This window comes from Heterodontus francisci, chromosome 40 (genome assembly GCF_036365525.1).
Source record: "Heterodontus francisci isolate sHetFra1 chromosome 40, sHetFra1.hap1, whole genome shotgun sequence".
NCBI classification, from domain to species: Eukaryota; Metazoa; Chordata; class Chondrichthyes; order Heterodontiformes; family Heterodontidae; genus Heterodontus; species Heterodontus francisci.
In genome coordinates, this window is record NC_090410.1 from 14,664,420 (window position 1) to 15,797,577 (window position 1,133,158).

Genomic DNA, 1,133,158 nt, shown 5'->3' on the forward strand with positions numbered 1-1,133,158 from the left:
GAACACCAGCATAAACCAGTTGGGCAAAATGGCCTGTTTCTGTGCTTTAAATGCATCTAACAAAGGTGTTTGCCTTTTTTTTAACCTCACGCCCTCAAAAGGTAATTGTATATGCACTGGAAAAGCTAAAATTTGCAGGTTATGGGGAAAGAGTGGGAGAGTGAGGCTAATTGGACAGTTCATTCAAAGAGTATGAATTCGATGGGCCAAATAGCCCCCTTTTGGACTGTAGAATTCTGTGAACCTTGAGGAGCACAGGCAAGAAGCAGAGAACTGGTCAAGGTGCCCTGAAGATGGGGCTCTCACACTCGAAACACTAAGCTGCCTTTTTTTCTTTGAAGATGCTGTTTGAACACGATGTATAATTCCAGCATTTTCTGTTTTTATTTGTTGTGGGGGGACGGGGCGGGTGTGGGTTTTCTCCAGATCAGGGACAGAGGTCGATAAGACGGAATACCATCCTATTCCTTTTCAATTACTCCGATATGATCCTGGCCCCGTTCTGGGACCTCATTGTTGTGGATTAACAGCAAAAATAAATGCAGCTTGGGACCATTCCTGGAGTTTGGAGAAGGGAGATGTGAGGAATACTCGCAAGGGCGGGGTGGGGGGGTGGTGGTGGAATTTTGCTCTTTTTCGTTCCTTATTTTTTGGATTGTATTCCGGAGAAGTTTATTTTCAATAGTGCTCAAATGTAGCTGATTCCCATCAATAAAAGGGAGAGAGGATCTACTTAAAGGGGAATTGCAGATGGAACTACGGGATCTTTGTCTGCCAGTGCCAGAGGCAGGGTCATTCTCAAGACCAGGGCCGTTGTGACTGCAGATTGTTTATGCTGAATTCAAAAATCAATCGGATTCTGAGACGAAGAAGTGAAAAGCTGAAGAAACACTACAGGATATTAAAGTAGGCCTCTTCTGGGATCAGGGAGTCTGCACAGCACTGCCACAGGCAGTACTTAGTGAAAGTCTAAGCAAAATAAAAAAAAAAATCAGTTAAATGGTACTGTGTGTATTGTGAAGGGTAAGAGAGTGAGAAAATAATGAAACTTAAAGAACCCTAACAGAATACAGCAGCCACCAGGATGAAATAGAGAATATAGACAGGGGGGGGGTTACAGTGTATTATTGGCATCTTTTTAATCCCAAGCCAATTAGCAGTATTCCGAGATACTTTACGTGGAAAGAGCAGGGAGGGGGTGTGAGTAATTGGATTGCTCTTCCAAAAGTGCCTGCACAGGCACGATGGGCCAAATGGCCTCCTTCTGTGCTGCATCTGTCAATTGATTCAGTGGAACTCCAGACCTTTGGGGACACTGATTATTTCAAGCTCATGTTTGAATTTGGCTTCGGTGATCGCTACGAGTCTGAAGGGTTTGGGGTCAAGTCCCCCACTCCAGAATGTTTTAAACAGGCAGCGTCGAGGGACGGCTGCCTTGTTGCAGGTCCCATCCTTTAGATGAGGCTGAGATTAAACCAAGGACCCCATCCTCCACTCAGAAGGACACTAAAGATCCCATGGCACTATTTGAAGAAGGGGCCTGTCAGCATCCTATTAACTCTCTGCTGGCACTCCTACTACAGTACGGATGGAGTGCTGCACTGTCAGAGGGTGTCACCTGTCAGATGAGACATTAAACTGAGGTCCTGTCTGCCCTCTCAGGTCGACGTAAAAGATCCCAACAACACTATTCAAAGAAGAGCAGGGGAGGAGCTCTCCCCAATGTCCTGGCCAATATTTATCCCTTGATCAACATCACAACTATACAAGATCGGGTCATTATCACATTGCTGTTTGTGGAATCTTGCTGTGCTCAAATTGGCTGCCGCTTTTCCTACATTACAGCAGTGAACAACATTTCTTTGAAAGTACTTCATTGGCTGTAAATCTCTTTGGGATGTCCTAAGGTCGCGAAAGGAGCTGCAAAAATGAAATTTATTTCTTTTTTTAATCAACTTTGGCTGGTCTAGGGCTGAGTTTAGCATTGTGCATCGGACCCCAGACTTACCCAACGCTTTAACCCAAAGTTCTGTCTGCCTATACCAGTCAAAATTAAAGATCCCTTCACACAATCTGAAGATGAGGAGGGGGTTAACCCAGTGTCCTTGCCAATATTCCACCTGCAGCACGAAAATAAATGAATTAGCCATTCATCTCATTGCCAATTGCGGGATCTTGCTGTGTGCAAAATCATATGTTGTTTGCATATGAATGAATAATCCACTACAAAGTATTTCATTGTATTGCTAAAGGAACTAAATAAATGCAAGTCTTAATTTCATTTATAGACATGCAGTTGATAAAGGCAGCAATCAAAATGTTTAGACATCCACAATAGATTGAACAACAATTTATATCTATATCGTGCCTTTAACTGAATAAACCACCCAGGAGTGTTAGCAAGCAAAATTTGATACTGAGCTACATAAGGAGGCCAAAGATTGTTCAAAGAGGTAGGTTTTAAGGAGTGTCTTAAAAGAGGAAAGAGAGGTTGAGCAGCAGAGAGGTTTAGAAGGGGAATTCCAGAGCTTATGGTCTCAGCAGCTAATGATAAGGCCACCAGTGATAGAGTAATTAAAATCGGAGGTGCTGAAGAGGCCAGAATTAGAGTGCAGATATCCCAGAGTGTTGGGGACAGGAGGAGAGTACAGAGATAGGGAGGGGGCGAGGCGATGGAGGGATCTAATACTGTGATCATGCTGGTAGGGTATTCTATGGTGAGATCTCTAAACTGAGATTGTTAAATTTATTTTAGGTAAAGACAATAAGATATATGGAGCCAAATGGGGAATGGAGTTGAGATCCAGGCGAACCATGTTCTAATTGATTGGCGGAACAGGCTCAAGGGGCTGAATGGCCTGCTCTCGTTCCTTTGAACCTGGTTATATGCCAATTAAATAAAAAAGAATGTGGGACATAATGTGCCAGTGGGGTAGGGATAGAAGCAGGCAACAGTATAGGTATATAGGAGCCCATGAACAGAAGCAGGCCATTCATGAATATAGGCAGATGGTTGTGAATGGGCCGAGCCCATTCCCTATAATCTTCCCACTCCACATTGAAATTGGGTCTCTTCCATTTCTGTAATAAAAGCAAAATACTGTGGATGCTGGAAATCTGAAATAAAAACAGAAAGTGCTGGAAAAACTCAACAGGTCTGGCAGCATCTGTGGAGAGAGAAGCAGAGTTAGCGTTGCAAGTCAGTGACCTTTCATCAGAACTGGCAAAGGTTAGAAATGTCATAGGTTTTAAACAAGTAAAGTAGGGGTGGGGTGGAAAGAGAACAAAAGGGAAGATGTGTGATAGGCCGGAGAGATTAACTGACAAGGTCATGGGACAAAGGAAAAGAGAGTATGCTAATGGTGTGATGAAAGACAAAGAATTAGTGCAGAGGGAGTGTCAATGACAAAATAATGAGCAGCCCTAGCCAAAAGCACAAACATGAAAAAAAATCAGTAGGCAGGAATATGGTAAAAAAAATGGAACAAAATAAAATAAAATAAAAATTAAAAAGGGCCAGTCATGCTCTGAAATTATTGAATTCAATGATCAGTCTGTAGCGTGCCTAATCGGAAAATAAGGTGCAGTTTGTCGAGCTTACGTTGATGTTCACTGGAACACAGCAGCAAGCCCAGGACAGACAGCAAAGTGGGGGGGAGGTGTTGAAATGGCAAGTGACCAAAAGCTCGGGGTCCTGTGTTCGGACTGAGCGGAGGTGTTCCGCAAAGCGGTCAACCAATCTGCGTTTGGTCTCCTCAATGTAGAGGAGACCACATTGTGAGCAGCGAATATAGTATACTAAATTGAAAGAAGTACAAGTAAATCACCTGAAAGGAGTGTTTGGGACCTTGGATAGTGAGAAGATAAGAGGTAAAAGGATAGGTATTACACCTCCTGCAATTTCATAGGAAGGTGCCATGGGAAGGAGACGAGGTATAGGGGGTAATGGAGGAATAGACCAGGGTGCCGCGGAGGGAACAATCCATAGTATGCTGACAGGGGAGGGGAGGGGAAGATGTATTTGGAAGTGGCATCACGCTGGATGTGGCGGAAATGACGGAGGATGATCCTTTGGATGTGTAGGCTGGCGGTAATGGGAGGGAGGAGAAGGGGTGAGGGCAGAAGTGCGGAAAATGGGTTGGACACAGTTGAGGGTCCTTCAACCACAGTGTGAGGGGGGGTGGGTGGCGGCGGGAATCCTCGGTTGAGGAAAAAGGAAGACATATCAGAAGTGCTGTTGTGGAAGGTTGCATCATCAGAGCAGATGTGTTGGAGACGGAGAAACTGGGAGAATGGAATGGAGTCCTTACACGAAGCAGGGTGTGATGAAGTGTAGTCGAGGTAGCTGTGGGAGTTGGTGGGCTTATAATGAATATTAGTGGACAGTCTATCCACAGAGATGGAGACAGAGAAGTCAAGGAAGGGAAGGGGGTTATCGGATATGGACCATGTAAAGGTGAGAGAAGGGTGGAACTTGGAAGTAATGTTTTCAAGTTTGGGGCAAGAGTACGAGTCATAGAGTCGTAGAGTCATAGAGTTATACAGCACAGGAACAGGTCCTTCGGCCCATCATGTCTGTGCCGGCCATCAAGCACCTATCTATTCTAATCCCATTTTCCAGCACTTGGCCTGTAGCCTTGTATGCTATGGTGTTTTAAGTGCTCAAATACTTCTTAAATGTTGTGAGGGTTCCTGCCTCTACCACCCCTTCAGGTAGTGTGTTCCAGATACCAACCACCCTCTGGGTGAAAAAATGTTTCCTCAAATCCCCTCTAAACCTCCTGCCCCTTACCTTAAATCTATGCCCCCTGGTTATTGACCCCTCCGCTAAGGGAAAAAGTTTCTTTCTATCTTACCTATCAATGCCCCTCATAATTTTGTATACCTCAATCAGGTCCCCCCTCATCCTTCTCTGCTCTAAGGAAAACAGCCCTAGCCTATCCAGTCTCGCTTCATCGCTGAAATGCTCCAGCCCAGGCAACATCCTGGTGAATCTCCTCTGCACCCTCTCCAGTGCAATCACATCCTTCCTATAGTGCGGTGACCAGAACTGTACACAGTACTCCAGCTGTGGCTTAACTAGTGTTTTATACAGCTCCATCATAACCTCCCTGCTCTTATATTCTAAGCCATGGCTAATAAAGGTGCTATATAAACGCAATCTCTTTGTCCGGGATTTTATCTTGGCGATGGGGGTTCTCAACTACTGGCAGAAGCACCAGCGAGAGCCCCGCATTGTCTCCTCTGGGGACGGCCCGCCAAATCAAGTGCCAATTAGGCACTTAAGTGGACAGCGGCAGACCTTCCCTGGGATCAAGGACCCTGCCGACGGAGATCTTGTCGTCTGAGAGCTGCCGGCTCTCAGCTGGCCCTGCCACTTCCCAATGCCGGATCCCTCGATCAGGAACCGTGCTTTTTAATGAGGGGTCCTACACCCCGTCACCATCCCGACCGATTGTATCTTCTCCCCACCTCCAAACCCGATGCAGGGGAGAGCGTAAAATTCCCCCCTTTCTTTCTTTAAAGCTGTTAACTCCCACCTTTGACTACCCAATCCTGCTTATTGGTCACAGGATCTACTGCCCTCCCCAGATGGGCCCCAAAAGCTATTTGAGCAGATCCTGCTAGCCTGTTAGCTCCATGCCCGAGCTCAACTGTCCACTGTCAATCTGGATGAAATAGAGACACTCCTGCTCTGCAACATACAAGGAAAGTGACCCTGAGCTGGGAACATGCCGAAAGGGGCAGCCTCTGACTAACAAGAACAACAACTTGCATTTATCTAGTGTCTTTAACCTGGTAAAATGCCACAAGTGGTGTCACAGGAGTGCTATCAAACTAAACTTGACACCGAGTGACATAAAGAGATGTGAGAACAGATGACCAAAAGCTCGGCCAAAGAGGTAGGTTTTAGGACGCTTCTTAAAGGACAGAGAGAGAGAGGCAGAGAGGTTTAGAGAGAGGATCCCAGAGCTCAGGGTCTAGGCAGCTGAAAGCACGGCCGCTAATGGTGAAGCAATGAAAATCGGGGATGTACAGAGGTCAGAATTGGAGCAGCACCTGTCCTAATATCGTCTTAGTAACCATGTGGGTAGCCAGTATGAAAAGATCAGCATTCTGGTTTCAATTGGACTGATAGTACGAGACCTTCGAAAAGAAAAAAAAAAATAGGAAATGAGACTGCTGGTGCATAAAATGTGTCCTTTTTTTTTATCAGTTTGTCAGTTCTATACACATTTCAGTTGTAACCTCCCAATTGAGGAGGATGAGAGCAGTCAGATCCCTTCCATTCCACAAAATTTATGATGATGTGGAAAATTATCATCTCATCTCAAAGTGCCTTTAATGGCTTGTTAATCTCCTGATATACAACCATCAGCCTAATTTGAATCGGATTTCCAAGCCTAATGTTTTTTGTTCTGCACGATTTTCTTCCAACAACACAAAGAATATGTTGCAGAGAATGACAGGATAATTTGGACCCAAATCGCTGCTGGAGTCATTCATGGCTGCTTTAACCCTCATTAAATTGAAGAGTCATAATGAAGTTGAAGCTCAAGGGCCTCCTCTTGCCAGCTTGGCCTCATTTACATTCCTTTGCGTGTGTTTAAACAGAGGTTGCTGGGGGGTCTGCACTCCTTCCATTTTCTATCTCTCCTCCCCTCCCCTTTGTTTGGGGGTGTTTCTGTCCTTTGCAGTACCAACTAGTATATAGGATTTCAGTCGTCTTCATTATAATCCTTGTTATTTTGAGAATCAGAGTGGCACAGGGTGACATGGAGAGTTAATAGGGGTATATTTTCATTGCTCTGCCACTGGTAACCATCTCTTCAGTTGCCTTCGGCCTTAAGCTCTGGAATTCCCTCCCTAAACCTCTCTACGTCTCTCCCCTCCTTTAAGAGGCTCCTTCAAACTCTCTGGCCAAGCTTTCAATCACCTGTCTTAATATCTCCTTACGTGGCTCATCACTAATTATTGCTTGATGTGAAATGCCATGGGATGGTTTTCCATATTAAAGGCACTATATAAATGCAAATTTGTTGTTGCATATGGTACAATATGAGGATCATGTTACAGGAGTGATATGGGAAGTATGTGGGGTGGGGGGGGTGGTTATGTGGAATGGTAAGGAACAGTATGGGGTGGCAAGAGGCAGTTTGAAGTGGTAGGATAATAATATGGGATGAGATGGTGTGGTTTGGGAAAGTAGAGAATGGGATGGAGTGGTTTGGGACAGAATGGGTTGGGATGGAATTGTCTGGCACAGTATAGAATGGGATGGAGTGGTTTGGGACAGAATGGGTTGGGATGAAATTGTCTGGCACAGTATTGAATGGGATGGAGTGGTTTGGGACAGAATGGGTTGGGATGAAATTGTCTGGCACAGTATAGAATGGGATGGAGTGGTTTGGGACAGAATGGGTTGGGATGGAATTGTCTGGCACAGTATAGAATGGGATGGAGTGGTTTGGGACAGAATGGGTTGGGATCGAATTGTCTGGCACACAGTGGGATGGAATGGAATTGTCTGACACAGAATGGAGTGGGATGGAATGGTTTGGGACAGTCTTTCTATGCATCTCCCTTACTTTGTTACTTTCTCACTTTTTCTATCTCTGTCTCTCTATCTCTAGCTATCTGTCTCTCTCACACACTCTCTTTCTCTTATTTTCTCTTTCTGGGATAATTTGTGCGATAATGGAAAACATATGGTAGAAGTCGACTGCCCATTTTACATTGTTCCCCATTGAAATCAATGGTATTCAGGAGAGATGTAGAACGAGCTGCTAACCCGCTCGTGCTCGTTTTTGCACTATTGCAGAAAGTTATGTTCTACCCCACACTGAATCTCTCTCTCTCTCCCTTTCCCTCTCTTTCTTTCACTGACCCTCTCTATTGTAATACTATGGCTGGAATTTTATGCCCCTCCAAACAAGCGGGCTGGTGGCGATGGCAGTGGGAGGGGGGGCATAAAATTGAGTGTGAGGCGGAGGGGCCATTCCTGACTCCCACCCGCCCCCGTTGCAGTTTTACGTGGGGTCGCAGCGGCAATAAACAGCCCGCCTGCCCCAGGCCAATCAAGGCCCTAAGTGGCCAATTAACTGGCACTTAAGGGCCTCTGCATGCTGCCGTGGGTATTTTACCCTTGGCTGGTGGGCAGCTGAGGCCTCAAAAAGCCCATCTGGTGAAACCAGGTGGCCTTCTTGCAGGCTGAGGGGGGCCCTCCTGATTGGGCACCCTATGCCCCATGGAGGGTCATCCCCAAAGCCTCAACTGCCCCAACGCACAACACTCCCCCTGCCCCCCAACTGACTCCGCTTGCCTCGCCGGGGTCCGGCCGATTGACCCCGGCGAGGCCCTAAAAACTTACCTTCTTTCCAGGGCTGTCCTTCTTGTTTGTTCCGATGACTGGCTGCAGTCTGGGCAGTGGCCACCACTCCCAGTCACGCTGCTGGGACTGCTGGCCCGCTGATTGGCCGGCAGCTCCATTAGGTGGGACTTCCTGCCTCAAGGAGGTGGAAGTCCCGACCAAGGCCAATTAAAAGCCTGGGGAGCGAAAAATCCCGGTCTGGCTCCCCAGGCCCAGGGGAGGCGGGCTCACCCCCAGCCTTAAGGCTGGTGGGTGGGGCCGCCTGCCCAACAAAAAAATTCTGGCCTATTTCTGTCACTGCTGAACTTCCTTTTCATTTCTCCTTCTTATAGTTTATCTTCCCTCCAACTCTTCTTCATCTTGTTGAACCTTGCCCATCATAATGACAACTCCATGATAGAAAGATCATACTTCCGAGTTGGGCAATTATTTGAGCTGGAGGGCCACTTAACAAGTTTTGGGGAGCTGTTGAGGGCCACGCACATAAAATGAATTGTGTTAACAACTGCTACCAATAAAATTTGTTATGGCATTTATTGTGTGAATAATCCTTAGATTGGATTAGCAATCAGAGACCCCCCATATAAATTTTAATACTATATACTGCTCATAATATGAAAGTGCTGCATTTAAACTTGGAGAATTTTAACAATGCTTTTAAGAAAACACGTATTGACCTACAGATATCAGACGTACAGATTTTCCTTCAATGCTGTTTCCAAATTATGGATAGGGATGAAATAATTATTGCTTCATAAAGCAGTGAAGTCAGAACAGCACAAATGTTTGGCAGATCAATGAAAATATTTGATAGGCACAGTTACTGGTAAATTTTATACCCTACTGTTATGACCAGGTGAGAAAGGGGTCTAGGGTTCCCTTTCAGCCTTCACCTGGTCTTACTGTAACAGGGTTTAATTTTAAACATGCTGTGTTTTTAGCTCCCCCTTTGGTGAATCCTTGTTCACTGCTTTCCAATTATAAGGCAAAGAAACCAGCACAAACAGACTTTCTTAGGTTTAAAGAAGAAAAGTTGAAATTTATTAAGTTTAAACTTAAACTCTAATTCGGTTGACACCTATGGATACACGACGCGCCCACGTTAGCATGCAAACACGATACACCCATGCAAATAGAGACAGAAAAGAGCAGAAGAAAAATAAAGTGGAAAAGTTTGAGGCAATATCTGAAGAGTTTTTGTCACGGATCTTCGAGCTCACAGTAGAGTCCTTGATTGTAGGTAGATCTTGCTTTTCATTGGGGCCCAGTATTCTTGTTAAACTTTGTTTGCTGCAGGAGACTTTTCTCTCTTGGGGTTCATGTGTCTTCAGTGGATTCAGAGGCTTGTGAGAAAGAGATGGGAGCAGACAGGAGAGATCTTCTCAGTCCAGGAGCAGACAGTATTTCTTAGTTCAAACTTGCTGTGGTTAGTTGAAAAGACCCTGGAACAGCCAGTTAGTCATGTGACCAGCTGGTCCAACCAGTCCTGGCCCCTGTAGATTGCATCACCCCAGCAGGCCCTGGAATGTGCTTCCCCACCCCATCATTGTCCAGTGATCAACTGTGGGTTGATCCATTGTGGGTTGAATTTGTCAGGGAATGGTCCTTTGTCTACACGAGCACTGTCTGTTGGTATGCAAATGTTTTTTCCAGCCACTGTTTAACAAGTCGTTTCCTTGCTCCAACAACAGTTAAAAATCAATGTTCCTATGACAAAACCAATGTGCCTCATTCTTGGCAGGTGGGGGCCTTCATGACACCTACCCAAACACTGCCCAGTGACACTTTAACTATTTCAGTTAAATGTTTTCCCTTGTTTAACACCAAGTCAGTAGAAATCAGGACAGAATCAGAAAATTATTTGTATTGTAAATCTCCGTGCTGCTGTCAGTGCTCCACCATGTGTGTTTCTCTCCTCACATTGGCAGGCTCACTCCTTTCCCACCTTGCACAAGGCCCGTCTCAGCCCTCTGCCCCTTGGCTTACCTTTGACCACTTCCTGTTGTCATTCATTAAAGGCCACTCGACACAGGTAAAAGCAGGTAATCTGAGTCCCATCCCCTTTCAAAGTCTCCGATTCTTTCTCATCAGAATATTTCCTGGACCCCCGGACAGTCTGGCAAGTCTCTACGGGCAAAAAGCAGCTCGAGGGTCGGGTGAATGACTCCCACTGGCCGGATGTGGTCCACAGACCATAGTTTATTCAACCAATCATACACCCTGTACTCCAATTCTGTACTAACCCCCCTAGTCTAACAATATAACAAACGGAGTAAGTGGCTCAATGTGTTGGCAGTGGACTGAGGCAATTTAAACTTCCATCCTTTTGTAGCCATCAGAGAAAGAAAGGCTTCATGATTTCAGGACATCCTAAGGTGCTGTACAGCAATGAAGTAGGTTGTCAAGTGCAGTCACTGTTGTAATGTAGGAGTAGCCAATGAGCACAAAGCAAATTCCCACATACAGCAATGAGATAACAATCAGACCATCAGTTATTTAGGTGTTGGTTGAGGGGGGTAAGTGTTTTCCAGAACATGAGAGAACACTCCCCTTCTCTTCAAATAGTGCTGTAGGTTCTTTGAAGTCCACGTGGTAGGATTCTGGTTTAACATCTCGTCTGAAAGATGGCACACCCGACAGTACAGCTCTCCCTCAGTACTGCCCCAGGAGCGTCAGCCTGGTTTTTATGTTCACGTCTCTAGTGTGGGACTTGAACTCACAACTTCTGACTCAGAGGCAAGAATGCTACCCACTGAGCGACAGTTGACACCTGCCAGGGAGAAATTTTCAATTCCTATCGGTCTGGCTTAAAATGAAACCCTAGCCCCAAACACTGAAGGACTTTGGCCAGAATTTTATGGCATCCCAGCGAGCCAGATGGTGGAGTTGGGGGAGGGGGTGGTGGCAACAAATCGAGTGGGAGGCTCCGGGAGGCCTTCCCGACTCACTTCTGCCTCCGCCACACTTTACGTGTGCTGCGGGGGTGGGGGACTGGGTAAGAGAAGCGGGCCGCCTACCCCAGGCCAATCAAAGCCCTTAAGGGGATTTTACCTGTAAGAAGCGGGCGTCCGATAGACGTGAAAGGCCGCCCAGTGAAACCTGGTGGCTTCTCAGCACACCGGGGAAGGCCCGGACAAATGGGCACAGATTGAGAGCCGCCCCTGCTTGCCTAAGCACCCCCAGGACTCAAGATGCCATCCCCCCCAACCACCACCCACCCCCGTCCCCCCCACCCTTGCCTCACCGGGACGCGCCCGATCACACCGGCGAGGCAAACCAAGCTTACCTGTAGTCCTGGCTCTATGTCCTTGCCTGGGCTGCAGTTCCAGCAGTGGCCACCACTCCCAGTGGCGCTGCTGGGACTGAGAGCTGCCAGCCCGATGATTGGCCGGCAGCACAATGAGGCGGGACTTCCTCCCTCAAGCGGGTGGAAGTCCTGCCTTGGAACAATTAAAACCTGGGGACCCATGAAATGCGGGTCGAATCCCCGGGCCGGGCGGAAGCAGGTTCACCACTGACTTTTACTTCAATGGCCAGCTTCCGTCCGCCCGGCGTAAAATCCAGCCCTTTGTTCTAACAAGAACGAGAGCTCCCATATTCCTCTAATCCTGATGAAATCAAATCGCTGCCCTCTCGCAGGTAGTGCTTTCCAGGAATCCATAGACCTGCAGGTCTCTCTAGTCCTGGTTGTGGACATCACCATTTTCCAGATTGTGCTCCTTTTGAGTGCAGCTGCTCCAACTCTGATTGGACGTATTCCTGGAGGTTCCATCACATGACCCTCTGCCTCCAATCAGCCCGCCCTCACCATTGTTCCACCGACCCACACATCCAGGTGATTCATCACCTTCCTACGGCCAATTGAGAAGCGAATACATGATTCGCAACTTAAGTCAATCAGTCCTTTTCCAATCTTCAATGACTGACGTTTACAATGTCCTGAATTGTTGGCAGGGAATCAAACTTCAATTCCTGGAGACTCATGGCATTCCTGGAAGGTTGGTGACCCTTACTCCTGGATGAGAGAGTCCGATTGAGGGATCAGCTGGGAGCAGCTGTTACATCTGCAGCACCAGAGCCTCTGAGCAGACAAGGAACCCTCGCAAAAATTTTAAAATATCTACTTACATTGGCCGCCTGCCAAATTGCACAGACACGCGTGGGCCTCCCAATTTCTGCAGTTAAAGATTGCAGCATCAGAATGTAAATGCCCTCCTGAATGGGTTTTCTGGTAAGCTAAAATGGCGTTGGGTGGTGATGTGTTGGGATGGCAGTGCCAAATCATACCCCACCCATGACAACTGCAATTTTAACTGCCTGCCCACTCCGTTTCGCACTTCTAAAAGAATCTGGAACATTTTTGATTCATTCATGGAATGTGGGAATCACTGGCAAGGCCAGCATTTATTGCCCATCCCTAATTGTCTTTGGGAAGGTGGTGGTGAGCTGCCTTCTGTTAGGGTTCCAGGATGTTGACCCAGCGACAGTGAAGGAACGGCGATATAGTTCCAGGTCAGGATGGTGTGTGACTTGGAGCGGAACTTGCAGGTGGTGGTGTTCCCATGCATCTGCTACCCTTGTTCTTCTAGGTGGTAGAAGTCACAGCTTTGACAGATGCTGTTGAAGGAGCATTAGCAAGTTGGGATGCCGATCAAGTGGGCTTCTTTGTCCTGGATGGTGTCGAGCTCCTTGATTGTTGTTGGAGCTGCACCCATCCAGGCAAGTGGAGAGTATTCCGTCACACTCCTGACTTGTGCCTTATAGATGGTGGACGGGCTTTGGGGAGACAGGAGGTGAGTCACTTGCCACAGAATCCACAGCCTGCTCTTATAGTCACAATATTTATGTGGCTGTTCCAGTTAGGTGTCTGGTCAATGGTAACCCCCAGGATGGTGATGGTGGGGGATTCAGCGATGGTAATGCCATTGAATGTCAATGGCTAGTTTCTCTCTTGTTGGAGATGGTCATTACCTGGCACTTGTGTGGCACGAATGTTACTTGCCAATTATCAGCCCAAGCCTGAATGTTGTCCAGGTCTTGCTGCATGTGGACATGGACTGTTTCGTTATGCTGGAGGGAAAGTCATTGATGAAGTAGCTGAATCTGTTTGAGACTAGGACACTACTCTGAGGAAGTCCTGCAGCGATGTCCTGGGGCTAAGATAATTGGCCTCTAACAACCACAACCATCTTCCTTCGTGCTAGATATGACTCAAGCCAGTGGAGTTTTCCCCCTGATTCCCATTGACTCCAATTTTACTAGGGCTCCTTAATGTAACACTCTTGATGTCAAGGGCAGTTACTCTCACCTCACCTCTGGAATTCAATTCTTTTATCCATGTTTGGACCAAAGCTGTTATGAGGTCTGGAGGCATGTGGACCTGGCGGAACCCAAACTGAGCGTCAGTGCGCAGTGTATTAGTAGGTGCTGCTTGGTAGCCATGTTGACGACACCATCCATCATTTTGCTGATGATTACGAGTAGACTGATGGATGACGATTGCCTGGATTGGATTTGTCCTGCTTTTTGTGGAAATCTTGCCCTTGGTATGAAGTGACCAGAGGAAATCTGCACTCCAGTGTATTTTAATCTTTGCCTCCAAGCAGTACTCTCCGCTCATCAATGAGAAGTTCTACCCTCAAGCAACACCTCAAACAAATTGTCTGGTCATTATCACATTGCAGTTTGTGGGGGTTTGCTGTGTGCAAATTGGTTGCTGCACTTCCTGCATTCTGACAGTAATTCCACTTCAGAGAAGTACTGAATTTGTTGTGAAATTCTTTGGGATGGTCTGAGGTTGTGCAAGGCGCTATACAAATGCAAGTCTTACTTTTTAAGCGGGTGGTTGGTGATTGTGGAACTGTGTCTTGACAGGAGTCTGCACCTTCAGGAGTGTATTATTCAGTGTAAGATGGACAGAGCCCTTTAATGAGGATATAGAATAACTCAGTGGCTGCATTGATAACACTGACCATCAGTCTGAGAGTTCTGAGAGGCACCTTAGGACTATAAACATCCAGTCAGTGATTTAGTCACAGAGCTTGTCTAAAATACTAGAGTACAAAACTGTTCCCTTTGCTTCCCCTCCCCCCTCACAGTACTGCTACACATGGCTTTATAACCAGGTCAATCATTAGTGCTCGCCGAGGCCTCAACCTGCCTTTCTGACTCGAGGTCACTTTCCAGTTCAGGCGGTGCAGGGGCAGACTGACTGCGAGAGCTCGGCCTGGGCAAGGCGGTCAAGCATGAGGAGATGACCAGGGCAGCTTTCTCAAAATCTCTGCTCCCCTCTCCTCTCCGTTTACCAAACAGCTTAAGTCCAATTAGGGCAGCTAATCTCCCTCGCAATACACAGGATCTGAAAGCAGAGCACAAGAGACCCCGGGGGGGGGGGGGGGGAGAGGAGCGAGGATAGCACGAAGGGAAAATACAACAGATTTACAGGAGCAAAAATAAAAAGCCTTCTTCCATCTCCTCGCGAGCGAGCGGCCGGCCTCTTCTTTTTCATTGCTTCCCGTACAAAAGGATCTCTGCTTTTTATCTCTTTGGCTCTTTGTCTGTGTATCTTTTTCTGTCTCCTCCCACAACCCCCTCCCCACCCACCTCCGTCCCAAACCTTCGACAGGCTGGAGCTTTTTATTTTGACCGTTTTTATGGGCTAGGGAGCTCTGGGTTAAGCAAGAACAAAATACAGAATGAGATGGTGAAAACCGGAGAATTGGGTTTGAGATGAGCACTGACCTGATATCTAATGCCCATGCTGTTTGTACTGTGAGCGGTCAGAACAATGGCAGTGAGAGACAAGGACAATAGATACCGTGAGATAAAAGCAATAAGGGAAAGCACATTCACTCATTCTTTACCCCCCCCACCCCCCCAATCCCCTCTGGCTCTTCTTGATAAGTGCTACTGCTCCAAGGGATATTATTGTCTCGGTTTCTCAGGGCACTTTGTTGGGTCTGAGAGATGCAAGACATGAGCTGTTGATAAGATAAGGACAATCAGCCAAACATCTTGCCTCAGATATCGATCCTCCTGGACGGCACTGTGTCAGTGTTAGGAACCAACATTTTACTTCACAGATTGCAACAATTAGGATTAAAGTACAGAATAAATGAAGGACTTTGCTGAGATGTGGAGTGTCCCACCTCTTCGTGGCACAGGGTTGCCAATTCTTCAGGAATTTAAGACGAACCTTCCAGACACTGCTAGGAGCATCCCGGGAGAAAGAAAAAACATTGAGCCAATAAAATAATTTGAACACTTTAGTTATCAGTTATAAAAGAATATCTCAGATGGGAAAAGGACTGGGTAATGAATCATTGAATCCTAGAATCATACAGCACAGAAGGAGGCCATTCAGCCCATCGAGTTTGTTCGCTTTCTGATTGTCATGGGAAGATGGGGCTTCGTGAGGTTGGGAATGTTGGGCAAACCAATGGCAGGAATGTGGGAGCAGGCCAGTTGGCGGCAGGATACCCACAGGAATATGTCCAACCTGTGTTGGCAAGGCTCTTAGTAGCTGGGATTCATTTCCCATTGCAGTCGAGATGTATTGATCAAGTGTCTAAGAGTACGGGTGGCCCAGTGCGCTAATAGAATTGTGTTGAAACCGCAAAAGCTTTTCCAGAGGGAACCAGTCCGGTCATTCCAAAATGGCTGCCTTGCAGCGAGTCACTTATTTCAAGATATTCTTTGTTTCTATTTCGAATTTGATCACAGTTAATAGGAGATAAATTCTGATTGACTGGATGAAGAATTCTTGGGCGCTGAACCACAAGAACAATTGGAACCCCTCTGTGAAGCCCCTCTTCACAATGTACACTCCGCACCCCCCTCCCCCCCCCCCCCCCCGCCTCCACAACCTCCTTTCTCAAGGAGGCCTATCACCTCTTGTCCACCGATACCACAAGAACAGACAAAATATCAGGTCAGTTAGGCCTCAGGTTGTGCCTGTGCTCTGAACTGGTGGCTCAAAACTGACCTCTGAATGGTTGTATTCTCACCTCTGCGGCAGAAGATCGTGGGGTCAAGTCCCACCCAGGGACCTTGGTACAAAATTTTGGCTGCCGTCCCCAGTGCATTGCTGAGAGAGTGCTGCACTGTCGGAGGTGCCATCTTTTGCATGAGACGTTAAACCCGAGGCCCTGTCTGCCCTCTTGGGTGAAGGCAAAAGATCCCATGGCACTATTAAAAAGAAAGGGGAGTTCTCCCCGGTATCTTGGTCAATATTTATCCCTCAGCCAACATCACAAAGAACAGTTTATCTGGTCACTGTCATGTTGCTGTTTGTGGGACTTTTCTGTGTGTAAATTGATTGCTAGGTTTCCTACATTACAACAGTGGCTGCACTTCCAATGCTCATTGGCTGTAAAGTGCTTTGGGGCCTCCTGAGGTCATGAAAAGGTGAAAGGCGCTATAGTTTTGGCTTTCCTCAGTTGGAAAGCGTTTCAGTTCCTGATCACTCTGCAGTGATCCAGTGTGTGTAAGGGTCAAGTGAGGGGAAAATCCTTCACCCCCACACCCCCCCTCCCCAAAACTCATCCCCCACACTGCCCATGGTTTAATACCCTGCCGCCCCACACAAGTGGTCACTTGGGTGGCTAGGTCTGTATTTCAAGTGAGAGCCAGACCGTCGAGGTAAGGAAGATGCGGAGAGAGAGATTCGAAATTATACTTAACTGACGGTCAGGTCTGACAGCGTAACGCGATAACTATGGGAGGAAATTAATGTAACTATATCAGGGGGAGAAACAATCATGTTCTGGAGTTTGGACAACAAGTTAATGAACGTGAAAGACAGCAAAGATTGGATTACTTAATTTCAGTGGGGTGATACAATTACTTGCACCCAGTTATTAGCCATTCTATTTTCTGGAGTCGTAGCGAAGTTAACCCATTTTTCTCTCATAACCCAGTCACCCTTATGAAATTCCCTGCTGGTTTTCCAAGCTCACTGTCCAATTCTTCAGGAACCAGTGTAAATGTTTCCCACTCACACTGACTGCAGGTTGGCTGATGTCAGACCACAGCTGAGTGGCTCTTTGACCTCTGAACAGTGGGCTTTGGAATTATTTTGAAATTACCAGGGGGGGGCCATGGATTTCAGACTGATTTGGGAACTTTTGCAGCAAGTGTCGAGGCCGAGGATGGTGGGCCCGAGTGTAAATCAAACCCTGCTTCGTAGGTCAGGGCAGAGCCAGTATGTGGTGCCTAGCACCACAGGACAATTAGCAAGCGTTCCGTCTGTGCCTGGGTCCATGGCATTGGGTGTGGATCTAAAGGCTGTTTGATAAAATAATATAAAATTAGCCTTGTTACAGAGGGAGTGAAAGAGAGGGATCGGTTGTGGAGAGGGGCTGTGTATAGGAGGGGGAGGAAGAGGAGACATATATATGATGGGGAGGGGCCATGCATAACAACAACGTATATTTCTATAGATCCTTTAATGTAATAAAACATCCCAAGGTGCTTCACAGGAGCATTATAAAGCAAAGTATGACTGAGCCATACAAGGAGATATTAGGTCAGATGACCAAAAGCTTGGTCAAAGAGGTAAGTTTTAAGGAGTGTCCTAAAGGAGGAAAGCGAGGTAGAGAGGCAGAGAGGTTTAGTGAGGGAATTCCAGAGCTTAAGGCCTAGGCAGCTGAAGACTTGGCATAGTTTGGGGAAGGGCCATTTATAGGATGGTGATGAGTCATGGATAGGAGAGGGGTGAGGGCATGTATCAGATGGGGAATTGCCATGTATGAGATGGGGATGTGTCATGGATGGAGGGAGTGGGGCCATGTACAGGATGGGAGAGGGCCCATGTATATGATAGGAGAGGGGCCTTGTATATGATGGGAGAGGGGCCATGTATATGATGGGAGAGGGGCCATGTATATGATAGGAGAGGGGCCATGTATATGATGCGGAGGCAAGGCACCATGTATAGAGTTGGGAGAGGCCATATTTAAGATGGGAAGTGTCCATTGTTTGGATGAGGAGTCATGTATAGGATGGGGTGGGGGCAAGGGGAGGAGCCATGCATAAGATGGGAGGACACATTACGATTTTTGTCTTACATGGGGGGGCCAGTGAGACAATTTCAGAAAGATAAAGGCATTAAAAAGTTATCTTACCATTAATTAAAATAACACCTAACGTACATTTTTGTGAAGAAGTTTGAAATGAGAAGATTAATTTATTGACTTACTTTCTCATCACTATTTCGAACATTGATTTAATGAGATACCTGGCATTTTTATGCTTGCACAAGTAGTCAGTGTTTTCCTGCACACTTGATGTAGCAATGCGGAGTATTCAGGAAAGATGTCATTCTGTCAGGAGTGATCTTGATGACTCTCTCTCCCTCTTTCTCTCTTTATCCCCCTGTGTCCCTCTACCCTCTGTGTTGTTTCCCCCTCTCTGTGTCATCCTTGCTCTCTGTGTGCTCACCCCCCCCCCCCGTACCCCCTCTCTTTCCCCCCCTCTCTCTCTGTCCCCCTTTTTCTCCCTCTCTTTTCTCCCCTCTCACTCTGTTCCCCCTTTCCCGCTCTCTTTGTCCCCCTCTATCTTTCTCACTCTCTGTCCCCTCTCTCTCTCACTGTCTGTCCCCCTCTCTCACCGTTCCCCTTTTCTCTCTCTCTCTGTCCCCCTCTCTCTTTCTCTCTCTCTGTTCCCTTTCTCTCTCCCCCACTTCTCTCTCTCTCTCTCACTCTGTCACCCTTCCTCACTCTCTCTGCCCCCCTTTCTCTCTCTCTGCCCCCCTTTCTCTCTCTTTCTCTCTGCCCCCCTTTCTCTCTCCCTCTCTCTGTTCCCCTTTCTCTTTCTCTCTCTCCCCCTTTCTCTCTCTCTCTGTCTGTCTTTCTCTTTCTCTCTCTCTGCCCCCCTTTCTCTTTCTCTCTCTGACAGTTACAGAGAGTGGGAACACTCAGCAGATGGTGGGTAGTTCTTTTTAAAAGATTACAAGTCAGTTCAACAGCTGGCAGGTACTTGACATCGGGAACAGCGGCTTCTGAACTTCGGATTGATTCGATGTTTTCCGGTGGGCTTTTAAAAAATTTCGGAACTGGCCGCAAACCCCCTAATCTGTCCGAAGTTGAAAAGCCGCTGTTCCCGATACAGCAGCTGTCAGCTGTGAAATTGACTTGCGATCTTTTTTAAAAGCAGGTCTGACAAATGGAAATTTCTCTTCTCCAGTCACGGAGCCCTGGTGAGGATGAGGAACGGCCCCAGGTACAGTTTGCATCCACGGGCTGGATGGAAACCTTTGGCGGGCCGGATCCTGGCTCACAGGCTGTATGTTAGACAACCCTGTTGTAGAATGTGGTGGGGGGCCGGGAGGAGGAGGGAGTGACCATGTTGTAAGGGAGCACACTGGTCATCGTTCTGACCTCAACGAATGAGACTGGCAGTTCAGTGCGCCGACTACAGTGACCACTCTTACCCAAAAGGGTGTTGTTGAGCCATGTTTCAGACACGCCATTCAATCTTGAATAAGGACAGGATTAATCTCTTCTATGATGCACACTACAGTCAAATAAGCTTTTTAGATGTCTGTTTAATAATGTTGTTGAGTTTATATAGAAATATCGAGGTTCTCGCTCTCTCCTGGTTGGGAGCTTTGCTCACCACCAGGGCCCATTGGCGTGCATCTGATATTCGATCTCTGTCCTTCAGGCCCCCACCTGCCAAGAATGAGGCACATTAATTTCGCCACATGGACATTAAATTTCAAATTGTTGCTGGGAAGAAGAGAAGGCCTGTTAGAAGGGGTTGCTAAGCCCCAGGCTGGAAAGAAATTTTTGCACATTAACAGACAGTGCTTGGAACAAAGGACCACTGCCTGACCCACCCGATACATAAAGCCAGATGTGGTTACACCAGTCACATGACTATCCTGCTGGCCAATTTGGGGAGTTTTAATTTGTAGAGACAGTGTTTGAACTGGCAGAAAGCTCTTGGCTCCTGGACTGAAAAGACCTCCTCTCCTGTCCTGTCTTCTCCCATCTCTTTCTCACGAAGCTCCAAAAACCGACTGAAGACTGAGCCCCAAGAGAGAAAAGTCTCCGACAGTGAACAAGGTTTAAGAAGAATACTGGGCCCCAACGAAAAGCAAGATTCACCTACAAAAGGACTCTACAGTGAGCTTGAACAACCATAACAAAAACTCTTCAGATATTGCCTCAAACGGTTCCACTTTAATCTTTCTTCTGTTCTTTCCTGTCTTTATTTGCATGTGCATATTGCGTATGCACACTAGCGTGGGGCATCATGTGTATCCATAGGCATTTACCAACTTAGAGTTTTAAGTTTTAAGCTTAATAAAATTTCACCTTTCTTCTTTAAACCTAAGAAAGCCTGTTTGTGCTCATTTCTTTGTCTTATAAGTGGAAAGTGGTGAACAAGGATTCACCAAGGGGGAGCTAAAACATGGTGTGTTTAAAAATAAAACCCTGTTACAGTAAGACCAGGTGAAGGCGGAGAGGGAACCCTAGACCCTTTTCTCACCTGGTTGTAACAATCTCTAAAAGGTGAGAAGCATGAAGTCGGAAAATTGGACCTTGGCATGTTCTCCTCGGAAACCTTTTAGTCCCGAACGTTCTGCTCTCATAGGCACTTTGAACAGACATCTTGGGCGTTCAATAATACCCCAAGAAATTGTGGTGGATGGATCAAGACTCATGGAAAACCTCAGTTAAAGTCATGGCTCGGTTATCAGGCCACCTTATCAATCTGAACTTTGTTTTGAATGTTCCTGTGGATGTCCTCAATCTGCCCAGCAGTTTGCAGTAAACTCACCGAGATACTCTCTGAAGTGTGAGACACTGCAGTTCTCAGCCCCCAGGAAGGATCATATCGGCACTAATTCCCTGTTACCTTTCCAGCCAAAAGTTAATCTCAATTAATCTTTGTCAAGAAAGTTTTCTCAGGGGGATTAAAATGGGTTCAGATGGAGTGGGAAAGACTGTGAGCAATGTGTTAAGGCTGGTGTGTGGAGCGCAGAGTGAGGTTAACTCTAGGGAATGATGCTACAGCTTGATTCTGCATGGAATTCCTGTGGTGATCCAGCCATATGGCATTGAGCCTAAAAACCTAGGCCAATATTTCAGTGCAGTACTGAGGGAGTGCCGAACTGTTGGAGGTGCCGTCATCCGAAGAGATAAACTGAGGCCCCGTCTTCCCTCTTGGGTGAGCATGAAAGCTCCCATGGCACTATTCAAAAAAGAACAGGGGACTTCTTCCGAGTGTCCTGGCCAATATTCATCCCTCAACCAACATCATTAAAAAAAAAGGTTATTTGGTCATTATGCTGCTTGTGGGATCTTGTGTGTACATTTCCCTACGTTGTGAAAGTGACTGCACTTCAAAAGTACTTCATTGGCTGTAAAGTGCTTCATATGTCCTTAGGTCATGAAAGGTGCTATATAAATGCAAGTCTTTCTATCTTGTCTTTCTTTATTGTTAGTGTTATCTTTAGTGTTAAAAATCTTCAGTGTCCTTTCTCTCCGATAGAGGTCATCTTGCGAAGGAAGAAACATCTTCGAACAATCTCAGGCGGTTTGCAATCAATATGGCACATATGATGGTGCTGTCCAGCTTTGGGTGGAATGGAGTATGTGTCATGATATTGGGATTTATGTTATAATGCTAATTCTACCTTCCGTAAACTTGAGGTCGTCCAAAGCTCTGCTGCCCACGTAGTAACTTGCACCAAGTCCCTGTGCCCGCTGACCTGGATTCTCTCCCAGTCAAGCAACGTCTTGATTTTAAAATTCTCATCCTTGTTTTCAAATCCCTCCATGGCCTCACTCTTTCCTATCTGTATAATCTCCTCCAGCCCCACAACCCTCCCAGATATCTGCGTTCCTCTAATTCTGGCTTCTTGAGCATCCCTGATTTTAATCGCTCCATCACTGGCGGAGTAGTCTTCAGCTGCCTAGGTGCCAGGCTCTGGAATTCCCTCCCTACACCTCTCCACCTCTCTCTCACACCTTTAAGACATGCTGTAAATGCTGCCTCTTTGACCAAGATTTTGGTTATCTGAATTAATATTTCCTTATGTGGCTCAGTGTCATATTTTCTCACATCATTTGATTGTTACAGCACAGAAGGAGGCCATTTGGCCCATCGTGTCTGCACAGCTCTCTGAAAGAGCAATTCCCTCAGTCCCATTCCTCTGCCTTCTCCTTGTAACCCTGCACATTCTTCCTTTTCAGATAACAGTCTAATTCCCTTTTGAATGCTTCAATTGAACCTGCCTCCACCACACTCGCAGGCAGTGCATTCCAGACCTTAACCACTCGCTGCGTGAAAAGGTTTTTCCTCATGTCACTTTCGCTTCTCTTATCAAATACTTTAAATCTGTGCCCTCTCGTTGTCGATCCGTTCACGAGTGGGAACAGTTTCTCTCTATCTACTCTGTCCAGACACCTCATGATTTTGAATACCTCTATCAAATCTCCTCTCAGCCTTCTCTTCTCCAAGGAAAGCAGTCCTAACTCCTCCAATCTATCCACATAACCGAAGTTCCTAATTCCAGAATCATTCTCATGAGTCTTTTCTGCACCCTCTCTAATGCCTTCACATCCTTCCTAAAGTGTGGCACCCAGAACTGGACGCAATACTCCAGCTGAGACCAAACTAGTGTCTTCTGCAAGTTCAACATAACTTCCTTGCTCTTGTACTCTATACCCCTATTAATAAAGCCCGGGATACTGTATGCTTTATTAACCGATCGCTCAACCTGTCCTGCCACCTTCAATGACTTATGCACATATACATCCAGGTCCCTCTGCTCCTGCATCCCCTTTAGAGTTGTGCCTTTTACTTTACATTGTCTCTCCATGTTCTTCCTACCAAAATGAATCACCTCACATTTCTCAACATGGAACTTCATCTGCCACCTGTCTGCCCATTCCACCAACTTGTCTATCTCCTTTTGAAGGTCTACACTATCCTCCTCACAGTTCACAATGCTTCCAAGTTTCGTATCATCTGCAAACTTTGAAGTTGTGCCCTGTACACCAAAGTCTAGGTCATTAATATATATCAGGAAAAACAAGGGTCCCAACACTGATCCCTGGGGAACTCCACTACAAACCTTCCTCCAGCCCGAAAAACATCCATTAACCACAACTCTTTGTTTTCTGTCACTCAGCCAATTTCGTATCCATAATGCTACTGTTCCTTTTATTCCATGAGCTACAACTCTACTCACAAGTCTGTTGTGTGGCACTGCATCAAATGCCTTTTGGAAGTCCATGTACACCACATCAACTGCAATACCCTCATCAACCCTCTGTTACCTCATCAAAAAAACTCCAGCAAGTTAGTTAAACATGATTTTCTCTTAAGAAATCCATGCTAGATTCCTTTAATTAACCCGCATTTGTCCATGTGACAATTAATTTTGTCCCAAATTAATCTTTCTAGAAGGTTCCCCACCACTGAAGTTAAACTGACCAGCCTGTAGTTGCTGGGCTTGTCTTTTTTAAACAAGGGTATAACATTTGTAATTCTCCAATGCTCTGGCACCACCCCCGAGTCTAAGGAAGACTGGAAAATTATAGCCAGTGCCTCCACAATTTCCACTCTCACTTCCCTCAGTATCCTTGGATGCATCTCATCTGGTTCTGGTGTCTTATCCACTTTAAGGAGAGACAGCTATCTAATACATCCTCCTTATCAATTTTAAACCCTTCCAGTTTCTGAAATACTTTCTCTTTCACCATGACCTGGTAAGACAGATGCAAAATATTCATTTAATACCTCAGCTATGCTCTCTGCCTCCAGGCACAAATCCCCTTGTTGGTCCCTCATCGGCTCCTGTGAAGCGCCTCGGAGTGTTTTATTACGTTAATGGCACTATATAAATATAAGTAATTGTTGTCGCTCTCAGTGGTCTGATTCCTGTAATGTTTGATAAGGAACAATTTTGAGACATAGCACCTGCCAACTATCCCAGGGTCTGGGCTGTGCTGCTTATTTTCCATGTTTGCTGAGCTCAGAACTAAACTCTCTCATGGCATCACAGATCGGGCAGTGCCCCACACACATATTAGAGTCGAGGGCACATTCCCAATTCTGGTAAAGCAGCCACTGCTTTCTGAAACCCTCCCAAGTACCTACTCACTAAGCCTGACATAGCCTCAGCCCTTCACTCTCAGCCAGTCACCATGCCAAGTCTATCTGAAGCTTCCGGCGTCAATCTTTACCATTCCACGCCATTTGTAGCAGCTGTCCCACCACACATTGTCCAACTTGTCACCTGACCAAAGATATACCAGGACTGTTTTCGACAGCCGGCGATCATACGGAGTTTGAGTGCTGTCCCCCATTCCACTCGCAAACACACAAAGGCATTTCACAGGAACGAGAATCAAACGAAATCTGACACTAAACCACTGAAGGAGATATTGGAATCATTGAATCATGGAATAGTACAGAACAGAAGAAGACCATTCAGCCCATCTAATCTGCACTGGAACAGTGACAACTGCTAGATCAAAGAGGTCGGTTTTAATGAGCGTCTTAAAGAAGAAAAGAGCGAGAGAGCGGCGAGGTTTAAGGAGAATTTGTAACCATCTATCTCCCCTCAGCTCAGAATATGTGTCCCAACCTTCAACTCCTCTAACTGGGTTTGAGTCTGCATGGGTGCCACTGCTTGCATTATCCCTGCATAGAGTTTGAGTGTTTAAACTGAGGAGATATTATTCCCTCGCTGCTCCTACCATTGATTTCTCAACCTGTGTATGGCAATCCAAGGAATGGCCGATCACAGAATCGCCCTAGTGACACTGACACATGCTGAGGTAGGTGGGATTCGGGTTTATTCCAACCATATATAATTGTGAGTTCCTATGGGGGTTGTTTATAGTGTCCAAGTATAACTGGAGGCAAAAGAGTTATTCTTCCTCTGATGTGCATCGAATTGCAAACAAGACCAGATTCAGGGAGCTTGGAAAATTTGCAGGTCCACATAAAAAAATTGTAAACCTGCCAACATGCCCTTTTCCTAAGGCGGTCAGTTCTGGTGAACTGAAGGCAGGAGCAGGCCGCAAACCTTCATACGTAGCGTCTCTCTCTGCACAGCGCGAGTCTGAACACCGCACATGCTCCTGGCACACTGTGTAAAAGAAAGAGAGAAGAACAAGTCCAAAAACTAAAGCAATTGCAATCTATTTTTTTTCATTCTTACAAGGGATATGGATGTCACTGGCCAGGCCAGCATTTGTTGCCCATCCATAATTGCCCTTGACAACTGAATGGTTTGCTAGGCCATTTCAGAGGGCAGTTAAGAGTCAACTACATTGCAGTGGGTCCGGAGTCACATGTAGGCCAGACCAGGCAAGGACAGCAGATTTCCTTCCCTAAAGGGCATTAGTGAACCAGATGGGTTTTTAAAGCAATCAATTACTGAGACTAGCTTTCAATTCCAATTTTTTTTTTTCAAATTAATTGAATTTAAATTTCACCAGCTGCCATGGTAGAATTTGAATCCATGTCCCCAGGGTAAGAACCTGGGCTTCTGGATTACTAGTACAGTGACATCACCATTATGCCACTGCCTCCCCACACTTTCAGGGCTCTTTGTTTCAATTGAATTAAAAGTAATTGCTGTGGTCAGCTGTGTGTGTGGGTGTGGGGGTGGGGGGGGGTGGTGTGCGTGGGGGTGTGCATGTGTGGGTGTGTGCAAGGGGGTGTGTGTGTCAGTGTGGGTGTGTGCGTGTGTGTGTGTATGTGTTTGTTTCATGCGCATCAATTGAAGTGGAATTGGCTAATTTTAAACCCAGCTTAAACTTTCTGCTCAGACATACCTTGAGGGCTGATGAACTGTAAGGGACTCCTGCCGAGAACAAAAGGGGACAGGCAGGCACAAAGCTGGCAAACATTTAGAAAGAGAAGGGGAAAATGTGACCAACAGGGCAGGTTAAAGGAAGTCCAGGAGGAATCCCGTTTGAAAACCCCTACTGTCCAGTCAGCCAACCCCAAAAAATGTGAAAGGTTAGATCCCATATCCTCCTACATAAATGCAGACTCTAGAAGCACCCCACCAGAGTTGCTAACCACATTTACAGGAATCTACAGAGACAAAGAAAGACCTCTAGGGGACAGAGAAACTGTGAGGGTGATGCCTCAGCTAGTTGAAGTGCCACAGGGGCATGCAGTGGAGTCTGCACATATACCTGCAGGCAGGAGTGTCCCTGAGGACAAAAAAATTAGCAAAGAATCCTCCCTCACAGTCAGGGAAAAAAGAACCACCCATCCCTCCAAAGTCAAAAGCTTTTGCATGACTCAGCAAAGCACTGAAAGAGAGTTCAGGATAGACCCGCCCACTACTGACTCTCCCGAAAAAAAATTCCAACTCAGGCTAATTAAACCTAACCATCAAAGACACCTTAGGCAGTCACGGAAATGGGCAAACAGAAGAGAAACCTCCCCAAAGAACCACATGTTTATTGGGATGCCAAAAAAGGGGCAATTTTAATAAGTTTTAGGATTTGTGAATGAATGAGAGAAATGCATGTTTTTTTCTGTATCTTATATTTTTCTTTTGACTCCTTTAATGAAATGCACTTTTCTCAAATCGCATTTCATTCTGCTGGGTATGGAGGTGTCACGCTAGGCCCCCACCTGCCAAGAATGAGGCACATCAATTTTGTCATAAACAATAATTTTTAACTGTTGTTAAATGACTTATTAAACAGATCAGCCGTGACTGAAAAAAAAACATTTACATTCTAACAGACATTGAAGGTGAGGAAGCGCATTCCAAGGCTTGCTAAGGAGGATATAATCATGACTGGTTAGACCAGCTAGTCACATGACTATCTGGCTGTTCCAGGGTTTTCTTGTGAACTGGTCACGGAGAGTTGGAAGTTAGAAAGACTGTTTGCTCCTGGACTGAGAAGATCTCTCCTGTCTGCTCCCATCTCTTTCTCACAAGCCTCTGAATCCATTGAACATGAACCCCAAGAGAGAAATGTCTCCTACAGCGAACAAGGTTTAAGAAGAATACTGGGCCTCAATGAAAAGCAAGATCTACCTACAATCACGGACTCTACAGTGAGCTCGAAGAACCGTAACAACTCTTCAGATATTGCCTCAAACCTTTCCACTTTATTTTTCTTCTGCTCTTTTCTGTCTCTATTTGTATGTGATATTGCGTATGCTTGCTAGCGTGGGGTGCGGCATGTATCCATAGGCGTTAACCGAATTAGAGTTTAAGTTTAATAAATTTCAACTTTTCTTCTTTAAACCTAAGAAAGCCTGTTTGTGCTGGTTTCTTTGCCTTATAATTGGAAAGCGGTGAACAAGGATTCACCAAGGGGGAGCTAAAAACACGGTGTGTTTAAAATTAAACCCTGTTACAGTAAGACCAGGTGAAGGCTGAAAGGGAACCCTAGACCCCTTTCCCACCTGGTCGTAACACTGATGATAAACATGACGATGGGACAACCAGAAACAGACTCTGCAGCTGATGTGGCGGATCTTGATTGGCAGTCTAAACAGAGAAATGGCCTCTGTTTCCTGAGAATGCTTCGTGGGAAAATTAAGGATAAAATTGGAGAGAGAATTTCAAAAGGACTTTGATTCTCTTTAAGCTTTGGCCTTCCGACTCTCCCCTTTTCTTCTCTCTCCATCACTGGTATTTGGTAACTAGTTTCTCTGTTCTCTCTTCATCCTCCCTCAAACAACAACAGCTTACATGAATATAGTGCTTTTAATGTAGTAAAATGTCCCAAGGCCCTTCACTGGAGCGATTATCAGACAAAATTTGACACTGAGGCACATAAGGAGATATTAGGACAAGTGACCAAAAGCTTGATGAAAGAGATAGATTTTAACGAGCATCATAAAAAAGGAGGTAGAGATGCAGAAACATTTAGCAAGCGGTTTGTAGACCTCAGGGCCTAAGCAGCTGAAAGCAGGACTGCCAATGGCATGTCAATGAAAATCCAGAATGCGTAAGAGGCCAGATTTGGAGGAGCGAAGAGATCTTGGAAGATTGCAGGACTGGAGGAGGTTACAGAGATGAGGAGGGTGCAACCATGGAGTGATTTGAACAGAGGAATGAGAATTTAAAAGTCAAGGTTTTGCTGGCCCAGGAGCCAATGTAGATCAGCAAGCACAGGGTTGATGGAGGTGACCAGGAAGTTGAGAGTTTGGAGTGGGCATTGTAGTCAAACAAGAGGGTCGTCAGGCAAAGAGGCGAGACTAATGCAAGAGTAGAAAAAAAAATGGCAATGCACAAAAAGAAATCTCTTGAAACTCAGCTTTTGCTAAAAGTGTTAGAGTTTAATGCAGAGAAAGTCATCGGGGGATAGCAAACAAAACGTTAGCGTGAAGGTTATTTACTTGTTGTCTTTTTTGAGGGAGGAGGATGCAGAGTGTTGGGCTTTGTTAGGAGCAATGAGGCTATTCCCAGAACATTCATTCCTACTCTAGTATCTCTGGTTATAAAAGGATTGAAGGTCATAAGGATAAACACTTGGATAAATATCAAACACTCTGTGCAACACGATGGCGTCAGCTATGTGGGGACTATGGGACTGTCTGTAGGATACAGCCAGTCAGGCTGAAATTATGTAGAATCTGCAGTTCGACTGGTCTCGTGCAATCTTCATGCAAGTGGCGAGAAAGAAATTTCGCAGGTTTTTCGCTTCTTGGTATGCTTCACAGGAAAGTGATTTAGAGACTCTTCTTCCATTGAAGAGTTAGGGTACTGCAGGATGGTTTCAATGTGAAAGTAAGAGTAATAGAGAGATTACTTTCATGAGATATTTAGGGTACTAGAAGGACAGGTTTCAATGGGAGAGTTCGGGGACTAAAGGGATGGCTTTCAAAGGGATAGGATATTAGAGGATGGGCTGTGACTGGAGAGTTAGGGCATGGAAGACATGAGCTCCTCCGAATTCCTTAGTCTCCCATCGAAGCTCATCCATTTAGCACACTCATTCTTCTGGCCTGGTACTGTATAGTACCCGGACTGTTTACAGTGGGATGTGACCAGTGTGCTGTGTCATACAGCACAGCAGGAATAGATTTGTTTATTCACTACTCCCGTACTGTTCCATAGATTTCCATGAGCACTTACTCACAACCCTTAAAAGAACACTAAGGTAGCTCTTCCTTGCAATCGGTTTCCAATATCTGACTTTCTTTCATTTTTCCAATTTGCTCCTGAATGTGCAATTCATCACGTGGTAGATATGATACAATGGAGGCTATGGATAAATGGACACCAATTGCCCTTTTATACATCACCTAATGCGTAAGCAGCCATTCTTCATCTGTGAGATTGACCCATCAGCCCGATCCTATTCTCCGATGCCTTATCCAGCAGGAGTTCCTGGATGTGGAAACTCTGTCTGACTTTTTTTTCCTCTATCGAGGCCAGGGGCACTGAGGCCAGTTGTAACATCCCTGCAGTTACCTAGCCTCTCCTTAACTAAGCCAGTAACCACTCCCAATATTCCCAAATGATGCTAACATTTGCTCCAATTTCCAGCAAGGCAGAAGCAGATTGCCCTCCATAGAGCATTCCCTGGAAATTGGGGCCACTATGTGAATTCTGCACCTCCATAGTGCTATTTAATGTGTGATTATCAGTCCCAGTCTTGGAGTATGATGATGGCAGCTGACTGGGGACTGTGAAACATTGTAAAGAAGAATTATTTCATGCAGATTCCAATGTGGAAAACCATCTTGAATCAGAACATGGAACATCATCTCCCTGCTCTAGCACAAAGGACAGCTATTGCCATGGTTTCCACGAAATACCAGGAACTGCTCAGATTCGACTGCAATCCATGGATTGGGAATTCAAACTTAATTGTTGTTGTTTGAGCCACAAACTGCAGCTTCTTGCTCCCCCCTCATTTCACAGATAAATTCACAGGATATTAAAACTGGCGTGCATATACTTCCAGCAGGATATCTATCCTGGATGGGCAGATCACGGTAAATTGTCACATGTTATACAAGGAAATGTGCTACTTTCAGCCTAGGTGCACAAAGATTGTTGTTATAGTGGAATTGGAACTGATTGGGCAACTGGGATATTTTAAAGTAGTTTCAAAATAGCCCAATTGCAATCATTTCCTTCACGGGTTGGGGGGGGGGGCGGTGCAGTGAAAAGGGTCTCAGATGAGTTGTGATTCATTGACATATTCATATATGGACTTGATTTTCCCTCTGGAGATGGGAAACAGGATCTGTTTCCAGGTCCCGAACCTGTGCCCTCCCCTGACCCCCCACTCCAGGGGAGAAACAGACGCTCTTTGGGATTTTTACAGAGGTACCCCCTTAATTGGCATGGAGACAGGTTCCTTATCCAGTAAAGGGATCTCTTGAAATTGGAGGGCCATTCAGAGACATTCCAGCTTGAGAGAAGCAGCATGCTGCAGCAAAAGGTAAGTAACTGAGAGGTTGCTTCAACACGTAGACACCCTGTCACCAATTTTTTTAGAAGTTTAAATTAGAAACAGATACAGTAGCCAGGCCACCCCTATGGTGGTGGTGGTGGTGGGTGTCGAAGGGGGAGATCCCACTACATGGGGGCTTTTGGCTGCACCTGCACACAGGCAGGCAGGGAGGATGTCTACCCCTGCCTAGAGCATTGGCCCTGTCCTGCCACTGGGTACCCAACTCCAGCCAGTTAAGCTGTCCCCTGTTGAGTCAGGAAACAGGAGGCCAACTGGAAAATCCCCATTGGCCTCCTTTAAGTGTGCTTAATCACTCTTAATGAGCTTAATTGGCTACCCACCTCATGGGGGTGGGTAGCTCTCCAACCACAAACCCACCTTGGTAAATATGGCCAATGCCGGGAGCGGGATTGGGAAACCAGCACACTGACCAGCACTGATATTTTAGGCCCTGTCTGCCCTCGTTCCCACCCTCAGCAGCGCCCAAAAACTCAGCCCATAGATTATCACATGTCTGGACTGTTGTCAAAGATCACTACAGCAGATTTAGTAGCCATTATAAATACCCTTGAATCAGGAAATTATCAAATCTAGACATATCCCACCAGATTTGTGTACATTCTGCTAAAGCAGTTAGAGCTAAGTCTTTGAAAGAGGGTACGATTATCACCCACATCCATTTGATTTCAGCCTCCAATAGACCATGTGGGTAATTTTAACCTTACCTCACTCAGTTGGATACTGATTGAATAAGATTGGCCGGCAGTACGTTTTATGCCATGAGCATTTTTTTACACTGGCCATTTCAGACCTCAACCATTTTATACCATGCCTGTTTTACCCCTCACCCATTTAATATCTAGTCCATTTTACACTCACCCATTTTATGCTCACCTATTTTACACTCGGCCACTTTACACCTCACCCACACTAAACCAAGCTTGTGCACCTGGATCAGACTGAGTTTATTAAGAATCAGCATTCAACCCACAGGGCAAAGAGGCACAGTGTCATCAGATGAGATGCTGGGATTTTGCAATGTCCTAGAACTCTGGGGACTTCCTAAACATTCCCCCTCTCCACTTGCCTCTCCACATTTAGCAACCTTCTCAAAACCCATATTTTCAGCCAAGCTCTGAGTTGCCTCTCCTAACTCTCACACCATGACGATTTGTCTTTTTTCCATCTGTGTGATTTACCCCCTCTGCATAAATCACCTTGGAATGGTTTCTACATTAAAGGCACTATATCAATGTAGCTTGTTGTAATTTAAATAAGAAAGTAACACTAATCTCCAAGTCCCTTCTGAATAGAAAAATCACAGGCTCCGTGTTGTGGAATTTCCTGATCTCTCCGGATGCCCCAGGAGTGCTGAAGTAGAAAAATCTGGGTGAGAATTCTGTCCGTCAGTACATACCCCGACATCCGTGCCAAATCATTCGTTGTTTTCATATGCAATCATTTTTAAATGTTCACAATGGAGGCGGAACTGTCACCTATTTCATCAGCAAATTGGTATACAGCACTCGACACATGAACATAAATCATGTGGGACCCATTGGGAGGTGTTGTGGCTCCTTTTGTTGTCAGTCTGATGGGCCTACTTTCAAACGATACATCAAAGCACAGAAGGAAGGACCATAGGAACAGGAGGAGGCCATTCAGCCCCTTGAGCCTGCTCTGCCGTTCAATTAGATCATGGTTGATCTGCACCTCAACGCCATTAACCCACCTTCTATAATCCCTTAATGCCCATATCTAACTAAATTCTATCAATCACAGTTTCAAAAGTTTCAATTAACCCTCAACCTTCATGGTTTTTGGAGGAGAGTTCCAGATAGCTACTTAACTATTGTGTGAGGAAGTGCTTCTTTGCTTCATCCCCTGAAAGGTCTAGCACTAATTTTAAGTTTATGCCCCCTTGTTCTGGTTCCTCCCACCAGAAAATAATTTCTCTCCCCCTACCTTATCAAATCCTTTAATCCTCTCAAAGCTTTTCATTTAGATCACCCCTTAATCTTCTTTACTCAAGGGAATACAAGCCTAGTCTTATAAGATGGTCCATGATCATATCCCACGGACATGTTGTCTTTGTCCACTTTCTCCTTCCACCCTGTTTACAGGGTGTTTGGACTTTAGACTGCATTGTGTCACTGTTCTGTGTTTGGCCAATAGGGGCACATGAGATGCTTGTGTTCCATTTCCTTTAGAATCCCCAGCTTTCTTACTGCACTGAACAACCTGGTTCTGTACTGACAAACCATTCCCAGTCAACACAAGAAGGGTTACACCCAGGAGCAGAGGCTGTGATTTGAACTTGCAATGCTTAGTCTGGGAGACCAGTTCTCTGGTGACCACCCTGTCCTCAATATTCTGGTGCTTTGAGACTGAGCATGAACTTGTGGCACATGGTGCAGCCAGCAGGCTGAAGCTTCAGTCTAGGTGATACTTTACATTCCCCTGTGCCTCAATCAGGCAAGTGTGGGTATAACTCAGAACTTCCATTGTGACCACCAGGACCAATATATTATGATCAGTGTCACAGAGCTTCAAGTGCTTCAGCGTTGTATTAGGTATTAGCTTTGGCTCCAATGGTTGCATTCTTGCCTCTGAGTCAGGAAGGTGGTGAGTTCAAATCCAGCTCCAGAGATTTGAATGTGTGTTTCATGCTGATACTCCCAATGCAACACCAAGGGAGTGCTGCATTATTGAAGGATGTTGCCTTTCAGAGCGAATGTTAAACCAAGAATGTCAATGTTCTCTCAATGTATGTAAGAGATCCATGGCACTATTGAAAAAAGAGAAGTGGGGTATCTCTGGTGTTCTGGTCAATGTTTGTTCCTCAACCACCACCATTAAAACAGATTATCTGGTTGTTTATCTCATTGCTGCTTGTGGACCCTTACTGTGTGTGAATTGACTGCCATGTTTCCTTCCATTACAACAGTTAAATCACTTCATTGGCATGAAGCTCTTTGGGACAGCACAAGTGCAAGGCACTATATAAATGCAAGTTTTCCTTTTGTTATGCTTACGAGAAGAGCAACAATGAAAAAATATAGACTGAAGAGTTATGAATACTGACTGAACCTTTTTAAAAAGATGGACAATGCTGCAAAAGATGGCCGCATGTGTATTCGAACAAAGGATGCCTAACCAGGTTGAGAGGTGTCAATTGCACCCATCCTGAAACATTCCTGACTTGAATGGGTTCTACTGAAACAAAGAAGGTATGAAGTGGAAACATCGCAACTGGATTATTCTCATCCTGGGCCATTGTGTGATCACCATGGGGGAGATGCCAAAGCGTCTCCTACCAGAATCTGATATGACAAACATTTAACCTTTAAAAGGCAGCCCTCAATGCAGAGAGAGAGAGAGAGAGAACCCAGGAAGAAGCATCATAAAAGCTTGTCCAGCTGTAATCTGGGAGAAAATCCAACAAGTCAAGAAGGAAGGCGCCCTACTTTAAATTCTACATTTTCAACATGTGCAGCAGTCAATTGGAAGAGATCCTCCGTCTTCAAACTGAACTTTCAGCCAAGAGAGAAATCTACAAACGTCTCAGGCCTGCGACCATCGAGGATTTGACTTCCGAGAGAATTCAACAGGTTTGCCCATGAACCCCGAAACCCTACCTCACTTGAAAACCACTTACTCCTTTTCCTCTCTGTCTCGTGTGTGTGTATGTGTGGGTGTGTGTGTGTGTGTGTGTGTGAGAGAGAGAGTGTGTGTGCGCGCGAGAGAATGCATAAGTGGATGCTGTTGCGACAATTTCAGGATAAGGCCTATTGCTCAATAACTATCTAATCTTCTGTTTTAAACCTACAAGAAAACCTGTCGCCATCTGTTTATTTGACAAATAAAACACGAAGGGGTTAAACCCCAATAATAAAAAAAAAACTAGCTGCAGTCAGGTGGGAGTTGAACTGTAGGTACCACCCAAATCCCTCATCACTTGGTCATAATACTCTCTTGAGCTGCAATATTCTGCCACTCAGCGAGTAAACCCAGAGTGCATGAAGCCTGTCAGAGCTGAGGCCGGTGCATCGAACACACATGGAGACTGTGACTCTGAAAGGGCGACATGTGTGAGTCATACAAAGAAACCCAGAGGGAGGCAGAGAATGGCCTTCGAAATATCTTTGAAAGTATCAGTCTAAAGTCAAATAGAGCGGATAATCCGGAATTAAATCATAGGGTGAATAATCAGCATGAGCAAGCCACTGGACGGATCCTACTCGAGGAATGATATGCTCTTTTTGAAAAGAATCAGTGTAATTCTTTTCAGACAGCTGTATTAACCCCTAAAGGGGTAATAAATATAGTAATAACACCATTTTGAAGGGGCTTTATGGTTATTACTGCCACTGAAGTGTTCATTATAAGTCTGGGAACTGAATGTGTAATTATCTTTGCTTTATGAGACTGGGCAGAGGGCTTTTTTTTTAAACTGTTGACACTGTGACAGCACATTTTTGAACAGTCCCCATTTCTCATCTGTCAAACACCTACTTAGGATTTAGCTTTTCGGGCTGTTTGAACTGTCGCCTTGAGGATGGATCACCTGATGTCAATGGGATGTTTGACTGGCTGACAGGACATTTGCTAAGTGAATGATTGGCTCTGGGTTGTTTCATTAGTGCCCAGGACAAGTCATCATTTGGCCAAATGGATTGAGAATGCAATCAGCTGCAAATGAGCATGTACTTGATCATGGCCGTTGGCTAGAAATCCCAGTGGACCAGGCTTTTTCTCACTCACTCCCACAGCACAGATTCCCAATGGATAAACCATTTTCCATTCATTCCCACAGTATGGAATCGCAAAGAATTAAACGTTTTTTTCTCATTCATTCCCATTATACATTATAGACCCCTATCTGTTCACTCGCATTGTACTGATTCCCAATGGATCAAACCCTTTACCAGTCATTCCCATTGGATAGAATATTGCTTATAAATATAACAGGGCTAAATTTCCAGATGTGGGATTTTGAGAATGATGGGGCCAAGGGAAAGACTTCTGGCACACTGTAGATACATGCTCCTGACCATACCCTAAATTCCAGTGTTGTACAGTAGACAGGCAGCTGCACCATTTACAATGTAACTGGTCTTCCCACCCCAATGGGGTGTGCTGGAGGGAATTGACAGTGGGGATCAGCCACAGTTACCATCCAGCGGTGCTAAGGGCGCTAAAACCCTTGCCGCCCTCCCCTCCCCCCCCCCCCCCCCCAGCACTCCCCAAATGGATTGAAACTTTGGCGGAGCAGAAGAGCAAGCAAGGACCTGGTGTAGTCACATCCTGTTCCAAAATCCGACTCCCGTCTCTGCAGAATATGATGTTTTACACCCAAAAGCAGAGGAGGACTTGTGGCCAACAGTACATCGTGTTGTGTGGCACTACCACTGTGCTAAATGGGATAGATTTCAAACAGATCTAGCAACTCAAAATTGGGCATCCATGAGGCGCTGTGGGCCATCAGCAGCAGCAGAATTGTATTCAACCACAATCTATAACCTCATGGCCCAGCATCTCCCCCACTCTACCATTACCATCAAGCCAGGGAATCAACCCTGGTTCAATGAAGAGTGCAGGAGGGCATGCCAGGAGCAGCACCAGGCATACCTCAAAATGAGGTGTCAACCTGGTGAACCTACAACACAGGACTACTTGCATGGCAAACAGTGTAAGCAGCATGCGATAGACAGAGCTAAGCGACACCACAGCCAACAGATCAGATCTAAGCTCTGCAGTCCTGCCACATCCAGTCATGAATGGTGGTGGACAATTAAACAATTGACAGGGGGAGGAGGCGCCACAAATATCCCCACTCTGAACGATGGGGGAGCCCAGCACATGAGTGCAAAAGACAAGGCTGAAGCATTTACATCCATCTTCAGCCAGAAGTTCTGAGTGGATGATCCATCTCGGCCTCCGCCAGAGGTCCCCATCATCACAGATGTCAGTCTTCAACCAATCCGATTCACTCCCACGTGATATCAAGAAACGGCTGAAGGCACTGGATACTGCAAAGGCTATAGACCCTGACAACATTCTGGCAATAGGGCTGAAGACTTGTGCTCCAGAACTAGCCAAGCCCCTAGCCAAGCTGTTCCAGTACAGTTGCAATACTGGCATCTACCCAGCAATGTGGAAAATTGCCCAGGTATGTCCTGTGCACAAAAAGCAGGACAAATCCAACTGGCCAATTACAACTCTATCAATCTACTCTCAATCATCAGCGAAGTGCTGGCTCAGTGACAGGGCAACAAAGGGTAATGGTCAATGGATGTTTTTGCGAATGGAAAGCGGTTTCCAGTGACATTCCACAGGGCTCTGTGTTGGGTCCCTTGCTGTTTGTGGTATATACTAATGATTTGGACTTAAATGTGGGAGGCATGATTTGAAAATTTGCAGATGACACAAAAATTGGCCATGTAGTTGATAGTGAAGAGGATAGCTGTAGACTCCAGAGTGATGTCAATGATTTGGTTGAGTGGGTAGAAAAGTGGCAAATGGAGAAATGTGAGTTAATGCATTTGGGGAGGGCAAACAAAGCAAGGAAATACACTTATAAATGGGAGGATATTGAGATGGATAAAGGAAGTGAGAGACCTTTGAGTGCATGTCCACAGGTCCCTGAAGGTGGCAGGACAAGTAGATAGAGTGGTGAAGAAGGCATATGGATTGCTTTCCTTTATTGGCCGAGGTATAGAATACAAAAGCAGGGATGTAATGCTTGGAACTGTATACAACGCTGGTTAGGCCACAGCTGCAGTATTGCGTACATTTCTGGTCACCACATTACAGAAAGGACATAATTGCTCTGGAGAGAGTACAAAGGAGATTTGCAAGAATGTTGCCAGGGCTTGAAAATTGCAGCTATGAGATTGGATCGGCTAAGGTTGTTTTCCTTAGAACAGAGGAGGCTGAGGGGTGAATTAAGTGAGGTGTACAAAATTATGAGGAGCCTAGATAGAGTAGACAGGAGGGACTTGTTCCCCCTAGCAGAGAGGTCAATTACAGGGGGTGCCAATTTAAGGTGATTAGTAGAAGGATTAGAGGGGGCATGAGGAAAAACGTTTTCACCCAAAGGATGCTGGGTGTCTGCGATTCACTGCCAGGAATGGTGGTGGAGGCAGAAATGCTCAATTCATTTAAAAGGTACCTGGACATGCACCTGAAGTGCTGTAACCTGCAAGGCTATGAACCAGGTGCTGGAAGGTGGTATTAGATTGGGTGGCTGTTTTCTTTTGGCCGGAGTAGACAGGATGGGCTGAATGACCTCTTTCTGTGCGATAACATTTCTATGGTTTCTATGGTTAAGTGATGGAAGGGGTCGTCAACGGTGCTATCAAGCAGCACTTGCTCAGCAATAACCTGCACACTCACTCTCAGTTTGGGTTCTGCCAGGACCACTCAGCTCCTGACCTCATTACAGCCTTGGTCTAAACATGGACAAAAGAGCTGAACGCCAGACGTGGGGTGAGAGTGACGGCTCTTGACATCAAAGCAGCATTTGACCGAGTGTGGCATCAAGGAGCCCTAGCAAAACTGGAGTCAATGGGAATCAGGGGGAAAACTCTCTGCTGGTTAGAGTCATAGCTAGCACAAAGGAAGATGGTTGTGGTTTTTGGAGGTCAATCATCTCAGCCCCAGGACATCACTGCAAGAGTTCCTCCAAACATCTTCAGCTGCTTCATCAATGATCTTCCCTCCATCATAAGGTCAGAAGAGGGGATGTTCGCTGATGATTGCACAATGTTCAGCACCATTTGCGACTCCTCAGATACTGAAGCAGCCCGTGTCCCTATGCAGCAAAACCTGGACAACATCTAGGCTTGGGCTGATAAGTGGCAAGTAACATTCGCACCACACAAGTGACAGGCAATGACTATCTCAAACAAGAGAGAATCTAACCATCTCCCCCTTGATTTTCAATGGCATTACCATCACTGAATCCCCCACTATCAACATCCTGGGGGTTGCCACTGACCAGAAACTGAACTGGACCAGCTACATAAATACTGTGGCTATAAGAGCAGGTCAGAGGCTGGGAATTCTGCGGCGAGTAACTCACCTCCTGTCCCCCCAAAGCCTGTCCACCATCTACAAGGCACATGTCAGGAGTGTGACGGAATGCTCGCCACTTGCGTGGATGGTTGCAGTTCCAACAACACTCAAGAGGCTCGACACCATCCAGGACAAAGCTGCTCGCTTGATTGACACCCCAACCACCACCTTCAACATCACTCCCTCCACCACAGACACGTGGCAGCAGTGTGTACCATCTGCAAGAGGCACTGCAGCAACTCACCAAGGCTCCGTCGACAGCACCTTCCAAACCCGTGACCTGTACCACCTAGAAGGACAAGGGCAGCAGATGCATGGGAACACCAGCACCTGCAGGTTCCCCTCCAAGCCACACACCATCCTGGCTTGGAACTATATCACCGTTCCTTCACTGTCGCTGGGTCAAAATCCCGGAACTCCCTCCCCAACAGCACTGTGGGTGTACCAACCCCCAAGGACTACAGTGGTTCAAGAAGACAGCTCACCACCACCTTCTCAAGGGCAATTAGTGATGGTCAACAAATATTGGCCTAACCAGCGACGCCCACATCTGATGAGTGAATAAAAAAGACAATGTGAATCGTCACCGTACTGGGGAGTTTTCCCTTCAGGCTCGGTGCCGGGGCAATTTTTTTTTTGAAAAGCTGAGTTAAACGTTCAGCGTGTTCACCATCAGAGCAACTTTGTGTCACAACAGATGTCCTACATTGTGAAATGTGAGTTTTTAAAAGGGGTGGTGAATACAATCCATTCACATTTAAGTGAAAACTTTTGGCAGATGAGATATGACAGGTACTTCAATCAGCACTGGCAGACAGCTTTATTCTCAACACTGATAAACTGTAGGTCAGTAGACAGTGTTTTTAAGTACAAAATTCCTGAACCTTTCTCTGAAAGGCTTTTGGGGAAGATGTGTGTCAGGCCTGCATGTCGGTTTACTCCATGTGACCAAGACCATTTGCATATTGTGGGAGGGCACCCATGCCAAGATCAGAGGATCTAAGGTGCTCACCTTAGGATGGGTAAGGTGGGGATTGAAGGACTGGATTTAGCTGAGGAGTTCGGCCACTGCATAGTTCTGAGATGATGAGGAAATTCAAAAATGGTGTCACTTTGTTTGGAGGCCATTTTCCGGAAAGCAAGTTCTCTCTCCACAATGAATTGCTTTCAGAGAAACAGTCTTTTGAAGGACTTGTGAATTCCTGTCCAGCTGCTACTGCACCTCAGGCCGAGACCTACATCCTCTGGTGTAGGAGTACTGGTGTGTTGCATCACCAGTGGAGCATCTGCAGCCTTGGCTCCTCCACTTCTGCTTCCAGGAGGCAAGGGTATAGGGGAATCCCCAGTGGAAGACCCCAATCTTTCTGCACACGTCTGTAGGGGGTTGCGGGCGATGGTCACAGACAACAACAACTTGCATTTTTATAGTGCCTTTCACATAGTAAGTCATCCCAAGGGGCTCCACGTGAGTAATTATTAGACAAAACGTGACACTGAGCCACATGGGGACATACTAGGACAGGTGACCAAAAACTTGGTCAAAGAGGTAGGTTTTATCAAGCATCTTAAAGGAGTAGGCGTGGAGAGGCAAGGAGGTTTAGGGAGGGAATTCCAGAGCTTAGGGCCAAGGCAGCTAAAGGCACATCCGTCGATGGGGAGACGATGAAATTCGGGAATGTGCAAGAGACCAGAGAAGTGCAGGGATGCCGGAGGGTTATAAGGCTGGAGGAGGTCACAGAGCTAGGGAGGGATGCAACAATGTTGAAGGGTCATGGGGCTAGAGGAGATCATGGGGACAGACAATCACACCAAATGGTAGAAGGGCAGGTGCTGAAGTAGTTCGATAGTAAAGGAGCAAAACCAAAACCCAGAAAGAATTCCCAAAACCAGCAGTGAAATTGATTGTGGTTGCTTTCAAACTTCTATGTTTGGCTGTTTAAATGAATTTCTGACTTTTCCCCACTGCCTAGCAATCTTGAACACCCACTGCATACTCCTTATGGGTGTAATTACTGCTGAGCACACGGAAGGCGGTAACGATGGGACCTATAATGTCACCTCATCATTACTACCTCATTTAAATACGCCCAACCATTTAAATATGTTGCTGGCAGGAGTGATGTCACACCATAGGGCAGGCCCTTAAGTAAAGAAAAAAGAAAAGAAATTGCATTTATATAACGCCTTTCATGACCTTGGAAGATCCCAAAGTACCTCACAGCCAATGAACTTTTAAAGTTTAGCTTTGTAGGGAAAGCCAGCAGCCAATTTGTGCACAGCAAGGTCCCAAAAACAACCCATCTGGTTCACTAATGCCCTTCAGGGAAGGAAATCTGCCATCCTTACCCGGTCTGGCCTACATGTGACTCCAGAACCACAGCAATGTGGTTGACTCTTAACTGCTCTCTGAAATGGCCTAGCAAGCCACTCAGTTCAAGGGCTAGCCTCGCCAGCGATGCCCACATCCCACGAACGGATAAAAAAAAGAAACTTAGAGGCCAGATGAAACCTCGTTTTAAAATCCCATCGACAGGTTGGCACCCCTGGGCATTCAATAGAACCAAGAATCCATTTACCAGTGGTAAGGTAAAAATCACTATCCTAGTGGATAGTCCTCATCTCGCAAATCCAGTGAATATGAGTTTAAATCCCACCATAACAAATTGTGAAATTAAATATAATAAATCTGCTAATTGACCAGAAAATGACCATGAAAGCTGTTGAAATGTCCTAAGGTTTCCAGTGGATCATGAATGCCCATCAATGCAGGCACCCATTGCCATAGTATGTGCTTGACTCTGATTGCACTCAAAGTAATTAGGGGTGGGCAATAAATATTAAATTGCAAATGTCATGTATATTCCAAGAACAATTTTTTTTTAAAGTCCTTCAGAATCCTGGCACAGATGTGAAGAAAAGTCACTTTGAGTAGGTATTGGTGGAGACAATATGAGGGGGCAACATGGGGTCAAGAGATTGGCTGCCATTGTATAAAATATTTTCCTGTCTAATATTTTCTTTTCCTTCTGTTTATTTGTTTAAGCTCAAGAACTGAACAAATGTTTCAATGGGCGGCAATCCAGGAATTTACAAATTGGTCGTCTGGTACTCTTCATTGCAACATCATTCTGATTCAAGCATCACATTTCTTGGCAAAGTACTTTTGTGCTTTATCAGAAACCGACTGGATAATATAGATGCAATAATGCCATGTAGAAAGGAGATGCGAGCGTATAATTCGATTGAAGGGTTCTGTTGATGTCACAATCCATGAGAAGAAAGCAGGAATGGTTTGAGGACATCATTTGAAGATTGAGATTGAGTTGCCAGATGCTTGCTGTCTCTCTCATGTGATTTTGATGTCAATATTTTCGCCGTTGTTGCTGCCTTGTGTCAGGAATCTTTATAATAAGGGCTGGCACAGGCTCCTTTTGATTCTGAGCGTACTTTTTGTGTTAAGTGCCAATATGTGCAGCATACCCAAGTCTCAGACCTCAAAGCATCCAAATTTGACAGGGGCAATCTGTTGTGTCAACATGGCTAAGTGGGCAGCACTCTTGCCCCAACGTGGGTTGAAATCCTGTTCTAGCACAATGTTGTGACTGATGTGTCAGTGCAGTACTGATGGCATACTGCACTGTTTGTGATGTGCTTGTTCAGTTAAGATGTTAAAACTGAAGCACCCCCTCTCAGTCTGCTGTCTCAGTTGAAGGTAAAGGACCCCATGGTACTATTTCAAAGGGTAACAGGATAAATATTTAACCTTCAACCAACTTTACTTCAAAGCAGCTTGTCTATTTATTTAGTTATTATCTATTTTTATGTTTGATGTGATTTTGCTGTGCCTAAATTAGTTGCCACGTGTTATACATTACAACAGTGACTACACTTCAATGGTATTTCATTGGCTGCAAGGCATTTTGGGATGTCCTGAGGATGTGAAAGCTGCTATAGAAATGCAAGTCATCCTTTCTTTCCTTTCTATCACACTCCACTGCCAGCTCAGCTCTTGCTGGTATCTCGTATTTGGAAATGCGAGTGGAAGCACAGGTGCCGGAGGGACATTCAGCTGTGGGATAGGCCTCAGGCCTTGCAACCACTGTGGGCAACGAGGCTCGAAGATCGCAGCAGGCTATGCTATTTTTTTGCAGGGGCGGAGGGGGAATTTCTGACCCCACAAGAAGCCCATCACCCCCCCCCCCACCCCCATCCACGCCACCACCCATCCCCCCGCCATCTCAAGTACAAAATAAAGTTCTAGTCCATTTGGTTCCTGAAAATTGTTAACATGTCCCAGTGCTAGATTTACATATGTAAGCAGCCTCTTACCTGTATTGGGCAAGCTACTATGCATCCATTAACAACCCTGAAAATGTCATTGGATGGGGACATGGGCCTTCTTGAGGACATGGCAGTCCCTCCGTACCTCCGATTTTCAACTGTCTGTTTTGCCATGGGAGAAACAGGTGGAAGGTCATGGAATATTCATCCTCAACTCGCTGTGCAATGCTAAGTGAGACCGGATAGCATTAATTTAATTCAATATATAGTACAGGGTGAGGAACTTCGGTTCTGTGGTGGGGCTCGAGAAGCTGAGATTGTTCTTAGAGCAGAGATGGATAAGGATAGAGGGCGGGATATTTAGTTCCTGCCAGGGTTGGGAACGGAGGTGTATGGGCGCTAAAAATAGCACTGCTGGCTGGCACACTGGTTTCCTGTTGCTATTCCCACTGCTGGCGAGATTCATCAGGATGGAGGAAGACGGGACCCCACCCAATTCTGCAATGAGGCTAATTAAAGTAGTTAACGAGCTCATTGAGAGCTTGGTGAAGGTCAGTTTGGGATTTTGGTGGGCACACGGGTGGCACACTGGGTCACAGGCAGATCGGGTGTATAAAGGCAGCAACGAAGGGGGGAGCCCATCACAACCGCACCATAAAGGGAGCACAGCCCAGAGTGGCACTCAGCCACTGGCGTACAGGTATCATTGGGTGTGCGTAGGTTGCAGGGAGAGTGGTCTCTACATGCTTAGACAGTGCAGGGGTCATCACCCTCCTGGCATCATGGGGGCATAAGAGAAGGGGAAAGGCTTCCAGACATAATAGGGAGTCTAGCTGAGTGCAAGGAAGCAAGATCTGGCAATGGGAGCACAACTCTCAGATTTTGGGTCCAGAGGCAATGAGCAGCCATATCCTCAGCAGGAGAGGCAGAGCCCCGGGCATGAGGACGGCAGCGGAGAGGGACGAGGCCTTGTTGAGGGGTCACTGAGTACCCTGGGCACACAGTCCTCCCATGTTCAGGGGCAGCATGCGCCCTCAGGCTCGTCAGCTTGAGTGTCTGCTGGAGGTGGAGACGGAGGTGTAATGGTTATATAACTGGACTAATAATCCAGATGCCTAGGGTAATGCTCTGGGGACATGGGTTCCAATCCCACCATGGCAGAGGGTGAAATTTTAATTCAATTAGCAAATCTGGAATTAAAAAGCTAGTCTAATTGTGATCATGAAACCATTGTCGATTGTTGTAAAAACCCATCGGGTTCACTAATGTCCTTAAGGGAAGGGGAAGGAGACCTGCCGCTCTTAGCTGGTCTGACCGACATGTGATTCGTAAATGGCCTAGCAACCCACTCAGTTGTATCAAAACTACTACAAAGCCTAAGAAAAAGAATGAAACCAGATGGACCATCCAGCTTCGAGCTAGGCACTGGAAATGACAACAGTAAACCCAGCCCTGTCGACCCTGCAAAGTCCTCCTTACTAACATCTGGGGGCTTGTGCCAAAATTGGAAGAGTTGTCCCACAGACTAGTCAAGCAACAGCCTGACATATTCATACTCACAGAATCATACCTTATGGACAATGTCTCAGACACTGCCATCACCATCTATGGATATGTCCTGTCCCACCGGCAGGACAGACCCACCAGAGATGAAGTCTCATAGCATCAGGTCAAACATGGGCAAAGAAACCTCCTTCTGATTACAATCTACCGTCCCTCACCCCCCTCAGCTAATGAATCTGTATTGAACACCAATAGGAAAAAGCTCTCAGGGTAGTAAGGGCACAGAATGTACTCTGGGTGGGGGACTTCAATGTCCATCACCAAGAGTGGTTCGGTAGCATACTTGTAGCCGAGTCCTAAAGGACATAGCTACAAAACTGGGTCTGCGGCAGGTGGTGAGGGAAAAACCTACTTGACCTCATCCTCACCAATCTACCTGTTGCAGATGCATCTGTCCATGACAGTATTGGTAGGAGTGACCACCGCATAGTTCTCGTGGAGTGGAAGTCCCGTCTTCGATTTGAGGATACCCACCATCATGTTGTGTGGCACTACCACCATGCTAAACGGGATAGATTTCAAACAGATCTAGCAACTCAAAACTGGGCAACCATGAGACACTGTGGGCCATCAGCAGCAGCAGAATTGTATTCAACCACAATCTGTAACCTCATGGCCAGGCATATCCCCCACTCTATCATTACCATTCAGGCAGGAGGCCAACCCTAGTTCAATGAACAGTATAGGAGGGCATGCCAGGAGCAGCACCAGGCATACCTCAAAATGAGGTGTCATCCTGGGGAAGCTACAACACAGGACAACACTGCCTAACAGCAGAAGCAGCATGCGATAGACAGGGATAAGTGATTCCACAACCAACGGATTAGAGCTAAGCTCTGCCTCATCCAGTCATGAATGCTGGTGGACAATTAAACAACTGAGAGGAAGAGGAGGGTCCACAAATATCCCCATCCTCAACGACGGGGGAGCCCAGCATATCAGCGCAAAAGAAAAGGTTAAAGCATTTTTATCCATCTCGGCCTCCTCCTGAAGTCTCCAGCATCACAGATGCCAGCCTTCAGCATGTCTGATTCACTTCACGTGGTATCAAGAAACGACTGAAGACATTGGATATTGCAAAGGCTCCGGGCCCTGACAACATTCCAACAATAGTACTGAAGACTTGTGCTCCAGAACTAGCCGTGCCCCTAGCCAAGCTGTTCCAGTACAGCTACAACACTGGCATCTACCAGGCACTGTGGAAAATTGCCCAAGTATGCCCTGTACACAAAAAGCAGGACAAATCTGACTCGGTCAATTACCGTTCTATCAGTCTACTGTCGATCATCAGCAAAGTGATGGAAGGGGTCGTTGACAGTGCAATCAAGCAGCACTTGCTCAGCAATAACCTGCTCACTGATGCTCAGTTTGGGTTCTGTCAGGGCCAATCAGCTGCTGACCTCATTACAGCCTTGGTCCAAACATGAACAAAAGAGCTGAACTCAAGAGGTGAGGTGAGAGTGATTGCCCTTGACATCAAGGCAGCATTTGACCAAGTATGTCATTAAGGAGCCCTAGCAAAACTGGAGTCAGTGGGAATCAGGGGGAAAACCCACGGCTAGTTGGAGTGTCACCAAGGCTCCTTAGACAGCACCTTCAAAACCTGCGACCTGTACCACCTAGAAGGACAAGGGCAACAGGCGCATGGGAACACCACCACCTGCAAGCCCCCCGCACCCCCCACCCCTCAAAGTCACACACCACCCTGACTTGGAAATATATCGGCCATTCTTTCATCGTCGCTAGGAACTCCCTCCTTAACAGCACTGTTGCTGTACCTACACCACATAGACACAGTGGTTCAAGAAGGCAGCTCACCACCACCTTCTTGAGGGCATTTAGGGATGGGCAATAAATGCTGGCCTAGCCAGCGACACCCACATCCGATGAATGAATAAGAAAATGGAACAAGCTATTTGGTTCAACAGATCTAATCTTGTGTTAATGCTCCATATGAGCCTCCTCCCAGTTTGCTTCAACTAACCTTATTAACACACCCTTCTATTCCTTTCTCCCTCATATACTTATCTAACTTTCCATTTAAGTTCATCCATCGCAGTCACCTCAACAACTCTATGAGGTACTGAATTTTTCACTCTAATCACTCACTGAGAAAAGAAGTTTCTGCTGAACTTCTTATTGGATTTATTTTAAAGGGAATAAACAGATAGAGAGGAAAGCAGGGAAAGAGTATAATTGACATGTGTGACAGGGTGAATGGGCTCCCTCTACCCTGTAATTTCTACAACTTCATGAGGAGGTGAGCAGAAGAGATTTAGTAGAAGTTGCAATGAGTTTGTTAAGGAACAATGATAAGGATTATGACATGAGACCTCAGACTCTTCGATTTTCCAGGAGGCAGAACTGATATTTCTTTAGTTTTCTACCTTCAGTAGAGCCAAGTGGCTATAGTACTGACATGGTGCATTAACGGGCAATTAATACACAGCTTCAGATCCATTACTGCTATTATATAATGTCCTGGGCCATTAATTTATACAAGAGAGAATTAAGTGTGATATGTAGTCTGTTTCTACAGTACCCCTTCAGGCAATCTCATTTGAGAATATCGCTGGGATTATGTAATTAACTGCTATATATCCTTGAATTGTAACAGAGCAATAAAATCTACTTGATCAGGCAATAAGTGGCACAGTTAATAAATGGACCAAAGCTGTAGAATGGGATTTTTTTTTTCCAGTTCTGTTCCATCAACGTTTAAAAGAAATTGAAATTGGAGAGTGCTATAAAATGGCTTAACTCTCCGAAATACACACTGTGTTCGACCCTCATACAGGCCACTAATGAAGGGGCAGAGTCAGGTTCTAATGATTCATCTTCATAAGTTAGACACCCGAAATTGAGAATATCCGTAACTTTTCCCATTCATTTCATTAGATTTTAAATTGGAACCACTCAGTTGGAACTATTAAAGAAAATATTCTAATCAAATTAATTGCACTAATGTCTTTTCTTTAAATCATCTTTTCAAATGTTCTCAACCTGGCCCCTTTGGAAATGAGATCCAATTTCTCCTCTTCTGTTGCGCTAACATGTTTAAGCCTTAATTTGACCAAAACAAAAGTTAAATGAAAGCTCCCCTAGTCGAACAGCTTGTTCCAACCTATAGAATCGTTGAATCTTACAGTTCAGAAGGAGGCCATTCAGTAAATTGTGTCTCTGCTGGCTTTTTGGAGGAGTTATCCAATTAGATCCTGGTTCTTTTCCCCACAGGCTTGCTATTTTTACCCCATCAAGTCCATATCCATATCCCTTTTGAAATTTACTATTGAAACTGCTTCCAGCATCCATTCAGCCAGTGCATTCCAGCTCATAACAGCTCACTGTGTAAAACAAATTTTTCTCATCTCCCCTCTGGTTTTTTTGCCAATTATTTTCAATCTGTGTCCTCTGGTTACTGACCCTCCAGCCAGTGGAAACTGTTTCGCCTCACTTACTCTATCAAAGCCCCTCATGATTTTGAACACCTTGAGCCTGATTTTCCTTCCCGTGTTGGGAAACCAACATCGAGACCGTTGCAGGGTCCCGAAGTTACCCCGGGGATGGGGGGTTGGGTAGGTGGTGTAGGGATGCAGTCACAGCCCCCAACTTTCACAGAGGCGGAATGCTAATTGGTTGGAGGGAAGGTTTGCCGGCCAATTAGCAGTCGCAGGTGCTGGGAACGGAGGCGAGACGAAAGAAAGGTGGGCCTGATTTAAACACACCATGACAGCCATTACTATGGCTGCTGTTTGACTACAAGAATGGATATAGCAGTGATGGGAGAGGAAAGGCAGAGGGCTGGCACTCTATGCCACGCTGCCCCTCACTTCGCCAACGCCAACCTGGAGGTTCTCTTTGAGGCAGTGAGGGAGAAGAGGGAGTTTCCTCTTTTTGTGGTGTGGCAGGAGAAGGCCACCCTCCCAAACCAAGCAGGCACGGATTGAGGTTGCTGAGGATGTCAGCAGAAGATGTGTGGTCAGGAGGGACTGGGTCCAGTGGCAGAAAAGGTTCAATGACCTAATTCACTCAGGCAAGGTGAGCACAATGCCAGACCCTAATGACAGGCTTCTGGATATTTAACCTTTTTTATTCATTCATGAGATGTGGGCATCGCTGGCTAAGCCAGCATTTGTTACCCATCCCTAATTGCCCTTGAGAAGGTGGTGGTGAGCTCCCTTGAACCACTGTAGTCCATGTGGGGTAGGTATACCCACAGTGCTATTAGGAAGGGAGTTCCAGGATTTTGACCCAGCGACAGAGAAGGAACAGCGATATAATTCCAAGTCAGGATGGTGTGTGGCTTGGAGGGGAACTTGCAGGTGGTGGTGTTCCCATGCATCTGCTGCCCTTGTCCTTCTAGGTGGTAGAGGTTGTGGATTGGAAGGTGTTGTCGAAGGAGCCTTGGTGAATTGCTGCAGTGCATCTTGTAGATGGTACACACTGCTGCCACTGTGCGCCGGTGGTGGAGGGAGTGAATGTTGAAGGTGGTGGTTGGGGTGTCAATCAAGCGAGCTGCTTTGTCCTGGATGGTGTTGAGCTTCTTGAGTGTTTTTGGAGCTGCACCCATCCAGGAAAAGGGCAGTATTCCATCACACTCCTGACTTGTGCCTTGTAGATGGTGGAAAGACTCTGTGGAGCAGGAGGTGCATTATGAGCTGCAGAATACCCAGCCTCTGACCTGCTCTGGTAGCCGCAGTATTTATGTGGCTAGACCAGTTCAGTTTCTGGCCAATATTGGTCAGCCTGAATTTTGTGTTCAAGTTATTGATTGGATTCGTAATGGCAGACTTTGCTGTAATAATGCTCGTAATGATGTGTTTTTTGGTGGTCCATTTGTAACCTGAGAAGCCAAAACCTTTTGACCACATTGTACCTTAAAATGGCTTTGTTTTGAGAGTCATTTTAACTAATGGTGGTCAGCTAAGGTAATGGGTTTATGTCGTATTATGTCATGAACAACACTCAGCTATAGTTAGGTTTAAAGAGAGGAATCAGGACATCTAGACGTGAACTGTTGGCTGCTAAAGGTAGTGGGGATTGTGCACATGGTTCATTTGCTCACTGATTTGCAGGGACCTCGAAGTCATCAACATCTGAGTCCCATTGTGGCCCTGGAAGCTTCATCTGATAAGATGCATCAATGGGAAAACTATCTGGCGAACCAGTGATTCTTTACAGCCTGCAGTCTTTGGGAGTAGGAACACCATTTGCCCCCTCGATATTTCCCAGCCAAGCTGACTCGCTGGTCTGCCTGTCGTAGAGGCTGGCCTTCAGCTATGAGTTGCCACATGATAATAATGTTTATTGTTAGGGAAGAGTGGCCCAATACATTCAGATCTTTCCAACATGAACTAAACCAAAAAGGAGACCCTTAAATGGACTCACAGACCATTGGGCATGTGTTCATTTCCAGCACCAATTACAAGCACAGGGGTTCATTTCTGGAGGAACAGAACTGCAAAGCAGAGAGGTTATGTTAAACATGTGTGGGAACCTAGGTTAGAACACACTGTGCAAAGTTCAGATCTCCAAATTACAAACGGGGTATAAAGGCACCGGAGAAGATGCAAAAATGATTTACAAGGATGATACCAGGATTGAGAGGTTATACTTAACAGGAAAGGCTGACTAGGCTGGTGCTCGTTTCTCAAGCAAAGAGAAGGCCAAGATGTGACCTGATAGAGATTTTTGAGATTGTGAAGGGGTTTGACAGGGTAGATGGAAAAAGTGTTTCCACTTGTCGGGGAGACCAAAACTAGGGCAATAAATGTAAGATATTCACTAATAAATCGAATAGAGAATTCAGAAGAAACCTCTTTACCCAGAGAGTGCTTAGAATATGGAGCTCTCCACAAGGAGAAATTGAGGTGAATAGTATAGATGCATTTAAGAGGAAACTAGAAAAATATGAGGGACAAAGGAATAAAGGGTTATGCTGATAGGGTGAGATGAAGAGAGCTGGGAGAAGGATCATATGGTGAATAAGCACTGGCATGGAACAGTTGGGCTGCATGTCCTGTTTCGGTTTTGTAGCTTCTGTGCATTTCTCTGTAAAAATGTGATTTCCGATTGCTGTCTGGTGACAACATGTTATGAAGGGAGAAGCTAGCAGTGACAAGTCAGTGTCCCTTTGTCTAGCAAGGCATGAAACTGTTTGCTTGATTGCTTCAGAAGAATCGGCTTTGAATTAGGGAAGATTGATGCTAAATATCCCACTGCTGACTGGCTGTTTTCAGTTCTGGCAAAGACACTTGGGCTCCGTTGGGTACTTGTGACTCATACATTCTATGTGTAACATCTCATCTCGAAGGACGACAGACTGTGTAAGGGAAGGCAGGACTCAATGGATTTATCCCATTGTAATTGTTCAACTCCCAGAAACTGTAGAGAGGCAGCTTTCTTTAAAGGAAGCATTAACTCATTGTGGACTGATTCCAGTTCTGCAATACAAGAATTTTGTTGTTTACTATGCTTCTTATGTGATTTATTCATTCTGTGTACCATTTTATTTGTAAATAAATCTGAACAATAGTTTAGCCTGAATGGCGTGCTGTTTTCGGTCATCTGCGATGACTGAAAATGTGATGGGCATCCTATAAATTCCCTTGGACGAGGCTTAATTGCTCAAACAATGCTGACACAAATATAACAGAGAACAAAGATACGGATATTTGATCATTGGGGATTCAGTCTGCTCACGGCAACTCAGTGGAATTTGAGGAAAAGCGGAACTGTAGATATCTTGACACTGTCAAGACACGAGCAACATCAGCCTAATCTGAATATATAATTTCTGCCACTAAGATATGAGAATGGAACACTGAATCCTGGGAGTACCTGATGCTCACCACCCTTGACAAGCTGGCTTGGAAGAGCCTGTGGTGCATCCTGCACTAGCCTCATTGCAGCTGCAAACTTACAATGGATGGAGCATCTTAACAGCACCAGATGCATAATGCCTGTGTAATACAAGCACTGCAAAAGTCTCTTCTTCCCTCAGGTTGGTCTTTGCACTTAACCACAGGGCTTACTTCATTAGGAATTGCTATCGGTACTCACTGTTTACATCCCACCTGCTTTAATTCTTGTTTACTGTGAAACTGTTTTGCCACTTTAGCTGTTTTGCCACATAGGAAATTATAGTCAACGTCTTAAAGATGTATCCCTGGCTGCTAGCGTTGGCTGTGTCACCAGGGATAATTAATTTCCTGCTATATTTTTTCCACCCTAATTGGTCTGGGGTTTTATCTGTTTTTTTACCTCTCTCACACGGCTTCTGGTTGGGGTGGAGAGTACATAGATGGTGATGCGCGATGCTTTGCAGTTGTGTTGGACAGGTCTCGAGCAACCAGAGAAATGTTTTCCATACATCATTGTTCATTTGAAGCAACGTTGGCTGGATTGCAATTTCAGGTGACAGAAAACGTCATTGAACTTCATTCGTAAGGAGAAGAATTTCCTTAATTGGGTGACCTTCTACCATTTGTAAATTGTGTCCCCTTGTACCACACCCCTGTTTAATTGGAAGTATCAGCCTGGAAATTGCCATACGTTAGACCAGGGTACAGCGCCATCCTCCGGTATCCGATTCACGCCAATCTTTGCCAAAGAACAGATTGGAATACACCCTAGTGAGCATCGTCGTGAATCCAAAGCTGCGCGACCAATGGATAGTCCCAGGAATCGAATCATGGTTAAAAGTTTCAACGGCAAGTTTAGTGGAGAACGATAAGTAAACATGAGAGCTACCTCAGCTATCGAGCAAAGAAAAATTCTGCAGTAAAGGGCTGATGTCCTCAGGTCCTACGTCTGGAATTCCCTCCCTAAACCTTTACTTCTTGCCACCTCTCTCCCCTTAAGAGGCTCCTTAAAACCAGACTCTTTGACCAAGCTTTTAATCGCCTGTCCTAATATCTCCTTACATTGCTTGGTACCAAATGGTGTCTGATGACACTCCTGTTGAGAAACATTAGTCAGATTCCCAACCATGACTTAGTAAAAAAGGAACCTTATCAGTTCTAGGTTCCCGTCAGTCACAGGCTGACATGAATTATTTTGTGCAAAAAAAGCACTACAAATTGACCAGTAAATTCCACCCCCCACTACCCCTCCACACCTCTAGTTAAGATTTTGTCTTGCTGGTTGATTTCTACTGGAATTCCTAAAATTTATATCCTGTTAGAAATTACTGAGAGCTATGCAGGAATACAAATTGAATTATTTCAGCTGGTGAATCCACAGCAACAGAACGTGAGCTGTTTATATCTTTATTGCGAATATCTAAAGTGAATGTGAGGCAGGACTTTTAACGTCAAAACAACTGGTGTGTTTGGCTCAAATGGAAGGTTGAAAGTTTAAATCCTGACCCAATCCCACCTCCAAGGAGAGGGTTTGCACTTTAAATATTTCTCACAAATGTTACGACCGACCGCTCCAGTCAAAGCCCCCATTCAAAATATACAATTCTGATTGTGGTGGGAGAAATGCACTGTTAATTCAATCCCGTCCCTCCACAGATCGCCTAACATATCATTTAAAACTTTCCAAATTTAAGAACGACCCAGCTAAATTGTACCATCTATTAATCCCTGAATGAGGCTAACCAAACCAGGTGTTTTTAAATCAACAAATTAACTCTTTAATTAGAAGAACTAAATTCTTAAACATTATGAAGATATAAACAACATTTAAAAATAGAACAAATTAGAGTCCTTGCAAATTTACAGTCCAATGTTGCTTGAAGTCCTCATAGTCGTCAGATGCGGGAGAAAGGTTCTTCCACAGTAGAACAGTCCGTAGTCTAACTTCAGTCGGTGATGCTTTCCTTCTCCAGCAAATTTCAACAATTAACAACTTGCAAACACGTTCAATGGAATCAAGCTGACTTTAGAGTTTTTGAAGGATAAATGATTGTCACAGTCTAGCTTCCTTTTCTTCATTTTAAATTACCAGAGATTTCTGTTTTGGCTTGATGTTTTAGAATTTTGAGAGATGATAATTAAACAGACTAAAATCCTCTTCCTTCAGTTTAAATGGTTGAGAGCTCTTTTTCAGGTGTGCTCATCACAGCTGTGTTCTCTGTGTCTGTGTGTTAGAACAAACTGTCTTCAACTAAAAGCCAGTTCAAAACTGAATTGTAACAAATATATCACATGAGACTCACTCCCAGTGGCTATATCTATGGTAATGAGAATGCACCCTTTGAATCATAGTCTTCAAATGGCTGTTTCTAAGGCAACGAAAATGCACCTTCCGATAACTCCTGAGGCTTGCTGGTTCTTAAAGCAATACTGATCCTTTGCAAGCCTTAAAGGCAAACCACATATTCATGGAAAAAAAACTACAGGACCATGACACAAGCTGTATGCTTCATTGTTATTCCCTGTTTGAAATGTAACTGTGGACATCCGGGTTTCACAAGTCTCTGGAAACTCGACAGCTAAACCCAGATGAGGACTCTCAGATCCAGGAGGCCTCTTCACTGGATCCAGTGTGCATGTCAGGGTGACCCCCGTGATCGGGCAAACCACCCCCTCCCCACCTTTCCAATCCCCCCACCGCCCCCAACGTTTTTCCATGAGGCTTCTGATAACTACCCACCAAGGTCTCCGACCCACACCCTGAGGCCTCTAACCTCCCAACGAGATCTCTAAGCCCCCAAGATCACCCCAGCCCTCTGGATCATGATAACCCCCCACCCCTCTAGAATGCAACCCCCTCCTTCCCAGCCCCTCTGCAGGGGCTCAAACCTACCTTGTTCTAACTGTTCCAAATTGCTCCTCACCTGACTGGAAGCCAAGCCTGACAATCAGGCTAGCTTCCGGGGGCGGCAACCATTTGCTGTTAAAACTCCACAGTGTATGGGAATCCCTATTTTCTGGGTTCCCTGTGCCTTACTGACCCCGCATAAAAGCTTCATCAACAGAGTTTGTTCTTTCTTTACCTTTCTTTTTTCATTCACTCTCTTTCTTTCTCTCCCTTCCTATCTCGGGCTAAAATCGAGCTGCTGGCACTTAGTCCTGGCTTGTGAATCCTGGCCAGGAAAATATGTTTCTTACTACAGAAATAACAAATCAGATTAGTGGAAAAAGATCCCTGACACCAGTTTAAGCTCTTTAACACAAAGATGATCTCTGATCTAAGATGTTACACCTATAAGTAAAGATTGAACCAGTTGGGGCTCTTTTCTCTAGAAAAAACTAACCTAGTAGAGGTCTTTAAAATTATGAAAGGGCTCAATAGGAGATGATGTTTCTTCTTGTGCAGAGTCCAAAACTAGTGTTCATAAATGTAAGATGGTCATTAATAAATTCAGTAGGGAATGCAGGAGAAACTAGTGAGAATGTGGAACTCGCTACCACAGTGAGTAGTTGAGGCGAATAGCATAGATGCATTTAACGGAAACTGGATAAGCACACGTGGAAGAAACGAATAGAAGGTTGTGCTATAGAGTGAGATGAAGTCGGGTGGAAGGAGGTTCATGTAGAGCATAAACACTGGCACAGACCAGTTGGGCCGAATGGCCTATTTCTGTGCTCACAATTTTGTGTCGTTCCATGTAAATCTATAAAAGAGATGTCCCTTTAAGCCCAAAATGTTAATGTGTCGTTTACCCCATTAAGACTTGTATCCATGTACAGCCCAATGAATGAAGGATGGTGTAAACCAGGTCTGGACTAACCCCAAAGTGAACAGGGATAAGATTATTGCAAGGGGATTGAAATATAGGAATAAAGAAGTCTGGTTACAATTGTACAGGGTTTTAGTGAGACCACATCTAGAGTACTGTGTGCAGATTTGATCTCCACATTTAAGAAAAGATATACTTGCATTTGGAGGCGGTACAGCAAACAATTACTAAATTGGTCCCTGGGATGAGAGGCTGAGTAAATTTGGCCTATATTCTCTGGAGTTTAGAAGAATGAGAGGCGATCTCATTGAAACATACAAGATTCTGAAGGGGCTGGATAGGGTAGGTGCAGAGAGATTGTTTCCGCTGGCTGGGGAATCTAATACACGGGGACACAGTCTCAGGATAAGCGGTCTAAGATTTAGGACTGAGATGAAGTGTGGGCGGGAAAGTGGAGTTCAAGCCTAAGCTCAGCCATGATCAAATTGAATGACAGAGCAGGCTCGATGGGCCGAATGGTCTACTCCTGCTCAGATTTCTTGTGTTTCCGGGGAGTCTCATTCTTCACTGTTCCAGTTTTAAATCAGACACGGAATTCCAATTCAGGATGTGTTTACACTATGGGATAGAGTTTGCACTTGAACTTGCGCTGGTTTTCCCGAGTGAAGTTGTCGTTCCGGATTCTGCTCAAACTTATTTGCATATCGCTGTACGAGCACAGACCTGCATAATCGAGCAGCGTTTAGACCGCAATTGTTCATTTTGATTTCTTTGCATTAAAAAATAATCTTTCAGTGGTAACCTGATGAAGTTTTATTATTACAACTGAAAATCACAAAAAAAATCATTAAAACAGAATCTCTAATCCACCCCACCCCGCGCTCATCCCCATGAGTAACCCAATTTTAGATCAGTGAAAAAGACTTTTAAAAACTATATCGAAGCCCTTTACTAGTTAGATTGGCTTACGTGAGTCAGGCTGTTAGGAAGTGAAATACTTTGTAATAATTAAAAGCTTTCAAAAGGTGGCTATTCATGTCCTTGCACCTAAAAAAAAAGCTTGATTTTGAGAGTTTTTTCCCAGGCCTGCAAACAGTGGAAACTTCCATGGTGATAAATTCAATCTGGGGGCGTGGCTAGTTTTGTAGGCGGGGCTAGTTTCCAGCACCATGTTTTTCAAGCTAGTGCAAAAGACCGTGGAAACCCGATTTACGCTGGATGTAATTTGTGTTTAAAATTCCCTGACTTGTGTGCTGGTTTGACCGATTTTGGACAAATTGCACTGAAGTGGACGCTCTACCTTCCCAATTGCAATGTTGGAACAAAGCAACTGGTGGTTCAACCATGGCTCCGTTGAAAGCACTGCCGTCTCTGCGTGAGAAGGTTACGCATTCAAGTTCCCACATTAGAGACTTGACCACAAAAGCCAGGCTGACTCTCCGGTGCAGTACTGAGGGAACGCTGCACTGTCGGAGCTGCCATCTTTTGGATGAGATGTTAAGCCGATGCCAAACCTGCCACCTCAGCCAAATCAACCCATGGTACAATTCGAAGAAGAGAAGGGGAGTTCTGACTGGTGTCCTGGCCAATATTTATCCCACAACCAACATCTAAAAACATATTATCTGGTCACTATCACATTCCTGTGTGTGGGATCTTGCTGTGTGTAAATTGGCTGCCGAGTTTTCTACAGTACAACAGTGACCACACTTTAAAATAAGCACCTTGTTGGCTGTGACATGCTATGGGATGTCCTGAGGCCGTGCAAGGTGCTATATAAATGCAAGTTTTTTTTGTTTTCCAATATAAACACCTTGTTGCAGCTGTCGTCTCAGAGCTTCAAAATAACCAAACCAGGTTCCTAGTCTCAGGGTAATAGCCAGAACCTCTACTGTTTTTCAGAGGCCCATGTCCGCAGCTAAGTGTTTAAAGCCCAGTGTTCTGCAATGTACTGAAGGCTTAACATATTAAAAAAAAAACAATGCCAGATCAATGGTTGTAAATGTAAACAGTGATTTTAATCGGGAGAGTGGCTGATTTCTCTCCGCATCTCAGTAACCACTCAGAATGGGACTGGTGACAGGGGGAAAGAAAAATGTTTTCCCATTGACCTGGGTGCTAGTGAATCACCGAGGATAAAATTGAATTACTGTGCCTTACCACATGAGATTCATTCCTTGGAATTAAACTTCATCGTGAAGATGGATAGGCTTGAATTTGTGCTGAGTTGTGCAGTGATCCCAGTCTGACTGTGCTGGATTTATGAGCTTCAGCAATGGCGCTTAGATCCATCTGATAATATTCCAAAATGAATATGTTTAGGCCAAACAAATTGAGTGCTGCTTTATTTTTCTTTGGTGGGGAGGGGGCTGTATTTGCTCATCGAGATGAAGGATAGTCGGAGGTGAAGAGATAACTGTCTTCAGCTTCTTTTGGGAACCGCATTCCATTTTCCTGTCTTGTCCTGTAGACCTCCACAAACTCTGTGTTCCTCCAACTCCAGCCTCTTACATATCGCCCTTCACTCCAGCATTGGCAGATGTGTCTTCAGCCATCCCTGTCCAAGGCTCTGGAATTCTCTCCCTAAACCTCTCTGCCTCTCTACGTCTCTCTCTTCCTTTAAGACATTCCTTACAACCTACCCCTTAGTCCTGGTCTCCTTAAGTGGCTCGGTGTCAATTTTTTCTGGTAATCCACCTATGAATTGCCTTGGGACGCTTTCCTACGCCAAAGGCCTCCCACGTAAATGCAAGTTATTGTTGTTAAAGTAATGCGAGACAATAGCCCATAATGATGTTAACTTGTATTTGGAAACAGTACGGTCAAAGATTAAAGGAGGGGACTCAATGATATAACCATCACCATTGTTCTTCAGTTCATTGCTGCTCTTAAAAATATATTGGCCCAATAATTGTTGGAAATGTAATGATGAGTTCATGACGCCTTCCATTATGAAGGCATAAAATATCCAGCAATTTACGGTAGGAAGAGTTACGCTCTGATTTGCGGATCATTGCAAATTGTGACACTTCATCATTAGCGTCGCAAGAATGGGAGCTCGCCCTCTGCTTCCCTTGAGAGTGACGAAATTGCTGCATTATCAGCGTGAATAGGAATGAATCTCACTGCAGCCATTTCGAGCTGGTAGCCCATGTGGTATTATCAGACTGCTAACCCGACATCCAAAACTGGATGAGCAGAAATTTCCTCCAATTAACTGTTGACAAGACTGAAGCCATTTTTCTCCATCCCTGCTCCAAACTCCATTCCCTAGCTACTGACTCCATTCCTCTCCTTGGCAACAGTCTGAGATTAAGCCAGTCTGTTTGCGACCTTGGTGTCGCATTTGACCCCAAGATGAGCTTCCGACCTCAGATTTGTGCCACCACTAAGACCACCTATTTCCAACTCTGTAACATCGCCCGACTTCACCCCTGTCTCAGCTCATCTGCTGCTGAAACCCTCATTCAGGCCTTTGTTATCTCTGGACTTGACTATTCAAACATTCTCCTGGATGGTCTCCCACATTCTACTCTCCATAAACTTGAGATCATCCAAAACTCTGCTGCCTGTGCCTTAACTCGCACCAAGTCCTGTTCCCCTATCACCTCTGTGCTTGCTGACCTTCATTGGTTTCCAGTCAAGCAACATCTTGATTTTAAAATTCCCATCCTTGTTTTCAAATCCCTCCATGGCCTCTCCCCTCCCTATCTCTGTAATCTCCTCCAGCCCCACAACCCTCTGAGTCATCTGTACTCCTCTAATTCTGGCCTCTTATGCATTCCTAATTTTAAGCGCTCCACGATTGGTGGCCACACCTCCAGTTGCCTAGGCCCCAAATTCTACACCTCTCCGCCTCTCCACCTTGCTTTCCCCTTTAAGACTCTCCTTAAAACCTACCTCTTTGACCAAGCTTTTGGTCACCTGACCTAATATCTCCTTTTGTGGCTCGGCGTCTTACTTTGTTTTATAATGCTCCTGTGAAGCACCTTGGGACGTTTTATTACATTAAAGGCGCGATATAAATATAAGTAGTTGTTGTTGCATTGCTGACATGAAACCACGGAGGCCCAGAAAGAGACTGACTGAAACTACCGCATCGCACTGTTTCACGTAGTAAGTTGTCCAAAAGATTTTGAACAACTTTTAATGCACATTTTTTTCTAACTTTTCCTTTCTGTCTCTTCATCCAATCTTTCTTTCCCTCTCTTTATTTCTCTTTCCCTCTCTTTATTTCTTTTTCAGAATCGAATATCATTCAAACTCACCCTATCTCCGTTTTTGTCGTCTTTCTGTTTCTTTCCCATCAGTAACTTTAATTGGCTAAGGAGATCGACTGTTGGTGCCACCATTCACCAAGGGCTCAGGTGACCTGTTGCCCTCGCTGTGTCATTTGCAATGCAAAATCAATATAATATGAGGGACAAAATCCAATTCACTTTGCTGTCCATGAGATGCTCTATTCCAGCAAATTCTGGCCTATTAGTTTGAATCTTTTAACTAAGAAAAATACAGATGGAATTCATGCTGTAAGAGCTTATGTTTCCACCCATGTGGGCATGACAATTATCTGGCAGTTGGCATAACAACAGAGTCAGATAAAGTGCTTCCTCAAGCTGAGCATGCCCAGTAGACACCCAAATGAGACATTAAAAGCTCCTACAGACTGGCTGGTAAAAATAGACAGTTTGGAAAAATCTGATTCCATGGCACCTGAGGTTTGGCTCCAATTTAGAAACACCTACATTTTAAATTTAAAATCTTAGCAGATAAGTTTGACTTTTACTTCCACCCCCAGCCCCCGATATGATACAAGATCTTGGTGGTTAGTTCATTTCTCCTGGGACCAATCCAAAGTGTACTGCAGCTCTTGGGAATTCAATTCCGTTTCCTTAATTCTTCAGCTGTCGTCCGAGGTTTGTGATTTCCTGGGGATTCTCCCTCCAGCTTCGGCAAATCCTCCAGTTCACCTTCAACACCTCACGAATCTGGATTTCCCAGCTTGAGCACGGGCCTGTCTCAAAACAGAACCACCCCTGGTGCCTGATGGCCTCCTTGATCCTGAGTCCAGTTTCTTCCAAAGCCAACAGCTTTCCAAAAGCCAACTTGCTGTCTGAAGCCAACTCACTGACACAAACCATGTGATCATAACAGGGTTAAAACTTGACCGTACTTCATTGGCCATAAAGAACTTTGGAAAGTCTGGTGGTCGTGAAAGGTTGTGAATGCAAGTTCTTTCTTTTTGAGTACTGAGCAAAGGGATGAATAAGAGCTAGATGGATGATTGAAAGATGACAGACTTGAAACACTGTGTTTCCAAATTGTACTCTTAAGTTTGTAGTGTCTTACTTTGTTTAACTCTTGCACTGTAAAGCTTTTGTTTAAAACATGAAATCTTGTGTCGTAATTCTTTCAGTAATAACTGGGAATTCAACTTTCTCTTTTTAAGCATCAGCAAACACACAGATCAAAACACCTGACCCAAAAAGGCCTCTCCCTAGCAACATCTATCTTCATGGCAAGCAGTACATATGGGATGTCCCAGATGACAATTTAAGCTAATTACCTCCAACTCCAAATCTTTTTGTTCTGGGAAATCATATGAATAATTTAAACCCTGATGATGGCAGCTGTAGACACACTGTCTCCATCAATGAGTTAAGAGGTGTTCTCATTGTGTACGGTCTTTACACTTCCCAATATGACCTTACTAAATAAATATGGGCTACCCCTTGATTTGTAACCACCCTCGGTTTTGTTTGCCAGCTTCTCAAACCAGGTGTTTTCATTTGTATTGCATTAAAAAAAAAATCAATTCCCAAATTAAAAGTTCCCTCTGGAAAATTAACACAAACCATGAGCCTTGTGATCGTAACAGGGTTACAATTTGACCGTACTTCATCGGTCATAAAGAACTTTGGAAAGTCTGGTGGTCGTGAAAGGTGCTATATAAATGCAAGTTCTTTCTTTTGGAGTACTAAGCGAAGGGATGGGTAAGAGATTGATGATTGAAAGATGACAGACTTGAAACGTAAGTAGAGAGGGAAGAGACTGCTAAATCTCTTATCTTTAAAAATGCAGCCAATTAAGTATTATTGACTGCAAGTTAAATGAGTGTCATTTTATCAGGCCAAATACATTGCATGTACTGACTGTTTATGATATACACAGGCCTTATTTGTTAATAATTAATAGCAGTTTCCATGCAATCAACTTGCAATGATTATATTGCAACATTTGTCGTTCAATGGTGATGTCACTGTCTGCCATGGTAGACGAAAAAATGGAATTAAATCACCCCCAACTTGCAAGAGTATATAAAAATAATGGATAGAGGCCAGTCATGTCAAGGCAATGATCTAATCTCGCGTTGGACAGGGGTTGGAGGGGGTGTCGGGAAAGTTGGCGGGGTGGGGGAGGAGGTGTCTTCCTCCGTTATGAGCTGCACGTAGCTTTTCTCCTTTTGGGGCCACTGCACTGTAACCAATGATGCAGCTTCCTTGCCCCCTCACTGTTGCTCCCCAGTATCCATTATTCTCTGATGTGAAAATGCTTTCACAGTGTTTGCAAAGGCTGCTGAATTTCTGCTCCTCTGTCACGGGTCCCCGCGGACTGTAGACTGATGGAGTGGCGAGACTGAGCACTCTCAGTCTAATCGCAGAGTGAGCTGAGCCCATCCCCCAAAACCTAAATCTCCCTGGGACGGGCCAGGTGAATATCACTTTTACACGGTCCATTTACTCTGTTTATGGTAAAGGGATCCTTTTAGTTCGGAGCGTTATTTATTGCTTCCAGTCATGTTGCTTGCACCTTACTGTCTCTATTCTGTTGTGGAAAGAAATTTGCAGGACAGTAAGTGCACACTCTTATGTGTATAGACACAATGAAGCACATAGACACACAGACAAATATATACAAAACAATGAATATATACACATATTGACATGTACACTCACACACATGCACACATACACACACACACACACACACAAAATAACTGTTGTTATTATTATATGTGTCCTTTAGGGAAGGAAATCTGCCATCCCTCGCTCTGGCCTATATGTAACTCCAGACCCACAGCAATGTGGTCGACTCTTACCTGCCCTCTGAAATGGCCGAGCAAACCCCTCAGCTGTACTAAACTGCTACGAGAAACAATAAGAATTAAGCTGGGTGGAACATCCAGCAGCGACCTAGGCATCGGATACAACAAAGTCACACCCAGCCCAGTCAACCCAGCAATGTCCTCCTCACGAACATCTGGGGACTTGTGACAAAATTGGGAGAGCTGTCTCACAGACCAGTCAAGCAACAGCCTCTTGGCGTTCCCCCAGCGTCAACATCCTAACGGTTACCATTGACCAGAAACTGAACTGGATCAGCCACGTAAATACTGTGGTTACAAGAGCAGGTCAGAGGCTGAGAATTCTGCAGCGAGTAACTCACCTCCTGACTCCCCAAAGCCTGTCCACCATCTACAAGACACATGTCAGGAGAGTGATGGAATACTCTCCACTTTCCTGGATAGGTGCAACTCCAACAACACTCAAGAAGCTCGACCCCTATCCAGGACAAAGCAGCTCACTTGATTGGCACCCCATCCACCACCTTCAACATTCACTCCCTCCACCACTGGTTCACTGTGGCTGCAATGTGTAACATCTACAAGATGCATTACAGAAAGTCACCAAGGCTCCTTCTGCAGCACCTTGCAAACCCGCAACTTCTACCACCTAGAAGAACAACAGCAGCGGGCACTTGGAAACACCATTGCCTCCAGGTTCCCTTCCAAGTCACACACCATCATGACTTGCACATATATTGGCAGTTCCTTCAATATTGTCTGGTCGAAATCCTTGAATCCCCCCCCCCCCCATCTCTCCTTAACAGCACCTTTACAATGGCTCAAGATGGTAGCTCATCACCACTTTCTCAAGGGCAATTAGGGATGGGCAATGATTGCTGGCCTTACCAGCAATGGCCACATCAGGTGAATGAATAAAAAAACACATTAAAGCACATATACACATACCACATACACCATACACACCTACATATCAATGCACATTTACACTGTCATGCTAGACCCCCACCTGCCAAGAATGAGGCACATTAATTTTGTCATGAAAATTGATTTTAAACTGTTACTGGAGCGAGGAAAGGACTTGTTAAACAGATCAGCCGTGGCTGGAAAAGACATTTGCACATTAACAGATGGTGCTTGGAAGGACACAGGACCATTCCCCGACACATTCAACGCACAATGGACCTTGATTACCAGGCATTGTGTGTGAGAGGAGCATGACAGAGACTGCTAAGGTGATACAATCCAAGACGTGGTCAGACCAGTTAGTCACATGACTAACCTGCTTGGCAATTTGGGGTTTTCTGAATTGTACAAGCAGTTTGAACGGAGAGTGTCTGTTTGCTCCTGGATTGAGAAGATCTCTCCTGTCTGCTCCCATCTCTTTCTCACAAGCCTCTGAATCCATTGAAGACACGTGAACCCCAAGAGAGAAAAGTCTCCGACAGTGAACAAGGTTTAAGAAGAATACTGGGCCTCAACAAAAAACAAGATCTACCTACAATCAAGGACTCTACTGTGAGCTCGAAGAACCGTAACAAAAACTCTTCAGATATTGTCTCAAACTTTTCACTTTATTTTTTCTTCTGCTCTTTTCTGTCTCTATTTGCATGTGTGTATCACGTATGCATGCTAGCGTGGGCGCGTCGTGTATCCGCAGGCGTTAACAGAATTAGAGTTTAAGTTTAATAAATTTCAATCTTTTTTCTTTAAACCTAAGAAAGCCTGTTTGTGCTGGTTTCTTTGCCTTATAATTTGAAAGCGGTGAACAAGGATTCACCAAGGGGGAGCTAAAAACACAGTGTGTTTAAAAATAAACCCTGTTACAGTAAGACCAGGTGAATACTAAGAGGGACCCCTTGACATCTTCCTCACCTGATCATAACAATACTTATAGGCCCACACACACAAATATACTATAAAATCTATATGCTACATACACACAAGTAGGCATATCTACACATATATAGAGAAACATACAACCATATATACACATACACAGTAAACAGAAATACACATAGGGGAAGTGCAGGAGCACCTACTTTTTGGGCATGCCCCCATGGAAGATGATTACAAATGGTAAAGTGCAAGGAGCCCCCTATATTGGACCTTGAAACTCAAAGATGATGTCACCGGAGGAAGTTGCACTGTAAGATAAATGGCCGGGTTTGTATTGTGAGGCTCAGGGAGACAGAGAGCAAGGCTCGGGGGAGGGGACATAATTGGTGTTTAGGGAACCTGGGGGTCAGAGGTCAGGGCTCTCAGGACTGGGAGTAGCAGTGGTTGTTTTAAGTACTTACCGTCCCCTCACTTGCGTGAAGGTAAGGGTTTTTATTTTTACAGCTGTTGCTGTCTGCCTCGGAGCAAGCTAATGCTGAAGCAGGCACCTGAAGCAGGCAATAGACCCCTTATTTACCTATGGAAAGGGCCTAACACCTGCTCCAGGTGTGGGTGAAGGATCCTCATGTTTGTCCACACCCAATATGGCAGACAGCGCACTTCCAGTCAGATGTGTGCAGGTGCTTTCTGCCCACGACTTTAGGGCCTTTGTAAGCCTGGAATGCTTGGAAAACAGGCTTCACACGGCCCAATATAACCTTCAGTGACTTGCAACACTTTACCAGGATAACATTGCCCCTTTAAACAACAACAACCTGCATATATGTAGCGCCTTTAACACAGTAAAACATCCCAAGGCACTTCACAGGAGCGTTATCAAAGAAAATCTGACACCGAGATATTAGGGCAGATGACCAAAAGATTGTTCAAAGATGTAGGTGTTGAGGAGCGTCTTAAAGGAATACAGAGTAGTAGAGAGATGGAAAGGAATTGTGGATCTTAGGGCCTTGGCAGCTGAAGGCAGGGCCAGGGATTAAAATTGGGGATGCTCTTTTGGCCAAAACTGAAGGAATGCAGATACCTCGGAGGGTTGTAGGGCTGGAGGAGATTACACCAATAAGAATGGTATTGTCAGGTGCATTCCTTACAGTGAAAGCAGGAGGCCGCAGTGACATCATTTGACCGTTACCCTCGATTTTAAAATTTCCATCCTTATTTTCAAGAACCTCATGGCCTCGGCGCACCCCCCCACCCCCCCCCCCCCCACACCGCTATCTCCGCAGCCTCCTCCAGTCCTACAACTGTCCAAGTGCACTCCTCCAATTCTCGCCTCTATGCATCCCTGGTTTTAATCACACCATCATTGGCGGCCATGCCCTGAGCTGCTTGGGCCCGAAGCTCTGGAATTCCTTCCCTAAACCTCTCTGCCTCTCTACCTCTCTCTCCTCCTTGAAGATTCACCTTAAAGCCTAATTCTTTGACCACGCTTTTGGTTGCCTGGCTTAATATCTCCTAACGTAGCCTGTGTCAATTTCTTTTTTATGATTTTACTCCTGTAAAGTGCCTTGGGATGGCTGACAAAGTTAAAGGCACTATATAAATGCACGTTATTGCTTTCGTTTACACCGCGCCAAGTTTTCTTTATCTATTGAAATCAAACATGGTGTAAAACAGGATGCTGCTTTGCTACGAGGGTTTTGCACGTCAGGAGAAAACCAATTCTAATCCCCTCCATTCGGCCAGTGTTTCAAAACATGCTTTAACATGGCGACAGCAAGAACCACATCATTTGCTCCTCCCAGACTAGTTAACAATCCAATATAAGATACACTGACCAGTTATACTACCTCCAGCCAAAGACACAGTAGCTAAATATTGCCAGAATTACATGAGCTTAAAACAATGCATTGCAATTAATTGAATACATAATTCATTGTTACTATGACAGACAGTTTGCAGTGAAACCATTCAAGCTTCTAAATTTCACGCAATCTCCACAGTGCCTATTGAAGTCAATGGGCAGCACGCCATCTATTTAATGACTGAATGGATTGGCAGTAAGCCAGCATGTTTGACAACAACAACCTATATTTATGCGGCGCCTTTGACATAATAAAACATCCCAAGGCGCTTCACAGGAGCATAAGGACAAAAGGATGACACTGAGCCACATACGGAGATATTAGGTCAGATGACCAAAAGCTTGGTCAAAGAGGTAGCTTTTCAGGAGTGTCTTAAAGGAGGAAAGTGAGGTAGAGAGCTGAAGAGGTATAGAGAGGGAATTCCAGAGTTAGGGCTTAGGTAACTGCAGGCACAGCCACCAATGGAGCAATTAAAATTGGGAATGCTCAAGAGGCCAGAATTTGGTGAGCACAGATATCTTGAAGCATTGTAGGGCTGAAGATTACAGAGAAAAGGAGGGTCAAGGCCATGGACGTATTTGAAAACAAGGATGAGAATTTTTAAATCAAGATGTTGCTTGACTGGTAGCCAATGTCGGTCAACGAAGACACGGTTGATAGGTGAACGGGACGTGGTGCGAGTTAAGACATGGGAATTCTGAGTTTTGGATGACCTCAAGTTTACAGAGGATAGAATGTGGGAGACCAGCCAGGAATGCATTGGAAAAGTCAAGTCCAGAGATGACAAAAGTCATGAATGAGGGTTTCAGCAGCAGATGATCTGAGACAGAGGTGAAGTTGGGCAATGTTACGGAGGTGGAAATAGACAGTCTTAGTGTTGGCGTGAATATGTGGTCGGAATCTCATCACACAATGAAGGACAGGAAATAGCCTGTTATCTCTACAGTAGAAGCAGAGGCCATGGCTGCACTTGAAGGTTCAAGTTCCGTGACCCCTAAGGAGACAGTGGAAGAAAATCTTACCGATTCCATCAAATGCAAATTAGATAGATTTCTTCCAGCAAATAACATTTTGGGATCCAGTATATTTTATATTTATAATTTGAGACATAGCATGTGGTGAGTGTCACACGCTTGCGAGCTGGCTTTAGATTTATGGTTCCCAAAGCTCTCCACCACTGTGGGGGGGGGGGTTTCCTCACATCATGTCTGAGTCTGTTTAGACTAATTGATTAGAGATTGATTGCAATGATTACTCAACAGCTCCATTATTGTCCTATCATGAGAGTACCAGGTTGGTAGAATGTGAACTAGACGGATCTTGGGCTTTTCTTGCCCACAATTCCCACAAATTTGAATATCAGTCTCACCCAATCCTGGACTTGGTGCGTCGGTCCCACCACACCTTGCTAGATGATGTGCACAGGATGTTGTATGTCATCGGAGATTGGCTTGTGATTCGGACTAAAGTCAACAATGCTGGAAATGTGCAGTGAGTCAAGTCAGCATCTGAACAAGAGATGATAGATTGTCGTTTTAATTGGACCCCTTCATCAGAAATGGAGGTGAAGCCCACCTGAAACATCAACCCCCTCGCTTCTACTTTCAGACGCTAACTAAACTGTTGTGTCCTTCCGGCATTTTCTGGCATTATTTCCGATGCATGTTTGTTTCTTCGTATCTCTGCAGTGTTATAGTGATTTTTGAATTATTTCTGCCCTTCGAGGGAAACTTAACTAACAAGGACACCAATTTATCCGCACTATTGACAGTGGCCTCAACAGTAGCACACAGAGCACACTTTCAAGTATCTTGGTACAAGAAATCAGTTTGACTTTAACACACACTGCCAGTTGACCCTCGATTCCCAGCCAGTGTCAGTCTCCTTGGGCCAGCTGGTTACCTTCGCTCTTAGCTCATACACTGTGACACGGAAACACTCACTAAGAATGACACAACACAGCAGGAGGCCATTTGGCCCATTATTGCCTGTGCTGTCTCTTTTCCTACAGCTCTGCAAATTTCTCCTTTTCAAGTTTCGGTCCAATTTCTTTTTGAAAGTTAATATTAAATCTGCGTCCTTTTCAGCGGTGTGTTCTAGACCGTCGCAACTCCCTGTATAAAAATTATTATCCTCATCATTATAGTAATAAAGATATTCAAATGGCCAGAGTAGCTTTATTACTTTAATATTAGCCTTAAATCAATGTAAGGATAAAGCAACTTTAAAGAGAAATTAAACAATTTAATTCTCCTCAGTATGTCTTTTTAACCCGTTCTCTGCTTTTATCCCGTGTATCTTTATCTCTTTAATTTTACTTTTTATCAGTCTAATCTCATATGATCGATCCACTACCCTCAGCTGACTATCCCACTCGTTGATGTCAGTGGGTTAGATCTCTACCATATGGTTACGTAACCCACAATGTCAACCAGTGGAACAGTTCATGAAGAAAGCAGGAAAGCATCATTCTGTGTGTACAAGCTATTTAAGAAGGCATATCTGTATCTGGCAGAATTTTCAGGGGAGCACACTTCTTTCTGGCTATGAATGCAAAATGAGGTTGCCCTCCATGAGAGATTTACCTGAGCTACAAAGAAGCTTTATTTCATTTCTTCATGCGATGAGTCACTTGGAGGTGCAGTGAGTGTTATGATGTAGGCAAAATAAATAGCCAATTCCACAGCTGAAATGAGGTAAATCTGCTCTTCTATAAAGACCTCAGCGGGATCTTTATCATCCACCTGAGCCACCAGAACGGGTAGACACGGCTTGGGTTAAGACCGCAACTCAAAGAGAGCTCTTCAGTCATGCAGCACTCCCTCAGTCTTGCAACTGCAATCACCTGGAGGTGAACAAGAACTCCTCGTTCAGAGACAGGTGAGAATATGGAACTCGCTGCCACAGGGAGAGGTTGATGCGAATGGCATAGATGCACTTAATGGGGAAGCTTGATAAACAGATGACAGAGAAAAGAATAGAAGGATAAATTGAGATGAAGAGAGCTTGAAGGAGGTTAGTGTAGAGTATAAGCAATGGCATAGACCTGTGGGCTGAATGGCCTGTTTCTGTCCTGTGAATACGATGTAATTCTATGTATCGATGCTTATTTGAGCAACACAAGTTATTCCATCACTGCCTCATTTAAGTCTAAAGAAGCTTGGATGCAGTAACTAGATAGAGACTTTGGCTTGATTATCTCAGAGGTAAAGACAGCACCAAGGCTGAAAGGAGAAGTTGGTGAGATAAGGCAAATCAGAAATGGCGATTAGGTGACAATAAGCATGGATTTTAATGGCCGAGTAAAGGAAGAAGGAGAGATAAATGAGGTGAGGAGTTAGACTGTGTTGAGGGCCTGGGAATGAATGAGTTTGAGTTGGGAACAGTGAGATCAGTTTTGATTTCAGTACAGTAAGCATGGGGGAGACGAGGAAGAGTGTGTAGGATGGCATATATGGAAATGAGGAAAGTTCAGAGGAGCAATAGCAACAGTAAAAAAATGCATTTATATTGTGTCTTTCACAACATCAGGATGTTGCAAAATGTTTTTGAGTCACTGAAGTACTTTTGAAGCGCAGTCACTATTGTAATTCAGGAACAGCAAGATCCCACAAACAATAATGAGATAAAAGACCTGATAATCTCCTTTTCAGTAATGCTGGTTGAAGCTAAATATGAGGGACATTGCAGAGTATGTAATGATTTCCCAAGTGAGTGAGGAAAATTCCCTTCAACCAGTGTCTCTGTAGTTCCTCTCTTCTAGCATTGTGCTTTGCAGGTTGATATAAGCCTGCCTGACTGGGAGGTTTGTCTAACTGTCCAGTTTTCTAGAAGAGGAAAATATATTCCTCCATTCCAGATTATGTCCCCTCATTAATAGCTCAGATTTGATGCAGAAATCCTTTGATTTCCCACAGCCTTGTGCCTCCCTATCCCTATCAGCATCTCCAGCCCTACAGCCCTCTGAGATCTTGACTGCAATTCTGGCCTCTTGCACATCACTGCTTTCAATTGCTACACCATTGGCGACCACGCCTTCAGCTGCCTGGGCCCCAAACTTTGGAATTCCCTCCCTAAACCTCTCCGTCTTTCTACCTCTCTTACCTTCAAGATGCTCTTTAAAACCAACCTCCCTGACCAAGCTTTTAGCCATCTGTCCTAATATGTCCTGATGTGGCTCAATGTCAATTTTTGTCTGATTCCACTCCTCTGCAGTGTCTAGAGATCTTTTACTGCATTAAAGGCACTACATAAATGAAAATTGTTGCTGTTGTGTCATTTCTTTCCCCTCTCATTCTGAGACTGCTGCCTATGGCCAGGGTACTGTGTGAGGACTGACACTGAACAACGCTGGGAAGTTTGGAAAGTTAATCTGAATGGATTGAGATGCCAGCAAAAGTAGGTGAGAGACGAGTCTCAGATAAGCAAATTAAACAGTTGTGTGGTATCACGTGGCCAGTATAACTCCTTTTTGGCCATTCATTATTCTCTATGCAACTCCCTCCTCCCTCTTCAATATTCTCTGCTTGATTCCCACCCCGCTCTACATTATCCTCTGTATAACTCCCTCCTCCCTCTTCAATATTGTCTGTATAACTCCCTCTTCCCTCTTCAATATCCTCTGTATACCTCCCTCCTCCATTTACATTCTCCTCTGTATAACTCCCTCCCCCTCTACATTATCCTCTTATAACTCCGTCCTCTCATTACATTATCCTCTGTATAACTCCCCCCTCCCCCTTCAATATCCTCTGTATAACTCCCTCCGCCCTTTACATTATCCTCTGTATAACTCCCTCCTCCCTCTTCAATATCCTCTGTATAACTCCCTCCTCCCTCTCCATCATCCTCTGTATATCTTTCTCCTCCCTCTACATTATCCTCTGTATAACTCCCTCCTCCCTCTCCATCATCCTCTGTATAACTCCCTCCTCCCTCCATCATCCTCTGTATATCTCCCTCTTCCCTCTACATTATCCTCTGTATAACTCCCTCCTCCCTCTACATTATCCTCTGTATAACTCCCTCCTCCCTCTTCATTATCCTCTGTATAACTCCCTCCTCCCTCTCCATCATCCTCTGTATAATTCTCTCCTCCCTCTTCATTATCCTCTGTATAACTCCCTCCTCCTTCTCCATTATCCTCTGTATAACTCCCTCCTCCCTCTTCATTATCCTCTGTATATCTCCCTCCTCCCTCTTAATTATCCTCTGTATAACTCCCTCCTCCCTCTCCATCATCCTCTGTATAACTCCCTCCTCCCTTTACATTATCCTCTGTATAACTCCCCCCTCCCTCTTCATTATCCTCTGTATATCTCCCTCCTCCCTCTTCATTATCCTCTGTATATCTCCCTCCTCCCTCTTAATTATCCTCTGTATAACTCCCTCCTCCCTCTCCATCATCCTCTGTATCTCTCCCTCCTCCCTCTACATTATCCTCTGTATAATTCCCTCCTCCCTTTACATTATCCTCTGTATAACTCCCTCCTCCCTCTTCAATATCCTCTGTATAACTCCCCCCTCCCTCTTCATTAGCCTCTGTATATCTCCCTCATCCCTCTTCATTATCCTCTGTATATCTCCCTCCTCCCTCTTAATTATCCTCTGTATAACTCCCTCCTCCCTCTTCATTATCCTCTGTATAACTCCCCCCTCCCTCTCCATCATCCTCTGTATAACTCCCTCCTCCCTCTTCATTATCCTCTGTATATCTCCCTCCTCCCTCTTCATTATCCTCTGTATATCTCCCTCCTCCCTCTTAATTATCCTCTGTATAACTCCCTCCTCCCTCTTCATTATCCTCTGTATAACTCCCTCCTCCTTCTCCATTATCCTCTGTATAACTCCCTCCTCCCTCTTCATTATCCTTGGTATAATTCCCTCCTCCCTCTTCATTAGCCTCTGTATATCTCCCTCCTCCCTCTCCATCATCCTCAGTATAATTCCCTCCTCCCTCTTCATTAGCCTCTGTATATCTCCCTCCTCCCTCTTCATTAGCCTCTGTATATCTCCCTCCTCCCTCTTCATTATCCTCTGTATAACTCCCTCCTCCCTCTTCATTATCCTTGGTATAATTCCCTCCTCCCTCTTCATTAGCCTCTGTATATCTCCCTCCTCCCTCTTTGTTAGCCTCTGTATATCTCCCTCCTCCCTCTCCATCATCCTCAGTATAATTCCGTCCTCCCTCTTCATTAGCCTCTGTATATCTCCCTCCTCCCTCTTTGTTAGCCTCTGTATATCTCCCTCCTCCCTGTCCATCATCCTCTGTATAATTCCCTCCTCCCTCTTCATTAGCCTCTGTATATCTCCCTCCTCCCTCTTCATCATCCTCTGTATATCTCCCTCCTCCCTCTTTATTATCCTCTGTATAACTCCCTCCTCCCTCTCCTTTATCATCTGCATAGCTCCCTCCTCTGTGTAACTCTGATCCATTATTCTGTGATGCACTGACCCTCTTCCTGAACTGCTCTTGGGTTTTAAGTGATTTTTTGTTGTTGTTGATTGAAATCTGCACAGGAATGATTTTGTTATGAACCCCTAATAGAAGCAGAAATCACTCCCTGATGCAGGTTAATTGTTTGTGCCTTTGTGCAGAAGACAGTGTCTGAAGCTATATGCTGTAAACTAGCTAAGATGCCTCATTCCTTTGGAAAGGCAGCAAAGGCGGGACAGACAATCTGAGGAAACACTGCGACTGAAGTGCGATTAAAGATTACTTGGTTCACGGCTTCAGATGAAATCAGGGTAAAGCATGGGGAAGGAGTAGACTGGAGCTAATAGGTCCGATCGAAATCATGGTAAGAATAGGATAATGTTAATGAGGTTCCCAAGAGGACCTGTGCTTTCCAGCAGGCTCCTCTATATCCTGGAGCGTACGAAAATTGTTTCCATTTGTCGCACCTGTAACCATCTCAAAGAAGGTTGAAGAAAATTACAGAGTATTGGAAGGGCAATTATCCAGTCAAGGGGAGAAAAAGAGAGTTCACGCCTAGTTTGGTCACAATTACTAATTGAATGATCTTTTTTTTTAGAGCTGTTTGAGTTGCTGACAGTCTCTGTCTCTCCCACCTAATGGGTCTCCGATTTGCTTCCTGACTGAAACATGAAATGGAGGGGTTTGATGGAGAAAATAGGTAGTTTATCAGCTCCTGCAGACTGCAATTATCTTTGATGGAGCAGCTCCAGTGTCTAATTATCTGTTTCTTGCTACCCCCTGCCAGCGCAAGGCTTTCTCTGTAATAAAACCACAAGTGTGTCTGAAGAGTGGATCACTGTTTGTTGATATGTCGGTGTTCTGCGGCGTTTTAATGAGATCCAGGTTTGACCCTTCTCCTCTCAAGTTTAAAATTCTCATCCTCGTGTATGTATCTCTCCATGGCTGCTGTAACCCCCTCCATCCCTCCAACTTCTCCAAGAATACTGTGTTGCTCCAGCTCTGGCCTCCTGCTCCTCCCCCGCACCCTTCGGCCCAGCAATGGCAACCATGCCTTCAGCTGGCTGGGACCTAAGCTCTGGAACTTCCTCCCTAAAACTCTCTGCCTCTCCACCCCGCTCTTCTCCTTTAAGACCCTCTTTAATACTTACGTCTTTGACCAAGCTTTTGATCGCCCCTCCTCATATCTCCATCTTCCCTGTCTTCATTCTCACACCCTCATGTTCCCACCAGTCCTCAGATCAGTTAAATGATGCACACGGCTAAGGTGCCAAACCAAATGACCTATCTATCCACTGTTAGATCCCTTAAACCCCGTCATCTTTCCCTGTGTTCTTGTTAAGTGCCTTGAGATGCTTAAATGTGTCAAAGGCGCTTTATAAATGCAGGTTGTTGCACCCAAGCATCAGCAGGCTGAAAATGCTGCCCAATGACCTTTCCCGCTAGGTGGAGCCAACCGGGTCAGATTTGTTTTATCCATACATGGGTTGTGGGCGTCACTAGCACGGCCAGCATTTATTGTCCATCCCTAATTGCCCTCGAGCAGGTGGTGGTGAGCCGCTTTCTTAAATCGCTGCAGTCCATGTGGTTTAGGTACACCGGCAGTGCTGTTAGGGAGGGAGTTCCATGATTTTGACTCAGCGACAGTGAAGGAACGCTGATATAGTTTCGCATCAGGATGGTGTGTGACTTGGAGGGGAATTTGGAGGTGGTGGTGTTCCCATGCATCTGCTTCCCTTCTTCTTCTAGGTTGTAGATGTTGGAGTTGGTTCTCGAACACCTTAGCACAGATTTTGTGGTCAGCAGCAAACGTACTGCACCAGCATTCCTTACACTTACACTTTTTTCATTGACTTTCTATGACTTTTGCACTGGAACCTACTGTCATTAGAGTCATTTTGCTGTGGTGCCCTCTACAGGAGATCTGGGAGCTGTGTGAGCAGGGCAAGTAACTGTGTGTCTCCTTAACCAATAAGGTTGAAGAATCATTAATGAGCAGTGCAGAGTCTGAACCAGGAAGTATCAGCGAGAATATTGAATTCAATGTCAAATCAGGAACAGAAAGTGAAATAAAGAGACGGAAAGATTGGATTAAGGGAATTATAAAAGAGACAGAAAGGCAAAGTTCACAAAAATTACTTTAAAAAAATGTCTAGCAATAATTAAAAACTAAAGGAATGAGGCTCCACACTTGTAAAAGTTGATTTTCAGTGCGAGAGAGGTTTGGCAGTAATTAAGACCTACTACACCACTAAAAATTTACTTACACCGGAATAGCCAAGCTCTAACTTTTTCTGGCGAGTTTAGTGTGTATATATCAGGTACGTATGGCAACTTCATGTCGTTCCATTTGTTTCGATGCCGTGTCTCTCAGCTTCTGGAGGAGCAGGGCATCCTGGACTGCAAATTCCAGATTTCCATGTATAACTGCACAGGCGGGGTCACCAGAAGTTGACGTCCAATTTCATAGTTCATAATGGTGAACAAAATCTGGGCCCTTCATTTCTAATTGGAAATGAGACTCCTGCTAACCCGAATCGATTCAGTTTCCTTTACTTTGCACTAAACATTAGCCTTGGACATAAGCCATTGGGTGACTCATTACCTCAGATCTGATCCCAATCACAAAATCTCAGAGACGGTTCAACATACCATGATGCAGGGCCATTATTTGCATATGCCCATTGGGAGGCTTGAGACGCAGCGTTCCTTAAAGTTCCCTAACATGTGGCTGGTCACACAACACCCACACCAACACCAATATCCCACTAGATATTAACCCAGAATTCACAAGGTCTCCACTCACTGTAACTCTGGAGCAGGGATTGCATCCTATGCCTTTTGCAAGCCCGTGAGTTAAAACTTCTGGAGCAGCGAACTGACTTGGAGTTAAAATCCAGCTGTCTGACTTCAGGAGAAAGGGTTTGACGTGCCTTCATTCGGTACATAGATGGAGAAAGGCAGTTAAACCAAGCGTTATTTGACAAGTGATGATGAATATGATTTACCTCGTGTTTCATAAATGCAAAAATCAATAAATATTTCATGCCATGTGAAGAGGTGGGCCAAAACTTTAAATATTAGAATGGCGCAATGAGCTTATTTGTATTCACCACTTAAAACTTAACTCTGGCTGGATTTTCTGGGCCCTGGAAGACTTGTCAGCTAAACTGAAGTGAGAGACTGCTGGATCCACCACATTCACACCCCTCCACCCACCACACCCCCGTGAGCAGACACCCTCAGATTGGATCACCCTCCCCTGAGACCAGCCCATTGCCTACAACACCCCCCCCCCACTTCTTCCCAGGACATCCCCAACTACTCCCGTTCGGGGCCAAGACCTACCCAGACCTGCAGTGTCTTCTGAACTGCTCCCTGCCAGACTGGAAGACAAGCCTGTCAATCAGGCAGGCATCCAGTCCGGGAACCTGTCGATGATGTCACACGCACGTTGTATGGAATCAAAACTCCATGGCATGTGGTCAAAACCCGGGCTCTCGCCCTCTACTGGCAACCCCTCAATCCCCATTGCTCCCGGAGGGTGAAGAAAGTTAAAACTCACCCCAGTGAGAGAGGATGAGAGGAGTGTAGAGCTTGATTTTGTACAATAGTGCGGAACAGGTGATACCTCGCTCCAGATTGAGATCAAGTGATGGGAAACAGGCAGCCATCTTGATCTGATCCCCAATTTCACAATATCATATAAAGTCAGGATCTACCCCAGAGAGAGAGATAGATATATAGAAAGAGACAGGGACAAAGCGAGAGAGAGACAGAGGGAGACAGACATAGAGTAAAAGAGATGGACAGAGACGCAAGGACACATAGAAGCGAGATAGAGAAAAGAGACTGAGAGGAAAGACAGACACAGAGAACATCAGATAGAATGAAAGGAAGGGATAAAAAGATAAAAAGAGAGATCTAAAATCTCTTGGGTTTGATTTCCAATTTGGGGAATGGAAGGAGTTCCGGTCTTCTAAAGATGTGGAATTTTCTTAATCCCTCCAAAGCCTCTCTTTGTAGGCCCTTTAAGCAACAGGTTCTTCCGTGGAAAGGGCCAGCGATGCAGGGCCGCCCTTCTACCTCATGAGACAGACTCGGAGCAGTGAGGAACAAAAAGATTCATCACACCTCGCAAGAATGAGCACTCAAATGATCAGATTTGCATCAGCACCTGAGCACTGCTAACAAGCATCCATCAGCTGTCTGTCAACGCCCACCTTCTCAGTGGTAGGCCAGCCATCCGCACTTGCATTATGTGGGATCTGTGTTCTTGATGGACGGTGGGAGATATGGAAACCTGGGACTCTCTGTCAATCACATCTCCAATTCAAAGCACCAGAACGACTTGTAAGCAGTGGGAATTTTCACAGTAAATGAACTGACATATTTTACAGAGCTTGTTTCACTCTCACAGTCGATGACATTACAAGATATCTGCTTGTGCATTCAGTTGGTAATTTTGATTTCATTAGCCTACTTGTCTAGTGTGTTCAAATTCATCGTTTAAGCGTCTCCGAACCAAACTACCGAGAAAAAAAATGCTTTGCCAAATATGGATTGCATGCTCTCTCGCTGTGGGAATATACCCCATTTAGCTAAATCCAGAGAATGTAGGCACAGGTCAGCAAGAGTCAAGTGTGGCCAGGGGTGGTGCTAAAGGTCATCCAACTAAAACTGCACACAATAATGGAACATTCATCCTCTGCTTGCTCAGTTAGCAACCATCCTATCCACTGGAGCACACAGTCCTCTTCACACTTAACAATGCTCAGTATTTTTGTGTCACCTGTAAATTGTGATATTGCACTCCCCGAACTCAAGTCCAGATCATTCGTATACTTTGAGAAGAATATGGTCCCATCACTTAGCTTTGGGGACACCACTTTTTCCATCACTTTAGTCCATTGGCCACTATTCTCTGTCCTGTGGACACCTTGTTGTCCTTAATGCCACACTCGCTGTGATACCATGTACTGAAGTTTATCAAGAAAGCCTCCTGAGTGGCCCCCTTTAAAAAGCTATGTATGCAACGTTCACAGCATTCCATTATCAATACAATCTGTTAAAGTCTTATAAACTTATACAAACTCAAGTTGGCTCTGAATTAACCCATGCCTTTCTAAGTAAATATAAATTTTATCCTGTATTATAACCTCTAGAAGCGTACCCATTAACAACATTAAACTAACTGGTCCATAGTTACTTGCTTCATCCCTTTCTCCCATTTTGAAGAGTTACCCTGGCAACCCTCCAGTCCTCTGTTTACAAAGATGTTTGAAATATTGTGATCAGAGCCCCTGCTATTTCCTCTCTGTCTTCCCTCAGTATCCTAGGCTGCATGTTATCAGGGTCTTTTCCACTTTGAATTCCAGGAATTTTATTTAGAATGAGTTTGTTATCTATCGTTATCCTATCTAATTGCTCCACCTCTTCCTCTTGTACCCTTTCATTCTTATGGCTGCGCTCTTTGTGAAAATTGAGGCAAAGGCTTGATTTATTACCTCCACCACTCCTTCATCCTTCATGACAGTTCCATATTTAATTAGCCTTTTTTAATTGTTGTTTTTCTTTTTGTTTGTCTGTAAATTCCTTTACTAATTCCCTTTATGTTATCTGTCAGTCTTTCATTTAATGCGTCGAATATTGTTTTGCTTCGCTTTGTTTCTGCACTTGATTCTGAACCTCTATTATCAGTTTAAATGTATGAAGTCCCTGTCCCACCCTATCTCGATAATCTCCTCCTGCCCAGTGTTCCCTCCTGAGTCCTGTGTTCCTCTGACTCTGACCTTCCGTGTATCTCCGCCCTTTTCACCGACACTCATTTCACAGCCCTCGCCGTTTTGGCCTGGAACTCTCCCTCCAAACCCTTTTTTTTTTAATTCATTCATGGGATGTGGGCGTCGCAGGCCAGGCCAGCATTTATTGCCCATCACTAATTGCCCTTGAACTGAGTGGCTTGCTAGGCCATTTCGAGGGCGTGTAAGAGTCAACCACATTGTTGTGGATCTGGAGTCACATGTAGGCCAGACCAGGTAAGGACAGCAGATTTCCTTCCCTAAAGTGAACCAGATGGGTTTTTACAACAATCGACAATGGTTTCATGGCCATCATTAGACTAGCTTTAAATTCCAGATTTATTAGTTGAATTCAAATTCCACCTTCTGCTGTGGTGGGATTCGAACCCATATCCTCAGAGCAATACCTGGGTTTCTGGGTTACTAGTCCAGTGACAATACCAGTACGCCACTGCCTCCCCTTCCACCTGCCCAGCTCCCGCTTCACACTCCAAAACCTTGAAGGACTCATCTCTCTAACCAGGCTATTGTCCGCCCTTCCTAATCTCTTCCTTGCTGCCTTGGGGTCCATTCTTTCCTGTGAAGCAACTGGAGATGTGGCTCTGTAAAAAAGCAAAATGCATATCGGTCACAACCTCAGAACAACCAAAAGCGTTTTACAGCCATTTTGAAGACTTTCCAAATGTTCTGTCCCTTTTCATTTGTCTGCAAGTTCTTTTACAATTTCCCTTAGCTTCACCTGTCGTGATCCCAGAAGCAGCCATGTGCCTTTGACCATTGGCAATCTATTTTTGTGATACTGGTTGAACTCCCTTGATGTTCTTCGAAATAGTGCCTCCATCTTTACATCCACCTGAGAGGGCAGACAGTGCCCTGGCAGAGTTCCTAACTCCTGAACGAGATGTTGAATCAAGACCCTGTCCACTCTCTCAGGTAGATGCTCATTGAAGAACAGTGGGGGAGTTGTCCTGGGCAATATTTATCCTTCAATCAACATCACAAAAAAAAAACAGATTAGCTGGTCATTATTACATTGGTGCTTGTGGGAGCTTGCTGTGTGCAAATTGACATTATAATAGTGACTGCACTTCAAAGGACTTTTTTGGCCCTAAAGTGCTCTGGGACATCCTGTGATCACGAAAGGTGCTATATAAATGCAAGGCCCTCTTTCACTTCCGACTTCGCTCTTTAATACTGCACATAACTAACCCTGTCCCACCCCATCCCTGCCAGATAGTCAGAAACACTGTCGGATAGAACTGAATGTCAGTGCTGCTCCAGAAGGGAAATTTGGATGAAGTTCCTTTCTCCACCATCTTAGCACGGACTGTGGGAACTCCTCTGTTACAATGGTAGAGAGAGAAATTTGGTTGGAGTCTCTTGGCAAATCCTGGAGTGGCAAGGCCGTTGGTAAGCTCCATTCTGAATCCAGGCAGGGCTTGCTAAGAATCAAGAAGAAAAAAGAAAAGGTGAATTTTTGAACTCGTGGAGACAGCAGGCCGAGATTAATTGATCTCTGAATTCATTTCACCTCGGAGTGGGATAATGTTCTGATTTTCCGAACATCAATTCAGGCTGGTCTTATTTCATGTGAGTTCGCTGCCTCTACAGAGACTTAAACATTGCTCCTCAGTCTATCAGTCAGCAGCAGTGTGAGGAGAGGGCAAAGCTTTATTCATTGCCTTATTGATCTGTTCCAGGTACTTGCATGAAGTTTCAATTAATTTGCTTGCTCTGTGTATCATGCACAATAATTAATGATTAATCCTGATAATTCTCAGGTCAGGAAGTCAATTTATTCCTAGTCCTGTTTAATGCATTGTTTGTTAAATTGATGATATAGTGGGAGCAATAAACCTGAACTGTAGTAAGACATTATTTATGAAGACGCTTTGATGATTGATTAACTAATTCATTTTTTTTTTGAGTGACAGATCCTCATTGACACATCTTTCTTTATTTTCCCCTCTTTTTAATAAATGATAGCATCTCTCAGGATATTTTGCTCTAATCTAGTTTTGCTAATCTGTTTGGAAAATCAGTGGAAAGTTGTTTTTGGTCACTCAAACCCAAGCACAAATATTGCGAAGTATCTAACCAACAGCTTCAAAAACGGAGACCTTAGCAGATGCAAACATCAGTCAGTCTTACGGTCCCGTGAAGACCAGTTTCTCTCCCCTGATAGCTGAATGCGTGAACACTTGAAGAGGTGGGGGGAGGGGGGGGGGTGTATTAAACAGGCACACCCAAAACAGGATCATAGCAAACCCACAGCCTGTTTTACCCCACTCCTCATTTACTCTTCAATGACCTTAAAGTGGGCTTGATCCCATCTCCTCACTCAGTTTTTACTATCCCATTCTCTATCTGACCATTTACCTACCTGCCTTGAGAAGGTGGTGTTGGGCTGTCTTGAACTGTTGGTAGCAGTTAGATATAACTGAGTTGTTGGGTAAGCCACTTCAATGGGCAGCTAAGTCACATAATCACCAGACTGGGTAAGGACAGTATGTTACACAGAAACAGGAGGAGGCCATTCAGCCCCTCGAGCCTGACCTACCATTCAATGATATCATGGCTGATCAGTGTCTTAACTCCAACAAGCTCCTTGGTTCTGGTAACCCTTAATACCCTTACCTCACTAAAAACCCATCAACCTCAGTTTTGACATTTTCAATTGTTCGGCATCCTCAACAGCTTTTTGGGGGGAACATTGCAGATGTCCTAGGCCCAACCATCTTCAGCTGCTTCATCAATGACTTTCCCTCCATCATAAGGTCAGAAATGGGGATGTTTGCTGATGTTTGCACAATATTCAACACCATTCACGACTCCTCAGATACTGAAGCAGTCCGTGTAGAAATGCAACAAGACCTGGACATTATTCAGGCTTGGGCTGATAAGTGGCAAGTTACATTCGTGTCACACAAGTGCCAGGCAATGACTATCTCCACCAAGAGAGAATCTAACCATCTACTCTTGATGTCCAATGGTATTACCATTGCTGCATTCCCCACCATGAACATCCTGAGGGTCACCATTGACAAGAAACTGAACTGGACCAGTCACATAAATACTGTGGCCACAAGAGCAGGTCAGAGAATGGGAGTTCTGTGGTGAGTAACTCACCTCCTGACTCCCCAAAGCCTGTCCACCATCTACAAGGCACAAGTCAGGAGTGTGATGGAATATTCTCCACTTGCCTGGATGGGTGCAGCTCCAACAACACTCAAGAAGCTCAACACCATCCAGCACAAAGCAGCCCGCTTGATTGGCAACCCATTCACCACCTTCAACATTCACTCCCTCTACCATAGACGCACAGTGGCAGCAGTGTGTACCATCTACAAGATGCACTGTAGCAATTCACCAAGGCTCCTTCGCCAGCACCTTCCAAACCCGCAGCCTCTATCACCTAGAAGGACAAGGACAGCAGATGCATGGGAACACCACCACCTGCAAGTTCCCCTCCAAGCCACACACCATCCTGACTTGAAACTATTTCACCGTTCCTTCACTGTTGCTGGGTCAAAATCCTGGAACTCCCTTCCTAACAGCACTGTGGGTGTACCTGCACCCCAAGGACTGCAGCTCACCAACACCTCCTCAATCGCCTGGCGAGACGATGCCAAATCCCACAGACGAATACAAAAAAAGATTTCTACTAGCCTTTGGGTGAAAAATTCTTCCGAACATCACCCCTGAACAGCCTAGCTCTAATTTTAAGTTCTGTTTCTTTGTTCCAAACCTCTCCTAAAGTTATCCACCCTAAAGTACATGAGTGAATCAATTGGGTTTTATATCTCATTGTGTACCTCATTTTCTGCAAAAGATTGACACCTCACTCTTCTGCTTTTCATTCTTTCGCTCTTGTTTCTCTTCCCGACATGTTCCTTCTCTTTATGTCTCTTCCTTTAGCCTTGTATCTCTCGCTTTCTCACTCGTTTTCTTTCCCTCTGACTCTTCCTCCTTTTTCTTTTGTTTTTATTCCTTCTCTTTCCCGCTTTCCTTTTTCCTCTCAATTTCCCTCTCCTTTGCTGACTCATTTCCTCTTCCTTTTACTTTCTTTTCTCTTACTTTTACTCTGATTCTTTGTCTTGACCTCATTCTTTCTCATTTTCTCAAGCTTGCACATTCCTTTTTTCTCCTTTTCCAGCCTTTTTACCACTTTAGTTTTCCTTCACTCTTGTTTTCTGTTCCTCTGCCATTCATTATTTCTCCTTCCTTTTCCTTCTCTACTTCCTTCTGTTGTGGAATCATAAATTGATACCGCATAGAAGGAGGCCATTCATCCCATTGCGCCTTTGCTGACTCCCTGGCAGAGATTTCCAGTTAATCCCAGTTGCCTGCTCTTTCCCCATAGCCCTGTATTTTCTTTTCCCTTCAAGTAAACATTTTTTTATTCTTTCACAGGATGTGGGCATCGCTGGCAAGGCCTACATTTCTTGCCCATCCCTAACCTCAAGGGCAATTTAGGATGGGCAACAAATGATGGCCTTGCCAGCGATGCTCTCATCCTAGGAAAGAATTAAAAAAAATTATCCAATTCCTTTTAAATGTTACGATTGAATCTGCTTCCAACAATCTCTCAGGCAGTGCATTCCAGATTATAACAACTCGCTGTGTCATCAAACATAATGGAGAATCCATCCACATCCACCCTAATTCCTCATACATTGAGAAACGTGCTCTTGAAGCATTGAGGCCTGCTTGGTTAGGCTTTCAACTAATTCCTGGTTTCAATGCGTCTATCTCCCCATTCTTTCTCTCCCTCCCTCTTCATTCTCATTCTTGCCGTCTTCCTCTTTTGATCACATCTTTCTCTTACTTCATCGCTTTCTTTTTTCTTCCTCATTGTCCTTCTCACTCCCTCTCTCTCTGACTTTTTCTTTCCCTCCCTTTCTTTCTCCTTTTTCCCATTTTTTCTCTTTCCTTCCCTTTCTTTTATCTTCCATTTCCATGCCTCTTGCCTTCTACGTATCTCTATATTGAACGTGGCTTACATGTTATATATAATGACTTCTTGTGCTGAATGGTTAACCCCATCACAATGGTTTAATATTTTTTTATAAAGACCTGATGTTCACCATGGTTTTCAGACACACTATGATGGATCGACAAAGGCTTTTGATCAGCTCCATTCAGGAAGAGTGGAAAATGGAGAGTGTTTACTTAACCCGCTAATGCAATGCATTTAATGTGCAGCCGGCTTGCCTGACAACAGCTGATTAATGTACTCATCCCTTTATCTAAACCCTGAGCTGCACTGCACTCTGGAGATAAAAAGTATCCCATAAATCTTTGTAATAGGAGCAGTCAAAAAACTCACCAATCAGCGCAGACATCTACAAACGTCACCACCCCCCCACCCCCACCAATCTTTCCCACTTGAAGGGGAGCCAGTTGTTTTTCTTACTCTTGGGTTTTCTTCTTTTCTTTTTAATGTCACCCAGTACAGCTGAGGCCCAATCATAAAAGAAGCAAAGGCCAGCTGGCTGAGGCCCAGTCAAATAGGGAGCAAGGGAAAGCAGGCTGCGAGGTCTTTAGGGATCAAGAGGTGGAAGGCTGAAGCCCAATTTTATAGGCAGATGAGACTGCAGCCTGAGGCTGACAGGGAGCAAGAGCAGCCTAAATACATAGGGAGCAAGGGAAAGCCGGCTGAAGCCTAGTCAAATATAGAGCCAGGGACGGCAGGCTGAGGCCTAGTCAAATAGGGAGCAAGGGACAGCAGCCTGAGGCCTATTCATTAATGTACAGCAGCCTGAGACCTAGTCAAATAGAGAGGGATGCAGGCTGAGGCCTAGTCAAATAGAGAGGGATACAGGCTGAGGCCTAGTAAAATAGGGAGCAAAGGATTGCAGGCTGAGGCCTAGTCAAATAGGGAGGGACGGCAGGCTAAGGCCTAGTCAAATAGAGAGCAAGGGACAGCAGCCTGAGGCCTAGTCATTAAAGGGACAGCAGGCTAAGGGCTAGTCACATAGAGAGGGATGATAGGTTGAGACCTAGTCAAATAGGGAACAAAGGATGGAAAGTTGAAGCCGAGTCTATAGAGAGCAAAAGGTGATAGGCTGAAGCATAGGGAGCAAGTGACAGCAGCCTGAGGCCTAGCTATTAAGGGACGCCACGCTGAAGCCTAGTCATTTAGAGGACAAGAGGTGATAGGCTGAGCCTAAACATATATGGAGCAAGGCACGGCAGGCTGAGGTCTAGTCAAATAGGGAGTACTGGCGGCAGGCTGATGCCAAGTCATATAGGGAGCAAGGGCTGATAGGCTGAAGCATAGGGAGCAAGGGATGGCAGGCTGAGGCCTAGTCAAATAGGGACAGCAGTCCAGTCATTAAGGGGCAGCACACTGAGGCCCAGTCAAATCGGGTGCACCGGATGGCAGGCCGAAGCCTAGTGATATAGGGAGGAAGGGAAGGTAGGCTGAGATCTAAACAAAGCAAGGGCTAGTGGATGGAGGCCTGGTCATATAGGGAGAAGAGGCCGGCTGGCTGAGGTGTACTTTCATATAGGGAGCACAGAAACCTGCAACATGCAATGAGTTGCCTAGAAATGATAACATGAAAGAGGTTAAACCTGTCCATGTCGACTTATATTCTCCACTTTAGCAAGGGTCCTAATCCCATTTGTCTGCTGAGTTAGAAATGTAGGGACAGGAACAGGCCATTCAGCCCCTTGAGCCTGTTCTGGCGTTAAATTAGATCCTGGATGATCTGCACTTCAGTTCCACCTTACCCTTGATGTCGTCACCCAGCAAAACTGTATCTTATTTTATTAAAACTGTATCACTCAGTGTTGAAAGTTCCAAATGACCCCCAGTATCTGCAGCCTTTTCAGGGAGTGAGTTCAGATTATTCTGACCCTTGGTGTGAAACAAGTGCTTCCTGATTTCACTTCTCAATGACCTAATTTTAAAATTATTTCCCCTTATCCTGGATGCAACAAAAAAAGACTTGCATTTATATAGCACCTTCCATGACCACTGGACATCCCAAAGCGCTTTACAGCCAACGAAGTGCTTTTGAAGTGTAGTCACTGTTATAATGTAGGAAAGGCAGCAGCCAATTTGCACACAGCAAGATCCCACACACCTACAGCAATGTGGTAATGACCAGATAATCTGTTTTAATGATGTTGGTTGAGGGATAAATATTGGCCAGGATACCGAGGAGAGCTCCCCTGCTCTTCTTCAAAATAGTGCCGTGGGATCTTTTATGCACCCCCCCCCCAAAACAGCAGATAGGCCATCGATGTGGCATCTCATTCAAAAGATGGCACCTCTGACAGATGTTAACTGAGGCCCTGTCTGCCCTGTCAAGTGGACGTAAAAGATCCCATGGCACTATTTCAAAGAAGAACAGGGAAGATGTCCCCAGTTTCCTGGCCAATGTTTATCGCTCAATAAATGTGACAAAAGCAGATTATCGGAGCTTTATCATAATGCTGTCTGTGGGATCTTGCTGTGCACAAATTGGCTGCTGTGTTTCCCACATTACAACAGTGACTGCAGTTCTAAAGTACTTCATTGGTTGTAAAGTATGTTGGGAAATCCTGAGGTTGTGAAAGGTGCTATATAAATGCATGTTCCTTATTTTCTTTCTATATTGGGAAAGCAGAAGGAAGAAAGCAAAGTAATTTGGGAAAGTAAGCATTGCTCGGTAAAAATTTTGCCAGCATTATTCCCATTCGATCCCAGTTTTTTGAATTTGGCATAGGCTTACAGTAGTTGAAAATTTCAACACCATTTTATCATGGATGATAATGAATGGGGACAATCATTGTTTTGATACAGATTGTACAGATGTTGACTTATTTTTCAATCTTCCTTTCCTGTATTTTATATTTCGTTCTTAAAAGGAAAGATTTGCAGGGCAGTGGGGAAAAAGCAAGGGGAGTTGGGACTAATTGGATAGCTCTTTCAAAGAACTGGCACAGAAGGGATGGGCCAAATGGCCTCCTTCTGTGCTGTATGATTTTATGATTCTATGTGACATGGACTAGTGATGTAAGTGAATGCTGTGATATGCACCAAAAGACATTACAAGATCTGCTTTGCCCAGAAGTAGCTCTGGGTCATTCATTGTCTTGTACCTGGAGTTGTGTCATGTCAATAGATTCCCCAGCTGAGAACAAATGCTCCTTGCTGTGCTGGTGATGAAAACTCTCCTGCTGTTCTCCCAATTGTGCTGTGGGATCTTTTATGTCCAGCTGAGGAGGCAGATGGTTTACCATCTCATCTGACAGACGGCACTTCCGACAGGGCAGCACTCCCCCTGCACTGGCACTGGGAGTGGTCAGCCTAGGTTAGCTGCTCAACTGTCTAGGAGTGTGGCGGGGATCCACGACCTTCTGACTCAGGCTCGAGCCAAGCTGTGATTCTGAAAACGGCAGCAAATGTCGCCGTTATGGGCAGCCCCCTCAGTTTGCCCCCCACTGCGGAGCTGGAACTTTTTGCAGAAGCGCACAGGCCTTATAAGGCGACGTGTGATGTTCAGCTCAACCCAGCCCAGTCCAGTCAAGACGAGCTAATTTTGGATTTGCTTGTTTCCTTTGGCCTGGGTCCACACAGTGCTGGAAAACAGGGAGGGACTTGGCTGCCTCGAACTGTACACAAAACGTCAAGATAAACAGTTAAAGGATCTTTGCTGAAGTGGTGGGGGCTGAACCAACACGGTGATGTGCGTTTCTTGGGTGCTAAAAGACCCTGATGATTAATGCCTGCTGACATTTGCAATTTATCAAGACAGCAGCATTGGACTGCTCTTTGTGTCTGCCTACAAATTATCTGTGTGTTAATTATACGGCATGCACGGAAATGAAAGGGGATGAGACAAGGGCAGCTAGCTCTGAGCCTACTGAATATATATGTAATAATAATAATCAGAATAATTATGATAATAATCACGAAAGTGGCAATGATGAAGTCAGTGTTCGTTCGACTGCACCTGTAAATCTTCGTGACTTGCCCTGGGAGGCAGGGCTGTGTGACTGGGGGGAAGGGAAGTGAGGAGACGGGAGAGAAGTATTTACACTAGTGTGTGTCTATCTGTATATCTGTGTATGTGCGCGAGCGTGTTATGTCACTGTGTCCGTACATGGATGTATGTGTGTGACAGTGTGTGTGTCATGTGTGTCAGTATACGGAGGTGTGTTTGAGTGTGCGCGTGTGTGCGCGTGTATGAATGTGTGTATGTGTGTGCCAGTGTGTGGGTGTGCATTTGAGTGTCTGTACATGTCTCTATATGTCTGGGAGCATGTCTGTAGCTCAGCACTCTTGCCTCTGAGTCAGAAGATTGTGGATTCAAATCCCACTCTATAACTTGAGCACAGAAACCAAGGCTGACCTCCAAGGGAGTGCTGCAGTGTTGCAGGCGCTATTTTTTGGATGCGATGCTAACCCGAGGCCCAGTCTGTCTCAAAGGTGGATGTAAACATTCCCATTATTTCAATGAGGAGCAGGGGAGTTATCCCTAGTGTGCTGGTTAATATTAATCCTTCATTCGACATCACAAAAAGCAAACTATCTGGTCGCTGTTGTTTGTGGGAGCTTGCTGTGCGCAAATTGGTTGCTGTGTTTCCTACATTACAACAGTGACTACACTTCAAAAATATTTCATTAGTTGTAGGGCACGTTGAGACATGCAGTGGTCGTGTAAGGTGCTATCTAAATGCAAGTCTTTTTTTTGTCAAACAGGTATGAGTGAATCAGCCACCAGTTTTTAATTCACTCCCGATTTTTATCGCTATAGTTTTCAATCTGAAGAGATGTAAAACCAGCTCTAATCTCTTTTATTTACACTATCAGACAGAGGTCAAGATCACCATCATTGAGTTCAACTATCCATGGTGGGATTTGAACTGTGACCTCTGAGTTGCCATAGCCAGGAGGCTATCATGTCCTTGTGTGCTGGTAGGTAGATCTACCCTCTTGCAGGTGGATTCTCCTGTGCTGCGACCGACAGGGCCTATACACACACATGGAGCCTGGGATCAGCAAATATTTGCCTGCCCAACCTGAACAGCGCCAAGGGAGCAATTCCACTTCAGGCCCATCTCATCCCAGAGGAAAGCTACATCTGCTGCCTGTGCTCAGATTGTGGAAGATTTATGAGGCATTGCAAGTTGGCAGTGAGCTCAGGAACTCTTTTATAAATGGAAGGAGCATCAATGCACTGGAGAAACAGGTAATTAATGACTGTGTATCGTACAGGTGAGAAAAACATCAATAAAAGGCCCAGCTGTGGATGGGCCCAGTCACATATTCTCACACGCCCCAGTTTCTGAATTAGGTTCCAGCATCTCTGACATTGCCCATTAGTTGTCAGCACACAAGGGCAGGGAGATCTGAAGCTTGGTTTCCCCTTTCCTCTCATTGGAGAAGTTCTGATCCTCATCACCTTCGGATCTTGCTGTGAACGTTGGATGTGAATGTTAACTCCACTCTACTGTTCCAAGCTTGGCCTGGTAGAGCCCCCAGCCACCAGGGACCAGGTTCCAGCACTAACCTCCCATGTCCCAATGACCCCTGAAAGATGTCCAACCTGATGTGGGTTGGGCAATTTTTGAGGTGTCCCTGGCTGCTCTGAAACAAATAGATAGATAAATAGCAATGGATAGATAGATATATAGACAGATAGATAGAGATTCATAGAGAAATAAATAAAACAAAAGGATAGATGAAGCTAGATAGAAAAATAGATTTAAATAGATAGAAATTTAGATAGTAAATGAAAAGGAAAGAATACGAGTTTCCTCCTTGGCTCCTTAAAATAGAGAAAGCATATGTGAAGTATTAAAAAGTGAACAGGAGGTAGGAACCGGGGACCGTGATGAACAGACCAATGGCCCTGTGTTAATAAAGCTGTCAAAGTGGGTACAACACAGTTAGTGCCCTCAGGGTTATTGCAGTGGTGCAAGCTATAGATACTGGTTCTGTTCCTTTGACGGAGGGCCATGTTAGTGCTCTAACCACCCACTCTCTCCACAACCCAACACTGATGTTTTAGCCCCAACTAGATGTGCACAAGGACCTTTGGAGTGCAACAGCAGTGGTCTGGCTGAGTATTGGAGAGATTGTGTGTTTTAATGGCAGGAAGTATGTGAAAGAAAAGTCTTTCTTGCTAGAGTTTCCTTATGCTTAGGGCGCTACCAAATTCACAGGCGTGAAAGATACGTCACAGACCGTGAAATCTCGGGTCATCCGTGAAATCATCCATTTCGCTAACTTTGTTTTATTTTGTTTTAACTGCGTTTTATTTATTGACACAAGTTTCGCCTCGCTGATGGTAGATGAGGGAGGGCTTCCGATGCAGTTTTGAGAGAAGCAGTCTCAGGTATTGGCAGACAAGTGGGAATGCCAGAATGAGCAAATCTTAAATGGCCACAGCCATTACTGCAGCACATCGAGTGAAAGAACTTGGAAGCCCAATTCTGCATGCCGATGGTGGAATACTGTTTTGTACAAGCTGCAACGTTTCATTAGATCACACAGGGTGGGCAATGGTTCAGCGCCACTTACAGTCTGAAAGCCATCGCAACAGAAAGAGAGCATTCAACATCGCATTGCTGGAAAATGATCACACACAAAAAAAGCAACAATTTCATCTCCTTTTAAGTCGACCACGAGCTCAGAAAATCGTCAGTTGGTTACAATGGAACTTGTGGGTGCTTTTGCAAGCACTAACATACCATCGGAAAACCCTGATCACCCAAAATGTGCAAAATAGTGGTCGCCTCCCAAGTGCACATAAACTACAACAGGACTACCTAATGAAGGTTTTTGCTACACATTGTGAGGAGATGAAGTCTCAGGTTAACGCATCTGAGTCTTCTGCAATTATTTGTGATGAGTCCTCCGATGAGCAAGCATGTGCTGCATGTTTTATTTGATTTAATGTCTGGTAAGGCCAAAGATTTACAGTCAGGAAAGCTAACAATAGTGCTCGCAGACTGTGTCCACTTAGAAGCTGCTAATTACACCACAGTTCCCCAAGAAATAATCAAACTGTTTCAAAATACGGTGCAGATTTCAACAAAGTGTCTGCTTTCATGAGTGACAATGCAACTTACATGACAAAATCTTTCAAATCTATGCTCCAAGTTGTAATGCCTAATGCTATCCATACTACATGTAATGCACATATAATTTCTCATCAGTGAGCAGTGGAAAAGCAAGTTTGGTAAAGTCGACAAACTGGTCAGCTAATTAAAAAAATCTTCAAACACTGCCCTTGCTGGAAGCTTCGATACAGGCAACACTTTGCAAATTTGGCTAAAATGGCTGAATTTGGGAAATAAAACATTGCCCTTCCTCCTGAGCCAGTAAATACACATTGGAATTCTTGTTTTTGTGCAGTACAGTATCATGCAGCTCACCTGAAATACAACTCAGACTTCGTCTCAGAAGAGCTCACACATTGAAAGCACAATTTTTAACAGACATTGTATCCCTTCTAAACAATGCTCAACTTAATAAGGAGGTTCAGTTTGTTGTCAAGAATGCTACACGACTGATAGATTTAATGACCTGGTTTGAATCTCGACACGTCACAATCCATAAAGCTTAAAATAAAGTAATGGATGTACTATTCTGGACTGAAGTACAGTCAAATGAACAACAGTCTGATGATGCTGAATTAAATGCCTGTGCTCAACAGGTGTTTTCTTGCATGGTAAAGAAGCTCAAACACTATTACTGCCACGGGGAAGAGTCAAGCGGTGAAGAAAAAGAGATTTCAACCTTCTGCAGCATTCCTGAAAGCTGTGTGTATCTTTGACCCTGCACAAATGCACCTGTTGATGGTGGATTTAAACTCAATTGATGCAATTCCTGGCTTTGACAGGAACTTAGGCTGGTGATTCCTGCTTATAAAAGTATTGCAAAAGAAGCAGATTGTACTTTGCCTGTGCTGTGGTTTTGGAACTCTGTGGAATGCAGAATCTCCCACCTTGCAAGGTCAGCACGGCACTGTCTGACAATTGCAACAAACTCTGTGGACGTAGAGATGGTCAGGTGTTCACAGCACAGAGACAGGAAATGAAGAGACAGTTCAGGTTGCTCCATGCTCTTATTCAACCGCTGACTTCAGTGAGTAAAGAATGCGACCTGTTTATAATAAGCTTTTTACAATAGTTTTTAGTGTACAATGAATGCCATTTGAAACTAGAAAGTTCCTTTGTTTTTTTTCTGTTTTAAATGGATAATTTTCATGGTTTGTTGCGACACTGTGAAATTTACGATTTAAATACGTGAAATAGTGAAATTCACGATTCTTAAAATGCTGTGACCGTGAAATTTGTAAAATCTGACCATGAATTTGGTCGGGCCCGACTTATCCTTTTCCACAACAGACTGTGCTATTCTCAGATTGCAGTCTGGTCACTGATTATGAAATGGCCAGTAACGTTCAACAATCCTTCCTCTGCTGTTCAGGTATTTAAGTGGTTAGTGAACACTTTACAGTTATAGACCTGGTTTGTCCCTGTAGGCACAGTGGAAGTTCGGCCTAAAAATGTGCCCAATACATCGTTCCATTTGCCAATGTCAAGTTATCCCAGTTTATTTTTTACTTATTCACAGATTATGGGCGTCACTGGTATTTAATGCCCATCCCTAATTGCCCTTGGCAGTCAGCCACCTTACTAAATACTACTGAATGGCTTCCTAGGCCATTTCACTGGACAGTTAAGAGTCAACCACATTGCTGTGTGTCTGGAGTCATATATAGGCCAGACCGGGTAAGATAGCAGATTTCCTTCCTTAAAGGACATTCGTGAACCAATATCCTCTTAATCTGATTAGAATACAGGTGAACTAAAAATGGACGTAAATCCAAGTAAGCAATCGGAACCCAAAGGACTGGCAAATATACACCTTGTGGGGAATTTTATGCTGTCCACCATGGTGGATTTGGTGGCATGTGAGGTGATGTAATTAGGCAGGAGGTTTTATTGGATTTCCGACGGTGGGATATTTTAGAGGATTTAAGTTGGCGGCAGGGTTTCGGCATTCTGGGGTTCCCCCGGTGCATACAAACATACAAATTCGGAGCAGGATTAGGTCACTCAGCTCCTCGAACCTTCTCCGCTATTCAACAAGATCATGGCTGATCTGATTGTAATCTCAACTCCACATTCCCACCTACCCCCCATAACCTTTCATCCCCTTGTAGCTTATCAAAAATCTATCTACCTCTGCCTTAAAAATATTCAAAGACTCAAGTGTAGTGGCGGATTGCAGCTTTACATTCATTTAAATAACATGAATACGCATTACCATACGCTTAGTTACAATTTAATCCTCTCTTCCGGATTAAGTGAGCAGTATTACCAAGCCACACAGTTTACGAATGTTTCAACGTGGCGTGCAACAGTCGAATTTGTGCAGTTGAGTCTCAGTTCTGTGCTCTTCTCTCTTTAACTTATCCGCTAAACTAACACCAGCATTTGAATGGATGTATTTCTCCAGGCTTGGTACCAGCAAGGGTGAATTACCTCAGAGGATGGCGACAGGCATGGGGGGGGGGAGGTGTACATGGAGGAGCAGGGGAGGGTAGTCAGGGAGGGAAGGGTGGGGCTGATCAAGTACATGGAGGAGCAGGGGAGGGTGGAGAGGAGCGTCCAGATTGTTGAATGGTTGATGTTGATGGTGAAAATGCATGTTGTCGGCTGCGGGAGTGGTGGGTGGATTAGATCTGTGCTGTGTGAAGATGTTTGGCAGGGGCCTAAAGGGGGGGATGAGTGCTGTCAACGTCGGGGAGCTGTGAGGCAAATTCAGGGTACTGGCTGGCAGAGGAAAAGGTCGCAGTCAATGGGGCAAAGGGATTCTGTAGGGGGAAAGGTCAAGACTAATGGGTGGGTATTTGACAGCTTCATATAGAGGGGAACGGGACTCGGCAACAATGTTTAGTTTAGTTTAGAGATACTGCACTGAAACAGACCCTTCGGCCCACCGAGTCTGTGCCAACCATCAACCACCCATTTATACTAATCCTACACTAATCCCATGTTCCCTACCACATCCCCACCTGTCCCTATATTTCCCTACCACCTACCTATACTAGGACAATTTATAATGGTCAATTTACCTACCAACCTGCAAGTCTTTTGGCTTGTGGGAGGAAACCGGAGCACCCGGAGAAAACCCACGCAGACACAGGGAGAACTTGCAAACTCCACACAGGCAGTACCCAGAATTGAACCCGGGTCGCTGGAGCTGTGAGGCTGCGGTGCTAACCACTGCGCCACTGTGCCGCCCCTGCGTTCTGTGTGAGGAGGTTGAGAGTTGGCATGTTGATAGTAACGGGACCAGGAGCAGGTGGGAGGGATGGCATGAATACATTGATGATTACACTGTGCACGGTAATGGGGCGAGGCTCAATGGCAGCGGATGGAAGTGTAATGGTAACATTGGGTGGGTTAAGAGTGATGGGTTCAAGTTGGAAGGTGGTAAGAGGAGGTTGGAAGGTGGGAAGACTTGCTCTGAATTCCGTGTGCACCATTTTCTCCAACGATAATGCAAACCATGTGGACAGTCAAGGATTGCACGGAGTGTGGAAGGAGGCAAGCGACAGTGTCTTCTATCTGGCTGCAATTTGAAGGCAGATATAAGGGAGCTGTTCATTGCCTTGATGTTTCAGCTCACTAGCAACAGAGGGTTGAATCACCACACTCTGCTTATTAATTGTTCAGAAAAGCCGCAGCGACATGGCTCTCATACACCCAATTTGTCTAATACCACGGGAAGAAGAGCAAAGCGAGAGACTAAGGAGGGCTCTTTTCCCTCAACTCATGATATCTGAGTGCCTGCAACAGGCAGAACAGGAAGGTGAGGATGCTGCGAATAATCACATCCAGGAACAGCTCTATCGAAGATGGGCACTGGCACGTCATCACACCCTCAGGACAAGGAGAAATTACATACAAATGTCAGACAGGCAATGCCAGAGACACCCAAAGGTGTCACAGAAATTTGTAGGATCCTACAGCATGGCCTGCAGCCGCTGGGTTTCAGTGGGAATCCCATGCCCCAGTTGCTCTCAAGGTGACTGCTGCGCTCAATTTCTTTGCTCGCGGCTCCTTCCATGGATCCACGGGTGACATACGTGGCGTCTCCCACAGGTACGTCAAAGAGGGGATCAATGCCCTTTTACGATGTGCCAATGATTTCATTTACTTACCTAAAGATGAGGACAGCCAGGCAGGAACGTCTGCAGCCTTCGGCGCAATTGCGGGGTTCCCTAGAGTGCAAGGGGTGATCGACTGTACTCATGTGGCCATTAGAGCTCCCTGGGACCAGCCTGTTGTCTTTGTCAATCACAAAGACTTCCACTCTTTAAATGTGCAACTGCTTTGTGACCACACAGGAGAAGAATCATGCATGTTTGCACACTTTTCCCAGGGAGCTGTCATGACTCATACATTTTGAGGAACTCCCAGCTGCCAGCAGTTTTCGAGGAACCAGCCGAAGTGGACAGCTGGATCCTGGGTGACCAGGGTTTACCCACTTTGTACCTGGTTGATGACACCAGTACATCATCCCCAAAGCGCTGCTGAAGAGAGATACAAGGCTCCTCATGCATCCACCAGAGCCATCATCGAACACACCATTGGCATGCTGAAAATGTGGTTCCATTGTCTTGACCGGTCTGGAGGGGCTGTTCAGTACACACCACAGAGAGTGTCACGAATAATCGTTGTCTGCTGAGCCTCGCACAATCTTGCAAGTCAAAACGGCAACATTCTGGAGGAGGCGGAACACCCGTCCTCCTCAGATGAGGATGACTATGAAGAGGGTGAGGAGGAGGACAACAATGAGAACGATGCCATCTTCGATGTGAAGGCCATGGAGAGACACGCAAGCAACATCAGGAAGAACAACACTAAGCCAACAATAAGCCACGTCATCAAGGAACGTTGGGAGGAGAAACATAACAACTCCCCGCAGAAATTCCCTTTTGCATGAGGCCTTATTCATTGCTACAATTGTTGCTGAACTTCCATGTGATTGGCATGTAAAATGATCCGTGGGCTATAATGAATGCGAGGACACACCACTGCGAGCAGGGTTAAGTTACAACCATAGAAAACAGAAATAAGGCATGGACAGTATTGGAAAAAGTTAACAATCATCAATAGGAAAACAGCCATCATTGAAGAGTGAAGGCTAAAATTCCAATGAGATATGGACACTGGACATTTCCTGAGATGCTTTGTAAACATCATTGCGTTCCTGTCATAGGCCTCCAAAAAACATCTTCGTATCCATCTGTAACCAAGCAAAACATTACAGAGAGTCAATCAAATTTTGCATGAAATAAAAATGCATTAATAAATCTTTTCAGTTGTCACAATTTGTACAGCACCTGTGCCACCTTCGTGGTCGAAACTGTTTCAACTTCCCCCTTTCTCCCACTACATCTAGGTGCTACCCTGCCATTAGCGGCTAACGTGGAGGCAATCTGCTCAGTGCGCTGCCCCATTGCTGTGTATGACTGTGGCGAGATTCCTCTGGAGGAACGGGGCCTTGATGGCTCCATCCTACTGGGGGTCTGCAGCAATAGTACTTGTGTATCCCCCGTGTGCTTGCCTGCTGGAGGTAAGGGGGTCGATGTCAGGGGGAAGAGGACGAGACGCTGCTTTCCCAGGGGGTGTCCTGAGAGGAAGGCCCCGGGGGCAGCTGGCATGCGCTCCTCCTCCATCTGGGTGCATGATGGCACCTGCCTGTCTCCCAGAGAGGCAGGAGCACCTATAGGGAGGCCCAGGTTCCTCGTTCTGCTCTCGCTTAGACTCTGCTGCATGGAGCCGATGGCAAAAGCAATGGAGTGCAGGTCAGAGTGGATATGGCTCGAGTGGTCAACCAGACGCGCCATGGAGCTCACCAGACTCTATACTGAGGAAGCCATATGCTCATATGCCTGGGACATGGCAGACGTCATGGCTTGCATGGACTCCTCCATGGCACGTGCAAAGCCACGCATGACCTCAGGCATCTCCAACGTATTTTCCACATGGCTCTGCTGCAGATCCAGCAGACTTCTCACAGCAACAGACAGAGGATCATCAGGAGCATGGGGCTGAGCAGGGGCTTGGTCCCCAGCAGTCCTCCGATTGTCAGGGGACCCGGCTGGCACATGCTCCCTCAGCTGCTGGGATGTGTCTGTGTCGTGCACACCAGATTGGGACCCAGATTCTAATCTTTAACCCCCATGGACTGTGTGGATGTATCTGCGCTGACGGAGGTGGAAGAGGCAGGTGATGGTGCACCCTCTGGGGCATTGGCTTTTTCTTCCTCCCCAGAGGAGGAGTCTTGGGCTATGCGGCATTCTGCGACTCCAGTGCAGGCACCTACAGTGGAAACACAAACAGAGAGACATTAAGCATTTACTTCTCATGAGTTCACACAATTTCCTTCAGTTTCCACATATGGCTGCAAGAGCAAAAATGACACTTCATCCTTACACCTTGTGGCTCCTGCCTCGTCATCTCCGCTCGCCCTGCCTCCCTCCTCTCTCGCGATCTCAGAGGCCTCCTCCTCCGCTGTGGTCAGCAGCCTGATATCAGAGACCCCTCCTCCTGTCTTAGCATGCTCACGTTGGTTGTGGTTTCTCCTGCAGCAGATAGTGCAGATGAAATGACGTGGCAAATGATGCATCACAACCATTGCATACAGGCATCAACATCACTCATTCTGCAGTGGCTTTCACACGACACATCCAATCACATAAACAATGCCAATCTTCACCTTGGCACAATATCGTTCAATGAATGGCACCAAGACTGCTCGCACATTCCTTATGTACCATCTGCCTTAAGGACACAGAGCCAGGGAGGAAAACAATGGATTATCTTTGCCAGGACCACTTACCCTCGCCAAACGGAGCAAATCATCGATCCGCTTGTGGCACTGTACCCATGTTCTAAGAGCTACCCCGTGGTTCCAGACTTCTTCCACTGCCTCCATCCAGATTGCCTGGCTGGAGGGTCTTCCCACTCCATCTGCAGGGAAGAGGACCTCCTGCCTTTCCCTGATGGCCTGGAGGTGAACCTGCAGGGCGGCAACACTGAACCGTGGGGTGGGACACTGCCTGCTGACTGCCATTTGATTCACTTTGGCTGTAGATCAAGAAATGATGTGAAGTTGGTGGTGACTTTCACAAAATAAGGGAGGCAAAAACATTTTGATTTAAGTAAAAGCTTCAACTTAAGTTATTCTGAAGCTACTTACATGAAAGGAAGGGCTGCCGATCCTTGAGGTTGCAGCACAGAATGTTTTATATCTGTGCTGATCATGGTGCTTGGGGCAGAACCGGCAGGTTCCACCAATGAATGACCGCCCCCGCCACAAGATCCCACATGCTCCCCACGCCCGTCGCCACATGGCTAATTTAAATGCGAAATCGTGTGGGAAACGGGATTTGCGGCGGAAGTGGAAGTACGGACAACTTCCGTCGGGAACGCCGCATATTCCACCCCATATCTTCCCAATTGGTAGAACCCTTGTTCATGAACACCAGGCAGAGCATGTATAGAAAACTGCAAGTTAGAAAGCTTTTCAATTTTCTACACTTTTGCCATAACAAAAATTCGAAGAAAGAGAAAATACAGAGCAGGTCTAAGTAAGTTTTAAAAAAAGCCTCCCCCAAAAAATTGCAATAAAACATGAGAAAAATTGCATTCTTTCCTACCTGAAAATCAGGACACAATGTCCCTGAACGAGTGCAATTTGAGGATACTCAAGAGAGACCATGGGTGGGGAGGTGGGGGGGATGGGTGGCCAGTTTCATGGCTGGAGGTCCGTTCGGTGCAGCGGAGGGTTTGATGGACAGTTGTAAATGATTGCGGAGTCTCGGGTGTGTTGAAGGGAAGCACGTATCTCTCTTCCGCTCATGTCATTGGTGCGTGGCCAGATTAAGGGTGTAAATGCGGAGGAGACTCCAGACCATAATGAATCATAATAGGAGAAGATTTTCATCTTCACTCCCCCCCAGTGGAATTCGTCCCAGTTCTGTTACGGGTGAACCTTTAGTTGGCTAGACTGCCAACCAAAGGTTGCAGAAGAAAATCCACCCCAATGTGTGTCAACACTTAAAAAAGTATTTTACCCATGAGGTGCGGTGACTGTTGTCATGGAGGCAACCATGGTAACTCTCAGAGTAAGGGGTCGGCCATTTAGGGCCGAGATGAGGAGGAATTTCTTCACTCAGAGGGTGCTGAATCTTTGGAATTCTCTACCCCAGAGAGCTGTGGAAGCTCAGTCACTGAGTATATTCAAGACAGAGATCGGTAGATTTCTAGATATCTAGGGATATGGGGAAAATGGCGTTGAGGTGGAAGATCAGCCATGATCCAGTTGAATAGTGGTGGCTGAATGGCCTACTCCTGCTCCTATTTCCTATGTTTATTTACATTTTTCTGAACTCCTGTTAAAGTTGTGACATGATTAACATGACATGAAGGCGTTCCTGCTGTCAAAACAGACCGAGCTCCCCAGAGAAATCAGCACTCCAAATCCCCGACCCCCCCCCCCCCCCACAACCCCCCACCACTGTGCAGCAACCCCCTCCTCCCCCACCTAAACACCAAACCCTGGCCCCCTTCCCAGCGACAGCTGACTGCGGTATCAGAGAATGGGATTAATTAGTGTGCCGGGATGGGTCGCACTGCGTGACTGTGATCTCATTCGCACCCCAGCGGATGCCTGCTGAAAATATTTATAATCACAGCTCATAACTTCATTAGGAAGTGTTGCACTTTAATCACAGAGTTTGCAGTGACCGTTACATCAATGGGAGAGACTTTCTGAAGCATCTGGTAAGCAATTTATTACCAGCTCATCAGAACCAATTTCACTGTCTCTTCACCACTTGAATCCTCTGAATGTGATCAGTGAGCTGGGACTCCCTGGTGTGGTAACAAGCTACTTAGGTTTCCACTTCGGAATTCATTAAATGAAAAGTAACTGGGCTGTTTATGAAAGGAAAAGTATCGACTGAGTAAGGAACCAGGAAAGCTGAATTGAGCCTCTCCCTCTCCCCTCCAAGCCTCCCTTAACTCTCCACCTCACCTTACAAATGGACTGTCCGGTGACTAGCTCAGGAAGCTGCCAAGGTTGATTTCCCCAAGTTACCTCTTTCCAGCCAGAGCAGTTGGCTCTTGTCCACCTGGATTAAGGGAGGGGGTTATGCCAGGGTTCCCATTCCTGATATTCCTGCTACACATTCTCCCGCAGTTGATTACTTTCTGCACCTGTCCAGTTGCTCCTCCACAGTTCCTCGTAGCCCCTCATTTGAAAGATATTGGGCTGAATTTTCCCGACCCATTAGAGACAGGTTGGGAGGCGGGAGGACTGGCAATACGTTGGGATGGGAGCCTGTCACCTTCCCGCCATCGTGCCAGCAGTGGGGAAATGTGGCAGCATGGCCACCCAACTGGAGGCCAATTGAGCCACTTATGTGGCCAATTAAGGGCCACTTCCCGCTTCCGCGGGCCTTTTGCCCGCATCAGGAGGGCCTGCTGCCACGTGGGGAGACTGCCAGGTGAACCTTTGCGGCCTCCCAGAGGGGGTGGGCTCTCCTGTATGGGCATTACATGGCCCATGGAGGGTTACCCCAGCAGTAATGGCTGCCCCCGTGGCAACGGCACTGCTTGTGCAACATGACCACCCCCACCCCGATTGCCAGCATCTGCCTGCCTAGCCCTGGCATTCCCCCAACCCAACTCACCTTCTTACAGCCCGCCTCGGCCATTGAGGCGCACTCTCCCTGGAGCTACAGCCTCAGCACTGGCTACCGCTAGCAGTGGCGCTGCTGATGCTGCCAAGCTGCCAGTCCTCTGATTGTGCGGGCGCCTCTTGGTGGTTGTGGTGGTGGAGTGGGGGGGGGGGGGGGGTGGGGGAGTCAGCCGCCATTCTTAATTGGACGGCCACTCGGGCAGTGGCCTCTTAATTGGCTGCCGCTCGCAATATGCCGCCCCAGGGTCCCACCGCTGGCCAAAGCGGGGTCAGCTCCCACCTTTGGCCCCAGTGGCAGGACTTCACCTTCAACGAGAAGGTTCAGCCCATTGTCTTTCCGGGAATCAACGTTGAGTGTGAGTCAATACCTCTAAGAGGGGGAGGTAAGGGAGAAAATAGTTTAGTTGAAATTGCCGTGGTTGTACTAGCCCATTCGAAAGATGTCTCTCAGTCCCTCTCATCCAGTGAGTCTTGTCCAGCAGACTTCCATTCAGCTAAGCAAGACTGAGCACAGAAGTGAGGAAGAGGAGGGGATATGAGGGGATGAATTCTGTTGGAGGCAGCGAGCAGGAATGACAGAGGCTGAGATGTCCACCCACAATGGGTAAGTGCCAGGATAGCAAGCCTATACAGCTACACAGACGTGGGCGGCCTTTATACTGGGTGCATCTTAATGCAATGTATTGTTAGCTATAAAAATTCATAAACTCATATCTCAGTGCATGAATTGGAATGAACCAGTGATTACCCGGGTAGACTAAGCACCTTCCACTAGGTTCCACATCATCCACATTGAAAGACAAGAATATTAATGGGCACAATTCTGAAAACTATAATGGATGGTTTGCCAGCAACCCCTGTCGTTGTTTGCCTGTGCCCGTGTCCACTTAACCAATCCCACCCCTAGCAGCAGCACATGCACCCACGATCTGTATCTCAATTAGGGTCACCAATACTCCAGGATTGCCCGGAATGACTGAGTCATCTCCCGAGTGACCTGGGAGAAAATCTTGTCTTATGATCATTAATGCATGCACCCCATCCTGTGTGTACATATCCATACATGGCCTCACCCAACCTTATGCCCATAACCTCCTCCAGCCCTACAACTCTCTGAGACCTCTGTGTTCCTCCACTTGTGGCCTCTTGTCCATTTATTACTTCTTTCACTTCACAATTGGCGGCCATGCCTGCATCCGTCCAGGCCCTAAACTCTGGAATTCCCTCCCTAAACCTCTCCACCTCACTGCCCTCTTTTAAGACCCTCCCTAAAACTCACCTCTTTGACCAAACTTTTGGTCACCTGTCCTAATATCTCCTTATGTGGCTTATGTTTTGTCTGACTACTCTCTTGCGTATCTATATTAAAGGTGCTATATAAATGCAAGTTGTTGTTGAGCGTGCGTGAATCATGCAGCACAGAAGGAGCCCATTCAGGTCATCAAGCCCATTCTGGCTCTTTGAAAGAGCTGTCCAATTATCCCCACTCCCTCAACCTTTCCTCACAGTCCTGCAAATATTTAATTTTCAATCTGAGGGAATCATACAACACACAAACCACTTAACCAACAGAAACTGTATAGCATATGTCTCACTTGAGGCCGTTTCTGTTGCTTATTAAACCGTACTCACTGCCATAACAGGGAACTGGTACAGCCTCACCGGGTCAATGGTAAAGGAATGCTAAGGGTGTCAAAAATAGAATGGAACACCTGACTGTACCCAAGAAACCCCTACGTTCACCTTTGACCTTCCAAGGTCATTGCCACTTCCTGTTATGATGTCAGTGCTGGAATGGAAGGCGACTGATTCAAGATTGTCGGTAATTTAGCACAACAAAAGCTCATTTTACACTATTCTGTGGTAAAGATTTTGTTTCGCTTTTTCCTAGTTTTTAGAATTTAGGTCTTTTGATTCTTATCAATTGAATTGAGGTCATCATGACTGTGGATTAGCCAACCAAAATGCTGAAGAATTCACTTGGTCTTAAACATTAAGTACTCTTCATCCATAATTCATGCAATAAAGCTTGTAACACTGGATGGCACTGTGAATTTATTCAGGAGAAGCTGGGCAGGATGGTCTATAATAAGTTAGCTGATGCCACTCTGGGTGTTAATATGGGCCAACAATTGGCTCCAGTACTACTGATGTAAAGGAAGGAGGAAAATCAATTCTGATAGCCATCAAGTAACCCCAACTGGAAGGCATGGAACAAGGAAAGGTTAATCGCCCAGTTAAGCTCACTCTACAGAGGGTGTCATTGACTTTTTCCAAACCCCTTTCATCTCCTGAGGACAGGTTCTACCAAGTTTCTAGATGCCTAAAGAAACTGCAAGGTACCTAGCTAGGCCTTCTTATTATGACAGTTCCATGATCCCAGTTCAGGAACCATCATGTTCCAAAGGGGAATTTAATGGCCTCCATTTATCCTAGTAACTCGCAGTTCTATTCCAATCAGATATTCTTCCAGCTCTTTTGTAAACACTCAGCATTAACTACAAGAATTGAAAGTCCATTCCGTATGTCCACAACGCTTGAAAGGAAAATATTTCAATTGCTCTTGTTTGATTTGGTCTTCCTTCTTTCCTTCGTTCTATGACTCTATGGCTCATTTATTCATTCATTATCCATTTTATTTCTGAATATTTGGGCGAAGCTCCAAGTTCTAGGACCCTTAGTGCTGGATGACGCCAAAATCAAAAGAAATAAGGAAGACAAGGTAGATCAAGAAGCAATGATTAAGTGACACTAAGCTTGTATCTACTGATAGAACAGTTCCAGTAGCTCTGGTCTCTGTAATAGGATGGAGTACACATTTAATCTCTCCCTGCATCCCCCTCCCTTACCATGTTATCTTTAGAAAACGAACAAGAAGAAGAGCTTGCATTTATATAGCACCTTTCACGACCTCAGGACATCCCATTGGACTTAAAAACCAATTAACTACTTTTGAAGTGTAGTCATCAAAACACGGCAACCGATGTACACACAGCAAGATCCCACAAGCAACAAGGTGATAATGGCCAAATAATCTGTTTCAGTCATGATGATGGAGGGATAAATATTGATTAGGACACTGGGGAGAACTTTCCTGTTCTTCTTCAAAATGATGCCATGGAATCTTTTGCATCCACCTTGGAAGGCAGGTGGGGCTTCGGTTTAACAACTCACCTGAACGACAGCACCTCCGACAGAGTAGCACTCTCTTAGTACGGTACTGAGGTGTCAGCGGAGATATTATTCTCAAGTTTCTAGCAGTCACCATCTCAAGACTCAGAGGCAACAGTGCTAACTAAGATTCCTGTATAAGATTCATGAACCTGCTACCAATACTTACCCTTTGCGCCATTGCCTTGGCACAAAAGAAAAAGCAATCCCATTCTCCAATCCACTTGCTGTTTTCTGAAATTTGTTTTACCATTTTGCTCCGCGTGTTGACTTTCTCCTTGCGAAGGCTTAAACATCACGAGGGGGAAAGACCTTTGCAAATAAATCAGTGTCTCTTTTCTCTGACCTCAGTGATGTATTCCACAAACAGCCTTATTAATCAACTGCAGTTGGTGTCGCTTGGGATCTCAGCTCCCCTCCTGTTTGTAGAGAACCAGATGGTGAAGCGAGCTTTCGAATTGTGTGCTACTTTCTATTTTGAAACTGTACATTCACTGTGTTAAAGTCCATAGGGGCCCCAGACTGGCCTATCGCCTAGCAACTTGAGAGTGAGGCTCTATTCCTTCAAATGAAACAGGCCTAAAGTAAAAATGAATGGATCGCCATCAGATCAGATCGGAACTATGCCACACTAAAATGCTGCATATATAGATCCCAATATTCAATTCTCAGGGCTGGCTGAACTCTTGGGGTAATCTTTGGCCCCCTTGTCTCGAGAGACAATGGGTAAGCGCCTAGAGGTGGTCAGTGGTTTGTGGACCAGCGCCTGGAGTGGCTATAAAGGCCAATTCTAGAGTGACAGACTCTTCCACAGGTGCTGCAGATAAAATTGGTTGTCGGGGCTGTTACACAGTTGGCTCTCCCCTTGCGCTTCTGTCTTTTTTCCTGCCAACTGCTAAGTCTCTTCGACTTGCCATACTTTAGCCCCGCCTTTATGGCTGCCCGCCAGCTCTGACAATCACTGGCAACTGACTCCCACGACTTGTGATCAATGTCACAGGACTTCATGTCACGTTTGCAGACGTCTTTAAAGTGGAGACATGGACAGCCGGTGGGTCTGATACCAGTGGCCAGCTCGCTGTACAATGTGTCCTTGGGGATCCTGCCATCTTCCATGCGGCTCACATGGCCAAGCCATCACAAGCGCCGCTGGCTCAGTAGGGTGTATATGCTGGGGTTGTTGGCCGCCTCGAGGACTTCTGTGTCGGAGATACGGTCCTGCCACCTGATGCCAAGTATTCTCCGGAGGCAGCGAAGATGGAATGAATTGAGACGTCGCTCTTGGCAGACATATGTTGTCCAGGCCTCGCTGCCGTAGAGCAAGGTACTGAGGACACAGGCTTGATAAACTCGGGCTTTTGTGTTCCGTGTCAGTGCGCCATTTTCCCACACTTTCTTGGCCAGTCTGGACATAGAAATGGAAGCCTTTCCCATATGCTTGTTGATTTCTGCAACGAGAGTCAGGCTACTGATGAAAGTTGAGTCAAGGTAGGTGAACTCTTGAACCACTTCCAGAGCGTGGTCGCCGATATTGATGGATGGAGCATTTCTGACGTCCTGTCCCATGATGTCCGTTTTCTTGAGGCTGATGGTTAGGCCAAATTCGTCGCAGGCAGCCGCAAACCTGTTGATGAGACTCTGCAGACACTCTTCAGTGTGAGATGTTAATGCAGCATCGTCAGCAAAGAGGAGTTCCCTGATGAGGACTTTCCGTACTTTGGTCTTCACTCTTAGATGGGCAAGGTTGAACAACCTGCCACCTGATCTTGTGTGGAGGAAAATTCCTTCTTCTGAAGACTTGAATGCGTGTGAGAGCAGCAGAGAGAAGAAGATCCCAAACAGTGTGGGTACGAGAACACAGCCCTGTTTCACGCCACTCAGGATAGGAAAGGGGTCTGATGAGGTGCCGCTATGTTGAATTGTGCCTTTCATATTGTCATGGAATGAGGTGATGATACTTAGTAGCTTTGGTGGACATCCGATCTTTTCTCGTAGTCTGAAGAGACCACGTCTGCTGACGAGGTCAAAGGCTTTGGTGAGATCAATGAAAGCAACGTAGAGGGGCATCTGTTGTTCGCGGCATTTCTCCTGTAGCTGACGAAGGGAGAACAGCATGTCAATGGTGGTTGTCTTCACTCGAAAGCCACACTGTGCCTCAGGGTAGACAAGCTCAGCAAGCTTCTGGAGCCTGTTTAAAGTGACTCGAGCAAAGACTTTCCCACTATGTTGAGCAGGGAGATTCCACGGTAGTTGTTGCAGTCACCGCACCCTTTTTCTTATAGAGGGCGATGATATTGGCATCGTGCATGTCCTGTGGTACTGCTCCCTCATCCCAGCACAGGCAAAGCAGTTCATAGCGTGTTGAAAGTATAGCAGGCTTGGCACTCTTGATTATTTCAGGAGTAATGCCATCCTACCCAGGGGCTTTTCCGCTGGCTAGAGAATCAATGGCATCACTGAGTTCCGATTTTGTTGGCTGTACGTCCAGCTCATGCATGACTGGTACAGACTGGGCTGCATTGAGGGCGGTCTCAGTGACAACATTTTCCCTGGAGTACAGTTCTAGGTAGTGCTCCACCCAGCGGTCCATTTGCTTGCGTTGGTCAGTGATTGTGTCCCCTGATTTAGATTTGAGGGGGGCAATCTTCTTGATGGTTGGCCCAAAAGCTCTCTTAATACCATCATACATTCCTCTGATGTTTCCGGTGTTGGAGGTCAGCTGACTATGACTGCATAGGTGTTGCCAGTAGTCATTTGCGCAGCGCCTGGCTGTTCTTTGTGCAGCGCTTCTAGTTGCTTTAAGTGCTACGGATGTTAACTCGCTAGGGGCTTTCTTGTAGTTCAACAGTGCAATGCGCTTAGCGGCTATGACATGTTCCAGCTGTTCAAAGTGAGATTGAAACTAGTCTGCGTTCCGCTTCACACGTTTGCCATAGGTGGTCATTGCTGAGTCATAGATGGCGTCTCTGATGTGGGCCCACTTGGTCTCTGCATCCCCTGTAGGAGTGTTTTGAAGGGCTTTTTGAAGTGAATTTAGAGACTTATGTAACAGCTGTGGATAAGACATAGTTCAGGACAAAGCTATTATGGAAGGTACCACCACAGAAAGGAAGAAGGGGTGCAAATGATCTTGCTGCTGGGGCAGTTAATGAGGACTAGAGAGGTAGTGTCAGTGAGAAATGGTGTGAATGACTCTTGTAGTGTGGCAGATAAGTGTGACAAAATAGACAACCTCTCAAAGCTGGAGCGAGGTCCGTCCGTTCCACTTGCCTGCTGTCCCAGTGGTTGTTTACAACAACGTGCTTCTTTTCAGATTTCCCGAAATCTTTCCACCACTGATAATGCACAATTCAGGAGTGTGATGGAATACTCTCCACATGACTGAGTGAATGTAGCTCCAACAACACTCAAGAAGCTCGACTCCATTCGGGACAAAGCAGCCCGCTTGATTGGCACCCCATCTACCCACTTAAACATTCACTCCCTCCACCACCAGTACACTGTGTCCACAGTGTGTGCCGTCTACAAGATGCACTGCAGCAACTCACCAAGGCTCCTTTGACAGCACTTTCCAAACCCGTGACCTCTACCACCTAGAAGGATGAGGGCAGCAGATGCATGGGAACACCACCACCTGCAAGGTCCCCTCCAAGTCATGCACCAGCCTCACTTGGAAATAAATCGCTGTTCCTTCACTGTCGCTGGGTCAAAATCCTGGGACTCCCTCCCTAACAGCACTGTGGGTGTACCCGCACCAGATGTACTGCAGCAGTTCAGGGGGCTGTTCCCCACCACCTTCTCAAGGGCAATTAGAGATGGGCAATAAATGCTGACCTTGCCAGCAACGCCCACATCCTGTGAATGAATAAATTTAAAAATATCAAATTTTGCTTGAAAGCAAGCTAAGTCCCTTCAGTAAGATGTTCCAATCACCAATTGTCCTCTCAGTAATATTTCCTGCCACTTTGCAGTTTAAACACATGCCCATTGAGTTCCATTGCCAATGCCAAATATTCCTGACTCATCCCCTTTATACCTGAGCCTTATTTATTTGACTATGTCAAATCATACTCACCTTCTATCTTTCCCTGTCCATAGACAAAATTTGACAGTAAGCCACATAAAGAGATGTTAACACAGGTGACCAAAAGCTTGGCCAAAGAGGTAATTTTAAAGGAGCATCTTCAAGGAGGGGAGAAAGGAATAGAGACAGAGAGGTTTGGGGTGGAATTTCCTGAGCTTAGGGCCTAGGCAGCCAAAGGTGCAGCAATGAAATTGGCAATGCCAGGGGAGGGAAGAGCTGTTGAAGTAACTTTGTTGAGTTGCTGCAATGTCCTTGCCATGGCTCCTTCCAAACCCGCGACCTAGAAGGACGAGGACAGCCGACATCTGATGAAAGGTCACAGACCTGAAACGTCAGCTCTGTATCTCTCTCCACAGATGCTGCCAGACCTGCTGAGTATTTCCAGCACTTTTTGTTTTGGCCCACAACAGACAACTAGGCATTGGCAATAAAAGCCAGTGACATCGACATCCTGAAAGTTAATTAAAGAGAAGTACATCCTACAGCTAGTGCAAATTGCAGGCACAGTTCACGTGTTGAAGCTGATGGATATTTCCCTATTATGGCCCCTGCTCTTGTAAATACGAAACATTGAAGAACTCATTTAATTTTTCACCCCCTGTTCCTGCAGCAGCAGACCCTGCACTTGGTGCATTTATTTTGCCTTTTCACCCTGATGCACTCAAAGAATCTTTTGTTATTAATTTTTATTTCCTTCGCGAATCTCAATTGATGCACTTGCTTAGTTCTTTTAACAGTCCCTTTACAGTCTTGTGCTTTGCTTATACTGACCCTTGCTCTAGTGCATCACAGGCAGCTTAATGTATCAAATAAAAGCAGAATACTGCAGATGCTGGAAATCTGAAATAAAAACAAGAAACGCTGGAAATACTCAGCAGGTCTGGTAGCATCTGTGGAGAGAGAAGCAGAGTTAACGCTTCAGGTCAGTGACCCTTCATCATCATTAATGTATCGAATGCCTTTGCGTTATCCCGAAGAGTTTTCATTAATTTCCCCGCCATTCCAGCTCTGCTTCACCCACTATAAGGGGAGACGGTAGCGCAGTGGTAATGTCACTGGTCTAGTAATCTGGTGGCCCAGGCTAATGCCCTGGAGGTTCAAATCCAAACAAGGCAGCTGGAGGAATTTAAGTGCGATTAATAAAAATCTGGATTTGAAAGCTAGTCTCAGTAATGGTGCCATGAAACTATCATCGGTTGTCATAAAAACCCATCTGGTTCACTAATGCCCTTTCGGGAAGGAAATCTGCCATCCTTACCTGGTCTGGCCTACATGTGACTCCAGACTCACAGCAATATGGTTGACTCTTAGCTGCCTTCTGAAAGCCACTCAGTTGTCAAGGACAATTAGGGATGGGCAACAAATGCTGGCTTTGTCAGTGATGCCCAAATCCCATGAAAGAATTTTTAAAAATCTACTTACAGCTGCAGCTTCACTCTTGCCTCCATGTCTCCTGTCCACTGACTTGAATACAAAATTTAGGCTGATGCTCCCAGTGCAGTATTGAGGAATGAGATGTTAAACCAATGTCCCATCTGCTCTATCAGATGACCGGATGGACCCCATGCCACCATTTCAAGGGAGAAAAGAGGAAACTTGGCCATAATTTATCCCTCGACCAACGTCACTAAAACATATTATCTGGTCATTTATTTCATTGCTGTCTGTGGGATCTTGCTGTGTGCAAATTGGCTGCCACGTTTCCAACAGTGACTACACTTAATTAGCTGTAAAGTGCTTGGAACATACTGAGTCCTCCTTGAACTTTTAGTTATACATTCTCTAGTGCGCTCTCAATTATCTTTTTAAGCCTGTTCAATTTAGATGTTTCTCCGCCTCTCTCCTTTTTTTAGCTCTACCCAATTGTCTTATTTGCTTGGTGTACTTTGTCTTAAAATCTGCCTTCTCAAAGTTTAACTGCTGGTTGTCATGAACAGCAACAGCATAGAGTATGAGATGGCAACCCCTGGCTAAATATGTGGTACAGGAAGCTGTTCTCCAGCTGTATATAGCTCTGTAAACTTGAGTGAGACTAATACTCGGCTCCAGGTCTGGCGACGCCTCGATTTTTAAATTATCATCCTTGTGCTCAAGTTCCTCCATGGCTTTGCCCGATCTCAGTAACCTCATCCAGGCCTATAACCCTTCAAGATCTCTGTGCTCTATCAATGTTGTGCCTTTAGGCGCAAAGTTCGAGAATTACCTCCATAAATCTTTCCGTCTCTCTACCTCTGTCTTTAAGATGCTACTACCTCTTTGACCAAGTTTTTGGTTACCTGTCCTAAGATCTCCTTATGTGACTCAGTGTCAAATTTTGTCTGATACCAGTCTTGGATGTGGTACTGTTCTGAAGAGGCTATATAAATGGAAGTTGTTGTTGTTACAACATGACTCCTGCTCCCCAAAGCCTAGAACATTCTCTTCTCGGCAGTTTATACCTTTCCACTGTCATATTCCATTTTGCCTTCTCCTGCACCAGACCTGTATTCATCCACGAACCTTTCCACATTCCTATTTGTCCTTTGTGTGGGTATCTGGCAGGTAGCTCACCGATACGGGTGGACATGACATCTGGTGGCTCCTCCATGGATTAAGGGTTAAGTGTGAGAGGTCAATCACAGGGTTATTAGGAACAGAAGGTGGCCATTCAGCCCCTCGAGCCCAGTTCCACCATTCAATTAGATCATGACTGAGCTGCACCTCAACTCTATTTATCTGCCTTTGCTCCTAACGAAAACCTATCAATCTCAGTCTTAAAAGGTCTCAGTGATGCCTGGCACCCATGGCATTATGAGGAAGAGAGTTCCAGATTTTTACCAAGCTTTGTGTGAATAAGAGCTTCCTCATTATGACTCAATTGATTGGGATTCACCGCCCATCAGTGGAAATAGTTTCTCCGCCAAAACTTTATCTTTATCAAATGATTTTAAACTTCTCCATTAGATAACCCTCATACCACTTCCTCTCCCCTGTTCTCTCCTGTCCTACCCTGCCCACCCATCCCCTATCCTTCCCCCCCTTCCATTTCTCCTACCCTGCCGTCCAGCCCTATTTGGGAGTTGGCGAAATATGGAAGCCCCATGCCTCGTCATCTATATCCATGGCAAGGGGGACATCTGGGCTGGACCTAGTCCTAGCAAAGCAGGCATCCCCTACGCTGAACCTATCGTGACGCAGAAATCCAACCCCTCAGCTATCCTGGCTGAAGTTGAAGATATAACAACAACAACTTGTTTTTATATAGCATCTTTAATGTAATGTCCCAAGGTACTTCAGAGAAGCATTAGAAAACAAAATATGACATCGAACCATGTCAGGAGATCTTAGGGCAGATGGCCAAAAGCTTAGTCGAGGAGTTAGGTTTTAAGAAGCGTCAGAGAGACGGAGAGGTTTAGGGAGGGAATACCAGATTAATTAATGATGGATTAAGTAAAATTGGGGATGCTCAAGAGGCTGGAATTAGAGGAGCACAGATATCTCGGAGGGTTGTGGGGCTGGAGGAGATTACAGAGACAGGGAGGTGGCGAAGCAGGGATTTGAAAACAGGGAGAAGAATTTTGAAATCGAGGTGTTGCTTGACCGGGAGCCAATGTAGGTCAGCGAGCACAGGGGTGATGGGTGAACGGGACTTGGTGCGAGTTAGGACACAGGCAGCAGAGTTTTCGATGACCTTCACTCAGGGTAGAATGTGGGAGACCAGCCAGGAGTGTGTTGGAATAGTCAAGTCTAAAGGTAACAAAGACATGGATGAGGGCTTCGGCAGCAGATAGGACATAGAACAGTACAGCACAGTACAGGCCCTTCGGCCCACGATGTTGTGCCGAACCTTTAACCTACTCTAAGATCAAACTACCAACCTACCCTTCATTCTACTATCATCCATGTACCTATCCAAAAGTCGCTTAAATGCCCCTAATGTATCTGCTTCTACTACCACTGCTGGCAGCGCATTCCACGCACCCACCACTCTCTGTGTAAAGAACCTACCTCTGACATCTCCCCGAAACCTTCCTCCAATCACCTTAAAATTATGCCCCCTGGTGATAGCCCTTTCCACCCTGGGAAAAAGTCTCTGGCTATCCACTCTATCTATGCTTCTCATCATCTTGTAGCCCTCTATCAAGTCACCTCTCATCCTTCTTTGCTCCAATGAGAAAAGCCCTAGCTCCCTCAATCTTTCTTCATAAGACATGCCCTCCAGTCCAGGCAGTATCCTGGTAAATCTCCTCTGCACCCTCTCTAAAGCTTCCACATCCTTCCTATAATGAGGCGACCAGAACTGAACACAATATTCCAAGTGTGGTCTAACCAGGGCTTTATAGAGCTGCAGCATAACCTCGCGGCTCTTAAACTCAATCCCCCTGTTAATGAAAGCCAACACACCATACGCCTTCTTAACAACCCTATCAACTCGGGTGGCAACTTTGAGCGATCTATGGACATGGACCCCAAGATCCCTCTGCTCCTCCACACTACCAAGAATCCTGTCTTTTAGCCTGTATTCTGCATTCAAATTCGACCTTCCAAAATGAATCACTTCACACTTTTCCAGGTTGAACTCCATCTGCCACTTCTCAGCCCAGCTCTGCATCCTGTCAATGTCCCGTTGCAACCTACAACAGCCTTCCACACTATCCACAACTCCAGCAATCTTCGTGTCATCGGCAAATTTGCTAACCCAGCCTTCCACTTCCTCATCCAAGTCATTTATAAAAATCACAAAGAGCAGAGGTCCCAGAACAGATCCCTGCGGAACACCACTGGTCACCGAGCTCCATGCTGAATACTTTCCATCTACTACCACCCTCTGTCTTCTATGGGCCAGCCAATTTTGTATCCAGACAGCCAACTTCCCCTGTATCCCATGCCTCCTTACTTTCTGAATGAGCCTACCATGGGGAACCTTATCAAATGCCTTGCTAAAATCCATATACACCACATCCACTGCTCTTCCTTCATCAATGTGTTTTGTCACATCTTCAAAGAATTCAACAAGGCTTGTGAGGCATGACCTGCTCCTCACAAAGCCATGCTGACTGTCTCTAATCAAACTATGCTTTTCCAAATAATCATAAATCCTGTCTCTCAGAATCCTCTCCAATAATTTGCCCACTACCGGCGTAAGACTGACTGGTCTATAATTCTTAGGGTTATCCCTATTCCCTTTCTTGAACAAGGGAACAACATTTGCCACCCTCCAATCATCTGGTACTACTCCAGTGGACAGTGAGGACACAAAGATCATCGCCAAAGGCGCAGCAATCTCTTCCCTCGCTTCCCGTAATATCCTTGGGTATATCCCGTCTGGCCCCGGGGACTTATCTGTTCTCATATCATTCAAAATTTCCAGCACATCCTCCCTCTTAACCTCAACCTGTTCGAGCATATCAGCCTGTTCCACGCTGTCCTCACAAACGACCAGGTCCCTCTCACTAGTGAATACTGAAGCAAAGTATTCATTTAGGACCTCCCCTACCTCCTCCGACTCCAGGCACAAGTTCCCTCCACTATCCCTGATCGGCACTACCCTCACTCTGGCCATCCTCTTGTTCCTCACATAAGTGTAGAACGCCTTGGGACTTTCCTTAATCCTACCCGCCAAGACTTTTTCATATCCCCTTCTAGCTCTCCTAAGTCCATTCTTCAGTTCCTTCCTGGCTACCTTGTAACCCTCTAGAGCCCTGTCTGATCCTTGCTTCCTCAACCTTAAGTAAGCTTCCTTCTTCCTCTTGACTAGCTGTTCCACATCTCTTGTCATCCAAGGTTCCTTCACCCTACCATCCCTTCCTTGCCTCATCGGGACAAACCTATCCAGCAGTCGCAGCAAGTGCTCCCTAAACAACCTCCACATTTCTGTCGTGCATTTCCCTGAGAACATCTGTTCCCAATTTATGCTCCCCAGTTCCTGCCTAATGGCATTGTAATTCCCCCTCCCACAATTAAATATTTTCCCATCCCGTCTGCTCCTGTCCCTCTCCATGACTATAGTAAAGGTCAGGGAGTTGTGATCACTATCACCGAAATGTTCTCCCACCGAGAGATCTGCCACCTGGCCTGGTTCATTGCCAAGCACTAAGTCCAACATAGCCTCCCCTCTAATCAGCCTATCTACATATTGAGTCAGGAAACCTTCCTGGACACACCTGACAAAAACTGCTCCATCCAAACTGTTTGCACTAAGGAGGTTCCAATCAATATTAGATGAGCTGAGCCAGGCAAAGCTACAGAGATGGAAACAGGCGATCTTAGTAATGGTGCGGATATGTGGTCAACTCAGGGCCAAGAATGACACCAAGGCTGTAAACAGACTGGTTCAGCCTTGGTTTCTTTCCAGGAAGAGTCGGAGGCAAGGAAACAAAAACTGTGGCAGGGATTGAAGGCAGAGGTTTCGGCATTCCCAATATTTAGTTGGAGGAAATTACTGAGGGCCTGAGGGGGCAGGGAGGAAGTTTAGGGGAGTGGTGCAATAAAAAGGAAGCAAGATTGCGAGAGATTTCCTTCAACGTTTAAAAGAAAAAGCCCAGGGAGAAAAGTGACTGTAGCTTTAAGGCTGCTCATGCATATTCAGCTGGTGTCTGTGCATTGCACATCAAAGTGCCTCATCAGCAAATCAGACACTGTGACTGGCAGTGATTGATGATCGATGTCGCCCAGCCATATGCTGATCATCATCTTGCATAAGACACCATGTTTCAGCTGTGAGAGAGATTTTAACCCATTCTGCTCCGCAACGCTCCAAATCTATCCATCAAAGGGCATTGGGGGTGGGAAATGTTTGGGGGAGCTGGGCGGTGGAGGGGGTGTGGGGGGGGTGGCGTTCACACAGAGGACAATGGAACATTCTAGATTGCTGTGAGGAGGGGCTAATTCTCTCTGTTTCACAAGTTGAAGCAAAATTCCTTCTGCCCTTCTGTGCCATTAGCGGTCATAAAGACTTGCATTTCTTTAGCAACTTTCACAAGCTCCGGACGTCCCAAAACGCTTCGCGGCCAATGAGGTACTGTTTAGAGTGTGGTCACGGTTGTAATGTTGGGAGCGCAGCAGCCAATATATGCACAGCAAGATCCCGCAAACGGGAATGTGATAATGGCCAGATCATCCGTTTTTGTGATGTTGGTTGAGGGATAAATATTGGCCAGGACACTGGAGAGAACCCCCTTGCTCCTCTTCATAATAGTGTGGTGTGATCTTTTTTATCCCCCTGAGAGGGCAGACAGGGCCTCGTTTAATGCCTCATGAAAGACAACACATTCAACTGTGCAGGGCGCCCTGCAGTGGGTACTGCACTGAGACTGTCAGCCTCGATTCTGTGCCTACATCTCTGGAGTGGAGGTTAAATCCGCAACCTTCTAAATCAGCAGTAAGGGGAGTGAGGTCAACCTATTCTGATTGGTCTAGGGGATGTTGGGAAGGGGTTGAAGGTAAAGGTTTATAAGCTTTTGGGGGGGTATTTTGTGGGGGGTGCGGTGAGAGAGGGGCTGGAAACATTAATTTAATTTTTCTAACTAAATTTAACATTGCTATATCTTTAAATATTTAAACTAAGTGAAGGGCTCGGAGTCCTTTAAAAATGGCGTCGGCGTCTGCGCAGTGGCACCGGACGCCGTTGCCAGGGATGTACCGCCCACCTCCTCCACATCGTTGTGGGGGGCAGTCCGCCCCGGCCATTTAAATGAGCTGCCGCGTTTAATATCGTGGCGGCTCCGCGACGAGCGGTCCGCATGGGTGGACCGCCATCTTCGAAACACGCATATAAAAATCCAGCCCCTTGTTTACTCCCGATCAGCTGGAAAGGGTGTTCGAGCAAGTGTTATCCACCAAAATACCATGCAGCCTCTGTAACGAGTGATTGAAGTGGCAGTCAGCCCCTTAATGAGCATCCAGGTGGCCATTCCTACCGCTGGCATCATCTCCTTTCCCAAAATAGTGCCTTATCCGAAATGCAGGCGAAACTGATGTTTCAGCATAAGATCCCATGTCGGCACTTTAGCATCTAAAGTATCTGCGGAAAATTGCCTCCTTAATGTTAAGTGTAAAGATAGAAGAGGGTTAGAATAGATCAGTAGAAAACAAAACAAAATTAAGGGCAAGTTAAGAAAAATGAGAAGTGAAAATCTTGGTATGTAAACAAATGGAACAAAGATTTTTTAGTCATTTGGTAGTACAAAACTTGAGTATTGCTGAAAACAGACGCTTTGTCGATCGAAGCTTTTCGTCTTGTACTCATCAGGACAATCACAAGAATACCAATGTGAGGGACAGCAACAAATTTATACTGTATGAGAAGAGAGAGCTGATTAGTTGGAAAGTGGACTCTGATTGGTAGAGGCGTTGCCATGGAGAATGCATCAGTTTATGGTGACTGACAGTTAACTACCAAGTTATGTTTGATATTTAAACCAGGCAGCTTGAGTCTGATTAGTCAAGGCACTGCCCCTGAGGAATGAACCAGCGAATGGCTGTTACTTATTTTGTTTAGCTGAAACAGGCGCAATGTGTGTACATGTTCTTTCTGTCTGCAAAGAACAGGGCCCTGTGTATTAATATATGTAGCTTCCACTACGCGCAAATGCGCCACATTGTAAGCCTGACTGACAATATTGATTGTCAGCGTAACTGACATTCTTGCAAATTGTCCTGATGAGTGCAAGACGAAAAGCTTCGACAAAGATATTTTTATTCAAGTGTGTTAATATTACAGCAATGGAGACAGTGCTGACATCTTGCACTCATTAAAGTTATGGATGGGTTAGAACATAGAACAGTACAGCACAGTACAGGCCCTTCGGCCCACGATGTTGTGCCGAACCTTTAACCTACTCTAAGATCAAACTAACTACCTACCCTTCATTCTACTATCATCCATGTACCTATCCAAGAGTCGCTTAAATGTCCCTAATGTATCTGCTTCTACTACCACCGCTGGCAGCGCATTCCACGCACCCACCACTCTCTGTGTAAAGAACCTACCTCTGACATCTCCCCGAATCCTTCCTCCAATCACCTTAAAATTATGCCCCCTGGTGATAGCCCTTTCCACCCTGGGAAAAAGTCTCTGGCTATCCACTCTATCTATGCCTCTCATCATCTTGTACCCCTCTATCAAGTCACCTCTCATCCTTCTTCGCTCCAATGAGAAAAGCCCTAGGTCCCTCAATCTTTCTTCGTAAGACATGCCCTTCCAGGCAGCTTCCTGGTAAATCTCCTCTGCACCCTCTCTAAAGCTTCCACATCCTTCCTATAATGAGGTGACCAGAACTGAACACAATATTCCAAGTGTGGTCGAACCAGGGCCTTATAGAGCTGCAGCATAACCTCGCGGCTCTTAAACTCAATCCCCCTGTTAATGAAAGCCAACACACCATACGCCTTCTTAACAACCCTATCAACTTGGGTGGCAACTTTGAGCGATCTATGGACATGGACCCCAAGATCCCTCTGTTCCTCCACACTACCAAGAATCCTGTCTTTAAGCCTGTATTCCGCATTCAAATTCGACCTTCCAAAATGCCATGTTGTAGTTGTAGTTAGCTTCTAACACTCTCACATCATATAGAGCTCCTGCTGCCAAGTCTCCGGGATTGATTTGGAGTCTCCAGGAATTAAAGATTAATCGCCAGGACGCTGTTCAGAGCAAACCCAGGAGAAAAATCATAGAGGTGTTAAAAATCATTTTTGGTAAATTATCTTTGAACACTTCAGTTTACTACTTATAAAAATATTGACATGGGGGAAAAAACGGCTTTTATGACTGACAGCCAAGAATCATTCAATCGAGTAATGAAGAATCTGATTGGTTTGGGAAGGCAGGCTGGCACGGGATGGACGTGTTGGGCAACCAATCATAGGGGTCTGGGTGGTTAGAGGCTGGAAGTCATGTGATGGCACCTCCAGGAATGTGTCCAACATGGCAACCCTATGTAGAGTGCAGTTAAATCCTGTTTTCTTCAGTTTATCCCAGCAATGTATCTCAGCTTCCCCCTTCCCCCCACCCATTGACATTTGGCTCACTCTCTCACTGTAATAGGAATGTTTATTTCAGTGTCACTTGCGTGAGTCCAGGGAGATTGTCTTCAGTGGATGAAAAGCGGGATCCAGCACAAAGTTAGCCATTCATTCCCTTCCCGGTGGACATCACAGGCAAACCATGGAATAAAATTCTCCTGACACAATGATATCACCACAGGACTCGCTTTACAGACATAGTGTCAAAACTTTGGCCGAAAACCTTTTGACAAAAGAACCAGAGGGGGAGAAAAAGTTATGATCCAGAATTCAGTGGCTGAAAGGGAAGCAGACTCAACAGCAGCGTTCAAAAGGGAACTGGATGTAAACCTGAAAAGGAAACACCTCGTGAAAGAGTGAGGGAGGGCGACTAATTGGATAGCTCTTTCAAATAGCCAGCACAGGCACAATGGGCTGAATGGCCTTCCTCTTCCCCAAGTTCAAGATCATCAGAGTGAATTGTAAGAGGCAGCGGGTAGGTTTTCTTTTATGTGCTGGACTGGCTCCGTGCAATGCACGGAGATGTGTGGCCCCCTTTCCTTCCAGCATTCCCGGCTCAAGGTCCTTTGCAATCCTCCCTCACCAAAGGTCTTCTGCCTCCGTTCTACTCTCCAACCCCCAGCCGCTCTCTGCAGTAGCCACGTAACTTCCTCAGGAATACAACCAGTCGCGGTGGCAGACTGACCAACTGATTGGCTGCCACACTCAATGTCAAACTACATTGAGCAGGGCATGAAAAGACCTTGAACGACTACAGTGTCTGCCTAATAACATACCAGTCTGGGGCTGGATTTCAACAGAATAGAATCAGGAGCACATGAATTTAAACGGTGCCCTGTGAGCATACAGAAAGCCCAGAAGTGCTGCACTCAACACATTACTCCAGGAGTGCAGCGACTGTTGCTAAGTAGGCTCCCTTCACCGACGGTATCCCATGCTGAGAAGTGGGATGATTGGCCAGTTCATCTGGTTTTTGTCGTTGGTTTTGACGGAGGGGAGAATGTTGGCTATAACCCAGGGAACGATTTCTGCTCTGCCTTTTACAATTCCAGAGGCTGCCAAAATGTCTTTGGAGAGTTAATTGCTCCGTACTCACAAGGCTGTCGATCCAGGTGCCTACTTTTACTTTACAGCAAGGAATGTGTAGCATCTAGCGCTCCAGCTAGGTGCCAGCTGTGGCTGGGAATCACACTCGCCCTTGGATTCAAACCCCATTCCAGAGACTAAATCTAGGCTGACATTCCCCGTGCATGACTGAGGGAAAGCTGCACCTATGAAGGTGCCGTCTTTCTGATGAGATAGTAGACCTGCGGCCCCCTCAGATGGACGTAAAGGATTCCCTGGCCTATTTCAAAGAAGAGCGGGGGTGGTCTGTCTGCTCGCCTGGCCAATATTGATCCCTCAACCATCACGAGCAGATTTAGCTGGCCATTACCACATTGCTGTTGGAGGCTTGCTGTGTGCAAATTGTCTGCCACCTTTCCCACATTAAAAAAGTGCATTCACTTCGCAAAGTACTTAACTGGCTGTAAAACATTGGGGTCATCCTGAGGCCGTGGAAGATGCCATCAAAACGCAAATTCTTCCTTTCTTCATTCACACTTCAGCAACTCTCTCCGAAAGATCAGTTTACTTTGCTTTTCCCTCACCCGTCATTTGGAATGAGCTGCAGAATGTGTGATTAAATATACTTGTGGTTACACAAGTGCTGTTCGCTCATTTGTAAATGTGTAAGCCTGTTTAAAGAAAACACAATTGAAGCTCATTTTAGGCAAAGCAGTTGAAGTATTTACCGGATATAAATGCACGTGGAGACTGTACAAACAAAGCGCTCAGAGGAATAAAAGTCCAGCATTTACAGGAGATATTGGGCAGAATCTTTCCGACCCCTTTCCGTACAGGCGGGCTCTGGAGGCGGGGGTAGGGGCCGCTGGGAAAATCGGACTGAGGCCGCTCGCCAGGAGATTTTGCCCGAGGTGGCTTCCCTGTGGCAGAGCCCGCCCGCCCGCAGCGGGTCGCAAATCAAGGTATTTAAAAGGGCAATCAGCCCGTAATTGTGCATACCTATGCATTCTTAGGGAAGGGGCGTGGGCCCCACGCTGTGTAAGGAGCCCGGCATTGCATCAGAGGCGGCCTCAGGGCCGGAGGTCAGAGGTCAGAGGGACATCAGAGGCGGCCTCAGGGTCAGAGGTCAGAGGGACATCAGAGGCGGCTGTCCATGCTGCCGTCCCAGAGCCACGAGGCTGAAACGGAGGGAGCCGCCCACCAAAAAATATTCTCGTGGAGGCGCTACCCACCCCACTGCCGCACTGATGGCCCAACATCTCTGGGCCTTCACTTTCATTAATCCCTCTGAAGCCTTTCGACAGCACTTCCATTCCGAGGTGCCCTCGCGCTTTCCATCTGCCTCAGCAACGTTGACGTCTCCCGCGTGGTGGAGGTGAATCTTCAATTCCTGGAGACTCCAGGGCAATCCTGAAGGGTTGGCAACCCTGTCTGAGAGAGAGCCACCTCAAGGCCAAAGGCTCAAAAGTAAGTCAAGAAGAGTTGGTTAAGAGTAATGACCCCTTTAAGCTGCATGGGTGCACAGCTACACAGCAATTCGGAATACGCCACGCAGTGTAACAAACAGGCCATGCACAACCAGCGTTCCCTTTACAATGTGTGTAGCCATGCAGGAATCTTAAAGGGACATTGCAGTGCATCAGACAGGCCTAGGACACATAGCCAATGTTCCCTCTAATTTTCCTATGAGACCCATGTCCCACAAGCTGGTAGGTAGTCAGAAGGGGAGATTGAGACAGGCAAGGAGATCTCTGGAGAGAGAATGAGTTAGGGTGGGAGATGATGTGTTGGCCGTAACACTGGGTGCCAAAATGGCATCCGTGCCTCCTGTCCACTCACTTCTGGCGAGGCTCACGCCAGTGCCGTCTTGGTGAGGGGGCATAATAAGCGTGTGCAGAGTAGGCAGAATGTGATGCCAGTCAGTGTGTAATGCTGATTTAACGCAAGTATCAGCATTTTTTGACCTCGCTGCTGTAGCTAATACCCTCTCACAAGCAGCTTGAAAGACCCTCTATTTAAAGGGATCATCAGTAACACAGGTTAGCTGCTGATTACTTTCTCATGGCTCTGCTTGAGTTTGTGGAAGTGATGACTCTTTAGAGAAGTTGCTGAAGATTGTAGGGAGTGCTCCTGTACATGGGGAAGGTGTTAGTTGCTGTTGCAAGGGCTCTGGGTACACCACCTGCTCCCAGCGATCGGTAGCAGTCCCAGCATGAGTGGGAGATGGAGCAGAGGCAGCAAACAAGTGGACAAGCTGCTCACAGAGGATGGAGGAGGGGGAGAAGAGCCCCCAGCAAGAGGCCTTATCCAGGCAGCATCTCCCGGGAACACCTCTCCTACCTCCGCCTAAACCAGGAGCCATGTGTTCAGTGTTTGTGATTCACGAAGGAGGTGCTTACAGAACTGTGCCACCTCTTGGAAGTAGATCTGTAACATCAGAGCAGGGTGAGGGCGGCAGTGAAGGTGACCATGGCCCTGAATCTCTTTGCGTCGGGATCCTTCCAGGCTGGAACAGGCGACATAGCTAACATCTCCCAGTTGACCGTTCATTGCTGCATCAGAGAAGTGGCAGATGCTGTTTATGCCGGGAGAGGGGACTTCATTGCATTTTCCCTGAACAGAGAGAAGCAGACAGACATGGTACGTGACTTTGCCAGGATAGCAGGCTTCCCCGTGGTGCAGGGTGCCATCGACTGTGCACATGTGGCTTCGCAGGCCCCCTAGCTCATTGCTGGGATGCACCAGAACCGCAAAGGCATTCCATGCGTTGAATGAGCAGTTGGTGTGCAACCACGGATCCTGCCAATGAAGGCCCACTGTCCTGGCAGCGGACATGATGCTTTCATTCTCCTCCTCTCGCAACCCAACCACATAGGTATTCATAGAGAGATACAGCACTGAAACAGGCCCTTCGGCCCACCGAGTCTGTGCCGACCAACAACCACCCATTTATACTAATCCTACACTAATCCCATATTCCCTACTACATCCCCACCATTCTCCTACCACCTACCTGCACTAGGGGCAATTTACAATGGCCAATTTACCTCTCAACCTGTAAGTCTTTGGCTGTGGGAGGAAACCGGAGCACCCGGCGGAAACCCACGCGGTCACAGGGAGAACTTGCAAACTCCACGCAGGCAGTACCCAGAACCGAACCCGGGTCGCTGAAGCTGTGAGGCTGCAGTGCTAACCACTGCACCACTGTGCCGCCCCACACGTGGCCAGCATGCAAACAGTGAAAGCTGTGCTGCCATGAGAAACATCATCGAGCGGACGATTGAGTTACTGAAGCAATGGTTCCAGTGCCTTGACCGCTGTGGAGGAGCCCTCTCAGTACTCACCAGAGAGGGTGTCCCGATTCATGGTGGTCCCCTGCCTCCTCCACAACCTTGCCATCCTGAAGGAACAGCCCAGGTCACCAGTGACCCGGTGAGCACCTCAAGAGGAGGAGAAGGAGGGAGGAGGCAGCCCGCACATCCATGTTCCATGATTGTCTTATTCAACTACAGTTCCCATGAGCACAACCCCAGATCCCCATTGGACAATAGTCCCACCTTCCTCTCCCTCTGTTACTGGCCATCACTGTGCACTCTCAGCCACAATGCTGCAATCACAGCCAACATAAAACAAGCATCCCATAACAATTTTATCCAAAAACACTTCTAAGAATACATACAAAATTCAACCAATCACTCTTGTGCATTCCCTTCGTGCCTGTTTTGCAGATACCTTTCCTCTCCTAGTGTTCCTACACAGTGCTACCCCAGTTGGTGCAGCAGTCTGAGCCTGTATGGCAACGAGCAGAGATTTCACAAGCTCAGTCTGAGCTTCCATTGCAGTGCTCAGATGTTGTGTGGTTTCTGCTTGTGCTGCCTTAGCAACTGAGCCACTGGCCATCAGACGCTGCATCATGGCTGAATCCACAAGTGTTCTCATGGTGTTGGTCAGCAGACTGGAAAGGGATGGACTCCAAGCTCCACGCCAAATCCTGTGCCAAGTTACAGGCAGACTCCTCCGTGCAGCCTGACAGTGACAGCAAGCTTTCTGGAAGGCCTGCCAATGCACCGAGCATCTCTGTGTGCACAGCCATCAGCCTTTTTCTATATGCTGCCCCATCAAAGCCCTCATCTCCCCCCTCTTCAGCAGAACACGCGAGTGACCTCTCCCTCTGGGGCAATGGCACCTGCGCTATACTTCACCCCATGCCCTGGGCTGCAGCCCAGTCATGCCCAGTGATTCACCATGTGCAGTTCCCAACTCTATGCAACCCACTAAAGTTTGCACAGTGTCAGTATCTGAGCTGGTGGCTGCGAGAGTCAGGTTGAGGGGGAGTGGGATGTGAGAAGGTGGATTAGGTCAGAACATTCTATCATCCTCCATGGTTTCAGCCCCGCTGCTGGCCACAGAGTCAGTCGTGGCAACTCCAATGATTGCCAGCACATTCTTCTCCATCCAAGTGAGGACTGGCAGCCGTGCCAATCCCCCTGCCAGTTAGCTGCTGCTTCCTCCAAATTATGAATCACCTCGTCCTGCAAGAGTGGGAGGTCTGTTGGTGACTGTGGTGCGATGCGTTTGGATGATGTGCCTGCCCCAGTTGAATAGCTGGCAGTGTGTGCACGCTTTGAGCTGTGAGTGTGAGGCTTGCAGCTTGCTAAGTACGTGAGGGTGAGGCTATGAGTGAGAGGTATGAGTCGTGATTGATTGAGATGCTCGGTAGGTGATGAAGGGGGTGTGGTGAATGGAGCAGTGTGTGAGGATAATGGTGCAGTTGGTGAGATATGGCATTTGAAGATGTATTAACTGACCTTGACCACTCCTGTGAGATCATTGAACTTCTTGCGGCACTGTATCCAGGTCTTTGGGGTTAGGCTGCTAGCATTGACTGCAATGGCTACCTGCTCCCACTGTCTTCTTAGTATCTGCTTGGAGGACCTCCTGAACTCGTGATGGAAGAGGAACTCTCTCCTCCTGTTCACCTCCTCCTGCACCAAGGCCTCCAGTGTTGTATGCTCTCTGCCTGTTGCACCATTTTTCAAGCTACTCCCTGGTCTTTATCTCCTCTGCCACCATTTCTAACCCCTGCTGCAGCCAGAATGCCCCTTGTCTATAAAGGTTGCTGCACACCACAATCGTTATAATCAGCAGGCAACACAAAGTTTGCAAACTGCCCGCATCAACTTTGAACGCGTGCGTGTGAATCGCGCTTTGCAATCCCTGCACTCGATTTCGGGGGGGCTATCCAATTTAGCTCCCGTTGAGTCTTGATTTCAGTCAGGGGTGCAGTTGATGTGAAATCTTGTCGCTGGGCTCCTGTTGAGTGAAGTCTAACCTGCAGCGTCCACTTTACAAACATGTGCTCTGGGCACAAAGCCTCACCCATTGGAATGTGTATCAAGAAATAGTGGGCGCGCTCCCAGGATGTTCCCCCTGTTAAAATTAAAATGAAAGGATGGAAAATTGTAAAGTATCAAATATCATAAAATACCTACATGATGGCGTTTGTCAGTGTTTGGAAGTGGTGCAGAGTACATAACATTTTTATGACAACCCAGTAGTTTTCATGGTCATCAACACTGACAGTCGATTTTTACTTCCAGATTCACTTAATTAACTAAATTTAAATTCCACAGCTACTATGGTGGGACCGTACTATCCATCCAACCCTTTGCATTAGTAGGTTAGGAGCATAACCACTATGCTACTATACTCACATCTAGCTCAGCTGGTGTATCTGTACAATGTATATCCGTTGTTTCAAGGTTGCACAATGGTTTCTGTTTCTCCCATATTGAGTAATGAGAAGGATGAGCAAAGTTCACTCTTTATATATTTGGCTGGTTTAATGCAGAGATACATCTGTTGTCCCAGTGGGTGAAAGCAGGGAGATAACTTCTTGGAGAATTGGAAGCAGGTAACTGGAACTCTGGCCTTTCCTTGATCAGACAGTGGTTCCTGACAGAGCCACACGGTGTATCTATCATTGTTGCTGGAAGGGAGATGCGGGGGGCCAATGTTCATGGGACCATCCGTGTTGACAGACTGCCTTGCTACAGTTGACCTGATCTCTGATAACAGTGGACCTATTCTGTGCAATATCACTGGCGCTCTTGGCCGTTTGGTTGTGTGGTTATCAAGGTGGAGGAATTTTAATATTTGTTCTGATTTATCAGCTGAATTGGCAATGTTGCTTCTTTGCAGGAGGGGCTGGAGAGGAAAGGTCAGGGAGCAGGGGAAGGGATGAGGGGGCAGTGAATGGGAAGATGTTCCGAGAGGAGAGGCCAGGGAGAGAGTGCTGGTCAATGAAAAAGTGAGGAGGAGTCAAGCTGGGGGGTGGGGGGAATGGTAAGAGGTTTGTGAGCAGGAGGAGAGGTAAGGGAGTAGGAGGGGAGGGAGAGGAGTCAAGCAGAGGTTCAGGGAGGAGGTGAGGAGCAGAGGGGAGGAGGGGAGGGAGGGGGAAGGGAAGGGTTGAGGTCAGGGAGTGGTTTATGGAGTGGGAGGAGGGGTCAGGGAGGAAGAGACATCGTTTGGGAGGGGTCGGCAAGTAGGAGGGGGAGAAGAGGAGAAGGGGGTTTTGTGAGGTGGAGGGTTCAGGGAGGTGATGGGTCATGGAGGTGGAAGAGTCAGGGTAGGAGTCAGGAAATGGGAAGAGTCAGGGGGAAAGGTGAGGGGTCAGGGAAGGGGTGGGGTAGGGGAAGGGGGTGGATCAGGGAGGGGTTCAGGGAAGAGGGAGGGGGCAGAGAAGGGGGAAGGATCAGGGGAGGAGTCAGGGAAGGGGAGGAGACATGGGAAAGGGTCAGGGAAGGGGGAGGGTTCAGGAAAGGGGTGGGGTCAGGAAAGGGAGTGGTTGTGGAAGGGGGAGGGTCAGGGAAGAGAGGGGGCGGGGGGGGTGCAGAGAAGGGTCAAGGCAGTGCGACAATTGGATCTGTTTCTCAGTCGAGTTTGTTTTTCAATTTGGTCTTCTTCGAGATGAGGAAGGTGAGTGAACCTTTCAACTTTGGCAGCCAGCATCAACATGAAACATTCCCAATTCAGGTCTAAAATGGCGGTGCTGAGTAAAATTCCTTCTGTTCTGACTGAGCAGCTCCAGCATCAGCACAGCCCAGCCACCCTGCATCAGTGTGATCGTCCCACACCAGTCATTCCGTGGCATTCTGAGTGAGATCACCAATTTAGCACCAAAGTGAGGGGCAGTTCTGTGCTGTGGAAACATGAGCAGATAAAAGCATAAAGAAGCTTTCAACCTATCATTATGGGCTCAGATCTCAGAGGTGAAAGACTGGAGTCTAAACCACTGCATTTCCCAGTCCTCAAGGCTGTTTGACTTTATTCCCCTTTGGATCCCATCATTCCTGGTCCTATTATTAAGATCAATCACCAGTTTCACTAAGGCCTGATATGCTTATTAAATGGAAGGTGTGACTCCCTGTCCCATGTACATTGTACCTCCATGGTCATTTCTCCACAATTCATTGTTTAATCTCTAGTTTTCTCCTGTCCTTGAGTACCTGCACAAACGTTGCCATTGTGAGGCTGGTCAGTGAGTGTCATTGGCCTATCACAGATGAACTTGTTTCTATTCTCACCTGGATCACAATCGGCACCTTGGCTGGTTCATTGGTCGCTCCCTAGTCCATAATGAAGAGCTGAGTTGCAGTCTCCCTCCAGCTTCCTCACCTAAAAATCAACAGACCAGGGGCACTCATCTCCACCCGATTTCACATATTTCACCGAATGTTTACAGCAAAGAAAAAGGTTGTTTATCCCAACATGCCTGTGCTTATAGGAACATAGGAGCAGGAGTAGGCCATTCAGCCCGTCGAGCCTGCTCCACCATTCAATTAGATCGTGGCTGATCATCTACCTCAGTCATGATTTTATGTTTCACATTAACCGCCTTCTGCCCCTCTTTATCTAACCTTCTATTCCGTTCTGCCTCGTGTGTTTATCTAGCTTCCCCTTAAATGCTATTCTGCTCAACCACTCCCCGCATTAGCGAGTTCCACATTCTGACCACTTTCTAGGTAAGTAAGTTTTTCTTGAATTCCATTTTAGATTTATTAGTGACTATATTTATGGCCCCCTGGTTCTGGTCTTCCCTGCAAGTGGAAACATCTTCTCTACATCTACCCTATCAAACCCTTTCGTAATACCTACAGGACAAAATGCTGCACGGGACAAATTACTTATTTCCTACTAAACAGAGCGAGGCGTTAGTTTTGAACACAGTGGGTATCGGATTGTGGGAGGTGAGGAGAAATTTCTTTATGCAGCGATTTGTTATGATTTGGAACACGCTATCTGAAAGGTGGAAGCAGATTCAATATTAACTTGCAAAATGCAAAGGGATAAATACTTGAGAAGGTTAATGTCCAGGGCGATGGGAAATAGCCTAATTGGATAGCTATTTCAAAGAGCTGGCACAGACAGATGGGCTGAATGGCCTCCTTCTGTGATTCTGTAAGACCCATCGCTGGAGGAAGATTGAGGCCCCTCCACAGTTCCCCACACCCAATCCATTAAAAGACACACATGAACTGCGATGGTAAGTGTGAATATTTATATTGTAACTGTGCCACCTCTACATCGCCCCCTTCTGACTGTATTTTTAAATGCTAAAATAATTTGCTCTGGCGGTTGAGTGCAGTTTTTCTGCATTATTTTCATCAATAATTGCACAGGGCCCCTGGCATGTTCGGCTGGGGCCCATGGGCCTGTCTGTTAATCCAGCTCTGGTTAAATCCTTTCTCAGTTCTGTTCTAAGGAAGCAGCTACACCTGAAGATTAAACAGTTTACTTTTGCTCGTAGATGTTTATGGACCTGCTGTGTCTTGCATAGCTCCTTTAACAGTAAAATGTCCCACACACTTCACAAAAGTGCAATCAAACAAAATTTGACACCGAGCTACATAAGGCGATAATTGGGCAAGTGACCATAAACTTGGCCAAAGAGGTAGGTTTTGAAGAGAGGAAGGACGAGAGAGAGGCGGAGAGGTTTAGGGAGGGAATTCGAGAGCTTGGGGTCCAGGCAGTTGGAGGCTTGGCTGCCAATGGTGGAGTGATGAAAATCAGGGATGTATAAGGGGCCAGAATTGAAGGAACACAGAATTATCGGAGTGTCGTAGGCTGGTCGAGCATACAGATATTCCCAGAATATTCTGTTATTATTTTGACAACTGGATGTCTTCGTTTTAAACAAACAAATCCTACCAGTAAGTCCATCTACCCAGGTTAAGGCTACAAATCCCAGGGGACTAGAGTTAGAAATTAGGAAGTTATGAGGTGATACTTTTAACACAAAGGATAATTGAATTCTGGGAAAAGTATTGAACAGGAAATAACAACTTGCATTTATATAGTGGCTTGAACTATAGGGGGGAGGGTTTTACGGATGCAAGAGTGAGAGGACTCAAGTTCAGGATTGAGGGGGTGGGGAGTGATGTGGGTAAATGTTGGGCTGCAGGAGGTCACAGTGATAGGGAGGGGCCAAGACCATGGAGGAATTTAAAAGCAAGGCCACAAATGTGAACTGTAAACTGCTGGGGATGGTAGCCAATGGGAGAGGAAAGAAAAGAAAGGCTTGTGTTTATGTGTTGTCCTGCACAAGCTCAGGATGTCCCAAAGCACTTTGCAACCAATGAACTGACAGGCGCTGTTGGAATGTAAGAAACTCAGTTGCCAATTTACACACCAAAAGTTCCCACAAGCAGCAATGTGATGATGACCAGATAGTCTGGTTTAGTGATGTTGGTTGAGTGACAAATATTGGTCAAGACATTGGGGACAAGTGCCCTGCTCTTCATCGAAATGGTGCAATGGGATCTTTTGCGTCCACCTGAGAAGGCAGACGGAGCTTCCATTTAACCAAAAGGCAACACTTCCGACAGTGCAGCACTCCCTCAGTACTGCACTCGAGTGCCAGCCAAGATTATGTGCTCAGAGCCACAACCTTCTGCTTCAAAGGCGGGAGCACTTCTGACACATGTAGGTCATCGGGGATGGAGGTGGTGGAAGAATAGGACCTGGTGAGGGATAGTTTTCCATGAGTTAGCATTCATGGAGTTTGGAGGTTAAGAGACTGACAATGTTTACATTGGAATAATCAGTCTGGGAGTGATGAAGACATGAATGATGGTTTCAAAGACTCATGTGCCCAGATAGGGGTTGAGGCTGCAATGATTTGGAGCTGGGAGCCTTTGTGATGGAAAGGATATCAGGTCAGAAACTCAGTTTAAAGTTGATCAGGCGCCGAGTTTATGAACAGTCTTGCTCAACCTGAGATAGTAACTTGGGTGCAGTATTAACTTATTTCCAAAGAGTTTGTGACATGAGTCAAAGATAATGGCTGTGGGATTTCCAATTTTTGGCTGGTTCAAAACTAGGCTCAAGATGCAATTGAATGCGTTTCTGCGGATGGAAGCGAATTAGGGCCTGGGTTTACTATCTCATACAAAAGACGGCACCGTCGACAAGGCAGCACTTCCTCAGTGCTGGAGTGAGACAAGAATCCACAGCCTTCATGATTCAGAGGTGGGAGTTCTGCCAACTCTGAGTGACATCTGACACCACCTTATGGCCAATCGCAACCAATGGCCATTTGAGAAATTGAATTCAGTTTAGACAAAAATCTAACATCAGTCATGAAGTTATCAGACTGCCATTACAAACCCAACTGGTTCACTAATGTCCTTTAGGAAAGTAAACCCACCATCCTATGTGTGGCCTATGTGTTACTCCAGTCCCACACCAACGTGGTTGACTCATAACTTCCACCTGAAATAACATAACAAGCTACACCATTGGGTCTAGCCATTGTCAGCTATGGCTCAGTTGGTAGCACTTTTTCCTCAAAGTCAAAAGGCTCTGGGTTGCAAACATCAAGGCTGACACTGCTGTACAGTACTGTGGGAGTGCTGCACTGTCAGCGGGACCATCTTTTGGATGAGACATTAAACTGAGACCCACATCTTCCCTCTCAGGTGGATGTAAAAGGTCCCATGGTACTATTTTGAAGAAGAGCAGGGGGAGTTCTCCCCGGTGTCCTGGCCAATATTTATCCCTCAACCAACATCACAAAAGCAGATTATCTGGTCACCATCACAGTGCTGTTTGTGGGAGCTTGCTGTGCACAAATTGGCAGCTGTGTTTCCTACTTTACAACAGTGATGACATTTCAAAAGTATGTCATTAGCTGTAAAGTGCATTGAGATGTCCGGTAGCCGTGAAAAGTGCTATAGAAATGTAAGTCTTTTTTTCTTTCATGGCACTGATTCAAGAAGAAAGCCCAACACCACCTTCTCAGGGTCACTGCAGATGGACAATAAATGCCAAACTTGCCAGTGACACCCGCATCCCGAGAATGAATTTTAAAAAAGCATTGAGGAAATCTTTATGACTGCATTTACAATGCCACCAATTATAGACAATGGAACAAAACTGTTGTACGATCTTCAAGATGACTTATTCTGCTTGTCATCAAGGAGAAAAGCAGCTATTTTGTCTTCCAAATTAATCCTTTTCCGTGGGTGATTAACTGATTGTGATACAAGGAGGTGAATGAATCTTGAGATTTTACCAATCTTCAAAGACAAACTCTGCTCTTGGATTTATCTCAGCTTGCTTATTTCAAATACTCCTTGTATCTCACTGAGAGTCACCGATTGCCTACTTATAGAGAGAAAGAATATGTTGTATACATACAGGCCTGCCATTTTCCTTTTCATACTCATTGTTTAACTTTAAAAATGAGCTGCCCCCCAGGCTGCAGCATAAAATATCCATCAATGCACACAGTCAATATGGAGGAACAATGGGTATTCTCAATTATAGGCTGTATTCTTTCACAAAGTAGCTATGTCCAATTTCCATTCCATTGGGGTTAATATCATTGGGTGCTTTTCATTCGGATACAGCTTTATTTGGCCTCGTTCATTATTATAGATGTGAGATCTGAAGGGCATCTCACCATCTGAAATCAAGCCCCTATAGTCCTACTGTGTTGAGTACTTCAGTGTGTTTTTGAAGTTAACTGTTTTTCAGTTTCAATATTTATGTGGCTCCTTTCTAATTCCCCTCTTCCCCCATACAATGCTTTTAGTTTCCTGTGGAGACTACTGAATGTGTCCCATTAAAATCTCAACAGACCAATCGCAGGTCAACTCTCAGCAAGGGGTGGCCATTGTGGGCTTGGAATGCTGGGATGTCAGTACGTAGAACGAGCCAGGAAAATCCTGAGACAACGCAGAGGTTCGTTGAGAAACAGCAGCCTCAAAGCAAGACAAATTTTACCGATGTTCTTTAGGTGATTTTGTGTTGGCGTGGAGCAGGTTTGACTTTGCATAGAGCACTGTTTCACTTGGGTGAATAGTTACTTTGGCAAGAGGTGACCTCACTCCACTTCTGTGTGCTACTTTCTCTCAGCTGTGGCTCAGTTTGCAGCACACATGCTTCTTGATGTATGAAGGCTATGGGTTCAAATCCTGCTCTGGAGACTTGATAAAAATCCATGTTCGTGCTCTAGCTGAGGGAGTGCTGCACTGTTGGAGGTGCTGTCTTTCAGCTAAGATGTTAAACTGCATCTGTCCTTTCAAGTGGATGTAAAAGATTCCATGACGCTATTTTGAAGAAGAACAGAGGGCATTCTGCTGAGTGTCCTGGCCAATGTTAATCCCTTAATCAAACATCACTAAAACAGATTACCTGGTCATTATCGCATTACTGTGTGGGAGCTTGCTGTGTACAAATTTGCTCCCATTGTTCCTACGTTCTAACAATGACCGCACTTCAAAATTACTTAGGGATGTCATGAAATGCACTAAATAAATACAAGTCTTTCTTTGAAAACGCCTTCAGTATGAAGCTCTTGATTATCATTTGCTTATTCATTCATTATAAAGCCCTTCGTCTCTCTCTCTTACACCCACCTCCATTATAAGGCTCTCAAATATATTACTCTCTGTTGCACCTCAGCACCCATTACCAGACCTTCAGCTGGAAAGTTCTTTCTGTCACACAACGCTGGCGGTAAGGTTTCTATTTTGGCTGCAATCAGCAACCTGGCCGCAAATTGCATTTGTTTTGAGGAATGCTTTTTTTCTCCCCACTCGAGTTCAAACTCATTTGCATATCGGCAAACGCAAAATTTGCTGTGAACAAGTGCACTCATTTTGTGTGAATAAATTTTGCTTCAAAACCTATTCCATGCTATATTTAAAAGTGGTAACGTGGTAAAGTTTGATTAATCCAGCTGCAGATGGGTTTATCGCAGAAAATACGCATTTTTATTCACTGTTCCCATCTACCACCTGTGAGTAACCCGATTTTAAATTATTGATAATGACTTTTAAAAATTACACAGACCATTTGCTAGTTATATAGACAATTGCATTTAAAAGCCTTTTAATCGTGCTTATTAGTGTCTTTGAGCTCAAACGAACCAGCTTAATTTTTAATAGCCTCCTTGAAGGCCTAAAAAGGAGCGTCGTTAGCGGAAACTGGACACGGTGATTAATCCACCCTGTGGACAGTGCCTGTTTGAGGGCTGGAGCCAGCTTAAGAACATAAGCAACAGGAGCAGGAGTAGGCCATTCAGCCCTTCGAGCCTGCTCTGCCATTCAATAAGATCATGACTGATCTACTTCAACACCATTTTCCTGCACTATCCCCATATCCCTTGATGTTTTTAATATGTAGAAATCTATCGAACCCAGTCTTGAACATACTCAACGACTGATCCTCCACAACCCTCTGGGGTAGAGAATTCCACAGATTCACCACCCTCTGAGTGAAGAAATTCCTCCTCATCTCAGTGCTAAATAGCCTGTCCCTTATTCTGAGACTGTGTCCCCTGGTTCTAGACTCCCCAGCCAGGGGAAACATCCTTCCTGCATCAACCCCGTCGAGCCCTGTAAGAGTTTTGTATGTTTGAATGAGATCACCTCTCATTCTTCTAAACTACAGAGAATAAAGGCCCAATCTATTTAATCTTTTCTCATAGGACATCCCTCCATCCCAGGAATTAGTTTGGTGAACCTTCATTGCACTCCCTCTATGGTAAGTTTATCTTTCCTTAGGTAAGGAGACCAAAACTGCGCACAATACTCCAGGTGTGGTTTCACCAAGGCTCTATATAATTGCAGTAAGATACCTTTACTCGTATACTCAAATCCTCTTATAATGAAGACCAACATACCATTTGACTTTTTAATCGCTTGCTGTACCTGCATGTTAGCTTTCAGTGATTTATGAACAAGGACACCCAAGTCCCTGTGAAGTTCAACACTTTCCAGCCGCTCAACATTTGAGAAATACTCTGTATGTCTGTTTTTCCTACCAAAGTGGATAACCTCACATTTCTCCACAATGTATTTGTTCTGCCACATTTTTGCCCACTCGCTTAGCCCCTCCAAATCCCCTTGAAGGGTCTTTGCATCCTCCTCACAACCCACACTTCCACCTAGTTTTGTGTCATCTGCAAACTTGGAAATATTACATTTAATCCCCACATCCAAATCATTGATCGAGATTGTGAATAGCTGGGGCCCAAGCTTTGAGCACAATGTTTTTTTTAAATAGCACAGAACATGGTGGAAACTCGATTTGTGTAGAATGGAATTTGTGCTTAAAATTCCACGATCATTTGCGTTGGTTACATCGATCTCGGATGATTTGCGCCAAAAAAGACCCAGCGCCACTGAGCAGCAACTCGACCCTCACGATTGCAAGGTTTTCAGTAAGGACACTATCATAGAGCTATTGGGAAATGGCTTCTGAATGTTTTCATTCTGTGCTTTGTTTCAGAGTCATTCTCTCATTTAGAGCAAGCATGCCGCTTAGTAATGAGGAAGCAGTTTGCATCTCTGTGCAGAGTCCTGACACATTTGATTAGATTAGATTAGAGATACAGCACTGAAACAGGCCCTTCGGCCCACCGAGTCTGTGCCGACCATCAACCACCCATTTATACTAATCCTACACTAATCCCATATTCCTACCAAACATCCCCACCTGTCCCTATATTTCCCTACCACCTACCTATACTAGTGACAATTTATAATGGCCAATTTACCTATCAACCTGCAAGTCTTTTGGCTTGTGGGAGGAAACCGGAGCACCCGGAGAAAACCCACGCAGACACAGGGAGAACTTGCAAACTCCACACAGGCAGTACCCAGAATCGAACCCGGGTCCCTGGAGCTGTGAGGCTGCAGTGCTAACCACTGCGCCACTGTGGGTTTACATTAAAATAGTTGTCTGTGTCACTGGTAATCAAGAGTTTGAAATATAAGTTTAAAAACAAGGTGTTAATGAGGGTTATTCACAACGACTGTGCTACAGTCCGTTCAAACGTTGTGAAGGGAAGAGAACTGAGGTGAGACTTTTTGACCTTTCCGGAGCACGTGGGCTCTTCTTAGATTCAGATGCAAAAATACGTTTTGTGAAACGTTTAATTTTTGCTCCAGAAATTGTGTAACTGGAATATTCCAGGACCCAGCCAAATATGAACAGAATTCCAAGCCAACAGGAAGTTAGCTCGTCGGGCAATTCAACTGGGCTTCAATTCACGAATCGGAGCCAGATGGATAATTTCACCTTTTCTAATTTCAAATCGGCCTCATCCTCCAGAGGGGTCCGGGCTCCCCACTTTCTGCCCAAAGGGATTTTGAAAACAATTTGTAAGAGATGCTCTTCGAGAGACTGCGCTAAGAAATTTTGACCGGTTCCTGAAAAGAATAAATAAAAGAGTAGTGTTTTCCTTATCCACTGCTTGTAGCTAGATAAATGGCTTTGCTCCCCTCGTATACTGGGATTACATAAGTAAATAACATGTAACATGGGGGAGAAGGGAAACCCTGAGGGAGAAGGTACAGTCTGGGGGAATAAAGTAGCCATGGGGGAGAAGATCAGATCAGAAACACATGGCCCATAATAACTTGGCCTGGTGCAGTGTTGTGGGGAACATAGGAACAGGAGTAGGCCATTCAGTCCCTCAAACCAATTCCGCCATTCCATTAGGGCTGAGTTCTGTATCTTCACTCTATCTACCTGCCTTCGTTCCATAACTCTGAATACCCTTGCCTAACAAAACATGTATCAATCTCAGTTTTGAAAGTTTCAATTAATCCCCAGCCTCAGTAGCTTTTCTGGGGGGGGGGGGGGAGTTCCAAATTACCACTGCCCTTTATGTGAAGAATTGCTTCCTGACATCACCCCTAACCAGCCTAGCTCTAATCTTGAGGCTACGCCAGCCTGTACTGGACCTACTCATGAGGAAATAGTTTCTCTCTATCCTATCTACCTTGGTGAGGGATTGGGGGGGGGGGTGGTGGGGTGGGGGGCGGTTTGGTGGGGGCTATTGTTCAATTACAGATCAGGGGTTCAGAGGCCTAGGGCCGGATTTTCAAAGAGCCGCAAGGTCAGCACCCGGCACAGGCGCCATTTGAAAATTGCAGTCTTGGAAGTCATCTCAGGATCCCGACGCCTCTGGGAGAGTTTCGAATTTTCAAAGTGCTGGCAGGGTGGAGGGAACGGGGAACGGGCATGCTGCCAATTAACAGCTCAATAAGCTCCTTTCAGAAAAGCTATCAGATTCCAGCGATCCCGACCAGTCTGGTGCACGTTAGAGATTAAATTTGAGGGGCCAACTAGCGCCAGGTTGAGCGCTGTCCCTCCACTTGGTGTCCAGGACCACTTTCCGCCTTCGCTACCGACTGGCCCTTACATGAGCTGCCTGCTCTCCTCAGCAAGGCAGGAGCAGCCTCCAACATGGCTGCCGCCTGCCTTTGCCACTGGTGCCAGGCGAGCAACTCCCGCCTCCTGGAGGCGCTCGGTGCCTCTAATTGGGTGCTGAGCTTGCCTCCTGCCCAACTGGGGTATTAGCATTCAAAGATCGTATCGGAAGAGCGATGCAGCTGAAATGCAGGGTCGGGAGCTGCAATTCATCAGGTTGTTGGGTTCCTGACCCTGCTTTGAAAATCCAGCCCCTAGACTCCTGAACCCTAGGCCTGTACATTGAGAGTGACCACCCAACCAGATTAGTGGGATAGATTACGTCTTTACCAGCTGGGTGGTAATCTGTCAGATTTCTCTTCCTTTGTAGAATCGGTTTGATTTCCATTCCCCTGAAGTTGAAAACTGTTTTCTTTTTGCAGCGGCGACAGGGAGAGCGAGGTGGCAGCTGGGTAAGTGAGTTTACAACTTATATAAACTTACCTTTTTGTTTCGGCAGTTTCTTTTTGCAGCGGCGACAGGGAGAGCGAGGTGGCAGCTGGGTAAGTAAGTCCTATATATTTGGGCAGCGGCTGAACCCGAGACACTACACCTGTAGTGTCTCCCACCCGCCCTCCTCCTCTAACCAAAAAAAAAGGACTCGGTGGTGTGCAGATAAGGTAAGGCTTTTTCTATTAATTTATTTTTTTCGTGTGATTGGTGAAAACTTTTCATTCCTTTTTCATTTATCTAAGTTAAGACTAAGTTAAGTTTAAGATTAAAAATAGCAGGAGATCTCAGACCCGTGTTATGCTCCTCTTGCTCAATGTGGGAGCTCAGGGACACGGCTGATGTCCCTGACTCCTTCACGTGCTGGAAGTGTGTCCAGCTGCAGCTCTTGTTAGACCGCATGACGGCTCTGGAGCTGCAGATGGACTCATTTTGGAGCATCCGCGATGCTGAGGAGGTCGTGGATAGCACGTTTAGCGAATTGGTCACACCGCAGATTAGGATTGCTGAGGGAGAAAGGGAATGGGTGACCAAAAGGCAGAGAAAGAGCAGGAAGGCAGCGCAGGTGTCCCCTGCGGTCATCTCCCTCCAAAACAGGTATACCGTTTTGGATACTGTTGAGGGAGATGGCTCACCAGGGGAAGGCAGCAGTAGCCAGGTTCATGGCACCGTGGCTGGCTCTGCTGTTCAGAAGGGCGGGAAAAAGAGTGGAAGGGCTATAGTCATCGGGGATTCGATTGTAAGGGGAGTAGATAGGCGGTTCTGTGGTCGAAAACGAGACTCCTGAATGGTATGTTGCCTCCCAGGTGCACGGGTCAGGGATGTCTCAGATCGGCTGCAGAACATTCTGAAAGGGGAGGGTGAACAGCCAGTTGTCGTTGTGCACATAGGCACCAATGATATAGGTAAAAAACGGGATGAGGTCCTACAAGCAGAATTTAGGGAGTTAGGAGCCAAGTTAAAAAGTAGGACCTCAGAGGTAGTAATCTCAGGATTGCTACCAGTGCCACGTGATAGTCAGAGTAGAAATGAAAGAATAGTCAGGATGAATGCGTGGCTTGAGAGATGGTGCAGGAGGGAGGGGTTCAGATTTTTGGGACATTGGGACCGGTTCTGGGGGAGGTGGGACTATTACAAATTGGATGGTCTACACCTGGGCCGGACTGGAACCAATGTCCTTGGGGGTGCTTTTGCTAACGCTGTTGGGGAGGGTTTAAACAAATGTGGCAGGGGGATGGGAACCAAATGAGGAGGTCAGTGGACAGTAAGGAGGTAGTAACTGAAGCCTGTAAGGAACTAGATAATGAAGTCAGCGTGACGAAGGGAAAGAGTAGACAGGGAGCAGATGATGAACGCAAAGGGACTGTTGGTCTGAGTTGCATTTGTTTTAATGCAAGAAGTGTAGTAGGTAAGGCAGATGAACTTAGGGCTTGGATTAGTACCTGGGAGTATGATGTTATTGCTATTACTGAGACTTGGTTGAGGGTAGGGCATGATTGGCAACTAAATATCCCAGGATATCGATGCTTCAGGCGGGATAGAGAGGGAGGTAAAAGGGGTGGAGGAGCTGCATTACTGGTCAAAGAGGATATCACAGCTGTGCTGAAGGAGGGCACTATGGAGGACTCCAGCAGTGAGGCAATATGGGCAGAACTCAGAAATAGGGAGGGTGTGGTAACAATGTTGGGGCTGTACTACATGCCTCCCAACAGCGAGCGTGAGATAGAGGTACAAATATGTAAACAGATTATGGAAAGATGTAGGAGCAACAGGGTGGTGGTGATAGGAGATTCTAATTTTCCCAACATTGACTGGGATTCACAGTGTTAGAGGTCTAGATGGAGCAGAGTTTGTAAGGAGCATCCAGGAGGGTTTTCTAGAGCAGTATGTAAATAGTCCAACTCGGGAAGGGGCCATACTGGACCTGGTGTTGGGGAATGAGCCCGGCCAGGTGGTTGAAGTTTCAGTAGGGGACTACTTTGGGAATAGTGATCACAATTCCGTAAGTTTTAGAATACTCATGGACAAAGATGAGAGTGGTCCTAAAGGAAGAGTGCTAAATTGGGGGAAGGCCAACTATACCAAAATTCGGCAGGAGCTGGGGAATGTAGATTGGGAACAGCTGTTTGAAGGTAAATCCACATTTGATATGTGGGAGGCTTTTGAAGAGAGGTTGATTAGTGTGCAGGAGAGACATGTTCCTGTGAAAATGAGGGATAGAAATGGCAAGATTAGGGAACCATGGATGACAGGTGAAATTGTGAGACTAGCTAAGAGGAAAAAGGAAGCATACATAGGGTCCAGGAGGCTGAAGAAAGACGAAGCTTTGAAAGAATATCGGGAATGTAGGACCAATCTGAAACGAGGAATTAAGAGGGCTAAATGGGGTCATGAAATATCTTTAGCAAACAGGGTTAAGGAAAATCCCAAAGCCTTTTATTCATATATAAGGAGAAAGAGGGTAACTAGAGAAAGGATTGGCCCACTCAAGGACAAAGGAGGAAAGTTATGCGTGGAGTCAGAGAAAATGGGTGAGATTCTAAACGAGCACTTTGCATCGGTATTCACCGAGGAGAGGGACATGACGGATGTTGAGGTTAGGGACAGATGTTTGATTACTCTAGGTCAAGTCGGCATAAGGAGGGAGGAAGTGTTGGGTATTCTAAAAAGCATTAAGGTGGACAAGTCCCCAGGTCCGGATGGGATCTATCCCAGGTTACTGAGGGAAGCGAGAGAGGAAATTGCTGGGGCCTTAACAGATATCTTTGCAGCATCCTTAAACATGGGTGAGGTCCCGGAGGACTGGAGAATTACTAATGTTGTCCCCTTGTTTAAGAAGGGTAGCAGGGATAATCCAGGTAATTATAGACCGGTGAGCCTGACGTCAGTGGTAGGGAAGCTGCTGGCGAAGATACTGAGGGATAGGATCTATTCCCATTTGGAAGAAAATGGGCTTATCAGTGATAGGCAACATGGTTTTGTGCAGGGAAGGTCATGTCTTACCAACTTAATAGAATTCTTTGAGGAAGTGACAAAGTTGATTGATGAGGGAAGGGCTGTAGATGTCATATACATGGACTTCAGTAAGGCGTTTGATAAGGTTCCCCATGGTAGGCTGATGGAGAAAGTGAAGTCGCATGGGGTCCAGGGTGTACTAGCTAGATGGATAAAGAACTGGCTGGGCAACAGGAGACAGAGAGTAGCAGTGGAAGGGAGTTTCTCAAAATGGAGACGTGTGACAGTGGTGTTCCACAGGGATCCGTGCTGGGACCACTGTTGTTTGTGATCTACATAAATGATTTGGAGGAAAGTATAGGTGGTCTGATTAGCCACTACGACACTAAGATTGGTGGGGTAGCAGATAGTGAAGGGGACTGTCAGAGAATACAGCAGAATATAGATAGACTGGAGAGTTGGGCAGAGAAATGGCAGATGGAGTCAATCAGGGCAAATGCGAGGTGATGCATTTTGGAAGATCCAATTCAAGAGTGAACTATACAGTAAATGGAAAAGTCCTGGGGAAAATTGATGTACAGAGAGATTTGGGTGTTCAGGTCCATTGTTCCCTGAAGGTGGCAACGCAGGTCAATAGAGTGGTCAAGAAGGCATACGGCATGCTTTCCTTCATCGGACGGGGTATTGAGTACAAGGGTTGGCAGGTCATGTTACAGTTGTATAAGACTTTGGTTCGGCCACATTTGGAATACTGCGTGCAGTTCTGGTCGCCACATTACCAAAAGGATGTAGATGCTTTGGAGAGGGTGCAGAGGAGGTTCACCAGGATGTTGCCTGGTATGGAGGGCGTTAGCTATGAAGAGAGGTTGAGTAGATTAGGATTAATTTCATTAGAAAGACGGAGGTTGAGGGGGGATCTGATTGAGGTGTACAAAATCATGAGAGGTATAGACAGGGTGGATAGCAAGAAGCTTTTTCCCAGAGTGGGGGATTCAATTACTAGGGGTCATGAGTTCAAAGTGAGAGGGGAAAAGTTTAGGAGGGATATGCGTGGAAAGTTCTTTACGCAGAGGGTGGTGGGTGCCTGGAACGCGTTGCCAGCGGAGGTGGTAGACGCGGGCACGATAGAGTCTTTTAAGATGTATCTAGACAGATACATGAATGGGCAGGAAGCAAAGAGATACAGACCCTTAGAAAATAGGCGACATGTTTAGATAGAGGATCTGGATCGGCGCAGGCTTGGAGGGCCGAAGGGCCTGTTCCTGTGCTGTAATTTTCTTTGTTCTTTGTTCAATGGCTGAGCATGTTCTTTAATAGGTGGCTCTACCCGATTACTCCCCATTTGGGGAAGGTGAAAACTGACCCCAGTAATTCTGAGAGACAGTGACTGTTGGGACAATGGCAGATGTCTGTCACTAGAGCACTAAATAAACACTGTTGCTTTAACAACCGCAGATGGCATAAAATAAACAATCTCAAACCAATACTTGTCCCTCAACAAATTACCTGATTATCACATTGTTCTTTCATTTTTATTTCAGATTTCCAGCACCCGCAGTATTTTGCTTTTCTTTATATCACATTGTTCTTTGTGGGATCTTGCTGTGTGAAAATTTGCTGCCTCATTTCCTACATTACAACAATGACTGCACTTCAAAGGTGCCTCATTGGCCTGAGGTAGTGAAAGGCGCTCTAGAAATGCAAGCCTTTATTTCTTCCTCTCCTCCATAGTCATTATTCCCATCAACTTTCCAGTCAAAAATTAAATTGTTTCCGTGTTTTTAACTCAGAAAAATGTATATTCACTTTCAAAGCCCCCAATAATATTACACATTGATTTAGACCTATTGTTTATAAAAATTGCTTCTTTTTAGCACCTCTGTTTACAAATATTACAAAGTATTCACAGCACAGAAACAGGCCATTCAGCTCATCAGGTCTATGCCAGAGCTTATGCTCAACACCAGGTCTCTTCCACCCCTTTTCATCTAATCTTATCAATGTACATTCATGTGCTTGTCTAGCTTCCCCTCAAAGGCATCCATTCTATTCGCCTCAACCATTCCCTGTGGCGACGAGTTCCACATTCCAACAACTCTTTGGGTAAAGATGTCTTTTTCTGAATTCCCTATTGACTTTGTTAGTGACTTCTTTGGGAGTGGAAACCAGGTTAGTAAACCATAAATTGCAAAATGATAGCAGAGAAATACGGACTTGGGGGTTCATGTGCATCGATCTTTGAAGGTGGCAGGACATATTGAGAGACTAGTTAGCAAAGCATATGGGATCATGGGCTTCATAAATAGAGGTGTTGAGAACAAAAGCAGGGAAGTTATGCTGAACCTTCATAGAGCTCTGGTTAGGCCACAACTGGAGCATTGTGTCCCGATCTGGTCACTGCACTTTAGGAAGGATGTGAAGGTCCTTGAGATGGAGCAAAGGAGATTTACCAGAATGAGGGAATTTAGTTAACAAGGTTAGAGAAGCTGGAGTTATTCTCCTGGGAACAAAGGAGGTTGAGGGGTGATCTGACAGAGGTGTGCAAGATTATGACAGGTTTAGATCTGGTAGACAAAGAAAAGCTGTTCCCGTTAGCTGATGATACAAGGACCAGGGGCCACAGATGTAAGGTTTTGAGTAAGAGATGCAAGGGGGAATTTGCTGAAGAACTTTTTGTTTCTCGCAGTGAGTGGTAATGAGCTGGAGCTCGCTGCCTACGAGGGTGGTGGAAGCAAAGATGATCAATGATTTCAAAAGGAAATAAGCAGTTGAGGGAAATAAACTTGCAGGGGATAGAGTGGTGGAATGGGACTGGCTGGATTGCTCTACAGAGAGCCAACGTGGACTCGATGGGCCAAATAGCCTTCTTCTGTGCGGTAAATGACTGTCTGAATCTATGCCATTTTGACTAAATCTATTCATATTGTGGAATCCTTGCTGTGATGTGGCCTTAAGCACTATTTAACTTCCTGGTGACAGAGCTCCCATTTCAGTTGCCCTTTCCTTCCTGCCCCTCAAATACATACTTACTTAATGATGCTACACAACCTTGTGCCTGCAAAATTATCAGGTCAGTTAGTGTATAAACATCATGGATACTGTGCCTTTAAGAACAGCTACACACACGTGCGCTTCGCACTGTGTCTCTGTCTGTTGACTTTCTGCCCCTCGCTATCTCTTCTGATCTTCAAAGGGACCCAAATTTCTCCTCATTGCTAGAATTAATTCCTTTTATACAAAACACTGCGTTTTTCCTCAGTAGCCCGAGTCTGTCCCGCACTTTAACTCATTGTTGCTTGGGCAATATCCTGGAATTCCCTTCCCAACACCATTATGGTAGCACCATCTCCATGAGGGCAATGTCGGATGAAGAGTAATAACCAGACTACCTTACCGCAACAAGGTTTGGGTAAAAAAAATGTGGCCTTGATGAGATTATCAGCATCCTGAGAACGAGGCAAATATATATATATTTCTGAGGAGTCTTTTATAACACTTCCTTTAATCTTAAAACCTTGCTATCTGACACTCTGATTCTCTCATCTTCAGCCTACAACCTCTCCCCGTCACAATGCTTCTTCACTATCTGTTTATGATCTATGCTCTTCTTAATTTCTCTTCCTACTTCCTCGTAAGTTCCAAAATATACCACCCTACCAACTCTTCTTCCTTATTACACCCTCACTGTTTTCATAGAATCATAGAATGGTTACAGCACAGAAAGAGGCCGTTCAGCCCATTGTGTCTGTGTCAGCTCTCTGCAAGAGCAACTGAGCTGGTCCCGCCCCTCCCCCCCACTCTTTCCCTGAAAATTTTTTCTCTTCAGATAATTATCCAATTCCCTTTTGAAAGCCATGATTGAATGTGCCTCCACCACACTCTCAGGCAGTGCATTCCAGATCATGACCATTCGCTGTGTAAAAATGTTTTTCCTCATGTCGTCGTCGATCTTTTGCCAATCACCTTAAGTCGGTGTTCTCTGGTTCTCAACCTGTCTGCCAATGGGATGTTTCTCTCTATCTACTTTGTATAGAACCTTCATGATCTTGAACTCTGTCAAATCTCCTCTCAATCCTGTCTTCTCTAAGGTGAACAACTCCAGTTTCTCCAATTTATCCATGTAACTGAAGGCCCTCATCCCTGGAACCATTCTTGTAAATCATTTCTGCACCCTCTCTAAAGACTTCAAGTCCTTCTTAAAGTCCAAATCAAGACTGTTCTTTAATTATTTTTAATTTAGACATTTGGTAGTACGGAACTGAAAATAGAGACATTTTGTCGAAGCTTTTCGTCTTGCACTCATCAGGACAATCGCAAGAATATCAATGTAAGGGAAGCAACAAATTTATACTGTATGAGAAGAGAGTGCTGATTGGTTGGCAAGTGGACTCTGATTGGTAGAGGTGTTGCCATGGAGAATGCACCAGTTTATTTTGACTGCTTTGTTTGAAATTTAGAAAAAATTAAAACAAGAACTTAAAACAAATTAAAAAGAATTTAGAAAGACAGAAAGAACACATACACACATTGTGCCTGTTTCAGCTAAACAAAATAAGTGACAGTCATACACCGGTTCAATCCTCAGGGCAATGCCTTGACCAATCAGAGGCAAGCTGCCTGGTTTAAATTTCAAACAAAGCTTGGCAGTTAACTGTTAGTCACCATAAACTGGTGCATTCTCCATGGCAACGCCTCTACCAATCAGAGCCCACTTGCCAACTAATCAGCACTCTCTGCTCATACAGTATAAATGTGTTGCTTCCCTTATGTTGGTATTCTTGCGAATTGTCCTGATGAGTGCAAGATGAAAAGCTTTGACAAAATTTCTCCATTTTCAGCAATATTTTTAACTTGTTCTTGAGTTGGGGACAACAATTGCCTATCCTTAGTTGGCCTGAGAGCTTTAAGGTTCAATCACATGGTGTAGACTGGAGTCACGTGTAGGCCAGGCCTGTTCGAGGTGATGACTTTCCTTCCCTGAAGGACATTAATGAATTAATTAGAGCTTATATGGCAATCTGGCAAGTTTACATGGACATTGTTTCTATTTTATGATCTACCAGATTCATTGAATTGAGATTCTGTAACTTACCATGGTGACATTTGAACTTGTGATGTCTGGGGTGGTACTCCAGTATTTCAGTTACATTCCCCTTTTACTCTAGCTCATTATTTTCCAGAACCTCCCGTTCCTACAATCCACAGGCTATTAAAACGCACCTGACAACAACTTTTCGGCATGGCTTTGTCCGCTGTCCGATAATTTTCAGTCTTGGATGGGGCTTTTGGATTTTTGTTCAATATAATATTTCCAAATATTTTCCAACAAAGTTGCTTATCTACAAATGACAAGAGTCTGAAATTCTCCAGTGCTTAACCGTTTGTCTGAACAGTGTTCTCAATGTTTCACAACATGAAAATCAGGTCAGTTCGTACAGCAGGACCTGCATGAAAGATTTGCTAAGCAAGAATTCCTCTATGTATTAAACTGTGGCTCAAATATCACCAAAGGATAACACACAAAGTTGTGATGAATGATATTTAACAGGGCAGTTTACAGCCTGTCCTGACCCTTAAATATTGACTTTAATTGAAACTAATCTATTTTAGCGTCTACAATTAACCTAGAGTACAAAATGTGAGCAGGCAGTAATTCCACTCGAAGATAATTTACTGCCCCAAATCCCATTCTCCATCAGTGGTAAATCTCCTGAAACATAGCTGCATGTAGAAAAACCCGAGACCTCTGTTTATGACTCTCCAGCTAATAGGAATCCCATATAAAACATTGTCTCTAACATGCCCCTATAATATTCACTGATATAACACACATTGATTATGGCTCTCTTGCTAATGGAAAACCATAACACAAGCTGGCTTGAGGTCTCTCGCTGATAGGAAACTATATTAAATGCTCTTTCACACACACCTCAAAGTGACATTCTTTGATATGTACATAATTCTGTCAGTATTGCAGATAGGGTGTCGGCCTTGACTCAGTGGTAACACTCCTGCACCTGAGTGAGAAAGTTATGGGTCCATCTCCCACTCCAGAGACTTGAGCACATGATCTAGGCTGACACTCCAGTGCAGTACTGAGGAAGATCCTTCTTTCAGGTATGGCATTAAACCGAGGTCCCGCCTTCCGTCTCAGGTGGATGTAGAAGATCCCATGGCACTATTTGAAGAAGAGCAGTGGAGGCTCTCCGGTGTCCTGGCCAATATTTATCCCTCAGCCAACATCTCTAATTCTGGTCGTTCCCTCATTGCTGTTTGTGGGATCTTGCTGTGTACAAATTGGCTGCAGCATTTCACTGCATTACAGCAGTGACTACGCTTCAAAAGTACTCCATAGGCTGTAAAGTGCTTTGGGACTCCCTGAGGTCGTGAAAGACGCTAGATAAATGCAAACTCTTTCTTTCTTTCACATTGGTCGCGATAGAATGTTTTCAATCAGACAGACCGACTGAATGACACATTGATTAAAGTATATGAGGAAATACTTTGCCTGGGTAGGGGCAGTGTAAACAAATGTTCATCCTGTGATTGAAGGAAATGGAGGAAAAAAGCAGATTTAGTTCATTTGGAATCAGGGTTATCTCAATGATCACTCTGGGAAGCGTTCCTGTACCTCAAGCAGCAAACCATTTCTCACATGTAAACTGAGTGAGCGCTGCAGGCTATTCGACCACACAAGATATCACAGCCTAGCCCAATCCTACTCGCATCTGATGTCTGTACCAGCACATTTTCAGGTAGGGGCTCACTGAATGAGCTCAGGAACCATGCTCCGCCAGATTTTCCTCCTCTCTCGCTAAGATGGTAAAATTATTTCTGCTTCCCCCGTTCAACTCACCCTGCACCGTGCCCCTCCTACTCCCCTCCTCCCACTGTCCCACCACCCAGCCACAGGCTGAAATCAGACCAAAGATTGAACCTGATACTTTGTGGTCTAAATAATTTCGTCCTACTCCATGTATCTCCGCACACCTGCTACCTCTACTGCCTTGTTCTCATTAAAAGCCATATTTACTTTTATTTTCTTGCTCTCCTCTCCTAAAGGTGACAACTCGTGGACTGATGTTCACCAGGTATTAACTTACCCAGATGAACAACTATGGCCCATCTAGCCCTCTCATAAACAATTGTGATACATTGTCTATCGCAATATAGACACTCGCCGTCCCAACCAAAAGCCATCTGAGAGAGGTGAAAAAACAGATAAAAACCCAGGTGAGTTTGGGAAGGGGGGAGAGGGGAGAACAAATCTAGGAAATTCATTTCCGACCCAACTAGGCAGTAAAAGTTAATCCAGGTGATCACTCTGGCCCTGAATTCCCTACGTTTAGTAAGAGGTAATGTCCATCCCAACCAGAAAGATGCCCAGTTTTTTTTTTAGAGATACAGCACTGAAACAGGCCCTTCGGCCCACCGAGTCTGTGCCGACCATCAACCACCCATTTATACTAACCCTACATTAATTCCATATTCCTACCACATCCCCACCTGTCCCTATATTTCCCTACCACCTACCTATACTAGGGGCAATTTATAATGGCCAATTTACCTATCAACCTGCAAGTCTTTGGCATGTGGGAGGAAACCGGAGCACCCGGAGAAAACCCACGCAGACACAGGGAGAACTTGCCAACTCCGCACAGGCAGTACCCAGAATTGAACCCGGGTCGCTGGAGCTGTGAGGCTACGGTGCTAACCACTGCGCCACTTCTAGTTTATATTGGGGTACAGTCCATGTTTTGGGGATTTTCTTCTCCCTGCTGCTCTCACATGCGTTCAAGTCTTCTGAAGAAGGAATTTTCCTCCACACAAGATCGGGGGCAGGTTGTTCAGCCTTGCCCGTCTAAGAGCGAAGTCCAAGGTACGGAAAGCCCTCATCAGGGAACTCCTCTTTGCTGACGCTGCTGCATTAACATCTCACACTGGAGAGTGCCTGCAGAGTCTCATCGACAGGTTTGCGGCTGCCTGCAATGAATTTGGCCTAACCATCAGCCTCAGGAAAACGAACATCATGGGGCAGGACATCAGAAATGCTCCATCCATCAATATTGGCGACCATGCTCTGGAAGTGGTTCAAAAGTTCACCTACCTTGGCTCAACTATCACCAGTAACCTGTCTCTAGATGCAGAAATCAACAAGCGCATGGGAAAGGCTTCCACTGCTATGTCCAGACTGGCCAAGAGAGTGTGGGAAAATGGCGCACTGACACGGAACACAAAAGTCCGAGTGTATCAAGCCTGTGCCCTCAGTACCTTGCTCTATGGCAGCGAAGCCTGGACAACGTATGTCAGCCAAGAGCGACGTCTCAATTCATTCCATCTTCGCTGCCTCCGGAGAATACTTGGCATCGGGTGGCAGGACCGTATCTCCGACACAGAAGTCCTCGAGGCGGCCAACATCCCCAGCTTATACACACTACTGAGTCAGCGGCGCTTGAGATGGCTTGGCCATGTGAGCCGCATGGAAGATGGCAGGATCCCCAAGGACACATTGTACAGCGAGCTGGCCACTGGTATCAGACCCACCGGCCGTCCATGTCTCCGCTTTAAAGACGTCTGCAAACGCGACATGAAGTCCTGTGACATTGATCACAAGTCCTGGGAGTCAGTTGCCAGCGTTCGCCAGAGCTGGCAGGCAGCCATAAAAGCAGGGCTAAAGTGTGGCGAGTCGAAGTGACTTAGCAGTTGGCAGGAAAAAAGACAAAAGTGCCAGGGGAGAGCCAACTGTGTAACAGCCCCGACAAACAAATTTTTCTGCAGCCCCTGTGGAAGAGCCTGTCACTCTAGAATTGGCCTTTATAGCCACTCCAGGCGCTGCTCCACACACCACTGACCACCTCCAGGCACTTACCCATTGTCTCTCGAGATAAGGAGGCCAAAGAAGAAGAAGGAAAGAAGACAGTCCATGTACACTATGTGCAATCCTCTGATGCCTCACTGGTATAGCCATTCTCATGTGAGCCTTTACTGCAACTGTAGTTAAACTATTAAGCGAGAGTGGCATTGTAAGATGGGAGGGGCAAGAACTTCTGTTACAGGATAAGCAGCAGAAGATGTATTTGGCTAAGGTGTCAACCGTGACTCAGTGGGTAGTATATGTCAGAAGATTGTGGGTTTGCGTCCCACTCCAGAGACTGATCACAAAATCTAGACTGACGCTCCAGTGTAGCAGTAATGAAGTACTGAGCTGTCAGAGTTGCCGTCCTTTGGATGCGATGTTAAACAGAGTCTCTCTAAAAGAAGAGCAGGGGAGTTCTCCCTGGTGCCCTGGCGAAAATTAATCCCTCAACCCAACACCCAAAAATAAATTATATGGTCGCCATCATTTTGCAGTCTGTGGGCGCTTGCTGTGTGTAAATTAGTGCCCATATTTCCTACATTGCAATAGTGACTACACTTCAAAAATACTTATTTGGTTGTAAAGTGCATTCTTTCTCCTCTTTATGGCTAGATGTTCGGTCTCCACTCAGTACGTCCTGAGACAGCAGAAACTCTGCCGATATTCATCCCTCAACCAAAATTACTAGAACTGATTATCTCATTGCTGATTGTGGGGGTTTGCAGTGCATAAATTAGTCATAGAGAGATACAGCACTGAAACAGGCCCTTCAGCCCACCGAGTCTGTGCCGACCATCAACCACCCATTTATACTAATCTTACATTGATCCCATATTCCCTACCACATCCCCACCTTCCCTCAATTCTCCTACTACCTACCTACACTAGGGGCAATTTACAATGGCCAATTTACCTATCAACCTGCAAGTCTTTGGCTGTGGGAGGAAACCGGAGCACTAGGCAGAAACCCACGGAAATTGGCTCCGGCATTTCCTATTACAGCAGTGACTACATTTCAAAGGCGTTTCATTGGCTGTAAAATGCTCTGGGAAACCCTGGGGTTGCAAAAGGCGCTATATAAATGCAAGTTCTTTATTTTCTTCTGACCCTTGGAAAGGATTCCCCCTGTTGGCTGAGTGCTTACTACATGGAAGGAGTGGGGAAGTTTCAGGTAAAGCCCCTGTGTATCTTCTTCTTGTTTCTTTGGCCTCCTTATCTCGGGAGACAATGGGTAAGCGCCTGGAGGTGGTCAGTGGTTTGTGGAGCAGCGCCTGGAGTGGCTATAAAGGCCAATGAGTGACAGACTCTTCCACAGGGGCTACAGATAAAATTGGTTGTCGGGGCTGTTACACAGTTGGCTCTCCCCTTGCGCTTCTGTCTTTTTTCCTGCAAACTGCTAAGTCTCTTCGACTCGCCACACTTTAGCCCCGCCTTTATGGCTGTCCACCAGCTCTGGCGATCACTGGCAACTGACTCCCACGACTTGTGATCAATGTCACAGAACTTTATGTCGGGTTTGCAGACGTCTTTAAAGTGGAGACAAGGACGGCCGGTGGGTCTGATACCAGTGGCGAGCTCGCTGTACAATGTGTCCTTGGGGATCCTGCCATCTTCCATGCGGCTCACATGGCCAAGCCATCTCAAGTGCCGCTGGCTCAGTAGGGTCTATATGCTGGGGATGATGGCTGCCTCGGGGACTTCTGTGTCGGAGATACGGTCCTGCCACCTGATGCCAAGGATTCTCCGGAGGCAGCGAAGATGGAATGAATTGAGACGTCGCTCTTAGCTGACATACGTTGTCCAAGCCTCGCTGGCGTAGAGCAAGGTACTGAGGACACAGGCTTGATACACTCGGACTTTTGTGTTCCGTGTCAGTGCGCCATTTTCCCACACTCTCTTGGCCAGTCTGGACATAACAGTGGAAGCCTTTCCCATGCGCTTGTTGGTTTCTGCATCGAGAGACAGGTTACTGGTGATAGTTGAGCCTAGGTAGGTGAACTCTTGAACCACTTCCAGAGCGTGGTCGCCGATATTGATGGATGGAGCATTTCTGACGTCCTGCCCCATGATGTTCGTTTTCTTGAGGCTGATTGTTAGGCCAAATTCGTTGCAGGCAGCCGCAATCCTGTCGATGAGACTCTGCAGACACTCTTCAGTGTGAGATGTTAATGCAGCATCGCCAGCAAACAGGAGTTCCCTGATGAGGATTTTCTGTACTTTGGTCTTCGCTCTTAGACGGGCAAGGCTGAACAACATGCCACCTGATCTTGTGTGGAGGAAAATTCCTTCTTCTGAAGACTTGAACGCATGTGAGAGAAGCAAGGAGAAGAAGATCCCAAACAGTGTAGGTGCGAGAACACAGCCCTGTTTCACGCCACTCAGGATAGGAAAGGGGTCTGATGAGGTGCCGCTATGCTGAATTGTGCCTTTCATATTGTCATGGAATGAGGTGATGATACTTAGTAGCTTTGGTGGACATCCGATCTTTGCTAGTAGTCTGAAGAGACCACGTCAGCTGACAACGTCAAAGGCTTTGGTGAGATCAATGAAAGCAACATAGAGGGGCATCTGTTGTTCACGGCATTTCTCCTGTAACTGGCGAAGGAAGAACAGCATGTCAATGGTGGATCTATGTGCTCGAAAGCCACACTGTGCCTCAGGGTAGACATGCTCAGTCAGCTTCTGGAGCCTGTTTAAAGCGACTCGAGCGAAGACTTTCCCCACTATGCTGAGCAGGGAGATTCCACGGTAGTTGTTGCAGTCACCGCGGTCACCCTTGTTCTTATAGAGGGTGATGATATTGGCATCGCGCATGTCCTGTGGTACTGCTCCCTCGTCCCAGCACAGGCAAAGCAGCTCATGGAGTGCTGAGAGTTTAGCAGACTTGCCACTCTTGATTATTTCAGGGGTAATGCCGTCCTTCCCAGGGGCTTTTCCGCTGGCTGGAGAATCAATGGCATCACTGAGTTCCGATTTTGTTGGTTGTACGTCCAGCTCATCCATGACTGGTAGAGGCTGGGCTGCATTGAGGGCGGTCTCAGTGACAACATTCTCCCTGGAGTACAGTTCCAGGTAGTGCTCCACCCAGCGGTCCATTTGCTTGCGTTGGTCAGTGATTGTGTCCCCTGATTTAGATTTGAGGGCGGTGATCTTCTTGATGGTTGGCCCAAAAGCTCTCTTAATGCCATCATACATTCCTCTGATGTTTCTGGTGTTGGAGGTCAGCTGAATATGACTGCATAGGTGTTGCCAGTAGTCATTTGCTCAGCGCCTGGCTGTTCTTTGTGCAGCGCTTCTGGCTGCTTTAAGTGCTTTAAAGCCCCTGTGCATATTGCCCACAAATTCCACTAAATTGCCATCCTGATGTGGGAAACCCACAAGGTGGCTGCTTTGGGAATCAGAAAAATGCCACACTGGTCTAGTGGAGGTGGATACTCTCCTGTGACCACATGCACCTGACCTGGGAATACGTGATGCTGACACAGGTCCCCAGCTGTTGAATGCTCCATTACACACAGCTGGTTTTGCCACTAATTGTGATCCAAATCCCACATTAAATTTAAAACAACTGCTTCTATTCTCATCACAATGGACATGCAGCAACAGTGAATGAAACTCGCAGTGATCTGGCCTCTCCTAATCCAGAGAGGAAGCACAGTAATCTCTTTGCACGTGAAAGTCTGCCTCCCTCAAATGAATTTTTCATAGCATTTAGCGCACACACTAAGAACATGGGCGAGTCTCTCAGGTTGTCCGTTAACATATTTGTTTACATTCAATAATGGGTTAAAACCAAGTCTAATTGGGAGGCAAGTTCCAGTCACTAACCTCAACTCCCCTTTCGCTGTCCCATTTTATCCCTTTTTAAAAAAATAAATCCCTTCAAAAGAAACAACAACTTGCATTTATATAGCACCATTAACAGAGTAAAACATCCCAAGACACTTCACAGGAGCAACATTTGACACCTAGCCACATTAGGAGATATCAGGACAGACGACCAAAAGCTTGGTCAAAGAGGCAGGTTTTAAGAAGCATCTTAAAGGAGGAGAGAGAAATAGAGAGGTGGAGAGGTTTAGGAAGGAAATTCCAGAGCTTAGGGCCTTGGCAGCTGAAGACATGGCCAACAATGGTGGAATGATGAAAATCGGGAACGCTCAAGAAGTCAGAACTAGAGGAGTGCAGATATCTCAGAGGGCTGTGGGGCTGGAGGAGATTACAGAGATAGGGAGTGGCAAGGCCGTTGAGGGACTTGAAAACAAGGATGAGACGTTTTAAATTGAAGTGTTGTTTAACCGGAAGCCCATGTCGGTCAGTGAGCACAAGGGTGATAGGTGGACGACACTATTAGAACAGGGGCAGCAGAGTTTTGGATGACCTCAAGTTTAAAATGCAAAATAGAGACCCATACTTTATTATCTAGACATACAAATATACGCAACACACATCTCTATACATTATGCATTTATTATATGATAAACAATGTTACATATTCTATATGAGTCACTGGTATGATATATTCCACATTTAATAACATGCTAATATAATTCATATACACCTATAATGTAGATGATATGTACATACTGTTTTGTATATGTATGTTTAGGGAGAGACAGACAGAGCGATTCAACATTTTGGGATAATATGGGAATATTCACACATAACACATGCAGACGCATTATACACATATGCACAAAATATGCATCTTGCATTAGCAAGATAATATTTAACATGCGTTAAGGGTCATGTATGTATTCAATTATATTTAAAGATCCATATATTCTTCAATGTGTATATGCATATATATATGTGTGTGTGTGTTTAACTGCCCACATAGGTGTGCTCCATCATTCTGTCGCTCTGTATTGTTGCAAGTCTGGTTGTCTGAGGGTTTCTGTGCTGAGCCGGGCTGTGCCTGGTTAAGTGTTCAGGTCCCTATTCTTTGCTCATCAGCCCCACTAGACAGCGCTGTGTATTCACTGTGCGAGCCGGGGAGCCCAGCTCCTCACAGCGGCCGCCAGCTCAGGGTCACCCCGGGAGCAGCAAGAGGAGGGCTGGGGGTGGACACGAGCAGGTCCCGCCGCTTCGCAACCTCAAGGGGGTGGGGGGGTCAAATTGCAACCCAGGGCGACGATTAATGTCCATGCCCGGTCTGGCTGCACGGTTCAACCCCAGAGGGAGGTCATGGAAAGTTCAAACAGTCAACAGAACTACTGTAAAAAGAAAGACATTTTCAATTAGTTACATTCCATTATCAGCAACACTGAGTCAAACAGGAACTCTGCATAAACACAATAATCAACACAACAACCCTGTCAGATCAAACTTTACAATAGAACTCATTTAACCAGTGCAATTCCTGCTCGAGCCCTTAATTGTAAGTGTTGGTAATGCTACGTTACGAATAATGAGTTCTCAGCAGTCGAACAGCGTTTAAAGCACTTTACAACAATCTCACTATCAGAGTGAGGTGAGCTTCCAATTGACATCGTATATTTTATTCAGATACTTTAAGGTTATTTTGGGACTGACTACCTGGGTCGGTTTGGGGATTAATGGCTGTAACTTCATTGATAAACTAAGATTAGATGTGCATCTCCATTTTGAGTTTTAAAAAAACTCTGTTCACCACGTAAATCCAAACGGCTTTAGGCACTGGACTGAATTTAAAAGTGTTGACTCAGGAAAAGGTGCAGAGCTTGAGAACTTCCCCTGAGCATTCTCGGCAAGTAGAGACTGGCCATAAAATCAGACGGAGAAAGAGACAGAGAACGCGAGAGACAGAGAGAATGAGGGAGACAGTGAAAGAGAGAGAGTGAGAGGCAGAGAAGCGGGGGAGGGGGGGCAGAGAGAATGAGAGAGAGGCAGAGAAGAGGGACATAGAGACAGTGAAAGAGAGAGAGTGAGGCAGAGAGAGAGAGACAGTGAGGAAGAGTCAGGTAGATAACTGAGGAGAGGGAAAGAGCAAGGGAAAAAGAGAGGCGAGGAAAGATAAATAGGGGGGGGGGGGAGAGAGAGACAGTGATATGCAAAATAATGTCCGGAAAATAAAGATAAGAGAGGATAAAAGACAAAGGAGAAAAGCAAGCAGAGTCAAAAATAGAGGCAAGACAGAGGAAGGGATAGACTGAAGAGAGGAATGGACGGCAGATAAAGACACAAGCAGAGAAAGACCTGATATAAGAGCGCAATTGGTGATCTGGGCAGCCCTGCCAGAGATGATACAAGGTTTGCCAGCGACCGGCAGCTATTCCATGAACTGAGAACCACAGGGACATTTTGCTCCATGACATGTAAAACGAAGTTACAAAGTGTGGTTATTTAGAGAGCGCCGCAGCGAAAGAACTTTCGTTGCTGTTCTTTTTTTTGTATCGGTACCTCTGCCATTTCTCTGGTTCCCCTGTATCTCTCCTCGCTACCTCTAACTCCTAGTTTCTCCACTTTCTTTGACTCCCAGTGTCGTCCCCCTTCTCTTTCCCTGACTTCCAGTGCCCAAACCCCCTTCCCTTTGATTTCCAGTGTCTCTGTTTCCACCGGCCTGTCTCTCTGAGTCTTCCTTTCACTCCCAATGGATGTCAGTTTGTTTCGTTCTGACTGTATGCATCTGCCTTGTTAACCCTCTCATCACTGGGACGCTTTGTCTATTTGCATATTTTTCATCTGTATCACAAGTCTTTGAAAAATGTTTGGAACGATATTACAGAACAGTACGAATGATATGGAGTTCCAGTTTTAGTTTCCCAAATGAAAGAATGGATCTATCTATCTATCTATCTCTTTACACACTTCAAGTTCTGAAAGGAAAATGAATTCCAGCTAAAAGGTTGCTTAAACCCTCCAATTAATCGCAAAAAAAACGCTGTGCTGTGCAGGGAGAGAAATCTGTCTACATATTAGAATTTTCTTTGAGCAAGCCCGCGCCTGACACGGTGACGGATGGAAAAGCAGTTCCAACGCCAGCTTCAAAATTTCCTCAGTTCAGCTTGTAACAAAGTGAAATGCCACAGAAATAACAAATAGTGTCGGGGCGGCCTTCTTCGCTCGTTTTTTCTTTGTGTATTTGTGTAGAAAGCCTTAATGACGCCTCATTTGTCTTCAGTCTGGCTTGTTTTTGTAAACCAACCCTGACACTAAATGTATTTCTAAATAAACAGAGTGAATAGAGAAATAAATCCGCTGGAGTTTAAATGCCGCCACTCATACAGCCCGACTGCAGGAACATCAATACTCCCCCATCCCAATCGTTCATTTTATTTTTGATTTGAATTTTACCCTACCTCTGGTCTTAAATCCCCCGCGATTTTCTGGACCTTTTATTTGGGTCTCTTTGGATCTTATCTGTCCCGCTTAAGTTATTGGTACAAAACCAAACACGTCGTTTCTCTCTCTCTCTAGTTCTAAAACCATAGCGATGAAATATTTCCCAAAACACCAACTTGTAAAATTGAAATCAATTTGGAACATCAGGGAGGGAGGGGGAATTTCAAGATATTCAGGAGCATGGGAGTGAATTTCTGATTATTACAGGGATAGTTCCCCCCTCCCAACCCCATCTCATTCCCCACGACCCAAATCCCGTCCCTATTAGAGTTCAGCCCTTCTGATGAGCGCGCTTTAAAAGGACAAATTGCTCAGACTCCACAATACTGGAACCTTGCCCCCTCCAAAAATTAGAATGACATAATAGTATATCTTCATATTTGATTTAGAATATAGGTTCTTTTGTGTGTTTTCTGCTTGGTTACCGCTGACTGGGGGCAGCAATGTACGTGGCTCCTTGTTACGAGCAGGACTAAGCAGTTCACACAGGGTCCGGTACGAGTGCATTGACAGTGAGAAACCAGCACACAATACAGATCCGGAAGAGCACCGGCTCTGCACCAAACTGCGCAGGGAGAAAAAAAAACAGATTCACAAACGAGAAAATAATTGGCCTTGTAATTTTTATTTATTCGTACCTTCGAGAGAGAGTGAGAAAAAAAACTAGCCACAAAATGGAGCAGAGTTTACAAAGGTTAATTTTATTCAACGAATACAGGGAGACAGTACAACTCTCTGCTTTGCTTATTTTTTTTTCAACTTTCGTTCCGTCCACAATTAAAATGTTTTGTGGGTTATTCAATAATAGAAAAAGAAAGACCCATTGCTGCCCTTTTTACTGGCTCTCCTTTGTATCCTATCTATTCCAGGCTGCACCAGCCCTCATCTCCCGTCATTCTGTATTTACATCTTAGGCTTTTTTCCCTCCCTACCAGCGCTCGTTCATTCGCCCTGAATACTCTCTTTTTTCTGCAGCGGAATGACAAATCTGCTTTAATAGTTTCTGTCTGTCTCAGAATGAAGTGAGGTTGGTTTGAAGTCCCCTTCTATTACTCCTCTTCCAGCCGCTCCGTTCTTTTCAAATAAGAGTCGTGTTTTGTGTTACTTTGTGTCTTGACCGTTTAATCTAAATCATTTCAAGTGAAGCGATCCGTCGCAATATGTGGGTGCATGAGTGTGTCCCCTAATATTCTTTTGAGGACTGGAGGCAATACTAAAACTTGGGATCTCAATTCTCTGCGCCTAATTCATAAAACGGCGCGAGATTAATTCCAAGAGTTTTGGTTGAATTTAACTCTTTGACCCATGAAACGGATATTTTAGCTTCCATGCCCAACCGTCAAATCATTTCTCTAACCAGAACTAGAACGGTCCTGTAACTAGCTCGTGTTCTGTGTGATTGAGGAATTTTTTTCATTTTGTGTCTGATTTTTTTTTTGCTCTAAATTAATGCTAGAATATTCGAATTTTCCCCTGCAGGAGTTTTCTCCCGCGGTGTGTTCTGTAATATTTAATGTATTTGCAAAGAGGGCGGTTTAACGCTCAGAAGGGGTTAATGGACGAGATTACTGAGTGAAACTAAAGGAGGTTAACCATTTAAACCCAGTCACACACAGGGTTAAACTGTCCTTTTCCCCTCTGTGCTTTACATGGGCAGCGGCAGTTTTGCTGAAAATCTATTTGAAAGGATAAAATGTCAGGAATACAGTTCCTGTGCATTGAACACAAAATGACTTTGGTCTTGGAGGAGTGATTGACTGGCAGATCTCTCGGCCTGGGTTGCTTGCTAAGGGACCTAGGCAGTGTCTAGTGCTGTAGAGAGTGCCATGGCCTGGAGGGAGGGAGAGAGGGCGGCGGGTGAGGGGGAACTAACTCCGCTTGCCCTCTTTGTGTGTTTTTCTTGCGATGCCGCGTTGAGATCACAGCGACGATCCATCACCTTCCGAGGCGGCAACACTGAGAGCCTCAAACCGGGGGATGACCTCGAACTGACACCGGGCGGGGCTGGGGTGCAGAAGCAGAAACCCGCGCCTGTATTGCAGGCAGCTAAAACACAATTCCAGAACCAATGAAACAAATTAACTTGCAAAGATACATTTGCAGCCAGAAAAATGTATCGGGAGAGAGAGAAAAAACCAACAAATCAAAATCAAGCAAAAACTTCAAACTCTAAATTGTGGAGTTAATCATTTCATCCCAACCCTACAATAAATTAAACCCTGAAACATTGTTGCTAATTAATTTCCCGGGCAGTACAGAATTACTCCCCTAACCGAATTTGCAGACACAATTTAACTGCGGGTCCATCAAAAACGTCCCAACCTTAAGTAAAGCAACGTTAAGACTTTATGCAGTCAGTGATAAAACATCTCCCTCATCCTCAGATACAATTGAAACCCATATTAATCGCAATGTGCTTCCCATCTCCCTCTATAATTCCTTATTAACCTGCATCCTTGCAGTGAATCGTTGGAGAGAACGCGGCCTCATCGCTGCACCTGTATATATATGATACGCATATCACCTTTTTTTAAATAAACAAACACATACTCCGAGAGAGTTAGGCTGAAAGCTTGTTTCCAGGGGCAGCAGACACGACACAGATCAGGACACAAAGTAAATATGAAACAGATTAGAGCGGATCAGACTGCTACACGTCTAATCCCTGAGTTCACTGCCCCTGTCATTGGATAATAATGCCTCGTCTTTTGTTTAAAATTTGCGAGGTTGTTGCTGTGCTCCTCGCAGCGAACAGAGGTCCAATTGCACACGGGGGTTTCTCCCACCCCTTGTATGTCAAGCAATGCACCAACACGGGGCTCTGGAGAAATCCCCAGTAACTCCCCACAAGAAGCAAGGCAACATAAACCATCAAAAAAAAAAGTTCAATCATTAAAAAGTGGTGGTGGCTGGGATATTACAATCACTGAAAATGAAAAGGACATCAATAGAAATAGTGTCTGATTGTTTTTTTTTAACCGGTAAAGGGGCTGACACATCCCGGGACATCTGGAGATGAAGAGAACCGTTTCGGGTTGAGGACCGTGGAGCACATGAGACACGGTCACTGTCCCAGATCAGAAGCGGCAGCTCCCTGGTTCTCACGAACCTCATTTTTTTTTTAAGTACTTTTTTTTTGGCATAGAAAAGTTCCTTGCGTGCTTTTAAAGGGGTGCACCAGCCGCTCACTGTGCAAGAAACCCGTTCGAGTCATGCAACGGCTGAGGATTGTCATAAACTGGGCATCACCTGCAAAATAGCATAAACAGGGAGACTCTCACAATAGCTGGAAGGGACGTCAAGTTATATTTCTTCCAATAAAACATATAATTGACAAACGCTGGAATGGATGGGAACAGGGTACAGCGAGACTGTAAAATAATTATCATTTTCAGTCAGTGTGCCTTTTAAAAAAAAATGATAGATCCAGGAGGTGCTATTTTGGGATCAGTTTAGTGTAAGCGGGAGTTAGTGAGAGGGGCTTTAATAAGAGGCAAAGCAAAAAACTGAACGCATTCAGAGAGGGGAAGGGTTTGGAAAATCGACCAGCTATTCGGGTTTGACGAGTTGTTAATCTGGATCAAGAAATTTCTAAAAATATAAATAAACGTCCCAGCATCCAGGAAGCTGTAACCGTCTGTTCTCAAGCCTCCTTGAACCCATTGTAACAAGGGGAGAGAGAGAGAGAGAGAGCATTGCCAACACCCAGATCATTCCTTGCTGTTCTTTTAAATCGATGTGCTCTCAAAGGTTCTGGCAGGATGCAGTCGTGGCGTTTGGTATGTGGTTTCTTACACCCTCTCTTTTATTCTCCATAAATGTTTAATCTTATTTATTAACAATTGTAAAAAAAAATGATAGCGCGAGTTTTATTTAACGATAATGCAAGTGAAAACCTGAAATAACTTATTTAAACACAAAATGTTAGGGAGTAGTTTTTTTTTGGAATTTAAAAACACTAAATCTTGTTCTGAATTATTCACCGTGAATTTTAATTTTAAAAAAAACGTTCCTGCAAGAAATGTTTTTAAAACTGCATAGAAATATACTTGCAAATATTATAAATATTAATAATGTCTTGTGGATATAATTCCATCTCTCTTCGTATATTTTCTTAATTCCTGGTGATAAGATTATTTGCAAATGCTTTTCCGGTTTATAGGCGTTTTGCCATGTTAAAGCTACTTTAAGTTTCAAATGCTAAAAGCTGAAAAGATGAATGCAGAAAGAACCGGGTTCGTGTTAGTTTTTTGTTGCAATTCTGTCGGAGATAATCACCTAAAGGCTCCTCACAGACATACTGAAAACTCATGCACACTCACTATCAGACACACACACACTCACTCTGATTCAGTTTGAACCCTGGGAAAGTAGGAACAACCATGCAGCAATCAACTTATTCACTGAACAGGAATCAAACACGCAGCGGTAACCAAAAGGAATATTCCGTTCAGCGTTCTGGTCCTGCTTTGGAGAGAGAGAGAGCGATTGGTCTTCATGTGCGCTGCAGTCAGCGAGGATCCGACTCAACATTAAAACGAGTCAGAAGGGGCTCGTTTGGAGAGGCTGTGGTTTTGCATTGGGCTACTTGAAGGATGTGCTAACAATAATGCACCAATATAATAACAATATTGTGGAACTCACATTTAAGTAAAACACTTGGCTGCATGTTAAGGGCCTGGTCGGTGCATTTCTGCAATTTATTGCATGTTGCGCATTAAAGATTCTTCAGCAAAATGGTCTGGCGTGACTGCAAACACGTCGTGTTAATTTGAAAGGACTGGAGCTTTGGGGTCTAGGTTTGGGGGTGGCTGGGTGTGAGAGAAGGAAACATGCAGGAAGGTTAACGACGCTGCTATAAATCTGCTCCAGCTCTGGCTGTCAGACCTTCCAAACCAGCGGCCCCATTGCCAGGCACGAGATCAGGCTGCGAGTCGCATCAATGGGGAAACAAGGCTCTGGTTCTTGGGGAGGGGAGGTTGTTCAGGAGAAACGCGGAACAAGTGTCTGGTACATCCGTTTTTAACAGCTCAGTGTCCATGTGGGTCATAACCCGGGATATATGTGATTTTGTATTAATCCATCCGGATCATAAAATCACAGAACTGTTACAGCACAGAAGGAGGCCATTCGGCCCATCGTGTCAGCACTGGCTCTCCGAAAGAGCAATTCATTTAGTGCCATTCGCCCGTGTTCTCTCTATAACCTTGTGCATTGTTCCTTAATCAGGCAACTGTCTAATTCCCTTTTGAATGCCTCGATTGAATCTGTCTCCACCACACTCTCTGGCAGTGCATTCCAGATCCTAACCACTCGCCACGTGAAAAGGTTTTTCCTCGTGTCGCCGTTGCTTCTTTTGCCAATTATCTTAAATCTGTGCCCTCTCGTTCAAGATCCTCTGATGAGTGGGAACAGTTTCTCTCTATCTACTCTGTCCAGACTCCTCATGATTTTGAATACCTCTATCAAATCCCCTCTCAGCCTTCTCTTCTCCAAAGAAAACAGTCCCAACTTCTCCAATCTATCTTTGTAGATGAATTTCCTCATCCCTGGAACTATTCTCGCGAATCTTTCCTGCACCCTCTCAAATGCCTTCACATCTTTCCTTAAGTGCGGTGCCCAGAACTCGATGCTATATTCCAACTGAGGCCGAACTAGTCATAACCCGGGATATATGTGATTGTGTATTAGCCTATCTGGGCAATAACCCGGTAACCCGTGCAACCCAGTAACAGTTGGTCTCTGTTTTTTGACATCAGTGTGGCCCATGAGAGCTGATGCGAGCTATAGTTAAACCCAAGTAGGTGCCCTGGACTAGCCCCCACTCCGATCAAGCATTTAGCATTAAAATATGCCAAATAAAAAATCACATATCTCAGCCAGAACCCTAACATTTTCACCCAGGCAATTATTATAAATAATAGAGATAAGAATTTGAAAGGGTGCCAGATTTGAACTATTAATATGTCCAATCTCTAACATGTTTCAGACTCCATTTTAGCCAAGGAACTCGGTTCCAATCTCACTCTCCTTCAATTTAGCAAACAATTGCTCAGACCCGAGTTAAATGCCTAAAACAGGCCAGCTCCCTCTTCCCACTCCAGTGCTCTAACTGTTGGACAATCATGTTTAATTCCAGTGGAAATTACAGCCCACCTCCATGTTCATTCCGCCTTTTTACCGGTAAGGGTTATATTAAACACACCCTCGGCTATGTACTGCCACTTCCTCAGCAGCTACTGCAGGATCCTAGGCGTTACATTTACCTGAAACTGAACTGGACCAGCCATATAAATCCCATGGCTACAAGAGCAGGTCAGAGGCTAGGTATCCTGCGGTGAGTAACTCACCTCCTGACTCCCTAAAGCCTGTCCACCATCTACAAGGCACAAGTCAGGAATGTGATGGAATACTCTCCATTTGCCTGGATGGGTGCAGCTCCAACAACATTCAGGAAGCTCGACATCATCCAGGACAAAGCAGCCCACTTGATTGGCACCCCATCTACAAACATTCACTCCTCCGCCACAGACACACAGTGGCAGCAGTGTGTACCACCTACAGGATGCACTGCAGCAGCGCACCAAGGCTCCTTCGACAGCACCTTCCAAACCCGTGACCTCTACCACCTAGAAAGAAAAGGGCAGCAGATGCATGGGGCCCCTCCAAGCTACACACAATCCTGACTTGGAACTATATCGCCATTCCTTCACTGTCGCTGGGTCAAAATCCTGGAACTCACTCCCTAACAGCACTGTGGGTGTACCAACACCACCATGGACTGCAGAGGTTCTAGAAGGTGACTCACCACCACCTTCTCACGGGCAATTAGGGATGGGCAACAAATGCTGTCCTAGCCAGCGACGCCCACATCCCATGAACAAATAAAAAAAAATATTCATCATTCTGATCCAAACTTAGAATTCCAATTGAACTGGTCAACTCAATAGATTGAATTGCCAATCCAAAGCCTGTCATTTAAAATGGACAGTCTTTGAAAATGGTTACCTGCTTATTGTGGCTTGTTTTGTGGTCAATATTTAGTGTGTCAGCTGCTGTACTGCCTTTGAGTTAGAGGTTTATGGGTTCAAGTCCCACACTAGAATTTTAAGCATTAAAATCCAGGTGCTCTCTTTGGGATGAGGTGTCAAATCAAGGTCTGGCCTCTCAAAGGATCCAACAGTGCTATTCAGAGAAGGGCAGGGGATTTCATCCAGGTGTCCTGGCCAATATTTATGCCTCAAACACCATCAACAGAAACAGATTATCTGGTCACTATCATCTTGCTGTGGGTTGTTGCTGTGTGGAAATGTGTGTTCCCGACATTACAACAGTGACTATAGAACCATCGAAAAATTACAGCTCAGAAGGAGGCCATTCAGCCCATCCTGTCTGCGCCGGCTGAAAAAACTAGCCGCCCAATCCAATCGCATCTTTCAGCACCTGGTCCGTAGCCTTGCAGGTTACTGCACTTCAGGTGCATGTCCAGGTACCTTTTAAATGAGTCGAGGGTTTCTGCCTCCAACGCCGTTCCTGGCAGTGAATTCCAGACACCCACCACCCTCTGGGTGAAAAAGTTTTTCCTCATGTCCCCTCTAATCCTTCTACCAATCACCTTAAATCTGTGCCCCCAGATAATTGACCTCTCCACAAGGGGAAACAGATCCTTCCTGTCTATTCTATCTAGGCCCCTCATAATTTTGTACACCTCGATTAAGTCACCCCCTCAGCCTCCTCTGTTCTAAGGAAAACAACCTTAGCCGATCCAATCTTTCCTCATAGCTGCAACTTTCAAGCCCTGGCAACACTGACGACTACATTTCAAAAGCATTTCCTTGGTTGTAAAGCATTTTGGGACGTCCTGAGAATGTGAAAGGTGCTATGTAAATGCAAGTCTTTATTCTTTTGTGCTAGACCAGTCCCCGGGACAAAAGTACCACTTAAAGACAGGAGTGAGCCTCTGGGTCAATAGTCACTTTCCTGCCTCGGGGTTTGAAGGTGCAGGACTCAAATCCAACTCCAGCTCCTCCCTGGGAGGCTGAAGATCCAGTTATGAAACATAAAATATATACGACATAGAAGGAGGCCATTCGGCCCATTGTGTCTGTGCCAGCCAAAAAAAGAGCCATCCAGCCTAATCCCACTTTTCCACTCCCGGTCTGTAGCCTTGTAGGTTACAGCACTTCAAGTGCTTACCCAAGTATTGTTTAAAATGTGTTGAGGGTTTCTGCCTCTACCACTCCTTCAGGCAGTGAGTACCAGACTCCTACCACCCTCTGGGTGAAGAAAATTCTCCCCAACTCACCGACCAATTACTTTACTCTGCTAAAGGAAATATATCCATCTTATCCACTCTATCCAGGCCCCGCATAATTTTATGCACCTCAACTAAATCTCCCCTCAGCCTCCTCTGTTCCAAAGAGAACAATCCTGGTCTATCCAGTCCATCCTCATGGCTAAAATTCTCCATTCTGGCAACATCCTCATTAATTTCATGTGCAGTCTCTCTAGTGCAATCATGTGCTTTCTGTAATGTGGAGACCGGAACTGTACTCATGTTGTGGCATAACTAGTGTTTTATACAATCCTAGCATAACCTTCTCCTCTTATATTCTATGCCTTGGCTAATAAAGGAAAATATCCCTAAGCCTTCTTAACCACCTTATCTGTCTGTCTTGCTCCCTTCAGTGGTCTGTGGACCTGCACTCCAAGGTCCCTCTGTTCCTCTATGCTTCTCAGTATCCTACCATTTATTGTGTGTACCCTTGCCTAGTTTGGCCTCTCCAAATACATTACCTCACACTTCTCCAGATTGAATTCCATTTGCCACTTTCCTGCCCACCTGACAGTCTATTTTTATCTGCCTGCAGTCCGCAGCTTTCTTCCTCATTCTCAACTATTGACATCCGGTGGAATCCAGGTAGGCGGGGGTGGGTCTCTTCACCATATGGGGTTGTGGCATCTAATGAAACCCTCCTGCACTGTATAAGACTAGCCACCCTATCGGCTGGTATAAAGATGATTATGCTCATGGGAGGAGCACTTAAGTTGGGTCCTGTCACACACTGTGAATTCTTCCACTACTCCACACCACTCTCTAGGGGAAGCGACAACTAAGTGGGGCAGTGCGCCAAAAGGACTGAGTGATTTTCGGGTCATACAGACCAGGATGGTGCCAGATGGTTTCCCCGCTCTGTACTGAGTTAATTGATCTCAAGCAGTGCAGCAGGTGGAATTGGTCTCAATGATCTTGAGGGAAGGGAAAATAATCAGCAGTGGGACCCATCTTAACCATTGTCCAGTGTTAACGGCTGGAAACTGACTTGAGGGTTGAATTTCCGCAGGGGTTCTGCATAGAAAAGACCTTTATGTTGTTCCGCCAAACGTTCACTGAAGTTCTGAAGGGAGAGTGGGAGAACTCCCGTTGAGGTTGGCATAAATGCTGGGCAAGGGCTGGCATGTGATATTTCCGTCCTGGACCAACCTCACTCTCTCAGGTCCAATAAGAAGGATTGAGATTGGGAGCTTGCTAAAGATGGTACAGGATTTAATATCATTTCAAATCCCTTTTATACTGACAAGTCAGTATTGGCTGGTGTGTAGATGTCAGTGCCATGCAGTTGACCCATTGGGCACAGTCTGCCTGCTGTCAAGGTCTGCCACCCACTGCGGGTCCACAGACAGTGCAGGATTGTAAATGTACCAGGATGGGTTTGCTCTTCATCTATCAGCAGTTCTTGCTGTCCAGGCATTGGACCTTCCACCATTAAACAGTTGGCATGGCCCGGAAACCCAGCAAAAGTAATCGACACCTGATTACTGCTGACTTGAGCAATGTACCAAAGAGAGGGACTTGCATTTACATGGAACCTTTCAGATCTTTACGGCCTCCCAAAGCGCTTTATAGCCAATTATAGTAATGTAGAAAATCTGGCAGCCAGCACAGCAAGATCCCACAAATAGCAATGTGATAACGACAGAATTTTTTTTAGTGATGTTGGTTGAAGGATAAATATTGGCCGGGGACACTGGGGAGAACTCTTCTGTTCTTATTTAAAATATTGTCATTGGCTCTTTTACGTCCGCCTGAGAGGGCAGAGAGGGCCTTGGTTTAACGTCTCAACGAAGGATTATAGCAGATGCTGGTAAACTGGGATGCTCCCCCCAAAGGGAGATGTGACATGCTTATTGGGGGAGGACGGAACAAGGAGGGAGCCGGACATAGTAGCCAAGAAATTCCTTGGATTTGCTCCCACTTCACCAGTATGACTTTACTGGAAGTCTGGCGAAAAGTGACGTGCCGGAAAAACCATGGACTCTCCAAGCCAGTGAGTTCTAACAGTGCAAGTGGACTTCAAATTGAAACCCCAATGTGTAAAGGCGCAGAATTAAAACAGCTAAAGTTACAAAACTGCTGACACATTCTGGATTAGCAACGATATCTAACATTTATCATATAAAAATACAGGAGGGGTAATTTTAACTAACCTGCCTGGCAGGAAACTGACAGGGATAGGTCGACCTCCCATTTTACACCCTGCCCCATTTTACCCTCCACTTGGGAGCGTATGTTTGGCGGGTTGTAAAGTGGACAGGTGATCTGACCCCAGCCTTTCCGTGTTGGGGGCAGTTGAGTTAAAACAATCCCCAACTGTTACTTCGAGAAAAGGATAACCCATGGAACATGAGAGGGGAGGGGGAGGGGCGGAGGGATCGGCAATGACATTTGGAAACCACTGTAGGGCCAGTGGGCCACTTAGCTCGAACTCCAAACATCAGTCAGCGGCTTTAGAAGAGGAGTGTGGGGAACTAAAGCGAATTGATCTATGTTCCCATTCAATGGATACAAGCTCTAAATAATATCATAAACCCAACTGGGAGCTCAAGAGAAACTTCTCTCCCTGGCAAAGTGTTGAGAATGTGGAACTCACGATCACCCAGACTGGCTGAGGTGAGTAGCATCGATTCAGTTAAGGGGAAGCTAGATAAACAGATGAGGAAGGAAGGAGATGCTGATTAAATGAAGTAGGATGGGAGGAGGCTTAAGTGGAGCATAAAGTCTGGCATGGACCAGTTGGATTGAAAGGCCTGTTTCTGTGCTATAGATTCTATGTAATTCCTTGATTATCTCGGTATTCTGAAAGTAATGTCCTTAAAGTTAACACTGTGTTATCTCCCAGCTACCAACTATTGAGTGTAATTGACTCTTGTACAGTTGTATGACATTAAGTGTGGACACAATCACTCACCACCCACTTAGAGCATCTCAACCCTCCGTGTCTACCTTGACACCCATTGCTGGCAGGAAAGAATCCTCACGCAGGGAAGGAAAGCACTCATGGATTCAACACAATATGTTGGTTAAAAATATACTGGAGGGTAATGACTCCAAAGTGCTTCTCTCAGAATGCCGATTCTTTTTGCAACTTTTCACCCCTCCTCTCGTGATGGGCTCTGTATTGTGGGATCTAAAATAACTTAGTATCGCTCTGCATGGCAGGAAGTTGGGCTAATCTATGAGCTAGGGTTGGAAAAAAAAATTATGCAATTGGTTTGACTTTCCTAAAGCATGTTTATCGTTATTTATCCCTTGACCAACATCTGGTCATTGCTGTTTCTGGGTTCTTGCTGCAAATTGGTTGCTGCATTGTGGAACCTAGGAACAGGAGGAGGCCATTCAGCCCCTTGAGCCTGTTCTACCATTCAATGAGATTCATGGCTGATCTGCGACTTAACTCCCTACACCTGCCCATGGCCCATGTCCCTTAATATCTTTGGCTAACAAAAATGTATCAACTTCAGTTTTAAAATTAACAATTGATCTAGCATGAATTGCCATCTGCAGAAGGGAGTTTCAAACTGCTGCCACCCTTTGTGTGTAGAAATGTTTTCTAATTTCACTCCTGAAAGCTCTGGCTCTAATTTTTTGATCAGGCCTCCTAGTCCTAGACTCCCCAACTAGCAGAAATAGTTTCTCTCTATCTACCCTATCTGTTCCCCTTAACATCTCGAAAACTTCAATCAAATCACTCCTTAAATTCCATACCCTAGTTTGTGTAATCTCTCCTCATAATTTAACCCTTGGAGTCCAGGTATCATTCTGGTAAATCTACTCTGCACTCCCTCCAAGGCTAGTACATCCTTCCTGTGGTGCTCAGAACTGCTCGCAGTAACTCCAGGTGTGGTCTAACCAGGGTTTTGTATAGCTGAAGCATGACTTCTACCCCCTGTATTTTATTCCCCCACATATAAAGGCCAGCATCCCATCAGCCTTTTTGATTGCTTTCCATTCCTACATCACAACAATGACAACACTTCAAAAGTACTTCACTGATTCACAACCTGAGGTTGTGAAAGGTACTATATAAATGCAAATCGTTCCTTCCTCCTTTCCTTCGACCTTCCATCTGACACTGCAGCCAAGTGGCCATTTTTCATATCTGAGCCCTGACAATGAGTGTTGGCGAGTTATTCGATCATGGGGGGAAACCCAGCCAACGCCTGCTGTTGCCAGTCAGGTTCCCCGTGCGGAAACTGAGACAGTTGTAATATGTGAGAGATGCTTCAACGATCATCATCTAAACCAGCTGGGAAAGAATGAGTTAGACTGGGAGATGTGCCATCATTTCAACACAAGGAGGAGAAAGAGTGGATACTACTCAAGGTATGCCCACTTGTGCCCTCCTTTCTGATCTGTGGCTCTCAGTTGAGTTGTTGTACCTTGTCGCTTTCGAACCTTCATTCATGGCCTGCATCGCAGTAAAATATTGGCAACTTGCACTGATATAGCGCCTTTAATATAGTAAAACGTTCCAAGGTGCTGAACAATATGAAAAAAGGTTTTTGACAGCGAGGCACAGGAGATATCAGGAGAGGAGACATGTTTTAAGGAGCTTCTTAAAGGAGCAGGGAGAAATACAGAGGCGGGGAGGTTTAGAGAGGGAATTCCAGAACTTAGGACCCAGGTAGCTGAAAGCACGGCCGCCAGTGGTGGAGTGATTAAAACCAGGTATGTGCAAGAAGCCAGCAGGAGGACAGAGCTCTCAAAGAATTGCAGGGATGTTACAGAGATAGGGAGGGGCGAGACCATTGAGGGACTTGAAAATGAGAATGGGGTTTTTAAAATTGAGGCGCTGTTGGATTCCAAACCAGCGATGATTGGCAGGCACAGGGGATATCAGTTAGTGTCCGTGCTCTTGTGCTCCATAGCATTGGGAGGCCGGGTTATCCTAGAATCCACTGAGAAATGAAAAACCTCTTATATTTTAAACACAATACCCCTCCTCTTATGAGGAAGTACCTAGTCTCCACTCTAGAATGGGATGCGGATATATGACTGAAACCAAAAACTTACCATGTAAGGGATTCAGACCCCAGACCCATCCGTCTATTCTACAGATGTATTAGATTAGCTCATTTGGCAGCAGACTTGGCCCTGAGCCAGAAGAATGTGTGTTTGGGCTCCACGCCAGGATTTGAGTTTATAATCTGGGCTGACACTCTAGTGTGTACTTACTTGCTGACTCATCATCATGCTTTGTATTATGGCCTTCAGTAAAAAGTTATGAGCGTTGCTACAATAAGGTGAAATATCTGGTCAGTGGTCACTGATTGACATTAGAAGATCGTATTTCGATCAGCTGCAATACCCTTAGGGTGAGGTGTTAAACTGAGGTCCTTCTTGCCTGTTCTGGTGAAATGGGAAGCTGGTGAGGTTGGTTTTCTGGAAGGATGAAACTAAAAGGAGCAAAGGGTTTTCTTGATCCAAGCCAGTCTTGTGGATATTGGAGCATTTACACTCCGTGGGTACAGTACGGGCCAAGTGCTGGAAAATGGGATTCGAATAGATAGGTGCTTGATGGCCGGCACGGACACGATGGGCCGAAGGGCCTGTTTCTGTGTTGTCTAACTCTATGACTCTAACTGCAGTGGTAATCCAGTGGCCATTAATAATCCGGGGAACATGAATTCAAATCCCATCATTTGAATACAGTTTAAGAAACCTGGAATAAATGGCTGGGACCAGTAAAAGTGACCATGAAATTGTCGGATTATTCACTAACGTCCTTTAGGGAAGGAAATCTGCCATGCCGACCTGGTCTGGCCTGTATACCACAGCAACAAGGTTGACTCTTATCTTCTCTCTGCAGTAGCCAACCAAGACAGTTGCATCAAACTGTTAAGAAGACACACTAGCACCTCCTTCGGGCAACCATAGATGGGCAATCAATCCCAGCCTGGTCAGTGGCGTCCACATCCCAAGAATGAATTAAAACATTGGTGCACTATTGGGAATGGCCCACAAATAAGATGCTTGGAATAATGGACCTTAATAGAAACTTATTAATACATACAGCAATAAATGAAATGTTTAGTCATGACAATGACGTGCAATAAAAACCTGATTTCTCGATGGGTTTAGGAAATTTGGGGCAGCACCATAAATGTTAGAGTTATAACTCAGTTGATTTTCTCCTTGGTTTGCCCTTCATTTCTGCAGGTCACAACTTTGCATCTGGCCAGTAGTAAACACACAAGTTCTAGTCGCTACACTTTAAGAAGGAGGTGAGGGTCCTTGAGAGGGTGCAGAGGAGATTTACCAGAATGGGTCCAGGGATGAAGGGTTTTAGCTACATGATTAAGTTGGAGAAGCTGGGGTTGTTCTCCTTGGAACAAAGGAGCTTGAGGGATGATCTGATAGGGGTGTACAAGATTATGACAGGTTTAGATAAGTTAGACATAGAAAAGCTGTGCCCATTAGCTGATGATACAAGGACTAGGGGTCACAGATTTAAGGTTTCGGGCAGGAGACGCAGGGGGAATGTGAGAATGAATTTTTTTGTACAGCAAGTGATAATGATCTGGAACTCGCTGCCATGACAGTGGTGGAAGCAGAGATATTTAATGATTTCAGAAGGAAATTGCATGGGCACTTGAGAGAAATAAAGGGCTGGATTTTCTGCTGGAGGTGGGGCTTCCGACACCGGGTCGAAAGGGGGGAGGAACCCCACCTCTGTCTACACCTCCTTCCTCCCCCCCTCACCACCGGAGCGATCCTCCAGTCTTTTTAAATCAAATATTCATGAGGCAGGATCCCTATCTCTTTAAAGATGATGTTCCCGCCTCCATGAGCTGCCAGTCAATCAGAGGGCCAGCAGCTTAGCAGTATCGGCAGCACCACCGGGAACGGTGTCCACTGCCAGTACTGTAGAGGCCTCAGACCCAAGCCCAGTGCTGGAACACCAAACAAGAGGTCGGTGAGGTGGGGTCACCAGTGCCAGTCCGGAGGGCCCTGGTGAGGGGGGGGGGGCCTGGGGGTGGTCTTACACTCCAAGGGGAGGGAGTTCCCGGGGGATGAATTGGTTCTTTGTGGGTCCTCTGTGGGCCTCAAATTGCCCACGGAGGAGGGGCCCACACACCCCCCCAAGCCTACAGGGAGGTCACCTCATGTTACAAGGCGACCTCCCCCGTGGCAGAGGGCCCCGACCACCCCATCGCTGTTAAGATCCCAGCAATGGCGGTAAGAGGCCCTTAATTGGCCTCAATTGGCATCTGGATGGGAAGGCCTATCCCACCCTCCGGGAAGATCACGTAGCAATGGGGAGGCGAGGGTCCCTCCACCCCACTGCCTCCCACACCTCCGAACCGGCCTCATGGGGCCACATAAAATCCAGCCCAAACTTGCAGGGATATGGGGATAGAGCAGGGGAATGGGACTGACTAAATTGCTCTACAGAGAGCCAGCACGGATTCAATGGGCTAATTGGCGTCCTCCTATGCTGTAATGACTGTATGACTCGAATGGGAGCTCTGGATAAAGGATACTCTGATTGGTTCTTCTCTTCATGATTAGATGTTTGGCCTCCACTCAGTATGTTCAAACGGAGAGAACAGGAACTCCGCAGGTATCCTGGCCCATATTTATCCCTCAACCAAATTCACTAAAACTGATTATCTGCTCATTATCACATTTCTATTCAAGGGAACTTGCTGTGGGCAAATTGGCTGCCAGGCATCCTACATTGCAACCGTGCCAACGCTTTCAAAGCATTTCATTGGCTGTCAAGCATTTTTGGAGATCCTGTGGACCTGAAAGGCGCTATATAAATGCAAGTCCTTCAGTCTTTGAGTGAAAGAGTCAATGTTTCTCAGCGATACAGAACAGAATGTTTCCAAAGTTAATCAGTGGTCTCTGGTGAGTTAGCTGGGCTTAGCTGAGGCATTAACAGAGACACTACAGCTGACCGCAGTAACCTTGAGCTAGGGAATATGATCAAATCAGCCAAAGGACACAGTCATCACCACTGTCCAGTGCTCCCTGTTGGAAACTGGGCAGGATTTGATTAGGCTGTGATGTCTTTCATGGTCAAATAGTCTGCCACCATTCACCTGTCTTGGGTTACACATGAATAATAAGCACTTGGTTGAGGTAGTAGTGAGGTGCCAGCACTAGCGATGCCAACTTTGGCTGGACATCTGCCTCCAACCTCCCCTCCCCCCCCCCCACCAACACTTCTGCCATTGGTTGCATGACACGCCCATCCTAGGTCCGCCCCGCCTTCTCACACTGATTGGAACGCAAGCAGACTCTTCACTATCCGATTGGATGAATCTTGTCTGTCAGTCAAACTGCCTTTTTTTCCCTCATGCCCAATATTTTTATAACGAGTCAAAAAAAAAAGTTCTCAAAGAAAATATAAGAAAAATACAAAATTTTCAATGCCCTCTGATTTTTTTACTGGGTTGCTCACATCTTTAATTCCTGGAGACTCCAGGGCAATCCTGGAGCATTGGTAACACTAGCCTGTAATGGTGGGAGTGTTCCCCAACAAAAGTCAGTGCATTTAGCTGAGGAGAATTGAAAAGTGCACAATCATTGGCAAAGAGAAACACACCATGAGTTGTGTCGACAAATCAAAGTACTTAAAAGAGTTGGGAAAATGTTGAAATTTTGCACTGAATGGCCGGGACTGAGCGTTACCATGGAAATGGGACACTAGCTGGTGTAGAATGTAGAAACCGAGGCGTCTTTCACACTGCAGAAAAACATCCTGTGAATTTCTAGAAACAATCCTGATAGCTCAGAATTGCTGTGAAGATTTATAACCAACAGTATGCTGCTTTTTATTCAGGCTCAACAACAACAACTTGCATTTAAATATCCCAAGGTGCTTCACAGGAACATTATCAAACTAATTTTGATGCAGAGGCACTTAAGGAGATATTTGGAGAGAAGACCAAATGTTTTCTTAAAGAGGTATGTTTTAAGGAGCATCTTAAAGGAGGAAAGAGAGGTAGAGAGATTTAGGAATAGAATTCCAGAGTTTAGGGCTCAGACAGCTGAAGGCACGGCCACAAAAGGTGGTGCAATTAAAATTGGGGATGCTCAAGAGGCCAGAACTGGAGGAGTGCCGAGATCTCGGAGGGTTGTGGGGCTGGAGGAGAAATCAGAGGGTTGTAGGGCTGGAGGAGGTTACAGAGATAGGGTGGGACAAATCCAAGGAGGGATTTGAAATCGAGGATACGAATAATTAAAGGCAAAATATACACCATAAACGTTTTGCTCACGACTACGGAATTACTCACTCAGCCGGGACGATTAAACAGGAAAAGAAGCAAATAAGAACTTTATTTTGCAAGGTGCTAATTATTACGAGAGAAGATCCTTAGAGGAAATACCATATAAAATGGGTCAAGTCAGAACAGTGCAAATTAGTCATTTCTTTGCATCCTAGCTTAAATTTTGACATGAAGGGTAAATTTATTGCGGCAAGAACACCTTGTCTTTTAATCGGGATGGAAAGTTACTGAAAACTGCCAGTTGAATTGAAAATTCAGTTTGTGATACATCCATTCAGCAATTGGAATAGAACTATGGAGATTTATGGCACAGAAAGAGGCCTTTCGGCCCAGTGGCTGTGCTGGCCGAAAAGAGCTATCCGGCTTCTTGGTCTGTAACCTAGGTTACGGTGCTTCAAGTGCGTATCCCAGTATTTTCTAAACGGAAAACTGTATTAAAAGGTTACATGATTCTTTGAAGCAATATATGTCTTGTACAGAATGGGAATGTGTGAGGAGAAATATAAAAGTGTAGCTATCAGTCGTCCTGCGGCCTCCTTTTTAAATTTTGCCCTATTTTCACGTGGTTTTTTCCCACCCTGCAGAAGGGACCCACCATCTTCCATTAGTGAAACTGCATCGTCGCTGTGAAGGGGCAAAGGTCAGAGGTACTTCTCCCAATGCAATGCCCCCCTCCTCAGAAGGAAATGGCTTACCTTGGCTTAAAGTTCTGGTCACTACATTTCAGGAAAGATGTGATTGCACTGGAGAGGTTGCAGAGGAGATTTACGAGGATGTTGCGAGGACTGGAAAATTTTAGCTGTGAGGAAAGATTGGATAGGCTGGGGCTGTGTTCTTTGGAACAGAGGAGGCTGAGGGGTGTGAATGAATTGAGGTATATAAAATTATGAGCAGTCTACATACAGTAAATAAGGACGACCTATTTACCTTAGCAGAGGGGTCAAAAACCAGGTGCCATAGATTTAAAGTAATTGGTAGAAGGATTAGAAGGGAGATGAGGAAATATTTCGTAGGAATCTGGAACTCACTGCCTGAAAGGGTGGTAGAGGCAGAAACTCTCACCACATTTTAAAAGTACTTGGATGTCTACTTGAAGAGCCGTGACCTGCAGTGCTACAAACATAGTGCAGGAAGGTGGGATTAGGCTGGGTAGCTGCTCGTTGACCGTCACGGACACAATGGACTGAATAGCCTCCTTCTGTGCCGTAAATTTTCCATGATTCCTAAAACTGCAGGAGTTTACAGCCACTCGGCCCATCACACCTGTGTTGGATCTCTGAAAGGGCTTACTTCCCTTAGCCAATACCCTTCTAAGTATTTCCCTTTTACCTACCTCCCATTTGATTCCACTGAGCTTGTTTCCATTCAGCATCTGAGCCATGAGAGAAAGAAAGCACTTGCATTTTCGTGTTCCCAGGACGTCTCAAAGCTCCTCGCTGTCAATGCAGTACTGGCATAGCTAGCTCCCATAAACAGAAAGATGAGGTTAATCAGTTAATCTGTTTTATTTTGTGGTTAAAGGGACAAATGTTGGCCACAGCACTGGGAAAACTCCCCTCACTTCCGTTTACCAGCTTATCTGAAGGTCTCACATTGAATGAAGGTGCCAGGTTCAACCTCTACTCTGTGCCATTAATCGAAAAGAAAACAAGACTTGCATTCACATAGCACCCTTCATGACTTCAGGATGCTCCAAAGCGCTTTACAGCCAAGGAACTACCTTTGGAGTGTAGACACTGACATAATATAGGAAATATGGCAGCCAATTTGCTCACCGCGAGGTCCCAAAAATATCGGTGAGATAAATGACAAAATACAAAAATACTGCGGATGCTGGAAATCTGAAACCAAAACGGAAAATGCTGGAAGTATTGAAGATGACAAGATAATCTGTATTTAGTGAAATTGGTTGAGGGCTAAACATTGGTCAGAACTCTATGGGGATCTCTTCTGCTGTTTTTTGATTTAGTGTCGTGAGATCTTTTATGTCCACCTGAGAGGGCAGACTTATCTGAGCTGGGACAGCGGTGGGGGCACTGCAGTTTGTATTCAAGCCCCTGAGTTAGGGTAAGCTGAATTATGCAAGGTTCCTCCTTATTGTTAGCTGGCAGCTCCTGTTTTGCAGATATCACAGAGGACAGAATTAGGTGGCACTTTGCTCTGTCTACCATGTCTCAGTTGGTAGCACTCTTACTTCCATAATCATGGGGTTTCGAGTTCAAGTCCCACTCCAGGACTTAAACATTAAAAGTTGAGGCTGATACTCCAGTGCGATATTGAGGGAGTGCTACACTGCTAGAGGTGCAGTCTTTTGGATGAGATGTTAAACCGAGGCCCCGTTTGCCCTCTCAGGTGGATGTAAAAGATCCCATGGCACTATTTTGGCGAATATCAATCAACATCACCAAATAAAAAAACAAATTATCGACTCATCATTGCATTGCCGTTTGTGGGAGCTTGCTGTGCGCAAATCGGCTGCTGCGGTTCCTACTTTGCAACGGCGACGATGCATCAAAAGTACTTCATTGGCTGTAAAGCGCTTTGAGAGGTCCGGCGGTTGTGAAAAGCGTGATATAAATGCAAGTTTTTTTTTTCTCCATGGATGAAAAGTCAGCCTGAATAATGGACCCTTGGATGAGACCGAATCATGACCTTTTTGAACCACCGTAGCCCGGAGAGGAGGATGAGGGGAAAAAGTGAAGGCAGGCAAGATGCCCCACGAAGGAGGAAAACGCACTATCGCCAGGGATTTTGGACTCTTTTTTAAAAAGGAGTTGTGCCGTCAATATTTCTTTTTGAAATCCGAGCCAAAGGCTGACTAAAGATCCCGGATATTGTGCATTCAGCCTCTGCCACATTCCAAAGCTAAAATGAGCACCTCGAGTTCTATGGTATGAACTCCCCACGTCCGCCCTCTCTGTGCTCCAAGTGAGAATGACGGTATTCTGCAGCGAACCCACATGTGCTGGGAACTAAGCTGAGCCTGTTCCAAACTCATTCTGCTTCAGAACCTTCCAGCCAATAGAGAGAGCAGACCTCCGTCTCAGTCACCTGAGCTGCATCTGAAGCCAGCTCCCAGAGGTGAAAGGTCGCAGTCCTCCGCATGTCCTTGACACCCGGTCTCCTGTGTCCAGGTTATTAAAAATAATTGTTTAACTAGAAGATACCAGCTGATCCCAGTAACAGCAGCCGAGCAGAATCTTCTGGAAGAGCAGTGCTGCCCTGATTCAATCAGTGCAAGGCTGGAACATTACACTTCCACACATCAGCACCCCCCCCTCCCCCCAACCACTCCCGAGAGTTTACAGAGGACTATGGGGAGCAATTACAAAAATCAAAATACATTTAAAATTTGGTAGCTAAAATGAACATCTTGAGGTACAAATTAAGGCTCTGCCATAAAATTGTTGTAATATCAATGTAAAGAAATTAAGAAAAAAACCTTACCTCGTGGTCTGCTGTCACTTAAAGCATGAATGCAATTATTCGCACTTCAAAGAATTAATACAATAACGTGCATTTATATAGCGCCTTTAATGTAGTAAAACGTGCCCAAGGCGCTTCACAGGATCGTTATCAAGCAAAGTTTGACACCGAGCCACGTAAGGAGATGGCTTGATCAAAGAGGTACGTTTTAAGGAGCATCTTAAAGGAGGAAAGAGAATAAAGAGGCAGGGAGGTGGAGAGAGGAAATTCTGGAGCTTAGGGCCTAGGCAGTTGGAGGGGTATTACAATCTTTCAGCACTGACATGTGCAAATCATTGTGAGAGCAGGGTTAAAATGCACTGTGTGAACATGTAGCCAGGGAAGTTCGGATTCTCCCACACTCCTAGGGGTCTTGATCACTGATTGAATGGCTCCCTTGAGGGTGGGAAATACAAATTTGCTGATTCAACTGCAGACACAGTTAGGCAGGCTGCCAAGTTCCTTAGTCTCAATGGAGGTGAGTTTGCTGCCAGAACTTACTGACCTGGTTGACTGGGAAATAGCCTCCTCCTCTATATTATCAGTCTTAGCTCAGTGCGTAACACTGTTGTAGCAGAATCAGAAGGTTCTGGGTTCAGGTTCTATTCCAGATGTTGAGCTACAAAATGTAGGCTGGTATTCTAGTGCCAGAAGTACACGAATAGACCACCAAGTCCCTTGGACTTACTCCGCTGTTTGATTAGATCATGGCTGATCAGCACCTCACCTCCATTTACCTACCTCTGCTCCATATCTCTTGATACCTCACCCAATAAAAATCTATAATCTCGGTCTTGAAAGCTGCAATTAACACCCCAGCGTCCATAGGGCTTTGCAGGAGAGAATTCTGAATTTCTACTCCCCTTGGAATGAAAAGTAATTCCTGAATTCCCTCCTAGAAGATCGAGTTCTAATTTTAAGGTTATGCCTCCCTTTTTCTCCACTGCAGGAAATCGTTTCTCTCTATCTACCCTATCGAGTCCATGTGGTATTCACCTCCATAGCATCAGCCCTCAATTTTCTAAGCTCCAAGCTAGGTTAATGCAACTATCCTCACTATTTAATTCTCTCAGCCTTGGTGCCTTTCAAGTGAATCTACACTGTGCCCCTTCCAAGGTCAGTATATCCTTCCTTAGGTGCAGTGCCCAGAACTGAATGCGGTCCTTCAGAATAGGTGGGGGGGGGGGGGGGGAGTTGGTTAGCTCAGTTGGCTAGATGGCTAAACTGTGATACAGAACAACACAAACAGTGTGGCTTCAATCTCAATACTGGCTATGGTAGTTTATGGAGGCCTGCCTCCTCATCTTGCCCCATGCTTGAGGTGTGGGGCCACTCAAACTATACATCACCCACTGTCTTTCTTTAATAGAGAGCAATTCCTTTGGGACTACAATTAGAACTGTGGGGCGGCACAGTGGCACAGTGGTTAGCACCGCAGCCTCACAGCTCCAGCGACCCGGGTTCAATTCCGGGTACTGCCTGTGTGGAGTTTGCAAGTTCTCCCTGTGTCTGCGTGGGTTTCCTCCGGGTGCTCCGGTTTCCTCCTACATGCCAAAAGACTTGCAGGTTGATAGGTAAGTTGGCCATTATAAATTGCCCCTAGTATAGGTAGGTGGTGGGGAAATATAGGGACAGGTGGGGATGTGGTAGGAATATGGGATTAGTGTAGGATTAGTATAAATGGGTGGTTGATGGTCGGCACAGACTCGGTGGGCCGAAGGGCCTGTTACAGTGCTGTATCTCTAACTAACTAACTAACAACAACTCCAAATGGGGTCTGACCAAGGATCTGTGCAACTAAAGCATCACTTCCTTTGTATTCCCCCTAGAGATAAAAATTTTGTCCGAGTGGGAGAAGCCTGGATGAATGTCTGGGCTCATCTGTGAAGAAAGACCACTTGAATGTAGATGCAATGTAGCCACACACTAGCAGGAATCATCTCCTGGCCATTCCCAACATTCAACCCTCTGTAAATGTTGCAATCATTCGAAACTCTATTGCCTGTGTTCTTATTCGCTTCCAAGTCCTTAGGTTCCAAGGTTCATCCATTACCCTGTGCTTGCAGACCTACATTGACTCCCGATGTTTTCACATCCCTGCATGGCCTTTCCTCCTTTCCCCTCCCTATCTCTGTAACCTCCTCCAGCCCCATAAGCCTCTAAGATATCTGCTCTCTAATTCTGGCCTCCTTGAGCATCCCTGATTTTAAACGCCCCATCATTGGTGGCCTTGCCTTCAGCTGCCAAGGCCCTAAGCTCTGTAATTCCCTCCCTAAAACTCTCCACCTCCTTATCTCTCTTTCCTCCTTTAAGATGCTCCTTAAAAGCTACCTCTGTGACCAAGACTCCTTTGACAGCACCTTCCAAACCTGCAACCTCTACCACCTAGGACAAGGGCAGCAGACGCAAGAGAACACCACCAAGTTCCCCTCCAAGTCACACATCATCCTGACTTGGAACTATATCGCCGTTCCTTCACTGTCACTGGGTCAAAATCCTGGAACTCCTTTCCTAACAGCACTGTGGGTGTACCTACCCCACATGGTTCAGGAAGGCAGCTCACCACCACCTTCTCAAGGGTAATTAGGGATGGGCAATAAATGCTGGCCTAGTCAGTGACGCCCACATCCCACGAATGAATAAAAAAAAAAGCTTTTGCTTATCTATCCCGATGGCTCCTTATGTGGCTTGGTGTCAAATTTTGTTCCATAACATTGCTACAAAGTGCCTTGAGACGTTTTATTTCGTTAAAGGTGCTCCATAAATACAAGTTACTATTCTAATTTCAGAGAAGGTCAGGAAATTGGGAATTTTCTTTGAAGGGAAATGTGTCTTGCACTGCAAATCCTCACTGCCGTAGTAACGTAGTGAGCAACACTCAGGGAAAATTGATAACAGAAGACAGGAATTCCGATGGGAAAATGGGAATGGGAAAAGTTAGTAATCGACTTTCCTCTGAGCTGTCCCTCCCAACCTCTCACCAAGTTGGAAGACTTGAATTAATTAGCAATATAAAGAAGAACTGTCAAGGATTGTACTGAATGGTACAAAACACTCACAGCACCTGTTACTGTGTAGTATATCAAAGGTTCTTGATCTCCCTTATTATTTGAAACTGATACTTGGTAAAACTGGTCGCTCAGGATTGAGTTCCCATAATTATGCACCTCCCGTGTCACATCCCATTGTCCCATTCAACTGTGATGTTTCTCTCTCTCCTATTGTCCTCACTCACTCATTACCCCTTACCTGCCACCTCTGCTCACTCTAACTGTCAGAAGGACCCCTTTTCTCAACTAGGATGTAAACAAAACCATGAGGCAATAGGTGAACCACAGATATGAATGCAGCAGAGTTGCTTATTCCTCTCGCTGCGCTTGTGGCTAGTCTCTTGCCCGTCCATTGTCTTTTGATACCAGCAAAGAGTTCCAGAAGAATGATCCGTAAGTAATATTTGACTCCGGACTCTTGCGCATCTCCCATTTTCTTCCTCCGACCATTGATAGTCATGCTGGCTAAGCTCTGAAATTCCCTCCCTAAACCTCTCAGCCTCTCTAACTTTCTCTTCTCCTTTAAGACATTCCTTAAGACCTACCTCTGACCAAGCTTTTTGTCATCTTTCGTAAAATCTTCCCCATGGCCCGACGTCAAATTCTCCTTGATAACCACTCCTGTGAAGCACCTTATCTCATTACTCAGACCTCAGTCTACAGAGTCCTGTGGGAAGCATCTTGAAAATGTTATGACAGTGCTACAGATTGTCTCACCGACTTTCCTCCCTCCTCCTCTCTGCCCTCTTCAATGTAATTTTTCTTTTCTGATTTTTGATAGAATCTTCTTTTCGCTCTTACAGTTTTATTGCCATTTAGCAATTTTACCCTCAACCAGCATCACTAAAAGCAATCGATCTGGTCATTATGGCATTGCTGTTTCTGGGATCTTGCTGTGCACAAATTAGCTGCTGTGTTTCCGATATTACAAGAGTGATTACAGTTTTCATTGGCTGTGAAGCACTTTGGGACATAATGAGGTTGTGAAAAGCGCTAGAGAAAGCTAAGTTCTTTCTTTAATCTTGAGCAGTTCATGGCACCATCCAAAACTCATAGACCCTTTGTACCAAATGAAGATGTGTGGCTCAGGTTGGAGTATCTAACCTGTGGCCCTAGGCACATGAAACCTGGCACTTGAAGCCCCAACAACTCAATTCTTGAGTATTGCTGGAAATAGAGCCATGTTGTCGAAGCTTTTCGTCTTGCACTCATCAGGACAATTCGCAAGAATACCAATGTAAGGGAAACAACAAATTTATGCTGTGCTGATTGGTTAGCAAGTGGACTCTGATTGGTAGAGGCATTGCCAGTGAGAATGCACCAGTTTATGGTGACTGACAGTTAACTGCCAAGCTTTGTTTGAAATTTAAACCAGACAGCTTGACTCTGATTGGTCGAAGCTTTTCGTCTTGCACTCATCAGGACAATTCGCAAGAATACCAACGTAAGGGAAAGCAACACATTTATAGATAGCGTACCTGTTATTAACTTACCCGTAAGTCGAACTACGTTGTTGATATCCCGAAGTTGGTCTTAGTTGCATCTCGGTCTCAGGTGTACAGATAGTCGTTTGGTCGTACTGAAAACAGAATTACAACTCAATCCTGTTTGCCTCCATATCTCTCGTTTAGCCGGTTTGTCCTGTTCAAATTCCATTCCCTTGACTGCGATAAGAGCATTAAAATGATATTCAGAGCTTGGGGGAAATAGCAGAGGAAGAATTGGAATCATTTGGAGAGAAAAGTGACCTGAAAAAGGGTCTCCCCTTAACACTGCTGCATCATTGCTGGATATATCCAATCAGAGTAGGATCAGTTAATATCAGCAAACTTGAGATATATGGAAATTAATTGGAGCATCCTGTTAAATTTTGCATGGGGCTCCCAGGGTTCCATGATATAGACTTTAGTGACACTGTAAGAGAAAATCTTGGGAATCCTTGGCTTAGATGATCCTATCAATAGATATACATTGTGCATTTCGTATCTTTTTTTTGGAAATCGCTCATGATAAAATGATCTCCGTCTCTTGTTTTTCACTTGCTGTTAATGGTTACCAATCATGATGATGGCCCTTGACACCTATCATCACCAATAATTAGGAACAAGGGGAGGCCATTCAGCCCCTTGAGCATCTCCTGCCATTCTCTCAGATCATGGCTGATCTTTGTCTCAACTCCAGTTTTTTGTTATCCTTTCATGGGATGCGGGTGTCGCTGGCAAGGCCAGCATTTGTTGCCCATCTCTAATTGCCCTGAGTGACTTGCTAGGCCATTTCGAGTGGGCAGTTAAGAGTCAGCCACATTGCTGTGGGTTGGGAATCACATGTAGGCCAGACCAGGTAAGGACAGCAGATTTCCTACCAGATTAGTGAACCAGATGGGTTTTTACAACAATTGACAATGGATTCATGGTTACCTTTAAACTAGTTTTTAAGTCCAGATTTATTAGTTGAATTCAAATTTCACCATCTACCGTGGTGGGATTTGAATCCATGTCCCCAGACCATTAGCCTGAGCCTCTGGATTGATAGCCCAGTGACATTACCACTACGCCACCGCCTCCCTTGTTTGCATTGGTTCCATATGCCTTGCCTAACAAAAATCTAGTGATCTCAGTTTGGAAATTTGTAATTCCCTCCCCCTCCTTGCAGAGTCCCCAGGACCCCAAGCCTCCTCACAGAGCATGCAGCATTGCAGTCCTGCAATGGCCTCCAAACCCCACCCCTTCCTCATGCAGCGGTGCTCAAGGCTGCCTACCCGTCACAGCAGTGAGGCCTCTCTCCTCAGTGCTGCCGGTTTTCACCAGTCAGGAATCCAGAGGCAAGTGACTGCCGCCCAGGGAATTGCTCACCTATCACTAAATCGCTTATAATTATATTTTAATGCATGTAAAATCGCCATTTCAGCAATTTAAAATAGGTTCCCATCACGTTACAGCGGAAATGCTGCCATGTCCCTTCCCGCCAGTGACAAAATCCGGACCCGACGTCACAATGCCGGATTTCCAAGCGGATGGTTGCGTTGCGATTCTCTGTCCCCCCCACCATCATACCTGCCCTCGATGTCCGCGTTAAATTCAGCTCAATCTGTGGAGTAAAATAATGAGCCATATCTTGGTTTCTTTTATTGAAAGATTGAGCAGATTGAGGCTCGTCAGGACAAGTTCAGGATTTGCAGAATGACATCTAAATGTGTTTTGTAATTTCAGCCTATAATAGACACAAAATGTACAGAAGCTAAATTTCTGTAGTTATATGATTATTCCAAGCATTCCAAGGGAATTATAGAGCGATCGATCAAGCACCCCAGCTTGCATTTAGTGGGACATGGTGTCTTTTGCAGTAAGGGGATGTTTGAATATAGTTCCCTGAAGCTACACAGTAGCAACCAGAAACGTGGACCAAGTTTTCTCCAGCACTTTGATGTTACTGACTGCACACGTGTACAGATGTGCACATCCACCTACACGATTTTGGCAAGAATTTCACCCCGTGATTGTGCAAAAGAGTTGGAATGGAAAATGTAACCACATAACTGACTCCCAATTGTTCCCCCACTCCCTGACTTGACGCATTATCACATTGCTGTTTGTGGGAGCTTGCTGTGCGCAACTTGGCTGCTGCCTTTCCTGCATTACAACAGCGGCTGCATTTCAAAAGTACTCCATTGGCTGTAAAGCACTTTGAGACGTCCGGTGGTCGTGAAAAGTGCTATATAAATGCAAGTCTTTTTTTTTCTTTCTTATTGACTCCTTCATTCAGCATCTATCATTTTAGGGCTGACTGATTGGGAGAGATGACATACTTGGAATATTGCGTGCAGTTCTGGTTGCCACACTACCAGAAGGACGTGGAGGCTTTGGAGAGGGTAAAGAAGGATGTTGCCTGGTCTGGAGGGCATTAGCTATGAGGAGAGGTTGGATAAACTCAGATTGTTTTCACTGGAACGACAGAGGTGGAGGGGCGACATGATAGAGATTTACAAAATTATGAGCGGCATGGACAGAGTGGATAGTCAGAAGCTTTTTCCTAGGGTGTAAGAGTCAGTTACTAGGGGACATAGGTTTAAGGTGAGAGGGGCAAAGTTTAGAGGGGATGTGCGAGGAAAGTTCTTTACACAGAGGGTGGTGAGTGCCTGGAACTTGCTGCCGAGGGAGGTGGTGGAAGCAGGTAGCAGTTTGATACAACTGAGTGGCTTGCTAGGCTATTTCAGAGGATAGTTCTGTAGATCTGGAGTCATATGTAGGACAGGCTGGATAAAAACGGCAGATTTCCTCCCCAGGATATTAGTGGGCCATGTGGGTTTTTACAACAACCTGGTGGTTTCATGATCATTATAATGAGACTAGTATTTTATTCCAGATTTATTAAGTGAATTTGAATTCCTCCAGCTGCTGTGATGGGATTTGAACTCATGTCTCTGGAGAAATAGACAAGGCTTCTGTATTAGTAGCCTAGTAATATTAGCACCATGCTAGCACCCCCTTGAAATCCTCTTGAAAGACTTTGACAAGTAATGTCTGCGTGGTACTCAAGCATAATACATAGATGAAAGAAAGTCTTGCATTTATATAAACACCTTTCATGAGATCCCAAAGTGTTTTACAGCCAATGTTACTTCAAAGTAATTTGGAAGTGTAGTCACTGTTGTGATATAGGAAATAGGAGATCAATTTGCACACAGCAAGGGCCCACAAACATCAATGTGGTACTAACCAGATAATCTAGTGATGTTGATTGAGGGATAAATATTGGCCAGGCCAGCCGGGAGAACTCCCTTCTCTTCCTGAGATCTTTTAGTCTCCATGAGAGTGCTGCCGATGTGGTCTCCATTTAACCTGTCATCCAAAAGACAGCGCCTTCGCCAGTGCAGCTGTCCCTCAGTACTGGACCGAGATTGCCAGCCTAGATTTTGTGCTAAAGTCACTGGAGGAGAACTATAAACCTACAACGTTCTGACTATGACTGACATCCAGAAGTGTTATTGACGATGAGCATACATATACTGCGGTAGCGTATCACCATGGGTTGGATGCCAAGTGTCCGAAAGGAACATTGATCTTGGAATGCCTTGAATCCCAGCATGAGTAATGGAGTGTAAAGAAATCCCTAGGAGCAAAACAAGGAAGTGAAAAGAACAACAGCTGAAAGTGCACAATACATCGAAAAGAGAAAGGCAGATTAATGCTAGCAATGTGACTTGTCAACTCAAATGCCATAATCAGGATGAAGAAATCTCTTAGGTAGGACTTTGAAGGTCAAGTAAGACTTGGCGGGAAGGCAAGGGGAGAGCAAGAGGTCGGGGTCAAGAGCTAAGATCTACTAGCAACTTGCACAAAGTTATTGGAATATTGGTAAAGTTATACAGTGGAAGGGGTGTAATGTGTTACCTATAATAAATACAAACAGGGTTAGATATGCTGACATTCGAATAACAATGGGGGCAGTTTTAACCGACAAAATAATAGGATCGGGGCAATGCTGGTTTTACACTTTGCCCAGCTTTAATCTCCATTGAAGCCGGTGAGGTGCAATATAGGGTAGGATGTAAACCTGGGATTCTATCTGATTCGTTGGGATTCCCAATTGGTGAGTTAGGCTAAAATTACCTCTGGGTCAGTTAGACATAGCCTCAAAGCCAATGGGAAAATACTGGAACTGAATGTGTCAGCTTGGCTCAGTTAGTAAGACTGTTGCCTCTGCTGTGGGTTCAACTGCAGTACAGTCTTGATCATGAAATCTAGGCTCATACCTCATTGCACTACTGAGGGAATGCGGCACTGCCGGAGGTACTTTTGCTTAAGATGCTGCCAGATAGGTGAATATAAAAGATTCCCTATCACTATGGGAAGAACAATGGTGTTCAACTGGTAGACCAGCCAGCATTCTTCCCTCAAGTAACCATTTTGCTGTTCATGGGATCTTTTGATCATTTCCTAAGTGACTAAATTTCAAAAGTAATTCGTTGGCTGTAAAACACTTTGGGTTGCAAATGAAGACTTGCACGCAATAGAAACATTTATCTTGTTGGCCCTGGTAGTCTCAAGCTCAGCAATTCTGTTAGCTGAAGACTCACTGCTCTCGTTTTCACTCCTTGTACCTTATGAATAGATGTTCACAGGGGTGTGGTCCAATCAATGTGTGATGTTTACGCTGAGTTGTTGGATGTGGTATGAATATCTGATTTATCTCAGAGCAATGCAGATATCCTCTCTTGGCATTTCTTCATGGATGAAGATTTTGGGAAGGTTGTAGTCATCAGTTGCAGGCCTGCTGGTGGCTAGTCAGGCCTATCAGTGACCGGCAGATTCTCCCACAGTGGGTGCAAGTGAAGGTGTAGTTGCTGCTGGGGCCAATTGGATCTATCCTTCTCCTCCTTTTCTTTTTCATGCAGGTTCTTCATTCAGTCTCAAAAGTGCCTGTAGCCCTCCTGATGTAGCATCTCAAGGCATCACGATCTATGGCCTGTGCTTCCCACTGTCAATGGTCAATGTGGCACACAGAGAAGGACGTCTTCAGGGAGTCCTTGAAATATTTTCATGGGGTCCCTCTGTTCCGTTTACCCGTGGTCAGCTCTCCAATATAACACAATCTTGGGCAGGCAACTGTCGTCCATCCGGGCAATGTGACCCGCCCAACGCAGTTGGCTATGTAGGAGGATGGCCTCGATGCTGGTGATGTTGGCTGTTTCCAGGACTTCAATGTTTGTGATGCGGTCCTGCCAGCGGATCTTGAGGATGCTGTGGACGCAGCACTGATGGAAGCTCTCTAGAAGGCGTACATGATGGCGTTATAGGACCTATGGCTCAGTGCCATACAGAAGTGTGGTGAGGACTGCAGCTTTGTACACTTTGTGTTTGGTCTGTGCTCTGGGGCTGTGGTTGCTCCACACTCGTTTGTACGGTTTGCCAAATGTACTATTTGCTTTTGAAAGCCGATTGCCCACTTCCTTGTCTATGGTGGCATCAAATGAGATGACACTCCCCAAATAATTAAATTGATTGACAGCATTCAGCTCAGTTCCCTTGATCACAATGCTTGATGGTCTATATTCTTCTTGGGGTGCAGGCTGATGCAGGACTTCCGTTTTCTTTAAACTGATTTTTAGTCCAAAGAGTTTTGCCACCTCGGAAAAACGTGTTGTTATAGGTTGCAGGTCTGACTGACTGTGGGCCAGGAGAGCAGTCATCGGCGAAAAGTTCACAAATGAGTTTTTCTTGTGTCTTTGTGTGAGCCTGAAGACGCCTGAGGTTGAAAAGGTCTCCCTCAGTCCGGAAGCGTACATAAACTCCCTCCTTAAGGTCTTCCGTTGCCTGCTGCAGCATCATGCTGAAAAAGATGGTGAATAGGGTCGGGGACAGCACACATCCCTGCTTCACACCATTGGAGATATGGAAGGGACTTGAGAGGTTGTTGTTTTTGCTTGACTTGTCCGTACTGATTTTCATGAAACTGCTTCACCATGGCCAGGAACCTGGGATGGGCATCCAAGTTTTTCAAGGATTTTCCAAAGTCCATCTCTGCTCAGTGTCGAATGCCTTGGTGAGGTCTACGCAAGTGACCTACAGGTCTTTGTTTTGCTCATGACACTTCTCTGATAATTGTCCGAGTGCAGATACATTTCTGTGGTGCCTCTGTTTGCTCTGAAACCTCACTGGCTCTCTGGGACGTTTTCTTCCACAATGGTAGGCACAAGCCTATTCAGAAGTATTCTAGCCAGGATTTTCCCAGCAATAGAAAGGAGGGTGATCCCACGGTAGTTAGAGCAGTCTGATTTTTCTCCTTTGTTTTTGTACAAGGTGATGATAACGGCATCATGAAGGTCCTGTGGAATCGTGCCCTGTTCCCAGCAGGCTGTGAAAAACTCATGGAGCTTGATGTATAGGGCAGGGCCACCATGCTTCAAGGCTTTGGGTGGAATTCCATCGGCTCCAGGGGCTTTATTGCTCTTCATCTGGTTGGTGGTGTTCGCAGTTTCCTCCAGAGTTGGGCACTCATCCAGTTCTTCTTTGACAGGCTGTTGTTGGATGCGATTGATGGCAGTATCATGTGCTGTGCACTTGGCACTGAAGAGAGTTTCAAAGTCCTCCAACCAGTGATCCAGGAATGACTCCTTGTCGGTGTGTAGGGTCTTGCCATCGGCACTCCTCAGGGGGTTTTGGGTTTGTTGTGCTCGTCCTTAGACAGATTTTTGTGCTTCATCGAAACTTCTTACGTCACCAGTATAAGTTGAGTTTTTTCTGCAAGTGTGATCCACCAGTCATTTTGGATGTTCCTCAGTTTACATTGAATGGTGCTGCATGTTTGGCAGTAGGATGTCTTTTTCTCCTGGCTGGAATGGTATGTATATCTGATTTATCTCAGAGCAATGCAGATATCACACTTGTATTAAATCACCAACTGGTTTATTTACAGCACATTAAACTACATTAGTTATTACACAATTTCAGTACAAGTCTCCTTATAGCAATCAGTGTGTTTTCTGTAGAAGATCCAAGCTGTGTGTTTTAGCTTCACTTTTAACTCTTCAGCTCCACCCGTAGGCTTAAGCAATCAAACACAGTGAACACAGATAAGTGGACAGACTAATGCAATCAAACCCAGATCAGTCAATTACTACACAATGTAGGCACAAATGTTAGGTGGGCTTAAGTGCGATCTTTGCTAGTGTCTGACACATTAATGTAATGCTCCTGACAACACTGTAGTCCAGGAATTTCATGCTCATGAGCTTATTTTGTCATTTTACCTGCAATAAGAGTAGATTTTATTTATTATTTAGAGATACAGCACTGAAACAGGCCCTTCAGCCCACCAAGTCTGTGCTGACCATCAACCACCCATTTATACTAATGCTACACTAATTCCATATTCCTACCACATCCCCACCTTCCCTATATTCCCCTACCACCTACTTATACCAGGGGCAATTTATAATGGCCAATTTACCTATCAACCTGCAAGTCTTTGGCTGTGGGAAGAAACCGGAGCACCCAGCAAAAACCCACGCAGTCACAGGGAGAACTTGCAAACTCCACACCGGCAGTACCCAGAATTGAACCCGGGTCGCTGGAGCTGCGAGGCTGCTGTGCTAACCATTGCACCACTGTGCCACCCTATTTGTGGTTTAGCAGTTATCAACTTCAATAGCGCACACAGATTTGTTCCCGAGGGTCTTGAGTCAGCCTCTTGCCTCTGAGTCAGAGCATCATGGATTCCGGCCCCATTTCAGAGAATTCAGAGAATCCAAAGAAGGGTCACTGACCCGAAACGTTAACTCTGCTTCTCTTTCCACAGATCCTGCCAGACCTGCTGAGTGGTTCCAGCATTTCTTGTTTTAATTCAGTATATAGTCTAGGCTGACACTTCCATGAAATAGTGAGGGAGTGCTCAACTGTTGGAAGTGAAATGTTAAACTGAGGCCTTGTCTGCCCTGTTAGGTGGATGTTAAAGGTCCCATGGCCACACATAGAAGAAGAGTATGGGACGGCTGCTTGTGTCTTGGCCAACTTTTATCGCTCAATCAACACCCCAAAAAAAAAAAGACTCTTTGGCTATTTATCTTGTTGCTGTTTGTGAGAGTTCCCTGTGCGCAAATTGGCTCCTGCATTTCCCTAATTTACAATAGTGACTACACTTTAGAAGCTGTAATGTGCATTAATCTGAGATTGTGAAAGGAGTGATATAAATGCACATGCCTTCTTTCTTTGGCACTGCTGGCCATGTGTGTGCGTGTGTTTGTGTGTGTGTTTCTAACCATTGTCTGTAATGGTTGTTGGATTCCTGATGGATTAGGATAAAGACCAATGTAGACAAACGAGAAATATCATCTCAGATGCAGTGTGGAATAATTCATGAAGGTGTCAGGATTCATGGAGCATTGTGAATCAATGGGAGACTGGATAGAAACAACTTCATACAACTTAATAGGGTGACAAAATGTGGTGATTGTACTTTTTACTAAAGGTGTATGTCTTTAAGTGGCCTCTTGGTTTTCAACATCTACATCATCAGAACAGATTGCAAGAACTTGTAGTGCGGAGTGACCTGAGCTCCAAGCATCATCAGAGGGATCGTTTGCCGATGATGGATGGCCCAGTTGTACATTATAACTCAGGAGTAAAATCAACCTGATTAAGTTCTGGCAAATGGTGTGAGGCCACTACTTGGATATATTCCCAGGCTGGCTTAACTTTGCACTGGAGCATGATTATACCTGATATTATAGAATATACTTCAGGTGTGTTGCTTATATGATCTTCAGTACTTCTATATTGTCTCTCATTCCTATGAGGTTGTAGATACAGCATTGCATGGTGTGATGCTCTTCGCCCTACAATTAGCAGCTGTGCCTTTAGCCTTCTAGGCTCCAAGCTTTGAAATTCCCTCCCTAACCTCTTCACAACTCTACCTCTCTCTCCTCCTTCAAGACACTTCTTAAAATCTTTGAGCGAGCTTTTGGTCATCTGCCCTAATGTCTCCTTTTGTGGCTCGGTGTCAAATGTTCTGATAATGTGCGTGTGAAGCGCCCTGCGGTGTTATGTTAAAGACATGATATAAGTGCAAGTTGTTGTTGGTTAAAATCAGATGCCCCTGCAGGAATTCCTTTTGTTTCAAGCCTGGAGATTAACTCTGAGCAAAGACGATACAACCTACTTGTGTTCATGTTATTGACTATAAATAAAATCTAATGGGGTCAGGTTTGGCTGTCCAGTGCTTGCTAGAGAGAGTCAGCAAACTGGAGTTCTCTACAAAGCGAAGACTGAGGCGTGGCCTGGTAGAGGTCTTTAAAATTATGATGGGCTTTGATAAGGTAGACGTGGAAATGACGATTCCACTTATGGGCGGGGGGGGGGGGGGGGGGGGGAGGGGAGGTGGGGTCCAAAACTAGGGGCCATAAATATAAGCTGGTCACCAATATGTCCGTAGGGAATTCAGAAGAAACCTCTTTACCCAGAGAGTTATTAGAATGTGGATCTTGTTACCACGTGGAGTAGTGAGGTGATTAGAATAGATGCATTTAAAGAGAAGCTAGATAACTACAGGAAGGAAAAAGGAATAGAAGGATACAGTGATAGCGTTAGAGGAAGTAAAGTGGGAGGAGACTTGTGTGGAGCATGAAAACACCGGCATGGACCAATTGGCCTGTTTCTGCGCTGTGAATGCAATGGAATTCTGTGTTATACTGTTTATGAAGTGCTAAGTTGGATAGATTTGACAGAAGTTCCCAGATTCCCTCTCCCTAACTACGGCAGTAAATCCGGGTGAAAATCCCAGAAACAACCATGGAAGTTATTTTCCCCTGTGTTTTCCACCAATCTACTGCGGCAGGGGATCACGAAACACCCCAGAAGCTCTACCCCTTTCGGCTTTAACCACTACAAGTAAGAAGGAATTTGCATTGGTAGAACACCTTCCAGATCCTCAAGACATCCCTATGTGCTTCTCAGCTGATGAAGTCTTTTTTTTATGTGTAGTCACCATCATTACCAGACAATTATCAAGCTTCTAGCCATATCCACAACTGCTAGGGCAATGAAAACCATTCTTATTATAACTACCAACTGTTAGAAAGAATTGGATGTTCCTGCAAAAACAATTAAAAGAAAATGGATAGATCTGGAACACACTGCCTGAAAGGGTGGTGGAAGCAGTTTCAGTATTAACTTTTCAAAGAGAATTGGACATATACTTGACAAGAAAATTAATAGTAGGGCAATGGGGAAAGAGTAGGGGAGTGGGACTGATTGGATAGCTCTTTCAAAGAGCTAGCACAGGCACAATGGACCACATGGCCTCCTTCTGTGCTGTATAATTTTATGATCTGGGTGGCAGCTGTAGATTGTTCAGTTCATTCAGTTAGACTGACCACAACAGGAGACCACAACCCTGGTGCATTAAATAACTCAGATTTGCTATTTTCAAGTAAAGAATTAAGTTGCATGCAAGTCCAACATTGATGTATTGTCTTCATTGTTGTTTTTGTGTGAATTTTTTATTTGCAATAAATTAGACTGATAGTTTTAACCCGAATTCACGTCATGTTTAGCTTAGTTTAGTTTAGAGATACAGCACTGAAACAGGCCCTTCGGCCCACCGAGTCTGTGCCGACCATCAACCACCCATTTATACTAATGCTACACTAATCCCATATTCCTACCACATCCCCACCTGTCCCTATATTTCCCTACCACCTACCTACACTAGGGGCAATTGCTAATGGCCAATTTACCTATCAACCTGCAAGTCTTTGGCATGTGGGAGGAAACTGGAGCACCCGGAGGAAACCCACGCAAACACAGGGAGAACTTGCAAACTCCACACAGGCAGTACCCAGAATGAACCCGGGTCACTGGAGCTGTGAGGCTGCAGTGCTAACCACTGCGCCACTGTGCAGTGTAGTGCTTTTTCACTAATTGAAGGATTATGAGCGCATGGTAGGCTTTTCAGTGTGAATTATCTCCTTAAAAAGCATTTTCTACTTGATACATTGTCAGTTACAGATTGTTATGGGAACCCTTCTCATTTGCATACTGAAACTGAAATGAAACATTGACACATTGAACTAAAATGCTCATACTTTATTATTAGACCATTTCGCTTTCAAAATGAAAAGTAAGTCTTACATTTCCATAGCGCCTTTCACAACTATCACATCTCCCAAAATGCTTTATAGCCAATGAAGTACTTTCGAAGTGTAGTCACTGTTGGCATGTAAGAAACGTAGCAGCCAATTAGCGCACAGCAAACTCCCACAATGTGATAATGACCAGATAATCTGTTTGTGCGATGTTGGTTGAGGGATAACTGTTGGCCAGGACACCAAAGATACTCCCCTTGCTCTTCTTTGAAATAGTGCAGTGGGATCTTTTACACCAACCTGAGAGGGCAGATGGGGCTTTGGTTTAAGGTCTCAGCTGAAAGACGGCATCTCCGACAGTGCAGCACTCCCTCAGTACTGCACTGGAGTGTCAGCCTTGATTTTGCACAAACATTTGCACCTAATTTATATCTAAATGTAGCAAAGAATTAAACAAGTCAGCTGGGGGGGGGGGTGGTGGTGGAGGATGAGGCCATTCAGCCCATCATATTTTTGCTGGCACCTTACTTCATCACTAATACCCCAATCAGAGGTTCGAGCCCTGCCTATTCACTCTATCAAAACATTGTCGAATGTTTTAAAAACTTCAAGTAATTCTTCTCTTAGTCATCTCTGATTCAATAGACATAGTTCCAGTCTTTCAAGCCTCTCCTCGGAATTGTTGGTTTCCCAAAACTGGTATCATCCTGAAACACGAACAAAAACTGCTGGAAATACACAGCAGGTCAGGCAACATTTGTGGTGGGAGAAACAGAGTTAAAGTTTCAGGTCGGTGTGACCTTTCATCAGAAATGGCAAAAGTTAGAAATGTTTTAGGTTTTGAGCAAGTGAAAGGGGGGAAATGGGAAAGAAGAACAGAAGGGGAGATCTGTGATAGGGTGGAGGGTAGGAGAGATTAAATGTCAAAAGGTTCCATGGTGCAAAGCCAAAGCAGGTAGTGATGGTACAAGAAACAAAAGATGTGCCTCGATGAGGTATAAATGACGGGATAGCAGCCGCCCGAACATTAAGGGTGGAATTTTATGCTCTCCCCGTGGCCGATTTGGAGGCGGGGAGAGGATAAAATCGGGTGGGATAGTGGCAGGGGAGAGGAGACCCCGCCACCATCCCCTCCTCCGCCGAAATTTAGTTCGGGGCAGGAAGGCCTGTGAATGGGTGACACTGCAGCTGCCGACCTCTGATTGGCCGTCAGCCCTGCAAGGCCAGGACTTCTGACGACGGGGTCCTAAATCATATGGAAGGCTGGACGCTGTCCACTTAGTGCCTGATTGGCATTAAATTCCGCGGGCCTTCCGCACAAGAGCCGACACGAGGATCTTGGTGTCGGTTTTCCCCAACGTCAAAACCCTGGCCGCCAGCACAAAATTCCACCCGAAGTAAAGGGATTAAGAAAGAAACAAGGGTTGGCAGAGGTTGTGATCTAAAATTATTGAACTCAATGTGGAGTCCAGAAGGCTGTAAAGTGCCGAGTCGAAAGATGAGGTGCTGTTCCTCGATCTTGCTTTGAGCTTCTGAGGCAGGCGAAGGACAGAAAGATCAGAGTGGGAGCAAAGTGGAGAACTGAAACGACAAGTGACAGGAAGCTCGGAGTCGCACTTGTGGTGCTGGTACAGTCATCAGTGTGCCCAAAGTAGAGGTGGGGGAGGGGGCCTGAGTAGGACTGGAACGTGGAATGTTTGACATATCCCACAAAAAGACAGGCATAATTAGGACCCATGCGGGTACCCATAGCAACACCTTTTATTTGAAGGAAGTGAGTGGAGTTGAAGGAGAAGTTGTTCAATGTGAGAACAAGTTCAGCCAGGCAGAGGAGGGTGGTGGTGGATGGGGACTGGTTAGGCCTCTGTTCAAGGAAGAAGCAGAGAACCCTCAAACTGTCCTGGTGGGGGATGAAGGTGTAGAGCGATTGGCCATCCATGGGGAATAGGAGACGGCGAGGGCCAGGAAACCAGAAACTGTTGAAGTGACGGAGGGCATCAGAAGAGTCACGGATGTAGGTGGGAAGAGACTGGACAAGGAGAGTAAAAGTAGAGTCACGATAGGAAGAAATCAGTTCAGTGGGGTAGGAACTGGCTGAAACAATGGGTTTACCAGGGCAGTCTTGTTTACGGATTTTGGGAATGAGGTGGTACGGGGAACTATGAGGTTGGAGGCTGTGGAGGGAAGATCTCCAGAGGAGATGAAATCAGTGACAGTCTTGGATACAATGGCTTGATGTTCGGTAGTGGGGGCATGGTCCAGGGGGAGGTAGGAGAAAGTGTCAGAGAGTCAGGGAATCTTTGCTGAATGTTCTAGCTATAATATGGTGCCTAAATCAGCACATTGTCTTTTAAGGCGTTATCTGAATCCTTTTATTGGCCTTTCAATATTCGAGAACAGGTTCTTCTATGAATGGTCCCATTATCGCATTCCATCTTCTTCCAGTTTGTGATTCCAGTCTACTTAGTGATGTTTCCCAGAAATTGTAGAGGAGGTGATAATTTCGGGAAAATTTGGTCTAAATTTACCCTTTGTAGTGGGTCAGTCCTGGATGCTCTGGTCACCTGCATGCATGTGTCATGTCCTTCATAGTTGAACCTTTAGCCATGCCTAATTGCTTAGTAACAAGTGATGCCACCAACAAATGCCAACTTAATGGCTCAGTATGGACACTTGCATTTATTAAGATTTGAATCGACTCTTCGAGTAACTTCAAGTACTTTCCGAAGCCTGTCATCACTTCCCATTTGGATGAACTAAGCACCGCTATGTCATCCATCGCTCTATCAACACCTTCAATATGTTCATATATCATGCGGATGGTTCCATGGCATAATATTCCAGAACCCGAGCAATGCAAATGGGAGCCATTAAAAAGACTATTCCACCCATAAGGAACAGTGAAGGAGGAGAAACTGGAGCCTCCTTCATTAGCTTTCAGTTGCCAGAAACCTGCAGACATATTTAACTTGCCAGAGGAGTAGAGAGCTTGAAGTGTTCCCTTTTAATAGCCGTGCTAACATTTCTGGAATCCAAGCCAATCATAAGGAACCATCCTTCTGCGATAATTATTGCGAGTAAATTGTCTACTTTGATCCACTTTCTCTATGTCCATGTCCTTCAGCGCTCCATCTTCACTTTTTATTATTCTCACATTGTCGTTCATTCCCTATGTTATTGGGGACGCTTGTTTGTCAACCCCGTTTCAGTATTCCTCTGGTAAACAACTCAAATCTTGAAATAGATATGTGAATTCCAGTATAAGTGCTCTGTACCCTGTGTCTCCTTGAACCTTTACCTATTTACTAGATCAGGTTTCTCACAAGAACTCAGATCTAAAGTTGGCTGAATATCTTTTGGCATCACTGCAGACAGCGACTGCTATATGGTGTCCTTATATGTGATGCTGGTAACACACCTTCCTTTCAAGAGTAGGTCTGCTTTTGAATATGGAGTCGCCTTTAACTTAGCTTATTGCAATTTAGGGCCATGCTTTCATCTTACTCTGGTGCAATATTCACTTTGGCTGTGGTATCTATTTTGAATCATATGACCATTCCATTCACAATTAATGCGTAACGCTCAATCTTCCTCGTTTGCTTCAGGTGCAACAACTACAAGATAAAGATTCTTGAATGGGTTTACTTCCTTAACATGTATTTGGCTGAAACCGGTTGCTTCAAACGTCAACAACACATTTTATACTTCCCGTAAAGTTGGGAAAAAGCTCTCCCAAAAAGCTGCTGAGGCTAGGGGTTAATTGAAAATTTGAAAGATTTTTGTTCCGTCTTTAGGGTTACAGAACCAAGGGAGGTAAATTGGGTTAAGATACAGATCAGCCATGATCTAATTGAATGGCGAAACAGGCTCGAGGGGCTGAATGGCCTCCTCCTGTTCCTATGCTGCGCTTCACACTTTCCACACAATTTGCTCTTGTCTATGCTAACTTAGCTTTGATGAATTGCATTTCAGATTTTTAATTTCATTGGAGGTGAAACAGGTCTTTAATTCTCTTTTCCATTTATCGTCAGTAGAAAAGAAATTTGCATGGAATGTAAAATGGACTGTAGGTTTGTTATCACCTGTTTTGTGCAGAAAGTTTCACTCCTGCTGTTCACTCGATCACTGTCTCAATGCCTCACTGCACAGGCTTGCACTTTGGCTGCCCTACAAATTTGTACGACTGCATTTAATGTTAGACCTTGCACTTAGCGACACTTAGCTGAATATTCCATAGACTATTTTGTCCTTTATTAGTGGCAGTTAGTCCATTAAACGGACAATAACTTGCATTTATATAGTGCCTTTGATGTAGTAATAGGTCCTGAGACGCTTCATAGGAGCAGTGTCAAACAAACTTTGACAGATTTCACTGTGCATCCTTAATTCAATTACATACTGATTCATGCTCTCTCCCATCTTTTGCATATGTCAAAATCCTGTGCCTTTAGGTTTGCAGCAACTCTTAAACCTATTCCCCATTACATCTCCACCTTCACAGTTAAAATTATTTTTAAAACCTAGTGCCTCTTCCTGACTAATGAGGAATAAAATTGAATCATTTTTTCTTGATCCCCCCCCCCCTCTTCATCTGCAATTCAAACTCTTGCTTAAACCATTTTCAATTTTCTGCCACATTTCCGATCACTGACAGTCTGGAGGTTGCTACTCTTCCATTTTACTTTGTTTTTTTATAGTGCGAGTCACTTGTTTAGTTTACCATGGTTCTTTAATGTTGCTTTTGTCATTCCACAGGCATTATAATGTCAAGTAAACTTCCTACATTGTACTTGTTGCATGTTTCTTCTAATCCATGGTTGTTTGAAAGGAGGTAACAATTTATTAAGATTTAAAACATTATATACAGTAGCAGTTGAACCTCTTGTTAACAGAACTCCAACTTCAGTGAGCAGATTTGAGACCAGTCTACAACAACAACTTACATTTATATAGTGCCTTTAACATAGTAAAACATCCCAAGGCACTTTACAGGAGCACGATTAAACAAAATTTTACGCTGAGCCAGGTAAGAAGATTTTAGGACAGGCAACCAAAGGCTTTTAAATAGATTTTAAGGAGCATCTTTAAAGGGGGAGAGGTATAGGGAGGGAATTTCAGAGCTTAGGGGCTAGACAGCTGAAGGCACGGCCGCCAATGGTGGAGTGACAAAAATCGGGAATGTGCATGAGGTCAGAACACAATTCAAGGAAAGTCCCCATCTTACCGATGTGAAACAGTGACACTGAATGAAAAGAACATCCATAAATATTTATACCATATCAGTTATAATCTTCAATACCTGGATTCAAAATCCGCCCAGACTGACAGGGTGAAAGTTGTCTTTCTCTGCATGTTCCCGATGAGCTTGGACAGTCTCAGTGCTGCTCCACTTGGAAATGGATCCACATCACAAAACTGGTGCCAACAGATGCTAAACGGAGACTGTTGGCATGGGGAATGGAAACCAGAGTCACACTGGCGTGCTCATTGGTAATCTTTCAGCTGATGCATTTAACCGAGAGCCCGAATGCCTACTCAGACATACATTAAAGATCCCACTGCACTATTTTGAAGAGCAGTGGCGTTCTTCCCAGTGTCCTGGTTAATATTTATCCCTCAACCAACATCACTGGAACAGATTACATGGTCATTACCACATTACTGTTTGTGGAGCTTCTGTGTACAAGTTAACTGCCACGCTTCCTACATTATGACAAAGGCTACACGTTCAAAGTACTCTGGTGGCCGTGAAGCACTTTGGGACATCCTGAGGTCATGAAAGGTGGTATATAAATGCAAGTGTTTCTTTCTATAGATGGAACACATCAACATGACAAAACAAAAGGATTTCACTCAGCAACTAATCGTACAGTGCCTGAATTGGAAATGGAGTGTTTGCCAAATTGTTTTGGGAAGGAGCTCTTCAAACAGCATTTCCTTTCATAAACTCACTCACGTGATCAATACTAAAGGCACAAAGCCTACCTATAGGCAGACCCCATGTAGATTATAAGTACAGCTCAGTGCTCCCTCAGTGATTAAACACCCTTTTACCACCTAGCAGTTTCCAGTATTGGCATCCTTCACTCTGGTCACTGTGTGAACAAACACAATCCTGCGTTCATTGAGTATTTTGACATCAAGAAACATTTTTTTTGGTGTTTTCCTACCAAGTAGTCCTAAATCTGTGGCTGATATTACGCAGCCTTGTGTTTATTCTGTTGTCTGGTTAAACAGTCGTGATTCACACTTATCCCACATTCTGTGAATGAAGTGCAACACATACACAAAAAAAATACAGGAATCTTGGCAATTATCGACACATTAACAGAGGGAAAACACTGCGCAATAAAAAAACTCACACAAAATTAGCAGGGAAACTGAGATCATAGCAACTGGTAGATGAAAGGGTTAAGGGCCCCTGAATGCCAAGATAGCTGAAAGATATCTGTGAGGGCTTTAAATTTGTGTACTGATGCCAGGAGAGAGAAACGAGAAGCAAATCAACTTTGAATTTTAAGTTGGTTCAAGCAAAGCCAGATTTGTTATGGTTTTTATTACTGTATAATGGTGTTTTATCTGTTGAATGCATAACCACAGGCTTTAATGTAAAACAGTTTAGATCTTATTTAAATGTAGATATTTATTACTGCTCCCAGACTCCATGTATAAATCTGTCAGAAACACAGATGACAGTTTTTTCCCCCAAGTTGGGATAGAATGAGACTTTAAGGCAGTGACCTTGTCCATCTCTCATAGCTGGGCAAGGATGCTTTATGAGGCTTACATAGAGGGGTTTCATATGCCCTAAGAAGTATGGGTAATAGGTGCCACCATTGGGAGACCTCAGCCAAGGTAAAGCAGCTCAGTAATGCTCCAGGAGCAGCATGCACCTATGCTAAATAGTGTGATTAAGATCTGCTGGTGATGAGTTGGTTTGGTTAGGGGAGGCGGGGGATGGGGGAGAGTATGTGCCATGCACACAGCTATAAACTTGGCTCCTCTGCACTTACTTGCCCACTTCATTAAACACTGGGCGACATTAAAATGTCACAATCCTGTAGCTCACTCCCCCATCTCCGCACTCTGGAGACATTGCCTTGGAACCTGTTCAGTCGTGGCTTCTGTGGTCCTACTAGAGGTTGAGGAAGTTCCTCTTTGCTGGGCTTGTTGCCTGTAACATGCATTCAAAGTGTATTAATCTTTGCTGCCTGATCGTTTCTCCAGTATCCTCCTCGATTTCAGACCCGTGCTTTGTCTTTCCAGTGACTGTCCAGCTCCCTTCCTGTATTGCCAAGGTCACAGAGCAGGTTAGCCATTCCTGTTCCTTGGGGGTCACCCGTCATTGTTAGATTTCAGATTTCATGTTCCCATGATGCTGTCCGCCATGTACACCATCACTGTGACTGTGTACACCATCACTGTGAGCTGTGCTGATCATCACTATGACTGTGTACACCATCACTGAGACTGTACAGCAACACTGTGACTGTGTACGCCAACACTGTGACTCTGTACGCCATCACTGTGACTGTGTACACCAACATTGACTGTGTACACCATCACTGTGAGCTGAGTGTGCCATCGCTGTGACTGTGTATACCATCACTGTGAGCTGAGTGTGCCATCACTGTGACCGTGTACACCATCATTGTGACTGTATACACCAACACTGTGACTGTGTAAACCATCACTGTGACTGTGTACGCCATCACTGTGACTATGTAAATCATCGTTGTGACTGTGTACGCCATCGTACACCAACACTGTGACTGTGCATGCCATCACTGTGACTGTGCATGCCATCACTGTGACTGTGTACACCAACATTGACTGTGTACACCATCACTGTGAGCTGAGTGTGCCATCACTGTGACTGTGTATACCATCACTGTGAGCTGAGTGTGCCATATCTGTGACCGTGTACACCATCATTGTGACTGTATACACCAACACTGTGACTGTGTACGCCAACATTGTGACTGTGTACACCATCACTGTGACTGTGTAAACCATCACTGTGACTGTGTACGCCATCACTGTGACTATGTAAATCATCGTTGTGACTGTGTACGCCATCGTACACCAACACTGTGACTGTGCATGCCATCACTGTGACTGTGTACACCATCACTGTGACTGTGTACGCCAACACTGTGACTGAGTACGCCATCACTGTGAGCTGCATACACCATCACTGTGACTGTGTACGCCATCACTATGACTGTGTACACCATCACTGTAGGTTGTGTGCAGTGCCATTGTGTGCGCCATCACTGTGACTGTGTACACCATCACAGTGAGCTGTGCTCACCATCACTGTGACTGGGTACACCAAAACTGTGACTGTGTATGCCATCATTGTGACTGTGTACACCACCACTGTGAGCTGTGCTGATCATCACTATGACTGTGTACACCATCAATGAGACTGTACAGCAGCACTGTGACTGTGTACGCCAACACTGTGACTGTGTACGCCATCTTTGTGACTGTATACACCAACACTGACTGTGTACGCCATCACTGTGACTGTGTACGCTAACACTGTGAGCTGTGTACACCATCACTGACTGTCTACACCATCACTGTGATCTGAGTGTGCCATTACAGTGACTGTGTACACCATCACTGTGAGCTGTGTACACCATCACTGTGACTGTGTACACCTTTACTGTGACTGCGTACACCATCACTGTGACTGCGTACACCATCACTGTGAGCTGTGTACACCATCACTGTGAGCTGTGTACACCATCACTGTGACTGTGTACACCATCACTGTGAGCTGTGTACACCATCACTGTGACTGCGTACACCATCACTGTGAGCTGTGTACACCATCACTGTGAGCTGTGTACACCATCACTGTGAGCTGTGTGCGCCATTAGTGTGATTTTACAAGATTATATTTTGGTTTGTGTGGAGATATTTTGACCATTCCCCCCATGTTTCACTGACACAAATAACCATTGTATTCAACCCTGTTTTCCATATTTGAATGGTTGCCAGTGAGTCCATATGAAATCGGTTTAAGATTTGTATTTCGTTTATTTGTCTTTCTCACATTTTGAGCTGTTTCTACTTGGCTGATCAGCCAATATCTCAGCACCCAGTCCCGTTCCCTGTATCTGATCTCCAATTTTCCTGCATTCACCTGGACATAGTCCACACATAAGCAGCAAGAGCTAACATTTAAATAACAATGGGCAGGAGTTTAAAGGTAAAAAGACTGCAAACCTTGGAAATCAGAAATAGGAACAAAAAATGTTGGAAACCATCACAGCAGGGAGATCAGTACGGGAGGAAGATGGGCTACAGAGAATTGCTTAGCATGTTTCAGCACAGAAACAGATCGTTCAGCCAGCTGTTTATGCCAGTTTTTATACTCTACAAAAGTCTCCTCCCAACTTACTTCACCTCACCCTTTCAAGCACATCTGTCTATGCTTGATCCGCTCATGTACTTACCTAGCTTCCACTGAAATACATCTATTTTATTTGTCTTAACTACTCCATGTGGTCGCGGGTTCCACATTCTAACCATTCTCTGGGGAAGGATGTTTCTCCTGAAATCCTGAATGGATTTATTAGTGACTATCTTTTATTTTATGGCCCCTTCTTCTGGTCTTGCTCACAAGTGGAAACATCTTCTCTACATCTACCCAACCAAACTCTTTCCTAATCTTAAAGACCTTTAATAGCTAACTGCTCAGTGTTCTCTGTTCTAGAGTCCGAGTCTAAATTCTCAGTCACTGCAAAATATCCGTAGCTCTTGCCCTACATCCATGGAGTGCTATCTTGCCAGAATGTTCCATCCTACTTCAGTTACCTCGACTGAAAATTAAGAATTCCCTTCAGCATTGGAGACGGGAAGGGAGTTTCTCTGGAAATCTGGTGGGCTCACACACCAAGTGGGAAAATGGGATGGTGGGGACCACTATTGCCCCAAGTTTCCACCCACCATTGTTGCTTGCTCCATTGGGCGGGGAGGATAGGACGTGGACTTATTGCCCACCCCCTGTTTGCCCTTGAGATGGAAGTGGTGAGCCACCTTTTTGAACCATTGCAGTCCATGTGGTGTAGATACACCCACAGTGCTGGTAGGGAGGTAAATTCTTATAGACTTTCATAGTAGTTTGATTAGCTTGCAAGGCCATTTCAGAGACTGTGGATCTGGAGTTACATGTAGGCCAGACCAGGTAATGGCTGGAGCAGCATGACTGGAACTGTCCACCACCCCTTCCTCCCCATCTCACACCCCCACATCTGTGTAATCTTCAGGGAGAGGCAAAGAACCAGAGGAAGGCCCAGTGCCAATAATGGGAGAAAATACCTCGTAAAACTCCTCGCCTATCTCCTCAAGCAATCAATGCCTGTCCGGGAGATCACATAGACTATGTGCTGTCTGTAAACCACTTACCTTCTATGTTATATGATCTCTGGCCCAGTCAGTCCAGCTCTGTCTTGAAGGCAGAGAGTCAGCATCACCACACCAGCTGGCAATGTATTCCAGTGGTTCACTACTCTCTGGGTAAAGCAAACAGCTAGGCTTACCACAAAAGCAAAATACTACGGATGTTGGAAATCTGAAACAAAAACGCTGGTAAAGCGCTGGTAATACTCAGCAGGTCAGACGCGAATGACTCCTGCCATCTACACCTCAGTCAGCCACATCTTTGATTTCTTTACTTGGCTTTGTATAATGAAACCATTTTGTTATTTAATCTCGCCTGCCCTCCGCCTATTCACAGACCTTCCCTTTTGTTCTTCTTCCCCCTTCCCCCACTTCCACTTCCTCAAAACCTGTGACATTCTAACCTTGGTCAGTTCTGATGAAAAGTCATTGACTTGAAACGTTGGCCGGAATTTTACGTTCCTGGCGGGGAAGTGGGGTGGGGGGGGGGGAATTGAGTGGGAGGTGGGGGGGGGGGTGCCATTCCTGACCCCCTCCCGCTCCTGTTGCAATTTTACGCGGGGCAGCGGCAGCGAGAAACGGCCCACCCTCTCCAGGCCAATCAAGGCCCTTAAGTGGCCAATTAACTGGCACTTAAGGCCTCCGCCCACAGCGGTGGGTATTTTACCCTTGGCTGGCAGGTGGCTGAGGCCTCAAAAAAGCCTGCCTGGTGAAACCAGGTGGCCTTCTTGTGGGCTGGTGGGGTCCCTCCAGATCGGGCACCCTGTTCCCCATGGAGGGCCGCCCCTGAAGCCCCAACTGCCCTCAATACACAACACTCCCCCCTTGCCTCACTGGACCCGACCGATTGTCCCCAGCTTACCTTTGTCTGGGGCTGTCCTTCCTCTTTGTTCTGATGGCTGTGTGTAGTCCCAGCAGTGGCCACCACACCCGGTGGCGCTGCTGGGACTAAGAGTTGCCAGCCCGCTGACTGACTGACAGCTCCATTAGGTGGGACTTCCTGCCTCAAGGAGATGGAAGTCCCGCCCAAGATCAATTAAAGACCTGGGGAACGGAAAGTCCCGGCGTGGCTTCCCAGGCCTGGTGGAGGCAGGCTCGCCACCATTCAGCCGATGGACGGGGCCTCTTGCCCCATGAAAGGTTCCGGCCGTTGTCTCTGCTTTTCTCTCCACAGAAGCTGCCTGACATGATGAATGTTTCCAGCATTTTCTGTTTGAGCAAGGCCTAGTCATCATCTTATTGAATGGTGGAGCAGGCTCGAGGGGCCGAATGGCCTATTCCTGCTCTTATGTCTTATGTTCTTACCATTGTCTTTCAAGCCATTACATTTCAGCAGTAAAATGGGATGCAACTGGCTGTCAGAGTACCATGTAAAATGAGTTCATTACTCCCAGTCCACTTCGCAATGGGCGAATAGGCCCAAGGCAGCCAAGTCACAAAATGCGTGGTATGGGGAGGGTCCTGGTGCTCTGAAGCTGGTACTGAGACGTATGCCTGTACTCGGAGGTTCACTCTGTGCCTGACTGTATTCTGTCTGTCCTGAGAGTGCTTGTTGCTGACACAGGATGTCTAAAAAGGCAAAAATGCTCCATTAGAATAGAATCTTTCATCTTGATGAGTGCAGAATTCAACAGAAGTGCAAAGCTAAACTGTGGTGTGAGTGAATATGAGAGTTCCTCGGAAGCTGGTGGAAATAATATCATAAAAATATACTTGAGGATACAGCTGTTTGTCGAGTCAGTTCAGACCCATTATTACAACACCAATGGAGCATCTTAAATTGCTTTTGCAAGCTCTATTTATCATTTCTTGTCAATTATCAAATCCTAAAGATAGTTTCTTGTGAATCTTACACCAAATCCTGTCGCGGAGATATTTTTGGGGCGAAGATCACAAATTAATGAGTCATGAGGTCTTTTTCTGTCCGTTCTTTAACTAATGCACGTGTTAAACCGAAGTCAGCTACAATTATTCCTGTAATGATGCAGAGCGAGCATGTGTAGAAGATCCTGTGCTCCACGAAGGGTCAGCTTAGAGGCATTGTATTAATAATTGGCATCTGACAATTCTTCAATTAAGTAATCGGTTTGAGGCAGACAGCCCCGGCTAGTGCACTGAATAATGTTCACTGGAAGAGGCGGAGCTTCCTGTATCTCATATTTAGTGGTTATACCTTTCTGTTAAATTCCTGCATTGTAAGATTTAAAAAATACAAAATAAAAGCAGCATTGTACCTGATCAGGTTAAGGTGACTGAAGCCACCCACTAGCTTCCTGTCACTATGCACTGGAGGTGGTGTAACCATCCATCCAGGAGTGCCCTAGAATCTCCAGGAATTAAAGACCAATCTACTGTACATTGCACAAGCAACACCAGCAGGAAAATCATAGGGATGTGAAAAAGAATTAGGTATATAGGCCGTAAGTCCCAAAGACTGGCGGATCCTATCAAACAACATGTCCCTGTTCGCAACGGGCAAGGTACAGACCGTACCCAACCAGCTTGCAAAACTCAAAACACAGTGTCCAACAATAGATGTGATTCCACGATTGGGCAACATTTGCTAAATAATCCTCAGTGTGCTAAGAATTATGCTGACAACTAATTTAAGATTGTCAGTCGGGCTTGCAGTGTGGTGCATTTGCCGCTGGAAGCCACATCTATTAATCCACAAGGCCCTGTTATTTGCAGACGGTAAAAACATGTACACACATTGTGCCTGTTTCTGGTGACAGCCATTTGATGGTTCATTCCTCAGGGCAATGCCTTGACCAATCAGAGTCAAGCTGTCTGGTTTAAATTTCAACCAAAGCTTGCCAGTTAACTGTCAGTCACCATAAACTGGTGCATTCTCACTGGCAATGCCTTTACCAATCAGAGTCCACTTGCTAACCAATCAGCACAGTATAAATTTGTTGTTTCCCTTACATTGGTATTCTTGCTAATTGTCCTGATGAGTGCAAGACGAAAAGCTTGGACAAAATGTCTCTATTTTCAGTAATACTCAAAAAGAATTGTCTTGTTACAAAAAAAAATCACTTTGAGCTCTTTGTTTACTAGTTATAAAAATATTGGACATGGTGGGGTGGGGGGGGGAGAGGAGAAAAGCTGTTTGACTGACAGTCAAGAATCATCCAATCAGGTAAGGAAGAGCTTATTCGCTTTCTGATTGGCCGTGGGAAGGCATAGCACTGGGGGATAGACGTGTCAGGCAACGAGTGGCAGGAGTGTGGGGTGGGGTGATTGGAGGCAGGATGGTATGTGATGACACCTCCAGGGATACGTCCAACCAGAGTTGTTGGAAATACAGAGCAGAATATCAGCATTTGTAAAGAGGAAAAACAGGGTTTTAATATCATTGAATAAGGATTATTAATGTGGCACCCACTTGTCCCCAGTTAATGGTTGACTCTACTCTTAGATTCTTACTCATAAGCTCCCATATTTAGCTACTCAATGTTCTGTCTGCCTCGGTTCAGTGGGTATCACTCTCACTCCTGCATCAGAAGGTTGTGGCTTCAAAGATACACTCCAGAAACCTGAGCACCAGATCCAGGCTGACACTCCCAGTGCAGTACTGAGAGAGTGCTGCACTGTCGGAGGTGCTGTTTTTCAGATGAGATGTTCAACCAATGGCCCGTCTGCTCTCTCAGGTGGATGTAAAAGATCCCGTGGCACTATTTTGCCAGAAGCAGATTCAATAGTAACTTTCAAAAGGGAATTGGATATATAGTTGAAGAGGAGAAATTTTCAGGGCTGTGGGGAAGGAAGGGCCGGTGACAATGGTGGAACTAATTGGATAGTTCTTTCAAAGAGCTAGCACAGACATGATAGGCCTAATGGCCTCCTTCAGTGCTATCTGATCCTATAATTTTAAGCTAACTTTGCCCTAAGCATTGCTAAACTGACAACCTACTCAAATGAGTCAGAAGGATGATTAGTGTAGAAATTGGAAGTGTTTCTAAGGCACATCAAAAAGCTCAGCTCACAGGTTCCATTGTGTGCCAGCCAATGGAAAGTACTCATACCTCTGAGTCAGAAAGTTGTGGTTTCAGGTCCCACCCCAGACACTTACCCAAGAATCTAGGCTGACACTCCAGTGTTGTACTGAGGGAGTGCTGTGTTGTCAGAGACACTGTCTTTTGGATGAGGCGTTAAACTGAGGCTCTGTGTGCCCTTTGATGTAAAAGATTCCACGATACTATCTCAAAGAGCAGAAGAGTGTCCTTAGTGACCTAGACAATATTTACCCCTCAAAAAACATCACTTAAAAAAAAATCAGATTATCTGATTATTACCATATTGCTGTTTGTGGGAGCTTGCTGTGCGCAAAATTGGCTGCTGTGTTTCCAACATGACGACAGTGATTGCAGTTCAAAAGCACTTCATTGGCTGCAAAGTGCTTTGAGACGTCCTGAGGTTGTGAAAAAATGCTCTGTAAATAAAAGTCTTTTTTTCTTTCTAAGACATGTCGGTGTCAATCTTGAACATCAAAAAATCCAGATATCAAACTGGCTTCGCAGATCGTGAATCCAAATTATTGGTGGGATATTGGTGTATGATGGATTGATCTGAAATTTGTCTCCCCTGTATATCAGACTCCCTTAGGGTAATATCAGAACAGGGGGAAACCTTCCACTATATCCAACCAGTGTTACACCTGGCCTTATGGTGCTTGATGCTGTCATTGGATGCAAAGTTGAAAAAAAATCTGTCCCATTCTCCAGGGTCTGATATTACTTACCTCAATGTTTCAAACATATATTTGTTTTATTGTTGGAAGATGGATTTTTTTTTTGTTTGAAAGCTGCAATGTCATGCTTGCCAGGGCAGTGAAATGTTTAAATACATGAAATGAAATCTGTTCTTAATGAGTAGACATCCTACTAGTCCCTTCCACCTGGTTTGATTCTTTCCAGAGGTGTATGAGTAACAGATGTCAGTAATCTCATGGTTACTGCCAGTGATTATTCATGGTTTCCAAGTGACTACTCTTAGGTTCAACTGAAAGTCACATGGGAGTGACATCACCATAAAGGGCCATTTGTTGCTGGCCAATGACAAATAGTGATAAGAATGTGCAGCTAAAACTGAATGAAACTATGCCTTGATGTAATTCATAACCTCAAGGAACAGACTGGGTCATCTTTCAATCGTATGCGTGGGGTGAGGATAAATAAAGAATAAAAACTCAGAGAAGCAACAAAGATAAATAGAAAGATACGTTGATATATAAACGATAGACAGACAGTAGACAGAGGATGAACATTTGTAAGGTTAAAACTCAATTCTGAATGGTTACAGTGCAAAGATGGGAGCCTAGTCAGACTGCCTTCAGATCCCAATAGTACACCACAACACTGTTGATAATTGATTAACAAGCCTGGCTCATTAACACAGCTTCGAAGAGTCAGCCTGCCATTGAGAGCTAGGTAAACGTAGCCCTGCAAGGGGTAGGGTTTCCCAGGCTGAGTAAGCTGCACAAAGCTTATTAGTGCTCAGTCTGGGTAGGGTGTGCATTTTGAGCTGGCTCAGCTCACCTCATGCACTTGGAGATTCCTATGCCTTAGTCCTGCCAGCCTACACCCGAGCTTAGATCAGTGGGACATGTTCCTTAGGGGTGTGATTGTGCATTCCATATTGGGCAAACAAAAGCCCTCTCCATGTGGATGCCTCAGCAACTCAGCCTGGTGACCAGTCGACATGGTGATGGATTCCACATGAGTCAGACGCCAGCCGAGCCAAATAAATCACCGCTGAGTGTTGATTACTTAAACCAGCCAAACCCCCTCGGTTGGATTCCAACCTGTAACTCACTCCCAGCTTTCCCTTTCCTTCATGTAATAGCGTTACCAGTTGCCGGCAGATATTATGTATGGAGCAGGATTTGTACGAGTTGCCAAGTACAGGTTCAGTTGGGAATATTTTGTCTTCTTACTGCTTAAAGTAGCCGCTCCCCATATTTTTTTTATTGAATTCAAAGTACTTCCCAAAATAATCCAGACATGAAAAATAAAACACAATAAATCTGCCTGTGGGGCAATTGCAGGCTTCAATCATCTCATTCTGGGATTTGGAGTGGAGCGAAACATAAGAAAATACTATTTGTAACAGTTGGGTTCACCTAAACTTTGGACCAGATTTGGCCAACAAAATGTCTGTCCTGCATCAAGAGTTTTGTAAAGTGCAGGTAAAAGAGGTGGTTTTGTAACTCCCTTGCTCTGCACCCCATTGATTGTTCGTCCTGCGACTTGTGAGTCGCAATGTTTGGGACAATATCTTACACGAGCGCGGTTAGACTCCAAGGTTGAATTGTTGCTCCTGGGCGAGTCTTCATTTAGCAAATGCTTGTTGCAGGCACACTAATGAGCGGCAGTTTGTCTGAGTTATCGGCACTCTGGGTCAGAACGTTCCTTGTTCACGTCCTACCCCAAAGTCTTGAGCAGGTAATTGAGGCTACTATCCAATACAGTACAGAAGGCTGCTGTCCTTGGGGTAAAACACTAACTGGAGATTCTGCTGTTCATATAAAGAAAGAAATATAGAGCACCTTTGCAGCCAATGAAGTACTTTTTATGTTAAAAGGAGATTTATTAGAGGTGTTCAATATCATAAGGGTTTTGATAGTCAGTAAGCAAAAACTGTTTCCACTGGGAGGAGGACACATTTTTAACAATTGGCAAAAGAACTGGAGGGGAGACGAGGCATATATTTTTAAGCAGGGAGTTGTCACTATCTGGAATGCACTGGTGAAAGGGCACTGGAAGCAGATTCAATAGTAACTTTCAAAAGGGAGTTGGATAAGTACTTGAAAAGGAAAGATTGGCAGGGATATGGAGAAAGAACAGGAGAGAGGGGCTAATTGAATAGCTATTTCAAAGAGCCAGCACAGGTACAGTGGACCGAATGGCCTCCCTCTGTGCTGGAAAGTTCGATGATTACAGATGCTGTAAAAACATTGTTGGCAGTTAATTGTCCAAGTGCTCCGATCTTCATAGGGCAACAGGCCATTCTCCTCAAGATCTAAAATGAGAACAGATAGTGCCAGAAATACTCAGCAAGTCTGGCAGCATCTGTGTAGAGAGAAACAGAGTTAACATTTCAGGTCTGTGACCTTTCACTAGATGTGGCAAAAGTTAGAAATGTAACAGTCTTTGAGCAAGTGGGGGGGGGGGAAGAAGAACAAGGAGGAAGGACTGTGATAGTACAGAGGGGGGAGATGTTAAATGACAGCGATGTCATGGAACAGAATGCAAATGGAGTGCTAAATAATTGCAGCAAAAAGCATGAGATCAGAGAGAGCGCTGATGGCAGAATAAGGAACAGGTCTGTACGAAAGCAAAAACATGAAAAATAAGTTCAAGACTAGCACATGGTTAAAACAATAAATAAAGAAAATTAAAAAAGAATATATATAAATAAAAATAATAAAATAATAAATAAACAAAAAATAATGGGGCCCATGGTCTGAAATTATTGAACTCAGTATTGAGCCTAGAAGGCTGCAGTGTGCCTAATCGGAAAATGAGGTGCTGTTCCTCGAGCTTGCGTTGATGTTCACTGGAAAACTGCGGCAGGCCGAGGACAGCAATGTGGGCATGGGAACAAGGTGGAGAATTAAAATGGCAAGCAGCCGGAAGCTCAGGATCATGCTTGCGGACTGAGTGGAGATGTTCTGCAAAGCAATCACCCAATCTGCATTTGGTCTCCCCAATGTAGAGGAGACTGCACTGTGAGCAGCAAATACAATGTACTAAATAAGATCGACTTGGGAGCAGCACTGAGGCAGTTGCCGTCTTTTGGCTAAGATATTAAACCGATGCCCTCTATTCCTGCTCTAGTGAATGTAAAATATCCTGTGGCAGTATTTCAAGAAGAGTAGGGGAGTTCTCCCTGGTATCCTGGCCAACATATGTTACAATCAATATCACTCAAAGAGCTTATCTGTTCATTTATCTCACAGTTGTTTGTGGTACCTTGCTGTGCAGGAATGAGCTGCCACCTCTCCCTACATTACAAAGGGCTCTAAAGGATGTTCTGAGGATGTGAAGGAGACATTTACATGCAAGTTCTTTGTTACCAAACCACCAAGAAACAAGACCCCAATGTGAGTCCGCATGGTTAGAAGACAGAAGGAATTTGGAGAGAGAAAAATTCAATTCCTCTTTTTTGTACCCTGAATATTTCTGGAGTTCCACTGTTAGGTGGACAGCTGCTCCCCTACCCCCATCCCACTCTGCAACATCATTGGTTGAATCAAAACCAGACTGCTTGCATTACCTCTGCAATCCATGGAATTGACTTGGGGAAGGTTGCATATGGAAATGAGAACAGATCAACAGTTTTATAATCAGATCTGAATTTTAGTCCTGCTATTCTGATCTTTTGAACATCTAATAAGGGAACCATTACTTTTCAGAATTGGAAAAGTATGTTGTTGAGTAAAAATTGAGTTCGTGTTTTTCTGCATGAGGAACTCTATGTAATTGTGCTAAATTGAAGAAAGTTACCATTTGGAACTGTTAACTTGGACTGGGAGTCTGATTTTTAACCCTCAGAAAACCAAGAAATCCAGGAATCTCTGGAATATTTGCTTTGAAGATTCAGGATCACAATAGCTGGGGAGAAAATGACAAACTATTTCAGTTGCGGCTTTGTTCTGACTCTGTCATACTCTTCTTTCACTCGACCTCTCCCCAAAGTGCTGATCTTTTCCCAGGTCTGTGTCAGCAGGAACTAGCTGCTGATCCCAGAGAGCGTTTTAAAAACATTTTTTTATTTTTTTATTTATTCATTCTCGGGATGTGGGCTTCGATGGCAACCCTTGAGAAGATTGGGCTGAGCCGTCTTCTTGAACTGTTGCAGTCTGTGTGGTGAAAGTACTCCAACAGTGCTAGTGGGAAGAGAGTTCCAGGAGGTTGACCCAGCGGCAGTGAAGGAACAGCAATGTACAGCGGCAGTGAAGGAACAGCAATGTATGTCGAAGTCGTGCTGGTGTGTGGCTTGGAGGGTAACTTTGAAGTGATGACGTTCCCATCTGCCTTCTGTCCTTATGGTGAAAGTCATGCGTTTGGGGAGTGCAGTCAGGCTGGAGGGCTGCAGAGTCCATTGGAGCTAAGCCCAATCCTTGCCTTCACTCAACCATATATTCAGCAGTGTTGGCTGGTAACAATCAGGAAACCCTGCTTGCTTTTGATGTCCCACCCACTGAGTCCAATTGATGTGCCCCACACCAGCCCTTCATATTAAACCAGGGATTCGATCTGGAGCCTCCTTTGTTCTCCTGCCTCAGCATTTATCCGCTAAGTCAATTTGGGGATTATTTTCTGATTATAATGCAATATTTGTATATGTAATCAAATCGCATTTTAATAGTCTGCTATTCTGGAAAAGGTCACTAAAGAGAACAGTCTGTGCATAATTTATAATAATTGATTTTATTTCATTTTGAAATTAGTCCAATTTGTGCTCGCCACTAAATAGGGGCCTTAACGAGAGTGTTGTCCTCTATTAAGCTGCAGACTAGTTTACTTATTCACTCTTCCTCCTACAGCAATTCATTCGTTTACATAGTCTGCAGCACAGAATCGGGCCATTCAGCCCAGCTGTTCTATCCCTTTGTTTATGCTCCTCATGAAGCTCCTCCCACCCTATTTCATTTAACCCTGTATGTACTTCTAATCCTTCCTCCCTCATGTACATAACTAGCTACCCCTTAAAGGCATCTATGCTATTCAGTTGAACCACACCCTGTGGTAGCAAGTTCCACATTCTAACCACTCTCTGCGTAAAGAAGCTTTCCTGAATTCCTGAAAGGATTTATTAAGTGATTATCTTATATTATCCGAGATTTCTGCACTCCTCTAATTCTGGCCTTTTAAGTGTCCCTGATTTTAACAGCTCCACCATTGGCGACTTCAGTTTCCTAGCTCCTAATCTCTGGGATACCCTTGCTACACCTCTCTGCCTCTCTACCTCGCTTTCCTCTTTTAAGATACTCCTTAAAACCTACCTTTTTGATCAAGCTTTTGTTCATCTGTCCTAATTGCTCCTTATGTGTCTCAGTGTCATATTTTGTTTTATATTGCTCCTGTGAAACACCTTGGGATGTTTTATTACTTTAAAAGTTCTATATAAAGTTGTTGCTGTTGTTGTGATTTATAACCTCTCGTTTTGGACTCCCTGTCATGTGGAAACATCCTCTCGATGTCTGTCCCGTTGAACCTCTTCAGAATTTTTACAACCTCTATTAGGACACCTCTCAGCCTTGTCTTTTCTAGAGAAGAGGGCCGCAGCCAGTTTAGTCTTTCCTGATAGTTACAACCTCTGACTTCTGGTATCATTGTTGCAGATCTTTTTTGCATCTTCTCCAGTGCCTCTAAATCCTTTTTCTAATATGGAGGGTAGAAATGCACGTGGTAATGGTGGATATATTTTAAGTGTGGTGCACAGTACTTTAAGTGTGGTTACTTTTTAACCCCTCCTGTTGCAAAGATTAACGTAGATCCATCTGCCAGCGATTGGCTGAAGAAATTGCCCTTGGAGTAACAATAAAATGCCCATTTTGTTTTTTTAAATTGTAGCCAACTCACAAATGGACCTTAGGGAAAAGCAGGGGAAAAGAAGTAACTAAAATACTGGAATTTAAAGAAATGAGAAGAATAGGATAGATAGAATTGAATATCTTAAGTCACAGAAAGAAACAGGCCCTGAATTTGCTTGGTGTATCCTTAGCCATGAATGCAGTGGTGCCATTTACAGGCCTGCGAGTTGGCATAGGGGGCTTTTTATTGGACTCTCGCCCCTAAAACTGGTGCAGTCTCCTTTACTATGGCTCATTTGGGCCTCCCTGCCATCTATGTGCTGAGTCCTAGTGGAGCTAATTGGCATTTATTTAAATGAGTGTCCAGTGGCCTTGGCAGGCCTACAGCCTGGATGTTACACTGTGCAATGCAGGGGTAACAAACGGAGCCAGATAATGAGGCGTCACTGTTGCCAGCTGAGACTGTCCGAACATTGAAGCCTGGGGATTGAAGACAATTGAGCAGCGGAGCAGGTTTCTCCTTTAGTTTTCTTCAGCGAGACAACACAGAGCTTGCCTTTGACAGCTCAACGACCCATGAGACCACCAGGATAGGCTGACCCCAACAAGAATCTCTGAGGACTAGATATGGGATTTCCAATGGCGAGTTGCCTTGATAATGAATGATGAAAAGAAAGAGAGCTTGTTTTTAATTAATTCATAGGATGTGGGTGTTACTAACAAGACTAGCATTTTATTGCCCGTGCAAAGGTGATGGTAACATCTGAGTGGCTGACAAGGCCATTTAAGAGTCGACCACATTGCTATGGATCTGGAGTCACATATCAGCCAGACAGAAAAACACAGCAGGTTTCCTTCGGTTTTTATGACAACCTGGCAATACTGACACTGGGCTTTTTCCTGGATTAATTTAATGAATTCAACTTCACAAACTGTCATGGTGGGATTTGAACTCACATCTCTGAATTATTAGCTCAGTATATTACCTGTACCTTATAGGCAGTGGGTGAGGATGAGGTGCCATTTCAGGATCTGGAAGCTAGTACGCAGAGTGCTGTCTAATCTGTTCTTTGCTAGCACCAGGGCTGCAATCTGTGCATCATATAGTCTTCCACCATCAGCAACTGATCCTCCAGCCATTGTGCCCTCACCCTCTGGAACTCCCTCCCTTAAGGCCTTGTCACTGCAGCCCTCTCCCCTACTTTCAAAAGTACACCTGAATACCTTTCAGAGAGGCCCCGTCTCTTCTTTTCCCTCACCTGCCAAAATAACAAGAGTGACTACACTTGGAAAGCAAATCATTGGACACCCTAAGGAAGTGAAGGGGTTGTATAAATGCAAATCTTTCATTACTCTTTTTAAAGTGCTCTGAGATGTTCTTCGTGCTAGAGGAACGCTGTCGAAACATAATCTATTGTTGTGATTGCACTGCATGGTTACAACAGAGAATGTAACATTTAAACACACCTCGGCCTTTTCGTAGCCTGCTGAGGTGCAAATTGCCCTATAATTATCCTCAAGTGTATAGTCGATTTCTTACTTAATCCTTTAATCCATTTACACCTGTTTTTGTGATGCTTCCAGCAGCTCAGCATGAGGTCCAGTTACTAGTTGAGTCCTTCCGGAATCCGAGTTAGACCCCTTTGCCCTTCACCAGATTTATTAATGATTCGGGTGGAGGGGATTGGGGGAGACATGGCCTACGCTTGCTTATGACACAAAGATATGTGCGGGAGTTAGGACGTCTGACAAATTAAATAGAAACATGCAGGCTGCTTTAGGTACGCTGGGAGAATCAGCCTGTGTGTGGCATTTGGAGGTGTTCTACATTGCCGCAATGAAAGTTATTGTTTTGAGGTTGGGGCTGAAGAACATCATTGGACCTAAGTAGAGAGAACCTTATTGGGTGACTGCGTCTGATAGCCCAGGACCTTGGGACTGCCTAATACTGATACTGAATGTTACTGGTGAATTGTGAAGGGGGTGCAGAGAGGTGGGGTGGATGCCCTGTTCCAATACCCAGCAAACCCTCATCCCTCATTCCCGACTTGCCTCGGAAGTTGCAGGATCTCTACTCCTCCCACTTACAACAACAACTTGTGTTTATATATCGCCTTTAATGCAGCAAAAAGCCCAAAGGCACTACACAGGTGTGTTATCAGAAAAAAATTTTGGCCAGATATTGGGACCGGCGGCCAAAAGCTTGGTCAAAGAGGTCGGTTTTAAAGAGGGTCTTCATGGACGAAAGAGAGCTGGAGAGGCAGAGAGGTTGAGGGAGGGAATTCCAGAGCTTAGGGCCTTGGCAGCTGAACTTGTTAGGAAACTCCGTAAGGGAAAGTCGGCCAGGGGAAGGGAACTTTCTAAAGTGGGAGCTGTAATGAGCTCCAGTATATCTGTGAAGGTTGCTGCCAAATGACCTTCATTTGGATGAATGTTGGCCCCAGCAATGAGATCCAGGTCAGGGAAGTAACCCAGACCCCCATAGGAGAAGATCTTTGCTTGATGTATGCAAATTGGCTGCAATGTTTCCCACACTTCCGACAGTGACTACACTTCTAAAGTGCTTCATTGGCCGTAGAACACTTTGGGGGTGTCAGGTGATCACGAAAGGCGCTATAGAAATGCAAGACGTCTAAAAAATAATAAGTTTAATGATTTGGTCCTCGTGCACAAGGAGCCAAGGGGCATCATAATCAACTTTGCAGGAGGGTGGCCTGGACAACACTTACTCCTGGAATTTTGGCCCACATGGGCAGGAGGGCACCAACAGGCACTTCTGCTGTGCTTGCCTGCCCTGTGCCAATGAAATACCCTTCCACTGACCCACAAGCTCCAACAGGATCCATACTGGAGGCTACTGGTGGGCACCATCCTGACGTAACTTCCAGGATCGCACTCCAAGGAATTTTGGCCCCATTGTGTTAGGATGGTCATATTCCTTTTGAGCATGGCAAGAGATAGTTTCCAAGGACCTACCCTGAGGTGGGTGGTGGGTAGCTAAATTGGCAGCCCTATTCACCAACCTGTTGACAGGAAGGGAGTCAGAGGTCAAAGTGTCCACCTAGAGAATCAAAGAACACGTAAACACGTGGTCAAATCTGGGGAGAGAGCCTGACGTAGCAAGAGGAGGTCCTCTCACCTTAAGGTCAGAAGTAGCCAGAATCAATGGGATGGTGGTTTTTTAAGCTTTTAGGGGAGGTTCCATGAAATGCAAATAATTTAAGGAAAAGCCAACCATTTAGAACATTATCATTGCCCAAACCTTGACTTTCGCTTAAAAACGAGAAGCTTCAACCATCACAACATTTAAGAAGCAATTAGATGAGCACTTGAAACGCCATGGCATACAAGGCTACGGGCCAAGTGCTGGAAAATAGGATGAGAATAAGTAGGTGCTTGATGGCCAGCACAGACACGATGGGCCGAAGGGCCTGTTTCTTTGCTGTATGACTCTATGACTCTACTGAGGCAGAATGCTCTCTCTGAAGACCTGGTGCAGCCTCTGTGCCAATGTGCTCTGAAGCCCTAGATGATTCCTTACCTGCCTCAATGTTCTAAGTGGCTAGTGTGAGGTAAGGTAAAGATTTCCCAGGAGGGTCGATGATGTGACACACTCTTCAGGTATTGCCCAGCAATGCTTGTTGGCTTTGCACCAGGAGTGCTATTTACAGTTTACCATGACAACGTGTTCAGTTGCCACACACTGCCCTATATCCTTGAATCTCCACATTAGTAATTTTCCAGTTACCAACCTTGAGATAGCAGAAGTCTCGATGGACCTTCAAATGTAAGCTCTTTCTTCTCTCTTTCTTGGTGGCCCACCCAGCCTCATCTCTTTTAGTCTGTAGCCATCGAGCAGAGTGTTACCCCAGGATGGCCAAGGTCACAGTCAGTATCAGAGGGGCAGCATTGACCTCTATAACCACCAGGGATTGCTTCACTTGAGTGGAATTCAGCTGATGATAAATTCAAGGCACACACACACACAAAAAATGCTTCTCAAAAGTCCCTTGTACTAAAGTGAACAGTTGCTGTGTCTGAATAATATTAACAGTGAAAGGGACAGTGGCCAGTGTCCAACCTTACATTGCATATGACCCAAATTTTTAAATTAGTTTTGGAGTAGTAAGCAAAGAAGGAAAGGAAAAAAGAATGATTAGCACTTATATAACACCTTATCGCTTGCCTCACCAGACTTCCAAATCACTTCACATACTTTGAAGCGTAGAAACGTTTGGTATATAGGTATGTGTCAGCCACTCATGCACAGCAAGAGCCCCATTAGCATTAAGAAGAAGGACCAGTTAACTTGTTTTTGGTGTTGTTAGTTGAGGGAGGAGTGTTGAACAGGACACTGGAAAAGTTCCCCTGCTCTTCTTCCAACAGTGCCGTGCAATCTTTTACATCCACCGGACGGAGCAGATGGGCAGATCCAAAAGATCACACCTCTGACAGTGCAGCACTCCCTCAGTATTGCAGTAGAAGTGTCAGCCTATGTTATACGCTCGAGTCTCCAGAGTGGGATTTGAACCCACAGCCTTCCTTTGGAGTGGCGCAGTGGTTAGCACTGCAGCCTCACAGCTCCAGCGACCTGGGTTCGGTTCTGGGTACTGCCTGTGCGGAGTTTGCAAGTTCTCCCTGTGACTGCGTGGGTTTCCACCGGGTGCTCCGGTTTCCTCCCACAGCCAAAGACTTGCAGGTTAATAGGTAAATTGGCCATTGTAAATTGCCCCTTGTGTAGGTAGGTGGTAGGGAACATGGGATTAATGCAGGATTAGTATAAATGGGTGGCTGTTGCTCAGCACAGACTTGGTGGGCCAAATGGCCTGTTTCAGTGCTGTATCTCTCTATGACTCTTCCAACTCAGGCAAGAGTACTCCTCACTGAGTAACTGTCAGTCAGCATCCTGAGGCATTATACAAGGCGGAATCAAGTCCAACTCTAGCCTTCAGGTGAAGTGGTATTAGAGGGTGGAGGATAATTGGATGAAGGTACGTAGACATAAGATTTGGAATAAGGTTTACAGATAGATTACAATATAATAGATATGCATATTCTGTCCCCATTTCTATCCAGAAGTAGAGCCGGTTGGAACATAAGAGTTTTTCTGTAGTACAGACTGAAAATCTGAAATGCAAATTTCAGGTGTTATAGAACCACTACTGGCAGGAGAGTGTAATTACAGCATGACAAGTTTACATAGGCAGTTACCATTATAAGTGCAGACTTAGGAATTTGTAATGTTAAGAGTGCGTTGATACAAAACCAGAAAGTAAAGTTTTGTAGACAGAAAGTTTATGGAAGTGGAAGCTTTATACTCTATTATATGGATAGATGTGATGGTTTTAATTAAACATTTATAGTTTAATTGTTTGAGGTATTCACAGATATACAGTCTCACCTTGTGATGGGACAGAAATCTACATTCACAATTCCCCACCCAGTGAGTTTTGTCATGTCATTGTGTGCAGTTGTCATTAAAATGTTTGAATTAAAATGACTGTATTCTTTTTCTATTTTATTATGTTAATAATAAACCGGGTGCTCCGGTTTCTTCCCACATGCCAAAGACTTGCAGGTTGATAGGTAAATTGGCCAATATAAATTGCCCCTAGTATAGGTAGGTGGTAGGGAAATATAGGGGACAGGTGGGGATCTGGTAGGAATATGGAATTAGTGTAGGATTAGTATAAATGGGTGGTTGATGGTCAGCACAGACTCGGTGGGCCGAAGGGCCTGTTTCAGTGCTGTATCTCTAAACTAAACTAAACTTAACAACTATCTAATATAACCTGCTAAATCTAGTTTATATCTCTTGCACAGCTTTAAACACTCTTAATTAGCCTTACATAATTTGACACACTTTTTATTTCTTCATGTGCCTTTCCTTTACATACTTTGTATACTTTACATTCCTTTACAGACCGTTATATGCCATTATTCACCCTCTATTACATTTATTTGCCTTCCACCCATTGCCCCTGTGCTCGCTGACCTACACTGGCCCCAGTTAAGCAACCGCTCAATTTTAAAATTCTCATCTTTGTTTTCAAATTCCTCCATGGCCCTCACCCCCCCCTCACTATCTCCTCCAGTTGTGGCTCAGTGGGTAGTACTTTCACCTTCGCATTAAGAAAGCGGTTAGTTCAGATCCCATTCCAGGACTTGAGCATAAAAATCAAGTCTGATATTTCAATGCAGTATTGAGCAAGTGTTGGAGGTGCTGCCATTCAGAGGAGGTCTTAAACTGAGACCCTATCTACCCTCTCAGCTAACACCAAAGGTGCTATCTTGAAGAACAGAGGAGTTATCCCTGGTGTTCTGACCAATAATTATCCCTCAATCAACATCACAAAAACAGGTCATCTGATTGTTATCACATTGCTGTCTGTGGGATCTTGCTGTGTGTGAATTGGCTGCCACGTTTCCTAAATTACAACAGTGGCTACATTGCTAAAGTACTTCATTGGCTGTAAAGCACTTTGGGATGTCCTGTAGTTGTAAATGGCGCTATATAAATGCAAGTCTTGCTTTTTATTTTACCTTGACAGTTTTGAACTTTCTGTTGACTGAGTGGGACTCAGTATTATTAAAGATGGGAGCCACAGTATTAATATTTCCACCTTATTGAATGAAATCAACTTACCAAAGCTGGGTCTTCAAACCCAGGCCTTTGGTGATTGAGAATACTGTGTCATAAACATGACCAGGTCAACTTTTTGTGTCAAGTAGACATGCACTACCACTGGACAAATGATCTCATGCAGAGCATTGGGGAATGGTGCCCAGATGAGAACACTTGTCTGCAGTGCAGCTAAGTATAGGATGATGTCATTGTGCAAGTGATTATCCAACTCCCTGTGTAGTAGTTCCAGATGTGAATATATATAATCACATTATTCACTTCAGCCTATTTCAGGTGTCCCAGAGATTTTTCGAGATGGGCAAAGGCTTTTGAAAATGATCCTAGCTCATTCTACTTATCTTTACTGGAGGCAGCAGTCCTTACCGGTAGCATGGACACAGAGCAAGAACTTGCTGGGATGATGTCTACAATGAGATAGCCTGTCAACACTCACCAGCAAGACTCACACAGGAGATTTACAAGGATGATACCAGAAATGAGAGGTTATAGCAATCAGGAAAAATTGAACCAGGCTAGGGCTCTTTTCGCTAGAAGAGAAAATGCCTTGGGATGACCCTAATAGAGGTCTTTCAAATTATGAAGGGGTTCAATAGGGTAGATGTAGAGATGATGTTTCCTCTTGTGGGGTGAGTCCAAAACTAAGTGTCATAAGTATAAAAAAAGCCATTAATAAATCCAATAAAGCATCACGGAGAAACTTCTTTGCTCAGTTAGAAAGTGAAAGTGACAACATGAGGCAAATAGCATGAGTCCAATGAAAGGGAGGTACATGAGAGGGGAATGGGACAGAAGGGTATGCTGATAGGGTTAGATGACATAGGGCAGGAGGAGGCTTGTGGGGGAGCATAAACACCTGCATGGACCAGTTGGGGCGAATGGCCTGTTTCTGTGCTGCACATTCTATGTAATTCTATGAATAATGGTCTTTTGAACAATGCATAGGAGAATGCCCACCTGCCCATTGAATGGTATCACACCGAGGGAGCTATCGTCTCAGGACAGGAGAGGAGGGATAGGAACTGAAGGGTAAAATAGAAGAATGGAGCAGAGGAGTTGTATATATGCACACTTCCTGTTTGCCGCTGCTGTCTGGTATCTGCCCCGCTGTGCAATCAAAGGCACATTCTAGAGCATGGCACTCAAGAAAAATATCACAATTGACTGCCCATGCATATAACTGGGTCAGGAAGTATACCGTTGGGGAACATGGATATTGTGAGCCTAAAATGTGTGCATCCATGCACATGGTATTTCTGTGGCTATAGGACATGTCAACATGTAGGACCATCCCATGTTTGGTGAGAGCCCCTAAGAACAAAGAACAGTACAGCACAGGAACAGGCCATTCGGCCCTCCAAGCCTGCGCCGATCTTGATTCCTGCTGAAATTAGCACCTTCTGCACTTCCGGGGCCCATATCCCTCTATTCCCTTCCTATTCATATATTTGTCAAGATGTATTTAAACGTCGCTATCGTATGTGCTTCCACCACCTCCCCTGGCAGCAAGTTCCAGGCACTCACCACCCTCTGTGTAAAAAACTTGCCTCGTACATCCCCTCTAAAGTTTGCCCCTCGCACCTTAAACCTATGTCCCCTTGTAACTGGCTCTTCCACCCTGGGAAAAAGCTTCTGACTATCCACTCTGTCCACGCCACTCATAACTTTGTAAACCTCTATCATGTCGCCCCTCCACCTCCGTCGTTCCAGTGAAAACAATCCGAGTTTTTCAAACCTCTCCTCATAGCTAATGCCCTCCAGACCAGGCAACATCCTGGTAAACCTCCTCTGTACCCTCTCCAAAGCCTCCACGTCCTTCTGGTAGTGTGGCGATCAGAATTGCACGCAGTATTCTAAGTGTGGCCTAACTAAGGTTCTGTACAGCTGCAACATGACTTGCCAATTTTTATACTCTATGCCCCGACCGATGAAGGCAAGCATGCCGTATGCCTTCTTGACTACCTTATCCACCTGCGTTGCCACTTTCAGTGACCTGTGGACCTGTACGCCCAGATCTCTCTGCCTGTCAATACTCCTAAGGGTTCTGCCATTTACTGTATACCTCCCACCTGCATTAGACCTTCCAAAATGCATTACCTCACATTTGTCCGGATTAAACTCCATTTGCCATTTCTCCGCCCAAGTCTCCAACCGATCTATATCCTGCTGTATCCTCTGACAATCCTCATCATTATCCGCAACTCCACCAACCTTTGTGTCGTCCGCAAACTTACTAATCAGACCAGCTACATTTTCCTCCAAATCATTTATATATACTACAAACAGCAAAGGTCGCAGCACTGATCCCTACGGAACACCACTAGTCACATCCCTTCATTCAGAAAAACACCCATCCACTGTTACCCTCTGTCTTCTATGACCGAGCCAGTTCTGTATCCATCTTGCCAGCTCACCTCTGATCCCATGTGACTTCAGCTTTTGTACCAGTCTGCCATGCGGAACCTTGTCAAAGACTTTACTAAAGTCCATATAGACAACATCCACTGCCCTTCCTTAATCAATCATCTTCGTCACTTCCTCAAAAAACTCAATCAAATTAGTAAGACACGACCTCCCCTTCACAAAACCATGCTGTCTCTCGCTAATAAGTTTGTTTGTTTCCAAATGGGAGTAAATCCTGTCCCGAAGAATCCTCTCTAATAGTTTCCCTACCACTGACGTAAGGCTCACCGGCCTCTAATTTCCTGGATGTCCTAAGACGTGTGAGATTGAGATATCTTGTCCTCCTGCCTCAGCTTTGTGATTTTATGCGTTATAGCAGTGATTCCCAATACATTTTATGAACTCTCTGCCACAAGGGGCAGTTGAGGCGAATAGCATAGTTGCATTTGATGGGAAGCTAGATAAGATCATGAGGGAAAAAAAGAAAAGGTTATGCTGATAGGGCCAGATGAAGAGGGATGGGCAGAAGCTCATGTGTGGCATAAACCCCGGCATAGGCCAGTTGGGCTGAATGGTCTGTTTCCGGGCTGTAGACTCAATGTAACTCGATGTCTCTCACCATGGAGCAAGAGAACCAAACAATGGTGATGGGACTAACTCAGCATTCGCCATATGATGGTAAAAGTTCTTCAATAAAGCAACAGCCTGACATAGTCACACTCTTCGAATCATACCTTAAAGGATATTAGTTCCTCTCCATCTATGCATCAAATCCTTGTATCATTTTCAATACCTTGATTAGATCATCTCTCAAACTTCTAAACTCAAGGGAATACAAGCTAAGTTTAGGCAACCTTTCCTTATATTTACTCCTTTAAGCCCTGGTATAATTCTGATACATGGCTTACAACTGAACATCTCACATCTGTGTTCTCTTGTGACGCCAAGTCTGGGGTAAGTGTTTGTTTAACTGTGTCTGTTTAACTGTTGTGTGGCTACACCAATTCAATTCAATCTCAGAGTAGCTGAGTGTTTGCGTCTGTGTTTATACGTGCACCCTTACGAGCCAGCGCGCTTCGCTGTGCCTTAATGATTCTGAGGTATCACACCTCTCTATATTGGTTAGCCTTTAATTCAACATTGGATAAATATTAGCCAGGACACTGGGGAGAACCCCCCTGCTCTTCTCCGAAAGCACATGATGGAACTTTCTTTTATGTCCATCTAAACAAGCATTTAGGGGTTCGGTTTGACGTCTCATCCAAAAAGATGGCACCTTCCCCAAAGCAGCACTTCCTCAGTACTGCACTGCAGTATCAGCTTGGATTATGGGCCCAAGGCACTGAGATCAGACTGAGAATGCCTGAGTGTTCGAACTAAATTTGTAAAGGTTTGTTGTAACCCCAGTGAGCTATTTTCTTTACAGGGAGGCTTTGGAAACAATTTTTGGCAAGAGAGTTGCCATGGTTACAGCTAGCACTCCCTACTGGTGAGAATGAGCAGATGGCTGTTTGTTTCCAATATTCTCCCGCATCCTGCCCCAAAAGATGCTGCTGCCTGCTGGGGTACAGTTCCTCAGATGCTGTTAGTCCTCTGTTCATTAACTACATCAAGAATGGCTTCCAGGCTTAGTATAAGCTGGGCGCAGTATTGCTAGATGATCTGCATATGGCATGACCAGGCATACAGGCCCACTGTACAAACTGTCATTGGTCCTACTGCAGTGGGTTGTCAAGGCTGTGGAACTTCTGCTGAAAGGCCACCGGTTCCAAGTTTCACCTGGACAAAGATCACGAAACTCTTTCAGGGCTGATTTCAAGCACCGACACTTCTCAACCACTTCGAAAATTACCTTCCCGTGCCGCTGTTTTATCTACGCTGTTTTATCTGGCACTGGCCAGCAATACAGGACTAGTATTTCCGTCACTTTGTCTTATTAATCCATGGAATGTGACATCGCTGGGAACGCCAGCATTTCTTGCCAATCTTTAATTGTCCTTGAGAAGGTAGCGGTGAGCCACTTTCTTTAGCCACTGCATACTGTGTGGGTACACCCATAGGTAGGGAGTTCCAGGATTTTGGCCCAGCAACAGTGAAGAAGCAGAGATATATTTCCAAGTCAGGATGTGTGAATTGGAGGGGGAGCTTGCAGATGGTGTTGTTCCATGTGTCTGCTGCCCTTTCCCTTCTGGGTGGCAGAGGTTGTGGGGTTGGAGGTGCTGTCAAAGAAACTTTGGTGAGTTGATGCAATGTATATTGCAGATGGCACTGGTCATGGAGGGAGCATGTTGAAGGTGGTGGATGGGGTGTCAGTCAAGCGGGCAGCTTTGTCCTGGATGGTGTCAAGCTTCTTGAGTGTTGTTGGAGCTGCACCCATCCAGGCAAGTGCAGCGTATTCCATCACACTCCTGACTTGTGCCTTGTAGATGGTGGACAGGCTTTGGGAAGTCAGGAGGTGAGTTACTCGCCACAGAATTACCAGCCTCTGACTTGCTCTTGTAACCACAGTATTTATGTGGCTGGTCCAGTTCAGTTTCTGGTCAATGGTAACCCCCCAGGATGTTGATGCTGGGGGATTCAGTGATGGTAATGCTGATAGTTAGAAAGGTAGTTAGATTTTCTCTTGTTGGGGATCATTACCTGGTACTTAGGTGGCACAAATGTTACTTGTCATTTATTGACCCAAGCCTGGATATTATCCGGGTCTTGCTGCATGCTGGCACAGACTGTGTCAGTATCTGAGGAGTTGCAAATGGAGCAATCATCAGTGAATATCCCCACTTCTGACCTTATGAAGGAAGGAAGTTCTTTGATGTAGCAGCGCAAGATGGTTGAGCCCAGTAAACAACCCCGAGGAACTCTTGCAGTGATGTCCTGGGTTGAGAGGATTGACCTCCAACAACTACAACTATCTTCCTTTGTGCTAGGTATGACTCCAAACAGCAGAGAGTTTTTCCCCTGATTCCCTTAGATTTCACTTTTACTAGGGCTCCTTGATGCCACAAGCGGTCAAATGCTGCCTTGATGTCAAGGGCAGTCACCTAACCTCTCGAAATCAACTCTTTTGACCATGTTTGGACCAAGCCTGATTCCATTTAAACCACACAAAGGTGAACAAACAGTGCAGCATCTTCCTGAAAAGCTACAGGTTGGACCATGACCCAAAGCCTTTCTCTTGGTCTTACACTGGACTGGACTTTGGCTCTTGATAAACGCCTTGCCAAGACCCCGCTAAAAATAAGTACAAAGAAACAAGACGATCAGTATACCAGCTGTTCACCCATGGGCAGTCAACGTGAACACTAAGAAACTCTGGGCTTGTCTTGTGTAGCAGAGTGTTGCTTTGCAGTGTGGCTCAGCTCTTCTCATACAGGGGTAGTAGGCAGTCAGGTGAATGAAACCATGTGTATAATAACAGGTACCATGAAAGCAACTGACCATGCCCAGCCACTGATTCTGTCCACTTCTGGCATCAAGCAGAATCTGCTCCATGCAAGCCATCCCACTTCTAACCCTATTCAATCTACTGAGCCGCAGTCTTCACTCAAGGGATCAAACGTAGATGTGGAGAGGATGTTGCCACTTCTGGCGGAGGCCAAAACTAGGGATTATAAATATAAGACGGTCACTAATAAATCCAGTAAGAAATTCAGGAGAAACGTCTTTACTCAGAGACTGGTTAGAATGTGGAACACGCTACCACATAGGGTGGTGGAAGTGGATAGCACAGATGCATTTAAGGGGAAGCTAGATAAGAAAGGATTAGGAGGATATGTTGATGGAGTTATGAAGTAAGGTAGGACGAGGCTCATTTGGAGCATAAACACCAGCAAAGACCAGTTGGGCCAAATGGCCTGTTTCTGTGCTGTGTAACTCTTGTAGCTCAATGTAATTCCGCCAAGGAACCTAGATGTCTCCTAGATATGGTGCACTAGGTGGCAATGCAAGCTTCAGACAGAAACAGTACCTATATAGAGACAGGTCCAACCCTTTGGTTTTAACCTTCCACACCACCTGTACATAATGTTCAATCATTTGAGATGCAGAATGATCCGATATATTGCAATTGACTATAAGCCTCTGATTCAGAAGATCAGGGCTTTGAGTCCCACTCCAGAGACTTGAGCACAAAATCTAGGACGATTTTTGAGTGCAGCACTGAAGGAATGCTGCACTGTTGGCGGTGCCCTCTTTCACTTAAGGTCCCATCTGCGCTCTCAAGTGGATGTAAAAGATCCCACGGCACAATTTGAAGAGGAACAGGGGAGTTCTTCAGGTACCCTGGCCAACATATAGCGCCCTCAATCAACATCATTACAAACAGATTATCTGGTCATTATCTCAATGCTGTTTGTGGGAGCTTGCTTTGTGCAAATCAGTTGCTGCCTTCCCTCCGTAGCAACAGCGGGGCTGCGAAAGGAGCTGTATAAATGCAACTTTTTCTTTCTTGGTGAATCTGGCCCTTTACCTGAGGTCAGCTAGAAGATTAAACCACCTACTTGCAGGCTGCATCCATCAGTACAGGTTCCCTGCTGTCCCCTGAACAAAGTCCTTCACTTAGCTATGGACGGGTGAAAAGACTTTTAGACTCAAAATCTCTGTGCTCCTCCAATTCTGGCCTCATGCCCATCACCGAAATCCTTCACTGCTCCATTGGTGGCCATGCCTTCAGACACCTCAGCCCTAAGATCTGGAATTCCCTCCCTAAACCTCTGTGCCCCTCTACCTCCCCCTCCTCCCTATTTAAGACCTGATGACATGAAAGATCAACCCTGTTTCTCTCTCCACAGATGCTGCCAGAGCATTTCCAGCACTTTTTGCTTTTTTTAAATTAAATTTCAGATCTCCAGCATTTTGACTTCTCCTTAAAACCTGCCCGGTTGACTAAGCTTCCGGCTACCTGTCCTGTGTGGGCTGGGTGTCACATTGTCTTTCAGAATTCTCCAATAGAGAGCCTCGGGGTGGGGGGGGGGGGGGGGTGTACTTTCCCACACTAAAGGCGCTACATCAATGCACGTCGTTGTTGCCAGTCTCGATCATTCAAGAATAAACTTGGCGTCAGTTTCTTGCGACCTGGTCATTAAGGGACGCTTCAGGTTGTCGCCAACACATGGGAGGGGGCTCTGATCACTGTTAACACGTGCTTACAGTGATATTAAGCAGAGAAAGGCTCGTCTCCCCTTCCCCCAGTCCAGTTTGCATTTCAGAAACCTGCAGTCAGAAACTGGATGGGCGGTAGTTACCCCCTCCCCTCCCCTCCCTCTGCCCCTTCCTGAATGCACTGGAGCAGTAATAACATGAAACTAGATAAAGGCTTTGCCCATTAGTTACATCTCTGGTCTCAGTGCCTGGTCCTAACGCTGGGAAGTGGTACTGCCCCCTGCCGCAAAGGGTTAACGTGCGGTGGTGTTTGGGAAATGAATGCACATTATTCCGCCTGGTAGGAACAGCCATTCAAAGATTCCTGCTGCCTGGGTATCTGAGGCTGCGAGTGGAGACGAGCGACTTATATAGGCGTCTGTATTTCCGGGTATGCTCATTGCTTCAAGGCGAGCTGAGAGAGAGAGAGAGAGACCGAGAGAGACAGAAAGACAGCATCTGGGCAACATACCGGAGCGGGGCAAAGAAGCCCCACCGTCAGGCAACTACATCACCCACCCCCCCCCCCCCCCACCACCACTAAACCCCCCCCCCCCTCTCACCTCCTCTCCTCTCTCCTCCTCCTTTCTTGCAAAAAGGATCCCAGGCACTGGGGGGGGGGGGGGGAGGGCCGATTGGAGCTGCTTTCTCTATTGTGGAACTCCAGATTGTGACTTCAAGCTGATGGAGGGGAGACTCAGAGCATGCCTGGGACTTTCACGTTGATTCGCTTTGGATGGGGAGCTCCTTGATTTCCTAATTCTGGTAGAAAGAGAGAGAGAGAGAGAAGTGTCCATCTGCTTGCTGGTGAAAACCTGTTTAGTTGACCTGATCAAAAAGGTGTGGAAAAGGGTGGTGAGGGGGGGGGGCTCTCTCTCTCTAGCTTCCCTCACCCCCCCTCTCCCCTCTCTCCCACCCTCCCTCTCCCTCCCTCCTAGGTTAGATCATCATTCATCTGGAAAAGTGACAGCACCGCTTCTAATGGACAACCCAAGCGGACAGAAGCTAAGAGATTCAGCACCATTCACATCTCCACTGACGGCCTCGATTCGCTTTAGCTTATCTGCAATTTCTCTCTGGTCTTTTCTTACAATTTCAACAACAAAAAGCCACAACACACATATATCTCTATAATCAAGGAAAACCAAAACAAAAATAACCATCCAATTTCTGGGAAATAAGATTGTAATCTACATCGAAGATAATCATCTAGCAAAATACAGCGGCTGTGTGTTACAATAAAGGGTGAAATCCAAGAATAGCTTTAAACACGCTGGGTGATGGCACAAAGGGTAGGTATGGGAGCGACAGCCCGTTACCCCGGGCGATCCTGAATGCTCTAGCCGCCCGCAGTGTTCCGCTGGCCGGCTTAAGGAAGCACTAAGGCCCGCTGTGGTTCTGGTCTGGACGCTGTGTCTTGTTTATCTCTATCTTTGATATAGACACAGATTTGTTTTTTTTGTTGTTGTTAGTGTTAAGACGGTCGCTGTTTGTATTATTGCTGGTCTGTTTGCATTTTTCACTCTGTTTGCGGTGATTTTGAGGTTTGTGTTTGCGAGACTGCCCGGGATATTTTGAATCAGTTCTTTTTGTGTATGTGTGTGTGTGATGCACAATTTTTGAAAGTATATTTTCCCCCCACGATTGCAAAAGACTGCACGGTTCCTCAAAGCGAGACTTCGCAATCTGCTAATTTGAGAATGTGTGATTCCACTTAATTAAAATCCTTCCTCTTTTGTTGCTATTTTAGGACAAAAATTCACAGTCTAGTTTTTTTTGGGAAAATATATATCACTCCCAGTAATATAACTCGTTCATATCTACTGTAACTCTAATTTGGCAGTCTTGTGGTTCTATTTTACAACACCGAGTTAATGGTACTTTAACTTTAATAGCCTGTTTATGGTGATTTAAGCCCCATGTTTAGGGTAATTGTTTGTTTGTTTTGGCAATGTTGAATTGTGTTTTTGGTCATTTTGAACGTGTTCAGGGGAAATGAATTTACGGTCGGTTTTACAAAGTAGGTGTTTGAAAACAACCCTCTCTGTTGTCCATTTGGGAGAAGGTGGTTTAAAGCGGTTCGATATTTTGTTTGTGAGTAGCTGAAGCCACGATGACTTCCCGGTGAGTGTGGAGTTGTTGGGTGTATGTAGAAAGTTCTAGCGAATGCCCAAAACTTGGGGTGAAATGAGCTTGAATAAAGTGAGTGATCATTTTATATCTGTGGGTTTGTGGTGGCTTGTGTATTTTCCCCAGAGTGTGTGGTAGTGTGTTTGTTAGGATGGGAGACTTTTGAGGGTTTTGTAGCTGCATTTGTGTGCTTTGATAGGCTTTTCTGTGTATGTTTTTCTAGTACAAGGTCTGAGTGTAATTTATTATATTTATAATTATGCTAAGTACGAGAGTGTTGCACACTGTGTTTTGGAGAAATTAGAAGTTTATTTTAAAAAATCTGAAATCCGTTGCGTTGGAGTCTCTTTTTAATTTTTTATCCACCCACCCTTTTTCCTTGTAGTATGATGAATTGTCCCACTATGGGATGGACGGGGTGTCTATGGCCAGTTATGGGGACACACACACATCCCGGAATCTTCCACACCATCTGAGCCACGGCCCCGGGATCCACGCGCAACACTACCCGCCCGGAGGAACCCCTCACCGGGCAACACTACCGTCCAGCCTCGGGAACAGCATCAACGATACTCTCAAGAGGGAAAAGGACGCGATATATGGGTAAGCGACTCAAAAGTTTCCAGAGACATATGTGGCTGGGTGGAAGGAGGGGAAACGAGAGAGATAAAAATCGGAAAATGAAAAAGTGAAGTTGAGAATTGATTTTTTTTCTTTTGGAAAAAGGTGGGAGATGCATTGCAATAGACAACAGGAGAGTGAGAAATAAATAAAGGGGAAGTTTTAGAGAAAGAGATCCAGGGAGAAACACGGGGCTAGTTTGTTCAACTTTAATTGCACAGTTAGAACAAAGCTGTGGAGTTAGTAAAGGAGTTAATAGTAACACAACCTGGGCGAAAGTGGTAAAGGGAGGGAAAAATAGAAAATAGGGCATGAAGAAAATCCCTTGGTGGCGAGGAATCTAGAAAGCAACATTAAGCAGAAAGTTCTGGGTTATTGCAAAACAGAATCCCCATTTATATCCAACGAGGGACTTAACATGGAGAATATTCTGATTTTTGCATTGGGAAACTTTTATTTCAGGGGGAAATGGATTTTAAAAAAAAATCTAAGATTAAAAGTCTTTAGATTTTTGCAGCTTATCAGTTTCCCTTCGGTTTTATTCTGTTTTAAAATCCTGGATCCCAATCTTATTCTGGTAACTTTCTCCACGACCCCCGAAAAGTCTTCTAAATTGTATCTTGGAGGAGGGAACGGACTTGTGAGTTGCTGGGGTCTCAAATCCCCAATCCCCGTCCAGAACTGCGGCCAATGCTACAAAGTGAATTTTCAAATCTCCTTCAGCCCTGCGGGGCTGCCCCTGATTGCACATCTCTGCACATTCGCAACCACCTAACAGTCTGCATTCACTGTAAAGCAGTTAATATCGCCATCAGTATCACAAGACAGGGTTAAGCAACCCCCCCACCCCACCCCCCCCCCCCCCACACACACAATTTTCTCCCCCTGTTTTGGGGGAGCAGCTGAATTTATTTCTTGCCTCCGACTATTATTGCCCAAGGTCGTGTCTGCTTTGATAAATATATCTCTCCCATCTTTTTGCTTGAACGAGTCTGGGGGCGCTGGGGGTTGGGGTATTTTATCGGCCCCCAGTCAGCTCGGCGGAGGCTGTCTGAAAGTTGAAGGGAGTGTGGGAGTCAGGGGTAGAGTGTTTTAAAAAGCACTCGATTCTTTAAGCCAAACTTAAAACTAAAAATCCGCATCCCAATGCCTCATCTCGCTCGCTCTGCAGTCTCTAACATGTTTTAACTCTGAGAGTTAGCAGGTCAGAGATACACTGGTGCCGCCAATCCATCTATAAACCTGCATACTTGTTAAAATGAAACAATTCTACATTTTCACACCAGGCTATAGATTACACCTTGAGATCACTTTCGAGTTCAGCAGTTCTCTTTTTAAAAAAAACACTGCCAGCTCAGTCATTTTGCAGCAATTAGTTGCGGGCCAAATTAACAAATCGCTACCCAAGTCAGCTTCCGACCAGAATGTATTTACTAATGAATGAGCTATGTGTATAATGTTACGAGTTCAGGCTGAAAGGGACTGCTTATCTGTCCCAGAACTTAGAAGCAGGAATTGGTCCCTGATTGTTAAATCCCCCCCCAAAATCGGTGGGAGAATAATTCACGAGGTCAGAATCTCACCAGAGCGGTTAAAAGTTCTGCTCCATCCCCCCCCCCTCCACCCTGTGAAACACAACATAATCCACCCCCGGTTGAATAGCTGGGAAGATTTGGGAGAGAAGGGACGGGCTGGGGTCCCTTACTGAGCTGGGTAAGGAGCGAAGGGACCCCAGGAACAATCTGGACATTTCCAGAAACCAAAGTCACACTATTGAGGTTTCAACGGCGATGCATTTAAGCAAGTTCATCTGTATTTTTGCCTGTCGCTACCTCTATAATAATTCTGCATTTTTATGAGTAGTTTTTTTTCCGCTTTGTCTTTTGCATTTCGCAATGTGCATGCCCACTTCTAATTTCCATGCCGTTGAGTCCCTCTAAATTAAACATTATCCACATTTTCAATTTTAGCTTAAAAAAAATATTCTGTTCCCCCCCCCCCCCACCCCTTTTATCTCTCTCTAAATATCTTAATCTGTGTGTGTGTGTGTGAATTGGGCAAAGATTTGCACAACTGGCCTCCAAAACTGTGCAGTAAACTGAGATGCCTCCCTCCACTTTTAAACAGTCGGTGCTTTCAGGAGGTTTTTAACTCGGGATGCGGGAACCGTGAGCTTTCGTGAATTGTTTCAGCTGAAAATCATTTTTTTTTTTTGGTGGCAGACTTTTCTTTACATTTTCTGTTAAAATATTAAGTCATAATCGGCGCCTGGAGGGCGAGGGTTAAAGGGAACTATTTGTTAATCACACAAAAATGTACTTAGCGCCCAGTTCTGTGCCTTTAATGAGCTGGTCTTTGTGCGGCCAGTTAGTAGATTTTTTTTTCTCTAGAGCTGAGTTAGATTAAAAAAAAAATTTTTTTTTAAAATAAGCTTTTTCCTGTTGTGCACATTGAGCGTGTTAACAGTGGAAGCGGGTTTGTAAACATTTCGTGCACTCAAAGGGGGAAAATAATGCAAACTGGCCGAATCAATCCAGCCAGCTCCTAAATCAAACCTAACTTTGATATAAATGTGTTCAGAGGAGGTGCTTTAATTTGCTGAAAAATGGAAATGTATTTGAAAATAAGTGGGGCTCACTCCTACTGCTCTGAGCCCCACTAAAGTCTAACCTCCAAAATCAGGCATATTGTGTAAGATTAATATCTGGCGACATATTAAACGTTAAATGTTCACTAAGTGTGTATGTTATATATAAAATACTCTATGCATATATAACAGCGTGATATATATAAACACTATTATACATAACAGCGTGAATATGGTGAATGCTGCATTATATATAAATTCACTATGTACACTTTGGTAATTTTTTGCTATGTATTTACATTCCATTTCTGACTGTGAACAGTCGCAGCAGCTGTAAATGGCTTGCAGTGGTTTTGTATATATAATTGTGTGTGTGTTTAATGTTTCACGCCATCTCCTGCTTCGGATTAAGGATATTTGATAAATCCTATCGTTAAATCCACGTTTTTGAGGCTTGCTCAATATTTACGTTTGCCCTGTCATTTTTTTTTTTTGGCGTAGAATTATGAATGCGCAGAATTTATATTAATTCACAGAATTTATATTAATTCTGTGCATTTTTTTTGTTATCTATGTACAAACTGTTATCTAGGGATAAACTGTAGTATCTTTCATCTATTAATTATTTTCTCCTATTTCTATTGTCTTTATCCATCTTTAATTATAATTTTGATGTTTTATAGATATCTTAATTGCCTTATTTATTCCTAGGATGTTTTCAGCCCCCGACCCATTTACTCCTGATATTTTTTCCCACAAACTGTAAACATTTTGAGCGGCGAGTTCCTGACATTAGCGGAAGGTTCAGTACGGGATAAGTTTTGCAAATGTGTTAGGGGATTTCGAGCTGTCTTTATTTTTTTTGAAGGGGGTGGGGTGTGATTTTTGTTTCATAATGTCCATTTTTGATAATCCAAATCTTTCCCCTCTTTTCTTCCACACACAGACACCCCTTGTTTCCACTCCTAGCCCTGGTCTTTGAAAAGTGCGAGCTAGCGACATGCACTCCCCGGGACTGCGGAGTGGCCGGCGGGGACGTTTGTTCGTCCGATTCTTTCAATGAAGACATCGCAGTGTTTGCTAAACAGGTCTGGAGAGATAAAGTGAGAGAGAGAGAAAATCAGATTTAAGTATTTTGCATTGAGACTGTGAATGATGGAGAATGTGTGTTAACAAGAGAGTGGGTTAAACATTCAGCGAAGTTCCATTGTAAGTAAACTATGTTGGTACATTGGAAAATTAGAAAGTGCCTTGAATTATCTATGTGTGTGTGTGTGAATATAGAGAGATTCCCATTAAATACGAGATCAATGTATTAAATATATTCCGGGTCAGTGACTTCAGCCATGAAATCAACCACAGATCGGTTCAAGTCGGTTTACCAGACGCACAGGCAAAAGATATTTTAAAAATCGTTTCGACTATTAACATAATCGGGTCTGTAATTACACAGAGACCGCCAGGGATAATCAATAAGGGTGTGAAATCTCACTGATTAATTTCAGCTCCACTTGTCCATTTCTCAGGAATTAATTTAATAACAATCAATGGTAATAAAAGCATCAATTTCGAATAAAAATCAGATTGAAATGGATTTAATTGCATAATCACCCAGAATAGATCAGACTGGGTGGAAGAGAGCTGAAATCGGGACTCCCGGAGTGGCTAAGTAGATCTGGGCACGGCCCAGAACACAACAGGCAGCCTCACCCGGGAAGAGGGCCAGAGGGGGTAGAGAGAGGGACAAAACTGAGGGTTGTGGGCGGGGGGCACAATCAAGAGTGGGGCAAGGGGGTGAGGGTTGGCATGGGTGGGCGTAAGGGGGAGGCAAGGAGGGAAGACATCCCACATTAACTTCACCTTCAGCCAGGTCCCTGTTATTTATTCCCCAAAACACAACCAGGCTTTCATTAAATCGAATATTATAAATTGGTTACTCTGGGTATTAACAGTCTCTGAGCTGTAGGTCAGATGCTCCCATTCATATGGACAAAGGACAGGGAAATAGCAAACTTTTAGAGTAGACTGTATGTGAGTGTGTTTGGAAAAAATGTGGGCCAAGTGTGTTTAGACTGTGTGAGTGTAGACTCGCAGAGTGTCCACACTTTGAGCGCATGGATTATCTAATGGTGATTCTATGTCTATTTATACACATGTGACAAATGTATATAGACCTGTGTCAGTGCATATACTTTATTGAATCTCTGTGTGTGACTGGGTTTGTAATGCTTGTGTCTGTAGGTATTAATGTGTTTCTGGCTTTCGATTGATTCTATAGAAATGTGCGTGTGTGTTTTGTATTTTTGTAATTGTATCAGAAAAACTGTGTAGGTGTGAGACTGTCTCTGGGTGTGTGTGTATCTGTCTGTGGGTGCATAATTATGTGTCTGTTGCTGTGTGTATGTATCTGCTGATATATCTGTGTGTGTGTGTGTGTGTAACTCTCAGTGCCTGTCCCTTTGTGTTTGTGTGTGTATGTGTGTGTGTGAGACTCTTAGTCTCTCAGTGCCTGTGTGTGTATTTGTGTGTGTAAATTGTGTGTACCTCTCAGTGCCTGTGTATTTGTGTCTGTGTGTGTAACTCTGTGTCTGTCCATGTGTGTCTGTAAAACTCTCAGTTTTTGTCTCTATATATGTGTGAATATGTGTGTGTGTGTGTGTGTTTGTGTGTGTAAAACTCTCAGTTCTGTCCCTATGCATGTGAATGTGTATGTGTGTGTTACTCTCAGTCTCCCTGTGTGTGTGTGCATGTGTAACTCTCAGTGCCTGTCCCTATATGCGTTTGTGTGTGTAACTCTCTGTCTGTCCCTATGTGTGTGAATGTCTGTGTATAACTTTCAGTGCCTGTCCCTATGTGTGTGTGTAACTCTCAGTGCCTGTCCATGTGTGTGTGTGTCCGTGTGTGTAACTCTCAGTGCCTGTCCATGTGTGTGTGTGTAACTCTCAGTGCCTGTCCATGTGTGTGTGTGTCCGTGTGTGTAACTCTCAGTGCCTGTCCGTGTGTGTGTGTAACTCTCAGTGCCTGTCCATGTGTGTGTGTGTGTAACTCTCAGTGCCTGTCCCTATGTGTGTGCGTGTCCGTGTGTGTGTGTCCGTGTGTGTAACTCTCAGTGCCTGTCCCTATGTGTGTGTGCCCGTGTGTGTGTCCGTGTGTGTCCATGTGTGTGCGTATCCGTGTGTGTGTGTCCGTGTGTGTAACTCTCAGTGCCTGTCCCTATGTGTGTGTGCCCGTGTGTGTAACTCTCAGTGCCTGTCCATGTGTGTGTAACTCTCAGTGCCTGTCCATGTGTGTGTGTGTCCGTGTGTGTAACTCTCAGTGCCTGTCCCTGTGTGTGTGCCCGTGTGTGTAACTCTCAGTGCCTGTCCATGTGTGTGTAACTCTCAGTGCCTGTCCATGTGTGTGTGTGTCCGTGTGTGTAACTCTCAGTGCCTGTCCGTGTGTGTGTAACTCTCAGTGCCTGTCCCTATGTGTGTGTGTGTGTGTAACTCTCAGTGCCTGTCCCTATGTGTGTGTGTCCGTGTGTGTAACTCTCAGTGCCTGTCCGTGTGTGTGTGTAACTCTCAGTGCCTGTCCCTATGTGTGTGTGTGTAACTCTCAGTGCCTGTCCCTATGTGTGTATGCCTGTGTGTGTGTCCGTGTGTGTCCATGTGTGTGCGTGTCCGTGTGTGTGTGTCCGTGTGTGTAACTCTCAGTGCCTGTCCCTATGTGTGTGTGCCCGTGTGTGTGTGTGTCCGTGTGTGTAACTCTCAGTGCCTGGCCATGTGTGTGTGTATAACTCTCAGTGCCTGTCCCTATGTGTGTGTGTAACTCTCAATGCCTGTCCGTGTGTGTGTGTGTGTGTATAACTCTCAGTGCCTGTCCCTATGTGTGTGTGTAACTCTCAATGCCTGTCCGTGTGTGTGTGTGTGTGTATAACTCTCAGTGCCTGTCCCTATGTGTGTGTGTGTAACTCTCAGTGCCTGTTCATGTGTGTGCGTGTCCGTGTCCATGTGTGTGTGTTTGTGTAACTCTTTGTGTCTGATATGTACTTTATACACCCAAGCAGAGTAAGAATGGGAAATTTGGTTTTCCCTCTGGCTACAGATTACAGGTTTAAATATTAACTGCAGTTAACCATTTCCAGTCTGTAGAGTTACTAAAATATCCTCTCACTATTTTATTTTCTAGATCCGAACAGAAAAACCTCTATTTTCTTCTAACCCCGAGCTGGATAATTTGGTAATTAGAGCTTTAGATCTAAATTGTACTGATTTTGAACTGACTGTGGGAGAAGGAGCCGATAAAACACAGAGGGCGGCCTGCTTTTCCGTTTGCTCTCAATTTTCCTTCCGAGTAAAAGCATTTCTAAAAGTCTATGATATATAAAAACTGAAATGCATCATATTTAATTGTTTGTTTAACAAAATAATGTTTGGGGGAGGAATTAAGTTCCATGAATCAGTTACTGTTGCAAGATAGATTTTGTAACTAAACCCAAATGTATCTTTCCCAGACAGAGCCTTCTGGGTTGAATGCTGAGTCTGAAACTCTCTGGTTATGGTACAGCTCTCTGATGTTTCTCTGCGTTGTGGTCTGACCAGGAACAGTCGCTGGTTCCCTTTTACTGACCCCCCTTCTTTTCTCCTCACAGATGATTCAGGCCATCCAGGTGTTGAGGTTTCATTTACTGGAGTTGGAGAAGGTAAGGAGATGTTACTGGAAAAGCGATATAGTGTGTGTGTGAGTTTTTGTGTGAGGGTGCATGTGAGTGTGTGTGAGAAGGAGTGTGTGTGTGTGTGTGTGTGAGGGAGTGTGTGTGAGGGTGTGTATGTGTGTGAGGGTGTGTATGAATGCGACTGCATGTTTGTGTGTATATGTGTGTGTGATATTGTATATGTGTATGAGTAGATGTGACTCTGTGTGTGCGGGTGTGTATGAGGGTCTGTGTGTGGGTGTGTGTGAGGGTGCGTTTGTGTGTGTGTATTCATGAGTGTGAATGCGACTGGGTGTGCGCGCGAGTGTGAGGGTGTGCGCGTGAGTGAGGGTGTGTGCGCGTGAGTGAGGGTGTGTGCGCGGATGAGTGTGCATGCGTGTGTGATTGTGAGTGTGAATGTGTGTTCGAGTGTGTGTGAGCGCAAGTGTGTGCGAGCACGAGTGTGAGTGTGAGCGTGTGTGCGTGAGTGTGAGTCAGTGTATGCATGAGTAAGTGCGAGTGCGCGAGGGTGAGTGCGAGTGCGTGAGGGTGTGTGTGTGTGCGAGAGGGTGCGGCTGTCTGTTAGATTTTTCGTAAGTGGCTGGGTTGATTTCGGAGACAAAAGCCAAGTGTTTTCACTCAGTCATTTGCTTCTCTAAACCCACACTAATGTGATAATTAACTATTTAATTCCAGCACCCCTGAGAGGTGCTGATTGAATCTTGTAGCAAGTGAAGCAGAATACTAGCATCTTTCTTTATTCTTTTTCTCCTTCCTTGTTTACTTCTCCCCTCCTTCTTTCCTCTCCTTCCTCCTCTCTGTATTTCCTTCTCTCTATTTTCCTACATATGAATTCCCTCTTCCCATTCTCTGCTAATTTCTGTATTAATACTGGAATCTCATTCATTCCCAGATCTTTCAGTCTCCCTTCTTCCTTCTCTCTCTTTGCCTCTTTGTCTCCTCTCTTTTTCTGTCTTTCTGCTTTCTTGCTTTGAATTCTTTACACCGAGCCTTAGCAGTTATGCACAGGCGGGAGCAAGACGGGATGATGAAGGGTTTTGGCAAATGTGTTAAAGAAATGTTCTCCCCTGGTGTAAATGCCATGCTCAATAAATATTTACACTATTAGCCAGTGTTGGCTGCTCACCAACAAAGTGTGATTAGATATAGATCTGTCGGATCCAGATTGATCCGAGCACGGATCAGTATCCAAACTGTTTGAACTTTTTATCCTTAAGAACAATTACTAAAAGGGTTAAAATATATTTAGTAATATTTATATCATATATGTGATGCAATATTTTTTATGGTCTTCTCAGTAATATTTAGATCATATATTAGATCTAAATGTTACATGTAGGATGTTTAATGATATTTATACCACGTATGTGATGTAAATATTATATATAGTAATTCTTCTGTAATTTTTAATTTATCCTAAAATGCACAGGGGTTCTATGGATCTGAAGGACTGAGTAAGTGGTGCTATTTGCAATGGGTGCCTGGGTTTTATGTAGCTGCATCTCAGCCATTTCTCTCCATGGAATCATTTCTGCTCGAAGAAAAGGAAAAATTTTCAGCATCATTAATCTTAAATCAGATTATTAAGTCAGCTCTGGCCCTGATAGATTCCAACAGGAGAGGGGGGGGGGGGGGAAATCTTCTCCTGCTCCAAAAGCCGTTATTCTGAAGGCAATTGGTACCAAAATATAAAGATGCGAGAATGGTTTAATACGAGGCGATTTAGCACACACTGAGAGAGTTCCACACGAGTAACGTTTTAATTTATATCCAATTAAATAAGTTTCGGGAGAGATTCCCCCGAAGCAAAAAAAAGTTCCTTTCGAACTGAACAGTCCTGAAACTGTAATGAGAAGCATTTCTGTTAGTGATGGTGTTTAAATGGGGTCGGATTGGGGAAGAGAGTGGGATTAAAGGAGCCTCGTGCAAGAGGGATGCTTTTCTGGCAAGAGATAGAGGGCACTAAGGGAATTGCAAAGCTCCGTCAGATGGCTTTGAGAGTGGGTTTCAGTCCCTTTCACCATTCAAGAGGGTCTTTCTCTATGAGATGCTTTATAAATAAATCACTGACCTCCTCCCCTAGCCTCAGAGGGCTGGGGACATTCTGCAGACCCCTAGGCACAGCAGCAGCAAACCTAAACAGTAGATTTCACAGAGAGGTGTGAAGGTAAACCACATAGAAAAGGCAAAACACATTAAACCATGAGAGTGGGACCGGGAGGGCAAAAGAGAAGCAAGTTTAGGTTTGATATCGGGAAGTTCTTTACACGAGGAATGATCGATTATGGGAAGGGATTTTGAGCTGGGCGAGGACGGCTGAAAGCAGGAATGGATTAAGAAACAACTGGATGTGGAGGTGAAAAGGAAGACTTAAATTTCGTAAATCCCATTACATCCCAAAGTGCTTTAATGGCAATGAGTTTTTTTTTAAAGTGTAGTCGCTGCTGTAATGCAGGAAATGTCGCAGCTGATTTGTGCACAGCAAGCTCCCATAAACAATAATGAGTTTTAGTGATGCTATTTGAGGGGTAAATATTATCTAGGACACTGGGAGAACACACTGCTGTTCATTATAATAGTGCCCTGTGATCATTTTGCAACCACCTAAAAGGGCAGGCAAGATATCAGTTTAATATCACAGCTGAAAGGCAGCACCTCCAACACTGCAGCACTCTCTCAATACTGCACTGGGAGTGCTAACCTAGACTATTCACTCATGTCTCTGAATTAGGGCTTGAACCAACGACTTTCTGCCTCAGAGATAAGAGTGCTACTCACTGAGCCACAGCTGATACCTGATAAGAGGGGACTATAGGATCGTTCTGGGCCGATGAGCCAAATAGTCTTTCTGACCCAGGTTTCTGTTGTGATGTTAGTTGGATGATTCAGTGCAGGAGTTCAGTCAGTGCTTGGCTGTCATGATTTGTAGGTCACTTGCCGTTCCCTCCAGCCGTCTGGTGCTCTCTGTATAATCTACACCGCTTGTGCAGTGTGAGCTGACTACAATTGGGCATTTTCATCCATGCAGCTTTCCTGCTGCTTTTTTCCCCTCTTCTTGAATGTGGGGTCCAGTTTAACATTAAGATGGACCTTTAAGTATCCCAATCCAGTCGCCCTCCTTCATGTGCAATCTGGATGACCAGCTTCAGTGGATTATTTGACAGTGGAGGGGAGGACTCCTGTTACTTGAGTCTGACTCTGTCCTCACTTGGCCTCCACATACCTTCAAGTCCAGTAGGGGGCAGTGATCAGCAATGCTGGCTGTTGCATGATGCTTTTCCTTTGGGCTTTCCCCCCTCGTTCTAAGACACGTATGGCATCTCCTCACTGCTGCCCTTTGCCCGAGTGGTGAACCGAGCACAGAACCGGGATTGAGTCTGGGATCCTCCTTCACGGTATGGCTCAACCCCACATCTAGCCGCAAATTAACCTGCTGAGCCTGCAGAGGGAGCGAGGGAAAATCAGTAAATTAGCAATCAGTAACATTCAAGAAGTGTCCGGAAATGTTAGCGCCATTAACAGTTATGAAGGTTAATAAGGCATACGAGATCCTGGGCCTTACAAATAGAGACATAGGCTGGAATTTTATGCCCCCTGCAGGATCGTGGGGGGGGGGGGGGGGGTGGGTCCGTAAAATGGAGTAGGAGGTGGGGAGTGCCATTCCCGAGCTTTCACATCGCCTGCACCCCACTACTCGTAAAATTGCAGCAGGGGTATAGCCCGCTCGCTCCAGGCCAATTAATTGCCACTTAAGGGCCTCCTCCTCCCGCTGCTGGGATTTTACCAGTGGCGGGCGGGCGGCTCAGGACCTCAGGAGGCCGCCTAGTAAAACCTGGCAGCCTCCTTGTGGGCTCGGGGTGGGGTGGAGGAGGATGCCCTCCTGATCGGGCATCCTGTGCATCATGGAGGACCCCCCCCCCCCCCGCAAAGCCAACCAACCAACCACCCCCTGCCTCACGGGGCCCAGCTGATTGTCCCCGGTGAGGCCCTAACACTTACCTCAATTCCGGGGCCTCCTCTCTTGTTGCTCCTCCCACTGGGTGCAGTCCCAGTAATAGCCACCGATCCCGGCGGTGCTGCAGGGACTGAGAGCTGCCGGCTCGCTGATTGGCTGGCAGCTCTTGTAGGCGGGACCTCCTGCCTCAGAGGGGCGGAAGTCTTGGCTGAGACCAATCGCTGCTGACTTTTTTGGCTGGTAGGCGGGGCTTCCAGCCACCGAGTACAAAAACAAGGAAGTTAATGATGAAACTTTCTGAAACACTGGCCTCAACTGGAGTATTGTGTCCAGTTCCGGCCACCACACTTTCGGAATGGTGTGAAGGCTTTAAAGAAGGTGCAGAAAAGATTTGAGAATGGTTCCAGGGATGAGGACTTCAGTTACCTGAATAGATTGGAGAAGCTGTGGTTGTTCTCCTTTGAGAAGAGAAGGCTGAGAGGAGATTTGATAGAGGTGTTCAAAATCATGAGGGGTCTGGGCAGAATAGATGGGGAGAAACCATTCCTATTGGCAGGTTGAGAACCAGAGGGCACCAATTTCTGATGATTGGTCAAAGAGCCAAAGGTGACATAAGGAAAAACTTTTTAGGCAGTGAGTGGTTAGGATCTGGAATGCACTGCCTGAGAGTGTGGTGGAGGCAGATTCAGTCGTGGCTTTCAGAAGGGAAAAAAAGAATTGCAGGTTTAAAGGGAAAGGGCATAGGAACATAGGAGCAGGAGTAGGCCATTCAGCCTGTCGAGCATGCTCACCATTCAATACGATCATGGCTGATCATCCACTTCAATGCCTTTTTCCCACACTATGCCCATATCCCTTATGTCATTTATATTTAGAAATCTGTCAATCTCTGCTTTAAACATGCTAAATATCTGGGGTAGAGAATTCCAAAGATTCACAACCTTCTGAGTAAAGTGGCTTCCCCCTTATTTTGAAATTGTGCCCTTTGGTTTTAGACTCCCCAACCAGGGGAAATGTCTTGCCTGCATCTACCCTGTCTATCCCTTTAAGTAAGTTTTTTTTTGTAGGGAAGTGGGAGCAGCTAAATTGCTGTTACAGTGAGCCAGCATTGCTCGACAGGCTGAATGGCTGTGCTGTAACCATTCTATAACAGCTGGGAGGGACAATATGTGACCGTAAATCAGGACTTTACCATTTTGTATAATAACGTCAGTGGGTGTAACTGGAAGGCATTGGTCAAATGTTGCATTTAAGATGAGTTGTAAATTGCTCAGGATTTGGTCTCCTGTTTTATACCGCAGATTCTACACTGATGAGATCTGAGTGCGAAGGGCACCAAGTTATATGGTTTGCTAATGCCCAAATGTTGATGAAATCTTTAATGCCAGACAACATAGGAAGGGGAGGAGGCCATTCAGCCCCTCTAGTTGGTACTGCCATTCAATTTGATCATGCCTGATCTGTACCTTAACTCCATTTGTCCGCCAATGCTACATATCGTTTAATCAAAAATTAATTGGTCTGTCTTGAAATTTCAATTGCCCATCATCCCTAGCCTTTGGGGGAAGGGAATTCCAGATTTCCACTATTCTTTGCATGAACAAGTGCTTCACTCCCGGACGAATTGTGCCCCCCCCCCCCGGCCTCCGGACATCTTACCGAGTCCTTTTATCATTTTAACCACAGCCATTTCAATCGCTCCTCGACCTTCTAAAGTCAAAGTGATTGGTAGAAGGGATAGAGGGGAGTTGAGGAGAAATCCTTTTCAGCCAGAGGGTGGTGGGGGTCTGGAACTCACTGCCTGCCCGGGTGGTAGAGGCAGAAGACTTCATCTCATTTAAAAGGTGCCTGCACGTGCACCTGAAGTGCTGTAACTTGCAGGGCTACGGACCAAGAGCTGTAAAATGGGATTAAGCTGGATGACTCTGTTGGCTGCCGTGGACATGATGTGCTGATGGCCTTAAACGTCTGATTTCTATGAATACAAGTTATGATGACCTCAATTTAACCCTTTAAATCCTGGTGTCATTTTGGGGAGTTTGGAGCTCACAGATTTGAATCCCTGTTGTTATATATTGCAGAAAGGATCTCACCACGTTATAGCAGGGTATTGGATTTTCGGAGCATCCCTTAATAAGCATGTGGTATTCACATCATAATCGTTGGCTCCCTCAGCACAGGTGGCAGATTCCGGCCAGAGCAGGGCGGGCAATGCCCATCGGTCAGAACACTGCCAGCAGAAAGGAAAGGGGAGCGAGAATAGAATCAGACAGCCCTGTGCACTCCACATGGGCCTTTATCAAAAGAATCCTCAATGCCCTGAACTCATTTCAAGGCTGTAATCCCATCTCTGGGTTCAGATGACGGTTACGAACTGCTTTGACCTTTGCCCTCCCGGTTGGTGACATCATCCAAACGCCTGCTTGTGTGACTGGCTTGGAATGGTTCCCGGGCTCCAATAGTAAGACTGACTTGATAAGAGCTACAAGGCTGCCAGAGGCCTGTGGTATTTGGGAAAGTGATTTATAATGCAGCTTGTCACTTTTTTGTTTTCTTAAGTCTGGAAAGCATCACTCCATGGGACTGCTGGGGAAACAGCACTCCTTTTGAGCAGTTATCTCCTCCTCCTGCCATCTCGCCTCTGGAGCCTGCTTTTGGTTTCATGGCTGCTGCATTTCCTGCATTACAGGGCTCCCCAGCCCACTTCACCATGCGGGCTGTTTGGCCACGAGGGGCATCGCAGCTCAAACCGACCTCCCATCACATATGCATGTTTCAGAAGTGGGGTGTGGTCACGGGATAGCTATCCGGAGTTGAAAACCTCTTTGATTTATTGTTTTTCCTTTCTTCAGCCTCCTTACTCCCACCCTCCGATTGGGAATCTAAGCCATGACCCTCTGTTCTATATTGGCAACACAACATGGTGTATTTACCTGCTAGGTTGCTGGGCAGCTCAGCAACATGATACCGAAACAGTTATGCATGGGTTTTAAATAGACACTGTTTCAGGGGTTGCATTGCGAGCAGATAATGATCTTCACACATATTGTATCAACCTGCTGGTCCTGAGATAAGCTGTTTATAGAATTCATTGTGACTTCTTTTTTCTCTGTTATGACCTGCCTGTTTTGGGCAGCCAGTATTTGTATTGAACACTCCCAGGTCAGGTACAGCACATGTTAGATGCAGCGTAAAGCCCTCTCTACGCTGCCCCAAATAGTTCAGGAGCAATTTTAACCCATCCCCACCTCCCTCCCCCTCCCCCCCAAAAATAGGTGGGTTTGGTTTGGGTGAGAAAAAAATAAAGACTTGCATTCATATAGCGCCTTTCATGACCACTGGACATCTCAAAGTGCTTTACAGTCAATGAAATACTCTTTTTAAAAAAAAATGTAGTCACTGTTGTAATGCAGGAAATGCAGCAGCCATTTTGCACACAGCAAGATCCCACACACGCAGCAACGTGATAATGACCAGATAATCTGTTTTTGTAATGTTGATTGTGTGATAAATATTGGCCAGGTCGGCAGAGATAACCCCTCTGCTCTTCGGCAAGATAGTGCAATGGGGTCTTTTGCATCCACCCAAGCAGGCAGATGGGGCCTCGATTTAACACGCCATCCAAATGGCAGCACCTCTGACAGTGCGGCACGCCCTCGGTACTGCACCGGAGTGTTAGCCTTTACTTTTGTGCTCATTCCCTAGAGTGGGACTTGAACCTTGTGATTCAGAGGCAGCAAAGCTACCAACGTAGCCACAGAAGTTCAAGCTCGAAAACAATTTAAAGCTGACCCCCAACCCATCTTGAACCCGCTCACTTCTGCAGTTAATGGAGATAGGATGGGGTAGTGCTGGGGGCGGAGCCAGGTGACCAATCCACTCTCTGGTGGCAGGTCGGTTACTTTTAAGGAAGCTGCGCGTCTCCATTTTTACAGGCTTTAAATGTTTAACCCATTTCAGCGGAATTTCCCAGGCTTTGGGAAACCCGGCAGATGAGAAAGGAGGCAAGGAGGGCTGGAAGTGCATTTTTAGCACTGCTTGTGGGCCAGCAGAAGCAGGAGTGTTTCCTCGAGGTCCATAAGCTACCCAGTAAACCATCCCCCACTGCAATTTGCTCCTTCTCCCATGTGTGATCTAGCCCCTCCCCCCACATTCACCTCTTGCTCCCTGACTGCATTCTCCCCTCAGATCTTCATCTACCCCCACAATCACTCCAGCCTGTAGACACTCCCTCCCACCGACCACAATCTCTCAATACCTCCCTGCCTGCTCCTCCGCTGGGGCCTTCTGCTGCAGGCCTTCCCGCCCAACAGGCAGCCTGCCAATAAGGCTGCTTGTTGGGTGGGAAATCCGGGGAAAAAAATTGAAGCGCCGTTCTGCAGTTAAAATAAGACAGGATGTTCATTAATCCCGTACTTCCGGGTTTCCTGTCCATAATTTGCCCCCAGGCACCCCCCCCCCCCCAACGCCATTGCCCTCATTACCCCCTCCACCCACACCCCCACCGAACGCATGGCTCGGTAAATATCGGGGTCTCAGTCGCAATCTCAACAACAATGACTTGCATTTATATAGTGCCTTTAACGTAGTAAAGTGTCCCATTGCACTTCACCAGGCGTGTTATCAGGCAGCATTTGACACCAAGCTGCAGAACGGTGCCCCCTACTGCATCAGCATGGTATTGCCCTGTTTTTCTCAACTTTCTGAGCAAGGCGGGCAGTTTTGAGTTGAATCAGTGTCAACTTTGGCACCGTTTAGTGGTGCAGGCTCTTTATACAGCAAGATATTAATTCTAGAATAATTATAATGAATCTCTGCATCCCAGGAGAATAATTGTACCCGAGCAGCACCACTCTTAAATTTGCAAAAGTTTTTGGTGGAAGTGCCATATTTATGTGGAGATACACTTTTCAAATGCTCTACACCTGACGTCTTTGACTTCGTTCGGGATTATTATTTGTATATATAAGCCTAAAAATTAGAGCCAAGCATTTCAGGAGTGTAATTAGGAAATAATTTTACATGCAAAGAGTGGTAGTGGTTTGGAACTCTTCTGCAAAAGGCAATGTCGATTGTTAATTTTAAATCTGAGATTAATACCTTTTTGTTAGCCAAAGGTATTAAGGGATATGGGGCACAGGCGGGTGTATGGAGTTAGGTCACGGATCAGCCATGATCTCACTGAATGGCGAACAGGCTACTCCTGTTCCAATGTTCCCATGTTAGCTGCAGGTCACCTTCCGGCAGCTCAGCCGAGTGCCCATTCCTCATGTGTGATGCGAGTCGATAAGTGTCAGGAGGCTATTTGACTAGTTTAGGAATCACCGAGCTTGATCCTTTCCTCAGCCAAGTTTCACTAATCCAGTGGGAGGTGCTACCTAATGGTTGGGAGCAGAAACCCCTTTTCTAATTTCCCCTTCTTGAACCCCAGAGGCACTAAGGGTAACTCCTGCCAATAAAGCTAGTTTGGGATTGAAGAATCTGGACCCACCTGGATTGGGCTAAACCTACATACTCTGTGCACTTCCTGTTTGTGCCACTTGACTTTCTATTGTTAATTTTTTTTTTGTTTTTGTTCGGTCATGGGATACGGGCATCACTGGCAAGGCCAGCAATAATTGCCCATCCCTAATTGCCCTTGAACTGAGTGGCAGTTAACCACATTGCTGTGGAGTCATATGTAGGCCAGACCAGGTAAGGACAGCAGATTTCCTTCCCTAAAGGACATTAGTGAACCAGATGTGTTTTTACAACAATTGAAAATGGTTTCATGGTCACCATTAAATTTAAAATTCCAGATTTATTAATTAAATTCAAATTTCACCATCTGCTGTGGTGGGATTCGAACTCATTTCCCCAGAGCACTAGCCTGGGCCTCTGGATTTCCAGTCCAGTGATATTACCACTGCGCCACTGCGTAGTGTTAACTCTTTTTGATATACCTTCTGAGGCTCTCGTTTGTGATGGGAAAAGTTTATGTAAACGTACCACTCTGTGCTGTCTGGCCCTTGGCTTTCCAAAATGCTTCCTGAATTCTTTTTCCAGTCTTGGGTTTTCCCTCAGTAACTCAAATTGCTAATGCCCAAAATAAGGTTTTAACCAATTTTTGTGTCTGTTAATGCTTTCACTAAAGTTTTTATTTGAAGGCCGCAGCCTCTCCCAAAAGCCTGGGCTTTGGCTGATATTTCTGCCCAAAGCTGTGATGCTTTGAGCTGAATTTGGATTGCTCAGAATGAGTGCGTGCAGTGTCTCTAATTTCCCAGGATGCTTTAGTGCTACTCAGTCAGGTACACTGGGGGAATGTTTTGTTCTTTAGCTTCTAGCAATTTCTGTTCACAAAATGTTTCAAAATTATTGGAAGAAAAGCAAGAAAGCAGCTTTTAGAATTTTTATTGAAGTTTGATTAAAATTGAATGTGTTTGTACGTGTGTGGTAGGAAAAAGCTGACTGTTCTTATTACACACCTGTTGCAGCCTTTCCTTTGTGCTGTACAATCTTTAGAAAGTGAAAGAGACAGAGAGACAAGGTCCGGGGAATAAGAGAGAGTGACTGAAGTCAAACAGCAAGAAAGAAAGACTTGCATTCATATAGCACCTTTCATGACCTCAGGACATCCTAAAGCATTTTACAGCCAATAAAGTACTTTTGAGGTGTTGTCACTGCTGTAACAGAGCAGCCAAATTGCACACTGCAAGATTCCACAAATAGTATTGTGATAAGGACCATATAATCAGTTTTTTTTAGTGATGTTGGTTGAGGGATAAATATTGGCCAGGACATTGGGGTGGAGTCCCCTGATCTTCAATCGTAGGCTCTTTTACATCCACCTGAGATGGCAGACAGGGCCTCGGTTGAACATCTCACCCGAAAGATGGCACTTCCGGCAGTGCAGCACCCCCTCGGTACTGTAGTGGGAGTGTTGTCCTAGATTTTATGGAGTGCGGCTTGAGCCCAGAACCTTATGACTCAGAGGCCAGAGTTGTATCACTGAGCCATGGCTGGCACATAAGAGGGTCTGAGAAAACCGAGGGGAGAAACATCATGTTTTGCTTCATGTATTATTTAGATTTTCAGGGAAATATTAAATTTTGGTCCTAGAAACAAATTATCCCACTTATGTTTTGTTGGTTTTGAGAAAAGGTCACTGTTAATGACTTACACAGAAGTCAGAGATTCTAATTTATAACACCTATGAAATAGAGAGAAATGCTGACGGTCTCTTTCCTCATTCTAATTTGATTTCCATTTTGAAAGCAAACAATCTCTCTTTGAAAGAAACAAATAAAGGGCCACTGCTGTTTGTCATTTTTATAAATGACCTGGAAGAGGGTGTAGAAGGGTGGGTTAGTAAATTTGCGGATGACACTAAGGTTGGTGGAGTTGTGGATAGTGCCGAAGGATGTTGTAGGGTACAGAGGGACATAGATAGGCTGCAGAGCTGGGCTGAGAGATGGCAAATGGAGTTTAATGTGGAAAAGTGCGAGGTGATTCACTTTGGAAGGAGTAACAGGAATGCAGAGTACTGGGCTAATGGGAAGATTCTTGGTAGTGTAGATGAGCAGAGAGATCTTGGTGTCCAGGTGCATAAATCCCTGAAGGTTGCTACCCAGGTTAATAGGGCTGTTAAGAAGGCATATGGTGTGTTAGCTTTTATTAGTAGGGGGATCGAGTTTCGGAGCCACGAGGTCATGCTGTAGCTGTACAAAACTCTGGTGAGACCGCACCTGGAGTATTGCGTGCAGTTCTGGTCACCGCATTATAGGAAGGATGTGGAAGCTATGGAAAGGGTGCAGAGGAGATTTACTAGGATGTTGCCTGGTATGGAGGGAAGGTCTTACGGGGAAAGGCTGAGGGACTTGAGGTTGTTTTCGTTGGAGAGAAGGAGGAGGAGAGGTGACTTAATAGAGACATATAAGATAATCAGAGGGTTAGATAGGGTGGATAGTGAGAGTCTTTTTCCTCGGATGGTGATGGCAAACACGAGGGGACATAGCTTTAAGTTGAGGGGTGATAGATATAGGACAGATGTGAGAGGTAGTTTCTTTACTCAGAGAGTAGTAGGGGCGTGGAACACCCTGCCTGCAACAGTAGTAGACTCGCCAACTTTAAGGGCATTTAAGTGGTCATTGGATAGACATATGGATGAAAATGGAATAGTGTAGGTCAGATGGTTTCACAGGTCGGCGCAACATCGAGGGCCGAAGGGCCTGTACTGCGCTGTAATGTTCTAATTCTAATTCTAATGTAGGATGGGGGTGGTGGTGGTGGAGTAGAGCAGTTGGTTTAGGCTGAGTGGAAGTCTGGCCTCTTGCTTATGTGGCTTGGAGTGAGGGAGTAGGATGAGTAGATGAAGGGTTAAGCGTAAAGTGAGTTAAGGCAAAGGGCAGGATAGAGAGGTTGAGCAGGTACTTTAACATGAAGACAGCAAAGGTAGGCACGAGAGAACATATACTCCAACTTACTGTGTGTGAGATCGAGAAGATCGAGTATTGAAAATCGTAGATCTGCATCTACTTCCTGTGAATGTCTTTCAATTATAAATTCCTATGTCAACAATTGTCATGGACTCTGACTATGTAAACTTATCACACTGTATTTACACCCACTGACCAGTTGAAGGAGCTGCAGCACCACCATTGGTCAGAAGGTCTAATTGCAGCATGGCTAGTTTTATATAGGAAAATGCCGTTATAAATGTGGAAATAGGAATTTATAATGTAAATATAAAAATAAGGACAGAATGCAGGATGTTAAAATGGGGAGCACCTGCTCTAGCTAACCTGTGCTTTTTTGACCCTGCTCAAGCTGTAGAATACACAGGTTATAGAATATAGAGCGGTCATGTTCAAGGAGATGCAGTAAATGATAGGTAGAAGAATAATGGCTGTGGAGATAAAGTATACTATTTATTGTATAATTAAGGGGGTGATCCAATTGAGGAGTCCAAGGTGATTAATGCAGTTGATGGGGTAGATAGAGAGCAACTGTTTTCTTTGGTGAGGAAGTGCAGAACAAAGGGACATACAATACATGACTTTAAAAGCTAAGTCGGTCAGGTGTGATGCCAGAAAGCATTTCTTTACACAAAGGGTCATGGAAAATTGGAACTTTCTTCCCGAAGAAGCTGTGGAGCTGGGGAGGAGGGCGCGTCGATTGAAAATGTTAAAACTGAGATTGACATTTTTTTTTGTCAAACTGGCTGACACCATTAGTACAGGACACTGCCTCGGATAAAAGGATTAGGAGGGAGGACAAGATAAATACTGGTTTGGTGATACTAAGCTTTGATTTTAAAAGCCCGAAGGTGGAGGGACAGACTTGTGGAAGGCAGGGACGAGTTGGTGAGAAGATCCATAGTTTTGTAAAAGAAAGACTTGCATTTATATAGCACCTTGCATGACCACCGGACATCCCAGGAAATGTAATGCTGTCACTACATTAATGTAGGAAGTACAGCAGCCAGTGTGCGCATAGCAAGCTCCGACAAATGTGATAATGACCAGGTAATTTGTTTCTCAGTGATGTTGGTTGAGGGAGAAACATTAGGCAGGTCTCCAGGGAGAACTCCCCTGCTGTCCTTTGAAATAGTGCCAGGGTATCTTTTACATCCACTAGGGAGAGTAGACAGGCCCTCAGTTTAACTTCTTTCCTGAAAGCACTTCTGACAGTGTAGTATCTCCCTCAGCACAAGTACTAGTGTGCTCAAATTCTAGGGTGGGACTTAAATCAACAACCTATTGATTCAGAGGCGAGAGTCAGACTCACTGATCTATATCTGATTATCAAAAAGACACAATTTGTTTCATCATTACCAATCAGCCACTGAAAAATAACTAACTGTGAGGCAATAAGATAGACGTATGTTAATACAATAATTAATGAGGAACAAGTTGCCAGATACACGCACCCACGTGGATTGGGTAGTGTTACGGTGTTTAACCGTTAGCTGCTGGAGAGATGAGGCAAATTCCAATCTCCGTGGATTGATCAATTTTGATATTTTTCAGATCGCATACGATAATCGTAGAATCTTACAGCGCAGAAGGAGGCCATTTGGCCCGTCTTACCCATGCCAGCCCTTTGAAAGAGCAGTCCAATTAGTCCCACTCCCCTGCTCTTTCCCCAAAGTCCGACAGTTTTTTCCCCAAAGAATTTATCCAATTTCCTTCTGAAAGTTATTATTGAGTCTGCTTCCACCGCCCTTTCAGGCAGCGCGTTCCAGATCACAAGAGGTCGTCGTATAATTTTTTGCCCTCCTCATGTCGCCTCTGGTTCTTTTGCCAGTTACTTTAATTCCATGTCCTCTGGTTACTGACCAGGTCACAGCAAATCCAATTTAAACATTACGGACTATCAAGAATAGCTTTATAACACCCAGCTATTAAACTAATGTCCTCCCTCATTTATAATTAGCTTGTGATCTGATTGAGTGTGCTCGTACTTTAAATGTGAGAAGACAGTAAAGCTTTAAAGGATTATACTGACTAATGCTTTGTTAGGCATATATAGATCTAAATATAATATATAAATATAGTATATTAATATCTAAAGTTTTTGACCCTATTCCCAATATCACTTTTGATCTAATATAAAAGCAAAATACTGCGGATGCTGGAAATCTGAAACAAAAACAAGAAATGCTGGATTCACTCAGCAGGTCTGGCAGCATCTGTGGAAAGAGAAGCAGAGTTAACGTTTCGGGTCAGTGACCCTTCTTCGGAACTGACAAATATTAGAAAAGTCACAGATTATAAACAAGTGAGGTGGGGGTTGGGCAAGAGATAACAAAGGAGAAGGTGCAGATTGGACCAGGCCACATAGCTGACCAAAAGGTCACGGAGCAAAGGCAAACAATATGTTAATGGTGTTTTGAAAGACAAAGCATTAGTACAGATTAGGTGTGAATATACTGAATATAGAACATCAGCAAGTGCAAACCTGAAGAAAAACAACCTGAAAAAAACAGTGGGTAAGCAAACTGAACAAACTAAGATGAAATGAAATAAATGCAAAAAATGTAAAAAGGAATGCAAAAAAAAGGAAGAAAAAATAACTAAAAATGACTAAAAATGAAAGTAAAGTGGGGGGCTGTCATGCTCTGAAATTATTGAACTCAATGTTCAGTCCGGCAGGCTGTAGTGTGCCTAATCGGTAGATGAGATGCTGTTCCTCGAGCTTGCGTTGATGTTCACTGGAACACTGCAGCAATCCCAGGACAGAGATGTGAGCATGAGAGCAGGGGGGAGTGTTGAAATGGCAAGCAACCGGAAGCTCAGGGTCCTGCTTGCGGACTGAGCGGAGATGTTCCGCAAAGCGGTCACCCAGTCTGCGCTTGGTTTCCCCAATGTAGAGGAGACCACACTGTGAGCAGCGAATACAGTATACTACATTGAAAGAAGTACAAGTAAATCGCTGCTTCACCTGAAAGGAGTGTTTGGGGCCTGGGATAGTGAGGAGAGAGGAGGTAAATGGGCAGGTATTACACCTCCTGCGATTGCAAGGGAAGGTGCCCTGGGACGGGGACGAGGTGGTGGGGGTAATGGAGGAGTGGACCAGGGTGTCGCGGAGGGAACGATCCCTTCGGAATGCTGACAGGGGAAGGGAGGGGAAGATGCGACTGGTAGTGGCATCACGCTGGAGGTGGCGAAAATGGCGGAGGATGATCCTTTGGATATGGAGGCTGGTGGGATGAAAAGTGAGGACAAGGGGAACCCTGTCACGGTTCTGGGAGGGAGGGGAAGGGGTGAGGGTAGAGGTGCGGGGAATGGGTCGGACACGGTTGAGGGCCCTGTCAACCACAGTGGGGGGAAATCCTCGGTTGATCTACTTTGAGCTCCCTTACTCCAGTTCTTAACCCAGCAGGAACTTACATTTGTTGCTCATATTTCACAGGTAGGCAAAAGTCTCAGTTTAACATTTGGTCCAAAAAGACGGCTCCTCTGACAACGCAGCACTCCCTCAGTAATGCACTGAAGCGTTGGCCTAGATATTGGGATTTAGAAGGCAGAACCTTCTAGCTTAGAGGTGAGAGTGTGACAGCTGAGGCCAAGTGGCCAACTGTAAAACAGAAGGGTTGGAATATCTCCCCATCTCTCGTTAAAGGAGGAAATTCCCAGCCAGCCTCCGTTTTTAAAGGGAAAGTCTTTATGAGGGATCAGATCAGTCCAGTTTCAAATCCTAGAATATGTAGGATCTATATATGTGGATACTACATCAATAAAGGTGGCGCAATCATTTTTATGTGGATTGTTTATCAAGCCGAATGAGATACAAGGCCGAGAGTTCCTGGCTTTTAGTGGACAGCATTTTGCATCTGAGTCAGAAGTTTGTGGGTTCAAGTCCCACCCCAGAGACTTAAGTTCAATATATAGACCAATACTCCAGTGTAGTACTCGGAGTGCTGCACTGTTGGAGGTGCTTTTCTTTGGATGGGATGTTAAACCGAGGCCTCATCCGGTCTCTGAGCGTAAAATATCAATGGCAGCATTTCACAGAAGAGCAGGGATGTTTTCCCAGGTGTCCTGGTCGATATTTATCCCGAATTTCAAGATCACTAAACTGGTCACTATCACATTGCTGTTTTGTGGGAGCTTGCTGTCTAAAAACTAGGCTACCTCGTTTCCAACATTGCAACACTGACTACACTTCAAAAGCACTTCATTGGCTGTAAAGTGCTTTAAGATATCCTGAGGTTGTGAAAGGTGCTATAACAATGCAAGACTTTCTTTCCTTCTGTGACAGTCTTACGGGGTTGGACCTGGGAACGACCAAAACCTCCAACCACGGACAAGCTGCTGACTTTATCCCAAATCCATGGATCAGGGGCACTTACATACATTGGGCAAGCACCTGTACCATTTTGGATGCTCCTGGGATGTCTCATGAGAATGATGGTCTGCAACTTCCAATGTCTTTCTTTCCCAACTACAATTAATTGCTTTGTGATTGATTACTGCAGAGAAAATGACCCCATGCTGGGTCCCACCTCCACCAGGGTCATTTGTGCCTCTGCCTCATGCAGGCACTGGGGGCGAAGGAGGTGGGATTGGCGGGGTTTCCAGCGGATGAGAACGTCCTGCCAAAGTTGCAAAGTTGCAAAAATTACCTCCCGCCTCTGTTGAAATTTTACAAACCAAAAATGGCATCAGAAATCTGGCCTGAGTGGGGTTTCACTCCGACTTCCTGCCTTCCACACCCAGATTGCTGAAGTAATCCACCCCAAGAATGGAAGATATTTTTGGGCGGGTGTGCAAGGGGTGGGCTATAAAATCCACCAAAGTGCTAGAAATGCTGAATTTGGATCACTGGACTATCAATTTCTCATCCTTCCAGTTCTGGCCTTTGTAACTGTCTCATTGAGGCAGGGATCCTGCAAGCAAAATGTAGGATTTGCCTGTGCCCTAAAGGTGAATTAGCTAACCGGGTTTTGGGAGACCAAGCAGATACCGGTGAAACCGAATTTGACTGATAGGCTGTTGCTGGAAGAAGTGTTTTTCAATGGATTGGCTTTGATTGGCGGGTCTGTCAGTGGGTTGGCTTTGATTGACAGGTCTGTCGATGGTTTAGCTTTGATTGACAAGTGTCATGCAGACCCCCACCTGCCAAGAATGAGGCATATTAATTTTGTCATATGAACATTGATTTTAAACTGTTGCTGGAGTGTAGAATTGATTTGTTTGAAGATCATCAGACACTGGGCTGGAAGGACATTTGCATACTAAGACTTTTTTCCCCCCAGGTCCACGAGTTGTGCGATAATTTCTGCCACCGGTACATCAGCTGCTTAAAGGGAAAGATGCCAATTGACTTAGTGATTGAGGATCGCGATGGAGGCTCAAAGTCTGACCTGGAAGATTTCACAGGCTCCTGTACCAGCCTCTCTGACCAGGTAGGAAGCACTTATTCATTCCGGGGAAAACTGATGAGAAAGGTTTTCCAATGCAAAAAAGCATCCAAAGCCAATCCGTTTATGGTACTTTGACTGTAGTTAACTGCCATAGAGTTTGGCATTGTTTCCTCAAGTGATCTTTGCAGTTCCTTTTTTAAGAATGAAGTAAGTATTGACTGTATAAGCAAAGATGGCGGATTATGGCTGCAGTGTTGTTTTGCTTCATTTTTACGATGACCGAGAGATTGAACTGTGAGACTATGTGCCAAAGCATTCTTCTGAATATCGTCACTGTGCAATTGTAGTGGAGGCTTCAACTCAGTTACCTTAAATCATACAGAGAAATGTTGGACAAACACATTGAGTATTGGATGCGATTATTCTAAAGCATAATTCCAAGGCCAGTGTTGTTTCCTTGGCCTTGAGTGGGACTGTGGACCGGCGGCACCACCCACTAACTCAGGGAACTGAGCTCCAACCCAGTCCAAATTGACAGGGTGAGTCTTCTCTCTGAAGGCTCCTACACGCACTGAGTTCGGGAATGTCTCAATCCATATCCTCGTGGGCAAGGCCCCACCGTGTGTCATTCATCACAACTTGGCATAAGATGGTGTTAAATCATCAACCACATCCTGCCAAAGTATGGCTAGTGTGGGCAAAGGAAGCATCACACTCCCGTTTCACTGCGTGTTGTGAGAGCACCGTAAAGCTTTCGATTCTTCGAGTTGACATTTAAAGACCAGGCACCTCACTCCTTGGGAGCACCTATCAGAAGATCATAGGCTGCTGATTTTCCAGTACACGCTTGTGACTGTTGAGGTGCTTGTCACAGGCTTGGGTTCGGAAGCTCTGCCCCTCAGTTGGTATCGCTTGTGTTCTTTGTCTGACCTGCACGTGCTAGATTCTAACCTTGAGATACACAATTCAGCAAAGATGGAGAATGCATGGCAGCTTTAGCAGTGGAGCATTGGAATCACATTGAGCTTCTTAGTAACCTGGAATAGGGTGTTGGCTGCTGTTTAGAGGGACCTCATAACCGATTGTTGGTGTTGGACTCCCATTGTGGAGTGGAGATGCTACACTGTGAGTGGTAGAATCTTGGACTCGAGCTCTAAGGGTAGATAAGGGTTCACCTGTCCAACAGGATCTACCTCCTCATTTTCCAAGAGATTACTATGTTCTTGTCTTTGAAACTACCAGCTCTGTAACAGAAGGGAAGAAAAAGCTTGCATTTATATAGCGCCTTTCACGACCTCAGGGTGCCCCCAAAGTGCTTAACAGCCAAAAAAGCACTGTTGCAGTGTAGTAAACGAGGCAGCCAATTTGCGCACAGCAAGATCCCAGAAACAGCAATTAAATAAAGGACCAAGAAACCTAGCGAGGTTGCTTGAAGGATGAATATTGGCCAGGACACACTCTCTTTTTCGAATAGTACCATGGGACTTGTCAAGTTCACATCTGATCCATAAGATAGTTTCTGATTTGTGGCTTGGGATTTAATTGTCTCCCTTTCATCACGGCCATGTGCCATTTTCTTCCTCATTGTCGCCCTTTACTAGCAGTGTCTCGGACAGAGCTAATTGGGCCCCAGATGGGTGCAGAGAGAAAGCAGGAATGCTGCCAAATCCCGTGTCCCCAACCTCCCCAATGGGTTTGGAAACATACAGTTGAATTGTACAGTATCACTGTCAGTCCAAGGATGGTAAAACTATTACCTACAAACTTCATTTGTTACAGCTCAGATCAGACAAAAGGCCTACTGTTTCTTGAAACTCGGACATCATCCAACATATTCTATTCCCCCTCCCTCTAGAATTTGATAGCTAAGGTAATCACTCCTTGGCTGGTCTGTGTCTGCTTTGATATAACATAAAGATCAACGTTGTCGCTACCATCAAGGGAGGCCCCATCAGTTGGAGTTAGAGTTTGATTATTTGCTCGCAGTTGCTGAGTGAACTGCTCAGGACCTGTATAGAACAGGATTTCCTCTGTCTGATCCTCACTGTCTACGCTCCTGCATGAGGAATAGCCACGTGAGTGAGGACTCCTGGCGCCGGGGGATGAGCCCATGTAATTCAGTGCTATCAGGAAAGGAGGGAAGAAAATCACAAATAAGATTAGAGATTCACCCTTGGGAATGAAACTAATCAGTGTTGGAGGTACTTAAGTTAATTATTCTTCCTTCAAATGATATTCTGTGTAGAGAGTAGCAACACTAACGCTGATTTTTCTTTATATGAGGCTCCACTGCTGACATTGAGTCTCGCTAGTAGGAGGAGGCACTGGCCACAGTATTGGGCCTGTGCACATCTCCATCCAGTTTGAAGCCTGGCTGTTTGTCCGCAGGTCAATTTGGCGCCAAAATCCGCGCCTGCCTACAGGCTTCATTTCAATATGATACTGGCTTTAAAAAAAGGCATTAGGCTGAATTTTCTCACTTTGAGAGAGATTCCATCCACTGCAAGCATCGCGCCTGCTGGGTGTGTGGGGGGAGGTGGGGGTGGGGGGAGGGGAGGAGAAGCCCTGGGAACCGGCCTACTTGAAAAGGCTTGTTAAAGGGAGTTGCAGTGGCTGGGGGTAAGTTTAATGTTGTAGAATGGGTGAGATTGAATTTAACCTTCCGTCATGCACCATGTCATATTTTACTTTCAAAGTGACTCCTGACAACACAGAGCATGCGCAGAGCGATCGCGGACGTCATCAGTGTGCGTGAACATTTGCCAGCTTGCCAGTATGAATGCACGCGCATGATGTCACCATGCCATGACTTCCTCACCCCTCAGTAGCTGTCTCCATTCACCCGAACAGTACCCCCACTCCCACCGTCCCTGCTTTAATAGCCACTTCACCCCGCTCGCTCCCCGCCACACTGCTGCCTTCCCTCAGCTGCTCGCTCCCCCGCCCGCCTCCTGCACCTCAGCTACTCGCTCCTGCCCCACTGGCTGCTCTATCCCTCGGCTACACACTCTAGGCCTCCACACTTCCCCCCCCCCCATTCTCAGCCATTTGCTCCCGCCCTCAGCGCTTTCTCTCCCCCACCCCCCTCCTCACTTGCCATTTCCCCTCCTCAGCCACTTGCTCCAGACCTCGCTATTGCTCCCCCCCCCACTCCCCTGGGCCAATCGTTCCCCGGTCCCTCCCCCCAACACCCCTGCTCTCTGGCCGCTAGCTCCTATGTCGCCCCTTCATCCCTCGCGGTCCACCTTGCTTCTTTGGGTGGCGCGGTGGAGTACAATCAAACCTGGGAGTGAGTGGCCGAGAGGAGGGAAGGGGTGCGGCCTGGAGCTAGCGGCTGCGGAGTGGGGTGGGGAGTGGGGAGCGAGCGGCCGGAGAGCGGGGGGGGGGTAAGCGGCGAGGCTGGAGCGAGTGGCTAAGGTAAGGCAGCGGGGGAGCGAGCAGTGAGAAGACGGAGCAGGAGGGAGCGGCAAAGAGAAGCACAATGGCAGGAGGGAGGGGGTACTGTTGGGAGTAGGATGGAGGCGGTGATGGCAGCCATTGAGGGGATTTTGCGGCTTGAGTTTGTTTTTTGTGATAAATTGAGCAGCGCCATCTTTAATCCTGGCAGCTGCCTGAACATTGCAGACAGTGACGTTTCAGTGGAAGGGGCTGCATTTGCGCATGCGCTAGTACTGCGCCACCTAGTGGTTGGTGTTGTCAGCAAACGCAGCCTTTTACTTTCCATTAAAGAAAGGAAAAATCAGGCGGGATGTGTAACGGGTGTGTACTGCTCCCTAGATTTATTTAAATTGAGGCCTGTTCAGCTGATGATGAAAGAGCCCACAGTGCTTTTCAAAGAGCAGTAGAATTCTCCCAGTGTCCCGGCCAATGCCTGCTCAATCAGCACAACTAAAATCAAATTAACTGGTCATTTGTCTCATTGTGGTTTGCGAGATCTCTGCTCGTGTTAAACAGCTGCTGTGTTTTCCTACATAACACCAGTTGCTGCTCTGCAAAATAATTCATTGAATGTGAGGCACTTTGAGATATATCTGAGAGAGAAGCCTGAGAGAGAAGCGATATAAAAACATTCCTTCTTTTGCTTAATTATCAGTTGAGGAAACGGCGGTTTTCAAAATTCGTGGAAACTTTCTAAAGTAAACCTTTTACAAGAAATGGGCATTGCGTCTCCGACATTCCTCTAGCTCAAGTGAAAGTCTGTCACTTTGTTGGTGATTTTCGAGTAAGCTTTTTGCAATGAGCCCTTTCCAACAGAAGCACACGGCTCTGGTACCTACAAAGCCTCGGCACTAGGCTCCAGACAGGAGATTGGAAACTGAATCCCAGTCTCCATTGATATCCACGCTCTGGCTTCCCATGCTGAGGACTAGGTGGGAGACCCTCAGAACCTGTGCAGTTTCTGGGGAGATCTTCCCTCAGTTGTGCCAACAGGCCATGGGAGCCACACTCTGTCACCTCGGCACCTGGGAGCACAGCATGATGTACTGTACTGAGACACTGTACCCTCTGCCCTATTCTTTGCTCAGTTTAGTTTCTGTTCTGTCTGCCACCACAACCTCAGCCCAATTAATTGATTAAGTCCCTTTTCCCATTTTCTCCCCTCCTGACCCCTGCAATTTCACTAGCCACCCTCTGGCACCTCCTGTGGCCAGGCACCATATGTGAGATTGGCAAATGAGTGCCAGTAGGCTATTTGACCATGGGAGGCATTACAGCTCAGCCCCATTCCATCCCCTCCCATACCAAAGTACAAACAATAAATATTGTTTAGTGGCCTTTGAATAATGGCCTGGAACAGGTATCCTCATTATATTCCCCCCTCCCCTCCCAGCCCTACCAGTCCAAAGGCACTGAGGCTAATAGTAGTGAAATTACCAGAGTGATGAAACTTGGGGCCTTGGGCTCCACCAACACACAGTGAGTGGAGCATGCATCAGCTGAGCCACAAGGGGTGCTATGTGTCCTTATCTAACCCTAACTGTGGAACCTCACTTACTCTTGTTTGTCCCCTGGTGAAGGGGGTCAAGGTGATCCGGCCCCAGTGAAATAGGTTGCACTACTTGTATAGCTGGTAACCATGGCGATTTACCCATGACTGAAAACACCATACCGCCAAATCCCGCTCTAGTATGTCCCACTCACCATGCCAGTGTGCAGCTAACTCTTAATCCACCATGGCAGTCAACCATTGCAGAGTAACAATTATGGCGGCATGTAGTGACACCACTATTCCTGGCCAGAACAGAGAAGATTGGTAACTTTCCCCATCAATCGCGCCTGGAGGCCGCTTTGCTGCAAGTGACTGGGATTGATTTTATGCTCATAATTTGTATCATTTAACTATCCTGTATTCACTGCATCTTGCTGGACAAATAATCCTGCTTTTATCGGGAGACGATGCTGTAGTTTTGGTCATGAGTTCTTTTGCTGTAGTTTGTAGAGACTCTTTTCAGATAGACTCTGTAGACTGTTTGCTGTAGTGTGCTGTTTAAATAGACTCTACTTGCTGAGTAAAATGACTTTGTTTGCTGTGCAAGTGACTGTTTGCTGTGAGTCCCCCCTCCAACGCATTGGCTGACACAATGGCATCATTGGACACTCTGAACCATTACATGATGACCCACTTGTGGCTTCCATGTTAAGTGAAGCTTCAGTTGGCACGATCTGACCCACTGCCTCGGGTCTCATTGTTGTCAGGCTGGACCACTGATCACAATCAAAGAGCAGCCTGAGAATAGCAGAGGACATGCATCTCTGAGTCAGCACATTCTCAAATCACATGGGATCAGAAGAGCCCATTCTCTACAGGTGTATGAAATCATAAGGGGTCTAGATAGAGTGGAGATGAAGGGTCCATTTCCCTTAGCAGAGAGATCAATAACCAGGGAGCATAGATGTAAAATAATTGGCAGAAGAATTAGAGGAAAGTTGAGGAGAAATTATTTTCACCCAGAGGGTGGTGAGACTCTGGAACTCACTGCCTGAAAGGGTGAGGGAGGCAGAAAGCCTCATCACACGTGAAAAAAACACTTGGATGTGCACTGAGGTGTTGTAACCTATAGGGCTACGAAAAGAGCTGGAAAATAGGATTAGATTGCTTAGCTCTTTTGCAGCCACCACAAACACGATGGACAGAATGGGCTCCTTCTGTGCTGTAAATCTTTCAATGTTTCTAAACTACTCATGGACAATTCTCAACTCTGAGGAAAAGTTCTGCAAAGTTTCTTCTTACCAGGCCCCGTCTCCCCTTCTCAAGTCAGCAGATGAATTTCTTGACCAATTACAACCTGCTTTTTATATCCTTGACCGCTTACCCTTCTTGGTATGACACTTCGGGGTGCCATCGCGGCGCAAGATGAATCTCTGCTCCCTAGAGGCTTGTCGACCCTCATGTTCTAGATATTGTTGTATCCCTTTCCTCTCTACTTATTTTTCTAACGTTCAATCTTGTTCTGAAAAAGGAGACACGTATTCAGCTCATTTTTAGAGGGCATTGATTGAGACGGTGTCAAAAGCAGGGATTGTTTGAAAGCCTAACTGAGTAGGCCTCAGTGCTTCAAGAGCATGTCTATCAACGTACAAGGATTTAAAGTTTGACTGCGTAGACAACCCTAGATAACACATCAAGTTGTTATGATCTGGAATGCACTGCCTGAAGGGGCAGTGGAAGCAGATTCAGTAGTAACTTTCAAAAGAGAATTGGATAAATACTTGAAGGGAAAAAAAATTACAAAGTGATTCTTGACAATGCAGCCGCGGGGACGTCATCCGACTGCGCCAACCTGCGCACATTTGCAAACGGGCTCCTTCTCTCTGCGCGTGCGCTGTGTTCCGCATTGCCAGGACCAGCTGGCGCATGCGCAGATGACATCACCTAAATTGCCAGGCCTGGTACACGCATGCCCAGATGATGTCATCGCATAACACGGGAGAGAGAACAAGTGGAGAAGCAGGGAGAGAGCTGGATGTGGGAGACAGCGGGGGGGGGGGGGGGGGGGGGTTGGGGGGGAAGCGGGGAGAGTGTGGCCGAAGACCTCAGTGGCGTTGGGTGCGCTATCCTCCTGCCTCCCCCTGCCCTCCCCGCTCTCTCCGGCCATTCCACCCCTCCCCCACCCACACCTCCCGCCCTCCTGCCTTCCCTCTCCGGCCATTCCGCCTGCCCGCTCTCTCCAGTCGTTTCCCGCCCCCCCTCCCCGCCCGCCCTCTCTCTGGCCATTCCCCAGCCAGCCGATCTCTCCGGCCATTGTGTGCTGCCATGCGTTTATGTTGCCTTTGTGTGATTATTTGAGCAGCGCCATCTTTAGTCCTGGCAGCCGCCTGAACGTCGCTGACTGTGACGTTTAGGTTGAACAGGCTGCATTTGCGCATATGTCAGTGCAACACCACCTAGTGGCTGCATTGTCAGCCAACGCAGCCAAAAAATTACAGGGCCTATGGCGAAACAGCAGGGATGTGGAATTGATAGGATAGCTCCACCAAAGAGCGGGCACAGTAACGATGGTCCGAATGACTGCCTTCTGTATTGCATCAATCTATGATTCTAAGAGAGAATGCCTGTATTACTCTACGGGCAGCTCGGAGGATATATGTTATGAGTGTGTCACTCAAAGAATAATGGTGAGCCTTTCTGTTTGTAATCCCTCTCTCTCTTCTCAGAGAGATGACATATCCGACACACAATGGCTCTCTATACCTGCACAATAATCTGAGCTGGTACGGGATAAAAATGGCCCCTCCCACATGTCTGTTGGTGCAGCCCAATCCTGCATTCTTATTGGAAGAGCATGGAAGGTGCCAATGGAAAACACTGGGCAGGTGGATCCTGCTGGATCAATATATATATATATATATATATATAGATCTATATAGATCTATGTTTGTAGTGAAAATAGTGGCCCTCCAACACTAAGCACCCGCACCCCAATCCAAGATCCTAGAAATGTTGAAGGAATTCCGCAGGATTCGGCCCTCATTCCAGGATATTTGAACCACATTTTCTGGGCGATCACCTTTAGACTCAGTGCCTGAGTAAGTGTTCAGGGAGCTCTGCTTTGGCTATTTTCTCTACACTTGCCACTCAGTGACTCATCGTGCTGTATTATGGGATGGAATGCTCCCCCTCCCCCCCAATGCCCCACATCCTCAGGCTCCCTATCTGGTGAAATCCTCAAGCCCTTCCCAAGGGAAGGGCAGGAAGGAAACTCAGGAAGGGATGTGGTTTGAGGGAGGTTTCCCCCCACCCCGCCCAGCAACTGAGGCATGGCCAGACCAGGACACCAGCCAGTGCCTGACCTCCAGAGCTGTGGGAAAACCCAGGAAAATCATAGAATCATACAGCACAGAAGGAGACCATTCAGTCCATCTAGCCTGTGCCAGCTCTTTGTAAGAGCTGTCCAGTCCGTCCCACTCCCCCTGCCCTTGGCTCACATAACCAGACAAAAAAAGGCTCAGTGGCTCAAATCACTAAGCAATGTAAAGTACCTGCATTGCCTCATGAATATTCAGTAATTCATTTAAGGATATTTACATAAACTCTCAGTGTAATTTTCTCCTGCACCATTGCAACTGATGGGGGAGGAAGAGGGGAGGGCCCAGAATAAAGTTAAATTTAATAAATCAGCATTTTAGAAGCTTTGAACATTATTTAACAAAGTGTGCGTTACTCTGCAGTACGTCATTGCTTGTTGTCTGGGCTGGGGCTCATTTGAAGTGACTTAGATTGGGGTTTGCTCCATGCCCTGATCAAAGGCGCCTTATCATTTGAACAGTTAAAATTGACCGGGTCTGGAGGGACACAATGTTCAAACCTCTGGATAAGGGAGGAGTAAACGTACCCAATGTTGCCCTCATCCTGATGACCACCTTCGTATGCGGCTGCACCAAGCTATACGTAGAGTCCCAGTACGCAAACACCAAGTGTCACTACATGTTGAGGTTTTATTTGTCCCTGGTGTTGCTAAAGATGGGTCTGGTCACATTGCCACGGAACGCTCCATCCATTTGGACCGTGCCGTACCACCTATCCTTCGTGGAAAAGTTTGTGCGGAAAAACTCCTTTGACCACCAATCCATCAGGCACTGGTCTGCACGGAATGTCCTCAAGGCCCTACGGGAACAGGAGATGGTGGATCCTGTCAGACGGTTCCCCGAGCAGACTGCCAAAGTCATTTGGCGGAATGCCTCATCACCAGAACTTTCCAACAAGCACCAAGACGTAGCTTGGCTGGTGGTGAGAAGGGCCCTCCCCGTCAGATCCTTCTTGCCCTCCCAGAATCTCACCCCCTCCGCACGCTGCCCTTGAGGTGGCTGTGGTGGGGAAGAGACGGATGCCCACCTCCTTCTGGAATGTGCCTTTGCAAAGCAGGTGTGGAAACAGATGCAGTGGTTTTTGTCGAGGTTCATCCTGAGCAGCTCTGTAACACAGGAGTCTGTGCTCTACGGGCTGTTCCTAGGGACGCACACCGAGACAAACATCGACTGCTGCTGGAGGACCATCAACTTGGTGAAAGACGCTCTTTGATCTGCCCGAAACTTGCTGGTCTTCCGGAGAAAAACGTTGTCCATGGCCGAGTGTTGCAGACTGGCACATTCCAAAGTCCAGGACTACATGCTGAGGGACGCACTAAAGCTTGGGTAGCCGCGGCAAAAGCTCAATGGGGGAAGACCACTGTGTAAGGTCCTCCCACCATAGTTTCCTGAGGGGCTGGAACCCGTGTAAAACCCCTCAGGCTGTATACACCAAAAAAATGTTTTTGCTGGGTAATGCAAATGTTCGTTGTATATAAAATGGAATGGGAAGAGTTGTGAGGCAACTCACTTTTGGTATCAAAAGAAATTGATGTTTTTTGCATTTTCTGAAATGTCCACTATGAATTGTTTTGTAATATAGTCCTTTTTACAAATTTTATGAATAAAGCATATTTTTGGGCTTGATCTTCAGCCTGCACTGTGGCTCTTCTCCCGGAGGCAGAATGGGGGGATGTGGCAGGGCTACCTGCCCGCATGTGGCAGATGGCCGATTAAACTAATTAAAGGCCGATTAAGGCCTGTTAACAGAGGCTGACTGGGATTTTCCAGTTGGCCTCCAGGTTCCCGGCGGCGGTGGTCAGTTTTGCTGCCTGGAAGCGGCCTTCCCGCGGCAGAGCGGAGGCCCAGCTCTTCAGACAGGCTTTAGAGGCCTTCCCTGCCTGCCTGGGTGCCGCAGGCCGCCCTGTCGAGGGGATTTTATGCTCTCCCCAGCGACAGGTTTGGAGGCAGGGAGAGCATGTAATCGGGTGGGATGGTATGGTGCGGACGGACCCTGCCACCTTCTCACCTCTGCCGAAATTAAGTCTGGGGTGGGAACGCCTGTGAACGGCCTTCCTGCCTGGCTGCCAAGCGAGGCCCTTAAGTGGGCAATTAATGCTCAATTAAGGGCCTCATCCCGCTGCCACTGCAGTTGGCCCAGCGGTGGGTGGGCCTGTCACCGTGTGGGGAATATGGCAGGAAAAACCATGCGGGTTGCTTGCTGGCTCCGGAGGGGATGGGGGAAATGGGAGGGAGCTCGTGTTAAGAGGCACGGTGCCTGAATGAGGGGCCCAGCATTGGGAAGTTGGGTGCCTGCTAAGAACCACCCCACTGCCCTTGCGGCTAACCCCTCCCCCCCCCTTTACACCCCCCACCCCCATGACCTTCACCCCGCAAGACCCCTCCCACCCTGACCCACCTGCAGCCTAGGTCCAGTGCCGTTCCTGGGCCTCAGGTGACTCCTCCACCGGCAGCAGCCAACACCTCCGCGATGGCGCTGCTCAGTCAAAGATTGGCCAGCAACTCTCGGAGGGCTGGACTTCCATCGCCAGGGTCCTTAATCCCATGGAAGCCTGCCACTGTCCGGTTAAGTGCCTAACTGGCACTTGATTCAGTGGGCCTCCCACAGAAGGGGAAACGCTGGTGCTTTTGCTGGAAGCCACGACCCCCCGCCCCCAGATAAAATCCCGGCCACAGGAACAGGCCATTCAGCCCCTTGAGTTGGTTCCACCATTCAATTAGATCATGGCTGATCTGTACCTCAGCTCCATCTACCCACCTTCTATACCCTTAAACTGTGCTTCAACATTCATTGGCAGAAAATTGGAAAGCTTACCAGAATAAGTGGTGTGGGAAATGGAAATATATCACATTGATGTAAACATGGGGTAGTTGAGGCAATTAGTGTAGATACCTTTAAGGGAAAGCCAGATAAGTGTGTGAGGGAGCGAGAAATAGAAGGATGTGCAGATAGGATTAGATGAAATGGGGTGGGATGAGGCTCAACTGGAGCATAAATGCCAGCATAGATCAGTTGGGTTAAATCAATTGTTTCTGTGCAGTAGGAAGCAGTCATCTGAACGGAGGACATTTCATTCTGTATCCAGTTGGGCTGCCTCCCTCCCTTACCTGGCACAGTAGTGTGAGCCATGTGGTACAATCACAGGGTGCTGGTGTACTTGCCAACTCACTCTCACCCATATTGTGACAAGCAGTAAGAAACTCAGAGCCTTTAGCTAGTTAGGGTCTCCTGTGCCTGATGCCACATGAGGAATCCCATTTCTTCCACTGCTGTCTGTCCAGAGCAGGATTTTTGACTCCGATCAATTCAGTGCAGTACTGAGGCAGTGCTGCGCCGTCGGAGGTGCCTTAATTCAGATGAGACATTAAACCGAGGCCCCGTCTGTTCCCTTATGTGGATGCAAGCGATCGCACAACACTATTTGAAGAAGAATAGGGGAGTTCTCCCCAGTGTCCTGGCTAATAATTTATTGCTAAACCAGCATCACTAAAATACGATTATCTGATCGTTTATCTCATTGCTGTCTGTGGGATCTTGCTTTGCGCAAAATGGCTATCGTGTTTCCTACATTACAACTGTGACTACACTTCAAAAAAAAAATCTTCTCATACAGTATAAATTTGTTGCTTTCCCCTACATTGGTATTCTTGCGCACTGTCCCGATGAGTGCAAGATGAAAAGCTTTGACAAAATGTTTTCAGCAATACTCAATGAAAAAATACTTCCTACAACAGTGACTACACTTCAAAAGCACTTCATTGGCTGTAAAGTGCTTTAGAATGTCCTGAGATTGTGAAAGGTGCTATATAAATGCAAATTAAAAAAAGGTCAGGGAGAGTCAAGGGTCATCGTGCAGAACCCTGCCAAAATGGCATGCAGTATGAAGAAGATAAGGTAAATCAGGAAGTAGTCAGGTTGCAACAAGCTCGCAGGTTGTAGGAGGAAGGGAGATGAGGAGTTCCACTGCTTTGAGAATGACTGAGGGAGTGTAGGAAACAATGTGATGAGGCAGAACTTCAGTGTATTGAGGATGCAGGCATGAAGAAGAAAGAAAAACCTGCATTCATATAGCGCCTTTCACAATCTCATGATTCTCTCAAGTGCTTTACAGCCAATGAAGTGCTTTTGAAGTGTAGTCACTGTTGTAATATAGGAAATGTGGCTGCCAATTTGCGCACAGCAAGCTCCCACAAATAGCAATGTGATAATGACGGGATAATCTGTTTTAGGGATGCTGATTAATGGGGAGAACTCCCCTGCTGTTCTTCAAAGGGAGGAGTAAGAGCTGAGGGAGGCCAAGAGGTGAAAGTTCAAAGGAGAACTGACCATACTGGTACCAAGGCACAAAATGGAAAGAAAGACATTGTATTAAACAAACTTTCATGGTATTCAAGAGTCCAGGGTGGGCGGTGGAAGTTTGAAAGATTGGTCTCAGAGATGGGGGCAGGTTTGAAGTTCTGAAAAAAAACCCAACATATTAAGCCTTACACATTATCATCTTCCGTTTTGCATGCGCCCTAATTATTAAAACCTCACATCTGGGTGCCGTTCGGTGAAACCACTAACACAAGAAACAGCTGCAATTCAATCACACATATTTTATGACAGTCTTCTGAATGAGCCCCGCAGGAAACAGATGCAAGTCAATTAGGGCTTGAAGAAATAAAATGGTTTGCTTATGAAACGTTTGCCAAGAGAAGAAAGAAAGAAAGGAGGAGGAGGGAGTCAAACTCCAGAACTTCAAACGGAGGCTCAGAGGGGCCGGCCATCGCTGCTGGAGGAACTGTCTCCTAGTGAGGCCCAAAAAGCAGCAGGCGGCTTGAGTATCCTTGCCTGTCTGTCTGTGCATCAGAGAGTCTGCAATACAGATACACAGCAGCTGGGAGACCTTGGTACAGGGGTCACGCCTTGTGAAATGTTAGTTGCATATCGATTTACAAAAAAATAAAACAAACTCCGCTTTCAGGACGCTATGTGGATTATAAACGCTGGTATGGACCGCTTAGGTTGACGGGCCAGTTTCTGTGCTCCTGCGTTCGATGTAATGTTCTGAATGGAGCTGCACTGTCGGTCTTACTGAGGCCATGCTGAGGCATTTTATGAGGAGCCAGTGTGTGCGATGCCACGATTGGTGATGGCTGCTGCTTTCTGAACCCACTAACACTGGCATTTAGGACCGGGTCCTTGTGGCTCAGTGCCAGTTTAACAGGGTTTCTTTTTAACTGGGGCTGTCCTCTGCTCAGTGTGCCTTCCCAAACGTGGTGCTGGTGTGCGGCATTCATTTGCATGTCATTAACATCGCATTAGTGGGATCAGATTGAGGAGCACAAATAAAAGATTAACGAGCACTCAGCCGCTCCCCAAAACTGTGTCTATTCCTTTCACCCTAACATGGTTAGGATTATACCATTAGGTGCATATATACTGGATTATACAGTTAAGGGTGTTTATACCAGATTATATGGCTTGGGGTGTATATACAAGATTAAATGGTTAGGAGTGTATATACTGGATTATGCAGTTGGGGATGTATATGCTGGATTATACTGTTAGGGGGTGTGTATAGTGGGTTATACGGTGTGCGGTATGTATATATATATATACAAGATCATACAGTTAGGTGTGTATAGACCGGATTATACGGTTAGGGTGTGTATATGCTGGATTATATGGTTAATGGATATATACTCCATTTTACGGGTAGGGTGTGTATGCACAGGACTATACAGTTAGGGGTGTATATACTAGATTATACAGTTGGGGTATGTACACCAGTTTATACAGTTACAGGTGTATATGCCAGATTATATAGTTAGGGTGTGTATATACCAGAGTATACAATTAGAGGTGCATATACTGGATTATACTATTAGGGGTGTACATTATAGATTATGCATTAAAGGGTCGTATATACCAGATTATACAGTTAGGGGTGTATATACTGGATTATATGGTTTGTTGGTGTATACACCAGATTATATGATTAGGGTGTATATACTGGATTATATGGTTAGGGATGTATACACGCGATTATACGGTTAGGGGTGTATACACGCGATTATACGGTTAGGGGTGTATACACGTGATTATACGGTTAGGGGTGTATACACGTGATTATACGGTTAGGGGTCTATACACACAATTATACGGTTAGGGGTGTATATACCGGATTATACAGTAAATGGATGTATATACCGGATTATATGATTAGGGGATGTATATACTGGATTATATAGTTATGGTATATATAGCGGATTATATATAGTGGGTGTACCCATAAAATTATACAGTTAAGGATGTATATAGCATATTTTATGATTGGGGGTGTATATACTGTATTATACTGTGAGGGGTTTATGTTCTGGATTATACCTTTCGGGGGTGTATATACCAGATTATATGGTTGGTGGTATATTTATATTGGATTATACGGTTAGGGAGCCTCTGGCACCCATAAGGTTGAGCAGGTTGGGCCTATACTCATTGAAGTTTAGAATAATGAGAGGTGATCTTATTGATTCTGAGGGGGGCTTGACAGAGCAGATGCTAACAGGCTGTTTCCCCTCGTGGGGGAATCTAGAACTAGGGGACACAGTTTAAAGTAAGGGGTCTCCCATTTCAGAGATGAGGAGGAATTTCTTCTCTCCGAGGATTGTTAATCTTTGGAATTCTTTCCCCCAGAGAGCAGTGGAGGCCGAGTCATTGAATACATTCAAGGCTGATACTCCTGCTCCTATTTCTTATGATATTATTACATGAGTTAGAAGTGTATATGCTGTATTATACGGTTAGGGGGTTGTATATACTCGATTTTATGGTTATAGGGTTGTATTTACTGGATTATATGGTCAGTGGGTGTATATACCCGATTCCACGACTGGGGGCGTATACACTGGAATATATGGTTAGGGGTGTGTATACCGGATTATATGGTTAGGGGTATACATACCAGATCATAGATTAGGGGGTTTATATAGTGGATTATACAGTTAAGGGTGTACATACTGAATAATATGGTGTATATATTGAAGTATACGGTTAAGGGTGCATATACCGGATTATATTGTTCGCAGTGTATATACCAGATCATATGGTTAGGGGATCTAAAAATCATATTATTCTGTGATAATTCAGAGAGTACATATGGATTATATGGGAAAGGGGTGTATATACCAGATTATATGGTTAGGGAGTGTATATATGGTTAGGGGGTCTATAAATTGTATTATTCAGTGACTCGTGTATATACTGTATTATATGGTTAGGGGTGCACAAAGCCTATTATACTGTGAGGGGTTTATGTACTGGAATATATGGTTAGGGGGTATATTTACTGGATTATATGCCCCATAAAGACAGGGCTAAATTGTGGCGAGTCGAAGAGACTTAGTAGTTGGCAGGAAAAAAGACAGAGGCGCAAGGGGAGAGCCAACTGTGCAACAGCCCCAACAAACAAATTTCTCTGCAGCACCTGTGGAAGAGCCTGTCACTCCAGAATTGGCCTTTATAGCCACTCCAGGCGCTGCTTCACAAACCACTGACCACCTCCAGGCGCGTATCCATTGTCTCTCGAGATAAGGAGGCCCAAAAGTATATGGTTATAGGGTGTAAATAGCAGTTTTATATGGTTAGGTAAGTACGTACCAGATTATATGGTATGGGGTGTATATACCATATTTTATGGTTAGGGGACCTATTAATCGTATTATTCAGTGATGTGTGTATATACTGTATTATATGGTTAGGGAGTGCATATACTATATCATACTATGAGGGATTTATGTGCTGGATTATACGGTTGGAGGTGTATATACTAATTATATGGTTAGGGACGTATATATCAGTTTATATGGTTAGGGGGGGTGAAAGTTGCAGTTTATATGTTTCAGGGTATATATACTGGATTATACGGTTATGGGTGTACATACTGAATTATATGATTAGTGTATATATTGAAGTATACGATTAGGAATGCATATACCGGATTATACTGTTAAGAGTGCATGTACCTGATCTTATGGTTGGGTAAATACATACCGGATTTTATGGTTATGGGTTATATACACCAGATTATATGGTTGGGGTTATCTCTACCGGATTATATGTTTAGGGGATCTATATACTGGATCATACAGTTAGGGGTGTATACACAGGATTATATGGTTGGTGGTGTATATACTGAATTATATGGTTAAGGTGTGCACATGTAGCATTATACAGTTGGTGGTGTAGACCCCTGATTATGTGGTTTATTGTGTATATACCAGATTACACAGCTTGGAGTGTATATACCAGATTATAGGATTAATAGTGTATTTACCGGATTAGACAGTGAGGGGATGTATATACTAGATTATACAGTTAAGAATGTGGATACAGGATTATACAGTTGTGGGCTATATGCACTGGATTATATGGTTAGGAGTGTACATACCAGACTATACAGTCAGGGTGTGCAGCTACAGAATTATGTGGTTAGGGGCTGTATATTCCGGTTTAAACAGTTGGGATTGTGGATACCGTATAAACAAGCGTAAATCCACATCATTATCTTTTAAACATGTTTAAATTGCGAATTTGTTTTTACAGTAGGGTAAACTTTGCAGTCTGCAGTAAATTGCAGTTTTAAAATAAAGATCCCTCTTGGCAAACTGACAGATTCTGGAGAAGTAACTCAGTGAATGTACAGTTCATTTGCACTCTGCCAAGCTCAGCTCTCTCCCCTTGTCTCCAGGGAGTGCTGACTGTTGCTGCGACCTGGTTTTACTAGCATCCGCCAGCACATCCCTCACCCAAGCAGCTGCCCCCTTCTTGTGAGAGGGTGGTCAGTGAGTGGTGCTGGCTATTTGACTGTGGCGAGCATCATGGTAAAACTCTATCCTGACCTTACACATCCATATGAGTGAATTGCTCAGCAGGGATCACTGGACAGTCACCAGCAGCAGCAACACTGGTGAGTCTGATAGGGTTGATTTTAGACCACATCAGCATAACCTCAGCCTGGCATGTGAAAAACCACCAAAGAAAAGGATAATGGCAGCTAAAACAGGATAAAAGGCATGAGCCGTGCAGAAGTGGCAGGCACCAAAACACTCGAGAAATGAGAATTCCGACACAGGAGGGGACAACCACCTTCTTTCCTGCGCCCCACAACCTAATCCATAATCCTTAACCTTAACCCTAAACTATCGTCGTAACCTGTCCAAACTCATAAGCCAGCCCTTACGCTAACCCTAACACAAATAGCCTTTGTACCAGTGTAATGGGACAATGGTTTAATTAAAGGGTCTGCTTCCTTCGCCTTCCATCCTTAGGTGGAAGATAAAGTACTGAGTGAAGTCACGAGCCTGTGCCTTTAAGTTCAATTGAGATGGCCTTGCTACGATGTGGAGGAAGTAATGTTGATAAAAATTAAATATTTTGCCCAATTTGGCAGCAGTCTCTTTCATTTTGTGAAAATACATAAGGAACTTATGAAAAAGCAGCTGTATTTAAAATCATGCCCCTCGCCTAACTCAATGCAAAAGATTTGCTCAGGCAGCGAGATGACGACTGGCGGAGTGGGCAGCACTCCAGATAATCTGGACTGACTCTCCAGTGCAGTGCTGAGGGAGCGCTACACTGCTGGGGTGCTGTCTTTTGTTGAGACATTCAACCAAAGTCTCATCTCTTTCAAGTGGATATAAAAGGTCCCGTGCCAGTGTTACGAAGAAGAGTAGGGGAGTTATCTTGGTGTCTTTGCCAATATTTATCTTTCAATTAACAGAACTAAAAACGGGTTATCTGGTCATTATCGCATTGCTGTTTGTGGGAGCTTGCTGTGCACAATTATGCTGCTGTGTCTCCTACATTAGAACTGTGACTACCATTCCTAAGTATCTCATTGGCTGTTAAACAACTTGCGATGTCCTGATGTCAGAAAATGAGCAATAGAAACACAATAATGTAAAATGGCCAATACAGGTTGGCTGCCCGTAACACACATAGCTTCATTTTGAAGTCAGCGGAAATCAGGCAGGGTGTGCACTCGGCTGATCCAGTGTTGACGGTGTAATGCCATCGCAGAAAGTGAAAAGTAGCAGTACTTGCTTGAGGGAGTAACTGAGCCACATAATTCATGTGTGATTAGTTCAGTTCTGTTTCTGACTGGCAGGACCTTTTGAACTGAGCTAACAGCGATTCAAAACTGTAACTATTGGGAGTGTTTTTATTGAGCAGGAACAGGCCGAATCATCGAGTCATTAAAGCCTTCAAATGATTAGAACTCGCAAAGATGTGGATCAGACCATCGAGTTCCCGCAGTTAGTAAGACTAATGGCACTTATAAAGGTGAATATTAAATAATAATGTAGCACAGAGATTCCAAACGATTTTTATTCTTGTGAGGAATCAGTTTAGTATAATATCCACTATAATTATATTTTTATACCAGTGTTGCAATTTGTTTGTATCCTATCTAGATAAGTGCATGAGGGAGAAAGGAATAGAAGGATCTGCAGATAGGGTGGGAAAAGGCTTGCGTGGAGCATAAACACCATTTAGATCTGTTGGGCTGAATGGCCTGTTTCTGCACTTTATGTTCTATATAATTCAACTTTGTATTGCTGTAAACAGGGGCATTTTGTTGAAAGTTTTCATCTTGCACTCATCAGGACAATTCACAAGAATACCAATGTAAGGGATTTCAGTGAATTCCAATGCCAGTGTGATGCTTGGTATATAGGCTGGTGGATCATATCAAACAACATGTCCCTTCCACTGTTCACACTGGGCAAGGTACAGGCCGTACCCAAGCAGCCCGTGCTTGCAAAACTCAAAACACAGTGTCCAACATTAGATGTGATTCTGCGATTGAACAACATTTGCTAAATAATCCTCAGTGTGCTAAGTATTATGTTGTCAACCAATTTAAGATTTCTGGTCGGGCCCGCAGTGTGGCGCATTTGCGTGTACTGGAAGCTACATATATTAATACACAGGGCCCTGTGTAGACAGAAAAAACATGTATGCACATTGTGCCTGTTTCAGTTAAACAAAATAAGTGACAGCCATTCGATGGTTCATTCTTCTGGGCAATTTCATTGACCAATCAGAGTTAAGCTGCCTGGTTTAAATTTCAAACAAAGCTTGATCTACTGTCAACTGTCAGTCACCATAATCTGCTGCATTCGCCATGGCAACCCCTCTACGAATCAGAGTCCACTTGCCAACCGATCAGCACTCTCTTCTCATGCAGTATAAATTTGTTGTTTCCCTTACATTGGTATTCTTGCGAACTGTCCTGATGAGTGCAAGACGAAAAGCTTTGACAAAAGGTCTCTGTTTTCAGCAATGCTCACGTTCTGTACTACCAAACGACTAATTCAACTTTTGTTTGATACTTTAAAGAGGTCTGATGTTGCGATGCTTTGCTCCTTTTCAAAGATGTCTGAAAGGTCTTGTGTACACGCACAGGATGGATCTGGTAGCTAAATGGAAAGGCTTTCGGTTTGTTATCCTTGGCAAGCTCGCAAGACCTCTCTCGATATGTGGGCCAGCGTAGCTACCCGCAATGGAAAATATCAAGTGTGAGCATAGTCAAGGATGGAAAAGCAAAGGAATTAGGCGAAGAGGAGCTGAACAAATCCAGAAACAGAAGGGATATTAAAACCCATGAGCAGAGGCAGCTATATCAAAGCAATGGACACTGCACTGACTGGCTTGTGCTGTAGGAAACGCAAGAGGAATAGTTTGTACCAAATGGTGGACAGTATGTGCAACAGATGCCGAAAAGAGTGGTGGAACAAGAAACCTCCAGGGTTTTCAATGATCTAGACCGGTTCTCGACAACAATTGAGCTTCAGGATTGTTAACAATGGACCAAGGGCATGCTGTCAACTGTGGTACTCATGTGTTTTAGACAGAAGGTGGTGGGTTCAAATCCCATTCCGGGAACAAATGCATATAATCTAGACTGACATTCCAGTGCAGTACTGAGGAACTGCTGCACTGTTGGAAGTGCTGTTGTTTGGATGAAATGTGAAACTGTGGCCCTGTCTGCCCACTCAGGTAGATGAAAAAGATTACCTCCACTGTTGTGAGGAAAGCAGGGAGGTTCTGTCTGGTGTGTTGGCTAACACTTATTGCTGAACCTACACTGGCAAAATACATTGGTCATTATCATATTGCAATTTCTGGGTCTTTGCAGAATGCAGGTTGGCTGCTATGTTTTCAAAACTGTAACAGTGACTACGCTTCAAAAGTACTTAATTGGCTGTAAGGTGCTTTGGGATGTCCTGAGGTTATGAAAGTTGCGATACAAATAGAGACCTTGATTGTTTTTTTAGTTCCATTAGTTCCATAGATGGGCCAAAGATCTCCTGCCTGAAAATGTCATGATGTAAATAACCAACTCAAGTCTCCATAAGGTCAATCACTGTCTTCTCCTCTTACTGTGTGATGAATACTGTCTCTTCCCTCTTATTGTGCGATCAATAACTGTCTCCTCTCTCTTACTGTGTGGTCAATCACTGTCTCCATCCTCTTTGTGCGATCAGTCACTGAATCCTCCCTCTTACAGTGTGTAGTATATTGTAATAGTTGAGCATTTTGTTATACTGTCCTCTTTGCTGCCCCCTCTGTTGGGGAGGTGTAAATAAAGCTGGTTCAATAATAACTGCTTGCTGTGAGTCCTCATGTTAATCTGACTCAGTGAAATACACAACTGAAAGATGGCGATGAGGATGGCATTGATTTTTTTTCATTTCATTTGAGATATTACGGTCTGAAGAACACTGTGACTCACTTTTTGGAACTGCCAAAGTTGATTTTTGAGGAAGTTTGGCGCAATTTGAAAGATTACTCCTTGTGTGTGCCCATCATGATCAGGTACAACTCAATGAGTCAGCACAGTATGTAATTTAAACTGAAGATTTGTTTTGGGAGAATGAGGGAATTTAGCCCTAACAAAGAGGACTGGTGTAATTACAAACAAAGGTTACACATTTGGCTGAAAATAAATAAAATAGGAGATGAGGATAAAGTAAATGTTTTCTTCACCATGATGGCGTCAGAGATGGTCTTTAACCAATGTTGCCTACGAGACCCCAGCACTGTGGACTTTTCTGAAATTAATGAGATTCTAGACTAATATTATGGCACGACTAAGAATGAAATTGCACTGAAAGTTGCCAAGTGAGATTGTTGCAGATTATATTCTCCAATTAAACACTCTCGCCACTGTGGGTATGGTGCGAACATGGAATTTGTGGAGATTATAAACAAATTGTAAATAAGGTGATTGAAAATGATACTTACCCACTGCCTACTAGTGATGATTTGTTTTCTAATTAAGCAAATGGGAAGGTGTTCAGTAAGATAGATCTGCCAAATGCAAATTTGCAATTGGAATTAACTGACAAGGGCAAGGAATTTCTTACCATTCATAGACCCAAAGGGTTGTACCAGTATGGAAGGTTACCATTTGGGCTGTCGACTGCTCCAGTGTTCCAGAGTGTCATGGATCAGGTACTAAGTGGGATGAATGGAGTGTGCTGCTTCTTGGATGACAGTTTAATTAGCAGTAAGACAGAGAAAGAGCACATGGTAGGGTTGAATAAAATCCTAGGTTGACTTTGAGTATGGCATCAAAGCTAAAAAGCACAAGTTTTGCTTCATGGTGTCAAGTGTAACGTACCTGGGTCACAAATCAATGGTGAAGGGATCCACCCAACGCAGAAGGTTGAGGGGATTTTGAAAGCAAAGAGACCAGAGAACAAAGAAGAACTTAGAACTTTCATGGGAATTATTGTATATTATTCTAAGTTCATCCCCGACTGAGCTAATACATTCGCTCCATTGTATCAGCTGCTTAAAGATGGAATAGATTGGGAATGGTCTGTGGAGTGTCAGAAAGCATTTGAAGAAGTGAAGGAAGCACTGACTAGTGATGCTGTTTTGACCCACTATGATCCCAGGTAACAATTGCTTTTAACGTGCGATGCCTCACCACAGGGGTTAGGTGTGGTGTTTACCACACATAATGGAAGACGGTGTGGAGAAGCCTGTAGAATATGCTTCAACAACTTTAACAAAATCAGAGTAAAATTACTCACAAGTTGAGAAAGAGGCATTAGCAATCATTTATGGTGTTACAAAGTTCCATAAATACCTGTACGGTAGGAGGTCCACTTTGTTAACTGACCACCAAGCCCTTACGATCATATTCGGTTTAAAAAAGGGAGTACCATCTCTAGGGGCAGCACGGCTTCAGAGATGGGCGTTGATGTTGATGCCCATCAGTGCGATGTTAAATATCGTAAGTCAGCAGATCGTGCAAATACGGACATTCTTTTGAGATTCCCCGTGAAGATTGATTCATTTTTAGCCAATGAGTTACCTGTGAATTATTTCACATACAGAAATAATATGCCAGTGTCTGCTGGAGAAATTAGTGAGGAAACGCAGAAGGATGTGGTGCTCAGTAAAATGTTCAATTATATCGTGAATGGCTGGTCTAAAGAGTATAATGATGAGTAATTGCCAGAGTTTTTCACATTTAGAAGTGAACTGAGTGTAGATCAAGCCGTCTCCGATAGGATTTAAGAGTCATTATTCCACCAAGGTTTACAGGCATTGTTAAAGGAACTTCAAGAGTACACACTGATAGTCTGTATAAAAACAGTGGCAAGAAGCTATTTTTGGGATCCAAAGGTAGATAGAGATCTTGAAGAGTTATTGAAAAGTTGTGAAGTGTGTCTCAGAATGAGAAATGATCCAAACGATATTCCTTTCATTCCATGGTCAAACACAAGAAAACTGTGGAGATGAGTACATGTCAATTTCTTTGAAAGTGTATTTTGTTTTGGTGATAGCTAAAGCAAGTGGATAAATGTTGAGTCTATGCTCAAAACAAGTGCCAGAACTATTGATGTTTTGAGAAGTTGGTTTGCAATATATGGGTCACCAGAGGTGTTGGTGTCAGATAAAGGTAAACAGAAGAGTTTGAAATATTTCTGAATAAGAATGCAGTCAAACACACTCTAATATCACCATATCACCCAGCATTGAACGGTGCTGCAGAAAGAAGTGTACAAATTGTGAAGAGGTCTTTGCAGAAGTATTTTCCAGGTGATAAGCCAGGCAGTAATTTCCATGTTTCTTTTTGACACAGGCTGGATATTTTCTGTTCTCTTACAGATTAACCCCACAGTCGACAACAGGTTGCTCACCTTACATGTTAGTGTTTAAACACGCTCCGAGGACAAGGTTTAGTTTGCTTAAGCCTGGTGTCAATAGCAAAATAAGATAAAAGCAAGACAGAGTGAAGATGAGTTATGATTCATGATGCATGAAACTTCAAGAGTTAAGTGCTGGTCAGATGGTTATGGTGATAAACCACCGAAGTGAGAAGGAGATGTTGAGAGAGCAGAGTCAAGCAAATGGAATAGAAGATACCCAGACAGAAAGAGAAAGAATGCAGATAGAGTAATTGAAAGTATGTAGGAAGGAAGAAGAAATAAGTTCTTTCCATTACTTCTTGTCAAACGACGATGAATTTGTGTGAAATACATACTGGTGCTAAGGAAAAACAAATACTTTTATATGTAAGTGACACTGGTCATACATGTTTTAGCTGTGATTACAGTAACAACAAGCATGTAACCCAATCTGTTAATGATCAGGTATTGTTGTATTCTGAAACATTATAACTCATTTCAAAGTATGTATTTCTTATGTGGGGAGGGTGTGTAGTATATTGCAGCAGTTGATCATTTTGTTATACTGTCCTCCCTGCTGCCCTCTCTGATGGAGAGGTGTAAATAAAATTAGTTCAATATTGGCAGCATGCTGTGAGTCCACATGACAGTCTTCCTCAATGTCTCCTCCCTTTCATTCTGCAATCAATCACTGTCACCTCCCTCTTTCTGTGTGATCAATCACTGTCTCCTCCCTCTTACTGTGCGATCAATCACTGTCTCCTCCCTCTTACTGTGCGATCAATCACTGTCTCCTCCCTCTTACTGTGCGATCAATCACTGTCTCCTCCCTCTTACTGTGCGATCAATCACAGTCCCTTCCCTCTTACTGTGCGATCAATCACTGTCTCCTCCCTCTGACTGTGCGATCAATCACTGTCTCCTCCCTCTTACTGTGCGATCAATCACAGTCCCTTCCCTCTTACTGTGCGATCAATCACTGTCTCCTCCCTCTTACTGTGCGATCAATCACAGTCCCTTCCCTCTTACTCTGTGATCAGTCACTGTCTCCTCCCTCTTACAGTGCGATCAATCACTGTCTCCTCCCTCTTACTGTGCGATCAATCACTGTCTCCTCCCTCTTACTTTGCGATCAATCACAGTCCCTTCCCTCTTAATGTGCGATCAATCACTGTCGCCTCCCTCTTACAGTGCGATCAATCATTGTCTCCTCCCTCTTACTGTGCGATCAATCATTGTCTCCTCCCTCTTACTGTGCGATCAATCACTGTCCCCTCCCTCTTACTCTGTGATCAATCACTGTCTCCTCCCTCTAACCGTGCGATCAATCACTGTCCCCGCCCCCTTACTTTGCGATCAATCACTGTGTCCTCCCTTTCAGTTTGCAATCAATCACTGTCTCCTCCCTCTTACTGGGGGTTCAATCACTGTCGCCTCTGTCTTATTCTGCGATCAATCACTGTCTCCTCCCTCTTACTGTGCGATCAATCACAGTCCCTTCCCTCTTACTGTGCGATCAATCACTGTCTCCTCCCTCTTACAGTGCGATCAATCACTGTCTCCTCCCTCTCACTGTGCGATCAATCACTGTCCCCTCCCTCTTACTCTGTGATCAATCACTGTCTCCTCCCTCTTACCGTGCGATCAATCACTGTCCCCGCCCCCTTACTTTGCGATCAATCACTGTGTCCTCCCTTTCAGTTTGCAATCAATCACTGTCTCCTCCATCTTACTGGGGGTTCAATCACTGTCGCCTCTGTCTTATTCTGCGATCAATCACTGTCCCCTCCCTCTTACTCTGCGATCAATCACTGTCCCCTCCCTCTTACTCTGCGATCTATCACTGTCTCCTCCCTCTTACTGTGCGATCAATCACTGTGTCCTCCCTCTTACTGTGCGACCAATCACTGTCTCCTCCCTCTTACTGTGCAATCAATCACTGTCTCCTCCCTCTTACTCTGCGATCTATCACTGTCTCCTCCCTCTTACTGTGAGACCAATCACTGTCTCCTCCCTCTTACTCTGCGATCTATCACTGTCTCCTCCCTCTTACTGTGCGACCAATCACTGTCTCCTCCCTCTTCCTGCGCAATCAATCACTGTCTCCTCCCTCTTACTGTGCAATCAATCCCTATCTCCTCCCTCTTACTCTGCGATCACTCACTGTCCCCTCCCTCTTATGTGAAATCAATCACTGTCTCCTCCCTCTTACTGTGCGATCAATCACTGTCTCCTCCCTCTTACTCTGCGATCAGTCACTGTCCCCTCCCTCTTACTCTGCGATCAGTCACTGTCCCCTCCCTCTGACTGGGCGATCATTCACTGTCTCCTCCCGCTTACTGTGCGATTGTTCACTGTCTCCTCCCGCTTACTGTGCAATCAATCACTGTCTCCTCCCTCTTACCGTGCGATCAATCACTGTCTCCTATCTCTTACCGTGCGATCAATCACTGTCCCCTCCCTCTTACTCTGCGATCAATCACTGTCTCCTCCCACTTCCTGCAAGATCAATCACCGTCTTCTCCCTCTGACTGTGCAGTCAATCACTGTCTCCTCCCTTTTTCTGTTCGATCAATCACTGTCTCCCCCCTCTTACTGTGCGATCAATCACTGTCTCCTACCTCTTACCGTGCGATCAATCACTTTCTCCCCCCTCTTACTGTGCGATCAATCACTGTCTCCTACCTCTTACCGTGCGATCAATCACTGTCTCCTCCCTCTTACTGTGCGACCAATCACTGTCTCCTCCCTCTTCCTGCGCAATCAATCACTGTCTCCTCCCTCTTACTCTGCGATCTATCACTGTCTCCTCCCTCTTACTGTGCGACCAATCACTGTCTCCTCCCTCTTACTGTGCAATCAATCACTGTCTCCTCCCTCTTACTCTGCGATCAATCACTGTCTCCTCCCTCTTACTGTGCGACCAATCACTGTCTCCTCCCTCTTACTGTACGATGAGACAGTGTCTTCTCCCTCTTACTCTGCGATCAATCATTGTCTCCTCCCTCTTACTGTGAGACCAATCACTGTCTCCTCCCTCTTACTCTGTGATCTATCACTGTCTCCTCCCTCTTACTGTGAGACCAATCACTGTCTCCTCCCTCTTACTCTGTGATCTATCACTGTCTCCTCCCTCTTACTGTGCGACCAATCACTGTCTCCTCCCTCTTCCTGTGCAATCAATCACTGTCTCCTCCCTCTTACTCTGCGAACTATCACTGTCTCGTCCCTCTTACTGTGCGACCAATCACTGTCTCCTCCCTCTTACTGTGCAATCAATCACTGTCTCCTCCCTCTTACTGTGCAATCAATCCCTATCTCCTCCCTCTTACTCTGCGATCACTCACTGTCCCCTCCCTCTTATGTGAAATCAATCACTGTCTCCTCCCTCTTACTCTGCGATCAGTCACTGTCCCCTCCCTCTGACTGGGCGATCATTCACTGTCTCCTCCCGCTTACTGTGCAATCAATCACTGTCTCCTCCCTCTTACCGTGCGATCAATCACTGTCCCCTCCCTCTTACTCTGCGATCAATCACTGTCTCCTCCCACTTCCTGCAAGATCAATCACCGTCTTCTCCCTCTGACTGTGCAGTCAATCACTGTCTCCTCCCTTTTTCTGTTCGATCAATCACTGTCTCCTCCCTCTTCCCGTGCGATCAATCACTGTCTCCCCCCTCTTACCGTGCAATCACTTTCCCCCCCCTCTTACTGAGCGATCAATCACTGTCTCCCCCCTCTTACTGTGCGATCAATCACTGTCTCCTACCTCTTACCGTGCGATCAATCACTTTCTCCCGACTCTTACTGAGCGATCAATCACTGTCTCCTACCTCTTAGCGTGCGATCAATCACTGTCTCCTCCCTCTTACTGAGCGATCAATCACTGTCTCCTCTCTCTTACTCTGCGATCAATCACTGTCTCCTCCCTCTTACTCTGCGATCAATCACTGTCCCGTCCCTCTTCCTGAGCGATCAATCACTGTCCCCTCCCTCTTCCTGAGCGATCAATCACTGTCCCCTCCCTCTTACCGTACGATCAATCACTGTCCTCTCCCTCTTACTGGGCGATAAATCACTGTCTCCTCTCTCTTACTCTGCGATCAATCACTGTCCCCTCCCTCTTACTTTGTGATCAATCATTGTCTCCTCCCCCATGTACTGCAATCATTCACTCTCTCCTCCCGCTTACTGTGCGATTGTTCACTGTCTCCTCCCATTTACTGTGCAATCAATTATCTCCTCCCTCTTACTGCGCTCTCAGTCACTGTCTCCCCCCTCTTACTGTGCGATCAATCACTGTCTCCTCCCTCTAACCGTGCAATCAAGCACTGTCTCCTACCTCTTACCGAGCGATCAATCACTGTCTCCTCCCTCTTAATGAGCGATCAATCACTGTCTCCTCCCTCTTAGCGTCCGATGAATCACTGCCTCCCCCCTCTAACCGTGCGATCAATCACTGTCTCCTCCCTCTAACCGTGCAATCAATCACTGTCTCCTACCTCTTACCGAGCGATCAATCACTCTCTCCTCCCTCTTACTCTGCGATCAGTCACTGTCTCCTCTCTCTTACTCTGTGATCAATCATTGTGTCCTCCCTCTTACTCTGCGTTCAATCACTGTCTCCTCCCTCTTACTCTGCGATCAGTCACTGTCTCCTCTCTCTTACTCTGTGATCAATCACTGTCTCCTCCCTCTTACTGTGCGATCAATCACTGTCTCCTCCCTCTTACTGTGCGATCAATCACTGTCTCCTCCCTCTTATGATTCGATCAATCACTGTCTCCTCCCTCCTACTGTGCGATCAATCACTGTCTCCTCCCTCTTATCGTACGATCAATCACTGTTTCCTCCCTCTTACTGTGTGATCAATCACTGTCTCCTCCCACTTACCGGGCGATCAATCACTGTCTTCTCCCTCTGACTGTGCAGTCAATCACTGTCTCCTCCCTTTTTCTGTGCGATCAATCACTGTCTCCTCCCTCTTACTATGTGATCAATCACTGTCTCCTCCCTCTTACTGAGTGATAAATCACTGTCTCCTCCCTCTTAGTGTGAAATGAATCACTGTCTCCTCCCTCCTACTCTGCGATCAATCACTGTCTTCTCCCTCTTACTCTGCGATCAATCACTGTCCCCTCCCTCTTACTGTGTGATCAATCACTGTCTCCTCCCTCTTACTGAGTGATCAATCACTGTCTCCTCCCTCTTACTGTGTGATCAATCACTGTCTCCTCCCTCTTACTGAGTGATAAATCACTGTCTCCTCCCTCTTACTGAGTGATAAATCACTGTCTCCTCCCTCTTAGTGTGAAATGAATCACTGTCTCCTCCCTCCTACTCTGCGATCAATCACTGTCTTCTCCTTCTTACTCTGCGATCAATCACTGTCCCCTCCCTCTAACTCTGTGATCAGTCACTGTCCCCTCCCTCTTACTGTGCGATCAATCACTGTCTCCTCCCTCTTCCTGCGAAATCAATCACTGTCTTCTCCCTCAAACTGCATGATCAGTCACTGTCCCCTCCCTCTTAATGAGTGATCAATCACTGTCTCCTCCCTCTTAGTCTGCGATCAATCACTGTCCCCTCCCTCTGACTGTGCAATCCATCACTGTCTCCTCCATCTTACTGAGTGATCAATCACTGCCTCCTCCCTCTTAGTCTGCGATCAATCACTGTCCCCTCCCTCTGACTGTGCCATCACTCACTGTCCTCTCCCTCTTACTCTGCGATCAATCACTGTCTCCTCCCTCTTACTCTGCGATCAATTACTGTCTCCTCCCTCTTACTCTGCGATCAGTCACTGTACCCTTCCTGTTTCTCTGCGATCAGTCACTGTCCCCTACCTCTTACTCTGCGATCAATCATTGTCTCCTCCCTCTTCGTCTGCGATCAATCACTGTCCCCTCCCTCTTACTGTGCAATCAATCACTGTCTCCTCCCTCTTACTGAGTGATCAAAAACTGTCTCCTCCCTCTTAGTCTGCGATCAATCACTGTCTCCTCCCTCTTACTCTGCGATCAATCACTGTCTCCTCCGTCTTACTCTGCGATCAATCACTGTCTCCTCCCTCTCAGTCTGCGATCAATCACTGTCCCCTCCCTCTTATTGTGCAATCAATCACTGTCTCCTCCCTCTTACTGAGTGATCAATCACTGTCTCCTCCCTCTTAGTCTGCGATCAATCACTGTCCCCTCCCTCTTGCTGTGCAATCAATCACTGTCTCCTCCCTCTTAACGTGCGATCAATAACTGTCTCCTCCCTCTTACTCTGTGATCAATCACTGTCTCTTACCTCTTACTGTGCAATCAATCACTATCCCCTCCATCTTAGTCTGCGATCACTCACTGTCCCCTCCCTCTTACTGTGCAATCAATCACTGTCCCCTCCCTCTTACTCTGCGATCAGTCACTGTCTCCTCCCTCTTACTGTGTGATCTATCACTGTCCCCTCCCTCTTAGTCTGCGATCACTCACTGTCCCCTCCCTCTTACTGTGCAATCAATCACTGTCCCCTCCCTCTTACTCTGCGATCTATCACTGTCTCCTCCCTCTTCCTGCGCAACCAATCACTGTCTTCCCCCTCGAACTGCATGATCAATCACTGTCTCCTCCCTCTTACTCTGCGATCAATCACTGTCTGCTTCCTCTTACTCTGCGATCAATCCCTCTCTCCTCCCTCTTCCTGCGCAACCAATCACTGTCTTCTCCCTCGAACTGAGTGATCAGTCACTGTCTCCTCCCTCTTACTGAGTGATCAATCACTGTCTCCTCCCTCAGACTGTGCAATCAATCACTGTCCCCTCCTTCTTACTCTGCGATCAGACACTGTCTCCTCCCTTTTACTGTGCGATCAATCACTGTCTGCTCCCTCTAACTGAGTGATCAATCACTGTCTCCTCCCTCTTACTGAGTGATCAATCACTGTCTCCTCCCTCAGACTGTGCAATCAATCACTGTCCCCTCCTTCTTACTCTGCGATCAGACACTGTCTCCTCCCTTTTACTGTGCGATCAATCACTGTCTCCTCCCTCTTACTCTGCGATCAATCACTGTCTCCTCCCTCTTAGTCTGCGATCAATCACTGTCCCCTCCCTCTTATTGTGCAATGAATCACTGTCTCCGCCCTCTTACTGAGTGATCAATCACTGTCTCCTCCCTCTTAGTCTGCGATCACGCACGGTCTCCTCTCTCTTACTGTGTGATCAATCACTGTCTCTCCCCTCTTCCTGTGCGATCAATCTCTGTCTCCTCCCTCTTACCGTGCGATCAATCACTGTCTCCTCCCCCTTACTGTGCGATTAGTGTCTCCTCCCTCTTAGTCTGCGATCACTCACGGTCTCCTCTCTCTTACTGTGTGATCAATCACTGTCTCCTCCCTCTTACCATGCGATCAATCACTGTCTCCTCCCCCTTACTGTGCGATTAGTGTCTCCTCCCTCTTAGTCTGCGATCACTCACGGTCTCCTCTCTCTTACTGTGTGATCAATCACTGTCTCCTCCCTCTCACTGTGCGATCAATCTCTGTCTCCTCCCTCTTTCTGTGCGATCAATCACTGTCCCGCCCTCCTACTGTGCGATCAATCTCTGTCTCCTCCCTCTTATTGTGCGATCAATCACTGTCTCCTCCCTCTTAGTGTGCGATCAATCACTATTTTCTCCCTCTTCCTCTGCGATCTATCACTGTCTCCTCCCTCTTACTGTGCGATCAATCACTATTTTCTCCCTCTTACTCTGCGATCTATCAGTGTCTCCTCCCTCTTTCTGTGCAATCAATCACTGTCCCCGCCCTATTGCTCTGCGATTAATCACTGTCTCCTCCCTCTTAGTGTGCGATCAATCACTATTTTCTCCCTCTTACTCTGCGATTACTCACTGTCTCCTCCCTCTTCCTGAGAGTATAACTCACTGTCCCCTCCCTCTTACTCTGCGATTACTCACTGTCTCCTCCCTCTTTCTGTGCGATCAATCACTGTCTCCTCCCTCTTACTCTGCGATGAATCCCTGTCTCCTCCCTCTTAGTGTGCGATCAATCACTGTCTCCTCCCTCTTACTCTGCGATTAATCACTGTCCCCTCCCTCTTACTCTGCAATCAATCACTATTTTCTCCCTCTTACTCAGCGATTACTTACTGTCTCCTCCCTCTTCCTGAGCGATCAAACACTGTCCCCTCCCTCTTACTCTGCGATCACTCACTATCTTCTCCCTCTTGCTCTGTGATTACTCATTGTCTCCTCCCTCTAACTGCACGATCAATCACTGTCTCCTCCCAGTCACTGTGCAATCAACCGCTGTCTCTTCACTGTCACTCTGTAATCAATCACTGTCTCCTCCCACTCACTGCACGATCAATCACCGTCTCCTCCCTGTTACTCTGCGATCAATCACTGTCTCCTCCCTCTTACTGTGCGATCAATCACCGTCTCCTCCCTTTTACTCTGCGATCAGTCACTGTCCCCTCCCTCTTACTGTGTGATCAATCACTGTCTCCTCCCTCTTACTGTGCGATCAATCACTGTCTCCTCCCTCCAATTGTGCGATCAATCACTGTCCCCTCCCTCTTTCTCTGTGATCAATCACTGTCTCGTCCCTCTAACCATGCGATCAATCACTGTCTCCTCCCTCTTACAGTGCGATCAATCACTGTCTCCTCCCTCTTACAGTGCGATCAATCACTGTCTCCTCCCTCTTACTGTGCGATCAATGACTGTCCCCTCCCACTTACTGTGTGATCAATCACTGTGTCCTCCCTCTTACTCTGCGATCAATCACTGTCCCCTCCCCCTTACTAAGTGATCAATCATTGTCTCCTCCCCCATGTACTGCGATCATTAACTGTCTCCTCCCGCTTACTGTGCAATCAATCACTGTCCCATCCCTCTTACTCCGCGATCAATCACTGTCCCCTCCCTCTTACTATGTGATCAATCATTGTCTCCTCCCCCATGTACTGCGATCAATCACTGTCCCCTCCCTCTTACTCTGCGATCAATCACTGTCCCCTCCCTCTTACTATGTGATCAATCATTGTCTCCTCCCCCATGTACTGCGATCAATCACTGTCTCCACCCTCTTCCTGCGCAATCAATCACTGTCTTCTCTCTCTAACTGCATGATCAGTCACTGTCCCCTCCCTCTTACTCTGCGATCTGACACTGTCACCTCCCTTTTACTGTGCGATCAATCACTGTCTGCTCCCTCTCACTGTGCGATCAATCACTGTCTCCTCCCTCTTACTGTGCAGTCAATCACTGCCTCCTCCCTTTTTATGTGCGATCAATCACTGTCTCCTCCCTCTTACCGTGCGATCAATCAATGTCTCCTCCCTCTTAGTCTGCGATCAATCACTGTCTCCTCCCTCTTACGAAGTGATCAATCATTGTCTCCTCCCCCATGTACTGCGATCATTCACTGTCTCCTCCCGCTTACTGTGCAATCAATCACTGTCCCATCCCTCTCATTCCGCGATCAATCACTGTCCCCTCCCTCTTAATATGTGATCAATCATTGTCTCCTCCCCCATGTACTGCTATCAATCACTGTCTCCTCCCTCTTACTTTGCGATCAGTCACTGTCTCCTCCCTCTTACTGTGCGATCAATCACTGTCTCCTCCCTCTTACTGTGAAATGAATCACTGTCCCCTCCCTCTTACTGTTCGATCAGTCACTGTCTCCTCCCTCTTACTGTGCGATCAGTCACTGTCCCCTCCCTCTTACTCTGCGATCAATCACTGTCTCCTCCCTCTTTGTCTGCGATCAATCACTGTCCCCTCCCTCTTATTGTGCAATCAGTCACTGTCTCCTCCCTCTTACTGAGTGATCAATCACTGTCTCCTACCTCTTAGTCTGCGATCACGCACGGTCTCCTCTCTCTTACTGTGTGATCAATCACTGTCTCTCCCCTCTTACTGTGCGATCAATCTCTGTCTCCTCCCTCTTACCGTGCGATCAATCACTGTCTCCTCCCCCTTACTGTGCGATTAGTGTCTCCTCCCTCTTAGTCTGCGATCACTCACGGTCTCCTCTCTCTCACTGTGTGATCAATCACTGTCTCCTCCCTCTTACCATGCGATCAATCACTGTCTCCTCCCCCTTACTGTGCAATTAGTGTCTCCTCCCTCTTAGTCTGCGATCACTCACTGTCTCCTCCCTCTCACTGTGCGATCAATTTCTGTCTCCTCCCTATTTCTGTGCGATCAATCACTGTCCCGCCCTCTTACTGTGCGATCAATCTCTGTCTCCTCCCTCTTACTGTGCGATCAATCACTGTCTCCTCCCTCTTGCTCTGCGATCAATCACTGTCCCCTCCCTCTTATTGTGCGATCAATCACTGTCTCCTCCCTCTTACTTTGCGATCAATCACTGTCCCCTCCCTCTTACTGTGCGATCAATCACTGTCCCCTCCCTGCTACTGTGCGATCAATCACTGTCTCCTACCTCTTAGTCTGCGATCAATCACTGTCCCCTCCCTCTTACTGTGCAATCAATCACTGTCTCCTACCTCTTACTCTGCGATCAATCACTGTCTCCTCCCTCTTACTGTGTGATCAATCACTGTCTCCTCCCTCTCACTGTGCGATCAATCACTGTCTCCTTCCTCTTACTCTGCGATCAATCACTGTCTCCTACCTCTTACTCTGCGATCAATCACTGTCTCTTACCTCTTACTCTGCGATCAATCACTGTCTCCTCCTTCTTATTGTTCAATCAATCACTGTCCACTCCCTCTTACTTTGCCATCAATCACTGTCACCTCCGTCTTACTTTGCGATCAATCACTGTCTCCGCCCTCTTACTCTGCGATCAATCACTGTCTCCTCCTTCTTATTGTGCGATCAATCACTGTCTCGTCCCTCTAACCGTGCGATCAGTCACTGTCTCCTCCCACTTACTGTGCGATCAATCACTGTCTCCGACCTCTCACTGTGCGATCAATCACTGTCTCCTACCTCTTACTGTGTGATCAATCACTGTCTCCTCATTCTTACTGTGCGATCCATCACTGTCTCCTCCCTCTTACTGTGCGATCAATCACTGTCTCCTACCTCTTACTCTGCGATCAATCACTGTCTCCTACCTCTTACTGTGCGATTAGTGTCTCCTCCCTCTTAGTCTGCGATCACTCACTGTCTCCTCTCTCTTACTTTGTGATCAATCACTGTCTCCTCCCTCTCACTGTGCGATCAATTTCTGTCTCCTCCCTATTTCTGTGCGATCAATCACTGTCCCGCCCTCTTACTGTGCGATCAATCTCTGTCTCCTCCCTCTTACTGTGCGATCAATCACTGTCTCCTCCCTCTTGCTCTGCGATCAATCACTGTCCCCTCCCTCTTATTGTGCGATCAATCACTGTCTCCTCCCTCTTACTTTGCGATCAATCACTGTCCCCTCCCTCTTACTGTGCGATCAATCACTGTCCCCTCCCTCTTACTGTGCAATCAATCACTGTCTCCTACCTCTTACTCTGCGATCAATCACTGTCTCCTCCCTCTTACTGTGTGATCAATCACTGTCTCCTCCCTCTCACTGTGCGATCAATCACTGTCTCCTACCTCTTACTCTGCGATCAATCACTGTCTCTTACCTCTTACTCTGCGATCAATCACTGTCTCCTCCTTCTTATTGTTCAATCAATCACTGTCCCCTCCCTCTTACTTTGCCATCAATCACTGTCACCTCCGTCTTACTTTGCGATCAATCACTGTCTCCGCCCTCTTACTCTGCGATCAATCACTGTCTCCTCCTTCTTATTGTGCGATCAATCACTGTCTCGTCCCTCTAACCGTGCGATCAGTCACTGTCTCCTCCCACTTACTGTGCGATCAATCACTGTCTCCGACCTCTCACTGTGCGATCAATCACTGTCTCCTCATTCTTACTGTGCGATCCATCACTGTCTCCTCCCTCTTACTGTGCGATCAATCACTGTCTCCTACCTCTTACTCTGCGATCAATCACTGTCTCCTACCTCTTACTGTGAGATCAATCACTGTCTCCTTCCTCTTACTCTGCGATCAATCACTGTCTCCTACCTCTTACTCTGCGATCAATCACTGTCTCCTCCCTCTTGCTCTGCGATCAATCACTGTCCCCTCCCTCTTATTGTGCGATCAATCACTGTCTCCTCCCTCTTACTTTGCGATCAATCACTGTCCCCTCCCTCTTACTGTGCGATCAATCACTGTCCCCTCCCTGCTACTGTGCGATCAATCACTGTCTCCTACCTCTTACTCTGCGATCAATCACTGTCCCCTCCCTCTTACTGTGCAATCAATCACTGTCTCCTACCTCTTACTCTGCGATCAATCACTGTCTACTCCCTCTTACTGTGTGATCAATCACTGTCTCCTCCCTCTTACTCTGCGATCAATCACTGTCTCTTACCTCTTACTCTGCGATCAATCACTGTCTTCTACCTCTTACACTGCATCAATCACTGTCTCCTACCTCTTACTCTGCGATCAATCACTGTCTCCTCCCTGTTACTGTGTGATCAATCACTGTCTCCTACCTCTTACACTGCATCAATCACTGTCTCCTACCTCTTACTCTGCGATCAATCACTGTCTCCTACCTCTTACACTGCATCAATCACTGTCTCCTCCCTCTTACTGTGCGATCAATCACTGTCTCCTACCTCTTATTCTGCGATCAATCACTGTCTCCTACCTCTTACTCTGCGCTCAATCACTTTCTCCTACCTCTTACTCTGCGATCAATCACTGTCTCCTCCCTCTTACTGTGTGATCAATCACTGTCTCCTACCTCTTACACTGCATCAATCACTGTCTCCTTTCTCTTACTCTGCGATCAATCACTGTCTCCTACCTCTTACTCTGCGATCAATCACTGTCTCCTACCTCTTACTCTGCGATCAATCACTGTCTCCTCCCTCTTACTGTGCGATCAATCACTGTCTCCTACCTCTTACACTGCATCAATCACTGTCTCCTTCCTCTTACTCTGCGATCAATCACTGTCTCCTACCTCTTACTCTGCGATCAATCACTGTCTCCTACCTCTTACTCTGCGATCAATCACTGTCTCCTACCTCTTACTCTGCGATCAATCACTGTCTCCTACCACTTACTCTGCGATCAATCACTGTCTCCTACCTCTTACACTGCATCAATCACTGTCTCCTTCCTCTTACTCTGCGATCAATCACTCCTACCTCTTACTCTGCGATCAATCACTGTCTCGTACCTCTTATTCTGCGATCAATCACTGTCTCCTACCTCTTACTCTGCGATCAATCACTGTCTCCTACCTCTTACTCTGCGATCAATCACTGTCTCCTACCTCTTACACTGCATCAATCACTGTCTCCTTCCTCTTACTCTGCGATCAATCACTGTCTCCTACCTCTTACTCTGCGATCAATCACTGTCTCCTACCTCTTACTGTGCGATCAATCACTGTCTCCTTCCTCTTACTCTGCGATCAATCACTGTCTCCTACCTCTTACTCTGCGATCAATCACTGTCTCCTCCCTCTTGCTCTGCGATCAATCACTGTCCCCTCCCTCTTATTGTGCGATCAATCACTGTCTCCTTCCTCTTACTGTGCGATCAATCACTGTCCCCTCCCTGCTACTGTGCGATCAATCACTGTCTCCTACCTCTTACTCTGCGATCAATCACTGTCCCCTCCCTCTTACTGTGCAATCAATCACTGTCTCCTACCTCTTACTCTGCGATCAATCACTGTCTCCTCCCTCTTACTGTGTGATCAATCACTGTCTCCTCCCTCTCACTGTGCGATCAATCACTGTCTCCTTCCTCTTACTCTGCGATCAATCACTGTCTCCTACCTCTTACTCTGCGATCAATCACTGTCTCTTACCTCTTACTCTGCGATCAATCACTGTCTCCTCCTTCTTATTGTTCAATCAATCACTGTCACCTCCGTCTTACTTTGCGATCAATCACTGTCTCCGCCCTCTTACTCTGCGATCAATCACTGTCTCCTCCTTCTTTTTGTGCGATCAATCACTGTCTCGTCCCTCTAACCGTGCGATCAGTCACTGTCTCCTCCCACTTACTGTGCGATCAATCACTGTCTCCGACCTCTCACTGTGCGATGAATCACTGTCTCCTACCTCTTACTGTGTGATCAATCACTGTCTCCTCATTCTTACTGTGCGATCCATCACTGTCTCCTCCCTCTTACTGTGCGATCAATCACTGTCTCCTACCTCTTCCTCTGCGATCTATCACTGTCTCCTACCTCTTACTGTGCGATCAATCACTGTCTCCTTCCTCTTACTCTGCGATCAATCACTGTCTCCTACCTCTTACTCTGCGATCAATCACTGTCTCCTCCCTCTTACTTTGCGATCAATCACTGTCCCCTCCCTCTTACTGTGCGATCAATCATTGTCCCCTCCCTGCTACTGTGCGATCAATCACTGTCTCCTACCTCTTACTCTGCGATCAATCACTGTCCCCTCCCTCTTACTGTGCAATCAATCACTGTCTCCTACCTCTTACTCTGCGATCAATCACTGTCTCCTCCCTCTTACTGTGTGATCAATCACTGTCTCCTCCCTCTCACTGTGCGATCAATCACTGTCTCCTTCCTCTTACTCTGCGATCAATCACTGTCTCCTACCTCTTACTCTGCGATCAATCACTGTCTCTTACCTCTTACTCTGCGATCAATCACTGTCTCCTACCTCTTACACTGCATCAATCACTGTCTCCTACCTCTTACTCTGCGATCAATCACTGTCTCCTCCCTCTTACTGTGTGATCAATCACTGTCTCCTACCTCTTACACTGCATCAATCACTGTCTCCTACCTCTTACTCTGCGCTCAATCACTGTCTCCTACCTCTTACACTGCATCAATCACTGTCTCCTCCCTCTTACTGTGCGATCAATCACTGTCTCCTACCTCTTACACTGCATCAATCACTGTCTCCTACCTCTTACTCTGCGATCAATCACTTTCTCCTACCTCTTACTCTGCGATCAATCACTGTCTCCTCCCTCTTACTGTGTGATCAATCACTGTCTCCTACCTCTTACACTGCATCAATCACTGTCTCCTTTCTCTTACTCTGCGATCAATCACTGTCTCCTACCTCTTACTCTGCGATCAATCACTGTCTCCTACCTTTTACTCTGCGATCAATCACTGTCTCCTCCCACTTACTGTGCGATCAATGACTGTCCCCTACCTCTTACACTGCATCAATCACTGTCTCCTTCCTCTTACTCTGCGATCAATCACTGTCTCCTACCTCTTACTCTGCGATCAATCACTGTCTCCTACCTCTTACTCTGCGATCAATCACTGTCTCCTACCTCTTACACTCCATCAATCACTGTTTCCTTCCTCTTACTCTGCGATCAATCACTGTCTCCTACCTCTTACTCTGCGATCAATCACTGTCTCCTACCTCTTACTCTGCGATCAATCACTGTCTCCTACCTCTTACTCTGCGATCAATCACTGTCTCCTACCTCTTACTCTGCGATCAATCACTGTCTCCTACCTCTTACACTGCATCAATCACTGTCTCCTTCCTCTTACTCTGCGATCAATCACTGTCTCCTACCTCTTACTCTGCGATCAATCACTGTCTCCTACCTCTTACTCTGCGATCAATCACTGTCTCCTCCTTCTTATTGTTCAATCACTGTCCCCTCCCTCTTACTTTGCCATCAATCACTGTCACCTCCGTCTTACTTTGCGATCAATCACTGTCTCCGCCCTCTTACTCTGCGATCAATCACTGTCTCCTCCTTCTTATTGTGCGATCAATCACTGTCTCCTCCCTCTTACTGTGCGATCAATCACTGTCTCCTCCCTGTTACTGTGCGATCAATCACTGTCTCCTACCTCTTACTCTGCGATCAATCACTGTCTCCTACCTCTTACTGTGCGATCAATCACTGTCTCCTTCCTCTTACTCTGCGATCAATCACTGTCTCCTCCCTCTTACTCTGCGATCAATCACTGTCTCCTACCTCTTACTGTGCGATCAATCACTGTCTGCTACCTCTTACTGTGCGATCAATCACTGTCTCCTACCTCTTATTGTGCGATCAATCACTGTCTCCTCCCTCAAACGGTGCGATCAGTCACTGTCTCCTACCTCTTATTGTGCGATCAATCACCGACTCCTCCCTCATACGGTGCGATCAGTCACTGTCTCCTCCCACTTTCTGTGCGATCAATCACTGTCTCCGACCTCTCACTGTGCGATCAATCACTGTCTCCTCCCTCTTAGTCTGCGATCAATCACCGACTCCTCCCTCATACGGTGCGATCAGTCACTGTCTCCTCCCACTTACTGCGCGATCAATCACTGTCTCCGACCTCTCACTGTGCGATCAGTCACTGTCTCCTCCCACTTCCTGTGCAATCAATCACTGTCTCCTCCCTGTTACTGTGCGATCAATCACTGTCTCCGACCTCTCACTGTGCGATCAATCACTGTCTCCTCCCTCTTACTGTGCGATCAATCACTGTCTCCTCCCCCTTACTCTGCGATCAATCACTGTCTCCTCCCTCTTACTCTGCGATCAATCACTGTCTCCTCCCTCTTACTCTGCGATCAATCACGGTCTCCTCCCTCTTACTGTGCGATCAGTCACTGTCTCATCCCTCTTACTGTGCGATCAATCAATGTCTCCTCCCTCTTACTCTGCGATCAATCACTGTCTCCTCCCTCTTACTGTGCGATCAATCACTGTCTCCGACCTCTCACTGTGCGATCAATCACTGTCTCCTCCCTCTTACTGTGCGATCAATCACTGTTTCCTCCCCCTTACTCTGCGATCAATCACTGTCTCCTCCCTCTTACTCTGCGATCAATCACTCTCTCCACCCTCTTACTCTGCGATCAATCACGGTCTCCTCCCTCTTACTGTGCGATCAGTCACTGTCTCCTCCCTCTTACTGTGCGATCAATCACTGTCTCCTCCCTCTTACTGTGCGATCAATCACTGTCTCCTGCCTCTTACACTGCGATCAATCACTGTCTCCTCCCACTTACTGTGCGATCAATCATTGTCTCCTCCCTCTTACTCTGCGATCAATTACTGTCTCCTCCCTCTTACTGTGCGATCAATCACTGTCTCCTCCCTCTTACTGTGCGATCAATTACTGTCTCCTCCCTCTTACTCTGCGATCAATCACTGTCTCCTCCCTCTTACTCTGCGATCAATCACTGTCTCCTCCCTCTTACTTTGCGATCAATCACTGTCCCCTCCCTCTTACTGTGCGATCAATCACTGTCTCCTCCCTCTTACTCTGCGATCAATCACTGTCCCCTCCCTCTTACTGTGCGATCAATCACTGTCTCCTACCTCTTACTCTGCGATCAATCACTGTCCCCTCCCTCTTACTGTGCGATCAATCACTGTCTCCTACCTCTTACTCTGCGATCAATCACTGTCCCCTCCCTGTTACTGTGCGATCAATCACTGTCTCCTCCCTCTTACTGTGCGATCAATCACTGTCTCCTCCCTCTTACTCTGCGATCAATCACTGTCTCCTCCCTCTTACTCTGCGATCAATCAATGTCTCCTCCCTCTTACTGTGCGATCTATCACTGTGCCCTCCCTCTTACTTTGCGATCAGTCACTGTCTCCTCCCTCTTACTGTGCGATCAATCACTGTGCCCTCCCTCTTACTTTGCGATCAATCACTGTCTCCTACCTCTTACTCTGCGATCAATCAATGTCTCCTCCCTCTTACTGTAAGATCAATCACTGTCCCCTCCCTCTTACTGTGCGATCAATCACTGTCCCCTCCCTCTTACTTTGCGATCAATCACTCTCTCCTACCTCTTACTGTGCGATCAATCACTGTGCCCTCCCTCTTACTTTGCGATCAGTCACTGTCTCCTCCCTCTTACTGTGCGATCAATCACTGTCCCCTCCCTCTTTGCGATCAATCACTCTCTCCTCCCTCTGACTGTGCGATCAATCACTGTCCCCTCCCTCTTACTTTGCGATCAATCACTGTCTCCTCCCTCTTATTGTGCGATCAATCACTGTCTCCTCCCTCTTCCTTTGCGATCAATCACTGTCTCCTCCCTCTTACTTTGCGATCAATCACTGTCTCCTCCCTCTTACTGTGCGATCAATCACTGTCTCCTCCCTCTTACTGTGCGATCAATCACTGTCCCCTCCCTCTTACTTTGCGATCAATCACTCTCTCCTACCTCTTACTTTGCGATCAATCACTGTCTCCTCCCTCTTACTGTGCGATCAATCACTGTCTTCTACCTCTTACTTTGCGATCAATCACTCTCTCCTACCTCTTACTCTGCGATCAATCTCTGTGCCCTCCCTCTTACTGTGCGATCAGTCACTGTCTCCTCCCTCTTACTGTGCGATCAATCACTGTCTCCGACCTCTTACTGTGCGATCAATCACTGTCTCCTCCCTCTTCCTGTGCGATCAATCACTGTCTCCTCCCTCTAACACTGCGATCAATCACTGTCTCCTCCCTCTGACTGTGCGATCAATCACTGTCTCCGACCTCTTACTGTGCGATCAATCATTGTCTCCTCCCTCTTACTCTGCGATCAATCACTGTCTCCGACCTCTTACTCTGCGATCAATCACTGTCCCCTCCCTCTTACTGTGCCATCAATCACTGTCCCCTCCCTCTTACTGTGCGATTAATCACTGTCTCCTCCCCCTGACTCTGCGATCAGTCACTGTCTCCTCCCTCTTACTGTGCGATCAATCACTGTCTCCTCCCCCTGACTCTGCGATCAATCGCTGTCTCCTCCCTCTTACTGTGCGATCAATCACTGTCTCCGACCTCTTACTGTGCGATCAATCACTGTCTCATCCCTCTGACTCTGCGATCAGTCACTGTCTCCTCCCTCTTACTCTGCGATCAATCACTGTCTCCTCCCTCTTACTGTGCGATCAATCACTGTCTCCTCCCTCTGACTCTGCGATCAGTCACTGTCTCCTCCCTCTTACTGTGCGATCAATCACTGTCTCCGACCTCTTACTGTGCGATCAATCACTGTCTCATCCCTCTGACTCTGCGATCAGTCACTGTCTCCTCCCTCTTACTGTGCGATCAATCACTGTCTCCTCCCCCTGACTCTGCGATCAATCGCTGTCTCCTCCCTCTTACTCTGCGATCAATCACTGTCTCCTCCCTCTTACTCTGTGATCAATCACGGTCTCCTCCCTCTTGCTGTGCGATCAGTCACTGTCTCATCCCTCTTACTGTGCGATCAATCACTGTCTCCTGCCTCTTACTGTGCGATCAGTCACTGTCTCCTCCCTCTTATTATGCGATCAATCACTGTCTCCTACCTCTTACTCTGCGATCAATCACTGTCCCCTCCCTCTTACTGTGCGATCAATCACTGTCTCCTACCTCTTACTCTGCGATCAATCACTGTCCCCTCCCTGTTACTGTGCGATCAATCACTGTCTCCTCCCTCTTACTGTGCGATCAATCACTGTCTCCTCCCTCTTACTCTGTGATCAATCACTGTCTCCTCCCTCTTACTCTGCGATCAATCAATGTCTCCTCCCTCTTACTGTGCGATCTATCACTGTGCCCTCCCTCTTACTTTGCGATCAGTCACTGTCTCCTCCCTCTTACTGTGCGATCAATCACTGTGCCCTCCCTCTTACTTTGCGATCAATCACTGTCTCCTACCTCTTACTCTGCGATCAATCAATGTCTCCTCCCTCTTACTGTAAGATCAATCACTGTCCCCTCCCTCTTACTGTGCGATCAATCACTGTCCCCTCCCTCTTACTTTGCGATCAATCACTCTCTCCTACCTCTTACTGTGCGATCAATCACTGTGCCCTCCCTCTTACTTTGCGATCAGTCACTGTCTCCTCCCTCTTACTGTGCGATCAATCACTGTCCCCTCCCTCTTTGCGATCAATTACTCTCTCCTCCCTCTGACTGTGCGATCAATCACTGTCCCCTCCCTCTTACTTTGCGATCAATCACTGTCTCCTCCCTCTTATTGTGCGATCAATCACTGTCTCCTCCCTCTTCCTTTGCGATCAATCACTGTCTCCTCCCTCTTACTTTGCGATCAATCACTGTCTCCTCCCTCTTACTGTGCGATCAATCACTGTCTCCTCCCTCTTACTGTGCGATCAATCACTGTCCCCTCCCTCTTACTTTGCGATCAATCACTCTCTCCTACCTCTTACTTTGCGATCAATCACTGTCTCCTCCCTCTTACTGTGCGATCAATCACTGTCCTCTACCTCTTACTTTGCGATCAATCACTCTCTCCTACCTCTTACTCTGCGATCAATCTCTGTGCCCTCCCTCTTACTGTGCGATCAGTCACTGTCTCCTCCCTCTTACTGTGCGATCAATCACTGTCTCCGACCTCTTACTGTGCGATCAATCACTGTCTCCTCCCTCTTCCTGTGCGATCAATCACTGTCTCCTCCCTCTAACACTGCGATCAATCACTGTCTCCTCCCTCTGACTGTGCGATCAATCACTGTCTCCGACCTCTTACTGTGCGATCAATCATTGTCTCCTCCCTCTTACTCTGCGATCAATCACTGTCTCCGACCTCTTACTCTGCGATCAATCACTGTCCCCACCCTCTTACTGTGCCATCAATCACTGTCCCCTCCCTCTTACTGTGCGATTAATCACTGTCTCCTCCCCCTGACTCTGCGATCAGTCACTGTCTCCTCCCTCTTACTGTGCGATCAATCACTGTCTCCTCCCCCTGACTCTGCGATCAATCGCTGTCTCCTCCCTCTTACTGTGCGATCAATCACTGTCTCCGACCTCTTACTGTGCGATCAATCACTGTCTCATCCCTCTGACTCTGCGATCAGTCACTGTCTCCTCCCTCTTACTCTGCGATCAATCACTGTCTCCTCCCTCTTACTGTGCGATCAATCACTGTCTCCTCCCTCTGACTCTGCGATCAGTCACTGTCTCCTCCCTCTTACTGTGCGATCAATCACTGTCTCCGACCTCTTACTGTGCGATCAATCACTGTCTCATCCCTCTGACTCTGCGATCAGTCACTGTCTCCTCCCTCTTACTCTGCGATCAATCACTGTCTCCTCCCTCTTACTGTGCGATCAATCACTGTCTCCTCCCCCTGACTCTGCGATCAATCGCTGTCTCCTCCCTCTTACTCTGCGATCAATCACTGTCTCCTCCCTCTTACTCTGTGATCAATCACGGTCTCCTCCCTCTTGCTGTGTGATCAGTCACTGTCTCATCCCTCTTACTGTGCGATCAATCACTGTCTCCTGCCTCTTACTGTGAGATCAGTCACTGTCTCCTCCCTCTTATTATGCGATCAATCACTGTCTCCTCCCTCTAACACTGCGATCAATCACTGTCTCCTCCCACTTACTGTGCGATCAATCACTGTCTCCTCCCTCTAACACTGCGATCAATCACTGTCTCCTCCCTCTTACTGTGCGATCAATCACTGTCTCCTCCCTCTAACACTGCGATCAATCACTGTCTCCTCCCACTTACTGTGCGATCAATCATTGTCTCCTCCCTCTTACTCTGCGATCAATCACTGTCTCCTCCCTCTTACTGTGCGATCAATCACTGTCTCCTCCCTCTTACTGTGCGATCAATCACTGTCTCCTCCCTCTTACTCTGCGATCAATCACTGTCTCCTCCCTCTTACTGTGCGATCAATCACTGTCCCCTCCCTCTTACTTTGCGATCAATCACTGTCTCCGACCTCTTACTCTGCGATCAATCACAGTCCCCTCCCTCTTACTGTGCGATCAATCACTGTGCCCTCCCTCTTACTTTGCGATCAATCACTGTCTCCTACCTCTTACTCTGCGATCAATCAATGTCTCCTCCCTCTTACTGTGCGATCAATCACTGTCCCCTCCCTCTTACTGTGCGATCAATCACTGTCCCCTCCCTCTTACTTTGCGATCATTCACTCTCTCCTACCTCTTACTCTGTGATCAATCAATGTCTCCTCCCTCTTACTGTGCGATCTATCACTGTGCCCTCCCTCTTACTTTGCGATCAGTCACTGTCTCCTCCCTCTTACTGTGCGATCAATCACTGTGCCCTCCCTCTTACTTTGCGATCAATCACTGTCTCCTACCTCTTACTCTGCGATCAATCAATGTCTCCTCCCTCTTACTGTGCGATCAATCACTGTCCCCTCCCTCTTACTGTGCGATCAATCACTGTCCCCTCCCTCTTACTTTGCGATCAATCACTCTCTCCTACCTCTTACTGTGCGATCAATCACTGTGCCCTCCCTCTTACTTTGCGATCAGTCACAGTCTCCTCCCTCTTACTGTGCGATCAATCACTGTCCCCTCCCTCTTTGTGATCAATCACTCTCTCCTCCCTCTTACTGTGCGATCAATCACTGTCCCCTCCCTCTTACTTTGCGATCAATCTCTGTCTCCTCCCTCTTATTGTGCGATCAATCACTGTCTCCTCCCTCTTACTTTGCGATCAATCACTGTCTCCTCCCTCTTACTGTGCGATCAATCACTGTCTCCTCCCTCTTACTGTGCGATCAATCACTGTCCCCTCCCTCTTACTTTGCGATCAATCACTCTCTCCTACCTCTTACTTTGCGATTAATCACTGTCTCCTCCCTCTTACTGTGCGATCAATCACTGTCCTCTCCCTCTTACTTTGCGATCAATCACTCTCTCCTACCTCTTACTCTGCGATCAATCTCTGTGCCCTCCCTCTTACTGTGCGATCAGTCACTGTCTCCTCCCTCTTACTGTGCGATCAATCACTGTCTCCGACCTCTTACTGTGCGATCAATCACTGTCTCCTCCCTCTTCCTGTGCGATCAATCACTGTCTCCTCCCTCTAACACTGCGATCAATCACTGTCTCCTCCCTCTGACTGTGCGATCAATCACTGTCTCCGACCTCTTACTGTGCGATCAATCATTGTCTCCTCCCTCTTACTCTGCGATCAATCACTGTCTCCGACCTCTTACTCTGCGATCAATCACTGTCCCCTCCCTCTTACTGTGCCATCAATCACTGTCCCCTCCCTCTTACTGTGCGATTAATCACTGTCTCCTCCCCCTGACTCTGCGATCAGTCACTGTCTCCTCCCTCTTACTGTGCGATCAATCACTGTCTCCTCCCCCTGACTCTGCGATCAATCGCTGTCTCCTCCCTCTTACTGTGCGATCAATCACTGTCTCCGACCTCTTACTGTGCGATCAATCACTGTCTCATCCCTCTGACTCTGCGAACAGTCACTGTCTCCTCCCTCTTACTCTGCGATCAATCACTGTCTCCTCCCTCTTACTGTGCGATCAATCACTGTCTCCTCCCTCTGACTCTGCGATCAGTCACTGTCTCCTCCCTCTTACTGTGCGATCAATCACTGTCTCCGACCTCTTACTGTGCGATCAATCACTGTCTCATCCCTCTGACTCTGCGATCAGTCACTGTCTCCTCCCTCTTACTCTGCGATCAATCACTGTCTCCTCCCTCTTACTGTGCGATCAATCACTGTCTCCTCCCCCTGACTCTGCGATCAATCGCTGTCTCCTCCCTCTTACTCTGCGATCAATCACTGTCTCCTCCCTCTTACTCTGTGATCAATCACGGTCTCCTCCCTCTTGCTGTGCGATCAGTCACTGTCTCATCCCTCTTACTGTGCGATCAATCACTGTCTCCTGCCTCTTACTGTGCGATCAGTCACTGTCTCCTCCCTCTTATTATGCGATCAATCACTGTCTCCTCCCTCTAACACTGCGATCAATCACTGTCTCCTCCCACTTACTGTGCGATCAATCACTGTCTCCTCCCTCTAACACTGCGATCAATCACTGTCTCCTCCCTCTTACTGTGCGATCAATCACTGTCTCCTCCCTCTAACACTGCGATCAATCACTGTCTCCTCCCACTTACTGTGCGATCAATCATTGTCTCCTCCCTCTTACTCTGCGATCAATCACTGTCTCCTCCCTCTTACTGTGCGATCAATCACTGTCTCCTCCCTCTTACTGTGCGATCAATCACTGTCTCCTCCCTCTTACTCTGCGATCAATCACTGTCTCCTCCCTCTTACTGTGCGATCAATCACTGTCTCCTCCCTCTTACTGTGCGATCAATCACTGTCTCCTCCCACTTACTGTGCGATCAATCACTGTCTCCTCCCTCTCACTGTGCGATCAATCACTGTCTCCGACCTCTTACTTTGCGATCAATCACTGTCTCCTCCCTCTTACTGTGCGATCAATCACTGTCTCCGACCTCTTACTTTGCGATCAATCACTGTCTCCTCCCTCTTACTCTGCGATCAATCACTGTCTCCTCCCTCTTACTTTGCGATCAATCACTGTCCCCTCCCTCTTACTTTGCGATCAATCACTGTCTCCGACCTCTTACTGTGCGATCAATCACTGTCCCCTCCCTCTGACTTTGCAATCAATCACTGTCTCCTCCCTCTTACTTTGCGATCAATCACTGTCTCCGACCTCTGTGCGATCAATCAATGTCTCCTCCCTCTTACTCTGCAATCAATCACTGTCTCCTCCCTCTTACTTTGCGATCAATCACTGTCCCCTCCCTCTTACTTTGCGATCAATCACTGTCTCCGACCTCTTACTCTGCGATCATTCACTGTCTCCTACCTCTTACTCTGCGATCAATCACTGTCTCCTACCTCTTACTCTGCGATCGATCACTGTCTCCTCCCTCTTACTTTGCAATCAATCACTGTCCCCTCCCTCTTACTTTGCTATCAATCACTGTCTCCTACCTCTTACTCTCCGATCAATCACTGTCCCCTCCCTCTCACTTTGCGATCAATCACTGTCCCCTCCCTCTTACTGTGCGATCAATCACTGTCTCCTCCCTCTTACTCTGCGATCAATCACTGTCCCCTCCCTCTTACTTTGCGATCAATCACTGTCTCCGACCTCTTACTCTGCGATCAATCACAGTCCCCTCCCTCTTACTGTGCGATCAATCACTGTCCCCTTTCTCTTACTTTGCGATCAATCACTCTCTCCTACCTCTTACTGTGCGATCAATCACTGTGCCCTCCCTCTTACTTTGCGATCAATCACTGTGCCCTCCCTCTTACGGTGCGATCAATCACTGTCTCCTCCTTCTTATTGTGCGATCAATCACTGTCTCGTCCCTCTAAACGTGCGATTAATCACTGTCTCATCCCTCTGACTCTGCGATCAGTCACTGTCTCCTCCCTCTTACTGTGCGATCAATCACTGTCTCCTCCCTCTTACTGTGCGATCAATCACTGTCTCCTCCCCCTGACTCTGCGATCAATCACTGTCTCCGACCTCTTACTCTGCGATCAATCACTGTCTCCTCCCTCTTACTGTGCGATCAATCACTGTCTCCTCCCCCTGACTCTGCGATCAATCACTGTCTCCTCCCCCTGACTCTGCGATCAATCACTGTCTCATCCCTGTTACTGTGCGATCAATCACTGTCTCCTCCCTCTGACTCTGCGATCAGTCACTGTCTGATCCCTCTTACTGTGCGATCAATCACTGTCTCCTCCCTCTTACTGTGCGATCAATCACTGTCTCCTCCCTCTGATTATGCGATCAATCACTGTCTCCTCCCTCTTACTGTGCGATCAATCACTGTCTCCTCCCCCTGACTCTGCGATCAATCACTGTCTCCGACCTCTTACTCTGCGATCAATCACTGTCTCCGACCTCTTACTCTGCGATCAATCACTGTCTCCTCCCTCTTACTGTGCGATCAATCACTGTCTCCTCCCCCTGACTCTGCGATCAATCACTGTCTCCTCCCCCTGACTCTGCGATCAATCACTGTCTCATCCCTGTTACTGTGCGATCAATCACTGTCTCCTCCCTCTGACTCTGCGATCAGTCACTGTCTCATCCCTCTTACTGTGCGATCAATCACTGTCTCCTCCCTCTTACTGTGCGATCAATCACTGTCTCCTCCCTCTGATTATGCGATCAATCACTGTCTCCTCCCTCTTACTGTGCTATCAGTCACTGTCTCCTCCCTCTGATTATGCGATCAATCACTGTCTCCTCCCTCTTACTGTGCGATCAATCACTGTCTCCTCCCTCTTAATCTGCGACCAATCACTGTCTCCTCCCTCTTACTGTGCGATCAATCACTTTCTCCTCCCTCTTACTCCGCGATCAATCACTTTCCCCTCCCTCTTACTCTGCGATCAATCACTGTCTCCGACCTCTTACTCTGCGATCAATCACAGTCCCCTCCCTCTTACTGTGCGATCAATCACTGTGCCCTCCCTCTTACTTTGCGATCAGTCACTGTCTCCTCCCTCTTACTGTGCGATCAATCACTGTGCCCTCCCTCTTACTTTGCGATCAATCACTGTCTCCTACCTCTTACTCTGCGATCAATCAATGTCTCCTCCCTCTTACTGTGCGATCAATCACTGTCCCCTCCCTCTTACTGTGCGATCAATCACTGTCCCCTCCCTCTTACTTTGCGATCAATCACTCTCTCCTACCTCTTACTGTGCGATCAATCACTGTGCCCTCACTCTTACTTTGCGATCAGTCACTGTCTCCTCCCTCTTACTGTGCGATCAATCACTGTGCCCTCCCTCTTACTTTGCGATCAATCACTGTCTCCTACCTCTTACTCTGCGATCAATCAATGTCTCCTCCCTCTTACTGTGCGATCAATCACTGTCCCCTCCCTCTTACTGTGCGATCAATCACTGTCCCCTCCCTCTTACTTTGCGATCATTCACTCTCTCCTACCTCTTACTCTGTGATCAATCAATGTCTCCTCCCTCTTACTGTGCGATCTATCACTGTGCCCTCCCTCTTACTTTGCGATCAGTCACTGTCTCCTCCCTCTTACTGTGCGATCAATCACTGTGCCCTCCCTCTTACTTTGCGATCAATCACTGTCTCCTACCTCTTACTCTGCGATCAATCAATGTCTCCTCCCTCTTACTGTGCGATCAATCACTGTCCCCTCCCTCTTACTGTGCGATCAATCACTGTCCCCTCCCTCTTACTTTGCGATCAATCACTCTCTCCTACCTCTTACTGTGCGATCAATCACTGTGCCCTCCCTCTTACTTTGCGATCAGTCACTGTCTCCTCCCTCTTACTGTGCGATCAATCACTGTCCCCTCCCTCTTTGTGATCAATCACTCTCTCCTCCCTCTTACTGTGCGATCAATCACTGTCCCCTCCCTCTTACTTTGCGATCAATCACTGTCTCCTCCCTCTTATTGTGCGGTCAATCACTGTCTCCTCCCTCTTACTTTGCGATCAATCACTGTCTCCTCCCTCTTACTGTGCGATCAATCACTGTCTCCTCCCTCTTACTGTGCGATCAATCACTGTCCCCTCCCTCTTACTTTGCGATCAATCACTCTCTCCTACCTCTTACTTTGCGATTAATCACTGTCTCCTCCCTCTTACTGTGCGATCAATCACTGTCCTCTCCCTCTTACTTTGCGATCAATCACTCTCTCCTACCTCTTACTCTGCGATCAATCTCTGTGCCCTCCCTCTTACTGTGCGATCAGTCACTGTCTCCTCCCTCTTACTGTGCGATCAATCACTGTCTCCGACCTCTTACTGTGCGATCAATCACTGTCTCCTCCCTCTTCCTGTGCGATCAATCACTGTCTCCTCCCTCTAACACTGCGATCAATCACTGTCTCCTCCCTCTGACTGTGCGATCAATCACTGTCTCCGACCTCTTACTGTGCGATCAATCATTGTCTCCTCCCTCTTACTCTGCGATCAATCACTGTCTCCGACCTCTTACTCTGCGATCAATCACTGTCCCCTCCCTCTTACTGTGCCATCAATCACTGTCCCCTCCCTCTTACTGTGCGATTAATCACTGTCTCCTCCCCCTGACTCTGCGATCAGTCACTGTCTCCTCCCTCTTACTGTGCGATCAATCACTGTCTCATCCCTCTGACTCTGCGATCAGTCACTGTCTCCTCCCTCTTACTCTGCGATCAATCACTGTCTCCTCCCTCTTACTGTGCGATCAATCACTGTCTCCTCCCTCTGACTCTGCGATCAGTCACTGTCTCCTCCCTCTTACTGTGCGATCAATCACTGTCTCCGACCTCTTACTGTGCGATCAATCACTGTCTCATCCCTCTGACTCTGCGATCAGTCACTGTCTCCTCCCTCTTACTCTGCGATCAATCACTGTCTCCTCCCTCTTACTGTGCGATCAATCACTGTCTCCTCCCCCTGACTCTGCGATCAATCGCTGTCTCCTCCCTCTTACTCTGCGATCAATCACTGTCTCCTCCCTCTTACTCTGTGATCAATCACGGTCTCCTCCCTCTTGCTGTGCGATCAGTCACTGTCTCATCCCTCTTACTGTGCGATCAATCACTGTCTCCTGCCTCTTACTGTGCGATCAGTCACTGTCTCCTCCCTCTTATTATGCGATCAATCACTGTCTCCTCCCTCTAACACTGCGATCAATCACTGTCTCCTCCCACTTACTGTGCGATCAATCACTGTCTCCTCCCTCTAACACTGCGATCAATCACTGTCTCCTCCCTCTTACTGTGCGATCAATCACTGTCTCCTCCCTCTAACACTGCGATCAATCACTGTCTCCTCCCACTTACTGTGCGATCAATCATTGTCTCCTCCCTCTTACTCTGCGATCAATCACTGTCTCCTCCCTCTTACTGTGCGATCAATCACTGTCTCCTCCCTCTTACTGTGCGATCAATCACTGTCTCCTCCCTCTTACTCTGCGATCAATCACTGTCTCCTCCCTCTTACTGTGCGATCAATCACTGTCTCCTCCCTCTTACTGTGCGATCAATCACTGTCTCCTCCCACTTACTGTGCGATCAATCACTGTCTCCTCCCTCTCACTGTGCGATCAATCACTGTCTCCGACCTCTTACTTTGCGATCAATCACTGTCTCCTCCCTCTTACTGTGCGATCAATCACTGTCTCCGACCTCTTACTTTGCGATCAATCACTGTCTCCTCCCTCTTACTCTGCGATCAATCACTGTCTCCTCCCTCTTACTTTGCGATCAATCACTGTCCCCTCCCTCTTACTTTGCGATCAATCACTGTCTCCGACCTCTTACTGTGCGATCAATCACTGTCCCCTCCCTCTGACTTTGCAATCAATCACTGTCTCCTCCCTCTTACTTTGCGATCAATCACTGTCTCCGACCTCTGTGCGATCAATCACTGTCTCCTCCCTCTTACTCTGCAATCAATCACTGTCTCCTCCCTCTTACTTTGCGATCAATCACTGTCTCCGACCTCTTACTCTGCGATCATTCACTGTCTCCTACCTCTTACTCTGCGATCAATCACTGTCTCCTACCTCTTACTCTGCGATCGATCACTGTCTCCTCCCTCTTACTTTGCAATCAATCACTGTCCCCTCCCTCTTACTTTGCTATCAATCACTGTCTCCTACCTCTTACTCTCCGATCAATCACTGTCCCCTCCCTCTCACTTTGCGATCAATCACTGTCCCCTCCCTCTTACTGTGCGATCAATCACTGTCTCCTCCCTCTTACTCTGCGATCAATCACTGTCCCCTCCCTCTTACTTTGCGATCAATCACTGTCTCCGACCTCTTACTCTGCGATCAATCACAGTCCCCTCCCTCTTACTGTGCGATCAATCACTGTCCCCTTTCTCTTACTTTGCGATCAATCACTCTCTCCTACCTCTTACTGTGCGATCAATCACTGTGCCCTCCCTCTTACTTTGCGATCAATCACTGTGCCCTCCCTCTTACGGTGCGATCAATCACTGTCTCCTCCTTCTTATTGTGCGATCAATCACTGTCTCGTCCCTCTAAACGTGCGATTAATCACTGTCTCATCCCTCTGACTCTGCGATCAGTCACTGTCTCCTCCCTCTTACTGTGCGATCAATCACTGTCTCCTCCCTCTTACTGTGCGATCAATCACTGTCTCCTCCCCCTGACTCTGCGATCAATCACTGTCTCCGACCTCTTACTCTGCGATCAATCACTGTCTCCTCCCTCTTACTGTGCGATCAATCACTGTCTCCTCCCCCTGAATCTGCGATCAATCACTGTCTCCTCCCCCTGACTCTGCGATCAATCACTGTCTCATCCCTGTTACTGTGCGATCAATCACTGTCTCCTCCCTCTGACTCTGCGATCAGTCACTGTCTGATCCCTCTTACTGTGCGATCAATCACTGTCTCATCCCTCTTACTGTGCGATCAATCACTGTCTCCTCCCTCTGATTATGCGATCAATCACTGTCTCCTCCCTCTTACTGTGCGATCAATCACTGTCTCCTCCCCCTGACTCTGCGATCAATCACTGTCTCCGACCTCTTACTCTGCGATCAATCACTGTCTCCGACCTCTTACTCTGCGATCAATCACTGTCTCCTCCCTCTTACTGTGCGATCAATCACTGTCTCCTCCCCCTGACTCTGCGATCAATCACTGTCTCCTCCCCCTGACTCTGCGATCAATCACTGTCTCATCCCTGTTACTGTGCGATCAATCACTGTCTCCTCCCTCTGACTCTGCGATCAGTCACTGTCTCATCCCTCTTACTGTGCGATCAATCACTGTCCCCTCCCTCTTACTTTGCGATCAATCACTGTCTCCGACCTCTTACTCTGCGATCAATCACAGTCCCCTCCCTCTTACTGTGCGATCAATCACTGTGCCCTCCCTCTTACTTTGCGATCAATCACTGTCTCCTACCTCTTACTCTGCGATCAATCAATGTCTCCTCCCTCTTACTGTGCGATCAATCACTGTCCCCTCCCTCTTACTGTGCGATCAATCACTGTCCCCTCCCTCTTACTTTGCGATCATTCACTCTCTCCTACCTCTTACTCTGCGATCAATCAATGTCTCCTCCCTCTTACTGTGCGATCTATCACTGTGCCCTCCCTCTTACTTTGCGATCAGTCACTGTCTCCTCCCTCTTACTGTGCGATCAATCACTGTGCCCTCCCTCTTACTTTGCGATCAATCACTGTCTCCTACCTCTTACTCTGCGATCAATCAATGTCTCCTCCCTCTTACTGTGCGATCAATCACTGTCCCCTCCCTCTTACTGTGCGATCAATCACTGTCCCCTCCCTCTTACTTTGCGATCAATCACTCTCTCCTACCTCTTACTGTGCGATCAATCACTGTGCCCTCCCTCTTACTTTGCGATCAGTCACTGTCTCCTCCCTCTTACTGTGCGATCAATCACTGTCCCCTCCCTCTTTGTGATCAATCACTCTCTCCTCCCTCTTACTGTGCGATCAATCACTGTCCCCTCCCTCTTACTTTGCGATCAATCACTGTCTCCTCCCTCTTATTGTGCGATCAATCACTGTCTCCTCCCTCTTACTTTGCGATCAATCACTGTCTCCTCCCTCTTACTGTGCGATCAATCACTGTCTCCTCCCTCTTACTGTGCGATCAATCACTGTCCCCTCCCTCTTACTTTGCGATCAATCACTCTCTCCTACCTCTTACTTTGCGATTAATCACTGTCTCCTCCCTCTTACTGTGCGATCAATCACTGTCCTCTCCCTCTTACTTTGCGATCAATCACTCTCTCCTACCTCTTACTCTGCGATCAATCTCTGTGCCCTCCCTCTTACTGTGCGATCAGTCACTGTCTCCTCCCTCTTACTGTGCGATCAATCACTGTCTCCGACCTCTTACTGTGCGATCAATCACTGTCTCCTCCCTCTTCCTGTGCGATCAATCACTGTCTCCTCCCTCTAACACTGCGATCAATCACTGTCTCCTCCCTCTGACTGTGCGATCAATCACTGTCTCCGACCTCTTACTGTGCGATCAATCATTGTCTCCTCCCTCTTACTCTGCGATCAATCACTGTCTCCGACCTCTTACTCTGCGATCAATCACTGTCCCCTCCCTCTTACTGTGCCATCAATCACTGTCCCCTCCCTCTTACTGTGCGATTAATCACTGTCTCCTCCCCCTGACTCTGCGATCAGTCACTGTCTCCTCCCTCTTACTGTGCGATCAATCACTGTCTCCTCCCCCTGACTCTGCGATCAATCGCTGTCTCCTCCCTCTTACTGTGCGATCAATCACTGTCTCCGACCTCTTACTGTGCGATCAATCACTGTCTCATCCCTCTGACTCTGCGATCAGTCACTGTCTCCTCCCTCTTACTCTGCGATCAATCACTGTCTCCTCCCTCTTACTGTGCGATCAATCACTGTCTCCTCCCTCTGACTCTGCGATCAGTCACTGTCTCCTCCCTCTTACTGTGCGATCAATCACTGTCTCCGACCTCTTACTGTGCGATCAATCACTGTCTCATCCCTCTGACTCTGCGATCAGTCACTGTCTCCTCCCTCTTACTCTGCGATCAATCACTGTCTCCTCCCTCTTACTGTGCGATCAATCACTGTCTCCTCCCCCTGACTCTGCGATCAATCGCTGTCTCCTCCCTCTTACTCTGCGATCAATCACTGTCTCCTCCCTCTTACTCTGTGATCAATCACGGTCTCCTCCCTCTTGCTGTGCGATCAGTCACTGTCTCATCCCTCTTACTGTGCGATCAATCACTGTCTCCTGCCTCTTACTGTGCGATCAGTCACTGTCTCCTCCCTCTTATTATGCGATCAATCACTGTCTCCTCCCTCTAACACTGCGATCAATCACTGTCTCCTCCCACTTACTGTGCGATCAATCACTGTCTCCTCCCTCTAACACTGCGATCAATCACTGTCTCCTCCCTCTTACTGTGCGATCAATCACTGTCTCCTCCCTCTAACACTGCGATCAATCACTGTCTCCTCCCACTTACTGTGCGATCAATCATTGTCTCCTCCCTCTTACTCTGCGATCAATCACTGTCTCCTCCCTCTTACTGTGCGATCAATCACTGTCTCCTCCCTCTTACTGTGCGATCAATCACTGTCTCCTCCCTCTTACTCTGCGATCAATCACTGTCTCCTCCCTCTTACTGTGCGATCAATCACTGTCTCCTCCCTCTTACTGTGCGATCAATCACTGTCTCCTCCCACTTACTGTGCGATCAATCACTGTCTCCTCCCTCTCACTGTGCGATCAATCACTGTCTCCGACCTCTTACTTTGCGATCAATCACTGTCTCCTCCCTCTTACTGTGCGATCAATCACTGTCTCCGACCTCTTACTTTGCGATCAATCACTGTCTCCTCCCTCTTACTCTGCGATCAATCACTGTCTCCTCCCTCTTACTTTGCGATCAATCACTGTCCCCTCCCTCTTACTTTGCGATCAATCACTGTCTCCGACCTCTTACTGTGCGATCAATCACTGTCCCCTCCCTCTGACTTTGCAATCAATCACTGTCTCCTCCCTCTTACTTTGCGATCAATCACTGTCTCCGACCTCTGTGCGATCAATCACTGTCTCCTCCCTCTTACTCTGCAATCAATCACTGTCTCCTCCCTCTTACTTTGCGATCAATCACTGTCCCCTCCCTCTTACTTTGCGATCAATCACTGTCTCCGACCTCTTACTCTGCGATCATTCACTGTCTCCTACCTCTTACTCTGCGATCAATCACTGTCTCCTACCTCTTACTCTGCGATCGATCACTGTCTCCTCCCTCTTACTTTGCAATCAATCACTGTCCCCTCCCTCTTACTTTGCTATCAATCACTGTCTCCTACCTCTTACTCTCCGATCAATCACTGTCCCCTCCCTCTCACTTTGCGATCAATCACTGTCCCCTCCCTCTTACTGTGCGATCAATCACTGTCTCCTCCCTCTTACTCTGCGATCAATCACTGTCCCCTCCCTCTTACTTTGCGATCAATCACTGTCTCCGACCTCTTACTCTGCGATCAATCACAGTCCCCTCCCTCTTACTGTGCGATCAATCACTGTCCCCTTTCTCTTACTTTGCGATCAATCACTCTCTCCTACCTCTTACTGTGCGATCAATCACTGTGCCCTCCCTCTTACTTTGCGATCAATCACTGTGCCCTCCCTCTTACGGTGCGATCAATCACTGTCTCCTCCTTCTTATTGTGCGATCAATCACTGTCTCGTCCCTCTAAACGTGCGATTAATCACTGTCTCATCCCTCTGACTCTGCGATCAGTCACTGTCTCCTCCCTCTTACTGTGCGATCAATCACTGTCTCCTCCCTCTTACTGTGCGATCAATCACTGTCTCCTCCCCCTGACTCTGCGATCAATCACTGTCTCCGACCTCTTACTGTGCGATCAATCACTGTCTCCTCCCCCTGAATCTGCGATCAATCACTGTCTCCTCCCCCTGACTCTGCGATCAATCACTGTCTCATCCCTGTTACTGTGCGATCAATCACTGTCTCCTCCCTCTGACTCTGCGATCAGTCACTGTCTGATCCCTCTTACTGTGCGATCAATCACTGTCTCCTCCCTCTTACTGTGCGATCAATCACTGTCTCCTCCCTCTGATTATGCGATCAATCACTGTCTCCTCCCTCTTACTGTGCGATCAATCACTGTCTCCTCCCCCTGACTCTGCGATCAATCACTGTCTCCGACCTCTTACTCTGCGATCAATCACTGTCTCCGACCTCTTACTCTGCGATCAATCACTGTCTCCTCCCTCTTACTGTGCGATCAATCACTGTCTCCTCCCCCTGACTCTGCGATCAATCACTGTCTCATCCCTGTTACTGTGCAATCAATCACTGTCTCCTCCCTCTGACTCTGCGATCAGTCACTGTCTCATCCCTCTTACTGTGCGATCAATCACTGTCTCCTCCCTCTTACTGTGCGATCAATCACTGTCTCCTCCCTCTGATTATGCGATCAATCACTGTCTCCTCCCTCTTACTGTGCTATCAGTCACTGTCTCCTCCCTCTGATTATGCGATCAATCACTGTCTCCTCCCTCTTACTGTGCGATCAATCACTGTCTCCTCCCTCTTAATCTGCGACCAATCACTGTCTCCTCCCTCTTACTGTGCGATCAATCACTTTCTCCTCCCTCTTACTCCGCGATCAATCACTTTCCCCTCCCTCTTACTCTGCGATCAATCACTGTCTCCGACCTCTTACTCTGCGATCAATCACAGTCCCCTCCCTCTTACTGTGCGATCAATCACTGTGCCCTCCCTCTTACTTTGCGATCAGTCACTGTATCCTCCCTCTTACTGTGCGATCAATCACTGTGCCCTCCCTCTTACTTTGCGATCAATCACTGTCTCCTACCTCTTACTCTGCGATCAATCAATGTCTCCTCCCTCTTACTGTGCGATCAATCACTGTCCCCTCCCTCTTACTGTGCGATCAATCACTGTCCCCTCCCTCTTACTTTGCGATCAATCACTCTCTCCTACCTCTTACTGTGCGATCAATCACTGTGCCCTCACTCTTACTTTGCGATCAGTCACTGTCTCCTCCCTCTTACTGTGCGATCAATCACTGTCCCCTCCCTCTTACTTTGCGATCAATCACTCTCTCCTCCCTCTTACTGTGCGATCAATCACTGTCCCCTCCCTCTTACTTTGCGATCAATCACTGTCTCCTCCCTCTTATTGTGCGATCAATCACTGTCTCCTCCCTCTTACTTTGCGATCAATCACTGTCTCCTCCCTCTTACTGTGCGATCAATCACTGTCTCCTCCCTCTTACTGTGCGATCAATCACTGTCCCCTCCCTCTTACTGTGCGATCAATCACTGTCCCCTCCCTCTTACTTTGCGATCAATCACTCTCTCCTACCTCTTACTTTGCGATCAATCACTGTCTCCTCCCTCTTACTGTGCGATCAATCACTGTCCTCTCCCTCTTACTTTGCGATCAATCACTCTCTCCTACCTCTTACTCTGCGATCAATCACTGTGCCCTCCCTCTTACTGTGCGATCAATCACTGTCCCCTCCCTCTTACTTTGCGATCAATCACTGTCTCCTCCCTCTTACTGTGCGATCAATCACTGTCCCCTCCCTCTTACTTTGCGATCAATCACTGTCTCCTCCCTCTTATTGTGCGATCAATCACTGTCTCCTCCCTCTTACTTTGCGATCAATCACTGTCTCCTCCCTCTTACTGTGCGATCAATCACTGTCTCCTCCCTCTTACTGTGCGATCAATCACTGTCCCCTCCCTCTTACTGTGCGATCAATCACTGTCCCCTCCCTCTTACTTTGCGATCAATCACTCTCTCCTACCTCTTACTTTGCGATCAATCACTGTCTCCTCCCTCTTACTGTGCGATCAATCACTGTCCTCTCCCTCTTACTTTGCGATCAATCACTCTCTCCTACCTCTTACTCTGCGATCAATCACTGTGCCCTCCCTCTTACTGTGCGATCAGTCACTGTCTCCTCCCTCTTACTGTGCGATCAATCACTGTCTCCGACCTCTTACTGTGCGATCAATCACTGTCTCCTCTCTCTTCCTGTGCGATCAATCACTGTCTCCTCCCTCTAACACTGCGATCAATCACTGTCTCCTCCTCTGCGATCAATCACTGTCTCCGACCTCTTACTGTGCGATCAATCATTGTCTCCTCCCTCTTACTCTGCGATCAATCACTGTCTCCGACCTCTTACTCTGCGATCAATCACTGTCCCCTCCCTCTTACTGTGCCATCAATCACTGTCCCCTCCCTCTTACTGTGCGATTAATCACTGTCTCCTCCCCCTGACTCTGCGATCAGTCACTGTCTCCTCCCTCTTACTGTGCGATCAATCACTGTCTCCTCCCCCTGACTCTGCGATCAATCGCTGTCTCCTCCCTCTTCCTGTGCGATCAATCACTGTCTCCGACCTCTTACTGTGCGATCAATCACTGTCTCCGATCTCTTACTCTGCGATCAATCACTGTCCCCTCCCTCTTACTGTGCCATCAATCACTGTCCCCTCCCTCTTACTGTGCGATCAATCACTGTGCCCTCCCTCTTACTTTGCGATCAGTCACTGTATCCTCCCTCTTACTGTGCGATCAATCACTGTGCCCTCCCTCTTACTTTGCGATCAATCACTGTCTCCTACCTCTTACTCTGCGATCAATCAATGTCTCCTCCCTCTTACTGTGCGATCAATCACTGTCCCCTCCCTCTTACTGTGCGATCAATCACTGTCCCCTCCCTCTTACTTTGCGATCAATCACTCTCTCCTACCTCTTACTGTGCGATCAATCACTGTGCCCTCACTCTTACTTTGCGATCAGTCACTGTCTCCTCCCTCTTACTGTGCGATCAATCACTGTCCCCTCCCTCTTACTTTGCGATCAATCACTCTCTCCTCCCTCTTACTGTGCGATCAATCACTGTCCCCTCCCTCTTACTTTGCGATCAATCACTGTCTCCTCCCTCTTATTGTGCGATCAATCACTGTCTCCTCCCTCTTACTTTGCGATCAATCACTGTCTCCTCCCTCTTACTGTGCGATCAATCACTGTCTCCTCCCTCTTACTGTGCGATCAATCACTGTCCCCTCCCTCTTACTGTGCGATCAATCACTGTCCCCTCCCTCTTACTTTGCGATCAATCACTCTCTCCTACCTCTTACTTTGCGATCAATCACTGTCTCCTCCCTCTTACTGTGCGATCAATCACTGTCCTCTCCCTCTTACTTTGCGATCAATCACTCTCTCCTACCTCTTACTCTGCGATCAATCACTGTGCCCTCCCTCTTACTGTGCGATCAATCACTGTCCCCTCCCTCTTACTTTGCGATCAATCACTGTCTCCTCCCTCTTACTGTGCGATCAATCACTGTCCCCTCCCTCTTACTTTGCGATCAATCACTGTCTCCTCCCTCTTATTGTGCGATCAATCACTGTCTCCTCCCTCTTACTTTGCGATCAATCACTGTCTCCTCCCTCTTACTGTGCGATCAATCACTGTCTCCTCCCTCTTACTGTGCGATCAATCACTGTCCCCTCCCTCTTACTGTGCGATCAATCACTGTCCCCTCCCTCTTACTTTGCGATCAATCACTCTCTCCTACCTCTTACTTTGCGATCAATCACTGTCTCCTCCCTCTTACTGTGCGATCAATCACTGTCCTCTCCCTCTTACTTTGCGATCAATCACTCTCTCCTACCTCTTACTCTGCGATCAATCACTGTGCCCTCCCTCTTACTGTGCGATCAGTCACTGTCTCCTCCCTCTTACTGTGCGATCAATCACTGTCTCCGACCTCTTACTGTGCGATCAATCACTGTCTCCTCTCTCTTCCTGTGCGATCAATCACTGTCTCCTCCCTCTAACACTGCGATCAATCACTGTCTCCTCCTCTGCGATCAATCACTGTCTCCGACCTCTTACTGTGCGATCAATCATTGTCTCCTCCCTCTTACTCTGCGATCAATCACTGTCTCCGACCTCTTACTCTGCGATCAATCACTGTCCCCTCCCTCTTACTGTGCCATCAATCACTGTCCCCTCCCTCTTACTGTGCGATTAATCACTGTCTCCTCCCCCTGACTCTGCGATCAGTCACTGTCTCCTCCCTCTTACTGTGCGATCAATCACTGTCTCCTCCCCCTGACTCTGCGATCAATCGCTGTCTCCTCCCTCTTCCTGTGCGATCAATCACTGTCTCCGACCTCTTACTGTGCGATCAATCACTGTCTCCGATCTCTTACTCTGCGATCAATCACTGTCCCCTCCCTCTTACTGTGCCATCAATCACTGTCCCCTCCCTCTTACTGTGCGATCAATCACTGTCTCCGACCTCTTACTGTGCGATCAATCACTGTCTCATCCCTCTGACTCTGCGATCAGTCACTGTCTCCGCCCTCTTACTCTGCGATCAATCACTGTCTCCTCCATCTTACTGTGCGATCAATCACTGTCCCCTCCCTGTTACTGTGCGATCAATCACTGTCTCCTCCCTCTTACTGTGCGATCAATCACTTTGTCCTCCCTCTTACTCCGCGATCAATCACTTTCCCCTCCCTCTTACTCTGCGATCAATCACTGTCTCCTCCCTCTTAATCTGCGATCAATCACTGTCTCCTCCCTCTTACTGTGCGATCAATCACTTTCTCCTCCCTCTTACTCCGCGATCAATCACTTTCCCCTCCCTCTTACTCTGCGATCAATCACTGTCTCCTCCCTCTTACTGTGCGATCAATCACTGTCTCCTCCCTCTTACTCTGCGATCAATCACTGTCTCCTCCCTCTTACTCTGCGATCAATCACTGTCTCCTCCCACTTACTGTGCGATCAATCACTGTCTCCTCCCTCTCACTGTGCGATCAATCACTGTCTCCTCCCTCTTACTTTGCGATCAATCACTGTCCCCTCCCTCTTACTCTGCGATCAATCACTGTCTCCTACCTCTTACTCTGCGATCAATCACTGTCTCCTCCCTCTTACTGTTCGATCAATCACTTTCTCCTCCCTCTTACTCCGCGATCAATCACTTTCCCCTCCCTCTTACTCTGCGATCAATCACTGTCTCCTCCCTCTTACTGTGCGATCAATCACTGTCTCCTCCCTCTTACTTTGCGATCAATCACTGTCTCCTCCCTCTTACTTTGCTATCAATCACTGTCTCCTACCTCTTACTCTGCGATCAATTACTGTCCCCTCCCTCTTACTCTGCGATCAATCACTGTCTCCTCCTTCTTACTGTGCGATCAATCACTGTCCCCTCCCTCTTACTGTGCGATCAATCACTTTCCCCTCCCTCTTACTCTGCGATCAATCACTGTCTCCTCCCTCTTACTGTGCGATCAATCACTGTCTCCTCCCTGTTACTGTGCGATCAATCACTGTCTCCTACCTCTTACTCTGCGATCAATCACTGTCTCCTCCCTCTTACTGTGCCATCAATCACTGTCTCCTACCTCTTACTCTGCAATCAATCACTGTCCCCTCCCTCTTACTGTGCCATCAATCACTGTCCCCTCCCTCTTACTGTGCGATCAATCACTGTCCCCTCCCTGTTACTGTGCGATCAATCTCTGTCTCCTCCCTCTTACTGTGCGATCAATCACTTTCTCCTCCCTCTTACTGTGCGATCAATCACTTTCTCCTCCCTCTTAATCTGCGATCAATCACTGTCTCCTCCCTCTTACTGTGCGATCAATCACTTTCTCCTCCCTCTTACTCCGCGATCAATCACTTTTCCCTCCCTCTTACTCTGCGATCAATCACTGTCTCCTCCCTCTTAATCTGCGATCAATCACTGTCTCCTCCCTCTCACTGTGCGATCAATCACTTTCTCCTCCCTCTTACTCCGCGATCAATCACTTTCCCCTCCCTCTTACTCTGCGATCAATCACTGTCTCCTCCCTCTTACTGTGCGATCAATCACTGTCTCCTCCCTCTTACTCTGCGATCAATCACTGTCTCCTCCCTCTTCCTCTGCGATCAATCACTGTCTCCTCCCACTTACTGTGCGATCAATCACTGTCTCCTCCCTCTCACTGTGCGATCAATCACTGTCTCCTCCCTCTTACTCCGCGATCAATCACTTTCCCCTCCCTCTTACTCTGCGATCAATCACTGTCTCCTCCCTCTTAATCTGCGATCAATCACTGTCTCCTCCCTCTCACTGTGCGATCAATCACTTTCTCCTCCCTCTTACTCCGCGATCAATCACTTTCCCCTCCCTCTTACTCTGCGATCAATCACTGTCTCCTCCCTCTTACTGTGCGATCAATCACTGTCTCCTCCCTCTTACTCTGCGATCAATCACTGTCTCCTCCCTCTTCCTCTGCGATCAATCACTGTCTCCTCCCACTTACTGTGCGATCAATCACTGTCTCCTCCCTCTCACTGTGCGATCAATCACTGTCTCCTCCCTCTTACTTTGCGATCAATCACTGTCCCCTCCCTCTTACTCTGCGATCAATCACTGTCTCCTACCTCTTACTCTGCGATCAATCACTGTCCCCTCCCTCTTACTGTGCCATCAATCACTTTCTCCTACCTCACTCTGCGATCAATCACTGTCCCCTCCCTCTTAATCTGCGATCAATCACTGTCTCCTCCCTCTTACTGTGCGATCAATCACTTTCTCCTCCCTCTTACTCCGCGATCAATCACTTTCCCCTCCCTCTTACTCTGTGATCAATCACTGTCTCCTCCCTCTTACTGTGCGATCAATCACTGTCTCCTCCCTCTTACTTTGCGATCAATCACTGTCTCCTCCCTCTTACTTTGCTATCAATCACTGTCTCCTACCTCTTACTCTGCGATCAATTACTGTCCCCTCCCTCTTACTCCGCGATCAATCACTTTCCCCTCCCTCTTACTCTGCGATCAATCACTGTCTCCTCCCTCTTACTGTGCGATCAATCACTGTCTCCTCCCTCTTACTGTGCGATCAATCACTGTCCCCTCCCTCTTACTTTGCGATCAATCACTGTCTCCTACCTCTTACTCTGTGATCAATCACTATCCCCTCCCTCTTACTTTGCTATCAATCACTGTCTCCTCCCTCTCACTTTGCGATCAATCACTGTCCCCTCTCTCTTACTTTGCGATCAATCACTGTCTCCGACCTCTTACTTTGCGATCAATCACTGTCTCCTCCCTCTTACTGTGCGATCAATCACTGTCTCCTCCCTCTTACTCTGCGATCAATCACTGTCTCCTCCCTCTTACTTTGCGATCAATCACTGTCCCCTCTCTCTTACTTTGCGATCAATCACTGTCTCCGACCTCTTACTTTGCGATCAATCACTGTCTCCTCCCTCTTACTGTGCGATCAATCATTGTCCCCTCCCTCTTACTCTGCGATCATTCACTGTCTCCTACCTCTTTCTCTGCGATCAATCACTGTCTCCTACCTCTTACTGTGCGATCAATCACTGTCCCCTCCCTCTTACTTTGCGATCAATCACTGTCCCATCCCTCTTACTTTGCTATCAATCACTGTCTTCTACCTCTTACTCTCCGATCAATCACTGTCCCCTCCCTCTCACTTTGCGATCAATCACTGTCCCCACCCTCTTACTGTGCGATCAATCACTGTCTCTGACCTCTTACTCTGCGATCAATCACAGTCCCCTCCCTCTTACTGTGCGATCAATCACTGTCCCCTCCCTCTTACTTTGCGATCAATCACTCTCTCCTACCTCTTACTGTGCGATCAATCACTGTGCCCTCCCTCTTACTTTGCGATCAATGACTGTCTGCTACCTCTTACTCTGCGATCAATCACTGTCTCCTCCCTCTTCCCGTGCGCTCAATCACTGTCTCCTCCCTCTTACTCTGCGATCACTCACTGTCTCCTGTCTCTCACTGTGTGATCAATCACTGTCTCCTCCCTGTTACTCTGCGATCAATCACTGTCCCCTCCCTCTTACTGTGCGATCAATCACTGTCTCCTCCCTCTTACTTTGCGATCAATCACTGTCTCCTCCCTTTTACTGTGCGATCAATCACTGTCCCCTCCCTGTTACTGTGCGATCAATCACTGTCTCCTACCTCTTACTCTGCGATCAATCACTGTCCCCTCCCTCTTACTGTGCCAGCAATCACTGTCTCCTACCTCTTACTCTGCGATCAATCACTGTCTCCTACCTCTTACTCTGCGATCAATCACTGTCCCCTCCCTCTTACTGTGCCATCAATCACTGTCTCCTACCTCTTACTCTGCGATCAATCACTGTCTCCTACCTCTTACTCTGCGATCAATCACTGTCTCCTCCCTCTTACTGTGCCATCAATCACTGTCTCCTACCTCTTACTGTGCGATCAATCACTGTCCCCTCCCTGTTACTGTGCGATCAATCACTGTCTCCTACCTCTTACTCTGCGATCAATCACTGTCCCCTCCCTCTTACTGTGCCATCAATCACTGTCTCCTACCTCTTACTCTGCGATCAATCACTGTCTCCTACCTCTTACTCTGCGATCAATCACTGTCCCCTCCCTCTTACTGTGCCATCAATCACTGTCTCCTACCTCTTACTCTGCGATCAATCACTGTCCCCTCCCTCTTACTGTCCGATCAATCACTTTTTCCTCCCTCTTACTCCGCGATCAATCACTTTCCCCTCCCTCTTACTCTGCGATCAATCACTGTCTCCTCCCTCTTACTGTGCGATCAATCACTGTCTCCTCCCTCTTACTTTGCGATCAATCACTGTCTCCTACCTCTTACTCTGCGATCAATTACTGTCCCCTACCTCTTACTCTGCGATCAATCACTGTCTCCTCCCTCTTACTGTGCGATCAATCACTGTCCCCTCCCTCTTAATTTGCGATCAATCACTGTCTCCTACCTCTTACTCTGCGATCAATCACTGTCTCCTCCCTCTTACTGTGCGATCAATCACTGTCCCCTCCCTCTTAATTTGCGATCAATCACTATCCCCTCCCTCTTACTTTGCGATCAATCACTGTCTCCTCCCTCTTACTTTGCGATCAATCACTGTCCCCTCTCTCTTACTTTGCGATCAATCACTGTCTCCGACCTCTTACTTTGCGATCAATCACAGTCTCCTCCCTCTTACTGTGCGATCAATCACTGTCTACTCCCTCTTACTCTGCGATCAATCACTGTCTCCTCCCTCTTACTCTGCGATCAATCACTGTCCCCTCCCTCTTACTTTGCGATCAATCACTGTCTCCTCCCTCTTACTTTGCTATCAATCACTGTCTCCTACCTCTTACTCTGCGATCAATTACTGTCCCCTCCCTCTTACTCTGCGATCAATCACTGTCTCCTCCTTCTTACTGTGCGATCAATCACTGTCCCCTCCCTCTTACTGTGCGATCAATCACTTTCCCCTCCCTCTTACTCTGCGATCAATCACTGTCTCCTCCCTGTTACTCTGCGATCCATCACTGTCTCCTCCCTCTTACTGTGCCATCAATCACTGTCTCCGACCTCTTACTCTGCGATCAATCACTGTCCCCTCCCTCTTACTGTGCCATCAATCACTGTCCCCTCCCTCTTCCTGTGCGATCAATCACTGTCCTCTCCCTGTTACTGTGCGATCAATCACTGTCTCCTCCCTCTTACTGTGCGATCAATCACTTTCTCCTCCCTCTTACTGTGCGATCAATCACTTTCTCCTCCCTCTTAATCTGCGATCAATCACTGTCTCCTCCCTCTTACTGTGCGATCAATCACTTTCTCCTCCCTCTTACTCCGCAATCAATCACTTTCCCCTCCCTCTTACTCTGCGATCAATCACTGTCTCCTCCCTCTTAATCTGCGATCAATCACTGTCTCCTCCCTCTCACTGTGCGATCAATCACTTTCTCCTCCCTCTCACTCCACGATCAATCACTTTCCCCTCCCTCTTACTCTGCGATCAATCACTGTCTCCTCCCTCTTACTGTGCTATCAATCACTGTCTCCTCCCTCTTACTCTGCGATCAATCACTGTCTCCTCCCTCTTCCTCTGCGATCAATCACTGTCTCCTCCCACTTACTGTGCGATCAATCACTGTCTCCTCCCTCTCACTGTGCGATCAATCACTGTCTCCTCCCTCTTACTTTGCGATCAATCACTGTCCCCTCCCTCTTACTCTGCGATCAATCACTGTCTCCTACCTCTTACTCTGCGATCAATCACTGTCCCCTCCCTCTTACTGTGCCATCAATCACGTCTCCTACCTCACTCTGCGATCAATCACTGTCCCCTCCCTCTTAATCTGCGATCAATCACTGTCTCCTCCCTCTTACTGTGCGATCAATCACTTTCTCCTCCCTCTTACTCCGCGATCAATCACTTTCCCCTCCCTCTTACTCTGCGATCAATCACTGTCTCCTCCCTCTTACTGTGCGATCAATCACTGTCTCCTCCCTCTTACTTTGCGATCTATCACTGTCTCCTCCCTCTTACTTTGCTATCAATCACTGTCTCCTACCTCTTACTCTGCGATCAATCACTGTCTCCTCCTTCTTCCTGTGCGATCAATCACTGTCCCCTCCCTCTTACTTTGCGATCAATCACTGTCTCCTACCTCTTACTCTGCGATCAATCACTGTCTCCTCCCTCTTACTGTGCGATCAATCACTGTCCCCTCCCTCTTAATTTGCGATCAATCACTATCCCCTCCCTCTTACTTTGCTTTCAATCACTGTCTCCTCCCTCTCACTTTGCGATCAATCACTGTCCCCTCTCTCTTACTTTGCGATCAATCACTGTCTCCGACCTCTTACTTTGCGATCAATCACTGTCTCCTCCCTCTTACTGTGCGATCAATCACTGTCTCCTCCCTCTTCCTCTGCGATCAATCACTGTCTCCTCCCTCTTACTCTGCGATCAATCACTGTCTCCTCCCTCTTACTGTGCGATCAATCACTGTCTCCTCCCTCTTACTCTGCGATCAATCACTGTCTCCTCCCTCTTACTTTGCGATCAATCACTGTCCCCTCTCTCTTACTTTGCGATCAATCACTGTCTCCTCCCTCTTACTTTGCGATCAATCACTGTCCCCTCCCTCTTACTTTGCGATCAATCACTGTCTCCTCCCTCTTACTGTGCGATCAATCATTGTCCCCTCCCTCTTACTCTGTGATCATTCACTGTCTCCTACCTCTTACTCTGCGATCAATCACTGTCTCCTACCTCTTACTGTGCGATCAATCACTGTCCCCTCCCTCTTACTTTGCGATCAATCACTGTCCCATCCCTCTTACTTTGCTATCAATCACTGTCTTCTACCTCTTACTCTCCGATCAATCACTGTCCCCTCCCTCTCACTTTGCGATCAATCACTGTCCCCTCCCTCTTACTGTGCGATCAATCACTGTCTCCTCCCTCTTACTCTGCGATCAATCACTGTCCCCTCCCTCTTACTTTGCGATCAATCACTGTCTCCGACCTCTTACTCTGCGATCAATCACAGTACCCTCCCTCTTACTGTGCGATCAATCACTGTCCCCTCCCTCTTACTTTGCGATCAATCACTCTCTCCTACCTCTTACTGTGCGATCAATCACTGTCTCCTCCCTCTTACTTTGCGATCAATGACTGTCTGCTACCTCTTACTCAGCGATCAATCACTGTCTCCTCCCTCTTCCCGTGCGCTCAATCACTGTCTCCTCCCTCTTACTCTGCGATCAATCACTGTCCCCTCCCTCTTACTCTGCGATCAATCACTGTCTCCTACCTCTTACTCTGCGATCAATCACTGTCTCCTCCCTCTTACTGTGCCATCAATCACTGTCTCCTACCTCTTACTGTGCGATCAATCACTGTCCCCTCCCTCTTACTGTGCCATCAATCACTGTCTCCTACCTCTTACTATACGATCAATCACTGTCTCCTACCTCTTACTCTGCGATCAATCACTGTCCCCTCCCTCTTACTGTGCCATCAATCACTGTCTCCTACCTTTTACTCGCGAACAATCACTGTCCCCTCACTCTTACTGTCCGATCAATCACTGTCTCCTACCTTTTACTCTGCGATCAATCACTGTCCCCTCCCTCTTAATCTGCGATCAATCACTGTCTCCTCCCTCTTACTGTGCGATCAATCACTTTCTCCTCCCTCTTACTCCGCGATCAATCACTTTCCCCTCCCTCTTACTCTGCGATCAATCACTGTCTCCTCCCTCTTACTTTGCGATCAATCACTGTCTCCTCCCTCTTACTTTGCGATCAATCACTGTCTCCTCCCTCTTACTTTGCGATCAATCACTGTCTCCTACCTCTTATTTTGCGATCAATCACTGTCTCCTCCCTCTTACTTTGCGATCAGTCACTGTCTCCTACCTCTTACTCTGCGATCAATCACTGTCCCCTCCCTCTTAATCTGCGATCAATCACTGTCTCCTCCCTCTTACTGTGCGATCAATCACTTTCTCCTCCCTCTTACTCCGTGATCAATCACTTTCCCCTCCCTCTTACTCTGCGATCAATCACTGTCTCCTCCCTCTTACTGTGCGATCAATCACTGTCTCCTCCCTCTTACTTTGCGATCAATCACTGTCTCCTCCCTCTTACTTTGCTATCAATCACTGTCTCCTAAGTCTTACTCTGCGATCAATTACTGTCCCCTCCCTCTTACTCTGCGATCAATCACTGTCTCCTCCCTCTTACTGTGCGATCAATCACTGTCTCCTCCCTCTTACTCTGCGATCAATCACTGTCTCCTCCCTCTTACTTTGCGATCAATCACTGTCCCCTCCCTCTTACTTTGCGATCAATCACTGTCTCCGACCTCTTACTGTGCGATCAATCATTGTCCCCTCCCTCTTACTCTGCGATCATTCACTGTCTCCTACCTCTTACTCTGCGATCAATCACTGTCTCCTACCTCTTACTCTGCGATCAATCACTGTCTCCTCCCTCTTACTGTGCGATCAATCACTGTCCCCTCACTCTTACTTTGCGATCAATCACTGTCCCATCCCTCTTACTTTGCTATCAATCACTGTCTTCTACCTCTTACTCTCCGATCAATCACTGTCCCCTCCCTCTCACTTTGCGATCAATCACTGTCCCCTCCCTCTTACTGTGCGATCAATCACTGTCTCCGACCTCTTACTCTGCGATCAATCACAGTCCCCTCCCTCTGACTTTGCGATCAATCACTGTCTGCTACCTCTTACTCTGCGATCAATCACTGTCCCCTCCCTCTTACTGTACGATCAATCACTGTCTCCTCCCTCTTCCCGTGCGCTCAATCACTGTCTCCTCCCTCTTACTGTGCGATCAATCACTGTCTCCGACCTCTTACTCTGCGATCAATCACAGTCCCCTCCCTCTGACTTTGCGATCAATCACTGTCTGCTACCTCTTACTCTGCGATCACTCACTGTCTCCTGTCTCTCACTGTGTGATCAATCACTGTCTCCTCCCTGTTACTCTGCGATCAATCACTGGCCCCTCCCTCTTACTGTGCGATCAATCACTGTCTCCTCCCTCTTACTTTGCGATCAATCACTGTCCCCTCCCTCTTACTGTGCGATCAATCACTGTCCCCTCCCTGTTACTGTGCGATCAATCACTGTCTCCTACCTCTTACTCTGCGATCCATCACTGTCTCCTACCTCTTACTCTGCGATCAATCACTGTCCCCTCCCTCTTACTGTGCCATCAATCACTGTCTCCTACCTCATACTCTGCGATCAATCACTGTCTCCTACCTCTTACTCTGCGATCAATCACTGTCTCCTCCCTCTTACTGTGCCATCAATCACTGTCTCCTACCTCTTACTGTGCGATCAATCACTGTCCCCTCCCTGTTACTGTGCGATCAATCACTGTCTCCTACCTCTTACTCTGCGATCAATCACTGTCCCCTCCCTCTTACTGTGCCATCAATCACTGTCTCCTACCTCTTACTCTGCGATCAATCACTGTCTCCTACCTCTTACTCTGCGATCAATCACTGTCCCCTCCCTCTTACTGTGCCATCAATCACTGTCTCCTACCTCTTACTCTGCGATCAATCACTGTCCCCTCCCTCTTACTGTCCGATCAATCACTTTCTCCTCCCTCTTACTCCGCCATCAATCACTTTCCCCTCCCTCTTACTCTGCGATCAATCACTGTCTCCTCCCTCTTACTGTGCGATCAATCACTGTCTCCTCCCTCTTACTTTGCGATCAATCACTGTCTCCTACCTCTTACTCTGCGATCAATTACTCTCCCCTCCCTCTTACTCTGCGATCAATCACTGTCTCCTCCCTCTTACTGTGCGATCAATCACTGTCCCCTCCCTCTTACTTTGCGATCAATCACTGTCTCCTACCTCTTACTCTGCTATCAATCACTGTCTCCTCCCTCTTACTGTGCGATCAATCACTGTCCCCTCCCTCTTAATTTGCGATCAATCTCTATCCCCTCCCTCCTACTTTGCTATCAATCACTGTCTCCTCCCTCTTACTTTGCGATCAATCACTGTCCCCTCTCTCTTACTTTGCTATCAGTCACTGTCTCCGACCTCTTACTTTGCGATCAATCACAGTCTCCTCCCTCTTACTGTGCGATCAATCACTGTCTCCTCCCTCTTTCTCTGCGATCAATCACTGTATCCTCCCTCTTACTTTGCGATCAATCACTGTCCCCTCCCACTTACTTTGCGATCAATCACTGTCTCCGACCTCTTCCTGTGCGATCAATCACTGTCCCCTCCCTCTTACTCTGCGATCATTCACTGTCTCCTACCTCTTACTCTGCGATCAATCACTGTTTCCTACCTCTTACTCTGCGATCAATCACTGTCTCCTCCCTCTTACTGTGCGATCAATCACTGTCCCCTCCCTCTTACTTTGCGATCAATCACTGCCCCATCCCTCTTACTTTGCTATCAATCACTGTCTCCTACCTCTTACTCTCCGATCAATCACTGTCCCCTCCCTCTCACTTTGCGATCAATCACTGTCCCCTCCCTCTTACTGTGCGATCAATCACTGTCTCCTCCCTCTTACTCTGCGATCAATCACTGTCCCCTCCCTCTTACTTTGCGATCAATCACTGTCCGACCTCTTACTCTGCGATCAATCACAGTCCCCTCCCTCTTACTGTGCGATTAATCACTGTCCCCTCCCTCTTACTTTGCGATCAATCACTCTCTCCTACCTCTCACTGTGCGATCAATCACTGTGCCCTCCCTCTTACTTTGCGATCAATCACTGTCTCCTCCCTCTTCCCGTGCGCTCAATCACTGTCTCCTCCCTCTTACTCTGCGATCACTCACTGTCTCCTGTCTCTCACTGTGTGATCAATCACTGTCTCCTCCCTCTTACTTTGCGATCAATCACTGTCTCCTACCTCGTACTTTGCGATCAATCACTGTCCCCTCCCTCTTACTTTGCGATCAATCACTGTCTCCTCCCTCTTTCTTTGCGATCAATCACTGTCCCCTCCCTCTACCTGTGCGATCAATCACTGTCCCCTCCCTCTTCCTGTGCGATCAATCACTGTCTCCTACCTCTTACTGTGCGATCAATCACTTTCCCCTCCCTGTTGCTGTGCCATCAATCACTGTCTCCTCCCTCTTACTCTGCGATCAATCACTGTCTCCTCCCTCTTACTGTCCGATCAATCACTGTCTCCTACCTTTTACTCTGCGAACAATCACTGTCCCCTCCCTCTTACTGTCCGATCAATCACTGTCTCCTACCTTTTACTCTGTGATCAATCACTGTACCCTCCCTCTTAATCTGCGATCAATCACTGTCTCCTCCCTCTTACTGTGCGATCAACCACTTTCTCCTCCCTCTTACTCCGCGATCAATCACTTTCCCCTCCCTCTTACTCTGCGATCAATCACTGTCTCCTCCCTCTTACTTTGCGATCAATCACTGTCTCCTCCCTCTTACTTTGCGATCAATCACTGTCTCCTCCCTCTTACTTTGCGATCAATCACTGTCTCCCACCTCTTACTTTGCGATCAATCACTGTCTCCTCCCTCTTACTTTGCGATCAATCACTGTCTCCTACCTCTTACTCTGCGATCAATCACTGTCTCCTCCCTCTTACTCTGCGATCAATCACTGTCTCCTCCCTCTTACTTTGCGATCAATCACTGTCTCCTCCCTCTTACTTTGCGATCAATCACTGTCTCCTACCTCTTACTCTGCGATCAATTACTGTCCCCTCCCTCTTACTCTGCGATCAATCACTGTCTCCTCCCTCTTACTGTGCGATCAATCACTGTCCCCTCCCTCTTACTTTGCGATCAATCACTGTCTCCGACCTCTTACTCTGCGATCAATCACTGTCTCCTCCCTCTTACTGTGCGATCAATCACTGTCCCATCCCTCTTAATTTGCGATAAATCACTATCCCCTCCCTCTTACTTTGCTATCAATCACTGTCTCCGACCTCTTACTTTGCGATCAATCACTGTCTCCTCCCTCTTACTGTGCGATCAATCACTGTCTCCTCCCTCTTACTCTGCGATCAATCACTGTCTCCTCCCTCTTAATTTGCAATCAATCACTGTCCCCTCCCTCTTACTTTGCGATCAATCACTGTCTCCGACCTCGTCCTGTGCGATCAATCACTGCCCCCTCCCTCTTACTCTGCGATCATTCACTGTCTCCTACCTCTTACTCTGCGATCAATCACTGTCTCCTACCTCTTACTCTGCGATCAATCACTGTCTCCTCCCTCTTAGTGTGCGATCAATCACTGTCCCCTCCCTCTTACATTGCGATCAATCACTGTCCCATCCCTCTTACTTTGCGATCAATCACTGTCTCCTACCTCTTACTGTGCGATCAATCACTGTCTCCTCCCTCTTACTCTGCGATCAATCACTGTCCCCTCCCTCTTACTTTGCGATCAATCACTGTCTCCGACCTCTTACTTTGCGATCAATCACTCTCTCCTACCTCTTACTGTGCGATCAATCACTGTGCCCTCCCTCTTACTTTGCGATCAATCACTGTCTGCCACCTCTTACTCTGCGATCAATCACTGTCCCCTCCCTCTTACTATACGATCAATCACTGTCTCCTCCCTCTTCCCGTGCGCTCAATCACTGTCTCCTCCCTCTTACTCTGCGATCACTCACTGTCTCCTGTCTCTCACTGTGTGATCAATCACTGTCTCCTCCCTCTTACTTTGCGATCAATCACTGTCTCCTACCTCGTAATTTGCGATCAATCACTGTCCCCTCCCTCTTACTTTGCGATCAATCACTGTCTCCTCCCTCTTCCCGTGCGCTCAATCACTGTCTCCTCCCTCTAACTCTGCGATCACTCACTGTCTCCTGTCTCTCACTCTGTGATCAATCACTGTCTCCTCACTCTTACTGTGCGAACAATCACTGTCTCCTCCCTCTTACTGTGCGATCAATCACTGTCCCGTCCCTCTTACTCTGCGATCAATCACTGTCTCCTCCCTCTTACTGTGCGATCACTCACTGTCTCCTGTCTCTCACTCTGTGATCAATCACTGTCTCCTCACTCTTACTGTGCGAACAATCACTGTCTCCTCCCTCTTACTGTGCGATCAATCACTGTCCCGTCCCTCTTACTCTGCGATCAATCACTGTCTCCTCCCTCTTACTGTGCGATCAATCACTGTCTCCTACCTCACTCTGCGATCAATCACTGTCCCCTCCCTCTTAATCTGCGATCAATCACTGTCTCCTCCCTCTTACTGTGCGATTAATCACTTTCTCCTCCCTCTTACTCCGCGATCAATCACTTTCCCCTCCCTCTTACTCTGCGATCAATCACTGTCTCCTCCCTCTTACTGTGCGATCAATCACTGTCTCCTCCCTCTTACTCTGCGATCAATCACTGTCTCCTCCCTCTTACTCTGCGATCAATCACTGTCTCCTCCCTCTCACTGTGCGATCAATCACTGTCTCCTCCCTCTTACTTTGCGATCAATCACTGTCCCCTCCGTCTTACTGTGCGATCATTCACTGTCCCCTCCCTGTTACTGTGCGATCAATCACTGTCTCCTACCTCTTACTCTGCGATCAATCACTGTCCCCTCCCTCTTACTGTGCGATCAATCACTGTCCCCTCCCTGTTACTGTGCGATCAATCACTGTCTCCTACCTCTTACTCTGCGATCAATCACTGTCTCCTACCTTTTACTCTGCGATCAATCACTGTCCCCTCCCTCTTCCTGTCCGATCAATCACCGTCTCCTACCTCACTCTGCGATCAATCACTGTCTCCTCCCTCTTACTGTGCGATCAATCACTTTCTCCTCCCTCTTACTCCGCGATCAATCACTTTCCCCTCCCTCTTACTCCGCGATCAATCACTTTCCCCTCCCTCTTACTCTGCGATCAATCACTGTCTCCTCCCTCTTACTTTGCGATCAATCACTGTCTCCTCCCTCTTACTTTGCGATCAATCACTGTCTCCTACCTCTTACTCTGCGATCAATCACTGTCTCCTCCTGCTTACTGTGCGATCAATCACTGTCCCCTCCCTCTTAATTTGCGATCAATCACTATCCCCTCCCTCTTACTTTGCTATCAATCACTGTCTCCTCCCTCTTACTTTGCGATCAATCACTGTCCCTTCTCTCTTACTTTGCGATCAATCACTGTCTCCGACCTCTTACTTTGCGATCAATCACTGTCTCCTCCCTCTTACTGTGCGATCCATCACTGTCTCCTCCCTCTTACTCTGCGATCAATCACTGTCTCCTCCCTCTTACTTTGCGATCAATCACTGTCCCCTCCCTCTTACTTTGCGATCAATCACTGTCTCCGACCTCTTACTGTGCGATCAATCATTGTCCCCTCCCTCTTACTCTGCAATCATTCACTGTCTCCTACCTCTTACTCTGCGATCAATCACTGTCTCCTACCTCTTACTCTGCGATCAATCACTGTCTCCTCCCTCTTACTGTGCGATCAATCACTGTCCCCTCCCTCTTACTGTGCGATCAATCACTGTCCCATCCCTCTTACTTTGCTATCAATCACTGTCTTCTACCTCATACTCTCCGATCAATCACTGTCCCCTCCCTCTCACTTTGCGATCAATCACTGTCCCCTCCCTCTTACTGTGCGATCAATCACTGTCTCCTCCCTCTTACTCTGCGATCAATCACTGTCCCCTCCCTCTTACTTTGCGATCAATCACTGTCTCCGACCTCTTACTCTGCGATCAATCACAGTCCCCTCCCTCTTACTGTGCGATCAATCACTGTCCCCTCCCTCTTACTTTGCGATCAATCACTCTCTCCTACCTCTTACTGTGCGATCCATCACTGTGCCCTCCCTCTTACTTTGCGATCAATCACTGTCTGCTACCTCTTACTCTGCGATCAATAACTGTCCCCTCCCTCTTACTGTACGATCACTCACTGTCTCCTCCCTCTTCCCGTGCGTTCAATCACTGTCTCCTCCCTCTTACTCTGCGATCACTCACTGTCTCCTGTCTCTCACTGTGTGATCAATCACTGTCTCCTCCCTGTTACTCTGCGATCAATCACTGTCCCCTCCCTCTTACTGTGCGATCAATCACTGTCTCCTCCCTCTTACTTTGCGATCAATCACTGTCCCCTCCCTCTTACTGTGCGATCAATCACTGTCCCCTCCCTGTTACTGTGCGATCAATCACTGTCTCCTACCTCTTACTCTGCGATCAATCACTGTCCCCTCCCTCTTACTGTGCCATCAATCACTGTCTCCTACCTCTTACTCTGCGATCAATCACTGTCTCCTACCTTTTACTCTGCGATCAATCACTGTCCCCTCCCTCTTAATCTGCGATCAATCACTGTCTCCTCCCTCTTACTGTGCGATCAATCACTTTCTCCTCCCTCTTACTCCGCGATCAATCACTTTCCCCTCCCTCTTTCTCTGCGATCAATCACTGTCTCCGACCTCTTCCTGTGCGATCAATCACTGCCCCCTCCCTCTTACTCTGCGATCATTCACTGTCTCCTACCTCTTACTCTGCGATCAATCACTGTCTCCTACCTCTTACTGTCCGATCAATCACCGTCTCCTACCTCACTCTGCGATCAATCACTGTCCCCTCCCTCTTAATCTGCGATCAATCACTGTCTCCTCCCTCTTACTGTGCGATCAATCACTTTCTCCTCCCTCTTACTCCGCGATCAATCACTTTCCCCTCCCTCTTACTCCGCGATCAATCACTTTCCCCTCCCTCTTACTCTGCGATCAATCACTGTCTCCTCCCTCTTACTTTGCGATCAATCACTGTCTCCTCCCTCTTACTTTGCGATCAATCACTGTCTCCTACCTCTTACTCTGCGATCAATCACTGTCTCCTCCTTCTTACTGTGCGATCAATCACTGTCCCCTCCCTCTTAATTTGCGATCAATCACTATCCCCTCCCTCTTACTTTGCTATCAATCACTGTCTCCTCCCTCTTACTTTGCGATCAATCACTGTCCCTTCTCTCTTACTTTGCGATCAATCACTGTCTCCGACCTCTTACTTTGCGATCAATCACTGTCTCCTCCCTCTTACTGTGCGATCAATCACTGTCTCCTCCCTCTTACTCTGCGATCAATCACTGTCTCCTCCCTCTTACTTTGCGATCAATCACTGTCCCCTCCCTCTTACTTTGCGATCAATCACTGTCTCCGACCTCTTACTGTGCGATCAATCATTGTCCCCTCCCTCTTACTCTGCAATCATTCACTGTCTCCTACCTCTTACTCTGCGATCAATCACTGTCTCCTACCTCTTACTCTGCGATCAATCACTGTCTCCTCCCCTTTACTGTGCGATCAATCACTGTCCCCTCCCTCTTACTGTGCGATCAATCACTGTCCCATCCCTCTTACTTTGCTATCAATCACTGTCTTCTACCTCTTACTCTCCGATCAATCACTGTCCCCTCCCTCTCACTTTGCGATCAATCACTGTCCCCTCCCTCTTACTGTGCGATCAATCACTGTCTCCTCCCTCTTACTCTGCGATCAATCACAGTCCCCTCCCTCTTACTTTGCGATCAATCACTGTCTCCGACCTCTTACTCTGCGATCAATCACAGTCCCCTCCCTCTTACTGTGCGATCAATCACTGTCCCCTCCCTCTTATTTTGCGATCAATCACTCTCTCCTACCTCTTACTGTGCGATCCATCACTGTGCCCTCCCTCTTACTTTGCGATCAATCACTGTCTGCTACCTCTTACTCTGCGATCAATCACTGTCCCCTCCCTCTTACTGTACGATCACTCACTGTCTCCTCCCTCTTCCCGTGCGTTCAATCACTGTCTCCTCCCTCTTACTCTGCGATCACTCACTGTCTCCTGTCTCTCACTGTGTGATCAATCACTGTCTCCTCCCTGTTACTCTGCGATCAATCACTGTCCCCTCCCTCTTACTGTGCGATCAATCACTGTCTCCTCCCTCTTACTTTGCGATCAATCACTGTCCCATCCCTCTTACTGTGCGATCAATCACTGTCCCCTCCCTGTTACTGTGCGATCAATCACTGTCTCCTACCTCTTACTCTGCGATCAATCACTGTCCCCTCCCTCTTACTGTGCCATCAATCACTGTCTCCTACCTCTTACTCTGCGATCAATCACTGTCTCCTACCTTTTACTCTGCGATCAATCACTGTCCCCTCCCTCTTAATCTGCGATCAATCACTGTCTCCTCCCTCTTACTGTGCGATCAATCACTTTCTCCTCCCTCTTACTCCGCGATCAATCACTTTCCCCTCCCTCTTACACTGCGATCAATCACTGTCTCCGACCTCTTCCTGTGCGATCAATCACTGCCCCCTCCCTCTTACTCTGCGATCATTCACTGTCTCCTACCTCTTACTCTGCGATCAATCACTGTCTCCTACCTCTTACTCTGCGATCAATCACTGTCTCCTCCCTCTTAGTGTGCGATCAATCACTGTCCCCTCCCTCTTACATTGCGATCAATCACTGTCCCATCCCTCTTACTTTGCTATCAATCACTGTCTCCTACCTCTTACTCTCCGATCAATCACTGTCCCCTCCCTCTCACTTTGCGATCAATCACTGTCCCCTCCCTCTTACTGTGCGATCAATCACTGTCTCCTCCCTCTTACTCTGCGATCAATCACTGTCCCCTCCCTCTTACTTTGCGATCAATCACTGTCTCCGACCTCTTACTCTGCGATCAATCACAGTCCCCTCCCTCTTGCTGTGCGATCAATCACTGTCCCCTCCCTCTTACTTTGCAATCAATCACTCTCTCCTACCTCTTACTGTGCGATCAATCACTGTGCCCTCCCTCTTACTTTGCGATCAATCACTGTCTGCTACCTCTTACTCTGCGATCAATCACTGTCCCCTCCCTCTTACTATACGATCAATCACTGTCTCCTCCCTCTTCCCGTGCGCTCAATCACTGTCTCCTCCCTCTTACTCTGCGATCACTCACTGTCTCCTGTCTCTCACTGTGTGATCAATCACTGTCTCCTCCCTCTTACTTTGCGATCAATCACTGTCTCCTACCTCGTACTTTGCGATCAATCACTGTCCCCTCCCTCTTACTTTGCGATCAATCACTGTCTCCTCCCTCTTCCCGTGCGCTCAATCACTGTCTCCTCCCTCTAACTCTGCGATCACTCACTGTCTCCTGTCTCTCACTCTGTGATCAATCACTGTCTCCTCCCTCTTACTGTGCGATCAATCACTGTCCCGTCCCTCTTACTCTGCGATCAATCACTGTCTCCTCCCTCTTACTGTGCGATCAATCACTGTCCCCTCCCTCTTACTGTCCGATCAATCACTGTCTCCTACCTCACTCTGCGATCAATCACTGTCCCCTCCCTCTTAATCTGCGATCAATCACTGTCTCCTCCCTCTTACTGTGCGATCAATCACTTTCTCCTCCCTCTTACTCTGCGATCAATCACTTTCCCCTCCCTCTTACTCTGCGATCAATCACTGTCTCCTCCCTCTTACTGTGCGATCAATCACTGTCTCCTCCCTCTTACTCTGCGATCAATCACTGTCTCCTCCCTCTTACTCTGCGATCAATCACTGTCTCCTCCCACTTACTGTGCGATCAATCACTGTCTCCTCCCTCTCACTGTGCGATCAATCACTGTCTCCTCCCTCTTACTTTGCGATCAATCACTGTCCCCTCCGTCTTACTGTGCGATCATTCACTGTCCCCTCCCTGTTACTGTGCGATCAATCACTGTCTCCTACCTCTTACTCTGCGATCAATCACTGTCCCCTCCCTCTTACTGTGCGATCAATCACTGTCCCCTCCCTGTTACTGTGCGATCAATCACTGTCTCCTACCTCACTCTGCGATCAATCACTGTCCCCTCCCTCTTAATCTGCGATCAATCACTGTCTCCTCCCTCTTACTGTGCGATCAATCACTTTCTCCTCCCTCTTACTCCGCGATCAATCACTTTCCCCTCCCTCTTACTCCGCGATCAATCACTTTCCCCTGCCTCTTACTCTGCGATCAATCACTGTCTCCTCCCTCTTACTTTGCGATCAATCACTGTCCCCTCCCTCTTACTGTGCGATCAATCACTGTCCCCTCCCTGTTACTGTGCGATCAATCACTGTCTCCTACCTCTTACTCTGCGATCAATCACTGTCCCCTCCCTCTTACTGTGCCATCAATCACTGTCTCCTACCTCTTACTCTGCGATCAATCACTGTCTCCTACCTTTTACTCTGCGATCAATCACTGTCCCCTCCCTCTTAATCTGCGATCAATCACTGTCTCCTCCCTCTTACTGTGCGATCAATCACTTTCTCCTCCCTCTTACTCCGCGATCAATCACTTTCCCCTCCCTCTTACTCTGCGATCAATCACTGTCTCCGACCTCTTCCTGTGCGATCAATCACTGCCCCCTCCCTCTTACTCTGCGATCATTCACTGTCTCCTACCTCTTATTCTGCGATCAATCACTGTCTCCTACCTCTTACTGTCCGATCAATCACCGTCTCCTACCTCACTCTGCGATCAATCACTGTCCCCTCCCTCTTAATCTGCGATCAATCACTGTCTCCTCCCTCTTACTGTGCGATCAATCACTTTCCCCTCCCTCTTACTCCGCGATCAATCACTTTCCCCTCCCTCTTACTCTGCGATCAATCACTGTCTCCTCCCTCTTACTTTGCGATCAATCACTGTCTCCTCCCTCTTACTTTGCGATCAGTCACTGTCTCCTACCTCTTACTCTGCGATCAATCACTGTCTCCTCCTTCTTACTGTGCGATCAATCACTGTCCCCTCCCTCTTAATTTGCGATCAATCACTATCCCCTCCCTCTTACTTTGCTATCAATCACTGTCTCCTCCCTCTTACTTTGCGATCAATCACTGTCCCTTCTCTCTTACTTTGCGATCAATCACTGTCTCCGACCTCTTACTTTGCGATCAATCACTGTCTCCTCCCTCTTACTGTGCGATCAATCACTGTCTCCTCCCTCTTACTCTGCGATCAATCACTGTCTCCTCCCTCTTACTTTGCGATCAATCACTGTCCCCTCCCTCTTACTTTGCGATCAATCACTGTCTCCGACCTCTTACTGTGCGATCAATCATTGTCCCCTCCCTCTTACTCTGCAATCATTCACTGTCTCCTACCTCTTACTCTGCGATCAATCACTGTCTCCTACCTCTTACTCTGCGATCAATCACTGTCTCCTCCCTCTTACTGTGCGATCAATCACTGTCCCCTCCCTCTTACTGTGCGATCAATCACTGTCTCCTACCTCTTACTCTGCGATCAATCACTGTCTCCTCCCTCTTACTGTGCGATCAATCACTGTCCCATCCCTCTTACTTTGCTATCAATCACTGTCTTCTACCTCTTACTCTCCGATCAATCACTGTCCCCTCCCTCTCACTTTGCGATCAATCACTGTCCCCTCCCTCTTACTGTGCGATCAATCACTGTCCCCTCCCTCTTACTTTGCGATCAATCACTGTCTCCGACCTCTTACTCTGCGATCAATCACAGTCCCCTCCCTCTTACTGTGCGATCAATCACTGTCACCTCCCTCTTACTTTGCGATCAATCACTCTCTCCTATCTCTTACTGTGCGATCCATCACTGTGCCCTCCCTCTTACTTTGCGATCAATCACTGTCTGCTACCTCTTACTCTGCGATCAATCACTGTCCCCTCCCTCTTACTGTACGATCACTCACTGTCTCCTGTCTCTCACTGTGTGATCAATCACTGTCTCCTCCCTGTTACTCTGCGATCAATCACTGTCCCCTCCCTCTTACTGTGCGATCAATCACTGTCTCCTCCCTCACTTTGCGATCAATCACTGTCCCCTCCCTCTTACTGTGCGATCAATCACTGACCCCTCCCTGTTACTCTGCGATCAATCACTGTCTCCTACCTCTTACTGTCCGATCAATCACCGTCTCCTACCTCACTCTGCGATCAATCACTGTCCCCTCCCTCTTAATCTGCGATCAATCACTGTCTCCTCCCTCTTACTGTGCGATCAATCACTTTCCCCTCCCTCTTACTCCGCGATCAATCACTTTCCCCTCCCTCTTACTCTGCGATCAATCACTGTCTCCTCCCTCTTACTTTGCGATCAATCACTGTCTCCTCCCTCTTACTTTGCGATCAGTCACTGTCTCCTACCTCTTACTCTGCGATCAATCACTGTCTCCTCCTTCTTACTGTGCGATCAATCACTGTCCCCTCCCTCTTAATTTGCGATCAATCACTATCCCCTCCCTCTTACTTTGCTATCAATCACTGTCTCCTCCCTCTTACTTTGCGATCAATCACTGTCCCTTCTCTCTTACTTTGCGATCAATCACTGTCTCCGACCTCTTACTTTGCGATCAATCACTGTCTCCTCCCTCTTACTGTGCGATCAATCACTGTCTCCTCCCTCTTACTCTGCGATCAATCACTGTCTCCTCCCTCTTACTTTGCGATCAATCACTGTCTCCGACCTCTTACTGTGCGATCAATCATTGTCCCCTCCCTCTTACTCTGCGATCATTCACTGTCTCCTACCTCTTACTCTGCGATCAATCACTGTCTCCTACCTCTTACTCTGCGATCAATCACTGTCTCCTCCCTCTTACTGTGCGATCAATCACTGTCCCCTCCCTCTTACTGTGCGATCAATCACTGTCCCATCCCTCTTACTTTGCTATCAATCACTGTCTTCTACCTCTTACTCTCCGATCAATCACTGTCCCCTCCCTCTCACTTTGCGATCAATCACTGTCCCCTCCCTCTTACTGTGCGATCAATCACTGTCTCCTCCCTCTTACTCTGCGATCAATCACTGTCCCCTCCCTCTTACTTTGCGATCAATCACTGTCTCCGACCTCTTACTCTGCGATCAATCACAGTCCCCTCCCTCTTACTGTGCGATCAATCACTGTCCCCTCCCTCTTACTTTGCGATCAATCACTCTCTCCTACCTCTTACTGTGCGATCCATCACTGTGCCCTCCCTCTTACTTTGCGATCAATCACTGTCTGCTACCTCTTACTCTGCGATCAATCACTGTCCCCTCCCTCTTACTGTACGATCACTCACTGTCTCCTCCCTCTTCCCGTGCGTTCAATCACTGTCTCCTCCCTCTTACTCTGCGATCACTCACTGTCTCCTGTCTCTCACTGTGTGATCAATCACTGTCTCCTCCCTGTTACTCTGCGATCAATCACTGTCCCCTCCCTCTTACTGTGCGATCAATCACTGTCTCCTCCCTCTTACTTTGCGATCAATCACTGTCCCCTCCCTCTTACTGTGCGATCAATCACTGTCACCTCCCTGTTACTGTGCGATCAATCACTGTCTCCTACCTCTTACTCTGCGATCAATCACTGTCCCCTCCCTCTTACTGTGCCATCAATCACTGTCTCCTACCTCTTACTCTGCGATCAATCACTGTCTCCTACCTTTTACTCTGCGATCAATCACTGTCCCCTCCCTCTTAATCTGCGATCAATCACTGTCTCCTCCCTCTTACTGTGCGATCAATCACTTTCTCCACCCTCTTACTCCGCGATCAATCACTTTCCCCTCCCTCTTACTCTGCGATCAATCACTGTCTCCGACCTCTTCCTGTGCGATCAATCACTGCCCCCTCCCTCTTACTCTGCGATCATTCACTGTCTCCTACCTCTTACTCTGCGATCAATCACTGTCTCCTACCTCTTACTCTGCGATCAATCACTGTCTCCTCCCTCTTAGTGTGCGATCAATCACTGTCCCCTCCCTCTTACATTGCGATCAATCACTGTCCCATCCCTCTTACTTTGCTATCAATCACTGTCTCCTACCTCTTACTCTCCGATCAATCACTGTCCCCTCCCTCTCACTTTGCGATCAATCACTGTCCCCTCCCTCTTACTGTGCGATCAATCACTGTCTCCTCCCTCTTACTCTGCGATCAATCACTGTCCCCTCCCTCTTACTTTGCGATCAATCACTGTCTCCGACCTCTTACTCTGCGATCAATCACAGTCCCCTCCCTCTTACTGTGCGATCAATCACTGTCCCCTCCCTCTTACTTTGCGATCAATCACTCTCTCCTACCTCTTACTGTGCGATCAATCACTGTGCCCTCCCTCTTACTTTGCGATCAATCACTGTCTGCTACCTCTTACTCTGCGATCAATCACTGTCCCCTCCCTCTTACTGTACGATCACTCACTGTCTCCTCCCTCTTCGCGTGCATTCAATCACTGTCTCCTCCCTCTTACTCTGCGATCACTCACTGTCTCCTGTCTCTCACTGTGTGATCAATCACTGTCTCCTCCCTGTTACTCTGCGATCAATCACTGTCCCCTCCCTCTTACTGTGCGATCAATCACTGTCTCCTCCCTCTTACTTTGCGATCAATCACTGTCCCCTCCCTCTTACTGTGCGATCAATCACTGTCCCCTCCCTCTTACTGTGCCATCAATCACTGTCTCCTACCTCTTACTCTGCGATCAATCACTGTCTCCTACCTTTTACTCTGCGATCAATCACTGTCCCCTCCCTCTTAATCTGCGATCAATCACTGTCTCCTCCCTCTTACTGTGCGATCAATCACTTTCTCCTCCCTCTTACTCCGCGATCAATCACTTTCCCCTCCCTCTTACTCTGCGATCAATCACTGTCTCCTCCCTCTTACTGTGCGATCAATCACTGTCTCCTCCCTCTACTTTGCGATCAATCACTCTCCTCCCTCTTACTTTGCGATCAATCACTGTCTCCTACCTCTTACTCTGCGATCAATTACTGTCCCCTCCCTCTTACTCTGCGACCAATCACTGTCTCCTCCCTCTTACTGTGCGATCAATCACTGTCCCCTCCCTCTTAATTTGCGATCAATCACTGTCTCCTACCTCTTACTCTGCGATCAATCACTGTCTCCTCCCTCTTACTGTGCGATCAATCACTGTCCCCTCCCTCTTAATTTGCGTTCAATCACTATCCCCTCCCTCTTACTTTGCTATCAATCACTGTCTCCTCCCTCTTACTTTGCGATCAATCACTGTCCCCTCTCTCTTACTTTGCGATCAATCACTGTCTCCGACCTCTTACTTTGCGATCAATCACTGTCTCCTCCCTCTTACTGTGCGATCAATCACTGTCTCCTACCTCTTACTCTGCGATCAATCACTGTCTCCTCCCTCTTACTTTGCGATCAATCACTGTCTCCTCCCTCTTACTGTGCGATCAATCACTGTCTCCTACCTCTTACTCTGCGATCAATCACTGTCTCCTCCCTCTTACTTTGCGATCAATCACTGTCTCCGACCTCTTACTCTGCGATCAATCACTGTCTCCTCCCTCTTACTGTGCGATCACTCACTGTCTCCTGTCTCTCACTGTGTGATCAATCACTGTCTCCTCCCTCTTACTTTGCGATCAATCACTGTCTCCTCCCTCTTCCCGTGCGCTCAATCACTGTCTCCTCCCTCTTACTCTGCGATCACTCACTGTCTCCTGTCTCTCACTGTGTGATCAATCACTGTCTCCTCCCTGTTCCTCTGCGATCAATCACTGTCCCCTCCCTCTTACTGTGCGATCAATCACTGTCTCCTCCCTCTTACTTTGCGATCAATCACTGTCCCCTCCCTCTTACTGTGCGATCAATCACTGTCTCCTCCCTGTAACTGTGCGATCAATCACTCTCTCCTACCTCTTACTCTGCGATCAATCACTGTCCCCTCCCTCTTACTGTGCGATCAATCACTGTCTCCTACATCTTACTCTGCGATCAATCACTGTCCCCTCCCTCTTACTGTCCGATCAATCACTGTCTCCTACCTCACTCTGCGATCAATCACTGTCCCCTCCCTCTTAATCTGCGATCAATCACTGTCTCCTCCCTCTTACTGTGCGATCAATCACTGTCTCCTCCCTCTTACTTTGCGATCAATCACTGTCTCCTCCCTCTTACTTTGCGATCAATCACTGTCTCCTACCTCTTACTCTGCGATCAATTACTGTCCCCTCCCTCTTACTCTGCGATCAATCACTGTCTCCTCCCTCTTACTGTGCGATCAATCACTGTCCCCTCCCACTTACTTTGCGATCAATCACTGTCTCCTACCTCTTACTCTGCGATCAATCACTGTCTCCTCCCTCTTACTGTGCGATCAATCACTGTCCCCTCCCTCTTAATTTGCGATCAATCACTATCCCCTCCATCTTACTTTGCTATCAATCACTGTCTCCTCCCTCTTACTTTGCGATCAATCACTGTCCCCTCTCTCTTACTTTGCGATCAGTCACTGTCTCCGACCTTTTACTTTGCGATCAATCACTGTCTCCTCCCTCTTACTGTGCGATCAATCACTGTCTCCTCCCTCTTACTCTCCGATCAATCACTGTCTCCACCCTCTTAATTTGCGATCAATCACTGTCCCCTCCCTCTTACTTTGCGATCAATCACTGTCTCCGACCTCTTACTGTGCGATCAATCACTGTCCCCTCCCTCTTACTCTGCGATCATTCACTGTCTCCTACCTCTTACTCTGCGATCAATCACTGTCTCCTACCTCTTACTCTGCGATCAATCACTGTCTCCTCCCTCTTACTGTGCGATCAATCACTGTCCCCTCCCTCTTACTTTGCTATCAATCACTGTCTCCTACCTCTTACTCTCCGATCAATCACTGTCCCCTCCCTCTCACTTTGCGATCAATCACTGTCCCCTCCCTCTTACTGTGCGATCAATCACTGTCTCCTCCCTCTTACTTTGCGATCAATCACTGTCCCCTCCCTCTTACTTTGCGATCAATCACTGTCTCCGACCTCTTACTCTGCGATCAATCACAGTCCCCTCCCTCTTGCTGTGCGATCAATCACTGTCCCCTCCCTCTTACTTTGCGATCAATCACTGTGCCCTCCCTCTTACTTTGCGATCAATCACTGTCTGCTACCTCTTCCTCTGCGATCAATCACTGTCCCCTCCCTCTTACTTTGCGATCAATCACTGTGCCCTCCCTCTTACTTTGCGATCAATCACTGTCTCCTCCCTCTTCCCGTGCGCTCAATCACTGTCTCCTCCCTCTTACTCTGCGATCACTCACTGTCTCCTGTCTCTCACTGTGTGATCAATCACTGTCTCCTCCCTCTTACTTTGCGATCAATCACTGTCTCCTACCTCGTACTTTGCGATCAATCACTGTCCCCTCCCTCTTACTTTGCGATCAATCACTGTCTCCTCCCTCTTCCCGTGCGCTCAATCACTGTCTCCTCCCTCTAACTCTGCGATCACTCACTGTCTCCTGTCTCTCACTCTGTGATCAATCACTGTCTCCTCACTCTTTCTGTGCGATCAATCACTGTCCCCTCCCTCTTACTGTGCGATCAATCACTGTCCCCTCCCTGCTACTGTGCGATCAATCACTGTCTCCAACCTCTTACTCTGCAATCAATCACTGTCTCCTACCTCTTACTCTGCGATCAATCACTGTCCCCTCCCTCTTACTGTCCGATCAATCTCTGTCTCCTTCCTCACTCTGCGATCAATCACTGTCCCGTCCCTCTTACTCTGCGATCAATCACTGTCTCCTCCCTCTTACTGTACAATCAATCACTGACTCCTTCCTCTTCCCATGCGATCAGTTACTGTCTGCTCCCTCTTACTGTCCGATCAGACACTGTCTCCTCCCTCTTACCGTGTGATCAATCACTGTCTCCTCCCTCTTACCGTGCGATCAAACACTGTCCCCTCCCTCTTACTGTGCCATCAATCACTGTCTCCTACCTCTAACTCTGCGATCAATCACTGTCTCCTACCTTTTACTCTGCGATCAATCACTGTCCCCTCCCTCTGAATCTGCGATCAATCACTGTCTCCTCCCTCTTACTGTGCGATCAATCACTTTCTCCTCCCTCTTACTCCGCGATCAATCACTTTCCCCTCCCTCTTACTCTGCGATCAATCACTGTCTCCTCCCTCTTACTGTGCGATCAATCACTGTCTCCTCCCTCTACTTTGCGATCAATCACTCTCCTCCCTCTTACTTTGCGATCAATCACTGTCTCCTACCTCTTACTCTGCGATCAATTACTGTCCCCTCCCTCTTACTCTGCGACCAATCACTGTCTCCTCCCTCTTACTGTGCGATCAATCACTGTCCCCTCCCTCTTAATTTGCGATCAATCACTGTCTCCTACCTCTTACTCTGCGATCAATCACTGTCTCCTCCCTCTTACTGTGCGATCAATCACTGTCCCCTCCCTCTTAATTTGCGTTCAATCACTATCCCCTCCCTCTTACTTTGCTATCAATCACTGTCTCCTCCCTCTTACTTTGCGATCAATCACTGTCCCCTCTCTCTTACTTTGCGATCAATCACTGTCTCCGACCTCTTACTTTGCGATCAATCACTGTCTCCTCCCTCTTACTGTGCGATCAATCACTGTCTCCTACCTCTTACTCTGCGATCAATCACTGTCTCCTCCCTCTTACTTTGCGATCAATCACTGTCTCCTCCCTCTTACTGTGCGATCAATCACTGTCTCCTACCTCTTACTCTGCGATCAATCACTGTCTCCTCCCTCTTACTTTGCGATCAATCACTGTCTCCGACCTCTTACTCTGCGATCAATCGCTGTCTCCTCCCTCTTACTGTGCGATCACTCACTGTCTCCTGTCTCTCACTGTGTGATCAATCACTGTCTCCTCCCTCTTACTTTGCGATCAATCACTGTCTCCTCCCTCTTCCCGTGCGCTCAATCAGTGTCTCCTCCCTCTTACTCTGCGATCACTCACTGTCTCCTGTCTCTCACTGTGTGATCAATCACTGTCTCCTCTCTGTTCCTCTGCGATCAATCACTGTCCCCTCCCTCTTACTGTGCGATCAATCACTGTCTCCTACCTCTTACTCTGCGATCAATCACTGTCCCCTCCCTCTTACTGTCCGATCAATCTCTGTCTCCTTCCTCACTCTGCGATCAATCACTGTCCCGTCCCTCTTACTCTGCGATCAATCACTGTCTCCTCCCTCTTACTGTGCGATCAATCACTGTCCCGTCCCTCTTACTCTGCGATCAATCACTGTCTCCTCCCTCTTACTGTACGATCAATCACTGACTCCTTCCTCTTCCCATGCGATCAGTTACTGTCTGCTCCCTCTTACTGTCCGATCAGACACTGTCTCCTCCCTCTTACCGTGTGATCAATCACTGTCTCCTCCCTCTTACCGTGCGATCAAACACTGTCCCCTCCCTCTTACTGTGCCATCAATCACTGTCTCCTACCTCTTACTCTGCGATCAATCACTGTCTCCTACCTTTTACTCTGCGATCAATCACTGTCCCCTCCCTCTTAATCTGCGATCAATCACTGTCTCCTCCCTCTTACTGTGCGATCAATCACTGTCCCCTCCCTCTTACTGTGCGATCAATCACTGTCCCATCCCTCTTACTTTGCTATCAATCACTGTCTTCTACCTCTTACTCTCCGATCAATCACTGTCCCCTCCCTCTCACTTTGCGATCAATCACTGTCCCCTCCCTCTTACTGTGCGATCAATCACTGTCTCCTCCCTCTTACTCTGCGATCAATCACTGTCCCCTCCCTCTTACTTTGCGATCAATCACTGTCTCCGACCTCTTACTCTGCGATCAATCACAGTCCCCTCCCTCTTACTGTGCGATCAATCACTGTCTCCTCCCTCTTCCCGTGCGCTCAATCACTGTCTCCTCCCTCTTACTCTGCGATCACTCACTGTCTCCTGTCTCTCACTGTGTGATCAATCACTGTCTCCTCCCTCTTACTTTGCGATCAATCACTGTCTCCTACCTCGTACTTTGCGATCAATCACTGTCCCCTCCCTCTTACTTTGCGATCAATCACTGTCTCCTCCCTCTTCCCGTGCGCTCAATCACTGTCTCCTCCCTCTAACTCTGCGATCACTCACTGTCTCCTGTCTCTCACTCTGTGATCAATCACTGTCTCCTCACTCTTTCTGTGCGATCAGTCACTGTCCCCTCCCTCTTACTGTGCGATCAATCACTGTCCCCTCCCTGCTACTGTGCGATCAATCACTGTCTCCAACCTCTTACTCTGCAATCAATCACTGTCTCCTACCTCTTACTCTGCGATCAATCACTGTCCCCTCCCTCTTACTGTCCGATCAATCTCTGTCTCCTTCCTCACTCTGCGATCAATCACTGTCCCGTCCCTCTTACTCTGCGATCAATCACTGTCTCCTCCCTCTTACTGTACAATCAATCACTGACTCCTTCCTCTTCCCATGCGATCAGTTACTGTCTGCTCCCTCTTACTGTCCGATCAGACACTGTCTCCTCCCTCTTACCGTGTGATCAATCACTGTCTCCTCCCTCTTACCGTGCGATCAAACACTGTCCCCTCCCTCTTACTGTGCCATCAATCACTGTCTCCTACCTCTAACTCTGCGATCAATCACTGTCTCCTACCTTTTACTCTGCGATCAATCACTGTCCCCTCCCTCTGAATCTGCGATCAATCACTGTCTCCTCCCTCTTACTGTGCGATCAATCACTTTCTCCTCCCTCTTACTCCGCGATCAATCACTTTCCCCTCCCTCTTACTCTGCGATCAATCACTGTCTCCTCCCTCTTACTGTGCGATCAATCACTGTCTCCTCCCTCTACTTTGCGATCAATCACTCTCCTCCCTCTTACTTTGCGATCAATCACTGTCTCCTACCTCTTACTCTGCGATCAATTACTGTCCCCTCCCTCTTACTCTGCGACCAATCACTGTCTCCTCCCTCTTACTGTGCGATCAATCACTGTCCCCTCCCTCTTAATTTGCGATCAATCACTGTCTCCTACCTCTTACTCTGCGATCAATCACTGTCTCCTCCCTCTTACTGTGCGATCAATCACTGTCCCCTCCCTCTTAATTTGCGTTCAATCACTATCCCCTCCCTCTTACTTTGCTATCAATCACTGTCTCCTCCCTCTTACTTTGCGATCAATCACTGTCCCCTCTCTCTTACTTTGCGATCAATCACTGTCTCCGACCTCTTACTTTGCGATCAATCACTGTCTCCTCCCTCTTACTGTGCGATCAATCACTGTCTCCTACCTCTTACTCTGCGATCAATCACTGTCTCCTCCCTCTTACTTTGCGATCAATCACTGTCTCCTCCCTCTTACTGTGCGATCAATCACTGTCTCCTACCTCTTACTCTGCGATCAATCACTGTCTCCTCCCTCTTACTTTGCGATCAATCACTGTCTCCGACCTCTTACTCTGCGATCAATCGCTGTCTCCTCCCTCTTACTGTGCGATCACTCACTGTCTCCTGTCTCTCACTGTGTGATCAATCACTGTCTCCTCCCTCTTACTTTGCGATCAATCACTGTCTCCTCCCTCTTCCCGTGCGCTCAATCAGTGTCTCCTCCCTCTTACTCTGCGATCACTCACTGTCTCCTGTCTCTCACTGTGTGATCAATCACTGTCTCCTCTCTGTTCCTCTGCGATCAATCACTGTCCCCTCCCTCTTACTGTGCGATCAATCACTGTCTCCTACCTCTTACTCTGCGATCAATCACTGTCCCCTCCCTCTTACTGTCCGATCAATCTCTGTCTCCTTCCTCACTCTGCGATCAATCACTGTCCCGTCCCTCTTACTCTGCGATCAATCACTGTCTCCTCCCTCTTACTGTGCGATCAATCACTGTCCCGTCCCTCTTACTATACGATCAATCACTGTCTCCTCCCTCTTCCCGTGCGCTCAATCAGTGTCTCCTCCCTCTTACTCTGCGATCACTCACTGTCTCCTGTCTCTCACTGTGTGATCAATCACTGTCTCCTCTCTGTTCCTCTGCGATCAATCACTGTCCCCTCCCTCTTACTGTGCGATCAATCACTGTCTCCTACCTCTTACTCTGCGATCAATCACTGTCCCCTCCCTCTTACTGTCCGATCAATCTCTGTCTCCTTCCTCACTCTGCGATCAATCACTGTCCCGTCCCTCTTACTCTGCGATCAATCACTGTCTCCTCCCTCTTACTGTACGATCAATCACTGACTCCTTCCTCTTCCCATGCGATCAGTTACTGTCTGCTCCCTCTTACTGTCCGATCAGACACTGTCTCCTCCCTCTTACCGTGTGATCAATCACTGTCTCCTCCCTCTTACCGTGCGATCAAACACTGTCCCCTCCCTCTTACTGTGCCATCAATCACTGTCTCCTACCTCTTACTCTGCGATCAATCACTGTCTCCTACCTTTTACTCTGCGATCAATCACTGTCCCCTCCCTCTTAATCTGCGATCAATCACTGTCTCCTCCCTCTTACTGTGCGATCAATCACTTTCTCCTCCCTCTTACTCAGCGATCAATCACTTTCCCCTCCCTCTTACTCTGCGATCAATCACTGTCTCCTCCCTCTTACTGTGCGATCAATCACTGTCTCCTCCCTCTACTTTGCGATCAATCACTCTCCTCCCTCTTACTTTGCGATCAATCACTGTCTCCTACCTCTTACTCTGCGATCAATTACTGTCCCCTCCCTCTTACTCTGCGACCAATCACTGTCTCCTCCCTCTTACAGTGCGATCAATCACTGTCTCCTCCCTCTTACTTTGCGATCAATCACTGTCCCCTCTCTCTTACTTTGCGATCAATCACTGTCTCCGACCTCTTACTTTGCGATCAATCACTGTCTCCTCCCTCTTACTGTGCGATCAATCACTGTCTCCTCCCTCTTACTCTGCGATCAATCACTGTCTCCTCCCTCTTACTTTGCGATCAATCACTGTCCCCTCCCTCTTACTTTGCGATCAATCACTGTCTCCGACCTCTTACTGTGCGATCAATCATTGTCCCCTCCCTCTTACTCTGCAATCATTCACTGTCTCCTACCTCTTACTCTGCGATCAATCACTGTCTCCTACCTCTTACTCTGCGATCAATCACTGTCTCCTGCCTCTTACTGTGCGATCAATCACTGTCCCCTCCCTCTTACTTTGCGATCAATCACTGTCCCATCCCTCTTACTTTGCTATCAATCACTGTCTTCTACCTCTTACTCTCCGATCAATCACTGTCCCCTCCCTCTCACTTTGCGATCAATCACTGTCCCCTCCCTCTTACTGTGCGATCAATCACTGTCTCCTCCCTCTTACTCTGCGATCAATCACTGTCCCCTCCCTCTACTTTGCGATCAATCACTCTCCTCCCTCTTACTTTGCGATCAATCACTGTCTCCTACCTCTTACTCTGCGATCAATTACTGTCCCCTCCCTCTTACTCTGCGACCAATCACTGTCTCCTCCCTCTTACTGTGCGATCAATCACTGTCCCCTCCCTCTTAATTTGCGATCAATCACTGTCTCCTACCTCTTACTCTGCGATCAATCACTGTCTCCTCCCTCTTACTGTGCGATCAATCACTGTCCCCTCCCTCTTAATTTGCGTTCAATCACTATCCCCTCCCTCTTACTTTGCTATCAATCACTGTCTCCTCCCTCTTACTTTGCGATCAATCACTGTCCCCTCTCTCTTACTTTGCGATCAATCACTGTCTCCGACCTCTTACTTTGCGATCAATCACTGTCTCCTCCCTCTTACTGTGCGATCAATCACTGTCTCCTACCTCTTACTCTGCGATCAATCACTGTCTCCTCCCTCTTACTTTGCGATCAATCACTGTCTCCTCCCTCTTACTGTGCGATCAATCACTGTCTCCTACCTCTTACTCTGCGATCAATCACTGTCTCCTCCCTCTTACTTTGCGATCAATCACTGTCTCCGACCTCTTACTCTGCGATCAATCGCTGTCTCCTCCCTCTTACTGTGCGATCACTCACTGTCTCCTGTCTCTCACTGTGTGATCAATCACTGTCTCCTCCCTCTTACTTTGCGATCAATCACTGTCTCCTCCCTCTTCCCGTGCGCTCAATCAGTGTCTCCTCCCTCTTACTCTGCGATCACTCACTGTCTCCTGTCTCTCACTGTGTGATCAATCACTGTCTCCTCTCTGTTCCTCTGCGATCAATCACTGTCCCCTCCCTCTTACTGTGCGATCAATCACTGTCTCCTACCTCTTACTCTGCGATCAATCACTGTCCCCTCCCTCTTACTGTCCGATCAATCTCTGTCTCCTTCCTCACTCTGCGATCAATCACTGTCCCGTCCCTCTTACTCTGCGATCAATCACTGTCTCCTCCCTCTTACTGTGCGATCAATCACTGTCCCGTCCCTCTTACTATACGATCAATCACTGTCTCCTCCCTCTTCCCGTGCGCTCAATCAGTGTCTCCTCCCTCTTACTCTGCGATCACTCACTGTCTCCTGTCTCTCACTGTGTGATCAATCACTGTCTCCTCTCTGTTCCTCTGCGATCAATCACTGTCCCCTCCCTCTTACTGTGCGATCAATCACTGTCTCCTACCTCTTACTCTGCGATCAATCACTGTCCCCTCCCTCTTACTGTCCGATCAATCTCTGTCTCCTTCCTCACTCTGCGATCAATCACTGTCCCGTCCCTCTTACTCTGCGATCAATCACTGTCTCCTCCCTCTTACTGTACGATCAATCACTGACTCCTTCCTCTTCCCATGCGATCAGTTACTGTCTGCTCCCTCTTACTGTCTGATCAGACACTGTCTCCTCCCTCTTACCGTGTGATCAATCACTGTCTCCTCCCTCTTACCGTGCGATCAAACACTGTCCCCTCCCTCTTACTGTGCCATCAATCACTGTCTCCTACCTCTTACTCTGCGATCAATCACTGTCTCCTACCTTTTACTCTGCGATCAATCACTGTCCCCTCCCTCTTAATCTGCGATCAATCACTGTCTCCTCCCTCTTACTGTGCGATCAATCACTTTCTCCTCCCTCTTACTCAGCGATCAATCACTTTCCCCTCCCTCTTACTCTGCGATCAATCACTGTCTCCTCCCTCTTACTGTGCGATCAATCACTGTCTCCTCCCTCTACTTTGCGATCAATCACTCTCCTCCCTCTTACTTTGCGATCAATCACTGTCTCCTACCTCTTACTCTGCGATCAATTACTGTCCCCTCCCTCTTACTCTGCGACCAATCACTGTCTCCTCCCTCTTACAGTGCGATCAATCACTGTCTCCTCCCTCTTACTTTGCGATCAATCACTGTCCCCTCTCTCTTACTTTGCGATCAATCACTGTCTCCGACCTCTTACTTTGCGATCAATCACTGTCTCCTCCCTCTTACTGTGCGATCAATCACTGTCTCCTCCCTCTTACTCTGCGATCAATCACTGTCTCCTCCCTCTTACTTTGCGATCAATCACTGTCCCCTCCCTCTTACTTTGCGATCAATCACTGTCTCCGACCTCTTACTGTGCGATCAATCATTGTCCCCTCCCTCTTACTCTGCAATCATTCACTGTCTCCTACCTCTTACTCTGCGATCAATCACTGTCTCCTACCTCTTACTCTGCGATCAATCACTGTCTCCTGCCTCTTACTGTGCGATCAATCACTGTCCCCTCCCTCTTACTTTGCGATCAATCACTGTCCCATCCCTCTTACTTTGCTATCAATCACTGTCTTCTACCTCTTACTCTCCGATCAATCACTGTCCCCTCCCTCTCACTTTGCGATCAATCACTGTCCCCTCCCTCTTACTGTGCGATCAATCACTGTCTCCTCCCTCTTACTCTGCGATCAATCACTGTCCCCTCCCTCTTACTTTGCGATCAATCACTGTCTCCGACCTCTTACTCTGCGATCAATCACAGTCCCCTCCCTCTTACTGTGCGATCAATCACTGTCCCCTCCCTCTTACTTTGCGATCAATCACTCTCTCCTACCTCTTACTGTGCGATCAATCACTGTGCCCTCCCTCTTACTTTGCGATCAATCACTGTCTGCGACCTCTTACTCTGCGATCAATCACTGTCCCCTCCCTCTTACTGTACGATCACTCACTGTCTCCTCCCTCTTCGCGTGCATTCAATCACTGTCTCCTCCCTCTTACTCTGCGATCACTCACTGTCTCCTGTCTCTCACTGTGTGATCAATCACTGTCTCCTCCCTGTTACTCTGCGATCAATCACTGTCCCCTCCCTCTTACTGTGCGATCAATCACTGTCTCCTCCCTCTTACTTTGCGATCAATCACTGTCCCCTCCCTCTTACTGTGCGATCAATCACTGTCCCCTCCCTCTTACTGTGCCATCAATCACTGTCTCCTACCTCTTACTCTGCGATCAATCACTGTCTCCTACCTTTTACTCTGCGATCAATCACTGTCCCCTCCCTCTTAATCTGCGATCAATCACTGTCTCCTCCCTCTTACTGTGCGATCAATCACTTTCTCCTCCCTCTTACTCCGCGATCAATCACTTTCCCCTCCCTCTTACTCTGCGATCAATCACTGTCTCCTCCCTCTTACTGTGCGATCAATCACTGTCTCCTCCCTCTACTTTGCGATCAATCACTCTCCTCCCTCTTACTTTGCGATCAATCACTGTCTCCTACCTCTTACTCTGCGATCAATTACTGTCCCCTCCCTCTTACTCTGCGACCAATCACTGTCTCCTCCCTCTTACTGTGCGATCAATCACTGTCCCCTCCCTCTTAATTTGCAATCAATCACTGTCTCCTACCTCTTACTCTGCGATCAATCACTGTCTCCTCCCTCTTACTGTGCGATCAATCACTGTCCCCTCCCTCTTAATTTGCGTTCAATCACTATCCCCTCCCTCTTACTTTGCTATCAATCACTGTCTCTTCCCTCTTACTTTGCGATCAATCACTGTCCCCTCTCTCTTACTTTGCGATCAATCACTGTCTCCGACCTCTTACTTTGCGATCAATCACTGTCTCCTCCCTCTTACTGTGCGATCAATCACTGTCTCCTACCTCTTACTCTGCGATCAATCACTGTCTCCTCCCTCTTACTTTGCGATCAATCACTGTCTCCTCCCTCTTACTGTGCGATCAATCACTGTCTCCTACCTCTTACTCTGCGATCAATCACTGTCTCCTCCCTCTTACTTTGCGATCAATCACTGTCTCCGACCTCTTACTCTGCGATCAATCACTGTCTCCTCCCTCTTACTGTGCGATCACTCACTGTCTCCTGTCTCTCACTGTGTGATCAATCACTGTCTCCTCCCTCTTACTTTGCGATCAATCACTGTCTCCTCCCTCTTCCCGTGCGCTCAATCACTGTCTCCTCCCTCTTACTCTGCGATCACTCACTGTCTCCTGTCTCTCACTGTGTGATCAATCACTGTCTCCTCCCTGTTCCTCTGCGATCAATCACTGTCCCCTCCCTCTTACTGTGCGATCAATCACTGTCTCCTCCCTCTTACTTTGCGATCAATCACTGTCCCCTCCCTCTTACTGTGCGATCAATCACTGTCTCCTCCCTGTAACTGTGCGATCAATCACTCTCTCCTACCTCTTACTCTGCGATCAATCACTGTCCCCTCCCTCTTACTGTGCGATCAATCACTGTCTCCTACATCTTACTCTGCGATCAATCACTGTCCCCTCCCTCTTACTGTCCGATCAATCACTGTCTCCTACCTCACTCTGCGATCAATCACTGTCCCCTCCCTCTTAATCTGCGATCAATCACTGTCTCCTCCCTCTTACTGTGCGATCATTCACTGTCTCCTCCCTCTTACTTTGCGATCAATCACTGTCTCCTACCTCTTACTCTGCGATCAATTACTGTCCCCTCCCTCTTACTCTGCGATCAATCACTGTCTCCTCCCTCTTACTGTGCGATCAATCACTGTCCCCTCCCTCTTACTTTGCGATCAATCACTGTCTCCTACCTCTTACTCTGCGATCAATCACTGTCTCCTCCCTCTTACTGTGCGATCAATCACTGTCCCCTCCCTCTTAATTTGCGATCAATCACTATCCCCTCCATCTTACTTTGCTATCAATCACTGTCTCCTCCCTCTTACTTTGCGATCAATCACTGTCCCCTCTCTCTTACTTTGCGATCAGTCACTGTCTCCGACCTTTTACTTTGCGATCAATCACTGTCTCCTCCCTCTTACTGTGCGATCAATCACTGTCCCCTCCCTCTTACTTTGCGATCAATCACTGTCTCCGACCTCTTACTGTGCGATCAATCACTGTCCCCTCCCTCTTACTCTGCGATCATTCACTGTCTCCTACCTCTTACTCTGCGATCAATCACTGTCTCCTACCTCTTACTCTGCGATCAATCACTGTCGCCTCCCTCTTACTGTGCGATCAATCACTGTCCCCTCCCTCTTACTTTGCTATCAATCACTGTCTCCTACCTCTTACTCTCCGATCAATCACTGTCCCCTCCCTCTCACTTTGCGATCAATCACTGTCCCCTCCCTCTTACTGTGCGATCAATCACTGTCTCCTCCCTCTTACTTTGCGATCAATCACTGTCCCCTCCCTCTTACTTTGCGATCAATCACTGTCTCCGACCTCTTACTCTGCGATCAATCACAGTCCCCTCCCTCTTGCTGTGCGATCAATCACTGTCCCCTCCCTCTTACTTTGCGATCAATCACTCTCTCCTACCTCTTACTGTGCGATCAATCACTGTGCCCTCCATCTTACTTTGCGATCAATCACTGTCTGCTACCTCTTCCTCTGCGATCAATCACTGTCCCCTCCCTCTTACTGTACGATCTATCACTGTCTCCTCCCTCTTCCCGTGCGCTCAATCACTGTCTCCTCCCTCTTACTCTGCGATCACTCACTGTCTCCTGTCTCTCACTGTGTGATCAATCACTGTCTCCTCCCTCTTACTTTGCGATCAATCACTGTCTCCTACCTCGTACTTTGCGATCAATCACTGTCCCCTCCCTCTTACTTTGCGATCAATCACTGTCTCCTCCCTCTTCCCGTGCGCTCAATCACTGTCTCCTCCCTCTAACTCTGCGATCACTCACTGTCTCCTGTCTCTCACTCTGTGATCAATCACTGTCTCCTCACTCTTTCTGTGCGATCAATCACTGTCCCCTCCCTCTTACTGTGCGATCAATCACTGTCCCCTCCCTGCTACTGTGCGATCAATCACTGTCTCCAACCTCTTTCTCTGCGATCAATCACTGTCCCCTCCCTCTTACTCTGCAATCAATCACTGTCTCCTACCTCTTACTCTGCGATCAATCACTGTCCCCTCCCTCTTACTGTCCGATCAATCTCTGTCTCCTTCCTCACTCTGCGATCAATCACTGTCCCGTCCCTCTTACTCTGCGATCAATCACTGTCCCGTCCCTCTTACTCTGCGATCAATCACTGACTCCTTCCTCTTCCCATGCGATCAGTTACTGTCTGCTCCCTCTTACTGTCCGATCAGACACTGTCTCCTCCCTCTTACCGTGTGATCAATCACTGTCTCCTCCCTCTTACCGTGCGATCAAACACTGTCCCCTCCCTCTTACTGTGCCATCAATCACTGTCTCCTACCTCTAACTCTGCGATCAATCACTGTCTCCTACCTTTTACTCTGCGATCAATCACTGTCCCCTCCCTCTTAATCTGCGATCAATCACTGTCTCCTCCCTCTTACTGTGCGATCAATCACTTTCTCCTCCCTCTTACTCCGCGATCAATCACTTTCCCCTCCCTCTTACTCTGCGATCAATCACTGTCTCCTCCCTCTTACTGTGCGATCAATCACTGTCTCCTCCCTCTACTTTGCGATCAATCACTCTCCTCCCTCTTACTTTGCGATCAATCACTGTCTCCTACCTCTTACTCTGCGATCAATTACTGTCCCCTCCCTCTTACTCTGCGACCAATCACTGTCTCCTCCCTCTTACTGTGCGATCAATCACTGTCCCCTCCCTCTTAATTTGCGATCAATCACTGTCTCCTACCTCTTACTCTGCGATCAATCACTGTCTCCTCCCTCTTACTGTGCGATCAATCACTGTCCCCTCCCTCTTAATTTGCGTTCAATCACTATCCCCTCCCTCTTACTTTGCTATCAATCACTGTCTCCTCCCTCTTACTTTGCGATCAATCACTGTCCCCTCTCTCTTACTTTGCGATCAATCACTGTCTCCGACCTCTTACTTTGCGATCAATCACTGTCTCCTCCCTCTTACTGTGCGATCAATCACTGTCTCCTACCTCTTACTCTGCGATCAATCACTGTCTCCTCCCTCTTACTTTGCGATCAATCACTGTCTCCTCCCTCTTACTGTGCGATCAATCACTGTCCCCTCCATCTTACTTTGCTATCAATCACTGTCTCCTCCCTCTTACTTTGCGATCAATCACTGTCCCCTCTCTCTTACTTTGCGATCAGTCACTGTCTCCGACCTTTTACTTTGCGATCAATCACTGTCCCCTCCCTCTTACTTTGCGATCAATCACTGTCTCCGACCTCTTACTGTGCGATCAATCACTGTCCCCTACCTCTTACTCTGCGATCAATCACTGTCTCCTACCTCTTACTCTGCGATCAATCACTGTCTCCTCCCTCTTACTGTGCGATCAATCACTGTCCCCTCCCTCTTACTCTGCGATCAATCACTGTCTCCTCCCTCTTACTTTGCGATCAATCACTGTCCCCTCCCTCTTACTTTGCGATCAATCACAGTCCCCTCCCTCTTGCTGTGCGATCAATCACTGTCCCCTCCCTCTTACTTTGCGATCAATCACTCTCTCCTACCTCTTACTGTGCGATCAATCACTGTGCCCTCCCTCTTACTTTGCGATCAATCACTGTCTGCTACCTCTTCCTCTGCGATCAATCACTGTCCCCTCCCTCTTACTATACGATCAATCACTGTCTCCTCCCTCTTCCCGTGCGCTCAATCACTGTCTCCTCCCTCTTACTCTGCGATCACTCACTGTCTCCTGTCTCTCACTGTGTGATCAATCACTGTCTCCTCCCTCTTACTTTGCGATCAATCACTGTCTCCTACCTCGTACTTTGCGATCAATCACTGTCCCCTCGCTCTTACTTTGCGATCAATCACTGTCTCCTCCCTCTTCCCGTGCACTCAATCACTGTCTCCTCCCTCTAACTCTGCGATCACTCACTGTCTGCTGTCTCTCACTCTGTGATCAATCACTGTCTCCTCACTCTTTCTGTGCGATCAATCACTGTCCCCTCCCTCTTACTGTGCGATCAATCACTGTCCCCTCCCTGCTACTGTGCGATCAATCACTGTCTCCAACCTCTTTCTCTGCGATCAATCACTGTCCCCTCCCTCTTACTCTGCAATCAATCACTGTCTCCTACCTCTTACTCTGCGATCAATCACTGTCCCCTCCCTCTTACTGTCCGATCAATCTCTGTCTCCTTCCTCACTCTGCGATCAATCACTGTCCCGTCCCTCTTACTCTGCGATCAATCACTGTCTCCTCCCTCTTACTGTCCGATCAATCACTGACTCCTTCCTCTTCCCATGCGATCAGTTACTGTCTGCTCCCTCTTACTGTCCGATCAGACACTGTCTCCTCCCTCTTACCGTGTGATCAATCACTGTCTCCTCCCTCTTACCGTGCGATCAAACACTGTCCCCTCCCTCTTACTGTGCCATCAATCACTGTCTCCTACCTCTAACTCTGCGATCAATCACTGTCTCCTACCTTTTACTCTGCGATCAATCACTGTCCCCTCCCTCTTAATCTGCGATCAATCACTGTCTCCTCCCTCTTACTGTGCGATCAATCACTTTCTCCTCCCTCTTACTCCGCGATCAATCACTTTCCCCTCCCTCTTACTCTGCGATCAATCACTGTCTCCTCCCTCTTACTGTGCGATCAATCACTGTCTCCTCCCTCTACTTTGCGATCAATCACTCTCCTCCCTCTTACTTTGCGATCAATCACTGTCTCCTACCTCTTACTCTGCGATCAATTACTGTCCCCTCCCTCTTACTCTGCGACCAATCACTGTCTCCTCCCTCTTACTGTGCGATCAATCACTGTCCCCTCCCTCTTAATTTGCGATCAATCACTGTCTCCTACCTCTTACTCTGCGATCAATCACTGTCTCCTCCCTCTTACTGTGCGATCAATCACTGTCCCCTCCCTCTTAATTTGCGTTCAATCACTATCCCCTCCCTCTTACTTTGCTATCAATCACTGTCTCCTCCCTCTTACTTTGCGATCAATCACTGTCCCCTCTCTCTTACTTTGCGATCAATCACTGTCTCCGACCTCTTACTTTGTGATCAATCACTGTCTCCTCCCTCTTACTGTGCGATCAATCACTGTCTCCTACCTCTTACTCTGCGATCAATCACTGTCTCCTCCCTCTTACTTTGCGATCAATCACTGTCTCCTCCCTCTTACTGTGCGATCAATCACTGTCTCCTACCTCTTACTCTGCGATCAATCACTGTCTCCTCCCTCTTACTTTGCGATCAATCACTGTCTCCGACCTCTTACTCTGCGATCAATCGCTGTCTCCTCCCTCTTACTGTGCGATCACTCACTGTCTCCTGTCTCTCACTGTGTGATCAATCACTGTCCCCTCCCTCTTACTTTGCGATCAATCACTGTCTCCTCCCTCTTCCCGTGCGCTCAATCACTGTCTCCTCCCTCTTACTCTGCGATCACTCACTGTCTCCTGTCTCTCACTGTGTGATCAATCACTGTCTCCTCTCTGTTCCTCTGCGATCAATCACTGTCCCCTCCCTCTTACTGTGCGATCAATCACTGTCTCCTACCTCTTACTCTGCGATCAATCACTGTCCCCTCCCTCTTACTGTCCGATCAATCTCTGTCTCCTTCCTCACTCTGCGATCAATCACTGTCCCGTCCCTCTTACTCTGCGATCAATCACTGTCTCCTCCCTCTTACTGTGCGATCAATCACTGTCCCGTCCCTCTTACTCTGCGATCAATCACTGTCTCCTCCCTCTTACTCTGCGATCAATCACTGTCTCCTCCCTCTTACTGTACGATCAATCACTGACTCCTTCCTCTTCCCATGCGATCAGTTACTGTCTGCTCCCTCTTAATGTCCGATCAGACACTGTCTCCTCCCTCTTACCGTGTGATCAATCACTGTCTCCTCCCTCTTACCGTGCGATCAAACACTGTCCCCTCCCTCTTACTGTGCCATCAATCACTGTCTCCTACCTCTTACTCTGCGATCAATCACTGTCTCCTACCTTTTACTCTGCGATCAATCACTGTCCCCTCCCTCTTAATCTGCGATCAATCACTGTCTCCTCCCTCTTACTGTGCGATCAATCACTTTCTCCTCCCTCTTACTCCGCGATCAATCACTTTCCCCTCCCTCTTACTCTGCGATCAATCACTGTCTCCTCCCTCTTACTGTGCGATCAATCACTGTCTCCTCCCTCTACTTTGCGATCAATCACTCTCCTCCCTCTTACTTTGCTATCAATCACTGTCTCCTCCCTCTTACTTTGCGATCAATCACTGTCCCCTCTCTCTTACTTTGCGATCAATCACTGTCTCCGACCTCTTACTTTGCGATCAATCACTGTCTCCTCCCTCTTACTGTGCGATCAATCACTGTCTCCTACCTCTTACTCTGCGATCAATCACTGTCTCCTCCCTCTTACTTTGCGATCAATCACTGTCTCCTCCCTCTTACTGTGCGATCAATCACTGTCTCCTACCTCTTACTCTGCGATCAATCACTGTCTCCTCCCTCTTACTTTGCGATCAATCACTGTCTCCGACCTCTTACTCTGCGATCAATCGCTGTCTCCTCCCTCTTACTGTGCGATCACTCACTGTCTCCTGTCTCTCACTGTGTGATCAATCACTGTCTCCTCCCTCTTACTTTGCGATCAATCACTGTCTCCTCCCTCTTCCCGTGCGCTCAATCACTGTCTCCTCCCTCTTACTCTGCGATCACTCACTGTCTCCTGTCTCTCACTGTGTGATCAATCACTGTCTCCTCTCTGTTCCTCTGCGATCAATCACTGTCCCCTCCCTCTTACTGTGCGATCAATCACTGTCTCCTACCTCTTACTCTGCGATCAATCACTGTCCCCTCCCTCTTACTGTCCGATCAATCTCTGTCTCCTTCCTCACTCTGCGATCAATCACTGTCCCGTCCCTCTTACTCTGCGATCAATCACTGTCTCCTCCCTCTTACTGTGCGATCAATCACTGTCCCGTCCCTCTTACTCTGCGATCAATCACTGTCTCCTCCCTCTTACTGTACGATCAATCACTGACTCCTTCCTCTTCCCATGCGATCAGTTACTGTCTGCTCCCTCTTACTGTCCGATCAGACACTGTCTCCTCCCTCTTACCGTGTGATCAATCACTGTCTCCTCCCTCTTACCGTGCGATCAAACACTGTCCCCTCCCTCTTACTGTGCCATCAATCACTGTCTCCTACCTCTTACTCTGCGATCAATCACTGTCTCCTACCTTTTACTCTGCGATCAATCACTGTCCCCTCCCTCTTAATCTGCGATCAATCACTGTCTCCTCCCTCTTACTGTGCGATCAATCACTTTCTCCTCCCTCTTACTCAGCGATCAATCACTTTCCCCTCCCTCTTACTCTGCGATCAATCACTGTCTCCTCCCTCTTACTGTGCGATCAATCACTGTCTCCTCCCTCTACTTTGCGATCAATCACTCTCCTCCCTCTTACTTTGCGATCAATCACTGTCTCCTACCTCTTACTCTGCGATCAATTACTGTCCCCTCCCTCTTACTCTGCGACCAATCACTGTCTCCTCCCTCTTACAGTGCGATCAATCACTGTCTCCTCCCTCTTACTTTGCGATCAATCACTGTCCCCTCTCTCTTACTTTGCGATCAATCACTGTCTCCGACCTCTTACTTTGCGATCAATCACTGTCTCCTCCCTCTTACTGTGCGATCAATCACTGTCTCCTCCCTCTTACTCTGCGATCAATCACTGTCTCCTCCCTCTTACTTTGCGATCAATCACTGTCCCCTCCCTCTTACTTTGCGATCAATCACTGTCTCCGACCTCTTACTGTGCAATCAATCATTGTCCCCTCCCTCTTACTCTGCAATCATTCACTGTCTCCTTCCTCTTACTCTGCGATCAATCACTGTCTCCTACCTCTTACTGTGCGATCAATCACTGTCTCCTGCCTCTTACTGTGCGATCAATCACTGTCCCCTCCCTCTTACTTTGCGATCAATCACTGTCCCATCCCTCTTACTTTGCTATCAATCACTGTCTTCTACCTCTAACTCTCCGATCAATCACTGTCCCCTCCCTCTCACTTTGCGATCAATCACTGTCCCCTCCCTCTTACTGTGCGATCAATCACTGTCTCCTCCCTCTTACTCTGCGATCAATCACTGTCCCCTCCCTCTTACTTTGCGATCAATCACTGTCTCCGACCTCTTACTCTGCGATCAATCACAGTCCCCTCCCTCTTACTGTGCGATCAATCACTGTCCCCTCCCTCTTACTTTGCGATCAATCACTCTCTCCTACCTCTTACTGTGCGATCAATCACTGTGCCCTCCCTCTTACTTTGCGATCAATCACTGTCTGCTACCTCTTACTCTGCGATCAATCACTGTCCCCTCCCTCTTACTGTACGATCACTCACTGTCTCCTCCCTCTTCGCGTGCGTTCAATCACTGTCTCCTCCCTCTTACTCTGCGATCACTCACTGTCTCCTGTCTCTCACTGTGTGATCAATCACTGTCTCCTCCCTGTTACTCTGCGATCAATCACTGTCCCCTCCCTCTTACTGTGCGATCAATCACTGTCTCCTCCCTCTTACTTTGCGATCAATCACTGTCCCCTCCCTCTTACTGTGCGATCAATCACTGTCCCCTCCCTCTTACTGTGCCATCAATCACTGTCTCCTACCTCTTACTCTGCGATCAATCACTGTCTCCTACCTTTTACTCTGCGATCAATCACTGTCCCCTCCCTCTTAATCTGCGATCAATCACTGTCTCCTCCCTCTTACTGTGCGATCAATCACTTTCTCCTCCCTCTTACTCCGCGATCAATCACTTTCCCCTCCCTCTTACTCTGCGATCAATCACTGTCTCCTCCCTCTTACTGTGCGATCAATCACTGTCTCCTCCCTCTACTTTGCGATCAATCACTCTCCTCCCTCTTACTTTGCGATCAATCACTGTCTCCTACCTCTTACTCTGCGATCAATTACTGTCCCCTCCCTCTTACTCTGCGACCAATCACTGTCTCCTCCCTCTTACTGTGCGATCAATCACTGTCCCCTCCCTCTTAATTTGCGATCAATCACTGTCTCCTACCTCTTACTCTGCGATCAATCACTGTCTCCTCCCTCTTACTGTGCGATCAATCACTGTCCCCTCCCTCTTAATTTGCGTTCAATCACTATCCCCTCCCTCTTACTTTGCTATCAATCACTGTCTCCTCCCTCTTACTTTGCGATCAATCACTGTCCCCTCTCTCTTACTTTGCGATCAATCACTGTCTCCGACCTCTTACTTTGCGATCAATCACTGTCTCCTCCCTCTTACTGTGCGATCAATCACTGTCTCCTACCTCTTACTCTGCGATCAATCACTGTCTCCTCCCTCTTACTTTGCGATCAATCACTGTCTCCTCCCTCTTACTGTGCGATCAATCACTGTCTCCTACCTCTTACTCTGCGATCAATCACTGTCTCCTCCCTCTTACTTTGCGATCAATCACTGTCTCCGACCTCTTACTCTGCGATCAATCACTGTCTCCTCCCTCTTACTGTGCGATCACTCACTGTCTCCTGTCTCTCACTGTGTGATCAATCACTGTCTCCTCCCTCTTACTTTGCGATCAATCACTGTCTCCTCCCTCTTCCCGTGCGCTCAATCACTGTCTCCTCCCTCTTACTCTGCGATCACTCACTGTCTCCTGTCTCTCACTGTGTGATCAATCACTGTCTCCTCCCTGTTCCTCTGCGATCAATCACTGTCCCCTCCCTCTTACTGTGCGATCAATCACTGTCTCCTCCCTCTTACTTTGCGATCAATCACTGTCCCCTCCCTCTTACTGTGCGATCAATCACTGTCTCCTCCCTGTAACTGTGCGATCAATCACTCTCTCCTACCTCTTACTCTGCGATCAATCACTGTCCCCTCCCTCTTACTGTGCGATCAATCACTGTCTCCTACATCTTACTCTGCGATCAATCACTGTCCCCTCCCTCTTACTGTCCGATCAATCACTGTCTCCTACCTCACTCTGCGATCAATCACTGTCCCCTCCCTCTTAATCTGCGATCAATCACTGTCTCCTCCCTCTTACTGTGCGATCATTCACTGTCTCCTCCCTCTTACTTTGCGATCAATCACTGTCTCCTCCCTCTTACTTTGCGATCAATCACTGTCTCCTACCTCTTACTCTGCGATCAATTACTGTCCCCTCCCTCTTACTCTGCGATCAATCACTGTCTCCTCCCTCTTACTGTGCGATCAATCACTGTCCCCTCCCTCTTACTTTGCGATCAATCACTGTCTCCTACCTCTTACTCTGCGATCAATCACTGTCTCCTCCCTCTTACTGTGCGATCAATCACTGTCCCCTCCCTCTTAATTTGCGATCAATCACTATCCCCTCCATCTTACTTTGCTATCAATCACTGTCTCCTCCCTCTTACTTTGCGATCAATCACTGTCCCCTCTCTCTTACTTTGCGATCAGTCACTGTCTCCGACCTTTTACTTTGCGATCAATCACTGTCTCCTCCCTCTTACTGTGCGATCAATCACTGTCCCCTCCCTCTTACTTTGCGATCAATCACTGTCTCCGACCTCTTACTGTGCGATCAATCACTGTCCCCTCCCTCTTACTCTGCGATCATTCACTGTCTCCTACCTCTTACTCTGCGATCAATCACTGTCTCCTACCTCTTACTCTGCGATCAATCACTGTCTCCTCCCTCTTACTGTGCGATCAATCACTGTCCCCTCCCTCTTACTTTGCTATCAATCACTGTCTCCTACCTCTTACTCTCCGATCAATCACTGTCCCCTCCCTCTCACTTTGCGATCAATCACTGTCCCCTCCCTCTTACTGTGCGATCAATCACTGTCTCCTCCCTCTTACTTTGCGATCAATCACTGTCCCCTCCCTCTTACTTTGCGATCAATCACTGTCTCCGACCTCTTACTCTGCGATCAATCACAGTCCCCTCCCTCTTGCTGTGCGATCAATCACTGTCCCCTCCCTCTTACTTTGCGATCAATCACTCTCTCCTACCTCTTACTGTGCGATCAATCACTGTGCCCTCCCTCTTACTTTGCGATCAATCACTGTCTGCTACCTCTTCCTCTGCGATCAATCACTGTCCCCTCCCTCTTACTGTACGATCAATCACTGTCTCCTCCCTCTTCCCGTGCGCTCAATCACTGTCTCCTCCCTCTTACTCTGCGATCACTCACTGTCTCCTGTCTCTCACTGTGTGATCAATCACTGTCTCCTCCCTCTTACTTTGCGATCAATCACTGTCTCCTACCTCGTACTTTGCGATCAATCACTGTCCCCTCCCTCTTACTTTGCGATCAATCACTGTCTCCTCCCTCTTCCCGTGCGCTCAATCACTGTCTCCTCCCTCTAACTCTGCGATCACTCACTGTCTCCTGTCTCTCACTCTGTGATCAATCACTGTCTCCTCACTCTTTCTGTGCGATCAATCACTGTCCCCTCCCTCTTACTGTGCGATCAATCACTGTCCCCTCCCTGCTACTGTGCGATCAATCACTGTCTCCAACCTCTTTCTCTGCGATCAATCACTGTCCCCTCCCTCTTACTCTGCAATCAATCACTGTCTCCTACCTCTTACTCTGCGATCAATCACTGTCCCCTCCCTCTTACTGTCCGATCAATCTCTGTCTCCTTCCTCACTCTGCGATCAATCACTGTCCCGTCCCTCTTACTCTGCGATCAATCACTGACTCCTTCCTCTTCCCATGCGATCAGTTACTGTCTGCTCCCTCTTACTGTCCGATCAGACACTGTCTCCTCCCTCTTACCGTGTGATCAATCACTGTCTCCTCCCTCTTACCTTGCGATCAAACACTGTCCCCTCCCTCTTACTGTGCCATCAATCACTGTCTCCTACCTCTAACTCTGCGATCAATCACTGTCTCCTACCTTTTACTCTGCGATCAATCACTGTCCCCTCCCTCTTAATCTGCGATCAATCACTGTCTCCTCCCTCTTACTGTGCGATCAATCACTTTCTCCTCCCTCTTACTCCGCGATCAATCACTTTCCCCTCCCTCTTACTCTGCGATCAATCACTGTCTCCTCCCTCTTACTGTGCGATCAATCACTGTCTCCTCCCTCTACTTTGCGATCAATCACTCTCCTCCCTCTTACTTTGCGATCAATCACTGTCTCCTACCTCTTACTCTGCGATCAATTACTGTCCCCTCCCTCTTACTCTGCGACCAATCACTGTCTCCTCCCTCTTACTGTGCGATCAATCACTGTCCCCTCCCTCTTAATTTGCGATCAATCACTGTCTCCTACCTCTTACTCTGCGATCAATCACTGTCTCCTCCCTCTTACTGTGCGATCAATCACTGTCCCCTCCCTCTTAATTTGCGTTCAATCACTATCCCCTCCCTCTTACTTTGCTATCAATCACTGTCTCCTCCCTCTTACTTTGCGATCAATCACTGTCCCCTCTCTCTTACTTTGCGATCAATCACTGTCTCCGACCTCTTACTTTGCGATCAATCACTGTCTCCTCCCTCTTACTGTGCGATCAATCACTGTCTCCTACCTCTTACTCTGCGATCAATCACTGTCTCCTCCCTCTTACTTTGCGATCAATCACTGTCTCCTCCCTCTTACTGTGCGATCAATCACTGTCCCCTCCATCTTACTTTGCTATCAATCACTGTCTCCTCCCTCTTACTTTGCGATCAATCACTGTCCCCTCTCTCTTACTTTGCGATCAGTCACTGTCTCCGACCTTTTACTTTGCGATCAATCACTGTCTCCTCCCTCTTACTGTGCGATCAATCACTGTCTCCTCCCTCTTACTCTCCGATCAATCACTGTCTCCACCCTCTTAATTTGCGATCAATCACTGTCCCCTCCCTCTTACTTTGCGATCAATCACTGTCTCCGACCTCTTACTGTGCGATCAATCACTGTCCCCTCCCTCTTACTCTGCGATCATTCACTGTCTCCTACCTCTTACTCTGCGATCAATCACTGTCTCCTACCTCTTACTCTGCGATCAATCACTGTCTCCTCCCTCTTACTGTGCGATCAATCACTGTCCCCTCCCTCTTACTCTGCGATCAATCACTGTCTCCTCCCTCTTACTTTGCGATCAATCACTGTCCCCTCCCTCTTACTTTGCGATCAATCACTGTCCCCTCCCTCTTACTTTGCGATCAATCACTGTCCCCTCCCTCTTACTTTGCGATCAATCACTCTCTCCTACCTCTTACTGTGCGATCAATCACTGTGCCCTCCCTCTTACTTTGCGATCAATCACTGTCTGCTACCTCTTCCTCTGCGATCAATCACTGTCCCCTCCCTCTTACTATACGATCAATCACTGTCTCCTCCCTCTTCCCGTGCGCTCAATCACTGTCTCCTCCCTCTTACTCTGCGATCACTCACTGTCTCCTGTCTCTCACTGTGTGATCAATCACTGTCTCCTCCCTCTTACTTTGCGATCAATCACTGTCTCCTACCTCGTACTTTGCGATCAATCACTGTCCCCTCGCTCTTACTTTGCGATCAATCACTGTCTCCTCCCTCTTCCCGTGCGCTCAATCACTGTCTCCTCCCTCTAACTCTGCGATCACTCACTGTCTCCTGTCTCTCACTCTGTGATCAATCACTGTCTCCTCACTCTTTCTGTGCGATCAATCACTGTCCCCTCCCTCTTACTGTGCGATCAATCACTGTCCCCTCCCTGCTACTGTGCGATCAATCACTGTCTCCAACCTCTTTCTCTGCGATCAATCACTGTCCCCTCCCTCTTACTCTGCAATCAATCACTGTCTCCTACCTCTTACTCTGCGATCAATCACTGTCCCCTCCCTCTTACTGTCCGATCAATCTCTGTCTCCTTCCTCACTCTGCGATCAATCACTGTCCCGTCCCTCTTACTCTGCGATCAATCACTGTCTCCTCCCTCTTACTGTCCGATCAATCACTGACTCCTTCCTCTTCCCATGCGATCAGTTACTGTCTGCTCCCTCTTACTGTCCGATCAGACACTGTCTCCTCCCTCTTACCGTGTGATCAATCACTGTCTCCTCCCTCTTACCGTGCGATCAAACACTGTCCCCTCCCTCTTACTGTGCCATCAATCACTGTCTCCTACCTCTAACTCTGCGATCAATCACTGTCTCCTACCTTTTACTCTGCGATCAATCACTGTCCCCTCCCTCTTAATCTGCGATCAATCACTGTCTCCTCCCTCTTACTGTGCGATCAATCACTTTCTCCTCCCTCTTACTCCGCGATCAATCACTTTCCCCTCCCTCTTACTCTGCGATCAATCACTGTCTCCTCCCTCTTACTGTGCGATCAATCACTGTCTCCTCCCTCTACTTTGCGATCAATCACTCTCCTCCCTCTTACTTTGCGATCAATCACTGTCTCCTACCTCTTACTCTGCGATCAATTACTGTCCCCTCCCTCTTACTCTGCGACCAATCACTGTCTCCTCCCTCTTACTGTGCGATCAATCACAGTCCCCTCCCTCTTAATTTGCGATCAATCACTGTCTCCTACCTCTTACTCTGCGATCAATCACTGTCTCCTCCCTCTTACTGTGCGATCAATCACTGTCCCCTCCCTCTTAATTTGCGTTCAATCACTATCCCCTCCCTCTTACTTTGCTATCAATCACTGTCTCCTCCCTCTTACTTTGCGATCAATCACTGTCCCCTCTCTCTTACTTTGCGATCAATCACTGTCTCCGACCTCTTACTTTGTGATCAATCACTGTCTCCTCCCTCTTACTGTGCGATCAATCACTGTCTCCTACCTCTTACTCTGCGATCAATCACTGTCTCCTCCCTCTTACTTTGCGATCAATCACTGTCTCCTCCCTCTTACTGTGCGATCAATCACTGTCTCCTACCTCTTACTCTGCGATCAATCACTGTCTCCTCCCTCTTACTTTGCGATCAATCACTGTCTCCGACCTCTTACTCTGCGATCAATCGCTGTCTCCTCCCTCTTACTGTGCGATCACTCACTGTCTCCTGTCTCTCACTGTGTGATCAATCACTGTCCCCTCCCTCTTACTTTGCGATCAATCACTGTCTCCTCCCTCTTCCCGTGCGCTCAATCACTGTCTCCTCCCTCTTACTCTGCGATCACTCACTGTCTCCTGTCTCTCACTGTGTGATCAATCACTGTCTCCTCTCTGTTCCTCTGCGATCAATCACTGTCCCCTCCCTCTTACTGTGCGATCAATCACTGTCTCCTACCTCTTACTCTGCGATCAATCACTGTCCCCTCCCTCTTACTGTCCGATCAATCTCTGTCTCCTTCCTCACTCTGCGATCAATCACTGTCCCGTCCCTCTTACTCTGCGATCAATCACTGTCTCCTCCCTCTTACTGTGCGATCAATCACTGTCCCGTCCCTCTTACTCTGCGATCAATCACTGTCTCCTCCCTCTTACTGTACCATCAATCACTGACTCCTTCCTCTTCCCATGCGATCAGTTACTGTCTGCTCCCTCTTACTGTCCGATCAGACACTGTCTCCTCCCTCTTACCGTGTGATCAATCACTGTCTCCTCCCTCTTACCGTGCGATCAAACACTGTCCCCTCCCTCTTACTGTGCCATCAATCACTGTCTCCTACCTCTTACTCTGCGATCAATCACTGTCCCCTCCCTCTTAATCTGCGATCAATCACTGTCTCCTCCCTCTAACTGTGCGATCAATCACTTTCTCCTCCCTCTTACTCCGCGATCAATCACTTTCCCCTCCCTCTTACTCTGCGATCAATCACTGTCTCCTCCCTCTTACTGTGCGATCAATCACTGTCTCCTCCCTCTACTTTGCGATCAATCACTCTCCTCCCTCTTACTTTGCGATCAATCACTGTCTCCTACCTCTTACTCTGCGATCAATTACTGTCCCCTCCCTCTTACTCTGCGACCAATCACTGTCTCCTCCCTCTTACAGTGCGATCAATCACTGTCCCCTCCCTCTTAATTTGCGATCAATCACTGTCTCCTACCTCTTACTCTGCGATCAATCACTGTCTCCTCCCTCTTACTGTGCGATCAATCACTGTCCCCTCCCTCTTAATTTGCGTTCAATCACTATCCCCTCCCTCTTACTTTGCTATCAATCACTGTCTCCTCCCTCTTACTTTGCGATCAATCACTGTCCCCTCTCTCTTACTTTGCGATCAATCACTGTCTCCGACCTCTTACTTTGCGATCAATCACTGTCTCCTCCCTCTTACTGTGCGATCAATCACTGTCTCCTACCTCTTACTCTGCGATCAATCACTGTCTCCTCCCTCTTACTTTGCGATCAATCACTGTCTCCTCCCTCTTACTGTGCGATCAATCACTGTCTCCTACCTCTTACTCTGCGATCAATCACTGTCTCCTGTCTCTTACTTTGCGATCAATCACTGTCTCCGACCTCTTACTCTGCGATCAATCGCTGTCTCCTCCCTCTTACTGTGCGATCACTCACTGTCTCCTGTCTCTCACTGTGTGATCAATCACTGTCTCCTCCCTCTTACTTTGCGATCAATCCCTGTCTCCTCCCTCTTCCCGTGCGCTCAATCACTGTCTCCTCCCTCTTACTCTGCGATCACTCACTGTCTCCTGTCTCTCACTGTGTGATCAATCACTGTCTCCTCTCTGTTCCTCTGCGATCAATCACTGTCCCCTCCCTCTTACTGTGCGATCAATCACTGTCTCCTCCCTCTTACTTTGCGATCAATCACTGTCCCCTCCCTCTTACTGTGCGATCAATCACTGTCTCCTCCCTGTAACTGTGCGATCAATCACTCTCTCCTACCTCTTACTCTGCGATCAATCACTGTCCCCTCCCTCTTACTGTCCGATCAATCACTGTCTCCTACCTCACTCTGCGATCAATCACTGTCCCCTCCCTCTTAATCTGCGATCAATCACTGTCTCCTCCCTCTTACTGTGCGATCAATCACTGTCTCCTCCCTCTTACTTTGCGATCAATCACTGTCTCCTCCCTCTTACTTTGCGATCAATCACTGTCTCCTACCTCTTACTCTGCGATCAATTACTGTCCCCTCCCTCTTACTCTGCGATCAATCACTGTCTCCTCCCTCTTACTGTGCGATCAATCACTGTCCCCTCCCTCTTACTTTGCGATCAATCACTGTCTCCTACCTCTTACTCTGCGATCAATCACTGTCTCCTCCCTCTTACTGTGCGATCAATCACTGTCCCCTCCCTCTTAATTTGCGATCAATCACTATCCCCTCCCTCTTACTTTGCTTTCAATCACTGTCTCCTCCCTCTTACTTTGCTATCAATCACTGTCTCCTCTCTCTTACTTTGCGATCAGTCACTGTCTCCGACCTTTTACTTTGCGATCAATCACTGTCTCCTCCCTCTTACTGTGCGATCAATCACTGTCTCCTCCCTCTTACTCTGCGATCAATCACTGTCTCCACCCTCTTAATTTGCGATCAATCACTGTCCCCTCCCTCTTACTTTGCGATCAATCACTGTCTCCGACCTCTTACTGTGCGATCAATCACTGTCCCCTCCCTCTTACCCTGCGATCATTCACTGTCTCCTACCTCTTACTCTGCGATCAATCACTGTCTCCTACCTCTTACTCTGCGATCAATTACTGTCTCCTCCCTCTTACTGTGCGATCAATCACTGTCCCCTCCCTCTTACATTGCGATCAATCACTGTCCCATCCCTCTTACTTTGCTATCAATCACTGTCTCCTACCTCTTACTCTCCGATCAATCACTGTCCCCTCCCTCTCACTTTGCGATCAATCACTGTCCCCTCCCTCTTACTGTGCGATCAATCACTGTCTCCTCCCTCTTACTTTGCGATCAATCACTGTCCCCTCCCTCTTACTTTGCGATCAATCACTGTCTCCGACCTCTTACTCTGCGATCAATCACAGTCCCCTCCCTCTTGCTGTGCGATCAATCACTGTCCCCTCCCTCTTACTTTGCGATCAATCACTCTCTCCTACCTCTTACTGTGCGATCAATCACTGTGCCCTCCCTCTCACTTTGCGATCAATCACTGTCCCCTCCCTCTTACTGTGCGATCAATCACTGTCTCCTCCCTCTTACTTTGCGATCAATCACTGTCCCCTCCCTCTTACTTTGCGATCAATCACTGTCTCCGACCTCTTACTCTGCGATCAATCACAGTCCCCTCCCTCTTGCTGTGCGATCAATCACTGTCCCCTCCCTCTTACTTTGCGATCAATCACTCTCTCCTACCTCTTACTGTGCGATCAATCACTGTGCCCTCCCTCTTACTGTGCGATCAATCACTGTCTCCTCCCTCTTACTGTGCGATCACTCACTGTCTCCTCCCTCTTACTCTGCGATCACTCACTGTCTCCTGTCTCTCACTGTGTGATCAATCACTGTCTCCTCCCTCTTACTCTGCGATCACTCACTGTCTCCTGTCTCTCACTGTGTGATCAATCACTGTCTCCTCCCTCTTACTTTGCGATCAATCACTCTCCCCTCCCTCTTACTTTGCGATCAATCACTGTCTCCTCCCTCTAACTCTGCGATCACTCACTGTCTCCTGTCTCTCACTCTGTGATCAATCACTGTCTCCTCACTCTTTGTGTGCGATCAATCACTGTCCCCTCCCTCTTACTGTGCGATCAATCACTGTCCCCTCCCTGCTACTGTGCGATCAATCACTGTCTCCAACCTCTTACTCTGCGATCAATCACTGTCCCCTCCCTCTTACTCTGCAATCAATCACTGTCTCCTACCTCTTACTCTGCGATCAATCACTGTCCCCTCCCTCTTACTGTCCGATCAATCTCTGTCTCCTTCCTCACTCTGCGATCAATCACTGTCCCGTCCCTCTTACTCTGCGATCAATCACTGTCTCCTCCCTCTTACTGTGCGATCAATCACTGTCCCGTCCCTCTTTCTCTGCGATCAATCACTGTCTCCTCCCTCTTACTGTACGATCAATCACTGACTCCTTCCTCTTCCCATGCGATCAGTTACTGTCTGCTCCCTCTTACTGTCCGATCAGACACTGTCTCCTCCCTCTTACCGTGTGATCAATCACTGTCTCCTCCCTCTTACCGTGCGATCAAACACTGTCTCCTCCCTCTTACTGTGCGATCAGTCACTATCTTCTCCCTCTTGCTCTGCGATTACTCACTGTCTCCTCCCTCGTCCTGCGCGATCAATCACTGTCTCCTCCCTCTTACTCTGCGATCAATCACTGTCCCCTCCCTCTCACTGGGCGATCAATCACTGTCTCCTCTCTCTTACTATGCAATCAATCACTGTCTCCTCCCTCTTACTCTGCGATCAATCACTGTCCCCTCCCTCTCACTGGGCGATCAATTACTGTCTCCTCTCTCTTACTCTGCGATCAATTACTGTCCCCTCCCTCTCACTGGGCGATCAATCACTGTCTCCTCTCTCTTTCTGTGCAATCAATCACTGTCCCCTCCCTCTTTCTGTGCAATCAATCACTGTCCCCTCCCTCTTTCTGTGCAATCAATCACTGTCCCCTCCCTCTTTCTGTGCAATCAATCACTGTCCCCTCCCTCTTTCTGTGCAATCAATCACTGTCCCCTCCCTCTTTCTGTGCCATCAATGACTGTCACCTACCTCTTACTGTGCGATCAATCACTGTGTTCTGCCTCTTACTCTGTGATCACTCACGGTCTCCTCCCTCTTCCTGCGCGATCAATCTCTGTCTCCTCCCCCTTACTCTGTCATCTAGCACTGTCCCCTCCCTCTTACTTCGCAATCAATCACTGTCCCCTCCCTCTTTCTCTGCGATCAATCACTGTCCCCTCCCTCTTCCTCCGCAATCCGTCACTGTCCCCTCCCTCTTACTATGCAATCATTGTCTCCTCCCCCTTACTGTGCGATCAATCACTGTTTCCTACCTCTTACTGTGCGATCAATCACTGTCTCCGCCCTCTTTCTCTGTGATCAATCACTGTCTCCTACCTCTTACTGTGCGATCAATCACTGTCTCCTTCCTCTTACTCTGCAATCAATCACTGTCTGCTACCTCTTACTCTGCGATCAATCACTGTCTCCTACCTCTTACTCTGCGATCAGTCACTGTCTCCTACCACTTACTCTGCGATCAATCACTGTCTCCTCCCTCTTACTGTGTGATCAATCACTGTCTCCTCCCTCTTTCTGTGCCATCAATCACTGTCTCCTCCCTCTCACTGTGCGATCAATCACTGTCTCCTACCTCTTACTCTGCGATCAATCACTGTCTCCTCCCTCTTACTGTGTGATCAATCTTTGTCTCCTCCCTCTTACTGTGCGATCAATCATTGTCTCCTACCTCTTACTTTGCGATCAATCACTGTCTCCTGCCTCGTACTTTGCGATCAATCACTGTCCCCTCCCTCTTACTTTGCGATCAATCACTGTCTCCTCCCTCTTCCCCTGCGCTCAATCACTGTCTCCTCCCTCTAACTCTGCGATCACTCACTGTCTCCTGTCTCTCACTGTGCGATCAATCACTGTCTCCTCCCTCTTACTTTGCGATCAATCACTGTCTCCTCCCTCTTACTCTGTGATCAATCACTGTCTCCTCCCTCTTACTCTGCGATCAATCACTGTCTCCTCCCACTTGCTGTGCGATCAATCTCTGTCTCCTCCCTCTTACTGTGCGATCAATCACTGTCTCCTCCCTCTTATTGTGCGATAAATCACTGTCTCCTCCCTCTTACTCTGCGATCCATCACTGTCCCCTCCCTCTTATTGTGCGATCAATCACTGTCTCCTCCCTCTTACTCTGCGATCAATCACTGTCCCCTCCCTCTTACTGTGCGATCAATCACTGTCCCCTCCCTCTTACTTTGCGATCAATCACTGTCCCCTCCCTCTTACTATGCGATCAATCACTGTCCCCTCCCTGCTGCTGTGTGATCAATCACTGTCCCCTCCCTCTTTCTTTGCGATCAATCACTGTCCCTTCCCTCTTACTGTCCGATCAATTACTGTCTCCTTCCTCACTCTGCGATCAATCACTGTCCCGTCCCTCTTACTCTGCGATCAATCACTGTCTCCTCCCTCTTACTCTGCGATCAATCACTGTCCCTTCCCTCTTACTGTACGATCAATCACTGACTCCTTCCTCTTCCCATGCGATCAGTTACTGTCTGCTCCCTCTTACTGTCCGATCAGACACTGTCTCCTCCCTCTTACCGTGTGATCAATCACTGTCTCCTCCCTCTTACCGTGCGATCAAACACTGTCTCCTCCCTCTTACTGTGCGATCAATCACTATCTTCTCCCTCTTGCTCTGCGATTACTCACTGTCTCCTCCCTCGTCCTGCGCGATCAATCACTGTCTCCTCCCTCTTACTCTGCGATCAATCAGTGTCCCCTCCCACTTACTCTGCAATCAGTCACTGTCCCCTCCCTCTCACTGGGCGATCAATCACTGTCTCCTCTCTCTTACTGTGCAATCAATCACTGTCCCATCCCTCTTTCTGTGCGATCAATCACTGTCTGCTCCCTCTTTCTATACGATCAATCACTGTCTCCTTCCTCTTACTTTGCGATCAATCACTGTCTCCTACCTCTTTCTCTGCGATCAATTACTGTCCCCTCCCTCTTACTCTGCGATCAATCACTGTCTCCTCCCTCTCACTTTGCGATCAATCACTGTCTCCTCCCTCTTAATTTGCGATCAATCACTATCCCCTACCTCTTACTTTGCTATCAATCACTGTCTCCTCCCTCTTTCTTTGCGATCAATCACTGTCTCCGACCTTTTACTTTGCGATCAATCACTGTCTCCTCCCTCTTACTGTGCGATCAATCACTGTCTCCTCCCTCTTACTCTGCGATCAATCACTGTCTCCTCCCTCTTAATTTGCGATCAATCATTGTCCCCTCCCTCTTACTTTGCGATCAATCACTGTCTCCGACCTCTTACTGTGCGATCAATCACTGTCCCCTCCCTCTTACTCTGCGATCATTCACTGTCTCCTACCTCTTACTCTGCGATCAATCACTGTGTCCTACCTCTTACTCTGCGATCAATCACTGTCTCCTCCCTCTTACTGTGCGATCAATCACTGTCCCCTCCCTCTTACATTGCGATCAATCACTGTCCCATCCCTCTTACTTTGCTATCAATCACTGTCTCCTACCTCTTACTCTCCGATCAATCACTGTCCCCTCCCTCTCACTTTGCGATCAATCACTGTCCCCTCCCTCTTACTGTGCGATCAATCAGTCTCCTCCCTCTTACTTTGCGATCAATCACTGTCCACTCCCTCTTACTTTGCGATCAATCACTGTCTCCGACCTCTTACTCTGCGATCAATCACAGTCCCCTCCCTCTTGCTGTGCGATCAATCACTGTCCCCTCCCTCTTACTTTGCGATCAATCACTCTCTCCTACCTCTTACTGTGCGATCAATCACTCTGCCCTCCCTCTTACTTTGCGATCAATCACTGTCTGCTACCTCTTACTCTGCGATCAATCACTGTCCCCTCCCTCTTCCCGTGCGCTCAATCACTGTCTCCTCCCTCTAACTCTGCGATCACTCACTGTCTCCTGTCTCTCACTCTGTGATCAATCACTGTCCCGTCCCTCTTACTCTGCGATCAATCACTGTCTCCTCCCTCTTACTGTGCGATCAATCACTGTCCCGTCCCTCTTACTCTGCGATCAATCACTGTCTCCTCCCTCTTACTGTACGATCAATGACTGACTCCTTCCTCTTCCCATGCGATCAGTTACTGTCTGCTCCCTCTTACTGTCAGATCAGACACTGTCTCCTCCCTCTTACCGTGTGATCAATCACTGTCTCCTCCCTCTTACCGTGCGATCAAACACTGTCTCCTCCCTCGTCCTGCGCGATGAATCACTGTCCCCTCCCTCTTACTTTGCGATCAATCACTGTCCCCTCCCTCTTACTATGCGATCAATCACTGTCCCCTCCCTGCTGCTGTGCGATCAATCACTGTCCCCTCCCTCTTACTTTGCGATCAATCACTGTCCCTTCCCTCTTACTGTCCGATCAATTACTGTCTCCTTCCTCACTCTGCGATCAATCACTGTCCCTTCCCTCTTACTGTACGATCAATCACTGACTCCTTCCTCTTCCCATGCGATCAGTTACTGTCTGCTCCCTCTTACTGTCCGATCAGACACTGTCTCCTCCCTCTTACCGTGTGATCAATCACTGTCTCCTCCCTCTTACCGTGCGATCAAACACTGTCTCCTCCCTCTTACTGTGCGATCAATCACTATCTTCTCCCTCTTGCTCTGCGATTACTCACTGTCTCCTCCCTCGTCCTGCGCGATCAATCACTGTCTCCTCCCTCTTACTCTGCGATCAATCAGTGTCCCCTCCCACTTACTCTGCAATCAGTCACTGTCCCCTCCCTCTCACTGGGCGATCAATCACTGTCTCCTCTCTCTTACTGTGCAATCAATCACTGTCCCATCCCTCTTTCTGTGCGATCAATCACTGTCTGCTCCCTCTTTCTATACGATCAATCACTGTCTCCTTCCTCTTACTTTGCGATCAATCACTGTCTCCTACCTCTTTCTCTGCGATCAATTACTGTCCCCTCCCTCTTACTCTGCGATCAATCACTGTCTCCTCCCTCTTAGTGTGCGATCAATCACTGTCCCCTCCCTCTTACTTTGCGATCAATCACTGTCTCCTCCCTCTTAATTTGCGATCAATCACTATCCCCTACCTCTTACTTTGCTATCAATCACTGTCTCCTCCCTCTTTCTTTGCGATCAATCACTGTCTCCGACCTTTTACTTTGCGATCAATCACTGTCTCCTCCCTCTTACTGTGCGATCAATCACTGTCTCCTCCCTCTTACTCTGCGATGAATCACTGTCTCCTCCCTCTTAATTTGCGATCAGTCATTGTCCCCTCCCTCTTACTTTGCGATCAATCACTGTCTCCGACCTCTTACTGTGCGATCAATCACTGTCCCCTCCCTCTTACTCTGCGATCATTCACTGTCTCCTACCTCTTACTCTGCGATCAATCACTGTCTCCTACCTCTTACTCTGCGATCAATCACTGTCTCCTCCCTCTTACTGTGCGATCAATCACTGTCCCCTCCCTCTTACATTGCGATCAATCACTGTCCCATCCCTCTTACTTTGCTATCAATCACTGTCTCCTACCTCTTACTCTCCGATCAATCACTGTCCCCTCCCTCTCACTTTGCGATCAATCACTGTCCCCTCCCTCTTACTGTGCGATCAATCACTGTCTCCTCCCTCTTACTTTGCGATCAATCACTGTCCCCTCCCTCTTACTTTGCGATCAATCACTGTCTCTGACCTCTTACTCTGCGATCAATCACAGTCCCCTCCCTCTTGCTGTGCGATCAATCACTGTCCCCTCCCTCTTACTTTGCGATCAATCACTCTCTCCTACCTCTTACTGTGCGATCAATCACTCTGCCCTCCCTCTTACTTTGCTATCAATCACTGTCTCCTACCTCTTACTCTCCGATCAATCACTGTCCCCTCCCTCTCACTTTGCGATCAATCACTGTCCCCTCCCTCTTACTGTGCGATCAATCACTGTCTCCTCCCTCTTACTTTGCGATCAATCACTGTCTCCTCCCTCTTACTTTGCGATCAATCACTGTCCCCTCCCTCTTACTTTGCGATCAATCACTGTCTCTGACCTCTTACTCTGCGATCAATCACAGTCCCCTCCCTCTTGCTGTGCGATCAATCACTGTCCCCTCCCTCTTACTTTGCGATCAATCACTCTCTCCTACCTCTTACTGTGCGATCAATCACTCTGCCCTCCCTCTTACTCTGCGATCAATCACTGTCCCCTCCCTCTTACTGTACGATCAATCACTGTCTCCTCCCTCTTCCCGTGCGCTCAATCACTGTCTCCTCCCTCTAACTCTGCGATCACTCACTGTCTCCTGTCTCTCACTCTGTGATCAATCACTGTCCCGTCCCTCTTACTCTGCGATCAATCACTTTCTCCTCCCTCTGACTGTGCGATCAATCACTGTCCCGTCCCTCTTACTCTGCGATCAATCACTGTCTCCTCCCTCTTACTGTGTGATCAATCTTTGTCTCCTCCCTCTTACTGTGCGATCAATCATTGTCTCCTACCTCTTACTTTGCGATCAATCACTGTCTCCTGCCTCGTACTTTGCGATCAATCACTGTCCCCTCCCTCTTACTTTGCGATCAATCACTGTCTCCTCCCTCTTCCCCTGCGCTCAATCACTGTCTCCTCCCTCTAACTCTGCGATCACTCACTGTCTCCTGTCTCTCACTGTGCGATCAATCACTGTCTCCTCCCTCTTACTTTGCGATCAATCACTGTCTCCTCCCTCTTACTCTGTGATCAATCACTGTCTCCTCCCTCTTACTCTGCGATCAATCACTGTCTCCTCCCACTTGCTGTGCGATCAATCTCTGTCTCCTCCCTCTTACTGTGCGATCAATCACTGTCTCCTCCCTCTTATTGTGCGATAAATCACTGTCTCCTCCCTCTTACTCTGCGATCCATCACTGTCCCCTCCCTCTTATTGTGCGATCAATCACTGTCTCCTCCCTCTTACTCTGCGATCAATCACTGTCCCCTCCCTCTTACTGTGCGATCAATCACTGTCCCCTCCCTCTTACTTTGCGATCAATCACTGTCCCCTCCCTCTTACTATGCGATCAATCACTGTCCCCTCCCTGCTGCTGTGTGATCAATCACTGTCCCCTCCCTCTTTCTTTGCGATCAATCACTGTCCCTTCCCTCTTACTGTCCGATCAATTACTGTCTCCTTCCTCACTCTGCGATCAATCACTGTCCCGTCCCTCTTACTCTGCGATCAATCACTGTCTCCTCCCTCTTACTCTGCGATCAATCACTGTCCCTTCCCTCTTACTGTACGATCAATCACTGACTCCTTCCTCTTCCCATGCGATCAGTTACTGTCTGCTCCCTCTTACTGTCCGATCAGACACTGTCTCCTCCCTCTTACCGTGTGATCAATCACTGTCTCCTCCCTCTTACCGTGCGATCAAACACTGTCTCCTCCCTCTTACTGTGCGATCAATCACTATCTTCTCCCTCTTGCTCTGCGATTACTCACTGTCTCCTCCCTCGTCCTGCGCGATCAATCACTGTCTCCTCCCTCTTACTCTGCGATCAATCAGTGTCCCCTCCCACTTACTCTGCAATCAGTCACTGTCCCCTCCCTCTCACTGGGCGATCAATCACTGTCTCCTCTCTCTTACTGTGCAATCAATCACTGTCCCATCCCTCTTTCTGTGCGATCAATCACTGTCTGCTCCCTCTTTCTATACGATCAATCACTGTCTCCTTCCTCTTACTTTGCGATCAATCACTGTCTCCTACCTCTTTCTCTGCGATCAATTACTGTCCCCTCCCTCTTACTCTGCGATCAATCACTGTCTCCTCCCTCTCACTTTGCGATCAATCACTGTCTCCTCCCTCTTAATTTGCGATCAATCACTATCCCCTACCTCTTACTTTGCTATCAATCACTGTCTCCTCCCTCTTTCTTTGCGATCAATCACTGTCTCCGACCTTTTACTTTGCGATCAATCACTGTCTCCTCCCTCTTACTGTGCGATCAATCACTGTCTCCTCCCTCTTACTCTGCGATCAATCACTGTCTCCTCCCTCTTAATTTGCGATCAATCATTGTCCCCTCCCTCTTACTTTGCGATCAATCACTGTCTCCGACCTCTTACTGTGCGATCAATCACTGTCCCCTCCCTCTTACTCTGCGATCATTCACTGTCTCCTACCTCTTACTCTGCGATCAATCACTGTGTCCTACCTCTTACTCTGCGATCAATCACTGTCTCCTCCCTCTTACTGTGCGATCAATCACTGTCCCCTCCCTCTTACATTGCGATCAATCACTGTCCCATCCCTCTTACTTTGCTATCAATCACTGTCTCCTACCTCTTACTCTCCGATCAATCACTGTCCCCTCCCTCTCACTTTGCGATCAATCACTGTCCCCTCCCTCTTACTGTGCGATCAATCAGTCTCCTCCCTCTTACTTTGCGATCAATCACTGTCCACTCCCTCTTACTTTGCGATCAATCACTGTCTCCGACCTCTTACTCTGCGATCAATCACAGTCCCCTCCCTCTTGCTGTGCGATCAATCACTGTCCCCTCCCTCTTACTTTGCGATCAATCACTCTCTCCTACCTCTTACTGTGCGATCAATCACTCTGCCCTCCCTCTTACTTTGCGATCAATCACTGTCTGCTACCTCTTACTCTGCGATCAATCACTGTCCCCTCCCTCTTCCCGTGCGCTCAATCACTGTCTCCTCCCTCTAACTCTGCGATCACTCACTGTCTCCTGTCTCTCACTCTGTGATCAATCACTGTCCCGTCCCTCTTACTCTGCGATCAATCACTGTCTCCTCCCTCTTACTGTGCGATCAATCACTGTCCCGTCCCTCTTACTCTGCGATCAATCACTGTCTCCTCCCTCTTACTGTACGATCAATGACTGACTCCTTCCTCTTCCCATGCGATCAGTTACTGTCTGCTCCCTCTTACTGTCAGATCAGACACTGTCTCCTCCCTCTTACCGTGTGATCAATCACTGTCTCCTCCCTCTTACCGTGCGATCAAACACTGTCTCCTCCCTCGTCCTGCGCGATGAATCACTGTCCCCTCCCTCTTACTTTGCGATCAATCACTGTCCCCTCCCTCTTACTATGCGATCAATCACTGTCCCCTCCCTGCTGCTGTGCGATCAATCACTGTCCCCTCCCTCTTACTTTGCGATCAATCACTGTCCCTTCCCTCTTACTGTCCGATCAATTACTGTCTCCTTCCTCACTCTGCGATCAATCACTGTCCCTTCCCTCTTACTGTACGATCAATCACTGACTCCTTCCTCTTCCCATGCGATCAGTTACTGTCTGCTCCCTCTTACTGTCCGATCAGACACTGTCTCCTCCCTCTTACCGTGTGATCAATCACTGTCTCCTCCCTCTTACCGTGCGATCAAACACTGTCTCCTCCCTCTTACTGTGCGATCAATCACTATCTTCTCCCTCTTGCTCTGCGATTACTCACTGTCTCCTCCCTCGTCCTGCGCGATCAATCACTGTCTCCTCCCTCTTACTCTGCGATCAATCAGTGTCCCCTCCCACTTACTCTGCAATCAGTCACTGTCCCCTCCCTCTCACTGGGCGATCAATCACTGTCTCCTCTCTCTTACTGTGCAATCAATCACTGTCCCATCCCTCTTTCTGTGCGATCAATCACTGTCTGCTCCCTCTTTCTATACGATCAATCACTGTCTCCTTCCTCTTACTTTGCGATCAATCACTGTCTCCTACCTCTTTCTCTGCGATCAATTACTGTCCCCTCCCTCTTACTCTGCGATCAATCACTGTCTCCTCCCTCTTAGTGTGCGATCAATCACTGTCCCCTCCCTCTTACTTTGCGATCAATCACTGTCTCCTCCCTCTTAATTTGCGATCAATCACTATCCCCTACCTCTTACTTTGCTATCAATCACTGTCTCCTCCCTCTTTCTTTGCGATCAATCACTGTCTCCGACCTTTTACTTTGCGATCAATCACTGTCTCCTCCCTCTTACTGTGCGATCAATCACTGTCTCCTCCCTCTTACTCTGCGATCAATCACTGTCTCCTCCCTCTTAATTTGCGATCAGTCATTGTCCCCTCCCTCTTACTTTGCGATCAATCACTGTCTCCGACCTCTTACTGTGCGATCAATCACTGTCCCCTCCCTCTTACTCTGCGATCATTCACTGTCTCCTACCTCTTACTCTGCGATCAATCACTGTCTCCTACCTCTTACTCTGCGATCAATCACTGTCTCCTCCCTCTTACTGTGCGATCAATCACTGTCCCCTCCCTCTTACATTGCGATCAATCACTGTCCCATCCCTCTTACTTTGCTATCAATCACTGTCTCCTACCTCTTACTCTCCGATCAATCACTGTCCCCTCCCTCTCACTTTGCGATCAATCACTGTCCCCTCCCTCTTACTGTGCGATCAATCACTGTCTCCTCCCTCTTACTTTGCGATCAATCACTGTCCCCTCCCTCTTACTTTGCGATCAATCACTGTCTCTGACCTCTTACTCTGCGATCAATCACAGTCCCCTCCATCTTGCTGTGCGATCAATCACTGTCCCCTCCCTCTTACTTTGCGATCAATCACTCTCTCCTACCTCTTACTGTGCGATCAATCACTCTGCCCTCCCTCTTACTTTGCTATCAATCACTGTCTCCTACCTCTTACTCTCCGATCAATCACTGTCCCCTCCCTCTCACTTTGCGATCAATCACTGTCCCCTCCCTCTTACTGTGCGATCAATCACTGTCTCCTCCCTCTTACTTTGCGATCAATCACTGTCTCCTCCCTCTTACTTTGCGATCAATCACTGTCCCCTCCCTCTTACTTTGCGATCAATCACTGTCTCTGACCTCTTACTCTGCGATCAATCACAGTCCCCTCCCTCTTGCTGTGCGATCAATCACTGTCCCCTCCCTCTTACTTTGCGATCAATCACTCTCTCCTACCTCTTACTGTGCGATCAATCACTCTGCCCTCCCTCTTACTCTGCGATCAATCACTGTCCCCTCCCTCTTACTGTACGATCAATCACTGTCTCCTCCCTCTTCCCGTGCGCTCAATCACTGTCTCCTCCCTCTAACTCTGCGATCACTCACTGTCTCCTGTCTCTCACTCTGTGATCAATCACTGTCCCGTCCCTCTTACTCTGCGATCAATCACTTTCTCCTCCCTCTGACTGTGCGATCAATCACTGTCCCGTCCCTCTTACTCTGCGATCAATCACTGTCTCCTCCCTCTTACTGTACGATCAATCACTGACTCCTTCCTCTTCCCATGCGATCAGTTACTGTCTGCTCCCTCTTACTGTCAGATCAGACACTGTCTCCTCCCTCTTACCGTGTGATCAATCACTGTCTCCTCCCTCTTACCGTGCGATCAAACACTGTCTCCTCCCTCGTCCTGCGCGATCAATCACTGTCTCCTCCCTCTTACTCTGCGATCAATCACTGTCCCCTCCCTCTCACTGGGCGATCAATCACTGTCTCCTCTCTCTTACTATGCAATCAATCACTGTCTCCTCCCTCTTACTCTGCGATCAATCACTGTCCCCTCCCTCTCACTGGGCGATCAATCACTGTCTCCTCTCTCTTACTCTGCGATCAATCACTGTCCCCTCCCTCTCACTGGGCGATCAATCACTGTCTCCTCTCTCTTACTATGCAATCAATCACTGTCTCCTCCCTCTTTCTGTGCAATCAATCACTGTCCCCTCCCTCTTTCTGTGCGATCAATCACTTTCTACTCCCTCTTTCTGTGCAATCAATCACTGTCCCCTCCCTCTTTCTGTGCCATCAATGACTGTCACCAACCTCTTACTGTGCGATCAATCACTGTTTCCTACCTCTTACTGTGCGATCAATCACTGTCTCCTTCCTCTTACTCTGCAATCAATCACTGTCTCCTACCTCTTACTCTGCGATCAATCACTGTCTCCTACCTCTTACTCTGCGATCAATCACTGTCTCCTCCCTCTTACTGTGTGATCAATCACTGTCTCCTCCCTCTTACTATGCCATCAATCACAGTCTCCTCCCTCTCACTGTGCGATCAATCACTGTCTCCTACCTCTTACTCTGCGATCAATCACTGTCTCCTCCCTCTTACTGTGTGATCAATCTTTGTCTCCTCCCTCTTACTGTGCGATCAATCATTGTCTCCTGCCTCTTACTGTGCGATCAATCACTGTCTCCTACCTCTTACTTTGCGATCAATCACTGTCTCCTACCTCGTACTTTGCGATCAATCACTGTCCCCTCCCTCTTACTTTGCGATCAATCACTGTCTCCTCCCTCTTCCCGTGCGCTCAATCACTGTCTCCTCCCTCTAACTCTGCGATCACTCACTGTCTCCTGTCTCTCACTGTGCGATCAATCACTGTCTCCTCCCTCTTACTTTGCGATCAATCACTGTCTCCTCCCTCTTACTCTGTGATCAATCACTGTCTCCTCCCTCTTACTCTGCGATCAATCACTGTCTCCTCCCACTTGCTCTGCGATCAATCACTGTCTCCTCCCTCTTACTGTGCGATCAATCACTGTCTCCTCCCTCTTATTGTGCGATAAATCACTGTCTCCTCCCTCTTACTCTGCGATCAATCACTGTCCCCTCCCTCTTATTGTGCGATCAATCACTGTCTCCTCCCTCTTACTCTGCGATCAATCACTGTCCCCTCCCTCTTACTGTGCGATCAATCACTGTCCCCTCCCTCTTACTTTGCGATCAATCACTGTCCCCTCCCTCTTACTGTGCGATCAATCACTGTCCCCTCCCTGCTGCTGTGCGATCAATCACTGTCCCCTCCCTCTTACTTTGCGATCAATCACTGTCCCTTCCCTCTTACTGTCCGATCAATCACTGTCTCCTCCCTCTTACTTTGCGATCAATCACTGTCTCCTCCCTCGTAATGTGCGATCAATCACTGTCTCCTACCTCTTACTCTGCGATCAATCACTGTCTCCTACCTCTTACTGTGCGATCAATCACTGTCTCCTTCCTCTTAATCTGCGATCAATCACTGTCTCCTACCTCTTACTCTGCGATCAATCACTGTCTCCTACCTCTTACTGTGCGATCAATCACTGTCTCCTACCTCTTACTCTGCGTTCAATCACTGTCTGCTACCTCTTACTCTGCGATCAATCACTGTCTCCTACCTCTTACTCTGCGATCAATCACTGTCTCCTCCCTCTTACTGTGTGATCAATCACTGTCTCCTCCCTCTTACTGTGCGATCAATCACTGTCTGCGAACTCTTACTGTGCGATCAATCACTGTCTCCTCCCTCTTACTGTGCGATCAATCACTGTCTCCTCCCCCTCACTCTGCGATCAATCACAGTCTCCTCCCTCTTACTCTGCGATCAATCACTGTCTCCTCCCTCTTACTCTGCGATCAATCACGGTCTCCTCCCTCTTACTCTGCGATCAATCACTGTCTCCTCCCTCTTACTGTCCGATCAATCACTGTCTCCTTCCTCACTCTGCGAACAATCACTGTCTCCTCCCTCTCACTGTGCGATCAATCACTGTCTCCTACCTCTTACTTTGCGATCAATCACTGTCTCCTCCCTCTCACTGTGTGATCAATCACTGTCTCCTCCCTCTTACTGTGCGATCAATCACTGTCTCGTCCCTCTTACTGTGCGATCAATCACTGTCTCCTACCTCTTACTCTGCGATCAATCACTGTCTCCTCCCTCTTACTGTGCGATCAATCACTGTCTCCTACCTCTTACTCTGCGATCAATCACTGTCTCCTCCCTCTTACTGTGCGATCAATCACTGTCTCCTCCCTCTTACTCTGCGATCAATCACTGTCTCCTCCCTCTTACTCTGCGATCAATCACTGTCTCCTCCCACTTACTGTGCGATCAATCACTGTCTCCTCCCTCTCACTGTGCGATCAATCACTGTCTCCTCCCTCTTCTTGTGCGATAAATCACTGTCCCCTCCCTCTTACTCTGCAATCAATCACTGTCTCCTCCCTCTTCCCGTGCGCTCAATCACTGTCTCCTCCCTCTAACTCTGCGATCACTCACTGTCTCCTGTCTCTCACTGTGTGATCAATCACTGTCTCCTCCCTCTTACTTTGCGATCAATCACTGTCTCCTACCTCGTACTGTGCGATCAATCACTGTCCCCTCCCTCTTACTCTGCGATCAATCACTGATTCCTCCCTCTTACTGTGCGATCAATCACTGTCTCCTCCCTCTTACTCTGTGATCAATCACTCTCTCCTCCCTCTTACTCTGCGATCAATCACTGTCTCCTCCCACTTGCTGTGCGATCAATCACTGTCTCCTCCCTCTTACTGTGCGATCAATCACTGTCTCCTCCCTCTTATTGTGCGATAAATCACTGTCTCCTCCCTCTTACTCTGCGATCAATCACTGTCCCCTCCCTCTTATTGTGCGATCAATCACTGTCTCCTCCCTCTTACTCTGCGATCAATCACTGTCCCCTCCCTCTTACTGTGCGATCAATCACTGTCCCCTCCCTCTTACTTTGCGATCAATTACTGTCCCCTCCCTCTTACTGTGCGATCAATCACTGTCCCCTCCCTGCTACTGTGCGATTAATCACTGTCTCCTACCTCTTACTCTGTGATCAATCACTGTCCCCTGCCTCTTACTGTGCGATCAATCACTGTCTCCTACCTCTTACTCTGCGATCAATCACTGTCTCCTCCCTCTTACTGTGCGATCAATCACTGTCTCCTTCCTCACTCTGCGATCAATCACTGTCTCCTCCCTCTCACTGTGCGATCAATCACTGTCTCCTACCTCTTACTCTGCGATCAATCACTGTCTCCTCCCTCTCACTGTGTGATCAATCACTGTCTCCTCCCTCTTACTGTGCGATCAATCACTGTCTCGTCCCTCTTACTGTGCGATCAATCACTGTCTCCTACCTCTTACTCTGCGATCAATCACTGTCTCCTCCCTCTTTCTGTGCGATCAATCACTGTCTCCTACCTCTTACTCTGCGATCAATCACTGTCTCCTACCTCTTACTGTGCGATAAATCACTGTCCCCTCCCCCTTACTTTGCGATCAATCACTGTCTCCTCCCTCTTCTCGTGCGCTCAATCACTGCCTCCTCCCTCTAACTCTGCGATCACTCACTGTCTCCTGTCTCTCATTGTGTGATCAATCACTGTCTCCTCCCTCTTACTTTGCGATCAATCACTGTCTCCTACCTCGTAATGTGCGATCAATCACTGTCTCCTACCTCTTACTCTGCGATCAATCACTGTCTCCTCCCTCTTACTGTGTGATCAATCACTGTCTCCTCCCTCTTACTGTGCGATCAATCACTGTCTCCTACCTCTTACTCTGCGATCAATCACTGTCTCCTACCTCTTACTGTGCGATCAATCACTGTCTCCTTCCTCTTAATCTGCGATCAATCACTGTCTCCTACCTCTTACTCTGCGATCAATCACTGTCTCCTATCTCTTACTGTGCGATCAATCACTGTCTCCTACCTCTTACTCTGCGATCAATCACTGTCTCCTACCTCTTACTCTGCGATCAATCACTGTCTCCTCCCTCTTACTGTGTGATCAATCACTGTCTCCTCCCTCTTACTGTGCGATCAATCACTGTCTCCGAACTCTTACTGTGCGATCAATCACTGTCTCCTCCCTCTTACTGTGCGATCAATCACTGTCTCCTCCCCCTCACTCTGCGATCAATCACTGTCTCCTCCCTCTTACGCTGCGATCAATCACTGTCTCCTCCCTCTTACTCTGCGATCAATCACGGTCTCCTCCCTCTTACTCTGCGATCAATCACTGTCTCCTCCCTCTTACTGTCCGATCAATCACTGTCTCCTTCCTCACTCTGCGATCAATCACTGTCTCCTCCCTCTCACTGTGCGATCAATCACTGTCTCCTACCTCTTACTCTGCGATCAATCACTGTCTCCTCCCTCTCACTGTGTGATCAATCACTGTCTCCTCCCTCTTACTGTGCGATCAATCACTGTCTCGTCCCTCTTACTGTGCGATCAATCACTGTCTCCTACCTCTTACTCTGCGATCAATCATTGTCTCCTACCTCTTACTCTGTGATCAATCACTGTCTCCTCCCTCTTACTGTGCGATCAATCACTGTCTCCTACCTCTTACTCTGCGATCAATCACTGTCTCCTACCTCTTACTGTGCGATAAATCACTGTCCCCTCCCCCTTACTTTGCGATCAATCACTGTCTCCTCCCTCTTCCCGTGCGCTCAATCACTGCCTCCTCCCTCTAACTCTGCGATCACTCACTGTCTCCTGTCTCTCACTGTGCGATCAATCACTGTCTCCTCCCTCTTACTTTGCGATCAATCACTGTCTCCTACCTCGTAATGTGCGATCAATCACTGTCTCCTACCTCGTAATGTGCGATCAATCACTGTCTCCTACCTCTTACTCTGCGATCAATCACTGTCTCCTCCCTCTTACTGTGTGATCAATCACTGTCTCCTCCCTCTTACTGTGCGATCAATCACTGTCTCCTGCCTCTTACTCTGCGATCAATCACTGTCTCCTACCTCTTACTGTGCGATCAATCACTGTCTCCTTCCTCTTAATCTGCGATCAATCACTGTCTCCTAACTCTTACTCTGCGATCTATCACTGTCTCCTACCTCTTACTGTGCGATCAAACACTGTCTCCTACCTCTTACTCTGCGTTCAATCACTGTCTGCTACCTCTTACTCTGCGATCAATCACTGTCTCCTACCTCTTACTCTGCGATCAATCACTGTCTCCTCCCTCTTACTGTGCGATCAATCACTGTCTCCTCCCTCTTACTGTGCGATCAATCACTGTCTCCTCCCCCTCACTCTGCGATCAATCACTGTCTCCTCCCTCTTACTCTGCGATCAATCACTGTCTCCTCCCTCTTACTCTGCGATCAATCACGGTCTCCTCCCTCTTACTGTGCGATCAGTCACTGTCTCGTCCCTCTTACTGTGCGATCGATCACTGTCTCCTCCCTCTTCCTGTGCGATCAATCACTGTCTCCTCCCTCTTACTCTGCGATCAATCACTGTCTCCTCCCTCTTCCTGTGCGATCAATCACTGTCTCCTCCCTCTTATTGTGCGATAAATCACTGTCTCCTCCCTCTTACTCTGCGATCAATCACTGTCCCCTCCCTCTTATTGTGCGATCAATCACTGTCTCCTCCCTCTTACTCTGCGATCAATCACTGTCCCCTCCCTCTTACTGTGCGATCAATCACTGTCCCCTCCCTCTTACTTTGCGATCAATCACTGTCCCCTCCCTCTTACTGTGCGATCAATCACTGTCCCCTCCCTGCTGCTGTGCGATCAATCACTGTCCCCTCCCTCTTACTTTGCGATCAATCACTGTCCCTTCCCTCTTACTGTCCGATCAATCACTGTCTCCTCCCTCTTACTTTGCGATCAATCACTGTCTCCTCCCTCGTAATGTGCGATCAATCACTGTCTCCTACCTCTTACTCTGCGATCAATCACTGTCTCCTACCTCTTACTGTGCGATCAATCACTGTCTCCTTCCTCTTAATCTGCGATCAATCACTGTCTCCTACCTCTTACTCTGCGATCAATCACTGTCTCCTACCTCTTACTGTGCGATCAATCACTGTCTCCTACCTCTTACTCTGCGTTCAATCACTGTCTGCTACCTCTTACTCTGCGATCAATCACTGTCTCCTACCTCTTACTCTGCGATCAATCACTGTCTCCTCCCTCTTACTGTGTGATCAATCACTGTCTCCTCCCTCTTACTGTGCGATCAATCACTGTCTGCGAACTCTTACTGTGCGATCAATCACTGTCTCCTCCCTCTTACTGTGCGATCAATCACTGTCTCCTCCCCCTCACTCTGCGATCAATCACAGTCTCCTCCCTCTTACTCTGCGATCAATCACTGTCTCCTCCCTCTTACTCTGCGATCAATCACGGTCTCCTCCCTCTTACTCTGCGATCAATCACTGTCTCCTCCCTCTTACTGTCCGATCAATCACTGTCTCCTTCCTCACTCTGCGAACAATCACTGTCTCCTCCCTCTCACTGTGCGATCAATCACTGTCTCCTACCTCTTACTTTGCGATCAATCACTGTCTCCTCCCTCTCACTGTGTGATCAATCACTGTCTCCTCCCTCTTACTGTGCGATCAATCACTGTCTCGTCCCTCTTACTGTGCGATCAATCACTGTCTCCTACCTCTTACTCTGCGATCAATCACTGTCTCCTCCCTCTTACTGTGCGATCAATCACTGTCTCCTACCTCTTACTCTGCGATCAATCACTGTCTCCTCCCTCTTACTGTGCGATCAATCACTGTCTCCTCCCTCTTACTCTGCGATCAATCACTGTCTCCTCCCTCTTACTCTGCGATCAATCACTGTCTCCTCCCACTTACTGTGCGATCAATCACTGTCTCCTCCCTCTCACTGTGCGATCAATCACTGTCTCCTCCCTCTTCTTGTGCGATAAATCACTGTCCCCTCCCTCTTACTCTGCAATCAATCACTGTCTCCTCCCTCTTCCCGTGCGCTCAATCACTGTCTCCTCCCTCTAACTCTGCGATCACTCACTGTCTCCTGTCTCTCACTGTGTGATCAATCACTGTCTCCTCCCTCTTACTTTGCGATCAATCACTGTCTCCTACCTCGTACTGTGCGATCAATCACTGTCCCCTCCCTCTTACTCTGCGATCAATCACTGATTCCTCCCTCTTACTGTGCGATCAATCACTGTCTCCTCCCTCTTACTCTGTGATCAATCACTCTCTCCTCCCTCTTACTCTGCGATCAATCACTGTCTCCTCCCACTTGCTGTGCGATCAATCACTGTCTCCTCCCTCTTACTGTGCGATCAATCACTGTCTCCTCCCTCTTATTGTGCGATAAATCACTGTCTCCTCCCTCTTACTCTGCGATCAATCACTGTCCCCTCCCTCTTATTGTGCGATCAATCACTGTCTCCTCCCTCTTACTCTGCGATCAATCACTGTCCCCTCCCTCTTACTGTGCGATCAATCACTGTCCCCTCCCTCTTACTTTGCGATCAATTACTGTCCCCTCCCTCTTACTGTGCGATCAATCACTGTCCCCTCCCTGCTACTGTGCGATTAATCACTGTCTCCTACCTCTTACTCTGTGATCAATCACTGTCCCCTGCCTCTTACTGTGCGATCAATCACTGTCTCCTACCTCTTACTCTGCGATCAATCACTGTCTCCTCCCTCTTACTGTGCGATCAATCACTGTCTCCTTCCTCACTCTGCGATCAATCACTGTCTCCTCCCTCTCACTGTGCGATCAATCACTGTCTCCTACCTCTTACTCTGCGATCAATCACTGTCTCCTCCCTCTCACTGTGTGATCAATCACTGTCTCCTCCCTCTTACTGTGCGATCAATCACTGTCTCGTCCCTCTTACTGTGCGATCAATCACTGTCTCCTACCTCTTACTCTGCGATCAATCACTGTCTCCTCCCTCTTTCTGTGCGATCAATCACTGTCTCCTACCTCTTACTCTGCGATCAATCACTGTCTCCTACCTCTTACTGTGCGATAAATCACTGTCCCCTCCCCCTTACTTTGCGATCAATCACTGTCTCCTCCCTCTTCTCGTGCGCTCAATCACTGCCTCCTCCCTCTAACTCTGCGATCACTCACTGTCTCCTGTCTCTCATTGTGTGATCAATCACTGTCTCCTCCCTCTTACTTTGCGATCAATCACTGTCTCCTACCTCGTAATGTGCGATCAATCACTGTCTCCTACCTCTTACTCTGCGATCAATCACTGTCTCCTCCCTCTTACTGTGTGATCAATCACTGTCTCCTCCCTCTTACTGTGCGATCAATCACTGTCTCCTACCTCTTACTCTGCGATCAATCACTGTCTCCTACCTCTTACTGTGCGATCAATCACTGTCTCCTTCCTCTTAATCTGCGATCAATCACTGTCTCCTACCTCTTACTCTGCGATCAATCACTGTCTCCTATCTCTTACTGTGCGATCAATCACTGTCTCCTACCTCTTACTCTGCGATCAATCACTGTCTCCTACCTCTTACTCTGCGATCAATCACTGTCTCCTCCCTCTTACTGTGTGATCAATCACTGTCTCCTCCCTCTTACTGTGCGATCAATCACTGTCTCCGAACTCTTACTGTGCGATCAATCACTGTCTCCTCCCTCTTACTGTGCGATCAATCACTGTCTCCTCCCCCTCACTCTGCGATCAATCACTGTCTCCTCCCTCTTACGCTGCGATCAATCACTGTCTCCTCCCTCCTACTCTGCGATCAATCACGGTCTCCTCCCTCTTACTCTGCGATCAATCACTGTCTCCTCCCTCTTACTGTCCGATCAATCACTGTCTCCTTCCTCACTCTGCGATCAATCACTGTCTCCTCCCTCTCACTGTGCGATCAATCACTGTCTCCTACCTCTTACTCTGCGATCAATCACTGTCTCCTCCCTCTCACTGTGTGATCAATCACTGTCTCCTCCCTCTTACTGTGCGATCAATCACTGTCTCGTCCCTCTTACTGTGCGATCAATCACTGTCTCCTACCTCTTACTCTGCGATCAATCATTGTCTCCTACCTCTTACTCTGTGATCAATCACTGTCTCCTCCCTCTTACTGTGCGATCAATCACTGTCTCCTACCTCTTACTCTGCGATCAATCACTGTCTCCTACCTCTTACTGTGCGATAAATCACTGTCCCCTCCCCCTTACTTTGCGATCAATCACTGTCTCCTCCCTCTTCCCGTGCGCTCAATCACTGCCTCCTCCCTCTAACTCTGCGATCACTCACTGTCTCCTGTCTCTCACTGTGCGATCAATCACTGTCTCCTCCCTCTTACTTTGCGATCAATCACTGTCTCCTACCTCGTAATGTGCGATCAATCACTGTCTCCTACCTCGTAATGTGCGATCAATCACTGTCTCCTACCTCTTACTCTGCGATCAATCACTGTCTCCTCCCTCTTACTGTGTGATCAATCACTGTCTCCTCCCTCTTACTGTGCGATCAATCACTGTCTCCTGCCTCTTACTCTGCGATCAATCACTGTCTCCTACCTCTTACTGTGCGATCAATCACTGTCTCCTTCCTCTTAATCTGCGATCAATCACTGTCTCCTAACTCTTACTCTGCGATCTATCACTGTCTCCTACCTCTTACTGTGCGATCAAACACTGTCTCCTACCTCTTACTCTGCGTTCAATCACTGTCTGCTACCTCTTACTCTGCGATCAATCACTGTCTCCTACCTCTTACTCTGCGATCAATCACTGTCTCCTCCCTCTTACTGTGCGATCAATCACTGTCTCCTCCCTCTTACTGTGCGATCAATCACTGTCTCCTCCCCCTCACTCTGCGATCAATCACTGTCTCCTCCCTCTTACTCTGCGATCAATCACTGTCTCCTCCCTCTTACTCTGCGATCAATCACGGTCTCCTCCCTCTTACTGTGCGATCAGTCACTGTCTCGTCCCTCTTACTGTGCGATCGATCACTGTCTCCTCCCTCTTCCTGTGCGATCAATCACTGTCTCCTCCCTCTTACTCTGCGATCAATCACTGTCTCCTCCCTCTTCCTGTGCGATCAATCACTGTCTCCTCCCTCTTACTCTGCGATCAATCACTGTCTCCTCTCTCTTACTCTGCGATCAATCACTGTCTCCTCCCACTTACTGTGCGATCAATCACTGTCTCCTCCCTCTCACTGTGCGATCAATCACTGTCTCCTCCCTCTTCTTGTGCGATAGATCACTGTCCCCTCCCTCTTACTTTGCGATCAATCACTGTCTCCTCCCTCTTCCCGTGCTTTGAATCACTGTCTCCTCCCTCTAACTCTGCGATAACTCACTGTCTCCTGTCTCTCACTGTGTGATCAATCACTGTCTCCTCCCTCTTACTTTGCGATCAATCACTGTCTCCTACCTCGTACTGTGCGATCAATCACTGTCCCCTCCCTCTTACTCTGTGATCAATCACTCTCTCCTCCCTCTTTCTCTGCGATCAATCACTGTCTCCTCCCACTTGCTGTGCGATCAATCAATGTCTCCTCCCTCTTACTGTGCGATCAATCACTGTCTCCTCCCTCTTATTGTGCGATAAATCACTGTCTCCTCCCTCTTACTCTGCGATCAATCACTGTCCCCTCCCTCTTATTGTGCGATCAATCACTGTCTCCTCCCTCTTACTCTGCGATCAATCACTGTCCCCTCCCTCTTACTGTGCGATCAATCACTGTCCCCTCCCTCTTACTTTGCGATCAATTACTGTCCCCTCCCTCTTACTGTGCGATCAATCACTGTCCCCTCCCTGCTACTGTGCGATTAATCACTGTCTCCTACCTCTTACTCTGTGATCAATCAGTGTCCCCTCCCTCTTACTGTGCGATCAATCACTGTCTCCTACCTCTTACTCTGCGATCAATCACTGTCTCCTCCCTCTTACTGTCCGATCAATCACTGTCTCCTTCCTCACTCTGCGATCAATCACTGTCTCGTCCCTCTTACTGTGCGATCAATCACTGTCTCCTACCTCTTACTCTGCGATCAATCACTGTCTCCTACCTCTTACTCTGTGATCAATCACTGTCTCCTCCCTCTTACTGTGCGATCAATCACTGTCTCCTACCTCTTACTCTGCGATCAATCACTGTCTCCTACCTCTTACTGTGCGATAAATCACTATCCCCTCCCCCTTACTTTGCGATCAATCACTGTCTCCTCCCTCTTCCCGTGCGCTCAATCACTGCCTCCTCCCTCTAACTCTGCGATCACTCACTGTCTCCTGTCTCTCACTGTGTGATCAATCACTGTCTCCTCCCTCTTACTTTGCGATCAATCACTGTCTCCTACCTCGTAATGTGCGATCAATCACTGTCTCCTACCTCTTACTCTGCGATCAATCACTGTCTCCTCCCTCTTACTGTGTGATCAATCACTGTCTCCTCCCTCTTACTGTGCGATCAATCACTGTCTCCTACCTCTTACTCTGCGATCAATCACTGTCTCCTACCTCTTACTGTGCGATCAATCACTGTCTCCTTCCTCTTAATCTGCGATCAATCACTGTCTCCTACCTCTTACTCTGCGATCAATCACTGTCTCCTACCTCTTACTGTGCGATCAATCACTGTCTCCTACCTCTTACTCTGCGTTCAATCACTGTCTGCTACCTCTTACTCTGCGATCAATCACTGTCTCCTACCTCTTACTCTGCGATCAATCACTGTCTCCTCCCTCTTACTGTGTGATCAATCACTGTCTCCTCCCTCTTACTGTGCGATCAATCACTGTCTCCTCCCTCTTACTCTGCGATCAATCACTGTCTCCTCTCTCTTACTCTGCGATCAATCACTGTCTCCTCCCACTTGCTGTGCGATCAATCACTGTCTCCTCCCTCTCACTGTGCGATCAATCACTGTCTCCTCCCTCTTCTTGTGCGATAGATCACTGTCCCCTCCCTCTTACTTTGCGATCAATCACTGTCTCCTCCCTCTTCCCGTGCTTTGAATCACTGTCTCCTCCCTCTAACTCTGCGATAACTCACTGTCTCCTGTCTCTCACTGTGTGATCAATCACTGTCTCCTCCCTCTTACTTTGCGATCAATCACTGTCTCCTACCTCGTACTGTGCGATCAATCACTGTCCCCTCCCTCTTACTCTGTGATCAATCACTCTCTCCTCCCTCTTTCTCTGCGATCAATCACTGTCTCCTCCCACTTGCTGTGCGATCAATCAATGTCTCCTCCCTCTTACTGTGCGATCAATCACTGCCTCCTCCCTCTTATTGTGCGATAAATCACTGTCTCCTCCCTCTTACTCTGCGATCAATCACTGTCCCCTCCCTCTTATTGTGCGATCAATCACTGTCTCCTCCCTCTTACTCTGCGATCAATCACTGTCCCCTCCCTCTTACTGTGCGATCAATCACTGTCCCCTCCCTCTTACTTTGCGATCAATTACTGTCCCCTCCCTCTTACTGTGCGATCAATCACTGTCCCCTCCCTGCTACTGTGCGATTAATCACTGTCTCCTACCTCTTACTCTGTGATCAATCAGTGTCCCCTCCCTCTTACTGTGCGATCAATCACTGTCTCCTACCTCTTACTCTGCGATCAATCACTGTCTCCTCCCTCTTACTGTCCGATCAATCACTGTCTCCTTCCTCACTCTGCGATCAATCACTGTCTCGTCCCTCTTACTGTGCGATCAATCAGTGTCTCCTACCTCTTACTCTGCGATCAATCACTGTCTCCTACCTCTTACTCTGTGATCAATCACTGTCTCCTCCCTCTTACTGTGCGATCAATCACTGTCTCCTACATCTTACTCTGCGATCAATCACTGTCTCCTACCTCTTACTGTGCGATAAATCACTGCCCCTTCCCCCTTACTTTGCGATCAATCACTGTCTCCTCCCTCTTCCCGTGCGCTCAATCACTGCCTCCTCCCTCTAACTCTGCGATCACTCACTGTCTCCTGTCTCTCACTGTGTGATCAATCACTGTCTCCTCCCTCTTACTTTGCGATCAATCACTGTCTCCTACCTCGTAATGTGCGATCAATCACTGTCTCCTACCTCTTACTCTGCGATCAATCACTGTCTCCTCCCTCTTATGTGTGATCAATCACTGTCTCCTCCCTCTTACTGTGCGATCAATCACTGTCTCCTACCTCTTACTCTGCGATCAATCACTGTCTCCTACCTCTTACTGTGCGATCAATCACTGTCTCCTTCCTCTTAATCTGCGATCAATCACTGTCTCCTACCTCTTACTCTGCGATCAATCACTGTCTCCTACCTCTTACTGTGCGATCAATCACTGTCTCCTACCTCTTACTCTGCGTTCAATCACTGTCTGCTACCTCTTACTCTGCGATCAATCACTGTCTCCTACCTCTTACTCTGCGATCAATCACTGTCTCCTCCCTCTTACTGTGTGATCAATCACTGTCTCCTCCCTCTTACTGTGCGATCAATCACTGTCTCCGAACTCTTACTGTGCGATCAATCACTGTCTCCTCCCTCTTACTGTGCGATCAATCACTGTCTCCTCCCCCTCACTCTGCGATCAATCACTGTCTCCTCCCTCTTACTCTGCGATCAATCACTGTCTCCTCCCTCTTACTCTGCGATCAATCACGGTCTCCTCCCTCTTACTCTGCGATCAATCACTGTCTCCTCCCTCTTACTGTCCGATTAATCACTGTCTCCTTCCTCACTCTGCGATCAATCACTGTCTCCTCCCTCTCACTGTGCGATCAATCACTGTCTCCTACCTCTTACTCTGCGATCAATCACTGTCTCCTCCCTCTCACTGTGTGATCAATCACTGTCTCCTCCCTCTTACTGTGCGATCAATCACTGTCTCGTCCCTCTTACTGTGCGATCAATCACTGTCTCCTACCTCTTACTCTGCGATCAATCACTGTCTCCTACCTCTTACTCTGTGATCAATCACTGTCTCCTCCCTCTTACTGTGCGATAAATCACTGTCCCCTCCCCCTTACTTTGCGATCAATCACTGTCTCCTCCCTCTTCCCGTGCGCTCAATCACTGCCTCCTCCCTCTAACTCTGCGATCACTCACTGTCTCCTGTCTCTCACTGTGTGATCAATCACTGTCTCCTCCCTCTTACTTTGCGATCAATCACTGTCTCCTACCTCGTAATGTGCGATCAATCACTGTCTCCTACCTCTTACTCTGCGATCAAGCACTGTCTCCTTCCTCTTACTGTGTGATCAATCACTGTCTCCTCCCTCTTACTGTGCGATCAATCACTGTCTCCTACCTCTTACTCTGCGATCAATCACTGTCTCCTACCTCTTACTGTGCGATCAATCACTGTCTCCTTCCTCTTAATCTGCGATCAATCACTGTCTCCTCCCCCTCACTCTGCGATCAATCACTGTCTCCTCCCTCTTACTGTCCGATTAATCACTGTCTCCTTCCTCACTCTGCGATCAATCACTGTCTCCTCCCTCTCACTGTGCGATCAATCACTGTCTCCTACCTCTTACTCTGCGATCAATCACTGTCTCCTCCCTCTCACTGTGTGATCAATCACTGTCTCCTCCCTCTTACTCTGCGATCAATCACTGTCTCGTCCCTCTTACTGTGCGATCAATCACTGTCTCCTACCTCTTACTCTGCGATCAATCACTGTCTCCTACCTCTTACTCTGTGATCAATCACTGTCTCTTCCCTCTTACTGTGCGATCAATCACTGTCTCCTACCTCTTACTCTGCGATCAATCACTGTCTCCTACCTCTTACTGTGCGATAAATCACTGTCCCCTCCCCCTTACTTTGCGATCAATCACTGTCTCCTCCCTCTTCCCGTGCGCTCAATCACTGCCTCCTCCCTCTAACTCTGCGATCACTCACTGTCTCCTGTCTCTCACTGTGTGATCAATCACTGTCTCCTCCCTCTTACTTTGCGATCAATCACTGTCTCCTACCTCGTAATGTGCGATCAATCACTGTCTCCTACCTCTTACTCTGCGATCAAGCACTGTCTCCTCCCTCTTACTGTGTGATCAATCACTGTCTCCTCCCTCTTACTGTGCGATCAATCACTGTCTCCTACCTCTTACTCTGCGATCAATCACTGTCTCCTACCTCTTACTGTGCGATCAATCACTGTCTCCTTCCTCTTAATCTGCGATCAATCACTGTCTCCTACCTCTTACTCTGCGATCAATCACTGTCTCCTACCTCTTACGGTGCGATCAATCACTGTCTCCTACCTCTTACTTTGCGTTCAATCACTGTCTGCTACCTCTTACTCTGCGATCAATCACTGTCTCCTACCTCTTACTCTGCGATCAATCACTGTCTCCTCCCTCTTACTGTGTGATCAATCACTGTCTCCTCCCTCTTACTGTGCGATCAATCACTGTCTCCGAACTCTTACTGTGCGATCAATCACTGTCTCCTCCCTCTTACTGTGCGATCAATCACTGTCTCCTCCCCCTCACTCTGCGATCAATCACTGTCTCCTCCCTCTTACTCTGCGATCAATCACTGTCTCCTCCCTCTTACTCTGCGATCAATCACGGTCTCCTCCCTCTTACTGTGCGATCAGTCACTGTCTCGTCCCTCTTACTGTGCGATCGATCACTGTCTCCTCCCTCTTCCTGTGCGATCAGTCACTGTCTCCTCCCTCTTACTGTACGATCAATCACTGTCTCCTCCCTCTTCCTGTGCGATCAGTCACGGTCTCCTCCCTCTTACTGTGCGATCAGTCACTGTCTCGTCCCTCTTACTGTGCGATCGATCACTGTCTCCTCCCTCTTCCTGTGCGATCAGTCACGGTCTCCTCCCTCTTACTGTGCGATCAGTCACTGTCTCGTCCCTCTTACTGTGCGATCGATCACTGTCTCCTCCCTCTTCCTCTGCGATCAATCACTGTCTCCTCCCTCTTAATCTGCGATCAATCACTGCCTCCTCCCTCTTGCTGTGCGATCAATCACTGTCTCCTCCCTCTTACTCTGCGATCAATCACTGTCTCCTCCCTCTTACTCTGCTTTTCAATCACTGTCTCCTCCCACTTACTGTGCGATCAATCACTGTCTCCTCCCTCTCACTGTGCGATCAATCACTGTCTCCTCCCTCTTCTTGTGCGATAAATCACTGTCCCCTCCCTCTTACTTTGCGATCAATCACTGTCTCCTCCCTCTTCCCGTGCGCTCAATCACTGTCTCCTCCCTCTAACTCTGCGATCACTCACTGTCTCCTGTCTCTCACTGTGTGATCAATCACTGTCTCCTCCCTCTTACTTTGCGATCAATCACTGTCTCCTACCTCGTACTGTGCGATCAATCACTGTCCCCTCCCTTTTACTCTGCGATCAATCACTGATTCCTCCCTCTTACTGTGCGATCAATCACTGTCTCCTCCCTCTTACTCTGTGATCAATCACTCTCTCCTCCCTCTTACTCTGCGATCAATCACTGTCTCCTCCCACTTGCTGTGCGATCAATCACTGTCTCCTCCCTCTTACTGTGCGATCAATCACTGTCTCCTCCCTCTTATTGTGCGATAAATCACTGTCTCCTCCCTCTTACTCTGCGATCAATCACTGTCCCCTCCCTCTTATTGTGCGATCAATCACTGTCTCCTCCCTCTTACTCTGCGATCAATCACTGTCCCCTCCCTCTTACTGTGCGATCAATCACTGTCCCCTCCCTCTTACTTTGCGATCAGTTACTGTCCCCTCCCTCTTACTGTGCGATCAATCACTGTCCCCTCCCTGCTACTGTGCGATTAATCACTGTCTCCTACCTCTTACTCTGTGATCAATCACTGTCCCCTCCCTCTTACTGTGCGATCAATCACTGTCTCCTACCTCTTACTCTGCGATCAATCACTGTCTCCTCCCTCTTACTGTCCGATCAATCACTGTCTCCTTCCTCACTCTGTGATCAATCACTGTCCCTTCCCTCTTACTGTACGATCAATCACTGACTCCTTCCTCTTCCCATGCGATCAGTTACTGTCGGCTCCCTCTTACTGTCCGATCAGACACTGTCTCCTCCCTCTTACCGTGTGATCAAACACTGTCTCCTGCCTCTTACTGTGCGATCAATCACTATCTTCTCCCTCTTGCTCTGCGATTACTCACTGTCTCCTCCCTCGTCCTGCGCGATCAATGACTGTCTCCTCCCTCTTACTCTGCGATCAATCACTGTCCCCTCCCACTTACTCTGCGATCATTCACTGTCCCCTCCCTCTCACTGGGCGATCAATCACTGTCCCCTCTCTCTTACTATGCAATCAATCACTGTCCCCTCCCTCTTACTGTGCAATCAATCACTGTCCCTTCCCTCTTACTGTGCAATCAATCACTGTCTCCTCCCTCTTTCTGTGCGATCAATCACTGTCTCCTTCCTCTTTCTGTGCAATCAATCACTGTCCCCTCCCTCTTCCTGTGCAATCAATCACTGTCCCCTCCCTCTTTCTGTGCGATCAATCACTGTCTCCTTCCTCTTACACTGCGATCAATCACTGTCTCCTCCCTCTTACTGTGCGATCAATCACTGTCTCCTCCCTCTTACTATGCGATCAATCACTGTCTCCTCCCTCTTACTGTGCGATCAATCACTGTCTCCTCCCTCTTACTCTGCGATCAATCACTGTCTCCTCCCTCTTACTCTGCGATCAATCACTGTCTCCTCCCTCTTACTCTGCGATCAATCACTGTCTCCTCCCACTTACTGTGCGATCAATCACTGTCTCCTCCCTCTTACTCTGCGATCAATCACTGTCTCCTCCCACTTACTCTGCGATCACTCACTGTCTCCTGTCTCTCACTGTGTGATCAATCACTGTCTCCTCCCTCTTACTTTGCGATCAATCACTGTCTCCTACCTCGTAATGTGCGATCAATCACTGTCTCCTACCTCTTACTCTGCGATCAATCACTGTCTCCTCCCTCTTACTGTGTGATCAATCACTGTCTCCTCCCTCTTACTGTGCGATCAATCACTGTCTCCTACCTCTTACTCTGCGATCAATCACTGTCTCCTCACTCTTACTGTGCGATAAATCACTGTCCCCTCCCCCTTACTTTGCGATCAATCACTGTCTCCTCCCTCTTCCCGTGCGCTCAATCACTGCCTCCTCCCTCTAACTCTGCGATCACTCACTGTCTCCTGTCTCTCACTGTGTGATCAATCACTGTCTCCTCCCTCTTACTTTGCGATCAATCACTGTCTCCTACCTCGTAATGTGCGATCAATCACTGTCTCCTACCTCTTACTCTGCGATCAATCACTGTCTCCTCCCTCTTACTGTGTGATCAATCACTGTCTCCTCCCTCTTCCTGTGCGATCAATCACTGTCTCCTACCTCTTACTCTGCGATCAATCACTGTCTCCTACCTCTTACTGTGCGATCAATAACTGTCACCTTCCTCTTAATCTGCGATCAATCACTGTCTCCTACCTCTTACTCTGCGATCAATCACTGTCTCCCACCTCCTACTGTGCGATCAATCACTGTCTCCTACCTCTTACTCTGCGTTCAATCACTGTGTGCTACCTCTTACTCTGCGATCAATCACTGTCTCCTACCTCTTACTCTGCGATCAATCACTGTCTCCTCCCTCTTACTGTGTGATCAATCACTGTCTCCTCCCTCTTACTGTGCGATCAATCACTGTCTCCGAACTCTTACTGTGCGATCAATCACTGTCTCCTCCCTCTTACTGTGCGATCAATCACTGTCTCCTCCCCCTCACTCTGCGATCAATCACTGTCTCCTCCCTCTTACTCTGCGATCAATCACTGTCTCCTCCCTCTTACTCTGCGATCAATCACGGTCTCCTCCCTCTTACTGTGCGATCAGTCACTGTCTCGTCCCTCTTACTGTGCGATCGATCACTGTCTCCTCCCTCTTACTGTGCGATCAGTCACTGTCTCCTCCCTCTTATTATGCGATCAATCACTGTCTCCTCCCTCTTACTGTGCGATCAATCACTGTCTCCTCCCTCTTACTGTGCGATCAATCACTGTCTCCTCCCTCTTACTGTGCGATCAATCACTGTCTCCTCCCTCTTCCTCTGCGATGAATCACTGTCTCCTCCCTCTTACTCTGCGATCAATCACTGTCTCCTCCCTCTTACTGTGCGATCAATCACTGTCTCCTCCCTCTTACTCTGCGATCAATCACTGTCTCCTCCCTCTTACTCTGCGATCAATCACTGTCTCCTCCCACTTACTGTGCGATCAATCACTGTCTCCTCCCTCTCACTGTGCGATCAATCACTGTCTCCTCCCTCTTCTTGTGCGATAAATCACTGTCCCCTCCCTCTTACTTTGCGATCAATCACTGTCTCCTCCCTCTTCCCATGCGCTCAATCACTGTCTCCTCCCTCTAACTCTGCGATCACTCACTGTCTCCTGTCTCTCACTGTGTGATCAATCACTGTCCCCTCCCTCTTACTCTGCGATCAATCACTGATTCCTCCCTCTTACTGTGCGATCAATCACTGTCTCCTCCCTCTTACTCTGTGATCAATCACTCTCTCCTCCCTCTTACTCTGCGATCAATCACTGTCTCCTCCCACTTGCTGTGCGATCAATCACTGTCTCCTCCCTCTTACTGTGCGATCAATCACTGTCTCCTCCCTCTTATTGTGCGATAAATCACTGTCTCCTCCCTCTTACTCTGCGATCAATCACTGTGCCCTCCCTCTTATTGTGCGATCAATCACTGTCTCCTCCCTCTTACTCTGCGATCAATCACTGTCCCTTCCCTCTTACTGTGCGATCAATCACTGTCCCCTCCCTCTTACTTTGCGATCAATTACTGTCCCCTCCCTCTTACTGTGCGATCAATCACTGTCCCCTCCCTGCTACTGTGCGATTAATCACTGTCTCCTACCTCTTACTCTGTGATCAATCACTGTCCCCTCCCTCTTACTGTGCGATCAATCACTGTCTCCTACCTCTTACTCTGCGATCAATCACTGTCTCCTCCCTCTTACTGTCCGATCAATCACTGTCTCCTTCCTCACTCTGCGATCAATCACTGTCCCGTCCCTCTTACTCTGCGATCAATCACTGTCTCCTCCCTCTTACTGTGCGATCAATCACTGTCTCCTACCTCTTACTCTGCGATCAATCACTGTCTCCTCCCTCTTACTGTACGATCAATCACTGTCTCCTTCCTCTTCCCATGTGATCAGTTACTGTCGGCTCCCTCTTACTGTCCGATCAGACACTGTCTCCTCCCTCTTACCGTGTGATCAAACACTGTCTCCTCCCTCTTACTGTGCGATCAATCACTATCTTCTCCCTCTTGCTCTGCGATTACTCACTGTCTCCTCCCTCGTTCTGCGCGATCAATCACTGTCTCCTCCCTCTTACTCTGCGATCAAGCACTGTCCCCTCCCACTTACTCTGCGATCATTCACTGTCCCCTCCCTCTCACTGGGCGATCAATCACTGTCCCCTCTCTCTTACTATGCAATCAATCACTGTCTCCTCCCTCTTAAGGTGCGATCAATCACTGTCTCCTCCCTCTTTCTGTGCGATCAATCACTGTCTCCTTCCTCTTTCTGTGCAATCAATCACTGTCCCCTCCCTCTTTCTGTGCAATCAATCACTGTCCCCTCCCTCTTTCTGTGCAGTCAATCACTGTCCCCTCCCTCTTTCTGTGCAATCAATCACTGTCCCCTCCCTCTTTCTGTGCAATCAATCACTGTCCCCTCCCTCTTTCTGTGCAGTCAATCACTGTCCCCTCCCTCTTTCTGTGCAATCAATCACTGTCCCCTCCCTCTTTCTGTGCGATCAATCACTGTGTGCTCCCTCTTTCTGTGCAATCAATCACTGTCCCCTCCCTCTTTCTGTGCAGTCAATCACTGTCCCCTCCCTCTTTCTGTGCAATCAATCACTGTCCCCTCCCTCTTTCTGTGCAATCAATCACTGTCCCCTCCCTCTTTCTGTGCAGTCAATCACTGTCCCCTCCCTCTTTCTGTGCAATCAATCACTGTCCCCTCCCTCTTTCTGTGCGATCAATCACTGTCTCCTCCCTCTTTCTGTGCGATCAATCACTGTCCCCTCCCTCTTTCTGTGCAATCAATCACTGTCCCCTCCCTCTTTCTGTGCGATCAATCACTGTCTCCTTCCTCTTACTGTGCCATCAATGACTGTCACCTACCTCGTTTCGTGCGATCAATCACTGTCTTCTGCCTCTTACTCTGTGATCACTCACTATCTCCTCCCTCTTCCTGCGCGATCAATCTCTGTCTCCTCCCCCTTAGTCTGTCATCTAGCACTGTCCCCTCCCTCTTACTCTGCAATCAATCACTGTCCCCTCCCTCTCACTCTGCGATCAATTACTGTCCCCTCCCTCTTACTGTGCAATCAATCATTGTCTCCTCCCCCTTCCTGTGCGATCAATCACTGTCTCCAACCTCTTACTGTGCGAATAATCACTGTCCCCTCCCTCTTACTTTGCAATCAATCACTGTCACCTCCGTCTTACTTTGCGATCAATGACTGTCTCCGCCCTCTTACTCTGCGATCAATCACTGTCTCCTACCTCTTACTGTGCGATCAATCACTGTCTCCTTCCTCTTACTGTGCCATCAATGACTGTCACCTACATCTTACTGGGCGATCAATCACTGTCTTCTGCCTTTTCCTCTGTGATCACTCACTGTCTCCTCCCTCTTCCTGCGCGATCAATCTCTGTCTCCTCCCCCTTACTCTGTCATCTAGCACTGTCCCCTCCCTCTTACTCTGCAATCAATCACTGTCCCCTCCCTCTTACTCTGCGATCAATTACTGTCCCCTCCCTCTTCCTCCGCAATCCGTCACTGTCCCCTCCCTCTTACTGTGCAATGAATCATTGTCTCCTCCCCCTTACTGTGCGATCAATCACTGTCTCCTACCTCTTACTGTGCGATCAATCACTGTCCCCTCCCTCTTACTTTGCGATCAATCACTGTCACCTCCGTCTTACTTTGCGATCAATCACTGTCTCCTACCTCTTACTCTGCGATCAATCACTGTCTCCTACCTCTTACTCTGCGATCAATCACTGTCTCCTACCTCTTACTCTGCGATCAATCACTGTCTCCTCCCTCTTACTGTGTGATCAATCACTGTCTCCTCCCTCTTACTGTGCGATCAATCACTGTCTCCTCCCTCTCACTGTGCGATCAATCACTGTCTCCTACCTCTTACTCTGCGATCAATCACTGTCTCCTCCCTCTCACTGTGCGATCAATCACTGTCTCCTCCCTCTTACTGTGCGATCAATCACTGTCTCGTCCCTCTTGCTGTGCGATCAATCACTGTCTCCTACCTCTTACTCTGCGATCAGTCACTGTCTCCTCCCTCTTATTATGCGATCAGTCACTGTCTCCTCCCTCTTACTGTGCGATCAATCACTGTCTCCTCCCTCTTACTGTGCGATCAATCACTGTCTCCTCCCTCTCACTGTGTGATCAATCACTGTCTCCTCCCTCTTACTGTGCGATCAATCACTGTCTCCTCCCTCTCACTGTGTGATCAATCACTGTCTCCTCCCTCTTACTGTGCGATCAATCACTGTCTCCTCCCTCTCACTGTGTGATCAATCACTGTCTCCACCCTCTTACTGTGCGATCAATCACTGTCTCGTCCCTCTTACTGTGCGATTAATCACTGTCTCCTCCCTCTCACTGTGTGATCAATCACTGTCTCCTCCCTCTTACTGTGCGATCAATCACTGTCTCGTCCCTCTTACTGTGCGCTCAATCACTGTCTCCTCCCTCTCACTGTGTGATCAATCACTGTCTCCTCCCTCTTACTGTGCGATCAATCACTGTCTCGTCCCTCTTACTGTGCGATCAATCACTGTCTCGTCCCTCTTACTGTGCGATCAATCACTGTCTCCTCCCTCTCACTGTGTGATCAATCACTGTCTCCTCCCTCTTACTGTGCGATCAATCACTGTCTCCTCCCTCTTACTGTGCGATCAGTCACTGTCTCCTCCCTCTTACTGTGCGATCAATCACTGTCTCCTCCCTCTCACTGTGTGATCAATCACTGTCTCCTCCCTCTTACTGTGCGATCAATCACTGTCTCGTCCCTCTTACTGTGCGATCAATCACTGTCTCCTACCTCTTACTCTGCGATCAATCACTGTCTCGTCCCTCTTACTGTGCGATCAATCACTGTCTCCTCCCTCTCACTGTGTGATCAATCACTGTCTCCTCCCTCTTACTGTGCGATCAATCACTGTCTCCTCCCTCTTACTGTGCGATCAGTCACTGTCTCCTCCCTCTTACTGTGCGATCAATCACTGTCTCCTCCCTCTCACTGTGTGATCAATCACTGTCTCCTCCCTCTTACTGTGCGATCAATCACTGTCTCGTCCCTCTTACTGTGCGATAAATCACTGTCTCCTACCTCTTACTCTGCGATCAGTCACTGTCTCCTCCCTCTTACTGTGCGATCAATCATTGTCTCCTCCCTCTTACTGTGCGATCAATCATTGTCTCCTCCCTCTTACTGTGCGATCAATCACTGTCTCCTCCCTCTCACTGTGTGATCAATCACTGTCTCCTCCCTCTTACTGTGCGATCAATCACTGTCTCGTCCCTTTTACTGTGCGATCAATCACTGTCTCCTCCCTCTTACTGTGCGATCAGTCACTGTCTCCTCCCTCTTACTGTGCGATCAATCACTGTCTCCTCCCTCTTACTGTGCGATCAATCACTGTCTCGTCCCTCTTACTGTGCGATCAGTCACTGTCCCCTCCCTCTTATTATGCGATCAATCACTGTCTCCTCCCTCTTACTGTGCGATCAATCACTGTCTCCTCCCTCTTACTGTGCGATCAATCACTGTCTCCTCCCTCTTACACTGCGATCAATCACTGTCTCCTCCCTCTTACTGTGCGATCAATCATTGTCTCCTCCCTCTTACTCTGCGATCAATCACTGTCTCCTCCCTCTTACTGTGCGATCAATCACTGTCCCCTCCCTCTTTCTGTGCAATCAATCACTGTCCCCTCCCTCTTGCTGTGCGATCAATCACTGTCTCCTTCCTCTTACTGTGCCATCAATGACTGTCACCTACCTCGTTTCGTGCGATCAATCACTGTCTTCTGCCTCTTACTCTGTGATCACTCACTATCTCCTCCCTCTTACTGTGCGATCAATCACTGTCTCCTCCCTCTTACTGTGCGATCATTCACTGTCCCCTCCCTCTTACTTTGCGATCAATCACTGTCCCCTCCCTCTTACTTTGCGATCAATCACTGTCTCCTCCCTCTCACTGTGCGATCAATCACTGTCCCCTCCCTCTTACTTTGCGATCAATCACTGTCTCCTCCCTCTTACTGTGCGATCAATCACTGTCTCCTCCCTCTTACTCTGCGATCAATCACTGTCCCCTCCCTCTTACTTTGCGATCAATCACTGCCTCCTAACTCACTCGGCGATCAATCACTGTCCCCTCCATCTTACTCTGCGATCAATCACTGTCTCCTCCCTCTTACTGTGCGATCAATCACTGTCTCCTCCCTCTTACTCTGCGATCAATCACTGTCTCCTCCCTCTCACTGTGCGATCAATCACTGTCCCCTCCCTCTTACTCTGCGATCAATCACTGTCTCCTACCTCTTACGGTGCGATCAATCACTGTCTCCTCCCTCTTACTGTGCGATCAATCACTGTCTCCTCCCTCTTACTGTGCGATCAATCACTGTCTCCTCCCTCTTACTCTGCGATCAATCACTGTCTCCTCCCTCTCACTGTGCGATCAATCACTGTCCCCTCCCTCTTACTCTGCGATCAATCACTGTCTCCTACCTCTTACTGTGCGATCAATCACTGTCTCCTCCCTCTTACTGTGCGATCAATCACTGTCTCCTACCTCTTAGTCTGCGATCAGTCACTGTCTGCTCCCTCTAACTGTGCGATCAATCACTGTCTCCTACCTCTTACTCTGCGATCAATCACTGTCTCCTACCTCTTACTCTGTGATCAATCACTGTCTCCTCTCTGTTACTGTGTGATCAGTCACTGACTCCTACCTCTTACTCTGCGATCAATCACTGTCTTCTTCCTCTTACTTTGCGATCAATCACTGTCTCATACCTCTTCCTCTGCGATCAATCACTGTCTCCAACCTCTTACTCTGCGATCACTCACTGTCTCCTACCTCTTACTCTGCGATCATTCACTGTCTCCCACCTCTTACTCTGCGATCAATCACTGTCTGCTCTCTCTGACTGTGTGATCAATCACTGTCTCCTCCCTCTTACTGTGTGATCAATCACTGTCTCCTACCTCTTACTCTGCGATCAATCACTGTCTCCTACCTCTTACTCTGCAATCAGTCACTGTCTCCTCCCACTTACTATGCAATCAATCCCAGTCTCGTCCCTCTAACCGTGCGATTAATCACTGTCTCATCCCTCTTACTGTGCGATCAATCACTGTCTCCTACCTCTTACTCTGCGATCAGTCAGTGTCTCATCCCTCTTACTGTGCGATCAATCACTGTCTCCTCCCTCTTACTGTGCGATCAATCACTGTCTCCTCCCTCTTACTGTGCGATCAGTCACTGTCTCCTCCCACTTACTGTGCGATCAGTCACTGTCTCCTCCCACTTACTGTGCGATCAGTCACTGTCTCCTCCCACTTACTGTGCGATCAATCACTGTCTCGTCCCTCTTATTGTGCAATCAATCACTGTCTCCTCCCTCTTACTCTGCGATCAATCACTGTCTCCTCCCTCTTATTGTGCGATAAATCACTGTCTCCTCCCTCTTACTCTGCGATCAATCACTGTCTCCTCCCACTTACTGTGCGATCAATCACTGTCTCCTCCCTCTTACTGTGCGATTAATCACTGTCTCCTCCCTCTTGTTGTGCGATAAATCACAGTCCCCTCCCTCTTACTGTGCGATCAATCACTGTCCCCTCCCTCTTATTGTGTGATCAATCACTGTCCCCTCCCTCTTACTGTGCGATCAATCACTGTCCCCTCCCTCTTACTTTGCGATCAATCACTGTCCCCTCCCTCTTACTGTGCGATCAATCACTGTCCACTCCCTCTGACTGTGCGATCAATCACTGTCCCCTCCCTCTTACTGTGCGATCAATCACTGTCTCCTACCTCTTACTCTGCGATCAATCACTGTCTCCTTCCTCTTACTGTGCGATCAATCACTGTCTCCTCCCTCTTCCTGTGCGATCAATCACTGTCCCCTCCCTCTTACTGTGCGATCAATCACTGTCTCCTACCTCTTACTCTGCGATCAATCACTGTCCCCTCCCTCTTACTGTGCGATCAATCACTGTCTCCTACCTCTTACTCTGCGAACAATCACTGTCCCCTCCCTCTTACTGTGCGATCAATCTCTGCCTCCTAACTCACTCTACGATCAATCACTGTCCCCTCCCTCTTACTCTGCGATCAATCACTGTCTCCGACCTCTTATTGTGCGATCAATCACTGTCCCCTCCCTCTTACTGTGCGATCAATCACTGTCTCCTACCTCTTACTCTGCGAACAATCACTGTCCCCTCCCTCTTATTCTGCGATCAATCACTGCCTCCTAACTCACTCTGCGATCAATCACTGTCCCCTCCATCTTACTCTGCGATCAATCACTGTCTCCTCCCTCTCACTGTGCGATCAATCACTGTCCCCTCCCTCTTACTCTGCGATCAATCACTGTCTCCTAACTCTTACTGTGCGATCAATCACTGTCTCCTACCTCTTAGTCTGCGATCAGTCACTGTCTGCTCCCTCTAACTGTGCGATCAATCACTGTCTCCTCCCTCTTCCTGTGCGATCAATCACTGTCTCATCCCTCTTACGGTGCGATCAATCACTGTCTCCTCCCTCTTACTGTGCGATCAATCACTGTCTCCTCCCTCTTACTGTGCGATCAATCACTGTCTCCTACCTCTTAGTCTGCGATCAGTCACTGTCTCCTCCCTCTTACTGTGCGATCAATCACTGTCTCCTACCTCTTAGTCTGCGATCAGTCACTGTCTGCTCCCTCTAACTGTGCGATCAATCACTGTCTCCTACCTCTTACTCTGCGATCAATCACTGTCTCCTACCTCTTACTCTGTGATCAATCACTGTCTCCTCTCTGTTACTGTGTGATCAGTCACTGACTCCTACCTCTTACTCTGCGATCAATCACTGTCTTCTTCCTCTTACTTTGCGATCAATCACTGTCTCATACCTCTTCCTCTGCGATCAATCACTGTCTCCAACCTCTTACTCTGCGATCACTCACTGTCTCCTACCTCTTACTCTGCGATCATTCACTGTCTCCCACCTCTTACTCTGCGATCAATCACTGTCTGCTCTCTCTGACTGTGTGATCAATCACTGTCTCCTCCCTCTTACTGTGTGATCAATCACTGTCTCCTACCTCTTACTCTGCGATCAATCACTGTCTCCTACCTCTTACTCTGCAATCAGTCACTGTCTCCTCCCACTTACTATGCAATCAATCCCAGTCTCGTCCCTCTAACCGTGCGATTAATCACTGTCTCATCCCTCTTACTGTGCGATCAATCACTGTCTCCTACCTCTTACTCTGCGATCAGTCAGTGTCTCATCCCTCTTACTGTGCGATCAATCACTGTCTCCTCCCTCTTACTGTGCGATCAATCACTGTCTCCTCCCTCTTACTGTGCGATCAGTCACTGTCTCCTCCCACTTACTGTGCGATCAGTCACTGTCTCCTCCCACTTACTGTGCGATCAGTCACTGTCTCCTCCCACTTACTGTGCGATCAATCACTGTCTCGTCCCTCTTATTGTGCAATCAATCACTGTCTCCTCCCTCTTACTCTGCGATCAATCACTGTCTCCTCCCTCTTATTGTGCGATAAATCACTGTCTCCTCCCTCTTACTCTGCGATCAATCACTGTCTCCTCCCACTTACTGTGCGATCAATCACTGTCTCCTCCCTCTTACTGTGCGATTAATCACTGTCTCCTCCCTCTTGTTGTGCGATAAATCACAGTCCCCTCCCTCTTACTGTGCGATCAATCACTGTCCCCTCCCTCTTATTGTGTGATCAATCACTGTCCCCTCCCTCTTACTGTGCGATCAATCACTGTCCCCTCCCTCTTACTTTGCGATCAATCACTGTCCCCTCCCTCTTACTGTGCGATCAATCACTGTCCACTCCCTCTGACTGTGCGATCAATCACTGTCCCCTCCCTCTTACTGTGCGATCAATCACTGTCTCCTACCTCTTACTCTGCGATCAATCACTGTCTCCTTCCTCTTACTGTGCGATCAATCACTGTCTCCTCCCTCTTCCTGTGCGATCAATCACTGTCCCCTCCCTCTTACTGTGCGATCAATCACTGTCTCCTACCTCTTACTCTGCGATCAATCACTGTCCCCTCCCTCTTACTGTGCGATCAATCACTGTCTCCTACCTCTTACTCTGCGAACAATCACTGTCCCCTCCCTCTTACTGTGCGATCAATCTCTGCCTCCTAACTCACTCTACGATCAATCACTGTCCCCTCCCTCTTACTCTGCGATCAATCACTGTCTCCGACCTCTTATTGTGCGATCAATCACTGTCCCCTCCCTCTTACTGTGCGATCAATCACTGTCTCCTACCTCTTACTCTGCGAACAATCACTGTCCCCTCCCTCTTATTCTGCGATCAATCACTGCCTCCTAACTCACTCTGCGATCAATCACTGTCCCCTCCATCTTACTCTGCGATCAATCACTGTCTCCTCCCTCTCACTGTGCGATCAATCACTGTCCCCTCCCTCTTACTCTGCGATCAATCACTGTCTCCTAACTCTTACTGTGCGATCAATCACTGTCTCCTACCTCTTAGTCTGCGATCAGTCACTGTCTGCTCCCTCTAACTGTGCGATCAATCACTGTCTCCTCCCTCTTCCTGTGCGATCAATCACTGTCTCATCCCTCTTACGGTGCGATCAATCACTGTCTCCTCCCTCTTACTGTGCGATCAATCACTGTCTCCTCCCTCTTACTGTGCGATCAATCACTGTCTCCTACCTCTTAGTCTGCGATCAGTCACTGTCTCCTCCCTCTTACTGTGCGATCAATCACTGTCTCCTACCTCTTAGTCTGCGATCAGTCACTGTCTGCTCCCTCTAACTGTGCGATCAATCACTGTCTCCTCCCTCTTCCTGTGCGATCAATCACTGTCTCATCCCTCTTACGGTGCGATCAATCACTGTCTCCTCCCTCTTACTGTGCGATCAATCACTGTCTCCTCCCTCTTACTGTGCGATCAGTCACTGTATCCTCCCACTTACTGTGCGATCAATCACTGTCTCCTACCTCTTACTCTGCGAACAATCGCTGTCCCCTCCCTCTTACTCTGCGATCAATCACTGCCTGCTAACTCACTCTGCGATCAATCACTGTCCCCTCCCTCATACTCTGCGATCAATCACTGTCTTTTCCCTCTTACTGTGCGATCAATCACTGTCCCCTCCCTCTAACTTTGCGATCAATCACTGTCTCCTACCTCTTACTCTGCGATCAATCACTGTCACCTCCCTCTTACTGTGCGATCAATCACTGTCTCCTCCCTCTTACTGTGCGATCAATCACTGTCTCCTCCCTCTTACTGTGCTATCAATCACTGTCACCTCCCTCTTACTGTGCGATCACTCACTGTCTCCTCCCTCTTACTCTGCGATCAATCACTGTCTCCTCCCTCTTACTCTGCGATCAATCACTGTCTCCTCCCTCTTACTCTGCGATCAATCACTGTCTCCTCCCTCTGACTCTGCGATCAATCACTGTCCCCTCCCACTTATTGTGCGATCAATCACTGTCCCCTCCCTCTTACTTTGCGATCAATCACTGTCCCCTCCCTCTTACTGTGCGATCAATCACTGTCCCCTCCCTCTTACTGTGCGATCAATCACTGTCTCCTACCTCTTACTCTGCGATCAATCACCGTCCCCTCCCTCTTACTGTGTGATCAATCACTGTCTCCTACCTCTTACTCTGCGATCAATCACTGTCTCCTCCCTCTTACTGTGCGATCAATCACTGTCTCCTCCCTCTTACTGTGCGATCATTCACTGTCCCCTCCCTCTTACTGTGCGATCAATCACTGTCTCCTACCTCTTACTCTGCGATCAATCACTGTCCCCTCCCTCTTACTGTGCGATCGATCACTGTCTCCTACCTCTTACTCTGCGAACACTGTCCCCTCCCTCTTACTTTGCGATCAATCACTGTCCCCTCCCTCTTACTTTGCGATCAATCACTGTCTCCTCCCTCTCACTGTGCGAACAATCACTGTCCCCTCCCTCTTACTTTGCGATCAATCACTGTCTCCTCCCTCTTACTGTGCGATCAATCACTGTCTCCTCCCTCTTACTCTGCGATCAATCACTGTCCCCTCCCTCTAACTTTGCGATCAATCACTGCCTCCTAACTCACTCTGCGATCAATCACTGTCCCCTCCATCTTACTGTGCGATCAATCACTGTCTCCTCCCTCTCACTGTGTGATCAATCACTGTCCCCTCCCTCTTACTTTGCGATCAATCACTGTCTCCTCCCTCTTACTGTGCGATCAATCACTGTCTCCTCCCTCTTACTCTGCGATCAATCACTGTCCCCTCCCTCTTACTTTGCGATCAATCACTGCCTCCTAACTCACTCTGCGATCAATCACTGTCCCCTCCATCTTACTCTGCGATCAATCACTGTCTCCTCCCTCTCACTGTGCGATCAATCACTGTCCCCTCCCTTACACTTTGCGATCAATCACTGTCCCCTCCCTCTTACTCTGCGATCAATCACTGTCCCCTCCCTCTTACTGTGCGATCGATCACTGTCTCCTACCTCTTACTCTGCGAACAATCACTGTCCCCTCCCTCTTACTTTGCGATCAATCACTGCCTCCTAACTCACTCTGCGATCAATCACTGTCCCCTCCATCTTACTCTGCGATCAATCACTGTCTCCTCCCTCTCACTGTGCGATCAATCACTGTCCCCTCCCTCTTACTCTGCGATCAATCACTGTCTCCTCCCTCTTGTTGGGCGATAAATCACAGTCCCCTCCCTCTTACTGTGCGATCAATCACTGTCCCCTCCCTCTTATTGTGTGATCAATCACTGTCTCCTCCCTCTCACTCTGCGATCAATCACTGTCCCCTCCCTCTTACTGTGCGATCAATCACTGTCCCCTCCCTCTTACTGTGCGATCAATCACTGTCCACTCCCTCTGACTGTGCGATCAATCACTGTCTCCTACCTCTTACTCTGCGATCAATCAATGTCCCCTCCCTCTTACTGTGCGATCAATCACTGTCTCCTACCTCTTACTCTGCGATCAATCACTGTCTCCTTCCTCTTACTGTGCGATCAAACAATGTCTCCTCCCTCTTCCTGTGCGATCAATCACTGTCCCCTCCCTCTTACTGTGCGATCAATCACTGTCTCCTACCTCTTACTCTGCGATCAATCACTGTCCCCTCCCTCTTACTGTGCGATCAATCACTGTCTCCTACCTCTTACTCTGCGAACAATCACTGTCCCCTCCCTCTTACTGTGCGATCAATCTCTGCCTCCTAACTCACTCTACGATCAATCACTGTCCCCTCCCTCTTACTCTGCGATCAATCACTGTCTCCTACCTCTTACTCTGCGATCAATCACTGTCCCCTCCCTCTTACTGTGCGATCAATCACTGTCTCCTACCTCTTACTCTGCGATCAATCACTGTCTCCTTCCTCTTACTGTGCGATCAAACACTGTCTCCTCCCTCTTCCTGTGCGATCAATCACTGTCCCCTCCCTCTTACTGTGCGATCAATCACTGTCTCCTACCTCTTACTCTGCGATCAATCACTGTCCCCTCCCTCTTACTGTGCGATCAATCACTGTCTCCTACCTCTTACTCTGCGAACAATCACTGTCCCCTCCCTCTTACTGTGCGATCAATCTCTGCCTCCTAACTCACTCTACGATCAATCACTGTCCCCTCCCTCTTACTCTGCGATCAATCACTGTCTCCGACCTCTTATTGTGCGATCAATCACTGTCCCCTCCCTCTTACTGTGCGATCAATCACTGTCTCCTACCTCTTACTCTGCGAACAATCACTGTCCCCTCCCTCTTACTCTGCGATCAATCACTGCCTCCTAACTCACTCTGCGATCAATCACTGTCCCCTCCATCTTACTCTGCGATCAATCACTGTCTCCTCCCTCTCACTGTGCGATCAATCACTGTCCCCTCCCTCTTACTCTGCGATCAATCACTGTCTCCTACCTCTTACTGTGCGATCAATCACTGTCTCCTCCCTCTTCCTGTGCGATCAATCACTGTCTCCTACCTCTTAGTCTGCGATCAGTCACTGTCTGCTCCCTCGAACTGTGCGATCAATCACTGTCTCCTCCCTCTTCCTGTGCGATCAATCACTGTCTCATCCCTCTTACGGTGCGATCAATCACTGTCTCCTCCCTCTTACTGTGCGATCAATCACTGTCTCCTCCCTCTTACTGTGCGATCAATCACTGTCTCCTCCCTCTTACTGTGCGATCAGTCACTGTATCCTCCCACTTACTGTGCGATCAATCACTGTCTCCTACCTCTTACTCTGCGAACAATCGCTGTCCCCTCCCTCTTACTCTGCGATCAATCACTGCCTGCTAACTGACTCTGCGATCAATCACTGTCCCCTCCCTCATACTCTGCGATCAATCACTGTCTTTTCCCTCTTACTGTGCGATCAATCACTGTCCCCTCCCTCTAACTTTGCGATCAATCACTGTCTCCTACCTCTTACTCTGCGATCAATCACTGTCACCTCCCTCTTACTGTGCGATCAATCACTGTCTCCTCCCTCTTACTGTGCGATCAATCACTGTCTCCTCCCTCTTACTGTGCTATCAATCACTGTCTCCTCCCTCTTACTGTGCGATCACTCACTGTCTCCTCCCTCTTACTCTGCGATCAATCACTGTCTCCTCCCTCTTACTCTGCGATCAATCACTGTCTCCTCCCTCTTACTCTGCGATCAATCACTGTCTCCTCCCTCTTACTCTGCGATCAATCACTGTCCCCTCCCTCTTACTGTGCGATCAATCACTGTCCCCTCCCTCTTACTTTGCGATCAATCACTGTCCCCTCCCCTTTACTGTGCGATCAATCACTGTCCCCTCCCTCTTACTGTGCGATCAATCACTGTCTCCTACCTCTTACTCTGCGATCAATCACCGTCCCCTCCCTCTTACTGTGTGATCAATCACTGTCTCCTACCTCTTACTCTGCGATCAATCACTGTCTCCTCCCTCTTACTGTGCGATCAATCACTGTCTCCTCCCTCTTACTGTGCGATCATTCACTGTCCCCTCCCTCTTACTGTGCGATCAATCACTGTCTCCTACCTCTTACTCTGCGATCAATCACTGTCCCCTCCCTCTTACTGTGCGATCGATCACTGTCTCCTACCTCTTACTCTGCGAACAATCACTGTCCCCTCCCTCTTACTTTGCGATCAATCACTGTCCCCTCCCTCTTACTTTGCGATCAATCACTGTCTCCTCCCTCTTACTGTGCGATCAATCACTGTCTCCTCCCTCTTACTCTGCGATCAATCACTGTCCCCTCCCTCTTACTTTGCGATCAATCACTGCCTCCTAACTCACTCTGCGATCAATCACTGTCCCCTCCATCTTACTCTGCGATCAATCACTGTCTCCTCCCTCTCACTGTGCGATCAATCACTGTTCCCTCACTCTTACTTTGCGATCAATCACTGTCTCCTCCCTCTTACTGTGCGATCAATCACTGTCTTTTCCCTCTTACTGTGCGATCGATCACTGTCTCCTACCTCTTACTCTGCGAACAATCACTGTCCCCTCCCTCTTACTTTGCGATCAATCACTGCCTCCTCACTCACTCTGCGATCAATCACTGTCCCCTCCATCTTACTCTGCGATCAATCACTGTCTCCTCCCTCTCACTGTGCGATCAATCACTGTCCCCTCCCTCTTACTCTGCGATCAATCACTGTCTCCTCCCTCTCACTGTGCGATCAATCACTGTCCCCTCCCTCTTACTTTGCGATCAATCACTGTCCCCTCCCTCTTACTGTGCGATCAATCACTGTCCCCTCCCTCTTACTGTGCGATCAATCACTGTCTCCTACCTCTTACTCTGCGATCAATCACTGTCCCCTCCCTTACACTTTGCGATCAATCACTGTCCCCTCCCTCTTACTCTGCGATCAATCACTGTCCCCTCCCTCTTACTGTGCGATCGATCACTGTCTCCTACCTCTTACTCTGCGAACAATCACTGTCCCCTCCCTCTTACTTTGCGATCAATCACTGCCTCCTAACTCACTCTGCGATCAATCACTGTCCCCTCCATCTTACTCTGCGATCAATCACTGTCTCCTCCCTCTCACTGTGCGATCAATCACTGTCCCCTCCCTCTTACTCTGCGATCAATCACTGTCTCCTCCCTCTTGTTGGGCGATAAATCACAGTCCCCTCCCTCTTACTGTGCGATCAATCACTGTCCCCTCCCTCTTATTGTGTGATCAATCACTGTCTCCTCCCTCTCACTCTGCGATCAATCACTGTCCCCTCCCTCTTACTGTGCGATCAATCACTGTCCCCTCCCTCTTACTGTGCGATCAATCACTGTCCACTCCCTCTGACTGTGCGATCAATCACTGTCTCCTACCTCTTACTCTGCGATCAATCAATGTCCCCTCCCTCTTACTGTGCGATCAATCACTGTCTCCTACCTCTTACTCTGCGATCAATCACTGTCTCCTTCCTCTTACTGTGCGATCAAACACTGTCTCCTCCCTCTTCCTGTGCGATCAATCACTGTCCCCTCCCTCTTACTGTGCGATCAATCACTGTCTCCTACCTCTTACTCTGCGATCAATCACTGTCCCCTCCCTCTTACTGTGCGATCAATCACTGTCTCCTACCTCTTACTCTGCGAACAATCACTGTCCCCTCCCTCTTACTGTGCGATCAATCTCTGCCTCCTAACTCACTCTACGATCAATCACTGTCCCCTCCCTCTTACTCTGCGATCAATCACTGTCTCCTACCTCTTACTCTGCGATCAATCACTGTCCCCTCCCTCTTACTGTGCGATCAATCACTGTCTCCTACCTCTTACTCTGCGATCAATCACTGTCTCCTTCCTCTTACTGTGCGATCAAACACTGTCTCCTCCCTCTTCCTGTGCGATCAATCACTGTCCCCTCCCTCTTACTGTGCGATCAATCACTGTCTCCTACCTCTTACTCTGCGATCAATCACTGTCCCCTCCCTCTTACTGTGCGATCAATCACTGTCTCCTACCTCTTACTCTGCGAACAATCACTGTCCCCTCCCTCTTACTGTGCGATCAATCTCTGCCTCCTAACTCACTCTACGATCAATCACTGTCCCCTCCCTCTTACTCTGCGATCAATCACTGTCTCCGACCTCTTATTGTGCGATCAATCACTGTCCCCTCCCTCTTACTGTGCGATCAATCACTGTCTCCTACCTCTTACTCTGCGAACAATCACTGTCCCCTCCCTCTTACTCTGCGATCAATCACTGCCTCCTAACTCACTCTGCGATCAATCACTGTCCCCTCCATCTTACTCTGCGATCAATCACTGTCTCCTCCCTCTCACTGTGCGATCAATCACTGTCCCCTCCCTCTTACTCTGCGATCAATCACTGTCTCCTACCTCTTACTGTGCGATCAATCACTGTCTCCTCCCTCTTCCTGTGCGATCAATCACTGTCTCCTACCTCTTAGTCTGCGATCAGTCACTGTCTGCTCCCTCGAACTGTGCGATCAATCACTGTCTCCTCCCTCTTCCTGTGCGATCAATCACTGTCTCATCCCTCTTACGGTGCGATCAATCACTGTCTCCTCCCTCTGACTGTGCGATCAATCACTGTCTCCTCCCTCTTACTGTGCGATCAATCACTGTCTCCTCCCTCTTACTGTGCGATCAGTCACTGTATCCTCCCACTTACTGCGCGATCAATCACTGTCTCCTACCTCTTACTCTGCGAACAATCGCTGTCCCCTCCCTCTTACTCTGCGATCAATCACTGCCTGCTAACTCACTCTGCGATCAATCACTGTCCCCTCCCTCATTCTCTGCGATCAATCACTGTCTTTTCCCTCTTACTGTGCGATCAATCACTGTCCCCTCCCTCTAACTTTGCGATCAATCACTGTCTCCTACCTCTTACTCTGCGATCAATCACTGTCACCTCCCTCTTACTGTGCGATCAATCACTGTCTCCTCCCTCTTACTGTGCGATCAATCACTGTCTCCTCCCTCTTACTGTGCTATCAATCACTGTCTCCTCCCTCTTACTGTGCGATCACTCACTGTCTCCTCCCTCTTACTCTGCGATCAATCACTGTCTCCTCCCTCGTACTCTGCGATCAATCACTGTCTCCTCCCTCTTACTCTGCGATCAATCACTGTCTCCTCCCTCTTACTCTGCGATCAATCACTGTCCCCTCCCACTTATTGTGCGATCAATCACTGTCTCCTCCCTCTTACTCTGCGATCAATCACTGTCCCCTCCCTCTTACTGTGCGATCAATCACTGTCCCCTCCCTCTTACTTTGCGATCAATCACTGTCCCCTCCCCTTTACTGTGCGATCAATCACTGTCCCCTCCCTCTTACTGTGCGATCAATCACTGTCTCCTACCTCTTACTCTGCGATCAATCACCGTCCCCTCCCTCTTACTGTGTGATCAATCACTGTCTCCTACCTCTTACTCTGCGATCAATCACTGTCTCCTCCCTCTTACTGTGCGATCAATCACTGTCTCCTCCCTCTTACTGTGCGATCATTCACTGTCCCCTCCCTCTTACTGTGCGATCAATCACTGTCTCCTACCTCTTACTCTGCGATCAATCACTGTCCCCTCCCTCTTACTGTGCGATCGATCACTGTCTCCTACCTCTTACTCTGCGAACAATCACTGTCCCCTCCCTCTTACTTTGCGATCAATCACTGTCCCCTCCCTCTTACTTTGCGATCAATCACTGTCTCCTCCATTTTACTCTGCGATCAATCACTGTCTCCTCCCTCTCACTGTGCGATCAATCACTGTTCCCTCACTCTTACTTTGCGATCAATCACTGTCTCCTCCCTCTTACTGTGCGATCAATCACTGTCTCCTCCCTCTTACTCTGCGATCAATCACTGTCTTTTCCCTCTTACTGTGCGATCGATCACTGTCTCCTACCTCTTACTCTGCGAACAATCACTGTCCCCTCCCTCTTACTTTGCGATCAATCACTGCCTCCTCACTCACTCTGCGATCAATCACTGTCCCCTCCATCTTACTCTGCGATCAAGCACTGTCTCCTCCCTCTCACTGTGCGATCAATCACTGTCCCCTCCCTCTTACTCTGCGATCAATCACTGTCTCCTCCCTCTCACTGTGCGATCAATCACTGTCCCCTCCCTCTTACTTTGCGATCAATCACTGTCCCCTCCCTCTTACTGTGCGATCAATCACTGTCCCCTCCCTCTTACTGTGCGATCAATCACTGTCTCCTACCTCTTACTCTGCGATCAATCACTGTCCCCTCCCTCTTACTGAGTGATCAATCACTGTCTCCTACCTCTTACTCTGCGATCAATCACTGTCTCCTCCCTCTTACTGTGCGATCAATCACTGTCTCCTCCCTCTTACTGTGCGATCAATCACTGTCCCCTCCCTCTTACTGTGCGATCAATCACTGTCTCCTACCTCTTACTCTGCGATCAATCACTGTCCCCTCCCTCTTACTGTGCGATCGATCACTGTCTCCTACCTCTTACTCTGCGAACAATCACTGTCCCCTCCCTCTTACTTTGCGATCAATCACTGTCCCCTCCCTCTTACTTTGCGATCAATCACTGTCTCCTCCCTCTCACTGTGCGATCAATCACTGTCCCCTCCCTCTTACTTTGCGATCAATCACTGTCTCCTCCCTCTTACTGTGCGATCAATCACTGTCTCCTCCCTCTTACTCTGCGATCAATCACTGTCCCCTCCCTCTTACTTTGCGATCAATCACTGCCTCCTAACTCACTCTGCGATCAATCACTGTCCCCTCCCTCTTACTCTGCGATCAATCACTGTCTCCTCCCTCTCACTGTGCGATCAATCACTGTCCCCTCCCTCTTACTTTGCGATCAATCACTGTCTCCTCCCTCTTACTGTGCGATCAATCACTGTCTCCTCCCTCTTACTCTGCGATCAATCACTGTCCCCTCCCTCTTACTTTGCGATCAATCACTGCCTCCTAACTCACTCTGCGATCAATCACTGTCCCCTCCATCTTACTGTGCGATCAATCACTGTCTCCTCCCTCTTACTGTGCTATCAATCACTGTCTCCTCCCTCTTACTTTGCGATCAATCACTGCCTCCTAACTCACTCTGCGATCAATCACTGTCCCCTCCATCTTACTCTGCGATCAATCACTGTCTCCTCCCTCTCACTGTGCGATCAATCACTGTCCCCTCCCTCTTACTCTGCGATCAATCACTGTCTCCTCCCTCTCACTGTGCGATCAATCACTGTCTCCTACCTCTTGCTCTGCGATCAATCACTGTCCCCTCCCTCTTACTGTGCGATCAATCACTGTCTCCTACCTCTTACTGTGCCATCAATCACTGTCTCCTAACTCACTCTGCGATCAATCACTGTCTCCTCCCTCTCACTGTGCGATCAATCACTGTCTCCTACCTCTTGCTCTGCGATCAATCACTGTCTCCTCCCTCTTACTTTGCGATCAATCACTGCCTCCTAACTCACTCTGCGATCAATCACTGTCCCCTCCATCTTACTCTGCGATCAATCACTGTCTCCTCCCTCTCACTGTGCGATCAATCACTGTCCCCTCCCTCTTACTCTGCGATCAATCACTGTCTCCTCCCTCTCACTGTGCGATCAATCACTGTCTCCTACCTCTTACTCTGCGAACAATCACTGTCCCCTCCCTCTTACTGTGCGATCAATCCCTGCCTCCTAACTCACTCTACGATCAATCACTGTCCCCTCCCTCTTACTCTGCGATCAATCACTGTCTCCGACCTCTTATTGTGCGATCAATCACTGTCCCCTCCCTCTTACTGTGCGATCAATCACTGTCTCCTACCTCTTACTCTGCGAACAATCACTGTCCCCTCCCTCTTACTCTGCGATCAATCACTGCCTCCTAACTCACTCTGCGATCAATCACTGTCCCCTCCATCTTACTCTGCGATCAATCACTGTCTCCTCCCTCTCACTGTGCGATCAATCACTGTCCCCTCCCTCTTACTCTGCGATCAATCACTGTCTCCTACCTCTTACTGTGCGATCAATCACTGTCTCCTCCCTCTTCCTGTGCGATCAATCACTGTCTCCTACCTCTTAGTCTGCGATCAGTCACTGTCTGCTAAGTCGAACTGTGCGATCAATCACTGTCTCCTCCCTCTTCCTGTGCGATCAATCACTGTCTCCTCCCTCTTACGGTGCGATCAATCACTGTCTCCTCCCTCTTACTGTGCGATCAATCACTGTCTCTTCCCTCTTACTGTGCGATCAATCACTGTCTCCTCCCTCTTACTGTGCGATCAGTCACTGTATCCTCCCACTTACTGTGCGATCAATCACTGTCTCCTACCTCTTACTCTGCGAACAATCGCTGTCCCCTCCCTCTTACTCTGCGATCAATCACTGCCTGCTAACTCACTCTGCGATCAATCACTGTCCCCTCCCTCATACTCTGCGATCAATCACTGTCTTTTCCCTCTTACTGTGCGATCAATCACTGTCCCCTCCCTCTAACTTTGCGATCAATCACTGTCTCCTACCTCTTACTCTGCGATCAATCACTGTCACCTCCCTCTTACTGTGCGATCAATCACTGTCTCCTCCCTCTTACTGTGCGATCAATCACTGTCTCCTCCCTCTTACTGTGCTATCAATCACTGTCTCCTCCCTCTTACTGTGCGATCACTCACTGTCTCCTCCCTGTAACTGTGCGATCAATCACTGTCTCCTCCCTCTTACTCTGCGATCAATCACTGTCTCCTCCCTCTTACTCTGCGATCAATCACTGTCTCCTCCCTCTTACTCTGCGATCAATCACTGTCCCCTCCCACTTATTGTGCGATCAATCACTGTCTCCTCCCTCTTACTCTGCGATCAATCACTGTCCCCTCCCTCTTACTGTGCGATCAATCACTGTCCCCTCCCTCTTACTTTGCGATCAATCACTGTCCCCTCCCTCTTACTGTGCGATCAATCACTGTCCCCTCCCTCTTACTGTGCGATCAATCACTGTCTCCTACCTCTTACTCTGCGATCAATCACCGTCCCCTCCCTCTTACTGTGTGATCAATCACTGTCTCCTACCTCTTACTCTGCGATCAATCACTGTCTCCTCCCTCTTACTGTGCGATCAATCACTGTCTCCTCCCTCTTACTGTGCGATCATTCACTGTCCCCTCCCTCTTACTGTGCGATCAATCACTGTCTCCTACCTCTTACTCTGCGATCAATCACTGTCCCCTCCCTCTTACTGTGCGATCGATCACTGTCTCCTACCTCTTACTCTGCGAACAATCACTGTCCCCTCCCTCTTACTTTGCGATCAATCACTGTCCCCTCCCTCTTACTTTGCGATCAATCACTGTCTCCTCCCTCTCACTGTGCGATCAATCACTGTCCCCTCCCTCTTACTTTGCGATCAATCACTGTCTCCTCCATCTTACTGTGCGATCAATCACTGTCTCCTCCCTCTTACTCTGCGATCAATCACTGTCCCCTCCCTCTTACTTTGCGATCAATCACTGCCTCCTAACTCACTCTGCGATCAATCACTGTCCCCTCCATCTTACTCTGCGATCAATCACTGTCTCCTCCCTCTCACTGTGCGATCAATCACTGTCCCCTCACTCTTACTTTGCGATCAATCACTGTCTCCTCCCTCTCACTGTGCGATCAATCACTGTCCCCTCCCTCTTACTCTGCGATCAATCACTGTCTCCTCCCTCTCACTGTGCGATCAATCACTGTCTCCTACCTCTTACTCTGCGATCAATCACTGTCCCCTCCCTCTTACTGTGCGATCAATCACTGTCTCCTACCTCTTACTCTGCGAACAATCACTGTCCCCTCCCTCTTACTGTGCGATCAATCCCTGCCTCCTAACTCACTCTACGATCAATCACTGTCCCCTCCCTCTTACTCTGCGATCAATCACTGTCTCCGACCTCTTATTGTGCGATCAATCACTGTCCCCTCCCTCTTACTGTGCGATCAATCACTGTCTCCTACCTCTTACTCTGCGAACAATCACTGTCCCCTCCCTCTTACTCTGCGATCAATCACTGCCTCCTAACTCACTCTGCGATCAATCACTGTCCCCTCCATCTTACTCTGCCATCAATCACTGTCTCCTCCCTCTCACTGTGCGATCAATCACTGTCCCCTCCCTCTTACTCTGCGATCAATCACTGTCTCCTACCTCTTACTGTGCGATCAATCACTGTCTCCTCCCTCTTCCTGTGCGATCAATCACTGTCTCCTACCTCTTAGTCTGCGATCAGTCACTGTCTGCTCCCTCGAACTGTGCGATCAATCACTGTCTCCTCCCTCTTCCTGTGCGATCAATCACTGTCTCATCCCTCTTACGGTGCGATCAATCACTGTCTCCTCCCTCTTACTGTGCGATCAATCACTGTCTCCTCCCTCTTACTGTGCGATCAATCACTGTCTCCTCCCTCTTACTGTGCGATCAGTCACTGTATCCTCCCACTTACTGTGCGATCAATCACTGTCTCCTACCTCTTACTCTGCGAACAATCGCTGTCCCCTCCCTCTTACTCTGCGATCAATCACTGCCTGCTAACTCACTCTGCGATCAATCACTGTCCCCTCCCTCATACTCTGCGATCAATCACTGTCTTTTCCCTCTTACTGTGCGATCAATCACTGTCCCCTCCCTCTAACTTTGCGATTAATCACTGTCTCCTACCTCTTACTCTGCGATCAATCAATGTCACCTCCCTCTTACTGTGCGATCAATCACTGTCTCCTCCCTCTTACTGTGCAATCAATCACTGTCTCCTCCCTCTTACTGTGCTATCAATCACTGTCTCCTCCCTCTTACTGTGCGATCACTCACTGTCTCCTCCCTGTAACTGTGCGATCAATCACTGTCTCCTCCCTCTTACTCTGCGATCAATCACTGTCTCCTCCCTCTTACTCTGCGATCAATCACTGTCTCCTCCCTCTTACTCTGCGATCAATCACTGTCCCCTCCCACTTATTGTGCGATCAATCACTGTCTCCTCCCTCTTACTCTGCGATCAATCACTGTCCCCTCCCTCTTACTGTGCGATCAATCACTGTCCCCTCCCTCTTACTTTGCGATCAATCACTGTCCCCTCCCTCTTACTGTGCGATCAATCACTGTCCCCTCCCTCTTACTGTGCGATCAATCACTGTCTCCTACCTCTTACTCTGCGATCAATCACCGTCCCCTCCCTCTTACTGTGTGATCAATCACTGTCTCCTACCTCTTACTCTGCGATCAATCACTGTCTCCTCCCTCTTACTGTGCGATCAATCACTGTCTCCTCCCTCTTAATGTGCGATCATTCACTGTCCCCTCCCTCTTACTGTGCGATCAATCACTGTCTCCTACCTCTTACTCTGCGATCAATCACTGTCCCCTCCCTCTTACTGTGCGATCGATCACTGTCTCCTACCTCTTACTCTGCGAACAATCACTGTCCCCTCCCTCTTACTTTGCGATCAATCACTGTCCCCTCCCTCTTACTTTGCGATCAATCACTGTCTCCTCCCTCTCACTGTGCGATCAATCACTGTCCCCTCCCTCTTACTTTGCGATCAATCACTGCCTCCTAACTCACTCTGCGATCAATCACTGTCCCCTCCATCTTACTCTGCGATCAATCACTGTCTCCTCCCTCTCACTGTGCGATCAATCACTGTCCCCTCCCTCTTACTTTGCGATCAATCACTGTCCCCTCCCTCTTACTCTGCGATCAATCACTGTCCCCTCCCTCTTACTGTGCGATCGATCACTGTCTCCTACCTCTTACTCTGCGAACAATCACTGTCCCCTCCCTCTTACTTTGCGATCAATCACTGCCTCCTAACTCACTCTGCGATCAATCACTGTCCCCTCCATCTTACTCTGCGATCAATCACTGTCTCCTCCCTCTCACTGTGCGATCAATCACTGTCTCCTCCCTCTTACTGTGCGATCATTCACTGTCCCCTCCCTCTTACTGTGCGATCAATCACTGTCTCCTACCTCTTACTCTGCGATCAATCACTGTCCCCTCCCTCTTACTGTGCGATCGATCACTGTCTCCTACCTCTTACTCTGCGAACAATCACTGTCCCCTCCCTCTTACTTTGCGATCAATCACTGTCCCCTCCCTCTTACTTTGCGATCAATCACTGTCTCCTCCCTCTCACTGTGCGATCAATCACTGTCTCCTCCCTCTTACTCTGCGATCAATCACTGTCCCCTCCCTCTTACTTTGCGATCAATCACAGCCTCCTAACTCACTCTGCGATCAATCACTGTCCCCTCCATCTTACTCTGCGATCAATCACTGTCTCCTGCCTCTCACTGTGCGATCAATCACTGTCCCCTCACTCTTACTTTGCGATCAATCACTGTCTCCTCCCTCTTACTGTGCGATCAATCACTGTCTCCTCCCTCTTACTCTGCGATCAATCACTGTCCCCTCCCTCTTACTTTGTGATCAATCACTGCCTCCTAACTCACTCTGCGATCAATCACTGTCCCCTCCATCTTACTCTGCGATCAATCACTGTCTCCTCCCTCTCACTGTGCGATCAATCACTGTCCCCTCCCTCTTACTTTGCGATCAATCACTGTCCCCTCCCTCTTACTCTGCGATCAATCACTGTCCCCTCCCTCTTACTGTGCGATCGATCACTGTCTCCTACCTCTTACTCTGCGAACAATCACTGTCCCCTCCCTCTTACTTTGCGATCAATCACTGCCTCCTCACTCACTCTGCGATCAATCACTGTCCCCTCCATCTTACTCTGCGATCAATCACTGTCTCCTCCCTCTCACTGTGCGATCAATCACTGTCCCCTCCCTCTTACTCTGCGATCAATCACTGTCTGCTCCCTCTCACTGTGCGATCAATCACTGTCCCCTCCCTCTTACTTTGCGATCAATCACTCTCCCCTCCCTCTTACTGTGCGATCAATCACTGTCCCCTCCCTCTTACTGTGCGATCAATCACTGTCTCCTACCTCTTACTCTGCGATCAATCACTGTCCCCTCCCTCTTACTGTGTGATCAATCACTGTCTCCTACCTCTTACTCTGCGATCAATCACTGTCTCCTCCCTCTTACTGTGCGATCAATCACTGTCTCCTCCCTCTTACTGTGCGATCAATCACTGTCCCCTCCCTCTTACTGTGCGATCAATCACTGTCTCCTACCTCTTACTCTGCGATCAATCACTGTCCCCTCCCTCTTACTGTGCGATCGATCACTGTCTCCTACCTCTTACTCTGCGAACAATCACTGTCCCCTCCCTCTTGCTTTGCGATCAATGACTGTCCCCTCCCTCTTACTTTGCGATCAATCACTGTCTCCTCCCTCTCACTGTGCGATCAATCACTGTCCCCTCCCTCTTACTTTGCGATCAATCACTGTCTCCTCCCTCTTACTGTGCGATCAATCACTGTCTCCTCCCTCTTACTCTGCGATCAATCACTGTCCCCTCCCTCTTACTTTGCGATCAATCACTGCCTCCTAACTCACTCTGCGATCAATCACTGTCCCCTCCATCTTACTCTGCGATCAATCACTGTCTCCTCCCTCTCACTGTGCGATCAATCACTGTCCCCTCCCTCTTACTTTGCGATCAATCACTGTCTCCTCCCTCTTACTGTGCGATCAATCACTGTCTCCTCCCTCTTACTCTGCGATCAATCACTGTCCCCTCCCTCTTACTTTGCGATCAATCACTGCCTCCTAACTCACTCTGCGATCAATCACTGTCCCCTCCATCTTACTCTGCGATCAATCACTGTCTCCTCCCTCTCACTGTGCGATCAATCACTGTCCCCTCCCTCTTACTTTGCGATCAATCACTGTCCCCTCCCTCTTACTCTGCGATCAATCACTGTCCCCTCCCTCTTACTGTGCGATCGATCACTGTCTCCTACCTCTTACTCTGCGAACAATCACTGTCCCCTCCCTCTTACTTTGCGATCAATCACTGCCTCCTAACTCACTCTGCGATCAATCACTGTCCCCTCCATCTTACTCTGCGATCAATCACTGTCTCCTCCCTCTCACTGTGCGATCAATCACTGTCCCCTCCCTCTTACTCTGCGATCAATCACTGTCTCCTCCCTCTCACTGTGCGATCAATCACTGTCCCCTCCCTCTTACTCTGCGATCAATCACTGTCTCCTCCCTCTTACTGTGTGATCAATTACTATCCCCTCCCTCTTACTTTGCTATCAATCACTGTCTCCGACCACTTACTCTGCGATCAATCACTGTCTCCTCCCTCTTACTTTGCGATCAATCACTGTCCCCTCCCTCATACTTTGGGATCAATCACTGTCTCCGACCTCTTACTGTGCGATCAATCACTGTCTCCTCCCTCTTACTGTGCGATCAATCACTGTCCCCTCCCTCTTCCTCCGCAATCCGTCACTGTCTCCTTCCTCTTACTGTGCGATCAATTACTGTCTCCTACCTCTTACTGTGCGATCAATCACTGTCCCCTCCCTCTCACTTTGCGATCAATCACTGTCTCCTCCCTCTTACTCTGCGATCAATCACTGTCTCCTCCCTCTTACTGTGTGATCAATTACTATCCCCTCCCTCTCACTTTGCGATCAATCACTGTCTCCTACCTCTTACTGTGCGATCAATCACTGTCACCTCCCTCTTACTTTGCGATCAATCACTGTCTCCTACCTCTTACTCTGCGATCAATCACTGTCTCCTACCTCTTACTCTGCGATCAATCACTGTCTGCTCTCTCTTACTGTGTGATCAATCACTGTCTCCTCCCTCTTACTCTGCGATCAATCACTGTCTTCTTCCTCTTACTTTGCGATCAATCACTGTCTCATACCTCTTCCTCTGCGATCAATCACTGTCTCCTACCTCTTACACTGCGATCAATCACTGTCTGCTCTCTCTGACTGTGTGATCAATCACTGTCTCCTCCCTCTTACTCTGCGATCAATCACTGTCTCCTACCTCTTACTCTGTGATCAATCACTGTCTCCTCTCTGTTACTGTGTGATCAGTCACTGACTCCTGCCTCTTACTCTGCGATCAATCACTGTCTTCTTCCTCTTACTTTGCGATCAATCACTGTCTCATACCTCTTCCTCTGCGATCAATCACTGTCTCCAACCTCTTACTCTGCGATCACTCACTGTCTCCTACCTCTTACTCTGCGATCATTCACTGTCTCCCATCTCTTACTCTGCGATCAATCACTGTCTGCTCTCTCTGACTGTGTGATCAATCACTGTCTCCTCCCTCTTACTGTGTGATCAATCACTGTCTCCTACCTCTTGCTCTGCGATCAATCACTGTCTCCTACCTCTTACTCTGCGATCAGTCACTGTCTCCTCCCACTTACTATGCAATCAATCCCAGTCTCGTCCCTCTAACCGTGCGATTAATCACTGTCTCATCCCTCTTACTGTGCGATCAATCACTGTCTCCTACCTCTTACTCTGCGATCAGTCAGTGTCTCATCCCTCTTACTGTGCGATCAATCACTGTCTCCTCCCTCTTACTGTGCGATCAATCACTGTCTCCTCCCTCTTACTGTGCGATCAGTCACTGTCTCCTCCCACTTACTGTGCGATCAGTCACTGTCTCCTCCCACTTACTGTGCGATCAGTCACTGTCTCCTCCCACTTACTGTGCGATCAATCACTGTCTCGTCCCTCTTATTGTGCGATCAATCACTGTCTCCTCCCTCTTACTCTGCGATCAATCACTGTCTCCTCCCTCTTATTGTGCGATAAATCACTGTCTCCTCCCTCTTACTCTGCGATCAATCACTGTCTCCTCCCACTTACTGTGCGATCAATCACTGTCTCCTCCCTCTTACTGTGCGATTAATCACTGTCTCCTCCCTCTTGTTGTGCGATAAATCACAGTCCCCTCCCTCTTACTGTGCGATCAATCACTGTCCCCTCCCTCTTACTGTGTGATCAATCACTGTCTCCTCCCTCTCACTCTGCGATCAATCACTGTCCCCTCCCTCTTACTGTGCGATCAATCACTGTCCCCTCCCTCTTACTTTGCGATCAATCACTGTCCCCTCCCTCTTACTGTGCGATCAATCACTGTCTCCTACCTCTTACTCTGCGAACAATCACTGTCCCCTCCCTCTTACAGTGCGATCAATCTCTGCCTCCTAACTCACTCTACGATCAATCACTGTCCCCTCCCTCTTACTCTGCGATCAATCACTGTCTCCGACCTCTTATTGTGCGATCAATCACTGTCCCCTCCCTCTTACTGTGCGATCAATCACTGTCTCCTACCTCTTACTCTGCGAACAATCACTGTCCCCTCCCTCTTACTCTGCGATCAATCACTGCCTCCTAACTCACTCTGCGATCAATCACTGTCCCCTCCATCTTACTCTGCCATCAATCACTGTCTCCTCCCTCTCACTGTGCGATCAATCACTGTCCCCTCCCTCTTACTCTGCGATCAATCACTGTCTCCTACCTCTTACTGTGCGATCAATCACTGTCTCCTCCCTCTTACTGTGCGATCAATCACTGTCTCCTACCTCTTAGTCTGCGATCAGTCACTGTCTGCTCCCTCTAACTGTGCGATCAATCACTGTCTCCTCCCTCTTCCTGTGCGATCAATCACTGTCTCATCCCTCTTACGGTGCGATCAATCACTGTCTCCTCCCTCTTACTGTGCGATCAATCACTGTCTCCTCCCTCTTACTGTGCGATCAATCACTGTCTCCTCCCTCTTACTGTGCGATCAGTCACTGTATCCTCCCACTTACTGTGCGATCAATCACTGTCTCCTACCTCTTACTCTGCGAACAATCACTGTCCCCTCCCTCTTACTCTGCGATCAATCACTGCCTGCTAACTCACTCTGCGATCAATCACTGTCCCCTCCCTCATACTCTGCGATCAATCACTGTCTTTTCCCTCTTACTGTGCGATCAATCACTGTCCCCTCCCTCTTTCTTTGCGATCAATCACTGTCTCCTCCCTCTTACTGTGCTATCAATCACTGTCTCCTCCCTCTTACTCTGCGATCAATCACTGTCTCCTCCCTCTTACTCTGCGATCAATCACTGTCTCCTCCCTCTTACTCTGCGATCAATCACTGTCTCCTCCCTCTTACTCTGCGATCAATCACTGTCCCCTCCCACTTATTGTGCGATCAATCACTGTCTCCTCCCTCTTACTCTGCGATCAATCACTGTCCCCTCCCTCTTACTGTGCGATCAATCACTGTCCCCTCCCTCTTACTTTGTGATCAATCACTGTCCCCTCCCTCTTACTGTGTGATCAATCACTGTCTCCTACCTCTTACTCTGCGATCAATCACTGTCTCCTCCCTCTTACTGTGCGATCAATCACTGTCTCCTCCCTCTTACTGTGCGATCAATCACTGTCCCCTCCCTCTTACTGTGCGATCAATCACTGTCTCCTACCTCTTACTCTGCGATCAATCACTGTCCCCTCCCTCTTACTGTGCGATCGATCACTGTCTCCTACCTCTTACTCTGCGAACAATCACTGTCCCCTCCCTCTTACTTTGCGATCAATCACTGTCCCCTCCCTCTTACTTTGCGATCAATCACTGTCCCCTCCCTCTTACTTTGCGATCAATCACTGTCCCCTCCCTCTTACTTTGCGATCAATCACTGTCTCCTCCCTCTTACTGTGCGATCAATCACTGTCTCCTCCCTCTTACTCTGCGATCAATCACTGTCCCCTCCCTCTTACTTTGCGATCAATCACTGCCTCCTAACTCACTCTGCGATCAATCACTGTCCCCTCCATCTTACTCTGCGATCAATCACTGTCTCCTCCCTCTCACTGTGCGATCAATCACTGTCCCCTCCCTCTTACTTTGCGATCAATCACTGTCTCCTCCCTCTTACTGTGCGATCAATCACTGTCCCCTCCCTCTTACTTTGCGATCAATCACTGTCCCCTCCCTCTTACTTTGCGATCAATCACTGTCCCCTCCCTCTTACTCTGCGATCAATCACTGTCCCCTCCCTCTTACTGTGCGATCGATCACTGTCTCCTACCTCTTACTCTGCGAACAATCACTGTCCCCTCCCTCTTACTTTGCGATCAATCACTGCCTCCTAACTCACTCTGCGATCAATCACTGTCCCCTCCATCTTACTCTGCGATCAATCACTGTCTCCTCCCTCTCACTGTGCGATCAATCACTGTCCCCTCCCTCTTACTCTGCGATCAATCACTGTCTCCTCCCTCTCACTGTGCGATCAATCACTGTCCCCTCCCTCTTACTCTGCGATCAATCACTGTCTCCTCCCTCTTACTGTGTGATCAATTACTATCCCCTCCCTCTTACTTTGCTATCAATCACTGTCTCCGACCACTTAATCTGCGATCAGTCACTGTCTCCTCCCTCTTACTTTGCGATCAATCACTGTCCCCTCCCTCATACTTTGGGATCAATCACTGTCTCCGACCTCTTACTGTGCGATCAATCACTGTCTCCTCCCTCTTACTGTGCGATCAATCACTGTCCCCTCCCTCTTCCTCCGCAATCCGTCACTGTCTCCTTGCTCTTACTGTGCGATCAATTACTGTCTCCTACCTCTTACTGTGCGATCAATCACTGTCCCCTCCCTCTCACTTTGCGATCAATCACTGTCTCCTACCTCTTACTGTGCGATCAATCACTGTCACCTCCCTCTTACTTTGCGATCAATCACTGTCTCCTCCCTCTTACTGTGCAATCAATCACTGTCACCTCCCTCTTACTTTGCGATCAATCACTGTCTCCTACCTCTTACTCTGCGATCAATCATTGTCTCCTACCTCTTACTCTGCGATCAATCACTGTCTCCTACCTCTTACTCTGCGATCAATCACTGTCTCCTACCTCTTACTCTGCGATCAATCACTGTCTGCTCTCTCTTACTGTGTGATCAATCACTGTCTCCTCCCTCTTACTGTGCGATCAGTCACTGACTCCTACCTCTTACTCTGCGATCAATCACTGTCTTCTTCCTCTTACTTTGCGATCAATCACTGTCTCATACCTCTTCCTCTGCGATCAATCACTGTCTCCTACATCTTACTCTGCGATCAATCACTGTCTGCTCTCTCTGACTGTGTGATCAATCACTGTCTCCTCCCTCTTACTGTGTGATCAATCACTGTCTCCTACCTCTTACTCTGCGATCAATCACTGTCTCCTACCTCTTACTCTGCGATCAATCACTGTCTCCTCTCTGTTACTGTGTGATCAGTCACTGACTCCTACCTCTTACTCTGCGATCAATCACTGTCTTCTTCCTCTTACTTTGCGATCAATCACTGTCTCATACCTCTTCCTCTGCGATCAATCACTGTCTCCAACCTCTTACTCTGCGATCACTCACTGTCTGCTCTCTCTGACTGTGTGATCAATCACTGTCTCCTCCCTCTTACTGTGTGATCAATCACTGTCTCCTACCTCTTACTCTGCGATCAATCACTGTCTCCTACCTCTTACTCTGCGATCAGTCACTGTCTCCTCCCATTTACTATGCAATCAATCCCAGTCTCGTCCCTCTAACCGTGCGATTAATCACTGTCTCATCCCTCTTACTGTGCGATCAATCACTGTCTCCTACCTCTTACTCTGCGATCAGTCAGTGTCTCATCCCTCTTACTGTGCGATCAATCACTGTCTCCTCCCTCTTACTGTGCGATCAATCACTGTCTCCTCCCTCTGACTGTGCGATCAGTCACTGTCTCCTCCCACTTACTGTGCGATCAGTCACTGTCTCCTCCCACTTACTGTGCGATCAGTCACTGTCTCCTCCCACTAACTGTGCGATCAATCACTGTCTCGTCCCTCTTACTGTGCGATCAATCACTGTCTCCTCCCTCTTACTCTGCGATCAATCACTGTCTCCTCCCACTTACTGTGCGATCAATCACTGTCTCCTCCCTCTTACTGTGCGATTAATCACTGTCTCCTCCCTCTTGTTGTGCGATAAATCACAGTCCCCTCCCTGTTACTGTGCGATCAATCACTGTCCCCTCCCTCTTATTGTGTGATCAATCACTGTCTCCTCCCTCTCACTCTGCGATCAATCACTGTCCCCTCCCTCTTACTGTGCGATCAATCACTGTCTCCTCCCTCTTCCTGTGCGATCAATCACTGTCCCCTCCCTCTTACTCTGCGATCAATCACTGTCTCCTCCCTCTTACTGTGTGATCAATTACTATCCCCTCCCTCTTACTTTGCTATCAATCACTGTCTCCTACCACTTAATCTGCGATCAATCACTGTCTCCTCCCTCTTACTTTGCGATCAATCACTGTCCCCTCCCTCATACTTTGGGATCAATCACTGTCTCCGACCTCTTACTGTGCGATCAATCACTGTCTCCTCCCTCTTACTGTGCGATCAATCACTGTCCCCTCCCTCTTCCTCCGCAATCCGTCACTGTCTCCTTGCTCTTACTGTGCGATCAATTACCGTCTCCTACCTCTTACTGTGCGATCAATCACTGTCCCCTCCCTCTCACTTTGCGATCAATCACTGTCTCCTACCTCTTACTGTGCGATCAATCACTGTCACCTCCCTCTTACTTTGCGATCAATCACTGTCTCCTCCCTCTTACTGTGCAATCAATCACTGTCACCTCCCTCTTACTTTGCGATCAATCACTGTCTCCTACCTCTTACTCTGCGATCAATCATTGTCTCCTACCTCTTACTCTGCGATCAATCACTGTCTCCTACCTCTTACTCTGCGATCAATCACTGTCTCCTACCTCTTACTCTGCGATCAATCACTGTCTGCTCTCTCTTACTGTGTGATCAATCACTGTCTCCTCCCTCTTACTGTGCGATCAGTCACTGACTCCTACCTCTTACTCTGCGATCAATCACTGTCTTCTTCCTCTTACTTTGCGATCAATCACTGTCTCATACCTCTTCCTCTGCGATCAATCACTGTCTCCTACCTCTTACTCTGCGATCAATCACTGTCTGCTCTCTCTGACTGTGTGATCAATCACTGTCTCCTCCCTCTTACTGTGTGATCAGTCACTGTCCCCTACCTCTTACTCTGCGATCAATCACTGTCTCCTACCTCTTACTCTGTGATCAATCACTGTCTCCTCTCTGTTACTGTGTGATCAGTCACTGACTCCTACCTCTTACTCTGCGATCAATCACTGTCTTCTTCCTCTTACTTTGCGATCAATCACTGTCTCATACCTCTTCCTCTGCGATCAATCACTGTCTCCAACCTCTTACTCTGCGATCACTCACTGTCTGCTCTCTCTGACTGTGTGATCAATCACTGTCTCCTCCCTCTTACTGTGTGATCAATCACTGTCTCCTACCTCTTACTCTGCGATCAATCACTGTCTCCTACCTCTTACTCTGCGATCAGTCACTGTCTCCTCCCATTTACTATGCAATCACTCCCAGTCTCGTCCCTCTAACCGTGCGATTAATCACTGTCTCATCCCTCTTACTGTGCGATCAATCACTGTCTCCTACCTCTTACTCTGCGATCAGTCACTGTCTCCTCCCACTTACTGTGCGATCAATCACTGTCCCCTCCCTCTTACTGTGCGATCAATCACTGTCTCCTCCCTCTTCCTGTGCGATCAATCACTGTCCCCTCCCTCTTACTGTGCGATCAATCACTGTCTCCTACCTCTTACTCTGCGATCAATCACTGTCCCCTCCCTCTTACTGTGCGATCAATCACTGTCTCTACCTCTTACTCTGCGAACAATCACTGTCCCCTCCCTCTTACTGTGCGATCAATCTCTGCCTCCTAACTCAATCTACGATCAATCACTGTCCCCTCCCTCTTACTCTGCGATCAATCACTGTCTCCGACCTCTTACTGTGCGATCAATCACTGTCCCCTCCCTCTTACTGTGCGATCAATCACTGTCTCCTACCTCTTACTCTGCGATCAATCAATGTCTCCTCGCTCTTACTGTGTGATCAATCACTGTCTCCTCCCTCTTACTGTGCGATCAATCACTGTCTCCTCCCACTTACTCTGCGATCAATCACTGTCTCCTCCCTCTAACCGTGCGATCAATCACTGTCTCGTCCCTCTAACCGTGCGATCAATCACTGTCTCCTCCCTCTGACTGTGCGATCAGTCTCTGTCTCCTCCCACTTACTGTGCGATCAATCACTGTCCCGTCCCTCTAACCGTGCGATCAATCACTGTCTCCTCCCTCTAACTGTGCGATCAATCACTGTCTCGTCCCTCTAACCGTGCGATCAATCACTGTCTCCTACCTCTTACTCTGCGATCAGTCACTGTCACCTCCCTCTTCCTGTGCGATCAATCACTGTCTCCTACCTCTTACTCTGCGATCAATCACTGTCCCCTCCCTCTTCCTGTGCGATCATCACTGTCTCCTCCCTCTTCCTGTGCGATCAATCACTGTCCCCTCCCTCTTACTCTGCGATCAATCACTGTCTCCTCCCTCTTACTGTGTGATCAATTACTATCCCCTCCCTCTTACTTTGCTATCAATCACTGTCTCCTACCACTTAATCTGCGATCAATCACTGTCTCCTCCCTCTTACTTTGCGATCAATCACTGTCCCCTCCCTCATACTTTGGGATCAATCACTGTCTCCGACCTCTTACTGTGCGATCAATCACTGTCTCCTCCCTCTTACTGTGCGATCAATCACTGTCCCCTCCCTCTTCCTCCGCAATCCGTCACTGTCTCCTTGCTCTTACTGTGCGATCAATTACTGTCTCCTACCTCTTACTGTGCGATCAATCACTGTCCCCTCCCTCTCACTTTGCGATCGATCACTGTCTCCTACCTCTTACTGTGCGATCAATCACTGTCACCTCCCTCTTACTTTGCGATCAATCACTGTCTCCTCCCTCTTACTGTGCAATCAATCACTGTCACCTCCCTCTTACTTTGCGATCAATCACTGTCTCCTACCTCTTACTCTGCGATCAATCATTGTCTCCTACCTCTTACTCTGCGATCAATCACTGTCTCCTACCTCTTACTCTGCGATCAATCACTGTCTCCTACCTCTTACTCTGCGATCAATCACTGTCTGCTCTCTCTTACTGTGTGATCAGTCACTGACTCCTACCTCTTACTCTGCGATCAATCACTGTCTTCTTCCTCTTAATTTGCGATCAATCACTGTCTCATACCTCTTCCTCTGCGATCAATCACTGTCTCCTACCTCTTACTCTGCGATCAATCACTGTCTGCTCTCTCTGACTGTGTGATCAATCACTGTCTCCTCCCTCTTACTGTGTGATCAATCACTGTCTCCTACCTCTTACTCTGCGATCAATCACTGTCTCCTACCTCTTACTCTGTGATCAATCACTGTCTCCTCTCTGTTACTGTGTGATCAGTCACTGACTCCTCCCATTTACTATGCAATCACTCCCAGTCTCGTCCCTCTAACCGTGCGATTAATCAGTGTCTCATCCCTCTTACTGTGCGATCAATCACTGTCTCCTACCTCTTACTCTGCGATCAGTCAGTGTCTCATCCCTCTTACTGTGCGATCAATCACTGTCTCCTCCCTCTTACTGTGCGATCAATCACTGTCTCCTCCCTCTGACTGTGCGATCAGTCACTGTCTCCTCCCACTTACTGTGCGATCAGTCACTGTCTCCTCCCACTTACTGTGCGATCAGTCACTGTCTCCTCCCACTAACTGTGCGATCAATCACTGTCTCGTCCCTCTTACTGTGCGATCAATCACTGTCTCCTCCCTCTTACTCTGCGATCAATCACTGTCTCCTCCCACTTACTGTGCGATCAATCACTGTCTCCTCCCTCTTACTGTGCGATTAATCACTGTCTCCTCCCTCTTGTTGTGCGATAAATCACAGTCCCCTCCCTCTTACTGTGCGATCAATCACTGTCCCCTCCCTCTTATTGTGTGATCAATCACTGTCTCCTCCCTCTCACTCTGCGATCAATCACTGTCCCCTCCCTCTTACTGTGCGATCAATCACTGTCTCCTCCCTCTTCCTGTGCGATCAATCACTGTCCCCTCCCTCTTACTGTGCGATCAATCACTGTCTCCTACCTCTTACTCTGCGATCAATCACTGTCCCCTCCCTCTTACTGTGCGATCAATCACTGTCTCTACCTCTTACTCTGCGAACAATCACTGTCCCCTCCCTCTTACTGTGCGATCAATCTCTGCCTCCTAACTCACTCTACGATCAATCACTATCCCCTCCCTCTTACTCTGCGATCAATCACTGTCTCCGACCTCTTACTGTGCGATCAATCACTGTCCCCTCCCTCTTACTGTGCGATCAATCACTGTCTCCTACCTCTTACTCTGCGATCAATCAATGTCTCCTCGCTCTTACTGTGTGATCAATCACTGTCTCCTCCCTCTTACTGTGCGATCAATCACTGTCTCCTCCCACTTACTCTGCGATCAATCACTGTCTCCTCCCTCTAACCGTGCGATCAATCACTGTCTTGTCCCTCTAACCGTGCGATCAATCTCTGTCTCCTCCCTCTGACTGTGCGATCAGTCTCTGTCTCCTCCCACTTACTGTGCGATCAATCACTGTCCCGTCCCTCTAACCGTGCGATCAATCACTGTCTCCTCCCTCTAACTGTGCGATCAATCACTGTCTCGTCCATCTAACCGTGCGATCAATCACTGTCTCCTACCTCTTACTCTGCGATCAGTCACTGTCACCTCCCTCTTCCTGTGCGATCAATCACTGTCTCCTACCTCTTACTCTGCGATCAATCAATGTCTCCTCGCTCTTACTGTGTGATCAATTACTGTCTCCTCCCTCTTACTGTGCGATCAATCACTGTCTCCTCCCACTTACTCTGCGATCAATCACTGTCTCCTCCCTCTAACCGTGCGATCAATCACTGTCTCGTCCCTCTAACCGTGCGATCAATCACTGTCTCCTCCCTCTGACTGTGCGATCAGTCTCTGTCTCCTCCCACTTACTGTGCGATCAATCACTGTCCCGTCCCTCTAACCGTGCGATCAATCACTGTCTCCTCCCTCTTACTGTGCGATCAATCTCTGCCTCCTAACTCACTCTACGATCAATCACTATCCCCTCCCTCTTACTCTGCGATCAATCACTGTCTCCGACCTCTTACTGTGCGATCAATCACTGTCCCCTCCCTCTTACTGTGCGATCAATCACTGTCTCCTACCTCTTACTCTGCGATCAATCAATGTCTCCTCGCTCTTACTGTGTGATCAATCACTGTCTCCTCCCTCTTACTGTGCGATCAATCACTGTCTCCTCCCACTTACTCTGCGATCAATCACTGTCTCCTCCCTCTAACCGTGCGATCAATCACTGTCTTGTCCCTCTAACCGTGCGATCAATCTCTGTCTCCTCCCTCTGACTGTGCGATCAGTCTCTGTCTCCTCCCACTTACTGTGCGATCAATCACTGTCCCGTCCCTCTAACCGTGCGATCAATCACTGTCTCCTCCCTCTAACTGTGCGATCAATCACTGTCTCGTCCATCTAACCGTGCGATCAATCACTGTCTCCTACCTCTTACTCTGCGATCAGTCACTGTCACCTCCCTCTTCCTGTGCGATCAATCACTGTCTCCTACCTCTTACTCTGCGATCAATCAATGTCTCCTCGCTCTTACTGTGTGATCAATTACTGTCTCCTCCCTCTTACTGTGCGATCAATCACTGTCTCCTCCCACTTACTCTGCGATCAATCACTGTCTCCTCCCTCTAACCGTGCGATCAATCACTGTCTCGTCCCTCTAACCGTGCGATCAATCACTGTCTCCTCCCTCTGACTGTGCGATCAGTCTCTGTCTCCTCCCACTTACTGTGCGATCAATCACTGTCCCGTCCCTCTAACCGTGCGATCAATCACTGTCTCCTCCCTCTAACTGTGCGATCAATCACTGTCTCGTCCCTCTAACAGTGCGATCAATCACTGTCTCCTACCTCTTACTCTGCGATCAGTCACTGTCACCTCCCTCTTCCTGTGCGATCAATCACTGTCTCCTACCTCTTACTCTGCGATCAATCACTGTCCCCTCCCTCTTCCTGTGCGATCATCACTGTCTCCTCCCTCTTCCTGTGCGATCAATCACTGTCCCCTCCCTCTTACTCTGCGATCAATCACTGTCTCCTCCCTCTTACTGTGTGATCAATTACTATCCCCTCCCTCTTACTTTGCTATCAATCACTGTCTCCTACCACTTAATCTGCGATCAATCACTGTCTCCTCCCTCTTACTTTGCGATCAATCACTGTCCCCTCCCTCATACTTTGGGATCAATCACTGTCTCCGACCTCTTACTGTGCGATCAATCACTGTCTCCTCCCTCTTACTGTGCGATCAATCACTGTCCCCTCCCTCTTCCTCCGCAATCCGTCACTGTCTCCTTGCTCTTACTGTGCGATCAATTACTGTCTCCTACCTCTTACTGTGCGATCAATCACTGTCCCCTCCCTCTCACTTTGCGATCGATCACTGTCTCCTACCTCTTACTGTGCGATCAATCACTGTCACCTCCCTCTTACTTTGCGATCAATCACTGTCTCCTCCCTCTTACTGTGCAATCAATCACTGTCACCTCCCTCTTACTTTGCGATCAATCACTGTCTCCTACCTCTTACTCTGCGATCAATCATTGTCTCCTACCTCTTACTCTGCGATCAATCACTGTCTCCTACCTCTTACTCTGCGATCAATCACTGTCTCCTACCTCTTACTGTGCGATCAATCACTGTCTGCTCTCTCTTACTGTGTGATCAATCACTGTCTCCTCCCTCTTACTGTGCGATCAGTCACTGACTCCTACCTCTTACTCTGCGATCAATCACTGTCTTCTTCCTCTTAATTTGCGATCAATCACTGTCTCATACCTCTTCCTCTGCGATCAATCACTGTCTCCTACCTCTTACTCTGCGATCAATCACTGTCTGCTCTCTCTGACTGTGTGATCAATCACTGTCTCCTCCCTCTTACTGTGTGATCAATCACTGTCTCCTACCTCTTACTCTGCGATCAATCACTGTCTCCTACCTCTTACTCTGTGATCAATCACTGTCTCCTCTCTGTTACTGTGTGATCAGTCACTGACTCCTCCCATTTACTATGCAATCAATCCCAGTCTCGTCCCTCTAACCGTGCGATTAATCACTGTCTCATCCCTCTTACTGTGCGATCAATCACTGTCTCCTACCTCTTACTCTGCGATCAGTCAGTGTCTCATCCCTCTTACTGTGCGATCAATCACTGTCTCCTCCCTCTTACTGTGCGATCAATCACTGTCTCCTCCCTCTGACTGTGTGATCAGTCACTGTCTCCTCCCACTTACTGTGCGATCAGTCACTGTCTCCTCCCACTTACTGTGCGATCAGTCACTGTCTCCTCCCACTAACTGTGCGATCAATCACTGTCTCGTCCCTCTTACTGTGCGATCAATCACTGTCTCCTCCCTCTTACTCTGCGATCAATCACTGTCTCCTCCCACTTACTGTGCGATCAATCACTGTCTCCTCCCTCTTACTGTGCGATTAATCACTGTCTCCTCCCTCTTGTTGTGCGATAAATCACAGTCCCCTCCCTCTTACTGTGCGATCAATCACTGTCCCCTCCCTCTTATTGTGTGATCAATCACTGTCTCCTCCCTCTCACTCTGCGATCAATCACTGTCCCCTCCCTCTTCCTGTGCGATCAATCACTGTCTCCTCCCTCTTCCTGTGCGATCAATCACTGTCCCCTCCCTCTTACTGTGCGATCAATCACTGTCTCCTACCTCTTACTCTGCGATCAATCACTGTCCCCTCCCTCTTACTGTGCGATCAATCACTGTCTCTACCTCTTACTCTGCGAACAATCACTGTCCCCTCCCTCTTACTGTGCGATCAATCTCTGCCTCCTAACTCACTCTACGATCAATCACTCTCCCCTCCCTCTTACTCTGCGATCAATCACTGTCTCCGACCTCTTACTGTGCGATCAATCACTGTCCCCTCCCTCTTACTGTGCGATCAATCACTGTCTCCTACCTCTTACTCTGCGATCAATCAATGTCTCCTCGCTCTTACTGTGTGATCAATCACTGTCTCCTCCCTCTTACTGTGCGATCAATCACTGTCTCCTCCCACTTACTCTGCGATCAATCACTGTCTCCTCCCTCTAACCGTGCGATCAATCACTGTCTCGTCCCTCTAACCGTGCGATCAATCACTGTCTCCTCCCTCTGACTGTGCGATCAGTCTCTGTCTCCTCCCACTTACTGTGCGATCAATCACTGTCCCGTCCCTCTAACCGTGCGATCAATCACTGTCTCCTCCCTCTAACTGTGCGATCAATCACTGTCTCGTCCCTCTAACCGTGCGATCAATCACTGTCTCCTACCTCTTACTCTGCGATCAGTCACTGTCACCTCCCTCTTCCTGTGCGATCAATCACTGTCTCCTACCTCTTACTCTGCGATCAATCACTGTCCCCTCCCTCTTCCTGTGCGATCATCACTGTCTCCTCCCTCTTACTGTGCGATCAATCACTGTCTCCTACCTCTTACTCTGCGATCAGTCACTGTCACCTCCCTCTTCCTGTGCGATTAATCACTGTCTCCTCCCTCTTGTTGTGCGATAAATCACAGTCCCCTCCCTCTTACTGTGCGATCAATCACTCTCCCCTCCCTCTTACTCTGCGATCAATCACTGTCTCCGACCTCTTACTGTGCGATCAATCACTGTCCCCTCCCTCTTACTGTGCGATCAATCACTGTCTCCTACCTCTTACTCTGCGATCAATCAATGTCTCCTCGCTCTTACTGTGTGATCAATCACTGTCTCCTCCCTCTTACTGTGCGATCAATCACTGTCTCCTCCCACTTACTCTGCGATCAATCACTGTCTCCTCCCTCTAACCGTGCGATCAATCACTGTCTCGTCCCTCTAACCGTGCGATCAATCACTGTCTCCTCCCTCTGACTGTGCGATCAGTCTCTGTCTCCTCCCACTTACTGTGCGATCAATCACTGTCCCGTCCCTCTAACCGTGCGATCAATCACTGTCTCCTCCCTCTAACTGTGCGATCAATCACTGTCTCGTCCCTCTAACCGTGCGATCAATCACTGTCTCCTACCTCTTACTCTGCGATCAGTCACTGTCACCTCCCTCTTCCTGTGCGATCAATCACTGTCTCCTACCTCTTACTCTGCGATCAATCACTGTCCCCTCCCTCTTCCTGTGCGATCATCACTGTCTCCTCCCTCTTACTGTGCGATCAATCACTGTCTCCTACCTCTTACTCTGCGATCAGTCACTGTCACCTCCCTCTTCCTGTGCGATTAATCACTGTCTCCTCCCTCTTGTTGTGCGATAAATCACAGTCCCCTCCCTCTTACTGTGCGATCAATCACTGTCCCCTCCCTCTTATTGTGTGATCAATCACTGTCTCCTCCCTCTTACTCTGCGATCAGTCACTGTCACCTCCCTCTTCCTGTGCGATCAATCACTGTCTCCTACCTCTTACTCTGCGATCAATCACTGTCCCCTCCCTCTTACTGTGCGATCAATCACTGTCTCCTCCCTCTTACTCTGCGATCAATCACTGTCTCCTCCCACTTACTGTGCGATCAATCACTGTCTCCTCCCTCTTACTGTGCGATTAATCACTGTCTCCTCCCTCTTGTTGTGCGATAAATCACAGTCCCCTCCCTCTTACTGTGCGATCAATCACTGTCCCCTCCCTCTTATTGTGTGATCAATCACTGTCTCCTCCCTCTCACTCTGCGATCAATCACTGTCCCCTCCCTCTTACTGTGCGATCAATCACTGTCTCCTCCCTCTTCCTGTGCGATCAATCACTGTCCCCTCCCTCTTACTGTGCGATCAATCACTGTCTCCTACCTCTTACTCTGCGATCAATCACTGTCCCCTCCCTCTTACTGTGCGATCAATCACTGTCTCTACCTCTTACTCTGCGAACAATCACTGTCCCCTCCCTCTTACTGTGCGATCAATCTCTGCCTCCTAACTCACTCTACGATCAATCACTATCCCCTCCCTCTTACTGTGCGATCAATCACTGTCCCCTCCCTCTTACTCTGCGATCAATCAATGTCTCCTCGCTCTTACTGTGTGATCAATCACTGTCTCCTCCCTCTTACTGTGCGATCAATCACTGTCTCCTCCCACTTACTCTGCGATCAATCACTGTCTCCTCCCTCTAACCGTGCGATCAATCACTGTCTCGTCCCTCTAACCGTGCGATCAATCACTGTCTCCTCCCTCTGACTGTGCGATCAGTCTCTGTCTCCTCCCACTTACTGTGCGATCAATCACTGTCCCGTCCCTCTAACCGTGCGATCAATCACTGTCTCCTCCCTCTAACTGTGCGATCAATCACTGTCTCGTCCCTCTAACCGTGCGATCAATCACTGTCTCCTACCTCTTACTCTGCGATCAGTCACTGTCACCTCCCTCTTCCTGTGCGATCAATCACTGTCTCCTACCTCTTACTCTGCGATCAATCACTGTCCCCTCCCTCTTCCTGTGCGATCATCACTGTCTCCTCCCTCTTACTGTGCGATCAATCACTGTCTCCTACCTCTTACTCTGCGATCAGTCACTGTCACCTCCCTCTTCCTGTGCGATCAATCACTGTCTCCTACCTCTTACTCTGCGATCAATCACTGTCTCCTACCTCTTACTCTGCGATCAGTCACTGTCACCTCCCTCTTACTGTGCGATCAATCACTGTCTCCTACCTCTTACTCTGCGGTCAGTCACTGTCACCTCCCTCTTCCTCTGCGATCAATCACTGTCTCCTATCTCTTACTCTGCGATCAGTCACTGTCACCTCCCTCTTACTGTGCGATCAATCACTGTCTCCTGCCTCTTACTCTGTGATCAATCACTGTCTCCTCCCTCTTACTCTGCGATCACTCACTGTCTGCTACCTCTTACTCTGCGATCATTCACTGTCTCCCACCTCTTACTCTGCGATCAATCACTGTCTGCTCTCTCTGACTGTGTGATCAATCACTGTCTCCTCCCTCTTACTGTGTGATCAATCACTGTCTCCTACCTCTTACTCTGCGATCAATCACTGTCTCCTACCTCTTACTCTGTGATCAATCACTGTCTCCTCTCTGTTACTGTGTGATCAGTCACTGACTCCTACCTCTTACTCTGCGATCAATCACTGTCTTCTTCCTCTTACTTTGCGATCAATCACTGTCTCATACCTCTTCCTCTGCGATCAATTACTGTCTCCAACCTCTTACTCTGCGATCACTCACTGTCTCCTACCTCTTACTCTGCGATCATTCACTGTCTCCCACCTCTTACTCTGCGAGCAATCACTGTCTGCTCTCTCTGACTGTGTGATCAATCACTGTCTCCTCCCTCTTACTGTGTGATCAATCACTGTCTCCTACCTCTTACTCTGCGATCAATCACTGTCTCCTACCTCTTACTCTGCGATCAGTCACTGTCTCCTCCCACTTACTATGCAATCAATCCCTGTCTCGTCCCGCTAACCGTGCGATTAATCACTGTCTCATCCCTCTTACTGTGCGATCAATCACTGTCTCCTACCTCTTACTCTGCGATCAGTCAGTGTCTCATCCCTCTTACTGTGCGATCAATCACTGTCTCCTCCCTCTTACTGTGCGATCAATCACTGTCTCATTCCTCTTACGGTGCGATCAATCACTGTCTCCTCCCTCTTACTGTGCGATCAGTCACTGTCTCCTCCCACTTACTGTGCGATCAGTCACTGTCTCCTCCCACTTACTGTGCGATCAGTCACTGTCTCCTCCCACTTACTGTGCGATCAATCACTGTCTCGTCCCTCTTATTGTGCGATCAATCACTGTCTCCTCCCTCTTACTCTGCGATCAGTCACTGTCACCTCCCTCTTCCTGTGCGATCAATCACTGTCTCCTACCTCTTACTCTGCGATCAATCACTGTCTCCTCCCTCTTCCTGTGCGATCATCACTGTCTCCTCCTCTTACTGTGCGATCAATCACTGTCTCCTACCTCTTACTCTGCGATCAGTCACTGTCACATCCCTCTTCCTGTGCGATCAATCACTGTCCCCTACCTCTTACTCTGCGATCAATCACTGTCTCCTACCTCTTACTCTGCGATCAGTCACTGTCACCTCCCTCTTACTGTGCGATCAATCACTGTCTCCTACCTCTTACTCTGCGATCAGTCACTGTCACCTCCCTCTTCCTCTGCGATCAATCACTGTCTCCTATCTCTTACTCTGCGATCAGTCACTGTCACCTCCCTCTTACTGTGCGATCAATCACTGTCTCCTACCTCTTACTCTGTGATCAATCACTGTCTCCTCCCTCTTACTCTGCGATCAATCACTGTCTCCTCCCTCTTACTGTGCGATCAATCACTGTCTCCTCCCTCTTACTCTCTTTTCAATCACTGTCTCCTCCCTCTTACTGTGCGATCAGTCACTGTCTCCTCCCTCTTACTCTGCGATCAATCACTGTCTCCTCCCTCTTACTGTGTGATCAATTACTATCCCCTCCCTCTTACTTTGCTATCAATCACTGTCTCCTACCACTTACTCTGCGATCAATCACTGTCTCCTACCTCTTACTGTGCGATCAATCACTGTCTCCTCCCTCTCACTTTGCGATCAATCACTGTCTCCTACCTCTTACTGTGCGATCAATCACTGTCACCTCCCTCTTACTTTGCGATCAATCACTGTCTCCTCCCTCTTACTGTGCAATCAATCACTGTCACCTCCCTCTTACTTTGCGATCAATCACTGTCTCCTACCTCTTACTCTGCGATCAATCACTGTCTGCTCTCTCTTACTGTGTGATCAATCACTGTCTCCTCCCTCTTACTGTGCGATCAGTCACTGACTCCTACCTCTTACTCTGCGATCAATCACTGTCTCATACCTCTTCCTCTGTGATCAATCACTGTCTCCAACCTCTTACTCTGCGATCACTCACTGTCTCCTACCTCTTACTCTGCGATCATTCACTGTCTCCCACCTCTTACTCTGCGATCAATCACTGTCTGCTCTCTCTGACTGTGTGATCAATCACTGTCTCCTCCCTTTTACTGTGTGATCAATCACTGTCTCCTACCTCATACTCTGAGATCAATCACTGTCTCCTACCTCTTTCTCTGTGATCAATCACTGTCTCCTCTCTGTTACTGTGTGATCAGTCACTGACTCCTGCCTCTTACTCTGCGATCAATCACTGTCTTCTTCCTCTTACTTTGCGATCAATCACTGTCTCATACCTCTTCCTCTGCGATCAATTACTGTCTCCAACCTCTTACTCTGCGATCACTCACTGTCTCCTACCTCTTACTCTGCGATCATTCACTGTCTCCCACCTCTTACTCTGCGATCAATCACTGTCTGCTCTCTTTGACTGTGTGATCAATCACTGTCTCCTCCCTCTGACTGTGTGATCAATCACTGTCTCCTACCTGTTACTCTGCGATCAATCACTGTCTCCTACCTCTTACTCTGCGATCAGTCACTGTCTCCTTCCACTTACTATGCAATCAATCCCTGTCTCGTCCCTCTAACCGTGCGATTAATCACTGTCTCATCCCTCTTACTGTGCGATCAATCACTGTCTCCTACCTCTTCCTCTGCGATCAGTCAGTGTCTCATCCCTCTTACTGTGCGATCAATCACTGTCTCCTCCCACTTACTGTGCGATCAATCAGTGTCTCATTCCTCTTAGGGTGCGATCAATCACTGTCTCCTACCTCTTCCTCTGCGATCAGTCAGTGTCTCATCCCTCTTACTGTGCGATCAATCACTGTCTCCTCCCTCTTATTGTGCGATCAATCACTGTCTCCTCCCACTTACTGTGCGATCAATCAGTGTCTCATTCCTCTTACGGTGCGATCAATCACTGTCTCCTCCCTCTTATTGTGCGATCAATCACTGTCTCCTCCCACTTACTGTGCGATCAATCAGTGTCTCATTCCTCTTACTGTGCGATCAATCACTGTCTCCTCCCTCTTATTGTGCGATCAATCACTGTCTCCTACCTCTTCCTCTGCGATCAGTCAGTGTCTCATCCCTCTTACTGTGCGATCAATCACTGTCTCCTCCCTCTTACTGTGCGATCAATCACTGTCTCCTACCTCTTACTCTGCGATCAGTCACTGTCTCCTCCCACTTACTATGCAATCAATCCCTGTCTCGTCCCTCTAACCGTGCGATTAATCACTGTCTCATCCCTCTTCCTGTGCGATCAATCACTGTCTCCTACCTCTTCCTCTGCGATCAGTCACTGTCTCCTCCCACTTACTGTGCGATCAATCACTGTCTCCTCCCTCTTACTGTGCGATCAGTCACTGTCTCCTCCCACTTACTGTGCGATCAATCACTGTCTCGTCCCTCTTATTGTGCGATCAATCACTGTCTCCTCCCTCTTACTCTGCGATCAATCACTGTCTCCTCCCTCTTATTGTGCGATAAATCACTGTCTCCTCCCTCTTACTCTGCGATCAATCACTGTCTCCTCCCACTTACTGTGCGATCAATCACTGTCTCCTACCTCTTACTGTGCGATTAATCACTGTCTCCTCCCTCTTGTTGTGCGATAAATCACAGTCCCCTCCCTCTTACTGTGCGATCAATCACTGTCCCCTCCCTCTTATTGTGTGATCAATCACTGTCTCCTCCCTCTCACTCTGCGATCAATCACTGTCCCCTCCCTCTTACTGTGCGATCAATCACTGTCCCCTCCCTCTTACTTTGCGATCAATCACTGTCCCCTCCCTCTTACTGTGCGATCAATCACTGTCCACTCCCTCTGACTGTGCGATCAATCACTGTCTCCTACCTCTTACTCTGCGATCAATCACTGTCCCCTCCCTCTTACTGTGCGATCAATCACTGTCTCCTACCTCTTTCTCTGCGATCAATCACTGTCTCCTTCCTCTTACTGTGCGATCAATCACTGTCTCCTCCCTCTTACTGTGCGATCAATCACTGTCCCCTCCCTCTTGCTGTGCGATCAATCACTGTCTCCTACCTCTTACTCTGCGATCAATCACTGTCCCCTCCCTCTTACTGTGCGATCAATCACTGTCTCCTACCTCTTACTCTGCGAACAATCACTGTCCCCTCCCTCTTACTGTGCGATCAATCTCTGCCTCCTAACTCACTCTACGATCAATCACTGTCCCCTCCCTCTTACTCTGCGATCAATCACTGTCTCCGACCTCTTACTGTGCGATCAATCACTGTCCCCTCCCTCTTACTCTGCGATCAATCACTGTCTCCTACCTCTTACTCTGCGATCAATCAATGTCTCCTCGCTCTTACTGTGTGATGAATCACTGTCTCCTCCCTCTTACTGTGCGATCAATCACTGTCTCCTCCCACTTACTCTGCGATCAATCACTGTCTCCTCCCTCTAACCGTGCGATCAATCACTGTCTCGTCCCTCTAACCGTGCGATCAATCACTGTCTCCTCCCTCTTACTGTGCGATCAGTCTCTGTCTCCTCCCACTTACTGTGCGATCAATCACTGTCCCGTCCCTCTAACCGTGCGATCAATCACTGTGTCCTCCCTCTTACTGTGCGATCAATCACTGTCTCGTCCCTCTAACCGTGCGATCAATCACTGTCTCCTACCTCTTACTCTGCGATCAGTCACTGTCACCTCCCTCTTCCTGTGCGATCAATCACTGTCTCCAACCTCTTACTCTGCGATCAATCACTGTCTCCTCCCTCTTCCTGTGCGATCATCACTGTCTCCTCCCTCTTACTCTGCGATCAGTCACTGTCACCTCCCTCTTCCTGTGCGATCAATCACTGTCTCCTACCTCTTACTCTGCGATCAGTCACTGTCACCTCCCTCTTACTCTGCGATCAGTCACTGTCACCTCCCTCTTACTGTGCGATCAATCACTGTCTCCTACCTCTTACTCTGCGATCAGTCACTGTCACCTCCCTCTTACTCTGCGATCAATCACTGTCTCCTACCTCTTACTCTGCGATCATTCACTGTCACCTCCCTCTTAATGTGCGATCAATCACTGTCTCCTACCTCTTACTCTGTGATCAATCACTGTCTCCTCCCTCTTACTCTGCGATCAATCACTGTCTCCTCCCTCTTACTGTGCGATCAATCACTGTCTCCTCCCTCTTACTCTGGGATCAATCACTGTCTCCTCCCTCTTACTGTGCGATCAGTCACTGTCTCCTCCCTCTTACTCTGCGATCAATCACTGTCTCCTCCCTCTTACTGTGCGATCAATCACTGTCTCCTCCCTCTTACTCTGCGATCAATCACTGTCTCCTCCCTCTTACTGTGCGATCAATCACTGTCTCCTCCCTCTTACTCTGCGATCAATCACTGTCTCCTCCCACTTACTGTGCGATCAATCACTGTCTCCTCCCTCTTACTGTGCGATCAATCACTGTCTCCTCCCTCTTACTGTGCGATCAATCACTGTCTCCTCCCTCTTACTGTGCGATCAATCACTGTCTCCTCCCTCTTACTGTGCGATCAATCACTGTCTCCTCCCTCTTAGTGTGCGATCAATCACTGTCTCCTCCCTCTTACTCTGCGATCAATCACTGTCTCCTCCTACTTACTGTTCGATCAATCACTGTCTCCTCCCTCTTACTGTGCGATCAATCACTGTCTCCTCCCTCTTACTGTGCGATCAATCAATGTCTCCTCCCTCTTACTGTGCGATCAATCACTGTCTCCTCCCACTTACTGTGCGATCAATCAGTGTCTCATTCCTCTTACGGTGCGATCAATCACTGTCTCCTCCCTCTTATTGTGCGATCAATCACTGTCTCCTCCCACTTACTGTGCGATCAATCAGTGTCTCATTCCTCTTACTGTGCGATCAATCACTGTCTCCTCCCTCTTATTGTGCGATCAATCACTGTCTCCTACCTCTTCCTCTGCGATCAGTCAGTGTCTCATCCCTCTTACTGTGCGATCAATCACTGTCTCCTCCCTCTTACTGTGCGATCAATCACTGTCTCCTACCTCTTACTCTGCGATCAGTCACTGTCTCCTCCCACTTACTATGCAATCAATCCCTGTCTCGTCCCTCTAACCGTGCGATTAATCACTGTCTCATCCCTCTTCCTGTGCGATCAATCACTGTCTCCTACCTCTTCCTCTGCGATCAGTCACTGTCTCCTCCCACTTACTGTGCGATCAATCACTGTCTCCTCCCTCTTACTGTGCGATCAGTCACTGTCTCCTCCCACTTACTGTGCGATCAATCACTGTCTCGTCCCTCTTATTGTGCGATCAATCACTGTCTCCTCCCTCTTACTCTGCGATCAATCACTGTCTCCTCCCTCTTATTGTGCGATAAATCACTGTCTCCTCCCTCTTACTCTGCGATCAATCACTGTCTCCTCCCACTTACTGTGCGATCAATCACTGTCTCCTACCTCTTACTGTGCGATTAATCACTGTCTCCTCCCTCTTGTTGTGCGATAAATCACAGTCCCCTCCCTCTTACTGTGCGATCAATCACTGTCCCCTCCCTCTTATTGTGTGATCAATCACTGTCTCCTCCCTCTCACTCTGCGATCAATCACTGTCCCCTCCCTCTTACTGTGCGATCAATCACTGTCCCCTCCCTCTTACTTTGCGATCAATCACTGTCCCCTCCCTCTTACTGTGCGATCAATCACTGTCCACTCCCTCTGACTGTGCGATCAATCACTGTCTCCTACCTCTTACTCTGCGATCAATCACTGTCCCCTCCCTCTTACTGTGCGATCAATCACTGTCTCCTACCTCTTTCTCTGCGATCAATCACTGTCTCCTTCCTCTTACTGTGCGATCAATCACTGTCTCCTCCCTCTTACTGTGCGATCAATCACTGTCCCCTCCCTCTTGCTGTGCGATCAATCACTGTCTCCTACCTCTTACTCTGCGATCAATCACTGTCCCCTCCCTCTTACTGTGCGATCAATCACTGTCTCCTACCTCTTACTCTGCGAACAATCACTGTCCCCTCCCTCTTACTGTGCGATCAATCTCTGCCTCCTAACTCACTCTACGATCAATCACTGTCCCCTCCCTCTTACTCTGCGATCAATCACTGTCTCCGACCTCTTACTGTGCGATCAATCACTGTCCCCTCCCTCTTACTCTGCGATCAATCACTGTCTCCTACCTCTTACTCTGCGATCAATCAATGTCTCCTCGCTCTTACTGTGTGATGAATCACTGTCTCCTCCCTCTTACTGTGCGATCAATCACTGTCTCCTCCCACTTACTCTGCGATCAATCACTGTCTCCTCCCTCTAACCGTGCGATCAATCACTGTCTCGTCCCTCTAACCGTGCGATCAATCACTGTCTCCTCCCTCTTACTGTGCGATCAGTCTCTGTCTCCTCCCACTTACTGTGCGATCAATCACTGTCCCGTCCCTCTAACCGTGCGATCAATCACTGTGTCCTCCCTCTTACTGTGCGATCAATCACTGTCTCGTCCCTCTAACCGTGCGATCAATCACTGTCTCCTACCTCTTACTCTGCGATCAGTCACTGTCACCTCCCTCTTCCTGTGCGATCAATCACTGTCTCCAACCTCTTACTCTGCGATCAATCACTGTCTCCTCCCTCTTCCTGTGCGATCATCACTGTCTCCTCCCTCTTACTCTGCGATCAGTCACTGTCACCTCCCTCTTCCTGTGCGATCAATCACTGTCTCCTACCTCTTACTCTGCGATCAGTCACTGTCACCTCCCTCTTACTCTGCGATCAGTCACTGTCACCTCCCTCTTACTGTGCGATCAATCACTGTCTCCTACCTCTTACTCTGCGATCAGTCACTGTCACCTCCCTCTTACTCTGCGATCAATCACTGTCTCCTACCTCTTACTCTGCGATCATTCACTGTCACCTCCCTCTTAATGTGCGATCAATCACTGTCTCCTACCTCTTACTCTGTGATCAATCACTGTCTCCTCCCTCTTACTCTGCGATCAATCACTGTCTCCTCCCTCTTACTGTGCGATCAATCACTGTCTCCTCCCTCTTACTCTGGGATCAATCACTGTCTCCTCCCTCTTACTGTGCGATCAGTCACTGTCTCCTCCCTCTTACTCTGCGATCAATCACTGTCTCCTCCCTCTTACTGTGCGATCAATCACTGTCTCCTCCCTCTTACTCTGCGATCAATCACTGTCTCCTCCCTCTTACTGTGCGATCAATCACTGTCTCCTCCCTCTTACTCTGCGATCAATCACTGTCTCCTCCCACTTACTGTGCGATCAATCACTGTCTCCTCCCTCTTACTGTGCGATCAATCACTGTCTCCTCCCTCTTACTGTGCGATCAATCACTGTCTCCTCCCTCTTACTGTGCGATCAATCACTGTCTCCTCCCTCTTACTGTGCGATCAATCACTGTCTCCTCCCTCTTAGTGTGCGATCAATCACTGTCTCCTCCCTCTTACTCTGCGATCAATCACTGTCTCCTCCTACTTACTGTTCGATCAATCACTGTCTCCTCCCTCTTACTGTGCGATCAATCACTGTCTCCTCCCTCTTACTGTGCGATCAATCAATGTCTCCTCCCTCTTACTGTGCGATCAATCACTGTCTCCTCCCTCTTACTGTGCGATCAATCACTGTCTCCTTCCTCTTACTGTGCGATCAATCACTGTCTCCTTCCTCTTACTGTGCGATCAATCACTGTCTCCTCCCTCTTACTGTGCGATCAATCACTGTCTCCTCCCTCTTACTGTGCGATCAATCACTGTCTCCTCCCTCTTACTGTGCGATCAAGCACTGTCTCCTCCCTCTTACTGTGCGATCAATCACTGTCTCCTCCCTCTTACTCTGCGATCAATCACTGTCTCCTCCCTCTTACTGTGCGATCAATCACTGTCTCCTCCCTCTTACTGTGAGATCAATCAATGTCTCCTTCCTCTTACTGTGCGATCAATCACTGTTTCCTTCCTCTTACTGTGCGATCATTCACTGTCCCGTCCCTTTAACTGTGCGATCAATCACTGTCTCCTCCCTCTTACTCTGCGATCAATCACTGTCTCGTCCCTCTAACCGTGCGATCAATCACTGTCTCCTACCTCTTACTCTGCGATCAGTCACTGTCACCTCCCTCTTCCTGTGCGATCAATCACTGTCTCCTACCTCTTACTCTGCGATCAATCACTGTCTCCTCTCTCTTCCTGTGCGATCATCACTGTCTCCTCCCTCTTACTGTGCGATCAATCACTGTCTCCTACCTCTTACTCTGCGATCAGTCACTGTCACCTCCCTCTTCCTGTGCGATCAATCACTGCTCCTACCTCTTACTCTGCGATCAATCACTGTCTCCTACCTCTTACTCTGCGATCAGTCACTGCCACCTCCCTCTTACTGTGCGATCAATCACTGTCTCCTACCTCTTACTCTGCGATCAGTCACTGTCACCTCCCTCTTCCTCTGCGATCAATCACTGTCTCCTACCTCTTACTCTGCGATCAGTCACTGTCACCTCCCTCTTACTATGCGATCAATCACTGTCTCCTACCTCTTACTCTGTGATCAATCACTGTCTCCTCCCTCTTACTCTGCGATCAATCACTGTCTCCTCCCTCTTACTGTGCGATCAATCACTGTCTCCTCCCTCTGACTGTGCGATCAATCACTGTCTCCTCCCTCTTACTCTGCGATCAATCACTGTCTCCTCCCTCTTACTGTGCGATCAATCACTGTCTCCTCCCTCTTACTGTGCGATCAATCACTGTCCCCTCCCTCTTGCTGTGCGATCAATCACTGTCTCCTACCTCTTACTCTGCGATCAATCACTGTCCCCTCCCTCTTACTGTGCGATCAATCACTGTCTCCTACCTCTTACTCTGCGAACAATCACTGTCCCCTCCCTCTTACTGTGCGATCAATCTCTGCCTCCTAACTCACTCTACGATCAATCACTGTCCCCTCCCTCTTACTCTGCGATCAATCACTGTCTCCGACCTCTTACTGTGCGATCAATCACTGTCCCCTCCCTCTTACTCTGCGATCAATCACTGTCTCCTACCTCTTACTCTGCGATCAATCAATGTCTCCTCGCTCTTACTGTGTGATGAATCACTGTCTCCTCCCTCTCACTGTGCGATCAATCACTGTCTCCTCCCACTTACTCTGCGATCAATCACTGTCTCCTCCCTCTAACCGTGCGATCAATCACTGTCTCGTCCCTCTAACCGTGCGATCAATCACTGTCTCCTCCCTCTTACTGTGCGATCAGTCTCTGTCTCCTCCCACTTACTGTGCGATCAATCACTGTCCCGTCCCTCTAACCGTGCGATCAATCACTGTGTCCTCCCTCTTACTGTGCGATCAATCACTGTCTCGTCCCTCTTACTGTGCGATCAATCACTGTCTCCTCCCTCTTACTCTGCGATCAATCACTGTCTCCTCCTACTTACTGTTCGATCAATCACTGTCTCCTCCCTCTTACTGTGCGATCAATCACTGTCTCCTCCCTCTTACTGTGCGATCAATCAATGTCTCCTCCCTCTTACTGTGCGATCAATCACTGTCTCCTCCCTCTTACTGTGCGATCAATCACTGTCTCCTTCCTCTTACTGTGCGATCAATCACTGTCTCCTTCCTCTTACTGTGCGATCAATCACTGTCTCCTCCCTCTTACTGTGCGATCAATCACTGTCTCCTCCCTCTTACTGTGAGATCAATCAATGTCTCCTTCCTCTTACTGTGCGATCAATCACTGTTTCCTTCCTCTTACTGTGCGATCATTCACTGTCCCGTCTCTTTAACCGTGCGATCAATCACTGTCTCCTCCCTCTTACTCTGCGATCAATCACTGTCTCGTCCCTCTAACCGTGCGATCAATCACTGTCTCCTACCTCTTACTCTGCGATCAGTCACTGTCACCTCCCTCTTCCTGTGCGATCAATCACTGTCTCCTACCTCTTACTCTGCGATCAATCACTGTCTCCTCTCTCTTCCTGTGCGATCATCACTGTCTCCTCCCTCTTACTGTACGATCAATCACTGTCTCCTACCTCTTACTCTGCGATCAGTCACTGTCACCTCCCTCTTCCTGTGCGATCAATCACTGTCTCCTACCTCTTACTCTGCGATCAATCACTGTCTCCTACCTCTTACTCTGCGATCAGTCACTGCCACCTCCCTCTTACTGTGCGATCAATCACTGTCTCCTACCTCTTACTCTGCGATCAGTCACTGTCACCTCCCTCTTCCTCTGCGATCAATCACTGTCTCCTACCTCTTACTCTGCGATCAGTCACTGTCACCTCCCTCTTACTATGCGATCAATCACTGTCTCCTACCTCTTACTCTGTGATCAATCACTGTCTCCTCCCTCTTACTCTGCGATCAATCACTGTCTCCTCCCTCTTACTGTGCGATCAATCACTGTCTCCTCCCTCTGACTGTGCGATCAATCACTGTCTCCTCCCTCTTACTCTGCGATCAATCACTGTCTCCTCCCTCTTACTGTGCGATCAATCACTGTCTCCTCCCTCTTACTGTGCGATCAATCACTTTCTCCTCCCTCTGACTCTGCGATCAATCACTGTCTCCTCCCTCTTAGTGTGTGATCAATCACTGTCTCCTCCCTCTTACTCTGCGATCAATCACTGTCTCCTCCCTCTTACTCTGCAATCAATCACTGTCTCCTCCCACTTACTGTGCGATCAATCACTGTCTCCTCCCTCTTACTGTGCGATCAATCACTGTCTCCTCCCTCTTACTGTGCGATCAATCACTGTCTCCTCCCTCTTACTGTGCGATCAATCACTGTCTCATCCCTCTTACTGTGCGATCAATCACTGTCTCCTCCCTCTTACTGTGCGATCAATCACTGTCTCCTCCCTCTTACTCTGCGATCAATCACTGTCTCCTCCCACTAACTGTGCGATCAATCACTGTCTCCTCCCTCTTACTGTGCGATCAATCACTGTCTCCTCCCTCTTACTCTGCGATCAATCACTGTCTCCTCCCTCTTACTCTGCGATCAATCAATGTCTCCTCCCTCTTACTGTGCGATCAATCACTGTCTCCTCCCTCTTACTGTGCGATCAATCACTGTCTCCTTCCTCTTACTGTGCGATCAATCACTGTCTCCTTCCTCTTACTGTGCGATCAATCACTGTCTCCTCCCTCTTACTGTGCGATCAATCACTGTCTCCTCCCTCTTACTGTGCGATCAATCACTGTCTCCTCCCTCTTACTGTGCGATCAATCACTGTCTCCTACCTCTTACTCTGCGATCAATCACTGTCTCCTCTCTCTTCCTGTGCGATCATCACTGTCTCCTCCCTCTTACTGTGCGATCAATCACTGTCTCCTACCTCTTACTCTGCGATCAGTCACTGTCACCTCCCTCTTCCTGTGCGATCAATCACTGCTCCTACCTCTTACTCTGCGATCAATCACTGTCTCCTACCTCTTACTCTGCGATCAGTCACTGCCACCTCCCTCTTACTGTGCGATCAATCACTGTCTCCTACCTCTTACTCTGCGATCAGTCACTGTCACCTCCCTCTTCCTCTGCGATCAATCACTGTCTCCTACCTCTTACTCTGCGATCAGTCACTGTCACCTCCCTCTTACTATGCGATCAATCACTGTCTCCTACCTCTTACTCTGTGATCAATCACTGTCTCCTCCCTCTTACTCTGCGATCAATCACTGTCTCCTCCCTCTTACTCTGCGATCAATCACTGTCTCCTCCCTCTGACTGTGCGATCAATCACTGTCTCCTCCCTCTTACTCTGCGATCAATCACTGTCTCCTCCCTCTTACTGTGCGATCAATCACTGTCTCCTCCCTCTTACTGTGCGATCAATCACTGTCCCCTCCCTCTTGCTGTGCGATCAATCACTGTCTCCTACCTCTTACTCTGCGATCAATCACTGTCCCCTCCCTCTTACTGTGCGATCAATCACTGTCTCCTACCTCTTACTCTGCGAACAATCACTGTCCCCTCCCTCTTACTGTGCGATCAATCTCTGCCTCCTAACTCACTCTACGATCAATCACTGTCCCCTCCCTCTTACTCTGCGATCAATCACTGTCTCCGACCTCTTACTGTGCGATCAATCACTGTCCCCTCCCTCTTACTCTGCGATCAATCACTGTCTCCTACCTCTTACTCTGCGATCAATCAATGTCTCCTCGCTCTTACTGTGTGATGAATCACTGTCTCCTCCCTCTCACTGTGCGATCAATCACTGTCTCCTCCCACTTACTCTGCGATCAATCACTGTCTCCTCCCTCTAACCGTGCGATCAATCACTGTCTCGTCCCTCTAACCGTGCGATCAATCACTGTCTCCTCCCTCTTACTGTGCGATCAGTCTCTGTCTCCTCCCACTTACTGTGCGATCAATCACTGTCCCGTCCCTCTAACCGTGCGATCAATCACTGTGTCCTCCCTCTTACTGTGCGATCAATCACTGTCTCGTCCCTCTTACTGTGCGATCAATCACTGTCTCCTCCCTCTTACTCTGCGATCAATCACTGTCTCCTCCTACTTACTGTTCGATCAATCACTGTCTCCTCCCTCTTACTGTGCGATCAATCACTGTCTCCTCCCTCTTACTGTGCGATCAATCAATGTCTCCTCCCTCTTACTGTGCGATCAATCACTGTCTCCTCCCTCTTACTGTGCGATCAATCACTGTCTCCTTCCTCTTACTGTGCGATCAATCACTGTCTCCTTCCTCTTACTGTGCGATCAATCACTGTCTCCTCCCTCTTACTGTGCGATCAATCACTGTCTCCTCCCTCTTACTGTGAGATCAATCAATGTCTCCTTCCTCTTACTGTGCGATCAATCACTGTTTCCTTCCTCTTACTGTGCGATCATTCACTGTCCCGTCTCTTTAACCGTGCGATCAATCACTGTCTCCTCCCTCTTACTCTGCGATCAATCACTGTCTCGTCCCTCTAACCGTGCGATCAATCACTGTCTCCTACCTCTTACTCTGCGATCAGTCACTGTCACCTCCCTCTTCCTGTGCGATCAATCACTGTCTCCTACCTCTTACTCTGCGATCAATCACTGTCTCCTCTCTCTTCCTGTGCGATCATCACTGTCTCCTCCCTCTTACTGTACGATCAATCACTGTCTCCTACCTCTTACTCTGCGATCAGTCACTGTCACCTCCCTCTTCCTGTGCGATCAATCACTGTCTCCTACCTCTTACTCTGCGATCAATCACTGTCTCCTACCTCTTACTCTGCGATCAGTCACTGCCACCTCCCTCTTACTGTGCGATCAATCACTGTCTCCTACCTCTTACTCTGCGATCAGTCACTGTCACCTCCCTCTTCCTCTGCGATCAATCACTGTCTCCTACCTCTTACTCTGCGATCAGTCACTGTCACCTCCCTCTTACTATGCGATCAATCACTGTCTCCTACCTCTTACTCTGTGATCAATCACTGTCTCCTCCCTCTTACTCTGCGATCAATCACTGTCTCCTCCCTCTTACTCTGCGATCAATCACTGTCTCCTCCCTCTGACTGTGCGATCAATCACTGTCTCCTCCCTCTTACTCTGCGATCAATCACTGTCTCCTCCCTCTTACTGTGCGATCAATCACTGTCTCCTCCCTCTTACTGTGCGATCAATCACTGTCCCCTCCCTCTTGCTGTGCGATCAATCACTGTCTCCTACCTCTTACTCTGCGATCAATCACTGTCCCCTCCCTCTTACTGTGCGATCAATCACTGTCTCCTACCTCTTACTCTGCGAACAATCACTGTCCCCTCCCTCTTACTGTGCGATCAATCTCTGCCTCCTAACTCACTCTACGATCAATCACTGTCCCCTCCCTCTTACTCTGCGATCAATCACTGTCTCCGACCTCTTACTGTGCGATCAATCACTGTCCCCTCCCTCTTACTCTGCGATCAATCACTGTCTCCTACCTCTTACTCTGCGATCAATCAATGTCTCCTCGCTCTTACTGTGTGATGAATCACTGTCTCCTCCCTCTCACTGTGCGATCAATCACTGTCTCCTCCCACTTACTCTGCGATCAATCACTGTCTCCTCCCTCTAACCGTGCGATCAATCACTGTCTCGTCCCTCTAACCGTGCGATCAATCACTGTCTCCTCCCTCTTACTGTGCGATCAGTCTCTGTCTCCTCCCACTTACTGTGCGATCAATCACTGTCCCGTCCCTCTAACCGTGCGATCAATCACTGTGTCCTCCCTCTTACTGTGCGATCAATCACTGTCTCGTCCCTCTTACTGTGCGATCAATCACTGTCTCCTCCCTCTTACTCTGCGATCAATCACTGTCTCCTCCTACTTACTGTTCGATCAATCACTGTCTCCTCCCTCTTACTGTGCGATCAATCACTGTCTCCTCCCTCTTACTGTGCGATCAATCAATGTCTCCTCCCTCTTACTGTGCGATCAATCACTGTCTCCTCCCTCTTACTGTGCGATCAATCACTGTCTCCTTCCTCTTACTGTGCGATCAATCACTGTCTCCTTCCTCTTACTGTGCGATCAATCACTGTCTCCTCCCTCTTACTGTGCGATCAATCACTGTCTCCTCCCTCTTACTGTGAGATCAATCAATGTCTCCTTCCTCTTACTGTGCGATCAATCACTGTTTCCTTCCTCTTACTGTGCGATCATTCACTGTCCCGTCTCTTTAACCGTGCGATCAATCACTGTCTCCTCCCTCTTACTCTGCGATCAATCACTGTCTCGTCCCTCTAACCGTGCGATCAATCACTGTCTCCTACCTCTTACTCTGCGATCAGTCACTGTCACCTCCCTCTTCCTGTGCGATCAATCACTGTCTCCTACCTCTTACTCTGCGATCAATCACTGTCTCCTCTCTCTTCCTGTGCGATCATCACTGTCTCCTCCCTCTTACTGTACGATCAATCACTGTCTCCTACCTCTTACTCTGCGATCAGTCACTGTCACCTCCCTCTTCCTGTGCGATCAATCACTGTCTCCTACCTCTTACTCTGCGATCAATCACTGTCTCCTACCTCTTACTCTGCGATCAGTCACTGCCACCTCCCTCTTACTGTGCGATCAATCACTGTCTCCTACCTCTTACTCTGCGATCAGTCACTGTCACCTCCCTCTTCCTCTGCGATCAATCACTGTCTCCTACCTCTTACTCTGCGATCAGTCACTGTCACCTCCCTCTTACTATGCGATCAATCACTGTCTCCTACCTCTTACTCTGTGATCAATCACTGTCTCCTCCCTCTTACTCTGCGATCAATCACTGTCTCCTCCCTCTTACTGTGCGATCAATCACTGTCTCCTCCCTCTGACTGTGCGATCAATCACTGTCTCCTCCCTCTTACTCTGCGATCAATCACTGTCTCCTCCCTCTTACTGTGCGATCAATCACTGTCTCCTCCCTCTTACTGTGCGATCAATCACTTTCTCCTCCCTCTGACTCTGCGATCAATCACTGTCTCCTCCCTCTTAGTGTGTGATCAATCACTGTCTCCTCCCTCTTACTCTGCGATCAATCACTGTCTCCTCCCTCTTACTCTGCAATCAATCACTGTCTCCTCCCACTTACTGTGCGATCAATCACTGTCTCCTCCCTCTTACTGTGCGATCAATCACTGTCTCCTCCCTCTTACTGTGCGATCAATCACTGTCTCCTCCCTCTTACTGTGCGATCAATCACTGTCTCATCCCTCTTACTGTGCGATCAATCACTGTCTCCTCCCTCTTACTGTGCGATCAATCACTGTCTCCTCCCTCTTACTCTGCGATCAATCACTGTCTCCTCCCACTAACTGTGCGATCAATCACTGTCTCCTCCCTCTTACTGTGCGATCAATCACTGTCTCCTCCCTCTTACTCTGCGATCAATCACTGTCTCCTCCCTCTTACTCTGCGATCAGTCACTGTCACCTCCCTCTTCCTGTGCGATCAATCACTGTCTCCTACCTCTTACTCTGCGATCAATCACTGTCTCCTACCTCTTACTCTGCGATCAGTCACTGCCACCTCCCTCTTACTGTGCGATCAATCACTGTCTCCTACCTCTTACTCTGCGATCAGTCACTGTCACCTCCCTCTTCCTCTGCGATCAATCACTGTCTCCTACCTCTTACTCTGCGATCAGTCACTGTCACCTCCCTCTTACTATGCGATCAATCACTGTCTCCTACCTCTTACTCTGTGATCAATCACTGTCTCCTCCCTCTTACTCTGCGATCAATCACTGTCTCCTCCCTCTTACTGTGCGATCAATCACTGTCTCCTCCCTCTGACTGTGCGATCAATCACTGTCTCCTCCCTCTTACTCTGCGATCAATCACTGTCTCCTCCCTCTTACTGTGCGATCAATCACTGTCTCCTCCCTCTTACTGTGCGATCAATCACTTTCTCCTCCCTCTGACTCTGCGATCAATCACTGTCTCCTCCCTCTTAGTGTGTGATCAATCACTGTCTCCTCCCTCTTACTCTGCGATCAATCACTGTCTCCTCCCTCTTACTCTGCAATCAATCACTGTCTCCTCCCACTTACTGTGCGATCAATCACTGTCTCCTCCCTCTTACTGTGCGATCAATCACTGTCTCCTCCCTCTTACTGTGCGATCAATCACTGTCTCCTCCCTCTTACTGTGCGATCAATCACTGTCTCATCCCTCTTACTGTGCGATCAATCACTGTCTCCTCCCTCTTACTGTGCGATCAATCACTGTCTCCTCCCTCTTACTCTGCGATCAATCACTGTCTCCTCCCACTAACTGTGCGATCAATCACTGTCTCCTCCCTCTTACTGTGCGATCAATCACTGTCTCCTCCCTCTTACTCTGCGATCAATCACTGTCTCCTCCCTCTTACTCTGCGATCAATCAATGTCTCCTCCCTCTTACTGTGCGATCAATCACTGTCTCCTCCCTCTTACTGTGCGATCAATCACTGTCTCCTTCCTCTTACTGTGCGATCAATCACTGTCTCCTTCCTCTTACTGTGCGATCAATCACTGTCTCCTCCCTCTTACTGTGCGATCAATCACTGTCTCCTCCCTCTTACTGTGCGATCAATCACTGTCTCCTCCCTCTTACTGTGCGATCAATCACTGTCTCCTACCTCTTACTCTGCGATCAATCACTGTCTCCTCTCTCTTCCTGTGCGATCATCACTGTCTCCTCCCTCTTACTGTGCGATCAATCACTGTCTCCTACCTCTTACTCTGCGATCAGTCACTGTCACCTCCCTCTTCCTGTGCGATCAATCACTGCTCCTACCTCTTACTCTGCGATCAATCACTGTCTCCTACCTCTTACTCTGCGATCAGTCACTGCCACCTCCCTCTTACTGTGCGATCAATCACTGTCTCCTACCTCTTACTCTGCGATCAGTCACTGTCACCTCCCTCTTCCTCTGCGATCAATCACTGTCTCCTACCTCTTACTCTGCGATCAGTCACTGTCACCTCCCTCTTACTATGCGATCAATCACTGTCTCCTACCTCTTACTCTGTGATCAATCACTGTCTCCTCCCTCTTACTCTGCGATCAATCACTGTCTCCTCCCTCTTACTCTGCGATCAATCACTGTCTCCTCCCTCTGACTGTGCGATCAATCACTGTCTCCTCCCTCTTACTCTGCGATCAATCACTGTCTCCTCCCTCTTACTGTGCGATCAATCACTGTCTCCTCCCTCTTACTGTGCGATCAATCACTGTCCCCTCCCTCTTGCTGTGCGATCAATCACTGTCTCCTACCTCTTACTCTGCGATCAATCACTGTCCCCTCCCTCTTACTGTGCGATCAATCACTGTCTCCTACCTCTTACTCTGCGAACAATCACTGTCCCCTCCCTCTTACTGTGCGATCAATCTCTGCCTCCTAACTCACTCTACGATCAATCACTGTCCCCTCCCTCTTACTCTGCGATCAATCACTGTCTCCGACCTCTTACTGTGCGATCAATCACTGTCCCCTCCCTCTTACTCTGCGATCAATCACTGTCTCCTACCTCTTACTCTGCGATCAATCAATGTCTCCTCGCTCTTACTGTGTGATGAATCACTGTCTCCTCCCTCTCACTGTGCGATCAATCACTGTCTCCTCCCACTTACTCTGCGATCAATCACTGTCTCCTCCCTCTAACCGTGCGATCAATCACTGTCTCGTCCCTCTAACCGTGCGATCAATCACTGTCTCCTCCCTCTTACTGTGCGATCAGTCTCTGTCTCCTCCCACTTACTGTGCGATCAATCACTGTCCCGTCCCTCTAACCGTGCGATCAATCACTGTGTCCTCCCTCTTACTGTGCGATCAATCACTGTCTCGTCCCTCTTACTGTGCGATCAATCACTGTCTCCTCCCTCTTACTCTGCGATCAATCACTGTCTCCTCCTACTTACTGTTCGATCAATCACTGTCTCCTCCCTCTTACTGTGCGATCAATCACTGTCTCCTCCCTCTTACTGTGCGATCAATCAATGTCTCCTCCCTCTTACTGTGCGATCAATCACTGTCTCCTCCCTCTTACTGTGCGATCAATCACTGTCTCCTTCCTCTTACTGTGCGATCAATCACTGTCTCCTTCCTCTTACTGTGCGATCAATCACTGTCTCCTCCCTCTTACTGTGCGATCAATCACTGTCTCCTCCCTCTTACTGTGAGATCAATCAATGTCTCCTTCCTCTTACTGTGCGATCAATCACTGTTTCCTTCCTCTTACTGTGCGATCATTCACTGTCCCGTCTCTTTAACCGTGCGATCAATCACTGTCTCCTCCCTCTTACTCTGCGATCAATCACTGTCTCGTCCCTCTAACCGTGCGATCAATCACTGTCTCCTACCTCTTACTCTGCGATCAGTCACTGTCACCTCCCTCTTCCTGTGCGATCAATCACTGTCTCCTACCTCTTACTCTGCGATCAATCACTGTCTCCTCTCTCTTCCTGTGCGATCATCACTGTCTCCTCCCTCTTACTGTACGATCAATCACTGTCTCCTACCTCTTACTCTGCGATCAGTCACTGTCACCTCCCTCTTCCTGTGCGATCAATCACTGTCTCCTACCTCTTACTCTGCGATCAATCACTGTCTCCTACCTCTTACTCTGCGATCAGTCACTGCCACCTCCCTCTTACTGTGCGATCAATCACTGTCTCCTACCTCTTACTCTGCGATCAGTCACTGTCACCTCCCTCTTCCTCTGCGATCAATCACTGTCTCCTACCTCTTACTCTGCGATCAGTCACTGTCACCTCCCTCTTACTATGCGATCAATCACTGTCTCCTACCTCTTACTCTGTGATCAATCACTGTCTCCTCCCTCTTACTCTGCGATCAATCACTGTCTCCTCCCTCTTACTGTGCGATCAATCACTGTCTCCTCCCTCTGACTGTGCGATCAATCACTGTCTCCTCCCTCTTACTCTGCGATCAATCACTGTCTCCTCCCTCTTACTGTGCGATCAATCACTGTCTCCTCCCTCTTACTGTGCGATCAATCACTTTCTCCTCCCTCTGACTCTGCGATCAATCACTGTCTCCTCCCTCTTAGTGTGTGATCAATCACTGTCTCCTCCCTCTTACTCTGCGATCAATCACTGTCTCCTCCCTCTTACTCTGCAATCAATCACTGTCTCCTCCCACTTACTGTGCGATCAATCACTGTCTCCTCCCTCTTACTGTGCGATCAATCACTGTCTCCTCCCTCTTACTGTGCGATCAATCACTGTCTCCTCCCTCTTACTGTGCGATCAATCACTGTCTCATCCCTCTTACTGTGCGATCAATCACTGTCTCCTCCCTCTTACTGTGCGATCAATCACTGTCTCCTCCCTCTTACTCTGCGATCAATCACTGTCTCCTCCCACTAACTGTGCGATCAATCACTGTCTCCTCCCTCTTACTGTGCGATCAATCACTGTCTCCTCCCTCTTACTCTGCGATCAATCACTGTCTCCTCCCTCTTACTCTGCGATCAATCAATGTCTCCTCCCTCTTACTGTGCGATCAATCACTGTCTCCTCCCTCTTACTGTGCGATCAATCACTGTCTCCTTCCTCTTACTGTGCGATCAATCACTGTCTCCTTCCTCTTACTGTGCGATCAATCACTGTCTCCTCCCTCTTACTGTGCGATCAATCACTGTCTCCTCCCTCTTACTGTGCGATCAATCACTGTCTCCTCCCTCTTACTGTGCGATCAAGCACTGTCTCCTCCCTCTTACTGTGCGATCAATCACTGTCTTCTCCCTCTTACTCTGCGATCAATCACTGTCTCCTCCCTCTTACTGTGCGATCAATCACTGTCTCCTCCCTCTTACTGTGCGATCAATCACTGTCTCCTTCCTCTTACTGTGCGATCAATCACTGTCTCCTTCCTCTTACTGTGCGATCATTCACTGTCTCCTCCCTCTTACTGTGCAATCAATCACTGTCTCCTCCCTCTTACTCTGCGATCAATCACTGTCTCCTCCCTCTTACTCTGCGATCAATCACTGTCTCCTCCCTCTTACTGTGCGATCAATCACTGTCTCCTCCCTCTTACTGTGCGATCAATCACTGTCTCCGCCCTCTTACTCTGCGATCAATCACTGTCTCCTCCCTCTTACTGTGCGATCAATCACTGTCTCCTCCCTCTTACTGTGCGATCAATCACTGTCTCCTCCCTCTGACTCTGCGATCAATCACTGTCTCCTCCCTCTTACTGTGTGATCAATCACTGTCTCCTCCCTCTTACTCTGCGATCAATCACTGTCTCCTCCCTCTTACTGTGTGATCAATCACTGTCTCCTCCCTCTTATTGTGCGATGAATCACTGTCTCCTCCCACTTACTGTGCGATCAATCACTGTCTTCTCCCTCTTACTGTGTGATCAATCACTGTCTCCTCCCTCTTACTGTGTGATCAATCACTGTCTCCACCCTCTTATTGTGCGATCAATCACTGTCTCCTCCCACTTACTGTCCGATCAATCACTGTCTCCTCCCACTTACTGTGCGATCAATCACTGTCTCCTCCCTCTTACTCTGCGATCAATCACTGTCTCCTCCCACTTACTGTGCGATTAATCACTGTCTCCTCCCTCTTACTGTGCGATCAATCACTGTCTCCTCCGTCTTACTGTGCGATTAATCACTGTCTCCTCCCTCTTACTCTGCGATCAATCACTGTCCCCTCCCTCTTATTGTGCGATCAATCACTGTCCCCTCCCTCTTACTGTGCGATCAATCACTGTCTCCTCCCTCTTACTGTGCGATCATTCACTGTCTCCTCCCTCTTACTCTGCGATCAATCACTGTCTCCTCCCTCTTACTGTGCGATCATTCACTGTCCCCTCCCTCTTACTGTGCGATCAATCACTGTCTCCTCCCTCTTACTGTGCGATCAATCACTGTCCCCTCCCTCTTACTGTGCGATCAATCACTGTCTCCTCCCTCTTACTGTGCGATCAATCACTGTCTCCTCCCTCTTACTGTGCGATCATTCACTGTCCCCTCCCTCTTACTGTGCGATCAATCACTGTCTCCTCCCTCTTACTGTGCGATCAATCACTGTCCCCTCCCTCTTACTGTGCGATCATTCACTGTCTACTCCCTCTTACTCTGCGATTAATCACTGTCTCTTCCCTCTTACTCTGCGATCAATCACTGTCCCCTCCCTCTTATTGTGCGATCAATCACTGTCCCCTCCCTCTTACTGTGCGATCAATCACTGTCTCCTCGCTCTTACTCTGCGATCAATCACTGTCCCCTCCCTCTTACTTTGCGATCAATCACTGTCCCCTCCATCTTACTGTGCGATCAATCACTGTCCCCTCCCTCTTACTGTGCGATCAATCACTGTCTCCTACCTCTAACTCTGCGATCAATCACTGTCTCCTCCCTCTTACTGTGGGATCAATCACTGTCTCCTGCCTCTAACTCTGCGATCAATCACTGTCTCCTCCCTCTTACTGTGCGATCAATCACTGTCCCCTCCCTCTTACTGTGCGATCAATGACTGTCTCCTACCTCTTACTCTGCGATCAATCACTGTCTCCTACCACTAACTGTGCGATCAATCACTGTCTCCTCCCTCTTACTGTGCGATCAATCACTGTCTCCTCCCTCTTACTGTGCGATCAATCACTGTCTCCTCCCTCTTACTGTGCGATCAATCACTGTCTCCTCCCTCTTACTGTGCGATGAATCACTGTCTCCTTCCTCTTACTGTGCGATCAATCACTGTCTCCTTCCTCTTACTGTGCGATCAACCACTGTCTCCTCCCTCTTACTGTGCGATCAATCACTGTCTCCTCCCTCTTACTGTGCGATCATTCACTGTCTCCTCACTCTTACTGTGCGATCAAGCACTGTCTCCTCCCTCTTACTGTGCGATCAATCACTGTCTCCTCCCTCTTACTCTGCGATCAATCACTGTCTCCTCCCTCTTACTGTGCGATCAATCACTGTCTCCTCCCTCTTACTGTGCGATCAATCACTGTCTCCTTCCTCTTACTGTGCGATCAATCACTGTCTCCTTCCTCTTACTGTGCGATCATTCACTGTCTCCTCCCTCTTACTGTGCGATCAATCACTGTCTCCTCCCTCTTACTCTGCGATCAATCACTGTCTCCTCCCTCTTACTCTGCGATCAATCACTGTCTCCTCCCTCTTACTGTGCGATCAATCACTGTCTCCTCCCTCTTACTGTGCGATCAATCACTGTCTCCTCCCTCTTACTCTGCGATCAATCACTGTCTCCTCCCTCTTACTGTGCGATCAATCACTGTCTCCTCCCTCTTACTGTGCGATCAATCACTGTCTCCTCCCTCTGACTCTGCGATCAATCACTGTCTCCTCCCTCTTACTGTGTGATCAATCACTGTCTCCTCCCTCTTACTCTGCGATCAATCACTGTCTCCTCCCTCTTACTGTGTGATCAATCACTGTCTCCTCCCTCTTATTGTGCGATGAATCACTGTCTCCTCCCACTTACTGTGCGATCAATCACTGTCTCCTCCCTCTTACTGTGTGATCAATCACTGTCTCCTCCTTACTGTGCGATCAATCACTGTCTCCACCCTCTTATTGTGCGATCAATCACTGTCTCCTCCCACTTACTGTGCGATCAATCACTGTCTCCTCCCTCTTACTCTGCGATCAATCACTGTCTCCTCCCACTTACTGTGCGATTAATCACTGTCTCCTCCCTCTTACTGTGCGATCTATCACTGTCTCCTCCGTCTTACTGTGCGATTAATCACTGTCTCCTCCCTCTTACTCTGCGATCAATCACTGTCCCCTACCTCTTATTGTGCGATCAATCACTGTCCCCTGCCTCTTACTGTGCGATCAATCACTGTCTCCTCCCTCTTACTGTGCGATCATTCACTGTCTCCTCCCTCTTACTCTGCGATCAATCACTGTCTCCTCCCTCTTACTGTGCGATCATTCACTGTCCCCTCCCTCTTACTGTGCGATCAATCACTGTCTCCTCCCTCTTACTGTGCGATCAATCACTGTCCCCTCCCTCTTACTGTGCGATCAATCACTGTCTCCTCCCTCTTACTGTGCGATCAATCACTGTCTCCTCCCTCTTACTGTGCGATCATTCACTGTCCCCTCCCTCTTACTGTGCGATCAATCACTGTCTCCTCCCTCTTACTGTGCGATCAATCACTGTCCCCTCCCTCTTACTGTGCGATCATTCACTGTCTACTCCCTCTTACTCTGCGATTAATCACTGTCTCCTCCCTCTTACTCTGCGATCAATCACTGTCCCCTCCCTCTTATTGTGCGATCAATCACTGTCCCCTCCCTCTTACTGTGCGATAAATCACTGTCTCCTCGCTCTTACTCTGCGATCAATCACTGTCCCCTCCCTCTTATTGTGCGATCACTGTCCCCTCCCTCTTACTGTGCGATCAATCACTGTCCCCTCCCTCTTACTTTGCGATCAATCACTGTCCCCTCCATCTTACTGTGCGATCAATCACTGTCCCCTCCCTCTTACTGTGCGATCAATCACTGTCTCCTACCTCTAACTCTGCGATCAATCACTGTCTCCTCCCTCTTACTGTGGGATCAATCACTGTCTCCTGCCTCTAACTCTGCGATCAATCACTGTCTCCTCCCTCTTACTGTGCGATCAATCACTGTCCCCTCCCTCTTACTGTGCGATCAATCACTGTCTCCTACCTCTTACTCTGCGAACAATCACTGTCCCCTCCGTCTTACTGTGCGATCAATCACTGTCTCCTCCCTCTTACTGTGCGATCAATCACTGTCCCCTCCCTCTTACTTTGGGATCAATCACTGTATCCTACCTTCTACTCTGCGAGCAATCACTGTCTCCTACCTCTTACTGTGCGATCAATCACTGTCCCCTCCCTCCTACTTTGCGATCAATCACTGTATCCTACCTTGTACTCTGCGAGCAATCACTGTCTCCTCCCTCTTAATTTGCGATCAGTCACTGTCTCCTCCCTCTTACTTTGCGATCAATCACTGTATCCTACCTTGTACTCTGCGAGCAATCACTGTCTCCTCCCTCTTAATTTGCGATCAATCACTATCCCGTCCCTCTTACTTTGCTATCAATCAGTGTCCCCTCCCTCCTACTTTGCGATCAGTCAATGTCTCCTACCTCTTACTCTGCAATCAATCACTGTCTCCGACCTCTTACTGTGCGATCAATCACTGTCTCTTCCCTCTTACTGTGCGATCAATCACTGTCCCCTCCCTGTTACTCTGCGATCAATCACTGTCTCCTCCCTCTTACTTTGCGATCAATCACTGTCTCCTCCCTCTCACTTTGCGTTCAATCACTGTCTCCGACCTCTTACTGTGCGATCAATCACTGTCCCCTCCCTCTTACTCTGCGATCAATCACTGTCTCCTACCTCTTACTCTGCGATCAATCACTGTCTCCTACCTCTTACTCTGCGATCAAACACTGTCTCCCTCTTACTGTGCGTTCAATCACTGTCCCCTCCCTCTTCCTTTGCGATCCATCACTGTCCCCTCCCTCTTACTTTGCTATCAATCACTGTCTCCTACCTCTTACTCTGCGATCAATTACTGTCCGCTCCCTCTTCCTCCGCAATCCGTCACTGTGCCCTCCCTCTTCCTGTGCAATCAATCACTGTCCCCTCCCTCCTACTTTACGATCAATCACAGTCTCCTACCTCTTACTGTGCGATCAATCACTGTCCCCTCCCTCCTACTTTGCGATCAATCAATGTCTCCTCCCCCTTACTGTGCGATCAATCACTGTCTACTAACTCTTCCTGTGCAATCAATCACTGTCCCCTCTCTCCTACTTTGCGATCAATCACTGTCTCCTCCCCCTTACTGTGCGATCATTCACTGTCTCCTCCCCCTTACTGTGCGATCAATCACTGTCCCCTCCCTGCTACTTTGCGATCAATCACTGTCTCCTACCTCTTACTGTGCGATCAATCACTGTCACCTCCCTCTTACTTTGCGATCAATCACTGTCACCTCCCTCTTACTGTGCGATCAATCACTGTCTCCTCCCTCTTACTGTGCGATCAATCACTGTCTCCTCCCTCTGACTGTGCGATCAATCACTGTCTCCTCCCACTTACGGTGCGATCAATCACTGTCTCCTCCCACTTACTGTGCGATCAATCACTGTCACCTCCCTCTTACTTTGCGATCAGTCACTGTCTCCTCCCACTTACGGTGCGATCAATCACTGTCTCCTCCCTCTGACTGTGCGATCAATCACTGTCTCCTCCCACTTACGGTGCGATCAATCACTGTCTCCTCCCACTTCCCGTGTGATCAATCACTGTCTCCTCCCGCTTGCTATGCGATCAATCACTGTCTCCTACCTCTTACTGTGCGATCAATCACTGCCTCCTCCCTCTTACTGTGCGATCAATCACTGTCTCCTCCCTCTTACTGTGCGATCAATCACTGTCTCCTCCCTCTTTCTTTGCGATCAATCACTGTCCCCTCCCTCTTACTTTGCGATCAATCACTGTCTCCTCCCTCTTTCTTTGCGATCAATCACTGTCTCCTCCCTCTCACTCTGCGATCAATCACTGTCCCCTCCCTCTTACTGTGCGATCAATCACTGTCCCCTCCCTCTTACTTTGCGATCAATCACTGTCCCCTCCCTCTTCCTTTGCGATCCATCACTGTCCCCTCCCTCTTACTTTGCTATCAATCACTGTCTCCTACCTCTTACTATGCGATCAATTACTGTCCGCTCCCTCTTCCTCCGCAATCCGTCACTGTCCCCTCCCTCTTCCTGTGCAATCAATCACTGTCCCCTCCCTCCTACTTTGCGATCAATCACAGTCTCCTACCTCTTACTGTGCGATCAATCACTGTCCCCTCCCTCCTACTTTGCGATCAATCACTGTCTCCTCCCTCTTTCTTTGCGATCAATCACTGTCTCCTCCCTCTCACTCTGCAATCAATCACTGTCCCCTCCCTCTTACTGTGCGATCAATCACTGTCCCCTCCCTCTTACTTTGCGATCAATCACTGTCCCCTCCCTCTTACTGTGCGATCAATCACTGTCCCCTCCCTCTTCCTGTGCGATCAACCACTGTCTCCTACCTCTTACTCTGCGATCAATCACTGTCCCCTCCCTCTTACAGTGCGATCAATCACTGTCTCCTACCTCTTACTGTGCGATCAATCACTGTCCCCTCCCTCCTACTTTGCGATCAATCAATGTCTCCTACCTCTTACTCTGCGATCAATCACTGTCTCCTCTCTCTTACTGTGTGATCAATCACTGTCTCCTCCCTCTTACTGTGCGATCAATCACTGTCCCCTCCCTCCTACTTTGCGATCAATCAATGTCTCCTACCTCTTACTGTGCGATCAATCACTGTCTCCTCTCTCTTACTGTGTGATCAATCACTGTCTCCTCCCTCTTACTCTGCGATCAATCACTGTTTCCTCTCTCTTACTGTGTGATCAATCACTGTCTCCTCCCTCTTACTGTGCGATCAGTCACTGTCTCCTCCCTCTTACTCTGCGATCAATCACTGTTTCCTCTCTCTTACTGTGTGATCAATCACTGTCTCCTCCCTCTTACTGTCTGATCAATCACTGTCCCCTCCCTCTTAATTTGCGATCAATCACTATCCCGTCCCTCTTACTTTGCTATCAATCAGTGTCTCCTACCTCTTACTCTGCGATCAATCACTGTCTCCTCCCTCTTACTTTGCGATCAATCACTGTCCCCTCCCTCTTACCTTGCGATCAATCACTGTCTCCGACCTCTTACTGTGCGATCAATCACTGTCTCTTCCCTCTTACTGTGCAATCAATCACTGTCCCCTCCCTGTTACTCTGCGATCAATCACTGTCTCCTCCCTCTCACTTTGCGTTCAATCACTGTCTCCGACCTCTTACTGTGCGATCAATCACTGTCCCCTCCCTCTTACTCTGCGATCAATCACTGTCTCCTACCTCTTACTCTGCGATCAATCACTGTCTCCTACCTCTTACTGTGCGTTCAATCACTGTCCCCTCCCTCTTCCTTTGCGATCCATCACTGTCCCCTCCCTCTTACTTTGCTATCAATCACTGTCTCCTACCTCTTACTATGCGATCAATTACTGTCCGCTCCCTCTTCCTCCGCAATCCGTCACTGTCCCCTCCCTCTTCCTGTGCAATCAATCACTGTCCCCTCCCTCCTACTTTGCGATCAATCACAGTCTCCTACCTCTTACTGTGCGATCAATCACTGTCCCCTCCCTCCTACTTTGCGATCAATCACAGTCTCCTACCTCTTACTGTGCGATCAATCACTGTCCCCTCCCTCCTACTTTGCGATCAATCACTGTCTCCTACCTCTTACTCTGCGATCAATCACTGTCTCCTCCCGCTTGCTATGCGATCAATCACTGTCTCCTACCTCTTACTGTGCGATCAATCACTGCCTCCTCCCTCTTACTGTGCGATCAATCACTGTCTCCTCCCTCTTACTGTGCGATCAATCACTGTCTCCTCGCTCTGACTCTGCGATCAATCACTGTCTCCTCCCTCTTACTGTGTGATCAATCACTGTCTCCTCCCTCTTACTCTGCGATCAATCACTGTCTCCTCCCTCTTACTCTGCGATCAATCACTGTCTCCTCCCACTTACTGTGCGATCAATCACTGTCTCCTCCCTCTTACTGTGCGATCAATCACTGTCTCCTCCCTCTTACTGTGCGATCAATCACTGTCTCCTCCCTCTTACTGTGCGATCAATCACTGTCTCATCCCTCTTACTGTGCGATCAATCACTGTCTCCTCCCTCTTACTGTGCGATCAATCACTGTCTCCTCCCTCTTACTCTGCGATCAATCACTGTCTCCTCCCTCTTACTCTGCGATCAATCACTGTCTCCTCCCACTTACTGTGCGATCAATCACTGTCTCCTCCCTCTTACTGTGCGATCAATCACTGTCTCCTCCCTCTTACTGTGCGATCAATCAATGTCTCCTCCCTCTTACTGTGCGATCAATCACTGTCTCCTCCCTCTTACTGTGCGATCAATCACTGTCTCCTTCCTCTTACTGTGCGATCAATCACTGTCTCCTTCCTCTTACTGTGCGATCAATCACTGTCTCCTCCCTCTTACTGTGCGATCAATCACTGTCTCCTCCCTCTTACTGTGCGATCAATCACTGTCTCCTCCCTCTTACTGTGCGATCAAGCACTGTCTCCTCCCTCTTACTGTGCGATGAATCACTGTCTCCTCCCTCTTACTCTGCGATCAATCACTGTCTCCTCCCTCTTACTCTGCGATCAATCACTGTCTCCTCCCTCTTACTGTGCGATCAATCACTGTCTCCTTCCTCTTACTGTGCGATCAATCACTGTCTCCTTCCTCTTACTGTGCGATCATTCACTGTCTCCTCCCTCTTACTGTGCGATCAATCACTGTCTCCTCCCTCTTACTCTGCGATCAATCACTGTCTCCTCCCTCTTACTCTGCGATCAATCACTGTCTCCTCCCTCTTACTGTGCGATCAATCACTGTCTCCTCCCTCTTACTGTGCGATCAATCACTGTCTCCTCCCTCTTACTCTGCGATCAATCACTGTCTCCTCCCTCTTACTGTGCGATCAATCACTGTCTCCTCCCTCTTACTGTGCGATCAATCACTGTCTCCTCCCTCTTACTCTGCGATCAATCACTGTCTCCTCCCTCTTACTGTGTGATCAATCACTGTCTCCTCCCTCTTATTGTGCGATGAATCACTGTCTCCTCCCACTTACTGTGCGATCAATCACTGTCTCCTCCCTCTTGCTATGCGATCAATCACTGTCTCCTACCTCTTACTGTGCGATCAATCACTGCCTCCTCCCTCTTACTGTGCGATCAATCACTGTCTCCTCCCTCTTACTGTGCGATCAATCACTGTCCCCTCCCTCTTACTTTGCGATCAATCACTGTCTCCTCCCTCTTTCTTTGCGATCAATCACTGTCTCCTCCCTCTCACTCTGCGATCAATCACTGTCCCCTGCCTCTTACTGTGCGATCAATCACTGTCCCCTCTCTCTTACTTTGCGATCAATCACTGTCTCCACCCTCTTATTGTGCGATCAATCACTGTCTCCTCCCACTTACTGTGCGATCAATCACTGTCTCCTCCCACTTACTGTGCGATCAATCACTGTCTCCTCCCTCTTACTCTGCGATCAATCACTGTCTCCTCCCACTTACTGTGCGATTAATCACTGTCTCCTCCCTCTTACTGTGCGATCAATCACTGTCTCCTCCGTCTTACTGTGCGATTAATCACTGTCTCCTCCCTCTTACTCTGCGATCAATCACTGTCCCCTCCCTCTTACTGTGCGATCAATCACTGTCTCCTCCCTCTTACTGTGCGATCATTCACTGTCTCCTCCCTCTTACTCTGCGATCAATCACTGTCTCCTCCCTCTTACTGTGCGATCATTCACTGTCCCCTCCCTCTTACTGTGCGATCAATCACTGTCTCCTCCCTCTTACTGTGCGATCAATCACTGTCCCCTCCCTCTTACTGTGCGATCAATCACTGTCTCCTCCCTCTTACTGTGCGATCAATCACTGTCTCCTCCCTCTTACTGTGCGATCATTCACTGTCCCCTCCCTCTTACTGTGCGATCAATCACTGTCTCCTCCCTCTTACTGTGCGATCAATCACTGTCCCCTCCCTCTTACTGTGCGATCATTCACTGTCTACTCCCTCTTACTCTGCGATTAATCACTGTCTCCTCCCTCTTACTCTGCGATCAATCACTGTCCCCTCCCTCTTATTGTGCGATAAATCACTGTCTCCTCGCTCTTACTCTGCGATCAATCACTGTCCCCTCCCTCTTATTGTGCGATCAATCACTGTCCCCTCCCTCTTACTGTGCGATCAATCACTGTCCCCTCCCTCTTACTTTGCGATCAATCACTGTCCCCTCCATCTTACTGTGCGATCAATCACTGTCCCCTCCCTCTTACTGTGCGATCAATCACTGTCTCCTACCTCTAACTCTGCGATCAATCACTGTCTCCTCCCTCTTACTGTGGGATCAATCACTGTCTCCTGCCTCTAACTCTGCGATCAATCACTGTCTCCTCCCTCTTACTGTGCGATCAATCACTGTCCCCTCCCTCTTACTGTGCGATCAATGACTGTCTCCTACCTCTTACTCTGCGATCAATCACTGTCCCCTCCCTCTTACTGTGCGATCAATCACTGTCTCCTACCTCTTACTCTGCGAACAATCACTGTCCCCTCCGTCTTACTGTGCGATCAATCACTGTCTCCTCCCTCTTACTGTGCGATCAATCACTGTCCCCTCCCTCTTACTTTGCGATCAATCACTGTATCCTACCTTGTACTCTGCGAGCAATCACTGTCTCCTACCTCTTACTGTGCGATCAATCACTGTCCCCTCCCTCCTACTTTGCGATCAATCACTGTATCCTACCTTGTACTCTGCGAGCAATCACTGTCTCCTCCCTCTTAATTTGCGATCAGTCACTGTCTCCTCCCTCTTACTTTGCGATCAATCACTGTATCCTACCTTGTACTCTGCGAGCAATCACTGTCTCCTCCCTCTTAATTTGCGATCAATCACTATCCCGTCCCTCTTACTTTGCTATCAATCAGTGTCCCCTGCCTCCTACTTTGCGATCAATCAATGTCTCCTACCTCTTACTCTGCAATCAATCACTGTCTCCGACCTCTTACTGTGCGATCAATCACTGTCTCCTCCGTCTTACTGTGCGATTAATCACTGTCTCCTCCCTCTTACTCGGCGATCAATCACTGTCCCCTCCCTCTTATTGTGCGATCAATCACTGTCCCCTCCCTCTTACTGTGCGATCAATCACTGTCTCCTCCCTCTTACTGTGCGATCATTCACTGTCTCCTCCCTCTTACTCTGCGATCAATCACTGTCTCCTCCCTCTTACTGTGCGATCATTCACTGTCCCCTCCCTCTTACTGTGCGATCAATCACTGTCTCATCCCTCTTACTGTGCGATCAATCACTGTCTCCTCCCTCTTACTGTGCGATCAATCAATGTCTCCTCCCTCTTACTGTGCGATCAATCACTGTCTCCTCCCTCTTACTCTGCGATCAATCACTGTCTCCTCCCACTTACTGTGCGATCAATCACTGTCTCCTCCCTCTTACTGTGCGATCAATCACTGTCTCCTCCCTCTTACTGTGCGATCAATCAGTGTCTCCTCCCTCTTACTGTGCGATCAATCACTGTCTCCTCCCTCTTACTGTGCGATCAATCACTGTCTCCTTCCTCTTACTGTGCGATCAATCAATGTCTCCTACCTCTTACTCTGCAATCAATCACTGTCTCCGACCTCTTACTGTGCGATCAATCACTGTCTCCTCCGTCTTACTGTGCGATTAATCACTGTCTCCTCCCTCTTACTCTGCGATCAATCACTGTCCCCTCCCTCTTATTGTGCGATCAATCACTGTCCCCTCCCTCTTACTGTGCGATCAATCACTGTCTCCTCCCTCTTACTGTGCGATCATTCACTGTCTCCTCCCTCTTACTCTGCGATCAATCACTGTCTCCTCCCTCTTACTGTGCGATCATTCACTGTCCCCTCCCTCTTACTGTGCGATCAATCACTGTCTCATCCCTCTTACTGTGCGATCAATCACTGTCTCCTCCCTCTTACTGTGCGATCAATCACTGTCTCCTCCCTCTTACTGTGCGATCAATCACTGTCTCCTCCCTCTTACTCTGCGATCAATCACTGTCTCCTCCCACTTACTGTGCGATCAATCACTGTCTCCTCCCTCTTACTGTGCGATCAATCACTGTCTCCTCCCTCTTACTGTGCGATCAATCAGTGTCTCCTCCCTCTTACTGTGCGATCAATCACTGTCTCCTCCCTCTTACTGTGCGATCAATCACTGTCTCCTTCCTCTTACTGTGCGATCAATCACTGTCTCCTTCCTCTTACTGTGCGATCAATCACTGTCTCCTCCCTCTTACTGTGCGATCAATCACTGTCTCCTCCCTCTTACTGTGCGATCAATCACTGTCTCCTCCCTCTTACTGTGCGATCAAGCACTGTCTCCTCCCTCTTACTGTGCGATCAATCACTGTCTCCTCCCTCTTACTCTGCGATCAATCACTGTCTCCTCCCTCTTACTCTGCGATCAATCACTGTCTCCTCCCTCTTACTGTGCGATCAATCACTGTCTCCTTCCTCTTACTGTGCGATCAATCACTGTCTCCTTCCTCTTACTGTGCGATCATTCACTGTCTCCTCCCTCTTACTGTGCGATCAATCACTGTCTCCTCCCTCTTACTCTGCGATCAATCACTGTCTCCTCCCTCTTACTCTGCGATCAATCACTGTCTCCTCCCTCTTACTGTGCGATCAATCACTGTCTCCTCCCTCTTACTGTGCGATCAATCACTGTCTCCTCCCTCTTACTCTGCGATCAATCACTGTCTCCTCCCTCTTACTGTGCGATCAATCACTGTCTCCTCCCTCTTACTGTGCGATCAATCACTGTCTCCTCCCTCTGACTCTGCGATCAATCACTGTCTCCTCCCTCTTACTGTGTGATCAATCACTGTCTCCTCCCTCTTACTCTGCGATCAATCACTGTCTCCTCCCTCTTACTGTGTGATCAATCACTGTCTCCTCCCTCTTATTGTGCGATGAATCAGTGTCTCCTCCCACTTACTGTGCGATCAATCACTGTCTCCTCCCTCTTGCTATGCGATCAATCACTGTCTCCTACCTCTTACTGTGCGATCAATCACTGCCTCCTCCCTCTTACTGTGCGATCAATCACTGTCTCCTCCCTCTTACTGTGCGATCAATCACTGTCTCCTCCCTCTTTCTTTGCGATCAATCACTGTCCCCTCCCTCTTTCTTTGCGATCAATCACTGTCTCCTCCCTCTCACTCTGCGATCAATCACTGTCCCCTGCCTCTTACTGTGCGATCAATCACTGTCCCCTCTCTCTTACTTTGCGATCAATCACTGTCTCCACCCTCTTATTGTGCGATCAATCACTGTCTCCTCCCACTTACTGTGCGATCAATCACTGTCTCCTCCCACTTACTGTGCGATCAATCACTGTCTCCTCCCTCTTACTCTGCGATCAATCACTGTCTCCTCCCACTTACTGTGCGATTAATCACTGTCTCCTCCCTCTTACTGTGCGATCAATCACTGTCTCCTCCCTCTTACTCTGCGATTAATCACTGTCTCCTCCCTCTTACTCTGCGATCAATCACTGTCCCCTCCCTCTTATTGTGCGATCAATCACTGTCCCCTCCCTCTTACTGTGCGATCAATCACTGTCTCCTCCCTCTTACTGTGCGATCATTCACTGTCTCCTCCCTCTTACTCTGCGATCAATCACTGTCTCCTCCCTCTTACTGTGCGATTAATCACTGTCTCCTCCCTCTTACTCTGCGATCAATCACTGTCCCCTCCCTCTTATTGTGCGATCAATCACTGTCCCCTCCCTCTTACTGTGCGATAAATCACTGTCTCCTCGCTCTTACTCTGCGATCAATCACTGTCCCCTCCCTCTTATTGTGCGATCAATCACTGTCCCCTCCCTCTTACTGTGCGATCAATCACTGTCCCCTCCCTCTTACTGTGCGATCAATCACTGTCCCCTCCATCTTACTGTGCGATCAATCACTGTCCCCTCCCTCTTACTGTGCGATCAATCACTGTCTCCTACCTCTAACTCTGCGATCAATCACTGTCTCCTCCCTCTTACTGTGGGATCAATCACTGTCTCCTGCCTCTAACTCTGCGATCAATCACTGTCTCCTCCCTCTTACTGTGCGATCAATCACTGTCCCCTCCCTCTTACTGTGCGATCAATGACTGTCTCCTACCTCTTACTCTGCGATCAATCACTGTCCCCTCCCTCTTACTGTGCGATCAATCACTGTCTCCTACCTCTTACTCTGCGAACAATCACTGTCCCCTCCGTCTTACTGTGCGATCAATCACTGTCTCCTCCCTCTTACTGTGCGATCAATCACTGTCTCCTACCTCTTACTGTGCGATCAATCACTGTCCCCTCCCTCCTACTTTGCGATCAATCACTGTATCCTACCTTGTACTCTGCGAGCAATCACTGTCTCCTCCCTCTTAATTTGCGATCAATCACTATCCCGTCCCTCTTACTTTGCTATCAATCAGTGTCCCCTCCCTCCTACTTTGCGATCAATCAATGTCTCCTACCTCTTACTCTGCAATCAATCACTGTCTCCGACCTCTTACTGTGCGATCAATCACTGTCCCCTCCCTCTTATTGTGCGATCAATCACTGTCCCCTCCCTCTTACTGTGCGATCAATCACTGTCTCCTCCCTCTTACTGTGCGATCATTCACTGTCTCCTCCCTCTTACTCTGCGATCAATCACTGTCTCCTCCCTCTTACTGTGCGATCATTCACTGTCCCCTCCCTCTTACTGTGCGATCAATCACTGTCTCCTCCCTCTTACTGTGCGATCAATCACTGTCCCCTCCCTCTTACTGTGCGATCAATCACTGTCTCCTCCCTCTTACTGTGCGATCAATCACTGTCTCCTCCCTCTTACTGTGCGATCATTCACTGTCCCCTCCCTCTTACTGTGCGATCAATCACTGTCTCCTCCCTCTTACTGTGCGATCAATCACTGTCCCCTCCCTCTTACTGTGCGATCATTCACTGTCTACTCCCTCTTACTCTGCGATTAATCACTGTCTCCTCCCTCTTACTCTGCGATCAATCACTGTCCCCTCCCTCTTATTGTGCGATCAATCACTGTCCCCTCCCTCTTACTGTGCGATAAATCACTGTCTCCTCGCTCTTACTCTGCGATCAATCACTGTCCCCTCCCTCTTATTGTGCGATCAATCACTGTCCCCTCCCTCTTACTGTGCGATCAATCACTGTCCCCTCCCTCTTACTTTGCGATCAATCACTGTCCCCTCCATCTTACTGTGCGATCAATCACTGTCCGCTCCCTCTTACTGTGCGATCAATCACTGTCTCCTACCTCTAACTCTGCGATCAATCACTGTCTCCTCCCTCTTACTGTGGGATCAATCACTGTCTCCTGCCTCTAACTCTGCGATCAATCACTGTCTCCTCCCTCTTACTGTGCGATCAATCACTGTCCCCTCCCTCTTACTGTGCGATCAATGACTGTCTCCTACCTCTTACTCTGCGATCAATCACTGTCCCCTCCCTCTTACTGTGCGATCAATCACTGTCTCCTACCTCTTACTCTGCGAGCAATCACTGTCTCCTCCCTCTTAATTTGCGATCAGTCAATGTCTCCTCCCTCTTACTTTGCGATCAATCACTGTATCCGACCTTGTACTCTGCGAGCAATCACTGTCTCCTCCCTCTTAATTTGCGATCAATCACTATCCCGTCCCTCTTACTTTGCTATCAATCAGTGTCCCCTCCCTCCTACTTTGCGATCAATCAATGTCTCCTACCTCTTACTCTGCAATAAATCACTGTCTCCGACCTCTTACTGTGCGATCAATCACTGTCTCTTCCCTCTTACTGTGCAATCAATCACTGTGCCCTCCCTGTTACTCTGCGATCAATCACTGTCTCCTCCCTCTTACTTTGCGATCAATCACTGTCTCCTCCCTCTCACTTTGCGTTCAATCACTGTCTCCGACCTCTTACTGTGCGATCAATCACTGTCCCCTCCCTCTTACTCTGCGATCAATCACTGTCTCCTACCTCTTACTCTGCGATCAATCACTGTCTCCTACCTCTTACTCTGCGATCAAACACTGTCTCCTCCCTCTTACTGTGCGTTCAATCACTGTCCCCTCCCTCTTCCTTTGCGATCCATCACTGTCCCCTCCCTCTTACTTTGCTATCAATCACTGTCTCCTACCTCTTACTCTGCGATCAATTACTGTCCGCTCCCTCTTCCTCCGCAATCCGTCACTGTGCCCTCCCTCTTCCTGTGCAATCAATCACTGTCCCCTCCCTCTTATTGTGCGATCAATCACTGTCCCCTCCTCCTACTTTGCGATCAATCAATGTCTCCTCCCCCTTACTGTGCGATCAATCACTGTCTACTACCTCTTCCTGTGCAATCAATCACTGTCCCCTCTCTCCTACTTTGCGATCAATCACTGTCTCCTCCCCCTTACTGTGCGATCATTCACTGTCTCCTACCTCTTACTGTGCGATCAATCACTGTCCCCTCCCTCCTACTTTGCGATCAATCACTGTCTCCTACCTCTTACTGTGCAATCAATCACTGTCACCTCCCTCTTACTTCGCGATCAATCACTGTCACCTCCCTCTTACTGTGCGATCAATCACTGTCTCCTCCCTCTGACTGTGCGATCAATCACTGTCTCCTCCCACTTACGGTGCGATCAATCACTGTCTCCTCCCACTTACTGTACGATCAATCACTGTCTGCTTCCACTTCCCGTGTGATCAATCACTGTCTCCTCCCGCTTGCTATGCGATCAATCACTGTCTCCTACCTCTTACTGTGCGATCAATCACTGCCTCCTCCCTCTTACTGTGCGATCAATCACTGTCTCCTCCCTCTTTCTTTGCGATCAATCACTGCCTCCTCCCTCTTACTGTGCGATCAATCACTGTCTCCTACCTCTTACTCTGCGATCAATCACTGCCCCTCCCTCTTACTGTGCGATCAATCACTGTCCCCTCCCTCTTACTGTGCGATCAATCACTGTCTCCTACCTCTTACTCTGCGATCAATCACTGTCCCCTCCCTCTTCCTGTGCGATCAATCACTGTCTCCTACCTCTTACTCTGCGATCAATCACTGTCCCCTCCCTCTTACAGTGCGATCAATCACTGTCTCCTACCTCTTACTGTGTGATCAATCACTGTCCCCTCCCTCCTACTTTGCGATCAATCAATGTCTCCTACCTCTTACTCTGCGATCAATCACTGTCTCCTCTCTCTTACTGTGTGATCAATCACTGTCTCCTCCCTCTTACTGTGCGATCAATCACTGTCCCCTCCCTCCTACTTTGCGATCAATCAATGTCTCCTACCTCTTACTGTGCGATCAATCACTGTCTCCTCTCTCTTACTGTGTGATCAATCACTGTCTCCTCCCTCTTACTCTGCGATCAATCACTGTCTCCTCTCTCTTACTGTGTGATCAATCACTGTCTCCTCCCTCTTACTGTGCGATCAGTCACTGTCTCCTCCCTCTTACTTTGCGATCAATCACTGTATCCTACCTTGTACTCTGCGAGCAATCACTGTCTCCTCCCTCTTACTGTGTGATCAATCACTGTCCCCTCCCTCTTAATTTGCGATCAATCACTATCCCGTCCCTCTTACTTTGCTATCAATCAGTGTCTCCTACCTCTTACTCTGCGATCAATCACTGTCCCCTCCCTCTTACCTTGCGATCAATCACTGTCTCCGACCTCTTACTGTGCGATCAATCACTGTCTCTTCCCTCTTACTGTGCAATCAATCACTGTCCCCTCCCTGTTACTCTGCGATCAATCACTGTCTCCTCCCTCTCACTTTGCGTTCAATCACTGTCTCCGACCTCTTACTGTGCGATCAATCACTGTCCCCTCCCTCTTACTCTGCGATCAATCACTGTCTCCTACCTCTTACTCTGCGATCAATCACTGTCTCCTACCTCTTACTGTGCGTTCAATCACTGTCCCCTCCCTCTTCCTTTGCGATCCATCACTGTCCCCTCCCTCTTACTTTGCTATCAATCACTGTCTCCTACCTCTTACTATGCGATCAATTACTGTCCGCTCCCTCTTCCTCCGCAATCCGTCACTGTCCCCTCCCTCTTCCTGTGCAATCAATCACTGTCCCCTCCCTCCTACTTTGCGATCAATCAGAGTCTCCAACCTCTTACTGTGCGATCAATCACTGTCCCCTCCCTCCTACTTTGCGATCAATCACTGTCTCCTCCCCCTTACTGTGCGATCATTCACTGTCTCCTACCTCTTACTGTGCGATCAATCACTGTCCCCTCCCTCCTACTTTGCGATCAATCACTGTCTCCTACCTCTTACTGTGCGATCAATCACTGTCACCTCCCTCTTACTTTGCGATCAATCACTGTCACCTCCCTCTTACTGTGCGATCAATCACTGTCTCCTCCCTCTTACTGTGCGATCAATCACTGTCTCCTCCCTCTTACGGTGCGATCAATCACTGTCTCCTCCCACTTACTGTGCGATCAATCGCTGTCTCCTCCCTCTTACTGTGCGATCAATCACTGTCTCCTTCCTCTTACTGTGCGATCAATCACTGCCTCCTCCCTCTTACTGTGCGATCAATCACTGTCTCCTCCCTCTTACTGTGCGATCAATCACTGTCTCCTCCCTCTTTCTTTGCGATCAATCACTGTCCCCTCCCTCTTACTTTGCGATCAATCACTGTCTCCTCCCTCTTTCTTTGCGATCAATCACTGTCTCCTCCCTCTCACTCTGCGATCAATCACTGTCCCCTCCCTCTTACTGTGCGATCAATCACTGTCCCCTCTCTCTTACTTTGCGATCAATCACTGTCTCCACCCTCTTATTGTGCGATCAATCACTGTCTCCTCCCACTTACTGTGCGATCAATCACTGTCTCCTCCCACTTACTGTGCGATCAATCACTGTCTCCTCCCTCTTACTGTGCGATTAATCACTGTCTCCTCCGTCTAACTGTGCGATCAATCACTGTCCCCTCTCTCTTACTTTGCGATCAATCACTGTCTCCACCCTCTTATTGTACGATCAATCACTGTCTCCTCCCACTTACTGTGCGATCAATCACTGTCTCCTCCCACTTACTGTGCGATCAATCACTGTCTCCTCCCTCTTACTCTGCGATCAATCACTGTCTCCTCCCACTTACTGTGCGATTAATCACTGTCTCCTCCCTCTTACTGTGCGATCAATCACTGTCTCCTCCGTCTTACTGTGCGATTAATCACTGTCTCCTCCCTCTTACTCTGCGATCAATCACTGTCCCCTCCCTCTTATTGTGCGATCAATCACTGTCCCCTCCCTCTTACTGTGCGATCAATCACTGTCTCCTCCCTCTTACTGTGCGATCATTCACTGTCTCCTCCCTCTTACTCTGCGATCAATCACTGTCTCCTCCCTCTTACTGTGCGATCATTCACTGTCCCCTCCCTCTTACTGTGCGATCAATCACTGTCTCCTCCCTCTTACTGTGCGATCAATCACTGTCCCCTCCCTCTTACTGTGCGATCAATCACTGTCTCCTCCCTCTTACTGTGCGATCAATCACTGTCTCCTCCCTCTTACTGTGCGATCATTCACTGTCCCCTCCCTCTTACTGTGCGATCAATCACTGTCTCCTCCCTCTTACTGTGCGATCAATCACTGTCCCCTCCCTCTTACTGTGCGATCATTCACTGTCTACTCCCTCTTACTCTGCGATTAATCACTGTCTCCTCCCTCTTACTCTGCGATCAATCACTGTCCCCTCCCTCTTATTGTGCGATCAATCACTGTCCCCTCCCTCTTACTGTGCGATAAATCACTGTCTCATCGCTCTTACTCTGCGATCAATCACTGTCCCCTCCCTCTTATTGTGCGATCAATCACTGTCCCCTCCCTCTTACTGTGCGATCAATCACTGTCCCCTCCCTCTTACTTTGCGATCAATCACTGTCCCCTCCATCTTACTGTGCGATCAATCACTGTCCCCTCCCTCTTACTGTGCGATCAATCACTGTCTCCGACCTCTAACTCTGCGATCAATCACTGTCTCCTCCCTCTTACTGTGGGATCAATCACTGTCTCCTACCTCTAACTCTGCGATCAATCACTGTCTCCTCCCTCTTACTGTGCGATCAATCACTGTCCCCTCCCTCTTACTGTGCGATCAATGACTGTCTCCTACCTCTTACTCTGCGATCAATCACTGTCCCCTCCCTCTTACTGTGCGATCAATCACTGTCTCCTACCTCTTACTCTGCGAACAATCACTGTCCCCTCCGTCTTACTGTGCGATCAATCACTGTCTCCTCCCTCTTACTGTGCGATCAATCACTGTCCCCTCCCTCTTACTTTGCGATCAATCACTGTATCCTACCTTGTACTCTGCGAGCAATCACTGTCTCCTACCTCTTACTGTGCGATCAATCACTGTCCCCTCCCTCCTACTTTGCGATCAATCAATGTCTCCTACCTCTTACTCTGCGATCAATCACTGTCTCCTCTCTCTTACTGTGTGATCAATCACTGTCGCCTCCCTCTTCCTGTGCGATCAATCACTGTCTCCTCCCAGTTACTCTGCGATCAATCACTGTCTCCTCTCTCTTACTGTGTGATCAATCACTGTCTCCTCCCTCTTACTGTGCGATCAGTCACTGTATCCTACCTTGTACTCTGCGAGCAATCACTGTCTCCTCCCTCTTACTGTGTGATCAATCACTGTCCCCTCCCTCTTAATTTGCGATCAATCACTATCCCGTCCCTCTTACTTTCCTATCAATCAGTGTCTCCTACCTCTTACTCTGCGATCAATCACTGTCTCCTCCCTCTTACTTTGCGATCAATCACTGTCCCCTCCCTCTTACCTTGCGATCAATCACTGTCTCCGACCTCTTACTGTGCGATCAATCACTGTCTCTTCCCTCTTACTGTGCAATCAATCACTGTCCCCTCCCTGTTTCTCTGCGATCAATCACTGTCTCCTCCCTCTCACTTTGCGTTCAATCACTGTCTCCGACCTCTTACTGTGCGATCAATCACTGTCCCCTCCCTCTTACTCTGCGATCAATCACTGTCTCCTACCTCTTACTCTGCGATCAATCACTGTCTCCTACCTCTTACTGTGCGTTCAATCACTGTCCCCTCCCTCTTCCTTTGCGATCCATCACTGTCCCCTCCCTCTTACTTTGCTATCAATCACTGTCTCCTACCTCTTACTATGCGATCAATTACTGTCCGCTCCCTCTTCCTCCGTAATCCGTCACTGTCCCCTCCCTCTTCCTGTGCAATCAATCACTGTCCCCTCCCTCCTACTTTGCGATCAATCACTGTCTCCTCCCCCTTACTGTGCGATCATTCACTGTCTCCTACCTCTTACTGTGCGATCAATCACTGTCTCCTCCCTCTTACTGTGCGATCAATCACTGTCCCCTCCCTCCTACTTTGCGATCAATCACTGTCTCCTCCCTCTTACTGTGCGATCAATCACTGTCACCTCCCTCTTACTTTGCGATCAATCACTGTCACCTCCCTCTTACTGTGCGATCAATCACTGTCTCCTCCCTCTTACTGTGCGATCAATCACTGTCTCCTCCCTCTTACGGTGCGATCAATCACTGTCTCCTCCCACTTACTGTGCGATCAATCGCTGTCTCCTCCCTCTTACGGTGCGATCAATCACTGTCTCCTCCCTCTTACTGTGCGATCAATCACTGTCTGCTTCCACTTCCCGTGTGATCAATCACTGTCACCTCCCTCTTACTGTGCGATCAATCACTGTCTCCTCCCACTTACTGTGTGATCAATCACTGTCTCCTCCCTCTTACGGTGCGATCAATCACTGCCTCCTCCCTCTTACTGTGCGATCAATCACTGTCTCCTCCCTCTTACTGTGCGATAATCACTGTCTCCTCCCTCTTTCTTTGCGATCAATCACTGTCCCCTCCCTCTTACTTTGCGATCAATCACTGTCTCCTCCCTCTTTCTTTGCGATCAATCACTGTCTCCTCCCTCTCACTCTGCGATCAATCACTGTCCCCTCTCTCTTACTTTGCGATCAATCACTGTCCCCTCCCTCTTACTGTGCGGTCAATCACTGTCCTCTCCCTCTTACTGTGCGATCAATCACTGTCTCCTACCTCTTATTCTGCGATCAATCACTGTCCCCTCCCTCTTACTGTGCGATCAATCACTGTCTCCTACCTCTTACTCTGCGATCAATCACTGTCTCCTTCCTCTTACTGTGCGATCAATCACTGTCTCCTCCCTCTTACTGTGCGATCAATCACTGTCCCCTCCCTCTTACTGTGCGATCAATCACTGTCTCCTACCTCTTACTCTGCGATCAATCACTGTCCCCTCCCTCTGACTGTGCGATCAATCACTGTCTCCTACCTCTTACTCTGCGAACAATCACTGTCCCCTCCCTCTTACTGTGCGATCAATCACTGCCTCCTAACTCACTCTGCGATCAATCACTGTCCCCTCCCTCTTACTCTGCGATCAATCACTGTCGCCGACCTCTTACTGTGCGATCAATCACTGTCACCTCCCTCTTACTCTGCGATCAATCACTGTCTCCTACCTCTTACTCTGCGATCAATCACTGTCTCCTCTCTCTTACTGTGTGATCAATCACTGTCTGCTCCCTCTTACTGTGCGATCAATCACTGTCTCCTCCCACTTACTCTGCGATCAATCACTGTCTCCTCTCTCTTACTGTGTGATCAATCACTGTCTCCTCCCTCTTACTGTGCGATCAGTCACTGTCTCCTCCCACTTACTGTGCGATCAATCACTGTCCCGTCCCTCTAACCGTGCGATCAATCACTGTCTCCTCCCTCTAACCGTGCGATCAATCACTGTCTCGTCCCTCTAACCGTGCGATCAATCACTGTCTCCTCCCTCTTACTGTGCGATCAGTCTCTGTCTCCTCCCACTTACTGTGCGATCAATCACTGTCTCGTCCCTCTAACCGTGCGATTAATCACTGTCTCATCCCTCTTACTGAGCGATCAATCACTGTCTCCTCCCTCTTCCTGTGCGATCAATCACTGTCTCCTCCCTCTTACTGTGCGATCAGTCTCTGTCTCCTCCCACTTACTGTGCGATCAATCACTGTCTCGTCCCTCGAACCGTGCGATTAATCACTGTCTCATCCCTCTTACTGAGCGATCAATCACTGTCTCCTCCCTCTTGCTGTGCGATCAATCACTGGCTCCTCCCCCTTACTCTGCGATCATCACTGTCTCCTCCCTCTTACTCTGCGATCAATCACTGTCTCCTCCCTCTTACTCTGCGATCAATCACTGTCTCCTCCCTCTTACTGTGCGATCAATCACTGTCTCCTCCCTCTTACTGTGTGATCAATCACTGTCTCCTCCCCCTTACTCTGCGATCATCACTGTCTCCTCCCTCTTACTCTGCGATCAATCACTGTCTCCTCCCTCTTACTCTGCGATCAATCACTGTCTCCTCCCTCTTACTGTGCGATCAGTCACTGTCTCGTCCCTCTAACCGTGCGATTAATCATTGTCTCCTCCCTCTTACTGTGCGATCAGTCACTGTCTCCTCCCTCTTATTGTGCGATCAATCACTGTCTCCTACCTCTTACTGTGCGTTCAATCACTGTCCCCTCCCTCTTCCTTTGCGATCCATCACTGTCCCCTCCCTCTTACTTTGCTATCAATCACTGTCTCCTACCTCTTGCTATGCGATCAATTACTGTCCGCTCCCTCTTCCTCCGCAATCCGTCACTGTCCCCTCCCTCTTCCTGTGCAATCAATCACTGTCCCCTCCCTCCTACTTTGCGATCAATCACAGTCTCCTACCTCTTACTGTGCGATCAATCACTGTCCCCTCCCTCCTACTTTGCGATCAATCACTGTCTCCTCCCCCTTACTGTGCGATCATTCACTGTCTCCTACCTCTTACTGTGCGATCAATCACTGTCCCCTCCCTCCTACTTTGCGATCAATCACTGTCTCCTCCCACTTACTGTGCGATCAATCACTGTCTCCTCCCGCTTGCTATGCGATCAATCACTGTCTCCTCCCTCTTACTGTGCGATCAATCACTGCCTCCTCCCTCTTACTGTGCGATCAATCACTGTCCCCTCCCTCTTACTTTGCGATCAATCACTGTCTCCTCCCTCTTTCTTTGCGATCAATCACTGTCTCCTCCCTCTCACTCTGCGATCAATCACTGTCCCCTCCCTCTTACTGTGCGATCAATCACTGTCCCCTCTCTCTTACTTTGCGATCAATCACTGTCCCCTCCCTCTTACTGTGCGATCAATCACTGTCCTCTCCCTCTTACTCTGCGATCAATCACTGTCTCCTCCCTCTTACTGTGCGATCAATCACTGTCTCGTCCCTCTAACCGTGCGATTAATCACTGTCTCATCCCTCTTACTGAGCGATCAATCACTGTCTCCTACCTCTTACTCTGCGATCAGTCACTGTCACCTCCCTCTTCCTGTGCGATCAATCACTGTCTCCTCCCTCTTACTGTGCGATCAATCACTGTCTCCTCCCCCTTACTCTGCGATCATCACTGTCTTCTCCCTCTTATTCTGCGATCAATCACTGTCTCCTCCCTCTTACTCTGCGATCAATCACTGTCTCCTCCCTCTTACTGTGCGATCAGTCACTGTCTCGTCCCTCTTACTGTGCGTTCAATCACTGTCCCCTCCCTCTTCCTTTGCGATCCATCACTGTCCCCTCCCTCTTACTTTGCTATCAATCACTGTCTCCTACCTCTTCATCTGCGATCAATCACTGTCTCATCCCTCTTACTGTGCGTTCAATCACTGTCCCCTCCCTCTTCCTTTGCGATCCATCACTGTCCCCTCCCTCTTACTTTGCTATCAATCACTGTCTCCTACCTCTTGCTATGCGATCATTTACTGTCCGCTCCCTCTTCCTCCGCAATCCGTCACTGTCCCCTCCCTCTTCCTGTGCGATCAATCACTGTCTCCTCCCTCTTACTGTGCGATCAATCACTGTCTCCTCCCCCTTACTCTGCGATCATCACTGTCTTCTCCCTCTTATTCTGCGATCAATCACTGTCTCCTCCCTCTTACTCTGCGATCAATCACTGTCTCCTCCCTCTTACTGTGCGATCAGTCACTGTCTCGTCCCTCTTACTGTGCGTTCAATCACTGTCCCCTCCCTCTTCCTTTGCGATCCATCACTGTCCCCTCCCTCTTACTTTGCTATCAATCACTGTCTCCTACCTCTTCATCTGCGATCAATCACTGTCTCATCCCTCTTACTGTGCGTTCAATCACTGTCCCCTCCCTCTTCCTTTGCGATCCATCACTGTCCCCCCCTCTTACTTTGCTATCAATCACTGTCTCCTACCTCTTGCTATGCGATCATTTACTGTCCGCTCCCTCTTCCTCCGCAATCCGTCACTGTCCCCTCCCTCTTCCTGTGCAATCAATCACTGTCCCCTCCCTCCTACTTTGCGATCAATCACTGTCTCCTACCTCTTACTGTGCGATCAATCACTGTCACCTCCCTCTTACTTGGCGATCAATCACTGTCACCTCCCTCTTTCTTTGCGATCAATCACTGTCTCCTCCCTCTTACGGTGCGATCAATCACTGTCTCCTCCCACTTACTGTGCGATCAATCGCTGTCTCCTCCCGCTTGCTATGCGATCAATCACTGTCTCCTACTTCTTACTGTGCGATCAATCACTGCCTCCTCCCTCTTACTGTGCGATCAATCACTGTCTCCTCCCTCTTACTGTGCGATCAATCACTGTCTCCTCCCTCTTTCTTTGCGATCAATCACTGTCCCCTCCCTCTTACTTTGCGATCAATCACTGTCTCCTCCCTCTTTCTTTGCGATCAATCACTGTCTCCTCCCTCTCACTCTGCGATCAATCACTTTCCCCTCCCTCTTACTGTGCGATCAATCACTGTCCCCTCTCTCTTACTTTGCGATCAATCACTGTCCCCTCCCTCTTACTGTGCGATCAATCACTGTCCTCTCCCACTTACTGTGCGATCAATCACTGTCTCCTACCTCTTAATCTGCGATCAATCACTGTCCCCTCCCTCTTACTGTGCGATCAATCACTGTCTCCTTCCTCTTACTGTGCGATCAATCACTGTCTCCTCCCTCTTACTGTGCGATCAATCACTGTCCCCTCCCTCTTCCTGTGCGATCAATCACTGTCTCCTACCTCTTACTCTGCGATCAATCACTGTCCCCTCCCTCTTACTGTGCGATCAATCACTGTCTCCTACCTCTTACTGTGCGATCAATCACTGTCCCCTCCCTCTTCCTGTGCGATCAATCACTGTCTCCTACCTCTTACTCTGCGATCAATCACTGTCCCCTCCCTCTTACTGTGCGATCAATCACTGTCTCCTACCTCTTACTCTGCGAACAATCACTGTCCCCTCCCTCTTACTGTGCGTTCAATCACTGCCTCCTAACTCACTCTGCGATCAATCACTGTCCCCTCCCTCTTACTCTGCGATCAATCACTGTCGCCGACCTCTTACTGTGCGATCAATCACTGTCCCCTCCCTCTTACTCTGCGATCAATCACTGTCTCCTACCTCTTACTCTGCGATCAATCACTGTCTCCTCTCTCTTACTGTGTGATCAATCACTGTCTCCTCCCTCTTACTGTGCGATCAATCACTGTCTCCTCCCACTTACTCTGCGATCAATCACTGTCTCCTCTCTCTTACTGTGTGATCAATCACTGTCTCCTCCCTCTTACTGTGCGATCAGTCACTGTCTCCTCCCACTTACTGTGCGATCAATCACTGTCTCCTCCCTCTTACTGTGCGATCAATCACTGTCCCCTCCCTCTTACTGTGCGATCAATCACTGTCTCCTACCTCTTACTCTGCGATCAATCACTGTCCCCTCCCTCTGACTGTGCGATCAATCACTGTCTCCTACCTCTTACTCTGCGAACAATCACTGTCCCCTCCCTCTTACTGTGCGATCAATCACTGCCTCCTAACTCACTCTGCGATCAATCACTGTCCCCTCCCTCTTACTCTGCGATCAATCACTGTCGCCGACCTCTTACTGTGCGATCAATCACTGTCACCTCCCTCTTACTCTGCGATCAATCACTGTCTCCTACCTCTTACTCTGCGATCAATCACTGTCTCCTCCCTCTTACTGTGCGATCAATCACTGTCTCCTCCCACTTACTCTGCGATCAATCACTGTCTCCTCTCTCTTACTGTGTGATCAATCACTGTCTCCTCCCTCTTACTGTGCGATCAGTCACTGTCTCCTCCCACTTACTGTGCGATCAATCACTGTCCCGTCCCTCTAACCGTGCGATCAATCACTGTCTCCTCCCTCTAACCGTGCGATCAATCACTGTCTCGTCCCTCTAACCGTGCGATCAATCACTGTCTCCTCCCTCTTACTGTGCGATCAGTCTCTGTCTCCTCCCACTTACTGTGCGATCAATCACTGTCCCGTCCCTCTAACCGTGCGATCAATCACTGTCTCCTCCCTCTTACTGTGCGATCAATCACTGTCTCGTCCCTCTAACCGTGCGATCAATCACTGTCTCCTTCCTCTTACTGTGCGATCAATCACTGTCTCGTCCCTCTAACCGTGCGATTAATCACTGTCTCATCCCTCTTACTGAGCGATCAATCACTGTCTCCTCCCTCTTACTGTGCGATCAGTCACTGTCTCGTCCCTCTTACTGTGCGTTCAATCACTGTCCCCTCCCTCTTCCTTTGCGATCCATCACTGTCCCCTCCCTCTTACTTTGCTATCAATCACTGTCTCCTACCTCTTCATCTGCGATCAATCACTGTCTCATCCCTCTTACTGTGCGTTCAATCACTGTCCCCTCCCTCTTCCTTTGCGATCCATCACTGTCCCCCCCTCTTACTTTGCTATCAATCACTGTCTCCTACCTCTTGCTATGCGATCATTTACTGTCCGCTCCCTCTTCCTCCGCAATCCGTCACTGTCCCCTCCCTCTTCCTGTGCAATCAATCACTGTCCCCTCCCTCCTACTTTGCGATCAATCACTGTCTCCTACCTCTTACTGTGCGATCAATCACTGTCACCTCCCTCTTACTTGGCGATCAATCACTGTCACCTCCCTCTTTCTTTGCGATCAATCACTGTCTCCTCCCTCTTACGGTGCGATCAATCACTGTCTCCTCCCACTTACTGTGCGATCAATCGCTGTCTCCTCCCGCTTGCTATGCGATCAATCACTGTCTCCTACTTCTTACTGTGCGATCAATCACTGCCTCCTCCCTCTTACTGTGCGATCAATCACTGTCTCCTCCCTCTTACTGTGCGATCAATCACTGTCTCCTCCCTCTTTCTTTGCGATCAATCACTGTCCCCTCCCTCTTACTTTGCGATCAATCACTGTCTCCTCCCTCTTTCTTTGCGATCAATCACTGTCTCCTCCCTCTCACTCTGCGATCAATCACTGTCCCCTCCCTCTTACTGTGCGATCAATCACTGTCCCCTCTCTCTTACTTTGCGATCAATCACTGTCCCCTCCCTCTTACTGTGCGATCAATCACTGTCCTCTCCCACTTACTGTGCGATCAATCACTGTCTCCTACCTCTTAATCTGCGATCAATCACTGTCCCCTCCCTCTTACTGTGCGATCAATCACTGTCTCCTTCCTCTTACTGTGCGATCAATCACTGTCTCCTCCCTCTTACTGTGCGATCAATCACTGTCCCCTCCCTCTTCCTGTGCGATCAATCACTGTCTCCTACCTCTTACTCTGCGATCAATCACTGTCCCCTCCCTCTTACTGTGCGATCAATCACTGTCTCCTACCTCTTACTGTGCGATCAATCACTGTCCCCTCCCTCTTCCTGTGCGATCAATCACTGTCTCCTACCTCTTACTCTGCGATCAATCACTGTCCCCTCCCTCTTACTGTGCGATCAATCACTGTCTCCTACCTCTTACTCTGCGAACAATCACTGTCCCCTCCCTCTTACTGTGCGTTCAATCACTGCCTCCTAACTCACTCTGCGATCAATCACTGTCCCCTCCCTCTTACTCTGCGATCAATCACTGTCGCCGACCTCTTACTGTGCGATCAATCACTGTCCCCTCCCTCTTACTCTGCGATCAATCACTGTCTCCTACCTCTTACTCTGCGATCAATCACTGTCTCCTCTCTCTTACTGTGTGATCAATCACTGTCTCCTCCCTCTTACTGTGCGATCAATCACTGTCTCCTCCCACTTACTCTGCGATCAATCACTGTCTCCTCTCTCTTACTGTGTGATCAATCACTGTCTCCTCCCTCTTACTGTGCGATCAGTCACTGTCTCCTCCCACTTACTGTGCGATCAATCACTGTCTCCTCCCTCTTACTGTGCGATCAATCACTGTCCCCTCCCTCTTACTGTGCGATCAATCACTGTCTCCTACCTATTACTCTGCGATCAATCACTGTCCCCTCCCTCTGACTGTGCGATCAATCACTGTCTCCTACCTCTTACTCTGCGAACAATCACTGTCCCCTCCCTCTTACTGTGCGATCAATCACTGCCTCCTAACTCACTCTGCGATCAATCACTGTCCCCTCCCTCTTACTCTGCGATCAATCACTGTCGCCGACCTCTTACTGTGCGATCAATCACTGTCACCTCCCTCTTACTCTGCGATCAATCACTGTCTCCTACCTCTTACTCTGCGATCAATCACTGTCTCCTCCCTCTTACTGTGCGATCAATCACTGTCTCCTCCCACTTACTCTGCGATCAATCACTGTCTCCTCTCTCTTACTGTGTGATCAATCACTGTCTCCTCCCTCTTACTGTGCGATCAGTCACTGTCTCCTCCCACTTACTGTGCGATCAATCACTGTCCCGTCCCTCTAACCGTGCGATCAATCACTGTCTCCTCCCTCTAACCGTGCGATCAATCACTGTCTCGTCCCTCTAACCGTGCGATCAATCACTGTCTCCTCCCTCTTACTGTGCGATCAGTCTCTGTCTCCTCCCACTTACTGTGCGATCAATCACTGTCCCGTCCCTCTAACCGTGCGATCAATCACTGTCTCCTCCCTCTTACTGTGCGATCAATCACTGTCTCGTCCCTCTAACCGTGCGATCAATCACTGTCTCCTTCCTCTTACTGTGCGATCAATCACTGTCTCGTCCCTCTAACCGTGCGATTAATCACTGTCTCATCCCTCTTACTGAGCGATCAATCACTGTCTCCTCCCTCTTCCTGTGCGATCAATCACTGTCTCCTCCCTCTTATCGTGCGATCAATCACTGTCCCGTCCCTCTAACCGTGCGATCAATCACTGTCTCCTTCCTCTTACTGTGCGATCAATCACTGTCTCGTCCCTCTAACCGTGCGATTAATCACTGTCTCATCCCTCTTACTGAGCGATCAATCACTGTCTCCTCCCTCTTCCTGTGCGATCAATCACTGTCTCCTCCCTCTTACTGTGCGATCAATCACTGTCTCCTCCCCCTTACTCTGCGATCATCACTGTCTCCTCCCTCTTACTCTGCGATCAATCACTGTCTCCTCCCTCTTACTCTGCGATCAATCACTGTCTCCTCCCTCTTACTGTGCGATCAATCACTGTCTCCTCCCTCTTACTGTGTGATCAATCACTGTCTCCTCCCCCTTACTCTGCGATCATCACTGTCTCCTCCCTCTTACTCTGCGATCAATCACTGTCTCCTCCCTCTTACTGTGCGATCAGTCACTGTCTCGTCCCTCTAACCGTGCGATTAATCATTGTCTCCTCCCTCTCACTGTGCGATCAATCACTGTCTCCTACCTCTTCATCTGCGATCAATCACTGTCTCCTCCCTCTTACTGTGCGATCAGTCACTGTCTCCTCCCTCTTATTGTGCGATCAATCACTGTCTCCTACCTCTTACTGTGCGTTCAATCACTGTCCCCTCCCTCTTCCTTTGCGATCCATCACTGTCCCCTCCCTCTTACTTTGCTATCAATCACTGTCTCCTACCTCTTGCTATGCGATCAATTACTGTCCGCTCCCTCTTCCTCCGCAATCCGTCACTGTCCCCTCCCTCTTCCTGTGCAATCAATCACTGTCCCCTCCCTCCTACTTTGCGATCAATCACAGTCTCCTACCTCTTACTGTGCGATCAATCACTGTCCCCTCCCTCCTACTTTGCGATCAATCACTGTCTCCTCCCCCTTACTGTGCGATCATTCACTGTCTCCTACCTCTTACTGTGCGATCAATCACTGCCTCCTCCCTCTTACTGTGCGATCAATCACTGTCTCCTCCCTCTTACTGTGCGATCAATCACTGTCTCCTCCCTCTTTCTTTGCGATCACTCACTGTCCCCTCCCTCTTACTTTGCGATCAATCACTGTCTCCTCCCTCTTTCTTTGCGATCAATCACTGTCTCCTCCCTCTCACTCTGCGATCAATCACTGTCCCCTCCCTCTTACTGTGCGATCAATCACTGTCCCCTCTCTCTTACTTTGCGATCAATCACTGTCCCCTCCCTCTTACTGTGCGATCAATCACTGTCCTCTCCCTCTTACTCTGCGATCAATCACTGTCTCCTCCCTCTTACTGTGCGATCAATCACTGTCTCGTCCCTCTAACCGTGCGATTAATCACTGTCTCATCCCTCTTACTGAGCGATCAATCACTGTCTCCTACCTCTTACTCTGCGATCAGTCACTGTCACCTCCCTCTTCCTGTGCGATCAATCACTGTCTCCTCCCTCTTACTGTGCGATCAATCACTGTCTCCTCCCCCTTCCTCTGCGATCATCACTGTCTTCTCCCTCTTACTCTGCGATCAATCACTGTCTCCTCCCTCTTACTCTGCGATCAATCACTGTCTCCTCCCTCTTACTGTGCGATCAGTCACTGTCTCGTCCCTCTTACTGTGCGTTCAATCACTGTCCCCTCCCTCTTCCTTTGCCATCCATCACTGTCCCCTCCCTCTTACTTTGCTATCAATCACTGTCTCCTACCTCTTCATCTGCGATCAATCACTGTCTCATCCCTCTTACTGTGCGTTCAATCACTGTCCCCTCCCTCTTCCTTTGCGATCCATCACTGTCCCCTCCCTCTTACTTTGCTATCAATCACTGTCTCCTACCTCTTGCTATGCGATCATTTACTGTCCGCTCCCTCTTCCTCCGCAATCCGTCACTGTCCCCTCCCTCTTCCTGTGCAATCAATCACTGTCCCCTCCCTCCAACTTTGCGATCAATCACAGTCTCCTACCTCTTACTGTGCGATCAATCACTGTCCCCTCCCTCCTACTTTGCGATCAATCACTGTCTCCTCCCCCTTACTGTGCGATCATTCACTGTCTCCTACCTCTTACTGTGCGATCAATCACTGTCCCCTCCCTCCTACTTTGCGATCAATCACTGTCTCCTACCTCTTACTGTGCGATCAATCACTGTCACCTCCCTCTTACTTTGCGATCAATCACTGTCACCTCCCTCTTACTTTGCGATCAATCACTGTCTCCTCCCTCTTACTGTGCGCTCAATCACTGTCTCCTCCCTCTTACGGTGCGATCAATCACTGTCTCCTCCCACTTACTGTGCGATCAATCGCTGTCTCCTCCCTCTTACTGTGCGATCAATCACTGTCTGCTTCCACTTCCCGTGTGATCAATCACTGTCTCCTCCCGCTTGCTATGCGATCAATCACTGTCTCCTACCTCTTACTGTGCGATCAATCACTGCCTCCTCCCTCTTACTGTGCGATCAATCACTGTCTCCTCCCTCTTACTGTGCGATCAATCACTGTCTCCTCCCTCTTTCTTTGCGATCAATCACTGTCCCCTCCCTCTTACTTTGCGATCAATCACTGTCTCCTCCCTCTTTCTTTGCGATCAATCACTGTCTCCTCCCTCTTACTCTGCGATCAATCACTGTCCCCTCTCTCTTACTTTGCGATCAATCACTGTCCCCTCCCTCTTACTGTGCGATCAATCACTGTCCCCTCCCTCTTACTGTGCGATCAATCACTGTCCCCTCTCTCTTACTTTGCGATCAATCACTGTCCCCTCCCTCTTACTGTGCGATCAATCACTGTCCTCTCCCACTTACTGTGCGATCAATCACTGTCTCCTACCTCTTAATCTGCGATCAATCACTGTCCCCTCCCTCTTACTGTGCGATCAATCACTGTCTCCTACCTCTTACTCTGCGATCAATCACTGTCTCCTTCCTCTTACTGTGCGATCAATCACTGTCTCCTCCCTCTTACTGTGCGATCAATCACTGTCCCCTCCCTCTTCCTGTGCGATCAATCACTGTCTCCTACCTCTTACTCTGCGATCAATCACTGTCCCCTCCCTCTTACTGTGCGATCAATCACTGTCTCCTACCTCTTACTCTGCGAACAATCACTGTCCCCTCCCTCTTACTGTGCGTTCAATCACTGCCTCCTAACTCACTCTGCGATCAATCACTGTCCCCTCCCTCTTACTCTGCGATCAATCACTGTCGCCGACCTCTTACTGTGCGATCAATCACTGTCCCCTCCCTCTTACTCTGCGATCAATCACTGTCTCCTACCTCTTACTCTGCGATCAATCACTGTCTCCTCTCTCTTACTGTGTGATCAATCACTGTCTCCTCCCTCTTACTGTGCGATCAATCACTGTCTCCTCCCACTTACTCTGCGATCAATCACTGTCTCCTCTCTCTTACTGTGTGATCAATCACTGTCTCCTCCCTCTTACTGTGCGATCAGTCACTGTCTCCTCCCACTTACTGTGCAATCAATCACTGTCCCGTCCCTCTAACTGTGCGATCAATCACTGTCTCCTCCCTCTAACCGTGCGATCAATCACTGTCCCGTCCCTCTAACCGTGCGATCAATCACTGTCTCCTCCCTGTTACTGTGAGATCAATCACTGTCTCGTCCCTCTAACCGTGCGATTAATCACTGTCTCATCCCTCTGACTGTGCGATCAATCACTGTCACCTCCCTCTTCCTGTGCGATCAATCACTGTCTCCTCCCGCTTTCTGTGCGATCAATCACTGTCTCCTCCCCCTTACTCTGCGATCATCACTGTCTCCTCCCTCTTACTCTGCGATCAATCACTGTCTCCTCCCTCTGACTCTGCGATCAATCACTGTCTCCTCCCTCTTACTGTGCGATCAGTCACTGTCTCGTCCCTCTTACTGTGCGATCAGTCACTGTCTCGTCCCTCTAACCGTGCGATTAATCATTGTCTCCTCCCTCTCACTGTGCGATCAATCACTGTCTCCTACCTCTTCATCTGCGATCAATCACTGTCTCCTCCCTCTTACTGTGCGATCAGTCACTGTCTCCTCCCTCTTATTGTGCGATCAATCACTGTCTCCTCCATCTTTCTGTGCCATCAATCACTGTCCCCTCCCTCTTACTGTGCGATCAATCACTGTCTCCTACCTCTTACTCTGCGATCAGTCACTGTCACCTCCCTCTTACTGTGCGATCAATCACTGTCTCCTCCCTCTTACTGTGCGATCAATCACTGTCTCCTCCTCCTTACTCTGCGATCATCACTGTCTTCTCCCTCTTACTCTGCGATCAATCACTGTCTCCTCCCTCTTACTCTGCGATCAATCACTGTCTCCTCCCTCTTCCTTTGCGATCCATCACTGTCCCCTCCCTCTTACTTTGCTATCAATCACTGTCTCCTACCTCTTCATCTGCGATCAATCACTGTCTCATCCCTCTTACTGTGCGTTCAATCACTGTCCCCTCCCTCTTCCTTTGCGATCCATCACTGTCCCCTCCCTCTTACTTTGCTATCAATCACTGTCTCCTACCTCTTGCTATGCGATCAATTACTGTCCGCTCCCTCTTCCTCCGCAATCCGTCACTGTCCCCTCCCTCTTCCTGTGCAATCAATCACTGTCCCCTCCCTCCTACTTTGCGATCAATCACAGTCTCCTACCTCTTACTGTGCGATCAATCACTGTCCCCTCCCTCCTACTTTGCGATCAATCACTGTCTCCTCCCCCTTACTGTGCGATCATTCACTTTCTCCTACCTCTTACTGTGCGATCAATCACTGTCCCCTCCCTCCTACTTTGCGATCAATCACTGTCTCCTACCTCTTACTGTGCGATCAATCACTGTCACCTCCCTCTTACTTTGCGATCAATCACTGTCACCTCCCTCTTACTTTGCGATCAATCACTGTCTCCTCCCTCTTACTGTGCGATCAATCACTGTCTCCTCCCTCTTACGGTGCGATCAATCACTGTCTCCTCCCACTTACTGTGCGATCAATCGCTGTCTCCTCCCTCTTACTGTGCGATCAATCACTGTCTCCTACCTCTTACTGTGCGATCAATCACTGCCTCCTCCCTCTTACTGTGCGATCAATCACTGTCTCCTCCCTCTTACTGTGTGATCAATCACTGTCTCCTCCCTCTTTCTTTGCGATCAATCACTGTCCCCTCCCTCTTACTTTGCGATCAATCACTGTCTCCTCCCTCTTTCTTTGCGATCAATCACTGTCTCCTCCCTCTCACTCTGCGATCAATCACTGTCCCCTCCCTCTTACTGTGCGATCAATCACTGTCTCCTACCTCTTACTCTGCGATCAATCACTGTCTCCTTCCTCTTACTGTGCGATCAATCACTGTCTCCTCCCTCTTACTCTGCGATCAATCACTGTCCCCTCCCTCTTACTGTGCGATCAATCACTGTCTCCTACCTCTTACTCTGCGAACAATCACTGTCCCCTCCCTCTTACTGTGCGATCAATCACTGCCTCCTAACTTACTCTGCGATCAATCACTGTCCCCTCCCTCTTACTCTGCGATCAATCACTGTCGCCGACCTCTTACTGTGCGATCAATCACTGTCCCCTCCCTCTTACTCTGCGATCAATCACTGTCTCCTACCTCTTACTCTGCGATCAATCACTGTCTCCTCTCTCTTACTGTGTGATCAATCACTGTCTCCTCCCACTTACTCTGCGATCAATCACTGTCTCCTCTCTCTTACTGTGTGATCAATCACTGTCCCCTCCCTCTTACTGTGCGATCAGTCACTGTCTCCTCCCACTTACTGTGCGATCAATCACTGTCCCGTCCCTCTAACCGTGCGATCAATCACTGTCTCCTCCCTCTAACCGTGCGATCAATCACTGTCTCCTCCCTCTAACCGTGCGATCAATCACTGTCTCCTCCCTCTTACTGTGCGATCAGTCTCTGTCTCCTCCCACTTACTGTGCGATCAATCACTGTCCCGTCCCTCTAACCGTGCGATCAATCACTGTCTCCTCCCTCTTACTGTGCGATCAATCACTGTCTCGTCCCTCTAACCGTGCGATTAATCACTGTCTCATCCCTCTTACTGTGCGATCAATTACTGTCACCTCCCTCTTCCTGTGCGATCAATCACTGTATCCTCCCTCTTTCTGTGCGATCAATCACTGTCTCCTCCCCCTTACTCTGCGATCATCACTGTCTCCTCCCTCTTACTCTGCGATCAATCACTGTCTCCTCCCTCTTACTCTGCGATCAATCACTGTCTCCTCCCTCTTACTGTGCGATCAGTCACTGTCTCGTCCCTCTTACTGTGCGATCAGTCACTGTCTCGTCCCTCTAACCGTGCGATTAATCATTGTCTCCTCCCTCTTACTTTGCGAACAATCACTGTCTCCTACCTCTTACTTTGCGATCAATCACTGTCCCCTCCCTCTTACCTTGCGATCAATCACTGTCTCCGACCTCTTACTGTGCGATTAATCACTGTCTCTTCCCTCTTACTGTGCAATCAATCACTGTCCCCTCCCTGTTACTCTGCGATCAATCACTGTCTCCTCCCTCTTACTCTGCGATCACTCACTGTCTCCTCCCTCTCACTTTGCGTTCAATCACTGTCTCCGACCTCTTACTGTGCGATCAATCACTGTCCCCTCCCTCTTACTCTGCGATCAATCACTGTCTCCTACCTCTTACTCTGCGATCAATCACTGTCTCCTACCTCTTACTCTGCGATCAAACACTGTCTCCACCCTCTTACTGTGCGTTCAATCACTGTCCCCTCCCTCTTCCTTTGCGATCCATCACTGTCCCCGCCCTCTTACTTTGCTATCAATCACTGTCTCCTCCCCCTTACTGTGCGATCATTCACTGTCTCCTACCTCTTACTGTGCGATCAATCACTGTCCCCTCCCTCCTACTTTGCGATCAATCACTGTCTCCTAGCTCTTACTGTGCGATCAATCACTGTCCCCTCCCTCTTACTTTGCGATCAATCACTGTCACCTCCCTCTTACTGTGCGATCAATCTGTCTCCTCCCTCTTACTGTACGATCAATCACTGTCTCCTCCCTCTGACTGTGCGATCAATCACTGTCTCCTCCCTCTTACTCTGCGATCACTCACTGTCTCCTCCCTCTCACTTTGCGTTCAATCACTGTCTCCGACCTCTTACTGTGCGATCAATCACTGTCCCCTCCCTCTTACTCTGCGATCAATCACTGTCTCCTACCTCTTACTCTGCGATCAATCACTGTCTCCTACCTCTTACTCTGCGATCAAACACTGTCTCCACCCTCTTACTGTGCGTTCAATCACTGTCCCCTCCCTCTTCCTTTGCGATCCATCACTGTCCCCGCCCTCTTACTTTGCTATCAATCACTGTCTCCTCCCCCTTACTGTGCGATCATTCACTGTCTCCTACCTCTTACTGTGCGATCAATCACTGTCCCCTCCCTCCTACTTTGCGATCAATCACTGTCTCCTAGCTCTTACTGTGCGATCAATCACTGTCCCCTCCCTCTTACTTTGCGATCAATCACTGTCACCTCCCTCTTATTGTGCGATCAATCACTGTCTCCTCCCTCTTACTGTGCGATCAATCACTGTCTCCTCCCTCTTCCCGTGTGCTCAATCACTGTCTCCTCCCGCTTGCTATGCGATCAATCACTGTCTCCTACCTCTTACTGTGCGATCAATCACTGTCTCCTCCCTCTTACTGTGCGATCAATCACTGTCTCCTCCCTCTTACTGTGCGATCAATCACTGTCCCCTCCCTCCTACTTTGCGATCAATCACTGTCTCCTAGCTCTTACTGTGCGATCAATCACTGTCCCCTCCCTCTTACTTTGCGATCAATCACTGTCACCTCCCTCTTATTGTGCGATCAATCACTGTCTCCTCCCTCTTCCCGTGCAATCAATCACTGTCTCCTCCCTCTTCCCGTGTGCTCAATCACTGTCTCCTCCCGCTTGCTATGCGATCAATCACTGTCTCCTACCTCTTACTGTGCGATCAATCACTGCCTCCTCCCTCTTATTGTGCGATCAATCACTGCCTCCTCCCTCTTACTGTGCGATCAATCACTGTCTCCTCCCTCTTACTGTACGATCAATCACTGTCACCTCCCTCTCACTGTATGATCAATCACTGTCTCCTTCCTCTTCCCGTGCAATCAATCACTGTCTGCTCCCTCTTACTGTGCGATCAATCACTGTCTCCTCCCTCTTCCCGTGTGCTCAATCACTGTCTCCTCCCGCTTGCTATGCGATCAATCACTGTCTCCTACCTCTTACTGTGCGATCAATCACTGTCTCCTCCCTCTTACTGTGCGATCAATCACTGTCTGCTCCCTCTTCCCGTGTGCTCAATCACTGTCTCCTCCCGCTTGTTATGCGATCAATCACTGTCTGCTACCTCTTACTGTGCGATCAATCACTGCCTCCTCCCTCTTACTGTGCGATCAATCACTGTCTCCTCCCTCTTACTGTGCGATCAATCACTGTCTCCTCCCTCTTTCTTTGCGATCAATCACTATCTCCTACCTCTTATTGTGCGATCAATCACTGCCTCCTCCCTCTTACTGTGCGATCAATCACTGTCTCCTCCCTCTTACTGTGCGATCAATCACTGTCTCCTCCCGCTTGCTATGCGATCAATCACTGTCTCCTACCTCTTACTGTGCGATCAATCACTGCCTCCTCCTTCTTACTGTGCGATCAATCACTGTCTCCTCCCTCTTTCTTTGCGATCAGTCACTGTCTCCGACCTCTTAATCTGCGATCAATCACTGTCTCCTCCCTCTTCCTGCGTGATCAATCACTGTCTCCTCCCTCTTACTGTGCGATCAATCACTGTCCCCTCCCTCTTACGTTGCGATCAATCACTGTCACCTCCCTCTTACTTTGCGATCAATCACTGTCTCCTCCCTCTTACTGTGCGATCAATCACTGTCTCCTACCTCTTACTGTGCGATCAATCACTGTCCCCTCCCTCTTACTGTGCGATCAATCACTGTCACCTCCCTCTTACTTTGCGATCAATCACTGTCTCCTCCCTCTTACTGTGCGATCAATCACTGTCTCCTACCTATTACTCTGCGATCAATCACTGTCTCCTACCTCTTACTGTGCGATCAATCACTGTCTCCTACCTCTTACTCTGCGATCAATCACTGTCTCCTTCCTCTTACTGTGAGATCAATCACTGTCTCCTACCTCTTACTCTGTGATCAATCACTGTCCCCCAGCTCTTACTGTGTGATCAATCACTGTCTCCTACCTCTTACTGTGCGATCAATCACTGTCTCCTCCCACTTACTCTGCGATCAATCACTGTCTCCTCTCTCTTACTGTGTGATCAATCACTGTCTCCTCCCTCTTATTGTGCGATCCGTCACTGTCTCCTCCCACTTACTGTGCGATCAATCACTGTCTCGTCCCTCTAACCGTGCGATCAATCACTGTCTCGTCCCTCTAACCGTGCGATCAATCACTGTCTCCTCCCTCTTACTGTGCGATCAGTTACTGTCCTGCCCCTCTAACCGTGCGATCAATCACTGTCTCCTCCCTCTTACTGTGTGATCAATCACTGTCTCGTCCCTCTAACCGTGCGATTAATCACTGTCTCATCCCTCTTCCTGTGCGATCAATCACTGTCTCCTACCTCTTACTCTGCGATCAGTCACTGTCTCCTCCCTCTTACTGTGCGATCAATCACTGTCTCCTCCCTCTTACTGTGTTACCAATCACTGTCTCCTCCCCCTTAGTCTGCGATCATTACTGTCTCCTCCCTCTTACTCTGCGATCAATCACTGTCTCCTCCCTCTTACTCTGCGATCAATCACTGTCTCCTCCCTCTTACTGTGCTATCATTCACTGTCTCGTCCCTCTAACCGTGCGATTAATCATTGTCTCCTCCCTCTTACTGTGCGATCAATCACTGTCTCCTACCTCTTCATCTGCGATCAATCACTGTCTCCTCCCTCTTACTGTGCGATCAGTCACTGTCTCCTCCCTCTTATTGTGCGATCAATTACTGTCTCCTCCCTCTTACTGTGTGATCAATCACTGTCTCCTACCTCTTCATCTGCGATCAACACTGTCTCCTCCCTCTTACTGTGCGATCAATCACTGTCTCCTCCCTCTTATTGTACGATCAATCACTGTCTCCTCCCTCTGACTCTGCGATCAATCACTGTCTCCTCCCTCTTACTGTGCGATCAATCACTGTCTCCTCCCTCTTACTCTGCGATCAATCACTGTCTCCTCCCTCTTATTGTGCGATAAATCACTGTCTCCTCCCTCTTACTCTGCGATCAATCACTGTCTCCTCCCACTTACTGTGCGATCAATCACTGTCTCCTGCCTCTTACTGTGCAATCAATCACTGTCTCCTCCCTCTTATTGTGCGATAAATCACTGTCTCCTCCCTATTACTCTGCGATCAATCACTGTCCCCTCCCTCTTATTGTGCGATCAATCACTGTCTCCTCCCTCTCACTCTGCGATCAATCACTGTCTCCTCCCTCTTACTGTGCGATCAATCACTGTCTCCTCCCTCTTATTGTGCGATCAATCACTGTCTCCTCCCTCTCACACTGCGATCAATCACTGTCTCCTCCCTCTTACTGTGCGTTCAATCACTGTCTGCTTCCACTTCCCGTGAGATCAATCACTGTCTCCTCCCTCTTCCCGTGTGCTCAATCACTGTCTCCTCCCGCTTGCTATGCGATCAATCACTGTCTCCTACCTCTTACTGTGCGATCAATCACTGCCTCCTCCCTCTTACTGTGCGATCAATCACTGTCTCCTCCCTCTTTCTTTGCGATCAGTCACTGCCTCCTCCCACTTACTGTGCGATCAATCACTGTCTCCTCCCTCTTACTTTGTGATCAATCACTGTCTCCTTCCTCTTCCCGTGCGATCAATCACTGTCTGCTCCCTCTGACTGTACGATCAATCACTGCCTCCTCCCTCTTACTGTGCGATCAATCACTGTCTCCTCCCTCTTTCTTTGCGATCAGTCACTGTCTCCTTCCTCTTCCCGTGCGATCAATCACTGTCTCCTCCCTCTTACTGTACGATCAATCACTGTCTCCTACCTCTTACTGTGCGATCAATCACTGTCTCCTCCCTCTTACTGTGCGATCAATCACTGTCTCCTACCTCTTACTGTGCGATCAATCACTGTCTCCTCCCTCTTACTGTGCGATCAATCACTGTCTCCTCCCTCTTTCTTTGCGATCAGTCACTGTCTCCTTCCTCTTCCCGTGCGATCAATCACTGTCTCCTACCTCTTACTGTGCGATCAATCACTGTCTCCTACCTCTTACTGTGCGATCAATCACTGTCTCCTCCCTCTTACTTTGTGATCAATCACTGTCTCCTCCCTCTTACTGTACGATCAATCACTGTCTCCTACCTCTTACTGTGCGATCAATCACTGTCTCCTCCCTCTTACTGTGTGCTCAATCACTGTCTCCTCCCTCTGACTGTGCGATCAATCACTGTCACCTCCCTCTTTCTCAGCGATGACTCACTGTCTCCTCCCATTTACTCGGCAATCGGTCACTGTCTCCTCCCTCTTACTCAGCGATCAGTCACTGTCTCCTCCCTCTTACTCAGCGATGACTCACTGTCTCCTCCCACTTACTGTGTGTTCAATCACTGTCTCCTCTCTTTTACTGTGCGATCAATCACTGTCTCCTCCCTCTTACTCTGCAATCAATCACTGTTTCCTCCCTCTTTCTCTGCGATCAATCACTGTTTCCTACCTCTTATTCTGCGATCAATCACTGTCCCCTCCCTCTTACTGTGTGATCAATCACTGTCCCCTCCCTCTTACTTTGCGATCAATCACTGTCCCCTCCCTCTTACTTTGCTATCAATCACTGTCTCCTACCTCTTCCTCTGCGATCAATCACTGTCCCCTCCCTCTTCCTTTGCTATCAATCACTGTCTCCTACCTCTTACTTTGCGATCAATCACTGTCCCCTCCCTCTTACTTTGCTATGAATCACTGTCTCCTACCTCTTACTTTGCGATCAATCACTGTCCCCTCCCTCTTACTGTGCGATCAATCACAGTCTCCTCCCTCTTACTCTGCGATCAATCACTGTCTCCTCCCACTTACTGTGCGATCAATCACTGTCTCCTCCATCTTACTCTGCGATCAATCACTGTCCCCTCCCTCTTACTGTGCGATCAATCACTGTCTCCTCCCTCTTACTCTGCGATCAATCACTGTCTCCTACCTCTTACTCTGCGATCAATCACTGTCTCCTCCCTCTTCCTGTGCAACCACCCACTGTCTCCTCCCTCTTACTGTGCGATCAATCACTGTCTCCTTCCTCTTACTCTGCGATCAATCACTGTCTCCTCCCTCTTCCTGCGCGATCAATCACTGTCTCCTCCCTCTTACTGTGCGATCAATCACTGTCTCCTACCTCTTACTCTGCGATCAATCACTGTCTCCTCCCTCTTCCTGCGCGATCAATCACTGTCTCCTCCCTCTTCCTGCGCGATCAATCACTGTCTCCTTCCTCTTCCCGTGCGATCAATCACTGTCTGCTCCCTCTTACTGTACGATCAATCACTGTCTCCTACCTCTTACTCTGCGATCAATCACTGTCTCCTCCCTCTTCCCGTGTGCTCAATCACTGTCTCCTCCAGCTTACTATGCGATCAATCACTGTCTCCTACCTCTTACTGTGCGATCAATCACTGCCTCCTCCCTCTTCCTGTGCGATCAATCACTGTCTCCGAGCTCTTACTCTGCGATCAATCACTGTCTCCGAGCTCTTACTCTGCGATCAATCACTGTCTCCTCCCTCTTACTGTGCGATCAATCACTGTCTCCTCCCTCTTTCTTTTCGATCAATCACTGTCTCCGAGCTCTTACTCTGCGATCAATCACTGTCTCCTCCCTCTTACTGTGCGATTAATCACTGTCTCCTCCCTCTTACTGTGCGATCAATCACTGTCTCCTCCTTCTTACTTTGCGATCAATCACTGTCTCCTACCTCTTACTCTGCGATCAATCACTGTCTCCGCCCTCTTCCTGCGCGATCAATCACTCTCCCCTCCCACTTACTGTGCAACAACCCACTGTCTCCTCCCTCTTCCTGTGTGATCAATCACTGTCTCCTTCCTCTGCCCGTGCGATCAATCACTGTCTCCTCCCTCTTACTGTGCGATCAATCACTGTCTCCTACATCTTACTCTGCCATCAATCACTGTTTCCTACCTCTTACTCTGCGATCAATCACTGTCCCCTCCCTCTTACTGTGCGATCAATCACTGTCCGCTCCCTCTTACTTTGCAATCAATCACTGTCCCCTCCCTCTTACTTTGCTATCAATCACTGTCTCCTACCTCTTCCTCTGCGATCAATCACTGTCCCCTCCCTCTTACTTTGCTATCAATCACTGTCTCCTACCTCTTACTTTGCGATCAATCACTGTCCCCTCCCTCTTACTTTGCTATCAATCACTGTCTCCTACCTCTTACTTTGCGATCAATCACTGTCTCCTCCCTCTTACTCTGCGATCAATCACTGTCTCCTACCTCTTACTCTGCGATCAATCACTGTCTCCTCCCTCTTCCTGCGCGATCAATCACTGTCTCCTCCCACTTACTGTGCGATCAATCACTGTCTCCTCCATCTTACTCTGCGATCAATCACTGTCCCCTCCCTCTGACTGTGCGATCAATCACTGTCTCCTCCCTATTACTCTGCGATCATTCACTGTCTCCTACCTCTTACTCTGCAATCAATCACTGTCTCCTCCCTCTTCCTGTGCAACCACCACTGTCTCCTCCCTCTTACTGTGCGATCAATCACTGTCTCCTCCCTCTTACTCTGCGATCATTCACTGTCTCCTACCTCCTACTCTGCAATCAATCACTGTCTCCTCCCTCTTCCTGTGCAACCACCCACTGTCTCCTCCCTCTTACTGTACGATCAATCACTGTCTCCTACCCCTTACTCTGCGATCAATCACTGTCTCCTCCCTCTTACTGTGCGATCAATCACTGTCTCCTACCTCTTACTGTGCGATCAATCACTGCCTCCTCCCTCTTCCTGTGCGATCAATCACTGTCTCCTCCCTCTTACTGTGCGATCAATCACTGTCTCCTCCCACTTACTGTATGATCAATCACTGTCTCCTTCCTCTTCCCGTGCGATCAATCACTGTCTCCTCCCTCTTACTGTGCGATCAATCACTGTCTCCTACCTCTTACTGTGCGATCAATCACTGCCTCCTCCCTCTTCCTGTGCGATCAATCACTGTCTCCTCCCTCTTACTCTGCGATCAATCACTGTCTCCTCCCTCTTCCCGTGTGCTCAATCACTGTCTCCTCCAGCTTACTATGCGATCAATCACTGTCTCCTACCTCTTACTGTGCGATCAATCACTGCCTCCTCCCTCTTCCTGTGCGATCAATCACTGTCTCCGAGCTCTTACTCTGCGATCAATCACTGTCTCCGAGCTCTTACTCTGCGATCAATCACTGTCTCCTCCCTCTTACTGTGCGATCAATCACTGTCTCCTCCCTCTTTCTTTGCGATCAATCACTGTCTCCGAGCTCTTACTCTGCGATCAATCACTGTCTCCTCCCTCTTACTGTGCGATCAATCACTGTCTCCTCCCTCTTACTGTGCGATCAATCACTGTCTCCTCCTTCTTACTTTGCGATCAATCACTGTCTCCTACCTCTTACTCTGCGATCAATCACTGTCTCCTCCCTCTTCCTGCGCGATCAATCACTCTCCCCTCCCACTTACTGTGCAACAACCCACTGTCTCCTCCCTCTTACTGTGTGATCAATCACTGTCTCCTTCCTCTTCCCGTGCGATCAATCACTGTCTCCTCCCTCTTACTGTGCGATCAATCACTGTCTCCTACCTCTTACTCTGCGATCAATCACTGTTTCCTACCTCTTACTCTGCGATCAATCACTGTCCCCTCCCTCTTACTGTGCTATCAATCACTGTCCCCTCCCTCTTACTTTGCGATCAATCACTGTCCCCTCCCTCTTACTTTGCTATCAATCACTGTCTCCTACCTCTTCCTCTGCGATCAATCACTGTCCCCTCCCTCTTACTTTGCTATCAATCACTGTCTCCTACCTCTTACGTTTCGATCAATCACTGTCCCCTCCCTCTTACTTTGCTATCAATCACTGTCTCCTACCTCTTACTTTGCGATCAATCACTGTCTCCTCCCTCTTACTCTGCCATCAATCGCTGTCTCCTCCCTCTTCCTGCGCGATCAATCACTGTCTCCTCCCACTTACTGTGCGATCAATCACTGTCTCCTCCATCTTACTCTGCGATCAATCACTGTCCCCTCCCTCTTACTGTGCGATCAATCACTGTCTCCTCTCTCTTACTCTGCGATCATTCACTGTCTCCTACCTCTTACTCTGCAATCAATCACTGTCTCCTCCCTCTTCCTGTGCAACCACCACTGTCTCCTCCCTCTTGCTGTGCGATCAATCACTGTCTCCTCCCTCTTACTCTGCGATCATTCACTGTCTCCTACCTCTTACTCTGCAATCAATCACTGTCTCCTCCCTCTTCCTGTGCAACCACCCACTGTCCCCTCCCTCTTACTGTACGATCAATCACTGTCTGCTCCCTCTTACTGTACGATCAATCACTGTCTCCTACCTCTTACTGTGCGATCAATCACTGCCTCCTCCCTCTTCCTGTGCGATCAATCACTGTCTCCTCCCTCTTCCTGCGCGATCAATCACTCTCCCCTCCCACTTACTGTGCAACAACCCACTGTCTCCTCCCTCTGACTGTGCGATCAATCACTGTCTCCTCCCTCATACTCAGCGATGACTCACTGTCTCCTCCCATTTACTCTGCAATCGGTCACTGTCTCCTCCCACTTACTGTGCGATCAATCACTGTCTCCTCCCTCTTACTCTCCGATCAATCACTGTCTCCTCCTTCTTACTGTCCGATCAATCACTGTCTCCTCCTTCTGACTGTGCGATCAATCACTGTCTCCTCCCTCTTACTCTGCGATCAATCACTGTTTCCTCCCTCTTACTCTGCGATCAATCACTGTGTCCTCCCTTTTACTCAGCGATCAATCACTGTCTCCTCCCTCTGACTCTGCGATCAGTCACTGTCTCTTCGCTCTTACTCTGCGATTATTCGCTATCTCTTCACTGTCACTCTGTGATCAATTACTGTCCCTCCCTCTTACTGTGTTGTCAATCACTGTCTCCTACCTCTTACTCTGCGATCAATCACTGTCTCCTCCCTCTTCCTGCGCGATCAATCACAGTCTCCTCCCACTTACTGTGCGATCAATCACTGTCTCCTGCCTCTTACTCTGCGATCAATCACTGTCTCCTGCCTCTTACTCTGCGTTCAATCACTGTCTCCTCCCTCTTACTCTGCGATCAATCACTGTCTCCTCCCTCTTCCTGCGCGATCAATCACTGTCTCCTCCCACTTACTGTGCGATCAATCACTGTCTCCTGCCTCTTACTCTGCGATCAATCACTGTCTCCTGCCTCTTACTCTGCGTTCAATCACTGTCTCCTCCCTCTTACTCTGCGATCAATCACTGTCTCCTCCCTCTTCCTGCGCGATCAATCACTGTCTCCTCCCTCTTACTGTACGATCAATCACTGTCCCCTTCCTCTTCCCGTGCGATCAATCACTGTCGGCTCCCTCTTACTGTGCGATCAGTCACTGTCTCCTCCCGCTTACGATGCAATCAATCTGTCTCCTACCTCTTACTGTGTGATCAATCACTGCCTCCTCCCTCTTACTGTGCGATCAATCACTGTCTCCTCCCTCTTTCTTTGCGATCAATCACTGTCTCCGACCTCTTACTGTGTGAACAATCACTGTCTCCTCCCTCTCACTGTGTGATCAATCACTGTCTCCTGCCTCTTACTGTGTCATCAATCACTGTCTCCTCCCTCTTACTGTGCGATCAATCACTGTCTCCTCCCTCTTACTATGGGATCAATCACTGTCTCCTTCCTCTTACTGTGCGATCAATCACTGTCTCCTCCCTCTTACTGTGCGATCAATCACTGTCTCCTCCCTCTTACTGTGCGATCAATCACTGTCTCCTCCCTCTTACTGTGCGATCAATCACTGTCTCCTCCCTCTTACTCTGCGATCAATCACTGTCTCCTCCCTCTTACTGTGCGATCAATCACTGTCTCCTCCCTCTTACTGTGTGATCAATCACTGTCTCCTCCCTCTTACTCTGCGATCAATCACTGTCTCCTCCCTCTTACGGTGTGATCAATCACTGTCTCCTCCCTCTCACGATGTGATCAATCACTGTCTCCTGCCTCTTACTGTGTCATCAATCACTGTCTCCTCCCTCTTACTGTGCGATCAATCACTGTCTCCTCCCTCTGACTGTGCGATCAATCACTGTCTCCTCCCTCTTAATGTGTGATCAATCACTGTCTCCTGCCTCTTACTGTGCGATCAATCACTGTCCCCTCCCTCTTAATGTGCGATCAATCACTGTCTCCTCCCTCTTCCAGTGCGATCATTCACTGTCTCCTGACCCTTACAGTGCGATCAATCACTGTTTCCTCCCTCTTACTGTGCGATCAATCACTGTCTCCTGACCCTTACAGTGCGATCAATCACTGTTTCCTCCCTCTTACTGTGCGATCAATCACTGTCTCCTCCCTCTTACTTTGCGATCAATCACTGTCTCCTGCCTCTTACTGTGTGATCAATCACTGTCTCCTCCCTCTTACTTTGCGATCAATCACTGTCTCTTCCCTCTTAATTTGCGATCAATCACTGTCTCCTCCCTCTTAATTTGCGATCAATCACTGTCTCCTGCCTCTTACTGTGTGATCAATCACTGTCTCCTCCCTCTTACTTTGCGATCAATCACTGTCTCCTGCCTCTTACTGTGCGATCAATCACTGTCTCCTCCCTCTTCCTGTGCGATCAATCACTGTCTCCTCCCTCTTACTTTGAGATCAATCACTGTCTCCTCCCTCTTAATTTGCGATCAATCACTGTCTCCTCCCTCTTACTTTGCGATCAATCACTGTCTCCTCCCTCTTACTTTGCGATCAATCACTGTCTCCTACCTCTTACTGTGTGATCAATCACTGTCTCCTCCCTCTTACTTTACGATCAATCACTGTCTCCTCCCTCTTAATTTGCGATCAATCACTGTCTCCTCCCTCTTACTGTGCGATCAATCACTGTCTCCTCCCTCTTACTGTGCGATCAATCACTGTCTCCTCCCTCTTAATTTGCGATCAATCACTGTCTCCTCCCTCTTACTGTGCGATCAATCACTGTCTCCTCCCTCTTACTGTGCGATCAATCACTGTCCCCTCCCTCTTAATGTGTGATCAATCACTGTCTCCTGCCTCTTACTGTGCGATCAATCACTGTCCCCTCCCTCTTAATGTGTGATCAATCACTGTCTCCTGCCTCTTACTGTGCGATCAATCACTTTCCCCTCCCTCTTAATGTGTGATCAATCACTGTCTCCTCCCTCTTGCAGTGCGATCAATCACTGTTTCCTCCCTCTTACTGTGCGATCAATCACTGTCTCCTCCGTCTTACTGTGCGATCAATCACTGTCTCCTGCCTCTTACTGTGCGATCAATCACTGTCCCCTCCCTCTTAATGTGCGATCAATCACTGTCTCCTCCCTCTTCCAGTGCGATCATTCACTGTCTCCTGACCCTTACAGTGCGATCAATCACTGTTTCCTCCCTCTTACTGTGCGATCAATCACTGTCTCCTGACCCTTACAGTGCGATCAATCACTGTTTCCTCCCTCTTCCAGTGCGATCATTCACTGTCTCCTGACCCTTACAGTGCGATCAATCACTGTTTCCTCCCTCTTACTGTGCGATCAATCACTGTCTCCTCCCTCTTACTTTGCGATCAATCACTGTCTCCTGCCTCTTACCGTGTGATCAATCACTGTCTCCTCCCTCTTACTTTGCGATCAATCACTGTCTCCTCCCTCTTAATTTGCGATCAATCACTGTCTCCTCCCTCTTACTGTGCGATCAATCACTGTCTCCTCCCTCTTACTTTGCGATCAATCACTGTCCCCTCCCTCTTACTGTGCGATCAATCACTGTCTCCTCCCTCTTACTTTGCGATCAATCACTGTCTCCTGCCTCTTACTGTGTGATCAATCACTGTCTCCTCCCTCTTACTTTGCGATCAATCACTGTCTCCTCCCTCTTAATTTGCGATCAATCACTGTCTCCTCCCTCTTACTGTGCGATCAATCAGTGTCTCCTCCCTCTTACTTTGCGATCAATCACTGTCCCCTCCCTCTTAATTTGCGATCAATCACTGTCTCCTCCCTCTTACTTTGCGATCAATCACTGTCTCCTGCCTCTTACTGTGCGATCAATCACTGTCTCCTCCCTCTTACTTTACGATCAATCACTGTCTCCTCCCTCTTACTGTGCGATCAATCACTGTCTCCTCCCTCTTACTGTGCGATCAATCACTGTCTCCTCCCTCTTACTGTGCGATCAATCACTGTCTCCTCCCTCTTACTGTGCGATCAATCACTGTCTCCTCCCTCTTACTTTGCGATCAATCACTGTCTCCTGCCTCTTACTGTGCGATCAATCACTGTCTCCTCCCTCTTACTTTGCAATCAATCACTGTCTCCTCCCTCTTAATTTGCGATCAATCACTGTCTCCTCCCTCTTAATTTGCGATCAATCACTGTCTCCTCCCTCTTACTTTGCGATCAATCACTGTCTCCTCCCTCTTAATTTGCGATCAATCACTGTCTCCTCCCTCTTACTCTGCGATCAATCACTGTCTCCTCCCTCTTACTGTGCGATCAATCACTGTCTCCTGCCTCTTACTGTGCGATCAATCACTGTCTCCTCCCTCTTACTGTGCGATCAATCACTGTCTCCTCCCGCTTACTATGCGATCAATCACTGTCTCCTACCTCTTACTGTGCGATCAATGACTGCCTCCTCCCTCTTACTGTGCGATCAATCACTGTCTCCTCCCTCTTTCTTTGCGATCAATCACTGTCTCCGACCTCTTACTCTGCGATCAATCACTGTCTCCTACCTCTTACTCTGCGATCAATCACTGTCTCCTCCCTCTTACTGTGTGATCAATCACTGTCTCCTCCCTCTTCCCATGTGCTCAATCACTGTCTCCTCCCTCTGACTGTGCGATCAATCACTGTCTCCTACCTCTTACTGTGCAATCAATCACTGTCTCCTCCCTCTTACTCTGCGATCAATCACTGTCTCCTCCCTCTTACTCTGCGATCAATCACTGTCTCCTCCCTCTTCCTGCGCGATCAATCACTGTCTCCTCCCACTTACTGTGCGATCAATCACTGTCTCCTCCCTCTACCTGTGCAACCACCCACTGTCTCCTCCCTCTTACTGTACGATCAATCACTGTCCCCTTCCTCTTCCCGTGCGATCAATCACTGTCGGCTCCCTCTTACTGTGCGATCAGTCACTGTCTCCTCCCTCTTCCCGTGCGATCAATCACTGTCTCCTCCCGCTTACTATGCGATCAATCACTGTCTCCTACCTCTTACTGTGCGATCAATCACTGCCTCCTCCCTCTTACTGTGTGATCAATCACTGTCTCCTGCCTCTTACTGTGTCATCAATCACTGTCTCCTCCCTCTTACTGTGCGAACAATCACTGTCTCCTCCCTCTTACTATGGGATCAATCACTGTCTCCTTCCTCTTACTGTGCGATCAATCACTGTCTCCTCCCTCTTACTGTGCGATCAATCACTGTCTCCTCCCTCTTACTGTGCGATCAATCACTGTCTCCTCCCTCTTACTGTGCGATCAATCACTGTCTCCTCCCTCTTACTCTGCGATCAATCACTGTCTCCTCCCTCTTACTGTGCGATCAATCACTGTCTCCTCCCTCTTACTGTGCGATCAATCACTGTCTCCTCCCTCTTACTCTGCGATCAATCACTGTCTCCTCCCTCTTACGGTGTGATCAATCACTGTCTCCTCCCTCTCACGATGTGATCAATCACTGTCTCCTGCCTCTTACTGTGTCATCAATCACTGTCTCCTCCCTCTTACTGTGCGATCAATCACTGTCTGCTCCCTCTGACTGTGCGATCAATCACTGTCTCCTCCCTCTTACTCTGCGATCAGTCACTGTCTCCTCCCTCTTAATGTGTGATCAATCACTGTCTCCTGCCTCTTACTGTGCGATCAATCACTGTCCCCTCCCTCTTAATGTGTGATCAATCACTGTCTCCTGCCTCTTACTGTGCGATCAATCACTGTCCCCTCCCTCTTAATGTGCGATCAATCACTGTCTCCTCCCTCTTCCAGTGCGATCATTCACTGTCTCCTGACCCTTACAGTGCGATCAATCACTGTTTCCTCCCTCTTACTGTGCGATCAATCACTGTCTCCTGACCCTTACAGTGCGATCAATCACTGTTTCCTCCCTCTTACTGTGCGATCAATCACTGTCTCCTCCCTCTTACTTTGCGATCAATCACTGTCTCCTGCCTCTTACTGTGTGATCAATCACTGTCTCCTCCCTCTTACTTTGCGATCAATCACTGTCTCCTCCCTCTTAATTTGCGATCAATCACTGTCTCCTCCCTCTTAATTTGCGATCAATCACTGTCTCCTGCCTCTTACTGTGTGATCAATCACTGTCTCCTCCCTCTTACTTTGCGATCAATCACTGTCTCCTGCCTCTTACTGTGCGATCAATCACTGTCTCCTCCCTCTTCCTGTGCGATCAATCACTGTCTCCTCCCTCTTACTTTGAGATCAATCACTGTCTCCTCCCTCTTAATTTGCGATCAATCACTGTCTCCTCCCTCTTACTTTGCGATCAATCACTGTCTCCTCCCTCTTACTTTGCGATCAATCACTGTCTCCTACCTCTTACTGTGTGATCAACCACTGTCTCCTCGCTCTTACTTTACGATCAATCACTGTCTCCTCCCTCTTAATTTGCGATCAATCACTGTCTCCTCCCTCTTACTGTGCGATCAATCACTGTCTTCTCCCTCTTACTGTGCGATCAATCACTGTCTCCTCCCTCTTAATTTGCGATCAATCACTGTCTCCTCCCTCTTACTGTGCGATCAATCACTGTCTCCTCCCTCTTACTGTGCGATCAATCACTGTCCCCTCCCTCTTAATGTGTGATCAATCACTGTCTCCTCCCTCTTACTGTGCGATCAATCAGTGTCCCCTCCCTCTTAATGTGTGATCAATCACTGTCCCCTCCCTCTTAATGTGTGATCAATCACTGTCTCCTGCCTCTTACTGTGCGATCAATCACTTTCCCCTCCCTCTTAATGTGTGATCAATCACTGTCTCCTCCCTCTTGCAGTGCGATCAATCACTGTTTCCTCCCTCTTACTGTGCGATCAATCACAGTCTCCTCCGTCTTACTGTGCGATCAATCACTGTCTCCTGCCTCTTACTGTGCGATCAATCACTGTCCCCTCCCTCTTAATGTGCGATCAATCACTGTCTCCTCCCTCTTCCAGTGCGATCATTCACTGTCTCCTGACCCTTACAGTGCGATCAATCACTGTTTCCTCCCTCTTACTGTGCGATCAATCACTGTCTCCTCCCTCTTACTTTGCGATCAATCACTGTCTCCTGCCTCTTACCGTGTGATCAATCACTGTCTCCTCCCTCTTACTTTGCGATCAATCACTGTCTCCTCCCTCTTAATTTGCGATCAATCACTGTCTCCTCCCTCTTACTGTGCGATCAATCACTGTTTCCTCCCTCTTACTGTGCGATCAATCACTGTCTCCTGACCCTTACAGTGCGATCAATCACTGTTTCCTCCCTCTTACTGTGCGATCAATCACTGTCTCCTCCCTCTTACTTTGCGATCAATCACTGTCTCCTGCCTCTTACCGTGTGATCAATCACTGTCTCCTCCCTCTTACTTTGCGATCAATCACTGTCTCCTCCCTCTTAATTTGCGATCAATCACTGTCTCCTCCCTCTTACTGTGCGATCAATCACTGTCTCCTCCCTCTTACTTTGCGATCAATCACTGTCCCCTCCCTCTTACTGTGCGATCAATCACTGTCTCCTCCCTCTTACTTTGCGATCAATCACTGTCTCCTGCCTCTTACTGTGTGATCAATCACTGTCTCCTCCCTCTTACTTTGCGATCAATCACTGTCTCCTCCCTCTTAATTTGCGATCAATCACTGTCTCCTCCCTCTTACTGTGCGATCAATCAGTGTCTCCTCCCTCTTACTTTGCGATCAATCACTGTCTCCTCCCTCTTAATTTGCGATCAATCACTGTCTCCTCCCTCTTACTTTGCGATCAATCACTGTCTCCTGCCTCTTACTGTGTGATCAATCACTGTCTCCTCCCTCTTACTTTACGATCAATCACTGTCTCCTCCCTCTTACTGTGCGATCAATCACTGTCTCCTCCCTCTTACTGTGCGATCAATCACTGTCTCCTCCCTCTTACTGTGCGATCAATCACTGTCTCCTCCCTCTTACTGTGCGATCAATCACTGTCTCCTCCCTCTTACTTTGCGATCAATCACTGTCTCCTGCCTCTTACTGTGCGATCAATCACTGTCTCCTCCCTCTGACTTTGCGATCAATCACTGTCTCCTCCCTCTTAATTTGCGATCAATCACTGTCTCCTCCCTCTTACTTTGCGATCAATCACTGTCTCCTGCCTCTTACTGTGCGATCAATCACTATCTCCTCCCTCTTACTTTGCGATCAATCACTGTCTCCTCCCTCTTAATTTGCGATCAATCACTGACTCCTCCCTCTGACTGTGCGATCAATCACTGTCTCCTCCCTCTTACTCTGCGATCAATCACTGTCTCCTCCCTCTTACTGTGCGATCAATCACTGTCTCCTCCCTCTTACTCTGCGATCAATCACTGTCTCCTCCCTCTTACTGTGCGATCAATCACTGTCTCCTCCCTCTTACTGTGCGATCAATCACTGTCTCCTCCCTCTTACTGTGTGATCAATCACTGTCTCCTCCCTCTTAATTTGCGATCAATCACTGTCTCCTCCCTCTTAATTTGCGATCAATCACTGTCTCCTCCCTCTTACTTTGCGATCAATCACTGTCTCCTCCCTCTTAATTTGCGATCAATCACTGTCTCCTCCCTCTTACTCTGCGATCAATCACTGTCTCCTCCCTCTTACTGTGCGATCAATCACTGTCTCCTGCCTCTTACTGTGCGATCAATCACTGTCTCCTCCCTCTTACTGTGCGATCAATCACTGTCTCCTCCCGCTTACTATGCGATCAATCACTGTCTCCTACCTCTTACTGTGCGATCAATGACTGCCTCCTCCCTCTTACTGTGCGATCAATCACTGTCTCCTCCCTCTTTCTTTGCGATCAATCACTGTCTCCGACCTCTTACTCTGCGATCAATCACTGTCTCCTACCTCTTACTCTGCGATCAATCACTGTCTCCTCCCTCTTACTGTGTGATCAATCACTGTCTCCTCCCTCTTCCCATGTGCTCAATCACTGTCTCCTCCCTCTGACTGTGCGATCAATCACTGTCTCCTACCTCTTACTGTGCAATCAATCACTGTCTCCTCCCTCTTACTCTGCGATCAATCACTGTCTCCTCCCTCTTACTCTGCGATCAATCACTGTCTCCTCCCTCTTACTCTGCGATCAATCACTGTCTCCTCCCTCTTACTCTGCGATCAATCACTGTCTCCTCCCTCTTACTCTGCGATCAATCACTGTCTCCTCCCTCTTCCTGCGCGATCAATCACTGTCTCCTCCCACTTACTGTGCGATCAATCACTGTCTCCTCCCTCTACCTGTGCAACCACCCACTGTCTCCTCCCTCTTACTGTACGATCAATCACTGTCTCCTCCCTCTTACTTTGAGATCAATCACTGTCTCCTCCCTCTTAATTTGCGATCAATCACTGTCTCCTCCCTCTTACTTTGCGATCAATCACTGTCTCCTCCCTCTTACTTTGCGATCAATCACTGTCTCCTACCTCTTACTGTGTGATCAATCACTGTCTCCTCCCTCTTACTTTACGATCAATCACTGTCTCCTCCCTCTTAATTTGCGATCAATCACTGTCTCCTCCCTCTTACTGTGCGATCAATCACTGTCTTCTCCCTCTTACTGTGCGATCAATCACTGTCTCCTCCCTCTTAATTTGCGATCAATCACTGTCTCCTCCCTCTTACTGTGCGATCAATCACTGTCTCCTCCCTCTTACTGTGCGATCAATCACTGTCCCCTCCCTCTTAATGTGTGATCAATCACTGTCTCCTCCCTCTTACTGTGCGATCAATCACTGTCCCCTCCCTCTTAATGTGTGATCAATCACTGTCCCCTCCCTCTTAATGTGTGATCAATCACTGTCTCCTGCCTCTTACTGTGCGATCAATCACTTTCCCCTCCCTCTTAATGTGTGATCAATCACTGTCTCCTCCCTCTTGCAGTGCGATCAATCACTGTTTCCTCCCTCTTACTGTGCGATCAATCACAGTCTCCTCCGTCTTACTGTGCGATCAATCACTGTCTCCTGCCTCTTACTGTGCGATCAATCACTGTCCCCTCCCTCTTAATGTGCGATCAATCACTGTCTCCTCCCTCTTCCAGTGCGATCATTCACTGTCTCCTGACCCTTACAGTGCGATCAATCACTGTTTCCTCCCTCTTACTGTGCGATCAATCACTGTCTCCTCCCTCTTACTTTGCGATCAATCACTGTCTCCTGCCTCTTACCGTGTGATCAATCACTGTCTCCTCCCTCTTACTTTGCGATCAATCACTGTCTCCTCCCTCTTAATTTGCGATCAATCACTGTCTCCTCCCTCTTACTGTGCGATCAATCACTGTTTCCTCCCTCTTACTGTGCGATCAATCACTGTCTTCTGACCCTTACAGTGCGATCAATCACTGTTTCCTCCCTCTTACTGTGCGATCAATCACTGTCTCCTCCCTCTTACTTTGCGATCAATCACTGTCTCCTGCCTCTTACCGTGTGATCAATCACTGTCTCCTCCCTCTTACTTTGCGATCAATCACTGTCTCCTCCCTCTTAATTTGCGATCAATCACTGTCTCCTCCCTCTTATTGTGCGATCAATCACTGTCTCCTCCCTCTTACTTTGCGATCAATCACTGTCCCCTCCCTCTTACTGTGCGATCAATCACTGTCTCCTCCCTCTTACTTTGCGATCAATCACTGTCTCCTGCCTCTTACTGTGTGATCAATCACTGTCTCCTCCCTCTTACTTTGCGATCAATCACTGTCTCCTCCCTCTTAATTTGCGATCAATCACTGTCTCCTCCCTCTTACTGTGCGATCAATCACTGTCTCCTGACCCTTACAGTGCGATCAATCACTGTTTCCTCCCTCTTACTGTGCGATCAATCACTGTCTCCTCCCTCTTACTTTGCGATCAATCACTGTCTCCTGCCTCTTACCGTGTGATCAATCACTGTCTCCTCCCTCTTACTTTGCGATCAATCACTGTCTCCTCCCTCTTAATTTGCGATCAATCACTGTCTCCTCCCTCTTATTGTGCGATCAATCACTGTCTCCTCCCTCTTACTTTGCGATCAATCACTGTCCCCTCCCTCTTACTGTGCGATCAATCACTGTCTCCTCCCTCTTACTTTGCGATCAATCACTGTCTCCTGCCTCTTACTGTGTGATCAATCACTGTCTCCTCCCTCTTACTTTGCGATCAATCACTGTCTCCTCCCTCTTAATTTGCGATCAATCACTGTCTCCTCCCTCTTACTGTGCGATCAATCAGTGTCTCCTCCCTCTTACTTTGCGATCAATCACTGTCTCCTCCCTCTTAATTTGCGATCAATCACTGTCTCCTCCCTCTTACTTTGCGATCAATCACTGTCTCCTGCCTCTTACTGTGTGATCAATCACTGTCTCCTCCCTCTTACTTTACGATCAATCACTGTCTCCTCCCTCTTACTGTGCGATCAATCACTGTCTCCTCCCTCTTACTGTGCGATCAATCACTGTCTCCTCCCTCTTACTGTGCGATCAATCACTGTCTCCCCCTCTTACTGTGCGATCAATCACTGTCTCCTCCCTCTTACTTTGCGATCAATCACTGTCTCCTGCCTCTTACTGTGCGATCAATCACTGTCTCCTCCCTCTTACTTTGCGATCAATCACTGTCTCCTCCCTCTTAATTTGCGATCAATCACTGTCTCCTCCCTCTTACTTTGCGATCAATCACTGTCTCCTGCCTCTTACTATGTGATCAATCACTGTCTCCTGCCTCTGACTATGTGATCAATCACTGTCTCCTCCCTCTTACTGTGCGATCAATCACTGTCTCCTGCCTCTCACTGTGCGATCAATCACTGTCTCCTGCCTCTTACTGTGCGATCAATCACTGTCTCCTCCCTCTTACTGTGCGATCAATCACTGTCTGCTGCCTCTTACTATGCGATCAATCACTGTCTCCTCCCTCTTACTGTGCGATCAATCACTGTCTCCTGCCTCTTACTTTGCGATCAATCACTGTCTCCTCCCTCTTCCAGTGCGATCAATCACTGTCTCCTCCCTCTTACTGTGCGATCAATCACTGTCTCCTGCCTCTTACTGTGCCTTCAATCACTGTCTCCTCCCTCTTACTATGTGATCAATCACTGTCTCCTGCCTTTTACTATGTGATCAATCACTGTCTCCTGCCTCTTACTCTGTGATCAATCACTGTCTCCTGCCTCTTACTATGTGATCCATCACTGTCTCCTGCCTCTTACTCTGTGATCAATCACTGTCTCCTGCCTCTTACTATGTGATCAATCACTGTCTCCTGCCTCTTACTATGTGATCAATCACTGTCTCCTGCCTCTTACTATGTGATCAATCACTGTCTCCTGCCATTTACTATGTGATCAATCACTGTCTCCTGCCTCTTACTATGTGATCAATCACTGTCTCCTGCCTCTTACTGTGCGATCAATCACTGTCTCCTGCCTCTCACTGTGCGATCAATCACTGTCTCCTGCCTCTTACTGTGCGATCAATCACTGTCTCCTCCCTCTTACTGTGCGATCAATCACTGTCTGCTGCCTCTTACTATGCGATCAATCACTGTCTCCTCCCCCTTTCTGTGCGATCAATCACTGTCTGCTGCCTCTTACTATGCGATCAATCACTGTCTCCTCCCTCTAACTGTGTGATCAATCACTGTCTCCTTCCTCTTACTATGTGATCAATCACTGTCTCCTGCCTCTTACTATGTGATCAATCGCTGTCTCCTGCCTCTTACTGTGCGATCAATGACTGTCTCCTCCCTCCTCCTGGGCGATCAATCACTGTCTCCTCCCTCTTACTGTGTGATCAATCACTGTCTGCTCCCTCTTACTATGTGATCAATCACTGTCTCCTGCCTCTTACTGTGCGATCAATCACTGTCTCCTCCCTCCTCCTGGGCGATCAATCACTGTCTCCTCCCTCTTACTGTGTGATCAATCACTGTCTGCTCCCTCTTCCTCTGCGATCAATCACTGTTTCCTGCCTCTTACTGTGCGATCAATCACTGTCTCCTCTCTCTTACCATGTGATGAATCACTGTCTCCTCCCTCTTCCTCTGCGATCAATCACTGTCTCCTCCCTCTTCCTCTGCGATCAATCACTGTTTCCTGCCTCTTACTCTGTGATCAATCACTGTCTCCTCCCTCTTACTGTGCGATCAATCACTGTCTCCTCCCTCTTACTGTGTGATCAATCACTGTCTCCTGCCACTTACTATGTAATCAATCACTGTCTCCTCCCTCTTACTGTGCGATCAATCACTGTCTCCTCCCTCTTACTGTGTGATCAATCACTGTCTCCTGCCTCTTACTGTGCTATCAATCACTGTCTCCTCTCTCTTACTGGGCAATCAATCACTGTCTCCTCCCTCTTACTGTGCGATCAATCACTGTCTCCTCTCTCTTACTGGGCAATCAATCACTGTCTCCTCCCTCTTACTGTGTGATCATCACTGTCCCCTCCCTCTTACTATGCGATCAATCACTGTCTCCTGCCTCTTACTATGTGATCAATCACTGTCTAATGCCTCTTACTGTGCGATCAATCACTGTCTCCTCCCTCTTACTGGGCGATCAATCACTGTCTCCTCCCTCTTACTGTGTGATCAATCACTGTCTCCTGCCTCTTACTATGTGATCAATCACTGTCTCCTGCCTCTTACTCTGTGATCAATCACTGTCTCCTCCCTCTTCCTCTGCGATCAATCACTGTCTCCTCCCTCTTACTGTGCGATCAATCACTGTCTCCTCCCTCTTACTGTGTGATCAATCACTGTCTCCTGCCTCTTACTATGTGATCAATCACTGTCTCCTCCCTCTTACTGTGCGATCAATCACTGTCTCCTCCCTCTTACTATGTGATCAATCACTGTCTCCTCCCTCTTACTCTGCGATCAATCACTGTCTCCTCCCTCTTACTGTGCGATCAATCACTGTCTCCTCCCTCTTACTGTGTGATCAATCACTGTCTCCTCCCTCTTACTCTGCGATCAATCACTGTCTCCTCCCTCTTACTGTGCGATCAGTCACTGTCTCCTCCCTCTGACTGTGCGATCAATCACTGTCTCCTGCCTCTCACTGTGCGATCAATCACTGTCTCCTGCCTCTTACTGTGCAATCAATCACTGTCTCCTCCCTCTTACTGTGCGATCAATCACTGTCTCCTCCCTCTTAATTTGCGATCAATCACTGTCTCCTCCCTCTTACTTTGCGATCAATCACTGTCTCCTGCCTCTTACTATGTGATCAATCACTGTCTCCTGCCTCTGACTATGTGATCAATCACTGTCTCCTCCCTCTTACTGTGCGATCAATCACTGTCTCCTGCCTCTCACTGTGCGATCAATCACTGTCTCCTGCCTCTTACTGTGCGATCAATCACTGTCTCCTCCCTCTTACTGTGCGATCAATCACTGTCTGCTGCCTCTTACTATGCGATCAATCACTGTCTCCTCCCTCTTACTGTGCGATCAATCACTGTCTCCTGCCTCTTACTTTGCGATCAATCACTGTCTCCTCCCTCTTCCAGTGCGATCAATCACTGTCTCCTCCCTCTTACTGTGCGATCAATCACTGTCTCCTGCCTCTTACTGTGCCTTCAATCACTGTCTCCTCCCTCTTACTATGTGATCAATCACTGTCTCCTGCCTTTTACTATGTGATCAATCACTGTCTCCTGCCTCTTACTCTGTGATCAATCACTGTCTCCTGCCTCTTACTATGTGATCAATCACTGTCTCCTGCCTCTTACTCTGTGATCAATCACTGTCTCCTGCCTCTTACTATGTGATCAATCACTGTCTCCTGCCTCTTACTATGTGATCAATCACTGTCTCCTGCCTCTTACTATGTGATCAATCACTGTCTCCTGCCTCTTACTATGTGATCAATCACTGTCTCCTGCCTCTTACTATGTGATCAATCACTGTCTCCTGCCTCTTACTGTGCGATCAATCACTGTCTCCTGCCTCTCACTGTGCGATCAATCACTGTCTCCTGCCTCTTACTGTGCGATCAATCACTGTCTCCTCCCTCTTACTGTGCGATCAATCACTGTCTGCTGCCTCTTACTATGCGATCAATCACTGTCTCCTCCCCCTTTCTGTGCGATCAATCACTGTCTGCTGCCTCTTACTATGCGATCAATCACTGTCTCCTCCCTCTAACTGTGTGATCAATCACTGTCTCCTTCCTCTTACTATGTGATCAATCACTGTCTCCTGCCTCTTACTATGTGATCAATCGCTGTCTCCTGCCTCTTACTGTGCGATCAATGACTGTCTCCTCCCTCCTCCTGGGCGATCAATCACTGTCTCCTCCCTCTTACTGTGTGATCAATCACTGTCTGCTCCCTCTTACTATGTGATCAATCACTGTCTCCTGCCTCTTACTGTGCGATCAATCACTGTCTCCTCCCTCCTCCTGGGCGATCAATCACTGTCTCCTCCCTCTTACTGTGTGATCAATCACTGTCTGCTCCCTCTTCCTCTGCGATCAATCACTGTTTCCTGCCTCTTACTGTGCGATCAATCACTGTCTCCTCTCTCTTACCATGTGATGAATCACTGTCTCCTCCCTCTTCCTCTGCGATCAATCACTGTCTCCTCCCTCTTCCTCTGCGATCAATCACTGTTTCCTGCCTCTTACTCTGTGATCAATCACTGTCTCCTCCCTCTTACTGTGCGATCAATCACTGTCTCCTCCCTCTTACTGTGTGATCAATCACTGTCTCCTGCCACTTACTATGTAATCAATCACTGTCTCCTCCCTCTTACTGTGCGATCAATCACTGTCTCCTCCCTCTTACTGTGTGATCAATCACTGTCTCCTGCCTCTTACTGTGCTATCAATCACTGTCTCCTCTCTCTTACTGGGCAATCAATCACTGTCTCCTCCCTCTTACTGTGCGATCAATCACTGTCTCCTCTCTCTTACTGGGCAATCAATCACTGTCTCCTCCCTCTTACTGTGTGATCATCACTGTCCCCTCCCTCTTACTATGCGATCAATCACTGTCTCCTGCCTCTTACTATGTGATCAATCACTGTCTAATGCCTCTTACTGTGCGATCAATCACTGTCTCCTCCCTCTTACTGGGCGATCAATCACTGTCTCCTCCCTCTTACTGTGTGATCAATCACTGTCTCCTGCCTCTTACTATGTGATCAATCACTGTCTCCTGCCTCTTACTCTGTGATCAATCACTGTCTCCTCCCTCTTCCTCTGCGATCAATCACTGTCTCCTCCCTCTTACTGTGCGATCAATCACTGTCTCCTCCCTCTTACTGTGTGATCAATCACTGTCTCCTGCCTCTTACTATGTGATCAATCACTGTCTCCTCCCTCTTACTGTGCGATCAATCACTGTCTCCTCCCTCTTACTATGTGATCAATCACTGTCTCCTCCCTCTTACTCTGCGATCAATCACTGTCTCCTCCCTCTTACTGTGCGATCAATCACTGTCTCCTCCCTCTTACTGTGTGATCAATCACTGTCTCCTCCCTCTTACTCTGCGATCAATCACTGTCTCCTCCCTCTTACTGTGCGATCAGTCACTGTCTCCTCCCTCTGACTGTGCGATCAATCACTGTCTCCTGCCTCTCACTGTGCGATCAATCACTGTCTCCTGCCTCTTACTGTGCAATCAATCACTGTCTCCTCCCTCTTACTGTGCGATCAATCACTGTCTCCTCCCTCTTAATTTGCGATCAATCACTGTCTCCTCCCTCTTACTTTGCGATCAATCACTGTCTCCTGCCTCTTACTATGTGATCAATCACTGTCTCCTGCCTCTGACTATGTGATCAATCACTGTCTCCTCCCTCTTACTGTGCGATCAATCACTGTCTCCTGCCTCTCACTGTGCGATCAATCACTGTCTCCTGCCTCTTACTGTGCGATCAATCACTGTCTCCTCCCTCTTACTGTGCGATCAATCACTGTCTGCTGCCTCTTACTATGCGATCAATCACTGTCTCCTCCCTCTTACTGTGCGATCAATCACTGTCTCCTGCCTCTTACTTTGCGATCAATCACTGTCTCCTCCCTCTTCCAGTGCGATCAATCACTGTCTCCTCCCTCTTACTGTGCGATCAATCACTGTCTCCTGCCTCTTACTGTGCCTTCAATCACTGTCTCCTCCCTCTTACTATGTGATCAATCACTGTCTCCTGCCTTTTACTATGTGATCAATCACTGTCTCCTGCCTCTTACTCTGTGATCAATCACTGTCTCCTGCCTCTTACTATGTGATCAATCACTGTCTCCTGCCTCTTACTCTGTGATCAATCACTGTCTCCTGCCTCTTACTATGTGATCAATCACTGTCTCCTGCCTCTTACTATGTGATCAATCACTGTCTCCTGCCTCTTACTATGTGATCAATCACTGTCTCCTGCCTCTTACTATGTGATCAATCACTGTCTCCTGCCTCTTACTATGTGATCAATCACTGTCTCCTGCCTCTTACTGTGCGATCAATCACTGTCTCCTGCCTCTCACTGTGCGATCAATCACTGTCTCCTGCCTCTTACTGTGCGATCAATCACTGTCTCCTCCCTCTTACTGTGCGATCAATCACTGTCTGCTGCCTCTTACTATGCGATCAATCACTGTCTCCTCCCCCTTTCTGTGCGATCAATCACTGTCTGCTGCCTCTTACTATGCGATCAATCACTGTCTCCTCCCTCTAACTGTGTGATCAATCACTGTCTCCTTCCTCTTACTATGTGATCAATCACTGTCTCCTGCCTCTTACTATGTGATCAATCGCTGTCTCCTGCCTCTTACTGTGCGATCAATGACTGTCTCCTCCCTCCTCCTGGGCGATCAATCACTGTCTCCTCCCTCTTACTGTGTGATCAATCACTGTCTGCTCCCTCTTACTATGTGATCAATCACTGTCTCCTGCCTCTTACTGTGCGATCAATCACTGTCTCCTCCCTCCTCCTGGGCGATCAATCACTGTCTCCTCCCTCTTACTGTGTGATCAATCACTGTCTGCTCCCTCTTCCTCTGCGATCAATCACTGTTTCCTGCCTCTTACTGTGCGATCAATCACTGTCTCCTCTCTCTTACCATGTGATGAATCACTGTCTCCTCCCTCTTCCTCTGCGATCAATCACTGTCTCCTCCCTCTTCCTCTGCGATCAATCACTGTTTCCTGCCTCTTACTCTGTGATCAATCACTGTCTCCTCCCTCTTACTGTGCGATCAATCACTGTCTCCTCCCTCTTACTGTGTGATCAATCACTGTCTCCTGCCTCTTACTATGTGATCAATCACTGTCTCCTCCCTCTTACTGTGCGATCAATCACTGTCTCCTCCCTCTTACTGTGTGATCAATCACTGTCTCCTGCCTCTTACTGTGCTATCAATCACTGTCTCCTCTCTCTTACTGGGCAATCAATCACTGTCTCCTCCCTCTTACTGTGCGATCAATCACTGTCTCCTCTCTCTTACTGGGCAATCAATCACTGTCTCCTCCCTCTTACTGTGTGATCATCACTGTCCCCTCCCTCTTACTATGCGATCAATCACTGTCTCCTGCCTCTTACTATGTGATCAATCACTGTCTAATGCCTCTTACTGTGCGATCAATCACTGTCTCCTCCCTCTTACTGGGCGATCAATCACTGTCTCCTCCCTCTTACTGTGTGATCAATCACTGTCTCCTGCCTCTTACTATGTGATCAATCACTGTCTCCTGCCTCTTACTCTGTGATCAATCACTGTCTCCTCCCTCTTCCTCTGCGATCAATCACTGTCTCCTCCCTCTTACTGTGCGATCAATCACTGTCTCCTCCCTCTTACTGTGTGATCAATCACTGTCTCCTGCCTCTTACTATGTGATCAATCACTGTCTCCTCCCTCTTACTGTGCGATCAATCACTGTCTCCTCCCTCTTACTATGTGATCAATCACTGTCTCCTCCCTCTTACTCTGCGATCAATCACTGTCTCCTCCCTCTTACTGTGCGATCAATCACTGTCTCCTCCCTCTTACTGTGTGATCAATCACTGTCTCCTCCCTCTTACTCTGCGATCAATCACTGTCTCCTCCCTCTTACTGTGCGATCAGTCACTGTCTCCTCCCTCTGACTGTGCGATCAATCACTGTCTCCTGCCTCTCACTGTGCGATCAATCACTGTCTCCTGCCTCTTACTGTGCAATCAATCACTGTCTCCTCCCTCTTACTGTGCGATCAATCACCGTCTTGTCCTCTTATTCTGGAAACAATCTCTGTCTTCTCCGACTTACTGTGCAATCAATCACTGTCTCCTCCCTCTTACTATGCGATCAATCACTGTCTCCTCCCCCTTTCTGTGCGATCAATCACTGTCTGCTGCCTCTTACTATGCGATCAATCACTGTCGCCTCCCTCTTTTTCTGCGATCAATCTCTGTCTACTCCCTCTTACTGTGCGATCAATCACTGTGTCCTCCCTCTTACTGTGCGATCAATTACTGTCTCCTCCCTCTTACTGTGCGATCAATGACTATCTCCTCCCTCTTCCTGTGCGATCAATCACTGTCTCCTCCCTCTTACTGTGCGATCAATCACTGTCTCCTGCCTCTCACTGTGCGATCAATCACTGTCTCCTCCCTCTTACTGTGCGATCAATCACTGTCTCCTGCCTCTCACTGTGCGATCAATCACTGTCTCCTGCCTCTTACTGTGCGATCAATCACTGTCTCCTCCCTCTTACTGTGCGATCAATCACCGTCTTGTCCCTCTTATTCTGGAAACAATCTCTGTCTTCTCCGACTTACTGTGCAATCAATCACTGTCTCATCCCTCTTACTATGCGATCAATCACTGTCTCCTCCCCCTTTCTGTGCGATCAATCACTGTCTGCTGCCTCTTACTATGCGATCAATCACTGTCGCCTCCCTCTTTTTCTGCGATCAATCTCTGTCTACTCCCTCTTACTGTGCGATCAATCACTGTGTCCACCCTCTTACTGTGCGATCAATTACTGTCTCCTCCCTCTTACTGTGCGATCAATGACTATCACCTCCCTCTTCCTGTGCGATCAATCACTGTCTCCTCCCTCTTACTGTCCAATCAATCACTGTCTCCTCCCTCTTTCTGTGCAACCAATCAGTGCCTCCTCGCTCTTCCTGTGCGATCAATCACTGTCTCCTCCCTCTTTCTGTGCAATCAATCAGTGTCTCCTCGCTCTTACTGTGCGATCAATCCCTGTCCCCTCTCTCTCACTGTGCGATCAATCACTCTCTCCTCCCTCTTATTCTGCGATCAATCACTGTCTCATCCCTCTTACTCTCTGATCAATTACTGTCTCCTCCCTCTTACTGTGCAATCAATCAGTGTCTCCTCGCTCTTCGTGTGCGATCACTCACTATCACCTGCCACTTACTGTGCGATCAATCACTCTCTCCTCCCTCTTACTGTGCGATCAATCACTGTCTGCTGCCTCTTACTGTGCGATCAATCACTGTCTCCTCCCTCTCACTGTGCGATCAATCACTCTCTCCTCCCTCTTATTCTGCGATCAATCACCGTCTCGTCCCTCTTACTCTCTGATCAATTACTGTCTCCTCCCTCTTACTGTGCAATCACTGTCTCCTCCCTCTTACTCTTTGATCAATCACTGTCTCCTCCCACTTTCTGTGCGATCAATCACTGTCTGCTGCCTCTTACTGTGCGATCAGTCACTGTCTCCTGCCTCTTACTGTCCGATCAATCACTGTCTCCTGCCTCTTACTGTCCGATCAATCACTGTCTCCTCCTTCTTACTGTGCGATCAATCACTGTCTCCTCCCTCTTACTGTTCGATCAATCACTGTCTCCTCCCTCTTACTATGTGATTAATCACTGTCTGCTCCCTCTTACTGTGCGATCAATCACTGTCTCCTCCCTCTTACTGTGTGATCAATTACTGTCTCCTGCCTCTTACTATGTGATCAATCACTGTCTCCTCCCTCTTCCTGTGCGATCAATCACTGTCTCCTCCCTCTTACTATGTGATCAATCACTGTCTCGTCCCTCTTACTCTGCGATCAATCACTGTTTCCTCCCTCTTACTGTGCGATCAATCACTGTCTCCTCCCTCTTACTGTGTGATCAATCACTGTCTCCTCCCTCTTACTCTGCGATCAATCACTGTCTCCTCCCTCTTACTGTGCGATCAATCACTGTCTCCTCCCTCTTACTGTGCGATCAGTCCCTGTCTCCAGCCTCTTACTGTGCGATCAATCACTGTCTCCTGCCTCTTACTGTGCGATCAATCACTGTCTCCTCCCTCTTACTGTGCGATCAATCACTGTCTCCTCCCTCTTACTGTGCGATCAATCACTGTCTCCTCCCTCTTACTGTGCGATGAATCACTGTCTCCTGCCCCTTACAGTGCGATCAATCACTGTCTCCTCCCTCTTACTGTGCGATCAATCACTGTCTCCTCCCTGTTCCTGTGCGATCAATCACTGTCTCCTCCCTCTTACTGTCCGATCAATCACTGTCTCCTCCCTCTTATTCTGCGATCAATCACCGTCTTGTCCCTCTTATTCTGGAAACAATCTCTGTCTTCTTCGACTTACTGTGCAATCAATCACTGTCTCCTCTCTCTCACTGTGCGATCAATCACTCTCTCCTCCCTCTTATTCTACAATCAATCACTGTCTCATCCCTCTTACTCTCTTTTCAATTACTGTCTCCTCCCTCTTACTGTGCAATCAATCAGTGTCTCCTCGCTCTAACTCTGTGATCAATCCCTGTCCCCTCCCTCTCACTGTGCGATCAATCACTCTCTCCTCCCTCTTATTCTGCGATCAATCACTGTCTCCTCCCTCTGACTGTCTGATCAATCACTGTCTCCTCCCTCTTACTGTGCGATCAATCACTGTCTCCTCCCTCTTACTGTGTGATCAATCACTGTCTCCTCCCTCTTACTCTGCGATCAATCACTGTCTCCTGCCTCTTACTGTGCGATCAATCACTGTCTCCTGCCTCTTACTGTGCGATCAATCACTGTCTCCTGCCTCTTACTGTGCGATCAATCACTGTCTCCTCCCTCTTCCTGTGCGATCAATCACTGTCTACTCCCTCTTACTGTGCGATCAATCACTGTCGCCTCCCTTTTACTGTGCGATCAATCACTGTCTCCTCCCTCTTACTGTGCGATCAATCACTGTCTCCAGCCTCTTACTGTGCGATCAATCACTGTCTCCTGCCTCTTACTGTGCGATCAATCACTGTCTCCTCCCTCTTACTGTGCGATCAATCACTGTCTCCTCCCTCTTCCTGTGCGATCAATCACTGTCTCCTCCCTCTTCCTGTGCGATCAATCACTGTCTCCTCCCTGTTACTGTGCGATAAATCACTGTCCCCTCCCCCTTACTGTGCGATCAATCACTGTCTCCTCCCTCTCACTGTGTGATCAATCACTGTCTCCTGCCTCTGACTGTTTCATCAATCACTGTCTCCTCCCTCTTACTGTGCGATCAATCACTGTCTCCTCCCTCTTACTATGTGATCAATCACTGTCTCCTCCCTCTTACTGTGCGATCAATCACTGTCTCCTCCCCCTTACTGTGCGATGAATCACTGTCTCCTGCCCCTTACAGTGCGATCAATCACTGTCTCCTCCCTCTTACTGTGCGATCAATCACTGTCTCCTCCCTGTTCCTGTGCGATCAATCACTGTCTCCTCCCTCTTACTGTCCGATCAATCACTGTCTCCTCCCTCTTATTCTGCGATCAATCACCGTCTTGTCCCTCTTATTCTGGAAACAATCTCTGTCTTCTTCTACTTACTGTGCAATCAATCACTGACTCCTCTCTCTCACTGTGCGATCAATCACTCTCTCCTCCCTCTTATTCTACAATCAATCACTGTCTCATCCCTCCTACTCTCTTTTCAATTACTGTCTCCTCCCTCTTACTGTGCAATCAATCAGTGTCTCCTCGCTCTAACTCTGTGATCAATCCCTGTCCCCTCCCTCTCACTGTGCGATCAATCACTCTCTCCTCCCTCTTATTCTGCGATCAATCACTGTCTCCTCCCTCTGACTGTCTGATCAATCACTGTCTCCTCCCTCTTACTGTGCGATCAATCACTGTCTCCTCCCTCTTACTGTGTGATCAATCACTGTCTCCTCCCTCTTACTCTGCGATCAATCACTGTCTCCTCCCTCTTACTGTGCGATCAATCACTGTCTCCTGCCTCTTACTGTGCGATCAATCACTGTCTCCTGCCTCTTACTCTGCGATCAATCACTGTCTCCTCCCTCTTCCTGTGCGATCAATCACTGTCTACTCCCTCTTACTGTGCGATCAATCACTGTCGCCTCCCTTCTACTGTGCGATCAATCACTGTCTCCTCCCTCTTACTGTGTGATCAATCACTGTCTCCTCCCTCTCACTGTGTGATCAATCACTGTCTCCTGCCTCTTACTGTGTCATCAATCACTGTCTTCTCCCTCTTACTGTGCGATCAATCACTGTCTCCTCCCTCTTACTGTGCGATGAATCACTGTCTCCTGCCCCTTACAGTGCGATCAATCACTGTCTCCTCCCTCTTACTGTGCGATCAATCACTGTCTCCTCCCTCTTACTGTCCGATCAATCACTGTCTCCTCCCTCTTATTCTGCGATCAATCACAGTCTTGTCCCTCTTATTCTGGAAACAATCTCTGTCTTCTCCGACTTACTGTGCAATCAATCACTGTCTCCTCCCTCTTACGATGCGATCAATCACTGTCTCCTCCCCCTTTCTGTGCGATCAATCACTGTCTGCTGCCTCTTGCTGTGCGATCAATCACTGTCGCCTCCCTCTTTTTCTGCGATCAATCTCTGTCTGCTCCCTCTTACTGTGCGATAAATCACGGTGTCCTCCCTCTTACTGTGCGATCAATTACTGTCTCCTCCCTCTTACTGTACAATCAATCACTGTCTCCACCCTCTTTCTGTGCAATCAATGTGTCTCCTCGCTCTGACTGCGCGATCAATCACTTTCTCCTCCCTCTTTCTGTGCAATCAATCAGTGTCTCCTCGCTCTTACTGTGCGAACAATCCCTGTCCCCTCTCTCTCACTGTGCGATCAATCACTCTCTCCTCCCTCTTATTCTGCGATCAATCACTGTCTCATCCCTCTTACTCTCTGATCAATTACTGTCTCCTCCCTCTTACTGTGTGATCAATCACTGTCTCCTCCCTCTTCCTGTGTGATCAATCACTGTCTCATCCCTCTTACTCTCTGATCAATTACTGTCTCCTCCCTCTTACTGTGCAATCAATCAGTGTCTCTTCGCTCTTAGTGTGCGATCAATGACTGTCTCCTCCCTCTTCCTGTGTGATCAATCCCTGTCCCCTCCCTCCCACTGTGCGATCAATCACTCTCTCCTCCCTCTTATTCTGCGATCAATCACCGTCTTGTCCCTCTTATAGTGGAAACAATCTCTGTCTTCTCCCTCTCACTATGTAATCAGTCACTGTCTCCTGCCTCTTACTGTGTCATCAATCACTGTCTCCTCCCTCTTACTGTGCGATCAATCACTGTCTCCTCCCTCTGACTATGTGATTAATCACTTTCTCCTCCCTCTTCCTGTGCGATCAATCACTGTCTCCTCCCTCTCACTGTGTGATCAATCACTGTCTCCTCCCTCTCACTATGTGATCAGTCACTGTCTCCTGCCTCTTACTGTGTCATCAATCACTGTCTCCTCCCTCTTACTGTGCGATCAATCACTGTCTCCTCCCTCTTACTGTGCGATCAATCACTCTCCTGCCTCTTACTGTGCGATCAATCACTGTCTCCTCCCTCTTACAGTGCGATCAATCACTGTCTCCTCCCTCTTACTGTGTGATCAATCACTGTCTCCTCCCTCTTACTGTGCAATCAATCACTGTCTCCTCCCTCTTACTGTGTGAACAATCACTGTCTCCTCCCTCTTACTGTGCGATCGATCACTGTCTCCTCCCTCTTACTGTCTGATCAATCACTGTCTCCTCCCTCTTACTCTGCGATCAATCAGTGTCTCCTCCCTCTTACTGTACGATCAATCACTGTCTCCTCCCTCTTACTGTGCGATAAATCACGGTGTCCTCCCTCTTACTGTGCGATCAATTACTGTCTCCTCCCTCTTACTGTACAATCAATCACAGTCTCCTCCCTCTTTCTGTGCAATCAATGTGTCTCCTCGCTCTCACTGCGCGATCAATCACTTTCTCCTCCCTCTTTCTGTGCAATCAATCAGTGTCTCCTCGCTCTTACTGTGCGAACAATCCCTGTCCCCTCTCTCTCACTGTGCGATCAATCACTCTCTCCTCCCTCTTATTCTGCGATCAATCACTGTCTCATCCCTCTTACTCTCTGATCAATTACTGTCTCCTCCCTCTTACTGTGTGATCAATCACTGTCTCCTCCCTCTTCCTGTGTGATCAATCACTGTCTCATCCCTCTTACTCTCTGATCAATTACTGTCTCCTCCCTCTTACTGTGCAATCAATCAGAGTCTCTTCGCTCTTAGTGTGCGATCAATGACTGTCTCCTCCCTCTTCCTGTGTGATCAATCCCTGTCCCCTCCCTCCCACTGTGCGATCAATCACTCTCTCCTCCCTCTTATTCTGCGATCAATCACCGTCTTGTCCCTCTTATAGTGGAAACAATCTCTGTCTTCTCCCTCTCACTATGTAATCAGTCACTGTCTCCTGCCTCTTACTGTGTCATCAATCACTGTCTCCTCCCTCTTACTGTGCGATCAATCACTGTCTCCTCCCTCTGACTATGTGATTAATCAGTTTCTCCTCCCTCTTCCTGTGCGATCAATCACTGTCTCCTCCCTCTCACTGTGTGATCAATCACTGTCTCCTCCCTCTCACTATGTGATCAGTCACTGTCTCATGCCTCTTACTGTGTCATCAATCACTGTCTCCTCCCTCTTACTGTGTGATCAATCACTGTCTCCTCCCTCTTACTGTGCGATCAATCACTGTCTCCTGCCTCTTACTGTGCGATCAATCACTGTCTCCTCCCTCTTACAGTGCGATCAATCACTGTCTCCTCCCTCTTACTGTGTGATCAATCACTGTCTCCTCCCTCTTACTGTGCAATCAATCACTGTCTCCTCCCTCTTACTGTGCGATCAATCACTGTCTCCTCCCTCTCAATGTGTGATCAATAACTGTCTCCTCCCTCTCACTATGTGATCAATCACTGTCTCCTGCCTCTTACTGTGTCATCAATCACTGTCTCCTCCCTCTTACTGTGCGATCAATCACTGTCTCCTCCCTCTTACTATGTGATCAATCACTGTCTCCTCCCTCTTACTGTGCGATCAATCACTGTCTCCTCCCTCTTACTGTGCGATGAATCACTGTCTCCTGCCCCTTACAGTGCGATCAATCACTGTCTCCTCCCTCTTACTGTGCGATCAATCACTGTCTCCTCCCTGTTCCTGTGCGATCAATCACTGTCTCCTCCCTCTTACTGTGCGATGAATCACTGTCTCCTCCCTCTGACTGTGCGATCAATCACTGTCCCCTCCCTCTTACTGTGCGATCAATCACTGTCTCCTCCCTCTTACTGTGCGATCAATCACTGTCTCCTGCCTCTTACTGTGCGATCAATCACTGTCTCCTCCCTCTTACTGTGCGGTCAATCACTGTCTCCTCCCTCTGACTGTGTGATCAATCACTGTCTCCTCCCTCTTACTGTGCAATCAATCACTGTCTCCTCCCTCTTACTGTGCGATCAATCACTGTCTCCTCCCTCTTACTGTGCGATCAATCACTGTCTCCTCCCTCTTCCTGTGCAATCAGTCACTGTCTCCTGCCTCCTACTGTACGATCAATCACTGTCTCCTCCCTCTTACTGTGCGATCAATCCCTGTCTCCTCCCTCTTACTGTGCGATCAATCACTGTCTCCTGCCTCCTACTGTGCGATCAATCACTGTCTCCTCCCTCTTACTGTGCGATCAATCCCTGTCTCCTCCCTCTTACTGTGCGATCAATCACTGTCTCCTCCCTCTTACTGTGCAATCAATCACTGTCTCCTGCCTCTTACTGTGCGATCAATCACTGTCTCCTCCCTCTTACTGTGCGATCAATCCCTGTCTCCTCCCTCTTACTGTGCGATCAATCACTGTCTCCTCCCTCTTACTGTGCGATCAATCACTGTCTCCTTCCTCTGACGATGCGATCAATCACTGTCTCCTCCCACTTACTGTGCAATCAATCACTGTCTCCACCCTCTTACTGTGCGATCAATCACTGTCTCCTTCCTCTGACGATGCGATCAATCACTGTCTCCTCCCTCTTACTGTGCGATCAATCACTGTCTCCTCCCTCTTACTGTGCGATCAATCACTGTCTCCTTCCTCTGACGATGCGATCAATCACTGTCTCCTCCCTCACTGTGTGATCAATCACTGTCTCCTCCCTCTTACTGTGCGATCAATCACTGTCTCCTCCCTCTTACTGTGCGATCAATCACTGTCTCCTTCCTCTGACGATGCGATCAATCACTGTCTCCTGCCTCTTACTATGTGATCAGTCACTGTCTCCTGCCTCTGACTGTGCGATCAATCACTGTCTCCTCCCTCTTACTATGTGATCAATCACTGTCTCCTGCCTCTTACTATGTGATCAATCACTGTCTCCTGCCTCTTACTGTGCGATCAATCACTGTCTCCTGCCTCTTACTGTGCGATCAATCACTGTCTCCTCCCACTTACTGTGCGATCAATCACTGTCTCCTCCCTCTTACTGTGCAATCAATCACTGTCTCCTCCCTCTTACTGTGCGATCAATCACTGTCTCCTCCCTCTCACTCTGTGATAAATCACTGTCTCCTCCCTCTCACTCTGTGATCAATCACTGTCTCCTGCCTCTTACTGTGTCATCAATCACTGTCTCCTCCCTCTTACTATGTGATCAATCACTGTCTCCTCCCTCTTACTGTGCGATCAATCACTGTCTCCTCCCTCTTACTGTGCGATGAATCACTGTCTCCTGCCCCTTACAGTGCGATCAATCACTGTCTCCTCCCTCTTACTGTGCGATCAATCACTGTCTCCTCCCTGTTCCTGTGCGATCAATCACTGTCTCCTCCCTCTTACTGTGCGATGAATCACTGTCTCCTCCCTCTGACTGTGCGATCAATCACTGTCCCCTCCCTCTTACTGTGCGATCAATCACTGTCTCCTCCCTCTTACTGTGCGATCAATCACTGTCTCCTGCCTCTTACTGTGCGATCAATCACTGTCTCCTCCCTCTTACTGTGCGGTCAATCACTGTCTCCTCCCTCTGACTGTGTGATCAATCACTGTCTCCTCCCTCTTACTGTGCAATCAATCACTGTCTCCTCCCTCTTACTGTGCGATCAATCACTGTCTCCTCCCTCTTACTGTGCGATCAATCACTGTCTCCTCCCTCTTCCTGTGCAATCAGTCACTGTCTCCTGCCTCCTACTGTACGATCAATCACTGTCTCCTCCCTCTTACTGTGCGATCAATCCCTGTCTCCTCCCTCTTACTGTGCGATCAATCACTGTCTCCTGCCTCCTACTGTGCGATCAATCACTGTCTCCTCCCTCTTACTGTGCGATCAATCCCTGTCTCCTCCCTCTTACTGTGCGATCAATCACTGTCTCCTCCCTCTTACTGTGCAATCAATCACTGTCTCCTGCCTCTTACTGTGCGATCAATCACTGTCTCCTCCCTCTTACTGTGCGATCAATCCCTGTCTCCTCCCTCTTACTGTGCGATCAATCACTGTCTCCTCCCTCTTACTGTGCGATCAATCACTGTCTCCTTCCTCTGACGATGCGATCAATCACTGTCTCCTCCCACTTACTGTGCAATCAATCACTGTCTCCACCCTCTTACTGTGCGATCAATCACTGTCTCCTTCCTCTGACGATGCGATCAATCACTGTCTCCTCCCTCTTACTGTGCGATCAATCACTGTCTCCTCCCTCTTACTGTGCGATCAATCACTGTCTCCTTCCTCTGACGATGCGATCAATCACTGTCTCCTCCCTCACTGTGTGATCAATCACTGTCTCCTCCCTCTTACTGTGCGATCAATCACTGTCTCCTCCCTCTTACTGTGCGATCAATCACTGTCTCCTTCCTCTGACGATGCGATCAATCACTGTCTCCTGCCTCTTACTATGTGATCAGTCACTGTCTCCTGCCTCTTACTGTGCGATCAATCACTGTCTCCTCCCTCTTACTATGTGATCAATCACTGTCTCCTGCCTCTTACTATGTGATCAATCACTGTCTCCTGCCTCTTACTGTGCGATCAATCACTGTCTCCTGCCTCTTACTGTGCGATCAATCACTGTCTCCTCCCACTTACTGTGCGATCAATCACTGTCTCCTCCCTCTTACTGTGCAATCAATCACTGTCTCCTCCCTCTTACTGTGCGATCAATCACTGTCTCCTCCCTCTCACTCTGTGATAAATCACTGTCTCCTCCCTCTCACTCTGTGATCAATCACTGTCTCCTGCCTCTTACTGTGTCATCAATCACTGTCTCCTCCCTCTTACTATGTGATCAATCACTGTCTCCTCCCTCTTACTGTGCGATCAATCACTGTCTCCTCCCTCTTACTGTGCGATGAATCACTGTCTCCTGCCCCTTACAGTGCGATCAATCACTGTCTCCTCCCTCTTACTGTGCGATCAATCACTGTCTCCTCCCTGTTCCTGTGCGATCAATCACTGTCTCCTCCCTCTTACTGTCCGATCAATCACTGTCTCCTCCCTCTTATTCTGCGATCAATCACCGTCTTGTCCCTCTTATTCTGGAAACAATCTCTGTCTTCTTCGACTTACTGTGCAAACAATCACTGTCTCCTCCCTCTTACGATGCGATCAATCACTGTCTCCTCCCTCTTACTGTGCGATCAATTACTGTCTCCTCCCTCTTACTGTGCGATCAATCACTGTCTCCTCCCTCTTACTGTGCGATCAATCACTGTGTCCTCCCTCTTACTGTGCGATCAATTACTGTCTCCTCCCTCTTACTGTGCGATCAATCACTGTCTCCTCCCTCTTACTGTGCGATCAATCACTGTGTCCTCCCTCTTACTGTGCGATCAATTACTGTCTCCATCCCTCTTACTGTGCGATCAATGACTATCTCCTCCCTCTTACTGTGCGATCAATCACTGTCTCCTCCCTCTTACTGTACAATCAATCACTGTCTCCTCCCTCTTTCTGTGCGATCAATCACTGTCTCCTCCCTCTTACTGTACAATCAATCACTGTCTCCTCCCTCTTTCTGTGCAATCAATCAGTGTCTCCTCGCTCTGACTGTGCGATCAATCCCTGTCCCCTCTCTCTCACTGTGCGATCAATCACTCTCTCCTCCCTCTTATTCTGCGATCAATCACTGTCTCATCCCTCTTACTCTCTTTTCAATTACTGTCTCCTCCCTCTTACTGTGCAATCAATCAGTGTCTCCTCGCTCTTACTGTGTGATCAATCCCTGTCCCCTCCCTCTCACTGTGCGATCAATCACTCTCTCCTCCCTCTTATTCTGCGATCAATCACCGTCTTGTCCCTCTTATACTGGAAACAATCTCTGTCTTCTCCGACTTACTGTGCAATAAATCACTGTCTCCTCCCTCTTACTATGCGATCAATCAGTGTCTCATCCCTCTTACTCTTTGATCAATCACTGTCTCCTCCCCCTTTCTGTGCGATCAATCACTGTCTGCTGCCTCTTACTGTGCGATCAATCACTGACTCCTCCCTCTTTTTCTGCGGTCAATCTCTGTCTTCTCCGACTGACAGTGCAATCAATCACTGTCTCCTCCCTCTTACTGTGCGATCAATCACTGTCTCCTCCCTCTTACTGTGCAATCAATCACTGTCTCCTCCCTCTTACGTTTTGATCAATCACTGTTTTCTCCCTCTAATTCTGTGATCACTGAGTATCTCCACCCGATTACTGTGCGATCAGTCACCGTCTCGTCCCTCTTACTGTGCGATCAATCACTGTCTCCTCCCTCTTACTGTGCGATCAATCACTGTCTCCTCCCTCTTACTCTGCGATCAATCACTGTCTCCTCCCTCTTACTATGTGATCAATCACTGTCTCCTCCCTCTTACTGTGCGATCGATCACTGTCTCCTCCCTCTTACTGTGCGATCAATCACTGTCTCCTCCCTCTGACTGTCTGATCAATCACTGTCTCCTCCCTCTTACTCTGCGATCAATCAGTGTCTCCTCCCTCTTACTGTCCGATCAATCACTGTCTCCTCCCTCTTTTTCTGCGGTCAATCTCTGTCTTCTCCGACTGACAGTGCAATCAATCACTGTCTCCTCCCTCTTACTGTGCGATCAATCGCTGTCTCCTCCCTCTTACTGTGCGATCAATCACTGTCTCCTCCCTCTTACTCTGCGATCAATCACTGTCTCCTCCCTCTTTCTATGTGATCAATCACTGTCTCCTCCCTCTTACTGTGCGATCAATCACTGTCTCCTCCCTCTGACTGTGCGATCAATCACTGTCTCCTCCCTCTGACTGTCTGATCAATCACTGTCTCCTCCCTCTGACTGTCTGATCAATCACTGTCTCCTCCCTCTTACTCTGCGATCAATCAGTGTCTCCTCCCTCTTACTGTCCGATCAATCACTGTCTCCTCCCTCTTTTTCTGCGGTCAATCTCTGTCTTCTCCGACTGACAGTGCAATCAATCACTGTCTCCTCCCTCTTACTGTGCGATCAATCGCTGTCTCCTCCCTCTTACTGTGCGATCAATCACTGTCTCCTCCCTCTTACTCTGCGATCAATCACTGTCTCCTCCCTCTTACTATGTGATCAATCACTGTCTCCTCCCTCTTACTGTGCGATCAATCACTGTCTCCTCCCTCTGACTGTGAGATCAATCACTGTCTCCTCCCTCTGACTGTCTGATCAATCACTGTCTCCTCCCTCTTACTCTGCGATCAATCAGTGTCTCCTCCCTCTTACTGGCCGATCAATCACTGTCTCCTCCCTCTTACGATGTGATCAATCACTGTCTCCTCCCTCTTACTGTGCGATCAATCACTGTCTCCTCCCTCTGACTGTCTGATCAATCACTGTCTCCTCCCTCTTACTCTGCGATCAATCAGTGTCTCCTCCCTGTTACTGTACGATCAATCACTGTCTCCTCCCTCTTACTGTGCGATCAATCACTGTCTCCTCCCTCTGACTGTCTGATCAATCACTGTCTCCTCCCTCTTACTCTGCGATCAATCAGTGTCTCCTCCCTGTTACTGGCCGATCAATCACTGTCTCCTGCCTCCGACTGTGCGATCAATCACTGTCTCCTCCCTCTTACTGTGCGATCAATCCCTGTCTCCTCCCTCTTACTGTGCGATCAATCACTGTCTCCTCCCTCTTACTGTGCAATCAATCACTGTCTCCTGCCTCCTACTGTGCGATCAATCACTGTCTCCTCCCTCTTACTGTGCGATCAATCCCTGTCTCCTCCCTCTTACTGTGCGATCAATCACTGTCTCCTCCCTCTTACTGTGCGATCAATCACTGTCTCCTTCCTCTGACGATGCGATCAATCACTGTCTCCTCCCTCTTACTGTGCGATCAATCACTGTCTCCTCCCTCTTACTGTGCGATCAATCACTGTCTCCTTCCTCTGACGATGCGATCAATCACTGTCTCCTCCCTCTTACTGTGCGATCAATCACTGTCTGCTGCCTCTTACTGTGCGATCAATCACTGTCGCCTCCCTCTTACTGTGCGATCAATTACTGTCTCCTCCCTCTTACTGTGCGATCAATGCCTATCTCCTCCCTCTTCCTGTGCGATCAATCACTGTCTCCTCCCTCTTACTGTACAATCAATCACTGTCTCCTCCCTCTTTCTGTGCAATCAATCAGTGTCTCCTCGCTCTGACTGTGCGATCAATCCCTGTCCCCTCTCTCTCACTGTGCGATCAATCACTCTCTCCTCCCTCTTATTCTGCGATCAATCACTGTCTCATCCCTCTTACTCTCTTTTCAATTACTGTCTCCTCCCTCTTACTGTGCAATCAATCAGTGTCTCCTCGCTCTTACTGTGTGATCAATCCCTGTCCCCTCCCTCTCACTGTGCGATCAATCACTCTCTCCTCCCTCTTATTCTGCGATCAATCACCGTCTTGTCCCTCTTATACTGGAAACAATCTCTGTCTTCTCCGACTTACTGTGCAATAAATCACTGTCTCCTCCCTCTTACTATGCGATCAATCAGTGTCTCATCCCTCTTACTCTTTGATCAATCACTGTCTCCTCCCCCTTTCTGTGCGATCAATCACTGTCTGCTGCCTCTTACTGTGCGATCAATCACTGACTCCTCCCTCTTTTTCTGCGGTCAATCTCTGTCTTCTCCGACTGACAGTGCAATCAATCACTGTCTCCTCCCTCTTACTGTGCGATCAATCACTGTCTCCTCCCTCTTACTGTGCAATCAATCACTGTCTCCTCCCTCTTACGTTTTGATCAATCACTGTTTTCTCCCTCTAATTCTGTGATCACTGAGTATCTCCACCCGATTACTGTGCGATCAGTCACCGTCTCGTCCCTCTTACTGTGCGATCAATCACTGTCTCCTCCCTCTTACTGTGCGATCAATCACTGTCTCCTCCCTCTTACTCTGCGATCAATCACTGTCTCCTCCCTCTTACTATGTGATCAATCACTGTCTCCTCCCTCTTACTGTGCGATCGATCACTGTCTCCTCCCTCTTACTGTGCGATCAATCACTGTCTCCTCCCTCTGACTGTCTGATCAATCACTGTCTCCTCCCTCTTACTGTGCGATCAATCCCTGTCTCCTCCCTCTTACTGAGCGATCAATCACTGTCTCCTCCCTCTTACTGTGCAATCAATCACTGTCTCCTGCCTCTTACTGTGCGATCAATCACTGTCTCCTCCCTCTTACTGTGCGATCAATCCCTGTCTCCTCCCTCTTACTGTGCGATCAATCACTGTCTCCTCCCTCTTACTGTGCGATCAATCACTGTCTCCTTCCTCTGACGATGCGATCAATCACTGTCTCCTCCCACTTACTGTGCAATCAATCACTGTCTCCACCCTCTTACTGTGCGATCAATCACTGTCTCCTTCCTCTGACGATGCGATCAATCACTGTCTCCTCCCTCTTACTGTGCGATCAATCACTGTCTCCTCCCTCTTACTGTGCGATCAATCACTGTCTCCTTCCTCTGACGATGCGATCAATCACTGTCTCCTCCCTCACTGTGTGATCAATCACTGTCTCCTCCCTCTTACTGTGCGATCAATCACTGTCTCCTCCCTCTTACTGTGCGATCAATCACTGTCTCCTTCCTCTGACGATGCGATCAATCACTGTCTCCTGCCTCTTACTATGTGATCAGTCACTGTCTCCTGCCTCTTACTGTGCGATCAATCACTGTCTCCTCCCTCTTACTATGTGATCAATCACTGTCTCCTGCCTCTTACTATGTGATCAATCACTGTCTCCTGCCTCTTACTGTGCGATCAATCACTGTCTCCTGCCTCTTACTGTGCGATCAATCACTGTCTCCTCCCACTTACTGTGCGATCAATCACTGTCTCCTCCCTCTTACTGTGCAATCAATCACTGTCTCCTCCCTCTTACTGTGCGATCAATCACTGTCTCCTCCCTCTCACTCTGTGATAAATCACTGTCTCCTCCCTCTCACTCTGTGATCAATCACTGTCTCCTGCCTCTTACTGTGTCATCAATCACTGTCTCCTCCCTCTTACTATGTGATCAATCACTGTCTCCTCCCTCTTACTGTGCGATCAATCACTGTCTCCTCCCTCTTACTGTGCGATGAATCACTGTCTCCTGCCCCTTACAGTGCGATCAATCACTGTCTCCTCCCTCTTACTGTGCGATCAATCACTGTCTCCTCCCTGTTCCTGTGCGATCAATCACTGTCTCCTCCCTCTTACTGTCCGATCAATCACTGTCTCCTCCCTCTTATTCTGCGATCAATCACCGTCTTGTCCCTCTGATTCTGGAAACAATCTCTGTCTTCTTCGACTTACTGTGCAAACAATCACTGTCTCCTCCCTCTTACGATGCGATCAATCACTGTCTCCTCCCTCTTACTGTGCGATCAATTACTGTCTCCTCCCTCTTACTGTGCGATCAATCACTGTCTCCTCCCTCTTACTGTGCGATCAATCACTGTGTCCTCCCTCTTACTGTGCGATCAATTACTGTCTCCTCCCTCTTACTGTGCGATCAATCACTGTCTCCTCCCTCTTACTGTGCGATCAATCACTGTGTCCTCCCTCTTACTGTGCGATCAATTACTGTCTCCATCCCTCTTACTGTGCGATCAATGACTATCTCCTCCCTCTTACTGTGCGATCAATCACTGTCTCCTCCCTCTTACTGTACAATCAATCACTGTCTCCTCCCTCTTTCTGTGCGATCAATCACTGTCTCCTCCCTCTTACTGTACAATCAATCACTGTCTCCTCCCTCTTTCTGTGCAATCAATCAGTGTCTCCTCGCTCTGACTGTGCGATCAATCCCTGTCCCCTCTCTCTCACTGTGCGATCAATCACTCTCTCCTCCCTCTTATTCTGCGATCAATCACTGTCTCATCCCTCTTACTCTCTTTTCAATTACTGTCTCCTCCCTCTTACTGTGCAATCAATCAGTGTCTCCTCGCTCTTACTGTGTGATCAATCCCTGTCCCCTCCCTCTCACTGTGCGATCAATCACTCTCTCCTCCCTCTTATTCTGCGATCAATCACCGTCTTGTCCCTCTTATACTGGAAACAATCTCTGTCTTCTCCGACTTACTGTGCAATAAATCACTGTCTCCTCCCTCTTACTATGCGATCAATCAGTGTCTCATCCCTCTTACTCTTTGATCAATCACTGTCTCCTCCCCCTTTCTGTGCGATCAATCACTGTCTGCTGCCTCTTACTGTGCGATCAATCACTGACTCCTCCCTCTTTTTCTGCGGTCAATCTCTGTCTTCTCCGACTGACAGTGCAATCAATCACTGTCTCCTCCCTCTTACTGTGCGATCAATCACTGTCTCCTCCCTCTTACTGTGCAATCAATCACTGTCTCCTCCCTCTTACGTTTTGATCAATCACTGTTTTCTCCCTCTAATTCTGTGATCACTGAGTATCTCCACCCGATTACTGTGCGATCAGTCACCGTCTCGTCCCTCTTACTGTGCGATCAATCACTGTCTCCTCCCTCTTACTGTGCGATCAATCACTGTCTCCTCCCTCTTACTCTGCGATCAATCACTGTCTCCTCCCTCTTACTATGTGATCAATCACTGTCTCCTCCCTCTTACTGTGCGATCGATCACTGTCTCCTCCCTCTTACTGTGCGATCAATCACTGTCTCCTCCCTCTGACTGTCTGATCAATCACTGTCTCCTCCCTCTTACTCTGCGATCAATCAGTGTCTCCTCCCTCTTACTGTCCGATCAATCACTGTCTCCTCCCTCTTTTTCTGCGGTCAATCTCTGTCTTCTCCGACTGACAGTGCAATCAATCACTGTCTCCTCCCTCTTACTGTGCGATCAATCGCTGTCTCCTCCCTCTTACTGTGCGATCAATCACTGTCTCCTCCCTCTTACTCTGCGATCAATCACTGTCTCCTCCCTCTTTCTATGTGATCAATCACTGTCTCCTCCCTCTTACTGTGCGATCAATCACTGTCTCCTCCCTCTGACTGTGCGATCAATCACTGTCTCCTCCCTCTGACTGTCTGATCAATCACTGTCTCCTCCCTCTGACTGTCTGATCAATCACTGTCTCCTCCCTCTTACTCTGCGATCAATCAGTGTCTCCTCCCTCTTACTGTCCGATCAATCACTGTCTCCTCCCTCTTTTTCTGCGGTCAATCTCTGTCTTCTCCGACTGACAGTGCAATCAATCACTGTCTCCTCCCTCTTACTGTGCGATCAATCGCTGTCTCCTCCCTCTTACTGTGCGATCAATCACTGTCTCCTCCCTCTTACTCTGCGATCAATCACTGTCTCCTCCCTCTTACTATGTGATCAATCACTGTCTCCTCCCTCTTACTGTGCGATCAATCACTGTCTCCTCCCTCTGACTGTGAGATCAATCACTGTCTCCTCCCTCTGACTGTCTGATCAATCACTGTCTCCTCCCTCTTACTCTGCGATCAATCAGTGTCTCCTCCCTCTTACTGGCCGATCAATCACTGTCTCCTCCCTCTTACGATGTGATCAATCACTGTCTCCTCCCTCTTACTGTGCGATCAATCACTGTCTCCTCCCTCTGACTGTCTGATCAATCACTGTCTCCTCCCTCTTACTCTGCGATCAATCAGTGTCTCCTCCCTGTTACTGTACGATCAATCACTGTCTCCTCCCTCTTACTGTGCGATCAATCACTGTCTCCTCCCTCTGACTGTCTGATCAATCACTGTCTCCTCCCTCTTACTCTGCGATCAATCAGTGTCTCCTCCCTGTTACTGGCCGATCAATCACTGTCTCCTGCCTCCGACTGTGCGATCAATCACTGTCTCCTCCCTCTTACTGTGCGATCAATCCCTGTCTCCTCCCTCTTACTGTGCGATCAATCACTGTCTCCTCCCTCTTACTGTGCAATCAATCACTGTCTCCTGCCTCCTACTGTGCGATCAATCACTGTCTCCTCCCTCTTACTGTGCGATCAATCCCTGTCTCCTCCCTCTTACTGTGCGATCAATCACTGTCTCCTCCCTCTTACTGTGCGATCAATCACTGTCTCCTTCCTCTGACGATGCGATCAATCACTGTCTCCTCCCTCTTACTGTGCGATCAATCACTGTCTCCTCCCTCTTACTGTGCGATCAATCACTGTCTCCTTCCTCTGACGATGCGATCAATCACTGTCTCCTCCCTCTTACTGTGCGATCAATCACTGTCTGCTGCCTCTTACTGTGCGATCAATCACTGTCGCCTCCCTCTTACTGTGCGATCAATTACTGTCTCCTCCCTCTTACTGTGCGATCAATGCCTATCTCCTCCCTCTTCCTGTGCGATCAATCACTGTCTCCTCCCTCTTACTGTACAATCAATCACTGTCTCCTCCCTCTTTCTGTGCAATCAATCAGTGTCTCCTCGCTCTGACTGTGCGATCAATCCCTGTCCCCTCTCTCTCACTGTGCGATCAATCACTCTCTCCTCCCTCTTATTCTGCGATCAATCACTGTCTCATCCCTCTTACTCTCTTTTCAATTACTGTCTCCTCCCTCTTACTGTGCAATCAATCAGTGTCTCCTCGCTCTTACTGTGTGATCAATCCCTGTCCCCTCCCTCTCACTGTGCGATCAATCACTCTCTCCTCCCTCTTATTCTGCGATCAATCACCGTCTTGTCCCTCTTATACTGGAAACAATCTCTGTCTTCTCCGACTTACTGTGCAATAAATCACTGTCTCCTCCCTCTTACTATGCGATCAATCAGTGTCTCATCCCTCTTACTCTTTGATCAATCACTGTCTCCTCCCCCTTTCTGTGCGATCAATCACTGTCTGCTGCCTCTTACTGTGCGATCAATCACTGACTCCTCCCTCTTTTTCTGCGGTCAATCTCTGTCTTCTCCGACTGACAGTGCAATCAATCACTGTCTCCTCCCTCTTACTGTGCGATCAATCACTGTCTCCTCCCTCTTACTGTACGATCAATCACTGTCTCCTCCCTCTTTTTCTGCGGTCAATCTCTGTCTTCTCCGACTGACAGTGCAATCAATCACTGTCTCCTCCCTCTTACTGTGCGATCAATCACTGTCTCCTCCCTCTTACTGTGCGATCAATCACTGACTCCTCCCTCTTTTTCTGCGGTCAATCTCTGTCTTCTCCGACTGACAGTGCAATCAATCACTGTCTCCTCCCTCTTACTGTGCGATCAATCACTGTCTCCTCCCTCTTTCTGTGCAATCAATCACTGTCTCCTCCCTCTTACGTTTTGATCAATCACTGTTTTCTCCCTCTAATTCTGTGATCACTGAGTATCTCCACCCGATTACTGTGCGATCAATCACCGTCTCGTCCCTCTTACTGTGCGATCAATCACTGTCTCCTCCCTCTTACTGTGCGATCAATCACTGTCTCCTCCCTCTTACTCTGCGATCAATCACTGTCTCCTCCCTCTTACTGTGTGATCAATCACTGTCTCCTCCCTCTTACTGTGCGATCGATCACTGTCTCCTCCCTCTTACTGTCTGATCAATCACTGTCTCCTCCCTCTTACTCTGCGATCAATCAGTGTCTCCTCCCTCTTACTGTACGATCAATCACTGTCTCCTCCCTCTTACTGTCTGATCAATCACTGTCTCCTCCCTCTTACTCTGCGATCAATCAGTGTCTCCTCCCTCTTACTGTACGATCAATCACTGTCTCCTCCCTCTTACTGTGCGATCAATCACTGTCTCCTCCCTCTGACTGTCTGATCAATCACTGTCTCCTCCCTCTTACTCTGCGATCAATCAGTGTCTCCTCCCTCTTACTGTCCGATCAATCACTGTCTGCTGCCTCTTACTGTGCGATCAATCACTGACTCCTCCCTCTTTTTCTGCGGTCAATCTCTGTCTTCTCCGACTGAGTGCAATCAATCACTGTCTCCTCCCTCTTACTGTGCGATCAATCGCTGTCTCCTCCCTCTGACTGTCTGATCAATCACTGTCTCCTCCCTCTTACTGTGTGATCAATCACTGTCTCCTCCCTCTTACTGTGCGATCAATCGCTGTCTCCTCCCTCTTACTGTGCGATCAATCACTGTCTCCTCCCTCTTACTGTGCGATCAATCACTGTCTCCTCCCTCTTACTATGTGATCAATCACTGTCTCCTCCCTCTTACTGTGCGATCAATCACTGTCTCCTCCCTCTTACTCTGCGATCAATCACTGTCTCCTCCCTCTTACTATGTGATCAATCACTGTCTCCTCCCTCTTACTATGTGATCAATCAGTGTCTCCTCCCTCTTACTGTGCGATCAATCACTGACTCCTGCCTCCGACTGTGCGATCAATCACTGTCTCCTCACTCTTACTGTGCGATCAATCCCTGTCTCCTCCCTCTTACTGTGCGATCAATCACTGTCTCCTCCCTCTTACTGTGCAATCAATCACTGTCTCCTGCCTCCTACTGTGCGATCAATCACTGTCTCCTCCCTCTTACTGTGCGATCAATCACTGTCTCCTCCCTCTTACTGTGCGATCAATCACTGTCTCCTCCCTCTTACTGTGCGATCAATCACTGTCTCCTTCCTCTGACGATGCGATCAATCACTGTCTCCTCCCTCTTACTGTGCGATCAATCACTGTCTCCTCCCTCTTACTGTGCGATCAATCACTGTCTCCTCCCTCTTACTGTGCGATCAATCACTGTCTCCTCCCTCTTACTGTGCGATCAATCACTGTCTCCTTCCTCTGACGATGCGATCAATCACTGTCTCCTCCCTCTTACTGTGCGATCAATCACTGTCTGCTGCCTCTTACTGTGCGATCAATCACTGTCGCCTCCCTCTTTTTCTGCGATCAATCTCTGTCTACTCCCTCTTACTGTGCGATCAATCACTGTGTCCTCCCTCTTACTGTGCGATCAATTACTGTCGCCTCCCTCTTACTGTGCGATCAATGACTATCTCCTCCCTCTTCCTGTGCGATCAATCACTGTCTCCTCCCTCTTACTGTACAATCAATCACTGTCTCCTCCCTCTTTCTGTGCAATCAATCAGTGTCTCCTCGCTCTGACTGTGCGATCAATCACTCTCTCCTCCCTCTTATTCTGCGATCAATGACTGTCTCATCCCTCTTACTCTCTTTTCAATTACTGTCTCCTCCCTCTTACTGTGCAATAAATCAGTGTCTCCTCGCTCTTACTGTGTGATCAATCCCTGTCCCCTCCCTCTCACTGTGCGATCAATCACTCTCTCCTCCCTCTTATTCTGCGATCAATCACCGTCTTGTCCCTCTTATACTGGAAACAATCTCTGTCTTCTCCGACTTACTGTGCAATAAATCACTGTCTCATCCCTCTTACTGTGCGATCAATCACTGTCTGCTGCCTCTTACTGTGCGATCAATCACTGACTCCTCCCTCTTTTTCTGCGGTCAATCTCTGTCTTCTCCGACTGACAGTGCAATCAATCACTGTCTCCTCCCTCTTACTGTGCGATCAATCACTGTCTCCTCCCTCTTACTGTACGATCAATCACTGTCTGCTCCCTCTTTCTGTGCGATCAATCACTGTCTCCTCCCTCTGACTGTCTGATCAATCACTGTCTCCTCCCTCTTACTCTGCGATCAATCAGTGTCTCCTCCCTCTTACTGTACGATCAATTACTGTCTCCTCCCTCTTACTGTGCGATCAATCACTGTCTCCTCCCTCTGACTGTCTGATCAATCTCTGTCTCCTCCCTCTTACTGGCCGATCAATCACTGTCTCCTCCCTCTGACTCTGCGATCAATCAGTGTCTCCTCCCTCTTACTGTCCGATCAATCACTGTCTCCTCCCTCTTACTGTCCGATCAATCACTGTCTCCTGCCTCCGACTGTGCGATCAATCACTGTCTCCTCCCTCTTACTGTCCGATCAATCACTGTCTGCTGCCTCTTACTGTGCGATCAATCACTGACTCCTCCCTTTTTTCTGCGGTCAATCTCTGTCTTCTCCGACTGACAGTGCAATCAATCACTGTCTCCTCCCTCTTACTGTGCGATCAATCGCTGTCTCCTCCCTCTTACTGTGCGATCAATCACTGTCTCCTCCCTCTTACTCTGCGATCAATCACTGTCTCCTCCCTCTTACTATGTGATCAATCACTGTCTCCTCCCTCTGACTGTCTGATCAATCACTGTCTCCTCCCTCTTACTCTGCGATCAATCAGTGTCTCCTCCCTCTTACTGTACGATCAATCACTGTCTCCTCCCTCTTACTGTGCGATCAATCACTGTCTCCTCCCTCTGACTGTCTGATCAATCTCTGTCTCCTCCCTCTTACTCTGCGATCAATCAGTGTCTCCTCCCTCTTACTGGCCGATCAATCACTGTCTCCTCCCTCTGACTCTGCGATCAATCAGTGTCTCCTCCCTCTTACTGTCCGATCAATCACTGTCTCCTCCCTCTTACTGTCCGATCAATCACTGTCTCCTGCCTCCGACTGTGCGATCAATCACTGTCTCCTCCCTCTTACTGTGCGATCAATCCCTGTCTCCTCCCTCTTACTGTGCGATCAATCACTGTCTCCTCCCTCCTACTGTGCGATCAATCACTGTCTCCTGCCTCCTACTGTGCGATCAATCACTGTCTCCTCCCTCTTACTGTGCGATCAATCCCTGTCTCCTCCCTCTTACTGTGCGATCAATCACTGTCTCCTCCCTCTTACTGTGCGATCAATCACTGTCTCCTTCCTCTGACGATGCGATCAATCACTGTCTCCTCCCTCTTACTGTGCGATCAATCACTGTCTCCTCCCTCTTACTGTGCGATCAATCACTGTCTCCTTCCTCTGACGATGCGATCAATCACTGTCTCCTCCCTCTTACTGTGTGATCAATCACTGTCTCCTCCCTCTTACTGTGCGATCAATCACTGTCTCCTCCCTCTTACTGTGCGATCAATCACTGTCTCCTTCCTCTGACGATGCGATCAATCACTGTCTCCTCCCTCTTACTGTGTGATCAATCACTGTCCCCTGCCTCTTACTATGTGATCAATCACTGTCTCCTGCCTCTTACTGTGCGATCAATCACTGTCTCCTCCCTCTTACTATGTGATCAATCACTGTCTCCTGCCTCTTACTATGTGATCAATCACTGTCTCCTGCCTCTTACTATGTGATCAATCACTGTCTCCTGCCTCTTACTGTGCGATCAATCACTGTCTCCTGCCTTTTACTGTGCGTTCAATCACTGTCTCCTCCCACTTACTGTGCGATCAATCACTGTCTCCTCCCTCTTACTGTGCAATCAATCACTGTCTCCTCCCTCTTACTGTGCGATCAATCACTGTCTCCTCCCTCTCACTCTGTGATCAATCACTGTCTCTCCCTCTCACTCTGTGATCAATCACTGTCTCCTGCCTCTTACTGTGTCATCAATCACTGTCTCCTCCCTCTTACTGTGCGATCAATCACTGTCTCCTCCCTCTTACTGTGTCATCAATCACTGTCTCCTCCCTCTTACTCTGCGATCAATCACTGTCTCCTCTCTCTTACTATGTGATCAATCACTGTCTCCTCCCTCTCACTGTGTGATCAATCACTGTCTCCTGCCTCTGACTGTGTCATCAATCACTGTCTCCTCCCTCTTACTGTGCGATCAATCACTGTCTCCTCCCTCTTACTATGTGATCAATCACTGTCTCCTCCCTCTTACTGTGCGATCAATCACTGTCTCCTCCCTCTTACTGTGCGATGAATCACTGTCTCCTGCCCCTTCCAGTGCGATCAATCACTGTCTCCTCCCTCTTACTGTGCGATCAATCACTGTCTCCTCCCTGTTCCTGTGCGATCAATCACTGTCTCCTCCCTCTTACTGTCCGATCAATCACTGTCTCCTCCCTCTTATTCTGCGATCAATCACCGTCTTGTCCCTCTTATTCTGGAAACAATCTCTGTCTTCTTCGACTTACTGTGCAATCAATCACTGTCTCCTCCCTCTTACGATGCGATCAATCACTGTCTCCTCCCTCTTTTTCTGCGATCAATCTCTGTTTACTCCCTCTTACTGTGCGATCAATCACTGTGTCCTCCCCCTTACTGTGCGATCAATTACTGTCTCCTCCCTCTTACTGTGCGATCAATGACTATCTCCTCCCTCTTCCTGTGCGATCAATCACTGTCTCCTCCCTCTTTTTCTGCGATCAATCTCTGTTTACTCCCTCTTACTGTGCGATCAATCACTGTGTCCTCCCCCTTACTGTGCGATCAATTACTGTCTCCTCCCTCTTACTGTGCGATCAATGACTATCTCCTCCCTCTTCCTGTGCGATCAATCACTGTCTCCTCCCTCTTACTGTACAATCAATCACTGTCTCCTCCCTCTTACTGTACAATCAATCACTGTCTCCTCCCTCTTTCTGTGCAATCAATCAGTGTCTCCTCGCTCTGACTGTGCGATCAATCCCTGTCCCCTCTCTCTCACTGTGCGATCAATCACTCTCTCCTCCCTCTTATTCTGCGATCAATCACTGTCTCATCCCTCTTACTCTCTTTTCAATTACTGTCTCCTCCCTCTTACTGTGCAATCAATCAGTGTCTCCTCGCTCTTACTGTGTGATCAATCCCTGTCCCCTCCCTCTCACTGTGCGATCAATCACTCTCTCCTCCCTCTTATTCGGCGATCAATCACCGTCTTGTCCCTCTTATACTGGAAACAATCTCTGTCTTCTCCGACTTACTGTGCAATAAATCACTGTCTCCTCCCTCTTACTATGCGATCAATCAGTGTCTCATCCCTCTTCCTCTTTGATCAATCACTGTCTCCTCCCCCTTTCTGTGCGATCAATCACTGTCTGCTGCCTCTTACTGTGCGATCAATCACTGACTCCTCCCTCTTTTTCTGCGGTCAATCTCTGTCTTCTCCGACTGACAGTGCAATCAATCACTGTCTACTCCCTCTTACTGTGCGATCAATCACTGTCTCCTCCCTCATACTGTACGATCAATCACTGTCTGCTCCCTCTTTCTGTGCAATCAATCACTGTCTCCTCCCTCTTACGTTTTGATCAATCACTGTTTTCTCCCTCTAATTCTGTGATCACTGAGTATCTCCACCCAATTACTGTGCGATCAATCACTGTCCCGTCCCTCTTACTGTGCGATCAATCACTGTCTCCTCCCTCTTACTGTGCGATCAATCACTGTCTCCTCCCTCTTACTCTGCGATCAATCACTGTCTCCTCCCTCTTACTATGTGATCAATCACTGTCTCCTCCCTCTTACTGTGCGATCGATCACTGTCTCCTCCCTCTTACTGTCTGATCAATCACTGTCTCCTCCCTCTTACTCTGCGATCAGTGTCTCCTCCCTCTTACTGTCCGATCAATCACTGTCTGCTGCCTCTTACTGTGCGATCAATCACTGACTCCTCCCTCTTTTTCTGCGGTCAATCTCTGTCTTCTCCGACTGACAGTGCAATCAATCACTGTCTCCTCCCTCTTACTGTGCGATCAATCGCTGTCTCCTGCCTCTTACTGTGCGATCAATCACTGTCTCCTCCCTCTCACTCTGCGATCAATCACTGTCTCCTCCCTCTTACTATGTGATCAATCACTGTCTCCTCCCTCTTACTGTGCGATCAATCACTGTCTCCTCCCTCTTACTGTGCGATCAATCACTGTCTCCTCCCTCTGACTGTCTGATCAATCACTGTCTCCTCCCTCTTACTCTGCGATCAATCACTGTCTCTTCCCTCTTACTATGTGATCAATCACTGTCTCCTCCCTCTTACTGTGCGATCAATCACTGTCTCCTCCCTCTGACTGTCTGATCAATCACTGTCTCCTCCCTCTTACTCTGCGATCAATCAGTGTCTCCTCCCTCTTACTGTACGATCAATCACTGTCTCCTCCCTCTGACTGTCTGATCAATCTCTGTCTCCTCCCTCTTACTCTGCGATCAATCAGTGTCTCCTCCCTCTTACGATGCGATCAAGCACTGTCTCCTCCCCCTTTCTGTGCGATCAATCACTGTCTGCTGCCTCTTACTGTGCGATCAATCACTGTCGCCTCCCTCTTTTTCTGCGATCAATCTCTGTTTACTCCCTCTTACTGTGCGATCAATCACTGTGTCCTCCCCCTTACTGTGCGATCAATTACTGTCTCCTCCCTCTTACTGTGCGATCAATGACTATCTCCTCCCTCTTCCTGTGCGATCAATCACTGTCTCCTCCCTCTTACTGTACAATCAATCACTGTCTCCTCCCTCTTACTGTACAATCAATCACTGTCTCCTCCCTCTTACTGTACAATCAATCACTGTCTCCTCCCTCTTTCTGTGCAATCAATCAGTGTCTCCTCGCTCTGACTGTGCGATCAATCCCTGTCCCCTCTCTCTCACTGTGCGATCAATCACTCACTCCTCCCTCTTATTCTGCGATCAATCACTGTCTCATCCCTCTTACTCTCTTTTCAATTACTGTCTCCTCCCTCTTACTGTGCAATCAATCAGTGTCTCCTCGCTCTTACTGTGTGATCAATCCCTGTCCCCTCCCTCTCACTGTGCGATCAATCACTCTCTCCTCCCTCTTATTCTGCGATCAATCACCGTCTTGTCCCTCTTATACTGGAAACAATCTCTGTCTTCTCCGACTTACTGTGCAATAAATCACTGTCTCCTCCCTCTTACTATGCGATCAATCAGTGTCTCATCCCTCTTCCTCTTTGATCAATCACTGTCTCCTCCCCCTTTCTGTGCGATCAATCACTGTCTGCTGCCTCTTACTGTGCGATCAATCACTGTCTCCTCCCTCTTACTCTGCGATCAATCACTGTCTCCTCCCTCTTACTATGTGATCAATCACTGTCTCCTCCCTCTTACTGTGCGATCAATCACTGTCTCCTCCCTCTTACTGTACGATCAATCACTGTCTCCTCCCTCTGACTGTCTGATCAATCACTGTCTCCTCCCTCTTACTCTGCGATCAATCAGTGTCTCCTCCCTCTTACTGGCCGATCAATCACTGTCTCCTCCCTCTTACTGTGCGATCAATCACTGTCTCCTCCCTCTGACTGTCTGATCAATCTCTGTCTCCTCCCTCTTACTCTGCGATCAATCAGTGTCTCCTCCCTCTTACTGGCCGATCAATCACTGTCTCCTCCCTCTTACTGTGCGATCAATCACTGTCTCCTCCCTCTTACTGTGCGATCAATCACTGTCTGCTGCCTCTTACTGTGCGATCAATCACTGTCTCCTCCCTCTTACTGTGCGATCAATCCCTGTCTCCTCCCTCTTACTGTGCGATCAATCACTGTCTCCTCCCTCTTACTGTGCGATCAATCACTGTCTCCTTCCTCTGACGATGCGATCAATCACTGTCTCCTCCCTCTTACTGTGCGATCAATCACTGTCTCCTCCCTCTTACTGTGCGATCAATCACTGTCTCCTCCCTCTTACTGTGCGATCAATCACTGTCTCCTTCCTCTGACGATGCGATCAATCACTGTCTCCTCCCTCTTACTGTGCGATCAATCACTGTCTCCTCCCTCTTACTGTGCGATCAATCACTGTCTCCTTCCTCTGACGATGCGATCAATCACTGTCTCCTCCCTCTTACTGTGTGATCAATCACTGTCTCCTCCCTCTTACTGTGCGATCAATCACTGTCTCCTCCCTCTTACTGTGCGATCAATCACTGTCTCCTTCCTCTGACGATGCAATCAATCACTGTCTCCTCCCTCTTACTGTGTGATCAATCACTGTCCCCTGCCTCTTACTATGTGATCAATCACTGTCTCCTGCCTCTTACTGTGCGATCAATCACTGTCTCCTGCCTCTTACTATGTGATCAATCACTGTCTCCTGCCTCTTACTATGTGAGCAATCACTGTCTCCTGCCTCTTACTATGTGATCAATCACTGTCTCCTGCCTCTTACTGTGCGATCAATCACTGTCTCCTGCCTCTTACTGTGCGATCAATCACTGTCTCCTCCCACTTACTGTGCGATCAATCACTGTCTCCTCCCTCTTACTGTGCAATCAATCACTGTCTCCTCCCTCTTACTGTGCGATCAATCACTGTCTCCTCCCTCTCACTCTGTGATCAATCACTGTCTCCTCCCTCTCACTCTGTGATCAATCACTGTCTCCTGCCTCTTACTGTGCCATCAATCACTGTCTCCTCCCTCTTACTGTGCGATCAATCACTGTCTCCTCCCTCTTACTGTGTCATCAATCACTGTCTCCTCCCTCTTACTGTGCGATCAATCACTGTCTCCTCTCTCTTACTATGTGATCAATCACTGTCTCCTCCCTCTCACTGTGTGATCAATCACTGTCTCCTCCCTCTCACTGTGTGATCAATCACTGTCTCCTGCCTCTGACTGTGTCATCAATCACTGTCTCCTCCCTCTTACTGTGCGATCAATCACTGTCTCCTCCCTCTTACTATGTGATCAATCACTGTCTCCTCCCTCTTACTGTGCGATCAATCACTGTCTCCTCCCTCTTACTGTGCGATGAATCACTGTCTCCTGCCCCTTCCAGTGCGATCAATCACTGTCTCCTCCCTCTTACTGTGCGATCAATCACTGTCTCCTCCCTGTTCCTGTGCGATCAATCACTGTCTCCTCCCTCTTACTGTCCGATCAATCACTGTCTCCTCCCTCTTATTCTGCGATCAATCACCGTCTTGTCCCTCTTATTCTGGAAACAATCTCTGTCTTCTTCGACTTACTGTGCAATCAATCACTGTCTCCTCCCTCTTACGATGCGATCAATCACTGTCTCCTCCCCCTTTCTGTGCGATCAATCACTGTCTGCTGCCTCTTACTGTGCGATCAATCACTGTCGCCTCCCTCTTTTTCTGCGATCAATCTCTGTTTACTCCCTCTTACTGTGCGATCAATCACTGTGTCCTCCCCCTTACTGTGCGATCAATTACTGTCTCCTCCCTCTTACTGTGCGATCAATGACTATCTCCTCCCTCTTCCTGTGCGATCAATCACTGTCTCCTCCCTCTTACTGTACAATCAATCACTGTCTCCTCCCTCTTACTGTACAATCAATCACTGTCTCCTCCCTCTTTCTGTGCAATCAATCAGTGTCTCCTCGCTCTGACTGTGCGATCAATCCCTGTCCCCTCTCTCTCACTGTGCGATCAATCACTCTCTCCTCCCTCTTATTCTGTGATCAATCACTGTCTCATCCCTCTTACTCTCTTTTCAATTACTGTCTCCTCCCTCTTACTGTGCAATCAATCAGTGTCTCCTCGCTCTTACTGTGTGATCAATCCCTGTCCCCTCCCTCTCACTGTGCGATCAATCACTCTCTCCTCCCTCTTATTCTGCGATCAATCACCGTCTTGTCCCTCTAATACTGGAAACAATCTCTGTCTTCTCCGACTTACTGTGCAATAAATCACTGTCTCCTCCCTCTTACTATGCGATCAATCAGTGTCTCATCCCTCTTACTGTGTGATCAATCACTGTCCCCTGCCTCTGACTATGTGATCAATCACTGTCTCCTGCCTCTTACTGTGCGATCAATCACTGTCTCCTCCCTCTTACTATGTGATCAATCACTGTCTCCTGCCTCTTACTATGTGATCAATCACTGTCTCCTGCCTCTTACTATGTGATCAATCACTGTCTCCTGCCTCTTACTGTGCGATCAATCACTGTCTCCTGCCTCTTACTGTGCGATCAATCACTGTCTCCTCCCACTTACTGTGCGATCAATCACTGTCTCCTCCCTCTTACTGTGCAATCAATCACTGTCTCCTCCCTCTTACTGTGCGATCAATCACTGTCTCCTCCCTCTCACTCTGTGATCAATCACTGTCTCCTCCCTCTCACTCTGTGATCAATCACTGTCTCCTGCCTCTTACTGTGTCATCAATCACTGTCTCCTCCCTCTTACTGTGCGATCAATCACTGTCTCCTCCCTCTTACTGTGTCATCAATCACTGTCTCCTCCCTCTTACTGTGCGATCAATCACTGTCTCCTCTCTCTTCCTATGTGATCAATCACTGTCTCCTCCCTCTCACTGTGTGATCAATCACTGTCTCCTGCCTCTGACTGTGTCATCAATCACTGTCTCCTCCCTCTTTCTGTGCGATCAATCACTGTCACCTCCCTCTTACTATGTGATCAATCACTGTCTCCTCCCTCTTACTGTGCGATCAATCACTGTCTCCTGCCTCTTACTGTGCGTTCAATCACTGTCTCCTCCCACTTACTGTGCGATCAATCACTGTCTCCTCCCTCTTACTGTGCAATCAATCACTGTCCCCTGCCTCTGACTATGTGATCAATCACTGTCTCCTGCCTCTTACTGTGCGATCAATCACTGTCTCCTCCCTCTTACTATGTGATCAATCACTGTCTCCTGCCTCTTACTATGTGATCAATCACTGTCTCCTGCCTCTTACTATGTGATCAATCACTGTCTCCTGCCTCTTACTGTGCGATCAATCACTGTCTCCTGCCTCTTACTGTGCGTTCAATCACTGTCTCCTCCCACTTACTGTGCGATCAATCACTGTCTCCTCCCTCTTACTGTGCAATCAATCACTGTCTCCTCCCTCTTACTGTGCGATCAATCACTGTCTCCTCCCTCTCACTCTGTGATCAATCACTGTCTCCTCCCTCTCACTCTGTGATCAATCACTGTCTCCTGCCTCTTACTGTGTCATCAATCACTGTCTCCTCCCTCTTACTGTGCGATCAATCACTGTCTCCTCCCTCTTACTGTGTCATCAATCACTGTCTCCTCCCTCTTACTGTGTCATCAATCACTGTCTCCTCCCTCTCACTCTGTGATCAATCACTGTCTCCTCCCTCTCACTCTGTGATCAATCACTGTCTCCTGCCTCTTACTGTGTCATCAATCACTGTCTCCTCCCTCTTACTGTGCGATCAATCACTGTCTCCTCCCTCTTACTGTGCGATCAATCACTGTCTCCTCCCTCTTACTGTGTCATCAATCACTGTCTCCTCCCTCTTACTCTGCGATCAATCACTGTCTCCTCCCTCTCACTGTGTGATCAATCACTGTCTCCTGCCTCTGACTGTGTCATCAATCACTGTCTCCTCCCTCTTACTGTGTGATCAATCACTGTCTCCTCCCTCTTACTGTCCGATCAATCACTGTCTCCTCCCTCTTATTCTGCGATCAATCACCGTCTTGTCCCTCTTATTCTGGAAACAATCTCTGTCTTCTTCGACTTACTGTGCAATCAATCACTGTCTCCTCCCTCTTACGATGCGATCAATCACTGTCTCCTCCCCCTTTCTGTGCGATCAATCACTGTCTGCTGCCTCTTACTGTGCGATCAATCACTGTCGCCTCCCTCTTTTTCTGCGATCAATCTCTGTTTACTCCCTCTTACTGTGCGATCAATCACTGTGTCCTCCCCCTTACTGTGCGATCAATTACTGTCTCCTCCCTCTTACTGTGCGATCAATCACTGTCTCCTCCCTCTGACTGTCTGATCAATCACTGTCTCCTCCCTCTTACTCTGCGATCAATCAGTGTCTCCTCCCTCTTACTGTACGATCAATCACTGTCTCCTCCCTCTGACTGTCTGATCAATCTCTGTCTCCTCCCTCTTACTCTGCGATCAATCAGTGTCTCCTCCCTCTTACGATGCGATCAAGCACTGTCTCCTCCCCCTTTCTGTGCGATCAATCACTGTCTGCTGCCTCTTACTGTGCGATCAATCACTGTCGCCTCCCTCTTTTTCTGCGATCAATCTCTGTTTACTCCCTCTTACTGTGCGATCAATCACTGTGTCCTCCCCCTTACTGTGCGATCAATTACTGTCTCCTCCCTCTTACTGTGCGATCAATGACTATCTCCTCCCTCTTCCTGTGCGATCAATCACTGTCTCCTCCCTCTTACTGTACAATCAATCACTGTCTCCTCCCTCTTACTGTACAATCAATCACTGTCTCCTCCCTCTTACTGTACAATCAATCACTGTCTCCTCCCTCTTTCTGTGCAATCAATCAGTGTCTCCTCGCTCTGACTGTGCGATCAATCCCTGTCCCCTCTCTCTCACTGTGCGATCAATCACTCACTCCTCCCTCTTATTCTGCGATCAATCACTGTCTCATCCCTCTTACTCTCTTTTCAATTACTGTCTCCTCCCTCTTACTGTGCAATCAATCAGTGTCTCCTCGCTCTTACTGTGTGATCAATCCCTGTCCCCTCCCTCTCACTGTGCGATCAATCACTCTCTCCTCCCTCTTATTCTGCGATCAATCACCGTCTTGTCCCTCTTATACTGGAAACAATCTCTGTCTTCTCCGACTTACTGTGCAATAAATCACTGTCTCCTCCCTCTTACTATGCGATCAATCAGTGTCTCATCCCTCTTCCTCTTTGATCAATCACTGTCTCCTCCCCCTTTCTGTGCGATCAATCACTGTCTGCTGCCTCTTACTGTGCGATCAATCACTGTCTCCTCCCTCTTACTCTGCGATCAATCACTGTCTCCTCCCTCTTACTATGTGATCAATCACTGTCTCCTCCCTCTTACTGTGCGATCAATCACTGTCTCCTCCCTCTTACTGTACGATCAATCACTGTCTCCTCCCTCTGACTGTCTGATCAATCACTGTCTCCTCCCTCTTACTCTGCGATCAATCAGTGTCTCCTCCCTCTTACTGTACGATCAATCACTGTCTCCTCCCTCTTACTGTGCGATCAATCACTGTCTCCTCCCTCTGACTGTCTGATCAATCTCTGTCTCCTCCCTCTTACTCTGCGATCAATCAGTGTCTCCTCCCTCTTACTGGCCGATCAATCACTGTCTCCTCCCTCTTACTGTGCGATCAATCACTGTCTCCTCCCTCTTACTGTGCGATCAATCACTGTCTGCTGCCTCTTACTGTGCGATCAATCACTGTCTCCTCCCTCTTACTGTGCGATCAATCCCTGTCTCCTCCCTCTTACTGTGCGATCAATCACTGTCTCCTCCCTCTTACTGTGCGATCAATCACTGTCTCCTTCCTATGACGATGCGATCAATCACTGTCTCCTCCCTCTTACTGTGCGATCAATCACTGTCTCCTCCCTCTTACTGTGCGATCAATCACTGTCTCCTCCCTCTTACTGTGCGATCAATCACTGTCTCCTTCCTCTGACGATGCGATCAATCACTGTCTCCTCCCTCTTACTGTGCGATCAATCACTGTCTCCTCCCTCTTACTGTGCGATCAATCACTGTCTCCTCCCTCTTACTGTGCGATCAATCACTGTCTCCTTCCTCTGACGATGCGATCAATCACTGTCTCCTCCCTCTTACTGTGTGATCAATCACTGTCTCCTCCCTCTTACTGTGCGATCAATCACTGTCTCCTCCCTCTTACTGTGCGATCAATCACTGTCTCCTTCCTCTGACGATGCAATCAATCACTGTCTCCTCCCTCTTACTGTGTGATCAATCACTGTCCCCTGCCTCTTACTATGTGATCAATCACTGTCTCCTGCCTCTTACTGTGCGATCAATCACTGTCTCCTGCCTCTTACTATGTGATCAATCACTGTCTCCTGCCTCTTACTATGTGAGCAATCACTGTCTCCTGCCTCTTACTATGTGATCAATCACTGTCTCCTGCCTCTTACTGTGCGATCAATCACTGTCTCCTGCCTCTTACTGTGCGATCAATCACTGTCTCCTCCCACTTACTGTGCGATCAATCACTGTCTCCTCCCTCTTACTGTGCAATCAATCACTGTCTCCTCCCTCTTACTGTGCGATCAATCACTGTCTCCTCCCTCTCACTCTGTGATCAATCACTGTCTCCTCCCTCTCACTCTGTGATCAATCACTGTCTCCTGCCTCTTACTGTGCCATCAATCACTGTCTCCTCCCTCTTACTGTGCGATCAATCACTGTCTCCTCCCTCTTACTGTGTCATCAATCACTGTCTCCTCCCTCTTACTGTGCGATCAATCACTGTCTCCTCTCTCTTACTATGTGATCAATCACTGTCTCCTCCCTCTCACTGTGTGATCAATCACTGTCTCCTCCCTCTCACTGTGTGATCAATCACTGTCTCCTGCCTCTGACTGTGTCATCAATCACTGTCTCCTCCCTCTTACTGTGCGATCAATCACTGTCTCCTCCCTCTTACTATGTGATCAATCACTGTCTCCTCCCTCTTACTGTGCGATCAATCACTGTCTCCTCCCTCTTACTGTGCGATGAATCACTGTCTCCTGCCCCTTCCAGTGCGATCAATCACTGTCTCCTCCCTCTTACTGTGCGATCAATCACTGTCTCCTCCCTGTTCCTGTGCGATCAATCACTGTCTCCTCCCTCTTACTGTCCGATCAATCACTGTCTCCTCCCTCTTATTCTGCGATCAATCACCGTCTTGTCCCTCTTATTCTGGAAACAATCTCTGTCTTCTTCGACTTACTGTGCAATCAATCACTGTCTCCTCCCTCTTACGATGCGATCAATCACTGTCTCCTCCCCCTTTCTGTGCGATCAATCACTGTCTGCTGCCTCTTACTGTGCGATCAATCACTGTCGCCTCCCTCTTTTTCTGCGATCAATCTCTGTTTACTCCCTCTTACTGTGCGATCAATCACTGTGTCCTCCCCCTTACTGTGCGATCAATTACTGTCTCCTCCCTCTTACTGTGCGATCAATGACTATCTCCTCCCTCTTCCTGTGCGATCAATCACTGTCTCCTCCCTCTTACTGTACAATCAATCACTGTCTCCTCCCTCTTACTGTACAATCAATCACTGTCTCCTCCCTCTTTCTGTGCAATCAATCAGTGTCTCCTCGCTCTGACTGTGCGATCAATCCCTGTCCCCTCTCTCTCACTGTGCGATCAATCACTCTCTCCTCCCTCTTATTCTGCGATCAATCACTGTCTCATCCCTCTTACTCTCTTTTCAATTACTGTCTCCTCCCTCTTACTGTGCAATCAATCAGTGTCTCCTCGCTCTTACTGTGTGATCAATCTCTGTCCCCTCCCTCTCACTGTGCGATCAATCACTCTCTCCTCCCTCTTATTCTGCGATCAATCACCGTCTTGTCCCTCTTATACTGGAAACAATCTCTGTCTTCTCCGACTTACTGTGCAATAAATCACTGTCTCCTCCCTCTTACTATGCGATCAATCAGTGTCTCATCCCTCTTACTGTGTGATCAATCACTGTCCCCTGCCTCTGACTATGTGATCAATCACTGTCTCCTGCCTCTTACTGTGCGATCAATCACTGTCTCCTCCCTCTTACTATGTGATCAATCACTGTCTCCTGCCTCTTACTATGTGATCAATCACTGTCTCCTGCCTCTTACTATGTGATCAATCACTGTCTCCTGCCTCTTACTGTGCGATCAATCACTGTCTCCTGCCTCTTACTGTGCGATCAATCACTGTCTCCTCCCACTTACTGTGCGATCAATCACTGTCTCCTCCCTCTTACTGTGCAATCAATCACTGTCTCCTCCCTCTTACTGTGCGATCAATCACTGTCTCCTCCCTCTCACTCTGTGATCAATCACTGTCTCCTGCCTCTTACTGTGTCATCAATCACTGTCTCCTCCCTCTTACTGTGCGATCAATCACTGTCTCCTCCCTCTTACTGTGTCATCAATCACTGTCTCCTCCCTCTTTCTGTGCGATCAATCACTGTCTCCTCCCTCTTACTATGTGATCAATCACTGTCTCCTCCCTCTTACTGTGCGATCAATCACTGTCTCCTCCCTCTTACTGTGCGATGAATCACTGTCTCCTGCCCCTTACAGTGCGATCAATCACTGTCTCCTCCCTCTTACTGTGCGATCAATCACTGTCTCCTCCCTGTTCCTGTGCGATCAATCACTGTCTCCTCCCTCTTACTGTCCGATCAATCACTGTCTCCTCCCTCTTATTCTGCGAACAATCACCGTCTTGTCCCTCTTATTCTGGAAACAATCTCTGTCTTCTTCGACTTACTGTGCAATCAATCACTTTCTCCTCCCTCTTACGAGGCGATCAATCACTGTCTCCTCCCCCTTTCTGTGCGATCAATCACTGTCTGCTGCCTCTTACTGTGCGATCAATCACTGTCGCCTCCCTCTTTTTCTGCGATCAATCTCTGTTTACTCCCTCTTACTGTGCGATCAATCACTGTGCCCTCCCCCTTACTGTGCGATCAATTACTGTCTCCTCCCTCTTACTGTGCGATCAATGACTATCTCCTCCCTCTTCCTGTGCGATCAATCACTGTCTCCTCCCTCTTACTGTACAATCAATCACTGTCTCCTCCCTCTTACTGTACAATCAATCACTGTCTCCTCCCTCTTTCTGTGCAATCAATCAGTGTCTCCTCGCTCTGACTGTGCGATCAATCCCTGTCCCCTCTCTCTCACTGTGCGATCAATCACTCTCTCCTCCCTCTTATTCTGCGATCAATCACTGTCTCATCCCTCTTACTCTCTTGTCAATTACTGTCTCCTCCCTCTTACTGTGCAATCAATCAGTGTCTCCTCGCTCTCACTGTGTGATCAATCCCTGTCCCCTCCCTCTCACTGTGCGATCAATCACTCTCTCCTCCCTCTTATTCTGCGATCAATCACCGTCTTGTCCCTCTTATACTGGAAACAATCTCTGTCTTCTCCGACTTACTGTGCAATAAATCACTGTCTCCTCCCTCTTACTATGCGATCAATCAGTGTCTCATCCCTCTTCCTCTTTGATCAATCACTGTCTCCTCCCCCTTTCTGTGCGATCAATCACTGTCTGCTCCCTCTTACTGTGCGATCAATCACTGACTCCTCCCTCTTTTTCTGCGGTCAATCTCTGTCTTCTCCGACTGACAGTGCAATCAATCACTGTCTCCTCCCTCTTACTGTGCGATCAATCACTGTCTCCTCCCTCTTACTATGTGATCAATCACTGTCTGCTCCCTCTTACTATGTGATCAATCACTGTCTCCTCCCCCTTTCTGTAAGATCAATCACTGTCTGCTGCCTCTTACTGTGCGATCAATCACTGTCGCCTCCCTCTTTTTCTGCGATCAATCTCTGTTTACTCCCTCTTACTGTGCGATCAATCACTGTGTCCTCCCCCTTACTGTGCGATCAATTACTGTCTCCTCCCTCTTACTGTGCGATCAATGACTATCTCCTCCCTCTTACTGTACAATCAATCACTGTCTCCTCCCTCTTTCTGTGCAATCAATCACTGTCTCCTCCCTCTTCCTGTGCGATCAATCACTGTCTCCTCCCTCTTACTGTACAATCAATCACTGTCTCCTCCCTCTTTCTGTGCAATCAATCAGTGTCTCCTCGCTCTGACTGTGCGATCAATCCCTGTCCCCTCTCTCTCACTGTGCGATCAATCACTCTCTCCTCCCTCTTATTCTGCGATCAATCACTGTCTCATCCCTCTTACTGTGCGATCAATCGCTGTCTCCTCCCTCTTACTGTGCGATCAATCACTGTCTCCTCCCTCTTACTCTGCGATCAATCACTGTCTCCTCCCTCTTACTATGTGATCAATCACTGTCTCCTCCCTCTTACTGTGCGATCAATCACTGTCTCCTCCCTCTTACTGTGCGATCAATCACTGTCTCCTCCCTCTGACTGTCTGATCAATCACTGTCTCCTCCCTCTTACTCTGCGATCAATCACTGTCTCCTCCCTCTGACTGTCTGATCAATCACTGTCTCCTCCCTCTTACTCTGCGATCAATCAGTGTCTCCTCCCTCTTACTGGCCGATCAATCACTGTCTCCTCCCTCTTACTGTGCGATCAAACAGTGTCTCCTCCCTCTTACTGTCCGATCAATCACTGTCTCCTCCCTCTTACTCTGCGATCAATCACTGTCTCCTCCCTCTTACTGTCCGATCAATCACTGTCTCCTCCCTCTTACTGTCCGATCAATCACCGTCTCCTCCCTCTTACTGTGCGATCAATCTGTCTCCTCCCTCTTACTGTCCGATCAATCACCGTCTCCTCCCTCTTACTGTGCGATCAATCTGTCTCCTCCCTCTTACTGTCCGATCAATCACCGTCTCCTCCCTCTTACTGTGCGATCAATCTGTCTCCTCCCTCTTTCTGTGCAATCAATCACTGTCTCCTCCCTCTGACTGTCTGATCAATCACTGTCTCCTCCCTCTTACTGTGCGATCAATCTGTCTCCTCCCTCTTTCTGTGCGATCAATCTGTCTCCTCCCTCTTTCTGTGCAATCAATCACTGTCTCCTCCCTCTGACTGTCTGATCAATCACTGTCTCCTCCCTCTTACTGTGCGATCATTCACTATCCCCTCCCTCTTACTCTGCGATCAATCACTGTCTCCTCCCTCTTACTGTGCGATCAATCACTGTCTCCTCCCTCTTACTGTGCGATCAATCACTGTCTCCTGCCTCTTACTGTGCGATCAATCACTGTCTCCTGCCTCTTACTGTGCGATCAATCACTGTCTCCTCCCTCTTCCTGTGCGATCAATCACTGTCTACTCCCTCTTACTGTGCGATCAATCACTGTCGCCTCCCTCTTACTGTGCGATCAATCACTGTCTCCTCCCTCTTACTGTGTGATCAATCACTGTCTCCTCCCTCTCACTGTGTGATCAATCACTGTCTCCTGCCTCTTACTGTGTCATCAATCACTGTCTCCTCCCTCTTACTATGTGATCAATCACTGTCTCCTCCCTCTTACTGTGCGATCAATCACTGTCTCCTCCCTCTTACTGTGCGATGAATCACTGTCTCCTCCCTCTCACTGTGTGATCAATCACTGTCTCCTGCCTCTTACTGTGTCATCAATCACTGTCTCCTCCCTCTTACTGTCCGATCAATCACTGTCTCCTCCCTCTCACTGTGTGATCAATCACTGTGTCCTGCCTCTTACTGTGTCATCAATCACTGTCTCCTCCCTCTTACTGTGCGATCAATCACCGTCTCCTCCCTCTTACTGTGCGATCAATCACTGTCTCCTCCCTCTTACTGTCCGATCAATCACTGTCTCCTCCCTCTCACTGTGTGATCAATCACTGTCTCCTGCCTCTTCCTGTGTCATCAATCACTGTCTCCTGCCTCTTACTGTGCAATGAATCACTGTCTCCTCCCTCTTACAATGTGATCAATCACTGTCTCCTCCCTCTTACTGTGCGTCAATCACTATCTCCTGCCTCTTACGATGTGATTAATCACTGTCTCCTCCCTCTTACTGTGCGATCAATCACTGTATCCTGCCTCTTACTGTGCAATGAATCTGTCTCCTCCCTCTTACTGTGCGATCAATCACTGTCTCCTCCCTCTTACGATGTGATTAATCACTGTCTCCTCCCTCTTACTGTGTGATCAATCACTGTCTCCTGCGTCTTACTGTGCGATCAATCACTGTCTCCTCCCTCTTACTATGTGATCAATCACTGTCTCCTGCCTCTTACTATGTGATCAATCACTGTCTCCTGCCTCTTACTATGTGATCAATCACTGTCTCCTGCCTCTTACTGTGCGATCAATCACTGTCTCCTGCCTCTTACTGTGCGATCAATCACTGTCTCCTCCCACTTACTGTGCGATCAATCACTGTCTCCTCCCTCTTACTGTGCAATCAATCACTGTCTCCTCCCTCTTACTGTGCGATCAATCACTGTCTCCTCCCTCTCACTCTGTGATCAATCACTGTCTCCTCCCTCTCACTCTGTGATCAATCACTGTCTCCTGCCTCTTACTGTGTCATCAATCACTGTCTCCTCCCTCTTACTGTGCGATCAATCACTGTCTCCTCCCTCTTACTGTGTCATCAATCACTGTCTCCTCCCTCTTACTGTGCGATCAATCACTGTCTCCTCTCTCTTCCTATGTGATCAATCACTGTCTCCTCCCTCTCACTGTGTGATCAATCACTGTCTCCTGCCTCTGACTGTGTCATCAATCACTGTCTCCTCCCTCTTTCTGTGCGATCAATCACTGTCTCCTCCCTCTTACTATGTGATCAATCACTGTCTCCTCCCTCTTACTGTGCGATCAATCACTGTCTCCTCCCTCTTACTGTGCGATGAATCACTGTCTCCTGCCCCTTACAGTGCGATCAATCACTGTCTCCTCCCTCTTACTGTGCGATCAATCACTGTCTCCTCCCTGTTCCTGTGCGATCAATCACTGTCTCCTCCCTCTTACTGTCCGATCAATCACTGTCTCCTCCCTCTTATTCTGCGAACAATCACCGTCTTGTCCCTCTTATTCTGGAAACAATCTCTGTCTTCTTCGACTTACTGTGCAATCAATCACTGTCTCCTCCCTCTTACGATGCGATCAATCACTGTCTCCTCCCCCTTTCTGTGCGATCAATCACTGTCTGCTGCCTCTTACTGTGCGATCAATCACTGTCGCCTCCCTCTTTTTCTGCGATCAATCTCTGTTTACTCCCTCTTACTGTGCGATCAATCACTGTGTCCTCCCCCTTACTGTGCGATCAATTACTGTCTCCTCCCTCTTACTGTGCGATCAATGACTATCTCCTCCCTCTTCCTGTGCGATCAATCACTGTCTCCTCCCTCTTACTGTACAATCAATCACTGTCTCCTCCCTCTTACTGTACAATCAATCACTGTCTCCTCCCTCTTACTGTACAATCAATCACTGTCTCCTCCCTCTTTCTGTGCAATCAATCAGTGTCTCCTCGCTCTGACTGTGCGATCAATCCCTGTCCCCTCTCTCTCACTGTGCGATCAATCACTCTCTCCTCCCTCTTATTCTGCGATCAATCACTGTCTCATCCCTCTTACTCTCTTGTCAATTACTGTCTCCTCCCTCTTACTGTGCAATCAATCAGTGTCTCCTCGCTCTCACTGTGTGATCAATCCCTGTCCCCTCCCTCTCACTGTGCGATCAATCACTCTCTCCTCCCTCTTATTCTGCGATCAATCACCGTCTTGTCCCTCTTATACTGGAAACAATCTCTGTCTTCTCCGACTTACTGTGCAATAAATCACTGTCTCCTCCCTCTTACTATGCGATCAATCAGTGTCTCATCCCTCTTCCTCTTTGATCAATCACTGTCTCCTCCCCCTTTCTGTGCGATCAATCACTGTCTGCTGCCTCTTACTGTGCGATCAATCACTGTCGCCTCCCTCTTTTTCTGCGATCAATCTCTGTCTTCTCCGACTGACAGTGCAATCAATCACTGTCTCCTCCCTCTTACTGTGCGATCAATCACTGTCTGCTCCCTCTTACTATGTGATCAATCACTGTCTCCTCCCCCTTTCTGTGCGATCAATCACTGTCTGCTGCCTCTTACTGTGCGATCAATCACTGTCGCCTCCCTCTTTTTCTGCGATCAATCTCTGTTTACTCCCTCTTACTGTGCGATCAATCACTGTGTCCTCCCCCTTACTGTGCGATCAATTACTGTCTCCTCCCTCTTACTGTGCGATCAATGACTATCTCCTCCCTCTTCCTGTGCGATCAATCACTGTCTCCTCCCTCTTACTGTACAATCAATCACTGTCTCCTCCCTCTTTCTGTGCAATCAATCAGTGTCTCCTCGCTCTGACTGTGCGATCAATCCCTGTCCCCTCTCTCTCACTGTGCGATCAATCACTCTCTCCTCCCTCTTATTCTGCGATCAATCACTGTCTCATCCCTCTTACTGTGCGATCAATCGCTGTCTCCTCCCTCTTACTGTGCGATCAATCACTGTCTCCTCCCTCTTACTCTGCGATCAATCACTGTCTCCTCCCTCTTACTATGTGATCAATCACTGTCTCCTCCCCCTTACTGTGCGATCAATTACTGTCTCCTCCCTCTTCCTGTGCGATCAATCACTGTCTCCTCCCTCTTACTGTACAATCAATCACTGTCTCCTCCCTCTTTCTGTGCAATCAATCAGTGTCTCCTCGCTCAGACTGTGCGATCAATCCCTGTCCCCTCTCTCTCACTGTGCGATCAATCACTCTCTCCTCCCTCTTATTCTGCGATCAATCACTGTCTCATCCCTCTTACTGTGCGATCAATCGCTGTCTCCTCCCTCTTACTGTGCGATCAATCACTGTCTCCTCCCTCTTACTCTGCGATCAATCACTGTCTCCTCCCTCTTACTATGTGATCAATCACTGTCTCCTCCCTCTTACTGTGCGATCAATCACTGTCTCCTCCCTCTTACTGTGCGATCAATCACTGTCTCCTCCCTCTGACTGTCTGATCAATCACTGTCTCCTCCCTCTTACTCTGCGATCAATCACTGTCTCCTCCCTCTTACTATGTGATCAATCACTGTCTCCTCCCTCTTACTGTGCGATCAATCACTGTCTCCTCCCTCTGACTGTCTGATCAATCACTGTCTCCTCCCTCTTACTCTGCGATCAATCACTGTCTCCTCCCTCTTACTATGTGATCAGTCACTGTCTCCTCCCTCTTACTGTACGATCAATCACTGTCTCCTCCCTCTTACTGTGCGATCAATCACTGTCTCCTCCCTCTGACTGTCTGATCAATCACTGTCTCCTCCCTCTTACTCTGCGATCAATCAGTGTCTCCTCCCTCTTACTGGCCGATCAATCACTGTCTCCTCCCTCTTACTGTCCGATCAAACAGTGTCTCCTCCCTCTTACTGTCCGATCAATCACTGTCTCCTCCCTCTTACTGTCCGATCAATCACTGTCTCCTCCCTCTTACTCTGCGATCAATCACTGTCTCCTCCCTCTTACTGTCCGATCAATCACTGTCTCCTCCCTCTTACTGTCCGATCAATCACCGTCTACTCCCTCTTACTGTGCGATCAATCTGTCTCCTCCCTCTTACTGTCCGATCAATCACCGTCTCCTCCCTCTTACTGTGCGATCAATCTGTCTCCTCCCTCTTTCTGTGCAATCAATCACTGTCTCCTCCCTCTTACTGTCCGATCAATCACTGTCTCCTCCCTCTTACTGTCCGATCAATCACCGTCTCCTCCCTCTTACTGTGCGATCAATCTGTCTCCTCCCTCTTACTGTGCGATCAATCACTGTCTCCTCCCTCTTACTGTCCGATCAATCACTGTCTCCTCCCTCTCACTGTGTGATCAATCACTGTCTCCTGCCTCTTACTGTGCAATGAATCACTGTCTCCTCCCTCTTACAATGTGATCAATCACTGTCTCCTCCCTCTTACTGTGCGATCAATCACTATCTCCTGCCTCTTACGATGTGATTAATCACTGTCTCCTCCCTCTTACTGTGCGATCAATCACTGTCTCCTGCCTCTTACTGTGCAATGAATCACTGTCTCCTCCCTCTTACTGTGCGATCAATCACTGTCTCCTCCCTCTTACGATGTGATTAATCACTGTCTCCTCCCTCTTACTGTGTGATCAATCACTGTCTCCTGCGTCTTACTGTGCGATCAATCACTGTCTCCTCCCTCTTACTATGTGATCAATCACTGTCTCCTGCCTCTTACTATGTGATCAATCACTGTCTCCTGCCTCTTACTATGTGATCAATCACTGTCTCCTGCCTCTTACTGTGCGATCAATCACTGTCTCCTGCCTCTTACTGTGCGATCAATCACTGTCTCCTCCCACTTACTGTGCGATCAATCACTGTCTCCTCCCTCTTACTGTGCAATCAATCACTGTCTCCTCCCTCTTACTGTACAATCAATCACTGTCTCCTCCCTCTTTCTGTGCAATCAATCAGTGTCTCCTCGCTCTGACTGTGCGATCAATCCCTGTCCCCTCTCTCTCACTGTGCGATCAATCACTCTCTCCTCCCTCTTATTCTGCGATCAATCACTGTCTCATCCCTCTTACTCTCTTGTCAATTACTGTCTCCTCCCTCTTACTGTGCAATCAATCAGTGTCTCCTCGCTCTCACTGTGTGATCAATCCCTGTCCCCTCCCTCTCACTGTGCGATCAATCACTCTCTCCTCCCTCTTATTCTGCGATCAATCACCGTCTTGTCCCTCTTATACTGGAAACAATCTCTGTCTTCTCCGACTTACTGTGCAATAAATCACTGTCTCCTCCCTCTTACTATGCGATCAATCAGTGTCTCATCCCTCTTCCTCTTTGATCAATCACTGTCTCCTCCCCCTTTCTGTGCGATCAATCACTGTCTGCTGCCTCTTACTGTGCGATCAATCACTGACTCCTCCCTCTTTTTCTGCGGTCAATCTCTGTCTTCTCCGACTGACAGTGCAATCAATCACTGTCTCCTCCCTCTTACTGTGCGATCAATCACTGTCTGCTCCCTCTTACTATGTGATCAATCACTGTCTCCTCCCCCTTTCTGTGCGATCAATCACTGTCTGCTGCCTCTTACTGTGCGATCAATCACTGTCGCCTCCCTCTTTTTCTGCGATCAATCTCTGTTTACTCCCTCTTACTGTGCGATCAATCACTGTGTCCTCCCCCTTACTGTGCGATCAATTACTGTCTCCTCCCTCTTACTGTGCGATCAATGACTATCTCCTCCCTCTTCCTGTGCGATCAATCACTGTCTCCTCCCTCTTACTGTACAATCAATCACTGTCTCCTCCCTCTTTCTGTGCAATCAATCAGTGTCTCCTCCCTCTTACTGTGCGATCAATCACTGTCTCCTCCCTCTTACTCTGCGATCAATCACTGTCTCCTCCCTCTTACTATGTGATCAATCACTGTCTCCTCCCCCTTACTGTGCGATCAATTACTGTCTCCTCCCTCTTCCTGTGCGATCAATCACTGTCTCCTCCCTCTTACTGTACAATCAATCACTGTCTCCTCCCTCTTTCTGTGCAATCAATCAGTGTCTCCTCGCTCAGACTGTGCGATCAATCCCTGTCCCCTCTCTCTCACTGTGCGATCAATCACTCTCTCCTCCCTCTTATTCTGCGATCAATCACTGTCTCATCCCTCTTACTGTGCGATCAATCGCTGTCTCCTCCCTCTTACTGTGCGATCAATCACTGTCTCCTCCCTCTTACTCTGCGATCAATCACTGTCTCCTCCCTCTTACTATGTGATCAATCACTGTCTCCTCCCTCTTACTGTGCGATCAATCACTGTCTCCTCCCTCTTACTGTGCGATCAATCACTGTCTCCTCCCTCTGACTGTCTGATCAATCACTGTCTCCTCCCTCTTACTCTGCGATCAATCACTGTCTCCTCCCTCTTACTATGTGATCAATCACTGTCTCCTCCCTCTTACTGTGCGATCAGTCACTGTCTCCTCCCTCTGACTGTCTGATCAATCACTGTCTCCTCCCTCTTACTCTGCGATCAATCAGTGTCTCCTCCCTCTTACTGGCCGATCAATCACTGTCTCCTCCCTCTTACTGTGCGATCAAACAGTGTCTCCTCCCTCTTACTGTCCGATCAATCACTGTCTCCTCCCTCTTACTGTCCGATCAATCACTGTCTCCTCCCTCTTACTCTGCGATCAATCACTGTCTCCTCCCTCTTACTGTCCGATCAATCACCGTCTACTCCCTCTTACCGTGCGATCAATCTGTCTCCTCCCTCTTTCTGTGCAATCAATCACTGTCTCCTCCCTCTGACTGTCTGATCAATCACTGTCTCCTCCCTCTTACTGTGCGATCAATCTGTCTCCTCCCTCTTTCTGTGCGATCAATCTGTCTCCTCCCTCTTTCTGTGCCATCAATCACTGTCTCCTCCCTCTGACTGTCTGATCAATCACTGTCTCCTCCCTCTTACTATGCGATCATTCACTATCCCCTCCCTCTTACTCTGCGATCAATCACTGTCTCCTCCCTCTTACTGTGCGATCAAACAGTGTCTCCTCCCTCTTACTGTCCGATCAATCACTGTCTCCTCCCTCTTACTGTCCGATCAATCACTGTCTCCTCCCTCTTACTCTGCGATCAATCACTGTCTCCTCCCTCTTACTGTCCGATCAATCACTGTCTCCTCCCTCTTACTGTCCGATCAATCACTGTCTCCTCCCTCTTACTCTGCGATCAATCACTGTCTCCTCCCTCTTACTGTCCGATCAATCACTGTCTCCTCCCTCTTACTGTCCGATCAATCACCGTCTACTCCCTCTTACTGTGCGATCAATCTGTCTCCTCCCTCTTACTGTCCGATCAATCACCGTCTCCTCCCTCTTACCGTGCGATCAATCTGTCTCCTCCCTCTTTCTGTGCAATCAATCACTGTCTCCTCCCTCTGACTGTCTGATCAATCACTGTCTCCTCCCTCTTACTGTGCGATCAATCTGTCTCCTCCCTCTTTCTGTGCGATCAATCTGTCTCCTCCCTCTTTCTGTGCAATCAATCACTGTCTCCTCCCTCTGACTGTCTGATCAATCACTGTCTCCTCCCTCTTACTGTGCGATCATTCACTATCCCCTCCCTCTTACTCTGCGATCAATCACTGTCTCCTCCCTCTTACTGTGCGATCAATCACTGTCTCCTCCCTCTTACTGTGCGATCAATCACTGTCTCCTGCCTCTTACTGTGCGATCAATCACTGTCTCCTGCCTCTTACTGTGCGATCAATCACTGTCTCCTGCCTCTTACTGTGCGATCAATCACTGTCTACTCCCTCTTACTGTGCGATCAATCACTGTCGCCTCCCTCTTACTGTGCGATCAATCACTGTCTCCTCCCTCTTACTGTGTGATCAATCACTGTCTCCTCCCTCTCACTGTGTGATCAATCACTGTCTCCTGCCTCTTACTGTGTCATCAATCACTGTCTCCTCCCTCTTACTCTGTGATCAATCACTGTCTCCTCCCTCTTACTGTGCGATCAATCACTGTCTCCTCCCTCTTACTGTGCGATGAATCACTGTCTCCTCCCTCTCACTGTGTGATCAATCACTGTCTCCTGCCTCTTACTGTGTCATCAATCACTGTCTCCTCCCTCTTACTGTCCGATCAATCACTGTCTCCTCCCTCTCACTGTGTGATCAATCACTGTCTCCTGCCTCTTACTGTGTCATCAATCACTGTCTCCTCCCTCTTACTGTGCGATCAATCACTCTCTCCTCCATCTTACTGTGCGATCAATCACTGTCTCCTCCCTCTTACTGTCCGATCAATCACTGTCTCCTCCCTCTCACTGTGTGATCAATCACTGTCTCCTGCCTCTTACTGTGTCATCAATCACTGTCTCCTGCCTCTTACTGTGCAATGAATCACTGTCTCCTCCCTCTTACAATGTGATCAATCACTGTCTCCTCCCTCTTACTGTGCGATCAATCACTATCTCCTGCCTCTTACGATGTGATTAATCACTGTCTCCTCCCTCTTACTGTGCGATCAATCACTGTCTCCTGCCTCTTACTGTGCAATGAATCACTGTCTCCTCCCTCTTACTGTGCGATCAATCACTGTCTCCTCCCTCTTACGATGTGATTAATCACTGTCTCCTCCCTCTTACTGTGTGATCAATCACTGTCTCCTGCCTCTTATTCTGCAATCAATCACTGTCTCCTGCCTCTTACTGTGTGATCAATCACTGTCTCCTGCCTCTTACTGTGCGATCAATCACTGTCTCCTCCCTCTTACGATGTGATTAATCACTGTCTCCTGCCACTTACTCTGCGATCAATCACTGTCTCCTGCCTCTTACTGTGTGATCTATCACTGTCTCCTGCCTCTTACTGTGCGATTAATCACTGTCTCCTCCCTCTTACTGTGCGATCAATCACTGTCTCCTCCCTCTTACGATGTGATTAATCACTGTCTCCTCCCTCTTACTGTGCGATCAATCACTGTCTCCTCCCTCTTACTGTGCGATCAATCACTGTCTCCTCCCTCTTACTGTCCGATCAATCACTGTCTCCTCCCTCTCACTGTGTGATCAATCACTGTCTCCTGCCTCTTACTGTGTCATCAATCACTGTCTCCTGCCTCTTACTGTGCAATGAATCACTGTCTCCTCCCTCTTACTGTGCGATCAATCACTGTCTCCTCCCTCTTACGATGTGATTAATCACTGTCTCCTCCCTCTTACTGTGCGATCAATCACTGTCTCCTGCCTCTTACTGTGCAATGAATCACTGTCTCCTCCCTCTTACTGTGCGATCAATCACTGTCTCCTCCCTCTTACGATGTGATTAATCACTGTCTCCTCCCTCTTACTGTGTGATCAATCACTGTCTCCTGCCTCTTATTCTGCAATCAATCACTGTCTCCTGCCTCTTACTGTGTGATCAATCACTGTCTCCTGCCTCTTACTGTGCGATCAATCACTGTCTCCTCCCTCTTACGATGTGATTAATCACGGTCTCCTGCCTCTTACTCTGCGATCTATCACTGTCTCCTGCCTCTTACTGTGTGATCAATCACTGTCTCCTGCCTCTTACTGTGCGATCAATCACTGTCTCCTCCCTCTTACTGTGCGATCAATCACTGTCTCCTCCCTCTTACGATGTGATTAATCACTGTCTCCTCCCTCTTACTGTGTGATCAATCACTGTCTCCTGCCTCTTACTCTGCGATCAATCACTTTCTCCTGCCTCTTACTGTGTGATCAATCACTGTCTCCTGCCTCTTACTCTGCGATCAATCACTTTCTCCTGCCTCTTACTCTGCAATCAATCACTGTCACCTGTCTCTTACTCTGCGATCAATCACTGTCTCCTCCCTCTTACTGTGTGATCAATCACTGTGTCCTCCCTCTTACTGTGCGATCATTCACTGTCTCCTGCCTCTTACTATGTGATCAATCACTGTCTCCTGCCTCTTACTGTGCGATCATTCACTGTCTCCTGCCTCTTACTATGTGATCAATCACTGTCACCTGCCTCTTACTCTGCGATCAATCACTGTCTCCTGCCTCTTACTGTGCGATCAATCACTGTCTCCTGCCTCTTACTGTGCGATCAATCACTGTCTCCTGCCTCTTACTGTGCGATCAATCACTGTCTCCTGCCTCTTACTGTGCGATCAATCTGTCTCCTGCCTCTTACTGTGCAATGAATCACTGTCTCCTCCCTCTTACAATGTGATCAATCACTGTCTCCTGCCTCTTACTGTGCGATCAATCACTGTCTCCTCCCTCTTACGATGTGATTAATCACTGTCTCCTGCCACTTACTCTGCGATCAATCACTGTCTCCTGCCTCTTACTGTGTGATCTATCACTGTCTCCTGCCTCTTACTGTGCGATTAATCACTGTCTCCTCCCTCTTACTGTGCGATCAATCACTGTCTCCTCCCTCTTACGATGTGATTAATCACTGTCTCCTCCCTCTTACTGTGCGATCAATCACTGTCTCCTCCCTCTTACTGTGCGATCAATCACTGTCTCCTCCCTCTTACTGTCCGATCAATCACTGTCTCCTCCCTCTCACTGTGTGATCAATCACTGTCTCCTGCCTCTTACTGTGTCATCAATCACTGTCTCCTGCCTCTTACTGTGCAATGAATCACTGTCTCCTCCCTCTTACGATGTGATTAATCACTGTCTCCTCCCTCTTACTGTGCGATCAATCACTGTCTCCTGCCTCTTACTGTGCAATGAATCACTGTCTCCTCCCTCTTACTGTGCGATCAATCACTGTCTCCTCCCTCTTACGATGTGATTAATCACTGTCTCCTCCCTCTTACTGTGTGATCAATCACTGTCTCCTGCCTCTTATTCTGCAATCAATCACTGTCTCCTGCCTCTTACTGTGTGATCAATCACTGTCTCCTGCCTCTTACTGTGCGATCAATCACTGTCTCCTCCCTCTTACGATGTGATTAATCACGGTCTCCTGCCTCTTACTCTGCGATCTATCACTGTCTCCTGCCTCTTACTGTGTGATCAATCACTGTCTCCTGCCTCTTACTGTGCGATCAATCACTGTCTCCTCCCTCTTACTGTGCGATCAATCACTGTCTCCTCCCTCTTACGATGTGATTAATCACTGTCTCCTCCCTCTTACTGTGTGATCAATCACTGTCTCCTGCCTCTTACTCTGCGATCAATCACTTTCTCCTGCCTCTTACTGTGTGATCAATCACTGTCACCTGTCTCTTACTCTGCGATCAATCACTGTCTCCTCCCTCTTACTGTGTGATCAATCACTGTGTCCTCCCTCTTACTGTGCGATCATTCACTGTCTCCTGCCTCTTACTATGTGATCAATCACTGTCTCCTGCCTCTTACTGTGCGATCATTCACTGTCTCCTGCCTCTTACTATGTGATCAATCACTGTCACCTGTCTCTTACTCTGCGATCAATCACTGTCTCCTGCCTCTTACTGTGCGATCAATCACTGTCTCCTGCCTCTTACTGTGCGATCAATCACTGTCTCCTGCCTCTTACTGTGCGATCAATCACTGTCTCCTGCCTCTTACTGTGCGATCAATCTGTCTCCTGCCTCTTACTCTGCGATCAATCACTGTCTCCTCCCTCTTACTGTCCGATCAATCAGTGTCTCCTCCCTCTTACTGTGCGATCAATCACTGTCTCCTGCCTCTTACTGTGCAATCAATCACTGTCTCCTCCCTCTTACTGTGCGATCAATCACTGTCTCCTCCCTCTTACTGTCCGACAATCACTGTCTCCTCCTTCTTACTGTGCGATCAATCACTGTCTCCTCCCTCTTACTGTGCGATCAATCACTGTCTCCTCCCTCTTCCTGTGCGATCAATCACTGTCTCCTCCCTCTTCCTGTGTGATCAATCACTGTCTCCTCCTTCTTACTGTGCGATCAATCACTGTCTCCTCCTTCTTACTGTGCGATCAATCAATGTCTCCTCCCTCTTACTATGTGATCAATCACTGTCTCCTGCCTCTTACTGTGTGATCAATCACTGTCACCAGCCTCTTACTGTGCGATCAATCACTGTCTCCTGCCTCTTACTGTCCGATTAATCACAGTCTCCTCCCTCTTACTGAGCGATCAATCACTGTCTCCTCCCTCTTACTGTCCAATCAATCAGTGTCTCCTCCCTCTTACTGTGCGATCAATCACTGTCTCCTCCCTCTTACTATGTGATCAATCACTGTCTCCTCCCTCTTACTGTGCGATCAATCACTGTCTCCTCCCTCTCACGATATGATCAATCACTGTCTCCTTCCTCTTACTGTGCGATCAATCACTGTCTCCTCCCTCTTACTATGTAATCAATCACTGTCTCCTGCCTCTTACTATGTGATCAATCACTGTCTCCTGCCTCTTACTATGTGATCAATCACTGTCTCCTGCCTCTTACTATGTGATCAATCACTGTCTCCTGCCTCTTACGAAGTGATCAATCACTGTCTCCTGCCTGTTACTCTGTGATCAATCACTGTCTCCTGCCTCTTACTGTGCGATCAATCACTGTCTCCTCCCTCTTACTGTGCGATCAATCACTGTCTCCTCCCTCTCACGATATGATCAATCACTGTCTCCTTCCTCTTACTGTGCGATCAATCACTGTCTCCTCCCTCTTACTATGTAATCAATCACTGTCTCCTGCCTCTTACTATGTGATCAATCACTGTCTCCTGCCTCTTACTATGTGATCAATCACTGTCTCCTGCCTCTTACTATGTGATCAATCACTGTCTCCTGCCTCTTACGATGTGATCAATCACTGTCTCCTGCCTGTTACTCTGTGATCAATCACTGTCTCCTGCCTCTTCCTGGGCGATCAATCACTGTCTCCTCCCTCTTACTGTGTGATCAATCACTGTCTCCTGCCTCTTACTATGTGATCAATCACTGTCTCCTGCCTCTTACTATGTGATCAATCACTGTCTCCTGCCTCTTACGATGTGATCAATCACTGTCTCCTGCCTGTTACTCTGTGATCAATCACTGTCTCCTGCCTCTTACTGTGCGATCAATCACTGTCTCCTCCCTCTTACTATGTGATTAATCACTGTCTCCTCCCTCTTACTGTGCGATCAATCACTGTCTCCTTCCTCTTACTGTGTGATCAATCACTTTCTCCTGCCTATTACTATGTGATCAATCACTGTCTCCTCCCTCTTACTGTGCGATCAATCACTGTCTCCTCCCTCTTCCTCTGTGATCAATCACTGTTTCCTGCCTCTTACTGTGCGATCAATCACTGTCTCCTCCCTCTTACTATGTGATTAATCACTGTCTCCTCCCTCTTACTGTGCGATCAATCACTGTCTCCTTCCTCTTACTGTGCGATCAATCACTGTCTCCTTCCTCTTACTGTGTGATCAATCACTTTCTCCTGCCTATTACTATGTGATCAATCACTGTCTCCTCCCTCTTACTGTGCGATCAATCACTGTCTCCTCCCTCTTACTGTGCGTTCAATCACTGTCTCCTCCCTCTTACGATGTGATCAATCACTGTCTCCTCCCTCTTACTCTGCGATCAATCACTGTCTCCTCCCTCTTACTGTGCGATCAATCACTATCTCCTCCCTCTTACTCTGTGATCAATCACTGTCTCCTGCCTCTTACTGTGCGTTCAATCACTATCTCCTCCCTTTTACTGTGTGATCAATCACTGTCTTCTGCCTCTTACTCTGTGATCAATCACTGTCTCCTGCCTCTTACTGTGCGTTCAATCACTATCTCCTCCCTTTTACTGTGCGATCAATCACTGTCTCCTCCCTCTTAAAATGTGATTAATCAATGTCTCCTGCCTCTTACTATGCGATCAGTCACTGTCTCCTCCCTCTTACTGTCCAATCAATCAGTGTCTCCTCCCTCTTACTGTGCGATCAATCACTGTCTCCTTCCTCTTACTGTGCGATCAATCACTGTCTCCTCCCTCTTACTATGTAATCAATCACTGTCTCCTGCCTCTTACTATGTGATCAATCACTGTCTCCTGCCTCTTACTATGTGATCAATCACTGTCTCCTGCCTCTTACTATGTGATCAATCACTGTCTCCTGCCTCTTACGATGTGATCAATCACTGTCTCCTGCCTGTTACTCTGTGATCAATCACTGTCTCCTGCCTCTTCCTGGGCGATCAATCACTGTCTCCTCCCTCTTACTGTGTGATCAATCACTGTCTCCTGCCTCTTACTATGTGATCAATCACTGTCTCCTGCCTCTTACTATGTGATCAATCACTGTCTCCTGCCTCTTACGATGTGATCAATCACTGTCTCCTGCCTGTTACTCTGTGATCAATCACTGTCTCCTGCCTCTTACTGTGCGATCAATCACTGTCTCCTCCCTCTTACTATGTGATTAATCACTGTCTCCTCCCTCTTACTGTGCGATCAATCACTGTCTCCTTCCTCTTACTGTGTGATCAATCACTTTCTCCTGCCTATTACTATGTGATCAATCACTGTCTCCTCCCTCTTACTGTGCGATCAATCACTGTCTCCTCCCTCTTCCTCTGTGATCAATCACTGTTTCCTGCCTCTTACTGTGCGATCAATCACTGTCTCCTCCCTCTTACTATGTGATTAATCACTGTCTCCTCCCTCTTACTGTGCGATCAATCACTGTCTCCTTCCTCTTACTGTGCGATCAATCACTGTCTCCTTCCTCTTACTGTGTGATCAATCACTTTCTCCTGCCTATTACTATGTGATCAATCACTGTCTCCTCCCTCTTACTGTGCGATCAATCACTGTCTCCTCCCTCTTCCTCTGTGATCAATCACTGTTTCCTGCCTCTTACTGTGCGATCAATCACTGTCTCCTCCCTCTTACTATGTGATTAATTACTGTCTCCTCCCTCTTACTGTGCGTTCAATCACTGTCTCCTCCCTCTTACGATGTGATCAATCACTGTCTCCTCCCTCTTACTCTGCGATCAATCACTGTCTCCTCCCTCTTACTGTGCGATCAATCACTATCTCCTCCCTCTTACTCTGTGATCAATCACTGTCTCCTGCCTCTTACTGTGCGTTCAATCACTATCTCCTCCCTTTTACTGTGTGATCAATCACTGTCTTCTGCCTCTTACTCTGTGATCAATCACTGTCTCCTGCCTCTTACTGTGCGTTCAATCACTATCTCCTCCCTTTTACTGTGCGATCAATCACTGTCTCCTCCCTCTTAAAATGTGATTAATCAATGTCTCCTGCCTCTTACTATGCGATCAGTCACTGTCTCCTCCCTCTTACTGTGCGATCAATCACTTTCTCCTGCCTCTTACTGTGCAATCAATCACTGTCTCCTCCCTCTTACTGTGCGATCAATCACTGTCTCCTGCCTCTTACTGTGCAATCAATCACTGTCTCCTGCCTCTTACTGTGCGATCAATCACTGTCTCCTGCTTCTTACTGTGCGATCAATCACTGTCTCCTGCCTCTTACTGTGTGAACAATCACTGTCTCCTCCCTCTTACTATGTGATCAATCACTGTCACCTCCCTCTTACCATGTGATCAATCACTGTCTCCTCCCTCTTACTGTCTGATCAATCACTGTCTCCTGCCTCTTACTGTGTGAACAATCACTGTCTCCTCCCTCTTACTATGTGATCAATCACTGTCTCCTCCCTCTTACTATGTGATCAATCACTGTCTCCTCCCTCTTACTGTCTGATCAATCACTGTCTCCTCCCTCTTACTATGTGATCAATCACTGTCTCCTCCCTCTTACTATGTGATCAATCACTGTCTCCTCCCTCTTACTATGTGATCAATCACAGTCTCCTCCCTCTTACTATGTGATCAATCACTGTCTCCTCAGTCTTACTATGTGATCAATCACTGTCTCCTCCATGTTACTATGTGATCAATCACTGTCTCCTGCCTCTTACTGTGTGATCAATCACTGTCTCCTCCCTCTTACTATGTGATCAATCACTGTCTCCTCCCTGTTACTATGTGATCAATCACTGTCTCCTGCCTCTTACTGTGTGATCAATCACTGTCTCCTCCCTCTTATTATGTGATCAATCACTGTCTCCTCCCTCTTACTATGTGATCAATCACTGTCTCCTCCCTCTTACTATGTGATCAATCACTGTCCCCTCCCTCTTACTATGTGATCAATCACTGTCTCCTCCCTCTTACCATGTGATCAATCACTGTCTCCTCCCTCTTACCATGTGATCAATCACTGTCTCCTGCCTCTTACTGTGTGATCAATCACTATCTCCTCCCTCTTACTATGTGATCAATCACTGTCTCCTCCCTGTTACTATGTGATCAATCACTGTCTCCTGCCTCTGACTGTGTGATCAATCACTGTCTCCTCCCTCTTACTATGTGATCAATCACTGTCTCCGCCCTGTTACTATGTGATCAATCACTGTCTCCTGCCTCTTACTATGTGATCAGTCACTGTCTCCTGCCTCTTACTGTGCGATCAATCACTGTCTCCTCCCTCTTACTGTCCGATCAATCACTGTCTCCTCCCTCTCACTGTGTGATCAATCACTGTCTCCTCCCTCTTACTGTGCAATGAATCACTGTCTCCTCCCTCTTGCAATGTGATCAATCACTGTCTCCTCCCTCTTACTGTGCGATCAATCACTATCTCCTGCCTCTTACGATGTGATTAATCACTGTCTCCTCCCTCTAACTGTGCGATCAATCACTGTCTCCTGCCTCTTACTGTGCAATGAATCACTCTCTCCTCCCTCTTACTGTGCGATCAATCACTGTCTCCTCCCTCTTACGATGTGATTAATCACTGTCTCCTCCCTCTTACTGTGTGATCAATCACTGTCTCCTGCCTCTTATTCTGCAATCAATCACTGTCTCCTGCCTCTTACTGTGTGATCAATCACTGTCTCCTGCCTCTTACTGTGCGATCAATCACTGTCTCCTCCCTCTTACGATGTGATTAATCACTGTCTCCTCCCTCTTACTCTGCGATCAATCACTGTCTCCTGCCTCTTACTGTGTGATCAATCACTGTCTCCTGCCTCTTACTGTGCGATCAATCACTGTCTCCTCCCTCTTACTGTGCGATCAATCACTGTCTCCTCCCTCTTACGATGTGATTAATCACTGTCTCCTCCCTCTTACTGTGTGATCAATCACTGTCTCCTGCCTCTTACTCTGCGATCAATCACTGTCTCCTGCCTCTTACTGTGTGATCAATCACTGTCACCTGCCTCTTACTCTGCGATCAATCACTGTCTCCTCCCTCTTACTGTGTGATCAATCACTGTGTCCTCCCTCTTACTGTGCGATCATTCACTGTCTCCTGCCTCTTACTATGTGATCAATCACTGTCTCCTGCCTCTTACTGTGCGATCATTCACTGTCTCCTGCCTCTTAATATGTGATCAATCACTGTCACCTGCCTCTTACTCTGCGATCAATCACTGTCTCCTGCCTCTGACTGTGCGATCAATCACTGTCTCCTGCCTCTTACTGTGCGATCAATCACTGTCTCCTGCCTCTTACTGTGCGATCAATCACTGTCTCCTGCCTCTTACTGTGCGATCAATCACTGTCTCCTGCCTTACTGTGCGATCAATCACTGTCTCCTGCCTCTTACTCTGCGATCAATCACTGTCTCCTGCCTCTTACTGTGCGATCAATCAGTGTCTCCTCCCTCTTACTGTCCAATCAATCAGTGTCTCCTCCCTCTTACTGTGCGATCAATCACTGTCTGCTGCCTCTAACTGTGCAATCAATCACTGTCTCCTCCCTCTTACTGTGCGATCAATCACTGTCTCCTCCCTCTTACTGTCCGATCAATCACTGTCTCCTCCTTCTTACTGTGCGATCAATCACTGTCTCCTCCCTCTTACTGTGCGATCAATCACTGTCTCCTCCCTCTTCCTGTGCGATCAATCACTGTCTCCTCCCTCTTCCTGTGTGATCAATCACTGTCTCCTCCTTCTTACTCTGCGATCAATCACTGTCTCCTCCTTCTTACTGTGCGATCAATCACTGTCTCCTCCCTCTTACTATGTGATCAATCACTGTCTCCTGCCTCTTACTATGTGATCAATCACTGTCACCTGCCTCTTACTGTGCGATCAATCACTGTCTCCTGCCTCTTACTGTCCGATTAATCACAGTCTCCTCCCTCTTACTGAGCGATCAATCACTGTCTCCTCCCTCTTACTGTCCAATCAATCAGTGTCTCCTCCCTCTTACTGTGCGATCAATCACTGTCTCCTCCCTCTTACTATGTGATCAACCACTGTCTCCTCCCTCTTACTGTGCGATCAATCACTGTCTCCTCCCTCTTACTGTGCGATCAATCACTGTCTCCTCCCTCTCACGATATGATCAATCACTGTCTCCTTCCTCTTACTGTGCGATCAATCACTGTCTCCTCCCTCTTACTATGTAATCAATCACTGTCTCCTGCCTCTTACTATGTGATCAATCACTGTCTCCTGCCTCTTCCTGGGCGATCAATCACTGTCTCCTCCCTCTTACTGTGTGATCAATCACTGTCTCCTGCCTCTTACGATGTGATCAATCACTGTCTCCTGCCTCTTACTATGTGATCAATCACTGTCTCCTGCCTCTTACTGTGCGATCAATCACTGTCTCCTCCCTCTTACTATGTGATTAATCACTGTCTCCTCCCTCTTACTGTGCGATCAATCACTGTCTCCTTCCTCTTACTGTGTGATCAATCACTTTCTCCTGCCTATTACTATGTGATCAATCACTGTCTCCTCCCTCTTACTGTGCGATCAATCACTGTCTCCTCCCTCTTCCTCTGTGATCAATCACTGTTTCCTGCCTCTTACTGTGCGATCAATCACTGTCTCCTCCCTCTTACTATGTGATTAATCACTGTCTCCTCCCTCTTACTGTGCGATCAATCACTGTCTCCTTCCTCTTACTGTGCGATCAATCACTGTCTCCTTCCTTTTACTGTGTGATCAATCACTTTCTCCTGCCTATTACTATGTGATCAATCACTGTCTCCTCCCTCTTACTGTGCGATCAATCACTGTCTCCTCCCTCTTCCTCTGTGATCAATCACTGTTTCCTGCCTCTTACTGTGCGATCAATCACTGTCTCCTCCCTCTTACTATGTGATTAATCACTGTCTCCTCCCTCTTACTGTGCGATCAATCACTTTCTCCTGCCTATTACTATGTGATCAATCACTGTCTCCTCCCTCTTACTGTGCGATCAATCACTGTCTCCTCCCTCTTACGATGTGATCAATCACTGTCTCCTCCCTCTTACTCTGCGATCAATCACTGTCTCCTCCCTCTTACTGTGCGATCAATCACTATCTCCTCCCTCTTACTCTGTGATCAATCACTGTCTCCTGCCTCTTACTGTGCGTTCAATCACTATCTCCTCCCTTTTACTGTGTGATCAATCACTGTCTTCTGCCTCTTACTCTGTGATCAATCACTGTCTCCTGCCTCTTACTGTGCGTTCAATCACTATCTCCTCCCTTTTACTGTGCGATCAATCACTGTCTCCTCCCTCTTAAAATGTGATTAATCAATGTCTCCTCCCTCTTACTGTGCGATCAATCACTGTCTCCTCCCTCTTCCTGTGTGATCAATCACTATCTCCTGCCTCTTACTATGCGATCAGTCACTGTCTCCTCCCTCTTACTGTGCGATCAATCACTTTCTCCTGCCTCTTACTGTGCAATCAATCACTGTCTCCTCCCTCTTACTGTGCGATCAATCACTGTCTCCTGCCTCTTACTGTGCAATCAATCACTGTCTCCTGCCTCTTACTGTGCGATCAATCACTGTCTCCTGCTTCTTACTGTGCGATCAATCACTGTCTCCTGCCTCTTACTGTGTGAACAATCACTGTCTCCTCCCTCTTACTATGTGATCAATCACTGTCTCCTCCCTCTTACCATGTGATCAATCACTGTCTCCTCCCTCTTACAGTCTGATCAATCACTGTCTCCTGCCTCTTACTGTGTGAACAATCACTGTCTCCTCCCTCTTACTATGTGATCAATCACTGTCTCCTCCCTCTTACTCTGTGATCAATCACTGTCTCCTCCCTCTTACTGTCTGATCAATCACTGTCTCCTCCCTCTTACTATGTGATCAATCACTGTCTCCTCCCTCTTACTATGTGATCAATCACTGTCTCCTCCCTCTTACTATGTGATCAATCACTGTCTCCTCCCTCTTACTATGTGATCAATCACTGTCTCCTCAGTCTTACTATGTGATCAATCACTGTCTCCTCCCTGTTACTATGTGATCAATCACTGTCTCCTGCCTCTTACTGTGTGATCAATCACTGTCTCATCCCTCTTACTATGTGATCAATCACTGTCTCCTCCCTGTTACTATGTGATCAATCACTGTCTCCTGCCTCTTACTGTGTGATCAATCACTGTCTCCTCCCTCTTATTATGTGATCAATCACTGTCTCCTCCCTCTTACTATGTGATCAATCACTGTCTCCTCCCTCTTACCATGTGATCAATCACTGTCTCCTGCCTCTTACTGTGTGATCAATCACTATCTCCTCCCTCTTACTATGTGATCAATCACTGTCTCCTCCCTGTTACTATGTGATCAATCACTGTCTCCTGCCTCTTACTGTGTGATCAATCACTGTCTCCTCCCTCTTACTATGTGATCAATCACTGTCTCCTTCCTGTTACTATGTGATCAATCACTGTCTCCTGCCTCTTACTATGTGATCAATCACTGTCTCCTGCCTCTTACTGTGCGATCAATCACTGTCTCCTCCCTCTTACTGTCCGATCAATCACTGTCTCCTCCCTCTCACTGTGTGATCAATCACTGTCTCCTGCCTCTTAATGTGTCATCAATCACTGTCTCCTGCCTCTTACTGTGCAATGAATCACTGTCTCCTCCCTCTTGCAATGTGATCAATCACTGTCTCCTCCCTCTTACTGTGCGATCAATCACTATCTCCTGCCTCTTACGATGTGATTAATCACTGTCTCCTCCCTCTTACTGTGCGATCAATCACTGTCTCCTGCCTCTTACTGTGCAATGAATCACTGTCTCCTCCCTCTTACTGTGCGATCAATCACTGTCTCCTCTCTCTTTTTCTGCGATCAATCACTGTCTCCTCCCTCTTACTGTGCAATCAATCACTGTCTCCTCCCTCTTACTGTGCAATCAATTACTGTCTCCTCCCTATTACTATGCAATCAGTCACTGTCTCCTCCCTCTTACTCTATGATCAATCACTGTCTCCTGCCACTTACTGTGTGATCAATGACTGTCTCATCCCTCTTACTGTCTGATCAATCACTGTTTCCTCCAACTTACTGTGTGATCAATGACTGTGTCATCCCTCTTACTCTCTGCTCAATTACTGTCTCCTCCCTCTTGCTGTGCAATCAATCACTGTCTCCTCCCAATTTTCTGCGATCAATCACTGTCTCTCCCTCTTTTTCTGCGATCAATCTCTGTCTACTCCCTCTTACTGTGTTATCAATCACTGTCTCCCCCTCTTATCTGCAATCAATCACTGTCTCCTCCCTCTTCCTGTGATCAATCACAGTCTCCTACCTGTTACTGTACGATCAATCTCTGTCTGCTCCCTCTTTCTGTGCAATCAAGCACTGTCTCCTCCCTCTTCCTTTTCGATCAATCACTGTCTTCTCCCTCTAATTCTGTGATCACTCAGTATCTCCTCCCTCTTACTGTGCGATCAATCACTGTCTCCTCCCTCTTACTTTTCGATCAATCACTGTCTCCTCCCTCTTACTTTTCGATCAATCACTGTCTTCTCCCTTTTACTGTACGATCAATCTCTGTCTGCTCCCTCTTTCTGTGCAATCAAGCACTATCTCCTCCCTCTTACTGTGCGATCAATCACTGTCTCCTCCCTCTTACTTTTCGATCAATCACTGTCTCCTCCCTCTTTCTGTGCAATCAATCACTGTCTCCTGCCTCTTACTGTGCGATCAATCACTGTCTCCTCCCTCTTACTGTGCGATCAATCACTGTCTCCTGCCTCTTACTGTGCGATCAATCACTGTCTCCTCCCTCTTCCTGTGCGATCAATCACTGTCTCCTCCCTCTTACATTTCGATCAATCACTGTCTTCTCCCTCTTACTGTACGATCAATCTCTGTCTGCCCACTCTTTCTGTGCAATCAAGCACTATCTCCTCCCTCTTACTGTGCGATCAATCACTGTCTCCTCCCTCTTACTGTGCGATCAATCACTGTCTCCTCCCTCTTACTGTGCGATCAATCACTGTCTCCTCCCTCTTACTGTGCGATCAGTCACTGTCTCCTGCCTCTTACTGTGCGATGAATCACTGTCTCCTGCCTCTTCCTGTGCGATCAATCACTGTCTCCTCCCTCTTTCTGTGCGATCAATCACTGTCTCCTGCCTCTTACTGTGCGATCAATCACTGTCTCCTCCCTCTTCCTGTGCGATCAATCACTGTCTCCTGCCTCTTACTGTGCGTTCAATCACTGTCCCCTCCCTCTTTCTGTGCGATCAGTCACTGTCTCCTCCCTCTTACTGTGCGATCAATCACTGTCTCCTCCCTCTTACTGTGCGATCAGTCACTGTCTCCTCCCTCTTACTATGTGATCAATCACTGTCTCCTGCCTCTTACTGTGCGATCAATCACTGTCTCCTCCCTCTTACTGTGTGATCAATCACTGTCTACTCCCTCTTACTGTGTGATCAATCACTGTCTCCTCCCTCTTACTGTGCGATCAATCACTGTCTCATCCCTCTTACTGTCTGATCAATCACTGTCTCCTCCCACTTACTGTGTGATCAATCACTGTCTCCTCCCTCTTACTGTGCGATCATTCACTGTCTCCTGCCTCTTACTGTGCAATCAATCACTGTCTCCTCCCTCTTACTGTGCGTTCAATCACTGTCTGCTCCCTCTTACTGTCTGATCAATGACTGTCTCATCCCTCTTACTCTCTGATCAATCACTGTCTCCTGCCACTTATTCTCTGATCAATTACTGTCTCCTCCCTCTCACTGTGCAATCAATCACTGTCTCCTCCCTCTTACTGTGCGATCAATCACTGTCTGCTCCCTCTTACTGTGCGATCAATCACTGTCTACTCCCTCTTACTGTGCGATCAATCACTGTCTCTTGCCTCTTACTGTGCGATCAAACACTGTCTCCTCCCTCTTACTGTGCGATCAATCACTGTCTACTCCCTCTTACTGTGCGATTAATCACTGTCTCTTGCCTCTTACTGTGCGATCAATCACTGTCTCCTCCCTCTTACTGTGTGATCAATCACTGTCTCCTTCCTCTTACTGTGCGATCAATCACTGTCTCATCCCTCTTACTCTCTGATCAATCACTGTCTCCTCCCACTTACTGTGTGATCAATCACTGTCTCCTCCCTCTTACTGTGCGATCAGTCACTGTCTCCTGCCTCTTACTGTGCAATCAATCACTGTCTCCTCCATCTTACTGTGTGATCAATCACTGTCTCCTCCCTCTGACGGTGCGTTCAATCACTGTCTCCTCCCTCTTTTTCTGCGATCAATCTCTGTCTTCTCCGACTTACTTTGCGATCAATCACTGTCTGCTCCCTCTTACTTTGCGATCAATCACTTTCTCCTCCCTTTTACTGTCTGATCAATCACTGTCTGCTCCCTCTTACGCTTCGATCAATCACTGTTTTCTCCCTCTAATTCTGTGATCACTCAGTATCTCCACCCGATTACTGTCCGATCAATCGCTGTCTCCTCCCTCTTACTGTCCGATCAATCACTGTCTCCTCCCTCTTACTGTCCGATCAATCAGTGTCTCCTCCCTCTTGCGGTCCGATCAATCACTGTCTCCTCCCTCTTACTGTCCGATCAATCTGTCTTCTCCCTCTTACTGTGCGATCAATCACTGTTTCCTCCCTCTTCCTGTGCGATCAATCACTGTCTCCTCCCTCTTACTGTGCGTTCAATCACTGTCTCCTCCCTCTTACTGTCTGATCAATCACTGTCTCCTCCCATTTACTGTGTGATCAATGACTGTCTCATCAATCACTGTCTCCTCCCACTTACTGTGTGATCAATGACTGTCTCATCCCTCTGACTCTCTGATCAATTACTGTCTCCTCCCTCTTCCTGTGCAATTGATCACTGTCTCCTCCCTCTTACTGTGCGATCAATCACTGTCTCCTCCCTCTTACTGTGCGTTCAATCACTGTCTGCTCCCTCTTACTGTCTGATCAATCACTGTCTCCTCCCACTGACTGTGTGATCAATGACTGTCTCATCCCTCTTACTCTCTGATCAATTACTGTCTCCTACCTCTTACTGTGCAATCAATCACTGTCTCCTCACTCTTCCGTAACGATCAATCACTGTCTTCTCCCTCTAATTCTGTGGTCACTCAGTATCTCCACCCTATTACTGTGCTATCAATCACTGTCTCCTCCCCTTTACTGTGCAATCAATCACGGTCTCCTTTCTCTTACTCGATGATCAATCACTGTCTCCTCCCTCTTACTGTGCAATCAATCTGTGTCTCCTCCCTCTTACTCTATGATCAATCACTGTCTCCTCCCACTTACTGTGTGATCAATGACTGTCTCATCCCTCTTACTGTCTGATCAATCACTGTCTCCTCCCACTTACTGTGTGATCAATGACAGTCTCATCCCTCTTACTCTCTGTTCAATTACTGTCTCCCCCTTCTTACTGTGCAATCAATCACTGTCTCCTCCCACTTACTGTGTGATCAATCACTGTCTCCCCCTCTTACTGTGTGATCAATCACTCTCTCCTCCCTCTTATTCTGCGATCAATCACCGTCTTGTCCCTCTTATTCTGGAAACAATCTCTGTCTTCTCCGACTTACTGTGCAATCAATCACTGTCTCCTCCCTCTTACTATGCGATCAATCACTGTCTCCTCCCTCTTCCTGTGCGATCAATCACTGTCGCCTCCCTCATTTTTGCGATCAATCACAGTCTCCTCCCACTTACTGTGTGATCAATGACTGTCTCATCCCTCTTACTCTCTGATCAATTACTGTCTACCCCCTCTTACTGTGCAATCAATCACTGTCTCCTCCCTCTTACTGTGTGATCAATCACTCTCTCCTCCCTCTTATTCTGCGATCAATCACCATCTTGTCCCTCTTATTCTGGAAGCAATCTCTGTCTTCTCCGACTTACTGTGCAATCAATCACTGTCTCCTCCCTCTTACTATGCGATCAATCACTGTCTCCTCCCTCTTACTATGCGATCAATCACTGTCTCCTCCCTCTTACTGTCTGATCAATCACTGTCTCCTCCCATTTACTGTGTGATCAATGACTGTCTCATCAATCACTGTCTCCTCCCACTTACTGTGTGATCAATGACTGTCTCATCCCTCTGACTCTCTGATCAATTACTGTCTCCTCCCTCTTCCTGTGCAATTGATCACTGTCTCCTCCCTCTTACTGTGCGATCAATCACTGTCTCCTCCCTCTTACTGTGCGTTCAATCACTGTCTGCTCCCTCTTACTGTCTGATCAATCACTGTCTCCTCCCACTGACTGTGTGATCAATGACTGTCTCATCCCTCTTACTCTCTGATCAATTACTGTCTCCTACCTCTTACTGTGCAATCAATCACTGTCTCCTCACTCTTCCGTAACGATCAATCACTGTCTTCTCCCTCTAATTCTGTGGTCACTCAGTATCTCCACCCTATTACTGTGCTATCAATCACTGTCTCCTCCCCTTTACTGTGCAATCAATCACGGTCTCCTTTCTCTTACTCGATGATCAATCACTGTCTCCTCCCTCTTACTGTGCAATCAATCTGTGTCTCCTCCCTCTTACTCTATGATCAATCACTGTCTCCTCCCACTTACTGTGTGATCAATGACTGTCTCATCCCTCTTACTGTCTGATCAATCACTGTCTCCTCCCACTTACTGTGTGATCAATGACAGTCTCATCCCTCTTACTCTCTGTTCAATTACTGTCTCCCCCTTCTTACTGTGCAATCAATCACTGTCTCCTCCCACTTACTGTGTGATCAATCACTGTCTCCCCCTCTTACTGTGTGATCAATCACTCTCTCCTCCCTCTTATTCTGCGATCAATCACCGTCTTGTCCCTCTTATTCTGGAAACAATCTCTGTCTTCTCCGACTTACTGTGCAATCAATCACTGTCTCCTCCCTCTTACTATGCGATCAATCACTGTCTCCTCCCTCTTCCTGTGCGATCAATCACTGTCGCCTCCCTCATTTTTGCGATCAATCACAGTCTCCTCCCACTTACTGTGTGATCAATGACTGTCTCATCCCTCTTACTCTCTGATCAATTACTGTCTACCCCCTCTTACTGTGCAATCAATCACTGTCTCCTCCCTCTTACTGTGCAATCAATCACTGTCTCCTCACTCTTACGTTATGATCAATCACTGTCTTCTCCCTCTAATTCTGTGGTCACTCAGTATCTCCACCCTATTACTGTCCGATCAATCACTGTCTCCTCCCTCTTACTGTGCAATCAATCACGGTCTCCTTTCTCTTACTCGATGATCAATCACTGTCTCCTCCCACTTACTGTGTGATCAATGACTGTCTCATCCCTCTTACTCTCTGATCAATTACTGTCTCCTCCCTCTTAGTGTGCAATCAATCTGTGTCTCCTCCCTCTTTCTCTATGATCAATCACTGTCTCCTCCCACTTACTGTGTGATCAATGACTGTCTCATCCCTCTTTCTGTCTGATCAATCACTGTTTCCTCCCACTCACTGTGTGATCAATGACTGTCTCATCCCTCTTACTCTCTGATCAATCACTGTCTCCTCCCACTTACTGTGTGATCAATGACTGTCTCATCCCTCTTACTCTCCGATCAGTTACTGTCTCCTCCCGCTTACTGTGTGATCAATCACTGTCTCCCCCCCTTACTGTGTGATCAATCACTCTCTCCTCCCTCTTATTCTGCGATCAATCACCATCTTGTCCCTCTTATTCTGGAAGCAATCTCTGTCTTCTCCGACTTACTGTGCAATCAATCACTGTCTCCTCCCTCTTACTATGCGATCAATCACTGTCTCCTCCCTCTTACTATGCGATCAATCACTGTCTCCTCCCTCTTACTCTAAGATCAATCATTGTCTCCTCCCCCTTTATGTGCAATGTATCACTGTCTGCTGCCTCTTACTGTGCGATCAATCACTGTCGCCTCCCATTTACTGTGCAATCAATCATGGTCTCCTTTCTTTACTCTCTGATCAATTACTGTCTCCTCCCTATTGCTGTGCAATCAGTCACTGTCTCCTCACTCTTACTCTATGATCAATCACTGTCTCCTCCCACTTACTGTGTGATCAATGACTGTCTCATCCCTCTTTCTGTCTGATCAATCACTGTTTCCTCCCACTCACTGTGTGATCAATGACTGTCTCATCCCTCTTACTCTCTGCTCAATTACTGTCTCCTCCCTCTTACTGTGCAATCAATCACTGTCTCCTCCCAATTTTCTGCGATCAATCACTGTCTCTCCCTCTTTTTCTGCGATCAATCTCTGTCTACTCCCTCTTACTGTGTTATCAATCACTGTCTCCCCCTCTTATCTGCGATCAATCTCTGTCTACTCCCTCTTACTGTGATCAATCAAAGTCTCCTCCCTCTTACTTTTCGATCAATCACTGTCTTCTCCCTCTAATTCTGTGATCACTCAGTATCTCCTCCCTCTTACTGTGCGATCAATCACTGTCTCCTCCCTCTTACTTTTCGATCAACCACTGTCTCCTCCCTCTTACTTTTCGATCAATCACTGTCTTCTCCCTTTTACTGTACGATCAATCTCTGTCTGCTCCCTCTTTCTGTGCAATCAAGCACTATCTCCTCCCTCTTACTGTGCGATCAATCACTGTCTCCTCCCTCTTACTTTTCGATCAATCACTGTCTCCTCCCTCTTACGTTTCGATCAATCACTGTCTTCTCCCTCTTACTGTACGATCAATCTCTGTCTGCTCCCTCTTTCTGTGCAATCAAGCACGATCTCCTCCCTCTTACTGTGCGATCAATCACTGTCTCCTCCCTCTTACTGTGCAATCAATCACTGTCTCCTGCCTCTTACTGTGCGATCAATCACTGTCTCCTCCCTCTTACTGTGCGATCAATCACTGTCTCCTGCCTCTTACTGTGCGATCAATCACTGTCTCCTCCCTCTTCCTGTGCGATCAATCACTGTCTCTTCCCTCTTACTTTTGGATCAATCACAGTCTTCTCCCTCTTACTGTACGATCAATCTCTGTCTGCTCCCTCTTTCTGTGCAATCAAGCACTATCTCCTCCCTCTTACTGTGCTATCAATCACTGTCTCCTCCCTCTTACTGTGCGATCAATGACTGTCTCCTCCCTCTTACTGTGCGATCAGTCACTGTCTCCTGCCTCTTACTGTGCGATCAATCACTGTCTCCTCCCTCTTCCTGTGCGATCAATCACTGTCTCCTCCCTCTTACTGTGCGATCAATCACTGTCTCCTCCCTCTTCCTGTGCGATCAATCACTGTCTCCTGCCACTTACTGTGCGTTCAATCACTGTCTCCTCCCTCTTACTGTGTGATCAATCACTGTCTCCTCCCTCTTACTGTGCAATCAATCACTGTCTCCTGCCTCTTACTGTGTAATCAATCACTGTCCCCTCCCTCTTTCTGTGCGATCAGTCACTGTCTCCTCCCTCTTACTGTGTGATCAATCACTGTCTCCTCCCTCTTACTGTGCGATCAGTCACTGTCTCCTGCCTCTTACTGTGCGATCAATCACTGTCTCCTCCCTCTTCCTGTGCGATCAATCACTGTCTCCTCCCTCTTTCTGTGCGATCAATCACTGTCTCCTGCCTCTTACTGTGCGATCAATCACTGTCTCCTCCCTCTTCCTGTGCGATCAATCACTGTCTCCTGCCTCTTACTGTGCGTTCAATCACTGTCTCCTCCCTCTTACTGTGTGATCAATCACTGTCTCCTCCCTCTTACTGTGCGATCAATCAGTGTCTCCTGCCTCTTACTGTGCGATCAATCACTGTCTCCTCCCTCTTACTGTGCGATCAGTCACTGTCTCCTGCCTGTTACTGTGCAATCAATCACTGTCTCCTGCCTCTTACTGTGCGATCAATCACTGTCTCCTCCCTCTTACTGTGCAATCAATCACTGTCCCCTCCCTCTTTCTGTGCGATCAGTCACTGTCTCCTGCCTCTTACTGTGCCATCAATCACTGTCTCCTCCCTCTTACTGTGCGATCATTCACTGTCTCCTGCCTCTTACTGTGCAATCAATCACTGTCTCCTGCCTCTTCCTGTGCGATCAATCACTGTCTCCTCCCTCTTACTGTGCGATCAATCACTGTCCCCTCCCTCTTACTGTGCGATCAGTCACTGTCTCCTCCCTCTTACTGTGCGATCAATCACTGTCTCCTGCCTCTTACTGTGCGATCAATCACTGTCTCCTCCCTCTTACTGTGCGATCAGTCACTGTCTCCTCCCTCTTACTGTGCGATCAATCACTGTCTCCTCCCTCTTACTGTGCGATCAATCACTGTCTCCTCCCTCTTACTGTGCGATCAATCACTGTCTCCTGCCTCTTACTGTGCGATCAATCACTGTCTCCTCCCTCTTACTGTGCGATCAGTCACTGTCTCCTCCCTCTTACTATGTGATCAATCACTGTCCCCTCCCTCTTACTGTGCGATCAGTCACTGTCTCCTCCCTCTTACTGTGCGATCAATCACTGTCTCCTCCCTCTTACTGTGCGATCAATCACTGTCTCCTCCCTCTTACTGTGCGATCAATCACTGTCTCCTGCCTCTTACTGTGCGATCAATCACTGTCTCCTCCCTCTTACTGTGCGATCAGTCACTGTCTCCTCCCTCTCACTATGTGATCAATCACTGTCTCCTGCCTCTTACTGTGCGATCAATCACTGTCTCCTCCCTCTTACTGTGCGATCAATCACTGTCTCCTCCCTCTTACTGTGCGATCAATCACTGTCTCCTCCCTCTTACTGTGCGATCAATCACTGTCTCCTCCCTCTTACTGTGCGATCAATCACTGTCTCCTCCCTCTTACTGTGCGATCATTCACTGTCTCCTGCCTCTTACTGTGCGATCAATCACTGTCTCCTCCCTCTTATTGTGCGATCATTCACTGTCTCCTGCCTCTTACTGTGCAATCAATCACTGTCTCCTGCCTCTTCCTGTGCGATCAATCACTGTCTCCTCCCTCTTACTGTGCGATCAATCACTGTCCCCTCCCTCTTACTGTGCGATCAGTCACTGTCTCCTCCCTCTTACTGTGCGATCAATCAATGTCTCCTGCCTCTTACTGTGCGATCAATCACTGTCTCCTCCCTCTTACTGTGCGATCAATCACTGTCTCCTGCCTCTCACTGTGCGATCAATCACTGTCTCCTCCCTCTTCCTGTGCGATCAATCACTGTCTCCTCCCTCTTCCTGTGCGATCAATCACTGTCTCCTCCCTCTTACTGTGTGATCAATCACTGTCTCCTGCCTCTTACTATGTGATCAATCACTGTCTCCTCCCTCTTACTGTGCAATCAATCACTGTCTCCTGCCTCTTCCTGTGCGATCAATCACTGTCTCCTCCCTCTTCCTGTGCGATCAGTCACTGTCTCCTCCCTCTTACTATGTGATCAATCACTGTCTCCTGCCTCTTACTGTGCGATCAATTACTGTCTCCTCCCTCTTACTGTTCGATCAGTCACTGTCTCCTCCCTCTCACTGTGTGATCAATCACTGTCTCCTCCCTCTTTCTGTGCGATCAATCACTGTCTCCTGCCTCTTACTGTGCGATCAATCACTGTCTCCTCCCTCTTACTGTGCGATCAATCACTGTCTCCTCCCTCTTACTGTGCGATCAATGACTGTCTCCTCCCTCTTACTGTGCGATCAGTCACTGTCTCCTGCCTCTTACTGTGCGATCAATCACTGTCTCCTCCCTCTTCCTGTGCGATCAATCACTGTCTCCTCCCTCTTTCTGTGCGATCAATCACTGTCCCCTGCCTCTTACTGTGCGATCAATCACTGTCTCCTCCCTCTTCCTGTGCGATCAATCACTGTCTCCTGCCTCTTACTGTGCGTTCAATCACTGTTTCCTCCCTCTTACTGTGTGATCAATCACTGTCTCCTCCCTCTTACTGTGCAATCAATCACTGTCCCCTCCCTCTTTCTGTGCGATCAGTCACTGTCTCCTCCCTCTTTCTGTGCGATCAATCACTGTCTCCTGCCTCTTACTGTGCGATCAATCACTGTCTCCTCCCTCTTACTGTGCGATCAATCACTGTCTCCTCCCTCTTACTATGTGATCAATCACTGTCTCCTCCCTCTTCCTGTGCGATCAATCACTGTCTCCTCCCTCTCACTGTGTGATCAATCACTGTCTCCACCCTCTTACTGTGCGATCAATGACTGTCTCCTCCCTCTTACTGTGCGATCAGTCACTGTCTCCTGCCTCTTACTGTGCGATCAATCACTGTCTCCTCCCTCTTCCTGTGCGATCAATCACTGTCTCCTCCCTCTTTCTGTGCGATCAATCACTGTCTCCTGCCTCTTACTGTGCGATCAATCACTGTCTCCTCCCTTTTCCTGTGCGATCAATCACTGTCTCATGCCTCTTACTGTGCGTTCAATCACTGTCTCCTCCCTCTTACTGTGCGATCAATCACTGTCTCCTACCTCTTCCTGTGCGATCAATCACTGTCTCCTGCCTCTTACTGTGCATTCAATCACTGTCTCCTCCCTCTTACTGTGCGATCAATCACTGTCTCCTCCCTCTTCCTGTGCGATCAATCACTGTCTCCTCCCTCTTTCTGTGCGATCAATCACTGTCTCCTCCCTCTTACTCTGCGATCAATCACTGTCTCCTGCCTCTTACTGTGCGTTCAATCACTGTCTCCTCCATCTTACTGTGCGATCAATCACTGTCTCCTCCCTCTTTCTGTGCGATCAATCACTGTCTCCTCCCTCTTACTGTGCGATCAATCAGTGTCTCCTGCCTCTTACTGTGCGATCAATCACTGTCTCCTCCCTCTTACTGTGCGATCAGTCACTGTCTCCTGCCTGTTACTGTGCAATCAATCACTGTCTCCTCCCTCTTACTGTGCGATCAATCACTGTCTCCTCCCTCTTACTGTGCGATCAGTCACTGTCTCCTCCCTCTTACTATGTGATCAATCACTGTCTCCTGCCTCTTACTGTGCGATCAATCACTGTCTCCTCCCTCTTACTGTGCGATCAATCACTGTCTCCTCCCTCTTACTGTGCGATCAATCACTGTCTCCTCCCTCTTACTGTGCGATCAATCACTGTCTCCTCCCTCTTACTGTGCGATCAATCACTGTCTCCTCCCTCTTACTGAGCGATCATTCACTGTCTCCTGCCTCTTACTGTGCGATCAATCACTGTCTCCTCCCTCTTACTGTGCGAACATTCACTGTCTCCTGCCTCTTACTGTGCAATCAATCACTGTCTCCTGCCTCTTCCTGTGCGATCAATCACTGTCTCCTCCCTCTTACTGTGCGATCAACCACTGTCCCCTCCCTCTTACTGTGCGATCAGTCACTGTCTCCTCCCTCTTACTGTGCGATCAATCACTGTCTCCTGCCTCTTACTGTGCGATCAATCACTGTCTCCTCCCTCTTACTGTGCGATCAGTCACTGTCTCCTCCCTCTTACTGTGCGATCAATCACTGTCTCCTCCCTCTTACTGTGCGATCAATCACTGTCTCCTGCCTCTTGCTGTGCTATCAATCACTTTCTCCTCCCTCTTCCTGTGTGATCAGTCACTGTCTCCTCCCTCTTACTGTGCGATCAATCACTGTCTCCTCCCTCTTACTGTGCGATCAATCACTGTCTTCTCCCTCTTACTGTACGATCAATGTCTGTCTGCTCCCTCTTTCTGTGCAATCAAGCACGATCTCCTCCCTCTTACTGTGCAATCAATCACTGTCTCCTGCCTCTTACTGTGCGATCAATCACTGTCTCCTCCCTCTTCCTGTGCGATGAATCACTGTCTCTTCCCTCTTACTTTTCGATCAATCACTGTCTTCTCCCTCTTACTGTACGATCAATCTCTGTCTGCTCCCTCTTTCTGTGCAATCAAGCACTATCTCCTCCCTCTTACTGTGCTATCAATCACTGTCTCCTCCCTCTTACTGTGCGATCAATCACTGTCTCCTCCCTCTTACTGTGCGATCAATGACTGTCTCCTCCCTCTTACTGTGCGATCAGTCACTGTCTCCTGCCTCTTAATGTGCGATCAATCACTGTCTCCTCCCTCTTCCTGTGCGATCAATCACTGTCTCCTCCCTCTTTCTGTGCGATCAATCACTGTCTGCTGCCTCTTACTGTGCGATCAATCACTGTCTCCTCCCTCTTCCTGTGCGATCAATCACTGTCTCCTGCCTCTTACTGTGCGTTCAATCACTGTCTCCTCCCTCTTACTGTGTGATCAATCACTGTCTCCTCCCTCTTACTGTGCAATCAATCACTGTCTCCTTCCTCTTACTGTGCAATCAATCACTGTCTCCTGCCTCTTATTGTGCAATCAATCACTGTCCCCTCCCTCTTTCTGTGCGATCAGTCACTGTCTCCTCCCTCTTACTGTGCGATCAATCACTGTCTCCTGCCTCTTACTGTGCGATCAATCACTGTCTCCTCCCTCTTACTGTGCGATCAATCAGTGTCTCCTGCCTCTTACTGTGCGATCAATCACTGTCTCCTCCCTCTTACTGTGCGATCAGTCACTGTCTCCTGCCTGTTACTGTGCAATCAATCACTGTCTCCTCCCTCTTACTGTGCGATCAATCACTGTCTCCTCCCTCTTACTGTGCGATCAGTCACTGTCTCCTCCCTCTTACTATGTGATCAATCACTGTCTCCTGCCTCTTACTGTGCGATCAATCACTGTCTCCTCCCTCTTACTGTGCGATCAATCACTGTCTCCTCCCTCTTACTGTGCGATCAATCACTGTCTCCTCCCTCTTACTGTGCGATCAATCACTGTCTCCTCCCTCTTACTGTGCGATCAATCACTGTCTCCTCCCTCTTACTGAGCGATCATTCACTGTCTCCTGCCTCTTACTGTGCGATCAATCACTGTCTCCTCCCTCTTACTGTGCGATCATTCACTGTCTCCTGCCTCTTACTGTGCAATCAATCACTGTCTCCTGCCTCTTCCTGTGCGATCAATCACTGTCTCCTCCCTCTTACTGTGCGATCAACCACTGTCCCCTCCCTCTTACTGTGCGATCAGTCACTGTCTCCTCCCTCTTACTGTGCGATCAATCACTGTCTCCTGCCTCTTACTGTGCGATCAATCACTGTCTCCTCCCTCTTACTGTGCGATCAGTCACTGTCTCCTCCCTCTTACTGTGCGATCAATCACTGTCTCCTCCCTCTTACTGTGCGATCAATCACTGTCTCCTGCCTCTTGCTGTGCTATCAATCACTTTCTCCTCCCTCTTCCTGTGTGATCAGTCACTGTCTCCTCCCTCTTACTGTGCGATCAATCACTGTCTCCTCCCTCTTACTGTGCGATCAATCACTGTCTTCTCCCTCTTACTGTACGATCAATGTCTGTCTGCTCCCTCTTTCTGTGCAATCAAGCACGATCTCCTCCCTCTTACTGTGCAATCAATCACTGTCTCCTGCCTCTTACTGTGCGATCAATCACTGTCTCCTCCCTCTTCCTGTGCGATGAATCACTGTCTCTTCCCTCTTACTTTTCGATCAATCACTGTCTTCTCCCTCTTACTGTACGATCAATCTCTGTCTGCTCCCTCTTTCTGTGCAATCAAGCACTATCTCCTCCCTCTTACTGTGCTATCAATCACTGTCTCCTCCCTCTTACTGTGCGATCAATCACTGTCTCCTCCCTCTTACTGTGCGATCAATGACTGTCTCCTCCCTCTTACTGTGCGATCAGTCACTGTCTCCTGCCTCTTACTGTGCGATCAATCACTGTCTCCTCCCTCTTCCTGTGCGATCAATCACTGTCTCCTCCCTCTTTCTGTGCGATCAATCACTGTCTGCTGCCTCTTACTGTGCGATCAATCACTGTCTCCTCCCTCTTCCTGTGCGATCAATCACTGTCTCCTGCCTCTTACTGTGCGTTCAATCACTGTCTCCTCCCTCTTACTGTGTGATCAATCACTGTCTCCTCCCTCTTACTGTGCAATCAATCACTGTCTCCTGCCTCTTACTGTGCAATCAATCACTGTCTCCTGCCTCTTATTGTGCAATCAATCACTGTCCCCTCCCTCTTTCTGTGCGATCAGTCACTGTCTCCTCCCTCTTACTGTGCGATCAATCACTGTCTCCTGCCTCTTACTGTGCGATCAATCACTGTCTCCTCCCTCTTACTGTGCGATCAGTCACTGTCTCCTCCCTCTTACTATGTGATCAATCACTGTCTCCTCCCTCTTACTGTGCGATCAATCACTGTCTCCTCCCTCTTACTGTGTGATCAATCACTGTCTCCTCCCTCCTACTGTGCGATCAATGACTATCTCCTCCCTCTTACTGTGCGATCAGTCACTGTCTCCTGCCTCTTACTGTGCGATCAATCACTGTCTCCTCCCTCTTCCTGTGCGATCAATCACTGTCTCCTCCCTCTTTCTGTGCGATCAATCACTGTCTCCTGCCTCTTACTGTGCGATCAATCACTGTCTCCTCCCTCTTCCTGTGCGATCAATCACTGTCTCCTGCCTCTTACTGTGCGTTCAATCACTGTCTCCTCCCTCTTACTGTGTGATCAATCACTGTCTCCTCCCTCTTACTGTGCGATCAATCAGTGTCTCCTGCCTCTTACTGTGCGATCAATCACTGTCTCCTCCCTCTTACTGTGCGATCATTCACTGTCTCCTGCCTCTTACAGTGCGATCAATCACTGTCTCCTCCCTCTTACTGTGCGATCATTCACTGTCTCCTGCCTCTTACTGTGCAATCAATCACTGTCTCCTGCCTCTTCCTGTGCGATCAATCACTGTCTCCTCCCTCTTACTGTGCGCTCAATCACTGTCCCCTCCCTCTTACTGTGCGATCAGTCACTGTCTCCTCCCTCTTACTGTGCGATCAATCACTGTCTCCTGCCTCTTACTGTGCGATCAATCACTGTCTCCTCCCTCTTACTGTGCGATCAGTCACTGTCTCCTCCCTCTTACTGTGCGATCAATCACTGTCTCCTCCCTCTTACTGTGCGATCAATCACTGTCTCCTCCCTCTTACTGTGCGATCAATCACTGTCTCCTGCCTCTTACTGTGCGATCAATCACTGTCTCCTCCCTCTTACTGTGCGATCAGTCACTGTCTCCTCCCTCTTACTATGTGATCAATCACTGTCCCCTCCCTCTTACTGTGCGATCAGTCACTGTCTCCTCCCTCTTACTGTGCGATCAATCACTGTCTCCTCCCTCTTACTGTGCGATCAATCACTGTCTCCTCCCTCTTACTGTGCGATCAATCACTGTCTCCTGCCTCTTACTGTGCGATCAATCACTGTCTCCTCCCTCTTACTGTGCGATCAGTCACTGTCTCCTCCCTCTCACTATGTGATCAATCACTGTCTCCTGCCTCTTACTGTGCGATCAATCACTGTCTCCTCCCTCTTACTGTGCGATCAATCACTGTTTCCTCCCTCTTACTGTGCGATCAATCACTGTCTCCTCCCTCTTACTGTGCGATCAATCACTGTCTCCTCCCTCTTACTGTGCGATCAATCACTGTCTCCTCCCTCTTACTGTGCGATCATTCACTGTCTCCTGCCTCTTACTGTGCGATCAATCACTGTCTCCTCCCTCTTATTGTGCGATCATTCACTGTCTCCTGCCTCTTACTGTGCAATCAATCACTGTCTCCTGCCTCTTCCTGTGCGATCAATCACTGTCTCCTCCCTCTTACTGTGCGATCAATCTCTGTCCCCTCCCTCTTACTGTGCGATCAGTCACTGTCTCCTCCCTCTTACTGTGCGATCAATCACTGTCTCCTGCCTCTTACTGTGCGATCAATCACTGTCTCCTCCCTCTTACTGTGCGATCAATCAATGTCTCCTGCCTCTCACTGTGCGATCAATCACTGTCTCCTCCCTCTTCCTGTGCGATCAATCACTGTCTCCTCCCTCTTCCTGTGCGATCAATCACTGTCTCCTCCCTCTTACTGTGTGATCAATCACTGTCTCCTGCCTCTTACTATGTGATCAATCACTGTCTCCTCCCTCTTACTGTGCAATCAATCACTGTCTCCTGCCTCTTCCTGTGCGATCAATCACTGTCTCCTCCCTCTTCCTGTGCGATCAGTCACTGTCTCCTCCCTCTTACTATGTGATCAATCACTGTCTCCTGCCTCTTACTGTGCGATCAATTACTGTCTCCTCCCTCTTACTGTTCGATCAGTCACTGTCTCCTCCCTCTTACTATGTGATCAATCACTGTCTCCTGCCTCTTACTGTGCGATCAATCACTGTCTCCTCCCTCTTCCTGTGCGATCTGTCACTTTCTCCTCCCTCTTCCTGTGCGATCAGTCACTGTCTCCGCCCTCTTACTATGTGATCAATCACTGTCTCCTGCCTCTTCCTGTGCGATCAGTCACTGTCTCCTCCCTCTTACTATGTGATCAATCACTGTCTCCTGCCTCTTACTGTGCGATCAATCACTGTCTCCTCCCTCTTCCTGTGCGATCAGTCACTGTCTCCTCCCTCTTACTATGTGATCAATCACTATCTCCTGCCTCTTACTGTGCGATCAATCACTGTCTCCTCCCTCTTCCTGTGCGATCAGTCACTGTCTCCTCCCTCTTACTATGTGATCAATCACTGTCTCCTGCCTCTTGCTGTGCGATCAATCACTGTCTCCTCCCTCTTACTGTGCGATCAGTCACTGTCTCCTCCCTCTTACTATGTGATCAATCACTGTCTCCTGCCTCTTACTGTGCGATCAATCACTGTCTCCTCCCTCTTACTGTGCGATCAATCACTGTCTCCTCCCTCTTACTGTTCGATCAATCACTGTCACCTCCCTCTTCCTGTGCGATCAATCACTGTCTCCTCCCTCTTACTGTGCGATCAATCACTGTCTTCTCCCTCTTACTGTACGATCAATCTCTGTCTGCTCCCTCTTTCTGTGCAATCAAGCACGATCACCTCCCTCTTACTGTGCGATCATTCACTGTCTCCTCCCTCTTACTGTGCGATCAATCACTGTCTTCTCCCTCTTACTGTACGATCAATCTCTGTCTGCTCCCTCTTTCTGTGCAATCAAGCACGATCTCCTCCCTCTTACTGTGCAATCAATCACTGTCTCCTGCCTCTTACTGTGCGATCAATCACTGTCTCCTCCCTCTTCCTGTGCGATCATTCACTGTCTCCTCCCTCTTACTGTTCGATCAGTCACTGTCTCCTCCCTCTTACTATGTGATCAATCACTGTCTCCTGCCTCTTACTGTGCGATCAATCACTGTCTCCTCCCTCTTCCTGTGCGATCTGTCACTGTCTCCTCCCTCTTCCTGTGCGATCAGTCACTGTCTCCGCCCTCTTACTATGTGATCAATCACTGTCTCCTGCCTCTTCCTGTGCGATCAGTCACTGTCTCCTCCCTCTTACTATGTGATCAATCACTGTCTCCTGCCTCTTACTGTGCGATCAATCACTGTCTCCTCCCTCTTCCTGTGCGATCAGTCACTGTCTCCTCCCTCTTACTATGTGATCAATCACTATCTCCTGCCTCTTACTGTGCGATCAATCACTGTCTCCTCCCTCTTCCTGTGCGATCAGTCACTGTCTCCTCCCTCATACTATGTGATCAATCACTGTCTCCTGCCTCTTGCTGTGCGATCAATCACTGTCTCCTCCCTCTTACTGTGCGATCAGTCACTGTCTCCTCCCTCTTACTATGTGATCAGTCACTGTCTCCTGCCTCTTACTGTGCGATCAATCACTGTCTCCTCCCTCTTACTGTGCGATCAATCACTGTCTCCTCCCTCTTACTGTTCGATCAATCACTGTCACCTCCCTCTTCCTGTGCGATCAATCACTGTCTCCTCCCTCTTACTGTGCGATCAATCACTGTCTTCTCCCTCTTACTGTACGATCAATCTCTGTCTGCTCCCTCTTTCTGTGCAATCAAGCACGATCACCTCCCTCTTACTGTGCGATCATTCACTGTCTCCTCCCTCTTACTTTGCGATCAATCACTGTCTTCTCCCTCTTACTGTACGATCAATCTCTGTCTGCTCCCTCTTTCTGTGCAATCAAGCACGATCTCCTCCCTCTTACTGTGCAATCAATCACTGTCTCCTGCCTCTTACTGTGCGATCAATCACTGTCTCCTCCCTCTTCCTGTGCGATCATTCACTGTCTCTTCCCTCTTACTTTTCGATCAATCACTGTCTTCTCCCTCTTACTGTACCATCAATCTCTGTCTGCTCCCTCTTTCTGTGCAATCAAGCACTATCTCCTCCCTCTTACTGTGCGATCAATCACTGTCTCCTCCCTCTTACTGTGCGATCAATGACTGTCTCCTCCCTCTTACTGTGCGATCAGTCACTGTCTCCTGCCTCTTACTGTGCGATCAATCACTGTCTCCTCCCTCTTCCTGTGCGATCAATCACTGTCTCCTCCCTCTTTCTGTGCGATCAATCACTGTCTCCTGCCTCTTACTGTGCGATCAATCACTGTCTCCTCCCTCTTACTGTGCGATCAATCACTGTCTCCTCCCTCTTACTGTGCGATCAATGACTGTCTCCTCCCTCTTACTGTGCGATCAGTCACTGTCTCCTGCCTCTTACTGTGCGATCAATCACTGTCTCCTCCCTCTTCCTGTGCGATCAATCACTGTCTCCTCCCTCTTTCTGTGCGATCAATCACTGTCTCCTGCCTCTTACTGTGCGATCAATCACTGTCTCCTCCCTCTTCCTGTGCGATCAATCACTGTCTCCTGCCTCTTACTGTGCGTTCAATCACTGTCTCCTCCCTGTTACTGTGTGATCAATCACTGTCTCCTCCCTCTTACTGTGCAATCAATCACTGTCCCCTCCCTCTTTCTGTGCGATCAGTCACTGTCTCCTCCCTCTTACTGTGCGATCAATCACTGTCTCCTGCCTCTTACTGTGCGATCAATCACTGTCTCCTCCCTCTTACTGTGCGATCAGTCACTGTCTCCTCCCTCTTACTATGTGATCAATCACTGTCTCCTCCCTCTTACTGTGCGATCAATCACTGTCTCCTCCCTCTCACTGTGTGATCAATCACTGTCTCCACCCTCTTACTGTGCGATCAATGACTGTCTCCTCCCTCTTACTGTGCGATCAGTCACTGTCTCCTGCCTCTTACTGTGCGATCAATCACTGTCTCCTCCCTCTTCCTGTGCGATCAATCACTGTCTCCTCCCTCTTTCTGTGCGATCAATCACTGTCTCCTGCCTCTTACTGTGCGATCAATCACTGTCTCCTCCCTTTTCCTGTGCGATCAATCACTGTCTCATGCCTCTTACTGTGCGTTCAATCACTGTCTCCTCCCTCTTACTGTGCGATCAATCACTGTCTCCTACCTCTTCCTGTGCGATCAATCACTGTCTCCTGCCTCTTACTGTGCATTCAATCACTGTCTCCTCCCTCTTGCTGTGCGATCAATCACTGTCTCCTCCCTCTTCCTGTGCGATCAATCACTGTCTCCTCCCTCTTTCTGTGCGATCAATCACTGTCTCCTCCCTCTTACTCTGCGATCAATCACTGTCTCCTGCCTCTTACTGTGCGTTCAATCACTGTCTCCTCCATCTTACTGTGCGATCAATCACTGTCTCCTCCCTCTTTCTGTGCGATCAATCACTGTCTCCTCCCTCTTACTGTGCGATCAATCAGTGTCTCCTGCCTCTTACTGTGCGATCAATCACTGTCTCCTCCCTCTTACTGTGCGATCAGTCACTGTCTCCTGCCTGTTACTGTGCAATCAATCACTGTCTCCTCCCTCTTACTGTGCGATCAATCACTGTCTCCTCCCTCTTACTGTGCGATCAGTCACTGTCTCCTCCCTCTTACTATGTGATCAATCACTGTCTCCTGCCTCTTACTGTGCGATCAATCACTGTCTCCTCCCTCTTACTGTGCGATCAATCACTGTCTCCTCCCTCTTACTGTGCGATCAATCACTGTCTCCTCCCTCTTACTGTGCGATCAATCACTGTCTCCTCCCTCTTACTGTGCGATCAATCACTGTCTCCTCCCTCTTACTGAGCGATCATTCACTGTCTCCTGCCTCTTACTGTGCGATCAATCACTGTCTCCTCCCTCTTACTGTGCGATCATTCACTGTCTCCTGCCTCTTACTGTGCAATCAATCACTGTCTCCTGCCTCTTCCTGTGCGATCAATCACTGTCTCCTCCCTCTTACTGTGCGATCAACCACTGTCCCCTCCCTCTTACTGTGCGATCAGTCACTGTCTCCTCCCTCTTACTGTGCGATCAATCACTGTCTCCTGCCTCTTACTGTGCGATCAATCACTGTCTCCTCCCTCTTACTGTGCGATCAGTCACTGTCTCCTCCCTCTTCCTGTGCGATCAATCACTGTCTCCTCCCTCTTACTGTGCGATCAATCACTGTCTCCTGCCTCTTGCTGTGCAATCAATCACTTTCTCCTCCCTCTTCCTGTGTGATCAGTCACTGTCTCCTCCCTCTTACTGTGCGATCAATCACTGTCTCCTCCCTCTTACTGTGCGATCAATCACTGTCTTCTCCCTCTTACTGTACGATCAATGTCTGTCTGCTCCCTCTTTCTGTGCAATCAAGCACGATCTCCTCCCTCTTACTGTGCAATCAATCACTGTCTCCTGCCTCTTACTGTGCGATCAATCACTGTCTCCTCCCTCTTCCTGTGCGATCAATCACTGTCTCTTCCCTCTTACTTTTCGATCAATCACTGTCTTCTCCCTCTTACTGTACGATCAATCTCTGTCTGCTCCCTCTTTCTGTGCAATCAAGCACTATCTCCTCCCTCTTACTGTGCTATCAATCACTGTCTCCTCCCTCTTACTGTGCGATCAATCACTGTCTCCTCCCTCTTACTGTGCGATCAATGACTGTCTCCTCCCTCTTACTGTGCGATCAGTCACTGTCTCCTGCCTCTTACTGTGCGATCAATCACTGTCTCCTCCCTCTTCCTGTGCGATCAATCACTGTCTCCTCCCTCTTTCTGTGCGATCAATCACTGTCTGCTGCCTCTTACTGTGCGATCAATCACTGTCTCCTCCCTCTTCCTGTGCGATCAATCACTGTCTCCTGCCTCTTACTGTGCGTTCAATCACTGTCTCCTCCCTCTTACTGTGTGATCAATCACTGTCTCCTCCCTCTTACTGTGCAATCAATCACTGTCCCCTCCCTCTTTCTGTGCGATCAGTCACTGTCTCCTCCCTCTTACTGTGCGATCAATCAGTGTCTCCTGCCTCTTACTGTGCGATCAATCACTGTCTCCTCCCTCTTACTGTGCGATCAGTCACTGTCTCCTCCCTCTTACTATGTGATCAATCACTGTCTCCTCCCTCTTACTGTGCGATCAATCACTGTCTCCTCCCTCTCACTGTGTGATCAATCACTGTCTCCTCCCTCTTACTGTGCGATCAATGACTGTCTCCTCCCTCTTACTGTGCGATCAGTCACTGTCTCCTGCCTCTTACTGTGCGATCAATCACTGTCTCCTCCCTCTTCCTGTGCGATCAATTACTGTCTCCTCCCTTTTTCTGTGCGATCAATCACTGTCTCCTGCCTCTTACTGTGCGATCAATCACTGTCTCCTCCCTCTTCCTGTGCGATCAATCACTGTCTCCTGCCTCTTACTGTGCGTTCAATCACTGTCTCCTCCCTCTTACTGTGCGATCAATCACTGTCTCCTCCCTCTTCCTGTGCGATCAATCACTGTCTCCTGCCTCTTACTGTGCGTTCAATCACTGTCTCCTCCCTCTTACTGTGCGATCAATCACTGTCTCCTCCCTCTTCCTGTGCGATCAATCACTGTCTCCTCCCTCTTTCTGTGCGATCAATCACTGTCTCCTCCCTCTTACTCTGCGATCAATCACTGTCTCCTGCCTCTTACTGTGCGTTCAATCACTGTCTCCTCCCTCTTACTGTGCGATCAATCACTGTCTCCTCCTTCTTTCTGTGCGATCAATCACTGTCTCCTCCCTCTTACTGTCCGATCAATCAGTGTCTCCTGCCTCTTACTGTGCGATCAATCACTGTCTCCTCCCTCTTACTGTGCGATCAGTCACTGTCTCCTGCCTTTTACTGTGCAATCAATCACTGTCTCCTCCCTCTTACTGTGCGATCACACTGTCTCCTCCCTCTTACTGTGCGATCTGTCACTGTCTCCTCCCTCTTACTATGTGATCAATCACTGTCTCCTGCCTCTTACTGTGCGATCAATCACTGTCTCCTCCCTCTTACTGTGCGATCAATCACTGTCTCCTCCCTCTTGCTGTGCGATCAATCACTGTCTCCTCCCTCTTACTGTGCGATCAATCACTGTCTCCTCCCTCTTACTGTGCGATCAATCACTGTCTCCTCCCTCTTACTGAGCGATCATTCACTGTCTCCTGCCTCTTACTGTGCGATCAATCACTGTCTCCTCCCTCTTACTGTGCGATCATTCACTGTCTCCTCCCTCTTACTGTGCAATCAATCACTGTCTCCTGCCTCTTCCTGTGCGATCAATCACTGTCTCCTCCCTCTTACTGTGCGATCAACCACTGTCCCCTCCCTCTTACTGTGCGATCAGTCACTGTCTCCTCCCTCTTACTGTGCGATCAATCACTGTCTCCTGCCTCTTACTGTGCGATCAATCACTGTCTCCTCCCTCTTACTGTGCGATCAGTCACTGTGTCCTCCCTCTTACTGTGCGATCAATCAGTCTCCTCCCTCTTACTGTGCGATCAATCACTGTCTCCTGCCTCTTGCTGTGCAATCAATCACTTTCTCCTCCCTCTTCCTGTGTGATCAGTCACTGTCTCCTCCCTCTTACTGTGCGATCAATCACTGTCTCCTCCCTCTTACTCTGCGATCAATCACTGTCTCCTCCCTCTTACTGTGCGATCAGTCACTGTCTCCTCCCTCTTACTGTGCGATCAATCACTGTCTCCTCCCTCTTACTGTGCGATCAGTCACTGTCTCCTCCCTCTTGCTGTGCGATCAATCACTTTCTCCTCCCTCTTCCTGTGCGATCAGTCACTGTCTCCTCCCTCTTACTGTGCGATCAATCACTTTCTCCTCCCTCTTCCTCTGCGATCAATCACTGTCTCCTCCCTCTTACTGTGCGATCAATCACTGTCCCCTCCCTCTTACTGTGCGATCAGTCACTGTCTCCTCCCTCTTACTGTGCGATCAATCACTGTCTCCTCCCTCTTCCTGTGCGATCAATCACTGTCTCCTCCCTGTTACTGTGCGATCAGTCACTGTCTCCTCCCTCTTACTGTGCGATCAGTCACTGTCTCCTCCCTCTTACTATGTGATCAATCACTGTCTCCTGCCTCTTACTGTGCGATCAATCACTGTCTCCTGCCTCTTACTGTGCGATCAATCACTGTCTCCTCCCTCTTACTGTGCGATCAGTCACTGTTTCCTCCCTCTTACTGTGCGATCAATCACTGTCTCCTCCCTCTTACTGTGCGATCAGTCACTGTCTCCTCCCTCTTCCTGTGCGATCAATCACTGTCTCCTCCCTCTTCCTGTGCGATCAATCACTGTCTCCTCCCTCTTACTGTGCGATCAATCACTGTCTCCTGCCTCTTACTGTGCGATCAATCACTGTCTCCTCCCTCTTACTGTGCGATCAGTCACTGTTTCCTCCCTCTTACTGTGCGATCAATCACTGTCTCCTCCCTCTTACTGTGCGATCAGTCAATGTCTCCTCCCTCTTCCTGTGCGATCAATCACTGTCTCCTCCCTCTTCCTGTGTGATCAATCACTGTCTCCTGCCTCTTGCTGTGCGATCAATCACTGTCTCCTCCCTCTTACTGTGCGATCAGTCACTGTCTCCTCCCTCTTACTGTGCGATCAATCACTGTCTCCTCCCTCTTATTGTGTGATCAATCACTGTCTCCTCCCTCTTCCTGTGCGATCAGTCACTGTCTCCTCCCTCTGTGCGATCAATCACTGTCTCCTCCCTCTTACTGTGCGATCAATCACTGTCTCCTCCCTCTTACTGAGCGATCATTCACTGTCTCCTGCCTCTTACTGTGCGATCAATCACTGTCTCCTCCCTCTTACTGTCCGATCAATCAGTGTCTCCTGCCTCTTACTGTGCGATCAATCACTGTCTCCTCCCTCTTACTGTGCGATCAGTCACTGTCTCCTGCCTTTTACTGTGCAATCAATCACTGTCTCCTCCCTCTTACTGTGCGATCACACTGTCTCCTCCCTCTTACTGTGCGATCTGTCACTGTCTCCTCCCTCTTACTATGTGATCAATCACTGTCTCCTGCCTCTTACTGTGCGATCAATCACTGTCTCCTCCCTCTTACTGTGCGATCAATCACTGTCTCCTCCCTCTTGCTGTGCGATCAATCACTGTCTCCTCCCTCTTACTGTGCGATCAATCACTGTCTCCTCCCTCTTACTGTGCGATCAATCACTGTCTCCTCCCTCTTACTGAGCGATCATTCACTGTCTCCTGCCTCTTACTGTGCGATCAATCACTGTCTCCTCCCTCTTACTGTGCGATCATTCACTGTCTCCTCCCTCTTACTGTGCAATCAATCACTGTCTCCTGCCTCTTCCTGTGCGATCAATCACTGTCTCCTCCCTCTTACTGTGCGATCAACCACTGTCCCCTCCCTCTTACTGTGCGATCAGTCACTGTCTCCTCCCTCTTACTGTGCGATCAATCACTGTCTCCTGCCTCTTACTGTGCGATCAATCACTGTCTCCTCCCTCTTACTGTGCGATCAGTCACTGTGTCCTCCCTCTTACTGTGCGATCAATCAGTCTCCTCCCTCTTACTGTGCGATCAATCACTGTCTCCTGCCTCTTGCTGTGCAATCAATCACTTTCTCCTCCCTCTTCCTGTGTGATCAGTCACTGTCTCCTCCCTCTTACTGTGCGATCAATCACTGTCTCCTCCCTCTTACTCTGCGATCAATCACTGTCTCCTCCCTCTTACTGTGCGATCAGTCACTGTCTCCTCCCTCTTACTGTGCGATCAATCACTGTCTCCTCCCTCTTACTGTGCGATCAGTCACTGTCTCCTCCCTCTTGCTGTGCGATCAATCACTTTCTCCTCCCTCTTCCTGTGCGATCAGTCACTGTCTCCTCCCTCTTACTGTGCGATCAATCACTTTCTCCTCCCTCTTCCTCTGCGATCAATCACTGTCTCCTCCCTCTTACTGTGCGATCAATCACTGTCCCCTCCCTCTTACTGTGCGATCAGTCACTGTCTCCTCCCTCTTACTGTGCGATCAATCACTGTCTCCTCCCTCTTCCTGTGCGATCAATCACTGTCTCCTCCCTGTTACTGTGCGATCAGTCACTGTCTCCTCCCTCTTACTGTGCGATCAGTCACTGTCTCCTCCCTCTTACTATGTGATCAATCACTGTCTCCTGCCTCTTACTGTGCGATCAATCACTGTCTCCTGCCTCTTACTGTGCGATCAATCACTGTCTCCTCCCTCTTACTGTGCGATCAGTCACTGTTTCCTCCCTCTTACTGTGCGATCAATCACTGTCTCCTCCCTCTTACTGTGCGATCAGTCACTGTCTCCTCCCTCTTCCTGTGCGATCAATCACTGTCTCCTCCCTCTTCCTGTGCGATCAATCACTGTCTCCTCCCTCTTACTGTGCGATCAATCACTGTCTCCTGCCTCTTACTGTGCGATCAATCACTGTCTCCTCCCTCTTACTGTGCGATCAGTCACTGTTTCCTCCCTCTTACTGTGCGATCAATCACTGTCTCCTCCCTCTTACTGTGCGATCAGTCAATGTCTCCTCCCTCTTCCTGTGCGATCAATCACTGTCTCCTCCCTCTTCCTGTGTGATCAATCACTGTCTCCTGCCTCTTGCTGTGCAATCAATCACTGTCTCCTCCCTCTTACTGTGCGATCAGTCACTGTCTCCTCCCTCTTACTGTGCGATCAATCACTGTCTCCTCCCTCTTATTGTGTGATCAATCACTGTCTCCTCCCTCTTCCTGTGCGATCAGTCACTGTCTCCTCCCTCTGTGCGATCAATCACTGTCTCCTCCCTCTTACTGTGCGATCAATCACTGTCTCCTCCCTCTTACTGAGCGATCATTCACTGTCTCCTGCCTCTTACTGTGCGATCAATCACTGTCTCCTCCCTCTTACTGTGCGATCATTCACTGTCTCCTGCCTCTTACTGTGCAATCAATCACTGTCTCCTGCCTCTTCCTGTGCGATCAATCACTGTCTCCTCCCTCTTACTGTGCGATCAACCACTGTCCCCTCCCTCTTACTGTGCGATCAGTCACTGTCTCCTCCCTCTTACTGTGCGATCAATCACTGTCTCCTGCCTCTTACTGTGCGATCAATCACTGTCTCCTCCCTCTTACTGTGCGATCAGTCACTGTCTCCTCCCTCTTACTGTGCGATCAATCAGTCTCCTCCCTCTTACTGTGCGATCAATCACTGTCTCCTGCCTCTTGCTGTGCAATCAATCACTTTCTCCTCCCTCTTCCTGTGTGATCAGTCACTGTCTCCTCCCTCTTACTGTGCGATCAATCACTGTCTCCTCCCTCTTACTCTGCGATCAATCACTGTCTCCTCCCTCTTACTGTGCGATCAGTCACTGTCTCCTCCCTCTTACTTTGCGATCAATCACTGTCTCCTCCCTCTTACTGTGCGATCAGTCACTGTCTCCTCCCTCTTGCTGTGCGATCAATCACTTTCTCCTCCCTCTTCCTGTGCGATCAGTCACTGTCTCCTCCCTCTTACTGTGCGATCAATCACTTTCTCCTCCCTCTTCCTGTGCGATCAATCACTGTCTCCTCCCTCTTACTGTGCGATCAATCACTGTCCCCTCCCTCTTACTGTGCGATCAGTCACTGTCTCCTCCCTCTTACTGTGCGATCAATCACTGTCTCCTCCCTCTTCCTGTGCGATCAATCACTGTCTCCTCCCTGTTACTGTGCGATCAGTCACTGTCTCCTCCCTCTTACTGTGCGATCAGTCACTGTCTCCTCCCTCTTACTATGTGATCAATCACTGTCTCCTGCCTCTTACTGTGCGATCAATCACTGTCTCCTCCCTCTTACTGTGCGATCAGTCACTGTTTCCTCCCTCTTACTGTGCGATCAATCACTGTCTCCTCCCTCTTACTGTGCGATCAGTCACTGTCTCCTCCCTCTTCCTGTGCGATCAATCACTGTCTCCTCCCTCTTCCTGTGCGATCAATCACTGTCTCCTCCCTCTTACTGTGCGATCAATCACTGTCTCCTGCCTCTTACTGTGCGATCAATCACTGTCTCCTCCCTCTTACTGTGCGATCAGTCACTGTTTCCTCCCTCTTACTGTGCGATCAATCACTGTCTCCTCCCTCTTACTGTGCGATCAGTCAATGTCTCCTCCCTCTTCCTGTGCGATCAATCACTGTCTCCTCCCTCTTCCTGTGTGATCAATCACTGTCTCCTGCCTCTTGCTGTGCGATCAATCACTGTCTCCTCCCTCTTACTGTGCGATCAGTCACTGTCTCCTCCCTCTTACTGTGCGATCAATCACTGTCTCCTCCCTCTTATTGTGTGATCAATCACTGTCTCCTCCCTCTTCCTGTGCGATCAGTCACTGTCTCCTCCCTCTTACTGTGCGATCAATCACTGTCTCCTCCCTCTTATTGTGTGATCAATCACTGTCTCCTCCCTCTTATTGTGTGATCAATCACTGTCTCCTCCCTCTTACTGTGCAATCAATCACTGTCCCCTCCCTCTTTCTGTGCGATCAGTCACTGTCTCCTCCCTCTTACTATGTGATCAATCACTGTCTCCTCCCTCTTACTGTGCGATCAATCACTGTCTCCTCCCTCTCACTGTGTGATCAATCACTGTCTCCTCCCTCTTACTGTGCGATCAATGACTGTCTCCTCCCTCTTACTGTGCGATCAGTCACTGTCTCCTGCCTCTTACTGTGCGATCAATCACTGTCTCCTCCCTCTTCCTGTGCGATCAATCACTGTCTCCTCCCTCTTTCTGTGCGATCAATCACTGTCTCCTGCCTCTTACTGTGCGATCAATCACTGTCTCCTCCCTCTTCCTGTGCGATCAATCACTGTCTCCTGCCTCTTACTGTGCGTTCAATCACTGTCTCCTCCCTCTTACTGTGCGATCAATCACTGTCTCCTGCCTCTTACTGTGCGTTCAATCACTGTCTCCTCCCTCTTACTGTGCGATCAATCACTGTCTCCTCCCTCTTCCTGTGCGATCAGTCACTGTCTCCTCCCTCTTTCTGTGCGATCAATCACTGTCTCCTCCCTCTTACTCTGCGATCAATCACTGACTCCTGCCTCTTACTGTGCGTTCAATCACTGTCTCCTCCCTCTTACTGTGCGATCAATCACTGTCTCCTCCCTCTTTCTGTGCGATCAATCACTGTCTCCTCCCTCTTACTGTGCGATCAATCAGTGTCTCCTGCCTCTTACTGTGCGATCAATCACTGTCTCCTCCCTCTTACTGTGCGATCAGTCACTGTCTCCTGCCTGTTACTGTGCAATCAATCACTGTCTCCTGCCTCTTACTGTGCGATCAATCACTGTCTCCTCCTTCTTACTGTGCAATCAATCACTGTCCCCTCCCTCTTTCTGTGCGATCAGTCACTGTCTCCTCCCTCTTACTGTGCGATCAATCACTGTCTCCTCCCTCTTACTGTGCGATCAGTCACTGTCTCCTCCCTCTTACTATGTGATCAATCACTGTCTCCTGCCTCTTACTGTGCGATCAATCACTGTCTCCTCCCTCTTACTGTGCGATCAATCACTGTCTCCTCCCTCTTACTGTGCGATCATTCACTGTCTCCTCCCTCTTACTGTGCGATCAATCACTGTCTCCTCCCTCTTACTGTGCGATCAATCACTGTCTCCTCCCTCTTACTGAGCGATCATTCACTGTCTCCTGCCTCTTACTGTGCGATCAATCACTGTCTCCTCCCTCTTACTGTGCGATCATTCACTGTCTCCTGCCTCTTACTGTGCGATCAATCACTGTCTCCTCCCTCTTACTGTGCGATCAATCACTGTCTCCTCCCTCTTACTGTGCGATCAATCACTGTCTCCTGCCTCTTACTGTGCGATCAATCACTGTCTCCTCCCTCTTACTGTGCGATCAGTCACTGTCTCCTCCCTCTTACTATGTGATCAATCACTGTCCCCTCCCTCTTACTGTGCGATCAGTCACTGTCTCCTCCCTCTTACTGTGCGATCAATCACTGTCTCCTCCCTCTTACTGTGCGATCAATCACTGTCTCCTCCCTCTTACTGTGCGATCAATCACTGTCTCCTGCCTCTTACTGTGCGATCAATCACTGTCTCCTCCCTCTTACTGTGCGATCAGTCACTGTCTCCTCCCTCTCACTATGTGATCAATCACTGTCTCCTGCCTCTTACTGTGCGATCAATCACTGTCTCCTCCCTCTTACTGTGCGATCAATCACTGTCTCCTCCCTCTTACTGTGCGATCAATCACTGTCTCCTCCCTCTTCCTGTGCGATCAATCACTGTCTCCTCTCTCTTACTGTGCGATCAGTCACTGTCTCCTCCCTCTTGCTGTGCGATCAGTCACTGTCTCCTCCCTCTTACTTTGCGATCAATCACTGTCGCCTGCCTCTTCCTGTGCGATCAGTCACTGTCTCCTCCCTCTTGCTGTGCGATCAGTCACTGTCTCCTCCCTCTTACTATGTGATCAATCACTGTCTCCTCCCTCTTACTGTGCGATCAGTCACTGTCTCCTCCCTCTTGCTGTGCGATCAGTCACTGTCTCCTCCCTCTTACTTTGCGATCAATCACTGTCGCCTGCCTCTTCCTGTGCGATCAGTCACTGTCTCCTCCCTCTTGCTGTGCGATCAGTCACTGTCTCCTCCCTCTTACTATGTGATCAATCACTGTCTCCTCCCTCTTACTGAGCGATCATTCACTGTCTCCTGCCTCTTACTGTGCGATCAATCACTGTCTCCTCCCTCTTACTGTGCGATCATTCACTGTCTCCTGCCTCTTACTGTGCAATCAATCACTGTCTCCTGCCTCTTCCTGTGCGATCAATCACTGTCTCCTCCCTCTTACTGTGCGATCAACCACTGTCCCCTCCCTCTTACTGTGCGATCAGTCACTGTCTCCTCCCTCTTACTGTGCGATCAATCACTGTCTCCTGCCTCTTACTGTGCGATCAATCACTGTCTCCTCCCTCTTACTGTGCGATCAGTCACTGTCTCCTCCCTCTTACTATGCGATCAATCAGTCTCCTCCCTCTTACTGTGCGATCAATCACTGTCTCCTGCCTCTTGCTGTGCAATCAATCACTTTCTCCTCCCTCTTCCTGTGTGATCAGTCACTGTCTCCTCCCTCTTACTGTGCGATCAATCACTGTCTCCTCCCTCTTACTCTGCGATCAATCACTGTCTCCTCCCTCTTACTGTGCGATCAGTCACTGTCTCCTCCCTCTTACTGTGCGATCAATCACTGTCTCCTCCCTCTTACTGTGCGATCAGTCACTGTCTCCTCCCTCTTGCTGTGCGATCAATCACTTTCTCCTCCCTCTTCCTGTGCGATCAGTCACTGTCTCCTCCCTCTTACTGTGCGATCAATCACTTTCTCCTCCCTCTTCCTGTGCGATCAATCACTGTCTCCTCCCTCTTACTGTGCGATCAATCACTGTCCCCTCCCTCTTACTGTGCGATCAGTCACTGTCTCCTCCCTCTTACTGTGCGATCAATCACTGTCTCCTCCCTCTTCCTGTGCGATCAATCACTGTCTCCTCCCTGTTACTGTGCGATCAGTCACTGTCTCCTCCCTCTTACTGTGCGATCAGTCACTGTCTCCTCCCTCTTACTATGTGATCAATCACTGTCTCCTGCCTCTTACTGTGCGATCAATCACTGTCTCCTCCCTCTTACTGTGCGATCAGTCACTGTTTCCTCCCTCTTACTGTGCGATCAATCACTGTCTCCTCCCTCTTCCTGTGCGATCAATCACTGTCTCCTCCCTCTTACTGTGCGATCAATCACTGTCTCCTGCCTCTTACTGTGCGATCAATCACTGTCTCCTCCCTCTTACTGTGCGATCAGACACTGTTTCCTCCCTCTTACTGTGCGATCAATCACTGTCTCCTCCCTCTTACTGTGCGATCAGTCAATGTCTCCTCCCTCTTCCTGTGCGATCAATCACTGTCTCCTCCCTCTTCCTGTGTGATCAATCACTGTCTCCTGCCTCTTGCTGTGCGATCAATCACTGTCTCCTCCCTCTTACTGTGCGATCAGTCACTGTCTCCTCCCTCTTACTGTGCGATCAATCACTGTCTCCTCCCTCTTATTGTGTGATCAATCACTGTCTCCTCCCTCTTCCTGTGCGATCAGTCACTGTCTCCTCCCTCTTACTGTGCGATCAATCACTGTCTCCTCCCTCTTATTGTGTGATCAATCACTGTCTCCTCCCTCTTATTGTGTGATCAATCACTGTCTCCTCCCTCTTACTGTGCAATCAATCACTGTCCCCTCCCTCTTTCTGTGCGATCAGTCACTGTCTCCTCCCTCTTACTATGTGATCAATCACTGTCTCCTCCCTCTTACTGTGCGATCAATCACTGTCTCCTCCCTCTCACTGTGTGATCAATCACTGTCTCCTCCCTCTTACTGTGCGATCAATGACTGTCTCCTCCCTCTTACTGTGCGATCAGTCACTGTCTCCTGCCTCTTACTGTGCGATCAATCACTGTCTCCTCCCTCTTCCTGTGCGATCAATCACTGTCTCCTCCCTCTTTCTGTGCGATCAATCACTGTCTCCTGCCTCTTACTGTGCGATCAATCACTGTCTCCTCCCTCTTCCTGTGCGATCAATCACTGTCTCCTGCCTCTTACTGTGCGTTCAATCACTGTCTCCTCCCTCTTACTGTGCGATCAATCACTGTCTCCTGCCTCTTACTGTGCGTTCAATCACTGTCTCCTCCCTCTTACTGTGCGATCAATCACTGTCTCCTCCCTCTTCCTGTGCGATCAGTCACTGTCTCCTCCCTCTTTCTGTGCGATCAATCACTGTCTCCTCCCTCTTACTCTGCGATCAATCACTGACTCCTGCCTCTTACTGTGCGTTCAATCACTGTCTCCTCCCTCTTACTGTGCGATCAATCACTGTCTCCTCCCTCTTTCTGTGCGATCAATCACTGTCTCCTCCCTCTTACTGTGCGATCAATCAGTGTCTCCTGCCTCTTACTGTGCGATCAATCACTGTCTCCTCCCTCTTACTGTGCGATCAGTCACTGTCTCCTGCCTGTTACTGTGCAATCAATCACTGTCTCCTGCCTCTTACTGTGCGATCAATCACTGTCTCCTCCTTCTTACTGTGCAATCAATCACTGTCCCCTCCCTCTTTCTGTGCGATCAGTCACTGTCTCCTCCCTCTTACTGTGCGATCAATCACTGTCTCCTCCCTCTTACTGTGCGATCAGTCACTGTCTCCTCCCTCTTACTATGTGATCAATCACTGTCTCCTGCCTCTTACTGTGCGATCAATCACTGTCTCCTCCCTCTTACTGTGCGATCAATCACTGTCTCCTCCCTCTTACTGTGCGATCATTCACTGTCTCCTCCCTCTTACTGTGCGATCAATCACTGTCTCCTCCCTCTTACTGTGCGATCAATCACTGTCTCCTCCCTCTTACTGAGCGATCATTCACTGTCTCCTGCCTCTTACTGTGCGATCAATCACTGTCTCCTCCCTCTTACTGTGCGATCATTCACTGTCTCCTGCCTCTTACTGTGTGATCAATCACTGTCTCCTCCCTCTTACTGTGCGATCAATCACTGTCTCCTCCCTCTTACTGTGCGATCAATCACTGTCTCCTGCCTCTTACTGTGCGATCAATCACTGTCTCCTCCCTCTTACTGTGCGATCAGTCACTGTCTCCTCCCTCTTACTATGTGATCAATCACTGTCCCCTCCCTCTTACTGTGCGATCAGTCACTGTCTCCTCCCTCTTACTGTGCGATCAATCACTGTCTCCTCCCTCTTACTGTGCGATCAATCACTGTCTCCTCCCTCTTACTGTGCGATCAATCACTGTCTCCTGCCTCTTACTGTGCGATCAATCACTGTCTCCTCCCTCTTACTGTGCGATCAGTCACTGTCTCCTCCCTCTCACTATGTGATCAATCACTGTCTCCTGCCTCTTACTGTGCGATCAATCACTGTCTCCTCCCTCTTACTGTGCGATCAATCACTGTCTCCTCCCTCTTACTGTGCGATCAATCACTGTCTCCTCCCTCTTACTGTGCGATCAATCACTGTCGCCTGCCTCTTCCTGTGCGATCAGTCACTGTCTCCTGCCTGTTACTGTGCAATCAATCACTGTCTCCTGCCTCTTACTGTGCGATCAATCACTGTCTCCTCCTTCTTACTGTGCAATCAATCACTGTCCCCTCCCTCTTTCTGTGCGATCAGTCACTGTCTCCTCCCTCTTACTGTGCGATCAATCACTGTCTCCTCCCTCTTACTGTGCGATCAGTCACTGTCTCCTCCCTCTTACTATGTGATCAATCACTGTCTCCTGCCTCTTACTGTGCGATCAATCACTGTCTCCTCCCTCTTACTGTGCGATCAATCACTGTCTCCTCCCTCTTACTGTGCGATCATTCACTGTCTCCTCCCTCTTACTGTGCGATCAATCACTGTCTCCTCCCTCTTACTGTGCGATCAATCACTGTCTCCTCCCTCTTACTGAGCGATCATTCACTGTCTCCTGCCTCTTACTGTGCGATCAATCACTGTCTCCTCCCTCTTACTGTGCGATCATTCACTGTCTCCTGCCTCTTACTGTGTGATCAATCACTGTCTCCTCCCTCTTACTGTGCGATCAATCACTGTCTCCTCCCTCTTACTGTGCGATCAATCACTGTCTCCTGCCTCTTACTGTGCGATCAATCACTGTCTCCTCCCTCTTACTGTGCGATCAGTCACTGTCTCCTCCCTCTTACTATGTGATCAATCACTGTCCCCTCCCTCTTACTGTGCGATCAGTCACTGTCTCCTCCCTCTTACTGTGCGATCAATCACTGTCTCCTCCCTCTTACTGTGCGATCAATCACTGTCTCCTCCCTCTTACTGTGCGATCAATCACTGTCTCCTGCCTCTTACTGTGCGATCAATCACTGTCTCCTCCCTCTTACTGTGCGATCAGTCACTGTCTCCTCCCTCTCACTATGTGATCAATCACTGTCTCCTGCCTCTTACTGTGCGATCAATCACTGTCTCCTCCCTCTTACTGTGCGATCAATCACTGTCTCCTCCCTCTTACTGTGCGATCAATCACTGTCTCCTCCCTCTTACTGTGCGATCAATCACTGTCGCCTGCCTCTTCCTGTGCGATCAGTCACTGTCTCCTCCCTCTTGCTGTGCGATCAGTCACTGTCTCCTCCCTCTTACTTTGCGATCAATCACTGTCGCCTGCCTCTTCCTGTGCGATCAGTCACTGTCTCCTCCCTCTTGCTGTGCGATCAGTCACTGTCTCCTCCCTCTTCCTGTGCGATCAGTCACTGTCTCCTCCCTCTTACTGTGCGATCAATCACTTTCTCCTCCCTCTTCCTGTGCGATCAATCACTGTCTCCTCCCTCTTCCTGTGCGATCAATCACTGTCCCCTCCCTCTTACTGTGCGATCAGTCACTGTCTCCTCCCTCTTACTGTGCGATCAATCACTGTCTCCTCCCTCTTCCTGTGCGATCAATCACTGTCTCCTCCCTCTTACTGTGCGATCAGTCACTGTCTCCTCCCTCTTACTGTGCGATCAGTCACTGTCTCCTCCCTCTTACTATGTGATCAATCACTGTCTCCTGCCTCTTACTGTGCGATCAATCACTGTCTCCTCCCTCTTACTGTGCGATCAGTCACTGTTTCCTCCCTCTTACTGTGCGATCAATCACTGTCTCCTCCCTCTTACTGTGCGATCAGTCACTGTCTCCTCCCTCTTCCTGTGCGATCAATCACTGTCTCCTCCCTCTTACTGTGCGATCAATCACTGTCTCCTGCCTCTTACTGTGCGATCAATCACTGTCTCCTCCCTCTTACTGTGCGATCAGTCACTGTTTCCTCCCTCTTACTGTGCGATCAATCACTGTCTCTTCCCTCTTACTGTGCGATCAGTCAATGTCTCCTCCCTCTTCCTGTGCGATCATTCACTGTCTCCTCCCTCTTCCTGTGTGATCAATCACTGTCTCCTGCCTCTTGCTGTGCGATCAATCACTGTCTCCTCCCTCTTACTGTGCGATCAGTCACTGTCTCCTCCCTCTTACTGTGCGATCAATCACTGTCTCCTCCCTCTTATTGTGTGATCAATCACTGTCTCCTCCCTCTTCCTGTGCGATCAGTCACTGTCTCCTCCCTCTTACTGTGCGATCAATCACTGTCTCCTCCCTCTTATTGTGTGATCAATCACTGTCTCCTCCCTCTTATTGTGTGATCAATCACTGTCTCCTCCCTCTTACTGTGCGATCAATCACTGTCTCCTCCCTCTTACTATGTGATCAATCACTGTCTCCTCCCTCTCACTGTGTGATCAATCACTGTCTCCTCCCTCTTACTGTGTGATCAATGACTGTCTCCTCCCTCTTACTGTGCGATCAGTCACTGTCTCCTGCCTCTTACTGTGCGATCAATCACTGTCTCCTCCCTCTTCCTGTGCGATCAATCACTGTCTCCTCCCTCTTTCTGTGCGATCAATCACTGTCTCCTGCCTCTTACTGTGCGATCAATCACTGTCTCCTCCCTCTTCCTGTGCGATCAATCACTCTCTCCTCCCTCTTACTGTGCGTTCAATCACTATCTCTTCCCCTTAAGCTTTGAGCAATCACTGTCTCCTCCCGTTTACTGTGCAACCAATCACTGGCGACCAATCACTGTTTCCTCCCCCTTGTTATGCCATCAATCATTGTCTTCTGCCGCTTACTGTGCAACCAATCATTGTCTCCTCCTGTTTGCTGTTCGACCAATCACTGTCTCGTCCCTCTTTCTGTGCGACTAATCACTGTTTCTTTCCTCTTACACTATAATCAATCACTATCACCTCCTGTTACTCTACGATCAGTCACTTTTTTTTCATTTGTTCGGGGGATGAGAGCATCGCTGGCTATGCCAGCACTTATTGTCCATCCCTAATTGCCGTTGAGACGGTTGTGGTGAGCTGCCTTCTTGAACCGCTGCAGTCCTTGGGCTTTAGGAACACCAACAGTGCTGTTAGGAAGGGAGTTCCAGGATTTTGACCCAGTGACAATGAAGGAACGGCGATATAGTTCCAAGTCAGGATGGTGTGTGGCTTGGAGGGGAACTTGTAGGTGGCGGTGTTCCATAGAACCATAGCACCATAGAACCACAGAACAATTACGGCACTGAAGGAGGCCAGTCAGCCCCTCATGTCTGTGCTGTCTGAAAAAACTAGAACCCCAATCTAATCCCACCTTCCAGCACCTGGTCCATAGCCTTGCTGGATACAGCACTTCAGGTGCATGTCCAGGTACATTTTAAAAGAATTGAGGGTTTCTGCCTCCACCACCATTCCTGGCAGTGAATTCCAGACACCTAGCAACCTCTGGGTGCAAAAGTTTTTCCTCCTGTCCCCTCTAATCCTTCTACCAATCACCTTAAATCTGTGCCCCCTGATAACTGTCCTCCCCGCCAGGGGGAACAGGTCCTTCCTGTCTACTCTATCCAGACCCCTCATAATTTTGTACACCTCAATTAAGTCTCCCCTCAGCCTCCTCAGTTCCAGGGAAAACAATCCTAGTCTATTCAATCTTTCCTCATACGCTGCAACTTTCAAGCCCTGGCAACATTTTCTGATAAATCTCTTCTGCACTGTCTCCAGAGCAATTATGTCGTTACGACCAGGTGAGAAAAATGTCTAGGGGTCTTTTACTGTCTTCACCTGGTCTTATTGTAACTGGGTTTTATTTTTAAACACAGTGTTTTGAGCTCCCCTTGGTGAATCCTTGTTCACCACTTTCCAATTATAAGGCAAAGAAATGAGCACACGAGGTTTTCTTAGGTTTAAAGAAAAAAAGTGAAATTTATTAAAACTTAAACTTAATTTGGTTAACACCTACAGATATACGACACGCACACTCTAGCATGCGCACGCGACACACACATGCAAATAGGGACAGAAAAGAGCGGAAGGCAAATAAAGTAGAGAGGTTTGAAGCAGTCTCTGAAGGGGGTTTCTTATTATGGTTTCTGTGTTTCCAGCTTGCCGTAGAGTCTTTGATTGTAGACAGCTCTTACTTTTCATTGGGGCCCAGTATTCTTCTTAAACCTTGTTTACGTAGGAGACTTTTCCCTCTTTGAGTTCACGTGTCTTCAATGGTTTCCGAAGCTGGTGAGAACGAGATGGGAGCAGACAGGAGAGGGGTGTTCTCAGTCCAGGAGCAAACTGCTTTCTGAGTTTCTCTCAGCAAGTTCAAATTCAAACAGCCAGTTAGTCATGTAACTAAACTGGCCTGACCAAGTCTTCTGTGTATTGGAGAAGCAGGGACTGGGTCCTTTGTTCCAGCACTGTCTGCCAGCATGCAAATGTCTTTCCAGTCAGGGGCTTGGCAATTCCTTGTGATAGGCCCTCTTTTCTTTCCAGCCACAATTTTGAGTTTTAGTGTTCATGTGGCGAAATAATGTGTGCCTCAGTCTTGGCAGGTGGGGGCCTGCATGACGATGTCCGTTCTGTAATGTGGTGACCAGAACTGTACGCAATACAGTTCCAGCATCACCATCCCTGCTTTTGTATTCTATACCTCGGCCAATAAAGGAAAGCCTTCTTCACCAGTCCTGCCACCTTCAGGGTCCTGTGGACATGCACTCCAAGGTCTCTCACCTGTTCTACCCATCTCAATATCCTCCCGTTTATTGTGTATTCCCTCACTTAATTTACCCTCCCCAAATGCATTACCTCACACTTCTCTGGATTGAATTCCATTTGCCACTTTCCTGCCCACTCAACCAAACCATTGATATCATTCTGGAGTCTCCGACTGTCCTCTTCACTATTAACTACACGGCCAATTTTTGTGTCATCAGCAAATTTCCCAATCATGCCTCCCACATTTAAGTCCAAATCATTAATATATACCACAAACAGCAAGGGACCCAACACTGAGCCCTGTGGAACGCCTCTGGAAACAGCTTTCCATTCACAAAAGCATCCATCGACTTTGTTTCCTGTCTCTGAGCCAATTCTGGATCCAACCTGCCACATTCCCCTGTATCCCACGGGCTTTCATTTTGCTGACCAGTCTGCCATGCGGGACCTTGTCAAATTCCTTCCTAAAATCCAATCTAAAATCAAAAAACTCAATCAAGTTAGTAAGACACGACCTTCCCCTAACAAATCCATACTAACTATCCCTGATTAATCCGTGCCTTTCTAAGTGGCAGTTTACCCTGTCCCTCAGAATTGATTCTAACAACTTACCCACCACCAAGGTCAGAGTGACCATCCTATAATTATTTGGCTTATCCCTCACACCCTTTTTAAACAATGATACAACATTCGCAGACCTCCAACCATCTGGTACCTTGCTTGTATCTAGTGAGGATTTGAAGATGATCCTCAGTGCATCTGCTATTTCTTCCCTGACTTCCTTTAACAACCAGGGATGTAATCCATCTGGTCCTGGCGATTTATCCACTTTCAGGGCTGTCAGACCCTTTAGTACTTCCTCTCTCATTATGCTTATCATATCTAATATTTCACACTCCTCCTCTTTAACTACAATGTCTGCATCAATCCTCTCCTTTGTGAAGATAGAGACAAAAAACTCATTAAGAACCCTGCCCACATCTTCTGCATCCACGCATAAGTTCCCTTGTACATCTCTGATCGGCCCCACCCTTTCCTTAGTTATCCTCTTGCTCTTAATGTACTGATAAAACATCTTTGAGTTTTCCTTGATTTTACCTGCCAATAATTTTTCATGTCCCCTCTTTGCTTTTCTAATTTCCTTTTTCACTTCTCCCCTGTCGGCTTTCTAAAGCATGAAGATATTTGTGATCGTCATAAGCTTTCTTCTTCTGCTTCAACTTACCCTGTAAGCTTCCAGATAACCAGGGGGCTCTAGTTTTGGCAGTACCATCCTTTATCTTTCTGGGGACATGCCTACACTGTGCCTGTAGTATCTCACTTTTGAATGCCTCCCACTGGTTTGCCACTGATTTCCCTTCAAGTAACTGTATCCAGTCCACTTTCTCAGTTTTTTAAAATTTGCCTTCCCCAAATTTAGAACCTTTGCTCCTGTTTTATCTTTGTCCTTTTCCATGATTATGCTAAAACTTACTGTATTATGGTCATTATCTCCAAAATGGTCACCCACTGTTACTTCATCCACTTGCCCAGCTTCATTACCGAAGACTAAGTCCAGAATTGTGCCCTCTCTCGTTGGGCTAAAAAAGTTCTCTTGAACTTAATTTTGTCCTCTCTGTGCCCTTCACACTGTTTGCATCCCAGTTGATGTTGGGGTAGTTGAAATCCCTAACTATTATTGCCCTATAGTTTTTGCACTCTGAAATTTGCCTACATATGTGTATTTCTATCTCCCTTTCACTATTTGAGAGTCTATAGCACACTCCTAGTAGTGTGGCTGCCCCCTTTTTATTTATTTACCTTCCTCCTCAAAGCTGTTATTGATTCCTTAACTATTAATGCTACTCCCCCTCCTTTTTTTTATCTCCCTCTCTATCCTGCCTGAAAACTCTGTATCCAGGGATGTTGTGCTGCCGTTCCCAGGCATCTGTTGCTCTTGTCCTTCTAGGTAGTAGAGGTCGCGGGTTTAGAAAGTGCTGTCGAAGGAGCCTTGGTGAGTTGCTGCAGTGCATCTTGTAGATGGTACACACTGCTGCCACTGTGCATCGGTGGTGGAGGGAGTGAATGTTGAAGGTGGTAGATGAGGTGCCAATCAAGTAGGCTGCTTTTTCCTGGATGGTGTTGAGCTTCTTGAGTGTTGTTGGAGCTGCACCCATATAGGCAAGTGGAGAGTATTCCATCACACTACTGACTTGTGACTTGTAGATGGTGGACAGGCATTGCGGAGTCAAGAGGTGAGTTACTTGCCACAGAATTTCCAACCTCTGATCTGCTCTTGTAGCCACAGCATTTATGTGGCTGGCCCAGTTCAGTTTCTGGTCAATGGTGACCCCCAGGATGTTGATAGTGAGGGATTCAGCGATGGTAGTGCCATTGAACATCAAGGGGAGATGGTTAAGTTCTGTCTTGTCTGAGATGGTCATTACCTAGCACTTGTGTGGAGAGAATGTTACTTGCCACTTAGCAGCCCAAGCCTGGATGTTGTCCAGGTCTTGTGACATATGCTATCTGACAAGTCGCAAATGGTGCTGAACATTATGCAATCATCAGCGAACATCCCCACTTCTGACCTTATGATGGAGGGAAGGTCATTGATGAAGCAGCTGAAGATGGTTGGGCCTAGGACACTACTCTGAGGAACTCCTGCAGAGATGTCTTGGGACTGAGATGATTGACCTCCAACAACCACAACCATCTTCCTTTGCGCTAGGTATGACTCCAACCAGCGGAGAGTTTTCCTCGATTCCCATTGACTCCAGTTTTGCTCGGGCTCCTTGATGCCATACTCGGTCAGATGCTGCCTTGATGTCAAGGGCAGTCACTCTCACCTCATGTCTGGAGTTCATCTCTTTTGTCCATGTTTGGACCAAGGCTGTAATGAGTTCAGGAGGTGATTGGCCCTGGCGGAACCCAAACTGAGCGTCAGTGAGCAGGTTATTGCTGTGCAAGTGCCGCTTGGTAGCACTGTCGATGAAACTTTCCATCACTTTACTGATAGAGCGGTAATTGTCCAGGTTCGATTTGTCCTGCTTTGTGCGCACAGGACATACCTGGGCAATTTTCCACATTGCTGGGTAGATGCCAGTGTTGTAACTGTACTGTCTCCTCCCCTATGATCAATCACTGTCTACTTGCAGTTGTTTTGAAGCATTTTGATTGATTTTGTTTTCCGTTTAACAGTCTCAGGGCTTTCCCTGCTTCTTGCGGGCAGCTTTTTTTACCTCCTGTTTTCACTTTGAGAGAGCAGGGAGGTTTTATAAGAAGATGGAATCTGTTTTGAGATGAGAGATGAAGAATGTCATCTTTGTTCTCCTGTGTGAAGAATACTGAGGGACGAGCTGGTGGAATTTCTCCGGATGTCGAAGATTCTTGGCTGAGTCAAATCAATCGGTGTTGTGACGGGTTCATATCCTAGGGACTCCAGTTCAAACGTAGTAAGCTGACAATTTGATGGAAAACTGGGAAAAATTTCATCTTCCAAAGACTTGTGAAATTAGTTAGCCAGGAGGCAAACTGTAAAAACAGATTTGAGATCCTTGGACATTTTTGTGGAAAGAATTGAGGTAAAAGTGCACCATCTACGTGAAGTTTGAATCCCCTTCATCTATACACAGGGTCTCCACACATCATTCCACATATTTGAAGTGATAAGAACCCAAGCCCGTTCTGTGTACACAGAGGTTTCTCTCTCCATTCTCCTCTCTCTCGTTCTTCATTTTCTCCTCGTCTGCACACCCTGTGCTTGCCTTCAGTACTCCTGCCCTCTTACAGCTGGACAGTGTCAGAGCTTTTGATCTGAAATACCTCCCGAGCGTGAAACTCTGAAGTATTTTGTGCTGGCTGTAATTGCCTGCAGATGGGTGGAGAGCTCAGAGCAGCAACCTGTGCCACCCACTGCTAAACTCTCCAATCTGTGCCTAACCACTCGCAACGGGTGCCACTTCTAAAGGATTAGGCAGCGCACTGCAATCCTTGTTTCATCTGCCTGTGCTGAACAGCTCTGTAATAAGCCAGCCAGTGACCCTTACTCAGCATGTCAACATCTCGCCAGACTACTCAACCCTCACTTGTACATGTGCCGATTTCCTGCACTGTTCAAAATCCAGATAGCACAACATGCACTTTTTCTGAAAAGGATAATTGTTAAGTCACAAATTCTTCCCTCGCCTCTCTTCCTCTGTCTCTTTTCCTCCTTCTTCCTTCCTTCCTTCCTTCTTGCTTTCTATCAGTGGTTCACTCCCCTGTTACAGAACCTGGGGGTCTCACATCTTTTTCAGTGGCAAGGTATCATATTTCTTTTGGGTGCATTCCTACAAGGAACTTTGGGGCATTTTATTAGATTAAAGACACCATATAAATCCAAGGGCTGGATTTTGAACCCCCGACAGGATCAGCAACGGAGATGGGCCGGTGCAGAATTTCGCACTGCTAGCCTGCGTGCCGGTTCCCCGGCTCCATTTTCCCGGAGGCATGATGGGGGTCATGGGGGTGCAGCAGGACTATCCGCCTGCAAGCAGCGGATCGTCAATTGAGCTTGTTAGTTGGCCGGTTGAGGCAATTGTCGGAGGACAACTGGGATTCTGATGAAAGGTCACTGACCTGAAATGTTAGCTTTGCTTCTCTCTCCACAGATGCTGCCAGACTTGCTGAGTATTTTCCAGCACTTTTTGTTTCTATTTCAGACTTTTGCGTTTATTATAGGAGTGTGAAGTATTGGATGTGATAAATAAAGGGAGAGAGGAAGTATTAATGGGATTAGCATTCTTGAAAGTTGAAAAATCACCAGGGCCGGATGAAATGCATCCTAGTCTGTTAAAAGAAGCAAGAGAGGAAATAGCAGAAGATCTGACCATTACTTTTCAGTCCTCACTGGATACAGGTACGGTGCCGGAGGATTGGAGAATTGCTAACGTTGCACCTCTGTTTAAAAAGGGAGCGAAGCATAGACTGAATAATTACAGGCCAGTCAGTCTAACCTCAGTATTGGGTAAATTATTGGAATCTACTCTGAGAGACAGAATAAACTGTCACTTAGAAGGGCACAGGTTAATTAAGAATAGTCAGCCTGGATTTTTTAAGGGAAGATCTTGTTTGACCAACTTGATCGAGTTTTTTGGAGAAGTAGCAAGGAAGATAGATGAGGGTAGTGCAGTTGATGTGGTCTACATGGATTTTAGTAAGGCTCTGGACAAGGTTCCACATGGCAGACTGGTTAAAAAAATAAAATCCCATTGGATCCAGGGAAATGCAGTAAGGTGGATACAAAATTGGCTCAGTGGCAGGAAACAAAGGGTGATTGTTGACAGGTGTTTTAGTGACTGGAGGGCTGTTTCCAGTGGCATTCCGCAGGGCTCATAGTGGGTCCACTGCTGTTTGTGATATATATTAACGATTTGGACATAAATGTAGGGGGGCATGATCAAGAAGTTTGCAGACAACACAAAGATAGATAGCGAGGAGGATAGCTGTAGGCTGCAGGAGGATATTGATGGTCTGGTCAGATGGGCAGAAAAGTGGCAAATGGAATTCAACCTGGAGAAGTGTGAGGTGATGCATTTGGGGAGGTCAAACAAGGCAAAGGAATACACGATAAATGGGAAAATACTGAGAAGTGTAGAGGAAGTGAGGGACCTTAGAGTGAATGTCTACAGATGCCTGAAGGTAGCAGGACAGGTCGATATGGTGGTTAAAAGGCATATGGAATCCTTTCCTTTATTGGCCGAGGTATAGAATGTAAGAGCAGGGAGGTTATGCTGGAACTGTATAAATCATTGGTTAGGCCACAACTTGAGTACTGTGTGCAGTTCTGGTCACCTCATTACAGAAAGGATGTAATTGCACTAGGGAGGGTACAAAGGAGATTTACGAGTATGTTGCCAGGACTGGACAAATGCAGCTATGAGGAAAGATTGGATAGGCTGGGGTTGTTCTCCTTGAAACAGAGAAGGAAAGTTTTGAGGGGCCTGGATAGAGTGGAGGTAAAGGCTCTGTTTACCTTAGCAGAGACGGCAGTGACGAGGGGGTATTAGGTTTAAAGTGATTGGTAGAAAAATTAGAGGGGAGATGAGGAAAAACCTTTTCACCCAGAGGGTGATGGGGGTCTGGAACTCACTGCCTGAAAGGGTAGTTGAGGCAGAGACCTTCAACTCATTGAAAAGGTGTCTGGACGTGCACCTCAAGTGCCGTAAGCTGCAGGGCTATGGACCAAATGCTGGAAGGTGGGATTAGAATAGGTGGATCGTTTTTTGGCCGTCACAGACATGATGGGCCAAGTGGCCTCTTTCTGTGCCTTAAACTTTCTATGATTCTATGAATTGGTGAGTGGTTCAGGTTATAATCCAGTGATTATTACCCTTGAGGTTCTGCTTAGTAATTTAGACTCTAACTCTTCAAACTCTCTCAGCAGAACCTCATTCCTAGTTCTACCTATGTCTTGGGTTCCTACATGGACCACAACAACTGGATCTTTCCCCTCCCACTCCAAGGAGATGTCTTTAACCTGGACAGGCAACAGAACCTTTGAAAATTCTGGTTGTGGTTGCAGAGAACAATATCCATTCTCCTGATTATACTATCCCCTACCACTACCACATTTTCTTTTACTCCCCCCGCTTGGATGGCCCCCGTACCACGGTGCTATGGTCAGTTTGCCCATTCTCACTGAAGTCCTAGTTCTCATCCAGACAGGTAACAAATGTCTTACACCTGTTGGAGAAGGTCGAGGCTCCTCCACCCCTACACCCTGGATTGCTGTGGTCACTTCATAGGATTCACTGAGCCACCTATGGTGATATTAAGATAGGTGACCAAAAGCTTAGTCAAAAACGTAAGTTTTAAAGAGTGTCTTAAAAGGGGAAGTAGAGGTGGAAGAGGTAAGAGAGAAAGGAAGGGAGGGTGAGAACATCAAGGGATTTGAAAACAAGAATGAGGATTTTAAAATTAGTGAATGACTGCAGGATATTCAAGCACTTAATGCATCTAGCTCCTCACTTTCTGTCCCAACCACGGCCTATTGAGCTGGGGTTGCAGGGCAGTGATCAGGTGTGGGGAATGGGGCTTTTTTTTTAAACCCTCGCTAATTCAAGTGGATTAAGGTCCATTCTAGCACCACTATGTCGACCCCAATTACCCCAGGTCCTCACATCATCCTTGTCCTGTCCCGAGCTACAATTCCACACCGAAGCGTTGGGGATGCTGCAGATGTAGAATTCCACGTGAAATTATGGAGCAAGTTCCAGAAGAAACATCATTTCTTGAGATTGGGGATAAATCTGACAAGAATGTGGCAGGGCAAAGAATAAGATAGGCAGCGAGGAATGGACTTTAGAGGGGTGGAAAATAAAGTTGGTTCTTTTGACTGTTAAATGAAGCAGTGCTTTTAGGCCACAATCTAAATTTAGTGCCTGGCTTGGGGCCTGTCCAGCTAATGTTAGAGACAAGGCTCCATCGAGTCAAGCAGTGTGGAACACAGAATTTTCTCTTCGGTGACCTGAGCTCCGCTGGTGTGAAACTTCAAGCAGGGAACAGGGCCTTGCGAGATTTTAACCTCTCCCAGCCCTAGAACCCTCCTTTGCGCTCCTCCAATTCTGGCCTCTCGCACATCCTCGATTTTAATTGCTCCACGATTGACAGTTGTTCCTTCAGCTACTTAGGCTCAAAGTTCCCTCCCTAAACCTCTTGCCGTCTCTCCCTCTCTTTTCCTGTAAGACTCTCCATAAAACCTGACTCGGATCAAGCTTTTGGTCACCTGATTGAACATCTCTTTATGTGGCTAAGTGTCAAATTATGTCTGATAGCATTCCTGTGAAGCACCTTGAGATGTTTTGCGTGTTATGACTGAGGCGGGAGGAATGCACTGTCGTTTCTGGTTCCTCTTCTCCACAAGTCACAACATATATTTAAATGTTTACCCAGTTACCGCTATGGTCAATCATATACTCTACTCTTTATCCCTGAATAAAATACACCAACCAGGTTTCTTTAATGAACAACAAAATTATCAGTTTATTATAAAACAAGTCTTAACCAGTAACAAAGCAAAGCATTAACACACAGATTGAAATATGAAAGTTCCCTTCTTACCTTAGCCCCTCACACCCACATACACATACATATACACATACACCGGTTAACTGAAAAATAAAGAGATTTTCTCTTTAGAGCTCTGTTACAAAAAAAAAAACACAAAAAGAATACTTTGGCCAAATACTTGCTAATTCTTGAAGAAAAAAGAGAAATTATGGAAAGATGTCAGATATCCTTTTTTTTGTCTGGTGTTCGGGGATACGATGACGGGTGACTGGGATCCTTTCTGGAGCAAATCGTTCAGGCGGCATCGAGGATTTATCCGGCAGGTATTTCCAGTGCCTCAGGAGAAATGCGGCAACAGGGGTTTCAAGCAGGCCTTTCAGGAAAAATGCAGCATCAATTTCTCTAATTCTTACACTCGCTTATAAGAGCTTCTCAAAGAGATGGAAAAAACTGGCAGGCTTTTCAAAGAGCTGGAATATCCCAAGAGTCAAACTTCCTGACCCCTATAAATCTTGACCTGCCACTTCTCTGTAAACATCTTCCCCAGGTCAAAAGGTCCCCGATGGGTACTTATCTGAAAACAGCTGACTTGCAGTAAAAGTTGTTTACAAACCAAGTCTAAAAGACCTTGCAATGACCTCTTGTTTTAAAAAACCCCACAAAGTCCAGCATCTATGGAATCCTTTTTTTCAGTTTTAAAACACAAGTCTTCAAAATTTAACGAAAAAAGGAAGCACTCGTAACAATTATGTTAAAGTTGCTATATAAATACGTGTTGTTGACTTATATGGAATTGACAGATTTTGGAGCGCTCAATATTTTTGATTCCTTTTTCTTTTCTGCTGTCTCTATGCTCTGGAGCAAAAATCCTGTTTTTCTCTTTTAAAAAAATTCCAGTTTTAAAAATTGATTTAAGAGCTTAATTCAGCACTAAGGAAATCAATCACAAAATAGCTTCAAGTCTCTTCACAATAGGATGCGGCTATGGAAAAATGCAGGATTCTGCCTTTATAAGGTAATATTCGTAGCAAAAGAAGAACTTGCTACTTTGTAATTTGAAGTCGAATTTAACCCTTGAGGGCTGTGTTGTCCCAAGACTATGCAGCGAAGGATCGCGGACAACGCGGGCTTCAACTGCATTACTGGTTTCTCCTCAGGACAGGTTTGGCTTTTTGCTTTCATCAGGGGCTAGCTTCTAATGAGAGACAGTCAGAGATAGTTGGAGGAAATGGAACAGTGCCAGACTAACTCTGGCATTGAAGAAGAAAGAAAGAATGATTTGCATTTATATAGCGCCTTTCATGAAGTTAGCACTTCCCAAAGTACTTTACAGCCAATGATTTACTTTTTTAAGTCTAGTCACTGTTGTATTGTAGGAAATGCAGCAGCCAATTTGTTCACAGCAAGCTCCCACAAACAACAATGTAAAAATGGTTAAATCATCTGTTTTTAGCGATGTTGTTTGAAGGATGAATGTTGGCCAGAGTACTGGTCTCCCTGCCATTCTTCCAATAATGCCACGGGATCTTTTCCGTCCAGCAGAAAGAACAGATGAGTCCTCAACTTAACTTCTCATCCAAAAGATGTCAGTGCAGAGCTCCCTCTGTACTGAACTGTCAGTCAGTCAGATACTGTTAGAGGCTGTGAGACTATCGGAGACAAGCAGAGTGTATCAGAGACAGACAAAGCACCAGACTATTGAAACCATTGAATGTAACTGTTGGAAAGAGGGTCCTGATAGTGACAATGCCTCTTTAACAGAGGATCCAATGGTTAAACCCTTCCTTTCAAAGTGTGTTGTGAACACACACTTCACATTTACAAGAGTTCCTGAAGGTGAGACTGTCTGTTTCAGAGCATGTGGACAGTGCCCCTCCCCCCTTCTCTTTCTGTGAGGTCCTTGTTGTTCTATATAGCCATACAAAGGATAGAGTACCGACGGGAGATTGGAAGAATGCTGGAGGAGTGGTGGAAAGGCTAAAGTTGGGCATTCACACCGTTTCTCTGGAGTTTCTGCCAAACTTCCACCAAAACTATGGTGGGAGCCTGTGTCATCCCTGTGGAAATTCTCCCTCCTATGTTGCTGCATTGTGTTAAACATGAACATCCGTGTAAATAGTACACAGGAATGGTTGAGCCGGCGACAGTTTGGACCTGAACTTTGCCGATGGGGATTGTTTCCGTCAGAAGTTTGGCCGAAGGGAACAAGGGATAATTGGAGTGAGATCCACAACAAACTGTTGAAACAACCCAGTGGCTTTTGAATGGCACTGACAGAGGCCCAGGCTTCTGGGCTGCAATAGAAGATGTTGCTTGCAGACAAACTTGAAGGCAGTGGAAAACCCCAGTAGATTGTGTGTTTTCCCGAGACCAGCTCCCAGACTGATCCACACGGGTATCCACCATTGTAATCGAGGGAGCGCCTCCTTGTCAGGTTTGGTACCAGGATGTCCAACATGGCAGCTTCTGTCACGTTTATCATTAAAACCATATCTTAAGACCAACAAGACATGAATTTACTCAACGGATTAACACATCTTTTAATACAGGTACGGTAGTGTAGTGGTTAGGCTACTACTCCAAAGGCCTGCATAATAATCCAGTGATGATGAGTTCCAATCTCACTGTGACAGTTTATGAATCTGAATTCAGTAGTTAACAAACTGCAGATAAAAATCTGGCACCAGTAGAAGTTATAGTGAAGCTGTTTGATTGTTATTAAAAAGTCCAACCGGTTTTCTAACACACCCTTCAAGGGACGAGGCCTGCCTTCTTCACCTGGCCTGGGCCTATGTGTGACTCCCACCCCACTACAACGTGGTTGACACTTAACTGTCCTCTGAAGTGGCCTAGCAGATTGTGTATCAAACTGCTGGGAAGAAATTCCAGAAGATAGGTCACCGTAGCCTACTCATGGAAATCAGGGATGGGCAACAAATGCCAATGGTATGCACATCCTGAGAGTGGGTAAAAAAATATTTTTTAAAACTATGTCCCAAAACTCCTCTTGTACAGAGTGAATAAGAGCGACTCTTTTTGTCGAGAAACATAACAACGCCCAACTTGCACACAGCAAGATCCCACACACGGCAACACTTGATCTGATTTTGGTAGAGTTGGATGAAGGATTTTCCTGGGATGCCAAGAGAACTCCTTTTCTCCCCTTCAAGGAGATCTTTTACATCCAACTCAAACCTGCGGCCTCTGCAACCTAGACGGACAAGGGCAGCAGATGCGTGGGAACACCACCACTTCCCGGTTTCCCCTCCAAACCACACACCATCCAGACTTGGAAATATGTCAGTTGCATCTTCCACCCGGCTGGGTCAAGATCCTGGAACTCGCTACCTAACAGCACTGTGGGAGCAACTTCACCACATGGGCTGCAGTTGCTTAAGAGCAAGGCCTACCACCACCTTCTCAAGGGCAATTCGGGATGGGCAATAAATGCTAGCCTTGCCAATACCACCCACAAATCACATCCAGATATAGATAGAAAAAGGAACCACAGAACATTGTTCACTTCTTCATCAGCTGACATCTCAAGTCCCAAAATAAAACCACAGCTGCTGTTGTAACCGACAGGGGTGGAGAGGGTTTAATTATCCCACTGCGTCAGGAGTAACTTCCTGATTTAAACTGCTTGCAATCACTTGAACCACCAGGGCCCTGGAGCCTTGGAGAGCTAATTATGTTCATTATTTTATTTTGTTAAACATATGGGGTTAGAAATTCGTCTTGGTGCAAAATGCCTTGCATTGCACGTGTTAATACTCCCCAGCAGATATTCTGTTCTATTCATGTTAATGGAACTGAATATTAAGTAGGCTGTTGAATGAGGGTGGGGGAGTGGTGGGGGGGAATGGGGCAATGCCCTATACCCCCAAATGAATTACTACCCCATGCATTTTTGTGGAGTTTTTTTTAACCCCTGCCTAGACTTCCCTTCTCTTCCCACAAATGGTCCACACTGACTTTTGCCAGTGAGTATGTGGCTGCCACCAGTCCTGTGGTCCCTCACTTCAAATCCCCATTCTCCATGTCTGAGTCTAGACAGCGGGCTGAATTATATAGGGGCCGTGGCGTGGGGGGGTGGGGGGGCATGAAGATCGCTCCGGATGAGGCCCACCACTGACCTCGATGCCGGCAGGGCCCGCCGCGATCTTGGCGATGGTGGCAGCAAGGCCTCGTGTCGGCCCCCCCCGCCCTTGCCACTCAGCAGTGGGACCCGGATTACAATACGCAGATGGGCACTTATCATTCGTTAATATGCAGGCCACTGCGATTCAGGCAGCAGGTTGAGATCTTCAAACTGGCGGCCGGCATCAAAGCACCTTCGGCTCCCCATCCGGGGAAACGAGGCACGACTCCTGTGGGGAGGGGGGGATGGTGGGAAAGGGTTGAGAGTTAGCATTTATCAACTTTGCTGGGGGAAGGTCACATAGTCAAGATAAGTATTTTGGTTGGTGAGTGGGCAAGGAATTAAATGTAAGGCTATTGGGGGGAGTGGGAGAGCGGATGGAAAGATTAAAAAAATTATTTTTGATACTCTTAAATGCAATTTGTCTTTAAGATTACAAACTGTTATTTAGGGCTGTAAGCCCTTTAAAAATGGCACCAGCTCCTGCGTGGTGGCGCTGGACACCATTGACGGGGACGGCTCGCCCACCCACTCCATGTCATCGGGGGGCGGGGGGCGGCCGCCCCGGGCATGCTAATGAGCCGCCGTGTTTAAGTTAGCGGCAGCTCCGTGGAGTGAATGCCGCATGTGCGGACCGCCATCTTTTACGGCCACTGCCGTACTCGGCGGCGGCCACATAAAACCCAGCCCCGTGATTCTGTTCTGTCTACAAGGCAGTGCAGCTGGGCTGATGAACTGTGTATCGTACTGTACTCGCCTACTGCACACGGCCAGGTTCCAATAATACTTACCGCGTACTGACTAAGAGCAGGCTAGGCTCTGATGGGAGTTAAGGCACGAGAGGGATGGGTATAGATGAGTGGTGCAGTGGTTAGCACCGTAGCCTCACAGCTCCAGCAACCCGGGTTCAATTCCGAGTACTGCCTATGTGGAGTTTGCAAGTTCTCCCTGTGTCTGCGTGGGTTTCCTCCGGGCGCTCCGGTTTCCTCCCACATGCCAAAGACTTGCAGGTTGATAGGTAAATTGGCCATTAGAGATTGCCCCTCGTATAGGTAGGTGGTAGGGAAAATATAGGGACAGATGGGGATGTGGTAGGAACATGGAATTAGTGTAGGATTAGTATAAATGGATGGTTGATGGTTGGCACAGACTCGGTGGGCCGAAGGGCCTGTTTCAGTGCTGTATCTCTAAACTAAAAGAATTAGGATTCACGAGGGATGGACATCGATGGGAGTTAAGATCGGAGGCGGACTTCGATGGTTGTTAGGTACAAGAGGGCCTTGTAGAAAAGATAGGCAAAATTAAAAAGGAAGTAGAGTAGCCCTGATAATAAATGATGAGGTCAAGGCAGGAGGGAGAAAGGATCTTCATCTGGAAAATCAGGATGTACAATCAGTATGGTAGAGCTAAGAAATGACAAAGGGTAGAAAACTGTTGGGAGTAGTTTATAAGTCCCCTAACAGTAATCATAGTGTTGAACAGAATATAAATCAGTAAATTAAGGGTGCATGTAACCAGGGTAATGCAATAATCTTGGGAGAATTTAAACTTCATATAGACTGGGTAAACAGAAATCACAAAAGTAGTTTGGAGGACAACTTCATGGAATGCATTCAAGACAGTTTCCTGGAAAAATATGTTGAGAAACCAACTCGGAAACAGGATATTTTAGATCTAGTATTGTTTAATGAGACATGGTTAATTACTAATCTTATAGTAAAGAATCCTCAGGGGAGGAGTGATCATAATATGATAGAAGTTCATATTGCATTTGAGAGTGATGTAGGTTAAATCCAAAATGAGGGTCTGGAATTCAAATAAAGCCAATTAAGGAGCTATGAGGGCAAGCTGGCTGAAGAAGATAGGGAAATTAAAGATATAATAGCTCATCATCAATGGCAAACATTTAAAGAAATAATTCATAGTTCTCAACCGATATAAATTCCCTTGTAGAATAAAAACTCCACCTGATAAGTGGTACAGCCATGGCTAACTAGAAAAGTTAAGGATAGTGTGAGGAAAACCACACATGCCAAGAATGAGGCATATTAATTTTGTCATATGGAACATTAATTTCAAACTCTTACTGGACTGAAAACATGGCTGCACCTACATTCTAAAAGGACAGTGGCTGTAAACATTTGCATTCTAAAAGATAGTTGCCTGGAAAAGACAATGGAACTGCTCCCTGATTCAATTAACCAATGCCAAAAGACATTGAAGGTGTGAAAGTCAGCATTGCAGGCCCCTACTGAGGATGTCTACTAACATTGCAAGAATCCACAAACTACACCAGGCAGGTTGTTCCAGAAAAGGAGCTAGTTACATGACTGGCCTACTGGCCCAGGGTTTTTTTTTAATTGTGCCACACAGAAAATAACAGACTGCAACTGAACTTGAAGAGAGAGCATCTCCCTCTCTCTCTCTCACGAAAAGAAGAGACTGCAACTGGATTTCAAGAAGACAGGATCTCCCTGTCTCTCTCCCTCTCACACAAAGACAGGGATCCACGGAAGAAACTAAGCCTCAAGACAGAAAACCATCGAAACAAGTTTGAAAGTTTGGGTCCCATCGAGACGGCAAGATTTAACTGCAATAAAAGACTTTACATCAAACTCAAAAGACAGTAAATGAACTCCAGCTTTCATTTCAAACCTTTACTCTTGATTCTTTCTCCTTTTCTGTCTCTATCTGCGTGTGTGTTTGTCGCGTATTCATGCTAGCGTGGTCGAATTGCATATTTTTCTTAGTTTTAACCAAATTGGAGTTTTAAGGTTAATAAACTTACACCTTCCTTGTTTAAATCTAAGAAAACCTGTCTGGTTAATTTCTTTGCCATTACAATTGGAAAGCAGTGAACAAGGATTCACTGAGGGGAAGCTAATAACACAGTGTTTTAAAATTTAACCCTGTTACAGCCAAACCAGGAAAAGGCTGAGAGGGAGCCCCTAGACCCCTTTCCCACCTGGTCGTAACAATCGTATTAGGCTAAAAGAAGCGACTTATAATTGTTATGACCAGATGAGAAAGGTGTCTAGGGTTCCCTCTCAACCTTCACCTGGTCTTAGTGTAACAGGATTTTATTTTTAAACACACTGGGTTTTTAGCTCCCCCTTGGTGAATCCTTGTTCACCGTTTTCCAATTATAAGGTAAAGAAATGAGCACAAACAGGCTTTCTTGGGTTTAAAGAAGAAAGGTGAAATTTTATTAAACTTAAACTCTAATTTGGTTGACGCCTACAGATACACGATGCGCCCACACTGGCGTGCCTAAGTGATGCGCACATGCAAATAGAGACAGACAAGAGCAGAAGAAAATATAAAGTGGAAAGGTTTGAGGCAATATCTGAAGAGTTTGTTACGGTTCTTTGAACTCACTATTGAGTCCTTTTGTAGGTTGAGCTTGCTTGTCATTGGGGCCCAGTATTCTTCTTAAACCTTGTTCACTGTAGGAGACTTTTCTCTCTTGAGGTTTATCTGTCTTCAGTGGGTTTCAGTTCCGTGAGAAAGAGATGGGAGCAGACAGGAGAGGCTCTTTTCAATCCAGGAACCAAGAGCTTTCTGCCAATTGAAACACTCTCTCTACGATGTAAGACTCCCCATGTTGGCCAGCACTGTGGTCACGTGACCGACTGGTTTGACCAGGCCTGTTCAGTGTATTGGGAGCAGGGGATAGCTCCTTTGTTCCAACACTGTCTGCTAATATGCAAAAATGTCTTTCCGGCCAGGTGCATGGTAATTCCTTGTAACAGGCCTTCTCTTTTTCCCAGCAACAATTTAAGGTTTAATGTCCGTTAATTAAGGAGAAATTAAGATGCCTCATTCTTGGCAGGTGGGGGCCTGCATGACACAATGTTGCCTAAAAGAGTAGTCAACCTGAAGATTGGGAGGGTTTTATAAATCTGCAAAGGAGGACCAAGAAATTGACACAGTGAGAAAATATAACATGAGTAAACTAACAAGAAACATCAAACAGATTATAAGAGTTTCGACAAGTATTTAAAAAGGAAGAGACTATGAAAGTAAATGTGGGTCCTTTAGAGGCTGAGACAGGAGAAATTATAATGGGGAACAAGGAAATGGCAGAGACCTTAAAACAATATTTTGTGTTATTTCTTCATAGTAGAAGACACAAATAACATAACAGAAATTGTTGGGAACCAAGGATCTAATGAGAGGAAGGAATTTAAATTAATTAATATTAATGTAGAAAAAGTACTGGAGAAATTTATGGGACTAAAAGCCAACAAATTCCCTGGACCTGATGGCCTACACTTTGCAATTTTAAAATAGATGACTGCAGAGATAGTGGCTAATCGGTCTTCGTACATAATCTGATATACATAAGCCCAAAACTAGAGTACGACACTTAAATAAAACCAATTACATAGATATGAGGCACAAGTTCACTAAGAGAGATTGGGAAGGTAGATTAAAATGTGTGTTGGTGGATGAGCACAGACAAACTTTTAAAGAAGTATTTCAGAATTCTCAACAAATCTACATTCCAGTGAGAAATAAAAACTCCACCGGAGTTCAGGGCGGCACAGTGGCGCAGTGGTTAGCACCGCAGCCTCACAGCTCCAGCGACCCGGGTTCAATTCTGGGTACCGCCTGTGCGGAGTTTGCAAGTTCTCCCTGTGTCTGCGTGGGTTTCCTCTGGGTGCTCCGGTTTCCTCCCACATGCCAAAGACTTGCTGGTTGTTAGGTTAATTGGCCATTATAAATTGCCCCTAGTATAGGTAGGTGGTAGGGAAATGTGGGGACAGGTGGGGATGTGGTAGGAATATGGAATTAGTGTAGGATTAGTATAAAATGGGTGGTTGATGGTTGGCACAGACTCGGTGGGCTGAAGGGCCTATTTCAGTGCTGTATCTCTAAACTAAACTAAAAGAGATCCATCGATAGCTAACTAAAGAGGTTACGGATAGTATTAGCTTATAATGTTGGCAAGAAGAGTTGTCAGCCTGAGGATTTGGAGAGTTTTAGATGTCAGCAAAGGATGATCAAAGAATTGATTGAGAGAGAAAATAGAATATGAGAGTAAACTAGCAAGAAATATAAAAATATATTGTAAGAGTTTCTCCAGGTACATAAAAAGAGAGTAGCAAAAGTAAACATGGATCCCTTACAGGCTGAGAGAGGAGAAATAATAATTAAGAACAATGAAGTGGCAGAGACATTCAACACATATTTTGCATCTTGTCTTGTAAAAGACACAAACAACGTACCACGTTACCACATGACATGGATCAAAAGTCCTGGAACTCCCTCCCTAATAGCACTGTGCATGTACCTACACCACATGAACTGCAGCTGTTAAGGCGGCTCACCACCACCGTCTCAAGGGAAATTAAGGATGCTGCCCTTGCCAGCGACACTCACATCCCAACAACGAATTTTTAAAAAGACAAAATAGCGGGAAACCAAGGGTCTAATGAGAGTGAAGAACTTAAAGTAATTAATATCAGCAGCGAAAAAGTACTGGAGAAATTAATGGGACTAAAAGCCAACAAAGCCCCTGTACCTGACAGCCTACATCCTAGAGTTCTCAAAGACCTGGCGGCAGTGATAGTGGATGCACTGGTTGTGATCTTCCAAAATTCCCTAGATGCTGGAATAGTCCCAGTGGATTGGAAGGTAGCAAATGTAACACTGTTATTCAAGAAAGGAGGGAGAGAGAAAACGGGGAACTGTAGGCCTGTTAACCTGGCATCAGTCGTCAGGAAAATACTAGAATCCATTGTTAAAGAAGTGGTAATAGGGCATTTAGAAAATCATAATATGATTATTCCGAGTAAACATGGTTTTACAAAAGGGAAATTGTGTTTGATTTTTTTGAGGGTGTAACCAGATAAAAGGGAACCAGTGGATGTAGTATATTTGGAATTTCAAAATGCATTTGTTTAGGTGCCGCGCGAAAGGTTGTTGCACAAGACAAGGGTTTATGGGTTGGGGGTAATATATTAGCATGGATAGAGGATTGGTTAAAGGACAGAAAAACAGAGAGGAGGAATAAACAAATCATTTTCAGGCTGTTACTAGTGGAGTGCTGCAAGGATCAGTGCTGAGGCCTCAGCTATTTACAATCTATATTAATGACTGACGAAGGGACCGAGCGTAATGTATCCAAGTTCGATGGCGATACAAAGTTAAGTGGGAAAGAAAGTTGTGAGGAGGACACAAAGCATCTACAAAGGAATATAGAATGGTTAAGTGAGTGGGCAGTAAAGTGACAGGTGGGCTATAATGTGGGGAAATGTGAGCTTATTCACTTTGGTAGGAAGAATAGTAAAAACAGAATGTTTTTTAAATGGTAAGAAACTATTAAATATTGATGGTCAGAGGAATTTGGGGCTCCTTGTACAAGAATCACAGAAAGTTACCTTGCAGGTACAGCAAGCAATTAGGAAGATAAATGGCATGTTGGCCTTTATTGCAAGGGGATTGGAGTATAAGAGTAAGGAAGTCTTGCCGCAATTGTACAGGACTTTGGTGAGACCACACCTGGAGCACTGTGTACAGTTCTGGTCTCCGTACCTACGGAAGGATATACTTGCCTTATTTGGGATGCAACAAAGGTTCACTGGATTGATTCTGGGGATGAGAGGGTTGTCCTATGAGGAATGATTGAGTAAAATGGGCCTTTACTCTGGAGTTTAGAAGAATGAGAGGTGATCGCATAACCATATAAGATTCTGAGAGAGCTTGACAGGGTAGATGCTGCGAGGTTGTTTCCCTAGCTGGAGAGTCTAGAACAAGGGGACACAGCGCAGGATAAGGGGTAGGCCATTTAAGACTGAGATGAGGAGGGGTTTCTTCACTCAGAAGGTTGTGAATTTTTGGAATTCTCTACCCTAAGGAGCTGTGAATGCTCAGTTGATGAGTATATCCATAGATATAAATCAATAGATTTTTGGGCACTAAGGGAATTAAGGAATCTAGGAATAGGATGGTAAAGTAGAGTTGATATAGAAATTCAGCCATGAATTCAATCTTATTGAATGGTGGAACAGGCTCGTATTTCTTATGCTCTTACGGTACAAGGGATGGACAGCAATGAGATTTCGGGTATGAGAAGTTGGACATCGGTGGCAGTTACACTCTGCTCCCCACCCCCCAGAAACATCGAACATGTGTTCAGTGATTTCTATACAAAGGTGAACCAATAAAGGTCTACATAGTGGTGCTATCTGGCCTCGCAGCTGTCATTCCCTCACTGCATCATTCTGCATTCTCCTCACTCAATCACTCACCATCTAAAGGGAAATTTTGCAATGCTCTACTCCTGGTGCTGAGCCTCAATCGACAGGAGAGCAGGTCAGCCCTTCAGTGTTAGACACCATCTCCGACAGGATGATATCTGTTACCTGTGCGTGAGGGTACACTGTGGGCATACTCAACGTTTTACCTATGGCCTTTGTTCCTTGTGCATACGAGCCCATGGGATCTGTGCGCTGGCAGCAGGCTGCCAATGCCAGGCGGATAACACCTGGGAGTTAGTGCCAGGCCACGGGTACTTGGCCAGGTACTTACCAAGGTGTTTGTGCCAGGCTGTCACTGTCAGGTGGTTGTTACCAGACTTTTAGCACAGGGTATTTGCACAAGGCTGTTGGTGGCGGCCTTTTGTTAATGCCAGACTATAAATATGCAGCAGTTAGTGCCAGGCTAGTAGCAAGACAATGAGTGCCAACTGTGGCTCAGTGAGTAGCATGCCTGCTTTCAAGTTGTGAGTTCAAGTCTCACTATAAAAGACTGGAGAATCTAATTTAGAGCGAGGGAGTGCTGCTCTGTTGGAAGTACCGACTTTTGGATGAGGCACTAAATCATCTGCCCTCTCAGGTAGACCTAAAAGGTGCCACAACACTCTATCGAGGAAAGGCAGGCAAGTTCTGCCGAGTTTCCTGACCAATATTTATCCCTCAACTGACAGCACTAAATAACAGATTATCTGACAGTTTGTCTCATTCCTGTTTGTAGGATCTTGCTGTGTGCAAATTGGTTGCCAATTTTCCTGTGTTGAAACAGTGACTACAGTGACTACACTTCAAAAGTGCTCCATTGGCTGTGAAGTGCTTTGCAATGTCCTAGTGACATGTAGGCTAAATGGTTCATTCTTTATGTCTTTCCCTCCCTTTCTCTCATAGTATGCTTTCTTTCTCTCTTTCTCTCCTTTGCTTTCTCGCTCCTTCTTCCTTTGTGATTTGATCAGATAAATAAGCACCATGTTGTTAGTGTGCACTCGGTTGCGTCAGGCTTTTAGTGCCATGCTGCTAGTACCCAGCTCTTAGTTCGCAGCTGCGGATACCAGACTGGGAATACCAGGCTGCAGGTATCAAACTGTTGGCAGGCTGCAAATAGTTTGAGGGGAGCAAAAAGCAAATTGAGAAAAGGACAGGAAGAAGAAAGGAAGAGACAAAAAAAGGGCTGAGGGAGAAGGGCAGAGCCAAGAGGAGGAGCACGAGGATAAAAGGAGAGACCAAAGGTGTCACATTATAAAGGGAAATGAGAACAGACTAAGTCGTGTAGTTAACCGAGGGAAAGGAAGAAGTGATGAAAGGAAAGAGAGGGAGAGACGCAAGTCAAAAATGATGAGCCTCAATTTACCGTACATCAATTTTAATCATTACAATTACAGTAAGCAGTCCCGGCTTGCTCTCTACATCTCTGGCAAGTATAATCCAGGCAATTGTGCATCAGCCCCTTTGCCTGGTGGATGCATTTTTAATATTTGCCTTCGGGCTACATTCAATGTAGGCTGGAAGGAAGTTGCAGCAGAGATCTGGAGGCAGTCCAGACAGTCCTCACAGCCTGCCACTTTGCTTGGGATTTGTATCCCTGCATAAATTGGTTTTCCTTCTCAGAGCGTCTCCCCAGCTATGAATTATTGAGCCTGTTCATGTAAATTAGATTGTAAACAGGGGGCTGGGGTGGGGGGAATAAAAAATAGAAAGTGAGATGTTTTTGATGCCGGTGAGATTAATCTGTTAATCATAAATAAACTCTGCTCCCTCCTCATCGACTCCATCTCTCTCCCTGGCGACTGTCTGGGGCTCCACCACACTCTTTGCAACCTTGGTGTCATTGCTTGACCCCGAGATGAGATTCTGAACACATATTCATGCGATCACGAAGACTGCCTATTTCCATTTCAATAACATCGTCTGACTCCGCTCCTGCCTCAGCTCATCTGCTGCTGAAACCCTCATCCAATGTCTTTGTTACCTCTAGACTTGACGATTCCAGTCCACTCCTGGCTGTTGTCCCGTGTTCTACCCTCCACAAACTTGAGGTCATCCAAATCTCTGCTGCCTGTGTCCTAACTCGCACCAAGTCCGTTCACCCATCACCCCTGTGCTGGCTTCCGGTTAAACAGCGCCTCAGTTTTAGAATTGTCATCCTCGTTTTCAAATCCCTCTCTGGCTTCATCCCTCCCTATCTCTGTAATCTCCTCCACCCCTACAACTCCCCCGGGATATCTGCGCTCTGCCAATTCTGGCCTCTTGAGAATCCCTGATTTTAATTGTTCCACCATTGGCGGCCGTACCTTCAGCTGCCTGGGCCCGAAGCTCTGGAATTCCCTCCCTAAACCTCTCCGCCTCTCTATCTCACTCTTTCCTCTCATAAGATGCTCCTTAAAACCTGTCTCTTTGACCAAGCTTGTGGTATTCTGGCCTAATAGCTCCAAATGTGGTTGTTGTTGTATCATGTGACCTTGCCAGGTCAGAGGGCCCTCTCAGCTTTGCACAACAACTGGCAACCGCAGATTATCCTAATGGGCGAGAGATTGAAGCGAAGCTTCTTCCTCCCTCCGTCTCAACTGCCCTTCCCTCACCACCCTCATCCAAAAAGGCCACTTTGACTGCCACCTGGAGTTGCCAACTTTGCATGCATTCCTGGAGGTTTTATCACATGACCTCCCACCGCCAACTGTCCCACCAGGTCAAACAGCCTTTTGTATCCCCCCCACTCCCCCCATCGCCAATATTTTTATAACTCATAAACAAACATGTGCAATAAAAATGATTGAAAAACACTCTATTTTGGTCCAGCCCTGCACGATTCTCCTCCGCCCCCCCATCCCACCATGATCCAAGCAACAGTGTCCAGGAGCTGTAATTCCTGGAGACGCCAGGGCAATCCTGGAGGGTTGGCAACCAGACTGCCATCCTTTCCCCACCAAATTCCAACCAGGCCTTGGATCAGCGTGTAGGGAAGGGGAAGGTTTCTGGATTGTGATGTCTGGCAGTCTAGTTTCATTAGTTTTTAGTGTTTTGAAGTATCTACGTGACAAAGTGCATCCACAGCCTGCATCATCCAGAAAGGCTCTGGGCCAGATTTTATTCTCATCTGAATGGCGGGGTGGGGGGGGCCCCAGAGAATCGGGGCAGAATCGCCCGCCACGGAACCCGATGCCGGGAATCCCATGTCCGATTCTCCCAGGGCGGGATAGGCTGACGATGACCTTCCCACCCAGAGGCCATGTAAGGGCCTCTTCCTGCCTGCGCTGGGATCTTGCCAGCAGCGGGGAGCTGGAGGGGGGTGTCCGCTACGTGGGGAGGATGCCTTGGAAAACGAGGCGCCTATGGGCTTCGGGGTGGGGTGCGGGGTCCTTCCTTCGTGGGCAATTTGTGGCCCATGGAGGACCCCCACCAGGAACAAATATACCCCCCGGGCCGTATCTCCCCCTGGACTGAACACCCACACCCTCAATCCCCCTCACCGGGGCCTTCAGGACTGGCCCCAGCGACCCATTCTCCGAGGTTCCAGCGCTGGGCCTAAGTCCGAAGCCTCTGCAGTACCATTCCTAGTGGCGCTGCCTATACTGCTGAACTGCCGGCCTATGATTGGTCAGCAACTCTTGGGGGCAGGATCCCTCTCCCTAGTAAGTCTTTAAAGAGTTAGAGATCCCATCTCCTTAAATTTTGACCACAAGAGACCAGAGGATCCTTCCAGGAGTCTGAAAAAATGCAGAGGCGTGGTTCCCCCCCGCCTTTTTGGACTGGCACAAAATCTAGTCCACTGTGTGTAGTTCCTGGCAGTAGTCCAATGCTACTTTGTTGTGCTGGAGTGAAGTGGAAGGACACAGAGAGCTCAATGGTGCTTCCAGGCAGTTTAGACGCAGCTCATGTGCCAACTATACCCAGTTTGACCTGTGTTGTGGGCTGTACAACCTGTGCGCGTGACTCCTGTCCACATCTCTTGTTGGATGGGTGGCGCTTCAAGGCTGTGCCCAGAATGGCCTGGATTGGTACAGCCGCTGTCAAAATGGAACAAGATTACCCCACAATTGACACTGAGCTGCTGCAAGATGTGAGCATATTGGTTACATGACTTAGGAACACACAAGCTCATTTATGCATTCATAGAGTCATAGAGCACTGAAACAGGCCCTTCGGCCCACCGAGTCTGTGCTGACCAACAACCACCCTACATTAGTCCCATATTCCCTACCACCTATCTACACTAGGGGCAATTTACAACGGCCAATTTACCTATCAACCTGCAAGTCTTTGGCTGTGGGAGGAAACCGGAGCACCCGGCGGAAACCCACGTGGCCACAGGGAGAACTTGCAAACTCCACACAGGCAGTACCCAGAACCGAACCCAGGTCGCTGGAGCGGTGAGGCTGTGGTGCTAAACCACTGTGTCACCTTTATGCAAGCAAAAATGCCAGTGAAGAGAAAGCACGTCAATAATTTAGTCTTCTCATTTAAAGTTTCCTCATAAAAATGTACATTCGTTGTTGTTTTGATTAATAGTAAGATAAATTTTTAATGCCTTTATCTTTCTGAAATTCTGACACCAGCCCCCTGTGGAGGACAAAAATTGTAATGTGGTCCCCACGCGATAAGGTTGCCACTGGTATAGACTCAGAACAGATGTAGTAGCTCAAAACTGAATATCCAGGAGGCACTGTGCCCATCAGCAGCAGCAGAATTGTACACCACAATATATCACCTTATGGCCTGGCAGAGGCCCAGGCTAGTGCTCTGGGGACATGGGTTTGAATCCCACCACAGCAGATTTGAATTCAATTAATAAATCTGGAATTTAAAAAAAAAAGCTAGTCTAATGGTGACCATGAAACCATTGTCAATTGTTGTAAAGACCCATCTGGTTCACTAATGTCCTTTAGGAAAGGAAATCTGCTGCCCTTACCTGGTCTGGCCTACATGTGACTCCAGATCCACAACAATGTGGTTGACTCTTAAATGCCCTCTGAAATGGCTGAGCAAGCCGCCCAGTTCAAGGGCAATAAATGCTGGCCTTGCCAATGACGCCCACATCCCATGAACGAATAATAAAAAAAACCCTCATTCTACTATTATCAAGCAAGGGGACCAATCCTGATTCAGTAAGCTAAAGACTAAAATCAAACTCTGATGATGGAGGTGAGTGTGTAAGACAGGAGGATGATGGAGGTGAGTGTTTTTGTGGGCATGTCATGCGATCACCCAAATGGGTTGATGTGGCATTTAACTGCTGTGCCATTGCTGAGCGTGCCCTCAGCAATCCCTCCTCAACGTTCATCTCACATATACCCATCTTGCATCCCAATATAAGGAGGCAGCCAGACAATGATCACACAGGGATTCCACATTGCATCATGAATACAAATACACCCTCCCTTGACAAAATAACCATTAGATGAATGAGGAATGCCCCTTACCCGGGCAGAGCGAAGCGGGTCATTGAGGCGCTTGCGGCACTGTATCCATGTGCGCCTAACGACGCCACGGCTGCTGACCTCCTCCGCGACCTCTAGCCAGGCCCTCTTTCTCACTTTGGACGGTCGCCTTCTACCGTCTGGGCTGAAGAGGATCTCACGCCTCTCCTCAACCGCCTGAAGGAGGACCTGTAGTGATGCAGCCGAAAAACAGGGGGGGCTGAGCGAGTGCTTCTCCCCTCCATGACTTCCTCCACCTGTGTTTAAATCTCTAACTCCTTCTGCACTAACAGAACTGTAGCCTCTCAGTGAACCACAACTACTACAGCAGAATTACAAACAATGAATGACTACCTGGTCAATTTCATTGAGGTAAACATTTTTCAAAGGTTTACGTCAGACATTCCCGGATTTGGCCCCGCCCCCAATGATGTATATCCTCCCGCCCGCACCAGCTGATTCAGGTCTCAGTTACGCTGCGGAGCTGCTAATTGGCTGCCCCGCGCGTGATGCCGGTGGTTAGGAGACGCAGCGCGGGATCGGAGGCCGCATCCGTTTGAGTTCCACCCGTGCCGGAGCCAGTGATTACAGTAAAATTCCAGCCATAGTTTAAAAATTAGAGCCGTGCCTTTCCTGAGTGAAGATAGGAAGGATGGTAGAAGTTTGGAACTCTGTTTTGCAAACAGCAGTTGATGCTAGATCAGTTGTTAATTTTAAATATGAGATTGATAGACCAACGCACAGTGGCAGCAGTGTGTACCATCTACAGATGCACTGCAGCAACTCACCAAGGCTTCTTCGACAGCACCTTCCAAACCCACAACCTCTACCACCTAGAAGGACAGGGGCGGCAGATGCATGGGAACACCAGAACCTGCAGGTTCCCCTCGAAACCACACACCATCCTGACTTGGAACTATATCGCCGTTCCTTCACTGTCACTGGGTCAAAATCCTGGAACTCCCTTCCTAACAGCACTGTGGGTGTACCTACCCTACCTAGGAACATAGGAGCAGGAGTAAGCCATTCAGCCCATCGAGCCTACCCCGCCATTCAATACGACCATGGCTGATCATCCACTTCAATGCCTTTTTCCCCATATCCCCTTACGTCATTTGTATTTGGAAATCTGTCAATCTCTGCTTTAAACATACTCAATGACTGAGCTTCCACAGCCCTCTGGGGTAGAGAATTCCAAAGATTCACAACACTCTGAGTTAAGAAATTTCTTCTCATCTCGGTCCTAAGTGGCTTTCCCCTTATTTTGAAATTGTGTCCCCTGGTTCTAGACTCCCTAACCAGGGGAAACATCTTAGCTGCATCTACCCTGTCTATCCCTTTAAGTATTTTGTAAGTTTCAATGAGATTACCTCTCATTCTTCGAAACTCTAGAGAATACAGGCCCAGTTTCCCCAATCTCTCTTCATAGGACAGTCCCACCATCCTGGGAACAAGTCTGGTGAACCTTCGTTGCACTCCCTCTCTGGCAATAATATCATTCTTAAGGTAAGGGGAACAAAACTGCACACACTACTCCAGGTGCGGTCTAACCAAGGTTCTATACAACTGAAGCAAGACTTCACTACTCCTGTACTCAAATCCTCAGCCATGCCTTCAGCTGCCTAGGCCTAGCTTCCTGGACTGAAGCGGTTCAAGAAGGTGACTCACCACCACCTTTTCAAGGGCCATTAGAGATAGGCAATGAATGCTGACCTAGCCAGCAACGTCCACATCTCACGAACGCATAAAAAAAAGAGATTTTTGTTAACCAAAGGTATTAAGGGATATGGGGCAAATGTGGAAAAATGGAGTTGAGTCACAGATCAGTCACAATCTCACTGAATGGTGAAGCAGGGTTGAAGAGCTAAATGACCTTCTCCTGTTTCTGTATTCCTGTGCTCACAAACATAGCGATAACGACCAAGTAATTTTCTTTCAATGATGTTGCTTGAGGGAAGAAAAGAGAAAAGAGACCCAGCCTGTTCATCCTTTCCTTGTAGGTATAACCTCGCAATTTTGGTATCATCCTTGTAAATAATTTTTGCCCCCACTGCAGTGCCTCTGTATTCTTTTTTGTAATATGGAGACCAGAACAGTTCACGATGCGCCAAGTGTGATCTATCAAGGTTCGTTACAGGTTTAACAGAATTTCTCTACTTTTCAATTCTGTCCCTCGGGTTAGTGTAGGAGATGGAGTGATGAGCTTTGATCCCAACACTGTGAGGATCAGGGAGCATGAAGAGTGCGTAGGCCAGAGGGTTTAGAGCTGAGAGGAGGAATGAGAGGGAGAAAGATCAGAGAAGAACTGACCACGTTAGAGTCAACAAAATAGTCAAGAAGTTGTGACAGGGACAGGTTGAAGTCTTGTCACCCAAGGACACCCCCCCCCTCCCCTCCAAGGGTCAGGGTGCAAAGGTGAAGGGAGGGAAACGACCTCACGTGGCACAAAGCAAGCCCGGTGAGGATTAGCAGGTGCGGAGAGCAAAAAAATAATGTTGATTAGAAAAAAACTTGGAAGTTTTCCAACGAGGTTAGGAACCATAATTGCCCCTCATTGAGTGGTATAATGAGCCACTTAACTGTAATCTGTGTAATTGTAGAGAGATTAACAAAGAGCTCTGTGTTTACACCTTAGATTAGATTTAGATTAGATTAGATTAGAGATACAGCACTGAAACAGGCCCTTCGGCCCACCGAGTCTGTGCCGAACATCAACCACCCATTTATACTAATCCTGCACTAATCCCATATTCCTACCAAACATCCCCACTTGTCCCTATATTTCCCTACCACCTACCTATACTAGTGACAATTTATAATGGCCAATTTACCTATCAACCTGCAAGTCTTTTGGCTTGTGTGAGGAAACCGGAGCACCCGAAGAAAACCCACGCAGACACAGGGAGAACTTGCAAACTCCACACAGGCAGTACCCGGAATCGAACCCGGGTCCCTGGAGCTGTGAGGCTGCGGTGCTAACCACTGCGCCACTGTGCCGCCCACCTTGTGGGGATTTATGAAGTTTTGTGGTTTTGAGAAGGAAATTTACTGGGTGCTTTGAACCCCTTCCCAGCGGTGATGGAGGGGGAAGAAGGAACAGGACGATGAAGCAGGGGTGGGGGGAACATAGCAGAGGGATGGAGCAAAGGGAGCAGTTCCAATGGAGTGGTTCCGTTTCCCCGCCATTCTCCGTTTTAACTACATTGTTTAGACGGTTACCTGCAGGGCTCCACTGGGAGTAAGGTTTCCATCTCTGGTCGGATGCTTCCTTGACGGATTCATCACATGATCTCACGCCCCACCCTCCCGCCAATCTCACAGCATCCCGTCTTCCTGTGCCATTCAGAAAGCAAGTTTAGTTACCCAATTGGATGATTCTTGACTGTCAGTCAGTCATTTTTCCCTGTTGTCTGATATTTTTATAACAAATGAACAAAAGTGTTGAAAGAAAATTAAATCTACAAGATCACAGAATTGTTACAGCACAGAAGGAGGCCATTCGGCCCATCATGTCTGTACTGGCTCTCCGAGTGAGCGTTTCTCCTAATGCCATTCCTCCACCTGCTCCCCATAATCCTGCACATTCTTCCTTATTAGGTAACTGTCTAATTCCCTTTTGAATGCCTCGATTGAACCTGCCTCCATCACACTCTCAGGCAGTGCATTCCAGATCCTAACCACTCGCTGCATGAAAAAGTTTTTCCTCATGTCGCCATTGTTTCTTTTGCCCATCACCTTGAATCTGTGCCCTCTCGTTCTTGATCCTTTCATGAGTAGGAACAGTTTCTCTCTATCTACTCTGTCCAGACCCCTCATGATTTTGAATACCTCTATCAAATCACCCCTCAGACTTCTCTTCAAGGAAAACAGTCCCAACTTCTCCAATCTATCTTCATAAATAAAGCTCCCCATCCCTGGAACCATTCTTGTGAATCTTTTCTGTACTCTCTCTCTCATGCCTTCACATCCTTCCTAAAGTGCTGCACCCGGAATTGGACGCAATACTCCAGCTGAGGCTGAACTCGTGTCTTATGCAAGTTCAACATAACTTCCTTGCTCGTACTCTATACCCCTATTAATAAAGCCCAGGATACTGTATGCTTTATTAACCGATCGCTCAACCTGTCCTGCCACCTTCAATGACTTATGCACATATACACCCAGGTCCCTCTGTTCCTGCACACCGTTTAGAGTTGTACCCTTTACTTTATATTGTCTCACCGTGTTCTTCCTTCCACATTTCTCCGCATTGAACTTCATCTGCCACCTGTCTGCCCATTCCACCAGCTTGCCTATGTCCTTTTGAAGTTCTACACTATCCTCCTCACAGTTCACAATGCTTCCAAGTTTGGTACCCTCCGCAAATTTTGAAATTGTGCCCTGTACACCAAGTTCTAAGTCATTAATATATATCAGGAAGAGCAAGGGTCCCAACACTGATCCCTGGGAAACTCCACTACAAACCTTCCTCCAGCCCAAAAAACATCCATTAACCACTACGCTCTGTTTCCTGTCGCTCGGCCTATTCCATATCATGTTGCTACTGTCCCTTTTATTCCATGAGCTATAACTTTGCTCATAAATCTATTGTGTGGCACTGCATCTAACGCCTTTTGGAAGTCCATGTACACCACATCAACAGCATTGTCCTCATCAACCCTCTCTGTTACCCCTTCAAAAAACTCCAGCAAGTTAATTAAACATGTTTTTCCCTCAACAAATCCATGCTGGCTTTCCTTATTTAACCCTCATTTGTCCATGTGACTATTAATTTTGTCCCAAATTATTCTTTCTATAAGTTTCCCCACCACCAGAGTTAAACTGACTGGCCTGTCGCTGCTGGGCTTATCTTTATACCCTTTTTTGAACCAAGGTGTAACATTTGCAATTCTCCAGTTCTTTGACACCACCCTGTGTCTAAGAAAGACTGGAACATTATGAACAGTGCCTCTGCAATTTCCACTCTCACTTCCCTCATTATCCTTGGATGCATCTCATCTGGTCCTGGTGTCTTATCAACTTTAAGTATAGACAGCCTATCTAATACCTCCTCCTTATCAAATTTAAATCCTTTTTGTGTATTAATTACCTCCTCTTTCACCATGGCCTGGGTAACATCTTCTTCCTTGGTAACGAAAATAAACTAAAACACAGTTTTTATTAATGCCCTTTGATTTTTCTCCTGGGCACTGCTGTGAGCAACACCCAGGAGATTAATTATGAATTCCTGGAGGCTCCAGGGCAATTCTGGAGTATTGGCAACCCCAACATCAGGAGCCTGGGTGAACCTGTCAAGTAAGTTTTAGCAAAAAATATCCTCCCTGGTGTGGCCTTTGGATCCCACCAGGAGGGTCCACAGGAATCCCCTCTCTCCCCAGCTGCGGGACCCTTGCAACACAAAACATCCTCCCAACTCTCAGATCAAGACTCAGCATTCTTTTGAAGCTGACGGACCTCCTGATTTCCTCAGGGTCTGGAATATAGTTGCTTAGAGCCTGGGGTACAGTTTCTCAGGGAGTAGAGTACAGTTCCGCAGGAGTTGGGGTACAGTTCCTCAGGGAGTGGGGTATTGTTCCTCAGGGAGTGGGGTATTGTTCCTCAGGAGTTGGGGTACAGTTCCTTAGGAGTTGGGGTACCGTTCCTCAGCGACTGGGATACAGTTCCTCAGGGACTGGGATACAGTTTCTCAGGAAGTGGGATACAGTTCCTCAGGGAGTGGGGTACAGTTCCTCAGGGACTGGGATACAGTTTCTCAGGAAGTGGGGTACAGTTCCTCAGGGAGTGGGTACAGTTCCTCAGGGACTGGGATAGTTTCTCAGGAAGTGGGGTACAGTTCCTCAGGGACTGGGATACAGTTCCTCATGGAGTGGGTACAGTTCCTCAGGGACTGGGATAGTTTCTCAGGAAGTGGGGTACAGTTCCTCAGGGACTGGGATACAGTTCCTCATGGAGTGGGTACAGTTCCTCAGGGACTGGGATACAGTTCCTCATGGAGTGGGTACAGTTCCTCAGGGACTGGGATAGTTTCTCAGGAAGTGGGGTACAGTTCCTCAGGGACTGGGATACAGTTCCTCAGGGAGTGGGTACAGTTCCTCAGGGACTGGGATACAGTTCCTCAGGGACTGGGATAGTTTCTCAGGAAGTGGGGTACAGTTCCTCAGGGACTGGGATACAGTTCCTCAGGGAGTGGGTACAGTTCCTCAGGGACTGGGATACAGTTCCTCAGGGACTGGGATAGTTTCTCAGGAAGTGGGGTACAGTTCCTCAGGGACTGGGATACAGTTCCTCAGGGACTGGGATACAGTTCCTCAGGGACTGGGATACAGTTCCTCAGGGAGTGGGTACAGTTCCTCAGGGACTGGGATACAGTTCCTCATGGAGTGGGTACAGTTCCTCAGGGACTGGGATACAGTTCCTCAGGGACTGGGATACAGTTCCTCATGGAGTGGGTACAGTTCCTCAGGGACTGGGATACAGTTCCTCAGGGACTGGGATACAGTTCCTCATGGAGTGGGTACAGTTCCTCAGGGACTGGGATACAGTTCCTCAGGGAGTGGGTACAGTTCCTCAGGGACTGGGATACAGTTCCTCAGGGACTGGGATACAGTTCCTCAGGGAGTGGGTACAGTTCCTCAGGGACTGGGATACAGTTCCTCAGGGACTGGGATACAGTTCCTCAGGGAGTGGGTACAGTTCCTCAGGGACTGGGATACAGTTCCTCAGGGAGTGGGTACAGTTCCTCAGGGACTGGGATACAGTTTCTCAGGAAGTGGGTACAGTTCCTCAGGGACTGGGATACAGTTCCTCATGGAGTGGGTACAGTTCCTCAGGGACTGGGGTACAGTTTCTCAGGAAGTGGGTACAGTTCCTCAGGGACTGGGGTACAGTTTCTCAGGAAGTGGGGTACAGTTCCTCAGGGACTGGGATACAGTTCCTCAGGGAGTGGGTACAGTTCCTCAGGGACTGGGATACAGTTTCTCAGGAAGTGGGGTACAGTTCCTCAGGGACTGGGGTACAGTTTCTCAGGAAGTGGGGTACAGTTCCTCAGGGACTGGGATACAGTTTCTCAGGAAGTGGGGTACAGTTCCTCAGGGACTGGGGTACAGTTTCTCAGGAAGTGGGTACAGTTCCTCAGGGACTGGGGTACAGTTTCTCAGGAAGTGGGGTACAGTTCCTCAGGGACTGGGATACAGTTTCTCAGGAAGTGGGGTACAGTTCCTCAGGGACTGGGGTACAGTTTCTCAGGAAGTGGGGTACAGTTCCTCAGGGACTGGGATACAGTTTCTCAGGAAGTGGGGTACAGTTCCTCAGGGACTGGGGTACAGTTTCTCAGGAAGTGGGTACAGTTCCTCAGGGACTGGGGTACAGTTTCTCAGGAAGTGGGTACAGTTCCTCAGGGACTGGGGTACAGTTCCTCAGGGACTGGGATACAGTTCCTCAGGGAGTGGGTACAGTTCCTCAGGGACTGGGATACAGTTTCTCAGGAAGTGGGGTACAGTTCCTCAGGGACTGGGGTACAGTTTCTCAGGAAGTGGGGTACAGTTCCTCAGGGACTGGGATACAGTTTCTCAGGAAGTGGGGTACAGTTCCTCAGGGACTGGGGTACAGTTTCTCAGGAAGTGGGTACAGTTCCTCAGGGAGTGGGTACAGTTCCTCATGGAGTGGGTACAGTTCCTCAGGGACTGGGATACAGTTCCTCAGGGAGTGGGTACAGTTCCTCAGGGACTGGGATACAGTTTCTCAGGAAGTGGGGTACAGTTCCTCAGGGACTGGGGTACAGTTTCTCAGGAAGTGGGGTACAGTTCCTCAGGGACTGGGGTACAGTTTCTCAGGAAGTGGGGTACAGTTCCTCATGGAGTGGGTACAGTTCCTCAGGGACTGGGATACAGTTCCTCATGGAGTGGGTACAGTTCCTCAGGGACTGGGATACAGTTTCTCAGGAAGTGGGGTACAGTTCCTCAGGGACTGGGGTACAATTTCTCTGGGACTGCATTTCAATCCCTTGGGTTGGCCTGCCATTGGGCTCCTCCAATGGCCTTTCATCATATCGACTCTTTGCCAGTGAATGGCAACAATATATTTGACCCTGGTAAGGAAATTGTACCAACCTCGGTGCCACTCTCTGATACCCAAACTTAAGCGGCTTTCCCAACAGGACGATGATCAGAAGCTGATCTAACCCCCTCTCCCATCCCCGTCCCACAGTTTGAGCTCAGGCCCACTGCAGCCATTGGAACACCTCATATTGTTACCCTGTCCAAGTTGAGCAAACAGAACAGGGTTGGGTGTCCTCGTCTCAGCACCTGACCAGGCATTAAAGTCCCAGAGCCCGTGTCCTTCAAGTAGACTGAGCGCCCGGACCAATGAACAAGTAAAATAAATTAACAAGTAGAGAGACTTTTGTTCCGCTCATGAGTCAGAAACAGGGAAGCAGTACGCTGTCTGACAGCAGCTCGGGGTTAAAGAGACTGCGTAGTTCACAGGGACGTCACTGCATCACCAGAAAAAGTTCTATTTCAGTTAAGAGGTCATTTGAAATTCACTCATCAGAAATGTGATCATATGTCTAATTATGGATTTTTTAAAATGAAAAGTCTGCTATTTCCTTTGCTCATAACTATCGGAGTCTAACACAAAACAAGAAGCATTACAAATCAGGTGGGGAGTTTTCCACCTGACCCAGGGCTGTACCTTGTCTGTTGTCTGTTCTCTAGCCCTGTGTAGATGCGTCTGGAATGCGTGTTGGGCCCACGGGAAGGTCTGATAGTCTCTTTGCCGTTTTATGGAGGGGCAGTTCCCTCACTCAGAAAGAAAGACTTGCATTTATATAGCGCCTTTCACCAACCTCAGGATTTCCCAAAGTGCTTTACAACCAATGAAGAAATGTCGTCACTGTTGTAGGAAACGGGGCAGCCAATTTGCACACAGCAAGATCCCACAAACAGCAATGAGATAACGACCAGATAATCTGTTTTTATGATGCTGATTGAGAGATAAATATTGGCCCGGACACTGGGGAGAACTCCCCTACTCTTCTCTGAAATGGTGCCAAGGGATCTTTCTTGTCCACCTGAGGGCAGACAGCGGGGGTGGTGGAGGTTGGGGGAGGTGAGTTTTATGCTCTCCCCCGCAGTGGGCCTGGAGGTGGGGAGAGCATAAAATCAGGTGGGATGGTGGTGCGGGGGGTGGGGGCGGGGGCGGGGACGCGGTTCCCACCACCATACTGGCTCCGCCAAAATTTAGTCCAGGGCGGGAAGGCCTCTGAACAACCTCCCACCTGGCTACCAATTGAGGCTCTTAACTGGGCAATTAAGCCCCAATTAAGGGCCTCTTCCCACCGCAGCCGCAATTAACCGTACAGTGGATGGCCCCGTTGCCACACGGGAAGCACTGCATGAAACACTGTGCGGGCTGTGTCCCAGCTCCGGGCTTGGCGGTGTCCCTCGTAAAAGGCACTTAATACCTGAATGAGGGACCCAGCATTGGGAAGCGGGTTGGGGGGGTGACCCACTGAGGGCCACCCACATTGCCATTGCTGCGGACCCCCGCGACCCCCACCCCCTGAGACCCCTCCCTCCCTGACCTATCTGAGGCCTGGTTCCAGCGACGCTCCTCGGCCTCCGTTAAGTGCAGCTGCACGCAGCAGCCACCGCCTCCGCAGTAGCGCTGCAGCTGCTGGCCTCTGATTGGCCTCTGCAACGGCGGGACCTCCGGTGCCAGGGTCCTTGATTCTGTGAAAGGCCCGCACTGTCCACTTAAATCCCTGATTGGCAATAAATTCAGCCAGCATTCTGGAGAAGAAGCCATGCAGGAATCTCGGTGTCGGCTTTCTCCAGACATCGAGACCGGCCACCAGGATAAAATTAGCCCCAGCATCTCCGACCATGCAGCACTCCCTCAGCACTGCACTGGAATGTCAGCCTGGATTCTGGTGCTTAAGTCTCTGGGATGGGACTTAGAACCCACAACGTCCTGACTCAAGAGGCGAGAGTGGCACCAACTGAGACACGCCTAGGACAGAAAAGGAACGGGACAAGGCTATGAGATGGAATGGGAGTTATTGTTGGGTTCAGTTAGCAGTCAACGGGAGAACAAGTGTCTCATAGAAAGAGGAATTCCTGTATTTAAAATGGTACCCATTGAGCCACGATGACCTTAGGGTGATTTCAGCTGCTCACCTGCAAGACCTGTGCAGTTGGAAATAGGATGTTAAGGCCCGAAGTGACTCCAAAATGAATGGGAGTGAGGTTCCTTGCTCCAGAAACTGTCTCTCAACTTGGTTCCATGGTCAGATTATATCTTAACTCCAGATTCAGCCTGCTATTATAAATATTAACGCGCCTTTACAGGTTCACCTTCAATGGTGGGAAATATAATCATCCCTGACCTATTGGAGAGTCCTCTTCCACTGACACCCATTTCCACTTCATACCCATAATTAAAAAGAAAATTGCCTTTTACTAGAGCGGCTTCTCCCATTCATTATGTTTTATTGGGCCTGTTGAAACAATGGCTGATTGGGCGACCAGGCACACCCTGGTAAGCTGACATTTTATCCAAAGCTTTACAGAATCATTTTCCAAGTATATCAACGCTTGGAAAACTCAGACATGATTGGATCAAACTTTCCAAGAATCCTTAAGAGCTACTTCGTCGGATTCTGAATTTGGATATCACTGGTTGTGAGTGAGGGACTCACATCCAATCAAAGTCTTGCTTGGGGGTCACCCGCGAGCATGTTGCATCCTGCTGGAGTGATGGGACCCAAATCTACAATTCTCCTGATACAATAAGATCCAGATTTAAATCGTAGCACTACAGGATGCTGTTTGTTTTTAATTTCATTTATGGGATCTCCCCATCTCCAATTCCCCTTGAGAAGGTGATGCGCATTCTTGAATATAACTGAGTCGCTTGCTAGAGGGATGGAAGGGGTGGTCGACATTGCTATCAAGCGGCACTTGCTCAGCAATAACCTGCTCACTGACGCTCAGTTTGGGTTCTGCCAGGGTCACTCAGCTCCTGACCTCATTACAGCCTTGGAACAAACATGGATAAAAGAGCTGAACTCAAGAGGTGAGGTGACAGTGACTGCCCTTGACATCAAAGCAGCATTTAACCAAGTATGGCATCAACAGCCCGAGCTAACAATGGAAATCAGGGGGAAAACTCTCTGCTGGTTGGAGACATACCCAGCTCAAAGGGAGATGATTGTGGTTGTTGGAGGTAAATCATCTCAGTCCCAGGACATCACTGCAGGAGTTCCTCAGGGTAGGGTCCTAGGCCAAACCATCTTCAGCTGCTTCATCAATGACCTTCCCTCCATCATCAGGTCAGAAGTGGGAATGTTCGGTGATGATTGCACAATGTTCAGCACCATTCGTCACTCCTCAGATACTGAAGTAGTCCATGTAGAAATGCAACAAGACCTGGACAATATCCAGGCTTGGGCTGATAAGTGGCAAGTAACATTTGCGCCACACAAGTGCCAGGCAATGACCATCTCAAACAAAAGAGAATCCAACCATCTGCCCTTGACATTTAATGGCATTACCATCGCTGAATCCCCCACTGTCAACATAAATGGTGTGACTACGAGATCAGGTCAGAGGCTGGGAATTCTGCGGCGAGTAGCTCACCTCCTGACTCCACAAAGCCTGTCCACCATCTACAAGGCACAAGTCAGGAGTGTGATGGAATACTTTCCATTGCCTGGATGGGTGCAGCTCCAACAACACTCAAGAAGCTCAACACCATCCAGGACAAGCAGCCCACTTGATTGGCACCCCAGCCACCACCTTCAACATTCACTTGCTCCACCACCAACGCACATTGGCAGCAGTGTGTACCATCTACAGGATACACTGCAGCAATTCACCAAGGCTCCTTCGACAGCACCTTCCAAACCTGCAACCTCTCCACCTAGAAGGACAAGGGCAGCAGATGCATGGAAATACCACCACCTGCAGGTTCCCCTCCAAGCCACACACCATCCTGACTTGGAACTATATCGCCGTTCATTCACTGTTGCTGGGTCAAAATCCTGGAACTCCCTTCCTAACAGCACTGCGGGTGTACCAACAACCCAAGGACTGCAGTGGTTCAAGAAAGCAGCTCACCACCACCTTCTCAAGGGCAATTAGGGATGGGCAATAAATGCTGGCCAAGCCAACAACACCCACATCCCCCGAACGAATAAAAAAAAAATTTCAGAGGAGCAGCCAAGAGTCAACCACGTTGCTGGGGTCTGGAGTCACATGTAGGCCAGACCAGGTAAGGACGGCAGATTACCTTCTCTAAAATACATCAGTGAGCCAGATGGGCTTTTATGACAGTCTGGTAGTTTTACAGTCATCATTACTGAAACTAGCTTTTTAATTCCAGATTTATTTAATTGATGTATAATTCCCTCGGCTGCCATGGGTGGGATTTGAACCCGTTTCTGTGGACTGCCTTATAGAATGGGCCGCTAATTTTTCCCTTTTATCTCTTAAAATAATTAGCTGGATAGGCACAAACACTGGAGGGGGAGAGGAGTCTTTTCTCTAGAACAGCAAGTTGTTATGATCTGGAATGCACTGCCTTAAATAGCAGTCAAAGCGAATTTAATAGGCACTTTCAATAGGGAAAATGGATATATACTTAAAAAGGAAACATTTTCAGGGCTGCGGGGAAGATCAGGAGGAGTGGGACTAATTGGCAGTTCTTTCAGAGAGTCAGCACAATGGACTAAATTGTCAAAAATTCCCAAACCACCACCAGGGAAGCACATTGGGTTATTGTCAAACCAAAAGTAAGTGTGTTTCTTTCACATCCTTCGCGCAATGACCAAGTCACCCTGACTGGTCCAAATGTGACCAAGTTCTTTTGCCAAGGTGTGATCTGAGTGATTTTAATGCTCGACGGGCAGTGAAACTTGAGCGAGTCCTATTGTACGCGCTAAGCCCTAAGTATGCTGCTCCCACAGAGCTTGATTTGAACTGCAGGAAGAAATAAAATCTTGCATCTGTATCGTGCCCTCGGGAGATCTCCAACTGCTCGCACAGTGAAGTCCTCTGGGAGAGCAGTGACGATTGTTATGTCGGCTAACGTGGCAGCCATTTTGCTGCAGCAGCGTCCTGCATGCAGCATTGAAATCGGAGTGCAATTGGTGTAGCTTTTGGGGACTTGGCGGAGGAGAGAAAGAAAATGAACAGACTGACTTGTATTTCAATAGCGTCTTCCCACATTTCTTGGAAACATCCCAAGTGCTTCACAGAGAATGAATTAATTTGAAGCCATTATATCCGCACACAGCAACAGCCATTTTTACACTCAGCAGGGTCTCACCCAACAGCAATAGGATAAATGAGCAGGTGGGGTGAAGTGTGAAGTTGGAGGGTTTTGTTGAAAATTCTGAGTGACTTGGGACAAAGCATGTTGCTTATACTGATTGAATATCCAGTTTATTGAGAGAAAGAGTGGCAGTGAAAGTCAGTGGACAAATAGGATACTGATCTGCGAAGGAAAAGCCCAAGTGTAGTCCTTAAAGAGAATATCATGAAATGTTTGCAAAATCTTTATCTTTCAGCATTTGAAAAGCATCGCTGCATTCGGATTATAGTGTGTGTATCTTGTTTTTTGTTTCAATAAATATGCTTTAACCCAGTTCAATATATTGGACAGAATTATAAATAACAGAACAAAATCCCGAGACGTAAAATCAAAAGCTACATCAGAAATTTCGCCAGATGGTAAAAGGTACCCGCTCAACATTTTGAGCGATGTTTTTTTCTCGATTTGCGTCTTGTAGGGCACAAAAGAAAGAAACAGTCATGCTTACTTAGTGTTTTATCCTGTCTCTCTCCCTCATGAAATGAACAGCTTTGTTATATATGCAAACTTTGCCACCATTTCATGCACAGTATGATCCAATAAACAACAATCCCAGAGCTTGTTTTCTAAGGTCGGGCACTAACGTTTCCCAGTTCATTTGATAAGTCATTCAGTGATGTTTCTGCCACTTAGGTCCAGAGGCACAGAGAGAGGCTCAGTCACATGTCAGGTAGAGCAAGGATTGTAATCTTGAAACAAGCCGATGTTTGCAAAATCGCTATGTTTATGAATCCTATAGAACTGGTTTTATAAAGCCACCACTTTCTGTACTTCATGTCCAACTTTCAGTCTTAGGGTTCAAATTTATTTGTTTTTTTGTGGAACAGGGAGATTGATTCCCAACTGTATGCCAAGGTGTAAAAGGTGTTGTGGAACAGGTGGCCATCTTAAAGTCGCACAATTTTCTTTTGATTTCCTTGGAAACAAAAAGTCAGATGCGTCCCATAACAAGCAGCCAATCCGTTACACCAGTTCTATACAGGGTGGTAATTGAAAATCATCTTTGGTTTTCATCTCAGCTCAAAATCCCCTCACAAAACATTACCTGTCCTGACATATAGTGGCAGTCGTGGCACAGTGGGTAGCACGCTTGCCTCTGAGTCAGACGTTTGTGGGTTTTAGTCCCACTCCAAACGCAGGCTCTCTAGTGCAGTACTCAGGGAGTGCTGCACTGTTGGAGGTGCTGCCTTTTGGGTGAGGCGTTAAACTGAGGTCCTGTCTGCCCCCTCAGGTGGATGTAAAACATCCCATGACACTACTGGAAGAACAGCAGGGGAGTTCTCCCTGGTGTCCTAGCCAATATTTATCCCTCAGTCAATGTCGTGTTGTAGTGTTTTGAAATTGAAATTGCATTATGTACTATAGAGGCTGCTGTAGAACACATAGGCTAGCAAAGGGAAAGTGAAACCGAAAACAGAATAAAGAAGAAACCTTTATGTTCAACAGCTTGCTGCAGCTTCTGTCTCAATGTCTGCCTCACATATCATATGCTAAACTTGGCTAAACCTCACTCAAGTCCCGAGGTCATCACCTTAAAAATAGATTATCTGGCCATTATTACAGTGCTATTTATAGAACCTTGCTGTGTGCAAAATGGCTTCCATGTTTCATACATTACATCAGTACCTACACCTCATTGGCTGTGGGATGTCATGAGGTTGTGAAAGGCATGTGTCTATCGGCCTCTTATTCTGATGCAAAGGTGCAGCTGAGTCCCAGCTGGGCTGCCCCTTTACGGACACAGTCTAACAGCCATCACTGTGGACATCCTGAGGTCACTTGGAGTTTAATTGCAAGGGAAGTTTGCAGATTGTGAGGGAAGTTTGCGGATTGCGAGGGAAGTTTGTGGACTGCTAGCTGCTTGTAAATCACCAACTCCAGGTCAGACAAAAATCCAGCATGAAATAACTGACTGGCTTTCATATTTTTGAAATATTGAAATATGAAACCTAAGAGACTCAAATGTATGTGCATATGAAATGTGCTTGTATCATGTGGATTATTGCAATGGAAGAAACATTGAAAATATATTTAAACAGTTGATTAAAATGAATAATTAGTTGTTAGTTAATAAAGTGGCAATGGTAGAAATATTTGCACTCTTGAATACACAGGGGACTGTTTGTTTGGAAATTTTACATACATAATCCCAACAGCAGGGATAATTATCATATTAATCAGCCTTAATAAATGTGTTGTGATCCCAGCTCCCTAGTTCTGCTTTGTAATAACAGTTGACAGATAGTCATTGTTAACTGCTTTGGTGAAGTTGTTGGAAAGAAGACAGAAAGAACTTGTGTTTATATAGTGACTCTTACAAACTCAGGGTTCCCCAAAGTGCTTTACAACCAATCAAGTATTTTTGAATGTTGTAATGTAGCAACCATTATATGTGCAGCAAACACCTATAAACAGCAATGTGATAAAAGACCACATCATCTGTTTAAATTGATTTTTAGCTGGTTTCAGCAATAACTATTGGTTACTTTTCCTCCCAACGCCTCTCGGTGCTTATAGCCCCTTGAGACCATACCCACATTGCCATTTTCATGCGTGAGCCCAGGATTGGCTGGCTATTCGACTATGCGGTGCATCATAGTCAGGCCAGCTCTTGTCCTCTTCAAAAGCCAATGCACGTGCAACTTCCATCAAGGGGTTCCGGGAAGGGGGGGGTGGTGGCGGGGTCATCGAGTGAAGTAACGCAAGCTGGATTTCCTCTCCCTAGCTCAGGAGCGCTATCACGGTGCCCTTACTGTCATGCCAGTTGAGACTGGCTAAATCAACACAGGCCAGGGATGGAAACTGGAGCCTTCCGGGTCGGTAGGAGTTGCCATCCTGCCAGTGTCAGCCCTGGCTTAGCGGGTAGTACTCCAGCCACTGTATCAGGAAAGCTGTGGGTTCAAGACCCACTCGAGGGACTTGAGTGCAGAATCCTTGTGTTGTGCTGTCTTCAGGATGAACTATTTAACGAAAGCCCCGTCTCTCCTCTCAGGCTGATATAAAACATCCTGTGGCTGTTTGGAAGGAGAGGAGGAAAATTGTGGCAAGTATTTATCGCTCAGCTGGCATCAGTAAAATAGTTACAAAAACAAGAAATGCTGGAATCACTCAGCAGGTCTGGCAGCATCTGTGGAAAGAGAAGCAGGGTTAACGTTTCGGGTCAGTGACACTTCCGAAGAAGGGTCACTGACCCGAAACGTTAACTCTGCTTCTCTTTCCACAGATGCTGCCAGACCTGCTGAGTGATTCCAGCATTTCTTGTTTTTGTTTCAGATTTCCAGCATCCGCAGTATTTTGCTTTTATTTCAGTAAAATAGTTGATTTTCTTGTGGGAGCTTGCTGTGCTTCTTACATGCACTTCAAAATTACTTCATTGGCTATAAAGTGCTTTGGGACATCCTGAGGTTGTGAAAGGTGCTATAGAAATTCACAGCTTTCTTTCAACAATCAAATCTATCTCCATGACCCAAGAGGAGCTCGGCATTCCGAAACCTCTCCATCTCCCTGCAATTTCTGTTTGCTTTGGTAACTTGTTCCAGAGTCGACAGCTGAACTATGCTTTTTGGCGTCTACCCCAACTCTTTGTTCTAATACTTTATACTTAATTCCCCCCTCCCCAACCACCTCCCCACCCACCCGCCTCCTGTGGGCTTGCTTCAAGACAGCAAGGCCTGTGTGGGGACCCGAACTGAACACTGTATTCTCAATGTGGCCATGACAGAGTCTTGTACCAGCTAAGTTGTAAAGAAAGAACTTGCATTTATATAGCGACTTTCATGTCCTTGGGGCATCCCAAAGTGCTTTACAGCCAATGAAGGTACTTTAAGAAAGTGTACTCGCTCTTGTAACGTAGGAAATGCGGCAACCAGTTTGTGCACAGCAAGATCCCACAAAGAGCAATGGCTTAGTAATCTGCACTCTCCTGACAATGTAGCCTGATGCCCAAGTTGCTTTCCCTGAAAGTCAAGCGCATCATTTGACTTCTGTAGATTGAACAGGTTGTGCGGAGGTAACTATGACACAGATTAACACCTGGAGAAATTCAAGCCTCTGGGAGCATGAGAGAACTCAGCAGAGCTGAGGAATCATTCCTTCCCCCTTTTTCAGGGTGTGTTGCGATGTGTGTGAGGGAATCTGTCCCAGCCGACCTCAAGGAGAACGACTTGGTTATGGTTTAAGGAGTAAGTGGCCTCTCTCCGAGCTGACATTGGAATCTTCCTCTCCCAGAGCCTGGCCCAGTCTCTCAGACAGACAGCCTCCACTCCTCCCCTCCAGGTAAAGGATGCCAAGTCACACTGCTCTGAGTTAGGATTCATGGCCTTTGGCTATAATCAGATATTTTACACTCAATGCTCCAGGCGCTTTTAGAAATGAAGTCCACTCAGAAACAGCTCTGTCTGGACTAGGCACACATGAAAGACCGCACCATCTTTTATTCACATTGTCTTTGCTTCTTCTCAATCTCTTTGATCCATTAAAGTGAGAACAAAAAATTGTCGAGTTCAGAAGTGGTGGGTGGAAAAGATGAAATGTCTCCCAATCCATTTCGTAAAAATAAAGCATCTGTGCCCAGGCAACTCTCACCTGGATTTCTATTACTATCTCACTTGTAATGTTGTACATGTTAGGCAGAAGAAGTTTCAATGTGCCTAGGTTACTGGTGTTCCGAATGCACCCGCTTGAAACATCTCAGCAGCATTGTTGAAGTGATCTCCTTCTATCGAGCGTCCTCATATTCAGAGGTCACAGAGACACTGTATCTCCAGCCTCAGAGTGTCCTTAATATTAAGGGAAGCTCCTTACAGGTCGGCACTGTGTACACTTGTACCCCTCACCTGTACACATCAGCACTGTATACAACTCTACTCCTCACTTGTACACATCAGCACTGTGTACACCTGTACCCCTCATTTGTAAAGGTCAGCATAGTGTATTCCTGTATCCCTCACTGTACAGATCAGCACTGTGTATACCTGTATCCTTTACCTGTAACCTTCACCTGTACAGGTCAGCACCGTGTACACCTGTATCCCTCACTGTACAGGTCAGCACTGTGTACACCTGTATCCCTTGCTGTACAGGTTAGCAAGGTATAAATCTGTACCTGTCACCTGTACAGTGTTATGACCGAAGCAAGAGGCGTGCACTCTTTATACTAGTCCCACTTCTCCACAGGTCACAACATATATTTAAATTTTCCCACTTTTTGATACAATCAATCATACACTCTATTTTTGCCAGAATAAAACACACTAGCCAGATTTCTTTATAAACAACAAAATTATCAGTTTATTATAAAACAATTCTTAACTAGTAATGAAGTAAAGCATAAACACACCGATTGAAATACGAAAGTTGCCTTTTTACCATAGCCCCTCACACTCACACAGACACACATTGGTTAACAGAAAAAATAAAGGGATTTTTATTTTTAGAGCTCTATTACAGACAAAAAAACCCACTTGGGCTGAATACTTGATTATTCTTGAAGAAACAGCAGATGAGATATGTTGTGTTCCAAAACTGGCGTACAGTCTGGCCTCCGTGTACATGTAGATGGGTCATGGGATCTTTTAGAACAGTTCTTTTCAGGTGGCGTTGAGGATTAATTTAGCAGGCTTGTCTGCAAACAGGAAATGAGATGAGTTGATGCAGTGTTCTTCTTAGGCTCTTTTAGAGAGGTGCTGGAAAACTGAGCTGGGTTATGATCTTCTCTCCTTCCTTGGGAGTTCTCTCTCTCCTTGGAAGTTCTCTCATTTTTTATACAGTTCAACCCCAACTCAAAACAATTCAAAAACGAAACCGAGAACAGGAGGTCAACCTTTTGACCGCCATCAATCTTGACCTGTCGGTTCTTTGTAAACAACTTCCCTAGGTGTCCAAAGTTCTCTGTTGTTTATCAAGCTGGAAGTCAGGTGGTTTCCCAGAAAAGCTTGTTGTTGCTGGAAGTCAGGTGGTTTCCTGGTGGCAGTCTGGGCCCCCACCTGCCAAGAATGAGGCATATTAATTTCACCATTTGGGCATTAAATTTCAAATTGTTGCTGGGAAGAAGAGAAGGTCGGTTACAAGGGCTGCCAGGCACTTGGATGGAGGACATTTGCATACCAATAGGGACAAGAGAGGTTACTTCCCTTATCCACTTATCTTAAAATGGACTTTGATCACCAGGTATTGTGTGTAAGAGGAGACATTCCAGGGTCTGCTAGGACAAGAGAATCCATAAACATAGAAGTAGTTACACCAGTTGGTCACGTGACTAACCTGCTGGCCAACTTGGGGAGTTTTTTGAATTGTACAGAAAGTTTGAACTCAGAGAGACTGTTTGCTCCTGGACTGAGAAGACCTCTTCTGTCTGCTCCCATCTCTTTCGCACAAGCCTCTGGACCCATTGAAGACAAGTGACCCTCAAGAGAGAAAAGTCTCATACATCGAATAAGGTTTAAGAAGAATACTGGGCCCCAACGAAAAGCAAGATCTACTTACAATCAAGGACTCTACAGTGAGCTCAAAGAATAGTAGCCAAAACCATCTTTAGATATTAACTCAAACTTTTCCACTTTATTTCTTCTGCTGTTTTCTGTCTCTATCTGCATGTGTGTATAGCGTATGCTTGCTAGCGTGGGCACGTCGCGGACCTGTAGGCGTTAACCGAATTAGAGTTTAAGTTTAACAAAGTTCAACCTTTCTTCTTTAAACCTAAGAAAACCTCTTTGTGCTGGTTTCTTTGCCATATAATTGGAAAGCAGTGAACAAGGATTCACCAAAGGCGGAGCTAAAAACACAGCGTGTTTAAAATTAAACCCTGTTACGGTAAGACCAGGTGAAGGCTGAAAGGGAACCCTAGACCCCTTCTCACCTGGTCATAACACCCGGAAAGGCTTGTTTTCCTCACAAGACCTCTCAGTGTCCTTTTTAAAAAACATTTTGAAAACCCCAAAGTTTAACATTTCTTCAATCTTTCAAAAATGAATCCTCAAAAAATATATTTAACAAAACAGAGAGGCACTTTCATAACAACAGGTAAAATGAGAGCTTAACCACAGACACCCAGACCATCACAGCAGCCAATCATACCGATTTGGATTTGCCACCACAAGTCCTTTAACTACAGAGGTGGTAGTGTAGTGATGTGGTGGTGAGGTGATGACAGGTTGTTGGGCTGTTGCGACGGTGATGGGATTAGTGAGGTATGGGGGTAGCGATGAGGTGCTGAGAAGGTGGTGTGTGGCATTTTGCATCTCCACATTTTTACCGCTCCTTGTTTATATTGTAGCATTTCACCTGAACCATGGTTTTATTTTGGTAAATTAATTTGGTAAAAACATTTTTGGAGTTGCTTCGTTGTTTGTGCCGGAACTGTTAAAAAGCAACAGAAGTGTTTTGCCTTGAAGTTCTAAATCTTGACTTTTATTGCAAGCTTTTGAGGTGTGTTCAGGGCTATCATTGAAATGAGTAATATTGCTCCTTTGAGCTTCACAGGTTTTCAAACAAAATAAGTAAATAAACCAACCTGTCATTGGCAGCGATCGGGCCTGCCGGGGGGGTCCTTCAGTAGCCGTTAGTGCCTAACTGACATCGCAAGGGGCCTAATGCCAGATTTAGGTGCCCACCCGGGGTGCCTAACGAAGGGGCCCCACAAATTTAGCAGTGAGACCCACGACAGTGCAAGCCCTCCCACTGCTAAATTGGTGTGCTTTGCTCCTTTTTTAAGCCCGCAAAAACTAGGTGCATTGCAATTTCTCCCTGGGTATTCTTTAGAATGAAATTGGCTAACTGCCCATAGCTCCAAATGGTGGGGGGAGGGGGAGTTTTCTCACCGCATCTCTCATTTGGTGGCCTATATCTGCGGCAGAATGTTAGTGCAAAAGGAGCACGGCCGCGGGGCGGGAGGAGGTTCACACCCATTTGTTTTGCTGGCGCACAAAACAAAATGGCGCTTGGCTGTCCTCCTCTCCCCTCTGTCTCCTCGCCGAGAGTGGAGATCTGCAGCCTCAAGAGGAAGGTTTGACGCTTTCCTCATGATTTCAACACACACACAAGTTCTGAGCTTCTCACCCAGGAGTAAAAATATTTTCTCACACTTACACCTCGACTATCCTGTGATGGTCTAATTGCATCTTGCACGTAGTCAGTGGTATCACGGTTATGCGTGGGACACGGGATGTCAACACGAGACAGGATCACTGTCTGTAGGTGCCACAGTGTTTATTTAAAGCTTTAATGTTTTTCCAAGCACCACAATTCCAATCTTTCTTGAAAGCCACTCTCAAATGCTGCAACATTACACCCGTTCAAGCCCCGCTCCAGAAACACATAATCCAGGCGCTGACACCTCAGTGCAGTTCCGAGGGAGTGCTGCACTGTCGGAGGTGCCGTCACTGAAAAATACAGATTATCTGTGTGTTTCTCCCACTGCTGATCATGAGGTCTTGCTGTACATACATTGGCTGTTGTTTTTCCTATGCTGCATCAGTGACTCCCCTTCAAAAAGTACTTCACCGGCTGTGAAGCACTTTGGGACATCCTGAGGTCATGAAGGCGCTATCTGAATGCAAGCCTTTTCCTTTCCATGAATCCAATATTTAGGCAGCTGGAGGTCTCCAGCCTCTCGGAGTGGCGCCCCAGCAATGGGCCATCAAAATTCTTAGGATTTGTGAAAGAGAAGCCAACATTCCATAGCACCAGCTGTCAGGCCTGCAATGTACACAGGAACGTAGAAATTATTGGATAAAAAAAGACCAAAGGCCATCTGGATTGTCTTCTATTCTCCCAGTACTGACATGAGACAAATATAATGGCGTTCTCGTTTGGTAGTACAGAGCTTGAGTATTACTGAAACTAGAGACATGTTGTCAAAGCTTTTCATCTTGCACTCATCAGGACAATCCACAAGAATACCAAAGTAAGGGAAAACAACAACTTTATACATTGGTATTCTTGCAGATTGTCCGGATGAGTGCAAGACGAAAAGCTTCGACAACATGTCTCTATTTTCAGCGATAATGGAGTTGTTGATTAATCATAAAAACAAATCTCTTATCAATTATTCGAAACAGACCCAGACATGGAGTGAGGAAAACTCCAAGTGTTGGCCATCTTTGGGAGCCAGGGGTCCAAAGGCACCCCTTCCTCTCAAGCTCTCATGCAGCAAAATACTCATGAATCTATCCCCACTTCAAGCACAGGCAATGCCCTCTGCTTTCACTGTTTTGGACAAGGTGAAACCGCTCATCATAGTTTATCCAGTAGCTTGAGAATCCTAAAAGTAGGACTCCAGTTTAGGACTAAAATGTCACCTCATTAGCATGTCAGACAGCAACACTGCGAATAACAGGAAATAACGGATACTGATTGACTGCAACAGGAGCTACTTGAGCCTGTTCCAGCATTAAGTTAATAAAAGCAAAATACTTCAGATGCTGGAAATCTGAAAAAACAAGAAATGCTGGAAATACTCAGCAGGTCTGGCAGCATCTGTGGAGCGAGAAGCAGAGTTAACGTTTCAGGTCAGTGACTTTTCATCAGAACTGGCAAATGTGAGAAATGAAATAGGTTTTAAGCAAATAAAGCAGGGGTGGGGCAAGAGATAACAAAAGTGAAGGTGTTGCTAGGACAGGGTCACAGAGAATAACTGACCAGAAGGTCATGGAGCAAAGGCAAATGATATGTTAATTCTGTGCTGAAAGACAAAGCGTAAGTGCATAGAGGGTGTAACCTCTATGTAACCTCTTTGACAGAAAAATGAACAGCCCTGGTCCAAAGCACAAAAGTTAAGTTAAATCACTGCTGATCTGTATCTTAACTCTATTTACCTGCCTTGGTTCCATATCTTTTAATACTCTTACTTAACAAAAATATATTTGTCTGAGTTTTGAAATTTCAATTGACCCCCCCCCCCCACCTCAAAATCTTTTTGTGGGGAGAGAGTTACGGATTTACATGACCCTTTTTGTGAAGAAATACTTTCTGACATAACTCCCGAACAGCCTAGCTCTAACTTTAAGATTATGCCCTCTTTTTCTAGACTTCCCCCAATTGGACGAAATAGTTTCTCTCAATCTACCCTATCAACTTCCTTCATGATCTTAAACAGCTCAATTTGTTCACCCCTTAATCTCCTATACTTCAGGGAAGACAAGCCTAGTCTATGCCGCGTTCCTCATAATTTAGCCCTTTCAGCGGAGACGATGCTGTCGTGGTAATGTCTCTGGAGAGGTAATCTAGAGGCCCAGGCTAATACCCTGAGGACACAAGTTCAAATCCCACCATGGCAGCTGATGGAATTTAAATTCAATTAATTAATAAATTCAGTTAATTTATAAAAAATCTGGAATTGAAAGCTAGTCTCAGTAATGGTGTCCTGAAGCTATTATCAATTGTTGTTAAAAACCCATCTGGTTCCCTCATGTTCCTTAGGGAAGGAAATCTGCTGTCCTTAACCTGGTCTGGCCTACATGTGACTCTGGACCCACAGGAATGTGGTTGATGCTTAACTGCCCTCTGAAATGGCCCAGCAAGCCACTCAGTTCAAGGGCAATTAGGGACGGGCAACAAATGTCGGCCTGGCCAGCGATGCCCACATCCCATGAAAGAATAAAAAAAAGCCCCGTTCTCATTCTGGTCAATCTGCACTGCGCCCTCTCGAATGCCAATGTAGCCTTCCTGAGGTAGAATGGGAAGCTAACATTTCACTGTTAGCCACCTGGTTACGTCCCACCGTGCATTGAGGCTTTCAACAATTGACAGATGCCAGGGACCTGCCAGCATCTCCTTACACCTCTCATCTGATTCTCCAGCAGATCCTGCAGTTTTATTTGTGTCTGTAGCCTCGTCTCCCTGGAGCTCAACTCAGTGAGAAGCTGTTCCAATGGTTTTGCTAAGGTCTTCCGTCATAATATTAAATCCTAAAGATAGACGCTAAACTAATAAGTTAAAAAAAAATCTCTACTCTTGAGTATTCATGAGGAGGTTTAAAAATCACTCACTGTTTGGAAGGAGCCAGGTATATCAACCATAAAGTGCCTTTAAGCGCCTCTGCCAAGTTCGACGTCTTGTTTTAGGAAACTGTGGCTTTGGACTGGAATGAATGTTTTATTCATAAAGACGTATTCACAGGCAGTGGGAAAATCTAAACACAAGCCTCCATATTTAATTTGCAGGAGGCGATTTTCGGCCTTCAAGGATCACCGGGGGAGACAGAGTGCGTCTGTTCCCGTTGGCGTGTGACTTGGTCTTCTTGTAAACTGTGAAATTGTTACGAGACTTGGAGCAGACTAATTAAACATTACGTTCTCCCCATCACCTCATTTCCGGGTATTAGGAAAATACATGCGTCTGAGAAATTTCGACAGAGCCGTCAGGTTTTCATTAATTGTGAGGACTGGCTTTATTATGATGTCTGCAAAAATATATATTTTTATGTATTTATAAAAGTATTCGATAACCCAAGAGAGGCCCACCACTAGACTGTCTCCTGCCCTAGCCTCTCCAGGACAGGTACAGCAGGGATTAGAAATAGATTAAAGCTCCTCTACACAGCCCCAATAAACTCTCCCGGGCCAGCTACAGCACACGTTAGATGCAGAGTAAAACTGTTCTACAATTTGTCTCAGAAAGACAGCACAAAATGCAACATGTCCCACACCAAGTTAAACTGAGGGGCCGTCTGCCCTCTCAGGTGGATGTAAAAGCTCCTGTGGCACTCTTTACTGGGGAGCTGGTGGAGTAGGGATAATGCCACTGGACTAGTACTCCAGAGGTCCATGCTAATGCCCTGGGGACATGGGTTCAAATCCCACCTTGGCAGCTGGTGGAATTTAAATTCAACTGATTAATAAAAATTTGCAGTTGAAAGCTAGTCTCATAAAAACGCATCTGATTCACTAATGTCCTTTAGGGAAGGAAATCTGCTGTCTTTACCTGGTCTGGCCTACACGAATCCAGGCCCACAGAAATGCGGTTGACTCTTAGCTGCCCTCTGAAATGACGTCTCAGTTCAAGGGCAATTAGGGATGGGCAGCAAATGCTGGCCTTGCCAGTGATGCCCACATCCCATGAAAGTATAAAGAAATGCCAAGTGTCGCCTGGTCTCTCTGAGTGAGGTTGCCATTAGTCTTTAACCGGGGATAGTCGTGTATTTTCAGCACCTTCGAACAAATATGCCGGGAAAGGGGAGGTGGGAGACGAGAGGGTTGGAGGAAGGAGAGATACTGCCCGTCCATCTCTCCTGCTGACCTGAAACATGGATGAGCCTGGGAACAGGTCTGCAGCTCTCGCCTCTGGGAGTCTGTGAATGCAGGATGTCAAAAGAAAAGGAAGGACAGAAGGCGCAATGGTTAGCACCGCAGCCTCACAGCTCCAGCGACCCGGGTTCAATTCTGGGTACTGCCTGTGTGGAGTTTGCAAGTTCTCCCTGTGACCGCGTGGGTTTCCTCCGGGTGCTCCAGTTTCCTCCCACATGCCAAAGACTTGCAGGTTGATAGGTTAATTGGCCATTATAAATTGCCCCTAGTATAGGTAGGTGATAGGGAAATATAGGGACAGGTGGGGATGTGGTAGGAATATGGGATTAGTGTAGGATTAGTATAAATGGGTGGTTGATGGTCGGCACAGACTCAGTGGGCCGAAGGGCCTGTTTCAGTGCTGTATCTCTAAAAAAAAAGAAAAATTTACAAATCTGCCGTGAAACCTTAGTCTCTCTGATCTGTCAATTGGACAGTGCGAAGGATCTTCATTACCCGATCAGGGTGATTCTTGACTGTCAGTCAAACAACCATTTTTCCCAAACTCAGTTATTTTCTATAATAACCAAAATGTTCAAAGGAAATATTTTTGTAAATATAACCTTTTCAATTATTTTTTTTCTCCTGGGTGTTGCTCGGGTTAGTGTCCAGGATATTAATCTTCAGTTGCTGGAGAGTCTCGAGCAATTCTGGAGGGTTGGCAACCCTGTGGTAAAGCTGGCATTGTGACTTGGCAATTAAGGAACTGCCCAGTGTATATTTATGTGAATGAAAGTACTAATCGGGCTCCTTCTATAACTGCCAGCCGATCCTCATCGCCAGTTTTGCACATGAATAGCAAGTTGAAGAGCTGCCTCGTAATTTCTTGCACTCTGGGCTTCGGATCTTCACCTATGTTTCTCAAAAAGAAACCTCGTAGTTTTAACCAGCACAGACTAGACTGGTACAAGTTCCCTCACACAGGCAGCGATAGAGTTACATCTGCAGGTGCTTTTCCTCTTAAATAGCCCGTGGCTTTCTACTTTGTACTGACTGAAAATTGTGTTGCTGTGTTTTGCTGCTGTGTTTGAAGTCAAAGATATAGTTACAACGAATGTATTCATTTTTCAAATAGCCCATGGGGCACTACACGGCCCACACATTGGCTGATTGGCTGCTGTATCCGGTGCTGCATTTAACAGGCATAAAACTCCAGGAGTGAACTCACTCCTTTCACTATGTTGGTCACTCATCGCCCCTGTTAGTGACTAGATTTGACATCTTCCTTATTGCAAGCACTCTTGAGAGATGGGGAAGAGATTGACCGGGGCTTGCAGATCAGCTGGGCTTTTCCTTTCACGTGACGCTCAGTGATACGACAGGAGGGCAATCTTTGGAAAGAGGTGAAATGAATCGATTTTAAAGGAGCCACACATGGGGCTAGGATGGTCCCAGGTTGCATTCCTGATCTGTGCTGGGATAGTCTTACTAAATCAGGCGGTGAGTGTGTGAGTGATGGGGTGCGGGGTGGAGGCTGGTAGGATGTGTGTCAGGATCAGGTGATGCCTCCACAGTTGAATATCCGCTGAGCGCTTTATACATGTGTCTCTGTCTTTAGAAGTCAGGTGCTAGAGGACATTTGGTGCTTGTGACTTACCCAGGTGGACCTTCCAGAGAGAAGAAGAGGGAATAAAATCAGCTAAAAAAAAAAGGACTACTTTAAAAACTCTCAAAATTCTCAACCGTCATTACAGAAGTTAGCAAAGTGCCAACAGAATACAAACTCAAAGCATGAATCACCCCTTGTGTGATGGCCAGATTATAAATGTGTAAATCATAAAATGAACAATTATCATCCTGACTTTCAGCGTCTTATCAGGAGTCCCAGAAACATCTCACAACCGTTCATGCACAGTGGATTGATGCTAATTAGCAACTACAGAAGCCCTTTTACGCACAGCAAGATCCCTCAACCTGTAATGTAATGTCGTTGGTTCATGGAATGTTATTAAGCTTGAGCTCATCCAAACCTCCGGTTCCCTTATCCTAACTTGCACCAAGTCCCTTTGACCCCTGGGCTTGCTAACTTGCATTGGCTCCTCATCTGGCAATGCCTTCATTTTGGAATTCTCCTTGTTTTCAAATGACCTCGTCCCTCCCTATCTCTGTAACCTCCTCCGAAATATGTGCACCTCCCAAATTCTGGCCTCTTGTGCACCCCCCATTTTAATCGCTCCACCATTGGCGGCCGTGCCTTCAGCTGCCTGGGCCCCAAGCTCTGCATTCTCTCCCTTTTCCTTTCTGCTTCTCTCTCCTTTGAGATGCTCCTTAAAACCTAAAACATTGAGGGGTAGGTGCAGGTTGGTGGGGGGCACGGGAAGCCCTAAAAAGTAGAATTAGCTGCTGCGAAACAGCCATAAACTTCTAGCCCAGTGATTGACTTCAAACAGACCCCTTCAGTCTCCCGACTGATGGCTAAGGTTAAATTGACCCCCACGTATGCGGTTATTCCCAGTCGATCGTAGCCCGCGCAAGTGGTGTATTTCAGCATGAAAAGAAAGAACTTGTATTTATATAGCGCCTTCCACGTCCTCAGGACCTCCCAAAGCAGTTCACAGCCATTGAAGCACTGTCACTGTTGTAATGTAGGAAATACAGCGGCCAATTTGTGCACAGAAAGCTCCCACAAACAGCAGTGTGTAGCCATAGCAGAGTTGGATCCGGCCTGTGCTGCTGGATATTGCCCTCCATTGCCAATGGCAGCTGATCATTTTGCAGGTCAGCCCAGTTTCCAGCACATGCTCAGTACTGCATTGAGACTGTCCAAACATATTTGGCGCCAGGTCCGTATATATTGCAGCTTTCCATTCGAATAGTCTGGGCTGGACAGAGATCGCACAGGTGAAAGATGTGTGTTTAGCCCACTGCACTACCCCACCTCTGAGACAGCACGTGCACACTATTGTACTTCTAAATACTGGAGAGGCTTACGCTAATCTCTTTTTAATTGCGGCTGGGCTGTCTGTTTGGAAGTTGTCTGCGAATAATTCTCCTCTTCACTCGTTTTATTTAACCATTATGGAAAACACCAAGCATGGAGTTCCAACATAAATGTTCTTTGAAACTTCATAACTATTGCGGTGGCTTTGGCATTTTCTGTTCACACCAAGAAGTTAAACAGGTTGTACGTGTAGTGGGGAGGATTCAGTGTTGAGCAAACAGAAATGCAAGGGGTAGCTGGGGAGAGAGCTACAAGCAAGGATTAGAAACATTCAGGGTGTATATTCTCCAGTGCGGGTGCTTACCTAGGTACAGCAGAGACTGTAGTTTGATCTGTGGCTTTGCAGGTAGCAGTTTCATCACTAAGTCTAAATGTCATGGATTCAAGTCTAGAGACTTGAATAAAAAAGCAATCAAAGTTGACACTCCAATAGAGTATTGAGTGAGTGCTGCACTATCAGTGTTTTTTAAAAATTATTTCATGAGATGTGAGAGTCGCTGGCTAGGCCAGCATTTGTTGCCCATCCCTTATTGCCCTTGAGAAGTTGGTGGTGAGCTGCTTTCCTGAACTGCTGCAGTCCATATGGGGTAGGTACACCCACAGTGCTGTTAGTGAGAGAGTTCCAGGATTTTGACCCAGCGACAGTGAAGGAACGGTGATATAGTTCCAAGTCAGGATGCCGTGTGGCTTGGAGGGGAATGTGCAGGTGGTGGCATTCCTTGCGTCTGCTGCCCTTGTCCTTCTAGGTGGTAGAGGTCGCGGGTTTGGAAGGTGCTGTCGAAGGAGCTTTGGTGAGTTGCTGTAGTGCCTGTTGTATATGGTACACACTGCTGCCACTGTACGTCGGTCGTGAGGGGGGGGGGAGGGGGAGGAGTGGAGGGAATGAACAAAAGGGTGGGAAAGGAGCAGGAGATGAAGATGCCTAATTGTGAAGAAACTTGCCTATTAAGTCTTCGGAAAAGAAGCACGTTCCTCAAAAGTGGGAGGCTCTGAGGTCCCAAACCCCTCAAAGGAGACCAGAGGGGCCCTTTCAGCATTCAGTTGAAATGCAGCTGCAGGTTGACTGAAGAAAAACCCAATAGCAGTCCAATAGCAGCTGTGCTGTAAATGGGTGTACAGAAGAATAATTCAAATGTTCAGTAATTCTGTTATCTGGCTGGGAGTTGCAAAGAGCTGTATAATTAGAAATAATGAAAAACACACGTTCGCTCGAACTGAGAATCAGTCTCGTTTCACCATCCCCGGCGCTCCACATTTTTACATTTGCTTCATTTTACTTTATTACTTTCACATTTGATATACTAACATTATTGGAACCAGGTGCAGAAGTAGAGTTTAGCTTGGAGAGACAGAGTGTTGTGTAGAACACTCTGAGCTAGCCCTGGGTCATGGGGCCTGTAGACATGCAGGGGTAGTGTGCAAGTTATATCAGCGATCCTTCCAAGCAGGAAGGCTTCATACTGGAGTTGGCTACTCAATACTGTTTTTACCCATTACATGCGAATATATGTGCATTTATATTGTGCCTTTCCTGACCTCAGGAAATGCTAGAGCTTTATAATGAAAGGAGTGCTCTTGAAGTGTAATCACTATTGTAATATAGGAAATACGGCAGCCAAATTGCGCACAGCAAGCTCCCACAGACAGAAATGAGATAATAGTGAGGGATAAATACTGTCTGGGCACTGGGGAGAAAAGCCCTGCTCTTCAAATATGCATCTTTCATGTCCAACCGAGGCAGCAAACAGGACCTCGGTTTAACCACGATGTCTTACTGCAGTTATACAGGGCCTTAGTGAGGCCACATCTCGAGTATTGTGTGCAGTTTTGGTCTCCTTATCTGAGGAAGGATGTTCTTGCCATTGAGGGAGTGCAAAGAAGATTTACTAGGCTGATTCCTGGGATGGCAAGATTGACGTATGAGGAGAGATTGGGTCGACTAGGCCTATATTCACTGGTGTTTAGAAGAATGAGAGAGGATCTCATAGAAACCTATAAAATTCTAACAGAACTAGACAGGCTAGATGCAGGGAGGATGTTCCCGGTGGCTGGGGAGTCCAGAACCAGGGGTCACAATCTTAGGATACAGGGTATGCCATTTAGAACCGAGATGAGGAGAAATTTCTTCACTCAGGGGGGGTGAACCTGTGGAATTCTCTACCACAGAAGGCAGTGGAGGCCAAGTCATTAAATATATTCAAGAAGGAAATAGATATATTTCTTAATGCCAAAGGGATCAAGAGGTATGGGGAGAAAGCGGGAACAGGGTACTGAATTAGACGATCAGCCGTGATCTTTTTTGAATGGCGGAGCAGGTCCGAAGGGCCAATTGGCCTACTCCTGCTCCTATTTTCTATGTTTCTATTTTAACGTCTCAGCTGAAAAAAATGGCAGCTCTGACAGTGCAGCTCTCCCTCAGTACTGCACTGGGAGGACCAGTTTGGATTGTATGCTGAAATCTGTAGAGTGGGGCTTGAACCCACATTCTTCAAAGTCGACCTTTGAGTCCACATTGGCACATGAGAGCTGAGGTAAATTCAGATCGCTTTCCACTCGTGGGGTTTAGCCTAGTTGGAAGTCGACAGTTCCGTGTTATTCCACCGCCTCTGCGTCACTCTGTGGTCAGGATCTGAGAAGGCCCTCAAAAATTACGTCATGTGTTCCTCTGTAATTCCTCGCCCATTCCATGTTGGTGGAACCATTGTAGGCCCCTCCACTAAGAATCAAGGGGAGAAAAATTACAGCCACATCGAATCTACGCTGGTCTGGGGGGATTCACCCCTCAATTTCTGGGCACGAGTTCAGGAACAAATTGCAGACGGTATTCCGTAGATCTGGTAGGAAGCTTTAGGAGGCTCACTTCGCGTAGACAATGGCCACACCACAGATGGTTTCAGGGGAAGTGGGGCGAGCCTATCAACTTGTACCATACAATAGCTCGTACAACAACAAGTTGCATTTATATAGCACCTCTAACGTAGTCAAATGTCCCAAGGCTCTTCACAGGAATGTTATCAAACAAATCGGACACTGAGTCACATCAATAGATATTAAGACAGGTGATCAAAAGCTTGGTCAAAACGTTAGGTTTTAAGGAGGTTAGGTTTGTGATGGAAACTGGAATTTCCTTCTAAAAATAATAAAACATGAGCTGTGAAAAGCTGGTTATGTTCTGCAGCCTCAATGCAGAGCAATTAGGAGTGTAAACCACAGCATGGGGTCAACGTAGGGGGTCGATCGTTCCACTGAAGTTGCTGTCTAATCTGGATGCAAATGATTCAATTTTTTTTTTCGCAATGCGGAGATGCTCAGAACTCAAAACATACATTCAGGTCAAAAAAAATGCGTTTGTAGGCCAAAGAAAATGTTACTGCGTGCAGAATTTTTAGTTATAGCTCCATCAAAGCGAGGGATGTTATTAAACCAGAAAATATTGGAAATACTCAGCAGGTCTGGCAGCATCTGCGGAGAGAGAAACGGAGTTAACGTTTCAGGTCAATGACCTTTCATTAGAATTGGTTCTGCACAAGAGTAAAGGATTTGAAAACATTTATAATTTTAAATTCAAGATTACAGAATTGTGAGCCATGGCAGTAGCTTTGTCTCAATGGTAGCACTCTCACCTCTGCGTCATCAAGTTATCGGTTCGAGACAAACTCCAGAGACTTAAGCACATAATCCAGGCTGGCATTTCAGTGCAGTACTGAGGGAATGCTGCACTGTCACAGGAGCTACTTCTCCGATGAGCTGTTAAACTGAGCCTCTTTTGCTTTCTCAGGTAGATATAAAAGATGCCATGACACAGTTTGAAATAGAGCACAGGAATTCTCCTAGTGTCCTGTCCTGATGTTTATTTCTCAACCAATAATACTGAAAGAGATTTATCAGGTCATTCATCGCAATGATGTTTGTGGGAGCTTGCTGTGCGCAAATTGACTTGTGTTTTTCTTCATTACAACAGTGGCTGCACATGTGAAGGTACTTAACTGGCTGTAAAGCACTTTGGGATGTTGTGGACTGCACTATATAAGTGCAAGTCTTTCTGATCTCCAGCTCACACCATGCTGAGAGTTCTCGGAGTTAAGCTGCTAATTTATCAGTAGATTATTGACTGTTTAAGCGGTGGGCTTGTTCACGTTAGGAACTGGCTGAGATTGTCCAAATTCGTTTCACGTGTAACAAGCTGAGGGGATGGGAATGTTCACCGCGTCAGTCTAGACAGCAGAAATGAATGGCAAGGGTTTCACACAAGGGGAGTGAATGGGGAGGGGATTGGTCCATCTAACATGCCATATAGTTGGAGGCAACGGGAATGGAATTGTTCCGTTGGGAATTCTGTCAAATAAAAGAGAATGTAAATGGGGTTTGGTTCATTTGCGATTCTATGCATTAAGTTAAAGGGGAGGACCATTGGAGTTTGATAGAGTAGGAAAGAGTGGGGAAAGGTTTGATCCTTTGGAATTCTATCCAATGAGATTGAATGGGCTTATTAAAATGGTTCCCTCACCTTAGTAACGTATGCTGAGAGATAAACAGCAACATGGTCATCATCAGACATCCAAAATGACAAATTCAGCTCATTTCTAATACTTCTGTTTTTGAACAGATTTAGGGAGGAGAGCCAAGGAAATGCTGTTAGTGATGTTAGCAGATACTCTCTTAATACCTTGGTATAATGTTCCTCTGTCTTCTATTTTAGTGCTAGTATTATCCCATCTTTCAGATGAGATCTTAAACCGAGGCCCCCTCAGGGGGTTATAAATGATCCCACGGTGCTATGCAAAGAAGAGCAGGGCAGTTCTCCCCAGTGACCTGGGCCAATATTTAACCCTCAACCAACATCCCTAAAGCGATCTAATCTGATCATTTATCCCATTGCTGTTTGTGGGATCTTGCTGTGTGCAAGTTGGCTGCTGCATTTCCCACATCGCAACTGTGACTACACTTCAAAAAGTATTTCATTAGCTGTAAAGCGCTTTGGGACATCCCAAGGACATGAAAGGTGCTACATAAACACACATCTTTCTTTCTATTTAGAATGTGTTAATGCCTGCATAAAAATAGTAGCCAATAAATGTCACAACTGAGTTATGTGTTTGTTTGGTAATATCAATGATATCTTTTTTTAGTTTCTTGCACTTTTTACTCTGAATAGCTTTGCCTCCCATATTTCAGATTACTCTGCCTCCCTTGTTCTGAAAGCTAACTAAAATGCTATCGTTGTGCACAGGGAGAAAGCCAAGAGCTTTTTTTTTTAGATTGTGTTGGCAATCATTTCCACCACCTCTCATTCTTTTGGAAGGCAGCAAAGTAACAGTACACAACACCAGACCTTATTTAAGACTTTTAACTGCACAGCAAACTTATTAATTAGTAATTGAATATGTGAATAAGAGCAAGCATAAAATAAGTTGTTTTATGATAGTTGTTAAATTTTGCCAGCTCCTCATATAGTTAAAAAAAAGAATAGTTTGCAACTCTTGCACTAAAACAATGCTACTAATCAGACAAATAACTCCAAAAAACTAATTTGTAATGTTTGTATTTGAATTGAGTGGCTTCACTCCTTCACAAAACTGCCTGGTTGACCACCTAACTAATAGTTGTAGCAATGTATCAAATTATGCTGGAACACGATTTACTAAATTGACACCTTTTTTTAATATCTAACAAACCATAACAGAATTTAAAAAAGGGCAATTTGGTCTAATTTTCAGACAAAAATGCTACGTTTTTGTCACAATAGGCCACAGTTACTTCCAGCCTTTCAAATCGCTGGAACCTGCCATAATTGTGAACAGGACTGAAAGAACCTCAGTAATTGGCAACATGTTTCATAGTTCTGATTCGGCCAAGTGAAGTTTTTTTTGGCTTGCAAGATGCTTTGCAAGATGATGTCATCCTTTTCAAGCTGTAATCTTATTCAAACTGCTGTTGAATTGTGAAGGCAATTATTCACAATACTCTGCATTTTTGCAGAAGAGGCCAGGTTTTGGGATATTGAAGAGGACCCCCACTGCCTTCCTGTGAGCACTGAATACCGTGTTCAACTGATGGCTCTAACATGACCTGATCCCACATTCTAAAGACAGTGTATCTCCACTGTAGGAAAAACTGTGATTCAATTTCAAATCTTTGCATTTACCACCTCTCTTTCTGGCTTTTGTTAGCTAGCCCCCTCCTCTGCTGCTTCTGAGCTGGAGTCACTGATGTTGTTTTGCTGGGGCATGGTTCAGTGAACATTAGCCATCTCTAAATGAGTATCCCATATGTGGATCCTAGACAGCAAATTCTGGTGGACTGTTGAACTGTGGACGGCGTCACAGCTGAGCACAACCTTGCCTGAACCCAATGTCCAACACACGTGCCTTCTAGCACAGAGGTGGGTCACTGTGTAACTGATCAAGCGACTGAGCCCTGGCTGATGTTTCCCCACCCGAGTTCACTCGATCCAATGGTGACGTGTGTGCTGTTAGCCTGGCTGAGATCAGCCAGTGCAGCCCAGGAGAGGTATCAAACTTGGGGCCATCCCTGTTTGTTTCTCTCAGTAACACATTCGGCAGTGCTTTTACCAATGGAGGCTGGGGGAAACACTCAACTTTTTGCTTCAAAAGTGAGGACCCAATTTCATCATTTGGGTGAGTGAGGTGAGAGGTGCTAATTAATTATTGAAAGAGGTGTGGTATATTCGGATTCTGTACAATGGGAGGGAGTTGGAAGAGGTGTGGTATATTTGGATTCTGTCCAATGGGAGTGAATAGGAAGGGGTGTGGTATATTCGGGTTCCATATAACAGAAAGGAAGAGGGGAGTTGGGCAGTCAGTTTAGTGGAATTCCATACAATGTGAGTGTATATGGAAGTGCTTGCTCTGTTGTAACTTACCGCACTGAGATAGGTGCCAGCAATATGGTGTGTGTAAAATTTATTGTTATCCGTTCCATATAGAATAACAAATGGATAAGCAAACTGGACAGAATGTGGGTTTGAGATGTGGATCTGTGGGTAGTGTGCTTTCTTCTAAGGCAGAGGTGTGGGCTCAAGCCCCACACCAGACTTAAGCATGCTTTCTAGGATGACACTCCCAGTGCGATACAGAAGAAGTGCTGCACTGTTGGAGTTGCCAACTTCAAGCAGGCCCTGTCTACAGCAGTATTCAAAGAAGAGCAGGTGAGCTCTCCCTACTGCCCTGGCCAGTACTTACACCTCAACCAACGTTGCTGAGAAACAGATGATCTAGTCCTTAACGTATTACTGATTGTGGGATCTTGCTTTGTGCAAATTGGCTGCCATATTTCATAGGAACATAGGAGCAGGCCATTCAGCCCATCGAGCCTGCCCCGCCATTCAATATGATCATGGCGGATCATCCATTTCAATGCCTTTTTCCCACACTATCCTCATATCCCCTTATGTCATTTGTATTTAGAAATCTGTCAATCTCTGCTTTAAACATACTCAATGACTGAGCTTCCACAGCCCTCTGGGGTAGAGAATTCCAAAGAATCACAACACTCTGAGTAAAGAAATTTCTCCTCATCTCGGTCCTAAGTGACTTCCCCCCTATTTAGAAATTGTGTCCCCTGGTTCTAGACTGCCCAACCAGGAGAAACATCTTACCTGCATCTACCCTGTCTATCCCTTTAAGTATTTTGTAGGTTTCAATGAGATCACCTCTCATTCTTCGAAACTCTAGAGAATGCAGGCCCAGTTTCCCCAATCTCTCTTCATAGGACAGTCCCACCATCCCGGGAACAAGTCTGGTGAACCTTTGTTGCACTCCCTCTATGGCAATAATATCCTTCCTAAAGTAAGGGGACCAAAACTGCACATTACTACATTACTCATTTACTACATTACAACAGAGACTACCCTACAAAAGTACATCATTGGTTGTGAAGTATTTTTGAACATCCTGAGGCTTCTAAAGCACTATAGAAATGCAAGTTCTTTTTTTAAATTGATGTTGTTTAATAAGAATGATTGTACTGTTGAATATTGACAATCCCAAAGCAAGTCCACCAAAGATTGTTAAATTCCATATAGAGTAGCACCTTCTTGTACTGCAGCCAAGTCAATCATTCATCCGGCTATTCAATTAAACCCAAAAGCAGCAACATTTTACACAGGAGTGATTAGCTTCCATAATGTGTTGTGGACTCAAAGTGAAGTTTGGCAGTGTTTTGCCTGTATTTAGTGAGCTCATCAAGCATTAAAAGTCAAATCATTGGGGAATGTTTTATTCATGGATCAAAAGTTCTTTCAGTTGGCATGAAAATAAATGCAGCTTAATTCATTGGAATTTCTGAATAATGGGAGTGAATGAGAAGGTCCTTTGGAATTCTCTATGATGGGTGGGAATGGGAAGGGTTTGGATCCATTGGAATTCTGTACAATAGCAGTGAAAAGGAATTGGTCTGGACTACTGGAATTCCATGGTGGGATCAGGATTATGATGGGATTGACTGTTGTTCATTTAATTTATTGGAAGAGAGGTTCTAAATAGTGATGGACCTTTCCTGGATGAACAACAAAATAGCACATAAAGCAGGAGGATGAATTTCGCAATTTAAAACGGTTCTTTCATTCCGTTGACCTGGCGTTAAGAGTAATAAATCTCCTCTCTGGTGTCAAGTTGCCCGAGTTGCCTGAAAGGTAAGGCTGTTTGCTCCACTTTGAGCTGGTGTCGTGTTGCTGCCGCATTATTTACTGCCGTGCGATGGTCGAGATTGTCATCGCACAGCCTGGCTCTTTGAAGAACGAGAAGCATTATTTCTGTGCCGTGTCAGCAGACAAAAGCAGCCTGTCATTTCCAAGGAGAGAGGTTGCCCTTACCTTCAGTGCTTTGAACTTACCGAGTTAACCTCATGTGTACTGAACACCATTGCGTTAGTATTGGCTGGTTGAAGCCACTGCGAGCTGTACACATTGGGCCCTCAGTGCAACACACTCTGATGTAGTTCAGCATCTGATCTAACATTCAGTGCTTGTGGCTCTGTCTCATAACAGACAGACTATATAAATTTCTCTCATTCTAACACAGTTCTCACTGTAACACCCTCTGATATACCACACTATGCCTCTGGCCGTTCTCTCTAATAGAGAAACCATATAAATGCTCTCTTGATAGTACAGACTTCACCATGACACTGCTTGATGAACCGTGACATTTGATATTATGTACATTCCTTGTGGCTTTTTGCACCAGCAGTGAAACCAATACCCACGCTGGAGCATTCTCCAATCCACTCCTGCCCTTTATACCTGTCCGCATAAAGTTTCTGTTTGTCCACAATTTGGCGCCACTATATTAATCAGTGAATTAATTAATCATTCGCCGGGATCCACATTTAATTCCGAGCTCGGTCGCAGTGCAGGATTCCCTTCCTTTTGGAGTTGGTTCAAGATGTAAGAGAGAAAGAACTTGAATTTTTATGGCAGGAGAGTCAGTAACCAGAGGACAGAGATTTAAGATAGCTGGTAAAAAAATTCAGGAGGGAAATGAGATTTTTTTAATATATGCAGCAAGTTGTTGTGATCTGGAATGCACTGCCTGAAAGGGCGGTGAAAGCAGATTCAGTAGTAACTTTCAAAAGGGGAATTGGAGATATACTTCAATAGGAGAAATGTGCAGGACAATAGGGAAACAGCAGTGGAGTGGGGAGAAATTGGATAACAATTTCAAAGGGCTGGCACTGACACGTTGGACCGAATGGCCTCCTTCTGCACCTTATGATTCTATGTTAAAGTGCCATTCATGACCTCAGAACTTCCAAAATGTTTTACAGCCAATAAAGTATTTTGAAGTGTAGTAACTGTTATGATGTTGGAAACGCACCAGCCAAGTTGTGCACAGCAAGATCCCACGGACAGTGATAAGATGTGACCATTTTTTTTTTGGTCAGGTTGGACATCAGTTCTGTGATGGATGGGCCTTTCTAACTGTGGAAGGCTATTTCCTAAATGTTGTAGCAAATTGTATTTTCCCCCCTTTCATGCTCTCTCTTCCTTTTCGACATCTTTTGACTTGTTTTGTGCAGTGTGTACGAGCTACAATAGAGCATCCAACCAAGCCTTCTTTGGCAGCACCTCCTGACCTCCACCAAGGGCAGTAATTGCATGGGAACACAACCACCTCCCATGTCCCTCCACACACCATCCTGACTTGGACATTTATTGCCATTTATACATTATCGCTGGGTCCAAATCCTGGCTAAGCTCCCTCAACAGTAATGTGAGCATGACCAGATATCAGAGGTGGTTGGCTGAGGGATAGATATTGGTCAGGGCACTGAGGAGAATTCCCCTTCTCTCTTCGAAATAGTGCCATGGGATCTGTTACGTCCACCTGAAAGGGCAGACGGGGCCTCAGTTCAACACCTCGTCAGAAAGACAGCACCGCTGACAATGCAGCACTCCCTCAGTACTGCACTGGAGTGTTAGCCCAGATTTTGTACTCCGTTCTCTTGAGTGGGACTTGAACCCACCACAACCTTTTAACTCAAGAGGTGAGAGTGCTACCCACACAGCCATGGCTGACAGCCTCTCTAGATGGGCCTTCCTGAGCATACAAAGCCACCAGGCCTTCTACACAGGCTCCACCAATCTGCAAACCATTGTCTTAGTGCACTGAGACTTTCACCGCTCCAAACAGCTGGAAATCGATATCTCCTTAGGGAATTCCCTCCCTGGTCGAAGCAGACTCGAGGGACCATATAGCCTGTTCCTGCTCCTATTTCTTTTGAACCCTAAGCGATCGCTGACCTGCACTAGCACAACAGAACTTACATCAAGTCTGCAACCCTGTTTCATTCGGATCTTGATGGGGCCTTGTGTTGCGCCATGACAAGCCTAAGTTAACTGTGCTCAGAGGTATTGCATCTGGGTTAACGAGAGGGTCACACATAGAACGGGAGTTTCCACCCACTTACAGAGGCTAAAATGCCAAGGCACTGACCCAATGTGAAATGGATCACTCTGTTATTGCCGTAAGAGGAATCCAAGAACTGTATAAAATTCCTAATCACACTCAATAAGTGCTCATTACAGCCCTCAGGCTGCCTGTATGATATGAATTTGTGTATGAAACATAATAGGATTAGCTGCAATGAAAAAAAAATCCAACAATTAATAAGCCCTTTTCAGCAATTTAGAGGCTTTGGGCAACTCAAAATCCGTCAATTATATTTTCCTATAATTAACATAATATCCAACTGTATCCATTCTATTGCTGAGACATATTGTTTATTTTCCTTTATGATTTGGGATTTTCTTGAATGTAATTCATTCATTATATCTCATTGTATTTCCTTAATTATTTTCTGTTACTCTGTGGGCTTCTTCTGCTCTTAATCTGGAAAATGGCTGCTATCTTTAGGGAGACCACTCTGTAACATGGCTGTGGTCAGTTACCACATCTACGCTGACAACACCCAGCTGTACTTGTTTGTTATTCGTTCGTGGGATGTGGGCGTCGCTGGCTAGTCCAGCATTTGTTGCCCATCCCTAATTGCCCTTGAGAAGGTGGTGGTGAGCCGCCTTCTTGAACCGCTGCAGTCTGTGTGGGGTAGGTACACTCGCAGTGCTGTTAGGAAGGGAGTTCCAGGATTTTGACCCAGGGACAGTGAAGGAACGGCGATATAGTTCCAAGTCGCGGGTTTGGAAGGTGCTGTCTAAGGACCACTACCTCTCTTAACCCCTTCACTGTCTCTAAATTTATCAGACTGATTGACTGCCATCCAGAACTGGGTGAGCAGAAATTTCCAGCAATTAAATATTGGGAAGACTGAAGCCATTATATTCGGTCCCCGACCGCTAAGTCCATTCCCTTGCCACTGATTCTAACCCTGTTCTTGGCAACTGTCTTGACTCTGAACCAGACTGTTAGCAACCTCAGTGTCATATTTGATCACGAGCTGAGCTTTCAACCACATATCCACAGATGACTAGGACCGCCTCATTCCACCTCCTTAACATTGCCTGACTTTGCCCCTGCCTCAGCTCTTCTGCTGCTGAAACCCTCATCCATGTCTTTGTTATCTCCAGACTTGCTATTCTAATGCACTCCTGGCTGGTCTCCCATATTCTACTCTCTGTTAACTCGAGGTCATCCAAAACTCTACTGCCCGTGTCCTAACTCACCCCAGATCCCATTCCCGATCACCCCTGTGCTCTCTGACCTACTTGGCTCCCTGGAAAGCAAAGCCTTGATTTTAAAATTCTCATCCTTGTTTTCAAATCCCTCCATGGCCTCGCCCCTCCCTATCTCTATAATCTCCTCAGCCCCACAACCCTGCAAGATCTTTGTGCTCCTGTAATTCTGGCCTCTTGAGTGTCCCTGATTTTAATCGCTCCATCACTGGTGGCTGAGCCTTCAGTTGCCTAGGCCCCAAACTCTGGAATGCCTTCCCTAAACCTCTCAGCCTCGCTTTCCTCCTTTAAGACTGTCTTAAAACATTCCCATTCGACCAAGCTTTTGATCATCTGCCTTAACATCTCCTCATGTGACTCGTGTCATATTTTGTTTTATAATGCCCCTGTAAAGCGCCTTAGAATGTTTTATTATGTTAAAGGTGCTATATAAATATAAGTTATTGTTGTTATCACTGTGGAGACCACTCTATAAAATAGCTGACGCGAGGTTTGTGATCCAAGGCTCATTTAATGAGAGTTAGAATGTTAATCAAGCCTCTTCTGGACAGTTGAGGCAGGGTGTGTGTATGCATATGAGGGACATGTGTGTCTATGTGTAGGTGTGCATATGTCCATCTATCTATGTGTAATGCATATGTGCGTGCTAATGCATATTTGCCTGCCTTAATTATGTGTGTTTCCAGTGTGTTTGTGCGTGCATACCTGTGTATAAATGGCCGTGTGTGTTTGTGTGTTTTTATGTGTGTATTTGTGCGTGTGTATGTGTGATTGTATTTATGTGTGTAGCTGCGTTTGTGCTTATCTGTGTGTGTGTTTCTGTGTGTGCAAGTGTCCATATCTCTGTGTGTGCATATGTTTGTGTCTGTTTGTGTCAGTCAGCCTGTGTGTGTGTCTACTTGTGTGTGTGTGAGTCTGTCTGTGGTGATAGTGCATGGTAAAAAACCTTTGTAGCCAACTCACATTACACCATTCTGATGGCCCACTTGCATTTCCGAGTTTCTAACATTTCACTTACAAGTAGCACTTTGAAATTTTCTTTCCAGTTATTCAAAGATATCCCTTTTTCATTCGATGGTTAAATCTTGTGAATGAGTCGCACCTCCATGCAGAACAAAGAACAAAGAACAAAGAAAATTACAGCACAGGAACAGGCCCTTCGGCCCTCCAAGCCTGCGCCGATCCAGATCCTCTATCTAAACCTGTCGCCTATTTTCTAAGGGTCTGTATCTCTTTGCTTCCTGCCCATTCATGTATCTGTCTAAATACATCTTAAAAGACGCTATCGTGCCCGCGTCTACCACCTCCGCTGGCAATGCGTTCCAGGCACCCACCACCCTCTGCGTAAAGAACTTTCCACGCATATCCCCCCTAAACTTTTCCCCTCTCACTTTGAACTCGTGACCCCTAGTAATTGAATCCCCCACTCTGGGAAAAAGCTTCTTGCTATCCACCCTGTCTATACCTCTCATGATTTTGTACACCTCAATCAGGTCCCCCCTCAACCTCCGTCTTTCTAATGAAAATAATCCTAATCTACTCAACCTCTCTTCATAGCTAGCGCCCTCCATACCAGGCAACATCCTGGTGAACCTCATCTGCACCCTCTCCAAAGCATCCACATCCTTTTGGTAATGTGGCGACCAGAACTGCACGCAGTATTCCAAATGTGGCCGAACCAAAGTCTTACACAACTGTAACATGACCTGCCAACTCTTGTACTCAATACCCCATCCGATGAAGGAAAGCATGCCGTGTGCCTTCTTGACCACTCTATTGACCTGCGTTGCCACCTTCAGGGAACAATGGACCTGAACACCCAAATCTCTCTGTACATCAATTTTCCCCAGGATTCCTCAGAAATCCCCCCTGAAAGTAGAAGAATCATTTATACATTCACATAACATCTGGAGTAATGGCAGAGTGGGGACGAGGGGAAAAGGAGGAGGAGATACAAGTGTTGAGTGAAGACAGGGCAAAAGAATTTGTTTTCAGCAAGTTATAGAACGATCGTAACAAAAAATGCTTCTTGGAGACAGTGTAGAACTCCTTACAGCCAAACTCTGCAACTCTCAAACAGCAGATAAAAATCACCACAAACTTTCATACGACAAAAAAACCTTGCATTTGTGTAGCACCTTTAATGTACTAAAAAGTCCCAAGGCACTTCCCAGGAACAATTACCAAAGAAAATTTGATAGTGAGCCACAGAAGGCGATATTAGGACTAGGCCATTCAGCCCATCGAGCCTGCTGAGCCATTCATTTCGATCATGGCTGATCATCCACTTCAATGACTTTTTCCCACACTATCCTCATATCCCTTTATGTCATTGGTATTTAGAAATCTGTCAATCTCTGCTTTAAACATACTCAATGACTGAGCTTCCACAGCCCTCTGGGGTAGAGAATTGCAAAGATTCACAACCCTCTGAGTAAAGAAACTTCTCCTCATCTCGGTCCTAAGTGGCTTCCCCATTATTTTGAAATTGTGTTCCCTGGTTCTAGACTCCCAACCAGGGGAAACATCTTACCTGCATCTACCCTGTCTATCCCTTTAAGTATTTTGTAAGTTTCAAAGAGATCACCTCTCATTCTTTGAAACTCTAGAAAATACCAGCCCAGTTTCCCCAATCTCTCTTCATAGGACAGTCCCGCCATCCCGGGAACAAGTCTGGTGAACCTTCGTTGCACTCCCTCTCTGGCAATAATATCCTTTCTAAGGTAAGGGGACAAAAACTGCAGAAAAATGCATAAGAGGCCAGAATTGAAGGAGTGCAAAAAATAATACAATCAGAAAAAAAACATATTTTATTGAAAGAACAAGGTTATAGTTACTTTCTAATGAGAATACATTTGCACACGGAAGCAGGCAACAGGAAATGCAGATTGCCTTTTTATTATAATCTCACAGTCGCCAGAGTCTGTAGAGATAAAAAGCAGAATACCTGGGATTTCTGCAAACTGCCTGGTGGAAAAGAAGCTAGATTAAGTAATATGTAACTCTGAAAGTAAAGTAGTTCCATACTATGCCAGGGAATGGATAATGAGCAGGTTTGGTCTGATGGAGTGAAGATTGTAACAAGGAGCTGCTAATGGGGAGGTTAGTCGTGAGGGTAAGACAGGTTCTATGTTGGACCATCTTACTGGTCCTGCTTATCCCTTGATCAAGGTAGAAGATACTGCATTTAGCCAAATGGAGCCTTGTTTCCTAATGCAGCGTCAGAGGATAGTTCAAGATGTACACTCTTCACTGAAAATATTTTGCGATGGAAATAACGGTGAGGCTATTAATGCTCACTGATATTAACTGGTAAATCGGGCAGCAACTTCCAGAGGCCACACATGCACAGTTAACCGCAGAAATCCAAAGGTTGCTGTCCGAGATGCCCTGATCCTGCAGAAGCCGCGCGATGGCCCTATCTCATTGAGAGATTCAGCATCGAAATACATGGAATGGTGTGAAGTTGATGTACGTATCTGATATATACATACTAAACTCACTGGAAAAATTTAGGACTTGTCCATTCCAGTATAAGTACCCTTTAAATGGCATGTTAAGTCTTAATTACTACCAAACAACCTCTCTGGCATTGAACATTTAGCTTTATAAGTCTGCAGTCACATTCCTTCAGCTTTTAATTATTGTTGGAGATATAAGAAAAAAGTTATTTTTTGTTCAGATCTTTCTTTCTCTTTCATCTCTCTCTTAATGCAATCCAATCTTTCCCTCTCTTTATTTCACTTTCTGTACCTGACTTGACATTGAATTCAATATTCCAACTGATACTTCCTCGCTTACACTCTGTGCTGTTCATTAACCATTCTTCAATCTGATTGGTTAAGGAGACACACTGCTCACTCAGGTTGCAGATCCCCTGTAGCTGTGCCAAAATGCCTGTCTAATTGCAGAAAGTTCCGGTGTAAAAGCCAGTGCATTGAAAGCCAATGGGAAAGTGTAAGTGTAATGAATGGCCAGTGTCATTCATTCACTGCAAAGTCCAGGCCATTAAATATTGTACATTAGCGTTTGTAGATTAGGCTTTGATGGAAGAGTTCAGATATTAGAGAAATGGGCTTCAAAGCCTGAGTTAGATAGCTAGAGAGATGGGCTTTGATGGGTGAAGTTAGAATGTTAGGATGATGAATGTCAGTGGGCTGAATGGCCTCCTTCTATGCCACAAATGGCTCTATGGAACAAATGGCCTTTTCTCCTCCTCAATTTTTCTCCTGGTTTTCTGAGCTGATGTGGTTGCTCTATAATGACAGAGCCAATGCAAGTGATACCACTAGACATTATTTTACTGATTGCTTAAGTTTCAAAAGAAGGAGGAAATCAGGGGTCACCTTCTAACCTCCTCATTTCTCGGGAGATACAACAGACGTTGATCCATGGATTTATGTCCAATTTACTGGATGAGCTTTGATGTTCAAGGAGGTACTTCGTGCATGTCCCTGGTCGCCATGGTGTCTGTACCATCCTGTTAAAGTGTCCGTCTCACATCAACGCTAAATTTTAAATGTGTGGGACTTACTCTCAATCAGCCTGCAAGTATCCGCTAAACAGCATAAACCCATCAGACTGTTCTACCACAGGAAATGCGGCAGCCAATTTGTACACAGAAAGCTCCCATAAACAGCAATCTGATAATGACCAGACAGTCTGTTATAGCGATGATTGATTGAGGTTTAAATGTCAACCAGGACGTTGGGGAGAACTCTCCTGTCCTCCCTCGAATAGAACGATGGAATCTTTAACATCCACTGAGAGGGTAGATTGGCCCTCCTCCTTTCCTGACTGGCTCTGCCCCTTTGCTAAATAACCCCATCCCTTTACTTAATGCCCCACTGCCATTACTGACTGCCCCGCCCCCTTTACTGACTGCCCCACCCCTTTACTGACTGCCCCACCCCCTTTACTGACAGCCCCACCCCATTACTGACTGCCCCAACCCCTTTACTGACTGCCCCACACCCTTTACTGACAGCTGCACCTCAATTACTGACTGCCCACCTCCTTTACTGACTACCCCACTCCTTTACTGACTGCCCCACCCTCTTTACTGACTGCCCTACCCCTTAACTGACTGCTCCACCCCCTTTACTGACTGCTCCACCTCAATTACTGACTGCCCCACCCCCTTTACTGACGGCCCCACCCCATTACTGACTGCCCCAACCCCTTTACTGACTGCCTCACACCCTTTACTGACAGCTGCACCTCAATTACTGACTGCCCACCCCCTTTACTGACTGCCCACCCCCTTTACTGACAGCTGCACCTCAATTACTGACTGCCCACCCCCTTTACTGACTGCCCACCCCCTTTACTGACGGCCCCACCCCATTACTGACTGCCCCAACCCCTTTACTGACTGCCTCACACCCTTTACTGACAGCTGCACCTCAATTACTGACTGCCCACCCCCTTTACTGACTGCCCACCCCCTTTACTGACTGTCCCCCCACTTTACTGACTGCCCCACCCCATTACTGACTGCCCCACCCCCTTTACTGACTGCCCCACCCCCTTTACTGACTGCTCCACCTCAATTACTGATTGCCCCACCCCGTTTCTGACTGCTCCACCCCCCTTTACTGACTGCCCCACCCCCATTACTGACTGCCCCACCCCCTTTACTGACTTCCCCACCCCCCTTTACTGACTGCCCCACCCCCTTTACTGTGCCCCACCCCATTACTGACTGCCCCACCCCATTACTGACTGCCCCACCCCATTACTGACTGCCCCATCCCCTTTACTGACTGCTCCACCCCCTTTACTGACTGCTCCACCTCAATTACTGATTGCCCCACCCCCTTTCTGACTGCCCCACCCCATTGCTGACTGCCCCACCCCCTTTACAGATTGCTCCACCCCCTTTACTGACTGCCCCGCCTCCTATACTGACTGCCCCGCCTCCTTGACTCACTGCCCCAGTCCTTTACTGTCTGCCCACCCCCTTTACTGTCTGCCCACCCCCTTTACTGTCCGCCCACCCCCTTTACTGTCTGCCCACCGCCTTTACTGTCTGCCCCATGCCTTTACTGACTGCCCCACCCCCTTTACTGACTGCCCCACCCCTTTACTAAGGGGCCCTGTCTCCTTTTAAGACTGCTCCACTTGGTTTGCTGATTGTGTGTTGAGTGAACGGTTTCCTTTTTTTTTACAGAACCACTGGAATCGAGACCACGATGACACGGGGTCCACGCACTCAGGCACGCCCGGGCCCTCCAGTGGGGGCCTTGCATCACACAGTGGAGACAACTGCAGTGAACAAGGTAGCTCCATCTCTGCGCAGCGCCCGCTTGCTTTGTTAGATCTGCAGTGGTATTATCACAGGAAGATAACTGGTCAGTCTTCCCAGACTGCTGACCTGGCAGCTATTCAACCATTAGATAACGTACAACGCTTTTCATTGCACCCTAAATCCATTTAAAATGAAGTGCTCTGCATGGCTCTGAGCCTCAGTTAGCTCATCTCAGTCAGAGCTGGGGATGGAAGGTGCTACAGTCTGCCTCAGAACCCCTCTCCGGGGCAAGGTTCCCGATCACTAACCACCGACTGCCCCTGGACTTTACAATTAGGCTGGGCTGCGATGCCTCACACAGCTGAATAGTCATGCCAGAAGAATGGCCGCTTGGGCAAGGCCCTGGAAGGCGGGCCAACACCCAGACCACCCCCACCACTCCAACAAGAGTCAACACCTTCAGGAGAGGAGGTTCCAGGCATGGTAATACTTGCATTTATGTGTATCGGTAGTTGCAGCAGGGCTGACCTTTCTGACAGAGCCTCCTGGTTCTTTTCATATTTTGGGGAATTACATAGAATGTACAGCGCAGAAACAGGCCATTTGGCCCAACTGGTCCGTGCTGGTGCTCACCTAGCTTTCCTTAAACAAATCTATCCTATTCGCCTCAACTACGCTCTGTGGTAGCAAGTTCCAAATTCTAACTGTTCTCTGTGGAAGAATAGTTCTCCTGAATTCCCTATTGTATTTATTAGTGTCTATTTTATATTTATGAACTATTTTTAACAAGTGGAAACATCTCTACACCTGAAACAGGACTGTATTAAGACCGGTGACTGTTTAAGGCGGAGTGACTTGAATGTTGCAAGATTTCGAAACGTAGATCCTCGTCAGGCACCAGATCCTTTTCTGTAGAGAATTACAATTTCCCCCAAGTAAGGAACAAGCAGGACACAGACTCAGGAGCCATTGTAAAGCAGCAATCTCCTTTCCTAACAGCACTGTTGGTGTACCTATCTCCCATGGACCGCAGTGGTTCAAGAAGGCAGCTCACCACCACCTTCTCAAGGGCAATTAGGGATGGGCAATAAATGCTGGCCTGGCCAGCGATGCCCACATCCTCTGAACGAATAAGAAAATAAAGTCAGCTCCTTGATAGGGCACCTTAACTTGTAAGGTCAGAGGTTAAGGTTACAGCATCAAGTATTCCCAGCTCAGATATGGTAGATTGTTATGAAAAAGGACTGGAAAGTATTAAGTGGTCCAACAAGTTAACGCCTCCTGACAACTTTCCTCAACCTTAAACTCGCTTCATATTGCAGCATCTGATCTGTGGCCTCTCCAATTGAGGTGCCAATTTACTGCCAGTGTGGTGCAGTGGGCTAGTGCCCACTCGGAAGTGGGCAGAGATGACTAAACCCATTTTACCCAGGACGCATTGCAGCTGCCAGAGAGAGCAAAGGTTTATCAGTGTAGCCGGGTAATCCCCCAACACACTGGTGTATTGCACAATCCAACCCCCCCCCCCATCCCCCACCCAAGAGCGAATATTGCACAATAACATCATAATGTCAGTTCGTGGTGCTGAATGTTTTGCTAACTATGCACATCCTGTTGAATTATACATTCAGTCTAAGGCTGCATTCATACTAGTTAGACAGTGGGTGCAACTGAATCAGTTTCAGCCTGGCAGTGCCTGCTTTATACTGGCTGGTTCCAGGAGCAAACTCCATGTATTGGGGAAAAAACAGTTGCATTTTTATAACACCTTTCATGACTTCAAAATGTCCCAAAGCACTTGACAGCCAATCAAACACTTTGGAAATTAGTGTAATGTGGGAAACACAGGAAGCAATTTGCACACAGCAAGATCCCACAAACAGTGTTGAGAGAGTGACCAGATGGAACCTATTTTTTATGATGTTGATTATGGGATAACTTTTGGCCAGGACACCAGGGGAGAACTCCCTCTGCTGTTCTTCCAATAGTGCCATGGGATCTTTCACATCCACCTGAGAGGTCAGACGGGGCCTCAGATTAATATTTCACCCAAAAGACAGCGCCTCCGACAGTGCCGCACTCCATTAGTACTGCACTGGAGTGTCAGCCTGGATTCTGTGCTCAAATCTTTGGCATAGGACTTGAACCTACGACCTTTCAACTCAACCAACTGAACCACATTTGCCACCTAATGTCGAGAGTACTGTGTATTCGTGCAGAGCTGTGCTCCCCTATGGCCAGCTTCAAGCATTGAAAGAAAATTGACGTCAGGATGTGGAAAAGCTGGCATTCCATGCCCATCCCTAAATGCCCTGGGAAGGTGGCAGTGGGCTCCTTCTATAGAGTTTGTGTTGAGTTGCTGTCTCTGGCCAGACATATCCTGGAGGTTTCATCGCACCTCTATCCACCCCGCCCAGTCAAACAGCCTTTCCACCAACCCCCATCTTCAGCATTTTTATAACTAATTAAAAGAAAGTGTTGAAAAAAAAACACATAATTCGTTGCCTGCATGGCGGAGACTTAGAGAAGCTGGGATTGTTCGAGTGGAGATGCTTAGGGGAGATTTAATAGAGGTGTCCAAAATTATGAAGGGCTTTGATAGTGAGAAACTCTTTCCACTGGCTGGAGCGTCAGAGGACATGGATTTAAGATAATTGGCAGAAAGTCCAGACAGCAAATGAGGGGAATTTATATTAGTGCAGTGAGTTGTTATGATCTGCAGTGCACTGCCTGAAAGGGTGATGGAAGTAAATTCAGTGATAACGTTCATAAGATGAATTGGATAGATACTTGAAGGCTATGGGGAAAGAGCACCAGGAGTGGGGCTAATTGGTTAACTCAGGGTTGTCCAACCTTTTCGCATGGGTGGCCACGTTCCAATTTTCGTCTTACATAGCGGGCAGTGAGACAATTTCTGAAAGATAAAGGCGTTAAAAATGTATCTTACTATCAATCAAACAAATGTGTATTTTTTGTGAGGAAGCTTCAAATGAGATTAATTTATTGACTTACTTTCTCATCACTATGTTGGACACCGATTTAGTGAAATAACTGGCATTTTGTTGCTTGAACAAGTAGTCAGTGTTTGCCCGCACACTTCTTGTGGCGATGCAGAGTATTCCGGATAGATGTCCATCTGTCACGAGTGATCTTGATCACTCTCTCTCCCTCTGTCTCACTCTGTCGCTCTCTCTCTGTCTCTCTCTCCCTATGTCCTGCCTCTCTGTGTTCCCCTACCCCATGTTGTTCCCCCCTTTGTGTTGTCCTTGCTCTCTGCCTTCCCCTCTCTCTGTCACCCCCCTCTGTCCCCACTCTCTCTCTGCTTCCCTCTTTCTCTGTCCCCCCCCTCTCTGTCGTCTCTCTCTCTGACCCTCTCTTTCTGTCCCCCCTCTTGCTCTGTCCCCTTTCTCTCTGTGTCTGTCCCTCCCCTCTCTCTGTCCCCCGCTCTCTGTCTCTCTCTCTCTGTCCCCTGTCTCTGTACCCAACCTCTCTGCTTCTCTCTCTTTCTATCCCATATCTGCCCCCCCCTCTCTGTTCCCCTCTCTCTCTTTCTCTGTCCCTCTCTATCTGTCTCTCTCTGCCACCCCCCCCCCCCCCCCCCTCCAACTCTGACAGTTGCAGAGAGCGAGAACACTCAGCAGAGCAGCTTTGTGGTTGGTCAGTTTTTAAAAATATTTCAAGTCAGTTTCACAGCTGGCAGGTGCTGGGAGCGGGAACAGCGGTTTCCCAACTTCAGACACATTCGGGGTTTTCCGGCAGGTTCTGACTTTTTTTAAAGGCCTGCCGGAAAACCCCGAATCTGTCCGAACTTGGAAAACTGCTGTTCCCGCTCCCAGCACCTGCCAGCTGTGAAACTGCCTTGAGATTTTTTTTAAAAAGCTGGTCTGGAAGAAGCCAATGGGACATTTTTCATCCCTGAAATTACCAGTCACGGACCCCTGGCAAAAATGAGGAATGGCGCAGCACAGCTTGCATCCACGGGCTGGATGGAAAGCTTTGGTGGGCTGGATTCTGGCCCGCGGGCCGTATGTTGGACAACCCTTGGATAACCCTTTCAAAGAGCCAGCACAGGCATGATGGACTGAATGGCCTCCTTCTGTGCTGTATGATTCTATGATGGCCCTTATCCCATAAGTTGCAGCAATGTCCAGGAGATTCATTCCTGGAGATTCCAGTACAATCCTGGAGGATTGTCCACCCTATGACTTATTTGCCCACTTCAGAGGGCATTGGGTGTCAACATCATCATGTGGGACTGGAGGCAGGTGTAGGCCTGGAGGCAGGTGTAGGCCTGGACTGGGTAAAGGCAGCAGGTTCCCCTCCCTGAAGGAAGTTAGGGAACCAGGTGGGTTTGTACAACCGGCCGACAGTTTTCTAGCTCAGCTGGCTGCAGTGCTGCCCCATAAATGACCAGGTTTACTCTGAATTGGAGAGATTTGACTTCCAGCCCTTTTACTGCTGGGTCAATCTCACACCCATCGCACGACTAGACCCCTGACTGAGCTTGGAATGAGCTCCACACTCACAAAACATTCCCAAAAGAACCCAGCTTCACTTGATAACATTCCCAAAAGATCTGAGGAATCTCTCCTCACCCACCCCCATCCACCCTCTCCTTCTCCCCAACTGCCCTCCCCTCTCCTGTCTCCACTCCCCACTCCCATCTCCCCCTTCTCTTCCCATCTTCTTCTCTCCCCTCCCCTCCTCTACCTTCTCCTCCCTCCCCTTCTCCCCTATCCCTCTCTCCTCTCCCTCCCCCTCTGCCCCCTCACTCCTCTCCTTCCCCCTCTGCCCCCTCACTCCTCTCTCCCACTTCTGTCTCAATCCACTCTCCCCCCTCCACCTTCTCCCCACTCACTCTCCTCTCTACCCTCCCCTTCTCACACTCACCCCTCTCCTTCACTCTCTCTCCCTCCCCCCTTCTCCCACTCTCTCCCCTCCCCACTCTCTCCCTCTCTCACTGTCACACCTCTCCCACCTCTCCCTTTGAATCCCCTTTGCGCCCTCTCTCCCCTCTCTTTCTCCCTGCCCCTTCCTCTCCCCCCTCTCACCCTCATCCCTCACCCTTTCCCTTCCTTCTCTCCCCTCCGCTGCCCCCTCTTCCTGTCACCCCTCCCCTCCCCTCACCCTGTTCCCCTGATCACTGCTTTTCTCTCCCCTCCTCTTCCTTTGAGTTAATTGAAACGTTACTCTCTGGCAGGCTGAGCATGGGAGCTCAGGCCTTTCCAGTTCGGAGTTATACTGCCGCTTTTCCACTGTGGAGAAGCAAAAACCGGCAGTGCGGCTCCACCCAGAAACCCCTCGAAAAATAAAAATCCAGAGTGGCAGGGAAAGAGTTGGATTTGTAACTTTTATTCATTTGTGTTTTTAAAGAGGTTCTGCTGTCTCCTTACCCCCCAACCATTTACATTATAACTTCCACTCTATAGATCATGAAAGATTTAGCACACAGAAATATCCTGTGTCAAGAGGTCGGCATTGGAGGGGAGGATAGAGCAGGCAGTCAGTTGAAGCTGGCTCCGCTCGTGATTTGAACCCACCAGGGATCGCAAGTGCTTTGAACTTCATCAGGATTCACAGCTTAATCAATGAAGTATTGGAGGAATAATTAAAGGCACAAGATGGAAAAATCAGCCTCATTTTTAATTTAAAATCCACGGGAGCAGTGATCTCTCTTTTACTGGGCAGGCAGAGTGGGAATCGCGGCTCGAGTTAATGAGAGAAAAGGAGTTAGGAGAAGCCTGAACATTTGTGTGTGCAGCATCAGGCAAACTGTTGGGAATTGGCAACTACAATAATAGTGTCATGAATCATCCCGCACCTTTGCGAGGGGTTTAAAGTGAAATGTGTTTTGCACACAGGTCTGTTTTGTGTATATATAAAATATACACACACCTATGTGACACCAACAATATTTGCATTAGACAAGCCTTTGTGGGTGCATTTAGCAGCAGTTTGTTTCCTGCAGTCTCAATCACAGGCAGCAGGCCCCCTGTTACTGTCATTAGTTGAGAGAATCGTCCTGGCCCCTTGTTATACCTCCCCCTGGCCCGACCCTCTTCATATCCCCGCCAGCAACCAAAGATTTTCCCAGACTTCAAAATGCCTCTTCCCTTTCATGTCCAATTCACAGACGTGATGTTCTGCAGATTCCCGGCGAGGAGCTTTGCGGAACGTGGAACGTCACTCGACTCAGGAAAAATCCGAGAACAGTTCCAACTTGTTTCGTCTTTTTTTGGGGGGTGTTTTCAGAAGTTACAGTGGAATTATTGAAGAGGCATAACATACATACAGGGCAATTCTTAAAGGGATACAGAATGCGTACAGTACAATTCTTAAAGGGACCTAACATACATTCTGTGCAATTCTTAAAGGAATACAGCATACATGCAGTGCAATTCTGAAAGGGATACGACGTACATACAGGGGAATCCCTATTGATTATGTACCACGGGTTTGGTAGGCCAATTGTATGAGACATTGAACCCAATTGCACAACTGCAGCACACATTCCTAAAGTACAGGAGATGTCACAGAACACAGTACAGGGAGGAGGGAGAAAGTGGATATCAATAAGGGAGGAAAAGGGAAAACAGATTGTGTGTGGGGGGAGGGGGATGTGCGTGGTGTTTGGGGCAACACCATGTTACAAGAAGAGACTTTAAAGGCAGCAAAGGGAGGTGGCAGCAGTTCAGGATTTAAGGATGGCTTCCTAGAGGGGAGGGTTGTGATGGCAGAAAGAGAGAGAGAGTGGCCAGTACTGGCGAAGAAGGAAAGAAAGAGTGAGCCATCATCAGAGGAGTGGGTCACAGCTGGAGGAGTGAGGACACAACTGGAGTTTGGTATGTGAGTGAATTTTAAGGGTTAATCTCTCCAGACTAGTTTTTGTTTTGTTTACATCTACTGTTTCAGTTAAGAGGTAAGTTAGGTTTCTTGCAGTTTTAAACAGGGGTATACTAACAATTTGAGAATAACTGTAGCTAGTTAATTAGATAGCTAACTTAAACTGGTTTCTGAGCTGCAGCAGAGCTCTAGCAGAGCTGACACAGCATTGTTTTCAGAGTCTAAATTGAGGGGACTCTCAGTGCTGCTTGTCTGCATTGAGTGCTGCTGAAATGCACAGTGTGTTAGGGGAATTTAGTAATTGAGGATGTTCCGTAAGGAGGGGAACATATTAAGAAAATAAATTTGAGTACATAAAGTGTAAAGTGGGAGTTTGGTGCATAAGGGAGGGGCTCCTTTCTTTTTCTCTTTCTTCTACCTTTTTTCAGCCTCCCAATAGCTGTCTCTCTCATCGGTACAGGGGAAGAAGTTGATTGGTGAGTAACTGGTAGTTATTTTACTTCTCATTGTAATAAAAAGTTTTTAAAGTTATGATATGGCAGGTCAGCTTGGCCAAGCGGAATGTATGTCCTGCGGTATGTGGGAAATCATGGATGTACCATGTGTCCTAGATGAACACGTTTGTAGGAAGTGTCACCGGCTGCAGAATCTTGAGCTCCGGGTTTCGGAGCTCGAGCGGCGGTTGGAGTCACTGTTGTGCATTCACGAGGCAGAGGACTATGTGGATAGCACGTTTAGGGAGGTGGTCACACCGCAGGTTAGGAGCATGCGGGCAGAGAGGGAATGGGTGACCGCCAGGCAGTCTTAGATAACCAGGCAGGCAGTGGGGGAGTCCCCTTAGCCTATCATGCTTGCTAATCGGTTTTCCATTTTGGATACTGGTGAGGGTGATGGTTCCTCGGGGGAGTGCAGCCAGAACAAAGTCCGTGGCACCATAGATGGCTCAGCTGCACAGGAGGGGAGGAAAGAGAGTGGAAGAGCAACAGTGATAGGGGATTCGAAAGTCAGGGGATCAGACAGGCGTTTCTGCAGCAGTAAACATGACTCCAGGATGGTGTGTTGCCTCCCTGGTGCCAGGGTCAAGGATGTCACGGAGCGGCTGCAGGACATCCTTCTGGGGGAGGGAAAACAGCCAGAGGTCGTGGTCCACATTGGAACCAATGACATAGATAGGAAGAGGGATGAGGTCCTGAAAGCAAATTTTAGGGAGTTAGGAAGGAAATTAAAAAGCAGGACCTCCAAAGCAGTAATCTCAGTATTACTCCCAGTGCCACGTGCTAGTGAGCATAGGAATAGGAGAATTGATCGATTGAACACGTGGATGGAGAATTGGCGTAGGAGGGAGGGCATCAGATTTCTGAGGCATTGGGACCAGTTCTGGGGCAGGGGGACCTGTCCAAGATGGATGGGCTACACCTTAACAGGACCGGGACTAATATCCTCGCAGGAAGATTTGCTAGTGCTGTTGGGGAGGGTTTAAACTAGCTTGTCAGGGGCATGGGAACCTGAGGGGTAGCTCAAATTGGAAGGAAGTAAAGCTGGTAGCAGGAGTTAGAAAAGTCGCAAGTGGCATTAGAAGGCAGCAGAATCAAAGGTGAGCATCAACTAGGCTTAGCATGCAGAATGTCAAGAAGACAAGGTTGAGGGCACTCTACCTGAATGCATGCAGCATTCATAACAAGGTTGTGAATTAAAGGCCCTAATAGAGGTAAATGGATGAGATCTAATTGCCATAACAGAAACTTGGCTACAGGGTGACCAAGACTGGGAACTGAATATTCAAGGATATTCAACATTTAGGGAGGTCAGGCAAAAAGGAAAAGGAGGTGGTGTTGCGCTGATAATAAGGGATGGGATCAGTGCATTAGTAAGGGAGGATCTCAGATCGGAAAAACAAAATGTGGAATCTGTTTGGATGGAGCTAAGAAATAGCAAGGAGCAGCAAACATTGGTAGGAGTTGTTTATAGGCCACCAAACAGTAGTGGTAGTGTGGGGCATGGTATTAGTCAGGAGATTAGAGAAGCATGTGGCGTGGGTAATACAGTAATCATGGGTGACTTCAATCTGCATATAGACTGGGTAAACCAAATGAGGACTAATGCTGTGGAGGACGAGTTTTTGGAGTGTGTTAGGGATGCTTTTCTAGAGCAATATGTTGAGGAACCGACTAGAGAACAGGCTATTTTAGATCTAGTATTCTGTAATGAGAAAGGACTAATTAATGGTATTGTTGTAAAAGAACATTTAGGGATGAGTGACCATAATATGATAGAATTTTACATTGGGCTGAATGTTACGCTGCCCCAGCGGGTCGGATGGTGGCGTGGGGACAGTGTAAAATTGAGCGGGAGGCATTCCCACCCTGCTCCCGCCTCCGGCCAACTTTACAGCGGTTGGGCGTGGGGGGGTGGGGGGGGAACTGTATTTTACCCGTGGCAAGCGGGCATGCTAGGGGGGACGTGAGAGGCTGCCCAGCGATAGCTGCTGGCCTTTTCACTTACCGGGATGGGTGCCATGGCAGTCGGGCACAGAGTGCCTAATTGAGGGCCACCCCCCCTCTCCTAACTTACCCCCATCTCCTAATCCACCCCTGGGACTCGAGACATCCCCCCTCCCCCCAAACAACTACCCTTGCCTCGTCGGCATGACTGATCAACCCCCCCTCCGGCGAGGCAAGCCCAACTTACCTGAAATCCTGGCTCCATGGCGTTGCCTGGGCTGCAGTCCCACCAGTGGTCACGACTCCCAGTTGAGCTGCTGGGACTAAAAGCTGCCCAGTGGTGCTTTTGGGACTAAGAGCTGCCGGCCCGCTGATTGGCTGGCAGTTCACTGAGGCGGGACCTCCTCCCTCAAGCGGGTGGAAGTCCCCCCTCAGGCCAATTAAAGCCCGGGGACCCATGCATTGCAGGTCGGATCCCTGGGCTAGGCAGAAGCGGGTTCGCCACCGACTTTTACGTTGGTGACGAAGTCCCATCCGCCTATGGAAAAATCCAGCCCATTATGTTTGAAAGTGAGGTAGTTCAATCTGAAGCCAGGGTGTTAAATTTGAACATAGGAAATTATGAAGGTATGAGGGGCAAATTGACTGAGGTGGATTAGGAAAATACATTAAAAGGTGTGACAGTACATAGGCAATGGATAGTCTTTAAAGAAATATTACATAGTTTACAGCAACTATACATTCCTTCACGGCAGAAAAACCCCAAATATAAAGGCAGTCAACCGTGGATAACAAAGGAAGTGAACGATTGTATAAGATTAAGAGAAAAAGCCTATAAAGTTGCCAGAAATAGTAGTAAACCTGAAGATTGGGAGGATTTTAGAATGCAGCAAAGGAGGACGAAGAAACTGATCAAGAAAGGGAGAATAGAATATGAATGTAAGCTAGCAAAAAATATAAAAACGAACTGTAAAAGCTTTGACAAGTACGTTAAAAAGGAAACATTTGGCTAAGAGTAATGTGGGTCCATTACAGGCAGAATCAGGAGAATTTATAATGGGGAATAGAGAAATGGCAGAGAAGCTAAATGATTACTTTTGTGTCTGCCTTCACTGAGGAAGATACAAGAAATCTCCCAGAATTAGAGATCCAAGAGATTAGGGGAAATGAGGAATTGAAGGAAATTAGTATTAGTAAGAAGGTTGTAATGGAGAAATTAATCGGGCTGAAGGTTTATACATCCCCAGGACCTGACATTCTACATCCCAGAATGTTGAAAGAGGTAGCTATGGAGATAGTGGATGCATTGGTGATCATCTTCCAAAATTCTATAGATTCTGGAGCGGTTCCTGCAGAATGAAAGGTTGCAAATGTTACCCCACTATTTAACAAGGGAGGAAGAGAGAAAACAGGGAATTACAGACCTGTTAGCCTTACATCAGTCATTAGGAAAATGCTAGAATCTATCTAAAGAATGTGATAAATGGACACTTGGATAATAATGATCTGATTGGGCATAGTCAACATGGATTTATGAATGGGAAATCATGTTTGACAAACCTGTTGGAATTTTTTGAGGATGTTACTAACAGAATTGATAAAGGGAAGTCAATGGACATGGTATACTTGGATTTTCAGAAGGCTTTTGATAAAGTCCCCCACAAGAGATTGGTTAGCAAAATTAAAGCACATGGGATAGGAGGTAATATACTGGCATAGATTAAGGATTGGTTAACAGGCAGAAAGCAGAGAGTAGGAATAAACGGGTCATTCTCACGTTGGCAGGCTGTGACTAGTGGGGTACCACAAGGATCAGTGCTTGGGCTCCAGCTGTTGACAATATATATCAATGATTTGGATGTGGGAACGAAATGTAATATTTCCAAGTTCGCGATGACACAAAACTAGGTGGGAATGTGTGTTGTGAGGAAGATGCAAAGCGGCTTCAAGGGGATTTGGACAGACTTAGTGAGTGGGCAAGAACATGGCAGATGGAATATAATGTAGAAGAATGTGAGATTATCCACCTCGGTAGGAGGAATAGATGTGCAGAGTATTTCTTAAATGGTAAGAGATTAGAAAGTGTAGATGGACAAAAGGACCTGAGTGTCCTTGTCAATAAGTCACTGAAAGCTAACATGCAGGTGCAGCAAGCAATTAGGAAGGCTAATGGTATGTTAGACTTTATCACAAGAGGATTTGAGTACAGGAGTAGTGAAGTCTTGCTTCAATTGTATAGAACCTTGGTTAGACTGCACCTGGAGTACTGTGTGCAGTTCTGGTCCCCTTACCTTAGGAAATATATTGTTGCCATAGAGGGAGTGCAACAAAGGTTCACCAGACTTGTTCCTGGGATGGCGGGACTGTCCTATGAAGAGAGATTGGGGAAACAGAGCCTGTATTCTCCAGAGTTTCGAAGAATGAGAGGTGATCTCATTGAAACCTACAAAATACTTAAAGGGATAGACAGGGTAGATGCAGCTAAGATGTTTCCTCTGTTTGGGAAGTGCAGAACCAGGGGACACAATTTCAAAATAAGTGGGAAGCCACTTAGAGCAGAGATTGGAGAAATTTCCTTACTCGAAGGGTTGTGAATCTTTGCAATTCTCTACCCCAGAGGGCTGTGGAAGCTCAGTTATTGAGTATGTTTAAAGCAGAGATTGACAGATTTCCAAATACAAATGATATAAGGGGATATGGGGATAATGTGGGAAAAAGCCATTGAAGGGGATGATCAGCCATGATCGTATTGAATGGCAGGGCAGGCTCGATGGGCTGAATGGCCTACTGCTGCTCCTATATTCCTGTGGAGGAGTGAAGGCACAACTGAAGGGCTGGAGAGGGGAGGGCACAGCTCAAGGAGCGAGGGCATAGCTGGAGGAGATTGCTGAGGTGGATGGGGCATTGCAAACAAAGATATGAACCTTTTCAGTCAGCCAGCTGTGGTCTGGTGGCTTTGGTGGGGCCAGACATCTCCTGTCAGTCTCACAAGAAAGATTAATTTCCGTTTCTGTCATCACTTTCATTCCTTTGTCCAATATATTAATACGTACAATACAATATATAATACATCATTGAGGATGCTCAATTGGCCACCAGGGAGTTTGTTCCATTATAATAGCTGGGTGAGTGGATTACGCTGGGTGGTGACTAGCAGAAAGGTCCCAGGTTCAATTCCCAGTCTCTGCGATGAGCTTGGAGTGAGATCAGGAGAAATTAGCCAGAGTTCACACCCTGATTGCTATCTAGTGACCTCTGCTGGCAAGTGGGGTGTGTGCAGAAGACAGGAAAGGATGATATTGCGATGCCCCACATGGTCGAATAGCTGATGAAATGTGAGTCAGCGTGCAGCTGCTGCCCATAACATCATGCCAGCATGTAAATTATGTTTCCATCATCCATGTGTTTGACTCTCTCCATGGCCTCGCTCCTCCCTATCACTGTAACCTCCTCCAGTCCTGTAATCCTCCGAGATCCCTCAATCCATTCCTCCAATTCTGGCCTCTTCTGCCTCTTTGATTTTGTTCAGCTGCCTGGGCCCTAAGCTGTGCGATTCCCTCCCTACACCTTTCCGCCTCTCTACTTCCTCTCCTTTAAGATGTTTCTTAAAACCCCCTAAGCTTTTGGTCACCTGTCCAAATTTCTCCTTATATAGCCCAGTGCCAACTTATAATTGATTGTGCCCATGTGAAGCACCTTGGGACGTTTTACTGCACTAAAGGCACCATATAAATGCATATTAGTGTTGCTGTGAGAGGGGGATTAAAGCAGAAAAATAAACATGCAGAAATGTGTTTAAGACAGAGCTGAGCTTTGTGAACCACAGCCCAGTCAAACAGCGAAGTACCGAGGGTGGAGGATGGGAATCAACTGTCGCAGTTCCTAGATGAGGCACTGCAGTGGTAATGACAGATGGATTAGACGCTCATTAGGCTGTATTTGGACAGCGGGCCCACTGAATCCAGCTGTAATCACTCCTGCCGGAGAGGCTCCCTCTGCCTCCAGGACATTCTTAAGGAGTGCTCCAAACCGTCTGACGGGAAATTGATGAACAGAGGCTGGATGTTTGAAGGCGAATGAGAGCCAGCTTGCTTTCTGAGTGTCTGTTGTGGAGGTGCATGCCGTGTGTGAGCTGCAGTGATTAATCGAAAGGGGCGATGAATAATGAACGAAAGAGCGTCTGCATTCGAGATTAAGGAAGGTGCTTTAAAGCATCACAGTGACTCGGTCCAGCTGTCTGCGTGGGTGGAGATTTCCTCTAATTGCGCGGGACAGCAGACAAAATGCACATCACCACCAGGCATGAAATGTGGCAAAGGTCCAGTTTAGGAGACGGTGAGAAAATCAGCCTCGAATTCACTCCCCAGAAACAGCTCAAGAGGCTGGAGCTGAACGCACACAGCGGGCGATGTCCGTGAGACTGGAGTTCCAGCCCACAGTCTAGAAACAGACCAAGGTCTTGGGGTTGTCAACCCTCCAGGCTTGCCCTGGAGTCTCCAGGAATTAAAGATTAATCCCTGATGTGTATAAAAAAAAAATTCTTTGAACACTTTTGTTTATTAGTTATAAAAACAGCAGACATGGGGGGGGATGTTGGTGACGGTGAAGAATCATCCAATCAGATAATGAAGCGTCTGTTCGCTTTCTGATTGGTGTACGACGGTGGTGTTCCATGAGGATGGACATGTCCGCCGGCCAATGGCAGGAGGGTTGGGGGGGCGGAGCAGTTGGAGGTGAGAGGTCATGTGAGGAAACCTCCAAGGAAACGTCAAGAAGAGTTGGCGACCCGACAAGGTCCTGAAGTGACAGCCACACATGTAGGTCACACCCAGGCTGCACAGTGATGGCTTGCCAAGCACAGTATGAGCTGGGTCAGAGCCTCGTCTGGCAGAGTTTGTAGTGAGGGACATAAAATGCATCAGAGCTTGCGAATCGCTGCAGACAATCACCATCGTAGGAGGGAGTATGGGGAGGAATGAGGGGATCCTACTTAATGACATGATAAGTACTGGAGTAGTGAAGTCTTGCTTCAATTGTATAGAACCTTGGTTAGACTGCATCTGGAATACTGTGTGCAGGTTTGGTCCCCTTACCTGAGGAAGGATATTATTGCCATAGAGGGAGTGCAACAAAGGTTCACTAGACTTGTTCCCAGGATGGTGGGACTGTCCTATGAAGAGAGATTGGGGAAACTGGGCTTGTATTCTCTAGAGTTTCGAAGAATGAGAGGTGATCCCATTGAAACCTACAAAATACTTAAAGGGATAGACAGGATAGATGCAGGTAAGATGTTTCACCTGGTTGGGGAGTCGAGAACCAGGGGACACAATTTCAAAATAAGGGGGAAGTCACTTAGAACAGAGATGAGGAGAAATTTCTTTACTCAGAGTGTTGTGAATCTTTGGAATTCTCTACCCCAGAGGGCTGTGGAAGCTCAGTCATTGAGTATGTTTAAAGCAGAGATTGACAGATTTCTAAATACCAATGACATAAGGGGATAATGTGGGGAAAAAGGAATTGAAGTGGATGATAATCCATGATCGTATTGAATGGTGGAGCAGGCTCGATGGGCTGAATGGCCTACTCCTGCTCCTATAATCCTATAACAGGATGGCCCAGGAACACCCACACTGTGATCCCACAAACAGAAATCGAGAAGCAGAATGGGACCAGGTGTAAATGGAATCAGTGTCAATCGGGGTGGGGGAGGGTTGTAAATGTGTCCAGGTGTAAATCAGACTGGGTGTAAACTGGAGAGTGTAAATGGAACAGGGTGTAAATCAAGAATGGGTGAGGGGGGGGTGGGGGGCGAGTGGGCTGTAAATGGAACCAGGTATAAATGGAACTGGGTGTAAATCGAATGTCACATTCAAACTTGTCATGTGCGCTATGTTAAACTCAGCCAGCACGCCTGCTTTTATCAAGTGGGTAATCGTCGCTGGGGAGCTAAAAATACAGGCCCGACTTTTCCCTGGACCTATGTGGCATCAGTGCCAATGGTATAAGTGCCCTAAAAGCAGTAGTTCCTGCCCTCCTCTTCCCCAATTACCGTCCTGTTCACAACGACATCAGTGTAAAACTGCATGCCAGAAATCCGTATTGTTCTGATTCCTTTGTTCAAGATTCTGTGAATTTATTTGCCACTCTCTCTTTGTGACAAGTCTCACACTGCGACACTTGGCACAGTTTCCACACCAGCACCCTGTCACCAAACATGGTCAATAAGTCACAAACAGCAGTAGCCCTATGTGGAATTTGCAGCCAGCATCGTGCACAATGAGATCAGGGGGCGAAGATTTCCTGACAGTCAGAGACGGAGAGGGCAGGGAGCCATTGTCTCCTCCTCCCGATTCCTTGCACTCCGAGCTGCCGCAACTTTAATCAGTTGGCAAAAGGCTCTTTCATTATCACTGCCTTGCTAATTGGTCCCAGCACTGATTTGAGGCGGGTGTGTTAGGCATGTCGGTGTCCTCGTGTGTTCAGATCTGTGCCAGCAGCGCAGGGAGACACCCCCCCCCACTCACCCCAACCACCACCAGCACCTTCCCCTCCACTCCCCCCCCGCCCCCCCCCCCCCCCCCCCCCACAGTACCACACCCCTGAGGAGATAGATGGGCCCTAAACACAATCCAAGCAGCAGCATCCAAACAAATCTCAGGCTCGGGCCTCTCGCCAATCATGCCGCTCAGAGACTGGAAAAGTATTAACTGGGTCTTATGAGACACAATTACTGCAGAATTGAAGCTCTTGTCTCTTATTGAGTGCAGACATGCTAAAAGAAATCTGAATTGTCGCTTCATTTAAGGGGAAGCTGGATCAGCATATGAGGGAGCAAGGATTAGGAGGATCTGCTGATAGGGTGAGATGAGGAGGAGTGGGGAAGAGGCTGATGTGGAGCATGGACCAGTTGGGCTGAGTGGCCTGTTTCTGAGCTGTACTTTCCATGGAGGGCAGCAAGAGGCTATCTGGGGACAGTTCAATGCACCGCTGAGAGTCTTGGCCTTTGAGAACAATTCAACAACAACTTGCATTTATATAGTGCCTTTCAGAGGGTAAAACGTCCCAAGGCACTTTATTGGAGTGAATGTGTAAGAAACTTTCACACCCATGCACATAAAGAGACACTAGGATCGATGACCAAAAGCTCGGTCAAAGAGGTAGTCTTCGAGGAGGATAGCGAGGCGGAGAGGTAAAGGGAGGGAATTCCAGAGCTGAGGGCTGAGGCAGCTGAACACGAAGGAAAGCGGGGATGAAATTTGGGGCTGAAGGAGTATATGGACAAATCAAAGAAGTGTACAGATGAAGTCCAGCAGAGATTTTTTTTTCTGAAGCATGATGCAGACAGCTTTCCACAGAGATGTGAAATGCACAGTGTGAGTGAGACCAAATGTGACATATGTAAACTGGGTCCACAGAAAATCGCTGCTAGCCCTGGCACAGCTGAAAGTTAGGCAGGCAGTACGAGCATGAAAAACTGCACAAAACGTGAAGGGAGACTGCAGGTGCTCGTGGAGTGGGGAACTAGCTCACGAGTGCAAGCACGAATGTAGAGGAGCCCCCTCAAAATGCTTTCGAGAAATGCAGCGATTGCTAAACAGGCATTTAATATCCTGTTGTCAAAATGACGAGACAACTATTTCCAAAACAGGGTGGCTGTCCTTCCTGATTGTAGCCAAAGCCAATCTCAATTTCCCTGACCCCCGCACACGTTCACTTTGCAGCACAGAGTTCACGGTGTAGTGATCAAGAGCGGAGGTTTAGGTCGATTTTAATCCCTCACTTGTCCAGGGTCATAGAGAGATGCAGCACTGAAACAGACCCTTCAGTCCACCGAGTCTGTGCTGACCATTGACCACCCATTTGTACTAATCCTGCATTAATCCCATATTCCTTACCACATCCCCACAATTCTCCTACCTACACTAGGGGCAATTTACAATGGCCAATTTACCAATTGACCTGTAAGTCTTTGGCTGTGGGAGGAAACCGGAGCACCCGGCGGAAACCCACACGGTCACAAGGAGAACTTGCAAACTCTGCACAGGCAGTACCCAGAATCGAACCCGGGTCGCCGGATCTGTGAGGCTGCGGTACTAACCACTGCGCCACTGTGCCGCCCCTGTTCTGACTTTCTTGGGCAGGATTTTGCTGTGGGCTTCGGGACCCTGAATTCGGGACTAAGTGGGGGTCCCGAGAGCTTACTAGCCAGGAGCCAGAGCGGGGGAGACTGTTTCCCAAATTGGCCACTTCCGTGCGCACCGTCCTCCCAATGCTGCCAGCCCTGTTACAGGAGTGGTGGGCGCTGCTGAGGCAGGTGGGAGACCTCAAAAGTGCCACAAATTGGAGGAACCCTTGGAGGCATAAATTTACACGATAAATTCAGAGGGGCCAACAGGCAGGCCCCATATGGCAGGGGTGAGGAAGGAGGGGGAGGAGGCCACTCCACTGGTGGCAAAACGCAGGCGAGCTGGAAAAGTTGTCCCTAATTGAGGCTTTAAATTGGCTGCCCGCTCCTGTTCAGCGGGCAGCAGGCCAACATCCCAGCCCTGCCTTGGAAAAACTTCCACAGAGGCGGAAATGCATCCAGGACCCGCCCTGACGCAGCTCCCCACTATTTTCCCAAGCCCACCACCCCAGGACCAGGAAAATCCAGCCCTTTCTCTCCTCCCAAGGCTGTGATTAACCAATTCCAGGCAGACCAGGGATTTAACCCGGATTTCCTTAGTCTACAGGACTCAGGATCAATTACATGGCACAGTTAACAATTGGGATGAGCCCAGGTTAGCAATTAATTTGTTGTAAACTGTTTAACAGCAACCTATTCCGTCTTTCCAAATGCCAAATTATAGGTTTTTAAATCATAAATCATTCAAATTCTATTCTCCAGCCACATGTTAAGTCCCTTTACTCGGGTACATTTCTAGGGCAGTTTTATGCCCAGAGATTTTAATTTTAGGATTATCTTGCTCTTTTGCCAAATGTAAGAAAAACATCTTATAACTATGGGTTTTATGTTGATTTCAGGCCCTTGATATAAGGTTAGAACATTCACCTTGATATATCAACCATAGCTGAGGGGAGAAGGTGGAGTAGTGGTGATGTCACTGAGCTAGTAATCAAGAGGCCCAGGATAATACTCTAGGACACCGGTTCAAATCCCAACATGGCAGCTGGCGGCATTTAAATTCAATTCATTAATTTTAAAAAAATCTGGCATTGAAAGATAGTTTCATGAAACTATCATTGATTGCTGTAAAAACTCATCAGATTCACTCATGTCCTTTAGGGAAGGAAATCTGCCGTCCTTACCTGGTCTGGCCTACATGTGACTCCAGACCCACAGCAATGTGGTTGACTCTTAACTGCCCTCTGAAATGGCCTAACAAGCCACTCAGTTGTTAAGGGCAATTAGGGATGGGCAACAAAGGCTGGCCTTGCCAGTGACACCCACATCTTGAAAGAATGACAAAAAAAATGTTGTGTTGCTTGCTTGTGAGGTAGAAGGTTTGAAGTTCCACTCCAGTGCCCTACTGAGCGAATGCTGCACTGTCAGAGATGCCATTTTTCAGGATGAGACATTAAACCGAGGCCCCGTCTGCCCTCTCGGGTGGACATACTCAAAGAGTAAGGGAGCTGTTCTGCGCAACGGTTATTCTTCAACCGCAACCACCAAAGTGATGGTTCGCCTTGTTGTTTGCGGGGTCTTGCTGTGCACAAATTGGCTGGTGGAGAATAGAACACCCAGTCTCAATATCGAGTACTCCCAGGTGGAGGAAAGATTATCATGGGGAGAGCACCATTGATTGCAACAGTCACGTATTAGACTGAGGATGTGAGAGAGGTTTTCGAAGAGCGTTCAAGTCTTGAGCGGACTTAGACTTTACCGAGGGTTAGGAGTTGTCGAGGGGTTAGGGGTTTGGCAAATTAGAATGAAGCAAGCTTTTTGGAGGCAGACTTGGGAACGGGGGAGGAATGGGATTGCCACTCGAGGTCGAAAGGAGACTCGGAGGTCTAGAAGCCTTTGTTTGAAACTTACGAGAGAGATGGAGAAACATTGGTTTGCAAAGAATTGAAAGAAAGCTTTTCATTGCCTGATTGAAGTGCGTGGAGAAGATCAAGATGTATTGATCAAGCCATTGGGCTGTGAGGAGAATGAAGGTTGTGAGTACTGAGGGTATGAGATCTGAAGAAAGCGGATGAATGCTGTGTGGAACCACAACAAGAACAGATAGGGTTTGGATGATGGATGGAGGAGATCATGAGACGGAGAAGAAAAGATAGGGAAAGAACAGAGCTCCAGAGTGTTCCCAAGTGGATGGAGGAAGTGTAACTACAGAACCAGCAGTGATTTTTTTCCACTTATGGATGCCTCTTAGAAGTGAAGCACTTAATGATTTTCAAGCTTGTTTCTTTCCGCACAGCAAGCTCCCACAAGCGGCAATAGTCAGATAATCTGTTTTTTTTTGTGACACTGGGGATCAACTTCACTGCTCTTCTTTGAAATAGTGCCATGGGATCTTTTCGAAACATAGAAAATTGACGGCACAGAAGGAGGCCATTCGGCCCATCTTGTCTGTGCCAGCCCAAAAAAAGGAGCCATCCAGCCTCATCCCACTTTCCAGCTCTTGGTCCATAGCCTGGCAGGCACCTCAAGGGCACACCCAATATTTTTTTGTCAATGCGATAAGGGTTTCCGCCTATGCCATCCTTTCAGACAGTCAGTTCCATACCCACACCTCCCTCTGGGTGAAAACATTTCTCAACTCCCCTCTAATCCTTCTACCAATTACTTCACCTCTACGCCCTCTGGTTATTGACCTCTCTGCTAAGGGAAATAGGTCATTCCTATCTACTCTATCCAGGCCCCTCAATTTTTTGCACCTCAATTAAATCCCAGTCAAAGTGCTCAGCTGCAGAATAAAACACATCACCTGTGTGTCATTGCAAAGTCATTCAAAGAGTGACAATATGTGGACTGGACCTCTGGGCAGACTAATGGGGGGAAAAAGACCATTTAAGAGACAGTTGGATGTGTTGGAGCAAGACTGACACAGTCAGGACAATTAGAGAGGAAGAATGACTGAGTGACGATGCAGTGGAAGGTCCAACAAGCACTAGTCGTGGCACCTATTGATCTTCCCTACCTTTGGCAATTTGCCCCACTCTGGGCACTTGAGCACATTAACCAGGCTGATACTTCCATCTTTCAGATGAGATGTGACGCCGAGGCCCCATCTGCCCTCTCAGGCGGACGTGAAATATCGCATGGCACCATTCAGAGAAGAGCAGGGAATTCAATATTTATCCATCCACCAACATCAGCAGAACAGATTGTCTGGTCATTATCACATCGCTGTTGGTGGGTCCCTGCTGCATGCAAATTGGCTGCTGCGTTTTCTACACTGCACTTCAAAAGTACTTCATTGGCTGTAAAGTGCTTTTGGACGTTCTGAAGGCACTATTTAAATGCAAGTCTTAGATTTATTGGCACCCCATCCACAAATATTCACTCCCTCCACCACCGACGCACAGTGGCAGCAGTGTGTGCCATCTACAAGATGCACTGCAGCAACTCACCAAGGCTCCTTCGACAGCACCTTCCAAACCCGCGACCTCTACCACCTAGAAGGACAAGGGGCGTCAGATGCAAGTTCTCCTCCAAGCCCCACACCTTCCTGACTTGGAACTGTGTCACCGTTCGTTCACTGTCGCCGGGTCAAAATCATGGAACTCCCTTCCTAACAGCACTGTGGGTGTACCTACACCACATGGACTGCAGCGGTTCAAGAAGGCAGCTCACCATCACCTTCTCAAGGGCAAATAGGGACGGGCAATAAATGCTGGCCTGGCCAACGATGCCCACATCCCATGAACAAATATGAAAAAAAAAAGCTATAAATCTCTCATTGTTCTCCCGTTTGGTAGACTGGGTGCATTATGCAGCATCTTGCAGCTTTGGCACCAGTTTTCTGTGTTGTGTGCGTGCACATGCTTACCAAAGACCCAATATTGCCAGTTCCGTTAACCTTTTCTGTTTGGGAGAACGCTCCCTTAAAGGGTATGGGCAGTGGAGGGAGGAAGAGGAGGTACCGAGGGGTGCAGCAGGAGCTGCATTGACTGAATTGAGGCTCACATGGGAATGTAAAGTGGACGCACTGGAGGGTGCAGTGTTCTTAAAGCTACAGGCACCATGGCTGGAGGACAGCTCCACTTAACTGGAACAATTTGCAAGCCTGAAAACTGTCTCCACACATTCATTACTTCATGACCTTATTCCATGGAGCTGATATGGCTGTTCAGAGCAAGATTGTCTCGTCGAGCAGCACTCAGATTGCACGCTGAAATCGCAGGTCCCTATTTGTTTCCACTAGTCCTTCCCCCTTGCCTCTGTCAGGTAGAGGGTGGAGGAGCAGTGGGGGCACATGGGTTAGAGGAGTGTTGAAGGGGAAGAATAGAGCACACAGCTCTCCTGGCAGCGGGGGACTGCAATGGAGAGTCAAAGGAAGTGGCCGGCCCAGCAGGCGAATTAGGTTGAAATTGCTATTTGACTGTGAGAGGCATCACAGCTATCCATTTCCCAATGGCAATCAGGGATACCAATTGTGTTTGATTTTCTTCTCCCTCCCTTCCCCCAGTTGTTTTGAGACTGAATTACAGTGCTCCTATCCCCTCTAAGTAAAACTTGCATTTACATAGCAACTTTCACCTCCCAAAGGCCTTTACAGCAAATGAAGTACTTTTGAAGTGCTATTGAAATGTAGGAAATGTGGCAGCCAATTTGCACACAGCAAGCTCCCACAGATAGTATTGACCAAATAATCTATTTTTTAAACAGTATTAGTCAGGACAAAACTCTTCACGCTGCTATGATTGAGCGCGATGGGATCTTCTACATCCACCTGACACAGTTTTGGGTTTAACATCTCACCCAGGTGACAGCACTGTATATTTTGTGTCCTAGAGTGGGACTTGAACCACAACCATCTGAATTAAAGGCAAAAGTGATACCCACTGAGCCACTCAAAGAAGCATTCAAAGAAATTTTTTTTTTTTAAATTTCTTTTGTTAGAATGGTTACAGCACAGAAGGAGGCCATTCAGCCCATCGTGTCTGTGCCAGCGTTCTGCGAAAGCAACTCAGCTAGTCCCACTGCCCTGCCTTTTCTCCGTAGCCCTGAAAATTTTCTCTCCAGATATTTAACCAGTTCTCTTTAGAAGGCCAGGATTGAATCTGCCTCCATCACAATCTCAGGCAGTGCATTAGATCCGAACCACTCACTGCATTAAAAAAAAGGTTTTCCTCATCACCTCCGGTTCTTTTGCCAATCACTCTAGTTCTCAGCCCTTCCACCAATGTGAACAGTTTCTCTCTATCCACTCTGTCCAGACCCCACTTGATTTTGAACACCTATCAAATCACTGCTTAACCTTCTCTTCTAAAGAGAACATCCCCAGCTTCTCCAATCTATACACCTAACTGAAGTCCACCATCCCTGGAACCATTCTCAACCCTCTCCAATGCCTTCACATTCTTCCTAAAGTGCGGTGCCCAGAATTGGACACAATACTCCGGTTGAGGCCGAACCAGTGTTTAATTAAGGTTCATCATAACTCCCTTGCTTTTGAACTCGATGCCTCTATTTATAAAACCCAGGATCCGATGTGCCTTATTAATCGCTTTCTCGACCTGCCCTGCCACCTTCGATTTGTACACATCCCAGGTCCCTCTGCTCCTGCGTCTCCTTTAGAATTGTACCCTTTATTTCATATTGCCTCTCCTCATTCTTCCTACCAAAATGTATCACTTCACATTTCCTTAATGCCACACATGATTTTTCTCGTGTTTTTCACAGCAGTGTTGCGGAGATTAATTGTTGAGTCCTGGAGACTCCAGGGCAATCCTAGAGGGTTGGCAAGCCAAGCACCAGGGCAGGCCCAGGTCTGGTTCTGTTGGGTCCTCACGCACAGCAAGAGCCTGGTCTGGCTGATTGGCAGCACTCTCTGATATGCTAATAAGAGGCACCCTGAGACGGTACAGAGCGACTTCAATCATCTGCTTTTGATCACAGCGATGACACAAGCTACCAGCCGAGAAAATCCCCAGAAACAAGCAGTCACGAACATGGCAGGCTATGATGCTGGCTTTAACCTTTAACCTCTGCAGGGAAAGCACAAACATACTCTTTGAAATCCAGCTCCCAAACCTGCACTGTCAGATTATGTTCCTCTGGCCATATCATAATTAGTCATTTTATTTCATGCGGCCTAACGGAGAACCATCTAAAACAGACAAGGTGTCCCTGAGCGAGACAGTGATGCCTCTATTTCCTCTCTCTCTCAAAGGCCCTTTGAGAGATTCTTGAGCTAGTACCTTGGCTGCATTGTGTTAGACTGTCAAAATCAAATGCCAAACCTGCCTCATCAACTTAGAACAGAAATGAAGGCTCGGGTGATGATGTCTGAATCACTCCAGTGTATCCACACACACACCCGCCACCTACACACACACACACACACACACACACACACACACACCACCTGTACACACATAATGTGCACCTCTCTCCCTTTCATACTGTCCCCTCTCACTCACAGATATCCTGCCTCATATCTCTGTGTAATGTCTCTCTTTCGCAACCCATCCTCTCCTGTCTTTCACACACTTTTACTTTCACACACTCATCTCTTTCCGTCTTTCACACACTCTCGCACACTCATCTCTTCCTGTCTTCCATGCATTCCTCCTTTCCTACACACCTCTCTTTCTCTCTCGCCCATTCTGCGCTGTTTCCCCGTTATCTCTGCAATCTGTACAGTGTAATGGAGTTTTTTTTTTATTCGGGGGATGTGGGCATCGCTGGCCAGGCCAGCATTTATTGCCCATCCCCAATTGCCTTTGAGAAGGTGGTGGTGAGCTGCCTTCTTGAACCGCTGCAGTCCATATGGTTTTGGCACACCAACAGTGCTGTTATGAAGGGAGTTCCAGGTTTTTGACCCAGCGACAGTGAAGGAACGGTGATATAGTTCCAAGTCAGGATGGTGTGTGGCTTGGAGGGGAAATTTCAGGTGGTGGCGTTCCTATGCATCTGCTGCCCTTGTCCTTCTAGGTGGTAGAGGCCGTGGGTTTGGAAGGTGCTGCCGAACGAGCCTTGATGAGTTGCTGCAGTGCATCTTGTAGATGGTACACACTGCTGCCACTGTGCATCGGTGGTGGAGGGAGTGAATGTTGAAGGTGGTGGATGGGGTACCAATCAAGCAGGCTGCTTTCATCGGGAGGGTGTCGAGCTTCTTGAGTGTTGTTGGAGCTGCACCCATCCAGGCAAATGGAGAGTATTCCATCACACTCCTGACTTGTGCCTTGTAAATGGTGGACAGGCATTGGGGAGACAGGAGGTGAGTTACTCACCGCAGAATTCCCAGCCTCTGACCTGCTCTTGTAGCTACAGCATTTATGTGGCTGGTCCAGTTCAGTTTCTGGTTGATTCTGCATAGATTACATTGAAATACATCGAACTAACATTGCAAAACAGCCCATTTGGCCCAACCTACCTATGTCTGTGTTTATCCTCCATGCCAGCAAATAGGTCTAACCACATTAACTTGCCCTGTTCCCATTTCCCTCCCACCTCTTTTCCTTTATCCACCTGGCCATCTAATCGTCATGTTGACATCCAGACACTGGTGCCTCTTAGCCCCGTCAGCATGGAGCCATTATACTTTATATTAAAGGGGTATTTTTGTGATCCTACACACTCGGGAGGGGAGCTGTGTTTTGCAGGGAGTGCGCATTTAAGGAATTACTCCTTCACTTTGTGTAAGAGTTGGCTGGTGCCAACCTAGTGCACTCTCTGTGAGAGCGGGCACAGGAAGAGCAGGTATAGGACGAGAGTTTCAGGGAGGATGGGCACAGGAAGAGTGGATTCAGCGAAGATGGCTCTGGGGAAAGCCATATGAAGAGTGATGCTTATTAAGTCAGCCTGATAAAAAACTTGTGACATTTCAATGCTGACATGTTGCCTCCTTAACAGTCTTGTAGATCGCAAGAAACAAGTTCAATTTCTTCTCTCAATTGCAAACTTGTCTACTCCAGTGCAGTACTGAGGGAGTGCTGCACTGCCAGAGGTGCGATCTTTTGGATGGCACCTTAAGCCAATGTCCAGTCTGCCCTCTCCAGTGAACATAAAAGATCCTATGGACTATTTTGAAAAAGCGCAGGGGAGTTCTATCTGGTGGCTGGAAAGCGCTTTGGGATGTACTAAAGTTGTGATAGGTGCTATATAAATGCAAGTCTTTCTTTGTTATCATTTCATATAACAATTAGATCTTGAAGCTGCTTAAGGTTTTGTTTGCAGCCAGTAATGTAGACAGAGACAAGTCACCCGCCATGTTCCAGACAGTGCTGGCCGTTCGCTATACTATCAGGCTTTACGGCCAAGAGGATACTTTCAAACAGTAGCTGAGAAAGTTCCACTTAAAATAACCGGGCCTACCCATAAAATTTCACCAGAATGATACCAAGGCTTAAAGTGTTAAATTGTGAGGGCAGGTGGAATAAACTTGGCTTGTACTTCCTTGAGTGTAGGAGATTGAGGGATGTTATACGAATATATACGAATATACGAATTAGGAGCAGGAGTAGGCCACTTGGCCGCTCAAGCTTGCTCCGCCATTCAATAAGATCATGGCTGATCTGATTGTAACCTCAACTCCACATTCCCACCTACCCCACCCCCGATAACCTTCCACCCCTTGCTTATCAAGAATCTATCTACCTGTGCTTTAAAAGTATTCAAAGACTCTGCTTCCACCGCCTTTTGAGGAAGAGAATTCCAAAGACTCACGACCTTCTGAGAGAAAAAATTTCTCCTCATCTCTGTCTTAAATGGGCCACCGCTTATTTTTAATCAGTGACCCCCTAGTTCTAGATTCTCCCATAAGGGGAAACATCCTTTCCCCATTCACCCTGTCAACACCCCTCAGGATCTTATATGTTTCAATCAAGTCGCCTCTTACTCTTCTAAATTCCAGCGGATACAAGCCTAGTCTGTCCAACCTTTCCTCATAAGACAACCCACCCATTCCAGGTATTAGTCTAGTGATCTATTGATCTCAACAAGCTGTTTAAAATATGATTGTAGATATGGAAAAACTATTTCCTCTGGTAAGGAAATCAAGAACAAGGGGACATAATCTTAAAGCCACAACAAAATTAGGAATGTTTTTTTCACACCAAGGGTTTTAGAAATCTCGAACTCTCTCTTCCCCACAAGGCTCTGAATGCTGGGAGCCAGTTGCACCTTTCAAGTCTGAGCTCGATAGATATCCGTTAGGTAAAGATATCAAAGGATGTGAACTGTAGGCAGTCAAACAGAGTTGTGATACTGATCAGGCATGATGTAACTTAGATGGCAGAACAAGCCTGAGGGGCTGAATGGCCATCTCCTGTTCGTAATGCTCCTAAAGTTCCTTTAGAAAGTTGTAACACAGAGATTGTGTCCATCACAGCGTGTCACATCATGTAAGCCTGCAAGTACTGTGGATGGTGACAAACCCATGTCTCAGCAGTGTCCAGCGTTGTGTTCAATCCCTCCATGGCCTTCCCTCCTCCCCCCCCCCCATCTCTCCCTAACCTCCTCCAGCTCTACAACCAACATTCCACCCCCCTACCCGCCGAGACTTCTGCACTCCTCTAATTCTGGCCACTTGCACGTCACTGATTGTCATCACTCCGCCATTGCCAGCCTTAACTCCAGCTGGCTAGGCCCTAAGCTCTGGAATTCCCTCTCTGCCTCTCTCTCCTATCCCTTTGAGCTTTTCACTTGTCCTAATGCATCCTAATGCGTCTTGGTTTCAAACGCTGCCTGATAATGCTCCTGTGAAGCACCTTGGCAAATTTTACTATATTATAAGGCGCTATACAAATGCAAGTTGGTGTTGCAGGGTAAAACTCTTCAGGAATGAGTTAGCAGGTTGTTACGAGTGGAGTGCCGCAAGGATCAGTGCTGGGGCCTCCACTATTTACAATCTATATTAATGACTTAAACAAAGAGACCGAGAATAATGTATCTAAGATTGCTGGTGATACAAAGCTCGGTGGGACTGTAAGCTGTGAGCAGGACACAAAGGGGCCATAAAGAGATTTAGACAGGTCATGTGAGTGGACAACAAGCTGCCATAATGCGGGGAAGTGTGAGGTTATTCATTTTGGTAGTAAGAACAGAAAAGCAGAATATTTTTTAAACGGCGTGAAACTTCGAAATGTTGATGTTCAGAGGGACTTGGGTGTACTTGTACAAGGAACACAAAGTTAGCATTCAGGTACAACAAGCAATTAGGAAAAGAAAAGGGCATGTGGCCTTTATTGCAAGGGGATTGGAGTAGGAGGTTAAAGAACTCTTGCTACAACTGTATAACTGTGCACAGTTTTGGTCTCCATATCTAAGGAAGGATATACTTGCCTTGGAGGCAGTACACTTGATTGGTTCCTAGGATGAGAGGGTTGTCCTATGATGAGAGACTGAATAAATTGGGCCTATACTCTCCAGAGTTCAGAAGAATGAGAGGTGATCTCATTGAAACATATAAGATTCTGAAGGGGCTGGACAGGTCGACATTGTTTCCCTATGCTGAGGAATCTAGAAAACGGGGGCACAGTCTCAGGATAAGGGGCCAATCATCTAGGGCTGAGATGAGGGGAAACTTCTTCACGGAAAGGGTTGTGAATCTTTGGAATTCTCTATCCCAGAGGGTTGTGAAGGCACCATTGTTGAATATATTTAAAGCTGAGAAAGACAGATTTTTGATCTCTCAGAGAATCAGGGGACATGGGGACGTGTAGGAAAGTGGAATTGAGGCAGAAGATCAGCCATGATTGTGTTGAAGGGTGCAGCAGGCTCAAGGGGCCAAATGGTCCACTCCTGCCCCTATTTCTTATATTTATCCTTATGTTCTTAAGAGTTAGGCTGTTAATTCCCACAGCAACTGGACTTTAGTCATTATGGAGCAGTAGAGCCACTTGACTTACAACAAGCACACATACACACACACACCATGAAGAAAGTAGGCTCCTTCACCTTATATTTGTTTAATGCTGGCAGCAATAAATGCCATTAACCACTTCTTGTGTCATTGAACACTTTATGCAGTGGGGAATAGGGGTGGGTCAGTGCAGTTATTAGAGGGACATGGAGAGAGAGGTTGGGAGCTGGCACATGCACATGCTCTAAAGAACCTGTCTGCTGCTGAGGCCCTGACCAAACAACCCCCCCTCCCCCACCACCACTGGGATACGGCTGGCTGCTTCTGCATCGCACTGAGGTTTGCTGGCTCCTGGTTCCTGGGTTTCAAACAGGAACTCCGCTGGAAAAGACCCTGCCACATTGGCAAAGTCCAGGGGCTAGTAGACCCATTGTTGGAGGCCAGTTGCTCGAGCACATTAGTGGGTGTTACAGCAATTACCCCCAGCTCGGTAGAGCAAGACTCCACAAACCACAAATCCGATAGTGGAGCCTGTTCTCTGCCATGTGATGCAGTGATCTGATAGTAATTAGAGTGTCAATATTGGGCAGGAAGGTAGGAAATGGTGTGAGCTGTGGCTCATTGGGTAGCATTCCCACCTCTGAATCCAAAGGTTGTGGGTTTAAGTCCCACCCAAGAGCCTAGGGCACTCAATCCAGGCTGACATTCCCAGTGAGGGAATATGACAGTGCTGGAGAGGTTCAACAGAGGTGGATGTAAAAGATCCCATGGCACTATTTTGAAGAAAGGTGGGGGGGGGGGGGCTCTCTTCCATGTCTTGAACCAACATTACTTTAAAAACAAAAGACTATGATCTGGTTATTATCACATTGCTGTGTGTGGGATCTTGCTGTGTGCAAATTGGCTGCCATGTTTCCTAGATTACAACATTGATGACACTTCCAAAGTACTTGATTGGCTGTGAAGTGCATCCTGAGCTTGCAAAAGGTCTTCCTTTCTATTGAAATGGAACAGAACTGGTGCTCATAGGCTTGTTTTTTCTTTTACTGGAGATGGGGTGGGGGTGTTTGGTGTTGGGAGGGCTGGCAGGGTGGGGTGCGGTTGCTGCGATTGGTCCCTGACTTCTGCATGGTAACAGCTCACTGTGATATGAATGAAATCAGAGGTTCACTGTGCAGGGATCGCAGGTGCAGCCCAACATCCCGTGGCTCCATTGTGTCGCACACTCCTGAATTCCTGCTGAATTCCTGGGAATCTGGAGCCCCGCCCCCTTAGCAGCATGGACCTCAACTAAGACACAACAGGTAACACACACAGTGCAAAGCTCCTTCCTGCAGGTGCCAGAGTCCCACCATGAGCTCAGCCACAGAGTTGGTGGGTACCGCTGAGATAAATTTTAAACCACATCTTCCATCATTACAACAGAGTGCGAATGTGTCAGAAGTAAACAGAAGAACTTTCAATTATGAAGCATCTTTCACCTCAGTGCATCCCAAAACATCCTACAGCCAATGAAGTGTCAGCACTGTTATAATCCAGAAAACGCAGTAGCCGATTTACACACAGGAAGATCCCACGCACAGCCATGAAATAAAGTGCTTTTTTTGTTGATGAACACATATTGGCTAAGACACTCAGGAGAGCTCCCCTGTTCTTCAAATAGTGCCATAGGATCTTTTACATCTACCTTGAGTCAGCAGGCCAGCCTCCTGTTTAACTCCATCTCCGAAAAGCAGCACCTCCAACAGTGCAGCATTCCCTTAGTATTGCACAGGGTGTGCCAGCCTAGAGTTGATGTTTAAGTCTGAGAGTAGGAATTGAACACCCGCTGTTTGTACTTAGAGACAAGAGCACTACCCACTGAGCCAGGGCTTTGGTTGTAATTGGATTGTAATGGGGGTCACTTTGAGTTGAACTGACGCGGAACTTCAGACCAAAGCCCGTCTGCTTGTACTTTCCTTTAATTGTTCCAGTGTGACTTAAAGGATACCGTCACCATCAGCCCAGAAAATGACCTGCTAAAACATTACCAAATGTCCTCAAACAGCAATCAGTCAAATTCTAATCCAATAACACTTACTTAATCTTAAATTGAGGCTAAAGACAATATTTTCCGATTCGATGGTTGGTTGTGGTGTATATTGTTTGCAGAACCAGGGGTATAAATTTACTGTCGGAAGGTGTTGAAGGAGCCCCTCGAAGCAGAAACAGCCTCTGTGTAAACTCTGCTGAGGGCCTAGTACCAAGAGACACTATAAAACAGCAGGAGATGAGGAAGCCACATTAATCACAGCCAGGCAGTGAAAAGCAAGCTCCGCATTTTACAGATTGGAAACAAACCGCATCCACTTAAAATTATTCGAAGCAATAGGACAGTCTCGGGAAGGCTAAATCTCAACACCCTAACTCTCTTTGCAGTAAGGTTTACCCTGCGCTGCTCCTTGGCATGAGCTTAGGGTTGCCAACCCTTCAGGATTGTCCGAGGGTCTCCAGAAATTAATGATTACTCTCCCGGGCGCGGCTACAAGTCACCTTGGTGCAAAAATCATAGGGGGCATTAAAAGAAACTGTTTTTCATTTTTTTTTATTCGTTATAAAAAGATCGGAGACGGGAAAGGGGGCTGCTTGATCGGGCCGCGCGGTTGGAGGCAGGAGCTCGTGTGATATAACCTCCAGGAATGCGTCAAGTCAGAGTTGGCAACCCCCATCGCAAAATCACGCACACACTCTCCTTCTGCTATTTCCCAGCCCGGAATAAAGTCGGGCCTGCGAATCTGCTCTCGGACCTTACCTCCGACATGTTTCTTTTATTCTTTCATGGGATGTGGGCGTCGCTGGCAAGGCCAGCATTTGTTGCCCTTGACAACTGAGTGGCTTGCTGGGGCCATTTCAGAGGGCAATTAAGAGTCAACCACATTGCTGTGGGTCTGGAGTCACATGTAGGCCAGACCGAGTAAGGACGGCAGATTTCCTTCCCTAGAGGACATGAGTGAACCAGATGGGTTTTCACATCATATTTTCCTTTAATTGTTCCATCGTGATATAAAGAAAAGTTTCACAGCTAGCTTTCAATTCCAATTTTTCTTTTATTAATTAATTGAATTTATTTATTGAGCTTTAATTCCACCAGCTGCCAATGGTAGGATGTGAACCTGTGACCCAGGGCATTAGCCAGGGCCTCTGCATTACCAGCTCAGTGATATTACCACTACGCCACCACCTCCCCATATTAGGGATGGAGGCCATGTTGTTGGTCTGTAGCTTGGCTCTGTGGGTGGCACTTGTGCTTCTAAATCATAAGGTTGTGGGTTCAAGTCTCACTCAAGTATAAACTCTTGCCTGATGTTCCCAGTGCAGCACTGAGGGAGGTGCTGTCTTTCAGATGAGCTGCTAAACTGAGGCACTTTCTGCCTTCTCAGGTGGCTGTAGAGGATCCCCTGGTCTTATTCAAAGAAGAGCAGGGCAGATCTTACCTCATTTATCCCTCAACCAACATCATCAGAAAAACAGATGATCTGGTTGTTGCCATGTTGCTGTTTATGGGATCTTACTATTCACAAATGGTCTGCCATGTTTCCTACTTTGCAACAGTGATGGCACGTTGGCTGTAAAGTTCTTTGGAACGCCCTGAGGTTGCGAAAGGTGCTTTGGGAATGTGTGGACGGCTCAGAAACTCGCCTTGCTCATGCACTGGGGCAGTGCTTCCTTTTGCCTCTTATCAGAACTTTGTCCCTAGAGTGAACGAACTCCTTCTCCCAGTCCAGTGCTCCACACCTCCGAGAGCGCGGAGGCCTTTCCCATATCGCAACGGCGCTCCAGAAATCCAGGTCGTGACCTAAACTGAGGTGCAAAAAGAAAATGAACGCGACCAAATTCTGGCCTCTTCACATCAAACACTGAATTCACTGATCCCACATTCCCAGTTAAGGTTCCGACACTTCCCTGGAATCTCCAGGAACTAAAGATTACTGCCAGAAATACCTGGGGGAGAAATCAGAAGGTGGGGAGGGCAGGGGAGGCGAGGCTAAAACAAACATTTCTTTTTTCATTTGATATTTGCCACAAAAAAGGCTGTTTAACTGGGTAAGGGAGTTGGAGACGGAATGCTGTTTGATTCCAGGAATACGTCCAACCGGAGTTGACAACACTGTTCCCAGTGAGAATCACATTTGAAGGGAGCACCAGTGATAGAATGTGGGCTCTAATGTTGGGTTGGACTCCCAACTGCCCCTTCCAGTCAAACAGCCTTTCTTTCCCATCTTTCGTAGTTTATAATAACTAATAATTAAAAGCATCCAAAGAAAATAAATCAAAGACACCATTTTTTTTTAATGTGTCGATGATTTCGCTTACACAGCCTCCCATGGTAACAGGAACAGGCCATTCGGCCCAACAGGGCCATGCTGGTGGTTATGCTCCCCCCCCCCCCACCTTTCTTCATCTAACCCCATCAACATATCCTTCAATTCCTTGCTCCCTAGTATGTTTATCTAGCTTCCCCTTAAGTATATCTACGCTAGTGGCTTCAACTATTCCTCGTGGTACCTTCCTCTGAAGAACAGAAGAAATAGCAGGTGGGGTAGGCCATTTTGGCTCTTCGAGCCTGCCCCGCCATTCAACAAGATCATGGCTGATCTACCTCAACTCCACCTTCTGGCATCAGACCCATATCCCTGAATTCCCTTAGTACCCAAAAATCTATCGACCTCTGTCTACAATTATATTCACCAACTGAGCATCCACAGCCCTCTGGGGTAGAGAATTCCAAAGATTCACAACCCTTTCAGCGAGGAAATTCCTCCTCATCTCAGTCCAAAATGGCCGACACCTTATTCTGAGACTGTGACCCCGTGTCCTAGATTCCCCAGAAAGAGGATACATTTTTTCAGCGTCTACCCTGTCAAGCTGCTTAAAATTTTTGCATGTTTCAATTGGATCACCTCTCATTCTTCTAAACTTCAGAGAATATAGGCCTAGTCTAGTCTATCTCTCCTCATGGGACAGTCTGCACATCCCAGGAACCAGTCTAGTGAACCTCTGTTGCACTCCCTCTAGGGCAAGTATATCTTTCCTTCGGTAAGGAGACCAAAACAGTACTCCAGTTGTGGCCTCACCAATGCCCTGTATAATTGTAGGAAGACTTCTTTACTCTTATACTCTAATGCCTTTGTAACACTGCTAACATTCCATTCGCCTTCCTAAATGCTGGCTGTAGCTGCATGTTAACTTTTAGTGATTCATGCACAAATGGTATTTCTTGCAGCAGAGATTAATCTTTTAATTCTTGGAGACTCCAGGACAGTGCTGGAGGGTTTTACAACTCGCCTTCGGGCCTACTCCTCCTTGGAATGAGGCTCCCAGCTGGTTGAGTGGGTTTGCTTCATTTGCCCTTGTATTCCGGCCACTGGAGAGCTGTTAGGCAGGAAGCTGGCACATTGACACTCGTCGTGTGCCCGAGATTCCAGGTCTGGGTGACCCAGCGGGATGAGACATATGTGTGGGACCGTCAGTGAGGACACTGATCCTATTGAGGGGCTCAGGTGATATCGCATCCACCTTGTGAATGTCTATGCTCGTTCCCTGACAAAACCCTGCACTTCCCATACTCCTGTCAATTGTAAGCTGCTCCAGATCCCAGCACCTTCTGTGTCCTTGCTCCAGCCTATGTCAGGGAGATTGTCCTCCTGTTCTCCCCACACATATTGCCTGCTCACCCAAGAACGTGACCTCCCTACTGCAAGCCGGCAACCATCGGTAGTCACTTCCGCACCCATGCCCTCTGGACTTGCTTCCACGTTAGGGGTGATGGATGGGTCCAGGAGAGAGAAAAGGGAGACTTAGCTTGGTGCTGGTGAGGAAAGGTGGGTTGGTGACTGTGTTTGGGAGGGAGCAGTAGACCAAAGTTTGGGCTGGGAGGGAATGATGGCTCTCAAGTATTGGAGGCAAGGAGCCGGGGACCTAGGGCAGAGAGAGCAGGGGTGTGTAGCTTGGTGGGGAAAGGTCATGAAAGATTTGTATTCATTTAGCACCTTGCTACATCTTTGAGAATCATACAGCACAGAATGAGGCCATTCGGTCCATTGTGACTTTGCAGGCTCTTTGAAAGAGCTATTCTGTTAGTCCCACTCTCCTACGCTTTCCCCATTGTCCCTAAATTTTTACCTTTTCAAGTATTTATCCAATTCCCTTTTGAAAGTTACAATTGAATCTGCTTCCATCCCCCTTTCAGGCAGCGTATCCTAGATCACAGCAACTCGCTGCACAAAAAAAAATCCTTTTCATTTTCCTCCTGGTTCTTTTGCAAATTACCTTAAATCTGGTTACTGACCCTCCTATTCACGTCATCATCATTTTGAGCACCTGTTATAAATCTTCCCTTAACCTTCTCTGCTCTGAGGACAACAATCCCAACTTCTCCAGTCTCTCCATATAATGTGAAGTGGAATGAAAAGAGTGTCAAGTTACAACAAAGAGGAAGTCTAGGCCTCGAGTGGGCTTGTCTGACTTTGGGCCTTGGGTGGGCTTGTCTGATGCTAGAGCCAAGCAGTTTCAATGGAGATGGACCCAGAACCAGGAGGCAGCCTGGATAGTGCTGAGACTGAGTGGACAATGGCCATGCTTCAACGAAAGCTGGTCATTGGTGGAATTGAGAGGTACCAGCTTTGTATTGGTCCATCTGGCTGTCAATCAGCCCACAGAAACCTAGCTATTGGATCAGGTCATTTTTCGAGAGCAGCTTGGACAATTAAGACCCCAAGATGGCGGACAGGAAACACACACACTTCTAGGTAGATGTGCACTGGCCGCCATATTGGGTAATGGCAAACAAGAGGTGTCCTTTACCCACGCGTGAAGCAAATTCCATTTGCAAATAAGGAGCCTAACACCCTTGAGGTCCCCATTGCACTCGGAAACCAGCCCAAGTGAAAGCTCCGATGAGGGAAGATTACAAACTGTTTGTAAATGTTTGTACATTGCTGGCTGCTGGGCAGAAAAACCATGAAATGGCTGCCGCCCTTTTTGTGCACATCAATGTCAGGCAGCTGTTGAGCCACCCAGAGTCAAGAAAGAAATACTTGCATTTCTATAGTGCCTTTCACACCCTCAAGATGGCTGAAAGGACCTTGCAGCCAATAGAGTGCTTTTAACGCGTAGTCACTATTATGAGGTAGGAAACACTGCAGCCAATTTCTGCACAGTAATCCCACAAGCAGAAATGTGATAACAACCAGATAAGCTGTTATTTAGAGATGTTTTAAGTCCACGTTGACACTTCCAAATGCCGGGGAGTTAATGGAGGAGGGCACTGATCTGAGATCGCTAGGAGACGAAGAGTGCAGAGTACAACACACAGCCGGAAAGGGGGCTTTTCATTGTCGCTGTTCACCAAGAGCAGAAACTCTGTTGTCAGTGAAACTCTGTCCATGCTTTACACTGAGAATCACTATAATCTATTTTAAAGCAGGAGCAACCAGGGGAACAAAATGTGACGCGTCCGTGTGCGTGCAAGTATGTGATAATATGTATGTAAGTGTGTGTGTTCACTTGTGTGTGCTGCGCGTGTATTTGTGTGCTCTTGTGTGTGGTCTGTGTGCGTGCACATGTATGTGTGTGTGCGCGGACATGTTGAACCAAAGCTTTAGATTATTTTTCCACCTCCATATGGTTTTTCCTCTGTTTTCCTTATTTGTCCTCACTTCTCCACTATGTTTTGTTGAAGAGGATGCTAGTGTTGCTGTGGTAGATGAGATGTTTGGATTACAGGAGGTGGGAGATGGGCACCGGGGGATTGTACATTATGACAAGTGGGGACATGGAGCTGGTCCTCTCAGATGCATTATTTAGATGCCCTCCAGGCAGGCTTTTAAGCCTTTTTTTTGCCTGAGGATAAAATAGTGCAGCAGCTGTTGAAAGCCTCTGATTTTATTATTATTAAGACAGCATAAATGCATAAATTCACAAACCGTGAATGAATGAGAAAAGGGAAATAAAGAGGCAGACTGATTGGACTGCCAAGAGAATATCATGAATTAGGAAGAGGCGGAGTGGTGTGTGTGTGTGGTGTGTGTGTGTGTGTGTGTGTGTGTGTGTGTGTGTGTGTGTGTGTGTGTGTGTGTGTGTGTGTGTGTGTGTGTGTGTGTGTGTGTGTGTGTGTGTGTGAGACAAAGTGAAAGAGTGCAGTCCCACCAACATTACAGCATTGGTGTTGTCGAAAATGGGAGTGAATTTCTTCTGTTCCGATAACTTTGCTGCAAACCCCATCATGTCGTTTACACCAAAGTGGCTGAGCCTGTGAGGAAATTCCTCTCCACAAATGTCGCTTGTTAAAAGTGCACCACTCGTTCAGTTTGCGCCCCGCACTGTTAACGGGCACACTCAATCTTTACTCCCACCCAAACAGAAGACTTTTTAGGAATAGCCCAAAGGCCCCAAGTGACCAACTCAAAATCACAGATCAGCCCCAACTTCTCACCGCATGCCTAAATCACGTATAATCGTAGAATGGCTGCAGCACAGAAAGAGGCCATTTGGCCCATCATGTCTATGCTGCTCCCTGCAACAGCAAAACAGCTAATTCCACTCCCCCACCTTTTCCCCATAGCCCTGAATTTTTTTTTCTATTCAGTTAATTATCCAATTCCCTCTTGAAAGCGACGATTGAATCTGCCTCCACCACTCTCTCAGGCAGTCCATTCCAGATCCTAAACACTCACTACCTAAAACTGTTTGTCCTCATGTCACCTTTGGTTCTTTTGCCAATTACCTTAAATCTGTGTCGTCTGGATCTCGACCCTTCTGCCAATGGGAGCAGTTTCTCTCTATCTGCACTGTGTGGTCCCCTCATGACTCTGAACACCTCTATCTCAACCTTCTCTTCTTTAAGGAGAACAACCTCATCCTCTCCAATCTATCCACATAACTTCCTTGATTAAAAGTAACTTAATTACAAATAGATTTGCCCCCTTTCCCCCGACCTTTTTTACAATTCTTAGTTTCTTCCTTGCACATGCTTGTTGCCGTGGTGCCTATGCATGGCCGTGAAGCGTTCCAGTGTGGTTTAACAGGCTTGCAGGTGATCATTGTCACTGTGAATGGAGAACATGTGAGGACAAGTACACATGAGCTCACCAGTTAGTCTATGAGGATTTTCTCTCCTCTTCCTAATGTGGTGGAGATTGTTGGAGATGTTCTAGATGGAAAGGATAGGGCCATTGCAGTGCCAGCCACATGAGAACAACTGCACAAGACCAGGCCCCAGACCATCCTGATCTTGAATCTTCACTCCACGCGTCCTTGCTAGGGGAGGTTCACTCTGCTCAGCTTGATCTGTCCCTAGCCAAAGCGGCCACCGACACAAGGAGCATTGGTCTTCGCTCCCTGCAGTGCTTTCGCCTCTGGGGTTGCCATGAAAACCACAACAAGGCCAGGGTTGCCAACCCTCCTGGATTGTCCTTGACAGTCCAGGAATTATTTAAAATCACAGGATATATGGCACAGAAACTGGTGCAACAAGTCCACACCGGAGTTTCTGTTCCACTTGACACTCTTCCCATCCTTCCTCATCTAACTCTATTAACATAACCCTCAATTCCCTTCTCCCCCATATGCCTAGCTAGCTGCGCCTTAAATGCATCTACGCTATTCTCCGCAACGACTCCCTGTGATGGCGAGTTCCACAGTCTCACCACTCTCTGGGTAAAGGAGTTCCACAATGTCATCACACACTAATTGCTGTTTGTCAACCATACCTCAGTGGGTTGCACCCTCATCTCTGACTCTGAAGGCTGCGGGTTCAAGTCCCACTCCAGAATGCGAGTGCAAAAATATCATGCTGTCCTGCCCTTTGGACAAGATGTGAAACTGAGGCCCTGTCTGCTCTCTCAGGTGGACATAAAAGATCCCATGACGTTATTTTGAAGAAGAGCAGGGGAGTTCTCCCCGGTGTCCTGGCCAATATTTATCCCTCAACCAACATCATTAAAACAGATGATCTGGTCATTATCACATTACGCTAGTGTCCTTCTTGAAGCCAGCTTCAGAAACATCCAGGCAAAACTCCTGCAAAACCAACGTCGATGGACTGGACATTGTATCCGGATGGCCGAAAACAGTCACCCCCACCAGGTCCTGTTTTCTCAACTCTCAAATGGCCAGTGTTCCAGGGGAGGACAAAGAAAATGTTTCAAAGACACTCTGAAGCACTCCTTGAAGTGCAGCAGCAATGACATTGATGACTGGGAGGAGCTTGCTACCAATTGTTCAAAATGGCGACAACTTGTCTATCAAGCTGCATCAAGCTTTGAGTCCAATGATGAGGCAGAGAAGGAAAGAAAAGGAAATAAATCCTGCACTCCAGATCCCGCTACCTCATGGGACGTCCTGCCCAATGTGCCCAAAATCCGCAGGTTGAGAATCGGCCTGTGCAGTCACCTGAAGAGCCATGGCAGAAACTCGTGACCTTGAGGAGACATCATCCTCAAATCAAGGGGCAGCCGCCAGTGATGACTGCTTGTGGGAGCTTACTGTGCACAAATTGGCTGCTGTATTTCCTACGTTGCAACAGCGACTACACTTCAGATGTACGTCATTGGCTGTAAAGGGCTTTGGGACTTACTGTGGCTGTGAAAGGCGCTATATAAGTGCAAGCCTTTCTTTCTTTTCACTCTCTGGGTAAAGAAGTTTCACATTCTCACCACTTTCTGGGTTAAAAGATTAATCACCTGTGAGCAATACCTGAGAGAAGAAGTCCACGGGAGGGCACAAAATAAATGGTGCAATTTCTCATTTCCTTTGAACACCTTTGTTCATCGTTTTTACAAATATCGGGGACGGGGGAGTGGTGGTGGTGGGAGGAAGAAAAGAGGCCGTTTGACTGGGTGGGGCGGTTCAAGGCCGCAGGTCATGTGATGAATCCTCCAGGGATAGATCCAATCAGAGCTGGCAATCCTGCCCAGGGTTGGCAGTACTTGGGGCCTCACGACACAACACAGTCATCTCATTAAATGTGCCACCAAGTTTGGGCAACCATCTTAAATGAGGCACCTCAGAGGAAGGCAATTGTATTCCAAACCTCCACACAAGAGTCCAACTCAATCTGGAAATCCAGCAACCCCACTCTTTCTGGAACATTCTTCCTTTCCATATAAACGCAATATACCGAAAAAGAATTCAGAGGATGTGCTATTCATTTTGAACTATTCTGAATGTAATCTTTTTTTTGTTTGTTGCTTGAGTTTATGTGTTGTCACGGTGATTAAAAAGGAACACACGTGGATCGATAGGTCAGGTTTCCACTCTGGATTTAAACCATTTCAAGTAACAAAATGAGCTTAAGGGTTTTCTGGAAGCTGTTCTGAGGAACCTGATCAATCCAAGGTATGATTGGATGCTTGGCTCAGGAGGGAAGTGAACTCATGAACATGTCAACAACATGATAAGAGCATGAGACGGGAACAACCTACGTGTTCCACAGATTTGGTTACAGACACCAAGATATGGCCGAAGGCGACATTAACTGTCAAATGCCTAAGATGTTCATTTGACGTTTCTCTGTCCGTTATTTCAGCACAGGGGTTACCCTGTTCATTTTAATTAGCGGATGTGAGAATGTCATTCCACAACAACAACTTGTATTTATATAGCGCCTTTAATGACCCCAGGGCGTCTCAACTTGCTGTACGGCCAATGGAGTGTTGTCACTGCTCTAAAAGTAGGAATCACGGCAGCCCATCTGCGAACAGTAAGGAGATAAGTTATCAGATGATCTCTTTGTGTTGATGTTGGTTGAGGGATAAATGTTGGCCAGGACACCAGGGAAATAGTGACGTGGAATCTTTTGTATCCACCTGAGAAGGCAGACGGGGCCTCAGTTTAACATTTCATCCTAAAGACAGCATCTCATTCCCTCAGAACTGCACTGGAGTGTCAACTGAGGGCTTGAGTCTCAGGAGTGGGGTCCAAACACACAACTTTCTGTTTTCGAGCCACACATCCTACTACTACTGAATGACTGCCGACATGACTGAGGGCAACAAATGGGAGGTGGTGGATTTGTAAGGATGGGATTAAGGTACACTGGTAGAGAATTTCCATCCACTGCAGGGATCAGTCAAATCATAAACCATTTCTTTCCAATTTGGACAGACAATTCAACCCGGGGTAAATCAGATTCTGAGACACAATGTGGAAAAAAATGTTCCCTTTCCCAGTAGTGATGTCCCTTAGATTGATCCCATTAAAAAAGAAAATGAAAGCCAACCCACCTCTAGGGGTATTGCTAATCGCACGATTCTTCTCTCCTCAGGAGATGCGTTGGACAACAGCGTGGCGTCGCCTGGGACTGGCGACGATGATGATCTGGACAAGGACAAGAGGCGTCAGAAAAAAAGAGGCATCTTTCCCAAAGTCGCCACCAATATCATGAGGGCTTGGCTCTTCCAGCACCTTACGGTAAGAGTGCAAGACAAACTCCATCTTCTGCTCCCAGGGCCCCACATTTACCCATACCCATCATCCTGTCCACAAACCCATAGAATATCCAAACCCTCCACATGTTACAAAGAATGACATGGAATTTACGGCCATTCGGCCCAACTGCTCCATGCTAGCATTTATGCCCCACACAAGCCTCCTCCCTAACTTCATCTCATCGTATCGGCATTTCCAATGCGAAAAGGCGGCAATACAACAACAACTTGCATTTATAGAGCACCTTCAGTGTAGTAAAATGTCCCAAGGTGCTTCACAGAAGCATTATCAGACAAAATATGAAACCAAGCCACAGATGGCAGTATTGGGGCATGTGACCAAAAGCTTGGCCAAAGATTTAGTTCGAAGGAGAGTCTTAAAGAAGAGAGAGAGGTGGAGAGACAGAGAGATTTAGAGGGGCAATTCCAGAGTTTAGGCTGCTGAAATCAATGGTGGAGTGATTAAAATTGGAGAGACCCGAGGCCACAGTTGGAACAGCAGGATTGTAGGGCAAGGTTACAGAGATATGGAGATGCAAGACTAACATGAGGCTGAGATTTTTAAAGTTAAGGATACATCGTTTGATGCTCGGAAATCTGCCCCGTTTTATAATGTGAGACATATTTCAGAGCAACGTGCAAACAATTGGCCCTGCCCATCTTTGAAAGTGTCGGTTTTCACCTCTTTTTGTTTCTACGCATTCCCCCAAATGCTACAGGAGATCCATTCAGGCCAACATCAAGAAAATGAATCCCTAGTCACCCTTCCCTATCTATGGAATCTCCTCCAGCCCTGTGAGATCTCTGCTCTTTCAATTCTGGCCTCTTGTGCATCCCTGATTTTCATGGCTCCACCAGAAACACCAACCGGTTTAGTTTGCAGTGATCCCACTAAAGCCAGGGCTATTCTTGACCCTATATGGGGAAAGTGACATTTTATAGGGTCCAATGACCCCTTCCTCAATGTTTGATGGAATCACAATCCCTCCTCAGTGCTTTTTAGGATCTCATAGCCCCCTCCCCAGCGTTTAACAGAGTCATGACCTCTCCCCAGTGTTAGAAAGGGTCATGACCTTTCCCAGTGTTTGACAGGGTCATGACTCCTCCTCACTGTTTGACAGGGTCATGACCTCTGCCCATTGTTTGATAGGGTCATGACCTTTCCCAGTGTTTGACAGGGTCATGACCCCTCCCCACTGACAGGGTCATGACCTCTCCCCATTGTTTGTTACTCAGTGTTTGATCGGGTCATGGCCCTTCCTCAGTGTTTGACAGGGTCATAACCTTTTCCAGTGTTTGATAAGGTCATGACCCTTCCCCATGTTTGATAAGGTTATGGACCCACCCTAGTGTTTGATCGGGTCATGACCCCTCTCCCAGTGGCAGAGCTAGGTTTGGCTGACTGAGGGTGGAGTGTAGGGTTGGTTTTGGCCTTGAGACAGTCACATTCCTGTGGATAGGGTTTTCAATTGTCAGTCTAGATGGGAAGGAGATAGCAGTTGTTTATATCTCCTGACCTCCCTAAGTATTTCCTCCGTCCTGCAATCTCCAGGCTCTAGGTATGAGGGTATAATAGGACTTGAAGCCAAGGTAAGTGGATGGAGATGAGATACAGATCAGCTTGATCTCATTGAATGGTGGAACAGGCTCAAGGGCTGAATGGCCTCCTCCTCTTGCTGTGTTCCTTATGAAAGCCAAGCTTCATCTTCCCAATTTATCTCATCTTCCCTTCAATCTTGAGGTCCTGTGGGCCTTGATCTTGGAGCTAGACCTCCATAAAAGGAAGGCCTATAACCTTCAGGTTAGTAGTTAGATGTTTAATTACAGTAATTAATTAGGATAAATCCTTTTGCTGGTTAGTTAAACAAATTACTTCTAATAGCAACTGAGCAAACAGTAACGAATTGAAATGCCTGTAAACGCATTAGATTGCAGGGAGAGCTAATCAGACAGCATTAATCTCCTGAACCTATTCCCAAGTGCTCATCCTGTAACTTAAGGATGTAAAGGCCTTTGAGAATCTTCATACACTGAGAAGGAATTCCCAGCTGGTTTCTGCCCATTGCCCCCTGGTCAGGACCCATTGATTTGGAATATGCCGAGTTATCATCATCAATGCCACAGCACAAAGAGGGCAAACATGCGGGTAGGAGGGTTAGGCCAAGGTCTGAGTTTTTCCAATATTTTGTGCCCAATTTATGCTCCAGAATTCCCCCAACACGTATATACACATAGTCATGTACAAAGACACACAAATACACAAAAGGGCACACACGTACAGAAACACAGACTCGTACAATCACATGCATGTACAAAGGCACATGTGCACAAAGAGACACATATTCGTGTATGCACACATGTTTGAATTCACAGACATGTACACATATATACATGCAAACATATTCACACACACACACACACACACACACACACACACACACACACACACACACACACACACACACACACACACACACACACACACACACACACACACACACACACATATTACTGCGGTTATCTATTTTACTGTTTTGCATTTGATGGCCCAAGTGTAAAGAAAGCTTCTAGAAACTGTCCAAATGAAAACTGGACAGCAAATGTTTGGTGTTAAAGCTTCTGGGGGTTACTTTGGTGAATGGGTGAAAACAGGCGCTAAATAGGTGCTGTGTTAAGAAGACGCTTCTGTTTGAAAATCTGTTTTCAGCGCACAATTTCAAGGCTGTTTGCTGATTAACATAATTTGAACTCGCCTGGAGGTGTTAAACAGACACCTGCAGGTTTAGCATTCAAGGGCTGAATTTCCAGGAGCAGTATAGTTGGGCTCCACACAGCATCCTGGGGGTTACCATTGACCAGAAACTGAACTGGAGTAGCCATATAAATACCGTGGCTACAAGAGCAGGTCAGAGGCTAGGAATCCTGCGGTGAGTAACTCACCTTCTGACTCCCCAAAGCCTGTCCACCATCTACAAGGCACAAGTCAGGAGTGTGATGGAACACTCTGCACTTGCCTGGATTGGTGCAGCTCCAACAACACTCAAGAAGATCGACACCATCCAGAACAAAGAAGCCCACTTGATTGGCACCCCATCCACAAACATTCACTCCCTCCACCACCGACGCACAGTGGCAGCAGTGTGTACCATCTGCAACAGGCACTGCAGCAATGCACCAAGGCTCCTTAGACAGCACCTTCCAAACCCGCGACCTCTACCAACTAGAAGAACAAGGGCAGCAGATACATGGGAAAACCACCACCTGCAAGTTCCCCTCCAAGCCACACACCATCCTGACTTGGAACTATATTGCCATTCCTTCACTGTCGCTGGGTCAAAATCCTGGAACTCCCTTCCTAATAGCACTGTGGGTGTACCTATACCCCAAAGACTGCAGCAGTTCTCGAAGGCAGCTCACCACCACCTTCTCAAGGGCAATTAGGCATGGGCAATAAATGCTGGCCTTGCCAACGACGCCCACATCCCATGAACAAATTTAAAAAAGCCTCTTTCACTGACTGGTTTCAGTCTGGCTCAGGGACCATGGGCGAAGGTGCACAGGTTCTTGGACATGTACTGGAGGTCCTGGAGGAGGAGGTCCAGAGGAGGAGGGAAGTCCTGTACCCACAACGGGGGAAGGTGTCTACCTTGCATTCATGTCCCTTTCCCCTGCAGCAGTTGGTGCTGCTGTGCCTGGCCTCATGTCCACCTCCCATTCCTCCTGTAGACCAAGGGGGACCCCTAGCAAGATACCCATGACCAAGCACTTCCTGTCTCTTGGTGATTATTATAATGTGGCTAATAAGATAGAGTAGCACAGCACTCACTCTTTTTAGGTAAAGTCCTCAAAGTATTTCTGGAATAAGTGTTGCGAGAGTGCTGGCAAAGTCTTTACAGTGTCCCAGGAACTCTCCCGGCATGTTTCAGAAATCATCTTCAAACCTCCAGTAGTAAGTAAAGTATCTTTTAATTAGTGGTCGAATTCCCCTGCAATATCTTGTTTACTCCTGATCAGCTGGTCACTGTTAGGAAAGGGTCAATCACTATCATTCCCCTTTATCGAATAACGACTGTGGCTAAACGCTGGCCATCCTGACCTTTCAACTTAAGATCCCACGTTGACCACCTCACAGGCTCTTTAGCACCATGATCTGCCGGGGAAATTCCCCCCGCACCCCCGTGCTCCAACCCCGCCGTGTTTTATGATGCAGGGATGTTATCTATTAGAAGTGTTGTGAGAAGTTTCACAGGACACAGGTACGACATTCACAAACCATGAACAAGATTGGAAATGAGAGAAAATTGCTTGACGTCCCGCAGGAAGTATGGACTGAGGAAGAACGTCACAGCGAAGGGAGCTGAGTCAGGAGGAGATGCAGCTTTAGGAAAGGAGCTCGATCAATAGAGGTTGGGAAGCGAGATCGATGGTAAAGAGAGACTTAAGCTTTGCTTGATTATTTTGAGCGTTGAAACTACAGAGCTAGGAAAAATTCAGGCACCTTCAATAAAGGCAGCAGCGCCAAACCAGCCCTGAATACAGACCTCTGATAGTCACCAAGTCTCACTAGCCCATCAGTCTCAGCCTCCTGACTTACATAGACTCTTAGTCTCCTCGTGCATCCCATTTAAAATTCTGACTCTTCCTCAATTAATACTGTCTTTCTCCTGCAGTTAATTCTGTCTCTCTCTCTCTCAGTTAGTAATGACTCTCTCCCTCGGTTAACACTGACTCTTCCAGTTAATACTGTCTCTCTCCCTCGGTTAATACTATGTCTCTCCCTCGGTTAATACTATGTCTCTTCCTCGGTTAATACTGTCTATCTCCCTCGGTTAATACTGTCTCTCCCTCGGTTAATATTGTCTCTCCCTCGGTTAATACTGTCTCTCTCCCTCGGTTAATACTATCACTCTCTCTCAGTTAATACTATGTCTCTCTCTCGGTTAATACTGTCTCTCTCCCTTGGTTAATACTATGTCTCTCCCTCGGTTAATACTGTCTCTCTCTCTCAGTTAATACTGTCTCTCTCCCTCGGTTAATACTATGTCTCTCCTTCGGTTAATACTGTCTCTCTCTCTCAGTTAATACTGTCTCAGTTAATACAAGTCAGAGGGAATACAGCGGAAGTAAGTTTCAAGGGAGTAAGACCAGGATGGAAGGCCTCCACTTTAATGCCAGGAGTATTGCAGGTAAAACGGACGAGTTAAGGGCAATGATTGACACATGGAATTGTGATATAGTAGCCATCATGGAGACATGGTTGAGGGAGGGGCAGGATTGGCAGCTCAATATCCCAGGATATAGAATCTTCAGGCGAGACAGAGGAGGGGGTAAAAGAGGAGGGGGCATTGCAGTATTAGTTAAGGAGTCAGTTACTGCAGTAAGGAGAAATGATATCTTGGAGGGGGCATCAAATGAAGCTTTATGGGTAGAGTTTAGGAATAGAAAAGGGATGGCCACATTGCTAGGTGTTTATTATAGACCCCCAGATAGTCAGCGGGAAATTGAGGAGCAAATATGTGCGCAATTTGCAGAGGTGTGTAAAAACAATAGGGTAATTATATTAGGTGCTTTCAACTTTCCCAACATTAATTGGGATAGTCATCGTATTAAGGGCTTAGATGGAGTGGAGTTCTTAAAATGTATACAGGAGAACTTTTTAGCTCAATATGTAGAGGATCCAACAAGGGAGGGTGCAGTGCTGGACCTAATTCTGGGGTATGAAGCCGGACAGGTGGTTGATGTGTTGGTGGGGGACCATTTTGGTGATAGCGACCACAACATGGTACAATTTAAGCTTGTTATGGAGAAAGAAATAGACAAGTTGCAAAAAAAGGTTTTGGATTGGGGGAGAGCGAATTTTAGTAAAATAAGGCAGGATCTGGCCAAGGTAGACTGGAAAGAGTTACTTGTCGGGAAATCTACAGAAGAGCAGTGGGGGGCATTCAAAAAGGAAATGGGGAGGGTACAGGCCCAACATGTTCCATCTAGGGTAACAGGTAGGAGCAACAAGCCCAGAGAACCATGGATGACCAGAAACATTCATGATACGATGAGAAGGAAAAGAGAGGCTTTTAGCAAATACAAGGAGAGCAAAATAATGGAGTATAGAAAGTGTAGGATGGAGCTTAAGAAAGCAATTAGGAGAGCAAAGAGGGGATATGCTGGTAAAAGTAGGGAAAATCCCAAGATATTCTATAAGTATATCAATGGGAAGAGGATAACCAGGGAAAGAGTAGGACCAGTTAGGGACCAAGGGGGAAATTTGTGGGTGGAGCCAGAGGACATTGGTAGGGTGTTGAACGAATACTTCACATCTGTCTTCACCTAAGAGAAAGAGGATGTAGATATGGAACTTAGAGAGAAAGACTGTGAGGTTCTTGAGCAAATTGTCATAGGGAGTGACAAGGTATTGGAGGTTTTGGAAGGCTTAAAAGTGGATAAATCTCCAGGTCCAGACGATTTGTATCACAGGATGCTGTGGGAGGTGAGGGTGGAGATTGCAGGGGCTCTGACCCTAATTTTTAATTCCTCTCTGGCCACGGGGGAGGTGCCAGAGGACTGGAGAACAGCTAATGTGGTCCCACTATTTAAGAAAGGTTGTAGAGATAAGCCAGGGAACTACAGACCATTGAGTCTCACGTCAGTGGTAGGGAAACTATTGGAGAAACTTCTGAAGGAGAGAATCTATCACCACTTGGAGAGGCAAAATTTGATTAGGAATAGTCAGCATGGCTTTGTCAGAGGGAGGTCATGCCTAACAAATTTGATTGAATTTTTTGAGCATGTAACCAGGTGTGTAGATGAGGGTAGTGCAGTTGATGTAGTTTACATGGATTTCACTAAAGCCTTTGACAAGGTCCCACATGGGAGACTTATCAAGAAGGTAAATGCACATGGGATACAAGGTAACTTGATAAGGTGGATTCAAAATTGGCTTAGCTGTAGGAGACAGAGAGCGATGACAGACGGCTGTTTTAGTGACTGGAAGCCAGAGTCCAGTGGCGTACCACAGGGATCTGTGCTGGGTCCCCTATTGTTTGTCATTTATATAAACGACATAGATGACTATGTGGGGGGTAGGATCAGTAAGTTCGCGGATGACACAAAAATTGGCCGAGTGGTTAACAGTGAGGTGGAGTGTCTTGGGTTACAGGAAGATATAGACGGGATGGTCAAATGGGCAGAAAAGTGGTAGATGGAATTTAACGCTGAAAAGTGTGAGGTGATACACTTTGGAAGGAGTAATGTGACACAGAGGTATTCAATGAATGGCCTGACACTGGGAAGTTCTGAGGAACAAAGGGACCTTGGCGTCTTTGTCCATAGATCTCTGAAGGCAGAAGGGCAGGTTAATAGGGTGGTGAAAAAGGCATATAGGACACTTGCCTTTATCAATCGAGGCATAGATTACAAAAGCAGGGAGGTCATGTTGGAGTTGTACAGAACTTTGGTAAGGCCACAGCAAGAGTACTGTGTGCAATTCTATTCGCCACATTATAGGAAGGATGTGATTGCACTGGAGGGGGTGCAGAGGCGATTCACCAGGATGTTGCCTGTGACGGAACATTTAAGAGGTTGGATAGGCTTGGGTTGTTTTCACTGGAGCAGAGAAGACTGAGGGGTGACTGATCGAGGTGTACAAGATTATGAGGGGCATGGACAGGGTGGATAGGGTGAAGCTGTTCCCCTTAGTTGAAGGGTCAGTTACGAGGGGTCACAAGTTTAAGGTGAGGGGCGGGAGGTTTAAGGGGGATTTGAGGAAGAACTTTTTTACCCAGAGGGTGTAAAGGTCTGGAATGCCCTGCCTGGGAGGGTGGTAGAGGCAGGTTGCCTCACATCCTTTAAAAGTTCCTGGATGAGCACTTGGCACGTCATAACATTCAAGGCTATGGGCTAAGTGCTGGCAAATAGGATTAGGTGGACAGGTCAGGTGCAGACTCGATGAGCCGAAGAGCCTCTTCGGCACTCTGTTATTCTGTGATTCTGTGTCTCTCTCTCTCGGTTAATACTGTCTCTCTCCCTCGGTTAATACGATGTCTCTTCCTCAGTTAATACTGTCTCTATCCCTCGGTTAATACTATGTCTCTCTTGGTTAATACGGTCTCTCTCTCTCAGTTAATATTATCTCTCTCTCTCAGTTAATACTGTCTCTCTCTCTCAGTTAATACTGTCTCTCCCTCCGTTAATACTGTCTCTCTCTCTCAGTTAATACTGTCTCTCTCCCTCGGTTAATACGATGTCTCTCCCTCAGTTAATACTGTCTCTATCCCTCGGTTAATACTATGTCTCTCTTGGTTAATACGGTCTCTCTCTCTCAGTTAATATTATCTCTCTCCCTCGGTTAATACTGTCTCTCTCTCCGTTAATACTGTCTCTCTCAGTTAATACTGTCTCTCTCTCGGTTAATACTGTCTCTCTCCCTCGGTTAATACTGTGTCTCTCGGATAATACTGTCTCTCTCCCTTGGTTAATACTGTCTCTCTCTCTCAGTTAATACTGTCTCTCTCTCTCAGTTAATACTGTCTCTCTTTCAGTTAATACTGTCTCTCTTTCAGTTATTACTGTCTCTCTCTCAGTTATTACTGTCTCTCTCTCTCTCTCAGTTAATACTGTCTCTCTCTCTCAGTTAACACTGTCTCTCTCTCAGTTAATACTGTCTCTCTTTCAGTTATTACTGTCTCTCTCTCTCTCAGTTATTACTGTCTCTCTCTCTCAGTTAATACTGTCTCTCTCCCTCGGTTAATACTGTCTCTCTCTCTCGGTTAATACTGTCTCTATCTCTCGGTTAATACTGTCTCGGTTAATACTGTCTCTCTCCCTCGGTTGATACTGTCTCTCTCAGTTAATACTGTCTCTCTCTCTCAGTTAATACTGTCTGTCTCTCTCAGTTAATACTGTCTCTCTCCCTCGGTTAATACAGTCTCTGTCTCTCGGTTAATACTGTCTCGGTTAATACTGTCTGTCTCCCTCAGTTGATACTGTCTCTCTCAGTTAATACTGTCTCTGTCTCTCGGTTAATACTGTCTCTCTCTCTCAGTTAATACTGTCTCTCTCTCTCAGTTAATACTGTCTCTGTCTCTCGGTTAATACTGTCTCTCTCTCTCAGTTAATACTGTCTCTCTCTCTCAGTTAATACTGTCTCTGTCTCTCGGTTAATACTGTCTCTCTCTCTCAGTTAATACTGTCTCTCTCTCTCTCAGTTAATACTGTCTCTCTCTCTCAGTTAATACTGTCTCTCTCTCTTTCAGTTAATACTGTCACTCTCCCTCAGTTAATACTGTCTCTCTCCCTCGATTAATACTTTCTCTCCCTCGATTAATACTGTCTCTCTCTCTTGGTTAATACTGTCTCTCCTCCTCGGTTAATACTGTCTCTCTCTCTCAGTTAACACTGTCTCTCTCTCTCGGTTAATACTGTCTACCTCCCTCAGTTATTACTGTCTTGCTCTTCCTCAGTTAATACTGACCGTTGCCCTCAGTTAATACTGACTCTCTCACTCAGTTAATACTGTCTCTTTCTCTCTCGCTCTCTCCCCCTCAGTTAATACTGTCCATCTCTCTCTGTCTCTCCCCCTCAGTTAATATTGTCTGTTGGTCTGTCTCCCTCTCCCTCAATTAATACTCTCACACTCCCCCTCCCCTCAGTTAATTCCCAACCCTAACCCAATTGATACTTGCTCACTCCTGTCCTCCCCTCCACCCACAGCATTTTATCACTTACATCCTTCTCCCCTCCCTCCATCTCCGAAGCTCCCACTGCCGTCTCTGCCCTGAGGCGTTACAGCTGCTTTACCTGAGCAGGAATTCCCACACAAACATAGGGCTGTATTTTCCCAGGTGGGTCACAATCCTAACGTCAGCCTGAATTCCGGGTTGGGAATCCGGAAGTGGCTGTGCCGGGATGTCGGGTGTGATCTTCCTGGGGGCCAATTAAGAAGCTGCCTCTGGGAGCCTCGGCCAATTGGGGATGGCAGTCAGGTTCCAGCTTCGGGAAGTCTGTTCTGGGCTCCAATTCTGGAATTGTGGCGCATGTGGCTAGGCCCACCAGCCTCCATTGCAATCTGGACGCTGCTGAGAGTTGAGCAGTAGGAGCAGCAGCGCTGCTATGGAGGTGCCCTCAGTCAGATGGTAGCGGCTGCCATTGTTACATGAGCTGCATGAGCAGACAAACCAAATTCTTAGCCCTAATTGGCTACCTGCCGCTGTGAGGTTGTAGCCGTCTCTGCTGGGAGCCTGCCTCCAGGAAAAGTATATGGAGGCGGTACGTCTCAGAGCTGGCCTGACGCCAGTCAATTGCATCTTCCTCACCTACCATCCCCCTCCCGTCTCCAACAGCACCTCCGCGGGGATAGGAAAATTCAGCCCATAGAGTCCCAAGGCTACAGCAAGAGCAGAACAGCTGAGGGCAGTGCAGATCCACGTCTGGGAGATCAGGGAGACCCCCAGTGGCTGTAAAACACTGACCCTCCAACCAAAATATTGACAGTCTGTCCAGGCAATTTAGTGAAGCAGCTTACTGTCCCTCGTGTAGGGACTACAGTTCGTGGTGTGTTAGGGTGAAGGTGAAATCCTCAGACATTGACTCTGTACAGAGCAACTCTTTTTGGTGTTGGTTGAGGGATATAACTCTTTGAATAGTACCATGAGTTCTTCTTACTAACCGGAACAGCCAGACAGGGGCTGGATTAAAGTTGGCACCTCGGACAGTGCAGCATTCCTTCAGTATTCCACTGGAGACTCAGCTTAGATTGTGTGGCCAAGACTCTGGATCAGGGCTTGAACCCAAAATCACTTGACTCAGAACTGTGCATTGCCAAAACTGCAAGCTACAAACCATATTCTTAGCTTTAAGCAAAGTACTGAAATATTCTGAGGTTGAGGTAAAACTCTGTAAGAGCTGTTTAAAAGGACGGCGTGGGGTGGGGGGAGGGGGGATGCGGTATTAAATGATGTACATCATACTTGTTTTGAAAACATGTGATTTTGCTTTACATTCTGACCTGAAAGACCTCTGTCCTCTCCAAAGATCATAATTAATCATTCATCTCCGAGGACACTTTTGTCCTTTTTCCAGGTTCGTGTTAGGTCACAGCTGTTACAATCCCAGCAAGTCTGTTTGTTATGTGGTTATTTGCAATTGGAGGCAGGGGGAAGAGGCAGCATGATCCCGTATCCCATGGCAACCCCCTGGGGCCTAGCCCGCTGTCAGGCCTAGGAGTGTGGATGGAGGTCTGTGTTTTCTACAGGCCCCATCCGTCACCCTGCTGTCAAATGCCTATGACACAGGCCTCAGTGTGTGAGACACTGGGGCCCAGGACTCATCTATCACAGGCCTGTCAGATAAGAAACAGAGAGGCCACCAAAGCCATGGCCTGTAAAAGGCTAGCCCACCGCTTTTCTTAAAGCATTAAATGGATCATAATGTTATCTGCCATCTGTTGTCACTGCCCTTCAAGAAGCCTGAGAAAAGAAAGACACATTTAGTCTGTAATTAGATGGCTAAAGTTGTGATCTTTTGTGATTACTTCAGCTACATGGCAAAAAGCTTTTTAAGGACACTGCCTTCTTGGCCAGACTTAGCAAGTCTCGCACATTCTGACCCTACCTCACACCTTCACGTAGATTTGAATCACATGATAATTAACTGGGCCTGAAACGTTAAAGCCAATATTGAAAGGAAGAGCATGCATTTATATAGCGCCTTTCATAATCTCAGGACATGTTGGAAACGCAGCAGCCAATCTGTGCACAGCAAGCTCCCGCCAGCAGCAACGTGACATATAACCAGATCTTTTTTTTTTGGTGGTGTGGGTTGGGGGTTAAAACTCTTTGACTAGTGCCATGAGTTCTTCGTATTGACTGGAGCAGGCAGACAGGGGCCACAACCAATTTGTGCACAGTAAGATCCCACAGTGAGCAATGAAGTAAATGGGCAGGTAATTTGTTTCTGGTGTTGGTTGAGAGATAAATATTGGCCAAGACACCAGGGAGGCACCATTGTTCTTTTTCAAATTGTGCCCTGGGATCATTTTCATCCACCTGGGGGATGACCAGGTGAAAGACGTTATCTCCAACAGTGCAGCACTGGGCGTGCCAGCCCAGATTTTGTACTCAAAACTCTGGGATTTGAACCCGCAACCTTCCAACTGAGAGTCAAGAGTCCAAAGCATCCTGGCCAATCAGCTGGCAGCTCCAGATGTGGTGATGAATGCCAGTTCTTTAGCAGGCCCCCATCTTTCCACAGCACCACTTTGCTCGGCCTACCAATTGGCGTCAGAATGGGCATTGGTTTCCCTTCAGTGGACTGCGCAGCCTCTCCCACTATGACTTGGACTCTAAGCACACTGCCCAGTGTAAGACTGAGTCCCGCAGGCTGAGGATGATCCCCGGTCCAAGTACTGGTCTGAGCCGCGTGAGCCTATATCAGTGGGGGCTCAGGTAGATTCGCCCCCAACACATCCCCTTCGCCCCCTTGTGGGTTAGGGAAATGAATTGCTCAGCGGGGTTTCCTCGTTCCAATCACAGTGCAGCTACCCCATGCCGGACGTAGCAGGTGCGTGACCGACAGGCAAGGAATGGATCGGGCCAGGCTATGAAGCCTCCACTGTTGAATGGGCATTGACACTAACATCTGGGCTCACACATGAAGCACATCCCCCCTGCCACCCCTGGTCCGGACAGAGGAGAGTAACTGGGGCCCCCTGTGAGACGAAGCGTCTTTGGGATTGAGGGTAAGGGGAGGGGGGGACTTACTCCCATTTCCACGTGACTGAAAGTTCAAACCCTGAGCCATGGAGTAAATATTTTAAAATGGCATTGAGCATTTCCCAGCAGATGAATCCTTGGTGACTCTCAGGTGAACCTTCAAATGATATGTCTTATCGTTGCCACTCTTTGTTTTTTTTTGTCTCTCTCAGCGTAGAGAGTCAGCCCTTTTTATTATTCTTTCTTGGGATGTGGGCGTCGCTGGCAAGGCCAGCATTTGTTGCCCATTCCTAATTGCCCTTGAACTGAGTGGCTTGCTGGGCCATTTCAGAGGGAAGTTAAGATTCAGCCACATTGCTGTGGGTCTGGAGCCACATGTAGGCCAGACCAGGTAAGGATGGCAGATTTCCCTCCCGAAAGGACATTAGTGAACCAGATGGGTTTTTACGACAATCGATGATAGATTCAAGGCACCATTACTAAGACTAGCTTTCAATTCCAGATGTTAATTAATTAATTGAATTTAAATTTCACCAGCTGCCGTGGTGGGATTTGAACCCAAGTCCCCAGGGCAATGGCCTGGGATTCTGGATTACTAGTTCAGTGATATTACCAACATCTCCCCTGTTTCTGGGCAAGTGCCACAAAAGGGGCAGTGACTGTCTTGTGTGTGGTGTATTCAGTGCAAATAATGAAGTCCCTAATGATCCAAGGTCCCTAATGACCCCATGGTCAAAAGGTCATAGGTTCAAGTCCCACTCCAGAGGCTTGGGCATTAGATCTAGGCTGACACTCCAGTGCAGTACTGAGGGCGTGTGTTGGAGGCGCCACCTTTCAAATGAGGCATTAATAACAAGGCCCCTGTCCGTGCTCTCAACTGGATGCACAGCTGGAAGAAGAGCAGGGTTCTTCCCAGCCAATACTTATCCCTTAGCCAACATCACTAAAACAAAAATCATCTGGTCACTATCGAATTGCTGTTTGTGCGATCTTGTGTGCAGAAATTGACCGTTGCGGTTCCAACATTACAGCAACAACTAGACTTCAAAATAAAGTATTGTAAGGTGCTTTAGGACGTCACAGGGTTGTGAAAGGTGCTTTGGAAAATGCGCGTCTCTCGATAAAACCTTCGAGATTCTCCGATGAGGTGCTGCTGTCGTTGACGCTGTTTCGTGAGGCTCTCTGAGGATCTTACCGTGGCGTTTAGCACCTCTCTTGTCTCGACCGGACGTATTATTTTGTTGGCTGCGTTTATTCTCAACTTCGCACAAGTTTGTGAAGTGCCTCGGCCCTTTAAAGATGCAGGCGTTGGGTCTCTGGAGAGCCCGAGCCCAGCTTTGCATTTGCCTGTGAAGAAATTTGCCCTCAGGCTGGTTACAGTGATTATTTCCATTGCTGAGCTCTGCCCCGTGCTTTGAATTAAATGATCAAGACATTCAGCCCACTGACAGCATTGGAGAAGGGAAAAGGGAGAGAGAGAGAACGAGAGAGAGAGAATGAGAGAAAGAAAGAGAGCAACAGAAAGAATTGAGAACAATCTATCATTTATGTAACACCTTTCACGACCTCAGGATGATCCAAAGCTCTTTACAGCCAATGAAGCACTTTTGAAGTTTAGTCACTGTTGCAATGTAGGGAACACAGCACCCTAGTTGTACACAGCAAGATCCCACAAACAGTAATGAGGTAATGATCAGATCATTTTTTTTTTAAGTGATGTTGGTTAAGGGATAAACTGGCCAGGCCACAGTGGGAGAACTCCCCTGCCTGTCGTCAAAATAATGTCAGCCCTGTTCCCCTGCCATTCCCACTCACCTTCACATCTGGTTCCTCAGGGTCGCACCTCATCGCTGCCCAGCTGCCAGTCCTGATGTCGTTTTCTTTCTACTGCCAGAAGTGTCGGCTGATGGGAGGGTCCTTCAGGTTTGCGATGCTCTGTCGTGGCTCAGTGTCAGCCCCAACGGAGCTGAGGAATTGAGATTGTGACTCACTCCTTCCACCTTGTGTCTCTTTTCAGCACCCGTACCCATCGGAGGAGCAGAAGAAACAGCTAGCACAAGACACAGGCCTCACCATCTTACAAGTGAACAATTGGTGAGTAACATCTGTGCCCTGGGGAAAGACGTTGTCGACAGACTGTGGGGAGCAGAGTTACAGACAGGCTGTGGAGTCGTTTACAGGTAAAGTATGGGAAGGGTGAAACTGGCAGACGGTAGAGAGGATCGATTGTGAGGAGAGGCATTTTAGGCCGATTGTGGCAATCACTGGCAATTCAGTATTTGTTGCCCAAAGTATTAGCTGCATATTGTGTGAGCAGAGCCACATTATAGGTCAGACTGGAGTGGGGGTTGGTGGGGAGCAGACTCTCTTCGCTGAAGGATAGCAGAGAACCAGCTGGGTTTTTGCAACTAACCAGGAGTTTAGCACATTTATCGAATTCAGTTTCCCAATTTGCCAGTGGGGGGAATTGAACTCACAACCTCCTAGTTGCTAAACAAGTATCGAACCCATTGGGCAATAATACTATATGTAGAATAAGTGTTGCAGGCGGACTGTATAGAGGGGTGTCACAGGAGAACTGTTACAGGCGAACTATGGGAAGTGGTGTTACAGGTGGGAAAGGAATGACAGGTAAGGAGAGATGCACCATTAGCCTTTTATATATCCAGTTGAAAGGTCATATGATGAGAATCAATTCAATTTAAAGTCCATTATATGTTTCAAATGAATAAATCAACATCTACCCCAATGCCTCATCCATAACCCTGCCACCCACATAAGAACATAAGAAATAGGAGTAGGAGTAGGCCATTCAGCCCTTCGAGCCTGCTCCGTCATCCAATGAGATCATGACTGATCAACTTCAACACCATTTTCCTACACTATCCCCATATCCCTTGATGTTTTTAATATGTAGAAATCTATCGATCTCAGTCTTGAACATACTCAACAGCTGATCCTCCACAGCCCTCTGGGGTAGAGAATTCCAAAGATTCACCACCCTCTGAGTGAAGAAATTCCTCCTCATCTCAGTGCTAAATGGCCTACTCTTTATTTTGAGACTGTGTCCCCTGGTTCTAGACCCCACCCCAGCCAGGGGAAACATCCTTCCTGCATCTACGCTGTCGAGCCCTGTAAGAATTTGTATGTTTGAGTGAGATCACCTCTCATTCTTCAAAACTCCAGAGAATAAAGGTCCAGTCTATTTCATGTTTCCTCATAGGACAATCCCTCCATCCCAGATATTAGTTTGGTGAACCTTCATTGCACTCCCTCTATGGCAAGTATATCATTGTTTAGGTAAGAAGACCAAAACTGCACACAATGCATCTCACCAAGGTTCTATATAATTGCATTAAGACACCTTCACTCCTATACTCAAATCCTCTTGCGATAAAGGTTGAAATAAAGAAAAAACATTTAGGTAAAATTAACAGTGATAAAAGGGGTTGCAAAAAACACACAAAAAACATTTTAAAATAATTTGCTATGTACTTTAGGACCATGTTCAGGTCCTTAAAAGAAGACAAATGACATTAGATCCCCAGAGGTATATAAGGCACTAAATGGAATAGGAATGGTTAATCCTTTAATCCTTTGCCTCTACCAACTAGAAGGACATGGGCACATGGAAACACCCCCACCTGCATGTTCCCCTCCAAGTCGCACGTCATCGTGACAGAACAATATCGCCATTTCTTTGCTGTCACTGGGTCAGAAACCTGGAACTCCCTCCCTAACAGCACTGGGGGTGTATCTACACCACACAGACCGCAGCAATACAAGAAGGTGGTTCACCACCACCTTCTTGAGGGCAACTAGGGATGGCCAATGAATTCCGGCCTTGCCAATGAAGCCCGCATCCCGAGAATGAATATGAAAAAATCCCTGCCCGTTATTTAAAGTTAACTTATGACTGCAGGACAAGGGGACTTTGGTACAGGATGGTAAAAGACAAGTTCAGGACAGGCATCAGGAATGATTTCAGACAACACCTGGAATGGGCTCCGTGTAGAGAAGTTGAGGAAAAAAGCTCGGAAGTCATTCCAGAAGCTGTGACGGGCTGTAGAGCTTTCAACAGAAGAATGGGCTGAATGGCCTCCCCCAACTGTGCTTGGCTTTGCCGTTAGCTCATGCAACGCATGTTGTAGTTTGAGACTGGGACCGACTAGGACCAGCACCACGCTGGGTGCTGACCTCCTTGCCAACTGGGGCAAAAGATCTCGGCTGGCACTCCCAGTGCAGTACCGAAGGAGTGCTGCAGTGTCAGAGGTGCCGTCTTTCAGGTAGGACGTTAAACTGAGGCCACATTTGCCCTGTCAGGTGGATGTGAACGATCGCATGGCACTATTGGAGAAAGGGAAGGGGAGTTCTCCCCGGTGTCCTGGTCAGTATTTATCCCTCGACCAACATCACGAAAAAACAAATGGTCTGGTCATTATCTCATTGCTGTTTGTGGGAGCTTGCCGTGTACAAATTGGCTGCTGCGTTTCCTACATTACAATCGCAACTCTACTTCAAAAATGCTACATTGGTTAAAAAGCAGTTTGAGGTCAAGGAAGGTGCTATGTAAATGCAAGTCTTTCTTTTTTTTCTCTCCATGAGCCAGTGTAATGTCTTGTTAACCCTGTGCCACTGCACAGAATACTTTGTGAAACTCATTAAATATGCAAGCTAGGTATTGCCCCACGGAAAGTGAGGCCAAGACAGGCCTTATCAAATGGATAAGGAGAGAAATTTGATTCGAAATGTTAACGCAAAGCAATCAGTACAAGGGCCACAAGGAGAGAGAGGAAGGCTGAGTTCAAGAGGCAGGGGATTGTCAGAAAATTCTGAATAAAGCTTAGATTTGTCGCAAGGACTAAAGTAGAATGTTGTAGGAGCACAATAATAAAACAGCTTTGGATGGTAGCTAAGGGAGAGAGTTAAAACTAAAGGATAAAGGATTTAGATGTACAGCACTGAAACAGGCACTTCGGCCCACCGAGTCTGTGCCGACCACTAACCACCCATTTATACTAATCCCATATTCCTACCACATCCCCACCTGTCCCTATACTCCCCTACCACCTACCTATACTAGTGGCAATTTATAATGGCCAATTCACCTATCAACCTGCAAGTCTTTTGGCTGTGGGAGGAAACCGGAGCACCCGGAGGAAACCCACGCAGACACAGGGAGAACTTGCAAACTCCACACAGGCAGTACCCAGAATTGAACCCAGGTCGCTGGAGCTGTGAGACTGCGGTGCTAACCACTGCGCCACTGTGCCTGAAATAACTGAAGAGGCAAGGGAGGTAGCAGAATGATTTAATTTTTTTTTAAATCAACGTGGTGGGCATACTTGCCAAGTTGGAGGGAGCAAAATACCAACAGCATCTCCCTCCGCGTGCCCGTCCCCCCACATGCCTGGTGTCACACATCCCAGGATGTTGAAGGAGAAAACCTATCTGGTAGTAATGAAGGAGTCATCCAGACATTGAAGCATTCAAACAAGACCCGTGTTTAAAAGGGGGACAAATCTGACCTGGGCAACTATTGGCCCATTAGCTTATCATCTGTAATCTTTAGAAGCCATTCAGAGGAAGTTCTTCCAATAACAATCTAGCAAGTCCCAACTTTCACCATTGTGGGAACATAACAAAGCCCCTTTCCCCACAACATACCCCAATATCCTCTCCCCCCCGGGGAGCCCCTCTAACCCTATCTTAAAGGAGGAGAGTTGAACCATCCTCGCACATCCACCAGAGGTGGACAATCTTGGAGAAAAAGAAATCTTTACCAATCTGACTGCAATACCAGTTGGCTGCTCTGCCAGGGGACTGCTTGTGACGGGCCCCATGAAGTGTAGGAATCGTGAGTTGGGGTAATCAGATCCTGCATGACTGCAAGGGTCCAAGACGAGCAAATGAAGTTGAGGCGTGGACCAGCCATAATCTAATTGATTGGCAGAGCAGGCTCGAGGGGCTGAATGGCCTCCCCTTCTTCCCGTGTTCCCTCCTATTGGTTTTAGGTTGCCCTCAAGGGCCAGACCAGTCTGCAGGGTCCCCTCACGTCGATGTCCTCATTAGTTAGGGTGAAAGGCCGGAATAGGGGTTGTTGTTGCAGACGGATGGTTTCGGAAACAGCATCTTCAGATTTCCCGCTCCTAACATAGTTGTACTCGTGGATTCCATGTTCTGATCTCCCCTCTAGAATAGTTAGGTGCTTGATGGCCGGCACAGACACGATGGGCCGAAGGGCCTGTTTCTGTGCTGTATAACTCTATGACTGGAGGAAGCATGATAGATTTTTGTTGGGTAAGGGTATTGAGGGATATGGAAGCAATGAGGTTAAATGGAGTTACGAAACAGATGAGCCATGGTTTAACTGAATGGTGGAACAGGCATGAAAGGGCTGAATGGCCTCCTCCTGCCCCTGTCGGTCACTTACCCTAGTGATTGGGGTGATTTACCCCAGTCACTTGTGCTTCACAAGCAGCAGCCAAGCTGCTATATATCACTACATATCTCTGCCTCACTACTAAAGGTCTGAGGGTGCTCTTGCTGCTGCTGCTCGGGTGCTCCACCAATAAATGAGCAGACCTCGCGTTATAACGTGAGTTCACCTCGTTTAAATGTTTTCCCTCTGCTCCTGGCGGGCAGCGCGAGACGCACCAGGAGAACGGAATCCGGAATTTCAGTCACCAGTGGCCACTGGAGAACTCTACATGGTCACCATTTTTCTTGCCATTTTTACGCCTGCTCTTGGACTTGAGTGTCCTCTCCCCATCGGGCCGTTCAAGGGCAAGAGTCAACTGTTGATAAAATGAAGAGCGGGTTCTCTCTATGGAAGGAACAGTCCTCTTCCCCATTCTTGAAACATCCATTCCAACAGCTAGTGATGGGCAAGCTCCCAATTTCAACCATCAGTGAGCATGGGACACTGTTTGTGCGTCATCTCACAGCCCCAGCATCACTTTAGCTCCTTATTGGCAGGTACTGGGCACAGAGGGTTGCCAACTCTGCCTGGGTGTATTCCGGAGGCTTCATAACGTGATTCCCCCATGGAATTCCCCATCAGGTGACCCACCTTCCCTTGACCTATTGGAAAGGGAACAGGCTTTTTGTTACCCAATTAGGTTTATCTTGATGTTAGTGAGGCAACACTTATTTCCTCATCTCTAATATTTTTATCGCTGTTTTCCCTTACATTGGTCTTCTTGTGGAGTGTCCTGATGAGTGCAAGATGAAACACTTTAACATAATGTCTCTATTTTCAGCAATACTCAAGTTCTGTGCGACCAAACAACTATTTTTATAGCTAATAAATGAGAGTGTTCAAAGAAAATAAACAAACACAACTTCGTTTAATGCCCCCTCTGATTTCTTTCCCTGGATATTGCCCGCAGCAGTGTCCTGGAGATTAACCTGCAGTTCCTGGCAACTCCACAGCAATCCTGCAAGGTTGGCAAAACCTATGCGCACAGTAGGTGTAAGGTAGGTCTCCTGCCTCCATGCTGAATATTGGGGAGTGCCAGCAGCCCATGTACTTCAGTGCTTTGTCTGCTCACCATCACATTGAATGGGACGTCTTAAACGTTGTGTTCTGAAGCAATTCCTAACCTAGCATCTGTTGTGATCTTAAGAGATTTAAGTACGTGGAGTTGATCTATTGAAAGGGCATTCGCAACATCTAGTGGCTGCAATGGGAACTGCGTGTCTGAATATTTAAGGAATTTCTCTAAAGTCAGTAGCTCCTTTTGTTCTGGGCGGGTTTTAAAGCTGTCAGAGGGAGCTTTTCTCGTGACTTTGCTCGAGTAATATCCTGAATTGGGCTGTTTTGAGTTGAGGTGGATTGCAAGATTAAAGAAACAGCACTGAGTCTCCGGGTTGACTTTAACAACTTCATTTCTTATTGAACCTTCCCATATTTTGTAGTTACATAGGTGCTTTATAGAGTCATTGTGAAAGACTGACCAGCTGCATTATGGAGCTATTATACTGCACCGGTGCATTATTTAACAATGATCAGTCCTGTTTTCAAATCCCTCCACAGCCTCACATCTCCCAATCTCTGTAACCCCCTCAAGCCCACAACATTCTCTCATCTACGTTCCTCCAATTCTGGCCTCTTGGCAATTCCCTTCCCTCAGCCTCTCCACCTCCCCAACCTCTCTCCTCCTCCTTTAAGACATTCCTTAAAAACTACCTCTTTGAGCAAGCTTTTGGTCACCTGTCCTTATTTGATAATCGCTCCTGTGAAGTACCTTGGAATGTTTGACTACTTTAAAGGTGCTATATAAATGCATGTGTTGTACTGGTATTACACTACACTGGCGCAGTATAGATGTGTAATGGTATTATACGATACTGGTATAGTGTAATGAGGTTACACTATACTGGTATTTTATTCAGCTTGTGTATTATTCAGGATGTTTATTATGCAGGTGTAATGGTATACTGTGATTGTATATAATATCTGTCTGATCAGGTGTGAAACATCCACATATCAATATAAAAGGGACAGATACAAAGCGGGAGATAATATGAAGATGTCGGACTGGCAGGTTGTGTGTGCCTTGGATGGTATTTCCTTTGCTTCTTTTGTATAAATGATTTAGAAGTTGGCACAAGAGGGTTTCTGTTGGGGAGCGGCAAACTATCAGGAAGAAAGTAGGAGACTGCAGGGGGGGTGGGCACAGACCTGCTGGGGGAGCAGGCACATGGATGGGCCAATGCAGAGAAGTGTGAAGCAGATAAAACACAGTGAAAGGGCAGTTACTGGAAATGGTAAGGTTCTTATCAGAGTGGAGAAACAGGGCGACCGAGGTATCTAAATAAATCGAGATTATCCGATATGGGCAGACAACTGGATACAAAACTGGCAACTCCAGTTGAAGAGCTAGCAAAGGAAGGCACAATGGGCTGAATGGATTCCTCCAGTTGGGTGCTATTTCCCAGCTCCTCCAAGATTGATGCCAAGTGTTTGACTTTTCTTTCAAATGTTCTTTGAAGTGGTTTGGACTTTCAGCATCGAGAGTGAGATGTCTGAACCCCCATCCCCCCCACACCCTCCCCCTCCCCCACCCCCAGCCCTCCCTCCACCCCGGTCAACATTATCATTTGTTCATTTTCACGTAACGCCATTCCTTTTGGAATAAGCTTTTCTATCTCAGTAAATTAGAGTCAACAGTTTTAGGGATTCTCCTTATCTCAGGGGTGATTATTCCTGGGGCTTCACCCTGACCCTACTGGAGAGATCAGCGGAACATAGGAACAGGACGAGGCCATTCAGCCCCTTGAGCCTGTTCCGCCATTCGATTAGATCTGTATTTCAACTCCATCTACCCGCCTTGGTGCTGTATCCCTTAACGCCCTTGCAGATAAAAATCTATCAATCTCAGTTTAAAATGGGGTCCACTGTCTCCCGGAGTTTCTTGGTTGCCTTGTAAAGGGGAGGGAAAAACGATGGATGGGGTAGAGTGTCAGGAATGGGGGTCTCTCTGAACCAGGATGAGGAACTTCAGTTAAGCGGATAGATTGAAGAAGCTGGGGTTGTTTTCCTTAAGAAAAGAGATTGAGAGGAGATTTGCTGGAGGTGTTCAAAATCATGAGGGGTCTAGACAGAGTAGGCAGGGAGAAACTGTTCCCATTGGCAGATAAGAGGACACTGAATTAAAACGATTGGCAAAGGAAGCAATGGCGATATGAGGAAAAACTTTTTTACGCAGCGGGTGGTTAGGATCTGGAATGCACTCCCTGAGGGGGGAATTTTAGTCTCTTCCCCCCACGGTGGATTTGAAGGCAGGGAGAGTATGTAATCGGGTGGGATGGTGGCCAGGGGGGTGGGGGGGTACTACCTCCCTGCCTCCACCGAGATTATGTCTGGGGTGGGAAGGCCTGTGAACCGCCTTCCTGCCCCACTGCCAATTTAGGCCCTTAAGTGGGCAATTAATGGCTAATTAAGGGCCTCATCCCACCACCACCACAATTAGCCCAGCATCAGGAAGGGTGGGTGGGGGCTGCCAGGAGCCACCTCCATGCCCTTGCTGCCGACACCCCCCCCCTTAGATCCTCCTCCCCTGTGACCCCCCCCCCCCCACAATGAGACCCCTCCCACCCTGACCTAACTGTGGCCTGGGTCCAGTGCCGCTCCTGGGCTTCAGGTAGGTGCTCCACCACCAGCAGCCATCGCCTCTGCCATAGCAGTGCTCAGTTAAAGAGCTACCGGCCTCTGATTGGCTGGCAGCTCTCAGAGGGCGGGGCTTCCATCGCTGGGATCCTGTGGAACGCCCGCCACTTAAATGCCTATTGACACTTGATTTGGCAGGCCTCCCGCGGAAGAGGAAATGCGGGGTTCTTGCAGCCACTTTTGCCGGAGGTCAAGACCCCCGTCGCCAGGACAAAATCCCAGCCTGAGAACGTGGTGGAGGCAGATTCAATCATGGCTTTCAAAAGGACCGGGACGAAGAGAGTTGCTCTTGCAGAGAGCCGGCATGGACATGATGGGCTGAATGGCCTCCTTCTGTGCTGTAACCATTCTATGATTCTATATAGCGCCTTTAACGTAGTAAAACTTCCCAAGGCCTCTTCACGGGAGCATTATCAAAGAATCTGATACTGAGGCAAAGAAGGGGACATTAGGACAGTTCTTGGCCAATGAGGTAGCTTTTGAGGAGTGTTGTAAAAAAGAAGAGAGAGAGAGAGGACAGAGGGTTAGGGAGGGACTTCCAGAGTTTAGGGCTTAGGCAGCTGATGGGACCTGGCCAGGGTTAGGGCTGGGTGTGAGCCAGATTAACCCCTCCCCCACCTGGAAGTGGCAGGCTAACAGGTGGCTTTCCATGGGTATAGGGCTGGCAGGTGCCAGAGATGTGACGTAGTTGAGTGCCTGCCTCGCATTAACGAGGAGCCATCCCACTGAGCCTGGTAGATCTGGTGTGGAGTCAGCACTGGAGGGCCCCCGACGTGACCAATAAGATCACAACTCAAGGAAGTTCAGGGCCTGTCTTTGAAGGTGCATTTGCGTTTAGTGTCTCCAACTCTGATTGGATGCAAGCTGGAGGTCTCTTCACGCGACCGCCTCCCTCTAACTGCCCTGCCCCCATAATCCAACCATTGGTCAACCAATATGTCCATCATCGTGCAGCCCCGCCTTCTCACAGCACTCGGAAAGCGGACAGACTCTTGGATGAGTCTTGACAGTCAGTCAAACAGCCTTTTATCCATTTTTGATATTTTTAGAACTAATAAACAAAGGTGCTCGATGAATTACATTTATTTTTCATGCCCCTATAATTTTACACCACCGCAGTGACCAGGAGATTAATCTTTTAATTCCTGGAGACTCCGAGAGGCTTGAGATCCCCTACTTGACATACAAGGGGTCAAGAGCAGGCTGACCCGGAAGTAATACCTGACTTTAAGTCTCACATAGGAAGTCTATGGAACTGGAGCTACCTGTTCTCAACCTCATCACCGAATGACCTCACTCACGGCCTCCATGACCGTAGATTTGCTTGGATTCCAGGTGGGTTGCCTGGAGTTACTTGGCCTCAGGCAACAGCTGAATGAAAGACAGTCTGGTTGTGAAGGGCGATGACATTTAAGCTCATCCAGAGATATCTGTGCTCTTTAAAAGAACAAAAATCTAATTTCAGCCAGGAATTTCTGGCACTGTAATTTCCTCTCAGATGAAGCAGTGTCTCTAAATACTGAGTGAGCTGTCAGTCCACCATTCTTCTGCGGAAGAGAGAGGTTATTAAGAGTATTTAAATGTTACTTAGAAAACCAGACTGCTGGTAATTTAATTTTCTACCATGACTAATATGCAGCAGTATCTCTTTTCTTAATTATTCTAACTTCAACACAAATTACATTCTTTCCCCAGTTGGAATTACCTAAGTAGCCTCGAGAGATTTGCTTGGCTCCTATTTTGTCCGCCGCTTCCCCGGCCGGGTGCCCGGATATAGTTGTAGGTACCCATGGATCAGTTGCCATGGTGCCCAGCGGTGAGTTGCCATGGTACCCACATGTCGGTTACCAGGTGCCCACGGGTCAGTTGCCATCATGCCCATGGGTCAGTCGATAATATTCCCAGCATTAAGCCTCAATCGAGCAGCACATCTCTCAAAGACAAACACGTGTCTGCGCTCGATTGCCAACCCTGGTCAGACATATTCCTGAAGCTTTTATCACATGACTTCCAAATGTCCTGCCCCTCCCCCCCCCCATCCTCTTGCCATTGGTAGCCCCAACATGTCTATCATCACAATGCCTTGCCTTCCCAGCCAATCAAAAAGCCAAAGAACTCATTACCCAAGTAGATGATAGTCAAATAGCCCTTTCCCCTCACTTTTTATAACTAATAAACAAAAACGTTGAAGGAATTAATTTAAAGACTATTTTTTAATACCCCTGTGACTTTTCTCCCTGGTTTTGCTCACAGCAGTGTCCTGCAGATCAATATTTAATGCCTACAGGCTCCAGGGCATTCCTGGAGGGTTGGCAACCCTTGTCCATGCGGACAGACTCGCTTCTCAAAATATGCCATTAAATCTTTTACGCCTGTGTAATAAAAACATCAATTTAACCAATTATTGGGTCAATTAGTAAAGTTAATTATTAGCAATTAATGCTGCGCGCTCGACCATTTCCACCCGGGGCTGTGGTTGCATTACTGGAGTTTTCGAACTCACTCAGTGTTGGAGGGTTGCCAGGTCCACAGATTCAGCCTCAAAGGCCCAGCCATTGTCAAACTTTTCTGCAACACACTTTTATATTCAAATAAATTGCAGCAATAAACTGAGTCAGTATCAGAGGGCTTTATTACAGTAATATTAACCATATACATCAGAAATAACAATTTTAAATGACAGTTAAATATCTAAATACTGTTTCTGCTCACTATAATCCTTTTCTCCATTCTCTCCATTACCCTACTCTCTCTCTTTCCCCACTCTCTCTCTTTCCCCATTCTTCCTCTTTTCCCACTCTTCCTCTTTTCCCACTCCCCTCTTTTCCCATTCACCCTCTTCCCCTCTCCCTTTACCCTTCTCCTCCCTTCTCCCCTCTCTCTCCCCACTCTCCCCCCTTTCCCCACTCTCCCATTCTCTGTCCCCACTCTCCCCTTTCCCCACTCTAACCCTTTCCCCAATTTCCCCTTTCCCCACTCTTCCCCTTTCTGCACTCTCTCTCCTTTCCCCTCTCCCTCTATTCCCCACTTACTCTCCTTCCTCCTATTTTCTCACTTCCTCCACAATATTTCTCCCCCCATTCTCTCCCTTTCTCCATTCTCACTCTCCATTCCCTCTCACTCTCCCCATGTTATCTCCTCTCCCATTCTTTCTCTACAAACCTGTTCTTTCTAATCCTGTTTCTGGTCCGGCTGCACATTCATCACAAGGTAAATCTGTAACACTCCAGGAGTAATTTTATGAACTTGTGCTCTGAGCACAGAGCCACTTGCATACTGGGACTGAGCATCAGCTGCACACTCTCAACACCAACTTCCTTTCAAATAATTCCTCAATTTTCTAATATTCTATGTGGGAGGTTTACTATTCCGCTTCAGTCAAAGAGAGATCTGTTATAATGAAAACAGAAAAGGCTGGAAATACTCAGCAGGTCTGGCAACATCTGTGGAGAGAGACACAGAGTTAACGTTTTGGGTCGATGACCCTTCATCAGAACTGTTGTAAAGCCCTGTTTGAAATGAGGAGGGAGAAGGACTGTGTAGGAGCTTGGGAGCGGAGTGTGTAAAGGTGCACAGCTCATAGGAGCCACAATAGAAGAGAGGAAGAAGAAAGGCCGTGATGGAGAGAGGGAGAGAGAGAGAGCTGTTCGAGCCTAAAGCTGAGAAAAGGATCTCTGGTCAAACCAGCATCTTCCTGTATCAGGTTTGTAAATAGTAAATATTATGGAAAAGATAGATCCAGAATACAACTTCACTCTAAATAGGGCGCAGAACACAGGTTCAAGATGAACAGGAATAGGCCATTCAGCCCCTCAACCCTCTTCTGCCATTCAGTTGGGTCATGGCTGATCTGTAGCTGAACATCAGCTACCTGGCTTGTTTCCATATGCTTTGCCTGATAAAAATGTGCCAATTTCAGTTTTGACATTTTCAATTGGTCCTCGGCTTTTTAAGGGGAGAAAGTTCCAGATTTCCACTGCGCTTTATGTGAAGAAATGCTTCACGACATCACCCCTGAACGACCTAGCTCTAATATTATGCCCCCTTGTTCTGGACTCCCCCACCCCCCACATATGATGTCCCTTGGCAAATCTTTTAATCAGTCAGATAACCCCCAAAGCCGCAGTTCAAGGGAATACCAAGGTGATCTGTTGAGATCTTTAAAATGATGAAGGGTTTGAGTTGGTATACAGAAGGCATTTCCATTGGTGGGGGGAGTTAAAAACTAGGGGACATAAATCATTACTTATTCTTTCGTAGGATATGGGCGTTGCTGGCAAGGCTGGCATTTGCTGCCCATCCCTAATTGCCCTTGACAGCTGGGTGGCTTGCGGGGCCATTTCAGAGGACAGTTAAGAGTCAGCCACATTGCTGTGGGTCTGGAGTCACATGTAGGCCAGACCAGGTGAGGATGGCAGATTTCCTTCCCTAAAGGACATTAGTGAACCAGGTGGGTTTTTACAACAATCGATGACAGTTTCATGGCACCATTACTGAGACTAGCATTCAATTCTTTAAAAAAATTAATTAATTGAATTTAAATTCCGCCAGCTGCCATGGTGGGATTTGGACCCATGTCTGCAGGGCACTAGGCTGGGCCTCTGGATTACCAGTTTAGTGACATCACTACACCAAAGTCTCCCAGTAAATGTAAGATAGTCAATAGTAAATCCAAGACGGACTTGAGGAGAAACTTTGTTACTCAGCAAGTGGCTAGAATGTGAAACTTGCTACCACATAAACAAGTTGAGGTGAATAGCATAGATGGACTTAAAGGGAAGCTGGATAAGTACATGAGGGAGAAAGAATTGAAGGTTTTTCTGATAGGGTTAAATGAAGTATGGTTGGAGGAGGCTCATGTGGCACATAAACACTGGCAAAGACCAGTTGAGCCAAATGGCTTGAGTCAGTGCTGTAAATTCCATGTTTCTCCATGTAATACAGACCTAGTCTATGCAACTGGGCGGCACAGTGGCGCAGTGGTTAGCACCGCAGCCTCACAGCTCCAGGGACCCGGGTTCGATTCTGGGTACTGCCTGTGTGGAGTTTGCAAGTTCTCCCTGTGTCTGCGTGGGTTTCCTCCGGGTGCTCCGGTTTCCTCCCACATGCCAAAGACTTGCAGGTTGATAGGTTAATTGGCCATTATAAAATTGCCCCTAGTATAGGTAGGTGGTAGGGAAATAGAGGGACAGGTGGGGATGTAGTAGGAATCTGGGATTAGTGTAGGATTAGTATAAATGGGTGGTTGATGGTCGGCACAGACTCGGTGGGCCGAAGGGCCTGTTTCAGTGCTGTATCTCTAAACTAAACTAAACTAAACCTGTCCTTCAAACTGTAAGCACCAAAATTAGGACTGCGATCAAGAATTTCCTGTTCACACAAAAAGTGACCAGTAGGTGGTGGAGGGGGAAAGCTTGGAATCAGTCGGGTGTGGTGATGCGGCTTGTGAGGGCATTGAGGGCAGATGGGTTAGATGGGCCCAATGGCCTTCCTCATCATGTTTAACTGGGTGATTTGGTGAATGTTCAGAGATTTTCCAGCAGTTGAGCATGAGGGGTGGCTGCGAGTTGTTAAAAAGCTGTGTTTGACACAGAATTCCCAAGGGCCTTCACTCAACCCAAGCATTGTATTAATTTACCAGAACAATGTAATACTTGCTACAATATCTTAAGGAGTTACCCGTATGTTTACTGATGTCTCTGAGCAACCATTTACACTAGAAGCGTAGAACCTGTGTATGGGATTTCACGGGACAGACGTGGCATTTATAATGTAAGTGCAGCCTGAATCTGCAGCCGGGCTCAAACTGCACATTGGAAAGGGGAGCAAGGTTTCTGAGCCTGATTGACTCTAAACTCTCCATTTATACTCCACAATTGTATTGGTATTGGTGTGGATCCCTGCACCTGGAGTGGAAAAGGTTAACAGTAAGACAAAAGCTAGCAAAAAGGGAAGGTGAAGTGTGAGAATCTACTCCACTTGCGGGAATTCACCCCACGTGCCGGGATCCACAATCCACTTCCGTAGCAAGGATCGACTCTGGGTGCAGTGATCCAGCCCAGCGACGGTGGGAGGCAGGAAGGGGGGTTAAACCTTCATCGCTGGGCAAGAAGCTGGTGACAGCGAATCAGACGCCCAGTTCGCACTTTGCCACCATTTTGTTTTCCATCAGCGGAGGATGTGAAAGAGTTAAAACTGACCCCCGCCCCCTCCCCCATCACGTTTCCCATAGATGGGGGCGTAAGGAAAATATAAAATTGCACCACTGTGCCAAAGAGCGGAAAGGATAATGAAAGGAATGCAGTGGAGTATTCTGTTTAGGTATTACCTCACCTCCCTGGAGGGAAAAGGGGAGGGAGAGAAAAAAAATTAAATGAACATTTTTCTTTTGGAAAATTGCTGCAAATATGCAGGAGATTTTTTTCTCTCAACTTGGAAAAAGAAAAACGCGTTGACTGGAAGTCCAGAGAGAATACAAGCAGGTCAGCACAACAGTTAGCAAAATGGATCTAGTTTCCATCTCTCTTTTAGGCCTCAGGCCTCGTAGCTACACAATTGACTTGGAAGAAAATCATTAAAGGGATGAAGCTGGTTCTGCGCTTTGTGAGGGGAATGTGGAACTGGGGCTGTATGATGGATCGCTGACAAACCTTTCTCCAGCTGTCAGGAGTGCTTTCAAGCAACTCAGATTAGAAAAACCTCAATGCTTTTCGGTTTGGCTCAATCCCCTTTAGCAACATCCAGGAGAGAAAGCGGAGGGGGTTGGGGGGTTGAGTGGTGGGGGGGGGGGGGGGGGGGAGGGGGAAAGAAGACAAAGGAGATGCTTCAGCAATCAGTGCTTGCACTTTAGAGAACAAGTGGCCTTTGCTCAAATGCTTGTCTGTCTTGATACTTGACTGCAGGAATCTCTGAGGACGCAGCCTTGCTTGCTGTCCTGTTCATCATAAAGCATTCGAGTGTCAGCTGCTGGGGGTCTTGTGCTTGTCAAGTCTGTTTGCAGCTGCAACATGATGCTTCCCTTCAAGCATTGACACGTTTAGTCCTTTATTAAAGGTGCTGACTGTGGTTCAGTGGGTAGCTCTCTTGCCTCGAAGATAGTGGGTTCGCATCCCACTGTAGAGACTTGTAATGCATTATCGAGGTTGATATTCTGGGGCAGTAGTGAAGGTGTGCTGCACTATCGGAGATGCTGTCTTTCAGATGAGATATTAATCTGAGATCTTATCTGTCCTCTGAGCTGTGTGCAAACTATCCCCCACTCCAATGTTTGAAAGAGGAATTTGAGAGTCTTTCCCTGATGTCTTTGTCAATATTTGTGCCTTAAAAAGCATCTGCAAGCTCGCGTTCAGCTCCTTCCTTGGCCATTGGACAGCAGTGGGCATTCTTTTAAACCAGGCAGGAGTGCATGCAGGGCTGAAAGCCCTTTAAATATGGTGCCAGCACCTGCACCGGAATCATCGGACGATGGATTTGTGGCCTAGAATCCCGCCCCGTCGCGTAATTGGCTGCCCCCCCACCTCCATTATTATTGGTTGCCCGCGCTGGGCTGGACGCACACATGACAGGCGGGAACCCACTTCCGGGTCTGCTGCCGGGACTTGCGACTGGCTCACTAAATCCAACTCCTGGAGTCAGTCAGAGATTCCACCTTAACCATTTTACTTGTCATTATTAACCTGTCTCGGGAGATTAAAGCTGGTTGGAATTGACATAAAAATTGGACAAAGTCCATTGGGATAGGCAAGCTGAATGAGCCCAGGGACCTTTCTTCTCCTCTGATACACTTAAATTAGGCCACTACGAGGTTCTGCTTATAAGCAATAACAAAAATCTGGCAGGGAAATTGGAGCCTGTAATTAAATCTCTGGATTTGGCTAGCGATCAGGACTAATGGAGTTAAAGCCAGATAGCTATCTATGATATATTTAATATAGAGCATCTGTTACTTTGCACAAGAGCAACATAAACAACATTCTTTATCACTGACACTTCCTGTCACATGATAATCCTGTGGCCCTGCCTTCCTCGTTCTCTTGTCAGTGATATTAAAACTGTCTCCACCATTAGAAACGTAATTAACATCTACATATTAGGGTATGTTTTCCGATTCCATACCTCAGGGAGGATATATTAGCCCTTGGAGGGGGTGCAGCACTGATTCACCAGAATAGTGCCAGGGTTAAAATGTCATGTTATAAGGACAGGCTGCCGAGACTGTGGTCATATTTAGAAAGTTGATAGGGGAGCTAATTGCAAGATGATTAAAATGCTAAAGGGGTTTGCTGGAGATAGAAGGATTTATTGACGGGGATGGATGAAGTAGAGTGGGAGGCGGCTCATGCATGAGGAGCATAAACATCGCCATGTGCCTGTTGGGCCAAATGGCCTGCAATATTTTCCATATAACTATGTATTACAGTACAATAGATTGAAAATATTTCCTCTGGTGTGGGAATCCAGAACAGCGGGACCCCATAACCTTTTAGTTAAAGCCAGGCCATTCAGGAGTGAAATCAGGGAGCATGTCTTCACTAAAAAGGGTAGTGGGACTCTGTAACCTGCCCACAAGACTGTGGATTCTAGGGTGGACGGAGCAATGGAAGGGGTTGAGGGGTGGGGGGGGGACAATTGAAATGGTGAAATTTTATTAGGTAAGGGGTTCAACAGATATGGAGCAAATGCAGGTTGAAGTGCATATTTGAATCTCTTCCTTATACCCTGTTTGCATGACATCTAACATACCAGAGATATAAGTGGCCATTTTGTGAGTTGAATGTCTTGGCCTGGGGTCTTGACAAAGGCCCACTCAGGTACCAATTATACTGCCGGTTCTTTTATCCAGCAAGAGTCCAAACTGAGGGCTTTGTCTCAAAAAATTACCCTTATTGTTATCTATTTGCACTGCCAATTTCGCCCACTTCCCTTCCCCAAACCATGAGAGGTGACTTTCACCCACATGTTAACATTTATAGAGTGTATTTTAAAGCTTAATTTCATGTAAAGCGCTAATGAGTTTGACACAAATGTCAGATCTACAATAAAACATTGATATAGATTTTAGCGCAGACATTTATAAAGTCACGATTCATTTAAGGGAAAGCCAGATAAGCACATGAGAGAGAATGAAGAGAAGGATGTGCTGGAGATCTGAAATAAAAGTGCTGGAAATACACAGCAGGTCTGGCAGCATCTGTGGAGAGAGAAATACCTCCGCTCAGTCCGCAAGCATGACCCCGAGCTTCCGGTCGTTTGCCATTTTAATTCACCACCCTGCTCTCATGCGCATATTTCTGTCCTCGGCCTGTTGCAGTGTTCCATTGAAGCTCAACATAAGCTCGAGGAACAGCACCTTATCTCCTGATTAGGCACTCTACAGCCCTTTGGACTCAACATTGAGTTCAACAACTTCAGGCTATGGCCACCATTTTTGATTGTTTTTTTTAACCATGCACCGGTCGCAAACTTGTTTTTCATGTTTTTGCTTTCAGACAGAGCTGTTCATTTTTCTGCCATTAACACACTCTCTGTATCAATGCTTTGTCTTTTACTACGGCTATTACCACTCCCTTTGCCTTTTGTTCCATGACATCTTTGTCATTTAATCTCTCCCGCCCTCTGCCTTATCACACACCTTCCCTTTTGTTCTCCTCCACCCTGTCCCCTCCCCCCCTTTCACTTGCTCAAAACCCATTACGTTTCTGACCTTTGTTAGTTCAGATGAAACATTAACTCTTCTCCACAGATGCTGCCAGACCTGCTGAGAATTTCCAGCACTTCCTGTTTTTATTTCAGATTTCCAGCATTCGCAGTATTTTGCTTTGATAGAAGCATATGCGGATGGGGTTGAGATATAATATAGAGTGGGAAGAGGTTTGTGTGGAACATAAACAGCACCAGAGACCAGTTAAGTTGACTGGGCCTGTTTCAGCTTTGTAAATTCTATGTAGTTCTGTGTCTGTTGTATTCTGCTGAACATTTAAAATGGCTGCCTCGGTAGCCAACCACCAACCAGACAGACAATCTTGTTGGAAGTTGCCATCTTATCCCAGTTGTACCGTAGTTAAGGGACAGCTGTTATATTACCATATTCACTCAGATAACCACTGTCTTTTTAATTTAGGTTCATTAATGCAAGACGTCGCATTGTGCAGCCGATGATCGACCAATCAAATCGAACAGGTCTGATATCTATTTTGCTAATTTGCTCTAAAGATGCACCTTCTCCCTTAAAGAGGCTCGTCAATGGCATCTTGAGAATGGCCCAAAACGTGGCATTTTTTCAGCACGCAATGTGCCATGCCAGTGAAATCGGGAAGCCCTCCCAAGTTATATTGGCATCATGATGTCTGCCCGCTGTTATCAGTACAGTAACGTGATGGGAGGGGGAGCATGAGTACCCCAACCCCGAGGAACCCCCTTCTATCACCGTTTCGCTCCTGGGTTCCATCAGAGGCGAAGAGACTCCTACACTTATTAATCTACGCTGCTCTACGTTAAAGATATTGAGGACAAATTTTATTACATTAATATTCATTCAGAGACCTTCACAGAGTCTCATTAATGTGGTCTTACAGTACTTCTTTCTGGGTTATTGTATTGATACTGACCCATTCTGACCAGCAGCATCTGGTGCTGCTGAAAGCTCGGCATTTTGCCTCACAGTCCCTTGGGAGTTGAGCAGTGCTTCCTGCCAGAAAGAGTATTCATTGGAAATTGGGTGAAGACAAGAGTCACCCTCTCTCCGTCCATCCCCACTCAAGTAACCCGCAAACGCCCGTCTACAATCACGAGAAGCAATGGCCCTTGAATTTCAAACGGTGGCAATACGAAGCAGCATTGGTATCTTTTTTCTTGCAATTACTGTCATTTCTGTTGCTAAAAATATACACTAAGACAATGGCGTCCTTTTAGCTTTGGGGCCTTACCATCATCGGTGCCAGTCGTATAGTTGATGGTGAATCAATCAAATCAAGGAAGGTTTAGTGAACACTGTTTATTCGAAGCGTCTCCCCATTGTCCGGCTGGCATGAAAATAAGCATCTAGCTTGGCTCAGTGGTAGCACTCTTGCCCCTGAGTCTGAAAGCTGTGGGTTCAACATTCCCACTTGACTGTCTAAATCTAGGCTGACATCCCAGTGCAGCACTGGGGGAGTGCTGCAATGCCAGAAGTTCCGTCTCTTGGCTGAGATATTAATGCTGCTGGTGAGAGGGTGTAAGACATTCCACAGCACTTTCTCAAAGAAGTGCAACATTTCCCCTGTGCTAACCAACACTCATCCCTGAATCAACACCACAACACATTGATTGGTTTGCTGTTTGTGTGATCTTGCTGTGCACAAATTTGTTGCTGTCTGCCAAACACCAGTAACGTTACTTCAAATGCAATTCGCTGTTTGCAAATTGCTTTGGGAAATTCTGAATGAGTGGAAGGCACTGGATAAATGCCATTTTTCTTTCTTTTCTTATTATCTTATTGTTATTGTTCTTGCTTCATGAAGAACCACCATTTTGGATCACCAAATGACATCACTGCTGGGAGGAGCCTCCTGCCTCCCTGGGTAGCTACACTGAATTTAATTGGTCTGGAAACCAGCAGAGTATGTAGATGTCCCAGTAGGATGAGTTGATTGGCTGCCTCGATTGGGTGGGTTCACATCCTATCACTCCACCTTCATTCCCCAAGTTCACTTTCTACTGTATTGACTGTCGTTCTGCAGCTGACGGATTTTCCACACTCTTATATTTGACTATTTTCCCTGGCTGTTCTCCCAAATTCTCTTTTTTTGTTTGTTTTTAATGAATCACATTGACATCCGTTGACAAGCACAAGTGATCATTATCCCAACACAATGCTTCAAATCCAAATTTCCCGCACTTGAGTGAATCATGTCTTTCTATTCTTCCTTCAGTTGGCCAGGGTGCACCTTACAGCCCAGATGGTCAACCAATGGGAGGGTTTGTAATGGACGGCCAACAGCACATGGGCATTCGGCCTCCAGGTAAGGGCAGACTCTTCCCTTCACCGTTAACGTACAGCATTCCTCTCCACCACCCTCCAGTCTCACCACTAGCTTTCTTGGAAAAAAAATCACACGCTTTTTTTTTATTGCTCGCACTTTGCCATTTCATTAACATTTAGACGCACAGTTTTTAAAATATCCCTTCAATCCATTTAATGTCCAGGGGTATACCTTTTTACAAATTTTCTTGCTGTCTTGTATTCTGACTTTGGTGATTTCCTAGCATGGTCTTGGATTGTTTATCTTCCTTCTAGGACCTATGGGTGGAATGGGCATGAATATGGGCATGGAGGGGCAGTGGCACTACATGTAGCCTTCATCACTGTTACCCAATCGCAAAGCAAGGGGAAGTAAGTACCATCCCCACTGGGGTGATTGTATTCTTTGTGTCCATCCACCCAGGCATCTCCTCCTCCTCCTCCTCTTCCATTACCATGATTGTTCTTGTCTACCTCCTCGTTATAGGGCTAGCCATACTAAAATCCATCGTGCTTGTCTTGTCTTTTCTTCTAACGTCTCATTTTCCCTTTGACTTTCCAAGGAAGGAAAGCAAGTGAATATGTCTGTCATGTCCCTCCCTCTGATTCTGTGCTGTCAGCTGTTGGGAGTTATGAGCTCCAAGGCAAGAGGACAGTTACTAAGTTAGTATGGTTTTAACTTTTCCTCTCTCGCTCTAACTATGGTGGGTTCCACTGTTGCTTCAGCGTGTCCCACCTGACATGGACGCTAACAGGAAAAGTAGTGTGATATTTACCGTAACAAGATAGGTACATAGAAACAGGAGTAGGCCAGTTCATCCTGTGTGCCTGTTCCACCATTTGATGAGAACTTCGATGACCTCTGACCTAACTCCGCTTTTGCCCCATATCCCTTAATACCTTTGGTTAACAAAAACCTATTGATCTCAGATTTAAAATTGACAATTGATCTAGCATCAATTGCCACTTGCAGAAGAGGGTTCCAAACTTATCTCACCCTTTGTGTGTAGAAATGTTTCTAAATTTCACTGAAAGGACTGGCTGTAATTTTAAAACTATGCCCCTAGACTCCCCAACCAGTGGAAATTATTTCTTTCTAGCTACCCTATCTGTTCCCCTTAATATCTTGAAAACTTCAATCAATTCACCCCTTAACTTTCTAAAACTGCAGGGAATACAACCTTAGTTTGTGTAATCTCTCCTTGTAATTTTCAACTCTTGGAGTCCAGGTATCATTCTGGTAAATCTATGCTGCACTTCCTCTAAGTGTAAGGTTTGAAGGCCAGAACTGCTCACAGATTTTATGCTTTTAAAACTGTTCCACGTTAGGAGCAGAATAATACATTGTGTAATACACAGCGCACGCTCCCGTGATTATAAAATAGACAACATTCGCCATACTCCCAACCCCACCACAAGCAATGCCTTGGTAGATTTTCCAAAGGAACTTAAACAAAGGCCGAGCAATGTGCCTCCTGGAGCTGACACATCTCAGGGGTTGAACTGGGGTCAACGAAGGTTCTGAGGCTTGATTTTTGCAGCTACTTGAGCTCCTTGCTGCATTACAACTGAACGTTCCCTTTAGACTTCAGCCAACAACAGGCATCAGATTGGGGCACCATGATGAACTACATGAGTCAGCTCCTGTTGCTGCCGATGAGGGCCGATCTATCTATGCAGGAGGTGATGCTCCAAGACTCCTCGTGGGATCCAGCACTGAGGCTCTGGACATAATTGGTGGCGCTGGCCAGCCCTAGACAGCTGTTTTCGCACCCAGTCTGATAGCACCCTCCCAGACTGACCCGGAGTCTCCAGGAACTGAAGAGTAATTTCCAGGACTGCCTTGAGCAGAACCCAGGAGAAAAATCAGAGAGGTGTCAGTGAAAATGGTGTGGGGTTTTTTGTCATTGTGTTCAAGAATTTTTTTCCATTAGTTTGAAAAATATTGGCGAAGGCACAAAAAAGGCTGATTGGAAAACAGTCATCCAATTGGGTAATAGCATCTTTCCACTTGCCAATTGGCCATGGGGCATCTTGATGACAGCCGTGTCGGGTGACCAATGGTGAGGGTGTTGTGGGGGGGGGGGGGGGGGGGGGGAAGTCATGTGATGAAACCTCCAGGAATATATCCCTCCGGACCCTAGCATCTCAGTGCTGGCAGAAATTGCCAGAAAAATGCATTTGCTGCCTTTTTTTTTGTTGAAAGGAAAAAGTCTTTTAAATGAAAGTTTAGAAGGGAGAAGAAAACTCCATGGCTCAGACAGAAACGTTAGCCAACGAGCTGAGGCAAATTAGCAAATCAATAGGAGAAACACTGAGCATTAGCCACACACTAAAGGACAGGGCTCCCTCGCTCGAGCTAATTGATTGTGGGCCATTTAAGTGGGCAGTCAATCGCACTGTGTCCAATTGAATTGACTGGGCAGGTATGCAAATACGCTCATTAACATCTCGGATCCGACACGGGTCACAGCACCTGAACCCAAGTCCTGCATTATGCTCCAGGCCGAGACAGAAGCAATCCAAATGCACTTCAAGTCTAATAAAAGGAATTCTGAGAGAATCGAGGCAACTTGACGATCAGGCAAACTTGTAAATGGCACGCAAGCTGCAATTATAAGCATAACCTCGCCTCACCTTACATTACTTCAACCCGATTATCTGGCCTTATGAACGTATTGTCTGTCATAATTCGTAATCACTATAGTACGGTGATGGGGGTAGTCGGGAGGTACTGGATTGACCCTTCTATCTAGCCTGATCTATTAGGCAAGAGCATCCAGATTCATCTCTGTTCACACCAGCTGATGCTCAGTGCTGCATGGAAGGCCACTATAAGCTGATTCCTTCCAGAAGGTTCTGCCAGCCCATTTTCACCCATCACACCGACTGCCAATCTTCTGGCTGGCGAGTCCGTAATGAGAGCTCATGAATTTAAAATTGTCACTAAGAGAGATCAGGATAATTATTTTTACCCAGCGTCCATTGCATTTTTTTTTAAAGAAATCGTGAATAATAGTATGAAATGGAGGAAGAGACAGGGTAAGAGGCAGTTGGATTAGTTTGGAATTGAAACAGGGCTATGGGGAGAGAGTGTAAGACTCTTATTAAACAGGAGGTCTCACTTCCCTCTAAGGTATCATTGGCATGAAACAAACTCTGGATACCACTTTATTAACCCACTAAGCAATAGTATACTTACAACACCAGTTGCTTCGTTAGACCCGCGTACAAGAGCTCGTTCCCGGGCAGTGAGGTCCACTGAATGAATTCTTCTGCACGTCGTCCTGTGACTAAGCAAGTCACACTTCCCAGCTGCAGCAACAATGTCCTTGTGAGCTGTGGCTTTATACCCCTTTCTGACCCTGGTCCCTTGGCATATTAGGTAATATCTCGAGTCGTGTTATACAATTGGGTATCAGTGCCTTATCAATCCCACCCTGGCTATGCAGGACCACCTGCAAGTGGTCATGTCCTGCTTTCAGCAAGGGGGTCTTAGTTGCATACCACCCATGGATGTGATATCTGTTTCTTGACAAGGCAGCAAGGAAACTATTCACACATATTCCAAGAGGCCATTGTCTGAGAGTTGTTGTAGACAGAGTGTCTGATGTTGTAATAGTCTGGGGCTACCACGTAGTGGCATCCTGACTCACCTGTGTCTGTGTGTGTGTCTGTGTGTCGGTGTCTGTCTGTGTGTGTGTGTCTGTATGTGTGTGTCTGTCTGTCTGTGTCTGTCTGTCTGTCTGTGTGTCTGTCTGTGTGTGTGTGTGTGTCTGTCTGTGTGTATGTCTGTTTGTGTGTGTGTTTGTGTCTGTCTGAGTGTGTGCGTCACTGTGTGTATGTCTGTGTGTCCCTGTTCAGTTAAACTGTCTTTATTTTTAAAAAGTCCAGCATGAGCCCCAGCGATGGCATCTTCAGTCAGAATTCTTCTTCCTTCATCCTGATGTCCTCCACACTCCATGTTCTTACCACCCGGTGCGCTCCACACATGGTCAATTCCACAACTGGGTATATTTTACTTAAAAACAGAAATGCAAGAGGTATCCAAAGGCCTGACAAGAGTGGGCGGGGCAATGGGATTAGTTTGGGATGGATATAGGGCTATGAGGAGGGAGCAGGGCAGTGGGATTAATGTGGGATTGGTACAGGGCTATGAGGAGGGAGCAGGGCAGTGGGATTAGTGTGGGATTGATACAGGGCTATGAGGAGGGAGCAGGGCAGTGGGATTAATGTGGGATTGATACAGGGCTATGAGGATGGAGCAGGGCACAGGGATTAGTTTGGGACGGATATAGGGCTATGAGGAGGGAGCAGGGCAGTGGGATTAGTGTGAGATTGATACAGGGCTATCAGGATGGAGCAGGGCACAGGGATTAGTTTGGGACGGATATAGGGCTATGAGGAGGGAGCAGGGCAGTGGGATTAGTGTGGGATTGATACAGGGCTATGAGGAGGGAGCAGGGCAGTGGGATTAATGTGGGATTGATACAGGGCTATGAGGAGGGAGCAGGGCAGTGGGATTAATGTGGGAATGATACAGGGCTATGAGGAGGGAGCAGGGCAGTGGGATTAATGTGGGATTGATACAGGGCGATGAGGAGGGAGCAGGGCAGTGGGATTAATGTGGGATTGATACAGGGCGATGAGGAGGGAGCAGGGCAGTGGGATTAATGTGGGATTGATACAGGGCTATGAGGAGGGAGCAGGGCAGTGGGATTAATGTGGGATTGATACAGGGCTATGAGGAGGGAGCAGGGCAGTGGGACTAATGTGGGATTGATACAGGGCGATGAGGAGGGAGCAGGGCAGTGGGATTAATGTGAGATTGATACAGGGCTATGAGGAGGGAGCAGGGCAGTGGGATTAATGTGGGATTGATACAGGGCGATGAGGAGGGAGCAGGGCAGTGGGATTAGTGTGGGATTGGTACAGGGCTATGAGGAGGGAGCAGGGCAGTGGGATTAGTGTGAGATTGATACAGGGCTATGAGGAGGGAGCAGGGCAGTGGGATTAGTGTGGGATTGATACAGGGCGATGAGGAGGGAGCAGGGCAGTGGGATTAATGTGGGATTGATACAGGGCGATGAGGAGGGAGCAGGGCAGTGGGATTAGTGTGGGATTGATACAGGGCTATGAGGAGGGAGCAGGGCAGTGGGATTAATGTGGGAATGATACAGGGCTATGAGGAGGGAGAAAGGCAGTGGGATTAATGTGGGATTGATACAGGGCTATGAGGAGGGAGCAAGGCAGTCGGATTAATGTGGGATTGAGACAGGGCTATGAGGGGGGTGCAGGGCAGTGGGATTAGTGTGGGATTGATACAGGGCTATGAGGAGGGAGCAAGGCTGTGGGATTGATACAGGGCGATGAGGAGGGAGCAAGGCAGTGGGATTAATGTGGGATTGATACAGGGCTATGAGGAGGGAGCAAGGCAGTCGGATTAATGTGGGATTGAGACAGGGCTATGAGGAGGGAGCAAGGCAGTGGGATTAATGTGGGATTGAGACAGGGCTATGAGGAGGGAAAAGGGCAGTGGGATTAATGTGGAAATGATACAGGGCTATGAGGAGGGAGCAAGGCAGAGGGATTAATGTGGGAATGATACAGGGCTATGAGGAGGGAAAAGGGCAGTGGGATTAATGTGGGAATGATACAGGGCTATGAGGAGGGAGCAAGGCAGTGGTATTAATGTGGGAATGATACAGGGCAATGAGGAGGGAGCAAGGCAGTGGGATTAGTGTGGGAATGATACAGGGCTATGAGGAGGGAGCAAGGCAGTGGGATTAGTGTGGGAATGATACAGGGCTATGAGGAGGGAGCAGGGCAGTGGTATTAATGTGGGAATGATACAGGGCTATGAGGAGGGAGCAGGGCAGTGGTATTAATGTGGGAATGATACAGGGCTATGAGGAGGGAAAAGGGCAGTGGGATTAATGTGGGAATGATACAGGGCTATGAGGAGGGAGCAAGGCAGTGGTATTAATGTGGGAATGATACAGGGCTATGAGGAGGGAGCAAGGCAGTGGGATTAGTGTGGGAATGATACAGGGCTATGAGGAGGGAGCAGGGCAGTGGGATTAATGTGGGAATGATACAGGGCTATGAGGAGGGAGCAAGGCAGTGGGATTAGTGTGGGAATGATACAGGGCTATGAGGAGGGAGCAAGGCAGTGGGATTAGTGTGGGAATGATACAGGGCTATGAGGAGGGAGCAGGGCAGTGGTATTAATGTGGGAATGATACAGGGCTATGAGGAGGGAAAAGGGCAGTGGGATTAATGTGGGAATGATACAGGGCTATGAGGAGGGAGCAAGGCAGTGGGATTAATGTGGGATTGATACAGGGCTATGAGGAGGGAGAAGGGCAGTGGGATTAATGTGGGAATGATACAGGGCTATGAGGAGGGAGCAAGGCAGTGGGATTAATGTGGGAATGATACAGGGCTATGAGGAGGGAGCAGGGCAGTGGGATTAATGTGGGATTGAGACAGGGCTATGAGGAGGGAGAAGGGCAGTGGGATTAATGTGGGAATGATACAGGGCTATGAGGAGGGAGCAAGGCAGTGGGATTAATGTGGGAATGATACAGGGCTATGAGGAGGGAGCAGGGCAGTGGTATTAATGTGGGAATGATACAGGGCTATGAGGAGGGAGCAAGGCAGTGGGATTAATGTGGGAATGATACAGGGCTATGAGGAGGGAGCAAGGCAGTGGGATTAATGTGGGATTGATACAGGGCTATGAGGAGGGAGAAGGGCAGTGGGATTAATGTGGGAATGATACAGGGCTATGAGGAGGGAGAAGGGCAGTGGGATTAATGTGGGAATGATACAGGGCTATGAGGAGGGAGAAGGGCAGTGGGATTAATGTGGGAATGATACAGGGCTATGAGGAGGGAGCAGGGCAGTGGGATTTGTGTGGGATTGATACAGGGCTATGAGGATGGAGCAGGGCAGTGGGATTAGTGTGGGAATAATACAGGGCTATGAGGATGGAGCAGGGCAGTGGGATTAATGTGGGATTGATACAGGGCTATGAGGAGGGAGCAAGGCAGTAGGATTAATGTGGGAATGATACAGGGCTATGAGGAGGGAGCAGGGCAGTGGGATTTGTGTGGGATTGATACAGGGCTATGAGGAGGGAAAAGGGCAGTGGGATTAATGTGGAAATGATACAGGGCTATGAGGAGGGAGCAGGGCAGTGGGATTTGTGTGGGATTGATACAGGGCTATGAGGATGGAGCAGGGCAGTGGGATTAATGTGGGATTGATACAGGGCTATGAGGAGGGAGCAAGGCAGTAGGATTAATGTGGGAATGATACAGGGCTATGAGGATGGAGCAGGGCAGTGGGATTAATGTGGGATTGATACAGGGCTATGAGGAGGGAGCAGGGCAGTGGGATTTGTGTGGGATTGATACAGGGCTATGAGGAGGGAGCAAGGCAGTGGGATTAATGTGGGAATGATACAGGGCTATGAGGAGGGAAAAGGGCAGTGGGATTAATGTGGGAATGATACAGGGCTATGAGGAGGGAGCAAGGCAGTGGGATTAATGTGGGATTGATACAGGGCTATGAGGAGGGAGCAGGGCAGTGGGATTAATGTGGGAATGATACAGGGCTATGAGGAGGGAGAAGGGCAGTGGGATTAATGTGGGAATGATACAGGGCTATGAGGTGGGGCAGGGCAGTGGGATTAATGTGGGAATGATACATGGCTATGAGGAGGGAGCAGGGCAGTGGTATTAATGTGGGAATAATACAGGGCTATGAGGATGGAGCAGGGCAGTGGGATTAATGTGGGATTGATACAGGGCTATGAGGAGGGAGCAAGGCAGTGGTATTAATGTGGGAATGATACAGGGCTATGAGGATGGAGCAGGGCAGTGGGATTAGTGTGGGACTGATACAGGGCTATGAGGAGGGAGCAGGGCAGTGGGATTAATGTGGGAATAATACAGGGCTATGAGGATGGAGCAGGGCAGTGGGATTAATGTGGGATTGATACAGGGCTATGAGGAGGGAGCAAGGCAGTGGTATTAATGTGGGAATGATACAGGGCTATGAGGATGGAGCAGGGCAGTGGGATTAGTGTGGGATTGATACAGGGCTATGAGGAGGGAGCAGGGCAGTGGGATTAGTGTGGGATTGATACAGGGCTATGAGGAGGGAGCAGGGCAGTGGGAATAGTGTGGGATTGATACAGGGCTATGAGGAGGGAGCAGGGCAGTGGGATTAGTGTGGGATTGATACAGGGCTATGAGGTGGGAGCAGGGCAGTGGGATTAATGTGGGATTGATACAGGGCTATGAGGAGGGAGCAGGGCAGTGGGATTAATGTAGCAATGATACAGGGCTATGAGGAGGGAGCAAGGCAGTGGGATTAATGTGGGAATAATACAGGGCTATGAGGAAGGAGCAGGGCAGTGGGATTAATGTGGGAATGATACAGGGCTATGAGGAAGGAGCAGGGCAGTGGGATTAGTGTGGGATTGTTACAGGGCTCTGAGGAGGGAGCAAAGCAGTGGGATTAATGTGGCAATGATACAGGGCTATGAGGAGGGAGCAGGGCAGTGGGATTAATGTGGGAAAGATACAGGGCTATGAGGAAGGAGCAGGGCAGTGGGATTAATGTGGGAATGATACAGGGCTATGAGGAGGGAGCAGGGCAGTGGGATTAATGTTGCAATGATACAGGGCTATGAGGAGGGAGCAGGGCAGTGGGATTAATGTGGGAATGATACAGGGCTATGAGGAAGGAGCAGGGCAGTGGGATTAATGTGGGAATGATACAGGGCTATGAGGAGGGAGCAGGGCAGTGGGATTAATGTGGGAATGATACAGGGCTATGAGGAGGGAGCAAGGCAGTGGGATTAATGTGGGAATGATACAGGGCTATGAGGAAGGAGCAGGGCAGTGGGATTAATGTGGGAATGATACAGGGCTATGAGGAGGGAGCAAGGCAGTGGGATTAATGTGGGAATGATACAGGGCTATGAGGAGGGAGAAGGGCAGTGGGATTAGTGTGGGAATGATACAGGGCTATGAGGAGGGAGCAGGGCAGTGGGATTAATGTGGGAATGATACAGGGCTATGAGGAGGGAGCAAGGCAGTGGGATTAATGTGGGAATGATACAGGGCTATGAGGAGGGAGCAAGGCAGTGGGATTAGTGTGGGAATGATACAGGGCTATGAGGAGGGAGCAAGGCTGTGGGATTAGTGTGGGAATGATACAGGGCTATGAGGAAGGAGCAGGGCAGTGGGATTAATGTGGGAATGATACAGGGCTATGAGGAGGGAGCAAGGCAGTGGGATTAATGTGGGAATGATACAGGGCTATGAGGAGGGAGCAAGGCAGTGGGATTAGTGTGGGAATGATACAGGGCTATGAGGAGGGAGCAAGGCAGTGGGATTAATGTGGGAATGATACAGGGCTATGAGGAGGGAGCAAGGCAGTGGGGTTAGTGTGGGAATGATACAGGGCTATGAGGATGGAGCAGGGCAGTGGGATTAATGTGGGAATGATACAGGGCTATGAGGAGGGAGCAGGGCAGTGGGATTAATGTGGGAATGATACAGGGCTATGAGGAGGGAGCAAGGCAGTGGGATTAATGTGGGAATGATACAGGGCTATGAGGAGGGAGCAAGGCAGTGGGATTAGTGTGGGAATGATACAGGGCTATGAGGAGGGAGCAAGGCAGTGGGATTAGTGTGGGAATGATACAGGGCTATGAGGAGGGAGCAAGGCAGTGGGATTAGTGTGGGAATGATACAGGGCTATGAGGAGGGAGCAAGGCAGTGGGATTAATGTGGGAATGATACAGGGCTATGAGGAGGGAGCAAGGCAGTGGGATTAGTGTGGGAATGATACAGGGCTATGAGGAGGGAGCAAGGCAGTGGGATTAGTGTGGGAATGATACAGGGCTATGAGGAGGGAGCAAGGCAGTGGGATTAGTGTGGGAATGATACAGGGCTATGAGGAGGGAGCAAGGCAGTGGGATTAGTGTGGGAATGATACAGGGCTATGAGGAGGGAGCAAGGCAGTGGGGTTAGTGTGGGAATGATACAGGGCTATGAGGATGGAGCAGGGCAGTGGGATTAATGTGGGAATAATACAGGGCTCTGAGGAGGGAGCAAAGCAGTGGGATTAGTGTGGGAATGAGACAGGGCTATGAGGAGGGAGCAAGGCAGTGGGATTAATGTGGGAATGATACAGGGCTATGAGGAGGGAGCAAGGCAGTGGGATTAGTGTGGGAATGATACAGGGCTATGAGGAGGGAGCAGGGCAGTGGGATTAGTGTGGGATTGATACAGGGCGATGAGGAGGGAGCAGGGCAGTGGGATTAATGTGGGATTGATACAGGGCGATGAGGAGGGAGTAGGGCAGTGGGATTAGTGTGGGATTGATACAGGGCTATGAGGAGGGAGCAGGGCAGTGGGATTAATGTGGGAATGATACAGGGCTATGAGGAGGGAGAAAGGCAGTGGGATTAATGTGGGATTGATACAGGGCTATGAGGAGGGAGCAAGGCAGTCGGATTAATGTGGGATTGAGACAGGGCTATGAGGGGGGTGCAGGGCAGTGGGATTAGTGTGGGATTGATACAGGGCTATGAGGAGGGAGCAAGGCTGTGGGATTGATACAGGGCGATGAGGAGGGAGCAAGGCAGTGGGATTAATGTGGGATTGATACAGGGCTATGAGGAGGGAGCAAGGCAGTCGGATTAATGTGGGATTGAGACAGGGCTATGAGGAGGGAGCAAGGCAGTGGGATTAATGTGGGATTGAGACAGGGCTATGAGGAGGGAAAAGGGCAGTGGGATTAATGTGGAAATGATACAGGGCTATGAGGAGGGAGCAAGGCAGAGGGATTAATGTGGGAATGATACAGGGCTATGAGGAGGGAAAAGGGCAGTGGGATTAATGTGGGAATGATACAGGGCTATGAGGAGGGAGCAAGGCAGTGGTATTAATGTGGGAATGATACAGGGCAATGAGGAGGGAGCAAGGCAGTGGGATTAGTGTGGGAATGATACAGGGCTATGAGGAGGGAGCAAGGCAGTGGGATTAGTGTGGGAATGATACAGGGCTATGAGGAGGGAGCAGGGCAGTGGTATTAATGTGGGAATGATACAGGGCTATGAGGAGGGAGCAGGGCAGTGGTATTAATGTGGGAATGATACAGGGCTATGAGGAGGGAAAAGGGCAGTGGGATTAATGTGGGAATGATACAGGGCTATGAGGAGGGAGCAAGGCAGTGGTATTAATGTGGGAATGATACAGGGCTATGAGGAGGGAGCAAGGCAGTGGGATTAGTGTGGGAATGATACAGGGCTATGAGGAGGGAGCAGGGCAGTGGGATTAATGTGGGAATGATACAGGGCTATGAGGAGGGAGCAAGGCAGTGGGATTAGTGTGGGAATGATACAGGGCTATGAGGAGGGAGCAAGGCAGTGGGATTAGTGTGGGAATGATACAGGGCTATGAGGAGGGAGCAGGGCAGTGGTATTAATGTGGGAATGATACAGGGCTATGAGGAGGGAAAAGGGCAGTGGGATTAATGTGGGAATGATACAGGGCTATGAGGAGGGAGCAAGGCAGTGGGATTAATGTGGGATTGATACAGGGCTATGAGGAGGGAGAAGGGCAGTGGGATTAATGTGGGAATGATACAGGGCTATGAGGAGGGAGCAAGGCAGTGGGATTAATGTGGGAATGATACAGGGCTATGAGGAGGGAGCAGGGCAGTGGGATTAATGTGGGATTGAGACAGGGCTATGAGGAGGGAGAAGGGCAGTGGGATTAATGTGGGAATGATACAGGGCTATGAGGAGGGAGCAAGGCAGTGGGATTAATGTGGGAATGATACAGGGCTATGAGGAGGGAGCAGGGCAGTGGTATTAATGTGGGAATGATACAGGGCTATGAGGAGGGAGCAAGGCAGTGGGATTAATGTGGGAATGATACAGGGCTATGAGGAGGGAGCAAGGCAGTGGGATTAATGTGGGATTGATACAGGGCTATGAGGAGGGAGAAGGGCAGTGGGATTAATGTGGGAATGATACAGGGCTATGAGGAGGGAGAAGGGCAGTGGGATTAATGTGGGAATGATACAGGGCTATGAGGAGGGAGAAGGGCAGTGGGATTAATGTGGGAATGATACAGGGCTATGAGGAGGGAGCAGGGCAGTGGGATTTGTGTGGGATTGATACAGGGCTATGAGGATGGAGCAGGGCAGTGGGATTACTTTGGGAATAATACAGGGCTATGAGGATGGAGCAGGGCAGTGGGATTAATGTGGGATTGATACAGGGCTATGAGGAGGGAGCAAGGCAGTAGGATTAATGTGGGAATGATACAGGGCTATGAGGAGGGAGCAGGGCAGTGGGATTTGTGTGGGATTGATACAGGGCTATGAGGAGGGAAAAGGGCAGTGGGATTAATGTGGAAATGATACAGGGCTATGAGGAGGGAGCAGGGCAGTGGGATTTGTGTGGGATTGATACAGGGCTATGAGGATGGAGCAGGGCAGTGGGATTAATGTGGGATTGATACAGGGCTATGAGGAGGGAGCAAGGCAGTAGGATTAATGTGGGAATGATACAGGGCTATGAGGATGGAGCAGGGCAGTGGGATTAATGTGGGATTGATACAGGGCTATGAGGAGGGAGCAGGGCAGTGGGATTTGTGTGGGATTGATACAGGGCTATGAGGAGGGAGCAAGGCAGTGGGATTAATGTGGGAATGATACAGGGCTATGAGGAGGGAAAAGGGCAGTGGGATTAATGTGGGAATGATACAGGGCTATGAGGAGGGAGCAAGGCAGTGGGATTAATGTGGGATTGATACAGGGCTATGAGGAGGGAGCAGGGCAGTGGGATTAATGTGGGAATGATACAGGGCTATGAGGAGGGAGAAGGGCAGTGGGATTAATGTGGGAATGATACAGGGCTATGAGGTGGGGCAGGGCAGTGGGATTAATGTGGGAATGATACATGGCTATGAGGAGGGAGCAGGGCAGTGGTATTAATGTGGGAATAATACAGGGCTATGAGGATGGAGCAGGGCAGTGGGATTAATGTGGGATTGATACAGGGCTATGAGGAGGGAGCAAGGCAGTGGTATTAATGTGGGAATGATACAGGGCTATGAGGATGGAGCAGGGCAGTGGGATTAGTGTGGGACTGATACAGGGCTATGAGGAGGGAGCAGGGCAGTGGGATTAATGTGGGAATAATACAGGGCTATGAGGATGGAGCAGGGCAGTGGGATTAATGTGGGATTGATACAGGGCTATGAGGAGGGAGCAAGGCAGTGGTATTAATGTGGGAATGATACAGGGCTATGAGGATGGAGCAGGGCAGTGGGATTAGTGTGGGATTGATACAGGGCTATGAGGAGGGAGCAGGGCAGTGGGATTAGTGTGGGATTGATACAGGGCTATGAGGAGGGAGCAGGGCAGTGGGAATAGTGTGGGATTGATACAGGGCTATGAGGAGGGAGCAGGGCAGTGGGATTAGTGTGGGATTGATACAGGGCTATGAGGTGGGAGCAGGGCAGTGGGATTAATGTGGGATTGATACAGGGCTATGAGGAGGGAGCAGGGCAGTGGGATTAATGTAGCAATGATACAGGGCTATGAGGAGGGAGCAAGGCAGTGGGATTAATGTGGGAATAATACAGGGCTATGAGGAAGGAGCAGGGCAGTGGGATTAATGTGGGAATGATACAGGGCTATGAGGAAGGAGCAGGGCAGTGGGATTAGTGTGGGATTGTTACAGGGCTCTGAGGAGGGAGCAAAGCAGTGGGATTAATGTGGCAATGATACAGGGCTATGAGGAGGGAGCAGGGCAGTGGGATTAATGTGGGAAAGATACAGGGCTATGAGGAAGGAGCAGGGCAGTGGGATTAATGTGGGAATGATACAGGGCTATGAGGAGGGAGCAGGGCAGTGGGATTAATGTTGCAATGATACAGGGCTATGAGGAGGGAGCAGGGCAGTGGGATTAATGTGGGAATGATACAGGGCTATGAGGAAGGAGCAGGGCAGTGGGATTAATGTGGGAATGATACAGGGCTATGAGGAGGGAGCAGGGCAGTGGGATTAATGTGGGAATGATACAGGGCTATGAGGAGGGAGCAAGGCAGTGGGATTAATGTGGGAATGATACAGGGCTATGAGGAAGGAGCAGGGCAGTGGGATTAATGTGGGAATGATACAGGGCTATGAGGAGGGAGCAAGGCAGTGGGATTAATGTGGGAATGATACAGGGCTATGAGGAGGGAGAAGGGCAGTGGGATTAGTGTGGGAATGATACAGGGCTATGAGGAGGGAGCAGGGCAGTGGGATTAATGTGGGAATGATACAGGGCTATGAGGAGGGAGCAAGGCAGTGGGATTAATGTGGGAATGATACAGGGCTATGAGGAGGGAGCAAGGCAGTGGGATTAGTGTGGGAATGATACAGGGCTATGAGGAGGGAGCAAGGCTGTGGGATTAGTGTGGGAATGATACAGGGCTATGAGGAAGGAGCAGGGCAGTGGGATTAATGTGGGAATGATACAGGGCTATGAGGAGGGAGCAAGGCAGTGGGATTAATGTGGGAATGATACAGGGCTATGAGGAGGGAGCAAGGCAGTGGGATTAGTGTGGGAATGATACAGGGCTATGAGGAGGGAGCAAGGCAGTGGGATTAATGTGGGAATGATACAGGGCTATGAGGAGGGAGCAAGGCAGTGGGGTTAGTGTGGGAATGATACAGGGCTATGAGGATGGAGCAGGGCAGTGGGATTAATGTGGGAATGATACAGGGCTATGAGGAGGGAGCAGGGCAGTGGGATTAATGTGGGAATGATACAGGGCTATGAGGAGGGAGCAAGGCAGTGGGATTAATGTGGGAATGATACAGGGCTATGAGGAGGGAGCAAGGCAGTGGGATTAGTGTGGGAATGATACAGGGCTATGAGGAGGGAGCAAGGCAGTGGGATTAGTGTGGGAATGATACAGGGCTATGAGGAGGGAGCAAGGCAGTGGGATTAGTGTGGGAATGATACAGGGCTATGAGGAGGGAGCAAGGCAGTGGGATTAATGTGGGAATGATACAGGGCTATGAGGAGGGAGCAAGGCAGTGGGATTAGTGTGGGAATGATACAGGGCTATGAGGAGGGAGCAAGGCAGTGGGATTAGTGTGGGAATGATACAGGGCTATGAGGAGGGAGCAAGGCAGTGGGATTAGTGTGGGAATGATACAGGGCTATGAGGAGGGAGCAAGGCAGTGGGATTAGTGTGGGAATGATACAGGGCTATGAGGAGGGAGCAAGGCAGTGGGGTTAGTGTGGGAATGATACAGGGCTATGAGGATGGAGCAGGGCAGTGGGATTAATGTGGGAATAATACAGGGCTCTGAGGAGGGAGCAAAGCAGTGGGATTAGTGTGGGAATGAGACAGGGCTATGAGGAGGGAGCAAGGCAGTGGGATTAATGTGGGAATGATACAGGGCTATGAGGAGGGAGCAAGGCAGTGGGATTAGTGTGGGAATGATACAGGGCTATGAGGAGGGAGCAAGGCAGTGGGATTAATGTGGAAATGATACAGGGCTATGAGGAGGGAGCAGGGCAGTGGGATTTGTGTGGGATTGATACAGGGCTATGAGGAGGGAGCAAGGCAGTGGGATTAATGTGGGAATAATACAGGGCTATGAGGAAGGAGCAGGGCAGTGGGATTAATGTGGGAATGATACAGGGCTATGAGGAAGGAGCAGGGCAGTGGGATTAGTGTGGGATTGTTACAGGGCTCTGAGGAGGGAGCAAAGCAGTGGGATTAATGTGGCAATGATACAGGGCTATGAGGAGGGAGCAGGGCAGTGGGATTAATGTGGGAAAGATACAGGGCTATGAGGAAGGAGCAGGGCAGTGGGATTAATGTGGGAATGATACAGGGCTATGAGGAGGGAGCAGGGCAGTGGGATTAATGTTGCAATGATACAGGGCTATGAGGAGGGAGCAGGGCAGTGGGATTAATGTGGGAATGATACAGGGCTATGAGGAAGGAGCAGGGCAGTGGGATTAATGTGGGAATGATACAGGGCTATGAGGAGGGAGCAAGGCAGTGGGATTAGTGTGGGAATGGTACAGGGCTATGAGGAGGGAGCAAGGCAGTGGGATTAATGTGGAAATGATACAGGGCTATGAGGAGGGAGCAGGGCAGTGGGATTTGTGTGGGATTGATACAGGGCTATGAGGAGGGAGCAAGGCAGTGGGATTAATGTGGGAATAATACAGGGCTATGAGGAAGGAGCAGGGCAGTGGGATTAATGTGGGAATGATACAGGGCTATGAGGAAGGAGCAGGGCAGTGGGATTAGTGTGGGATTGTTACAGGGCTCTGAGGAGGGAGCAAAGCAGTGGGATTAATGTGGCAATGATACAGGGCTATGAGGAGGGAGCAGGGCAGTGGGATTAATGTGGGAAAGATACAGGGCTATGAGGAAGGAGCAGGGCAGTGGGATTAATGTGGGAATGATACAGGGCTATGAGGAGGGAGCAGGGCAGTGGGATTAATGTTGCAATGATACAGGGCTATGAGGAGGGAGCAGGGCAGTGGGATTAATGTGGGAATGATACAGGGCTATGAGGAAGGAGCAGGGCAGTGGGATTAATGTGGGAATGATACAGGGCTATGAGGAGGGAGCAGGGCAGTGGGATTAATGTGGGAATGATACAGGGCTATGAGGAGGGAGCAAGGCAGTGGGATTAATGTGGGAATGATACAGGGCTATGAGGAAGGAGCAGGGCAGTGGGATTAATGTGGGAATGATACAGGGCTATGAGGAGGGAGCAAGGCAGTGGGATTAATGTGGGAATGATACAGGGCTATGAGGAGGGAGAAGGGCAGTGGGATTAGTGTGGGAATGATACAGGGCTATGAGGAGGGAGCAGGGCAGTGGGATTAATGTGGGAATGATACAGGGCTATGAGGAGGGAGCAAGGCAGTGGGATTAATGTGGGAATGATACAGGGCTATGAGGAGGGAGCAAGGCAGTGGGATTAGTGTGGGAATGATACAGGGCTATGAGGAGGGAGCAAGGCTGTGGGATTAGTGTGGGAATGATACAGGGCTATGAGGAAGGAGCAGGGCAGTGGGATTAATGTGGGAATGATACAGGGCTATGAGGAGGGAGCAAGGCAGTGGGATTAATGTGGGAATGATACAGGGCTATGAGGAGGGAGCAAGGCAGTGGGATTAGTGTGGGAATGATACAGGGCTATGAGGAGGGAGCAAGGCAGTGGGATTAATGTGGGAATGATACAGGGCTATGAGGAGGGAGCAAGGCAGTGGGGTTAGTGTGGGAATGATACAGGGCTATGAGGATGGAGCAGGGCAGTGGGATTAATGTGGGAATGATACAGGGCTATGAGGAGGGAGCAGGGCAGTGGGATTAATGTGGGAATGATACAGGGCTATGAGGAGGGAGCAAGGCAGTGGGATTAATGTGGGAATGATACAGGGCTATGAGGAGGGAGCAAGGCAGTGGGATTAGTGTGGGAATGATACAGGGCTATGAGGAGGGAGCAAGGCAGTGGGATTAGTGTGGGAATGATACAGGGCTATGAGGAGGGAGCAAGGCAGTGGGATTAGTGTGGGAATGATACAGGGCTATGAGGAGGGAGCAAGGCAGTGGGATTAATGTGGGAATGATACAGGGCTATGAGGAGGGAGCAAGGCAGTGGGATTAGTGTGGGAATGATACAGGGCTATGAGGAGGGAGCAAGGCAGTGGGATTAGTGTGGGAATGATACAGGGCTATGAGGAGGGAGCAAGGCAGTGGGATTAGTGTGGGAATGATACAGGGCTATGAGGAGGGAGCAAGGCAGTGGGATTAGTGTGGGAATGATACAGGGCTATGAGGAGGGAGCAAGGCAGTGGGGTTAGTGTGGGAATGATACAGGGCTATGAGGATGGAGCAGGGCAGTGGGATTAATGTGGGAATAATACAGGGCTCTGAGGAGGGAGCAAAGCAGTGGGATTAGTGTGGGAATGAGACAGGGCTATGAGGAGGGAGCAAGGCAGTGGGATTAATGTGGGAATGATACAGGGCTATGAGGAGGGAGCAAGGCAGTGGGATTAGTGTGGGAATGATACAGGGCTATGAGGAGGGAGCAAGGCAGTGGGATTAGTGTGGGAATGATACAGGGCTATGAGGAGGGAGCAAGGCAGTGGGATTAATGTGGGAATGATACAGGGCTATGAGGAGGGAGCAGGGCAGTGGGATTAATGTGGGAATGATACAGGGCTATGAGGAGGGAGCAGGGCAGTGGGATTAATGTGGGAATGATACAGGGCTATGAGGAGGGAGCAAGGCAGTGGGATTAGTGTGGGAATGATACAGGGCTATGAGGTGGGAGCAGGGCAGTGGGATTAATGTGGGAATGATACAGGGCTATGAGGAGGGAGCAAGGCAGTGGGATTAGTGTGGGAATGATACAGGGCTATGAGGAGGGAGCAAGGCAGTGGGATTAATGTGGGAATGATACAGGGCTATGAGGAGGGAGCAAGGCAGTGGGATTAGTGTGGGAATGATACAGGGCTATGAGGAGGGAGCAAGGCAGTGGGATTAATGTGGGATTGATACAGGGCTATGAGGAGGGAGCAGGGCAGTGGGATTAGTGTGGGATTGGTACAGGGCTATGAGGAGGGAGCAGGGCAGTGGGATTATTATGGGAATGATACAGGGCTATGAGGAGGGAGCAAGGCAGTGGGATTAATGTGGGATTGTTACAGGGCTATGAGGAGGGAGCAGGGCAGTGGGATTAATATAGTATTGATAAGGATGAGGGAAGAGTGAGGTCTTGATAAAGCTTGCACAAGGCACTTTCTTTCTCCCATGAGGAAAGGTAGGATTTATCAGATCAGAAGGCATCTGTGACAGGCTGTGGAAGGAGGGAGCAAGCACATGCAAACTAGCCTTTTAGCACCATTTCTGGGGAAGGAGATCAGGCACGTGGCAGAGCTGAGGGACAGAGAGAGTTAACACATCAGGCTTGGACACATTTCATCGGCCTTGCATGGCCGCTGGGGCAAAATCCTGGAACTCCCTACCTAACAGTACTGTGGGAGCACTTTCACCACATGGACTGCAGGGACTCAAGAAGGCGGCTCATCATCACCATCTCAGGGATGGGCAATAAATGCCGGCCTTCCCAGCGATGCTCACGTCCTGGGAATGAACAGGATATAGTTACTGGAAGGAAAAAGACGGCACAAGCGAGCCTTGGAGAAGGAAGTACGAAATATGTGTCAGTCTAGGGGAAGGAGAAGGCAGGCGAGGGAAATGAGAGTGCAAATATGGCGGGCTACAGGAAGGAGAGCAGAGCATCGCAGAGTAGGAGAAAGAAAGCAGGGGATGCTAGGCCGAAGGACAGGAGAGAGAGCTAATGCCAAGCCAGGGGCAGGAGAGAGGGCAACAGCAAGCTTGGGGAAAGTGGCATTTTTCAATTTTGAGGCTGGGTAATTGGACTTGTGCGCAAAAGAGATGGCCAATCATCAACGCGATTCCCTCATGCGGTGGGCCCCTGCAAGCCTGAGGCCTGAGCCAAATCATCGGGCCTTATTTGAATGAAACAGGCGAGCCTTGGACACCAATCAGTTGTATCTCTGCAGAATTTTACGCCAGGAGTGCCCAGGGGAGCAGGTCCTGGGATATGGGGCAGGCGAAGCAGAGTGGTGGAGGGAGGGAGGGGGAAATGAGTGTGGGCTGACTGCAGCCTCCCATCATTTTGAGGAGCCAGGAGAAGAACTTGAATTCTGCCAATGACCAGTATTAGGACCCCGATTTGCAGATGCAAGGCCCCCTAACATCTGTTTTGGGCAGGCACCTTGGATACCTAAAATCGCCAGCTTCCAATATGGCGATATCGGCGGGGAAGGTGGCCACCCAAAATTGGTCTCCTTGTCCTTATTCTACACCTAAAAGCAAGTGTAATAAAGATGAATTGCTCCCCCTGAGTCCTACAATGGATGTTGGGTGGTTGAACAATTGTTTCCATTCATTTCAGTGCTCATTTGAGCAGAAAACATCTAGCAGTGAAGACTTACTATACAATCAGCTTTGGCCAGTCGCACAATGAAATTGGTAGGGCCGTAAGTGACAACTGCAATCACCTCTCAGCCGTAAAGGTGAGAACAGTCAGTTGAGAAACTTCAGTGAAGCAAAACTGCAGGGCATTGGTGACTTGTCAAAGAGAAGAGCTGACATTTTTGACTTTATTTCTCTAGGTTTGCCAGGAATGCCAGGGGACTACGTATCTCAAGGAGGTGCAATGGGCATGGGCCTCCCGCAAGCAGGATACACCCCTCCCCCGATGACACCTCACCCCGCACAGCTGAGACACGGACCCTCGCTGCACTCCTACGTCCCTGGCCACCCCCACCACCCAGCCATGATGATGCACAGTGGACCCCCACCCCACCCTGTGATGTCATCGCCAAGCCCGTCCATTTTGAATCCTGGAGAGCCTGTCATGAGCGGTCAGGCTATGGACATCCACGCCCATTAAAGTGTAAAGAAATGTACAGAAGAGGAAGAGTTTAATAGGATGTCCGGGCCTTGGCATTTGAGGCACATACTGGAATTCAGACTGCTGTGTGTGTGAGACACTGTTGTTTATTTTTATTGTATTTTTTGTGGATTTGAATGAGGACCAAATCTAGAGCATCATAACTAAAATAACCATGAGACTTTTATATACAATGAAACACTGAAAAAAAAAGGACATTGCAACCGTTTTTGAGCAACTGCAACAAACAATGAAGACTAAATTAACTTGTACATGTTCTGCTATCTTTTCTTTGGTTTCCTATAGAATTTTTTTTTTTATATATATATAAAATAACAGCGAAACAAAGTATTTCCACACTATGTGTGCTATTCTCGGAGCCCTGGTGCAGTAATCAATACAACCTGTCCCCTGGGGTGTGTGGGAGGGCATGGAGGTTGTGCTGCAGGGGAGGGAGGGGGAGTGATGGGGAAGCCATCTTACAGTGATGAGTGGGATGCAGCCAGTTGCTGTAAGCCAGTCACAAACCAACATCCCATTGAATTTCTGGCTAGTGGTAAACTACCGTACAGCGATGGGTAGGACCCAAGCCGCTCCAGTCAGCCAACATGGCACTGAACTTCTAGATGGTGTCTCTCCTGCCCTGCCAGCCTTGACCTCTTGAATGCATTTGACCTGACTTCTGCATGTATTTTTTTGTGTATGTCTTTCAGCATTCAGGACTGCTGGGAAGTGTATTTGCCAAGGCCATATATGGATTGCTTCTGGGGCTAGATTCAGAATTCTGCAGTAATATTCCGACATAATTGCTAATTCCATTCATTAACAATGACTGAGTCACCTTTCGATCTTATCATGGCAGATGTTCTTGAATGGTTTGACTGAGATGTCAATTTTCATCTGGCAATTGAATAAGAATGGACCTCTTCAAAATATTCTTTAAGAATGTCCCCTATTTGACGCCATACATTTAAAGTGCGAATAGACGATGGATCCCTTCTTAAAACTCAAAGTTCAAAAGGTCAAAATCCTGAATCTGCACCTTCCATTTAATTGGAACAGTTACATCGTTCCCTGCTTTCCACACGGATCGTTCCAGGTGAAGGTGTCATGGATGCAACAGGCAAAGTAGGGAAGATGGTTCCGCTTCAGTCCATGGCACTATTCATGGACCAGCCCATCAGCAATAGCAACATTTATTTGACAATGAGATTGGACATGTCCATTCAGGATTTACAATTTTTGAATGTTGTATTTTTAATTGGAGATCTGTTACTGGCAAAATTTAGATTCTAGGCCATATCCTGTTTGGGGATGTACCTATAACAGTTATAGTGGACAATAAAAGCTTTGATTTACAAATAGTTTAAAATATCATGAGAAAAACAATTGCGAAATGCCTGCTGATCATTTCCGCAATCATATCTAGACGGCTTCTCATCCGAATGTTCCCTTTATAATGTGTGGGCTTTTACTGCACTCAGTAACCACAATTTCAGTAATAACAATTAAAGAGAATCTCTGAGCCCCAAGGATGAATGAGCCATTCATTTGGACTGCTCTTCAAAGGGACAAATCCTTTGCAACTTAGTTGAGTCTTTTCTGGCTTGCATTGAAATGGCCTTAAAGTTACAGGTTGAGGTGCACACATCGAACCTTTTGGATCTCATAGCCCAGATGTCACTAAAGTAAATGGGCCTTTTGATGTGATGGTCAAGTTTATTACCTGGTTACACCTGGCTTAATGGAAACCTCATTCGAAAATGGCTCTCACTAGGATATTGTATGCTGCTCTAAAACATGTGCCAAAGGCTTCAGGCACTGTTTGGGTATACGCAATACGAATGTCACTCACAATGAAAATGTCATCCCATCCCAAAAATGGAATTGGGTCATAAAAAGATAATCACGCCTCCTTGCACCGAACATCATCGGCGCAAGCTGCCGCTCGTCGCTTCTGGGGCTGTAGCCTTCTCCCAAATCTCTTTCGAATTATTTTTCTTGTTCCAACGCAAAGTAATGATAAAAACAATAATTTACACTTATATTGCATCTTTAACGTAGCAGGGCATCTCATTGAAAGAAGAGGAAAAGCGGACGCCGAACAGGAAGTGGGGAAGAGTTAGGTAAGATGGCCAAAGGTACAGTTGAGGAGGTAGATGTGGAGGGTTTTTTTGTAAGTGGGAAGATGAAGTAAATGGTTTAGGTAGAGTATTCCAGAAGTCAGGACCAGGTAGCTGAAAGTTCTGCCACCAATAGGCTGGCAGAGGTTAGGGAGAACTCGTTAACTCAGTTGTTAGAGCATAGAACACTTGCCCACAGGGAAAAAGTGAATAAACATTTGAAGCAGAGGAAGATACAAGGCTATGGGGAGAGATCAGGGCAATATGGATAGTTTGGGATTGCTCAGATAATGAGCTATCATAAACACAGTGGGCCAAATGGCCTCCAGCTGTGCAGTAAAATCTCTGTGGCTCAGTAGTTGAGCGAAAGTAAGGGAATGCAAGTAAGTGTAGCCTCGCAAGCACGAAATACCCTGTAATGCAGCAGCGTCAGTTATCAGCACATTGATGAGGCTGCTAAGTTCGAAATATTGGAAGTGCCCTGCAAAGCCTATTGCATTGTGAATGCTCAGTCCAATCTTTGCACTTTTGAATTTAGTTTTAATTTTCTTCAGGTGATATCTTGTTAACATTGAGGTGGAATTTGGTTCAGCGTATTATTGGAATGGTGATGGTCTCAAGTTAACAGTGTTGGAGAGTGGCCGGGATTTTGTCCGGACGACGGGGGTCTCGACCCCACACAGAAACGCCGGCAAGAGCCTGGCCTCACCTCCTCTGGGAAGACCAGCTTATCAAGTGCCAATTAGGCACTTAAGTATACAGCGGCGGGCCTTCCCCGGGATCAAGGACCCCAGCGGCGGACTTCCCACCCTGTGAGAGCTGCTGGTACTGGACTCACCTGAGGCTCTGGACCCAGGCCACAGGTAAGTCAGGGCGGGAGGCGTTTTCCAGGGTCGTTGGGGGGGAGGTGGTCGCGGGGAGGGGGGTGTAGGCGGGTCAGCGGAAAGGAAAGGGGGTGGCTCTAGGGGGCCCCCCTTCCCGATGCCTGATCCTTCATTCAGACACTAAATGCCTGTTAACGAGGTACTCTGGCACCCCCCTCCCCCACCATCCCCCAGAGCCGGCAAGCAACCCGCACGGGCTTGCTTGGCTTGTGCTCCCCGTGAGGCAACAGGATGAGGCCCTTAGTTGGACATTAATTGCCCAATTAAGGGTTTCAATTGGCAATGAGGCGGGAAGGCCCTTCATAGGCCTTCCTGCCTTGGACTTAATTTGGGTGGAGGCAGGAAGGTGGTGCGGTACCCACCTTCCTGCCCGATTATATACTCTCCCCACCTCTAAACCCAACACGAGGGAGAGTATAAAATTCCCCCCTGCCAGTGGCTTCAATCTGCAGTTAAAGCCTGAGAGAATGGGTGGGCAGCCTTTGCACTGTCATGTGGCTCTCATTTGGGGAGGGGAAGGGGTAATACTTTGCTGATTGGATGCCATTGAGAAAGGTGTTTTTCCCACTCTACAAGAGGTAGACTCGCAAAATCCAAGGTCATCAGTTAGATTCCAATAGTTTCTAATCAACCCAATGTTGCTGTATTTCCTTTGGCTAAGGGTTTCCACCTCAGGATCCTGAGTTCTGAAGAATGCAGTCCAGCCCTGTTACAGGTGTCGTGCTCTCAATCCAGTTTTAGAATACCCTAGACTCACAGCATCAAAAGCAAAATGCTGCAGATGCTGGAAATCAGAAATAAAAATAGAAAATGCAGGAAATACTCAGCAGGTCAGGCAACAGCTGTGGCGAGAGGAACAGAGTTAACAGGTTTTAACTCCACAGCATTCGCGTGATGTCACTGATAGGTTCCTTGCTTGGAAGCCAGGCTGATTGGCAATGGTTGGCTTCCAGTCGGACGGTGAACAGGCCACAGGGCAGGGTAGGTTGGCATCTGGAGCATGGGAGAGGAGTTCGATCCCTAGGTGGTGGGGGAAGGACTGTCAAGTGTTGGGGGGATGGTGATATCAGCAGAGGGGAGGGTCGATCTTGGGAGCTGGGGTAGTTGCCGATCCCGGGTTTGGGGGAGATGAAAGCCTTGGGTGGTGGGGAGGTAGGGATTGGAGGCCTTGGGAGTGGGGAAGGCCAGAAGTCCCTGGGGGGAGGTCATAGGTGGTGGTTCAAAGGCCTCAGGTCAGGGTGAGATCAGAGGCCTGAGGGGAATTTAGGGGGAGATTGCAAAGATTGGGAAGTGGGTGTTTGATCGCTGCTGGTTGCCCAGGCAGGCACACTGGACCCAGCAGGTAGGCGCTTGCCTCCATTATCCAAACGTCCTCGCCTGGGTGCAGCTACCAGACTTCCTGAGGCTCAGGAAACCTGGCTGTCTACCGTGTTATTCATCATTCTGAATAGCAATGAGGGTCAAAGCTTGATTATAATAAATAAAGTGCCATTCTGCCTGCTTGGAGTGGGTTGGCCGATCCTTGTGCCCCCTGGTTCCACCTCCATTAAAACCGGAAATGGGCTGGTTGGAGGGGGGTTGGTGTCAGGAATCTGATTTTTTTCAAGCTTTAACTCCACTACTGCACCCCCCCCACCCCCGACCCAACCCCACTAAACCCAACCTAAACCCACCCATTTTTTGTGGTTAAAATTTCCTCCAACCCTTCAGGTCGATGACGTTTCTTCAGATCTCATTAGAATCTCACAGTGTTCTCTACTAACAGTAACAACAGCACTGTGGATGTACCGACACCACGTGGCCTGCTGCGGTTCAAAAAAGCGGTTGACCACCATCAAGCGTAATTAGGGTTGGACAATAATTGTAGCAATGCGACTAGTTTGGGAGGTGTTGTGTTTAGTTGTATTTGTATTAGTAGTGTTGTAGGACGCTCTAGAGGAAGTCTTAGACTCCAGTAAAGGTTAACTAACAACTCTATTATTTACAGTTACTGTATACACTCTCCACAAGCCACCTAAGCTAGCATCCTTCGTGCTGCTACACCAAGCCTATCTCATGTGACTGTTGCATCTTCACCCATACAGTGAGAGGAGTCTCTCTCACTGTCTTTAGTATTAATCTTTTACATCCTTAAACTACAGGAGGCACAAGTTATGATCATTTCAGTTTTTTGCCTTTGTCTAAATTTGGCCAAAACCAGATTAATTTAGACTTCTGATGGATCAAATTTTGTACTTGGAAAGGCTAAACCAGTTGCTTTTGGATTCTGTTTTTAACCATCTGGTTTTGGTTGAAGTCTTCAGGTAATGTTGGATCCTTGGCTCAGTTTTCATATCACCTCATCGTTATCTCTTATTCTATGAGTTCTGTGTGAAGAATAGAGATGGGGCTTGGAGAAACCCCACTTCATGGAGTGGGCCCACATGTTGCTTAGGACTTAGGAACTTTTGGGACCAGGGAGTTGTCCGTTGAGTTTCTGCTGCGGGGCAAGGTTCAATAATGGAGGCATAAGGATGGAGAAATATTCTGGGGCTTTGGTTTATTACATTTGGAGATCAGGGAATGTTTATAAGGAGGTTGATTCAGGATCTTAATTGGTGTGGAGTCCATAGAATTATAGAAAAATTACAGAACAGAAGGAGGCCATTCAGCCCCAAACTAGCCGCCCAATCTAATCCCATCTTCCAGCACCTGGTCCATAGCCTTGCTGGTTACAGCACTTCAGGTGCAGGTCCAGGTACCTTTTAAGAGATTTGATGGTTTCTGCCTCCACCACCATTCCTGGCAGTGAATTCCAGAATTTGTGAAAACGTTTTTCCTCATGTCCTTTCTAATCCTTCTACCAATTATCTTAAATCTGTGCCCCCTGGTAATTGACCTCTCCGCTAGGGGAAACAGGTCCTTCCTGTCTACTCTATCTAGGCCCCTCATAATTTTGTACACCTCAATTAAGTCACCCCTCAGACTCCTCTGTTCTAAGGAAAACAACCCTAGCCTATCCAATCTTTCCTCATAGCTGCAACCTTCAAGCCCTAGCAACATGCTTGCAAATCTCCTCTGTACTTTCTCGAGAGCAATGATGTCCTTCCTGTAATGTGGTGACTGGAACTGTACCAGCGTTTTATACAGTTCCAGCATTACATTCCTGCTTTTGTATTTTATACCTCGGCCAATAAAAATGCCTTCTTCACCACTCTATGTACCTGTCTTGCCACCTTCAGGGACCTGTGAACATGCACTCCAAGGTTTCTCACTTCTTCTACCTCTCTCAATATCTTCCCATTTATTGTGTATCCCCTCGCTTTATATGCCCTCTCCAAATGCATTACCTCACACTTCTCTGGATTGAATTCCATTTGCCACTTTTCTGCCCACTCAGTCCATGATAGGGTTGTTCATGCTTGGGCAATGGGAGGAGCAGGTTGATAATTCAAAAGGCCTTCACACATTACACACAGTTGTTAAATATCTGCTTAACGATCTAGCATGCTGATTTTGAGTGTCATGGTAGTGATTTTCTTTTTAGTTTGCCAGCTAGTCTTAATCGTTTAACACCTGCTGATTACAGGCTTTCACCTTGATTAGTAAGTGAGGAAGAAAGAAAGGCTCTCACAGCCTGACTGAGCACATTATTCAGCAAAGCTTCATGCAGTGACATGCAGTTACTTTCATTATCACAGGTTTGAAACTCCTAGGTCTGCATATGTTGTCTGGCTAGTGCTGCTATCTATGAAGATCAGAATGCTAGTGTCCACATCCTTTCCATCATGAGGTACTGTGGGCCATCAGCAGTAGTAGAATTGTATTCAACCACAATCTATCTGCAAGCTCATGGCCCGGAATATCCCCCCTCCGACTCTACAATGACCATCAAGCCAGGGGACCAACCCTGGTTCAATGAGGAGTGGAGAGCATGCCAGAAGCAGCACCAGGCATACCTAAAAATGAGGCACCAACCTGGTGAAGCTACAACACAGGACTACATGCAGAAATAACATGCTATAGACAGAGCGAAGCAATCCCAGAACCAATGGATCAGATCAAAGCTCTTGTAGTCCTGCCTCATCCAGTCGTGAATGGTGGTGGGCAATTAAACAACTAACAGGAGGAGGATGTTCCAAAAACATTCCCATCCTCAATGATGGTCAGTGCTAAAGACAAGACTGAAACATTTGCAGTCATCGTCAGCCAGAAGTGCCGAGTGGATGTTCCATCTTGGCCTCCTCCTGAGGTCCCCATCATCATAGATGTCAGTTGTCAGACAATTCAATTCACTTCACATGGTAATAAGAAACAGCTGAAGGCACTGGATACAGCTATGGCCCTGACAACATCGTAGTTGTAGTAGTGAAGACCTGTGCTCCAGAATTAGCTAAACCCCTAGCCAAGCTGTTCCAGTACAGCTACAACACTGGCATCTACCCCCAATGTGGAAATTTGCCCAGGTATGTCTCCACAAAAAGCAGGGAAAATTTGATCCAGCCAATTACCGCCCCATCAGTCTACTCTCAATCATCAGCAAAGCGATGGAAGGTGTTGTTGACAATGCCTTCAAGCGCCACTAAAACAGTAACAACCTGCTCACTGTTGTTCAGTTTGGGTTCTGCCAGGGCCATTCGATTCCATACCTAATTACAGCCTTGGTACAAACATGGACATAAGAGATGAATTCCAGAGGTGAGAGAGATTGTCCTTGACATCAAGGCAGCATTTGACTGAGTGTGGCATCAAGGAGCCCTAGTAAAATTGAAGTCAATGGGAATTGGGGGAAATACTCTCCACTGGTTGGAGCCATACTTAGCATGAAGGATGATGGTTATGGTTGTTAGAGGCCAAATATCTCAGGAATTCCTCAGTGTAGTGTCCTCTACCCAACCACCTTCAGCTGCTTTATCAATGACTTTCTCTCTATCATAAAGTCAGGAGTGGAATTGCTTGCTGATGATTTCACAATGTTCAGTATCATTTGCAACTCCTCAGATACAGAAGCAGTCCATGCACACTTCCAGTAAGACCTGGACAACATTCAGGCTTGGTGTGATAAGTGGCATTCACACCACACGAGTGCCAGGCAATGACCATCTCCAACAAGCGAGAATCTAAGCATCTCATCTTGATATTCAATGGCATTACTATCACTGAATTCCTCACTATCAACATCCTATGGTTTAACATTGAAAGAAACATAACTGGGCCAGCCATATAAATACTGTGCCTACAGAGGCTGGGTATCCTGCAGCGAGTAACTCACCTCCTGACTTCTCAAAGCCTGCCCACAAGGCACAAGTCAGGAGTGTGATGGAATACTCCCCATTTGTCTGGATGGGTGCAGCTCCAATAACACTCCAGAAGCTCGACACCATCCAGGACAAGCAGCCCGCTTAATCGGCACTCCATCTACCACCTTCAACATTTGCTCCCTCCACCACTGGTGCACATATATTTTTTTTAATTCATTCATGGGAGGTGGGCGTCGCTGGCAAAGCCAGCATTTATTGCCCGTTCCGAATTGCCCTTGAGAAGGTGGTGGTGAGCTGCCTTCTTGAACCGCTGCAGTCTATGGGAGGTAGGTACACCCGCAGTGCTAATAGGAAGGGAGTTCCAGGATTTTGACCCAGCGATAGTGAAGGAACGGCGAAAAAGTTCCAAGTCAGGATGGTGTGTGACATGGAGGGGAACTTGCAGGTGCTGGTGTTCCCAGACATTTGCTGCCCTTGTCCTTCTAGTTGGTAGAGGTCACGGGTTTGAAAGGTGCTGTTTAAGGAGCCTTGGTGCGTTGCTGCAGTGCATCTTGTAGATGGTACATATTGCTGCCACTGTGCGTCAGTGGTGGAGGGAGTGATTGTTCATGGATGGGGTGCCAATCAAGTGGACTGCTTTGTCCTGGATGATGTCGAGCTTCTCGGGTGTTGTTGGAGTTGCACCCATCCAGGCAAGTGGAGAGTATTCCATCACACTCCTGACTTGTGCCTTGTAGATGGTGGACAGGCTTTGGGGAGTCAGAAGGTGAGTTCCTCGCCGCAGGATTCATAGCCTCTGACCTGCTCTTGTAGCCACAGTATTTGTATGGGTACTCCAGTTTCTGGTCAATGGTGGCCCCCAGGATGTTGATAGTAGGGGATTCAGTGATGGTAATGCCATTGAATGTCAAGGGGAGATGGTTAGATTCTCTCTTTTTGGAGATGGTCATTGCCTGGCACTTGTGTGGCGCGAATGTTACTTGCCACTTATCAGCCCAAGCCTGGATATTGTCCAGGTCTTGCTGCATTTCTACACGGACTGCTTCAGTATCTGAGGAGTCGCGAATGGTGCTGAACGTTGTGCAATCATCAGCGAACATCCCCACTCCTGACCTTATGATTGAAGGAAGGTCATTGCTGAAGCAGCTGAAGATGGTTGGGCTTAGGACACTACCCTGAGGAACTCCTGCAGTGATGTTCTAGAGCTCAGATGATTGACCTCCAACAACCACAGCCATCTTTCTTTGCACTAGATATGACTCCAACACGTACCATCTACATTACCATATCTACCCCCACCTTCTGTTAGCTGTTAAATAATTCGAAGGTATTTGCTGCCTCTACCCATGAAGAGTTAGTTTTTACTATTGGTCTATAATTACATGTTGTAAGCGTAAACCATGTCCATTTGTTTTACTCCTGTAATTTAAAGTATCGCCAAGGCTCCTTCAACAGCACCTTTCAAACCCGCGACCTCTACCACCGAGAAGGACAAGGGCAACAGATGCTTGGGAACACCACCACCTGCAAGTTCCCCTGCAAACCACAGACCACCCTGACCTGGAACTGTATCACTGTTCCTTCACTGTCGCTGGGTCAAAGTCCTGGAACTCCCTTCCTAACAGCACTGTGGGCTCACCTGGCCGGCCTCTGTGAACCCCAGCTGACCCAAATTTCTTCTTCCTGTATACTATCCTGCACCCAGTCCCGCTCACCCATCACCCCTGGGCTCACTGATCATTACCTTCCACAATGCCGCAAATTTAAAATTCTCATGCTCATGTTTAAATCCCTTCATGGCTTTGCCCCGCCCTATCTCTGAAGCCTCCTCCAGTCCCACAACCAATGCCCTCCCAAACTCTCCATTCCTCTGGCTCTGGCCTCTTGTGAACCCCCTTCCTCCTTTGCCCCATGCCTTCAGGTTTCTATTGCCACACACTCTGTAATTACCTCACTAAACACCTCCCCTTCACCACCTCACTCCCCTCCTTTATAATCCGCTGTGAAAACCCAACTTTTTGTTCAAGCTTTTGGTCACACTTCCCAGTATTTCCTTCTTTGTCTCTGCATCCATTTTTGTCTGATTACACCTCTGTGGAGCCACTTGGGTGCTTCTCTATGATAAATGTAAGCTGCTGTGATAATAGCCAAGTGGTTATGGTAGTGAATTGGCAACTTGTCTTGAGTTCAAATCCCACCATAGCCATCCAAAAATCTGGTAATGCATGGGCCAACACTCAAAAATGACTATGAAAGCTACCATATTATTGTAAAAACCCAACTAATGTCCTTCAGAGACAGAAATCTACCACCCCTACCTGGTTGGGGCTGATACCCCATTTGAGGCATGGTTGTCTCTTCGGGCACTGAAGAATGGTCTATAAATTCTGGCCTTGCCAGCGTTGTGTACTTCATAAGAGCTTTTTCTTTAAATAACTTGCAAGTTCTACCTCTGGAGACACAGAACAGTCATTAGTTTAGTTGCCTGCCTCAGACAACAATGCAGCTCCAGTGACAACTGGCATTCTGGGTTGTTAAAGAACCAAACAGTTGTGGCCAAGGATGGGCTGAATTCTGAGCCTGCCCATGCAGTGGTCTTTTTTGTTTGTTTGTGGGATGTTGGCATTGCTGGCTAGGCCAACATTTATTGCCCATCCCTAATTGCCCTTGAGAAGGTGGTGGTGAGCTGCCTTCTTGAACCGCTGTAGTCCTTAGGGTGTAGGTACACCAACAGTGCTATCGGGAAGGAAGTTCCAGGATTTTGACCCAGCAACAGTGAAGGAACGGCGATATAGTTCAGAGTGAGGATGGTGTGTGGCTTGGAGGGGAACTTGCAGGTGGTGGTCTCCCCATGCATCTGCTGTCCTTGCCCTTCTTGGTGGTAGAGGTTGCGAGTTTGGAAGGCCCTGTCGAAGGAGCCTTGGTGCGTTGCTGCAGTGCATCTTGTATATGGTACACACTGCTGCCACTGTGCATTGGTGGTGACGGGAGTAAATGTTGAAGGTGGTAAATGGAGTGCCAGTCAAGAGGGCTACTTTGTCCTGGATGGTGTCGAGCTTCTTGAGTGTTGTTGGAGCTGTTCCTGCATAATTGCCCTGATTAGAACTTTGCCTGGCATTGGTAAGGTCCATAGCCTGAAGTCTGGAGCTGTAAATGCAATGTTTGAGATGCCATACTTTAAGCAGAAGATTTGGAAAAAGAAGGAACTTGCATTTATATCACACTTTTCACAACCTCAGGATGTCCCAAAATAACTATTTTTTGAAGTGCCATCATTGCAATGTAGGAAATGCCGATTTGCGTGCCGCAAGCTCCCACAGACAGCAATGTGATATTGACTAGATAATCTGACATTGGTTGAGGTATCAAAATTGGCCTTAGCTCTGGGCAGAACTCCCCTACTGTTCTTCAAAATAGTGCCACAGGATCTTTTACATCCACCTCAGAGAGCAGACAGAGCCTTCTGATCCAAAAAGACAGCACCTCCAACCATGAAGCATTCTGTGAGTACTGCGCTGGGAGTGTCAGTTTAGATTATATGCTGAAATCTCTGGAATGAGGCATGAGCAGGTGAATTTCTGACTCTGAGGTGAGAGTATTACCCACTGAGCCATACTGCAGAAGAGGCCATGCAATACAACTTGGCTGCAGGTCATTGGTAACCACACTGGTCTTATGAGAGCTTTGCTGTGAGATGACTTCAGTGAAAGTGGTGTATGGTTTATGACCATGAACAGCCTAGAAAAGACCTATTTTCAAGGAAGGATGAGCATCCTCCATACAAAGCTTGATAAAGAAGGTTATGTGGGTGCTTGGGTTGGATGATCAGTCAAGGCTGGGAATCAAACTCTGGCACTGCAAATGGGCTAGCAATACTCCCTGGGCAAGGGCGATCAGTTGTCCTTGCGAGAAGGTCCAATTACCAATTTCAGTCAGTACAGGCAGAGAAGGTGGAAGCTCTTTATGGTATGGGGTTGCACCCCAGTGACTTAGTAAATGACCATATCTATGCGATGAGTGGAAACTGAAAGCCCTGAAGCCTTTTATACTCCCACCCCTCCCCACCCCGCAACTTAATAATTATACTTGAGTTAAAGGGGCAAATCCAGAGAGATCACTTTAGTGCCTCCTTTTTAAGTCCACCCTTCGTTGCCTGTTTACTGCCTCAACCACTTAGGTATTGCATCAATTCTCGTCTTGGAACAAACTCAGAAATGCCGGACCATTAAAAATAACAACCGTCTGAAAAGTGGGTGAGAGGCACGGAGAGAGTAAGAGGAAAACAGAAGGTGGAGAGGGAGCATCACAGAAAGAATTAGGGAGCGAGAAAGACAAAGACACAATTCCTGAAATTTTCTACCCATTTCAAATACAGAGTGAGTATAAACACCACTGTGTTGGCCAATGAGTTGGGAGTGGGGGCAGAGCTTATGGAGGGACTCACATTAAACAGGGTCCATTTTAAGTCTCGGCAAATGAGTGGAAGATAGTTACGTAATACAAATGATACGTAGAAAACCAATCCCAGTCACTTAAGGCTGTGTGATCTCCAGGCATGATTAAAGGTGCAGACACCTAATCTTAAGAACTTAAGAACATAGAAAATAAGAGCAGGAGTAGGCCATATAGCCATTCATGGCTGATCTTTGACCTCAACTCCACTTTCCCACCATATCCCCAGATCTCTTGATTCTCTTAGTGTCCAAAAATCTATCATGCTCTCTTGAATATACTCAACGATTGAGAATCCACAGCTCTCTGGTGTAGAGAACTCCAAAGATTCAAAACCCTCCAAGTGAAGAAATTTCTCCTCATCTCAGTCCAAAATGGTCAACCCCTTATCCTGAGACTTTGTCCCCATGTTCTAGGCACGCTGACCAGGGGAAGCAACCGCTCAACCTCTCAGCATCTACCCTGTCAAGTCCTCTAAGAATTTTATACGTTTCAACGAGAACACCTCTCATTCTTGTGAAGTCCAGAGAATATAGGTCCATCGTACTCCATTCTGGCTGGAACTTGAGATGTCACCATCTGCAACTTTTCAATTAACAGTTGGCAACATGCTGCCCATGTTTCCGACTCGCGCTGCCATAGGCAAGGCTGCCTGCTGCGGCCATTCATTCATACAATGACCACTATGATTTCCACTCTGACTCTGAGCAATGCCACGGGAGGTCATGTCAAAATTTTCAACTGGTTGAACAGAATTTTGTGGAAAGTAATGAGTCGGGTTTAAGTGTTTAATCCAACTAGAATACTCTCCGCTACATCAACATTATTCACTAACTGATTGCCAAGGGTCAGGACCCCATCCAATCTCTTACTCAAGGGTCACTCTTTGGAAGTTTGCAAGGCACTGGACCATGAAGTGATGGCATGTGGTTGTGCAACTGTGACACCCCATATTGTGAAATTCAGGACAAATACCAAGCAAAGTCGGACATGGAAGGAGAAATAAAGTATAGGATCAATTTCTATTGGGCCCTTTCCTTGCAGAAACTGGTGTAATATTGGCCCTCCTAACAGTATGCCCTTCTCTTCTGTCACCAGAGTGAAGAACAAACAACATTATGTCACTTTTCAATCAATACCTCACGGCTCGTCGGGCCACAGAGTGGATGAAGGGATGTAGGCCAAAATTTGCCATGAACTCAAACTCAAAGCACAAACTCACCCATTGCTCACTGCTGTTGACTCAAAGCACTGAGCACATAACTGATATCACGCTTCACTGCTCAGCTAACTCCATCCAATCTATTAATTAAATGATTGTACCCAAGCCCATAGTGAAGGCCCAAAATTTAGCCTCAGTGTCCAAAATCGAATGACCCTTTGCTGAATAGTGTGTGTGCACAGTTGTGTGTGTGTGTGTGTGTGTGTGTGGATTCAGTCGAGGACAGGATTAGGCTCATTCCCCATGACAAAAATGATCAAGCAACACTCAGCCCCATCACACCTCATTACAAAATACAGCCCCGTTTTAAGGGTACATTTCATTACCCCGAGTTTCTGACCCAAGCCACCAACAAATTCAGAAAGAGATTCCTTCTGGCATCACGAAGTACTTATGACATTCTGAGAATGTGAAAGGCACTATATAAATGTGAGTACTTTCTTTTCTTCACTCCGAACATACCCTCCAGACAGTACAACCCAGACATTACACTCCAGACACTACACCTGGACATTACACTCCAGTCATTAACAATCCAGATATTACACTTCAGACATTAAACTCCAGATATTACACTCAAGACTTTACACTCCAGATATTACACCCCAGGTATTGTGCACCAGATTTAACAGTCCAGATATTACACTCCAGACATTACATTTCAGATATTATGCTCCAGACAGCACCTCCAAATATTACACTTCAGACATTACAGTCCACACATTACACTCTAGGCATTACACTTCAGACATTATACTTCAAACATTACACTCCAGAGATTGCACTCCAGACATAATTTTCAGACTATACACTCCAGACTTTACACTGTAGTGGATAAAAGGAGGTTTGAACAAACAGAGACTTTTCTTCCCGAGATTCCCAGGTCCACTTTCCCCAAGAACAACTTTCACCATCTTGCAAATCTGATCCTTTCCTGAGTGTTCACTGAAGCTGTAAGGTTGCTGAACATTTCCACCAGCTAAGGCCCACTTCGAGTTACTGAGACTGTCTCATTCAAGCTGAGTGAAAAGTTTTGATAACTAGCTGGCAGCAGCAGCAGACCTGGGTGGAGACTGATCGCCACGACCGAGGAATTAAAACGGGACGGGAGAGCCTCCATCGAAATCACCAATAACATAAACATCTGCAAAACAGCTATAGTGACATCACAGCCAGGGAATGAGCTGATTATTGAGTAGCCAGTAAGTGTTTCTAGTTAATAGTTGAGAAAGTAAAGGCATGGCAGGGCATCTCAGCCCCGTGGAATGTACATCCTGTCCCATGTGGGAAATCCCAGATACTACTCCTGTCCGGGACGACCACATGTGCAGGAAGTGTCACCAGCTAGAGCAGCTCGAGCTCTGGGTTTCAGTGCTTGAGCAGCGGTTGGAGTCACGACACTGCATCTGTGTGTTTGAGAGTTTCATGGATAGTATGTTTCTGAATGTTTCCGCAGCTTAAGAGAGTGCAGTTAGCGAGGAAATGGGTGACTGACAGGCAGTTAAGGAAGACCAGGCAGGTACTGCCTCTCACTCTCCAATTGTTATTCAGTTCTGAATACTGGTGAGAGTGATGGTTCCTTTGGGGAGTGCAGGCAGAGCCAAGTCCATGCACCATGGGTGGCTCAGCTGCACAGTCTGTGGAGGAAGAAGAGTGGCAGAGTAATAGTGGTAGAGGATTCAATGTTGAGGGGAACTGACAGGCACTTCTGCAGCCACAGACATGACTCCAGGATGGTATGTTGCCTCTGTGGTGCCAGGGTCAAGGATGTCATTGAGCGGCTAGAGGACATTCTGAGTGGGGGAGGGTGAACAGCCAGAGGTCATGGTCCATATCGGCACCAATGACATAACCAGAAAGAGGGATGAGATCCAGCAGGCAGAGTTTAGGGAGCTAGGAGAGAGATTGAAAAGCAGAACGTCAAAATGAGTAATCTCCTAACATGAGCGTGCTATGCTGAATGATGATTTTTTTTTTATTCATTGTTTGGAAACCTATATTCAACTTTTTTTTCTAAAGCAGCTAATATAGCCACCACAATTTGCATTGAAATACCTTAGATTCCAAGACGCATGAGTCAATAACCCTCATCAAAACAATGGCTTGAGCGGTTTGAATGAGCTACCTGGTATCGCCTTCATTAGCAAGACATTCAAAGTCATCTTGAAACATTAACCCTAGTGGAGATGAACCTCAGGGAGCAAATATTGAAACAGCGAGACCTGAGAGAGATTGGAATTCTTAGACTTGGATCTCATTAAAGTGCAAAAGAGAATATACTGGGACAATCATGTGACTGTCTCTCCATCTGTGTGAAAACTTGGAGTTTATTTTGGATACAAGCTTGTGAGTTTTAACAAGTGCAGGAACCAAATGCTCCGTCTCTCTCTCTCTCTCTCGCTCTCTCTCCAGGCAACATGTAAGTTTGAACCCTGTCTGTAGGCTTCAAAACATCCAAGTCTATCGTTGCTGTAGAGAGAGACCCTGAGGAGAAAACCATCTACATTGTTGTCTCCAAGAAAACCCTGAACCAGATGGCCACCTCTACCAACCAGAAACTTTAGGACCACGAGTTCAGCCGGAAGACAACTGAATTACCAGACTCCACAGACTGTATATTCTTTTATTTGTTCTGTAACCTATTTGTGTGTATGTGATTCTCATGTGTATGTTTGAACTTTGGAGTGTAGTTTATTATTTTTTACTTAGATCGAGTTTTGATCTTAAGTACAATAAACTAACCTCTTGTTCAAACTCAAGAAAACCTGTCCGATTGGTTCTTTTATTATCATTGCAACTAAAAGGGTTAAACACTGACTGAACTGGTAAGCACACCCACTTTTTAAAATAAATAAACCCTGATGCGGTCAAACAAGGAGAGGGACAAGAGGGGAGCCTTTCGACCCCTCCTCACCTGATTGTAACTCTCCGGATTACTCCCAGTGCCATGTGCCACTGAGCACGGAAATAAGAAGATGGGACTGATGAATACATGGCTGGAGAGATGGTGCAGGGGGGAGGGCTTTAGATTCCTGAGGCATTGGGATTGCTTCTGGGGGAGGTGGGACCTGTACAAGCCAGACAGGTTGCACCTCAACAGGGTCGGGACCAATATCCTCATGGGGAGGGTTTGCTCGTGCTGTTAGGGAGGCTTTAAACTAGCTTGGCTTGATATGGTTCTTAATGAATATTTAACTTCCATTTTCACAAAACAGAGGGACAATACAGCCATTGCAATCAGGGAGAAGTCTAAAAAGTGTCAATGATGGTAGTGCATTTGTGGTAGTCTATCTGGATTTTAGCAAGGCTGTTTGATAAGGTCCCACATAGCAGACTTGTCACGAAAGTGAAAACCCATGGGATCAAAGGCAAAGTGGCAAGTTGGATCCAAATTGGCTCAGAGGCAGTAAGCAAAGGGTAATGGTCGATGTGTGTTTTTGTGACTGGAGGGCTGTTTCCAGTGGGGTTCCGCAGGGCTCAGTACTAGGTCCCTTGCTTTTTGTGGTATTTATCAATGATTTGGACTTGAATGTAGCAGGTATGATTAAGAAGTCTGCAGATGATACAAAAATTGGGCGTGTGATTGATAATGAAGAAGAAAGCTGTAGACTGCAGGACGATATCAATGGACTAGCCAGGTGTGTGGAACAGTGGCGCAGTGGTTAGCACCGCAGCCTCATAGCTCCAGGGACCTGGGTTCGATTCCGGTTACTGCCTGTGTGGAGTTTGCAAGTTCTCCCTGTATCTGCGTGGGTTTTCTCCGGGTGCTCCGGTTTCCTCCCACAAGCCAAAAGACTTGCAGGTTGATAGGTAAATTGGCCATTTATAAATTGTCACTAGTATAGGTAGGTGGTAGGGAAATATAGGGACAGATGGGGATGTTTGGTAGGAATATGGGATTAGTGTAGGATTAGTATAAATGGGTGGTTGATGTTCGGCACAGACTCGGTGGGCCGAAGGGCCTGTTTCAGTGCTGTATCTCTAATCTAATCTAATTTAATGTCAATTGGAGTTCAATCCAGAGAAGTATGAGGTAATGCATTGGGGAAGGCTAACAAGGGACACATTAAATGGTAGGATACTGAGAATTATATGCGAACAGAGGGACCTTGGAGTGGATGTTCACAGATCCCTGAAGGTGGCTGGACAGGTAGATAAGGTGATCAAGAAGGCATACGGGATACTTGCCTTCATTAGCTAAGACATAGAATATAAAGCAGAGAGGTTATGCTGGCACTTGCTTGGCCACAGCTGGAGTACTGCACACAGTTATGGTCCCCGCACTATAGGAAAGATGTGATTGTGCTGCAGAGGTTACAGAGGAGATTAACGAGGAATTTGCCTTGACTGGAGAATTTTAGGAAAGATTGGATAGACTTGGGTTGTTTTCTTTGGAACAGGGGAGGCTGACGGGAGACCTAATTGAAGTGTATAAAATTATGAGGGGTGTAGATAGAGTGGATAGGAAGGCTCAATTCCCCTTGGTTGAGGGGTCTTGGATACACACTTGAATTGCTGTAACCTGCAAGGCCAGGGACCAACAGCCAGAAAGTGGGATTAGGCTTGATGGCTTCTTGTTGTCTAGCATGGACACAATGGGCCGAATAGCCCCGGCTGTGCTGCAAATTTCTATGAACTGTGCCATACTGTGTCTCTTGGTTCGCTCTATTTAAGGCCATTTTACGTGGTTGTCCTTTCAAGAGAAACTGCTTTGAAGTAGAAGTTGCTATAGGTGGGAAGTGTCCCAACTTTAGCCTCCTGAGCATCCCCTGCTTCCTTCGCCCCATCATTGGTGGCTGTGCTTTCAGATGTCTAGGCCCCAAGCTGTAGATTTCCCTCCCTAAACCTCTCTGCCTCTCTACCTCCCTCTACTCCTTTAAGACCCTACTTAAAACCTACCCCTTCAACCAAGCTTTTGGTCACATGACCTAATATCACCTTATGTGGCTCAGTGTCAATTTTGGTTTGATAATGTTTCTGTGAAGTGCCTGGGAACATTTTACTATCACACCAGGGAGTGGTAATGTCACTGGACTAGTAATCCTGAGCCCAGGCTAATGTTCTGGTGACATGGGTTCCGATCCCACCACTGTAGGTGGTGAAATTTGAATTCAATTAATAAAAATCTGGAATTAAAAGCTAGTCTAATGGTGGCCATGAAACCATTGTCGATTGTTGTAAAAACCCATCTGGTTCATTAATGTCCTTTAGCGAAGGAAATCTGCCGCCCTTACCTGGTCTGGCCTACATGTGACTCCAGACCCACTGCAATGTGGTTGACTCTTAAAATGCCCTCTGTAATGGCCTAACAAGCCACTCAGTTCAAGGGTAATTAGGGATGGGCAAGAAATGCTGACCTTGCCAGTGACACCCACATCTCACAAATGAATAACAAAATAAACTTCAGAAGCTTTCTAAGTGTAATCACAAATATTTGTAATTTCAAAAGTTGGAAATCAGCGTTTGGACGAGGGGTTTAAATGAATGTTGACATCTCTTTGTGATTCATGCAGATTCTTCATATTGCATTCAAATTACTTTGTAGACAGCACAAAAAGGCAGGGGCTATGCCACCATTTCAAATTTCCTGCTCGCTCCTTATCCTCACAAACTTTTCCTGCTTGCTATTGCGAACATTTTGCCCTCTACCTTTTGTCAGCCGTGGCTCAGTTTATACTGCTCTAATTTCGAAGTCAAAAGGTTGTGTGTTCATAGTTCCATTCCATGAGACTTGAACACAGCGACCAGAGAGCATGTGGGAGTGCTGCAGTGTCAAAGGTGCCATCTTTCAGATGAGACATTAAACTGAGGCCCTGTCTACCCTTTCATAAAAGATCCCATGGCATTATTTGAGGAAGAGCATCAGCGTTTTGCTCAATATTTATCCCTCAACCAATATCACTAAAACAGATTCTAACATTGCTATTTGTGGGACCTTGCTTTGCTTAAATTAGCTTCCTGTTTCCTATGTTACATTGACATAGAAACATAGAAAATAGGAGCAGGAGTAGGCCATTTGGCCCTTCGAGCCTGCTGCGCCATTCATTATGATCATGGCTGATCATCCAACTCAGTAACCTGTTCCCGCTTTCACCCCATACCCTTTGATCCCCTTAGACCCAAGAGCTATATCTAACTCCTTCTTGAAAACATACAATGTTTTGGCCTCAACTGCTTTCTGTGTTAGCTAATTCCACAGGCTCACCACTCTCTGGGTGAAGAAATTTCTCCTCATCTCAGTCCTGAAAGGTTTACCCCGTATCCTTAGACGATGACCCCTGGTTCTGGACTCCCCCACCATCGGGAACATCCTTCCTGCACCTACCCTGTCAAGTCCTGTTAGAATTTTATAGGTTTCTATGAGATGCCCCCTCACTCTTCTGAACTCCAGCGAATATAATCCTAATTGACTCAATCTCTCCTCATATGTCAGTCCTGCCATCCCAGGAATCAGTCTGGTAAACCTTCGCTGCACTCCCTCTATAGCAAGAACATCCTTCCTCAGATAAGGAAACCAAAACTGCACACAATATTCCAGGTGTGGCCTCACCAAGGCTCAGTCTAATGGCAGCAAGACATCCCTGCTCCTGTATCCGAATCCTCTCGCTATGAAGACCAACATACCATTTGCCTTTTTTACCACCTGTTGGACCTGCATGCTTACCTTCAGCGACTGGTGTACGAGAACACCCAGGTCTCGCTGCATATTCCCCTCTCTCAGTTTATAGCCATTCAGATAATAATCCGCTTCCTGTTTTTGCTACCAAAGTGGATAACCTCACATTTATTCACATTATACTGCATCTGCCATGCATTAGCCCACTCACTCAACTTGTCCAAATCACCCTGAAGCCTCTCTGCATCTTCCTCACAACTCACCCTCCCACCCAGTTTTGTGTCATCTGCAAATTTTGAGATATTACATTTAGTTCCTTCATCTAAATCATTAATGTATATTGTGAATAGCTGGGGTCCTAGCACCGATCCCTGCGGTATCCCACTAGTCACTGCCTGCCATTCGGAAAAAGACCCATTTATCCCTACTCTTTGTTTCCTGTCCGCCAACCAATTTCCTATCCATCGCAATACACTACCCCCAATCCCATGCACTTCAATTTTACATGCTAATCTCTTATGTGGGACTTTGTCGAAAGCCTTCTGAAAGTCCAAATAAACCACATCCACTGGCTCCCCCTCATCAACTCTACTAGTTACACCCTCGAAGAATTCTAGTAGAGTTGTCAAGCACGATTTCTCTTTCGTAAATCCATGCTGACTCTGGCCGATTCTACCACTGTTCTCTAAGTGCTCTGCTATAAAATCTTTGATAATGGACTCTAGAATTTTCCCCACTACTGACGTCAGGCTGACTGGTCTATAATTCCCTGCTTTCTCTCTACCTCCCTTTTTAAATAGTGGGGTTACATTAGCTACCCTCCAAGCTGTAGGAACTGTTCCAGAGTCTATAGAATCTTGGAAGATGACCACCAATGCATCCACTATTTCTAGGGTCACTTCCATAAGTACTCTGGGATGCATACCATCAGGCCCTGGGGATTTATCTGCCTTCAATCCTATCAATTTCCCCAACGCCATTTCTCTACTAATACTGATTTCCTTCAGTTCCTCTCTCTCACTAAGCCCTGTGTTCCCCAACATTTCTGGTATGACAGCAGTGACACTTCAAAAGAACTTCATTGGTTGTAAAGAACATTGAGACTTCCTAAGGTTGTGAAAGGCGCTATATAATTGCAAGTTCTTTCCTCTTTTTCTTTCTATCTCTCATTCTCATCGCTCCTATAGCACGCTCATAGGAGCAGAAGCTGCTGGACAGAATCTCCTTCAGAAACATCCAGGGGAGAAAGCGGGGGGGGGACCGGAACTGGAGGTGGGGTAACAGTAAACAAGACAAGGGAAATGTTCCAGGGATAAGTGGCCGTTGCTCAAATGCTTGTCTGTCTTGATGCTTGGCTGCATGAATCTCTGAGGATGCAGCCTTGCTTGCTGCCCTGAGACCATTTGAGTGTTGGCTGCTGGTGTCTCGTGCTTGTAGAGCCTGCTTGCAGCTTCAACATGATGCTTTCCTTCAAAAGCTGACACATTTACTCATGTGTTAAAGATGGTGGTTGTGGCTCTGTGGGTAGCCCTTCTGCTTCTAAAGTTGAAGGTTGTGAGTTTAAATCCCCCTCCAGAGACTTGAGTGTGTAATCCAGTCTAAAGCCCTATGGCAATCTGAGGGAGTGCTGTGCTGTCTTTCAGTGTGTGATGTTAAACCAAAGCCATCTTCAGTGGATGTTGATTGCCCCACTCCAGTGTTTCAAGAGAAAGTAGGGGATTTCTGAAATCAAAACAGTAAGTGCTGGAAATACTCAGCAGGTCTGGCAGCATCTGTGGAGAGAGAAGCAGAGTTAATGTTTCAGGTCTGTGACCTTTCATCAGAACTGTCAAAGGTTTTTAAAAAAAGAATTAGGTTTCAAGCAGGTTGGGGGGAGAGATGGTTTGGAGGAAGAGAACAAAAAGGAAGGCAGAGGACAGGAGAGATTAAATAACAAAGCTGTCTTGAGACAAAGGCAAAGAGTGTGTTAATGCTTGTGGTGAAAGACAAAGCATTGGTGCAGAGAGAGCGTTAATGGCAGAATAATGTCCACATGAAAAGCAGGCACATGGTTAAAAAATAAAATAATAAAAAATGCTCTGAAATTGTTGAACTCAATGTTCAGTCTGCAGGGCTGTAGAGTGCCTAATCGAAAGATCAGGTGCTGCTCCTCGAGCTTGCATTGATGTTCACTGGAACACTGGAGCAGGCCAATGACAGAAATGTGGGCATGAGAGCAGGCGTGTGTGTTGAAATGGCAAGCAACTGGAAGCTCAGGGTCATGCTTTCAGACAGAATGGAGATGTTCCGCAAAGCAGTCACTCAATCTGCCTTTGGTCTCCCCAATGTAGAGGCCACCTCATTGTGAGCAGCAAATGCAGCATATTGAAGTAAGTACAAGTAAATCGCTGCTTCACCTGAAACGAGAGTTTGGGGCCTTGGCTGGAGAGGAGGTAAAAGGGCAGGTATTACACCTCCTGCGATTGTGTGGGAAGGGGACAAGGTGTCAGTCGGGGCTGATGGAGAAGTGGGCCAGGGTGTCGAGGAAGGAACGATCCCTTCAGAATGCTGACAGGGGAGGGGAAGGAAAGATGTGTTTGGTGGTGGCATCATGGCGGAGGATGACCCTTTGGATGTGGAGGCTGGTGGTGTGGAAAGTGAGGACAAGGGAAACTCTGGCGTGATTCTGAGAGGAAGGGAGGGAGGGGAAGGGGTGAGGGCAGAAGTATGGTAAATGTGTCAAATGGTTGAGGGCCCTGTCAACCACAGTGGGGGGAATCCTCGGTTGAGGAGAAAGGAAGACATATCAGAAGAAGTAGGGGAGATCTCCCTGGTGTTTCAGCCAGTATTTGTCCCTCAACCAACATCTCTACAGCAGATTATCACCACATTGCTGTTTGTGGGAACTTGCTTCAAATTGGCTGCCATGTTTCCTCCTTTACATTGTTATACAATTCAAAGCTACTTCATTGGCTGAGAAGCACTTTGGGGCCTCCTGTGGTTGTGAATGGTGCTTTATAAATGTCAGTCCTTCTGTAGAAAAACTGGCACTGTCCCTTTAAGGCAGTTGATGAGCAAGTTGCCGTGGAACTGGTGACATCATGGGGAATGACTGTCATCACATACATAAAAGATGCATTAGAAGGAGTTTCTTAATTACATGATTTACACTCCTGCCATTATTCCAGTATTATATAAAAGACTCTACCTGGGATACCTCACAACAGGGCAAAAGTTGACAACGGGCCTTGTATATTGGCAACATATATCTTGCTGCATAAAACACACATCAGCAGCGCAGACTGGCGGGTTCTAATACAATCCACTAAAGAGGCCGCTGCAAAGTGCTCGGGTATAATTAACTGCTTGGAAGTGTCTCAGAAGGTGGTAACTTTAGCTGGGAGCTGACCACAAATGACAACACTTGATCCCGCTCCAGCGCTATTTACACTGCGACAAGCTGGCAGACAGTGGATTACACGGTGATTGTCAGCTAATTAGGCGTCATTAATTAATATGGCGCCAGAACTATAAACAACAAACACGTATAACTTAACAGTCCCCTAAACGCAGTGACAGAGAGGGAAGAAAGAGAGACGGAGAGCTAAAAGGGGGAAAATGAGTTGGGAAAACACGCAGAGTCACAAATGGGTCCTCCACAAACCCAGCATTCACTCACATTTACAGCCAGCACACGCCCCCCAGTTCCACTGTTTTCATTTGTTCTTGGGATGCTGGGTGAGCTAATGGCAAGGCTGCCATTTATTGGCCATCCCTGTTTCCCTGAGAAAGTGGGTGATGGATCATCTCTTGAAGGACAGAGGGACTCACTGAAGAAGCAACTGGCTTTTTGGGACACTTTAATGGCTATAGGAGTCAACTAGAGTCACATTAGCCAACACCAGTCAGCTTCACCATTCTGAAGGACATTAAGGGAGCCAGTCGGGTTTTTACAGCAATCCTGGGCATTTTTATTCTAATGGAAAGTGTTTATTGAATTCGATTCAATATTCAATTATTTACAATGGAGTGATATCCAATCATGACATCTGGTTGTCCTCTGGCTCTGCACTTCACTATTATACAATAGGCAGTTTAATTGGTATTTGTATTGGATTGATCATTGAGAAGTATGACAGTGAGGCAGATCCTTCGTTCCCTCATCTGCCATGGCTCTTTCGGTAGCGTTTGTGCCTCTGAGTCAGCAAGTCGCAGGTTCAAGCCCCACTCTAGACTTGTGCACAAAATCTAGGCTGACCCTCCACTGCAGGACTGAGGGAGTGCTGCACTGTCAGAGGTGCTGTCTTTCAGACATGATTTTAATCTGAGGGCCTTCTAAGGTGGATGCAAAAACTCCCATGGGGAGTTCTCCCCAGTGCCCTGATCAATATTTCTCCCTCAACCAACATCACTAAAAACAGATTCTCTAGTCACTATCTCACTGCTGCTTCTGGGATCTTGCTGTGTGTAAATTGACTGCCAGGTTTCCAAATGACAACAGTGACGACACATCAATGGCTGTAAAGTGCTCTAGGACACCCTGAAATTATGGAAGGTGCTGTATAAATTGCTTTCTGTCCTTACATCAGAAGTTGTACCAAGATTCTATCAAATTAACGTCCATCTATCATTCAGCAGTCCACTCCAAACATGAAAGCATTTTTTTTGTAAATGTTTCTTAAAGGCTCTGGGGAATGAACAATTTGGGGACACTTACCTTGAAAAGAGTTGTTTCCCATACTTGCCTTCCCCTTTAATAAGATAGACAGTGTTCTCTGTTCATGATATCAATCCTCAGAGGAGCGATATACAGGCAGTTGGCTGTGTCAGTGATCTGATCATTCCTGCTCTGCCCATTAATTTAGCTCTTTCACACTGCTGGGCTCAGTGACTGCAAATAAATTCTGCACTCGCTTCATCAGCACTGGCTGTCTACTAACAATAGCCAGTGGAGAAACAAGATTTAATATTCATCATAACTCATTGAAACTGGCAGGCTATCCGACTGATGTCAGGTATTTTTCTTTTAATTCGTTGATGGGATATGGCCATCGGTGACTAGCCCAGCATTTATTGCCCATCCCTAATTGCCCTTGAGAAGGTGGTGGTGAGCCGCCTTCTCAAACCGCTGCAGTCCATGTCGCGTGGGTACACCCACAGTGAAGGAACGGCAATATACTTCCAAGTCAGGATGGTGTGTGAGGGGAACTTGCAGGTAGTGGTGTTCCCATGTGCCTGCTCTCCTTGTCCTTCCAGGTGGCAGAGGACATTGGTTTGGAAGTTGCTGTCGAAGGAGCTTTGGTGAGTTGCTGCAGTGCATCTTGTAGATGATACACACTGCTGCCACTGTGCACCAGAGGTGGAGGGAGTGAATGTTTAAGACAGTGGATGTGGTGCCGATCACTTGGACTGCTTTGTCCTGGATGGCGTCAAGCTTCCTGAATGTCGTTGGAGCTGCACTCATCCAGGCAAGTGGAGAGTATTCCGTCACACTCCTGACTTGTGCCTTGTAGATGGTGGACAAGCTTTAGGGAGTCAGGAAGTGAGTTACTCACCGCAGAATTCCCAGCCTCTGACCAGCTCTTATAGACATGGTATTTAAAAGGCTGGTCTAGTTAAGTTTCTGGTGAATGGTAACACATAGGATATTGATGGTAGAGGATTCAGTGATGGTAATGCCATTGAATGTCAAGGGGAGATGGTTAGATGCTCTCTTGTTGGAGATGGTCATTGCCTGGCACTTGTGTGGAGTGAACATGGTTTTAGATTTCAGGCTTGGGCCCGTTAACCCCATTCCATTATGCAGTGTGGACTTCATTGAGAAGGTCCTAAATGCTCTCCAACCTCCCATCATTTAGCGAGGATAGGAGAAGGAGTTTATCTTCACTTACAATGACAAGTGACAGATTGGGGCTTCTAAGTTTCCTAAATGAGCTCTGCTGTCTGGGCCTTTAGCGGAGTACTTCATATAATTTGAAGATTGAATTGAGTTTTAAATCAAAACCACAGATTGGAGTTAGCTCTGAGTGAAGGATGGTGATTGTTTTTTTGTTGAAGTATATGATTGCGGGTTTATGAAACTTGGACGATTTTGTTTTCAATTTGTTAGTAAAGATTTCGAAGCAAATTTGCCTCTTATTGTGTTTGACTGTTAAACAATTGCCCAAATGCAGAGCGGAGAGGGAAATCTAATATGGAAAAGCTCAAGTCCATTAAGAAATCTGTCCAATTTTCTGTTCATTTGCATTAATAGTATGTTGTTGGGCAGGCTCCACTGGGGCTGTGCCTGATTCTTTACGTGCTTCCCTCAGCAGACAAGCTCAAGAGGAAAATCTGTCCTATACTGTCTTTGATCCAGAAATTGAAATGAATTAGCCTTGAGTAAAGAGGAGTGGACGTATTGGGGCTATTGATAATGGCGGATGCCCCAAGCTCTTTAACCTGTGCGAGCCGCACAAGGCAAAGAGGTTTGCTGTTTTGCAATTAGTTTTCTGAGCGCTGGTACCTTTTCCAGTGACGGAGAAGATTCCGAACAAATCAGCGGCAACACTTTGTCTGGCGACCCCTTGGAGCTCCTTAGTTGCCCAGTCTGCCAGAAGCCATGGTTTCCGACAGTCGTTGCCTCTGACTTGAAGTGTTTGTATCGGCATCTGAAACTGCCAACTGTTCTCTTCCAGAAAGCCAGTTGGTGAAGGATAGAACTGGAGCCAATCTTGACAGAGTTTTATTTATTTACAGAGTTACACATTACAAGCATACACCTCCTAAACCCACAACCACAGAATTAGTGTGTGTCTATTTATAGGGGGTTCAAGTGAATACGCAGTTAATGATTATATCACAATTAATATAAAATTAACACCAACTCTGAGGCTACCCACCCCACATTGAATCTTGCCCGTTTACATTGTGTAATGGCTTCTGTAGCAGTTCCATGTTTAAGCAACGAAAGAGCAAACTTGCATTGTTGAAAACCTCCCTCGTGAAGCGAAGGCACCTGAGGTATTGCTCCTGAGTAGAGTTGAGGGTGATGGAGTGCTCTCTGAAGACCTGCTATGAGTATTGCCTCCTCCTCCGTGCTCTCCTCTTGTTACACCTTCTCCTACCCTCTCCTGGCTTTCTCAGACGCTGGTGGACCTTCCATGGACACATTGCCGACCCATTATTGTATCATTTTACTATTGGTTTAACTGATTATCTTTGACCTCTTCTTTCACCATTCTAGAGCTCAAACCCCATTCCCCAAAATGAACAAAACAGAAAAAAACCTACATTACATCGGCCCTTATCCGAGATATGTCCGGATAAAATGCCTGGGAAATTGTCCCAATTGCCACTTGGCTTGTAGGATTGGGGCCATCAGCCACTTTCTTTCCCCCTTCGAAGGAGCATTGAGTGCGTGGCTGGGTTGCCATAGCAACAGCGTCTCTCCTCACCTCCCTCGACTCAGGCACGCAAAGGCTGCATTTAGTGTCATTAATCACTGTCAGAGCCTAGTTTTTCAATAGCCTCTTCTGCCTAATACACCAGATCAATAGCAGTCCAGCAATGAAAGAGACCCACAAACGATACCATTGCACAGAGAGCTGTCATGCGTTCCGCACATAATACTGAAGGATGTTCAACAGTAACAGTCATGGGGAAGAGCTGATTTACATTAACGCCTGCTTGCAAGTTCTAGTCTCCTTAAAAGGAATAAAGTAAAATGTACTTCGGTAAAAAAGAAAGGACTTGCATTTATATAACAACTTTCACCACCTCCGGACATCCCAAAGTGCTTTCCAGTCAATAAAGTGCTCTTTGAAGTGTGGGCGCTGTTATAATGTAGGCAAACAAAGCAGACAATTTGTGCACAACAAGATCCCATAAATAGGAATGGGAGAATGGCCAGATAGTGATGTTAGTTGAGGGATAAATGTTGCGTGTTCTCTTGACCTCTGTGATAGTTGCTACTCAAGAGGGGATCAATACCGCAGTAAGGTGAATTCTTTATTTAAGGATGGGTCTGCATGCACAGACAGATTTCCACTGTACAGATACTTACTTAAGACTGCCCCCCATACCAGGACTCACATGGTGGGTTACATCACAGCTCTTAAACTGCTGGCAAGATAATATAGCCATGCCTCTTAAAGGTGTACACACAACAATAAGTATTGGCCACAGGACACTGGGGATGTGTTTAATGTGGCTTCGCACATCTCCAGATGTTCACGCCTGCTCAATACATGCAGAGCGTGTTAGAGCTCTGAAGTGTGAAACTCTCTCCCACACAAAGGAGTAGATGTTAGCTCAGGGTATTAAGGGATATGGAGCCAAGGCAGGTGGATGCAGTGAAGAGACATAGCAGCAATGATCTAATTGAATGGCGGAACAGGCTTGAGGGGCTGAATGGCCTACACCTATGTTCCTATGCTCTGTGTCACATAAGCTAGGAAAACAGGAAAAGGAGGAGGCCATTCAGCCCCTCAAGCCTGTTCCACCATTCAATTAGGTTATGGCAGATCTATACCTCAATTTCATTTCCCCTGCTTTGATCCCTATACTTGATACCTGAATGTAGAGTGAAGACCAAAGAGAATGAAGGTGAATGGGAGTGAAGATCATGCTCACCCCCTATCTCCTCTCCCCCAATATATTCAGGGGGGGTTCAGCCTCCTCATTGGCTGGGAAGGAGACACTTCATTGTGAAAGGATGAAAAGAAACTCATCAACGGAAATAGGATGAAGCTTTGAAAATTTGCTTTGAAATTCCCAGTAGTGAGTCTCAAAAAACAAACGCATTGGAATGAGAAAAAAGGAGGCAAACATGAAAACCTCAGAGAGAGAGCCATAACCTTAAACAAAGAACCTGGGAATGTAAAAGTTTTCAAACTGAAAAAAAAATGAAAACACGCAACTAGTCTGTCAGTATCGGGAAGGGAAAGAGACAATTCCAAAAGCTTAGGCTGCCTTCATTGGACTCTGACACAAACTGCTAAGTAATTTTTTGGGGGTTTTTTTTGTGGAAGATTAGAGAGAGTCTGGAGGAGATTTACAGGAATGATAGCAGAAATGAGGGTCAGTTATATGGAGAGACTAGAGAAGTTGGGATTGTTCTCCTTAGAGCAGAGAAAGTTAAGGGAGATTTAGTAGAGGTGAGGAGAGGCAGCATAATCAAAGTAGTAACACTTTAAAGCGGGTACAGGAAAACAGAAAACAGCCCCGACAACCAATTTTATCTGCAGCGCCTGTGGAAGAGTCTGTCACTCTAGAATTGGCCTTTATAGCCACCCCAGGCGCTGTTTCACAAACTACTGACCACCTCCAGGCGCTTACCCATTGTCTCTCGAGACAAGGAGGCCAAAGAAGAAGACAGGAAAAGAGAGACCTGGGAGGTTCACGTATGCAAACCCTTGAAGTTGATAAAGCTGTTAAAAAAACATATAGGATCCTTGTCTTTATAAAGAGAGGCATTGAGTACAAATGCAAGGAAATTATGATAAATCTTTATTAACCTCAGCTCGAGTCTGTGTCCAATTCTGGTCACCACACCTTAAAAAAGATATCAAGGCCTTGGAGAGGGTGCAGAGGATGAGGGAATTCGCCTATATCGAGAGACAGGAGAAGCTGGGATTGTTCTCCTTAGAGCAGAAATGGTGAAGGGAAGATTTATTGGAGGTGTTCAAAATTATGAAGGGTTAATCCCTGGGATGGCAGGATTGTCTTAGGAGGAAAGATTGCAGAAACTGGGCCTGTATTTTCTAGAGTTTCGAAGAGGTGATCTCATTGAAACTTACAAAATTCTTACAGGGCGTGACAGGGTAGATGCAGAAAGGATGTTTCCCCATGGCTGGTGAGTCTAGATCCAGGGGACATCGTCTCAGAATAAGGGACGGGCCATTTAGGACATTCATTCAGAGGGTGGTGAATCTTTGGAATTCTCTACCCCAGAGGGCTGTGGAAGCTTAGTCATTGAGGATGTTCAAGACAGAAATAGATATATTTCTGAATACTAACAACATCAAGGGATATGGGGATATTGGAGAAACATGGCGTAGAGTTAGTGTTTGAATGGTGGAGCGGGCTCGATGGGCCGAATGGCCTACTCCTGTTCCAATGTTCCTATGTTTTGATAAAGTAAATAAGAAGAAACTGTTTCCACTGGCAGAAGGATCAGTAACCAGGACACAGACTGAAGAGAAAGCGAAAGAATCAGAGGTGGGTGATAAGGAGAACTATTTTTACGCAGCGTTATTATGATAGAACCATAGAGAAAGGCCATTCAGCCTATCGTGTCTGAACCAGATGAAAAAAAAACTAGCTGCCCAATCTAATCCCACCTTCCAGCACCTGGTCCATAGCCTTGCTAGTTACAGCACTTCAGGTGCATGTCCAGGTACCTTTTAAATGAGTTGAGGGTTTCTGCCTCCACCACCATTCCTGGCAGTGAATTCCAGACACCCACCACCCTCTGGGTGAAAAAGTGTTTCCTCATGTCCCCTCTAATCCTTCTACCAATCACCTGGTAATTGACCTCTCTGCTAGGGGAAACAGGTCCTTCCTGTCTACTCTATCTAGGCCCCTCATAATTTTGTACACCTCAATTAAGTCACCCTTCAGCCTCCTCTGTTCTAAGGAAAATAACCCTAGCCTTTCCAATCTTTCCTCATAATTCCAATTATCAAGCCCTGGCAACATTCCTGTAAATCTCCTCTGTACTCCCTCCAGAGCAACTATGTCCTTCCCGTAATGTGGTGACCAGATCTGTACGCAAAACTCCAGCTGTGTCCTAACCAGCGTTTTATACAATTTCAGCATTACATCCCTGCTTTTGTATTCTACACCTCGGCCATTAAAGGAAATCATTCCATATGCCTTCACTTTATCTACCTGTCCTGCCACCTTCAGGGACCTGTGGACATGGACTCCAAGGTCTCTCACTTCCTCTGCTCCTTTCAACATCCTCCCGTTTATTGTGTATTCCCTCGTTTTATTTTCCCTCCCAAAATGCATTACCTCACACTTATCTGGATTGAATTCCATTTGCCACTTTTCCGCCCAGTCAACCAAACCATTGATATCATTCTGGAGTCTACAGCTATCGTCGTCACTATCAACTACACGGCCAATTTTTGTGCCATCTTCGAATTTCCCATCTACCTGAAAGGGCAGTGGAAACAGATTCAACAAAACTTTCAAAAGGGAATTGGATAAATACTTGAAAAGGAAAATAATTACAGGGCAATGGGAAAAGAGGAGGGGAATGGGACTAATTGGATAGTTCTTTCAAAAAGCTGAATGACCTCTTCTGTGGTGTAAGATTCCAGGATTTAAAAGTATGCTGGAATGGGCTTGACCGAAATGCCTCACATGGGTGAACAGCCACCGACAATCATTACTCATACGTGAAGAACGGCTGTGATGTCGATCCCCGGGAGCTTGCCATGCCGCACCTATGATGTTGTAGGACTGCCTAAGTCAGTACGTCCGGGAGAAGAGGGGAAATGATGCTGGGGGTGGCAGGGGAGCGGGACGCACAGAGAAACTGAAGAAAACCAAACAAGACATTTGTTAGTGAGGTAACAGAATACAAAGAGATGGAACTGAGACCCTTAACAGTAAGAGTCACTTCACCCGAGTCAACATTGTAACGCAAACAGTGCACTCCTAGTAAATATGCAGCTGATTTTAAAAAACCTTATGTTGGACAAGAGATTCCATTTAGGAGCCAAATGTTTTGTGTGGAAAACCTAGTTTTATTCTGATGCAGCGAAGGTGATTTATATTTACAGTAACCATCCCATTTAAAGCCTCTTGAAGTGTGACTGCTGTAAGGGCAGTTAGAAGATTAATATTTATGTGGAAAATGTGGAATTTAACATCTTGCACTTAGAATGGCATTTCCAAAAACAGAATCGTTACAGTGCAGAAGGAGGGCATTCGGCCCATCGTGTCCACACTGGCTCTCTGAACTTCTACACTAAAAGAGGCTGCAGAGAGATAATATATACAGGCGAGCTCATTCAAACAGCATTCAAGACAAGAATGAGCAGGAGAAATATTGTCCTACTCCATATCTGTACTTGGACTACAGCTATTGTGCTTCCCACTGACATTGAGCAGGTTTGATCTGGAGTCACGACCCAACCTAACTACCACCTCCAGGGAATCTTGATCCATTTCACTTTGACTCAGGTAAGGCTCCCAATTCCAGATTTGCGCTACAACTTTAAACACTGGTGGAAAAATCGCTGGCAACATTGTTACGCAATACTAAAAGGAAAGACTTGCATTTATTTCGCGCCTTTCACAACTTCAGACCATCCCAACGTGCTTTACAGCCACTGAGGTACTTTCTGAAGTGGAGTCACTGTTGTAATTTAGGAAATGTGTCAGCCAATTTGTACACAGAAAGCTTCCACAAACAGTACTGACCAGATAATCTGCTTTTATTTTAAGTGATGTTGATTGATGGAAACATATTGACCAGGACACCGGGGAAAACTACCCTGCTCTTCAAAATAGCACTGAAGCTTTTACATCCACCTGAGAGGGAAGACTGGTCCTTTGTTTAATGTCTCATCCAACAGACAGCACTGCTAACAGTGCAGCACTCTCTCAGTACCGCACTGGAGTGCGAGCCTAGATTTTTGCGCTCAAACCCCTGGAGAAGGGGTCGAACCCACAACCATCTGACTCAAAGACAACAGTGCTCCACACTGAGTCTCTGGTACCCTTGGGGGCAATTATCTTTGTCCTTGGGTGGTAAAAGATCATCTGAGGGCAGCCCACAAGAAAATCAGATGGGCTGTGTTACCTGGTCTAATATTCCTCTCTGCACTGCTGATCTTTTACACCCAGATGTAATAAGGAGGAAACGCTACTGGCCGTCAGTTACCCGCACAATCTACTTACTTCTAAAACCCTAGCTTGGCACCACCCAGTCACTGCTTCCTCCACCCTGTCAGTGCTCCTGTCCAATTGACCTTAATCCCTCACCTGCAATTCTCAGAGGGAATGAAGAAAGCCAAAGGAGTAGTGGCCAGTGTGAGTGTGTTACTGACATGCACAAGATGATCGTAAGTCACAGTCACCTCTGAGCCTGAAGGTGGTTGGGCTCAAGTCCTTCTCCAGAGCCTTGAGCACATAATCCAGGCATACACTCCAGTGCAGTACTGAGGGAAGGCTGAACTGTTGGAGGCGCTGTCTTTTGGATGAGATCTTAAACATAGGAACTTAAGAGCAGACGTCGGCCATTCATCCCTTCAAGCCTGCTCTGCCATTTAATAAGATCATGGCTGATCTGGTTGTGGTCTCAACTCCACTTTCCCGTATGACCCCATAACCCTTGACTCCATTGTCTATCAAAAATTTAACTCAGCCTTGAATAAATTCAATACTCAGCCTCCACTATGTACTGGGGGAAGTGCATTCCACAAACTAACAGCCCTTTGAGGAAAAAAGAATCCTCCTCATCTCTGTCTTAAAAGGGAGACTTCTTATTCTTAAACTGTGTCCCCTAGTTCTAGTCTCCTCCACAAGAGGAAACGTCTTCCTGGTATCCACTCTATCAAGTCCCCTCAGGTTCTTATATGTTTCAATAAGATCACCTCTCATTCTTCTAAACTCCAATGGGTATAGGCCCAACCTGTCCAACATTTCTTCATAAAATAAGCCCTTCATCCCCAGGATTAGTCGAGTGAGCCTTCTCTGAACTGCTTCTAAAGCAATTATAACCTTTTCAAACAAGGAGATCAAAACTGATGTGGTCTCACCCACATCCTGTACAGCTGCAGTACAACTTCCCTACTTTTATACTAGATTCCCCTTGCAATATACACCAACATTCCATTTGCCTGTCTAATCACCTGCTGTACCTGCATACTAACCTTTTGAGATTCATGTACCAGGACACCTAGATCCCACTGTACCATTGAGTTCTGCAGTCTCTTTCCGTTTAAATAATATACAGCTTTTCTATTCTTCCTTCCAAAGTGGACAAGTTCACATTTTCCCGCACTATACTCCAACTGCCAAACTTTTGCCCACTAACTTCACCTAACTATATCCTTTGTAGACTCTTTAACCCCTCTTGACAACTTGCTTTCCTTTCTACCTTGGTGTTATCAGCAAATATAGCGACCATACGTTCGATCCTTTCATCCAAGTCATTGATATAAACTGTAAATAGTTGAGGCCCCAGCACTGATCCCTGTGGCAGTCCACTCGTAACAGCATGCGAACCTGAAAATGATCCATTTATGCCTACTCCCTGTTTCCTGTTAGCTAACCAGTCCTTTATCCATGCTAATATGTTACACTATGAGCTCTTATCTTGTGTAGTAACCTTTAATGTGGCACCTTATGCCTTTTGGAAATCTAAGTACACCACATGTACAGGTTCCCCTTTATCTGCCTTGCTTTATTTACTTCCTCAAAGAACTCTAATAAATTATTTAAACACAATTTCCCTTTCACAAAACCATGTTGACTCTGCCTGATCCCATTATGATTTTCTAAGTATCCTGAATAACCTCCATCATAATGGATTCTAATAATTTCGCTATGACAGATGTTAGGCTAACTGGCCTATAGTTTCCTGCTTTCTGTCTCCTTTCTTTTTTAAATAAAGCTGTTACATTTGTTATTTTCCAATCCGCTGGGACCCTTCCAGAATCTAAGGAATTTTGGATGATTATAACCAGAGCCTCCACTATTTCTGCAGCCACTTATTTTAAGATCCTAGGATGCAGGCCATCTGGTCCTGGGGACTTGTCAGCCTTTAGGTCTAATAGTTCTCCCAGCATTGTTTCTCTGGTGATGGTGATCATTTTAAGTTCCTCCCTTTCACCTCTTGATTTTCAAGTATCTTTGACAGGTTTTCTCAGTCTTCCTCAGTGAAAACAGACACAAAATACCTGTTCAATGTTTCCGCCATTAATTTGTTTTCCATTATCAATTCTCCAGACTTACTCTGTAGAGGACCACTAACTTTCATTACTCTTCCCCATTTAAATACTTGTACAAACTCTGACTATTTTTTTTTGTATATTACTAGCTAGTTTTCTCTCTTACTTTACTTTCTCCCTCTTAATTATTTTCTTCATCATTCTTTGATGGTTCTTAAAATCTGTCCAATCTTCTGACATACCACTAATCTTTGTAGATTTGTACAGTGTTTCTTTTAATTTGATACTATTATCAACTTGCTTATTTAACCACGGATGATGCATCTTTCTCAAATAATCTTTTTTTCTCACTGGGATAAATCTTTGCTGAGAGTTATTAAATATCTCCTAAAAAGTCTGCCATTACACCTCCACTGTCCAACCTTTTGACCTAATTTCCCAGTTCACTTGAGCTATCCCTGCCTTCATATCCCTGTAATTACTTTTTCTTTAGGTTTAAAACACTAGTTTTAGACCCATACTTCTCCCCTTCAAATTGAAGATGAAAATCTATCATGTTATGATTGCTGACACCTAGAGGCTCCTTTACCATGAGGTTATCAATTAATCCAGCCTCATTGGACATTACTAGGTCTAGAATAGCCTGCTCCCTAGTTGGCTTTAGAACGTACTGCTCTATGAAATTGTCCCAAATACACTCTATGAACTCATTTTCCAGGCTACCTTTGCCAATCTGATTTGCCCAATCTACATGTAGATTAAAGTCACCCATGACTATTGCGGTACTTTTCTTACACACCAAGTCTCAGGCGGACAGGAAAGATCCCATGGCACTTTTGGAAGAAGACCAGGTTAGTTCTCCAAGGTATCCTGGCTAATGTTTAGCAGCATCACTCAAAACAAATTATCTGGTCATTTTTGTTAGTGGGAGCTTGCTATGTACTAATAAGTTGTCACATTTCTTGCATTACAACAGTGACTGCACTTCAAAAAGATCAGGCCCTAACCATGTAAACAGCTTCCTGAAACTCCTAAGCAGGAGTTAGCGCCTTAATGGTAGATTCTGAAATAGTGGATCAATGGGGGTCAACTGTCCGAACTGGGCCCTGTTACCTCCTCATGATAGCATTAATAGAAAGAAGGTTAAAGAGAGAGATCTATCCTGTACTCCAACCATTGCCATTTTAAGTTCATTGAGAAATGATCCCAGACATGGACTGAAAAAGCCAATTGACAGAAAGTCTTTTAATTGACAAATGGTTCCCTGAAGCCCTGCAAGTGGGAGAGGAGAGAGTGAAAGAGAGTCAACCTCCTATTTAGCATTGGTTTGGCTAACAATTATCCAAATTGCACTTCTTCCATCTCCTCTTGTATCTGACACTGAAGTGCTTCATCATAAGCACAGAAGATACACTAACTCCGTTTTGCTGCATATCAAAGGGGCTTTTTGGACGAGAAGTTGAGATTGAGATGAGAAGCAGGTTGCAACCACCCTTAAAGGGACAATGATTCATTAATGATTAATTAATTTATTCAAAAGGGTTGTGAATTGGTTTTATTTCGGTCCTCAATGCCTGCTTTGTCCTGTCCTCCGACCTCTTGAACTCATCCGGCTTATGCCTTAACAAGATGTTTTGTGCGCTCCCTTTTAATCCTCAGCACTTTATTATTTAAACAAATATCTGGTTTTGACTGCCTCTCTCTTTGTTTCTCTGCTGATTATTCCCCCCCCCCCCCCGCCCACCCCCACACCCCCTCCCATCTGACTGAAAGAAGGCTCCTTCAGACAACTTCAAAGGGAGCAGGCAGACCTGCGGGTGTCCTGCATGTGATCCTCTTGTTTATTCATCCTCTTGGGTTAGGTTCCACTGCTAAATCTTGCAAAATGGATGCACATGTTATTGTAATCAAAAATGTTTGGTCGGAATTTTAGTCCTGGATAATCCTGTTAAAGTCATCTAAAATTGAATTTGCAGGAGAAGTCAATTTTAATCTGAAGTGAATTTCGTTTAACATGATCCTATAAAATAGATCATTAACAGCATCTCCTGCTGAGTCACGCAGAGCAGTAGGATCCCAGGATAGAACCCATGCCCTTGTTGAGTTACCGACACTCGGTTGGAAACAGCAGTGACGTTGTAATGAGTGATCTTGGTGGGTCAGGAGGGGGAAGGGTGGCGTTAAAATCAGCCAGGGTTCTTGCTCCTGAATCCCATCTGGTGAATGTCGGAACTCTGCCAAGGTAGGTTTGAGTTTCCCTGAAATGTCCCTCACCAACACCCCCACAGGCAGTTTTCCTGACACTGATTAGATTAGACTTGACTATTGTTGTGACCAAGGTGGGAGGAGTGCACTGTCTTTTCTAGTTTCACTTCTCCACAGGTCACAACATATATTGAAACGTTTACCCAGTTACCGATAGGGTCAATCATATACTCTACTCTTCATCCCAGAATAACATACACCAACCAGGTTTCTTGCATAAACAACAAAATTATCAGTTTACTATAAAAACAATACTTATCCAGTAATGAAGCAAAGTATTAACACACAGATTGAAATATGAAAGTTCCTCTTTTAAATCCCCCATATACACACACACTGAAAAGAATAAAGAAATTCTCTCTGCAGAGCTCTGTTACAAAAGAAAAGACAAAAAAAAACTTTGGCCAAATACTTCCTAATTCTTGAAGAGAAAAAAAGAAGATATGGAAAGATGTCGGTTGCCTCTTTTGGTCTGGCATCCGAGTACACGTAGTCGGGTCACTGGGATCTTTTCTGGAGCAGTTCTTTTCAGGCAGTGTCGAGAATTAATCTGGCAGGTTTTTCCAGCTTCTCACGAGAAATGTGGTATCAAGGATTTTGGTTATCACAGGGTTTTTCAGCAATGGGAGGAAAGAGATGAGTTGGGTGTTTTTTCCTTGGCAGGCTGATCTTTAGCTGTCTTCAAAACAGTTCACATCTCAACTGAACTGAAAATAATAGCCAAACCCTAAACATAAAGTCAGCTTTCTGACCTCCATAAACTTAAACATGTGGCTTCTCTGTAAACATCTCATCTTAGTCCAAGATTCCTGTTGTTTATTTATCTTAAGGCAGGCGATCTCCTTCCTAAAATATGCAAACAGGACTGTCCTGGCAGACCCATTGTTTCAGCCTGTTCCTGCCTCATTGAACTTATTTCTTCCTATCTTGACTCTATCTTTTCTCCCCTGGTCCAGTCTCTTCCCACCTACATCCGTGACTCTTCTGATGCCCTACGTCATTTTGACAATTTCCAGTTTCCTGGCCCTAACCGCCTCCTCTTCACTGTGGATGGCCAATCTCTCTACACCTCCATCCCCCAACAGGATGGTTTGTGGGCTCTCCGCTTCTTCCTTGAACAGAGGCCCAACCACCACCACCCTCCTCCGCCTGGCTGAACTTGTTCTCACATTGAACAACTTCTCCTTCAACTCCATTCACTTCCTTCAAGTTAAAGGTGTTGCTATGGATACCCGCATGGGTCCTAGTTATGCCTGTCTTTTTGTGGGATATGTCGAACATTTCTTGTTCCAGTCCTACTCAGGCCCCCTCCCCCTAATTCTTTTTCCGGTACGTTGATGACTGTATTGGTGCTGTTTCCTGTTCCCACCCTGAACTGGAAAACTTTATTAACTTTGTTTCCAATTTCCACCCTTCTCTCACCTTTACATGGTCCATCTCCGACACTTCCCTTCCCTTCCTCGACTTCTCTGTCTCCATCTCTGGGGATAGGCTGTCTACTAATATTCATCATAAGCCCACTGACTCCCACAGCTACCTCAACTACACTTCATCACACCCTGCCTCCTGTAAGGACTCCATTCCATTCTCCCAGTTTCTCCGTCTCCGACACATCTGCTCTGATGATGCTACATTCCACAACAGCGCTTCTAATATGTCTTCCTTTTTCTTTAACTGAGGATTCCGCACCCCCCCCCCACTGTGGTTGACAGGGCCCTCAACTGTGTCCAACCCATTTCCCACACCTCTGCCCTCACCCCTTCCCCTCCCTCCCAGAACTGCGACAGGGTTCCCCTTGTCCTCATTTTCCACTCCACCAGCCTCCACATCCAAAGGATCATCCTCCGTCATTTCCACCACCTCCAGCATGATGCCACTACCAAACACATCTTCCCCTCCCCTCCCCGTCAGCATTCTGAAGGGATCATTCCCTCCGCGACACCCTGGTCCACTTCTCCATTACCACTGACGCCTCATCCCCTTCCCACAGCACCTTCCTATGCAATCGTAGGAGGTGTAATACCTGCCCTTTAACCTCCTCTCTCCTCACTATCCAAGGCCCCAAACACTCCTTTCAGGTGAAGCAGCGATTTACTTGTACTTCTTTCAATTTAGTATACTGTATTCGCTGCTCACAATGCGGTCTCCTCTACATTGGGGAGACCAAACGCAGATTGGAACACCTCCGCTCAGTCCGAAAACATGACCCCGAGCTTCCCTGTCGCTTACCATTTCAACACACCCACTCTGCTCTCAAGCCCACATCTCTGTCCTAGGATTGCTGCAGTGTTCCAGTAAACATCAACGCAAGCTCGAGGAGCAGCATCCCATTTCCCGATTAGGCACGTGACAGCCTACCGGACTGAACATTGAGTTCGATAATTTTGGAGCATGACTGGCCCCCACCCCCCTTTTTTTTAAATTTTACTTCGTATTTTTTATTTTTATTTCTTTTTATTTCATTTTATTTTAGATTGTTTTATCATTACACTTTTTAACCATGTGCCTGCCCACTTTTTTTTTCATGCTTTTGCTTTTGGCTAGTGCTTTCATTATTCTGTCATTTAACACCCTCTCTGTACGATCGCTTTGTCTTTCACTACACTATGAGCACAATCTTTGTCTTTGTCTTTGTCCCATGACCTCCTTATCAATTATTCTCTGTGACTCTCTGTCCTATCGACACCTTCCCATTTGTTCTCTTTTGCCCCACCCCCATTTTATTTGCTTAAAACCTATTGCATTTCTAACCTTTGCCAATTCTGAAGAAAGGTCACTGACCTGAAACGTTAACTCTGCTTCTCTCTCCACAGATGCTGCCAGACCTGCTGAGTATTTCCAGCACATTTTGGTTTTATTTCAGATTTCCAGTAAAGTTTGTTGTTGGCACTCCTTGATTCTTCCAGTAATTGTTTTCACAGTCAAGTGTCCTTTCAATGACCTCAGTGAAAAAAACAAAGTCCAGCATTTCTTAACCATTTCCACAATTTAAATATGAGTCTGAAAAACATATTTTTTTAAAAATAGAAGCACTCTCATAACACCTCCATCCTGGCACTCACTAGATTAGGCTTGACTATTCCAATGTTCTCCTGGCCAATCTCCGATCTTCCATCCTCCCTAAATTCAACCTCATCCGAATCTATGCTGTCTGCATCCCAGCTCACACCCATTCACCCATCACCCCTGTGCTCGTTGACCTACATTAGCTCCTGATCCAGAAACACCTTCATTTTAAAAATCCTCATCCTTGCTTTCAAATCCCTCCATGGCCTCGCCCCTCCCTATCTCAGCAACCACGTCCAGCCTTGGAACTCTCTAAGATCTCTGCACCCCTCTAATTCTGACCTCTTACACATTCCCGATTTCCTTCATTAGCGGCCGGGCCTTCAGCTGCCCTAGGCCCTATGCTCTGGAATTCCCTCTCTAAACCTCTCTGCGTCTATCTCTCTTTCCTCCTTTTAGATGCTCCTTCAAACCTAGCTCTTTGACCAAGTTTTTGGTCACCTGTCTTAAGATCTTACATGTCTCGGTTTCAAGTTTTGTTTGACATTGCTCTTGTGAAGCACTTTGGGAGGCTTGGCTACATTAAAGGTGCTATTTAAATGCAAGTTGTTGTTGTAGGCTCACATGTAAAGGATTCATCAGTGGGTGCTGTAACTGGGGGCTCCATGGCGTCTTAAAACATCTCACCGATAGGTGGGGAGCAGGTTGAAGGGGTACATCTGTTCCAGTTCTGGATAACTAGACCCCGTTTCCTTTCGTGAACAAAATATAAGTGGGATTGTTTATTGGCAGGGCCAGCACAAAACGGGCAACAGAGAATCGGCCGCCTGATTTGCATGGTCACGGGGCACAAGGGAACCGAAAATTGGGCAGAATTTAAAACCAGCAGGCGATTCATTATTGCCCATCCTGAACTTTGTCCAAAGACCAATCTCACCCCCCACAAGAGTTTCTAAAAGTGTTTTCGGAGTACTGCGTGTCGATCTGATCACATGAGCTTCAGTCACCTGCACAAAACCCTGACTTAACAGAAAATCCATCAGAAAAATGATTCATTTATGTTTTTTGCATTTATTGCAACAAATAATATCTGGGGTTGTGATCTGGAATGCACAGCCCTGAAAGGGTGTTGGAAGCGATTCAATACTAACTTTCAAAAGGGATTTGGATAAATACTTGAAAGGGAAAAATTTTACATTGCTATGGAGAAAGAACAGGAGTGTTGGACTAATTGATGAGTAGTCCTCGGGTGAAGGTGCTAAATTGGGGGAAGGCTAATTATAACAATATTAGGCAGGAACTGAAGAATTTAGATTGGGGGCGTCTGTTTGAGGGTAAATCAACATCTGACATGTGGGAGTCTTTCAAAAGTCAGTTGATTAGAATCCAGGACCAGCATGTTCCTGTGAGGAAGAAGGATAAGTGTGGCAAGTTTCGGGAACCTTGGATAACGAGGGATATCGTGAGCCTCGTCAAAAAGAAACAGGAAGCATTCGTAAGGGCTGGAAGGCTGAGAACAGACAAAACCCTTGAGGAATATAAAGACAGTAAGAAGGAACTTAAGCAAGGAGTCAGGAGGGCTAAAAGGGGTTATGAGAAGTCATTGGCAAACAGGATTAAGGAAAATCCCAAGGCTTTTTATACATATATAAAGAGCAAGAGGGTAACCAGGGAAAGGGTTGGCCCATTCAAGGACAGAGAAGGGAATCTATGTGTGGAGCCAGAGGAAATTGGCGAGGTACTAAATGAGTACTTTGCATCAGTATTCACCAAAGAGAAGGACTTGGTGGATGATGAGCCGAGGGAAGGGAGTGCAGATAGTCTCAGTCATCTCATTATCAAAAAGGAGGAGGTGTTGGGTGTCTTGCAAAGCATTAAGGTAGATAAGTCCCCAGGGCCTGATGGGATCTACCCCAGAATACTGAAGGAGGCAAGGGAAGAAATTGCTGAGGCCTTGACAGAAATCTTTGCATCCTCATTGGCTACAGGTGAGGTCCCAGAGGATTGGAGAATAGCCAATGTTGTTCCTTTGTTTAAGAAGGGTAGCAAGGATAATCCAGGAAATTATAGGCCGGTGAGCCTTACGTCAGTGGTAGGGAAATTATTAGAGAGGATTCTTCGGGACAGGATTTACTCCCATTTGGAAACAAATGGACTTATTAGCGAGAGGCAACATGTTTTTGTGAAAGGGAGGTCGTGTCTCACTAATCTGATTGAGTTTTTTGAGGAAGTGACAAAGATGATTGATGAAGGAAGGGCAGTGGATGTTATCTATATGGACTTCAGTAAAGCCTTTGACAAGGTCCCTCATGGCAGGCTGGTACAAAAGGTAAAGTCACATGGGAGCAGAGGTGAGCTGGCAAGATGGATACAGAACTGGCTCGGTCATAGAAGACAGAGGGTAGCAGTGGAAGGGTGCTTTTCTGAATGGAGGGATGTGACTACTGGTGTTCCGCAGGGATCAGTGCTGGGACCTTTGCTGTTTGTAGTATATATAAATGATTTGGAGGAAAATGTAGCTGATCTGATTCGTAAGTTTGCGGACGACACAAAGTTTGGTGGAGTTCCGGACAGTGATGAGGATTGTCAGAGGATACAGCAGGATATAGATCGGTTGGAGACTTGGGTGGAGAAATGGCAGATGGAGTTTAATTCGGACAAATGTGAGGTAATGCATTTTGGAAGGTCTAATGCAGGTGGGAGGTATACAGTAAATGGCAGAACCCTTAGGAGTATTGACAGGCAGAGAGATCTGGGCGTACAGGTCCACAGATCACTGAAAGTGGCAACGCAGGTCAATAAGGTAGTCAAGAAGGCATATGGCATGCTTGCCTTCATCGGTCGGGGCATAGAGTATAAAAATAGGCAAGTCATGCTGCAGCTGTACAGAACTTTAGTTAGGACACACTTGGAATATTGCATGCAATTCTGGTCACCACACTACCAGAAGGACGTGGAGGCTTTGGAGAGGGTACAGAAGAGGTTTACCAGGATGTTGCCTGGTCTGGAGGGCATTAGCTATGAGGAGAGGTTGGATAAACTCGGATTGTTTTCACTGGAACGACGGAGGTTGAGGGGCGACATGATAGAGGTTTACAAAGTTATAAGCGGCATGGACAGAGTGGATAGTCAGAAGCTTTTTCCCAGGGTGGAAGAGTCAGTTACTAGGGGACATAGGTTTAAGGTGAGAGGGGCAAAGTTTAGAGGGGATGTGCGAGGCAAGTTCTTTGCACAGAGGGTGGTGAGTGCCTGGAACTTGTTGCCGGGGGAGGTGGTGGAAGCAGGTACCATAGAGACGTTTAAGAGGCATCTTGACAAATACATGAATAGGATGGGAATAGAGGGATACGGACCCCAGAAGTGCAGAACGTTTTAGTTTAGGCAGGCATCAAGATTGGTGCAGGCTTGGAGGGCCGAATGGCCTGTTCCTGTGCTGTACTGTTCTTTGTTCTTTGTTCTCTTTCAAAGAGCCAAACCAAGCATGATGGGCCGAATAACCTCAATCTGTGCTGTATCATTGATTCTTATTTTATCTCGAAGTGTGAATTCAGCAAATTGAAAATAATTAGGATGAACTCACACTGTGCACTTAGGGACAAAACTTGTGTGAAATGCTACTGTGACTTAAATGAAGGCCGTAACCCGTGGAATCAAAAATTTCAGTCCAAAGGTTTTTGATTTATTAGCATTTTTATTAATATCCTAGTCATTCTCTAATGGTGCTGCACTTGGAGAGTAAAGTGTAAGCAGCCTTCAGGTAAAATGGGGCTGGGATGCTGCAGCGCCTCTACTGGTGAGAGGGTGTAATTACAGTGTGACATGTTTACATGAGCAATTCCTATTATAAAGGAAGAATGAAACTGCATTTAATACAGCAGCTTTCAGCACCTCAGGACGTCCCAAAGCGCTTTGCAGCTAATGAAGTATATTTGATGTGTAGTCACTGTTGTAATGTAGAAAACACAGCAGTTTATTTGCAAGCAACAAGATCTCACAAATACCAGTGAAATAATCACCAGAGAATCGGTTTCTTCAGGTGATTGGTTAAGGGACAAATGTCAGCCAGGACATAGGGATAAGCTCCTCTGCTGTTGTGGAATCTTAGTGGGTAAACAGGGCCTTGGTTTAATATCTCATCCAAAAAGCAGCACTACCAACAGTGCAGCACCCCCCAGTACTGCACTGGAGTATCAGTAGATTATACTCAAGTCTGGAGTGGGGCTTGAACCTACAGCCTTCATAACTCAGATGCAAAAATGCCACCAACTGAGCCACAATTGATATGGACGCTTAAAACTACGGTACAAAAAATATAAAGGAAGTGTGGAAGGCCAAAAGAATTCTAATGGATTACATATATCTTGCATGCAGAATTGATAAAATGTTGGTTCTGCGTCTGAGACAGGTTTACTATGTGCTGGAACTGACCCACATTTGCATACTTCGCATTAAATAACGTCATTATTAACTGTGATTTAGATTTTGCCTGGAGCGTTTTAAATCTTTAGGGTCTGGTGTCTAACAGAGAGGGAGGGGGTGTCACCACGAAGGGAAAAGGACATTGACAAGAATATTTTGTTTTTTGAGACAACAGAATCAGAAAGTGAAATTTGAACGAAATACGTTTGAACAATTTATATTTTGGAATAAAATTTAACATGCAAAAATTTCCATGGATATCCTGTAATATTACATCTTATTCCTTTCTGCTATCTGAGCTGCATTGATGAATTTCCCTGCTCTGTCTGGTCCTTCTGGCAAGACCTGAAGCAGCATTACGACAGTTTGGTGATCGGGCTAGGCCAGCATTTATTGCCCATCCCGAATCATCCTTGAGAAGGTGGTGGTGAGCCTGCAGAGCTGAATTGGCAACGAATCTGGGCTGGAGGCCTGAATGGAGACCACTCCAGCTCTTGGAGATTCATCCCCCAGAACAACGAGGAGACCATCACCCCACCAGGCAGGGGCTGAATATTAACTCGGGGGCGTAATTTTACATCTCCCGCGGGAGCGGGCTGGAAGTGATGGGGGAGGGCGTAAAATTAAGTGGGAGGCGGGGGTGCTGTTACCATAGACTTCTCACCCCAACTGTTGCAGCTTTACGAGCAGCAGCAGCAGCGAGGAGCCAATTAACTGCCGCTTAAGGGCCTCCTCCCACCATGGCTGGTAATTACCAACAGCAGTTGGGCACCAAGACCTCCCAGGAGGCTGCTGAGTAAAACCTGGCGGCCTCCTTGTGAGCTCTGGGCCGGGGGGGTCCCTCCTGATCGGGCACCTTGTGCCCCATGGAGGGTGCCACCATGGCACAAGCCACACCCAAAGCACTGCATTCCCCACCCCCCAACACAAACCCCCCCAAAACCCCCTCCCCTTCCCTCACCAGGGTCTGGCCGATTGACCCCGGCGTCCCTGTTGCTCCTCTCCCTGGTTTCAGTTTGAGCTGTAACCACCACTCCAGGTGGCGCTGCTCAGACGAAGATTTGCCGGCCCGCTGATTGGCCGGCAGCTCTTGGAGGCGGGACTTCCTGGCTCAGAAGGGTGGAAGTCCTGCCCGAGGCCAATTAAGACGTTGGGCCATGTAAAATCATAGCATGGCTTCGAGGGCTGGCGAAGGCGGGCTCACCCTGACACTAAAATTCCGGCCAGTGAGTCTGGCCCAATGCACAGCTGTTGACTATCAGGAAGTACCCACATGAGCAGTGAAAGCAGTGTGTACCATCTGCAAGATGCACTGCAGCAACCCGCTAAGCCTCCTTGGACAGCACCTTCCAAACCAGCAACATCTACCACCTAGAAGAACAAGGACAGCAGGCGTGTGGGAACGCCACCAAGTTCCCCTCAAAGACACACACGATCCTGACTCGGAACTACATCACCATTCCTTCACTTTTGCTTCCAGCCCTGAATCGTTGCCAATTCAGCTCTCAATTAGCAAAGCCCACTTGAAAATATAAGGCCAAGGATGTCATCTTGCAACAGCAAGCTGCATTGGTCTGAAGTGTGTGCGGAGATTTGACCCAGTGATGAATGGCAGAGGGAGCTTTCCCCTCCATCCAGCCTGTACTTTACAACAACAACAGCTTGCATTTGTATAGGGCTTTTAACAGAGTAAACCCCTCCCCCACCCACCAAGGTGTTTCAGAAAAGCTTTACCAGACACAACCTGGAACAGAACCACAATAGGAAATATTAGGACAGATGACCAAAAGCAGGATTTAAGGGTTCGGTTTTAAGGAACATCTAAAAGGAGGAGAGGTAAAGAGGGGGAGACGTTTAGGGATTGAATTGGAGGAATATAAAGATCTCAAACGGTTCCAGAGATGGGGAAGGGGTGGGATTTGGAAGCAAAAATGGGAATTTTAAAATCGAGGCGTCACCGGACTAGGAGGCAATGTAGGTCAGCGAGCACAGCCGTGATGGGTGAACGGGACTTGGAGCGAGTTTACGGAGTGCACAAGGTGGGAGGCTGGCCAGGAGAGCATTGAAATAGTCGAGGCTTGGAGGCAGGCGATGTTAAGGAGGTGAAAGCATTACCTGGCCTAGGAGTGCTTAATGCTGATACTGGGGGCCTGAAGTGAATGAATTCAAATCTTTGATACAAAGATCCCTCACCTTGACAGGGACAAGTATTGAGCAATGCTGAGGAAAGCCCAGGCCTGGGGGAATCCCTGCATACAGACACTGCAGCTCTACCATCCTCAGCTTTCTTTGCCGTCTGCTCCTGTGGATTTAACATTAACCCGAGGCGATTTGAGATGTACATAAACATCCAGTTTTATTATTCAGCTCTGGATGGTGGGCTCAGTAACTGTATCACTATAAATTTCAACCCACTCGCTTAAGTCAATAATTATTCAGCTCAAATGGTGTGAGGAAGAGCACAGCTGGGAAGACTGGACCTGCTAACTTAAGCAGCCTGCAATTTATGTGTCTTGTATTGTATTCGACATCGTGCCTCAGCCACGGCGATAATGTGGTGACCATCACTGGCACTTATCGCTTCTGCGGTGCTGGAGGTTGTCACGGCTGTTAAGGCAACGCTTTGGCATGCCCTCCTCTCCACTCCCAGAAGGCCCTCTTGCCTCACCCGCGAGGGAGCAGTGGGGCAGCGGACACTCTTCTCATCTGAGCAGCCTGACGCTCCCACTGCAGTACCGAGGAGGAGCTGCACTGCCGGATGCCTCTCAGGTGGGCAAGAAAGATCTCACAGCCATTATTTCAAAGAGGAGCAGGAGAGCTCTCTCCCCGGTGTCCTGGGGCCAATATTTATCCCTCAACCAACACCACTAAAACAGACAATCTGGTGATTGTCACTTTGCTGTTTGTGGGATCTTGCTGTGCGCACATTAGCTGCCGTGTTTCCTACTTTATAACAGTGACTATTGGCTGTAAAACGCTTTGGGGACATCCTTTCCTTCTCTCTTTTTCTCTGCCTTTTTCCTTTTTCTCTCTTTCTTTTATTCTCTCTTTCTATCTCTCCCTCTTTCTCTCTTTCTCCCTTTGCTTTGTCCTTGATGCGTCTGGAGCCGGCTTGTAGCAGCAGGGTAGTAAGCAGGAGTAGCAGCCCTAGCGAAATTCCCCTGCCTGACCCCTTCCCTACCAGCTTGTCCCACTCTCCGTGAATGTCGGAGCCTCAGGTCCATAGTCAGGAGTCGCCTGAGCAGCTTCCCATACAGATTGGGGTGTATTCCCCCCCAGGAATTCTCCCTCTCCACCACCGTCACTTCAACCGGGGGGTATCCACCGCCCTTACCGCCAAGTTACTTCAGCCGAGCGGGAGTGGCTCCGAGGAGATTCCCGGTCCGATGCATCGCACGCTGACTGGAGACGGTGCAGAGTTCAGCTTGAAAAGAAAAAGCGGCGGAGTGTCAGAGGGTTCACACCAGGAGTAAAATCGTAACCTCTGTCGCCTGGGGTCAGCCAATAGCAGAGAAGCACCACTGCGTTCCTTGTGACATCACAGCGGGTCCCTGTCACTGGTCATGTAACAAAAAAGGAAACATGAGAGGAATATATATATATAAAACTGCCAGAAAAACACAAGAATATTTCTCATAATTTTACGCCTTTGACACTATTTTCCAATTTTTCCCATCAAATTTTTCATTCCAAAATCATTTTGAACCGATTACTGCAAGCTCTGGGATTCGTTATAAGCTGCAGTGAGTGTACTTTACTGGTGGCTGGTTGAATATGAACCTGACTGCAGGGTAAGTTTGGCAGTGAGGAGACAGACAGCTCCCTCAACTGGCAATGTGGAGAGCAGGCAGCTCGCCTGGCCGGGCCGGGCCCGGCATTCACTGTCTCACTCAGATCCTGCAGAGTTCAAAGTGGACTCGGAAATTCATGAAACACGCCGGGGGCAGGGGTGAGGCCAGGGGCGGGGGAGAGGGGCAGGGGTAAGGTCAGGAGTAAGGTTGGAGCAAGGTGAAGTGAGGTCAGGGGTGAGAGAGGAGGCAGAGAAGAGGTAAACAGCGGGGGACAGAAGTGAAGTTGAGGTGAGGGGGGCAGGTAAGAAGTTAGGAGCAAGGGTGGAGGTGGGGTGAGGTCTAGGGTTGGGGGAGGGGACAAGAGTCATGGGAGAGGGTATAGTGGTGAGGTCGGGGGTGGGGAAGGAGGGGAGGGGATAGGGATTTGGGGACTGAGGAGGTTTTGGCTCAAGTTGTGACTTTCCTTCACTGCTCCTGAACGTTCATCGAAAATCTCAGCATCTAATGGCCTGCCCCTCAGGAGATGCAGGAATTAAATAGGGGAGAAAAAGATAAGGGCCGATTTTAACTCCCTCCGCCCAGCAACAACATAGGAAAGTAGGCCAGGAGAGGGAGGTGTAATCGGGAGAGCAGATCCTCCTGCGTGTTCCACGACGTTGTGGACAAGCTCTCTGGCACGCTGCCCACTGCACCTGGCATTTCCCCGTAGATGCCCGGGGGTCTTCTTTGGAAGGCTGAACCCACAAAGTCAGAAGCTGCGTCGTCCGCAGCAGAGGTCGTATGTGACCTTGCCCTTTGGCCAGCTGGCACCTGTGCGGTCCTATGCCCCTACCCTGTGACCTACACTCTTGGCGTTGACACCTCCTCTAACCTAGCGTCTAAAGTCCGTGTTGGGCCTGTACCTGAGCTGGTGGCTGCGAGAGTGAGATCAGGTGATGCTGCATCTTACTATCGTCCGAACTCATCTTCCTGCACTTGCTGAGGGGTTTTCCACATTCTCAGCAGCTGAAATGAAAGAAAGGGACAAGGGTTAGCTTGTAGGTGCGTGAGAGAGCGCAGAGAATTTTGTGCATATTGTTACCTTGCCTGAGTGAACTCAATGGGACAAAGAGGACAGGGGGCAAAGAAGCCATGCGCGGCAGCACTTCCAGCCGCGTTCGTGATGCGGGTCAAGTCTCCGCCTGCCCAGCATGCATTCCTCAGTGGGGCAAGGCTTTGCAGGTGGACTGTTTCGCCTCCAGACCTGGCCCACAGCCTCACATTGTGGGTGACCTTCTCCTGCAGGAAAGAAGTTAGAGTGCTACTGAGATGTTGCAGAATGTAGCTGTGTGTGGTTTTTTTTTTCATTCTTTCTTTTAGTTAGAGATACAGCACTGAAACAGGCCCTTCGGCCCACCGAGTCTATGCCGACCAACAACCACCCATTTATACTAATCCTACATTAACCCCATATTCCCTACCACATCCCCACCATTCTCCTACTACCTACCTACACTAGGGACAATTTATAATGGCCAATTTACCTATCAACCTGCAAGTCTTTGGCTGTGGGAGGAAACCGGAGCACCCGGAGGAAACCCACGCAGTCACAGGGAGAACTTGCAAACTCCGCACAGGCAGTACCCAGAATCGAACCCGGGTCCCTGGAGCTGTGAGGCTGCGGTGCTAACCACTGCGCCACTGTGCCGCCCTTTCATGGCATCACTGGCAAGGCCAGCATTTGTTGCCCATCACTAATTGCCTTTGGCAACTGAGTGGCTTGCTGGGCCATTTCAAAGGGCAGTTAAGAGTCAACCACATTGCTGTGGGTCTGGAGTCACATGTAGGCCAGACCAGGTAATGATGGCAGATTTCCTTCCCTAAAAGGCGTTAGTGAACCAGATGAGTTTCTACAACAGTCGGCAATAGTTTCATGGCACCATTACTGAGACTAGCTTTCAATTCCAGATTTTAGTTAATTAATTGAATTTAAATTCCACCAGCTGCCGTGGTGGGATTTGAACCCTTGTCCCCAGGACATTAGCCTGGACCTGTACGGGTGTGTGTGTGCGCAATGTTTGTAATAGCGCTCCAAGTATGAGGGGAAGAATGTGCAGTGATTGTGGGAGTGAGGTGGGGTGGGAGAGACCAGCGTGAGTGTTGTCAGTGTTTTTGCTGAGGGTTTCAAGTTCCCTTCTCCTTCTCTCTCTCTCTCTTCATGTTAACAATCTTTCTCTCTGTTTTAAGTTCTCTTCCCTCTCCCTCTTTTCAAGTTCTTTTTTCTCTCTATTTTAAGTTCTGTCTGTTAAGTTCGCTCTCTCCTGCGGTCTCTCTGTTTTAAAGTTGTTTCTATCTCACTGCCTATCCAGGCACCTTCTATATGGGCAGCCCAGGAATCAAAGCTATTTCCATCTGGGCAAGAATTAAAGTGACCGTGAAGATCCCGGATCCTTGTTATCGGGACTATTTATAGAACCAGTTCCTCATGTTCCCGTGACCTTTCTGAAACCAGCTTTTTCCGTCGGCCAATGGATCTTGTGAGAACACGGCACGACAGTCTCCTCCTGGGCTCATTATATCCGCTGTCAGCCTCAGAGCAGCTCCTTCCTCGTCCCAGCCAGGTAATTATTGGCCCAGAGCCTGAATTATTTTCCCACCTCCCTCCGAACATTGTCATCAGGCCAGATATCACCAGTTAGGAAATTATTGAATGCAAAATATATCAAACTGTTTCAGAAGAATTTTCTTTAATATTATTTACAGCCTTTCGTATCATTTGGACACTGATCTGTATTATTTAAATTTGTGGCAAATTTAGAAATTTTCCTGTTGGAGAGAGTCTGGATATTAGGAGAGACTGGGTATTGGGAGAGTCCAGAAATTGGGAGAGAGACCAGATGTTGGGAGAGAGACCGGATATTAAGAGAGAGAGTAGAAATTGGGGGAGAGACTGGATGTTGGGAGAGAGACTGGATATTAGGAAAGAGACTGAGTATTGCAAGCCTTGAGCTAGGACCTGTTCCTGGAGGCAAAGCATGAGGGATGGACAGACCAGAGTCCAGACCATTTCCATGTTTTGAGAAGACTGTGATAGTGTTATGGTTATATTGCTGGCCTGGAATCCAGATTGATAATTAGCCAGCTATGGGTTCTAAATTAATTAAATAAAATTTGGGCTTAGAAGGCTAATATCAATAGAGTTGAACATGAAATGGCTGGATTATTGTAACAACCTGTCTGGTTCATTAAAGGCTTTTAGTAAAGGAAATGTGTAGTCCTGATATGGTCTGGTCTATATGTGTCTCTGGATCCATTGATTCTTCACTGTCCTCTGAAATAGACAGCAATCTATTCAGTTGTATTCAAGAAGGCAACTGGCCACCACCTTCTCAAGGGCAATTAGCAAAAGGCAATAATTGCAGGTCTTACTAGGATCTTGTAAATTAAATAGTGCCTTTAGTGCTTAAACTGATGGCATTTTAAGGAAAAGTTGTAAGAAACATCAGAAACAGCGAGTCAGGGAGCAGAGGTTGGTGAGGCTAATGAAAGAGGTGATCAAAGATTTGAGAGGAAAGCTGGGATTTAAGAATGCTTTTGAAGAAGCAAAGCATCTCAGAGAGAGTGCCAGGGTAAAGCTCCTTACTAACCTCAGAAACAGGAAGGCAGAATTGCCAACCGTCCAGGATTGCCCTGGAGTCTCCAGGAATTATACACAAATACCTGGGAGAAAAATCATAAGGGCTTTCAAAAAAAGGGATCTTTTCAACTCATTTGAACACTTTCATTTGTTAGTTATAAAATTTGTGGGGTGTTGGGTCTGCTGTTTAACTGGATGAGCCATTGCAATGTGACAAAACCTCCAGAAATATGCCCAATCAGAGTTGGCAACCCTGCAGCCAATGGCATGATTATTTTTTTTTCATGGGATGTGGGCATCACTGGCAAGGCCAGCATTCCCAAGACCGTCCCTAATTGCACTTGACAACTGAGAGGCTTGCTAGACCATTTCACAGAGCCACAGAGTCAGCTACATTGCTGTGGGTCAGGAATCATGTGCAGGCCAGACCAGGTAAAGGTGGCAGATTTCCTTTCCCTAAAGTGAACCTGATGGATTTTTAATAACAATTGATGATGCTTCATGACACCATTACTGAAACTAGCTTTCAATTCCAGATTTGTATTAATTAATTGAATTTAAATCCCACCAGCAGTTATTTGAACCCATGTCTCCAGGGTAAACCTCTGGGTGACATTAACACCACTCCACCATCTCCCAGAAAGAGAGAAGGGACCCAAAGAATGAGAACAGTCTGGAGGAAGTTTCAGGGGTAGAGTCAGAGAGAGATACAGCACTAAAACAGGCCCTTCAGCCCACCGAGTCCACACCAACCACCCATTTATACTAATCCTACATTAATCCCATTTTCCCCTCTCACATCCCCACCTTCCCTCAATTCTACCACCTACCTACAGTAGGGGCAATTATTTTTTTTTTACAGTGGCCAATTTACCTATCAAGCTGCAAACCTTTGGCATGTGGGAGGAAACTGGAGCACCCGCACGAAACCCACACAGTCACAGGGAGAACTTGCAAACTCCACACAGGCAGTACCCAGAACCGAACCCGGGTTGCGGGAACTGTGAGGCTGCGGTGCTAACCACTGCACCACTGTGCCGGTTGGTAAAGTTGCAAAGGAGTTTGTAAGCTTAATGATGTAGGGAGCGGAGGTCAGTGTGGTTCGAAGAGTTGGGGGGAGAGGGAAGCTGGGATAGTGGCTGCGCGGGTTTGGTGATGATGGTGGGCAGCTTGCTGGTATGCAGTTTCTCTGGTTGTGACTTAAAATAAATAAAGATTTTCTTGTTACCATAGCAAACAAAGAGTTGGCACTCTGTCCACTAAAACCACGCAGCACAATTTGTTTTAAAACCCAATAATGATGAAGGATTTTGCATCAATGTGAGATTGCCAGCTTTCAGTTCCCAAAAGGGTGGGCCCTCTGAGTGAGGTAGTTGGTTTCAGTGCCAGGTTATGATCATGTAGACTTGTGCCCACTGGGAACTGGGTGGGTGAATGCACAGTCCCATTCAACTAAAGACGCTTGCAGATAAGGGAAAGGCAAAGATGGTTTGGGTTCAACCAATGTTCCAACCCAGTGCACCACCCAGTCCCAAACTGGCTGACGTCAGCATTCCTCTTTGTTTTCTTCTGTCAGCTTCTTCTGAGTATTTTTGTTTAAACAGTGAGTAAGGATGACATTGTCAGAGAATGTGGCTCACAGGAGCCAAAAAGGGAAGTTGAGCTAATGTTGCTGAACACCCAGATCATGGCCGGACTATACAGAGAAATCGCCAGGACGTACTGGAAAAAAAAAACATTGTACACCAGAAAAATAAATAGGTCCCTGATGTTTTTAATTTGGATCCTTCTTGTTTCTTTCTGTTACTTTTTTCTGTTAAGTTGCTACACTCCTCTTCAAAGAGGCGACCGATGCCAACAATGATAAGGGAGATGTTCCCCCGTCACTTTTCTCTTCTTCCATTTCTACGGACTCAGTAGGTAACACTCCGAGTCAGAAGGTTGTGGGTTCCAGTCCCACTCCAGGGCTGGGGTCTTCATTGCGGCAGTGGACCACCCACCAGTTAAAAGGTTGTTGGAGAGCCCGCCTTCGCCAGGCCTGGTAACCACGCAGCCATTTTGTGTGGCCCAGGCCCTTAATTGGGCCTTTCGCCTCCGAGAGCTGCGAGCCAATCAGAGGGTTGGACGTTCCTGCCATCCATACCTGGTCTCGCCTACATGTGACTCCAGACCCACAACAATGTTGACTCTTAATTGATCTCATTGAAATTTACAAAATTCTCACAGGACGTGACAGGGTGGATGTAGATAGGATTTCCCCTTGGAGGTGTTCACAGTCTCAGAATATGGGGCAGGCCATGTAAGACTGAGATGAGGAGGAACTTCTTCACACAGAGGGTGGTGAATCTGTGGAATTCTCTACCCCAGAGGGCTGTGGAAGCTCAATCATTGAGCATGTTCAAGACAGAAAGCAATAGATATCTGAATACGAATGGTATCAAGGCATATGGGGATAGTGCAGGAAAGTGGTGTGAAGGTGATGAGCCATGTGGAATATGAGGAAGCACTTTTTTACACAGCGGGTGGTAATGACCTGGAATTTGCTGCCCTCAAGGATGGTGGAAGTGGAGTCAATCACTGACTTCAAGAGGAAGTTGGATGGCCACCTGAGAGAAATAGACTTTCAGAGCTACGAGGATCGAGCCGGGGAATGGGACTGACTGCGTAGCTCTATGGAGAGCCAGTATGGACTCGATGGGCCGAATGGCCTCCTTCTGTGCCATAAATGGCTCTATGACGCTATGATCTAATTGAATGGTGGAGCAGGCTCGACGGGCTGAATGGCCTACTCCTGCTCCTATATTCCTATGTTAACTGCCCTCTGAAATGGCTGAGCAAGCCACTCAGTTGTCAAGGGCAATTAGGGATGGGCAACAAATGTTAGCTTTCCCAGCGACGCTCACATCCCATCAAAAAAAAGAATTAAAAAAGCATCCTGAAGATGAAAATAACACTATTAGTCACCATGAGCGTGGCCATATGCAGGCGAGTGTATGTTAACCTGCCCAAATGGCTGCATATATATATTTCCACATGTGTGTCTTCCCGAGGGTTCCCTCGTGTGTCATACAGATGCGTGTACAAGTCTTTGTGCATTCAATATCAGCAGTGTGCCTCTGAAGCTGAAGGTTGTCAGTTCAAGCCCTATTCCCGAGGCATAAGCACAACAATCTAAGCTGACGCTCCCAGTGCGGTACTGAGGGAGTGCTACACTGTCAGAGGCACCGTCTTTAGGATGAGCCATTAAACCAAGGTTCCACCTGCCCTGTCAGGTGGATGTAGAAGATCCCATGGCACTATTTGAAGAAGAGCAGGGGAGTTCTCCCCGGTGTCCTGGCCAATATTTATCCCTCAACCAACATCACAACAACAGATTATGAGCTCATTATCATATTCGTGCTTTGGGAGAATGTTATATGCAAATTGGCTGCCAAATTTCCTACATTACAAAGGCAACTGGGCTTCAAAAGTACTTCATTGACCATAAAAGGTCATGCAATGATATATAAATGCAACCCAACATATGCATGTGTGTATATATACACGTGGGCACTTCTTTATTCTCCGGAGCTGACCTTGATTTAACTTCCTTCAAATACAATTAAGATTTCAAACTCTTCACTTTTCCACACTGTTTAAATGGGAGATTGCCGAGTTGAATTCATGTGAAGTTGCTCATTATTTCTGTCGTGCTTGTGGTGCAGTCTGTCAGTCACGGAGTGGCTGCAAGTCAAATTCCACATCCTGACGGATGAAATCCTTCAGATGAGAAATAGTGGCTGTGATCACCAAGGGCAGGAATGAGGCGGAAGATTTGGTTGGAAAAATAAAACTGCACCCAGTGGTCCGCTCCCTGTCCCATAGAAAGGACATCTGAGTAATCTCAGTTAATGCTAGGCCTCTTATCTCACATTTTTTTTAATCAAGCGCCTTTTCCATGCTACGTTCAACGTAACTTTGCAGGAAGAATCACTTGTGTCAGCATGATTCTGACTTAAAGAACTACAAGGAGGGAGGAACTATTCAGTCTATTGGAAAAAACTATCTAAAGGAAATGGTGAGGTCAAAGCTGGTTACTCAACATGGGCATCCACGCTCCGGGGTAAGACTACTCCCGAAATGAACTAATTTCACCGATCAAGAGGATTGGAGGAAGCTGAAAAAGTGAGACGGATGAAGGTGGTATAAAAGAGGGAGATGGATGTCGCGTTGCAGTGTTTTGAAATTGCAATTGCATTGTGCACTGTGTACTCTGGAGGCTGCTGTAGAACACACGTTAGAAAAGGGAAACTAAAACAGAATAAAGAAGAAGCCTTTATGTTCAACAGCTTGCTCCTTCTGTCTCAATCTCTGTCACACGTATCTTATACTAAGCTCAGCTAAATCTCACTCAAGTCCCGAGGAGCGCACATCCATTGAGTCTTCTACCTCTACTCAATCGTGTGATTTGCTGCTTAACTTGCCTAACATAATCTAGGCTCGCACTCCAGTGCCTTAATAAGGCATTACTTTGATGCTCTGTCTGCCCTCTCAGATGGACGTAAAAGATCCTAAAGCACTATTTTGCAGTAGAGCGGGGCGTTCTGGCCAATATTTATCCCTCAACCAACATCACTAATAAACAAATCATTTGGTCATTACTGTCTTGGCTTGCTTTTTGATGGATCTTGCTATGCACAAATTGGTTGCCATGTTTCCCACATTGCAACAGTGATTATATTTCAAAAATAAATGAAATGCTTTGCGACTTTCAGGGATTGTTAAAGAGGCTATCTAAGTTCAAGCTCTTTATTTTGTTTTGAAAGTAATAATCGTATAGAGTTGTCGAACTGCATAGAGCACTAGGTATCACAGTACAAAAGGGTGTTTAAACTTTGGACAAGAACAAAGTAACAATTCCCATCATGAGGGGATGGGGGATTGAGACTCTATCAGCAGGCTCTGCAACCTAGAGACCGGGGCCGCGAACTTCCTGGATGGGTGCTTCCTGAAAGTTAGGCCCAAAAATGTGCCAATTACCATCCCTATTCCCCCGATCTCAAAATGCACTGGAATTTCCTTCCAATCTCATTAGTATACAGCTGAACATAAAAATGGATGCAAATCAGTGTAAATGACTGACCTCCATCATATATTATTCCTTTTAAGTATGAAAATTAAAGTTTCAACTCATTCAACCATCATTCATGCACATCAGGCACAGTGTGTTTTCAGAATCTGCAATGGAGGGAAGCTTTACAATTTTTAATGTGACTAATAGTGATGCCATAAAAAGATATTCACAGTTACAGAAAATACAGAGCAGGTCTCAAAGAGATTAACTATTTTAAAACGCTCAGAAAATTGCAGTTAAGCACCAGAAAAATGTATCGAAAATCTAGGGAATTTTCGAACAAAACGCGACTGCAGGAAACGTGTACATCGGGCTTGGTGGAGGGGTAGTTCAATGCAGAGAAATGTGAGGTGATGGATTTTGGTAGGAAGAACATGGAGAGACAATATAAAATAAAGGGTACAATTCTAAAGGGAGTGCAGGAGCAGAGGGACTTGGGTGTATATGTGCATAAGTCATTGAAGATGGCAGGACAGGTTGAGAGCACGGTTAATAAAGCATACAGTATCCTGGGCTTTATTAATAGGGGCGTAGAGTACAAGAGCAAGGAGGTTATGTTGAACTTGTATAAGACTTGTTCAGCCTCAGCTGGAGAATTGTGTCCACTTCTGGGCAACGCATTTAAGGAAAGATGTGAAGGCATTGGAGAGAGTGCAGAGAAGATTCATGAGAATAATTCCAGGGATGAGGAACTTCAGTTATGAAGATAGATTGGAGAAGTTAGGACTGTTTTCCTTGGAGAATAGAAGGCTGAGAGGTGATTTGATAGAGGTATTCAAAATCATGAGGGGTCTGGACAGAGTAGATAGAGAGAAACTGTTCCCACTGGTGCAAGGATTGAGAACGAGAGGGCACAGATTTAAAGTAATTGGTAAAAGAAGCAAAAGTGACATGAGGAAAAACGTTTTCACGCAGCGAGTGGTCAAGGTCTGGAATATGCTGCCTGAGAGTGTGGTGGAGACAGGTTCAATTGAAGCATTCAAAAGGGAATTAGACTGTTGTATGAAAAGGAAGAATGTGCAGGGTTACGGGGAAAAGGCAGGGGAATGGCATGAGGTGAGCTGTTCATTCGGAGAGCCGGTGCAGACACAATGGGCTGAATGGCCTCCTTCTGCGCTGTAACAAATCTGTGATTCCGGCTTGGTTTTATTGGGGCATTGATAGACAACCAGAAAAGATCGAGGAGATTTGGGCCAATTGTACTTGCGCCTGTAACTCACTTCTGCTCAAAGTTACACAATCTTTTAAGCTGCGTGGTTGATTTTGCGCCTGAGCTATAGGTATCTCTGGGTGTAAGCAGGGAGAAGTTTTTTGGCTAAAGTGTCCAATTGAAAGATCTACCTGTATGTGAAGTATCGTGGGCCTGAATTTCCACTTGGCACTCCTGCTCTTCCACCAGAGAAACCGCTGCAGAAATTCCCAGTGTAGATGTCCACCCTCCCCTCATCCCTTCATCCCCAAACCATTGGTGCCTCAGCCTTCAGCTGCCTCAGTCCTACTCACTGGAATTCCCTCCCTAAACTCCTCCACCTCTCTATTCACTTTGTGGGATGTTTCCCCTTGTGGGAGAATCTAGAACTAGGTGTCACGGTTTAAAAATAAGCGGTGGCCCATTTAAGACAGAGATGAGGAGAAATTTTTTCTCTCAAAGGGTCGTGAGTCTTTGGAATTCTCTTCCTCAAAAGACAGTGGAAGCAGAGTCTTTGAACATTTTTAAGGCAGAGCTAGATAGATTCTTGATAAGCAAGGGGGTGAAAGGTTATCAGGAATAGGTGGAAATGTGGAGTAATCAGTTCAGTCATGAACTTATTGTGGGATTCAATGGGAGAGTTACATTGTGACCAGTCAGTTGTGGGTGTAGCCTGACATAGTAAGACATATTTCGATGTGCTCATGCAGTAACTCTTTGTGTATGCATGTTCCAGTTCAGTTATAATAAAACACACATTTATTTTGGATATTACTTTTAATCTTGTGAATCTTAACAACAGATCTCACACCCAGGGACAAGTAATATTACAAAGGAGGGCATAAAAGTCCTCCCACCTCATTGTCCTCCCCAATGCCTGAAGATTGCCCATCTTGAGGGGCATCAAAAATTGGGTCGAAGGCCCTGCCCCCAGCCTGTCTGATCAGCGAGGGGCAAGGGGCAAAAACCAGACTACCAAAGAAGATAAATCTCTTCTTCCTTTAGTGTCAGCGGAATTGCAGCAGCTAGACAGCCCCAATGCTGGCAACCGTTACCATGGCTGCAGGCTTTTCTGACCTTCAACAGTGACTGCACCTTACCAGGCACAAGGCCCTGCCCAGAGGTTGGCCTTCACCTAGGGTGTGTTGGGCCTAGGAATAATGGCCTGAACACACAAATTATGGGTGCAATCTGTCAGCTGGTATCTAGGGCTGGAGAAGGTAAGAAAATCAGCCCTTATGTGACAGACTTTCAGGTCTAAGGAATCCACCTCACATAGAAAAATCTGAAAACCATTGTTAAAAGAGGCAGGTTCTATTTATATATGTGATCTAAGCATAACATAATGGAATTGTAACTCGCTGATAAAAGTCACGCATAACTTAAAAATTCGGTAACTGCTCTATGAGTGAGTCACAGTCAATGACAAACACGAACAGGTGTGTAAGCTACATCTGTAACAAAACGTATTTGGAATACTTGTGACCAGGAAGTCTTCTATCAAGGAAGTGAGTGACCCTACATTGAGTGTGTCTTTGACATTACCCATTAGTAGACACAGAGTACTGGATTCACCTTTGCAAGTTGGCTAACTTTTTTTCTTCACTAACTCGTCAGTGTTTAATTAGCTGCGAAAATTTCAACTGCCAGTTGTAGATTATGAGCAAAATTCTGGGGCTTCAAACAGAGAGCGGTGTCGTGATCACATTCATCCATCTGGTGAAGACAACAGCTTCAATTAGCATGGTGTCAGCCGTGGATTAATTGGTAGTACACTCCTCCTGAATCAGGAGGTCAAGGTTCAAGTCCCATTCCAGAGACTTGCAATGCAGAATCTCGGCTGACGCTCCCAGTGCAGTACTGAGGGAGTGTTGTTTTGTCCTTTGAGGTGAAGACTGTGTCCATCATCTGGGGTGCTTGATAGGGTTCTGGTGGGTACATAGGGACTTCTGAGGCTGATCTGTGATACCGCAGCATATTGAGTTTTGGACAAGCTGTTGGCTCGGGATTTCCTCTCCTTGCGTTTTCTACCTGCCTCTGATATGTGTTTGCTTTCGAAGGAGGCCGCGCCCTTTTTTATTTGGTTGGACTGAGGCAGCGATCCTGGACGAGATTCTCCCAGGACTCAGGGTCGATATCAAAACTCCTAAGCGAAGCCTTCAGAGTGCCCTAGACCACCAAGAGAGCGCACCGAGGGAGTGCTGCCCTGTTGGAGGTGCCATCTGTTAGATGAGATGTTAAACTGAGCCCCGCATCTCCCCTCTTGGGTGGATATGAAAGATACCATGGCCCTATTTGAAGAAGAGCAGGGAAGTTCTCTCCAGTGTCCTGGCCAATACTTAGTCTTCCATGAACAGCACTAAAATAAAAGGCCAGCTGATACGGCCATTGCCGTTAGTGGGATCTTGCTTTGTGCAAATTGGCTGCTGCTTTTCTGACATTACAACAGTGAATATCCTTCAAAAGTATTTCATTGGCTGTAAAGCACTGAGGCAGTGAAAGGGGCAAAATAAATTTGCCTTTTGTTTTTACAGCACCTTTCATAGCCACCAGACATCTTAATACACTTTTAAAGTGTAGTTACCGTTGTGATGTAGGAAACACAGGCAGCCAACACCCACAGGATAATAACCAGCTTTTGTGATTGTTGACTGACAGCTCTCCTTTGAAATAGTGTCATGGGACCTTTTTAATATCCACCCACACAAGGCAAGGGACTCTGACAGTGCAGCATTCCCTCGGCATTGTACTGGAATGTCAGCCCTGGAGTGGGACTTGAACCCACAACCGTAATGATTCAGAAGCAACAGTGCTACCAACTGAGCCACAGCTGGCAGCATCAGAGACAGTGTGTGCCCTGCAACTGTTAATGGGGTTGGATGAAGAAGGGTGGGAGGCGGCACTGGTAGAGCATGAAACCAGCACGGACCTGTTGGGCCGAATGGTCTGTTTAGGGGCTGAAAATACTATGGCATTAAAGGTGAGCTAATTGAGGTGTATGAGATGATCGAAGGAACCTATTAGGTAAATAGAGGGAAACAATTTCCTCCGGTGGGGGAGTCCAGAACAAGGGGGCATCACCTTAAAATTAGCGCCAGGCCATTTCGGAATGAAATCAGGAAGCATTTCTTTACAAAAAGGGACGTGAAATCTGGAATCCTCACCACCATTCCCCCACCAAAAAAAAAGCTGTTGAAACGCGAGCTCATTTAAAAATTTTAAAACTAAGATTGCTAGATTTTCGCTTGTCAAGGGTCTTAAACGTTACGGAACCCAGGCGGGTTAACTGGCGTTAAGAATCGGCAGTCACGAACTAACTGAATGGCGGAACAAGCTCAAGGGGCTGAATGAACTCCTCTGATATTCTCTCATTATCCGGTCACTGGTCAGAGAGTGCTCTTGTGGGAACAGGAGGGAGGGGGCTGGGCTCTGAGGCCTTCTTCAGGCAGATAACCCTGCACCACCCCCCCCCCTTCCCCCCATTAGGAGTGGCCTCTTGAGTGAGGCATGGGGCTCATGGAACCCCTTGACCCTCACAGGATCGGGGAGGTAAGAGTAGAAATCAATTGACATTAGCAATAGTAATCTTTGATGAAATACGAGTATTTCCTTTCTCACATTTTTAGTTGCTAACCACCGCTGCAAACTCCAAAAATACTGTTGTCTTAGTTCCCTTGGTGTATGCAATGTGTCGGCACAGTGTTCTGAAAGAATTCCTCACAGCTGTTGGCCTCCAGAGCTTATGACTTCACTCCATAATTAGAGCTTGGAGGAAATGTACGGGCCGGGCTCCAAACCGAACAGAATTCATCCCTCCTCCTCGTAATACTCCGGGGAGGAGGTGGGGGGGTGGGGGGTGGTGGGGAACACCAACAGGAAGACTAGGTGAACCACACGCCCACCATCTCATCAATTCATCAGCGACTGCAGCCCATCCCCCCCCCCCGCCCACCCCCCCCCAAGTCCCCCGCCCCACTTCACTGCCGGTTCTTCGGAGAGCTGACTGTTTCAATCGCCACCCTCGCCTTGAGACGGTTAAACTGACCCCCACGTCTTCTGATCCAAGTACAAAACCCTCCCTGTGGTTCTCATTAAAGGGCTGCAGTCTCCATTAGATTGGGAGGGGGGAGTTGGGGGTGGTGGGTTTTGGCGCCTTTAAATATTAATGATTACCCACCCAACAATCTGAGAGCTCCTCCAGTGGCAAATGCACCAACGAATGTCGCGCTTACACGCTAGCGGGCCCCCCCCCCCCCCAGTTAGATCCTTCTGATCTGTCATGTATCGGCTCAGCTAAATCGAGCATGCGGCCAGGCGTGGTGTAAAACAGGCCTCCGACTTAAACCTGCCCTGGTCCTGCTTGGTGGGGGTAGGGGGAGGGGCAGTGTTTGGTTAAGTTAAAGTCACCCGCTTACACGCTTAGAAAGTGCCAGTGTGTACGTACACACCGGGAATTCTCCTGGTTTGAGCTTCCATGTGTGTTTTTCACTGATGTGGCATTAACGTACTAGGAAGGCTCTATAGAGCTTACAGAGATGGTCATAGCATGTGGAAGAGTAAATTATTCTGTATAATAAGTTGGGGTTCCCCTGGCCTGATTTTTTAAAAATTCTTTCATGGGATTTGGGTGTCACTGGAAAGGCCAGCATTTGTTGCCCATCCCTAATTACCCTTGACAAGTGAGTGGCTTGCTAGGCCATTTCAGGGGGCAGTTAAGAGTCAGCCATATTGCTGTGGATCTGGAGTCACATGTAGGCCAGACCAGGTAAGGACGGCGGATTTCCTTCCCTAAGGGGCATTACAAAAAAACAGGTTAACTGGTCGTTATCACGTTGCTGTTTGTGGGATCTTGCTGTGTGCAAATTGGCTGCTGCGTTTCCCACATTACAACAGTGACCACGCTTCAAAAGTACTTCATTGGCTGTAAAGTGGTTTGAGACGTCCAATGGGCGTGAAAGGCGCTATATAAATGCTAGTTTCTTTTTTTTTCAACGTAACAACTCATACTTGGGTGGAACAAGTGACTTTGGGCCTGTGGTTCCCAAAGCTTTTCACCACAGGGGGTTTTCCTCCCCTCATGTCTGGGTCTGTCGTAGACGAGCCAATGGAGATCGACTGTTTTGATTGGTCAACAACTGCATTATCATTGTATCATGTGACTAGCAGAACGGTAGAAGGTGACCTCGAAGTCTTTTCCCATCTGCATAAAGGAGAGATATAGCAGCAAGTGGGACTGTGAAATTAGGGAAACCTACGCATTATTTCGAAGAGGGGATGGAAAGGAGTCACTCACAACCCAAAGTGTAAACTTAATGGTTTAACCTGCAGTTCCTGTTGTATCAAATCCCAGCTCTCATCCCAACAGGACAGGCCCTGAACTCATTAGTTATTCAGAGCAGTTGTATTTTACGTCGGAATAAATATCCGGGACAGCAGCTTTCTCCAGTACTTCAACAGCTCAAGTGATGCTGACACATGTTAGGCTCACACCTCATACACCAGCAGTGGGAAACTAGCTCCGGAATCCCTCAGGGTAAAGGCCAGTGACAGGGAGGAATTCGCATGGAGAATGATGCCTGTCCCTGATTAATGGCTGTTTATTTCTAGCCCATATAATGGAAGGGCGGCCAGGAGCTCGCACCAGCACTGTTATTAATTTTTTCAAAAAGCACACAGGGAAAGGTGTTGGGGGAGGTGGGAAATTAGCCCTCACTCCTTATCTTAGGCCTGAAAAAGGTACCGGTCGCTGGGGACAATGCCAAGGACGGCCTGGAAGATGTTGGGTCGGGAGATTTTTCAGGCATCCCTGGCAGCCACACAAAACAGACGTTCGGCCCCTTGCCTGTACAAATTAGGAGCCTAGGCCCGTGTTAGGACCCTCCTGCTAAGTCTGCCCACACTCAGAGAGGGAGGAGCAGCATCTTCAGCTGAGGCTAACCAGTGGCCTACCACAGAAAAAAAAAAGTGACTACCTCTTTTTAAAGCTTGCTGTGGATCTGGGAGGAACATGAGATCCAGTCTGCAATCGGCCTAGAGTTGCGAACCCTCCAGGATTGCCCTGGAACCTCCAGGAATTTAAGATTAATTTCCTGGACACTACTGCGAGCATCACTCGCAAGAAAAAAAAACATGAGGGCCTTTACATTTAAAATTTTTTTTCTTATTTTCTGAATACTTCTGTTTATTGGTTATAAGAATATTGGAAGTTATGGGGGAGGGGGAGGGGAGAAAAGGCTGCTTGACGATGTAGGACATTTGGAGGTTGGCGGTTGAAGGTCATGTGATGAAACCTTCAGCAACGTGCCCAACCAGAGTTGGCACCGTTACATTGACCCTTCTCTCATTGCCCAGCAACCCCCCCACTCCCCCACAACACTCCTGGGGACTTATCTATGGGTTGCTGCCAACAAGGCAAGTAGCTTGAAATTTGCTCTCTTGAAATGCATGAGCTACCTCAAGAGGCACGAGAAGTGTCACCAACTCAACCCAAATTATTGAGAGAATAAGGCAGTTAATATTGATTTATCCAAGTGCAAATTAGCGAGAATTCTTTCAGAAGATAACATTTTGGGGTCCAGTTGCTGAGTAATTGGAGGCACGACAACGTGGTGAGGGTAGCATGTTTGAGAGGACCACTTGGTTTTGGACCCATGGACCCCCCAAAGGCTCTTCACTGCTGGGCGTTTTCCTCACTTCATGTCTGGGTCTGTTGTAGGCTAACTGATAAGAGATTGATTGTTATCATTAGTCAACAACTCCGTTATCCTTTTATCATGGGACTACCCAGATAGTAGAAGGCAATACTCGAAGATAGATCCTGGGGTTTGTGGTCATGATCTGAAGCTGTTAACTCTGTGTTGAGTCTGGAAGGCGATAGAGTACCTAAGAGTGACCGTTTTGCGGAACACCTGGGTTCAGTCGGCAAGCATGAGCCCGAGCTTTCAATCGTCTGTTATTTTGGTTCTCAGTCCCACTCTTACTTTGACCTCTCTGTCCTTGGCTTCCTACACTGCTCCAATGAAGCTCAATACAAGCTCAAGGGACATCTTTCGATTAGACACCTTACAGCCGTCCTGACTCAACAGTTAAGTTCAACAATTACACATTATAACCACTGCCCCCATTTTTTTTCAGACAGCAGCTGTTGGTAATGGTTCTGCTATTCCCATTTACACCTTCTTTAGCCCCCTGTTGCCTAGCACGCTTTTGTTATTTAATCTCTCCTGACTTCCAAACTATCCCTTTTGACCTTCCTCCTCCCCCTCTGTATTTGCTTAAACCCTAAATTTTTTCCAGTTCTGGCGAAAGGCCACTGATTTATTTATTTATTTATTTATTGAGAGATAAAGCACTGAAACAGGCCCTTCGGCTCATCGAGGCTGTGCCGACCAACAACCACCCATTTCTCTGAGACATTAACTCTCTTCCTCTCTCCACAGATGCTGCCTGACCTGCTGAGTATTTCCAGCATTTTCTGCTTTTATTCCAGATTCTGCAATGCCGTGCTTTTGGAGATCGTCTTTTTCCTTCCAACAATTCCTATGTTCCCCTGGCCTCTGTTTGGGACTCAGTGGCTGCGCATCATTGGTTTTGTGCCAGAAAATGGGCCATAACTAATTTCTACTCCCATGAATTTTTGGCAGCGGTAAAGACATTATTGACATTCCATTTTTGGACTGAGAATGGAATTCACCATTTGGCCTCTATTACAAGGGGATTTGATTATAGAAGTAAAGATGTCTTACTGCAATTATCTAGAGCCTTGGTGAGACCACACCTGGAGTATTGTGTGCTGTTTTCGTCTCCTTAACAAAGGAAAGATAAACTTGCCATAGAGAGAGTGCAATGAAAGTTCACCAAACTAATTCCTGGGATGGAGGGATTGTCCTATGAGGGAAGATTAAATAGATTGGGCCTTTATTCTCTGGAGTTTAGAAGAATGAGAATGTGATCTCATTTAAACATACAAAATTCTTACAGGGCTCGACGGGGTTGATGCAGGAAGGATGTTTCCCCTGGCTGGGGAGTCTGGAACCAGGGGACACAGTCTCAGAATAAGGGGCAGGCCATTTAGGACTGAGATGAGGAGGAATTTCTTCACTCAGAGGGTGGCAACTCTTTGGAATTCTGTGTTCCAGAGGGCTGTGGAGTCATTGAGTATGTTCAAGACTGAGATTGATAGATTTCTACATATTGAAAACATCAAAGGATATGGGGATAGTGCAGGAAAATGGTGTCGAAGTAGATCAATCATGATCCTATTGAATGGCGGAGCAGGCTCGAAGGGCTGAATGGCCTACTCCTGCTCCTATTTCTTATGTTCTTAACTTTATTGGCAAAAGAATCAAAGGCAACATGAAGAAAACGTTTTTTGTGCAGCATATGTTTAGGATCTAGAATGCACTGTCAAAAAAGTTGGTGGAGGCAGATTTATTTGTAGCTTTCAAAGGGGAATTGGACAAGCAGCTGAATGGAAAAAAATTGCAGACTTCTGGGAAAGGGTGGAGGAGTGGGACTAGCTGCATTTCTCCTTTAGAGAGGTGGCATGGGCTCAACAGGCCAAATGGCGTCCTTCTTTGCTGGAACCATTCTTTGATTCTAAAAGTCAAACAAGTAAAATAAAGTTCTAAAGAATGTATAGGGACAGAAGGGGTGCACGTGCATCGATTTTTGAAGGTGGCAAGACATATTGAGAGAGCAATTAGCGAAGCATATGGGATCTGGGGTTTCATAAATGGGGCGTTGAGGAGAAAAGCAGGGATGTTATGCTGAACCTTTATAAAGCTCTGGTTAGGTCACAACTAGAGTATTGCATCCAGTTCTGGTCACTATACTTTAGGAAGGTGAGACAGTCCTTGAGAGGATGCAGAGGAGATTTACCAGAATGGTTCCAGGGATGAGGGACTTTAGCTATAAAGTTAGGTTGGAGAAGCTGGGCTTGTTCTCCTCGTAGTAAAGGAGATTGAGAGGAGATTTGATGGAGGTGTACAAGATTATGACAGGTTTAGATAAGGTAGATTAAAAAAAAAGCTGTTCCCATTAGCTTATGGTGCAAGGACTAGGGGACACAGATTTAAGATTTTGGGCAAGAGATACAGGGAGATGTGAGGAAGAACTTTTTTGCTCAGCGAGTGGTAATGATCTGGAACTCGCTGCCTACGAGGGTGGTGGAAGCAGAGAAGATGAATGATTTCAAAAGGAAATTGGATTGGACGTTTGAGGGAAATTAGCTTGCAGGGCTACGGGGATAGACTGCTCGACAGAAAGCCTGCAGGGACTCGATGGGCCAAATGGCCTCCTTCCGTACTCTAATGACTCTAACTGTTTGTTCCGTTTTCCACCGATTAAAATAAACAGGCATCAAATGGCCTGCTGCTGAACTCAGACGCGGAAATCCCCCAACAATGCATTTGTGTTCAGGTCCTGCCTGCACTACCTGAACACAGTCCCTTCACTTTTACCTTAATAATAATTACAGTGTAATGATCATTAATATTAGCACTGGTGGGATGTTACCACACAAAGCAGTGAGCTACAAACAGACCACCTATAAAATGAATCCTCAGAGAAATTGGTCCAGGCCGGAAGAGAAGACTGTCTCAGAGAGGTGGGATCACCAACTAATCAGTTACCATAGCAGGATATGTGTTAATGACACCATACACAGTAGGGGGATTCCTTTTGGCCTCTGTGTTAGTGATATTGTAAATACAGCGGGGAGATTGTCTCTTCGTCTGTTAGTGATACTGTTAACACAGCAGGAAGATTTCCCCTGGTCTCTCTGTATTAGTAACACTGTAAACAAAGTGGGACAACTCTCTCTGCTCACTGCATAAACAGCATTAACCTAAACCTCCTGGTGATAAAGTGCCGAGATCAATCAACCACCCCTTTTCCACGCCATCCGATTTAACTTCCCATTGCCTTCATTGAGGAATCAAGTTTTCACCTCAATTGGTTTTAAGTTAACTATAAGGTACAGTTTTCCTATCCTGAGTGGCGTGAAACAGGGCTGTGTTCTCGCACCTACACTGTTTGGGATCTTCTCCCTGCTGCTCTCACATGCGTTCAAGTCTTCAGAAGAAGGAATTTTACTCCACACAAGATCAGGTGGCAGGTTGTTCAACCTTGCCCATCTAAGAGTGAAGACCAAAGTACGGAAAGTCCTCATCAGGGAACTCCTCTTTGCCGATGATGCTGCATTAACATCTCACACTGAAGAGTGTCTGCAGAGACTCATCGACAGGTTTGCGGCTGCCTGCAATGAATCTGGCCTAACAATCAGCCTCAAGAAAACGAACATGATGGGATAGGAAGTCAGAAATGCCCCATCCATAAATATCGGCGACCACACTCTGGAAGCGGTTCAAGAGTTCACCTACCTAGGCTCAACTATCACCAGTAACCTGTCTCTCAATGTAGAATTCAACAAGCGCATGGGAAAGGCTTCCTCTGCTATGTCCAGACTGGCCAAGCGAGTGTGGGAAAATGGCGCACTGACACAGAACACAAAAGTCCGCGTGTATCAAGCCTGTGTCCTCAGTACCTTGCTCTACGGCAGCGAGGCCTGGACAACGTACATCAGCCAAGAGCGACGTCTCAATTCATTCCATCTTCACTGCCTCCGGAGAATCCTTGGCATCAGGTGGCAGGACCGTATCTCCAACACAGAAGTCCTCGAGGCAGCCAACATCCCCAGCATTTCCACCCTACTGAGCCAGCTGCGCCTGAGATGGCTTGGCCATGTGAGCCGCATGGAAGATGGCAGGATCCCCAAGGACACATTGTACAGCGAGCTCGCCACTGGTATCAGACCCACCGGCCATCCTTGTCTCTGCTTTAAAGATGTCTGCAAACGCAACATGAAGTCCTGTGACATTTATCACAAGTCGTGGGAGTCAGTTGCCAGCGTTCGCCAGAGCTGGGGGGCAACCATAAAGGCGGGGCTAAAGTGTGGCGAGTCGAAGTGACTTAGCAGTTGGCAGGAAAAAAGACAGAAGTGCAAGGGGAGAGCCAACAGTGTAACAGCTACGACAACCAATTTTATCTGTAGCACCTGTGGAAGAGTCTGTCACTCCAGAATTGGCCTTTATAGCCACTCCAGGCACTGCTTCACAAACCACTGACCACCTCCAGGCGCTTACCCATTGTCTCTCAAGACAAGGAGGCCAAAGATAAGAAGATAAGATAAGGTACAGTTATCCTTCGACATAAGAGGCTGAATTTGCAAAACGGAATGACTTCCGGGTCCCGACCCCAAGCCTGAGCTGTGTTGCTCGCCCAACTAGTGATGCCGAGCATCTGCAGGAGGCGGGAGCTGCCCGCAGAGCATGCGCGGCAAAAGCAGGCGGCAGCCATGATGGGGCCTACCGCTGCTGTGCCACAGAGACCAGGCAGCTCCATGGAGGGCCGGCGGAATAAAGAGGGGAGGTAGCACTTCCAGAATGAAAAAGAGATGCCCTGCGCTTGGCCCCGTGCAAGTTCCCCAAGGGCCCAAAAGATTTCATCGAGCAGAAACAAAATTTGCCCCCCCTGCCCGTTGAGATCCAGACACTATGGTGCACCAGACTGGTGGGGCTCGCCGGAATCCCGAGAGAAAATGGTGGTGTGGGACCGCCCCCGGCCCCTTAAGGAACTCCTTCATGGGCTTAGTGGGCCTTTAGTTAGAGACGAGTGGCTACCCCATTACCTCCGCACCTCCCCCCACCCCCACATTGAACATGGGCCCTTTGAAAATCTGGCCCAAGGTATTGCTGACTCTTAGACAAAGCTTCCATTTGGACAGGGACAGATTAGTGGTGAATAGTGAACAATGCGATGGTTAACTGACAATAGCAAACTGCATGATGCTCCCAGGCCACTCAACACTTGAGGAACATGGTAGTTAAGGTACTATCGACCTCCTGATCTCCAAATCGTGGGAAACATTTGAAACGTTCTTCGATACATAGTGGCATTTGATCAAAAAGGATTTGAGGCCCATAATGAGGAGTAAAAGGTTCATCAAAGCATCCAATCTAGGACATTTCCCTTGTGTAGAACCTCGGGTCAGAATGATATCAAGACAAAGCAACCAAGAACCTCATGGATGCAAACCACCGCTGGACACTGGGTTAGGATTGTCAACTCTCCAGGAGTCGGAATTAAAGATTCATCTTCTGGACACTGCTATAAGCAACACCCGTAGGGATCATCATTGCTACATTAAAAAAATTTGTTCTTTTTTCCATTTTCTTTGAACATTAGTTCTAAAAGTATTGGAGATGGGTCAAAGGCTGTTCGACTGGGGGAGGCAGCTGGAGGCAGAAGGTCATAGATCATAGAAATTTACAGCATGGAAGAAGACTATTCAGCCCATCGTGTCCGTGCTGGCCGATAAGTAGCCATCCAGACTAACCCCACTTTCCAGCTCTTGATCCGTAGCCTTGTAGGTTAAACCTCCACTAAGACGTCCAACCAGAATTGGTAACCCTGTTGGTTTATCTCTCTATACAGTTTTTGAGGTAAATGTGTGGGATACTCAGGCCTACTGGGAACTGGACTAATGCCCTAGATCTTGCACTAGATCTAGCAACAACCTTGAACAGACTGTAATATAGGCAAAATTCTAGACCCCAAATGCCCTCCTTCCTAATTAATTTTATTTTGGGGCCTTCTTTATTCTCATATTCCCCTTCTCTTTGCTCCCAATATTAGCAATTGACATCGCTCTCTATAAGAGCATAAGTAGGAGCAGGAATAGGCCATTCAGCCCTTCGAGCCTGCTCACCAGTCACTACCTCAACTAAACTTTCCTGCATCATCCGTGCACCATCCCCATATCTGTCAACTCTGTTAGAATCCAAAAATCTATCGATCTCTGTCTTCAACATACTCAACGTCCGAGCATCTCTCCATCTCTCCGCCCATTATTTTTAGCAACGGAAGAGGGGAGCTGAGCATTTGTGTGTTAATATCACCAACAGTAATTTGTGAGCTAATATCACCATCAAGTGTTGTTAAGTCTCCTTCACATACATCTTCAGCTGCTTCATCAATGACCTTCCCTCCATCATAAGGTCAGAAGTGGAGATGTTCGCTGATGATTGCACAGTGTTCAGCACCATTCGCAACTAATGAAGCAGTCTGTGCCTACATGCAGCAAGACCTGGCCAACATTCAGGCTTGGGCTGATATGTGGCAAGTAACATTTATGCCACAGAAGTGCCAGGCAATGACCATCTCCAACAAGTGAGAATCTAATGATCCCCCCCCCCCTCTTGATGTTCAACAGCATTATCATCACTGAATCCCCCACTATCAACATCCTGGGGGTTACCATTGACAAGAAACTTAACAGGATCGGCCATATAAATACCGTGGCTACAAGAGCAGGTCAGAGACTGGGAATTCTGCAGTGAGTAACTCACCTCCTGACTCCCCAAAGCCTGTCCACCATCTACTAGGCACAAGTCAAGAGTGTGATGGAATACTCTTCACTTGCCTGGATGGGTGCAGCTCCAACAACACTCAAGAAGCTCAACACCATTCAGGACAAAGCAGCCCGCTTGATTGGTACCCCATCTACAAACATTCACTCCCTCCACCACCGACGCACAGTGGCAGCAGTGTGTACCATCTGCAAGACTCACCAATCCTCCTTAGACAGCACCTTCCAAACCCACCACCTCTACCACCTAGAAGGTCAAGGGCAGCAGACGCATGGGAACACGACCACTTGCAAATTGCCCTCTGCGTTACACACAACCCTGACTTGGAACTAAATCGCCGTTCCTTCACTGTTGCTAAGTCAAAATCCTGCAATTCTCTATCTAACAAAACTGCAGGTGTCCCAGTAACAGTGGTTCAAGAAGGCGGCTCACCACCACCTTCTGGAGGGCAATTAGGGATGGGCAACAAACGCTGGCCCAGCCATCGACGCTCATTGAAACATGTATTCCAGCTCCCTTGAGATAAAGGCCAATATTTGTTTGCCCATTGTACCTGTTTACCAGTTTTTAATGGTTTATGTGCTTAGGCTTCCACATCTCCTTGCTTCCAATTCCTGGTTTCTACCTGTTTAGAAAATACTCTGATTTATCTTTCTTGGGTTCAAAGCAGATGACATCACCTTGCCCATTGAACTCCATTCTCTAGCATTTTGTCCACTCATTTAATCTGTCTATGTCTCACCTCGTCTGCTGCTGAAACCCTCATCCATGCATTTTCTACCCTCTGTAAACGTAATGTCATTCAAAACTCTGTTGCCCCATGTCCTAACTTGCAGCAAGTCCTGTTCACCTTTCACCCCTGTGCACGCTGACCTACATTGGCTCTTGTTTAAGCAATGACCTCAATTTTAAAATTCTCATCCTTTGTTTCAAATCTCTCCATGGCCTCGCCACCTCGCTATCTCCGAGAAATAGGTGCTTCTCCAATCCTGGCCTCTTCGCCATCCTGGATTTTAAACACTCCACCATTGGCATCCACACCTTGAAATTCCCTCCCTAGACCTCTGCACTTCTCTTATCTCTCTCTCTCCTCCTTTAAGATGCTGCTTAAAACCTCCCTCTTCGACCAAGCTTTTTGTCACCTGCCCCAATACTATTCTTGTGTCAATTTTTGTCAGATATCGCTCCTGTGAAGCATCTTGGGACGTTTTATGACATTAAAGGTGCTATATGGATAAAAAGTTGTTGTTGTTGACCCTTTCCAACTTATTGCCCCCTTCTGCATTACTTACTCCCAACTTAGTGTCATCTTCAGACTTGAATATACAGCTCTCCTTCTTGCCAGTCGGGGTGAACAGTTGAGGCCCCAGGAAAGATCTCTGGAGAACGCCACTTGTCACATCCCACCAATCAGAGTACATTCCCGTTATCCCTACTCCCTCTCTCCTACTTCCCAACCAATTTCCAACCTGTCAAAAGGCTACCTGCAATTTCGTGGGTGCCCTTTTTGGGAGTTAATCTTCCGTGTGGAAACTTATCAGATGCCTTTAGGGTAGTCCTTGTAGGTAAGACAGATACTTCTGTATCAACTTTACTAGTGACATCTTCAAAACATTGAACTAGATTCTTCACACATGACTTACCTTTAACAAAGCCTTGTTTGCTCTCTCTGATCAGCTCATATTCATTCAAATGCTCAGTCACTCTACCCCTAATGATAAGCTCTAGTAGCTTCTTCACAATCAACATTAAACTGACAGACCTGTAGTTACTCTCTCCCGTCCTTCATAAATAACAGCAAATTTCCAATCTAACGGCCCAATTCTGAATCAAGCGGAAATGAATAATTATGACTAACATTTCTGCAATTCCTTAGCCCACTCCTTTGAATACCCTGGGATGGAAACCATCAAATCCTGGAAATCTACCCAACTTAAGTCCCATAATTTTCTCCATTACCTTTTTTAAAAACTTGTATTGTATCCAATAAGTTTGTCACCTCGATTTAGTTTATATTTCCCCTCTATCACTAGTATTTTAAGAAATTGTCTTAATAAAAGGGCCAACAATCAATATTGCCAGGGAATCCACTTATTTATATATAAATATGTACTCAAATATTGATCATCATTTCCAGCGATTACACCAGATATTGATCCTTCATTGTACTTCAACAATGTAGTTTGTCCTGATGTTTGTTTCATCGTTCATTTATTTAGGTTCTTCCACAAGCAAAACCAGGCTGCTGGTTCTTTTTCACACTTTAAAACAAGTTGATGCTGCAGCATATGAGGTTTACAACAGCCTCACACACAAGTGTGGCCGAGAACCCTAACCATATTCGCAAATTGTTTTTTTTTGACCCTCCTCCAACAAGGAGGGTTTATGTTTGCCCTTTTCTGACCAGACAGTGAGCAGGTGGCCAATGCCCACAGGCATTGCCCGCCCAAGTCCTTCCAGTGAACTGGTGAGGGTGCCCACAACAACAACGTGCATTTGTATAGTGCCTTTAGCATAGCAAGATGTCGCTTCGTGGGAGCTTTATCAGACAAAACGTGACACCGAGTGTTGTGACCTCAGTTAACGTGAATCCCCAGACCAATCTAAAGAATTACACAATGAAATTTCACATTTTCAGACTTTTATTAAAGCAACTAAACTAAAAGAAATCCCCAATTAACTGAATGTGTAAGTGTCTGACACCCCAAATTAAAAAGAAAGGTATTTTCTTTATTTATTAAAAATACTTGAAAACGTCACACCATACTTATTTGTTACACAGTCCTTTTTGATGGTGAAATCCTTTGCGGCTAAAAGTCCCAAGCTCCTCCCAGTTGCAATGGATTGGATCTCCCAGACTATTTCAAAAATCCATCTTCTCTTCACTCACTTCTCTGGGCACTTCCATCCTGGATGTCCGTGAATAGGGTGATTCCTGGTGATCCTGCTGGTCTTCTACTTGTCCACAAGCTTCAACTTTCAAAACAAGTTCGAGTCTTCATAGCCTTTCGTTGTATCAGGCTTCCAAGACCAGGTGTCTCCTCTTTCTCTTGAGGCTGCAGTTGTTGGTTTCTATTCTTACAGCCTGTTTGCCTTCAGAAAGTCTGTTAAATTTATCTGGACTCAGAAGTCATAGCTTATGGATTGCTCCAAAAATGCAGAGTCCAGAAATCTGTTTTCACAAAGCCCCTTGGCCTGTCCATTGTTCCCAGTGCTAACAGCTGTCTGGCACATTTGCATCTTCCGAGTTACTGATTCCTTGTTTTATGACCCAAAGTCTGGGAGGGCAAAACTGCTGTCTCTGTATTTTAGAATAAAGTCTTTGATCTGCGTTCTCTGTTGTCCTGAAGGTACGGCCACCAAAGGGAGAGCGAAGTGAGTGAGGAATGGACAAGAATTGGAGGAGGGCAGCGATTTCGGGGGGGGTTTGGGCTGGAGGAGATTATAGAGATAGGGACGAGGCAAGGCCATGGAGGGATTTGAAAGGCATTTTACGAACACAGGAGCAGGAGGAGGTCACTTTGCTCCTCGAACCTGTTCTGCCATTTAATGAGATTATGACTATCTCCATATAACTTAATTCCAATTATCTGCCTTTGCCCCATGATCCTTAATACCTTTGACTAACAAAAAACTATCAATCTCAGATATAAAATTTACAATTGAGCTAGCAATTGCGGAAGAGAATTCTGTTATTCTACCACCCTGTGCATGAAGAAATGTTTCCTAATTTCACTCCTGAAAGACCTGGTTGTAATTATTTTGACTTTTTTTTATTCAAACCAGGGAATGTCCTGATGATCCCAGATAATCTACCGGGATCGGAAGCTGAGTTTCCCGGCAGGACACAGCCCGGATAATGATGCTGGGATTTCAGCCCTGCGGAATGTACAGCCTTGATTTTGTTTAAACCTTAAAATGAACAAACCGGCTGCCCCTTTTCTGTGAGTCGATCGTTTGTCCCTAAATAAATGTGAAACAGTAACCTCAGCCTAACCCAGCTCTCACTAACCCTCCCAGGATGAAGAGTAAACTTAATAAATATCATTTGAAAGAAAGAAAGAAACTAGGGGCTATAAATATTAGGTAGACACCAAGAAACCCAATAGAGAATTCAGGAGAAATTTCTTTACCCAGAGAGTGGTGAGAAAGTAGAATTCTTTTTTTTTATTCTTTCAGGGGATGTGGGTGTCACTGGCTATGCCAGCATTTATTGCCCATCCCTAATTGCCCTTGAGAAGGTGGTGGTGAGCTGCCTTCTTGAACCACTGCAATCCATGTGAGGTAGGTACACCCACAGTGCTGTTAGGAAGGGAGTTCCAGGATTTTGATCCAGCGACAGTGAAGGAACAGCAATATAATTCCAAGTCAGCATGGTGTGTGGCTTGGAGGGCAACTTGCAATTGGTGGTGTTCCCATGTATTTGCTGCCCTTGCCCTTCTAGGTGGTAGAGGTTGCGGGTTTGGAAGGTGCTGTCTAAGGAGCCTTGGTGTATTGCTGCTGTGCATCTTGTAGATGGTATACACTGCTGCCAGTGTGCGTCGGTGGTGGAGGGAGTGAATGTTGAAGGTGGTAGATGTGATGCCAATCAAGCGGGCTGCTTTGTCCTGGATGGTGTCGAGCTTCTTGAGTGTTGTTGGAGCTGCACCCATCCAGGCAAGGGGAGAGTATTCCATCACACTCCTGACTTGTACCTTGTAGATGGTGGACAGGCATTGGGGAGACAGGAGGTGGGCTACTCACTGCAGAATTCCCAGCCTCTAACCTGTTCTTGTAGCCACAATATTTATGTGGCTGGTCCAGTTCAGCTTCTGGCAAATGGTGACCCCCCCTTCAGGATATTTAGAGTGGGAGATTCAGTGATGGTAATGCCATGGAACATCAAGGTGAGATAGATTCTCTCTTGTTTCAGATGGCACTTGCGTGGTGCAAATGTTACTTGCCACTTATCAGCCCAAGCCTGGATGTTGTCCAGGTCTTGCTGCATATGGACATGGGCTGCTTCAGTATCTGAGGAGGCATGAATGGTACTGAGCATTATGCAATCATCAGCGAACATCCCCACTTTTGACTTATGATGGAAGGGATGTCAGGACTCAGTCCCACTGAGAGTAGTTGAATAGGATTTAATGGGAAGCTAGATAAATACATGTGGGAGAATGGAATAGAAGGATATGGGGAGAGGATGAGATGAAGAGGGATGGGAGGAGGCTCGTGCGGAACATAAAAACTGAAGTAGATCAGTTGGGCTGAATGGCCTGTTTCAGTGTTATACATTCTACATATGAATTTGAGTTCATGAACTTCAGACTTTCCAAAGTGTTCTACAGTTGTAGTTTGGTCAGTGTGGAAATTTGCCTCAATTTTAAAAAATCCTCTGTATATCAAGGGTTGCTAGGAAACCAGCTATGGTATATGACGATGTGATTGGGTGGGGCGAAAGGTGGTTGGCACCTCCCCCTCTGCCAGCGGGCCGCCCCAAGTCTACAATTACTGTCCTTCAACCAACATCTTCATTGTAAATGAAGGCAGAGCTCTGAGGTGTACCCGGGGAGCCTTTGCAGCACCTGTGAGTATTAACATTATGCTTTGCCTCTCCTGAGCCATCTGTGCCTTGTAAACATCTGTGACCATTTCCCTATCTACCAAGATGATGCCTCTGCACAATCTTCCCCCAGCCTGTCATCACCCGCCTCAAAATCGCCACCTTTTTAAACGAGTTCCCAGGAAAGCACAGTTTGGCAAGGCAACTAGGGTTGGGTGATGGTGGGGGAGGGGTGGGTGCGAGGGGAAGGGTGGACGGAAAGCACTTACAAAAGGACATTGGAGGCTGCTCGGGCATAAGACCAGACGCAGAAACTTGGCTCGACGTCAGGCTGAGAAATGAAAGGGGCTGTTGCAGAAAGCCAGATGTTACAGTTCCACTAGACTGAGGAAAAACACATTGTATTGAAAGTATGAGTCATGGAACAATCTTGTGTTCTAGACCAAACAAGAACTGTGCGACTGAAAAGCCAGGCTCTCGTACACTGAGAGACACTGGAGCGATCAGTCAGTCTCTCTCACACACACACACACACATACAAACACTCAACAATCAGTGTAAGCTTGTGCAGATCGACCATTGGCCTCGCTCTCACAGGCTCACAACTCTGCCATGCCCCACGAACGGGTAAAGCGTTAGGTGTTAGTTGTGGTTCAGTGGGTAGCACTCTTGTCTCTGGGTTGTAGAGGTTGTGGGTTTGAATTCCTACTGCAAAGACTTGACCATATAACCTAAACTGACACCTCCCCCCCCCACCCCCCCCCCCCCACCCCACCCCATGCAGTACTGAGGGAGCACTGCACTACTGGAGGGGCTGTCTTTCAGGTGAGACCCAAGGGTCTGACTGGCCTCGCAGGTGAACATCTTGTGACATTATCTCGAAGAAGAGCAGGTGAGTTCTTCAACGGTGTCCCGGCCAATTTTTATCCCTCAACCAACATCAGTGAAACAGATGATCTGGTGATTATTACATTGCTTTGGGAGCTTGCTGTGTGCAAATTGACTGCTGTGTTTCCTACATTACAACAGTGACTACACGTCATTGTGTAGTGATTGGGACTTTGTGCTATAGAAAGGCAAGTCTTTCTCTCCGTGATGACTGAATGTGCTAACTAATATTGGGGTTGCTGTGCCTTCCAGTGGCCATTGCTGATCGGGGAGTTGGGGCAGTGAGTGTCACAGAGCTATTTATTTCAGAGACAAGACCAATCCTGCCCTTGTTTGGTATCTATGCACACCTTCCAGCAGCCGCTACAAGATAGGAGTGAGGAGCAGAAATTTCCCCTCCCTTGTTCAGGGACCCTGGACGCCCTATTGTGCAGTCAGTAACCATTGAGATCAGCAATGGATCCAACCTGGAGTTCACAATCAGTGAAGCCAATGTGGCTACTGCACATTTAGGCATCTATACAATCAATATGCAGTATTACTGACCATGACAATAAACACTGCAGGTTACCTCTGGAGAGTTATCACTAGAGCCGTGCCAGGACAATCACCATTCTGCACCTCCTGGAAATGGTGACTGTTTCTCCCACTCCTCCTGCGGTTGCCATGTTGATCAATTTGATGTTTATTATTCGCTAGAGGTGAAATGCAACTACTGAGACCGCACCAGCTATAGTGAGCAGCACCTTACATGGCTCAGACTACTGGACTCACCCTCAGCACCAACTTACATCCTGAAACCTTCCACCACGTCCAATTGTTAACTGACAACCATTCCCCAACATCCTCATCCTGCAGCTAGAGAGTGTGTGTGTAGTAAGATGTACATAGGGTCAATAGCAGTGATTACACATGCACACAAACATTGACACATAAGGAGGTACTGGGACACGTGGCCAGAAGAGGCATGTTTTAAGGAGGACCTTAAAGGGGGTGAGAGAGGTGGAATTCCAGAGCTTCGGGCTAGGCAGATGAAAGCACAGCCGCTAATGGTGGACAAATCATGCCAGCGGTCAGAGTTGGAGGAGTGCAGAGATGTCAGAGGTTTGTAGGGCTGGAGGAGGTTACAGAGTTAGTGAGGGGCAAGGCCGTGATGGGATGAGAATTATAAAATTGAGGCATTGATGGACCAAGAGCCAATATAGGTCAGCGGGCATAGAGAAACACACAAAGGGACAGGCACTGATAGTGACACACACACACAAAGGGACAGGCACTGATAGTTACACACACACACACACACAAAGGTACAGGCACTGATAGTTACACACACACACACACACAAAGGGACAGGCACTGAGAGTTTTACACACACAAAGGGACAGGCACTGATAGTTACACACACACACACACACACAAAGGGACAGGCACTGATAGTTACACACACACACACACAAAGGGACAGGCACTGATAGTTACACACACACGCACACAAAGGGACAGGCACTGAAAGTTACACACACACACACACACACACACACAAAGGTACAGGCACTGATAGTTACACACACACACACACACACACACACACACACAAAGGGACAGGCACTGATAGTTTTACACACACACAAAGGGACAGGCACTGATAGTTACACACACACACACACAAAGGGAAAGGCACTGATAGTTACACACACACACACACAAAGGGACAGGCACTGATAGTTACACACACACGCACACAAAGGGACAGCCACTGATAGTTACACACACACACACACACACAAAGGTACAGGCACTGATAGTTACACACACACGCACACAAAGGGACAGGCACTGATAGTTACACACACACACACACACACACACAAAGGTACAGGCACTGATAGTTACACACACACACACACACAAAGGGACAGGCACTGATAGTTACACACACACACACACAAAGGGACAGGCACTGATAGTTACACACACACACACACACACAAAGGGACAGGCACTGATAGTTACACGCACACACACACAAAGGGACAGGCACTGATAGTTACACACACACACACAAAGGGACAGGCACTGATAGTTACACACACACACACACAAAGGGACAGGCACTGATAGTTACACACACATGCACACAAAGGGACAGGCACTGATAGTTACACACACACACACACACACACACAAAGGTACAGGCACTGATAGTTACACACACACACACACAAAGGGACAGGCACTGATAGTTTTACACACACACAAAGGGACAGGCACTGATAGTTACACACACACACACACACACACACACACAAAGGGACAGGCACTGATAGTTACACACACACACAAAGGGACAGGCACTGATAGTTACACACACACGCACAAAAAGGGACAGGCACTGATAGTTACACACACACACACACACACACAAAGGTACAGGCACTGATAGTTACACACACACACACACAAAGGGACAGGCACTGATAGTTTTACACACACACAAAGGGACAGGCACTGATAGTTACACACACACACACACACACACAAAGGGACAGGCACTGATAGTTACACACACACATAGACACAAAGGGACAGGCACTGATAGTTACACACACACACAGACACAAAGGGACAGGCACTGATAGTTACACACACACACACACACAAAGGGACAGGCACTGATAGTTACACACACACACACACACAAAGGGACAGGCACTGATAGTTACACACGCACACACACACAAAGGGACAGGCACCGATAGTTACACGCACACACACACAAAGGGACAGGCACTGATAGTTACACACACACACACACACACAAAGGGACAGGCACTGATAGTTACAGACACACAGACACACACAAAGGGACAGGCACCGATAGTTACACACACACACACAAAGGGACAGGCACTGATAGTTACACACACACACACACACACACACATAAAGGGACAGGCACTGATAGTTACACACACACACACACACAAAGGGACAGGCACTGATAGTTACACACACACACACACACAAAGGGGCAGGCACTGATAGTTACACACACACACAAAGGGACAGGCACTGATAGTTACACACACACACACACACACACAGGGACAGGCACCGATAGTTACACACACACACACACACAAAGGGGCAAGCACTGATAATTATACACACACACACACAAAGGGACAGGCTCTGATAGTTTTACACACACACACAAAGGGACAGGCACTGATAGTTACACACACACACAAAGGGACAGGCACTGATAGTTTTACACACACACACAAAGGGACAGGCACTGATAGTTACACACACACACACACAAAGGGACAGGCACTGATATTTTACACACACACAAAGGGACAGGCACTGATAGTTACACACACACACACAAAGGGACAGGCACTGATAGTTACACACACACACACACACAAAGGGACAGGCACTGATAGTTTTACACACACACACAAAGGGACAGGCACTGATAGTTACACACACACACACAAAGGGACAGGCACTGACAGTTTCACACACACACAAAGGGACAGGCACCGATAGTTACACACACACACACACACACAAAGGGACAGGCACTGATAGTTACACACACACACACAAAGGGACAGGCACTGATAGTTACACACACACACACACAAAGGGACAGGCACCGATAGTTACACACACACAAACACACAAAGGGACGGGCACAGATAGTTACACACACACACACACACACACAAAGTGACAGGCACGGATGGTTACATACACACACACACACACACAAAAGGACAGGCACTGATAGTTACACACACACACACAATAAGGGACAGGCACTGACAGTTTTACACACACACACACAAAGGGACAGGCACTGAAGGTTACACACACACACACACAAAGGGACAGGCACTGATAGTTACACACACACACACACAAAGGGACAGGCACTGATAGTTACACACACACACACAAAGGGACAGGCACCAATAGATACACACACACACACACACACAAAGGGACAGGCACCGATAGTTACACACACACACACACAAAGGGACAGGCACTGACAGTTTTACACACACACACACAAAGGGACAGGCACTGAAGGTTACACACACACACACACAAAGGGACAGGCACTGATAGTTACACACACACACACACAAAGGGACAGGCACTGATAGTTACACACACACACACAAAGGGACAGGCACCAATAGATACACACACACACACACACACAAAGGGGCAGGCACCGATAGTTACACACACACACACAAAGGGACAGGCACTGATAGTTATACACACACACACACACACACACACACACACAAAGGGGCAGGCACCGAAAGTTACACACACACACACAAAGGGACAGGCACTGATAGTTACACACACACACACACACACAAAGGGGCAGGCACCAATAGTTACACACACACACACACACAAAGGGACAGGCACCGATAGTTACACACACACACACACACACAAAAGGGCAGGCACCAATAGTTACACACACACACACAAAGGGGCAGGCACCAATAGTTACAAACACACACACACACAAAGGGACAGGCACTGATAGTTACACACACACACACACACAAAGGGGCAGGCACCAATAGTTACACACACACACACACACAAAGGAGCAGGCACTGATAGTTACACACACACACACACACACACACAAAGGGACAGGCACTGATAGTTACACACACACACACACACAAAGGGACAGGCACTGATAGTTACACACACACACACACACAAAGGGACAGGCACTGATAGTTTTACACACACACAAAGGGACAGGCACTGATAGTTACACACACACACACAAAGGGACAGGCACTGATAGTTTCACACACACACACACACACAAAGGGACAGGCACTGATAGTTTTACACACACACAAAGGGACAGGCACCGATAGTTACACACACACACACACACAAAGGGACAGGCACTGATAGTTTTACACAAACACACAAAGGGACGGGCACAGATAGTTACACACACACACACAAAGGGACAGGCACTGATAGTTACACACACACACACACAAAGGGACAGGCACTGATAGTTACACACACACACACACACACAAAGGGACAGGCACGGATAGTTACACACACACACACACACAAAAGGACAGGCATTGATAGTTACACACACACACATAAAGGGACAGGCACTGATAGTTACACACACACACACACACACAAAGGGACAGGCACTGATAGTTACACACACACACAAAGGGACAGGCACTGATAATTACACACACACACACACACAAAGGGACAGGCACTGATAGTTTTACACACACACAAAGGGACCGGCACCGAGAGTTACACACACACACACACACACACACAAAGGGACAGGCACTGATAGTTACACACACACACAAAGGGACAGGCACTGATAGTTGCACACACACACACACACAAAGGGACAGGCACTGATAGTTTCACACACACACACAAAGGGACAGGCACTGATAGTTACACACACACACACACACAAATGGACAGGCACTGATAGTTTTACACACACACAAAGGGACAGGCACCGATAGTTACACACACACACACACACACAAAGGGGCAGGCACCAATAGTTACACACACACACACACACAAAGGGGCAGGCACCAATAGTTACACACACACACACACACACACAAAGGGACAGGCACTGATAGTTACACACACACACACACAAAGGGGCAGGCACCAATAGATACACACACACACACAAAGGGGCAGGCACCTATAGTTACACACACACACAAAGTGACAGGCACTGATAGTTACACACACACACAAAGGGGCAGGCACCAATAGTTACACACACACACACACACACAAAGGAGCAGGCACCGATAGTTACACACACACATACACACACACAAAGGGACAGGCACTGATAGTTACACACACACACACACACAAATGGGCAGGCACCAATAGTTACACACACACACACAAAGGGGCAGGCACCAATAGTTACACACACACACACACACAAAGGGACAGTCACTGATAGATACACACACACACACACAAAGGGACAGGCACTGATAGATACACACACACACACAAAGGGACAGGCACCAATAGTTACACACACACACACACACACACACACACACAAAGGGACAGGCACTGATAGATACACACACATACACACACAAAGGGGCAGGCACCGATAGTTACATACACACACACACACACACACACACAAAGGGGCAGGCACCGATAGTTACACACACACACACACAAAGGGACAGGCACCGATAGTTACACACACACACAAAGGGACAGGCACTGATAGATACACACACACAAAGGGACAGGCACTGATAGATACACACACACACACACACAAACGGACAAGCACCAATAGTTACACACACACACAAAGGGACAGGGACTGATAGATACACACACACACACACACACAAAGGGGCAGGCACCGATAGTTACACACACACACACACACACAAAGGGACAGGCACTGATAGATACACATACACACACAAAGGGGCAGGCACCAATAGTTACACACACACACACACAAAGGGACAGGCACCGATAGTTACACACACACACACACACACACACAAAGGGACAGGCACTGATAGTTTTACACACACACACAAAGGGACAGGCACTGATAGTTACATACACACACACACACACACACAAAGGGACAGGCACTGATAGTTACACACACACACACACACACACAAAGGGACAGGCACTGATAGTTACATACACACACACACAAAGGGACAGGCACTGATAGTTACACACACACACACACAAAGGGACAGGCACTGATAGTTACACATACACACAAAGGGACAGGCACTGATAATTACACACACACACACACACACAAAGGGACAGGCACTGATAGTTTTACACACACACAAAGGGACCGGCACCGAGAGTTACACACACACACACACACACACACACAAAGGGACAGGCACTGATAGTTTTACACACACACACAAAGGGACAGGCACCGATAGTTACACACACACACACAAAGGGACAGGCACTGATAGTTTTACACACACACACAAAGGGACAGGCACTGATAGTTACACACACACACACACACACAAAGGGACAGGCACTGATATTTTACACACACACAAAGGGACAGGCACTGATAGTTACACACACACACAAAGGGACAGGCACTGATAGTTTCACACACACACAAAGGGACAGGCACTGATAGTTACACACACACACACACAAAGGGACAGGCACTGATAGTTTTACACACACACAAAGGGACAGGCACCGATAGTTACACACACACACACACAAAGGGACAGGCACTGATAGTTTTACACACACACACACAAAGGGACAGGCACTGATAGTTTTACACACACACACAAAGGACAGGCACTGATAGTTACACACACACACACACAAAGGGGCAGGCACCAATAGTTACACACACACACACACACACACACACACAAAGGGACAGGCACTGATAGTTACACACACACACACACAAAGGGGCAGGCACCAATAGTTACACACACACACACACACACACACACACAAAGGGACAGGCTCTGATAGTTAAACACACACACACACAAAGGGGCAGGCACCAATAGATACACACACACACACAAAGGGGCAGGCACCTATAGTTACACACACACACAAAGGGACAGGCACTGATAGTTACACACACACAACACACACACAAAGGGGCAGGCACCAATAGTTACACACACACACACACACACACACAAAGGAGCAGGCACCAATAGTTACACACACACATACACACACACAAAGGGACAGGCACTGATAGTTACACACACACTCACACACAAAGGGGCAGGCACCAATAGTTACACACACACACACAAAGGGGCAGGCACCAATAGTTACACACACACACACACACACACACAGGGACAGTCACTGATAGATACACACACACACACACACAAAGGGACAGGCACTGATAGATACACACACACACACAAAGGGACAGGCACCAATAGTTACACACACACACACACAAAGGGACAGGCACTGATAGATACACACACATACACACACAAAGGGACAGGCACCGATAGTTACACACACACACAAAGGGACAGGCACTGATAGATACACACACACACACAAAGGAGCAGGCACCGATAGTTACATACACACACACACACACACACACACAAAGGGGCAGGCACCGATAGTTACACACACACACACACAAAGGGACAGGCACCGATAGTTACACACACACACAAAGGGACAGGCACTGATAGATACACACACACACAAAGGGACAGGCACTGATAGATACACACACACACACACACACACACACAAACGGACAGGCAGCAATAGTTACACACACACACACACAAAGGGACAGGCACTGATAGATACACACACACACACACACACATACAAAGGGGCAGGCACCGATAGTTACACACACACACACACACACACAAAGGGACAGGCACTGATAGATACACATACACACACAAAGGGGCAGGCACTGATAGTTACACACACACACACACAAAGGGACAGGCACCGATAGTTACACACACACACACACACAAAGGGACAGGCACTGATAGTTACACACACACACACACACACACAAAGGGACAGGCACTGATAGTTACATACACACACACACACACACAAAGGGACAGGCACTGATAGTTACACACGCACACACACACACACACACAAAGGGACAGGCACTGATAGTTACACACACACACACACACACAAAGGGACAGGCACTGATAGTTTTACACACACACAAAGGGACCGGCACCGAGAGTTACACACACACACACACACACACACACACACACAAAGGGACAGACACTGATAGTTTTACACACACACACAAAGGGACAGGCACCGATAGTTACACGCACACACACACACACAAAGGGACAGGCACTGATAGTTTTACACACACACACAAAGGGACAGGCACTGATTGTTACACACACACACACACACACACACAAAGGGACAGGCACTGATATTTTACACACACACAAAGGGACAGGCACTGATAGTTTTACACACACACACAAAGGGACAGGCACCGATAGTTACACGCACACACACACACAAAGGGACAGGCACTGATAGTTTTACACACACACAAAGGGACAGGCACTGATAGTTACACACACACACACAAAGGGACAGGCACTGAAAGTTTCACACACACACACAAAGGGACAGGCACCGATAGTTACACACACACACACACACACACAAAGGGACAGGCACTGATAGTTTTACACACACACACAAAGGGACAGGCACTGATAGTTTTACACACACACACAAAGGGACAGGCACTGATAGTTACACACACACACACACACACACAAAGGGGCAGGCACCGATAGTTTTACACACACACACACAAAGGGACAGGCACTGATAGTTACACACACACACACAAAGGGACAGGCACCAATAGTTACACACACACACACACACACACACACACAAAGGGGCAGGCACCGATAGTTACACACACACACACACAAAGGGGCAGGCACCGATAGTTACACGCACACACACACACAAAGGGACAGGCACTGATAGTTTTACACACACACAAAGGGACAGGCACTGATAGTTACACACACACACACAAAGGGACAGGCACTGAAAGTTTCACACACACACACAAAGGGACAGGCACCGATAGTTACACACACACACACACACAAAGGGACAGGCACTGATAGTTTTACACACACACACAAAGGGACAGGCACTGATAGTTTTACACACACACACAAAGGGACAGGCACTGATAGTTACACACACACACACACACACACAAAGGGGCAGGCACCGATAGTTTTACACACACACACACACACAAAGGGACAGGCACTGATAGTTACACACACACACACAAAGGGACAGGCACCAATAGTTACACACACACACACACACACACACACAAAGGGGCAGGCACCGATAGTTACACACACACACACACAAAGGGGCAGGCACCGATAGTTACACACACACACACACAAAGGACAGGCACTGATAGTTACACACACACACACACACACACAAAGGGGCAGGCACCAATAGTTACACAGACACACACATAGGGACAGGCACTGATAGTTACACACACGCACACACAAAGGGGCAGGCACCAATAGTTACACACACACACACACACAACGGGACAGGCACTGATGGTTACACACACACACACACACAAAGGGGCAGGCACCAATAGATACACACACACACACAAAGGGGCAGGCACTTATAGTTACACACACACACAAAGGGACAGGCACTGATAGTTACACACACACACACACACACAAAGGGACAGGCACCAATAGTTACACACACACACACACACAAAGGAGCAGGCACCGATAGTTACACACACACATACACACACACAAAGGGACAGGCACTGATAGTTACACACACACACACACACAAATGGGCAGGCACCAATAGTTACACACACACACACAAAGGGGCAGGCACCAATAGTTACACACACACACACACACACACACACAAAGGGACAGTCACTGATAGATACACACACACACACACACAAAGGGACAGGCACTGATAGATACACACACATACACACACAAAGGGGCAGGCACCGATAGTTACATACACACACACACACACACACACAAAGGGGCAGGCACCGATAGTTACACACACACACACACACAAAGGGACAGGCACCGATAGTTACACACACATACAAAGGGACAGGCACTGATAGTTACACACACACACACACACAAAGGGGCAGGCACCAATAGTTACACACACACACACAAAGGAGCAGGCACCGATAGTTACATACACACATGCACACACACAAAGGGACAGGCACTGATAGTTACACACACACACACAAAGGGGCAGGCACCAATAGTTACACACACACACACAAAGGGGCAGGCACCAATAGTTAAACACACACACACACACACAAAGGGACAGTCACTGATAGATACACACACACACACACACAAAGGGACAGGCACTGATAGATACACACACACACACAAAGGGACAGGCACCAATAGTTACACACACACACACACACAAAGGGACAGGCACTGATAGATACACACACACACACCCACAAAGGGGCAGGCACCGATAGTTACATACACACACACACAAAGGGACAGGCACCAATAGTTACACACACACACACACACACAAAGGGACAGGCACTGATAGTTACACACACACACACACACACAAAGGGGCAGGCACCGATAGTTTTACACACACACACACACACACACACACACACACAAAGGGACAGGCACTGATAGATACACATACACACACAAAGGGGCAGGCACCGATAGTTACACACACACACACACACAAAGGGACAGGCACCGATAGTTACACACACACACACACACAAAGGGACAGGCACTGATAGTTTTACACACACACACAAAGGGACAGGCACTGATAGTTACACACACACACACACCCACAAAGGGACAGGCACTGATAGTTACACACACACACACACAAAGGGGCAGGCACCGATAGTTTTATACACACACACACACAAAGGGACAGGCACTGATAGATACACATACACACACAAAGGGGCAGGCACCGATAGTTACACACACACACACACACAAAGGGACAGGCACCGATAGTTACACACACACACACTAAGGGACAGGCACTGATAGTTTTACACACACACACAAAGGGACAGGCACCAATAGTTACACACACACACACACACAAAGGGACAGGCACTGATAGAGACACACACACACAAAGGGGCAGGCACCGATAGTTTTACACACACACACACACAAAGGGACAGGCACTGATAGATACACATACACACACAAAGGGGCAGGCACCGATAGTTACACACACACACACACAAAGGGACAGGCACCGATAGTTACACACACACACACTAAGGGACAGGCACTGATAGTTTTACACACACACACAAAGGGACAGGCACCAATAGTTACACACACACATACACACACAAAGGGGCAGGCACCGATAGTTACACACACACACACACACAAAGGGACAGGCACCGATAGTTACACACACACACACAAAGGGACAGGCACTGATAGTTACACACACACACAAAGGGGCAGGCACCGATAGTTTTACACACACACACACACACAAAGGGACAGGCACTGATAGATACACATACACACACAAAGGGGCAGGCACCGATAGTTACACACACACACACACACAAAGGGACAGGCACCGATAGTTACACACACACACACAAAGGGACAGGCACTGATAGTTACACACACACACACACACACAAAGGGACAGGCACTGATAGTTACACGCACACACACACACAAAGGGGCAGGCACCGATAGTTTTGCACACACACACACACACACACACACACAAAGGGACAGGCACCGATAGATACACTTACACACACAAAGGGGCAGGCACCGATAGTTACACACACACACACACACAAAGGGACAGGCACTGATAGTTACACACACACACACACACAAAGGGACAGGCACTGATAGTTTTACACACACACACAAAGGGACAGGCACTGATAGTTACACACACACACACACACACACAAATGGGCAGGCACCGATAGTTTTACACACACACACACACACAAAGGGACAGGCACCAATAGTTACACACACACACACACACACAAAGGAGCAGGCACCAATAGTTACACACACACATACACACACACAAAGGGACAGGCACTGATAGTTACACACACACTCACACACAAAGGGGCAGGCACCAATAGTTACACACACACACACAAAGGGGCAGGCACCAATAGTTACACACACACACACACACACACACAGGGACAGTCACTGATAGATACACACACACACACACACAAAGGGACAGGCACTGATAGATACACACACACACAAAGGGACAGGCACCAATAGTTACACACACACACACACAAAGGGACAGGCACTGATAGATACACACACATACACACACAAAGGGGCAGGCACCGATAGTTACATACACACACACACACACACACACACAAAGGGGCAGGCACCGATAGTTACACACACACACACACAAAGGGACAGGCACCGATAGTTACACACACACACAAAGGGACAGGCACTGATAGATACACACACACACAAAGGGACAGGCACTGATAGATACACACACACACACACACACACAAACGGACAGGCAGCAATAGTTACACACACACACACACAAAGGGACAGGCACTGATAGATACACACACACACACACATACAAAGGGGCAGGCACCGATAGTTACACACACACACACACACACACAAAGGGACAGGCACTGATAGATACACATACACACACAAAGGGGCAGGCACTGATAGTTACACACACACACACACAAAGGGACAGGCACCGATAGTTACACACACACACACACAAAGGGACAGGCACTGATAGTTTTACACACACACACAAAGGGACAGGCACTGATAGTTACACACACACACACAAAGGGACAGGCACTGATAGTTACATACACACACACACACACACAAAGGGACAGGCACTGATAGTTACACACACACACACACACACACACACACACACAAAGGGACAGGCACTGATAGTTACACACACACACACACACACAAAGGGACAGGCACTGATAGTTTTACACACACACAAAGGGACCGGCACCGAGAGTTACACACACACACACACACACACACACACACACACAAAGGGACAGACACTGATAGTTTTACACACACACACAAAGGGACAGGCACCGATAGTTACACGCACACACACACACAAAGGGACAGGCACTGATAGTTTTACACACACACACAAAGGGACAGGCACTGATAGTTACACACACACACACACACACACACACACAAAGGGACAGGCACTGATATTTTACACACACACAAAGGGACAGGCACTGATAGTTTTACACACACACACAAAGGGACAGGCACCGATAGTTACACGCACACACACACACAAAGGGACAGGCACTGATAGTTTTACACACACACAAAGGGACAGGCACTGATAGTTACACACACACACACAAAGGGACAGGCACTGAAAGTTTCACACACACACAAAGGGACAGGCACCGATAGTTACACACACACACACACACACACAATGGGACAGGCACTGATAGTTTTACACACACACACAAAGGGACAGGCACTGATAGTTTTACACACACACACAAAGGGACAGGCACTGATAGTTACACACACACACACAAAGGGGCAGGCACCGATAGTTTTACACACACACACACACACAAAGGGACAGGCACTGATAGTTACACACACACACACAAAGGGACAGGCACCAATAGTTACACACACACACACACACACACACACAAAGGGGCAGGCACCGATAGTTACACACACACACACACAAAGGGGCAGGCACCGATAGTTACACACACACACACACAAAGGACAGGCACTGATAGTTACACACACACACACACACACACAAAGGGGCAGGCACCAATAGTTACACAGACACACACACACACATAGGGACAGGCACTGATAGTTACACACACGCACACACAAAGGGGCAGGCACCAATAGTTACACACACACACAACGGGACAGGCACTGATGGTTACACACACACACACACACAAAGGGGCAGGCACCAATAGATAAACACACACACACAAAGGGGCAGGCACTTATAGTTACACACACACACAAAGGGACAGGCACTGATAGTTACACACACACACACACACACAAAGGGACAGGCACCAATAGTTACACACACACACACACACAAAGGAGCAGGCACCGATAGTTACACACACACATACACACACACAAAGGGACAGGCACTGATAGTTACACACACACACACACACAAATGGGCAGGCACCAATAGTTACACACACACACACAAAGGGGCAGGCACCAATAGTTACACACACACACACACACACACAAAGGGACAGTCACTGATAGATACACACACACACACACACAAAGGGACAGGCACTGATAGATACACACACATACACACACAAAGGGGCAGGCACCGATAGTTACATACACACACACACACACACACACAAAGGGGCAGGCACCGATAGTTACACACACACACACACACAAAGGGACAGGCACCGATAGTTACACACACACACAAAGGGACAGGCACTGATAGTTACACACACACACACAAAGGGGCAGGCACCAATAGTTACACACACACACACAAAGGAGCAGGCACCGATAGTTACATACACACATGCACACACACAAAGGGACAGGCACTGATAGTTACACACACACACACAAAGGGGCAGGCACCAATAGTTACACACACACACACAAAGGGGCAGGCACCAATAGTTAAACACACACACACAAAGGGACAGTCACTGATAGATACACACACACACACACACACACACAAAGGGACAGGCACTGATAGATACACACACACACACAAAGGGACAGGCACCAATAGTTACACACACACACACACACAAAGGGACAGGCACTGATAGATACACACACACACACCCACAAAGGGGCAGGCACCGATAGTTACATACACACACACACAAAGGGACAGGCACCAATAGTTACACACACACACACACACACAAAGGGACAGGCACTGATAGTTACACACACACACACACACACAAAGGGGCAGGCACCGATAGTTTTACACACACACACACACACACACACACACACAAAGGGACAGGCACTGATAGATACACATACACACACAAAGGGGCAGGCACCGATAGTTACACACACACACACACACAAAGGGACAGGCACCGATAGTTACACACACACACACACACAAAGGGACAGGCACTGATAGTTTTACACACACACACAAAGGGACAGGCACTGATAGTTACACACACACACACACCCACAAAGGGACAGGCACTGATAGTTACACACACACACACACAAAGGGGCAGGCACCGATAGTTTTACACACACACACACACAAAGGGACAGGCACTGATAGATACACATACACACACAAAGGGGCAGGCACCGATAGTTACACACACACACACACACAAAGGGACAGGCACCGATAGTTACACACACACACACTAAGGGACAGGCACTGATAGTTTTACACACACACACAAAGGGACAGGCACCAATAGTTACACACACACACACACACAAAGGGGCAGGCACCGATAGTTACACACACACACACACACAAAGGGACAGGCACCGATAGTTACACACACACACACAAAGGGACAGGCACTGATAGTTACACACACACACAAAGGGGCAGGCACCGATAGTTTTACACACACACACACACACAAAGGGACAGGCACTGATAGATACACATACACACACAAAGGGGCAGGCACCGATAGTTACACACACACACACACACAAAGGGACAGGCACCGATAGTTACACACACACACACAAAGGGACAGGCACTGATAGTTACACACACACACACACACACACAAAGGGACAGGCACTGATAGTTACACGCACACACACACACAAAGGGGCAGGCACCGATAGTTTTGCACACACACACACACACACACACACACACACAAAGGGACAGGCACCGATAGATACACTTACACACACAAAGGGGCAGGCACCGATAGTTACACACACACACACACACAAAGGGACAGGCACTGATAGTTACACACACACACACACAAAGGGACAGGCACTGATAGTTTTACACACACACACAAAGGGACAGGCACTGATAGTTACACACACACACACACACACACAAAGGGACAGGCACTGATAGTTACATACACACACACACACACACAAAGGGACAGGCACTGATAGTTATACACACACACACACACACACACACAAAGGGACAGGCACTGATAGTTACACACACACACACACACACACAAAGGGACAGGCACTGATAATTACACACACACACACACACACAAAGGGACAGGCACTGATAGTTTTACACACACACAAAGGGACCGGCACTGAGAGTTACACACACACACACACACACACACACACACACACAAAGGGACAGGCACCGATAGTTACACACACACACACACACAAAGGGACAGGCACCGATAGTTACACACACACACACACACAAAGGGACAGGCACTGATAGTTACACACACACACACACACAAAGGGGCAGGCACCGATAGTTTTACACACACACACACACACACACACACACACACACACAAAGGGACAGGCACTGATAGTTACACACACACACACAAAGGGACAGGCACCAATAGTTAAACACACACACACACACACAAAGGGGCAGGCACTGATAGTTACACACAAAGGGACAGGCACTGATAGTTACACACACACACACACACACACACACAAAGGGGCAGGCACCAATAGTTACACACAGACACACAAAGGGACAGGCACTGATAGTTACACACACACACACAAAGGGACAGGCACTGATAGATACACACACACACACACAAAGGGACAGGCACCGATAGATACACACACACACACACTCACAAAGTGACAGGCACTGATAGTTAGACACACACACACAAAGGGACAGGCACTGATAGTTACACACACACACACACACACACACACAAAGGGGCAGGCACCAATAGTTACACACAGACACACAAAGGGACAGCCACTGATAGTTACACACACACACACAAAGGGACAGGCACTGATAGATACACACACACACACACAAAGGGACAGGCACCGATAGTTACACACACACACACACACACACTCACAAAGTGACAGGCACCGATAGTTACACACACACACACAAAGGGACAGGCACCGATAGTTACACACACACACAAAGGGACAGGCACTGATAGTTACACACACACACACACACACACACACAAAGGGACAGGCACTGATAGATACACACACACACACACACACACAAAGGGACAGGCACCGATAATTACACACACACACACACACACACACACACAAAGGGACAGGCACTGATAGATACACACACACACTCACAAAGGGACAGGCACCGATAGTTACACACGCACACACAGGGACAGGCACTGAGAGTTCCGAGTTACACATAGACCCTCACAGAGCCCAGTATAGATGTACAGGCACATACACACATAGTAAGGAGTGCAGTTATTTATTGAGCCCTGGTCTCGTTACTCTCTGGTCCAATCTAACACCCCTCAGGAATGAATGAAAGATTCCAATCTCCAGGCTGTTTTGATGGTTCCTGCCAACCCCCTTGTTTTATACACTAACTAATACCTGGAGGCCCTGACAAATCTCCCACAAGTTGTCTGCCAGCAATATCTAATGATGTCACAGAGAGTTAAGCTGCACTTGGACCCGGCGACAGACTGCTTAGGGTCAAAGGACACGCCTTCAATCATTTAAAAAATCTGCATCTATCTGTTGAATCTGAGTCAAAGATGACAGGAAAGAAAATGATTGCATGTTTGAGATTGTGTGTGAGTGTGTGTGTGTAAGTATGTGTACAAATGAGAGTTCATGAATGTATGCGTGGGTGTGAATGTGTGTACTAGTGAGCGTGTGTGTGAGAATGTATGTGTGAGTATGTGCTGAGTGCATGCGTGTGAATGTGTTGCATATGAATGTGTTTGTGTGATGCATGTAAGTGAGTGTGCACATGTGTGAGTGTGCACATGTGTGAGTGCATGCGTGTGTGTGAGCACCTGTGTGAGAGTGATTGTATGTATGTGACTGTGCATGTGAGTCCGTGCGTGTATGTGACCACGTGTCTACCTGTGATCGCATGCGTGTATGGACAAGAGTACACGTGTGCATTGTGTGTGTGTGGATGTGTAGCTGAGTGTGTGTCTGTGACTGTGTGTGAGTGGGTGTGTGTGTGAGACAATGTGTGAGACTATGTGCGAGTGTGTGTGTGTCTGCGTGAGACTGTGGGCTGGAAAGGCGGGGGGGTTTCCCCGCCTTGGCCTTTCCCAGCACCCCCCACCCCCCCCACCCCCATCATGCGATCTTACATTGTTCCTGCACTTAAGTGCCTGGTGCCGGGATCCCTGTCCTTATAAAGACGGGGTTTCCACCTCCAAGAGCTGCTGGCCAATCACAGGGCCGGCAGCTCAACAGTATCGGCAGCACCACCGGGAGTGGTGGCCACTGTCGGTACTGCAGAGGCCTCAGAGCCGGGCCCAGCGCTGGAAACCTGGGCCTCAGTTAAGTGAGGCTGGGTCTCCAGGGACAGTCTGGAAGACCCTGGCGAGGGGGGTGTGGGTGTGTAGTGCAAGGGGGAGGGGTGTCCAAGGTGATGGAGTTTCTCTCAGCCATAGATTGCCCATGGAGGAGGAACCCCTCCTCCCCACAAGCCCACTAGGAGGGTGCCTCGTATTACTGGGTGACCTCCCTATATGATGGAGGCCCCCGCTCCCCCACTCCATCACTGTTTAAATCCCAGCGGCGGGGGGGGGGGGAAAGAGGCCCTCAAGTGGCGTTAATAGGCCACATATGGGCCTCAATGGGCAAAAAAAAGGCATCATCAGTCAATCCCGCCCCCACCTCCCATCACCGTTCTATGGGCATGCCCGCCTCTGACCCAGTCTCAGGGGGGCCCATGAAATCCTGCCCGCAGTGTGTGTGTGTTAATATGAGTGTGTCTGGGTTCTTTAATGACCTTTGAATAGAAACTAAGTTTGATTGAGTAACATGATTTATAACTGTAAAGAGTATGGGCTTCAAAGTGGAGGGCATGACCGAGTTGGAGCCTGAAAGGGAGACCCTTGTTCAAATCAGATTTCACAACGCGGGTGACTTTAATCACATCCCCAATCCGAAGATTATTTTCCGTCGGTCTAGCAAGCGGGAGAGAAACGGTGACAAGGCCAATAAATTTTCTACGGGGATCCCGGAATTTTACTTCAGCCTTCTGGAGGGTGACGGGCTGAGCTTTTTAATGTGTAATATTCCAGGAATGCGGAGAATGGAACCTGAGCCTATGGAACATAACACGAACCACCTGAGTATGTTCGGGGTGTTCGGGGGAGGGGCAGGTGGGCAATTTGCTGTTAACCATTTCACTGCTGACACCAGCAGCTAAGAGGGAAGGTGTGTGCTTCCCAATGGGGACCCATCCTCGGGTGGTTGTGCAGTGGGTAGATGTACAGCTCTGTGTTGCACTGCACATTTGTTTGAGCTCTGCGATTCAGAGTTACTGCAGGCTGGCAAGCTCTGGAATTCCCACTCTAAACCGCTCCACCCCTCCACCTCTCCTTCCCCCTTTGGGACGCTCCATTAAACCTACCTCTTTCACCAAGTTTTTGGGCATCTACCTGTCTTCACATCACCCTTGTGTGTTGCGGTGTCAGTTCGGATCCACTGGTGCCGCCGGACTAGGGCACAGGTCCAGCCAGAGAGTGCTGCCGGTGATTCTTGGCGGAGAGAAGGGCAAGTCTCAGTCGTCTAGAAGCCAGTGCACGGTCACCACCACGAACCAGACATGAAAAACAGGCAGGTGAGCTCAGAACTGGAGGGTCATTGACAGAGGTGCAGAAACAAGCCTGGTTTAGTCCGAGAACCCAGGCAAGCCATTCAACATGGGAGGCTTCACCACCGACTCCGAACCTCTCAGCTGAGGTCCGCACACATGCACCGTTCCCTGGAGTCACTGGATAGTGATCAGGATCTCGAACCCTGTTTAATTTTTTTTTCCTTTCTTCCGCCTGTGGACGTAAAGAGTAACTGTATTTTTCGAACTACCAGCTTGAGTATACAATCAGCAAAGTTCGTGCACATCAGGGATCGGACCTGGAATCTCTTCCTTCAATATTTATTCAATCTTGGGATGTGGGCATCACTGGAAAGGCCAGCATTTATTGCCCACCCGTAGTTCCTCCTGAGAGGGTGGTACTGTGCCGCCCTCTTGAATCGCTGCAGTCCATGTGGTGAAGGTACTCCCACAGTGCTGTTAGGTAGGGGGTTCCAGGTGTTTGACCCAGCGACGCTGAAGGAACGGTGATGTACATCCAAATCGGGATGGTGTGTGACAGAAGGAGGCCATTTGGCCCATCAAGCCCATGCCAGCTCTCTCCAGTGCAATCCAGTTAGTCCCATGCCCCCACTCTATCCCCGGAGCCCTGTAAGTTTATCTCCCTCAAGTGCCCATCCAATTTCCTTTTGGAATCATTGTCTCTGCTTCCACTGCCCTCCGAGGCAGTGATTTCCAGGCCATTAGCACTTGCTGTGTAAAAAGGTTCTTCCTCGCATCCCCCCAACTACGTCTCTTGCCCAAAACCTTAACTCTGTGTCCCCTTGATGGGGAACTTGGTGGTGGTGGCATTCCCATGCACCCTGCTGCCCTTGTTCTTCTGGTACAGGTTGCGGATTCGGGAGGTGCTGCTGGCAAGAAGCCTTGGCAAGTTGCTGCCGTGCCTCCTGTGGATGGCACACACTGCAGCCACGGTGCGCCAGTGGTGCAGGGGGTTCACCTGACCTCTGTCATTCAAGGCTATGCCTGGAGGTGCAGTTACTGATCATCAGAGTGAGCGGAACAGCAAGGTGGGTGAACAGCCCTGGCTGGCTGTTGGAGGGGCAACAGTCAGCAAGGGGTCCTGCTTCCGATCACTATCCAATTCTGGAAGGGGCATATTGTAGGCACTTGACGAGGGCTTGATTGGGTTTGGTGTCCATGCAACTAGTTTGCTGGTACTTACTGTCTCAACTCACCCACGAAATGCCTAGGAGAGAAACTCCAGAGTCACATGAGAGGACTGGAGTACACTAACAAAGGGGGAAAATACAGGACCATCAAAATAAAACCATATTGTGAGAAATAAACAGAGGTTGTGAGACTGCCTGGTTCCATATGTGCATGCCTGGAACTCTCTCATGGGGCAAAGCTGAAGATTCACACGGTCAAGATGGTCCAATACCCAGCCTGGATGTGGAAAACAGAAAGTATAGGGAAACAACTGAAAATATGGGAGCAAAACTTAAGAGACACTGAAGCTCAATGAAGGAGTTTAATCATCACAGTTTTAATGGCTCCCTAGAGAAATACAAAAGAACTAGGACTCCATAGGAACAGGAGGACCTTCGATAAGTGAAATAGCTGTAATACTCTAAGATGTAACACATAATAAAAGATATGCAATTTAAGATATAGGTTATAACACTCCACAATGCTATCGACCATGGTTCGATCGGTAATACACCCGCCTCTACATTTGAAGATCGTGGGTTCAGATCCCACTCCAGGGCTTGAACACTAAAATCTAGGCTGATAAACGGAAGCCCAGTTTGCACTCTCGGGTGGATGTAAAAGATCCCACGGCACAATTTCAAAGAAAGGCAGAGGAGTTCTCCCCGGTGTCCTGGCCAATACGTATCCCTCCATCAACATCACAAAAAGAGATTACTGGCCATTATCACGTTGCTGTTTGTGGGATCTTGCTGTGCGCCAATTAATTGCCATGCTTCCTGCATTACAACAGTGACTACACTTCAAAGTTATTCATTGGCTGTAAAGTGTTTTGGGATGTTTGAGGTTGGGAAAGGTGCGATATAAATGCAAGTCTCTGTTCCTCTTATATGAATATTGGTAGAAAATTTATAGCCCTTTCCTGCCTTATATTTACATTTTGCAGCACAGAAACAGGCCAGTGCCACTGTTTCTGCTCCACACGAGCCTCCCCAACCCTACTTCATCTCACCCTATCAGCGTAACCGTCTATTCCTTTCTCCCTCGTGTTTATCGAGCTTCCCCTTTAATGCATCTATGCTATTCACCTCAACTGATCCCTGTAATAGTGAGTTCCGCATTCTCACTGCATTTTGGGTAAAGTTTCACCTGACTTCCTTATTTGGTTTATTTGTCATTGGCCTCTCCACAAGTGAAAATATCTTCTCTACATCCACAAAAGCAAAATTCTGCGAACCCTGGAAATCTGAAATAAAAACAGAAAATGCTGGAAATACTCAGCAGGTCAAGCAGCATCTGTGAAGAGAGGAGCAGAGTTAATGTTTCAGGTCGATGACCTTTCATCAGAACTACATGTGCCCTCTCCAAAGCCCCTTCATATTTTTAGACCTCCCAGGTCATCTGTCTTGTCTATTCTAGGACCCCTCTCCTCCCCTAGCCCCTATTTACTGATGCCCTATTTGTTATCTATGTGTTAATCCATCCATCCGTGATGTAATTGCCACTTCCTTAGTCTAAGAGGTTCTTCTGAAAACTGTTTCCCTTGAAATAATGCCAAGGGATCTCTTACATCCACCTGCACAGGCGGACAGGGACTCAATTTAATGTCTCACCTGAAAGAGAAAACCTCTGACCATACTGCACTCCCTCTGTGCTGCACTAAAATACCAGCCTGGTTTATGTTATTAAGTCTCCAACTCAGAGGCAAGAGTGCTAACCTCCTGAGCCACAGCTGAGAGCCAATCATAGATAAACCTCCAGGACTCCTCAATCTCCCCATCCTCCTACGATTTCCAGGTTTCAAATTCACCTATTAGTGTCATCAAGTCAATACTTCTTGGCTATTGTATGGAAGCTGACGCACTGCTAATGATTAATAAACCTGCAGCCTCTCGCTAGGAAGTGCTTCCAGACAGAGTTCAATTTCATCTCCATACATACATATGAATTAGTAGCAGGAGTAGGCCACTCAACCCCTCGAGCCTGCTGCGCCATTCAATAAGATCATGGCTGATCTGATTGTAACCTCAATTCCACATTCCCACCTCCTCCTGATACCCATCCACCCCCTTGCTTATCAAGAACCTACCTCTGCCTTAAAAATATTCAAAGACTCTGCTACCATTGCCTTTTGAGGAAGTGAGTCCAAAGACACTCAACCCTCTGAGAGAAAAAATTTCTCCTCATCTCTGTCTGAAATGGGTCACCCCTTATTTTTAAACAATGACCCCTGGTTCTAGATTCTCCCACAAGGGGAAACATCCTTTCCACAGCCGCCCTGTCAAGACCCCTCAGGATCTTATATGTTTCAATCAAGTCGCCTCTTACTCTTCTAAACTCCAGCGAATACAAGCCTAGCCTGTCCAACCTTTCCTCATAAGACAACCTGCCCATTCCAGGTATTAGTATAGTAAACTTTCTCTGAACTGCATTTACATCCTTCCTTAAATAAGGAAACCAATACTGTACACAGTACTCCAGATATAGTCTCACTGATGCCCTGTATAACTGAAGCATAACCTCCCTACTTTTGTATTCAATTCCCCTCACAATAAACAATAACATTCTATTAGCTTTCCTAATTATTTGCTGTACCTGCATACTAACATTTTTCAATTCATGCACTAGGACACCCAGAGATCCCTCTGCATCTCAGAGCTGTGCAATCTCTCACTATTTAGATAATATGCTTCTTTTTTATTCTTCCTGCCAAAATGGACAATTTCACATTTTCCCCACATTATACTCCAATTACCAGACCTTTGCCCACTCACTTAACCTATCTATATCCCTTTGTAGCCTCCTCATGTCCTATCTATCTTTGCGTCATCTGCAAATTTGGAAACAATACCTTCTGTCCCTTCATCCAAATTGTTTATATAAATTGTAAGAAGTTGAGGCCAGCACAGTTCCCTGTGGCACACCACTCGATACATCTTGCCAACCAGAAAATTACCCATTTATGCCTACTCTCTGTTTCCTGTTAGCTAGCCAATCTTCTATCCATGCCAAAATGATACCCCCTACACCATGAACTTTTATTTTCCACAACAACCTTTGATGTGGCACCTTATCAAATGCCTTCTGGGAATCTAAGTACAGTACATCAACCGGTTCCCCTTTATCCACAGCACATGTTACATCTTCAAAGAACTCCAATAAATTGATTAAGCATGATTTCTCTTTCACAAAACCATGTTGACTCTGCCTGATTACCTTGAAGTTTTCCAAGTGCCCTGCTATAATGTCTTTAATAATAGCTTCTAACATTTTCCCTATGACAGATGTTAAGCTAACTGGCCTGTAGTTTCCTACTTTCTGTCTCCTTCCCTTTTTGAATTAGATTGGCTATTTTCCAATTTAATGGAACCTTCCCTAAATCTAGGGAATTTTGGAAAATTAAAACCAACGCATCAACTATCTCACTGGCACTTCTTTTAGACCCTAGGATGACGTCCATCAGGACTCAGGGACTTGTCAGCCCACAGCTCCAACAATTTGCCCAGTAAAACAAAACTTCATCAAATAAAGCTTGGATTGCAACAGCAGAGTGCATCCAGTTCCGACAGCAGACTGTGCTTTACAATAGAAACTGTGATGGTGGGCATACAAGTGGTCATCTGGCCCTCCTGTCTCTGGCTGCAACACCGGAGCCCTCTTTTGAACTTGGAGACAACCCAGTGTTACCTCAGTGAGACCGTTAACATTAAAATACGAGATACGAACCCCCAGACCAATTTAAAGAATTACACGACAAGATTTCACATTTTAAGATTTCCATTATAACAACTAAACTAAAAGAAATCCCCATTAACTAAATAGTGCTTTCTAAGTAGCTGGTACACTAAACTACATAGAAAGGTATTTCTTTACCTATTAAAATATTTGAAAACCTCACATCACACTAATAAGTTACACAGTCCTCTTTGATGGTGAAATCCTTTGCAGTTAAAAGTCCCAAACTTCTCCCAGTTGCAATGGGTTGGATTGAGGGGCGGCACAGTGGCGCAGTGGTTAGCACCGCAGCCTCACAGCTCCAGGGACCCGGGTTCGATTCCAGGTACTGCCTGTGTGGAGTTTGCAAGTTCTCCCTGTGTCTGCGTGGGTTTTCTCCGGGTGCTCCGGTTTCCTCCCACAAGCCAAAAGACTTGCAGGTTGATAGGTAAATTGGCCATTATAAATTGTCACTAGTATAGGTAGGTGGTAGGGAAATATAGGGACAGGTGGGGATGTTTGGTAGGAATATGGGATTAGTGCAGGATTAGTATAAATGGGTGGTTGATGTTCGGCACAGACTCGGTGGGCCGAAGGGCCTGTTTCAGTGCTGTATCTCTAAAAAAAAATCTCCCAGCCTATTTCAAAAATCAGTGTCCTCGTCACTCACATCTCCGGGCACTTTCGATCTGGACATCCGTGAATAACGTGATTCCTGGTGATCCTGCTGGTCTTCTGCTTCTCCGCAAGCTTCAACTTTCAAAACAGGTTCAAGTCTTCGCAGCCTTTTGTTGTCTTAGGCTTCTGAGAGCAGGTGTCCTCTCTCTCCCTTTTGAGCCTGCCACTGCTGGTTGGCTTCCTTTGCAGCCTGTCTGCCTTCAGAAAGTCTGTTAAATTCATCCTGGACCAAATGTTAATAGCTTATTGTCCTTTTCCACTATACAAAGTCCAGCATTCTGGTTTCACAGAGCCACCTGGGCCTTCCATTGTTCCCAGGTGTTAACAGCTGCCTGGCACATTTGCACTTCCAGAATCACTGACTCCCTGATTACGACCCGAAAGTCTGTGAGGGTGAAAGCCATTGCTTTTCAGGTGTTACCCCTGCAATCACTGTTTTGTTAAATAAACGTCTTTGATCCATGTTCTCTGTTGTCCTGGCAACCAGGATTTCTGCCTTGACCTTTAGCAGAGTGGATGTGAGGTCATCTGAGCTGCCGGACTCCATCTCAATCTTTTGAAAATCACAATTTTGAAAACATAATCATATTACAAAGTCCAGCATTCGTAACACGAGGAACATTAATGCTGAAGCTAGCTCACACACTGCAATGTGATGCTTCAAATTATGCGCCACAGATCGATTTATCACTCCTGAAGAAGTCCAACGTCTGGTGAAATTAAGAAGACTTGAACAGGTGGTATTCACAATGTATTGCTGTAACCCAAACACAAGGCAGGGACCCTTTCCTCACTTGGCCATGTCCTTAGATCCCAAAGTGGCAGTGCTTAATCAACAGGCCGGGCCCAGATCGCATGTTTATCAGAGCCTTTTCTGAGAGTTGAACAGCTGACCTGCTCATGCGCTATATCAGTGATGGACTGATCTTGTCCGATGTCAGTGCTCATTGGTGGGCCTCACCCATTCCAATCATGGGTTGTGGGATATACAATTAGTGGGATATGCATGTGACGGAAAATCTCCAGCAGAAACCAAGGCTTTTGGTTCAGCACAGCAGCAGGAGTTGGGCCTTTGAGTCCAGGAGACTAACAGAAGTCAGGACTTTGGGTTCAGCTCACACAGCAGGAGTTAGGCTGCTTGCATTTTTTTTGTTTCAAGAATATCTCATTTTTAAAATGGGAATTTGCACACACTAGGAACTGGATGAGGTAATCTGAATATCACAACTTAAATATAGCTCTTAGAATGAGCTGGGGTTCCCCTTTAACTGTGCAATGTCTTTTAAATGCACTGAGATTTAAGCTGACCTGCTTGCCCAGGGGCCTCGCAAAAGGGCAACTGTATATTACTTCCTTGTGCTGCACGTTGCTGTGTTTTCTTTTAATTTGATGGTGAACTTTGCACTCACCAAGGTTAACAATTGGGAAATGGAACATTTCCCGCTCTCGCTCAGTATTCCACCTCACAGTTAAGTGTAGACCGCAGCTCCCTCTACTCTGCTCCAACACCCTACCTCAACACAGAGTTGAGGAGAGCAGCACCACCACTGCTCAATTTTAACATTGTTCCGCCTAAGGTTCTCCCAGTAATGCTACAGCACCAGCACGGTTCATGGGTTATTTAAACAGTGCATTGAAACATTTTGTTTCACTGTAAGTTGAAGCATCGGATAACCCGATTGCTACACTGTTTGATGCATTGTCCTCTATAGTGCTGAGTACATAGACCGGGTTCAATCTCTGGACTCTACTGGTCTGTGGTAATAATCTTAGAACTGGCCTCAGTGCCCTAGGGCTCAGGTTGCAACAAAGTCTTCTTCTTATTTGGCCTCCTTGTCTCAAGACACAATGGGTAAGCGCCAAGAGGTGGTCAGTGGTTTGTGAAGCAGTGCCTGGAGTGGCTATAAAGGCCAATTCTAGAGTGACAGACTCTTCCACAGGTGCTACAGATAAAATTGGTTGTCGGGGCTGTTACACAGTTGGCTCTCCCCTTGTGCATCTGTCTTTTTTCCTGCCAACTGCTAGGTCTCTTCGACTTGCCACACTTTAGCCCCGCCTTTATGGCTGTCCACCAGCTCCGGCGATCGCTGGCAACTGACTCCCACGACTTGAGATAAATGTCACAGGACTTCATGTCGCGTTTGCAGACGTCTTTAAAGCGGAGACATGGACGGCCGGTGGGTCTGATACCAGTGACGAGTTCGCTGTACAAAGTGTCCTTGGGGATCCTGCCATCTTCCATGCGGCTCACATGGCCAAGCCATCTCAAGCGCAGCTGGCTCAGTAGGGTGTATATGCTGGGGATGTTGGCCGCCTCGAGGACTTCTGTGTTGGAGATACGGTCCTCCAACCTGATGCCAAGGATTCTCCGGAGGCAGCGAAGATGGAATGTTTTGAGACATCACTCTTGGCTGACATACGTTGTCCAGGCCTCGCTGCCGTAGAGCAAGGTACTGAGGACACAAGCTTGATACACTCGGACTTTTGTGTTCCATGTCAGTGCGCCATTTTCCCACACTCTCTTGGCCAGTCTGGACATAGCAGTGGAAGCCTTTCCCATGCGCTTGTTGATTTCTGCATCGAGAGACAGGTTACTGACGATAGTTGAGCCGAGGTAGGTGAACTCTTGAACCACTTCCAGAGTGTGGTCGCCGATATTGATGGATGGAGCATTTCTGACGTCCTGTCCCATCATGTTCGTTTTCTTGAGGCTGATTGTTAGGCCAAATTCGTTGCAGGCAGCCGCAATCCTGTCGATGAGTCTCTGCAGACACTCTTCGGTGTGAGATGTTAATGCAGCATCGCCAGCAAAGAGGAGTTCCCTGATGAGGACTTTCTGTACTTTGGTCTTCGCTCTTAGACAGGCAAGGTTGAACAACCTGCCACCTGATCTTGAGTGGAGGAAATTCCTTCTTCTGAGGACTTGAACGCATGTGAGAGCAGCAGGGAGAAGAAGATCCCAAACAGTGTAGGTGCGAGAACACAGCCCTGTTTCACGCCACTCAGGATAGGAAAGGGGTCTGATGAGGCGCCGCTATGCTGAATCGTGCCTTTCATATTGTCATGGAATGAGGTGATGATACTTAGTAGCTTTGGTGCACATCCGATCTTTTCTCGTAGTCTGAAGAGACCACGTCTGCTGACGAAGTCAAAGGCTTTAGTGAGATCAATGAAAGCAATGTAGAGGGGCATCTGTTGTTCACGGCGTTTCTCCTGTAGCTGGCGAAGGGAGAACAGCATGTCAATGGTGGATCTCTCTGCTCGAAAGCCACACTGTACCTCAAGGTAGACATGCTCATCCAGCTTCTGGAGCCTGTTTAAAGCGACTCAAGCGAAGACTTTACCCACTATGCTGAGCAGGGAGATTCCATGGTAGTTGTTGCAGTCACCGGGGTCACCCTTGTTCTTATAGAGGGTGATGATATTGGCATCGCGCATGTCCTGTGGTACTGCTCCTTCGTCCCAGCACAGGCAAAGCAGTTCGTACAGTGCTGAAAGTATAGCAGGCTTGGCACTCTTGATTATTTCAGGGGTAATGCCGTCCTTCCCAGGGGCTTTTCTGCTGGATAGAGAATCAATGGCATCACTGAGTTCCGAATTTGTTGGCTGTACGTCCAGCTCATCCTTGACTGGCAGAGGCTGCATTGAGGGCGGTCTCAGTGACAACATTTTCCCTGGAGTACAGTTCTAGGTACTGCTCCACCCAGCGGTCCATTTGTTTGCGTTGGTCAGTGATTGTGTCCCCTGATTTAGATTTGAGGGGGGCGATCTTCTTGATGGTTGGCCCAAAAGTTCTCTTAATGCCATCATACATTCTTCTGATGTTTCCAGTGTCAGAGGCCAGATGAATATGACTGCATAGGTGTTGCCAGTCGTCATTTGCGCAGCGCCTGGCTGTTCTTTGTGCAGCGCTTCTGGCTGCTTTAAGTGCTACGGATGTTAACTCGCTGGGGGCTTTCTTGTAGTTCAGCAGTGCAATGCGCTTAACGGCTATGACAGGTTCCAGCTCTTCAAAGTATGATTGAAACCAGTCTGCATTCTGCTTCACATGTTTGCCATAGGTGGTCATTGCTGAGTTATAGATGGCGCCTCTGATGTGGGCCCACTTCGTCTCTGTATCCCCTGTAGGAGTGTTTTGAAGGGCTTTTTCAAGTGAATTTAAAAACTTATGGAACAGCTTTGGATGAGAAATTCTGCTAGTGTTGATGCGCAGGCGGCCCTTCTGCTTGGAGTGATGCAGCTTCTTTGGCTTGAGTCTAACCTTGCTGCACACCAGGGAGTGGTCGGTGTCGCAGTCCGCACTGTGGAAGCTGCGTGTGATTTGAATGCTGTTTAAAGCGGCTCGCCTTTTGACGATGAGGTCCAGCTGGTGCCAACGAAGTGATCTTGGGTGCCTCCAAGAAACTTGGTGACAGGGTTTAGTGTGAAAGAACAAGTTGGTGATGCAGAGGTTATGATAGGTACACAACTCCAGCAGTCTCTGTCCATTCTCATTCACCCTTCCAATGCCATAGCGCCCAAGGCAGGAGGGCCATGAGTCATGGTCGGCCTCAACCCTGGCATTAAAGTCCCCCAGCAGGAACAGGTGTTCGGTATTGGGGATGCTACTAATGATATTATGGAGTTCCTCGTAGAACTGGAACAAAGTAAACTGTTCATAAGGCAGTGAGACTACCTCTTGCGGACTTTGAGCCATTTCCAAGGCTCTTGCGAGAAAGGTCATCCAAAAACTCCCCTAGTATATAAAAGAGCTAAACAGAATAGACAAGAAATATAGAGAGAAAATAGTTTGGATAATTCTCTGCCTCCTCCAATGAAATTGAGAATGCCCTACCGATGAAGAGGATCATTCATAATAGGGATCAAATATCTTCTTTCTCCAACCGTGCCATGTGTTGCTAGTTATTTTTACAAAAAGCTAGGCTATACTTTCTCTTCTCCCACCCCACCTCCGACCACCACTCCTCCCCCACCCCTCCCACCCCACGACCAAAAAGGAAAATAGCAACGCAGAACATATTGCGACAAATTATTCTGAAATGGAAACTTGTTCCACTTGGCAGACAGCTTAGAAGGAATTCTTTCCCCTACAATTCAACTACAAAACATCTTGCAGTTCAGCTTGGGGTGAGCTGCGGGCTTTGAGCATCACCCCCAGTATAGCCACGAATGGAGAGCAAAGGGGAGGCTCCAGGACCCCCTGAAACTAGTCAGTCAAATGCAAGTCGACAGGAGATTACTAGATTTCAGCCAAGATGTGGGACTTTTTCCCTGTTCAACAGTGCCTTGGCTATTTGTTTATTGATTGTCAACGCAGTTTGATGGGACATACCCTCAAGGCATTGACATCTAAATCTGGCACAAGTGTACTTACTGCTTTGCTGAGTAATGCAATGATTGAACTGAAGAAAATAATTACAAAGGCAAAACACTGCAAATGCTGGAAATTTGAAATAAAATGTCGGAACTATTCAGCAGATTGTGGCAGCGTCTGTAGAGAGAAAAACATTTCAGGTCAATGACCTTCCATCAGAACTGGAAAAAGTTGGAGGTGTTAAATGTTTTCAGCTACTGCAGAGGCAGGGAAAGCAGGTGTGGAGGAAAGAACAAAGGTAGAAGGCAGGAGAGATGAAATGACAAAAGAGATGATGGCACAAGGCAAAAGGAAGTGGTAATGGGACAAATAAAGAAACAAAAATAGTGTCGAGAGGAGAAAAAAATGACAAATGCAGAATCATTACCAGCAACTGCTATTCAAAAAATAGGAGCAGTGGTTGTGATCGGAAATTATTGAACATGGTGTTCAGTCCGGGAGGCTGTAAAATGCTGAAGTGAAAGATCAGTTGCATTTGCTTGAGCTTCTGTTGAGCTTCATTACTGCAGTGTAGGAGGCCATGGACAGAGAGGTCCGAGTGAGAGAGTGGGGTGGAGGATTAATGAAAAGTGACAGGAAGCTCAGGGTCATGCTTGCGGACTAAACTGAGGTGCTCAACAAAGCAATCACCCAATTACAGCCTTGGTTCAGACATGGACAAAAGAGCTGAACTCCAGTGAGGTGAGGGGAGAGTGACAGCCCTTTACATCAAAGTAGCATTTGACCGAATATGGCATCAAGGAGCCCAAGCAAGGCTGGAGTCAATAAGAATCGGAGGTTGGAGTCATACCTAGCACAAAGGAAGATGGTTGTCGATGGAGGTCAATCATCTCCGTCCCTGGAGATTACTACAGGTGTTCCTCAGGGTAGTGTCCTAGGCCCAACCATCTTCAGCTGCTTCATCAATGACCTTCCCTCCATCATAAGGTCAGAAGTGGGGATGTTCACTGATGATTGCACAAAGTTCAGCTCCATTCGCGACTCCTCCGATACGGAAGCAGCCCATGTCCAGATGCAGCAAGACCTGGACAACATCCAGGCTTGGACTGATATTTGGCAAGTAACATTCGCGCCACACAAGTGCAGCGGTTCAAGAAGGCAGCTCACCACCACCTTCTCAAGGGCAGTTAGGGATGGGCAATAAATGCTGGCTTAGACAGCGACGCCCATATCCCCCGAATGAATAAAAAACATTCAAAGGAGACTGCATTGTGACCATCTCAAACAAGAGAGAATCCAACCATCTTCCCTTGACGTTCAATGGCATTATCATCGCTGAATCCCCCGCTATCAACATCCTGGAGGTCACCATTAACCAGAAACTGAACTGGACCGCCACATAAATGCTGTGGCTACAAGAGCAGGTCAGAGGCTGGAAATTCTGTGGCGGTTAACTCAACTCCTGACTCCCCAAAACCTGTGCACCATCGTCAAGGCACAAGTTAGGATTGTGATGGAATACCGTCCACTTATCTGGATGGTTGCAGCTCCAACAACACTCCAGAAGCTCAACAACATCCAGGACAGAGCAGCCTACTGGACTGGCACCCCCTCCACCGCCTTCAGCATTCACTCCCCTCACCTCAGACACACAGTGGCAGCAGTGTGTACCGTATATAAGATGCACTGCAGCAACGCACCAAGGCTCCTGCGACAGCACCTTCCAAACCCACGACCTCCACCACCTAGAGTGACAAGGGCAGTAGATGCATGGGAACACCAGCACCTGCAAGTTCCCCTCCAAGCCACACACCATCTTGACTTGCAACTATATCACCATTCCTTCACTATCGCTGGAAATCCTGGAACTCCCTTCCTAACAGCACTGTTCGTGTACCTACACCACCTACACCCCAAGGACTGCAGCGGTTCGAGAACGCAGCTCACCGCCACCTTCTCAAGTGCAATTAGGGATGGGCAATAAATGCTGGTCCGGCCAGCGAGGCCCACAACCCCCAAATGAGTAAAAACCATTCAAAGGATACTGCATTGTGAGCCGCGAGTACAGTTTATTAAATTGAAAGAAGCACAAGTAAATCACTTTTCACCTGGAAGAAGTGTTTGGGGCTCTGGACACTGGAAAGGGAGACGCTACAAGGTCAGGTGCTGCATCTAAGACGAATAAGTGAGAACTACAAATAAAAATGATAACTCATGTCGATTGGGCAAAAGCAAGTTAACCATTATCAATGCATATATTACAACAAGAAGGACTGGCTGAAGGTATTCTGAGTACATTTTCAGAGTTTCCAAAAGTTTTTGCATGGATATGATCTATGTGATGACCTTCCTCTGCTCCCTTTTGTCCCTCAATCCTCCATTTGAAATAACGGCCTCGGTCCAAATTTTGGAAAAAGAGAGTTCTCTTCAAGCGGTTAATAATGGACCAGATTCCAACAAGTGTTTGCAGCTACAAGTCAGTCTTCTGGTTCAGGTGCCTCAAGGGATGGTAGACGATAATGGGGTTCTTGTCTGACACACCCATCAGTCGGTCCACCACACCAAACACACACCTATTAAATATATACACATTACAACAAACTCGATCCCACACAAGTAACAAGTACAATGTAAGCTGGACTGTGCAACCTGGACAAACTCACATCAGTTGTCCAAACACATCAATAGGTCAACCACATACCAATTTTCCAAACACACATCAATTGATCAAACACAAATAAATTGATCAAATGCACATCAATTAGTCAAACACGCAACAAATGTTCAGACACAAACATTGGTACAATACAAATAAAGTCAACTGGACGAACAGATATCACCTGGCCACACATATATCAAGTGATCCAACGCTCAGCAATTTATGAAATACACATCAATTCGTCAAACGCACATCAGTAAATTTAAAACACATGGGATCCAAGGGAAAGTGGCTAGTTGGATCCAAAATTGGCTCAGAGGCAGGAAGCAAAGGGTTATGGTTGATGTGTGTTTTTTGTGACTGGAAGGCTGTTTCCAGTGGGGTTCCACTGTCCTCAGTACTGAGTCCATTGTTGCTCGTGGTATAATGATTTAGACTTAAATGTAAGTGGCATGATTAAGGGGTTTGCAGATGATAGAAAAGCTGACTGTGTGATTGATAGTGAGTTTAGTTTTTAGTTTAGAGATACAGCACTGAAACAGGCCCTTCGGCCCACCGAGTCTGTGCCGACCATCAACCACCCATTTATACTAATCCTACACTAATTCCATATTCCTACCACATCCCCACCTATCCCTATATTTCCCTACCACCTACCTATACTAGGGGCAATTGCTACTGGCCAATTTACCTATCAACCTGCAAGTCTTTGGCATGTGGGAGGAAACCGGAGCACCCGGAGGAAACCCACACAGACACAGGGAGAACTTGCAAACTCCACACAGGCAGTACCCAGAATTGAACGCGGGTCGCTGGAGCTGTGAGGCTGCGGTGCTAACCACTGTGCCGCCCTGAGGACGAAAGCTTTCAACTGCAAGAAGATACCAATGGATTGATCAGGTGGGCAGAAAAGTAGCAAATGGAATTCAATCCAGAGAGGTGTGTGGTAATGCATTTAGGAAGAACAAACAAGGCAAGAGAATACACAATAAATGAGAGGATTCTGAAAAACCATAGAAGAACAGAGGGACCTGTTATGTCTACAGATCCCTGAAGGTAACTGGACAGGTAGATAAGGTGGTCAAGAAGGCATACAGGATACTTCCCTTTATTGGCTGAGGACTAAATATAAGAGCAGGGCGGTTATGCTAGAACTGTATAAAACACTAGTTAGATAGCAGCTAGAGTATTGCCTACTGTTATGGTCACCGCTTTACAGGAATGATGTGTTCATACTACAGAAGGTACAGAAGAGATTCACAAGGATGATGCCAAGAGTGGAGAATTTTAGCTATGAAGGAAGATTGGATAGGCTGGGTTTGTTTTCTTTGGAACATACGAGGCTAAGGGGGGATTTAATTGAGGTTATAATATTATGAGGGACCTAGATAGAATGGATAGGAAGGACCTACTTCTGTTAGCAGAGAGGTCAATAACCAGGAGGCATAGATTTAAAGTAATTGGTGGAAGGGTTAAAGGGGAGTAGAGGAGGAATATTTTCATCTCCAGGTTGGTGGGAGTCTGGAACTCACTGCCTGAAAGGGCAGTAAAGGCAGAAACGTTTATTGCATTTTAAAACACTTGGATATGCACTTGAGTTGCCGTAGCCTGCAGGAGAGAGCTGGAAGGTGGATTACATTGGATAGCTCTTTTTTCGGCCAGCACAGACATGATGGGCCAAATGGCCCACTTTCTGTGCCATAAATCCTTCTATTTTTCTGTGTCATCCATTATCAAACACATCAAATGATCAAACACACATCATATGCTTAAACAGACAAGAATTGGTATAAGACGTATCAAGTTGTCAAACACACAAAGTTTGGTCAAACTTATATCAATTATCTTCTTCTCTTTTGGGCCTCCTTATCTCGAGAGACAATGGATACGCGCCTGGAGGTGGTCAGTGGTTTGTGAAGCAGCGCCTGGAGTGGCTATAAAGGCCAATTCTGGAGTGACAGGCTCTTCCACAGGTGCTGCAGAGAAATTTGTTTGTTGGGGCTGTTGCACAGTTGGCTCTCCCCTTGCGCCTCTGTCTTTTTTCCTGCCAACTACTAAGTCTCTTCGACTCGCCACAATTTAGCCCTGTCTTTATGGCTGCCCGCCAGCTCTGGCGAATGCTGGCAACTGACTCCCACGACTTGTGATCAATGTCACACGATTTCATGTCGCGTTTGCAGACGTCTTTATAACGGAGACATGGACGGCCGGTGGGTCTGATACCAGTGGCGAGCTCGCTGTACAATGTGTCTTTGGGGATCCTGCCATCTTCCATGCGGCTCACATGGCCAAGCCATCTCAAGCGCCGCTGACTCAGTAGTGTGTATAAGCTGGGGATGTTGGCCGCTTCAAGGACTTCTGTGTTGGAGATATAGTCCTGCCACCTGATGCCAAGTATTCTCCGAAGGCAGGTAAATTGATCAATCTTTCAATAATTGGCATCATGTCAAGCTCACATCAACTGGTCACATATATATTCATATCAAATAGTCAAACAAATATTGATTATTCTAACATGTACCAATTGATCAAACACAACCCAATTGGTCAAACACACATCATTTGGTCAAACATATAGCAATTGATCAATCACATATAAAATGGTCAATCTTTCAACAATTTGTCAAATAAAGTCCAATTGATCAAACACAAGCTGACTGGTCAAACACACACTGATTGTTCAAATACACATCAACTAGTCAAACACACATCAATTACATTACTAACAGAAAGTTTAAATAATTGTAATGCAATAAATGTGACATATTTAGATTTTCAAAAGGCCTTCAATAAGTACCACATTGTAGACTCATGACTGAGTTCAGAAAATGTGGACTCAGGACAATTAACAGAATGGATAGCATCAAAAAGGAAACAGAAAATAAGGGGTTAAAAGTAGTTACTCAGACTGGCAAGAGGTGGGAAGTGGTTTTCCGCAAGGATTGATACTGGAGCTACTGTTGTTCACCATTTATATAAACAATTTGGACTTAGGAATTTGAGGAGCAATCCCCAAATTTGCAGAAAGAACCAAGTTGGGGACTGTCGTTAATGCTGAAGAGCACCATGACAAAATACAAGAAGACATTAATAAATAGGCATGTAGTTGGCAAATTAACTTCAATATAGATAAGTGTGAAGTGATACATTTTGGTAGGAAGACTAAGGTGCTCTAATACTCTTTGGAAAACATATGTCTAAATGGTGAAGAGGAACAGAGGGAGCTAGTGGCACTGTTACACAAAATCACTAAAAGTAGCAACACAGGTCTGTAAGGCCAGGAATAAAGGAAATAGACCACTGGGGTTCATTTCTAGAAGGATAAAACTGAAAAGTATGAAAGTTATGTTAAACTTGTGTACCCTTAGTTAGACAATGACTTGAGCACCGTGAACAGGGTAGTGTCCTAGGCCCAACCATCTTCAGCTGCTTCATCAATGACCTTCCTTCAATCATAAGGTCAGAAGTGGGGATGTTTGCTGATGATTGCACAATGTTCAGCACCATTCATGACTCCTCAGATACTGAAGCAGTCCGTGTAGAAATGCAGCAAGACCTGGACAATATCCAGGCTTGGGCTGATAAGTGGCAAGTAACATTCGCGCCACACAAGTGCCAGGCAATGACCATCTCCAACAAGAGAGAATCTAACCATCTCCCCTTGACATTCAATGGCATTACCAACGCTGAATCCCCCACTATCAACATCCTAGGGGCTACCATTGACCAGAAACTGAACTGGAGTCGCCATATAAATACTGTGGCTGCAAGAGTAGGTCAGAGGCTAGGAATCCTGCAGCGAGTAACTCACCTCCTGACTCCCCAAAGCCTGTCCACCATCTACAAGGCACAAGTCAGGAGTGTGATGGAATACTCTCCACTTGCCTGGATGGGTGCAGCTCCAACAACACTCAAGAAGCTCAACACCATCCAGAACAAAGCAGCCCGCTTGATTGGCACCCCATCTACAAACATTCACTCCCTCCACCACCGACGCACAGTGACAGCAGTGTGTACCATCTACAAGATGCACTGCAGCAATGCACCAAGGCTCCTTAGACAGCACCTTCCAAACCCGCGACCTCTAGCACCTAGAAGGACAAGGGCAGCAAATGCATGGGAACACCATCACCTGCAAGTTCCCCTCCAAGTCACACACCATCCTGACTTGGAACTATATCGCCGTTCCTTCATTGTCGCTGGGTCAAAATCCTGGAACTCCCTTCCTAACAGCACTGTGGGTGTACCTACCTCATATGGACTGCAGCGGTTCAAGAAGGCAGCTCACCACCACCTTCTCAAGGGCAATTAGGGATGGGCAATAAAATGCTGGCCTGGCCAGCGACACCCACATCCCATGAAGAATTTTTTTAAAAACTGTTCTGGCATCCATATTATAAAAAGGATATTGAAGCACTGGAGAAGGTGCATAAATGATTTACTAAAATGATACCAGAACTGAGAGGTTGTACCTATCAATAAATATCGAGCAAGCGGGGGCTCTTTTCTCAAGAAATGAGAAGACTGAGGGGTAACCTGGTAGAGGTCTTTAAGATTATGAAAGTATTAGTTACGACAGATGAAGAGAAGATGTTTCCACCTGTGGGAGAGGCCAGAACTGGGGGGGGCCATCAATACAAGAGAGTCAGCAATGAATTCAATAGGGAATTCAGGGGAAACATCTTTACCCAGAGAGTGGTTAGAATGTGGAAAATGCTATCAGAAGGAATAGTTGTGGCGAATAGCATAGATGCATTTGTGGAGAAGCTAGTAGAGTATAAACACCAGCAGGGGTCTGTTGAGCCAGATGGCTATTTCTGTGCTGAAAATACTATGTAATGTATTCAATTGGTAAACACATCAATTGATCAAACACACAATAATTGATTAAGCTCACATCAATTGAATAAACACACAACAGTTGGTCCAACACATATGATATGATTGCCCACCACAACCTGTAAAGCTTTGGCCCAGCAAGAATCTTCAGGAGAGTGGCACAGGAATGATAGGTCTTTGATGTGAAACTATTGAATAGCATTACGTAGAATTTACAGCACAGTAACGAAACATTTGACCCAACAAGTCTATGCCAGTGTCTGTGCTCCACATGATCCTCCTACCTTACGTCATCTCATCCTATCAACATATTCTTCTATTCCTTTCTCCTTCAGGTATTTATATCGCACCCTCTTCATTGCATATACGCTATTCACCTCACCTACTCTGTGTGGTAGTGCGTTTCATACGTTAATATTTCTCTCAGTAGCTCAAGGTGTCAATGAATAGGGAGCAAAGTCAGGAAAATGGAATTGAGGTAAAGTTCAGACGGGGTAAAGATCTAATTGAATGGCGGGGGCCAGAATGGGTTGCTCTTGTACCTAATATTCCTATGTAAGTGACTATCTCTGGTATGTAACAAACTTTGCTGTGTCCCGACCACCTAACATTCCTCTGCCTCACCTTCTGGCATAAGTCAGTGGATTGGATGTGACCAGCTTCTGTACGTGCACAGCAGGAGGTCAACAAGGTCCTTGTTGCCCCGTGGATGACATCACCTCGTGGCCCTCTTTAAAGGAGCGCACTCTTAATAACCCTGCACGGTTACTGGAGCAGATCAACACTGCAGAACCCCAAACCCTTTCATCTTGACAGGTCTCTGTTTTTTCACTCAGGCCACTGAATGGAGGGCTTTTAATGGCAGTCGAGCATATTTATGTTGCACTGTAGAGTTTTTAAATTAATGAGTTTGGGAGCGCTGTGACCCAACATCGAACCACAGACTGCCACACTCGACAAATAAATCTCCAAATCTGACAGGCCAGACATTCCTGAACCTCCCCCCCCCCCCCCCCCCCCCCACTCCCTTTATTGTGCACAGGCTAATTGCAATTCATCACAATCTACAATGCAGTTCGCATAGCCTATACAAAATAATGGTCTCCAAACTGTACATCCTCCCTTTAAAGAAATAAACTCCGGGAATTATGAATCGTTTCTGTGTTTGAAAATAGAGTCCTGTTTTTTTCCGCTTTTTTGGGCGATGTTGCTAAGCACACTGAGCAGGTGATTGCAAAGCCTGGATCAGCCCATATGCAATCCCTTGGTCTGTGATGAGTTCGCTGGTGTCAGTCTGCCTGTGCAGCACTAGGAGTAGGGCTGGTCGAGTGATTACAATTTGTCCTTCTTGTGGCAAATAGGGGAGAGGAAAAATCGGCCAGAAGTTTCTCTCTTGGTTGGACGCTCACCTCTCCTTCAGAAGTTTGGAGAAACAAAATCTAAGATGACACTCTCAGTGCATGTACTGAGACAGTGCTACACTGTCAGAGTGCTGCCTTTCAGATCAGCTGTTAAGAAAAGGCCCCAACTGCCCTGTCAGGTGGCCAGAAAAGATCCCATTGAAGACAGTTCTCCCCAGTATCCTGAACAATATCTATCCCTCGACCAAAATCACAGCTCTTTGCTGTTTGTGGGAGCTTGCTGTGTGCAAATTGGTTGCCGCGCTTCCTACATTACAACAATGACTATGCCTCAAAAAAGTATTTCATTGTCTGTGGAGCACTTTGAGGCAGCCTTCCTTTTTATTTGAAGTTTTTTGGTGTGTTTCTGAGACGATGCCAAATCAATCCGAGTCTTTTATTGATTCAAGATGCCTAGTGGGTTTTAAAAGCCTGAGGGGATGTGGGAATGCAGAGAAGACAACAGCACAGTTCGAGGTCCTATATTGTCCAATGTATAAAAGTGTTATATTCTTATATTGTTGTTATAAAAATATTCAGTGATTGTTGCATTCTGTCCAGCTGCTAAATAGATTATCTACATGTTTTGCTTAAATGCATTACCAGACAGAACAGGTTAAGCACAGTTACATAAGGAGTGCAGATAGTGTACAACAAAGCATTTAAATTCTTATAAGCCAGCTATATTAATATGTTTCTATAAACAACACATCACAAGAACTCACGTTTCACAGGGAACCAAATAGGTTGGGGGTCAATCCAGGAGAGTGTGAATTATAATAAAAGCAAATTAATGCAGATGCTGGAAATCTGAAATAAAACCAAAAAATGTTGGAAATACTCAGCATCTGTGGAGAGAGAAGCAGAGTTAACGTTTCAGGTCCGTGACCTTTCATCAGAACTGGTAAAGGCTGGAAATGTAATAGGTTTTAAGCGAATAAAGTGGGGGTGGAGCAAAAGAGAACAAATGGGAAGGTGTTGATAGGACAGAGGGTCATAGAGAATAACTGACAAGGAGGTCATGGGGCAAAGACAAAGACAAATAAAGCTATAGAATCTTCAGACGTATAGGGGAGGGGGTACAAGAGGAGGTGGTATTGCATTGTTGATTAAAGAGACAATTATTGCAGTAAGGAGGGCTGATATCCTGGAAGGTTCCTCTAATGAGGCCATATGGGTAGAACTTAAAAACAAAAAGGGGGCAGTCACTTGGCTGGGAGTGTACTACAGGCCTCTAAAGAGTCAGGGAGAGATAGAGGAGCAGATATGTAGGCAAATCTCAGAGAGGTGCAAAAATAATAGGGTAATAATAGTAGGGGATTTCAACTTCCCGTATATTAGAGGGGATAGTATCGGTGCAAAAAGCTTAAATGGGGCGGAATTCTTCAAGTGCATTCAGGAGAGCTTTTTGAGCCAGCACGTAGAGAGTCCTACAAGAGGATCCTACAAGAGGAGGGGCGTTACTGGACTTAATCCTAGGGAATGAAGCCAGACAAGTGGTAGAAGTGGCAGTGGGGGAGCATTTCGGGGATAGTGACCATAACTCTGTAAGATTTAAGATTGTTATGGAAAAGGACATAGAGGGTCCGGAAGTAAGAGTACTGAATTGGGGAAAGGCAGATTTCAATATGATAAAACAGGATCTGGCCAAAATGAACTGGGAGCAGCTTCTTACAGGAAAGTCTGCATCTGACCAGTGGGAGTCATTTAAAAGGGAAATTGTGAGGTTTCAGGTGCAGCATGTTCCTGTAAAGGTGAAGAGCAGGACCAACAGGTCAAGGGAACCCTGGTTATCAAGGGATATAGAGGATTGGATAAGGAAAAAAAGGAGGCGTATAGCAGATTCAGAGTGCTGAAAACAACGGAGGCCCTAGAGGAGTATAGAAAGTGTAGGGGAGTACTTAAAAAAGTAATTAGGAGAGCGAAGAGGGGGCATGAAAAATCACTGGCAGACAAGATAAAGGAAAATTCCAAGGCATTTTATAAGTATGTTAGGGGCAAGAGGATAACCAGGGATAAAGTGGGACCCATTAGGGATCATAGAGGCAATCTGTGTGTGGAGCCGGACAACATAGGGGATGTTTTAAATGATTACTTTTCATCTGTGTTCACTATGGAAAAGAACGATGCAGGTGTAGAGATCAGGGAGGGGGATTGTGATATACTTGATCAAATTAGCATTGAAAAGGAGGAAGTATTAGCTGTTTTAGCGGGCTTGAAGGTGGATAAATCCCCAGGCCCAGATGAGATGTATCCCAGGCTGCTATGTGAGGCAAGGGAGGAGATAACGGGGGCTCTGACACAAATTTTCAGATCCTCTCTGGCCACAGGAGAGGTACCAGAGGATTGGAGGACAGCAAATGTGGTACCATTATTTAAGAAAGGTAGCAGAGATAAACCAGGTAATTACAGGCCAGTGAGTCTAATATCAGTGGTTGGGAAACTATTGGAAAAAATTCTGAGAGACAGGATTAATCTCCACTTGGAGAGGCAGGGATTAATCAGAGATAGTCAGCATGTCTTTGTCAGGGGGAGATCGTGTCTAACAAATTTGATTGAATTTTTCAAGGAGGTGACTAGATGTGTAGATGAGGGTAAAGCAAACGATGTAGTCTACATGGACTTCAGTAAGGCTTTTGATAAGGTCCCGCATGGGAGGTTGGTTGGGAAAGTAAAGGCCCATGAGATCCAGGGTAATTTGGCAAATTGGATCCAAAATTGGCTTAGTGGCAGGAGGCAGAGGGTGATGGTAGAGGGTTGTTTTTGCGATTGGAAGCCTGTGGCGTACCGCAGGGATCGGTGCTGGGACCCTTACTGTTTGTAGTGTACATTAATGATTTAGCCGTGAATATAAGAGGTATGATCAGTAAGTTGGCAGATGACACGAAAATTGGTGGTGTCGTAAATAGTGAGGAGGAAAGCCTTAGACTACTGGACGATATAGATGGGCTGGTAAGATGGGCGGAGCAGTGGCAAATGGAGTTTAATCCTGAGAAGTGTGAGGTGATGCACTTTGGGAGGTCTAACAAAGCAATGGAATATACAATGGATGGTAGGACCCTTGGGAGTACAGAGGGTCAGAGGGACCTTGGGGTGCTTGTCCATAGATCACTGAAGGCAGCAGCATAGGTAGATAAGGTGGTTAGGAAAGCTTACGGGATACTTGCCTTTATTAGCCGAGGCATAGAGTATAAGAGTAGGGGTGTTATGATGGAGCTGTATAAAACGCTGGTTCGGCCACAGCTGGAGTACTGTGTACCGTTCTGGTCACCACATAGAGGAAGGATGTGATTGCACTGGAGAGGGTGCAGAGGAGATTCACCAGGGCTGGAGCATTTCAGCTATGAAGAACGACTAAATAGACTGGGGTTGTTTTCCTTGGAGTGGAGAAGGCTGAGGGGGGACCTGCTTGAGGTAGACAAAATTATGAGGGGCTAGATTAGGATAGATAGGAAGAAACATTTTCCCTTAGAGGAGAGGTCAATAACTAGGGGGCATAGATTTACATAGAAATATTTAGATGAGCACTTGAAATGCCTTAACATACAAGGCTACGGGCCAAGTGCGGGGAAATGGATTAGTTAGGACAGGTGCTTGATGGTCAGCATAGGCTTGTTGGGCTGAAGGGCCTGTTTCTGTGCTGTAAAACTCTACGACTCTATGACAAAGAGTGTGTTAATGGTGTGGTGAAATGCAAAGCGTTATTGCAGAGAGGGTGTTAAATGACAGAATAATGAAAACCCAAGCCAAAAGCAAAGCATGAAAAAAAAGTGGGCAGGCACATGGCAAAAAAAATGTAATGTTGAAACAAAATAAAATAAAATGAAATAAAAATAAAAAATACAAAGTAAAACTAAAATAAAAGGTAAAACTAAAAAAAAGGGGGAGCCAGTCATGCTCAGAAATTATTGAACTCAATGTTCAGTCCGGTAGGCTGTAGTGTGCCTAATCGGTAAATGAGGTGCTGTTCCTCGAGCTTGCGTTGTGAATTATACTTGGTCTTTTGATGCAGAAAAAGCTGTGGCTCATTTGGTCGCACTTTGCCTTTGGCAGAAGGTTGTGGGTTTAAGTCTCCACTCCAGCAACTTGATCATGCAATCCAGGCTGATGCTCCCAGTGCCGTACTGCAGGAGTGCTACACTGCCAGAGGGCCATCTTTGGATGAGACCTTAATCCCAAGGCCCCATCTGCCCTCTCAGATGGATGTGAAAGATCCCATGGCACATTTCAAAGAAGAGCAGGAGAGTTCTCCCTAATGGCCTGGACAATATTTACCCCTCACCCAACATCACTAAAACAGGTAATTTATCATATTGCTGTTTGTGGGATCTTGCTGTGTGCAAATTTGCTGCTGTATTTCCGACATTACAACAGTGACTTATCTTCAGAAGTAATATTTTGCCTGTAAAGCACTTTGGGTCCTGAAAAGTGTAACATAAATACAAGTCTTTTTCTTTTTTTTTCAAACTAGCAGGAGTCAGTAAAATGAGATGTGGTGTCTGTCGGAGAGGTTTTATGGAGGCAGGTAACTTGCTGTAACTTGACGGAATCACATGAATTAGAAAACTGTTTGCGAGCAGATTCCCTCCTCAGTATATGAGTCTGATGCACACAGCACTTGGTGGAAATCTTCTTTATTGTGCAAGATGGGGAGTGTCACGACCGTAAAGGTCGTGGGTTCAAGTCCCACACGAGACCCATCGCCAATGCAGTTCTGAGGGAGTGCTGCACTGTAGGAGGTGCCGTCTTTCAGATGAGACATTAAACCCAAGGCCTTGTCTCTCAGGTGGATGTGGATGATCCCGTTGCATTATTTATGAAGAGATGGGACGTTGGCCTGGCCAATATTTATCCCTCAACTGGCATCACCATCTGTGGGTAGATTGAGATTTGAAGTGACTTGCAAAAGGGTCTATAGGAGGGTTTTAAGCTTCTGACTGTCATGTAGAAAATCCTAGTGCCTCCGCTGAGCACCTCCCCCATCCCATTACCTACCATCGGTGAACCATAGCTGGTAATCTATATAGTGCCACTCAGCATCCAATGGGTTAATGCACGCTGTATTATCAGCTGGCTGCTGGCTTCAGATTATCATGGATTTGCTTCAGCAGGACTGACTGTATCTGTGTTATATAATTAATCATTTCTATCAATCTGTAGCAGCCTTGGATATTAATTTAACTGTGATTAAGAAAGGCAACTGACATATATTTCTTCAATTAAGTCTCTCAGAATTGATAGTTCACAAATAACTAAAATAAGGCTTGTCAAGATTTTTGGGTTTTCGCTTTTGAAATCCCAACGATATTAACAGATGCTGGAGGTGAGGCGTAGAAGAAAGAGAGAGATGGTAAGGGAGATTTAAAAAAAAGAGGCTGGCTGGAATTCTACGGCCCTCCAACGAGTGGGCTAGTGGTGGGCAGGGATGGGGGGCACGTTCCTGACACCCTCCTGCCCCCACTGCAATTTTACACAGGCCAGACAGCAAAGGCCCCAAGAAGACCACCTAGTCTTACCAGGCAGCCTTCTCGCGGGCTGGGGGGGGTTCCCTCCTGATCAGGCACCCTGCGCCCCATGGAGGGCCACCCCCGAAGCCCCAAATACTCCCACCACGCAACTCTCACCGGGGCCTGGCCGATTATGCCCGGTGAGGCCCCAAAAACCTACCATAGTTCCGGGGCCATCCTTCCTCATGCTGCCATTGGCTGGATATAGTCCCAGCAGTGGCCACCGCTCCTGGTGGCACAGCTGGGACTAAGAGCTCCGACTGCTGATTGGCCGGCAGCTCCATTAGGCAGGACATCCTGCCTCAAGGGGGTGGAAGTCCTGCCCAAGGCCAATTATGGCCCTGTGGAGCAAAAAATCCCAGCATGTCTCCCCAGGTCCGGTGGAGGCAGGCTCGCCACTGACTTTTTGGCCAGTGGGCAGGGCCTCCTGCCCAATGTAAAATTCTGGCCGCTGTATCAGACAGAGATGTGGGCAGAAGCGGATAAGAAGCCAAGCAGAGAGGCACAGAGAGAGCTTAGAGAGAGATGCAGAAAGAGATAGAATGGGAGAAGCACAGAGAGAGAGGGAATGAGTGGCACAGAGATAGGAGCCAGTAAATAAGAGTAGCATAGAGAGAAAGAAATATTGAGACAGTGAGAGAAGCAGAGAGAGAAACAGAGAGACAGAGAAGCAGAAAGCAACAGAGAGGCAGAAAGAGAGCAGCACTGAAAGAAGAGATGCCGAGAAAGAGAGAGAGAGACTTCATATCTATTAAGAGATATGGGGCAAAGGCGGGTATATGAAGCTAGGCCTCTATCAATCATGATCTCATTGAATGGCGGGAGGAACAGTCTCGGAGGGATAAATGGCCAACCCCTGTTCCTATGTTCCTGTCTCCAGAAACTCTATCTATTTCCAGAAAACAATCAATAAATGTTGAACTGCTGGCTGCTGTGATGTTGCTACCTTTCATTTATTCTCTTCTCCCACGATTTGAGGCCTAGCAAAGCAAAGTCTGAAGGAAAGCTGTGCATGTGGGAGCAGAGATACAGGGTCATTTTTTAAAAATGAAGCAAGGAGCGCCGAGGTTGGAGCCTATTGCGCGAGTTGATCCCGAAACTGTGAGGTCCTTAAGTGATCTCTGGAGATTATTGAAGAATTGTCTGAGTAGCTTTAACGTAACTATGCTTCGGCGCCACTCTAGCCCGTTCTTGGATTGCCCTCACAACAATTTAAATCTTTAAAGACGTTCCTCTGTTGCCTGTAATAGCATGCACACACATACACACACACACACACACATACATACACACACACACACACGAGGTGAAGTGCAGAATATCATTTCCCCTCTGCCTCCTGTCTCCTCCCCTCCTGCCCTCTGATACCTCTGCAGCATTCCACGGTGATTGATGGTGGAAAAGGCTGGAGGTCGAAGTTGAACTTCGGGTTAGTTGGAAAGCATGCAAGCCCGAGATGACCCTTCGAGATAGCCCGTGACCAGCCTTCCAAACGGAGAAGAAATTTGAGGGTTTTAGCAGAGAGAGTTTACACATTCTGCAAGCACTGCCATCTCAGGAGGGTTCGAGCCAAGGAGTTTGGCATTTTAAATAATGTTGTGCTATAAATAGTGGGTATAAGGTACAATAAATCCAGTCAGGTCTCATTACTGGAATCCCCTGGGATTTGGGAAAGTTGTTCTTCATGTTCAGGACTCAAGGTTTGAAATTCTCTGTGGCTTTCGGCAGCCATTTTGGAGGGCCAAGGGCAGAGCTTCGTCTCCAGTGTTCTTCAGTACAGAACTAACTCTTGTTGGGCTTTAGTCCAATGACAACCAGATGCTCCCTGAAAAGAACTAACTCCATTCAAGGTTCAATTCCACAATAATCGGTTGCCCCCCTGACAACCATTAGAGATCCCATTTCATAATTTGCCATAGTGAGATTTAAACTCATAAACTGGGGGTTACTAATCTAATATTATAACCATTAAGCCACCAGATCACCTCTCACAGGTCACCTGTAGACTGAGCTCTTCAGAAAAACGGCTATACCACTGCTTCTGGATTGGGCAGTCTGATTTGATGCTCCTTTTTCCTACGGGGGTCTGGGAACTGCAACCATTGACACCTTCTTGTGAAAGGTGTCCGAGCTGCCCAGTTCCAGTTGCCAAGTCCTGTTCAGGGAAAGCTGAGGGGGTGGCCTAATGGAGGTCTTTAAGATTATGAAAGGGTTTGATTCTGTAGATTTTATTTTATTTTTTTTTATTTAGAGATACAGCACTGAAACAGGCCCTTCGGCCCACCGAGTCTGTGCTGACCAACAACCACCCATTTATACTAATCCTACATTAACCCCATATTCTCTACCACATCCCCACCATTCTCCTACCTACACTAGGGGCAATTTACAAAGTCTTTGGCTGTGGGAGGAAACCAGAGCACCCGGCGGAAACCCACGCAGACCCGGGGAGAACTTGCAAACTCCGCACAGGCGGTACCCAGAACTGAACTGAGCTGTGAGGCTGCGGTGCTAACCACTGCGCCACTGTGCCGCCCTGATGTGGAGAAAATGTTCCCACTTGTGGCTGAGACCAAAACTCGGGGCCATAAATATAAGATAGTCACCAATAAATGCAATAGGGAAGTCAGGAGAAACTTATTTACCCAGAGAGTGCTTAGAATGTGAAACTCGGTACCATATAGTGTAGGCGAGGTGAATAGCATAGATGTATTTAAGGGGAATCTAGATAAACACATAGAGGATATTCTGATAGGGTGAGATGAAGTAAGGTGGGAGGATGTTTGCTGGCATGGACCAGTTGGGCCAAATGCCCTGTTTCTGTGCTGTACGTGTGACATAATTCTATGTAATGTTGCAAGTCAGCCAGATGTGCGGTCAAAGTGATACAAAGAGGGTGACATTTACGTAAAGCATTCTGTGCGAGTGCGGTGAGCACTGATTTTCCCCGTAGCCCTGAAAATGTTTTCTCTTCTCTTCTAATTATCCAGTTCTCTTTTGAAAGCCTCGATTGAATCTGCCTCCAGCACACACTCAGGCAGTGCATTCCAGATCCTGACCACTCGCTGTGTAAAGGTTTTTCCTCATGGTTGCTGTTGCTCCTTTTGCCAATCACTTTAAATCAGTGCCCTGTGGTTTGTTGGATCCTTCTGCCAATGGGAACAGTTTCTCCCTATTTACTCTATCCAGACCACTCATGATTTTGAATATCTTGATCAAATCTTCTCTTCTCCAAGGAGAACAGCCCCAGCCTCTCCAATCTATACATGTAACTGAAGTTCCTCATCCCTGGAACCATCCTCGTGAATCTTTTCTGCACCCTCTCTAATGTCTTCACATCCCTTGTAAAGTTTGTTGCCTAGTGCTGGACACAATACTACAGTTGAGGCCGAACCAGTGTTTTATCCAGGTTCATCATAACTTCCTTGTTTATATACTCTATGCCCTTATTTATAAAGCTCAGAATCTCATATGCTTTATTAACTGCTTTCTCAACCTGCCCTGCAACCTTCAATGTTAGCCTCTCCTCATTCTTCCGGAACAAAATACATCATTTACACTTTTCTGCACTAAATTCCATCAGCCATTTGTCCACCCATTCCACCAGCCTGTCTACGTCCTCTTGAAGTTCATCACTATCCTCCTCACAGCTCACAATAGTTACAAGAAAAATAACACTTTGCAGCCCTCCTAAGTACTTGCACTAGAGTGTTAGCCAATATGTTGTGCTCAAGCCTCTGGAGTGGGTCTTGAACCCATTTATTCAGAGGCATCTCACTGTCCAAACTTCTAAATGATTGCCTAAATCGCCCAACAGGCCCTGAATAATAGGGCTGCCTCAATAACACCTGGCTTGTCTTATGATAGGGAACTCTGAATAACTAACTCCTAATAACAGTGTGGCACAGTGGCGCAGTTGTTAGCATCACAGCTCCAGGGACCCGGGTTCAATTCTGGGTACTGTGTGGAGTTTGCAAGTTCTCTCTGTGACTGTGTGGGTTTTCACTGGGTGCTCCGGTTTCCTCCCACAGCCAAAGACTTGCAGGTGTTAGGTAAATTGGCCGTTGTAAATTGCTCCTAGTGTAGGTAGGTGGTAGGGAATATGGGATTACTGTAGGGTTAGTATAAATGGGTGGTTGTTGGTTGGCACAGACTCGGTCGGCCGAAGGGCCTGTTTCAGTGCTGTATCTCTAAATAAATAAACAGGAAACGTGGGACATCTTAATAACAGGCAGTCTCTCCATTAGGACCCTTTAGGACTAGCAGGGTCTCGTTATTGGGTCCCCTTAATAACAGGGCCGTAACCCTCAGGATCCCTTAATGATTGGTAAGTCTCACTATTGTCCGGCATTACAAAAATGTACTTCATTGGCTGCAAAAGTGCTTTGGGATGTCCTGAGTCAGAAAGGCACTCGATGAATGCAAGACTCTCTTTTCTTTCTGGTGGACTCTCTCGTCAGTAAGGAAGGTGCGTTACCATCAGAGAACCTTAAAACAGGGAGTTACACCACTCTTCATAACAGCAGTCTCATCATCGGGACTCCTTAATAATAGGGGAGTCTCATTGGTAGTATCCAAATAAAGAGGGTATTTCACCTTCACAAGGGAGTTTCTTAAAAGGTGTTTCATTATCACAACTGATAGGGATGAAGCAATACTTGTTTTGTATCTGTGTTCTCAGCTAAAGCTTTTCTATTGAAAGGTCAGAGAGAAAGTTGGTGTTAACCCTTGAGACTGATGGGCTGAGGTTTGCTTGTTCTTGACCCCTCTGTCGATACGTAAAGGGAGCACACCACACTGCTTTGTCAACAACTTCCGAAGCCAATCTTTGTTATCTGTGCAGTTCTGCGAAAGGGATGTGATGAAACAAAGGCTTCTGATCCTTGTGATACAAGGGTTGCTTTTTTACGCATTCAATGGCATAATACCCACTCTAACCTTAAAATGTTGAAAACTAAGGCCCAGTTGTCTCCATAACAACTGAGATACATGAAATTTCACACCCTTGATGAAATGCTCCCCAGTTTCTTGGCTGCAGGCAGGCAGCATTTTATAATGTGATAACAAAGATGAGCTGACTAATGCAGAGGCCAACAGGAACACTAAGCAAGAAAGGGTTGAGGCCAGTAGGATTCTTTGAGGAAGTAATTAAATTAGTTGACAAGAGCAATGCAGCAGATATATTCGACTTGGATTTCAGAAGGCCTTGGGAATGTTCCAGAAGTGAGGCTTCTGGAAACAATTAAGGCTGATGGAATGAAGGCAAATTAGCTAATTAGATTGAATTGCTTATGATTACTTGTTCTTGCACAGGTCCAGCCTTAACTTCTCATGGTTCCTGCTTCTTCCACTAAGTCCAGCCTCCATTTCTCATGGTTCCTCATTTTCTGTGACACCTCAATGGGCGTCAGACTTTAATTCTACTGCTTAGCAACACAGAAGTGTCCTGTTTATGAAAAGCTTTGCAACATATCACTTAAACTGCGTAAAGATTGGTTTGATAAAAATTTGTTAGACTTTTTACTTGCCAGATTGAATGGGCCCAATACAGCCTTGTACCAAAGCAAATTTTCACCAACATTTTGTAAAATAATTAATAGCGACGGATTTTGCAGGCAGATAGAAACAATTAAGGAACAATCGCGTGTTTCATCCAACAACAATCAGATCTGTACCTTTGCACCTGGAAGTTCGGGTAGTCTAGGCTGGATAATTAGGCGGACAGGTACTCAATTAACCAAAAGATTAATGCAGCACATCTGGAAAGACAGCTGGCTGGACCGACACATTCCATTCTCTAATGGTGTGCCTGCAAGGTTCTTATTGATGTATGAGTCCTTTCAACTCCCGACCATGAATGCAAAGAGTAACCCTTTAACCACTGGAGTCCACCAGTCTGTTGCTAATTCTTTTCTCTCCTCAAGTTGCTGAACTGTGCTGAGGTATTGCAGAGGTTTTGGATAACCATCGGAGCTGTCTTTTTTTCATCCTGTACCCAGGAGTTCAACTGTAGTCCGCCTGAGAGCAATCAACTAAATTTAGGCCACGAAGCAAACTTAGGGCCTTCCAGGTAGGCACAGCTTCAGTTCCCTTAGGCTGATCAGTGCACTTACTAACTCAGCCAGTGGAGGAGCTCATTTCATACGTTAAGATTTAGATTTTTTTTAGAGATACAGCGCTGAAACAGGCCCTTCGGCCCACCGAGTCTATGCCGACCATTAACCATCCAAAGGGAACTATCTTCATTCGGAGGGGAGGAGGAATGGCCAGGTGAGTCAGATCGCTGGAGCCGTCCACTCCTAAAATGCCACATGAAGGGCTGCCATATTTAGTTGCTAAGGTGAGATTGTAGAGGATCCAATCGTACAGCTGCAAGCCTTTAACCAGCCAATGATTCACCCTGAACATTGTTAATTATCTGATTGGACTGCCAATCCTATGCCTGTTACTCCCTGTCACCAGCCCTTTCCATAATTTATTGGGAATAGTTGCAGTTAATTCATTTGCTGAGGTGCCTCAGTGCGGATGGATTATTCCTAGTTTTCAGTGTCGTCATTGAGCAAAACCCCCCAAAATTAATGTGATCAACTGGAAATCAAGTAACAGCAGAAAGAAGATCTTGTATACAGAGCACTCTTTCGCAAGATGTTTGGCTTTCCTGTTTTACAGCTTTTATAAGAGATATTTTGTGCATCAAGGTGCATTTTTGAATTGGAACATCTTCTGCTTTGGACACAGGAGCGGTCAGTTTTATATATTTATCTTCTTCTTCTTCTTCTTCTTTGGCCTCCTTGTCTTGAGAGACAATGGGTAAGTGCCTAGAGGTGGTCAGTGGTTTGTGGAGCATCGCCTGGAGTGGCTATAAAGGCCAATTCTAGAGTGATGGACTCTTCCACAGGTGCTGCAGATACAATTGGTTGTCGGGGCTGTTACACAGTTGGCTCTCTCCTTGTGCTTCTGTCTTTTTTCCTGCCAACAGGTAAGTCTCTTCGACTCGCGGCTCTTTAGCCCCGCCTTTATGGCTGTCTGCCAGCTCCGGCGATCACTGACAACTGACTCCCACGACTTGTGGTCGATGTCACAGGACTTCATGTTGCGTCTTTAAAGCGGGGACGCAGACGGCTGGTGGGTCTGATACCAGTGGTGAGCTCGCTGTACAATGTGTCCTTGGGGACCTGCCATCTTCCATGCGGCTCACATGGCCAAGCCATCTCAAGCGCCGCTGACTCAGTAGGGTGTATATGTTGGGGATGTTGGCCACCTCGAGGACATCTGCATTGGAGATACGGTCCTGCCACCTGATGCCAAGGATTCTCCAGAGGCAGCGAAGATGGAATGAGTTGAGACGTCGCTCTTAGCTGACATACATTGTCCACATCTCGCTGCCATAGAGCAAGGTACTGAGGACACAGGCTTGATACACTCGGACTTTTGTGTTCCATGTCAGTGCGCCATTTTCCCACACCCTCTCGGCCAGTCTGCTCATTGCAGCGGACGCCTTTTCCATGCGCTTGTTGATTTCTGCATCGAGAGACAGGTTACTGACGATAGTTGAGCCTAGGTAGGTGAACTCTTGAACCACTTCCAGAGCGTGGTCGCCGATATTGATGGATGGAGCTTTCTGACATCCTGTCCTATGATGTTTGTTTTCTTGAGGCTGATGGTTAGGCCAAATTCATTGCAGGCAGCCACAATCCTGTCGATGAGTCTCTGCAGACACTCTTCTGTGTGGGATGTTAATGCAGCATCGTCAGCAAAGAGGAGTTCCCCGATGAGGACCTTCCGTACTGCGCTTGAGTCATTTTAAACAGACTCCAGAAGCTGGCTGAGCATGTCTACCCTGAGGCACAGTGCGGCTTTCGAGCACAGAGATCCACCATTGACATGCTGTTCTCCCTTCGCCAGCTACAGGAGAAATGCCGCAAACAACAGATGCCCCTCTATGTTGCTTTCATCGATCTCACCAAAGCCTTTGACCTCGTCAGCAGACGTGGTCTCTTCAGACTACTAGCAAAGATCGGATGTCCACCAAAGCTACTAAGTATCATCACCTCATTCCATGACAATATGAAAGGCACAATTCAGCATAGCGGCGCCTCATCAGACCCCTTTCCTATCCTGAGTGGCGTGAAACAGGGCTGTGTTCTCGCACCTACACTGTTTGGGGTCTTCTTCTCCCTGCTGCTCTCACATACGTTCAAGTCTTCAAAAGAAGGAATTTTTCTCCACACAAGATCAGATGGCAGGTTATTCAACCTTGCCTGTCTTATATATTTATATATGTATTATACATTTATAAAACCAGTTGTGATAGTTGTACATTATTGACACTTTATTGATGTCAATATTCACACTACGGGAGTGTGAGCTGGTACTCTGATGTTCTGCGTTCAAGACCACTTTGAAGTTGAGCACTTAATCTTGGACAGCATTTCAGTCTGGTACTGACAAGAGTGTTGTTTTCTCGAGGTTCTGTCTTTTGGATGAGATGTTAAATTGAAACGCTCATCTGCCATTCTCAAGTGAGCGCACAAGATCTAAGGCGCTACTTAAAGAAATTCATTGCCTCCAAAACCAGATTAACTGATCATTTGCCTCTCGCTAGCTGTGGGACCTTGCTGTGAGCATACTGGTTGACACATTTACCTATATTAACAGTGACCACACTTCAAAAGTAATTCACTGCTTATAAAATATCTTGGGGTATCCTGAGGATGTGTAAGGCACTATGCAAATGCAAGTTATACACAGTTGGTGGAGTGGGCGCTGATTCTCTGCAAGCCTTCAAAGAGGGAACTGGACTGATTCCTCACTAGGGCAGAGATTACACCATGTAGAAGATAAGTGGCTTCACAGACTGCTCTTGGGTCTGTGTGATCCCCTGGACTGGTTTCATTCACTTGAGGGGGTTGGAGAGGAATTTTCTAGAGTATTTTTCTCTTATTGGCCCGGAATATTTCCTCTGCTTCTTCCCTTCATCCAGGAGATCACATGGCTGCAGGGAATGAGGAAGTAGCAAGTGTCCCATCATGGACACCATGAGTGTGGGGCAGGCTAGATGAATTAGCTGGTCTTTTTCTGTCAGTCACTTTAACTAGATTCCTTCTTTCTATATGGGTGCTAAGAATGAACACTTTCTGGGTCAGTTCTTCTCTTATAAATACACCAACTTCAGTTTACATAGCACCTTCACATAGTCAGACAACCCATGGCTCTCCGCAGGACCATTAGGGCACAGTAGGTTTTAAGGAGCACCTTAACGGGGGAGAGAGAGAGAGAGAGAGAGAGGATGTGTAGGAAGGGAATTCCAGTGCTTGTGGCCCAGGCAGCTGAAGCCATGGCTGCCAACATAGAGTGATTAAAAATGGGAGTCATAAGAGGCCAGCTTTGGAGGAGCACAGAGGTTTCCGAGGGTTGTAGGGCTGGAGGAGATTTCAGAGATAGGGAAGGGCCGGGATATGGCAGGATTTGAAAACAGGCTGAGAATTTTAGACGTGAACCAACATTGGTCAGTGAACAGAGTTGATGGGTGAATGGGATCTGCATTATGATATGAGCAACAGAATTTTGGATAAAGTCAGGTGAACGGAGGATGGTGGGAGGCCAATCAGGAGGGCTGGCTGCCTGTTCATCTTTGGCAATTAATACCTGGAATGTGCGGGCTGTCTTACGAGGAAAGATTGGACGGGCTAGGCTTGTATCCGCTGGAATTTAGAAGAGTAAGAGACGACTTGATTGAAACATATAAGATCCAAATGGGTCTAGACAGGGTGGATGTGGAAAGGATGTTTCCCCTTGTGGGAGAATCTAGAACTAGGGGTCACTGTTTAAAAATAAGGGGTCACCTATTTAAGACAGAGATGAAGAGAAATTTTTTCTCTCAGAGGGTCATGTCTTTGGAATTCTCTTCCTCAAAAGGCGGTGGAAGCAGAGTCTTTGAATATTTTTAAGACAGAGGTAGATAGATTCTTGATAAGTAAGGGGGTGAAAGGTTATCAGGGGTAGGTGGAAATGTGGAGTAATCAGTTCAGCCATGAACTTACTGAATGGCAGAGCAGGCTCGAAGGGCCGAGTGGCCTACTCCTGTTCCTTATTTGTACGTCTCAAACATATTGCGGCCCTCCCTGGGCCATTTCTACAATAGAAAAGGGGACAGAGATCGTGGAACCCCCTTGTTAGATACCCTTGACTTACCAGTGACTTGGGTGTCTTTTAAATGTGCAGGTAAATGCTGTAAGTCACTGTCATTGGTGGGATAACCATGGAAAAAGCCAAATTCTGTTAGGTTTTATCTTAATTAAGTTTAATTAGTTAATTAGTAAAGCCAAGTTGTTGTCATCAAAATTCATCTGTGGCCCAGCACAATCAATAGAGCCATGCTTGCAATGAATTTGACTTTAACTACTATCATTCCACTGCTCCCCGCTAATTGTCTCCATTGGAAGACAGGATGGAATGTATTGATCAACTATTAATTACAGTCCAATTTGTTAAGAAAATTGTTGTTTTAATCTTTGAAGGATCTTGGCACTGACACCAGGCAGCAGACTCTGAAAATCAGATCAAGCTGATTCCTTTCTTTAGGATTGCAGGAACAGGAGGAGGCCATTCAGCCCCTCAAGTCTGTTTTGCCATTCAATTAGATCATGGCTAATCTACACCTCGTGCCCATTTGCCCACCTTTTCTCCATACCCCAAATACCCTAATCCAACAAAACTCTGTCTCAGTATTCAAAGCTTCAATAGACCTCCAACATCCATAACCTTTTCGGGAAGAGTGTTGCAGATTTCCACTACCCTTTATGTGAAGAAGTGCTTCCTAAATGGCAGGGATCTAATTTTAAGATTGGCCTAGATTTTGGGGCCAGCAGCGAAGCAAGGGCACTCGCCATTGACTTTGAAGAAAGATGCACTGAGAAATCTAGCAATCTCTGACAAGGACGTTGCCTCTCTCGATGTGCAATGACTAGTAATGTAGTTTAATGGGGATTCCCAGCGTGGAGCCACAGAGATGTCATCAAGCTGTCCAAGCAGCCAATCACATTAAAGAATTCTCACAGACAGCCAGCCAGGAAATGAAAAACACTGACAAATCACTTAAAAATTTTACAGACAGTGAAATAAAGATTGGGACATACACATGGGGTTAGGGCAGAAGCTAAGATATCATGAAAAAGCTTGATTTTTAAAAAGTATTTAAAAAATATGGCTTCCAAAATCTTGCAGTTAACCATGATGGAGACATATTATCAACATTCCACAAATATAAAATAATTTTTTTCAGGGTCAGAGCAGTTATTCAGCAGTAGTTATTACTCAGATCAACATTCAAAAATTAGTTACACCACATTGAACAAGGCTTAATTTTTTGGGAGTTTCTAACAGTGATATGAGAGCGCAAAATGGCAAGTTTTCACCAGATCAATTGATTTCGCTGATTGCTGGGTCTGGAAGGGGTTAGAGGGGGTGGGGGGGGGGATGGGAGGCTGGTGGTGGTGGGGGAGTCCACAACGGAATCTGTGGCGGAGCAGTGAATGGATTTCCGCGCTCATCTGCGCTTGAGCTGAATCCTGAATTTGCAGTCAGATTCAGGGGAGTTATGATGGTGAACACGGACAATTCCCCGCCAAAAACCCAACAAATTCCGGGCCACTATATAACCCATGCTTGTCATTCCTCATCAGAGGAAATAGTTCTGTGTAGCTACCCTGTCGAATATTTGTAACATTTTAAAGACATTGATTAGATCGACCCTCAATCTTCTAAACTCAAGCCAGGTTTATGCAATCTGTCTTTGTAATTTAACCCTCTAAGTCCCAATGTCATTCTGGTGAACCTGCATGGCAAATGAGACCAGAACTGAGAGGTTATAACTATCAGGAAAGATGTAACTGCCTGAGGCTCTTTGCTCTTGAAAAGAGAAGGTCGAGGGATGACCTGATTGCAGTCTTTAAAAGTATGAAGAGGGTTTTAAAGAGTAGATTTAGTGAAGCTGTTTCTACTTTTGGGGAGTCCAAAATGAGGGGTCATAAATATAAGATTGTAATTAATAAATCTGCTAAGGAGAAACTTCTTTACTCAGAGAATGGTGAGAATGTGGAACCCCCTATCACATGGAGTGATTAAGGTGAACAGCATAGATGTATTTGAGGGAAAGGGGATAAGTACACAAGGGGGAAAGGAATAGAAGGATATGATGATAGGATTAGATGTAGTACAGTTGGAGGAGGCTCTGGTGGAGCTTAAAAACCAGCATGGACCATTGGGCTGAATTTCCTTTCTCTGAGCTGTAAAGTCTGTGAATTAAAACACACGCTATAGAATCAGAACTTTGTTCAGGGGTCTGTTTTAACACCAGAAACAGGGAGAGCCATGTTTTTCTGCTGTTGTTCCGCTTGTTAATACTCAATTGGTATTTGATTTCCATGTCCTTTGATCTTAGTTAAGCCCAGTCTTCTATTTGTTATTTTTCAGCACAATATAATCCAAGCAGCCAGTTCGCAGTGTTCGTGACGTTATATTGGGGAGTAAAACAGCAAAGCAGTAAATTCAAACAGTATGTTTTTTTTTCCTTTTAAATTCCAATTGAATCCAGGAATTTCAGCAACACCTTGCATATGGGGGAGCTGCTACAGACACGGTACCACCCGTTGGGCCAGATGAGATGGCACATCCATTGACGGTGTATTAAATTTTTTGTGCAATGCTGGGTCCTTGCATTTAGATGCTAATGCGTGCACCAACCAAGATGAAGAACATCCATTATCAAAGAAGAATTGACTCAGATCCTGAAAGCTGTGTCAAAGCCCCGGTATGAATGATGAGCCATGAGCGCTCCACATACATCTCCCAGTTACAAATAAAATCTATCACTGTTTTCAGATAACGGAAAAGCAATGTTAAGATTGATTCAGACTAAGTGAGTATCATTTACATGCACTGTTGCCCTGCTCCTAACACTCATTAACATATATTTAATATTTAGCAGGCTGAGTAAGGGTTGTTTGCGTGTTGCTGGTATTGGTTTAGATGGATGGCTCAATTAGTCAACCATGAATCCAAATGACTATATGCAAATAGCAGTCAAGGAGATTTACAGCTCAGGACAAATCTGAACCTTCTCTTCCGCCCCATCATGCAGTGGGCGTCTTGCAGTGCACAGCTCGCTCAGAACCGATCTGCCTTAAAGGGGTCGGTGGCAGGAATGGGAGCATCAGCACAAGTGAAAGATTAATTAACGCCCTCCAAAGCTTGCCCGCTCGCAAGGCAGGAAGGGGCAAGCTGAGAACAAAGGGAGCTGATTCATCTGCGGTGATGTTTCCATCCTGAAATATTATCACAGCCCTACAGCCAAATTTGGAGGGACGATTTCCTCTGCGTACCAGGCACAGTGATCATTGTAAACCAGGCCTTTTCTGAACACGTTCAGGCTTTTACTCCACCGAGTGCACAGAATCAATCTCTGCCCTGCTTCCTTTCTGTCTATGTCTCAAATTCAACTGCCACCTTTTGCCAAGTCAAGAAAGACACAGGGGCAGGACAGAGCATGGCAAGGGCAAGGGCAAAGCAGGGCAAGGGGATGAAGGCAGGGATGGGGCAGAGCAGGGGGAAGGGTAAATCAAGGACAAGGAGAGAGCAAGGACTAGGACAGAAAAGGGGCAAGGACAGTGACGAGTCGGGGCATAGACTTGTAAGGGGCATGTATTGGGCAGCAGAAGGGAAGGGCAGTGGCCAGGATATGGAGAGGCAGGGGGTGAAATCATGGTTTGAGTCCAGAAAAACTGAATGACATAACTGGGCTTGTTATTGTGAGGTAACAGAGAAGAAGACAGGAAAATTACTCTGCTTCCAAGGGGTGAAGGTAACATTTAAAGCAACCTAAAGATAAGTGGGTGCATAGAGGGGCAAAAATGTTGGCCACCTCCACAAAGCCTGGTGAATTGTTATTAAGCAGACCAGCAGGTCACCCTTAGCTCTGAATTGGGGGTTTTGCTGTTTTGTAACAGATGGGACTTTTATGCCGTGTGGAGGTGACATCACAGTGACTGATCTTCGGTAACTGGATAGGTGAAATTCCATTTTATTAACTGGGATTCTAGGATTTTCACTGGTGTTTGGGGATTGAATTTAACGATTGTCCATTATTCTGTGAAAGGCCTTGTTTTTAGCATTAATCTCTTACCAGCTGAAGTTTCTAGCAAGGCAATATATAATCAGACAGCACAGAAGACCAATCTGCTCCTCCACTCTTTACCCATAGAAAGAAAGTCTTGCAATTATACGGCAATTTCAATGACCTCAGGATATCCCAAAACACTTCACAGACAATGAACGGCATTTCGGGAATGTAGTCACTGCTGTACTGTCGAAAACAACAGCAGGCAATTTGTACACAGCAAGATCCCACAGCATTCCTCTTCTTTCGGTTTCTTTTATCTCCCTTGCTTCATCCAGTCTTCTTTCCCTCTCTTTGGGCTGGATTTTAAAGCCCCTCCAACGTTGGGAATGGTGGTGGGGGGTGGGGGGGGGGTGGTGGTGCAATGAAGATCGGTGCAGCGGAGGCCCGCCACCGACCCCGACAGTGACAGGCCCCACGCCGATCGCGGCCGCAGAGGCAAGGACTCATGGCCGTCACCTCGCCGCTCAACAACCGGATCTCCATTTCAATATGTAAACTAATTTACATACCTGATCTAATGAGCGTCCCATCGCCTCCTTAATCGTCACTCCGATCGCCATTCGGGTGGCTGACAATGCCGTGCCTTCGAATCCCCGTTCAGGGAAACATGGCAGGAGGGGGGGGGAGAGGTGTTAAAATGCTGCAGATTGGTCGGGGTGGAGGGATGATGGGAGGGGGTAAAGGGCAAAGGTGCCGAACTTTGGCGGAGTGCGGGGGGGAAGGTCAACTTTTAAATATGTGTATTCCCGGAGGGAAAAGGGCAGGAATGTTGTGATTTACCATTGGGTAGTGGGAGTGTGCATGGTACATTTATTTTATTTAGCTTTCGGAAACTTAAACTTACCTGTCCCTTTAAATTTTAAATGTGCATTGAGGGTGGTAAGCCCTTTAAAAAGGGCCCGGATGCCATTGTCTGCGGCAGCTCGCCCTCCCCCTCCACGTCATTGCGGGGGGCAGGCGCCGCAGACATGCAAATGAGCCGCCGCATTTGAAATCGCGGCAGCTCTGTGACGTGGTGCCCATGCGGGCGGGCTGCATTTTTCGGCGGCAGTCTCTTAAAATGCAGCCCTTTATCTTGCTTTCTCTGCCTGATCTGACACTGAATTCAATATTCTAACTGGCTCTTCCTGGTCCAGACTCAGCGCTGCTCATTAATGATTCTTCAATCTGATTGGCTAAGGTGGTACACAGTTGCTTGCCCTGTTCACACAGGTCCCAGATCAGATCAGCAGCAGAGGGGGAACGCACCATTTGGATGTCCTGCTGACAGCAAGTTGCCGTACAAAACGGAAAGTCTGTGGGCACCTGTAGGTTTAATGAACAGTGGGTGCCTTTCGATGGCCGCTCACTGCAAAATCTGGCGCAATAAAATTCAAATGAACAGAAAACCAAGGGCGCTTGACTGGCCCGTGAGTGGCTTCATCCCAGTACCACTCTGCCCTGCAAAATCCCCATCAGCAAATCAGTCCTTAAGAGTAGAGAGTGAACAAATCAGCTCAACAGGTAAATGATCCCGTGGTATTTGAGCATTGGTTATTCACAGGTCTCAGTGTGGGAAAGGTTGCATTAGATGCAAAGATCCAGCTCCGCATTTTAATCCAGGGAACAAGGATGTTTAGCTCAATTGGAATGCTTTCTTTCTCATTCAATAAAATCGCAATGAAAGCAGTTGAATAGCACCTGGAGAAAGGCCCAGGATCACCGTTTGAAACAGGATCACGGTTTAAAGGGATGTTCTGCTCCAGAAACCAGAATCATAGAACCATAGAGTGATACAGAACAGAAGGAGACCATTCAGCCCGTCACACCTGTGCTGGCTCTATGCTGCAGTTGGGCAGCTCACGGCCTAAAGTGAACCTTCAAAACTGGACAACTCTTCTCAACTTGGACATTCTTCAGCCAGACTTAGCAGCACTGCGCGTGAGCATTGGCTTATAACTTTGTAAGAGATCTAGGTGAACATTAAATTTGTTGTTTTGTGGTTGGTTCCTGGAACTGTATTCCGATGTCTGCCTTTCTCTCTGTCTGTGTCTATCTATCTCTCTATTTATCTATCTGTGTCTTTGTACGTATCTCCGTCTCACTTGCTTTCTCTCTCTTGCTCCATCTATCTCCATCCAACTGCCTGTCTTTATATGTCTCCATCTCTCTTTTTCTCTCTGTCCATCTCTCAATTTATCTAGCCATGTCTCTTTATGTATCTGTCTCTCTCTTTTTTTTCTCTCTCCCCATCTTTCTCCCTATCCATGCCTCTTTCTATATCTCCATGTCTTTCTCATAGATCTCGGTAATTAGAATGTTTACATTTTCTATTAACAAATCATAAGTGATAATTGAAAATTATTGATTTTATTTGCTTTCAAAATTCAACTCATTTGTTTTTTTATATCTATGTCTTCCTCTCTTCCTCTTCCTCTCAGATTCATACACTTGTTGAATTTTTCAACAGATTTATAAATGAAGATCAACTAAAACAAGAACTGGTGTGTAATCAGTACAGTCTGTCATGCTTATCTTTTCTCTTTGTCCATGTCACATTCACAGATGCACATAGCCTCTCCTGTTTTAGAAAAAAATACATCAATATAAACTTTAGTTAAATAAAACTTTCAAAATTTATCCTGGTAGTTTTTCTTCAAATCATTTGAAAACTAAGCATTCTAGCATTTTCGCTAGCTTAAGTGCTGCTGATTCATCATGAATCGATGTGCAGACGGCAGAGGCGCAGACTGTAGCAGTTATCGTCAGCTAATGAAGGGACTGCACTGGACAAAAATATCAAGTTCAAGTGCAGGCTTTTGAGAGAGAGTTGAGGCCTTCAAGTAAAAACACTAATTAAAGACACAAAGATGTAATTTAGCGGATCATTGTAATCGTTTGGAATTGAGAGGTTATACCTTTCAGGAAAAATTGAAGAGGCTGGAGCTCTTTCCTCCAGAAAGAAATGAAAGAGACTTGCATTTATATAGCCACTTTCCCAACCTCAGGACGTCCCAAAGTGTTTTACAGCCAATGAAGTATTTTTTTTTTTACAGTGTAGTCCCTGTAAGAAATGCAGCAGCCAATTTGCACATTTGCAAGATCCCACAAACTGCAAGAAGATAAATGACTGGATAATCTGTTTTTTAGGTGTTGGTTGAGGGTTAAATACATCAGGGTGAAAAGCCCCTGCTGCTTGATAACTTTCAAAGTGAACATGATGCTGGTAGCGAGGGGAATGGTCATGTTTGGCACTCTACAGACTCTCCATAGGGCAGCATTGCAGAATATGTGATAGGAGATGGAGAAAGCAATCTTGACCATGACTGCCACTGGCAGTGCCAGTCCAATGGTATGTGTTAGCTGCGGGTGTCCTTGCAGTGATGGCACTGGCACTTTACTGAGCCAGAGCCTTTTTAGCCAGTCCCAGAAGATCAACAGCAGGTAGATGCACCTCTGCTTGTATATACAGGTGTATACTGATGGGTGAACACAGGCCACCTTGAATGCAGCTTGACATCCCTTCACTGTTCCTCCTCTTCAGACCATTGTGGACATCCCAAAGAAAATGCTGTGTCGGAACAAAAGCCTTTGCATACAGCAAAATTCCATGTGATAGTGACCAGATCATCTGTTTTGGTGATGTTGGTTGAGGGATAAATATGGACCAGGACACCAGGGAGAATTAGCCTGCTCTTTTTCGGGAACAGTAGCATGGGAGCCACCCGTGAAGGCAGACGGGGCTTTGGTTTAATCCTTCAGCTAAAAGATGGCACCTCCAAAGGTGCAGCACTCCCTCAGTACTGCAATTCGCAGCCTGGATTATGTGCTCAAGACTCTGGGACTTGAACTCACCACCTTCTGACTCAATCGAGAGTACTACCCATTGGGCCACGACTGAAACCTAAATGGAAAGAGGAAAGGAACAAGCTAAAAGAAGATCAAAGGGTCATAAAAAAGCCTCAACATGCTGTTATTATTCTCACCATAGGGTTTCCTAAATACTGTACAGTGCCGACCACTTATACTGGGCACCTTGGTGTCAGCATAAGTTTGCCTGCTGGATGCACTTGTTGGTGTAACATGCCAACAGACACCACCTTCTCAAGGGCAATTAGAGATGGGCAATAAATGCTGGCCTGGCCAGCGACACCCAAATCCCATGAATGAATAAAAAAAAGGCAATGGAGCATGGAACAAGAAGAAATCCATAAGAGTAGTTCAAAATTGCACATTTGAAAATAATATACAACAGACAGTGAAGACAACAGTGCCCATGCCCATAACATTAACTGGCTTTCTAATACCGAAAAGAGCCACCATCTTGCTGGTTTCTATTTTCAGCATTATTCGTGCAACTTCTCTTTCATCACCCAGCATGAAACGATCAATTTTTGTGCAATTTATACAAATCATTAGGTTTCTAACAACAAAAAATAGGAACCTTTCAAGGCAGTGCTGCACGAGGAAGGGAAAGACACACATTATTGTCTGTGCTGAGATCTTGGAAGGTTGACCCGGGAAAGAATTTTACTCTCAAATAAGAGATGCTCTGTTTTATACTTTAATTGGCTCTGGACAGATGTAAAGCTTAAGCATCTGATATAATCCTTTAGGACAGAATGCAGTGACATGGGTTTGCTGTTCGACCCCTGGTCATGCTACATTTTGCTGAATGCCGAGTAGAAAAGGGCACACTCTGGTTCATAGGGGACACGAGGTCCACTTATGGAAGTAATTGACAACGTTAAACCCAGGAAGAATATGTACCATAATAACCTAGTCAGAAATGGAAGCTCAATTGGAACTGAGTTGTTTGGGGTCCAAGGGTAAGGCTGTCAGGGTTCATGGGGCTATTACTTTGCTCTTGGGACACAGATTGGACAATCATGGTTTAGGATACCATAATATCATCATTATTACTGGTTGGACTTTTTTAAAAATTCGTTCTTGGATTATGGGCATCACTGGCAAGACTAGAGTTTATTGCTCATTCTTAGTTGCCCTTCAGAAGGTGATAGCGAGGCTGCTTTCTTGAACCACTGCGGCCCACGTGCCGACGTTACTCCCATAGCGTTAGTAGGTATGGAGTTCCAGGATATTAATCCAACGATGATGAAGGAACGGTGATAGGTGATCAAATTGGGAAGGTGCATGGCTTGGAGGGGAACTTGGTGGTGAGAGTGTTCACATGTGTCTGGTTCATTTGTCTTTCCAAGAGATTGCGGATTGAGAGGCGCTGTCGAAGAAGCCTCGGCAAGATGTTGCGGTGTATCCTGTGTATAGCACACAGGGAAGCCATAGTGCGCCAGTAATGGAGCAAGTGGAACGTCAAGATGACGGATGGGCTGCTGATCAAGTGGACTAATTTGCCCTGAAAGGTGTCTAACTTCTTGAGTGTTGTTGCAACTGCATCCATCCAGGCAAGTGGGGAGAACTCCATCACTCTGACTGACTGGTGAGCGGGCTCATGCTGAACTGACAGATCAGTGACAAGTGGACTGGTATTTGAAAGACAGGTAGAAGCCAATGTGCGATGACATTAACATGTGTGGGTTACGTGTGGGGACTGCATAGCTTAGCGGAAAATTATTTTTATTTAAATACATCTTAGAAGGAGACGAGCTAACCTAACAGAAGAAAATTGAGGCTTAGAAATGTGCAAGTTTTCTCAAAAACAGCTGTATTCTGTTATAGGTTTTATATCTGTATATTTGTGTTTTAATTATTACTTCATGAGTATTGTTTTAAACAGGCCTCTCTCTAGCTTGAATCTTATTTGCTGTAATTTAATGTTTATTTATGATAAAATTCAAAAATTTGTGGCCTCACTCTAGGCCTCCAGGCTCGATCCAGCTGTCTATCAATAATTGGGCCGAAGCCAGCCCTGTAGAGATCCCATTGGAAAAACATTCATCCTTGCCTTTAGTGCTTGGTGAGGTTGTGGGCCCATTGAGGTTTCCCACCTGGAGCCCAACAGTTAGTTAATTAGATGTTGTTCCATTTATTTTAATGTTAAGGTACTAAATGTAACAATCTTTTGATTCAAGCTGCCAGGAGTAAAGGGCAAAGCCCTCTGTTTATGGCCAGGACATGTCTTATTTAAAACACAGATTTAAGGTGATTGGCAGTGGTGAGATCAGGAGAAAATATATATGCATAGCGAGTTCCTTGGATCTGCCTGATGGCGGTGGAAACAGATTAACTTTTCAAAGGGAATTGGATGAATATTTGAAGGGGTGAGCATTTCAGGGCCATGGGGAAAGAGCAAGGAAGTGGGACTAATTGGATAGCTTTGTCACAGGCACGATGGGCCAAATGTCCTCATTCTGTGCTGTAAGATTCTATGCCCATTGAACCCAAATTCCATCTGTGTCTATTCGTCTGCACATTCTGGCTGCCAGACCCAAAGGGATTTCTATCTCTTTTCTTTCCCAATGCTAGCCTCCCTTTATTCTCCAAAGCCCTTGAACATGCTATCACCTCCCAAATCTGTGCCTATTTTTCCTGCAACTCCACACTTGAACCTCTCCAATCAGATTTCTGCCCCTGGCACAGCCACAGCCCTAGCCAAAGTTACAAATAGCATCTTCTACAATTATAACCATGGTGCATTCTACCTACTCAACATCCACCACCTCTCTGAGGCTTTTGGTGCAGTCAACCACACTCACAACCCTTCCATTGACTTTCCTCCCTTTGTCAAGCACGGCTCAGTGGGTAGTAATCTCGCCTCAGTCAGAAAGTTGTACCTTGAGCAGAAAAATCTAGGTCCACACTGCAGTGCAGTACTGAGGGAGCACTGCACTGTTGAGGTGACGCCTTTCGATAGAACATTAAAAGGAGACCCCATCGGCCCTCTCAGGTACGCGTGAAAGCTCCCATGGCACTATTATGAAGAAGAGATGGTAATGCCATTGAATGTCAAGGGAGATGGTTAGATTCTCTCTTGTTTGAGATAGTCATTGCCTGGCACTTGTGTGGCATGAATGTTACTTGCCACATCAGCCAAAGCCTGGATGTTGTCCAGGTCTTGCTGCATATGGACATGGCATGCTTCAATATCTGAGGAGTCACGAATGGTGCTGAACATTGTGTAATCATCAGTGATCATCCCCACTTCTGACCTTATAATGGAGGGAAGGTCATTGATGAAGCAGCTGAAGATGGTTGGGCCTAGGACAGTACCCTGAGGAACTCCTGCAGTAATGTCCTGGGACTGAGATGACTGATCTCCAACAACCACAACCATCTTTGGTGTGCTATGTATGACTCAACCAGAGTTTTGCCCCGATTCCCATTGACTGGGGTTTTGCTAGGGCTCCTTGATGCCATATTCGGTCAAATGCTACCTTGATGTCAAGGGCAGTCTCTCTCACCTCACCTCTGGAGTTCAGCTCTTTTGTCCATGTTTGGACAAAGTTCTCTAATGAAGTCAGGAGATGAGTGGCCCTGGCAGAACCCAAACTAAGCACCAGTGAGCAGGTTATTGCTGAACTGCCATGAGATAGCACTGTCGACAACCCCTTCCATCACTTTGCTGATGATCGAGAGTAGACTGATGGGGCAGTAATTGGCGCAGTTTGGTTTGTCCTGCTTTTTGTGCACAGAACATACGTGGTCAATTTTCCACATTGTTGGGTAGATGCCAGTGTTGTAGCTGTACTGGAACTGCTTAGCTCGGGGTGCAGCAAATTCTGGAGCATTAGTCTTCAGTACTATTGCCGGAATGTTGTCAGGGCCCATAACCTTTGCAATATCCAGTGCCTTCAGTCGTTTCTTGATATCACGCAGAGTGAATCGAATTGGCTGAAGATTGACATCTGTGATGCTGGGGACCTCAGGAAGAGGCCGAGATGGATCATCCACTCAGCATTTCTGGCTGAAAATTGTGCACAGTCTTTTGCACTGATATGCTGGGCTCCCCCACCATTGAGGATGGGGATGTTTATAGAGCCTCCTCCTCCCATCAGTTGTTTAATTGTCCACCACCATTCACGACTGGATGTGGCAGGACTGCAGAGCTTGGATCTGATCCATTGGTTGTGGGATCGCTTAGCCCTGTCTATCACATGCTGCTTCCGCTGTTTGGCATGCAAGAAGTCCTGTGTTGTAGCTTCACCAGGCTGACACCTCATTTTTAGGTATGCCTGGTGCTGCTCCTGGCATGCCCTCCTGCACTCTTCATTGAAAGAGGGTTGGTCCCTCAGCTTGATGGTAATGGTAGAGTGGGGGATAGGGCGGCACAGTGGCGCAGTGGTTAGCACCGCAGCCTCACAGCTCCAGCGACCCGGGTTCAATTCTGGGTACTGCCTGTGCGGAGTTTGCAAGTTCTCCTTGTGACCGCGTGGGTTTTCACCGGGTGCTCCGGTTTCCTCCCACAGCCAAAGACTTGCAGGTTGATAGGTAAATTGGCCATTATAAATTGCCCCTAGTATAGGTAGGTGGTAGAGGAATTGAGGGAAGGTGGGGATGTGGTAGGAATATGGGATTAATGTAGGATTAGTATAAATGGGTGGTTGATGGTCGGCACAGACTCGGTGGGCCAAAGGGCCTATTTCAGTGCTGTATCTCTAAATAAATAAAATAAATATAATTCTGCTGCTGCTGATGGTCCACAGAGCCTCCTGGTGCCCAGTTTTGAGTTGCTAGATCTGTTTGAAATCTATCCCATTTAGCACGGTGGTAGTGCCGCACAACACATTGGAGGGTATCCTCAATGTGAAGATGGGACTTCATCTCCACAAGGACTGTGCAGTGGTCACTCCTCCCAATGCTGTCATGGACAGATGCATCTGCAACAAGTAGATTGTTGAGGACGAGGTCAAGTAGGTTTTTCCCTCTTGTTGGTTCCCTCACCACCTGCCACAGACCCAGTCTAGCAGCTATGTCATTTAGAACCCGGCCTGCTCGGTCAGTAGTGGTGCTACTGAGCCACTCTTGGTGATGGACATTGAAGTCCCCCACCCAGAGTACATTCTGTGCCCTTGCTACCCTCAGTGCTTCTTCCAATTGGTGTTCAACATGGAGAAGCACTGATTTATCAGCTGCGTTGGGGCGTTGGGTGGTAATCAGTAGGAGGTTCTTTGCTCGTGTTTGACCTTATGCCATGAAACTTCATGGGGTACGGAGTCAATGTTGAGGACTCCCAGGACAAGTGCCTCCCGTCTGTATACCGCTGTGCCGCCACCTCTGCTGGGTCTGTCCCGCCAGTGGGACAGGACTTACCCAGGGATGTTGATGGTGATGTCAGGGGCATTGCCTGTAAGGTATGATTCCGTGAGTATGACTATGTCAGGCTGCTGCTTGACTAGTCTGTGGGACAGCTCTCCCAATTTTGGCACAAGCCGCCAAATGTTAGTAAGGAGGACTTTGCAGAGTCGACAGGGCTGGGTTTGCCGTTGTCATCTCCAGTGCTGAGGTCGATGCCGGGTGGTCGGTCCAGTTTCATTCCTTATTTCCTACATTACCACAGTGACTACACTTCAAAAGTACTTCATTGGTTGCAAAGTGCTTTGGGTCATCCTGAGGTTGTGAAAGTTGCTGTAGAAATGCAAGTCTTTTTAGAGAAGGGGCAGAGCTACACATTCTGACCCAGCAAAGAGAGCGTGATATCGGGACAGAGAACCCTTAGTGGGAGAGAGGGAGTTTGGTAAATCACAGTGGAGTCTCTCGTCAAGTTAACCTGTAGCTAAAAGGGTTTGTACGGAGGTGGGAGTTTGCAAGGGAAATTATCTCAACCAGTACTTGTACAGCAAACAGAAACTTTCTGACATTTATCCTTTTCATTCAGAAAAGCCACTGAGGGGCTGTTAGCTGTTAAGGAGCTAATTCCGTCTGTCATCAGTTTCTCTTAGCCTCCCGTAATGAAGCAATCAGAAGAAAAGGTCCTGTTACCGTGGAAATTATAAACAAACCTCCAAGAAGCTGAATTCCCAGGAACCTCTCTGTTGCCAGCAATCAATGAAGAGGAAATAGCTCAGCCATGTGAGGAACATTCCAGAACCGTGAGGTTATTCCTATTCCCCGTCACTGTAGATTTAAGAAATAATGGATGTCAGTCGGCGTGAACTTCATGTCAAGCTTTCAGGGTTTGGAGTTGGAGTGGGGGGAGGGGGCAAGACTCGAAACCATCTTTTATGAGGTAATGAGTTGCCTGCAGTTTCCGATTGTTTTTACCTCATGAACAATCAGAATTCGATTCTTTTAGTTTCCCCTTCGATTTCACCCTTGATTCTTCCTGAAATAGGGTTTCACAAAAGCTATCAGCCCTCTAGTATCTCACCCAAGTGCCCATTTTTGATATTCAAGAGTTTAATTTTTCCCAGTTCCAGTGTAATTACAGCTTGTATCTCGAGCCAGGACTGAATCACCCTCCAATTCACTCTGAAGCCTTTGTACCTGATTTCCACTATACGAGTTTAGGTGGGTAGCTCCCTTGCCTCAAAGGCAGATAGATGTGGGTTCAAGTCCCACTCCTGAGGTCTGAGCACAAAGTGTAGACTAGCACTCCCGGTGCAGTCCCATACTGCCATTGCACCATTAGAGGTGTTCTCTTTTGGATGAGACGTTAAACTGAGGACAAGTCTGCCCGTTCAGGTGGAAGTTAAAGATTTTATGGCACTATGTGAAGAGGTACAGCTGTCCTGGCCAACAGAGGAGCTTTGGGCACCCCACTGGTCATCTGGCTCCGGCTACCTCACCATACAGAAGGTCCTTCAATATGCAACCGTCTTCCATCCTGCAGACGTGTCCGATTCACCGAAGCCGCCTCTGTTTGATTAGTGTCAACACATTTGGGAGCTCTGCCTTTGAGGGGATTGCCGTATTTGTGATTTTGTCTTGCCATATATACCCATAATGCACCGCAGACAGCAAAGATTAATCACTAAAACCAATAACCTAGTCACTATCATATTGCTGTTTGTGTTACAACAGTGAATATACTTCAAAAAAAAGGTATTTAATTGGCTGTAAGTTGTTTTGGGACATGCTGAGATTGTGAAAGACATTCTATAAGTGAAAATTTCTTCATTTCCATATAACGCCAACCCTGAACTTTGTGCCAGTATCTTATGAGATTTCTCAAAATCTTCTGTGGATTCCTCAGGAGAAATGGCCGAAATTCCGCTGTCTGGGATTCCCGCTGGAGTTACGGCAGGAGGCTGGGGAATTCCCGTTGGAATTCTACCCTGAAGTGTGAATGAGCCTTTAAGAAACTCCTGCCTGCTGCAAAGTTGTGGAGGGGGGTGGGGGGTGGTTTCTGGTAGTTGGGTACAGGCCCCTCCACCTGCCAATAAACAGCCAATGCCCAGTGTCAGGGATCATTTAGCCAAGGTATGGCGTGGTTCAGGGTGCAGGTGGCCCAAAGAACAAGCCTGGTGCAAGTCAGTGCCTTTGAGGGAGAAGGAGAGAGAATTGGGAAATAAAACATTTAAAAAGATGAGGTTTTCATGAAGTCAAATTAGTTCTGACCCCAAGTGACATTGAACCAATAAAACAAGGGTCAATGAGTCAGGTCAGGGTTAGTGGGATTAAGCCATCAGGCCAGAGGAAGGACAGTCAATGAATCAGAAAGGAAAGATGTGCATTTAGATGGAACCTTTCCTGACTTTAGACACCCCAGAGAAATTTTCATCCAATGAAGTACTTTTGAAGTGTGGTCATTAATTCAAGTGATGTTGGTTGACCCACCCTTCTTCAAAAAAAAAATTTGTGCTTTGGGATCTTTTACATCCACCTCAGGCTTCAGTTGAGGCCTAAGTTTAGCATTGTGTCTGCGAGACGACACCTCTGACAGTGCAGTATTGTGCTCAAGTATCTGGAGTGGGATTTGAACTCAAAACCTTTCCGACTGCAATATGAGAGTGTTATCCAATGATCCACAAGGGTCACCAATTTCTAAACAGGACAGAAGGTCGATGAATCTGTCCCGGCTGGAGGGGGGGCGGTGGTCACTGAAGCAAAATCGGAAAATGCTCACAATACACAGCAGGTCTGTTAGCATCTGTAAATATGAAGAGGAGTTCATGCTTACGTTCAGTAAGTCACTAACTATTGGCGTCAAGCCAACTTAAATGTTGTTAAGCTGTCGGAATTTCCAAAGGGTCTACACCAAGAATGTTCATCTAATCAAGCATTGCTCATGATGTGGGAGCAGTTTTGCTGTTTTATAGCAATGAAGTTGGTAGAATGTATGATCAGGGAAGGGTGACAGCTGAAGTGTGACAGGAAGTAAGTGTGACACTAACAGAACGTAGAAGACTTTAGGTCCTGCTTGACAATATCCCGAAGTGTAAGTGCCATGGTTTGCTGCATCCAGGGAGGTCCCATTATTTGCACGCAATTCATGGGTGCCTGTGTTGCTAGGGGCACCCCATTGCAACATGCCCTGAAAGCCTGGCAGAGGTGACCCACACGGGGAGCTCTCAGGCCCTATCCAACTGGAGACAAAGATGCCGCAGGTGACCCCATTTACAAAGGGGCTGCTTTAAAAATTTGTAGTGACAAATCTTTGGGTGACTGAACACCCCAGCTGGTCCCCACTAATGCCACTGGGTCAGCCAGGAGTCCTTACCCCATCATGGAAACTTGTGCCGACTGTACGCTGGGCCCCAAAAAGGTGTCTCAGTGCAGCAACTCCAACCTTTAGACTCTCACATCCCACCCCTACTCCACAGCCCCAAACTCCTTTACATCAATGGCCATACTTGGGGCAGGGTTGGAGACTGGAAACCAACCACCTCACCCCCTACAACCTTCCCTCCAAACAGACCATCCCAGAAACTCTGGTGTCAGGCCAGAACGTGGCATCTCCAGGTCGCGGGCTCAGGTTGCCAGCCCTCCAGGGAATCCCTGGGAATTAACAATCAAGAAACATTTTTAAAAATTATTTCATGGGATGTGAGCCTCACTGGCAAGGCCAGCATTTGTTGCCCATCCCTAATTGCCCTTGAGAAGGCGCCTTCTTGAACTGCTGTAGTCCATCTGGTGCGGGTACACCCACAGTGCTGTTAGGGAGGGAGTTCCAGAATTTTGCCCCAGCGACAGTGAAGGAACGGTGATATAGAAGGATGGTGTGTGACCTGGAGGGCTACTTGCAGATGATGGTGTTCCCATGCGTCTTTTTTTTCCTATTCTTCCATGGGATGTGGGCATTGCTGGCAAGGCCAGCCTTTGTTACCCATCTCTAATTGCCTTTGACAACTGAGTGGCTTGCTCGGCCATTTCAGAGAGCAGTTAAGAGTCAACCACATTGCTGTCTGCTTGTCCTTCTAGGTGGTAGAGGTCCTGGGTTCGGAAGGTGCTGTTGAAGGAGTCTTGGCAAGTTGATGTAGTGTATCTTGTAGATGGTACACACTGCTGCCACTGTGCACTGGTGGTGGAAAGAGTGAATGTTTAAGGTGGTAGATGGGGTGCCAATCAAGCGGGCTGCTTTGTCTTGGATGGTGTTGAGCTTCCTGAGTGTTGCTGGAGCTGCACGCATCTAGGCAAGTGGAGAGTATTCCATCACACTCCTGACTTGTGCCTTGTAGATGGTGGACAGGCACTGGGGAGTCAGGAGGTGAATTCCCAGCCTCTGAATTGGTACATTAAAGAAAATTGTCTTTGAATACTTTCCTTTGTTAATCAGAAAAAGATTGGAGATGGGCAAAAAGGCTGCCTGACCAGGTGGGACAGTTGAAGGTGGGAGGTCATGTGACAAAACCTCCAGGAATACATACAACCAGAGATGGCAACCCTATCCTGGCCTAGTTTCCAGCCATTTCAATGTATTCCCACTGAAGGTACAGGTGGGAGTACACTGGAACAGCCACAGATTGTCAAAGACTTGATATATTATAGATTTGTACTATGAGGGTCATTGCTCAGCTTGGCTGAGTTCAAACTCAGTGGAACTGGCCCCTTTATGTCCTGGCTCTTCCCTCACTCCTAGTACCTATTAAGTTTATAGCTTTTAAAATGCCAAGATTTCACTTCATTAATTTCTTCAGAACCTTGTTCTGTTAAGTATATAATCAGAGTATTCTTTCTCTCTCTTATGCCTCGTTTTGAGGCCCATATATACTGATTGCACAGTTACCCAGTAGATTAATGACCCCAACTCCTACCTTTGCAAATGCTAATCTGTCAACCAGTCATCTAAACAGATCAGTTTAACACGCTATTATTCACTAACTACTGGAGTCCAACCATCGTAAATGTCATTAAGCTGTCTTAAACGGTCCTATTATTGTAAATACATAAAACAGCAATAGTCTAAAGGAGAGATAAAAAGAAGTTAAATGTGGAAGCTGGAAATCTGAAGTGAAAACATTCGCAACTGGAGTAGGTCTTTCAGCCGCTTGAGCATGTTCCGCCATTTAATTCCATTACGATTGATTTGCTCGACTCCATTTCCCCGCCTTTGCTCCATATTGCTTGATATCCTTAACTAATCGTAATTGACTCCAGCATCCACAGGGCGGAATCTTTCCAGCCCTTGCAGAGGTGGGTTTGGAGGCGGGGCCGGGATGAATTTAGGAAGTCGCGCGTTGGGTCGGCTTCCCACCATGTTCCCGCCTCTGAGCACCCCTGCCGGGGGGCACTACATCTGCCAGAGATGGGCAGGTAGCTGAGGCATTAACTGAAGTAATTAGCGGCCATTTATTGAAGATCTGAGATCTTACCGAGGGCGCAAGGGACCACATCTCCCCCACCCCCTCCCCCGCTGCCCTGTCTGCAGCTCGCCTCTCATAGCAGCAGAGTGGGAGGTCAGGCCATCACGTGATGAGCAGGACATTTTCATTTTGAGGTTACAAACTAGAGCGTTCCACCAGCCAAGTCTTGCAAGTGGAGTCGCCGGAAGACGCATCCACCAGAGACTGTTGAGCAGTAGCAATAGGCTGCCAGGCACCTGACGAGAATGGCACCTCCTGCCCTTCACCCAAAGCCCTCTGATTGGCCCTCCCGCCTGCGCAGCCCACCAGCCATCCCTAATTGGACGGCGAAGATCGTGTAGGCGGGAGGACCACTGGCACCTTTGGGTCCGGGACCCAGAAATGATCCCCTTGCCTGAAAAGTTTTCAAGACATAGGAACATATGAACAGGAGTAGGCCACTCAGCCAATCGAGCCTGCTCCGCCACTCAATACGATCATGGCTGATCATCCACTTCACTTTTCCCACACTATCCTCATATCCCTTTATGTCATTTGTATTTAGAAATCTGCCAATCTCTGCTTTAAACATACTCAATGACTGAGTTTCCACATTCGCCTCATCTTGGTCCTAAGTGGCTTCCCTCTTATTTAGGGGGAAATATTTATTATTATTTATGATTTACTAATTATTTAGGCTCTGCCCATAATCTTTTGGTGGAGTGAGTTCACGATTATTGCTGTCCTGTGTGTGGAAAGGCACTTCCTGATTTCATTCCTGATTTAATTTTAAGGTTATTCCCCATTGTTTTAGATTCTCCCACCAAAGAAAATAGATTATCTGTTTTTTTAAATATTCTTTCATGGGATGTTGGTATCACTGGCAAGTCCAGCATTTGTTGCCAATCCCCAATTGCCCTTGACAACTGAGTGGCTTGCTAGGCAATTTCAGAGGGCAGTTAAGAGTCAACCACATTGCTGTGGGTCTGGAGTCACATGTAGGCCAGACCAGGTAAGGACGGCAGATTTCCTTCCTTAAAGGACATGAGTGAACCAGATGGGTTTTTATGATAACCGTTGATAGTTTCATGGCACCATTACTGAGACTAGCTTTTAACTCCAGACTTTCATTAATTAATTGAAGTTAAATTCCTCCAGCTGCCGTGGTAAGATGGGAGCCCATGTCTCCATGGTATTATTCTGGGTCTCTGGATTCCTAGTCCAGCGGCATTACCACTATGCCATTGTCTACCCTTTTCTATTAACCCGCCTAATCATTTTAAACACCTCGGTCAGATTAAACCTTCAATCTTTTAAACTCGAGGGAATACAGGAAAAGTTCATGCAACTACTCCTCATAATTTAACCCAATTGTTTTGGTGAATTTACACCATATCCTTTCCACAGCCAATATATCTCTCCTGAGGTGCAGTGCCTAAAACCGAATGCAGTTACTCCAAAAGGGGGTCTGACCAAGTCTCTGTACAACCGAGGCATCACTTTGTCATTTTGAATTCCCATCCCCCTGTGATTAAAGAGGATGAGGAGACACAGTTTAAACAGGACCCATTCAAGAAAGAAAGTCTTGCATTTATATAGTGCCTTTCACAGCCTTATAACATCCCAACATGTTTTACAAACAATGAGGTAGCCACTGTTGCAATGTAGGAAATGTGCAGCCGGTTTGCACACATCAAGCTCCTGCAAACAGTGGCATGATCATGGCTAGATAACCTGTTTGTTTGTGACAGGGCCTCAGTTTAATGTCTAACCCAAACAACAGCGCTTCTGACAGTGCAGCACTCCCTCAGTATTGCACAGGAGCTTTAGCAGAGATTTTTAGTACTTAAGTTCTGGAGTGAGACTTGAACCCACAACCTTTCTGACACGTAAACAAGAGTGCTACCAACTGAGCCACAGTTGGCACAATTTAATTCCACTGCTGCTGAGTTCTCCTATACCCGACTTAATAAGGAAAGAAGGCATCTGCATTTATTTAGCACCTGTCACGAACTCAGGGCATCCCAAAGTGCTTCACAGCCAATGAAATCATTTTGAAGTGTAATCACTGGTGTACTGTAAGGAAACATGGCAGCCAATTTGTGCACAGCAAGCTCCCATACACAGCAATGAAATGAATGCCCAGATAATCTGTTCCGGTGGTGTCAGGTGATGCAGTGGTGAGAAGGCAGAACATTAGCCCTGTTCTGCATCGCCTGTTAATAGTATCAACAATGGTCTCTATGTTTATATTTTTGCCCGGGGGGGGGGGGGAAGGAAAAGATCCCATGACAGTAACACGAGACTAGCTAATCGTTCAGCCCCCCTGCATTGTGGGAGCTTGCTGTGCACAAATTGGCTGCTGCATTTGCCTACAACACTGTCAGCGTTTGGCTCAGTGGTAACACTGTCACCTCTGATTCAAAGTGGGTTCACGCCCCGCTCCAGAAACTTGAGCACATAATCCAGGCTGATCTTCCAATGCAGTACTGAGGGAGTGTCACACTGTCGGATGTGCTGTTTCGCAGACGGGACGTTAAACGGAGGCCCCGTCAGCCGGCTCAGATGGAGCAAAAGATCCAATGGCACTATTTTGTAAAAGAACGTAAGTGCTCCGTGTGTCCCGTGCAATGTTTATCCCTCAATCCGTGTCAGTAAAATAGATGTCATTGTCACATTACCGTTTGTGGGAGCTTGCTGTGCGCACATTGACTGCTGATTGCTTACATTACAACAGTGACTACATTTCAAAAGTACTTCAGTGTCTGCAAAGCCCTTTGGGACATCCTGGGGTTGCGAAAGGCGCTATATAAATGCAAGCCTTTCTTATTTTCTAGGGACGGGCAATAAATGCTGACTTTCCAGTGATGCCCTCATCCTGGGTTCTCTGTATCCATGCACACTTTGACACCCACCCATGTGCCCCACATGGACTGGCATGAGTTAAGTCTGATTACAATGGCGGATGCCACTGTTATGATTATCCTCCCGATGAGAGTTGCTGAGAGAGTCAGTATCACTGTTTACTGTGCTCTGAGATTGTTCAAGGACTGCGGATATTGCTATTTACTGCTAGCAGCTCCTGATGAATGACTCCGAGATGCCTCAGTATAGGCACTCATCTGATTTATGAGGCCTGCCTTCATCCAATCTGAATAGGTCAGAGACATACACAACACAATGCCAGCACCAAGGTTATCCAATTAACCCCTTCCTACTTCATGATTCCCAAAATGGTTTCCTTGAAAATCTATCAATCCCCATAGATTCAGAACTTAGGCACCACTCCCCCCACCCCCCCCCCCCCCTGCCCCCAGCTTTCCCCCCACCTCCCCAAGTCCAATATTGGATGGGAGGAGAGACGTGCTCAGGACAGGGGAAGGATTGGGGAGTCGTTATAACTGGAGTTTTGATGAAAAGCTATTGAACTCTTAATAACTGATGCTTTATGTCAAACTGATGGGATAAGTGAGTCACATTTTCTTTAATAAGCACGCACTCTGTAATACATTGACACCAATGGATGTTCAATGGCAGGCAATGTACCAGTGGCCTCCCATTGTCTGTGGATGGCAAGCCAGCAGGCACTCAGAAATATTATTACCAGTCTATCCCTCCCCCTGTCAAACAATGGACCCTTCAGTACAAAACCAGACAACTACCAATCGTATTAAAAGTCGCTCCTAAAATTGGATCCCAGGCACTAAATGGGCTGACTGCGGGTAGAGTAGGATATTGAGCCATGAGATGGGTATGGGTAGAGTAGGATATTGAGCCATGAGATGGGTATGGGTAGAGTAGGATATTGAGCCATGAGATGGGTGCGGGTAGAGTCGGGTGTTGTGCCAGAAGCTGGGCAAGGTTGCCTTGCCAATTCTGTTTCCACTGGCAGGATGGTCAGTAACCAGAGTTACATAAAATAATTGGCAGAAGAAAACAGGGGCAATGGCGTGAATGTTTTTAACCCAGCAAGATGTTGTGATCTGGAATGCACTGCCTGAAAAGCTGATGGAAGCAGATTCAGTGGTAACTTACAAAGGGGAAATGGATAAATACTTGAAAAAGAAACATTTGCAGAGCTTTGGGGGCAAGAGTAGAGAGTGGGACTAATTGGGTAGCTCTTTCAAAGAACTGGCACAGGATTGATGGGCCGAATGAGCTCCTTAAGTGCTGCATGAATCTATGATTCTGGAGAAAAGTGCAGTAGCTGTGTGCTATGGGGAATGTGCTGATCCACCACTGCTCCATGCCAGGAATGCCAGTGTACCATCTTGCAATGTGGGTTGAGAAAGCACCTGGTTAATTGGCTGACAGGCCAACCTTGCTGCAAGGCATGTGTGCTACCCAGTCACGCAGCGACTGATGTCAGCAGAGTGTGTCTGTTTGACCAGGTTCGGTATCCAGAGTCTTCAGTCAGTGCCTTTGCAAATTGTCCCTGTGCAAAAACCAGATCTCCCACTGACATCCCATCAGTGCAGTTTCCCTACTAACACATGGCCCCTGTGTAAAACACACAGTGGGTCTGATTTTAACCCGGAGCAGGAATCGGGCAGTACAGGGCAGGGGGTGTGGAGAGATGAGTGCCAACACATTCCCCGTCCCCACTACTCCCTTTACTTTGGCAAGATGAGGCCTGGGAAATTTCAACTCCTGAGATTCTCATCCACGTGCCGCCAGTCAGCTGCCCACCTGAAATGGAAAGCTGCAGCTGAGGTCAGTGGGCAAACTGCCACATTTTCTACATAACCACACATTAGAATAGAAGAGAGCTGAAGTCATTCTTCAGCTATACAAAGCCCGAGTTAGTCCATGCCTGGAGCACTGAGCAGTTCTGGGCACCACACCTTAGGAAAGATACATTGTCCTTGGAAGGAGTGCGGTGTAGACTTACTTGAATGATACCTGGACTCCAAGGGTTAAATTACGAGGAGATTACACAAACTAGGGTTGTATTTCCTGGGATTTATAAGGTTAAGGGGTCACTTTATTGAAGTTTTCAGATATTAAAGGAAACACATAGGGATGAGAGAAACTATTGCTGCTAGTTGGGGCGTCTAGAACTAGGGGGTATAGTCTAAAAATTAGAGCCAGACCTTTCAGGAGTGAAATTAGGAAACACTTGCACACACAAAAGGTGACAGAAGTTTGGAACTCTCTTCCGCAAATGGCAATTAATACCAAATCAACCTGATTTTAAATCTGGGATTGATAGAGTTTAGTTAACCAAAGGTATTACAGGGCATGGGACAAAGTTGGGTAGATGCAGTTAGGTCACAAATCAGCCATGATTCTCATTAAATGATGGAACAGGCTCAAGGGACTGAATGGCCTCCTGTTCCTAGGTTCCTACAACAATGGCGACACTTCAGAAGCCCCTCATTGGCTGTGAAGCACTTTGGCACATTCTGAGATGGTGAAAGGCGCTATATAAATGAAAGCCCTTTCCTTCTTATGAAAATAGGAGAGGGAAAGTGAACTGATATCCCCCTCCAGCCACTCTCACCTCAATCCGACACAGTGAGGCCGGATTAGAGAGTGGCGGGGGAGTGGGGGTGGGGAATGTAGCGCAGACCGGGAAATCGAGCCTGAAATTCTGGGAGCAGCTCGTCGAGAAACCTCAGAAGAGGAAGAAGCCATGCACATAACAGCACACTCCCGATTAACTGCCCATGATGGAAAATTGAGGGGGCTCAGTCAAGGGGGATATGCAATTCTGCTCTTTAAGTTACCATTTTCCGAGCACAATAAGAGGAGAGCGTGGCTTGGCAGTGTACTTAGCCACTCGGCCCATCGAGGGAGCCACATTTCAAATAATAATTGGAGCAAACACCTCCTGCAGAGGGTGACCGAGCAGAGCATTCAGAGAAAATCCAAACCCTATTTCTGTTGTGTTAACAGTGTGCCTCTGGGGAAGTTTAATATACTCTGCTATCTTGATGCTGTAGTGCAAATCTGTAAAATGGCCATTAAAGGAATAAGATCAATAAAAATGGCATTAGGAAGCAATAAGTCGGCACTGCTTTCCCAGTCTGATGTGGAATCTTGATTGCTGCACAGGCTGTCTCCTGACTCAGTTAATGAGTGTTGCTGCAATTTAATGCACACCTTGGTTTCATAAAGCCCGGGGTCTTGTACTCTTATTGATTCCTCGGAATAATTTTTCAGCAAGGCAGGAAACACAACCTTGCCTTCCCTATCAGAGTGGCCAAGTGTGCAATTCCGGTGGGGAAATCACCGGGATGGGTAGCTGAGAGCTCACATTGGATCACATTGCACAGTCGTTATCAGTTTCAATGGATCGGTTGTGGTTCTGCTATAATTCACTCTCCAGATATGGGCATTGATGGAAAATGGGGTATTTGGTTCGCATACCTATTTGTCCCTTGAGAAAGTGGGTGGCAGGTCTTCTCGAACTGCTGCAGTCCAGATGGTGAAGGTGCTCCCGCTATGTTATGTCGAGAGTTCCAGGACTTCGATCCCAATATTGTTCCAATTGCTAGTTATTCTTCGAGTGTAATCTTATTTTAATTTATTCTCATTATAGTTTGCTTTATTTCACTTTCCAAATGTCCCCCGTCTTCAGGTTGCCCACCTGTTCTGCAACTGCAAAGTCAACCGCGTTGGTGTGGGACTGGAGTCACACGTGGGCCCAGATTGGGTAAAGATTTCCTTCCCTAAAAGACACTGGTGAACCAATTGGGTTTTTTCCCAATAGTGTGACAGCTTCACAAACACTTTTCCTGACTTTTTACTTCCAGATTTTTTTTTAATTCGCGGACTGTGCAATTAGAAACTGGATTTATTGGGCGGCATAGTGGCACAGTGGTTAGCACCGCAGCCTCACAGCTCCAGGGACCCGGGTTCAATTCTGGGTACTGCCTGTGCGGAGTTTGCAAGTTCTCCCTGTGACCGTGTGGGTTTTCTCCGGGTGCTCCGGTTTCCTCCCACATGCCAAAGACTTGCAGGTTGATAGGTAAATTGGCTGTTGTAAATTGCCCCTAGTGTAGGTAGGTGGTAGGGAATATGGGATTACTGCAGGGTTAGTATAAATGGGTGGTTCTTGGTCGGCACAGACTCGGTGGGCCGAAGGGCCTGTTTCAGTGCTGTATCTCTAAATAAATAAAGTAATTAATTAATTCATGTGTCCTCTAAAATAACCACTACACAAGCATGGCTCAGTGAGTGGCACCCTTGATTCTTAGTTAGAAGATCACCGGTTCAGGACTTTCTAAATCCAGTCAGTGGAGTGCTACACTGCCAGAGGTGCTGTCTTTTGCATGAGATGTTAAACCAGGGCCCTATATGCCCTTAACAATCCTGTTGTGCTATTTCAATGTAGAGTGGGGGAGTTTTCTTCCCCAATATGTATCTGTCAATCAACGTCATTGAAAAACATTATTATATCATTGTTGTTGGGATCTTGCTATGCAATTCCTATAGTATAACAGTGACTACACTTCAAAAGGACTTTATTGGTTGTATAACACTTTGGGACATCATGAGATACTCTATACAAATGCAAGATTTCCTGTCTTTAGATTAATTTTATATTGTACTATGAGTAGTCCTAATAGCACTGAATAGATATGCACTGTAACTACTGTAATCTGTTGTATGGATGGCCACTGCTATTATCTACTATTAACAAATCTGTTCCATTGTTTACAGCCTAAATCATAGTTTTGATAAGAGTGTTTATCCAAGTTTTCAATGTCACAGAGATCATGAGGGCCCATGATACATCCATTAAGCTAAATTGAAAACAAGGGTTTCAGTTCAACCCCTGCACTCACTGCATTACTAGGTATCGGGCTTACAAAGCAACACACTGGTTTGCAGAGGATGAAGAGTCACTTTTAAAGGACTGTTTGTCGCTGTGAGACAAGAGAAATATCTGAGGGGTCAAGTTGAAACCCTTGTGTGTAGCCTAATAGATGTATCATGCTCAACATTGAGAAGTGGTAGAATAAACACTCTTATCAAACTATGCTTTAGATGGTAAACAATGGAACAGAACTGTTAATAATAATAGATGATAGCAAAGGACATACAACAGATTACAGTAATTTTTAGTAGATATCTAGTCAGTGCTACATGCACAGGTCTTAGTGCCATATAAAAATCAATATAAAGAACGGAAGAACTTGCATTTATATAGCGCCTTTCACGACCTCAGGACATCTCAAAGCGCTTTACAGCCAATGAAGTACTTTTAAGCGTAGTCACTATTATAGCAAAAGCAGCAGCAAATTTGTGCACAGCATGATCCCACAAACAGCAATAACGACCAGATAATCTGTTTTAGTCATATTGGTTGATGGGATAAATAGCAGCCAGGATCAGCAGGGATATCTCCCATGCCCTTCTTCGAGAAAGTGACGTGAGATATTTTATGTCCACCTGAGATGGCAGACAGGAGATTGTTTTAATAGCTCTTCTGAAAGACAGAACCCCTGACAGGACAGCACTCCCTCAGTACTGCGCTAGAGTGTCAGCCTAGATTTTGTGCTCAAGTCTCTGGAGTGGGGCTTAAACCCACAACTTTCTGGCTTAGGGATAAGATTGCTGCCCACGGAGTCACAACTGACAGCGGTCTCTGGGGAGTGCTTCCTTTCAAAGGAATGGGGGAATGTTGCCAACAGTATTGAGCTATCACAGACAATGGAATTTGACAGCTCTCAACAGTTTGGATCCCATTCTGTGCTTCCAATGGGTAGGAGCTGTCACAAGGGTCCAGGCGCACAAAGTTGCAGAGGCACATAGCTTGTCATTTTCCACCTATTGCCCAATGCACAGTTACCACAATATGCCAGTCTTAAAACTAAACACAGTTCCTCGAAATACGTTTCCAATATATGCCACTTCTGCCAATCACAAGTGTCACTCATAACATTTTGCAAGCGCTGACAGCTCTGATGCAGGCCAGGAAGTATATTTAATGGGGAATAGTGTCCTGGGCACCAGGGGAAATATTTGTTCGGCCATCATGGAATCTTACAGCTCAGAAGGTGACCATTCGGCCCATGGGCCTGTGCTGTCTCTTTGAAAGACCTATCCAATTAGGCTCACTCTCATTGCTCTTTCCCCATAGCTCCGCCATTTCTTCTCTTCAAGTATTTATCCAATTCCCTTCATGATCCTTCATGATTTTAAAGGCCTTTGTTAAATCTTCCCAATAACCTTCTCTACCCAGGGCAGAACAAGCCCAGCTTCTCTGTTCTCTTCAGGCAGCTAAAATTCCTCATTCCCGGTTTCTAGTTAATCTCCTCTGCACCCTCTCCAAGGGTTCTGTTGGCCGCTATGAGACCTTATATGATCAGATACAGATGCCTAAGGTCTACTTAGTGCTAGATGTGTATATTGGGGAGATGGTGGTGTAGTGGTAATGTCAGTAGATTAGTAATCTTAGAACCCAGTTCAATATTCTCAAGACATCTGTTTGAATTCCGCCATGTCAAATGGTGAAATTTGAATTTAATTAATAAATCTGGGATTAAATCTAGTCTCATGATAACCATGAAATCATTGGTGATTGTTGTGAAAACCCATTTAGTTCACTACTTTCCTTTCAGGAAAGAAATCTGCCATCCTTACCTGGTCTGACCTACATGTGACTCCAGACCCACAGTAATGTGGTTGACTTTTAAATTCTCTCTGAAATGGCCCAGCAAACCATTCAGATCAAGGGCAGTTAGGGATGGGCAGCAAATGCTGGCCTAGCCCGTGATGCCCACATCCCACAAACGAATAAAAAAAGAATATTGCCTCAAAATGGGAAATCAAGCCTTTTCAGTAGATTGAGACAATGTGCTGATTCTATGCAAGGCTCATCAAGAACGGAGAACGTGCCCAAATTAGGGCTCCTCCCCATTGCGTGATTGGAGTGTCTGAGCAGTGCAGCTCAGTTTCTTTTGCCACAAATGCTTCAGGAGAGGTCTCTAGTGTCTGTATCTCCTGGTGCCACCCCCGGCACCACCCTGCCCACCCCCACCCCCCCCCACCCCACAACCATCCTAACAGGGCCATCCTCTGTTGCTGTAACTAACTTTGTTTGAGCCTTCGGTTTCCCCAATATCGTGCTCCTGTCCCCTGAAATGTCACAGTTTTCAGCAGCCCTTTAATAGCTGCTGAACATCAACTGCAAGGTCAGTTCCGATATCGTGATGTGCAAGGCACGCTGGACGCCAGGGCTCCATACCACCAGACACTGATGCCTGAGACTGATTCCACTCCCAAGGACACATTGCCCCAAATGGTGATAGTTGAGCTCAGGGTGGAAATCGCTGTCATTAATATTAGCAGTGAGTATTAACGTGTCCATTCTACATTCCTCTCTTCACTCATATAACAGAGGCTTTTATCCATAGAGGTGAATGTTACACAAATGTGTTAATTGTTCATCTGTTAATATTGGCCTTGGTAATTTCAGCAACAATAATGACTTGCATTTATATAGCACCTTTAACATAGTGAAAACATCCCAAGGTGCTTCACAGGAGCATGCTCAGCCACCTGAGGAGAATTTAGGGCGGGTGATTAAAGGCTTGGTCAAAGAGGTAGGTTTTAAGGAGTATCTTAAAGGAGGAAGGCGAGCTGGACGGGCAGGGAGGGAATTCCAGAGCTTAGGGCCGAGGGAGCTGAAGCGGCAGCTGACCATGGTGGGATGAAGTAAATTTCGGGATACACAAGAGGCCAGAATTTGAGGATTTATACACAATTGCATCCAAAAGAAGTCTTGCCCCAAGGAATCTAAAACTCCTGCCGACATCTTTCAAAAGGTTTCCGCAGTGGGGTGAATAGGAACAGGGGACGTGTGGCACATACTTCATCTAACCCCACCAGTACATCCTTCTATTCTTTTTCTCCCTCATGTGCTTATCAAGCTTTCCCTTAAATGCATCTATGTTATGTGCCTCAATTACTCCTTGTGGTAGCGATTAACCCCATTCTAACCATTCCCCACGTAAAGACCTTTCTCCTGAATTCCTCAGTAGTCTTCAGTCAGCCTCAACAATGAGTATTGACAGGTTACTCAGCTATCAAATGGTTCACTACCATGTTTGATCCTCTTTTCACTGATACCCATGTGTACACACACTGGAGGGAAGTTTATGCAGTCCGCCGCAGCGGTTTTGGTGGCCTGTGGGGTGATATAATTAGGCAGAAGGTGTTTTTTCGGATTCCCAACGGCGGGACATTTTAGAGGATTTAAGTCGTCGGCGGGTTTGAGGCGTGAGCAGAAGTTACGACAACCTCCGGTCCCGCTGTCGAGAATTCCGTGGCACTCATAAGATTCCATCCACTGTTCCCAGTAAGCATCAATGGATAGCAATCCAAGGAACACTGGCTGATTTCCCCACCCTCCCGAAATCAAGGCTTTGGGGCCAATTATGATGTATTACAATTACAAAGTAGTTACCGCTCAGAAACAGGCCCTTCGGCCCAATGTTTATGCTCCGAATAACCTCCTCCCATCCCTCGTCATCTCAGCCTATCAGCATATCCTTCTATTCCTTTCTCCCTCATGTGTTTATCCAGCTTCCCCTTAAATGCATCTATACTATTCACCGCAACCTTTTCCTGTGGTAGTGAGTTCCACATTCTCACCACTCTCTGGGTAAAGAAGTTTCACCTGACTTCCCTATTGGATTTTTTAATGACTATTTTATATTTATGTCTCCTAGTTCTGGTCTCGCCTGCAAATGGAAACATCTTCTCTACATCTACCCGATCAAAGCCTTTCATAATCTTGAAGACCTTTATCAGATCAACCCTCACTCTTCTCTGTTCCAGAGAAAAGAGCCACAGCTTGCTCAATCTTTGCCGACAGCTATAATCTCTCAGTGCCGCTCTGCTCCAACTCAGCACTGACACGGAATCAGACCCGGGACTTCCTACAGCCCCAGCACTCCTACCCACTGAGGGGAGCTTCTTTCACATTTGGAACATTCCTCCTCCGTTCTTTCCACCCCCCCCCCCCCCCCCCCACTGCTTTCCCAAGGCGGAATCCCGGCAGCGAGCAAGCTGGCAGCCACGGGGTTAAAAGGCTGTGCAGTAAGAAGGAAAGTTTTCTGAAGAAATTAATGAATATTAAAAGAAATTGTAATGACACGAGGAGGGAAGTGGTTAAGAAAGCCCATTACTGCAGTGGATAGCGGAGTCTGAGGCAATCACAGGCCTGACAGTGATTAATGGGCGGGTTGGGGAGAAGCTGAAAATACTCAGTTTCTGTAATGTCTTTCCTGATTAAATCAGTGCCACGTGACAGAGGCATTGTGTAATTACTTCAGAAAATGCCACCACAGAACATTTTGAAGGTTCTGTATAATTCAGCTCTAATAGGATTTGGATGTAATATATTAACTCAGTAGCAGTCGCCTCTATGCTCAGCAGCGTAGGAGACAGCCTCGGCCGTCCAATCGACTCTTTACCAATGAAGGAGCGACCCAGGGCAAAAAGAAAAATATTTGTTTGATATAAATTTTGGTGACATTGTGCTATCAATCACCTATGCGCTCCCAGTCGGATGAGTCCTGTCTCAGCGGACCCTCAGTTTACTTAAAGGCGAGGCACTGAATTCAGCTGTTGTCTGTGTCGAGTTGAGCATTAGGTCCCAATTTCGCGAGCCGCAGGTGACTAAAGAGAGGCTTTTCTCTTTGGCAACAGTCCATAACTTTTACTGCCTTCTACATGAACGGACACAAAGTGACGACCAGGGAGAAACTGGCTGCTTCATCAAGCCTGCCCCACACCTATAATAGTTGGAACCTAATGCACAGATGCAGTCTACCCTTCCCATTCCTCATGGCACTCTGTAGCCATATGATGTGCTGGGAGAGGCTGAAAACCAATGAAGGAAAGCAGACTGCAAAATTCCTGTCCCACCTGGCGATGGAAACCATTGCAGGAAATCACAGCGTTATCTGTAAAGACACTTTTTTTAAATTATTCTTTCATGGGATGTGGGCATCGCTGGCAAGGCCAGCATTCGTTGGCCATCTCTAACTACCTTTCCCAACTGAATGGCTTGCTGGGCCATTTCAGAGGGCAGTTAAGAGTCAACCACATTGCTGTGGGTCTGGAGCCAAATGTAGGCCAGACCAGGTAAGGACAGCAGATTTCCTTTTCTAAAGGGCATTAGAGAACCAGATGGGTTTTTACAACAATCAGTGAGAGTTTCATGGTATTATTACTGAGGCTAGGCTTCAATTCCAGATTTTTATCAATCAAATTTATGATTTAGTTGAATTTTACATTTTGAATGCCCTGGTGGGATTTGAACCCGTGTCCCCAAGGGAATTAGCCTGGGACTCTGGATTACTAATTCAGTGACATTACCACCACGGCACTGTCTTCCCCTTACCTTCTATTTGATGCAATCTCTGCCCCAGTCCAGAACCATTCCAGCTTCCTTTTGTAGGCAGAGTCAGCACATGCTTTACCAGCTAGCAAAGCTATTCTCTTCAGATGCTCTTCGCTGGCGTGGTATCTTTCTATGTGATATTTTTCGATGCCTCTCATGGGAAAAAGGTGATTTTTTTTGACAGACTATTAGCAAAGACAGTTTCTGTTTGGCTCCTCTGGGCATTATTTGAGAGATTATAGGATGATCTCACCTCTAATGTTCTCTTCCCGCCCTACCCCAGTGCTGGATATTGTGGCACCTCTGTCTAGAATTTTCTCCGCCTCCTCTCACATCTACCCTCACCTAAATGTCCTGGCTGGGGTTGGGAGTTTGCCAGGTTGCAGAAGCAAATGTTCCAAACTGCCAAGTACCCCATATCCCATCATACCTTCACATTGGAGCATCAATCGTTTGTTCTACCCTGCCATCCGCCATTTTGTTTTCTACCTCAGATTGGGCCCAGGTTTCGATGCATCTTGTGAAGAATTAAGATGATGCAAGCAGGGTGCAAATCTCAAGTAAGGTTGGGGAAAAATAAAATATAACTTGTTTCTTTAGGATGAGCAAAGAAAGTTATTGTAACATTGAACCTCTGACACCGTGCACCTGTAATCCTCTTCATCTATCACTGTTAATCATGTGTATGAAATATCCATTCTAAATTCTGCTGCACACATTCTAACTTATATCATGTCCAGTTCACCCATCATCATTGTGCTCACTGACCTACATTAGCACCCAATCCGATTTTAAAATTATCAACAAATCCCTCCATGGCCTCACCCCTTCCTATCGCTGTAACCTCCTCCAGCCCTACAATCCTCCAAAATCTCTACTCTCCTCCAATTCTGGTCTCTTGTGCAACCCACAACCCCGCCCCGTCCCACCTCCACCAGTATCCTTCGACCCAACATTGGAAGCCATGCCTTTAACCGCCTAGGTCCTAAGCTCGGGAATCCACCCCACCCCCGCCACTTAATTCTCTCCACCTCTCGCTTCTCCTTTAAGATGCTCCTTAAAACCTACCACTTTGACCAAGCTTACAATCATCGGTCCTAATCTCTCCTTAAGTGGCTCTGCGTCAAACTTTGTCTGATAACACTCCTGTGAAACATTAAAGGTGCTATACAAATGCAAGTTGTTGTTGTAAATTGACTCCTCCCCCCTCTTTAACTCAGACCCTCTCAAGACAATTAGTAAGCCCCCTTCCTGAGATGGCCTCGACCCTTCATCCTAAAGGGGCGACAGGCACCTTTTCAAACTTAAAATTACACCTGAATTCTTCATCAAAAGCATCATTCTCTTGCACGTTTTTGAGATACCGTCAAGGTTGAAAAGAACAGGAAGGTTTTTTTTATTCATTCATGGGATGTGGGTGGCACTAGCTAGGCCAGCATTTATTGCCCATCCCTAATTGCCCTTGAGAAGGTGGTGGTGAGCTGCCTGGTGAGGTAAATCTATCCGTAGGGATCGGGCGATATCAAGCTTGTGTTTTAAAGGCTTATTGATGAGGAGGGAGACTGAGGGAGGTGAAGAATTCCACAGTTTACGATCCGATCCTGGGAAAGAATAGAGAGACAATAATGCGACGAATTTTGATTTAAACAGGGTGAAAATGAAAAGAGGAGGAAGAGTGAGTAGGATTGCATAATCTGCAGCTTAGCTGGAACAAGAAGAAGGAAAACTTGCATTTATATAGTGCCTTTCACTACCTCAGGACATCCCAAAGCACTTTGCAGCCAATGAAGTACTTTTGAAGTGTAGTCACTGTCGTAACGGCAGCAGATCCCACAGCAAGATCCCACAAACAGCAATGTGATAATCACTGGATAACATGTTTTGCTGATGGTGATGATTGAGGGATAAATATTGGCCAGGCCATGGGGAGAATGTTATGTTTACACCAGGATTCAAGATATATTATATATATATCTGATTTATCTCAGAGCAATGCAGATATCACACTTGCATTAAGTCACTAACTGGTTTATTTACATCACTTTAAAATATCTCAGCACTTACAGAATCTCAGTACAATGTCTTTTCAGAACAGTCTCTGTCTCTTTTTAGGTTCAGTTTCAAGCTCTTCAGCTTCACCCACAGGCTGAAGCAATCAAGCACAGTGAACACAGATCAGTGGGCAGACTAATACAATCAAACCCAGATCAATCAAACACTGCAGAGAACTCCCCTGCTCTTCTTTAACCGTACCACGGGATCTTTTAAAGCTCCACTCGAGAGGGCAGACTCGATTAATCATCTCATCTGAAAGATGGCATGTCCGACAGTGCAGCACTCCCTCAGTACTTGGTAACAATCGGTAACCTTCTGATGACCTCAGTAATGCTAAATTCTCACATCTTGACTATACTTCCTTCCATCTGAGGTTAGCCACGGTGATACTGGCATCATGTGACTGGAAAAGCCATGGCTGTGACAATATACTATCAGTGAGACAGGATCACATGACAGGAGGAGCGTGTTGCCAGAATGTGACCAGGATGATCAGCATTTTACATTTCCATATATCTCATATTTAATAAATAGAATATCTAATGGGCTTCCCCTTATAACATCACAATAATCACTCTCAGGTCCCAATCACACGACAAAATGGCTTGAAGAGACTGAATAATGTCTGTTCAAAGGTGTCAGCCTTGGTTCAGTGATGGTATATCTTACCTGTGGGTTGTAAAATCATGGATTCAAACCCCATTCCAGAGACTTGTGCACATTAGGGATGAATTTTGTGGGGCTCCTGGGGCCGGGCTGGAAAAGCTGGGGGAATCCCGCCTTGGCCATTTGGAGACCCCCCCCCCCCCACCACCACTCCACTCCACCCACCCCACCCCCTGTGCAATTCTGAGGCACAAACCAATTAACAGCTTGGCGCCGGGATCCCTGTCCCTTTAAAAATGGGGATACCGCCTCCAAGAGCTGCCAGCCAATCAGAAGGCCAGCAGCTCAGTAGTATCGGCAGGGCCACTGGGAGCAGAGTTACTGCCGGTTCTGCAGAGGCCTCCACAGCAGAAGGTGGAATTTGAATTCAATTAATAAATCTGGAATTAAAAAGCTAGTCTAATGATGGCCATGAAACCATTGTCGATTGTTGTAAAAACCCATCAGATTCACTAATGTCCTTTAGGGAAGGAAATCTGCTGTCCTTACCTGGTCTGGCCTACATGTGACTCCAGACCCACGGCAATGTGGTTGACTCTTACATGCCCTCTGAAATGGCCTAGCAAGCCACTCAGTTGTATCTAACCGCTAGCACTGTGGGTGTACCTACCCCACATGGACTGCAGATCACCACTGCCTTCTCAAGGGCAATTAGGGATGGGCAATAAATGCTGGCCTGGCCAGCGATGCCCACATCCCATGAACGAATAAAACAAAAACACAGAAATTACACCACAGAACTAGGCCTTTTGGCTCAAGAGACCTATCTTTGTTCATGCTCCACATGAGCCTCCTCTCTGCTTACTTCATCTCACATTATCAACATCCTTCTAATCCTTTCCCTCTCATTTATTTATCCAGCTTCCCCTTAAATGCATCCTCAACTACTCCATGTGGTAGTGAGTTCCACATTCTCTTGAGTTAGGAAGTTTCTCCTGAATTCCTTATTGGATATATTGGTTTTTACTGAGATCATTTTTATTGCTTTCTTTTAGCTGTGCTGATTGAGGGATGACTACTGACCAAGACAACTGCCTGCTTCTCTTCAAGTAGTATAATCCACCCAATCAGGCAGGTTAGACTTTGAGCACCAAATCTGGGCTGACACTTCCAGTGCAGTACTGAGGGAGTGCTGCACTGTCAACGGTGCTGCCTTTCGGATGAGACGTTAAATCCAGTCTGCCCTCTCAGGTGGATGTAAAAGGACCCCCTGGCACTATTTGAAGAAGAGGTGAGTCCTCTCTCATCTCCCGGGGCCGATACTTATCCCCCAACCAACATCAGAAAAACAGGTTACCTGGTCATTATCGCATTGCCGTTTGTGGGAGCTTGCTGTGCGCAAATCGGCTGCCGCGTTGCCTCCACTTCAAAAAAGTACATCATTGGCTGCAAAGTGCCCTGGAGCATCCCAAAGCTGTAAAAGGTGCTATACAAACACATGTCTTTTTTTTATTATTAGTATTGGAGCTTGTAGCAATGTGCCGTGCACAAGATGGCGGCCACACTTGCCAACATAAAGCAGACCAAACTAATTCCCTGAGCAGGGAAATGTTTCAGGATGTTCCTGGGGGCCGTGATCAAGCATTATGGAATTGCGAGTCTCTCTTTTAAGCTGGTGAGCAATGACCACTCGATACGAGCAGGCAGCTCGTCAGGAGAGTGTAGAACAGCCAGGGTCGAGAGAGGAATAATTACTATATTTCAACAGCCGAACAAATTACATTTTAAAAACACACACAGGCGACAGGACTGAAAGATTCGATATTACCTAAAAACCAAATTGCGTGAATCTGACGGATGTGTTTTTTTTTGGGCCGTTATAAATAATTGATAGCTAAAATGAAGGAGAAAGCGGGCAATAAATTCTGTTTGTTATAATGCAATAATGAGGGAATTTGCATTCTTTCTGCCTGTGTTAATAGCCAGGCTAGATCCTGCTGTGGCTGCAGTATCCACGGGGCCCCTGGCAGCTCATGAATGCAGTGCTCGATGGAAGATGGATGGCAATAATGACTGTTTGCATGAGGCTGGGCAAATATGAGGCTGTTGACAAATTTGCAGGCAGTAAAATAGTCAGCCGTGGGACCCATTACCCTGCTCGTCAGGACTCCTCTTAAATATCACTTGCAATATTGCTCATAAATCTTTGAAGAGCTCATCCCTGGAGCTCACTTAACAACCAGTTTTAATCAAGCAGTTGACACAGGGAGAAAAATAATTTTCTCCCCGAGTGCAAATTAATTTGTGCGCTGCTCCCTTCACTGCGACACGATCATTTGCTTTATGTCGCTCCCCTTATTCCACCTCCCCCCAACACCCCACCCCACCGTCTGTCCTTCCTCGACCAGCTCTCGGAGAATGAACTATCACTGCCCCTCCCCCACCCCCGCGAACCTTTGAGGAGATTTCCAGAGAAGGAAAAAATAACTCGGATTAAAATGAAACGCTGCAATGATATTCCCAAATGTTGGTTGTACGTGTTCTATTTTGAGGAAACACACATGGCGGTCTTTTTATTGTGTGTACCGCTGTGTACAGTCCTATCGGCCGTGACTCAGTGGGTAGCCCTCTTATCCCTGAGTCAGAAGGCTATGGTTTCATAGAAATATAGAAACATAGAAAATGGGAGCAAGAGTAGGCCATTCAGCCCTTCGAGCCTGCTCTGCCATTCATTATGATCATGGCTGATCATCCAACTCAGTAACTTGTTCCCGCTTTCCCCCCATATCCTTTGATCCCTTTCGCCCCAAGAGCTATATGTAACTCCTTCTTGAAAACATACAATGTTTTGGCCTCAACTGCTTTCTGTGGTAGCGAATTCCACAAGCTCACCACTCTCTGGGTGAAGAAATTTCTCCTCATCTCAATCCTGAAAGGTTTACCCTGTATCCTTAGACTATGACCCCTGGTTCTGGACTCCCCCACCATCGGGAACATCCTTCTTGCATCTACTCTGTCAAGTCCTGTTAGAATTTTATAGGTTTCTATGAGATCCCCCCTCACTCTTCTGAACTCCAGCGAATATAATCCTAAACGACTCAATCTCTCCTCATACCTCAGACCTGCCATCCCAGGAATCGGTCTGGTAAACCTTCGCTGCACTCCCTCTATAGCAAGAACATCCTTCCTCAGATAAGGAGAACAAAACTGCACACAATATTCCAGATGTGGCCTCACACCTGTATAATTGCAGCAAGACATCCCTGCTCCTGTACTCGAATCCTCTCACTATGAAGGCCAGCATAGCCTTTTTTACCGCCTGTTACACCTGCATGCTTACCTTCAGCAACTTGTGTACGAGAACACCCAGGCCTCGTTGTATTTTCCCCCCTCTCAGTTTCTAGCTGTTCAGATAATAATCTGCCTTCCTGTTTTTGCTACCAAAATGGATAACCTCACATTTATCCACATTATACTGCATCTGCCACGCATTTGCCCACTCACTCAACATGGGACTTGAGCATATATTCCAGGCTAACACTCCTAGTGCAGTACTGAGGGAGTGTTGCACTGCCAGAGGTGCCGTCTTTTGGATGAGACATTAAACCTGCGAGCCCTGTCTGTTCTCTCAGATCTCATTGCATCGTTCAAAGAAGTGACGTAGTGGTAATGCCACTAAACTAATAATCCAGAGGCCCAGGCTAATGCTTTGCGGACATGGGTTCCAATCCCACCATGGCAGCTGATGGAATTAAAATTTAATTAATAAATTCAATTAATTAATAGAAATCTGGAATTGAAAGGTAGTCTCAGTAATGGTGCCATGAAATGATCATCGATTGTCATAAAAATCCATCTGGTTCACTAATGTGCTTTAGGGAAGGAAATCTGCCATCCTTACCTGGTCTGGCCTACATGTGACTCCAGACCCACAGCAATGTGGTTGACTCTTAACTGCCCTCTGAAATGGCCGAGCAAGCCATTCAGTTGTCAAGGGAAATTAGGGATGGGCAACAAATGCTGGCCTCGCCAGCAAAGCCCACATCCCATGAAAGAATAATATATACAAAAAAAAGGGCAGGGGAGTTCTCTCTGGTGACCTGGTCAATACTTGTCCCTCAACCACCATCACTAAAACGGGTGATATGCTCATCATCGCATTGCTGTTTGTGGGAGCTTGCTGTGTGCAAATTGGCTGCAGCATTTCCTACATTACAACAGTAACTCTGCTTCAAAAGTACTACATTGGCTGTAAAGCACTTAAGGACATCCTGAGGTCATAAAAGGTGCTATATAAATGCAAGTCTTCCTTTATCTATGGGATATTTTTCAGTGCATTTCACACCTGTGTTGGATGCTGCCTCCCTCTTTCTTAGATGGAAAAATAACATTGGGAAGACAAATCCATAGTTCGTGTTCCATTCACAGCCTTTGACATGGTTGACCACACCATCTCCTCAAACAGCTCTCCTCCAGGTGATTAAAACTGCCCTTGCCTGGTTCCACTCCTACACCTTTACCTGTGGAATGCCTCTGTGTTGTCAGACAGCTGGTCCAACATCCAGCGCTAGATGATCCGTAATTTCCTCCAGTTAAACTTTGGGAAGACCAAAGCCATTGTCCTTATTCCCCCACCACAAACCCAGATCCATATCCGTCAATTCCATTTATATAGGGATGGTAACATAGTGGTAATGTGTACTTTAGAGACCTAGTCTAATGGTCTGGAGACATGCGTTCAAATCCCACACAGCAGCTGGAGGAATTTAATTTCAATCACTAATAAATCTCAGATAAAATGCTCGTCTCAGTAATAGTGATCATGAAGCGACTGAATTGTTGTTAAAAACCTATTTGGTTCACTAACGTCCTTTAGAGAAGGAAATCGGCTGTCCTTACCTGGTCTAGCCTACATGTGACTCCAGACTCACACCTATGTGGTTGACTCTGAACTGGCTCTAGCAAGCCACTCAGTTGTAGATCTCTCACCACCACCTGCTCACATTCCCCAAGAATGAATTTTTTAAAAAACTTACCAGGCCTCCGTCTCAGACCAAACCAGATTGTTTGCAGCCTTGACATCCTTTTTGTCACTGGACTGAGTGATGACCCCATGTCCTCCTTATCCTACTATAACTTCCTCCAGCCCTAAGAACTCTCCATTCCTCCAACGCTGGCCTCCTGTCCATACTTGCTTCACCCCACCATTGGCAGCCGTGCTTTCGGCCGTCTAAAGCTCTGGAAATCCCTCCTAAATCTCTCCACCCCTCTCTCCTTTAAGACATTCCTTAAAACCAACATCACTGCCCAAACTTTAGGCCACCTGTCCTACTGTGCTTGCCTTTGGCTCTATGTCAATCTATGCCTGGTTATGTTCCGGTGGAGCACCCTGGGATAGTTTACTAAGTCAAATAAATGTACGTTGTTTTTGCAGTAGGAGGTCATGAGGTCTCAGGAGATCTTCAGGTCATCAGATTTCACTCCAGCTGTCTTTAGATTTTGCTATTTGTTGACTCACTAGTACATTAATTCTGACATGAACGTTAATAAAAATGTTTAATGCAAAGATAGCACTGTCTGTCTTTAGGTAGTTGATGCTGTCATTAAAGTTCAGAAGGGCACATGGAAGTGTTTAAATATTTACAGGGGATTGCTAGGAGTGTGTGAATATTTACAATAGATTTCTAGGAGTGTGTCAGTATTTACAGGCGGACCCTTGGGAGTTTGTTAGTATTTACGGAGGGCTCCCTACAAATAAGTTTAAAAACCCCCAAGTAGTAAATAGTTTGCAAATTACTTAAAAGTCTCCTAACTCTTTTTTTCATTCTTGCTTTCTCTTTCTCTTGTTTTCCCCTTTTATCTCTCTCCTGTTTTTCCCTCGCAATCTCTCACTCCTCTTATCTTCCTCTGTCTCCCCTCACTCTCTCTCTCTTTCTATCTCTCGGTGTCTCTCTCCTCTGTCCCATGTTACCTCTCCCTTTATCTCTCAATCGCTTTCTGTCTCCCCTTTCTCTATCTCTCTGGACACACTCACAAAGGTGCATCTGATTGGCTCAAACACCATAGAAGCCATTTCCCATGCCTCCCCTCCCCCACCTGGTCAAACAGCTGTTTCCATGGCCCAGCACCAGTCTGTTGCACAAGTCACCTAGACTCCAGAGCCAGAGGCACAGCAGAAGGCCATTCATGCTCTGTTACAGCCTGGCAACTTGAAGAGTAACTTATGAGGTAATTTTCTGTATTCAGCCATTGGATGTGCTTTGGCTTATATTGAGGCACGTCTGGAGTGCAGCTGTGAGAGGCCGAATGGAAGGAAAGAAGAAGGGATGTAAGAGAGAAAGAAAGAATGAAAGGGAGAAAGACTTGCATTCCTATAGCGCCTTTCATGACCTTAGGCCATCTGAAAGCATCTTACGGCCAGTGAATTACATTTAAAGTATAGGAGACACAGCCAATTTTGCACAGCAAGCTCCCACAAACAGGAATGAAATAAAGGATCAGGTGATCTGTTTGCAGGTGTTCATTGGGGGATAAATGTAGACCAGGGCACCTTGGCGCATGTGGACACTGCCTTCCATCCCCTTCTCCGTCTCCCTGGGCTCAATGATCACCCATTCGTTGCCTCAACCCTCCTTTCCTGTAAATCCACCACAGCAAGAGGGGACACAGGAGGAGGAGGAGGACGATGGTGAGGATGAGGAGGAGTTACCTCCTTGTCAACTGTGATGATGTTGAGGAGGATGATGTGGCAGAGGCAGTCTGCATGAGTTCCTACAGAGACCTCCTGCCTTGTGTTCATCCACCTCAACCCCTCCAAGTCATTACCTGCTTCCTTCTTCATTCCCAGACTCCAACTCAGATAGGTTCACGCACCGGTCATTATGCACTGTTAGTTAGGATATGATTAACAGAGCACGAGGAAGCTGTAGAGGTGGGAAATGAGTTAAGATCTTTCTAGCAGGGGCCAAGGAGAAGGCTGCCTCTGGTTTCCGAGATGTGGACCCAGAACTAATTGGTACTCACCTCGAAAGTATATTCAAGGAATGTCACACCAAGGCACAGGGTCGGAGTTCAATCTTCGAGGATGTGCAGCAACAGACAGGTGTGACTCTCACGTCTATACCTCACCTTTGTAGCAACGTCACAGAAACTTTGACTTCGTTGGAGGAACCAATGCAAGGAATGGCAACGTCATTGGAACCTGCAGCGGATCCCTGGTTAAGGAGCAGCCGGCGCAGTGTTATCCAAGGGGGCAGGGGGGAGGGTTTGACATTCATATTCCATCCATCGATGTGACTTTTCTTCCTTGAAGAGGTCAAAGAGGGCTGAATTTGGAAAGCTGATGGCATGGTGACAACGCCAACATATTGGAGGTTGACATATATAATCCTCCGCATATTGTCACACCCGATCTGGTTGTTGAGGGAGAGGAAGCCCTTTCTGTTGAGATCGTTAAGGAGTTTTAATACAGGAGCTTGCAAACCTCTGTGATACTATCAGTTGTGTCCTGGATCTTGGGGGAGCCAAAAGCCCCATAAAATTGGATGGTTTTATTGCACTCAATTCCTTCATTCATAGGATGGATGGGCTGCCCTCTAGGGATTCGGTGGAGGCTGGATATAACATCCCTGGGGCACAGGGAGGTAAGATGATACGGTCAAACATCCTGGGCAGCAGCTTCATCTGTAAATTTTAATCTGAGTTGGCCAAAGTGCATTTCCAAAATCAGGAACCTGTACAAACTGGCACTCATTACAATAGTGCAATCAGTCGAGACTCGGCAGAGAAAAATTGAGAGGTTCCTGGCAACTCAAGGGGTGGGGTGGGGGCGGGGGTGGGGGGGTGGAATTAAAGGCACAAACAGATGAAAATGGCTTCTGTCCAATTTTGCAGGCAGAAAAATGTTCTTATACCATTCATACATCATTAAAACGGTGCGAATATTCATCCCATTTGTATTCAAATCTCTTCATCGACCCTCCTTATCTCCGTAACGTACAACCCCACCATGAATGCTCCATCTCTGGGGCCTCTTATACTTCCCTCCCTCCCTATGCCCCACTATTGGTGGCCGTGCCTTCAGCCACAATCACAAGGTCTGGAATTCCCTCTCTAAATCCCTGAACCTCGTAGTATTATTAGGAGTACACAGCCCTAGCCTGAAAAACTTCTCCCTTCAAGCATTTATCCAATTCATTTTTTAAAGTTATGATTGAAACTATTTCCTCACCCTTTCAAGCCATGCTTTCTACATGACACGACCTCTGATTATTCTGATCATTAAATCTGCTTTCAACCTTCTGCAACTGGAACCAGTTTCTTCTTATTTAGCTCTCCTGTAAAATCCTCCCTAAAACCCACCTCTTTGACCAAGCTTTTAGTCACCCCATTGAATATCTCCTCCATTTACACATGGTTCATTTCTTTCTGATTAGGCACCTGTGAAGCACCTTGGGGCATCGTTCTACATTAAAGGTGCTCTATAAAAGCAAGTTGTTGTTGCATTGTGTGGGTCAGTATCTGCCAGTGATGGTACTTCACATCTCCTTGCATGCACGTCTTCATTGTATTGGGCGAGGGCAATAGGTAATTCCACATTCCCTCACTTGATGCTTGGTATTGGGCGAGGGCAATTGGGGTCAATTGGTATGGGTTGCAGTCAACGTGTCTTGTTCATAATAGCGTCAGTTTGGCTCAGTAGTGGCACTCTTACCTCTGAGTCAGAAGATGGTGGATTCCAGCCCCACTCCAGGGCTTGAGTTCATAATCTAGGCAGTACAGAGGGGGTGCAGCACTGTTGGGAGGTGCTGTCTTTCGGATGAGCCCCCTTTCTGATTCATCCTGGAGACATTAAAGATCAAATTAAGCCATTCAAAGAGGAACATGAAGCTGTTCTAGTGTCCTGGCTAATAATCCTCCCTTAACCAACGTCACTGTAGATAGGCCAACCAATTACTCATCCCAGCACTCTTACTGTGTGCAAAAACATTGTCTCCCAGACAGTCGCAATATTTCTAAGCAATACAGTGGCTGGAAATGCTTGGTGATTTTCTTTTTGTACTATAAAAATACAACTCATTACTTTTGCATGCGAGTCAGATTTACTTCTAAGCAATGCACTATTTGAAAATTTGTTCTTACAGAGGGCACTGCTCACATCAGATATCCTTTTCTGTGGTCGGGACATCTGAATGATGGTAGGAGCACCTCAGGAGGTTGGCACGAGCCATAGGTTGCACAGTCTGATCACTGCTTTATTGTACCAGCTATAACGTACAATTATCTCTGAATATTGACCTTGGATATCTAACAGCTATCTGGACCACCCGAAAAGGACCTCGGTTTGACGCTTCAATAAAACAAGCACCTCTGACAATGTAGCAGTCCTGTTTTAGTTCAGCCTAGATATATGAACTCATGGCCTTGCATGGCTCTTAAACTGGTAATGTACAGCAACTACACCCAAATCTTCCCTAATCTCCTCATATTACTCTTATCCCCTCAATTAATATTCCCCTCGCATCCCTCCATTAATCCTTCCTCACCAGCACTCCCCCCACCCCCATTCCCAGCCTCACTAGTAGCCCCTCCTACACCTTCCCTCGATTGTCAGCTCCCCACCTCCCACAGGGCCTGTCTCCAATGCGCCTGTTGTACACTTGGATGTTGGTGAAGGTAGGTTGCATCATATTGTGACTCACCAATTATTGCTCTGCCCTTGCCCATTTCCCCTCGCTCTGTCCCTCATCCCTCACCCCTCAACCTATCTCTCACCACTCGCCACTCACCCCCTCACTCTCAATCGCCCGTCGCCTGAATCCCGCTCAGAGTTAAAATTCCCCCTGAAGCGTAAACATGGCGTGAAGCCATGGTCAGTGTCTTCACCTGATACTGGATCAAGGAAAAGTGAAGCTCTTTCTGTTGTATGATCGCTTTAAGAGTGATGTCCCTTTCAGAACTCAGTATGCTAATGAGCTAAGTACCAGGATGTAATCATGTGACTAGAAGCCATAGTCACTCTGCACAGAAACACACCGGACAAGGGTTCTGTATATAGTTTGCTCTGTATTGTATGTACTCGTTTAGTGGTTAATAAACCTTAGCGAGAGAGAGAATGTCATAGAGAGATACAGCACTGAAACAGGCCCTTTGGCCCACCGAGTCTGTGCCAACCATCAACCACCCATTTATACTAATTCTACATTAATCCCATATTCCCTACCACTTCCCCACCTTCCTTCAATTCTCCTACCACCGACCTACACTAGGGGCAATTTAAAATGGTCAATTTACCTATCAACCTGCAAGTCTTTGGCTGTGGGAGGAAACCCACACGGTCACAGGGAGAACTTGCAAATTCCGCACAGGCGGTACCCAGAACTGAACCCGGATCGCTGGAGCTATGAGGCTGCGGTGCTAACCGCTGCGCCACCATGCCGCCCATCTACTGAACTGGAATCAACATACCTCATTGTGTTGCTTAAGATAAAACAAAGCAACCCATGACCCTTACCGAGGGGGAATCCGAGCGGGGGTGGGGCAAGAGATAACAAAGGAGAAGGGTGACCGCTTTGTGGAACACCTCCGCTCAGTCCGCAAGCAGGACCCCGAGCTTCCGGTTGCTGGCCATTTCAACACTCCCCCCTGCTCTCATGCTCACATCTCTGTCCTGGGATTGCTGCAGTGTTCCAGTGAACATCAACGCAAGCTCGAGGAACAGCATCTCATTTACCAACTAGGCACACTACAGCCTGCCGGACTGAACATTGAGTTCAATAATTTCAGAGCATGACGGGCCCCACGTTTTACTTTTATTTTTAGTTATTTTTATTCATTATTTTTATTATTATTTTATTATTTTATATTTTTGTGTTTGTTTTATTTTATCTTAGTTTGTTCAGTTTGCCCACCCACTGTTTTTTTCTAAATTGTGCTTGTGCTGTTCAGTTTTCAGTCCATTAACACCCTATCTGCACTAATACTTTGTCTTTCAGCACACCATTAACATATTGTTTGCCTTTGCTCCATGACCTTTTGGTCAGTTATTCTCTGTGACCTTGTCCTATCTACACCTTCTCCTTTGTTATCTCTTGCTCCCCCCCCCCCCCCCCTCCCGCTTTACTTGCTTAAAATCTTTCACATTTCTAATATGTGCTAGTTCTGAAGAAGGGTCACTGACCTGAAACATTAACTCTCCTTCTCTCTCCACATTTGCTGCCAGACCTGCTGAGTATTTCCAGCATTTCTGGTCATTTATCATATTGCACTTACAGTTCTCGTTACCGATTTGTAAGGATATTTTTATTCATTCATTCATGGGATGTGGGCGTCGCTGGCTAGGCCAGCATTTATTGCCCATCCCTAATTGCCCTTGAGAAGGTGGTGGTGAGCTGCCTTCTTGAACCACTGCAGTCCATGTGGGGTAGATACACCCACAGTGCTGTTAGGAAGGGAGTTCCAGGAATTTGACCCAATGACATTGAAGGAACAGAGATATAGTTCCAAGTCAGGATGGTGTGTGATATGGAGGGAAACTTGCAGATGGTGGTGTTCCCATGCATTTGCTGCCCTTGTCCTTCTAGTTGGTAGAGGTCGCGGGTTTGGAAGGCGCTGTCTAAGGAGCCTTGGTGCATTGCTGTAGTGCATCTTGTAGATGGTACAGACTGCTGCCACTGTGTGTCAGTAGTGGAGGGAGTGAATGTTTGTGGATGGGGTGCCAATCAAGCGGCCTGCTTTGTCCTGGATGGTGTCGAGCTTCTTGAGTGTTGTTGGAGCTACACCCATCCAGACAAGGGAAGAGTATTCCATCACACTCCTGACTTGTGCCTTGTAGATGGTGGACAGGCATTGGGAAGTCAGGAGGTGAGTTACTCGCCGCAGGATTCCTAGTCTCTGACCTGCTCTTGTAGCTATGGAATTTATATGGCTACTCCAGTTCAGTTTCTGGTCAATGATAACCCCCAAGTTTTTGATATTGGGAGATTCCGTGATTGTAATGCCATTGAATGTCAAGGGGAGATGGTTAGATTCTCTCTTGTTGGAGATGGTCATTGCCCGGCACTTGTGCGGTGTGAATGTTACTTGCCACTTATCAGCCCAAGCCTGGATATTGTTCAGGTCTTGCTGCATTCCTACATGTTGCCAGGAATGGACAATTTTAGCTATGAGGAAAGATTGGATAGACTAGGGATATTTTCTTTGAAACAGAGGAAGCTGAGGGGAGAATTAATTGATGTGTATAAGTTTATGAGGGGCCTGGATAGAGTGGACACAAAGGTCCTATTCCCATTAGCAGAGAGGTCAATAACAGGGGGGGGGGGCGCAGATTTAAAGTAATTGGTGGAAGGATTAGAGAGGAGTTGAGCAGGAATGTTTTCAGCTGGAGGGTGGTGAAGGTCTGGAACTCACTGCCTGAAAGGACGGTAGAAGCAGAAAACTCTCGTTGCACTTAAAAAAAAACTTGGCTATGCACTTGAGATGCTATATCCTACACGGCTATGGACCAACAGCTGGACAGTGGGATTAGACCAGATACCTCCTTTTCAGCCGGCACAGACATAATGGGCCGAATGGCCTCCTTCTGTGCTGTAAATTTCTATGAATCTATGATTACCATTTGTGGGACTTGGTAAATTGACTGCGGGATTTCCTACAATACAAATTATTTAATTGACTGAAAAACGCCAGAGTATCTTTCTCTGTTCCTTCAAGAAAACTATCACATCAACAATGCGTTAAGTATTTTCCTTCCTCCCCAAGCTGTGATTGCGAACCCTCCAGGATTACCCTGGAGCCTGCAGGAAATTAAAGACTGATCTCCTGTGAATAACCCAGGAGTAAAATCATAGGGGCATTGAAAAATAACTGGCACGTATTTCAATTTTGTTTGAACGCTTTTGTTTATTAGTCATAAAAATATGGGAAATCGGAAAATTCTGACTGGGTGAGGCATGCAATGAAACCTCCAAGAATATGTCCGACCAGAGTTGGCAACTCCACTCACAAGCGCCTGTTCCTATTGTTGTTGGGGGTTACAAAGTCTCTGAGTGTCCAGATGAAAGGATGGATACTGGAGATGTATGATTTGAGTGGCAATCAGTTTCACATTCGCAATGCGCCTTTTCGATTGTGAATCCACGTCCAGCTCAGTGATCTACCACTTCCAACTGATAAGCTAATAGTGTTTGTATAGCACTGACTGCAGAGGTAATACAGTGTCTCCAACAGAGGCCAATATTGGTCTTGGGGCTCCCTCTAGTGTGGGCTGAGGAAGGATCTCACTGTGAGAGTTAAGCACCTGTGGATCAGGAACTTGGAATTCAGAGCATTAAAGTAAGAACTTTCATTTCTGTATTGCCTTTCAGAGTCTCAGGATGTCCCAAAGACCTTTACAGTCAATTAAGTACTTTTTTGAAGTGTAGTCACTGTTGCAATATCAGAATTTTTCACACAGCAAGCTCCCACAAACAGTGTTGTGATAATGACCATATCATCTGCTTTAGTTGCTGGTTGAAGAATGAATAAGACACGAGGGATAACTCCCTTACTCCACTTCCTAGAGTGCCAGAGGACCCTTTACATCCACCAGAGAGGGCAATTTAATATCTCAAAGGACAGCATCGCTGACAATGCAGCACTCCCTCTGTACTGCACTGGAGTATAAGCCTGGATTTTATGCTTGAGTTTCTAGAGTAGGGCTTGAACCTTTGACTCAGAGGCAAGTTTCACACTGAGTTATGGACTTCAGGGAGAAGCACGACATCACTTAGTCCCGAATACTTGAGAACTTAATATTAAAAAGCGAGAAACTAAAATCCTGTCTTCATTCCAACACACAGTGACAGACAGGAATTAACCCTAGGATTCCATACATTGTGTGATTCTTAGCCCAGAGATTAAAGATCAAACTGTGAACTCGAAATTGTAACAGCAAATACCAGAAAAGCATAATATTTTATATCCTTGTCAGTTCAGGGGGTGAAACATAGGCCATGAGACTCTGCAGAAAGACAGAAAATCTAATTGAACAATTTGGGTGGCTTATATATAGAAAAGCAGATGCCTGGGAGTGAATTACAGACTGGAATCTGATCGAGGGGTTCAGTTGGTTTATGTATAGAATAACAGATACCTGAGAGTGAATTACAGACTGGAATCTGATCGAGGGGTTCGGTTGGTTTATGTATAGAATAACAGATACCTGGGAGTGAGTTACAGGCTGGAATCTAATCGAAGCGTTTGGGGTGGTTTATATATAGAATAACAGATACCTGGAGTGAGTTACAGACTGGAATCTAATCGAGGGGTTTGGGGTGGTTTATATTTAGAATAACAGATACCCGGGAGTGAGTCGCAGACTGGAATCTAATCGAGGGGTTTGGGGTGGTTTATATTTAGAATAACAGATACCCGGGAGTGAGTCGCAGACTGGAATCTAATCGAGGGCTTTGGGGTGGTTTATATATAGAATAACAGATACCCGGGAGTGAGTCGCAGACTGGAATCTAATCGAGGGCTTTGGGGTGGTTTATATATAGAATAACAGATACCCAGGAGTGAGTCGCAGACTGGAATCTAATCGAGGGGCTAGGGGTGGTTTATATATAGAACAACAGATACCTCGGAGTGAGTCGCAGACTGGAATCTAATCGAGGGGTTTGGGGTGGTTTATATAGAGAATAACAGATACCCGGGAGTGAGTCGCAGACTGGAATCTAATGGAGGGGTTTGGGTGGTTTATATATAGAATAACAGATACCCGGGAGTGAGTTACAGGCTGGAATCTGATCGAAGGGTTTAGGGTGGTTTATGTATAGAATAACAGATACCCGGGAGTGAGTTACAGAGTGGAATCTAATGGAGGGATTTGGATGGTTTATATATAGAATAACAGATACCCGGGAGTGAGTTACAGGCTGGAATCTGATCGAAGGGTTTAGGGTGGTTTATGTATAGAATAACAGATACCTCGGAGTGAGTTACAGACTGGAATCTGATCGACGGGTTTGGGGTGGTTTATATATAGAATAACAGATACCCGGGAGTGAGTTACAGAGTGGAATCTAATGGAGGGATTTGGGTGGTTTATATGTAGAATAACAGATACCCGGGAGTGAGTTACAGGCTGGAATCTGATCGAAGGGTTTAGGGTGGTTTATATATAGAATAACAGACACCTGGGATTGAGTTACAGACTGGAATCTGATCGAGGGGTTTGGGCTGGTTTATATATAGAATAACAGATACCCGAGAGTGAGTTACAGGCTGGAATCTATTCGAGGGCTTTGGGGTGGTTTATATATAGAATAACAGATACCGGGAGGGAGTTACAGGCTGGAATCTAATCGAGGGCTTTGGGGTGGTTTATATATAGAATAACAGATACCGGGAGGGAGTTACAGGCTGGAATCTGATCGAAGGGTTTAGGGTGGTTTATATATAGAATAGCAGATAACCGGGAGTGAGTTACAGGCTGGAATCTAATTGAGGGGTTTGGAGTGGTTTATGTATAGAATAACAGATACCCGAGAGTGAGTTACAGGCTGGAATCTAATCAAGGGCTTTGGAGTGGTTTATATATAGAATAACAGATACCCGAGAGTGAGTTACAGGCTGGAATCTATTCGAGGGCTTTGGGGTGGTTTATATATAGAATAACAGATACCGGGAGGGAGTTACAGGCTGGAATCTAATCGAGGGCTTTGGGGTGGTTTATATATAGAATAACAGATACTGGGAGGGAGTTACAGGCTGGAATCTAATCGAGGGCTTTGGGGTGGTTTATATATAGAATAAGAGATACCGGGAGGGAGTTACAGGCTGGAATCTAATCGAGGGCTTTGCGGTGGTTTATATATAGAATAAGAGATACCGGGAGGGAGTTACAGGCTGGAATCTAATCGAGGGCTTTGGGGTGGTTTATATATATAGGGCTAGATTCCGTAGTGCCGCCATTGGGAGCGGCCCTGGGAGCGGAACATGACAGGCATCACCCACAGGACTCGAACCACCCTGATTACGCAGTGAGCGCCCACTTTACATATTGACGGTGGCCGCACCCATCCCCGCCCCCCCCAATCACGTGGCAGGGGCAGCCTTGACGATGCCCTTCATGGTGTTACCTGTTGAAGGAGCAGGCGCTGGCGCCGTTTTTAAAAGGTTGCCATCCCTGCAAAAAGTACATCACAAAGTTCACCCCTTCTCCCCACCCACCCACCAGACTGCAGAGTTCACCCCCTCCCCACCTCGGTGGTGCCAGCTTCCCCTGGACGGGAAAGTGAAGGGGCGGCAGTTCCGCACGCGCGCTGAGGATCGGGAACTGAAGGTAAGATCACTGCAGTTTGCATTTTGATTCATGCAAATATGTAATTTACATATTCTAACTCAGGTCCCGTCGCAGAGCTTCCCCTCCACCAGGAAGATCGGACCCGACAATCCAGCGTCGGGATCCCCCTGTGGCGCCCACTGTGCTCCTATTCTCCAGCACCACCTACCCCCCCCCAACTCCGCGCCATCTCCACTGTCATGGAACCCGACCTCTTGGAACAAAATCCAGCCCATAATTACAGATGCCCGGGAGTGAGTTACAGGCTGGAATCTAATCGAGGGGCTCGGGTGGCTTATATATAGAATAACAGATACCGGGATTGAGTTACAAGCTGGTTTTTAATGGAGTGGTTCAGTTGTATAGAATTTTATATATAAAATCACTGCAATAACTTCTATATGAAATGGTCTGGTTACATTATCTGGGCCAAGAAACCAAGAACTTGCCTGCAAAGATCAGTCTACATTATAAATGCTTGACGGGGGTCATCCCCATTTTGAAATCACAGCAGACACTGCAACAAGCCTAAACCAGCCCTTGTTGGCCCCTCACATCCCAACATGTGGCTTAGCCATCCCAGAATGATGAAAGGCTGAGAGCTCTCTGACCAATTTTGGGTCAGTTCTCTCCACAATCTTGAAAACTCCACCAATGTCAACTCAAAGGCTGCTCCTTTCCAAAGCCGATTAAGGCAAGCTGTTCACTCGGTGAAGTGTGCGATCCACCGTGTCAGCCATGACTCAGTGGGTAGTGTCGAGAGTTTGAGGGTTTATACTGCCGTTCCTGACGTGTGAGCCCATAATCTAGGCTGACACTCCAGTGTGGTACTGAGGGAGTGCTGCACTGCCAGCGCTGCCACCTTTCAGATGAGATGTTAAAGCAAGACCCCATCTGCCCTCCCAGTTGGACATAAAAGATCCCAAATCACAATTGGAAGAAGAGCAGGAGCCCTGTCTCCAGTGATTTGGCCAACATTCACCTTCCAATCAACAGCGCCACAACAGATTATCTGGTCATGATCACATTGCTGTTTGTGGGAGCTTGCTGTGCACAAATTGATTGCCACGTTTCGTACATTACAACAGAGACTGCACTTCAAAAGAACTTCATTGGCTGTAAAGCACTTTGGGAGGCCCTGAGGTTGAGAAAGGCACTATATAAACGCACGTTTGTTCAGAGAACGGCAGCTCACCAGCAGGATTCTCCATCAAGGGTGTCCTGCTGGAAGAAAATGAATGATATGCCGGCCATGAGGAGTTCGCCCTTATCGCCCCCAAAATGAAAGGAGAAATGGAATGACGTCACCATTTCTGGAGGATGTCTCAAACCAAATTAAATAAATTATTCTTCAACTGTTGCCACTCTTACAGCATTTAGACAAACACAGCAATTTTTACACTGGAAGATCCCACAAACAGTCAGATCCCATAATCCCTTCTTTTTTGTGAAAACTCATTGGATTGATTCTTGAACCTCTCTTTTCTGTTCACTTCAGCGTCCTTTCCTGGTAACTTGCCCTTTCATGGCCTGGGGCGTCCCAAAATGCATCAAAGCCAACGAAGTACTTTTTGAAGTGTAGTCACTGTTGTAACGTAGGAGAGCACAGCAGCCAATTTACGCACAGCAAGCTCCCACAATGTGACAATGAGCAAACAACCTGCTTTTGTGATGTTGCGGGATAAATATTGGCAGCAGGAGGAACTTCCTTGCTCTACTTGGAATAGTGCCATGGGGTCTTTTACATCACCATGGCATCTTGGTTTAACATCTCAACTGAAACTCGGCGCCTCCGACAGTGCAGCACTCCCTCAGTACGGTCAGCTGCAAGTCCTAAAGTGGGGCTTAAACCCATCAACGTTCCTCGCTCAAAGGCAAATGGGCTACCACTGAGCTAAGGCTGACATTAAAAGCTTAAGGTGGTGCAACATAGCAGAAGTAGCTGCGCCTGCCTGAGCCACCAAAACAGAAATACGGTGCCAACGCCAAAACATGGCTACCTCTACAGGACTGGAATACAAAGAGGTGAAGGTTATGTTAGAGTTGTCAAAGGTGCTAGTTAAACTATATTTAGAGTACTGCGTTCAGTCCAGGAACCACACCTCAGGAAAGATATATTGGTCTTCGGGACAGTGCAGATTCACAATGATACCAGGCTAAAAGGGTTGAATTGCAGACAGGGTCATAGGTTAGTCTTGCATTCCCTTGTGTATTGAAAATTAAGGGGTGATTTAATTGAGGTGATTAAAGAAGTTGATAGGAGAGAAACTATTTCCTCTGTTTGGGGGAATCCAGAACAAGGGGGTTAGGGCTAGGGTTAAAACTAAAATTAGAGCTGGCCATTCAGGGGTGATGGCAGGAAGCACTTGTTCACACAAGGGGTAGTGGAAATCTGGAACTCTGGCCCCCAAAAAGCCGTTGCGTCAGAGGGGTCAAAATGGGAATTTCAAAACTGAAATTGGTAGGTTTTGGTTAGCTAAGGGTATTAATGGATGTGGAACCAAAGCTGGTTTTTTTGCCTTTACTGCAAAGAACAGTGACTACAATTCAAGAAGTACGTCATTGGCTGCAAAGTGCTTTGAGACGTCAGTGGTCATGAAAGGCGCTATATAAATGCAAGCCTTTCTTTCCTTTTGCTTTGTTTTTATTCGCTTCATGGGATGTGGTTGTCGCTGGCTAGGCCAGCGTTTGTTGCCCATCACTGACTGCCCTTGAGAAGGTGGTGGTGAGCTGCATTCTTCAACCGTTGCAGTCCATCTGGCGTGGGTACACCCACAGTGCCGTTAGGAAGGGAGTTCCAGGATTTTGACCCAGTGACAGTGAAGGAACGGCGATATAGTTCCAAGTCAGGATGGTGTGTGGCTTGGAGGGGAACTTGCAGGTGGTGGTGTTCCCGTGCATTTGCTGCCCATGTCCTTCTAGATGGTAGACGTCGCGGGTTTGGAAGATGCTGGATGGAGTTAAGATTCAGATGGTGGAATAGACTCAAGAGGCTGATTGGCTTCCTCCTGTTCCTACAACACACTCTCTCCAAGGCATTGACATTTTCTTTAGTTGGCATTGTGTGTTAATGACCCGTGTGGTGCAGAATAGGAAGATCCCAGTATTAACGTGGCTAATCTCAGTCAGGGCAGCAAGAGGGGTGGTACAGTTGGCCTCAGTGCCTCTGTGTGGGGAAAACAATCTCCTTCCCAGATCACTTTCCAGTGACAGTGCTGTGCAAGTTAACTTGCCTGTGATGCCCCCCAAGTTCAAATAGCCTGAAGCCATCCACTATGGGGCATTAATGGAGGGATGGGGCTGATGCCAGTGAGAGTTAGTGACCCTGGATGGCACAGTGAGTAATGCCCCTTATGATGTGCATATAGAATAGGAGACGATGGCTCACGTAGCCGCAGGGCCTTTCATGATATGCAAGATGTCCCAAAATGCGTTACCATACCTTTTCTTTGAAGTGTGGTCACTGTCGTAATGTCGGAAAAGTGGCAGCCGATTTGCTCACAGCAAGCTCCCACAAACAGCAATGTGACAATGTCCGGATAGTATGTCTTTCTGCGATGTCGTACGAGGGATAAATATTGGCAAGGAAACTGGGTAGAACTCCCCCGGAACCTCTTCGAAGTAATGCCGTAGGATCTTTTACACCCTCCTAAGCACCGGACAGGGCCTCGGTTCAACGTCTCACCCAAAAGACGGCTCCTCTGACAGTGCAGCGCTCCCTCAGTACTGCGCTGGAGTGTCCGCCTAGATTTAGCACTTGTCTCCAGAATGGAAAAGGCACACAGCCGTCATCCAGTCCTCCCGTGAGTTTCTTATCCAGACGAGGGGGCGACGCCCAGAATCAGTGGCAGTGCCCGGTCCTCAAATGTTTTAAACCAACAATAGATAGTATTAAATAAAAGAAGCAGAGGGGGGGAAAAAAATAGATGAATGAAGCTAAAAGCCCCGGGGAAATTAGATCGTGTCTCTTTACAGAAAAATCAACTTCATTTCAAACCCCTCGCATTAGGTTTTAGAAGCCTGATCACATGATCAAATCTAATTAAAGTTGTACTGTGCGAGACGAGGGCGTCACAATTGCTGTCCCCTCTCCCCAGGGGAGACTGAGGGCTGATGGAGCTGCAGGCAGGGGTGGATTTTGGCTGCAATCTTCCTCCAATTTTTCGCCCTGCTTAACAATTCAGAGTTAGTCTGCAGGAGTTGTGGGGGGGGGGGGGGTGGGGGTGGGTTGTTGGAGAGACATTGACAGGCAATTCCGTTTAAAAATTACTCATTTAAGGAAGAAAAAATTACCATCCGTAAATTCAGCAGAGACCTGGCGGTTGAGTGGCACATGTCGAAGGATGATGAATGGGTCCATTTTCCCTCTCCCTCGCCTTCTGCCACCTCAGCTTGGCTCATCCATCATCCCTGTCCAAATGCCTGACAGGAGCGGAGGAGCCTGCGAATCGGTAGGCGGCCTGCGCAATAAGACATTCGCCTCAACCAAATTGCTCCTGTTGGGATAATAATGGCTTTAGCACCATTTCCCATAGCTTTTCTGAACAGCTCGATTACATATTTTTTTCCTTGCATTTTGTGTGTGTGTGTTTTTGTTTTGAGCCGGGGAAAGGCGTCGGAGTAAAAATGACACGAAAACAAAATAACCGATGTTCAACTTTCTCACGAGCTTCCTTTCCCCATCACAGATTCTCTTCTGCGAGATGTTATTGATTTTATTTGTTTTGTTATCAACAGGCTGCAGAGGCACGAGCGCATATTCTAGGCCGACCCTCCTGGCACCAGTACCGAGGGAGTGCTGCACTGCCAGAGGTGCCATCTTTCAGATGAGATGTGAAAGCTGAAGCCCTTTCGAGTAGATGTAGAGGATCTTGCGGCCACTATTGCAAGGAGAAGCAAGGGAGCTTTTCCCCGTGTTCTAGGCCGATATTTATCCCTCGACCCACATCATTTAAAAACAGATCATTATCTTTTATTCATTCATGGGATGTGGGCATCGCTGGCTATGCCAGCATTTATTGCCCATCCCTAGTTGCCCTTGAGAAGGTGGTGAAGAGCCGCCTTTTTGAACCGCTGCAGTCTTTGGGGTGTAGGTACACCCACAATTCTGTTGCGAAGGGAGTTCCAGGATTTTGACCCAGCGACAGTGAAGGAACGGCGATATAATTCCAAGTCAGGATGGTGTGTGACTTGGAGGGGAACTTGCAGGTGGTGGCGTTCCCATGCAACTGCTGCCCTTGTCCTTCTAGGTGGTAGAGGTCACGGGTTTGGAAGGTGCTGTCGAAGGAGCCTTGGTGATTTGCTGCAGTGCATCTTGTAGATGGTACACACTGCTGCCACATTGGTGGTGGAGGGAGTGAATGTTTGTGGATGGTGTGCCAATCAGGTGGGCTGCTTTGTCCTGGATGGTGTCGAGCCTCTTGAGTATTGGTGGAGCTGCACCCATCCAGGTAAAGCCTGGCTCAGGTATAAAATTAAAACCCGACCCGACCACAGCCAACCCGATCCTGACCCGGACCCCGAGTCCTTTAATTTTTTTTCGTGCCCGACTCCACATGACTATCCTTCATCCGTACCAGCAGCAGGGTATTCCTGCAGATGGAGTTGTGTGGAATCATGGGTAAGCCTGATCCCGTGACTTCCCAGAGGCAGCACCATCTAGCTTAACCCAACCTGAGCCTGAATGCTGGACTCGGAATATAGACCCAAGCCGACCCAAACCGACAAATGTAGTCGGGTCTAGTTGAGTTCGGGGTCGGGTAGCCAGACTTTACATCCAGGCAAGTGGTTGTTATCACATTGTCATTTTTGGGATCTTGCTGTCCACTTTTAACTGCAGTCTTGCCTATATCACAATATTGATGTGTGTTTGTGGTGTCCTGAGATTGTGACAGGTGCTATAGAAATGCAAGTTCTTTCTCTGACAAGATACTAAACCACAGGAATAGACTTCACCCATGAGCAGGACTAGGAGCCTCATTGCTCCCAAGCACATCGACTTGGTTAGACTCCAGTAAATGGTATTTGCTGTAATGCCTGCAATGTTAGACTGCACCAGCCTAAAATGTCAGACTCATGGTGAGTCCAACTGATGGACTCAATGGGCCGAATGCCCTCCTTCTGTGCCATAAATGATTCAGGTGTAAAGGCTGCACGGATGCAGAAATGAAAGGTACCATTCTTCCTTCCCTCTACTTTATCAATATTATGGTCAGTTCTCCTCTGAAACTTCCTCTCTTATACCCTGTCCTAATTGGCATCTTCATTGTATTGAAATTAAGACTTGTCACAACATCTCTTACTCTGAATTCATTCTTTGCCAGGACAACAGGACAGTTCCTTGCTTCCCTCCATCATGTTTTCCTTCGACTAACCCCAAGCTATCAAACTCTAAGCATAATGTCCGTTATCAAATCTTGCGTCCTACTCTTTTCAATCTTTGGCAATCTCGACACCCCATCCACCACCTTAAACATTCACTCCCCCGACCACCAACGCACAGTGGCTTCATCTACAAAATGCACTGCAGCAACTCTTAGTTGCCAAGGCTTCTTCCACAGGACCTCTTAGACCTGCAACCTCTACCACCTAGGAGGACAAGAGCAGCAGGTGCGTGAAAGCACCACCACCTGCAAGTTCCCCTCCAAGTCACGCGTCATCCTGACTTGGAACTATATCGCCGTTCCTTCACTATCGCTAGGTCAAAATCCTGGAACTCCCTTCCTAACAGCACTGTGGGTGTACCTACACCAGACGGACTGAGAGATTTAAGAAGGCTCACCACCATCGTCTCAAGGGAAACTAGGAATGGGCAACAAATGTTGGCCCTGCCAAGAATGATTTTTAAAAAATGGGGTCCTGACCCTTCACCTAAGTTTCTCAAAACTTCCCAATATCATATTACTAGAGGGACGAGGAGATTTGCCAGAGATATATATGAATAGAATATGATGCAGAAACTTACCAAATATTTTTTGAATGTTAATGGAATCTTAACAGACAGTTGTTAAAAGATGGTTGATAAAGATCTTCTTTGGCTGCAACCTAGTCTCACAAACACAGTTCCTCAAGGGGGGAGACGGTAGTGCACTGAACTACTAATCCAGAGGCCCAGGCTAATGCCCTGGGGACACGGGTTCAAATTGCACCAAGGCAGCTGGTGGAAATTAAATTCAATTAATGAATGAAAATCTGGAATTGAAATCTAGTTTCAGTATTGGTGCCATGATATGATCATCAATTGTTGTGAAAAAAAAACATCTGATTCACTAATGTCCTTTAGGGAAGGAAATCTGCCGTCCTTTACCTGGTCTGGCCTACATGTGACTCCAGACTCCACTGCAATGTGGTTGACTCTTAACGGCTCTCTGAAATGGCCTAGCAAGCCATTCAGTTGTCAAGGGAAATTAGGGATGGACAACAAATGCTGGCCTCGCTAGCAATATGGAAAAATAAAAGCAAAGTGCCTGAAGAAAGCGCAAACGGTGAATTTAGGGCAATGACCTCTCACGGAAAACATATCTGTGTAGGCGTGAGGGGAGAATCGGATCAAGTACCAGCATAGCTGGTGCCCATTACCTCGTCTCAGATATGAAGGTTGACCAGTTGGACAAGGCACTGGTGGATACCGGGCACCCATGAGACTGTACCCCAGCAGAGCTCAGTGACATCGGGAGAACGTGGAAGGAGGTACAAGGGAGTGAGTGAACATGCAAGAAAGAAGGAACTTGCATGTATATAGCATCTTTAATGACCTCAGGACGTCCCAAAGAACTTCACAGCCAATGACCTACTGACACACAGCAAGACCCCACAAACAGTAAGGATATAGAATTTAATCGAATGTACAGCTCAGAAACAGGCCATTCGGCCCAACTGATCTATACTGGTGTTTATGCTGCACATGGGCTTCCTCCTGCCCTTCTTGGTCTAACACTATCAACATATCCTTCTATTCCTTTCTCCCTCATATGCTTAACTAGCTTCTCCTTAAAAACATCTATGCTGTTTGCCGCAACTACTCCCTGTAGTAGTGAGTCCCACATTCTAAAGTGATTTGGGTTGATGGATAAATATCGGCCAGGACATCGGGGAAAGCTCACCTGCTCTTAAAGAGTTAACAATTTAGGTGTAACCCTTCATCAGAACCGAGAAAAATGAACAGCAAACACAAACCCAAAAAGAGCACGAATCGTAATGCTAAACAGACGTCCCAGAAGCTGAAGTATATTAAAGAGACTGTACATCACTGGAGCACGGGACTGTATATCACACTAGTATATCACACTGGACTGTACATCACACTGGACTGTATATCACAGTAGATTGTATATCACTGTAGACTGTACATCACTGTAGACTGTATATCACACTAGTATATCACACTGGACTGTATATCACACTGGACTGTATAACACACTGGACTGTATAACACACTAGTATATCACACTGGACTGTATATCACACTGGACTGTATATCACACTGGACTGTATAACACACTAGTATATCACACTGGACTGTATATCACACTGGACTGTACATCACACTGGACTGTATAACACACTAGTATATCACACTGGACTGTATATCACACTGGACTGTACATCACACTGGACTGTACATCACACTGGACTGTATATCACACTAGTATATCACACTGGACTGTATATCACACTGGACTGTATAACACACTAGTATATCACACTGGACTGTATATCACACTGGACTGTATAACACACTAGTATATCACACTGGACTGTATATCACACTGGACTGTATATCACACTGGACTGTATAACACACTAGTATATCACACTGGACTGTATATCACAGTAGACTGTATATCACACTGCACTGTACATCACACTGGATTGTATATCACACTGGACTGTACATCACTGTAGACTGTACATCACACTGGACTGTATATCACACTAGTATATCACACTGGACTGTATATCACACTGGACTGTATAACACACTAGTACATCACACTGGACTGTACATCACACTGGATGTACATCACTGTAGACTGTACATCACACTGGACTGTACATCACACTGGACTGTATATCACTGTAGACTGTACATCACTGTAGACTGTACATCACACTGGACTGTATATCACACTGGACTGTACATCACTGTAGACTGTATATCACACTGGACTGTATATCACACTAGTATATCACACTGGATTGTATATCACACTGGACTGTATATCACACTGGACTGTATATCACACTGGACTGTATAACACACTAGTATATCACACTGGACTGTATATCACAGTAGACTGTATATCACACTGCACTGTACATCACACTGGACTGTACATCACTGTAGACTGTACATCACACTAGACTGTACATCACACTGGACTGTATATCACTGTAGACTGTACATCACACTGGACTGTATATCACACTGGACTGTATATCACACTGGACTGTACATCACTGTAGACTGTACATCACACTGGACTGTACATCACACTGGACTGTATATCACTGTAGACTGTACATCACACTGGACTGTACATCACACTGGACTGTACATCACTGTAGACTGTACATCACACTGGACTGTACATCACACTGGACTGTATATCACTGTAGACTGTACATCACACTGGACTGTATATCACACTGGACTGTATATCACACTGGACTGTACATCACAGTAGACTGTATCTCACAATGGACTGTATATCACACTAGACTGTATATCACACTGGACTGTATATCACACTGGACTGTATATCACAGTAGACTGTATATCACACTGCACTGTACATCACACTGGACTGTACATCACACTGGACTGTACATCACTGTAGACTGTACATCACACTGGACTGTATATCACTGTAGACTATACATCACTGTAGACTGTATCTCACAATGGACTGTATATCACACTAGACTGTATATCACACTGGACTGTACATCACAGTCGACTGTATCTCACAATGGACTGTATATCACACTAGACTGTATATCACACTGGACTGTATATCACTGTAGACTGTATATCACACTGGACTGTATATCACTGTAGACTGTATATCACACTGGACCGTATATCACAGTAGACTGTATATCACACTGCACTGTACATCACACTGGACTGTACATCACACTGGACTGTACATCACTGTAGACTGTACATCACACTGGACTGTACATCACACTGGACTGTACATCACACTGGACTGTATATCACTGTAGACTGTACATCACTGTAGACTGTATCTCACAATGGACTGTATATCACACTAGACTGTATATTACACTGGACTGTACATCACAGTAGACTGTATCTCACAATGGACTGTATATCACACTAGACTGTATATCACACTGGACTGTATATCACTGTAGACTGTATATCACACTGGACTGTATATCACAGTAGACTGTATATCACACTGGACTGTACATCACACTGGACTGTACATCACACTGGACTGTACATCACACTGGACTGTACATCACAGTAGACTGTATCTCACAATGGACTGTATATCACACTAGACTGTATATCACACTGGACTGTATATCACTGTAGACTGTATATCACACTGGACTGTATATCACACTGGACTGTATATCACACTGGACTGTATATCACTGTAGACTGTATATCACACTGGACTGTCTACCACACTGGACTGTCTACCACACTGGACTGTCTACCACACTGGACTGTATATCACTGTAGACTGTATATCACTGTAGACTGTATATCACAGTAGACTGTATACCGCACTGGACTGTATATCACACTGGACTGTATATCACACTGGACTGTATATCACACTGGACTGTATATCACTGTAGACTGTATATCACTGTAGACTGTATATCACACTGGACTGTATATCACACTGGACTGTATATCACTGTAGACTGCATATCACACTGGACTGTACATCACACTGGACTGTATATCACTGTAGACTGTACATCACACTGGACTGTACATCACACTGGACTGTACATCACTGTAGACTGTACATCACACTGGACTGTACATCACACTGGACTGTATATCACTGTAGACTGTACATCACACTGGACTGTATATCACACTGGACTGTATATCACACTGGACTGTACATCACAGCAGACTGTATCTCACAATGGACTGTATATCACACTAGACTGTATATCACACTGGACTGTATATCACACTGGACTGTATATCACAGTAGACTGTATATCACACTGCACTGTACATCACACTGGACTGTACATCACTGTAGACTGTACATCACACTGGACTGTACATCACACTGGACTGTATATCACTGTAGACTATACATCACTGTAGACTGTATCTCACAATGGACTGTATATCACACTAGACTGTATATCACACTGGACTGTACATCACAGTCGACTGTATCTCACAATGGACTGTATATCACACTAGACTGTATATCACACTGGACTGTATATCACTGTAGACTGTATATCACACTGGACTGTATATCACTGTAGACTGTATATCACACTGGACTGTATATCACAGTAGACTGTATATCACACTGCACTGTACATCACACTGGACTGTACATCACACTGGACTGTACATCACTGTAGACTGTACATCACACTGGACTGTACATCACACTGGACTGTATATCACTGTAGACTGTACATCACTGTAGACTGTATCTCACAATGGACTGTATATCACACTAGACTGTATATTACACTGGACTGTACATCACAGTAGACTGTATCTCACAATGGACTGTATATCACACTAGACTGTATATCACACTGGACTGTATATCACTGTAGACTGTATATCACACTGGACTGTATATCACAGTAGACTGTATATCACACTGGACTGTACATCACACTGAACTGTACATCACAGTAGACTGTATCTCACAATGGACTGTATATCACACTAGACTGTATATCACACTGGACTGTATATCACTGTAGACTGTATATCACACTGGACTGTATATCACACTGGACTGTATATCACACTGGACTGTATATCACTGTAGACTGTATATCACACTGGACTGTCTACCACACTGGACTGTCTACCACACTGGACTGTATACCACACTGGACTGTATACCACACTGGACTGTATATCACTGTAGACTGTATATCACTGTAGACTGTATATCACACTGGACTGTATATCACACTGGACTGTATATCACACTGGACTGTATATCACTGTAGACTGCATATCACACTGGACTGTATATCACACTGGACTGTATATCACAGTAGACTGTATATCACACTGGACTATATATCACACTGGACTATATATCACACTGGACTGTATACCGCACTGGACTGTATATCACACTGGACTGTATACCACACTGGACTGTATATCACTGTAGACTGTATATCACACTGGACTGTATATCACACTGGACTGTATATCACTGTAGACTGTATATCACACTGGACTGTATATCACTGTAGACTGTATACCGCACTGGACTGTATATCACACTGGACTGTATACCACACTGGACTGTATATCACTGTAGACTGTATATCACACTGGACTGTATATCACTGTAGACTGTATATCACACTGGACTGTATATCACACTGGACTGTATATCACTGTAGACTGCATATCACACTGGACTGTATATCACACTGGACTGTATATCACAGTAGACTGTATATCACACTGGACTGTATATCACACTGGACTGTATATCACACTGGACTGTATATCACTGCAGACTGTATACCGCACTGGACTGTATATCACACTGGACTGTCTACCACACTGGACTGTATATCACTGTAGACTGTATATCACTGTAGACTGTATATCACTGTAGACTGTATATCACTGTAGACTGTATACCGCACTGGACTGTATATCACACTGGACTGTATATCACACTGGACTGTATATCACACTGGACTGTATATCACTGTAGACTGTATATCACTGTAGACTGTATACCGCACTGGACTGTATATCACACTGGACTGTATACCACACTGGACTGTATACCACACTGGACTGTATATCACTGTAGACGGTATACCACACTGGACTGTATATCACACTGGACTGTATATCACACTGGACTGTATATCACTGTAGACTGTATACCACACTGGACTGTATATCACTGTAGACTGTATATCACTGTAGACTGTATACCGCACTGGACTGTATATCACACTGGACTGTATACCACACTGGACTGTATATCACACTGGACTGTATATCACACTGGACTGTATACCACACTGGACTGTATATCACACTGGACTGTATATCACTGTAGACTGTATACCACACTGGACTGTATACCACACTGGACTGTATACCACACTGGACTGTATATCACACTGGACTGTATATCACTGTAGACTGTATACCACACTGGACTGTATATCACACTGGACTGTATATCACACTGGACTGTATATCACTGTAGACTGTATACCACACTGGACTGTATATCACACTGGACTGTATATCACACTGGACTGTATACCACACTGGACAAGGCAAAAAGTGACAGGGTTATGTTCTTGACGGAACGTTGCATTCTGATTGAATTTCATCGCTGCATTGTCAGGCAGTCAGAACTGTCAGCGAGCAAACACTTAGGACCTCTTTATAGAAGCAGTCGAAGGCCATTCAGCCCCTCATGCCTATTCCACCATTCAGTTAGATCATGGTTGATTGGTATCTTATCTCCATTCACCAGCCTTGATTCCATTTCCCTGAACACCCTTACCTAACAAAAAGCTATCAATCATAGTTTTGACATTTACAATTGACCCCCAGCCTCACCAATATTCTGGGGGAGAGAGTTCTAGACTTCCACTACTCTTTGAGCCAAGAAGTGCTTCCTGACATCATCCCTGAATGGCCTCCTTGTTCCGGACTCACCCGTCAGAGGAAATAATTTCTCTCTAATCCTTTAATCGTCTTAAACACTTCAAATTAGATCACCCCTTAATCTTCTAAATTTACAGAAATACAAGTATAATCTATGCAACCTATCCTTATGATTTAACTCCTTTAGGCCCGGGATTATTCTGGGGAATCTGCACTGCACCCTCCCCAAGTCCAGTATATCCTTCCTGAGCTCCTGTGCCCAGAACTGAATGCACTAATCCAGATGAGGTCCTTACAGGTGCTCCTCTTTCCACCATTATTACAGAAATGCTAATCAATTAAAAATTAGCACTCCCACTCAAATAAGAAGATCACAGCCACAGATTAAACATTAGGTAGCTCACGCCGGCCAACAGTCACTCGGCAAAATGCAGGGAGCGAGGGCGAGTGAGAGTAGGGGCCCCTTTTCCCCTACTCAGGGATTGTCAACCCTCCAAGATTGTCCCGGACTAATTTCTCGGAGACAGGCGTTGAGATTTTTAGGAAAGCGTCTGACCAGGCAACCTGGGGCTCAATTTGGAGTGTCTGACTGGTGGCCCTGTTGCTGAGGGCCCTTATCCCTGCAACATCCAAGCAACTCAGGTCCGATTTAAATCCGACCGCGGACCTCGGATCCATCCCCAAACTGTTACACTCCTCGTTGGGTTATAACTTCCAGCAAGTCAATATAACCACACTGGAAATCTGTTTCTCTCCTTCTGACTCACCAGGGAAAAAAAATGGCATTTCTTTTACACGAAGGCAGCCCAGGTTGTTTATAGACAGATGGGATGGATGGATGGTGCCCCTGTTGTTTACTGAAGCAGGGGGTTCTGAACAGGGAGGGCTGGATCAGCAAGAAAAGACTCTTGATTGAGGGCCGAAGCAGGCAGTTCAATTACAGGGTAATGAAGGGACATTAATCATACAATTATACACCTGTCAGATCCCAACAAAGGAGAAAACTCCAAACTTATTCACTGGGGAGGAGGCTGCGGGACAGAAGGCGGGCATTATAAGCAGAGAGACAAAGTCAATTAATGAAGCATATTGGGAACAAAACAAGAGAGAGACGGGCCTTTAGTGTAGGCCTGTCACCTTCTACACTGCGTCAGAAAAGCTCTCAGCCCCCCACCCCCCAGGAACTAACCCGCCCTCACTGTAGGGCTGGCACATCATGTCTCACAATTGATTGATTAGTCTTTTATCAGCCTGAATATCTTAAAGGCACACCACCTTCAGCAGCCGATTGCATGTGACCTGTTTCTTCTCGAAGGCACTCATTCATATCGGACACAGTGACCACAATCTGCCACCTGATAGCTTGGCCAAGTGGATGTTCCTCCTGGGGCAGCCAGATAACAACAACAATTTGCATTCATATAGCACCGTTAACATAGTAAAATCTGTATTATCAGACGAAAATTAACACCAAGCCAATAAGGAGCTAATCGGCCAAGTGACAAAAGGGTTGGTCGGTGAGGGAGGTTTGAAGTAATGTCTTAAAGGAGGAATAACTTTTTTTTTTAATTTCCAAAATATACTTTATTCATAAAAATCTGTAAAAATTACATTACCAGTTTCAAACAGCACCAAGTCAAAAAATACAAACAGTACAAAGGAGGTCCGTTTGCTTCATTACAATCCTGAGTTGCCTCACAAACCTTCCATTTCACATTTGTCATGCCAATTACATTTTTACATTTTACAGCAAATGAAAATTTTCCCGATACAGTTCGAGGGGTTTCCCATGGATCCAGCCCCTCAGTTCAGCTTGGTGGGGGAACCTTACACTGTGGTCTTTCCCCATTGAGCCTTTGCTGCGGCTGCTCCAAGCTTTAGTGCGTCCCTCAGCACGTAGTCCTGGACCTTGGAATGTGCCAGTCTGCAACATTCGGTAGTGGACAACTCTTTGCGCTGGAAGACCAGCAAGTTTCGGGCAGACCAAAGGGCATCTTTCATCGAATTGATAGTCCTCCAGCAGCAGTTGATGTTTGTCTCGGTGTGTGTCCCTGGGAACAGCCCGCAGAGCACAGACTCCTGTCTAACAGAGCTGCTTGGGATGAACCTTGACAAAAACCACTGCATCTCTTTCCACACCTGCTTTGCAAAGACACATTCCAGGAGGAGGTGGGCAACCGTCTCTTCCCCAACACAGCCACCGCGGGGGCATTGTGCGGAGGGGGCGAGACTTCGGGCGTGCAGGAAGGATCTGACAGGGAGGGCTCTTCTCACCACCAGCCAAGCTACATCTTTGTGCTTGTTTGAAAGTTCTGGTGATGAGGCATTCCGCCAGATGACTTTGGCGGTCTGCTCGGGGAACCATCCGACAGGATCCACCGTCTCCTTTTCCAGTAGGGCCTTGAGGACATTCCGTGCAGACCACTGCCTGATGGATTGGTGGTCAAAGGTGTTTTCCCGCAGAAACTGCTCCACGAAGGATAGGTGGTACGGCACGGTCCAACTGCATGGAGCGTTCTGCGGCAATGTGACCAGGCCCATCCTTCGCAACACCGGGGACAGATAGAACATCAGCACATCGTGACATTTGGAATTTGCGTACTGGCGATCTACACACAGCTTGATGCAGCCGCACACAAAAGTGGTCATCAGGATGAGGGCCACGTTGGGTACATTTTTCCCGCCCTTATCCAGAGGTTTGAACATCGTGTCCCTCCAGACCCGGTCCATTTTGGATCCCCAGATGAAGCGGAAAATGGCTCGGGTGACCGCCGCAGCGCAGGAGTGGGGTATGGGCCAGACCTGCGCCATGTACAGCAACAACGTGAGCGCCTCGCACCTGATGACCAGGTTCTTACCCACAATGGAGAGAGATCGCTGCTCCTACATGCTCAACTTGTGTTGTACCTTGGCTACTCGCTCCTCCCAGGTTTTGATAACTTAATCTACAACTCAGTAACCATGAGTTTCATCTGACTTCCATTCCTACTCCTAACTTCAAGACTGAGCAGAGTTGCTCACCAGTTAAGTTGCGGTGACCTGAGAAGATGGCAAGAGGGGGGTGAGTTTAGAACTGGAGGGAAGATCTATGGGCGGCACAGTGGCGCAGTGGTTAGCACCGCAGCCTCACAGCTCCAGGGACCCGGGTTCGATTCTGGGTACTGCCTGTGCGGAGTTTGCAAGTTCTCCCTGTGTTTGCGTGGGTTTCCTCCGGGTGCTCCGGTTTCCTCCCACATGCCAAAGACTTGCAGGTTGATAGGTTAATTGGCCATTATAAATTGCCCCTAGTATAGGTAGGTGGTAGGGGAATATGGGATTAGTGTAGGATTAGTATAAATGGGTGGTTGATGGTCGGCACAGACTCGGTGGGCCGAAGGGCCTGTTTCAGTGCTGTATCTCTAAACTAAATCTTTGCCTAGATGGTATTTAAAACGTGGCAAGCGGAGTGAGGCAGAGGGAGCAGCCTGCAGACTGCGCGATTGGCATCAGTTGTTGGCGTAAGAAATGGGCGATCAAAACCCAAATGCATAATCAGTCACTCCAAACTGAGCCCCAGGCTTCCAACACAGGAGCAGGCCTCTCAATGAAAAGATTTCCGCAGATTTACAGCTCGGTGCTGGCAGCTTTATCAATGGGAAGAAGCATCTTACTGTAAACGGTTGAATCTTCCTGCGTTCCTTATGTTATATGTGTCGTATTTACTGGTAAGTCGTCGGAGACTAAACATTCAGAATGGCAGCTCAAATCAAATGCACAAAATACTGGTGTGATTGGGCCGGCCTGTTGCTGCTACTTGCTGATTTGAGATTTGTAGTTTTCAAAACTGCAGTTTTCGCCCGCTTGCTAGTTCATCCTGGGCAGTTAGTGACTGAAACCACAACAAGAAATGCTGGAAATACTCCGCAGGTCTGGCAGCATCTGTGGAGGGAGAAGCAAAAATACCGTTTCTCTCTCCACAGATGCTGCCAGACCCGCTGAGTATTTGCAGCGTTTCTTGTTTTTATTTCAGATTTCCAGCATCTGCAGTATTTTGCTTTTATTTTAGTGACTGAAACAAATTGCTTTTGATTTATCCGTGTTCAGTCCATCACGTAAAACCCCAGCAAGAGCAAATTCAACAATGGCTTCTCTTCCTAACCCACACCGTTACCTCTGGAATTCACCCAGGATCTGTCCTCGGGACCTTCTGCTTGGACTGCACATCTGCACGCTGTTCCTTGGTGTCATAATCTGCATACATGATGTCAGATTCCACGTGTACGCTGATGACACCCAGTTTCAACTCATCACCACCTCTCTCAGCCCCTCCGTGTTGTCAAACTGCTTGTCCCGATATCCAGGCCGGGATTTTATCCGGGCGACAGGCGTCTCGCGTTGCCCCTTCCGTGGGAGGCCCGCCGAATCAAGTGCCGATTAGGCAGTCAACTGGACAGCGGCGAGCCTTCCAGGGGATCAAGGACCCCGGTGATGAAGTCCCGCCCTCTGAGAGCTGCTGGCCAATCAGAGGCTGGCAGCTCTTTAACTGAGCAGCCGCCACCGCGGAGGCAGTGGCTGCTGCCGGTGGAGTAATGACCCGAGGCCCAGGAGTGGCGCTGGATCCAGGCCTCAGGTAGGTCAGGGCGGGAGGGGTTTCTTGGGGTGGGGGTTGTCGGCAGCCAGGTTTCTTTTGCCGTATTCCCTGTGCGGCAATAGCCCCTCCCACCGCTGGGCTAATCGCAGAGGTGGATGTGGCTTTTAATTGGGCATTAATTGCCCACTTAAGGGCCTCAAATGGTGGCGGAGGTGGAGACCCCTCCCCACCACCATCCCACCCAATTACATGCTCTTCCTGGCTCCAAACCCACCATGGGGGAAGGGATAAAACTGCCCCCACCCCCCCCCAGTCGTGAATGAGTTGCAACTTCCTCTCATTAAACATTGAGAAACCTGAAGCCGGCATCTTTGGATCCCACCACTCCATACCTTTGACACAATTCCCTCCCCTCCCTCCTGTCCTCAAGCAGAGTGCAGAGTCTTGCTGCCCTATTCAAACTCAACTGAGCTTCTGACCCCATATTCCTCTCCGTCACAAGGACTGCCTAATTCCACCTCCGAAACGTCACCCATCTCCGCACTCCCCCCCACCACCCCACCCCCAGTCTCCGCACCCCTCCCCCCCCGTCTCAGTCCATCAGCTTTAACCGCCTCCAGACTCGGCTATTCCAATGCTCTCCCAGCCGGCCTCACATCCTGCCAACTGACCTCATCTGCTCATATCCTATTGTACACCAAGATCTCCGCAAGCCTCCCTCCTGTTGTTGCTGATCTACATTGGGTCCCGGTCCACCTACTGCCTCTAATTTAACACTTACACCCGAATATTTAAATCCCTCCATGGCCTCGGCCCTCCGTATCACGGTAACTTCCTTCAGCCTCACCACCCCACACCAATACGCTCTCCCAACTCTCCATTGCTCTGGCCTCGTGTGAACTGGTGGCCACGCCTTCAGCTCTCTGGACCCCACACTCTGGACTGACCCCCTAAATCCCTCCGCCACCCTCTCCTTCTTGAAGAGCCTTCTTGAAAGCATATCTCTTTGACCACATTTTTCGGTCACGCTCTTAATCTCTCCTTTTTCTGAATTGCGCCTCTGTGAAGCACCAGGGGGCGTTTCCCCCCCCCCCCCCCCCCACCCATTAAAGGTGCTCTATAAATGCAATTCGTTGTTGCCGACTTAACAAGAAAAGTCCTCATCGCGGTCAATCACAAAGTGCTGGTTACGGACATGTGACTCCCATGGCGTGACATTTGCAGGCGTGACACCTTTGTAACGTGTAGCGTGACAGGCAGATTGCTGGAAGTCTATCAGTGGTAGCTCACTGAGTTGGAAAGTTGTGAGTGCAACCCCGTACTGCAGAGACTCGAGCATGTAATGTAGGTGGATATTGTTTTACAGTATAGCACCCAGTGCAGCGTCTGGAGACATGTTAAATCGAGACCCTATCTGCCTCTTTAGGTGGGTGTAAAAGATTCCTGTTACACCAAATGAATAAGAACAGGGTGTTCTCCATGCTGCCCTCATCACTTAAACAGGTTATCGGGTCATTTAAGCGATTGCTGTTTTGGGATCTTGCTGTGCGCCAGTTTTGTTTCGTGACAGCAACACATAGCTCAAGTCATTGGCAGCAAAGCACTTTAGGACATCTTAAGGATGTGGGCACTACTTTATAAACGAGAGTTCTTTCTTTCTGACCAGTGTAGATGCAACCTGGGTAAATATCGGGTGATGGAGACAGCAGCAATTGCCAACTGAAACCTCTACAGTTATTATCTCATTGCTCTCTCTCTCTCTCTCTCTCTCTCTCTGGGAGCTTGCTGTGTGCGAATTGGCTGCTGTGCTTCCTACATTACTACAACAACAACTTGTATTTATATAGTACCTTTAACAGGCCAGCACCTGTCGCCAATGTGGAACAAGAGCTATTTCTTATATTATATCATCCAGTATAAATATATCATTGATCCCGTGTTATATTATAGGAAGGAAGGAAGAAAGCATTTGTATAGCATTTTTCACGCACTCAGGACATCCAAAAGTGCTTTAAGAACAAAGGAAATAGCAGCGGGAGCAAGCCATTCAGCCCCTCGAGCTCCGCCATTCAAGGCTGATCTTCTACCTCAATGCCATTTTCCTGCACTATCCCCATTACAGCCAATGAAGTGCTTTTGAACTGTCGTCACTGTTGTAATAAAACAAGGCCCTAAGCACTGGAATTCCCTCTCTAAACATCCTCCACCTCTCTCCCATCCTTAAACACTCTCCTTCAAACCTACCTTTTTGGCCAAGCTTTCAGTCACCTGCCCTAATATCTCCTTGTGTGGTTCTGTGCAGATGTTGCTTCTCAATTTCCTGTGAAGCGCCTTATTATTTTTATTACGTTAAAGGTACTATATAAATACAAGTTGTTGTTGTAGTAGGAAGCACAGCAGGCAATTCACACACAGCAAGCTCCCAGAGAGACAGCAAATGAAGATAATGACCAGCTAATCTGCTTTTAGCAATGTTGGTTGAGATGTAAATCTTGGCCAGGAGAGCAGACAGAACTTCCCTGCTCTTCTTCAACACAGTGCCACAGGATCTTTTGCATCCATCAGTTCATCCCAAAGACGGCACCTCTGACAATGCAGTGCTCCCTCAGTACTGCACTGAAGTATCAACCTGGATTCTGTTCCAGGTTGGAATGGGGTTTTGAACCCACAACCTTCTGCCCCAGACAAAAGTGTTACCCACTGAGCCATGGCTAATGGACTAGGGGGACTGGGGTTAACACTCAGGAGGAAGACTGGAAACCTCAGAGGCAAACGAAACTCAGTAATGTTGATAAAGTAGCAACAAGGAAGCTTACCCACAATTGCTAATAATGGCTGAAACTTAGACACTGTCTCCTTGTCTGAAGGTCCTGTTAACTAACCATTAGCCAGACAGTTCTATTTACAGCTCGCAATGAGCCGTTAATGGGCTCATTAACCTCTTAATATAGCAGTACCTGACAGGAAGTGACCTCTTTACTGCAAGATGTGAAAAGGCGAGGGACAGGTTTTTGTCATTTTTGAAATTAGGATAACTTCATTCATTTGGAAAATTGCTCCCTTTAGAAGTAAATTTCAGACTCATTTCCTGAGGGCAGTTTGAGACCTAGTACAGAGTCTCCAAATAGGACCTTGATTTCAAATAGATCACAGTTTAATTAATTCACAAAAAAATTACCTAGGGAGGGGAGGGGAAATTTTCAGTCCCATTCTAATAACTCAGGGTGGAATGATCTATTCTTTAAAGATTAACTCACCATTTAGAGAGGGTGATACTCGGTCTTTATCCATAAGAGACAACTCAGGGTCAATTTTCCTCCATTCTCCTGCCATTAACTGAATGATAACAGCCTCAAAATGGGGTCAGAGGGCACACCGCCCTGTTACCACTGGCAGCCATTTTGAAAGGGGCCTCCCACAGGGTGTCCAAAGCACCTGCCTGTTTTGTTCCACTATTGGTGGCCATGCCTTCAGCTGCCAAGGCCCTAAGCTCTGGAATTCCCCCCCCCACCAAACCTCTCCACTTCTCTTTCCTTCTTTAAGACACTCCTTAATACCTATCTCTTTGGCCAAGCTTTTGATCATTCTGCTAATATCTCCTTATGTGGCTCGGTGTCAAACCTTATTTGATAAAGCTCCTGTGAAGCACCTTGGGACATTTTACTACATTGAGGATGGACCCCAGCTGCCATTTTTGATTGGATCTGGTCAGCGACTGGGCCTGCAGGAAGAGGAACCGACGTGGTCTGGCAAGGGTAAGCGTTGAATTATTTCTGTGGGCCCAGCAGAGCAGAAATGCCCACTAAATTAAACCTCAAGATCCCATCCCTGGCCCCTGATGAACCACTCCTGAGTAACCTACCTTCCTGGCGACAACTCCAGCACGATTTTTCAGGCGTCGCTCAGCGCTGGAAGTCCTGTTCGGCTCCCCGCAGCTCACCTGCTGAACTTAAAGACGGCCTCAAAATGGCGGGGTCCTCTTCACTGTCCAAACGGGTGGGCGATCAGTGCACTCCATTGTTAAGTTCCCCCAAAAGTCAAAATTGATCCCCTCCTGTTTATATAGACTTTTATTGTGGCCTTGTGACATCCTACAACTTTTTACCGTCAATAATCTGCTTTGAATGGAGGCAAATGGGGCAGCCAAATAGCACACAGCAAGGTCCCGCAAGCAGCAAATGAACAAATGAGCAGCTAACTTGGTCTCGGTGGTGAGGGATAACTGATGGGCCATCTGAAGACTCCTTGCGTGTCTGTAAATAATGTTGTTGGATATTTTACATCGATCCAACCCGGTCAATGGAACATCTCACCTGTGATTTCTCATCTAAAAGATGCACCTCCCTCGGTGTCAGCCTAGCAGTGTGTGCCATCTACAAGATACACTGCAGCAACTCGCCAAGGCTCCTTCGCCAGCATCTTCCAAACCCGCGACCTCTACCATCTAGAAGGACAAGGGCAGCAGATGCATGGGATCGCCACCAGCTGCAAGTTCCCCTCCAAGTCACACACCATCCTGACTTGGAACTATATCACCATTCCTTCACTGTCGCTGGGTCAAAATCCAAGTTCAAAGTGAGACTTGGAAGTGCAATCGTCTGACATAGCGATAAGATCACTACTGAGAATAAAGTGAGTCAGCCTAAGGCATGGTATGGATGCCTGTAGGAGATGGACATCATCCACATTCTATGCATTCCTGAATCTAGCTGCGGGCCATTTGCGTCTAAGTCAGAAAGTCGCAGGTACGCCCCACTCTCGAGAGTTGAGTGCGAAATCTAGGCGGACCCAATATATTACAGATCCATCAAAGAAGTGAAGAGAAAATATTTGCAAGACTAAGGGGAGCGGGCAAGGGTGTGGGACTGACTGAGTTGCTCTTGCAGGGAGCCAGCACAAACACAATGGGCCGAATGGCCTCCTTCTGTGCCGTCACCATTCTCTGATTCTAAGTGCATTTACAACACTGCTTGCGAGCCAGGAGGAACAAAAGTGCTTCCCCTAGCCCAGCAAGCTTGCCTGCTTCCCTCCCACCCACCTGCGGGATCTCCCCTTGCAGTCGGAGGCCTGATGTCCTGATCACCTCTGCTCGAGTATCTGCCTGACAGCCAGCCAGCCTGAAACTCATTCAAAAAATGGAAACACTGAATTAAATGTCCCCTTAACCCTCCTTGCTCTCGGGAGAACAATCCCAGCTTGTCCCAGTCGCTCCATGTGACTGGAAAGTCCCTAGTACTAGTCCAGTAAATCACATCTGCACCCCATCTGGACACTGCACCTCAGCAGGAATGTACTGGCCCTGGAAAGGATGCAAAAGAGATTGAACAGAATGATAGGGGGTTAAATTATGGGATGGACCAGTGAAGAAGATTAAGGGGTGACATAATTGAGGTGTTGAGGGTGATGAAAGGATTTGATAGGGTAGATAGACAGAAACTATTTCCTCTGGTACAGGAGTCCAGAACAAAGGGGGCGTAACCTTAAAATTCGAGCCAGGCCGTTCAGGGGCGATGTCAGGAAGCACTTCTTCACACAAAGGGTAGTGGAAATCTGGAACATTCTCCCCCCTAAAAAAGTTGTTGAGGCTGTGGGGTAGGTACTCAAATAAGAATTTAAAAACTGAAATTGATAGATTTTTGTTCGGTAAGGTTATTAAGCATGATGGAACCAAGGCAGGTAAATGGAGTTAAGACACAGTTCAGCCACAATCTAATGGAATGGCGGAACAGGCTCGAGGGGCTGGGCTTTGACATCCCTCCTAAAGTGCGGGGCCCAGAACTGGACACGGTACTCCAGCTGAGGACTAGGGCTAAAAATTCATTCGCCCCTTTTTCACAGTCTGCCCACAGCGGTTCCCGTTGAGGCTGGCAGCCCGCGCAAACTTTGTGCTGCCTCCTCAGTTCAGCGTGCAGCCCAGTGTGACCATGCTGCTGGCTGGCTGCACGCTCGAGAGGGAGCCTAATGGTGTCCGAGGCCAGCACGTGATGCAGCTAACCTTCAGCTCTTAAAGGCAGCCTGTCCCTCTTAAAGGGAAGCTGCACGGAATGAAAGGAGGCTGCTGCTGAATGCCAGTGCTTCAATTGGAGAGAATGGAAATAGAGCACCAGGGCAGAGAGAGGGCTCCCAGGTTCACAGATGTGCTGCCGGAGGCCTTATAGCCAAGGAGGTTGACAAGAGGAGAGACGCCATGTTTCTGCGGGGGATGGCGCAGGGGGTAAGGAGGCCAAGGACTGCCCTCCGAAGGGAACGGGAGCAGGTGGCCCAGGGAGGTGAACACCTGGAGTCTGGCCCCGAGGACCTGACAGCAGTGCCGGACGAAGTTTAATGACCTCACAAAGTTGGTCAAGGTCAGTGAGTGGCACCTACACATAACATCTCAGACCCACCCCGCCACCAACCTCCCACACTGCTCAATGCACCTCATCCGCATCACTCACTCATCAGCAGTCACTAGCACTCAGGACTCAAGCCTATCATCCAGATACTCCACCTCACCCTTACACTGATGCTGGCCTCACACCCACCTCTCACTGCCTCCAGCTATTCGGCTATGGCAGTCACATCAACCAAACACAGTGGCACACAACCACTAGTATTCTACCCTCTCTGTTGCAAGCAAGGTGGTACACAATAGAAGGGAGCAGAGCCAAGTCAACAGGGGACAGGCACGCCTTCATCCGCTGAGCTGCACGTCATGGAGCCGGCTGTAACAGAGCCCATAGCATCCGGCATGGCTGAGGACATTCAGGATGATGATATGTTGCTGTCTATTGCCCATTCTCAACTCGCACCTCACCTTCGACCTGCTACCTGACATGAATTGCAAGCAGCAGATGGTGTGAGCATAACCCTCTTGGTCATGAGATCCAGTCTTGCTGCATGCAGGCTCAGACAACTGCCATCATGGCTGTGGATCTCAGTGCTCAGAGGACATGCAGGATCTCACAGCAGTCCAGCAATCTGTTCTCTAATAGACTACTAGGACTGCAGCATTGCAGTGGCCGTGATGGTGTGGAGCATGAACCCTGCTGTCCTGACTCAGGGTGACAGCATTGGTGCTCCCACCAATGCCAGTCTGCCAGTGCCCTCGCTGTTGCCTCTCAGCCAGCCAGCCCAGACCACTGCCGCTGGTGCCATCCAAAACCGGGTCTTCTCGTGCCAGAGCTCCTCGAGGGTGTCCTGCAAGGTCATCTGCAGCCTCCCCCACTGAGAGTCAGCCGCCTTCCCACCCTCCCGCCATGCTGCGGCCGCTGGGGCAGCACTTTGTAGAGGCACTAGGACAGGAAAGGGCACCTTCAAGACAAGCACTAAGGGAATGCACAAGGGTGGATAGTTCATTTCTGTTTGCACAAGGGAATGTGTGTTTTTGGATAAAGATGTTATGGAAAGGTTATTGGTGGTGCCTCTAATTGCAGGATCTTGGCCAAGGGGACATCAATGGTGCGTCCCAGATGGATGGTAAGGTGGGGAACGGGAACTTGTGCTATGGGAAGCAAAGTCTGACCAGGCACTCTCAGATAGCCCATCTGGAGTGAAGGTGTCCCAGATGGCTCCTTCCTGCCTTCTCCTCCTCCTCCCAAGGTGGCCTCCAGATCCAACTTTAAGGGCATTTAAGTGGTCATTGGATAGACATATGGATGAAAATGGAATAGTGTAGGTCAGATGGTTTCACAGGTCGGCGCAACATCGAGGGCCGAAGGGCCTGTACTGCGCTGTAATGTTCTAATTCTAAAGATCCCTGGTGGCAATGGTTGGGTCCTCACGATGGTGATGCTGTGGAGGACACAGCCGACCACCACAAACTTGGACGCCCGGTCTGGTGTGTACTGGACGGCTCCCCCTGCCCACGCGGTCCAAGCATCAGAAACATTGTTTCAGCATGTCGATGGTCTGTTTCACAATTTTCCTGGTGACTCCAAGGCTCCCATTGTGTGCCCGCTGTCCTTGGATGGTCAGGTGGCGGGGGGCAGTCGGGTCATCAGCCAGCTGCACAGCGGGTAGCCTTGGTCCCCGAACAGACACATTCCGGAAGATCTTGGAGGCACAAAGACAGCAGGAATATCAGATGGCATGACCATGGAGGTATCGTGGCTGCTGGTGGGATAGAGGGCATTCACCGACATTATGGTCTGTCCACTGTCGCACCCCCACTGCATATTGATGAAATGGTAGCCCTTGCGGTTCCTGTACCTCTCCTCATTGACATGGGGGGGGGGGGGGCACACAGAGCCATGTGCATACAGTCGATGGCTGCCTGCACCATCGGGAATCCCGCTATCCTGGCAAATCCGCATGCTTGCTCATCCAGCTTCTTCCTCCTTAGAGAGAACACAATGCTATCGCCTCTCTTGGTGTATAAGGCCTCCGTCACCACTGGAGCAATGGATGATGTACTGGGAGATGTTGGATATGTCATCCGCTTCTGCTTGGAAAGATCTGGTCGGCCACTGTTGCAAGGCTCCAGGCCGTGTTGAAGGGGGTGGCACAGTTCTGCAACCACCTCTTTTTTTTTCATTCATTTTGTGCGATGTAGGCATCACTGGCTCGGCCAGCATTTGTTGCCCATCCCTAACTTTGCCCTTGAACTGTGTGACTTGCTAGGCTATCGCCGAGTGCATTTTAAGGGTCAGCCACATTGCTGTGGAGTCACATGTAGGCCAGACCAGGTAAGGACGGCAGATTTCCTTCCCGAAAGGACATTAGTAAACCAGATGGGTTTTTACAACAATCGACAATGGTTTTATGGTCATCATTAGACTAACTAGATTAATTAATTGAATTCAAATTTCACCATCTGCCATGGTGGGATTCGAGCCCATGTCACCAGAGCATTAGCCTGGGCTCTGGAGTACTAGTTCAGTGACCTCCGCCCCCTTGCAGAGGACAGGTGACAAAATGCTTTGCGCTCCTTGAATGGACACACAAGCTCACCCAAACCTCCAAAAAACAAGCTGCAGTACTTGCAGCAACCTCTCCACAGCAGAAGTAAGACAAGACCAATTTGCCTGCAAGTTGGATGCCTGTCCCTTTAAATACCGCTAGTGGGGAAGGATCATGGTGTAGCTAAATAGATATTCTACTCAGTGTTCAGTGGACTTATGCAGACCTAAGTATATGGTATTCGTTGCTCACAATGTGGTCTCTACATTGAGGAGACCAAATGTAGACTGAATGGCCGCTTTGCGGAACACCTCCACCCAGTCCGTAAGCGTGACCCTGAGCTTCTAGTCGCCTGCCATTTTAATTCTCCACCTTGCTCCCAGTCTGACCTTTCTGTCCGGTTCGTGGGACACTGGCACCAGTACTGGGGAAAGTGGAGGCTCTACCGTCGGGACGGCCTTCACCTGAACTGTGCTGGGACCAGTGTTCTAGCGAGCCGCATAACTAGAGAAGTAGAGAGGATTTTAGACTAAATAGAGGGGCAAGGGATCAAATTTGGGAAGATGTGGTAAACCAAAGTGAAGAGACAAGGCAGGAGAGAAAGGTATTAATATGGGAAAAGATAGACTATGACAGGAAGGGACAGAGAGAACAAATCTAAGAGTAAATCGGCAGGTAAGGCTAGAGGTTACAAACATAATAAAAGGACAAAACTAAAGGCTTTGTATCTGAATGCACGTAGCATTCGAAATGAAACAAATGAACTGATAGCGCAAATAGAAATAAATAAGTACGATCTGTTAGCCGTTATAGAGACATGTCTGTAGGATGACATAGATTGGGACCTGAATATTGAAGGGTACATGACATTTAGGAAGGGCAGAAAACCAAGAAAAGGTGGGGTGGCTCTGTTAATTAATGATGGTGTTAGTGCAATAGAGAGGGATGACCTAAGTTCAGGAAACCAGGAGTTTGGATAGAAATGAGAAATGATAAAAGCAAGAAGTCATTTGTGGGAGTGGTGTACAGGCCCCCTAAACAGTAACCACATGGTAAGAAGGGGTATAAAGGAAGAAATAATGGGAGATTGTGAGTAAGGTACTGTGATAATCATGGGGGATTTTAATCTACATATAGACTGGAAAAATCAGATGGGCAAAGGTAGCCAAGATGAGGAGTTCATGGAATGTTTTTGGAATCGTTTCTTAGAACAGCACGTTCTGGAGCCAACTGGAGAGCAGGCTATACTAGACCTGGTATTGTGCAACAAGATAGGATTAATTAAATACCTCATAGAGAAGGCACCCATAGGCAGCAGCGATCATAATATGATTGAATTTTACATTCAGTTTGAGGGAGAAAAGTGTGGGTCTAAGACTAGTATTTTGAACTTAAATAAGGGCAATTATGAGGGCATGAAAGCAGAGCTAGCTAAAGTGAACTGGCAAAGTAGGTTAAGGGATAGGTCAATAGAGATGCAATGGCAGATTTTGAAGGGGATATTTCAGAATACACAGAATAGATACATTCCAATGAGAAAGAAAAATTCCAATGGGAGGACCCACCATCCATGGTTAACTAAAAAAGTTAAAGATCATATCAGAATTAAAGAAAAAGCATATAATTGTGCAAAGATTGGTGGCAGGTCAGAAGATTGGACAGAATGTAAAAAACAGTAAAGAATGATTAAAAGATTGTTCAGGAGAGAAAAAATAGAGTATGAGAGAAAGCTAGCTAGAAATATAAAGACAGATAGTAAGAGTTTCTATAGATATTTTAAAAAGAAAAGAGTTAACAAAGTGAGCATTGGTCCTATAGAAAGTGAGTCTGGGGAATTAATAATGGAGAATAAGGAGATGGAAGATGAATTGAACAGGTATTTTGCATCGGTCTTCACTATAGAGGATACAAGTAACATCCCAGAAATAGCTGTAAATCAGGAAATGGAAGGGAGGGAGAAACTCAAGAAAATTACGATCACCAGGGAAGTAGTACTGAGCAAATTGTTGGTGCTGTGGGCTGACAAGTCCTCGGGTCCTGATGGACTTCATCCTAGGGTCTTAAAAGAAGTGGCTAGTGAGATAGTTGGTGCGTTTCCAAAATTCCCTAGATTTGGGGAAGGTTCTATTAGATTGGAAAATAGCCAGTGTAACTCCTTTATTCAAAAAGGGAGGGAGACAGAAAAGTAGGAAACTATAGGCCAGTTAGCTTAACATCAGTCATAGGGAAAATGTTAGAAGCTATTATTAAAGCCCTTATAGCAAAGCACTTAGAGAAATTCAAGGTAATCAGGCAAAGTTAACATGGTTTTGTGAAAGGGAAATCATGTTTGACCAATCTATTGGAGTTCTTTGAAGAAGTATCATGTGCTGTGGATAAACAGGAACTGGTGGATGTACTGTACTTAGATTTCCAGAAGGCATTTAATAAGGTGCCACATTAAAGGTTGTTGTGGAAAATAAAAGTCATGGTGTAGGGGGTAACATATTGGCATGGATAGAAGATTGGCTAGCTAACAGGAAACAAAGAGTAGGCATAAATGGGTAATTTTCTGGTTGGCAAGATGTATCGAGTGGTGTGCCACAGGGATCAGCCCTGGGGCCTCAACTTTTTACAAGTTGTGTTAATGTCTTGGATGAAGGGACCAAAGGAATGGTTGCTAAATTTGCTGATGACACAAAGATAGGTAGGAAAGTAAGTTGTGAAGAGGACATAAGGAGGCTACAAAGGGATAAAGATAGGTTAAGTGAGTGGGCAAAGATCTGACAAATAGAGAATAACGTGGAAAAATGTGAAATTGGCAGGAAGAATAAAAAAGAAGCATATTATCTAAATGGTGAGAGATTGCAGAGCTCTGAGATGCAGAGGGATGTATGTCCTAGTGAATGAATCACAAAAGGTTAGCATGCAGGTATAGCACGTAATTAGGAAAGCTAATAGAATGTTATTGTTTATTGTGATGGGCATTGAATGCAAAAGTAGGGAGGTTATGCTTCAGTTATACAGGGGATTGGTGAGACCACATCTGGAGTACTGTGTACAGTATTGGTCTCTTTATTTAAAGAAGGATATAAATGCATTGGAAGCAGTTCAGAGAAGGTTTACTAGACTGATACCTGGAATAGGCGGGTTGTCTTATGAGGAAAGGTTGGAGAGGCTAGGCTTGTATCCGCTGGAGTTTAGAAGAGTAAGAGGCGACTTGATTGAAACATATAAGATTCTGAGGGGTCTTGCCAGGGTGGATATGGAAAGGATGTTTCCTCTTGTGGGAGAATCTAGAACTAGGGGACACTGTTTAAAAATAAGGGGTCGCCCATTTAAGACAGAGATGAGGAGAAATTTTTTCTCTCAGAGGGTCGTGAGTCTTTGGAATTCTCTTCCTCAAAAGGCAGTGGAAGCAGAGTCTTTGAATATTTTTAAGGCAGAGGTAGATAGATTCTTGATAAGCAAGGGGGTGAAAGGTTATCGGGGTAGGTGGAAATGTGAAGTTGAGGTTACAATCAGATCTGTTGAATGGCGGAGCAGGCTCGAGGGGCTGAGTGGCCTACCCCTGCTCCTAATTCATATGCCCCTGGCCTCCTGCAGTGTTCCAATGAAACTCAACGCAAGCTCAATGAACAGCACCTGGGCACTTTGCAAGCTTCTGGACCCACTAAGTTCACTAATTTTAGATCACAGCTTCTGCTCTGCAATTGTTCCATTTTTCTTTGCTGGTTTGTTTTTTTCTCTCCTGTTTTTCTCTTATTTCCTTTTCTTCGCTCTTGGATGGCAGCTTTTCAGGATCCAGCCATTCACTCCTCCTCTCGGTACATCTTTTGTTTCTTTACTTGTCCCATTACCACTCCCTTTGGCCTTGCACCATGAAACCTTTTGTCATTTAATCTCTCCTGCCCTCCACCCTATCACAGACCTTCTTTTTTGTTCTTTTTTCCACCCTCCCCCCACTTTCACTTGCTCAAAACCTGTTACATTTCTAACTTTTCCCAATGTTGATGAGAGGTCACAGGCCTGAAACATTGGGCTGGATTTTACCGGCCTTTTGGGAATGGGTTGGGAGGCGGGAAGGTGGTGGATGGTGTGACCATCGTATTCCCGCCATCATGCCATCTTGCCCGTGGCAGGAAAGGTGGCAGATGGCCCTGCTGCCAATTAAGGGCCTCTTCCCACCTCCCCTGGCATTTATTTGGCGGGCTGCGGGGGTTGGGGAAGCCCCCTCCTTTGTGGGAATTCTTTGGCCCATGGATGGGCCCCCTGATGATAACAGTGCCACCTGTCCCCACCGGAACCTGCCTGACTGGCCCCGGCACCCTCAGACCTCACTTACCTGGTTACGAGTGTGCACATCATTGATGCACCCTCCTCCTCCAGGTGCAGTCCCAGCAGTAGCCACCATTCCCGGCGGCGCTGCTGAGCTGCCCAGCCCTCTGATTGGCTAGTAGCTCTTGGGAATGGGCGGCCCATTTGTGCCCGGCAGCGGGTCCCCTTCCACCAACACTAAACTCAGCCCGACATCTCCTCTGTCGCCATCTACAACCACCCCTCCTCCAGCTGTCTGATGCAACATAATCTAAGCTGCCAACTTCCATAGTAGGGTTGCCAACTCTGGTTGGACGTAATCCTAGAGGATTCACCACATGAACCTCCCACCGCCAACTGCCCTGCCCAGCCAAAGAGCCCCTCTTCCCCAATCGCCAATCGATCTTTAACGAATAAACAGAAGAGTTCAAAGAAATTGGCAAAAACAATCATTTTTAACACCCCTATGCTGTTTCTCCAGGGCGTTCCCTGGAGACTCCAGGGCAATCCTGGACAGTCGGCAATTCAAATGAAGTGAAGTAATGCAAGAGAACGAGAGGAAGAAACAACTGTGACAAGGTTTGAACAACAGGAAAACTTGTACACACACTCTGAAGAGAAGCACTGCCCCGTTCCTTCACCCGCAGCAGGATTGCCCTATGAGCTGTACACGACCTTTCAACTCCTGAAAAATCCTTGATTTCCTTTAAAATCCACACTTGGAATTGCAAACACATTCTGGCGTTTATTCTTACTTTGCGGTGTGTACGTTGTTTTAACCCTCCTTGACTGGTTTCAATCAAACATCTATCCACTTTGTATATTAATATCCAACACCTCTTACTATAGCACTCACTGATATAACTGTGTATCAGACATTACCCATAGCTTGTAAACTGTAGGGAAGCCTTGTAAAATATTCTTAGTCTGTTGCATTGTCATCACCTCCACAATCTCAGATTTGTCTGCGACTATCCTATTAAAATATTATAATTGCATATTCAATGTACAGCTCCCTCATTAATATATTATAATTGAATATTAAAGGCATGAGTCATTAATATATTCAAATTAGATGTTAAAGGTATGGCTCATAAATAAACTTAGATTATAAAAGGTACAACTCCACCATTAATATATTATAATTAGGTTTTAAAAGTAGACCTCATAAATATATTATATTTAGATATTAAAGTCACTGTTCCCTTCATTATATCTTGTAATTAGATATTAAACGTACAGTTCATCATATATTATAATAAGATATGAAAGATACAGATCATCATATATTATAGTTATTAAAGGTATTACTCTCATTAATATATTATAATTAGATGTTAAAGCATGACTCTCATTAATATATTATAATTAGATGTTAAAGCATGACTCTCATCAATATATTATAATTAGATATAAGAAGTATGTTTCTCATTAACTTATTCTCATTAGATTAATTGGCTCAATGCAGTTTGTAAATTCTATTGGTCAATGCACAGTGCAATGATGTAATCGTCAAGGTTAAACTGTCATTAGCATTGCACAATGTCATTGGGTCACTGTATCTGATGTCATCAAACGGCGCCAGTGAGGCAACTGGTCCTGCACCAATGATATTCTTCAGAACAGCTATCTCTCGGTGTTGAACTGAAACCTTTATTTTTTTAAAATTATTATTCTTTCATTCTTTACTAGGACTTCAAAACTGTAGAACCCCTCAGCCCACCCACACACCCTCCCTTCCCCACAGTCTTAACTCCCTCCTTACATCTACACCAGTTTTGATGAAGACTAATCGTTACTTCCTAATGCAAAGATAAAAAAGGCTTGCATTTATATAGTGCCTTTCATGAATGTCCCAAAGCTCTTCAAAGCCACTGAAGTGTAGTCACTGTTGTAATGTAGGAAACATGGCAGCCAATTTGTGCACAGCAAGCTCCCACAAACGACAATGTGATTATGACCAGATAATAGTTTTTTTTTGAGATGTTAGTTGAGGGTTCATTATTGGCCAGGACACTGGGGAGAACTCCCCTCCTCTTCGAATCGTGCCAGAGGACCTTTTATGTCTCACTGAGAGGGAAGATGAGCTATCGGTTTAAACTCTTATCCAAAAGATGGCATATCTGACAGTGTAGCACTGCCTCAGAATTGCACTAGCTCACCGAACATCTTGGTTTGGCCTTGTGTGTTGCATTTCTTGTGTGTTAAACTTGCACTGTTATTCTGTGATTGGATCCAAACACTGACAGAGCAAGTGATTTAGTGAGTGAGCGAGAGTGTGTGATTGAGTCTGTGAGTGAGTTTCTTTTGTTTTTTCTTGTCTGTGAGTGTCACGGGCAAGGCCAGCATTTATTGCTCATCCCTAATTGCCCTTGAGAAGGTGGTGATGTCCTAGATTGGTTGGATGTGGGATCACTTAACGCTGTCTATCACATGCTGCTTCCCCTGTTAGCACGCATGCAGTCCTGTAGCTTCACCAGGTTGGCACCTCATTTTGAGGTATGCCTGGTGCTGCTCCTGGCATGCCCTCCTGCACTCTTCATTGAACCAGGGTTGGTCTCCGGGCTTGATGGTAATGGTAGAGTGAGGGATATGCCGGGCCATGAGGATATAGATTGTGGTTGAATACAATTCTGCTGCTGCTGATGGCCCACAGTGCCTCATGGATGCCCTGTTTTGAGCTACTAGATCTGTTCTGAGTCTATCCCATTTAGCATGGTGATAGTGTCACACAACATGATAGAGGATGTCCTCAGTCTGGAGACAGAAATTCATCTCCACAAGGACTGTGCAGTGGTCACTCCTACCGATACTGTCATGGACAGAGGCATCTACAACAGGTAGATTGGTGAGGATAAGTAGGTTTTTCCCTCTTGTCAGTTCCCTCAACACCTGCTTCAGGCAAAATGTCCTTTAGGGAAGGAAATCTGCCATCCTTACCTGGACTGGCCTACATGTGAGTCCAGACTCACAGCAATATGGTTGACTCTGAACTGCCCTCTGAAATGGCCAAGCATGCCAGTCAGTTCAAGAGCAATTAGAGATGGGCAACAAATGCTGGCCTTGCCAGTGACATCCCAAGAAGGTCTGTCAGCTTTGTCCTTGAGGACTCGGCCTGTTCAATCAGTAATGGTTCTACCCACACACTCTTGGTGAGCTCCATTAAAGTCCCCCACCCAAAGTAGACTCTATGCTCTTGCCACCCTCAGTGCTTCCTCCAAGTGGTGATTCATATGGAGGAGTGCTGATTCATCAGCTGAGGGAGGTCAGTAGGAAGTAATCTGCAGGTTTCCTTGACCATATTTGACCTGATGCCATGAGACTTCATGGGATTTGGAGTCAATGTTGAGAACTCCAAGGGCCACTCCCTCCCAAATATATACCACTGTACCGCCACCTCTGGTGGGTCTGTCCTGCTGGTGGGACAAGGCATACCCAGGGATGATGATGGAGGAGTCTGGTGCATTGTCTGCAAGGTATGATTTGGGGAGTATGACCATGTCAGGCTGTTTCTTGACTAGTCTGTGGGACAGCTCTCCCAACTTTGGCTCAAGTCCCCAGGTGTCAGTGAGGAGGATTTTGCAGGGTCTACTGGGCAGGGTGTGCCTTTGTCACTTCCGGTGCCTGGGTTGATGCCGGGTGGTCCATCTGGTTTTATTCTTATTCAACTTTTCTGTCGCAATTTGATACAACTGAGTGGCTTGCTAGGTCATATCAGAGGGCAATGAAGAGCCAAGCCATATTGTTGTGGGTCTGGAGTCACATGTAGGCCAGACCAGGAAAGGATGGCAGATTTCCCTCCCTAAAGGACATTAATAAACAAGTGGGTTTTTATGACGATCCAGTAGTTTCATGGTCACCATAACTGAGAGTGGCTTCTTATTCCAGATTTATTAATGAATTGAAATTAATTCACCAGCTGCCCTGATGGGATTTGAATTCACGTCTCCGGAGTGTTAGTCTGGGCCTCTGGATTACTAGTCCAGTGACATTACTATTCCCTTGAGTGCGTGTGCGAGTGAATGCGGTAGTGAGTGAGCGAGTGAGGTTTTTTTATATTCTTACATGGGATGTGGGCGTCGCTGGCTAGGACAGCATTTATTACCCATCCCTAATTGCCCTTGAGAAGGCAGTGGTGAGCCGCCTTCTTGAACCGCTGCAGTCCTTGGGGTGTAGGTACACCCAGTGCTGTTAGGGAGGGAATTCCAGGATTTTGACTCAGCGTATGTGAATGAGTCAATGAGTGAGTGAATGTGTGTGAGTGAGTGTGTGGCAGTGATTGAATGTGTGAATGAATGAGTGCAGGTGTGAGTGAGTGCAGGTGTGTGCGAATGTGTGTGAGTGAGGGTGTGACAGTGAGTGAATGTGAGTGTGTGAGTGAGTCTGTGAGTCAATGAGTGAGAGTGTGACAGTGAGTAAATGTATGAATGAATGAGTGCAGGTGTGAGTGTGCGAATGTGTGTGAGTGGGGGTGTGACAGTGAGTGAATATGAGTGTGTGAGTGAGTCTGTGAGTCAGTGAGTGAGTGTGTGACAGTGAGTAAATGTATGAATGAATGAGTGCAGGTGTGAGTGTGCGAATGTGTGTGAGTGGGGGTGTGACAGTGAGTGAATATGAGTGTGTGAGTGAGTCTGTGAGTCAGTGAGTGAGTGTGTGACAGTGAGTGAATGTAAGCATGTGTATGAATGAGTGAAAGTGTACGGGTCTGAGCGTGTGCGGGTGAGGGTGTGTGAGTGTGTGTGAGTGAGCGCGTATGTGAGTGAATGAGTGCATGTGAGTAAGTGAGTGTGAGTTTGAATGAGTGAGTGAGGGTGTGACAGTGAGTGAATGTGAATGAGTTTGGGTGTGAGTGAGTGTGTGTGTATGAGTGTTGGTGTGAGTGAGTGAGGGTGTGAGTGAATGAGTGTAGGATTGAGTGCGGGTATCAGTGATAGTGTCAGCATGAGTTAGTGCGGGTGTGTATGAGTGTTCGAGTGCGTGAGTGAGGGTGTGACAGTGAGTGAATGTGAGTGAGTGAGTGAGTTTGTGAGTGAGTGAGTCAGTCAGTCTGTCTGTCCCCCATCCTCTCTCACCTCCCTTGATCCTCTGTCACTCTCTGCTACCAACATTACACTGTCCTGCTGAGCACTGGCAAAGTGTGTTCCAGTTTGGAGAGGACCCAGGCTTCAGGGCAGTGATGGCCAAACTGGGAGAGTTTGAAGAAGAAACACAGACACTGATTATCCACTCAAAACCCAGATGGTTGCTGAATGCAGTAAACTGACATTCTACTCAGAGACGCCATTCTGCTGCAGTAAGGGATAGTGCCCTGAGCTGGAACGCAAGAAGAATGTCAAAAAACAGGGAATCTCTGGTTAAGCAAGGCATTGGTTGATACAACATTGCAGCCTCTGAGATTTACTCCCTCAATATGGTCCTCCTGTCCTAATGCTGCAAACTCATTTTGTGCATTCTTCACGTGTGAGTCTAGACTGAGTGCTGGTAGGCTGTTCGACTATGGGCAGCATCATATCGAGGCCCAAACAGGCAATCATCGCGTGCTACAGACAGTGAGTTTTGACAAGTTATTTGGCCATGGGGGGATCCACAGCCGAGCCAAGGGGTGCTGTCTGAGTCCAGCTGACTCCGTGTAAACCTGGAATCAAACTCGGATTTTCCTGGTCTGTCAGCAGTAGTTTTACAACAGGCTGAGTCCAGAATTGGGATATATTCCCATTGAGATCTAGGATTCTGTTAATCTCGAAGAGAAGATCCTCACGAGAAAGAATTACTTGCATTTATATAGCATCTTTCACAACCTCCGGACGCCCCCAAAACACTTTACACCCAATGAGGCACTTTTGAAGTTCGATCACTGTTGTAATGTAGGAAGCATGGCAGCAAGTTTGCGCACAGCAAGATCCCACAACAGTAATGTGATAATAGCCAGATCATTGTATTAGTGATGTTGGTTGAGGGATAAATATTGGCCAGGATACTGGGGAAAACGCCCCTGCTTTTCTTTGAAATATCGCCATGGGATCTTTTACATCCACCTGAGATGGCAGACAGGGCCTCTGCTTAACGTCTCAACTGAAAGACGGCACCTCCGACAGTGCAGCACTCCCTTGGTACTGCACTGGGAGTGTCAGGCCAGATGTTCTGCCACAGATATGTGGGTGGCTGGAAGTTCAGGTAGTAATCCAGTGCTGGAGGATTGTTTAGAGGCCCTGTCTGACAAAGCATCTGTATCTGAAGATGTTGAACTTGTCTTTTTGCTCCACAGAAGCTCCCTGATCTGCTGGGTGTTTCCACTTGTTAAAGACCCTCTCCGCTTGTCTATGTTGTTCTGGTAGATCCCACCTGACGAGCAGAGATGTCTCCCAGTGTTCTGGTTAATCATCCCTCCTCAAATAACAACAACAGCAGCATTATCCGACAAAATTTGACACCGAGCCAGATAAAGAGTTATTACAACAGGTGACCAGCTAGGGTCTGAGGCTGAACCAGTCTATTTGCAACCTCAGTGTCACCTTTGACCCCGAGATGAGCTTCCAACCACATAACCACTCCATCACCCAGACTGCCTATTTCCACCTCAGTAACATCGCCCGACTCCAAGTGTGCCTCAGCTTATCTGCTGCTGAAGCCCTCGTATTTGTTACCTCTAGACTTGACTATTCCAATGTACTCCTGGCCATCCTCACATTTTCCATTAACTTGAGCTCATTCAAAACTCAGATGCGTTATCCGTGCCAAGTCCCATTTTCACCCATCACCCGTACATTAGTTAAGCAACACCTCAATTTTAAAATTCTCATCCTTGTTTCCAAACCTCTCTATGGCCTCGCACCCCCCCCACTCCCCCCCCCCCCACTCCCCCCTCCACTCCCCGAGCATCATTTTTGTCCCAATATGAGGGTGGGATCCGAGGCAGGCGGGTAATTTTGAGGCTCTCCCCCGCCTACCTGGCTACAGCTATGGCCACAGGCCGCCCTGTGGAGGGGCCTCCTATTGGCCCTGCAACTTTGAGAGCCCACCCGTCGTCCTTAATTGGACGGTACGCCTACCCTCAGGCCAGGAAGAGAATCCGCCAATCCAGGCAAAATAGATGTCGGTTTGCTGCTCCCAACACTTAACCCTGAATTCAGGCTCCCAACCCAAAATGCAAAATCCTGCACCCACCTCCTCCCTAACTCCGTAATCTCCTCCAGCCCTGCAACCCTGTGAGATCTCTGGTGGAGTCATTAAAACAGAGGATCCACAAAAGGCCAGAATTGGATAATATATATCTTGGAGGGTTGTCGGACTGGAGGAGATTACAGAGATGGGGGGGGGGGGGGGGGTGAGGCCATGGAGGGTTTTGAAAGCAAGGATGAGAATTTTAAAATCGAGGCATTGCCTGACTGGGACCCAATATAGGTCAGCGAGGACAAGAGTGATAGGCAAACGGGACTTGGTGAGACCAGGTTAATTGGTCATTTAACATGTGATTGCCGCAGAATTCCTGTTGTGTCTCGTTCATTATCTCAAGTGCATTATGATGTCTAAATGTGATAAGGAGCTATGTAAATTGCATTATTAAATCAGCCCATTTTATTCCTTTCCCATTGATATTTACTTAAAAAAAAGACCAATTTTAAGTTGCATGCAAGGTGTGCACAGACTGAACTCAATGGAACACTGGTCCCAAAATAATACAGTTTCCGCTTATAAGAAATCAGCAACATCCCAGTGCCGTAGCTGTAGTTTATGGTTATTAACACCAGATGGCGAGAGATCTCTACCCAAAGGAGCTGCCGCTGACTGCAGCCCAGTGGCTGAGAATTGAAGTCGATGGCAACCGCCAGCCCTCCCTCCCCCCCCCCCCCCCCCCCAGTTAAAACACACAGGGCAACCTCGGCAGTGAAGGAGAATTTAAAGGTGTATGGTCATGGTACAGCATCTCACGTTGTAGTGTGTTTATAAACAGGAGTGACAAATAATGCTCCATACAACCTACCTTCTATTGCCTGCCTCAACCCACCTGTTGCTGAAACTCCCTACTGGAGGAGGGTTAGTTACTGTGAGTTGAAAAGGGATCTGGCCCAGATAGATTGGAAGCAAAGCGTGGATGTTAAAACATCAAGGAGAAGATAGTTCGGGTGCAGGAGGGAGAAAGGAGGGGCCTCCAAAGCTAGAGCTCCCTGGGTGACTAGCTATAAAGGGCAAAATCAGACAGTCTTTGAAATTGGGGACCGTGAAGTGAGATTAACCCGCGCTGTTTCAAAGTGATGCAGGCAGCGCACAAGCTTCCTGCTAATTATAATGATTGCGGCGTGCAGCCCAGCACTGAACGCACTGTTGAGTGGCTGCATGACTCAGCAGGGGATTAAGGTTGGTGCAAGGCTTGCACCACTTAAAGCCAGACTGCGCCTCTTAACGGCAAAGCGCATTCTGGCTGCAGCAGGGGCTGAAACTGCTTGGTGAAGAGTAGCAGGAGGAAGCTACAGAAATGGCACAACAGGCTAGAGAGTGTCTCCCAAGGTTCTCGGATGGCTGGAGACCTTGGTGCAGGAGGTGCTTAGAAGGAGAGAGGTCCTCTTTGAAGGAGAGGGAGCCAGGAGGCCCTCCAGACAAGTACTGAGAAGGCAGTGGGAGCAGATAGCTGTAGCGGTCAGAACCAGCAGTCTAGTGTAGAGGACCTGAATACACTGCCGCAAAAAAAGTTCAATGATCTCACCCAAGTGGTCAAGGTCAGTGATCTTCAAATGCCACATCCTACCAACTGCACTATACCCTCATCACTCACCTACCAATAACCTCACCCAACCACCTCTCAAGTCTCACAATCAAATGCTTCAACTCACCCTCACACACGTAGCAATACTGCAAACCTGACACTCACATCTCACAGCTTGCACTCACTGTCAGCTATTCGACTGTGGCAGGCACATCACCCAAACACACATTGCACCACACTCACTGACGCACTTCCCTCTCTTTTGCGGGACAAAGCGGCCCATGATAGGTGACAGCAGCAGCTAACCAGCAGGAGACAGGCATGGCTGCAGCTGCTGATGCCCATGGAGGAGGCGGTGCCGGGATTAATCGGAGCAGCCATCACTGACGTCGTGGCCATTGGCATCACTGAAACCATCCAGGGTGACGGTACGTTCCTGCCTTATGCACCTTATCCAATCCCACGCCACCCCCCCCCCCCCCCCAACCCCCCGCCGCATCCCCCCGCATCCCGCAATCTGTTACGATGTACACGCTGCAGATGGTGTAACCATGCACCTCTTGCTTTCCCACCCCCCCCCCAATCCCCCTCACCCCAACTCTGCTCTTGTGCATTGATGCTTTCAGATACCCAAGAACTGCCGCCTGGCCAGTTAGTGGGGTGCGAGGCTGAAGGGGCGGAGGGAGAACTGACTGAAATGACAGAAACACTGTCATTCGATCCGACACTCACAGCCACCAACTCAAACACTGGCACTGGGCAAACATTACAGGGTAGTACAGAGGCGGGATCTGCACGTGGTGAGACATCGGGCATGAGCGGCCTGCAGCCAGGGCAGGGGGAAAGGATAGTGCAGCTCACACACAGGTTCTGCTGCAGAGGATTCAGATGAGGGCTTCGATAGGGCAGGGGGTAGAGAAACACTGATGGGCACACATATAGAAATGCTTCAATCATTGGCAGGCATGCCAGAGACCCTGCTATCACTGTCAGTGGAGGAGTCCAGCACCAACTTAATAATATAAAATAAAGGGTGCAATCCTGAAGTGGGTGCAAGAACAGAGGAACCTGGGAATATATGTGCACAAATCATTGAAGGTGGCAGGGCAGGTTGGGAAAGCGATTAATATGGCATACGGGATCCTGAACTTTATAAATAGAGGCATTGAGTACAAAAGCAAGGAGGTTATGATGAACCTTTATTATTAATCTCTAGTTCAGCCTCAACTGGAGTATTGTGTCCAATTCTGGGCACAGCACCTTAGGAAGGCTTTAGGGTGCAGAAAAGATTAATGAGGATGGTTCCAGGGATGAGGTACTTCAGTTATATGGTTAGATTGGAGAAGCTGGGGTTGTTCTCCTTAGAGAAGAGGAGGTTGAGAGGAGATTTGATCGAGGTGTTCAAAATCATGAGGAGCCTAGACAGAGTAAATAGAGAGGAACTGTCCCCAGGGTCGGACAGGTCAAGAACCAGAGGACACCGATTTAAGGTGATTGGCAAAAGAGCAAACGGCGACATGAGGAAAAACTCATTTACGCAGCGAGTGGTTAGGATCTGGAATGCACTGCCTGAGAGTGGGGTGGAGGCAGATTCAATCATGGCTTTCAAAAGGGAATTGGATAAGTACCCGAAGAGAAAATATCTGCAGGCTACGGAAAAGGGCGGGAAAGTGGGACTAGCTAAATTGCTCTTGCAGACAGCCAGCACAGACACGACAGGACAAATAGCCTCCTTCTGCACAGTAACCATTCTATGATTCTATAACTTGGCACAGGGCTTCATACAGAACTTGGAGTCCATCCTTTCCACCTCCATGAGAGCACTTATGGACCCAACCATGATGTAGCATCTGATAGGCAATCTCTCAGCTGTCATAGGCAGAAGCCACACAACGTCTGAGTGAAAGACCAGAGTGAAGTCTGGGAAGGTCACCTTGTTGCCATGTGGGTTCATACAGCTGCCATCATGGCTGCAGGTACCAGTGCTTAAAGGGGATTTCAGGGTGTCACAGCAGTCCAGCAGTCCACCTTCCAACATATTACTCGGATTGCTGAGGTGTCACCCCATGGGATTGGCAGTGGCTCCGAGGAGCGTGAACCTGCTGTCCTCTCTCAGGGTGACCGCATTCATCCTCCCCCCCGCCACTGCCACTTCACCAGCCCCCTTGCTGTTGTCCATCAGTCAGTCATGGCTGCTGCCCATGCCGAGGTGGTGCAGTCCGACACTGGACCTTCTAGGGCCAGAGCTGCTCGAGGGCATCCTGCAAGGCTACCTGCAAATCCCACAGTGAAAGTCAGCAGCTTTCCACCATTGTTGCAGCCATTGAGGTAAAGCTGAGTAGGAACACTAGGACAGGCAAAAGCCAAGGGAAGACAGGCAATAAGGGAATGCAAAGGAGGAACCGTTGACTTTTGTTTGGAATATTGGGGGTGTGTTGTTGGATAAAGTTGGTATGGAGTGATTGTCTTGTGACAGCTTTCATTTCAGGATTGTGGCCAAGAGGACACAGAGGGATGGTAAAGTGGGAAACTGCATGTCGAGCATTAGGGATCTGGGATTTCATTTCGGGAAAGCTGAGCCCAATGACGCGCTCATGCACAGCCCGTCCAGATGTGGAGTAGATGCAGGTTGGAAAGGTTCTCCCTGAAGACCCAACGTGGGTAAGGTCTCCTGCTGAGAGCCCTCATCCCCTCCTTCTCTGCTGCCTCTGCTCCACCTCCCTCTGACGCGGCAGCCTAAGGAGGATTGCAACTATAGACCCCATGATAGAGAGTGCTTACAGGAGTAACCTAGTCTTTCCCCATATCCAGCACCACTCCCTTCAGTCTTTACCAACGTTTCTGAACTATTCCAACAACTCAGTACTGCCACAAACTCAGCAAGAGCCAGGAGACAGTAATAAGCAATTAAACGTCAACTTTAAATAGCACTGGTGGGGGGCAGAGGTGTCCCTCACTCCGCTGAACGCTTGTTCAATTGTGTGTGTCTAAGAGAAGGTGTTACCAGGAGTGGCAAGGTTGAAAATGGCGTCAACTCGGCATTAAACGCTGACTGACATCACAATCTACCTGCCCTGTATACTTCCGTCGCAGTTATCTAACACCCGCACTAATGCCCTCACCAAGTTGCCATTTGGTGTATGCTCCACCAGAAGCTTTTCAGTGCCATGGAGCTGAATTTCCTGGTCATACAAGATTAAGCTAAAGCGGAAAGAAGGGCCTTATGATAAATGTCAGGGTCAAAATACAGTAGAGACTCAAGTTGAATGCAAAAAGTCCAGAGGGAAACTGAAAAAGGAAATAAGAGGGATAAAGTATATGAAAATAAATTAATGGTTAACATGAAAGGGAACCCAAGTCTATTTATAAACATATCAATAGTAAGAGGGTAGTGGAAGAAATGGACTGATTAGAGACTTAAAAGTTACTTTCCATCTGTAATCACTAGAGAAAAGGATGCTTTCAATGTCACAGTACAGGAGAAGGTAGCGGAGACATTAGATAGGATAAAAGTCATAGAGCCATAGAGTCATTACAGCACAGATGGAGGCCATTCAGCCCATCATCTCCATGCTCTTTCTCTAGAGAGTAATCCAATCAGTCCTATTCCCCAACTCTATCCCCAAAGTCTCACAAATTTATTTCCCTCGAGTGCCCATCCAATTTCCTTTTGAAATCATTCATCGTCTCTGCTTCCACCACCCTCATAGGCAACGAGTTCCAGGTCATTTACACTCACTGTGTAAAAAAGTTCTTCCTCATATCCCCCTGTGTATCTCCTACCCAAAACCTTCAATCTATGTCCCCTAGTCTCTGTACTATCAGCTAATGGGAACAGCTTTTCTTTGTCTGCCTTATCTAAACCTGTCAGAATCTTGTACCCCTCTGTCAAATCTCCCCTCAATCTCCTTTGCTCCAAAGAGAACAACCTCAGCTTCTCCAGCCCAACCTTGTAGCTAAAATCCTCCATCCCTGGAACCATTCTGGTAAATCTCCTCTGCACCCTCTCAAGGGCCTTCACATCCTTCCCAAAGTGTGGTGACCAGATCTGGATGCAATACTCCAGTTGCTGCCTAACCAGAGCTTTATAAAGGTTCAGCATACCTTCCCTGCTTTTGTACTCAATGCCTCTATTTAGGAAGCCCAAGATCTCATATGTTTTACTAACTACTCTCTCAGTATGTCCTGTCACCTTCAAAGATCGATGCACATGAACCCCAGGTCCCTCTGTTCCTGCCCACTCTTTGGAACTGTGCCACTTAGTCTATATTACCTCTCCCTAACCCTTCTGCCAAAATGCATCACCTCAGACCTCTCTGTATTAAATTCCAACTGCCAGTTGCCTGCCCATTCTGCTAGCCTATCTATATCCTGTTGCAGTCGATTGGTATCATCCTCACTGTTTGCTGCACCTCCAAGTTTGGTATCATCGGAAAGTTTTGAAATGTTACCAATATCCAAGTCACTTATATATAGCAAAAAAAAGCAGTGGTCCAAGCACTGAACCTTGGTGAACGCCACTGTCTACCATTCATCAGTCTGAAAAACAACCATTTGCCGTGACTCGCTGTTTTCTGTCCATAAGCTGACACTGACGCTCCTATTTCATCAGCCTCAATTTTTTTGAACCAACCTTTTATGTGGTGATCGATGAAACAAAAGAAACATAAGAAATAAGAGCAGGAGTAGGTCATTCAGCCCCTCGAGCCTCCTCTGTCATTCAATAAGATCATACCTGATTTTCTACCTCAGCTACACCTTCCCTCACTATCCACATATCCCTCGATTCCCTTAGTGACTAAAAGTCTTTCGCCCTCTGTCTTGAATATCCTCGACAATTGAGCATCTACAGCTCTCTGGGGTAGAGAATTCCAAAGATTCACAACCCTTTAAGTGAAAAAATTTCTCCTCATCTCAGTGCTAAGTGGCCGACCCCTTATTCTGAGAGTGTGATCCCCGTGTTCACAGAATCACAGAACAATACAGTGCAGAAGAGGCCCTTCGGCCCATCGAGTCTGCACCGATGCATTAAAGACACCTGACCTGTCTACCTAATCTCATTTGCCAGCACTTGGCCCATAGCCTTGAATGTTATGACGTGCCAAGTGCTCATCCAAGTACTTTTTAAAGGATGTGAGGCAACCTGCCTCTACCACCCTCCCAGGCAGTGCATTCCAGACCATCACCACCCGCTGGGTAAAATAGTTCTTCCTCAAATCCCCCTTAAACCTCCTGCCCCTCACCTTAAACTTGTGTCCCCTCGTAAATGACCCTTCAATTAAGGGGAACAGCTGCTCCCTATCCACCCTGTCCATGCCCCTCATAATCTTGTACACCTCGATCAGGTCACCCCTAAGTCTTCTCCGCTCCAGCGAAAACAACCCAAGCCTACCCAACCTCTCTTCATAGCTTAAATGTTCCATCCCAGGCAACATCCTGGTGAATCGCCTCTGCACCCCCTCCAGTGCAATCACATCCTTCCTATAATGTGGCGACCAGAATTGCACACAGTACTCCAGCTGTGGCCTTACCAAAGTTCTGTACAACTCCAACATGACCTCCCTGCTTTTGTAATCTATGCCTCGACTGATAAAGGCAAATGTCCCATATGCCTTTTTCACCACCCAATTAACTTGCCCTTCTGCCTTCAGAGATCTATGGACAAACACGCCAAGGTCCCTTTGTTCCTCGGAACTTCCCAGTGTCAGGCCATTCATTGAATACCTCCGTGTCACATTACTCCTTCCAAAGTGTATCACCTCACACTTTTCAGGTTTAAATTCTATCTGCCACTTTTCTGCCCATTTGACCATCCCGTCTATATCTTCCTGTAACCCAAGACACTCAACCTCACCGTTAACCACTCGACCAACCTTTGTGTCATCCGCAAACTTACTGATCCTACCCCCCACATAGTCATCTATGTCGTTTATATAAATGACAAACAATAGGGGACCCAGCACAGATCCCTGTGGTACGCCACTGGACACTGGCTTCCAGTCACTAAAACAGCCGTCTGTCATCACTCTCTGTCTCCTACAGCTGAGCCAATTTTGAATCCACCTTATCAAGTTACCTTGTATCCCATGTGCATTTGCTTTCTTGATAAGTCTCCCATGTGGAACCTTGTCAAAGGCTTTGCTGTTCTAGATTCTCCAGCCGGGGGAAACACCCTCCCTGCATCTACCCTGTCAAACCCCTAAAGAATGTTTGTATGTTTCAGAGGTCACCTCTCATTCTTCCAAACTTTAGGGAATATAATCCTAGTCTACTTAATCTGTCCTTAAGGGACAATCCCCTCAGCCCAGGAATAAGTCTAGTGAGCATTCATTGCACTCCCTCAAAGGCAAGTTTATCCATCCTTAGGTAAGGAGAATAAAACTGTACACAGTACTCCAGGCATGGTCTCACCAATGCCCTATATAATTGTAGGAAGTCTCCTTCACTCTTATACTCCAATCCCTTTGTAACAAAAGTTATCGTACCAATTGCTTTCCTAATTGCTTGCTGTAGCTGCATGCTAACATTCTGTGATACCAAAGTGGATAACTTCAAAGGTTTGTAGCTTTCAAAGCAGCAAGGTTACCCGGTCCAGATTGGATGAATCTTACATTGCTGAGGGAAGTCAGAGGCAGAGATAGCAGAGGCTTTGGCTGTAATCTTCCAATCGTCCTGGAATATGGGAGCGATATGAGGCCATATGAGACTGCTGCCAGAGGACTGGGCGATTGCAGATGTTACACCCCTGTTCAAAAAAGGGGGAGGGATAAATCCACCAACCAAAGGCCAGCCAGCCTAACATCTGTGGTGGGGAAACTAGAGATAATATCCCAAACTAAAATTGTCACTTGGAAAAATATAGGTTAATAAATGGTTGTTTTTCAGCCTGGCGGGAAGTATACAGTGGTGTTTTCCAGGGATCAGTATTCGGACCACTGCTTTTTGAATATATATTAATAGCCTGGACTTGGGTATACGGGGCAAAATTTCAAAGGTTGCAGTTAACATGAAACGCAGAAATGTAGTAAATAATGAGAGGATAGTAAGAGACTTTAGGAGGGCATAGACAGACTGGTGACATGAGCAGGCAGCTGGCAGCTGCAATTTAATGCAATCTATAGTAAATGATAACATTTTAAATGGGTTGCAGGAACAGAGAGACCTGGGGGTTATGTAAATCACAGAATAATACAGAGCAGAGGAGGCCCTTCGGCCCATCGAGTCTGCACCGATGCATTAAAGACACCTGACCTGTCTACCTAATCCCATTTGCCAGCATTTGGCCCATAGCCTTGAATGTTATGACATGCCAAGTGCTCATCCAGGTACTTTTTAAAGGATGTGAGGCAACCTGCCTCTACCACCCTCCCAGGCAGTGCATAAATAAATCTTTGAAGGTAGGAGGGCAAGTTGAGAAGCATATCGAATCCTTGGCTTTATTAATAGAGGCACAGAGTACAAAAGCAAAAGGGTAGGCCCCAACTGGAATATCATGTCCAGTTCTGGGAACAACACGTTCGGAAGAATGTCAAGCCCTTGGAGAGGATGTAGAGGACATTTACTATAATAGTACTCGGGATGCAAGAATTCAGTTATGTGGAGAGACAGGAGAAGCTGGGATTGTTCTCCTTAGAGCAGGGAAGGTTAAGGGGAGATTTAATAGAGGTGTTCAAAATCATGAATGGTTTTGATAGAGTAATTAAGAAGAAACTGTTTGCAGTGGCAGAAGGGTCAGTAACCAAAGGACACAGATTAAGGTAATTGGCAAAAGAACTAGAGGAAATGAGGAGAATTTCTTTTATGCAGTGAGTTGTTGTGATCTGGAATGCACTGCCTGAAAGGGTGATGGAAACAGATTTGGATAAATAATTGAAGGGGAAAAATTTTACATGGCTATTGGGAAAGAGCAGGGAAACGGGACTCACTGGATAGCTCTGTCAAAGAGCCAGCACAGGCACAATGGGCTGAATGGCCTCCTTCTGTGCAGTATTGTTTTATGGTTCTACGCTTTCATTAGCTCCTGACTTGACTATTCCAAGGCTTTCCGGGTTTGTCAGCCATCTTCCACCTTGCATAAACTTGAGGTAATCAAAAACTCTGCTGCCACTCGATAGTGGTAATGTCACTAATCCAGTAATCCAGAGCTGAGGCTAATTTTCTGGGGACGTGGGTTCGAATCCCACCACAGCAGATGGTAAGATTTGAATTTAGTTGATCTGGAATTAAAAATCTAGTCTAACGGTGACCATGAAACCATTATCGATTGTTGTAAAAACCCATCTGATTCCCATGTTCTTTCGGAAGGCAAATCTCCTTACCTGGTCTGGCCTACATGTGACTCCGGATCCAAGCAATGTGGTTGACTCTTAAATACCCACCAGCAAGCCTAGCAAGCCACTCAGTTGCTAAGGGCAATGAGGGATGGGCAAAGTAAATGTTGGCCTCACCAGAGACACCCACATCCCATGAATGAATTTAAAAAAATCCTAACTTGCGCCAAGTCCCATTCACCCATCAGCCCTGTACTTGCTGACCTGCATTGTCTCCCTGTCCCCAGATGTTTTGTGTTCAAAATTCTCACTCTCGTGCACAAATCCTTCCTCGGCTTTACCTCTCCCTCCTGCTGTAACCTCCTCCAGCCCTCCAAGGTCTCGTTGCTCCTTCAATTCTGGCCTCTTGTGCATCACTACCTCCTTCACTCCGCCATTGGTATCTGTGCCTTAAGCTCTGGAATTCCCTTCCTAAACCTCTCCACCTTTAAGATGCTCCTTAAAACCTACCTCTTTGACCAAGCTATTGGTCACCCATCCTAAAATCTCCTTATGTGACTCAGGGTCAAGTCTTATCTGATAAAGCCCCCATGAAGGACCTTGGGGAAGTTTTACTGCAGAGTCAAGGGGAAGGAGCGATGGGGGTGTTGAATTAACCTGTAATTGTCCCATCCCCCTCCAACCTGAGTACTAACACTGTGAAGAGGCTGAGATGCCTGAAAAGATGCAAACTAATAGCATCCTGTTTCCATGGCAACTCTCAGTCCTGTGTATTCGGCACCAGATTCTTGGGCTTCAATTATATTTTATGTTTTTCAAAAGTCTTCCCCTGTACTCAGGGTACTTTTATTGGTCCAGCCTCCACCTCCATTTTGATCTTAACACTCTTCTTGTTTTTCTGACTCCCCCCCGCCCACCACACTTGGCGTGGGTGCGGGGCAGGAAGTTTGTATCCTGGGGCCTCCGACAATGTCAAGTGAGGTGAGCTGACCAAGCGCGGGACTGGACAATCCGTAGATTTACACAGAATGTGCAGCCCAGAAGCAGGCCATTCGGCCCATCGGGTCCATGCCGGTGTTTCGACGCCACGTGAACCTGCTCCCGCCCTTCCTCATTTAGCCCGATCAGCATAGCCTTCTATTCCTTTCTCCCTCGTGTAATTATCTAGCTTTCCCTTAAATGCATCTATATTATTTGCCTCACCCACTTCACATGTTGGCAAGTTCCACATTCCATCCATTCCTTGGATAAAGAAATTTCTTTTGAATTCATTATTGGATTTATTATTGACTGTTTCATATTTATGGCCCCTAGTTTTCCTCTCCCTCACAACTGGAAACATCTGTATGTCCAAACTATCGAACCCCTTTATAATCCTAAAGAGCTCCATCTGGTCATCCCTCAGTAGTGATTCTCTTTTCTAGTGAAATGACCCCCCAGCCTGTTCAGTTTTTCCTGATAGTTATAACCTCTCAGTTCTGGTATCATCATTGTGAATCTCCTCTAAATCTGTGAATTCTCTCCCTCTACTATTGTAATGTAGGAAATGCAGCAGCCAATTCGCGCACAGCAAGATCCCACAAATAGCAATGCGATAATGACCAGATCATCTGTTTTTTGTGATGTTGATTGACGGATAAACATTGGCCCAGGAAACCTTGGGACAGCTCCCCTGCTCTTCTTTGAAACAGTCCCCTGGGATCCTTCAAATCCACCTGAGAGGTTTAACATCTCATCTTAAAGACAGCACTTCCGGCAGTGCAGCATGCCCTCACTAGTGCACTGGGAGTGTCAGCCTGAATTACAGGTGAGAGTGCTACCAACTGAGCAACAAATGAAAAGAGTTCAGCCTGCCCAATGGGCCCCGTAGCCTTAATGTATCCTTCATCTTAATATTGTACTGGTGCGGGAACCCCATCAGAATTCCTCCATGTCTTTTCCTGGCCTTTACGCAGTGCCAACTGGAGGCAAAAGTTAATTTGAAGGCACGATAGCAAGTTACATTTAATTTCTCATTTTATTTTTTTTGCGTGCGATCATTTAGGCTTCCATCAACCTATGCAGTAATTGTTCTCCTCCTCTTTATTCTTCCAGTTCCAGCGATGGGTTTTCCCATGGGAAATGCCCCTGTTAGGGAGATTTTTGATGGAGGAAGAGGAAGGTCAGTGGATGCCAATGGAGGTCAGATACGAGAGGTGATCTGTGGCCAACGTCTGATACCCTCACACATGCTATCACTGGACTGTACAGCACACACCTTACCCTGGCAGAGGATTGGCACAGCTGGCAACTTCCATTCTCACATTAGGCCCAATGTGGAGGCCAAACTACCTGTTGGTTCTTCAGATGTACTCCAACCGCAGTGTGCCATGCTATCAATAGTACTGCATGGAAGAAGTCATGTCAGGGTGATCAACAACCAGCATTGCCTGATTGGTTGCACTCGACAGGATTCGGCAGGCCTGGGCACCTTTACTTGGTAATGATTGTCATCTCAGGGTCTCGGCCAACAAATGCCAATCTGTGCCATCTGCTTTAACTACACCTGTAGCTACCAAGCAACAGAAGGCTGGTACATGCAAGGTCAGTAAATGTCAGCTAGATCTGGGCTGAGAAGCTGCAGGGCATACCAACATACGAATTAGGAGCAGGAATAGGCCACTCAGCCCCTCGATCCTGCTCCGCCATTCATCAGGATCATAGCGGATCTGATTTTAACCTCAACTCCACATTCCCCCCAATAACCTTTCACCCCCTTGCTTATCAAGAATCTATCTAGCTCTGCCTTAAAAATGTTCAAAGACTCTGCTTCCACTGCCTTTTGAGGAAGAGAATTCCAAAGACTCATGACCCTCTGAGAGAAAACATTTCTCCTCATCTCTGTCTTAAATGAGTAACCCATTATTTTTAAAGTGACCCCTAGTTCTAGATTCTCCCACAAGAGGAAATATCCTTCCCCCATCCACCCTGTCAAGACCCCTCAGAATCTGATATGTTTCAATCAAGTCACCTCTTACTCTTCTAAACTCCAGCAGATACAAGCCTAACCTGTCCAACTTTTCCTCATAAGACAACCCGCCCATTCCAGGTATTAGTCTAGTGAACCTTCTCTGAACTGCTTCCAATGCATTTAAATCCTTCCTCAAATAATCAGACCAATACCGTACACATTACTCCAGATGTGGTCTCACCAATACCCTGTATAACTGAAGCATAACCTCCCTACTTTTGTATTCAATTGCCCTCGCAATAAACAATAACATTCTATTAGCTTTCCTAATTACACGCTGTACCTGCATACTAAACTTTTTGCGATTCATACATTTTGTGACTGCACAATGTTCAGCACCATTTGTGACTCCTCAGATACTGCAGCAGTCTGTGTAGAAATACAGCAACACCTGGACAATATCCAGGCTTGGGCTGATAAGTGGCAAGTAACATTCGCGCCACACAAGTGCCAGGCAATGACTATCTCCAACAAGAGAGAATCTAACCATCTCCCCTTGACATTCAACGGCATTACCATCGCTGTATCACCCACGATCAACATCCTAGGGGCCACCATTGACCAGAAACTGAACTGGAGTAGCCATATAAATACCGCGGCTACAAGAGCAGGTCAGAGGCTAGGAATCCTGAGGCGAGTAACTCACCTCCTGACTCCCCAAAGCCTGTCCATCATCTACAAGGCACAAGTCAGGAGTGTGATGGAATACTCTCCACTTGCCTGGATGGGTGCAGCTCCAACAACACTCAAGAAGCTCAACACCATCCAGGACAAAGCAGCCTGCTTGATTGGCACCCATCTACAAACATTCACTCCCTCTTCCACCAATGAACAGTGGCAGCAGTGTGTACCATCTACAAGATGGACTGCAGCAATGCACCAAGGCTCCTTAGACAGCACCTTCCAAACCCGCAACCTCTACCAACTAGAAGGACAAGGGCAGCAAATACATGGGAACACCACCACCTGCAAGTTCCTCTCCAAGTCACACACCATCCTGACTTGGAACTATATCGCCGTTCCTTCACTGTCGCTGGGTCAAAATCCTGGAACTCCCTTCCTAACAGCACTGTGGGTATACCTACCCCACATAGACTGCAGCAGTTCAAGAAGGCAGCTCACCACCACCTTCTCAGGGCAATTAGGGATGGGCAATAAATGCTGGCCTGGCCAGCGACGCCCACATCCCATGAATGAATTTTAAAAAAATACACTCGGACACCCTGATCCCTCTGCATCTCAGAGCTCTGCAATCTCTCACCATTTAGATAATATGCTTCTTTTCTATTCTTCCTGCCAAAATGGACAATTTTACATTTTACCATATTATACTCCATTTGCCAGATCTTTGCCCACTCACTTAACCTATCTATATCCCTTTGTGGCCTCCTTATGTCCTCTTCACAACTTACTTTCCTACCTATCATTATGTCATCAGCAAATTTAGCAACCATACCTTCGGTCCCTTCATCCAAGCGCCTTTGCTCAGCAGTCATCAGACGGGGGATCAGGTGCTGGGCGGCTTTGTCACTTGTCTTCAATCTCAATTTTGCTCTTTAAAAGAGAAAGAAATTGTATTTACATAGCTCCATTCACAACTTCAGGTAGTCCCAAAGCTTTTTACAGCCAATGAAATGCTTTTGAAGTGCTGTTGTAATGTGGGAAATGCGGCAGCCAATTAACGCACAGCAAGCTCCCACAAACAGCAATGTGATAATGAGCAGATAGTCATGTTGGTTGAGGGATAAATATTGGCCAGGCCACTGGGGAGAACTCCCCCGCTCTTCTTCAAACTAGTGCCATGGGATCTTTTACATCCACCTGACGGAAGATTGGTTTAATATCTTATCCAAAGGACAGCACCTCTAACAGTGCAGCACTCCCTCAGTACTGCACTGGAGTGTCAGCCCAGATTAAACACACTCATGTATTTTTGGGGACTTTGCTTATATTTTAGAAATTTCCAGACATCCCACTAAATAACTAAATGAACCAACAAACCTTAGTATCCAAGACTCCCTCTTTAATAGGGGTCCTGATGGTGAGACTCCCTCTTTAACAGGGATCCTAATGGTGAGACTCCCTCTTTAATAGGGGTCCTGATGGTGAGACTCCCTCTTTAACAGGGATCCTAATGGTGAGACTCCTTCTTTAACAGGGGTCCAGATGACAAAACTCCCTTTTTAACAGGGGGCATGATGGTGAGACTCCCTCTTTAACAGGGGTCCAGATGATGAAACTCCCTCTTTAACAGGGGTCACGATGGTGAGACTCCCTCTTTAACAGGGGTCCCGATGGTGAGACTCCCTCTTTAACAGGGGTCCAGATGATGAAACTCCCTTTTTAACAGGGATCCTGATGGTGAGACTCCCTCTTTAACAGGGATCCTAATGGTGCGACTCCCTCTTTAATAGGGGTCCTGATGATGAAACTCCCTCTTTAACAGGGGTCCAGATGACAAAACTCCCTTTTTAACAGGGGGCATGATGGTGAGACTCCCTCTTTAACAGGGGTCCCGATGATGAAACTCCCTCTTTAACAGGGGTCACGATGGTGAGACTCCCTCTTTAACAGGGGTCACGATGGTGAGACTCCCTCTTTAACAGGGGTCCCGATGGTGAGACTCCCTCTTTAACAGGGGTCCAGATGATGAAACTCCCTTTTTAACAGGGATCCTGATGGTGAGACTCCCTCTTTAACAGGAGACCTGATGATGAAACTCCCTCTTTAACAGGGGTCCAGATGACAAAACTCCCTTTTTAACAGGGGTCACGATGGTGAGAGTCCCTCTTTAACAGGGATCCCAATGGTAAGACTCCCTCTTTAACAGGGGTCCCGATGATGAGACTCCCTCTTTAACAGGGGTCCAGATGATGAGACTCCCTCTTTAACAGGGGTCCAGATGATGAAACTCCCTCTTTAACAGGGGTCACAATGGTGAGAGTCCCTCTTTAACAGAGATCCCAATGGTAAGACTCCCTCTTTAACAGGGGTCCGTCCCGATGATGAGACACCCTCTTTAACAGGGGTCCTGATGGTGAAACTCCCTCTTTAACAGGGATCCTAATGGTGCGACTCCCTCTTTAATAGGGATCCTAATGGTGCGACTCCCTCTTGAACAGGGATCCTTATAGTGAGACTCCCTCTGTAACAGGAGTCTTTCCTGGTGGAGGTCGAGCATGGGACAGGCAGAGCAGAGTTGTTTGCCAAAGTGAATCACCGGCTGGGTGAGGAAATCCCCACAAAAATGCAAGTGGACTGCTCCCACCACATAAAATGTGCCTCTGCGCCTCCTCAGCACCCCACGCCCCCCCTCTTTGTTTGACTGAGATCGGTGCGCGGTGGGCTCTAGGACCACGCAGAATGCTAACTTCCAGCCGAGGAGCGGAGGGCGCTGGGACCCGGCGGAGGAGCGTTGGGCTGCACCGGGCTGTGCATGCGATCGCAGCCGGTTCGGGGCTCTCCGCTGCCGGGGAGGGAACCTGCCGGATCCGCGGTGGTGGAGGAGGAGAGTGAGAGGTAGCAGATCAGTTTTATATATTTAAAAAAAAAACATACACACTCCTGGCGGAAAAATGGCTGCTGTTTGATGGAAGCTGGAAGATGCTGGACCGGGAGAAGATGATGCTGTAATTGTAGCCACCGAACATGGATCAGGAGTGAGTCTTGTCTGTTTCCCAACAACACAGGCAGGCCTGGGATAATAATCATTAAAATATATATATATATATAAAATCCAGCACAGGGCGGCACTGTACAACCATTGCAAAAAAAAAGACGAATGCAACACCCTCTTTCAATGGAAACATCCATTTTAAACCTTGCAATTTCAGCCTGATTGCAATTTACATCTCTCTTATTTTTGTGAATGAAATTGATCATGATATTTTTTGGGGGGGGGGGGGGGAGGGGAGCGAATAGCCATTCCGCTTTGAATCAGTCTCATTTGCATTTAGGATCCATTCATAAAAATATATCCAGAAATGTAAGGATCCGCTGTGTGCTGTGATTTGTATCAATGTAGTGTAGCCAATGTTGGGTGTGATTTTGGTTAAACCTGTTCCCCCTCCTCCTCTTATTTAGTTTGTTACATCTGGTCCTTGTTACATTTTGTTACATTGTAATCTCTCCTCTTCACCTGTTGTTTTTAGGCGGAGGACAAAGAGCCCTGGATGGATCACGTGATTCTCCATTCACAAAATTATATATATATATATGTATCCAGCATTGGCTATGCTGAGGGACTGGATCCCAACGCCACAGCATACGCGGGCTCTCAATTCTCTGCATCACTCAAGTGGTTGACCTTTATTCAACTCTTGTTCAGATATTTAATGCAGAATTTAACAAAGAAATTTTCTTTTTTGCTGTTGGGGATTTGAGTATATATGTGAGACCTGGCTGATAGGAAGAAAAGATATATTCGTGCTGTTAACGTGTATGATGTTAAGTCCTTTCTGTTCTGCAATCTGAGGAGTTTTTTTGGGGGGAGGGCGTGAAATTGTCACTCAGTCTCAACCCTGTCCAATTATTTCCCCCTTTTTCGTAGAAAACCCAGTGGCGTAATTTGGGGTTTCTGTAATGTTGTGTAGCCTAGTGCAGGTAAGTTGTTTCTGGTATAAACAGGCTTGGGTCTCTTTATCTCTTGAAAAAAGAAGGCTGAGGGGTGACCTAGTAGAGGTGTTCAAGATTATGAAAGGTTTTGGTAGAGTGGATAAATAAGAGAGAATGTTTCCTCTTGTGGGGTAGAGCAAACTAGAGGATATCAATATAAGATAGTCAACAAGAAATCCAATCGGGAATTCAGAGGAAACTTCTTTACCCAGAGAGTGGTGAGAATGTGGAACTCGCTATCACAGAAAGTGGTTGAAGCGAATAGTATAGATGTGTTTAAGGGGAAGGTAGATATACTTCTGAGAGAGAAGGGAATAGAGGGTTACGATGATAGATTTAGATGAGGAAAGATGGGAGGAGGCTCGAGTGGAGCATAAACACTGGCATAGGATGGTTAGGCTGAATGGCCTGTTTCTGTGCTGTATATCGTATGTAAACCTTTGTAGTGTTATATATCATGATGCACAGGGCATCGTAGTTGTTTGGGACAGGCTGCATGGACCAGAGGGTCTTTTCCTGTCTGCATTCTTCGTATGGTCATATTTTACCTATAATGGGAGCGCTGTTGTGTGTGGAATGGTCTACTGACCCTGAGAATAAAATATTTCCAGTGCTTCCCCATTGCCCCCACTCCCACCCATGCCCGACTGATGGACTCTGCCCACCTCTGGTTAATGCCTGCCAGCGGTCTGGGTCTGGCCACTGTGCCATCTGACCAGCTGGCAGAACCACAGCAGCCACTGATATGTAGGTGTACAGTAGCATAGTAGTAATGTGACTGAACTAGTAATCCAGAAGCCTGGACTAACATTCTGGAGACATGAGTTCAATTCCTGCCATGGTAGCTGGGGGAATTTAAATTCAATTAATTAATAAATCTGGAATAAAATACTAGTCTCATTAATAATTATCATAGTGTCATAAATACCCACCTGGTCTACTAATGCCTTTCAGGGGGAGGAAATCTGCAGACCTTACCCAGTGTAAGGGTAAGGTAAGGCGTACATGTGACTCCAAACCCAATGCAATGTGGTTTGACTCTTCTCTGAAATGGCCTAGCAACGGAGGTGGTTCACAAGGGCAATTGGGTGCGGATAATAAATGCTGAGCCGATGTCCACACCCCATGAAGAAAATAATACACCTTTTTAGTTGGGATTCTCCAGAGCAGTGAAATGTCCCAAATTGCAGCTTTGCCAACATAGGTCAGTCAGCACGATCTCTGCGGCAACACAGCAGATTGGCACTGTTGCTGAGCAGAATGCCTGGTCATATCCAGGGTGCTATCCCGTTTGGTTTTATTTTTATCTGTTAATTTGCTTGCCACCCACTCAGTGAAGTTGGTGCCTGGTTTTGCTTCAGATGAATTTTCTGACTTGGTTCAGTTCAGAGGTCATGTCAGGCGTCAGCTGATAGCTCACTCGCTTGCTTCTAGACATGGGTTCAAGTCCCACTCTGGATACTTCATCAGAATTCTAGGCTGACACTTCTGGTGCAGTACTGAGGGAGTGCTGCACTGCCAGAGGTGCTGTTTTTCAGGGAAGACATTAAACTGAGGCCCTGTCCATCCTTTCAGGTGGGTGTAAACAGTCCAATGGCACCTCCAGCAGTGTATTGCTCCCTTAGTACTGCAGTGGGAGAGTTAGCCTAGACTTTGTACTCAAATATCAGGAATGGGACTTGAACCCACAACCTTTCAATTTAAGGGTGAGAATGTTACCCACTTAGCCACCATCCTAGCAGCGGTACTCCGCCTGTTTGAGGAGGTGGGATTTGTGCACCAACTGTTGGAAAGGAAATAATTGGCCTCAGGCAAGAAGCATGATAACAAGCTGGTGTAGCCTTTAGCAGGCCAGGTTTGGAATCTACCCATAGTGTAAATACTCTGGGAGCTTCCCATCCCACCAGATTGAGGTGTAAGTGGGGTTTTAAATGAGGCATGGGGTCATTCCAGACTTATAAGAATGTTACTGGGTCTCGGTCAGACTTCCTTGAGGGGCCTATGATGTGTAGGAGGCTGTAGCCTGAGATTCAGTGGAGTGATACACCTGTTGGGAGAATTGGAGGCCTATGAGTGGACTAGCGGGATCTTAGCTCTGCTTAGGCATCTGGAGATTTAGATTTAGAGATACAGCACTGAAACAGGCCCTTCGGCCCACCGAGTCTGTGCCGACCATTAACCACCCATTTATACTAATCCTACACTAATCCCATACTCCTATCACATCCCCACCTGTCCCTATATTCCCCTACCACCTACCTATACTAGGGGCAATTTATAATGGCCAATTTACCTATCTACCTGCAAGTCTTTTGGCATGTGGGAGGAAACCGGAGCAACCGGAGGAAACCCACGCAGACACAGGGAGAACTTGCAAACTCCACACAGGCAGTACCCAGAATTGAACCCGGGTCGCTGGAGCTGTGAGGCTGCGGTGCTAACCACTGCGCCACTGTGCCGAGATGTGTCATTTTCCCTGTGTCCATTTTGAAATCCCACATCTCATCGCTGATCTGTATCTTAACTCCATTTATCCACCTTGGTGCCTTTGTCCTTATTACCCTTAGCTAACGAAAAATCTATCAGTCTCAGTTCTGAAATTTTCACTTCACAGGATCCTTCTTCCCCCCTCCATATCCACCCCAAAGGCCTCTATAACTTTTTAGGGGACACAGTTCCTGATTTCCACTACGCAGTTTGTCAAGAAGTGCTTCCTGGCATGGTGGTAATGTCACTGGACTAGTAATCCAGAGGCTCAGGCTAATGCCTTGGGGACACAGGTTCAAATAAATCCCTGTCATCTGGTGGAATTTAAATTCAATTAATTAATAAAAATCTGGAATTGAAAGCTAGTCTCAGTAATGGTGCCATGAATCGATCATCAATTGTCATAAAAACCCACCTGGTTCACTAATGTCCTTTAGGGCAGGAAATCTGCTGTCCTTACCTGGTCTGGCCTACGTGTGACTCCAATTCCACAGCAATGTGGTTGACTCTTAACTGCCCTTTGAAATGGCCTAGCAAGCCACTCCGTTCAAAGACAATGAGGAATGCGCAGCAAATATTGGCTATGCCAGCAATGCCCACATCCCATGAAAAAAAAATCCCTGAACAACCTGCCTCTAATCTTAAGGTTATGCCCCCACTGTTCTGGACTCCCCCCATTCGAGGAAATGGTTTCTCTCTATCTACCCTATCAAATCATTTTGTCGTCATAATCACCTCTATTAGATAGCCCCTTGTCACGTCCTGTTCTTTACCAGATGACACTGTTGTCATCTTTTCATATACATATTAGATTTTCTTCTTAAAAGGGCACTACCTTCATGGAGAAAGAAAGGTTTTAGTGAAGGCAACAGAAAAGATTTTGTCACATTAATACCAGGCATAAGTGAGCAACAATATGTTTCAATGCATTGCTAATCTGTGGCTGAAGATGTTTTTCTCCTCTTAAAAGCATTGCCCTTTTAAGAGATTTTCTGATTATAGACAGTAGGCTGTTTGGCCATGGAGGGAATCACAACTGAGGCCTATCCTGTTGTCATAGCATCCGCATGGCCCTGTTAACTAATATTCAGTGGCACTATGAGGTAGAACTACTCTGACCACTTTTGTGTAGCAGCGGTATAAACATGTTCTCTCCGAGCACAGATATTATCTCACTACACATAGCAACCAGATTGCTTCTACCTCCCATGCATCCTGCAGTCTTTTCCAATGGTATCTGTTTTCCATAAATAAATATTAATTACAGGCAGACGTACACAGTCTAATAACTCAGCTCCTTCCATTGATCCAGAATTTCTTCTGCCTGGGCGTTTTGTTTCCGTCTTCCAAGATTAATTCAAGATAATTATACGTGATTGTCCAGATGGGTGGGGGTGCTATGTGTGGGGTTTTCGACACCTTGTTATGGAAGGAGGAACATAGCCCTGTTAATGCGCACTCCAACTCTGGCCAGATTTTAATTACTCCATCATTGGCGGTCGTGCCTTAGCTTCCTGAATGCTAAGCTTTGAAATTCCTTTGCTAAACCTTTCCACCAATCTCTCCTACTTTGAGACACTCCTTAAAACCTACCTCTTTGTCCAAGCTTTTGGTTGTCTGCCCTAATATATCTTTATGTGGCTGGGTGTCACGTTTTGTTTGATAATAGCTCCTGTGAAGTGCCTTGGGACATCTATGTTCGAGGCGCTTTATAAATGCAGATTGTTGTTTTTGTTGTTGCGTCATGAAGAATGAGAGGATGTAATTATGAAAAAAAGAGATGAGAGGATTTAATTAGGAGGAGGGACTATAGAAACCGGAACTGTTCTTACTCGAACAGGGGAGGTGAAGAGGAGATCTGACAGGAGTTTTCAAAATTTGGAGAGTTTTATAAAAAGTGTATTAGGAAAAACTATTGCTACTGCTTGGTCAGTCAGTAACTCAGGGACATAAAGTTAAGATGATCACTAAAAGCACAAGGGGAGCAATTGTTTTATGCAGTGGGTTGCTGGGCCATGGAGTGTTCTCTCAGAAACAGTGCTGGAAGCAGAATCTGTTATAGCTTTAAAGAAGACGGTGAACTTACATTTAGAGTCATAGAGTGATACAGCACTGAAACAGGCCCTTCGGCCCACCAATTCTGTGCTGACCAACAACCACCCATTTATACTAGTCCTACATTAATCCCATATTCCCTACCACATCCCCACCTTTCCTAAATTCCCCTACCACCTACCTACACTAGGGGCAATTTACAATGGCCAATTTACCTATCAATCTGCAAGTCTTTGGCTGCGGGAGGAAACCGGAGCACCTGGCAGAAACCCACGCAGACACAGCGAGAACTTGCAAACTCCGCACAGGCAGTACCCAGAATCAAACCCAGGTCACTGGAGCTGTGAGGCTGCGGTGCTAACCACTGCGCCACTGTGAAGGATCAGGGGACAGGGCAAAGGAATGGGACTAAATGCATAGCTCTTTCAGAGAGCTGAAACAAGCACCAGGGCCTGAATGGCTTCCTTCTGTTCTGATTCTATAAATCGCAAAAGATTATTTCTCTCACTGTGGGAGCTTGCTGTGTGCAAATTGGCTGCCGCCTTTCCTACATTGCAACAGTGACTACACTTCACGTCATTGGCTGTAAAGTGCTTTGGGCCATCCTGTGGTTGTGAATGGCACTATATAAATGCAAGTTTTTTTCTCTTTATGAATCAGTTACAAGGGGCAAAAATTTATGGTTAATACAAGGAGCTTAAACAGGGAGATTGGAAGGCATTTTCTTTTCACCCAGAGATTTATTGCTGTTGAAAACAAAGTTATTTTACTTTTAAAAGGGAATTAGATAGAAACAATCACGATTTCTATTTGTAGAGCCCCCTTAACATAGAAAAACACCCTCGGTGCTTCACAGTTGGAGTTAGACCCAAAGGGATGGAAGTTAGTGAAGGTGGCTAAGAGTATGGATAAATAACAATTTGCACTTACATAGCGCCTTTAACAAGCGAATTCCAGAGCTTAGAGCCTAGGAAGCTGTAGGCACAGCTGCCAATAGCAGGGCAAAGGAAATCGAGGATGCACAAGAATTGGAGGAATAGATAGGTTTTAGGATGCACGAGAAGGTGGAGAGGGTTGCAGAAAGGCAGTGAGATTTCAGGAGAGCATTCAGCGAGTGGAAGCGAGGTGATTGAAGACTCAATGGTAGGGCAGAGGGAGCAGGGGACACTCAGTAGACCAGAGTTGGAACAGCGGAGGATGTAACATGGATTTGAGTTTGTAGAGGTCGTGTACGTCGAGGCCATGGATGGGCATAAAGATGAGGAGTGAATATTGACACCACTGTGGTCAGTCGATTCATTGGAGCTGGGGAGGAGCTTGCAAACAGAGTCTCCAAACTCATGAGTGAAACTGCAGCGAGTGGAAGAGTGTTACATGACAACAAATTATTTGCAGTCTCCAGGCATGATTGAGAGAGAAAATGACAGGTGGTATGGTGAAGGTTCACTAGATTGGTTCCTGAGATGAGAGGGTTGGCCTGTGATGAGAGACTGAATAAATTGGGCCTATACTCTCTGGAGTTCGGAAGGAAAAGAGGTGATCTCATTGAAACATACAAGATTCTGAAGGGTTTTGACAAGGGTAGACACTCAGAGGTTGTTTCCCCTGGCTGGGGAATCCAGAACACGGGGGCACAGTCTCAGGATAAGGCCTGAGTCGAGGAGAAATTTCTTTGAATCTTTGGAATCGTCTCCCCAAGAGGGTTGTGGATGTTCCATTGTTGAGTATATTTAAAGCTGAGATAGACTGATTTTTTGGGAATTGAGGAATATGAGGAGTGGGCAGGATCATGGAGTTGAGGCAGAAGATCAGTCACGATCGTATTGAATGGTGGAGCAAGCTTGATGGGTCGAATGGTCTACTCCTGTTTCTTTTTCTTATATTCCTATGTTTCCTATGAATTATCCAGTCATTTCCTTTCTGGATGGGACTTGTGTCATGTGAGCAGAGCAATGGGATACATTTTGGATAGCTATTGCGAAAGAGCCGGTACAACCATACTGGGCCAAATAGACCCCTTCTTTGTGATAGCCATGAGGGATAGGAAGCCAATGGCAGTCATCAGGGATTGGGATGATTGCTGAGTGCAACTTAGCGTTCGATAGGGATACTGTCAGCAGAGATGACTGAGAGCTTATGGAGGGTGGGGTGGGGGGGTGGGGGAACAGCATATATTAAAGTGACAAAGGCATTGAATGAGGCATTGAAGAAGGGACTGAGATGGCCACTGTTACAGAGATCGGAGCATGGAGTGTTTCACCAAGGAGAGTAGCTACAACAGAGACCACTGCATCTTTTAAGGGGAATGTTGATAAAAGTTTGAATCAGAGGAAGATGTAGAGAGTGGGAGTGGGAAAAAAAGGAAAACTTGCATTTATAAGGCATTTTTCATGAGCTAAGGACACTAAAGCACTCTGCAGTTAATGAAATACATTTGAAGTTTAGTTACTGTTGTAATGTAGGGAACATGTCAGCCAGTTGGGGCACAGGACGATTCCATAAGCAGCAATTTGATAGCAGCCAGATAATCTGTTTGTGATGTTGATTGGAGGATACATATTGGACCGGACACTGGGGGGAGCTCCCCTGCTCAAAAATAGCACAAAGGAATCTTGAGAGGGTAGATGGGGAGCACTCAGTTTAACATCTTACCCGCGGGGCAGCACCTCTGACAGTGCAGCACTCCTTCAATATTGTGCAGGAGCGTCAGCCTAGATATTGTGCACTCCGAAATGAGATTTGAACCCACCGCCTTCCGACTCGGAGTGCTGCCCGCTGCTGAGCCACGACTGACACTGTGGAGCAGAGCAATGGGATACATTTTGGATAGCTAGTGCGAAAGAGCTGGTACAAACATATTGGGCCAAATGGACCCCTTCTTTGTGCTAGCCATGGTGCAATAGGAAGGAAAGGAAACTTGTGAGGGTAGTGCCATGGTGGAGAGGCAGTGGAGAAGGAGGATGTGGTTGACTGAGCAAAAGACTTGATGAACGATGGTCATCGTATTGGTGACTTTGACAAGTGAAGCCTTTGTGCAATGGGTGGAACTGTTATTAAAGGCACGCACTAAGCTATTGCAACTTTTGTGCAAATACCTCCCATGGCATTGCTCAAAAGTGGGCTGGGACCTGGAGCAGGGCTGCGTTGATCAGCTGCTAACCCTATCTGTCAACATAAAGCCCAGCTCAAGTACTTGCTCTGGGAATGCATGTCATTGTCGCTGAACCTGAGAGTGATAACCCATCATTTTAACATACAGAGACTTGTAAAGAAACTTGGCAGTGATATCCTCATCAGTTTAAAGCACGGAACCTTGGAATGGGGCCTGGGAATGATTGATAGATTGTTGAAACAACGTGGGGAAGCAAATAGGACATGAGTTTGGTTTTAGTGGGGTACAATTTTGCCGTGGGGTGGTAATGTTGAGGCTTGATAATGTACTGGCCAATCCTCATCTGGAATACTGTGAGTAACTGTCATCACCTGACTACGTCATTGGGACACTGGAGAAAAGAGAAACCAGAATGATCCAACATGTAGAGGGAATGTGCTAGAAGGAAAGGTTAGAGATGCTGAAGGTCGCCAAGTGCACAAAGGCTGAACAAGGTAAAATTATGCTGAGGTATTTAAACTTCTAAAAGGTATTGATGAAGTGAACCTAGAATATTACCTCAAGAATAGGCAGGACAATCTAAATGAGAAGAAAGTAAATTTAACGCAGCTGTTAGAGACCAAAAAATCTTTACTCAAAAAGTGATGGCATAATCTACCATGCAACGCACTGGAATCGGGCGTTAATATGTGTTTGGATGTGAGTTGGGAACTTAGAAGGACAAACCCAATGGGCCGAGCGGTCTTTTCCCAATTTGTTCTTGTTTTTGTGTGTATCTATATCACGGAACACGACGAGTTGCTGTTTGCGTGTACTGTGATGTGTGTATATTCCATGGCCCGTAACAACACGCGCATGTTTGTATTGCACCAAGTGGGCCAGGAAGTATTATGCAGAATTTTATCAGGAGATTACAGAGGGTGCAGTCCATAATTAGAGGAGGTTGTCCTGCAGGAACAGGCTTGTTGAGCTGAAAGTTACATTCCGTGCGTCCTTGTATTCCGACAGTCACAGGAAGGGGTCCCATTCCGCTACCGGAGCTTTAAAAGCTTAATAACTGCCAAGAATGAGGGGGAAAAAAGGCCATTTTTCCCATCGAGCTCATGCCTGTGGTAAATCAAATTGGAGTTCCTGCCATCCTGACTTGCTGGGAAGGTGCAATCTGAAAGGCTGATGACTGGGGAGGATGACAGGAATGTGAACTGCCTTCTGTTCCTGTGTCTGAGGTGGAAGCTACACTCAGATCCTCCACAAGGATGACACCAGAACGTAGAGAGTACAACTATCAGGAAAGATTAAATAGGCTGGAACTCTTTTTCTCTAGAAAAGAGAAGGCTGAGGAGGTGACCTGAACGAGGATAGATGTTGAGAAGCTGTTTCCACTACAAGGGAAGTGCAAAACTAGGGGTCATAAATACAAGATAGTCACTAATAATCTAATAAGTAATTCGGGAGAAACTTTTTTTCTGCAGGGAGATGTTGGAGTTTGGAACTTGCTCCCTCAGGAGTTGTTGACGTGGATTGTGTAGATGCATTTCAGAGGAAGCTAGACACGTACATGTGAGAGAAAGGAAGAGAAGAATATGTTGATAGAGTGAGATGAAGTAAGCTGGGGTGGGAGGGGGGGAGAAAGAACCAGCATGAAGCTGTAGGGCTGAATGGCCTGTTCCTGTGCAGTGCAAATCTGTGTACGCCCCCTCTCTCCCCTTCTTCCCAGGATCTCTTCCCCTCCCTCCCGTGATATTTCTTCTTGTCTCCCTGGATCCATTCCTAATTGGATCTCCCGCCTTCCCTTACTAAATCTCCGTCCCTCATTATTTCTACTTCCCTCCCTCTCACTGATCATCTTCCCTTCTTCCCTTCCTCCCTCCCTCTCTCCTTCAGTCACTGGATCTCTTCCCCAAGCATCTCTTTCCATCCCATCTGCTCACTTCCTGTAGGTCACTATTTCCATCCTGTCAGCTTGATCCCTTCCTCCCAGGAGATCATACCTTCTATCCTGAGAGTTTTCTCCCTCCCTCCTGGGATTTGTATCTTTTCCATCCGTCCAGAATCTCTCTCCCTCCTTCCATCCCAGGATCTATTTTTCTGCTTACCTCCCAGTATCTTTCTCCCTCTCTCCCTGGATCTCTGTCTCTCCCTCCCAGTATTTATCTCTCTCTCTCTCTCTCTCTTCCTATCTCTTCCTCCCAGTGTCTGTCTCCCTCCCACCATGCACCATGCATCTCTCTCTTCCTCAAGCGCTCCCCCCCCCCCCCATTCTCTCGCTTTCTTGACCTCTCCGTGTCTCATGGGGATCTGTGTTTCTCCAACAGCTATGTGGTACGTGTTCGAGCTGTAGTGATGACTCGCGACGACTCCAGTGGGGGATGGGTGCCACTGGGAGGAGCTGGCCTCAGTCACGTCATGATCTGCAAGGTCGCGCACTCAGACGAGAGCAGCCAGAACAGCTTCCTGATCCGTGGCGAGCGGCTCAGGGACCAAGCGGTAAGTGTTCCCTGGGCAGGGAACGAAAGAGCACAGGCCTCGAGGTGAACTCTTGCGGGGTTGGTGGGCGGGGGTGCGTTGCTGGAATTCCCTAAGGAAAATGGCAGGACTGTCTCCACGTTACTGAAGACAAAAGCTTTTCTGGATAGATAGCTCCGAGGTGTACATTCTTGTTAGATTCTACATACCTGAAGTAGCTGATGGGGCTGAAATTATAACCTGCGGATAAAAGTAAAGAATTTATATAGCCCTTTCACGACCTCAGCTGTATCACAGCTAATGTTTGAAGTGTAGTCACTGTCGTAACGTGGGATACGCAGTGGCCATTTTTATGCACGGCAAGCTCCCTTAAAGCACAACGTGATAATGACCAGATAATCTGATTTGGTGATTGTTGGTTGACGGGATAAATATCGGCCACGACTCCGGAGGGAATGCCCCTGCTCGTCTTCAGAATAGTGCCTTGAGATATTTCCAACCACTTGAGAGGGCAGTCGAGGCCTCATCCAAAGGCCAGCAGCTCTTGCAGTGCAGCACTCCCTCGGTACTGCACTTGTGTGTCAGCTTAGATTTTGTGCTCAAGTTACTGGAGTGGGTTTGAACCTAGAACCTCCTGACTCCCATGCAAAAGCACTACCAGGTGCACTGTAAAAAAAAAAAAAAAAGTGATGCATTTTGATCGGAAGAATGAGGAAAGGCAATGTAAAATAAAGGGTACAATTCTAAAGGGCACTCAGGAGTAGAGGCACCTGGGGGTACATGTGCATAAATCATTGAAGGTGGCAGGACAGGCTGAGAAAGTGGTTAATAAAGCAGACGGGATCCTGCGTTTTATTAATAGAGGCGTAGAGTACAAAAGCAAGGATGTTATGGTGAATTAAAAACAGAAAAGTGCTGGAAATACTCAGCAGGTCTGGCAGCATCTGTAGAGAGAGAAGCGGAGAACTTTGTGATAAAAGGTCACAGATCTGAAATGTTAACTCTGCTTCTCTCTCCACAGTTGCTGCCAGACCTGCTGAGTATTTCCAGCACTTTTTGTTTTTATTTCAGATTTCCAGCATCTGCGGAAATTTTGCTTTTATTTCAGGATCTAGAATGCACTGCCTGAGAGAGTGGTGGAGGCAGATTCAGTCGTGGCTTTCAAAAGGGAATTGGATAACTATCTAGAGAAAAATTGTGCAGGGCTACGGGGAAAAGGCGGAGTAGTGGGACCAGCTGAGTTGTACTTCCAGAGAGCACAATGGGCCACATGGCCTCCTTCTGTGTTGTAACAATTTTATGATCTGTTAAAAGGGCGCCGACTAAAAGACTGGGCAGAGGATCTGCTGCTGTTGTAACCCATGAGTCAATGATGAGAAAGAGTTGTAGAAATGGCACTTGTTAAGTGAGCTCTGTAAGCAGGACCCTGCATCTGTTCCCCTTCCATCTCCACTGTTGGCGCTATAGGTTGTGGAACCCAATATGTGCCATGAGATCACCGTGAACCCTGGCAGCCAGTGACTACACCCGAAGAATTCTAATTGCCAACCTGAAGAATAAAACAACTAGCCAGCCTGAATCTGTTTGCCCCCTGATCATGTCCAATTGAGCCTCTGGTTGGATTATTAATGGTCTTCCCTGTGGCGGGTTTGGAGGCGGAGAAAGCATAGAATCGGGTGGGATGTTGGCAGGGTGGGGTGGTGGTGGGGGGTTGCCGCCGAAATTTAGTCCAGGGCGTGAAGGCCTGTGAACGGCCTTCCCGTCCCGCTGCCAATTGACCCCCAATTAAGGGCCTCTTCCAGCCGCAGCTGCACTTACCCGAGTGGCCTGCGGCCCTGTCGCCGCATGGGAGGCACAGTCGGAAAAGCTGTGCAGTTTGCTTCCCGGCTCCAGGTGGGGTGGGAGGGTGGGGGTCCCTAGTACCTGATCGAGGGACCCGGCAGTGGGAAAGGGGGGGGGGGGGCCCACTGAGGGCCATCCCCCTTCCCTTGCTGTTGACCTCCTTCCCCCTCCTCCCCCACGACCCCCACCCTGCAGGACACCTCCCGCCCTGACCTACCTGAGGTCTGGTTCCAGTGATGCTCCTTGGCCTCCAGTCAGTGCACGGTCTCTGATTGGCCGGCAGCTCTGTAAGGGCAGGACGTCCGGCAACGGGGTCCTAAATCCTATGAAAGGCCCGCCACTGTCTACTTAAGTGCCTGATTGGCACTAAATTCAGTGGGCCTTCCAGAATAGAGGCAACACGGGGATCTCGGCATTGATTTATCCCAGCATCGAGACCCCCGCCACCAGCATAAAATTCCCCCCTCTGTGTCAAAATTTCAAAACTAAGATTGATAGATTGTTGTTAGGCAATGGTATTAAGGGTCAGGGGACCAAAGTGGGTAGATGGAGTTAAGATACAGATCAGCCATGATCTAATTGAATGGTGGAACAGGCTCGAGGGGCTGAATGGCCTCCTCCTGCTCCTATGTGTCCATTCCCCTGGCCCTTCCATCCACCTCTGGTCTTTCATTCTTCCTCCATTTCACCGGGCGTGAGGGATTAAGGAGAGGAAAAATGTCGGTACATTAGGAAATTAGCCAACAGTGGAATAATCGTTTTTCCATCATTGTTCTGTGTATTTAATAGAAAAACTGTTGGTATACACTAAGAATAATCCCCTAATTTAAGGACACGGCTTCTGTAGTAATGAAGCCTGAGAGGACTGACCAGACAGGATCTCCTATCCTCTGTTCTTCCTCTGCAGATGATCCTGGAATGTGGCCTCAAGAAAGACCTCATTTACAACAAGGTGAATCCCATCTTTCATCACTGGAAAGTAGACGATGACAAGTTTGGCCTTACGTTCCAGAGTCCTGCTGATGCTGTCACCTTTGAACGGAGCATTAAAAATGCCATTGAGGAACTGGCAGAAGGTAAGAGCAGACTGTTGGACTCTCAATCTAAGGGCCCAGTCCTAGAGTGCTAGAACCCCAATCCAAGGCCCAGTGGTACAGTGTTCTATTCCCAAACAAAGGCCCAATGCTCGGGCATTAGACTCCCAATCTAAGGGTCCAGTGCTTGAGTGTTGTACTTCCAAACTAAGGGTCCAGTTCCAGAGGGATTTACTCCAAAGCACCCAGTGCCAGTGTTTTCGACTCCTGATATAAGTGTGAAGTGGTAGGATATGGGACTGCCAACCAGTGGCCCGATGCTAGGGTATTTGACTTTCAATCAAAGGGCCCAGTGGTAGAGAGTTAGACATCGAATCCAAAGGACCATGTGCCACAGCAATGGAGTCCTAATTCAGTGCCAGAATTTTGGACCCCAATCTGAGGGCCCAGTGTCAGATTATTGGACTCATAATCTAAGTGTCCAGTGCAGCCACATAGGACTCCCAATCTAAAGGCCAAGTGGCAGGGTATTGGAATCCCAATCTACAGTCCAGTGTTACTGTGCTGGATTTCCAATCTAAGGCCTAAGGCCAGAGTGTTGGACTCCCAGTCTAAGGGTCCATGCTTGGGTATTGGCCTTCCAATTTAAGGGTTTCATGTGAGGGAGTTGACCTCTTAAAGTGGATTGACCTCTTAGATTGGATTCACAATCTAAGTGCCCACTGCTAGCGCATTAGACTCATAATCTAATGGGCTAGTCTAAGAGTGTTGGACTCCTAAACTAAGGCCAGCACTAAAGTGTTGCCCTCCCAATTGAAAGACCTAATAGTAGGACTGCCAATCTAATGGTCCAGTGTTGGACTGCCAGTCTAAGGGTTCCGTGTTCGAATATTGACCTCGCAAACGAAGCATCGAATGCTAGGGTATTAAACTCCCAATCTAAAGGCTATTGGGTTCTCAATCTAAGGCCCTAGTGGTAGCATATTGGACTCCCAATCTAAGGACCAGTGTCAGAGTATCAGAATCCATATGTCACTCCCAGTGATAGTGTTGGAGTCCCATTCTAAGGGCTCAGTAGTAGGGTATTGGATCCACACCCAGTGCTAAGTTATTGGGTTGCCAATCTAAGGCCCAGTGCTTTAGTTGATTCCCAACCTAAGGATCCAGTGCCAGAGCTTTGGACTCCCAATCGAAATCCCTAGGACTGGGGTCAGCAACCTTAATACCAAGAAGAGCCATTTAAAAAAAATTCAGTCAAAGAGGCAATATCTTAAGAGCCGCAATGCTGTTATTCAAATGCCAATAATAATGAAAACAAGACAGAGATGGGAGATGGCCATATTTATATTTGCATGAATAAGATGAATGCAAAAAGTGGTATATGAAAAAAATTACTTCAATGGATTTCTTTGGAGAGTCGTTCGATATCTGGACAGTTTGAAAAACGCATTCGATTGATCAAGGGCGGGAACCACTCGGGTCCGGAGCCACAGGTTGCTGATCCCTGGGGTATAGGAAGCCCAGAGTGCTGTGCTCCCAGTCTAAGGGCCTAGTGCGAGTGTTGGACTACCATTTCAACGGTCCACTTGGAGGGTGTTGTCTACCAAACTAAGGCTAGGATATTGCGGGATCGATCTGAGGTCTCAGTGGTAGGGTATTGGACTCCCAATCTAAAGGTCGTGTCAGAGTGGTGCACTTCTAATTCAAGGTGTTGGATTTCCAATCTAAGAGTCCAGTGATCGGGTATTCAATTCCAAACTAAAGGTTCTGTACTGGGCTATTGGACTCATAATTGAAGTGTCCATTGCTAATGTATAGGACGCCCAATCCTAGGGCCCAGTGGTAGGGTATCGGATTTCCAATCTAAGGCTCAGTTCCGCAGTGTTGGAGTCCCAATCGAAGGGCTGGTGTCAGACTCTTGAACTCCCAATCTAAAGATCCAGTGCTGGAGTTTTGGACTCCCAAACAAAGCCCCAGTGGGAGGGTGTTGGACTCCCAATCTAATGCCCATTTGTCAGGTATTGGACTCCGAATCTAAGGGATCAGTGGTAATTTATTGGACTCCCAATTGAAATATCACTGCCAGAGTGTTTTGCTGCCAATCCAAGGACTCAGTCGTAGGGTGTTGGGCTCCCAGTCTGAGGGCCCAATGCCAGAATGTTGGATTCCCAGTTCAAGGACTAGTGCCAGAGTGTTAGTTTCCCAAACTAAGAGCCAGGACTCCTAATCGAATGGCCCAATATTAGAGCATTCCCAATCTCAGGGAAATGGACAAGCACCCACTGCTCAAGTGTTTGGATTCCCAATCTAAGGGCCACATATCAGGGATTGTTTTCCTCCCAATCTAAGGGTTCAGTGCCAGTGGTTGATTATCAATTCAAGGCTCCAGCGGTCATGTGTTGAACTCCGAAACTAAGGATCTAGTGCTAGGCTATTGGACACTCAATCTAAGGGCTAGTACTAAGCTATTGGATTCCCAATCTAAGGGCTCAGTCATCATGTATTTAATCATCCAGTGCCAGAGTTGCCCGTGGCAGGGAATTGGACTGCCAATTAAGGGCCCAGTTATGGATCCAAATCTAAGGACTGAGTGCTAGTGTATTAGTCTGTCAATTTAAGGGTGCAGTTGTATCATTGTTGGACCCCTAAATCTAAGTCCCAGTGCAAGGATATTGGAAATAAACTTGCAGGGTTACAGGGATCGAGCAGGGGAGTGGGACTAACTAGATTTCTTCGCGGAGAGCTGGCATGGACTCGATAGACCGAATGGCCTCCTTCTGTGCTGTAAACAGCTCTATGACTCTCAATCTATTGGCCCTACAGTAAGGTTTTTGACTCCCATTATTTATTTATTTAGAGATATAGCACTGAAACAGGCCCTTCGGCCCACCAAGTCTGTGCCAACCTACAACCACCCATTTATACTAATCCTACATTAACCCCATATTCTCTACCACATCCCCACCATTCTCCTACCACCTATCTACACTAAGGGAAATTTACAATGGCCAATTTACCTATCAACCTGAAAGTCTATGGGGCCCAGTGATAAGGTATTGGACTATCAATCTAAAGCTCAGTATAGAATGTAGGTTTCACAAACTAAGGGTCCAATGCAATGGTATTGGATCCCCAATCTAATGGCCCAGTGGTTGCATAATGATCCCCAATCTTAAAGGCCCAGTTGTAATGCATTGGTTTCTCAATCTAAGCACCCAGTTGTAAGTATTGGGCTCCCAATCTAATGGTCCAGTCTCAGAGTGTTGGACACACAATCTAATGGTCCAGTGCAAGGCAATTGTACTCCCAATGTATAGGTCCAGTGCAGGGGTATTGGGTTCCCAATCTAAGAGTCCATGCTAGGGTATTGACCCCCAATTTAAGGGTCTACTGGTAGCATACTGGACTCCCAATCTAAAAGTCCAGCACTTGAATGTTCAACTTACAATCTAAGGGCCCCATGGCAGACTGTTGGACTCCAAATCTAAGGATCCAATGCTAGGGCACTGAACTCCAATCTAATGTCCAAGGCTAAGATATTAGACTCCCCATCTAAGGGCCCAATACCAAATTGCTGGACTCTCAATATAAGGGTTCAATGCAAGGCAATTGGGTTCCTAATCTAAAAGTGCCAATGTATTGGACTCAATCTAAATGCCCAATCTAATGGCCAAGTGGTAGCGTCATTGGACTCCCAATGTAAGGATCCACTGCTTGGGTATTGGGCTCCCAATCTAAGGACCTATTCATAAGATGTTGGACTCGAAAACTAAAGGTCCAGTGGTCAAGCTTTGACTCCTCATTTCAGTGTCTAGTGCTAGGGCATTGGATTCCCAATCTAATGGTCCAGTGGTGAACTATTGGAATCCCAATGTAAGGGTCATTGGTTGGTGATTGAATTCCCAGTCTAAGAACTAGTGCCAGCGTCTTAGACTCCAAATCTAAGGACCCACACTCGAGCATGGGAGTCACTATCTGCAGGTCTGATGCAAAGTTATTGGACTGCCAATCCTAAGGCCCCGTGCTAGGCTATTGGGCTCTGAATGTAGGGGTCCATTGGTTGGGTATTGCACTCCAAATCTAAGGGTCCAATGACAGAGTGTTGAACTCACAATCTAAGGGCCCAGTGTTAGGGTATTGGATGCCCAATCTAAGGGCTCCATACAAATGGTTGGACTCCAAAATCTAAGTGTCCAAGGCTAGACTCCCAATGTCCTGTGCTAGCATATTGAACTCCCATCTAAGGGTCCAGTGCCAAAGTGTTGGACTCTCAATTTAATGGTCCAAGGCAAAAATATTGGAATCCCAATCTAAAGGCCCAGTGCTCCGATACTGGACTCCAAACGTAAGGTTCCTGTGGTCGGGTATTGGACTCCCAATCTAAGGGTCCAGTGCCAGAGTATTGGAATCACAACTAAGGCCCAGTACCAGTGTACTGGACTCCAAATGTAAGGCCCAGTGCCAGTGTTCGGCTCCCAATCTCAGGGCCAGTGCCAGAAGCAGAACCTCAAAGGTAATAATCTCTGGATTATTACCTGAACCATGTGCAAATTGCCATAGGGCAAATAAGATTAGAGAAATGAATGCATGACTCAAAGACTGGTGTGGCAGAAGTGGGTTCCAGTTCGTGGGGTACTGGCACCAGTACTGGGGAAAGTGAGGGCTGTATCGTTGAGACGATCTACACCTGAGCCATGCTGGGGTTGGTGTTCTAGCGAGCTGCATAACTAGGGAAGTATAAATGGTTTAAAACTAAATAGTGGGGGCAAGGGGTCAAATTTGGGAAGATGTGGTAAATCAAAGAGTAGAGACAAGGCAAGAGAGAAAGGTATTAATATGGGAGTTGATAAACCGACCGTCACAGGAAGGGACAGAGAGTACAAATCTAAGAGTAAATCAGCAGTCAAGGCTAGACGTTGCAAAAACAATAATAGGACAAAACTAAAGGCTCTGTATGTGAATGCACATAGCATTAGAAACAAAACAGATGAACTAATAGCAAAAATAGAAATAATTAAGTATGATCTGATAGCTATTAGAGACATGGCTGCAGGATGACATAGATTGGGACCTGAATATTGAAGGGTACATGACATTTATGAAGGACAGGAAGATAGGAAAAGGTGGAGTGGTGGCTTTGTTAACTAATAATGGTAGTAGCACAATAGAGAGGGATGACCTAAATTCAGGAAACCAGGATGTAGAAGTGGTTTGGAAAGAGATTACGAATGGTAAAAGCAAGAAGTCACTTCTGGGAGTGGTGTACAGGCTCCCTAACAGTAACCACGCAGTAGGACAGAGTATAAAGGAAGAAATATTGGGAGCTTGTCAGAAAGGTATGGCGATAATCATGGGGGATTTTAATCTACCTATAGACTGGAAAAAACAGATGGCCAAAGGTGGCCTAGATGAGGAGGTCATAGAATGTTTTCAGGATAGTTTCTTAGAACAGCATGTTCTGGAGCCAACCAGGCTATACTAGACCTGGTATTACGCAACGGTATAGGATTAATTGATGACCTCATAGTGAAGGCACCCATAGGCAGCAGCGATCATAACATGATTGCATTTTACATTCAGTTTGAGGGAGAGAAGAATGAGTCCAAGACTAGTATTTTAAACTTAAATAGGGCAGTTATAAGGCCATGAAAGCAGAGCTAGCTAAAGGATTAGGTTAAAGGATAGGTCAATAGAGATGCAGTGGCAAAGATTTAAGGGGATATTTCAGAATACACAGAATAGATACATTCCAACGCGTAAGAAAAATTCCAAAAGGAGAACTCACTATCCGGTTAACTAAAAATATTGAATATAGTATCAAACTTAAAGAAAAAGCATATAATTGTGCAATGTTGGTTGGTAGGTCAGAAGATTGGACAGAAAATAAAAAACAGCAAAGATTGACTAAAAGATTGCTAAGGAGAGAAAAATTAGAGTATGAGAGAAAGCTAGCTAGAAATAGAAAGACAGATAGTAAGAGTTTCTATAGATATTTAAGAAAAGAGTTAACAAGTGAGCGTTGGTCCTATAGAAAGTGAGTATGCGGAATTAATAATGGAGAATAAGGAGATGACAGATGAATTGAACAGGTATTTTGCATCAGTCTTCACCATAGAGGATATGAGTAACATCCCAGAAATAGCTGTAAATCAGGAAATGGAAGGGAGGGAGGAACTCAAGAAAATTACAATCACCAAGGAAGTGCTACTGAGCAAATTGTTGGCGCTGCGTGCTGACGAGTCCCCGGGTCCTGATGGACTTCATCCTAGGGTCGTAAAAGAAGTGGCTAGTGAGATAGTTGATGCATTGGTTTTAATTTCCAAAATTCCCTACATTCGGGAGATAGTCCATTAGATTGGAAAATAGCCAATATAACTCCTTTTTTCAAAAAGGGAGGAAGTAAACAGGCCAGTTAGCTTAACGTCTGTCATAGGGAAAATGTTAGAAGCTATTATTAAAGACGTTATTGCAGGGCATTTAGAAAATTCAAGGTAATCATGCAGAGTCAATGTGGTTTTGTGAAAGGGAAATCATGTTTAACCAATTTAATGGAGTTCTTTGAGGGAGTTACATGTGCTGTGGATAAAGGGGAATTGGTGGATGTATTGTACTTAGATTTCCAGAAGCCATTTGATAAGATGCCACATCAAAGGTTAATGCAGAAAATAAAAGCTCATGGTGTAGGGGGTAACATATTGACATGGATAGAAGATTGGCTAGCTAACGGGAAACAGACAGTCGGTGTAAATGGGTCATTTTCTGGTTGGCATGATGTAATGAGTGGTGTACCACAGGGATCAGTTCTGGGATCTCAACTTTTTGCAACTTAAATAAATGACTTGGATGAAGGGACCAAAGGTATGGTTGTTAAATTTGCTGATGACACAAAGATAGATAGGAAAGTAAGCTCTGAAGAGGACATAATGGGGTTACAAAGGGATATAGGTAGGTTAAGTGAGTGGGCAAAGATCTGGCAAATGGAGTATAATGCCGGAAAATGTGAAATTGTTGATTTTGGCAGGAAGGAAAAAAAGAAGCATATTATCTAAATGGTGAGAGATTGCAGAGCTCTGAGATGCAGAGGGATCTGGATGTCCTAGTGCATGAATCGCAAAAGGTTAGTATGCAGGTACAGCAAGTAATAAGGAAAGTTAATAGAATGTTATCGTTTATTGCAAGGGTAGTTGAATACAAAAGTAGGGAGGTTATGCTTCAGTTATACAGGGCATTGGTGAGACCACATCTGGAGTACTGTGTACAGTATTGGTCTCCTTATTTAAAGAAGGATGTAAATGTATTGGAAGCAATTCAGAGAAGGTTTACTAGACTGATACCTGGAATGGGCGGGCTGTCTTATGAGGAAAGGTTGGACAGGCTAGGCTTGTGTCCGCTGGAGTTTAGAAGAGTAAGAGGCAACTTGACTGAAACATATAAGATTATGAGACTCTTGACAGGGTGGATGTGGAAAGGATGTTTCCTCTTGTGGAGAATCTAGAACTAGGGATCACTGTTTAAAAATAAGGGGGCACCCATTTAAGACAGAGATGAGGAGAAATTTTTTGTCTCAGGGTCGTGAGTCTTTGGAATTCTCTTCCTCAAAAGTCAGTGAAAGCAGAGTCTTTAAAAAAATTTTAAGGCAGAGGTAGATAAATTCTTGATAAGCAAGGGGGTGAAAGGTTATTGGGGTAGACAGGAGTCGAGGTTACAATCAGATCTTATTGAATGGCGGAGCAGGCTCGACGGGGGCCAAGTGGCCTACCCCTGCTCCTAATTCATATGTTCGTATGTTGGATTCCCATTTCAGGCCCACTACCGAAGTGTTGCACTCCCAATCTCAGGGCCCAGTGCTACATTCTGGGTTCCCGATCTGATGCCCAGTGGTTGAGTGTTGGAAGCACTTCCCTGCAGGAAGAATAAGAGACAATGTAGGACCAGAAATTTGTTCCAATAAGGGATCTTCAATTATATCATAAAAGTCTGGCTCCTAACTTCAACTCTTTGTTCTCTATTGCTGGCAAATAGGAGAGAGATGCAATGGTATTAAATGCCTCATCAGACAGCTTGTGCAGCTGGTTTAGATGTCAGAAGAACCCAAAAGAGTCAAGGAACAACAAACCTACTGCCATCACTGTGAGACTACTAGCCTACCACTGGGCCCTGGGAGCCCCAGCACTGGGCCTCGGTAGCCCCAGCACTGGGCCTCGGTAGCCCCAGCACTGTGCCACTGGGCCTCGGTAGCCCCAGCACTGTGCCACTGGGCCTCGGTAGCCCCAGCACTGTGCCACTGGGCCTCGGTAGCCCCAGCACTGTGCCACTGGGCCTCGGTAGCCCCAGCACTGTGCCACTGGGCCTCGGTAGCCCCAGCACTGTGCCACTGGGCCTCGGTAGCCCCAGCACTGTGCCACTGGGCCTCGGTAGCCCCAGCACTGTGCCACTGGGCCTCGGTAGCCCCAGCACTGTGCCACTGGGCCTCGGTAGCCCCAGCACTGTGCCACTGGGCCTCGGTAGCCCCAGCAATGTGCCTCTGGGCCTTTGGAGCCCCAGCACTGTACCACTGGGCCTCGGGAGCCCCAGCACTGTGCCACTGGGCCTCGGGAGCCCCAGCACTGTGCCACAGGGCCTCGGGAGCCCCAGCACTGTGCCACAGGGCCTCGGGAGCCCCCGCCCTGTGCCACTGGGCCCGGGGCGCCCCAGCACTGTGCCACTGGGCCCGGGGAGCCCCCACCCTGTGCCACTGGGCGTGCGGAGCCCCCTCCCTGTGCCACTGGGCCTCGGGAGCCCCCTCCCTGTGCCACTGGGCCTCGGGAGACCCCTCCCTGTGCCACTGGGCCTCGGGAGCCCAGCACTGCACCACTGGCCTTTGACTGAGAGCCCAGCACTGCACCACTGGCCTTTGACTGAGAGCCCAGCACTGCACCACTGGCCTTTGACTGAGAGCCCAGCACTGCACCACTGGCCTTTGACTGAGAGCCCAGCACTGCACCACTGGCCTTTGACTGAGAGCCCAGCACTGCACCACTGGCCTTTGACTGAGAGCCCAGCACTGCACCACTGGCCTTTGACTGAGAGCCCAGCACTGCACCACTGGCCTTTGACTGAGAGCCCAGCACTGCACCACTGGCCTTTGACTGAGAGCCCAGCACTGCACCACTGGCCTTTGACTGAGAGCCCAGCACTGCACCACTGGCCTTTGACTGAGAGCCCAGCACTGCACCACTGGCCTTTGACTGAGAGCCCAGCACTGCACCACTGGCCTTTGACTGAGAGCCCAGCACTGCACCACTGGCCTTTGACTGAGAGCCCAGCACTGCACCACTGGCCTTTGACTGAGAGCCCAGCACTGCACCACTGGGCCTCGGGAGCCCCGGCACCGCGCCACTGGGCCTCGGGAGCCCCGGCACCGCGCCACTGGGCCTCGGGAGCCCCGGCACCGCGCCGGTGGGCCTCGGGAGCCCCGGCACCGCGCCAGTGGGCCTCGGGAGCCCCGGCACCGCGCCAGTGGGCCTCGGGAGCCCCGGCACCGCGCCAGTGGGCCTCGGGGGCCCCGGCACCGCGCCACTGGGCCTCGGGGGCCCCCGCACCGCGCCACTGGGCCTCGGGGGCCCCCGCACCGCGCCACTGGGCCTCGGGGGCCCCCGCACCGCGCCCCTGGGCCTCGGGGGCCCCCGCACCGCGCCCCTGGGCCTCGGGGGCCCCCGCACCGCGCCCCTGGGCCTCGGGGGCCCCAGCACCGTCCCACTGGGCCTCGGGAAGCCCAGCACCGTGCCACTGGGCCTTGGTCTTATGTCCTGCATTTGGTAAAACCATTCTTTCACTGTTTACAGTAGTTCTTTAAGCTTCGGCATTGCAAGAGCAGCTGTAACCTTGTGTATGATGATTATCTGCAGCCTTTTTGTTTTTGGCCTAAATTTGAGATTGGAAACAAATTTGGATAGTGGATGCTGTTTGTTTAACTCTCTCTCAAACCGCGATCTTACTCTGGTCAATGGAGAAGTGATTTCTCCTTGTAACCTACACTGCGTGAAGTGGCAAAAACACGGGGTAAAGGACCATATCTCAGATCATAGAGGCCCAGAACTGGCTGAATTGCTTGATCTGGTGCATGTGTACAACTCTGCCTCTGCGTAACGGACACTACATTCCCAATGGCAGATCCAGTGAAACAACCTTTGGGATATTTTGAGTGTAATCAAATCCAGAAATTCTTTCAGTGGGAAATGAAGGAAAAATTTAGTTAGATCCCATCCCACCTGTAGCATGTGACTGAAACGTCTTGTTCGAAAATGCGATTGCAGTTTGTTGGCAGTAAAATGTTGCAACTTCAGGATTCTCTTCAAAGAGGGCGTCTCGATCCCATGCACTACATTCCAATAACCATCTACTCCCTTCGGTTGGATTATTGCCTCTGCGTGGTCCTCCACTATCCCTTATTCATGTAACATTTTCCCTACCTTTCAGAAGACACTGATGCTTGCTGAGTTATGGAGCCCACAGTGGCAAAGCATCCTTCCACTATTACAGCCAAACTACTATCCTTCATTAGTGAGCTTGGGCAGTCGGTGATCACACATAAGCAGCGTTCTCCCGTGTCCGATAAGGAACACTGAATGGTGATCAGGAGCAGATCCGATAGTCGATATATACATATCCCCCAAAACCCTCGATCAGTCTCCAGCCTGTGACTCACTCCCGAGTAGCTGTTGTTCTATTGTCTGCGTGGGTTTCCTCCGGGTGCTCCGGTTTCCTCCCACATGCCAAAGACTTGCAGGTTGATAGGTTAATTGGCCATTATAAATTGACCCTAGTATAGGTAGGTGGTACGGAAATATATAGGGACAGGTGGGGATGTTATTGGAATATGGGATTCGTGTAGGATTAGTATAAATGGGTGGTTGATGGTCGGCACAGACTCGGTGGGCCGAAGGGCCTGTTTCAGTGCTGTATCTCTAAAACTATATTTAAACCCCGTTGAAACCCCTCAATTAGATTCTAGCCTGTAATTCACTCCCAGGTATCTGTTAGTCTATATATAAATCCCACTGAACCCCTTGCTAGATTATAGCCTATAACTTACTCCCAGATATCTGTTATTTTATATATAAACCCCATTGAAACCTCTCGATCACATTCCAGTCTGTAACTCACTCCCAGGTATCTGTTATTCCATATGTAAGCCCTACTAAACCCTAGATTCCAGCCTGTAACTCACTCCCAGGTATCTGTTATTCCATATGTAAGCCCTACTAAACCCTAGATTCCAGCCTGTAACTCACTCCCAGGTATCTGTTATTCCATATGTAAGCCCTACTAAACCCTAGATTCCAGCCTGTAACTCACTCCCAGGTATCTGTTATTCCATATGTAAGCCCTACTAAACCCTAGATTCCAGTCTGTAACTCACTCCCAGGTATCTGTTATTCCATATGTAAGCCCTACTAAACCCTAGATTCCAGCCTGTAACTCACTCCCAGGTATCTGTTATTCCATATGTAAGCCCTACTAAACCCTAGATTCCAGCCGAGAACTCACTCCCGGGTATTTGTACTTTGATCCACAGTGCAGGATACTGATGTCTCTGGATTGTCTGACATCACCCGCTTGTCTCTATTACATTTCCACAGGTTCACTGACCTCCTGTTCCTCCAGTGAGGGTGAGGCTGATGCTGTAGGGGACACCGTTGCAGTAAGTAAGGCCACAGAATGATAGTGTCTTGTTGCTGTCTCTGCTTTCCTGTTATCTGTATTCATTCAGCATGTGGGCTTCGCTGGCAAGGCTGGCATTTGGTGCCCATTCCTGCGGTGACAGGGCCACCCGTCGCACGGGTAATTGTGGCTGCAGCGGCAAGAGGCCCTTAATTAGGGGTTAATTACCCAGTTCAGGGCCTCAGTTGGTGGCACGGTGGGAAGGTCGTTCACAGGCCTTGCTGCCCCGAACTAAATTTTGGCACCACCACCATCCCGCCCGCTTTTATACTCTCCCCACCTCCAAACCCGCCGCAGGGGAGAGCATAAAATTCCACCCGTGATCTCGGGATTATTCATGCAGACCTCTTTCAACAAACTCTTCTGATGTCAACCAGAGCCCCTACCTTTAAAACAAAAAAGAACTGCCGGCCTATACAATGAATGGTTTGAGAGGATCGCTGTCAGACAGAGGCCAGAGGGAGGAAAGCTCAGATGCATATCAGAACTGGGAACACTACACATGGCCTCAGTCCATTGGTGAGAAACGGGATACGGCAGCACAGATCTCCTGCTGTAAGGACATTGGGTGAGAGCAGGATTGGTTTTGGGTCTGATGGCTCCCATTGTCAAAGAGCCCCCAGTACCTATTCGTCATGCTTCGCAAAGGTCGCTCGAGCGAGCTACTGAAGGAGCTGTAACCTAGTGATTACCTCATGAAAGAGAATGGTGGATATTGTTTAATGGGAGCTTTCCAGCTCCATGGGTATGTGCACTGCCCCGAGTGATACAGGGTCAAACAGACCAGGAGGGTGGATGGTTTGATTGGGAGGCGTGCCCTGGGCTTGATAGAGGGAAACATCAGCCAGGGTCACTGCTCCCAATCGCTGTCCATTGTCCCCTTGCTGGAAGGTGCGAGCGTGTGGATAACTGAAGTCTTGGTGTCCAAATCAGTTTGCAATCATTTAGAACTGGTAGAGAACTCTTACAAGTCTCCAAACTCCCAATTCTCCAGTGTAAGCTTCATTGGGTAATTATTCAGAGCTATAGGTGCAGAATCAGACAGGGTTAGGGAGGACATCATGGCTGGGACAGGAAAAATGTGTGAAGTCAAATTAAAAGCAATAGCACGAATTAAAGGGTCTATCACAGTAGTGGAGCAACAATGCAGAAAGTCTTAAGAGGCATCTCAACCTATTAGTATTTCTAAGGCTGAAATTGGCAGTCAAAGTCAAGGAAAATGAAAGCCTTTCACTCCTTCAGGATGTCCCAAAATGCTTCACAGCCAATGAGCTACTTTTGAAGTGTTGTAATGTTGGAAACGGACAGCCATATGTGCACAGCAAGCTCCCACAGACAGCAATGTGATAATGACCAGATAATCTGTGTTGACTGATATTGGTTGGACAGAAAACGGGGACAACTCCCTTGCTTTTCTTCAAAATAGTGCCATGGAATCTGAGTGGGAAAACATCTCCACCAAAAGACCGCGCCTGCTACAGGGCAGCTCTCCCACAGTACTGCACTGGAGTCTCAGCCTGGATTACAGTGTTATGGGGGTCTTTTACGTACCCTTCCCTCTTCCCTGCACTCCCCTCCCCCACCCCAGCCTTCTGGATATGTGCATGACATTCCCACCTGCTTCAAATGGGATCTTCTACAATCCAACCAAAGGCTTTTTTGCTTGTTTTCTTGAAGTTCTTTCTGTTTCAACACAGAGAACTTGTCATTAGCCTCTTTGACCAAGATGCCCACCATTCTCAAATGAGTTCACCGCCGCAGTGTCACGTGTGGCAAACAAGGAATTGCACCCAGCTTTTGAAGACGACTTAAGCTGAATTTCTCCATGGTCACGTAATGTTAGGTGTGGTGTACACTTTGAGTAATTTTACGGGACTCATTGACCATCCACAGGTGCAAGACTGTTGAAATATTATGGCCATTTGCTGAGGTAGGGCCCAAAATTTGGAGGGGGTTGGTCGCCACTGATTTCCCTGCTCCGTCACGGCCTCCGGTTGTGCCTGTTTTCTGGCTGCAAATGGTGGCGCAATGTACGCCAAAACTAGCCACCAGCTGCAGAAAAGATTGGGCCTGATTGGTGGAGGAGCCTGAAGCGTGAAGAATGGGGGCTTGACTGCGCTACTGAACGATACAGACAGCTGTGGAACTGTGCTCCAGTGTCGGCACCTTTAGGAGAGGGCCATGCAGAAGGTGGCACAATAAATTGGTAAGGGGCCTATTTTGACTTTTAGGCAGTTGACTGGCAGTGTGCCCCGACTGGCTGATCCGGCTGGGGGCAGTAGGCAACCCCGCCCCACCCCCCCCCCCCCCCCCCCGCCATTTTGAAACCTCATTTAAAGCTTACAGCTATCCTGAAGCAGCTCGCTGGATAAAGGCCTCATGGCCGGGCTATGACCCAAATGTTCCCGCGTACAATCGGCCCCTTTAAATTACCCCGTGTGTGCGCCACACAAAAAAAATTAAAGGGCCTGCGGACTTGAACAAATGCCCCGTGCGCGAAAAAAAAAAAATTAGAGGGTACGGTGGTGGGGGGGGTCCAAAGAACACAGCAGCCCAGATTATTTTCATGGGCTGCCCCAAATCCTGCTCAGCCACCACCCACAAAAATAATTCAACATTTCCCTTTATTGGTCCTCGTCGGTTCTATCACCCGTGGAATTACGCAAGGTCCAAACATTTCTGGCTTAAATTGACAATCGGAGTCTTATTTATGTAATTGGAATCTATTTCCATAGTAAAAGGGGCCTGTTGCCTGAAGCGGGCAATCTCTTAGTACACCCGCTGGTAGGTCCCTTTCAAAATGGGTGGCACAGTGGTTAGCACCGCAGCCTCACAGCTCCAGCGACCCGGGTTCAAATCTGGGTACTGCCTGTGTGGAGTTTGCAAGTTCTCCCTGTGTCTGCGTGGGTTTCCTCCGGGTGCTCCGGTTTCCTCCCACATGCCAAAGACTTGTAGGTGGATAGGTAAATTGGCCATTATAAATTGCCCCTAGTGTAGGTAGGTGGTGGGGAAATAAAGGGACAGGTGGGGATGTGGTAGAAATATGGGATTAGTGTAGGATTAGTATAAATGGGTGGTTGATGTTCGGCACAGACTCGGTGGGCTGAAGGGCCTGTTTCAGTGCTGTATCTCTAAACTAAACTAATCTAAAAATGGCCACAATGCCGATGCTAACAAGGCAGTGAAGCCACCAACTCCGTTTTGAGGCCGTTCCTGCACAGTTAAATGCAGACAAAGGAAGTCAAAATCAACCTCAAAGAGGGTTACCAACGTCGCAGGAGCCTCCTTCAGCCATCAGATGTGTTGCGTCATGTACCCTGCTCTTTTAATCATTGGATAAATTCTGTCATGTGTTCCTGCAGTAGGCTTTGGAATGCCAGGATGGCTGTTATTGTACTAATATAGTGAGTGTTTGACTTTGCATGGAACTGGGGAATAGAGGAGATGGAGAGGGGACACACTGGGGAGTGGGGGGAGATGGAGAGGGGACACACTGGGGAGTGGATGAAGATAGACAGGGGACACACTGGGGAATAGGGGAGATACAGAGGGGACACACTGGGGAGTGGTGGCGGATGGAGAGGGGACACACTGGGGAGTGGTGGCGGATGGAGAGGGGACACACTGGGGAGTGAGGGGGAGATGGAGAGGGGACACACTGGGGAGTGGGGGGGGGATGGAGAGGGGACACACTGGGGAGTGGGGGGGGGATGGAGAGGGGACACACTGGGGAGTGGGGGGGGGGATGGAGAGGGGACACAGTGGGGGGGGGATGGAGAGGGGACACACTGGGGAGTGGGGGGGGGGATGGAGAGGGGACACACTGGGGAGTGGGGGGGGGGATGGAGAGGGGACACAGTTGGGGGGGGATGGAGAGGGGACACACTGGGGAGTGGGGGGGGGGATGGAGAGGGGACACACTGGGGAGTGGGGGGGGGGCGATGGAGAGGGGACACACTGGGGAGTGGGGGGGGGGATGGCGAGGGGACAGAGTGGGGAGTGGGGGGGGGGGGATGGCGAGGGGACACACTGGGGAGTGGGGGGGGGGGGATGGAGAGGGGACACACTGGGGAGTGGGGGGGGGGGGATGGAGAGGGGACACACTGGGGAGTGGGGGGGGAGATGGAGAGGGGACTCACTGGGGAGTGGGGGGAATCTCGGACTTATTTCTTGAATGATTTTGTCCTGTTATCTCCCTTCCCTTCCCTTCCCTTCTGCACACTCACCTCTGACAGTTTTAATTTTCCTTCTAGATGCACACAGACAGCGAGTCATCGTCCAATAGCAGGAAGGAGATGCTCCCAAAACACATCACCATAGTAACCAGCGAGTCATCATCCAGCTGCTATATCAGGTCACCAGCCTCCGACGAATTCAGACTCGGACAGACACAAGCAGCTGCACAGGCCAACCAGGTAGTAGAGAACCAACATCTTATCTGTACTGGTCAATTTTTGTTCAGTTCTTCACCTCCACTTATGTCAGGATGGATGGAGCCTGTTTATACCAGGCCCTGGAGGAGAATTCCTGGTCTCTCTGGCTCACTGAATGGTGCAGTTCTCCAACTACCAGGACATGCCCTATTGCCCCTTTTCACGCGGCCTTCTGCTACGCCCCCCACTACCCACTGGATCTAATGCCAGTGGGGTCTGGAGTGGGTCCCAAGGGCTATCTGGCATTTCGGGTCTGCTTTCTGCTGATCGGGTGTCGCTCAAGGGCCCAGGTGCCATCAGGAGTGCCCAGTGTTGCTGCAACTTGCTCACTCATGGAATCATGCCGCACACAAGGAGGCCATTCGATCCATCATGCCTGTGCCAGCTGTGTGAATGTGCTATCTCATTAATCCCACTTCCCCTGTTCTTTCCCCATCGCCCTGTAAAAGAAAAGAAAAAGCCCTTTAAGTATTTATCCAATTCGCTTTTGCAAGTTACTACTGAATCTGCTTCCACCGCCCTCTCTGACGGTGAATTCCAGATCAGAACTTAACGCTGCATTAAAAAAAAAAAATCCTCATAGTTATTATGGCACAGAAGAAGGCCATTCAGCCCATTGAGTCCATGCTGGAGCAGTCCAGTCAGTTCCATTCCCCCGCTCTATTCCCCTAGCCCTGCAAGTTTATTTCCCGCAAGTGCCAATCCAATTTCCTTTCATCATCTCCACCTCCATCACCCTCATTGGCAGTGAGCTCCAGATCATTAACGCTTGCTGCGTAAAAAAACGCCTTCCTCACAGCCCCCATGTATCTGTTGCCCAAAACCTTAAATCTGTGACCCTTAGTCCTTGTACCATCAGTTAATGGGAACAGCTCTTCTTTGTCCACCTTATCTAAACCTGTCGGAATCTTGTACACCTCTATCAAATCTCCCCTCAATCTCCTTTGCTCCAAGGAGAACAACCCCAGCTTCTCCAAACTAACCTTGCAGCTAAAAGCCTCCATCCCTGGAACCATTCTGGTAAAATCTCCTCTGCACCCTCTCAAGGACCTTGACGTCCTTCCTGAAGTGTCTAGAATTGGCTACAATACTTTAAAGCACAAAATATGCCATCATTCTGGACCACCTGTTTCCCACTTACCCGGTGTCATCGACTTCACCCTCAACTCCTAATTCCAGCTAATCATAAAAATTTACGGGGTCGAAGGCAGCCATTCGGCCCACTGTGTCTGTGCCAGCTGAAAAAGAGCTATCCAGCCGAAACCCACTTTCCAGCTCTTGGTCCGTAGCCCTGTAGGTTATAGCACTTCAAATGCTTTTTAAATGCGGTGAGGGTCTCTGTCTTTACCACACTTTCAGGCCGTGAGTTCCAGATCCCCATCACCACTGGCGTGAAAACAAATTTCTCCTCAACTCCCCTCTGATCCTTCTGTAAATTACTTTAAATCTATGCCCCCTGGTTATTGACCTCTCTTATAAGGGAAATACATCCTTCCTATCCACTCTGTCTAGGCCCCTCATAATTTTATACACCTAATTAAATCTCCCCTCAGTCTCTTCTGTTCTAAAGAAAACAACCCCAGCCTGTCCAATCTTTCCTCAGAGCTAAAATTCTCCAGTCCTGACAACATCCTTGTAAATCTCCTCTGTACCCACTCTGGTTTGATCACATCCTTCCTGTAATGTGGTGACTAGAATTGCAGGCAGTACTCTAGCTGTGGCCTAACTAGTGTTTTATACAGTCCTAGCATAACTTCCCTGCTCTTATATTCTCTGTCTTGGCTAATAAAGGAAAATATCCCGTATGCCACCCTTACCACCTTATCTACCTGTCCTGATTACCTTCAGGGATCTGTTGACATGCATTCCAAGGTCCCTCTGTTACTCTACTCTTCTCAGTAGCCTACCATATATTGTTTGTCCTCCCCAAAAGCGTTACCTCACACTTCTGTGGACTGAATTCCATTTCTGTCCACCTGACCTTTGACATCTTCCTAAAGTGCTCAGCTTTCTATCAGTATCAACCACATGGCCAGTTTCTGTATCGATGAAATATTGTGTCTCTAATTAAAATGATTCTGAAGATTGGGGCAGTTGCATTGTAGAGGAGGCCGAGTTGCATCCAAACCAGGCAAAGTTTTGCTTGCGCCAAAATGGCAAGACCCAGATAAGTGATCGTTGGAGTGCCTGTTCTGTTCCTTGTCCACAGGTCTCAGTACTGCAAGTGGAAAAGTTGAAGCACAGATAGGGGAGCTTTTATTCTTTGCCTTGTTTGTTTCTGGAGGGAGAGTGGGGGGGGAACTTAGAGAGAATCCTGGCCTCTAGGCCCTAGTGGTTTACAGGTGGGATGGATCAAGGCTGCAATTTCATGATATGCCTGTGATGGCGCCGCTGAGCAGATTGGCAACAAGTCCCCATCGCCATCTGCAGGTATTTATTGGTAGTGCAGTTGTCAGCAGGGTCCATTCGTGGGAAGTCAACTTAAGCCTAGTCCAGAGGCCAAAGGTTCCCCCATCGAATGTAAGAGCAATTTCCTCATGAACTACAGAAGTGTTTGTACTTCAAAGACAATGTCTGTAATAATGAGGCTGGTTTGTAATTCCCTTTAAGATCTTGGGAAAGACATTTATGCAGTTGTGTCATAGATTCAATCAGAAGGCGGCCATTCGGCCCATCATGCTCATGCGCTTTGAAAGAGCTATCCAATTTGTTCCACTCCCTGGGCTCCCCGTAGCCCTGCAAATGTTTCCCCTTCATCCGGTTTCCTTTTGAAAGTTATATTTGAATCTGCTTCCACCGCCCTTTCAGGTCATGCCAACCCTCTGCACAGAAAAAAATTCTCCTCATCTCCACCTCTGGTTCTTCTGCCAGTTACCTTAGTTACCTCAGGTTACCGACCCTCCTGCCAGTGGAAACGGGTTTTTTGTTTCCTCCCTATTTACTCTATCAAATTGCTCAGAAATATCGAATGACTCTGATGTTCTTGGACCTATTATGTGGCAGCCATTTTGCACAGAGTAAGACCCACCGAAGGTCAGTGAGATGAATGGTCAGTGAACCTGCTCTTGATGGTGTTAGTTGAGGGAGGGATGTTGGACCAGGTCAACCCGGAAGGCGTCCTTCCTCTTTCAACTTTGCCTTGGGATCTACGGACATCTGACCACTGAGCACGTCCTCGGCACTGCTGTGGAATGTCAGCCCAGATCTTGTGCTCAATTGGTGTCGGGGGAGGGGAGAGTGTGACATGGGTCATTGAGTTTGTTAGTGAGCAGTGAGGACCCAGTACCTCCTCGCTACCCCTCCCCCCATGCATATTCTTTTTAGGAAATTCTATTCCGGGATTGCTAGCGCTGTTATTTACAGTCTCTCCCAAGAGTAGAGCAGATTGCAAACTGCATTTGCCGTGGGCAGTGTTTTATTTTGATCTGTGATTTTAACGCTCTATTAACAGGCGTTAATAAAATACTGTGCCAGGTACCTCCGAACTCTGGTTTCATGCTGGGGCACAGTTCCAAAAGCGACAGCCATTCCTGTTCATCATGACAGTGAGGGTTGAGGGGCTATTTGACTGCAGGGGCATCACTGCGCCACCCAATGTCCGGCAGGACGGTGATCGGGAGAAGGAGCGCTGACTACTTTTTGCAATCTCTGCCCCACGGTATGCTGGGACAAATTGGGTGTGAGCCTTGACTTAGTGGGTAGCACTGTCCGGTCTGAGTCTGAGGGTTGTGGGTTCGATTCCTGCTCCATAGACATGGACACATAGCCTAGGCTGACACTCCCAGTGCAGTTCAGAAGGAGTGCTGCATTGTCAGGTATGCTGGTACGACTTCCAACACCGTCTGCTCACTCAGGTAGACATAAAAGATTCCATGGTATTATTTCAGGGAAGAGAGAGGCGTTCTGTCCAGTATCCTGGCCAATATTTATCCCTCAACCAATACCAGTTAAAAAGAAAGACATAAACTGGTCATAATCACACAGCTGTTTGTGGGAGCTTGCTATGCACAAATTGACTGCCATGTTTCCATTGGTATTTCATTGGCTGTAAAGCGCTCTGGGACATCCTGAGGTTGTGAAAGGTGCTATATAAATGGAAGTCTTTCTTTTAACTCTAGCCGCACCTTGTAGCTGTTCTGCCTAGTTCCGCACAGGCTGTGGGAAGGGCGGGGGTGGGGAGGAGCTGAGATCGGACGTTGGGGGAGCCAAACAATTAGAGCATAAAGTGAGCGATTGTGATTCCTGACCTGGACCAGCCTGGTCCTGACAAGGTGGGGGGTTAGAAACTGTTGCTTCCTTTGCCCACAGGTGCAGACCAGGCCGCTGCAGCACGGGGGCTATCGTGACACCGACGATCTGGAGAGTGTCAACCCTTGCAAGGACCCGTGGGTGGCGAAGGGCTACGAGGACTACCGGAGAGCGATCATCCGCAGTCGGGACCGCGACGCCGACAAGATCGACCTGTGCGTGCACTTCGCCAAGGGCGAGGTGAGGGAGAGTGGGCACGGCGGCGGCAGTGGGGGCAGCCCGGGGACGGAGTGCCCGCTCAAGGAGGTCAAGGGCTCGCCCGCCTGCAAGGTCCACGCCCGCCCCTCGCCCCAGCTGAAGAAGGTCAAGGAGCCGGTGGGCTTGGCAGAGGAGGACATGGTGCCTTCCCGCTGTGTCTACTGCCGCGACGTCTTCCGCGACCAGGAGAACGGCCGCGGTCAGTGCCAGGATGCCCCCGACCCCATCGAGCGCTGCGTCTACCAGGTCAGCTGCATGTGGTGCGCTGAGTCCATGCTGTACCACTGCATGTCGGACTCCGAGGGCAATTACTCCGACCCCTGCTCCTGCGACGCCAGCAGCCGCCACTTCTGCGCCCGCTGGCTGGCCCTGGCGGCCCTCTCCCTCATGGCGCCCTGCATGTGCTGCTACCTGCCCCTGCGGGCGTGCCACCGGTGCGGGGAGCGGTGGGGCTGCTGCGGGGGCAAGCACAAGGCAGTGCGGTGAGCGGCCCGGGGGAGGGGAAGAAGTGAGGGATTGAACAAAAAAAAACAAAACAGTAGGCACTTTTTGCAACAAGCTGTCCAGCAGAAAGGACCTGAGTGATTAATACGGTTCGGCAGATTGGCATTTGGCCAAGTGAGGCCTAGTTCGGTCTGGGACGGTCTGTTAGTGATCTCAGTAGAGGAGTGCTGGTTTAACTATCCCTGCCCTAAATGGGCGCTGGGAGCTTACTTAGAAGTCAGTCTGTCTGTGTGATACACTTAATTAAGGTGGTCCCTTGTCATGGCAATCAGTTACCTAGACATAACTCCCCAGCTGCTAACCCCTGCAAGGCCTTCATTCAGTCTTCATTTATGAATTGAACACTCATTCACGCTCGGGAGGTGGGTTTTTTTTGTAAACGCTCATCTGCATTTACACAGGATATCCCAGTGTGAGAAGGAGAATTTGAATCTCCCGCCAAAATAACTGACGACACAAAACAGTTCATTTTTCTTTTGTACATCAGCGGTGGTGACTTTAACCCTTTAATGACTTACTTGGTTTTTTTTTGATCCGGCTGTACAGAATGAGCGTATGCTTCGATTTTTGCTCATTGAACACAGCAGACTTGAAAGAAGGAAAGTCAAATGCCCTCTAAGCCCCTCCCAACTCTGCTGCCCTCACAGAATTGTTCACAGGCCCTTTCTCTCTCTCTCTCTCTCTCTTCTCCCCCCCCCCCCCCACGCTAACACATCTAGTCTACCTACCTCTCCTGCACTCAGTATATATCTCTCACACACACACACAAAGTTCTACCTATCTCACTTTCTGTCTCTCGCTCTCTCGCGCACACACATTCTACCTCTGTCTCTTTCTCGCTTTCTCTCTCACTCACTATCACTTAAACACGCCTACTTTTTCTCTCTCCCCCTCTCGCACTTATATGCACACACCTGCTCTACCTCTGCCTCTCAAGCACGTTCACATTCTGTCATTGGCTCCGCCTGCTGGATACCCAGATATTTCTGAGACTGTAAACCCGGGACCCAGAGTCTGCTTTTTAATCTTCTGCATTTCGTGTGTGTGTGCGTTTTAGCGCCTTATCCCATAACATACAATCCCTGCTCTGTCCTTACCTCGTCTTAGTTTCTATGACGATAGCTGCGTCCGCCGTAAATCATCCTTACAGGACAAAAGCGACAAAACCAGTTCCGTGATTGGAGAGGTGGTGCAGTAGGTTTAAGGCATCCCCCACTGTGTATCAGGAATTCTGCTTCCCGGCGAGATTCTTCTCCCATATGTGGAGATTCTTACCTTTGGTGCAACGAGCACCACAAGGTGTGGTGGGATCTTGCTGTGTGCTGTCACTGCCAAGACCCTCAGCAGTGAAGCAAGGAGACGAGGATCATTCAGAACCTCAACGCTTACTAGTTCACCATGCGTGCGGAGAGAGACAGGCGGGGAAACGGACGACAATCACTTCATTAACACTCTTAACGGCGACCTGAAATTTAGCTCGGTGCGATCATAATGTGAGGTATCTTTTGTTTGTTACCACTTATTGGCATATTTACCATTAGGAGCGTCATGTGTTGTGTGTACACACTGGTTAGATTGTCAATGTGGGTTACAGATGCAGTCTGACCGGGGTGGGGGGTCACAGGGTGGAGTTGGGTGTTTGTGAACGAGCGTTTGAGTCACCAAGGTTGCTGGCGTCGCCTGTCTTTGTTCCAACAATGACGTGAGGGAAGGACAGCCGACTTTGGATTGGGTTCATGTTTGAATGATGGTGCTGGTTCAAACAACAGCCTGGTTTGTTGTTTTCTCACGGACGAGTGACATTCGGCTGTTGGCACGAGGGCTGGGGGTGGGGGGGCAGAGTCCAGACCACTGGTGTGGGGAAGGAACTGACATTGTCTGCATGTCACCTTTGACCTGGGGGGAGACATCAAATGGCATTTGGGCTGGGTTTAAAGGATAGGTAATTCCAAGCCAAATCGGCAGTGTGCTAACAACGTCTAGGCATATTCTGTAGAGCACGGACAGCCAGGGAGCATCACCAGCTCAGGTGTGAAGCCTCCCCCAGTTGATAAGCAGCCTCTGTGGTAACTCGTGACGGTAAAAACTGGTTGGGCGACTTGATGCTGCCACGTTTACAGAGCAAAGGCGGCCCAATCGTACAACATGCGAGCAACAATCAGAAGTCTGTACCCAGTTGTGTTTTGGGCGGCGATTATACACCCTGTGAGCACATGCTGGCATGTTCTTGGTGTTGGAGAGTGCCCACCCCTCAGCACAGCCTGCCTGGTCCACCTCCCTCCCCCCACCCCGTTAAAATCCATGCACTGGGAAAGCAGCGAGTCTGCAAAATGGGCATTTGATCCTCCGTGCCCGCCTCATAATGCTGTGCACCAGGTGGGTGGCAAAAGCAGGAAAATTAACCACCGATGTGCCCATCAATGGCACAATCATCTTCATGACTGTTTTACTTTAAGGACTAACGGAGGATCAGCTGATAAACAGCATCGGCAGAGTGGAAGGGATAACCTGGCAGTAAAGCCATGCCAATTTCCAGACTTTTGGTATTAGGCAATCATTAATAGTCAGCTTCTGCTGTGAAAGGATTTCACTTCCCATTTGTTTCTTCAATGTTTCTTTAAATCAAACTGCAGGACATCCCGTGGCATTGCTCACGGATAGTGCGGATTGTGATGTTTAGCTACAAAGGCAGGGCTGTGTTCTACCTTTAAAACATGCTGCTCAGGTACGTCCTGTGGAGCAGACAGGTACGTACAGGGAATTGTACATTTCTGGGGAAAATGGCTAGCTTTATTCTTATTTTATAAGGCTTGGTTGCATCTGAAACAGAGCAATGCCTGCATGTTAAAAAAGCTTTTATATGCACCATTTCAGTAACACATTTTTATTTTTGTTTCCGTTTAACCCCCCCCCCCACCCCGCACCCCCCCCCCCCCCCGCCCCCCAGAGTCAAATCAGACTTTTGAAATCTTTTCCATTCATCATGTGAATTGGTAACCTAACCTGAATACTTTTACTGTTCAGTGTTAATCTTCAGTATTAATACTCAATCAATATTTGGTAGAAATAGTTAATATTCAATATGAATACTTGGTTGTAATATTTGGTATTAATATTCAATATGATTCTGCATTAATATATTAATCAGTATTAATGCTTGATTAGTATTAATACCATAGATCTACAGAATGTTGCTAATGTCAAAATACAACAATTTTCATAAGTTAAAATATTAATACCGTTAATATTTGGTATTCATATTTGATTACTATTGAATAGTGATTTTGCATTAATACTAATAAATAATATTTAGTATTAATGCTGTTTTAATGCTCAGTATTAAAATATCCTACAGTATTCCTTTTTCTATGAGAGGAATGTAAAATCTCTCAGAGGACTGAAATATTTATCGTTCATTTGGGACGGGATGCAGATTCAATTCTCTCCGAGTCTTGCAGTCCCCCGTCTGTATTCCCCATTCCGTGTGGGAATGAGCATTAATCCATGGTCCTTGGGGTATGCCAGCTTTCCAGTTTTCATCAGGATCTCCAGAAATTTCTAGAATGTAATGCAGACAACAGTGCCGTATGAGGTCAAGGCATTTAGTTAACGAGATTTCAATTACTTTTCGCTATCCGGAGGAAACACAGGGATTCTGATCCCCACCTCTATCCTGCTTCTTGTTGGGGTTTTGTACCTGGATAATGGTGGCCACCTAAGGGACCTTGTGAGAATGATTCTCATTAACTAGGCCTAACAGCCTGCAACCGAGTCAACCTGCCAACGTCAAGAGAAAATCTACTCTTTTGATTGGATGATGGATACAAGAACTAGCTAACCTGTACCTGACTGGGCATTTAAGATGTCTCCTTTGGCAGGTGAAGGATATTGCAAGGGTGTACAGAGCTCTCCTGAGGTGCCTCGGACATTTTCCTGGGGAACACCTCCAACCAGGGAGTGGGCTCTCTGGTTGAAATTTATTTTTTAGAGAAATTGAAATATGTATGTTTTTTGAAAAATTATTTTTTTAAATGCTTGAAGTAGATGTGGCAACATATTTTCCAGATCCCAACACATAGCCAGTACTGAACACTAATGGTGTGGTGACCTTTTGACATTGTTAGTTTAACATTGATGGATGGCTGCAACCGTGCAGTCCAGCATCGGTGGTGAACTTTGAACTTTGACTGCTTTGAACCCACTTCCCCAGCCATTTCATTTTCAACTTATTCCATTTTATATGGATGTAGAATTCATTTTTAATGAAATGTCTCGTCCCTGACTGAACAACTTTCCTCCCTGTCTTGCATTATTTTTCTCTCATGTTTTGGGCAAGGAAACTGACTCCTGGCATTGCCCATGACAATCAAGGATTTGATTTGTGAGTCCATTTTTTTATACCACGTGGGAGTGAGAGTTTTCAAAGTAAGATGATTATGCTAGATTAGAGCTTTGCTAGTATCAGTTTACTGCAGAGATTCTCACTAACATGGGGCCTTCAATGCAAGAGTCGCTGTGTGGAATGCTGCAAAAGCATGCTGGGATTGATATGGTGCAGAACCAACAGCCCCTCAAGTGGTAAGCTTCCCATTCAAGTGGCCTGGGACACTCACTGAGGGCGGGAAAGGCTGGTTCAACAGAACGGGAAGTAAAACCCAACAGGACTGATGCCCCGCCTTTGTCATAGAGTCATTTACGGCACACAGAGAGGCCATTCGGCCACTCGGGTCCATGCCAGCTCTCCACGGAGCTATGCAGTTCAGTCCCACTCCCCGGTTCAAACTCTGTAGCCCTGCCAGTCTATTTCACTCAGCTGGCCATCCAGCTTCCTCTTGAAGTTATTGATCATCTCCACTTCCACCACCCTTGTGGGCAACGAGTTCCAGGTCATTACCACCCGCTGTGTAAAAACGTGTTTCCTCATATTCCCCCTGCATCTTTTGCCCAAAACCTTCAATCTGTGTCCCCTAGTCCTTGTACAATTTGTTCATAGGAGCAGTTTTTCCTTGTCCAATTCATCTAAGCCTGTATAATCTTGTACACTTCTATTAAATTTCCCCTCAATCTCCTTTGTTCTAAGCAGAACAAACCCAGCTTTTCCAACCTAACCTTGTAACTAAAATCCTCCAGCCCTGGAACCATTCTGGTAAATCTCCTCTGCACCCTCTTAAGGGCCCTCACATCCTTCCTCAAGTGCGGTGACCAGAACTGGACACAATACTCTAGTTGGGGCTTAAGGTTTAGCATAACTTCCCTGCTTTTGTACTCAATACCTCTATTTACAAAGCCCATGATCCCATATGCTTTACTAACCACTCTCTCAATATGTCCTGCCACCTTTAAAGATTGATACACATGCAGCCCCAGGTCCCTCTGTTCCTGCACACTCTTTAGAACTGTGCCATTAAGTATATATTGCCTCTCCCTATTCCTTGTGGCAAAATGCATCACCTCATACTTGACAGTATTAAATTCTATCTGCCACCTCTCTGCCCATTCTGCTAGCCTGTCTATGTCCTGTTGCAGGCAGTGCATATCATCTTCACTGCTTGTCACACTTCCAGATTTGATGTCATCAGCATATTTTGAGATTCTACTCTGTATTCCATGATCCAAGGCATTTATATATTATAGATAACAAAAAAGCAGTGGTCTCAGCACTGACCCTTGGGGAACACCACTCTCTACCATCCTGCAGTCTGAAAAGCAACCATTTACTACGACTCGCTGTTTTCTGTCCTTAAGCCAATTTTTTTTATCCAGTTGGCCACTGACCCTCCTATTCCATGAGCCTCAATTTTGTTAATCAGCCTTTTATGTGGTACTTTAGCAAATGCTTTCTTAAAATCCATGGGGCTGTACCACAGTGATGGCCAGAGGTCGAGACAGTTGTCTTGGAATTTAGGGCCTATCTGTCATGACTTAGAAGTACCGATATCGGGGCAACTTTGTACATCTGCCCATGTGGAAAAGCTGGGTGTTGAAAGATGGCACCTGGTAGAACAGGGTTAGTTCGTATTTCAGGTGGTTACTTCACGAGGACTGGGTGAGGATAGAGATGCCTCTTCTAGGACTGGCAATGGAGAAGGAAGAAAGGTTAAAGGTCAATGGGGCTGATAAATAGGAGCGAAATTTACACAGGCTCATGTGGAGCATAACCATTGGCATTGACGAGCTAGGCCGAGTGCCCTCTGTGCTCTAAATTCAAAGTAAAATCAGGTAATTCGTTGCTGGCACCAAAAGAAACGGCCATAAGAGTTGCCAGACTGTCGTTAAAAAAAAAAACATCTGGTTTACCGGTGCCTTTCCTGTTACCCCTGGTCTGGCCTGCATGTGACTCCACACTCTTACTCTTAATGTTCTGTGAAGTGGCCTAGCAAGTCTTGCATTTGGACCATAATGGTGCCACTAATATTTTTACAAAAGTTGACAGCAGCCAAAATAGTTTCTTTCGGCACTGACACTCACACAATGTAAATTCAAAGCCAGAGCGCAGGCCATGCATCCCCAGGTTATCGGATCAAGTGACCTCTGTTTCCAGTTCAGTATTTAATAGGGTTCAGTTGGGTTCACCGTTGACCCAATGAGATCCACACAGAGGGAGCAGACAACAACAATCCACTAAAAACGCCGCATTCTGTCTTTGCCCCAGTCCTCCGGATGAATTCCAATGAAAGACCTAATGCAGTATGTCAACCTGCGCTCTGTTGAACCAGGGTTGATCCCTTTGCTTGATGGTAATGGTAGAGCGAGGGATATGCTTGGTCAAGAGGTTGCAGATTGTGATTGAATACAATTCGGTTGCTACTGATGGCCCACAGTGCCTGCTGGATGCCCAGTTTTGAGCTGCCAGATCTGTTCTGAATCTATCCTATTTAGCACAGTGGTAGTGCCACACAATATGATGGAAGGTATCCTCAGTGTGAAGACAGGACTTTGTTTTCACAAGGATTGTGCAGTGGTCACTCTTACCAATACTGTCATGAACAGGTGCATCTGCAACAGGTAGATTGGTGAAGACAAGGTCTAGTATGTTCTTCCCACACCACCTGCCAAGTCTGGCAGATATGACCTCAGGACTCAGCCAGCAGTGCTGCTACCAAGTTCCCCACCCAGAGTACATTCTGTGCCCTTATCACCCTCAGTGCTTCTCAACATGGAGGTGTACTGATCCATCGGCTGAGAGCGGGCAGTAGTTGGTAATGAGCAGGAGGTTTCCTTGCTCATGTTTGACCTGATGCCATGAGATTTCATGGGGTCTGGAATTAGTGTTGAAGACTCCCAGGGCAACTCTATCCTGCCTGTATACTGATGTTTCTGTGAGTATGACTATGTCAGGCTGTTACTTGACCAGTCTGTGGGACAGCTCTCCCGAGTTTGGCACAAGGCCCCAGATGTTAGTAAGGAGGACTTTGCAGGGTCAACAGGACAGGGTGGTTATTGTCAGTGCCAGATGTTCCATCTAGTTTTATTTCTTTTCAACTTCTGTGTAACAGTTTTGTACAACTGAATGGCTTGCTAGGCTATTTCAGCTCTGGAGTTACATGCAGGCCAGACCAGGTAAGGATGGCAGATTTCCTTCCCTAAAGGGCATTAGTGAACCAGATGGGTTTTTAACAACAATCAATGGTAGTTTCATGGTCGTTGTGACTGAAACTAGCTTTCAATTCAAGATTTTGTTTTCCTAATTGAATTTAAATTCCACCAATTGCCATTGTGGGATTGGAACCCATGTCCCTAGAGTATTAGCCTAGGTTATTAATCCAGTGACATTACCACTACACTACTGCATCCCTTAAGAGAGGTGCAACTAATAAATAAGGAAATTGTAAAATAAGAGGAACCTGTCATACAATCATTGTCATCTTAATCTTAAACTGGGATGCATAGCAACATGACGAGAGCAGGTAGGATTTTTAAAAAGTTTTCTGTGAAGCTTCTTCAGATGTAAAAGTTCTTGTAAAGAACTCTAACCTGTTAGAAATTAAATAAGGACCAATGAGGTTGGTAATTCAGCTGTCAGTCTATGTTGGTTTATGTTTGGGGGGAAAAAAAGCAACTCATGATTAATATACCAAATCTCATGACTTTTAAGAGTTTGTCTCTTGATTTATGAAGCAGTCGGGTTGTCATTACTGCATGAGATAGATACATTTCTGAATATGTCCCAAACTAAATCCTTTCTGTAAGTTCTGATGTCTTACCCCCCCCCCCCCCCCCCCCCCCACCTTCTCAGCAGTGTGTCAGTCATGACTTAGTTAACATCTCTCTCACCTGTAAGTCAGAAGATTCTGGGGTCAAGCCCCACTCCAGGGCGTCAACACAAAAATCAAGGCTGACGCTCTATAGCAGTACTGAAAGAGTGCTGTTCTGTCAGAGGTGCTGTCTTTCAGATGAATTGTTAAACTGAGGCCCTGTCCGCCCTCTCAGGTGGATGTGGCCCTATTTTGAAGAAGAGCAGGGGAGTTCTCCCCGGTGTCCTGTCCAATATTTACCCCTCAACCAACATCACAAAACAGATTATCTGGCCATTATCACATTGCCGCTTGTGGGATCTTGCACAAATTGGCTGTCCCGTTTCCTACATTGCAACAGTGGACTACACTGAAAAAGTACTTCATTGGCTGTAAAGCGCTTTGAAATGTCCAGTGGTCGTGAAAGGTGCTATATAAATGCAAGTCTTTCCTTTTATTTTCTTTCTCTACTTCCTGCTTTGCTTTACTTCCTGCTTCCCTTCCCCACTTTCCCAGTGTCCTGCTCATTTGAGCAGATGCGTTAGGATCCGGGATGCAAACTTTGGCTGGATCTATCGCTGGAGGCTTTGTCATATGACCACCTGCCTCCGACCGCCTTCCCACAGCCAGTAGGAAAGTGAAAAGACTCTCCAATACTCGGACTGGTTGATTCTTTACTGTCAGTCTTAGAGATATGATGGGCCAGAAGGAGGCCTTTCGGCCCATTGAGCCCATGCCAGCTCTTTGTAGAGCAACCCAATTAGTCCCATTCCCCTGCTCTATCCCGATAGCCCATCTCGGCGATTTTAATAAATAATAAACAGAACTGTTCAAAGAAAATGAAGAAGAAACACACAATCCTTTTAACGCCCGAAGATTTATCTGCCGGGTGTTGCTCCTGGAGTTTAATCTTTAATTCCTGGAGACTCCAGGGTGAGCCTGGAGGGTTGACAACCCTACCAAATCTGCAGAGTGCCCTCCCTCTGTTTTCCCTCCAACTCTGCTGGCTCGGTTTGCCCCCTTGCTGTGGCAGCCATGCACGAGAGCATCGGAAATGCTGGACCTAAATCATTGCGGCATGGTTCTGCGTCCAGTAGTTGGCTGCTTGGCAGCAGCAACACTGAGGCGGCGGCAAATGGCTAGGCCAGGGTTATTCCCTCAACCACCGCCACCAAAAATAAACTGCCCTCTTTTGTTTCACTGCTGTTTCTGGGATCTTGCTGAGCACAAAATGGCTGCCACATTTGCCTACCATAACAACAGCAACGTGCAGTTATAAAGCATCTTTCACGTCGTAAAACGTCCCAAGGAGCGTCAACAGATATATATCTAAAACCGAGCCACATAAGGAGTTATTCGGACAGATGACCAAGTGGTACGCTTTAAGGAGGTGAGAGAGATGGAGAGGTTTGTGGGCGGGTGGTATTCCAGAGCTTGGTGCCTTTATATCACCATTCAGAGTGGCTTGATAATCACATTTATCCTTTAATGCTCAGATTTCCACAAATAAAGCAACTTGCACTAAATCCTCAACCTTTCAAACCAAGTAGGAATTTTTTTTAAAGTACCCTTAGGGTTTAAAAAGCAGGCAACAGAAAATAAAAAGAGTGATGCTACGGTGCTCCCCTTTAAGGGAATGGTTTGACCCAAGTGGGTTTTGAGACAGTGCCACCTGACCTGGGCAATGTGCCAACTATAATCTGTTGTGTGGAGATATTTTTCTAATAGTTATGTGTGATTATTTTTACCTCAGGCATCAGCCAGTGTGTTGTCTGTTTTTGTGCCTTGTGTTCTATGGTGAGAAAAGACAATCAGATTTCATTGTACCTTCATTTGAATGATTATCTTTTGCAGTTATATGTTGTGAATTATTTATTGTTTTTGATTGTATATTTTTTGATACTGAATCTAATAATATCGTAGCAGAGGAGGCTGTATATAGAATCTCGCAGTGCTAAAGGAGCCTGTTTGTGCCTCTTTGTGCCTGTGCTAACTTGTTGGAAGAGTTACCAATTAATCCCACTCCCGCTGCCCCCACTCTTTAACTATAGCCCTTGCGGATTTTTCCTTGTCGTTTTACTTTGGTTTCATTCTGACGTCATGTTTGCAAATTAATTTTGTCCTTTCACACTATTGCTGGGTAAGCTGCACGCTGTCGTGTACTTCAACGAGAAAGGAGGAAGATTTGCGTTTAAGCCAAAGCTCATCACACAATGGGCTCCATTCGGCAGGGCCAAGACTGTTATTATGTAAGGAAGCAGCAGAGATTCTGTACCAGATAGCTGCCACACTAACCAAGACGTGAATGACTAGTCAATCTGCGTCTGTTTTTGGTGGTGGTGGTGTTGTTTGAGGGAGGAATGTTAGCCGGAACACCGGGAGAGCATATGTACGAACATACGAATTGGGAGTAGGCCATTCGGCCCCTCAAGCCTGCTCTGCCATTTGATAAAATCATGGCTGACCTGCTTGCGGCCTTGACTCTACTTTCCGGTCTACCTCCTATAACCCTTGACTCCCTTGTCAATCAAGCATCTATCTATCTCGGCCTTAAAAATATTCCATGACCCTGCCTCCACTGCTCTCTGGGGAAGAGAATTCCACAACCTAATGAACTTCAGAGGAAAAAATTTCTTCTCATCTCTGTCTTAAGTGGGAGACTCCTTATTTCTAAACTCTCTCTCCGCATTCTAGTCTCCCATAGGGGGAAACATCCTCTCAGCATCCAGCCTGTCAAGTCTACTCAGGATCTTATATATTTCAATAATATAACCCCTTAATCCCAGAAATCTGTCCAGTGAACCTTCTCTGAACTGCTTCTAATGCAATTATATCCTTTCCTAAGTAGACAAAAACTGTACACAGTACTCCAGATGTGGTCTCCCCAACACCCTGTACAACTGTAGCAAAACTTCCCTACTTTTATGTTTCATTCCTCTTGCAATAAACGACAACATTCCATTTGCCTTCCTAATCACTTGCTGTACCTGCATTCTAGCTTTTTGTGATTCATGTACCAAGATACCCAGATCCCTCTGTATCGCAGAGTTCTGCAACCTCTCTCCATTTAAATAATATACAGATTTTCTATTCTTCCTGCCAAAGTGGACAAGTTCACAACTTCCCACATTATACTCCATCTAACATATTTTTGCCCACTCACTTAACCTATCTATATCCCTTTCCACCCTACTATTTTTTCCAATCGTGCTGTGGGGCTAAATGGCACTGATAGCTTTAACACCTCACCCCAAGGATGGCACCTCTGACAGTGCAGCACCTCCCTCAGTATCTGCACTGGAGATATCCAGGCACTGGCATGTAGGAGGGGTGGGATGTTCAAAGCCACACATTTCTGAGCCAGATATGAGAGCGTGACAAACCAAACCAAGCTGACAATGTTAGTTGTACCCACAATGTAATTGCAATATGGTGTATTAACTGTCTTGGGGGAGTGGCTTGTCACGGCTATGACTCACTCTTTCTGCTGAGTCAGAGGGTTGTGGGTTCAAGTCCCACTCCAGAGACTTGAGCACAAAATCCAGGCTGGTATTGCAGTGCAGTGCTGAGAGAGTGCTGCAATGGCGGAGGTGTCATCTTTCAGATGTGACATTCAACCACAGCCTCACCTGCCTTCTTAGCTGCATGTTAAAGGTTCCCTGGCATTATTTTGAAGAAGAGCAGGGGAGTTCTCCCCAGTGCCCTGACCAATACGTATCTCTCAATCAATATCACTAAAACAGATTACCTGACCATTGTCCCATTGCTGTGTGTGGGAGCTTGCTTTGTGCAAATTGGCTGCTGCCTTTTCTACTTTATAACAGTGACCGCACTTCAAAAGCACTTCATTAACTATAAAGCACTTTGGAATATCCCCTGCCGTTGTGAAAGGTGCTATATAAATACAACACTCTCTTTCAAAGGAGTAGTTAGCAACCAATCCATTGAGTTTCTACACCTACCTTCTGCAGCCTGAGTAATACAATGTTGGATAAAAAGGAGAGGCAGGGATGTGAGTGATAAATGGACAGCGCTAAACACACAGCCAGTGAGCTAGTAACAACAACTGGTGCATTTATATAGTGCCTTTAATCTAGTAACAACATCCCAAGGCACTTCACAGGAGCATTATCAGACAAAAGTTGACCCTGAGCCATGTAAGAAGATATTAGGACAGGTGGTCAAGAGCTTGGTCAAAGAGGTAGGTGTTAAGGATTTTTTAAAAGGAGGAGAGGTTGAGAGAGAGAATTCCACAGCTTAGGGCTTAGAGCCGTAGGGACGGCCAAGAATGGTCGTGCGATGAAAATCGGGGATGCGCAAGAGGTCAGAATTGGAGGAGCGCGGAGATCTCGGAGGGTTGTAGGGCTGGATGAGTCACTCGGCTCCTAGTCACCACTGTCAGCGATCTTATCAACATTCAGATTCAGGCATAAAGAGTATGTTTGCTGCTCTTGGTTGAGTCACCAAGACTGTGAAGGGGTGGGCCAGCGAGAGTAAACAAACTGTGGGGGCTTGTGTGCTGCTCAGACGTAGCACATAATGGGCCAAACCGAGAATTGGCACGGACGCCCTTGTCTTACAGTCAGGCATTCTTTTTCCTCCCACACTTTGGCATCAGTTGTTGGATTCCAATGATTCAGAGTCTCCGGTTAGTATCAATCTCACTGAACGACTGCAACAGGAATCATTCTGCTGCTGATTTTACGCGCGCACGTGTGTGTGTGTATGCGTGTTTGTGTATGTGTGCATGTTTGTTTACATGTGTCTGCATGTTTGTATGCATGTGTGTGTGTGTTTCTTTGTATAGAGGTGGGGAGGGGCTTGTAATCCTGGTGAAATCTTGATGGCTATTCTCAGTAATTGTAGGTGGAAAGTCTGTTGTTGTACTGGGGTCCGTCCTGTTCTTGGAGTTGGGGTTTCTCCAGGAATTGAATCTCAGTGAAGGTCTGCGAGAGTAACCCATCTCGTGTGTTGTACGCTTCCTGTCCCTGTGCACTTTATTCTTAACTGAGTATGGACTACTCATAACCCGTCAGTGATTGGAACAGTGTGAATATGCAGCACTGGACTCAGTGTGCCAAGGTATTTGGTGGTAGTTCATCCTGATTTCACGCAGGTTCTACAAGTATTTTATTGATCACATATCCCAGCAACATCCAGTGTCAGGAGAAGCAGTATTTATTTCCAGTGAGCCGATCACTGCACCATTTGGATAATTATATCTTCAGTTAGGTGTCTAATAGACTGTTAAACACCAAATCTAATCTGCCACTGGCTATGGTGCCCATTTATTGAAAAGACATCTATTGGCTCGTGGTTACATCAGTGTGTGGTGCCTTTTCTCTTATCACTGGTGCGCAATGTCCTTGTTAAGAAATGGGGAGTAACATTATTGCTCGAGACTGACTGACTGACTGACCTCCCTTGGTTCCTTTTCTCTCTCTCTCCTTTCTTACTGTTTCACACCTCTTATTCTCTCTCCTGCAGATCACTCTCTGTTTCTCCTTGCTCACCATTCTTGCTTTCCTTTGGGCCATTCTTCTGTGCTATCTTTGCTTTATTATATTCCCTTTTGCCTCCTATCCCACTTTATCAAGTATCTACAGCACAGAAACAGGCCTATTCGGCCCAGCAGATCCATGTTGGTGTTTAGGCTTTACACGAGCTTCTTCCCACCCCTCTACGTAACCCCATCAACATATGCTGCTATTCCTTTCTCTGTCATCTGCATATCTAGTTTTTCCTACAGTACTCTGTATGGTAGCGAGTTCCACATTCTCACCACTCTCTGAGTAAAGAGGCTTCTCCTGAATTCCCTATTGGATTTATTAGTGGCTATCTTATATTTATGGCCCCTCGTTCTGGTCTCGTCCACAAGTGGACCCTATCAAACTCTTTCATAATTTTGAAGACCTCCATAAGGTCACCTTTACAGCCTTTTCTGGAGAAAAGAGCCCCTGCCTGTTCAATCTTTCCTGATGGGTATAACCCTCTCAGTTTTGGTTTCATTCTAATAAATCAGTGTTGCACCTTCTCTCGTGCCTCTCTATCCTTAATAGGAACATGAGTAGGCTATTTCACTCCTAAGGCCTGTTCCACCATTCACTGGAGATCAGAAATATTCACACACCTCCAGGTGTGGTCTGACCAAGGTTCTAGACAGCATTAACTTTTCTGCTTTTCAATTCTTTCCCTCTTAAAAATGAGCTCCGGCGCTTTGTTTGCTATTTTTATGACCTTAACTAACTTGCATTGCTGCTTTTAGTGATGTGTGTATCTGAACCCCAAGATCCCTCTGCCCTGTACACTATTTAAACACTTAATTTCCACGCAGTTATGGGGCTTCCTTATTCTTTCTACAGAAATGTTACCACCTCACACTTATTTATATTGAAGTTCATTTGTCAATTACATGCCCATTCAGCAAGTTAATTAATGTCTTCCTGCATGTGTTCATCGTGCTTCTCTGTATTAATGTCACACTCCAATTTAGCATCATTCACAAATTTTGAAATAGCACTTCTGATTCCCAAGTCCAAATCGTTTATATAAATGGGGAACAACCCAGTGGTTCCAGAGCCTATCCTTGCGGAACACCAACCCCAGTAACTACCTTTAACCCCGACTCTCTGTTTTCTGTGTTGTAGCCAATTTTCTATCCATTCTGCGACTTGTCCCCAACTCCACATGTTCTGACCTTAGCCTTGAGTCTACTATGCGGTACCTTATTGGAGGCTTTTCGAAAATCTAAATACATTTTGGGTATCGTATTACCCTTATCTACACTTTCTGTTACTTCTTCAAAGAATTCAATGTATTTGGTCAAGCATGACCTTCCCTTTTGGAATCCGTGCTGACTAATCTTGATTATATTTTCAGTCTCTTGATGTTTTTCTATTACATCTTTGATTAAGTATTGCATTATCTTTCCCACTCTGGCATTAAGCTATTAGGTTTATAGTTCCTTAGGCTTACACGATCTCCCTTTTTATATATATGAATTACCTTATCTGCCAGTCCTCTGGCACCATTCCCTTTTCCAATGAATTTTTATATATGTATGTAATGATGTCTCTACCATCTCTTCCCCAACTTCTTTTAATATGTGCCAATACATTCCATCTGGGCCAGGGGTTTTATTCTCTGAGTTTGTCTTTATATTCTTTCTGCTCTTCTTCTGATGTCATGGGCACCATGTTAGTTTCCCTGCTAAATACTGAAACAAAGTAATTAATTAATATTTCTGCTGTTTCGCCTGTCGTTATACCTATGAGTTTATCATGTGTATCCTTTAGTGGCCCTGTCCCTACCTGATTTTTTTTTGTTAGTTATGTAGAATACTATTTTCATATTCCTTGGTAATTCAAATTTGTAGTTTCTTTTTGCCTTCCTAATTGATGTTTTGATTTATTTCCTAACTTTTTCATATTCCCCTTTGTCATCCTTTCCCTTGTTGTCTATATACTTTGTGTATGCCTTATACTTTAGTTTCAATCTTGCCTGATTTATTTATTCATCCATGGTGGTTCTTTACTGATGGGTTTGTTCTTGCTTTCTCGTGGGATAAATTTCTCCTGGACTCTAAGGATCACCATTTTAAATGTTTCCGAGTTCCCATTTCTGTCAGTAAATACTTCCAGTTTATTTTCCCAAGTTCCTTTCTCATCTTAAAATCAACATTTCTTTCAACTTACTAATTTGGTCTTTGTCTTACTTATAACCTTCTCAATCTTTATCTTAAACGTTTTTTGTTGTGATCACTATTGCCTCAATGTTACCCTACCCTTACTTCTCCTATCTGTTCTGGTTCATTTCCCATTACTAGATCCAGCAGTCCACCTTCTTGTATCATTTTCACCAGATGCCTCCCTCCTTCTTATTAGTATGAAGTTCCATCAACGGCTGTCCCTTCTGCTTCTCCCTTGCCCACTTTTCTCTTTCACCTGAATTTCTCTCTTTTCTCTCTTCTCATCCTTTTTCTCTTCATCCCTTTCTCTCGTCTTCATTTCCCTGTCCTCATGATCTTCCTCATCCCCTTTGTATTGTTCTCTCTCTCTTTACCTTCACTTCACACTCTTCCCCTTCTCAATCCTATCCTCTCTGTAACTCCTGCCCTTTCTTCTGTCTCCCTCTTGTTCCAGTTCACTTCCACTTTGCTTCGCTCCTTGTCCATTTTCTCAATTAACATAACCCCATCCCCTCCACCTGTCCCCTCCGCTCCATCCTGCATCTCTCCCCTGCCCTCCATCTCCACATTCCCTTTCATCTCCCTCCCCTTTATCCCCTCCACTTCACCCCCACTCTGTTAAATCACCCCTCCCCTTCATCCCACTTCACTTTACCCCCCCTCCATTTCATCCACGCTGCTTCATCCCCTCCCCTTCAACACGCCCTGCCCATCAACACTCCCTCTCTTTCAACTCCCCCTCCCCTTCACTCCTTCCCCTTTATCCCTCCCTCCCCTTACTCCCTCCCCTTCATTCCCCCCTCCAGATAACCCCCTCCTCTTCACCCTTCTCCCTTCACGCTTGTCCTCTTCACCCCCCTCCCCTTTAGCCCCCTCCACCCCCCTCCCCTTTAGCCCCCTCCTTTTTACCCTCTTCTCCTTCACACCCACTTCTTTACCCCTCTCCCCTTTAACCTCCTCCCCCTTTACGCCTCTCCTCTTCAACCCTCTCTTCACCACTCTCCTCCACCCCCTCCCCCTCAACTCCTCCCCTCACCCCATCCACTCCCCTTCACCCCCTCCCATTCAACCCTCCTCCCCCTCACCCCCTATCCTCCTCTCCTTCACCCCCTCTCGTCCCCTTCATCCCCTCCCTTTACACCCTCCCCTTCAACCCCCTCTCCCCTTCAACCCCCTCTCCCATTCACCCCCTCTCCAATTCACCCCTCCGCCCCTTCATCACCCTCCCCTCCCCTTCACCCCCTCCTCCCTTTCACAACCCTCCCCTCCCCTTCACCCCCTCCCCTTCACCCCCTCCTCTCATCTTCACCCCCTCCTCTCCCCTTCACCCCCTCCTCTCCCCTTCACCCCCTCCTCTCCCCTTCACCCCCTCCTCTCCCCTTCACCCCCTCCTCTCCCCTTCACCCCCTCCTCTCCCCTTCACCCCCTCCCCTCCCCTTCACCCCCTCCCCTCCCCTTCACCCCCTCCCCTTCACCCCCTCCCCTCCCCTTCACCCCCTCCCCTCCCCTTCACCCCCTCCCCTCCCCTTCACCCCCTCCCCTCCCCTTCACCCCCTCCCCTCCCCTTCACCCCCTCCCCTCCCCTTCACCCCCTCCCCTCCCCTTCACCCCACCCCCTCCCCTTCACCCCCTCCCCTTCACCCCCTCCCCTTCACCCCCTCCCCTTCACCCCCTCCCCTTCACCCCCTCCCCTTCACCCCCTCCCCTTCACCAAAATCCCTTTAACCCCTCCCCTTCACCCCCTCCCCTTCACCAAAATCCCTTTAACCCCTCCCCTTTAACCCTTCACCTTTAATCCCTCCCCTTCACCTCGCCTCCTTTCCCTTTACCCCTCCCCTTCACCCCCTCCCCTCACCTCACCTCCCCTTCACCCCCTCACCTACCCTTCACCCCCTCCCCTTCACCCCCTCCCCTCCACTTTACCCCTCCCCTCCACTTTACCCCTCCCCTTCACCTCTCCCCTTCATCCCAATGCCTTTAACCCCTCCCCTTTAACCCTTCACCTTTAATCCCTCCCCTTTACCCCCTCCCCTTCACCCCCTCCTCTCCCCTTCACCCCCTCCTCTCCCCTTCACCCCCTCCTCTCCCCTTCACCCCCTCCTCTCCCCTTCACCCCCTCCTCTCCCCTTCACCCCCTCCTCTCCCCTTCACCCCCTCCTCTCCCCTTCACCCCCTCCTCTCCCCTTCACCCCCTCCTCTCCCCTTCACCCCCTCCCCTTCATCAAAATCCCTTTAACCCCTCCCCTTTAATCCTTCACCTTTAATCCCTCCCCTTCACCTCGCCTCCTTTCCCTTTACCCCTCATCTTCACACCCTCCCCTCCCTTCACCTCCCCTTCACCCCCTCACCTCCCCTCCACCCCCTCACCTCCCCTCCACCCCCTCCCCTCCACTTTACCCCTCCACCCCCTCCCCTCCCCTCCACTTTACCGCTCCCCTTCACCTCTCCCCTTCATCCCAATGCCTTTAACCCCTCCCCTTTAGCCCTTCACCTTTAATCCCTCCCCTTTACCCCCTCCTCCCCCTCACCCCCTATCCTCCTCCCCCTCACCCCCTATCCTCCTCCCCCTCTCCCCTTCACCCCCCTCTCCCATTCACCCTCCGCCCCTTCATCACCCTCCTCTCCCTTTCACCCCCTTCTCTCCACCACCCCTTCTCATTCACCCGTCTCCTTCCTCCCCTTCCCTCCCCTTCACCCCCTCCCCTTCACCCCCTCCCCTTCACCCCCTCCCCTTCACCCCCTCCCCTTCACCCCCTCCCCTCTCCTTCACCCCACCCCGTCCCCTCCCCTTCACCACCTCCCCTTCACCACCTCCCCTCTCCTTCACCCCACGCCCTCCCCTCTCCTTCACCCCACGCCCTCCCCTCTCCTTCACCCCACGCCCTCCCCTCTCCTTCACCCCACGCCCTCCCCTCTCCTTCACCCCACGCCCTCCCCTCTCCTTCACCCCACGCCCTCCCCTCTCCTTCACCCCACGCCCTCCCCTCTCCTTCACCCCACGCCCTCCCCTCTCCTTCACCCCACGCCCTCCCCTCTCCTTCACCCCACGCCCTCCCCTCTCGTTCACACCCTCCCCTCCCCTTCTCCCCTCCCCTTCTCCCCTCCCCTTCTCCCCTCCCCTTCTCCCCTCCCCTTCTCCCCTCCCCTTCTCCCCTCCCCTTCTCCCCTCCCCTTCACCCCTCCCCTTCACCCCTCCCCTTCACCCCTCCCCTTCACCCCTCCCCTTCACCCCTCCCCTTCACCCCTCCCCTTCACCCCTCCCCTTCACCCCTCCCCTTCACCCCCTCTCCTCCCTTCCCCTTCACCCCCTCCCCTCCCTTCCCCTTCACCCCCTCCCCTCCCTTCCCCTTCACCCCCTCCCCTCCCTTCCCCTTCACCCCCTCCCCTCCCTTCCCCTTCACCCCCTCCCCTCCCTTCCCCTTCACCCCCTCCCCTCCCTTCCCCTTCACCCCCTCCCCTCCCTTCCCCTTCACCCCCTCCCCTCCCTTCCCCTTCACCCCCTCCCCTCCCTTCCCCTTCACCCCCTCCCCTCCCTTCCCCTTCACCCCCTCCCCTCCCTTCCCCTTCACCCCCTCCCCTCCCTTCCCCTTCACCCCCTCCCCTCCCCTCCCCTTCACCCCCTCCCCTCCCTTCCCCTTCACCCCTTCCCCTCCCTTCCCCTTCACCCCTTCCCCTCCCTTCCCCTTCACCCCTTCCCCTCCCTTCCCCTTCACCCCTTCCCCTCCCTTCCCCTTCACCCCTTCCCCTCCCTTCCCCTTCACCCCTTCCCCTCCCTTCCCCTTCACCCCTTCCCCTCCCTTCCCCTTCACCCCCTCCCTTCCTCCACTCCCCTCCTCCCCCCTCCCTCCCCTCCCCTCCCCTCCCTCCCCTCCCCTCCACTCCTCCCCCCTCCACTCCTCCCCCTCCCCTCCTCCCCCCTCCCCTCCTCCCCCCTCCCCTCCCCTCCCCTCCCCCCTCCCCCCTCCCCCTCCCCTCCCCCCTCCCCCTCCCCTCCCCCCTCCCCTCCCCCCTCCCCTCCCCCCTCCCTCCCCCTCCCGTCCCCCCTCCCGTCCCCCCTCCCCTTTACTCCTCCCCTCCCTCCCCTTTACTCCTCCCCTCCCTCCCCTTTACTCCTCCCCTCCCTCCCCTTTACTCCTCCCCTTCACCTCTCCCCATCCCAATCCCTTTAACCCCTCCCCTTCACCCCTCCCCTTCACCCCTCCCCTTCATCCCAATCCCTTTAACCCCTCCACTTTAACCCTTCACCTTTAATCCCCCCCTTTACCCCCTCCCCTTTACCCCCTCCTCCCCCTCACCCCCTATCCTCCTCCCCCTCACCCCCTCATCCTCCATCCCCTCTCATCCCTTTCACCCCTCTCCCCTTCACCCCCTTTCACAACCCTCCCCTCCCCTCCCCTCCCCTCCCCTCCCCTCCCCTCCCCTCCCCTCCCCTCCTCTCCCCTCCCCTCCTCTCCCCTCCCCTCCCCTCCTCTCCCCTCCCCTCCTCTCCCCTCCCCTCCTCTCCTCCCCTTCACCTCTCCCCCTTCACCTCCCCCTTTACCACCCTCCCCTCCCCTCTACCCCCCTCCCCTCTACCCCACTCCCCTCTACCCCACTCCCCTCTACCCCACTCCCCTCTACCCCACTCCCCTCTACCCCACTCCCCTCTACCCCACTCCCCTCTACCCCACTCCCCTCTACCCCACTCCCCTTTAACCCCACCCCTTTAACCCCACCCCTTTAACCCCTCCCCTTTAACCCCTCCCCTTTAACCCTTTCCCTTCAGCCCCCTCCCCTTTAATCCCCTCCCCTTCACCCTTTCTCCATCATCATCCTCTTCCATTTAACCCCCTCCTCAACCCCTCCCTTTTACCCATTCCCTTTTACCTCCTCCCCTTCACTTTAACTCTTTCCCCCTTCACTCCTCCCCTCCCTTTAACCCCTCCCCTTCACAACTCCCCTTTAACCCTTCACCTTTAATCCCTCCCCTTCACCTCACCCCCTTTACCCCCTCCCCTTTACCCCTCCTCCCCCTCACCGCTATCCTCCTCCACTTCACCCCTTCTCGTCCCCTTCATCCCCTCCCTTTCACCCCCCTCCCCTTCACCCCCTCCCTTTCACCCCTCTCCCCTTCACCCCCTCTCCCATTCATCCACCTCCACTTCCCCCTCCCTCCTCTCCCTTTCACAACCCTCCCCCACCCCTTCAGGCCCTCCCCTCCCCATTACCCCTCCCCTCCCTTCCCCTTTACCACTCCCCTTCACCTCTCCCCTTCATCCCAATCCCTTTAACCCCTCCCCTTCACACCTCCCCTTCACCTTTAACCCCTCCCCTTCACCTCGCCCCCTTCATCCCCTCCCCTTCATCCCCTCCCCTTCATCCCCTCCCCTTCATCCCCTCCCCTTCATCCCCTCCCCTTCATCCCCTCCCCTTCATCCCCTCCCCTTCATCCCCTCCCCTTCATCCCCTCCCCTTCATCCCCTCCCCTTCATCCCCTCCCCTTCATCCCCTCCCCTTCATCCCCTCCCCTTCATCCCCTCCCCTTCATCCCCTCCCCTTCATCCCCTCCCCTTCATCCCCTCCCCTTCATCCCCTCCCCTTCATCCCCTCTCCTTCATCCCCTCTCCTTCATCCCCTCTCCTTCATCCCCTCTCCTTCATCCCCTCCCCTTCATCCCCTCCCCTTCATCCCCTCCCCTTCATCCCCTCCCCTTCATCCCCTCCCCTTCATCCCCTCCCCTTCATCCCCTCCCCTTCATCCCCTCCCCTTCATCCCCTCCCCTTCATCCCCTCCCCTTCATCCCCTCCCCTTCATCCCCTCCCCTTTACCCCCACCCCTTTACCCCCTCCCCTTCACCTCCTCTTCTTCAATGCCCCTCAACCCTCCTTCCCCTTCATCTCCTGCACTTTACCTCTTCCCCTTTATCAACCCTCCTGTTCACCCTCCTTTACCCCCTCCCTTTCAACCCTGCCCTTTATCCCTCTCTCTACCCCATCCGATTCATCCCCTCCCCTTTTTCTCCCAGCCCATTCACCCCCCTTCATAGTCTCTCCCCTTCACCCCCTCTTCTTCACCCCCTCTTCTTCACCCCCTCTTCTTCACCCCCTCTTCTTCACCCCCTCTTCTTCAACCCCTCTTCTTCAACCCCTCTTCTTCAACCCCTCTTCTTCAACCCCTCTTCTTCAACCCCTCTTCTTCAACCCCTCTTCTTCAACCCTCCTTATCCCCTTAATCCCCTCTCCTTATCCCCTTCACCCCCCTCGCCTTCACCCCCCTCGCCTTCACCCCCCTCGCCTTCAACCCCCTCGCCTTCAACCCCTTCCATTTATCTCCCCTCCCCTAAGCCCCCTCCCTTCAGCACCCTCCCCTTCACCCCCTTCCTTCAGACCCTACCCTTTCAGCCCACTCCCCTTTACCCTCTTCTTCACATTTACCCCCATTCTTTACCCCTCTCCAAACTAACCTCCTCCCCTTTACCTCCCTTCTCTTCAACCCATCCTCTTCAACACTCTCCAGTCCACCCCTCTCCTCTTCACCCCCTCCCCATCAACACCTCCCTTCACCCCATCCCCCCTTCACCCCCTCCATTCACCTCTCCTCCCCTTCACCCCCTCCCATCCCCTCCCCTTCACACCCTCCCCATCACCCCACTCCCCTTCACCACTCTCCCCTTTACCCTCTTCTCCTTCACCCTCTTCTCCTTCACCCTCTTCTCCTTCACCCTCTTCTCCTTCACCCCCTCCCCTTCACCCCCTCTCCTTCACCTCTCCCCTTCATCCCAATCCCTTTAACCCCTCTCCTTCACCTCGTCCCCTCTACCCCCTTCCCTCTACCCCCTTCCCTCTACCCCCTTCCCTCTACCCCCTTCCCTCTACCCCCTTCCCTCTACCCCCTCCCCTCTACCCCCTCCCCTTCATCCCCTCCCACAACCCCTTCAAGCACATCCCCTTCACCTACATCCCCTTTACCCCCTCACCTTTAACCCCTCCCCTTTACCCCCTCCCAAATCCCCTTCACGCACATCCCCTTTACCCCCCTCCCCTTTACCCCCTCTCCTTTACCCCCTCTTCTTCAACTCCCCTCAACTTTCCTTCCCCTTCATCTCCTGCACTTTACCTCTTCCCCTTTATCGCCCCTCCTGTTCACCCTCCTTTACCCGTCCCTTTCAACCCTGCCCTTTATCCCTCTCTCTACCCCATCCCCTTCACCCCTCCCCTTTTTCTCCCAAACCATTCACCCCCCTCCTTCATAGCCTCCCCTTTACCCCCTCTTCTTCACCCCTCCCCTTTAACCCCTCCCCTTTAACCCCTCCCCTTTAACCCCTCCCCTTTAACCCCTCCCCTTTAACCCCTCCCCTTTATCTCCTCCCCCTTTAACCCCTCCCATTTATCTCCTCCCATTTATCTCCTCCCATTTATCTCCTCCCATTTATCTCCTCCCATTTATCTCCTCCCATTTATCTCCTCCCATTTATCTCCTCCCATTTATCTCCTCCCATTTATCCCCTCCCATTTATCCCCTCCCATTTATCCCCTCCCATTCACCCCCTCCCCTTCACCCCCTCCCCTCCCCTTCACCCCCTCCCCTCCCCTTCACCCCCTCCCCTCCCCTTCACCCCCTCCCCACCCCATTACCCATCTCCTTTACCCATCTCCTTTACCCATCTCCTTTACCCATCTCCTTTACCCATCTCCTTTACCCATCTCCTTTACCCATCTCCTTTACCCCTCTCCTTTACCCCTCTCCTTTACCCTCTCCCCTTCACCCTCTCCCCTTCACCCTCTCCCCTTCACCCTCTCCCCTTCACCCTCTCCCCTTCACCCTCTCCCCTTCACCCTCTCCCCTTCACCCTCTCCCCTTCACCCTCTCCCCTTCACCCTCTCCCCTTCACCCTCTCCCCTTTAACCCTCTCCCCTTTAACCCCCTCCCCTTTAACCCCCTCCCCTTTAACCCTCTCCCACTTCCCCTTCACCCACATCCCCTTTACGCCCTCCCCTTCACTTCCTCTTCTTCAACTGCCCTCAACCCTTCATCTCCTGCACTTTACCTCTTCCCCTTTATCGCCCCTCCTGTTCACCCTCCTTTACCCGTCCCTTTCAACCCTGCACTTTATCCCTCTCTCTACCCCATCCCCTTCACCCCTCCCCTTTTTCTCCCAAACCATTCACCCCCCTCCTTCATAGCCTCCCCTTTACCCCCTCTTCTTCACCCCTCCCCTTTAACCCCTCCCCTTTAACCCCTCCCCTTTAACCCCTCCCCTTTAACCCCTCCCCTTTAACCCCTCCCATTTATCTCCTCCCATTTATCTCCTCCCATTTATCCCCTCCCATTTATCTCCCATTCACCCCCTCCCCTTCACCCCCTCCCCACCCCATTACCTATCTCCTTTACCCCTCCCCTTTACCCCTCCCCTTTACCCCTCCCCTTCACCCCTCCCCTTCACCCCTCCCCTTCACCCCTCCCCTTCACCCCTCCCCTTCACCCCTCCCCTTCACCCCTCCCCTTCACCCCTCCCCTTCACCCCTCCCCTTCACCCCTCCCCTTCACCCCTCCCCTTCACCCCTCCCCTTCACCCTCTCCCCTTCACCCCTCCCCTTCACCCTCTCCCCTTCACCCTCTCCCCTTCACCCTCTCCCCTTCACCCTCTCCCCTTCACCCTCTCCACCCTTTCCCCTTCACCCTCTCCCCTTCACCCTCTCCCCTTCACCCTCTCCCCTTCACCCCCTCCCCTTCACCCCCTCCCCTTCACCCCCTCCCCTTCACCCCCTCCCCTTTCACCCCCTCCCCTTTCACCCCCTCCCCTTTAACCCCCTCCCCTTTAACCCCCTCCCCTTTCACCCCCTCCCCTTTAACCCCCTCCCCTTTCACCCCCTCCCCTTTCACCCCCTCCCCTTTAACCCCCTCCCCTTTAACCCCCTCCCCTTTAACCCCCTCCCCTTTAACCCCCTCCCCTTTAACCCCCTCCCCTTTAACCCCCTCCCCTTTAACCCCCTCCCACTTCCCCTTCACCCACATCCCCTTTACGCCCTCCCCTTCACTTCCTCTTCTTCAACTGCCCTCAACCCTTCATCTCCTGCACTTTACCTCTTCCCCTTTATCGCCCCTCTTGTTCACCCTCCTTTACCCCTCCCTTTCAACCCTGCCCTTTATCCCTCTCTCTACCCCATCCCCTTCACCCTCTCCCCTTTTTCTCCCAACCCATTCACCCCACCTCATAGCCTCTCCCCTTTACCCCTCTCCCCTTTACCCCTCTCCCCTTTACCCCTCTCCCCTTTACCCTCTCCCCTTTACCCCTCTCCCCTTTACCCCTCTCCCCTTTACCCCTCTCCCCTTTACCCCCCTCCCCTTTACCCCCCTCCCCTTTACCCCCCTCCCCTTTACCCCCCTCCCCTTTACCCCCCTCCCCTTTACCCCCCTCCCCTTTACCCCCCTCCCCTTTACCCCCCTCCCCTTTACCCCCCTCCCCTTTACCCCCCTCCCCTTTACCCCCCTCCCCTTTACCCCCCTCCCCTTTAACCCCTCCCCTTTAACCCCTCCCCTTCAACCCTCCTATTTAATCTTTCCCCGTGCATTTGTCTCTTTCTCCTACTTCCTCTCACTCTCTCCCTCCCCTTTGTTTCTCTCTCTTCCCTATTATATCTCTCACTCCATTTTCCTGTCCATGTTTCTTTGCTCCTTGGCTTCTTTCGTCCTCTGGTTGGTTTTGTTTTCTTCACTTCTCTTAATCTCTCTCTCTGCTTTCTTTCCTCTCTCCTATACGCTTAGTTTTCATTGTTGGCTCCACTTTTTTCTACTCCTTTCTCTTCCCCTATCTGTTGTCTCCTCTCCTCTCATTTCCCTTCTCCTTCTCACTCCCCTGCATCCTAATTATTTCCCTCCTGTGTGTCCAGTTCCCTCCATCTGTCTCATTTCCCCATCAGCAGCTCCTCCCTCCTCTCTCACCCTCTTCCTTTAACTCCATTGCTCTCTCTCATTCTCCTCACCTCTCCTACCTCTCAATTCCTTCCCATCTCAGTACCTTTTTTTTCTTCTCACCGCTCTTATCCCCATCTTCCTCATCATTCTGTCTTCCTCCTTCTACCTCTTCACTTCTCCTCCCCAGAACTCCCTCCTCGTATCGCCTCAATTCCATTCCACTCCTCCCTCAAACCATTCCCATCTCCTCCTCACATTCTCCTCTCTCCCTGTTTCAAATCCCTTCTCCCCTCTTCGATCCCCTCACTCCTCCTCTCAATACTCTCACTTTCTATCCCCCTCATTCCAGTTCCTCATTCGCACCCTTTCATTCCATTTCTGCACACTCTTTCCTCCTCCTTTCTGCCTCTTTACATTCTGCTCTCCATTACTCTCCTCTTTCCTCCCTCACCTCCTCTTTTTATCATCCATCTCTCCTCTCTTATCTTCCTTTCTCTTTTTACCCTCTTTTTTCATTCCCCTATCAGTTATTCCCCACACTACAATCCCTTTGAACTTCTCTCTCTTTCCCCTTCAATTCCTGTCTCATCTTCCTATTCCCCTCCCTTTCCTCAGTTCCCTCTCTTTCATTCTCCCTTTGTCCCCCTCCTCTTTCTCAAGCCCCTTATCCATCTCTCAATCCATTATTTTTCTCTCTCATTCTCCAGCCCTCTCATGTCCCCTCTATAGCCCCAATTTTAACCATCTGACCCAGTAGGAACTGGACAGGTTCGGGTGTGAAGCCAATGGAGTGGCAAATCGGAAAGGCATCCGAAAAGTAAACAGCATTCACGGTCTGATGTTATTGGCTATCTGTGGTCTGATGTCATTGGATATCCGTGGTATGATGTCATTGGCTATCCACAGTATGATATAATTGGCTGTCCACAGTCTAATATCATTGGATATTCGTGGTATGATGTCTTTGGATATCTGCGGTCTAATGTCATTGGCTATCCATAGTCTGATGTCATTGGCTATCTGTGGTCTGATGTAATTGCATATCCGCAGTATGATGTCATTGGATATTGGGGGTCTGATCTTATTGGCTATCCACGGTCTAATGTCATTGGATGTTTGTGGTATGATGTCATTGGCTAGCCATGGTCAGATGTAATGAGAAATAAAAGACCTGGTCTGTGTTGGCTGCCAGTTAAAACTTTATTGTTTTGAGCCTCTAGACCATTTTTTAAAACAAAATTTATTTCAGGCCTACGGTCTTGTACACAGCAAGAACCCAATGGATGTTAATTTTTTTTTTTAATTCTGACTTTATCAGACTATTGGAAGTCTCAAACACACATGCATTGTACCATCAAATGAGGAGGGGCATAGTCTTGGTTCCATCACACTTTACCCTAGCCCACATCATCCTTAACCCAATTTCCAGTTGCCTGGCACCAGAGCTGGCTGAGAAAGGAAAGGGAGGGGCAGCACAAGAATCTGTTGTACCAGGGTGACTGTTTTACCCCAAATCAGGAATGTGGCGCCCTGGGCACTCCCATCATTCTCCACTTGTGATCTGATCATCAGCCACGCGACCAAACCTGGGGGGAAAGGGACGTAACACACAATGGACCCAAAGCTGTTCAAGCCTAGACGGCACAAGTGACAGTGCTGAGGAGATATGTGAGACTTCCACAATCGTGTTAGGGGCAAATAGCAAGACATGCAGACAGTCGCATAACCCATGGAGACCCCTGTTACAGGGTGGGGAGATATGAAAAGAGAACATTTTATAAAATAATAATTACAAGTATGGATAAAGAGGTATCTGGAATTTGCATATAACTAATTTGCATATATCTGGAATTTGCATATAATTGTACAGATTCTACCTTGCACTATGGCAGTCCAATACCTTTGAGAGCGCTCGAGATGTCTGATGTATTGGTATTGAGGGTGTTTTACTGATGTTTTGTAAGAGATACAATGAACCTTTTGTGGGTTGTAATATAATTTTACTGTTCTGTATCTGCTGCTTTGTACACTCTGTATCGTAAGTCTATCTTTGTGTCTTGATGAGGACCTCAATGGGAGGGATCTCGGGGTGAGCAAAGGCCACTCCATCTGTGCGTTGTCATGGAGATTGCGACGCAGCAGCACTTTCCCTAGACACTATGTAATGAGTTTTTTTTTTAATGTTATTTAAAAAAGTGAATGAGAAAGATGGAGACGGGGCAACTGAAATTTTAAAAAAAAGGTATTTAAAAAAAAAAAGTCAGGTTTTCTAATAAAACACATTTTGCACTTGTCAGTTTTGTGTTTTTACTTCAGCAGAAAAGCTACAACACAGACGAATTCCTTAAATCCCAAACAGGTCCAAAAATGTTTACCCTGTCACCTCGGGTGGCCAACTCTCCTTGGACGTATTCCTGGCGGTTTCATCACATGACCCCTCGCCTCCAACTGCCCCCACTTGGTCAAACAGCCTTTATTCCTCATTCTCCAATATTTTTAAATCTAATACACAAGAAAGTGCTGAAAGACGATTAATTCAGTGTCCAGATTGATCTTCAATTCCTGGAGACTCCAGAGTGTTCCTGGAGGATTGGCAACCCCCTAGTTTCAACACAACATGGTTTGCTGATACATAAAATCATTTAGGTCGCACACTGCCTCTGAAATATCAGAGCACGAGGAGGCCATTCAGCCCCTCGAGCCCACTCCACCCACTTTCTTGTCTGCCCCCCCCCCCACCCCATAACCCTTGACTCCATTGTCTATCAAAAATCTCTCTAACTCAGCCTTGAATAAATTCAATGACCCAGCCTCCGCTGTTTTCTTGGGAAGAGACTTCCACAGAATGACCCTCTGAGAAAGAAAATTTCCCCTCATCTCTGTCGTAAAAGGGAGAGCTCTTATTCTTAAACTGTGTCCCCTAGTTCTAGTCTTGCCCACAAGAGGAACCATCTTCCCAGTATTCACCCTATCAACCTCTGGCTCTACTCAAGGGGAGTAATGTCATTCCTACCATCCGGATTGGAATTGCACGCAGCATTTCCAATGGGATCTGACCAATACTTCATCCCCCGGCAGTGCAACTGCTCATGTTCAAATCTCGGGGATGGTTGCCATCTCTGTTTGGATGTTTTCCGGGGAATGACCCTGCTGCCTCCAACCACCTCACATCATCAAACATCCTTTTTACCTTCAATCCCCAATATTTTTATACCTAATAAACAAGAGTGTTAAATAAAATGAAAACAATTTTTTTTTTTAAATTAGCCCCTGTGATTTTGTTTTTAACCTGATGCTGCTCAACTGGAGTGTTCGTGAGATTAAGCCGTCATCCCATGTTTGTTTATTTGTTATATAAAAAATATAGAACATGGGAATGAAAGCAGCTTTTTTTCACTCTTCATTCACAGGACACGGGCATTGCTGGTGAGACCGGCATTTACTGCCGATCCCTAATTGTTCTTGAGAAGGTGGTTGAGAGCTGCCTTCTAGAACCGCTGTAGTCCACGTGGATTACTGCTTATCACAGCGGCTTGATACAACTGAGTGGCGAGGGCAGTTAAGAGTCAGCCACATTGCTGTGGGTCTGTTGTCACATGTAGGCCAGACCAGGTAAGGGTGGCAGATTTCCTTCCCTGAAGCAGATGGGTTGTCATGACAATTCGGTCATTTCATGGTCACCATTGCTGACGTTATCTTTTTATTTAATTAACTGAATTTAAATTCCCCCAGCTGCTGTGGTGGGATTTGAACCCATGTCTCCAGATTATTAATCTGGGCTTCTGGATTACTATTCCAGTACCATAACCACTATGCTACTACACACTAATCTGTCAACAGATAGCCATAGCTCTGTTGGTCACACTCTTACCTCAGAGTTCGAAGGCTGAGAGCTCAAATCCTGCTTCAGAGACTGGAGTGCAAAACTTTTGGCTGGTGCTGCAGTGGAGTGCAGTACTGTTGGAGGTGCTGTCTTTCAGATGAGATATTAGACCAAGATCTATCAGGTGGGTGTAAATGTAAATGATCCCATGGCACTATCACAAAGTTAAACAGGGGAGTTATCTCTGGTGTCCTGGCCAATATTTATCACACGCAACATCACATATTCATGTTTAGGGCGGCACAGTGGCGCAGTGGTTAGCACCGCAGCCACACAGCTCCAGCGACCCAGGTTCAATTCCGGGTACTGCCTGTGTGGAGTTTGCAAGTTCTCCCTGTGTCTGCGTGGGTTTCCTCCGGGTGCTCCGGTTTCCTCCCACATGCCAAAGACTTGCAGGTTGATAGGTAAATTGGCCATTATAAATTGCCCCTAGTATAGGTAGGTGGTAGGGAAATATAGGGACGGGTAGGAATATGGAATTAGTGTAGGATTAGTATAAATGGGTGGTCGATGGTCGGCACAGACTCGGTGGGCCGAAGGGCCTGTTTCAGTGCTGTATCTCTAAAAAAAAAAGCAGATGATCTGCTCATTGTGACTTTGCTGTGTGCAAAAAGCATTTCCCACATTACAACAGTGAGTACACTTCAACAAAAAGTACTTCATCGGGTGTGAAGTGCTTTGGGACCTGCTGAGATTGTGAAAGGTGCTATACAAATGCAACTCTTTCTTTCTGACAGTGAGGAGCCATCCAATTGGGCAATTTCCGATTGGCCTGGAAACGGGAGGATGGGCATTTAAACTAGGCTGGAGTTGGAACAGACTGAATATTGGGTGGATCTTCTTTGCCTCGAGATAGTGAGCCATTGGAATACATTGTCAGCTGGTGCGATGGGTGCTGACTTCCTGAATATTAGAGAGAACGGGACTGGTTGCTGACCGCATCATAATGGAAGGCTGTACTTGGTGCATATGATCTCCTAGACTGGCTCTGATTACCTGAGGGGATTGAAGAGGAATTGTACACATTATTTATTCCCCTTATTGGCCCTGGGTTTTCCTCTGGTTGTACACTATGGTGGGGGTGGGTAAAAAAGTGTCTAGACACGATGCCCCGGTCATAATGACTGTGGGGCAGACTTGAAGGTTCAGCCGTCTGTCACTTTCATATGTTTGGATACCACCAGCTTAAAATTCCATCCTGGAGAACTGAGTGTCATCAAAGCAGGAATCAAGCTGAAATGGCTGCTCTATGTCTCGTTTTACCGAACACTTAGGCTTTGAAAATGAGGATACATGATATGGTGGCTGAGCAGCAGATTTGCCCAAATTAGGCTAAAGGCTGGACATTTACATGAATCTGGAACATGCCCTACTTCAGACCATTAAGAAGGAGTTGACCGTCCAGGAACATGGTGGAACCCACGCTGGGATCTGCCTTGGCCTTTCATCAATTCTGTGTTACCAGAGTCACAAAGGAGTGAGGACCATCGCTGGACTAGAGAACCTCATGTAAGCGTTGCACTTAAAGAGTTTTCTTTTATTATCCATCACTTTAAGTTCCTGAGAGCAGGGGGGTGGGGAGGGTAGTGAACATGTGGTCAAGGATCAGTGTGCCATTCCATACCAATGTAGTGAAGGTGAAGGGTAAAGGGCCAAGACGTATACACAAGGGCACCATCTGATTATCACTACAGTGCAGCACAGTTAGCAATGTTACTAGATCAAGCACAGCTAATGGTGCCATCCATCCTGCATCGCCCTGGAGTGACCCTCGATACGAAAGATTAATCTCCGATAAGCAATACCCAGCAGATAAGTCATAGGGTTATTTTCTTCCTCAGTTTCTCTCAGGTCAGATTCCCAACATCTATCAGGATGCTGAACGGCCTTGGTACTTCTGTGCTTTAACCAATAAAACCACATGGTGAATAGAGCAGTTTCTGGAGCACAGAGGATTGTGGGTATTGCAGCTGCCATTATTGTCCAATTGCTGTGAGGTTCAATGTGTCAGGTGACCAATGGCAGGATGGTGGGGTGACAGGGAAATTGGAGGCAGGAGGTTATGTGATGAAACATCCTTGAATATTTTCCAACAGCATTGGCAATCCTAAGCACAGAGTGAGCCTATTCCAAGCGTTTAGACACATTGCACTATTGAGGTTGGGGGTGACACTGCTCACCGGAAGGAGAGGGGGCAGGTTTACAGTTTGGGTGTGGGACCTTGAAGGTTCTATGGTGGAAACTTATTATATAAGGTTGCCGTTGTAACTAGGGTTTGACCCAGTCCTGGCTGAGACTCCATGACAGTCAGTGAAGGAGCTTGAAGCCCAATAAGAGATGTTAAAAAGTTCAACACTCATTAAATCCAAACAGCAAGGTTACAATTTAACAAAGTGAACATGACACTGAGTAATTTTACTACAGTTCAGCTCAGATCCCCAGAGGTCACACTGCAGCTGTACAGGGCCCTGGCCAGGTCACATCTAACAGAAAAAGGAAAGTTTCTCTAGTACTTTTCATGACCTCAGGATATCCCAAAACGCTTTACAGCCATTGAAGTTCTTTTGAAGTGTAGTCACTGTTGTAATGTAGGAAACACGGCAGCCAATTTGTGCACAGTAAGCTCCCACAAACAGCAATGTGATAATGACCAGATCATCTGTTTTATTGATTTTGGTTGAGGGATAAATATTGTCCAGAACATCCCTGCTATTCTCCGAAACAGTGCCATGGAATCTTTGATATCCACTTAAGACAGCAGACAGGAACCTGGGTTTCATGTCTCATCTGAAAGATGGCACTTCTGACAGTGCAGCTGTCCCTCAGTACTGCATTGGGAGTGTTATCCTGGATTATATGGAGTACTGTACACACTCCTTGATGTGGCAACATACGGAGGGCCATCCAGGCGTGCAGGCAGTGCAGAGGAAAGCAACAAGACTGATGTGGCGTGTCAGGGGCAGGTGGGTGGGGTGGGGGTGGAGGAGTGGGGAATAAGCTACCTGAACCAAATGGGAACATTGGGTTCCTCAGCCTCATCTCAGACAGCAGCTTATAAAGTTTACATGATATTTTTCAGTTATACAGGCCAGACAAGAGGGTTCAGATTCAGGTGAGAGGAAGGCATGTTTAGGACGGATATTTTCTTTACAGAGAGAGTGATCAATAGCTAGAAGAGGTTGCTGAGAAGGTTGGCTGAGGCTAAGACACTGGATATATTTAAGAAGTAATTAAAACTGACAACAGCGAGCTGCTGGCACAGACACGAGGGGCCGAATGGTCTCCTTCTCTGTTGTAGATTTTCTACAGATTTTCTGTGTTAGGGTTGGTATCTTGAAGAGTGAGGTCAAATTGGAGCAAAGGGCTTTCTTTATGTGGCTCGTTCTTATGGCTTTGATGCAATGGGGTAGATCTTGAGCTTTGTGCATTTGTGTAAAGTGGCTGATAGCGATTGGACAGCTCGTTTTATATCACCCGCTAACTTTGGGAGAGATGTCAGCTGCTGACTCGCTATCACCCGTTCAACACTATCGCACAAGGTTAAGATCTACTGGGATGAGGGGATTGCCCTATGAGGAAAGACTGAGTAGATTAGACCTATATTCCCTAGAATTCAGAAGAATGAGAGGTGATCTCAATGAAACATGTAAAATTCTTAAGGGCTTGACAGGGTAGATGCTGGAAGGGTATTTCCCAAGTGGGGAATCTAGAACACGAGGTCATAGAATAAGGGGGCTACTACCATTTAGGACTGAGATGAAGAGAAATTTCTTCACTCAAAGACTTGTGCATCTTCGGAATTGTCTGTCCCAGAGAGCTATGGATGCTCAGTGGTTGAATATATTCAAGACAGAGGCCGATAGATTTTTGGGTACTAAGGAAATTATGGGATATGGGGATAATGCAGGAAGGTGGAGTTGAGATCAAAGATCAACCATGATCTTACTGAATGGCACAGCAGGTTCGATGGGCTGAATGGCCTACTCCAGTTCCAATTTCTTCTGTTCTCCAGTCTCCCTGTGTTGACTTGGTTCAACAAGCAGCTGATTACTGTCAAGATATCTGATGGTGGCAATGCTGAGCTTCAGAAGCCTGGTTACAGGCCAGATTGAACTGGGTTTACATTGTGAAAGATTTACAGTTCAACTGTCTTGACAACTGTCTGCTGATTCCCCAATGAGGAAGAGTATTTGTAACCCACAATATACCTTCATCACCACAACAGCTCGAAAGCATTTGTTCATTTTGTGGACCATTTTTTACCAAATTGATAGTCCTCATTTGAGTGTCAAAAGGATACTTGATGTAACAGCGGAGTCTGATCTTGTCGCTCCCTGTTCAAGGTGAGACCTTCAACCTGAAGAACTTACACAGCGTTTCCTCTCACTCTAGGTGGGAAGCACTCTTGCCTCTGAGTCAGATGGTTGTGGGTTGAAGTTCCATTCGGGGGCTTGAGCAGATGCTATAGGCTGACGTCCCAGTGCACTGTGGGAGGTGTGGTGTTTCAGATAAGAGGCTGAATTTTGTTGAGCTCCCGAAATTGGGCTCCGTGGCGACGGGGTGTTCGGGGGGGGGGGGGACTGCAGGGGAGGGGTGGTCGGAAGATCGCATTGGCAGCTGCCCGCCACGGAGCCCGACGCCGGGATTGCCGGGCCCGATCTTCCCATCGGTGGCAAGGCTCTCCGTGGAGGCCCTCCCCCAACCTCTCGGTGATGGGACCCAACTTTAAATATTTAAATAAACCTCATGAATACATTTACATACAATTCCGTGATATTTTAGCGGCTGTCTGAGATCGTCCATGGAAAGGGGCGGCACTCACGTGCCTTCACTTTCCTGTCCGGGGAAAGATAGCACCACCGAGGTGCGGAAGGGGGGAGCTTAGGATTTTTAGTGTAGTGGGGGAAGGGGTGGGTGACGGGGTCAACTCTGCATTTCAGGTGTGGTGGGGGGAGGGGGAACGGTTGACCTCTGCACTTTGTGCAGTTTGGGGAGAAAGTCAACTTGGCAATTTAAGTGTTTGTGGTGGGAGTGAACAGGGCCAGAATTTATTTGTAGTGCAGTTGGGGGAGTGGGTGTACGGGGATCAACTCTGCATTTTTGGGGCAGGTCTGACAGCCCTTAAAAAGTGGCTGCACATAGGCAGCTGACGCCACTCCCACCATGTGATTGGGGAGGGAGGGCCCGTCCTGCGTCTTTAAATGAGCCGCCACACGCTAGACTGTGGCGGCGTTACAGCGTGCATACGGGCCACCAGGTTTTTTGTATGCTGTCGCTCCCAGTAATGGGAAAAGAAAATTCAGCCCAAGGTGTTAAACTGAGGCACCATCTACCCTGGTGTCCTGAACGATATTTATCACCCAAACAGCATCACTATTACATTATTATCATATTGCTGCCTGTGGGATCTTGCTGTGTGCAAACTGGCTGCCACATTTAGATTAGATTAGATTAGATTAGAGATACAGCACTGAAACAGGCCCTTCGGCCCACCGAGTCTGTGCCGACCATCAACCACCCATTTATACTAATCCTACACTAATCCCATATTCCTACCAAACATCACCACCTGCCCCTGTATTTCCCTACCACCTACCTATACTAGTGACAATTTATAATGGCCAATTTACCTACATTATAACAGTGACTACACTTCAAAAGGACTTCTTTGGCTGCAAAGCCCCTTGGGATGTCCTGAGTTCATGAAAGGAGTTATCTAATTCCGTTCATTCTCTTGAAGATTTAAAATTTTAGTATGTCCATATCTAGTATTTCTACAGCCTGTTCTCAGTCTCTAAGGGTTAAGATGACTTTGCAAAAATATGTGAGCGAAGTTTTGGTTGTTAATGATATTAAACTTTGACGCCAACCCCTGATAGAGATTGGCCCACTTTTTGGATTGTGCAGATTTTACACGGAGTCTCTGTGTGTGAATATTTACAGGGGGTCTCTCTGAGAGTGTGAATATTTACAGGGGGTCACTGTGAGTGTGAATATTTACAGGGGGTCTCTGTGTGTGTGAATATTTACAGGGGATCTCTCTGAGTGTGAATATTTACAGGGGGTCTCTGTGAGTGTGAATATTTACTGGGGGTCTCTCTGAGTGTGTGAATATTTACAGGGGGTCTCCGTGAGTGTGAATATTTACAGGGGGTCTCAGTGAGTGTGTGAATATTTACAGGGGATCTCTGTGAGTGTGAATATTTAGGGGGGGTCTCTCTGAGTGTATGAATATTTACAGGGGATCTCTGTGAGTGTGAATATTTACAGGGGGTCTCGCTGAGTGTGTGAATATTTACTGGGGGTCTCTGTGAGTGTGAATATTTCTTGAGGGTCTCTGTCAGTGTGGGAATATTTTCAGGGGGTCTCTCTGTGTGTGAATATTTACAGGGGGTCTCGCTGAGTGTGTGAATATTTACTGGGGGTCTCTGTGAGTGTGAATATTTCTTGAGGGTCTCTGTCAGTGTGGGAATATTTTCAGGGGGTCTCTCTGTGTGTGAATATTTACAGGGGATCTCTGTGAGTGTGAATATTTAGGGGGGTCTCTCTGAGTGTGTGAATATTTACAGGGGGTCTCTCTGAGTGTGAATATTTACTGGGGGTCCCTCTGAGTGTGTGAATATTTACAGGGGATTTCAGTGAGTGTGAATATTTACAGGGGGTCTCTCTGAGTGTGTGAATATTTACAGGGGATTTCTGTGAGTGTGAATATTTAGGGGGGTCTCTCTGAGTGTGTGAATATTTACAGGGGGTCTCTCTGAGTGTGAATATTTACTGGGGGTCTCTCTGAGTGTGTGAATATTTACAGGGGATTTCAGTGAGTGTGAATATTTACAGGGGGTCTCTCTGAGTGTGCGAATATTTACAGGGGATTTCAGTGAGTGTGAATATTTACAGGGGGTCTCTCTGAGTGTGTGAATATTTACAGGGTATTTCAGTGAGTGTGAATATTTACAGGGGGTCTCTCTGAGTGTGTGAATATTTACAGGGGATTTCAGTGAGTGTGAATATTTACAGGGGGTCTCTCTGAGTGTGAATATTTACAGGGGGTCTCTCTGTGTGTGAATATTTACAGGGGATTTCAGTGAGTGTGAATATTTACAGGGGGTCTCTGTCAGTGTGGGAATATTTACAGGGGGTCTCTCTGAGTGTGAATATTTACAGGGGATTTCAGTGAGTGTGAATATTTACAGGGGGTCTCTGTCAGTGTGTGAATATTTACAGGGGATTTCAGTGAGTGTGAATATTTACAGGGGATTTCAGTGTGTGTGAATATTTACAGGGGATTTCAGTGAGTGTGAATATTTACAGGGGATTTCAGTGTGTGTGAATATTTACAGGGGGTCTCTGTCAGTGTGGGAATATTTACAGGGGGTCTCTGTCAGTGTGGGAATATTTACAGGGGGTCTCTCTGTGTGTGAATATTTACAGGGGGTCTCTGTCAGTGAGGGAATATTTACAGGGGGTCTCTCTGTGTGTGAATATTTACAGGGGATTTCAGTGAGTGTGAATATTTACAGGGGATTTCAGTGAGTGTGAATATTTACAGGGGGTCTCTCTGTGTGTGAATATTTACAGGGGATTTCAGTGAGTGTGAATATTTACAGGGGGTCTCTCTGAGTGTGAATATTTACAGGGGATTTCAGTGTGTGTGAATATTTACAGGGGGTCTCTGTGAGTGTGAATATTTACTGGGGGTCTCTCTGAGTGTGTGAATATTTACAGGGGGTGTCCATGAGTGTGAATATTTACAGGGGGTCTCAGTGAGTGTGTGAATATTTACAGGGGATCTCTGTGAGTGTGAATATTTAGGGGGGTCTCTCTGAGTGTATGAATATTTACAGGGGATCTCTGTGAGTGTGAATATTTACAGGGGGTCTCGCTGAGTGTGTGAATATTTACTGGGTGTCTCTGTGAGTGTGAATATTTCTTGAGGGTCTCTGTCAGTGTGGGAATATTTTCAGGGGGTCTCTCTGTGTGTGAATATTTACAGGGGATCTCTGTGAGTGTGAATATTTAGGGGGGTCTCTCTAAGTGTGTGAATATTTACAGGGGGTCTCTCTGAGTGTGAATATTTACTGGGGGTCCCTCTGAGTGTGTGAATATTTACAGGGGATTTCAGTGAGTGTGAATATTTACAGGGGGTCTCTCTGAGTGTGTGAATATTTACAGGGGATTTCTGTGAGTGTGAATATTTAGGGGGGTCTCTCTGAGTGTGTGAATATTTACTGGGGGTCCCTCTGAGTGTGTGAATATTTACAGGGGGTCTCTCTGAGTGTGAATATTTACTGGGGGTCTCTCTGAGTGTGTGAATATTTACAGGGGATTTCAGTGAGTGTGAATATTTACTGGGGGTCTCTCTGAGTGTGTGAATATTTACAGGGGGACTCGCTGAGTGTGTGAATATTTACTGGGGGTCTCTCTGTCTGTGAATATTTACAGGGGATTTCAGTGAGTGTGAATATTTCTTGGGGGTCTCTGTCAGTGTGGGAATATTTTCAGGGGGTCTCTCTGTGTGTGAATATTTACAGGGGATTTCAGTGAGTGTGAATATTTAGGGAGGGTCTCTAAGTGTGTGAATATTTACAGGGGGTCTCTCTGAGTGTGAATATTTACTGGGGGTCTCTCTGAGTGTGTGAATATTTACAGGGGATTTCAGTGAGTGTGAATATTTACAGGGGGTCTCTCTGAGTGTGTGAATATTTACAGGGGATTTCTGTGAGTGTGAATATTTAGGGGGGTCTCTCTGAGTGTGTGAATATTTACAGGGGGTCTCTCTGAGTGTGTGAATATTTACAGGGGATTTCAGTGAGTGTGAATATTTAGGGGGGTCTCTCTGAGTGTGTGAATATTTACAGGGGGTCTCTCTGAGTGTGAATATTTACTGGGGGTCTCTCTGAGTGTGTGAATATTTACAGGGGATTTCAGTGAGTGTGAATATTTACAGGGGGTCTCTCTGAGTGTGTGAATATTTACAGGGGATTTCAGTGAGTGTGAATATTTACAGGGGGTCTCTCTGAATGTGTGAATATTTACAGGGGATTTCAGTGAGTGTGAATATTTACAGGGGGTCTCTCTGAGTGTGAATATTTACTGGGGGTCTCTCTGAGTGTGTGAATATTTACAGGGGATTTCAGTGAGTGTGAATATTTACAGGGGGTCTCTCTGAGTGTGTGAATATTTACAGGGGATTTCAGTGAGTGTGAATATTTACAGGGGATTTCAGTGAGTGTGGGAATATTTACAGGGGGTCTCTCTGTGTGTGAATATTTACAGGGGATTTCAGTGAGTGTGAATATTTACAGGGGATTTCAGTGAGTGTGAATATTTACAGGGGGTCTCTGTCAGTGTGGGAATATTTACAGGGGGTCTCTCTGAGTGTGAATATTTACAGGGGATTTCAGTGAGTGTGAATATTTACAGGGGGTCTCTGTCAGTGTGTGAATATTTACAGGGGATTTCAGTGAGTGTGAATATTTACAGGGGGTCTCTGTCAGTGTGTGAATATTTACAGGGGATTTCAGTGAGTGTGAATATTTACAGGGGATTTCAGTGTGTGTGAATATTTACAGGGGATTTCAGTGAGTGTGAATATTTACAGGGGATTTCAGTGTGTGTGAATATTTACAGGGGGTCTCTGTCAGTGTGGGAATATTTACAGGGGGTCTCTGTCAGTGTGGGAATATTTACAGGGGGTCTCTCTGTGTGTGAATATTTACAGGGGATTTCAGTGAGTGTGAATATTTACAGGGGATTTCAGTGAGTGTGAATATTTACAGGGGGTCTCTCTGTGTGTGAATATTTACAGGGGGTCTCTCTGAGTGTGAATATTTACAGGGGGTCTCTCTGAGTGTGAATATTTACAGGGGGTCTCTGTCAGTGTGGGAATATTTACAGGGGATTTCAGTGTGTGTGAATATTTACAGGGGATTTCAGTGAGTGTGAATATTTACAGGGGGTCTCTCTGAGTGTGAATATTTACAGGGGATTTCAGTGTGTGTGAATATTTACAGGGGGTCTGTCAGTGTGGGAATATTTACAGGGGATTTCAGTGTGTGTGAATATTTACAGGGGGTCTCTCTGTGTGTGAATATTTACAGGGGGTCTCTGTGTGTGTGAATATTTACAGGGGGTCTCTCTGTGTGTGAATATTTACAGGGGATTTCAGTGAGTGTGAATATTTACAGGGGGTCTCTCTGTGTGTGAATATTTACAGGGGGTCTCTCTGTGTGTGAATATTTACAGGGGATTTCAGTGAGTGTGAATATTTACAGGGGATTTCAGTGAGTGTGAATATTTACAGGGGGTCTCTCTGTGTGTGAATATTTACAGGGGATTTCAGTGAGTGTGAATATTTACAGGGGATTTCAGTGAGTGTGAATATTTACAGGGGGTCTCTGTCAGTGTGGGAATATTTACAGGGGGTCTCTCTGAGTGTGAATATTTACAGGGGATTTCAGTGAGTGTGAATATTTACAGGGGGTCTCTGTCAGTGTGTGAATATTTACAGGGGATTTCAGTGAGTGTGAATATTTACAGGGGATTTCAGTGTGTGTGAATATTTACAGGGGATTTCAGTGTGTGTGAATATTTACAGGGGATTTCAGTGAGTGTGAATATTTACAGGGGGTCTCTCTGAGTGTGAATATTTACAGGGGATTTCAGTGTGTGTGAATATTTACAGGGGGTCTGTCAGTGTGGGAATATTTACAGGGGATTTCAGTGTGTGTGAATATTTACAGGGGGTCTCTCTGTGTGTGAATATTTACAGGGGGTCTCTGTGTGTGTGAATATTTACAGGGGGTCTCTCTGTGTGTGAATATTTACAGGGGATTTCAGTGAGTGTGAATATTTACAGGGGGTCTCTCTGTGTGTGAATATTTACAGGGGGTCTCTCTGTGTGTGAATATTTACAGGGGATTTCAGTGAGTGTGAATATTTACAGGGGATTTCAGTGTGTGTGAATATTTACAGGGGATTTCAGTGAGTGTGAATATTTACAGGGGGTCTCTCTGTGTGTGAATATTTACAGGGGATTTCAGTGAGTGTGAATATTTACAGGGGATTTCAGTGTGTGTGAATATTTACAGGGGGTCTCTGTCAGTGTGGGAATATTTACAGGGGGTCTCTCTGTGTGTGAATATTTACAGGGGATTTCTGTGAGTGTGAATATTTACAGGGGATTTCAGTGTGTGAATATTTACAGGGGATTTCAGTGAGTGTGAATATTTACAGGGGGTCTCTGTCAGTGTGGGAATATTTACAGGGGGTCTCTCTGTGTGTGAATATTTACAGGGGATTTCTGTGAGTGTGAATATTTACAGGGGATTTCAGTGTGTGAATATTTACAGGGGATTTCAGTGAGTGTGAATATTTACAGGGGATTTCAGTGTGTGTGAATATTTACAGGGGGTCTCTGTCAGTGTGTGAATATTTACAGGGGGTCTCTGTCAGTGTGGGAATATTTGCAGGGGGTCTCTGTCAGTGTGTGAATATTTACAGGGGGTCTCTCTGTGTGTGAATATTTACAGGGGATTTCAGTGAGTGTGAATATTTACAGGGGGTTTCAGTGTGTGTGAATATTTACAGGGGGTCTCTGTCAGTGTGTGAATATTTACAGGGGGTCTCTGTCAGTGTGTGAATATTTACAGGGGGTCTCTGTCAGTGTGGGAATATTTACAGGGGGTCTCTGTCAGTGTGTGAATATTTACAGGGGGTCTCTCTGTGTGTGAATATTTACAGGGGATTTCAGTGAGTGTGAATATTTACAGGGGATTTCAGTGAGTGTGAATATTTGCAGGGGATTTCAGTGAGTATGAATATTTTCGGGGGTGTTGGGGGGGGGGGGTGGTCTCCGTGAGTGTGAATATTTATAAGGATTGATTTATAAGGCTAGGTGCTGGGAATGCTCCAATATCTCTATCAGCCCCAGGGCAGTAACAGAAACTAAGAATTAATGCAGATTGCCGGTTGTGGAATAAATGTCTGTCCAGTAACCCGAGTTCAATCCCTCACTCTGCCCCGTGCTGAGTGCTCTCTGAACCGGAGGACGTGTTGTTTTCTGACCGGACCTCACGTTCTAGAATGATCAAAAGGAACAGACAGACCGCTGTTTATATACAAACCTCAGCAGCTACCTCAAGCAAACAGCGCGGAGAGCCGGCGGGGCAATGAGAGACACCGGCTCCGGGAGCAGGTGAGAGGGTCCCGGGGGGAGAGAGCCACCGGCTCCGGGAGCAGGTAACTCGAAACATGGGTCAGAGTTTGAAGTCTGAAGTCTCAGAGGGAGAATCGATCCAAACTGGGAGGGATGACAGACTGTGATCAGATATCTGGGAGTGATTACAGATTGCCAGATATTGGGCGTGATTAGAGATTGTAATCAGATATCTGGGAGTGATTATAGACTATAATCAGATATCTGTGTGTGATTACAGACTGTAATCACATAGCTGGGAGTGATTAGATTTTGTGATCAGATATCTGTGAGTGATTACATACTGTAATCAGATATCTGGGAGTGATTACAGACTGAAATCAGATATCTAGGAGTGATTACAGACTATAATCAGATATCTGTGAGTGATTGCAGACTATAATCAGATATCTATGGGTGATTACAGACTGTAATCAGATATCTGTGAGTGATTACAGACTGTAATCAGATATCGAGGAGTGATTACAGACTATAATCAGATGTCTGTGAGTGATTGCAGACTATAATCAGATATCTATGGATTACAGACTGTAATCAGATATCTGTGTGATTACAGTAATCAGAAATCTGTGAGTGATTGCAGACTATAATCAGATATCTATGGGTGATTACAGACTGTAATCAGATATCTGTGAGTGATTACAGACTGTAATCAGATATCGAGGAGTGATTACAGACTATAATCAGATGTCTGTGAGTGATTGCAGACTATAATCAGATATCTATGGATTACAGACTGTAATCAGATATCTGTGTGATTACAGACTGTAATCAGATATCTGGGAGCGATTATAGACTGTAATCAGATAGCTGGGAGTGATTAGATTTTGTGATCAGATATCTGTGAGTGATTACAGACTGTAATCAGATATCTGGGAGTGATTACAGACTGTAATCAGATATCTAAGAGTGATTACAGACTATAATCAGATATCTGTGAGTGATTGCAGACTATAATCAGATATCTAGGAGTGATTACAGACTATAATCAGATATCTGTGAGTGATTACAGACTGTAATCAGATATCGAGGAGTGATTGCAGACTATAATCAGATATCTGTGAGTGATTGCAGACTATAATCAGATATCTATGGGTGATTACAGACTGTAATCAGATATCTGTGAGTGATTACAGACTGTAATCAGATATCGAGGAGTGATTGCAGACTATAATCAGATATCTGTGAGTGATTGCAGACTATAATCAGATATCTATGGATTACAGACTGTAATCAGATATCTGTGAGTGATTACAGACTGTAATCAGATATCTGGGAGCGATTATAGACTGTAATCAGATATCTGGGAGCAATTATAGACTGTAATCAGATATCTGGGAGTGATTAGATTTTGTGATCAGATATCTGGGAGTGATTACAGACTGTAATCAGATATCTGGGAGTGATTACAGACTGTAATCACATAGCTGGGAGTGATTAGATTTTGTGATCAGATATCTGTGAGTGATTACAGACTGTAATTAGATATCTGAGAGTGATTACAGACTGTAATCAGATATCTAGGAGTGATTACAGACTATAATCAGATATCTGTGAGTGATTGCAGACTATAATCAGATATCTATGGGTGATTACAGACTGTAATCAGATATCTGTGAGTGATTACAGACTGTAATCAGATATCTGGGAGTGATTACAGACTGTAATCAGATATCTGGGAGTGATTACAGACTGTAATCAGATATCTAGGAGTGATTACAGACTGTAATCAGATATCTAGGGGTGATTACAGACTATAATCAGATATCTGTGAGTGATTGCAGACTATAATCAGATATCTAGGGGTGATTACAGAATGTAATCAGATATCTATGAGTGATTACAGACTGTAATCAGATACCTGTGAGTGATTACAGACTGTAATCAGATATCTGTGAGTGGTTACAGACTGTAATCAGATATCTGGGAGTGAATACAGACTGTAATCAGATATCTGGGAGTGATTACAGACTGTAATCAGATATCTGGGAGTGATTAGATTTTGTGATCAGATATCTGTGAGTGATTACACATTATAATCAGATATCTAGGATTGATTACAGACAGTAATCAGATATCTGGGAGTGATTACAGATTATAATCGAATATCTGGGAGTGGTTATAAACTGTAATTAAATATTTATGGGTAATTGCAAGCTTTAAGTGATATCTAAGAATAATTATAGTCTGTTCAAATATGTGGGGTGATGTTTGATTAATCTGATAGCTGGGACTGATTCTATTGTGTAATTTGATACCTGAGCAGTGATTACAGATTGTAATTGAATATTCAGGAGAAATTACAAACTGGAATCCAATATCTGGAGTGAATACAGATTAATCTGGAAACTGGGAGTGAATACCAGACTGCAAAGGTTATTCTTGTTAATGATTACACACTAATTTGTACCTTTGGCGAAATCAAATTGTAATCTTAATCCTGGGAATAATTGCCCACTGTAATCTGTGAATACATATTAATCAAATTGGAAGATTGGGATTAGTTCTAGTTAAATGAATGGACAGTTGAAATGGAAGCAAGTCATGTTGAGAGGAAGGAACGGCCATCAGATAATATAAATGTTCTGAAAGAGGCCTGAACCCACAATAGGTTTGAAATCATATCCTGGTATTTATTCAAAAATAAACTATATGCTGTGGATTTCATTCAATTAGTTTCACTTTGTTTTGCTGATAACATAGTTTCCAGTTAGTTATTCCAATAAACTGACATTAAAGTGGGAGTAACCAATCAAGAAAGGACCCAAATCTATGGTCTCTGCCCATTTTACATGGCATCCAGGATCCTGATAGCAATTTTAAGGTACGCTCAAAAGGGCCCACCAGCACTGTCGGATCCATTCAAGTGAGCAACACATGGCTTCACTGTGTCATTTATGCACTTCCTTGGTGTTCACACTAGCACAATGCTTCTGCATGTGTCAGTCCACATCAAATGGGTTCCCAGGCTGGACTGCTCTGTTTTCAGAAGTAGGTTTAACCAGTCCTATAAGAAGTATTTGGAGGTACTTTTTATGCATACTTTCCAGGCATTAGGATAGCTGGTAGAATATTGGGTCAGTGGTTTAGCTGCAGCCACTTTTCACCTAAGATCACATCATAGGCTTCTCAATGGGAAACCCCTGCATTTGCACTTTTTCGAGGAAGAACCAATGGAAGAATACCAGGCTGTCTCCCCACAACACGCTCACATCTGCATTTACAGGCAGAGGTGCCCCTAACCTCAGACTAGTGACGGGAGCAGCATCCACGATGGTTACAATTCACGGGTTTGTGCTGCACACTCCCAAGGTAACTGGAGCCAAACCACAGTACTGCCAATGGCTGGCGAGGTCAATTTGTACCCCTACTGATTGCAGGTTCAAGTCACAATCCAAGGACATGAGTACGAAATCTAGGCTGACATTGCAGTGCAGTACTGAGGGAGCTTGTACTGTTAGAGAAGCCCTCTTTCGGGTGAGATGTTAAAACGACGGCCCCTTCTGCTCTCTTTGGTGGGCATAAAAGATCCCATGGCACTATTTCGAAGGCGAGCAGGGTTGTTCTCCCCAGTGTCCTGGGCCAATATTTATCCCTCAACCAACATCACTAAAACAGATGATCTGGTCATTGCCACTTTGTGGTTTGTGGGAGCTTGCTGTGCACAAATTGGATGCCACGTTTCCTACATTAGAACAGTGACTACACTTCAAAAGCACTCCACTGGCTGTAAAGCGCTTTGGGACGGTCTTGAAGTTGTGAAAGGCACTATATAAATGCAAGTCTTTCCTTCTTTCTCTTTGACTGAGTTGTCACCTAATTCTAAACCTTATAAAAAGGTTCCGCCCACATTCCGAATGGTGTTCCCGGTTGTCCTTAGTTGCTACACTTTAAATGTAATTAAAGTTAGTGCAAGGACAGGAGATTCGCCGTTGCCGTGGCCCCACCATGACATCATGAAGCTCTGCCAAAGTGACATCATGAATGGGGACAAAGGGTCAGCAAGCTGATTGGACAATACCTCGCGTTTATACCACAGGCATTGAGCAACAACAACAACTTACATCTATATAGCGTATTTAATTAGTAAAACCTCCCAAGGTACTTCACAGGAGTGTTATCAAACAAAATTTGATACAGAGCCACAGGAGGAGCTATTAGGACAGATGACCAGAAGTTTGGTCAGCGAGTTTGTTTTAAGGAGCGGCTTAAAGGAGGAGAGAGAGAGAGGTTTAAGGAGGGAATGGCAGAGTTGGGGGCATCAACTGTCGAAGGCACAGCCGCCAATGGTGGAGTGACGAAAATCCGAGATGCGCAAGAGGCCAGAACTGGAGGAGTGCAGAGATCTCAGAGAGTTGTGGGGCTGGAGGGGGGTTCCACAAATAGGGAGGGGTCTGAAAATGAGGACGAGAATTTTAAAATTGAAGTGTTGCCTGACCGGGAGCCATTGTGGGTCAGTGAGCACAGGGCTGCTGGGTGGACGGGACTTGGTAAAAGTCAGAGTTGGGCAGCAGAGTTCAGGAGCAGAATTGGTAGGGTTGGGGAATTGACGGAAGGCATGGTCAAAGACGGCATTGCCGAGGAAAGAGAGCAGGACAATGGCTAGAAGGATGGGTGGTGGAGAGGAGGAGTGGTGGGAGGTGGGGCTGGGGAGATGCCCAGGAGACCAGAGTCCAAATGCCAATGGGTGTGAGAGTGGGTGCCAGTCAGGGGCATGGGGATGGAGGAGGTTGCAGAGGTCAGGGGGACAGGGCTTGGGAGGGAATTTATAAATGAGAGCAAGGATTTTGAAAATTTGCTGTTGGGGTTTGGGAAGTCAGTGGAAACAGGTGAGGACGAGGTTGATGGACAAGTCGCACTTAATACAGTGTGTGGGTGGAAGAACTTTGGACAAGTTGAAGTTTGTATTGGATGGGTCTCGGTGGAATGCTCTGGTAAGCAGGGTAGGAACGTAGGAACTGGAGGAGACCATTCAGCCCCTCAAGCTTGTCCACCATAAAATTGGATCATGGCCAATCTGTATCTCCATTTACCTGCCTTCGTTCTATATCTATTAATGCCCTTCGCTAAGAAAAAGTCTATCAATTGCAGTTTTGACATTTTCAATTGACCACCCACCACCCACTCCCCCAACCCCCCCCCCCCCCGACCCCCCACACACCCAGCCTCAATGGCTTTTTGAGGATATGAGTTCCAGATTTCCACTACTCTCTATGTGAAGTGCTTCCTGACATGACCCCTGAATGAGCTCTAAGTTTAATGTTATCCTCCCTTGTTCTGGGCTCCGAAGAGGAAATAGTTTCTCTGGATCTACCTTACAATCATGTTAAATAAGACATAAAATAAATAAGGTATAAAACGCTAGTTAGGCCACAGCTGGAGTACTGTGTACAGTTCTGGGCACCACACTATAGGAAGGATGTGATTGCACTGGAGAGGGTGCAAAGGAGATTCACCAGGATGTTGCCTGGGCTGGAGCATTTCAGCTATGAAGAGAAACTTGAAAGGCTAGAGTTGTTTTCCTTAGAGTAGAGAAGGCTGAGGGGGGACCTGATTGAGGTATACAAAATTATGAGGGGCATTGATAGGTTAGATAGGAAGAAACTTTTTCCATTAGCGAAGGTGTCAATAACCAGGGGGCATAGATTTAAGGTAAGGGACAGGAGGTTTAGAGGGGATTTGAGGAAATTTTTTTTTCTCAAATTTGGAATCTGGCACACACTGCCTGAAGAGGTGGTAGAGGCAGGAACCCTCACAACATTTAAGAAGTATTTAGATGAACACTTGAAATGCCATAGCATACAAGGCTACAGGCCAAGTGCTGAAAATGGGATTAGAACAGATAGGTGCTTGATGGCCGGCACAGACACGATTGGTCAAAGGGCCTGTTTCTATGACTCTATGATTAGAGAAACTGCATCCAGAGGGAAAAATCGTGCTGGATAAGGGTTTCAAGGAGCATTGGGGTTGAGGTAAAGGATGGAGGCAAGTGACCTATAGGTGATGGACTGGATATGGAGTTTGAAGCTCAGCTGTAGGGACAAAGTGCACATTGAAGATGTGCATCATCAGGTTAAGCCTAAGTGAGTCACCAAGGTTGGGAAATGGAATTAAGCCCGGGAATATCAGAGATTTCTCCACATACACAATGTTATTCATGCTAAGGGTATCAGGTAACACTCCAGAGACTTGAGCACAAAATCTAGTCTCACACTCCAATGCAGTACTGAGGGAATGCTGCACTGTCAAAGGTGCCATCTTTCAGAAGAGACATTAGACAGAGGCTCCATCTGCCCTTTTAGATGGATGTAAAAAGATCCCATGGCACAAACTGAAGAGTAGCAGGCGAGTTCTCTCTGGTGTCCTGGCCAATATATAGCTCTCAAAAAAATCTCTAAAAAGAAAACAGGTGATCTGGTCATTCCCGCATTGCTATTTTCCTGCCGCATTTCCTACATTATGACAGTGATGTTGTTAAGGTGCTTTGAGATGTCCTGAGGTCACTGCTATATAGGCTGTTATATAAAATGCTATATTCAGTTAAAACATCATGGACATTCCTATTTTCAGATGACCAGAGTGACTGTGGCTTTCACTGAGAATGGGCAACACACACTCCGAAGCTCCGATCCAGCGGGAACGCGATCTACCACTGCAGGCGGTGGAAGTGCTCAGAAAGGACCGAGAGGATGAAAAGACAAGCCGCAAGTCAAACCCCTGCCGAAAGGAGGAGCAGCAAAGGGTGCCAGCCTCCACAGCCTGTGCCCCTGCGTCTGTTGTGGAGCCACAGCAGGCGCGAAACACGGGTGTGAACCCCCAGCTTAGCGTCAACAGCCATCATGCGCCAGCCAATGCGGCCATCTTAGACATGAGGGTCAAGCCAAACCAAGGCAAGAAGAGGAAAATCGCCAAGGCGAGGAAGTGGGCCTCTGGCCAAGCGGCCTCTCAGGATGCTGTGGTCGTCATGGACAAGTTGACGTGTGAGAGGCTACACTCTTGCGTGAGAACAGAGGAAGACAGAACACACTCGTCCAAAGCAATTGAGGGACTAGCAATGGCTGCGCCAGCCCTAGGTTTCTGCAACCAAGAGAAGGAACCGGCATGGGAAAACCAAGCACAGCCTGGAGCAAACACTGGGAATAAAGATGAGCATAACCAGGAGGCCTCCAACACGTGTATGGCCAGTAAGTGCACCGAGCAAGGCACTGGCACTACCTCAGAGCAGAGAGGGCAGGGAGAGCCCGTGCAGGGTACCCTCCATCCCCGCTCGCCCACCAGCCAGAATGGAGTCGCAGGCACAGCAGGCAAGAGGGTACAGCTTGCTTGCACTCTGCAGTGTCCCCAAGGCAAGCCAGGGCCAACCAAGGGGCAGGACACACAGGCTCCCATCAACGGGAAGGAGTCGCCTTGCAAACTGATTAAACTGAGCATAATAAGGGCCCCTCCCAGCCCTCAGAGCACCAGCACAGTTGCCAGCGACAAGGCCAAGCTGCTGGCCGTCCAGGACAATGACCAGGGAAGGCAGGGGAAAGGCAAACCTCAGCCGGAGAAGCCACCGGACACCGCGCCCACAAAGCAGGTAGATGCTGGTGGAAAGCCCAGCAAGCGGTCTGCGGAGGAAGGGGTGCTGCCCCCGGAGGCCATAGAGCCGGGAAAGGGAGAAAGCCCAAAGCGCGAGGGCCAGAAGGCGTCTGACTGCCAGGCCGACGGGGGAAGCACGCGGGGTGACGTCGCCCTCCCCAGCATCAAGCGGGTGCTCGACCAAGATGTGGACCTGGCCCCCCAGGTTCCAGCCGGTCGCCCGAAAGCGCACTCCTTTCTCAACAAGTGGGGCGCCCACACGGAGAAGGACCTGAGCCCAGCAGGCAAAAGCGAGCCGCTGGTGGACCTACCTCCATTGCCACCTGGTGCCAAGGCAACAGCGGCGCACAGAGCCAAGCACAGTGCCTCTGCAGCTATTTCCTACGCAGAGGTACTGAAACAGGTACCCTCACTGAGAATCTCCCAAGACGTCAAGTACCCGGTGAAAGAGGCCAAGGTAGAGGCCGAGGTGGCCAGCCTTGACATCAATGGCACCAGGGAGCTTGGCGACATAGCACAGATACAAGATGGTGCCTCTGCGGCCTTCAAAAAAAAGCTCCCCTTTTACGAGCAGCTGATCGCCAGCCTGAAAAGCCAAACACAAAAGCAGAAGGGTGCAAAGCCACAGAGGCAGATCCTCACCCAAGAAGAACTATCACAACCCAAGCCTGCGAAGAGCGACTGCACAATGGAGGCCCCAATTGCTTTGCAGGTTCCACCTGAGCCTCTGCTCCTTCCCAGCTCTGAGGCACAAACCCAGGCACGGTCCCCACAGCCCCTGCAGCTCCCCTCCCCATCTTCCTTCCAGTTTGAGGCACACAGTCAGCTGGTGTTGCCCGAGCAGTCAGCGAGGACAAAGTCAGATCCCAAGTTTATGCAGTGGTTCCAGTCACAGCAGCGGCAACAGCCAATCTTTCAGTTTCAGAGCAAACCAGGACATCGGACCAGTCCACAGGAGCAAGGCGAGGCCACCTCCAGTGTTTCTTTTGGGTCTGTGTGTCAGACTGCAAACTATCCGCAGCAACCGGTCGCTGTGAGTGGGACAGTGCCTCAACTAAACACCTCAGTTCAACTTCAGTCCCAGTCCTGGCTAAGGCAACAAATTGAGGCCCAATGCAGACTGCAGCTGCATCCTCAAACCCAACCATGGTCTGTACCGATGGGCTCACCTCCTTCACTGTATACCCAACCACAACTCAACACACAGTCCGTGCTCGGCAACCCGGCATCAGACCAGCTTCCAATCTGGCCCCTGCTTCCGAGCCAAACGCAAGCACAGGCAAACTTTAGTGCGATAACTCATCTCCAGTGCCAGCAACACCCGAAGCCTGCAGTCCAAGCACCACTTCATCTACAGATATCATGCAACATTCAGCAACAGCCAGCGGCCGTATCTCAGCCTCAGTTACCTGCCCAGGTGAAGTTGGAATTGCCACAGCAGCCGAAACAAATTCAGGCCCAGGCCCAAGTTGCTTCAAAAGCCCAGCATCAACCTGAACCCAAGGGCAGCTCCAAACCTTCAGCTCCAACACCTGTACCACCCAAGATGACGGCCAAGCCTCAAAAGCAAGACCAATTTCTACCCAAAGCCTCACTCCAAACTTCAGCCAAGGCCAAATCGCAAGCCCAAGCCAAAGGGAGGAAGGCCCACGCCTCTTTTCTCAATCAGCAAGCACTTCAAAGGCAGGAGCCGGTCAAAGTTCAGGCAGAAACAGAGCCAGCGGCCGAGGCAAAGTCACCAGTTCAGCGGCCAACGGGTCGCTGGTCGGCATTTCAGATCGACAAAACCTGCACGCGGAAGTGTCACTGTCGACATCGAGAAGACCAGGGGACATCACATCTGCCAAGGAACATTGCCACCTGGTGAGTTCACTGAAACAGTCTCACCACAGGTACAATCAATTATAGTGGAGCCAAGCGAGAGTCTTCATTGGGTCCCCTGTTAAAACACTCACTATTAACCACTACAGTGATCAATTTGAAGTACATTTTTTTCCCTGAACAAATATTGAGTTGCCAACTCTGTTTGGACATTTTCCTGGAGGTTTCATCACATGACCTCCCACCTTCAACCACCCCCACCCCCACACTCCTGCAATTGGTCGCTACTCACATTCATCCTCACAAGGCACCGCCTTCTCACCTCAAATTGGAAAGTGAACAGACTTCACAAATCAATTGGATGATTCTTGACTGTCAAGTCAAATGGATTTTTTTTAAAACCCATCCACAATATTTCCATAACTAATTTAAAAAAGTGTTCAAAGAAAATGAAGCAAGAAACATTTTTGTTCTAATGTCCCTGCAGTTTTTAGGAACATAGAAGTAGGAGTAGGCCATTCGGCCCATCGAGCCTGCCCCGGCATTCAATATGATCATGGCTGATCATCCACTTCAATGACGTTTTCCCACACTATTCTCAAATCCCCTTATGTCATTTGTATTTAGAAATCTGTCAATCTCTGCTTTAAACATATTCAATGACTGAGCTTCCACAGCCCTCTGGGGTAGAGAATTCCAAAAATTCACAACCCTCTGAGTAAAGTAATTTCTCATCTCTGTCCTAAGTGGCTTCCCCCTTATTATGCAATTGTGTCCCCTGGTTCTAGACTCCCCAACCAGGGAAAACATCTTACCTACATCTACCCTGTCTATCCCTTTAAGTATTTTGTAGGGTTCAATGAGATCACCTTTCATTCTTTGAAACTCTAGAGAATACAGGCCCAGTTTCCCCAATCTCTCTTCATAGGACAGTCCCGCCATCCCGGGAATAAGTCAGGTGAATCTTCATTGCACTCCCTCTATGGCAATAATATCCTTCCTAGTACTCCAGGTGTGGTCTAACCAAGGTTCTATACAATTGAAGCAAGACTTCACTACTCCTGTACTCAAATCCTCTTGTGATAAAAACATACCATTAGCCTTCTTAATTGCTTGCTGCACCTGCATGTTAGCTTTCATTATACTCAGGTCCTTTTGTACATCTGCACTTTCTAATCTCTTACCACTTAAGAAATACTCTGCACATCTGTTCCTCCTACCAAAGTGGATAATCTCATATTTTTCCACATTATATTCCACCTGCCACGTTCTTGCCCATTCACTAAGTCTGTCCATGTCCCATGAAGCTGCTTGCATCTTCCTCACAGCATACATTCCCACCTAGTTTTGTGTCATTGCGAACTTGGAAATACATTTGGTCCCCACATCCAAATCATTGATACATACTGTGAACAGCTGGGGCCCAAGCACTGATCCCTGTTAACCCCTGGTACCCCACTAGTCACAGCCTGCCAATGCGAGAATGACCCGTTTATTCCGACTGTCTGATTTCTGCCTGATCACCAGCCCTTAATCCATGCCAGTATATTACCTCCTATCCCATGTGCTTTAATTTTGCTAACCAACCTCCTGTGGGGGACTTTATCAAAAGCCTTCTGAAAATCCAAGTATACCACGTCCACCGACTCCCCTTTATCAATTCTGTTAGTAACATCCTCAAAAAACTCCAACAGGTTCGTCAAACATGATTTCCCATTCATAAATCCATGTTGACTCTGCCCAATCAGATTATTATTATCCAAGTGTCCATTTATCACATCCTTTAGAATAGATTCTAGCATTTTCCCAACGACTGATGTAAGGCTAACAGGTCTGTAATTCCCGGTTTTCTGTCTCCCTCCCTTGTTAAATAGTGGGGTGACATTTGCTACCTTCCAATCTGCAGGAACCGCTCCAGAACCTATAGAATTTTGGAAGATGATCACCAATGCAATCACTATCTCCATAGCTACCTCTTTCAACACTCTGCGATGTAGAATATCAGGTCCTGGGGACTTATCAACCTTCAGCCCCATTAATTTCTTTTGGATTTTTGATTGCCCTGTCTACCTGAGATTTATCTTTAATCCCTGGAGATGCCAGGGCAATCCTGGAGGGTTACCAACCCCACCAATACCACAGCCACTGACCCCAATGTGTTTCATTTCAGTTGAGCATAGCTTCCAGGCTTGCTAACTATTGATTCCAATTCCGGGATGACACTCAATGCTACAATGGGTAAAGAAAATGGCCCACAATTTTACAGAGAGTTTAAAAGGGGCCCTGATGTTGCAGATCCTTCTTTATGGCGGACCGAGGTAATTAAAGTGGCACTGTTGTCTGAAGGATTTTGAGTGTGAATAAGGAGAAACTGTTTCCAGTGGCAGAAGGGTCGGTAACCAGAAGACATTTAAGCTGATTACCAAGACCAGAGGGGAGATGAGAATATTTTTACGCAGCGAGTTGTTGTGATCTGGCAGGCACTATCCGACAGGGCAGTGGAAGCAGATTCAATAATAACTTTCAAAAGGGAATTGTATAAATGTTTGAAAGAGGAAAATTTGCAGGGCTGTGGGGAAAGAGTTGGGCGAATTGGATCGCTCTTTCAAAGAGCCGGCACAGGCGCGATGGGCCGAATGACCTCCTTCTATACCCTATCAGTCTATGATTTTATGCAAAGGGGCTCAGGCGTTATTTCCTTTAATCTGGAGGAAGAGACAAAATGGGCTTTGTTGCTGTCATGGTGACAGAATGACGCTTTGTGATGTAATTCAGATCACTGTGCCAGACAAACCAATCAAATTCCAGAACCAGGAGCCAATCCGTCATGAGAAGCCAGGGGCTTAATGGCCAATAAAATAGGAACAGGAGGAGGTCATTCAGCCCCTGACCTTGTTCCACCATTCAATTAGATCCTGGCTGATCTGTGCCTTAAACCAATTTACCCAGCTTTGCTCCATTACAGTTGGGGGAACAGTAATTGGAGACCTTGGAGTACAGGTTTTTAAACTGGGGCTGTACCATTGTCAGATTTGTGTGCCGAAGGCGATGCATACTAGGTATACCGAGCAGGTGTCGTGAAAATTCTGTCACTTGTTCTGTAATTACAGTGCTGATATTTGTGTTGCTGCATATTGATGATAGCTAGCACTGCTTTCCAACTGGGTTAGTTGACACTGACTTTCAGAAGTTTGAGTCGAGGATTCCCCCAACACAAGAAAGTCTGAAAGGCGCCACCTCAAGCTGCACACTGCCTGCTTTTATGCCTTCAGATGCATGGGGGAATTTCAGGGGCAGTAATGTGGTTTGAAGTGTGGTACATAAACATCTGAATGGCCCATTTCAATGCTCTAAATTCTGTGATAGGGGCTCAGGTGCAGATCATTCACTGAGCTTCACCCAGCTTCAGATCAGTTACCAATGACTGGTATTAGCCAAAGCAGCCCTCTCCTTAAATTCCCAATGATTAGTTTGACCATTGGCTGTGCTTGCAGTGTACATCTCAGACCCTTCTTGTCATTCATCGCTTCCTCCCTTTTCCCTTCACCCAGGACCAACTCCGTGAAGGAGCCATTCTGCGAGACGCCCTGGGTGAGGACAGCAGTACTGGCAGGGTCGCTCGTAGCTGGGACCAAGTTCTGTATGGATCACTTCAAGGCAAATAATGTTCTCAACTGAATATGAGCACTTACCTTTTTAAAAGAGGGGGTGGGGGTGAGTGGAGGGGGGAAAGCTCAAAGGACAGCTCCTACTTTAATAGATTTCAGGGTAGTAAATTTTCAGCATAAACTTATTCAATATTGCCTTATAACAAGTCAGTTGGACAGACCAACCTCCTTCATTCACACTGTGTACAATTCTCAATCCAAGCCTGCACAAAACCCTAAATCTAATATTTAATGAATTAAATACTGAAGTTTTACAGTTTAAATGTTCTGCTCATGCAATTGTTAATTATCAAATTCTTCCAGCTTAATGGAGGAGCTGATTAAATAAAAAACAAACTAATTTGTAAATCAGCCAAGTAATTTATAAAAATTCTATTCTCAGCCCAACTTTTAGCACAGATACTTTTAGCTCCTCCTGCATTGAATCCACAGCCCATAACGCATTATGGTCAAAACAGCCAGCAGTACACATTGATCTTTGCTTGTATTTGTACAAGGACTAGGTATAATTCTGCACAGTTTTAGTGCTGGAATATGAGCTGCTCATTTGAAATAAAAGTTTATTTTAAAGGAAAATAAGGCACGTGGATTTGAGAGCATGCATGGGGCTAAGGGTCAGGGGTGATGGGGATGATTTTCCCACATCTGAACTGCTGAGCCTTCCACTCTTGGGGGAAAAAAATGCACGAGCAGAAAACTAGTGCAATCCAATTGCAGATAAACATATAAAAGGAAAGACTAGTATTCATATAGTGTTGTATCACATCCTCAGACATATCAGAGTGCTTTAGAACCAGTGATTTGCTTTCAAAGTGTGCTCAGGCAGTGTTATGCAGGCAAACACAGCAGCAAATGTGTGCATAACAAAATCCCACGTATATAATAAAAACAAAAAGTGCTGGAAATACTCAGCAGGTTAGGCAGCATCTGTGGAGAGAAGCAACGCTAATATTTCAGGTCCGTGACCTATCAGAACTGGCAAAGGCAAGAAAAATATTAGGTTTTAAGCAAATGAAAGGGCGGGGGGGGGGGGGGTGGTGGGTGGTAAAAGAGAACTAAAGAGAAGGTGTGTGATAGGGTAGAGGGCAGAGGGAGAGTAACAAAGATGTCATGTGACAAAGGCAAAGAGCATGTTAATGGTTGTCATAGAGTTTTACAGCACAGAAACAGGCCCTTCATGTTCGTGCCGGCCATCAAGCATCTAACTATTCTAATCCCATTTTCCAGCACTTGGCCTGTAGCCTTGTATGCTATGGTGTTTCAAATGCTCATCTAAATACTTCTTAAATGTTGCAAGGGTTCCTGCCTCTACCACCTCTTCAGACAGTGTGTTCCAGATTCCAAACACCCTCCGAGTGAAATTTTTTTTCCTCAAATCCCCTCTAAACCTCCTGCACCTTACCTTAAATCTATGCCCCCTGGTTATTGACCCCTCTGCAAAGGGAAAAAGTTTCTTCCTATCTAACCTATCAATGCCCCTCATAATTTTGTATACCTCAATCAGGTCCCCCCTCAGCCTTCTCTGCTCTAAGGAAAACAACCCCAGCTGTTTCAGTCTCTCTTCATAGCTGAAATGCTGCAGCCCAGGCAACATCCTGGTGAATCTCCTCTGCACCCTCTCCAGTGCAATCACATCCTTCCTATAGTGTGGTGCCTAGAACTGTACACAGTACTCCAGCTGTGGCCTAACTAGCGTTTTATACAGCTCCATCATAACCACCCTGCTCTTATATTCTATGCCTTGGCTGATAAAGGCAAGTATCCCATATGCCTTCCTAACCACCTTATCTACCTGTGCTGCTGCCTTCAGTGATCTATGGACAAGTACACCAAGGTCCCTCTGACCTTCAGTACTTCCGAGGGTCCTACCATCCACTGTATATTTCCTTGCCTTGTTAGTCCTCCCAAATGCATCACCTCACACTTCTCAGGATTAAATTCCATTTGCCACTGCTCCGCCCATCTTACCAGCCCATCTATATCGTCCTGTAATCGAAGGCTTTCCTCCCCACCATTTACGACAGCACCAATTTTCATGTCATCTGCGAACTTACTTATCGTGCCTCCTATATATTCACGTCTAAATCATTAACGTACACTACAAACTGGTCACGGGCTTCCACTCGCAAAAACAAACACAAAGCATTAGTCCAGAGAGTGTTATTGGCAGAATAATGAGCAGCTGTGTCCAAAGGCACATGAAAAACAGGCACATGGTTAAAAAAATAAAAGGCCAGTCACGCACTGAAATTGTTGAACTCAATTTGAGTCCACAAGGCTGTAGAGTGCCTCATCGAAAGATGAGGTGCTGCTCCTCGAGCTTGTGTTGCTGTTCACTGGAACACTGTAGCAGGCCAAGGACAGAAATGTGGGCATGAGAGCAGGGTGGTGTGTTGAAATGGCAAGGAACCAGAAGCTTGGGGTCATGCTTTTGGACTGAGTGGAGGTGTTCCACAAAGCGGTCACCCAATCTACATTTGATCTCCCCAATGTAGAGGCATCTGCATAGTGAGCAGCGAATACAGTATACTAAATTGAAGTACAAGTAAATCGCTGCTTCACCTGGAAGGAGTGTTTGGGGCCTTGGATGGGGAGGAGAGAGGAGGTAAAAGGGAAGGTGCCATGGGTAGGGGACGAGGTGTTGGGGATGACGGAGGAGTGGACCAGGATGTCACGGAGAGAACGATCCCTTCGGAATGCTGAGAGGGGAGGGAAGATGTGTTTGGTGGCGGCATCACGCTGGAGGTAGCAGAAATGGTGGAGGATGATCCTTTGGATGTGGAGGCTAACGGGGTGGAAAGTGAGGACAAGAGGAACCCTGTTACTGTTCTGGGAGGGAAGGGATGGGGTGAAGACAGAAGTGCGGGAAATAGGCCGGACATGGTTGAGGGCCCTGTCAACCACAGTGTGGGGGGTGGGGGGGGAATCCTTGGTTGAGGAAAAAGGAAGACATGTCAGAAGTGCTGTTGTGGAAGGTTGCATCATCAGAAGAGATGCAGAGATGAAGAAACTGGGAGAATGGGATGGAGTCCTGACAGGAAACAGGGTGTGAGAAAGCATAGTCAAGATAGCTATGGGAGTCGTTGGCTTATAATAAATATTAGTGGACAGGCTATTCCCAGAAATGGAAACAGAGAAGTCGAGGAAGGGAAGGGAAGTGTCGGAGATATTCCAGTAAAGGTGACAGAAGAGTGTACATTGGAAGCAAAGTTGAAGAAGTTTTCCAGTTTGGGGCAAGAGCAGGAAGCGGCTCAATTGTCATCAATGTACTGGAAAAAAGAGATGGGGGAGGGGACCCGAGTAGGACTGGAACAAGGAATGTTCGACATATCCCACAAAATGACAGACATAACTAGGACAATTCTTAAAAACCTAATACTTCTCTTACTTTTGCCAGTTCTGATGATAGGTCATGGACCTGAAACATTAACTCTGCTTCTCTCTCCACAGATGCTGCCTGACCAGCTGAGTATTTTCAGCACTTTGTTTTTATTTCAGATTTCTAGCATCTGCAGTATTTTGCTTTTATATTAAGATTCCATCTATAGTGAGCAAAAGAGCAGATTTTTATAGTAATTTTGGAAAGGGGCCAACTATTACCTAGTCAAAGTGGTATTTTTTTTCCTTAAGATTTCTGCACTTAATAAAACTAATTTTACGATCAAACTTTTCAAAAAAATAGTTTTTAAAGGCAGAAGCTAGAAGTCACAGAGGGTTGGTTTGGCGGATCTGGGTCAGATTAAGTTAATGGGCATTGGTAATAGTGACCATGAAGCCATCAGATTCACTAATGTCCCTTAGGGAAGGAAGCTTGCCGACCTTACCCAATCTGGCCTGCGTGTGCCTCCAGACCGACACCAATGTGGTTGACTCTTAACTGCCCTCTGAAATGGCCTACCAAGACACGGAGTGTCAGAACGGTCACCAGCAGTTCAAGAAGACAGTCAGTCCACTGCCACCTCAGGGCAACCAGGGGTGGGCAATAAATGCCAGCTTTGCCAAATAGACATACATTTAAAAGTAGTAACATGGCTCTGCTGCTCCAATGGGGAAATTAAAAACTGGACATCTTTTCAGTTCAAACAAGAATTTATTATATGGATCATGCAGTAAGTTACACTGGATATTACAGCAGGAATTTACTGATTTAGTGGGACTGCCAATTGATCAACTCAACTGAACAACAAAATGTTTGAATAAGCTGCCAGCCTGCGCAGTACTGGATCAAATATCGGATGGCGAACTGGAACCAACTCACTTCAGTTTTCCCGTGTTCTTAACTTGAGAAATGACTACACAGAAGGAAGTGCTCAACAGTCAATCAGCATCAGGTACATTGAGCTCCAGTCACCAAGGGGAAAAGTGTGTTTGGTGATCAGATCCATTATTGTAACAATACCTCAATTGAACTAAATCACTTTAAACTGGACTGGGTTGGGGGAGAGAACCAAAGAGCCCTGCTGTCCTTTCAGTATTACCAATGATGTCCTTAGCTGGTATCTTTGGAGGAAACCAGGCTGCACTCCATACCCACACCCTCCAAGTGTTGGCACAATTCCCACACGTATGCCAGGTGGCCTTAAAACTCTTGGGAAATAATCCCCAACAAAGTCACAAAACCCAAGTCAGTTACAAGGTTGGATACTTACAAATCAAGTGGCTTGCACATGATGTTGATACAGTATCTCCCATAATCAGCAC

General features: G+C 47.1%; 3 protein-coding genes across 10 annotated transcripts; all 3 read left to right on the plus strand.

Annotated features, from left to right (window-relative positions):
* Window positions 1-89,743: 89,743 nt before the first annotated feature.
* LOC137353164 (CGG triplet repeat-binding protein 1-like) lies at window positions 89,744-90,787 on the plus strand. The gene is made up of 2 exons (XM_068019212.1): window positions 89,744-90,236; window positions 90,723-90,787. The coding sequence occupies exons 1-2, from the start codon at window positions 89,744-89,746 to the stop codon at window positions 90,785-90,787; spliced, it is 558 nt and encodes a 185-aa protein (XP_067875313.1).
* Window positions 90,788-158,479: 67,692 nt separating this feature from the next.
* LOC137353113 (homeobox protein Meis1-like) lies at window positions 158,480-797,809 on the plus strand. Of its 8 annotated transcripts, none has more exons than XM_068019118.1 (13): window positions 158,480-158,550; window positions 229,106-229,323; window positions 232,875-233,031; window positions 236,096-236,146; window positions 236,559-236,609; window positions 254,315-254,464; window positions 701,138-701,246; window positions 741,781-741,926; window positions 756,665-756,741; window positions 774,942-775,000; window positions 776,731-776,820; window positions 777,096-777,191; window positions 797,092-797,171. In XM_068019118.1, exons 1-12 carry the CDS (start codon window positions 158,533-158,535, stop codon window positions 777,152-777,154), a joined length of 1,185 nt encoding a protein of 394 aa, XP_067875219.1. In that variant the 5' UTR covers window positions 158,480-158,532; the 3' UTR covers window positions 777,155-777,191; window positions 797,092-797,171. The 8 variants fall into 8 exon arrangements, with proteins under 8 accessions (XP_067875219.1, XP_067875220.1, XP_067875214.1 ...); XM_068019119.1 differs by having other exon boundaries at window positions 232,875-233,016; XM_068019120.1 differs by lacking the exon at window positions 158,480-158,550 and adding an exon at window positions 227,011-227,882 and having other exon boundaries at window positions 232,875-233,016.
* A 249,056-nt stretch (window positions 797,810-1,046,865) lies between these two features.
* LOC137353165 (sprouty-related, EVH1 domain-containing protein 1-like) lies at window positions 1,046,866-1,073,454 on the plus strand. Its single transcript, XM_068019213.1, has 9 exons — window positions 1,046,866-1,047,061; window positions 1,047,514-1,047,578; window positions 1,049,226-1,049,471; window positions 1,052,200-1,052,368; window positions 1,063,948-1,064,013; window positions 1,064,432-1,064,597; window positions 1,065,923-1,065,959; window positions 1,068,283-1,068,444; window positions 1,072,771-1,073,454. Exons 1-9 carry the CDS (start codon window positions 1,046,866-1,046,868, stop codon window positions 1,073,452-1,073,454), a joined length of 1,791 nt encoding a protein of 596 aa, XP_067875314.1.
* The last annotated feature ends 59,704 nt before the right edge of the window (window positions 1,073,455-1,133,158 follow it).

What these genes read in the sequence shown, in the direction of transcription:
- LOC137353113 (XM_068019113.1), top strand. An exon ending in GAAAAGGACGCGATATATGG is followed by an intron (nt 229,324 to 232,874) that starts GTAAGCGACTCA and finishes TTCCACACACAG; the next exon opens with ACACCCCTTGTTTCCACTCC. An exon ending in AGACAACTGCAGTGAACAAG is followed by an intron (nt 701,247 to 741,780) that starts GTAGCTCCATCT and finishes TTCTCTCCTCAG; the next exon opens with GAGATGCGTTGGACAACAGC.
- LOC137353164 (XM_068019212.1), top strand. Translation starts at nt 89,744, where the DNA reads ATGGCCACAGCCATTACTGCAGCACATCGAGTGAAAGAACTTGGAAGC. An exon ending in GTCCTCCGATGAGCAAGCAT is followed by an intron (nt 90,237 to 90,722) that starts GTGCTGCATGTT and finishes GTTTTTGTGCAG; the next exon opens with TACAGTATCATGCAGCTCAC.
- LOC137353165 (XM_068019213.1), top strand. Translation starts at nt 1,046,866, where the DNA reads ATGGTCATCGTATTGGTGACTTTGACAAGTGAAGCCTTTGTGCAATGG. An exon ending in CAACATAAAGCCCAGCTCAA is followed by an intron (nt 1,047,062 to 1,047,513) that starts GTACTTGCTCTG and finishes AACTTCTAAAAG; the next exon opens with GTATTGATGAAGTGAACCTA. An exon ending in TCCTGCTGTAAGGACATTGG is followed by an intron (nt 1,064,598 to 1,065,922) that starts GTGAGAGCAGGA and finishes GACCATCCACAG; the next exon opens with GTGCAAGACTGTTGAAATAT.